This window comes from Macaca thibetana, chromosome 12 (genome assembly GCF_024542745.1).
Source record: "Macaca thibetana thibetana isolate TM-01 chromosome 12, ASM2454274v1, whole genome shotgun sequence".
Classification (NCBI taxonomy): Eukaryota; Metazoa; Chordata; class Mammalia; order Primates; family Cercopithecidae; genus Macaca; species Macaca thibetana.
In genome coordinates, this window is record NC_065589.1 from 46,713,475 (window position 1) to 47,866,907 (window position 1,153,433).

Here is a 1,153,433-nt window from a genome sequence, read left to right on the forward strand (position 1 = left end):
TATATGTCGTATTAAATAATAATGAAAGTAACCTAATAGGAACCAGTTCCAAAATCCTTTCTGGATAATTTGGTACATTTGAAATCTAGTATGCTTTTCATGCCTCTCTTAAGCATTCTATAAAATAAGATTCTCTCAAATGCGTTAGAACATTTCTGTTTTGATTGGCTCAGAGAGGCTGGAGGTACTTGAAATGATTTATAATGAACTAAGCACATGGCATGGCGTCACTAGGCATTCTCTTCAGAGTCTCTTGCCCATTTTATAGAAATTGCATAGCTGGGAAGTAATACAATGAAAATCTTACACTCTGCTTATTGAAAGTTGGATCACAATTCCAAAGTCTAAGTAAAAGTTTATAGCCAGAGTAGAATGCCAACATTTTTTTTCATCTTTCAAAAAGCTAGATGTTTTAATTTATTTGTGTTGTTGTTGTTGTTGTTGTTTTCTTTTTCTTTTTTTTTTAAACAGAGTTGCCCAGGCTGGAGTGCAATGGCACAACTATAGCTCACTGCAACTTTGAACTCCAGAGCTCAAGCATTCCCCCTTCTTCAGCGTCCTGAGTAGCTAGGACTACAGGTGCATGCCACCATGCCTACCTTATTTATTTATTTATTTATTTATTTATTTATTTATTTATTTATTTATTTTGTAGAGACAGAGTTTTGCGATGTTGCCCAGGCTGGTCTCAAACTCCTGGCCTCAAGTGATCCTCCTGCCTCAGCCTCTCAACATGCTGGGATTACAGGCATGAGCCACCGTGCCTGGCTGTTGTTTGTTTTCTGTGGCAGATAAAACAAAGGGTCATTTATTTTGCTTTCTTTTCATTTTGGTTAGCCATGGTTTATTTGTAGAATTTCAGAAAGGCTGATTAATGTAAAAGTGGTCAAAATATATAACCATAGAAGCTAACAAAGAAATCGGTTTTTCATAGGACCAGTCAGAGTTCTTAATTGCAAGCAACTAAACATCTCTGGATATCTGAAGCTGAAAAAGAATGTACTGTTCATAGAGAGGAGATCCAGGCTGGAGAACCAAAGTCAGGACAAGATAACTAGGAAAAACATCCAAAGTCATGTCTGTGGATTGTTCAGGGGAAGATGATGACACTATTGCCCAAATTTAGGATTCTACACCGCAGCTTGTGCCGTGGACACTGGAGATGCCACTAGACCTGCTGTTTCCAGGGCCTGCTCGCTCTGCTACCCCTCCTTCTGTCTCAGCATTCTTCATGGCCCAGACTTACTAGCGCCAGATTCAAAGGTTCAAGTGTGTATGTGTGATTGGTTGATAGAACCTAAGGTAATTGTTCCTCCCAAGCTGCAAGGAGTATATTTGTCACTTTCACTGTCATGGACTCAAAAGATGAGGAATTCTCTAAATTCAGGGTGGCCATAGAGTAACAAATGTCCCAGTCTTGAAAGAGCAAACTGGTCACTATGATGAGAATAGCAGTTCTCAAGCTGTTTGGTTCTCAAACTTTCTACACTCAAATATTACTCAGGACCTCAAAGAGTTTTGGTTGATGCAGGTTATATCTATGTAGATAAGTAATGGTAAATACAGTAAATATGATAATCTAGTAAGTATGGCCCATAGGACACGGTTAATATGGTCAATATTTACCATATTAGAAATTAAAGGAGAGGCCAAACACAGTGGCTTATGCCTGTAATCCCAGCACTTTGGGAGGCCAAGACAGGCAGATCAAGTGAGCTTAGGAGTTCAAGACCAGCCTGGGCAATATGCTACATGAAAGATTCACTTTGTGATTAAAATCAGATGATATACATGATATCAAAACACAATTTTCTGGATCTTTTTCTGGATTCCTATTGCATATACTTTTATCTGACTTGGAAATCTTGATTGGAGATTGATATTGGATTGAACCTGCATCAAATTGCTAACAGGATGGTGTTCTGAACAGATTGCAAAAATAATAGCAGGACTATATTTTGATTATTTGATTAGTTCTACATTCTCTAAATTTGAATATTTAAAGCAATAGCAGACTCATTCATTTTTCTAAACAAAGCCTTTCATTTTAGAACAGTTTTAGATTCACACCCAACCAATTTCCCTTTTTATTATAGGATCTTACATTAGCAAGGGTGCATTTGTCACAACTGATAAACCAATATTAATACATTATTATTCAATAAAGATTTCCTTAGTTTTTGCCTAACATCATTTTTCTATTCCAGGTTCCCACCCAGGATACCACTACACTCAGTCATAGCATCTCCTCAGGTCCCTCTTGGCTGTAACTATTTCTCAGACTTCCCTTGTTTTGGATGGCCTTGACAGTTTTGACGAGTATAGGTCAGGCATTTTATAGAATGTTCCTCAACTGGGATTTGTCGAATGATTTTCTCATGGTTGCACTGGGGTTATGGGTTTTTAGGAGGAAGACTACACAGGCAAAGTATCATTCTTATCACGTTATATTTTTTTTTTTTTTTTTTTTTTTTTTTTTTTTTTTTTTGAGACGGAGTCTCGCTCTGTCGCCCAAGCTGGAGTGCAGTGGCCGGATCTCAGCTCACTGCAAGCTCCGCCGCCCGAGTTTACACCATTCTCCTGCCTCAGCCTCCCGAGTAGCTGGGACTACAGGCGCCCGCCACCTCGCCTGGCTAGTTTTTTTGTATTTTTTAGTAGAGACGGGGTTTCACCGTGTTAGCCAGGATGGTCTTGATCTCCTGACCTCGTGATCCGCCCGTCTCGGCCTCCCAAAGTGCTGGGATTACAGGCTTGAGCCACCGCGCCCGGCCCTTATCACGTTATATTAAGGGTACACAACATCATGACTTATGACTTATGACTACTGACCTTAACCTTGATCATCTGGCTTGAGGTGGGTTTCATCAGGTTTCTCCACCCTAAAGTTCCTTTCTCCCCATCTCTTCCTGTATTTCAGTCTTTGGAAGAAAGTCACTATCGGCAGCCCACACTTAAGGAGTAGGGAGTTATGCTCCACCGACTTGAGGGTGGAGTATCTGCATAAATTATTCATATTTCTTCTGTATGGAAGATTTGCCTATTTCAACCATTTATTTATATCAGTATGAATTCATAGATATTTATTTTATACTTTGGGTTATAGTCTACTACTGCTTTATTTCTTGTGTTGCTCAAATTGTCCTAGCTTTGGCCATTGTGAGCCCTGTAGTTGGCTCCTGGGTCCCTTCCCTTTGAATGCCCCCATAATTGCATGGTGGTGTTTGCTTGCACTTCCTTCTTTCTGGTCTACAAGATACTTCAGGCCCATCTGTATATTTCCATCCTCAGTCATAGAAGCAGCCATTTCTCTGAAGAGCTTTGATTCCTTTTCTTGGAGAATGATATTAGTGTGCTAAGTATGCTGTTGTTTCTGAGGTGTCATTACTTTTTAGGCACCCTCAGTTGACAGAGCAAGGAGCTATACATGTGTATATAAACCTATGTATATATACATAACTTACAAATATTTCTATATGTAAATATCTATATCTATATTAAGCTAAACAGGAGTTTCAACCAGATGTCTCTAACTCTGATCCATTACATAAGGATCATTTTAGCCCTCTCTTTTTGCATGTTTTATATACTTGTAAAGTTATTTTAACAATAAAGCAATTTTGGAATGGTGGATATGAGAAGAAACAAAAGGCTGAAAAGAACAAGGACGCCAGGAACTAGATGAATAAAACACCCAAGAAAGTGTGCTCTTTTGTTAGTAGCTAGTTATTAAATATCCACAGTAAAAGTCTGTGTAGGCTGAGTGCGGTGGCTTACGCCTGTAATCCTGACACTTTGGGAGGCTGGAGGAAGGTGGATTGCCTGAACTCAGGAGTTCGAGACCAGCCTGGGCAAATGGCGAAACGCCATCTTCACACACACACACACACACACACACACACACACACACACACACATACACAAAAAAAGTAGCTGGATGTGGAGCACATGCCTGTAGTCCCAGCTACTCAGGAGGCTGAGGCATGAGAATCACTTGAGCCTAGGGGGCAGAGGTTGCAGTGAGTTGAGATCACGCCACTGCACTCCAGCCTGGGTGACAGAGTGAGACTCTGTCTCGAAAAAAAAAAAAAAGCCTGTGTAGTAGAGAATGGACTTGAATCCTGGTTCTACTCATCACTGCTTGGATGACTGCAAGCAAGTATATAACTTCCATGTCCCTTAGTTTTCTTATCTTTTTTTTTTTTTTTTTTTTTTTTTTTGAGACGGAATCTCACTCTGTCGCCCAGGCTGGAGTGTAGTGGCACAATCTCGGCTCACTGCAAGCTCTGCCTCCCGGGTTCACGCCATTCTCCTGCCTCAGCCTCCCAAGTAGCTGACTACAGGTGCCCGCCACCACGTCTGGCTAATTTTTTTTTTTTTTTTTTTTAGTAGGGACGGAGTTTCACCGTATTAGCCAGGATGGTCTCGATCTCCTGACCTTGTGATCCACCCGCCTCAGCCTCCCAAAGTGCTGGGATTACAGGCGTGAGCCACCAGGTCCGGCCAGTTTTCTTATCTTTAAAAGAGGAAGGTATAGCACTGTAACTCATAGGAGGATGTGAGGATTAGATGAATTAACATAAGCAACACATTTAGAACAGTGCCAGTCTCATTATTTATGAGCTGTTGTTGCCATGTACACTATGAGGCAAGTATATTATCTCCATTTTACAGTTGAAAAACAGAGGCATAGAGATTTTCTAACCTGCTCAAGATCTCACAGCTGGTAAATTACAGAACCATTCTCTCATAATCTGTGACCTTCTAAAGGTTCTGAACAGCTCTGAACTTACTGCTTCTTCAGTAAAAAGTGAAGCCATGAAATGCTGCTCTATAAATCTAAAGGAAAGGCCAACTACTAAAAAGACTCAAGAATCTTTGAATATTCTCAATGTCAGGAATGCTGTGATAATCAGGAATAGTACCATTTCCCACATTACTAATGCTTTTATGCCACAAAATGGCTCAACTTTCAGAGTAGATTGGCCTTCTCAATGTTCATGCTATCACCTTACACCAGTTGACACAGAGACCACTCCTAACAAGGGAGTTGCTGGGGATTAAAAGTTGGTTCTGCCTTATCTATATCTGCTACTGCCTGCTGTAAGAAGACTCACTCAGTGAAGGGTTTCTGGAAGGGTACCTGCCATGTACCCTGGAGAATGTGATAGCAGGTTGTCATTCATGGTATATGCATTTGGTAGAGGAAGTTTCTTAGCAAAGTGAAAAAGGAAGAGATTTATTACGGAGAGCTCACAGGCGTTATCTACTCAAATCAAATAGATGGCATCCTATATTTATACCCTATATTTATTTCTTTGCACCACTTGATATCTATTTCCTTTAAACACTAGTGACTAATTTCTTTATCTCACACGGGTCCTTGGACGCCACCATTTGTTGACCTTAGAGCTTCATTCTGAACTTGGGTGTCTCCACCAGATAGATACTGAAAGGAAAAGCAGTCACCTCCCTCTCCCCTTTCCTTTCCAATGACTTTTTTTTCCCCAATGATCCCTACTAACATCAACCATAAGATTTGAGGAAAATCAAAAGTATCTTATAAAGCCATTTGACAAATATTTACATAGGACCCACAATGTCTTGAGCATCTTACTAGTCACAGGGCGCAGTAGTGCACATGGGGAGCTGGCAAACCACTGATAAATAATAATAGCTTATAGGAATGGAACCAAGGGTTTACTCTTGTTAGGCACTGTTCTTAGTATGCATTATCCCATTTCAATCTCATGGAGGTAGCTATTATTATTATCCCCATTTTACAGATGAGAAAACTGAGGATTGCCCAAAGTCACACAACAAGGAATGGGCAGAACTGGGACTTGAAGGCAGAGCTGTCTGATGTCACACACTTAACCACATATATATCTTCTCTTTCTCTCTCACAGCTTCTCACGAGGTAGAACTTTAGAGCCTGGTGTGTTTGTGGCTGGAGCATAGCAGCTCTTCTACAACTTTGCTGTAGTTTCTACTGAATATTTTGGTTTGCAAATATAAAGGATTCTCTGAAGCACAACCTTAAACAAAGTGTGGTAGACAGCTGGGATAGGAAAACTGCAGACAGAAAAATGTGGCCGGATGCTCTGGGGGTGGGCGGCAGCGATGTTCGGCCAGGTGGCTCCAAAGAGAGGAAGCGGTGACGCATTGAGGTAAGAGGGCTGATAGATGAAACCACATGGACCCCATGACAGAGTGGAAGCAGGGTGCCTTAAATATTGTAGGGTGTGCTTTTATCAGGTTATGAGAATGCAGTTGGGATACAGGTTTGCTTTCTCTTGCCTGTATCATGGGAGTGATGATTCAGATAAATTTAAAAATTACTTTATCCTGAAGTATGTCTGATGTGAAGAGGCTTAAATAATATCTTAGGATTAAGAGTCAGGAGACCTAAATTATTGTTCGGATATGCACCACTTAGTTTAGGTGTGTGATCTTTTGCAAGTCCCTCAACTTCTCTCATTGTAGGTTTCTTCCCTTTTAACACAAGGGAGTTGGGTTACTGAACTGCAAGAACTTTTCTAGCTCTAGACTGCTCTGATTGTCTCTAGCACTGGAAATTTAGACACAATTAGAAGGCACGTTTCTAGCCCTTTAGACCTACACTGCCTAACTTAGTAGCCACACGTGGCCATGGAACACTTGAGATGTGGCTAACATGACTAAATTTTCAATTTTATTTCATTGTCATTAAATTTAGAGTAAGAAACTGATACCCTATTTAGTTATTGAAAAACTTTATTTATTTTTGAGACAGAGTCTCGCTTTGTCGCCCAAGCTGGAGTGCAGTGGCACACGATCTCGGCCGACTGCAACCTCTGCCTCCTGGGTTCAAGTGATTCTCCTGCCTCAGCCTACCAAGTTGCTGGGATCATAGGAAGCTGCCAACATGCCTGACTAATTTTTGTATTTTTAGTAGAGACGGGGTTTCACCATGTTGGCCAGGCTGGTCTTGAACTCCTGACCTCAAATGATCCACCCGCCTTGGACTCCCAAAGTGCTAGGATTACAGACGTGAGCCACCGCACCTGGTGTGAAAAACTTTAGTATGTTCAAAACAACTTAGGAATGTGAATCTGCTTTTTGCAACAGTAAATTTTGTGAAATCTAAATACGGATTAAGTGTTTCCGATGAAAATTTGGCATACAAATTGGGACATGCTGTAAGTATAAAATACACACCAAATTTAAGACAATATTAAAAAAGGAAGTAAAATAATTTTTATTTTACTATAAATATTATTTTAAAATAAAGGAAGTCTCAATAATTATGTTGATTACATGTTGAAATGACAATGTTTTAGAAATACTGGGTTAAATAAAATGTTAAAATTAATTTTATCTATTTACTTTTAAAAATATGACTACTAGAACATTCACCAATGTGCATGGCATTTCTTCCGGGTAGCTTTTACAGGACAGGTTATACGCTATAAACTGCAGTGAGTGGTTGGATTGGCATACTGGCCCTAGTTGAACATGGATGTTTTGGAGAGGAAAACTGTGTCACCCTTTAAGGAAGACACTTGTACCAGTCTGAGTTATTATTCTCATCAGACAAAACATGCCCCAATTACCTTTGCTAATAGTGTTTCAAGAGAGTCAGGGAATGTGAGGTCTCTTAGAGTCTCTCGTTCTCAGTGCTTTCAAAATTGCAATTTGTTGTAGGTACCATGGGTAAATGCACTGTGACATCTCCATCTGAGTACACTCACCATTCCTACCTCCAGAGAGGGGATCTGTTTGGAGGAGCCTGTCTCCATTCAGTGAGCACCCCTGTTGGGTGGGGGGTTGAGCCACACCCCTTCAGAGGCTGTTGGCCTTGACTGTGTCTGGCTACCTTTAGCCTGGCCACAGGTTTCTGGTGTATTCAGTTCTAGACAGGTAGTAGAGCTTGTTCTGCCTTTTCCACATAAATTCTTCAGAAGGAGGGTGTGTCAGTGGCTAGAGTTTTGAGTTTGAGGCCTTCTTCTCTGTGCAAAACCCTCCTTTTCTGCATCTATAGGGAGTAAACATGGAATCAGTGAGAGTCACTTTCCCGATCATTATGTGGTCAGTATGAGGTGACTGACTTGGTGTGACTGGGGAAGGTCCCTTCCCTGGACAGAATATGGTAAGTGTCTTGCCATTACCAGAGAGGATCACCTGCCCTGGCCACATGTGGTAAGCCACTTGCGGTGACTGGGAAGGATCACTCCTAGTCAGTGTGTGATTACTAACCTGGAGTGATCCGGGAGGACCACTGCATTTGTTTGCTCGGGCTGTCATAACAAATACCACAGAGCAGATGGCTTTAACAACAGACAGTTCTGGAGGCTAGAGGCCCTTGATCAAGATATCAGCAGGTCTTGTTTCTTCTGAGACCTCTCTGCTTGCTTTGCAAATGGCCACCTTCTTGTTATGTCCTCACAGGGTTGACCCTTAGTCAGTGTTGTATGTGTCCTAATTTATTCTTATCAGGACATGGTCATCTTGGATCAGGGGCCACTCATCTCGTTTTACCTTAATTACTTCTTTAAAGGCCCTATCTCCACATACGGTCATACTCTGAGTTCCTGAGGGTTAGAATTTCAACGTATGAACTGGAAAAGAACACAACTGAGCCCATAACAACCACCATCCATGGTCAGACTGTGTCATTCAAGGAAGGTCAACTTAATGAACTGTGTGGTCAGAGGCAATGACCACAGAATGAACATCAGCTCACCTGGAGATTTCCTACTTGAGGGAATGAGAGCAAGAACGTAATCTCTGACATGGTTACGAATGAGTTTAGGTAAATGAGGTGGATGGAGGAATGTGTTGACTTCTGAATTTTCCTGCAAGGCCACAGATGTACTGTCTCCTCCTCAGCACCATGAATTCCTTGTTTCTTGAACCACAGTGCCTGAGACCAAGTAAGTGCAGTTGAATGTCCTTGGGATAGTGTGATAAATCCTAGTTAACAAATCTGGGCCAGGCGCGGTGGCTCAAGCCTGTAATCCCAGCACTTTGGGAGGCCGAGACGGGCAGATCACGAGGTCAGGAGATCGAGACCATCCTGGCTAACACAGTGAAACCCCGTCTCTACTAAAAAATACAAAAAACTAGCCGGGCGAGGTGGCAGGCGCCTGTAGTCCCAGCTACTCGGGAGGCTGAGGCAGGAGAATGGCGTGAACCCGGGAGGCAGAGCTTGCAGTGAGCTGAGATCCGGCCACTGAACTCCAGCCTGGGCGACAGAGCGAGACTCCGTCTCAAAAAAAAAGAAAACAAAAACAAAAACAAATCTGACATCAGGCACAAGGGTTAACAACCTATTTAGGGTCATAAAAGAAACACAAACTATCAGCCCTGCACCAAAGAACATAAGGCAGAGGTGATCAGGCTGGGAAGAGAAAGTAGGAATCAGCAGAGTTCTGATTCCCGAAGAGGGTAACCTTCTTAAAGTCAGAAACTGATGAACAGGTGTGGATGAGGAGGATGGTGATAAGCTGGAGCTAAGGCAGAAGCAGGAAAATGCAAGACATGACAATATCCCTAGGAGGCTGGCTGATTACAGCAGAGGTATTGTGACCAAGAGGACTGGCTTACAGTGGTGCCAGAGAGAGAAAAGTCTGTGTCTAGGTGTGAAGTGATGTGGGACTGGATTCGTGACAGGGAGGATGGGGTGAGTGTGAGAAGGTTGCCAAAAGCTGGCAATTGATGAAATGTTGAAATTAAGGAGGTCCAAAGTTAAACACACAACCCCAAAACCCACCATAATGATGTAATCCTGTGACCACCATGAGGTTACTAGTTTTGGTACTGGTGCTGAGACCTCTGGAATGCAACACCTATGTTCATGAAAGAAAAGATGGAAACAGTCTCATTGCTTACGGATTCTTAGACCCCAGAAAAGTTAATTCCAGTGTGTGGCATTTTGTTTATTTTCATCCTAACTTTAGGCTTCTCTAGTCAGCCCAATTGTTAGCAACGAGACATTAGATAGATGGAAGCAATATTCTTCATTTGACAAGGTTTAGGGGCAAGACATTATTAAACCGGGATGAGTTTTGGTAAGTAACAACAAACAGACTTCATAAAAAGGGCTGTGATGTATTCGATACCTTTTTCTTGGGGAAAATGCAGTGGGAAAGGGAAACAGCTAGCTTCATAGGAATTTGCTTGGCTTGGTGGGATAGAACAAGAAAACCTGTCCTTTATATGTTAACTGAGCATTAAGTCTTTTGAAAGCAAGAGCACGACTCCACTCCCAGTATCTTTTCCCAAGGAAGGGTTTTCTGCAATTATCTTAAATGTCCTCTGAAAGCAATCCTAGATTACATAACTAATCCCATATATGTATGAGTATGTGTGTATCCTATACATATAAACTAGGATTATATATCTATGTAAAACATTTGTGTCTTGCACAGAACTTTGTAAATTTCCACTGTCTTCAAAGGGTAACAGATCTTGAGTACGTTGCTGAGGGCTTTCATCTTTTTCCTTGGCACCATATATGCAAAATCGGTTATTCAGCCTATTGGGACCCTCCCTACATTGCCTTCAGTCAGTGCCTCAGAAGGGACACCATTCGAGACAGTAGACTTTAGCAGTGGGGTCCGGGTTCCATAAATCCCCAACTGATGTTGACGCTCCGAGGAACCTCTGCCAAGTTGAAGAAAACTGGGTTCTCCACTTAGAAGGTAGGTTCAGGTCCTAAGGAAGATTCCCAGGAAGAGTCAGAAAATAGGTCTTTGGTAGGCACTAAAGTTTGGTAACTAGTTGCAGGCAGCTGGGATTTTGCGGCTTCCTTCTCCCAGGTCTCCGGATATTCACACCTCTCGACTGACCTCTCTGAAGGTAGGAAGGAGTGCACCCAGCAGGAGCTCCAGCCCTACGTGCCTCCTCTGCAGCGCCGCCCCTCCGCCCCTCCCTCGCGGCAACCCCGGTGCGTCCCACCTGCGCCGCCACGCCGCAGCGCCTCCCCGCCCCGCCTGGGGCCGGCCCGGAGCCGCACCCTCTCACCGCCGGGCCCCGCCCCGTACACGCGCCCCCAGCCGGTCCCCCGCCCCTCCCGTCACGTGACAGACCCACCCTCCGCACGCGCTCCGATTGGCTCTCCCGACCTAGGGGGAGGGATCTGGCGAACGGCGATGCTCCAGACGCGGCTGCAGTTTTCAAACCTCAACTGCAAGCTTCGGTAGTTCACTCCGCTGCCGTCGCCGGGAGTCACTTCACGGAAAGCCAAGTCACAACCGTCGGCCCTTGTCTGGAAAAGTAAAAGTGGGTCCTGCCACGTTCGGGGCTCCCTGGCGCCTCGCCCGGCTGGAGCTAGAGAACTCGTCCTGTGGCGGCCCCCGGCGTGGGGCGGGACAGCGGCCCCCTCGTGGGGGCAGTCCCAGGAGAACCTGCAGCGGCCGGAGCGGTCAGTGTCCTGCGGGATTGGCGGGTGGGCTCGGGGCTGCGACGGAACCAGCCCCCTCGGTGCAGAGACCTGGAACGTGAGGAAGGAGGAGCCGAGGAGCGTTTAGGCGGTGCGGGGGGTTCCAGGATCCCTTCGGATCCCCGGCTTGGCTGAGAGGGGCTCAGACTCCGTCGCCGCTCAGGTGGCCGATTGCTGCTGGCGCCTCTCCGCTTTGGGGCTGGAGTCCCGGTTCCCTGTGGTTCGGCGCCGGGAGCGGCCGGCGGTCCTCCCACCACCCTCCTCAGCCCGGGCGCGTGTCTGTGTCTGTGCGTGTCCGTGTGTCCCCGTGTGCCCTCCACCCGGCCGGCCCGGGCTCTCCCCGGGTCGCGCCAGGCAGGGCCGCCTTCGTGGCGGGCCCGCGCTGGTCCCTTCCACAGCACGGCCACGCGGTCACCCTTGCCTCTCCCGAGTCCCAGCTGCGGCGTGGGCACGGGGCGCGTTCCCATCGAACTCGTGGTCGCGTCCAGCTCCCAGCTGTCTTTAGTCTAGAGAAAGTTCGTGCTCATCTTGTGGGACGTTTTCAGTTACTGCTTGGGAACAGTGTTTTAAAACCAGCGAGAGAGCAAGACGGGCTACAGCTGTTTCTGTGATTTTTTCAGCGATCTGATTTTTACTTTGATGCCTTGTAACCCACTTAGTGTGCACGACTCATCCTCAAACTATACGACTACTGGATGCCAACGATTTTTGACATTTACCCAGGCTCTTTGTTTTATTGTAGGGAAAAGCGTTTCATTTGAATTCCCTCCGAGGGAGTAGAGACAAAGTTGAAAGAGGCTTTATAGCAGCTGGTAGCTGGCATTAGTTTCTGTCCGGACTAGAGGCACTCTGACATCAATTTGGAAATTGGAGTTAAGAAACAAAATACGTTTTTAAAACCATAATACTGATCAGATTTCACTAATATTTAAACACATGAGGACTGTGTATCACATTCACCGATTGTTTTGTCGACGTAATGTTTACATCTGTGGTGCTAATGATAAGCTGAACCTTGCCAGGGACGTTTGACGTGTGTGACGTGTGGCCACTTTACGTTTTCAAGTCTATGAGAATGTCTGCGCGGAGACAGCGTAGCCCTGTAGAAATGAGTGGCAGCGTTTTTGAACCCAGCAGCACAATTTTATTAAAGGAAAATATAATAAACTTACTTTCTCATTGATAACACTTTTTTAGTTTTATGGTGAACTGCTCAGAAGTAATTTTCAACAAGTGCTTATTTTATAAATATTAGACCGTATACCCGTAGGATTGTGTATTTAAAAAAAAAAAAAAAAAAAACTGGTCCATAGAAGCAGTGCAAATTTTTACACTCATATCCCTCGGATCCTCCTCCTCGGAGCAGATGCTCAATTAAATTTTTTTCTACTATCTTAATAATTGGAGGCATGAATAGATGTTTTATTTTTGAGATACATATTGTACATTTTAGATCACTTTTTTCTAAAGTAGGGATCCAAAATTGAGGTGAAATATATTTGCTTACCTGGCAAGACTTTTTAAAAGTAGAATTTCTGTAATTGGAGACCATCCTTTTTTGTGTGTGGATAGAATGGTTGCAGTTTATCTTGGGATCATTGATTGGTGAATTACAATTTGGTTAAGGTAGAATCCGTTTTTAGGAAGTAGGAGGCTTGACTAATCGCTGTGTTAGCATATGAGTAACAAATTTGAAGAAGATACAAGCATTTTTATGGCGGACGTTTCTAGTCAGATAATTTTATTTTTAAGCTTGCACTGTTTTACTGCTGTTAAGTGAACATTTTAACATGTTTTAAAGCTCTTTGATAATTATAAGGGAGAATTTCCTTATCAAAATATTTTTAATTTTAGAGACACCAGAAATCAAGGAAATCAGTTAATGACACTTTCACTTAATCCTTAAATTGTCCCCAAATTGCATGCATAGTATATTGTAATTCACATTTTCTGTGTGTAAGATTGTCAGTTAAGAATAGTATTCTGGCCGGGCGCAGTGGCTCACGCCTGTAATCCCAGCACTTTGGGAGGCCGAGGCGCGCGGATCATGAGGTCAGGAGTTCGAGACCAGCCTGACCAATATGGTGAAACCCCGTCCGTACTAAAAGTACAAAAATTAGCTGGGCATTGTGGCGCGTGCCTGTAGTCCCAGCTACTCAGGAGACTGAGGCAGAAGAGTTGCTTGACCCGGGAAGCGGAGGTTGCAGTGAGCGGAGATCGTGCCACTACACTCCAGCCTGGGCGACAGAGCGAGACTCTGTCTCAAATAAAATAAAATAAAATAAAAAAGAATGGTATTCCTAGGCTTACTACTTTTCAAGGATACTGATTGATTCTTCTTTTTGTAAAGAAATCTTTTGCACTGTATGGGTATTTGTTTTGTCAAAAACATTAGCAATCATTTATCTACTACCTTTCCACTTAGGAAAACTTCAAATGTCAGTTGCTTTAGTTTTTCATCATATTGATGAAAAAATTCAGTGATTTTATGTTTAAGTACTGTAGTTTGTATTCTATGGTGGACTGTTATCAAAGGCTATTTCTTTGAATATTTCAATTAAATGTTCTTACAAAGTTACAAACACGTATTTTTATCTATGTTGTAATGTTGCAATTTTCAAGGCATACTTAATTAAAAGTTTTTTATTATCCTTTTCCCAGAACATTTAACCTCAAACTTCAGTGCCATTTAAAAGATGTATATTAGTTTCTTTTAATATTTATATGCATTATATTTTGGTTCATCCCTGACCCTTTGCAATTACTCCAAAAGAGTGTGTAGTGATACTCTAAGCATTGAAAATTTTTAACAGTGAGATGGTAATTTCCTCTTTAATTCTTAAAGGATCAGATTCCATTTTGCATTGTAATAGTTACTGAATAAATAGTACTTCAGCGGTGCTGTTAAGTAAACAATATTTTACAACAGAAACCTAATTTTCCATCTTGTGAATGACAAGCACCATGCATTTGTTGCCCACCCCCGCATCACCCACTCTTATTTCCGTTTTTCAACGTCTTGTCCTGGTTCACAATTACAGGGTTTAATTCTTTTTCTGGAGGTGGGAAGACACAGCATTAGGCCTTAGGGTCTTGGCACAGAATCAGGCCTAGGAGTCATTGCCTGACTCTTCAGCCCTTGGATAGTATATACTAGAATAGTTGGATTAGAGTTAGTTTAGCTGACTTTCTATTGTGATTTTTAGAGGATTAAATTTATGAATTATATTTTCTGTTCAAAATATTTTTAAAAACAAAACCTGTTAGCAGAATACACATAAGGAATCTCTTCCTTGAAATTGAAAATCATCATAATTTCCGTCTTGATACCAATACTTCTAATCAGTGACTAATTAAAAACAAATACTTCTGCCACACCAGGTGAAAGTTCTTCCTTTACTTTTGATGGACGCTAAATCTCTTTTTCGGTTTCCTAGGGAAAGCTTGCTAGCAGTAAAGCCTTAAACGCCTATGTAGAAAGGAGTTGCTTCCCTTACAATCTTGGGGCTTACTTTGCTTCCTATCGCCTTTCCAGTTTACTTCGTGAAGATCTAGACTTATCAGTGATAAATCTTGATAGGACACTTACCTGAATTTCCTGATTTGTGGTGGCTCCTAAAAGAGTGATGTTCTTAACTGCAGTAGGTATTTGTATTAATAGCTTGTATTAAAAACAAGTAGCCGCCTTGTCTGGAAACAGTGGAAAAACAAAAGGTCTATTGGCATTTCGTTATAGTATATGACAAAATCAGTTTATCTGTGTTTCCAGACTTTGTGGCTACCTGTTTAGAACTGACATTTTGTAAGTGCAATTTAAAATAGTTACTTTATTTGTCCAAATACTGAATTAAGCAGCGACTAGCTGCATTCAGAGGTCCAGTACTGTAAATTCAAGATGGATCTCAAGTTCTCCTAATCCCTCAAAGACATGAGATGTACGTACAGTTTCTTTTTGCTCTATCTGATGATTCTGACAATTCAGTTTATCAAACATTTTTTAAATTCCTACCGGGTGGCAGATACCATGCTGGTTGCTTAGGCACAAAAGTAAAAGGATGCTGCCCTTTAAACACTAAACAGAACTGTAATCTAACATGTTACATTTTGAGGTAAGGAAGTATGCCAAGGGTCCTCTTATTTGAAGCATAAAGGAGAAGCATTTAAATCAACCTGTGGTTTTTAGGCAAAGCTTCCTGGGGGAGAGGCCATTCTGTGTTGAGTTATGAAGGATGTGTAAGAAGAGTTAGCCATTTAAGGAAAGTAGAAAGGCTTTTTCAAGCAAAGAAGTATAACAAAGATGTGGTGACAAAATATGAAATATGAGTGCCTCAGGAAATGTAGCTGGTGTATACTTGGCCTCAGAGGCCTTTATGTGTCATGCTGTAAGTACTTGAAAGCTGCTTCTACTGGGGAGCTAATGAAGGAATCAAAACAGACAATTTGATTTTCTAAATGTCTTTATTATTATATACTCTATTTTTTAAAAACTTATTTGATAATTTTGAAATAAATATCATGATAAATACTTTTAAAAATAGAGCTAGAGGTTTGTAGACATAGTCTTGCTTTTGTTCACGTCACACTTGCTTTCTGCATTCAAGTAAGTGAAGGCCCAGGTCAAGCCTAACATTTGCTTCTTTTCCTTCCTTCACTGATCTACTTCTAAATTCTTATGGCAATTATTATAATGAGAATTAATGAAAAAAATCTTTAAAAATAAGTGAGATACCATTATTTTTAGTAGCACTATGTGATTAAAAGCCTAATTGTGTCTTACCTTCTATTACACTTTTTATAGGATCTAATCGTGCCTATAAATGTGTATACACATGCATATAAATTTACTTACCAGATCCCTTAAGATTTTTTTTAACCGGTATAACCTGATAAAATGTTATGAAATGGACTTCAAATGGAGTGAGACGTATTGGTAATTTAGAATCAGTTATAGGTATATGAAGTGTGGTAGAAGACAAGAAAAGGCCTGAGAATTGTTGGAGTTAAAGAGAATTTGGTGGGAAATTTAGGAAGATACAAGAAGGAGCGACAGAGAACTGACTGGTAACCTGCATGTACCTTATATGAAGGGCAACCAGATGTTTGTGGAGAGCTTGGTGGACAAAGGTGACATTCATGCTCCACTATATGCAAAATTGGCTAAAGGAGAGGAAAGGGAAAAATATCTTGGCTCTGACAATTGGTTCCAATGCAGTAAATAAAAGGAAAATGAATTTAAGAAATGCTTAATGGATGCCTAAAGCAGCTTATGATGTAGGTATATTTCCAATAAATAGATGAACTTATGAGGAAATTGGTACCCATATTGATCTTTCAGAACAATGGAAAAAAATCAGTGAAACTCAGCACTATCAGAACTAAGAAGATACACAAATAGTTAAAACAGAAAACAAAAATGCTTTTAAGAATTAAGTTTAGACTATGTTGGGATGAGAATTTTGTACATGGAAATGGTACAGCTATTCAACAATGGCAGAGAACTGCAGGGAGAGTATTTTTGGGTAGAATGTTAATTTTGTTTTGTGGAACAATAATGATATGCCCTGGTGACTTGCATTGTACCTGTGTCAGTGGACGTGAGTTCAGCATATTTTACGTTTTAATCCTTGCAGCACTGGAAGATAGATTCTTTTATCATTCTTTTATCATCCATACTTTAGAGGCAGCACAGTCGAAACTTTCTTCACGAATAAACAGGGAAATGCGAAGTAAATCGCAACAAAATTCCATTTCACCTTCATCACGCTAGAATAGCCAAAATTAAAAGTCTGAATTGGGCAAGTATTGTCAAAGTAGTGATAAACTGTCCCATCCAGTGCTAGTGGGAGTGTAAACTGGGGGTGGAAAAAAGGGGCTGTGTCTAACATGTTTTATTCTTAATTTAAATGAAATATGACCAAGTAATAAGATTGGAAAGTAAATGTTTATATATGGTGTTCCTTGTCTTATATTTGAAATATTACATGTTTTGTTTTCTTTTTAAATAACTGTGTTGCCACAGATCAGGTGACTTAACAGAAGTGTATTTTCTCAACAATTCTGGAGGCTAGAAATCTGAGATCAGGGTGTGTGCGGGGTTGGTTTCTTCTGAGGCCTGCCCTCTTGTCTTGTAGATGGCGGTCTTCTCCTAGTGTGTTCACATAGTCTTTCCTGTGTGTGTCTGTGTCCTAACTAGTCCACTTTAATGACCTCATTTTAACTTAATCGCCTTTTTAAAGGCCCCATCTCCAAAGGTAGTAACATTATGAGATACAGGGGTTAGGGTTTTTCAACTTAGGAATATGGGAGAGGACACAATTCAGCCCATAACAATAACAAAGTTAAATAATTTAATTAAGGTCTCATAGCTGGTATGATGGATGAATGGAATTCAGACCCAGGTGTCTTTCAGTCTAAAGGTTATACTCAGAATGCTACATTATGACCCTCCTAGAGATGTACCCCAAAACTGGTTAGAGCTTTGTTTCCCCAAAGACTAAGAGATGTAGAGACAACAATTTTACTATCTAGTTGTGTGAAAGCTGTAATTTTAATTTAATTTAATTTTTTGAGACAAGGTCTCCATCTGTCACCCAGGCTGAACTGCAGTGACGCATTCATAATTTGAGAAGAACACCAAAAAGAGAAAATGTAGAAACTGAAAACACTGAACTCTAATGACACTGCTTTTTGGCTAAGTAGAATATAGTTGGCATTTGAATTTAGGAAGATAAAGAACAGTTCATGTAAGTAGAAAATAGGAAATAAAGGTGGCAGAGAAGGAACAAATGCTTAGCAGGAGGGTGCTAAAAGAATAATACTTGATATTTTATTAAGTAGGCATAGCAGTAAGTCATAAGTGTCTTGAAATATAGTATCTGTTATTGTTTTATGAATGCAATTAACATAATAGTTTTGATAACACTGAATGCATGTAAACATCAAAAATTTCCAGATACATATATGAGCTTCAGATACAGAACTTCAGAATAAAGCTTTATGTGTAGATTAGTCACTCCTCCAACAAAATTATTGAGCACTTCATACATAGCAGGCTCTGTGCTAGGTGCTGTCAAAGGAGGGACTCATAAGACCTTTGAGAGTTTCTGAGTTTAGTACTGAAACTAGCCAATCCATGGAAAAAGTTCTGTTTCTTGTAGTCCTTCACATCAGTAATATAACTCACAGTATGTGCATTTACCACCAAATTTCTTTAGCCATGTGAAAATAAGTTTAAAATGAATAATTATTACCTTGTTGTATTAAATTACCTATTATGTGAAGCCTATAACTTTATTTATTTATTTATTTATGAGATAAGGTCTCGCTCTGTTGCCCAAACTGAACTGCAGTAGCACATTCATAGCTCACTGCAACCTCAAACTTCTGGGCTCAAGTGATGCTTCTGCCTCAGCCTCCCAAGCAGCTGGGACTACAGGTGCGAGCCACTACACCAAGTTAATGTTTAAATATTTTCATAGAGATGGAGTCTTGCTGTGTTGCCAGCACTGGTCTTGAACTTCTGGCCTCAAGTGATCCTCCTGCCTCAGCCTCCCAAAGTGCTGGGATTACAGGCGTGCACCACCGTGTCCAGCTGAAGCCTCTATAACTTTAAAGAATGGAGTTTTATGATGAAACTAAGTGATTGTTGGTGTTATAATTTTATCATAACTATTTTTTTTAATTGAGAGAACTTTCACAGTAGTTTTATTCTGAAATGAAGTCAGTAACTTTGTTCAAGTGCCACAGTGTTACTGGGTTATGTGTGTGCTTTTTGTTTTTTCCTCCTGGGTAGAATGTGCTCTTTAAATCTTTTTTTTTTTTTTTTAGTTGTATTTTATAGCTATATTTGGAGCTGTGTAATGTAATGCACATCCTGCCCGAGATAACATCTTTTCTCTGTCTTCTCTTTTTTTGCATAGGTAAAAATAAGTGACTAAAGAAGCAGACCTAGGAATCACCTAACATGTCGAGGAGGAGATTTGATTGCCGAAGTATTTCAGGCCTGCTAACTACAACTCCTCAAACTCCAATGAAAATGGAAAACTTTAATAATTTCTATATGCTTACATCTAAAGAGCTAGGGAGGTAAGAAAACCATATGATGTGTATGCCATCTAAATTCAAATTTTGGATTTGTGTTTTTATAATTCTATAAAACTCAGTTTGGGATCATTATTTAACAATGATTAGGAAGGAAAGCTGTCATCTCTGTTGCTATTACCTAGGGTCTAGTCTTAACTGACTTGAAAACCAAATCTGAGGAGGGTTTAGTGAACTTACATCATACATCCTACCTAGCCTCAGAGCCTCTGATAGGAGGTCTCTGTCCTTATGTGAGGCTGTGCAGGGGAAGAGGCAGCTCAGCATAGTGGACTGCTGAGTTCAAGTCTGGACTCCACTATTTACTAGATGTGTAACTTCAACTAAATAACTGTACCTCTTTTTTAAAATTTTTATTTGTGGCAGGATCTCACTCTGTTGCTCAAGCTGGGGTGCAGTGACATGTTCTTGGCTCACTGCAACCTCCTGTCTCCTGGGCTCAAGGGATCTCCCACCTCAGCCTCCTAAGTAGCTGGGACGACAGGCACACACCACCACACTGGGCTGGTTTTTTGTAGAGACAGGGTTTCGCCATGTTGCCCAGACTGGTCTGCAGCTCCTGGGTTCAGGCAATCCTCTGGCCATGGCCTCCCGAAGTGCTGAGATAACAGGTGTGAGCCCCTGCGCCCTGCCTACTGTACCTCTTAGTGCTGTCGTTTCCTCATCTGAAAAGTAGGGGTGAAGGTAATTGTGTCTATCTTATATGGTTGTTATGAGAATTAAGTTAGTTAATATTTGTAAAGTGCCTAGTACAATGCTCTGTAAGTTTTTGTTAAATGAAATATTTTTTTAAATTCCTAGGATATTGTGTTTGGCTTAAAAAAAAAAAGAATAGGGAGATTCTCCCCCATCTCCTAAGTTGAACAGAAAGAATGAATTCATATTTCATAGTCTGATTCTATGTCACAACAAATGAGTGTTTTATAAGTAAAAGCCTTTACAAATTATTTTCCCTTAACCAGTGTATAAACTCTGTATGACCAAGAGTGACATGATATTATGAAACCATTCTGTACTACCATTTTAATATATGTAAAGTTATAAAAGATATACCAAGTTATTTAAGTTATACATTCAGCATCTTTTGAGCTTTAAATTAAAGGTGCTTCATGAAGGGTTGGAAGATGGTGATCATTATGTATCTTCAGTTTGATTTTAGTTCTGCAGGTAGATGTTTTGTCGTATGTTAAATGGTTTACTAAGTCCATGTTTGTGTTGATAAATGTGCAGCAAAACAGTGTGATTGATTTTTATCTTTGAAAATCTCAATGTGAAAAGAAAAGTTGACTGAATCATGAAAAGTAGTTTCATTCTTGGTGGCCTTTTACCTTATGGGCAGAGGCAAGTCCTGGCTTTTTCACGTTGCAGATGTTGGATGCAGCCTTTCTTTTGCAAAATAAGAATTGTAATATCTGGCGAGGCGTGGTGACTCACGCCTGTAATCCCAGCACTTTGGGAGGCTGAGGCGGGTGGATCATGAGGTCAGGAGTTCGAGACCAGCCTGGCCAACATAGTGAAACCCTGTCTCTACTGAAAATACAAAATTAGCCAGGCATGATTGTGTGTGCTTGTAGTCCCAGCTATTGGGGAGGCTGAGGCAGGAGAATCACTTGGACCCAGCAGGTGAAGGTTGCAGGGAGCCAATATCACACTACTGCACTACAGCTTGGGCAACACTGTGAGACTTTGTCTCAAAAAAAAAAAAAAAAGAATTATAATATCTAACTTATTGACCAAGAATTAAATATAAAAGCACATTTCATAATACCTGGCATACTAATTTAATGTGCAAAATATTTGGGTGTTTTAATGGTGTATTACAAGATATAGTTTTTAGAACCTTTTAAAATGTTTTTAAGAAATTGTTCTAAATCTTAATTACTTCACTTTGCATTATAATAGGAAGAAGAAAGGTTTTTTTTTTTTTTTTTTTTTTTAAGTTTCCTGTATCTTGCATAGAACCATAGAATCTCTGCATTGGAAAGACTTCAGTGGTCCATGGTCTTACTAATACAATGTTTGTATGCAGTGCAGCAATTTTTCCTATAATTTCCCCCAGCAAACTGTTATCCAGCCTCAGTTTGAATGCTTCAGCGACGGGGAAGTGAATATTATGCAAGGTCTTGAAGAGTACACACAACAAAAGGCAATTTCTTTTCTATTTTTCTGAGTTAGTATTTGATGAGTAAATTTACTTACATTTTTTAAATTAACTTTTCAAAATTGAGGACCTTATAGGAGCTAAAAAGTCTATAAAGTGTTTTTCCTTTGAGTGCTTTGGACAATTTAAACTTTGAGGACAATACTAATAATTCTAAATTGCTTTATAAATGAAGTGCCAGCATAAATAAAGTTGAATTAGGCATAGTTTTTAGAATTTTAGATCAAAAACTCATGATAGAATTTGATTAAAACAAATTTAGATTGATTGCTAAATTCCCATTTTAAAATATCTTTATGAAAGAGACCAAGTAACATCTTTCTTTTGAATTGATATGGGCTAATGAGTCACATGGTAGATATTGATATGTTTAATTATTAGATCTTGATAAATTAGAAATCATGACTTTTCATCTGCCAAGAAGGTACTGAAAGTTCTTTCAATATTGTTACCAATTTTAATAACCTATACTTTTGTGAAATGGAAATTAGAATCATAATCATTTCTTCTGAGGTTTGCACATTTTGAAAGTTACCTTTCTAAATCAACTTTTTAATTTCAGAGTGTTAGTGTTTAATAATTCATTTTCCTTTAGCAAACTAAAGGAAATTATGTAAAAGTTAACAGTTCATTTTTTACTATTCTCAAAAAACTTGCATTGTTCCTGTTTTTTAACATGTTGGGTAAGTTTTTTCTACCCCTCCCCCAACTGAGGCAAAGGTTTCATAGGACTTCTTGTGGTTAGAAGGGTGAGGCAGATTCAGAAATAAACGTCAGCTTCCTTTGTGGCTTACCCTCCCGACTCCTTTCACATTTTATTGTGTATTCTAGAATGCAGAAGGGGAATGCAGAAGGGTAACTACTAGACCTTTTCACTGCTGGGAAATCTAGTTAGCCTTGCCTTTTTAGGGTATGACTTAAGGATTATTTTTAAATGCTTTAACTTTTCTTAAATGTTTCAATTACATTTGATATAGAAACATATTTTAAAGATCATTTTTTATACTTTTAAACTATAATTAGCATTTTAGAACAGAAAACAAATATTTGGGTTTCTTTCCTAAGTCATCTGATAGTTATGGTAAAAATATCTACCTTCATAGCATATAAATGAATATATAATATACACACACACACATATATATATATAATTTTATTGGAATCTCAAACTTTTAAGAAATACAAACACTTTAAGTACAGGATACAGAATAGCACAGTATGTGGTATTATAGTGGATACATATTTCTGGCATTCATTCAACAGATATTTCACTTCCTATTATATGTTAATGAACTGTAGATTTTATAATTACTGTAATAATTAGGACAGACATGGTCCCTGCCTTCATGGAGCTTTTACTTAGTGGTGAATGTTGACAAATAAATAAATCATTATCCACATCATGTGGTCACCTTTGCCCTGGATTAATGAGTGCTATACTTGCTTAGGAAGGCCTCTTGGGCCGGGTGCAGTGGCTCATGCCTGTAAAATTTCAACACTTTGGGAGGCTGAGGCAGGAGAATCGCTTGAGCCCAGGAGTTTGAAACCAGCCTGGGCAACCTAGGGAGAGATACTGTCTGTACAAATTACGTAAAAAATTAGCCAGGAGTGGTGGTGCGTGCCTGTGGTCCCAGCTACACAGGAGGCTGAAGTAAGAGGATCTTCTGAGCCTGGGAGGTTAAGGCTGCGGTGAGCTGAGATCCTAACACTGCACTCCAGCCTGGGTGATAGAGTTGAGACCCTATCTCAAAAACAAACAAACAAACAAACAAAAAACCCTCTTGGTAATACCTGGAACGACTAGATAAGAAGTGTTATTTAATTTTGTTCTTTGTTTCTGGGAGAATTCTGGCTTGTAGATATAATAAATAATAAAATTATTGCAGAACTGAATTGTCACAAGCGCTACTTTAAACTGTTTTTTCAGATGCCCAGTTTTCTTGGCTAACTGGTTTCTGTTTCCTAAATTTTACAAGTGAATTTTTTTATAAAACCCAAAATTTCCTTCCTGTTTTAGACAAGTTTTTGCTTCGAAATCTAAGTAAGAATTGATAGAAGCAAGTGAGTTACATTTCTTTGACAATTTTTTTTTTTTTTTTTTTTTTTTTGAGACAGAGTCTTGCTCTGTCCCCCAGGCTGGAGTGCAGTGATGCGATCTCGGCTCACTGCAACCTCCATCTCCCGGATTCAAGTGATTCTCCTGCCTCAGGTTCCTGAGTAGCTGGGATTACAGGCACATGCCACCAGGCCCGGCTAATTTTTTGTATTTTTAGTAGAGATGGGATTTCACTGTGTTAGTCAGGATGGTCTTGATCTCCTGACCTCGGAATCTGCACACCTCAACCTCCCACAGTGCTGGGATTACAGGCGTGAGCCACCGTGCCCGGCCCAACAAAATTATTTTAAAGGGAGGAATTGTTTTATAGTGATTAGAACAGAAAATTAGGAATTCACATTTCACAGTTTATTCTTGGGGCTCCGATTCCATTTATGACCTTTGATGAGGTGTTTAATCTTATTCTGACTGAGTTTATCCAGGATAAAACATATGAAACACCAATGGATTGAATATAAAGTAAAGGGACTAATTTTTGTGTGTGTGTGCTCATTGAAACCCATCAATTTGTATTCCTTCTGCATACCATGAAAAAATATTTTATAGTTAAACATTCTCAAATCTTAAAACTGCTTTCAAAGAATCAGGTTTTTATATGCAGATTTATTTAGTTGATATATTAATATATTTTGATAAATGTAGAAGAGTGAAATTATAGTTTGATTTCCAGTACTTTTCGTTAGCACCAATTTTGAGGAAATTTGGGTAATAAAAAGTAGGAATCTTTGTTATCTTGACCTTCGCAAATAGCTAGTAAAATACAGTCAAGCAATTTAGTCCCACAGTTTCCACCCAGTACCCCCTAAACACCAAGTTTTGTTTTCCATGCTAAGAGTCTGATAGACTGTGTTAGAAATATATTGAAGGGAATTGGGGCAAGAGGAGTTCTGGAGCAAACATTGCTTCCTGAAGATCTTTTATTTATACCTGATTTGTTAGTATCAGAAACCAGAGAGTAATTCAAAATTTAAGGTAGAGGTTCTTAATTTCAGATCCCATATACTCAGCCTTACAAGGTTTATGGATGGGCTTTAGGATCTGAAAACCCTCTGGAATTATATGTAAAATTTCCTATTTAAGGGCTTGTGTACATTTTTCTGGGTAGGCAGTCAATAGAATAGCTTTTATTAGTTTCCCAAAATAATCCATGACTCAGAATAGCTTTAGGCCATTGTGAAAATAAATTTTGGGCAACTGTAGACTTACAGTACACACATATGCCGATAGAAATGAATTTTCGGTGTCTTTAAATTTTGGCAGAGGTTACTAAGCACTGCCATTGGAGAGAGCTAAAAGCATACTTCTTTCTAAAATGATAAACATGACCTTAATGGGTGTGCTTGTACTAGCTGTTGATAACCACTATTTTCTTAGTTTATCATCAAGTATCTTTGAATATTTTCTGAGGGACACATATACCTTAGTTACCTGTTACAGGCTTCAAAGACTACTGAGCATTACTAAGAGATATATTGCTAAAACAATTGACAATTGTGATAGAAAGTTTCGACGGTGGTAAACATTGATTGTGTTAAAAGGAAAAATTACTAATAAAATTAAATAAGTCAAATACCCATTTTTTGCATTCACTTTAATTTCTTATAATTGAAGGTAAGCTATTCTAATTACAGAGTTAATGTGATACCCTATGAAGGGTACAGTTTTTGGAAATAGACCTGAGTTTAAATCTTTACCTTGACTAAATTACATATCTTCTCTGAGGTGTGAGGAACAGGAGAGCGTTTATTATATAGGATTGTTGTGATACTTAAACACAATAATTTATACCAAGAGCAGAGCATGGCATTGAGTTGGTATGCAAATGAGATTATTTCCCTGCAATGATAATGTATCTTTTTTTTTTTTTTTTTTTTGAGACAGTCTCACTCTGTCACCCAGGCTAGAGTACAGTGGCGTGATCTTGGCTCACTGCAACTTCTGCCTTCTGGGTTCAATAGATTCTCCTGCCTCAACCTCCTGCATAGCTGGGATTACAGGCATGCACCACAACGGCTGGCTAATTTTTGTATTTTTAGTAGAGACAGGGTTTTGCCATGTTGGCCAGGCTGGTCTTGAACTCCTGACCTCAAGTGATCTGCCTGCCTTGTCCTCCCAAGATAATGTATCATTTTAATAGTGAAGAATAAATATAATTCTGTCTTATCCTGTTGTTATTGTTTGCCATTTGCCTTTGTAAGTGATAGCACTATACATTTTATAAAAGTACATACGATACTTGATTCAATTTAGAGAACAAAGATAAGTTCCTAATTGCACAGATATTTCAAAGAATTGACTTTAAGTTGGAGGTATAACAGAATCTGTAATATACTAACTTTGTTCTCTGCAGAAAAATTAAAATTGATTGTTCTCATCTTCCCCCAGAGGAAAATTTGCTGTGGTTAGACAATGTATATCAAAATCTACTGGCCAAGAATATGCTGCAAAATTTCTAAAAAAGAGAAGAAGAGGACAGGATTGTCGAGCAGAGATTTTACACGAGATTGCTGTGCTTGAATTGGCAAAGTCTTGTCCCCGAGTTATTAATCTTCATGAGGTCTATGAAAATACAAATGAAATCATTTTGATATTGGAATAGTAAGTATATACTAAATGGTACCTATTTTAATTGGTATGATAAGATGATTAAAATATCAAGAATAGGAATGATAAAAGTGTGACAAGAACTTGTAAAGATTCCTGTTAATAAAATGTAAAAGGGACCTAATTTATATTCAGATATTTTCATAAGACTAAATGTACAACCTCAATCACATACACAAAAACTAACAGCACAGAATAAACAAATGACACACACAACATTTGAGGACTGTGGAGAAGGGAATATACATTATTTTGTTAATGGCTGATTGATTAAATTTTTCTGGAACACAATCTGATGGGCAGATAGAATTGAAGTAATTTGTATATTCATCTATTTGAAAAATACCTTCAAGAAAATAAGGAGAATGGAAAGTTAAACGGCATAAAACTATGCTTAGTACATTGTTTGTTAAAGAAATACATTTAGTATGTGTAATGTGTAAAGCACTATGTTAGTTGTAGCAATAGGAAATAAATATATCTCTTGCCACAAGTCTGTGAAAAAGTGAGAACACCCCAGTATTGTACAGTTCACCAGGTGATAGGGGTAGAGGATTGTTAAGGTAACTGGTTTGTTACCGAGTATATTGACACGTGACTCTCACAGAGTGCCTTTGCTGCATGGTTGTCTGACACGTTTATTCTGAGTATGTAAAATGCGTTTGAACATCTGCGACAATTGGAAGAGATCAGCTAGATTTATGTTTAGTATGCCTTAGGTGCCAATAGTTTTTAATAAGGTGAATCTATTTTATGGTAAACTACGAAGAGGTAAATGTTTATTTTAGTAAAAAAACGTATTGCTAACTATAGTAATTCTTTTTAGTAACTAACTTGCATCATTGCCTTTTTAAATTTAAAGGTATATTAACCTTATTTTTGTATTTAGTTATTTTAAAATTAATGTTTTTGTTCCACAAAATAGATTGGCTGGAATCAACTTGTGAATGAAAATGAAGATTTTGCAAAATATTCAACTGACAAAGTAGTTCATTTAAGAATGAATACTGTGTACATTTCCCAGAACCATATTAAGGCATGTTATATAGCACTTTCAAAATAAATTAGAATTGCAGAAAAGGCCAAGATACTAGCAATATGATTTCATTTTTTATACATTTTATAATTACTTTTGTCAAAGATTCTTCAGCTGACCTTTGAAAAGTTACCTACTTGCATAACATCTGCATGTTTGAAGTGTGTCAAAAGTAGCTAACATTTGTCAAAAACAGTAGTAGAATACTAGGTTTAGAGGATGAATATACATAAGAACATTGATTACTTTCATAAAATCCTCTTTTGGGGGTTCATCCAAACAGCAGCGACAAAATACATCGGAAAGATTTGAGACATTTTATGGATGGACCTTGTTCATACTCCGGAAAATTGACCCAGGTACCTTACCCAGTCAACTGGGAGAACTTACTGATCTCTATACCTCTGGCTGAAATGCAGCAAGCACTCAGAAAATGTTTAAGTAGATCAATGTGTTAAATTTCTTACCAGAGTGACTAAGACCCACCAAAATTTATTGCTAGGACTTCGGCTTCGTTACTATGCCTTCTGCTTTTGGGCTGGCATTGTCACATTTAGTAGTCTCAGTTGAAGGTAAACATTTAATCAGGTTTAGTTGTTTTAGTAGTGTGGCATAATTTTTATATGGTGAAAATAAAATGGTGGAATCTTTTTTTTGTTTTTGTTTTTGTTTTTTTTTGAGACAGAGTCTTGCTCTGTCACCCAGGCTGGAGTGCAGTGGCGTGATCTCGGCTCACTACAAGCTCCGCCTCCCGGGTTCACACCGTTCTCCTGCCTCAGCCTCCCAAGTAGCTGGGACTACAGGCACCCACCACCACGCCCGGCTAATTTTTTTTGTATTTTTAGTAGAGACAGGGTTTCACCATGTTAGCCAGGATGGTCTCAATCTCCTGACCTCTTGATCCACCCACCTCGGCCTCCCAAAGTCCTGGGATTACAGGCATGAGCCACTGCGCCTGGCCTGAATCTTTAATAACTATCACCCAGTCAATTCTGTCCTCAAATCATCCTAAACACTTTTTCTTCCCCAACTCTTATTTTACAAAATTTCAAATATATAGAAAAGTTGAAAAAAATAGTACAATTAACATCCTTATAATCTTCACTTTTATTCACCAGTTGTTGGCATTTTGCCACATTTACTGAACCATTTGAAAGTTGTGGGTATTATGATATTCCTTTTTATGCTGAAGTATTTGGTGTGGGTGATGATGTGTATTGTATCACATCAGGTGGCAATAAAGTCAGGTTGTTTTATTACTGATTTTGCTAATTTTGAACATGCTTAAGATGTAGTCTTCTAGCTCTCCTTATTGTAAAGGAACATTTTCCCCTTTTAATTAATCTGTGTTGTGATATTTATAGACCATGTGAATATTACCTTTTTTTTTTTTTTTTTTTTTTTTTTATGGAGTCTTGCTCTGTTGCCAGGCTGGAGTGCAGTGGTGCAATCTCAGCCCACTGCAACCTTCGCCTCCCGAGTTCAAGCAATTTCCCTGCCTCAGCCTCCCAAGTAGCTGGGATTACAGGCATGTGCCACCACGCCCAGCTAATTTTTTGTATGTTAGTAGAGACAGGGTTTCACCATGTTGGCCAATATGGTCCCCATTTCCTGACCTCGTGATCTGCCCACCTCGGCCTCCCAAAGTGCTGGGATTACAGGCATGAGCCACCACACTTGGCCAATATTATCTTCTTTAACAACTTTTCATCTAGTGATTTCCCTTTCCCACTTTTTAATATTTCAGTGGATTTCATGTTTTTTAAAAATTAATCTAACACATGACGTTAATGGAAAATAACCCATTATGTTTTAATTAATGAGTTCTAATCAGTTTCTGCCACTGTCTTTTTTTCATGCTCAAATTGTCCCAAGCTTATCAGTGGTTCCCTTTCAAGCTACTTCCTATGTCCTTTTGATATAATCTCATTAGTGTTTGAGGACTCCCTTGCTTTATGCACACCAAGATTTCCAGGGTCATCTTGTTATCTTCCCTGCCCCAGACCTGTAATTAGCCATCTGTCTGAGAAGTTCTGGTTCTTTTAAGCGGGGAATAGCATTTAGAAACCAAATACGGGTGTTGGACATGCTCACTTTTAACGGAGTATCATAATTTTTAGGCCTTTTCTAAGGATAGTGTTAGGAAGTCATATTTTTTCAAAATCATGAATTTAGTCTCATAGCTCCAATTCAAGTCCACCAGTTGTACTAAGTAGTTTGCTGTTGGTAGTAGTATAAGTATTGTTACACTAAAACTGTTTTGTACGTATTGTTGGATAAAGTGAATGAGCAAGTATTGCTGAGAACCTGGGTTTTCACTGTGAGAGAGGGGAGATGCCATATAGAATGTGAGAAGTGATGGAAGAACCTTCTGCTCTCTTCCAACTGAACCTTTATAGGTAACCTTTATAGGTAACCACATGTATTCATTCTGGCTCATTCTTTATGTGTTTCTTCTTGCAAATTTAAGCAAACTTGTATATATTGACTATTCTTACTTACAGAAAAGGTAGTATATTAGATATACTCCTTTACACCTTGTATTTTTGTTTACTTAAGAATATATTCCAGAAATCATTCTACATTAGTTCATAGGCATCTTTTTAACTATTATTATGGCTGATTTCTTAAATGGCTGCATAGTACTCTGTTGTATGGTTGGATCTTGCTTTAGTCAGTCGACCTTCTGTGAATGGGAATTATTATGGAGATGTAGCTTTAGAGTAAATTCCTAGAAGAATGATTGCTGGTCAAAGAGTAAATGCATATGTAGTTGTATTAGATGTTGTCAAATTTCCTTCCATATGAGCAGCACACAGTCACTTTTAAAAGGTACATTTTTGGCCAGGCACGGTGGCTCACACCTGTAATCCCAGCACTTTGGGAGGCCGAGGCAGGGGGATCACAAGGTCAGCAGATCCAGACCATTCTGGCTAACATGGTGAAACCCCATCTCTACTAAAAACTACAAAAAATTAGCCGGGCATGTTGGCGCACGCCTGTAGTCCCAGCTACTTGGGAAGCTGAGGCAGGAGAATTGCTTGAACCTGGGAGGCAGAGGTTGCAGTGAGCCGAGATTGCACCACTGCACTCCAGCCTGGGCAACAGAGCGAGACTTTGTCTCAAAAAAAAAAAAAAGCTTTTTTGATTTGTTACATTTGCTAATTATATGAATCAATCTAGAACTTTCTTTTGGAACAACTATAGCCTCTTTTTGCTTTTGTGTTTTGTTTTGCCTCTGCCTAACCTATTTTTTGAATCAGTTTACTTTTGTGAATTAATCTCATTCTTGCAACCTGCTTGTCACTTTTAATGATTATTAAAATCTTTCATTTTTTATTTTAATACATAGTTCATAGGAAAGTATTTCATTGCCAGTTATGAAGTCTACATGATTGTTTTAGCCTTTCATTTTTTCAGAAAGTAATATAAATCTTACTTTTCTGGAAGGTAGTATTAGATTTATTTATACATATGGAGAAAAATTTGAGGATAATTGAGTCATTCCATCACCACCATCCATGAGACAAAGACTTTACCATACCAAGTGTCTTTAAAGCATATTTGTAGAATTAAATAAAATATAGCTATACATTTTAAAAAGCTTTTTAAAAAACTTCTGGAAGGAAGGTATTATCTAATTGGACATATTACATTTTTAATGCTGCATTTTGAGCAAATTAAAGTTGGTTATAAAAAATACTTAACTTTGGTCGGGCACGGTGGCTCACACCTGTAATTCCAGCACTTTGGGAGGCCGAGGTGGGTGGATCTCGAGGTCAGGAGATCGAGTCCCTCCTGGCTATAACACGGTGAAACCCCATCTCTACTAAAAATACAAAAAATTAGCCAGGCATGGTGGTGGGTGCCTGTAGTCCCAGCTACTCTGGAGGCTGAGGCAGGAGAATGGTGTGAACCTGGGAGGCAGAGACTGCAGTGAGCTGAGATTGCACCATTGCACCCCAGCCTGGTCAACAGAGCGAGACACGTCTCAAAAAAAAAAAAAAAAAAGTACTTACCTTTTGGAGAGCACAGAACAAAAACATTGTCCTAGAAATAGGGAAGATCAAAAGAGGAACTTACAGTTCAGTCAGAGACAACTCTGAGATTATGTGAGAATGCTATTTTCTTTTTGTCAAGAAATTTTGTCTACTAAACATCTCTAAGTAAATACTAAATACCCAGCAGAAAAGGATGGAGACTATAACAAAACAAACAAAACATAACAAAAAAAGCCTTACCTTCTGGAATGATCTTAATCACCAGAGAAATAACATTTTAATATGATCTTAACAATTTTACACATAATGTATGTTGAACATTTACACTCTGGCAGGCACTGTGATAGGCACATTATCTGTATTCTCATTTGATTTTTAAAACAATCCTCCCAAAAGGGAGATTGGTATTCACATCATATGTCTAGTTAATACTCTAATGTCTTTCCACTCTAAAATCCCGTGGACTGTATTTCTTCCATTAGCATAGGAATAGAATTTTAAAGAGACTCTTAATATTCAGATTTTAAAACAAGTTCATTTTGATCACTAGAAATAAATGCTTATTTTAAAAATCTTTACCATGGTTTTTCAAAGCTATATGACTTGATTTGCATTTTATGGATAATTGAGATATTACTTTGTTTTCCTGAAATTCTTGACTCTCTGTAACTCACAGAAATCTATCATTTTTGATAGGAAAATATTCTGATTTTAATCTTTCATATATTAACTTTATGTTGTAGGAATATTTCTAAAAGAGTTTCTCTACTTGCTGTTCCCTATAAAAAACAGATGTAGATCTAGATAACATATAGCACATAGGTTTTCCTGACTGTATAACCTGTGCTAGAGTACTGTTATCACATATTCTTACACATAACACATGTATACATGCATTAGCGTGTGAACACAGATGCTGAATTTCTAAATTTTTTTGTTGATATCCCTGCAAGGGGCAAACTGTTGTTAGAGAGAAAGAGTAGAAGTCACCTGATTGTAGCTCCCAGGTCAATGATAATGATATAGGTAGCTTTTCTGACTGTAGATATTTTTTCTTTTTCTTTTCTTTTCTTTCTTTTTTTTTTTTTTTAGGCACTGCTCTGGGTGACTGCTCAGGGTGGTTTCCTTAACAAAAGTCTTGTTTGCCACTCACTGCTTCTGTTTCTTTTTCCAATTTCTGCTAACTTCTGCAATTTGCTTCTTGTGTTATCTGTTCTTTCCCTCCTCTTAACTCTTCCTAATTTTCCTATTTTCTGTAGCTCCACCTATGTTCCTCTGTTGTGTGAGAAATGGCAGTTCTACGAAAGACTTTGGTCAGCTTGTCAAACTAAAAGCAACAGTGTGATTGGCTGACGATCATAGTATTTTATTTGATCTCATTATTAAAACAAACAGGCAAAAAATTCTGAGGATACTTTCCCTGATTATAAAAGTAATACCTATTCATTGTGTTAAATTTAGGAGATATAGAAAAGAGAAATCACATGTAAATGATGGTTACTTTATGGTATGTTCCTGTATTTAAAAATTATTGTCATTTTTTGGTCTGTGCATATGTACTTTTAGAGACAAAAGTTTGATCTATGGGCATATTCTATTGTAACCCTCTTTTTTCACTTAAGAATATAGTGTGTGCATCTTTATATGTACCATATAGTGTTTCTAAAAATAGATTTTCATTTAGCAAAGACTTTAAAACTTTCCTTCAAAATCAGAGTTCAACAAAAAGCCCCAAAATTCGGAAAGGCAAGACATTGGCTAGATTTGCAATTAATGTTTGTTGGTTCATTATAATAATAGCTGATATTGGCTGGGCGCGGTGGCTCACGCCTGTAATCCCAGCACTTTGGGAGGCCGAGGTGGGTGGATCACGAGGTCAGTAGATCGAGACCGTCCTGGCTAACACGGTGAAACCCCGTCTGTACTAAAAATACAAAAAATTAGCCGAGTGTGGTACCATGCACCTGGAGTCCTAGCCACTTGGGAGGCTGAGACAGGAGAATCTCTTGAACCCAGGAGGTGGAGGTTGTGGTGAGTCAAGATTGTGCTACTGCACTCAGCCTGGGCAACAGAGCAAGACTCAGTCTAAAAAAAAAAAGAAAAGAAAAAAACTGCTGTCTATTGAATATTTACCATGTGTCAGACACTGTGATAAGTATTTATTGAAGTGATCTGCTTTAATTCTTCTAGGATCTTTTGTGCTCAATACTTTATGTGCATTAGCTAATTTAATTCTTAGACCACGAAGTAGGAGCTATTATATTATTCACATTACAGTACATAAACAGAGGCACATTTTGTCCCAGTTCACCTAGCCTGGTTAGTGACAGAGCTAGAATGAAACCCGGGCAGTCTTGATTTCAGTAGGCACTCCTGTATGCTCCGTACTATCCTGTCTATTCCTAGGCACTAGGAATCGCTTTCCTTACTTTCACTTTACTTTCTTGTATTTTGTTTTTAAGTTTAGAATTGGAGGAGTGTTCTGGTTATTGAAGTAACTTTAGCGAATTTGTAATATAAAAGGTTGGTAAATAATCATAAAGTATTCAAGATTAAATTTCTTACCTAAACAATTTATGTTGCTGTACATATGAAGAATACACATCTATTTTTGATATATTTAGGGGGTGTAGATATGTAAATTCATATTTGATACTGTTTTCTAATCATTTCAAGTTATTTGGTCTGATTTTTATAAGATAGGACTAGATTATTAGTATTTATATCTTATAAAGTACATAACAAAAAATATATTCTAAGAGAATCTAAAGGGTTCTTTCTTCATTTTCTTCTTTGCTTATGATTGCATTAGTACTATTACCTAATATAATATTATTTGTAATACTATTTTGAGTGTCTTTGCAGGAATGTATTTAGACCACTTTCTATTTTGAGAGGATTTGTATCATTGAAACTAAACAATATAACCGGAAAGGGAAGGAGTGATGATGTCACTGCCAGTCTGTGCCTAGGTTCCCACTCTGACATGCAGACCAAGGGCCTCTAGGCAGTCTGTATATTAATTATTCTCAAAGATTATTTCTTTTTTTAGATTAAAAAAATGTGAATTCCCAAAATTGTCTTTCTATACCTTATTTTGGAGTTCACTACTGTAAATTTAACAGCAAACTACACTTTTCATTACTCAGATTATCTTTATCATGATATGTTGAGGCAGATATTAAAATTAATGTCTCGGCCAGGCACGATGGCTCACTCCTGTAATCCCAACACTTTGGGAGGCCAAGATGGGCAGATCATGAGGTCAAGAGATCGAGACCATCCTGGCCAACATTGTGAAACCCCCCTCTCTACTAAAAATACAAAAATTAGCTGGGCATGGTGGCATGTGCCCGTAGTCCCAGCTACTCGGGAGGCTGAAGCAGGAGAATCTCCTGAACCCAGGAGGCGGAGGTTGCAGTGAGCCGAGATGGCGCCACTGCACTCCAGCCTGGCAACAGAGTGAGACTCCGTCTCGAAAAAAAAATATATCTATATATCTATATATCTATATATCTCATGAATTTACAACGAGTTTTGGTGGCTGTAATGGGGTTAAAGTGACATATATGTGATTGGAGCTTTCATGTGTATTCCCTATAAGCTGTCCTACAGTTTTTTTTCTGCAAAGTCAGAAAGTGTAAAGCAGCAAATCTTTGTGGCTTCTAACTGGCTTACTGTGTTTAGATTGCTCAATTGCAAGTTATATCTGCAGTGTGAATGTCAGTCCTTGTGACTTTCCACTTGGGACTCAAATTTGAGCCCACCATTATTTTTTCTTCTTATGGTTCCCAACACTTATGACATATTTCTTCCTCTTGGCAGTCACTGAGACCTCTGAATCCCCAGTTTCAACCCCTCTAAAGAATCACCACCCATTCCATCATTCATTCATTCAACAAACATTACTGACCACCTACTGCAGTGCATGCTAGATACTGTTCTTGATGTGGTTGTAGCAGTGAACCAAAGAAGTAAAAATATAGTAATAGTATTTTCTAGAGTGAGTTCCTATTTTTCAAATAGAATATACTTGCGTATTCCCAAATATACCTTACAAATTTGACGAATAACTGTATAAATGTTTTTGCATGATCTGACTGACCAATTTTATCTTATTTAGATTTAATCCTCCCCCCAAAAAACCTGTTGATTTTATTGATATTTCTGCTTTATGGATGACCATAAGTAACTGACCCTAAGTTATATTTATTGCAGGTAAATAGAAGAGTTAGGATTTATGTTTCAATAATTCATTCCAAACCGAGGAATTTTTCACTGTGCCTTTTTCAGTATTCTTTAAATTTCAGTTCTTTAGAATTTATTTATTTATTTATTTATTTATTTGCATTCTGGCCCCAAGTATTCTGCATGAAGCTACAATACAGGATGGTATTGGCTAAGAATGAAGATTCTTACTCATATTCACATTTGTTAACCTAATTATACTTGTTTCTAATGTAAAATGAGTGTAATAACCATGTACCTCACATGTTTGTCATGAGGCTCAAAATAGATGATATGTATCTAAGAATTCATGTATATGAAAACATATATATGTATGAATACATATAGATGTATATATATGAGAAGAGCATAAAGAGCTACTTTTTTTTTTATCTTTATTGCAGTGAAGGCAGGCTGCAACATTATTGGGTCATAAAGCAATTCAGTTTTATTTATTAATATTCAAGTATTAGTACCCAGAATTTGAAAAAGAAGTCACATCGCTTCTTTTCTTTTCTTTTCTGTTTTGAGACAGAGTATTGCTCTGTAGCTCAGGCTGGAGTGCAGTGGTGCCATCTTGGCTCACTGCAACCTTTGCCTCCCAGGTTCAAGTGATTTTCCTGCCTCAGCTTCCCTCCCAAGTAGCTAAGATTACAGGCACCTGCCACCACGCCTGGCTAATTTTTGTGCTTTTAGTAGAGATATTTCACCATGTTGACCATGCTGGTCTCGAACTTCCAACCTTCAGTGATCCGCCTGTCTCAGTCTCCCAAAGTGCTGGGATTACAGGCATGAGCCACTGCGCCCAGCCATCGTCACTTATTTTTTTCTTAAAGATCTCTCACTTCTCTGCCCTGTCTTTAAGTGTAGTGTATTAACATTTATATAGTTGTATGTCTTTTACTTAACAGGTACAAAATATTTAAAAGTGTTCAGGTGAATGAATTTTCAAGTCTCTGTTCTTTGAATTTTATTTCAGTGCTGCAGGTGGAGAAATTTTCAACCTGTGTTTACCTGAGTTGGCTGAAATGGTTTCTGAAAATGATGTTATCAGACTCGTTAAACAAATACTTGAAGGAGTTTATTATCTACATCAGAATAACATTGTACACCTCGATTTAAAGGTAACGTAACATGTGATTTAAAGTAATGCAACATCTGTGTTGTTCTTCTGCTCTTAGTATGCGCAATTGCAAACTGGTATTAACAGGAAACAGTGGTTGGTTCCTGGTTGTCGAGACTGCACTGGTGTGCTCTTTGCTTACCTGTGTGCTACATGGCCTTAATTTTATATTGGCAGAAAGGAGAAGACTGCATGTGTGAGCAGCTCAATTTACTGGGCTCTTAAAATGCATCATTCCTGTGTTCTAATCCTACATTAGATGGAATTATTCCATTCCATCCCACTCTTGCAACCACATCCTGGACCTTCTTATTTTAAAATGCCGTCTATCTCTGAAATGCTCAATTATGTAATCTCCATCCCTGAAAATAAATCCTGCTAATCCTTATTCATTTGCTGCCATTATTTTCATTCATTTTTGTCTTGAGATTTTCAGTCTTTTGGCTCCTTCCAGATCATTCAGGCTGTTTACCCAAGCCCTGAACCTCTAGTCTCTGATCTCCATCTCTCATGTTATCCTTTTCTCCTTCTCCATCTCTCATGTTGTTATCCTTTCTCCTTATCCTTCCTCCATAGCCACACAAGGACCTTAAGATCTGAATCAGTCTGTCTCTCATTTCTTAAGCATTAGATTCTTCTATTTTTATGTGGTCTCCTTGCATGATCCTTTGGCTTCTACTACCACTTTAATAATAATAATAATTCAAAAATCTCCACCTACAGCCCAGGCCTCTCTCTTAATTTCCAAATCCTCTTACCGCTTCTTCAAAAGATAAAACCCTGTAGTTCTGTTTTGGGCCCCACTATGGAGCCAGGGGGACAGTATTTACCATCTAGTATCCCTGCTATTTCCCCAACTGATAAAATATTGGAAAAGAAGCAACATAGTAAATGCCAAGATAATCATGCTCCCACCAGCTTCCTGTTGGGTCATTTTCCTGCTAACATCAACCCAAGTACATTACATAGCATCGCATAGCCCTTGAAGTCCGGGATGGCATATAAACCTGTGATTGACAACAACAGAACTAATTACCTTTACCTTTTCTCCTGTAATAGGCTCTGTGCTTTAATAATAAACAAGCATGAGATTGTCCCAAAATTAAGTGACTGTTATAATTCTTTGCACAGATTTTGGGAGCAGCACCTTGGCAAAGGTACGGGTTATGACAGCAGCAGGGAACTTTGTAATAGGCCGTGGGCCTGCGATAGTAGTAAAGCAAAGTCACGTGGTTCTAGGAGGCAGTGGGTGAGGTGTACTATGCCTCTTACTGTCTAAGCTAAAGCCAGGGAACAGTCAGACCCGGCTCATCCAGAATCATCACATTGTACTGAACCATTTTTCGTTTCTGGAAATGTTTACATGCTCATTCCTTCATGCCTTCTTTAGTGCTGCTCCCTAGAGCACCTTTCTGTTCTTTTTTTTTTTTTTTTCCAATTCTTTAGAATTTATTTATTTATTTGCGTTCTGGCCCCAAGTATTCTGCATGAAGCTACAATACAGGATGGTATTGGCTAAGAATGAAGATTCTTACTCATATTCAAGTTTGTTAACCTAATGTACTTGTTTCTACTGTAAAATGGGTGTAATAACCATGCACCTAACATGTTTAACTGCACCCAGCTACCCAGAGCACCTTTCTAACCAGCATACTCTTTCTCAGCTTAAGCATCATCTGTACTGCAAAGCCTTCTTGGAATTTCTTATTGACAGAATGAGGTAGTCTTTTTATTACTGAGTATTCTATATCTTAATCTTTCCATGTAACTTCTTTTTTCTTCAAACCTAGAATCCTTTTTGGGTGTGGTTTTGGCTTTATGCATCATTGAATAATAGTTCCTCCGAAGTAGTAAGTCAGTAAATGTTTGATGCATGACTCAATATACTCAAATTATATTGACTCATGACTCAAGTGATGATTCCACTTAATATACCTCCCATCTGAGACTAGTATGCTTTTATTGTATATTACTTATCATGTTTTTGTTGTACTTTATTTAGCCACAGAATATATTACTGAGCAGCATATACCCTCTCGGCGACATTAAAATAGTAGATTTTGGAATGTCTCGAAAAATAGGGAATGCGTGTGAACTTCGGGAAATCATGGGAACACCAGAATATTTAGGTAAGAATTTCCTTTTATTTTCTATGCCATTTTGAAATTTATTAAGTAAATGATACCTCTGTACAACTATATTTTAGAACATGTAATTCGATTCAGTTAATAGGATTTAATTGGTTCAAGTATTTTGATACATTAAAACTTAGTTACGACACATTCAAATGAAATGTATTGAATAAAAGTATGAAACATGTACAGCAATTCAGGGGACACTGAATATGTAAGTGTACAAGTTGAACATTTGTGTATAAAGGCTTTGTACATAAGGAAAAAAGAAACGAGTAAGAGGGAAGTTAGGGAAAAAGAGAAAAATGGAAAAAGAAAAAATGCAACAGTCAAGTGGCCCATGATTGTCTTTGATGCCTGGCTGTTGGCTAGATCTCACTTCTGTTTCTCTCTGGTCCCAATTCCAGAGCTGTTCGCAATACAGATATCTTCAGTTTAAACTTACAGGAATTGTTAGCCGGCCTCCCCATTGTTATTGCTGCTGCTTTAAAATATAAGGTTTTGCATAGGATTGTGAAAGTAGGGTTTTGAAGAGTGCCAAAAAGAACCTTTGATTAGGTAATCTGGGTATATTGTATGAAATCAACAAATTAGATTATGCATGTGAAAGGTTTTTAAGTTGTATGAAGCAGCATATAAATTTGAAGTATTTTAACTTACAATCTTTTTACCTTTTTTTGTTTGTTGTTCATACTGACGTCCCCCTGTGGACATTGAAAAGATACAGTTAAACAGAACAGATGTGACTCAGCTAGGCAGCTGTCTTTTCCAAAAATAAAAAACAGAGAAAATTACTAACTTTTGAATGCTAACTGGGGTCCTAGAATAAATGAATGTAATTATTGGTAACACAGCTCACAGACGTATGTGAAAATGTTGTAGGTGGTTTAACAGAAGCTGACTGTATATGATTTAAAGGCTTTATTAATAAAAATGTTAGGCTTTAGGAAACAGTTTCTCTTTGGAGAAATTATGAAACCGTATTATGAAACAAACTTATTTTTCACTCATAAATCCTAGTTTGAACTCTACTAATTTGAAATAATATGGTAATGTTTAGAAAGCATAGAGAATTTATTTTGCACTTTTTTTGGCAAGTGAAGACAGCAGAAAATCACTTTGGAAATTAGGTCCTTGATAATTTAAGAGGAATGTTTAATCCACTTGAAAATCCAGCATTTCTGGCCAGGTACGGTGGCTCACACCTATAATCCCAGCACTTTGGGAGGCCAAGGTGAGTGGATCACTTGAAGTCAGGAGTTCGAGACCAGCCTGACCAACATGTTGAAACCCTGTCTCTACTAAAAATATAAAATTAGCCAGGCATGGTGGCGCATGTCTGTAGTCCCACCTACTTGGGGAGCTGAGGCAGGAGAATCGCTTGAATCCAAGAGGCGGAGGTTGCAGTGAGCTGAGATCATGCCATTTGTACTCTAGCCTGGGCAATAAGAGCGAAACTCCGTCTCAAAAAAAGAAAAAAAAAAAATCTAGCATTTCTGAGCAACAAACTTTGCTCATAATGTCATTGCAGATGCACATGATTCTATTACCCCAAAAGAAAAACCTAAATTAGTCTAATAAAATAATGCAAATTAATTCCAAAGTAATAAAACTAAATTATTTTTTAAATTCTAGCTTCTAACATTTTACTTTTTTATAATTGTTTTTTCTGAGATTAAACTTAATGAGTTTAACTACCTAGCCACTAGATACTCCAAGAATAGTATCTGTGTTTTTGAACCATCTGATCATATAATTTACTCAATATTAGGGATGTTTAAATGTCCAATCACAAGATAATTAATACTGTGCTAAATTTCTATCATCTTATGTCACTAGACTTTCCAAAATTAAATCCAGTTATAATTTTTTTTTTCCCCCCGAGATGGAGTCTCATTCTGTTGCCCAGGCTAGAGTGCAGTGGTGGGATCTCAGCTTACTGCAACCTGTGCCTTCCTGGTTCAAGGGATTCTCCTGCCTCAGCCTCCTGAATAGCTGGGATTACAGGCATGTGCCATCACACCTGGTTAATTTTTGTATTTTGAGTAGAAGCAAGGTTTCACCATGTTAGCCAGGCTGGTCTTGACTGTGACCTCAGGTGATCCACCTGCCTTGTCCTCTCAAAGTGCTGAGATTACAGGCATAAGCCATCATGCCTGGTCCCAGTTATAATGTAATATAAAGTGATTTTCTTGTTTTAAAATTTGTCAGTATTGAATTTAAATTTTATCTTCTCTTTCAGCTCCAGAAATCCTGAACTATGATCCCATTACCACAGCAACAGATATGTGGTAAGATTTTGTTAGTTACCTAAATACTTCTTTATGGAAAGTTGGGAAATGTATATTCTGAGATTCTTTGACTCCAAGAGTAAATAATAAGGCTTTCTTCAAAAGATTTTATTTGAATATCATTATTATGCTACAGGAAAATATTTACGTATCCATTCTTTTTAAATAATACTTAAGTTCTGAGCCAAAAGTATGGAAATAAATAGGAAAATCTCTCTCTGTGATGAAAACTCAGTTGAGTAAAAGAACAAAATAACTGCAGTACAGTGCTACGTGTTTTAGGATAAAGGTGAAATGCTTAATAAGCATAGAAGCAGCAGCAGACAGTCCATTGCTGGGCTCCACCTCATGAAGGGAGACATCTGATCTAGGTCTAAAAGAGTTGGCCAGGAGTGGTGGTTTAACACCTGTAATCCCAGCACTTTGGGAGGCCAAGGCAGGCAGATCATCAGGTCAGGAGTTCGAGACCAGTCCGGCCAACATAGCAAAGCCCCATCTCTACTAAAAATATGAAAATTAGCCAGATGTGGTGGCGCGTATCTGTAATCCCAGCTACTCAGGAGGCTGAGGCAGGAGAATCAATTGAACTGGGGAGGCAGAGGTTGCAGTGAGCCGAGATCATGCTATTGTACTCCAGCCTGGGTGACTAAAAAAAAAAAAAGCTAGAAGAAGGTATTTGTTAAGCAGAATAATGAGATCAGGCCCACCCAAAAATGTACTTTTATGAGAGTACATCTCTGGGAAATTGTGAGTTTTTGTGGCTAGCAAAGAGAGAATATGATAGGGAATAGAACCAGAACTGATACTGGAGCTTCAGTTGAGACCGCAAAGGGGACTGACTCCACAGACCAGGTGGAAGGTTTAGACCTTTTCTGTGTTCTGTGGAACTGCTCATGCGTTTGCCCAGGAAAAAAGATGATATGGCTAAATAAGTTGGTGAAACATGTACTATATTGTCTTTTTCTGGCTCCTGGGCACCAGACTTGCCATTAACATATTTACAGATTTTTAAATGTTTACAGTGAAAAAATTTGCCTGCCCAGCTTTGTGCTTCGCCAAACTTGCAGCCTCTATTTGCGCAGAACCTCTCTTTACATCTCACAAGTCATTACTTTGCCATTGGAAACCATTTAGGAAATGCTGCAGCAGCTTTGTGTATTCCACAGCAGGTATCTGTGTGAAGGATAGATGGTAGCAATAATATTATTTATTGAATACATTGTATTTATATAACACGTGCATTCCCTTGTATTCTCTTTCTGTGAGGCACACTTTGAGATCATTATTTTAGTTTTAATAATATAGGAACTTTGAAAAGCAATGTAAGTCTGTAGTTTAACCGTACCAGTTTTGAGGAGAGGAGTATGTTGAATGTCGATTATACTTTATATAAATGTTTAAAAATTAATATACATTTTAAGTTCCCCTCCCTTGTTTTTCAGGAATATTGGTATAATAGCATATATGTTGTTAACTCACACATCACCGTTTGTGGGAGAAGATAATCAAGAAACATACCTCAATATTTCTCAAGTTAATGTTGATTATTCAGAAGAAATTTTTTCATCAGTTTCACAGCTGGCCACAGATTTTATTCAGAGCCTTTTAGTAAAAAATCCAGAGTAAGTAATAATTTGTTTTAATATGATTACAGATTTGTTTAAATACTATTACAAAATAAATAATATATGCCTATCAAGAAAAGTATATTCTAAAATAGTATAAAATTATTAGAAGTATGCTCAAGTTCTAGGTAAAATGAAGAGAGAGGTGGTATGAGCAATCATTAACAAATACATAACTTCAGATACGAAATATACAACAGGAGATTTTGAAGTGAAGAAAAGATTTGAGTTATTTCTCTCACAACCCACTACTAATCTCTGAAATTACCTAAAATAATCAGACATAGAAATTTACAGTACACATGGCTGGTTATAAGACTTTATTGTAAATGATTTATAGTTAAATAATTTTACTTACATAACAAGTATCATTTACTGATTGTGAAATCTTGAAGGATTGGATGCCCTTTGACAGCCTTACAAAAGAAGTGAGTCAGCTGGGCATGGTGGCTCATGCCTCTATTCCCAGCACTTTGGGAGGCCACAGTGGCCAGATTATGAGGTCAGGAGTTCGAGACCAGCCTGGCCAATATGGTGAAACCCCATCTCTACTAAAAATACAAAATGTTAGCTGGGCATGGTGGCGTGCGCCTATAGTTCCAGCTATTCAGGAGGCTGAGGCAGGAGAATTGCTTGAATCTGGAAGGCAGGTGTTGCAGTGAGCTGAGATCGCACCACTGCACTCTAGCCTGGGTGACAGAGTGAGACTCCATTGCAAAAAAAAAAAAATTATTTGGAAAGCAGTTAAGCACCATCTTTCAAAATATAAAGACCCAGTAACTTTACTAGTAACTCATCCTATGAAAATAATTAGAGAAGCTCCCAAAAAACATTTTCTCAATATTCATTGCAGCATATTTATGATAGCAAAATGCTGGAAGCTTCAATGGGCATCTGGTTAAATAAATTATGGTGTATCCATATGGAAGAGTACTAAATAATGCAGCTGTTAATAAATATGTTAACTCTGTACTGATGTGAAAAAAATGCTTGAAATGCATTATTGAGTGAGTGAAGAAAGCCAATTGCAGAAACGGAGTATGTGAAGCCGTCTGTGTGTGTGTGTATGTATGTGTGTGTATATGTTTGTGTGTATGTATATGCACATATATGTAGAAAAAATATCTGGAGGTGGGATGGGGGAATGAAAAAAAAAATAATTTTACTTTTTACCTTCATGAGAGATAATATGGTGTAATGCTTAAAAGCACAGACGCTAGAGTCAAAGTTCCACTTAACCATTTACAGGTTAGGAGATTTGGGGTAAATTTCAAGCCTCCTGGTACCCTACTTTGCATATTTGTTAAATGAGGGGAATAATAGTACCCATTTCGTTAGTTTCTTGTGATTGTTGAATGAGTATTTGAAGCATATAGAATAGTCCCTGGCATATAACTAAGCATTCAGTAAAAGTTAGCTGCTATTATCATTATTATTCTCTTCTGTACTATTTGGATTTTATATTATGAGTATGTTTTATTTTCACAATAATTAAAAAATATGTCTATAATCTATCCAACTGAAGACATTTTCAATTTGATTTTTAATTCTCAATTTTCCCTTTCTGCTTTCTTTCAAAGGAAAAGACCAACAGCAGAGATATGCCTTTCTCATTCTTGGCTACAGCAGTGGGACTTTGAAAACTTGTTTCACCCTGAAGAAACTTCCAGTTCCTCTCAAATTCAGGATCATTCTATAAGGTCCTCTGAAGACAAGACTTCTAAATCCTCCTGTAATGGAACCTGTGGTGATAGAGAAGACAAAGAGAATATCCCAGAGGATAGCAGCATGGTTTCCAAAAGATTTCGTTTCGATGACTCATTACCCAATCCCCATGAACTTGTTTCAGATTTGCTGTGTTAGCACTTTTTTCTTTGACTCATTTGGACTGAATTTGAAATTTTATATCCACTCCAGTGAGATTATGGTTTGTAGCTTCATATATGACATGTTTATATTGTAAATGCACTTTTGCATAGAATAATTTAGGGAGTGTTTTAATGTTAAATTACTAGTTGCTAGCATGTTATGGTTTCATATCCTGAGATAGCTCTGCAGATAAGAAAATATTTAAATATATGACAAAAAGTAAAATTGTACATGTATGTGAGTTTACATGTTAATGAAATAAGTTCAAATGAACTTATCACAATGTTTTGCATATCAACAAAAAAGTGGCTTCAGTTTTATTATGGGTGGTATAAACTGAACGCAAGACATTGGACTTTAAGGGGTTCTCTCTCTAAGGTGACTCTTATACCATGCCTTATCAACATAATTTGTTTAGGAAAGCATTATGAAGTTTAAGCCAAAGTAATTTCTACTTTATAGATGCTCAAGAGACATTTTACAATTGAAAATGTTTTTCAATTACAAATATTTTGAAACTGCATAAGATTTTCATTCTCTATGGTCTGTTATATGAGAGAGATCCTTTAACCAGAGCAAAGAGGGAGTTAGAAACCTGATCAGGGATATTCTTTACAAGTTGGAGCAGAGAAAAGAGTAGCATGGCTTCATTTTAACGCAAATGTCTTTTTCCTCCTCCCAACCTACTTGAGATCTGATAAGGTCTGGATGGAGATATTTGGTATGCAAGTGTAGAGTTTTTTAAACCTCCAGAATTTCTAGGTAGAAGATACTTAGGTAAAGTTAAATATTCTCTATTTTTAGGCAAACATATTTATTAATTGAATATAAAAGAAAATGTTGACACACTCAGACAGCTTACTGAATTTTAGATGTCTTCTGTATCTTAGAATACAAGTCAGTCATTCAGAGTTCTAAAAGTGTGCTTAAAAAATTACAGCACCGGTAGGTCTATTAACACAGTGCCGGAGTCAGCAGTAGCAAGACTAATGTGATCATAAAACATGATGTTAGGCTCGTCTGAAGTTCTTGTGTGAAATTCCTAGTGAGTGAGGAGGCTCAGCTTAAAGCCATCTGCAGAGTGGCCCCTCATTGTGGTCTTTTGCTGGGACAAATGCAAGAAAGAGACTAGGGAGAGCAAAATGTTTGCTTATGGCTAGAGACTATATCCAGCCCTAATGATGGGGACACTTAGTCCTTTTTGGGTAATCTTTTATGAATTTTCACCTGATGACTGTTATATTGGTCTGTTATCATGTTAACTGTGATCTCATGACCGTGTTGCTGTATCAAAAGAAATATTTTGACAAACAGTAACAACAACGTGGTGTTCCCCCTTTAGACCTTTAACTTCTCAAAATTTTGGTAAGTTTCCAAATTCTTTAATAATAACTTAAAACCGTTTTGAATAACTGTCAGGTCACTTTATTTGACCACATGGTGAATTTCTTTAACATCTTTGGCATTTGTTAAGGAAAAGTTTTTTCTACTTGTATATGTGTGCACATGTGTGTATGTATAGGTGTATGTATATATCTATAGATAGATACAATACATTCTTTAGACAGTTTTCAAGATTCTTTGCTGTGGTATATTGTGCTCAACTCAGGTGCCAAAGGAGTTTTGTTTGTTGTTGTTGTTGTTGTTGTTTTTGAGACGGAGTTTCGCTCTGTCGCTCAGGTTGGAGTGCAGTGGCATGATCTCAGCTCACGGCAACCTCCGCCTCCCAGGTTTGAGCAATTCTCCTGTCTCAGCCTCCTGAGTAGCTGGGATTACAGGCACATGCCACCATGCCCAGCTAATTTTTGTATTTTTAGTAGAGATGGGGTTTCACCATGTTGTCCAGGCTGGTTACAAACTCCTGACTTCAAGTGATCCACCCGCCTCGGCCTCCCAATGTGCTGGGATTACAGGCGTGAGCCAGCACGCCCGCCCAGGAGCTCTCTTCTTATGACATATAAATTATGACATTTATATTCTTTATATGACTTTATATTCTCTTCTTATGACATTTAAATTCTTTATGTAGTTTGTTGGTCCAACAAACCAGACATCATATAATCTAAATTGAGCCCTTGTATATCTAAAACTGATGAGTTGTTTCTAAATTGTTGATTGTCCATTTACTTGCCTTTGGTATTAAGATAATGCAAGTAAAGCTTAGTAAGTCATTGGATAATGAGGAAATGATTATGTTTCTGAAGACCATATTGTATTTTTAATTTTTAGAGGAATTATGCCATCCCCCCAAAAATCAAGAAATATTTGAATTTTAAATTATAAGCTCATTTGTAAAAAGACACTTTATACCAACTTTCTCTTTCTCTGAAAATCTTAAAATAGTTTACATCTACCTTTAATTAGTAGAATACAGAGTTGTAAATTTCCATGCCTTTTTTCCTAACATTAAGTTTTATAGTAGAAAAGCAACTAGTGGTTGCACAAAGATATAAAAATCCAGTCTTTTTACAAAGGTGTGAATTTAAATAATTTTATTGATTGAAATATGAAAATAAACCAATCATTTAAGAGCTTTTTAGCAAATGATTCAGTTCTTACTCTTTTTCTCCCAAGATTGAAAAGCATAATGTATTTCTCTGAAGTAGGAATCTAGAGAGCCCCTATGAGTGGACAGATGTCAGTAACACTTGAACACATGCAAAGATAAGTGTTATATTGTGATATTTTAAAGTTTAATTTGCTTTTTGGGTAGGATCCCTAAATAGATAGGATTTTTAAATAGATGATATATACATGGCAATTACAATTGTCATTTTAATTATTTTCCCTACAATAAAAAACCTAGCTCTGAGCAGTGAAATTGTAATGGCACTTTAAAGGAAGTAAGCCGTTAACTGTTCTCTAGTCCAGCGATCCCCAACCTTTTTGGCACTAGGGACAGGTTTTGTGGAAGACAGTTTTTCCACAGGACTGGGGGGATAGGGGGATGGTTTCAAGATGATTAAAGTGCATTACATTTATCATTAGATTCTTGTAAGGAGCATGCAACCTAGATCCCTTGCATGTGTGGTTCACAATATGATTTGAGCTCCTTTGAGAATCTAATGCCATGGCTAATCTAACAGGAAGCTGAGCTCAGGCGGTAATGCTTGGCACCGCCCCCCCGCCCCCCACTTTCTGTGCAGGCCAATCATGGCCTGGGGTTGGGGACCCCTGCTCTAGTCAGTAATGAGATAAGGTACTTGTGCTAGAATATAAATCAACACATTGCTTCCTTTATTAAAGACATCCTGTTATTTTTAAAAAGTCAACTGAGCCAGTATGATTAGTGATGTAATTGATTTTCATTCTGGCACAAGCCTCTTTCATTCTGGACAGCTCACAAATAGTTAATGGGCCATGCTTTGAATAGCCTTCCTCTAAGCAACATTTATAAATATTGATATTTTATAACTGTTTACATTTCTTCTGTTTATTTTTGAATTTTCAGTTTGATATCTTGTCCTTATTCATTGTTGTATAAACAACTGTACTTTAATTTCAAGTAGTAGTAAAATTATTTGACTTCAGTTTGTGGGGATTATTATCAGTTTATAATTTTATAAAAGTAGTTTAAAGAATAATTGTAAATTTTACATAAATTACAACTTCCCTGCCATGGTTTATTAAATAATAATATTGCTTGAGGCATATAGACAGACATTATTATGAGTATTCCAGTAAGAAAACTACATCAACTTGATCATTCTGGCTAAAAATTAAAAAGCACTTTTTTATATCTGTGGTTGTCATTTATTTCAAAGCATTTCTAAATCTATTGTTCTTGAAAGTATGTCTGGATGTTCTATCCTTTGACATAGGTCATCTATGAACCCTCTTTGTGTCTAATAAACATATCTGTAAAGGCATGTAAATCTGAAAACAATTATTCACTGGCATCAAGGAATAATTTTTAGAAAATGTCAATGAATGAATTTAACTGTACTACATGTTGCACTACAGTGCACTACATGTTACACAAAACATGAATGAGGGATTCTTCAAGATATTTATAATCTGGTTGTAGACTAAAGAACAGTCAGTTCTCATTATGCATGGTAGTTATGTTCTATAAAGTTCCCACACTTTAGTTACTAATCATTGCTCCTTGGGGAAATACAGAGTTAGGTTCCTGCAAGGCTCTGTTCATAGCATTTTAAACAATTGATCAATACATAATTTTGTGTATTTCTATTTAATCGTACTTCATTTAATATATATTGTTGGTTCATTAACATTGAACTAACAGGCAATAGCACTGTAATTCATGCCTGAATGAACTTACCTAATGTGTTTTTGAGGGAGAAGGAAAGGAAAAATGATTGGAAAAATTCAGACTGCAGAAGCAGCCTGCCTGAAAAGTCACACAGCAATAGGCAAAAAATAAAACAACCTTGGGAAAAACTCAGGCTGCACATGGACAGGTAAGAAGATCAGGCTGTAAAACACAGATAAGCAACTCGGGCACAGAAGGAGGGGGCAAGTCTCCTGGGTAACACCAAACTTCACACATACAGTGGGCCCCAGTAAAAACAGTGGGCCTTAATAAGCACACTCCTTTCCTTTAGGCACACTAAGATAGGGAAGCCAGAAGTGGATGTTGGTGGGGGATGTCCGCAGCTGCAAGAAAATGTCTGGGAACGCAGGAAACTCTCCCTCCCAAATAAGTGACACAAAGCAGCACACAGTAACTAAGAGTCTGCCTAAGTGATCAAGGAATTGGGTAAAGGCTGATAGAAACTCTGCTCTATGCAGATAGCACACCTGGTCCCAACGAAAGCTTCAGGCCCTAGGAAGATAAGATGCCCCCTTCCTCACTAGCCCATGTATAAAAACCGTGACATTTTTACTGGAAACCCGCTGGGGACCCCTCTCTGACAGCTGTTCTTTCCTTTTGCCTATTAAACTCTTGCTCCAGTTTCTGTGTGGGTTTGTCTGCAACCTCAATTTCCTTGGCCGTGAGACCAAGAACCTTGGTATTTACCCCAGATAATGAGGCTGCTTCTTTTTGGGGGCTCACCCAGGCTTTGAAAGTGAATTCATCAGAAGGGTAAGGTAGCAGACTCTCTACTTTCACTTCCGAGGCTTCTCATCCTCAGTTTTTATTCTCTCAAAGAACTATCAAAAAACGAGGCATCTGTCTGCTGATTAATGAGCCACAAGGGCTAGCTGCTGGTCTTAAAGATTCAAATGTCAGGCTTGCAGGGGAGGACTTGTCCATCCCCAGTGCCCTCAGGGTGCTGGGAATGTTGGCTCTGTCCAAACCAGTTTTCTGTCACAGAGAACTTTGCTGTTGCATGGGGCTGGAAGAGGTCCTGGAGCAACTGAGAATTTCTGACCATGGTTACTCCTGGACTGACCCCAGCCTCCGATTGCCCAACCAGGTGTTGGCCATAGGATCACCAAGCTTTCCTATGTAAACTTTAGTTTTCTCCTTTCCTTTCCACAGTCACTGTGTCTCTTATGCTCTCTCTGTATGCACTGCTGCAGGGGTTTTTACATCCTGGGGAAGTAATTCAATTAGGCAAGTTTAGCAAGCACCTTAGCAACCAGGAATGCAGGTCAAAGGATTGCTGTTTTTGTGACTTTCTACAGACAGGAGGACTTCATAATCCACATCTCAAAGACTACTTAACTCCTAATGACAGCACTTCCTGGGGTTGGGTAGGAGGTCACACCCTGCCAGTGAACATCTCTCTTTCCATCCGGGCTGTTTCCTTTCCCACATGAGGAGCTAATACTGCCCAGTCAGACTGGATAGCCCCTCTATGAGACAAATTAACTTTCTCCTGCTAGGAGGTATGCTATGGGAACAACTTGCCACATGTCAGACTTCACTCTCTGTCCTTTGTTTAGAGGGCATATGGAGGCAAAGTTACTGCCTGGTATTTCGAGGCTTACATAGCCACCTAGTGGAATGAGAATCCTCTCCCTGGGTGACCTGTATGCCCTTTGCCAAACGCCTCTAGTTTTCCAGTTCTTCTCTTTTTCACATCTGCTAGAGACCAAACGTTATGCCCCCTCTGCAAGCAGGAGATCTCTGCTTTCAGGAGTGAGGAGAAAAATGTCCTCCAAAACCAAATTTTAGTCTCAATACTCTCCATTAACAGGAAGGCCACCAATTGACCCTTATGTTCTCTTGAGACACCTATTCTGCCTACAACTAGAATGGCATCTAAATAGAAAGGGGATTTTATGTCTGGAAGTTAACTAGAACCACCACCTAAGAATACATTCTCTAGTCTGGTCCATAATAGCAGAGTATAAAGCTCAGTCCAGTACACTCCCTCCATTAAAGGGCCTTGCTCAAATGCAACTGTTACATAATCTCTCCCAAGACTCATCCATCAAGGAGCCACACAGGTCACACAAGTCTGGGAGATCAAAGGACAGTCACCAGGCAGGGGACTAAGGCTACATGGGTATGTGTGACTATCCCCATTATTTAGCTCCTCTGGGACCATGGTTTGAGGATCATGCCTGCAACCACTGGGTGGCACACACAGTGCTGGGACCCAGTGACCAAGGAGGGAGAACAGTCAGGGGGACGTTCCCACTGTCTTCCCCTCTACCTTGGGTCATACCAAAAAGAACAAGGAGACTGAGGAATGCCTCTTCTCTTGTCTCTTTTCTAGGATGGGTAGCAAGCTATCTTCAGCCTGCACTCCTCTGGAGTGCATTTTGAACCCCTTTGACCCCAACACTCATTTTCTTTTGCCCAAGGGCATCCCCTTCTTACCATCTCAAGAATGAACAGACCCGGTCAGCCAAATGAAGCCTTGACTTTAATCTTATTCAACAATTAGATCTTTTCTGTAGACAGAAGGGCAAATGGTCCAAGGTCCCCTATGTACAGGCTTTCTCTGCCCTGCGAGACAACCCAGACCTTTGCAAGTATTGCACAATTGACTCAGCCCTCTTAGCAATCATATCAGGCAGGTCTGTGGAGAGTAGTTCCCCTAAGTCAGAAGAGCAGGTTTTAGAGGAACCATTGGAGGTGGCTTCTAAGTGCCCCAGTCCTTCCAGTTTCCCTTATCCAGGGACCCCTCCAATTGTGCCATCAGCTCCTCTAGCTCCACCATCTCTGAAACTCCCCATAGCCCCAGTTTCACCCTACCCCTACAAGAAATGCCAGATGGAAGGGGTACCACTAGGGTACATGCTCCCTTCTCATTACAGGACCTTAGGGAAATAAAGGGACACTTGGGCAGCTTGGGCAGATTTTCTGATGACCCTGATAGGTATATAGAGGCTTTCCAAACTTTAACCCAAGTGTTTAATCTAACATAGAGAGAGATGCTGTGCTACCTTTAAGCCAAACTCTGTCACAGAAAAGCATTATAGGCAGCAAAAACATTCAGAGATAAACAGCATATCTCCTATAGCTGGTCTAAAGTTCTTTTTTTTTTTTTTTTTTTGGACCAAGTCTCACTCTGTTGCCCAGGCTGGAGTGCAGTGGTGCCATCTTGGCTCACTGCAACCTCCACCACCCGGGTTCAAGCAATTCTCCTGCCTCAGCCTCCCGAGTAGCCAGGATTACAGGTGTGTGTCACCACGTCCAGCTAGTTTTTTGTATTTTTAGTAGAGATGAGGTTTCACCATGTTGGCCAGGCTGGCAGTCTAAAATTCTTGAAAGGAAAATGTCTAAAGAGAGACAGGATCCCCATTCTCAATAGAAAGAGTGCCCCTTTAAAACCCGTAAATGGAGCCCTAGTGATCCCACAAACGAATGGCTAAGAAAACACTTTCTAATGTGCATTTTAAAAGGCTTGCAAAGAACCAGAACAAAACCTCTTAATTACTCTAAACTGTCCTTGTTGAACCAGAAACCAGATGAGAACCCCTCCGCCTTTTTGGAAAGGCTGAGAGAAGCTTTAATAAAATATACCTCCCTGTCTCCCAATTCCATAAGAAACAAGTTCATTACTTAGGTAGCCCCTGATATCAAAAGAAAGTTGCTGAAACAGTGTCTGTCTAAAGATCTTCCTAGTTTTTCTCACCCTGAAGTTAAAACTTTGCAGTGTGTAAATGCCATTCTCCTCTGTGTCCCAATCAAAGAAGTCTCAGAAAGGCCCTGAGGCTCTCTTCAATTTCTTAGAAAGGGAGTATAGGGTCTCAAAATCTAAAGCTTAGTTCTGTCAAACTTCAGTAAAGTACCTAGGTCTAATCTTATCAGAAGGAACCAGAGCACCAGGTGAGGGAAGGATTAAGCCCATTTCCTTTAATAGTTAAGGGGGTTTATTCATCATTACTGAATTTTGCAGTCTGTGAGTACCTGGGTACAGGGAAATGGCTCACCCTTTATACCACCTCGTAAGAGAAACTCAAACAGTTAAAACTTGCCCCCACCCCCTTTGGAAACCTGAGGCTCAAAAAAGCCTTTAACTAGCTAAAGCAATCCTTACTTAAAACACTAGCCCTCAGTCTTCCCATAGGGAAAGCATTCAGTCTCTAGGTATTAAAAAGGAAGGAAATGGCACTGGAAGTTTTAACTAAGGCTTGACGTCCAGCTCAACAGCCAGTGGGTTACTGAAGCAAGGAACCTAACTTGGCGGCTAAAGGATTGTCAGCCTGCCTCCAAGCAGTTACAGTGGTGGCTTTGCTGGTGCCAGAGGCCACTAGGTTAACCACAGGGAATAATATAACTGTTTAACCCCCCACAATATAGCAGCACTGCTGTCCTCTAAGGAAGGGCTCTGGGTAACAGACAATTGCCCACTTACGTATCAATCCTTGCTGCCAAAAGGATCTGCAGGCCAGTTGAAAACCTGCTCTTGCCTGAGCCACTTTCTCCCGAAGAAAACTGGAGAACATAAACATGATTGTAAACAGGTAGTGGTGCAAACTAGGGGAAAAAATGGCAAGAATCACTGTTCACATTCTCTGTAAAGTTTTAATTAAGAAAAAGGATTGTCTTAAAGTGTTCAGCTTAATTGAAAGTGGATATCCAAGCTATGGGTATATTTAAAAGGCCTTTATGTTTTTCTCTTCATAAATCTTGTTTTCCTGGAAAAGGTTTTTTTCTCAGCCGACTGAATTACTTTTTTCACTATATGTTGCCCCTCCTGGTGCACACATGAAAGACCCTAGAATAACTTCTGGTAGCCTGGGACTTCTTGGGAAAACAGAAAAGGTGACACAAATCCCATTTTGGGAAAAATCTCCGTTTTCCTCATGGAACTCCTGAAATTAGAGGTGAATAAGTACCTCTCAAAAATCTGTCTTTGTCTTCTGTCTATACCTATTTATTAGGTCCTGGAAATTGTATTCCTAGTCCTGTTCTTAAAGGGCCTCACCCAGTGGCCAATAATCCAACTAGGAAATTGGCAAATGTTAATCGTATAACTACTGGATCTTCTGCTGTTTGTCTGTGTGATTACATATGTGTTATGTGTGTAATGTCTTTTTAAAAAGAGCTCTGATTGGCTTAAGAAAAATAAGCACTTAAATCAAATTTTTTAAGGAAAAAGTAAAAGCTGTGGTACCTTTCAGTTCACGTGACTTTAATCTTTAAAAATAAAAAAAGTATTAGGAATTATTGGTAAAATATAAATGTCTTCAAGGTGTAAAAATGTGGTCTAAATTACACAGGTCAGATACCAGATTTGCTAAATGTTTTAAGATTGTAAAATGCTTCTTTAGCCTTTAAAAACTGTCAGCTTGCCTGCTTCACAATTGGTAAGGCCTGGGAACATACGGAAGTAACTATGCCCCTAACTACGTGGAAAGGAATCAAACTTTGTCTGCATCTAGTACATAATGAAAACAACCTACCAGGTTTTACATTACAGTTAAAACTTGCTAAGAATTACCATTGTGCCATGTAATTGAAATTACTGAACATGGAATTGCATGCAAGATGTGTTAAAAACAAAAAAAAAGCAGTAAAAGATATTTCTAGTTAAAGATTATAAGAAGGCATAAAAATGTACATTTTGCCTAGAAACAAAGGATTGTCTTAAATTAAAATAAAGTAGAAGGTTTAAGCAAATTGTAAAAAGATTATAAAAATTAATCTTGCAAAGGAAACTCTGTGTGTGAACATATTTACTAAATTCAAAAGGGTATTATATGATTTTTTTTCTGTAAATTAAACACTGAAATAAAAGTGCAACAAGGTTTTCTTGGATGCCAATCCGTTCTTCAGCAAAACTTGTCAAGGGTTATAACAGGTGTGTAAAAATGTCACCTCATGGTCAAACTGGTTAAGATTAAGTAGTATTGTCTATAAGGGTTCATTAAAAATTAGGGTTAATATTAATAGCAAACTAATGCAAGAGTGAAATTTAACTTTCTCTCTTGAATAGGATTTTCATGTAATAGAAAAAGCTGATGAATGGTTTTTGCTTTTTCAAATTTTTGACTCACCATTTTGGCAAAACAAATAACTTATGGTAATCTAAAATTCTATTTCATAATATCAAGTGTTTTAAATTTAAAATATATTTAACAGGCTTCCCAACATCAAACTTTAGTCTCAAGGTTGTCTTTCCTGACCCCTGTCTTTTGGCTGCTGCAGAGAGCCCTGGAGCATCTGGAACATCTGGTAAACAGAATTGTAACATGTTTGGCACATAGAATTGCCAAAATGATGTTTAATACTCTTCAGGTTATATTTTAGGGAATAATATCAACATATGTTCCAAAACTGTATGGGATGTCCAAGGTTCTAATGTCTGAATATGTGCTATTAATCACAATTAAGTTTGTTATGTTGGGTTATTGTAAGCCATGGAAATAACCAAATTTGTCAAGCATGTTCTTGACTGTAACCACCCTGGACATTTTGTCATTTATGGGGAATTGTTGTCTTGTTTTATCTTCTTCTTCCTAAGAAAAAAAGTTTATAATCAGTTGTGGAACTTTAACAGGTGCTCTTAAATACAGGTTTCTGATAACAACAAAAAAAATGTACAGAATTCATAAAAAGCTGAAACATTTACAAATATCAAGCAGAAAAAGAGTTAACTGATCAGACTGAACTAATAGAAAACTAAAGCAATATTCTTGATTTATTCTTGGAACATTGCTGATCCTTATTTTATTTTTCAAAGTCAAGGAAACTTGTCTTGAGCTAGCTACAGCCTTTAACAACTAAGTAAAGTATACTCCTGTAAACAAAGTTTCAAGCATGTTTGTTTCTCTCTGCCTGGTTCCTCCAGAATTCAAAAACTGGTTGTAACAATATAGTTGTTTGCATCAGTGCAATAAGAATTCATTTTATTTTGCAACTGGACACAATTGGAAAAACTGGTTGTTTTACCAAGGCTTTGATTGGAAGGGTGTGTTTCCCTCTAAGAAGTCAGGCTTGACTTGCAGAACCAATAAAAGCCCCTTGGGAAACTGGCCTCATTCCTTGACTACACCATCTCCATACAGGATTCCTAACCTGCCGTGAGTAAAGAATGTCACTGGACACAGGAAGGGGAACATCACACACCAGGGCCTGTTGTGGGGTGGGGGAGGGGGGAGGGATAGCATTAGGAGATACACCTAATGTAGATGAAGAGTTAATGGGTGCAGCACACCAACATGGCACATGTATACATATGTAACAAACCTGCACGTTGTGCACATGTACCCTAGAACTTAAAGTATAATTAAAAAAAAATTAAAAAAAAGAATGTCACTTTCTAACAGGCCTAGGAACTCCATGCTCTTGGAACCTCAAGAAGGAAGTTTACCCAACTCACAGGTATTTGAAGGTACAAACATATGTCTGGGCTGGGCTTTAGAAAGTCTTATCTAAGATTCCTTATGGAATAAAATTCCATCAAAGCCAATCTAAAAGGCCTATGTGGCTGGGCGCAGTGGCTTATGCTTGTAATCCCAGAGAGCCGAGGTGAGTGGATCACCTGAGGTCGGGAGTTCGACATCAGCCTGGCTAACATGGTGAAACCCTGTCTCTACTAAAAATACAGAATTAGCTGGGCATGATGGCAGGCGCCTGTAATGCCAACTACTTGGGAGGATGAGGCAGGAGAATTGCTTGAACCTGGGAGGCAGAGGTTTCAGTGAGCCAGGATTGCACCACTGCACTCCAGCCTGGGCGACAGAGTGAGATTCCATCTCCAAAAAAAAAAAAAAAATTAATTAAAAAAAAAAAAAACTATGTAAAAATAGTTACTATTGTTGCACTTTATGCAAATAATCAAACCAAGTTTAAAACTAAAGTCTATTTTGCAAATGACTTAGTGCTATCATAATTTTTTAACAGGTATGAGGACTGGAAGAGGGAAAATATGTTCCAAACTTATCATGAATCTATTATTAACTTCTAGTCTCATTAGTTGTTTTTAAGTTTTTGCCTATGTTTTAAACTAACCATGCTTATTCCTTTGAGCCAACCACCAATCTCCAGATGTGGCTCAAAGGAGACAAAAAGGAATGGGTAATGTAAAAATCTGGATCAATATTCCAGTTCTAAGCAATTATCCTGCAGATCCTGCTGGGAAACAGGAATAAATAGGGTGCCCATAACCCAAAAATCTTTTTGGAAGGATAAAATCAAGAAAGTTGAACAAAGCACAAAGCCAAGTCCCATACACCCAAATCTTTGTTTGTTTGTTTCTTGTTTGGTTGTTTTTTTGAGATGGAGTTTTGCTCTGTTGCCAGGCTGGAGTGCAGTGGCTAGATCTTGGCTCATTGCAACCTCTGCCTCCCAGGTTCAAGTGATTCTCCCGCCTCAGCCTCTCGAGTAGCTGGGACTACAGGCATGTGCCACCAAGCACAGCTAATCTTTTTATTTTTTATTTTTATTTTAGTTTAGTTTTTTTTTAGTAGAGACAGAGTTTTACCATGTTGGCTAGGATGGTCTCGATCTCTTGACCTCGTGATCCACCCGCCTCGGCCTCCCAAAGTGCTGGGATTACAGGCCTGAGTCACTGGGCCCAGCCCATACACCCAAATCTTAACAGGCATAACTATAGCCACCAGTTATCAGGGAGCGTCAGCAGCCTCAAGATTTTTAAGCTTACCCTTAACCTCCTTGTCTCCTAATAACCCAAATTATTTCTTTTTGCCTAGAGGCTATCAAGCTCCAAGTGGTAATGCAAATGGAATCATGCATAAACGTACCTTTCATCTGAGGACCCTTAAACCAGCCCCTGGAGGAATCCTAGCTGCTGTTCCACACACAACCCGCCTCTCCAGCAGGAAGTAACCAGAAAGATTAACGCCCAATCTGCCTAACAGCAGTTAGGGTTTCCTCTCCTGAGGAGGGGAATGAGGGAGAAGGAAAGGAAACATCATTGGAAAAATTTAGACTGCAGCAGCCTGCCTGAAAAGTCACACAGCAACAGGCGAAAAATAAAACAGCCTTGGGAAAAACTCGGGGTGCACCTGGACAGATGAGAAGATCAGGTTGTAAAACACAGATAAACAACTCGGGCACAGAAGGAGGGGGCGAGTCTCCTGGGTTATCACCAAACGTCACACTCATACAGTGGGCCCCAGTAAAAACAGTGGGCCTTAATAAACACATTCCTTTCCCTTTAGGCATAGTAAGATAGCGAAGCTAGAAGCGGTCGTTGTTGGGGAATGTCTGCAGCTGCAAGAAAATGTCTGGGAACAGATACAGAAACTCTCCCTCCCAAATAAGCGACACAAAGCAGCACTCAGCAACACAGACTAAAAGTCTGCCCATGTGGTGAAGGAATTGGGTAAGGGCTGATAGAAACTCTGCTCTATGCAGATAGCAAACCTGGTCCCAACCAAAATTTTCGGGCCCTAGGAAGATAAGATGCCCCCCTTCTCACTAGTCCATCTATAAAAACCCTGACATTTTTACTACAACCTGGCAACCCTCTTGGGACCCCTCTCTCTGTGACAGAGAGCTGTTCTTTCCTTTTGCCTATTAAACTCCTGCTCCAATCTAACTCTGTGTGTGTGTGTCGGCGACCTCAATTTCCTTGGCCGTGAGACCAAGAACCTTGGTATTTACCCCAGACAACCAGACTGCTTCACTTTCTCTGTAAGTCACAGTAGAGTCCTCTTGTGCATAGGACCACTATGCAGAACTTCAGTACTATACTTCGGGGTCATTTTAAATAGTGAAATCACTAATTAAAAGCATCAAAATGTGAAAAAAAAAAAAAAAAAAAAAAGAAGAAGAGCACTAAATTGCCCACGGAAGGGCGTTTGTTTCATAGTATGAGAGCTGAAACAAGAAGGCAGAATGTCATCTTGCTCAGCCTCAGAATGAGTTGTGTCTGATGACTTGAATTTCTTTACCACTCTGAATATGTCGGCAAATGACCATAAAAGAACCATACAGGTTGATTTTGGAGCTCCAATAAATTTTGGCAAGTAGGTAAATTCACAGATATGGAAAAACAGTTGATTCATAGGAGTAACAAGGGTCAACTGTACATAATAGAATTACCAGGTAAAGGATATGAGGTGTGATGAGAGATAAATGGTGTGCAGATCTTGACAATTGTTTAATCTGTAGGAAAGAGAAATTGGTCTGTGTTGGAACTTTTAAATTATAAACACTTCCCTTTGAGGTTCCATATTTTCTTATTCTGACATGTATGCATCCCCAAATTTTTCACCTTCACCCAGATCTTATTCCTCGATTCTGAGGTTTAGATACGATACAAGTAACTCCAGACATAAAATAGCTCTGCGTAAAATTATGATCATATTCTCCCTTTCGGTATCACCTCCTCACCCAAACTTCCTGCTCCATGTTACCTTCCTTAGTTAACATAGTACTATTCACCCACACATCAACTGGAAATCTCTACATGTCGTTAAAAAGTTTGTGTTTTCTTACAGCACCCTTTCCAATTAGTTGTTAACTTCTATCACTTATATTTCCTTAATATATTTTATAGCAATCCCCTCTTGATTCCTGCTAGTAGACAGTCTTTCGTCTAGATCTAGATTGTCTAGATCATCTAGAAAGGGGTCAGCAGACTTTTTCTATAAAGAGGCAGTTATTAAATTTTACAGGCTTTCCAAGCTAGACCCTGTCACTACTCAACTCTGCGGCTGGAGCGCAAAAGCAACCATAGACAATATGCAAACAAAGGTTGTTCCAATAAAACTTAATTTACAAAAACAGACATAAGGACATTTAGTTTCTTAACCTCAATCTAGATTATTGCAATGATGGTTTAACTAGTTATCCTAGCATGAGCATAATTAAGATGGAAAGAGAGGCCAGAAGGAGACAAGGCAGTACAGTGTCATAAGCTAAGGGAGAAACAAGTCTCATCTGAATTAACTTTGTCTAACAGACTTCCAAGAGGAAGAGGACTGATAGATGATCATTAGATATAACAATTTCACTCGAATGGTGAGTTTGCAAGTGGTTAAGAAAATGTGAAAGAAGAGACCACAAGTACAGATTATTCTTTCAAGAAATCTGGGAGAAGAGGAAGAGAAGCATAGTTTAAAGAGTGTTTTAAAAATGTTTTAGGATGGGGAGGACTTTAAAATCTTTGTGGACAAAGAGATAGGGGTCCACATGGAAGCAGCAGTTGAAGTGCATGAGAGGGCAAGATGATCAGTGATAGAAAATGCTGGACAGCCAGGTGTGGTGGTTCACACCTATAATTCTAGCGCTTTAGGAGGCCAGGGTGGGAGGATCACTTGAGCCCAGAGTTTAGGACCAGCCTGAGCAACAGGCTAGACCCCATTTCTACAAAAATAAAATAATTAACTCTGCATGGTGGTGCACACCTGTAGGCCCAGCTAGTTGGGAGGCTTAGGTGGAAGGATTGCCTGAGCCCAGGAATTTGAGGGTTTAGTGAGCTTAACTGCACCACTACACTCCACCCCAGTGACAGAACAAGACCCTGCCTCTAAAAAAGAAAAGGGCCAGGCACAGTGGCTCACATCTGTAATCCCAACATTTTGGGAGGCCAAAGCGGATGGATCACCTGAGGCCAGGAGTTTGAGACCACCCTGGCCAACATGATGAAACCCCGTTTCTACTAAAAGCACAAAAATTAGCCAGGCATAATGGTGGGTGCCTGTTATCCCAGCTACTCAGGAGGCTGAGGCAGGAGAATTGCTTCAACCCCAGGTGGTGGAGGTTGCGATGAGCCAAGATCACGCTATTGCATTCCAGCCTTGGTGACAAGTGAAATTCTGTCTCAATAAAATAAAATTAAATTAAAAGAAACACATAAATAAATAAAACAGAAAAAGAATAAAACAGAAAAAGTGATGAGACCACAAGCAAAAAATGGAGGGGTCAGCCTTGGGTAGAGGAAGGAAGAATATTTTTCTTCTCATCGACAAAAATGAAGAAAAAGAAGGTGGATGATAATAGAGATGTGAAGTAGAGGGCTAATCAGTTTCTCCTTTACTAAGAAGATTGCAGCCAGTCTTCTGCTGAGAGTGAAGAAGATGAAGGTGGGTGTGGCTTGAAGAGAAAAAATTTGGCAAAAGGTGAGAGACAGTATAGTCCTTGAACAGTGTGTGTTAACACTATAGAGCTTAGAATCTATCAGGGGAGACAGACATTAAATACCAAATATTTTCATTTATGATTAAAGAGCTTATTGAATAATCGTTGGAGCCAAGCAATCTTTGTGATACTAATTTATCATATCTGCCTGTATTTTCCCTTTTCCATCAGAAGGCTGTCTGTCTTTACATCAGGGGAGATATATTATTTTACTCAAAATGGGGGGAAAAACTTGAAGCTTTCCTCTGGGGCTTTTATTTGCAAATACTTTAATCTATTGGGAAAAATACAGTTTAAAAAGAATAGAAAAAGCTCAGAAACAAATAAGGAGAGATCAATCTCTGGATTTTAGAGCAGTGGCGAGAACCTTGCCCAGTTCCCTCGTACATGTTGAGAACATCACAGGACCTTGTAGAGAACCGTCCAACACCAAGAATGTGGCTTCCAGGGCTAAGATAGAACCAAAAGTTGTGTAGGGGTTAACATTGCCTCTGGAATGAGCATGGGACGGGGAAGATAGCATTGTGCCTGAGAAGAGTATCTCATGTGGGTCTTATTACAGCTATTCTTTTATTTTGGACAACAACGGCATGAACCGAACGTTTTTCACTATAAAAGCAGTAGATTTCAAGTAACTAGTTCTAACCATGTCTCTTGGTGGAAGCTGAAAGTATAAAACCACAATACAAGTCCCTGAAGGTAATTCTACCATTGCTAAGGGCACTGTAGGTTGGCCAACTCACCAGTCATAGCCAAGATCTTTCTCCCTTGCCTGCCTCCACTCTAGAGGCTATTCCAGCTCAGCTGGAGTTAGGGATGAACTGGAAGTCTGGTGGGTGGCTTCTGAAAGGCTTTTGATTCCTTGATGAAAAGCAGAAATGCTGCTGGCAGCCTTATACCTCCTCACCTTGTCCTCAGGGACAAGGCAATGTTAGAGATGCTGGCCCTGACATTATTGACCCACATAAGTCACTGGAGCAATAACAGCAGTCATCTCCTTCTTGACTTTTCAGTATATGATCAAAATAAAGATCTATTAGATTAACCTATTTTCTTTTGTGTTTTCTATTATGAGAAGCTGAAAGCATCTTAACTGACATAATTATCCATGTTTCCCAAACTCACATTCCTCATAATGTGGCAAAGGTATGTGGTACTAAGCATACTGTGCCCAATTATGTTTTGGGAACACCATATTTAACAGTGTTAAATGTGCATTTTTACCGCAGGATCCTTTAGAGACTTTTACACAAGAAATCCTCAAATGAGGATGGCAATATGTAATGTGTTTCATAATTACTTCAACCATACTGACATCTTTTTAAGTATTAATCAGGACACTTATTTGGAAAACAAGGTACTAGCTGTCAAAGCAATGTGGTCCAATAATCTCCAAAGATCTGGCTTATCCCAGAATTGAATTCAAGTTATTTTGTGGGAAGCCATCAGTTCTTGTACTGGAGAAGGGCCTGGGAAGGCCAGGCTCTTAGAAATTACTGATCCAAGTAAGACCATTTCAGTAATTGTCTTCGTAGCACTGCAAGCTTCATACCCTTGTTAGAAAGCAGCAGTAGGTTCCAATACAACATGCTCTGGTTCTCATGGGCCCTCAATATCTTGAAGCTTGAATTTCTTGGTACAAAGTCATTGTCAAGGCCTTCTGCTGGGGACTCAGCTTGGCCATGCCTTGGCTTCCAGAACCAGGAGATTGCACTCTCATGCCTCTTTTAACTCTATCAATTTACCTCTTTTGCAATATTTTCCATACCTGAAAATAAGGGTCTTTCCATATCTTATGACTTGTTTATCTATCAAAGCTTTCTAGTGAGAATAGGGAAGTTCCAAAATTTTCCCATATAATTTACACACACACACACACACACACACACACACACACACACGCATGCACTTTTCCATCTTTTTAGATGGTAATGTAAGTTTTTCTTGCAGGAAACAAACCAATCATCCAGCTTGTTGAAAAGTCCTTCCCTGTAAAACACCTTACTAAAGGGGCTGGGTGCAGAGGCTCACACCTGTAATCCCAACACTTTGGGAGGCCAAGTCTGGTGGATCACTTGAGTCCAGGAGTTCAAGACCAGCCTGGGCAACATGGTGAAACCACGTCTCTACAAGAAATACAAAATTAGCTGGGTGTGGTGGCGCATGCCTGTAGTCCTAGATACTTGTGGGACTTTGGTGGGAGGATCACTTGAGCCCAGGAGGTCAAGGCTGAGATGAGCTGAGATCATGCCACTGCTCTCCAGCCTGAATGACAAAGTGAAACCCTGTCTCAAAAATAAAATAAAATAAACTAGATTACTAAAGAAAATTTTCAAGAATGCCTCCAATGGACAGGGTAGGTGCAAGTGTGGTCGAGTCAGATGAATTGTCTCTCACGTTTAGGTCCTGTGCCAACCCTATGCTGTGGTCAACTCCCAGAATAAGCAAAAAATGGATTATTTTATAATTAGTTGCTAGGATTCCACTCTCTGTGGTTTCACCACTGGAATTTAAATTTAGTGATGGCAATACCCCTTTGAAAGGCCAAAGGAAAGATATATGCTAATTATACTGATATTTCTAGCCAGATTGTAAAACGCAACTAGGTCACCAATTACAGACACAGTTCCAAGTGGACAGTCGCTACAGCTATACTGAATAACAAACAATGGTTGCAAAATATATGTGGGGAAAAGTATGACAGAATTATTGAATTAACAAAACATAGATTATCCGTGTTCTATAATGCATATCACAATCCTTCCTTACCATGTATATATATCAATAATCATTAATAAATCTATGAGGCTTCATGATCTTTTCTCATTTCAGCCTGGATCATTTTATGACTAAATTTTGTCATTTTTATAATTGAATTAATTGCCTGTATAATCATAGAAAGTCAAATTCTGTAGATAAATTATTGTAGTTTGTTTCTTCTTTTGAAAGCAGTCGTTAGCCCAATTTAATAAGAACGTGATTGAGTTTTAAATTGGGATTTGCACAAAAAGTCCTCTGAAATAAGTGAATATCTAAGTAATCACAAACTAAAGACCATAGAAAACAAGTTTAAAAGGAGAAAAAGAGCTTGGCCATTTATTTAGAGGCCTTTTTGGCTGCTTTAACCTGTGTGAACATCAACTACTTCTTTCTTTTACAAAGCAGCCGTAATCAGCTGTTTGCTTCTTTGATTCGTTCTGGTACTAATTCATTTAATACTAATGATTAAGCATGGGATACTACAAATAAACCTGTCCCCTTTCTTCCCAGAAATAGAATAATTACAATGGCCAATGGCTAGGGACTTTTTTTATTACTAAATTTGCTAGAGATTTAATTATTTTGGCTGGGCTCCAGTACCCTTGAACAACATTAGAAATAATCCCACGATATTGCATCTAAGTAGTCAATTTAATTTCAGAAGTTGTTTACAATATACGTTTTTATGAAATGGGGTGTGTGTGTGTGTGTCTATATAGAAATAGTTCCTGTGAGTATGTTTATATTCTGAGACATATGATATATAAATTAAAAGAGAAAGAATCAAGTTTTCAAGGGCCCATTATGAATCAGGAATGATATGTGGCTCTTTTATTCAAGATGTTTCATTTAATCTCAACAACCCTGCAAATCAAATATTATCCTTATTTTGTAGGTCAGAAAACTGAGTCTCAGAGAGGTTAGACAACTTTTCAAAGTTACCTAATTAATTACCCTAAGCTGAGATTTGAGCTCAAGTTTACCTGACTTCAAAAGGCTTTGCCTTTCCTATCACACCAAATATTAATTACATTTTCTAAGAAGAAATTTTTAAACTAGGAGAAAATGATTGGAATCTGCATAATCTGTATTTTAAAAAAAAAGTTTGGAGTAAAATTTTAAATTTTCATATGTTTGTTTAAAAAACCAAAAATGTAGCTGGAGATGGTGGCTCATGCCCCTTCCAGCACTTTGGGAAGCCAAGGCAGGAGGATCACTTGAGCTCAGGAGTTTAAGACCAGCCTGGGCAACACAGAAAGACTCCATCTCTACAAAAAGTAAAAATAACAAATTAGCTGTAAGGGGTGGTGCGTGCCTGTGGTCCTAGGTACTCAGGAGGCTGAGGCAGGAGGATCCCTTGTGCCTAGGATGTCAAGGAAGCCATGATCTGTGATTACTCCACTGCACTCCAGCCTGGGCAAAAAGGTGAAACCCTGTCTCAAATAAATAAATAAATTAAATTAAAAATAAATATTAAATAATTAAAAATGTATCATTCATGAAGTCAATTAAAGTTAAAATAGAGTACTCTAAATTACAATATTTGCTGCATTAACAGAATGTAGTATTTGCTAAATAGAAGAGAGAAACATGAACAATTCACTACAATGTTTCCTGGTATGCCGTTTGTACTATACAAATAGGTGTGCAGATTGTCTATATTCACACACAATTTACTATATGTGGAGCAGAAATTGGTATAAAATGAGTCTTCTATAATTCTTTATTTGTAATGTCTGAAAACTGTCTTGTAAAGACAGATTTTTTTCCTTTTCTTTTTTTTTTTTTTTTTTGAGGCAGTGTCTTGCTCTGTTTCCCAGGCTAGAAACTGCAGCCCTGAATATCTGGGCTCAAACAATCTTCCCACCTCAGCCTCCCAAGTAGTTGGGACTACATGTGCATACCACCATGCCTGGCTAATTTTTTTAATTTTAGCTTTTGTAGAGACAAGGTGTCACTATATTGCGAAGGCTGGTCTCAAACTCCTAGGCTCAAGTGATCCCCCAACCTCAGCCTCCCAAAATGCTGAGATTACATGTGTGAGCCATGGCACCTGGCCTATTTTGCCTACTTTAAAATGGAATGATTTGTCTTTTTAGAAAAAATTTGTTTTTAATTATTTATTTATTTTGAGGCTGGATCTCACTCTGTTACCCAGGCTGTGGAGTGCAGTGGCACATCGTAGATCACTGCAGCCTCAACCTCCTGGGCTCAAGCAGTCCTCCCACTTCAACCTCCTGAGTAGCTGGGACTACAGGTGTGTACCACCATAGCCGGATACTTTTTTGTTTTTTGTAGAGATAGGGTCTCACTATGTTGCCTAGGCCAGTCTTGAACTCCTGGGCTCAAGTGATCCTCGTGCCTCAACTCCCAAACTACTGAGATTATAGGTGTAAGCCACTGTACCAGGCCTGTATTTTTATGATTGAATTGTAGGAGTTCTTTGTATGCTCTAGATACAGATAAGTCTCCTTAATTTTCGAGGAACTACATCAAAGAAAACAAATATTAGATAAATCAGAATGTCTGATGTCGGCACTCAAAATTGAGATGTACACATAGTCACAGAAATAAATAAAGGTAAAATTCTTTCATACTTTAACAGGGATGGTTTCTCATTAATTGCAATAATAAAACATTCCAACAGTGTACAGATATACAAAAGAGAGAAAACAGTTAAGCCCGATATGGTATATTTGGGTAATGAAGCATGATTATGCCTTCAAAATGGCAACTATGTTCTCCATGACTTCCGAGAATTTCTGTGATACATTAAGTGAAAAAACTTCACTTATGCAGTACAATCTCAGCTAAGTTTTTAAAATCATGTAGAAAAATATCAAGAAATAAAAACATGCCAGTATCCACTGCCATAAAAAAAGAATGAGTTTATGTCCTTTGCAGGGACATGGATGAAGCTGAAAACCATCATTCTGAGCAAACTAACACAGGAACAGGAAATCAAACACTGCATGTTCTCACTCATAAGTGGGAGCTGAACAATGGGAACACACATGGATACAGGGAGGGGAGCATCACACACTGGGGTCTGTTGGGGGATGGGGAGCAAGGGAAGGGAGAGCATTAGGACAAATATCTAATGCATGTGGGGCTTGAAACCTAGATGATGGGTTGATGGGTGCAGCAAACCACCATGGCACATGTATACCTATGTAACAAACCTGCACGTTCTGCATGTGTATCCCAGAACTTAATGTAAAATAAAAATTAAAAAGAAGACAATATGTCAGTATGTTACTTATGTCAGCACCTGGGCAGTGGAATGATAGGTGACTTTTTTTTTTTTTTAATTCTTTCCAGTTGTCTCTGATGAACATGCCTATCTTTTATAATCAGGCGTTTGATGGGAGAGGGTGGCAAAGCTGTCTTAGGAATAGCACAAAAAGTGCAAAATGAAAATAATAGATTGTCTTTAAGGAAATATGACGATTTTAGAAGTATTTCAGGGCTTTCTGTTATATCTTTTTTGAGTAATCCCCCCAAATTAGGGTGATTTTTACCTGCAACATCCCACAACCATTTATCTTGGATTTTATTTGTCCAAATGTTTCAGTGACTTCTTGGAGGGTAGTTAGGCACACTGAGACACGTTTCCCTGCTTGGAAACAATATCTTACAGTATGAACGCCCCTCTCGATTTTGCAATATCTATGAAATCCTAATTAACGACGAATTTTCTTTGTTTACTTTGATTATTTGTCTGCTTGCTTCATATATTATTAAAAAGAGGCCCATAAGGCTTTGAAAAACATATTTCATGCCACAATAACTCCATGCAGCTTGTTTTTCTCAGAGGCCAAGGATATTCCCATGATGTAGACAAGCAATGGCTCTCTGGCCTCAGTTCTCGCAACTGCTATCATTTCAAGAGAAACCACTAATTGCTGAGGAATTCACCGGGAGCTAAAAAAGATCTTTTCTTCATAACATACTCATTGAGACCTCTTGCAGATTTCTCTTGTTCTCAGACCCCGAGTTCTCATTATTCACTACAGCTCTCATTCCTTACTCTCCACGTGAATGTATTTTCAGGCAAAACTGCTTTTGAAAAACAAAATGTTCTGGTGGATTTGGAGCCACAGTGACACACTGATACTGGCACAGAGCTGAGGACACACGTCCAGAACTGCTGCTTGTAAATGTGATAGTAATTTTACTAAAAATAAGGGCGTTCTTTGCAATTTCTAGAGGTATGGATAGAGGGAAAAGTGCCCTTTCATTTCCTGCTGTGTGCTGATGTTTCAAAGCCTCCACATGAATTAAAGTTCCAATGAGATTTGCCATAGCGGTTTCTTGGGAATGTCCATAAATATTTTTTTTCTTTGGTTTTTGTTCTCAGCAGAAAGTGTTGTTTGTGGTTATCCCTTTTCTAAATTATATCTCTTTTTAAGATCTGAAAAATGAGCTTTTGTGTGTTTCAGGAAGTAAACAACTTTTTTTCCTCTGCCTTGTACAGGACTGTGAGGTTTTACTTTTGGACCTGGAGCTAGAGTTTTCAATTACTGATTCTACTGGAAGGTGACAGAGAACTCACTAATGTTTTCCTCTTTTAAGTAAACTTTTTCTGCATTTTTCCTGTGAGCGCTCATTGTTTTAGCAGGTTAATTATTTCACCACATTAAATGGTCATTGTTCCCTATCCCCAGTGCACTGAATAATTTACAACATTTCCTTGTATTGAGAAGACTCTTTGCTGGACTTCAGGAATGTTTACCAATTTGTTCAGATTTTCACCCATCCAGGGACTTAAAAGATTTTACAATAATAAATAAATAAATAAATAAATAACTTTAAAGGAGGAAAAAGAATTATGCAAATCAAAGTGAATACTCTGAAGCCGTAACCCCTGCTGGGCTCTGGGTCACAAAGCAGTGAATATATTACTCTCCAAGGCTTTGCAATATTAACTATGGTGTACAGCTCCTGTTTTCTTCTACTCCATTTTTTTAAACAAAAAATTCCTTAAGGCAAACACACACACACACACACATACACACACAGGAAAATAAAGTAGGAATGCAAGGGCATTTGCAAATTCAATTTCTTGCACTTTTTATTCCTTGGGGAACATTGAGGAACGTGGGAGGTTGTTGACTAATCTTGCTATTTGACATCAGCCGCATAGGACTGAGCAGGTTTCAAATGCACCAGTCATGTGATGAACTTATTGATGCTAATAATAGCTAAAGCTTATTGAGTATTTATTTGCCAGGTACAAGGTAAGTTCTACCCTTGTCACTCCAGTTTTCATTTAAATCTAAAACAACAGGCAGAGGTAAATATCATTATCTCTGTTTTACTGGAGTTAAATGAGTCAGCGAAGGTAACATAGCTGTCTTAGTCAGTTTGTATTGCTCTAACAAAATACCGTAATCTGAGTGGCTTAAACAATAGAAATTTATTTCTCACAGTTCTGTAGGCTGAATGTTCAAGATACAAGTGCTGGCCGATTTTGTTCCTGACTGGCAAACAGACGCCTTCTTGTATCCTCCTATGGTGAACAGAGAGCTCATCTCTTTCCTGTCTCTTCTTACAAGGGCACTGATCCCATTCATGAGGGTTCTACCTTCATGATCTAATTACCAAGACCCCACCTCCAAATATCATCACCCTGGGAGCTTCAACACATGAATATTGGGGGAGAGACAAAATTCAGTCTATACAACAGTCAGTGAAGGACAGAGGCAGGAATTTAATGCAGGCCACCTTGGACAGCAAGAGGGTTTGCTTTCTACCTCTGTTATTTTGGATTCAACTACAAAAGTACCTACATCTGTCATTAGTTCCTGTTATTTCCATGTGCTTCCTATGGACAGGAGTGCAAGTTTGCAAATCTCAGCTGTCCATTGAAATAGTGCATAACCACTTCATGTATTATACAAAATGTTTAACAAGGGGCACTAGAATTCTATGTGTTTACAGTGTTTTCAACAAATATTACATTCTATATTATTTGGAGCTCAAATGACAAAACTAGCAGAATATAAATTTTAACAAAGTTATTCTAACAGGGATTGTACGGTGAATGCCAGTATCTGTTTGCTTTAATAGCATTTAGAAGTTTATAGGACTTTAAAAAGCATTATATTATATTTCATAAATGTTTTTCTTAAAAGTATTACATTATATTTTGTAAGTATTTTTATTAAAGTGGTAAATGCATTTACCACATAAAATACAGAAAAACAAAAAATGAAAAAAATTTAAAAATCAACTTAGATTCATATATTTAGTGATAATCACTGCTAACATGTTGGTTCATCTCTTTCTTTTACTTAACATATCATAAATATGGCCAGGCACAGTGGCTCATGACTGTAATCCCAGCAGTTTGGGAGGCCAAGGCGGGTGGATCACTGGAGGTCAGGAGTCCAACAACAGGCTGGCCAACATGGTGAAACCCTGTCCCTACTAAAAATACAAAAATTAGCCCAGTGTGGTGGCACGGGCCTGTAGTCCCAGTTACTCAGGAGGCCGAGGCAGGAGAATGGCTTGAAGCCTGGGAGCAAAGGTTGCAGTGTGCCAAGTTCACGCCACTGCTTTCCAGCCTGGGTGACAGAGTGAAACTCTGTCTCAAAATAAATAAATAAATAAAAGAGAAAAAGAAAAAAACAAATATATTCTTGTCACAAAACATTCTAACATAACATTATTTTTAATGATTACATACATTACATTGTATGGGTATAGTATCCTTTGTTTAACCAATTCCTCATTGTTGCATGTTTCATTTTTTAAACTAAACTAATTGTTGAAAACAGAGCAGCAATTATCCTTGAAGGCAAACATTTGTGTACATTTATGATTATTTTCTTAAGATAATTCCTTACAAGTAGAATTTCAAGGTCAAAGGATACATATTAGGATTTTTTCCTTCTGGGAAAAAAATACTTTTTTTTTTTCAGCTTTTTGATCTATCTATAGTGGAAAAATCATACCATATTAAGGCCCACTGGCTAAGTAAGAGTGCCTGTTTCTCCACCCTTGTTAACATTGGATATTACCAATTTTCAAGTCATTACCAATTTAATAGGATAAAATAGTATTTTGTCTTGCTTTATTTTTCATTTCTTTTATCACTGTGAGACCAGGCATCTTTTTGTGGTTTATTAGTCATTTGTATTTCTTCTCGAATTACATTTTGAGAAGCAAGATTTTAAAATATTTTTGGCTCAGTTTAAGCAATACCAAATATCCTGATGATAGGTCAAAAAAAAAGTTTAGGCTTTTTTCTGGAGTCTTTTTCCTTTATTTAGATGCCAAAACCGTAGCCTTTTGCGTTGGTAGGGTAGCTTAATGTTGATGCCATCTAGGTATGGCCTTGGGTAGCTTGGTGGGCTTTTCTGCTGAATGGATATACACATGGTGGGTACTAAATGAACATTTGAAGAAATGTGCAAACTAATGACTAACATGACCCAAAGTAGAACTTTTTCTGACCTGACCAAAAACTAAAATGCTGAGTTGAGAGGTTATTTGTGGCTACAGAAATATTATTGGCAGGTAGTCTGGGGCTATCAAATTCAGTTTCATTTGTAATTGAATTAGAGACCTACATTCTTTTCTCCAAAGAGACTAGTATACTAAATCCTGCCTTTGACATTTGATAGTATTAAACAGGATTCTAGCCAATGAACAAAGTTTCTATTTATGGAAAATGTCAAGGGATAAGCATGAAAGGGTAGTAATATCATTATTTTCTATCTAACTAACTGAATAATTGAACATGAAAAGTGAGAAAATTTCTGCCAAACAATAACAAATGTTCTGTCCTGAGAAGCTGGATTAAAGATTTGTTGAATCGTAAAAGATCCAACACAAATGCAAAACAAATATTTCATATGTGGGCAATTACAGGTAAAAAGAAAACGCCATGGAAACATGCATATGTTTCATGCAGAATGAAAGGAGCCTGTTCCTGAATGGCCAAGATAAATCCAGCAATTAGTCTCCTCCTTGTGGTTCGTGTATTTTTCAGAATTTGAAAACTGTTATTTGCAGTTGGAATATCCATACCCCGTACCTTGCCTCATCACCCCTGCACATGCATTCATGTCACACACACACACACACACTCTCTCTCTCTCTCTCACACACACACACACACACCCCCACACACCAGTCTAGGACTGCATGTTCCTCCAGCATGAATTACTCAAAGTAACAGATACTTTGCATGTCAGGCCTCCAACACGAGTCTGGCACAAAGCAGGTACTCACTAAATGTAAATGTGGATCATGGAATGAAAGAAGAAACCTGCCAAAGCACTCCAGAATAAAGCATTCAGGAGGCAGTCCTGGCATTGTCACCTCTATCTGTGAAGTGAGAAGACTGAGGCTGAGTGGAGACTTTCTCAAGATTATATAGTTAATGATAGAGCTAACACTTGAATGCAAAGATGCTATTCATAGAAAGAAAATTATGGTGTTTTAAATACAAAAAATACCTGTTTCTGCATTTTTGAGTCTACTCCATATCATGAGAGTAATTTAATAATATTATAAAGGTTATTTTCCATTCTATATTTATACTTTGTTTCATTTCCCAAGTAATTCAGAGCAACCTATGACTGTGCAATGAGGTGGGGAACAGAGGTGGCGATGGTGAGAGAGAAAGAGAATAAAGATCAAGAACTGTGAAAATGTACGCTAAAATTATAATAGTTAACATTTAGTAAGTGCTATGTGCCAAGCATCATTCTAAGTGTTTGCCATAGATTAACTCATTGAATACACACAATGACTCTGAGGTAGGTACTACTATTATCCCAACTTTACAGTTACAGGAACTGAAACACAGAGAACTCCAGTATCTTTCCTAGGTCACAGAGCTAAAAGATGGTGAAGCCAGTATATAAACCTAAGCAGTTATAGCCCTTGATCCTATGCTCAAAGCACTATATATTATTCTGCCAATATATCCTTGGGATATATTATATCCTAGTGATACGGTTCAGCTGTGTCCCCAGCCAAATCTCATCTTGAATTCCCATAATCACCACGTGTCCTGGGAGGGACGGAGTGGGAAGTAATTGAATCATGGGGCTGGTTTCCCCCATGCTGTTCTCGTGACAGTGACTGAGTTCTCACGAGATCTGATGGTTTTATAAGCATCTGGCATTTCCACTGCTGGCACTCATTCTCTCTCCTGCAACCCTGTAAAGCGGTGCCTTCTGCCATGAATGTAAATTTCCTGAGGCCTCCCCAGCCATGTGGAACTGTGAGTCCATGAAACTTCTTTTCCTTATAAGTTACCCAGTCTTGGGCAGTTCTTTATAGCAGCATGAGAACGAACTAATAGGATCTGTACTTCTCCAATTTTGGTCTCCTGACCCATACCCTGAGAGCCTATGCCCTAAATCTACCCTCACACAGGGTTCTAACAGCCGAATCCTAGGCTCCCCTCTCAGGCTTATTACACTTCCACTTTGGTAACTGAGTATTTATTGAGATGAACATTGGACAAAGCTTTTTGATTTCCTCAGCAGGAGGGTTGATCCATATTAAGCTCCAATTTTGAGCTCCTTTATTTACTGCTGGTGTGATCTTTGGGCAAGGCACCTATCTTTGTGCCTCAGTTTTCTCATCTGTCAAATTTGGATAATAATATATGTTTAGTGTGAGTGTTAAATCTGACCATAGATGAAAAATATTAGCACAGTACCTGTCACATAGTAAAATTAATTATTAAATCAATGTTAGCTGTTATGATTATTATAAGAAAATATAATACTTTGAGTTTGTTACCTTAAGGCTCAGTTTGGTCAGATACTCAGAGAAGACTAATCAGGACTAAGAAAATAAAATCAGGCCTGGATAATATAACCACTAACTGTTTTCAGTTTAGTCTTAATTAACCTCTAGCTTTCCATTCAATTGCCTCACCTTAATTGGGTAAGTCTGGCTTATCCAGACGCAGGTATAACATATCTATTGAATTTATTTTTAATCTGCAAGCTTTCTAGATCAGTTTATTGTTTTTACATTTTAAAAGTATAAAACTAACTATAGAAATTTAGAAATTGGCCGGGCACGGTGGCTCACGCCTGTAATCCCAGCACTTTGGGAGGCCGAGGTGGGTGGATTGCCTGAGCTCAGGAGTTTGAGACTAGCCTGGGCAACACGGTAAAACCCCGTCTCTACTAAAAATACAAAAAATTAGCCAGGGGTGGTTGTGTGCACCTGTAGTCCTAGCTACTCAGGAGGCTGAGGCAGGAGAATTGCTTAAACCTGGGGGGCAGAGGTTGCAATGAGTCGAGATTATGCCACTTCACTCCAGCCTGGGGGAAAGAGCGAGACTCTGTCTCAAAAAGAAAAAAAAAAGAAATTCAGAAATTGTAGAAATGTATGTATAATGCGAAAAAAGTCACTCATAATCTCCTATTTTAATAATGGTGAAAATGGAATGAATCAGAATTATTGGTTTATGGCACATATTAATCACTGGTCCATGCATGGCCATTCTTCATTGTTTATTCATCATGAAATGACATAATAACAAAGACCCTCTGCCCTGTCCAAAAGTAAAATGTTTATGTCTCCTGTACTTGTTTTCCCTGGTGCCTCCTGATCCTGTGCCTTCCTGCCTGAGGTGACTGTTATCCCCAATTTTGTGTTTCTCATTCCTTTTTTTAGTTTCATAATGCACACATGTACACCTGCAAACACACATGTATGTGTATATGCGCCTAAATAATATATTTAGCTTAGCTTTTTTCCGAACTATCAATAGGCAGTTTTAATATGTTATCGAGATACTAAAATTCAACCATATTGTTTTATATGGCTGAAGTAAGATCAAATGCCAAATGCAATTTTGCCTTTTGCCATCTACATGTCCCTGCACTTGTCATATTTAAGAATTTTCTCATTTTATCATAACTGTTGCAAACAGTAACATCTCATTCAGTGGTTGTATCATAATTTGCTTAACTATCTTGCCATTACTGGCTGTTTAGATTATTTCTTGTCTTGGCTAGTATAATTACCACATGAACAAACATTATTGAACATAAATATATTTTCTGAATTTTGTCTTATTTCCTGAAAGTGACTTCCGCAATCAGAACCATTGGGTCAGATACCAAAACATTGTAGGACTCTTGTGTATTCTGCCAAATTGGTTTCCAAAGGCCTGAGACTAATTAAAACTCTACCCGCAATGATTCAACATTCCATAGAAATGTCAATTTAAAATCTAGAGATTCAGAGGAAATCATGTGTTCAGAACTGCTTGGCAAGAATAAATCAGCCTGGGAAAACTAAATGCAAAGAGGAAGTACATTCGTAATTATCAGTGAACTATTTTATTCAACTCCTTTTGGAAATAGTTATAACAAGAACAGTTTTAGAGTCAAGTTCTGAAAAGAAGAAAATCTGGATCATTACTCTTTTCCTGGTACCACATCAAATATTTATTTGGAGCCATCCAGATAAATTACCAATATTTTCTTTCTAGACATTTCATCTGTTTAAATGTAGCCGTAATTAAAACAACGTACTGCTGTGATGAAAATTGTTTTGCTTTAGGAACTTTTGTGTTTTATGCTTTGTATTTTACCATAAATTAGCCTTTTATTTCCCTTTATGTGTTTCAGGATTTTGTGTTCCTGAAGGCATTCCTTGGTTTACTTTGTATCATATAGTTTAGTTCTAATAGAACTCAGATGAGGGGAATTTTTTAAAAAAAATCTTTGTTTACTCAGTATAGAAATTCCTACTGTTCAGTAGGTTATTTAAAACCATCTCAATTTCCCTTACAGTGCCAAGCAGCATAATGATACCAGCATTTTCAGGCATAATTGTCTCTCCTAGAAGGAGTCAATAAATTTAACATGAAGTTTATTACTATCCCTACATTTATGAAATGATTGATGAAAACATTTGGCTGTATTAAACCAATAGATAAATAGTTTTATACAATAGGCTGTATTGTAGAGTATTGTATAAAATTAAACAATAGTTGTATACAATAGACTGTATAAAACCAATAGCAGTAAAATGGATAACTAGTGATTGGGAAAGTCCACTAGCCAAAACATAGTCTAGGCTTACAAGTGTAGAATGGTTATAGCACAATATTCCATATATACTTTTGAAAGAAGAGGTTAATGTAGAGAATAGTCAACATAGTTATACAAACAGTAAAAATGTTGGTCTCCAACTAGGGAAAGCCACAGGATTTTGATTCCAAGTCAACTACTTGAAATCTCACATTTTCCCTCTAGTTGATATCAGAGTTTTATGCCACAATCTATAGTTTATATTTTTCTGTTGGTTTCTTTCCCACATACACATTATTTATCATTTTGTTTTTGTCGGCCGTTTATTTAGGTTTGAGTGCTCTTTATATTATTTAATTTTATACCTAAAATAATTTTTTGGATAAAATCCCCCTGCAGTTTTTATCATGTATCAGGCATGTATTTCCTAAATTGTTATCACTGTCTTAAGAAATATAATTAGAGAGCCACCCCTGTGGGAAAGGTTAAGCAATGGTAAGGGGTGGCTCTCTAATTGCTCTTTTCCTGTTACCATATCAAATATTTATTTGGAGTCATCCAGATAAATTACCAATATTTTCCTTCTAGACATTTCATCCATTTAAATATATCCATAATTAAAACAACATATTGCTATGATGAAAATTGTTTTGCTTTAGGAATTTGTGGATTAGCAATGGTTTTCCTCTCTGTGCCTAAATTTCTTCACCTATAAAATGGGAATTAAAAACAGTAGCACTTCCTATAGCTAAGGTTAAATGAATTATGTAAACTTCTTAGTATGACAGGCACAAAGAAAATGTTATATGAAAGTTAGTACTTTTATTTTTATATATCTATGCCTCATGAAATCTCCAACAGATTGTAAATATCAGCCCACATGGTTGAGAACCAAACTATAATACAATAATATCACTGGAAGCGCAAACATTGACCCCGAGTTCAGTAAACATTTATTTAGGGCTTACCCTATGCAAATAAAAATATAAATTAAATGAATGTTTCAGTAGTCAGAAGATCCTGAGCAAAAAGAATAAGAATTATAGACATTTGCACACCTTGCCTAAAAGAGCCCTCATTTACCTTGGAAGATTGTTCTGTCTGGTAAGGTTGACTGCTCACAAGGAACTTTGAGGAGGGTGTATAACAGACATTGCTATTTGCTAATTGTGCTATCCTTCTCCCCTCTTCTTACTCACTAACACAACCCAGGAACTAGGCCAGCACATCTTTCAAAAGAGGTCAGACCTTCAGTTGTCCCAGGAGGTGAATCTTGATTCTATGCCTCTTTCAGCAACTGGTTTAGAAATGGCTGAATGACTCCATTCTTGCTAATGCTATGAGAAGCAAAGCCTACTGGGAGACTTCTTGGGAAATATTCCTAGTACTTTAAAAACGACACAGGAAAGAGGAGGTTTTCTCTTCCAACTTTTAGACATTAACGTGTAAAGATATAGTGCTCAGAACTGCAGTAACCACTTTTGACCATGAGTGTAACTGCAGCAACCGCATTTGACCATCAGTGGGCCAACCCAAAAAGGTAAACGTTTGTACTGAAAAAAACAGAGCAAGGATTTGGGGGAAAAAATCCTGGATCTTTGATGATGTCATTGAGCTGTTGAATGAACCAACTTGTAACATCCTGACTCTGTTACTCTTTTTTTTAAATATGTGAGACAATAGATCCCTTCACTGTAGAAACCATTTTGAGTTCAGTCTTCTGTTATTTGCAGCAGAAACATACAAACTAACAAAGGGAGTTAGGGAGTATGTCTCAGCTGGTTAGTCAGGTATATTAATTTCCTGTTGCAGGTGTAACAAATTATCACAAACTTAGTGGCCTAAAACAACGCAGATGTATTCTTTGACAGTTCAGGGGTCAGAAGTTTAAAGTTCGTCTGTAGGCAGGGCTGTGTTCCTTCTGGATGCTTCAGGGAGAATCTGTTTCCATGCCTTTTTCAGATTCTAGAGACTGCCTATATTCCTTCGCTTGTGCCCCCTTCCTCACATCACTCCAGTCTGTGGCTTCCATTATCACATCTCCTACTGTTGACTTTCCTCCTCTTTATAAGGATCTTGGGCTCTCCTGGATAATTCAGGATAATCTCTCGATCCCTAATGTAATCACATGTGCTAAGTCCCTTTTGTCATTGAACTAAATATTTTCATAGGTTCCAAGGATTAGGACATGGACATCTTTGGGAAGAATAGTCATTCATTATTCAGTCTATCACACCAGGTGAACTAAACCAATCCTAGAGACAAACTCTGGATGAGAGCTGCAGTCACACCCAGCTCACCCATGTACTTAGCGGGAGTACATGGGGCTTTGGGAAAATGGTTTTTCTTCCTAGTAAAAGAAAGCTTGATATGACTCAGCAGCTAAATCAACCCACCCTGCAACCCTAATTTTGGACTTCTTGTATAGAGAGATGATAAATTCCTTATTGTCTAAACCCCATTAGATATAGTGAAAATTGCACCAAAAAGCCATCCTAACTGGTCCTCAGGGGTAAGAACCTGAATTTACTTTCAATTTCTGGAAGAGTATTATAAGCTTGAAACTATCAACTCCTATATAAGTTGAAAACATAAGCATTAATGGTAAACCGTGGGTATGGAGGAAATTGTGTTCATGCAAAAGGAATGAACGTGAAGAAAAAGCCCTGATCAACTGTAATTATGATCTCCTCTATATTACTTTACTACTAGCCTGCCATGCCAGGTGTCTGCCATCATCTTTCTCTTTGCAAGTGAGTATCTTTGTTCCTAGTTGGTGTCTCTAATTTAGCCCCAAATGATCAATCCTTCTTGCCTCATCTCTATAATAACACTTGACGATTAAATTGTGTCTTTACTATGTGCTAGGCACTGCTTTAAGAGCTTTGCCTGGGTTAAATTAATCATCAGGATGAAACTTTGACACTGTTACTGCTGATATTCCCATTTTACAGGTGAGCAAATTCAACTGCGATTTCTTCAATGCCCCCAGTTTACCATGGATGCTTGTTTTCTCAGCTCGTGTAGGAGTTGACAGTCTGTGGCTCATAACAGTCTTCCAGAAGTTGAAATAGATTCAGGTTCCTACCCCTGAGGACCAGTTAGGATGCTTTTTGGTGCAATTTTCACTATATCCAATGGGGTATAAACAATAAAGAATTTATTATCTCTCCAAACAAGAAGTCCAAAATTAGGGTTGCAGGGTGGATTGATTTATCAGCTCAGTCATACCAAGATTTCTTTTACTAGGAAGAAAATACTTTTTCCAAAGCCCCTAAGCAGTGTTTCTTTTTTTGGCATGATCCCTACACCATTCACAGGCAAAGGGGAATGGATGATCCATGACTCCTCTCTGAGCCTGAGCCTAACTACCATAAGCATAGTGTTGCCTGATCCCTGAACAAAGCCTGGGGTCTACTAGCAACAGAAAAGTGAGGGAACCAAAGGAGCCTTACTCTCCAGGACATGTGCATGCCACCAGAGTGCAGAATGTAAGCTGTCTAGCATGCATATGAAAAACATAACTCTAACGCTGACCCCAAGGTCTCTCCTGCTGTGTGTAACTAATAGGCCCTGTGACTGCTTACTGCTGTGATGCAGAACAGACTTCACAGGTGCTCCTCTGCTGGGACTGGTGTGGCAGCATGGGAGGCAGGGGCATACTATCACCATGACTGAGCAGAGTATTATTGGAAACAGTGTTTGACGCCCTTCTTATTGGTGCAACTCAAAAGGGCAATGTAGTAAACAGTTCCAGACAAATTTGAAGACAAGAATCTTTTCATAAGTAAGGACAAAATTCTCACAACAAGCCAAATGTGCATCTTCAGATAGGAGCCTTTCATATTTACTGGAATTTCTTAAAAAGTAACTTTCCACATATTTCCCCCAAAATAACCTATTTCACTAAGAGTAAAGCATGTTATCTTCCCTGAACAGAGTAGAGCTGAGTTGTTGACAAAAGAACTGAAACCTTCACACCCAAGCAGGCTCAAGGGACTTGGCCAGAACTGATTCTCAGATAGCTCAATCCTCCCTCCCTCTCCCACAATAAAGGTTCATGTCAAAATCACACTCTGAACATTTGACTCATATCTCATGATTATTGAACATACTCTTCCTGTACCAATGTTCCTGTGGACATTTGACCATTTCCATGTTCATTAGGAAAAACGGGATTGTTTAGCCTGAAGGTTTCATCAAATAGATATACATATTGGAACCAAGGGTCTCCTCTTGCTCTCTGAACATCCAAACAAAGGTAGGAGCAGCCTCCTTACCGTTGATCAATGACCAGATAAACAGCTGTCTGCTGAGGAGAGCTTCTGCAGCAATGGCTTAGCCCACACCTCTGGCACAAGGAGGGGTGGATGGGTGGGCTGCAATTAGTTGGCATATTCAAAATAATAAGAGACAAGTGGCAGGGAACACCTCTTGTTTTGACTTCAGCTTGCATCAGTGTGGCTCTTGACTGCCATTTCTACTTTTCCTGTGTAGAGCAGAGGCTCTAGTCCATACCCCTAGGAAATGCAATAGTGCCCTTTGTACAGGTGGAGAGCTCCATCTTCTAGTTTGAGTCAGAATGTGTTCTGTGCATAAATACAGCATTACAGGGAGTCCAAGAGATTTCTTTCCTTCTTAATTTATGCATAATCATTGTACATATTCATGGGGTATATAATGATGTTTTGATACATATAATGTATGATGATTAGATCAGGGTAATTAACATATCCATCATCTCAAACATTTATCATTTCTTTGTGTTGGGAACATTCAATATCCTTCCTTCTATTTGAAACTACATATTGTTGTTAACTGTAGTAGTCCTACAGTGGTATAGAACACTAGAAACATATTCCTCCTTCCTTGCTCTAATTCTGTAACGCTTAACAAATCTTTCCCTAAAGGTTTCTGATAACTCCTAATATGGGAGTTGGCAGAGTCAAAAATGAGGTTAAATGGAGAATTATGGGCTTGAGGACTATGAAGACTTTTTTTTTTTTTTTGACCCATTTGGTTCCACATGTGCCCCCAGATCTCTGGTGCTGTGGAGCAGTGCCTGTGCTGTGTGCTGCACACCTCACTCTCTTGCCACCTTCCCTGGTCTCCATCAGGACTTTACCAAAACACTCAGGTGCTGTGGCATCTGAGAATGTCCCTCTATGCAGTGTTCATCCATGTAGTGAGATAAGGGAGGTGCTGGAAACAATCGTTCTCTCCCTCTATGATTCCTGCAAGTATTGCTTTGCAATTGTGCTCACCACCTCGAAAAATCACATGGTGCCCCACTGGCAGCTATATGATCATTTCTGTAAACGAAAGTGAGAGGTTATCGGATTTGCCTAGTTTAGTGTGAGTCACTTATATGCCTGGGAAATGAAGTCCTATCCTGTGTTATTGATATTGGAAGCTGCACAAAAGGAATGAGTCTCTGGAGTTTAGAACTCACCTCATGAATCTCACACCAACCAGTGCTGTCCTGGCTTTTCATTGGGATGGAATGAGAATCAAGTCCCCATGGTGGAGGTTATCATGAAAACCCCAGATTTTAATAGAGAGGTAATTTGAGTACATAACATATTGAACTTTAATATTATGCACTTGAAGGAAAAATATTTCCTTTGTAGTGGGCAGCCTCTATTATGTTTTGGAGGAATTTTCCAGTAAATCATCTAACAGCTGCTTTACTGTACAGGCCTTGAAATTGTATCTGTTCATTGGTTACAGACGCTTTTGCTTTTGGAAACTTCACATGCTTCTCTTTACCAGTAATATTTTGTTTCCAAAATATCAGCTCCTGGGGAGGATTTAATAAAGGCTGACCCAACAAGACATGTTTTTAAGCAAACCTTTTGGATGTCTTTGGCTAGGAACCATGTCCTATGTAAGTATATTCTATGTAAGATTATTACTAAAAATCCAAAAAGGCAACCTATGGAGATTTTGTGACAAAAAGAAAACGCTAACCATCTCTGAACCTAAAGGCATTTTGCATCTGTGAATGTAGAAACAGTGATTATAGTGGGTGCTAGTAGAGGTATAGAATGTATGTGTGTGTTTTGGAGGAGTGGCAAGGAAGAAAGAATGGGACAAGCATTGGCAAAAATATGGCTGGTGGAGATTCTTTCCTTCAGAATGCAGATTGAAGACACCCTTCATAGACAGGAGCCACTGAATAAACACCTCTAAAGAGGGTAGAAAGAGAATTGCTTGCTCAATGCCATGCTAACTGAAATGAGCCTGCAATTCTTCAAAATATGTTCTATTTGAGGGTTACCTGGAAGATGCCTATTTCAGAACAGAGGCATGATGTGTTGATTTCTGGAAGGCGCTCCTGGCCAACAGGAATTGAAAAACTGAAAAAAAAATGGAGGCTGAAAACTCACCAACCATGACTTCAGTTAATGGGGCAAGTCATTATTTAAGTCGTTTAAGAAAGAAAGATTCCACATGGACAGTGCATGAAGACAGTGAACAGGGTGAAGGAAGAGCAAAAAGCTTTGCTCTAAGGGGCCCATCTGACACTGGCCACAGGTCAGTATAAGGCCGAGGAGAGGAGGGCAGGAGGCTTAGCTTGGAGTTGGTAAATGAAAGAGTTTTCAAGGAGATTTTCCAACAGAATTTAGAGAGAATAAGAGCAGAAGAGGGGGCTATTTATGGAAACGTTTGCAATAGGTGAATAGTTTGCAAATTATTGGAGAACCTGCATTTCTTTTTGTCTCATCTATTTATTTTAAGTCAGAATAATTCTTTATTTTAAAAATCATATGCATTGGCATATTAAAAGATCAATAAGGAAAATAGTTCTTTCCCTCTTAGGTTCTGTAGCACTCAAACCAATGGAGATAAAAATATCAGTCTGATTACTGAAAACAATTATTTTGCAGGGTTTGACTATATAAATAGTCAAATAGACATGCTAATACTCAACTTCCTCAATCTTGGCCTGGATTCAGCCCAATCAAGGGAAGTTTGGGGTACTTTTACCCATGATTCTTGTGTCACATTAACTGGGGACATGGAGAGAAGAAAAGAGAAACTCGTAGTAATTACAGGTTTAAAAAGTTTTAAATAGATAAGCTCTAGTCAAATGAAACCAATAGATTTTAAATAACAATTATTAGGGGGTAGAACAACAGGACAAAAGAGTTACCTCTTTGAGTGAAGATCATTTACTTTTAAAAATCTGTGACTTTCACATGGTAGCACATGTAGAAAATCATAATCATACACAGTAGTAGAAAAAAATGGATGAGTCGGCTTGAAGTTAGAGAAGTTAGCTTAGGGGCTCTGGCTTTCAGAAGCCCTTCACGGACTTGGTTCACCTGTAACCCAAGGTTGTGGTCCACTATGTACACAATACAGGATCTGGGCAAGCTGCTTGGCAAGGTCAGCCCTAAAGGATCTGCCACGTATTTTCTTATTGTCCTTTTTGTGATGATCACGTAATTTTTCTTAATTTGTTAACCAGTGATGTGTCTTTCCAATCATTCCCTGATTCTCTGACAGCAACTGGGTGTCCTACAATGTAGTTCAGTTCTGACACAACCCAGAATGAGTGCAGATTCCACAGGTTAAGGGCTCAGTCCCACAAGACCACCCTCATTTCAGACACCATTGGTAAGACCTGGAGGCTATGCATACTTCTGACTGACCAGCTATCCATGTGGGGCTCCCTACGACCTCCACTTTGGTTTAATAATTCACTAGAATGACTCACAGAACTTAGGGAAGCTTTATAATTATGATTACGGTTTTATTATAGAGAATACAATTCAGAAATTGAGTATTGAGTGTGTGTAGGTGGGGGCAGGGAAGACACGGAGCTTCCATGTGCTCTACGTGTACCACCATCCCAGCACATTGATGTGTTCCCCCACCTGGAGGCTTCCAGAGCCTCTTGTTCAGAGTGTTTAATCAAGGTTTCATTACATATACATGATTGACTAAATCATTGGCCAGTGGTGATTCAACAATCTCCAGCCTCCCTCTCCTCCCCAAAAGTGGCTGAGTGGGTGAGTGTGTAAGGCTGAAAGTTCTAACACTCTGATCCCAAGCTTTGTCTTTCCGATGATAAACTCCCGTCCTGAAGCTATCAAGGGGCCCTGCCTTGAGTCACCTCAGCATGAACTCAGGTATGACGGAAACAAGCTCGTTATGAATAACAAAAGACACTCTGTCCCTCAGGAAAATCCAAGGATTTTAGGAGCTCTGTGCTAGTAATCTGGGACAAAGACAAATACGTTTTTTATTATGCAATAATCAAAAGGTAAATTAGTATATTTTAAAAAATCATAAACAGTTCTTTCATTCTTTAACTGCTTATATTTTATATACCATTTGATTTGGTATACTTGTTTTGGGTTTTCTTACCGTAAAAATGGCCTATAGTTTTCCTTGTTCATATTGTCATTGTCTAATTTTGTTAGCAAGGTTCAACTGGGCTTGTTAAATTAGTTTGGGATATTTTCTCTTTTTCTAGTCTTAGAAAGAGCTTGTTTAAGAATAGAACTGTATGTTCCTTGAATGTTTCATTGAATTCACATATAGAACTTTCTGAGCTGGAGTTTACTTTTGAGAAGTGTCTTAATTACCATGTTAAAAGAAAAACTTTAAACAAATTAAATTTAATGGGATTTAGTACAGCAAAGAATAATTCACAAATCAGGCAGCCCTGAACCAGAATAGGTTCAGAGAGACTCCAGTGCTGCTGTTTGGTTGAAAAATATTTATGGACAGTAAAAGGAAAGTTATATACAGAAAATGGAAGAGAGGTACAGGAACAGTCAGATTGACTACAGCTTGGCAGTTGAACACAAGAGTAGGTTACAATTTATTTACACATCCAGTTAGGTTACAGTTTACTACATACGGAGAAACCTTTAGGCTGAACTTAAAATACATATGGAGGCAGATTCGGTTAAACTTTTAACAACCAATTCAATTGCAAAAATGATTATAAGAGCATTCAGATGTTCTATTTATTCTTGAGTCTGTTTTGCTAAGTTATATTTTCTAGGAATTTGTTCATATCATGTTTTTAAACATGTGGACGCAGTTACTTATATTTTCTTATGTCTCAATACTTTCTGCAACTGTATTTATGCTCCTCATTTGAATCTTCACACATTTCATTTTCGCCTAAGTACTAAGGCAGAAAGCGTAGCTTATAATTCAATGGAATTCTTAATGTGAGCCCTGACAAAAGTATTTTCCCTTTAGATACTTTGTGTGTGTGTGTGTGTGTGTGTGTGTGTGTGAGAGAGAGAGAGACAGAGTCTCGCTCTGTCACCCAGGCTGGAGTGCAGTGGTGTGATCCTGCCTTACTGCCGCCTCTTGGGTTCAAGCGATTCTCGTGCCTCAGCCTCCCGAGTCGCTGGGACTAAAGACACGCACCATCACGCCCAGCTAACTGTTGTATTTTTTAGTAGAGACAGGTTTTCACATGTTGGCGAGGCTGGTCTCGAACACCTGACCTCAAGTGATTTGCCCACCTCGACCTTCTAAAGTGCTGGGTATGAGCCACCCCGTCTGGCCTCCCCTTAGATACTTATGAATGACACTAATTTCTGCCATCTGCTCCCATACTGTCTCCCTAACCCAGGATGTAATACTGGTTTTGATATTCCTTCTTGGCTGGGGGTGGGGAAAGTTCTAGATGCTTCCACCTGGCCTTCTACACTATGATAGCCCAATGTGAGGTTGTGTTAACTGCCAAGTATGCCAATCCCAAATATTCAGTAGGATAAAATAAATCTGCCTATAGAAACAGAACAAGAAATAAACGTGATGGTGAAATTAGTAGATAGGATTTTAGAACCATTATTATAAAGATATTCAAATATTTAAAGAAAAACATGAACATACTGAGAAAACAGAGTATTCAACAGAAAAATGAAACATTTAAAAAAGAAGCAAATAGAAATGATAAAACTGAAAAATACGGCATATAAAATGAAAACATCACAAGATAGGTTTACCATTACTGAGGCAAAAACTTGAAGACGGGCCACGAGAACTATGGAAAACTGAAGCAGAGAGGGCAAAGATTGAAAAAAAGTGAATGAAGCCTCAGTGACCTGTGAAACATGTAGTCTTTCTTTCTCTCTCTCTTTGGATGGATGGATGGATGGAAAGATAGATAGATACATAGATAGATAGATAATCAAGAGGAAGGAGAAGGAACAGATTGGAGCAGAGATACATTTAAAGAAATACTGGTATAATATTTTCCAAATTGAATGAAAAATATAACCCAATAACATTGATGAATATGAAGCAAGATGAACACAAAACTGCATCATCTCATAATCAAACTGCTAAAAGTCAATGATAAAGAGAAAATATTAAAAGCAATCAGAAAAAAGGCACATTACATATAGGTAAACAATATCAAGAATAATTGCTGACTTCTGAGAAAAATACAGCCCAGAGCAGTCTGAGCTCTGTGAGGTGTGCACAATTCATCAGGCCCAGAGAGACAGGAGTATGGGACTTCAGCCACACATCCCAAACCCTTCCTGCACCCATGTTCAGGCATGACTGTTTAAAGGTATTTTGTTCCTGACTAGGCATGGTGGCACGTTTGTGTCTGTTGTCTTAGCGACTCAGGAGGCTGAGGCACAGGGATCCCTTGAGCCCATGAGGTCAAGGCTGCAGTGAGCTGTGACTGCACCACTGTACTTCAGTCTGGGCAACAGAGCCAGACCCTGTCTCTAGAAATATATATATATATCTCCACTTGTAATTGCTGTAACTGCTGCTAACCAGAGCATATATTCAGAACAACTTGAATCCCTATGCTCCTGGGTTGCAGTGCTCAAACTTGGCTTAAATAAACTCTTTATTAATCTGTCCTCAGTTTTTTTACTTTAGGTTGACACTTCTCAGTAACAATACAAGCCAGAACTAATGGACACTTTTGGCCCATCACTTGGACCACTTCAGTCCCTGTGTATCACTTCAGATATGCTGTCTGATGTTCTTACAGACAGAATCTGTATAGTGCTATTTCTAGCCAGCCTCCAACCCCAGGAATCTGGCTTAAATAAATCCAAGGAGTAAAGCCAGGAACATATCATATGTTGTGGAAATTATGCATCAAGTGGAAAAATATCTTAGATTTGTGGGAATAATTTGATATATGTTCTTATTAATCATCAATGTGCTATATAACAGAATGCATGCTGCTTTAAATTTTAAACCTATTCATGGGGGGGAAAAAAAAACTTACCACCTGGCTGGGTGCAGTGGCTCACGCCTGCAATCCCAACACTTTGGGAGGTCGAGGCAGGTGGATCACCTGAGGTCAGGAGTTCAAGACCACCTGACCAGTATGGTGAAACCTTGTCTCTACTAAAAATACAAAAATTAGCCCAGTGTGGTGGCGTGCAACTGTAGTCCCAGTCACTCGGGAGGCTGAGGCAGGAGAATTGTTTGAACCCAGGAGGTGGAGGTTGCAGTGAGTCGAGATTGTGCCACTGCACTCCAGCCTGGGCAACAAAGCAAGACTCCGTCTCAAAAACGAAACAAAACAAAACAAAAAAACTATTCGTGGCTAATAATCTAATGTGTTCAGAAAAGGAACCCTAGTACAAGAAAAAGAATTCTATGTGAAGAACTGTGTGAAGAAATTATGATATGGAAAGTCAGAAGATATTATACATTACTTGTTCTAAAGCATCCTGAGAAAACGATATTAAGATCTCAGAGGTAAATACCAAGAAAAAAATAATGATATAAGTTTCAAAAGTAGTAAAAGAAATGAGTTTAGGCCTGCCACAGTGGCTTACACCTGTAATCTCAGCATTTTGGGAGGCCAAGGCAGGAGAATTGCTTGAGGCCAGGAGTTCGAGACCAGCCTGGGCAACACTGGGGGACCTCATCTCTACAGAAAATAAAAATATTAGCTGGGCATGGTGGCACACACCTGTGATCCCAGCTACTCAGGAGGTGGAGGCTGGAGAATCACTTGAGCCCAGGAGGTCAAGGTTGCAGTGAGCTATGATCACACCACTGCACTGCAGCCTGAGCGGCAGAGTGAGAGCCTGTCTCGGGGGAAAAAGAAAACAAAAACAAAATGAGTTTATTCAGGCTGCAGAAGTTCAAGTCGAAGGAAAGCTTAGAAATTTTATTTACATCAAGATAAAGAACTTTAAAGCATATGATTATTAAATATTTCATTGGAGGGGAGCATTTAATGACAGAGAAAATACTTATGATATTATACAGAAATAACAAGTCACATATTAGTAATGGATGTGGTATCATCCAGTAATAGAGGAAGTAGGCTTAAAGATAATTTTTACTTTCTTCCTTTTGCTTTTTTGTATACCACTATACATTTTCTACATTAAACTTTTTTTAGGTTTGTACATTGCTTAAAAATTTTTATTAGACTTTATATTTTTAGAGCAGTTTTAGCTTTACAGCAAAATTGAACAGATGGTGCACAGACTTCCATATGCACCACCACCTCCTACCACCCACAAGCACAGCTCCCCATTATCAACACTGCCCACAGAGTGGCATGTTTGTTACAATTGATCAACCTATATTGGCACATCATTATCACCCACATTTTATAAACGTGTTATTTTTAATTAATACATTTTATTTTTTGAACAGTTTTATGTTTCCAGAAAAATTAAGCGGAAAGTACAGAGAGTTCCCATATTCCCCTTCACTTTCCCTCACCCCAGATTCCATTATCAATAATACTAGTGTTAGTGTCATATAGCTGTTACCCTAATGAGCAAACATGGGTACATTATTAACTAAAGTCTATGGTTTACATTAACGTTTACACTTTGGGTTGCACATTCTATGGTTTTGAAAAATGTATATTGATCTATATCCATTGTTACAGTATCAATTCATTATTTTTATAATTAGAGAAAAGGTTATAAAAACAAAAGTAATGATTATTATATAGATGATAGTGATAGTATCTCAGGCTCTAGAGATAAGCTATTGCTTAATTCCACTGAAAACAGAATAGCTCTGGGAGTTCATTTCTACTTATTTCTTCTTCTAATAATACCAATGGCTTAACCTAGAAAAATATCATCTTTCCCTGTTAATTTATGTATGTACCCTTTGGGTCTGAGAAGGCAATTAATTTCATTGAGGTCATTCTTTTTTTTTTTAAATAGCACAAAATTGGAATATTTTTACATCTTTTCAATTACATGTCTAAAACTATGCCAGGCACTTTTGGGGGACTCTAGTGCCTGAGATGATGAGAGAAGACCTTGTACAGAAGATGATCTTTGAACTAGAACTTAAAGAATAAGTAAAAATGGAAAAAGAAAATAAGAAAAGGAAAAGGAGAGTAGTATCCATGCAAACTGTGATGGTTAATACATTACATTGGAGGGCTATACTATGTGAATTCTTGTTAAAAAAAGAATAGACCTCTGTTGGATGGTTGAGTAAAAGCTTAATTGATAGAGTGCCTTTAAGTTGGGTTGTGATAAAATTAGACAAAGAAAAATACAGAGGAAAAGTAAAAGTAAACTCGGTCACCTGGGTGCGCTGGTTCATGCCTATAATCCCAGCACTTTGGGAAGCCAAGGTGGGCAGATCACTGAGGTGGGCAGATCTTTTGAGGTCAGGAGTTCAAGAACAGCCTGGCCAACATGGTGAAACCCATCTCTACTAAAAATACAAAAATTAGCTGGGTGTGGTGGCAGGTGCCTCTAGTCCCAGCTACTAGGGATGCTGAGGCAGGAGAATCGCTTGAACCCAGGAGGTGGAGGTAGCAGTGAGCCAAGATCATGCCACTGCACTCCAGCCTGTGTAACACAGGGAGACTCTGTCTCAAAAAAAAAAAAAAGTAAATTCAGTCAAAATGTGGAGGATCAAAATCTGAGGAGTGGCTCTATGATAAGTAATACAGAGACTGCATATAGAAGAGGTTTGTGGGAGATAAAGCTTATTTGGTGACAAGGAAGGACTTGATGGATAGTCTTCTGAGACAGGGTTTGATCACACCAAACCTTAGATGGAGTCATTCTGTATTATCATTTTCTGCATTTAAATCTGTATATTGGATAGACTGGGGACAAAAAAAAAAAAAAAAGAAAGGCCCATACAATTATTTAGGTGTCCAGAGCCTACATTTAAAAAGTGGCATAGGACTAGAAAGAAAGGATGATCTGTAAGACATTTCTATGAAAAAGTAGTATCAGGAACTAATGACTTGTATTAGTCTGTTTTTTCATGTTGCTGATAAAGACATACTCAGGACTGCGAAGAAAAAGAGGTTAATAGGACTTACAGTTCCACATGGTTAGGGAGGCTTCAAAATCATGGCAGGAGATGAAATGGACTTCTTAAATGGCAGCAGAAAGAGAAAAATAAGGAAGATGCAAAAGCGGAAACCCCTGATAAAACCATCAGATCTTGTGAGACTTATTTACTACCACAAGAACAGTATGGGAGAAACTGCCCCCATGATTCAAATTATCTCCCACCAGGTCCCTCCCACAATACATGGGAATTATGGGAGTACAATTCAAGATGAGATTTGGGTGGGGACACAGAGCCAAACCATATTATTCTGCCACTGGCACCCCCCCCACCAAATCTCATGTCCTCGCATCTGAAAACCAATCATGCCTTCCCAACAGTCCCCCAAAGTCTTAACTCATTTTGGCATTAACCCAAAAGTCCACAGTCCAAAGTCTCATCATCTGAGACAAGGCAAGTCCCTTCTGCCTATGAGCCTGTAAAATCAAAAGCAAGCTAGTTACTTCCTAGATACAATGCGGGTACAGGTATTGGGTAAATACAGCCACTCTAAATGGGAGAAATTGAACAAAACAAAGGGGTTACAGGGCCCATGCAAGTCCAAAATCCAGCAGGGCAGTAAAATTTTAAAGCTCCAAAATTATCTCCTTTGACTCCAGGTCTCACATCCAGGTCACGCTGATGCAAGAGGTGGGTCCTCATAGTCTTGAGCAGTACACCCCTGTGGCTTTGCAGGGTAAAGCCCCCCTCCTGGCTGCTTTCATGGGCTGGTGTTGAGTGTCTGCAGCTTTTCCAGGCATACAGTGCATGTTGTCGGTGGATCTAGCATTCTGGGGTCTCAAGGATGGTGGCCCTCTTTTCATAGCACCACTAGGTGGTGCCCCAGTAGGAATTCTGTGTTGGGGGGCTCCAACCCCACATTTCCCTTCCACACTGCCCTAGCAAAGGTTCCCCATGAGGGCTCCACCTCTGCAGCAAACTCTGTCTGGGCATCCAGACATTTCCATACACCTGAATTCTGGGTGGAGGTTCCCAAGACTCAATTCTTGACTTCTGTGCACCTGCAGGCTCAACACCATGTGGAAGCTGCCAAGGTTGGAGGCTTGCACTCTCTGAAACCATAGGCTGAGCTGTACCTTGGCCCCTTTTAGCAACAGCTGGGGCGACTGGAACACAGGGTACCAAGTTTCTAGGCTGCACACAGCATGGGACCCTGGGCCCAGTCCATGAAACCATTTTTTCCTCCTAGACTCCGGGTCTGTGATGGGAGGGGCTGCCATGGAGACTTATGACATGCCCCGGAGACAATTTCTCCATTGTCTTGGGGATTACCATTTGACTCCTTGTTACTTGTGCAAATTTCTGCAGCCTGCTTGAATTTCTCTTCAAAAAATGGACTTTTCTTTTCTACTGTATTGTCAGGCTGCAAATTTTCTGAACGTTTATGCTCTGTTTCCCTTTTAAAATGGAATGCTTTTAACAGCACCCAAGTCACCTTTTTAATGCTTTGCTGTTTAGAAATTTATTCGCCAAATACCCTAAATCATCTCAAGTTCAAAATTCTGCAAATCTCTAGGGCAGGGCAAAATGCCACCAGTCTCTTTGCTAAAACATAACAAGAATCACCTTTGCTCCAGTTCCCAAAAGTTCTTCATATCCATTAGACCAACTCAGCCTGGACCTTATTGTTCATATTACTATCAGCATTTTTGTGATAGTCATTCAACAAATCTCTAGGAGGTTCCAAACTTTCCCAATTTTCCTGTCTTCTTCTGAGCCCTCCAAACTGTTCCAACCTCTGCCTATTACTCAGTTCCAAAATCGCTTCCACATTTCTGGTATCTTTTTGGCAAGACCCCACTCTAGGTACCAATTTACTGTATTCATCTGTTTTCACACTGCTGATTAAAGATATACCCGGGACTGGGAAGAAAAAGAGGTTTAATTGGCCTTACAGTTCCACATGGCTGGGGAGGCCTCACAACCCTGGTGGGAGGCTAAAGGCACTTCTTACATGGTGGTGGCAAGAGGAAAATGAGGAAAGTGCAAAAGAAGAAACCCCTGATAAACCCATCAGATCTTGTGAGACTTATTCACTCCATGAGAACAGTATGGGGAAACTGTCCCCATGACTCAAATCATCTCCCACCAGCTCCCTCACAGAATACGTGAAAATTATGGAAATATGATTCAAGATGAGATTTGGGTGGGGACACAGAGCCAAACCATATCATGACTGGAGTTGAATTTGAAAAACAGAAAAACAAGATGAATCCAAGATATTGAGCTTAGAATACTGGTGAGACTGAAGGTGAAATTTAAAATATGGGGAGGAAAGAGCAGTCTTGCACCTGTAGTTTTGGACAGTAAGGTAATTAGAGGAAAACATCATGGAGGTAATTGGACATAAGAGAAAGGCATCCAAGTGAGAGAGAACATAGCAGGGAACACAAACTCAGGAGCCATAAGCATCAAGGTGAGAAATGAAACTTTGAGAGTAGATAAGCACTTGGCTGAGAACTGAAGGGAGAGAGTTCCCCCAGGCCTTTAAGGGATATCTGGAAAGGGAGGAACAGGGATGGAAGAAGAGCCAGAAAAGTGTGAGAGAACTAAGAGAATGAGGCTAGACTATCATGACCAGAAAGGAGTAATTTTAAGGAGGTGACAACATCAGCTTCTGAATAGTAGTTAAGAAAAATTAGAAGGGGGTCAAGGACATTAATAATAATTGTATTTCAGTGGACTGTGGAAATAGAAGCCAGGTTATAGAGGGTTTCCAAAGAAATCAAATGGTGGGGAAATAGATTCTAAGTGGGTAATGACCACTCACTTGAGGATTTGGGATTTGAAAGGAAGGAGAAAATGATGTAGAATTAGAAAAAAAATGTTGATTCAGCATATATGTTAGCAGCTAAGAAACTTGTGAATGATTAAAAGCGGAAGGGAAGGAGTCTATTTCCATATTTTCTGCATATATTTTTTATTTTAAACTTGTAGCCATAGCCTGGTGTGGTGGTGCACACCTGTAATCCCAACTACTCAGGAGGCTGATGTGGGAGGATGGCTTGAATTTAGGAGTTTGAGACTACAGTGATCTAAGATCCTCTTACCTAAGTATTCTTTTGAAAATATATTACCAGGCAATTATTTTGAAAAGAATGTTGTTTCATTATAATTTTTACTATTTGAAAGTATAGTCCTGTATTGTCTTCTTGAAGAACATGCAACCTTGCCTAGGTGCTCCTTAGGGAAATCTGGGTCCACTGCAAAGTGGAGTCACACTGCAAGTGGGTCACAGAGCTGCTAACAAGCAGTAAGAATTTAGGATTATTACTTTTATTTTTTTCTTGAGACAGTCTCATTCATTTGCTCAGTCTGGAGTGCCGTGGCACGATCTCGGCTCATTGAAACCTCCGCTTCCCAGATTCAAGTCATTCTCCTGCCTCAGCCTCCCAAGTAGTTGGGACTACAGGCACACACCACCACGCCTGGCTAATTTTTGTATCTTTAGTAGAAACGGGGTTTTACCATGTTGGCCAGGTTGGTCTTGAACTCCTGACCTCAAGTGACTCACCCACCTTGGCCTCCCAAAGTCCTGGGATTACAGGCGTGGGCTACCACGGCTGGCCAGGGTTATTACTTTTCTGTGTTATAGTTTGACACTCAGGAAACAGGTCATCCATTTCCTGTTTGATTTTTTATCTTTCATGAGGAAGGATACATTCAAATTCCAGCTTCAGCACACTTTTATTCTGCAGTTTGAATGATAAATAATAAAACTTCAATTTCCGCTTCAGTTCTCTGTATCATAAAAATGGAGTTATATTTACAGATGTCAAATTATCATGCACACATTTCATGACCAATAATAAGATTTGACTAAGGGATTTTCAAAGAAAAAATGATCTACTGGTGATGAATATTTATCATATACTCTTTGCTACATTATATCGTAGTTGATGGCCATTACTTCATGGCAACTGTAATTGGTTCCAACTGAAAGTGAAACTCAGCAAAAACCATGGCCTTGATCTGGATGGTGAAACACACAAAACTATGGCATGAGTACCAGAGTAAGCCACACAAATAGAAGCCTAATATGTTATATATTTTAGTTCTTTCTTTTAAATAATCTACAATTTTAAGGAAAAAGGTAATTTTCAGATGCTATCAGCAAAATAATTCAATCTGTATCTACACACTTATACCCTTGATGAGTTCTGTTGTCAAACTTCATGCAGCGAAATAAATTGAAGGAAAACTGCCATGGAGTTACACTGAAGTATGTATTGAATGTCTACTTCAAGTGGAGCATTGTGAAATGTGCTAAAGTGAAAAACTATCAAATAGGGCATGACTTCTGCTTTAAAAACCTACCTAGTTGGAGAGACACAGGTAAATGAAATGATTAAGTAGAAATGAAAAGAATGTGTTGTCAGATGATTGAATTGGATAAATGTTATAGGTGTTTGTAAAGGTGATTTCAGTTAGGCTGGGAATGCCTTTTGGGGAAAGGAGAATTTGAACTGGACCTTTATGGGGGTGGGGAGGTAGAATTTACATTTATGGAGGGAAAACGGAAGTTATTCTCTTCTGGGACAAGAGCCCTTACCTGACTTACAGTGCCCCTCTCCCTGCTTCCAAGCCCATATTCAGGAGTAGCTGATCATGGACCATGTAGGAACTGCGTGAGATTCTATACCTAGCCTAGTGGTATAGAGTTGTGTAGAGCATAGGGCAATACAGCTCTGACCACATGTACTCTTGCAAGTCTGCCTTACAAATGTGACCCAGGTCACGTTCGCACTTATCACCACACTTGGCAAATAACTTCAGAACACATAATCTATGAGCATATGATTTATAAAACCATTTTATAATATAAGGTATTTCAGATAGAAGGAAAGAGGAAGGCACAGGGAAGTTGGAATATCTGCTTTGTGCTAGGAACTAAGCTAGATGCTTCTCATAATTATCTGAATTAATGCTCACAACAATTTTAAAAGGTTGCAATTCCAATTTAGAGAAAAGAAAAATGGTCATTTACAGATGCCAAGTAACTTCTTCACTTTCACCAACCAGTAGAGACAAAGTCAGGATTTATACCAACTCTGATTCCAGAAAACAGCCTCTTTTTCTACACCATAATCCTCCCCTAGAGATAGAAAATATATTTTTTCTCTTTAGTTATCAGAAGCGCTTTAGTGTTGAGGTTATGGAAAAGAGAACTTACTAGTTACAAGGTCAAATAAAGTATTTGGTAGGCTAGGAACTGTTGGACAGGGCTCACTCAATCTTTGATTGGAAAAAAGGACTTTTTTTTTTTTTTTTAAGCATGTTTTAAGAAAGATTACCAAAGTAAATAAAGAGAAAGTTTTCTAGTTGCCCCAGGCAATCATGAAAACACTACATATCTATGTGATTACTTAGCAAAGTTGAAAAGCATTTTATTGGGCAAATAAAAAGTCCAGAATGAACTCTGTGCCCATGACCTTTAAACCACCTGAAAACCATGGAACGTGATGAAGTACAGCACATTCTCAAAGTCCACAGACATAAGGTCTAGAGGCAATTCTTTTGACACTTGGCTTACGGTAAGCCTATTACCGGAATTCCAAGGGAGGAAGAGTTGTTTCTTCAAATAAAAATTAGCTGGTTTATATGCTGTTGCTTCGCATTGCCCAAGATAAAAATGACTAAGGTCTCACCTGAAAACATAGCACGTTATTAGCATATATAAAAGCCTTTTAGCAAAACCTGGTTTAAAAAATAAATCAGGCTACTTTCTAAACGTACATAATTTGTTCCAGTGTTTTTTGTTTTGGAGACAGGGTCTCCTTCGGTTGCCCAGGCTGGAGTGCAGTGGTATGATCACAGCTCACTGCAGCCTCAACTTCCTGGGCCTAAGCAATCCTCCCACCCCAGCCTCCCAGTAGCTGAGACTACAGGTGCATGCCACCATGCCTGGCTAATTTTTGTATTTTTTGTAGAGACAGTATCTCACCATGTTGCCCAGGCTGGTCTCCAACTCCTGAGCTCACGTGATCTGCCCACCTCGGCCTCCCAAAGTGCTGGGATTACAGGAGTGACCCACCGTGCCCGGCTTGTTCCAGTCTTATAATACGTGACGATATTTCTTGATGATTATAAAAAATATCAAACTTTAAAATACTCTATGATTCTGTGGTAAGAGTAGTTCTATAGGAAAAAAGTAAGGATTTTTCTCTTTTCCTGATTTACAGGTGACTTTATCTCCCTCTAGTGTTCAAAGAAACTAATGCAGTCATTTGTATTTTTTCAGAGTTGGTTGTGATTAGCCGAAGGTCAATGTGTGGTAATAAAGCAACATCATTATTTGTTTTAATGGGAATTGGTCAATACATAGCTCAGGGTTTTCACAAACAAATACCACATGCATGAACTGTCAACCACATTTTGTAGGGTTCTTTTATATCTTAGTTATCTATTATAACTCTAACTTTGTACTTGCATAACTCTTTGATAAAGGGTTGACAAAATATGTAATTTTTAAATTTCAAGTTTCAAGAAAAAGAAAACAAGAGCCCCCAGGGCTTGGTTCTTAAACCACCTTTCTTTCTTTTTTTATTTATTCTCTCTCATTTGATGATCTCATCTCATCTCATGGCTTCAATGGCCATCTATATTTAGATGAACTTTGAGTCTATACCCTGACAGGAGCCGCACCCAGACCAGGATGGTTTCCTGCCTCCTCAACATCTCACCTGGATGCCTACTAGGCAACTGAAACTTAACATGCTTAATACTGAGTTTTTAAGAAATAATCCCACCAAAAAGTGGGCAAAGAATATGAATTAGACAGTTCTCAAACAAAGATATACAGTCAATAAAAACATGAAAAAATGCTACACATCACTAACCATGAGGGAAATGCAAATTAAAACCACAATGTGATACCACCTCACTCCTACAAGAACAGCCATAATTAAAAAGTCAAAAAACAATAGATGTTGGTGTGGATGTGGTGAAAAGGGAACACTTTTACACTGCTTGTGGGAATGTAAATTAGTACCACCATTACGGAAAACAGTATGGAGATGCCTTAAAGAGCTAAAAGTAGAGCTGTTAGGTAGATAGTTAGACATTAGCAGCTGGGAGGAGGTGAGAGAAGAAAGCAGAAGGGTGTCACTAAGACAGGCCCTGGCCCACCTAAGTTCAGCCCTCAAATCACCTTAACTCCACCCTAATGGACAGAATTTTTGGTAAAGTCTATGGCCAGCACATCCTGGGGAAAGAAAAACTGCGGCACAGATAAAAATTCCCTAACATGGCGCATGCCCAGTCCATCTAGGCCAGGGGTTTTCCAAGCTTTTGGCTTCCCTGGGCCACACTGGAAAAATTGTCTCAGGCCATGCATAAAATACACTAACACTAACACTAACAATAGCTGATGAGCAAAAAAAAAAAAAAAAAAAAAAAAAAAAAAATTTCCAAATCAGAGCTGTCCTGGGCTGCATTTGGACAAGCTTGATCTAGGCCATAACCCTAGGTAACCCCATCCTTATTATACAGTCATTATAGTAAAATTTACATGTGGTTTTGCCCCCCTGAGTGGGCTTTTCTTAATGAAAGTTCGGGCAAAACATTCTGTTTAACTTCATCTATGTAACCATAAACTGCCAATCAAATGACGTCATCCTGTCACTCAAATACAGCCCAAACCTCAACTCCTCCCCACAAACCCCATAAAAGCACCCTGAGCCCTGCAAAGAGGGGCTGATTTCACTTTGCATAAGTTGGCCCACTCTCCCTTTGAGAGCGTATTACTGTGCTTTAAAAAACTTTGCTTTGAGCTTGCACTTTGGTGTCAGTTTGCATTTCTTTGCTCACTATCACAAGAACTGAGATTGCTGGGCTAGAGTTCCAGCTCTGTTGATCTTGGTTAAAGGATCCATCCCAAGGCAGAATCCCCGGTAACAGAACTATCATTCGATCTAGCTGTCCCACTACTGGGTATCTACCCAAAGGAAAAAAAGTCATTAAATAAAAAAGACACAAGCACACCCACGTTCATAGCAGTACAATTCACAGTTGCAAGAATATGGAGCCAACATAAGTGCCCATCAACCAATGAGTGGATAAAGAAGATGTGGTATATATACACCATGAATGCTTCTCAGCCATAAAAAAGGAATAAAATAATGTCTTTTGCAGCAACTTGGATGGATCTGGAGGCCATTATTCTAAGTGAAGTAACTCAGAAATGGAAAACCAAATACTGTATGTTCTCACTTGTAAGTGGGAGCTAAGCTATGAGGACGCAAAGGCATAAGAATGATGGACTCTGGGGACTCAGGGTGGAAGTTGGGAGGGGGTGAAGGATAAAAAACTACATATTGAGTACAGTGTACACTGCTCAGGTGACGGGTGTACTAAAATCTCAGAAATCACCACTACAAAACAACTGAATTTTATATTTTATTTCCTTCTTTCCTTCCTTCCTTTGCCCTCCTTTCCCCCTCCCCTCCCCCTCCCTCTCCCCCTTCCCCTTCCCCTTCCCCTTCCCTCTTCCCTCTTCCCTCTTCCCTCTCCTCCCCTCCCCTCCTTTCCTTTCCTTTTTTTTTTTTTTTTTTTTTGACAGTCTTGCACTGTTACACAGGCTGGAGTACAGTGAGGTGACCTCAGCTCACTGTAGCCTCTGCCTCCTGGATTCAAGTGATTCTCATACCTCAGCCTCCCAAGTAGCTGGAATTTACAGGCTTACACCACGACACCCAGCTAATTTTTGTAGCATGTTGGCCAGGCTGGTCTAGAACTCCTGACCTCAGGTGATCTACCCATAATAGCCTCCCAAAGTGCTGGGATTACAGGCATGAGCCAACGTGCCCAGATGAGTTTTAAATTTTCTTTCACCTTCCAACATGTCTTCCCGCTTCCTGGCCTTCCTCATTTTAAGGCACAACCATCCACCAAGAGGCTCAGGCAAAAAAAAACCCTAGGAGTAATTTTACCTTATTCTCCTCCCTTACATCTAGTCGAGCAAGTCCTGTTAGATTTTCTTCCAAAATATATCCCTGATTTGTCCTCTGCTCTCCATCTCCATTGCCTCCTCCTAGTTTAAGCCATCATTGCTATTTCCCGAGCCTATTCCAGTAGGCTCTTAATTGGCTTTCCTGCTACCACTTTTGCCCTGTTTCAGTTTATGATTTCTCCATGTAATTAAAATAACATCCTTCCTCACTATGTTCCTGGCCTTCTTCAGGTCTTTGGACTTTTCAAGCTCATTCCCTTACTTGGACCTTTGATCTAGCTGCTCCTTACTTCCTGGGAAACTCATTTCCAAAATATTTGAATGGGTGGCTCATTTTTGTCATTCAGATCCCAGCTCAAATGTCTCCTGGAAGATGTGTTCATTGATAACAGTCTCTCCTATTACCTTGTTTCATTTTCTTTTTGGACTTTTTACTAACTCAAATTATTCATTTATTAATTTACTTATTTTTTCTCACTAATTTTCCATTTCTCTTTCCTAGAACAGAAACTGGGATCTTGGCTGCTCTCTGTATCTCCCGTGCCTAGAATGGTGTCTGGCCTACTGCAGGTAGGAAATATTAGTTGACCGAGCAAGATGAGGATAATGAGGACAAGTGTCAGTTCACAAAGAAGCATGACAAAACAAACAAAAACAGATTCTGGACTCTTTTAAGTTGTACATTTGATTTTCCCAACCTTATACTCCATCCTAAGGTAACAAAAAAGCTGCCACACTGCCTCAAAGGAGGATGTAAAATAAGCTCCAGTACTCCTTGCTTCCTTCCACACATGCTACAGTTTCAAAACTAGGAGGTAAAAAAAATAAGTAGTAACAAATAACAACATAAAAAGTCAGAACTCAGCAGCTGCATAAGCTTACATAATATATTTTAAAGGAAAATAAAACATAGTCTTGTAAAAAATTCCCTTAGAATCAGCACAAGTTTGGGTATAAAATTCCTAAGCAAACATTTGGTTCATGTCTAATAAAATCATTTTAGCAAAAAACATCCAAACCATGAGAGAAAACACAAGATCGTAAATGTAACTGAAGTTCAAGCTCAGGGAACCGAAATATCAGCAAGTCAATTTCTTTTCTTTATTTGATCTTTCACATTTGGTTAAATGGAGGAACCAGTTTTAGTCCCCAGATACCTTCTTTTAAAAAGGGCTTCCATATTTATAGATTAGTAAACCAAAAGCATACAGACAGCTTTACCCAAATCAAGCACTAAGTGCAAAAGAGGATCTTTCAAGAGACAAATAACAAGTCTGATAAATTTCCTTTTTATAATTTGTGAGCTACAGTGGTCCAACATGTCTAAACAAAAACTTCATTCAGAACATTTTGAGAACTAGATTGATTCTTGTCAGGATTTTGAGCTGGTCTTAACCTGAACAGTGGTGACAGAGATTAGTTTGCTTAGTTCTCCCATCTCAGCACTCAGTAGAATTGGTGACATTACTGATTATTGTGAGAATTACTCTAAGAACTCAGTCCTGAGAGCCACATTCTTCTTGCTTGACAGGGATCACGATAACTGACAAATACAAAGGAATTGTCCTTGCCAATTTTTTAAAAAGTACTTTCCTTCCATAATTCTGGCAAGATACCCACCCAAAGACAAATTTAGAAACAGGATTCTGCAAATCAGAGGTTGACTCCAGGGGAGCTATATACGGCGGCCTAGCGGAGGCAATGTAGCAAGTCGGAAGAGCCTGATGTTTGTATATTTCAACCATGGCTTTTGAGATTGAAGTGAATGGACAGTGAGATAGAGGATTGAAAAAGGAAAGCTGGCAGATGGTAAAGAGTGGAAGGTGGATGACTAATGTTTAGGCTCATCTCTGTCTTGTGCTGCTGCTGTGAATCCCTCAATGTCTCCTGGCCTGCTCATGTGGACTATGACCCTCCATGAAGCAATCCAGTTAACCTTGAACTTTTGCCAAGAATCTGAAACTCCTTCTAAACATCTGGGAACTGCTGGGACTAGTTCTTTTGGCATCAGGTTGGCAGCCACTAAACCTAGTACACCTTTATATCTGTTGGTTATTGCCTATAGAATAAACCCTTGAGGCAATCTTGTTTTTTTCTTGTACTCTTTCTAAGTGCTTTCTGCTTCTGAACCCCCTAGTACTTTACTGGCTTTCAAATCTTATCACTGTACCCTTAGGCTATGAAACAAAACTAGGGCTTCAACCCATTCTCAGAACTCTATTCTTATCTCCAGGTCTTTAATGAAATTTGTCTCTCCCTCGAGCCTGTTTCTGTGTAGGCTTTTCCATTCTTTCAAATTTGGGAGATGGGGTCTGCAACATTTATCTTCTGTTTTCCACTATGAATTCCTACGAATCTTAGGCTCATAGCATCTCCTCTCCTTGACTCAGCTTCATTTGTTGAAGACATTGGCTCACAGTTCTCCCCTCCACTCTGCTACTTCAGCATCCATGGGAACAGCCATAGCTTGAGAAACTTAGTTCCTTGACCTTCCATGGCAAAGTCCTTCACTTCAGTCCCCACTTCTGTGGGCACACTGGGGACATTCTCAACACCTGGAATTGCTCCACTCCTGAAATCACAGAGACAATACCCTCACTCCTTCACTTTGTGTTTTGAGAGTTAGTTTCTCCCACTATGTCACCCTCTCTGAGACCCTCTTCATCCCATTCCCTTTCTCCGTATTTAACAGTCCTTTCTTCCTCTACTCATTATTTTAGTTTCTGTGATTTTTTATTTCAACTTCACTCTTATCAGATTCTTCATTCTCTTGCTCTGTCCTCCTGTTATACCAGCCTGGGAAAGACACTGTGTGTTTGTCTTCTCTGAACCTAAGTCTGGTCTGTTGAAGACCTTTGGAAAGGGGTGCAGAGCCAAGTGGATTGTTGCTGGCGCTGATTCAGAGGCTTCAATTTCAGCTGAGCTTTTCCTCTATTTAATCACTTTTGTTCTCCCTCCATTTCTGCCACATAGTTATTGAAACTTCTTCCTCCTCAAATTTTTGACCATCCCCTGCCTCCTACCTTTCCTTTCATTCTTGGAAGGTGATTTTGCTTTCTATACCACAGAGAAAATAAAATTCATTTTTTTTTGGGGGGGGGAGAAATGTCCCCAACTACACACAAGCAAGCTTTAAACACCCATATTTCCACTCATCCTTCCTCCTCCTTCCTTTTACAAGGTGTTCTTACAAGATCTCTCCGTCTGAAATTAATCCTATCTCTTTTTACTTTTTTCTCTATCTTCATCTTCTCCCTTCCTATTTGCATTTAAACACAAACAAAACTTTCCTATTTGAAAAAATATAGTGCCTCTCTCCCTGAATCCTTTTAGTCCCCAGTCTCTCTCTCTCGTTCATAACCTAAACTTTCTGAAGATTGTCTATTCTGGTGGTCTCCCTCCTTTCACTCTTCAGCCTCTGGAATCTGGCCCCAAATCCTCCCACTGCATTGTACTGAAACTCCTTTGCCACATTCACCAATGACTTATTTGGCACTCTATCCAATGGATACCTTTAAATCCTTAGATTACATATTGTCAGAAGCTTTTGATACTGTTCTCTATATTCTTTTTCCTGAAATACTGTTTTTCTTGGTTTCTATGATTCTATACTCTGAGTTCCCTGTTATCTCTAGCTAACTTTTTCTCAGTTTTCTTTGCAGGATCCCCCTCTATCCAGTTCATAAAGATTGTTAGTGTTTAGGTTTTAGTTTTTTCTTTACTAGGTTCCTTGCTGTTCTGTCCCTACACACTCCTCAAACCATTTCATGTATGCTCATGGATTCAGATGTCATTTATATGTTAGCTTCAGATCCATGTCCTTAGCCCAGGAATTATCTTCTGAGCTCTGACCAATATGTGCAATGTCTACCAGCCATATACACACTTCCATGTCCTATAGCTATCTCACACTCAACGTGCCCAATGCTGGACTCATCACTTTCTCTGTAAAGCCTGTTTATTCTTCTCCTTTTTCTTTACTCAGTGAATAATACCACCATCCATTCAGGTATCCAAAGCAGTAAAATGATCCTCAACCTACTTTTACTTTAAACATCTACTACTTAATGAAGTCATCTCCCGCATATCTCTTGAATGTATCTGCTCCATTCCTATTGTCATTGGCTCAATTCCAGCCATCCTCATCCCTCACTGTACTCTTGTAATAGTCTTCTAACAGGTCTCTCTGCCAGTCCCACCTACCTCCTATCCTTCTACCATGCTGAAATTAGGGTGGTTTCTGTAAAATGGGAATATGTTCCTGTCATTTTTCCTTCTTTATTTTTGGCTTCAGTTTTCCTCCTCTTATTTTAAGGATATTTATAATAAATTTCTAAAATTATGGTAAAACATATATAGCATAAAATTTACCATTCTAATCATTGTCAAGTGTACGATTCAGCAGCATGAAGTCCATTCACATTGTGGTACAACCATCACCACCATTCATCTTCAAATTTTTTTTCATCTTGCATAATTGAAACTCTGTACCCATTAAACATTAATTCCCTCATTCCCTTTCTTGGCCTTCCCTCTTCCAGTCCCTGGCAACCACCATTCTAATTTCTTTCTATATACATTTGGTTACTCTACCTATCTCAGATGAGTGGAATCATACCGTATTTTTTTTGTGACTGGCCAATTTCAGTTGTCATAATGTCTTCAAGTTTTATCTATGTTGTAGCAGATGTAGAGATGTGGCAATGTGTCAGAATTTCCTTCCTTTTTAAAAGGCTGAATGTATATGCTACATTTTGTTTATGCATTTGTCTATCAAGGGACATTTGGGTTGCTTCACCTTTTGACTATTGTGAATAATGCTGCTATAAATATGAGCATATATATATGTTTGTGTCCCAGCTTTCACTTCTTTGGATTTGTACCAGAAGTGGAATTGTTGGATCATAAGGTATTTCTATTTTAATTTTTGGAGGAACTGCCATACTATTTTCCATACCAGCTGCACCATTTTACATTCTCAGCAGTGGTGCACAAGAGTTCCAATTTCTCTACATCCTCATTAACACTTGTTAATATTCTGTACATTAATCCTTCATCAGATTTGCAAATATTTGCTTCCATTCTGTGGATTTTTTTTTTTTTTTGAGATGGAGTCTCACTCTATTGCCCAGGCTGGAATGCAGTGCACGATCTCAGCTCACTGCAACCTCCCCCTCCCAGGTTCATGCCATTCTCCTGCCTCAGCCTCCTGAGTAGCTGGCACTACAGGTGCCCACCACCGCGCCTGGCTATTTGTTGTTGTTGTTGTTGTTGTTGTATTTTTAGTAGAGATGGGGTTTCACCGTGTTAGGCAGAATGGTCTCGATCTCCTGACTTCGTGATCCACCCGCCTTGGCCTTCCAAAGTGCTGGGATTACAGGCGTGAGCCACCGCACCCGGCCTGTGTGGACTGTCTTTTTACTGATGAGAGTATTCTTTGATGCACAAAGGTTTTTTATTCTGATGCAACCGAATTGTCTATTTTTTCTTTGTCGTTTTGGTGTCATGTCCAAGAAATCACTGCCAAATCCTGTGTCGTGAAGCGGTTCTTCTAAGTTTTCTTCTAAGAGTTTTATAGTTTAAGACCTTACAGTTACATCTTTGATCAATTTTGAGATAATTTTGTATATAATGATTTTAGGTAAAGGTCCAACTGCATTTTTTCCGCATATGGACATTTAGTTTTCCCAACATCATTTGTTGAAAATAAATTGTTAAGGTCACTATAGTTTTGTAGTAAGTTCTGAAATCAAGAAATGTGAGGCCGGGCGCGGTGGCTCAAGCCTGTAATCCCAGCACTTTGGGAGGCCGAGAGGGGCAGATCAGGAGATCAGGAGGTCAGGAGATTGAGACCATCCTGGCTAACACGGTGAAACCCCGTCTCTACTAAAAAATACAAAAAACTAGCTGGGCGAGGTGGCGGGCGCCTGTAGTCCCAGCTACTCGGGAGGCTGAGGCAGGAGAATGGCGTGAACCCGGGAGGCGGAGCTTGCAGTGAGCTGAGATCCGGCCACTGCACTCCAGCCCTAGCGACAGAGCAAGACTCCGTCTCAAAAAACAAAAACAAAACAAAAAAAAAAGAAGTGTGAGTACTCCAACTGTATTCTTCAATTTCAAGATTGTTTTGTCTATTTATGACCACTTGAGGTTCCTCGTTAATTTCAGGATGGAATTCTGCCATTTCTTAGCATAAAACTTTTCAGTGGAGGTCAGTTGCTTTTGACATCCAAACTCCTGCCCTTTTATAGGGTCCTTTAAGATATACCACCTGCTTATCACCTCAGCTTCATCTCTAGACTGGCTCCAATCCCCTTTACCCAAAGCTACTCCGTCAACCTTTCAGAACCATTTTCACTACTTCCAATAGCTATGCTCTCTTGTCTTAGGTCTTTGTATGTGACCTGCTTTTTGCCTGGCATTCTTCGCCTGGCATTTCTTCTTCCTTCACATTTCAGCTTCCACATCCCTTCCATACCCTCCGTGAGAAAAATAGCTGGTGCTTTATGTTCTCCTTGAGGACTGCCATTCCTAGCACCGTCTCCACTACATGCTAAGTGCTTGCTTGGACACCCCCCTAGCCTGTGGCTAAAGAATTATGTCTTGGTCACATTTGGGCTTAGCACACCACTTTTCATGTAGTAAACCATCTGTGAATGTTGGTTTCAAGAATTGTTGGAAGTTTCCTTTACTGGTATTCTTCCAAAGGATAGTTTTCTAGAGTGTGAGAAGAGTCAACAGCACAGGGGTTGGAAGCACATGAATGATGAAAGGTGTTTACTGGCTCCTGCCTTTGCATGCTTTGTTCGCATTATTCCACTCGCCCACATTAGCAATGAAATTTGTAATCATTTCATTCCGGTGTTTCTCCGAGACCTCTGAGGGGTTAAGGCAGCGGTCCCGGGCACCCAGCTCAGTTAGAAGGAGGGTGCGGAAGTGTGAGGATCTACTTCAGTAATCAGAGGATATTGGAGGGACCCACCCAGTGTCCTTGGTTGTTCAACGCACACCTTAGACCTCACCACCCTAGCAGGCGCGCCCCGGAAAGCTCCTCTTGCGGGAGCGCGCGCCAGCTTCCGGGTCCAGCCCCAGAAGCAACAGATAACCGGAAATGGAACCTGCGCGGGCCTGTTGCTTAGCAACAAAGGCTGCCAGGACGCTAGACGGCCCTGGCGCAGAGGGAGCTGAGACCGTCGGCACGTCCCGGCGTGCAGCCTCTATCGTTCTAGGGGGTGCTGCGGCAGGAGCGACCCAGAAGCGCCGGTGAGGCCAGCGCGTCCTCACAGCCATGAGCAGTGAGCAGGTGAGAGGGCTGCTCTTTGCCAGGCTCGCCGCCGCCGCGACGCTTCCCAGGCGTTTCAGAAGTGGTGGAAGCCCGTCCTGCCCACCAAACTCCCCAGCTGTGACTCCACGGTGTACAGCTTCCTTCACTCCACTTATGGCCTGGGTTTCTGAGCGCTTTCCGCGAATGCCCTTATACGTTCCCTTCCCAGCTATTCGCCCTTGGTCGTCATAACAACGAAACCTAGCAGCCCAGTGGCGCGCCAGCAGGGGGAGCCACAGCCCAGAGCACCCCCAGAATGCTAATAGAAGTGTGCTTGGGTGAGAGGCGGCTATGCGAGGAGTTGCCACGGGTTTGGGTTCTAGGGTGGGAATCGAAGCCAATTCCTAGCCGTGTGACTTTGGGCAAATCTCCTAGTCTTTCTAAACCTTGATTCTCCCACCTCTTACGCAGAGCTGGGGAAACACCAGACACCAGAATAACTTTTCTTCTTTCTGAGGTTGTTGTCAATTTCAAATAAGAGACCATCCCATACCATAACAGTATTATACTATACATGAAAGGCCTTGGTAAGTGACAAATGGCACTTCTTAAGATGATATTCCATACTATGTGATAAAATATATATTTTGCAGTAGCTGCTTTTCTTTCTCTTTTTTCTTTCTCTTTCTCTCCTTTTTCTTCTAAGAATTCTTTCTTTATTGACTTAAGAGCAACTAACAGAAAGAAAGGCAGAACGATGGTCAATCGTCTTAATATCAGCACAGCATGAGAAGATGTTAAGCGTGGGCATTATTCTGGCTAACTAGAAAACAACCCTAGCTTTCTACGTAGTGATGAATAAGGAAAAAGACCCTATAAACTTCGTGGAAGAAAAACAGTTGTTTTTAAGCCTGCAAATTTCATTTAGCTTTTAAACAATATTAAACTATAATTATTTCTTTTTAATTGCTTTATAATGCTTTTTTCGGTAGTGTTAGAATTTACTGTGGAAACGGTATTAAGACGGATTTAGTCTCCTATCCATTGAGTTGTACATTACTCACAGAATTATGTGAAGATCCTAATTGGTTAATTAATCAAATAAGTAATTAATACCTGAAATGCCCAAGAAAATTTGGTTTGAGCCTTTTTTAAAAAAAATAAGTGTAACTTAAGAACTGAGAAATGGACACTTTGGTTCATATGCTAAAGTATGATTAGTATTGGTATTAATAATAAAAGAGTAAATGAGCAAGCAAAAAACAAAGAATTCAGATACAAGTAACCAAAAACACTGAGCAATTGTTTAATACATCTTACTAGTAATTTTTTTCTACGTGATATTAATGTGATCAGATTTAATAACATTTGTTATCGTCACCATTATTATATATTGAGCAGCTTCTTTGCTTCTTGCCCAAATTTAGTCTTTGGTCAGATCTTGAACCATATCCTACGTTGTTAGAGTTTAAAATACACTTCTATCACATTTCCAATGGTATTTCTCAATGGCTATTTTTCACAATTCCCCTAACTTACCCATCTACAACTAAAAAATATCCACTAAAAACCAATCAGCCGTTAAGTTCTAAATTTTACTTCATCTTTATAAAAGTAGTGTTGGGAAATGACACCCTAGTCTCTCACTCCCCCTCCTGAAAGGTTGTGATTTACTGAAGAGGCAGCGGGATCTTAAAAGAATGGACATGATTTCCATTTTCCACTTACTGTTTTTGAACAGCAGAGGGCCCTCTATCACTGTTTTGGTTGATTTGTAATTTAAAAACTAATCTTGAGACTTTCATTTATGCTAATTTAGAGTGTAGTTTTCCTTTGGAAGGATGAAAGTTTTTATATTTTAACCTAAAACAAACAGAATGGATTAAACTTTTGGAAATGCCATTTTTTATGTGACATTTACTTGTATATTCATTCAGTTTGAGAAAGTGAGCAGGTGGTAAAATCGTATTTGCTGAAGGAGATTTTAACATATTCATCTCATTAGTGGAAGGTTGAGAGTGACATGGAATTTTTCAGGAATAGCAGTCTGGGCTTTTCTCTTAAATTAGGTATTTAGAAGAAATATAAATCTTTTGCAATTGCTCATTTCATTTTTTAAATGAGTTAAAACTTTAAAAGGCATTTTTAGTATCAGTTGAAAAACTTTCAGAGGTTTAAAAGCACAAATATTCAAAGACCAGGAAGCTCCCCACAGATATACTACAGATTGTGGGCAGAAAAGAGGAAAAAGCTGTCGGTCTTTTTCTACCCCAGCACTTTTTCTAGTTATGGAATCAAGTAATTTGTGTTTATACGATGTTATGTTCATTCCGTTTTCCTTCATCATGTTTTTAAAGTGTCATTGCTTAAAAAGGGGAAAGAATGAAAAAAGTTGGATATGAGACCAACAGCAGGGTGATAACTTTAACAACCACAACTCAAACATGTGACAATTGACAACTATATTTAAATCAGTACTACTAAATTTTGAGAGGTTTTTGTTGATTTAACCAGACACATTTATAGATTCTAGTCATTTGATCAGGATAGTTAATATTTGAGCTATACCAAGTTTATGACATCTCTTCCAGTAGTCAAGTAGGTGAAAATCAGCGAAGTAAAAACAAAATGCAAAGCCGAACTATTTAAGGAAGACCTAGACTCTTTAGCAATTTTAAGTTTAGAATGTAAAATTATATTAGTCAGAATCCTAACAGAAGACAGATGGCATACTCAAAAGGACTTAACTGAAGAACGATTATAAAAAGACCATTTGTAGAGGTGTCGGTAAGGTTAAGGGGACCACGAGGGATAAAGAGACACTCAAGGATTAACAGCAGTAGGACAGTAGGATGCCATTACCATGGTTAGGCCTGATTGGTCATTGAAACTGAACATTATTCTCAGACCCTGATGAGTGCTAGATACTTTGAATGGTAGCTTCCTGACAGGAGCTGAGGTCTGGAAGAATTCAGCCACTATCAGAACTACAGAGAATAGGAAAGACTGGGAAACAAATATCCTAAACTTTCTGTCCTCCTGCTCTTCAGTCTCCTCCTGGTGACTTTTCTGGTTAATCCCTATCAGAAGTCAGAGAACTGAGGGCACAGATGATGTCCATCTGTAGAATTCAACCTCCCACGCACAGAGCAGGAAGAAGAGGGTAAAGACTTGATCTGAGGCAGAGTACAACCATCACAGATATTATTATAAATGGATGCAATCTTCATAGACAGTTCCCTGTCCATAAATCAGTTGGATTAACAGTTGTTGAGGTCCTAAGATGAATTTTTCATTTAAAATATTTATACCTAAGAATAAATCTAGAAAAGACATATGACACCCTTATGAAGACTACTACAAAATGTTTCTGAAGGATATGCTCCCAGAATCTGAATAAGTAAAAAAATATATTGTGCTCAAAAGAGAGAAGACTCAGTATTCATTGTGTTCCTGTCATTGTCCTAAAAAGTTTATGCAATGTAGATCCTAAATTTCACATGGTAGGAAAAGGTCAAGATTGTTTATGATAATTTTTAAGAACAGTAAAGTGGAGGGAATTGCCCTACAGATTTCAAGACCTATCAGGAATCATAGTAAGTTAGGCAATATAATAATTGGGTTTTTTTTTTTTTTACAGATAATAAACCAATGGAATTAATGGGACAAAAACAGAGATCCACATATATATTTATGTTATATATACACACACATATATGTGTGTATATATGAGATACATGCCTAATTGTGTGTGTTTATACTAAAATACATGCCCAAGGAGTTCGCTGAGACATCTTTTGTAATAGAGAAACATTGGAAATAAGTTAAATGTTCATTTGCTAGGGAATGGAATGGATACATTGTACTATGCTCACAGAATACTATACAGCTGTGAAAATCATTGAGAAATGTGTATTAATGGGGATAAATTTCAAAAACAATATTAAAAAATAGCATGTTGCAGAAGGATACAAATTGTGTGTGATGGCATTTATATAAAATTAAAAACATGCAGTAACAATCTTAGGTTGTTTGACAATCATATGTAGTAATAAGTGTAGTAAAAATTTGCTTAGGAATGATAAACACAAAATTCCAGGATGGCAAAGAATTGGGTTGAAGATACACAAGTGTTCATGATATTTTCTGTATGTTTGAAATATTTCCTAATTTTAAAGAGAATGAGACGTGAGTAAATATAGATACTGTGCACAATCTTGGTACAGGAAACAGATAAATTAATTGGGTGATAATTGGAGTGGAAAGCACAATCAAAGAAGGTTTTTCTTTTCTATTTATTTATTTATTTATTTATTTATTTATTTATTTATTTTGAGATGGAATCTCGCTCTGTCACCCAGGCTGGAGTGCAGTGGTGTGATCTTGGCTCACTGCATCCTCCACCTCCTGGGTTCACGCCATCCTCCTACCTCAGCCTCTTGAGTAGCTGGGACTACAGGTGCCTGCCACTATGCTCAGCTAAGTTTTGTATTTTTAGTAGAGATGGGGTTTCATCATATTGACCAGGCTGGTCTCAAACTACTGACCTTATGATCCGCCTGCCTCAGCGTCCCAAAGTGCTGCGATTACAGGCATGAGCCACTGCACCCAGCCTCTTTTCTTTTTAAAAATAAACATTCTTGGAGCTTCCAGATAGCTGAACAGAAAACCCTGAGCCAGGAGTCATGGCAGCCAAACCCAAGCTCTACTACTTTGGTGTCAGGGGCAGGATGGAGTCAGTCCTCTGGCTGCTGGCTGCAGCTGGAATAGAGTTTGAAGAAGAATTTATTGAAACAAGATAATAATATGAAAAGTTGCAGAAGGATAGACACCTGCTTTCTGCCAAGTGCCTTTGGTTGAAATTGATGGAATGATGCTGACACTGACTACAGCCATCCTCAGCTACCTTGCTGCTAAGTACAATGTCTGTGGGAAGGACCTGAAGGAGAGAGTCGGGATGAACATGTGTGCTGAGGGCACCCTGGACCTGATGATGATGATGGCACTGGCCCACTGAGGAAAAAGAGGAGAACCTTGCTCAGTCATGAAGAAAGCTAAAACCCGGTACTCGGCCATCTTTGAAAATATTTTGAAAGAACATGGAGAGGATCTTCTTGTTGGCAACAAATTCAATTGGGCAGACATACAACTGTTAGAAGCTGTTTTAATGGTAGAAGAACTCAGTGCTTCTGTTCTTTCTGACTTCCCTCTGCTGAAGGCAATTTAAACAGGAATCAGCAACATCTCCAGAATTAAGAAATTCCTACAACCTGGGAGTCAGAGGAAGCCGCTCCCTGATACCCAATATGTTGAACTAGTTAGAAACATTCTGCAGTTCTAGTGGCAGCAGGTCACATGATGGCAAGAATTAACGATCCAATCGCAGTATCAGCACAGGCCTTCTGTAGTGGATAATAGAAGCAAACTGTAGATCCTAGGAGGAAAGTGTCTTAAAAGAACCAAACTGGTCAGGCGCGGTGACTCATGCCTGTAATCCCAGCACTTTGGGAGGCTGAAGCAGGCGGATCACCTGAGGTCAGCAGTTCGAGACCAGCCTGGCCAACATAGCGAAACCCCATCTCTACTCAAAATACAAAAGTTAGCTGGTGTGGTGGCACACACCTGTAATCCTAGCTGCTCGGGAGGCTGAGGCAGGAGAATGGCTTGAACCCAGGTGGTGGAGATGGCAGTGAGCCAAGATTGCGCCACTGCATTCCAGCCTGGGAGACAGAATGAGACTCTGTGTCAAACAAACAAAAAACAAAAACTAAACCATGCTGCCATTAACAGCAGATGCTGATTAAATGTAACATAAAAACAAAAATAAAAATGAACATTCTTTATTTCAATGTTGATGGGAGTTCTGTAGTATAAAGGGAGGCATTGCTAATTCAAGGAAGAAGGGATTATCAGAAAAGCACTGTCTTCAATAAAGTGAAAGGAGATGGAGGGATTGGTCTGTGATCGTAGGTGCGATGGTGTCCCCAACTGCTTGTAGATGAAGGATAGAAGAACAATAAAGGTGTGATTGTAAGTAGGTCTGTAGACTTAGTTACAGGGAGATGGAGGCATTCTCAAGTATTAAAATGATGATGTGTGAGAAACTCTGGAGATAGGTCATTACAAAACTTAGGACACCAAATTTATTAGAAAATCTCAAAAGTTTTGAATGTCAGAGATTAGTAATCATGCACTCAAAGTGAATCCGGTGGGACTGGAGATGTGATTTTCCTCGAGCAGTATATACCTACTTGGCTACAAGCATAGAGAAGGTAAGTAGTTGAATTTCAATGGGATTATGGTTTAGTTAAGTATGTACCAGAGGGAGTTGAGGGTATTTGATAGGGTGTAGTTGTGACTATGGACTGTAGAATCTAAACTGGGCAAGGAGGAAGAGAAGATAAGAGGGAGATAGATACTGAGAAGGAGCTTTGATATTAGAGGTCTCAATCAAAACAAAGAAATACAGAAGGGCGTCAGATCATACTTGCTGGGAGCAAAGGATGTGGTGATCAGAGAAAAGAATGTTTTAAAATCAAGATTTCACAAGAGCTGCCATATTTAATGATAAGATCCTAGAGGGGTTGCCATGAAAGTGGTTGGCAGAGATGAAGCAGAAGACAAGGTTACAGATGAGGAGGTTAAGCAACTGAGAGACTAGGCTGTTAGGTAGATTTAGTCACATGTATATTTTTAAGTCATTGAGACTGATGACTAAGAGTAGAAGCTTTTTTTTTTTATTGCAAGTAAGTACAGTGGAACTCAAACTCCAAAAAATAAAACAGATTTTTTTTTTTTGGTTTGCTGAACTGGGAAGTCTAAGAGAATGGACATCAGAATAGATTCAGGTATGTAACAGACACACGATATAATCAAGATTCTTTGTCCTTTCCTTCTTCATCCCCCATTCTTTCTTTTTCTCCACCTGATCTCTCTTTCCACTCTCTGCTTTCTTTCCAGTTCCTTAGACCATGCTTATAATAATAATGGATATTGTGAGATGTTAGATCCAGGATATATATTGTAGGTAAAGCTCAGAGGGTTTGCTAATGAATTAAATGTATGATATGAGAAAAAGGGAGGAATGAAGGATGGTACCAGGGATTTTAGCTTAAATAATGGTGTTAATGGTGATGCCATTTACTGAGTTTAATAAAATATGGGGAAGTTCTGGTAGGGTTTGTGGGAATTTATTGATCAAGTAATATTTTGGACACGTTAAGTTAGAGGTGTCTATTTGACCTCTGAGTGGAGATAGCAAAAATCAAATATAGGAATGGGGACCTCAGGATAAAGGTTAATCCTGGGGAGATAAATTTGGGAGATTCCAGTATATGGATAATATTTAAAATATTTGGACTGGATCGGGTCAATTAGAAAGGAAACATACCTGAGGACTGAGGGACGTCTGTCACACGAAGATCAGAACATGAGAAGGAACAGGAGAAATAAGATCAAGAGGTCTATTATACATCATGATGACTAGACTTCATAAAAATATATCCTTGAAAATTGCTATTAGAGTAGATTTTAAGTGCTCATACCACAAAAAGTAAGTATGTGAGGTAATGCACATGTTAATTAGCTTGATTTAGCCATTCTATGATTTATATGTATATCAAAACACCACATTGTACACCATAAATGTATACAATTTTTATTTGTAAATTAAAAAATGAACTTAAAAAAATGAGAAGGAATTGGCAATGAAAAATTTAAAAGTGTTCATTAGGAAGTTAGGAAGAGCATAAAAAATATAATCATTCTGGAAATTGAGTGAAGACAGTATACAAGAAGGAGACAGTGATCAACTGTGTCAAAATACTGTTAAAAGATTGAGTAAAGTGAGGCCTGAGAATTTACCACAGGACTTGGCATTGTGGAGGTAATCAGACCTCTTGATGAGAGTGGTGTGCAAGGATTAAATACTTCACTGGAGAACATTCTGGAGAATTTGGGAGCAGAAAAATCGGGCAATTGCTAGAGGGAATATAGGATTAAGGCTGATACTTTTTCAGATGGGATTTTAACATGTTTGCATACAAGTGAAAATAATAGAGAACAAAAGGCACATTAGAGAGAGAGAGAATTTCAAATTGCTGCTGCAAAAACAATGTCCTTTAGTAGTTGAGTGAAAAAATGTATTAAAGGCCAAGTAATAGAAATAAAAGTAAATACCACCTCCGCCTTTATAGGGGAAACAACAGCAGAGATGAGCAGAAAATCTTTAGACTGAGAGAGAAAAAAGAGAGATTATCTATGAATGGAGGACATGTACATTGAAAATAAACCTCATTACTTTGGAAAAGAGTTTGGGAGATAATGGACAGACTGTGAGTGGAGTATTTTTTGAATACTCTGCTCCAAGCTATCTCTCTTTATTGAATGGAAACATAGTTTTAATATTAACCAGAATGTTTATTTTGTGAGAGCAGAGACTACATTATAAATGAAGTCCTCATCTATACAATAGGCACAAAAGTGGTACAACACTACTTATAGAGTTTTTAAGAAAATTAAATGAGATATAGATGTCCTAGAACAACACTTGGCACTCAATGAAATAAATATAAAGTGTACTATAACCAATGTAAATAATTAATAATGAGTATTATGGGTTAAATGGTGTCCCCCCAATTCATACGTTGAAATTTTTACCTGCTGTATGTCAGAATATGACTGTATTTGTACATAGAGCCCTTAGAGAGATGATTAAGTTAAACTGAGCTGGTGATGGTAGGCTCTAATCCAAAATGACTGGTATCCTTATAAAAAAAGAAATTTGACATGACAGAGGGAAGATGATATGAAGATATAGGGAAAAGATGGCCATCTTGACAAAGAGTGAGACCTCAGAAAGCACCAACCCTGTTGACACCTGGATCTCAAACTTTGAGAAAACATATTTCTGTTAAGTCACCCAGTCTGTGTACTTTGTTATGGGAGCCCTAGCAAACTAATATAATGAATAATTTGCATGTTTTGTTTTTTTGTGGTAAGTCTTCATAATCTACATATCAACACAGCTCACTTCAGAAGGGCCACATTTCAAGTGATCAGTAGCTATAGGGATCTAGTGCATAGGACAGCACAGCTCTAAAGAAGAGAGGAATAGCAGATCTAAGGAGCAGCCACTCCATCTAGGTCTAAGGGAGAGTGCTCAAGGAACAAACTTGGAAGATGTTGTAGTGAAAAATGTAGTAAAAGCCAAGTAATAGAAATAACAGTAAATACCACCCCGGCTTTTATAGGGGAAACAACACCAGAGATAAGCAGAAAATCTTTAGACTGAGAAAAGAGAGATTATCTATGAATGGAGGACATGTACATTGAAAATAAACCTCATTATTTTGGAAAAGAGAGTTTAGGGGATAACGGACAGACCGTGAGTGAAGTATTTTTTTGAATACTCTGCTCCAAGCCATCTCTCTTTATTTAATGGAAACATAGTTTTTGTTGTTGTTTGTTTGTTTTGAGATGGAGTCTCTCTCTTTCGCCCAGGCTGGAGTGCAGTGGCACAATCTCAGCTCACTGCAAGCTCCCCCTCCCAGGTTCACACCATTCTCCTGCCTCAGCCTCCTGAGTAGCTGGGACTACAGGTGCCCGCCACCAGGCCCGGCTAATTTTTTTTTTATTTTTTTTGGGTATTTTTAGTACAGACGGGGTTTCACCGTGTTAGCCAGGATGATCTTGATCTCCTGACCTCATGATCTGCCCACCTTGGCCTCCCAAAGAGCTGGGATTACAGGCATGAGCCACTGTACCCTGCCAGAAACATAGTTTTAATATTAACCAGAATGTTAAGGGAGCAGAGACTCTCTGCTCAAAGAGAAGAGCCATCCGTTTCCCAAAGCCTTTAGATTTAAGACCTCGTGGGAGAAAGTGTGACTGTGGCCCAGTGGATGCAAAAAATATTTGCTGAGGAGATGCAGGTCTGGGCTAGGAGGTGAAAACCACCTGCTGGGATCCTGAAAGTTTGAAAGGAAGTCTTCCCTCTGTGATGTAAGTGAAACTTGTAGAAAGCTGCCCACCGGGATGCTGGTGAAACTTGCTGGAGGGTGTCTGCCTCTGAGTCAGCCTCACACCATAGATTGACAAGGATGCTGACTGCTGGCAGCCACACCATGGGAGCTATGAGAAAAAACAGTGGAATCAGAAAGAAACCTCTTCCTCTTACAGTGCTTCTTGGCACCCATAACAATATGCTGGTTATCAAAGGAGAAATGTTATAATGTCCTGTTACATATCCCAAAGAAGGGCAAAAAAGGCAGATTTGGAGCTGAGAGGCAATAAATTGACAACTAGCCAGAAGCACAACTCATGTTATCTGCTTGATAGATCAGATTGTCATTTTCTACAAATGCTTCCTCTCACCTAGATGAAACTTCTACCATGAAATTATTCTCTACTGCAAAGGAGGTTAGCACTTTTCTCTTAAGGTTACTGTTAAGAGGTTCAAATGTTACTTACAGCAACTTGCCGGGGGAGAAAAACCAGAATACATATTCACCTTAGGAAGTAGACCATTCTAGGAAAAAAAATGAAGTTTTAGTTATAGAGAAGGGAGGTGGGGCCAAGTAAGTTTTGAATAAATTAGATTCAGACAGACTCCCAGAAGATATGCCCAATTCCCCATTAAATTGTCTTGGAACCCTCATGAAAAATCAATTGCCCATAAATGTTTGGGTTTATTTCTGAACTCCTATTTCCTTGATTTCTGTTTATCCTTATTCTAGAACAATGCAGTCTTTATTACTGTAGTTTTGTAGTAAGTTGTAAAATCTGAAAGTGTGAGTCTGCCAAATTTGTTCCTCTTTTTCAAGATTGATTGATTATTCTTGATACATTTCCATGTTAATTTTATGATCAATGTGTTAATTTCTACAAAAAAGGAAGCTGGGATTTTGATAGGGATTTTGTTCAATCTGTAGAATATTTTCAGGGTGTATTGCATCTTAACAATATTAGTCTCCCAATCCATGAACATGGGTTGTCCTTTTATTTATTAAGAACTTTAATTATTTTCAATAATGTTTTATGGTTTCATTGTATAGGTCTTACACTTCTTTTGTTAAATGTATTCTTAAGTCTTTTATTCCATTTCCTGCAATTGTAAATGGAATCGTCTCTTAATTTCAATTTTGTATTAAATACAATTGATTTTTAAAATACTTATGATTACTGTTTTATTATAAGGGATATACATCAGGAAAAACCACATGAAGAGACACATACGGAGAGGCCTGGGAGGGTCCTGGGTGCAGAACTTCCATGCCCTCTCCCTGTGGAATTGGGATGCATTGCCCTCCTGGCACATCCTACATTCATTTGACTTTTGTGCATTGATCTTGTGTCCTGCAACCTAGCTAGATACAAGAACTCATTGACTAGTTTTAATATTTTTTGATGAATCATTTAACATTTTCTGTATACAAGATCATGCCATTTGTACAATATGTTTTAGAATATTTTGGATGATGTGTGCTCATAATAAACACTGTAAAATTTGGTTGAGTGAATCAATTTTAGCATTAACGGAGTAAACAGTTTTGTTTTTTCATGTTTTTCATACAGGATAAATCGTCCAGCAAAGAAAAATCCAAGATACCAGTAAGATTTCTACCACAGCTGTCTATGGTAATTTACCAATATACCATCATACTCTATTCTTTTATAATAATGTTTGTTTACTACTTTTCAAACTTGAAAGTAAGTTACTGAATTTCTGATTTTAAATTTTAAACAATGTTAAATTCCATTTGATTCTTTTCTGATGGAGAAATTCTATGAGGTACATAGCTTAGAAAGAATAATATCGATAAAATAACTATAGGTTGTAATTTTCAAGTATGTACAGAATGGTTGGGTACAGGTTAGATTTTACAGAATAAAATTTGCTGTCTAGGTATGTTGATCTTAATGCTGTTGAGTTAAACTATTATAACTATTATAACTTCTACAGTTGAGTTTAAGTGGAGTTTCAATTCAAATATTATTTGTTTTGAAACATATTTTAAGAGCGCAGCATAAACTGTGTAATGGAATCTGGACTGCTTTATGCAGAGATGATTCCTAATATTTTGAAATTAAAAAACGTGGATGAAAATTATAAGTGTATGATCTTGGACATTTCAAAGTACATGTTTTAATTGTGTACCTATTTGTACTGATAATACCAAGATTACCAAAAGTTTCTACAAAATAGAATCAAAGCTTTTTCTTAGTTCTGCAAATAAGTATTTATCTTGTTTCTAGTTTATAAGTAAATCTGAAATAATAGATATTTTCTCTTTTAAAAAATTTGACAAATTTTAAAATTGAAAAAAATGGTATTAGTTTTTTTGGTGTGTTAAATTTAAATGTACTTGCTGAGTAAATATTCAGTGGCTGAGTTGAATAATCTCTTCTAGCCAGCAAGGCATGTAATTGTCTAAAATGCTTTTGTTGGCTGATTTAAAACCTTATATTGTGCTCATATTTGACTGGCTCTTGTAATTTTCCTTCCGTATCCTTGTTTTATGTCTTTTAAAGAAATTAGATTTTTTGTTTTTTTTGAGACGGAGTCTTGTTCTGTCGCTCAGGCTGGAGTGCAGTGGCCGGATCTCGGCTCACTGCAAGCTCCGCCTCCCGGGTTTACGCCATTCTCCTGCCTCAGCCTCCCGAGTAGCTGGGACTACAGGCGCCCGCCACCTCGCCCAGCTAGTTTTTTTGTATTTTTTTTTTTTAGTAGAGATAGGGTTTCACCATGTTAACCAGGATGGTGTTATCTCCTGACCTCGTGATCCGCCCGTCTCGGCCTCCCAAAGTGCTGGGATTACAGGCTTGAGCCACCGCGCCCGGCCAAGATTTTTTAAGAGATATTTAAAAACATTCGTTCATTAAAAAATTTTTATTTGAATATTAAAGTTTGTTCCTGGGTATAAGTTCTCCAGCAGTAATTAAGACGTAGAGTGTGGGTATAAGTTCTCCAGCAGTAATTAAGACGTAGAGTGATTTTCATTATAGACCTTCAGGCTTCTAGAGGTGAACGCTGTAGTTGAAACCGGCACTGGTGGCTCTCAGCCCCTGTGATCTGGTGACCTGATTCTCACCCTTTCTGCACACCTCATTCATATCCCTCCCATGAGTCTTCAATCTTTTATGGAACAAGATTAGAGTTGGACAATGAAAGGGCAGATGGAAATGAAAGAGCACTGACTTACATGTTTTCCTAGCCTATTTTCCTGTGCACGAGGTATCTGAAACAAGGGCTTGTGGGCACGTAGTGTATTTGAGAGGCAATAATAAGAGATTGAGGAGAGTAAAACTAGGAAGAAGGAAAAGCCATACAACCATGGGCTATCAGTAGGCAACTGGTGTGTCCTGCCATGACCTTTGAGCTTATAGAATGCTTCCTGGAATTGATCACCTGAGGAGGGTCAAGGAATAGCATTTATCTGTCATCTTTCATCCTGTATTGGTGAAAGATTGTTCCTGGGGATGTTGAGTCCCATCCTCTCTGGTTGCTCATGTGTGTGAGCAGAGTGGGCTCTTTCTAGAGTCCCATACTATAGCATTAGAGGATTCCCACTGCAGAACGGAAAATACTTTTTCTTTTTTCTTTCTTTTCTTTTTTTTTTTTTTTTTAGACAGAGTCTCACTCTCTCGGCCAGGCTGGAGTGCAGTGGCATGATCTCGGCTCACTGCAACCTCCACCTCCCGGGCTCAAGCAATTCTCCTACCTCAGCCTCCCAAGTAGCTGGGGTTATAGGCGTATGCCACCATGCCTGGCTAATTTTTGTATTTTTAGTAGAGATGGGGTTTCACCATGTTGGCCAGGCTGGTCTCGAACTCCTGACCTCAGGTAATCCGCCCCCCTCGGCCTCCCAAAGTGCTGGGATTACAGGCATGAGCCACTGTGCCCGGCTGCAAAAGATATTTTCTTGTATGAGAAGTTAGTACAGAACTTTACTGCAGCCATATCTGGAATCCAAAGTGAGGCCAGCAGGATGTGAGGCATCATTTGCCAGATGATTTTCTGACACATGTGTGGCTCCTTGTCTTGGTTAGCTAGAGAAGCACTATTTGTAAGATGTTCTATGAGATACATATTCTGCACTGCAATGTAAGAAGGAAACATTAAAGTCCTCACTACCTTTCTTCACCTAGAGTGGTGATGAGACTTGGAGAAATAGCTCAGCAACAGAATGGACGATGCAGAGATCTTAAAAAGTCAGGGTGGTGGCAGTGATGGGGTGGTTGTATAGGAGGCTTGGGTTACATAGGGTGTTTTGGATATTTGTAGTGACTCCAGTACAATAGATGTCATTCAGATTACCTCTGTCCCTGATGTGAAAATTCCAGGGCACTTGGACTAGACATCCCAGAGTGGTTCCTCTCTGTCATCTATAACTGCATTCTTCTCAGGCCTTTGCCACACCCTCATTCTCCCCAAAGGGAGGGCTTCAACTCTGAGAACACCTATTGCACCTGTTAGCTTGAAAATGTTGTGCTCATATTTCCCTTCCCTTTGTGTAGCCCAATGGCAATTGTAGAAACCAGAACCATTTGGATTACAGCATTGTATATGTGTGAAACATTCCCCTAATCAGGTGCTTGTATTTCAGAAAGTACTATCTGAAGCTCATTGCACTCTTTGCTTTCTTTTCCTTTCCTTTCTTTTATCTTTAGTTATTCTTTTCTTAGGGCATGGTTAACCATTTTGTAATTTTTTTTGAGACAGGGTCTTGCCGTGTTGTCCAGGCTAGAGTGCAGTGGTGTGATCATGGCTCACTGTAGCCTCCACCTCCTGGGCTTACATGAGCCTTACCAGTAGCTGGGACCACAGGCATGGGTCACCACGCCCAGCTAATTTTTGTATTTTTAGTAGAGACAGGGTTTCACCATGTTGCCCAGGCTGGTTTTGAGCTCCTGGGCTCAAGTGATCCTCCTGCCTTGGTTTTCCAAAAGTACTGGGATTACAGCTGTAAGCCATTGTGCCCAGCCTCACCATTTTATAATTTTCTAAGATAAAGCTAAAATGACTTTAAAGTCAGTTTTTCCATTGTATTAGTTCCTTCTCATGCTGCTATGAAGAAATACCCGAGACTGGGTAATTTATGAAGAAAAGAGCTTTAGTTGATTCACAGTTCCATATGGCTGGGGAGATCTCAGGAAACTTACAAACATGGCGGAAGGGGAAGCAACTTTCTTCTTCACATGGTGGCAGGAGACAAGAGGGAGAAGAATGAGAGCCAAGAAGGGGAAGCCCGTTATAAAACCATCAGATCTTGTGAGAACTTACTATCACAAGACTAGCATGGGGGAAACTGCCCCCATGATTCAATTATCTCCCACCAGGTCCATCCCATGACACATAGGGATTATGGGAACTATAACTCAAGATGAGATTTGGGTTGGGACACAGCCAAACCACAGTCACTCATCTCTATAAGACTGATTTAGTAGGTGGAGGTGGGGTGGGGTGAGGGGTTAGGAGAACAGTAGAGGTAGGTGTACACATAATTCATAATTCAGAATATATATAGTTTATTTAAAGATAGGGTCTCTCTCTGTTGCCAAGGCTGGAGTGCAATAGTGCATTCTTGGCTCACTGCAACCTCCACTTCCTGTGCTCAAGCGATCCTCCCTCCTCAGCCTCCTGAGTAACCGGGACCACAGGCGTGCACCACCATATCCCGGTTATTTTTGTGTCTCTTTTTTGGTAGAGATGGGGTTTCACCATGTTGCCCAGGCTTGTCTTGAACTCCTGAGCTCAAGCAATCCGCTCCCTTCTGCCTCCCAAAGAGCTAGGATTACAGGCATGAGCCATCATGTCTGACCAAAAATAATTTAAACAATAAAGAATGCTATGCATCTTCAAAGGAGAGTATACTTAACAGTTGGAGTTAAGAAATGAAATGTAAACTTTTTCGATTTTGATCTTAAAGGGCTAGATTTTAATGGGGAGATATTTTGGAACCTATTGGTGGCTCTAATAGGGTAATTAATACTAGCTGACAAAACAAATGGAAGTGGAAATCTCAGAGACTTAACCCAGCAAAGATTAGGCTTTGCTCACATGAAGTCTGACGGGGGTCAGGTAGTGCTCCATCTTATAGCTATGCCAGTGGGAACACATGGGCTCCATGGGTGTGAGATAGTGATGGAGGAGGCACACCAGCTTTTAACCGCCTGTCCCTCTAGCTCTTAACTGTGTTTCCTGTTGTGCTCACATTTCACTGGCCACACAAATCACATGGCTACAAAGTAGCTAAGAGAGGCTGGAAACTAGTTTGGAGTATATTGAGGAGGGCTTTGGAAACCAAGAAGAGTTGTGCCTACTTCAATAGGGGGCTTGAAAATGTTTCTGAACAGGAGAGCAGTATGATCAGAGCAATGCCTTAGAGAGGTAGAGGCGACCTTTTGTTACCAACATTTTCTGTAAATCCAGGCCCATGTCTCCTGTTGCCTGTGTCATTCTTAAAAAGCTACTAAACTAGCCTCACTGCTGACTCTAGTCCCCTGCTTCTCATGTATCCTGTTCCTATCATCAGAACCATTTATGAAATAGCCTTTTGTATGTCTCTGCATCATAAACAGGATAGCAATATAATTTATCATTTAAACTGAGATGCCATTGAGAGTGAAAGTTCTACTATTTATGCTTGGGCAAACTGAGACTAAAGGTGTAAACTGGGCCTGTCTTCAGCAAACTGAGACTAAAGGTCACCCTAAAAGGAGACTGCAATGGCTCTCTATTGCCAGCCTGGCCAGTCAAGCCCTGAAACCCATGTCCTCCATAATATAACAGCACCCACTTGTCTAGCTCTAGTTTGTTCTTCTCTTACCTTTTATTCAGGTTCCTACTCAAACCTAACCTTTGCAGAGAAGCTCTCACAACTCCGTCTAACCTAGCACTTTTCCACTCCTTCCCTCTCTATCCTTTCACACTGTTTTATTATTCTTCATTGTACATACTACTTTCTGAGGTTACATTATGGATCTGTTCGGAAATAACTGTCTGTACCTCCTCTAGAATGTGTACTACATAAGCGGAGGGACTTAGTCCTTTCCACGACTATAGACTAAGTATCTTAAGTAGAGCCCAGCACATGGTAGGAGCTGGTAAACCGTTGTTGAATTAGGGAATGGATTACCTTCCCCATCCACTCCAACGCAGCCTCAAAGCCTGCCATTGACATTTAGACTCCAATTCTTGATGTACCCTCTGACTTCAGTAAGCTTTTTGCTGTTCTTCTCTGTGGAGATCCAGGTGTGCTTTAAGGCTTAGCTTCCACCCTTTTTCTTTTTGAAACGTTCTTAGAATACCCTGCTCCACATCCTCTCCTAGATGGAAGCACACTTACAAGAGCTGGCGAGTTTTGATTGGTGAGTGTCAGTAGTTCCTAGGTAGAACTTGTGATCTTGGAGTGATAGTTAGGCCCTTGCAGTTTTGGATTGGGCTTATGAGATAGTGTATCGGGCGATTGTTCTTGTATATGCAGCTAGCTGTCCTTCTGCTACTAGCTGTCCTTGTGATAGCTTCTGTTTAGGCAAATTGTATAAGAGAACCCTCTCTTTGTGATCTTTTTGGCTCCATTTTGTCAGGTTTGACACAGTGACTCCATTTTGAACCTGACAACTTTCACATCACCCACCAGGATGCCAGTGAAACTTGCTGGCGGGTGTCTGCCTCTGGGTCAGCCTCGCACCACAGGCAGGGAAGGTGCCTATGGATGAGGATGCTGACTGCTGGCAGCCACACCATGGGAGCCATGAGAAAAAGCACTGGAACCAGGAAGAAAGCTTCTTCCTCTTACTGTAACCCTTTAGTACCCTTCATGATATTATGCTGGTTATCAAAGGAGAAACATTTTAGGGTTCTGTCAGATTTCCCAAAAGAGGGCGAAAAGGGTAGATTTGGAGCTGGAGCTGAGAGGCAATAAATTGACAACTGGCCAAAAGCACAACTCATATTATCTGCTTTGTGGATCAAAATTGTCGTTTTGTTTTCTTTTTCTTTTCTTTTTTTTTTTTTTTTTTTTTTTTTTTTTTTTTTGCAAAGATGTAGCTTTATTTGTAATGAGAGATTGCAAATAGAAACTGTTACAGTACTTTATTTTTTTTTATTTTTTTTTATTTTTTTTATTTTTTTTATTTTTTTAATTTATTTATTATTATTATACTTTAAGTTGTAGGGTACATGTGCATAACGTGCAGGTTTGTTACATATGTATACTTGTGCCTTGTTGCTGTGCTGCACCCATCAACTCGTCATTTACATCAGGTATAACTCCCAATGCAATCCCTCCCTCCTCCCCCCTCCCCCTTCTCCCCTCCCCCCTCCCCATGATAGGCCCCGGTGTGTGATGTTCCCCTTCCTGAGTCCGAGTGATCTCATTGTTCAGTTCCCACCTATGAGTGAGAACATGCGGTGTTTGGTTTTCTGTTCTTGTGATAGTTTGCTAAGAATGATGGTTTCCAGCTGCATCCATGTCCCTACAAAGGACACAAACTCATCCTTTTTGATGGCTGCATAGTATTCCATGGTGTATATGTGCCACATTTTCTTAATCCAATCTGTCACTGATGGACATTTGGGTTGATTCCAAGTCTTTGCTATTGTGAATAGTGCCGCAATAAACATACGTGTGCATGTGTCTTTATAGCAGCATAATTTATAATCCTTTGGGTATATACCCAGTAATGGGATGGCTGGGTCATATGGTACATCTAGTTCTAGATCCTTGAGGAATCGCCATACTGTTTTCCATAATGGTTGAACTAGTTTACAATCCCACCAACAGTGTAAAAGTGTTCCTATTTCTCCACATCCTCTCCAGCACCTGTTGTTTCCTGACTTTTTAATGATCGCCATTCTAACTGGTGTGAGATGGTATCTCATTGTGGTTTTGATTTGCATTTCTCTGATGGCCAGTGATGATGAGCATTTTTTCATGTGTCTGTTGGCTGTATGAATGTCTTCTTTTGAGAAATGTCTGTTCATATCCTTTGCCCACTTTTTGATGGGGTTGTTTGTTTTTTTCTTGTAAATTTTTTTGAGTTCTTTGTAGGTTCTGGATATTAGCCCTTTGTCAGATGAGTAGATTGCAAAAATTTTCTCCCATTCTGTAGGTTGCCTGTTCACTCTGATGGTAGTTTCTTTTGCTGTGCAGAAGCTCTTTAGTTTAATGAGATCCCATTTGTCAATTTTGGCTTTTGCTGCCGTTGCTTTTGGTGTTTTAGACATGAAGTCTTTGCCCATGCCTATGTCCTGAATGGTACTACCTAGGTTTTCCTGTAGGATTTTTATGGTATTAGGTCTAACATTTAAGTCTCTAATCCATCTTGAATTAATTTTCGTATAAGGAGTAAGGAAAGGATCCAGTTTCAACTTTCTACTTACGGCTAGCCAATTTTCCCAGCACCATTTATTAAATAGGGAATCCTTTCCCCATTTCTTGTTTCTCTCAGGTTTGTCAAAGATCAGATGGCTGTAGATGTGTGGTATTATTTCTGAGGACTCTGTTCTGTTCCATTGGTCTATATCTCTGTTTTGGTACCAGTACCATGCTGTTTTGGTTACTGTAGCTTTGTAGTATAGTTTGAAGTCAGGTAGCGTGATGCCTCCAGCTTTGTTCTTTTGACTTAGGATTGTCTTGGAGATGCGGGCTCTTTTTTGGTTCCATATGAACTTTAAAGCAGTTTTTTCCAATTCCGTGAAGAAACTCATTGGTAGCTTGATGGGGATGGCATTGAATCTATAAATAACCTTGGGCAGTATGGCCATTTTCACGATATTGATTCTTCCTTTCTTTTCTTTTTTTTTTTTTTTGAGATAGGATCTCACTCTGTTGCCCAGGCTAGGGTGTGGTGGTGTGATCTTGGCTCATTCCAACCTCTGCCTCCCAGGTTCAAGTGATTCTCTTGCCTCAACCCCTCAAGTAGCTAGGACTACAGGTGTGCACCATCACGCCTGGCTCATTTTTGTATTTTTAGTAGAGACAGGGTTTCACCATATTGGCCAGGCTGGTCTCGAACTCCTGACCTCAAGTGATCCACTCACCTCGGCCTCCCAAAGTGCTGGGATTATAGGCGTGAGCCACCACACCTTGCCCAAAATTGACATTTTCAACTCAACAAATGTTTCCTCTCACCTAGATGAAACTCCTACCATAGAATTTTTCTCTGCTGCAAAAGAGATAGCAACACTTTTCTCTGAAAGTTAATGCTAAAAAGCACAAGTGTGATTTATGGCTATTGGAGGGTGCATTAACCTGAACACATATTCACCTTAGGAAGTGGACCATTTTGTTCTGTCAATAAGGACAGAAATATTTTAGCGATAGAGAGGAGAGGTAAAATTGTATAAGTCCTTGACACTAACCAGGATCAGATAACTTCTCAGAAGATGTGATACATAAAAGGTTTTGCATACTTTTTAAAGCTTTCTGATAAATATTGCTGAATATAATTTTCCTTTATTTTCTTGCTCTAAAGAAAATAATTCTGAGACAAACCTGAGAATTTTAAAAGCAGTAAAGTATATCTTTGAATATGTTGGATAATACGTACTTTTTAAATAGTAAAATTTGGTTTAGTGAATCAATTTTAGCACTAACAGAGTAAACACTTTTTTCCCCTCATATTTTTCACACAGGAGAAATCAGCCAGCAAAGAAAAGTTCAAGGCACCAGCAAGAGCTTTACCACAGCTGTCTAGGGTAACTTATCCAAATATATTCTCATTGAATTTTTGTGCTTCAAAAAATGTCTATTAGATTTCTAACTTGAAAATAAGTAAGTGAATTCCTGCTCCACTTGATTCTCTTCTGATGGAGAAATTCTATGAGGTGTGCCTATTAGGACAAATAACTATCTTAGTAAAGTAACCATAAGCTATAATTACCTTTATGTGTAGAATATTTCAGTATTCTGAATGAACGACTTGCCAAGATGGGTTAGCAGAAGGAGTATCAGCATTGGAGTAAATAAAAAACGGCTTGGGGTAAAGCTTTGCCTCTAATGGCTCTGTGCCCTTTGGGGAGTCACTTATCTCTTGAGCCTCAGTTTGAGTTTGAAAATGAGCTGAGTTGATCTGATTATCTTCAAGGAGATGGCTCCTTCAGCAGAAAAATGCCATGCTACAAAGTATTTCTTAGATCTTGGAATCTTTTTTCATTATTTTGACTATAAAGTGTCATTGTCTTGTGGAAGAGGCAGTTAATAGGTGTTTTCAGTTGATAAAGCCCTGTACAAGTTAGATTTTAATGTAATAAAATTTATTGTCTAGTAATTATGTGGAGTTTAATGCCACCAAGTTACACTCTTGTGACTCCTGAAAGTTAAGGGGAGGGTCAATGCAAATATTACTATTTTTTAAAAATTGATAAAATATACATAACATAAAATTGACCATTTTAACCATTTTTAAGTATTCAGTGGCATTTAGTACATTCACATTGTTGTATAATCATTACTACCCCTCATCTCCAGAACTCTTTTCATCTAACTAAACAAACCCTGTCCATTAAACAATAACTTCCCATTTTCCCCTCCCCCAGCTCCTGGCAAACCACCATTCTACTTCTTGTCTCTATGTATTTGACTACTCTAGGTATTTCATATAAGTGGAATCATGCAATATTGGTCCTTTTATTCTGGCTTATTTCACTTAACATAATGTCTTCAAGGTTCATCCAAAGCATTATTTGCTTTGAAAGATATTTTAAAAGCTGAGAACAAACTGTAATATTGAATTTGTGTTGCTTCGTGCAGAGAAGATTCCTGATAATTTGAAATGAAGGACAGTTTCACTTAGGAAACTTGGACTAACATTGTTAGATTAATTATATTGAACATTTAAAAATACAAATTTTAATTGAAAATATACTTTTGTTGATAATGCTAAATTATTGTAAAATGTCTGCAGAATTGAGCCATAGCATGTTTTTCTAGCTCTGCAAAATCCCTCTTAAATTTTCTAGTGTAAAAGATTAAAAAACTGAAACAATAGACATTTTTTAGTTTGTTGTGGATTGTTAGTTTACAGATGTAGAAATATAAACTTAATTTAAATTTACTTATCGAATATCTGTGGCTGAGAGGAATGACAGTTCTTGCTTGTCGGTGAAGTATATAATCATGTAATTCTTTTATTGACTGATTTAACCTGGTTTTGCATTCATATTTGGCCGTGTCTTGCAATTTTTCCTCAGCATTCTTTGGGTCTTATGTGTTTTAAGGGAGATCATATTTTCAACAGATATTTAGAAAATAAGCTTTGAATTTTTTAAAAAACTACTTTATTTGAATACAGTATTAAGGTTTGCACCTGGATAGAATTTCTCCAGCAGTAATTATGACCTAGAGTGATTTTCATTACAGACTTCAGGCTTCTAGAGGTGACCCCTGTAGTTGAAATCAAGGATGACCTGGCACTAGTGGTTCCCAGCCTCTGGGAGCTGGTGACGTGATTCTCACCCTTTCTGTACAACTCCTCGTAGCAGTTTTATGAGTTTTAAAACTTTTATGGAGCAATATGAGAGTTGAGAAATGGGAAGGGCGGGTGGAAAAATGGAAGAGCACTGTCTTACATGTTTTCTTATCCTATTTTTCTGTGTAAGAGGTACCTAAAGAGGTACTTGTGTGCAGGTAGTTTATTTGGGAAGTGGAAATAAGAGATTAGGGAGAGTAAAACTAGGCAGAAGGAGAAGCCAGTACAGACATGGACTTTCAAGTTGGTTTGGATTTGAAAGGGAGAGACAGATTAAATTGTGTTAAAAATAGATAGATTGTACTTTAAAATCCGACTCTCTGGGTTTATTGAAGAACCATAGGCTTCAACAACAGTAGGTTTGTGTTCTGGTATTGCAATAATTGGCTTGAGCGAATTAGTCATTGCGTTTTTAGAAGATGAAGGTGCTCTCTCCTCTGCCACAGTCCCCACCACACACTGTCGTTTCCCAGCATGGAGCCTGAGTGCCAAGAACCTATCATCATTAGCCTTCTCCCTTTTTATGACATCTGCTAAAACTGTGTATGTATAGTAATTTGTCACCCCTGCTTTAAACAATGGAATACATTTGTGAGTTGCCAGAGCAATCTAGGGTGGTTTACAGCCATGAGAACAGGAAGACCTTTTGGAGCTGGAATGCAGAGGAGACCAGCAGAGAGCACCTCTCATTAAAATAGAAGGTTTAACGACACTTGACAATATCTGGGGATGAGGAGCAGATGCTCTAGAATGAAGACCCTGGTTTTAGGTAACAGACATTCACATCCAACCAGCAGCAGGACTTTTGCTAATGTCCCCCACATGGTGCACACCATGACCATTCACAGGCTTGAATAAGATCTGCTATTGAGTGTTTTCTATCCAGATGTTCTGATCTGTTTTGGAAATGTCTGTGTTTATAAACACTCGCGCATTTCATGGAAAAAGGTTTTTTCTGATATTGTTTGTTAATGCTATTTAACTTTTATATTTTAGGTGAGTACAAAGCCCCACTGGCAGCAGGCAGCTCCATCGTTCCATTTGAGTATAAAGCAGGATGATGAGAGTTCAGAACCATTTAGTGTTAAAAATGAGCAGTCCTATGGTAAGAACTTCAATATTCTAAATTAGATTTAAGGATAATTTCTAGAGAGAGAGACCAGACAATATTTAGTTAATAGTGTAATAGGATTACAAAACCTAAATGACATTAATGTCAAGTAGAAAAAAATTTTCCCAAACATCTTCCCTCAGAAAATAATTGATTTTAGTTCTTAGTTATTTTAGGCTGTTGTAAATGCTCTAAGAGCTGATATTTTAGGAATTGGGATGTTGATACTAAAACTTTTGTTTATTTGGTCAGAATTTGCCTCCACATAAAAGACTGAGATTTTTCTAAGAGAGATTTTAATAAATTATATATATTTTAAATTTTTTTGTGGATTTTAATAAATTATGACCATTACTTCCAAATTAGTCATTTTAATGTTTTTATTAATTTGACTCATTAAATATAGTGTTTATCAGATTGATTACAGTTAATGTTAACTTTTTTTGTCATGGTTCTTTAAAGTTTCTCAAATAGTTTTGTATCATGTTTTTATCGTAATTTTAGTCTTCACTTTTAGAGAATTATATGTAAATATAATAGAAAATTTTTTTACTATATTAATCAGGATATAAATCAGTGGAATATTCTTGAAATAGACGTTTCTAGTTATGATGATACAAAGAGGAGTAGTTTAACTTCCTGATAGTAAAAAAAAAAAAATTATACTTAGGATTACTTGAGAATGTAATTTTTTCTTTAAAGATTATTTAGCATCTTATTTTAAGCATGTAAAATGCTTTAGCTTACCTTTTAGATGAATAATCATGCTTTTTTTTTTTTTTAATTTAAGCTGAATACATGGAACGTTTTGGAAAAAAGGGCAAATTACCCCACCAAGTTGATGACAGTTATGCTGGACCATCTACTTCCAAATCAAAGGGCAAATCTCCACATAAAGAACGAGAAAACTTTAGAAGTACTCTTGTTAACGTCATTATGTAAGTTCCATAAGCTAACCAGTATGTGTTATCCACATTGGAGCCGCTGGCAACTGTTTAACCTAAGAATATTAGAATTCTATGCGTCTCTAAGGGTGCCTCAAAGGCTTGTTGGAATGAGGTCAGAGTATAAATAATGAATGAAAGAGATTGAGTTTAGCCCTATTAAGTGTGTTTCACTTTTAAATATCATGAGTTGTAAAGGTAGCAATGTTAATACTTGATGTTGGCTGAATTTCTGGGAGTTCTCATTTTAGCCATGGTAGCCAGTGGAGGATTCTAGCAGGTTTTTTTTTCCCCAGTCTCGTCTGCTCAGGTGATGGGGGTGACTTTTCTGGCATTGTGATTCTCCTTGTATAAAGAAGGAATTGGGGTGAAATGGTCAGCAGTGTGTGCAAGGCCTGGTCTTATCTGGGTCTCACTGTTTCAGGACAGTTCACAAAGAACAAGGAAGACTCAAGTCACCAGTTCCTTTTTGCCTTATTTCCACACAGCTTTGTGCTAGTTGCTTATAATTCTCTTTAGTTTCATTGTGATTCTCAGGGTGTACACAATTTGTGGGACAAATGGGGTTTCATGACCCATTGTGATAAGTAACTCACCCGCAGGACCCTGTTCTACTGTTCCATGTGGTACTTTACTGGCTAGATGGTCATCTTGAAGGGAGGACATGGGTACTGAGTGCTTACAAGGCTAAAGAAGAGTGTGCCGGAGTCCCATGCAGCTGGGTTGAGCATATGTGCCTCTTCTAGAGTGACTTTAAGTTTGCTTTTGCCAGGTGCCACTAGGATGTTACCAGCTTTCTCCACTTATATTGCTTTCCTGACTTAAGCACTCTCAGATCACACAAGCAGTATCATCAACACCCAAATCAATGGAGGGTAGAACTCTGGTTACGAAGTTTTAGAAGAATTTTTTTTTTTTTTTTTTTTTCCTACTTAGAGCCCTGGCCAAGAAAGATAAGCTTTCTTGACACAACTTCCTGTGCCTGTTATTTTTAGTCCTCCCTTATTTGAGGATAGGGCAGATCTTGTTTCAGCTGTATACGGGATTTCAGTTGGAATTCCCCATTTCACTCAGGCCTATGGCATCATCTTCTTCCCCAGATGGGCATGAAAATCCAAGGCCCTGCCCCCATAAGGGCACCCATAGCCTTAGGATGGCCCTGCCTGGCTACTTAATTTTTTTTCCCTCCTGAGTATTCTGTTCCTTTCTTGTAAGCTCAGCTATACATTAAAAAGAAGCTTTGTGATATATTATCCAGTATTTATACAGTTGTATTGGGAGGTTTTATTTGTTGCTGTGTTGTAAGAAACAGAAGTCTATTTTAACCATTTTTTGTCATTTTTTAGTTGTGCCTTTTATAAACAGGATATAGATGAACTTACTGAAATTCAATCTTAGATTTCTGCACTTTAATTGCTTGTTTAATCCCATTTGTATTTATTGATATTTCTTATATATATGGACTTCTACCAATATATTTTATGTATTCTATTTATCATATGTTGCTTTTGCTTATTTTTTTCTCTTTTTCTGCTTTCTATTGAATTTTCTCTATTCTTCCTTCATTTTTATTGGTTTAAAAGCTATGAAATATATTTCTCTTCTTTTAATGGTTACCTTAACATTTAAAACTACATATTTAATTTATATTTCTTAAAGTTGAAAATTCATTTTTTTCTGTCTTTCTTCTGAATAACACACAAAAACCTTAAAATGATTTAATTTAGCTCTGAGCTTTCCTTTATATTTTCTATGTGATTATTGTTTAATATTTTAATTCCACCAAGTCCTTAAGTATCCATATTCTCTTTTTTTTTTTTAAGTTAACACTTACTTAGATTTACTAACATGATTTCTAATTTTTTAGAAAGTTGCTTTTGCATTCCACTTCTCATTTCTGGGTTCATTTTCTTTCTTGCTGAAGTTGTCTCTTAGTAGTTTACTCTTTCTTTCCACCTTCCTCCCTCCCTCCCTTCCTCCCTCCCTTCCTCCCTTCCTTCCTCCCTCCCTCCCTCCCTTCTTTCCTCCCTCCCTCCCTCCCTCCCTTCCTCCCTCCCTCCCTCCCTTCCTCCCTCCCTCCCTCCCTTCCTTCCTTCCCTCTTTTCTTTTCTTTCTCCTCCCTCTTTCCTTTTCCTTCCCTTCCCTTCTTCTTTTTCTTCCCTCCCTCTCTTTCTTCTCTCTCTCTCTTTCTCTTTCTTTTTTGAGACAGAATCTCACCCTCTTGCCCAGGCTGGAGTGCAGTGGCATGATCATGGCTCACTCCAGACCCTGGGCTCAGATGTTTCTCCCACCTCAGCCTGCTGACTACAGGCACATGCCACCACGCCTGGCTAATTTTTTGTATTATTATTATTTTTTGTAGAGATGGGGTTGCACCATGCTGCCCAGGCTGGTCTCAAACTCCTGGGCTCAAGTGATCCCCTACCTCAACCTCTCAGAGTGCTGGGATTGTAGGTGTGAGCCACTGTGTCTGGCCAGTAGTTCTTTTAATGAGAATAATGAGTAGTAAACTCTAGATTTTCATGTCTATAAAGGTCTCAATTTCATCCCTTTTTCTTGAATTAATGGTTGACTGTAGAATTAAAGAATAGTAGCGGTTTTCCCCCTGCACATCTGGGAAATGATAGATTGAAAAATATTAATGATTATCTTTTTAAAAATTATCATTTCAATAGGTTTTGGGGAAACAGGTGGTGGTTGGTTACATGGATAAATTCGTTAGTGGTGTTTTCTGAGATTTTGGTGCACCCATCATCTAAACAGTGTACCCTGTACCCCATGTGTAGTCTTTTATCCCTCACTGCCCTGCACCCCTTCCCCCTTAAGTCTCCAGAGTCCATTATATCATTCCTATGCCTTTGCATCCTCATAGCTTAGCTCCCATATATGAATGAGAACATTCAGTGTTTGAGTTTCTATTCCTGAGTTACTTCACTAAGAATAATGGTCACCAACTCCATCCACGTTGCTGTGAATGCTGTTATTTTATTCCTTTTTATGACTGAGTAGTAGTCCATGGTGCGTGTGTGCGCGTGTGTGTGTATGTGTGTATGTATGTATGTATAACATTTTCTTTATCCACTCATTGATGAGCATTTAGGCTTTTTCCATATTTTTACAATTGTGAATTTTGCTGCTATAAACGTGTGTGTGTGAGTGTCTTTTTCGTATAATGACTTCTTTTCCTCTGGGTAGATACCCAGTGGTGGGATTGCTTCATCAAATGATAGTTCTATCTTTAGTTCTTTAAGGAATCTCCATACTGTTTTCTATAGTGGTTGCAGTAGTTTACATTCCTACTAGCAGTGTAAAAGTGTTCCCTTTTCAACACATCCATGCCAACATCTATTATTTTTTGATTTTTAAATGATGGCCATTCTTGCAGGAGTAAGGTGGTATTGCATTGTGGTTTTGATTTGCATTTCCCCGATAATTAGGGATGTTGAGCATTTTTTCATGTTTGTTGGCCATTTGTATATCTTGTTTTGAAAATTGTCTATTCATGTCTTTTGCCCACTTTTGATGGGATTTGTTTTTTTCTTCCTGATATTTTGAGTTCCTTATAGATTCTGGATGTTAGTCCTCTGTCAGATGCATAGTTTGTGAATTTATTCTCCCACTCTGTGGGTTGTCTGTTTACTCTGCTGATTATTTCTTTTATTGTGCAGAAGCTTTTTAGTTTAATTATGTCCCATATATTTATCTTTGTTTTTGTTGCATGTACTTTTGGATTCTTGGTCATGAACTCTTTGCCTCAGCTAATATCCAGAAGTTTTTCTGATGTAATCTTCTAGAATTTTTATGGTTTCAGATCTTAGATTTAAGTCTTTGATCCATCTTGAGTTGATTTTTGTATAAGGTGAGAGATAACCATTATGTTTTGGCATGTATTATTGACGAGAACTCTATGTGACTTTATTTGTCATTATTTTGTTAGTAATCTGTCTTTGTTCTCTCTAAGTTTTTTGGGGGGGGAACATTTTATTTTCAGAGCCTCACAGGATTTTTTTCCCTTTTTTAAAAAAAAGGCTTTATTGAGAGTTAATTCACATACCACTAAATTAATCTATGTAAAATGTAAAATTTAGTGAGTTTTAGTGAATTTCTGTAGTTGCACAACTTTCACCAAAATCTAGTTTTAGAATACTTTTGTCATTTACAAAAGTTTCCACTTGCCCATTTCAATTAATCCTCTTGCCCACTGGTTGCCCCAGGCAATCACTAGTCTTCTTTCTCTCTATATACCTTTACCTTTTCTAAAACTTCATATAACTGCAATAATATATTTATTTCTGAGGTTTATTCATGGCGTTTATTGTGTTTGGGTTTTGACTAGTATGAATGATGCTGCTGTGAACATTTGCATGCATGTCTTCTTGTGAACATACATTTTCATTTCTCCTGGGCAGATAGCTGGGTATAGAATGAAGAGTTGTATAGTAGGTATATATTCAACTTTTTAAGATGTGCTAAATTGTTTTCCAAGGTGCTGTACATTTTATATTCCTACAAACAACATACAAAGAAGTTTCTAGTTTCTTTACCTTGCCCACACTTTGTTTTTATTTTATTTTGTTTTGACACTGTAGCCATTCTAGTAGATGTGTTGTATCTTATTATGGCTTTAAGTTGATTTCCCTAATGGCTAATATTGGGTATCATTTTTTGTGCTTGTTTGGCATTCATGTATCTTCTTTGATGAAGTGCCTATTTAAATATTTGGCCCATTTTTTATTGGGTAGTTTGCTGCTGGTCATTTCATTGGAAGAGTTCTTTATACATTTCCTTTACAAGCCCATTTCAGGTATCTTTTGCAAATATTTTCTCCCAGTTTGTGCCTTAGCTTTTCACACTATTGGTACATAAAAATTTTATATATTTATGGGATACATGTAATATTTCAATATATGTATACATATATTGAAAATGAGGGTAATTGGCATATCTGTCCCCTCAAATATTTATTATTTCTTTGTGCGGATAACTGTTTGATATACTTATTTTCTTTATTTTGAATATATATCCAGCAATAGGATTTCTGGATCATATAGCGTTCTGTAATTACTTTTGCAACAACCTAATAATTCTATGTTTAGTTTTTAAAGGAACTTCCATACTGTTTTCTCTATTGGCTGTATTAATTTACATTACCACCAGCAATGTGTGTGAATTCTCTTTCTCTGCATCCTTGCCCGCATCTGTTATTTTTTGTCTTTTCGATAATAGCCATTTTAACTGGGGTAAGAAAATATCTCATTGTGGTTTTGCTTTGCATTTCCCTGATGATTAGAGATGTTGAGCAGGTTTTCACATATCTGTTGGCCATTTGTACGTCTTCTTTGGAGAAATATCTATTCAGATCATTTGCCCATTTTTAATCAAATCATTATTATTATTATTATTTGTTGAGTTGAGTTCCTTGTATATTCTGGTTATTAATCCCTTATCCCTTGTCTATGCATAGTTGGCAAATATTTTCTCCCATTCTGTGGGTTGTCTTTTCATTCTGTTGATTGTTTCTTTTGCTATGCAAACGTTTTTAGCTTGGTATAATCTTGTTTTTTTCTTTTGTTGCTTATGCTTTTGAGGTCTTACCCCAAAAAACTTTTGCCCAGACCAATCTCCTGAAGCATTTTAACAATGTTTTCTTCTAGTACTTTCATAGTTTCAGGTCTTAGATTTAAGTCTTTAATCCATTTTCATTTTATTTTTGTAGATGGTGAGAGATAGGGGTCTAGTTTTATTTTTCTGCATATGGATACTCAGTTTCCCCAGCACCATTTATTGAAGAGGCTGTCCTTTCCTCAATGTATGTTCTTGGCACCTTTGTCAAAAATGAGTTAAATATAAATGCATGGATTTATTTATGCTTTCTCTATTCTTTTCCATAGGTCTAAGTGTCTGTTTTTATGTCAGCATTATGCTGTGTTGGTTACTATAGCTTTGTACTGTATTTTGAAGTTTGGTAGTGTGACTCTTCCATTTTTGGTCTTGTTGTTGTTGTTAAGGATTACAGCTATTTGGGGTCTTTTGTGGTTCCATATAAATTTTAGAATTTTTTTTCTGTGTCTGTGAAGAGTGTTATTGGTATTTTGATAGGGAGTGTATTGAATGTATAGATTGCTTTGGGCAGTATGGCCATTTTAACAATAATAATGTTTTCAATCCCTGATTGCTTTGCATTTTTTTTTTTTTGAGATGGAGTCTCACTCTGTTGCCCAAGCTGGAGTGCAGTGGCTGGATCTCAGCTCACTGCAAGCTCCGCCTCCCGGGTTTATGCCATTCTCCTGCTTCAGCCTCCCGAGTAGCTGGGACTACAGGTGCCTGCCACCTCGCCCGGCTAGTGTTTTTTGGTATTTTTTAGTAGAGACGGGGTTTCACCGTGTTAGCTAGGATGGTCTCGATCTCCTGGCCTCGTGATCCGCCCGTCTCGGCCTCCCAAAGTACTGGGATTACAGGCTTGAGCCACCGCGCCCAGCCTGCTTTGCATTTTTTAATGGATTTTCTTCAATTTGTTTTTTTCAGTGTCTCATATTTTTTATTGTGGGTATCTTTCACTTTTTGATTAAATTTCTTCTTAGGTAATTAGTTTCTTAGCTGTTATAAATTGGATTGCTTTCTTTTTCTGAATGTTTGCTGTTGGTGTATTGAAATGCTCCTGAGTTTTGTATGTTGATTATGTATCTTGCAACTTTGCTGAATTCATTTATTAGTTCTAATAATTTTTGGGTGGAGTCCTTTTTTTTCTTTCTAAATACAAGATCATGTCATTTGCAAACAAGAACAATTTGACTTCTACCTTTCCAGTTAGGATGTCCTTCCTTGATCTTGTGTAATTGCTGTGGCTAAGACTTCTGGTACAATGTTGAATAAAAGTAGTGAAAGTGGCAACCTTGTCTTGTTCCAGATCTTAGAGAAACCTGTTTTAATTTATCCCCATTTAGTGTGATGAAAGCTGCGGATTTGTCATATATGGTCTTTATTGTTTTGTGGTATGTTCCTTCTGTACCAAGGTTGTTGAGAGTTTTTTCATGAGGGCATGTTGAATTTTATCAAATGCCTTTTCCACATCTATTAAGATGATTGTATGGTTTCTCTTTCTTTGGTTGATGTGTATCACATATATTGATTTATGAATGTTGAACCATCCTTGCATTTCTAGAATAAATCCCCCTTGATTTTGGTATATTATCTTTTTGATGTATTATTGGATTTGGTTTTAGTATTTTGGTGAGGATTTTTGTGTCTCTGTTCATTAGGAATATTGACCTGTAGTTTTCTCCTTTTGTTGTATCCTTATCTGGTTTTGGTATCAAGGTAATGCTTGCCTTGTAGAATGAGTTAGGAAAAATTCCTTTTGCTTCAAGTTTTTGGAATAGTTTGAGAAGAATTGGTGTTAGTACTTTAAAATTTTCATAGAATTCAGCAGTAAAGTTAACCAGTGTTGGGCTTTTCTTTTTGGGGAGACTTTTTATTACTTGATTCAATCTCATTACTCATTATTTGTCTGTGCAGATTTTCTATTTCTTCCCTGGTTCAATATTGGTAGGTTATATGTGTCTAGGGATGTGTCTATTTTTTCTAGGTTTTTGAATTTATTGTGTAGTTGTCAATCATAATAGTCTCTAATGATTTTTTCTTAGTCTAGTTAGTGGTTTGTCAATTTTATTCAGCTTCTTAAAAAACTAAATTTTAAAAACTTTTTTTGTCTCTTTTTTTTTTTGATGCAGAATCTCACTCTGTTGGGTACAGTGATGTAACCTAGGCTCACTTCAACCTCCACCTCCCAGGTTCAAGTGCTTCTCATGCCTCAACCTCCTAAGTAGCTGAGATTACAGGCACACACCACCACCCCCAACTAATTTTTTCTATTTTTAGTAGAAACAGGGTTTTGCCATGTTGGCCAGGCTGGTCTCTAACTCCTGGCCTCAAGTGATCCAGCTACCTTGGCTTCCCAAAGTGCTGGGATTACAGGCATGAACCACTGCACCTAGATTTTGGTCTCTTTGATTTAGTTCAACTCTGGTCTTTATTATTTCTTCTACTAATTTTGGATTTGATTTGCTCTTGCTTTTCTATTTCCTTAAGATATGTTTTTATGTTGTTTATTTGAAATCTGTTTTTTACAGGTTTCTTACTGTAAACTTCCCTTTTAGCATTGCTTTTGCTGTATTCCATAGGTTTTGGTATACTATGTTTTCATTTTTATTTGTTTCAAGAAATTTTTTATTTCCATCTTAATTTTTTCATTGATCCAGTGGTTCTTCATGAGCTTAGTATTTAATGTCCCTGTATTTGTACTGTTTCTAAAGTTCTTCTTGCTATTGGTTTCTAGTTTTACTTCATTGTGTCTGATTTGATTTTGTTACATTTACTGAGACTTGTTTTGTGCCTAACATGTGGTCTAACCTGGAGTATGTTCCATGCACTGATCAGAAGAATGCATATTTTGTAGCTATTGAAAGGAACATTTGGTAAATGTCTATTAGGTCCATTTGGTCTATAGTGCAGTTTAGGTTCAGTGTTTCTTTGTTGATTTACTATCTAGATGATCTGTCCAATGCTGAAAGTGGGGAAATAAAGTTCCTTTCTATTATTGTGTTGGGGTCTATGTCTCTCCTTAACTTTAATAATATTTTCTTTATATATCTGAATGCTCCAGTATTGAGTGAGTATATATTTATAATTAGATCTACTTGGTGAATTGATCCCTTTTCATTATATAATGACCTCCTTTATCTCTTTTTGTGTTTTTTTGACTTAAAGTCTATTTTGTCTGATAGAAGTATAGTTACTACTTCATCTGTAAAGACACACATAGACTAAAAGTGAAGATATACCATGCAAATTCCAAACCTGTTTTTGGTTCCCATTTGCATGGAATATCTTCACTTTTAGTCTATATGTGTGCCTTTAGAGGTGAAATGAATTTCTTGTCAGCAGCATATAGTTGGGTTTTGTTTTTTTAATCAACTCAGCTGGTCTGTATCTTTTAATTAGGGAAATTTAAACTGTTTATATATATTAAAGGTTGTTATTAATAGGTGAGGGCTTACTCCTGTCATTTTAATGATTGTTTTCTGGTTGTTTTATATGGCCTTTGTTCTCGTCTTACTGCTTACCTTTGTGATTTGGTGTTCTTCTTTAATAATAATGCTCCATTCCTTTTTCTCATTTGTGTATCTGCTCTTCTAGTGAATTTTATGCTTTAGTGTGTTTTTGTGATGATAGATGTCATGCTTTTGCTTCCAGATACAGGTCTCTCTTAACCATATCCTATAGGACCTGTTTAGTGGTGATGAATTTGCTCAGTTTTTATTTGTTAGGGAAAGTCCTTATTTCTCCTTACTTCTGAAGGATAGCTTTGCTAAGTATAGTATTCTTGGTTGACATTTTTTTTTTTCTTTTAGCACTTTGAAAATATAGTCTCATTCTATCTTGGTCTTTAAGGTTTCTGCTGATAAATATGCTGTTTTTCTGTTGACAATTCCCTTATGTGTCACTTGACAAGAAAATTTTACAACAAGTTTTCTTGTGCTGTTTTTGGAATTCTTTGTCTTTGACTTTTGACAGATTAACTATATACGTTGTGCCTCAGAGAGGAACTTTTTGGATTGAATCTATTTGAGGATCTTTCTGAGTTTTGTATTTCTAGATGTTTACATCTCTTCTAAGACTTTGGAAGTTTCCAGTTATTATTTCATTAAATTAATTTTCTATGCGTTGCCCCATCTTTTCTTCTTCTGAAACTCGCCAAATTTCAATATTTGTTTGCTTGATGGTGTCCCATATGCCCCTCAGGCTTCCTTCATTCTTTTTGATTCGTTTTTTTTTTTTTTTTTTTTTGTCTCAATGGGTTATTTCAGAATACCTGTCTTCAAGTTAAAAAATTCTTTCTTCTACTTGATCTAGTCCATTTTGGAGACTCCTGATTTTATTTTTATTTTGTCTGTTGAATTCTTCAGTTTCAGGATTTCTGTTTGATTCTTTTTTTATGACATCTATCTCTTCATTAAATTTCTAATTCAGATTATGAATTTTTCTGATTTGTTTGTATTGTTTATATGTGTTCTCTTGTATCTTGCTGAGTTTTCTTGAGATCATTATTTTGAATTTCTTTTCAGGCGCTTTTTAGATTTCGTTTTGTTTGGGGCCTATTGGTAGAGAATTATTGTGTTCTTTTGAAGGTGTTGTGTTTCCTTGATTTTTTCCATGTTTCTGTTGTCCTTATGTTGATGTCTGTGCATCTGCTATAACTGTCACTTCTTCCAATTTTATGAAGTAGCTTCCATAGGAAAATACCTTTTCTTGTGAATGTATCAATATGTTAACTGGGTAGGGTGCTTTGGCTTTGGTTCTGGGTGGACACCATAGTGTAATGTTCATGTGATTACTTTGATTGTATTTGATATCAATGGTGTCTGCAAATTAGTTAGTGGCTAGGCTGTGGGTGTTTGTGGAGGCTGTGATGAGGCTTTGCTAAGGACAGGGACACCAGGTGGGCTAGTCCTTAGGTCCCTAGGTGGTGCATGGCAGCACTGGCAGGGGATGTGGTATGACTCATGGAGGGTAGTATCTGGGTCCCAGGAGGGGTGTGTGGGTGCTGGCAATGGTGGCAGTGGGCCAGGTGGACTGGTCCTTGGTTTCCTGGGTGGCATGCATGGACACTGGCAGTGTTGAGCCCTGGGAAGGCAGTCCTTAGGTCTCTAGGCAGAGCATGTGGGCACTAGTAGGCAAGGAGATCTGCTCTTTGGGACCCAGACAGGTTGCACAGATGCCTGCAATAGTGAAGGCAGGTTGGTCCTTGAGTGCTAGAGTGGATCACACCCAGAGTATTGGCCAGCTTGAAAGGTCCAGGGTGGGGCAGGTGGGCACTGGCAGTGTCAGCAGTGGGGTGGGCAGGCTGGTCCCTGGACCCTGAGGTGGGACACACAGTGGCCCTGCTGATGAGGGGGCAGGGTCATTGTTGGTGGCAGTGGCCCCAGGTAGACTGCTTTTAGGCTCTGGGGAGTACACACTTTGGTTCCCAGTACCCTGGGGGAAGCCTCCTTGATGTGCTGGACTGCCTCTTCCTTGGGTAGTAGGACACTGCATGAACTTGGGTGCTGGTGCTATGGCTGCCCACTGGGTTCAGCCGATGCCATGCTATTGTAGCCCTCTGGGTGGATGTAGGGGGATGTCAGTGGGGCCTTAAGAATGTGGAGGCCAGGCACGATGGCTCATGCCTGTAATCCCAGAACTTTGAGAGGCCAAGGCAGGCAGATCACCTGAGGTCAGGAGTTCGAGACCAGCCTGGCTAACATGGTAAAACCCTGTCCCTACTAAAAATACAAAAAAATTAGCTGGGCATGGTGGTGGGCGCCTGTAGTCCCAGCTGCTTGGGAGGCTGAGGTAGGAGAATTGCTTGAACTTGGGAGGTGGAGGTTTCAGTGAGCTGAGATCACGCCATTGCACTCCAGCCTGGGCAACAAGAGTGAAACTCTGTCTGGAAAAAAAAAAAAAGGAATGTAGAGATGTAGGTACTATTGTGCCCTGGGCAGGGTGTAATCCTGTGGTGTTGGCTGTGCTCTCAAAATGGTGCAGTGCTATAGCAGATTGGGTTTCAGAAATGGGATTTAGCCCGAGTTCCCTCTCTGGAACAATGCAGTTGTGGGTGCTCCATGCAGCACCCTATACTAGGCTCAGGGATCCTGAGAGCCAACAGACTTTTCTGTGTCTAGGACTGCAGGTTTCTTTGGTGGAAATGTGGACAGCTGGGAAATATCTCACTTACATTTTTCCTGCAATGGAGCATTCCTCCTGGCTGTGGGCTGAACTGGCCTACTGCCTTACTTTCCTCTCTACATTGCCATCTTGAGCTTTCCATGTCTCAGAGGGTCCCTATTTTTTCTCTGCTGGATTCCAATGTTCTCCCCTAGATGCTCTACTTGATGTGTGCTTATGTACTTGCTGTTTTGGTTCTTCTTTATAGAGAAGACAGGCACTGGGTGCCTCTCTTCAGCTACTTCACACAATCATCCTTAAGAGCAGTTTGGCAGTAAACATGACAGTCTTCTGTCATCCTCTCTTCTCCTTTGTTCATTCAGTTTTCTTCCTCCAACAAATCCAAAGTGCCTTAAAGGTGGTGGAAAGACCCATCGACTTAATACAGTAGAAGGTGATGCAACAGTGGTTGCAGGTTATATCAATGGTTTTTGAAAAGAAAAAGTTTTACATTTTGTTAAGATATAATTTATCAATTTTCCTTTTGTTGTTCATACTTTTGGAGTTATATAAGAGTCTTTTCCTAATACAAATTCTCAAAGATTTCCTCCTATATTTTCTTCTGGAAGCCTTATAGGTTTTTTTGAGACGGAGTCTTGCTTTGTCACCCAGGCTGGAGTGCAGTGGCTTGATCTTGGCTCACTGCAACCTCCGCCTCCCAGGTTCAAGCATTTTCCTACCTCAGCCTCTTAAGTACCTGGGATTAAGGGTGTGCACTCCCACAACCAGCTAATTTTTGTATTTTTAGTAGAGATGGGATTTTCCCATGTTGGTCAGGCTGGTCTCAAACTCCTGACCTTGGGTGATCCACTTGCCTTGGCCTCCCAAAGTGCTGGGATTACAGGCATGAGCCACTGTGCCTGGCTTAAGTTTTTAAAAATAATTTTAACTCTTGCATTTACATGCATGATACATTTCAACTTCATTTTTGTCTATGGTGTGAGGTATGGTTTGAGGTTCAATGTTTTTGGCATATAAATGTTCAAATGTTTCAACCCCTAATCCCTTGAATTACCTTGGCATACTTGTGGAAAATAATTTGACCATATATGAGGGGCTATTTTTGTTCCATTGATCTATATGTTTATTTTTACACCACTACCATACTTGTCTTGATTACTTTAGCTTCATAGTAAGTTTTGAAATTAGATAGTTTAAGCCCTCAAAATTTATTCTTCTTTTTCAAAATTGTTTTGAGTGTTTTAGGTCTTTTGCATTTCTATGTACAATTAGGCATCAGCTTGTCAGAGTTTGTAAAGGAAAAATGCTTACGGGGATTTAGAAAGCATTGCATTGAGTCTATGAATCAATTTTTGGAGAATTGCCATTTCAATAATATTGAGTTGCCTAGTCCATGAACATGTTATTTCTCTCCCTTATTTAGATCTTCAGTTGCTCTCAGCGCTTTTTACATATTTATGTGTACAAATCTTACCCTTCTTTTTAAAACTGTAATCCCACTAAAAAATTTTATTGTGAATGAAATTATTGAATTTTATTTTCTGGTTAGTCTTTGCCAGTATATAGAAAAATCAATTGATTTTTGCTTGTTGACCTTACATTTTGAGACCTTACTAAACTTATTTTAGAGCTTTTAAAAGTTCCTTAGAATTTCCTATACATACGATCATGCCGTATGCAAGTAAAACAATTTCACATCTTCATTTCCAACTTGGATGCTTTTCTTTTTATATTCTTTTTGCACTTATTAGGTCCTCTGATATATTATTGAAAATAATTGGTGAGAGTGGAATTCTTAGTCTAAGGGAGAAAGCATTCAGATTTTCACATTAATGTGAAATGTTAGTTGTAGGTTTTTAAGACACTTTGTGGAGAAAAGGAACTCTTGTACACTGTTGATGGGAATGTAAATTAGTACAGCCATTATGGAAAACTGTACAAATATTCGTCAAAAAACTAATAATAGAATTACCATATGATTTAGCAATCTCATTTTTGGGTAGTTACCCAAAAGATTTGAAATTAGTATGTTCAAGAGATATCTGCATGCCCATGTTCATTTCAACACTGTTTATAATAGCTGAGTTATGTAATCAACCTGACTGTCCATCTGCAGATGAATGAATCTGCAGATGTTTGTAGTTAGAATATCAACCGTTTTCTCTCCATATACTAAATACTTTGAGGATTTCTACTACTTTCATACTTGCATTCTCTCACTTAACAAACATTTATTGAGCACTAGCTATGTATTGAATTAAACTGAGACATTACCCAAAGCCTTGACTCTTTTATCTTGTCCATATAATTGAAAAGAATATGTACAATTCACAAAACACTGGATTCCTGGATTTGCAAAAGATAAATAAGTTAGAAGATCTCTTCTGGGTACCCACTTTGGTAGGGTATCTCAGATATACTCAATAAACCTCTAGTCTTCCCTCACTGGGCAGTTAGTGGGAAGGTGTGTTTAGTTATACAGCATCAGTGACCTGTATCTATCTTAGATGAAGTTGAGATCCAGAGAATGATACGGTCAATTATAAAGAGGTAGAGCTATCCCAGAACAACTTATTTTTCTGAAAATGTGAACTATGCCTTTCTGCCCAGTGTAGCCCCAGAGCATGTCACAAAATGTGGCTCATCTTTGGCATATATTTTGAATTGAATTATAGTTAGAAACAGTATTGTGTTATATGAACACATACCCAATAATAAATACATAGGCACATAAGAGCTTCCATGTCACTGATTGCTAACTTGTATGTCTATAGAAATCTGAGAAATGGCCTTTTGAAGAATGTGTCTGTGTCTTCTGCAAAACTGTGTTTGAAGTACTTTTCATCAATGCTCTTTTTAAAACTCATATTTATAAATAACCATACATATTTTAGGAATAATGCAAGAGTGTTCCTTTATAAGTTCAAAGAAGAGAGAGCTCGATTCTTGAGTAATGAGGAAGAATAAGTAAAGGCCAGCGAGAAGGGTGTGATTTCTGAATAGGTCTTGCAAATAACTTCCAATATAATTATCTCTCTATGAATAAAGTATTTGGAGAGGAATATAGCACGAAACAAATATGTATACTGTTTGTAAAATGTTCAACATTTCATTTTTCCTTATGATTTAATAGAAAATAGTCCTGGTGTTCTTATATCCATTGTTTTATGTTCTAACTATCCCTTATCTACTTTTGAATAGTATGTTTATCGTTTTCTTAGGCAACAAGGTGCTGACTTAGACTCAGCTGTCCCTGATGGAAGTACAATTCCAAAACCGACCACTTCTGCTATAGAGAAAGACATCTTGGTAACAGGCCATTTCTTTTGTCAGTATAAATGAAAATGAAAGAAACACTTGAAGATAATTTTATACTTTTGAGAACACTCTGTGCTCCTCCTTTGTGAAACTCTGTGGACATAGGAATAAATACAGAGTCCTATAAAAAGGCTCTGTGGGATTTATAGAATAAATCATTCTCTTCCTTGCTACCTAAGACCACAGTTTAAAAAAATTTCAAATCTATCTGCTCTCCATATTAAAGCCAGCCTCAGTCATGTATAGCTTCATGTGCCTTAATTTTTTTCTGAGAAATTATCCTATAATAATTATATAATGTATATTTTACAAGGCATATTAACTTACTTTAGAAATAGTAATTATTCAAGTATTTTAAATACATAATTTTAAAAAATGTAAATATCAAAGACTTAACACTGCTAATTAAAAGATATTTTGACATTTAAATTTTTTCTAATAAGTGATATGTAAAAATTTGTGAACATATATTGAAGTTAAATGTTCGTTATTATAGAAATAATGACTTGTTTTAAAATGAATATTTTATGAACATATCCAATAGCAGCTATAAAATTATAGTATGGAATATTAGTAGGCCAGTTGGAAATGTCCTAAATCCTATTGTATAATATTTCTGGAGTGAATATATAGAGATATTGATTTGCTTAGAGCTTTTAAGATCTCTTCTGATAATAATAAAAGGACAAAAACTAACAACACATTTAAAAAATTTACAAAACACTAATTCAGCATGGACTCTGTTAAGTACATCATATATTTGGTAATATAACTTGCTGTTTTACAGTATAGTTATAAACTGAGATAAGAGTTTTAGTTGTCATGAAAATACATATTTGTAACATTTAGGAGATATCAAATAATGCCTGTGTGAATTGTACCAAATACTTTTTTATCCTTTATAAATACTTTGTTCTCCTAAAACTTGAATTTTGCTCAGTAGTTTTATTTTTGATAAACATACTTCTTTTGTTATACATTTACAGTTTTCTTATCTTTTTTTTGTAGAGATATTACTATTATATTCACCATGGAATTGATACAGACCATGTAGCCCCGATGGAAGATTCTTGGCTAGAACATGTACTGGGTTTAGTTCCACAACATCTGAAAGTCTTCACTGACAGCATAGCTACATTATCTGATGAAATGAGAGAGGATTATCTTCTTAGTGTAAAGAAATCCATAGGTAAATTGGTATTATGCTTTGATTTTTAATTTGAATATGTCTCGTTAAAGATAATTTTTGTATGTTTTGTATTAAAAATTAATACCTATACTTGAAACTATTCACAATATTATAATTATGCCATTTCTTACATTGCTATTATATTACTTAAGATCTTAGGCAAATTCATTAATGAGGTATTACAAAAAAAATTCTATTTCTATTTGTAGGGATATATCCCCACCACAAAGGATAGCACTGAAGAAAATTATAAAGTATTAATTTCAAGCCCTCAAGATATTTTGGGAGCATCTAATTTATGCAAGGCATTAGGCATTTAGGAGATAGCCTCTCCCTTTAAGATGGTCTCTTCATTCCAGGATCTTTTGGTGTAGACATGAGACAAGACATACATATTTAAATAATTACTTAAAAGTGTAAGCATTAACAATGAACATTAATATTACTGATGTCATAAATTAGAATGTGATTAATACTAAGTTGTTGCAGTAGACCAAAGGCTGACAAACTATAGCTCACAGGCAAATCTGGCCACTGCCTGTTTTCATAAATAAAGTTTTATTGGAACATAGCCACACTAATTCATTTGCATGTTGTCTCTGAATCTGGCTGCTTTTGAGCTACAAGAGCAAAATTGAGCAGTTGTGACAGAGGCCTTGTAGCCCACAAAGTTGAAAATAGTTACAGTCTAACCCTTTACATAAATAATTTGTTGACCCATGGTACAGACAAATAGATCCTAAGGCTGACTGATTATCGGAACCATTTTAAAAATACTGACTTCTGGCCCCAACTGAATTAAAATCCCTGGAGGCAGAGCCTTGGAATCTGTACTTCTTAAAAAGCGTCTCCAGTTGGTTGTGATAGTAAACATAGTATGACAGATACTGTGTTCAAAGTTGGAGAAATAATAATGCTTTGGAGTAATGTGGGGGACCCTTCTTGGTGGAGGACATTCATTGTATTTGTGACTTCTATGGAGTATCCTGGTAATATAAAAAGAAAGAGCCTAATCCCTGCCCTCAGAGTTCATAGTGTAATGAGGGAGATAGACAAATAACTAAATAATACAGCAAAGTAGTAAGTCCAAAGAGGAGAGAAACAGAAGATAAGGAGGTAACAGAAGGTAAGGGAAGAAACAGAAGGTAAGGGAGAAGAGGTCATCTCTGACTTGTGAGGAAGGACTCTGGAGGAACCTAAACTAAGTCTTGAAGGATGAGCAACAGTCTAGCAGGGAACATGCTTGGCCTAGGAAATGGTGTGAATGATAGCAGATGTGCATGAGAGCCTCTTCGGGGCTTGTCAGTTCTGAAGCTAAAGCATAGGCTGCATTTGGGGAAGGGCACAGAATCTGAAGGGCCTTATGTGCCTTTTTAGAGCACTTAAAGGTAAAGGAGAGTCTCTGAAGGAGTGTGGGGAAGGGGGTAATACATATGATTTGCATATTAGAGCATCTTGAAAGACAGGCAGAAGAATTAGAATTAAATGTGAATTAAAGACCGTAGAAGACAGAAGCGAGGTAGCTGACTTTACTGATTTTATAACAAGACTGTTTTATGCTCTTCTGCAGCTTAAAAGAGAAACAAAGCAATACTGTTGTTCCTTGGTATCCATAGGAGATTGGTTCCAGGACCCTCCCCTCCCCAGCAGATACCAAAATCTGCAGATGCTCAAGTCCCTGTTATAAAATGGCATAGTATTTGCATATAACCTATGTACATCCTCCCATATGCTTTAAATCATCTCCAGATTTCTTATACCACCTCATACAATGTACATGCTATGTAAGCCATTGTTGCACGGTATATTTTTGTGTCATTTTTTATTGTTGTCTGTTATTTTTTCTGAATATTTTTGATTCATGGTTGGTTGAATCCATGGGTGCAGAACCTGCAGATACAGAGGGCCAACTGTACGTACCTTTTCTCAGTGAATAGAACTACTACTACTACTACCCTGTATTGTTGACCTTCAATTCAACAAGAATATTTCTGATGGAATAGCTATAAGGGAAAATGTAACATTAGGAGCAAGTATTCCTTTCAAATGAAAGAGGAGGGACACATTCTGTTAAGAAAGGGAACATATATCCTCAAAGACACAGACATGATACATTTTCTTGTAAGATTTTAAAATTTTTCTTCTGTTCATAGATGCTCATTATTAAGCAACTTTAATATAATTTAAACAGTTAATTTTAATAGAACTAGCATTGCAATTGCTTGGAAATATACTACAGTTAATATAAGGTTATCTATCAGAATTTTAAAATTTTCTTTTAGTTGATTTCGTTTTAAAAGATCCTCGAGAGAAAGAAGATGATAAGAAGACAGATGAACTTCCAGCCCATCGTGCTGAGTAAGTGATCAGATTCCTCTAAGATGTTGATTATGTGACCATTTCTGTATATGTTTATATATTTATACACCGATTGTATTTTCTTGAATGTATGTGTATAATTTATATATAAATAAATGTGTGTGTATGTATATATTTCATATACAGGCATGCCTCATCTTATTGCACTTTGCTTTATTGCACTTCACAGCTACTGTGTTTTTTGCAAATAGGAGGTTTGTGAGGTTTTTTTGGAGCTGAAGGTCTTTGTCAGGCAAGTCTATTGGCATCATTTTTCTAACAGCCTGTGCTCACTTTGTGTCTCTCTGTCAGTTTTGGTAATTCTTACAATATTTTAAGCTTTTTCCATTATTATTATATCTGTTATGGTGATCTGTGATCGATAATCTTTGATGTTACTGTTATAATTGTCTTGGAAAGCCACAAACTGCACCCATGTAAGATGGCAAATGATGTCAGTAAATGTCGTGTGTGTTCTGACTCCTCCACCAACCAGTCACTCCCCCATTTCTCTTCCTCTCCTAAGGCCTCCCTAATTCCCTGAGACAGAACAATATTGAAATTAGGCCAAGTAACCCACGATGGCCTCTGAGTCGCACATCTGTCACTTTAAATCAAAAGCTAGAAATGATTAAGCTTAGTGAGGAAGACGTGTTGAAAGCCAAAATAGGCCAAAGCTATGCCTCTTGTACCAGGTAGCCAGGTTGTGAATGCAAAGGAAATTAAAAGTGCTACTCCAGTGAACACATGACTGACAAGAAAGTGAAACAGCCTTATTGCTGATATGGAGGAAATGGTCTGGAAGAAGATCAAACCAGCCATGACATTTCCTTAAGCCAGAACCTAATCCAGAGCAACGCCCTAACTCTGTTCAGTTCTGTGAAGGCTGAGAAAGGTAAGGAAGCTGCAGAAGAAATGTTTGAAGGTAACAGAGGTTGCTTCATGAGGTTTAAGAAAAGAAGCTATCTCCATAATGGAGCAAGGGTTGAAAAATTAACTGTTGGGTTCTGCGTTAGGCTGTTCTTGTGTTGCTATAAAGAAGTATCTGAGACTGGGTGATTTATAAAGAAAAGAGGTTTAATTGGCTCACAGTTGTTCGGGTTTTACAGGAAGTATGGTGCTGGCACCTGCTTGACATCTGGGGAGGCCTTGGGAAGCTTACAATCATGGCAGAAGGCAAAGTGGGATCACATGGTGAGAGCAAGATCAACAAAGAGTGAGAGGGAAGATGCCACACACTTTTAAACACCCAGATCTCGTGAGAACTCACTATTGCGAGGACAGTGCCAAGAGGATGATGCTAAACCATTCATGTGAAACCTGTCCCCATGACCCAGTTACCTCCCAACAGGCCCCACCTCCAACATTGGTGATTACATTTCAACATGAGATTTGGAGGGTATATACAAACTACAGCAGGGACTGTGCTGGTACCTGGGTGTTGGGATCAATTGTTCCCCAAACCTCAGCATCACACAGTATGCCCGTGTAACAAACCTGCACTTATACCCCCTGAATCTAAAATAAAAGTTGAAATTATAGAAAAAATTTTGAAAGGCTATATCTACTATAGTGATTTCTCTGAGGGATCTTGGCAAAGAGAATTGAAAACTTTCTGGAAGAGATTCACTGTTGTAGATGCCGTAAAGAACATTTGTGATTCATACAAGGTGGTAAAAATATCAACATGAGCAGAAGTTTGGAGGAAGTTCAACCCTTATGGATGACTTTGAGTGGCTCAAGACTTCAGTGGAGGAAGTCTGCAGATGTGTTGGAAGACAGAGAACAAGAATGAGAAGTGGAGCCTGAAGATGTGACTGAATTGCTGCCATCTCATGATAAAACTTGAACAGATGAGGAGTTGCTTCTTATGGATGAATAAAAAAAAGTGGTTTCTTAAGATGGATTCTACTCCTGGTGAAGATGCTGTGAACACTGAAATGACAACAAAGGATTTAGAATGTTATGTAAGCTTACTTGATAAGGCAGCATCAGAGTTTGAGAGGATTGATTCCAGTTTTGAAAGAAGTTCTAGTTGGGTGCAATGCTTTCGAATATCATTGAATGCTACAGAGAAATCTTTCATGAAGAGAAGAGTCAATTGATTATGTGGCAGATGTCATTGCTGTCTTATTTTTTAAAAATTGTCACAGCTTGGTTAGTTAGAGGCCATTAAGACCCTCCACCAGCAAAAAGATTATGACTCGCAAAAGACAGATGATTGTTAGTATTTTGTGGCAATAAAGTATTTTAAAATTAAAGTGTATACTTTTTTTTTTTTTTTTTTTGAGACATGGTCTCACTCTGTTGCCCAGGCTGGAGTGCAGTGGTGTGATCTTGGCTCACTGCAACCTCTGCCTCTGGGGTTCAAGCGATTCTACTGCCTCAGTCTTCTGAGTAGCTGGTATTACAGGTGTGCACCACCACGCCCAGCTAATTTTTGTATTTTTAGAAGAGACTGGGTTTAACCATGTTGGCCAGGCTTATCTCGAACTCCTGACCTCAAGTGATTCACCTGCCTCAGCCTCCCACAGTGCTGGAATTACAGGTGTGAGCCACCACTCCTGGCTTATTTTTTCATTTGTAATTTTCTTGAGATAAAGTTTCTCTGTTTCCCAGGTTGGAGTGCAGTGGCATGATCACAGTTCAGTGCAGCCTTAACCTCCCAGGCCCAAGTGATCCTCCCACATCAGTTTCCCAAGTAGTTGGGATCATAAGCGCATATCACTATGCCCAGCTAATTTAATTTTTTTTTTTTTAAGAGACGCAATCTCCCTATGTTGCTCAGGCTGGTCTTGAACTCCTGGGCTCAAGAAATCCTCCCACCTTGGCCTCCCAAAGTGCTGGGATTACAGGTGTGAGCCACTGTGCCTGGCCCTACATTTTGTTTTAAAGATACAATGCCATTGCCTGCTTAATAGACTACAATATAGCATAAACATAAGTTTTATATGCACTGGAAAACCAAAAATTTGTGTGATGTACTTAATTGCAATATTTGCCTTATGGGGGTGGTCTTGAACCAAACCTGCAATATCTCCATTGTAAGCCTCTATACAACTACTTGTTCTTATGCTCTTTGTTTATTTATGTATTTAAGCCTAATGTTACATTTGTGAGTTGATGGATCAATAGGTAGATGACTAGACATAGACAGATGGAAACTAAGATGGTTAAAACGTGAGTACTTGGTGGAAAGAATATGATATAGGTTTTTTTAATCCCCATAGCAACTAGCATAGACTTCAGATATGGTAGGGGCATAAAAGTTTGATTTTTGGGAACATTGGGAACATTGCAGAATATATATATTTATAGAACATATTTCAATTTGTTATATGGATGGAAATATAGAACACATAATGGGAATATCTCCTTGCTGTATATTTTCTCTAATAATAATTAACATTTAGGAATAAATCTCTTAAATAGTTTGAAGGATTGAACTTATATGATTAAATAACTACTTCAGTTTTATTTTCTTTTATATCATTTAAAAATGCCTGTAAGTGCAGTGGCTCACACCTGTAATTCCAGCACTTTAGGAGGCTGAGAAGGGCAGATCACTTGAGGTCAGGAGTTTGAGACCAGTTCTGGCCAACGTGGTGAAATCCCGTCTCTACTGAAAATACAGAAGTTAGCCGGGCATGGTGGCGCGTGCTTGTAATCCCAGCTACTCAGGAGGCTGAGGCAAGAGAATTGCTTGAACCCAGGAAGTGGAGGTTGCAGTGAGCTGAGATTGTGCCACTGCACTCCAGCCTGGGTGACAGAGTGAGATTCCATCTCAAAAAATAATAAATAAAATTTAAAAAATTTTAAAAGCCCCAAATTATTTCCCATTCCACACATACACACACAAAAAGTTATGTACCCATTTTTCCATATCCTCTATGGAGAAAACTTTTCTCCTGGGAAAGACAAAAATCATCCTTTATAATTGCAAAGGCAATACAGTCACTCACACATGAAAAATTGAATTAAACTTACTACATACACATAAAATATAAATGTTTAAATATGTTCTGAAAGATGAAGATGGCACAATTCAATATATAAAAGATGATTATTAAAGTCTTAAGAGTTACAGAATACAGTTGATCTTTAACACGGGGGTAAGGGCCACTGAGCCCCTATACCACATGTAAGTTTTGACTTCCCCAAAGCTTAACTATTAATACCCTACTGTTCACTGGAAGCCTTACTGATAACATAAACAGCCAATTAACACATATTTTATGTGTTATATGTATTATATACTTAATTCTTACAATAAAATAAGCTAGAGAAAAGAAAATTTTATTAAGAAAATCATAAGAAAGAGAAAATGTATTTACTATTCATAAAGTAGAAGTGGATCATCTTAAAGGTCTTCGTCCTTGTAATCTTTCCATGGTGGTAGTGATAGAGGAGGAGGAGGAGGAGGGGAAGAAGGAGGGAAAGAAGGAGGGGGAGCAGCAGGAGGGAAAGGGAGAGGGAGATTGGTCTTGCTGTAGGGGGAGCGGGTGGTAGAAGTGGAAGAAAATCCACATGTAAGTGAATGTGCACAGTTCAAACCTGTGTTATTCAAGGGTTAACTGTAAATGTGTCTTCAAATAAGAACATTAGTGTTTGTGATTTGTAAATGATGTTTACATATTAACAGGGGGTAAAGTTCAAGGGGATTTCTATAGGAAGGTTGGACTATATCCTTAAAATGTTTTAAAAATAAAAATAAAGGAGGAATTTTAAAAATAAAGGGAAAATTTTAATGTATGTCCTGAAATTAGTAAAGAATATTTGAAGATGTTTATGAGAGATAGCTGGCTGCTGTTTTCATTTGTTCATTGTAAATTATTTGTGGATTCAATAAGATCAAGTATTTGGGGATAAAAATTAGTTATCCTTTTGTATTAAAGATTTAAATCTAATTTCAGAATCATTAATTTTTATAATCAAATTGCACTAAACCATAAAACATATGATCTTTATATATTTTAAAACATAATTGCTTGTTTTGTTATTATGAGGGATACAGCACATATTTTATTAAAATTAAACCATTATTACCCAAAATGTACAGTTACTATAAAAATACTTTCTTTTGACTTTGAAATAATGTAACTGAATATTTTCTTCATTTTCAGAATGGAAATTCTGCCAAAACCTTGGAGGAAATCTTTTTTAGCTGCAAGCAGTTATATTAAGGATCACTTAAATGCAATGAACCCCACAATGCTGGCTGTACTAGATTTGTGGCACAGCAATTTTAAGTGAGTATATGTAGCCTTACAGAGGTTTTTAAAATATAGAGGGAAGTTGTTTTACTATGTCTTAATTATTTCTTTTACTATTTTAACTGCAAAGTAAAACATTACCATTTTAACGTAAGTATTCAAACATGGTTTTAAATAAACAACATAGTATATAGAGCAAAAAGTGAACATTGCTTTTCTAAAATGTTAAAATTTTTAATGTTTTGAGTACATAGTAGATGTATATATTTATAGGGTACACGAGATATTTTGGGAGAGGCATGCAATGAGGAATAATCACACTATGGAAAGTTTGGTGTCCGTCCCCTCAAGCATTTTTCCTTTGTGTTACAAACAATCCAGTTATACTCATTTAGTTATTTTTAAATGTACAATTAAAATATTATTGACTATAGTCCTGTTGTGCTATCAAATACTAGGTCTCATTCATTCTAACTATATATTTTCTTGTACCCATTAACCCAATTCTGCTGTTAATGGACTCCGATGCATTCTTTGCCATGTCAATTGTGTTTTTCAACTCCAGAATTTCTCCTTTATTTGTTTTAATTATTTCGATCTCTTTGTTAAATTTATCTTATAGAATTCTGAATTCCTTTTCTGTGTTATCTTGAATTACTTTGAATTCCAAGGACATTCATTTTGCTTCAGTTTCTGATACTATGAATAATGCATCAGGAAATAACGTTGTACATGTGTTACTATTCACTGGTCCCTCTGTTTACATGGGATAGAGTCACAAAAGTGGGTATCTAGATCATAGCATATTTATGTTTTTATTTTAGTATATTTTGCCGGATTTTTTCCCAGAAATGTTTGATACTTTACATTTTTACCAACAGTAAATGAGAACTTGTTTCCCTAAAATTCTAACTGTGTATTACACTATTTGTCAATCAATATAAAATGCTATATCATCATTACTTCCATTTTCCTTTGCTAGACTACTAGGGAATTTGAACATCTTTTTATGTATTCGTTAGTTATTTGAATTTTTGAATTCTCTACTTATATCTTTGTCAATGTTTTGTTGGTTCTTCCTCTTTTCTTATCAATTTGATAACCTCTTAGAATAATAGAGGTTTTACTTCTGTGTCTAGTACCTGAAACAAATCAAACAACTGCTAAAACTCAGGTTTATAATTTGTCCGTTGACTGAGTTTATAGTTTCCTTTGACACTTAATTTTTTTCCTGTCATCTTTGAATCTCTTTCTGTACAAGTACAGTGGGTGACTCTGTGGTATGTGCTTATATTTGGTGAGAGGAATCCCAACTCTATTTTTTATACTCTTCTTGTCTATTTTTTAAACATTTACTTTTCCTTATTAGGTTTTAGCCTATTTTATTTAATTCAAAAGAAAGATGGAAAGACAGAAAAATTGTCGATGTTCTGATTGGAATATATTAAGTTTTTATATTAATTTTAGAAAATATACATGTGTCATTAAATTAAGAAGCACTTTGAGGCTGGGTGTTGTGGCCCACGCCTGTACTCCTAGCACATTGGGAAGACGAGGCGGGTGGATCACAAGGTCAGGAGTTCAAGACCAGCCTGCCCAAGATGGTGAAACCTCGTCTCTACTAGAAATACAAAAATTAGCTAGGTGTGGTGGCAGGTGCCTGTAATCCCAGCTACTCGGGAGGCTGAGGCAGGAGAATTGCTTGAACCAGAAGGCAGAGGTCGCAGTGAGCCGAGATCGCTGAGATCACGCCACTGCACTCCAGCTTGGGTGACACAGTGAGACTCCAACTCAAAAAAAAAAAAAAATAAAAAAGCACTTTTGCTCATATCCTACGTATCTTTCAATATTCAATCTTGTGTATATATGTCAGTAAGAGTTTGTACTTTTTATGTAGATTTTCGGTTTACAGAATTCCCTCTCATTTCTTCTTTATAGCAGAATTTCTTTATAAATTTTGAGTGATTCCCTTTTGGGAGGAAAACTTGGGCATGAAGTTTCACTCCAGTGCCTTTCTAGGAAGCTCTGCGTCCTCCATGTGGGTCAATTATTTGAGTTTATTTTTCCCTCCCCTCTTCATTTTCAGTTGCACACTGTGGAACTCTCTGAACTTACAGACTTGGCTTACTTTGCTGAATGAACCCAGGTCTGCAGAATGTAATGGGATTATACAGGGTTTCTAACACGTATTCTGACCTTCTACATACTTCAGGGGCCTCTGGTGACTTCAGAGAATGGGCTAGGATCCTTAAAACTGGCTTTAGCTTTCAGAATACATACTTCTAGGAAATACATTCTTCCATCTTTCCATTGTACAGTATGGATTTCTTTGTCTGCTTAATTTGACTTATACTAAGTAGGTAGAGTCTACTTCATTGCCCCATGTTTTTTTCATTTCTTTTCTTTTGAATACTGGAGCTCAAATACCTCTTCCAGCTGACAACGCCCATGATCTAATTTTGCTTGCAGTCATGAGGTCATGTGTATCACTTTCACAAATTATGTTTCCATACATTAGTACATTTCATTTTCAAAACACCACCACAAGTTGTTGTTTTCTTTTATATTCATTTTCACAACACACTGAGCTGGACACTGAAGGATGCGACTCCATGACCTACTATTGTCCATAAAATGCTAGACTTAGTCTGTTAGATGATTTCAGGAGGCAAGAGATAAGAAAATGAAAAGGGGGAAGAAAAAGTAACAAAGCTGAAATTTAAAAAACAATAAAAAGTGTATGTGTCCAAAATTAGGCTCCAGGTTGTGGTGACAGAGATGTTAGCAGCAACTGAAGCAAACTTCAAGGCATCCATGATAAAGACAAATGGGAAAGAAGCCTTGCAGTCTGTGGGTGAAAAGAAAGCTCCACAAGCTCCTATGTTGCCCTCGAAAGCCTAGGTTGTTTTTATTCTGTGTGTGAGTATTAAGAGTGGGGGAACAGTCAACAAGGGCTGCCTCTCAGAGTAGTAGGCAGCATTGAATATGAAGGGCATGCTTCCCGTGGCAGTCATTTACCCTGAATCTCAGCAGACCTTGAAAATATATGACATCTCTATGTGTGGCAGTGGGTCGGGGAATGTTAATGCAAAAACTTGTCTGAGTGACTCTAAAACGCATGAGTTTGGAAACTTGATAAGATGCTCTCTAGAAAAGATGTTGAAATTCATGTTACTGGTATTTACACTTACAGAACCCCCTTAATGTCATAGATAGGCTTTGAAATGCAGTCATACCCTACACAACAAATATTTTTGGTTGTAAAATAGTGCATATATGAAGATCACAAGAGAATGTAGAAATTACAGTGTAATATAAATCATCATAGTTGAATGTGTCTAAGAAAGTTAAAGTGTCTAAGAAAGTTAAACTCATTTTAAAAGATGAAATGGCTTTTAAAAATTTATTATTTGACAAAGACGAATCTAGGTAGGAAAAAAATTACTAGATCAGAACAGTATAATCGATTTACCATACAGCACACAGGATACAAATGAAATAATTTTTAAACATGTTAAAAAGATGCTTAACCTAACTCATAATACAAGAAATGTAAAGAGATTGAAATTGAAACTATACTGAGAAACCATTTTCCCCACAAATTACAAAATTTGATAGCCCATTTTGTTAGTAAGGCTTGAAGAAATGGGCTCCCTTTTGAGGGAATCCCAGCCATACCTATCAAAATTACAAATTGCAGGTAACACTTGAATCCAGCAATTTCACTTTTGGATAAGTATTGTACAGATGTACCCGAGAATGCAAGAAGTTATATAGTTATAATGCTATTTATGGTATTTGTTTATAAGAGACTGGAAACAAGCCAGCATCCATTGATAGTCTAGTTAAATAAGTTATACTATACACAATGGAGTATTATGTAGTTATAAAATATGAGTGAGAAAAATCTCGATGTGTTAATATGAAAAAGTCTCCAGGAGAAGATAATTAAGTGAAAAAAGCAAGTGCAGGACACTGCCTATAGTGTGCTACTTTGAAAGTTACAAAAAAGGAGGACTGGCAAAAGCAAAACATGTTCCTAAGAAAGGGAAAATTTTATGGGACAACCAAGAAATGTAGATAGTTCGAGTGAGATTTCTGTGGGAAACTTGGTCTTGGTAAGAAGAGAGAAGATTAGTTTTGAGAACCAGAGAACAAAGGTAGAGACTGACTTGATGCTGAGTCCAGAGTATTGGGCCAGGACTATTGAAATTCCTCCTGCCTGAAAATCAGTGACAGAGCCACGGGTCAGGGTGGGTTTCAGCTTGGGGTGAGCATTAAGTGACAGTTGTGAGGGTAGGAGGGATATGTGACCGACAGATGGGTCTACAGAAATTCACTTCTGATTGGATATGGGAAGATTTATAGGAAGAGTTCAGAGACAATCCTGAGTTTCATGGTCTGGGTGATTTGAAGCTATTTGGTTCTACTAATATAAAATTGAAATCAAGAAGTTATTTTGGTGATTAGAAGACTCATCATCATGAAACTTTTAAAGAGACTTGCATTTCCTTCTGCTAACCAAATTGAAGCTAACACATAGTGAGTAGTATCTTTTTTCCTGATCCTTTCTATTGTCTTAAACCAATGATTTAAACTATTGTTCCACTGCTGGGTTATTGTAGGGACCATCCTGAGAAAGCAAGAACAGTGTCTGGTAGTATTTTTCCTGTTTTCTTAACAGTTCATCCTGTTGACCAAATGGGCAATGTTATTTGGAGAGATTTCATGGGGAAATTATTGTACTGTGTAAAAATCTCAAAACATCAAAGATGGTACTCTGTGCCTCGAATTCTGTTTCAAATCGAATACGGAGAAACTAAGGAAAATTGGTGTGGTGGCTCAAAGGCAAGGTGAATTCCAGAGCTTGTACCCTTGCAACTACTACTTATTCAGTGCTATCTCACACCACAGGCATCTGCATCCTGATTACAGCTGCAATTTTAAAATGTAAAATAATGTTGAAAGCATTAACTAGGAAGCTAAAGAGATCAGATTATGTTTACTATGTACTATTATGCTATATTTTAGACATATTTTATTTAAAACATTACATTGCTCAATTATGCAGAATAACACATTGGTTCTCTAGCAATGGTTATACCTACTTTGTGCCTAATTGTTATCAATGTCATGTATGGAGTATATTATAACTCAGATGAATTTTTGCTTGTGGAAGAAATGTAAGGAAATAGATTTGAAATGTGTTTTGTTTACTAACCAGTATTTTACATTGGTCGTTAAGGAAACATTAAATGTGATTTTTTTTAAGAACACAATGACACTAATGCTAATATTATCTTTCATTTTTGTTAACCTGACAGAGAAAATACTTAGATGAGTAAACCATGTGTATAACAAAGATCTATAACATTGTAGTCAAAAGAGGGTTTGTATTGAAAGTTGACTCCCGTAATCCCTGTATTCTTTAAAAAATCAGACAGGCTCGAAAGGTTCTTGATTAGATGTGAGACTCCTTCACCCCATGGCTGCCTGAAATGAGGGCCACTTTCTTTTCAGAGAGGCTGCAATTTTTTTTCAGAGCAGTGGATCCTAGAAGCATTGAGCCCTCCCTCTTTTCCTGTTTAAATTATTACAGTTTAAAAGCAAAAGCAGTTTGAACTATTCTTCATATCCCAGTTATTGCAACTTTCTTCTACTTCACAGTGAAGTTACATATTTTGTTGTGTTCCTATTGAATTTAATTATATGAATTATTTTTAAAATTAGAATATCTCATGTTCTTTAACATTTAATTATATGGAACACAATTTTTTAATGATTAAACCTAGGAATATGATATTTTTAAGAAGGGACCAATTAATAAAATATTAAATACCAAAAAAGTCATTGTTAAATTACTGTTTATTTTATCTCTTGCAGAAAATTACGTTTAGTTGATATCAAAGAATTTCATAATCGCCAGGATGCATTAGAGCTGTCAAGTTTTCAGAACATTATCATGAGACACATGGAATCTGCCAAAGAGACTCTACTTAAAATGTAAAGGTTTGAAATTTCATGTAGGAAAGCATAAGTTTAAAAATATGATGGTGGACTACTGCATTTTAACTGCTTTTAGAAGATCCAATTTTAATATGTTTTAAATCATTTCTACATGATTTAAATATAATATGTTTAATTATCTTAGTCTGTAATATTTGTCCAGATGTTCTACACGGCATAGATTGTGCAGAAACTAAAATGTTCATGACAAATGGTTACTTTTTTCTAAATGTCTGGTTTGTACCTATCCTTTGAGAGGGGTGCTGAATACCATGAGAGAATGGTTACCTACTCATTATTCACCAGATATTTATTTGTCATCTACTGTTAATACATGCTAGGCTCGGTACCTCCTTTCATTTTGTTTTTGGATGAGGAAAGCAGAAGAGTTTAAATAATGATTAGGTGGGGAATGTATATCATTTAAATGAATTTAAAAATGTCACTGGAAGGCAGACCTATCAAATGATAATTGAATATCTCCATCGATTGGATTTTCAGAATGGAATAGCCACATATGATAATTCATAATCTGGCAACCAGATGGTATGCTTTGAAACAACTTAGGAAAATTCTTTCTCTCATGGGTCATTAAGTTATTGTAAACAGGACATTAGAATTAGGTCAAATTTAAGATAGCAGAGAACATAAAACTGCTAGCATAGCTTCATGATTTTTAGAAGTTACTTAGAAAGATATCTTCATAATTTGAGATAAAATATTTCCATTATCTTGCTTTCTTCTCCAATGTGTTAGAATAAAATTCTTTGTCTGATATTACCTGAATAAAACTCTAGCCTTCTATTTTATATTAGTATTTAGTTACTGTAAAAACAGAGTTAAGAGGTGATAAAATGAAAACCCATAATTAATTACAGAGAAGAAAGTGACCTCTTAAGTACAGGATACAAATAAATTATCTGGATCTGTAACTTCTGGGTTCTACCCTAGGAATACATTACCACTGTAAATTTTAGTTCAGTGGGTGTCAAATTACAGAGTAGAGTACAAACCTTTGTTGAATTATTTTTTGCTGAGAAATGCAGATTGATTAGCTGTATCTCTTGATGCTTCCTGATTGATTCTCAGGGAAGAACTCTCTGACTATACTTTAAGTAGTGAGCCAGAAAGTGTTTATCATGACCAAAAGGCAGAGCATCAGCTCACAGAGGAGAAACAATTAGCAAATGATTAATTATGACTTCTACCCTAAACCCAAATGCCTTTTCGTCATCCTCATCTTCCACTTTTACTCACAGTGTGTGGTTTATCACCCAGACTTCTGGAAACCCGCTTTTCTGTGCTGCTGTGTTTTTCTAGTTCTTCTTCCATTTATCTTTTTCTGGCTTTACTTATTATTATTCCCTACAAGTAGGGTTCCACAGATCTTTGTTGTTATCTCTCTTCTTTATATTCTCTTAACAATTTCATGATTTCATCTGCCTCAAGATTTTATATTCTGAGCTTTAGGCCTGTCTTACCAATTTTTAAAATTGATACATAATAATTGCACATATGTATAGGCTACATATATTAATGGAATATTTTGATGCATTCATACAATGCATAATGATTCAATTAGGGTAATTAGCATATCCATCACCTCAAACATTTATCATTTCTTTGTGTTGGGAGCATTCCAAATCTTCTCTTCTAGCTATTTTGGAATATACTATAAATTCTTGTTAACTATAGTCACATTACATTGCTATCAAACACCAGAACTTATTCCTTCTATCAACTGTATTTTTGTGCCTATTAACCAATCTCTCTTTATCCTCCATCCCATCCCTGCCTTTCCTAGCTTCTCTTAACCACCATTCTACTTATAACCTCCATGACATCAATTTTTTTTTAGCTTCCACATATGAATAAGAGCATGTGATATTTATCTTTATGTACCTGACTTATTTCAATTAACACGATGTCCTACAGGCTCATCCATGTTGCTGCAAATGACAGGATTATATTAATTTTTATGACTGAATAATATTCCATTGTATATATAAACTACATTTTATATACTATATTTTATATACATTTTGTATTTTATTTACATTTTATATACTATACACAAACACACATACACACGCTATATTTTTTTTATTCACCCACTGATGGGCCCAGGTTGATTCTGTATTTTGGCTATTGCGAATAGTGCTGCAATAAACATGGGAGTGCAGCTATCTCTTTGATATATTGATTTCCTTTCTTTGGGGTATATACCCAGCAGTGGAATTGCTGAATTACATGGTAGTTGTAATTTTAGTTTTTTGAGAACCTCCATAGTGTTGTCTATAGTGGATGCACAAATGTGTGTTCCCAACAGTGTATGAAAGTTCCCCTTTTTGCCAGGGATGGTGGCTCACACCTACAATCGCAGCACTTCGGGAGACTGAGGTGGGTGGATCACTTGAGGTTGGGAGTTTGAAACCACCAATCAACATGGTGAAACCCTATCTCTACTAAAAACACAAAAATTAGCAGGGTGTGGTGGCGCACACCTGTAATCCCAGCTACTTGGGAGGCTGAGGTGGAAGAATCGCTTGAACCTGGGAGGCAGAGGTTGCAGTGAGCCAAGATCACACCACTGCACTCAAGCCTGGGTGACTAAGCGAGACTCTGGCTCAAGAAAAAAAGAAAGAGAGAAAGAGAGAGAGAAAGCAGAGAGGGAGGGATGGACGGAGGGAGGAAGGAAGGAAAGAGTTCTTTCTCTGCATCCTTGCCAGCATCTATTATTTTTTGTACTTTAATAGTAGCCATTTTAACTGGAGTGAGATGATATCTCAGTGTGCTTTTGATTTGCATTTCCTTGATGAATAGGAATGTTGGGCATTCTTCATATACCTGTTGGCTATTTGTACGTTTTATTTTGGGAAATGTTTATTTAGATCAATTTGCCCATTTTTAGTGAGATTATTTGGATTTTTGCTGTTGAGTTGTTTGAGTTCTCTATGTATTCTGGTTATTAATCCTTTGTACAATGAATAATTCGCAGACATTTTTTTCCCATTCTGTAGGTTGTCTCTTTACTCTGTCTAGATAGTTTCCTTTGCTATGCAAAGCTTTTTATCTTGATGTTATCCTGTTTGTTAATTTTTGCCTTTCTTGCCTGTGCTTTTAGGTATTCCTCAACACGTCTTTGCTCAGACCCAATGTAACAGTGAATATCTTTAGTTGAATGTCATGGATCTCAGCATGTCCCTAGCAATGCTTATTCTCCTTCCAAATCTGCTACTCTTCCTGTTGTGAACCATTATGAGGCCAAGTTGAAAACCTTGGGACTTTTTTGTTCTCTTTTGAAATTTCATGTAGGAAAGCATGAAATTTTAGCTCTGCTTCCAGGGATACCCAATGTATTGCTATTCCTTTTTATTGAGAAATAATTCATTTACCATAAAATTCACTACTTTAATGTGTACAGTTCAGTAGCTGATAATATACTTGCGAGGTTGTGCAACCATCACCCCTAATTCCAGAACATTTTCATTTTCACCATGCAATATAGTTTGGATGCTTGTCCCCTCCAAATCCCATATTGAAACGTAATCCCCAGTGTTGGAGGTGTGGCCTGGTGGGAGGTGTTTTGGTCATAGGGGCAGATCACTCATGAATATCTTGGTTCTGTCCTCGTGATAGTAAGTGAGTTCTTGCTCTGAGTTCACACAAGATCTGGTTGTTTAAAATGTGTGGCACCTTCCTCCTTGCTCTCTTGCACTGGCTCTGGCCATGTGACATGACTGCTCCCCCTTCACCTTCCGCCGTAATTATAATGTTCCTGAGGACTTCACTGGAATCAGATGCTAGAACCATGCTGGTGCAGCCTGTAGAATCATGAGCCAGTTAAACCTCTTTTCTTTATAAATTACCCAGTCTCAGATATTTCTTTATAGCAACACAAGAATGACTTAATGCTCCCTAGAAAGAAACTCTGTACCTGTTAGCAGTCATTTCCCATTCTTCCACCCAAAGGTGCCTGGTAACTATACTAATATATTTTTTGTCCCTGTGAATTTCCCTACTCTGGACATTTCATCTCAGTATGAAATGGTCATTTTGCCTGGCTTCTTACAGGAAGCATAATGTTTTCAAAGTTCATATATGTATTCATATATGGTCATTTATGCCTGGCTTCTTACAGGAAGCATAACGTTTTCAAAGTTCATTCATATTATAGCATGTATCAGTATGTCATGTCTTCTCATGGCCAAATGATATTTCATTGTATAGATATAAGACATTTTATTTATCCAGTCATCAGGCGATGGACATTTGGGTTGTTTCCACTTTTTGGCTGTTTTTGCTATGAACAACTTATTTTGTATAAATACATTTTTAAGTTCTCTTGACTGTATACCTAGGAGTGAAATTGCTAGGTTATATGGTAATTCTAACTTTTTGAGGAACACTTGCACTGTTTTCCAAAGTGACTATAAGATTTCACATTCCTAATAATTTATGAGGGTTCCAATTGCTACACATACTCTCCAACACTTGTTATTGTCTATCTCTCTGCTTGTAGCCACCCTCATGGTTATGAAGTTGTATCTCACTGTGATTTTGACTTGCATTTCCCTAATGACCAATAATGTTGAGTATCTGTTTATGGGCTTATTGTCTATTTGTCGTTTTTGGAAAATGTCTATTCAAACCCTTTGCTCATTTTGTACTGGGTTGTCTGATTTTTATTATTGACATGTAAAATATCTGATATTTTGTTGTTGAGGTTTAAGAGTTCTTTGTATATTCTGGATACTAGATTCTTATCAATTATATGATTTGCAAATATTTCTATTGATAGTGTCCTTTGAAGCACAAAAATTTTTGATTTTGATGAATTCTGATTTATGTTTTTTCTTTGGTTGCTTGTGCCTTTTGGTATCTGTATTAATCTGTTCTCACACTGTTAATAAAGACATACCTGAGACTGGGTAATTTATAAAGGAAAGAGGTTAAATTGGCTCACAGTTCCACATGGCTAGGGAGGCCTCACAATCATGGTGGAAGGTGAACAAGGAGCAAAGCCCTGTCCTACATGGCGACAGGCAAGAGGGCATGTGTAGGGGAACTCCCATTTTTAAAACCATCAAATCTCACGAGACTTATTCACAACCACAAGAAGAGTATGGGAGAAACTGCCCCCATGATTCAGTTATCTCCACTGGCCTCAGCTTTGACACATGGAGATTATTACAATTCAAGGTGAGATTTGGGTGGAGACACAGCTAAACCATATCAGTATCATATCCAAAGCCACCAAGATTTACCTGTTTACCTGTGTGGTAAACAGAACTAATCGTTCTATAGTTTTAGCTCCTACAGTTAGGCCTTTTTGACCTTTACAAACCAAATTCATTTTAACTTACACGTGGTCTGAGATAGGAGCCCAAATTCATTATTTTGCATATGGATACCTGGTAGTCTGAGCACCATTTTGCAAGACTCTTCTCATTGAGTTGTCTTAGCACCTTTGCTGAAAATCATTTGAGCATATATGTGAGGATTTATTTCTGGGCTCTCTATTCTGTTTCATTGGCCTATTTGTCTTTATGCCAGTACCAAACCGTTTTGTAGTAAGTTTTGAGATAAGGAAGTGTGGGTCCTCCAATTTCGTTCTTATTTTTCTGAGTTGAAAAATTGTTGTTGTTCTGAGTCCTTTGTATTTTATATGCATTTTAGTATCAACTTGTCCATTTTTTTAAAAATGCCATTGGCATTTTAATAGGGAATGCATTAAATCTGTGCATTAATTTTGGGAGTATTGACATCTGAATAATGTTAAGTCTTTCAATTCATGAACACAGGATGTCTTTCCATTTATTTAGTTCTCTCGAAATACCAAATGTAAATACAAAAATGTATTTACATTTTTTGGTTTAATTTTTTTCTAAGTATTTTATTCTTCTTGATGCTATGTAAATGGAATGGTCGTCTCAATTTCATCTTCAGATTATTTATTGCTGGTGTGTAGAAATACAACTGAATTTTACATATAGATCTTGTATTCTACAACCTTACTAAACTTATTTATTAGCTTTAATGGTTTTTATGTGTGGATTCTTTATGGCTTTCTATATATAAGATCATATCATCTGCAATTAGAGACAGTTTACTTCTTCCTTTCCTATCTGGTTATTTTTTTTTTCCTTTTTTTAGCTAATTCCCCTGGTTAGACCCTCCAGTGCAATGCTGAATAGAAGCAGCAAGAGCAGACATGTTTTTTTTTATCATGCAGTATTAGATTTTATAAATGCTTTTTGAATCTATTGAGATAATCATGGGATTTTCCCTTTCATTCTATTAATATGGTATATTACATTGGTTTTCATGTATTGAACCAACCTCGAATTCCTGAGGTAGATTCTACCTGCTCATGGAATGGAGATAATCCTGTTGTTGTTTTTTTTTTTTTCTGGAGACAGGGCCTTGCTCTGTCACCCAGGCAGGAGTGCAGTGGTGCGATCCTGGCTCACTGCAGCCTCTGCTTCCCGGGTTCAAGTGTTTTTCATGCTTTAGCCTCCTGAGTAGCTGGGACTACAGGCATGTGCCCAGCTAATTTTATTCATTTTTGTAGAGACAAGGTCTCACTGTGTTGCCCAGGCTGGTCTCAAACTCCTGGACTCAAGCAATCCTCCTGACTCAGCCTCCCAAAGTGTTGGGATTATAGGCATGAGCCATCACATGTGATCATATAATCCTTTTTATGTGCTTCTGGACTTGGATTTCTAGTATTTTGTTGAGGATTTTTATGTTTTTATTCATAAGAGATATTGGTCTGTAGTTTTTGTGTACATGTGTGTTATGTCTTTGTAGTTGGTATTATAGTAATACTCACCTTATAGAATGAGTAAGAAGGTGTTCTTTTCTCTTTTCCTTTTTGGTTTGTGAATTCTTTACAAACCAAACATTTGGTTTGGTGTTAATTTTTTAAATGCTTGTTAGAACTACCAGTGAAGCCATCTAGTCCTGGCCTTTTTTTCCTGCAAAGTTTGTAAATTATTAATATTAATTTGATCTCTTTTACTTGCTGCAGGTTTATTGATATTTTCTATTTCTTTTTAAGCCAGATTTAGTAGTGTTTGTCTTTGTAGAATTTGTCCATTTTTTTCTAGGTTATCAAATTTGTTGGGAAACAATTGTGTATTATATTCCCTTTTAATTCTTTGTATTTCTGTAATGTAAGTATTAATGTCTCCTCTTTTATTCCTGATTTTAACAATTTGAGTCTTTGCTCTTTTTTCTTGATTAGCTTAGCTATAAGTTCATGAGTTTTGTTGATCTTTTTAAACAACCAACTTTAGGTTTGTTGATTTTTCTCTATTTTTCTATTCAGTATTTTTTTGTTTGGACTCACCTCTTTTTTTCCTCCCTTTTCCTTCTTCTTGTTTTGAGTTTAGTTTTCTCTTCTTTTTATATTTTCTTTTTTTTTTTTTTTCTGAGATGGAGTCTTGCCCTGTCACCCAGGCTGGAGTGCAGTGGCGGGATCTCTGTTCACTGCAAGCTCTGCCTCCAGGGTTCACGCCATTTTCCCATCTCAGCCTCCTGAGTAGCTGGGACTACAGATGCCTGCCACCATGCCCAACTAATTTTGTTTTTGTATTTTTAGTAGAGATGGGGTTTCAGTGTGTTAGCCAGGATGGTCTTGATCTCCTGACCTTGTGATCCACCTGCCTTGGCCTCCCAAAGTGCTGGGATTACAGGTGTGAGCCACCGCGCCCAGCCCTTTATTTATTTATTTATTTATTTATTTTTTATTTTGGCACAAGGCCTCATGCTGTTTCCCGGGCAGGAGTGCTGTGGCATGAACATGGCTCACTGCATCCTTGACCTTCTGGGCCCAAACCATCCTTCCACCTCAGCCTCCTGTGTAGCTGGGAACACAGGCGCCTGTCACCATGCCTAGCTAAATATTTGTGTGTGTGTGTGTGTGTGTGTAGAGACAGGACAGACCCTTATCTTGTTGTCCAGGCTGTTCTTGAACTCCTGGACTCAAGAGATCCTCCCACCTTAGCCTCCCAAAGTGCTGGGATTACAGGCATGAGCCACCATGCCCAGCCTTCCCTTGTTTTTGATGTAGGTGTTTACAGCTAAAAATTTCCCTCTAATCACTGATTTTGCTGCATTCCCTGAGTTATGGTATGGAATTCCCTGCATTCCATTCATCTTGTTTTCTAATTTCCCTTATGATTTCTTCTTTGAGTCATTGACTATTTAGAAATGTGTTGTTTACTTTAGACATATATGTGAATTTCTAAGTGTCCTTCTGTTATTGATTAATGATTTTGTACCTTTTACATTTGTGGAGACTTATTTTATGACCATCAACTATTTTTTATCTACTCTCAGAAGCAACTTGCATGTGCATCCCTTCCTCTTAATCCCCAGGACTACTACCCTTGGCTGGCCCTCTTAACCTTCCATATAGCCTATTGCAAAATCTGAATAACTGCCATATTACTTTGTCTCTGGTATCTTTCTTTTTCAAGCCTGGCCTGTAAACCATTGCCAGATGAGTCTTAAAATATTCCCCAGTTCAGTGCCTCCCTTTTGTTGAGAAAGGAACTCTGTATTTCTTAATATGCCTTTAAAGGTTTTCTGCAATATCGATCTAACTTGTCTTTTCCATCCTCAGTTCTGAAAAGACTTTCACCTTGGATCATGCCTGTAGAAATAATCATGTTAAATAAAACAGAATATAACTTCTATGACTAGTCTGTAACCACACCTTACCACTGTTAAAAATCTGTGGACTAAGTCTGAAGGCTCTTTGTTCTCCCTTTTTACCAATTACTGATTTTTAAAGTAATTAGTTACTCCTTATTTGTTTTCATTTGTGAGATGGGAGTGCTATGAAAACTTGAAACTCTGGGTCTCAGCATTGTCATCTTTGTTTGCCTAATTATAAAGATTGAATTAGAGGTTAAGAGATTAAAATGGAATGAGGACTTCTTGCACACTATCAGCAGACTGTTGTGGTTTACACTATTTACAATGTTTGATGCAGGTCATTACTGGAGAAGACTCTCTTCTATCCTTTAATAACCAGCCTAAATGACTCTTCTTTCATGAAATTTTTACTGTTATCACATCAAAAGCAATCTCTTCCTTATGAATGCCTCCAGCACTTTGTTCTCTTCTAAGTCCTTTTTAAAAATAATATTTATTTATGTATGTGCCTCTTTTCCTTCACTGATATAAGCACTTTGAGAATTAAGAAATCTTTTGTACCCCAAATGTTTCATACATAATAGGGAGTCATATAAATATTTTTGAGAGAATGAACAATTGAATACTTCTTAAAATACGTCATATTTGTCCTCTTTCCAGTTCTGCAGACCTAAACTTATTTCATCTCTTGCCTGAACTGGATCTTCCCTCATATATTTCTTCCTGTTTTGTATTCTATTGTCTATTTGAGACACTGAAATGATCTGATAACCCTACCATCTCCATTTATTTTTCTTTATAATTCTTCCACTTTGAATCTTTCAGGGCCTTCCTCATTCTCTTTTCTGTCTTTTTATTTTTTTGCTGAAATTGCCATCTTCACTATGAAACCCCTCTTCATTATTTAAATGGAAAATTATATCTCTATCCTTTTATTTTAGATCTTTTTTTCTGTTATGACACATTGCCATGATACCATGTTTTTTTTTTTTTTTCTTTCCTTTTTGAGATGGAGTTTCACTCTTGTCACCAGGCTGGAGTGCAGCGGCACCATCTCGGCTCACTGCAACCTCTGCCTCCCAGGTTCAAGCAATTCTCCTTCCTCAGCCTCCCAAGTAGCTGGGATTACAGGCACCCACCACCACACCCAGCCAATTTTTGTGTTTTTAGTAGAGATGGGGTTTCACCATGTTGGCCAGGCTGGTCTTGAACTCCTGACCTCAGGTGATCCACCCACCTTGGCCTCGCAAAGTGGTGAGACTACAGATGTGAGCCACCATGCCCGGCTGATACCATATTTTTTATATCTTCTACAACGCTATTCCTAGTGTGTAGTAAACACTCAACACATACTTGTTAAAAGGATGAATAAATATATTTCAAATTTAGATTTTCTCTCTTGGAACATTCAGGAAACTCCTGAAATTATATTGACTATTTAAAAAATTCATTATCTCTTATGAAAAAAGATAACATTTTAAAATTCTGTAGTGTTGGAGAGTGGTTTTATAAGTTGAAAACTTTGCTTGTTATCATCATTATGTACCTATATATGAAATTACACTGTTATCCTTTTATTAGAAGGACACATACACATTTGAAACTTTGTTTTACATCAGACGCTCTTTCAGTGTATCACATTAAGGGGAATGAGAAAATAAATACCTGATTTTGTTGATTTGTAAATTGTTTTCAAGTAACTGTAAACAGATAGAATAGCATGAAACAACCAAGAGTATTGAACATGGTAAAAGCCCTCCCTTGGTTAATCAGTTATTCACATTTTAACTTTAAACTAACAAATATATTTTCTAGATAACATTTAGGAGACTGGAGAGGAGTATTTTGTAATATCCAGTAAAGTTAGTTGTATATTTCTTCAAAAAGTCAGGGGCCATAGTTCCAGGAGTTAGAATTATGTCTTTCTTACAGCATCACATCACTGAGTAATTTTCTGTTGGCTAAGATTTAAAATTTCTTTTCCTAGAAGTGAAATATTTTAGCACTTACATTTCGGAGAGTGGGTAATATCATTTAGCAATATACTCCTCTATGAAGACCTTTAGATGTCCAGAAATTACTGTTAATGCTTAATATAAAAGGAGTAATTCACTGAAAGCATTGACTTTTAAAAGTCTTTTGTTCTTTCAAGGTGGTTTCCAGAAGTGCAGAATATTTATTACCAAGGTAATAAAAAAAAGCAATTGCCAACTGGTGACAGCAGTGCCAAATTGGAATCTTTTTTCAACTGTGCTGCTGCACTTATGACTTTACAGCTGCAGGACCTCACTTTAGTCTCCATGCAAGATTTCACGGACTTAATTGCACAACCACCAGTAAGTATGGTTCAGTTCACCAATATGTATTTACGAATGTATTTAGTTTTAATTATTTCAGAGAGGAAAATAATACCCTTATCAGTGAGAGAGCAGAAAGTACATCTTTAGACCTATTACATTTATCTTAAAAAAAAAAATCAGCCAGGCATGGTGGCACATGTCTGTAGTCCCCACTACTCAAGAGGCTGAGGTGAGAGGAGCACTTGGGTCCAGGAATTTGAGGCTGCAGCGAGCCAAGATTGTGCCATTGCACTCCAGCCTGGACAACAGAGCAAGACCCTGTCTCAAAAAAAAAAAAGTTAATGTCAATTTGCATGTTTAGGATATATGATTATCATGACTAGAGGTGAAGATTAGTGAAAATAAGTGAAAATTCACATAATTGGGAAATTTGGGTCATGAAGGCTGGAGAAAGTTACCATGAGGTAACTTTAGCAAAAAAGAAGCTTTTCTGTCTCTGGAAGGAGGTCCTGTTACAGTATGAGCAGGGCCTTGGAATTGAAGTGTTCTCCTCTTGGGCTCTATCTTGTATGATTCTAGAACTCCACAGCTATGTACACTTGTTTTTCTGGGACTTTGACCCTGTAGTTGACCTGTAGGCCCAATGGATACTGGATAACATCAACTGTAGCTCAGAATCACTCTTGCTTTTTTTATTAGAGGTCTTCCTTGGCTTAACTGTCTGGGTCATAAGAGGAAGTGTGGGTTCCCATGTATTCTAATTGGGACTGGTGTACTACTTAGTCTATCACAATTCATACATATTTATGTATGTAAATTTTTTAATTTTTTTGCAGGATTCTGTTAGAGCTTTTGAACATCCAGGTTTCATCATGAGGCTGATTCTTGATAATGATACCATTAAGTTTGAACCTGAGTTTAGTGACTATATAGATATCTTTCTAAATGTTTATGATGTCATGATTAAAGCTGTCGGGTTTGTGCCAAGAGTTGAGACAAAATTATATTCCAAGTGGGTAAGTAACAAGGATATTAAGATTGCTTGAATTTGCATAATGATATTCATTTCAAGTAAGTTCTGAAAGTTGTAGACAGGTATCCTCTGCTTCACAGAATATAATAATATTGGCTTATAAGAAAGTGTTGCTAAAAAACTACCATTTTCCAAATGGTTTCTCTTAAAATATACCTACTTTCCTAGTCTAGTCTTCCTTTGGACTTAGCTGAAAACTTTCTGAGGAGAAGGAATTAAAGTTGTGATCAGGTTTGAAGCAGCCATTGAGTGTTTACTGTAGCTCTCCTGCCATTTCCTGTAAACTCCTGCCTTGCTGTAGGCCTCCTTATGCTTTTCCAGCTCTGTAAAACTGCCCTCGAATTTATTACTCCCCTCATACACCTTTTTCTGTAGTAGTGAGCTCCTTTGTATTTTCAACTCATGATCTAATCTACGACATTTCCACAATAGTTATTGGAATCTAGTATATGAAATGAGCATGTCTGAAAATTCTTCAACTTGTAATGTTTTCTTGTTTTGTAAGTCCAATCAGAAGTGTTCTCCTTATTTTTCTATTTTTAAAATAACTTATACATATTTGCTGTATATAGAAGAGTGCAGGAAACTAGTGTGTAAAGGCTTCAGTAGCAATAAAGTTAACACCTAAATAGGCACAGCCCATCTTGAGGGATAGAATATTGCTGGTACCTTTAAGCTCTTCCCCTTTGCTCCTTGTTTACATCCTTATCTTTCTATCTTCTAGCAAAAGAATCACTATCTTGAAGTTTGGAGTTTTTGTTCTTAATTTTGAAAAATAGACTTACTACTTGTCTGTTTATTACTAAACAATTTATGTTTAGTTTTTGCATGTCTTTGTATAAGTGGAAGCATCTTATAAGTAATCGGTGTTTTGCTTATTTCACTTAACATTATATGAAATTATCCATTTTGAGGATATTATCCTTTTCTTTGAGTTTCCAATTTTTTTATTATTCTATTTTTATTTTTCAGGAATCCATTAGGTTCTTTTCAAATAGGCCTAGTCATTTTTGATAGTGTTTTATATGTAGTGATGTATTCATTAAGCTTTTACTTCCGTTTACACAGATTAAATATTTTTAATACTCTGTGTGCGATACTACCAGTATCCACAGTTTTTGCTGATCTGATTCTGCTGTTTGCTGACTCCTGCTCCTGGTGGTATATTTCTCTGGGTATTTTTCCTGTATTATTATACTTATGCTTGTAAGAAGTTTATGAAAAAAGTCTTTGAGGCCTTGGTTCAAGTTGATTCGTTTGGAGTTTCCATATTCTTGTGACAGGTGCTCCCCAGGCCCTTGCAGACCAAGGACCGTTTTTAGATGAATTCTTGCTTAATGATTTCAAGGACAATACTGGTTGTGCAAATATTCACTCAAATCTGTGTGAAAATAGACTTGTGGTTACAGATTCTTAAGGCAACCATCTTTTGTTTTTTTCCTCTACAGAGAATCAAAGCAAAACCAGGACATTTTTATTTTTCTTGTATTCAAAGATCTGTCACCTTTCAGCATTCTGAAGTTTCGTCTCCTCAGAACTCTCATTTTAAGATTGTGTCACCCTTCAGTGTTCTTGGCTTTAAGTGGGGATGCCAATGATGACTTCCAACTTTGCTCAAGCTTGAGGCTTTGTTTCCTGGCAGCCCCTCCCATGCATCCACCTTGCCAGAAACTCATTAAAGCAAAGCTTAGAACACCAAGGATCAGTAGAGTCCCCAGGGCAGCTGCTCACTTCTGCACATAATGACCTCTCAACTCATGCTTTCTCTTATTTTGGTCACTTAGACTTTATTATTATTTTTTTTGTTATTTCCTTAGCTATACATTATAAAAGATAAACTCAGTTTTATTCTCCTGGCATATTTATGTGTTTTGAATTGAGTAGTTGTTTTCTGGGTATCTATTCCTCATATTACCATAAATAGAAGTCTCTCGAGAAACATACTGCTTACTTTGTCTTTTGTGTAATTCTAGTTCATCTATTGCATTCTTTTCTATGCTGTTTGTACCCTGACTTCTTCAAGAATGATTTGAAGTAACTTATGAAACAAGACAAATTTAACAAGTTAACAAGAAAAGAATTAGTAGACAAAGGTCAAGTGAAGAAAAGTAACTTTTATAATTATCAAAATGAATGCAGTTGCTATGATTTTATGGTTATAAAATATGGCCCCAAGCTTCCTGGTTTCTAAAGGAAAGTAAGACAAATTTTAATTATGATTAGAACAGTTAATTGAAACTTTTCAGGAAGAGAGATGTTTTTCATGGTATCAAATTTTGAGAGATAAAGCCTACAGTTGTCATCATTCATGGGTAATGGTCCTGAAACCCTATGGATCACCATCATCTGGTAACACATTTTATTTTTCAACTTTTATTTTAGGTTCAGAGGTACTTGTGTACGTTTGTTACATGGGTAAATTGCATGTCATTGAGGTTTGGTATACGAGTGATCCAAATTCCAGGAATCACCATCACCACTCACCATTGTCCCCTGCCCCAGAGATACAGATTCGTAATGATGGAGTCAGTACTCAGAAATCAGTACTAGTAAAATATGCCTAGATGATGCCCTACAAGTGAGATGTAGGGTATCGTGAGTAGGATAATTGAACATAGTCTCAGTGATCTTTGACAACAATTGCAGAAATGGAATTCATGTAGCTGTTTCTTATAACCTTTGGTAGATATTGAAAGTGAACTAAAATACACTTTTTTTTTTCATGGAAGGTAAACCTGCAATGGGTTAATGCACCATGAGTCCAAGCATATCACTATCTCCTGATCTAATTTGATGTGCTTTAGAACATCTGGAGGTGTCTCATACAAAATATCATTTCTCATGAATGTTAATACGAGATGATTAGATTCATATCAAAATGAATGACTCCGTCTTGCTCTGTCGCCCAGGCTGGAGTGCAGTGGCATGATCTCAGCTCACTGCAAAGCTCCGCCTCCCAGGTTCAAGCGGTTCTCCTGCCTCAGCCTCCCTGCGAGTAAGTGGGATGACAGGCACCCACCACCATGCCCATCTAATTTTTGTATTTTTAGTAGAAACGGAGTTTCACCATGTTGGCCAGGATGGGTCTGGATCTCTTGACCTCGTGGTCGGCCCGCCTCGGCCTCCAAAAGTGCTGGGATTACAGGCATGAGCCACCATGCCTGGCCCCAAAATTATACTTTTTAAAATAGTTTTGAAGTCCTAGTATTCAATTCTGTTTAGAAAGGTAGGCCTATAGGCTTTACAAATTAGGTAGGCTGTTAATAAATTTAAGAAACAGCCTATAGTGAATATTAGTTATCTTCACATGAGATCAAGTAATTTTACATTGCACACAGTACATTATATAGATTGCTTTATCTTAAAAATTTCTGTTTTCCAAAAAGATGATACCAAGTATCTAACGAGCCCAGGGGTGAAACGGTAGTGGGATTCACTGATGTTCTCATGAAGTATCTAGTTCTAAGCAAGATGATTTCCTGAAGTGCCCACTGGGGGAATAGTAGGCAAATGCCCCCTGGATAACTGAGAAAATTACCCAGTTGCCTAAAGAAGCCTTTGATACCATCAATTTGAATGTTGTAGAATGTCCACTGCAGACGTGATTTTGTTTTGTTACAATATAAATAAAATCTGGACAACAGGTAGAGCATATGTATATTTAAAAGTAAGTTGGGGACGAGCATGGTGGCTCACGCCTGTAATCCCAGTACTTTGAGAGGGCAAGGTGGGTGGATCACCTAAGGTCAGGAGTTTGAGATCAGCCTGGCCAACATGGTGAAACCCCGTCTGTACTAAAACTACAAAAATCAGCCGGGCGTGGTGGTGGGCACCTATAATTCCAGCTACTCGGGAGGCTGAGGCAGGAGAATCACTTGAACCCAGGAGGCAGAGGTTGCAGTGAGCCGAGATAGTGCCACTGCACTCCAGCCTAGGTGAAAGAGTGAGACCCTATCTCAAAAAAAAAAAAAAAGATTAGGTTAGTTCAGATAATAAACCATGTGGGCATATTTACTTGTCCTCTAAAATGGAAAGAAAAGGAGATAAACTGTTAAGGTTTGTTTGCTTATTTAAAATTATTGTCTGGTCCATCCTTGTCTACAATTATTGTAATCCTGAAAGCAGAATGCACATTTTGCAGCTAAGGATTTTCGTCTGCTCTAGTTGCTGTTCACAGAATCAAAGGTCAAAGGTCAGTGAATAAGTAAACTTTCTTTGATCTAGATAGATTTCCCCTCAATGTGAAAAAGTATTGTGTTTAAAGATTATGATGATATGACATTGAACTCTAGTGTATTTTCTGTCAACAATGAACAATGCAAGCACTGCCTTATAAAGCTAGCATATACGATTGCACAAAGTGTGGCTTTTTCTGTGTTCATAAATGGAAATAATTAACTATGTAAAAATGTCCATACTACCCAAAGTGATCTCCAGATTTAATGCAATCTCTATCAAAATACCAATGACATTCTTCCCAGAAGTAGAAAAAAATAATATTAAAATTCATATGAAATCACAAAAGACCCTGAATGCCAAAGCAATCTTGAGCAAAAAGAACAAAGTTGGAGGCATCACACTACCTTACTTCAAAATAGACTACAAGCAGGAGGCGGAAGGGATCCTGGAGAGTTAGGGAACCACTTCCTCCTGCACACCGGCTCCCTGGCCTGGGACAGTCCCAGCGCCGTCACATCTGCCCAGCACCACCACCACCACCCTTCCTCTTCTCTCCCTACTTCCCCCACTGGTGACCGCCTTCACCCCCACACCACTGGTCTGTTTGACCCTCCAGGTCCCCTCTCTACCTGACCTCCCATCTCCCCCTGCTGAGCCAGGCTGGTTTCGGAAATGCCTTTACAGCAGCAGGCAAAGTGAAGCCTAGAGCTAGGGAAGGTGCTCACAGTACCTATTAGATGGTTTCAAAACCCCTGAAGGCAAAAGAAGAGCTGCTCTATGAAGTCCAGATAGTCCTAAAACTCCAAAAATCTCCCTCAGAAAAACGCCATATGATACATCCCTTGGTCTGCTCAACAAGAAGTTCATTCAGCTCCTGAGTCAGTCTCTCCATGGGGTCTTGGATTTGAACAAGGCAGAAGAAGTGCTAAAAGTTCAAAAGAGAAGGACTTATGGTATCACTAACATTCAAAGCATCTCCTTCATTAAGAAGTCTAAAAACAGCCAGGTGTGGTGGCTCATGCCTGTAATCCCAGCACTTTGGGAGGCTGAGGTGGGCAGATCACAAAGTCAAGAGATCGAGACCATCCTGGCCAACATGGGGAAACCCTGTCTCTGCTGAAAAGACAAAAATTAGCTGGGCGTGGTGGTGTGTGCCTGTAGTCCCAGCCGCTCTGGAGGTTGAGGCAGGAGAATCGCTTGATCTCGGGAAGTGGAGGTTGCAGTGAGCCGAGATCATGCCACTGCACTCCAGCTTGGCAACAGAGCAAGACTCTGTCTTAAAAAAAAAAAAAAAAAAGAAAAGAAGAAGAAAAACATGCAGTGAGCTGCAGTCTGTCTGAGGATGAGGGCATGCTGGTCCAGTGTCAAGGCCTGTCAAAAGAAGCAACCAAGCTGAGTCAGGAAGAGAAAAAATTAGATGAACTGATCCAGAGCTGCACCCTGGACCTCAAACTATTGACCACAGATTCAGATAACCAAAGGTTAGTTTATGTTACATATCAAGACATTTGAAAACTTAGTGGCCTTAAAGACCAAACCGTTATAAGTTGTTAAAGCCTCTCCAGAAACAAGACTTGAAAGCCTTGACTCAATAGAGAGCCTACAAATATATTTGGCAAGTACCCAAGGACCCGTTGAGGTTTACTCCTGTCCAGAAGAGATGGAAACACACAATCCAGTGAAAACAAACAACCAAGACCACAATGGGAATATCTCTAAACTCAATTCCAAAGACTTGGATTCAGCCAACTCAGGACATAGCAATTGGTCAATTTCTATAGTAAACCTTTCTCCCTTGGCCTCCTCAGCCAACTTTTTACAGCAGACTGTGAACCAAATTCCTTCTAACCTAGAAGGACCGTTTGTGAACTCACTGCTTCCCCTGCTGCAAGAGGACTGTCTCCTGAGCCTTGGGGAGGAGGGAAGGCATCAGTGATCTCTTTGATGCTGATGATTTGGAAAAGCTTCCACTGGTGGAAGACTTCAAGTATGGTTGATTATGCTTCATGTGCCTTCTTACAAATCAATAAATTTTTATCATGGGACCAGAACATCTGTCATGCAGTGTGGTCCCTTCCTACCCTCTTCCTCCAAGAAATTATCATGAAGTAAACTACAGACTTCTGAAGAAAGCTGACATTTTAATGAATTTTAAAAAATAAACAACTTGTCTAAATGCACAGTTGCAGGCTCCCTTGGGAAAACCCTGCTTTGCTCCAGGCTCCATGGTCTCCTGGATAAGTAAGCAAGTGAAAAAATGTGCAATCAGGTGTTTCTCGCTCTAACTTTTTCTTCCTCCCTTCCTTCTTCGCGGATTTGCTTGCTGTGCCTGACAGATGGGCTGTAGAATGGGGTCTGGCCACCTGGCCCACTGATGAACAAAGATCTTCCTTAATAGCATTTCAAGCTGTCCCTTCTCCACAGAATATATGCCTTTGGGGTATGCTAATATGGAATAGAACTGCACCAAATGCAAACGTGAAGTCCTGCAAAAGTATGAAATGGACTTCTGCTCTTCTTAGGAATATTTAAATTCAATTTAAGCTCTGGACTCTGTGTCCCAGTAGTATGGGACATAAAACTTCCTCAAAACCCTTAAAACCTCCATAGCCTTTAGGATGAAGAATCTGTTTTGAAATATACTTGTTGCAGTTACAGAAGACTCATAGAGTTCTGCCACTCTAAGCTGTTATGGATTTTTCTATCTCCATAAACTATGCCCACTCCCCTATCCCTAGCATATTTGTGACTTTCCAGTTGATTTGTAGCAAATGCCGACTTAGTTCTTTGTGGATTGTTTTAGACTTTTTATTTTTTAGCTGCCATTTATGTATTCCTGTGGTATTCATCACCATTTCAATTTAATTGCTTACTTTGAAGGAAATTTTACAAATTCACATTACATAAGCAGAGGGACAGAACCTCTACTGATTAGAACATCTAAACCTGTGTGATCTAAGGTTTATCAGGCTCTGCAAGAAGCATTGTCCCATCTTACTTCCACTCCCAGCTTGGAGCAAGTTAGTCCTGGGGCTTGCTGACATGAGTGACCCATTGGAAAGGAGAACCACGTCAAATGATGTAACAGTCCCAAGGAGCAGCAAGCATGGATCCCTTAATCCTTGGGCTTCCCACACCCCTATTACTGGGAAAGGACTCTCTTAATGCTGCACTCGGAGACAACTTCTCAGGATGGGGTCAGCTGGAGAGGTCTCTAGGGAGAACGACATCCCTATTGTGTGAGTAGGATTTTCTTAAGCTGGCAGGAACAGGGGGCTCCCACTGTGTCAGGGACTGTAATCATTCTGGCTAGACCATGTTCCCCTTCCTCTATGAAGGAATGAGTTGGACCATGGAAAGCCAGGATGTAGAAAACGGAGCAAAAGAATGCCAGAGCATTTCCCGCTTTACTCTTTAGGAATGGTGTCCCAAGTTGGAGGGTTTGTGTCAGCTGCAAATCCTACCAGTTATGTTGAAAAATAGCTTTCCCATTGGCAGGAGGCAATGGCCATCTCCCACTGAGAATACAGCACAGTATCTTCAATCCATTTTTTGGGTACTAAGGACTGTGGGAATGAGGGAGTCAGATAAAGAACAAACCTCAAAATGAACAGTTAAATTGAAATGCTATGTGCCTGACTCAGTGGCAGGCACACAGTAGGCACTCGACTCATACATGCTTAATTGAATTGAAAATATCCCTTAGGAAATAAAAACAAACAAACAAACCAAACACAAAAGTCCCAGCCAGTTTATTCCAGGTAGATTTCTACAATATGCAAAGTGGTTTTGGGGTCGAGACATATGACACTAGTGCTTTAAACTCTTTGTGTGGGTATGCATGGGTGTATGTTTGGGAAAAAAACAAAGGTGAAGACTATCTGCCTATTTCTTCTTCAGCTTCCATCTGTGGTCTCCTCCCTTCACACACACTGGACTTGGTACAAAACATCGGTGTGGTCTGAGAGGAAGCATGGGGGTGGGGGAGGGAGAGGGAGCTTTGTGTTGTCTACTGGAAATGCACTGTGGTTTTTTTTCCTTTTTGGGAAACCATTTATGTCAAGCTTTTCCCCATTTCCCATATCTATGTCATCTGGTTCAGCTTTGTGTAATTATCTTTACCAGCTGCAGAAAGCTGATTTTTTCCAACGTCTAAAGACCGAACTCACCTGGCTAGGTTATTGTGTGTTTTGTTGAAATTTTTGGAAGGTAATGCCATATTTATTGTTTTAAAAACTAAAGGAATCCTAGTAAATCTTAAAAGTTTCTTCATGTATAAGATTTTTCCAGGGCCGGGCGCGGTGGCTCAAGCCTGTAATCCCAGCACTTTGGGAGGCCGAGACGGGCAGATCACGAGGTCAGGAGATCGAGACCATCCTGGCTAACACGGTGAAACCCTGTCTCTACTAAAAAATACAAAAAACTAGCCGGGCGAGGTGGCGGGCGCCTGTAGTCCCAGCTACTCGGGAGGCTGAGGCAGGAGAATGGCGGGAACCCGGGAGGCGGAGCTTGCAGTAAGCTGAGATCCGGCCACAGCACTCCAGCCTGGGCGACAGAGGGAGATTCCGTCTCAAAAAAAAAAAGAAAAAAAAAGGAAAAAAGATTTTTCCAGTTGCTGGGCTTAACTGGTGTACATTAATTAGATGTTCATACTGTATTCTTGCATTAGTCATTTTCTTTTTGACTTAGTATCTGAGCACACAGAGTGAGTTAGTAAGTACCACAGTTTTTGCATTACTTTAAGTTCTAAGTATGCAGGTTTCCTGGTACCATCGGTTGCTGCTATTAAAGCTCACATATTATATGGCTGAAAGTTACAAGTGTGCAAATTATGACTGCATGAGCCTCAGAAAATAAAATGTATAAAGGGCAACACATTAGCATGGCAGTGTTAGGTGTGTGTTTGTATGTACAGGGTTGTGCATAGCACTTGTTTTATTGAAGTTGATATGTAGTTTTCTCACATTTTTATTGCTTAGCAATTTTGTACAAAAGTAGCAACTAATTTGTAAACACTGCCAGAATATTTTCTAGCTGGTTTGTAATTTTTTTTGTTATTTTGTTTTGTTTTTGTTGTGGTTCTTGTTTTCACTTTTGTTTATGTGTAGATCTGTAAATAAAATTGCAGTATTTACAGCTTAAGCTTTCAGGAAAAAGAAAATAAGAATTCACTATGTGCATGACAACTCTTGTGTATGAGAAGGAGGGATTTGAAGGAAGGTTCCTTGCAGAGAAAGTTGGGTGGCAATTGTCAGCATGCAGGAATTTATTTTCCTACAGGGTACATGATTTGGTAGAAAGGAAATATTTCTCCCAATATTGGGAGTAGGCAAACTATGAGTCAGTTTAGCTTTGTGTTGTATGCTAGTTTGAAAAAGAAAATATGTAATGTAATGTACAAAACAACCAAGAAAAAGCTTTTATGATGAATTTCGTCAATAGATTTGTTACGGGGTGACCTGTTCCCTAGCTGTGATCACTTCAAATGGGTGTAATTTGAAAAAATGTATGGTAAAGTATCAATAAAATAATTTTACATATTTAAATATATATATACGCACACACACGTACACTACAAAGCTATAGTAACCAAAACATCATAGTACTGGCATAAAAACAAACACATAGACCAATGGAACAGCATAACCTAGAAATAAATCTACACTTCTACAGTAACTTTTTTTTTCAAGACAGGATCTTACTCTGTTGCCCAGGTTGGAGTGGAGTGGTATGGTCATGGCTCGCTGCAGCCTTGATCTCCTGGGCTCAGGTGATTCTCTCACCTCAGTACCTTTGGAGTAGCTGGGACTACAGATTTACACTACCACAAATTTTTTGTGTTATTTGTGGAGATGGGGTTTCACCATGTTGCTCAGACTGGTCTTAAACACCTGGGCTCAAGTGATCTGCCTGCCTTGGCCTCCCAAAGTGCTGAGATTACAAGTGTGAGCCACCATGTCCAGCCAGTAACTGATTTTTGTCAAAGGCACCAAGAGCATACGTTGGGAAAGGGATAGCCTCTTCAATAAATGGTGCTGGAAAAATTGGATATCCACATACAGAAAAATCAAACTAGACCCCTGTCTCTCACCATATATAAAAATCACCTCAAAGTGGATTAAAGACCTAAACGTAACACTCAAAACTATGAAACTACTAGAAGGAAATATAGGAGAAATGCTTTATAACATTGATCTGGACAGGGATTTTTTGGATAAGACCTCAAAAACACAGGCAACAAAAATAAAAATTGACAAATGGGATAACATCAAACCAAAAAGTTTCTGCACAAAGGAAGCAATGAATAAAGAGCACACATAATGGGATAAAAAATTTGCAAACTGTACATCTGTGACAGGTAATTCTTGCATTGCTATAAAGAGATACCTGAGACTGGATAATTTATAAGAAAAGAGGTTTAATTGGCTTATGATGCTGCAAGCTGTATGGTAAGCATAGTGCTTGCATCTGTTTCTGGGGAGGCCTCAGGAAGCTTATGGACATGATGAAAGGTGAAGTGGGAACAGGTGTCTCACATGGCAGGAGCAGGAGCGAGAGAGACTGGGGTGGAGAGTTACCACACGCTTTTAAATGATCAGATCTCATGAGAACTTGTTTGCTATGGCAAGGGCAGAACCAAACCATGAGGAATCCACTCCCATGACCCAGACACCTCCCACCAGGCCCGACCTGCAACACTGGGGATTACAATTCAACAGGAGATTTGGCGGGGACATATATTCAAACTATATCAATGTCTGACAGGTTAATATTCAGAATATAAAAGGAACTCAATAGCAAAACCACAAATAATTGTATTTATTGATGGAAAACCTAAGACATTTATCACAAGAAGATATACAAATAGATGGCCAACAGGTATATTAAAAACTATTCTACATCTCGAATTATCAGATAAATACAAATAGAAACCACAATGAGATGTCACCTCACTCTAGTTAGAATAGCTATTTTTGAAAAGACAAAGGATGATGTGTTCACAAGGATGTAGAGAAAAGGGAACCCATGCACACTGTTGGTGGGAATGTAAACTAGTGCAGCCAGTATAGAAAACAGTAAGGAGATTCCTCAAAAAATTGCAGGTAGTACAAATTTTTGTACCGTATGATACAGCAATCCCGCTGTTGGGTGTATATGCTAAAGGAAAGGAAATCAGTATGTTGAGGTATCTGCATTCCCATGTTTATTACATCTGTATTCATAATAACCGAGATATGGAATTGACTTAAGTGTCCATCTGTGGATGAATGGATAAAATGTGATACACACACACACACACACACAGAGTAGAATACTATTCAGCTATTAAAAAGAAGGAATCCTGTCATTTGCAATTATGTGAACGACCCTGGAGGGCATTATGTTAAGTGAAATAAGCCACACAGAAAGACAAAAACTGAATGATCTCACTTATATGTTGAATCTGAGAAAATTAATCTCTTAGAAATAAAAAGGTAGAATAGTGGTTACCAGAGGCTAGGAAGGGTAGCAAGGAATGGGGGAGATGGGGACAGGTTGGTAATTGGGTACAAAGTTACAGTTAGATGGGAGGAATAAGTTCTGGTGTTCTATTGCACATTAGGGTAACTGTAGTTAACAATAGTGCATTATATATCTCAAAATAGGTAGAAGGGAGGATTTTGAATGTTTTTACTACAAAGAAATGAGAAATGTTTGAGGTGATGGATTTACGAATTACGTTGATTTGATCAATACACAATGTATACATGTGTCAAAGCATCACATTGTATTCCATAAATATGTATAATGATGTCAATTAAAAAGAAAACTTAAAAATGCATGTTTTCTGTTTTTTTTATTCTAAATATTATTTTGTATATATTTTCAAGTGACTGTTCTTTCATCCATACAGAAAAACAAAACACAACTAGGTAGCCTTAAAGAAAACAAAAAATTGTATGAACCCTAAATTTTAAAACACTGCTGCAATTAGTCTAATCTCTTTCTATAGATTAGAGATTGAACAATTAAAACAACCTTGTGAATAAAAAGACAGGAAATATTGTAAGATTGGCATTTGTACAAAGATAAATGATATAGTTACTTTAAGATATTTTAGATACTATTATTTTTACCCCCTTGTTTAGGAAAGTAAGTCTAAACCAACAACCTTGAAGCCCATAATTCTGAATGAAATTGTAGATGCTCACAAAGAAAAGATCAAGGAAGTTATTATGAAAGAGAGTGTGGCACCCACCGAGCACCTCAGACTCTATGACAAGTATGACTTTTTAATTACCAGAAAAGCTGAGCAAGATGTTGATAACTTCCTCGCAGAAAATCATAGTTATGAAAAAATAATAGATGAAATTCGCAAATACCAGAAACTAATAGAGGAAATACAATACACATCCATAAAGGTAAATAACTCCAGTTTTGTACAACTGTTATCTCTCTCTGGTATCTTTTCCCCAGTTTCATTAGGGTGTATTTTTAGAACACAGTGAAAGAATTAGAACATTACCATCAACAGGAAAAATACTTATGGAGCTTCTGATGTGTCTCCAGCATTGTGGTAAGCCCTGGGTATAAGAAGCTAGGCAAAATGCAGTTCTTGTGTTCATGTAGCTGAGACTCTGCTACCACAACTCTGACAGGTATTTTATATAATTTGCCCTGTCCCTACAATTCCAAGAACCTATTTGATGTTTGCCTTAATGTTTATAAATCCTGTGGAAAATATGGTAATTACACCGAAATGTGGTTCTGTTTAGAATACCAGTAACTTAAAATTTTCTTTTTTGTCCCTGTTTACATTTTCTAAATTTTCTACCATGAACATGCATTTTTTTTGTACAGAGCAACTATAACGTTTGAAACCTACATTATTTATTTAGCAATATAGTAATTCAATTCACCAAAATTATTACTATTATTGTCCTGAGATTGAATTGGTTTCCAAGATAATAAACTTTTCAAGGATATTTACCCAGAAGATAGTTGTATAATACAAATGTATTATTCAGAAAACCCTCCCTGAATTATATGTTTTTTAAAAATCTTAATCCTGTTATATCACACAAAAATAAAAATTATGAGAATGGCAAAATATGAAAATCTATTTGTTTTATTTCTTATGTTGATTAAACTTTTAATCTTTTGCAGACTATTCGTTTAGGAATGTTTGAAATGCACTGTGAGGAATTAATCAGAGCTTTGGTGAAGCGAGCAGATATTATTTGTGGGAAACTTCTAGCTAAAATGTTCAGAGATCATCAGGAAGTAAATACAAGGTATTTATGTGATACTGATTTTTTTATTTTTTGGGAGGGGATGTTTAATAGAATCAGCTGTCACTCAACTAAAATAATGGATTAGAGCAATGTCATAAATGATCCAAAAGAAATGATTATGCTAAACTTATTTCTACTTGGGTTTAAGTGTCACTTTGTGATGTAATTATTATTAGTAGTATTTTTTTCACCACAAATATGCCTTCCCAATTTTCTGAGTTAAGGTGGTATTAAAATGTATTGGTATTTCTTTTGCACAAGTGAAGTGGACATTATCTAACTTCAGAGTTTTATATTTGTGTAATCAATATGCAAAGTGGGTTTCAAAGTAGATTTACATAGTAGTTGTTACGGGTCCTAAGGGACCATCACATTTGAAACTTCATCTTCCTATAATTACTCTTGAGGGCCATGGTAACTTTTTCTTTTATCTGGAAATTCATTTGCTGACTAACCTAGGGATTTTTGGGAAAACTGACCCATGTGAAGAAAACTCACAGAATACTAGTGTATAAAGCAGAATAGCTGTTTCTTTAAGACAAGAAGCAGAAAAGTGTAATGTTGCTCTGGGAATCTCTCGACTGGCATCAGTTACATGGGTGAAAAACTCCAAATAATCAGGATATATTTTATGATTATGGTATCAGAGAAAAAAATAGATCATTAAAAATATTTCTTTCAAGCTGTATAAGAAGCCTGAAGGAAGTTTTATTTACCTATCTTGTGTTAGGCACAAGATTAGCCACTTAGGCTCTAAGGCTCTAAACGTGAATAAAACTGCTGAAGGAAGTTACAATGTAGATGGAGAAATAGACATACAAACCAGTAGATTACAGTACCATGTAGTAAATACTGTCATGAGCCACAAGGTAGAACAGAGAGGACAGAATTAATTTCCTCCCAAGATGGAGTTTGGGGGAGGGGGAGAATCAGGGAAGGCTGCAAAGAGGAACTGACGTGTGAATTTTATTTTGAAGGATGAGTGGGAGTCCATCAGGTGTACAGTGTGGGTGAAAGAATTCCAGGAAAAGAAGACAATATGTAGAGGGTAGTGAGGTGTGAAAATGGCAGGGTATATTCCAAGAACTAGGAGTGGTTTGCATTGATTTCATAGCGTGAGGGAAGAGAGGTGAAAGGCAAGGCTGGGGATAAAGGCACCGTGTGAAAGAGGACTAGGACTTGAGTACCTTATCTAGGAACCAGATCATATTTTCAGCTTAAAGCACCATTTCCTCTAAAAGAACTGGAAGAATAGTGAAAGTGTCTTCTCATTATTGCTGTTCATGCTGGGTGAAATATTTATTTTAATTTCAGAGCTACTTCCCCTGCCTCTTAATGCTCTTGGAGCTTGTGCCAGTTCTACTTTCTCCCATTGTCTCCTAATTATGCCTCTTGCCTCTCACCAGACTCCCTAGGATGGACAGAGGACATATCAGGACTATTAAAGGAGCCATTAGATATGAATGCCTTCTAATTCTTGCCCCTGCATGGTTTGACTCACCTCTCCAGAAAGCCTGTCTCCACATACTCAGAGGGCAGGAGTCTGTCGCACCGTTCAGTTTTTCTCTCTGCCTAGGAGCTCAGCGCCATTGCTTTCAAAGCCTCTGAACCTGGCTCCTTCAGTCATCTCTTCTATATTCCTTATTTTGAACCTCTTCTTACCTGTTGATTTTCTCTCTGAAGGTTACAAACATGTTGGAGGCCCTCTTTCATGTCCCAGCCCCAGACTTTAACCCATTATCCCATGCTGTTCCTGTCTCCTTCACCTTTCAGCCAATCTTACTGAAGAATTGTTCTGCTTATTTCATTTGAACTCCCTTAGCTCTTGCTACTTTTTTTTCTCTATGCCAAAATAAGTTCATGATTTATATTGGCAGCAACCCAAATCAGTAGGAAATATTTGCATATTACTGGAAGTTTCTGAGCACACAGGCCTATTTTAAACAATCCCTCTAAGTATAGTTAATCATTCCTTTCCTTTGTACTACTTTCTTTGTGCCATCTCAACTCCATTAGAGCCCTTAAAGCTCAGGTTGGAAATGATTGTTCACAGTCCTATCTCCCTTACTGTATTGTGAGTTGCTTGAGGGCCATTATGCTATCTGATTCAATTTTGTATCACTGTCACAATATTATAGTTGAAAATGTAATAGATCATTAAATGTGCACTGGATAAGTAAATGTATGCAAATTTGCTTTTAATTATTAGATGTCATATAGCTAAGTTATAGTTTTTATTTTTCATGCAATGGAATATTTAAACAGTATACAGGAATATATTTTGGAATTACATTTAACCATAAATATGTAAGATTGGTTTTGCTTGGTGTTTCAGATTATGCGATGAATTTGAGAGGATAGCTGAAAAAGCTCTTAGCACTCCTCCAAATACAGCGGAACTAATGGAAATGAAGGTATTTTTTATAGCTTCTCCATAATTGTGTGTGTATCAATTAATTATTGACACAATAATGTAGAGTAATAAATCACTCCAAAAGTTAAGACAGATTAAAAATAATAACGACTTTCAATTAGCTGGGCATGCTGGGGTGTGCCTATAGTCCCAGCTACTCGGGAGGCTGAGGCAGGAGAATTGCTTGAACCTGGGAGGCAGAGGTTGCAGTGAGTCGAGATTGTGCCACTGCACTCCAGCCTGGCAACACAGCAAGACTCTGTCTCAAAAAATAATAATAATAATAAATAAAAAGTAATAATGACTTTCAAAATACTTAGCTCATGAATTTGCAGTTTGGTAATTTAGGCTAGATGCTCCTGCTTGGTTCTTCTGGTCTCCATGGGGTCACCCTGTAGGGTCACTCACTCAGTTGGGTTGGCCAGTCTACTATCCTTCAGCAGGTTGACTTGGCTCTACTTGTCCCTCAAGATAGAGCAGGCTCATCTGGGTGTGTTCTCATGTCATGGTACAGACATACAAGCAAATTCAATTGTACAAGTGCTTTTCAAGACTCTGCTTGTGTCACATTAGCTAACATCTCATTGACCAAAACAAGTCTGATTGAGAGGACCCTACAGGGCATTGACACTGGAGAAGTGAAGTATTGGAACAATTAATGCAATTATCTATCAGGTTATTTTTGAGAACACACAACAATTATTGCCATGCTAACAGGCACAAACCAGGACTGTCCTGGGCAGCCTGAGCTGTGTAATCACTTTTCATTTATTTTAACAAATATTTAAGCCTTAAGTGACATTTTATTTTTTATAAAAGCTGTATTTTGTTTATATTAAGCTTTTCTGTGGTAGTTTGTTAAAGTATATTTTGTGCATAGAATTTGTGACACTGAAAATATTAGGTAAGTCTCACTTTCATCATTTCTCATGTTACTTCTATGTTTGAAGTTGATAAGGTTTGAATGCTTGTCCCCTCCACATCTTATGTTGAAACATGATCCCCAGTATTGGAGGTGGGGCCTAATAGGAGGTTTTTGGTAGATCCCTCATGAACAGCTTGGTGCCTTCCTGATGGTAATGAGTGACTTCTTGCTAGATTAGTTTTCTTGAGATCTGATTATTAAAAAGAGGCTGGCACCCCCTCCTTTCTCTTCTGCTCCCCCTTTTGCCATGTGTCACATTACCCTTTGCCTTCTACCATGAGTAAAAGCTTCCTGAGGCCCTGACCAGAAGCAGATGCTGGCACCATGCTTCTTGTACAGGCAGCAGAACTGTCAGCCAAAAATCTTATTTTCTTTATAAATGTACCCAGCCTCAGGCATTCCTTCATAGCAACACAAAATGGATTAATACAGAAGACCACCTAATGGCAAATAAAATAATGTTAAACAACTAGCTAATGGCCATTTCATCTTGTTTACTTTTCATGCTTATAACATTAAGTTTTTGTGGTATTTTTTTCATTTTCTATTATTCAAAAAATCCTTTTAAATTTTGTTTTATTTTTAATTTTCATGGGTACATAGTAGGTGTATATATTTATGGGGAATATGAGATATTTTGATGTAGGCTTACAATGCATAATAGTCACATCAGGGTAAATGGAGTATCCGGCACCTCAAGCATCTATCCTTTGTGTTTCAAGCAATCCAATTATATACTTTTAGCTATTTCAAAATGTACAATTAAATTATTGACTATAGTCATCCTGTTCTGCTGTCAAATACTAGATCTTTTTCATTCTTTCAAAATATTAATATATTTTTGTACCCACTAACCATCACCACATCCCCCACATCCACCCACTACCCTTATAGACTCTGGTAGCCATCCTTCTATTCTCTACCTCCATTAGTTCAATTGTTCTAATTTTTAGCTATCACAAATAAGTGAGAACATGCAACGTTTGTCTTTCTGTGCCTGGCTTATTTCACATAATGACCTTCAGTTCCATCCATGTTATTGCTAATGACAGAATCTCATTCTTTTTTGTAACTGAATAGTACTGCATTGTGTACCACATTTTCTTTTTCTATTCATCTGTTGATGGACACTTACACTGCTTCCAAATCTTGGGTATTGTGAATAGCGCTGCAAGAAACATGGGAGTTCAGATATCTCTTCAATATACTGATTTCCCTTTGTTGGGGTATATACCAGCAGTGGGATTGCTGGATCATATGGTAGCTTTAGTTTTAGTTCTTCAGGAAACCTCCAAACTGTTCTCCATAGTGGTTGTACTAATTTACATTCCCACCACCAATGTAAGAGGGTTCCCTTTTCTCTGCATTCTCAGCAGCCTTTGTTATTGCCTGTCTTTTGGATAAAAGCCATTTTAACTGGAGTGAAATGATATGTCATCGTAGTTTTGATTTGCATTTCTCTGATGATCAGTGATGTTGAGCAGCTTTCCATATGCCTGTTTGCCATTTGTATGTCTTCTTTTGAGAAATATCTATTCAGATAATTTGCCAACTTTTTCATCAGATTATTAGAGATTTTTCTATAGAGTTGTTTGAGCTCCTTGAATAGTGCTGCAATAGTATAGTTCCGGTTGTTAATCCCTCATCAGATGGGTAGTTTGCAAATATTTTCTTCCATGCTCTGGGTTGTCTCCTCATGTTGTTGATTGTTTCCTTTGCCATGCAGAAGCTTTTTAACTGGATGTGATCCCATTTGTCCAATTTTGCTTTGTTTGCCTGTGCTTGTGGGATATTACTCAAGAAATATTTGCCCAGTCCAAGTTCCTGGAAAGTTTCTCCAATGTTTCCTTGCAGCAGTTTCATAGTTTGAGGTCTTAGATTTAAGTCTTTAATCCATTTTGATTTGATTTTTGTATATGCTGAGATACAGAGGTCTAGTTTCATTCTTCTGCATATTAATATCCAGTTTGCTCAGTACCATTTATTGAAGAGACTGTCCTTGTCCCAAGGTATGTTCTTGGCAGTTTTCTCGAAAATGAGTTCACTGTAGATTTATGAATTTGTTTCTGTATTCTCCATTCTCTTCCAATAGTCTGTGTGTCTGTTTTTCTGCCAGTACCATGCTATTTTGGTTACTATAGCTCTGTAGTATAATTTCTAATCAGGTAATGTGATTCCTCCAGTTTTGTTCTTTTTGCTCTGGAAAGCTTTGGCTATTCTGAGTTTTTTGTGGTTTCATATAAATTTTAAGATTTTTTTTTTTTCTATTTCTGAGGAATGTTATTGACATTGACATTGCTTTGGGGGTAGTATGGACATTTTAACAATATTGTAGTCTTCTAATTTATGAACATGGAATATCTTTCTGTTTTTGGTGTCATCTTTAATTTCCTTCATCATTGTGTTTTAATTTTTACTATAGAGATCTTTCACTTCTTTGGTTAATCCTGGGTATTTAATTTTATTTGTGGCTATTGTAAATGGGATTACTTTCTTGATTTCTCTTTCAGATTGTCCCACCTTTGGCATACATAAATGTAAATGCTACTGATTTCTGTATGTAATTTTGTATCCTGCAACTTTACCGAATTTATCAGTTCTAATAGTTTCTTGGTGGAGTCTGTAGGATTTTTCAAATATAATATATTATCTGCAAACAAGGATACTTTGACTTCTTTCTTTCTAATTTGGATGACTTTTACTTCTTTCTCTTATCTGATTGCTCTAGCTAGGATTTCCAGTACTGTGTTGAATCACAGTGGTGAAAATTGGCATACTTGTTGTGTTCCAAATTTTAGAGGAAAAGCTTTCAGTTTTTCCCCATTCAGTATGATACTGGCTGTGAGTCTGTCCTGTGATTTTTATTGTGTCCTCCTGTGCACAATTTTTGAGGGTTTTTATCATAAAGCAATGCTGAATTTTATAAAATGCTTTTTTAGCATCAATCAAAATGGTCATATGAAATCTATCTTTCATTCTGTTGATATGATGTATCACATTAATTTGCATATGTTGGATCATCCTTGCATCCCTGGGATAAATCCCACCTGGTCGTGGTGAATGGCCTTTTTAATGTGTGGTTGAATTCAGTTTGCTAGTATTTTGTCAAGGACTTTTGCATCAATATTCATCAGAGATATTATCTTAAAGTTTTCTCTTTTTTTGATGTATCTTTGTCTAGTTTTGGTGTCAGAGTAATACTGGCCTCATAGAATTAGCTTGAAAGTATTTCCTCTTTGCATTAGTTCTCATGCTGATATGAAGAAATAACTGAGACTGGGTGATTTATAAAGGAAAGAGGTTTAATTGACTCACAGTTCTGCAAGGCTGGGGAGGCCTCAGAAAACTTACAATCATGGCAGAAGGGAAAGCAAACATGGCAGCAAGAAGGCAAAGAATGAATGAAGCACGGTGGAAAAGCCCCTTATAAAACCATCAGATCTCTTGAGAGAGAACTCACTCATCACCAGAACAGCCTGAGGATAACTGCCCCCGTAATTCAATTACCTCCCACTGGGTCCCTCCCATGATGCATGGCGATTATGGGAACTACAATTCAAGATGAGATTTGGGTGAGGAGACAGCCAAGCCATGGCACCCCTCCTCTAGTTTTTTTTTTTTTTTTTTTTTTTTTTTTTTTTTTTTTTTTTTTGGCTAGTTTGAGTAGGAAGGTTTGGTAGAATTCAGCAGTGAAGGCATCAGGTCTTGGGCTTTTCCTTGTTGGGACACTTTTTATTATGGATTTGATCTTTTTACTTGATTTTGTTATCTGTTGGTCTGTTCAGGTTTTGTATTTCTTTGTGGTTCAATCTCGGTAGTTTATATGTGTCTGGGAATTTGTCCATTTCTTCTAGGTTTTCCAATTTATTGGCATGTAGTTGTCTGTAGTAGCCTCTAATGATCCTTTGAATTTCTGTGGTTTTGATTGTCATGTCTTCTTTTTCATCTCTGATTTTATTTATTTGAGTCTTCTCTCTTTTTTTCTTCGTCTGGCTAAAAGTATGTCAGTGTTGTTTAGCTTTTCATAAAACCAACTTTTCAATTCATTTTTTTGGTATTCTTTATTTCAATTTCATTTATTTCTGCTCTGATGTTTATTATTTTCTTATACTAATTTTGGGTTTGATTTGTGCTTGCTTTTAGAATTATTTAAATCAGTGGGTTATTTGAAGTTTTTCTACTTTTAATTTAGCCACTTGTAGCTATAAAATTCCCTCTTTGTGATGCTTTTGCTGTATCCCATAGGTTTTGTTATGTTGTATTTCCATTATCATTTCCTCCAAGAAATTTTTTCAGTTTCCTTCCTAATTTCTTCATTGACTCACTAATCATTCAGGAGCATATTGTTTAATTTCCATCTGTTTGTGTAGTTTCCAAAATTCCTCTTGTTATTGATTTCTTGTTTTATTCCATTGTGGTCAGAGACTATGCTTGATATTATTTCAATTTTTTGAATGTTTTAAGATTTGTTTTGGCATCTAATATATGGCCTGTCCTTGAGAATGATCCATAAGCTGCAGAGAAGGATGTATATTCTGCAGCCATTGGATGAAATGTTCTGTAAATATCTGTTAGGTCCATTTGGTCTATGGTGCAGATTAAATCTGATGATTCTTTGTTAATTTTTTTGTATGAATGATCTTTTTTGGTATGACATATGGCATATGGTTTTTTTTTTTTGTATGACATGCTTTGTATGAATGTTGAAATGGGGTATTTAAGTCTCCAGTTATTATTGTATTGAGGTTTATGTCTCTCTTTAGCCCTAATCATATTTGCTTAATATACCTGGTGCTCCAGTGTTGGGTGCATATATATCTTCAATTGTTATATCCTCTGGCTGAATTGGCCCCTGTGTCATTATACAATGACCTTCTTTGTCTCTTTTAATAGCTTTTATCTTGAAATCTACTTTTTCTGATATAAGTGTAGCTATTCCGGGTCTCTTTTGGTTTTCATTCGCATGGAATATTTTTTTCCATCTCTTTATTGCCAGGCTATGTGTGTCTTTGTAGGTGAAGTGTGTTTCTTGTAGGTGAAAGATCACTGGGTCTTGTTTTATTATCCCTTCAGCAAGGCTCTGTCTTTTGATTGGAGAGTTTAGTCCATTTACATTTGATGTTATTGTTGTTACTGATAATTTTGATTGATAAGTAAGGATAGTCTCCTGCCATTTTGTCATTTGTTTTCTGGTTGTTTTGCAGTCTTCTCTTCCTTCTTTTTCTCCTTTCTGTCTTCCTTTTAGTGAGGGTGATTTTCTCTGGTGGTATGTTTTAGCTTCCTGCTTTTCATTTTCCACATGTCTGTTGTATGTTTTTTGATTTGAGGTTACCATAAAGTTTGCAAATAATATCTTATAATTTATTATTTTAAATTGTTGACAACACTGATTGCATAAACAAATAAGCAAGCAAAAAGAAAATTAATTTAAAAATCTATGTTTTGACTGTAGCCCCCTGCTTTTTAACATTTTGTTGTTTCTGCTTATATCTTATTGTACTATCTGTCTGGAAAAGTTGTTGCAGTTATTTTTTACCAGTTCATCTTTCTGTCTTTCTACTTAACATATATATATACACATATATATATATATATAGAGAGAGAGAGAGAGAGAGAGACAGAGTTTACATGCCACAATTACAGTGTTATAATAGTCTGTGTTTTTCTGTTTATTTACCATAATTGATGAGTTTTGTACCTTCAGATGATTTATTATTGTCCATTATTGTCCTTTGCTTTCAGATTGAAGAACTCCTTTTAATATTCCCTGTAGGACAGGTCTGGTGTTGATGAAATCCCTCAGCTTTTGTTTGTCTGGGAAAGTTCTTCTTTCCCCTTTATGTTTGAAGGATATTTTCACCAGATTTACTATTGTAGGGTACAAGTTCTTTTTCCTTCAGCACTTTAAACATGTCATGCCACTCTTTGCTGGCTGGTAAGGTTCTCACTGAAAAGTCTGCAGTCAGACGTGTTGGAGCTCCATTGTGGGTTATTTTCTCTTGCTGTTTTTAGGATCCTTTATTTTTGACCTTTGGGAGTTTGGTTTTTAAATGCTTTGAGGTAGTCTTTATTGGGTCAAATCTGCGTGGTGTTCTGTAACCTTCTTGTTCAGAAATATTCATATTTTTCTCTAGGTTTGGAAACTTTTCTGTTATTATCCTTTTGAATACGCTTTTACCTATATTGCTCTCTCTACCTCTTCTTTAAGGTCAATAACTCTTAGATTTGCCCTTTTGAGGCTATTTTCCAGATCCTATACATGACTTCATTCTTTTTTTATCCTTTTTTCTTTTGTCTCCTCTGTGTATTTTTAGATAGCCTATCTTCAGGCTCACTAATTCTTTCTTCTGTTTGATCAACTCTGCTGTTAAGAGTCTGATGCATTCTTCGGTATGTCAATTGCATTTTCAACCCCAGAATTTCTTCTTATTTTTAATTATTTCAGATTCCTTGTTAAATTTATATGATGAGATTCTGAATTCCTTCTCGGAGTTATCTTGAATTTCAAAGTTGCCTGAAAACAGGTATTTTGAATTGCCTGTCTGAAATGTCACATATCTCTGTCTCTTTGGGTTTATCTCTTTGGTGCCTTATTTAGGTTGTTTGATGAGGTTATGTTTTCTTGGACGGTCTTGATGCTTGTGGATGTCCACTGGTGTCTGGGCATTGAAGAGTTAGGAATTGTACTCTTAGCATTCTGGCCTTGTTTGTACCCGTCCTTCTTGAGAAGACTTTCCAGGTATTTGAAGGGACTTGAATGTTGTGATCTAAGTTTGTGGTCACTTCTTCTGTATCTGCATTAAGGGATACCTCAAGCCCAGTGACACTGTGGATCTCATTGCCTTGTAGAGGTACTGCCTTGGTGGTCTTGGATAAAATCTGGAAGACTTGTATTGATTACCAGGCAGAGACGCTTATTCTCTTAATTTCTGTCAAATAATTAGAGAGTCAGTCTCTCTCTCTCTCTCTCTCTCTCTCTCTCTCTCTCTCTGTCTCTGTGTGTGTGTGTGTGTGTGTGTGTGTGTGTGTGTGTGTGGCGGGTGGCAGGGGGTATGTGTGTGTCTGCTAACCTGCCTGGAACTGGGGGAGGGGTGACACAAACGCCCTTGTGACCATCACCACTGGGACTGTGCTTGATCAGAACTGAAGCCAGCACAACACTGGTTCTCATTTAAGGCCCATGGTAACCTCTGCCTTGCTATTGCCTGTGTTCATTCAAGGCACTAGGGCTCTACAATTAGCAGATGGTAAAGCCATCCAGGCATGTGTTCTTCCCTTCAGGTCAGTGAGTGGCCCCAGCCCCGAGTGTCCCTGAGATGCTGCCTGGGAGCCAGGGCCTGGAGTGGGAAACCTTAGGAATCTATGTGGTACTCTATTGCAGCTGAACTGGCATCAGACCACGAGACGAAGTCCTTCCCACTCTTCCCTCCCCTTTTGGTAAGTAGAGGAGACTCTTATGTCCACCACCACAGGTCCTTGGGGAGTATTGCCAGGCCATAGCCAATGTTCACTTAAGGCCCAAGGGCTCTTGAGTCAGGTTGCGGTGCATGTTGCTAAACCTAGGACCCACTTTCACAAAATAGGGCTCCCCTCTGGCCGAAGATAGGTCCAGAAATTCCTTCTAACAGCCAAGGCCTGGAATTGGGGACCCCAAGATCCCACTTCATACTCTACCACACTGTGGCCGAACTGCAAGGCCAAGGTATTTAAACTGCAAGACAGAGTCCTCTTTACTCTTCCCTCTGCTTTTCTTAAGCAGAAGGAGTCTCTCCTGGTAGCCACTACAGTTGTGAATATGCCAGATCACACCTGAAGCCGGGACATCTCAGAGTCTCTTCCAAGGCCCAGAGTGTTTCCTAACTGGCTACTGCTCCTGATTATTCAGTGCCCAAGGGCTCTTTAGTCAGCAGGTGATGAATTCTGCCAGGACTGCATCCCTCCCTTCAAGCCAGTGGGTTTTCTTCTGGCCCATGTGTGTCTAGAAGTGTCTTCCAGGAGCTAGGGCCTGGGATGGGGGCCTCATGACTCTACCCAGTGCCTTATCCTACTGTGGCTGAGCTGGTATCCAAGTTGCAATGTCCTCTTTACTCTTTTCTCTCCTCTCCTCAAGTGGAATGAAGGGATCTTCTTTGGAGCCGTGAGCTGTGCTGCCTGGGGTTGGGGGAGGAATGGCGCAACCACTTCTTGAGCTGCTGTGGCTGTTATATCACTAGGTCATGTGCTCCCCAAGCCCACTGGCTCTGACCCCACACAGCACTAAAACTTGCCTAGGAGTTGCAGTTCTTGTGGTCTAGACTGCCTTTCAAGTTGTTTAGGGCCTCAGAGCACTAGCCCATGGCAGCAAGATTTGCCAAAACTCTGGTTGTAATGTCTGGAATGGGTGATTTCCTTCTGGCTAGGGCTGGTCTAAGTGGTCCTTCCATGGACATTGGCTGAGGTCTGCCCATGTTGGCAGCACCGAGTTCCAACACAAAGTCCCACTCTCGCTCCCTGAGAACACAGATTCTCGGTGCCTCGAAGCTGATGCTGGGGGCTGGGACAGGGATGGCATCCACAATTCAAGACTATCTTTCCCACCCTCTTCAGTGCCTCTTTCAGTGATACGAAGTTATACCAGGTACTCTGATCATTCACTTGATGTTTGGTTTTCATGAAGGTGCTTTTGGGTTTAGATAGTTGTTAAAGTTGGTATTTCTATGGGGAGAACGATCAGTGGAAGCTTCTATTCAGCCATCTTTCTCTGCCTCGATCCTAATTTTAAAATATTTAAGTGCGCCCAGCAAAACGTAAAAATCATTCAAAACTTTCCATACACAGGAAATTATAAAAAAGAGTTAAAGTGATTACATATGTATTTTTTTAAATTATTCACTTAAGGCCGGACACGGTGGCTCAAGCCTGTAATCCCAGCACTTTGGGAGGCCGAGACGGGCGGATCACGACGTCAGGAGATCAAGACCATCCTGGCTAACACGGTGAAACCCCGTCTCTACTAAAAAATACAAAAAACTAGCCAGGCGAGGTGGCGGGCGTCTGTGGTCTCAGCTACCCGGGAGGCTGAGGCAGGAGAATGGCGTAAACCCGCGAGGCAGAGCTTGCAGTGAGCTGAGATCCGGCCACTGCACTCCAGCCTGGGCGACAGAGCGAGACTCTGTCTCAAAAAAAAAAAAAAAAAAAAAAAAAATTATTCACTTAAATGAAAATTTGTTAAAATCATTAAAACCAATGTTTACATATCAGTCTCTAAGGGAGTTCTGTCCTTTTAAAAGTGTTTGTACTTGGATTGAGATCCTTCATATGTGACTGTGTGTGTATGTGTGTAAAATATACACACATGCCTATATACTTTTTAGAACATTTTTATATTTTATATTAATTTTTGTTGAACAGCAAGTGATTCTTTGATTATGGATGATTATAAATGTAGTTGGAGAGTTAAGTTGTAAATTCCTGTTCATTAAAGGAAAATTCCTTTGGAAAAATGAATATTGAATATGGAGAGTGTCATTTATTTATCCTCCTAGCCATTACTGGAAATATTTAGGAATTTGGGGGTTATTTATTGTGAATTTCTACTATACATAACATTGCCTGATATTTCAAATATTTCTATGTTTAAAAAAGATTATTTCCACAAGGGCAAAGCAGCAGGTGAATTTATTCAGTACAGAAATCAGTCCTTTGGTATTGGTAAGGGGAAATAAAAATCCAGTCATTTGACTACATAGAAAGCTGATTAAATTATCAAAAATGTATTTTCAGTTAGACATTTTGTTACTTGTGGAAACCACCATGGTTTGCATCCTGTTGGTTTGGATTTACATCATAAAAACATTTAGTCTAATTAGAATAATATATCAATGAACAATTTCTTTCTATTTTTTTTTTTTTTGAGATGGAGTCTCACTCTGTTGCCCAGGTAGGAGTGCAGTGGCGCAGTCTCCACTCACTGCAAGCTCCGCCTCCTGGGTTCACACCATTCTCTTGCCTCAACCTCCCGAGTAGCTGGGACTACAGGCGCCCGCCACCATTCCCAGCTAGTTTTTTTGTATTTTTAGTAGAGACGAGGTTTCACCGTGTTAGTCAGGATGGTCTCCATCTCCTGACCTCGTGATCCACCCATCTTGGCCTCCCAAAGTGCTGGGATTACAGGTGTGAGCCACCAACAATTTCTAAGCAACTTTCTCCTTCAAAAACATTGTTAGGTCTTCATCATTTCCTTCCTTCTCCCTTTCTTCCCTTTCCTTCTTCCCTTTCCCTTCCCTTCCCTTCCCTGTGCTTGCCCTTGCCCTTGCCCTTTCCCTTCCCCTTCCCCTTTCCCTTCCTCTTCTCCTTCCCCTTTCCCTTCCCCTTCCCCTTTCCCTTCCCCTTTCCCTTCCCCTTCTCCTTCCCCTTTCCCTTCGCCTTCCCCTTTCCCTTCCTCTTCTCCTTCCCCTTTCCCTTCCCCTTCCCCTTCCCCTTTCCCTTCCCCTTCTCCTTCCCCTTTCCCTTCTTTCTTGAGACATGTCTCGTTCTGTCACCCAGGCTGGAGTGCAGTGGTGTGATCTTGGCTCAGTGCAACCACTACCTCCTGGGTTCAAGCAATTCGCCTGCCTCAGCCTCCTAAGTAGCTGGATTACTGGCACCTGTCACCACACCCAGCCAATTTTTTTTGTATTTTTAGTAGAGACTGGGATTCACCATGTTTTGAACTCCTGACCTCAGGTGATCCACCTGTCTAGACCTCTAGGTTTACAGGCATGGGTTACAGGCATGAGCCACCATGCCTAGCCGATTTTTAATATTTTCTTAAAAATATAAAGGAAGGGTCAGCCATGGTGGCTCATGCCTGTAATTCCAGCATTTTGGGAGGCTAAGGTGGACGGATCACCTGAGATTAGGAGTTTGAGATCAGCCTGTGCAACATGGTGAAACCCCGTCTCTACGAGAAAAACAACAACAAAAACCTAGCCCATGCTTGAATCCCAGCTACTTAGGAGGCTGAGGCAGGAGAATCGCTTGAACGTGGGAGGCTGAGGTTGCAGTCAGCCGAGATCGTGCCACTGCACTCCAGCCTGGATGACAGAGTGAGACTCCAGCTCAGAAAAAAAAAAAAAAAACTTTATAGGTCAAAACAATTCAGAGAAAGAGGAAAAAGTGGCATTCAGAGTGAAGTGAAAGTGCATCCATGTTTAGGTTATCACATTCCCACCTGCCCGATACCCATAAAACAAGAATTTCATTCCATAACACAAAGGAGCTCTTACTACCTTGAATGGTAGTCCAGAAGTATTGGTACCGTGGGACTGGAACTAACAAAAAAATTTTGGTTGTCCTTGAGTATTCAGTCCTGGGATAAATGTAACAAAGCCATCTGTCTGCTGCCCTACCACTCTGCTGCAGCCCTGCTGACCCCTCAGCCCCTTACCCCTGCTCCTTCTTGCCACTGGGCCCATGTTCCCTCCACATGCATCCCTCTCCACTTGTTTCATTCTCTCATTTCCTTCTATTTGTGCTTCTCCAAGATATGGGAACTACCCTCCACCTCTCACTACTTCATATCCTTATGATATGCTCTGAGCAGCGTGCCTTTGCAGCAGTTGTCTCTGTTGCAAGCTTGAAGTTTTACATTTGTTCTGGTGGTTATTTGGGTAAAAACAGACTCCCCAACTAGACTGCAAACTCAGGGAGGGCAGAGCCCATGTCTGTCTTTCGTCACACTGTATTGCCAGCACCTGGCACAGTGTGAGGCCCATAGCAGGTGCCCATAAAATGTTATTCTGAAAGAATAAGTCATCACTCAGTATCTGTTTCATATCTATCTTCTGTTAACCCACAGCCCTCCTCCCTGGTTTTCCATGTGTTGTTAAGCATTTTCTTTTTTTGTTGTTGTCATTTTAGTGAGATATTTTGGAGGGATAAGAATGAAACTATGCTGTAGTCCCTGATTTTGAACCAAAAATGTTGACTTCTAGTAAGTCTGTGCATAGTTATGCAATGTATTTCCACAGGCTGTTTTGTGACATGAGCTGTTCATTAAAATGCCACCTATAATTTTTGTTTTCCCTCAGGCTTACATTCAGAAAGTGGAGGTAACTGATATGATTGAACTAGAACAGAGATTAGTGGATTCCAAAAACTGCCTTGCCTTCCTCATCGAGTATGTCAACTTTTCTCCAGCAGACATTAGGCTAAATAACAGTGTTTTCCAGTGGTATGGAAGGATGGGAGAAATTTTTGAAGAACACAGGAAAATCATTAAAGAGAAAATAGAACAGTATCAAGAAGGTCTGAAGGTTGGCATCTTAGATATTTTATTTTCATTTTCTGGAAATGTTTTATTTTTATCTTTTTACGTAACATTGTCAATTATTTTATTTCAGAGTGCATACTTTTAGCTTTCTCATGCTACAATGTTATAATCTCATATTATAAATGTTAGTGGGAGACAGTAATACATTGGATCTTTTATAATGCTTATTGGATGATTAAGGAGTCAGTAGTATATTGATCAATATGCAGTCATTTCTTGATTTTTCAAGGTAACATAAAAAATGGAATATATTGTACATACGTGATAGTTAATAAAAATAGTATTTATCTTATATAGTTTATAGTACTATTTTCAGTTTTTAAAAATGGTTTGAATATCAAAGCTCCCTTAATGAAATGTGCTTTCATACCTCATAATTGCTCACTCTCCTAAGCATTGTGCCCAGAATTGTCACTTTAACATTCAATAACTCCAGCTTTTTTGGGGGATGGGGGGTGGGGGGTGGTCTTCCATATAAGATGGTTTGTGATTTGCCCATTTCCCTGTCCAGCTTCCTTGCCTACTTCTCCCCACTCCTTGCTCATGACTTTTCAGTAACCCTGTCAACTTCTAGGTGTCTGCTGTCCTATACTTCTTGTCTCCTCCACATTCTCCCCATCACTCCGAGGACACCCCTGCCCCACACGTGCCTGTTTGTCTAGCACACTCTATTCATTTTTCTGAGAAGCCCTCTCAGCAAACCTCAGTGCTGCTTCTCCTCTCCTGTGCTCTCACTTTGACCCCATCTCCATTGGACAATTATCTGATCGTTATGTTAGTATTTGTAAGTCTGCCTCCTGATGGGACCATCAGCTCCTTGAGAGCAGGGCTGTTTCATTGTTACCTTTCTCCATTTATATCCACTGCTCAGCACAGTGACTGACATACAGATATGCTGTGAGCATTCCATAGCTACTGTCCTGGTAAATGACTTAATATTTACAGTCTCATTTTACAGATGAAAGAGTAAGTTTCCCAAAGATCAAGAGACTTGTTCAGGCCAGCCAGTACAGATGTCCTTTAATAGCAAGCCATGCTGTCTTTCTATTATACGTATAGCAAATATAGTTAATTGGCAAAATATGTTGTTCGGAGAATAATTCATAGGCTTAAAAAAACTCTTCATTTTAAACTGTAGTTTATGTTTTTGTTTTACATTAAGGCTATATCAAATTTTAAAAACCACAGAAAACATCATGAGTAGTAAATATTAGATGTTTAATTTTCAATATAATAGACTCTTAGAAAATTGCTAAGTGGCCTAGAATGATTTATGCTGTGTTTTAAATCACAAGCTATACATACTGTTGATGAACTTTTCCTCTCAGTTTGCCTCCCCTACTGGGCCAAAGCAGTAAGTTTGCCAGGAAACTAGAGAAAAGAGGACAGAAATCAGCCTAGATCATCTATAAAATAGAAAATCTATTTTTGAATAACCTAAATTTTTGGAATATTTTATTGAGCTATTTTTTAGAGCCCTTTAATTTCGAATGCCTTACCAATTCCAATTATGTAATAAGGCTTTTTTACTTAAAACATACACACCTATCTTATATTAGAACACTATAGTTTTTAAGTGTTTAAATCTGGATTTATTTACCTTACATGTTTCTTTTGAAGAGAGCCCATGGGACAAGAAAAATAACCTTGGAATATCTTGCTTTAGTATTGCTAACTGAAATTATATCAGAGCACAATTAAGGGAATTCTGTTTTTTCAGTTGTTTATAAAAATAGCATAGGTAAAAATTGAAATTTTCTTTTAGTCCCATTCTTGGTTATTAAGAGATTTTTCAAATGCTGATAAATTATTTGTTTGCATAAATTCTTCAGCATATTAAAGATCACCACTGTCTAACATTTTTATTCATTTTATTAGCTAGAACTTCTTACATAGATAATACAGAGTTGACTTTTTCTAATCCGTGAGTTACAGGAATCTAAATCCATTAATTTAAAAATTTTAAAATTCTGCATATTTTAGATCTCAATCATTTTCCAGATCATCCCTTTTTGTTTTACCAGTGACAAAATATAATAATAATAATTCTGGTAACTCCTACAAAGTTTAAATTTTTTGACACCAAAGGGTTTTAACTTTTAAGAATATTAACAACAAATTGTTTTCATTAGTTACGGTGTGAACGGTTTGTGGAGGAACTGGAGAGTTATGCTAAACAATCAGAAGAATTTTTTTCATTTGGAGATCTTCAGGATGTTCAGCGGTACCTAAAAAAGGCTCAAATACTGAATGGAAAGTTGGATTTAGCTGCAGATAAGGTATAATTCAAAAATTCTTAAAAAGATGAATTAGTTCAATTTTAAAAGCATTGAATTTGTTTTAGTTATTCACCTTTAAGAAATAGATTCAAATAAAACCGTTTAACCACATTTAATTAGAGGATAATAGAATGACACAAATAGATTTTATAGACATGCTTCAAGGCGTAGCAGTATTGCTGTTTTCTGTTGGTAGCGATACATTTTTTTCTGTGTTAAAGATGGAGTTATACCTCGATCTTCTTTTTAACCTTTGCTTTGCATCATTTAATTATTTGCATCATAGTTCTACTATGATAGTTAGGAGTCCATAGTTTTGAGCAGAAGCAGGCAAATTATAGTACCTGGTTACTGTTTAGTTCTTCCATCTTCATAGAGGATAGCTTAGATTCAGTGGCCGTGTTTTAAAATTATGTCCATTATTTTCTCTCACCAAGCAATTTTGTTCCCAATACTACTATTTCAGAAATCAGCTTTTTCATTAGAGGAAGCTGGAGGAGAAAGAACCATACCCTCTGCCATATAAGATATTTACAGAGTTTAATTGTATTTTATATGAAAAGGAGAATGAAAACATACTATTAACTATGATGCTCTATCATTTTTCTTACATTGAAAGATCTTAATATCTTATCAGTTCAGATAATTAAGTGTTTTATAATAATCACAAATATGTCAACACACGTGGAGAAAACAAAAACTCTAGTTATTTTAAACCAAGGCCACTGAGTTGGAACAAGATGGCTGAATAGAAGCCTCCACTGATAGCTCCCCCCATCACCCACAGGAAACCAAGTTTTAACAATTATCTGCACACAGAAAAGCACCGTCATAAGAACCAAAAATCAGGTGAACAATCACATTACCTGGTTTTAACTTTGTATCACTGAAAGAGGCATTGAAAACAGGAAAAACAGTTTTGAAACCCTGATGCTGCCCCTCCCCATTCCCCAGTAGTACCCATGTGGTGCAGAGAGAGAAACTGTACATGTAGGGGAGGGACAGCATAGTGACTGGGGGACTTTACATTGAACTCAGTGCTGCACTGTTGCAGCAGAAAGCCAAAACTGTTCTGACCTCAGCTGGCACCTACTCACACAGAGAGCATTTGGACCAGACATAGTCAGAGGAGAAGCACCAGTCCCAGTTATCAGAACTTGAATTTCTCAGCAGGCCATGCCACTGTGGGCTAAAGTGCTCTGGAGTCCTAAGTGAATTTAAAAGACAGTCTAGGTTACAAGGACTGCAATTCTTAAGCAAGCCCTGATGCTGTCCTGGGCTTAGAGCTGGTGAACTGGGGCAACATGTGACCTAAGCTAGACACCAGACAGGATGGCTGAGGAAGTGCTTATGCCGTGCCTCTCCCAACCCTAAGCAGTGTAGCTCACACCAATGCAGGTGACTCCTTCCTTCTGCTTGAGGAGAGTAGGGAGAAGAGAAAAGACAGCTTTGTCTTGCATCTTGGATACTAGCTCAGCCACAGCAGGGCAGGGCGACATGCAGGGTTGTGAGGCCCCCATTTCAGGCCTTAGCTCCCAGATGACATATGTAGACATACCCTGGGCTGGAAGAGAACCCGTCGCCTTGAAGGGAAGGACACAATTCTGGCAAGATTCATCACCTGCTGACCAAAGAGCCCTTAGACCCTGAATAACTAATAGTGATATCCAGGTAGTATGCTATGGGTGTTAGGTGAAACTCTGATACATGCTGGCTTTGGGTAGCATCTCAGCCATAGTGGGGTAGAGAACCAAGTGGGACCTTGGGGCCCCCAAGTCCAGGCTTAGGCCCTTCGACAGTATTTCTGGACCTGCCATGGGCCAGAGGGGCGCCCACTGCCCTGAAGGGCGAGTCCCAGGCCTGGCAGTATTCACCACAAGCTGACTGGGGAGTGCCTGAGCCTTAAGTGAACATTGGTGGTGGCCTGGCAGAACTCCCCATGGGCCAGTGGTGGCAGCAGCAGGAGAGGCTCTTCCACTTGTGGAAAGAGGAGGGAAGGGTGGGAAGGATTTTGTCTTGTGGTTTGGGTTCAAGCTTAGCTGCAGTAGAATAGAACACCAAACCTGGAGAAAGATACCAATATTCAAGTCCAAGGTTTTAGAACACCAAGCAAATTTAACCCAAAGAAGACTACCTCAAGGCATTTAATAATCAAACTTCCAAGGTAAAAAATAAAGGAGCCTAAAAGCAGCAAGAGAAAAGAAACAAATAGCACACAATGGAGCTTCAACATGTCTGACTGCAGGCTTTTCAGTGGGAACCTTACAGGCCAGGATAGTGGCATGACATATTTAAAGTGCTGAAAGAAAACACTTAGTATATCTCATGAAAATATCCTTCAAACATGAACTAGCAAGAGAGATTTTTCCAGACAAACAAAAGCTGAGAGATTTCATCAACACCAGACCTATCCTACAGGAGATGCCAAACATAGTTTTCAAATCTGACAGAACAGGATGAGCAATAAGAAATCATCTGAAGGCACAGAACTCACTGGTAATGATAAGCACACAGAAAAATAGACTATTATAATACTGTAATTGTGGTATGTAAACTACTCATGTCTTAAGTAGAAAAACTATGAGCCCATCAAAAATAATAAATACAACTACTTTTCAAGATATAAACAGTACAAAAAGATATAAAGAGAAACAAAAAAAGTAAAAGGCAGGAGGATGAAGTCAAAGTGTAGATTTTTTAATTAGTTTTCTTTTTGCTTGTTTATGCAATCAGTGTTGTCTTCAGTTTAAAATCATGGGTTATAAGATATTATTTTCAAGCTTCATGGTAATCCAAAATAAAAACTATATACAACAGATACACAAAAAATGAAAAGCAAGAAATTAAAACATACCACCAGAGAAAATCACCTTCACTAAAAGGAAGACAGGAAGGAAGGAAAGGAAGAGAAGACCACAAAACAACCAGAAAACATAAAACAAAATGGCAGAAGTAACTCCTTACTTATCAATAATAATATTGAATGTAAATGGACTAACTAATCAAAAGACATAGCATGGATGAAAGTATTTTTTTTTTTTTTTTTTTTTAAGGAAAAGCAAGACCCAATGGTCTGTTGCCTTCAAGAAACACACTTTACCTATAAAGTCACACACAGACTGAAAATAAAAGGATAAAAAAAGTATATATTCCATGCCAATGGAAACAAAAAATTACCAGGAGTAGCTATGCTTATATCAGGGAAAATAGACTTCAAGACAAAAACTGTGAGAAGACACAAAGAAAGTCATTATATCATGATACAAGGGCCAATTCAGCAAGAGGATATGACAATTATAATTTATATGCAAGAAGCACTGGAGTGCCCAGATATATCAAGCAAAAAATATTATAGCTAAAGAGAGAAATAGACGTCAATACAATAATAACTGGAGACTTAACCACTTCACTTTTGGCACTGGACAGATGTCCCAGACAGAAAACTAGCAAAGAAACATCAAAGTTATGCTGTAGACCAAATGAACATAATAAATATTTACAGAACATTTCATCCAACAGCTGCAGAATGCGAATTCTTCTCAGCATATGGATAATCCTCAAGGATAAGACCATATGTTAGGTCACAAAACAAGGTTTAAAACATTTTTTAAAAAGGAAATAATATCAAGCATCTTCTCTGACCACAATGGAATAAAACTAGAAATTAATAACAAGAATTTTGGAAACTATACAAACACATAGGAATAAAGCAGTGTGCTCCTGAATGACCAGGGGGTCAATGAAAAAATTAAGAGGAAATTGAAAATTTCTTGAAACAAATGATAATGGAAACATAGTATACCAAAACATATGGGATCTAGTGAAAACAGTGCTAAGGGGAAATTTATAGATATAACTGCCTACACCAAAAAAACCTAATTATGCACCTTAAGGAACTAGAAAAGCAAGAGTAAACCAAACCCAAAATCAGTAGAGAAAAGAAATAATAAACATCAGAGCAGAAACAAAAAAATTGCAATGAAGAAAACAATAAAGATTAATGATATGAAAAGTTGGTTTTTGAAAAAATAAAATTGATAAACATTTAGCTAGACTACCTAAGACGTAAAGAGAGAAGACCCAAATGAGTAAAATCAGAAATGAAAGAGGAGACATTACAAATAATTCTGTAGAAATTCTAAGGATCAATAGTGGCTACTATAAGCAACTGTATGCCAATAAATAGGAGAATCTGGAGGAAATGCTTACATTCCTAGATACACACAAAGTACCAAGATTGAACCATGAAACAATCAAAAACCTGAACAGACCAACAAGTAACAAGATAGAATGCATAATAAAAAGTCTCCCAGCAAAGGAAAGCCCAGGACCCAATGGCTTCACTGCTAAATTCTAGCCAACATTTACAAAAGAACTAATGCCAATCCTACTCAAACTATTCTGAAAAATATAGGAAGAGAGAATACTTCCAAACCTATTCTATGAGGTCAGTATTACCTTGATACCAAAACTAGACAAAGACACGTCAAAAAAAGAAAACTTTAGGCTAATATCCCTGATGAATATTGAGGCAAAAATCCTCAACAAAATACTAGCAAACTGAATTCAACAATGCATTAAAAACATCATTCATCATGATCAAGTGGAATTTATCCCTGGGATGTAAGGATGGTTCAACATAAACATATCAATCAGTTTGATGCATCATATAAAGAGAATGAAGGACAAAAATAATATGATCTTTTCAATTGATACTGAAAAAGCATTTAATAAAATTCAACGTCACTTCCTGATGAAAACCCTCAAAAAACTGGCTATTGAAGGAACATACCTCAATGTAATAAAAGCCATAAAAGGCAGACCCACAGCTAGTATCTTACTGAATAGGGAAAAACTGAAAGCCTTTCATCTAAAATCTGGAACACATCAAGGATGCTCACTTTCACCACTGTTAGTCAACATAGTGCTGGAAGTTCTAGCTACAGCAGTCTGATGAGAGAAAGAAATAAAGGGCATCCAAATTGGAAAGGAAGAAGTCATATTTTCCTTGATGATTTTTTCTTTTTTTTTGAGACAGAGTCTCACTCTGTTGACCAGGCTGGAGTGCAGTGGCGCGATCTTGGCTCACTGCAACTTCCGCCACCTGGGTTCAAGCGATTCATCTGCCTCAGCCTCGCGAGTAGCTAGGACTACAGACGCACACCACCATGCCCGGCTAATCTTTTATTTTATTTTTTTGTATTTTTAGTAGAGATGGGGTGTCACCATGTTAGCCAGGCTGATCTTGAACTCTTGACCTCGTGATTTGCCCGCCTCAGGCTCCCAAAGTGCTGGGATTACATGCGTGAGCCACCACGCCTGGCCAGTATGATCTCATAGCTGGGAAAACATAAAGACTCCTCCAAAAAAAAAAAAAAAAAAAAAAACTATTAGAGCTGATAAACAAGTTACAGGATACAAAATTAACATACAAAAATCAGTGGCATTTATATATGCCAAAGGTGGACAATCTGAAAAAGAAATCAAGAAAGTAGTCCCATTTACAATAGTCTCAAATAAAATTAAATACCTAATAATTAATTTAGCCAAAGAAGCCACAGGTCTCTGCAATGAAAAGTATAAAATATTGATGAAAGAAATGGAAGGGGACACAGAAAAAGGAATATTTCATGTTCATGGATTTGAAGAATCAATATTGTTAAAATGTTCATACTACCCAAAGCAATCTACATATTTAATGCAATCACCAACAAAATGCCAATGAGATTCCTCACAACTAATAAAAACAATCCTAATTTTTTTTTGTCTCCTGCCCATCCCCACAGTTCTACAATTTTTGTGGAGCCACAAAAAAAAACTCAGAATAGCCAAAGCTATCTTGAGCAAAAATAACAAAACTGATGGAATCACATTACCTGGTTTCAAATTAGAATTCAGACCTTTAGTAACCAAAACAGTACGGTACTGGCAGAAAAACAGACACATAGACCAATGGAACAGAATGGAGAGCCCAGAAACAAATTCATAAATCTACAGTAAACTCATTTTAGAGAAAAATGCCAAGAACATACATTGGGAAAAAGACAGTCTCTTCAACAAATGGTGCTGGGACAACTGGATATTCATATACAGAAGAATGAAACTAGACCCCTATCTCTCACCATATACAAAAATCAAATCAAAATGGATTAAAGACTTAAATCTAAGACCTCAAACTATGAAGCTGCTACAAGGAAACATTGGAGAAAACTCTCCAGGAATTTGGACTGGGCAAAAATTTGTTGAGTAATACTCCTCAAGCATAGGCAAACAAAGCAAAAGTGGACAAATGGGATCACATCCAGTTAAAAAGCTTCCACACAACAAAGGAAACAATCAGCAACATGAAAAGACAACCCAGAGCATGGGAGAAAATATCTGCAAACTACCCATCCGATGAAGGATTAATAACTGGAATACATAAAGAGATCATATAACTCTGTTAGAAAATCTCTAATAACCTGAATTTAAAATAGGCAAAAGATCTGAAGAGATGTTTCACAAAAGAAGACACATGAATGACAAATAGGCATTTGAAAAGGTGCTCACCATCACTGATCATCAGAGACATGCAAATCAAAACTACAATGAGATATCATCTCACTTCAGTTAAAATGGCTTTTATTCAAAAGACAGGCAACAACTGCTGTCAAAGATGTAGAGAAGAGGAAACTGTCATACATTGTTGGTGGGAAAGTAAGTTAGTACAACCACTATGGAGAACAGTTTGCAGCTTCCTTAAAAAACTAAAACTAGAGTTACCATATCATCCAGCAATTCCGCTGCTGGTATATATCCCAAAGAAAGGAAATCAAGATATCAAAGAGATATCTGCACTCCCATGTTTGTTGCAGCACTGTTCACAATAGCCATGATTTGGAAGCCTAAGTGTCCAGCAAGAGATGAGTGGATAAAGAAAATGCGGTATCTGGGGGTGGTGCCAAGGTGGCCAAATAGGAACAGCTCCAGCCTGCAGCTCCCAGCATGAGTGACACAGAAGACAGGTGATTTCTGCATTTCCAACTGAACCTCCGCTGCTGATACACAGGCAAACAGGGTCTGGAGTGGACCTCAAGCAAACTCCAACAGACCTGCAGCTGAGGGGCCTAACTGTTAGAAGGAAAACTAACAAATGGAAAGGACATCCACACCAAAACCCCATCTGTACATCACCATCATCAAAGACCAAAGGTAGATAAAACCACAAAGATGGGGAAAAAGCAGTGCAGAAAAGCTGAAAATTCTAAATATCAGAGCGCCTCTCCCCCTCCAAAGGAACGCAGCTCCTCTCCAGCAACAGAACAAAGCTGGATGGAGAATGACTTTGATGAGTTGAGAGAAGAAGGCTTCAGAGGATCAAACTTCTCTGAGCTAAAAGAGGAAGTACAAACCCAGCACAAAGAAACTAAAAACCTTGAAAAAAGATTAGACTCATGGCTAACTAGAATAACCAGTGTAGAGAAGTCCTTAAACGACCTGATGGAGCTGAAAACCATGGCATGAGAACTACGTAACGAATGCACAAGCTTCAGCAGCCGATTCTATCAACTGGAACAAAGGGTATCAGTGATTGAAGATCAAATGAATGAAATGAAGTGAGAAGAGAAGTTTAGAGAAAAAAGAGCAAAAAGAAACGAACAGAGCCTCCAAGAAATATGGGACTATGTGAAAATACCAAATCTACGTCTGATTTGTGTACCTGAAAGTGATGGGGAGAATGGAACAAAGTTGGAAAACACTCTGCAGGATATTATCCAGGAGAACTTCCCCAACCTAGCAAGGCAGGCCAACATTCAAATTCAGGAAATACAAAGAACGCCACAAAGATACTCTTCAAGAAGAGCAACTCCAAGATATATAATTGTCAGATTCACCAAAGTTGAAATGAAGGAAAAAATGTCAAGGGTGGCCAGAGAGAAAGGTCAGGTTACCCACAAAGGGAAGCCCATCAGACTAACAGCGGATCTCTCAGCAGAAACTCTACAAGCCAGAAGAGAGTGGGGGCCAATATTCAACTTTCTTAAAAGAATTTTCAACCTAGAATTTCATATCCAGACAAACTAACTTTCATAATTGAAGGAGAAATAAAATCCTTTACAGACAAGCAAATGCTGAGAGATTTTGTCACCAACAGGCCTGCCCTACAAGAGCTCCTGAAGGAAGCACTAAACATGGAAAGGAATAACTGGTACCAGCCACTGCAAAAACATGCCAAAATGTAAAGACCATCGATGCTAGGAAGACACTGCATCAACTAATGAGCAGAATAACCAGCTAACATCATAATGAGAGGGTCAAGATCACACATAACAATATTAACCTTAAATGTAAATGGGCTAAATGGCCCAATTAAAAGACACAGACTGGCAAATTGGATAAAGAGTCAAGACCCATCAGTGTGCTGTATTCAGGAGACCCATCTCGCATTCAGAGACACACATAGGCTCAAAATAAAAGGATGGAGGAAGATCGACCAAGCAAGTGGAAAACAAAAAAAGGCAGGGGTTGCAATCCTAGTCTCTGATAAAACAGACTTTAAACCAACAAAGATCAAAAGACACAAAGAAGGCCATTACATAATGGTAAAGGGATCAATGCAACAAGAAGAGCTAACTATCCTAAATATATAAGCACCCAATACAGGAGCACCCAGATTCATAAAGCAAGTCCTTAGAGACTTACAAAGAGACTTAGATTCCCATACAATAATAATGGGAGACTTTAACACCCCACTGTCAACATTAGACAGATCAATGAGACAGTTAACAAGGATATCCAGGAATTGAACTCAACTCTGCACCAAGTGGACCTGATAGACATCTACAGATCTCTCCACCCCAAATCAACAGAGCATACATTTTTCTCAGCACTACATCACACTTATTCGAAAACTGACTACATAAGTGAAAGTAAAGCACTCCTCAGCAAATGTAAAAGAACAGAAATTATAACATACTGTCTTTCAACCACAGTGCAATCAAACTAGAACTCAGGATGAAGAAACGCAATCAAAACCGCTCAACTACATGCAAACTGAACAACCTGCTCCTGAATGACTACTGGGTACATAACAAAATGAAGGCAGAAATAAAGATGTTCTTTGAAACCAATGAGAACAAAGATACAACATACCAGAATCTCTGGGACACATTTAAAGCAGTGTGGAGAGGGAAATTTATAGCACTAAATGCACGCAAGAGAAAGCAGGACAGATCTAAAATTGATACCCTAACATCACAATTAAAAGAACTAGAGAAGCAAGAGCAAACACATTTAAAAGCTAGCAGAAGGCAAGAAATAACTAAGATCAGAGCAGAACTGAAGGAAATAGAGACAAAAAACCCTTCAAAAAATCAATGAATCGAGGAGCTGGTTTTTTGAAAAGATCAACAAAATCGATAGACTGTTAGCAAGACTAATAAAGAAGAAAAGAGAGAAGAATCAAATAGATGCAATAAAAAGTGATAAAGGGGATATCATCACCAATCCCACAGAAATACAAACTACCATCAGAGAATACTATAAACACCTCTACGCAAATAAACTAGAAAACCTAGAAGAAATGGATAAATTCCTGGACACATACACCCTCCCAAGACTAAAGCAGGAAAAAGTTGAATCCCTGAGTAGACCAATAACAGGCTCTGAAGTTGAGGCAATAATTAATAGCCTATTAACCAAACAAAGTCCTGGACCAGCCGGATTCACAGCTGAATTCTACCAGAGGTACAGGGAGGAGCTGGTACGATTCCTTCTGAAACTATTCCAATCAATAGAAAAAGAGGGAATCCTCCCTAACTCATTTTATGAGGCCAGCATCATCCTGATACCAAAGCCTGGCAGAGACACAACAAAAAAAGAGAATTTTAGACCAATATCCCTGATGAACATCAATGCAAAAATCCTCAATAAAATACACACGGAATACAGCAGCACATCGAAAAGCTTATCCACCTTGATCAAGTGGGCTTCACCCCTGGGATGCAAGGCTGGTTCAACATACGGAAATCAGTAAACATAATCCATCATATAAACAGAACCAAAGACAAAAACCACATGATTATTTCAATAGATGCAGAAAAGGCCTTTGACGAAATTCAACAGCCCTTCATGCTAAAAACTCTCAATAAATTCGGTATTGATGGAACATATCTCAAAATAATAAGAGCTATTTATGACAAACCCACAGCCAATAGCATACCGAATGGGCAAAACCTGGAAGCATTCCCCTTGAAAACTGGCACAAGACATGGATGCCCTCTCTCACCACTCCTATTCAACATAGTGTTGGAAGTTCTGGCCAGGGCAATCAGGCAAGAGAAAGAAATAAAGGGTTTTCAATTAGGAAAAGAGGAAGTCAAATTGTCCCTGTTTGCAGGTGACATGATTGTATATTTAGAAAACCCCATCATCTCAGCCCAAAATCTCCTTAAGCTGATAAGCAACTTCAGCAAAGTCTCAGGATACAAAATCAACGTGCAAAAATCACAAGCATTCGTATACACCAATAACAGACAAACAGAGAGCCAAATCATGAATGAACTTCCTCTCACAATTGCTTCAAAGAGAATAAAATACCTAGGAATCCAATTCACAAGGGATGTGAAGGACCTCTTCAAGGAGAACTACAAACCACTGCTCAATAAAATAAAAGAGGACACAAATAAATGGAAGAACATTCCATGCTCATGGATAGGAAGAATCAATATCGTGAAAATGGCCATACTGCCCAAGGTAATTTATAGATTCAATGCCATCCCCATTAAGCTACCAATGACTTTCTTCACAGAATTATAAAAAACTACTTTAAAGTTCATATGGAACCAAAAAAGAGCCCACATTGCCAAGACAATCCTAAGCCAAAGAACAAAGCTGGAGGCATCACGCTACCTGACTTCAAGCTATACTACAAGGTTATAGTAACCAAAACAGCATGGTACTGGTACCAAAACAGAGATATAGACCAATGGAACAGAACAGAGCCCTCAGAAATAATACCACACATCTACAACCATCTGATCATGACAAACCTGACAAAAACAAGAAATGGGAAAAGGATTTCCTATTTAATAAATGGTGCTGGGAAAACTGGCTAGCCATAAGTAGAAAGCTGAAACTGGACCCCTTCCTTATACCTTATACAAAAATTAATTCAAGATGGCTTAGAGACTTAAATGTTAGACCTAAAAGCATAAAAACCCTAGAAGAAGACCTAGGCAATACCATTCAGGACATAGGCATGGGCAAGGACTTCATGTCTAAAACACCAAAACCAATGGCAAGAAAAGCCAAAATTGACAAATGGGATCCACTTAAACTAAGAGCTTCTGCACAGCAAAAGAAACTACCATCAGAGTGAACAGGTAACCTACAGAATGGTAGAAAAATTTTTGCAATCTACTCATCTGACAAAAGGCTAGTATCCAGAACCTACAAAGAACTCAAACAAATTTACAAGAAAAAAACAACCCCCTCAAAAAGTGGGCAAAGAATATGAGCAGACACTTCTGAAAAAGAAGACATTCATACAGCCAACAGACACATGAAAAATCGCTCATCATCACTTGTCATCAGAGAAATGCAAATCAAAACCACAATGAGATACCATCTCACACCAGTTAGAATGGCGATCATTAAAAAGTCAGGAAACAACAGGTGCTGGAGAGGATGTGGAGAAATAGGAACACTTTTACACTGTTGGTGGGACTGTAAACTAGTTCAACCATTGTAGAAAACAGTATGGCGATTCCTCAAGGATCTAGAACTAGAAATACCATTTGACTCAGCCATCCCATTACTGGATATATACCCAAAGGATTATAAATCATGCTGCTATAAAGACACATGCACATGTATGTTTATTGTGACACTATTCACAATAGGAAAGACTTGGAATCAACCCAAATGTCCATCAATGACAGACTGGATTAAGAAAATGTGGTGCATATACACCATGGAATACTATGCAGCCATAAAAAAGGATGAGTTCATGTCCTTTGTAGGGATATGGATGCAGCTGGAAACCATCATTCTCAGCAAACTATTACAAGAACAGAAAATCAAACTCCACATGTTCTCACTCATAGATGGGAGTTGAACAATGAGAACACTTGGACCCAGGAAGGGGAACATCACACACCGGGGCCTGTTGTGGGGTGGGGGTAGTGGGGAGGGATAGCATTAGGAGATATACCTAATGTAAATGATAAATTAATGGGTGCAGCACTCCAATATGGCACATGTATACATATGTAACAAACCTGCACATTGTGCACATGTACCCTAGAACATAAAGTATAATTTAAAATAAAAATAAGTTAATTTAAAAAACCAAAGAAAATGTGGTATCTGTACACAATGGAGTACTATTCAACCATAACAGATAATGAGATTCTGTCATTTGCAACAATATTGATGGAACTGGAAGTCACTATATTAAGTGAAATATGCCGGGCACAGAAAGACAAACTTTGCATGTTCCCACTTAACTTGTGTGAGCTAAAAAGTTAAACATTGAATTCATGGAGAAAGAGAGTAGAAGGATGGTTACCAAAAGCTGGGAAGGGTCGTGGTGGGGTAGGAGGTAAGTGGGAAAGTTTAGTGAGTACAAAAAATAGTAAGAATAAATAAGATCTGGTATTTGTCAATAATAATTTAATTGCACATTTAAAAATAACCAAAGCAGGGCCAGGCATGGTGGCTTACACTTCTAATCCCATCACTTTGGTAGGCCAAGGCAGGCAGATCACTTGAGCCAAGGAATTTGAGACTAACCTGAGCAACATGGCGAAAACCTATCTCCACTAAAATTACAAAAATTGGCCAGGCATGGTGGCACGTGCCTGTAGTCCCAGCTGTTTGGGAGGCTGAGGTGGGATGATCATTTGAGCGCAGGAAGTTGAGGCTGCGGTGAGCCAGTATCTTGCCACTACACTCCAGCCTGGGTGACAGAGTGAGACTGTCTCAAAAACAAAAAACCAAAAGTGTATAATTGGATTGTTTATAACATGCAGGATAAACGTTTGGGGGATGGATACCCCTTTTAACATGTGATTATTAGGCATTGTATACCTCTATCAAAATATCTCATGTATACCATAAGTATATACACCTACTTCTGTGTACCCACAAATATTTTTTAAAAACTGAGGCCACTGAAATTTTAAGTAACCTCATAACCGATGTATCTAGCTAATGAACACTTTCCAGTGCTCTTCTCAACTGTCCATGTCCTCACATACTTCACAACTAAACTAAGAGTAAGCGTTCAAGACTGAACTCGAGCTTCATTTTCTTTACAGAAACATCTGTGTCTGCAGTATTTCAGCACTCACTCTCAACTCTGGGTGTTAGCATTTTATATTATATTTTATTGATTTTAAATAGTTATTTCTCTGAGATGTCTTTTCTATTTATTGCTTTATATTATTATTATTGAAAAATTAGTTAAATTTTCACCTATGTATATCTTTTCCCCTGAGCTGGATTACTAACTCCTTGGAGTTAGTATTTTACAATATAATACTTTTTTCTGTTTTCCACAGTACCTAACACAATGCTGTGTATATTAAAAAGTACTTTAGTTCTTATTAACTAAAGAATGATGCTGTATCCTCAATGTGTCTGAACAGACAACTTTTTCTTTATATATGTAAATGTGTATTAACTCTTTTAACTAACATAACCAGACATTGTTCTCTGAAAACTGTAATAAAAAAGGAATAGGGGAATGCTATTCAGCCTTAGAGGGGAAAAAAACGGGAAATCCTGTCATTTGTAACAACATGGATAAACCTGGAGCACTTACATCAAATATGCTAGGAAGAGAAAGACAAATACCACATTATCTCAGTTATAGTGGATCTAAAAAAAATCAAACTCATAGAAGCAGAGAGTAGAATGATGCCTACAGGGGTGGGGCTGGTGGGCAGTGGGGATTGGGGAAGATGTTGGTCAAAGGATAAAAAATTTTAGGAGGAATACGTTTAAGGTATCTATTGTACAAATTGATGACTACAGCTAATAGCAACGTATTATATACTTGAACATTGCTAAGAGAGTAGATTGTGTAGTGTCCTCTTTACCAAAAAAAGTATGTGAGGTAGTATATGTTAATTGGTTTTATTTACCCATTCCATAATATATACATTTTCTCAAAACATGTTGTGTACCATAAATATATACATTTTTGTCAATTGAAAAAAGAAATAGGAAAATGAGATTGCTGCTCAGTTTTTCTAGATTATTGAAGTTTAACTTCAGGGTTTAGTAAGGTTTTTTTGGCTCACATTTGAAATAGATACTTAATAAAACTTAATTTGCAGTATCATTCACTTTCAAAATAACTAATATATTCAATACCTGTCCTTTCAGATTGAGCAGTTTAATGCTGAAGAGGAAGCATTTGGTTGGCTACCATCTGTATATCCTCAACGTAAAAAAATCCAAGATGGCTTGAACCCTTATCTTCGTCTTTACGAAACTGCTGTTGAATTTAGCAGCAAATATAGAACATGGACTGAAGGGCCATATCACAAAGTGAATCCAGACCAAGTAGAAGCAGATATTGGAAATTACTGGAGAGGATTATATAAACTGGAGAAAACCTTTCATGATTCTCCATATGCATTGGCAATGACAAAAAAAGTAAGATCAAAGGTGGAAGATTTCAAGCAGCACATTCCTCTCATTCAAGTGATCTGTAATCCTGGTTTGCGCCCCAGGCACTGGGAGGCCATGTCTGCCGTTGTTGGTTACCCTTTGCAGCCATCAGATGACTCCACGGTCGTCTCCTTTTTAGACATGAATCTGGAACCATATCTAGACAGATTTGAAGGTATTAGCGAAGCAGCTAGCAAAGAATATTCTCTTGAAAAGGCGATGGAGAAGATGATTACTGAATGGGATGCAATGGAATTTGTCATCCATTCTTATAGAGAAACTGGGACATTTATTTTGGCATCAGTTGATGACATTCAGATATTGTTGGATGACCATATTGTTAAAACACAAACTATGCGAGGATCTCCTTTCATTAAGCCTTATGAAAAACAAATGAGGTAAAGTGACATTTATATGGCAATGTTTATGCTCTGTTACCAAAATCACTTGTATTTAATGTAAAGCTCCTTTGAGAATTATTTCACACTTAATATCTCATGCTTAATATTTTATTTCTTTTGAGAATTGATTCTGCATTTCATACTTAGCATTTAATACTAAATATTTAAGATCTTTAAATATTTAAAGATATAATCAATGGCTTCATTGCTATTGGAAGATTGCTCATTCTTTGCTATCATCTTAATGGTTTATTAACTTCTATACTCATAACAAAGACAGTGGACAGTCAACATCCAGATACTTGTTTTTATTGCCTACAATATGATCTTATTTTTTAACTCTCAAAAAATAATTTTGTATCTGTGAACTAAAGATAATTTTATTTTTAAAATATATTAGCTTGTCATAGAGGATTGCTGAATATCTATTGTAATTTCTACTCATATGCATGAAGGATGGCAAATAAGTGAAAAAGAATGAAACTATAATTTTAGTTTGGGACTTTTAAGCATCATACACAGCCAATTAAAGTAAGCCTAGCTGTCAATGTTTCCAGTTTTTGTAATTTACATTAAGCAGGCTATATATTACCTTTAAAAAACAGAGCCCATCAAAATCAGACTACTGTCTTCAGTGGATTTTCATGGCAAGGGAATGCTAACAGCTTGGTAGTATCTGCCTATGGTGACTTAGGTGTTGTCATATGCTTGGGCATGTTCTGACTGGCCTTGGCTCATTCTCTGGTCATTCTGCCTCCTGCCAGCTTGCTCCAGAATGCACATTAAGACAAGAATTTTTGAACTACTCTGAAAATGGTACATCTAGATTCCATTTTAAGGGACTATGCATGATATCATTACCTACTTGGAAATTTTCTGAATCAGACAAAAATTAGATAGAAAAAGAGGAAGAACAACAAAAGAAAACAGAAGCATTCAGGTTTTTTTTGTGCAAAGAAGTTAAACAAATTCACTGATAAGCATTGAAATAAAAATATTTTAGAAAGACATCTGAAAATCCCTGGTTAGTTGGCAAACTCATTAACATTTGTTTGTTTTAAAGATCTAAAATCACAGAACACTGCTTAAATGATGAGTAATATGTTAATATACGTAAGACTACGCCACATCTAAGTTCTGTTGCTATTAAATTAAATTAATTAATTAATTTGAGATGGAGTCTTGCTCTGTTGCCCAGGCTGGAGTGCAGTGGCGCGATCTCAGCTCCCTGCAACCTCCACCTCCCGGATTCAAGCGAAGTTCTGTTGCTATTAATAAATCATTCTTCCTTATGACTATGTTATCTCTGATAGCAGAGTAATTACAAATGTCTGAGTTCAAATCTTGGCTCTATTGTTTATTTTCTGGCTAAACTTGAGCCTGGCAGTTGCCTCTATGTGCCTTAGTCTCTCCATTGATAAACAGATGTTACGATGACCCTACCTCATAGAGTTGACATGATGATGGAGTAAACACATAGAGACCTCAGAACTGTGCTTGTAAAATTATTAGGTTATGGAGTAATTATATTTATTCTTGAGGAAATTAAATCATTATGTGTATTCTCTATATTTAGAAACGAACTGATAACCTATTGTAAATTTAAATATTCCACCTTCTCATGAATGCTACACTATTTTGGAGTATGTAGATTTTTCTTTAAATGCCAGTTACATTTTATAAATTGAAGTACAGTTGACCCTTGAACAATTTAGGGTTTTAGGGGTGCTGAATCCCCACGCAGTTGAAAATCTGCATATAACTTATGACTCCTCAAAACCTTAACTACAAATAGCCTACTGTTAACCAGAAACCTTACAAATAACATAATGCATACTTTGAATGTTACATGTATTATATACTATATTCTTATAATAAAGTAAGCTGGAGAAAAGGAAATGTTGTTAAGAAAATCATGAGAAAAATATATTTACTATTCATTAAGTGGCAGTGGGTCATCATGAAGATCTTCATCCTCGTCATCTTCATGTTGAGTATACTGAGGAGGAGGAGGAGGAGGAAGAGGAGGGATTGGTCTTGTTGTCTCAGGGATGGCAGAAGCAGAAGAGGTGGAGAGGGTGGAAGGGGAGACAGGAGAATCAGGCAAAGTCCATGTAACCTTTATTGAAAAAAATCCGTGTAAAAGTGGACCTACACAGTTGAAACCTGTGTTGTTGAAAGGTCAACTATATTTTAGAAATAAAGGCTTTATTCTAGAAATAAGGGGCCCAAATTAAGGGGGAAAAAAGAGCGTTGAAGGAAAGGAGTATTGGATGTAACTATCTTTCCTCAGAAGCTCAGAGTATCCTTGATTAGGAATACCTTTACTGTCAATAAAATCTCATTTTTCAATTTGTACTCTCTAGTCATGGAACTAGAGAGCAGAAAGGTTTATTTCTATGATAGAAATAACTAGATAGCAGAAAGGTTTATTTCTGTATACAGAAACCAGCCCAACAGTAGATAAGTATATCTTAACATGTATATCTGTATAAGCATAAGTGTTATATTATTATCTTTAAACATATTTTATAGAACAAATCTAGTGATTTATCTTTAAATGCAACTAGATGAATGGAAATTGGAATATTATATACATTATATACAAGGTTATATACAGTTGTATAACATTATATACAAGATTGACAGTCTAGTTGTGGTTTTGAATTTTGTCATTTGAAACATTTGCTTGGTTTGCTGTCAATAAGAGCCACTGTGTTTTGCTTCTCAGAGAATGGGAGGGCAAGCTCCTACTGCTTCAGGAGATTCTGGATGAATGGCTCAAGGTCCAAGCCACGTGGCTGTATCTGGAGCCCATTTTCAGTTCTCCAGACATTATGTCTCAGATGCCTGAGGAAGGGAGACGATTTACAGCTGTGGATAAGACATGGAGAGATATAATGAGAACTGTCATGCAGGTAGGTGAAAAAATCTCCAAAAATGCCATTATTTGGTTGAAGTGACATGATTTGTGTTTTCAGAAATCCATATAAACCATTATTGTTTCCAATAAGCCATTATCTGTTTCACATGTACATTGTCTTTTCAGCTATTATTTTAGAATGCCAGGAGCAGAAAATGTTGCAAGCAAAAGTAGATATTTTGTCCTGATTACTCCTTGAAGTCCAAATTGAAATTTGCATTGTTTAACAACCTTTGGTTCTATTATTGATTCTTATCTGATACTCTGATAGGAAGACACTGTACGAGGTACTTGCTGACTCCGTCTATTCTGTGGCTGTCTTGTTATGGAATACAACCCACTGAAACTCACTGTGGTGCACAAATGTCAGTATGCCAACGACCCAACACATTTTTCTGGTAGGGACCTAAAAACAGATGAGTTGCAAAGATAAATATATCTAAAAAGTTCAATAAATGCAAATAAGATACAGTAAAGAAAGAAAAATACACAAATACTGTGGAGGAGAACTTACAATTTAAACTAAAGAGAGAATTTAATAAAAACTGGTAACACTAAAAAAAAGTACCTTTTGTGTTCAATTCAGAGGACTTTTTTTTTTTTTTTTTTTTTTTTTTTTTGAGATGGAGTCTCGCCCTGTCACCCAGGCTGGAGTGCAGTGGTGCAATCTAGGCTTACTGCAACCTTTGCCTCCTAGGCTCAAGTGATTCTCCTGCCTCAGCCTCTTGAGTAACTGAGATTACAGTCATGCGCCACCATGCCCAGCTAATTTTTCTATTTTTGGTAGAGACGGGGTTTCACCATGTTGGTCAGGCTGGTCTTGATCTCTTGACCTCAAGTGATCCACCCATCTCCGCCTTCCAAAGTGCTGGGATTACAGGCATGAGCCACTGTGGCTGGCAGAATACATTTATTTACTGCCTCAGAAGCATGGTTGTGTGTCATTAAATATTAAAATAGAAAAAAGTTAGTTATTAAATCATATCATTAAATGAATATAAACTTCTGCATTGGTATTTTGATAAAATATAATACTATAAGGTAGGATAAGTATTATCTTAAAAATGTCCTACCCTGAAATAGAAATATGCATATCTTTATTGTTATTTAAACTTTAAGAGCTGTTACTATAATCCAAAATGTTGATAATACTGTATTGACGTCAACTATATGATTTGATAGGAAAATATTCAGAAAGATGGACATGGTTTTATTTATTTAATCTTTACCTCGTTTATATAATAGTACCTGAAATAAATCTTTTTATAAACCAAACCTTTGTAAAATTAATCACACTGGAATTAATTCCATATTTAAAGAACCCATTAGTAAGTTGCTTTGTAACACAATCATCTCTAATTAATTTATGTCAGAAATTCAGTCTTTTATATATAGTTTCCTTATGGCGGTGCAAAATCCTCATAATATGGATATATTTTCGTTAGGAAGGTGATGAAGGAGAATTTTTTTTTTGTTTAAAGAAGCAAAAAGTAGTAGAGACGGGGGGCGCCCAAGATGGCCAAATAGGAACAGCTCAAGCCTCCAGCTCCCAGCGTGAGCAACACAGAAGACGGGTGATTTCTGCATTTTCAACTGAGATAGCAGGTTCATCTCACTGGGGCATGTTGGACAGTCGGTGCTGATCAGCAGGTGCAGCCCGACCAGCGAGAGCTGAAACAGGGCGAGGCATCACCTCACCTGGGAAGCTCAAGGGGCAAGGGAATTCTTTTCCCTAGCCAAGGGAAACTGAGCCACACAACACCTGGAAAATTGGGTAACTCCCACCCTAATATTGCACTTTACCGAGGGTCTTAGCAAATGGCACACCAGGAGGTTTAATCCCACACCTGGCCTGGAGGGTACCATGCCCACGGAGCCTCCTTCCTTGAGAGCACAGCAGTCTGAGATCTAACTGCAAGGCAGCAGCAAGGCTGCATAAGGGATGCAGTAAACATCAAAAGGAATAACTGGTACCAGCCACTGCAAAAGCATGCCAAAATGTAAAGACCATCGATGCTAGGAAGAAACTGCATCAACTAATGAGCAGAATAACCAGCTAACATCATAATGACAGGATCAAGTTCACACATAACAATATTAACCTTAAATGTAAATGGGCTAAATGGTCCAATTAAAAGGCACAGACTGGCAAATTGGATAAAGAGTCAGACCCATCAGTGTGCTGTATTCAGGAGACCCATCTCATGTGCAAACACACACATAGGCTCAAAATAAAGGGATGGAGGAAGATCGACCAGCAAATGGAGAACAAAAAAAAAGCAGGGGTTGCAATCCTAGTCTCTGATAAAACAGACTTTAAACCAACAAAGATCAAAAGAGACAAAGAAGGCCATTACATAATGGTAAAGGGATCAATGCAACAAGAAGAGCTAACTATCCTAAATATATATGCACCCAATACAGGAGCACCCAGATTCATAAAGCAGGTCCTTAGAGACTTACAAAGAGACTTAGACTCCCATACAATAATAATGGGAGACTTTAACACCCCACTGTTAACATTAGACAGATCAATGAGACAGAAAGTTAACAAGGATATCCAGGAATTGAACTCAACTCTGCACCAAGGGGCCCTAAAAGACATCTACAGAACTCTCCACCCCAAATCAACAGAATATACATTCTTCTCAGCACCATATCACACTTATTCCAAAATTGAGCACATAGTTGGAGGTAAAGCACTCCTCAGCAAATGTAAAAAAAACCAGAAATTATAACAAACTGTCTCTCAGACCACAGTGCAATCAAACTAGAACTAAGGACTAAGAAACTCAATCAAAACTGCTCAACTGCTTGGAAACTGACCAGCCTGCTCCTGAATGGCTACTGGGTACATAACAAAATGAAGGCAGAAATAAAGATGTTCTTTGAAACCAATGAGAACAAAGATACAACATACCAGAATCTCTGGGACACGTTTAAAGCAATGTGTAGAGGGAAATTTATAGCACTAAATGCCCACAAGAGAAAGCAGGAAAGATCTAAAATTGACACCCTAACATCACAATTAAAAGAACTAGAGAAGCAAGAGCAAATACATTCAAAAGTTAGCAGAAGGCAAGAAATAACTGAGATCAGAGCAGAACTGAAGGAGATAGAGACACAAAAAACCCTTCAAAAAAATCAATGAATCCAGGAGCTGGTTTTTTGAAAAGATCAACAAAATTGGTAGACTTTTAACAAGACAATTAAGAAAAGAGAGAAGAATCAAATAGATGCAATAAAAAATGATAAAGGGGATATCACCACCAATCCCACAGAAATACAAACTACCATCAGAGAATACTATAAACACCTCTGTGCAAATAAAATAGAAAACCTAGAAGAAATGGATAATTTCCTGGACACTTACAGTCTCCCAAGACTAAGCCAGGAAGAAGTTGAATCCCTGAATAGACCAATAGCAGGCTCTGAAATTGAGGCAATAATTAATAGCCTACCAACCAAATAAAGTCCAGGACCAGACAGACAGATTCACAGCCGAATTCTACCAGAGGTACAAGAAGGAGCTAGTACCATTCCTTCTGCTATTCCAATCAATAGAAAAAGAGGGAATCCTCCCTAACTCATTTTATGAGGCCAACATCATCCTGATACCAAAGCCTGGCAGAGATACAACAAAAAAAGAGAATTTTAGACCAATATCCCTGATGAACATTGATGCAAAAATCTTCAATAAAATACTGGCAAACTGAATCCAGCAGAACATCAAAAAGCTTATCCACCATGATCAAGTGGGCTTCATCCCTGGGATGCAAGGCTGGTTCAACATATGGAAATCAGTAAACGTAATCCAGAATATAATCAGACCCAAGACAAAAACCACATGATTATCTCAATAGATGCAGAAAAGGCCTTTGACGAAATTCAACAGCCCTTCATGCTAAAAACTCTCAATAAATTCGGTATTGATGGAACATATCTCAAAATAATAAGAGCTATTTATGACAAACCCACAGCCAATAGCATACCGAATGGGCAAAAACTGGAAGCATTCCCTTTGAAAACTGGCAAAAGACAGGGATGCCCTCTCTCACCACTCCTATTCAATATAGTGTTGGAAGTTCTGGCCAGGGCAATCAGGCAAGAGAAAGAAATAAAGAGTATTCAGTTAGGAAAAGAAGAAGTCAAATTGTCCCTGTTTGCAGATGACATGATTATATATTTAGAAAACCCCATTGTCTCAACCCAAGATCTCCGTAAGCTGATAAGCAACTTCAGCAAAGTCTTAGGATACAAAATTAATGTGCAAAAATCACAAGCATTCTTATACACCAGTAACAGACAAACAGAGAGCCAAATCATGAATGAACTCCCATTCACAATAGCTTCAAAGAGAATAAAATACCTAGGAATCCAACTTACAAGGGAAGTAAAGGACCTCTTCAAGGAGAACTACAAACCACTGCTCAGTGAAATAAAAGAGGACACAAACAAATGAAGAACATACCATGCTCATGGATAGGAAGAATCACTATTGTGAAAATGGCCATACTGCTCAAGGTTATTTATAGATTCAATGCCATCCCCATTAAGCTACCAATGACTTTCTTCACAGAATTATAAAAAACTACTTTAAAGTTCATATGGAACCAAAAAAGACCCCACATTGCCAAGACAATCTTTAGCCAAAGAACAAAGCTGGAGGCATCACGCTACCTGACTTCAAGCTATACTACAAGGCTACAGTAACCAAAACAGCATGGTACTGGTACCAAAACAGAGATATAGACCAATGGAACAGAACAGAGTCCTCAGAAATAATACCACACATCTACAACCATCTGGTCTTTACAAACCTGACAAAAACAAGAAACAGGGAAAGGATTCCCTATTTAATAAATGGTACTGGGAAAATTGGCTAGCCATAAGTAGAAAGCTGAAACTGGATCCTTTCCTTACTTCTTATATGAAAATTAATTCCAGATGGCTGAGACTTAAATGTTAGACCTAAAACCATAAAAACCCTAGAAAAAAACCTAGGTAATACCATTCAGGACACAGAGATGGGCAAGGACTTCATTTCTAAAACACCAAAAGCAACGGCAACAAAAACCAAAATTGACAAATGGGATCTAATTAAACTAAAGAGCTTCTGCACAGCAAAAGAAACTACCATCAGAGTGAACAGGCAACCTACAGAATGGGAGAAAAATTTTTGCAATGTACTCATCTGACAAAGGGCTAATATCCAGAACCTACAAAGAACTCAAACAAATTTACAAGAAAAAAACAACCCCCTCAAAAAGTGGGCAAAGAATATGAACAGACATTTCTCAAAAGAAGACATTCATACAGCCAACAGACACGTGAAAAAATGCTCATCATTACTGGCCATCAGAGAAATGCAAATGAAAACCACAATGAGATACCATCTCACACCAGTTAGAATGGCAATCATTACAAAATCAGGAAACAACAGGTGCTGGAGAGGATGTGGAGAAATAGGAACACTTTTACACTGTTGGTGGGACTGTAAACTAGTTCAACCATTGTAGAAAACAGTATGGTGATTCCTCAAGGATCTAGAACTAGAAATACCATTTGACCCAGCCATCCCATTACTGGGTGTACACCCAAAGGATTATAAATCATGCTGCTATAAAGACACATGCACACATATGTTTATTGCAGCACTATTCACAATAGCAAAGACTTGGAATCATCCCAAATGTCCATCAATGACAGACTGGATTAAGAAAATGTGGCACATATACACTATGGAATACTATGCAGCCATATAAAAGGATGAATTCATGTCCTTTGTAGGGACATGGATGCAGCTGGAAACTATCATTCTCAGCAAACTATCTCAAGAACAGAAAACCAAACACCACATGTTCTCACTCATAGGTGGGAATTGAACAATGAGATCACTTGGACACAGGAAGGGGAACATCACACACCAGGGCCTATTGTGGGGAGAGGGTCGAGGGAAGGGATAGCATTAGGAGATATAGGTAATGTAAATGACGAGTTAATGGGTACAGCACACCAACATGGCACATGTATACATATGTAACAAACCTGTGTGTTGTGCACGTGTACACTAAAACTTAAAGTATAATAATAAAAAAGGGCAAAAAGCAAAAAGTAGATACTTGTATTCTTTTAGTTAATATATTTAAGAAATTAAAGTCTTTTTTAATATGTAATCAAAATACTCTTCAAAATTCCATATTGCTATGAAATTTTATAGATATCTCAGGTGCTTGAAAGGGCAGCTATGTTGGGCCTTGTAAATAATGGAGGCATATTTTTATCCTATAAAACCACTGGAAACAAACAAAAACATTACTTACCCTCATTTCTTTTTTTTTTTTTTTTTTTTTTTGAGACGGAGTCTCGCTCTGTCACCCAGGCTGGAGTGCAGTGGCACGATCTCCACTCACTGCAAGCTCCGCCGCCTCCCAGGTTAACGACATTCTCCTGCCTCAACCTCCCTAGAAGCTGGGACTACAGGCACCAGCCACCATGCCCGGCTAATTTTTTTGTATTTTCAGTAGAGGCGGGGTTTCACTGTGTTCGCCAGGATGGTCTCGATCTCCTGACGTCGTGATACGCCCACCTTGGCCTCCCAAAGTGCTGGGATTACAGGCGTGAGCCACCGCGCCCGGCCACTTACCCTCATTTCTAAATAAATAGGTATTTTCTGTTGGGGAGGGGAGAGTAACACTTCATTTACTTTTGCTTAAGACTTGATTGTCTTTCTCATCTGCTTTGCATTTTCTCTTTCTCCATATATTAGTATTCAGGGAAGCTTTGGCTCATGCTCTCCAAAGAGCCGAAAATAAACATATACCCATATTCTCTTAGGAAGTCTAATGAGATGATGTGTATAGTAGAGGCCACTGGATTAATTGCTTGGTACATAAGGTTATTGCCTTCATTCTTAGGAGTTCCTAATAAACGTTCTTTTAAAAACCTCAGAGGCTAAAAATGGGACATAAATACTATTGTTAATGTAACTGGCTTACAGTGTAAACAAAGCTGCTGGGAAGTTCCAACTGGGTAGAGCCCACTGTGGTTCGGCATGGCTGCTGTAGCCAGACTGTCTCTGTAGATTCCTCCTCTCTGGGCAGGGCATCTCTGAAAGAAACGCAGCAACCCCAGTCAGGAGCTTATAGATAAAACTCCTGTCTCCCTGGGACAGAGCACCCATGGGAAGGGGTGGCTGTGGGCACAGCTTCAGCAGACTTAAACTTTCCTGCCTGCTGGCTCTGAAGAGAGCAGTGGATCACCCAGCACAGCGCTTGAGCTCTGCTAAGGGACAGACTGCCTTCTCAAGTGGGCCCCTAACCCCTGTGCCTCCTGACTGGGAGATACCTCCCAACAGGCGTCAACAGACACCCCATACAGGAGAGCTCCATCTGGCTGGCATCTGGCAGGTGCCCCTCTGGGATGAAGCTTCCAGAGGAAGGAATAGGCAGCAATCTTTGCTGTTCTGCAGCCTCTGCTGGTGATACCCAGGCAAACAGAGTCTGGAGTTGAACTTCAGCAAACTCCAGCAGACCTGCAGCAGATGGCCCTGACTATTAGAAGGAAAACCAACAAACAGAAAGGAATAGCATCAACATCAACAAAAAGGGCATCCGCACAAAAACCCTATCCGAAGGTCACCAGCATCAACGATCAAAGGTCAAAGGCAGATAAACCCACGAATATGAGGAAAAACCAGTGCAAAAGGGCTGAAAATTCCAAAAACCAGAATGCCTCTTCTCCTCCAAAGGATTACAATTCCTTGCCAGCAAGGGAACAACACTGGACCGAGAATGAGTTTCACAAATTGACAGAAGTAGGCTTCAGAAGGTAGGTAATAAACTCCTCCAAGCTAAAGGAGCATGTTCTAACCCAATGCAAGGAAACTAAGAACCTTGAAAAAAGGTTAGACGAATTGCTAACTAGAATAACCAGTGTAGAGAAGAACATAAATGACCTGATGGAGCTGAAAAACACAGCACAAGAACTTCGTGAAGCATACAGAAGTATCAATAGCCAAATTGATCAAGTGGAAGAAAGGATGTCAGAGATTGAAGAGCAACTTAATGAAATAAAGTGTGAAGACAAGATTAGAGAAAAAGAATGAAAAGGAGAGAACAAAGCCTTCAAGAAATATGGACTACGTGAAAAGACCAAACCTACACGTTTGATTGGTGTACCTGAAAGTGATGGGGAGAATGGAACCAAGTTGGAAAACAGTCTTCAGGATATTATCCAGGAGAACTTCCCCAACCTAGCAAGACAGGCCAACATTCAAATTCAGGAAATACAGAGAACACCACAAAGATACTCCTTGAGAAAAGCAACCCCAAGACACATAATCATCAGATTCATCACGGTTGAAATGAAGGAAAAAATGTTAAGGGCAGCCAGAGAGAAAGGTCGGGTTAACCACAAAGGGAAGCCCCTTGAACTGACAGCAGATCTCTCTGCAGAAACCCTCCAAGCCAGAAGAGAGTAGGGACAAATATACAACATTCTTAAAGGAAAGAATTTTCAACCTAGAATTTTATATCCAGCCAAGCTAAGCTTCATAAGTGAAGGATAAATAAAATCCTTTACAGACAAGCAAATGGTGAGAGATTTTGTCACCACCAGGCCTGCCTTACTAGAGCTCCTGAAGGAAGCACTAAACGTGGAAAGAAACAACTAATATCAGCCACTGCAAAAACATACCAGATTGTAAAGATCATCGACACTACGAAGAAACTGCATCAACTAACAGCCGAATAACCAGCTAGAATCGTAATGACAGGATCAAATTCACACATAACAATATTAACCTTAAATGTAAGCGGGCTAAATGCCCCAATTAAAAGAAACAGACTGGCACATTGGATAAAGAGTCAACACCCATTGGTGTGGTATATTCAGGAGACCCATCTCATGTGCAAACACACATATAGGCTCAAAATAAAGGGATGGAGGAATATTTACCAAGCAAATAGAAAAAAAAAAAGCAGAGGTTGCAATCCTAGTCTCTGATAAAACAGACTTTAAACCAACAAAGATTGAAAGAGACAAAGAAGGGCATTACATAATGGTAAAGGGATCAATGCAACAAGAAGAGCTAACTATCCTAAATATATGTGTGCCCAATATAGAAGCACCCAGATTCATAAAGCAAGTTCTTAGAGACCTATAAAGAGACTTGGACTCCCACACAATAATAGTGGGAGAGTTTAACACCCCACCATATTAGACAGATCAACAAGACAAAAAATTAACAAGGATATTCAGGACTTCAACCCAGCTCTGGACCAAGCAGACCTAATAGACATCTACAGAACTCTCTGCCCCAAATCAACAGAATATGCATTCTTCTCAGTACCACATCACACTTACTCTACATTTGACCACATAATTGGAAGTAAAACACTCCTCAGCAAATGCAAAAGAACAGAAATCATAACAGTCTCTCAGACCATGGTGCAATCAAATCAGAACTCAGGATTAAGAAACTCACTCACAACCACACAACTACATGGAAACTGAACAACCTGCTCCTGAATGACTACTGGGTAAATAATTAAGGCAGAAATAAATGAGTTATTTGAAGCCAATGAGAACAAAGACACAACATACCAGAATCCCTGGGATACAGGTAAAGGAGTGTTTAGAGGGAAATTTATACCACTAAATGCCCACAGGAGAACGTGGGAAAGATCTAAAATTGACACCCTAACATCACAATTTAAAGAACTAGAGAACCAAGAGCAAACAAATTCAAAAGCTAGCAGAAGACAAGAAATAACTTAGATCAGAGCAGAACTGAAGGAGATAGAGACACAAAAAATCCTTCAAAAAAATCAAAATGAATCCAGGAGCTGGTTTTGTGTGTGTGTGTGTTTGTTTTGTTTTGTTTTGTTTTTTTTGAGAGACTCTCACTCTGTCACCTAGGCTGGAGTACAGTGGCGTGATCTCGGCTCGCTGCAAGCTCTGCCTCCTGGGTTCACACCATTCTCCTGCCTTAGCCTCCCGAGTAGCTGGGACTACAGGCACCTGCCACCATGCCTGGCTAATTTTGTTTTTGTATTTTTAGTAGAGACAAGGTTTCACCATGTTAGCCAGGATGGTCTCCATCTCTTGACCTTGTGATCTGCCTGCCTTGGCCTCCCGAAGTGCTGGGATTACAGGCGTGAGCCACCACGCCCAGCCAGGAGCTAGTTTTTTTAAAAGATTAACAAAATAGATAGACTGCTAGCCAGATTGATGAAGAAGAAAAGAGAGAAGAATAAATAGACACAATAAAAGAAATGATAAAGGGGATATCACCACTGGCCCCACAGAAATACAAACTACCGTCACAGAGAATACTATAAATACCTCTACACAAATAAACTACAAAACCTAGAAGAAATGGATAAATTCCTGGACACATACACCATCCCAAAACTAAACCAGGAAGAAGTTGAATCCCTGAATAGACTAATAACAAGTTCTGAAATTGAGGCAGTAATTAATAGCCTATTAACCAGAAAAAGCCCAGGACCAGAGAGATTCACAACCAAATTCTACCAGAGGAGTGCAAAGAGGAGCTGGTACCACTCCTTTTGAAACTATTCCAAAGAATAGTAAAAGAGGGACTCCCCACTAACCCATTTTATGAGGCCAGCATCATCCTGATACCAAGACCTGGCAGAGACACAACAAAAAAAGAAAATTTCAGGCCAATATCCCTGATGAACATTGATACGAAAATCCTCAATAAAATACTAGCAAACTGAATCCAGCAGCACATCAAAAAGCTTATCCACCATGATCAAGTCAGTTTCATCCCGGGGATGAAAGGCTGATTCAACATACACAAATCAGTAAACGTAATCCATCACATAAACAGAACCAAAGACAAAAACCACATGATTATCTCAATAGATGCAGAAAAGGCCTTTGGTAAAATTCAACACGACTTTATGCTAAAAACTCTGAATAAACTAAGTATTGATGGAACATATTTCAAAATAATAAGATATTTATGACAAACCCACAGCCAATATCATACTGAATGGGCAAAACCTGGAAGCATTCCCTTTGAAAACCAGCACAAGACAAATATGCCCTCTCTCACCACTCCTATTCAACATAGGATTGGAAGTTCTGGCCAGGGTAATCAGGCAAGAGAAAGAAATAAAGAGTAAGCCAGGCGCAGTGGCTCATGCCTGTAATCTCAGCACTTTGGGAGGCTGAGGCGGGTGGATCACCTGTGGTCAGGAGTTTGAGACCAGCCTGACCAACAAAGTGAAACTCCATCTCTACTAAAAATACAAAAATTAACCAGGTGTGGTGGCGCGTGACTGTAGTCCCAGCTCTTCAGGAGGCTAAGACAGGAGAATTGCTTGAACCCAGGAGGCAGAGGTTGCAGTGAACTGATGTTGTGCCACTGCACTCCAGCCAGGGCGATGGAGTGAGACTCCATCTCAATCAATCAATCAATCCATAGTATTCAAATAGGAAAGAGGAAGTCAGATTGTCTCTGTTTGCAGATGACATGATTGTATATTTAGAAAAATCCATCGTCTCAGCCCCAAATCTCCTTAAGCTGATAAGCAACTTCAGAAAAGTCTCAGGATAAAAAATCAATGTGCAGAAATCACAAGCATTCCTATATACCAATAATAGACAAACAGCCAAATCATGAGTGAACTCCCATTCACAATTGCTACAAAGAGAATAAAATACCTAAGAATACAACTTACAAGGGATGTGAAGGACCTCTTCAAGGAAAACTACAAACCACTGCTCAAGGAAGTAAGAGAAGACACAAACAAATGGAAAAACATTCCATGCTCATGGATAGGAAGAATCAGTATCGTGAAAATGGCCCTACTGCCCAAAGTGATTAATAGAGTCAATGCTGTTCTCATCAAGCTACCATTGACTTTCTTCAAGAATTAGAAAAAACCACTTTAAATTTCGTATGGAACCAAAAAAGAATCCTTATAGCCAAGACAATCCTAATCAAAAAGAACAAAGCAAGAGGCATCACACTACCTGACTTCAAACTATGCTACAAGGCTACAGTAATCAAAACAGCATGGTACTGCTACCAAAACAGAGATCTAGACCAATGGAACAGAATAGAGACCTCAGAAATCACACCACACATCTACAACCATCTGATCTTTGACAAACCTGACAAAAACGAGCAGTGAGGAAAGGATTCCCTATTTAATAAATGGTGTTGGGAAAACTGGCTAGCCACATGCAGAAAACAGAAACTGGACCCCTTCCTTACACCTTATACAAAAATTAACTCAAGATGGATTAAAGACTTAAACATAAGACCTAAAACCATAAAAGCCCTAGAAGAAAACCTAGGCAATACTATTCAGGACATAGGCATGGGCAAGGACTTCATGACTAAAACACCAAAAGCAATGTCAACAAAAGCCAAAATTGACAAATGGGATCTAATTAAAGAGCTTCTGCACAGCAAAATAAACTACCATCAGAGGGAACAGGCAACCTACAGAATGTGAGAAAATTTTTGCAATCTGTCCATCTGACAAAGGGCTAATATCCAGAATCTACAAGGAACTTAAGCCAATTTACAAGAAAAAAAACAACCCCATCAGAAAGTGGGCAAGGAATGTGAACAGACACTTCTCAAAAGAAGACATTTATGCAGCCAACAAACATATGAAAAGAAAGCTCATTATCACTGGTTGTTAGAGAAATGCGAATCAAAACCACAATGAGATACCATCTCACACCAGTTAGAATGGTGATCATTAAAAAATCAGGAAACAACAATGCTGGAGAGGCTGTAGAGAAATAGGAACGCTTTTACACTGCTGGTGGGAGTGTAAATTAGTTCAACTATTGTGGAAAACAGTGTGGCGATTAATCGCCACAGTGTGGCGATTAGATCTCAAGGATCTAAGACCAGAAATACCATTTGACCCAGCAATCCCATTACTGGGTATGTACCAAAAGGATTATAAATCATTTTGCTATAAAGACACATGCACACCTATGTTTATTGCAGCACTGTTCACAATAGCAAAGACTTGGAACCAACCCAAATGTCCATCAATGATAGACTGGATAAAGAAAATGTGGCACATATACACCATGGAATACTATGCAGCCATAAAAAATGATGAGTTCATGTCCTTTACAGGGACATGAATGAAACTGGAAACTATCATTTTCAGCAAACTAACACAGGAACAGAAAACCAAACACCACATGTTCTCACTCATAAATGGGAGTTGAAAAATGAGAACACATGGACACAGGGAGGGGAACATCACACACCGGGGCCTGTTGGGGGATTGGGGGCTAGGGGAGAGATAGCATTAGGAGAAATACCTAATGTAGATGATGGATTGATAGGTGCCGCAAACCACCATAGCACATATATACCTATGTAACGAACCTGCACGTTCTGCACATGTATCCCAGAACTTAAAGTATAATAATAATTTTAAAAAAGAAGACATGTGGCTCACGCCTGTAATCCCAGCACTCTGGGAGGCCAAGGCGGTGGATTACCTGAGGTCAGGAGTTTGAGACTAGCCTAGTCAACATGGTGAAACCCTGTCTCTACTAAAAATACTATTTTATACATATATACACACACACACTTTATATATATATATATATAATATATATACACACTTTATATATATAATATATATATTGTCCAGCTATATCTATGTTGTATATAATACTTCATATATATATATATATATATATATATATATATAATTGGCTGTATTGAGATGTCTTGGTTTCCTTGAGGTGTAAACATGAAATAATCTTATAATTCATGCTACCAGCTATACTCAACCAGTGCCCTTTCTCACTCGGAGAGGCTCCCTTATTGATCTTTCAATCTAATTCCAGAATTTTTCAGTCACTTTTGCTTATTAAGAGAGTTTTGTCTATGAAGACTTAGTTGTACCTGTTTCAAAACCTCAGTCTTCTGTTCTACTCTGAGCTCTCCTCTTCCCCACAATGCAGGTAAACCTGAAGTTCCAGGGGCGGGGAGATATGGAGACTGCTCTCCCACTCTACTTCTCTCCTCCTGTGCTTCTCATGTGGGGTTGGGACAAGGACCAGGTGAAGAGAAGGAGGAAGGGAGGGATGGGGAGAGAGACAGTAAGAGGGAGAGGGAGAGAGAGAGAGGAAGAAAGAGTGAGAGAGAGTAAAAGAACATTTTCTGATCTACCTGATCCTGCAAAATGGGCTGTTGTTTTTTTGTCGGTGGTCATAAGGTAGATAACCTCCTATCAGTGATGTGGAGGCCCTGTGCCTTTTCTGTTGGTCTTCACAACTGGTCTAGCGCTTTGGAGAGTTGTGGATATGTAATGAGCACAGATTAACCCAGGGTAGACAGGTGAAGATTCCAACACAGGTTTGGCCGCTGAGGGACTTCATCTTGAATATCTCCCCTAGGTTTGGTCATTGTCTGGGAGATGTGGCTACATTTTCAGACTGACCTTGTGATGGTGTATTTTGCCACATATTTTTTATGTGTATGTCTCTTTACCCCATACTGTAGCAGTATTTCACAAATCTTCAGCCTTTAATTTCATATGCCAGCTTACTTTTAAGATTAGGTTATGGGAAAAAAAATTTTCATCTGCCTGCCATAGCCCAAAATTGGGGTCTGCAGAAGGGCACGATTCATCTTCTGTACCCACTTTGTAACCTTGAGCACATAGTTCTTGCCCCTTCTTCACTGGCCGTTCCACCACACAATCTGCTCCCAGAGTCAGTTTCCTGCTCTAGTGGCATTGGAGCAGGTCAGCACACCTGGTGACTGACCAGACCTCCAGCTAGGAAAGATGTCAGCCTTCTCTCCTTTCAGGCACTTAAAAAATGTTTTAGGAACTCTCTTGGGCCTCCCTTCCTAAGATTCAGGGGATGGGAACTAGTTAATTGCCCACCAGATGGGGATGAAATAAGTGGATAATCCCTCTCTGCATGCTGCATTTCACCCCCAAACTTGGTTTTTGACCCATCCAAGTCTTTTGTATTTCATGCAAAGCAGACGAAAACACTCTTAAATTTCTTCCCAAACATTTTCCATTTCTAGTCTAACCCCATCTCAATAAATACAAGCACTGTTCTTTCTATTGCCAAAAACTTAGTACTCATTCTTTATTTTCCTTGTTTTCTTTACTGTAGTAAATATCATTTGGCAACAAGCATTTCACCTCTATCTAGTGGGCTGAAAAGCAGAAAAGATCATCTCCCAGGCTCTCTACATCTGACTTTCTGGAAGTGAATTAGATCTTTTCAATTAGATACACTCATTTGGGATTTGGATGGAAAAAGTGAAAGTGACCGTCTTTCTGTCATTTTAGCTATTTCTGCTGTCAAGCCAGATCATGAACACATGACTTTTTTTTCCAACAGGACTTTATCATCTGGTTACCAGTTTTATAGGTATTATGAGGCAGTGATAATGGTGGCCTCCTGATCCCGCCCACTGATCTCTAGCATCAGAGCCTCCATGATGGGTTCTTGAACTCAGTATTTCCAGTGGTGTTATCCTTTAGTCCTGATTGGGACAGAAGTAGTAAATCCTGAAAAGTCAGTTGTTGTGTTTTAGTAGTCTGTCCTGGAAGTATGCTCCCCTAGGCTTTCCAGTGATTTTGCAATCACTTTATTCCCTGTATTAAATTCCTTTTTGTTTAATATATAGAAGGGTTCTACACTGAACTTGAATAAACTATACCAGAACCTCAAGTATGAGATCTAGGATTGTTTATGATCCACTTGGGTCTTAGAGTAGTGAAGATCTAGTTATTGCTTGAAAATAGGACACTAGTAGTGTCTGGTATGCCGTATAAAAATCACTCAATCAATTATGTTCTTAGACTTCCAGAATGAACAATCTATTTTATAGGGAAGTGTTTGGTGGACCGTGAGGCTGCTGGAATAGGTCAATAGAATAAGAATTTGAAGTACCAGGGAGGTGAAATGGGCTGAATTCTTTAAAAGGCACTAGAGAAATTAAAGACATGGTATAATTTGCAGTTTTAAATTCTCTGCTCAAGATGTGGTCAGACAACTAAGAAACTTTTGTGATTTCCTAAAAGAACCTTTTATTTCTCATAGCTACAAATTTGATATAGCAAAAAATGAGTTATAGAATCTGATTCAATAGGTCACCAAATTTCAATGTAATTTAATTCATGGCCTTTCTAGATCTGTTATGTGAAAGATAGTTTAATTATATTGGAAAGCGTGGGATGGTGAGAACTGAAAATGGGGACACTTGGATGTAATCGACTCTGGGTACTCTGACCCTCAAACTCTGTTTAGCCTCTCTTGCCGGAAGCCTTGGCAGAGGTGTAGATAAATATAAGTGGCAATATATTGTAATGGTGCTTGTGTAGGGAGGAAAGAACTTAAGTTAGATGTGGTCAAATGTGTTGGTGTGGGTGCACTTACCAGAGATCCTGTTTCAACATGCTAGTCAAGGAGCTGTGAGTGGTTCTGTTTACTTGTTTTATTGACCAAACCTGGCTTCTGTAATGGCCTGTCTCAATTAGATTGAAATGGTAGAAAATCCTTGATTGGATTTAAAGAAGTTATAGAGTTGCTTGAAGATGTTTGTGCTGCATATGCTTGCACCATCCAGAAGTGGAAATTATAACCCTACTTAGGGGTGGACTTAGAGAACAGTAGGAAGGAAATTCTTCTCGTGGGCATAACTTCAATAGGTTTTTTTTTTTTTTTTTTAACTTTCCTTGGAAAGAGTGCTTGGTCAGAAGTATGAATTTACATTGATGATGGTCAGTAGCAAACAGTTTTGCTGCATAATCAAGGACTTAGAAACAAGTTTGAAGGGTTGGGAACAAGAAATACTGGCGAAGAGGTATGTAAGGTATCAGAGAATATACCTAAATGAGCATATTTGTGTTCCATGTGATTGCTTAGTAACAGGTGCAGCTGCAAAAGGAGGAACTTAATTATATGGTCGACCAGTTGACCTAGTCTGTACATGTCAACCAGCATATGCCACTATGTGCACAGTGAGCTATGAAATGGAATAATCGTTTAATATATTGTCCAAATTGGAGAACATTTGAGAGTTAAAGCAATTAATAATCTGGGAAAGCAAGCATGAACCAGAACTATCTTCATCGAACTGGGATACATGGCTACTGTAGCTATAAATGAAGAAGTCATGATGGCAGGGGTGGGAATTACGGAAGGAGTTACCATCGCAGACTACCCCTCACCAACACTGCTGAGTGCTCAAGCTGCCAACAGTGGAAATTAACATAATGCTTCTGATACAGCAGCCATTTAGAGGGAATTGAATATTACATTAGCCCTCTTTCAGTATGGAAGCCAGCAGTGTTGTGTCTGCACCAAATGAATTTTTGTTTTCCCACACCAAGTTTCTGCCAATATTGTCATTCATTGACTTACTGAATGACTTACTCATTATCACAGTTTCCACACAACATGCTAAGGAATTCACATTACAAGGGAAATAAGACAGTTGATTGACATCAATAATAGTAAAAGTCCTACTATGAATATTGACCTTAAACAAAGTGAATTGGCTTATATTGAAGATTAATTTACTCTATTTGTGTGTGTTCATCTGTTCTCATGCTGCTCATAAAGACATGCCTGAGACCAAGTAATTTAGAAAGGAAAGAGGTTTAATTGACTTACAGTTCCACATGGCTGGGGAGGCCTCACAATCATGGTGGAAAGTAAATGAGAAGCAAAGTCACATCTTACATGGCGGCAGGCGAAAGAGCATGTGCAGGGAAACTCCCCTTTATAAAACCATCAGATCTCATGAGACTTATTCACTATCATGAGAACAGCACAGGAAAAACCCACCCCAATGATTCAATTACCTCCCACCAGGTCCCTCTTATGACACATAGGGATTATTACAATTCAAGGTGATATTTGGGTGGGGACACCAAACCATATCACTGTTGGAAGATAATAGGAGTTTGGGATGCAGTTCTAGAGTATACATAATAGGAGTTTGGGATGCAGTTCTAGAGTTTGGGATGCAGTTCTAGGAGTTTGGGATGCCGTTCTGTCTGCTCCAGGCATGTGGTTTCTCTCATAGGCAGAGTACATGGATATGGGAATTAAGGAGTAAAAATGGAAGTGACATGTCTCACCAATTAACTGCATAATCTACTCACAACAATTTTACTTCTCAACTTTTGGCTTTTCTAGATGAAATCTAGTAGAGATTATCCTAACTAGATTAAGTAATCTCAGTGTCCAGGGGAGAAATACTTCTATATGAGGGACATATTAATGGTTTCATTAAATGGGAAGTTCTTGATCTGCTCATTCCACCCTTTTACCTCTCTGTTTTTACAACTTTTCACTTTACTTACTCTATTCCAGCCACACTGGCTACCTCCTCTTCTTCCTCCTTCCTCCTCCTCTTCCTCTTCTTCCTTTTTCCTCTTCCTCCTCTTCATCTTCCTCCTTCTTCCTCTTCTCCTTCTTCTTCTTCCTCCCCACCCTTCCTTCTTCTCAAATAACAAACACACTCTACCCGAGGGCCTTTGCACTGGTTGGACCCTCTTCCTGGAATGTGCTACCTCTAAATATCTGCAGTACTGATGCTTTGCTTCCTTGATGTATTTTCTCAAATATTACCTTTATAATGAGACTCACATTGAACATCCTATTCTAAATTAACCCACCTTTGACTTTTTTGGCACTCCTTATCACTTCTTTCTTTTTTGTAGCATCTATCATCTACCTTACTATATAATTTATCAATATGATGTTTATTATTTATTGTCTGTCTCCCCCATGGAGGCTGGGATCTTTGTTTTGTCCACTGTTGTCACCCAAGCACTGAGAAAAGTCACTAATGTGTATTAGCCCTTGGTAAATGTTTGTTAAATGAGTAAATTAATAATTGAGATGGATGCTTGAATTATTGTTAATTCTAAGAATTCAGAGTTTATTCTGGAAAACTTCTGAAAATTCAATTTTAGGCAAATGGGCCCTGAGATTTAGATTAATCCTAGAAATACATTGAATCTAAGTGAAAGAATTTCTGCTCCTGATGATGTCAAGGAATCTTAAAATTGTAAGGGGTTTAAAGTTATACTCTGTCAACCTACATTTCCTTTCTTAAAGTGCAAAAGGTTTAATGAGGATCTTATCAATTTTCTGTTGTCCAGGGATTTTGCATTAGGAAATTTACACTTCCAGAAATTTGCTAAGCAGGCTTGAGCTTAATTCCATTAAGTGTACAAAACAGCATTTCTCTTTTTTATTTTTTATTATTTTTTATTTTGCTTTAAGTTAGGGGATACATGTGCAGAACGTGCAGGTTTGTTACCTAGGTATACATGTGTCATGGTGGTTTGCTACACCTATCAACCTGTCATCTCGGTTTTAAGCCCTGCATGCATTAGGTATTTGTCCCAATGCTCTCCCTCCTCTTGCCCCCCAACACCCGACAGGCCCCAGTGTGTGATATTTCCCTCCCTGTGTCCACATGTTCTCATTGGTTGACTCCTATTTATGAGCGAGAACATACTGTGTTTAGTTTTCTGTTCCTGTGTTTGCTGAGAAGGATGGCTTCCAGCTTTATCCATGTCCCTGCAAAGGACGTGAACTCATTTTTTTAATGGCTGCATAGTATTCCATGGTGTATATGTGCCACATTTTCTTTATCCAGTCTATCATTGATGGGCATTTGGGTTGGTTCCAAGCCTTTGCTATTGTAAGTAGTGCTGCAATAAACATAGGTGTGCATGTGTCTTTATAGCAAAATGATTTATAATCCTTTCAGTATATACCCAGTAATGGGATTGCTGGGTCAAATGGTATTTCTGGTCTTAGATCCTTGAGGAATCGCCACACTGTCTTCCACAGTGGTTGAACTAATTTACACTCCCACAAACAGTGTAAAAGTGTTCCTATTTTTTCTCATCCTCTCCAGCATCTGTTGTTTCCTGACTTATTAATGATTGCCATTCTAACTGGTGTGAGATGGTATCTCATTGTGGTTTTGATTTGCATTTCTGTAATGACCAGTGATAATGAGCTTTCTTTCATATGTTTCTTGGCCACATAAATGTCTTCTTTTGAGAAGTGTATGTTCATATCCTTCACCCACTTTTTGATGGGCTTGGTTTTTTTTTTAAATTGGCTTAAGTTCCTTGTAGATTCTGGATATTAGCCCTTTGTCAAATGGATAGATTACAAAAATTTTCTCCCATTCTGTAGGTTGCCTGTTTACTCTGATGATAGTTTATTTTACTGTGCAGAAGCTCTTTAGTTTAATTAGATCCCATTTGTCAATTGTGGCTTTTGTTGTCATTGCTTTTGGTGTTGTAGCCATGAAGTCTTTGCCCATGCCTATGTCCTGAATGGTATTGCCTAAGTTTTCTTTTTCTAGGGTTTTATGGTTTTAGGTTTTATAATTAAGTCTTTAACGAATCTTGAGTTAATTTTTGTGTAAGGTGCAAGGAAGGGGTCCAGTTTCTGTTTTCTGCATATGGCTAGCCAGTTTTCCCAGCACCATTTGTTAAATAGGGATTTTTTTCCCCAATTGCTTGTTTTTGTCAGGTTTGTCAAAGATCAGATGGTAGTATGTGTGATGTTATTTCTGAGGTCTCTGTTCTGTTCCATTGGTCTATGTGTCTGTTTTGGTACCAGCACCATGCTGTTTTGGTTACTGTAGCCTTGTAGTATAGTTTGAAGTCAGGTAGCACAATGCCTCCAGCTTTGTTCTTTTTGCTTAGGATTGTCTTGGCTATACAGGCACTTTTTTGGTTCCATATGAAATTTAAAGTAGTTTCTTCTAATTCTGCAAAGAAGGTCAATGATAGCTTGATGAGAATAGCATTGAATCTATAAATTACTTTGGGCAATATGGCCGGTTTCATGATATTGATTCTTCCTATCCATGAGCATGGAATTTTTTTTCCATTTGTTTGTGTTCTCTCTTATTTCCTTGAGCAGTGACAAAACCGTATTTTCTATGAAGCTTCCTAGTAGCAGAAATGAGAAAGCTCTCTATATACTCAAAGTTTCGGGCCCCTGATATCACATTCGTTTCGTTTAGAAATGTAAACCTAGTAGATCGTCACTAGAGCTGATGAGATTGGTGGGTGGTTGTGAAGTAAAAGAAGACACTTAAAAATTGTCAGTGTTCTTTTAACCAAAAAAATGACAATTAATAATTCATTTCTTCCCCTGCAGGAGACAGAAAGTAATTAAAGTGTCAAGTCACTAAGATTCAAATTTCTAGTAGCTTCCTGTTACATCTTATTGCTATATTCTGAGGACGTGGCTATGAAGTATACCAGCCTTCTATGACATGGAGACTTGTACATTCCTTGAGTTTCCCTGTATGAGCCTAGGTGTAGCTCAACTTGCATTCACTCAAGCACTTAACATGGAATGCTCAAGCATTCATTCATGGAATGCTGACTCTGTACCAGGATTTTATGGCAATCCTTAGAGGAATTTAAAGTCAGTGTTATTTTACTATGAAAAATATCTTTCTTGAAGGATGGAAGATTATACAATGTTCATTTTAACGCCATAAAACATGGAGTGATGTAAATGCTTCATTTTCCCCTTTCCCTAGGGTCAGTCCCCACCCCCACTCTCTCCAAGAGACAATTTTGGGGTGAGGAGAAGGAAAGGGGGAATAAAAGGGTCGCTTCAAGTATGTGTGTTTTAGGTACCATATTAGTCACTTGAAATACATTATCTAATTTAGTCCTCATACCAATTTTGAGAGAGGGCTCTTATCCCCATTTTCAGGATAATAAAAAAGGGTCTCAGATTAAGCAAAAGTTGCACAGGTAGTAAGGAATACAGTGTGGGACAGACACCAGGTCTGTTCAACTTGGGCCCCTTTCTTTATCTGATACAGTCTTTATTATGTTTGTCTTCTCACTGGGAGAGAGTGAAGGTAGTTGAGTTGTCAGTCATAAGATGATTACTTTTATTTTAAAATCTTAAATCCATATACAAAGATACATAGATTATTGCCTAAGTTCATATTTGTATGAAGTACAAAATGTAGCGTATTTGGTTCAGAGTTATTAAGCTAATCTGGTTAAATAGTTTGACCCTGGAAACTCAAAAATAAAAAAAAATTTACCTGAATGCTCTTCCCATGATTTGTTGTTGTTTGTTTGTTATTTTGGCAATTATAATATTTAGCAAAAGGAATATACTGGTTTAAATAACTGAACTTTTTAGCTTTCAAATCTTCGATTAAGAATGGAAACATTGCAATAAATTTTTTGGTTGAGAATAACAAATACTGTTCATATGTGAAAGGAATTTTATTTATTAGCCACAATTCAGCTTTTTTCCCCCAACAAATACAGGCATACTTTTCCAGAAGGTGGCACTCTAAGAACACTATTTTGATATTTGGATTTAGGCGGACAAGATGGCCTGAGTCTGTTATGCTGTGTGTGTTTGTGTGTGTGTGTGTGTGTGTGTGTGAATGTCTATTTGAAACGTAAAACAGGAAGCATAATAAAATTCCTTTTAAAAATTATGCACCTTTAAAGATAAGCTGATCTATTTATATTACATGATTTATATATTCATGTTTTATTGAGAAAACAAGTAATAATGATAATTATTTTGTTTGATTAAATTGCTGTTTCTAAATTGCATTGTTATAATCCAAAAAAAGCAGAAAATTGTATTTTTCCTTTTCAGACACATTCAAAGTATGTTAACAAAAACATACTTTAGAGACTCCTGCAATTGAATAAAATTCCTATATGAAAAAATTTACTGCTTACATTTTTTGTTATCTCTCAGTCATGGCTAAATACCAAAAATATCTAATTAGTTAATCTTGAAATTTAATATTTAGTTTTTAGTAATATTCTCTTGATTTAATTTCATATAAATTTTCTAAAATGCCCTGTTACATTAATAAATGTCTGGTGTGTTTTCATGAGATGTGCTACTTGACGATTGAAATCTTTATTGTGTTAGCACCTTTTTTGCTTTTTTCAACACCTTCAAACTTATTCAGTAAAGAACTTTCCTTACATTGTCAATGGTGTCAATAGTGAACACTGAGTTTGGAATTATAAGACCAACAATAGACCCAGATGACATCAACCATGTGTTACAGAAAAAAAAAGTAAAAATAATTCTATTTCAGCTATATCTAGGCTGTATTTTTATATGCACTTCTAAAGATTTTCATAAACTCAGTGGTTACTGTGTGGATATTTTGAGAAATCCATAAACTCTATTTACTTTTTTAAAAATATGAGTTCTTTAAGATCAGCTTTTGGTTATAATTCTTATTTTGAATACACAGGATAAAGCTCTTTTAAAAATATTTGATTGTGTTTGAATCACTGTAAAGCAAACAGCTCACAGTGACACTTTCTAGTGAGAATGTTCACCTTGCCTTAAAGGTGGAACAGTCTGTCTTTAGAGAGTTCAGGAAGAGCACACCTTGAACTTGAGTCCTTCAGCAAGAAGTGTTATAAAGTAGTTTCAGGGGTCATTGTTTACAGTGTAAGATCTTCTTAGAAACCTTTCTTCTTTCTTTCCTCAACCCTTACTTTTTTCTCTATAGTTATAAAACAGGGATTCTGTTATTTTATTATTATTCATAACAAAATTCAAAATAATACTTATAATCATGACTTACTGTTTAGAATTCTTTTCCTCAAAGAATAAAAGACAAAAGAAAATATCTCATACCAGTTTGTTTCCACTGTCCTTCTTGTGAGTTCAGGCAGTGTTCTCTCTCTCACTCGTTTTCTGTTTCTTACGCTTCTCAACTTAGAGGGAGAAATTATGAACAGGGCTGAGGATTAAATCGATGTGACTTTTATAGAATCAAAGAGAGAGGCCAAGCAGTCTTAGAACATGCAAGACTACTTTTAAAAAACACATACTCCCCTTAAAATTTATAAAACCTTTGTTTGATTACAAACATAGAATCTCAAATACAATATGAATATAAATGAAGTTAGTATCTAATATTTTTGAATTGAGTGTTTTTTATTTTTATTTTTAGGATAAACATGTTCTGACAGTTGTAACCATTGACAGAATGCTGGAAAGGCTGAAAAAGTCTAATGAACTTTTAGAGCTCATTCTTAAAGGACTTAATGAATATTTGGAAAAGAAACGCCTCTTTTTCCCCAGATTCTTTTTTTTGTCCAATGATGAACTTCTTGAGATACTATCTGAGACTAAAGACCCCACTAGGTAAGTAATTTACATGTAGAATACATGACTAAATTTATCCACTTAAACTTAATTTTTAGAACAAAGTAGAACATAAATATATATAATCATGTTTATATAATAATTTTTCTACAAGAATGTTCCAAGTATTGTATAATCAACTTTGGATAATTATTAAAAATGTAAGTAGTATCACTGAATGAACCATGGAGTCGTTTTCTTTTGTTTGTTTGTTTGTTTGTTTTTGAGATGGAGTTTCACTCTTCTTTCCCAGGCTGGAGTGCAATGGCGCCACCTTGGCTCACTGCAACCTCCGCCTTCCATGTTCAAGTAATTCTCCTGCCTCAGCTTCTGGAGGAGCTGGGATTACAGGCATGTGCCACCATGCCCAGCTAATTTTGGTATTTTTAGTAGAGACGGGGGTTTCACCAAGTTGGCCAGGCTGGTCTTGAACTCCTGACCTCCAGTGATCCACCCGCCTCAGCCTCCCAAAGTGCTGGGATTACAGGTGTGGGCCACCGCGCCTGGCCAGATTTCTTAACTTACCACATCTTACAGATTTTTCAGAACACGACTCTTTCACAGCACATTCAGAATAAAAGCCAGTGCCCTCACAATGGTTTGTGATGTCCCACACAGATTATCTTTCCCCTGTTATCCTTCCTATTCATCACCTACTAGTCTTCTTGCTCACTCTGCCTGCAGTCCACCAGCTTTTTTGCAATTCCCCAGTAAAAGGGACAGCCTCCTTTTTCAGTGTACTGTTCCCTTGCCTGGGATGCTCCTTACCCAAATGTCCATCACACTTCTTCCTTTACCTCCTGTAAGTCTTTGTGGAAATCTGCCTAAACATCTGTCATTCAGAGAGGTCCTCCCTGACCACCATATTTAAAGAGGCAGCTCCCTCCATGCTCAACTTGCCCTCTTTCCTGGACTTATTTTCGTTGCCTCATTTTCCATCTGCATACTCGTTATCATCTGGCATACTCTATAATTTACCTATTTGTTAATGGCATGTCTTCCTCTAGCAGAATATAAGCTCCACCATGGTAGAGATTTTTTGACTGTTTTTTTCCCGCTGCTCAATCCTTAGAAGACCATCTGATATAAAGTAAACAGTGAATAGATATTTGTTAAACAAATTTGTTAATTTTGTATCTTGTGCCTTCAAAGTAGGGGATATGTAATCTAAACAAAAGGTAAATTTAGGCTCAGATTTCTATCTGAGTTTTTATACTCTGCTTCTTTTTGCCCATTTGAAAGATGAATGTGACGGGTTATTGGTAGTGTGCCAAAAATGAGGAGTTGTGTCAGTCCCATCTGTATTACATTGAATAGACTAATAGTTGGATACTGTCAATGCAGTTGACTTAGTAAACTGTAAAGTACCTAAGTTACTAAAGGTAGTCCACAATTTTCAAGCAGTCTCTGAAGATCCCAGTTGAAATGACTACTTTTGTGCATTTGAAGATTCTTCAGATTCATGTATTTATCTGTTAGTCAAGATTGGTTTTCTCCTTTTGTTACCTTTAGCATCTTTTAATTCATTCTGTTGAAGACAAAGCCTTGTGGTTGTCTCTGTAGCTCTTACTGTAATTGTGATTTTACAGATGTTTTGTGATTATTCAGTTAATACTGACATCTCCATGGACTATATAATCCAGGTAGGCAGAGCTTGTGTTTTTTTGTTTGTTTGTTTTGGGGGTTTCTGGTTTTTGCACAGCATTTCATTCCCAGCAGCACCTAGCACAGGTCTAACACTACACATTTATGAACTTTAAACGAAGATTGCTGCATGAGGAACACTGGAATGTAAGGAATTGTTTTAACTTGGTTAATTCTCTTAAAAATATTTTTCCTGACAGGGTGCAACCCCACTTGAAGAAATGTTTTGAAGGAATTGCAAAGGTAGAATTTACAGAAACTTTAGACATTACTCACATGAAGAGCAGCGAAGGAGAGGTTGTGGAACTCATAGAGATCATTTCAACAGCCAAAGCCAGAGGTCAAGTGGAGAAGTGGTTGGTTGAATTAGAGAGAGTTATGATTAACTCCATCCACAAGGTAGCCAATTATACTTACGATTTTTAGAAAAGGATGCTAGAATATGAATGTTATTAGAAATATACTATTTTGTACTGTTATTGAAACAGAAATGGAGGCATGGAATTACCATTCAAATGTGATAGATAACTTGAAGGCAAAGAGATGGTCTATGATAGTAATTTTGTAGTGACTCATTAGAAAAGTGGAACAAAATACCATCCATACTACAGAACACTTGGGTTTGAGTAATGCATCTGCTCATTTCTTGTGGCCACATGCTAGTGCTTTCATCATTAATTAGATACACTTTGTTCTATGCAATCTATCTTTAGTCTTGCCTTGGAAGCACCTCTGTACATGATCACATCAATCTCTTTGACATGTATGAATCTTTTTGTTCAGTATATGTATGAAATGCATACAAAATGTTAGAAAATAATGTATACTTCCTACAAATTAATAGCAACTTCATATTTTTCACATTTCATAAAACGTATTGTCAGCTCAATCATTTGTGATTATTTTTACTAATAGAGAATTTCAAGGCACACCAATAAATAAAGATTGAGCACTCCGTTTTTTTTTTTTTTACTATAATGTGAGCTTAGCATTCAAGTTTTTAGTCAAGAATAAAAATCATGATGGAGCAAAGGAACAGAAAGGGAGTATAATTAATTAATTAATTTAATTTTTTTTAAATATCAACTTTTAGATTCAGAGGTACATGTGCAGGTTTGTTACATAGATATATTGTGTGATTCTGAGGTTTGGGGAGTAATTGATCCCATCACCAAGGTACTGAGCATAGTACCCAATAGTTAGTATATGAACCCTGTGCCCCCTCTTCCTCCTCCTTGTGGTAGTCCCCAGTGTCTATTGTTGCCATTCCCATCTATGACCATGAGTACCTAAGGTTGAGTTTCCACTTACCTGTAAGTGGGAACATGTGTATTTGATTTTCTGTTCCTGTGTTAATTCATTTAGGATAATGGTCTCCAGCTGCATCCATGTTGCTGCAAAGAACATAATTTCATTATTTTTGTGGCTGCATAGTATTATATGGTGTATATTTACCACATTTTCTTAATCCAGTCCACCATTGATGGCACCTAGGTTGATTCCATGTCTTTGCTATTTTTAGTACTGCTCCAGTGAACATATGAGTATATGTGTCCTTTTTGGTAGAACAATTTATTTTCTTTTGGATATATACTATGTGAGCAAGCAAGCACAAATTTAAAATTACGAGCTGAAATTGCTGTGTAATGTAACATTCAGTGATATCACTTACTTGCCAATAGTACCTAAGCTGACTTAACCATTCAAAGTCAGAGTCATCACTAATATTTTTTTTTACAAGTGATGAGAGGACATCTCTAGCATGGACATCCAGTACCACAAGTGCTCCCAGAGTTACACGATTCTGCTTGGACAATTTGCCACGCACCAAAGTGACAATATCATCAATTTGTCTGTTACATGTTGTCAAGTATTGCTCAAGAGCCTGAAAGAAAATAAGATATGATTTCCCAATGTGATGAAAAGTATTTTGAACAAAACATTCTGAACTAGTGTATATAGAGATTATTCTCTGCATTTTGATCACAACTCTCCATGTAACACAATTTAAAAATAATTTGTTTTTCTTGCTACAAAGATACCAGGTGAACAAGCCCAATCAGGTATAATGGATATACGTAATTTGTGTCTACTCATTATCCTTTCCTTTTCTATTTCTTCTCTATTCTCTGTGGTTTTGTTGGAGCTATCAATCATATTGCCCACTCTCCATGGCAATATGAAGGAGGGAATGTGTGACTAAGCCAGAACCAATCATAGTTCTTCCTGGGGACTGCTATATAGATTGAGAGAAAAGTGCTCTTTGCTAGGCTTGGGAGGCTGTGGATATGCCAATCTAAAGTAACTACAAGCTGTCTTCTGCTCTACGGAATAAAGCCTACCAGAGCCAACAGAGATAGAGAGCAACAACAATAGAGACAGAGACCATGGCTGGGAGTGGTGGCTCACACCTACAATCCTAGTACTTTGGGAGGCCGAGGCGGGCAGATCACCTGAGGTCAGGAGTTTGAGACCAGCCTGGCCAACATGGTGAAACCCCGTCTCTACCAAAAATATGAAAAGTTAGCCGGGCGTGGTGGCGTTTGCCTATAATCCCAGCTACTCGGGAGGCTGAAGCAGGAGAATAGCTTGAACCTGGGAGGTGGAGGTTGCAGCGGGCCAAGATCATGCCACTGCACTCCAGCCTAGGTGACAGAGCAAGACTCCATCTCAAAAAAAAAAAAAAAAAAGAAAAAGAAAAAGAGAGAGAGAGAGAACAAGAGAGAGACCACAGCACAATGCAGCTCTGAGGCCCTGATTCCGACTGCTCCTGTTTAGATCCTACGAGTCCCTCTAGTACTCTCACATAAGCTTTCTGAAAGGGGTTTGTGCTTCTTGAAATATAAAGATGCTAATAAACAAAACATTGAACATTTTAGTTTATAATAAGCTAATGCCAGTTCTGAAGACGAGGCTTGCTTCTCTTTTCTGATGGGTAAATCTAATGAGTAAGTTAAAAAAGAGAAGAGGACTTACGACAAAAATAAAATTACAGTCAACAGAAACCACTGTGCTTAAGAGAAGTATCAATATGCTCCAGTGGCTGCTTTTCCTACTTTAAAAACATTTAATAACACTGTACACCAAGGAGTTTATTTCACTCTGTTACAGCCATTGCTAAGTGGCAGCAAGGAAACTGAAAGTGAGGGTTCCCAAGAATGAGAAGAAGTTTAAAAGACAGAGATGAGGACTGCAAGTTGTTTCTCCAAGGGGCACTTTTCTTGTTTCCTGAAATACTTCATCGTTTTTTATTATTATTTTTAAGAAGGATCATTCTTCAAAGGTTTGGTGCCTAAACACTATTTCATTTCTATATGGTTAATTTGCTATTAATTTTCTTCTTCAGTAGCAAAAAATAAGCTTCTGTCCCACCCATGTTCAACCACAAGCAGGGAGATCCCAGGAGGCTGCACGTCCCTTGGTGGCCCACCTTGGAGAAATCCCTCTGAGTGTGGTGGTTGGTGAGTGGTAGCTTAAAAGTAGAAAGACAAAATGAATTCTCTGGACTCACTGAGGAAAAAAGAAAAATACACATGGGGAGAGACATCCAAGGGCCCAAAAGGAAACCCAGGGGCTTACTGCTATTAGGGATACTCTTATGCCCCAGTGCCCTGCTTTTCACAAAGAAAGACCTTTTCCTGAAAACTCTTGACTTCCTGTCCTATACCCTATTCCTTCTTGTAGAGGAGAAGTAGGTGACCTGTTGGTAAGTTGGAGCAAATTAAACATGTGTCACTCAGTCCCTTACTCTTTGGAATCTGTCTGTCTACAGAGAACATGCATCCCTCTCAAAACCCTGTTCAACAATACCTTAAAGTTAAAGACATTTCAAATTCCATGTCAAAAACGTATTTAAAAACCACGATTTTATTTTTATTTATTTATTATTTATTTATTTTATTATACTTTAAGTTCTAGATTACATGTGTACAACGTGCAGGCTTGTTACATATGTATACATGTGCCATGTTGGTGTGCTGCACCCACTAACTTGTCATTTACATTAGCTATATCTCCTAATGCTATCCCTCCGCCCGACCCCCTCCCCACAATAGGCCCCGGTGTGTGATGTTCCCCTTTCTGTGTCCAAGTGGTCTCATTGTTCAATTCCCACCTATGAGTGAGAACATGCAGTGTTTGGTTTTCTGTTCTTGTGATAGTTTGCTGAGAATGATGGTTTCCAGCTTCATCCATGTCCCTACAAAGGACACGAACTCATCCTTTGTAGGCTGCATAGTATTCCATGGTGTATATGTGCCACATTTTCTTAATCCAGTCTGTCACTGATGGACATTTGGGTTGATTCCAAGTCTTTGCTATTGTGAATAGTGCCACAATAAACATACGTGTGCATGTGTCTTTATAGCAGCATGATTTATAATCCTTTGGGTATATCCCCAGTAAAGGGATGGCTGGGTCAAACGGTATTTCTAGTTCTAGATCCTTAAGGAATCACCACACTGTTTTCCACAATGGTTGAACTAGTTTACAGTCCCACCAACAGTGTAAAAGTGTTCCTATTTCTCCACATCCTCTCCAGCACTTGTTGTTTCCTAACTTTTTAATGATCACCACTCTAACTGGTGTGAGATGGTATCTCATTGTGGTTTTGATTTGCATTTCTCTGATGACTAGTGATGATGAGCATTTTTTCTTGTGTCTGTTGGCTACAAAAATGTCTTCTTTTGAGAAGTGTCTGTTCATATCCTTTGCCCACTTTCTGATGGGGTTGTTTTTTTCTTTTAAATTTGTTTGAGTTCTTTGTAGGTTCTGGATATTAGCCCCTTTGTCAGATGAGTAGATTGCAAAAATTTTCTCCCATTCTGTAGGTTGTCTGCTCACTCTGATGGTAGTTTCTTTTGCTGTGCAGAAGCTCTTTAGTTTAATTGGATCCCATTTGTCAGTTTTGGCTTTTGTTGCTTCTCTAGTTCTTTTAATTTGTATTTCTGTGGGGTCGGTGGTGATATCCCCCTTATCATTTTTTATTGCATCTATTTGATTCTTCTCTCTTTTCTTCTTAATAGTCTTGCTAACAGTCTATCAATTTTGTTGATCTTTTCAAAAAACCAGCTCCTGGATTCATTGATTTTTTGGAGGTTTTTTTGTGTGTCTATCTCCTTCAGTTCTGCTCTGATCTTAGTTATTTCTTGCCTTCTGCTAGCTTTTGAATGTGTTTGCTCTTGCTTCTCTAGTTCTTTTAATTGTGATGTTAGGATGTCAATTTTAGATCTTTCCTACTTTCTCTTGTGGGCATTTTGTGGTATAAATTTCCCTCTACACATTGCTTTAAATGTGTCCCAGAGATTCTGGTATGTTGTATCTTTGTTCTCATTGGTTTCAAAGAACATCTTTATTTCTGCCTTCATTTTGTTATGTACCCAGTAATTATTCAGGAATAGGTTGTTCAGTTTCCATGTAGTTGAGTGGTTTTGATTGATTTTCTTAATCCTGAGTTCTAGTTTGATTGCACTGTGGTCTGAGAAACAGTTTGTTATAATTTCTGTTCTTTTACATTTGCTGAGGAGTGCTTTACTTCCAACTATGTGCTCAATTTTGGAATAAGTGTGATTGGTGCTGACAGAATGTATATTCTGTTGATTTGGGGTGGAGAGTTCTGTAGACGTCTATTAGGTCCACTTGGTGCAGAGCTGAGGTTCAATTCCTGGATATCCTTGTTAACTTTCTGTCTCATTGATCTGTCTCATGTTGACAGTGGGGTGTTAGAGTCTCCCATCATTATTGTGTGGAAGTCTAAGTCTCTTTGTAAGTCTTTAAGGGCTTGCTTTATGCAGCTGGTTGCTCCTGTGTTGGGTAGATATATATTTAGGATAGTTAGCTCTTCTTGTTGAATTGATCCTGTTACCATTATGTAATGGTCTTCTTCATCTCTTTTGATCTTTGTTGGTTTAAAGTCTGTTTTATCAGAGACTAGGATTGCAACCTCTGCCTTTTTTTGTTTTCCATTTGCTTGGTAGATCTTCCTCCATCCCTTTATTTTGAGCCTCTGTGTGTCTCTGCACATGAGATGGGTCTCCTGAATACATCAAAGTGATAGGTCTTGAGTCTTTATCCAATTTGCCAGTCTGTGTCTTTTATTGGAACATTTAGCCCATTTACATTTAAGGTTAATATTCTTATGTGTGAACTTGATCCTGTCATTATGATGTTAGCTGGTGATTTTGCCCGTTAGTTGATGCAGTTTCTTCCTAGCATCGATGGTCTTTACAATTTGGCAGGTTTTGCAGTGGTTGGTACCAGTTATTCCTTTCTATGTTTAGTGCTTCCTTCAGGAGCTCTAGTAAGGCAAGCCTGGTGGTGACAAAATCTCTCGGCATTTAGAAAAGAATTTTATTTTTCCTTCACTTATGAAGCTTAGTTTGTCTGGATATGAAATTCTGGGTTGAAAATTCTTTTGTTCAAGAATGTTGAATATTGGCCCCCATTCTCTTCTGACTTGTAGAGTTTCTGCTGAGAGATCTGCTGTTAGTCTGATGGGCTTCTCTTTATGGGTAACCCAACCTTTCTCTCTGGCTGCCCTAACATTTTTTCCTTCATTTCAACTTTGGTGAATATGACAATTATGTGTCTTGGAGTTGCTTCTCTCAAGGAGTATCTTTATGGCCTTCTCTGTATTTCCTGAATTTGAATGTTGGCTTGCCTTGGTAGATGGGGGAGATTCTCCTGGATAATATCCTGCAGAGTGTTTTCCAACTTCGTTCCATTCTCCCCATCACTTTCAGATACACCAGTCATAGATTTGGTCTTTTCACATAGTCCCATATTTCTTGGAGGCTTTGTTCCTTTCTTTTTACTCTTTTTTCTCTAAATTTCTCTTCTTGCTTCATTTCATTCATTTGATCTTCAATCACTGATACTGTTTCTTCCAGTTGATCGAATTGGCTACTGAAGCTTGTGCATTCGTCGTGTAGTTCTCGTGCCACAGTTTTCAGCTCCATCAGGTCATTTAAGGACTTCTCTACACTGGTTATTCTAGTTAGCCATTCATCTCATCTTTTTTCAAGGTTTTTGGCTTCTTTGCAATGGGTTTGAACTTCCTCCTTTAGCTCAGAGAAGTTTGATCCTCTGAAGCCTTGTTCTCTCAACTCATCAAAGTAATTCTCCGTCCAGCTTTGTTCCATTGCTGGCAAGGAGGGGGAGAGGTGCTCTGATATTGAGAATTTTCAGCTTTTCTGCACTGTTTTTCCCCATCTTTATGGTTTTATCTATCTTGGTCTTTGATGATGGTGACGTACAGATGGAGTTTTGGTGTGGATGTCCTTTCTGTTTGTTAGTTTTCCTTCTAACAGTCAGGACCCTCAGCTGCAGGTCTGTTGGAGTTTGCTTGAGGTCCACTCCCAACCCTCTTTGCCTGGGTATCAGCAGCGGAGGCTGCAGAACAGCGAATATTGCTAAACAGTAAATGTTGCTGCCTAATCGTTCCTCTAGAAGCTTCATCTCAGAGGGGTACCTGGCCATGTGAGGTGTCAGTCTGCCCCTACTGATGGGTGCCTCCCAGTTAGGCGACTTGGGGGTCAGGGACCCACTTGAGGAGGCAGTCTGTCGGTTCTCAGATCTCAAACTCCGTGCTGGGAGAACCACTACTCTCTTCCAAGCTGTCAGATAGGGACATTTAGGTCTGCAGAGGTTTCTGCTGCCTTTTGTTCAGCTATGCCCTGCCCCCAGAGGAGAAGTCTACAAAGGCAGGCATGCCTCCTTGAGCTGTGGTGGGCTCCACCCAGTTCAAGCTTTGTGGCTGCTTTGTTTACCTACTCAAGCCTCAGCAATGGCGGGCGCCCCTCCCCGAGCCTTGCTGCTGCCTTCCTTGCTGTTGGATCCCAGACTGCTGTGCTAGCAATGAGCAAGGCTTCGTGGGCGTGGGACTCTCCGAGCCAGGCGTGAGATATAATCTCCTGGTGTGCCGTTTGCTAAGACCATTGGAAAAGTGCAGTATTAGGGTGGGAGTGACCCAATTTTCCAGGTGCCATCTGTCACAGCTTCCCTTGGCTGCAAAAGGGAATTCCCTGATCTCTTGTGCTTCCCGGGTGAGGCAATGCCTCACCCTGCTTCGGCTCACACTCAGTGGGCTGCACCCACTGTCCTACACCCACTGTCTAACAAACCCCAGTAAGATGAACCTGGTACCTCAGTTGGAAATGCAGAAATCACCCATCTTCTGCATTGCTCATGCTGGGAGCTGTAGACTGGAGCTGTTCCTATTCAGCCATCTTGGAACCACCAATATGACCATTTTAATGATACTGATTTTTCTAATCCATGAGCATGGAGTATCTTTCTATTTGTTCGTGTCATCTGTGATTTCTTTCAGTAGTGTTTTGTAGTTCTCCTTGTAGAGATCTTTCACCTCCTTGGTTAGATGAATTCCTAGGTATTTTATTTTTTTGTGTGGCTATTGTGAATGGGATTGCATTCTTGATTTGGCTCTCAGCTTGAACATTATTGGGGTATAGAAATGTTACCAATTTTGTACATCGATTTTATTTCCTGAAACTTCACTGAAGTCATTTATCTGCTTCAGGAGTCTTTTGGTGGGGCCTTTAAGGTTGTCTAGGTATAGAATCATATTGCCGGTACAGAGAGATTGATTGAGTTCTTCTTTTCCTATTTGGACACCTTTTATTTCCTTCTCTTGCCTGATGGCTCTGTCTAGGACTTCCAGTTAATTAATATTTAAATTAATGTGTCAGACTCTCCCACAAATGTGTTGGAAAAATTCATTGGAATCTAGATGTTCAATGTTACCACGGTTTCTTTCTCTTAATGTTTCTTTCTCTTAAATATGGCTTTAATGCTTGCCTACCCAATATTTTCCAGAAAATGTAAAATCTTTTGGACAGGTCTGATTTTTTCCCTATTATGAGTTATATTACAATGAATGTACTTATGCTTATATCTGGTGTTTTTGAATTTTAATTTTTGTATGATAACGTCCCATGTATAGGTTTACTGGGCCAAAGAAGATGTGTTTTCATAGGCCTTGACAAATATTGAGAAATAGCATTACTGTTTTTGAAGCCATTAGCAATATTAATACATTCCACTTCGGTCACTCTTTAGCAGCATTGAATTGTCTTATATGATTTGCTAATTGATGTAGTATAGAGTAATAAGTCATTATTTTATGTATATCTGGTAATATTTCAATTACTCTTTTAATTTTGATTGTCTAAGTACTTGGAGAAAATATTTTGGTTGCCATTTCAGAGTATTAACATAGGGTGGCAAGAAGTTGTATAGGATACGCTGGCGTAAAAAAGAATGGAATCATGTCCTTTGTAGCAACATAGATGGAGCTGGAGGCCTTAATCCTAAACAAATTAACACTGGAACGGAAAACCAAATACCACATGTTCTCACTTATAAGTGGGAGCTAAACTTTGAGCACACATGTACATAAACATGGCAACAATAGATACTGTAGACCTCTAGATGGGGAGAGAAGAAAGGGGAGCATAGGGTTAAAAACTTACTATTGGGTACTATGCTCAGTACCTGGTTGCAATACACCCATGTAACAAACCTGCACATATACCCCTCTATCTAAAATAAAAGTTGAAAAATACAAAAAATAAAGTTTAAAAAAATGATGTAGAAAATAAGTATCTTTTAAAAATCTTCCCGTGTAAGTTTGTGTTGACAAAATATGCAAGCAAGTGCAGTATACAACTCTACAAATAGGAGATATGTGTGTTACTGTGTTGTGCTATGTGTATTTGCATGCTTGAAAGGCTACTACATATATAATTCTATATATCTATATCATATATAATATGGTAAACATAGATATAATGATAGACTTTACTTACAGTATTGTGGAACTTTATATAATCATATTTCTCCTCATCTAACTATATAGAAATCCCTTTTTGTGATCCAGATTTCAATGTCTTTCTCTTGTTCTCCCCACAGTGTCCTCTTAGAGCACATTTTTACTCCATCTTCTTGGCATTTCTCTGCTGCACCTTTCTATTTTATTTATTTATTTATTTATTTATTTTGCTTCTCTCATCCCCCAGGTGTCCATTTTCACCTGCCCTTTCCGTGGCTTCTTCTGCTCTTAAAAATGTCTTTATTATCAATACCCAGCACTCTGCCCTTTATCATTGTTCCATTCTATAAATATCCCAGCAAGACTAGAAATCCAGAATGGTTTAACCATCCTGAGATATTTCTCAGAAAAATCTAAGAAATCTCTTCTGATTCAAACATTAAAGTACATATCACCTCACAGACATCACTATTTCTGGTTGATGAATGTAACAGATTAGTGTGTTTCCCACCGATGACTGGTGGAAAAGTAGATATATCAGTCCACCGAACATAGGTAGTGAAGTACAAAATTAGACTTCCTGACTTTACAGCCCTCAACTCTCCATGAATGAATTGTACATCTGTCTCTGTCGTCATTGCCTTGGGCTTCAAACTACAGGATTGAGAGGGAGTGAGGCCTGGAAACACAGGAGTAACTTGAGAAAGATTGTGCGATGCCCGGGTGTGCATGGATACATGCATATGGCTGAGTGGAGATCAGATTAAATTAAAAGAAAATCATCTATAAATTTGATGGATCTCATTTTGGAATTATTTGAATTTGTATTTTGCAATAAAATTGCTCATGCTTGTTCAATCCAAATGTATCTAGGATGTCTTTGGCTAAAATTGTTCAAATGAATATTTGATACCATGTGGTTCACACAAATTGATAGTACATCACGAAAATAAAATGTTATATAGTATGTTTGCCTTGCTCACAGGAATGTGATTAAGCTTGAATATAAATAGTTACAATCGTATGGTTTAAGTGAGTCTTGCATAAATGTCTAAGAATGTTGTAAAAAATTGAGCAGTATGAGTTAATCTAGTTTAGGAGTTTAACTCTCAGTTGTATAACTTGTTCAGGAAATGGTTAATATTTAGCATATTCTTTTTTGATTAGGTAATTGGAGATGCAATTTTTGCCTATACAAAAGATGAACGAATTAACTGGGTAAGGGATTGGCCTGGACAGACTGTTCTCTGTGTATCCCAAATCTTTTGGACAAAAGAAGTACAAACAGCTATTCCAGTGGGGATAAAGGTAAGCTTTTATTAACCCTCAGATTTTTTTTAAAAGCATTTTTTCAATAGTTTATTATTGCCAGAATACACTTATTTTAAAAACTGAAATAAATACAATTCACTTAAAAATCTACTTTATGCTGCAAGCCAAATTACTGATTTTTTAAATAAAAATTGCACATAACAAATATGTAGGAAAAATTTATACCAATAATTTCAAAATTATTCTTTAAATCACGTTTACTCACAGCATATAAAAGTCAATGATACTTGAACCTCAATCTTGTTATTATACACATTTTTATGCCTTTAAAAATAGAGTGATAATAGGACTAAGAAACTCATAAAGATTAGCAGGAAATAAAGTAACAGTATTCTCTTTTATACCTTGAGTAAAACTACCCTATATAGATAAGGCTCCGGTTGACTTACTGTGACTGTTTTTATTTCTAATGTATTGATTTTGAATACATAATAATTATGAATATTTTAAGTGATGCTTAGTATTAAATATGTAAATAATATAATTGGATATATTAATTTAACATTAATTAGATTGTAATTGTTAATGAAAAACTAAAACTACATTCATTGTAACAGTTCTATCATTGAGACAGGATTTTAAGTGACTCAACTTTCAGTTGACTGAGGGGTCTACTGGAACCTAGCAGTTATAGATCTGTAGTTTAAAATCATGATTTTTATGGCTAGCCGTAAGTAGAAAGCTGAAACTGGATCCTTTCCTTACTCCTTATATGAAAATTAATTCAAGATGGATTAGAGACTTAAACGTTAGACCTAAAACTATAAAAACCCGAGAAAAAAACCTAGACAATACCATTCAGGATATAGGCATGGGCAAGGACTTCATGTCTAAAACACCAAAAGCAATGGCAACAAAAGCCAAAACTGACAAATGGGATCCAATTAAACTAAAGAGCTTCTGCACAGCAAAAGAAACTACCATCAGAGTGAGCAGACAACCTACAGAATGGGAGAAAATTTTTGCAATCTACTCATCTGACAAAGGGGCTAATATCCAGAACCTACAAAGAACTCAAACAAATTTAAAAGAAAAAAACAACCCCATCAGAAAGTGGGCAAAGGATATGAACAGACACTTCTCAAAAGAAGACATTTTTGTAGCCAACAGACACAAGAAAAAATGCTCATCATCACTAGTCATCAGAGAAATGCAAATCAAAACCACAATGAGATACCATCTCACACCAGTTAGAGTGGTGATCATTAAAAAGTTAGGAAACAACAAGTGCTGGAGAGGATGTGGAGAAATAGGAACACTTTTACACTGTTGGTGGGACTGTAAACTAGTTCAACCATTGTGGAAAACAGTGTGGTGATTCCTTAAGGATCTAGAACTAGAAATACCGTTTGACCCAGCCATCCCTTTACTGGGGATATACCCAAAGGATTATAAATCATGCTGCTATAAAGACACATGCACACGTATGTTTTTATTGTGGCACTATTCACAATAGCAAAGACTTGGAATCAACCCAAATGTCCATCAGTGACAGACTGGATTAAGAAAATGTGGCACATATACACCATGGAATACTATGCAGCCTACAAAGGATGAGTTCGTGTCCTTTGTAGGGACATGGATGAAGCTGGAAACCATCATTCTCAGCAAACTATCACAAGAACAGAAAACCAAACACTGCATGTTCTCACTCATAGGTGGGAATTGAACAATGAGACCACTTGGACACAGAAAGGGGAACATCACACACCGGGGCCTATTGTGGGGAGGGGGTCGGGCGGAGGGATAGCATTAGGAGATATAGCTAATGTAAATGACAAGTTAGTGGGTGCAGCACACCAACATGGCACATGTATACATATGTAACAAGCCTGCACGTTGTACACATGTAATCTAGAACTTAAAGTATAATAAAATAAATAAATAATAAATAAATAAAAATAAAATCGTGGTTTTTTTAAATACGTTTTTGACATGGAATTTGAAATGTCTTTAACTTTAAGGTATTGTTGAACAGGGTTTTGAGAGGGATGCATGTTCTCTGTAGACAGACAGATTCCAAAGAGTAAGGGACTGAGTGACACATGTTTAATTTGCTCCAACTTACCAACAGGTCACCTACTTCTCCTCTACAAGAAGGAATAGGGTATAGGACAGGAAGTCAAGAGTTTTCAGGAAAAGGTCTTTCTTTGTGAAAAGCAGGGCACTGGGGCATAAGAGTATCCCTAATAGCAGTAAGCCCCTGGGTTTCCTTTTGGGCCCTTGGATGTCTCTCCCCATGTGTATTTTTCTTTTTTCCTCAGTGAGTCCAGAGAATTCATTTTGTCTTTCTACTTTTAAGCTACCACTCACCAACCACCACACTCAGAGGGATTTCTCCAAGGTGGGCCACCAAGGGACGTGCAGCCTCCTGGGATCTCCCTGCTTGTGGTTGAACATGGGTGGGACAGAAGCTTATTTTTTGCTACTGAAGAAGAAAATTAATAGCAAATTAACCATATAGAAATGAAATAGTGTTTAGGCACCAAACCTTTGAAGAATGATCCTTCTTAAAAATAATAATAAAAAACGATGAAGTATTTCAGGAAACAAGAAAAGTGCCCCTTGGAGAAACAACTTGCAGTCCTCATCTCTGTCTTTTAAACTTCTTCTCATTCTTGGGAACCCTCACTTTCAGTTTCCTTGCTGCCACTTAGCAATGGCTGTAACAGAGTGAAATAAACTCCTTGGTGTACAGTGTTATTAAATGTTTTTAAAGTAGGAAAAGCAGCCACTGGAGCATATTGATACTTCTCTTAAGCACAGTGGTTTCTGTTGACTGTAATTTTATTTTTGTCGTAAGTCCTCTTCTCTTTTTTAACTTACTCATTAGATTTACCCATCAGAAAAGAGAAGCAAGCCTCGTCTTCAGAACTGGCATTAGCTTATTATAAACTAAAATGTTCAATGTTTTGTTTATTAGCATCTTTATATTTCAAGAAGCACAAACCCCTTTCAGAAAGCTTATGTGAGAGTACTAGAGGGACTCGTAGGATCTAAACAGGAGCAGTCGGAATCAGGGCCTCAGAGCTGCATTGTGCTGTGGTCTCTCTCTTGTTCTCTCTCTCTCTCTTTTTCTTTTTCTTTTTTTTTTTTTTTTTGAGATGGAGTCTTGCTCTGTCACCTAGGCTGGAGTGCAGTGGCATGATCTTGGCCCGCTGCAACCTCCACCTCCCAGGTTCAAGCTATTCTCCTGCTTCAGCCTCCCGAGTAGCTGGGATTATAGGCAAACGCCACCACGCCCGGCTAACTTTTCATATTTTTGGTAGAGACGGGGTTTCACCATGTTGGCCAGGCTGGTCTCAAACTCCTGACCTCAGGTGATCTGCCCGCCTCGGCCTCCCAAAGTACTAGGATTGTAGGTGTGAGCCACCACTCCCAGCCATGGTCTCTGTCTCTATTGTTGTTGCTCTCTATCTCTGTTGGCTCTGGTAGGCTTTATTCCGTAGAGCAGAAGACAGCTTGTAGTTACTTTAGATTGGCATATCCACAGCCTCCCAAGCCTAGCAAAGAGCACTTTTCTCTCAATCTATATAGCAGTCCCCAGGAAGAACTATGATTGGTTCTGGCTTAGTCACACATTCCCTCCTTCATATTGCCATGGAGAGTGGGCAATATGATTGATAGCTCCAACAAAACCACAGAGAATAGAGAAGAAATAGAAAAGGAAAGGATAATGAGTAGACACAAATTACGTATATCCATTATACCTGATTGGGCTTGTTCACCTGGTATCTTTGTAGCAAGAAAAACAAATTATTTTTAAATTGTGTTACATGGAGAGTTGTGATCAAAATGCAGAGAATAATCTCTATATACACTAGTTCAGAATGTTTTGTTCAAAATACTTTTCATCACATTGGGAAATCATATCTTATTTTCTTTCAGGCTCTTGAGCAATACTTGACAACACATGTAACAGACAAATTGATGATATTGTCACTTTGGTGCGTGGCAAATTGTCCAAGCAGAATCGTGTAACTCTGGGAGCACTTGTGGTACTGGATGTCCATGCTAGAGATGTCCTCTCATCACTTGTAAAAAAAAATATTAGTGATGACTCTGACTTTGAATGGTTAAGTCAGCTTAGGTACTATTGGCAAGTAAGTGATATCACTGAATGTTACATTACACAGCAATTTCAGCTCGTAATTTTAAATTTGTGCTTGCTTGCTCACATAGGAAATAGTAGCGGTAACCTGGAATCTTTTGCTGATGGCACACTATACCCAAATAAGCATTTCTTTAGCTTGAAGATTAAGGTGCTGATAACTATATCATCTGTATTGATATCTGTGTCCTTATCTATATCCAAATGTATAGTTATATATAAACATATATACATATATAGATACATGAAAATCATGAGTAATTATCAAAACTTACTCATTTTAAACGAATTGCTAGGCTTGCTGAATCTGCAAAATGTTGGGACTAGTCAGTTTAAAATTGTGTTTTTAGGTTCTTGATGCATCTAAAGGATGTATGAATCAAACTTTTTCAGTCTGATTTAGTCATTAATGTTTCCTCTCATTGCTGGGCATGGTGGCTCACACCTGTAATCCCAGCACTTTGGGAGGCCAAGGCAGGCAGATCACTTAAGGTCAGGAGTTCAAGACCAGCCTGGCCAAGATGGTAAAACCCCATCTCTACTAAAAATACAAAAATTAACTGGGCATATGGTGGGGCGTGCCTGTAGTCCCAGCTACTTGAGGACTGAGGTAGGAGAATTGCTTGGACCCAGGAGGCAGAGGTTGCAGTGAGCTGAGATTGCGCCATTGCACTCCAGCCTGGGCGACAGAGTGAGACCCTGTCTCAGAAAAAAAAAAAAAAAGATTCCTCTAATTGATCAATTAAAGAAGGCAGAAACATGGTTTTTGCCAGGGCATCCAGGTGGATGGTGATGGTAATCATAATGGAGAATGCAAGCAGGGCAGGAACAGTTAGTAAAGTGGGCAAGATAGGGCCTATTGGGTATAGGCAGAGACAGATGCATAGTTTTCATCATATAGGCTTTTGTGGAAGTCTTGGGGGGTATGGGGTGGGAGGAGAGAAGAGGTAAGAACTAGCGTCCTGGGAAACAAATTGAGGGGCAGTGTATTTAGTACTGAGCCAGAAGCTGAGATGGTGGAATCATTTCAGATACCAGATCCTCCCATTCCCAAATGTATAACGTTGGGGAAGTTACTTATTCTCTTTAAGCATCAGTTTCCTCATCTGTTAAATGATGAGTAATATCCCCTCTATTTTTAACACACAATGATTAAAAATATGGAAGAGGTAAGGGACAAATACTAAAATATTTTATGGGAAAAATTAAAACCAGTGACTTCAATTATTCATCCATGGAAACTAGATATTTAATTCTGCCATGGAATCAAATGACACCTGAAAAGTGAATTTTGAAGATGTCTATATTATGGTTATTATTTATTAAAGAGCTTGAGATTTCGTATTATTTACAATTTTGTTGTTTAAACTAACTTATTTTATCTCATTTATCCTAGGAAAATCATTTAGAAACAAAAATGATCAATGCTGGTTTGCGATATGGATATGAATATCTGGGTAATTCCCCTAGGCTGGTTATTACACCACTCACGGATAGATGTTACAGGTAAACCCTTTAATTTAAGGATCTATTGGAAATAACTTTCGCTCATCCCTATACCACTGATTTATTTAAAATACCAAATTGTCTTCCATACTGTTAATTTAGCCTGTGTTATTTTTTCCTAGACCCTTAATTTTCCTCTTAGGTTTGTCTTCATTTCTCTTTCTCTGCTGGCTTCCTCCACTCAATACTAGGGCTCTAAGTATTAGTAGGTGTCACTTGTTGTTGACACTGTCCATCCCTCCTTTCTTCCTGAAACTTTCTTTTTCTTGGATCATTTGAGTCATTTATTGTTCCCTTGAAACACTGAATTTTCTTTTTAAAATTTATATTTTTATTATTTCAATAGGTTTATGGGGAACAGGTGGTGTTTGGTTACATGGATAAATTCTTTAGTGGTGATTTCTGAGATTTGGTGCACCCATCACCTGAGCAATGTACACTGTACCCAATGTGTAATATTTTATCCTGCATCCCACTCCCACCCTTTTCCCCAAGTCCCTAAAGTCGCTTGTGCCATTCTTATGCCTTTGTGTCCTCATAGCTTAACTCCCACTTATAAGTGAGAACATATGATGTTTGGTTTTCCATTCCTGAGTTACTTGACTTAGAATAACAGTCTCCAGCTCCATCCAGGTTGCTGTGAATGTTATCATTTCCTTCCTTTTTATGGCTGAATAATATTCCATGGGGTGTGTGTGTGCGCGCGCGCGTGTGTGTGTGCGCGTGTGTGTGTATACACATATACATTACATTTTCTTTATCCACTTGTTGATTGATGGGCATTTGGGCTGGTTCCATATGTTTGCAATTGCAAATTGTGCTGCTATAAACATTTGCATGCAAGTGTCTTTGCCATACAATGACTTCTTTTCCTCTGGGTAGATACCCAGGAGTGGGATTGCTGCATCAAATGTTAGATCTACTTTTAGTTCTTTAAGGAATCTCCACACTGTTTTCCATAGTGGTTGTACTAGTTTACATCCCTACCAATGATGTAAAAGTGTTCCCTTTTCACCACATCCACGCCAACATCTATTTTTTTTATTTTAAAATTATGACCATTCTTGCAGGAATAAAGTGGTATCACATTGTGGTTTTGATTTACCTTTCCCTGATCATTAGTAATGTTGAGCGTTTTTTCATATGATTTTTGGCCATTTGTATATCTTCTTTTGAGAATTGTCTATTCATGTCTTTAACCCAATTTTGGGGGAATTAGTTGTTTTTTTCTTGCAGATTTGAGTTCCTCATAGATTCTGCATATTAGTCCTTTGTCAGATGCATAGTTTGCAAATATTTTCTCCTACTCTGTGGGTTGGTCTGTTTACTCTGCTGATTTTTTCTTCTGCTGTGCAGAAGCTTTTTAGTTTAATTAAGTCCCATCTATTTATCTTTGTTTTTGTTGCATTTGCTTTTGGGTTCCTAGTCATGAACTCTTTGCCTAAGCCAATGTCTAGAAGGATTTTTCCAATGTTATCTTATAGAATTTTTATGGTTTCAGGTCTTAGATTTAAGTCTTTGATCCATCTTGAGTTGATTTTTGTATGAGGTGAGAGCTGAGGATCCAATTTCATTCTTCTAAATATTGCTTGCCAGTTATCCCAACACCATTTGTTGAATAGCGTGTCCTTTCCCCCACTTTACGTTTTTGTTGGCTTTGTTGAAGATCAGTTGGCTGTAAGTATTTGGTTTTATTTCTGGGTTCTCTGTTCTGTTCCATTGGTCTATGTACCTATGTGCCTATGTGCCTATTTTTATACTAGTACCATGCTGTTTTGGTAACTATAGCCTTATAGTGTAGTTTGAAGTTGGGTAATGTGATACCTCCAGATTTGTTCTTTTTGCTTAGTTTTGCTTTGACTAGGCAGCGTTTTTTTTGCTTCCATATGAATTTTAGGATTGTTTATTCTAGTTCTGTGAAGTATGACCATGGTATTTTGATGTGGGAATTGCATTGAATCTGTAGATTGCTTTTGGCAGTATGGTCAGTATCACAATATTGATTCATGAGAATAGGCTAGAAACGCTGAATTTTCAAGAGTTTTTTCATGTAGTGATTTGTTTCATGCTTTGTGGTTTCCTGAATGTTCTCATCCAGTCCCATGCTTTAATGGCCTACATCTTGAAGACCCCATATCTGTACCTCTGGCCCTAGTCTCTCCTATAAGCTTGCTATACACAAGTCTACTTGATATTTCCATTTGATACCTCAGATGTACTTACATTTACATTTCTTCTAAAAGCAAATGTACCATTTTACCTCCTAAATTCACTCAGCCTCCCCTAGTCCCATCTCAGGAAATGGCAGTGGCTATTTATCAACCCAGTCATCTCTACAAATACCTAGCTTTGTCCTCAACTCTTTCTCAGTTCTTCACACGTAGGCACACAGTAAGTCCTACTGATTTAATTGAATTAAATGTATTTATTTAATTCTCTTCCTTTAAAAAAGTAGACGTTTTGGCCTGGTGTGGTGGCTTATGCCTGTAATCCCAGCATTTTGGGAGGATAAGGTGAGTGGATCATTTGAGCCCAGGAATTCGAGACCAGTCTGGCCAACATGGCGAAAACCCATCTCTACTAAAAATATAAAAATTAGCTGGGTGGGGTGGTGTGTGGCTGTAGTCCCAGCTATTCAGGAGGCTGAGGTAGGAGAATCATTTGAACCCAGGAGGTGGAGGCTGCAGTGAGCCGAGATTGTGCCACTGCACTCCAGCCTGGGTGACAGAGTGACACTCTGTTTAAAAAAGACTCTTTAAAGAGTAATTTTAGATTTACAAAAAAATTATGCAGAAAGTACAGAGAATTCTTAACCTCTCTCTGTCCTACACAGTTTCTCCCATTAACATCTTTCTTTTTTTTTTTTGAGACAAAGTCTCGCTCTGTTGCCAAGCTGGAGTGCAGTGACACGATCTCAGCTCACTGCAACCTCCGACTCCCTGGTTCAAGCGATTCTCCTGCCTCAGCCTCCTGAGTAGCTGGGATTACAGGCACATGCCACCATCCCCAGCTAATTTTTGTATTTTTAGTAGAGACGGAGTTTCACCATGTTGGCCAGGATCATCTTGATCTCCTGACCTCGTGATCCGCCTGCCTCAGCCTCCCAAAGTGCTGGGATTACACATTTGAGCCACTGTGCCTGGCCCAACATCCCTCATTAGTATGGTACATTTGTTACAATTGATAAACCTATATTGATACATGCCTGTTAACTAAAGTTCACAATTTATACAATTTATATCAGGGTCCACTGTGTTGTAGAGTTCTGTGGGTTTTGACAAATGCATAATGTCATATATCCACTACTAAAGAATAATTTTACTGCCCTAAAAATGCCCCCATCTTCCACATATAATTTCCTTCTCCCCTCCCCCAGAATCTCTGGCGATCACTGACCATTTTTGTCATATATCTATTCCAAAGTGTCATATAGTATCTGAAATTATATATACTGTCTCTTTTCACTTAGCAATATGCATTTAAGGTTCCTCCATGTCTTTTTGCAGCTTGATAACACATTTATTTTTATTGATGAATAATACTCTATTATATGGGTGTAACACAGTTTATCTGTTCACCTGTTGAAGGACATCTTGGTTGCTTCCAAATTTCAGTGATTATAAATAAAGCTGCTGCAAATATTCTTGTGCAGGTTTTTGGTGGACATAAGTTTTAAACTCATTTGGGTAAATAACTAGAAGCATGATTGCTGGATCATGCACTAAGCCTATGTTTAGCTTTGTGAGAAACTGCTAGATTGCCTCCCAAAGTGGCTGTACTTTGGAACTCCATTTGCATTGCCACCAGCAATGAATGAGAATCTCTGTTATTCCACATCTTGCCAGCATTTGGTGTTGTCAATGCTTTTGATTTTAGCCATTCTAATAGGTGTGTAGTTGCATCTCATTTTGCTTTTTTGCAGTTTCCTAATGATATATGATGTTGAGCATCTTTTCATATGCTTATTTTTATATGGATATCTCTTTTGGTGAGGTGTTTGTTCAGATCTTTTGTCCATTTTGTAATTGGGTTATTTTTCTTTTGTCAAGTTTTAAGTGTTCTTTGTATGTTTTGAATACAAGTCCTTTATCTGATATGCATTTCTGCAAATATTTCCTTCCAGTATGTAGCTTGTGTTTTTATTGTCTAAATACTATCTTTTGACTGAGTGCAGTAGCTCACACCTATAATCCCAGCACTTTGGGAGGCCAAAGGAGGAGGATCACTTGACACCAAGAATTCAAGACCAGTCTGGGCAACATAGCAAAACTCCCATCTCTACAAAAAATTAACTAACAAACAAAACAAAACAAAAATGGCCAAGTATGGTGGTGCACACCTTTAGTCCTAGCTACATTGAAGGCTGAGGCAGGAGGATCACTTGAGCCCAGGAGTTGAGGCTGTAGTGAGCCATTATAAAGACACCATGTTACTGGTGGTGAATCCACGCAGGTCTGAAGCGACCTCAATTCCTGCCTCCTCAGAAGAAAGAATTTGATGGAAGGGCATAAGGCAGAAAGAGAAACTGAGGCAAGTTTTAGAACAGGAGTAAAAGTTTATTTAAAAGCTCTAGAGCAGAAACAAGAGGAAGGAAAGTACACTTGGAAGAGGGCCAAGTGGGCAACTTGAAAGACAGGTGCACGGTTTGACCTTCTGACTTGACGTGCCTCTGTGGTCTTGTGTTCTTTCTCCCATGATTCTTCTCTTGGAGTGGGCTGTCCACCTGTGCAGTGGCCTGCCAGCACTTGGGAGGGGAGCATGTGCAGTGTGTTTACTGGAGTTGTACCCATGCTTACTTGAGGTGTGCTTCCCTTACCAGCTGAATGTCCCTAGGAGATCATATACCTGTTAAACTTGTACAGTTTTAAGTTTTACATTTAAGTCTGTGATCCATTTTGAATTAATTTTGTGTTTAGATTCACTTTTTCCAGTTGTTTCACCACCATTTGTTGAAAAGACTATCTGTTCTCCATAAAATTGCCCTTGTTCCTTTGTCAAATATCTGATTTTATTTTAGAAATGTTTCTTAAATATGTGTTAGGAATTTGGAATCTACATTTTTCTTCCTTTCAGAGCACCTAAAGAGCTAAAGTAATGAAAAATAAAGTCTTAGTTTGTAAGTGGCTGAGCAATTATCTGATCCTCAATTCAGAGCTCTCATGTATAATCTGGATCGAAGAATGTAGCCTAGCTTGAAGATGGCTATTTCCTGCTCCTTAAAGCTAAGCTTGCTTTCCATATGGCTGAAGAACTGAATCCAAGTATAGTGGGTCCAATTCATCCAGTTGCAGATGGGGAATGAGAGCCACACAGTGACTCCAACCACTGCTTAAACAGGGTACCACTCATGCCAGGAATTGACCTCCTAAGTACAATATGGATGGAGTGAGAAATTAGAAGTTTTGGTGTAAGTTTCCTTCATATGGTTGATATAGTCAAGAAGAGAGGAAGGATAGAAAGATTCTGCTCAACACTGTTTTCTTCTCCTGGCTCTAATAGCACCATCCTATTAGCTGCTTAATATCTTCCCAATTTTTTAAGTTTTTAAAGTTCTAATATAGCATATGAGGTGCAATATAATCTGTCTATTGAACTCAATATTCCAGTAACACCAAACTCTTTCTTATGCATACCATTCTACTTCTTCACTCACTACCTGTGCACACAGCCTCTCGTTTTCCTGGCAAATTCTCTCCCTTTCTTTTGTTCCTCAATAAATACAACTAACTCCTACTTAATCCTTTGGAACATCATCTTTTATGGGTAGCTTTTCTCTGACATTCCCTACATTAAGAATCTGTCCTCAGTGATTCTCGTCACTGAGAATGAAGAAGCATGTATCTTCAGAAGAAGCATCACTGAGACAGAAGCAGCATGTATCTTCTTCTGTCATAGCACTCATCATAACGGATTGAAAATATATTTGATATATCTGATATTCTTTATTGTAGTCTTTTCATGGACTACAAAGATTGTGTCCTATTTTTCTCTCTCCCCCCAGCACCAACTCATTTCCTGGCATAAAGCAGGTATTTAATAAAATGTATTGAATATCCATAAACTGAAAAGCAGTTTTAAATTATATTGTTTCCTAGAGAATGATTAGAATTGTCAATGTTTTGGCCAGGTATGGTGGCTTACACCTGTAAACCCAGCACTATGGAAGACTGAGGTTAGGATCACCTGAGGTTAGGGGTTTGAGACTAGCCTGGCCAACATGGTGAAAACCTGTCTCTACTAAAAATACAAAAATTAGTGGGGCATGGTGGTGCACGCCTGTAATGTGATTGAGTTTTCTTTATTAATTTATCTCATTTGATATGGATATAACATGGGATATGATATGGGCTATGATATAGGGTGCTGTTTCTATTCTCTTAAAGGTTATCTTACATTTAACGAATGCCTGTTTCGCTTAATAAAGCCTGAAGTTAATAAATATCTCTATTCTCTTTCTGAATAATAAAATGTCTTTACTTTAACTTCAGGTTCCTATCTCTTATATTCCAAATTATTGTCAAATACTTAATTAAACTTTGTTTTTAAATTTCTTTCCTGAAAATTAGTCATTTTAACTAGTCTATTGAATAAACCAGTTTTAGGATGCAAGCAGAAAGCAATTTTATTCTTTCTTATTACTGTTCTTTTAAAGTTGCTCTATTATATAAATATTTCTCATTCCTGAATGAAATCTAGGGTAGATTCCCTAGCTTTTCTGGTCACTCTAAAATATTAATTATAAATATCATTTTTTAAAATAATAAAAGTCCACTTACGTCTAATATCAAAATTAATAATAGCTCCCATCCAATTTAAAGTTTCCTTCTCCCTCAGCTCAAGTCTGACTCAGGCTGAGAGCCTGAATTTGGAAAATAGATGTGGTCAGTTTTTAGCTACTTTTATCCCTATCCTTGGTTTCATCTCTCAATAGCTTATTTTTTGCTTCGCCCAGTATTAGAGGTTGAAGGGGAGAAAACAGAAACAGAGAACTAGGTTTATATGTGACAAGTGTCTTGTGTGACAACTATCTCTTGGCTGTTTAGTGATGTCTTGGTGATGGCACAAGCCCAGATGTGCCGGATCTTCCAAGGGATGTTTGTGCAGTTTCCTTAAAGCCCCTGAAGTGACTGGATTCTCCCACTTTTGGAAAACGCCTTCTCGGGCTGGCCGCAGGTGGCTTTTGCTTCAGCCTCTGAGGCTCACCACACGCAGACCCTCTTTTGGGGATTTTCTCCTGTTTCAGATGGGCCTCCTGCATAGGGTCCCATTCAGTGTGACTCAAATCTGGCTCTTGGGATCTGGACCTGGCCAGGTGATAGACACACGTTTGTTTTGCCAGCAGTGGGAACACATCTCTCGTTTCTTTTCTCCCATTCTGCCATCAGGAGAAGCTGCAGGCATCTTTTCAGCTTGAAATGTTTTTGGTTGTGAGTCAGCACTCAGTTTCTGTGCTCTAGAAAATTCAGCGGGTGGATGGTGTGTTGAGCTTTCTGAGTAGTCTCAAAGGCCCCTCAGTTAGCTTGGGAGAGGGAAAAGTGCTGCTCTTTCTTCCACCATACAGAGAGAGGTAAAAAACACAACACACAAATGATTCTTTCTAAAGAAGTCCTCACTCCTGATCACTCACTTACGGTCTTCTTATCTAATTTTTATATGCTAATGTTCCAAACCAACTTCACCATCTATAAGATAAGATGAGCTGGTACTTATTGTTCTCAGCTTGGGGCTTTAGTCAAAATTCCAAGAAAGAACCCTATTAAATAGAGTGTTACATATTTTTTACTATTAATATACAGGTTTACCAAAAATGTTTTATCATTTTCTTTACTCACCAGTGCTTCTTGCTTTGCCTTACTTTTGTTTTAATTTTCTTCCCCTTACTAGGCAATGTCTTCTAGTAATTGTTCCAGGGAGGCTTTGCAAGTAATGAGCTCTATCAGTCTTTGTCTAAAAATGCTTCCTTGTGTGTCTTTGCTCAATTATTAAATGACAGATTAGCTAGGTATAGAAGTGTAGATGAACAGTGTTCCCTCAGCCCTTAAAACTCGTTCTTCTCCTGGCATCCATTGCTACTGCTGCTAAGTCCCCGTTATTCTTTTGTAGGTAATTTTCTTTTCTCTGTTACAGTTTTTAAGATTTCTCTTTATTGTTGATGTTCACTGTAATGTTACTAGATGTAGATTAGTTTTTATTTATCCTATTTGGGCCTTTTTCCATTCATGTTTTTCTTGAATTCTGAAAAATTATCAGCCATTGCTGTTTAAATTTTGCTTCTTCCCCATTTTCTTCCTCCTATTTCTCTTAACTTTGCTTACATTCAGTCTCTGTATCTCTTTGAGTAATTTTTAGTGCATAATTTTCTGTTTCTTTATGTTTATTCTGCTATTTAACTTATTCACTGAGTTTTTAAATTATATTTTTATTGCTAGAGTTTCAAATTGTCTCATTTATAAAATTGGCTTCTGTTTTTCTCTCACAATTTTTTGGTGTCTGTTGCTTTATATTTAAAATCTCATTTAACAGGCCACCAGGATACCATAGAGGGTAGGACGCCATTTATATAATAACACTCTTTGTCCATCTGCTTTTGCCACAGCAAGTCTGTCTCCTAACTCTGATCTCTCTCTCCTGTTTGAACTGTGAGCTCGTTTTAATAGTGATTGTTTCCCCAGGCTTGCATGTTGTCACCTGTGGAGGTGTCCATAAGGAGCAGTTTCATATTTATCTCTGAGGAGGACTCTAGAGTTTTTTCTGGTTCAGAACATTTTGGATTAATGTACCCATGACTAGTAGAAACTTGGACCTCTTTTTCCCTGCACGAACGATGCAAGCTTTTCATCAGGCCCTGCATAAAGGGTAGGCTTCCTTGTCTCTTCCATAATTGACTCTTGTTTGTCTCTCTCCGGTAAGTTGCTGGAGTGATTTTAGTTTGCATTTAGAGACAAGGCAGCCTTTCAAGACTTCTAGATTTATACAGGTGGATCCATGCCAGCTCCCCACATTGCTCACTTCTGACGGTTTATTTTCTGTTTCTATCTGAGCATAAATATACGCATTTATTTATATACCGATCCCGAAACAATCTTTTAATGTCTAATTCTCCAGCTTTGCATTCCTTCTTCATTGGTAATTTTCTTTTCATTCTTTCAAAACTGGCCATGTGTTTTAAATTATTATTTGTTTTCTTTTCTGTAATATTTCCATGTGCTTATAGTTGGAGAATTGGGGGATTCAAGGTCAGCTGAATTCTCATATTGGCCAGAAGTCAACATTAAATTTCAAAAGTGAATTTGTTCTCAATGTGGCATATATATAGCTATTCAGAAATAAAATATAATAACAGACAAAGTTATGAACTATCAGGGATTTTCAGAGGTTACTGGGAAGGAAGAAATCAAAGAGGAAGTTGGAGGTTTGGTTCTCAATGTAACCTTTTTCTCTTCTTGGCATGTGCATGGAAAAAAATCACATTATTCTACAAAGAATGTCTATTTCATATGTTTCAGAACCTTATTTGGAGCCCTTCATTTGCACCTTGGAGGAGCACCTGAGGGTCCAGCTGGCACTGGGAAGACTGAAACTACCAAGGATTTGGCAAAAGCTGTAGCCAAACAATGTGTTGTTTTCAACTGCTCTGATGGGTTGGATTATTTGGCTTTGGGAAAATTCTTTAAGGTTTGAATTAACTCCTCAGTTCTTTTTTTTTTTTTTCTTTGTTTCAAGTTTTAATCAAAGCTTTTATATAAGATTACTTCATTCCTGCATCTTCTCAATTGTTTCTTCCTTGTATTTGCCCTTTTCCTTTCCTACTTGGCGAGATTTGGCTTTCCGTTCGAGGATCTTTTTGCGGTCTTTATGCAGTTTTAGCCTAGTGATAACCACCTTGCTGGGGTGAATGCCTACGTGGACCGTTGTGCCATTAGCCTTTTCCCGCTGCACCCGTTCAATGTTGATAACATACTTCTTCCTGTAAACCTGGACTACTTTGCCAATTTGCTGACCTTTATAGTGTCCTCGTACAACCTGAACTTCATCATCCTTTCGGATGGGCATGTATCGCACATTGTACTTCTGTCTCAGCTCTTTGGAAAGAGGGGAAGACATAATCTTCCTGCGAATGTGGGAAGGTGCATTGAAATGCCTTTTGCGATTCTTGCTTCAGTTGGAAGTCACAAAGGGATTAAACTTCATTTTGGCCGCTCCCGCTTCGGTGATGGCCGCAAAAGGGAACTCCTCATTTCTTTACAACAGGATAACTGATCAGAGATGGCCATTTATGATGCAACATAATTGAATACAAGTAAAAGGTTTACTATAACTTAAGTAAAAGTAAAAATTGAAGCACTATCTCAATAATTCTTAAAGGAAGTAAGGTTATAGCCAAACCCTATTTGCAGAGAAGCTCTACTTCCCTCTCCAGTCCCTACTGTAACAAATCATTATTATTGGTTGGAGTAAGTGGTGTCCCTTAAATACGTTGGAGCAGATAAGAGTTTGAGAACGATTGCATCGTGTAAAGGTTGTGGGATTCTAAAGACATCTTTAACCTGTCGATCTTGTTATTGAGACGTTATTTAGAGTTAGTAATTTACTTTTATAGACATATTCTAATCAATCATTTCAGTGAACTTGAAATCTTAAGTTTTATTATTTGTTTTTCTTTTTAAAAATTTATATTTATGCATTATAGATGTACATATTTTCAGGTTACATGTGATAATTTAATAATTTATAAAGATCAAATCAGTGTATTACTTTTTTTTAATTCTAAGTTAGAGTCTTACTCTTGTCAGTCCATGAGCTTCAAAAGGTGGAATTAGAGATACCAAGTCCCTGCCTATAAACCTGTAAACATCTGATCATTTCAGCAGCTTGTGGCTATAGCCTGTCATTCCTTAAAATGTTAGGTGACACAACTGAACACAAAATGATCCACTGGAAATTATATATTTATTTATATTTTTCTGTAATTTTTCAAAGCACATTTTATTTTATTTTTATTTCCAATTTTTATTTTAGATTCCAGGGGTACAGGTGCAGGTTTGTTACATGGGCAGATTGTGTGTTGCGAGAGTTTATCTGGTGTGCAGATAATTTTGTCACCCAGATAATCATCATAATAGCCAATAGGTAGTTTTTCATTCCTCACCCTCCTCCCACCCTCCACCCTCAAATGGGACCCAGTGTCCATTGTTCTTTTCTTTGTGTCCATGTATATGCAAAGCACATTTTAAAGATTCTGGAGGGGTTCTTCCGCTCAGGCTGAGTGAAGCGCTTCCGGGTCACCGCCGGCTGCAGCCTCCCGGCGCGATGAAGACATTGAGGCCCAGAGAGGTTAAGTGACTCAGCCAAGGTCAAACAGCTATCTAGGAGCCATGTCCACTTTGTTCCCCTCACTCTTCCCTCGTGTGACTGAGACACTGTGGTTTAATCTGGATCGACCCTGTGTGGAAGAGACAGAGCTGCAGCAGCAGGAACAGCAGCATCAGGCCTGGCTCCAAAGCATGGCAGAGAAAGACAACAACCTGGTTCCTCTTGGCAAGCCAGCCTCAGAGCACTATGATGACGAGGAAGAAGAGGATGATGAAGACGATGAGGATAGTGAAGAGGACTCAGAGGATGATGAGGACATGCAGGACATGGACGAGATGAATGACTACAATGAGTCGCCTGATGACGGAGAGGTCAATGAGGTGGACGTGGAAGGCAACCAACAGGATCAGGACCAGTGGATGATCTAGGTAGACAAGGCAGGGTGGACTCAGAGAGATTCCAGGCCAGCCCAAACTACCCTGCATCCCAACCCCCAACCCCTGCCCACAGAACCAGCTGATGGCCCCAGTGCCTGAAAGTGCCCTTGGGCACCTCCTTAGCTGCTGCCAGAATCTGGTCTCCTTGGCCCCTCCCAGGCCATTGGTCTGCACTTGAAATCCCCAGGGCCTGAGCCCCACTCCACCTTCCTGGCCAGTACCTCACCCCTTGATTGGCAGGTCTGGTCTCTTTCTAAGTTTCTTTAATAAAGAGAAAGGAGTGATTTTCCAAAAATAAATAAATAAATTAAATAAAGATTCTAGAATATTTACTTTTCTAAATTTTCTCCAGAAAAAGTTAACTTTAAAAAAGATTTAAAAACTAGCAAAATAGAATATACCACCCCTAACTCATGCTGTAAACTGTTCCTGGCTAGAATATGACTGATCTGGAGTTTGATTATTCTACATTTGTGATACTGAAACAATTAGAATTAGAACGTTTAAAAGCTCAAAATTGTAATTAATAAAATATCAAGAAAACATTTAAATGACCAACTAACATTTTAATTCATTCTTTGTAATGATTTACAACTTCGCTGAAATGAGCACTATTCCCAATAGCAAAGATACGGAATCAAACTAAGTGTCCTTCAGTGGAGAAATGGATAAAGAAAATGGATTACATCTATACAATGAAATACTATTCAGCCATAAAAAAGAATGAAATCATGTCTTTTGCAGCAACCTGGATGGAACTAGAAGTCATTATCTTAAATGAAACAAGCCAGGCACAGAAAGTCAAATATCCCATGTTCTCACTCATAAGTGGGTGCTAAGAAATCTGTACACATGGCTGTGTAGAGAGTAGAATGATAGAAATTGAAGGATGAGAAGGTGGGAGAGGTGTGTGATGAGAGATTACTTCATAGATGCAGTGTATGTTATACAGGTGATGGATACCATAAAATGGTATGGAAAGCAAAATGGTATGATGCCAGTGTATGTTATTCAAGTGATGGATACCAGATTGCATAGTGACTTAGTCGCTATGCAATCTATGCATGTAACAAAATTGCACACATACTCCATAAATTTGTACAAATAAAAATAGATATATAAAAGAAAAAATAACAAAACTAAAGAATTCTACATGCAATTTGAATAGCCATTGCATTCTTAAATGTCTAAAGAAATGTTGGTGTATATTGCTCAGTTTTTGAATCTATGTAATGACTATCTTAATTATTTTATTTAGAGTCATAAACTTATTAATATTAAATTTGCTTATTTGTAAGTATTTGTAAATAGCTTCTTTGTGTTGGGATTGTGCTGGATAATGGGGGTAGAATATTAGAAAGGCATGATTTTTATTATCAAGACTCTCAAAATTTATATAACGCTTGAATATGACTTCCAAAGCATTCTATTCTCTGTGATTTGTTGTCATGCATAAGAGGTCAAAGTCATTTATAGAGTCTTCTCCAACTAATGAGAATGTACTATTCTTTGACATGCATAGAAGTCGTGTACAATCCAGTGTGGTTCAGAAGAATGAAATGTGTAAAAATCCAAGGTCAGCTGCTATAATCTGTGTGGCTTTGTGCTAATTATTTAACATCTCATATGGTATAGCCTTAAAAGTGTCCTTGCATAAAAGATACAAACAAAGTGCTATGAGTCACGGTTGGCACATACAATGTACTTGATGTAACACATGCACGTGTGTGCTTGCATGCGCACACACACAATCTATAAAATATATGTTCAGTACATATTTGTTGAATCGTTTGATGTTTTTAAAAGTAAATCTGAATTCAGATGAAACTACTTATGCTTGATTTTCCAGTTTTTCCTTATGATAAAATAGTACATATCTGTGAGGTAGCTGTGGGTTAGGACTGTAAACCAGGGCCTTAAACTATGGTAGTTGGCTATTAAGGTGCTCAAACCACAAGGCAGTCTCATTCGCAACAGAAGTCATCTTATTTAAATGGTTATTATAACCTATGCTATAAAATCCATGTGGAGTAAGCAAATAAAATCAACTTGTAAATAAAAAGCAGGAAAGGCTTTGAGATTATAGGTGTATGTCTAAATGCTAAAAAAAATGCAGAAAGGAGAAAAATGTTAATTGGAAAATTTTCCAATTGATCAAACTCTTTTATTCATGCAGTATAATGAATTGGTAATGAAAAAATCAGCTGTCTTTAAAGATAAAGGCAAATAAGCAATTTCCTTGACAGGATATTAAATCCTAGAAAAGATCAGGTGAAAATACAACATTTCAATGCAATATTGAATCAGATAAAGTCAAAAATTTTCATTACTCTTTTCTCATAGGGACTGTTATCGTGTGGAGCCTGGGCTTGCTTTGATGAGTTTAACAGAATTGATTTGGAAGTACTCTCTGTGGTTGCTCAACAAATTCTTACTATCCAAAGAGGTAATGGACTAGTTTGTCTTTGCATTATGTGAAAATAAAAGAAATATGAGAGGTAATGAATGGCACAGCTCATGTTTATATGCGGTGTTACTAAGTCCTTTAATTCCTGATTACCTACAGGTATTAATGCAGGTACTGATATACTGATGTTTGAAGGAACTGAACTAAAACTTGACCCCACGTGTGCTGTCTTTATAACAATGAACCCTGGGTATGCTGGGCGATCAGAACTGCCAGATAACCTGAAGGTATGGAAGGAGTTACTATATAATCTGTTTCTTCTCTATAATTTACAAAGTTAATGTATGAAAAGGGCCGGGTGTGGTGGCTCACGCCTATCATCCTAGCACTTTGGGAGGATGAGGTGGTGGGAGGCTCACTTGAGCTCAGGTGTTTCAGACCAGCCTGGGCATAGTGAGACTTTGTCTCTTAAAAAAAATAATAAAATAAATAAAATATTTAAAAAGTGTGTGTGTGTGTGTGAAAAGAAAGAATATGCTATCCTCGAGTTTATGTAAAATATTTTGTTTTAGTTATAATATTTTAGAAAATTGTTTTAGAAAGCAATTTTTAAAGCTTTGAGCATCTTTACAGAGTAAATATCCACACCAGGAACAATTCCCAAAATATTTATTTATTTATTTATTTATTTATTTTTTTTTTGAGACGGAGTCTCGCTCTGTCGCCCAGGCTGGAGTGCAGTGGCCGGATCTCAGCTCACTGCAAGCTCCGCCTCCCGGGTTCACGCCATTCTCCTGCCTCAGCCTCCCGAGTAGCTGGGACTACAGGCGCCCGCCACCTCGCCCGGCTATTTTTTTGTATTTTTTTAGTAGAGACGGGGTTTCACCGTGTTAGCCAGGATGGTCTCGATCTCCTGACCTCGTGATCCACCCGTCTCGGCCTCCCAAAGTGCTGGGATTACAGGCTTGAGCCACCGCGCCCGGCCCCAAAATATTTATTTTTAAAATAGTGCTAACTGTGAAAAATTACAAAATATAGAAAACTACTAATGGGGTACCCATTCTACTGCTTACTATATATTGTGTCCCCCTAATTTAAATGCCTTTTTACAATGCTGGAAGCACACTATTGTGTATGCTGGGTGGGTTTTTTTCATGTTAATATTATAACATGAACATGTTCCCATCTTTATAAGCATAATTCAAACTATTAATACATTTACCAAACTGTAGCTTACTTTTGGACATTCAGTTTGCTTTCAGTTTTCCTGTGTTATAAATAATATCACGATGAGTAGTTTTTACTAAAGGCTTTTCTCTATTTTGAAATATTTCTTTAGATGGAGTCATAGGACCAAGGTATTTGTTGCTAAATTGTGCTTCAAGACAGGTTGAAGTGATTTTCATCCCGTATCAATTCTCAATTTTCATTGACACCCAGCATTAATTTTTTAATGAAAAAGAACAAAACACTTTCTTGAATTGACCAGACTTTTAAAAAAAAAACAAACACCATTTTATTTGATTATTAGTAAAATATTTTCCCCATATTTTGGTTAACAATTTTATATCCTTTTCTGATGAATTGCATATGTATGGCACATATACAGACAGCAGTGTTGAAGAATAATGCAATAGTAATTGTGGATCCAAAACCAAATCTCCTGACTATATCCTATATTACTTCCACACTTCACCTGCTTAGACTGACAGCTTCCCAGACTAAATGAGCAGTTTTTCTTTTCCACCAAAAAGACTTGATATGACTAATTGCTGCCAAGTGTTTTTGTATTTCCATTTCATGCCCCTTTATATGTTAAGTCTTATGTTTTAGTATTTTGCCTCAGTGAAGGAAGGCATGATTAACAAATGAAAAACGGTAAATCCTCTTCTATCTAAGAAGCATTTTACAAGTTTTATTTGGCATTTTCTTTTGGAAAGCTTTTTGTTGTTGTTGTTGCAGTTCTTTTATTTGTTCACTATGTTGCTCTTTTATTTGGTAGGATCAATCTGAATGCATAAATTTGCAAAGGTAGGAAAAGCAAAAATCTCTGAGTAACTTGTTATAGAAAGCTGGGAGCCATTATTGGTTGAATTTGTTAATGCCCTCTGCAGACCTTTCCACAGTTTTATTTACTGTGCAGGTTGAAATAGTGCTAACATACTTACCTGGTAGTTCTCGGGGATAATGTATTTTCCTTCTACATGAGGCCAAAAGCTGTTCTCAATTCTGATAGCTTCTCCTGTTGTGCAGCCTTGTTGGTTCAAGCTTCTACAGTGCATCTGTTTTCAAGTATATATGGAAATACCAAATACCTAACAAGTCTGAAATGAAAGAGTTGCATATTCCTTAAAAAATAATAAAAGCCTGATGGGGCCCAGAAAGTATCATTACCAGTCTTCAGAATCATTCTCAACAACTCCATCTTCTTCACCTGGTGATTCAGTCAGTCACCAAGCCCAGGGTTTCCATTTCACACAACTCCTACAATCCCTGCTGCACCGACCTGGTCCCCTTGCCACATCTTGCTGCTCCCTGCCTTCTTTCTTCTCCCATGTGTCTCATTGCAATAGTTGACTTGGCATCAATTTCTTCTCTATTGAAATTCACTCTAATGAATTCCCCATCACAGTGCTACCAGTGTTGTCTGTCAAAAGAAATCGAATCATATAATCTTCAACTTTAAAAAACTTCTGGGCTCCTTTTTGTCTGTGGACTAAAGTTCAGATTTCTTAGTACAATCTATAAGAGCCTTGGCATGAGGACTCAGTTACATCTATCCTGCCATTTCCCTGCCTCTGTCTGTTGCACTGGGCCTCACTAGCCTCTGAAGGTCCCTTGCCTTTCTACATGCTGTTTTCTCTCTCAAGTGCTCCGCTAGGCCGCCACTTTACTGTCTGACAAATTAATGCTCATCCTTTAAACTAGCAGTGAACACTAAATATATATACGATTCAGATCTGACCTTCTGGGTGAAGTCCCTGGACTTGGCTGAGGTTTATAGCTGAATCCTATAATGTGCATGTCCGTGGGTTCTTCAGGGACTCTTCCATTAGGAGGAGTCTACTTGTAATTCCTGAGGCTTGAGTGATGGATTCTGTTTCTCCAGTTGTCATTGCCTTCTCTCTGCCTGGATCTCTGTGGTCGACTCCATGTAAACTTCACTGTTGGAGAGCTCTCACTCTGCCGGGAGGTATGTAGGGCAGGACTTACAGAGCTTCAGTGTGGGCCTTCTTTGTTGTGTACCACTCATAAATCCTTTTCCCAACAACCCCTGGGTATTAATCCTGCTACCACAGGTCACTATCCTTTTTCAGACATGAGTCAGGCACCAGTCCATATCTCCCAAAATGCAGGAATATCTACCAAGCTCTCACAGAACTTGGGTGTAGTGAGGAGGGTTGTGGGAACTCAGAGCATAACGACAGCTCCCTTCAAAAGAAATATTTTCACAACTCCTTCCTCTCTCAAATATTTTGTCATCTACCAGTAGATGAGAGGGTTCGAGGTTGTAGACATTTCCTTTGTAAATTTTGTATGTTGAGAAGATCATACTCACTGTAGTAACTGATGTGTCATATCATGCGGAAAGAGTCCCATTTTGACATCCTGTTACATTTAGACAATCTGCATAATAAAGCAGTTTCTTAAATACATCTTCACTTTAGGGAAGCTATATTTTAGATTTAAACTATTCTGAAGAATCAGTAGTCAATGATCATTTTAGAATAGTTGGCTAGATCGCTTCTCAGCCTTTTGGCTAAGATCAAGTGTAGAATAGTTTTCTAGAAGCCACTGTAAAATAGACACATTCTAGATCTCCTAGTGTCACAAAGCCAATGAAGTGATACATAGCTTTTCAGAGTATATGTAGGATGAAACACTAATAGTATTGAGGAGAAAAAAACAAAGTAGATCCTAAGTCCTCCATTTCATTCAACTAAAATCAAGCTTGTTCCTGAACAGATCAAAATATTTTTAAAATCGATTTGCATTTTCTTAAAAATAAATGGTAAAAAGTTATTGCTTGAATTTTTTCTATTGTACCAATATGTAGTCTTTTGAAAGCATGCTCCAGAAAGTATACACATTTCCTTATGTACCACCCTCCTTCTTCCACCAGTAGAGCAGAAGCAGTAGAACAGCTATTCTTGATCATTTGTTTTTGTTGAGATAAACATGAAGATTATGTTCACATCGATTACATGCACTGGAATTTACTCAGGTCTTGGCATGTTACCTGGATCTGTACCCTCTTTGTTTTCACACTCAACAAACTATGTCACTGGTTAAGCTAGAATCCAATTTAATTTTTTTAACAAAGCACTAAATTATCTTCAAACTTACTGCTATTACCAACAGATTATTTCTGGTATATCCAGAATCAAACCACAGTATATCTGTGTGCTGCACAACCTGTTTGGGAATCACTGGTTTAGGCTTAAAAAATATTTCATTCAGGATGCTTTTCATTGTGTTAAGTATCATTGTTTAATCGTTGGTAGAGGACTCCTAATAAATGGAATATCATGATACCCCTTGACACTTCTTTACTTCACTTTATTTTTTGTTCTGCTAATCAGAAATATGTCTGCTTCACCATTTTCCACAACCATATGACTAACAGTGCTAAGAGGTGAATAGGATATTTGTGAAGTAACTAGGGTGGTCAAAGGGAAACCTATAACACACAGTCCTGAATGTTGACCTCAAACTAGTAGTAATTTGGGATATTGTAGAAAAACTTTATCACCCTAACCCCGTTGACTGGCTGACTGATTTGTTAATTCAGTCATTCTCTCTTTTATTCTTTAAAAAAGTCGTTGTTGAGAACCTACCCCTTAAAAGAGATACCAAGTGTATAGCAATTCTCGTGCTCTTTTTTTCCTCATGTGTGTAGTGGTTCGAACACTTGCTTAAGCATTTTTATTTCAAGTTATTTGCTCAAATTTTTTAAACATTTTATTCTTTCCATTCTTTAATGGTAACCTTATTGATAAAATAGCAGCACTATAGCCTCTAGCTAGTAATTAACACAACACATTAGAAGGATCTTACTTGATACAAATTTTCGAATTGTTCTCAACTTAGAAGAGTTATAACAGATCATTTAAGCAAGATGTTCTTATTTTCTTTCTACCGAGTTTTTGGTAATTCAACTAATTCCCAGAATGTATTTATGAACTGACTACGATTGTCATTCACTAGAATAACTTCTTTTTCCCTTAGAATATTATTGTTTTCCATATTTTGTACAAGCAAGTCATGTTTTAATACATAAGCTGTTGAAATGAGTCCTCATACACCCTAATATTCTACACCTAAATTCTTATTTATTCTTTTACTTACCATCATATAACATCATATAAGCTCAGTATTTTAAATACTGAGGTTCTGTTTACTTACCATCATATAACATCATATAATCTCAGTATTTTAAATATCATGAGAAAAAGTTATCTTTACAATTTGTAAAATTGATTTATCTCTATTAATAATTATCTATTACTTATTTCCAGTTTTCTTTCCTTTATTATGCTTGCTGAAAGACTGACACTGTGACTTCAGATCCAAAAAAGTTTAAAATATCTCAAAATGGATCATTTATCTAACACTAACATAATCTGGTAAACCCTAGATTATACAATTAAGTAGATCCCCGTAGAGCCTTGCTTGAAGCCCACTTTCCCAACAGGGGGACACTCAGCAGCCCAGATGAGAAACCCAAATTTGAACATCCTGGGAGAGTCTGAGGTTCCGTAACATGTTGCTTCCCATGAAGAATATAATGTATTTGAAATTGAAATTGAACACTTAGGTGAAAGAGAATTGATACAAAAAGCTAATGATATATTTATTATATAACCACAACAGAAATTTGATTTTTAAAGTTGCTTTTTATCTATATGATTTGAACATTAAAATTTATTTTATTTTATATTTTTAGAAGCCAGGAATTTGTCTGTTTATTTGTTTACTTTTTAAACTTCCAGGTCAATGATGTTTTTATTGAGGTATGATTGACAAATAAACATCATACATATTTAAGGTATACAATGCAATGTTTTGCTATACATATACATTGTGTAACAATACCCCTAATCAAGCCAATCAACTTACCCACCACCTCATGTATATACTTTTTCTATTTTCTTTCTGTTAAGTAGATCTTAACATTTAAGGTCTACTCTCTTAGCAAATTTCAAGAATACAATACATTATTATTAATGGACTATGAACATTAAAATGTAAAGCTATTGTAGAAAAGGTATAAAGTCATAACATTATGAAATAAAGAGCATGATTATCTTTACAGTGGTCTTTTTAATTTTGTGAACTCTTTACACATTTTTGCTTTTTAAAATTATTCTTAATTGACATATAATAATTGTGTATATTTATTGAGTAGAGAGTGATATTTTGATGCATGTAAATGATGTGTAATGATCAAATCAGGGTATAGTGTATCTGTCACCTCAAATATTTATTTCTTTGTGTTGGAAACATTCAAATTCTTCTCTTTTAGCTATTTAAAAATATAGAATAAATTATTTTTAACTATAATCACCCCACAGTGCTATAGTACGCTAGAATTTATTTCTTTTATGTACCTGAAATTTTGCATTTGTTAACCAGCCTCTCCCTATTGCCCCACCTCACCTTTCCCAGCCTCTAGTTACCACTATTTTACTCTCTACTTTTAGGAGACAAACTTTGTTAGCTTCCACATATTAGTGAGAACATGTGGTATTCATCTTTCTGGGCCTAGCTTATTTTATGATGATCCTTTTAAAAGTAACTTTTCTACATACCCATAGGCTCTGTTTCGCACAGTAGCAATGATGGTGCCTGATTATGCCATGATTGCTGAAATAGTCCTGTACTCCTGTGGGTTTGTCACTGCTCGGCCACTGTCAGTAAAAATTGTGGCTACGTATCGCTTGTGTTCAGAACAGTTGTCATCTCAACATCACTACGACTATGGAATGAGAGCCGTGAAGTCAGTTCTTACTGCTGCTGGGAATCTGAAGGTAGAGAACACAAATATTTCTTACTTGTAAATTTCCTATTTGTAAATTTCCAGCCTAATGGATCTTCACAGAGTTCCAATAACTTGTTGGTTTCATTAATTGATTGAAAAAAATCAATTATTACACCAAAAATATATTATCTTGTACACATGAAAAAAGAAATTTTATAATGATTTGTAAAACCTTACACATGTAATTCTTAGTGATTTGAGTTCTGTTTCATTAATGAGATACTACCAAGGAATAAAATTGCTTACTCCTGAGAAATGTTTTGAATGCTCTCAGTCTATATAAATGTATAAACAAATATAGCATTAAATGAAATAAGTATAATTAATAAATATCCACAAAAGACTCTAAATATTGTCACTTACTATAATTACACAATTGCAGCCAACTGTGGACTAGCAGTAATAGATTTGCAGTATGATGTTTACCTTCAAAATAGTCTAAATTGTAACTGTAATATATGAAAGCCCAAATACTTTAAGCTTTGGTTGACTTTTCATTGAGAGTATATTGTAGAACCATGAAATATAACTGTACATTAGTTCTTTATGAAATCAAGATAGGCTTAGTTAATAGCAAAATGCAAAATGTGACCTTGGAGCTTCAAATTTTTCACATTCATGATTTGTAGGAGATACAGATTTTAAATTATATCCTATGTGATTAAGAACAATAGGATGCATTTTTATCTTCCATAATAACGTTATCAAGAATTCTGATATATAGTAGTGATATTCTGTTTCACATTAGCCTGACATAACTTCAAGTCATTGTTTTTCGCAGTAAATAAAAGGGACTAGAGGCAACAATTTGTATTAAGTTGGCATGTCAGGATTAGATTGTGGTCAGATAGTGGGAAGGATAATGCATTGTCCTAGTGTATGTCATCACTGAAATCTTGACTATGGAATTGAGCTATTAAAGTTATGCAGCAAAGGAATCCTGCAAATACATCCTATCATTCTTTTTCAAAGCTAATATAGACTTGTTGAATGTTTTGGCCTGAATATTTTGAAGCTTGTTTCTGTTATAGCAAGAAACAATTTAAGCATTTGCTTTAAAATAATAGCCTCTCAAAGAACAAAAGAGACTCTGACACTTCATAATTTATGTACAGTTAGATTGATCCAAAAACAAAATCCAGATCAACAGGACATGCTCCGTCATTGGAGAACTCGAGACTCAGAGACTGACTCTGACTGCCAGGCATCACACACTTTGTAAGGCTGAAGCTAATTAAGTAGCAACATGGCATTTATTAGGCAGAGAGATTCTAGAGAAAAGGGAGAGGGTTCTGGAAAATTATATGCATGGTGGTAGGAGAAGCTTTGGAGTGAGATGTTGAATAATGTATTAAAGGTGGAAGAAATAATTCTGAGTTTGGATTTTTGTTAATTCATGTGAACATTGCTATAGGTATGAGTAACACGTTCAGAGTTCAGCCAGATTTGTAGTACACTTTGGGTATACCACAAATGTTTTGGAATCTAATGTGAGTTTTCTTAAACACACTTTATTAAACTAACTTAGCATGTGACACCAGCCCTCTCCACTCTCTGTGTGGAACTTGCTAACACGTGGCATTCTGGGCGTGCAGCCAGCAGCATCCCCTGCCCTTCCACTTCCGCTTCTGTCAGATGAGCTGCATTCCTTACTCAGAGCCGGTTTGCTTTTTCTTGAACCTTTTTGAAGCCACTTGGATACATTACTGTTACTATGTCATCTAACTGCGTGGTGGGAAAACTGATTATATATAAGCATAAAAAGAAGGAATTTTTTTTCTGTGAAAACTAAGTTCATATTTAAGAAAGATTCAATAAAGATAAAATGCTGAAATTTTGACTTTGAATAAGATGTTGATAAGAAATGTGTATAAAACGGAAGAAAAATTAAAAATGTATCAGGCTGATATACTTAAATTGTATTATAAGTATCTTTGAAGAGCAGTAACCTCTTTAAAAAACAAAAACAGAACACAGCAAGATAGAGTAGATGATGTGTTATTGATGTGGCTTTTGGAAAAAAAAATGGTGCCTAACTCTATACTCAGAGAAAAGGCCTTGGCATCAAAATATGGGCAAATGAGTGAATGTTTATATGTTTTAAATTTAAATGCATCTTTTCAAAATGATTGCCCACTTTTAATAATTTTCATTCGACCAATATACTGCTAGTCGTGAATACATGTAGAGAACAAGCAAGCTCTACCCAATACAAGGGATGGCAGCTGCCAAACTATATTTAATTCATGTTAGTACCTCTTAGCATATCTGTGAAAAGGTAGGTAGTTTAACCTGGGTTTTTATTATAAACTAGTAAAAAAAATACAACAAGTTTAAATGTCAGTTTCTAAAATGGATAACAATTCTATATAATGAAAGAAGAGCTGCATTTGTTTAAATTGAGTACAGGGTCTGTATGTTTGTGTGTATGTGAACACGAAGGGGTTGGGTGCTGTTAGCAGATGCAGATATCCTCATGAGTGTGTTTTTTTTTAGCTGAAATATCCAAATGAAAATGAAGAAATTTTGCTGCTTAGATCTATCATTGATGTAAATCTGCCAAAATTTTTATCCCATGATTTACCACTCTTTGAGGTAAGAACATTCATTATCCCAATGTATCAAAACTCTTATAATAATGTATTTATCACATGTCTAAGGTTGTGAAGCTCCCACTATGGAAAAAAATGACACAGTGCAGAGAAACATAGATAATTCCATATTTTATTTGAAGTGTGTTTAGCTAGCTTTTTCACTTTGAGAACTTTCAACAACTTGGGATTTTAAAATAGTATTTTTAAGTTTGTTACTGCAGAAAATAATGAGCACACGAAAGTTACAAAATATTTGCTTTATATTCCACTAGAATGTAGGCTCCGTAAAGAAAAATAATTGGTCTAACACACCACTGAATCCCTAGCACAGTATCAATAATAGTAAATGTTTTTTCAACTAATGACTGAAGAAATAAAATAGATAAATATGCTTAATTTCCTTAAAAGAATGAGATGACTTTTATGAAATTGTTTTTCATGATAAGAACTAAGCTTAATAATCTTGTTATAATTTAAGATTGTGAGTATTGAGAGGAAGTATTAGAATAATGATTAAAGTTTTCATAATATCCTTTGGTGTCATTCTTTTCCTCTTCTCCATACCAAGTAGAAGAACTCAGAGGGGTAGTGAGCTCCTCCTAAATGTTAGATGTTGGACTAACTTGCACTGTCTTGGAATTCAGGCAGTTAGCTAGCAGTATGTTACATATTTCCAGATACAGGAATCTAGTTTCATTCTTCTGCATATACTTATCCAGTTTTCCTAGCACTGAAGACACTGTTATGTCATGGGGAAGGGGAGAAGAGATGCTGTTGCTAGTATTGGCCAGTGTCATTAGCTACTGATGGCAACCGTGCATGTCTCATCATTCTGAAAAGAGCTTTACTTAGTATTTAGAGTTGACATGCAAATACATTATGGAGCAAATTAACAAGGAAAGAGTTCAGATTTTCTCACTAAAGTTTTCCCTCAATTTGTTTGGTACTAGTGCACTGTACAGATTTTCCAGGAGTAAAAGCTATGTTTATTTTCAGAATATGGAAATATACCTCACTAGATGTATTGTCATGCAGTTGTATATTCATTCAGCAAATATTTATTAAGCAGTGTTTCTCAAGTGGCGGTGAGGAGTGAAGTCAACTTGCTTCTACGCTGCCATTTTTGAACTAGAAGTCAGGAGTCCAACTTTTTAACTTAAAAATAACATGAAACTAAATGTAAAACCTCAAGCTCTAAAATTTCTAGCAGAAAACCTTTGTGACTTTGTGTTAGACAAAGATTACTTAAGTACAATACCAACAACACAATCCATAAAAGAATACATTGACAAAATGGAAAAAAAAAAAAAAACTGCTCTTTGAAAGACACATAAGAAAATGAAAGACAAGCTGCAGATTAGGAAAAATATAAACATTTGGCCTAAGCACAGGTAAAGAAGTTACTCACTGGAAAACACAAATTGAAACCGTAACAAAATATCACTACACAGCATGTTAAAATTTAAGACGGATCATACCTGATATTGGAACTCATACATGACTGGAGGAACATGACATAGTACAACCACTTTAGAAAACAGTTAAGCAGTTTCTTAAAATGTTCAACACCTATCCACCATATTCAGGTATTCCATGTCTCAGTATTCACCCAAGGGAAATGAAAGCATTTGTTCATACAAAGTCATACACAAATGCTTGTAGTCACTTTATTTGTAATAGCCTAAAGCTGGAACAATGAAAATGTGTGTCAATAAGTGAATGGATTTAAAAACTGTAGCACTTTGTTGCAATGAAATATCACTCAGCAAAAAAAAAAAAAAAAAAAAAGAATAAACTATTGATACCTGCTGTGACATGTATGAATCTCAAAATATTTGTGCCATGTGAAAGAAGCCAGAAGGAAAAAGTAGTATGCATGTGGTCTAATTTCATTTATGTTAAAGTCTAGACAATGCAAATAAAAATAGTAACCAAAAACAGATAAGTGGCAATCTGGGGAGGGGGGTAGGAGGCAACAAGGAGAGGAGGGAAAGAGGATTACAAAAGATTACAGGAAACTTTTGGGGAGTGACGGATATGTTAATTATCTTGGTTATTTATTTTGACAGTTTTACTTATGAAATTTTATACTTTAAAATACTGCGACCTATAGTCCCAGCTACCCAGGAGGCTGACGTAGGATGTGGTTTGAGCGTGGGAGGTGGAGGCTGCAGTGAGCCATGATCGTGCCACTGCACTCCAGCCTGGGCGACAGAGCCAGACCCTGTCTCAAACAAACGAAACCAAAACAAAAACTGTTCGCAAAACGAACATGTAAGGATCACAATTTAAAAATTAAAAAAAAAAAAAGAAAAAAATACAGGTTTGTGTATGTGAACTATTCCTCTATAAAGCTGTTAAAAAAATTGTTGCACTATTATTATCTAATGGCCCTATTTCCATCAATACAAAATATGTGTACTTAATATAAATATAAAATGTAAATCCTTGAAATCATCTATCATCAGGGAATTACTTCGGATTTGTTTCCTGGGGTAAAATTACCAAAACCAGATTATAATGATTTGCTGGCAGCTATCAAAGACAACTGTGCCTCCATGAATTTGCAAATGACCACATTCTTTTCCGAGAAGATTCTTCAAGTATATGAAATGATGATTGTGCGTCATGGTTTCATGATTGTTGGAGAACCATTTGGAGGAAAAACTAGTGCATACCGCGTCTTAGCTGGAGCACTAAATGATATATGTGAAAAGGTAAGTATATTATTAATGCATTAATTTATTTATAATTGACTTTGTGCAAGGCAGAATGTACCATTATTTTAAAAGATGCTTTCAATGTGGCAACTTAAAATCATGAGAAAAATGAGTCAAAGAGAAAATAAAGTTTTAGAAAAGTAAAATGAAGCAAATAGGAAGTTCATATGAAGGGTATGCTGCAAACTTGCTTTCAACCTTTTATTTCTTTTTTTAAAAAATTATTAAAGTAATACATGTCTCTTGTAGAAAAAAAGTCTGAAAACAGAAAAATTTGAAGGTTTTCCTGTACTATTTTCAGAGGAGTCTTTTTTATTTTCTAGATAGATTTGTAATGCAAGCTTCTGTTATTGGCTGCTAGTGGTATTGAACTGAAATATGTGTGTGTGTGCATATATGCACACATATATAATGACTCATTCAGAATTCTTATACACATCACATTTTGATTGACTTTGAAATGCTGAAGGAATGGGGCTGTTTTAAATTCTTCAACTAATATTGTATTTTTGTTTACCTCTCCTTATAGATATTTCAAATAGTTTTCACTTTATAAATTTCAGTGTTCATATCCTGTATGAGATTTGTGATGATTGTATCTTTACTTGAGGAGTCTCCCCTTCAATCAATATAAAATTACTTACTTTTCTGTTATTTGTTGTGATCTACTTTGTCTAATTTCAATATTGCTACCCCTACTTTCTCCCTGTATGTATATTTGCCCATGTCATTAATCATATCCTTGGGTGTCACTGTGATTTACTTTCTATAGAGAATAAATAGCTTGATTTTTGTTTTCTGCAGGTCCGTGGTCTTTATCTTTTCAAAGATAAGTTTAAAATCATTTGTATTGATTGTCCAGACTGATATGCTACTTATTCCTGCCATCTGTTTCTTCTGCTTTTACACTTCCATGCTATTTTGTTTCTTTACTTCCCTTCTGTTTTTTCTTCCAGTTTTTCACTTCTTACTTGTCTTCTGCATTCTTTATCTTGTTTATTGCTCATTTGTATTTTTCCTGTTTTGTTATTTTATTGTCATAGGAACTGATCTTTTATATGTGTACATATATAAAATAAAGTCTCCAAAAGAACCCAACAGGTCACTGCTCAGAGTAGGAGATGAAGATGTGAGCATGTATTCCGGTCCACTTGTAAAGTCTAAATGGCTCATTTTCAGGGAATTCTAAGGGTGACATTGTGATTATGTCATAGGGCAGTCTTCCTTAGCCACCATAAGCAAGCTATAGCTTCACACTAGCCTTGCTCCGTTTAGGATAAAAACTTTTCTTTGGTGACAGCAACTTTGTTCTGATTAAGAAGATAATAGAGATTTCCTATACTTCTTAATTTAGGAAGATACATTGTTATCGCCTTCCTGAGTACACAAAAGAAAGCAAAGATACTGAAATTGTTTTATTGTTTTAAGATAACTATTCTGGGCCAGGCGCAGTGGCTCACGCCTGTAATCCCAGCAGTTTGGGAGGCTGAGGTGGGCGGATCACAAGGTCAGGAGATTGAGACCATCCTGGCTAACACGGTGAAACCCCGTCTCTACTAAAAATACAAAAATTAGCTGGACATGGTGGCGGGCGCCTGTAGTCCCAGCTACTCAGGAGGCTGAGGCAGGAGAATGTCGTGAACCCAGGAGGCGGAGCTTGCAGTGGGCTAAGATCGTGCCACTGCACTCCAGCCTGGGCAACAGAGCCAGAAGATTACTATTCTTCTGGGAGTGGTGGCTCTTTCCTGTAATCTTGGCCCTTTGGGAGGCCAAGACAGGCAGATCACTTGAGCCCAGGAGTTCTAGACCAGCCTGGATAAAATGGTGAAACCCTGTTCCTACTTTTAAAAAGCCCAAAAACTTAGCTGGGTGTGGTGACGTGTGCCACGTATAGTCCCAGCTACTCAGGAGGCTGAGGTTCAGAGAGGACCACTTGAGCCCAGGAGGCAGAGGCTGCAGTGAGCCGAGATTGCGCCACTGCACTCCAGCCTGGGTGACAGAGTGAGAGCCTGTCTCAAAAGAAAAAGAAAAAAAAAAAGCTTAATATTCTCACCATTTTTTTTCCCCCGTTTGGTAGTTTGTGTCCCAAGCTTGGGAGTGCCAGGCAGAAGGCAATGTTAGAAAGAGTTGAACTTGTTATGTTTTTATGTATAAAAAATAAATGATTGCCAATAGGTGGAGCACAGAGGATTTTTAGGGGAGTTAAAGTGTTCTGTTTGGTACTATAATGGGGGATAATGATACCACACACTTGGCAAAACCCATATAATTATGCAACACAAAGAGTGAACGTTTAGTGTAAACTGTGGACTTTAGTTAATAGTAATACATTAATATGAATTCATCAGCCGTAACAATTTACCACACCAATTCAGGATGTTAATAATAAGGAAAACTGTTGTGTCTGGGTGGTGGAGAGAGTATCTGGAATCTTTGTACTTTCTGCTGAATTTTTCTGTAAGCCTTTTTTTAAAAAGCCAATTAATTAAAAAAAAAAAAAAAAAAAAGCTTATGTCCAAAGGGCATTAATGTCTCTTATAATGCCATAGACCAGCTTTCAGGGTTTTGGGTAAAATTGACAATTTATCAAACTTAACTTTTTCACTCCACAAGAAATAGCTATTTCTCTGTATTTAGATCTTTTAATTTTCTCTCAGAGGTTGTTTTGTAGCAGTCAGCAAATTACAGTACATGGGCCAAATTCAGCCCCAAGCCTTTTTTTGGAATGCCAATAAACTTAGAATAGTGTTAACATTTTAAACATTTGTTAATTAAAAAAAAAGAAAAACATAGAAGAATATGTGGCGGACCATATGAAACTTGCAAAGCCTATAATATTTACCATCTTATCCTTTACAGGAGAATTTGCCAACCTATTTTGTAGTTTAGGAAATATAGATTTGCACAACATTTGCTAATTTCTCCCTAAGTATGTCGTGAGCTTTTAAATACTATTGTGAATGTTTTTTAAATTTTATTTTTCAGTTGTTCATTAGCATTGTGTGTAGATAATACAATTGATTTTATATATTGACCTTGTATGCTGGAACCTTGTCAAATTCACTACTTACTTCTGACACTTTCTTTGTAGATTCCTTAGGATTTTCTATATACACAATAATGTTTTCTATGAATAAAGACAGTATTCTTTGCATAAAAAATGTTTGATTTTTTTTTCATTAAGGGGCTAATGGAAGAAAACAGAGTTCAAATAACTGTTTTAAATCCTAAGTCTGTCACCATGGGCCAACTGTACGGACAGTTTGATTTAGTGTCCCATGAATGGTCCGATGGGGTCCTTGCTGTCAGTTTTAGAGCATTTGCTTCTTCAGTGGTAAGTTCTAACATTTTCACATGCATATCTTAAAAGGTTAAGATATTTATTTCTGACAAATTTCTTTTTTCCAAGCAAACTAATTGTATATATAAATTAAGATATTTATTTAAAACACAGTACTGGATATTCTAGCAGTATTTCTGTGAAAAAATAAAATGTCAGCACCTACAAAAATGCCAGAGACCAAGCTCCTTTGCCCTGGAGGCATACAGAAGAGAGGGTAGGAAAAACAAAAGGACGGGGCAAAGTATTTCTGGTTATTTTCTCTGAAGTGAGATGAACTAGAAATGAGAACATCTGAATGACTTGATCCTTTTGCCTCTTCAGTAATGTTCTTCCTTCACCCACTCTTTGGGCTGCTGCTATTGTCATGCCCGCTAATTGTTAGATACACACCAATGTTTAGAGAAGAAATTGCACACCTTTGCAAAATGATGTCTTAAAGTTCCCACACTTTTCCTTTAGCATATTAGGAAGACAATGACTGCCTTGTGGAAAGCAGAGGAGGTAAGTGGAATGCCGGTTGCCACTGGCTGTGAATGGAGAGTGGGCACTTACCTACTCCTGGCTTATTCTGCTGCCCACCCTCATGAAAAGAATCCACAGACCAATGCATGTTAACTTGGTTGCCATATTTTATTTTATTTATTTATTTTTTTTATTGTACTTTAAGTTCTAGGGTACATGTGCACAACATGCAGGTTTGTTACATATGTATACTTGTGCCATGTTGGTGTGCTGCACCCATCAACTCATCAGCACCATCAACTCGTCATTTACATCAGGTATAACTCCCAATGCAATCCTTCCCCCCTCCCCCCTCCCCATAATAGGCCCTGATGTGTGATGTTCCCCTTCCAGAGTCCAAGTGATCTCATTGTTCAATTCCCACCTATGAGTGAGAACATGCAGTGTTTGGGTGTTTGATTTTTGGTTCTTGCGATAGTTTGCTGAGAATGATGGTTTCCAGCTGCATCCATGTCCCTACAAAGGACACAAACTCATCCTTTTTTATGGCTGCATAGTATTCCATGGTGTATATGTGCCACATTTTCTTAATCCAGTCTGTCACTGATGGACATTTGGGTTGATTCCAAGTCTTTGCTATTGTGAATAGTGCTGCAATAAACATATGTGTGCATGTGTCTTTATAGCAGCATGATTTATAATCCTTTGGGTATATACCCAGTAATGGGATGGCTGGGTCATATGGTATTTCTAGTTCTAGATCCTTGAGGAATCACCACACTGTTTCCCACAATGGTTGAACCAGTTTACAGTCCCACCAACAGTGTAAAAGTGTTCCTATTTCTCCACATCCTCTCCAGCACCTGTTGTTTCCTGACTTCTTAATGATTGCCATTCTAACTGGTGTGAGATGGTATCTCATTGTGGTTTTGATTTGCATTTCTCTGATGGCCAGTGATGATGAGCATTTTTTCATGTACCTGTTGGCTGTATGAATGTCTTCTTTTGAAAAATGTCTGTTCATACCCTTTGCCCACTTTTTGATAGGGTTGTTTGTTTTTTTCTTGTAAATTTGTTTGAGTTCTTTGTAGGTTCTGGATATTAGCCCCTTTGTCAGATGAGTAGATTGCAAAATTTTCTCCCATTCTGTAGGTTGCCTGTTCACTCCGATGGTAGTTTATTTTGCTGTGCAGAAGCTCTTTAGTTTAATTAGATCCCATTTGTCAATTTTGGCTTTTGTTGCCATTGCTTTTGGTGTTTTAGACATGAAGTCCTTGCCCATGCCTGTGTCCTGAATGCTATTACCTAGGTTTTCTTCTAGGGTTTTTATGGTTTTAGGTCTAACATTTAAGTCTCTTATCCATCTTGAATTAATTTTCGTATAAGGAGTAAGGAAAGGATCCAGTTTCAGCTTTCTACTTATGGCTAGCCAATTTTCACAGCACCATTTATTAAATAGGAAATCCTTTCCCCATTTCTTGTTTTTGTCAGGTTTGTCAAAGATCAGATGGCTGTAGATGTGTGGTATTATTTCTGAGGGTTCTGTTCTGTTCCATTGGTCTATATCTCTGTTTTGGTACCAGTACCATGCTGTTTTGGTTACTGTAGCCTTGTAGTATAGTTTGAAGTCAGGTAGTGTGATGCCTCCAGCTTTGTTCTTTTGACTTAGGATCGTCTTGGCAATGCGGGCTCTTTTTTAGTTCCATATGAACTTTGAAGCAGTTTTTTCCAATTCTGTGAAGAAAGTCATTGGTAGCTTGATGGGAATGGCGTTGAATCTATAAATTACCTTGGGCAGTATGGCCATTTTCACGATATTGATTCTTCCTATCCATGAGCATGGTATGTTCTTCCATTTGTTTGTGTCCTCTTTTATTTTGTTGATCAGTAGTTTGTAGTTCTCCTTGAAGAGGTCCTTCACATCCCTTGTAAATTGGATTCCTAGGTATTTTATTCTCTTTGAAGCAATTGTGAGAGGAAGTTCATTCCTGATTTGGCTCTCTGTTTGTCTGTTACTGGTGTATAAGAATGCTTGTGATTTTTGCACATTGATTTTGTATCCTGAGACTTTGCTGAAGTTGCTTACCAGCTTAAGGAGATTTTGGGCTGAGACAATGGGATTTTCTAAATATATAGTCATGTCATCTGCAAACAGGGACAATTTGACTTCCTCTTTTCCTAACTGAATACCCTTTATTTCTTTCTCTTGCCTGATTGCCCTGGCCAGAACTTCCAACACTATGTTGAATAGGAATGGTGAGAGAGGGCATCCCTGTCTTGTGCCAGTTTTCAAGGGGAATGCTTCCAGGTTTTGCCCGTTCAGTATGCTATTGGCTGTGGGTTTGTCATAAATAGCTCTTATTATTTTGAGATATGTTCCATCAATACCGAATTTATTGAGAAATTTTAGCATGAAGGGCTGTTGAATTTTGTCAAAGGCCTTTTCTGCATCTATTGAGATAATCATGTGGTTTTTGTCTTTGGTTCTGTTTATATGATGGATTATGTTTACTGATTTGCATATATTGAAGCAGCCTTGCATCTCAGGGGTGAAGCCCACTTGATCATGGTGGATAAGCTTTTAGATGTGCTGCTGGATTCAGTTTGCCAGTATTTTATTGAGGATTTTTGCATCGATGTTCATCAGGGATATTGGTCTAAAATTCTCTTTTTTTGTTGTGTCTCTGCCAGGCTTTGGTATCAGGATGATGTTGGCCTCATAAAATGAGTTAGGGAGGATTCCCTCTTTTTCTATTGATTGGAAGAGTTTCAGAAGGAATGGTACCAGCTCCTCCTTGTACCTCTGGTAGAATTTGGCTGTGAATCCGTCTGATCCTGGACTTTTTTTGGTTGGTAGGCTATGAATTATTTCCTCAATTTCAGAGCCTGCTATTGGTCTATTCAGGGATTCAACTTCTTCCTGGTTTAGTCTTGTGAGAGTGTAAGTGTCCAGGAAATTATCCATTTCTTCTAGGTTTTCTAGTTTATTTGCGTAGAGGTGTTTATAGTATTCTCTGATGGTAGTTTGTATTTCTGTGGGGTCGGTGGTGATATCCCCTTTATCATTTTTTATTGCATCTATTTGATTCTTCTCTCTTTTCTTCTTTATTAGTCTTGCTAGTGGTCTGTCAATTTTGTTGTTCTTTTCAAAAAACCAACTCCTGGATTCATTGATTTTTTGGATGATTTTTTTTGTCTCTATCTCCTTCAGTTCTGCTCTGATCTTAGTTATTTCTTGCCTTCTGCTAGCTTTTGAATGTGTTTGCTCTTGCTTCTCTAGTTCTTTTAATTGTGATGTTAGGGTGTCAATTTTAGATCTTTCCTGCTTTCTCTTGTGGGCATTTAGTGCTATAAATTTCCATCTCCACACTGCTTTAAAAGTGTCCCAGAGATTCTGGTATGTTGTATCTTTGTTCTCATTGGTTTCAAAGAACATCTTTATTTCTGCCTTCATTTTGTTATGTACCCAGTAGTCATTCAGGAGCAGGTTGTTCAGTTTCCATGTAGTTGAGTGGTTTTGATTGATTTTCTTAGTCCTGAGTTCTAGTTTGATTGCACTGTGGTCTGAGAGACAGTTTGTTATAATTTCTGTTCTTGTACATTTGCTGAGGAGTGCTTTAGTTCCAACTATGTGCTCAATTTTGGAATAAGTGCGATGTGGTGCTGAGAAGAATGTATATTCTGTTGATTTGGGGTGGAGAGTTCTGTAGATGTCTTTTAGGGCCCCTTGGTGCAGAGTTGAGTTCAATTCCTGGATATCCTTGTTAACTTTCTGTCTCATTGATCTGTCTAATGTTGACAGTGGGGTATTAAAGTCTCCCATTATTATTGTATGGGAGTCTAAGTCTCTTTGTAAATCTGTAAGGGCTTGCTTTATGAATCTGGGTGCTCCTGTATTGGGCGCATATTTATTTAGGACAGTAAGCTCTTCCTGTTGAATTGATCCCTTTACCATTATGTAATGGCCTTTGTCTCTTTTGATCTTTGTTGGTTTAAAGTCTGTTTTATCAGAGACTAGGATTGCAACCCCTGCTTTTTTTTGTTCTCCATTTGCTTGGTAGATCTTCCTCCATCCCTTTATTTTGAGCCTATGTATGTCTCTGCGTGTGAGATGGGTCTCCTGAATACAGCAAAGTGATGGGTCTTGACTCTTTATCCAATTTGCCAGTCTGTGTCTTTTAATTGGACTATTTAGTCCATTTACACTTAAGGTTAATATTGTTATGTGTGAACTTGATCCTGTCATTGTGATATTAGGTGGTTATTTTGTTCGTTAGTTGATGCAGTTTCTTCCTAGCATCGATGGTCTTTACATTTTGGCATGTTTTTGCAACGGCTGGTACTGGTTGTTCCTTTCCATGTTTAGTGCTTCCTTCAGGATCTCTTGTAGGGCCGGCCTGGTGGTGACAAAATCTCTAAGCATTTACTTGTCTGTAAGGGATTTTATTTCTCCTTCACTTATGAAGCTTAGTTTGGCTGGATATGAAATTCTGGGTTGAAAATTCTTTTCTTTAAGAATGTTGAATATTGGCCCCCACTCTCTTCTGGCTTGGAGAGTTTCTGCCGAGAGATCTGCTGTTAGTCTGATGGGCTTCCCTTTGTGGGTAACCCGACCTTTCTCTCTGGCCGCCCTTAACATTTTTTCCTTCATTTCAACTTTGGTGAATCTGACAATTATGTGTCTTGGAGTTGCTCTTCTCGAGGAGTATCTTTGTGGTGTTCTTTGTATTTCCTGAATTTGAATGTTGGCCTGCCTTACTAGGTTGTGGAAGGTCTCCTGGATGATATCCTGAAGAGTGTTTTCCAACTTGGTTCCATTTTCCCCCTCACTTTCAGGCACAGCAATCAGATATAGATTTGGTCTTTTCACATAATGCCATATTTCTTGGAGGCTTTGTTCATTTCTTTTTCATTTTCTTTCTCTAGACTTCTCTTCTTGCTTCATTTCATTCATTTGATCTTCAATCATTGATACTCTTTCTTCCAGTTGATCGAGTCAGTTACTGAAGCTTGTGCATTTGTCACGTATTTCTCGTGTCATGGTTATCTCTGTCAGTTCGTTTATGGCCTTCTCTGCATGGATTATTCTAGTTATCCATTCTTCCATTCTTTTTTCAAGATTTTTAGTTTCTTTGCTCTGGGCACGTAGTTCCTTTAGCTCTGAGAAGTTTGATCGACTGAAGCCTTCTCCTCTCAACTCGTCAAAGTTATTCTCCATCCAGCTTTGTTCTGTTGCTGGCAATGAGCTGTGTTCCTTTGGAGGGGGGGATGCGCTCTGATTTTTTGAATTTCCAGCTTTTCTGCCCTGCTTTTTCCCCATCTTTGTGGTTTTATCTGCCTTTGGTCTTTGATGCTGGTGACGTACTGATGGCGTTTTGGTGTGGGTATCCTTTCTGTTAGTTTTCCTTCTAACAGTAGGTCTGTTGGAGATTGCTTGAGGTCCACTCCAGACCCTGTTTGCCTGGGTATTAGCAATAGAGGCTGCAGAAGATAGAATATTGCTGAACAGCAAGTGTTGCTGTCTGATTCTTGCTCTGGAAGCTTCATCTCAGGGGTGTACCCCGCTGTGTGAGGTGTTAGGTGTTGGTCTGCACCTAGCAGGGGATGTCTCCCGGTTAGGCTACTCAGGGGTCAGGGACCCCCTTGAGCAGGCAGTCTGTCTGTTCTCAGATCTCAACCTCCGTGCTGGAAGATCTGCTGCTCTCTTCAAAGCTGTCAGACAGCTGTCAGACTCCACCCAGAGGTGGAGTCTACAGAGACAGACAGGCCTCCTTGAGCTGCGGTGGGCTCCACCCAGTTCGAGCTTCCTGGAGGCTTTGTTTACCTACTTAAGCCTCAGCAATGGTGGGTGCCCCTCCCCCAGCCTCGCTGCCACCTTGTAGGTAGATCTCAGACTGCTGTGCTAGCAATGAGGGAGGCTCCGTGGGCATGGGACCCTCCAGGGTTGCCATATTTTAGCAGGTTCTGCAGAGAGTGTGATTATATGGGAGACCGCTTGCTAAAGCTGGTAGTGTAGGAAAAGGGGCCTAGGCTCAGGACCTTTAATTTGTTTATCACATCATTTTTTTTATAAGTGTTTTCTTTCTTCTGACTACCATACATTTTAAACTTGATGCTGTCTACCCACTTAAGGACCTAGCACAGCATGACTCATGAGTCAGGTAATAATGGATAAAATGTGAAATCTCAGCTCTGCCCTTATTGCTGGAAGACCTTAGGCAATGAGTGACGTTAAGAACTGACTCTCATGCGGCAGAGATCTTGCCCAAAGTCAAGTGTTAATAGTAATTTCAAGGATAAAAGAAATTGTAGGCACAGGTGAAGCAGACAGAGGCATGGAACCCTTGATGTGGCTTCTTAGGTCCTCTCTTGCCACAGTGGAGGCACTCTGGCTAAGAGTAAGAGATGAAGTCACTAGATAATATACGCAGTTACATTATTTACACAGAAATAATCATGACATACCTCTATTTTATACTTACAGCTTACATTACATTTTTCAGGAAGCTATGTCCCACAAATACTGAGTCTCAGGGAGTTTAAGTACTTCACCTGAAGTCCACAGCTCATAAGCAGTAGAGTCAAATGAGAAGTGAGGTCCTTGGGACTGTGAAGCCCAAGGTCTCGCCATTGCACGGTAGTGTTTCTCAAAGTGATGCATAACAGGCATGGGAAGCCCACAGCAGAAGAGGAAGTTGATCTCAAGATGATCACCAAGCTGTGGCTCTTCCTTGCTTCCTTCCTGAACACAGCTAGAACTAGCCTCTGAATGTGGGTGTGGGGTGGCTTGAGCCTGAGAGAGACCCATTGTCTTATAGATTAATGCAGTTGGCTGCAGGGACTGAGAATGTGCTAAGGATTCAAATCCTTCACTACTTCAACTTGAACTCATATTTGCTGAAGGAAAAGAGAGGAATCATTGGTGTATACAAAAAAGCTTGAATTATAAGGATCTGAAAAGGAGAATCCATCTTTGTACACTCTAGCTAACACCTGGCTACTCTTTCATATCTGTTGAGCATTTACTATATTCTGGACAATGTGTAAATATTTTCCTATTTATTACATCATTGTAGGACTGTGAATGTTATATTGGTTGTAATTTTCTATACCATCAGGGGAGAGTTCAGCCCAAGGGGAGTGTGTACACATGTATGTATGTGTGTGAATTCATTCAGTGAAGGGGATAAGAAATTTGGTTTAGCACACAAGGGCAATTAACTTGCATAAACATTATACTATATAGAGTCAGATAATCTGAATAATTTTGTTTTTCCTGACACTTATATATTTTTTACTTATATTACTTTCTAAAACATGTTAATATATTTGAGTTCAGAAACATTGATCAAGGGCCAGGTGCAGTGGCTCATGCCTGTAATCCCAGTACTTTGGGGGACCAAGGCAGTTGGAGCTCAGGAGTTCAAGACCAGCCTGGGCAACATAGTGAAACCCCACAAGAAATACAAAATTTAGCTGGGTGTGGTGGTGCGCACTTGTGGTCCTCGGTATTTGGGAGCTGAGGTGGGAGGATTGCTTGAGCCTGGGAGGCAGAAACTGCAATGAGCCATGATCATGCCACTCTGCTCTCTAGCCTAGGCAACAGAGTGAGACCCTGAAAAATTTTTTTAAAAATTAAAAATTAAAAAAAAATAAAGACAGGGAAAGGAAAGGAAAAAAGAAAGAAAAAGAAAAGAGAAGAAAGAGAAGGCAAGGGAGGAAGGAAGAGACTGAAAAAGATAGAATCTTAAGGAAAGATGACTTATTTTTGTCTTGTCCATGGCATATATAGTATAGGCTTCTTTAGAGATACGTATTATATACATGCGTGCGTGCACATACATACACACACACACGTAGTAATGTTTATTCAAAAAGTGCCTTTACATTTTCATGATGAAATTAATCCTAGTACTTATATTTTAAAATTTTGAAATAATATTGGACTGTTTCCTTATACTATCATCATTATATTTTTGCCCTCTGTTCACATGTGCATGAAACAGACTCCAGATAGGAAATGGTTAATTTTTGATGGCCCAGTAGATGCAGTGTGGATTGAGAATATGAACACTGTGTTGGATGACAACAAGAAGCTATGTCTCATGAGTGGGGAGATTATTCAAATGTCACCACAAATGAATCTAATTTTTGAGCCAATGGATTTAGAAGTTGCTTCCCCTGCAACTGTAAGTTCTCCGTTTTGACATCTTTTTATAAATTATAAGGTATTATGAATGCATGTATTTGCTTAGTACCTTTGACTTTAAACAAAAAATATGAGCAGAATTTCTTTTAAGAGCAATCTTTGATTCTCAAAGTACAGATACATCTGTTGACTTACCTTGACAAATTTAGTGGTCAGGATGTTTTCCTCTTGGTTTAGGACTATTTGGTAAAGTTAGACACAAATATCGAGATCATGAAATAATATAATATAAGCTTTCCCCTCCTCCAAGACTTTGCTGAAGATTGTAAGAAACAGAGGTGCCAAATCATATTTATTTTATAAGCATTCCCTTGATGGTAACCACTTATGGCTTTCCAGGTTTCCAGGTGTGGCATGATTTACATGGAGCCTCACATGTTAGGCTGGAGACCACTGATGTTATCTTGGGTGAATATGTTACCTGCGTCAGTCAGTGTTATTCAAAAGGAATTTATAATGAGCTTATTTGACAGAATGGTCCCTGTTTCGATTGAATTTATTAGAAAGCATACAAAGGTAAGAGAAATGAGAATTTTAAGATTAAAAAATAAACGGAAAACTCAAATTAGACTTACATATCAATTTTAATGTCTGTTTTTATTATCAGCTAAGAGATATTAAATCAAAACATTTTTCTGATTAAGTTAAAAATTTAAATTAGAATTCATACAATTCACTAAAAATATTTTAAATGAGGTATATTGATGCTACTTTTTTCTCTCTCTCTGAAAAAAGAGAACTCAAAGGCCCACATAACCATGTCAAAATGTTTTTTCTTTTTTCTGATGGGCTATTGCATTTTAAATAATTTCCATTGTTACAATAGTCTTTATTATCCAAAGTTCCTAAAATAAGCCAGTCAGTCCATGGTAGAAGGACTGGAAAGAAGTCCTAAAGTAGGCAAATTCATTTTTCTTTCTTTCAGTACACACTGGGGAGGGGAAGGGAATTGGGGGGGGGTGGTAGAAGGGAGGAAAATGACAAGGAAATGGGAGTCTCCTGCCTCTGAGAGTTGAACTCTCTCCAGCTGGAAATTATGGAGCAAGAATGTTTAATTTCTGCTTTGGGAGATGCTGACCAAAGGTCTTTTAGAATGACTTTGGCCCAGGAGCAAATGTAGGGAAATAGGGTTGATAGTACTCTTACTGTTGAAGATATAACAAAAAGTCTTGAAGCAGAAGTTTAGCTCAAGGAACAGATTTGGAAAATGGAGTTTAAAACCACGTTAATATAGATTACCTAAAGAAAAATTGCAGAGAAAAAAAGAAGAGAGCAAGGGATAGAATCACAGGTACATCAGTGATTTAGACAAGAGAGAGGAGAGAGGGAAGAACATCTGAAGGAAGTGATGTGTCTTCCATACGGCTTTCAAGAAGTTTGGCTGTAACTGAAATATGTTGTAGATATGAAGTAATCGTGTTTCAAAAACAATTAAACATGTATGAACTGGGGTCATAATAAAATAAGCTTCAGGGCCTTTATGACTTTTATTCTGGCATTGTCAGAGAATTTAGATAATACAAATAATAAACAAATTTTCTATATAACCGAAACATCCTTTCTATAGGAAAGCATGAAACTTATAATGCAAGCTTTTTAAAATGTACTGTGCACTTCTGTTATCTCTTGAAGAAATTTTGAATGCCTGTTATTTACTATGTAGCAATAATTATCTGTTTTATTTGTAATGATAACTATTTGTATTTTAGTGTTGCATCAGTAATACTTAGTCCCACACTTAGAAACTCAGCTGTCATTTCTGATGTTTCTAATGGGGTGGCAGCTGAACATGAAGTCACCTGCTTCTAATCTTCAGGGAGTCTGTTTCAGAGAGTTAATTTTTACTTGTTAATCACCAAACACTGTGACTTTGGCAATTGGAAGAGAGCTGCATGGGGAGAAGACAAACGCCTATGAGAACTTGCTATATGCTGCATGGTTCTAGGAGCATTACACGTTATTTCATTTATTTTATAAACTATCATGGTGACAAGCAGAAAAGTAAAGTGCATGACAATTTCAGCACTCCAGCAAGGTTTTTGAGGGTTCCAAGCCTTGGAATTGTACTTCATAGTAATGAGTTTACTATGAGGATTGCTGTGGCTTATAAATATGCTCTAAAATTGATTTTACTTATTAAGCATTTTAGATATACAAATTAACTGCCTTCTATGAAATTTTTTTAGTGTTTTTGTTTATAAAATTAATATACCTTGGAATCCATATCTTAAATTAACTACATATGTAGCAGCAATTTTTTAAAATTTGAGAATCGATACGAAAAGTTAAAGAGTGCACACTACCTAAATGTAACATCCACTTCTCCCAAGTGAATTGTAATAGGAGTACCTACTCATAGATAGTATGAATTTAAAATTATTGCTATGGTTAACATTAAATGAGCTTAATAAATATTAGCTGGGGATAGTTTAGCTAGTACCTAATTTAAATTGTTTAGACTTTTTCTTACTGACTTTTCAGGAATTATCTCCTACTTCCGACGCAAACTTGGTCCGATCCTTAATGAATCTAATAGACTGTTTTATGGATGATTTTGCTGATGAAGTCAAACTAAAGGAGAGAAGTGATCGAGAAACTTACTCTTTGCTTGAGGTAAGGTCCATTGCCTTCTGTATCCTGCTACAGAAAGACAGGTATCTACTGCTTTCCCCAAAGCTTCCTAATTTATGAAACTCATTTTGCCCCTGAAGTTGGAGACTAGTCGACGGGTGGTAGCTGAAGAGTGAGCAAAGAGCCAGGCCCCAGATTCTGAGTGCTGGTGGGGAAGCTTCTTGCCTGGCAGTCATGGTACGTCATGAGGTTTGGGCGGAGCCCACTGATCACCTCAGATCTGCTACTGAAATCTCAGGTCGTTTGACCAGCCTTAGAAATGATCCATTCCCAAAATGTCAGTGACCATTCTGGCAATGAGATTTACTTCCTTTCCAAATTATAATAATTTATTGCTTTTTTTTCCTTGATTTTTCTTCCTTTTCTCATGAGATATAAATTATTTGTATACATATGTGTGAGTATATAAATATATATTTGGATTAAGGAAAGCAAGAAAATATATAGGTAATCAATAAACCGATTTTTAAAATGGGAATAAAAATATCAGTAGACTTTGGATTTTTTAATGAAAATATTACTACACTACTCATGGTAGCACTTCTACCATGGTCACTATGGTACTTGCTTAACTTATATGTTTTGAAATGAATTAAGTTTTAACTTAGTGTTGAATGGTTTCTGGAGAGAAAGTCTGTGAGTAAACTAGGAGTAGGTGAATAGGGTTGAAGTAGAGTCCAGAATTTTCATGAGCATAGTCCAGAATCTCTTGGCTTTGTATTTAATAAAAGACCTTGTTTTAAAACAAGCAAACAGGCTTCCTACCTTATTGGTGGGTCTTGTCTTGTACCCTGTTTCCTCTTTTTGAGTCTGGAAAGAAGAAAGCTAGTATCTTTTGCTTGCAGAATTGCAATTCTAGTTTAGACACTTAATGCTCAGATATTACAAATAAAATAATTTAAATTTGTTCTACTTAAAGTAAACCCACCATATCAAAATTTAAATAGAAAATGGATATGTATGTTATTTGCTTTATTAAAGTGTGCCTTAATACCTTAATAGTAAGTTATTTCTATGTTCCTTTTAATATCAAGCTACTGTCATGTGTTGAAAATATGAGATTTACTAGATTAATCATTCTGAAGTTTCACTATGGCCAGAATGTATTCTTTATTTTGTATTATCTTCTCTACGATTTTATAAGACGTGCGATTTGATTTTTTAAAACCCTTATGATTACAAAATCCTAAGATGACCTACTAATATATCTGAGCTTACGTGTTTCCTTTCAGAGATACTAATCTGACTGATCTGATATGTAAGCTTCAAGGACAGATTAAAATTATTCTTTAATTGTTCTTAATCTTCTCATCTCTCCAATGCAGGGCATTTTTCTGTTTTCATTGATCTGGTCCATTGGTGCTTCTTGTACAGATGATGATCGGTTGAAATTTAATAAGATTCTTCGAGAACTTATGGAAGGTCCAATTTCAGAACGAACTCGAAATACGTTTAAATTACAGAGTGGTACTGAGCAAACATCCTCAAAAGCACTAACGGTCACATTTCCTGAAAAAGGGACAATTTATGATTATCAATTTGTCACTGAGGTAAGAGTTCTGAAGCAAGATTTGTAGCTGCTAGCCTGGCAGAGTCCCCTCTCTGACACACAGCATATAATGGCTCTGTGGCCACCTTCGTCATCACAGTTTACCTTAAGAGACAGCATAGAATAGAGGAAGATGCACTGGCTTGAATTCAGACAGCTCTAGGTTTGAGTCCTAGTAAAGTCACTTTCTTTCTGGATAGCCATGGACTAGCTGATTTCTCTGAACATAGTTCTTTCCAATGATACTATGAGATAATAATATCTAATGGACCAGTTGCACTCATTAAATAGAATCACAGCAGGCACATACTGTTTAAGGACGGCTGTTAGAGGTTCATGGTGCATGTTAGTATATTAGGCACTAAGAAGTCCTGTAGGAATCCAGCTGGTGTAATCTTAATTCAGTGCTTCCCAAACGGATTGAAAATAAAACTTGGGTGGTGGTTGTTTTTGTATAACAACTCCCACAAGTATTGTACTGAGGACCAAGTTTAGGAATATATATTATTTAAATATATACAGATTTAAGTAAAATTGGGATCATATCACATTCCCAATGGGCAGCTTTATATCCTTCTTGTTTTCTTAATAATGAGAAAAGCTTTCCATTTCACTAATGTTTCTTCAGTAAACTTGCTTTCTAAAGTCAATTTCCTGCCCTTGGACATTGGACTGGTTTTGTTGTTTTCAGATTCTCACTTTTATAAGTACTACTTTGGTAAATATTCTTAGATACAAGTCATTGGGTACATATCTGATTATATCCTTAAGATAAATTTCTAGAAAAGGCATTACTGTATTGCTTTTTGAATTTTTATGGTTCTTGCAATGTATTGCTACGTCACCCCAGAAGGCGAGACTATGCCCAACACATATTTTTTACTTTATTTAATTTCAAATTACTGATAATACCCTGCATTTTCAGGGTAGTTTACAGTTTATTAAGCTTTCTGCAATTATTTCCATTTCATTTTCCAACACCTTGGTGAGGTGGGAAGGATGAGATTATTTTGCAAGTTTTGCCATTGAGGAAATGGGGCTCAGAGATTTAAGATTTAATGTGATTGTCCCAGGATCACACAACCTGATTCTTTTTTTTTTTTTTTTTTTTTTTTTTTTTTTTGAGACTGAGTCTCACTGTGTCGCCCAGGCTGGAGTGCAGTGTTGCGATCTCGGCTCACTGCAAGCGCCACCTCCCGGTTTCACGCCATTCTCCTGCCTCAGCCTCCTGAGTAGCTGGGACTACAGGCGCCCGCCACCACGCCCAGCTAATTTTTTGTATTTTCAGTAGAGACAGGGTTTCACCGTGTTAGCCAGGATGGTCTTGATCTCCTGACCTCGTGATCCGCCTACCTCGGCCTCCCAAAGTGCTGGGATTACAGGCCTGAGCCACTGTGCCCGGTCAGGTTTTCTGATTCTTAATGGTTCCTTTCCTATATGGTATCAAAAGACACATGTTTGAAAAGATTAACAAGAATTTGGGAAAGGCATTATTTTCTTCATTTGTTCTAGAAATATTTCTTTATAATACAATTTTCAGACTGATGTGAATTTAACACTCCCCCCAAAAAAATTCTGTGCTGTACACACAGCCTTCTACCTGAAGATACAAGAATGAATAAAGCACAGTGCTGCCCTCAGTGAGTTCATAACCTCTTCAGATGACAGTCATGTGTCATTCTGGCCCAAGGAGTGCCATGCATCAAAGCTCAGGCCCAAGGAAGTGGCGGGGGCGGGGGACCAGCAGGTGCCTCAGTGAGGCCTGGTTGTGAAGGAAGGATGGGTCCGAATTCTGATGTACTTTGAATGACGAAGAATTTAGATTTTATTCTGCAGGAAGGGTGGTGGCGTTTTTCTAAGAAGACAGAGTTAACATGATATTCTTGAATGTTTTGGTTATAAACACGGTCATAGCAAATTAAAATTTTAGTTTTCAAGCTAATTGGATGCAAAGATATGGCATAATGATAACTCATAATAATAATCTCATATAAAGAAATCTTGCTGTTCTAGAGATCTGTTACACAGCAATGTGAACATAGTTAACACTACTGAACTGTTCACTTAAAAATAGTTAAGGGTAAATTTTATGTATTTTTTTACTGTACATTTTTTAAAAAGAAATTTTGCCTACAATGATAAACTAATGTTATAAATACTGTTATGAAAGGCAAGCAATATGCAGCGTATCTTCTAGGGAGAAAAAATTCTATACTGGTTAACATTTATTGAATGAAGTTCTTTACTCTTTACTCTTTAGCTCATTGGTTAGTTTAATTTTCTCAATGCCATTAAATAATCTGACATTTGGCCGCAATAATTGATCATTGGGTTGGCATAAGCAGTGGTTTCAGAACATCAAAAAACCACAGCATTGCTATTTCATTTGTATTCATGTAAAAGCTAGTTTCTCCTTAATTTATACATACAATTTAACCTTCAAACTGAGTATTGTGTCTTAAAAGATAAAACAAATGTATACGTATTGGAGTTTGTTGGTCTTAGTCTTTTCTACAATGGCACAGGAGTATAGAGCTTTTTAAAGTATTTTATAATATTCATTACTTGGTTGTTTATTATAAACAGGGAATAGGAAAATGGGAACCATGGATAAAGAAGTTGAAAGACGCTCCTCCAATTCCTAAAGATGTAATGTTTAATGAAATCATTGTGCCAACTCTGGACACAATTCGATACTCTGCATTAATGGAATTGCTGACCACCCATCAAAAACCTTCAATATTTGTAGGACCAACAGGAACTGGGAAAAGTGTTTACATTATTGTAAGTACCGCAGAAATCTACATATTAAACTGTGCATAATCTTCCTAAAAATGTTAATTTTTGAAATAGTAGACAAATAATTTTTTTTAAATACTCAAGTACTTTGATGTTTGAACTGCAGAGAATTTTTGAAAAATTGCCTAGTTATTTTATACTTTATTTTAGCCAAAAGACCAAGAAGTGATAATTGCCTATTTATTTTTGAAAGTTGATTAATGATATGATGCCATTTTACACCATTAAATTGTTGTCCCATTTATTTTGGTATTTTAATAAGAGTTGTTTGTTCCACATGAGAATTTCATACCTCTTGAAAAGTGTGTTTTAGTTACGCTTGATATCTTCTAAGTTATTTTATATCTGAAGGATTATTATGTAGTAACAAGACTGATTTTCCTTAATGATGTCTGGAATTGTTGTCTGTTAGTTAAGATAATGCTAGATGCTGTAATAGAAAATACCACAGTCTCAGGAGCTTTATGCAGCCTGTGAAGGAGAATGAAGATACTTTTGAGGGCCGCTCTTTGATTGTAGGTTCCAGTTAATTCACATTCTCCCACAGTACCTGTTTCTAGTTCTTTATTGACTTTAACATTACATCTTACAATCTTTCTGAAATGTATTTGGCAATATAGTTACATAGCCATCCTAGTGTTTATTGAATAATCTCTTTCATAAAAGATTGGAATGACATCTCTCATAAACTAAATGCTTGCATGTATGGGAGTATCCAAGAGGAGGGAGAGATACATTTTCACTGAGAATTTAAATCAAGGAGTGTTTTTGGCCTGGATTAAAAAAAAAAAAACTAAAAAAACTAGAAGTGTACAGAAAGCTGAGAGATTTATCTAAGATATCACCACGGGTCAGGGAATGGAGACTTAACATGATTGAAGGCAGTGGTTAGAGGAAAATACAAGCCTTTTGTCATTTATACCTTCATCAATTTCAGCCCAGGCAATAAAGTGCCTAGGCATAAAAACATTACTTTTCACAAACTTAGGAACTTAATTTTGTAATCTGCTTTTAAAACTAATATTGTAAATCTTTTTCAATTTCATTATTCTTCTACAAGATGATTTTAAGGGTATTGTAGTATTTGATTCTATAATTTTATAATAATTGATTCAAATCCCCAATTTTCCTAACATTTTGCTTTAGAAATAAGATTGCAGGCCGGGCACGGTGGCTCACGCCTGTAATCCCAGCACTTTGGGAGGCCGAGGCAGGGGGATCACGTTAGGAGAGCGAGACCATCCTGGCTAACATGGTGAAACCCTATCTCTCCTAAAAATACAAAAACAAACAAAAAAAGTAGCTGGGCGTGGTGGCGGGCGCCTGTAGTCCCAGCTACTTGGGAGGCTGAGGCAGGAGAATCGCTTGAACCTGCCAGGTGGAGCTTGCAGTCAGCCAAGATCGTGCCACCGCACTCCAGCCTGGGTGACAGTGTGAGAGTCTGTCTCAAAAAAAATTTAAAAAAAGAAAGAAAGAAGATTGTAATTAACGTTTTTATAGCTAAGTCTTTGTTCTTATTTTTGCTTATTTGTTTAGGAAAATGTCCTAAGATTCCTGGACATGGAATTGTTGATTTTTTGATGAATATTAAGTTGTTCCTCATAAAGGTTATTGTCTGCCATGCCCTTCAGGGGGATTTCATTGCCCCAATTAATTGTTAGTTGTATTGTAAATAATACAAATATACAGCTAAAGTCTCTGAAATTTATTCTTCTGTGAAAGAAAATATTTTAAAACAATGCTACATAATTTTAATTTCCCTATAGTAATTTCATTAAGAATTTATTTATATAAACTGCTTCATAAAATTTTATAGATACATTTCATCTGGTTGAAAGAATTAAACATAAAATTTACAATTTGAAGTGATTTTCTCTTCAAATTATTGCATGTCTACTTATATTTTAAATAAATGATGGAAAAAAGTAGTATCTAATTAAAGATTACCTAAAAACGTAAGTTAAAACAACACTTTACAACAAAAAAAAACTAAGGATTTTTTCTAAAGCCTGTAATTTTTTTCTAAATTCAGTTTTAAATTATCAATACTATGAATGACAGTATCCATTGACCTCCTTCCCCTACCCAGTTAATGAGGAATAGTGAAATATTGCTATTTGTCACCAATACCTTTCACCATCTTCTGGTAAGACAGAGATGTTTTAAAACCTCAGTTTGTTTTTGCCAAATTAATATTATGCAGCAACTCTTTTGGAAGTTTTTTTTAATGTTAATTACGTTTGGATTTTGGTTTTAAAACTATTTATGCTTATGATGGTTAGATTTAGTTCTGTTTTTAGATGGCCTCCATGCTCACTGCCAAACTGTTCATGCCATGGCTTATGTATGTGTTGCATTCTTACTTTCATTATTTTATTTATTTTTGAGAGACAGGGTCTTGCTCTATCCCCTAGGCTGTAATGCAGTGGCACAATCACAGCTCACTGCAGCCTTGACCTCCTGGGCTCAAGTGATACCCCCATTTCAGCCTCCCAAGTAGCTGGGACTACAGGCATGCACCACCACACCCATATAATTTTTTTTGTAGAAGTGGGATCTTGCTATGTGGCTGAGGCTGATCTCCAACTCCTGGGCTCAAGCAGTCCTCCTGACCTGGCCTCCCAAAGTGCTGGGATTACAGGCTGGAGCCACCACACCCACCCTTTATTTTCACGCTTGTTTCATTTAGTTCATCCATCAATCCAACAAAAATGTATTGATTACCTACCATATGACTACCATTGTTAGCTAATAAAAATATATTATAATATAGTATTTACATTGTACATCATGTAGGCAAGCAAAGTGAAATAATTTTTTAGAGTCTTAAGCAATAATTTTTAAAAACTTGTATAAATTTGCTTTACTCAGACATGTCATTCCTTCATTGTAGTTGTTGCTCAGAATAGGGAGTTGTTTACATAAATAGAATAACTTGTTTTCAAACTATTATTCCTCTTGAAATAATGTATCACTTACATTATAATTATACAATCATAAAAGAAATTTTAATCATAAAAGTCACAAAAATATATTCCTACTTTTATTCTAAACTTCCCCATTCCCAGTTTTTGCTATTCTAACTGGCAATCACAGGTAAGAACACAAAGTCTTCAAAGATTTTAAAGAGCTTCCATTTTAGAATGTGCTCATTCTGTGAAAAGGAAAACAATTTTAAATTTAAAAAGGTAGCTCCTGCTGGGCTGGGATGGGAGGATTAAAAGTTAGCCTTCCTCCAGAATCTCTGACCAGCTTGTTACCCTGCGTCTTCCTTATTTTCTCTATTTGTTCTGCCTCCTGGTACTCCTGGCATGTGTGCTAAATGTAGTCATTAATGAGAACATCATAAGTCCTTTTTAAAATATGTGTTGCCTTGATGAATAGATTAATATTCCAAAGTATGCTTTCAAAATTTCCATTAGCTTAATTATGGTAATGTTTAGTATATAATCACATCATGAAAAGAGGACTTGCTTGAGATATTTTACCATTTGATATTTTGGGTTAATAATTTAGTATCTTAATTATAAAGCTGAATGCTGCAAGCATTTAATGCAAGTAAAGTTTAGAACGGCAAAAAACTTCACTGTTTCCCTTCCTATACTCATACGTGCATGTGATAGCTATTACTGTTCATTAAGAAAATATGTGATTTACTTAGTATTTTTTTCTAATAAATTGGCCTTTAATTGGCAAGGGATTGTGCCCTATACAGAACTCTTAGGGGAGAGAAGGGAAAGAAAAGTGAGGAGAAGCAATTTTATTTTGAAGAGCTCCTCAGGGAATTCTGGTATGTCCCATCCCTGGCATACATCTTGCTTAAGAACCATTGTAATTCCACCTGCTTCCCAGTGAATTCCATTTTGAAAATAGTTATATTTTTAAGCTTTCTAACTTACAGAAAGAGGTTTGTATGTAAGTGGAAAGATAATAGGATATATGAAAAAGAATATTCATCTGGAGAGAGACAAATGGCAGTCTGAATTCTTGCCCATCACGGAGAACTTAGGCAGGTTTCCTAACCTCTGAGTCTCTGTGACTCCACGTTAAGGAGAATGTGTACTCTCTGGTAGCTGTGAAAACCAGAGAAGGCACATGCAAGGGGTGGACAGATGGAGACACTCCATTGGCATGGTAACTGTTATTCCTACTGATTCCATCTATTTGTACAGTGATATGGCACTTAAGGTTAAATTTGAGTCTATCAGTAATGATGCTTAGTGTTTATTCTGAAATGTCAAAACATAATTCCAACTATGGCTCATTTTATTATTTTGTTATATAGAATTTTCTTTTAAATCAACTAAATAAGGAAGTCTACAAACCTCTGCTAATTAACTTCTCGGCACAAACTACAGCAGCTCAAACTCAGAATATTATCATGTCGAAATTGGACAAGAGAAGAAAGGGAGTTTTTGGTCCTCCTTTGGGCAAGAGAATGGTAATGACTCTTTGTACAGCACCCGGGCCTATTCATATACATTGCTGCAGTTGGAACAAGGAAACCAAATAACCTGGGGATAGACATCTTTTTGTATAGTGTTTTTATGTCACAAATTTGGATTAAAAGGTTCTCCTAAAAATGTAGTTATATTTGTATGTGCAGTAGACAGCTTGATGTTTAAAACAAGGAGTTGCCCTTTGAGTTGAAGGTAGAATATTTATCTGAGAAATTATCTACCTTCCTAATTTTTTCACTGACATTTTTATTCAGCAGTCTTTGCTGCTTGCTTTTGTAGACCTTCAGCAACCCACCTCACAATAGATTTACCTGTGTTCCTCTGCAAAGAACATCCTTCTCACCCTAATCACACTTTTCTCATCTATTTTCATGAATTGAAGTGTAGTACAAGGAAAAAATATGCAGTGTATTGAGAAACAAATTGTATCAGAGGACTAATAAGTCCTAAGCTATTAACCTATGAAGATTAGTAATGAGAATGTCTCCTTATTTCTTGAGGAATATGAATGCTAAAAGCATGGAAGCTAAGGATATTATCCTTGTTTAGAAAAGAAACCATCACTTCCCCATATGTACTCTGCAAGTAGATAGCTAAGTATTTGCCTCAATATTGTTTACACAATAGGACGCTATGTTGAGATGTTAATATTTTCTATACCTCTTCTCTTCTTATTCTCAGGTTGTCTTTGTAGATGATGTCAATATGCCTGCTCGGGAGGTATATGGGGCTCAGCCTCCCATTGAGTTACTTAGACAGTGGTTAGATCACTGGAACTGGTATGACCTAAAAGATTGTTCCATGATTAAACTAGTGGACATTCAGATCATGTGTGCTATGGGACCTCCAGGTACATTTTTTGAGTTTGGATTATTAAGATGAAAAAATCACTCTAGCGATAGCTAAAGAAAAACTGGAAAAAACCTCTTTTGAGTCCCAATGTTTTGTGTATATGTTTTCTATGTGTATCTACTGTGACCTAACAGAGTGTATCACATGACCAACTCAAAGTGGGTGACCTTGGATAGGCTATGCACCTACCAACTCTTCCAAATCTTTTTTTCTCCCACCTTCTGGAACTTCTTTCTCCCACCTTCTGGAACTCTTCCAAATCCTTTTTTCTCCCACCTTCTGGAAGTTTGCTTCCAATTTCCTGTTTCTGCTTTCTGAGAACTCACATCCTCCTGGGGCAGCTCATCTTCCTCTGTGTCATTCCTTAATGCTTCAACTGTATGGAATGGTCCCTGCTTCAGAAATCATCTTCCTTCTACCCCAATCAAGTCCCATTCAAGACAGTCTCTGTATTTAAACAGGCTGCTGAGAAGAATTTAAGTAGGGAATGGCCAAAAGATCCTTTAAATTTTACAAGATAAATTTATATGCAAAGGAATCTCTATGTAGAGGAAATTTGCTTTTTAATGCTGAGATGTCTAAAATGGCTTGATTTACTAACCAGACATCTTTAACTGTTTTCTTCCTGACCTCAAGCCAGTATTCTATTTTTCAAAATGTTGCTTGTGTTGTTATACCACTTCAGGGAATCTCTCTGGTATTTGCTCCCTAACCCTGACCTTTATCTAACCTGTAATGCAGTTTGCTCTGAGTCAGTAATTGCTCTCAACACATTCCCTGGGCCATTTTGAACACTTTCTGTTTGTTTGTTTTTGAGACAGGGTCTCACTCTGTTGCTTAGGTGGGGTGCAGTGGTGTGATCATAGCCCACGGCAGCCTCAAACTCCTGGGCTCAAGTGATCCTCTCACCTCAGCCTCCTGAGCAGCCAGGACTACAGGCATGCACCACCATGCCTGGCTAATTTTGTTTTTTATTTTGTGGAGACAGGGCTTGGGGGCTTGTTATTATTATGCTCAGGCTGTTTTTCTTTTCTTTTTCTTTTTAATAAAAGACCGTATTGCTCCTGGGTCTCAGACTTCAGTTCTACTTTGTCTCTCCCCCACCACCCCAAGCCAGGCATTTATACTCACATGTCCACTTTTCCCTGCCTCTTCAGGCACTGGTAAGAAGAGTATGCTGAAACCTTGTGGTATCTTTTCCTTTTGGACCCCATTTCTATTTTCTAAAAATACCACAATTCTGAACATTCTCTGGAAGGGTTGGAGACAGAGCTGGGGTAGATGACCTTACCATCTTTTCTTCTGCAGCCCTTTCACCATCTCCTTAAACTCTTTTACATTTTCCAAAATAAATATATAAGCTCAAAGGAATCTTTCATTATTTTATGGAAAAAATCCCCCAATTTTTAAAGATGCAAGCAGCCAGTGAAGTCACTGTATGAACTGTATAGACTAGTCTTGGGTAAATTCACTTCAAGATGTGGGGAAAGAATTTGGCTATATGTCATGGTTGTGCTGAATTCCAGCCTTAGGGGAAGTGCCCTAAACTTTGGTCAGTCAGATTCACCAGGGTTATATTAATATTATGTAATATCACATCTTAATATTGTATTGAGGATGTTTACCATTTACTGCTTTAAGCTATAAACCATGGAGAACACGGCCTGTGGCTTTTTCTGCCTGGTCTGATTTCCCTTGGTAGTATAGTTTTGACCCAAGATTATGTCTAATTAGTTGAACTCATTCAGATAATTCACCTAGAAAAGTAACATCTTGAGTTTGAGGGAAAAATAGTTTTGATGTCAGGGTTATCCAAACAATTGATTGCTCTTAACTTCATGTGCTGTGAATTTTTCCATCTTTCAAGTTACTTTAAACTATAAAATATTTGAGAAAATACTCTTGTGTATACTAGTAACATTATTAAGAGTTATACTTTTTAATATTTAGGTGGTGGTCGAAATCCAGTAACTCCTCGATACATGCGACATTTCAATATTATAACAATCAATGAGTTTAGTGATAAATCCATGTATACAATCTTCTCTAGAATCTTAACTTGGCATTTAAAAATCTGGTAAGTAATCAAAAATTTGTTTTGTTTTAATTAGGAGGTATAAAATATTTTAGAAACATACCAATATTAAGTAGCGTATTTCAAAGAGCAAGAGCATTCCTAGATAAGGAAAAGGTAACAGACAACATTGTTTGCCTCTGTCCCCTCCACCTCCCAGTGTGGGAGCATAAAACAAAGAGGTCTGACCATTCTGCTATATAATATGTTCATGTTTGAGTTATTATTTTGAATTTTCACCACTGAGTTCAATTACTGCTGGAAAGATGTACCAGGTTTATGCTGTGACTTTGATGCCCTCTAGTAGAACTCGAGTTCTGCAGGGGCATTCGTGTCCAACTCTGAGAAGTATTGCCTTGGAGCTGCCTAGCTGCAGAGATTCTGCTACTCCACAAGATGCACAGATATCAGGGAGCCAAGCTGACCTGGGCAGGAGAAGTCTGTCTGTGTCCCCATGTCCATTCTCAAGAAATTGTCATTCCTTGCCTTATCCAGTGATGGAGTAAACAGCTGGCTCCTTGACAAACCAGAAGTTAAATATAGGCAATCTTTCTAAATGAAAATTAGTTCTCTATGTTCTTTATACCCTAATCATGCCCTTTGTCTTGGCTCACTGTTTTACTTTCCTTTTTTTCTCTTTTCCTTTTTTTTTTTACATATTTTAATTTTCTTCCTTTTTTTCCTCCGAAAATACCTGTTTCACCAGTGTTCCTTATGGATTATACTTATATGCAGTTGAGAATGCCAGGGAATGAAAGAGGTCGGGAAATGCTTGTCTAGTGGATTTGGGAATTACATAATCTGGGTTCCTTGGCTGTCTCTTCTGTTCACTTACTTAAGTGCTTTTAAGTCCATTAAACTGGCCCTGCTCATTTCACAGGGTTCTTTTGGACATAACATAAAATAGTACATAGAAAATAGCTTTAAAAGGAGTAAAAATCTCTTAGTATTATTATTATAACAAGATATGGTAATTTTATAAATGACATTGATTTAATCAAAATTAAAATTTTATGTTGGTCCTGCTAAGTAGCCTTCATGTCTCATAATTATATAATTGCTAACATTTTCCTTTCTTTTTATTTTAAAACATTTTAAGTTATAAATTTCCAGATGAATTTCTAGATTTGACCACACAAATTGTAAATGGCACAATGACTCTGTATAAAGAAGCAATGAAGAATCTCTTGCCTACTCCAGCTAAATCTCACTACTTGTTCAACCTCCGTGATTTCTCCCGTGTCATTCAAGGTGTTTGTTTGTCAAGACCAGAAACAACAGAAACCACAGGAGTGATTAAACGTCTTTGGGTTCATGAGGTAAATTTTCCTGTTATTGAAATGGGATTATGTGAGAAACAAAGATTTACCATGCCAACAACTGGGTGAAAAGAAATATTCTGCAATTTATATTGCTGAAATGTATTCAGTTATTTGGCATTTTGAAGGCCAATGCTCAAGAAAAATTTTTAAAATATTTAACACTGAGATATTTTATGATGTTTAAAATGCTTTATCTCCCATATGCAGATTTAGGAATTTCTGTTGATTTATAGAATATTTCCAAGTAGATGTCACTTTGAGCCAGTTTCCCTTAAGTAGTTTAATCCTGGTTAGTTTGGCTTCAAATAAATTTGAAATGGAACACTTTTTAAGGAGTTGTTTTTATAAGAAATGAATGTGGGTTTTTTTTTTACATTACTTATTTGTATAGTATTACTAGATGCCAAAAGAATTGCAAAGCAAATTCTTGAGAGCATAGAAACTATATAAAAATGTATTTAAGCTCTCTTGGGAATAGGTATGTGGATGAGCATGTTCTTATAAAAACTGGTGGAGGAGACCGGGCACAGTGGCTCATGCCTGTAATCCCAACACTTTAGGAGGCTGAGGCGGGAGGATTGCTTGAATTCAGGAGTTTGAGGGTGCAGTGAGCTATGATGGCACCACTGCACTTCAGCCTGGGTGACAGAGCAAGACCCTTATTTTAATTTTGATAATGCAGTTAAGAAACATAGAGCACGAGAATATGCTACTGTGTTAAAACCATGTACTACAGAGACGTAAATTTCAAAAGGTCTTTTAAAAATCCGGTTTCTCTGGACTTTTTAGATACACATTTTGAATTCCTAAATCATCACACATTCAAATATACATCCAGGTGAAGATCCATTCCACTTGGAAATTTTGGCCACAACAAGGTCTCCAAAAGTGATTATTTGGAAAGGATGATATTGAGATTCTTATAGCACTCCACAGCAGGTTACCTAATTGCCTGAGTGGGACCCACATCCCGGGATATGGATGCAGGCTTGTGTTTGGGGGCCACATGGATATTAGAAATGTACTAAGAGCTGGAGAGTGTAGGGGAAGTGAACAGGGAAGATGATGCTGAATTCATTCAAGGAGCATGCCTTAGTCCATTCAGGCTGTTATAAAAAGTACCTTAAACTGGGTGGCTTGTCAACAAACTGAAATTAATTTCTCACAGTTCTGGAGGCTGGGAAGTTCAAGATCAAGGCGCTGGCAGATTTCATGTCTGGTGAGGGACTGTTTTCTAGTTATAGATGGTGCCTTCTCACCACGTCCTCAAGTGGTGGAAGGGGCGAGGGGCTCTCTGGCCTCCTTTATAAAGGCACTAATTCCATTCATGAGGGTTCTGCCCCATGACCTAATTACCTCCCAGAGTCCCCACACCTCAGTACTATCACCCTGGGGGTGAGGATTTCAACATATAAATGTAGGGGGAACATAAACATTGAAACCATAGCAGAATGCATTGCTGAAGGCAGCATTTTGTCATGGGTGAATCTAACTCACGAGGAAGCATTTGGCATCCACCACCTCAGGAACTTTTCCCTTGATATTCCTTCTGCCTAGAACACTCTTTCTCTGTTATCTGCAGGCTTGCCCACTTACTTCCTTCAGATTTTTGCTGAAATACCCCCCTTGTCATGCAGGCTTGCTTTGGGCCATCCCTACCCCCTTGGCTTCTTACTGCTTACCTTGTTTTGTTCTTCATAACATTGAACATCACCTGACACCTTCTAAATTTTGGGCTACTTATTGTCTTTACAATAATAGAAACTTTAGGAGAATGGCAATTTTATTTTTGCACTGCTTTTCCCAGTGCCTGGCACACAGAAAACCCTCAATAGATATTGGCGAATGAACGAGTGTCTCAAGAGAGGAAGGCAGGCAAGCTTGCTACACGTGACACGTTTTGTCACCTGGGATTATACAGGCCAGTGCTTTCTTCCAATCATGGGAATAGGTTGTCTGTGCTATTGTATATGTGTTAGACATAATTACTTTTAAGAGTTTCTTAGATTCTATGCTGCTTTAGATGTCAGATTATTGAGTTTTGATAATGGTTATTGAGCTCTTTGGGCATTTAATGAGGTTGACTACTTCATATTTATACACGCCTACATAAAACATAATGAATTTAGTCCTCAGCTCAAAACCTTGTATTAGCACCCACTTCATTCAGAGGAATTTAGAATAGAAGTCCAGTGGCCCATAGGACCTGGGATGTGTTCCTCTTAGCCTGTTCCCCTCAGGCTGCCTCCTGCTCTCATCCTCATCCCCCTTTCACCAGCAGTACAGGCCTCCTGGCTATTCTCTCTGCCTGCAATATTTCCTCCAGATATCGATGCTCTGGAATAGCTCCCTCCCTGCCTTTGATCAACTTCCTCCTTCTAGTTGAAGCTTTTTAATACCACAGCCTGTGTCCCCTCCCCTATCCTAGTAGTTCCAGTCTTTTGTATCCTGTCCTATTTTACTTCTTTCTATAATATTTTTCAATGTCCAACATGTTGTAGAATTCATTCATTATATGTATTGTTCATCTCCCTCAGATAGCAGGCAAGCCCCATGAGAGCAGAGATTTCTCTCTTTTTTTTTTTTCTTACTGCAGTGCCAAGTAGGATGTTTGGTACATTATTCTCAATATCTTTAAAAATATGGGGTAATTGTGAGACAACAGGTGGGAAGGGATCCCCAGAGAACCTCCAGCCAGCCGGGGCACTGGGGTGGAGCCACAGAAGTTCATGCTGTTTGCAGTGGGGAGGAGCCTGGCCCCTCTTCTTCCTGGATGGAACCTGGGATTCAATCTGCAGGGCGGGAAGCACTGTAGCAGGGACTCTGGCCTTGTGGAGAGTCCCTGTTTCCCCCTTTTCTTCATTTTCACTCAGCAAAACCCTGTTTTACTGAACATTCAAATAGTCTGCGAGGCGAAATTTTTGTGGCTGTGTGACAAGGACCCTACCTTTAGCTGAACTAAGAAAAAGCCCTGCAACGGTTGAACTCAACACTAATTTGTGCTTTATTTCTGTTCACTCAGAAAAGATTTCTTCAGGATTTACTATATGTTAGAGACTACTTTACATGTCTTTTTCCTTTCCAGACATCATTATCATACTAGATAACCTTATATAATTTCACTAAATGGTTTCTAAGGTATAAAACTGACTTACAACTCATTCCCTTTGGCTTCTCCACAGCTCTCAGATGTTAGTTAATGCACATATCACCTGGTTTGCTTGTTAAATACAGATATTCTGCAAAAACAAGACCCCCCAAAATAGATGAATGTGTTTCATCAAAATTAAAAAATTTTATGCTTCAAAAAGTACCATCAAAAAAATGAAAATATAGAGAATGGAATAAAATACCTGCAAATCATATAAACTGTTAAGTGTCTAGTATCCAGAATACCTTAAGAACTATTATAACTCAACAATAAAAGGCTAATAACCCAATTTAAAAGTGGGCAAATGATTCAAAGACATCGCTGCAAAGATGATATATGAATGGCCAATAAGGACATGATTAGTCATTAGGGAAATACAAATCAAAACTGCCATTAAGTACCTTTCATACTCAATAGGATGGCTGTAATAAAAAAGATAAATAATAAAACAGTATTGGTGAGCATGTGGAAGAACTGGAACCCTCATACATAGCTGGCAGTAATGTAATATAGAAAACAGTTTGGTAGGTCATCAAAAGGTTAAAACATAGAGTTACCATATGACCTCGCAATTCCACTCCTAACTATGGACCCAAAGAACTGATACATGTCCACGTGAAGACTTGTACATGAATATTATTAGCAGAATTATTTATAATAGCCAAAAAGTAGAAACAACCCAAATATCCGTCAGCTGATAAGTGGACAAAGTGTTGTAAATATACACTGTGGAATTTTATTCAGTCCTAAAAACAAATACTCATATATCCTACAACATAGATGAACCTAGAAACATTGTGCTAAGTTACAAAGTCCATACACAAAAGGTCACATATTATATAATTCATTTACATCATATATCCAGAATAAGCAAGTTCCATAGAGACAGTAAGTAGATTAGTGTTGGCCAGGGCTGGTGGTAATGAGAAGTAGCCTCTATTGGGTATCAGGTTTCTTTTTGGGGTGATGATAAAGTTCTGGAGGGAGATAGTTGTGATGATTGCACAACTTTGTGAATATTCTGATTTTGTATTCTTTTAAAGAATGAATTTTATGGCCCATGAATTATTTCTCAATTTTAAAAGTCTGTAATCAAGACTTTGAGGTAAATAAATTCAAAGTACAAATTACAATATAAATATGCCAGAAATTATATCCTTTGCAGCAATTTAGATTTATAATAGAAAGTTTTAAGTGTCAACTTTTTAAAATGTGAGAGGTGGTGATAGAATAATGGTTCCCTGCTGGGGAGGGAGGAAAGCAGAGATCAACAGGAGTGAGCATGAGGGAGCTTACTAAGGTGCTGGAAATTTTATATCTTGATCTTGGTGGTGGTTTCATGGATGTGTATCTGTGTGCAAAAATTCTTTGAGCTGTACACTTAAGATTGTTGTACCTGTATTAGTCCATTTTCATGCTGCTGATAAAGACATAACCAAGACTGGGCAATTTACAAGAGAAAGAGGTTTATTGAACTTACAGTTCCATGTGTCTAGAGATGCCTCACAATCATGGTGGGAGGTGAAAGGCACCTCTCACATGGTGGCAAACAAGAGAAGAGAGATTGTGCAGGGAAACTCCCCTTTTTAAAACCATCAGGTCTCGTGAGACTTATTCACTGTCACAAGAACAGCACGGGAAAGACCCACCCCATGATTCAATTGCCTCCCACCAGGTCCCTCCCACAACACGTGGGAATTCAAGATGAGATTTAGGTGGGAACACAGCCAAACCATATCTGTACCTTATATAAGGAAAAACAAAAAACAAAAAGAAATGGAAGGATATTCCCAGGAATCACCATCCGTGTTTTTAAGTCAACAGATCCACTGTGGGGCCTAGGAATTTGCATTTTGAATAAGTACCCCAGATTATTTTAATGCAGATGTGTTGACTGTCTTTGAGAAATGCTGCTGTAGGTTCTTGCTAAACTGCCAGCTAGATAATAATATACTTGTTTCATGCTTAGGCATTGATCCTGATACATGAAGTTGACTTAATTTAGGAATATTGTCTGAGGTCTTAAGTACCTCAGTTCAAAGATTGGCTATTGGCATGTATTGGGAAATTAAATTGTCTCACAGAGAAATAACTTTTGAACTGGTTGGAATATGAAGGAAGTTTAAATAATACCATTTGCTTATGCAGACACTATTAGTGAAAAAAAAAAGTATAACACTATGAATTCATCAATTTGAAAACAATCAATACACTAAAACCAAGATTCCTGAACACTGTGATTAGCCTAATGCTAGGGCAATTTGCAGTGATTATCTATTTGAATTCTATAGTGTTTTCACATATGTTGTCATATTACTTTTTCTCCAAATCTATGAGATTTGCGAGGTAGGTAATACTACTTCTATTTTATAGGTGAAGAAGCTGATGCAGACATTTTCAGTGATTTACTCAAAATGGTAAAGCAGAGTAAGGATCCAACGTTCCACTGACGAAATATGCATTATGTATAGCATATATGTATTAGTCGGCCATTAACAAAATAATACAGACTAAGTGGCTTAAACAACAGAAATTTATTTTCTCACGCTGACTTGCTAAAGCCACCTTGTCTCTGTGTCCTCACATGGCCCTTCCTTTGTGCATATAAGGGCTGCCCAACAGAAACAAGAACCAGAGAGAGCGTGTGCTTTAATGCCTCTTCCTTTTCTTATGAGGACACTATCCTATAAGATTAGGGTCCTACGCCTATGACCTCATTTAACCTTAATTGCCTCCTTTAAGGCCCTATCCCCAAATCCAGTCACATTGAGAGTTATGGCTTCAACATAAGAATTTTGTGGGGACACAATTCAGTCCTAAATAGACTGTACCCCTGGGACACTTACACTGCTTTAAGAAAACAGTAGTTACATGTAGCAAGCCTGATAGTTCTTGCAGTCCCATAACATGTGCATATAACCAGAGATTTATTTTAGTAGATTGCTCTCTGTAACGACTTAAAACAAAAATAATTAACAGATACCCCAAACAACTCTCCCTCTACCCAAGACATTTCCTATTCTAGAAAATGTGCTTTATGAAAAACAGAAACAAAAGCAAAAACTATTGATTTGTCAATAATTTCCAAAATGTTATCTATCCTAGAAAAAGGAAACATCACTGGAAAGGAGTTGGGTACCCCCTGGGTACTGGTGCCCAGCTCTGCTATCCACATCTGAGCAGCCAGCAAAGGCAGTCACTAACTTCTAAAGGCCTTAAGTCTCTCAGCATCTCTACATCTACTTCTACCACCCCCAAAATTACCTTTCATTGATTGATAACTGAATATAACCTTATTATTCTAAATATAGAGCTAAAATTAACATTTAAAATAACATTATTATGAATCAGTCCTGAATATTTGGATATACTTTTAATAAAACCCGCAAAAATTTTCTAATATTTTTTTATTACTTGAGATTAGCATAGAAATAATAACACTTTTTTAAAAATCAGAAGGAAGTTCCTAAAGCTGCTTTTTAATTGTTATACAGGTCCTTCGAGTGTATTATGACCGCCTTCTGGACAATGCAGACAGAAGCTGGCTCGTCAACTACATTCAAGAAATTTTGAGAAACTACATGTATGAAGATTTTCATGAGCTTTTTCAACGTTTGGATTTTGATAATGATGGCATAGTAGAAGAAGATGACTTACGCAGCTTAATGTTTTGTGATTTCCATGATCCCAAGAGGGAGGATACCAACTACAGAGAAATCGCAGATGTGGATAATCTTCGAATGATAGTAGAAATTCACCTAGAAGAATACAACAATATAAGCAAAAAACCCATGAACCTCGTCTTGTTTCGATTTGCCATAGAGCACATCAGCAGAATTTCCAGGATCCTGAAGCAACCTCGCAGCCATGCTCTCCTAGTAGGGGTTGGAGGGAGTGGAAGGCAATCTGTCACCAGATTAGCTGCCCACATGGCTGACTATTCTGTTTTCCAAGTTGAAATCTCTAAGGGGTATGATACTACTGAATGGCATGAAGATTTAAAAGTGATCTTAAGGAAATGTGCAGAAGGTGAGATGCAGGGTGTCTTCCTGTTTACAGATACTCAAATTAAAAAAGAGTCTTTTCTGGAAGATGTCAATAATCTGCTAAATGCTGGGGAGATTCCAAATCTCTTTGCATTAGATGAGAAACAAGAGATATGTGATAAGATGCGTCAGTTAGATCGCCAGCGGGATAAAACCAAGCAAACAGATGGCAGCCCCATAGCCCTTTTCAACATGTTTATTGATCGTTGCCGCAACCAACTGCATGTGGTCCTTGCCATGAGTCCCATTGGAGATGCATTTCGAAATCGTCTTAGAAAGTTCCCTGCTCTTGTTAACTGCTGTACCATTGACTGGTTTCAGGTATTGTCATGTATATTTTAGACAGACTTCTAGAAATGTTGATTTCCACCCTCATCATGACTTATTTTATAGACTCCTAACCCATAGTTTACCCCAAAATGTAGTTCAGCAAAATCTTCTGATCAGTTATATTTTATGAAATTAAAATTCAAGAAATTATAATAGAAAAGTATTTATTAAGAGTATATGTGATCACTAACTTCAGTATATTATAGGAAGTATTATGATAAAATTGTGTATCAGAGTCCTGACAGGAAACACAGAGCACACTTGAACCCTTCACTGGAGAAAGCATAATGAAGGAGCCATTCACAGAAGTGTAGGCAGGGTTAAGGGAACCAAGAGGGGATGTTGGAACACTCAGGAAGTGGTGGGTGGAGCAATAGTAGGAAGCGTTACTATGCCCTCGTGTAAAAGGGCAGAGGAAGGGAAGAGTGTTACTGGAAGTCAGAGCTTAGAGCTGTGGATATAAGACTGCCCAACAGGAATAGGAACCAGAAACCTAGAACTCAGCTACAGCTGGAAAGGAAGGGAGGATCAAAATACCCATATGTCTCCCTTCTTCCATCCTGCCCCCACTCTCTTCCCATTAGCTAAACCCAAAGAAGTTAAGAGGAAGAAAGCCAGTGACCTTTTTTTGTGGTGGACTTCGTACTGGGAAGTACGAGCAGAGCAGAAAAAGGCAGCGAATGGATGGGGGTACGGAGGAGGGGTGGGAAGGGGAGTAGCAAAGGGAGAGTACCTAGCTAGATGTGAACAGTAATTCTGGCTTTAACAGCATATCACAATGCCTTCTCTACCTGTGTAGTAAGAAATCTGTGGGCTGTGGCTGAGATCCCGTGAGGGGGATTTAACAGATAAGCATTTATGACCTTGGAAAGTTTACAGAACCTCTCTGTACCTCCACTTCCTAGTAAAATTAATTATTTCATGCAAAACATTTTTTGAATTCTGTTTTGCTTTGTAGCAAGTCTTAATCTAAAAGCTGGAGATGAAGCACATGAAATAGACAAGACCTCTGCTCTCCTTGGGCTTCTTGTCTACAGACAAATAAGCAAAACAGAATTTCATTAGACAGGCTAGCAAATCGGGAGTAAATGCTTTGTTGTTGTGTTTGTTGTTTTGAGACGCAGTCTCACTCTTGTCACCCAGGCTGCAGTGCAGTGGCACAATCTTGGCTCACTGCAACCTCTGCCTGCCAGGTTCAAGCAATTCTCCTGCCTCAGCCTCCCGAGTAGCTGGGATTACAGACGCCCGCCACCACGCCTGGCTAATTTTTGTATTTTTAGTAGAGACGGGGTTTCACCATGTTGGCCAGGTTGGTCTCGAACTCCTGACCTCAGGTGATCTGCCTGCCTTGCCCTCCCAAAGTGCTGGGATTATAGGTAAATGCTTTTAAAATAAGGGACCAATTATGGGTTTGAAGAGGAAACTGGAAAGACAAAAAAGTGTCAGTACTGAGATCTGGGCAGAGAGGATAAACCAGTGAAGTCAAGTGTCTAGACAGAAGGAAGGAGAGGATGGCAGAAAATCAGTGTGACAGGAGCACAGGAACTGTGGGCAGAAGTGGTATAACAGGTCAGAAATTTGGGAAGGGCCAAATCAAATAGAGATTGGCAAGTTGGTTTGGATTTTAAGAATTCTAGGAAGTCTTTGAATGGTTATAAATTGGGGAGTGTGACATGAGCTGATTTATATTTTGAAAAGAACACTCTTGCAGCTATGTAGAGAATACGAGCAGTTAGGATGCTATTGGAATCTTCCAGGCAGATGATAGTGGCGGCTTGAATTGGGATGATTGAGGTGGATAAAAGAAGAAGAGAAAGGGTTTGGAAGCTGTTTCAGGAATGATGCCTACATCATTCTCAGGGAAATGTTAGGATAATTAAATGAGACGGTACCAGTAAAATGCATACAGAAATAGACTTTCCATAAATTTGGTTCATTTGCCTTTTCTTTCTCCTGCAACACTCATGAACAATTTCTCTAATCTCAGAACAAACCACAGACAGTGAATGTTATATGCACTAACTAGCTCCTGGCTCCCTGCCCTAAGTATGCAAGTCCTCGGGAAAGTTCCTTATGAAATTGTCTCCCCCACACCGTCCCTCACACTATTCCCCTTCACCCCCAACATCCCTAAGTTGTAAAGGGCTGCAGTAGTAACAGATCCAGATTCGTAATCTTAATAAAGTGCTAAAGCATTTATCTTACATTTAGTCATGGCCTGAAGATGCACTCCAGGCAGTTGCCTCACGATTCTTGGAAGAAATTGAAGTGTCAGAGGAAATAAGAGATGGCTGTATCGACATGTGTAAAAGCTTCCACACTTCTACTATAGATTTATCCACATCTTTCTTTGTTGAACTTCAAAGATACAATTATGTGACTCCTACCTCTTACCTTGAATTAATCTCCACCTTCAAACTGTTGTTAGAAAAGAAAAGAAGGTAAAAATCGAATTTCATATTTCTAAGTAAGCTAGGGCAAATTAAAAATACTTATGTGTGCAAAAATGACATAAATATGATGTAATAGAGATTTATTTCATAGAAATATACTGTGAGTTTTGTTACATCTTTAAATGATTTAATCCACAAACATTTTGAGTTTAGGGAGGGGTCTTGTCCTTCTCATATGGGTACATTGCCTAGCACATCGTAGATGCATAATCACTCTTGGAAGAATGAAGACATTCCAACTCAATATTCCAACCAATATTGAGTAAACACTACTAGAGAGTGATTTTTCTCTGATAAATAATTAGGTAATAGTTAAACCCTCTCTTTGGATACTGAAGAGCTGAGACTCTAGGGAGGGACAGTCACTCTCTAATAAGCTCTCATTTGAAAACATCAATATAAACATCAGTGAACTTACCTGCTATAGAAAGTGTCAATGTGAGTTTTTTAAATGTTCTGGAGGGTGACTTGTGTGTGCATAAAAGTTTATTCAAATATTTCTTTTGTTCCAAAAATTAAAATTCAGTATGTATATTATAAAATTTAAAAACATTATAACATTAAGGTAGAAAGTAGGAAGTTTGGAACATTTTAGTGGTTACCTTTAAAGGGGACCTTGGATTAATGTGTGGCTCCATTCAAAAGCTTTTTTAAATACAATTTTTAATATGGTATTTATATTTCCCTTTCAAGTTCTGATTTGACAAATCAAACATTACTAGATACTTAAATAATTTATAAGTCTAGTATTTTAAACATATACATATGGTAAGCCTTAATTACTTTTAAATGTTTGAATATTATCTACAAATTAATATGATTTTTACTTAAAAACAGATGTAAATTTACTGCTCAGATACATGATTTGTATTGGAAGCTCAAGCCTGCTCTATGAATCGAACAGACCAAATTCTTTTAAAGATTAAAAAGAATACATAAAACAACAAATGTGCATAGATAATATAAAAATATGAATACTATGAGTTTGATTTTTGTATATATTTCTATGGTTAATTCTAAATCTTCCTGTGGTTAACCTACTATCTCAAGCATTTTGAAGGACCTTTTCTCATACTGGGCAGCATGCTACCTGGATGTGGATATGACACTCCTCATCTGTATTCACAGTGACTGTGGCTGTGCCCTCCCAACCAGGACTGTCGTAGTCACTGTGGTCTACTACCCTGTGTTTGAATCATACCTTTAGGAGTTTGTCAACTACCTAGTGAAATCTGTAGCGCCCACCGTGACTGCTGCATAGCTTGGCTGGAATTCATTATTTCTTTGGCTCTCAAGATAATTGTCTTCCTGTGTCGAGCTTATGATCTTTAACATAATGGAATCTTGCTGTTTTTCATATTTTCTTATCCAGGAGGATCAAAAGCTCTTGGAGATTGATTAAATTTTGGATATCACTCGTGGCTTTTGTTTGACTGTGCACTCACAATAGTAAGGCCACCCTAACAAAAAGAAGGATTATAAAAACGAGATACAAACTTATAGGAAGAGTTTAAACTTATTGGTTATAAGTTTTAAAGTTACGAGGTTATAAGTTCAAACTTACAGGTTGAAAGAGTCATAGTTTTTAAGGTATTTTCAAATATTCTTATTTGCCTTTCAAATTTTCCATTTTCAAATTTTTTCTTTTCAAAATTCCTTGCAAATGAAAAAAAAAAAGAAGATACTAATTTCTCCTTTACCTCAACTAGAATTCCTACCCTATGATGATTATTCCCATAATAGCTAAAGCCTTCAGGTCCCAATAGCAAGGTAGTGCTGTAACCTAGAAGAAAGTTTTCAGGTTACCTGGCAGGAAATCTGTGGTTAAGCTAGCAAAGCGTCACTTGGGATTAGCCACAATATTGAAACTGTCTCAGGCTGGCAGGAATGAGACCTTCCCCATGCTTGTTGCACAAGGTTTCAGCTGAAACGAGACTCACAATAATACAGTGCCATACGCTTGGCGCCCTCTGTGCCCAGGTGCCCTCTGTGCCCATTACTCCCGAATACTTTGCTCAGACGGAATTTGACATGTGACAAAAACATGGCATGCTCTAACTTATGAATTTTTTTAAAACAAAAATTGCAATCCTTTCGGTGTTCTCCAGGTTACCTTTTCCAGCTCAAGCCAGTTCCTTACTACTCCAGTCTATTTTTTGAAGGGGATTTTAAAAGCATGTCCTTTTTTTACTTGGAGACATTATGGTATATCAAGTATTTTAAAATGAAATTATAAAGAAGAGTTTTCTTTAGAGAGAAATTCATATATATTTGCAAATAAATGCAGATTAAATTTTTAAACACATTACAATATTTAACTTTTAAAATATGCTAAAGTATTACATTATTTCTAATCATGTGTTATTACTTTGTAATCGTTTTGCACCAAACAGGGTATTGAGCTTTATGATCTGCTCTATTTGTTACTTTTAATAAAACAAATCTCTCTTTCAAGATGTATAATACATGTTAAAATCATTTTTTCACATTTGGAAACATTCAGAGTAATATATTTTGAGCACTGAAATGTGTTTAAAATAAGTGATCATAAAAAGGTTTAAAGCAGCAGTAGTGTTGCTGGAATCAACTTACCAACTTTAGAGGTACATCATTCATTTTGATACAGGATACTCCTTGCCTCATCTCCAGTGCATTTATTCTTTTGAATTTCTGTTGTATGCCTTGATAACGTATAGGTACTGAAAACACAAAAATGAATAAAACATGCTGTCTGCTCTTAATCGTGCACAAATCCAATGTTCTAGGTTTCATGTTTTGACAGATTGTCATATATATGAAAATCTTTTAGACCACTCCTGTAGTTATGTCTTGAAAAAGCCTAGCAAGCTCAAAAACACTTAGGTTTTTCCTTAATGTAGGATGCAGAGCCTCATGATTAACTTTGTTTTATCTATTTCCTTTCAGTGAAGTAATGAAAATGAAAAAGAGATATGAAGTGGGTTTGGAGAAACTGGATTCTGCTTCATCTCAAGTAGCCACAATGCAGATGGAGTTGGAGGCACTACAACCTCAATTAAAAGTTGCTAGCAAAGAGGTTGATGAAATGATGATAATGATTGAGAAAGAGTCTGTAGAAGTTGCCAAAACTGAAAAAATAGTGAAAGCTGATGAAACAATAGCAAACGAACAAGCTATGGCTTCCAAAGCCATCAAAGATGAGTGTGATGCTGACCTGGCAGGTGCCTTGCCAATATTAGAGTCAGCGTTGGCTGCCCTTGATACTCTTACTGCACAGGTAAGAGCTTCGCCATACACTTTCTAGGATACATGTCATCACAGCCCAAGAAAGAAATTAGCATTGTGTTCTAGTCTAGTTTGTCTCTCTGAATTAGCCTGCAAATTTAATGAAGCTGAAATCATTTTGAAATTGGCAAAAGAATTCCCTAATTGACCTGAAAAAGAAATGCATGTGCATGCAAAAACACCTTTGAAATGGAAGAAAGCTGCTAGATGTTATAACTTACCGTAAAGCAACAGTTATTTCAAGAACTTCATACATCTTTGCACTACAGTAATTAACAAAGGCATAAGACTTGAGATTATATTTTGGTTCTAAGGGGTACCTTTTTCATATTTAGACACTCTTGTCATTGGGATGCATCTTATAGAGCATGTGATAAAGTATTGTGTTAATTTTGTCAGTAATTTTTTGGGAGGGATACGTAAAATAATGTGTTTTATAAATTTAGAAAGATGAAGGTTGATTTTTAAAATAAATAGTGCAGAGAATTTTGGCTAAACTTTTGGGTGGGACTCGGGAGAAGAGTGTCAGTGCAGTTCTATTACTGTCACCGTTTCTACCCAGTGAACACAATGAGTTTCTGTATGCTTAGTTTGAAAATAGGAACCAATTACAATTACTGTGTAAACAAACATGTCTTTTAAAATAATTAACATGTTGTTATTTCAAGGATATTACAGTGGTAAAATCCATGAAGAGTCCTCCTGCTGGTGTCAAGCTTGTTATGGAAGCTATATGCATCTTGAAAGGAATCAAAGCTGACAAAATCCCTGACCCAACAGGTTCAGGGAAAAAAATTGAGGATTTCTGGGGCCCAGCTAAGAGACTTCTTGGTGACATGAGGTTTCTGCAGTCACTTCATGAATATGACAAGGACAATATTCCTCCAGCTTATATGAATATCATAAGAAAAAATTATATTCCAAATCCAGATTTTGTACCAGAAAAAATCAGAAATGCTTCTACAGCGGCCGAAGGTCTGTGCAAGTGGGTCATAGCAATGGATTCATACGATAAGTAAGTGCTGATACAAAGAAACCCGGCTAGTATGTTTTATCTTCACTTTTGGTCAGTTAGACAATATGAAATTTAAAAGTTATGTAAGTGAGAGAGGCTCCTTGGAAAATCCTGTCTGAATCTACTTTGTGTTTGCATATTTACTGGAGGCAAGATTATGCCAACTAATAGTATAATACAGTGGTTCTTAAACTTTTTGGACTCAGGAACCGTTTATACTCTTAAAAGTATTGAAGACCCCAAAAAGATTTTTGTTTATTTACCATATTAGAAATTAAAATGGAAAATTTTTAAAGTGTTTGTTAATTCATTTTGAAAAGCAATAAAAATGTTACGTGTTAATATAAGTGACTTATTTTTATTTTTTATAAATTCATATGTTTTTCTTTAAAAAATAGAAGAAAAAACAATGATAAGAGTGATATTTTATTATACCTTTACAAGTCTCTTTAATGTGTGGTCTAATGTAAGATAGCCAGACACCAAAATCTGCTTCTTCGCTCATTCTGTTGCAATATGTTGTTTTGATTGCAATTAAAGAAAATCCACCATCACACAGAGGTTTAGTTGGACAAGGGAAGACCTTATGAGCTCCCTAAAGGGGCAAGTGTTGTCAAGATCCCCAGGGGTCCTTGGACCACACTTTAAAAACTGCTGGCATAATATGTATTATTGTGAAATAAGGAGTCTTTTTTGGTGATTATATGAGAACCGGTTATATCATACACAAAGCAGAGTAATTATTGTTTTTTCAAAAAAACAACTGTCACAGGATGTTTTTCAAACTCATATCCAATTTTAATCATTCTACATATATAGTAGTGCTATATATGTTTCAGACCATGATATATTAGTTAATGATTCATTTAATGTTTGTTAAATAACATGACTGACTCCATTTTCCAGATACTAGGGAGAGAATTTAGATCCATCCTTTTTCCTATATAATTCCTTTTATTACCACATACATATTTATAGGATAATGGTTTTTGGTTGAGGATGTATTCTAGGATTTGAGGATTTTTTTATGTAAAATGACAAAGATAAAAGATACCTCACTTTTTCCTCATCAAAACTAACTTTTGTCATTGCAATTAGGCTTCTACTAACATTGTAATACTCTACTTGAATATCCTACTTTTCTTTCAGAAAGTTATCAAAATTCATACTGGCAAAATGTTTTTTTTTTTTGAGTAAAAGTATTATTTTAAAACACTATGTATATTTGATGTCTATTTTAATGGCCATTTCTTATGTCCAGGATCAAGCTTGGATGATTCTTAGATAAAACATGGAATATAGAAATCAGTTTAGATTTTTGCATAAAGAAGTGTTTTGAGTCACAGTAAGGATATTAGAAAAGTAAATTCAGTGGTAGAAAGTGTACTGGAATATTAAATGAATATTTAATTTTTCAATTTTACTTTTTGCAGAGTGGCAAAAATAGTAGCTCCCAAAAAGATAAAACTGGCTGCAGCTGAAGGGGAGCTTAAAATTGCCATGGATGGTCTTAGAAAGAAGCAGGCAGCCCTTAAGGAAGTTCAGGACAAGCTGGCCAGGCTTCAAGACACACTTGAATTAAATAAACAAAAGAAGGCTGACCTGGAAAACCAGGTATGTGCTGATACAGAAAAAGATGGACAAATTCTCAATTATCGTAACTAAGAATGATGTTCATACTAGCGTCCTGTTTCTTTCCTGGTCAGGGATTGGCAAACTATGGCCCGCAGGCCACATCTGCCCCTCGCCTGTTTTTGTATGGCCCACGAGCTAATAATAGTTTTGACATTTTAAAATAATTACATATTAGTGGCCGTATAAGTACCCGTGTAATACATAAATATCCTCAATTCTGCTGCTTGGCTCACGAAAACGAAAATATTTATTCTCTGGGCTTTTCCAAAAAATATATATATATGCCAGTCTGTCTAGCTTAGATTACTAGAATATTGAGCTAGATTATTTAATCATTTTTCACTTTGCAAGTAAGGAAATTGAGAACCAAAATGTTAAGTGATTTAGGTTGTATGGCAGAGCAGAAATTAGAACTCAATACTCAGAGCCATACAGTATCTACTAAAAATGTTTTCAAGACTAAAAATATTACTCTCAATTAGTGATACCATTTGGAAAAATTAACTGCTAAAGTCTGATTACGGTCCAGAAAAAGGTCATAATATTTTATAACGGTCAACATTTATTGAATGCTTATTATGTACAAGGGCCTGTTGTTCCAAGAACATTACATATTATACCATTTATTCTCACAATAACCTCTTGAGGGAAGTAATCATTGTGTAGCATTTTGAAGAAAGTACAGAACAGAAAGATCAAGCAACTTGTCCATTGTCGACCCAGCTTCTGAGCATTAAGTCTAAGACCTGAACTCAGGCAGCCTGACTGTAATAGCTGTACTCTTTCCAGAACACCAGACTTTGTCTTTCTATAGTATCTATCCTGTATTCTATATTTGCACAAATGTAAGACATTATGCTAATCTTTAGAAGTGTAACCTATTATGGCATGATTTTTGAATGATCAGTTTTAGTTTAAATAATATAATCAATAAATGGTTATGCAGTTGCCCTCTTTAAACATTTTTCAACTCTCCTATATGTTTGAAAATTTTATTTATTTTTTATAATAAAATGTTAGAAACTTACGGTAATATGAAATGAACATATGCATTTATGTGTATTAAACATGTGCTTTTGGAGGCAAAATTTTAGCTAAAATATTTTTACTTAGTAGTTTCTGATGGCAACTTTGTCATAGTCTAAGACCTGATTCAGTTTATCATAAACATTGTTGAAAGAAGAATAGGTGAGGAAAGAAACTAGAAAGACAAAAGACATTTAAAGAGGGAAAATTAAAAGGAAAAAAATTAAATTTAGGAAGTATCACACATACTACAATTACATACCATTTGCTTTGCTTTTTTCAAACCTATCTGTAGATAAACTGATACAGAATCATGCATCTTTTAATCTAAAATCATTGACTTAATATAAATGTTAGTAACATTAGTAAAAAGCATAAGCCAAATTCTTATTCCAGAATAACCTAAATGTCTTTGCTTTTGTTGATTGTTGAATTTCTCTTTTCATGTAAATTATTTTTTAACATCATGATAAGCTTCATTTAATCTCATCTTCTTCCAAGAATAATGATGTTAAGGCACTTAAAAATTTAATAAAAATAATTCACATATTCTGCTGGAATACTGCTATTGTGTGAACTGAAATAACTTTTCACCAAGTTTGCACCTTCGTAATTATCTCTTTTTTATCACATTGCTTAATTACATATAATCATATTTGGTTGACAGTCTTATGTACCAAATAGGCTCTCAGTTATTGATTGATGTCGTAATTTAAGCTGAATTACAAGTGCCTGAGTGACACCGTTTAACAACCTGAAAATTGACCTTTGTAAATAATCATAAATTATTAAATCTTTTAAATATTTAACCTTTAAGACCATGATAAAATCAACCATAAGTTAAATGAGGGGAAAACGTTTGTGGAATATTTAAAATAAAATGCATCTAGATATTTAAAATGGAGGGAAAACATCTATATTTGCAGAAGAATGTCTTTATTAATTAACTTTCAGTATCCTGTACTGTATGTCATTTCCTTAAATAGAGCTGTTCTTTGCATTATGTGATAAATATTCATTCATTATTAATTTCATGAATTAGACACTTTATATTTACAAATTCTAAAATAGCATGGACTTTACTATATCATAGTGATATAGGAAATCCCAGGCAGAAGTCTAATTAAAACTAATAATTTACGCCGGGCGCGGTGGCTCACTCCTGTAGTCCCAGCACTTTGGGAGGCCGAGGCGGGTGGATCACAAGGTCAGGAGATCGAGAGCATCCTGGCTAACACAGTGAAAATCTGTCTCTACTAAAAATACAAAAAAAATTACCCGGGTGTGGTGGCAAGCACCTGTAGTCCCAGCTACTTGGGAGGCTGAGACAGGAGAATGATGTGAACCTGGGAGGCAGAGCTTGCAGTGAGCTGAGATTGTGCCACTGCACTCCAGCCTGGGCCACAGAGCAAGACTCTGTCTCAAAAATAATAATAATAATAAATATATCATAATATTAATAATAATTTACTTCTGAGGGTAAAATCTTGCAGAATTTTAAACTTATTGTACTTGTAAATACTGATAAAAGCTCACTTTTATTTTTGAGGTTGACCTGTGCAGCAAAAAATTAGAACGAGCTGAACAGTTGATTGGAGGCCTTGGAGGTGAGAAAACTCGATGGAGCCACACAGCTCTGGAGCTAGGGCAGCTGTACATCAACTTGACCGGGGATATCCTCATTTCCTCAGGAGTGGTTGCTTACCTCGGAGCCTTCACATCCACCTATAGACAGGTAAGGGACGCTACTCCATCTCTTCCTGACCCTCTGCCCATCACAGCCAGTATTACCCTTCGAGGTTTTGTTTTACTTTGGTTTCAGTTTTTTGATAAGTATAGTGAGGAAGATATTTTTACATGATTTCTACTTGTGTATTTTAGTTATTATATAAATTAGCTGGTTAGCCAAAAGGCGCCATGTAATACACTCTTCAAAAATCTAATTGTTTTAAAAACAAAAATATCTACTTTAAAATGTAATGTGAAAATGGGGAGTCTCTGAACCTATTCTAGTTTGGGGCCGCCTGATTAAAAATAAAAAAATTTTTTTTTTAAAGTAATGGGAAAATGGTACCCTATACTGATAAAATCTCAGTTCCTAAGCAAGTACTGTAAAAAGGTATCAGGACTCTCTCTCTCTCTCTCTCTCTCTCTCTCTCTCTCTCTCTCTCTCTCTCTCTCTCTCTCTGTGTGTGTGTGTGTGTGAGTGTCTGTGTGTGTGTGTGTGTGTGAGTGTATGTGTGTGAGTGTGTGTGTGTGTGTGTGAGTGTATGTGTGTGAGTGTGTGTGTGTGTGAGTGTGTGTGTGTGTGTACTTCATCAGCTGTTTCCTATCAGTCTCAATAACAAGCCATTTCAAAATCTTTTCAGAGAATGAAACTTGAGGGGAGGAAAAGGTGAGCCTGCCTAAAACCCTGTTGATAAGTGGCTTTGTTCCTTAGAAAACAAACACCACGTTCCCTGCCTTGCTTCCCACCTCTCTGACTGATTCTGCCTCTTTCTTCTCCCTGGCCCAACACCTAACCCTAGGAGTTAATCCTAATTATTCTTCCTGCTTTTCTCTTCCACTTTTTAGTTTTTACTGAATGAGAGACCCAGCATACTCTTCAGCTCTTTTTAGAAAAATGGAACTGGAATCCAACCGGGGTCATGGCCCTATCAAAGCGGGCAGAGAGATTTAGAAAAATTAAGATAACTGAAAGAAAAAATGGGAGGGATGATAATGAGAATAAAAGAAGGGAGGAATTCAGAACGTTTGGCAATAGTTTTTGGTGTCAAACGAGAAACAGTACATATTAAGCCTCCTTTGTGTAGGGCTTTATAATTTCACTGAGCATTGGCTTGCACATGGTCTCAGTTGAGCCTCATTTAATTTCAACACTGTCTCCTGAGGAGGGTTCACTCTTGGTGCCACTGTTATACTTTAATTGGTGGTGGTGTTTTTAACTAAATGTTTAAAACCCTCACCTAGTGGGTGCTTCTGTCTTTAGCACTTGGTGGTTACCTGCATCCTAATTTAGCACTCTTCCTACTCTCCTACATTGACATTTTGAACAATAAAAGGAGTGGCTTCAGCCACCCCTACCTTTCCCTGCTGGTTCAGAGCTCACCCCTCGGTGACTGCACTGGCTCCTGTCTAGTATTCCAGAGCTCAGCAGAAAGTGTATTAGCACTACCTCGTGCAGTAGCAGAATCCACTTTACCCAGTGCTTGGAGAGCTAGATGTATCATCCTCCCAACCAGGCCTCCTCTGACAGACTCACTCCAAGGGACTGCATCTTCAGACTTTGCCATCATCACCTGGCTACTATCAGAATGGGGGACTGCTAGTCAGACCACCACACAAATGCTTCAAGGGTGTCTTAAGCACCTGAACTGAGACTTTGGAAATTTACTGACAGACACAAAGCCACATTCAACTTAGATACAAGACATGCCAAAGCTCAGAGTGCCTTCTGTGAACTCATTCACTGTCCGAACCCTTGATTCAAGTAGTCACTTCATCCCATGCCACCTCATCTCTGTGAAGGATTGAAGGCAATTTTATTCCTTCCTTGCTTCACTAGATCAACCTAAGTTTTTACTTTCCTTAACAATTCTCTCATGTCACTCTCACATCACAGGAAGGAATTCCTGTGGATTAAGTCTCTGAGTCCCATTTTGTCATCTTCACTCTTTTATCTGTTTCTCTCAGGTCAAAACAGCGAGCAGTTTATTTCCCATCAAAACTGTCTCATTCAGTTCTCAGTGTAAGGGTTGGATGGCAAGCATCAGGACTCTGGCCAGAGCCCTTCCTGGCTTCTGTGTGCTTTCACACTCAACAACTAGCACCTGTGGCTCTTTCTGTCAGCCTTCCCTTGGGTTCCTAGAACCCACTTTACCCAATGTTTGGAGAGCAAGAAGTGCCTGGGATTGTAATTGCCTCTTGAGCAGCCCTTAATGAATAATTGAAGGGAGCATGGGAGTCTCTCTCCCTTCCCTCTGGTTGGGACAGCTCCAAGGAATAGCTTACACTGTGGAGGTTCCCTGTGGCATCTAATGAGGCCACCCGCTGCAGAACTTAGGCTGGTCCTTTATTGGCTTCTACTCCTTCTTGTCATGCTTCCTCCTGCATCCTTTCCTCAGCATGTCACCTCATAGGAATCTTCATCCCACAGTCTGCTTCAGGGAACCCAAACTAAAAGGCCTACAAAATTTGGTCCTTTTCTGACCTCAAAGGGTTTCAAGTCTCTAGATATCAAGGGCCCTCAATAAATATCTGCATTTCCCCTCCAAACTTGAATATGAGTAGTCATCAATTATTTATCAACTCTTTTATAGAGTTCCTGGCACTTTTTATAAATAAAACATAGGAAACTCCAATTCTTCCAGGGTAACTGGGCCCACAGCACTCAATTACAATGCCTGTGCCAATTCCCAAAACAGAATCCTACAGTGCTGTTAAGAACATACAAGCCCTGGATTTGAATTAATTTGAACCTTCTAATTGAACTTTATCTGCCAATAACCAAAGTTGAAACTATTTTAATGGTGTTGGGTATTTTCACCAAGATGACACTCTTAATGGCCGGTTTTCCACTTCTACCATCTCTCTATCTCCCCCCTTTTTTTTTTCATGACCTTATTGAACCTTCTAATTGAACTTTATCTGCCAATAACCAAAGTTGAAACTATTTTAATGGTGTTGGGTATTTTCACCAAGATGACACTCTTAATGGCCAGTTTTCCATTTCTAACATCTCTCTATCTCCCTTTTTTTTTTTTTATCATGACCTTATGCCAGCAAATCCACCATCACCTGCTTACCAGCCAAGGCCATTGGCTTGAATTTTGAGATGCTTGTTCAGAGTCCTCCATGCTCATTTTGGTTGTTCTCTGATATTACACCCTTATAAACATGTAATTAGGCCTCTTAAATTGCTAATCCAGAATTCGTCTGTGGTAACATACTATACCTGTCAACTCTAAACAGAGCATTCTGCAGAAAATACTGCTTCTATTTTCTCTACTTCTTCCCTATGTCACAGGCTAGCATGCCTACTCCAGCATCAGGCTAGATCCAAGAAAGCTTGCAGATCTCTCCAAAATGTCCGTAGGCCAACCTGCAGCCTGGAAACAAATAGAACAAAACATGCCAGTAGTGCTGGGTGAGCTGGCTTACACCTGTAATCCCAGCAGTTTGGGAGGCTGAGGTGGGCAGATTGCTTGAGTTCAGGAGTTTGAGACCAGCCTAGGGAACATAGTACAACCTTGTCTCTACAAAAAATATAAGAAATTATCCGGGCATGGTGGTGTGTGCCTGTAGTCCCAGTCCTACTTGGAGGCTGAGGTGGGAGGATTGCTTGAGCCCAGGAGGCAGAGGTTGCAGTGAGCCAAAATCTTGCCACTGCACTCCAGCCTGGGTGACAGAGTCAGATTCCATCTCAAAATAAAATTAAAACAAATAAATAAATAAAAAATAAAACATGCCAGAAGCAACTGTGTATACAACTCAAACTGGAAATGCTATCTGTCCCTCCTCCCTACATAGCTTTACCATCTGTTCCTTGTATCAACAACCAAATCAAATAGCCAGGCGATATTTATTAAGTACTTATGATAGGGAGAATTTGGGCCCCTATGATCTTCACCTCCAAGTGTTATACCTGTAACTATGCCACGTTACATGGCAAAGGGACTTTGCAGATGGAATTATGGTTGCTAGTCAGCTGAGCTTAAAGGAGGAAGATTATCTGTGGCTATCTTGGACTTCACTGTAAGATAAAACTGAAATGTCTTTTTTGAGTAAGGAAGTACCCAGAGAAGGATGGGGCTATGTCAAAAGGACACAGAATTTAGCTTAAGAGTGTTCCCACTGTCCAAACTTGAACAATTTCAGCATCACAATAAATAGTGGCAGGAGTATATTATAACTCATTGGATAAAATATGAAAAAGATGAATCTATGCTGACATAAATTAATAATGAAAAAATTGAATGTTTGACAAAAACAGGGCATTTTCATGGTTACAAAATATCTCCCTACAGAATGCTTATTACCTGCAAAAGGAATATGGAAAAGAGCAATTTAACAGTGGGGAGGTTATAATATAATGTTTCACAAATGCTGTCTTAACCATTTTAAATAATAGTTAAAAACTCAGAATTCTTTCTCGTAAGTAGTTTGCTAAGCCCTCACCCCAGCCATTTTCTTTATTAGGCTCGAACACTCCTGGGTTACAATAGATAGCTTCCAAAGGCCCCCAGATACCAAGGACAGCCCCTTCTTCCTTGCAACCACAGAATGATTCAAAATACCCAGTCCCCAGGAAACCTGTGAAACCCAGCTAATTCCATCCCATTTACCACATATAAACTAACTCCCACAGCTCTGGCTTGATGCTACTCTGTCTCCTGACAACACCCTGTGTGGCCCTGTGTGCAGCCTTCTCTCATTTGGAGCTATAACTAACAGAGTTCTGCCTTTCATTTATCTGAGTGTCTTTGCGTTGCATCCCACCATCTGAAGAATCTATAATCACACATAAGCTCATATAATTATGACACAGAAGCCTGGCAGACAACACTTTAATCAAGTGATAAAAATTAGTGTCATCAGTAAATGAACAATTTGAAATTGTGTGCCATCTGATGGATGCAATGAGAAGAGCACATGATTTCTGTGATATTTCTGCCAAAGATGCATAACCTGAATTATGATGGAACATCATACAGATCCAGTTGTGGGGAATTCTACATAATATTAACAGGCTTATCAAGGTCATGAATGTCATCAAGTCCCCCAAAACTGTGATGCCCTTTCTTGTGCAAACCTCAAGGAATGTTGGTCCAACCTACTCAGCAGGAGCCTGAGGGAGATGACAATGCGCAGCATGGCCTCTCAGCCAGCGCCACCTTTGAGAACCCAGCACCCTCATCAACCCAGAGGCTGGTACCAGTACCATACATACCCACCTTCCCCTTGCCTTCTCCTAACTCCTTTCTCTCCAGTTCTGTCTTTCACCATTTCTGAAATCTTTGATTTATAAACTCAACTTGGATGTTGACTTCTGACTTTCTGAACACAAACCTTGGCTTGTAGTACCCCTCCTGGGTTCCTGTGCATCCTACAGACTGTCCTCCAGGTAGAGTCTCACAAACTGCAGTATGTACCCTGATCCTTACTGGCACTGAAATGCCTTGCCGTAGCCACTGACAAGGCATGTGAGTCAGAAGTAAATGTTTTCCATCTCTCCTACTGGTTCAAAATGGATTTACTTTTCTACTATAATATTGTATGTGCTAGATATTTGTAACATAAAGAAAATACTTAGAAAAAATGCAGTGGTCCCAACTACTTTGTAAAGTGAAGCTTTTTTTAAAAAAAAACAAAAACAAAAACTTTTAGGTTCAGGGGTACATGTGCAGGTTTTTTACATAAGTAAATTGTGTGTCCCCAGGGTTTGGTGTACAAATTATGTCATCACCCAGGTGATAAGTATAGTATCTAGTAGGTAGTTTTTCAATCTTCACCCTTCTCCCACCCTCCACCTTCAAGTAGGCCCCAGTGTCTATTGCTCCCTTCTTTGTGTCCATGCCTTCTCATCATTTAGCTCCCACTTATAAGTGAGAACATGCAGTATTTGGTTTTCTTTTCCTGCATTAGTTTGCGTAGGTTAATGGCCTCTAGTTCCATCCATGTTGCTGCAGAGGACATGATCTTACTCTTTTTATGGCTGCATAGTATTCCACGGTGTATATGTACCATTTGAATTGATTCTATGTTTTCGCTATTGTGAATAGTGCTGCGATGAACATACACATATCTATCAGGATTCTCTAGAGGGACAGAACTAATAGGATATATATACATATATATATGAGTTTGTTAAGTGGTATTAACTACTAGAGGAACAGAACTAATAGGATTCTCTAAAAGGACAGAACTAATAGGATAAATACACACATATGTGTGTGTGTATATATATGGGAGTTTATTAAGTAGTATTAATTCACAGGATCACAAGGTCCCACGATAGGCCGTCTGCAAGCTGAGGAGGGAGAAAGCCAGTCTGAGTTCCTCCAGACTGAAGAACTTGGAGTCTGACGTTTGAGGGCAGGAAACATCCAGCATGGGAGAAAGATGTAGGCTGAAAGGCTAAGCCAGTCTAGCCTTTTCACTTTTTTCTGCCTGCTTTATATCCTGGCTCTGTTGGCAGTGGATTAGATGGTGCCTACCCAGATTAAGGGTGGGTCTGCCTTTCCCAGCCGACTGACTCAAATGTTAATCTCCTTTGACAACATCCTCAGAGACACACCCAGGATCAATACTTTGCATCCTTCAATCCAATCAAGTTGACACTCAGTATTAACCATCACAGCATGCATGTGTTTTTATGGTAGAACAATTTATATTTCTTTGGGCGTATACCCAGTAATGGGGTTGCTGGGTTGAATAATAGTTCTGGGTTCTTTGAGAAATCACCACACTGCTCTGCACAATGGCTGAACTAATTTACATTCCCACCAGCTGTGTATAAGCAGTCCCGTTTCTCTGCGACCTTGCCAGCATCTGTTGTTTTTTCACTTTTAACAAAAGCCATTCTGATTGCTGTGAGATGGTATCTCATTGTGGTTTGGATTTATATTTCTCTGACTAGTGATGTTCAGCATTTTTTCATATCCTTGTGACTGCATGTATGTCTTCTGTTGAGAAGTGTCTGTTCGTGTCCTTTGCCTACTTTTTAATGGGGTTGTTTTATTTGCTTGTTAATTTGTTTAAGTTCTTTATAGATTCTAGATATATAGACCTTTGTCAGATGCATAGTTTGCAAATATTTCTCCCCATTCTGTAGTTTGTCTGTTTACTCTGCTGATAGTTTATTTTGCTGAAGAAGCTCTTTAGTTTAATTAGGTCCTATTTGTCAATTTTTGTTTTTGTTGCAACTGTTTTTGGCATCCTTGCCATTAAATCTTTGCCAGGGCCTATGTCTAGAATGGTATTTCCTAGGTTTTCTTCTAAGGTTTTATAGTTTTAGGTTTTACATTTAAGTCTTTATTTCATCTTGAGTTGATTTTTGTGTATGGTGTAATGAAGGGGTCCAATTTCAGTCCTCTGCATATGGCTAGCCAGTTATCCTAGCACCATTTATTGAATAGGGGGTCCTTTCCCCATTACTTATTTTTGTCGACTGTGTCAAAGATCAGATGCTTGTAGGTATACAGCTTTATTTCTGTGCTCTCTATACTGTTCCATTGGTCTATGTTTTTGCACCAGTATCATGCTGTTTTGGTTATTGGAGCCTTGTAGTATAGTTCAACGTCAGATAATGTGATGCCTCTGGCTTTGTTCTTTCTGCTAAGGATAGCTTTGGCTATTCGGGCTCTTTATTGGTTACATATGAATTTTAGAATACTGTTTCCAACTTCTGTGAAAAATGTGATTGGTAATTTGATAGGAGTAGCTTTGAAAATGAATCTTTATAATAACAATTGGTAATCATTTTTTCCAGATACAAAATTGTGACTTAAGTGCTTAATCTAGACTTTATCTTAATATTGAATATGTTGAGTACATAGCTGACCTTCTCAATTAGAATTTTATTTGAAATAAGAATCTGAGAGACACAAACCATTTTTGAGGTAGAGTTTCCACAATGGTTTGTTGACTCAATGAATACAGTGTAAATTGAGGAATTATAAAGCATGCTTTTGATAACCTCTAGTCTCATTTCTTTATCTTTCTGTGTATATTCTAAAGAACCAAACTAAAGAGTGGACAACTTTGTGCAAAGGAAGAGATATCCCCTGCTCAGATGATTGCTCTCTTATGGGTACCCTGGGAGAAGCTGTGACAATTCGAACTTGGAATATTGCTGGATTACCTTCTGACTCATTTTCCATTGATAATGGGATAATCATAATGTAAGAAAAATTTTTTCTCATAAATGGTCTTTATTAAATAATCAGTAGATTTATCTGTGTTCCTTCTAACAATTTTAGGTAGCAAACTTTTACAGTATTAAAAAAATTACTTAACTAGTAAAATTAAATACGAGTAATCACTTCCTTCTCTTATTAATATTATAATAGTTGAATATTAGACACTGTAGTAAACAAACCAACCAGATGACTTTTACTTAATTTTTAAACATTAATTTTTAGCAAATAGAGCAAAACCCTGCCTTAAGTAAGGGAAGTCCAAAATTTTCATTTCCATAAAATACAGGGTTTTGTTATTGGAGATTAATGAAATGTGCATTAGCATGCCATTGGCGGTTGATTGGGCAGGGTGTTCCAAATTCTCTTAATCCCTAGTGTGGGACTGTTTTAAATTAGATAGATGTATTTCTGGGTCCTACACTGATAGGGAATAGTAGCCACTATACCTGTAATTTCCTGGTTAGTAGAGAAAACCTGTGTAGACTGGGCTGGGAGACTATTAAAGGCTTGTCTACCTCACCCTCTCATCCAGGTCTCACCTCCCAGAAACCAAGGACTTCAGCCTGTCACAGTGTGAGGACAATCTTGTGTTATTTCCAAGTTCACATTACCATGAGCCTTTTTTCACTTGGCCAGTTTTCTCGGAGTTTTAGCATGTTAACAATAGCACAGATATTTCCTACTATCAGTAGGAAATTCTGTGTGTTACATGACTGTTTTGACTAGTTGTTAGGTTACTATGAAAAAGTAGTAATATGATGGTACTTTTTAAAGTAAAAATGGTTGAGGCATGTGAACTTTTAAAATAGAAGTAAACACTAAATGTGGAGGCTAGTTATTCCTAAATTTTATGTATATAGTATTTATGAAAATCAGTTTACAAATTAAAACTCTGGTGAACACATTTATTTTTCAATAAATTATCCTGACATATGGATTTCTTTAGCATTCATTTACTAAATGTTCTACAAGAATTTGAGGTATGTGCAATATGATTATAATACAAAACAAGATAAAATCTGATGAGACCACTAGGGGAAGTTAAGGAGTAGTTACTGTTAGAATTGGAGACAAGCTAATTCCTATAGCTGGGCCCTGAATTAAGTACAAAGCTTTCTGATAACTAAAGCAAAAAGAAAAAGTTGTATCGCATAGTTCTTGTTTTTTAACCAAGTAAACTGTAGTTAGAGAGACCAACTTTTTCAGGAGCTAAAGTTAAATTTATTTTGTTTATTTAAAGAAAAGATTACAAAGCTTTACTTTGGGGAACTAAAATACTGGGTACTCTGATCCAATAATCTAAATTAATCAAAGGAGAAAATAGATAATCTAGATCAATGATAAATATGTGCATTAGCTGGCTGCTAAAATAAAGATTTTAGCAGATTTTTTTTTTTTTTTTTTTTTTTTTTTGAGACGGAGTCTCGCTTTGTGGTCCAGGCTGGAGTGCAGTGGCCAGATCTCAGCTCACTGCAAGCTCCGCCTCCCGGGTTTACGCCATTCTCCTGCCTCAGCCTCCCGAGTAGCTGGGACTACAGGCACCCGCCACCTCGCCCGGCTAGTTTTTTGTATTTTTTAGTAGAGACGGGGTTTCACCGTGTTTGCCAGGATGGTCTCGATCTCCTGACCTTGTGATCCGCCCGTCTCGGCCTCCCAAAGTGCTGGGATTACAGGCTTGAGCCACCGCGCCCGGCCAAGATTTTAGCAGATTTTTAAGTGCCTTTTACCAAGTACAGAAAAGCAGCTCATTGTTGAATTACTTAACATGCGGCATACAGGCAGTTTGTGCTGATGTTTAGCGTTAGAATATACCTTACAGATTGACACAGGTGGGAGATTTCTGAAATTTTGGAAGTCTAACTTTTACTTTCACTTTTACCTAGCTGGACCAATTAGCTACAGCATGAAAATAGTCAAATTTTTGCTGCTTTTGTTATTGTTTTTATCTCAGAAAAGAGCTTTGGCTCTTCTCAAGCTCTTATGAACGTAGCTGGTCATGTCCTACATGTTAGTAGTTACTGAAGTGGTAGTCATTGTTTTGATTTGCAATTTATATATCATGGTTCTGCCTAGCAGGACATCTCTAACCACTATATCCATCATCAGAGGACAAATTGCATCTTGTTTTCTAGCAAGTAAACATACCCTTATTTTTGGGTCTAGTCATATTTCAAAAAAATGGAACTGTTGATGGATATATCTGCACATAAGATTCTAAACTGTTCAGTGATTATTTTTCAAGATGACACACTCACATTTTGGGAGGGACAGAGATAAAAAATGATGTTAATGAGTCATAATGCCTACATCTTTGCTATTCATTTGTAAAAATGTTGAAATATTAGCAAAAAGTTATGGTAGCAACTATACTAAAGAAAATATTAACAATTTTCATTCTTGGCTTCTTTTCAAAATATTTTTTGGTAATCTTATACGGAAAGCTTTCAGTAAACAGGTTTAAAGTGATCACTTTGAAGTATTAGCTAAGTATCTTCTTTACCTGTGCAGTGCCCTCTTCCATTCCCCGAAAGTCTTGCTTGACAATGGTAATATCTAATATTGGGAACTCACAGAGGACCTAATCCTGTGCTAAGTGCTTTTCACATATTATCTCAGCTGAGTGAGGAGATGATTATTTAGGAAACCTGGAAGAATCTATAAATTTGGGCAAGTTAGAATATAATTAACTTTTGGGGCTGTTGACACCTAAAGGTCCCTGGCTAATTAGAATTTCAAAGGTTAGTGATAACATTAAATACAATTAGATTGTATCTGAACATTTCACGGGTAAAGGATTAAGATTGTTTAACAGCTTGGTAAGTAGATCAGACCTGTATCTGATATAACTCTGCTTTTTAAAAAAGTAAGTTTTCATTTCTATAGGAGAGAGATATATTAGGTTTAATTCAGTAGCAATAATAACTGAGAAGAATAACACCTTTCCTTGTCTGTTTTTATGAATTTATGTGTGTGTAAAAAAGGAAATATCAAAACTCTGAAATGTACTGCTGCTTTATATTCAAAATCTGTGGTCTGTGCAACTGCTGTGAACATGTATTTTTACTGTTAGAAGTTTGTGTTTTCAAAAAGCCCACAAAAGCACCAAATAACAATCCTCTCTAGACAGTAACAAAAGAATACACACTGTCAAAACTTGGAACATTGAGTGCTATAAAAATTCAATTTCCATTTGGGAACCACTGATTTTAAAGCCTTTGCAGATTCAAGAATGTTTGATGGTGGAAGTAAGAGAGAGAGAGATTATGTGGAGAAAAACATTTTCTTGTTTAAAAAAAAAAACAAAATAATAATGGAGAAGAAGTAAGCAAGTAAATATAGTGCTTGTTCATTTTGAATTCAGAATTTGTATTCATCCAGGGGTGAAGCTATTTAAATGAGTTTGTTGCATACAGCTTTCCACAATTATTGGTGCATTTTATAAACTAGTATTTTCTTTTTTATCTACATTGAAGAATGTCTCCTTTAAAATTTTATTCATCTAATATGTTATTCTATGGAAGCCCAGATCTTTAAAATTGAATATAAGCTGAAGTCACAAACATCCTGTCTTTGAATAAAAAAGTTGTTACATTAAGACTGTTGTCTGGGGAAAATAAGTTTGATATAGTTATTAGCTGGATATGGAACAACAAAAGATTTGTTTGTGTATAACTGCACACACACAATATGAGGAGAGAGGGTTGGGGGTGAGGGGAGAGAGGAAAGAGAAAAAGAGAGAGAGAGAAAATACAATTGTTCCAGCACAATTTGTTGAAAATATTATCCTTTTTAAAATCAGGTTGGCTTTACATCTTTGTTGAAAATCATTGTGGGTTTGTTACTGAGTTCTCTGATCCATTGACCTGTTCATTTTGATGTAAATACCATATTTCTTTGATTATTGAAGCATATTAAGCCTCAAAATCAGGTAGTATATCTTTCACATTTGTTCTTCTTTTTCAAAATTGTCTTATCTAGTTGTTACCTCTAAATATAAATGTTTGAATCAATTTTTAAATGGCTACACAAAATCTCCCTGGGATTTGTATTGGTACTAATTGAATCTAAGATCAATTTGAGAATAATTAACAACTTAGTATGTTTTCTAATATATGAACACAGTGTATTTCTTTATGTACTTAGGTCTTCTTTGATTTCTTTCGTCAGTGTTTTGTTGTTAGATTTATATACAGTATTTCTTTTATTTCTGTGTGGTACTTAAAAGATTGTGTTCAACTGTTCATTAGGAAAGCAGTTTATTTTTGAATATTGACTTTTTACCCTATAGCTTTAATAAACTCATTTATTAGTTCTAGGATATTTTATATAGATTTATTGGAATATTTTATATATAGACAATCATGCTGTCTGCAATTAGTGACAGTTTAACTTACTACTTTCTAATCTGTATGCCTTTTCTTTCTTTTTCTTAGCTTATTGCACTGACAAGGGCTTCCAGCATAATGATGAACAGGGTTGATGAAATCGGACGCTGTTGCCTTTTACCTAATCTTAGAGAGAATCAGTTTTTTACTATCACATGTGATATTAGCTGTAGGTTTTTGTACCTCCTTTGTATCATGTGAAAGAGACTCCCTTCTGTTCCTAGTTTGCTGATAGTTTTTAGCATTAATGGATGTTAAATTTGGTGAAATGTTTTTTCTGCATCTATTGAGTTGATCCTACAGTTTTTTTATGTTTAGTCTGTTAAAATGGTAAATTATACTGATTGATTTTTGAATGTTGAACTAGCCTTGCTTTTCCAGATTAAACTCTACTTGGTCATAATGTATTCTCCTATTTATATATTTTTGGATTCAATTTGCTAATGTGATTTGAAGAGTTTTGCATTAACATTCATGAGGTATATTGATCTGTGTTTTATTTTATTGTGATGTCTGTATGGTTTTGGTTTCAGAGTAATGCTGGCCTCATAAAAGGAATTGGGACGTCTTCTTTCCTATTTTGTGGAAAAGATCATGTAGAATTAGAATTATTTCTTTCTTAAATGTTTTACGGAAATGACCAAAGAAATTATCTGTGCCTGGAATTTTTATATTGTTGAAAGATTTTATCTATAAATTCAATTTTTAAAATAGTAACAGGTCTATCCAGGAGATCTGTTTCTTCCTGAGTTTTGGCAGTTTCTGTCTTTTCAGAAATTGCTCAGTTTCATCTAAGCTGTTAAATGTATGAACAGAGAGTTGTTTATAGTATTTCTTTAATATTTATTTAATGTCTATAGAGTCTGTAATGATAATCTCACCTATCACTTCTGATATTGATAATTTGTGTATTCTTTCTATTTTCTTGGTCAATCTGGCTAGAGTTTGATAAATTTTGTTGATCCTATGTAGGAGCAAGCCTTTGGTTGCATTGTTTTTCTCCATTCTTTTTTTGTTTTTGGTATTACTGATTTCTTCTCTAATATTTATTATTTCTTTGCTTCTGTTTGCTTTAGGCATAAATTGCTTTTATGTCTCTGGTTTCCTAAGGTGGAAGGTTATTGATTCTAGATTTTTCCTTTCTAATCCATGGATTTAATGCTATACGTTTCACATTGAGTATTGCTTTAGCTATATAGCACAGATTTTGTTGTTTTATTTTAATTTTCATTTCCTTTAAAGTATTTTCTAATTTTTTTGAAATTTCCTCTTTGATTCATGGATTTTTCAGAAATATATTTTTTAATTTCCAAATACTTGGAGACTTTTAGGGTATTTTTGGTACTGTTTTTAATTTCAAATTTATTTGTTATTTTCAGACTATCATTGTATGATTCCAGTTGTTTAAAATTTTTTAAGGTTTGTTTTATGGCATAAATCTTGTCTATATTTGAAATGTTCCATGTGCACTCAGAAAAAAATGTCCTGACTATTATTGAGTGAAGGGCATTTTGCAAGTTGGTTAGGTTGATTTGTTTGATACTGTTGTTCATGGCTTCAATATCCTTGCTAGTTTTCTGTCTACTTGTTCTCTCTTCAGTCTTACCAGTTTTAGCTTTATTTATTTTGGAGCTCTGTTGTTAGAGGCATACACATTAAAGACTATTATGTCTTCTTGATGAATTGACCCTTTTGTCGTTGCATATGTCCCCCTTTATCCTTGATAGTTTTCTTGTTCTGAAGTCTATTTTTTCTGACATTACTATTGCCAGTACAGCTTTCTTTTGATTAGTGTTTTCATGGTATATCTTTTACCATCATTTTACTTTTAATATAACTATATTATTATATTTAAAGTGGATATCTTATAGGTAGCTAACAGTTGGATCATATAGTTTTATCCAATCTGATAGTGTCTCCCTTTGTTGATCAAATTGGACCATATATATTCATCTATCTTCAACTTCACTGACTCTTCTGTTATCTCTGTTCTGCTATTGAGCCCATAGTATGGGACTTTTCACTTCAGATACTATGTTTTTCAGTTCTAAAATTTCCATTTGGTTCTCATAATCGTTTTTTGGGTTTTCTTTTGCTTCTGAGAATGTCTCCGTTTATTTCAAAAATATTCACCTTTATCTCATGGAGTATGGTTATATCTGCTTTAAAGTTTTTTTTCTGGTAATTTCAAATCTGTCTGTTTCTTTGAGAATTAACCACATCCTTATTCTTTGTGTGTTGAGTAATTTTGGATTGCATTCCAGAAATTTTGAATATGAGACTCTGGGTCCTGTCAAAATCTTCTGGATAAGATTGATTTTTTTGGTTTAGCAGTCTCTTAGCTGTCTTTCTGTGGGTGATGTTGCAATGTCAGTTCAGATTTGTAAGCCTTCACTATACTGTTTGAATCTACTCCTCGGCATTCATTACTGAGGAGTTAAATGGACTAGGATTTATGATATTGTTTAAAGCCTCTGATGTGCTTCTTTAGATGTGTTCCATGCATGCACAGCTTCAGGTCTTTTCTCCTCAGAATTTCTCCCACCCCTACTCCACTTTCCATATCCCAGGGGCACCTTTTTGTATACTTTTTTAATGGCCAAATGATGAAGTTCCTTCAGAGTTTTCTCTTCCCTTGCTATTGCACAATTTCATGCCAACATTGGGGGCAAAGTGGTAAGAAAAAAGACAGAAAAATATTTGGATTTCCCTTACATTCTGTGCACAACAGGGATCTCTTTTTTTACTTCTGTCCAGAAAGACAGGTTTTTTTGCTCAGTGTTTTGGGTAACTGCACCACTGCTTCTTCTGTTGTGATAATACAGCTCTGTGAGTAGGGTTAACCTTGGGGTAGAGACAAAAGAGAATAAAGAAAAAACGAAACATGAAATAAAACATGGATTTATGCCCATGCTGTGTGGTTCACATATGATCATTTTTTCAGTTATCTATTTTGAGTTGTTGCTACCTGTGCCTGCTCCACAGTTCCCCCACTAAGCCAGAAAATAGAAAGAAAGAAAAAACTTAGAAAACTCACTACCCCATTACCGATAATTCCTCAAGTTAGGATTTTCCTCCCCTTCATTTGTTGTTATTTACCTTTTAGAATCTGTAAGTAGTTGTTTTTTGTATTTTGTTCAACATTTTTAGATGTAATCAGTGAAGGAAATAGGCTGTAAAAAGCCTAGTCCGTCTCGGTTAGCATCAGATGTCCTTTCCTCTGGTTTTGAAATGCTGCTCATTGGACAAGTATTTTCTGTGCAGGGATAATGTCTTAGAGAATTTCAAGTTTTAGAATTATTTAATTTGTATGGTGTTTGCCCCATGACTTTACTATTTCTATATCAGTGGATTATCACATGCAACCTTTATTTGATCTAGGAAAAAAAAGAATAAAGAATGAGCACGGACCCTTCCTTTGAAGGAATAAACAATTTAGTTGGATGATGCAGCTAAGGAATTATAGAATTACCATAATATAATATTACCATTATATGCAAGTACCATAAATATAACATGGATGAATTGCTAAAGAAGTTCAGAGAGAAAAGAGATGGAGAGAGGCTTTGTGGACTACATAGCTTTTGAGCTGATGTTCAAACATGAGTAGGACTTAAACGGGAAAAGATGGGGGAGAAGTGCATTTTGGACAAATAAACAGGATGAACATAGGTATTGTGGCTAAAAAATGTGCAAGTGATACAAGAGTGAGTAATTCAATTTATTTAGGAAAACATAAATGCTGTTTAACATTCACACATCTAATTTCCCTTCTCTCACTCTCTTTAGAGTGATTTTTCATTAGTTAATTGCATCCAAGATGTTACATTACTCTTTTGATGTCTTTTCTTACATAATTAATGTCATAGACTGAATTATGCTGCCCCGCCAAATTTTTACGTTGAAGCCATAACTCCCAACGTGACTGTATTTGGATATAAGTCCTTTCTTTTTTTTTTTTTTTTTTTTTTTTTTTTTTTTTTAAAGACACGGTCTCACTCTGTCGCCCAGGCTGGAGTGCAGTGATGCAATCCTGGCTCACTGCAAACTCAAGTGATCCTCGCACTTCAGCCTCCCAAGTAGCTGGGACTAGAAGTGCACACCACCATGCCGGGCTAATTGCTTTTTTGTAGAGATGGAGTTTTGCTATGCTGCCCATGCTGGACTTGAACTCCTGGGCTTAAGTGATCTGTCCACCTCAGCCTCCCAAAGCACTGGGATTACAAGCGTGAGCCACTATGCTGGCTCAGAACATAGGTCCCTTAATGAGGTAACTAAGGTTAAATGAGATCATAAGGGGGAGCCCTCATCAAATAGTACTGGTGTCCTTGTAAGAAGAGGGAGCAGTACCAGAACATCTTGCATGCAGCAAAGGCCATATAGGACACAGCAAGAAGGTACTTCTCTGCAAGTCAAGCAGAGAGGCTCTGCAGAAACCAAACCTGCTGAAACCTTAGTCTTGGACTTTCAGGGTCCAGAACTGTGAGAAAATCAATTCTGTTGTTTAAGCCAGTCAGTCAGTGGTATACTGTTATGGCAGCCAGAGTGACACAAGGATAATGCTCACATTGGAGGATAAGAAGACTGTTTTCTTTTTTATCTAAGCTCCTTTTTTTTTTTTTTTGAGACAGAGTCTCTCTCTGTCGCTAGGCTGGAGTGCCGTGGTGAGATCTCGGCTCACTGCAACTTCCGACTCCCTGGTTCAAGCGATTCTCCTGCCTGAGCCTCCTGAGTAGCTGGGATTACAGGCACGCACCACCACACCCAGCTAATCTTTGTATTTTTAGTAGAGACGGAGTTTCACCATGTTGGTCAGGATCGTCTCGATCTCCTGATCTTGTGATCCTCCCGCCTCGGCCTCCCAAAGTGCTGGTATTACAGGTGTGAGCTACCAAGCCCGGCCTAAGCTACATGTTAATTTATACCAAGCTCTAACTAATAACTGATAAAAATATGTTCTTTTATTTTGGGGGACAAGTTATCCATTGATGTTCCAATTTCATGTTATAATGAGAGTGAATTTAATATGTTACCCTGTTTTACCCCCCTACCTTTTTTTTTTTCAATTTTTTTGCCTCAGTCATCTTTTATTTTCTCCTATTGCTGTTCTAATGCCCTAAATGAATTTGCTCTGCTCACTTTCGTTTTTTGTTTTTTCACTTGATTTCATTGAAATGTCATACTTCCCATGCTGTGCTCACTTTTGAAGGGCGTGGCAGTATCTTTAGAAAACTGGTCAGGATTATAGCTTGTGTTGATTGAAACTTCTAAGAGAAAGAAAAAGAATAGTGATTTTATTGCCAATTACATTTCACACAAGGTAGAAAGCTATGTGGTTGGATATCATATGGTAATGGTAGATACTGATGAACTCATCTGTTCACTACACTCTGGAAAATAAACTGGGTTCCTTCTGGGGTATTGCCCTTGTTCTTATCGTAAAGCAAATACGTAATGAACTACATATATGACACTAAATACACAAGTGTTTGAAACCAAGATTGGGTCAACAATTGTGTTAACACTTAAGTGTCCCTGGATATTATGAAGTTTAGATGATATAAAATTATGCTTTTTACCTTTTTGTTAGGCCGTTATTTCTTTAATGGTCTAGATTTTGAGATATAATATTCCAAACCTCTTTCCCTATTGTACAAATGATAGCAGGTGGAAACTAAGGAAGCAAAGTGACTTACCCAAGGTCACATGATTCATTAATGGGAGGGCTTAGTGAAGAGCTGGAGTTTCCTTATTTCCAACACAGTCCTCTTGATGGTTGTCACTGTGACATAATTAGCAAGAACAGCAAATATTTTCAAAAGTGTAATTTAACATTTAGAAATTGTAATTTTCCAAAAAGAGTATAATAACTTGTATTAACTTTGCAGGATGGTTTCTGTAGTTGCCATTCAGGTAACCCACTCAATCTACATGTCTCTGTTTTAAGAACATAGTTTCTCATAAGTTAAAAAGTAAAATATTACAATAAAGGGCAAACTTTTAAAAAGTGACCTGCGATGTTAACATGATTAAATAGTGTAAAAACAAATCATGGCTTGACCAGCATCATCTTTCTCCTCCTTTTCAGGAATGCAAGAAGGTGGCCTCTGATGATAGATCCTCAAGGTCAGGCTAATAAATGGATCAAGAACATGGAAAAAGCCAATAGTCTTTATGTGATTAAACTTAGTGAACCAGACTATGTCAGGACTCTGGAAAATTGCATCCAGTTTGGTACTCCTGGTATGTAGCTGAATAACTAAGACACATTACAGAACTGCCTGGGGAGGGAACAATTAACCCAAAACTATATAGATTGTTTCAAGCGATCCTCCCACCTAAGCCTACCAAGTAGCTGAGAGTACAGGCACACGCCCCTACACCTGGCTAATTTTTTTATTTTTTGTAGAGACGGGGTTTTGCCATGTTGCCTAGGCTGGTCTCAAACTCCTGGGCTCAAGCGAACTGCCTTCCTTGGCCTCCTAAAGCATTGGTATTAAGGCATTAGCCACCACGCCTGGCCCAGACTCATCTTAAACAGCGACTTGGTTAACATTTTTCATTATTTAATGATAATTAATCAAATGAGAATTTTAAAGATTATAAACCTCCCAGAAGGTTAGGAGATTTTCTTTGTCTCAAGATTCATTTGTGATGCTTCCCCTAATTTAACTGTTTTAATTTTTGTCTGTTGTTTCCCTTTAGTTCTCATTATGTCTCCAATTCTGCATTTAAAAGGGCCACTTGATATATGCCAATAGTATTTTAACACAACACTAGTTCAGTTATTTATGCATTCCTCTCTCAACTTACCCTATAGAAGTGGCAGAGAGGTGAGACGGGTCACGGCTCACACCTGTAATCCCAGCACTTTGGGAGGCTGAGGCGGGTGGATCACCTGAGGTCAGGAGTTCAAGACCAGCCTGGCCAACATGGTGAAACCCTGTTTTTACTAAAAACACAAACATTAGCCAGGCATGCTGGCGGATGCCTGTAATCCCAGCTACTCAGGAAGCTAAGGCAGGCGAATCGCTTGAACCTGGGAGGTGGTGGTTGCAGTGAGCCAAGAGAGTGCCACTGCACTCCAGCCTGGGCAACAGAGTGAGACTCCATCTCATAACAAAACAAAAAAAGAAGTGGCAGAGAGGAGAGTACAGATTTTATGTGCTTGGTTATTATCTGCCATCTAAAATAGAGAGATTATAAACATGACAAAGATTTTTCAATACAACCCTCATGCAGATGTCACATTTATCAAAGCAAAAAAAAACAGAAAACTGATTTTAGTAAATTGGGGTTATTAGTCATGCTTTAAATTCATGTAGCCCATCAAATTTTGACTATATGACCAAATAAAGGTAAACACTTAGGAAACTACAATCTATTTAGCTCTGGGATGGTGCAGCAAGTCTCACTTGTTATTAGACATAATATAATATAAAAGAATCATAATAAATATTCCAGGTAGTCTTATGGACACCTTATTTGTGCATATTAAGAGGGAGTTCGTTTTAAAATATTAATTATAGTTTAAGGCTCTATTAGAATAAGTATGAAATGAAGACAGTCTAAGTCTACCTATGAAATTTTGTGTTTATGTAATAGACACATAGACACATGCACACATGGTATTTCATTCATTTGGTGTTCTTAGCATATAGAATGTAATATAGGAGTTACATAGAAGAGGGGAACATGATCTCTACTACTAAATATTTTGCCTGTTTAACAGTGAGATCAGATATATGTGTGTGTGTGTGTGTGTGTGTGCGCGCGCATCACTGTAATAAAATTAGAAAGTGGTTATCACTAATTCTTATTGGGATCAATGTAGTTAATGGGTAGGGAACTGGCCTTGGATTCAGAGTACTTGCCTCTGTCACTCAGTGTTTGCTTCAGTGACCTTCCTGAGACTCAGTTTCCCCATCTATATTTTAACCATATAGAATGAAGAAGAAATAAATTATGTATGTTGGATACTTAACGGCAGTGTCTGTTGATCAATTTATGTTTTTTGTTGAACATTTACTGTATGATTTACGTGTATCATATTTTAGTATGATATAATAAGAAAGGCACAGATGATGTACTGTAGAAATTCAGAGGAATCGGGGAAGATGTCTTGAAGGAACTGGCACCTTAAATATTTTAAGTAGGCTGGACACAGTAGCTCATGCCTGTAGTCTCAGCACTTCAGGAGGCTGAGATGGGAGGATTACTTGAACCCAGGAGTTTGAGGCTAACTTGGGCAACATAGTGAGACCTATCTTTACAAAAAATACAAATATTAGCTGGGCGTGGTGCTATGTGCCTGTGGTCCCAGCTACTCAGGAGGCTGAGGTGGGATAATCGCTTAAGCCCAAGAGGTCAAGGCTGCAGTGAGCTATGATAGCACTACTGCACTCCAACCTGGGCAACAGAGTGAGATCCTGTCTCAAAAAATAAAAAGAAAGAAAGAAAGAAAGAAAAAAAAAACCCAAAACATTAAGTAATTAAAATTACTTAGGTTAATATAAATATTCAAATAATTTCCTTGTCACTGTAAAAGACAATTATGATAATTGAGCATCTACCATATGCTTGACATTCTGGAGATTTCTGTGATGTCAGTCACAAATCTTGATGTTAGAATTCCATAATTTTAGACCCAAAAGGGCCATAGAGATTATCAGTTTAGTGTTTTCCAAAGTATGGGTCACAACCATGGGAGAGATAACCAATTTAGTGGGTCATCACCAATATTTTGTTAATAAGATGCAATAGGAAGGAATAGAATATAGTAGGCTGCAAGGCATAGTATAAAGGTAAGCATTATGTCATGAAATTTTTTGTTTAAATTTTATATGCATATATATGTACTTAGTCAATATTTAAAATGTATTTCCTACTTTGAGTTGTGGCCAGAAAAGTTTGAAATCCAGTGGTAAATGAGATACCATCATCTCACAGCAGTTAGAATGGTGATCATTAAAAAGTCAGGAAACAACAGGTGCTGGAGAGGATGTGGAGAAATAGAACACTTTTACACCATTGGTGGGACTGTAAACTAGTTCAACCATTGTGGAAGACAGTGTGGCGATTCCTCAAGGATCTTGAACTAGAAATACCATTTGACCCAGCCATCCCCTTACTGGGTATATACCCAAAGGATTATAAATCATGCTACTATAAAGACACATGCACACGTATGTTTATTGCAGCACTATTCACAATAGCAAAGACTTGGAACCAACCCAAATGTCCATCAATGATAGACTGGATTAAGAAAATGTGGCACATATACACCATGGAATATTATGCAGCCATAAAAAGGGATGAGTTCATGTCCTTTGTAGGGACATGGATGAAGCTGGAAACCATCATTCTCAGCAAACTATAGCAAGGACAAAAAACCAAACACCACATGTTCTCACTCATAGGTGGGAATTGAACAATGAGAACACTTGGACCCAGGAAGGGGAACATCACACACTGGGGCCTGTTGTTGGATGGGGGGAGGGGGGAGGGATAGCATTAGCAGATATACCTAATGTAAATGACGAGTTAATGGGTGCAGCACACCAACATGGCACATGTATACATATGTAACAAACCTGCACGTTGTGCACATGTACCCTAGAACTTATAATAAAATAATAACAACAATAATTTTAAAAAAGGAAATCCAGGGGTAATTCCAGCCACTTCATTTTATTGACAAGTTAAGTGAGGTATTAGAGAATGTTAATTAAATGGCTTAATCAAGGTAATTAACTACCCCTTAACTAGACTGGTCCCAGTAAGGGTTAGTGATGGATGTCCCCTTTCTATTTATGTGTGTATCATATCACCATACTATATACTAATTAAGCCAGTTAAGAGGAGTGCTGAAACTAGTCCCTAAGTCTTCTGCCTGTGTCTGGTGCTTACTGTGTTACACAAGCAAGATTTTCTTTCAGTTGATTTAACCTACTTTTTGGAATAAAATACTTTTTAAATGATTATTTACAATGCTTTCTAAGGTTAGTCATCAGAGAAGAGTGAAAAGTTTTAATCTCTTAATGGAAGGAGAGATAGATGTCAGATTCTAAAGCTATTTCTATATTTAACCATCAAGTAAAAGAATTGGTTACTGTTATACATTGACGACATAAAGACTCTTCCATTTAAGGAGTTATCTTTAAATATTGGCCTCTTCAGGGACAGTGGCTTTTGATCTGTTGTCCCTCTCAGGCGGCCTGGGTTGAGCAGGCAGAAGTTTTTGCCTGCTTCAGCTGTCTGCTTCAACTACCTGCCTCTACTTCAACCAGAGCAGGTCTCACATTTCTTTTTTATGTTGCAGTTTATGATAAGATCCTCTTTGAAAAGAAGTATTCTGCTTCTTAAAAAAAAAAAAAAGTTTGAAAGCCAGCGTTCTAGAAGACAAAGGTACATCTGTATTAGCTATACCCATGGATAAGGTGTGCATAAAATACTAATCATACAAAGATTGCTGATAAAGAAATCAATTTGTAGAGAAGATATTTTAATGACTTTCCATTGAATCTGTAAACAAAACAAAACAAAACAAAAAACCTTTATATCGACAGCAGAATTTATCATATCTGAGCCTTCCTTACTTTTCTTATCTCCCAGCACTTTACTGTCTTTCCCCCTTGTGTATAACAAACCAGGGATACAAAACTACCTCTGGTTTAATGTTTCTTTCATTTGCTCATTTATTTGTCCATTCATTCATTTAATTAACATTTATTTTGCAACTACCATGTACCAGGTAGTGTGGTAGGTACTAAAAACATCATGAATAAGACAGACTCAGTCTTTACTTTCATGAAGCTTATAGGTTAAAGGGGCAGAAAGAGATTACAGACAAAATGAGGATTAGAAGATGGGAGTGCAGGGTACTTGGGAGCAGCCAGTATTAAAACAACATGGCATCGTTTCAGTCTCTTAGCTTGTTTTTGCTCTTCCATCTATCTGGTGGATTCCTTTAATTTCCGTCCTTTAAGATACAGCTCAAATACTTCTTTTTCTGTGACATCTCGACCCCTCCAATGAAGTACCAACACTGAAACTTTGATGAATTTCCATGATTGCCTTTATTTTGTGTGCATAACCATTTGTTTCTCTACTACAAGCTGTTTAAGGGGACCTGATAGGTGCTCAGTAATTGTTGAGTCTTCTTTTGATAAAATATTCTACAGAGTTGAACATAAGTTGTAGAAGAAGAATTTTTTCTGTTAATTTGAGGTCTCACATGGGATAATGTAGATAATTCATAACTAAAAAATCGACATTATTTAATGTCCTACATGCAAGAGAAATTTGAAAAGAACATTTAATTCTTGTTATGTTTCTGTTGCTAAAGATAACTGTTTGTTTTGAGTGAGATGATGATCTGCCTTACTCAAAAATATTAGTGGCTGTGTGCTTGGATTCCTAGTCTTGGTAGTCTTGGTTTCCCATAAGCTTTGCACATACTGTAATGTCTGGCACTTGAGAATGAGAAATGAGGTTTTAACATAAACCAGCAAATTGTTTATCTTGATGATAGAAACATGAAGAGAAGTCTGTCTCTTGAATTTGCTCCTATAATTTCAACATGGTATATATTTTGATCTAATTAAAAGTTAAAGAAGTCAAAATAAAATGGCGAAATTAAAGAGAGCATTCTGGGTAATTCACGTACCTATACATTTTTTTCTCTTTTTAAATTTAAAATGCTTTTAATTTTCCAGTGAGATGTATAATATAATAAACATTCAGTACTAAGGATATATTTCTTTGAAATCAAGACACTACAAATATCCTTCCTAACAGAATTAAGACTTGATTCTAGCAATAAGACAATAAATGTTCAAGTCTGTAATATTTAAGTTTCATAATGTATATTTTAGCTTCAAAAATTATACTTGCATATATTAATATAGACACTCTTAATTACATTTCAAACTAGGAAAAATGTTAGGGTGAGTAGGGGATGAAAATATATAGTTATTTTTAGCCAACATTAAATATCAGATTTTATGCAAAAAATTAATATTGATAAATGTTGAGGCAGTAAGCAAAACTGAAACATTATCTTTCTTAAACAGAATTTTGATTTAAAATGGTTGAGCAAATTAGATTTTAAAAATATGATCATGTAAGAGTGAAAATGAAAAATTGATACCTGTTATCACTTTTATTGTTTAACATTGTTAGGAAAGTTGTTTTCAATTCAATAAAACAAGAAACAATGAAGCTGCTATAACATTTAAAGGAAGAAACAATTGATTCAGTAGGGCCAGATATATTGAACAAAAACAAAAAAAAGAAACAAAATTGTCATTATCATATTTATAAACAATATACCTCATCTAGACAACTAAAGATAATTAACTGAAAGGTATCAGGATTTAAAAATTCAGTGGAATAGATATATTCCAAAAAGAATATTAAATCAGTAACAACTGAGAACCAAAATAGGTGGGTAGTTATTATAGTCAACCAGTGAATAGAAACAAAGCAAAACAAAACAACAAAATAAAAACCTAGAGTAATTTTAACAATAAAAAGTGAGAAAAAGACAAAACTTTTCAGAAAAACAAGAGAAGGCTTGAGTACGACAGCTCTTTTTCTCTGACGGGAAAACTGAAAGTGTAAAGATGTAAACTTTCAGAAATAAATGTTTAGAAAATAATACTTAACCTAGAAGAAAAAAGAGTAATGAGCCACAAAACATTCAGAAGAGTAAGTTTCGAATTAACTGGAATAAGCTCTGGAATGAACCCTAATATATGTAAGCCTTTGATGCACTATAAATTAAGCATTATAAACCAACAGAAAAATGATACAACACACCAGCAAGTAGTATTAGGAAAACTGGCTTTGTGGAAAAACATTTTAGGTCAGAGTTTCACTTCACATCAAAATATGTTCCAGATGAGTTTAAAAATTAAATATGAAAGAAAAAAGACAAATGCTAAAAGGAAACATAGTCCTTTGATGGGAAAGGACGTCCTAAGCAAATACACAATGGAAAAAAATATATGTTATATATATATTTGTATATATGTTATATATATTATATATGTTTATATATGTTTATATATATAGCATATATTTATATGTATTTTTTATATTATATGTATAAATATATATAAATATATTTTATATATATATTTTGTATGTATCTGTCACCCAGGCTGGAGTGCAGTGGCACGATCTCAGCTCACTGCAAGCTCCACCTCCTGGGTTCATGCCGTTCTCCTGCCTTAGCCTTCCGAGTAGCTGGGACTAGAGCAACCCACCACCACACCCAACTAATTTTTTTGTATTTTTAGTAGAGATGGGGTTTCACCATGTTAGCCAGGATGGTCTCGATCTCCTGACCTTGTGATCCACCCACCTCGGCCTCCCAAAATGCTGGAATTACAGGTGTGAGCCACCACGCCCGTCCTGGAAAAAATATTTGAAAAGAAAAAGTTTCAACCTATGAAATTTATTTGTATCTTAATTTAAGCCATAACAGTATAAGCCAAATACCTTAAGACAATGGGGAATTATGTTTTCTGCCTTGATATTTGACAAAACTGTGAATTATTAAATTTTTAAGGTGTATCAATTTTTAAACAGTTCTTAGCTTCAAGAGATTCTTGCAGCTGAAGTTTTATGATGTCTAGGATTTGTTTATAAATAATCCAGGTTAGATAAGGAATGGATGAAACTAGACTGGCCAAATTTACAAGGCTTAAAGCAGGGTGATTGGTAGGTATATCAGGTACCAATTATATACCATTCTCTTTATTTTGAGAAAGGCTTGAAAATTTCTACAACAAAAACTTAAATTATAAGAAGAAATATAAGCAAATTTAAAAGCAAGTGGAAGGTCAGGTACAGTGGCTCATGCCTGTAATCCTAGCACTTTGAGAGTCTGAGGTGGGAGGACTGGTTGAGCCCAGGAGTTTGAGACCAGTCTGGGCAACATAGCAAGACCCCATTTTTAAAAAAAAAAATTAGCTGGGCCCGGTGGTCCATGCCTGCAGTTCCAGCTATGCGAGGTTGAGGTGGGAGGACTGCCTGAGCCTGGAGGTTGAGGCTACAGTGAACTGTGATCACACCACTACACTCCAGCCTGGGAGACACAGCTAGACCCTGTCTCAAAAAAATAAAATAAAATAGGCTGGGGGCAATAGTTCACACCTGTAATCCCAGCACTTTGGGAGGCTGAGGTAGGCAGATTGATTGAGTTCACGAGTTTAAGACCAGCCTGGGCCACATGGTAAAGCCCTATCTTTACCAAAAATACAAAACATTATCTGGGTGTGATGGTACCCACCTGTAGTCCCAGCTACCCAGGAGGCTGAGGTGGGAAGATGGCCTGAGCCCAGGAGGTAGAGGTTGCAGTGAGCTGAGATTGTGCCACACTGCACTCCAGCCTGGGCAACACAGTGAGACCCCATCTCAAATAAATAAATAAATAAATAAGAACAAGTTGAAAACTGGGGGAAATATTTGCTAAAACAGTGTTTTAAAATACAGATAAAGTTTTTAAAGTAGCAATGAGTGCTGATTGTTCCTGTCGTCCACTCACCTTTGTCTTTAGTATCAGCACCCCTGTGTTACATGAGAACATTGCATCCAGACTAAAGAACTTAATTCCTAACCTCTGTTGTGGTTATATATGGCCATATGACTGTGGTTGGGTTTGGTCAAATTACTGTATTCTGGCCAAAAAGATGAGCGTGGAAGTGCCATTTGTGACTCCCAGGAAACACCCTGAAAGGATATTTCTTCTTTTTTTTTCTGATGGTTGGAATGTGGATGTGGTTTAAAAGGCCATATCAGCCAAAGAGATCAAAGCCATGTGCCAAGAATAGTAAAGGTGCAAGATGGCAGGATCTTGAATCCCTCACTATTTAGATACAACCTCCTTTCAGCTTTGAGCTGACTATCTTGGGCTCTCCTGTATATGAGACATAAATTTCTCCTTGTTGTCATTGTTATCATTTTGGGTTTTCTGATGCTTGTCACTGAACCCAATTGTAAATAATATATCCTACAATGAAAAAAGGTCAAGTATGTTAGTATACAGTTTCCAGAAAAAAAAATATAGTTAGCCAAAGAACAGCTAAAAACACCCTGCCAAAAATACAAATTTAACAGTATTTTTTACCTATCAATAATAAAAGTCACAAATATATTATTGAATGCTGACAGTATGGTATAGTGGTTAAGAGAGTGACAAAGGAGTCAGACAGCCAGTTTCAAGTCCCTGCTTTGCTTTGTCATTTACTAGCTGATTTAACTGAAAAATTTATTTTTGATTGCCTGTCCTATTTCATCTGCAAAACATGCTTTTTGAAGTTATAAGGATGACAAGAAAATACAATGCCAGCATGGTGTCCAGCATTTGTAAATACAGTGATATTTTGTAAAAATAGGTTTAAAAACAAATGACACAATGAGTGCTCATTGCAACTCTGAAATCTCTACAGCTTTTCAGGAAAGTAACTTGGAATACAAATAGCTTTTAAAATGTTCATAACTGTTGACCATTAATTCTACTTCTAGGGCTCCAGCCTGATTAAATAATTAGAGATGAACACAAAGGTTTATTCCTAAAGATGTTCACTGTGGCATTATTAATAATAGTGTAAAAGTAGAAGCAATCTAAACAATAGAAAATTAAAATTTAATACATTATGATGCATTCATATTATTTAACAATGAAAAATAATCCTTTTATGCAAGTAGAAAATAAAAATGAGTTTAAAAATAACCTGACATGCCTGCCTTGGCTGAGATCTCAGCAACGGAGCAAATCACCAAGAAGACAATTTTAGGAATTCATTTAGCCAGGAGTAGCCTGTGGGAAGGAGAAAATATGTCTGCATTTTCATGGCAATTGAGATCCAAATACCTGTCACCCCAGCACCCTGAGCCCATTTCTTCCCCTCCAGATTGCACACCCATCCCTTGAGGGACGTCTACAAAATGCCATCATCCAAATTTGGCTATGATAGCACCCCATACACCAAAATGTAAGACTTTAACTCAGCAAAGATATCAATAGCCTTAACAATGTCACTGATCTTTGATCCAGGGATTCCCGTTCTAGAATGGTATCAGAGGAAAATATTCTGAAATGTAGTTCTTTTAACACAGTGCTTGTTATAATATTCAGAACAAGAAACAATCCAAATATCTAATAATAGAACACTGGTTTAAAAAAGAGAACACTAATATGATACACTATTATGCAGTAATTACAAGCATGCTTATTAGAGTTTTCAATAACATGGCGAAACATTTATGCTGTAAGTCAAAAAAAAAATTAGGATGCAAAATTCAATATGTTTAGTCTCAACTGTGTATGGAGAAAGATAAATAACAGTAGAGATAATAGTTTTATATTCAAGAGTTATACTATGTGTAATTTGTGTCATTTTTCTTTTTTTCCTTTTTTATGTTTGAGACAGGATATTGCTCTGTGGCCCAAGCTGGAGGGCAATAGCTTGATTATGGCTAACTGCAGCCTTGACCTCCCAGGCTCATACAATCCTCCCAGCTCAGCCTCCCAAGTAGCTGCCACCTGGTTAATTCTTGTATTTTCTTTGTAGAGACTTTGTAGACAGGATCTTGCCATGTTGCCTAGGCTGGTCTTGAACTCCTGGACTCAAGCAATCCTCTCAAAGTGCTGGAATTACAGGCATGAGCTACCGTGCCTGGCCTTCGTGTCATTTTTCTATCAGTCTATATGCTGTATGAGTCAATTATTAAAATATTAGGGAGAAGTAGAGACAGTAATTAAGCAAATCTAATTAGGAGCAGTTTTCCATTTCTTATTTATACCTTCCTTCCTGTACTTTGCAGATGTTCTACAATAAGCATTTTTAATAATTAAAAATACAGTCACAGTTTAAATAACTACAACTGGAAATGCCTTTTCTCTGGTGTCTCAGATGGATAAACTTTACTGCCATAATACCTGGACACCTAGTGAACCCCAGGGCAGGCAGCGTGCACCTGGCAGGACTATGACTCAGGAGAAGGGAAGAAGGCAGGATGACTAGGTAGACCCACCACTTAAGTCCTTCCCACAGAATGTAGCTATTTTTATGGCATTATGTCTTTATACTTTTCAGAAGACACAAATAATTTTGTAGGTATCTAGGAACAGAATTTATCTATAAGGCTGAAAGCACTTGGAGGGTTGAATGTTTATAGTCAATATTTAAAATAACATGAAATCTTTTCTGATTTTACTCCAGTGTTGCTAGAAAATGTTGGCGAAGAACTAGATCCTATTTTGGAACCTCTTCTACTAAAACAAACCTTTAAGCAGGGTGGGAGTACATGTATCCGGCTTGGGGACTCCACAATTGAATATGCACCTGACTTCCGCTTCTATATTACTACCAAGTTAAGAAATCCTCATTATCTTCCTGAAACATCAGTAAAGGCCAGTATATGAAATGAGTATTTCTTTATCAGATTTTGTAAGTAGTGACTATATATTCCTCCTGAATCATAAGAAGAACAAGTCTTCCTAAGAAAAATGGATTTTGCCTTATTTTGGCGTTTCCTGAAATTATTGCTATAATAATTTCCAAATGTTGCTTTGGTGAGTACACGTAAGTAATAAAGGAACCTTCAGTATGCTGTGAAAAAAAAAAAAAAGTCATCAGAATCAAATTTCTACAATGGATATGATTCTTAGATTTTCATTGTTAAAAATAGAAGACATATACCCACATTCTTTCTTTGTAATAAATGATAATATGCTAATTATTGAAATTGAAATTCAGAAACAGAACTCCATTTTTCTTTCTCAGACTAAGGTTGCTGCTATCTGATTTTATGTAATTACTTAGAAGAACTGTTTTCAATCACTGTTCTTTTAGAATACTAAAATTTCCTTTAAAGAGTAAATTTAGCTTTAAGTTTTAGTCAGTGACTAAAATGTCCTGAGATGTTGATCTGCAACTGAGCTCCTAGGTTTATGGGCTACAACTTATTCTGTTTTTACTCCTACTTCTTAGCCTTGGTTGGCATTCATTAAATGTTTGTGGAGTGAGTGAGTGAGTGAAGGATTGCTTTCATTTACAGAAGCAAGCAGAAGAAGACATTAAGAAATGCTTATTTAGATTTTGAAAGTTATATAGAGAGGCAAGAGTTATGTAGTGAATTCAAATACTTGCCTTTATTGGAAATATTTAAATTAACATAGGCATCTCTCTGCAGAGAAAGGATCGAGATGGTGTAATTTATTCCCTCCAAGATGAACAAACATGATCCCTGCTCTCCAGAGGTCTATCTTATAAATAATGTATATGCAAAGTGACTAAATTGTGTGACTAGGAAGACACGGCGGAGCTGCAGTGTGTCCTGGGAGCTCAGAGTTTAGGATATATTTAGGGTGGACATTCAGGGATGTCAGGAAGACTAGGGGAAAATGGAGTGACCCTTGAGCTTAATTTTAAAAACAGAATGTTAAAATATGGAAATTCTTGGCTATTTTTAATTAATTAAAATCCAATATTCTTTAAACACTTTAAAATACCTACTATGTATTTACCCGCTAGGGAAGGGAATATGCAGTAGTAGTTAAGGCCATAGATTCAGGTGCTACTTGCCAGGTGTGTGATTGGGGACATTTCATTTAACCTCTCTGTGCCTCAATTCTCTCATCTGTCAAATGGGAATAATAAAAGTATCTATCTCATAGAGTGATGTGAATTAAATAAATTAATCTGTGTAAAATGCTTAGAATAAAGCCAATAGATAGTTAGAGTGTTACTTATTAGCAATATTATTTAACATTTAAATATAAGTGAAAAAGAAGAAAGCAAAGAGGAAATGATAAAATCCCAGAGCTGTGTTAGAGAAAAATGTTTAAGTAAGTGACATGGAAAACGTTTTTAACTGTTCAGTAAAATATGTGGAACTATTGAACATAACATAAACAATTCTTAGTTCACTAATAACTGGTTATGGTAGGAGTCATAAAGCGCTGTGGGGAGGAAACTGACCTATGATTCAGTATCAAAACCCTTAAGATCCCTAGAGTGTCTTATTGCTTTATTATTTTTAATTGCTGGGATTGATTAAACAGGGACTAGAAAACGTAGTGAGGCAGTTACTTGCTTTCATTTACAAATTATAATACTTCCTCCGGATCCCACTTTTAGGATCTTTTATGTACCTTTTGCTTTCAAAAGCACCCAAGTGATGGTGTCGTGCTGGTATAATCCTTTTGAGTCTAAATGAAAATAAAATTATGAAAGCATAGTTTATGGTCTTAAATGTTTATTTGAGAACAGATGACTTCATTTGAAAAGTCTTGATGTGAAAAGACCCAACATTAATGGAATATGAATGGAAACCTCCTTGTGTCTGAACACAGTGAAGTGAAAGTTGTAAAACATGCATTTTGCTACCACTGTGCCTATGGTTTTTGGATTAAAGCAAATGTAACTTGTGGACTTGGTTTCTCATGCCAATAGGGAAAATATCTTGAAAGCTTTATCCTTTTTCCATGAATAAATGGCAAAGCAGTGGAGAATTCCATAACATTTAATGAGTTTTAAAAATTGCTTATCTCATATAAATTTATGATTATATCCATGTAGTGTGTAGTTAGTGGCCTCCATGGTCTGCCATGGGACACGTTGGGGAAAAGTGTTTAACCCAGATAATATCCCATTGAGGAGGTGCCTAGGTGTGGGCGGAAGGAGGGAGTCGCCTTCCTAGGGGTTTTGCAAGAAGCTGTTTTATACTTATTGGCCACAGGTAGGACATTTTCTTACAAAAATAAAATTACTCTGTCCCTGCAGAGGAAGTGTTTTCTTATAAATAAAAGCAGGGAAACACGATATCTCCCACCCAGTAGCAGGAGCTGGGAATATGGAGATGTGGAGGCTCAAGCAACTCCATCTTGGAAGCTAATCCACCAAGTTGACTTCTGATTTACCCCTGTTCTGGGAAAGGTCTAAGATTTCCAGTTTATCTACTGTGCCTCATGTAAGAGCAGGTACTTACCGTGCGTCCTGCCCTTCCGTCAAACAACCTTCAATTATTCTACACATCCCTTCTAAATCACTTCTCCTATGGTATACGAGCCCTGGGTCTCGTGGGTAATGGCACAGGGATCCACTGACTTGTCTCGCTGCCACCCAGGACACAGACAAGGCTTCTGTTTGTTAAGTCCCTATTAGATGTTTCTTTCTAAGAAGTCGGATGCGTCAGCCTCTTTCTTCAGCCTCAGCTTCTGCTGATGTCAGGGGTAGGTATGCATAGACCCGCCCACCAGGAAACAACAGATGACAAGACAAAAACGAAAAGTAGAGAGAACAGCAACCTCAGTAACACCATTATGTATTTTTAGTTTGTAAGAAAGGAAAACCTTTGCGCCTTGGCAATGCAAACAATTTATAAATCAGGCAACACCTCCAAAGGTGCTTTAAAAAGTCATTAAGATTAGAAAAATAACATTTTTGACTCTTTTTTTTTTTTTAATCACCTTCCCACCAGTTGGGAAACACTGCTTGTCTTTAGGAGGGAGAGTGATGGCTGCTTCTAGGGTTGCGCAGTCTGTACATGAAAGCAAGGTGGAGTTGAAGAGGGCTGAGATCTGGCCCCAGGGTGCCTAGGCATTGGCCTGGTGTGGGCTGATTCTGCATGCAGATGACATCTTTTTCTAATCCACATAAGGTACTTCATAGACCAGCAGAGCCTTGAGAAGAATAAAACATAAAAACAAGAACAACACTTTTGCTTCACAAATACGTCTTTTGAATAAGCTGCCTATATTGGGTTTGGTTGATTATAACCTGCTACATGTAGGTAGTTTGTCCATGGAGTTGTTTCTTCTCTACTAGTTCACGTGTTTTAAAATTCAAATTAAAATTCTAATTTTTTTTTTTTTTTTTTTTTTGAGACGGAGTCTCGCTCTGTCACCCAGGCAGTAGGTCGCAGCTCACTGCAAGCTCCGCCTCTCAGGTTTACACCATTCTCCTGCCTCAGCCTGCCGAGTAGCTGGGACTACAGGCGCCCGCCACCTCGCCCGGCTAGTTTTTTGTATTTTTTAGTAGAGACGGGGTTTCACCGTGTTAGCCAGGGTGGTCTCGATCTCCTGACCTCCTGATCCGCCCGTCTCGGCTTCCCAAAGTGCTGGGATTACAGGCTTGAGCTACCGCGCCCGGCCTTAACATTCTAATTATAAAAAACCCTCAGATTTCGGTATGCCAAAATGCCTTTTTTTAGCTGCTACAATTTAGGTTAGGTCGTGATCGAAAATGTATTTAAAAGTTTTGGACAAAATGTCACTACCATATAGAATGTGGTGGTGGTACCTAGGTTTGGGAAAGTACTTCCTATTAAGGAACCTCCTTTCATTAGGGAAACGAGGAAATCAGGAGCAAACACTGAGTCACCTCTGATGATCTGTGGTAGTTGGTGAAATTTTTGTAGAATTTTCAAGGGTAAAAAACAAGTATTTCTTTTTTATTTTTTTAAATTTTACTTTAAGTTCTGGGATACATGTGCAGAACATGCAGGTTTGTTACATAGGTAAACATGTGCTATGGTGGTTTGCTGTACCTATCAACTCCTCATCTAGGTTTTAAACCCCCCATACATCAGGTATTTGTCCTAACGTTCTCCCTCCCCTTGCCTCACAGCCCCCAACAGGCCCCAGTGTGTGATGTCCCCCTCCCTGTGTCCATGTGTTCTCATTATTCAACTCACACTTATGAGTGAGAACATGCGGTGTTTGGTTTTCTGTTCCTGTGTTAAAAAACAAGTATTTCTAATATTGCCGACTGCACACATTGAATTCTGACACATGTGGTAGAAAATGTTTGCCTTCAGTTACAGGTAGTAGACGAAGAGTGCTCCTTGGGTCCTACCTGCACACTCTCCAGTGGTAGAATGGATTCCTCTAAACGTGCTTTGCCTTTCTCTGCTGCTTTGTCTATACTGTTTTGTTTGCCAAGAGCAATTGTTCTCAATCCTGGCTGAACATTGAAATCACCTGGAGAGCTTTTACAACTTCAAATACTCAAGCCATACTCTAAACCAATTAAACCAAACTCTCTGGACACAAGACCCAGACGCTACTGGTTTTTAAATTTTGCAGTACATTCCAATCAGCATCCAAAGTTGAAATCTTCTGCCGTGTAGAATGTTGCCCTCTTCTATCTCTTGACTAACTGCCAATCACTCTTAAGTTTTAGCTCAGGTGTCCTTTGCTTGGGGGAAGCCCTCTTTGCCTCCCTCATCTGGGTTGGGTGCTCTCTGTGCTCCTGTAGCGTGCGTTGCAAGCTTACCACTCTCAGAGTCCTTATCCCATTGTATGTTCTTTGTTCTTCTGTTTGCTCAACTCAATGAAAACTTTTTGAGGGCAGGGACCAGACTGTATCTTACTCTTCTTTATATCATAGAGCCTGACTCATGGTAGCTATTATTTTATATAAAATGCCTTAGGGGAGAATCATCAAGTGACTAAAATTTTAGGAAATAGAAGTAGCAGAGAGCAACTCCATGAACGGGGAATGTGGGCATTCTGATTGTTCATTCAATAAGTTTGTAGGGAGCATGACTTTGTGCCAAACAATAAAACCATGAAGTCAAATAAGAGACGACCCCTGTGCTAAAGTTACTTTCATTCTGGTCTAGGAGAGAGTTGTGTATGCCCTTGATTGCATACAGTGTAATGTGTGCTATAAGGAGTTAAGACCCCTATGAGGAAGTACAGAAAGTAGCCTGGGGTGGTGATTGGGGTAGAACACATTGTCTGGGAAAGTGTCCAAGAGGAGCTAACACTTGATCTGCACACTGACAGATGAATAGGAGCTAATCTGGTGGATAACAAGGGGAAGGGCATCCAAGTAGAGCAAACACTGAAGCACATGGAGGCACTTCATAGACAATGTGTATGGGATTCCACAATCAGTTCTATGCAGCTAAAATGAAAGGCATGTGAATGGGAGTAGTAGGAGGTGATGCTTAAGGCATAGGTGCAATATATACAACTATTATGTATCCACAAAAATTAAAAATTAAAAAAATTGGTGATACATAGTGACAAATAAAGAGCCATCTGACTTAAAAAAAAACATAGATGTGATTCAAGACATTAGGTCAGGTAGACTACAGTATACATGAAAAAATAAAAAATAAAAGGTGAGGATTTCAAACGAAGCCAACGTCAAGATAGTGTTTATTGACTTATGGGTTCATTGGTGACCAGAGCCAGGAAGTTACTATGGTTTATTGCAGTGTGTGTGGATGGGTGTACAGAGGCAGGGCAGGGAGCAGATTGTGGAGGGCTGTATTATGAAATGAAGTGGAGGCAGAAAATACATATAGATAACATTTTCAATAAGTGTCATTGTGAAAGCCCAAAGAGAGGTTATTCCATACCTGGAAAGGATTGTGGGAGCAATAGAATGATTTGTTTGTTGTTTGCTTTTTAAAAGAAGAAACCTGAGCATGTTTGCATGTTTATGAGAAAGAACCAGGAGATGTGGGCAATGAAGAGAGACCTGCCTGTAAGAGCAATTACGTCCCCAGATGAAGCAGTTGTTAGCAGACAGTCTTGATGGACACCATGAAAATGTAAATTCCTTAGTTCACAATAGTGGCTGATTATCAGATTGTAAAAATGCTTCACCCATGACAAATAATTACAGTGTTCCCTTTTCTCTTATCTCACTTTGTAAGATTTCCTTTACTTTTGACACCACTAGAATCCTTAAAATGTAAATCAGCTGCTCCAACTATTATGATTCTAGAGCCAGGCTTTGAACCATATATTATGCCACGGCTGCTCTGATCAACTGAAATGAAAGATAGCTTCCAACTTGATTCTAATGAATTTTGCTGTTAAAGAGTTCTCAGAAATTGGACTAGTTTGAAATGAGAATAAGTTGATCACCAAACAAACTCTTTGAGTTATTAGATTTCTGACTATGAGAAACTGAGTGGGTTTTAAATCCAACAATCATGTTTGCCTATGTCGTTAATCATAGTCTCTACAAATTACACCTTTACAAGTACTACCATGTATAGTAAATGAAGTCTATTTTAAGGTCAGAACTTGACACATAAAAGCAGAGGCGTTTTTAACAGAAATAATGATATAATTTTTGTATATTTTTTCATTTATAGGTAACATTATTAAACTTCATGATAACCCCAGAGGGAATGCAAGATCAGCTTCTGGGAATTGTGGTGGCACGAGAAAGGCCAGACCTTGAAGAAGAAAAGCAAGCCTTGATATTACAAGGAGCTGAAAACAAAAGGTTTTAAATATCATAAACAGAACTATTCTTATTTGTTTCGAGATCACTAGAATGAATTAAAATACATTTTACAGATCTCTTTTGTTAGATTTATTAGGAATACTGCAAGCGAAAGTGTAACAGGAAAATATGAGGAATTATACCTCTATGTAAATTTAGAAAACTGCATTACTGAGGATATTTTGACATGCAAGTTCTTAGGCAATGGAAGAGCTAGAAGGCCTGCCAGAAGTCAGGGCAGGGTATTTTCAAATATTCCACAAAGTTTTAGCACAAGAGTTTTAGTAGTCACTGTGTAACTGAGGTAACCTGTTTTTACTGGAGCATGGTATAAATGAATAGAATATGTTGCATCCCACTTTCTGCTCATAACATCTATATCATAGGTAGAAAGAGTAAAGCTGTATAAGTCATGTAAAATTTCAGAAAATAAACAGAGTGCTGCTTTCTGTTCACTCCGAACTGAGATCCTTGATGGCAGAGTAAATTGGCTTGCCGTATTTCTCTCTAGTTAGCCCATAAATGATCATTAAAAAGGGAACTGGAGCAGAAAGGCCCATCTTTGTGACATTTTGCGAGATAGGAAATTAATTATAACGCATCACCATTACAGATATTTGTCACAAAGTGATGCATTTCTTTAGGTTACAAGTTCTTTGTTTCTTATAAAAGAACATATACGTGAAATGATTTTAAATGATTTCTTTTTCTTCTAAGAAAATTGTGTTTTATTCCAGGCAGTTAAAAGAAATAGAAGACAAGATTTTAGAAGTTCTTTCATCTTCGGAAGGCAATATATTAGAAGATGAAACTGCTATTAAGATATTATCTTCCTCCAAGGCTTTGGCTAATGAGATTTCTCAGAAGCAGGAAGTAGCCGAAGAGACAGAGAAAAAGATTGATGCCACCCGCATGGGCTATCGTCCTATTGCCATCCACTCTTCCATCCTGTTTTTTTCTCTTGCTGACTTAGCCAACATTGAGCCCATGTACCAGTATTCACTGACCTGGTTTATTAACCTTTTCATCCTGTCTATTGAAAATTCAGAGAAATCAGAAATTTTGGCAAAAAGGTATGTAAAGGAAAAACTAATTAATATTAACTAATTAATGCATGAAATTAGAGAGTAATTTGTGGCCTCCATTGTTGTCTCAGAATGGTACAAGCATTACAGCCACTTACCTAAAATGAACTTGATTAATCATTGTACCAGAAATAAATTCGAGGGTTAGAAATTGAACAGATGTGTCCAAATTCAGTCTGCCAAGAAACTGTTTACAGAGATCTAGGATTATAATGTAATTCTAGAAAGAGAAAACATTTACCTTCATTTTTCATTTGCAAAATATATTTATGAATGGAAGTATGGAAAGAGTAGTTAATACTTTTTAAAAATATGACTCCTATTCTGTACGAACTGGCATTCTAAAAGTTGCAAATTCACATTTTAATATACACATCTGTAAAATTTGTCAAATGCTAGGGTAAAAAAATCCCAAAGCTTGTTGTGATTATTTGTGGTAATAGAGCTTCTTTTCTATTTTTCTTATTCACATAAAATACTTTATATTACTGTTGGCTATTACAATAAGTAATGGAATTAAGACCTGACTTAAATCTACAAGAGAATTAAATTTCATTTGATTTTTAAAAATCAGATAATTTTCAGTTTGGTATTAAAACATGTTTTTAATAGAGTTTAATGTGTAATTAAAAAAAGTAATTAATTACAACTTTTACCTTTTATAACCATCTTGATAAATATGAACCTAGATACTTCAGTTTCTTGACTGTTTAGACCCACAAGGGAAACTCAATTTATCACTCACAGCTAAGAATTATGTTTAGAAATCCAAAATGTTAATCTTACTTTAATCTGAATTTAATTCCTTTATCATAGTAGAGGTCTAAAATTTTGAGTGTTCTTAGACTTAGCAGTTTTTTGTTAGTAAGATTTATTATTTTACAGGTTTGAATACGAGACTAATAAAGGTATGAGTCTGACACTTTGGGCTTGGCCAAAAATATATATCGATATATAGATATCTGCCATTGAGAAAGGGAGGGAGTAGGTTATTTATTTGGAAGAAATGCATTGCATAATGATAGAGTTTATTCATCTTTATGATATTTGAAAATGTTTAGTTTATTTCTTCCAGTTCTGAAATTTTCAAGTTTAGCAAGGATTACAGAAATAAAAAAATTTTAAGTGATCTTTCTTAGAAAAGTTCCCAGGTGTTTGCATTATAAGTTAGTTAATTAAACATGCATGTCTGGTTTTCATACTAGATTCTGAGTTCCATAAGACAAGAATAAAAAAAATAAAATTATCCCCAGCCTGGGCATGGTGGCTCACACCTGTAATCCCAGCACTTTGGGAGGCCAAGGTGAGCAGCTTGCATGAGCCCAGGAGTTTGAGACCAGCCTGGACAACATGGCAAAACCCCGTCTCTACAAAAAACACAAAAATTTAACTGGGCATGGTGGTGTGGGCCTGTAGTCCCAGCTACTGGGGAGGCTGAGGTGGGAGGATTACGTGAGCCCAGGAGGTTGAGGCTGCAGTGAGTCGTGATTGTGCCACCACACTTCAGCCTGGGCAGTGGGAGTGAGACCCCATCTCCAACAGTTACTACAGTGCTAATCACATTATAGCCACACAATAAATAATGTTCTGCTTTTCACTACTGGTCTTAATTTCTACCTTGCGTAAAAGAATAACCACTAGAACGTTACTCTCTTAATTAGCTTAAAATCAAGGTATTTTCTGGAGTCTAGAGAAGAAAATTTCTTTGGTCTGCCATTTAAAGACGTTTTTCATATAAGCTTTAAAAATTAAAACAATTCTATGCTTTAAAAATAATGACGGGTCCTTTATTGTCTCTTATTATATCAAGTTAGAACTCATCCAAAGTATGGAATTTGTTTCTTCATTACTGTGCTTTTGTTCCTTAAGATGTAAGGAAAAGCAAACCCTTTTTACCCAGATGTGTGATTTGGATGAGATTTAGAAAACAAAATGTGGCCTTTTCTTTTTAGTTAAACTTCTTTAATTTCAAAACAATGAAAATCATATGTATGTCTGCAGTAATACTAAAAGTATAATTTTGGAACCAAAAGGTAAATAGAGAAAATAGATGTTAAAACTTTTATTGAAGTTATCAATACACATGAAGAAACATGCAGAAATCAGAAGTATTTGCCCAATGAATTCTCATAAGTGAGCAAACCTGTGTAACTAGCACCTAACTCAAGACACAGAACATTATCAACAGCCCAGAAGTGTCCGCTCCTGATCACTAACCCTCTCCCCCAAGGTGACCGCTGTCCTGACTTCCAACACCACAGGTTAGTTTTTGCCAGTTTTAGAACTTCATATAAATAGAATCACACAGTGTGTGCTTTTTTTGTGTCTGATATCTTGCACTCAGCACCATGCTTGTGAAATTAATGCACATTGTTTTGTCTAGTACAGTGTTTTACTTAGTTAGTTTTCTATTGTCGGGGAAGTATAATTAAAAACTACATCTTCTCCCAACCCAGAAACTCTCTCCTCAAAGACAGTAGAGGAAAAAAAATAGTTTTATTGTTGAATAAACATTAAATGGAACATAACACATAATCACAGGCAATCACAAAGAGATTGCAAAGACAGAGAGGAATCTCACCCCCTTAATTATCGAAGCAGATAAAACCCATTACATCACACTTAGTTCATCCTAACTTTACTTGGCAATTGAAGTGACCATCTGTGTTAGCAAATTGGCTTTATCCAGAGGAAAACCAAACTTTTCATATCTGTGTGACAGGAGGTAGTTTTGCAATTTGAGATAAGCTTAACTGCAGTTAGGCTCCTACCCTTCTGCAGCGAATTGGAGACAAGTGGGCTATCTCCCTTGATGTTTACATTTCAAAGAAATGGCTTCTGGGTCTTTGAGAAAGACATCACTGGGTCGTAAAACTGACAAAGGTCTGACTAGTTTTCCAAAGGGTGTATATAAATTTCAGTGTGAGGAGAAAGTACCTATAATTTTAGGTTTTCTAAATTATCTAAGAAAAAAAGGAGGGAAGGAAAATCTCTCTCCTTATTTTCGACAGAAAGAATTGAGTCTCTTATTTTTAATTTTTGCTTGTCCTAAAACTGTAACACAAATCATGTATCCACTCTACTGTTGAGGATATTTGGGTGGCTTCTAACTTGGGGCTACTATGAAATTTTGCTTCCTTGAACATTCCTGTTCATGGCTTTTGGTGCTGATATGTACCTGTCTTTGGTGGGTATATATACAGGAATGAAACTGATGATCACAGGGCATGCATATATTCCCTTTTAGTAAATACTGCCGATAGTTTTCCAAAGCATTGTACCAAGAGAGAAACTTTGGTCAGTCCTGTTTAATCTTTTTTTGTTGTTGTTAAAGTAAACGAAGAGTTTCCAATTAAGAAGCTAGCTCCCAAATCAGAAATGAAAAAGAGGAGTTCTCACAGGAATGATTTGTTTTTCTGCCAATCATTGATAGACACCAAATAACTGGTAGACTTCAGGCAGTTATTGGACTATAGTTCTACCAAAAGCATAGAAAGCATGTGACTATTAACACTAGCCAACTTGATTGTTTTAGAATCTTAATATTGGTCTAAAATTATTTCTCGTTTCTTTTTATTTAGGGATATAAACGTATTTCATTCTTGTTTGTCCTCTGGTAGTGATTATTATATGGTACCAAGAATATATTATGTTATAACTAGTATGGTATATACTATGCAATTGCCATAATAACTTGGATCATCTGTTATTTATAAGATTTTAATGCGTTACAATTTATGTAACAGAATAAATAACTTTATATAGCAAACAAAACAAAATAAAACAAAAATAACATAAATAGAGAAACAAAATCTAACTAGGATGTAGTTTTGTTAAATGTCCTGGAATCAATCTATTGCTGTACAAATATGCATATACATGTAATTGTAACAGCCCAGTGGGTTCTTCCTGCCTGCCGCACATAGAAAATCAACCCACTGAGACCATGACATTGTGGTAAAGAGTTTAACTGATGTGAAGCTGGCCACACCACGCGAAAGATGGAATTATTACTCAAATCAATCTCTTGAAAATTCGGAGGCTAGGGCTTTTCAAGGATAGTTTGGTGGGCAGGGTGTTAGGGAGGAGGGCATGCTGTTTGGTTGGAAATGCAATCATAGGAAGTCAGCAAGGAAAACAGTCCTCCCTGAGTCTGCTTCTGGGTGGGGGCCGCCAGAGGACTTGCTGGTCTAGGTGAGGCCATCCAATAGTCAAAAATGCAAAAGCCTGAAAAGGCATCCCAAAAGGTCAATCTTAGGTTCTACAATAGTGATGTTATTTATAGGAGTGATTGGGGAAGTTGCAAATCTTACCACCTCTGGAATCATGGCTAGTAAACTAAATTTCTTCCAAAGTTAGCTTGGCCCATGCCCAGGAATGAGCCAAGACAGCCAGCCTGTGAGGCTAGAAGCAAGATGGAGTCAGCTATTTCAGATTTCTCTTACTGTCATAATTTTGCAAAGGCAATTTGATAATTACGTACACAGTTTTTTTTTTTTCCCCACTTCTATCAAGACCATTCTCTCACGTTATTAAGTATTCTTCGGAAACATAAGTTTTAGGAGTTGCACAATATACATGCCATTGTATGAATGTACCATAATTTTCATATTATAAGACTTTTGGCTGGATGGGGTGTCTTACACCTGTAATCCCAGCACTCTGGGAAGCTGAGGGGGGCAGATTGCTTGAGCCCAAGTGTTCAATACCAGCCTGAGTGACATGGCAAAACCCTGTCTCTACAAAAAATGCAAAAATTAGCCTGGAGTGGTGACATGCACTTGTAGTCCCAGCTACCTGGGAGGCTGAAGCATGAGGACCACTTGAGCCTGGGAGTTCAAGGTTACAGTGAGTTATGATCGTACCACTGCAATCCAGCCTGGATGATACAGTGAGACCCTGTCAAACAAACAAAAACCACTTCTAAGTAGTCTCCAGCTTTTGTATTGTAAGTAATGCTGCAGTAAATATAAGTGTCTGCATCATTGCTTATTTTCTTAGGCTAAAATCCCAAATTTAGGACAAAGGTGTTCACTTCTTGCAGATTCCTGATATAAATTCCTTTCCTGGAAGATGATTCAAACACACAGCCCCATCAGAGGAACATGAATGATCCTATATCACTGTATCACTCACCAGCATTAGAATGATAATTTTAATCTTCTTTTTCACCTTAAAAGGTTATTAAAATATATTATATGTCCATTTTTACTAGTGATTGAACCTGAACTTATAATATGATTAACCTTTATAATTTTCCCTTCAATCTGTCTACAAGAAGAGACTTGTTTTAAAGTGCAGAAAATTTTATTTTACTCTAAAAAGACCAAATGTGAGTCACCCTGTATTAATTGTATGGTACTGCTACAAGTGAGACAAATTCAGTGCCATGCATGAAAAGACAACCTATTAGCATAATAATGGGGACAGAATAGTATGTTTATTTTAAATGTTCTAAGAATTTGACTGTATTTTAGCAACTATTGCCAAGCCTTTCTCTACAAAAATCTTTTTTGAAGTTCCCAACTAAAAATAAGATATATTAATTTGTTGTAATTCTCTTTATGGGAATGCTGCAGGGGATAAAATAGTTAAGAAAATAGGCAGGTAAGGAAAAGTGGAAAAAAAAAAAAAAGGTAGGATGATTGACAGCCTAGAATATCAGTCAGGACATTGCCAAAATTAGCCAGGCATGGTTGTGCACGCCTGTAGTCCCAGCTACTCGGGAGGCTGAGGCAGGAGGATGGCTTGAGCCCGGGAGGCAGAGGTCACAGTGAGCCAAGATTGCATCACTGTACTCACTCCAACCTGGGTGACAGAGAGAGACCCTGTCTCAAAAATAAATAAATAGATAAATAATAAAAAGGAAATCTTGTGATTATTCATATTTTCATGTTTTGCCTCTAGCAAATAAAAAGGGAGTTTGCCAAGTTTTGTAATTTCTTCAGCTTTTATGAATTTATAATGAGTAGCACAATACTAAACTTAATGTTAATTTAATAAAGAAGCTACTAATTTTAGATTGTTCATTTAATATATAATATAAAACATTTGAAATTATTTGTTATAAAGAGGTCAAATTTTACACCCGGAAACGCTTTGTAGATAAAAAGTCTGTAAACTTTTTAATCTCACAAATTAATATACCATCCACTAACTTTTTTCCAAGAGGAAGATTAAGTTTAAAAAAAAATTCAGTCCACAGTAAAATGCATTTGGACTGAAGTCCATTGTGTAGCTCTCAACTTGGGGCACCCAGTTAATGAGGATTCTTGATTGTTTTGGGGGTAATTGACCAGAAAGTTTATCAGAAGAACATACATGTAAATGGTGTACAATGGCTTTTCTTAAGCCCATTACCTTTAAAGTACATTTTTATTTATTTCCTTTATTTTCTGTTGACCCTTAGGCTTCAGATTCTCAAGGATCACTTTACTTATTCACTGTATGTTAATGTCTGCCGGTCACTCTTTGAAAAGGATAAGCTGCTCTTTTCCTTTTGTCTAACTGTAAATCTCCTGCTGCATGAGCGTTTGGTCAGTACTGTTTTCATTTGTAAGAAAAAACCCTTAATAACACTGATTCATTAATTTATTTGTGTGGGAGCATATATAAAAAGATTGTAAGTAGTTAAACAATAATACTGTTTATTATTATAGTTAAGGCAAGATGTGATCAGGAGAATAAATTTTGCAGAAGTGCCGGGCGCGGTGGCTCAAGCCTGTAATCCCAGCACTTTGGGAGGCCGAGACGGGCGGATCACAAGGTCAGGAGATCGAGACCATCCTGGCTAACACGGTGAAACCCTGTCTCTACTAAAAACACAAAAAATTAGCCGGGCGTGGTGATGGCGCCTGTGGTCCCAGCTACTCAGGAGGCTGAGGCAGGAGAATGGCGGGAACCCGGGAGGCGGAGCTTGCAGTGAGCTGAGATCTGGCCACTGCACTCCAGCCTGGGCGACAGAGCGAGACTCCGTCTCAAAAAAAAAAAAAAAAAAAAAAAAAAAAAAAAAAAAAATTTTGCAGAAGTGAGATATAAATTAAGCACAGAATTCATTATGTTACTATTAAATTTTTGTGTGTTTTAAAATAAATTGATTATATTAGATTTTCACAGAACTATGCATATAAATTTACTTAATATTGATACATTTACACCAGGTAGTAGTGTAAATGTTTTTAAAGACTTGTGCAAGTTACTGAAATCTGTGTAAAGTCACTATTTTATACACTTACGTGTTTAAGATTTATGGATTTCATATGGTGATGGTTGAATTTTGAAGAAATAAAGGCTTTATTGTATTTCTTGCAAAAGATGTATACCAGTAACTCATTATACTTTATGGAAAATAGTTGAAAACATGACACATTGGTGGGTTTCTGCCTTTCTACAATTTCTAGAGCCAATAGGACTCTAGACAGTCATTTTGGAAAACATGTATTCGAATAGAACGTATTCAGATTTTCACATTTAGACAAGTAATTCTGGAGTAAAATTGTCAAAAAGTAACTATTTAAAATGGAACTATTTTGAAAACTGGTTATCATGAGTATACTGTCATGAGAAATTCTTATGAATAAATATTGAGCTATATCACTAGCTATAGAATTTCATAGAGACCACATCTGAAACTTGCAAGTCAGCACTCAACTCTTTTATAACGGTGGTAAGCTTACTAGTTTATGATGAACTCATTTCTGACTCTTCATGCTGCTTTGTTTTCCAAAGATTAATAAAGCTGAGTGGAGATTTCTGCTAACTGGTGGCATTGGACTGGATAATCCTTATGCCAACCCTTGTACATGGCTTCCTCAGAAATCCTGGGATGAAATATGTCGATTAGATGATTTGCCTGCCTTCAAAACCATTCGTAGAGAGTTTATGCACTTAAAGGATGGATGGAAGAAAGTATATGATAGTTTGGTATGTTTTAACCCTCTTGCTTATTCCAGTGTTTTTAAATGGAGAAAAGAATATTAAATATCTTTTCATAAAGGCAAGATTTAAATAAGCTTTAAACAACTGGTCACATGTTAGAATGCAAACTTTGATTTATGCTACCCGCCCTTCTAAGTCAGTGGTTCTGTTTGAACTTCATTCAAACTCCTTGAAAGGTATTAAGATGCAAGAATGCTGCATGGTTCCTGAAAATATTCTTGTTGAATTTCCATGCCAGGTTTTTATTCATTATCAATGTAGATTTTGGCAATCCTAATAGCAGATGAGTTAAAATGTATGGAACAGCTATTGTTTAGATTTTCTGAATGCAGGATACAAGCTAATAAAATTTTTTGTGTGTGTCATTTGAGAAAAGGAAAAGCTTGTACAGTAGTTCTAAAACAATTTTCATAAGACCTTGTTTTACTAACTGGGGAGTATTATAATTGACACAGACATAATATTCACAATTTCCCATCTGGGATATATAGCAATTGTTGCTTTCTCTCAATTTTTCTTTAGCACAAGGGCTAGTATTTTTCCAATTTCCAGTTAATTGTTTCTATTCCTTTGTTTCTACCCTCTTGACTTCCTGCTTTCCATGAGTTTAATATGCAAGAGCTCTGCTTGGGAGAGGTTGGAGGAGAGGAAGCTAGATATGTGGAGAGTATGTTTTGTTTGGTTAACCTATATTTTATTTTGTCAGCTACTTGTTGTATTATATGTGATAGTGAGATTATGTCTTCACATGAATTCAAATATCTGGAAGTGATCTCTTTTGGATGTCTCCTTGTTCATAATAAAAATGTTTTCTAGAGACAAGTATGTGTTGTGAGTACCTCAACTAATTTAAAATTAAAATTTTATTACTGTATTGAAGCATGAAGATTTCTAATTGGAGATACCACATAGCTTTTCCTAAAGTTTCACAGGTACACATGTCTCCTTTTTTCCCCACCAAGGTTTACGCCTCCTGGTATCCTGATGGCTTTCTTCTTGTGATTTTTTAATAGCTCTCAATTGGCTTCTTCATTACACACATTCTCAAGTCTCTCTTTGTAAAACAAAACATTTTTAAAAAAACTAAACAAATAATACAATAAATTTCAGTACAATACCCTTTTTACTTGTTTTGAAATATTTATTTATTTTTATAAATAGATGATGAGAGAAGTGGGTAGGTTTTTAAAAATGTCTTTGTTTCAGCTGGGAGCAGTGGCTCATGCCTGTAATCCCAGCACTTTGGGAGGCCAAGACAGGTGGATCACTTGAGGTCAGGAGTTCAAGACCAGCCTGGCCAACATGGTGAAACCCCATTTCTACTAAAAAAATTAGCTGGGTGTGGTGGTGCACCACTGTAATCCCAGTTACTCAGGAGGCTGAGGCAGAATTGCTTGAACCCAGGAGGCTGAGGTTGCAGTGAGCCAAGATCATGTCACTGTACTCCAGCCTGGGTGATAGAGCAAGACTCTGTCTTAAAAAAAAAAAAGAAAAGAAAAGAAAATTCCAGTGTTTGGAGAAATAAAGGGAAAATACTAGCATATGCACTTTTACTTTCTTCATAATAGGGATCTTTTTGTCTGTTTATTAGTGTTCATGTCAACATTAACCTGTTTAGTTCATGTCCTTGCTTTGATTCCTTTTAAAGTATATTAACTTTTCTTCTCATTATTTATTTTATAACCTTGTCCCAACTTTACACTAAATAGTAAAATTTAGACAAGCATTCTTGATTTCATTTATATATTTTTTCTAAAAGTTGGTTTATAAGTGAAAATATTGTTCTCTTTATAATCCCCAAAATAACACTGAATTATTTACACTGTAATTTTAGGAACCACACCATGAGGTTTTCCCTGAAGAATGGGAAGATAAAGCAAATGAGTTTCAAAGGATGCTTATTATTCGTTGCTTGAGGCCAGACAAGGTAAATGTGGGCTTTGAAAACAGCTCAACGATTCCAAAGCCTTATGCCTGCTCAGTCCATCCAAATGTGCATTTCCTTATATATTCATCATGGGGGAGGTAGAGGAGCCTGCAGGAAATAATCCCACTTATTTCTAATGCAGACATTTTTTCAAAAAGTTTGTATATTTTTCTAAAACCATCCTAAATTAGTAACTAATTGGATTATATTGTATAATTTTATTCATTTTGTGATTATTTGTTTTTAATTTATGGTTCTCAGTACTCACAATCTACTCCCTTTGCATGTTTGTAGTCTCATTTTTACTGTTAATACTTGAGTGAAATTAGTCAATGAGGTTAACATCAAGCTGATAGACTAGAATCTCTGGACTTCTCAAGTGCTATCCTTACGTATAGTTTTTTGTTGGAATTTGAATTTAAGACATTTGTCATTATTGACAACAAAGGAAAATATCAATATTGTTACTTTTAACTTCTTTAAATAATAAATTATATAACCAGTGAATCAGCAGACCTGTTATATTAGCAAATGTCAGTATTCATTGACATCCTCATTTGTATTAGATAAAAAAATTCACCTGTGAATATTGACCAATATCCACAAAGATATCAATATACTCTAAAAAAAAATAGACATTAGCTATGTTGGAAAAAATTGAGAAAATATCCTAGTTGTCCATTATTACCACTGAAATAAAAGTTTGACATAAATATTTCAAAACTTATTATATTCAGTTTCAGCTGTTAAGGAATAGGAGACAATGTCTCCATCCTAACCAAAAGAAAAATATAAAGCAGAACTTAGATTGTCAAAGCAATGTATTAATTTTTTAAAAATACACATCAGTGATAACATGGGGTAGGGACATTTTTTCCTCTGTGAGCCCCACTCTGTTCACTGAACACATGTAATTCTTTCATGATGTGGCAGTCTGTTCTTAGCCAAGGCCCAAGTATCCATCAGGCAGAGGAGGCACAGTGCTTGGGAACCAGAATACTTCTAGGGGGTCTATGAAAATGTTGTAGTTTCTTTTAAAATCAGAAGAATATAATCCAGTGTGTATTATATTTGTCTTTATACCAACAATGGTAAAATATAATTTTTCATTTTGTTTTTTTAATGGAGAAAGGGGCCTATGAAGTACCTTGGGTCCACGAAAGTCACTCTGCTACCCTGCTCTCAGATGCTGGAAGTAACTACAGTGGTTTAGCATTCTTTATGACCCTGGTGAAACATCCTACCCCTTGGTAGCCCTTTTAAAAAATTCGATCTCCATGAAAATGCTAGTGTTAAGCCTCACAAGTTTTCACTTCACATATTAAATATGGGAGAATATGAGATGCTTCACACTTTTGTTTAATGTGGCTTCCTGCTCTAAAATATTTTATTAACATTTTCGGTTTTCCACTTTGTTTCCTAAGCTAGATAAAGACTGTTATACTATAATGGCTCTGGATGTACCACTGACCTTCCCCCCTCAATATTAAAAAAAGGTTCATGTTTTATGTTAAGTATAATTAAAAGTGATTAATAAGCCATTTTCTAATTGCAGCAGTTTCGTCTGCAAATATTTTCCCCCAATTCTATGTTTTTAAAAATTTGACACTTTAATCTGAAAATACATGGAGCTATTAATAAGATCAAGTATCTCTTTCTACAGTCACTCTCTTTTTAAAGTATAATCGAGGGAGGTGGGAAGTTACATAGTCAAGCTGAGGGTTTTTTTTGGTGGAGGGGGCACAGGTTGGTTTGTATGTTTTTTGTTTGTTTTTAAATCAGTGGGGGTTAAATTTATGGTTTTATACTTCTCTCAGCTACTTTGCCTAATACTTTAGCCCTCTGTCTTGTAACATCTTCATATATATTTAAAAATCTCGTCTAGTTTCCCAATTTTACTTGGCTAGATAGATAAGTATGTAGACAATACTACTCACCAATATTTCTGGTTCTTTAAAAGCTATTATGCTTTTAAAAGAATGGTTTTCCAAAGAAGAATAGTAGTAGAATATCAGGGAGAGGAAGAGTGCTGTATGGGGCTGGTATCTGAGCTAGTACTCTATAAGAGCTTATCTGTTTGTCATCTCTAAGAGATAATCTGTATAGCCACAGACATCCAGGAAAATCAGCAATTAGTTGATCTCTAGTTTACAGTACGCTCCATGAGCACAATTTGGGGGGATCTCCTTTCCCCCCTCTCCTCTCAAAACCAGCCTCACTCAGTGGTAAGAAGCCACAAATGGCAGGCCCTCTAATGCTCCGGTTTGAAAAAATGTAAAAGCTTCTCACTAAATCACCAGTAGAAAAAAATGAGATGGGCTTGCACTTCCTTTAGAATTTAATAGTTTATAGTGTTTTATTGACAAAAGAAACATCAAATGGATAAATCCTGAGGTGTGGAATGTTTTGAGTCCATTTACAAAATGAAAAGCTTCTGGCCACAGTTCTATCCTTCTAAACAGTAAACGAACAGCAAATTAATCAGCTTTCAATAAGAAACTTGTCAAATATAAGTTAATATGTTTCTCTGGCCTCAGATAAATCCAGTAGGAACTTGCAATAAATAGCAAAACATACATAGAAGACCACAAACTTCTTTCCTGCCTTTGGGAGAATGGTTGCCTAAATTAGTCTGTAAGTTTTGTTACTGACAGATTTCATTTTACAAACCTAACGCTGGCATAATGAGATTGAAGAGGCAAACCCAATTCTGTTGCCTTGCAAACTGAATAGCTAACACAGGTTCATTTACCTCGGGAGTTACACTTCAGTCTTGGGAGCAAGTAAGTTTTGTTCAGCTTCAACATTAAGAGTGAAACACTGCAGTGTGTCTCTGATCACTCTCAGGTGAGCACCCCTAACTTGATCCTCCAGTGCCAGCAGACAGAAAGAAGAATGACATTCTGCCAGACACATTTGCCTGTGCAAAGTGACTGACACCAGTTTGAACCACTCACAGCAGTGAGGCCATTTATAATTCAGACTTGCTTCAAGTAAAACCATGCACTTAAAACTCGTGTTCTTTTCATTTTGTTTGCAAAACTATAATTTCATGAAGTTAGCCTTGAGAGGAAAGAGATTACGGAGAAACTGGGTTTTTTTTTTGTTAATTTTTTAAAAATCTATCGAGAAAAGACCAGCTATAGGAAAATAATAATAAAGAAAAGGGCAAGGCCAAGGCCTGGGACAGACAATTAGGATATTTTTCATTTTCCTGCAGTAAGTTTGACATCTGTGACCATTCAAATTATCTGAAACATTTACCATATGTGAAATAAGTCAGACACAGAAAGACAAATACTGAATGTTCTCGCTTATAAGTGAGAGCTAAATGATGTGTATATCTGGATATAGAGTGTAGAATGATAAAAAGAGGAGACTCAGAAGGGTGAAGGGTGTGGCGGGGTGGATGACCAGAGATTGCTTAAGGGGTACAAGGTACATTATCTGGGTAATGGATACCCTAAAAGCCCTGACCTTACCACAAAACAATCTGTGCATGTAAAAAATTACACTTGCACCCTATACATTTATACAAAGTTTTTGTTTTCTTGTTTTTCTTTTCTTTTTTTTTTTGTTTTGAGACAGAGTCTCTCTGTCACTCAGGCTGGAATACAGTGGCGCCATCTCCTCTACCTGCAACCTCCACCTCCTGGGTTCAAGTGATTCTCATGTCTTGGCCTCCTGAGTAGCTGAGATTACAGACATGCACCACCATGCCCAGCTAATTTAAAAAAAAAAATTTTTTTTTGAGATGGAGTTTCATTCTTGTTGCCCAGGCTGGAGTGCAGTGGTACAGTCTCGACTCACTGCAACCTCCATCACCTGGGTTCAAGTGATTCTTGTGTCTCAGCTTCCTGTGTAGCTGGGATTACAGGCACGCGCCACCATACCCGTATTTTTAGTAGAGACGGGGTTTTACCACGTTGGCCAGGCTGGTCTCGAACTCCTGCCCTCAGGTGATCCATCTGCCTCAGCCTCCCAAAGTACTGGGATCACAGGTGTGAGCCACCATGCCTGGCTGAAATTTATACAGATTTTAAAGAAGAAAAAAAAAACCTGAAACATAAAATAACATCTATAAATGAAACTTTATGTATAGATGAATTAATTATTCTGTGATTTTTGTTTAATATTTTTGTAATTAGAACTCCACTTTCACAAAAGTAGGCATCCTGAGCTTTTTATCAATTTATTCATTCAACAGATGTTTATTTTGCACAAACAGTATATAAGCCATCCTCTTAGGTAAGTCCATGCTATCAGGCATTTATAGATGTGTTGTTGCATCTATACATTTTCCATGTTTGAATGAATCTAGAGAAATATTGGAGGGATTAAAAATAATCTAATCTCTAACACAGATATTCCTTCATTGGCTCTCAGCTCCCCACCCTAACACCCTCAGTATCTCAGTCACACATGCACTAGGACTGACACTTTTTAGAAGGCATTGTGACATGTCAGTTATTTTTATTTACAGATCTTGTGTAAATAAATGTTCCATAGACTATAAAATCGACGTTTGGAAATATTTGCAATGTTTTCCAGAGTAGACCATCGTTTTGAGATACTTGGCACCTGCACATTGCTCCTGCAGTTTGCTTCAAGTTGAGAAAAGTTGCAGGCTGATGGAACTGTCAACATAGTGCAGTGTGTTGTATATATACACAATTCCATTCTTGTATCTAAGCAGCTATTCAGTCGAGGTGATGCTGGGGCCTTCAAAAAATCTTTCCATTACTCCTTCTCTTGAGATACCGCTGTTGCCTTCTGAAATTGGTATGCTTTTGTAGCCCCTTATCTACTAGGAGTTTAATTTTAAACTATAAGGTAGCGTTCACAATATTCTGTGAAGGGGCAATCCATTCATTTGCAAGAATTTGTTATTAAACAAACAACAAATATTTATGACAATTTTGTGCATATATATATACTTCAGAGCAGGAGAAAAGGTACTTTTGGTAGTTAATAGATGAGAAATTGAAATTAGATAATTGTTTTAGTCTGTTTTGTGTTGCTATAACAGACAACTTAAGGCTTAGTGACTTATAAAGAAGAGAGATTAGAACTCATGGTTCTCCAGGCTGAGAGGTGCAAGAAGCTTGGCATCGGCATCTGCTCGGCTTCTGATGAGGGCTTTTGTGCAATGTCACAGCATGGCAGAAGGTCAAAGGGGAAGCAGACACCCAAAGCGTGTCTTAACTTCGTATTGACTAATTCTTCGCTTCATTCCATTTGTTTTGTCAGCACGGAAGTACTGGATATGGGAAAAGATAAGCATAGTAGTAAAGGGAGTACAGATTTGAAAAAAACAAAGGAGAAAATTGAAACATGAGTGGATTCTTCTCTCCCACATTACTTTCTCTTGTGTTTTGTTCCTAGGTTTACTTTTCCCTTTCATTTTGAGACTTTTTTAATGAGTAAAAGTAGGTATCAGTTGATTTTTTTCCAGGAAAATAGAGTAGTTTTATGCTGAGTAGTTAACAACATTGTTTCAATTTCTGCTAAACTTAATGAAGGTGTCAAAATCTTTGTTTGATGTGAGTGAGGCATGAACATGGGAGCCAGGTGACAATGTCTCCTGCTTGACTTTATCAGAAGCATTGCAGACGCACCCTTGAAAAGTGAAGTAGAAAAAGATCCCTTACATTTTACTAATATAGCATTTAATCCCCTGTTCAGGGAGAAGCATTTTTAGGCCTTCTTTGCTTTGCTATATATTGAATTTTCTTTTTTGCGTAGAAGACAACCAAGCTGAATTAACAATATCATGTTAGAGTGTTGAAATACCAAATAACTTCTTTAAAGTAGCTACTTTAGAGTAATAAATATATATCTTTTTTATCACACATCCACTTGCCATGATAGGAATTTATATTCAGTTTGAAAATAAATAGCAGCTACAAATATACATATGGACAACATGATGAACGCAATTTGTTTAATTATTGGTGTGCTTTGAGTTTGTCCGCATCAAAACTCACCTTGAAATCTAATCCCAAATGTGGCGGTGTTGGGAGGCGAGGCCTAATGGGAGGTGTGAGGATCATGAGAATAGATCCATCATAAACGGCTTGGTGTAGACCCTTCGTCAGAAAGCAGGAATGATGTACCCGAGGCTGTACATCAGTCATACTGATTAATGCAGTTCCACCCCCGCATCAAGGCCTGAAAGGACCAATTAGCAGAGACACCAAGCTGCAGAGTTCTGCTGTTTCTCAAACAGGCTCCCAGAAAATTCTCAGACATGCTGTCAGAAATTCTACACAACATAGTTTTGTTTGGTTTCTTGGGTGTATGGTTTGCTTCTCTTGAACAGAGCTCTTCCTTTCCTTCTCCTTCTTTTCCACACTGACATCAATTCTTTCTTGATGATGTGAGGAAATTTTGCACAACTTACACTACAATTTCTACTTTTGAATTGTGAATTTTTGAAACATAATTAGTGTTTTATAACTTAAGAGGTCAGGTTTCTTCTTCAACCACTATGTCTTGAACATTCTTTTCAAGGGGACCAAAAAAGTCTTTGAATGTTTATGTCAATTACCACTAACCTTTTATTATCTAAATATTTTATGATATTTCCTATCTAAAAGGCATTTATATAAACATTGATGCCTTGGACTCCCCACCATTAATGAATACCTAAACTAATAGAGCTAGGGTACTTTGTTTTAAAACACTTTTGAATCTAAATTTTTAATGGTTTTAGGCAGATTTCAAATATTCTTCCAACTATATCCTTGTCTCTTTCTAGGTTATTCCAATGTTGCAAGAATTTATAATCAACAGATTGGGGCGTCCATTCATTGAACCACCCCCCTTTGATTTAGCCAAGGCATTTGGAGACAGTAACTGCTGTGCACCACTGATTTTCGTGCTCTCTCCTGGAGCAGATCCCATGGCTGCCCTTCTAAAATTTGCCGATGACCAGGTACCTTACAATAGATGAAGTTATCGAATATTATTTTTAAAAAGCAATACTTTCTTATAATTGAAATTTTTAAGGATGTGGGAAAGGTAGAAATTTGTCACTTAACCTTTGAAAGTTATCAAAGGTTGACAGAATCCCAAGAAAATGATACTAAAATGGCAGCACTGACACTAAAAAAGAACTCCTTATCCAAATTAAAATCTAATTAAAACCAGAATTGGGATTTAAGGGGCATTTACTTTTATTTGGGGTGGGGGGACAGGAAACTCTTTGGCATTATTTGCACCAGTATATGAACTTGAGTTGATTTCATAAATTCAAGCCTGGACAGTGACCACAGGGGTGCACTTTTTCTGATCCCACCCCTCTGCCACTCTCTAAAGGGGGACCTTCTTTGACTTTCCAAAACAATTGTACATTGTGGTCACTGTATTAGATTAAAATATGTTCTACTATTTACATGCCTTGTCTGTCCTTAAAATTAATTCAAATGAATTCAGTACAAATGTTCTTACATCATATGGTCTAGAACAAGAAAATGATAAACAGATGATTGGGCATTTCCTGAGTTGAATTTTTTCCAATTTGGTACAATTAAAATAACACAGTGTGGTAATGCTACTGATATTGCTAAAACCACCACCACCACCACTTGTATTGAGTGCTTAATGTATACTGTTGACTTTGCTAGACCTTGTTACATACATGTTCTACAACCCTATAAGGTAGATGGTGGTATCTTTATTATACAGATAGGAACACTAAAGCATGGAGAGGTTAAGTATCTCCTCAAAGGCCACGTAGCTGAGAGGTTAAAAAAAATTTACTAGGCCAAAAAAATTGATATAAGGCATAGAAAAAAACTGAAGAAGACTTTTAACATAAGGAGGAAATAAAAAGGACTGGCTGCGTTGTAGCAACTCCTAAAATCTAAAGCTGAAAAGAAAACTATAAATAGGTGAACTTGTCCTATTTCCTCCAGATTTTTGAATTACATATTTTTGCATGAGCGTAATTCTTATATACAGAAGAATAGATAGCTTAGCACAGTACTTTCTATTTGTTGAAGAAGGATTGGAATGTGGCTGTGGTGATTGGAGGAGATGAGCTCTGAGATATGTGAAGAACCAGATCATGTAGGGTCTCTGTAGGCCACATTAAGGACATTGAGTAAGATGGGAAGATGGAGGAGTAGGGTTTTAAGCAGCAAACTGACATGATCTGACCTATAATTTATAAAGTTCATCCTAGTTGGAGCCTGAAGAATTTATTTGGGTGGTGCAGAATGGAAGGAGGCCACTAGTAAGGGGGGGTGGCTATTGAAAGTCCAGGAAGAGCAATGGTGGGTAGGAGTAGAGTGGGAGTGGCGGAGGTGTTCACTTTTATGTAGGACTCACCTCTCCTAATCAACACAAGCTTGACGACCCTTTGAGCCCCTCCGAGCTGCTCTTTGTATCTCTCCTCACATTGTATATAGGATTGTTCTCTGGCTCCTATGTGGGTCCTGCTCCGCGCATTCTCTTCGCTTGCTGTCTCCACTTCTTCCAGAAACAGCAGGATCCAGCTCTACTTTGTTTTCTGCTGCCTCTACCAGCTAGCTAGTGACAATAAGCCATGGGCATTCGGGAGGGACTGAGACCCCACTCTTCCATATTCAGGCCTCTTCTAAAGGGGCAGTCTGGTGATAACTACCCCAGAAATGAGACCCAGAAGCCGTGGACGAATTGGAATACAGTAGAACTGAATACAGGAAAACATTCCCACAGAATTCTCTAAAGAAACTGACATGGGAATCAGTGACAATTTTTAAAATTCTCTTTTATACAGTAGCCAAAATAACTAAAATATAGTTATTCAAAGATCCGGAGGAAACAGGACAAGTTCATCTGTCTCTTTTTAGTTTTCTTTTCAGCTTTGAATTTTAGGAGTTACTGCAAGACTGCCAGTGCCTTTCACCTCCTCCTTATGTTAACAGTCTATTTAGTTTATTCTTTCTATCCCTTCTATCAACAACCAAAGACTACAGAATTTTCCATTTATTGCCATGACTGTTTCCTACATGAATTGACTTGCTTTTTACCTAAGTGTTTATAAGATTCTTTGTCAAAGAGAGGTTTTCAGGGATGCATGTGTTTGACTTTTTGAGACATGTGACCCAATTAAATTGTAATATAGTTAATGTTAACATTTAAAAAAATAACAATATTGATGTTTCTTAAAATGTGATTTTAAATAACATCTTTACTATTCTTGTACACAGGGGTATGGGGGATCAAAACTTAGCTCTTTATCTCTTGGTCAAGGCCAAGGGCCCATTGCTATGAAGATGTTAGAAAAAGCTGTCAAGGAAGGAACCTGGGTTGTTCTTCAGAATTGTCACCTTGCCACGTCTTGGATGCCAACCCTTGAGAAAGTCTGTGAGGTAAAAATGCAAGTTTATACTTATTAGATTGTATTCCCTGAATCTAATTAGTAATATACATAACATTCAGGTAGCTCCATTCCTCTCTAATTTGGAGAGTTGCAGGTTAGTGCTTTGACTGGATTCCAGGAGAGAGAGGCTCACATTGAAAACCAGATCTGGAGGAACAGAGGTGAGAACATAGCCAGGCCTTGGCAAATCCCTCTTAATGGGGACAAGGGCTCATCCAGTGAGATGGAAATATCCTCAATCCCGAGCAGCAGGCTCGAGGAGGAGAGTAAATCACAGGGTAGACACGTATCAACTTCCTTTTTATAACAATGGCCTAAAGTAACCAAGGAGGACTGTTCAAGGTGAAATTCATGTGGCACTCTAAACTCAAAGGCTTCAGAATGTCACTTTTCTTTATTTCTCTCCCAGTTGGCCAGTTACCCTGCCACAGTAGAACAATCTGAAACCAAAAGGGCACTGTTCCCACCCACCTTGCAGTGGGTCATGGGACTTCCCTGTTCTGGTTGGCAGAAATTCCAGGAAAAAAACTCCCTGTAGCTCAACTGAGTAAACAGAAAGCCTGGCACTTGATCTCAACAAACACAGTGAAAATGAATCCTCTGGAATTACCCGTGACTCTAGCCCACTCCTAATTCCCTCCTAAATAACCATGGTGGTGATAGAAGTTGCACCATCCACCCATCTGGCTTTGTTTTTTCTTTATGTCACTTAGCGCCAGTTTGTTCTGGCCATGTCTCCCACTAGAATGTAAGCATCATGAAGACAGTGACTTTGTCTTTATCTGTTGTATCCTCTGCTTTCCCTCCAGCACCTTGAACAGTGAGGTGCATAGGATACAATCGGTAGATATTTATTGAATTAGTGAATGGATATTGCTTCACTGCCTGACTCTTTTTGATGGCCTCCCAAGGCACGCACAACAAAGTTCAAACCCCCAACATGACCTACAGCACCCTTCAGAACCTGACCTTTGCCTACTTCTCCAGTTTCTTCTCAGGCCACTTTCATTGTGACTTCTATGCTCCAGACTTTTGAACTGCTTTCACTTTTATTGGTGCAGCGCACTTTCTCAAGAATATAGGCCATCATAGTTGATGTAATTTCTGCCTGAAAAACTATTCTTTTTACCATTTGCCTTACAACATCTCCTCATGCTTCACGCCTTGTATCAGAGGTGTGTTGTTGTTGTTGTTGTTGTTTTGAGATGAAGTCTCAATCTCTCACCCAGGCTGGAGTTCTGTGGCACGATATCGGCTCTCTGCAACCTCCGCCTCCCAGGTTCAAGCGATTCTGGTGCCTCCTCCTCCTGAGTAGCTAGGATTACAGGCGCCCTCCCCATCATGGACAGCTAAATTTTTGTATTTTTAGTAGAGACAGGGTTTCACCATCTTGTCCAGGCTGGTCTCGAACTCTTGAGCTCAGGTGATCTGCCCGTCTTGCCCCTCAAAGAGTTGGGATTACAGGTGTGAGCCATCATGCCTGGCCTATCAGAGGTTTTATATTTGTGCCTGTCTGCTTATGATTCATCTGTCTCCAGACTGTTCTCATGACCTGTTGAATTGTATTATATATACCCATCACAGAGTCCTGTAAGAGAGATATCTGTCCCTGATGGATTGGCTCAGATTCCCATTAATCATGTTACTGAAGTCACTAGACCATAGGGCAGCTGGTAGGAGAAAAAGAATGGTGCTTTCACCCACCATATTATTATTAAAAACATAGACATCTATGCCTCCTTCCTTATCCACCCCTTCACCATAGGAATGCTCAGGGTTTTTTTTTTTTTTTTTTTTTTTTTTTTTTACCGATAAAGATTTGCCATTTCAAGAAACATAGATAACACTGACATGGACAAGTAGGGGAGGTAGCAGTAGGAAGTGGGACTGGACAGGAAGGGAGGGAAAGGTCCATGATAATTCTTCCTAGGCCCTATACGGCCTTGCAATGGTGCTAATTGAGTGTTTTGTTACCCTTGGCAGTCCAGGTGTGACCATCCCCTTGAATAAATAGAGCGATTAGTACTAAGTTTTGATGTTTCAGACTATCCCAGTTTTTCTCACCTTTAAAATACTCTCTCTCATCTAATCTCTGCTTGGTTTAATATTGACTTATCTGAGTGCGTTGTGTATTCTAACAACCTGGCTACAGCAAGAAAAAAGGATTAGTCTTAATCTAGCCCTGGGACAGAGAATTATTTCTGTAAATATTTCAGCAACATCAGTGCACATACAAGAGTTTTGGGAATGTCTTAGTTATTTGGACCAACTCTGAATTATATAGCACTTTTGTAAACTTTATAGTCATATGAATTAATGTTACCAAGGAGAATGATAGCACGCTGGGCCTTCTCAACTATGCATTATTGTTTTAGGAGCAGAATCAGATTTTAAAGCTTTTGCCGAAAATTGTAGCAGTTACATTTCTACTTTGTAAAAATACTTCCTCCCCCTTCCAACTCATCCTTCATATGTATGCTCTTGAGATTTTCTTTGGGTTTTATTTACCCTTTTGTATCTGATTTATTTTCTTACAGGAGTTAAGCCCAGAGTCAACACATCCAGATTTCCGAATGTGGCTGACAAGTTACCCATCTCCAAATTTCCCTGTGTCAGTACTGCAGAATGGAGTGAAAATGACCAATGAAGCACCAAAAGGTTTACGGGCTAATATCATTCGATCATACCTCACGGACCCGATCTCTGATCCAGAGTTCTTTGGCAGCTGCAAAAAGCCTGTTAGTAATGGTTAAGTCTTGTTACCTCGGTCCTGTAAAGCAGTTCAAGTGGCCCCTGGTGATCATGGATGTGTGCACTGAGTAAAACTAAAAATTAAATAGGCCTCCCGCACCGCAGTGCAGTAGGTTTTGATAACTGATTATTGACTGTGCTGAAGTCAATTTTATTAATATTTTATTTTAATTTTAGCACCAGCCTCATTCCTGCTCAGCTGAGATCTTATGGGGTGTCATTAATAATGTAGCTTTCTATTTAGAAAGTCAGCTGTAAGACATTCCCAGTACAAATCTGCAAGGTTGGAGAATCTTGTTTCAGGATATTAACTGAGCCTTGTGCTATTTGGAGCCATGTCTCTAAATTAAAACATGAAAATATTTCCTTCATATAACTATAATGAGAGCCAAAATGATTTTACTCCTTGATTGATGGGACTCATAAGGGTCTTTTTTAGCGTCACCAGGCAAGCAGGGAAACCACCCACTGCTTTCATGATTAGAATTGTGTATGTGAATGTCTGTGACCTAAAATTGTTTCACAGCGTTTTGCCATAATTAAAAATGGAAGAGTTTCTTTTTAAGAGGGGTTATGAACCTTCGTAAGTTTTTGCTATTAAAAAGCTCACACACTTGATGTCTGAATTTGTTTTAAATGCACATCAAAAGAAAACATTAAAAATAAAGAAGTACTTTCATTAAACAAAAGTCTTGGGTACTAAAAAAAAGGGGGGGGCCTATATTTAAAAGTAAGTCAAACCACCTCTTAAGCTTCTAAGACCTGCCATAGGACTAGCTTTTGCATTGATTAGGCCCAGAGAGAGCAGGTTACTCCCAGATAGGTGGTGAGGGCATTTCTGCATGTGATGGACTAGACAGAGCCTCTTTGCAAAATTTAACTCAAACCCTCCCTTTCTTCTAGATCAAAAGGTCTCTCCAGCAGTAGTCGCATATAGTGGAGGTCCAGGAATTTATGAAACACAGCCCAAACCAAAACCAAAGTCTCATTAAATGCCAAAGCAGCACATCATAATTTTTGTTTTAACTTTTTATTTGAAAATAATTTTAATCTTACAGAAAAATTACAAGCAAAAAAATAGTACAAGGGCCAGGCATGATGGCTCACACCTGTAATCCCAGTGCCTTGGGAGGCTGAGGCAAGAGGATGGTTTGAGGCCAGGAGTTTGTGGTCAGCCTGGACAATATAGTGAGACCCATAGCTCTATAAAAAATAGAAATAAAAAATTAACCAGGCCTGGTGGCACACACCTATAGTCCAGCTACTCAAGAGGCTGAGGAGGGAGGGAGCCCAGGAGTTTAAGGCTGCAGTGAGCCATGATCACCCCACTGCACTCCAGCCTGGGTGACAGAGCAAGAAGACCCTATTTCTAAATAAACAAATAACAATAGTACAAGGAGCATCCTACACTTTTTACCCATATTCATTTCCTGTTAACATTTTATTCCTTTTGCTTCATCATTTGTGTTTCCTCTCTCTCCCCCTTCCCCTCACCATTTCTCCACCGCCCCCACATCAGGTACATGTAAATTAGATAAGTTAGATATATCATGGCCCTTTATCATTACATTTTTTGGTGTAAATTTTGTAAGAATAGGGATATTATCTTATTCTGGTATAGTTATTACTTTTAGTAAGTTTAAGAAGGATACGCTGTTATTTAATCTATCATTTGTGTTTCAGTTTTGTCAGTTGATGCAGTAATGTCCATTAGAGCATTTTCCTGTCCATGACAGCATTGGTTTAGTATTAGTTGCCTCATCTTTTTTAATCTGGCACATTTCCCCAGCCTTTCTTTGTCTTTTATGACATTGATATCTCTGAAGAAGTCATCTCCTCCTTTTTTTTTTAATGTATGTGTGTGTGTTTTTTTTTTTTTTTTTTGTACTTTCAACTTTTATTTTAGATTCAGGGGAAACATTTACAGGTTTGTTACATGGGTATATTGAGTGATGCTGAGGTTTGGGATATGAATGATCCTGTCACCCAGGTAGTGAGCATAGTACCCAACCATTTTTCAGCCCTTGCCCCCTCACTCCCTTTCCCCTTAGTAGTCTCCAGTCTTGCTTGCTTGCTTGCTTTCTTCCTTTCTTCCTTTCTTTCTTCCTTTCTTTCTTCCTTTCTTCCTTTCTTTCTTTTCTTTCTTTTCTTTCTTTTGAGACAGGGTCTGACTCTATTGCCCAGATTGGAGTGCAGTGGCTCAATCACAGCTCACTGCAACCTCCACCTCTCAGGCTCAAATGATTATCCCACCTCAGCCTCATGAGTAGATGGGACTACACGCACACACCACCACACCTGGCTAATTTTTGTATTTTTTGGCAGAGACGGGGTTTCACCATGTTGGCTGGGCTGGACTCAAGCACCTGACCTAAGTGGTCTGCCCTCCTTGGCCTCCCAAAGTTCTGGGATTACAGGAATGAGCCACTGCACCTGGCCTATTGTTTCCTTCTTTGTGTCTGTCTTCCCCGATGTTTAGCTCCTACTTATAAGTGAGAAGATGCAGTATTTGGTTTTCTGCTCCTGCATTAACTAGCTTAGGATAATGGCCTCCAGCTGCATCCATGTTGCTGCAAGGAGCATGACTTCATTCTTTTTTATGCCTGCATAGTATGCCACAGTGTATAAGTACTACATTTTCTTAATCCAGTCCACCACTGATATACTCTAAGGTTGATTCCATGTCTTTGCTATTGCAATTAGTGCTGAGAACATATGAGTTCATGTGTCTTTTGAGCAGAATGATTTATCTTCTCTGGATATACACGCAGTAATGGGATTGTTTGGTGGAGTGGTAGTTCTGTTTTAAGTTATTTAAGAAATCTCCAAACTGCTTTCCACAGTGGCTAAATTAATTTACATTCCTACCAACAGTGTATAAGCATTCCCTTTTCTCTGCAGCCTCACCAGCATCCATTGTGTTTTGACTTTTTAGTAACAGCCATTCTGACTGGTATAAGATGGTATCTCATGGTGGTTTTGATTTACATTTCTCTGATGATTAGTGATGTGGAGCACTTTTTTATATGTTTCTTGGCCACTTGTATGTCTTCTTTCAAGAAGTATCTGTTCATGTCTTCTGCCCATTTTAATGGGGTTATTTGTTTATTGCTTGCTAAATTGTTTAAGTTCCTTATAGATTCTGGACATTTTAGACCTTTGTCAGATGCATAGTTTGCAAAATATTTTCTCCCATTCTGAAGGTTATCTTTTTACTCTGTTGATAGTTTCTTTTGCTGTGCAGAAGCTCTTTAGTTTAATTAGGTCCCACTTGTCAATTTTTGTTTTTGTTGCAATTGCTTTTGAGGACTTAGCCAAAAATTATTTTCTAAGGCCAGTTTTGAGAAGGGTATTTCCTCCGTTTTCTTCTAGGATTTTTATAGTTTGAATTTTTACATTTAAGTCTTTAATTCATTTTGAGTTAATTTTTGAATATGGTGAAATGTAGGGATCCAGTTTCATTCTTCTGCATATGGCTAGCCAGCTATCCTAGTACCATTTATTGAATAGGGAGTCTTTTCTCCATTGCTTATTTTTGTCAACTTATTTTGTCAAAGAGTAGATGGCTGTAGGTGTGCAGCTTTATTTCTGGGTTTGCTATTCTTTTCCATTGGTCTATGTGTCTGTTTTTCTTTTTCTTTTCTTTTTTTTTTTTAACCAGTACCATGCTGTTTTGGTTACTGTAACCTTGTAGTATAATTTAAAGTTGGGTAATATGATGACTCTGGTATTGTTCTTTTTGCTTAGGATTGCTTTGGCTATTCAAGCTGTTTTTGGTTCTTTATGAGTTGTAGAATTAGTTTTTTCTAATTCTGTGAAAAATGACATTGATAGTTTGATAAGAATGGTGTTGAGTGTGTATATTGCTTTGGGGTGTATGGCCATTTTAAGAGTATTGATTCTTCCAGTCCATGAGCGTGGAGTTTTTCCATTTGTTTGGGTCACCTGTGATTTCTTTCAGCAGTGTTTTGTGGTTCTCCTTGTAGAGATTTTTCACCTCCTTAGTTAAATGTATTCCTAGGTATTGTGTGGGATGGAAGGCAGCTATTATAAATGGGATTGTGTCCTTGATTTGGTTTTCAGCTTGAACATTATTGGTGTATGGAAATTCTGCTCATTTTTGTACATTGATTTCGTATTCTGAAACTTTACTGAAGTCATTTATCAGTTCTAAGAGTCTTTTGACAGAGTCTTTGGTGTTTTCTAGGTATAGAATCATATTGTCAGGAAAGAGAGAGAAGAGTTTGTCTTCTTCTTTTTCTATTTGGATGTCTTATTTTTTTCTATTGCCTGTTTACTATGGCTAGGACTTCCTCTCTGGTTTTTAATAAATTTCTCATTTTGGTTTTTTTTAATGTTTTCTCATAATTAGATTCAGGTGATTCATTTTTAGCCAAGATATTCCATAGGTGATGCTGTATGCTCAGAGATCACATCTGGAGGCACATGATGCCATTTGTCCTTCATTGATGATACTAATTCTGATCACCAACACAAAGTATTGCCTTATTTCCTCACTGTATAATAACTGCTTTCCCCTTTGCCACGAATAATCAGTCTGTGGGGGAGATACTTTGGCACCATGAAAATATCCCATTCCTCCTCAAAATCCAGTCCTAACCCAGACTTAGTAATCATTAATGATTCTTACCCGATCCAGTTATTCCTGTGACGATTGTAAAAATATTATTTCCCACCCGCGTGCTCCCTTCCACATTCAACACTTGGCACTCTACTATAAGCGACAGTTCTCCCTTCTCCGCCATTTGTGTATCCATTAATTGGCACGGACTATGAATTCCTAGGCTTTTTTTTTCCCCTCAATGGTACATTAAGTATTTTCATTGCTATACTTGAGTCTTTTGGTGCTCAGATTGTTCCAGAGTTGGTCAATTAGGGCTCGTTCAAACTGCTTCCTCTGTACTTGGTATAGGTTCCATATTTTTTAAAAAAAATATTATATTATCTGATGATTAGTAGCAGTAGTACCTCTTACTTTCTGACATAAGATGTTCCAGGCTCATGGTATACCTATCTTTCCCCAGCTCTGGAATCAGCCAGTTTTCTGAAGAATCCCGTTTCCTTTTAATGGATAATGGCATTAGAGAGCATGGTTTGGGTGTTAGAGGAGCTTATTGCTACTGCATTGTCTGTATTTTCTTGACGCTTTCAGTGGAGAGAACTTAGAAGTATACACATGTACACACATACACAAATGTACAAATATACATGCACACCTACATGCAAATATACAAATATACATACACATGCATGTAGACAAGTTCATGTGCACATAAATACTACATACATATTTTATAAGTGATGAATTCATACTAATGCCTCCAATTTCAGTCACTCTTCTCAGATATCTTTTTTGCTTTTTCTCTTTCCATATTTGTATGTCCTTTCTTCTGCAATGAGACGCCTGGCTTTCAACATATCAGCATGTTTACTGATTTGCTCAATTCTCTAATATATTGAAAATAGTCCAGAATTAGCCCAGCATGTTTAACCTCTGTGGTTAAATTTATGCTACTTTTTCTTTTGTCTCCCACTCTCCCTTTCAATTTTATTCTATGAGGGAAACCCTTCCCCTGCTCTTGTATAAGAGGTCATTTCTGTGACTTTTCTGATTACTGTTAGGTAGTAAAGTGTTCTATAGTCATTTTAAATTGCAAAGCCAGCCTTGATTCAAAAACCAAGAAGTGTGATGTAATATATTGATCATTACTTCAACTTTTATTCAAAATCTAGGTTTCCACTTCTCAGTGTCTCACCTTGGGCCTGTAGTTGGTGGAATTCCTGCCCCTGGGGGAAGATGGAGTTGGCATCTTTCTTTGTGTGACTCCTCCTGCACTTGATAGCTGCTGATGCAGACTGCTCAGCAGCAAGTGTGTGTGAGGGTAAGGCTGGGAGAGGCAGAAATTCCTGATGGGGGCTGCTATTGCCTACAGCTCTCTGGACTTGACAAATCTTTTAAAGCTGACTCTTGAGCTCTTTGTGAAATCTCTTGTGAGTGTTTTCATGGGTTCTCCTTCGGCTCCCCTGCTGGACTCCTGTGACTGTGACTCTGTCACCTTTGGCAGTGCCTCTACTTGACATGGCTGCTCCAAATTCTCCTCAGCTTCTGGTTCTCCAGCACTCCCTTCATACAGGCTCTTACCCTTGGGGTGTCCTCATCCTGTGGCAGAAGTGTTCTTGACCAGGGAACCTTTAAAATGACCCCCAGCTCCCATTCTCAGCCCACACTCCCTGTCTACTCCTTGAGATTCCCACTGGATGGGCCCACTGTAGGAGGAGTGGGCCCATCCTCTCCCTGCTTTCCACCCTGCCCCAACTGCAGGGGACATGTGTCAGCTCTCCATGTGGCCCCATCAATTCCTTCTCACTAACTTGAACTTAGAGGGTAGACCCCACACAACCCTCCCCACTGGGGGTTAGGGGAAGGGGACTCCCAGCATGACAGCTGTTCCCTCCCAGGAAATCTCTTCACAAATCCTCTTTCTAGTTCTATCTTCCCTGTTTCCTATTCTCCTTGTGGGTTTTAGAGATCTCTAATCAGTTCGAATTACATCCTTTGACATTTCTCCATGGCGATCTGGGAGCACACATTGGAATTGTTAAGTGTTGCCTTATGATGCTTTAGTAAAGACCTCCAAAATCTGTAACACAGGATTAAGTTAGATGAGCCTCCCATGCTTCCTAAAAACCTGGGGTGCATAGCTATGTGTGCGTAGCTATGTGACTATGTACACAGATAGATATGCTTTGCATGAAGAGCTGTAGAAACATACTTAATTCTGTTATAATTTGGGATGAATATATCCCTATGCTATTTACAAGTGAAAATAATTTGCTTTCATTTTAAAATATGGTAAATATAATGCAATATATGAAGAAAATAATGATGTGGCATCATTTCTTCTCATTACAGGAGGAATTCAAGAAATTGCTTTATGGCCTGTGTTTCTTTCATGCTTTGGTACAAGAAAGACGGAAATTTGGACCCCTAGGTTGGAATATTCCTTATGAATTCAATGAGACTGATCTGAGAATCAGTGTACAGCAACTCCACATGTTCCTGAACCAGTATGAGGTATCGTAAAAATCACAGCAAGGACATTACCTATGTTGTTCTTTATCATGCTATAAGTGTGCTATAGTAAGTGGGCACTTCTGATTAATTTCTATTCTTACAAAATGAATAGGAGAGTAGTTCCCAACAGCTTATTAAGTAGTACTTTATTATCCTAGGATATTATAACTGCTATACTAGGTAGTTAGGACATCAGTTTGTCTATTAGAAACCCATGTTATATCATTTATTTTGATTACATAAACACTTTGGGAGATCCAAAAATGATGATAATATACTTATTTTGAAAAGGACTTGAGAAGACTATTAGTCAACCGGGTTCCAAAATGTAAAAAACAAACAGACCAGTTTTCTTCTTTTGTGGAGTATGACTTTATTTTTAGGAAAATGTCATTATACCATTATTCCAAAGTTTGGACCATTTGTAAGGGAAAAAAAATCTATTTAAGCCATTGGTGTTAACCTGGAGTATAGATTCTGGAAAGAAGCCAAAGAGCCTAATCTTGTCACATCAACCATATTTCAGCCTCTCCAATTCTGATGTACTCATATGCACGCAGCATGGCAGTACCCTTTCTCTCTTTGCTACTTATTAATGGGATTTTTGACATGCCTGTACCTTTTAAGAAGCACTTGATAAATAAACCTAAATGTCCTATAAAAATATGAAGCCTTTTTCTGAAAGCTAATCCTCTAAATTTTGGTAATTTTGTTCAAATTTAGTTTGAAATCTATAACTAAATCATTTCATCAATTGAGTATTAAAAAGTTTTAGTTTTTGAAACGTTTAGTAAATTATGACTTTTTAAAAAGGCTTACAAACAGAAAGGCATTGGATTCTATCTCTACAAAAGTAAAGAAGAAACTGAACAAAATAAGTACTGAGAGTTCAGATACTGTATCTAACCTTATGTGAAGAATCTTTTATTTGAGCTTCTGTGTTTCATCGGACAAATTCCTGTTCTATAGAATGAATTCAGAAAGCCTTCAATTTTGCAGAATCTAAATTTGACAAAACATTCAAAAGAATCATAAATTTAATGAGCTATTTTCTTGTAGTAACATTTGTGCAAAAAATACACTAATAAGGCAGCAAAAATGCAGTGATACAGAGCCTGAGGAAGTATTCAAGATATAATTACACTTTTCAATACAAAAAAAAAAAAAAAAGGATGAGAAGCTCTTCCATTTAACAGTTTGTTCTGAACACTTGTAGGGTATGTTCTAGTTTAAAATATTATATTCTATAGTGAAGAGTCAGTTAAAAGTATGCAGGTATGCAAGGCTGGTTTATATTACAAATTAAGTTAATGAATTCAAAGGCTGACGAAGAAAAATCACATGATCATATCAATAGATGCAGAAAAAACATCTGAAAAAATCCAACTCATTCATGATTTAAAACAAAACAGAGCAAAACAACAACAACAAGAACAACAACAACAAAAAACCTCTCAGTAAACTAGGAATGGAGGGGAGCATCCTCAACTTGATTAAACAAATATACAAAAAACCTACAGCTAATTGTACTTAAATGGTGAAAAACTAGAAGTTTTCCCACCAAGATCAGGAACAAGGCAATGATATCCTTTCTCACTGTTGCTTTTTGACATTGTTCTAGAAGTCCTAGTTAATACAAGTCCTAGCTAAACAAGACCCCGTCTTAAAAAAAAACAAAAGAAACAAACGAACAAAAAACAAAAACAAAAATGAAAAAACACAGACTGAGAGAAAATGTTTGCAAAAGACATATCCGATAAAGGACTATTATCCAAAATATCCAACAAACTCTTAAAAGTCAACAATAAGGAAACAAAATACCAGATTTAAAAAGGGGTCAAAGATCTTAACAGACATCTCACTAATACATATATACAATATGACAAATAAGCATATGAAAGATGCTCCCCACATTATATGTCATCAGAGAAATACAAACTAAAACAATGAGAGACCATTACACATCTATTGGAATGACCAAAATCTGGAACATTGACACCACTAAATGCTAACAAGGGTGTGGAGCAGCAGGAACTCTCATTAACTGCTGGTGTGGGTACAGCCACTATGGAAGATACTTTAGCAGTTTCTTATAAAACTAAACATCCTTTTACCATATGATCCAGCAATCATGCTCCTTTCTATTTTCCCAGTGCAGTTGAAAACTTAGGTCCACACAAAAACCTGCATATAGGCATGTGTAGAGCTTTATTCATAATTGGCAAAACTTGGAAGCAACCAGGTTGTCCTTTAGTAGGTGAATGGATAAACTGTGATACATTCAGACAATGGGATATTATTCCGTGCTAAAAAGAAATGAGCTATTAAGCCATAAAATGACATGGAGGAAACTTAAATGCATATTGCTAAGTGGGAGAATACAGTCTGAAACGGCTATGTAGTCTGTCATTTCAGCTATATGACATTCTGGAAAAGGCAAAATTGTGGAGACAGTAAAATGATTATTGGTTCCCAAGGCTTAGGTAGGAAAGAAAGATGAATAGGTAGAACACAGATAATTTTTATTTAGGGCAGCACAAATATCTATATGATACTATAATGATATATACACAACATTATGAAACTGTCCGAATCCATAGAATGTACAACACCAGGAGTGAACCCTAATGTCAGCTGTGGACTTTGAGTCCTAATGAATGATGTGACAGTGTAGGCTCATCATTTGTAACACATGTGCCACTCTGGTCATGAATGTTGATACTGGAGGAGGCTATGCATGTATGGGGACAAGGGAATATGTGGGAAATCCCTATACCTTTTGCTCCATTTTGCTTTGAGCCTAAAACTATTCTTTAAAAATAGTCTTTAAAAAAAAGTACAAATCAGTGAAAAACTTTGGTTACCTATGAGTGATTTGGAACATTATGCCATGCAAACTAATTTGGTGGTTTTTCTATTGTTATTGGTGTGCTTTTTGGAGACTATTTTTGCCTTTTAGAAATATCACTCTTGCAACAGAATGGAGAGTGGATTAGAGAGACTTAGCTGGCAGACTGGTTTTAGGAGATGCTAGGAGTTGAACTGTGTCCCTGTAAAAGACATGTTGAAGTCTTAATCCATGGTAATTCAGAATGTGACATTATTTTGAGATGGGGTCATTGAGGGTATAATTAGTTAAGTTATAATGTGGTCATATGGGAGTAGGGTGGGCTGTTAAGCTAATATGACTAGTGTCATTATAAAAAGAGAGAAATCTGAACACACACAGAGAGGAAGACAGCCATGTGAAGACAGAGGCAGAGATTGGAGTTGTGCTGCCACAAGCCAAGGAACATCTGGAGCTACAGCTAGAGGAGGCTGGGAAAGATCCTTATAGAGGCTTGAGAGAGAGTGTGGCCCTGCCAGTCCCTTGATTTCAGAGTTGTAGACTCCAGCACTGTTAGAAAATAAATTTCTATTATTTTAAGCCACCTATTGGTGTCATAGGAAAGTAATACAGGAGACTATCATGATAACCCAGGTGGGTAACGATAAGAGCCTAAACGAAATCATTTGAGCAAGATTAGGGAACATGGTAGAGATACAATGGATATGTAGGGGAAATGATTGAAATGACTTAGATATTCAATGGTAAAGGGAGAGGGAGAAGCCTTGGTTGATGTGAGTTTTCTGGTGTGGATTGGTGTTGTTTTCATTCATTAATCCAGACAGGGAATAGAACCAGGCATTAATAGGTATAGAGCAGATGGGTGAGGGGATATCCAGGTAAAAATGTCTTTTAGGCTCTTGGCATATAGATATAAAACTCAAGGGAAGAGAGAGCACAAAATAGAGATTTATAGATTATTCAAGTGTTAGGAGAAGCCTGAAAATAGATTTAAAGGGGAGGCCTTGTGCTGTAGAAAAAGAAGAGAACACAGATTATATGTTGGTGAGCACCAAAAAACATTGGTAGGAGAGAGAACAGAAGACATGGAGGGCAGATGGTGCAGCCAGGAAAAAAACAGGAGCGAGCAATCTGAGTAAATAAAGAGTTTCAAGAATAGTTCATCCTGTTAAATGCTGGAGAGAATAAATTAAGTGCCTGTTGGATTTGTAACAGTAATTTCAAAAGTGTTACATCTCTTTAAATGCTGAACTCCATCTAACTTTCAGGACTTTGCAGAAACAATACAATTTTTTTTTTTAAAAAATGGCTAATTTGCACATGTTTTTCTGTGTTTCTTTAATTCATTTATAGTGAAAGAATATGATATTTAAATGTATTAAATAAAAAATGATAAATAATTATGTGGTACAAGTATGATCTATTTCACTTTCTTCGGGAATCTTTAAATGACATGTTTCACTGACCAAAGTGGTTCCTTCTATTAAATGACAAGTCAGCAAGTGCTTACATTCCTCCAGCATAGTAATTATATGGCCCACTTGACAAAACTGCTATTCTTGAGTCACATATAATCATCAAGAGTTAAAGAGAGATTCTTTGCGGAATGTGGATTCATAGCTCACTTTGATATTATTAAGTCTAATACACTCCTTCTTGAACAATCGACATTAGAAAACGGAAGAGGTATTTGACAAGTGAAGTTAGAATAATTGGTTATTTGCTAAAGTAGATTCTTCATATATAATTTCTGTTGGATCAAAAATGACTAAATAGAAACAATTAAAAGTGTAAATGAAGAAAATTTAGGTGGATATATATTACCTACTTGGCAGATGGGCAGTTGCTTTGTCATTCTTGTTTTGGTAGGGGGGTGTGTGTGTGTGTGTGTGTGTGTGTGTGTGTGTGTGTGTGTAAGACCCACCTCTCACCCCTCATTGTGACCCTAACAGATCCCCGAGGCAACCATTTTCACATCCTGGGGCATATGTGCCTGGATATTTTCCTGTTCGTATATAGATACACATATATAAACACAATACACACATAATTTTTTCTCAAAAACATTATTATAGTGTACATATTTATCTTCAGCTTACTTTTTTTTTTTTTTTTACCTACATATGTTGTGGATAACTTTCAAAGTAGATAGAGATCTTCATTTTAATGACCGCTTACACAGCATTTCCCCTTTTTTGATAATTAAGATTTTATTTTCTTTTTGTTTTTTGCTAATTAAGGTTAAAATGAACTTCTTATATAACCATGAACACTAGTTGTTGACTTCAAGCCCTGTTTTCACCTACTCTCTCCCGCTGCTCATTGTCTCAACCCTCTTGTAACAAGGAACAGGGAAGCAATCCAAGCAGCAAACTGCCACTATTTCTAGAAACTTTAGTAATCTACATGCCCACCAACCACCCACCCCTGCGGAAAACACTCCTCAATTTAATTGGCCCTGGATTTGACCGAACTTCTGAGAGAAACAACAGATAGCATTTACCTTATGGACTCTCAGGGGCATGTTGGCCAAGATTAACCCTTATGAAATTCTCCTCCTCCACATCTCATCTGTCTACATCACAAAGCCTTCTCAGGGGCTAGCTGATCCACCTCTACCGCATTTACTACTTATTTGATTTGCATATGAGTTTTCTTACTAAATTTCATTTTCTTATTATATTTCATTTTTATGGGGTGAGGGTCTGTCAACAGCGCAAGCCCAGGCAGTGTGTGTATCTCATCAAACTCCGCTCACATTTGCAGTTGGAAGCACGTAAATGTTCTGCAATGCTTCCTGATTCGATTTGGTTTTTTCACAAGGGCTTTGTCACTGACACGTGTTCTCCTAAATTCACTGCCTTAAGTTCCAGTTCTACCAAATAACAAGCCTTATAATTTCCAGCATCTAATTCAATAAATTTCCCCTCTCTAATCACTACTACTTACCCTAGTGCTACTGTTTCTACTTGAAAGGATTGCTCAAAGTGGAATCACTAGAATGTTGGATCTATGCACTTTAGATTTTAGTAGGTAACTGTAAGGAGGACATAGCACAAAAATGATGAAAACATTCTCAAGAGATTACTATATTTTAGTATAAAAAATATATTTTTTGAAATATATATATATTTTGAGACAGAGTCTTGCCCTATTGCCCAGGCTGGAGTGCAATGGCATGATCTCGGCTCACTGCAACCTCCGCCTCCAAGGTTCAAGCGATTCTTATTTCTCAGCCTCCTGAGTAGTTGGGGTTACAGGTGCGTGCCACCACATCCAGCTAATTTTTGTATTCTTAGTAGAGATGGGGTTTCACCATGTTGGCCAGGCTGTTATCAAATTCCTGACCTCAAGTGATCCACCTGCCTCGGCCTCCCAAAGTGCTGGGATTACAAGTATGAGCCACCGCGCCTGGCCTAGCATAAAATATTTTAAAATATTGCTATATTAAAATATTATAAACTTTGTAGAAGTAAAAGATAAATAAAAATGGATAAAGTATTTAAAATTTTGTCTGAAAGACTGATTCAATCTTTACAAAGAGCTTTTGAATAAGAAAAAGAAGATAATCATTCAAATTAGAAAAACATAAAAGATCAGAGTGAATAATTTATAAAATAAAGAATACAAATGGTGAATAAGAATTTTGAAAGTGCTAATGTCAAAATCAGAATTAAAAATAATTATATTGTTTTATTGTCAGTTTTTTTCCTAAATGATAATACTCTGTTTTCTTGAGAGTAGTGAAAAATAGAATTTTCTCTACTGCTGGTGGGTGTGTAAATATTTATGCTCAGGATAAAATAAATTGCAATGTGAAAAATCAACACCATTGCATTAATGTTAAAAATTCTATATACTAAAGAACATAATAAAATACTTTTTAAAACTAAGTAGAAAAATTATTTCCACAAATTTGAAAAGTAAGTCAGTTTATAAAAGAGTATATACAAAGAAGTACTATTAAAACTTTAATAGGGCAGGATGCAGTGGTTCATGCCTGTAATCCCAGCACTTTGGGAGGCTGAGACAGTGGATTGCCTGAGCCCAGGAGTTCGAGGCCAGCCTGGGCAACATGGTGAAACCCCACCATTACATAAAGTACAAAAATTAGCCGGGCATGGTGGCATATGCCTGAAGTCTCAGCTATTTGAGAGGCTGAGGTAGGAGGATCTCTTTAACCCTGGAAGTGGAGACAGTGAGCCCTGATCATACTGCTGCACTCCAACCTGGGTGATAGAGCAAGACTCTGACTCAAAAAACAAAAAACTAACAACAACAAAAAAAACCTACAATACTTTAATAGGAAAAATAGATAGGAGGCTAGTTTAAAAAGAACAACAAATGTATTAAACATATGAAATAATTGTGGACCTCACTGTTACTCTAGAAATGCAAATTAAAATAATATTATTGACCTACCATATTAGCAAAGATTTAAAGACTGGCTGCTACAAATGCTTCAGCTTTTTGGAAAAGCAGACTGGTAACGTTTATAAATTGCTTTTTATAAGCTTCTTTCTTTGGAAAGAAAATAGTAATTTCCTTTTCAGGAATCTAGACTGAAGAATCATTAGAAATTTTAAGAAATGTGTATTTAATGAACAAAATTCAGCACATTAAAAAATTAGAAGCAACAAAAGTGTTTAATATTAGAAAACAGCTATTGAAATAGTATTTTCAAAGAATGTTTTATGAAATTGTAAAAGAAATCATGTAAGAATTTGTGAAAAAAAGTATACAGTTTGGCCGGCCTCTGTGGCTCATGCCTGTGATCTCAGCACTTTAGGAGGCCAAGGTGGGCAGATCAGGAGGTCAGGAAATCGAGACCATCTTGGCTAACACAGTGAAATTCTGTCTCTACTAAAAATGTAAAAAATTAGCCGGGCATGGTGGCGGGCTCCTGTAGTCCCAGCTACTCGGGAGGCTGTAGCAGGAGAATCGCTTGAACCCAGGAGGTGGAGGTTGCAGTGAGCCGAGATCGTGCCATTGCACTCCAACCTGGGCAAAAAGAGTGAAACTCCATCTCAAAAAGAAAAAAAGTGTACAATTATATATATATTATATGATTCAAATTGTCAAATATATATGGATATTGAAAGGTGGTGAAGTAACACTGCTGATCTCTGAGTTTTATATATATTATATGTGTGTGTATATATATATATATATATTTGTTTTGTTTTGTTTTGTTTTCAGACAGGGTCTTGCTCTGTCATCCAGGCTGGAGAGTAGTGGCACGATTATCGTTCACTGCAGCTTCGATCCTCCTACCTCAGCCCTATCCCTATTTGGGACTATAGGCATGTGCTACCATACCCGGTTAATTTTTTTTTTTTTTTTTTTTTTTTTTTTGGTAGGGACAGGGTCTCCCCATGTTGCCCAGACTGTTCTCAAACTACTGGGCTCAAGTGATTCTCCCGCCTTGGCCTCTCGAAGTGCTGGGATTACAAGTGTGAGCCACCATGCCCAGCCCTCTGAATTATACTGTATCTGCTTTGCATGTTACTGAGCTGTACAAAGTTTTCACAGATGACATTATGATCTAATTCATTTGTATCTGGCACACAGTGTTGAAATAATTTTGGTTGAATAGACAATAAATTCACAAGTTAATAGAGGAGTTCCATTGTCAGCATTGACTGGATGGAAATAAAAAGCCAGAAAAGAAGTGAACGGCCCTGGGAAACATGGAAACAATTAGCAGGGAAGCATACTAAGGGAAGTTATGTTAATGCGAACTTTTTGTAAGATGTTTGATTTAATAATAGGAAAAAACAAGAAACACGATTCTGTATAACATGCTACTGATAACTGGTTGACCAACACGCGCTCTCTATTTTAGGAACTGCCGTATGAGGCTCTCCGGTACATGACCGGCGAATGCAATTATGGAGGCAGAGTGACTGATGACTGGGACCGGCGCACGCTGCGCAGCATTCTAAACAAATTCTTCAATCCCGAATTAGTTGAAAATTCAGACTATAAATTCGACTCAAGTGGCATCTATTTTGTTCCTCCTTCTGGTGATGTAAGTATGCCCTTCAAAAAAACTAAAAGCAGTAAGACATGAAATTATTTTGGTAGTGATGATATTTTTCAAATGGTGATTTTGCTGCAGGCCTTGTTTTTTTGTTACCCTTGTCTGTGCTTTCTTCAGTCATATGGGATAAAACAAAGCTCATGCTATAGGTGGAGTTAGTACTGTATAGGTACAGTACTAACTGTACCTGTTCACTGTAATGTAAGAAGTATCAGAAATGTGTCTCACGCTTTTTCAGTGACCTGAAGTTCTGCCATCATAAGCAGTTCTTGGGCTAAAAAGACATTGTCCCAAATTAAAATGAAAATACATAAGAGATAGTATTAGCAAAATATTATTAGCAGTAATAGTTAATTTTTATAATTATTTGGAAGTTAGTTGCAAGTAATTATCTCACTAAAGCATCAAATTAACATTGGTATTATTATTTTATCCCTTTTACAAATGAGAAAGCAGGTTCATTACAGTAGAATAATTTGCCCAAGGCCACACAGGTAAGAAGGTGGCAGCGAGTCACAGAACCACCTGCAGCACAAGACCAAGATTCCCTTCTGCTCTTCTCCAGTCCTGTCCACTGCGTTTGATGATCACAGTGGATTTCTAGAGATTGCTAGGACAATCAAGTTGGTTCTCATTTTATTCCCAGAAGTCAAAGGGCATGTATTGAAAGTTAAACACAAGCAACAGGAACACATACTGTAACCCCCCAACCCTAACCTCATGTTCCACTAGGATTAATGCTCGCCAAGGGCAGATGTAGGTATAGATAAAGGGAAAAATCACTCCCAAAGCCTAGGTCACTGATTGGGTACAGCAAGTCAGCATGGAGCTGGGGTAACAGGATCTCCCATGATGAATTGCCAAGTGAGAAAACAGCAAGATGAAGTAAGGTGTTTGTAAAGTGACACAAATCGTAAAGCCATCCATGACCAAACCCCCTTTGCCATGTGTGTGTGTGGATGTTTGTATATGATTATATGAGCATCAAGGAAGGTATGAAATTTTAATAGAAGTCCGTTTAAATGTAAAATATGTGTGTATGCATAAAAAGAAGTATAATGATAACGGTGATTATCTCAGAATAATAGAATTTTAAATAATTTTTACCTTTTTGAATTGAGTGGATTTTTTATAGTAAGAGTAAGCAGAATAATCAGAGTAAATCAGAAAGAAATATTTTTATTGTGATAAGTTAAGAATAGTCATCAGCAAAATGTGACACAAAGACTTCTCTGTAGGTAATTTCTAAATGAAGTTACCAGGATTCCCCTCCCCCATTAAAAACCCATTCCAATTGAATGGTACTTTTTCTCTGTAAATATGTTCTTTTTTTTTTTTTTCCTTTTTTTTTTTTTTTTTCTTGAGATGGAGTTTTGCTCTTCTTGCCCAGGCTGGAGTGTAATGGCGCAATCTTGGCTCACCACAACCTCTGTCTCCCGGGTTCAAGTGATTCTCCTGTCTCAGCCTCCTGAGTAGTTGGGATCACAGGCGTGTGCCACCATGCCTGGCTAATTTTGTATTTTTAGTAGAGACGGGGTTTCTGCATGTTGGTTAGGCTGGTCTCAAACTCTAGACCTCAGATAATCCACCCACCTTGGCCTCCCAAAGTGCTGAGATTATAGGCGTGAGCCATCGCACCTGGCTGCTCATATTTTTTTTTTAAACTTTGGCCCAGGCTGAAAGAAAGTGAAAGCACTCAATGTCCAGTGTCACAGGCCTATCCAGTCAATAACTTGAGTATTGAAAACTGCCTCTTTTCTGCGAAAAGTTCTAGAATGTAATTGATTTCTAACCTCCTGACTTCTTGTTATTCATCTCTGCAGCACAAAAGCTACATCGAATACACAAAGACTCTGCCACTGACCCCAGCACCAGAAATCTTTGGGATGAATGCCAATGCAGATATCACTAAGGATCAGTCAGAAACTCAACTGCTATTTGATAACATTCTTCTTACACAGGTGTGTGATCTGTATAGGAGCTAGCTTCTGAGGCCTGGGAAGGATGCTTCCCAGGCACATGTGCCAACACTGAACAGGCTTCCTTACACAATTCTGTTCAAGTGGAGAAACATTTAAAGGAAAAGACAAAAATACATAACTTAAATAAGGATTTGAACACTAAGTACATGAAATTATGAGTTTTTTTTTTTTTCATCAATCTTTTTTTGGGAACCAAAACATATTCTTTAAGTATCATTCTGCTTCTAGGAGTTTCATTTTGCCTTTCTTGCCCTACCTAAATACATCATACATTATGTCCTTTTTAAATGTATTTAAAGAGGAAGAAGAATTTCAAAGATACTTGGGAAGCAGTTTGATGAGAGAATTCATCTGAAATTTTACCTATTTTATTTTCCAGTCCCCTAGTATTTCAACAGTTGTTCTAGAACATTTAACCTGATTTACATGGACACAGTTTCATTCACACTAATATTTTATCAGATTTAAATTAGTATAACATTTAAAATATGGTTGCAATAGTAAGTACAAAATGAATTTAAAAGGGTAGGAGAAGAATTTGTAGGCGCAGCTCTCCTGGAGAGTGCAAGCGTATTGGGGTGTGGGAAAGCAATCTGCAAAGACACCAAAATTTAGCTGCCATGAACACAGGTCAGTACATTTTAAGGAAAAACATTTGCTAATCTTGCTTGTCTATTAAGAGAGAGATTGGGTTTATCACAATTCAGAGGTAGAGATACCAGAACTGCAGAGCTTGGAGGGCGAGTTAATGAGGACAAGACTTTTTGTATTTAACTAATTTATCTTGGAAGAAATAAAAGAGGAAGCTATCTTGTATTGTTATTCCTTTAAAAAATATGCTCCGTTGTTAATTTAATTTGTTTTTGAAAGGAAATTAGTCCAAATGGCAAGAGTACCCATAATGATTCAATAAAATTTTGATGAATTAAGGAAGAATAATCAGTCATGCAAGTTATCCTATTAGCTGAATTGTAACTAATCTTTTTTATGGCATCTCAGAGTAAAAATGACAACAGTTAATACTTTTGTATAGTGCTTACTCTGTGCTAGTGCTGTTCTAAGTGCTATTATGTATAACAATGCAATGCTAATGACAATCCTATGAAGTAGGGTCTAACTATGACTATTCCCATTTTACAGTGAGAAAAGTGAGGCACAGAAAGATTAAGTAGTTTGCCCAAAGTCAGCTAGGATGATTTCAAATCAGAACTCAAAACCAAGCAGTCTGGCTCCTACCAGTTTGGCTTCGGAATCTTGTGTTCTAAACCACTATGCCATATTCTCTTTCCAGATTCTGAAAGTGGGATGAGAACTAGAAGGCAGATAGCCAGAGATTCTTAAAAAGCTAAAAATTAGAAGGATAATGTGGTGTGCTATTACAAACGGAAGAGTCCATGCAACTCCTATCTCTGGTCTACTCTACTATGACATTTTCTAATAAGAGAAAAGGAACAAAGACTGTTTTTACATCCATTTTAGATATTGATAGCACTAAAATCAGTTACTGCCTGGGCATAAAAGTATATGTGCAAACATGAATGAGTAGCTCTTTAGGAGCATTAGATTGCATGTAATACACAACAGTCTGACAGCAGGACATTTACAGTGTCCTTTGGCTTTACTTAAACTTGATGAGGAGTGCCACATTACAGCATACGTAAAACAGTGGGGTCATTCCAACAGAAAATGACTCCGAACCAAACAAATACGTTTAAATACACAAGGGGTATCTTTTCAGCATATAATTAAACATTATATGTTTAATCCTCAAACTCAGGTTGGCAAATACAGTTACAGTAGTGGGTAAGCAGTGGTTCAGTGATTCTAGATTGAGTTTATCACAGTTCAGAGGTAAAGAGACCAGAACTGCAGAGCCTGGAGAGCGAGTTAATGATGACAAGACTTTTTGTATTTAACTAATTTATCTTGGAAGAAATAAAACAGGAAGCTATCAGAGCGAAGAAGTTTGCTTGTGCAGAGCTCCTTTGTTTGTGGTTAATGGCCACACACTATTTAGAATAGGAAAATTGTTTCAACTGAGAATATTATAAAACTAGATAACAGTCTAGGATCTCTGAAAAGGTTAAACTTTCTGATGTCTCTGAAAATGAATTCCACTTATCTTTCAGAGGAAAATAACCCTTAGAAGATTCCAAATGTTATTTGTGATAACTCTAAAGAAAGATGGTAAAGAGGAAAAAGCTAAGATAAATAATTATAAATAAATAGGACCCAATTGCTCTTAATTCTCAGTATCAGTTGGATATTACTTTCAAAAACCTATTACCCAATCATGTGATCTTTGTGTGTGAGAAATAGGGAAAGGGAATGTTTGTGTTACTAAATCATTTTTTTACATTTTTTGAAGAACTATAGACCTGGATTTGGCTTTTTTGCAGAGGCACAGCTCTTGTTAGAATATGGGAATATTTTAATGAGTTTTTACTGCCTTTTATGCACACCAAAATACTACTGGAAATCAGCATATGATTCTTTAAATATAATGGAATTAGATATTGCATTAGTTTTAGCCAAATACTCACTTTTTGTTTTCTATGATTTTTTTTTTATATTTTGTTGTAAACCTGGTACTATGGAATCATAATAAAGGATTATTATATGAGAATCTCTTTTTTTTTAATAGCACATAATTAAAACGTACCAACATGTAATTATTTTGTTGTGTAACTGTATAGGATATTATGGTGCTGTGTGGTAAGTAGTGTTAAAAGTCACAGTAGAGGCCGGGTGCGGTGGCTCACACCTATAATCCCAGCACTTTGGGAGGCCGAGGCAGGCAGATCACCTGAGGCCAGGAGTTTGAGACCAGCCTGGCCAACATGGTGAAACCCTATCTCTACTAAAAATACAAAAATTAGCCAGGTGTGGTAGCTGGCGCCTATAATCCCAGCTATTTGGGAGACCGAAGCAGGAGAAGTGCTTTAACCCGGGAGGCAGAGGTTGCAATGAACGGGAATCGTGCCACTGCACTCCAGCCTGGGCAACAGAGTGAGACTCCATCTCAAAAAAAAAAAAAAAAAAAAAAAAGTCAGAGTAGAAACTTAGGTAAAAATAACTAATATTAAAAAAAGAAAATAGTTAATATTTTCAGAATCAATTTTGAGTATACTAATATTTATAGTATAGAAACCAGGAAACAAAATCTAAAAAAAAAAGACTAAACACAATTTCCTTGGACTGGTAAAACATGAGATATATTTATTTATATTCTAATAGTACTTGTTTTCTCTCAACACACACCCCATATTCATTTGTCCTGAGGATTTAATTTTTTTTCAGAAAATATGGATTTATTTACACAATGCCACCATAAATATAAAAAACAAAAATAGAACTGAAATTCTCCTTCCTTGCTTCCAACGTGAATCACTAAAGTCTGTCTTTCCTCCATAACTCTTCCAGCTGCTTGGAGGAGATGAGCTTATTTTCTTTGTTCTCCTGGTTCAAGGGGAAAACTATATCCCTGCTTTTGGCAACCAGTAGACACCAGAGTTATTAGCAAATATATTTTGTGGCCTGCTTTCTCAAAGCAAGATGAGATTTCCCCCATCTGGGTTTTAATGCCCACCATCGCTTGGCCACTCCACCAATGCAATGCTTTTTCTTCCACTATCTGCAGCATCTGCAACTCCCCCTGTACCCAGGCAGCCAAGCGTACAGCTTATTTGCTTTCTGCAGATCCTCGTTTGCCTCTGAACACATTACATGCCCTTCTTCCTCCTCTCTAATAATAGTTTTCCCTTGAAAACCCATCCCCCTGCCTGTTATCATCACTTTAATAAATTTTGTGTGGAGAGGGATCATGGATAAAATAGAGAGCAATGTTCTTTCTTATAAAGATTTACCTTAGGATTTTTCATATTCTGCTATTCTTAGACCTTTATGAGGATTTTTGAGTTATAGTTTGGATTCTTCATAGTCTCGTTCAGCAGGTGCTGGTGCAAAATCATCAGATGAAGTAGTGAATGAGGTTGCTAGTGACATCTTGGGCAAACTTCCAAACAACTTCGACGTCGAGGCTGCCATGAGGAGATACCCAACAACTTATACTCAGAGCATGAATACTGTACTTGTCCAAGAGATGGGACGGTTCAATAGGTTACTGAAGACCATAAGAGATTCATGCATAAATATTCAAAAAGCAATCAAGGTAAGGTGAAAAACACCCAAAAAACCCATTAAATTATATATAGCATTCATTTATTTAGCAAATATTTGTTTAGCACAAATACTGTGTAAGCACTATTTTGGGTTCTGGGGATAGATAAGGTTAGAAAATAATTCTTGCCCTTGAGGAGCTTATAGACTTCTGAGAGTGAGAGTTAATAAACAGGGAAACAAGTATAGAGGATGTTAGATAGGGATAGGACCCTGGATTGGATATATGCTAAGGAGACACAATGTGGTAAGGAATGAGCCCTTGCCCTCATAAAGCACATTTTTTCATTTATTATTATTATTTTTTTAGAGATGGGGTCTCACCCAGGCTGGAGTATAGTGATGTGATTACTGCTCACTGCAGCCTTGAACCCCTGGGCTCAAGAATTCATTTGCCTAACCTTCCTGAGTAGCTGGGACTAGAGGTGTGAGCCACCAAACCTGGCTAATTTATTTTATTTTTATTTTATTTTATTTTATTTATTTTATTTTATTTTATTTTTTTTAGAGAGATAGGGTCTTGCCATCCTGCTCAGGCTGGTTTTGAACTCCTGGGCTCAAGTGATACTCCTGCCTTGGCCTCCCAAAGTGCAGGGATTATAGGTGTGAGCCACCAACTCCTGGCCCAAGCTCAAATTTTAGTGAGGGAGGCAAACTGAAAAATAAACTGGCCAAGTGTGGTGGCTCATGCCTGTAATCCTAGTACTTTGGGAGGGCACAGTGGGAGGATTGCTTGAGCTCAGGAGTTTGAGAACTTCCTTGGCAACACAGCAAGACCTTGTCTCTTCTGAAAAACAAACAAACAAAAAAATGCTGGGCATGGTGGTACATGCTACTCAGGAGGCTGAGACAGGAGGATCGCTGGAGCCTGGGAGGTTAAGGCTGCAGTAGGCTACGATCCTACCCAGCCGAGGCAACAGAGTGAGACCCTGTGTCAAAATAAAAGTAAACAAATACATATAAATTTTGGTAAGTGATAAGTTTTATGGAGAAAAATTAAACAAGATTAGGAAGTAGAGAATGATAGGTGAGAAGTTCTCTTAGGTTGGGTCAAGTCCCTCTGAGGAATGACTCTTGGAGAGAGACCTAAATTATGTTAAGGGGCAATCCATGGAACGTTTCAGGGAAGAGCATTTCAGGCAGAGGGTATAACACAAGTGTAAAGTCAAGAGAAAACAAGCTGGGCTTGGTCCAGGAACACAAGTAGGAGGTCTGATTGGCTAGAGTAGAGTGAGCATGAGACAGACACTACTACTAGAGAGAAGACACCAGAGGCTGGATTGTGATGGTGTTAGCCATAGTTAGGATCTGAAATTTTGTTTTATTTTAAAGTATAAATATAAAGAGAAGCCTTCAGAGGGTTTTAAGCATTGAAGTGAAATGACCCATTTTGCATTTTTAAAAATTTGCTCTAATCACTGCTGAAAGGATTACAGCAGTACAGACAGAGACCAATGATACGACTGAGAAATCCAGCTGAACTGGTCTCTTGTAGTAGCATTGGAGGCAGAGGGAGGTGGCTGCTTATGAGTTATTACTGAAAGAAGAGTCTACTAGGCTGGCTGAAAATTAATGTGGGTGTGAGCAAGAGAGTAGTCAATGATAACTCCTAAATGTTTGGCCTAAGGAAGTGCAAAGTCTGGGCAAGGAACAGATTTGATGTAAAAAATCAAGAATTATATTTTGGTCATATTAATTTTGAAATGCCTGGTAGACTCAATGGGAAGGTCGAGTTGTTAGATACCTGATTTAGAGTTCAAGAGGGAAGTCAAGTCTGGAGATAAATTTCAGAGTCTGCATCACGTTGATTATATTTGAAAATAAAATGTATAAATTATCTCAAATATTTTGGTAGTACTGATGAGCATTTTTCGGTGGCAAGCAAGTCTATGCAAACCTATCCACAAAGGCCGAGAAACTGAGAGGGCAAAGAAAGAAGCTGAACAAATCCAGTTTCTCAGAAAGGAACATTTAATAGTGACTTACGAACAGAAGTCATAATGTTCAGGCAGCCGTGAGAGGGGATGATGGGTCCTTACAGCTTTACCCCCTAGACCCAGGGCTGATGCATCATGGGGAAGGAATGTGTAGGACAATTGAAGATGATCCCTCAGGGAAAGCAATAATGCTATGTGAATCTGCCCAGTGGCACAGTTTAATGTCAAGGTTGTTTTGACCTAAGGGTAGGATTTATGGTAACAGTGGATAAAGTAGAAATCTTAAAGGCATTCTCAACACAGGGGTTAATGAGATGCCAACATGGCAGATTGGCATCCAAGATGGAGTTGCTTTATTCTCCACAAGCATAGATTACTTTGAAGCATCAATTTCTTTCCCGCAACTCATATGAACTACTTATAATGCCCTTTCTCATGCTGTTCTTTCATCTTTCTCTTCATATTTCACTAATTTGAGGAAGAAAATGTTTCAAATTTGAAAAACCTAACTTGACATGGTATCTGTGGCCAATGTAGCAATGTAAGTCCTTATATTAAACTCATTTCTTTTTCCAATATCTCAGTGAAATGACACAATCTAACTGGGACAATTTTATATCACATTCTCTAGTATAATGCTAAAACCAGGTGTATTTTTAATGACAATATCTAATACATAAGACAAAATCTATTTCTTACAGTTACACAAAAGTAAATTATGACAATAAATTCAGCAAACATGTTGAACCTATATATTTGTAAAAGATCAAAGTTCTACTAAAACTTAAAAGTTCAATATTATAAAAATGTCAAAGAATTGCAATTATAGAAGGATTCAATTTTAGTTGACCCAGGATTACAGCAAATATTTAAATACTTAACAGTATTCGCTGCTGGCAGGTCAGTCATCAGGAATTCTCATCTGTGTTATTGGAAATGTAAATTGTTGAACCTCTTTGAAGTACAACTTGGTAATACCAGTAGAAATGTTAAATCTTCTTTATCCTAAATATATATATGTTTATATGTGCACATATATGCAAAGCTATAAGCACAGGAATGGTCAGCACTGCATTGTTTCAATAAGTGATTAACCTTAAATATTATCCAGTGGTTATATGAAATGCCCATCAATTAAGAGTGAGATAGTTTTATAGTTGCCGATGTGGAAAGATGCCAAGACATATTGATAAATGAAAAAAGGTGTATAACTTTATGTATTGTTTGACTCAATTTGTGAGTTCTTAAAAATATGCATATTCTCTGTAAAATTATATTCTCCTGAATTTGCCATATTTGCCTTATCATTTACCCTCTGCTTCTCTATATATAAAAGACATATATATTTATAATATACATTAAAGATATATAATATATATAAAGATATATATATACCCATATATAAATGTTTTCTGAATTATTTGAGAATAGTGGTTGCTTATACCCCTTTATCTCAATACTTTAAGGTATACTTTCTAAAAACGAATACTTTTTATAATATCATAATACAATTATCAAATTTAAGAATAAAAACCTAAATATAATATTTTTATCTAATCAGCAATCAAACATTTCTATTTCTCAATCATGCAAATTCTGTCTTTTCTAGCGAAATCTATTCTGACACAGATTTCAGACCAGGATCAAACATTTCATTCGGTTGCCATGTTTCTTTACCTTCTTTATTCCAAGACAGTTTCTCAGCCTTTCTTTATGTTTGATAATATTGACATTTTTTAAGAATACAGAGCAATCATTTTATAAAATGTCCTGTGTTACTTTTTAAATGAAATAAAAAACTAATTGGAAGTTTTTAAAAAGTAAAACAATGAACAAAAGAAATTACACATTATAATTATGGGATAAAGCTGAAGTTATACCCAAGAAAATGTATAGTATTAACTTTATTTTTAATTTAATTATTAAACAAGAAAGATTAAAAAGAAGTGAATTATTTGGCTTAAGAGATAAGAAAAAGGATATCCTGTAAGTCCAGTACTAGAATAAATAAATTTTAAATGCTAAAACTGAACAAAAAAGAGGAAATTTTGAGGAGGAGTAAAGGTATAGAAGTGTTGAACAACTCCATTTACAAGTTGAGCTAATTGGTGTATATGGAACACTGACTCCCACAAGAGTATAATATACTTTTCGAATCAACATGGAACATTTACAAATATTGACTATATAAAAACCATAAAACAAGTCTCAATAAATTAAAAGGTCTGAGATCATCAGTCTATATTCTCTGATCAGAGAAGAATTAAGCTAGAAATGAGTAACAAAAGCACAATGAGAAATATCCATATATTTGGAAATTCAGTAAAATACTTCTTAATAACTCACAGCTTAAAAAATTTAAATGAAAATTTAATAATAATTTCTATTAAATTAGAGTGAACAAATATAAACATGCCAAAAATTGGAGAATGCAGCTTCAAATATATGTTAGAAAAACAAAAAGCATAATAAAATAAAAGCAAATTAATGAAATAGAAAACAAACATAATAGACTCAACAAAGCCAAATGGTCATTATTTTAAGACTAATAGAAGCGACAAAGCAAAAAGAGAAGTAACCAAAAACTAATATCAACAATGGAAATGAAGTCATCAAAATAGACACTATAAGAGATCTGAAGATGACATCATGGAAACATTATGCCAATACATTTTGCTTATTTATTTCTTATTTTTGTGGCTATATAGTAGATGTATATATTTATGGGATACATGAGATATTTTCATATAGGCATACAATGAATAATAATCACATCAGGGTAAATGGGGTATCGATCACCGAAACATAGATCCTTTGTGTTATAAACAATGAATTACTCTCTTTTAGTTATTTTTAAATGTGCACTTAAGTTACTGACTGTAGTTACTCTGTTGTGCCATCCAATACTAGATCTCCTTCATTCTTTAAAATATTCGTTAACCATCCCTACTATTAACCCTACTACCACTACTATCCAGCATCTGGTAGCCATCATTCTACTCTCTAACTCCATGAGTTCAATTGTTTTAATATTTAGCTTCCGTGGCCCGTGCACGGTAGCTCATGCCTGTAATCCCAGCACTTTGGGAAGTGGAGGCCAGTGGATCACCTGAGGTCAGGAGTTTGAGACCAGCATGGCCAACAGGGCGAAACCCCGTCTGTACTAAAAATACAAAAATTGGCCAAGCATGGTGGGAGATGCCTGTAATCCCAGCTATTTGGGAGGCTGAGACAGGCGGATTGCTTGAACCAGGAAGGCGGAGGTCGCAGTGAGCCAAGATTGTGCGACTGCACTCCAGCCTGGGTGACAGAGCAAGACTCTGTCTCAAAAAAAAAAAAAATAACTCCCACAAATTAAATGAGAGCATGCAAAGTTTGTCGTTTAGGGCCTGTCTTTTTTCGCTTAATATAATGATCTCCAGTTCCATCCATTTTGTTGCAAATGACAGGATCTCATTATTTTTTATGACTGAATAGTACACTGTTGTGTGTAAGTACCATGTTTTCTTTATCTGTTCCTTTGTTGATGGACACAGGTTGCTTTCATATCTTGGCTATTGTGAGTAGTGCTTCTATAAACATGGGAGTGCAGATATATCTTCAATATACTGATTTCCTTTCTTTTGGATACATACCTGGCAGTAGGATTGCTGGATCGTACGGTAGCTCTCGTTTTAGTTTTTTGAGGAACCTCCAAACTGTTCTCCACAGTGGTTGTACTAATTCACATCCTCACCAACAGTGTACAAGCGTTCCCTTTTCTCCACATTCTCACCTGCATTTGTTACTGCCTGTCTTTTGGATATAAGCCATTTTAACTCAGGTGAGATGATATCTTATTACAGTTTTGATTTGGGTTTCTCTGATGATCAGTGACATTGAGCACCTTTCCATATGCCTGTTTGCCATTTGTATGTCTTCTTTTGAGAAATGTCTATTCAGATATTTTGCCCATTTTAAAATTGGATTATTAGAGTTTTTCCCACAGAGTTGTTTGACCACCTTATATATTCTGGTTCTCAATCCCTTATCATACAGGTAGTTTGCAAATATTTTCTCCCATTCTGTGGGTTTTCTATTCATTTTATTGATTGCTTCTTTTGCTGCGTACAAGCTTTTTAACTGGTGTGATCCCATTTGTCTACTTTTGCTTTGTTTGCCTGTGCTTGTGGAGTATTACTCAAGGAATCTTTACCCAATCCAAAATCCTGGAGAGTTTCTTCAGTGTTTCTTCACAGTAGATTCATAGTTTGAGGTCGTAGATTTAAGCCTTTAATCTATTTTAATTTTTTTAATATGGCAAGATGGGGGTCTGGTTTTACTTTTCTGCATATGAATATCCAGATTTCCCAGCACCATTTATTGAAGAGACTGTGTTTTCCCTAAAGTATGTTCTTGGCAACTTTGTCAAAAATGAGTAAGCTGTAGATGTATGGATTTATCTATAGTTCTCCTTTCTGTTCTGTTGGGCTGTGTGTCTGTTTTTATGCCAGTACCATGCTGTTTTGTTTATTATAGCTCTGTAGTATAATTTGAAATCAGATAATGTGATTCCTCCAGTTTTGATCATTTTACTCAGGATAGCTTTGGCTATTCTGGGTCTTATGTGGTTCCATATAAATATTAGGACTTTTTTTCTATTTCTATAAAGAATGTCATAGGTATTTTGATGGGGGTTGCACCGAATCTGTAGACTGCTTTTGGCAGGATGAACATTTTAACAATATTGATTCTTCCAATCTATTGACATGGAATATCTTTCCATTTTATTGTGTCCTCTTCAATTTCTTTCACCAGCGTTTTATAGTTTTTATCATAGAGGTCTTCTTACTTCTTTGGTTAAGTCCTATGTATTTTATCTTTTTGTAGCTATTGTAAATGGGATTGCTTCTTGATTTCTTTTTCAGATTGTTCACTCTTGGCATATAGAGATGCTACTAATTTTTGTATGTTGATTTTATATCCTGTAAATTTACTGAATTTGTTTATCAATTCTAATAGTATTTTTGGTGGAGTCTTTAGGTTTTTCCAAATATAAGATCATATCAACTGCACACAAGGATAATTTGATTTCTTCCTTTCTGATTTGGATGTGCTTTATTTCTTTCCCTTGTCTGATTTCTCTAACTAGGACTTCCAGTACTATGTTGATAACAGTTGTGAAAGTGGACATCCTTGTTATGTTCCACATCTAAGAGGAAAGGCTATCAGCTTTTCTCCATGGAGTATGATACTAGCTGTGGGTCTGTCATATATGACTTTTAATAAGTTGATGTATGTTCCTTCTATACCCAGTTTTTAAGTATTTTTTAATCATTAAGTGCTGTTGAATTTTATCAAATGCTTTTTCAGCATAAATTGAAATTATTATATAGTTTTGTCCTTCATTCTGTTGATATGATGTATCACATTGACTAATTTGTGTATGTTGAATCATTCTTGCTTGGGATATATCCCAAGTGGGATATATCCCACTTGGTCATGATGAATGTATTATTGAATTTAGTTTGCTAGTATTTTGTTCAAGATTTTTGCATCAGTGTTCATCAGGGATATTGGCCTGTAGATTTTTTTTTTCCTGTAGTTTTCTTTGTTTGATATGTCTTTGTCTGGTTTTGGTAAAAGTAATACAGGTCTCATGGAATAAGTTTGTAAGTATTCCCTCCACCTCTGTTTTTCAGAATAGCTTGAGTAGGATTGGTACTAATTCTTCTTTAAATGTTTGGTAGAATTCAGTACTGAAGCTATCAGGTCCTGGGTTTTCTTTGCTGGGAGACCCTTTATTATGGTTTTAATCTTATTACTTGTTATTGGTCTGTTCAGGTTTTAGATATCCTCATGATCCAATCCTGGTAGGTTGTATGTTTCTAGGAATTTCTCCATTTCTTCTAGGTTTTCCAGTTTATTTATAATAAATTGCTAATAGTAAGCACTAATGATCCTTTGAATTTACGTGGCATTTATTGTAATGTCTCCTTTTTCATCTCTGATTTTATTTATTTTGGTCTTCTCTCTTTTATTTTCTTAATGTGTCTGAAGGTTTGTTGATTTTGTTTATCTTTTCATAAAACCAACTTTTCATTTTGTTGATTATCTACTTTCTCCATTTCATTTTTTCTGCTCTGATTTTTATTATTTCTTTTCTTATATTAATTTTGGGTTTATTTGCTCTTTCTTCGCTAGTTCTTTAAGATATATCATTAGGGAGTTTATTTGAAGTTTTTCTACTTTTTTGATGTAGGCACTTATAACTATAAACATCCACCTCACTACTGTTTTCACTGTATCCTGTAGGTTTTTGCATGTTGTGTTTCCATTATCACGTGTTTCAAGAAAATTTTCAATTTCCTTTTTAATTTCTTCATTGATTCACTGGTCTTCAGGAGAATACTGTTTAATTTCCATGTATTTGTATAGTTTCCAAAATTCCTCTTGTAATTGATTTCTTGCTTTATTCCATGTAGTCAGAGAGGATACTTGATATTATTTCATTTTTTGGATATTTTGAAACTTTTTTTGTGGCTTAACATGTGAATGATCCATGTGCTGAGTAAGAAGCATGTGTATTCTGCAGCTACTGGATGAGATGTTCTGTAAGTATCTATTAGGACCATTTGATCTGCAGTGCAGTTTAAGTCTGATGTTTCTTTGTTGATTTTCTGTCTGGATGGTCTGTCCAATGCTAAAAGTAGAGTGTTGAAGTCTCCAGCTACTATTTTTATTGGTGTCTATGTCTCTCTTTGACTGTAATAGTTGCTTTATCTTGATTTTTCAGTGTTGGATGCATATGTATTTAAAATTGTTATATCCTCTTGTTGAATTGACCACTTTATCATTATATAATGGCTTTCTTGGTCTGTTTTTGTAGTTTTTGCCTTGAAATCTACTTTGTCTGATATAAGTATAGCTACTCCTGCTCTTTTATGGTTTGTATTGGCATGGAATATCTTTATTCTTTTATTTTCAGTCTATATGTATCTTTGTAGGTGAAGTGTATTTCTTATGGGCAACAGATCAGTGGGTCTTGTTTTTTAAAAAAATTCATTCAGCCACTCTATGTGTTTTGATTGAAAAGTTTAGTCCATTTACATTCAACATTATTGATAAGTAAGTACTTACTCCCACCGTTTTGTTATTTTCTGGTTTTCTCTTCCTTTCCTTCCTCTCCTTCTCTTAGTGAAGGTGATTTTTCTCTGGTAGTATGTTTCAACTTCTTGCTTTTTATTTTTTGTGGATTTATTATATGTTTTTTGATTAGAAGTTACCATGAGGCTTGCAGATAATATCTTGTAACCCATTATTTTAAACTGATGACAATTTAAAACTGATTGCATAAACAAGGAAACAAGCAAAGAGAAACCTAATAAAAACTCTACACTTTACCTTCATCCCTCCTGCTTTTTAACTTTTTGTTTTTCCTATTTATATCCTATTATACTGTCTGTGTCTTGAAAAGTTGTTGTAGTTATTATTTTTGATTTGTTCATCTTTTAGTCTTTCTCCTCAAGATATGAGTAGTATACACACCACACTTACAGTGTTACAATATTCTGTTTTTCTGTGAACTTAGTATTACCCTGAGTTTTATACCTTCAGATAATTTCTTATTGCTCGTTTACATCCTTTTCTTTCAGGTTGTAGAACACCCTTTAGTATTTCTTATAGAACAAGTCTAGTGTGGATGAAATCCCTCAGCTTTTGTTTGTTTGGGAAAGTCTCTATTTCTCCTTTATATTTGAAGGATATTTTCACCAGTTATACTATTCTAGGGTAAAAGTTTTGTTCCTTCAGCACTTTAAATATGCCATGCCACTCTCTCCTGGCCTGTAAGGTTTCCACTGAAAAGTCTGCTGCCAGACATATTGGAGTTCCATTGTATGTTGTTTCTTTTATCTTACTGTTTTTAGGATCCTTTCTTTATTTTTTTTACCTTTGGGAGTTTGATTGTTAAATGCCTTGAAGTAGTCTTTTTTGGCTTAAATCTGCTTGGTGTTCTATAACCTTTTTGTACTTGAATATTGATATCATTCTCTAGGTTTAGGAAGTCCTTTGTTACTACTGCTTGAATAAACTTTCTTCCCATATATATCTCTCTTTACCTCTTCTTTAAGGCCAGTAAGTGTTAGATTTGCCCTTTTAAGGCTATTTTCTAGATCTTGTAGGTGTGCTTTCTTCTTTTTTCTTTTATCTCATCTTACTGTGTATTTTCAAATAGCCTGTCTTCTAGCTAACTAGTTGTTTCTTCTGCTTGATTAGTTCTGCTGTTAAGAGACTCTGATGCATTATTCAGCATAATAATTGCATTTTTTAGCTCCAGAATTTCTGCTTCTTTTTAAAAATCTCAATCTCTTTGTTAAATTTATCTCATAGGATTCTGGATTCCTTCTCGGTGTTATTTGGAATCTTTTTTTTGCATTTCCTCAAAACGGTTATTTGAATTCTCCGTCTGAAAGGTCACATATCTCTGTATCTCCAGGATTAGTCACTGGTGCCTTATTTAGTTTATTTGGTAAGGTCATGTTTTCTATATGGTCTTATTTTTTATTTTATTTTATTTTTTGCTACCCAGACACTATTCATTATCCTAGATGGTCTTGATGCTTGTGGATGTTTGTCAGTATGTGGGCACTGATAAGTATTTACTGTAGTCTTTGCAGTCTGGGCTTGTTTGTACCATGCTTCTTGGGAAGGCTCTCCAGATATTTGAAGGGACTTGGATGTTGTGATCTAAGTTTTTGGTCACTGCAGCTGTATCTGCTTTAGGGGGCACTAGAAGCCCAGTAACACTGTAGCTGTTTCAGACTCATGGAGATACTGCCTTGGTGGTCTTGGATAAGGTTCAGAAGATTTCTCTAAATTATAAAGGAAAGAGTCTTGTTCTCTTCTCTTTGTTTCTCATAAACACATAGACTCTCTCTCTCTCTGTGCTGAGCTGCTTGAAGCTTGGGGAGGGATGCCAAAAGCACCCATATGGCCACCAACATTGAGACTGTGCTGGGTCAGACCTGAAACCAGCACAGCAGTGGTCTCATCCAAAGCCTGTTGTAACCACTCCCTGGCTACTGTCTATGTTTGCTCAAGGCCCTGGGGCTCTACAATCAGCAGGTGGCAAAGCCAGCCAGGCTTATGTCCTTCCTTTCACAGCAGTCAGTTCCCCTGGGCCCTGGACCAGTCCAGAGATGCTGCCTCGGAGTCAGAGCCTACAGCCTGAAACCTTAATAGTTCACCTGATGCTCTGTTCTACTGCTGCTGAGCTGGCACCCAAACCATAAGACAAAGCTATTCTCAAACCCAGTTGTGTTGTCTTCTTTCCCCTTTCCACAGGCAGAGGAGCCTCCCCCTGTAGCTACCATCACCACAGGTTCACAGGGAGTACTGCCAGGCTGCTGCTGATCTTCACTCAAGGCCCAAGGGGTCTTCAGCCACCTTGTGGTGAATGTTGCCGGTCAAAGTTAGTCTGTGATTTAATAGCTACCAAGTAGCCAAGTATTGATTAAGAAGATTTTTCTATTAAAATTTGGTTAGATCAGGTGCAGGTGCAGTGGCTCACACCTATAATCCCAGCACTTTGGGAGGCCGAGACAGGAGGATTGCTTGAGGCCAGGAGTTGGAGAGCAGCATGGTCAACATAGTGAGACATCATCTCTATAATTTTTTTGTTTTTTTTTTTTAGACAGGGTCTCACTTTGTCACCCAGGCTGGAGTGCAGTGGCACAATCTTGGCTCACTGCAGCCTCACCCTCCCAGGTTCAAGTGATGCCCTTGCCTCAGTTCCCCAAGTAGCTGGGACTAAAGACCTGTACCACCAACACCCAGCTAATTTTTGTATTTTTTGTAGAGACAGTGTTTCACCATGTTGCCCAGGCTAGTCTTAAACTCCTTTCCAGAAAGGCCATCCAGGAGCCAAGGCCTGGAATCAGGGACCCTAGGAGACCTCTTGGTGTATACCCCACTGTAGGAGTCAAGCTGGTACCTAAGCTGCAAGTCAAAACCCCCTTTACTCTTCCCTGTGCTTTCCTCAAAAAAGAATCTCTTGGTAGCCACCAAGGTGGGAATGTGCAGGGTCACACCTAAAGCCAGCATGGCGCTGAGTCTCAAGGCCCATGGTGTGTACTACCTGGCTACTGCTGCTTATTATTCACGGCCCAAGAGCTCCTTAGCCAGCAGGTGATGAATCCTGCCAGGAGTGGGCACTTCTCTTCAAGAGTGCAAGGTTCCTTTGTGACCCAATATGTGTCTAGAAATATTGTCCAGGAGTCAGGGCTTAGAATGTGGGCCCCAGGACTGTTTCCGGTGCCCCATCCTACTGTGGCTGAACTGGCCCCCAAGTTGCAAGACAAAGTCCTCTTTACTCTTCCCTGTCCTCTCCTCAAGCAGTAGGAAGTAGTCTCTCCTGCAGCTGCAAGCTGTGCTGCCTGGGATTGGGCGAGGGGCGGCGCAAGCACTCTGTTAGCCACCCTGGCAGGTGTCTCACTGGATGGCATGCCCCACAAGCCCCTAGCTCCGAGTCTAGCACAGGACTAGGCCTTACCTAGGAATTGTAGTCCCTGTGGCCTAGGCTGCCTTTCAAGTTTATTTAGAACCCCAGAGCACTTTAGCTGGTGGTGGCAAGCCTTGCTGAAACTCAAGTTCCAACCGCTGGGGTGTGTGTTTCCCCTGTAGTTACGGTTGGTCTAAATGCTGCTTTTTTTTTTTTTTTTTTTTTTTTTTTGAGACGGAGTTTCACTCTTGTTGCCCAGGCTGGAGTGCAATGGTGCGATCTCCGGCTCACTGCAACCTCCGCCTCCTGGGTTCAAGCAATTCTCCTGCCTCAGTCTCCCGAACAGCTGGGATTACAGGCATGTGCCACCACAGCCGGCTAATTTTGTATTTTTAATAGAGACGGAGTTTCTCCATGTTGGTCAGGCTGGTGTCGAACTCCCAACCTCAGGTGATCCGCCCACCTCGGCCTCCCAAAGTGCTGGGATTACAGGGATTACAGGCGTGAGCCACTGCGCCCAGCCCTAAATGCTTCTTTCACAGGCATCAGCTGAGCTCTTCCTGGTGTTGCTATCTTCTGTGACAAGAAGGCACTGCGTTCCAGCACAGTCTCAATCACTGTGCCATCCCTCCCACAAGCGACAGATTCTCAGTGCCATACCGCCATTGCCGGCTGATGGAGGAGGGGTGGCATCAGCAGTTCCAGACTGTCTTTCCTGCCCTCTTCAGTGCCTCTTTCAGTGACTAAAAGTTAAAACTGGGTACTGTGGTCATTCACCTGATTTTTGGTTCTTATGAAGTTGCTTTTTTGAGTAGATAGCTGTTAGATTTGGTGTTCCTGCAGGGAGGATGATTTGTGGAGGCTTCTATTGGCCATCTTGCTCTGCCTCCCTTCTCAAACATTCCAATGCCAATACATTTAAAATGTAAATACATTTTAAAACGTAATGAAATAGACAAATTCTTGCGAAAACATATGTTACCAAATTGATACAAGAAGAAATAAAAATCGGAATAATCTTTTTTATGTTTAGAAGTTGAATGCATAATTGAAAAACTTTACATGTTAGAAGCCTCTTCTGGTATCTGATAATTTGAGGTTGTCTGCTTCAAGCCTGTAATCCCAGCACTTTGGGAGGCCGAGACGGGTGGATCATGAGGTCAGGAGATCGAGACCATCCTGGCTAACACGGTGAAACCCCGTCTCTACTAAGAAATACAAAAAACTAGCCGGGCGAGGTGGCGGGCGCCTGTAGTCCCAGCTACTCGGGAGGCTGAGGCCGGAGAATGGCATGAACCCGGGAGGTGGAGCTTGCAGTGAGCTGAGATCCGGCCACTGCACTCCAGCCTGGGCTACAGAGCGAGACTCCGTCTCAAAAAAAAAAAAAAAAAAAAAAAAAAAAAAGAATGGGACATTATCATGTTGAATGAACACAATAAGAATACTGGTGATGGTTGACTGTGGTCTTCAATGTAGGTTACCTGGCTAGGCTGTTCGTTTAAGAAACATTCAGCTTGATTATGTATTTCTTCTTGACCTGCTTCTTCCTGTGTCCTTCCTGGAAGATAAAGGGCTGGCTCTAGTATTCTAGGAATTAAAAGGGAAAAGAAGCCCCAGGGAATCTGAGCATCCAGTATTCATGCATTCACTTAATCCCCCTGATTTCAGCGTGGTAACTTTGGCCCTAACAGGGCCTGGCATTTCCCACTCTAGGGATTTCTGCATTTTCCTCACCAGGCTGTATTCAAGGTAGGCAATGCGTAGTTTGTGGGGTGGGGGAGAAGATCTAGAATTCTGTTTTTTAAGCCATGTTTTAATGATCTTTAACACTGCCCTACTCGCCCCACTTTCAGAAGTATCTAGGACCTTCATTCCCAAGATTTAGGGGTATTGTGCAGTGTATGTCTGGTTGATTCTTAGCTTTTCCCCCTGCCAATTTAGGATCAGGTTTCTTCTGTATGCTAAGTCTACTACCAGTGGTCCATATGTTTTCTAACTCCCACAATTGTGTTGTCATTTTCCCTTCCCCTCTTTGTTTCCACACTTGGGGGCTTATGTCTTTAAAAAGTAAATTCTTTTACTGCTGTTTTAGTGAGGTTTTGAGAAGAAGGCAAATGAAATCTGTATATTTAGTACATCAAATTTACTTCCAAATCTTCTCCCTATGTTAGTTGGAATATTTTCAACTATAGGAAAGACAGAAATGAATAATAGCAACTGGCCCAGTTAAAAGTCAAATAGGAATTTTCAGGGCCTTCAAAGTTTTAACATCTGTGCATCAGTCATTCAAAATGGGAAATGGTCAACCAGACGTCATAATTCAATTCCAGGACATTTTAACTTTTCAAAGTATTTTATGTAATTTTTCTAATGTTATATTTAGCACCATGCATTTTCAGAATGCAGTATAGAGCTGTATTACTTATCCACTTAATAGACAGTAAACTAAGTCAAGGTTAGTCTGTGATTTAATAGCTGGTGAGTAGCCAAGTATTGATTAAGATTTTTCTATTAAAATTTAGTTAGTTCAGGTGCAGGTGCAGTGGCTCATGCTTATAATCCTAGCACTTTGGGAGGTCAAGACAGGAGGATTGCTTGAGGCCAGGAGTTTGAGACTGGCATGGGCAATACAGTGAGACCCCCATCTCTACAACTTTTTTTTTTGAGACAGGGTCTCACTTTGTCACCCAGGCTGGAGTGCAGTGGCACAATCTTGGCTCACTGCAGCCTCGACCTCCCAGGTTCAAGTGATCCTCTTGCCTCAGCCCCCGAAGTCACTGGGACTACAGGCGTGCACCACCACGCCCAGAAAATTTTTGTATTTTTTGTAGAGATGAGGTTTCGCCATGTGGCCCAGTCTAGTCTTGAACTCCTGAGCTCAAGTGATTCACCTGTCTCAGCCCCAAAGTGCTAGGATTACAGGCATGAGCCACCTTGCCTGGCTTCCTATACAAAACAATTTTAAAAGTAAAAAATCAGTTGGGTGTGGTGATGCATGTCTGTAGTCCCAGTTTCTTGGGAGCCTGAGGTGGAAGGATTAGTTGAGCCCAGAAGGTCGAGGTTGCAGTGAGCCATGATCCCACCACTGCACTCCAGCCTGGCCAATAGAGGAAGATCCCATCTCAAAAAAGAAAAAAAAAATTGGTTAGATTAAAATTGTTGATATTTTTCTAAGGAATAATTCAGACTGCGTGGCCTACTTGTAAGCAAAAACAAATATCTTCACTTTTTTTTTTTCCTGTATGACTCAACCTTAACTAATCACAATGTAAACAGAGGATAATTGTGAAGGAGGTATTTAAAAGGTGGTTGCTTATAGTCTATCATAATCTATACTATTATATTAACCAAGGTTAAATGTGTTTCAGGGGCTTGTAGTCATGTCTACAGATCTTGAAGAAGTGGTTAGCAGCATTTTGAATGTCAAAATTCCAGAAATGTGGATGCGTAAATCCTACCCAAGCCTTAAACCACTTGGCAGCTATGTGCATGACTTCCTTGCAAGACTAAAATTCTTGCAGGTAAGTTCATCCGAATGACCGTATATTGTTAAGTTTCTCCTGGTTTCATTTTCTTCTTCAGAATGCTTACTATAATGGGTATTTCTCTCTAGTTTTTCTGTGCCTCCCAAGCACAACTCAGCACTACTTAATATTTCATGTAATGTATATAACTGCTACACCGAACTGTCAAAAAGCTAGTACTAAATGAAGGGAGAAAACATCTAGCTATGTTGGTTTTTCCACTAAGTATTTAACATTAAAATAGATACCTACAGCAGAACATCTTAGAAAGCCAGTCAAGCGACCAGTGAGGGGTATTAGAGCTTCATTGCCCAGCACTTTTCTAGGTCGTGAAATCACTAGATTGCTGGTTCAGCCCAAGTCAGTAATGACCTCAAAGGCTAATTGTCTTAGAAATGTTGAGTGGGCAGAAGCCTATCTACTAATTGTCTGGTAATATTGGTGCTTAACTATGTTCTTATTAACAATTATACCTTTTAGAAATATGGATTCATTTCCTAGATTCTGTATATAATGTGTCAAAAACTGCCTATGAAGATATTTCTGCAGGGATAAAATGGTTAATCTCCCTTTTGATAATACAGGCCCTTTGTTTGCTACAGTCAATACTAAGGAACTAAGATTGTTTTTGAAGTTATACCTTGGGCTCTTATAGGGAAAAGCTTTTCAAACTCATGTCTTCAGATTTGCTTCTCTCATTTACTATCTAGTTAAAGTTGGTATTCAACTGACTTACCATTAGAATATATGTTATGAACAGAGAATTAAAGTATCTTGATATTTCTAAAGGCCTTAAGGTCTCACTACCCTGCTTCTTCCAGGAATTTCTTATACAATATTGTGTTCCTATATGTTGAATTTTACTGTGTTTTAGTGAAGTAGGAAGAAAAACTTCCAAAACAACCTTCTGTTGGGTACTAATGACTAATTAGAGAGAGAAAAAAAGTGAAAAAAAAAAACCAGAACCATCAGACCAGACTTTATGGGGATCTCTTCTTCCGTTCAACTATATAACATGATATATTGTGTAACAATGCATATCAGATATTCAGTATTGTAGGGAGCCTTTCTGAAAGAATGACGTATAAAACAGACATTTGTTTGCATTAATGCACATTGTAATTTCCAAGCTGATATGATAGGTATGAAATTGAAGTCAGGACAAACACCGAATATGCCACCTGTTTTTAAACCTTGCGAGTATGGCTTGTTATTACCCAGAGGTCATTTATTAGTTCATCTAAAAGATAATAAGTGTCTTTGGATAAATTTTATTAAGTAGTGTTGTATTCAGAAGTTGAAAGGCTCTCTAGGTGTGGTGGCTCACGCCTGTAATCCCAGCACTCTGGGAGGCTGAGGAAGGCATATTGCTTGAGTCTAGGAGTTCAAGACCAGCCTGGGCAAAATAGCAAAACCCCTTCTCAACTAAAAACACAGAAAAATTAGCCAGGTGTGGTGGTGTGTGCCTGTATTCCCAGCTACTTGGGAGGCTGAGGTGAGAGGCTCGCCTGAGCCCTGCCTGGGCAACCAGAGTGAGACTGTCTCAAAAAAAAAAAAAAAAAAAAAAAAGGTTGAAAGGCGCTACTGTTAGCCCACTTGTGTTTTACACCCTAGCAATGGTACGAGGTTGGTCCTCCTCCAGTCTTCTGGCTTTCTGGCTTCTTCTTCACACAAGCCTTCCTGACTGGTGCCCAGCAGAACTACGCCAGGAAATACACAATTCCTATTGATCTTCTTGGGTTTGACTATGAAGTGATGGAAGACAAAGAATACAAGCATCCTCCTGAGGATGGTAAGTGAGTGACAGAATAAGTCGGCTCATATCTGGGCACTGAACAAAAACATGACATTCTAGCTTACTTTCCTCAGCTGTTAAAAAAGTAATAAACATGAATGTAATTTACCCTAAATGCTGGAGAAAAAAATTATTGAGATACAAAGAGCAAATGAGTGAGCCAGTGGGAAAGAGAGAGAGAAGGAGTAAGGGGGAATGATCAAGCAAATAAGGGAGGAAAATGATAACAGCAGATGAATCTGGGTAAAGAATATATGTCGTTTATACTTTTTTGCAAAATTTTATAAGTTAGAAGTTATTCCTAAAGTATTAAGAAGGTAATCATCAAATTAACAGCACATGGGATAATCAGCCATAATCTTATGTTGACTGTGGGGACTTGACATGTACAGCATTGAAAAGAAGGTTTTAGGCCGGGTGCGGTGGCTCAAGCCTGTAATCCCAGCACTTTGGGAGGCCGAGACGGGCGGATCACGAGGTCAGGAGATCGAGACCATCCTGGCTAACACGGTGAAACCCTGTCTCTACTAAAAATACAAAAAAAACTAGCCGGGCGAGGTGGCGGGCGCCTGTAGTCCCAGCTACTCGGGAGACTGAGGCAGGAGAATGGCGTAAACCTGGGAGGCGGAGCTTGCAGTGAGCTGAGATCCGGCCACTGTACTCCAACCTGGGCGGCAGAGCGAGACTCCGTCTCAAAAAAAAAGAAAAGAAGGTTTTTCCTGGTCCCTTGAAGTGTATACCTTTGTAGAATCCTAAAATATGTATTCTTTCCTGTTATATATATGTCATTCCAAAACTTGGAGCTTACCATTCCAAAACTTACACCTAATAGAAACATTTGCTTTGTGGTTGAAGGATTGTGAGGAAATCTTTATTTTCTCAATGATTGTCTACACTTTATGGCTACCCTGATGTTTTATTTCAAATTTAGTGGACAAGACCACTATTTTAAATGTTATTTTTTAAATGCTACAGATTACAGAATTTTACCAAAATTGTCTTTATATAAATGACATTAATCTCTAAGTGACTGTTAATGTGTACTGCTTTAACTAATGTGTTGAAGACAACTTCCTTATTCATCACTGAATGATGGATTCACTGGCTCACTCTTCTGTCAGGCACTGGAGATATCAACAGGGTACAGTTTAGGATCTTGTCCCTCAACTAATTTATACTGTGGTGGAAGACACTAACAAGTAGATATGTAATCACAACAGTGTATGATAATCACATTAGTGTGCCAAGAAGTTTTATTTTAAATTGATGTCACAAATCTCAAGATGGTTTGTAACACTATGAAGCAATCCCACTACTATTCCCGGGGATGTTTGCTTTCCTCCTGTCAAAACAACCACTTATGCCCTCTTTGCCCTTCCTTCTGCTCCCACATCTCACCTTATCCTTCATGGAAAAAAATTAAAAGCCATCTGAAGAGAGCTTTTAGCACCACTGACTCACTGCATTTGTCAACGTCTGTACCCTTGAGGAATCTAGATCCCATTTTCTTTTTCCTTCTCAAGGGCTTTGCTCCTTTAATTGTGCCCTCTCTTTCAGGAATAAATGATTTCTCTCATTAATAAATAATTCCTGTCAACCTACAACATGCTCTAGAATCTCTCATCTTAAATCAACCATTTCAATTGTCTTTCTACATCCCCCTCAGCTGCTGTCCCGGATCTCCGCTACCATTATAGCAAACTTTCTCAAAAGAATTGTCTTTACATGCTGTCTGCAGGTTCTCACTTCCTATTTGTTGTCTACCTTTCATCCTTTCTAATCAACTGATGCTGTTCTTTTCAGAGTTAGCGATGGCTTCCATGTTGACAAATCCCATGAATTCTCTTCTGTCTTCATCTTAATTTCTTAGTGATTTTTACCACTTGCCATCTTCATCTTTCTAGAGACATGCTTCTCTGTTTCCAGGACATCACCCTCTCCTGATTTTCCTTATCTCATTGGCCACATTCATGCAGGTTGGCTGGTTTAGGCTCCCTTAATATTACAGTTTCCAAGGACTCAGTCCTGGGACTATTTCTTTTTTCTGATAGCATCCTAGCCCCAAGTGACCTTATTCTTTTTTGTATCTTTAAACATTAACTCTGCTTAAGTCCTCCAAATGTAAATCTCTGAATCTTCAATCTAGATCTTTCCTCTAAGATCAGACCTCCATACCCAATTGCCAACCTGAAATCTCCACTTTGGTATCTCCTGAATATGTAAAATGAGACATTTCCATAAATGGCACCACCATCCAGACAGAAACCCAGGAATTCTTCATTCTTCTGCTCCCTCATCTGTTCATATCAAGGGCAGTTGCTCACCTATCATCCTACTGTCAGCACAACTTTTTTATTTTTTTTGAGACAGGGTCTCACTTTGTCACCCCGGCTACAGTGCAGTGGTGTGATCTTGACTTACTGCAGCCTTGACCTCCTGGGCCCAAGTGATCCTCCCACTCAGCCTCCTGAGTACCTGGGACCAGAGGCGTGCGCCACCATGCCCAGCTAATTTTTTCATTTTTTGTATAGACAGGGTCTCCCTGTGTTGTCCAGGCTGTTCTTGGTCTCCTGAGCTCAAGGAATCCACTCATCTTGGGCTCCCAAAGTGCCGGGATTACAGGCGTGAGCCACTGCACCTGGCCCCACCACCTTTTTTATCTTGCCTTCTCCTCTAGCCTTTATCCTGTCTCCCTACTGTCATTACCCACTTATTGCCTTTAATTTGTATAGAAGCCACAGAATTTTTTAAAAAATGAAAATAGATTATATCAGCTTTTGGTCTCCATTGAAAACCCAGACAACTAAATACGTTTTTTCCCTTTGTGGTTTGAATAAAATCCAGACCCCTTATGGTGACAATGAGGCCTGGCGTGTTCTAGCCACCACCCACCCATACAAGCTCATCATGTGCCATTATGCTCAGGTCACACTAACCTCCTGACAGTTTCTAGAACAGCTCACATTCTTTTCTTTTGGGATCTTGGGAACACCACTTTCATCTGTTGGAGCCGCCCATTTCACCTTATTATCCCCTCTTGCAACTCTGCTTATTAACTTCAAAGCATCAGACTGTAATGATTTTATGTGTTTGTTTCTTTATATCTCTGTCCCTCACTACAGTACAGATACCAGAAGAGCGGTGACCTTGTTTGTCTGCACCATTCTTTCTTGAGTGCCTCTCAGTGTCTAGCACATAAAGGGCCCTCAAATGCTGCTGGAGAAATTCCAAAAATTATGCTACTGGAATCCACTAAAAATGTATGGACTCGAACCCAACCTTTTAAAGATACCTTTTATTCCACTCTCTAATACTTAAACAGTTTTATTGCAGAAACACATTTAAGAACAATGAATGCAAGGAATAAAGAATCATTGGGACATATGATATCTTAGAAATAATATTTTTCAGTCACAGATGCCTAACCTACCATTAATCTGACCATTTGTTCAAAATCTCTTTATTCTTAACATACTCAAAAGAAACTTTATCCCACTAGAGGCTTTTAAAATAAATAAATAAAACAAATACAGAAGGAAATTTAACAACCTTCTGCTAAGTTATTTATTGAATATAAGCTTTAACAAAATTTTTTCCCATACAGCTCACTATATTACATGTCATAAAATACACTAATAAATATGAGTTTGAGCCCCTGCCCTCATAAAATTAAAAGTATAGTTAGATAAATTTAGCAACATACCAGAAGGATAAATAATTTGGCTCAAATTAAGTATTTGGCAATGGAGGAAAGGAATGTTTAAGTTGGGTAAAAGCAAATCAAGGAAAGGGCACGGATACTTACCGTGGGGCTGCTCTGTACCACTGCTGGGATCCAGAAAATGCCCAGTCCATTACACTGAATCCTCACAGTACCCCTATGGCTCAGATACTACTATTACCGCCATTAGACAAGGTGGAAACTAAGGCTCAGGGGGGTTAAGTAACTTGCTGTAGGTCTCACAGCTAATAATGGACAGAGTTGAGATTCAGACTCAGGTCATCTGGCTCTCATGCTTAGCTACTGAGTATTTTGGTAGAAGTTTGAAAACATCACATTTCTCAAGGAATGTTTTCTTAAAGGAGTGATGGTTACTTCTTAAGTATTTAATTTAGATGCATGAATTTTTTTCTAGTTCTTTTCATATTATTATAATAGGCAGAAGGTGGCATTTGGGTTGAAGTTTGAGCAGCACTGATGATATCTTTTAAGGGTTTTATGTTTTTGAACTCAGCTAAAAGACTGAATTTATAAGCATTGCCAGAAGCTTCTGAACTAGCTAATACCCAAGATTAAACTATTGTGTTGCCCGTTATTATATACTGAACATAATTATTCTACAGGGTAGCTGATATTTCTTTTTACATTGATTTACTAATTTAATCCACAGAAGCTCTTATTAAAGAAGATCAAGTATTAAAAATCCAAAACTATCTTGAAAACAGTGGAGTAAAAATAAAACACAACTTATTAAAGGATCCATAAAGCCCATTTAGTGTTCCAAGATCATACACTGAAGAGCAGTCATCAGCTAATTAAACTGTTTTACTGACTACCACAGTGTTGGCCCAGGCTTAATTTATAATAGCTGATAGATTTCTGCAAAATCTCAAACTTTATTATTTTATACACTTACCAACACACACATATGCATTTCACCAATAAGCATACATATCCACAAATTAGCCTTTTTGTCATCCTAGTTTTTTCCTTCTTACTTAGCTATTTATCAGAAAGAAAAAGAGAATCCATGGAATGATTTAGATAAATGGGTTTTTCCCCAAGGAATCAATTTCTCATAGGACCCTAGTGGGAGGGACATAAATCACACCTGAGAACAGCTTGGGATAGAAGCCAAGTTTCTTTTTTTTCCAATCTCTACCCCTTCACCATACTTTATAGATATTTTTGTATGTTCCTGTTTCTAGGTTCTGGGCCTCATAAAGATGTCATCCTTATATACCTAAGATTAAATTAAAATACAATGAAAAGGGGCACCTAAAGGCTACAATGCTGCTGAAAGTTTTTTAGTATTTGAAATCTGTATTAGTGAGGGTTCTCTAGAGGGACAGAACTAATAGGATATATGTATATATGGGAGGGAGTTTATTAAGGAGAATTGACTCACACGATCACAAGGTAAAGTCCCACGGGATAGGCTGTATGCAAGTTAAGGGGCAAGGAAGCCAGTAGTGGATCAGTCAGTCTGAGTCCCAAAACCTCAAAAGTAGGGAAGCAGACAGTGCAGCCTTCAGTCTGTGGCCACAGGCCCAAGAGCCCCTGGCAAACCACTAGAGTAAGTCCAAGAGTCCAAAACCCAGAGAACTTGGAGGCTGATGTTTGAGGGTGGGAAGCATCCAGCATGGGAGAAAGATGAAGGCTGGAAGGCTTAGCAAGTCTGCTCTTTCCAACTTCTGCCTGTTTTATTCTAGCTGCACTGGAAGCTGATTAGATGGTGTCCACCCACATTGAGGGTGGGTCTGCCTCTCCCAGTTCAATTGACTCAAATGTTAATCTCCTTTGGCAACATCCTCACAGACACACCCAGGAACAATACTTTGCATCCTTCAATCCAATCAAGTTGACAATATTAATCGTCACAGGATCCTATATTATAGATGCAACTACCTAAGCTTCCTCTGATCTGAATTGCTAGGTACTACTAGGTGACTCAGTCACCAGTTGACAGCATTGCATAGCATGAAGGGAGGCAGCAAATAGTGAACGAGAGGGGAACTGGAAAAACTGTAGCTGACACTATGTGCTGATGACATCTCACAGATGGCAAAGGGCATCACTCATAGAGCAGGACAGCTATGAACAAGGACCTGTTAACATCTGTCATTTTCTATATATTCTATATATCTGTATCTTCATGGTCCTTACTAGCCATGAGAAATAAAAATGTATTTAAAGATTCTCACCTTATTTCCTATACAATTGATGGGTTGGAAAGAACTTTTATCCCTATCACCACTTTTCTAGGTGTTGACATGAACTCTTTGGTTTACTTTCTATGATATTATCACTCTTCCCAAATGAGGAATAACTAGTCTGATTGGTTAGAGGCAGAAATTTATTGGGCTATGCTTTCGAGTCAGTCAGGGAGGGTATTTAATACCAGGGAGGGTATTAAATAGCTCACTTGGACCTGTGTATAGGTTCTCTTTCTTTTCCATTGTATTTCATACTATAAAGTTCTCCTTCTTTGCCCTATCCCCACCTGTTTTGGTGACTGGTGGACTGGCCTTAGAGCTGGCCACAGAGGTAAAGACGCAGAATGTGCTCTACAGACCCATCTCTTCCCTCACGCAGGTCCACCCCTCCATTGCCCCGGGCTCAAGGTCCATTTTGCAATCCAGCTTTACCAGAGTTATACATTGGCAGTTATTGGACAAGTGCTTTGTCAATTAATAGAACTGATACTGTATTCCAACGTATTCTTCCCATCAGTTAAAACCCAGAGAAGAGAAAGGGTCTTTCCCCAACTCCATCATTAAACTATCCACATGTGGCCATTTAAATTTAACTATAATTAAAATAAAATTTAAAATTCAGTTATTTGGTCACACCAGCCACATTTCAAGTGTTCAACTTACTAATACCAGCCTCTTGTAGCTAGTGGCTACCATATGGGACAACACATAGAACATTTCCATCATTGCAAAAAGTCCTATTGGACAGCATTGCTGAAGTAGATTTTCATATACAACTCTACAAAAAATGTAAAGCCAAAGAAAGTAACTCATGTTTCACTGATTGCCTAATTTGTACTCTTTAGCTGTTAGTGTACAACATCACTTTCTAGAGAGAGTTCATCACGTGTCTTTCATCATCAACAGACTAAGGAGAGCTCTTGGCAGTAAGAATAAATTCTAAAAGGGGAGGAGCAATTTAATTCTTACGACATTAGAGATCTACAGAAGGGTACTTTGTTCATATGCTGCCCACTGGCCACCACTCGATCCCTATTACCTTTATTAAGAACTATTTTTCCCCCTAGATTTCACAGCTTCTGAAAACACAGTATAATTATTGACTAATTAACAATGTAAATTTGATAACGTTCACACACACTGAGAACTTCCCATAGACTCATTTAAAATTTCTTTCCTCTTTCGTCTTCCACACCTAATTTTACTATTGCATTATTTCACTAGGCAAAGTTTCAATGTTCTTGAAATATGGATGTTAAAACACTCAGGAGATTGCTTTCATTGGAGAACAAGTCTTAGGCTGCAAATCTAGTATCACCTGCATAGTACTTACATTAGAAATTTCAGATTCAGAACTCAATCAAAATGCATATATAAAGTGTTATATTAACGTGTTTCTTTTATATTTAGGTGTTTTCATTTATGGATTATTTCTGGATGGAGCTTCCTGGAATAGAAAGATCAAGAAACTTGCAGAATCGCATCCCAAAATTCTTTATGATACAGTGCCTGTGGTTAGTAAATTCTAATTATATATACATGTGGAATTATTTTATACATATTTTATATATAAAATAGACCCCATCTTGTATGTATATATGCGTGTGCATATGTATATATATAAACAAACACATATACAGTCAATTCTTGTTATTCATGGGAATTACGTTGTATAAAGTTGCTTCCAACATTGAATTAGCAAATACTGAACCATTGCTCCTGGGGAAATAAATACAGGGTTATTTCTTTGGTCACAACATTTTTGTTAGCTGATCAATAAATAACCTTATTTGTGTCTGTTTAAAGACACCTTATTTAATATACAATGTTGAGTCATTAACATTAACTCACGGTCACAATTCTATGAGCTTCGTTGAGACATGAGCTAATATTTTCTCTACGAGGCGTATCAGCCTTCTTGCACTTAGCATTGGCCGGGTGCGGTCGCTCAGCACTTCGGGAGGCTGAGGCGGGTGGATCACCTGAGGTTGGGCATTCGAGACCAGCCTGACGAACATAGTGAAACCCTGTCTATACTAAAAATACAAAAATTAGCCGGGCGTGGTAGCAGGTGCCTGTAATCCCAGCTACTCGGGAGGCTGAGGGAGGAGAATCGCTTGAACCCAGGAGGTGGAGGCTGCGGTGAGCTGAGATCACGCCACTGCACTCCACCCTGGGCAACAAGAGTGAAACTCCGTCTCAAAAAAAACAAAAAAAACAGCACTGCGTTACACATGGGGGTCATTTTAAACAGTGAAATCGCCAACAAAAACACAGAAATGTGAAAACTCTGGTACTAAATAGGCCATGAAAAAGGATACTAGTTTACGGTTATGAGGTGAAACAAGAAAGCAGAGCCTCTCACCTGGTTCAACCTGAGCTGGGAAAGTGTGTTGGATGACATAAATCTTTAATGCTCTGCAAATGTCCACCAAGGAGCACGACAATGCTGCCAGCTGATTTTAGGATTAGAAATAAACTTTGGTGAGCAGGCAAATTTGGAAATGTGGAATCCACAAATAGTGAGGTCAACTGTATATACATTCACACACGTGTTCATTATATATTTTTTCGTACACTTTGACTTGAAAATGTGAAACTTGCATATTAAAAGATTTTGAAAACCATCAATTTAAAAAGCTACATTTCCTAGGCACCTATCTCCAGCATTGGCAGATTAAGCTTTATAAAATATAATTAAGCTTCCCTCTATAACTGCATCATGAGAAAATGGCTTAAGAAAACAGCAATTTGAAGGGTAGGTCTGGGATGCTGTGATAAAATATAGGCAGTGGGATTTATGTGAATTCTGTTTGCAGGATTCTGGCAGCAGCTCAAAGACAGGGAAAAAGCCCTTCAGAGCAGCTGTAACAGGATCAGTGAGGGGTCAACTGACAGCCAATTGTGAGAAAGCTGTCATATATTTTAAAATGCCATGGGCACAAAAGTTTAAAATACAAGACCCAAATTGAAAGTTGCAAGGACAAGTAAATGCAATTTCAGGAGCTGATCGAAATTGAGTCTTTCACATGGAAACTCTTAAGTAGCTTGCAGTGTGTGCAAAAATAAATAAATATATAAACTGATAATGGTTCTCCTGAATAAGGAGCTACTTAGAAATAAAAATTCTCATTAGAAAAATCCCCTGGGGTTGAAATGAAATCTGAGTTCGGAAGAGTGCTTTGAGTCTTATGTTGTAGTTAATATTTCAGAAACTGCCTTGTGGATCCCCCCTTATGAAAATCTGGATTCCACAATTAAGTGGGAGAAATAGAGAAACTCGCATCCTTATAAGCTCCTTGAACAATCTGTGTTTTGACCAGAGAAACCTAAAAGAGGGGTCTGAACATTGGGGCTGTCAAGTCCTATCATCTCGAGGATTGCTATTACTTCTACTCCAGAAAAATAAATTGAATTAAATTCTAAAATATCTTTATGAACATGGTTTGTTCTTACTCTTACATTCAAAGATCAAATTGCCTCAAAATCTTATTTTTAAGACTGGTGAGGTCCAATAATAAATTGTAGGAACTTGGTTAATGACTAAAAAGAATGGGGTATAGATTGTGGTTATAAAGGAATGCAATTATATTTTAAACAGCATAATATATATAGTATCTCCTTTATAATAGTCTCCTAAAATGGGAAGGTTTTCTAGTCATACAGTTGTTGATAAAAATCCCTTCAGCATTTTTTTGGGACTGGCTTTCAATTAATATAAAGGCACATGATTCTGAGTATCAGTGTGGCAATTCTCTCCTTTGAAAGTATGTCTGGTTTTTTTTTTTTTTTTTTTTTATCATTGTAAGTACTAAAAGTCATTTCCCAGGTAATTGTGGTTGAGAGAGGAATAGTTAGAAAATATGCTTTTAGACAGAGTAGGCGAAAACTATTTTGTCTCAGTTATGAGAGTTCTATAAAATGTTCTGAGCAATCACAGCACCGCTGGTGAAAATAAATCTGTTTGGGCCACAGAAATTTGCATACATAACCTTACTCTGAGACTACGATAGTAGGCTCAAATACATGTATATTTAACAGCCTTGACTTAAAGAGATGTTATGTATTTTCTTCCAGATGTGGCTAAAGCCCTGTAAGAGGGCAGATATTCCGAAACGGCCAAGTTATGTTGCTCCATTGTATAAGACAAGTGAGCGGAGAGGAACATTATCCACCACTGGCCATTCCACAAATTTTGTGATTGCCATGACTCTTCCCTCTGACCAACCCAAGGAACACTGGATTGGACGAGGTGTGGCACTGTTATGTCAACTTAATTCATAACCAGAAGACGTCATTTCCTTGTTCCTATTTCTTGTTGGATGGCTGAGTAGGAAGCATATTTTACTACTTAAACATTTTTTTTTTGGTTTAAATACATTTGACTAAAGTTATAATTAATTATGAATTTACTTATGAGCAAATGCAGATAAACTTAATATGATTCATACTTAAATGTAAGGAAATGTTCTGAAATAAAGACTAAAGAAAACACATTGGCATATTTGCTCTCTCTGAGTAACTTTATTTTGGAGGAGTTCCATAAGCATTAGGAACATACATAAAATGACACACCACTGTTGACAATGAAAAAAAAACAGCATTTGATATTTTCCAGCTTTTTAAGTTACAAAAAAAATGATTCAGTTAAAACAAAACAAAAGTTTAGATATTTTAGCAAGAATCACCTTGCAGGACCATAATCACATTTAAGCCACTGACTTTTATTGTTTGTTAATGGAAAAAATTCACACTGCATCTAGTTACTATAGTATTTCTAAGCATAATCACAGCTGATTGAATGCAATGTGATTGATTGATATATACCAAAATTCATATGGATGTCACACAGTGACAGCATTGTACAAGTAACATTAATGACCTCCAACAAACACACTTTAAATTAGACTGGTCAAGCTAAAAGGAATGTTGGAGCCAACAGAAATGTAGTGGAATTCAGATTGTCTAGTAAGACTTGAAACTATACATTAGAATGATGTGAAAACTAAATACTGGTGGAACCCTAATACTAGCAGCAACTGTTACAGCCCTCTTAAAAGATTTGTAAAATCTGGCAAATAAAGATAATACAATATTTGAGAGAATATAAAACTTTATATACTTCAGCATAACCCACTTGCTTTAAATCAGGTATTTTAAAACTGGGAGTATATTCCAGCTGTTGCTTTTATAAAAGTTCTAAAATGAAGCAGATTTAATGCTGGAATGCAGAATCCTATTTGGGTATAAAAACCCAAAAATGAACTATAAATATATCTTGGTTCAGAAATCAAGATACATGAATCACTTGAAGTTGGCAGTACTAAATAAAATATCAGCACCTTTTAGCTAGGTTGCTTGAAGGGCCAAGCAATGAGATGAGGACTGTCCTAATTCAGTGCCCAGTGCTGAAAATAATCTATGTATAAAACTTCTACTTATTATAAGGAGGCCATGGAGTAAGTCAGAAATAATTTTTCAGATTCAAGCATAAATTAAAGAACACCTAAGCTCCCTTGCTTACAGCATACAGAAGAAACACTGGCAATAATCTATAAATACCTGGATGCATGTGCTGCTCTCAGTTTTGTTTTTGTTTTAAAGTTCATAGAGTAGGAGGAAAGAAGAGTACTAAATGAAAACATTTTAGATGGAATGGAAAAGAGTTTGGCTCTTATATATTTGAACAATAAGATTGTTACAGCAGCTACACTGGTTGCCAAGCAGATTAAAACAAAGCTAGCTGCACATAGTTCAAATACAGTTTACCTGGCATAAATGAAGACCATGTGGCATAGGATGTAAACAGAAAGCTACATGCATATGACTAAATTATTAAGTAAAATTTCAGGATAAACATGGCTTGCACTTCTCACAAATCATTCACAATTACGTTAGGAGAACAGGGCACCTAAAAAAGAGACTAACCTCTATCAGGCACCAACAGCATATCTTGGCACAAGATGATCAGGTGATTTCAGCTGAGTAATTTAAATGTGTCTTCCAAGTCACTTGGGTACCATGACAGCCATGGCAATAACGGAGTTTATCCTAGTCACTGTTCTAAATTGACACTTCAGGTACAGATTACAGACATGGTAAACTTTGATTTTCTGCTTTATGACCTTGTAGCCAGCCACGGCATATGCTCTTGGTTCCAATGCCAAACTGGTAAAGCAACGTGAACATTCAGAACTTACATTTCCCAATTAACTAGTTGGTACTGTTAAAATAGGAAAATCAACTATTTAAACCATGTTTGGTTCATTTTTTTGATATTTTCTAGAGAGTTACAATTGTTTAAAAAGAGAACATTGACCACATGCTCCAAACCCTCACCTCCCCCTACCAAAACAAAACAAAACAAAACCAAAACAAAATTAAAGTAAAAAACAAAACAGAAAGAACACCCCAACACCAAGTATTATAATAATACAAAGAACCATTATGAATCTTTCATTAAACCGAAGCTCACACAAACATACAATCACAAATTTCAGTAGTTTAGGCTGCAGGTTTAAACACTATGCAAATATATACAAAAATAGTAACTCTAGATTCAAGAATAAGGGCTTTTCCCAATGCTAAATTCATACTCTAATGCAGCCTGAGCTTTCCTCTAGTTCCTATGTCTACTTTATGCAGCTTCAAAGCTGTGTCAAGTTGATCCCTATCACATGTATATATGTAGCTGAATTAAAGAACACTACAATTCATTCTTAAAACACACAAAAAATGTCTCCCCAAAGTCCATTTAAAATATTTTTAAAGTTAAATGATTTTTTTTGGTTCGATCTCTATTTCTGCATAGCCACAGAAGTTTCTACTAATAAAGAGACTAGTGTTTTATATGATTATTTTGTGAAAAGTCTTAATCAAACATCAACACTGGTTCATGGAGTCCCATATTCTCCTCTCTTTATCACAAGCTTTATATTTTTAAAAGACCCCTACGTGCAGGGAAAACAGTACTAAGCACCGGCCTTTTGTGGTTAGGCTCAAATCTACGAAACTTGTAAGTAGTGCAAGCCACTGACTTTCCTTTGAGCAACGTGCATACAGTACAAGGAACAGATGCAAAGCTGCATGGTAACGTTCTCGTAATCAACAGTGATTACTGGGAAAGGTCAAAACTGGATGTCAAACACAATTTTGTCTTCATAGAGGGCAATCACCAGCATAATGGCAAATCCAAACAGCAATCCTAAATTCTGAAGGATGAATTGCCCCACAGGACAAAAGCCATGTTCTTCATTGTCACCATCACCATGCAACATTTCTGGAAGCTAGAAAAACAAATCTTCACATTAAACTTTGTATAATACTTCTGCTCAAAACAGTTTTTAAAACCATTTTCCTACTTAAGAAAATAAATCACTAAAGTGTAACTACAGACAAAATAATTATTTTATTGAACACAATGCTACCCACCAGATGTATTTTAGTCAAATACTGAAGAAATTTTATGCTTTCGCTAGTCATTAAGGAAATACTAACTCTGTTCCCTCCTCATCATCATCCCCCACAACAAACACTTAAAATATACACATTAGTCATTTTTCAACCAGTTACTATCCACTGACCTTATAAATTCTGACATTTTACTTTATGCTAAAGTATAAAAGCAACTTATTACCAATAAGACACTCAGAAAAAAAGATCACCACAATTCCCACATTTACTAATGTATCTTAAACTCACTAAGAAAGATTCTTGAGCTGGGCATGGTGGCTCATGCCTGGAAATCCCAGCACTTTGGAAGGCTGAGGTGGGCGGATCATGCGGTCAGGAGTTCGAGACTAGCCTGGCCAATATGGTGAAACCCATAAAAATAGAAAAATTAGCCAGGCGTGGTGGGGCGCACATGTAGTCCCAGCTACTCGGGAGGCTGAGGCAGGAGAATGATTTGAACCCAGAAGGCAGAGGTTGCAGTGAGCCGAGATCACACCACTGCACTCCAGCCTGGGCAACAGAGCAAAACTCCATCTCAAAAAAAATAAAAATAAAAATAAAAATTTAAAAAAAGGAAGATTCTTTTGGGAAATAACTAATTCAAAATGGTTTCACTTCTTCACTCTTTTCCACTTGAAATTCTCACTTCCCACTGCACATGACAGCAAAGAGATGCTTGGGGACAAATCCAAATCGCCATTCTATGCCCTTAAGCCACTGCTTTCATTCCAGTAACAGACACAGAAAATAACCTAGCAGAGCTATCCAGCATAACTAGTACCAAGTCATACACACTGCCCTCACAGTGTACTCTATTCTCTTAATATGGATAAAATGTCAAAATTCTGAAAATTGTCACATCTTTGAAGGCATAGTGCTTTGAAAAGTTTATACACGGCTGGGCGTGGTGGCTCATGCCTGTAATCCCAGCACTTTGGGAGGCCAAGGCAGGCAGATCAACTGAGGTTGGGAGTTTGAGACCAGCCTGACTAACATGGAGTAACCCCATCTCTATCAAAAATACAAAATTAGCTGGGTGTGGTGGTGCATGCCTGTAATCCTGGGAGGCTGAGGCAGGAGAATTGCTTGAACCCAGGAGGTGGAGGTGAGATCGCACCACTGTACTCCATCCTGGGCAACAAGAGCAAAACTCCGTCTCAAAAAAAAAAAAGAAAAGTTTATATACTTCAATTTCTAAAGCATACCACATACTACTACATCTAAGAGTAATCTGTAGATTCAAAATATAAAAATTAAATTCCTCTAATTTGTCTAAGTAAATAAGATTTGTGGAAGAAATACATTTGCATCATTATAGGCATACATTCTTTCCACCCAAACCTAATCTAAAATTGTGAAAGAATTGCTACTTCCAATTTTTACTTTCACTTTTCTGCAAACATAGTTCAAATGTGCAATCAATATCTACCGAAAGATGACACTGATATGCTACTCTCTGGGACACTACGTTTTACTCCAAAACAGTATCTTGGTGCTTTGGGGTTTAGGGAGGAGAAATCTAGTGTTAAGTCACGTAATTCTTAATTCATACTTCTTCCTGTCTAGGAAGAAACATCATTATTTGTTATTAAATAATGGGTACAATTAATCCAACCACCATGCTCTGACGGTGCTACGGTATATTTTAGCCATCTTCTAAAGGTCATATTTAAGACCTACAGCATGCTATCATAAATTCTGTTTAAAAGTCTACAGAAATGGTATATAATAGCTAGTAAAGATTATTTTCTTGTCCAAACCATTCACAAAATCACTTTATCAAATCAACTAATGGTCTAAGAGTTGGCAAACCATACTGAATCTGGCCATGCCTATTCATTTACACATTGTCTGTGGCAGCCTTTGTGCTACAACAGCAGAGGCGCTGTCACAGGAACCACTCACTACAATGGCAGAGCTGAATAACTGTGACAGAAACCATATGGTCCCCAAAGCCTAAACCATTTACTATCTGGCCCTTCAAACTGACAGCTTCCTACATATGGTTCTAGTAAGAAGACTATTTTATTCTATCCTTTCTCCTCCTTCCCCCAAGTTTTTATTGTTACAAAGATTTTTCATTATGACTTTCCTTAAATACTTAAGCATAAACAATATGCAGGATGTTTTACAGAAATATGCCCACTAGATATATATACATACCAACTAGAATAGGAACTATAGCTTTGCCACATTTAATTCTAACCTGAATGTCAACACCCACACTGTTTGTCACAACCACAGCTAAGAGTCAATCAACACCTATGGGTATGGCCATACTTGTTTAAAATATTATACAAAATGCTTCAATACTGATGGATAAACAGCACCACTCAAAGTCCTCTACAACTGGATACTTCTACCTGGATATCCTATAGGTATCTCAAACTAAAACTTCTGGTACTGTTGATATCTTATTGAATGGCTTTAAATCAATAAAAGTCTTCCTCCACAGTGCCAAAGTGGTCTTTCTGAAACAAAAATGTGATCATGTCACTCTACTGCTTACACTTTTTAATGGCTCTCCAAAGTTTACAAGATAAACTCCCATCTTTTTGGTATGGCATGTTGTGTGACTGTCAGCATATGGCCAACACCTACCTGATGACAATGTGGATCCATTTTTTCCTACTTTAACATTAGAAAATACCCAATTTCTGTGTCATTAAAATCTCACAAAATATATGTGGATGGTTTCTTCCCTTTCTCTTGAACATTTAGAGTGTTTCCAATATAATTATGACATTATAAATACTACTGCAAAGAACCAAGTAGTGAGGTTTTATATTTGTTTGTTTATCAGGAGTAGTCATGTTATTTCCTCAGAATATAGTCCTAGCTACAGACTTACTGTTCAAAGGAATGATGTTATAAATCATTCAGCTTCCTCATACGACCCTTCCCCTTGCTTCTAATAAACTCCATTCTTTAGAACTCAGCTCAGATTTTTTGACAGAAAAACTTTCTATTCCCCATCTTTTTTGCCGGCCTCTCTGTAGTTCCACAAACATGGTGCAAAACTCTATCATAACATGTATGAAAATAACTGTAATTAATGACTACTTTTCTTCTGCGTTAAACTATAAATCCTTTCTGTAAAGACTCATTCTTCTTGTATCTGTAAATTTCTAGTGTTACAGATGAAAGGGAATACTAACTATAAACTAAATTTCCAGTAGTATATAAAGTAAGACAAAAATGCCTGTCCTCCCAGAGCTGACATCTTAGTGGGGAAGACAAGGAACACAATAAATAAGTAAAATGGCGTTAATAGGTTGAGATACACGTACAGTGGAGAAAAAGTAAAGCAGGGATAGAGGATATGAAATGTTGAAGGGGAGATTTAAATTTTAGATAAGACGCCTCCTAAGCAGGAGCTAGCCATGAGGATGTCTGCAGGAAAACTATTCCAGAGGGGTAATCAGCAGGTGCCACAGCCCTGACGCAAAGTGTCCCTTGGGGAGAGTGGGAGGATTTGAAGTAAGGATAGGAAAACTGAGGAGGACAAGGGAGTGGAAATGTTCAAGGATGATGAAAAACTTTGCAAGTCAAAGAAAGAACTTTAGGACTTTTACCCTGAATAGGATGAAAAACCACAATGTGAAGCATACAAATGGGATGATGTGATCTATGACTTAAAAGGATCACTCTAGTTGAGCTGATACAGAGTTGGAAGGCAGGGCAAGGGCAGAGCAGGGAGAGCAGTTAAAAAGAGAAAGATGGTGGTGGCTTGGATGAAAATGATGAGGGTACAGGTGGTTAGGCAAAAGAGGTCTCAGGGCTTTCTGGCAAACAAGATGTGGGAGGGCAAAAAGTTGAGTCAAAGGATAACACTCAGGTTTTTTGAGCAACTAGAAGAACAGAAGTATCATCATTTCTGAGACAGAGAATTCTACAAAACAGGCTGGTCAAGGAGTAGTGCTGGCAATGTCAAGAGCTGTTCTGAACATGCCAAGTGCACAATGCCTTGTAGACATTCAAGTACACTTGGATTAGTCTGGAGTTAAAGGAAAGGCCTATACTAAAGATACGAATTTAGGAATCATCAGCCAATAAATATTTAAAGCCAGGAAATTAGATAAAATTACTTATGTCTTTTGCCAACATTTAGATGCAGGGGGAGAAGAGGAGGATCCAGTATAGAGTCTGAGAAAAGCCAGCAAGGTGGAGAAAAGGCCAGGAAATTGTGGTGTTATAGAAACCTACTGACAAAAGACTGGGCGTGATGGCACATGCCTGTCATCGCCCCTACTTGGGTGGCTGGGGCAGGAAAATCGCTGAACCCAGGAGGTGGAGGTTGTAGGGAGCTGAGATCATGCCACTACACTCCAGCCTGGGCAGCACAGCAATACTGTCTCACAACAAATAAACAAACAAACAAACAAACATAAGCCTACTGACATAAAAGCATTTCAAAGAAAAGAGAATGACCAACTGTCAAGTTCTGCTGTTATGACAAGAAAATGAAGACTGGAAAATGACTAGTAGACTTAGCGATGCCATGGTCAATGGTTAATTTGACAAAAGCAGTTCTGGCAGAAAAGTCAGGGGGAAAACCTCATTAGGTTTGGCTCAAAAACAGAGAAAAATTTAAAAATAAACAATGGGCATGGCATGTTGGCTTATACCTATAATCTCAGCACTTTGGAAGGCTGAGGCTGGAGCATTGTTTGAGGCCAGGCATTCAAGACCAGCCTGGGCAAGATAGTGAGACTCCATGTCTAAAAAAAAAAAATAAATAAGGCATGGTGGTGTGCACCTGTGGTCCCAGTTACTCAGGAGGTAGAGGCAGGAGGATCACTTGAACCTGGGGAGTCGAGGCTGCAATGAGCTATGATTGCACCGTTGCATTCCAGTCTGGGTAACAGAGTGAGACCCTGTCTCAAAAAATAACCCAAAACAAAACCAACCAAACAAACCAAACCAATGAAAATGTTCTAAAAGAGAGCAGCAATAGGGTGACAGCTGAAGGGGAAGTTGGAACTGAGAGAGGTCCCCAAACTTTTTAAGAAGGGAGAAGTAATATGAGGCTTATAGGCTAATAGAAATAATCCAGCAGAAGCAGGGAAATGATGTGGGAAAGAGAAAGGAGAATTTAAGGGAGTTAGCAAAAGGGGATCAGTTCTAGGGAACAGTTTGCAGGAGCACCAGCTAAGAAGTTTCCTTTTGGTAACAGGAAAGAATGTAAATGGGCATAGATACAGCAAGATAAGCAGAAGTGATGATGAGAACTTGTGGATTGATGGTTTCAGTGTTCCCCATGAAATCAGAAGCAAGGTTATCAGCCGAGGGTGAGAATAGGAAATGAGATATTAAAAGTCAGCAGGGAAGATGACTATTCCTAGGTAATTTTGTAAACAAAAAGAAACAATTGTTTACATTTTCGAAACCTTCTACGATAAACAGGCATTAATTCTGTGATTAAAAATTTAGGCTGGGCTGGGTGTGGTGGCTCACACTTGTAATCCCAGCACTTTGAGAGGCTGAAGCAGGAGGAATGCTTGAGTCCAGGAGTTTGAGACCAGCCTGGTCAACATAGCAAGACCCTATCTGTATAAATAAATAAATATATATATACACACACACACACACACACACACACATATATATACACTTTTTTTTTTTTTTTTTTTTTTGCTGGCTGTGGTGGCAGTCACGTATAGTCCTAGCTACTCAGGGGCTGAGGCAGGAGAACTGCTTGAGCCCAGGAGTTACCATGCCATTGTACTCCAGACTGGGCAACAGAGCAAGACCCTATCTTGTAAAAAGAAAAAAAAAATGGCTGCATAATTTTGAAATAAGACTGTGATGATCTTACCAGAAAAAAAAAAAGTAAACATATCTGGTCAAACAAACAAAAAAACCTAATTGCTAGTTCTATAAATATACAAACATATTTGGGGTATTAAAGTGGAATCAAAATAAAACAAATTGTTAGCATTTACATTTAACTTTAAGCTAAATTTAGAAATAAGAGAAATTATATAAACCCTATGGAATACATACCACTTCCTTCCAGAAGATTGGCTTACCTAACAGGAATAGTACTTCTCTCCTGTTTGCCACAAAACAAGCTCAAAAAATTAATTTTGCTAACAAAAATAAAACACTTTTACCCCAGTATTACAAAAAGTCTTCAAAGTAGTATAATAATTCTGTAATTATAACTCTACTACTAATGATTATTTAAATAGTAACATCATTTGGACAGACATTTTTAGCAACTCAACTGGTTTCCATAAAAGGAAACCTCCTACTTAAATAAATGTCTTTCCTTAAGAGATTATTTAGGATATTATGCCTTTAAAATGAGTTATATTTTTAAAAATAGTTTGGCTTCAAACCACTTCCAAGGATTTCTTTCATTTGCAGATTTAGTACCACACACACACAAAAAATATCTTACCATATCCACCAAGGCTACATAGAGGAACATGCCTGCAGTGACTGCAAAGATCCAAAGTGTGATGTTATTGGCATACTGACCAACAGCTGTGCCTATGAGCATGCCTATGTAAGCCATCATGGCAGACAGGAGGTTGTATACAATTGCTTGCTTTACAGTCATGCCTGCTTTAAGAAGAACTGCAAAATCACCTGCAATTAAGAAACAATGGGAATGTTTTAAAACCACAGGATTTACAACACAAATCTGAATGGAGAAAAACGACTAAAATCAGCACTAAAAAGATACACACTTTTAATAAAAATACTTTATGTGATATATAAAATATTTTACTTATGAAACCATAATGCATGCAAAAACTTGGATGAATCTCAAAGGCATAATACTGAAAGAGGACCACCCGAAAGGTTATATATCTATTCTGAAACAGACAAAACGGTAATAATAAAGAACAATTAGTGGTTACCAGGGGATGGTGGAAAGCTGACTCTAAAGGAAGAGCACAGGACAGGGGTTGTTGGGGGTGACAAAGCTGCTCTGATGCTGATGGTGGCAGTGATTACAGAAATCTATATATATGTTACAATTCAAAGAACTGTACTCACAAAAAGTCAATTCTACTGTATAACTTAAATGTAAAATTTTTACAAAAGAAAAAAACACAGTCACCGCTTTTCTTGTAACCAACAATCAAGACCTCCCTGCTTGAACTTCTACCCTTTCTTCAAAGGGAAATGGCCTAAGGAAGAACAGAGATAACAGGTGCTTTAAGTATATTTTATGCTATGGTTACATTTATTTATTTTTTCCCCAGAAAGAAAAATTAAACTTTCATCCTGAAAATTCTAAAAATGTAGTAAGAATAAAGAGCCACTTCCTACCACTTCCTACCACTTTTCCATGCTTCTACAATGATGCACATAAATGTCTGGCTGAGGCTCCGAAGAGCATCAACAATGCTGAAAACAGAGCAAATACCAGGTTCTTATTAAGCCATGCTCCAAAGTCTGTTTCTAACTGTGATGATGAAGAATGGTGACACTGGTAACTCTGAAATCATCCATAACCACAGAGCTGATGTAAGACAAAAGCTCACAGAAGGGAAAATACTGAAATGCTTTTTCTAAGGATCCTCAATGGACTCTCCTCCCGCCACCCCCTCCCTCTAAATAAGAAGAAAGGCACTTTTCTTATTCATCTGTCTAAAGCTGGAACATTATCTGCAAGCTTGACTCCTGCCTACGAAAAAAAATGAAGTTGAAACATTAGGGGAAAAAAAAAATTGCTCAGAGAAGTGTCAGTAGAAGGGCAAAATGATGCTAGAGATAACAGTATTGAAGCTAATGGGTCAAAAGCAATAGCTTGTTGTTACACCTTGAAGAGGTATGAAAGGAAAAAACCCATTATTAGCTTTACTTACTATAATAATTTCGTTTCACTTACTACATGAACAAACATCTAATCAATTATTGAACACTCAGCATATGCAAGGTGCTATACAGAATACTGACTGGGTTTGTTTCTTTCCCTTAAGAAAGGATCTTAACAGCTACGTATCTAAAGATACATGATCTGTTCTTCTATACCTCTCATGGTTACAAGGTCATAGTCTACAACAAGGAGAAGTTAACAATAAAGAAATTACTGCAAGGTATATTTCTACCTTCCAACAAATTGCTACAAAGTAAACACTGCGGCGTCATTTTGGAAAGTTAAGATAATGTACCTAAGGAGATTATTTACCAATGGTTTCTAAGTTGTAATTGTCCAGTTTTCACCTAATGCTATTCTCCTTACATCTTTTCTCCTCTGATCCTAAATACGTTAATTCTCCTGCTGAGACCTGGATTTAATATCATCTTTTATCTCTTCTCTCTCCTGGAGTTCTGTTTAATTTTCTCCAGTCTTTCTCAGCTTTTTCTCTGTGGAAAGAGTTCCCTAACTTCCCTAACAAATTTCTTCTCCTTGTTTTCAATAAATCACACACCAACTGTGCTAGAGAGGCAATTTCATTTAGCAGGTTATATAAAACAGACTACAGAAGTGTCTTTTAGGTTACAAAATGCATTGCTTTCTTTTATAATTTAGTAATGCATTTAAAAATGAGCATTATTTAATACTCAATGAACAACGGTGTCATGGGTACAAAATAGATCAACTTTGTTGCCTTCTCTAATATTACTGGATAGCAAGATGGTTTAGTTCCTTCCTAAGTAACAACCAAACAGCATGAATTAACTAATCAAGATTCAAGGCGAACTATTTTCATTTAATACTTTTAAAAATTATGGTATAATTACACAATTATTTCATTTTTAAAAAATGTAGACTTCTATGAATTTGGACAAACACATACACCCTATAGCTATAAACACCATTAAACTCTAGAACTGTTTAATTACCCTTCCAAAATTTTGTTAGGCCACTCGCCCTTAGGCAAACAACAATCTGCTTTCTGTTCCTATGATTTTGCCTTTACCAGAACATCATCTAAATAGAAGCACACAGTATGTAGTCTTTCAAGTTTAGATTTTGTTCACTTAGAATAATGCATGTAAGACTCATTCGTGTTACTGTGTATATCAGAAAATTATTTTATTGCTCAGTAGTATTCCACAGATGAACCACAGTTTATTTATCTACATTCACCAGCAAAGAACATTTAGGTTGTTTACAGTTTTTGGTAATTATGGCAAAAGACACTGCACACATTCATAAACAGGCTTTTTGTGTCAACATAAGTTTTCGTTTCTCTTGGCCAGACACCTATTAAGTGGGGTCACTGGGCCATACAGTTAAGCATATTTCTAATTTTATAAGAAATTGCATCCCCGCCAGCAATGTATAGGAGCTCTAGCTGTTCCACATCCTAGTCAGCCCATAATTTGAAATCCAGCATCTAAAATCTCATCTGTATACTTTCTTCAGTGAAATGTTGTTCAAGTCTTTTTGTCTATTTTATTTTGTTGGGCTGTTTGTCTTCCTGTGATTGAAGTCTTCTGTCAGGTATGTATTGTCCAAATATTTTGTCCCAGTTTGTGGCTTGCCTTTTTGTTAACTGTCTTTTGTGAAGAGTTTTTAATTTGTAAGAAGTGTATTTTATGACTATTTTCCTTAATGGTGCAAGCTCTTAGTGCTGTATCTAAGAATACTTTGCCTAACCCAAAGACACAGAGATATTCTATATTTTCTTCTATTTTTAAGAGTCTCCATTTAGATTATCTATTTTGAGTTCATTTTTTTTTTCTATAGTGAGATATGGGTCAAAGGTATTTTTCTTTCTTCCTTTTTTTTAATTGCACGTAGATGTCCAATTGTTACAGTGCCATTTGTTGAAAATACTATCCCATCCTTTCAACATGGAATTTTCTTTGTATTTCTGTTGAAAATAAATTGCCATATATATGAGGACTCTTTGCTTTGTTCCACTGATTTATGTGTCTACTCTTTCACCAATTCCAACTGTTTTGATTACCGTGGCTTTATAGTAAATCTTAAATCAACTTGGCTGCCCTTTTCCAAAATTCTACGGCTATTTAAGTTCCTTCCCCTTTCCATATAAAATTTTTAAAAAGCTTGTTCATCTCTGCAAAAAAGCCTGCTGGATTTTTTACTGAGCATTCACTGTGTCTATAGGAAAAAATTAACATCTTAACAATAGTCTTCTGGTCCCTGAACCTGGTATAGCTCTTCATTGAAGTCTCCTTTGGTTTCTTTTATTGATGATTTGTAGGTCTACACATATTGTTAGAGTTAAGCTAAATATTACACGTTTTTGATACTATTATAAAATTTTAATTTTCAACTGTTGATTGCTAGTATATAGCAATACAAATGATTTTTGTATAATTATCTTTGTATCAAGTGAATTATTTTATTTTCAAATCTATCTTGGTTGTAGTCTTATCTCAAGTTATAAATTCTCAAAGGTATCAGCATGTTTTTCCCTTTTTCCTCATTTCCCTTCTCAGTAAGAACCTGTATAAACATTTTAAAACTAAGTCAAAGGAATCCTCACCGCAGAGATTTATACTAAACATGCAAATCTATTCATCTTTTGATAAATCAATATTCTTTCCTTCCTGCTGACAAAGGATATCATTAGCACAATGAATGAGGTGTGCCTGCCAAAGCTGTTAAACTAATGAGATCCAATGCTATAGATGTTAACATCTGTTAACATCCACTATTGAGGATTTTTAAAAACATGTGTATATTTTAAGGTTCTTTATTCTTGTCTTAAATAATAGTTGTATACATGTTAAAATTCTACATAAATGTATACAATGAATGTTCAATTTCCCACGGACAGTTTAACACATTATGAAAATCTCATTTTAAATTTCTATGTAATCCTTAATTTGAGAGGAAAGGAAAAATGTACAACACTATAACCTCTCTTAATTGAGTCTTAGTAATATGGCTACATATTTTTTCTTGTTCAACTTTCATTTTAGAAGCATGAGGTACATGTACAGGATTGTAGAGGTATATTATGTGATGCTGAGGTGTGGGGGTATGATTGAATGATCACCCTGGTATACTACACAATAGTACCCAGTACCCAACAGCTAAGTTTTCTAACCCTTGCCCCATGGCTATATTTATTTATTAAAATGTTATTTCCTTGAAGTTGAAACACATTACTCAACATCAAGAAGAATGTTTGGGAAATTGTGACAGACCAAGATATCAAAATGGAAGGTGACCCACTCATATCCCAACATCCACAAGAAGAATTCTGTATCTATCCACAGTCAAAAGCCTCTCTGTGGAGTCTCAGAATTCAGGCAGGAGTTTGTGAAACCCTCGTGGACTCCAAGACCCGGGGGCTGTTCTGAGAGTACAGACGACACCCAAGTGGTTGATCCGTCCTAAGCTCAAACCTGGAAGCGGCTGTCTTCCTCCTGCCCCCGATGGTCCCCAATATTATATCCCCTATAGATGGCCTCCTCTTACTACAGGCTTTTATGTAAATTATTCTTCAAATGCTTATACAGTTCCTTATTGAAGGAAGGTGGAAAAAAGTGAAGAGATAAGACAAAGTAGTATTGTAACTTAAATTCAGCTACATAAGTTTGGCAAACACAGAAAACAGAGTAATGACTTAATAATTCAGGCAATTTAACCCATTACCACACCAGAGAGCAAACACAAAATGAGATGTGAGTTTGCTGTTTCCTCAAATGCTTTCAATTTCTTCATGTCTCTTAGCGTCAAACTCCCTGAACTATATGTTATTCTATGGTTCTAGGGATATGTTTTTACATATCACATTTCTAAACACAACTACAAAACACACGTGCAGAAACTGCAGAGAGAAAAAGGGGTAAGTGGTAAGAAGGTAACCATCATTAATCTCCAAAACAACTCATTTTCAATTATGTGTCTCAGTGAATATACCACTGGAGAAACAGCAATCTGCTCAGAAATAGAACACTAGAACTTGGAATTACTGACCAACTGAGGGTCAGTCTCCAGTGTATTGCAATGTAATTTGAAAACATGTTTTTCCTCCAAGGGTCTGAGATCAGTATGGAAATCTCAGAATCGTTTTAAGAATTCATAATAAAAAATGTAACAGGGTAAAATTAGGTTTTAGATCAAATAGATTATCCTGAAATGTGACATACTATACTGCCTTTTCAACATCTTAACCTAGAAAGTGGGGAGTGGACTTCTCCCTGGCTCTATCTGCCGTGCTTCTAACTCAACCCACAGAGGAATGACTTTCCCTGTGCTTGGGAGTTCTGAGGAAGAACCGTGTATGCCCTTCTCCACATCTTGTTTCTCTCCGACTAAGAGTAGATGATCTGGTCAGAGTAGGAACACTGACCTGGTCCTATTGTACAAAAGTGCCCTTTGCTGTGCCTTAAGACAAAAACTAGGCTCCACAATCATATTCTTACTTCCTTTATTTATGGTCCCTAGACCACTTCTTAATGTTGATAGATACAAGGACCAGAGGCCTTTCTGTCACCTCCAGAAGAAGAAGCTGGGCCATTTCTTTACACTGTTTCTTCCCTAGTAGCCTATCCAGCTAGAGTATGGTACAGTTTATGTCAATTTAACATTAGGAAAAATGCACATTTTTCTGAAAGCCTACTCGTTTCCCTCTGGCAAAATTCAGTATACTCTGGCTTGACATTTCCTCTCACAGCAGTAGCAACATCTCAACCTCTGATTTCTGGGATAAAACAGGTAGACATCTGAAGTCTGAATGACTCACTAGGGGGTCCTGGCCCAAGCAGAGTTCTCCGCTCCAGTTTTTTACCAGAGCTCTGCATTGAGTATCAAGGGTTTACCTAGCCATTAATGTATATAATGCATTTGTCCTACACGTGGTTATCAGCCCTTGTGTGTCACGCCTTCAATGAGAAATTGCAGACAGAAAAAGAAGTGGTAAGAAGGTCACCATCCTTAATCTCCAACTTGTTCTCAATTCTGTGTCTGAGTGAATACTTCAAGGTTAGGGCAATTTGACAAAACCACATTTAAACTTGAGGTAGCCTGACACGCCATTCATCGGGTAGTGGGTAGATGAACAGGAAGGAAAGTTAGAGGCTTTTCTAGTACATTATGGAGGTATATGCATGATTATCCAAGTCTATTACTAAAAATAGTGGTTTTTTTTAGTGAAAGATTAAATATGAGGCAACATGTTACTCATATATAAAAACTGATAGCCTTGATTTGTGGAGTTAGACTAAAAGCAGTATGTGATAGACTAACAGCAGTATGTGATAGAGAAGAGTATAAGACATAGTATCTATGCATTAAAAAACTACAGTTTAAGAAATTGGGCATCTAACAAGAAAATGGGCGAAGGACCCCGAGAAAGCAAACAAAAAAATTTAGAGGAAACAGTAATCCAAGGCATGAGGTAAAAGACAGTAATGAAGTTGAAAGTTCTTAACATGATAAACTAGGAACAGAAGTATTTGAGCCAGCCATGTAGGAGAATGGTATAAACAAAGAAACAGATTCAGGCACCCACACTACACATTTGGTGAATTGCGTTTAGTTGAAATGAAAAACATGTAACAGGATGTACTGCAGGTAACACCAAAAAGGTAGGTAGAGAGAAGTGAAGGTCATTGAAAGCGTGACTCATTGCTGGGCATGGTGGCTCACACCTGTAATTCCAGCACTTTAGGAGGTTGAGGGAGGTGGATCACTTGAGCCCAGGAGTTCAAGACCAGCTTGGGCAACATGACAACACCCTATCTATCAAAAATACAAAAATTAGCTGGGCATGGTGGTGCTTGCCTGTAGTCCCAACTACTCAGGACGCTGAGGTAGGAGGATCATTTGAGCCCAGGAGGTCAAGGCTGCATTGAGCCGTGATCACGCCACTGCACTGCAGCCTAGGCAACAGAGGGAGACCCTGTTACAGGAGGAAAAAAAATGTGACTAATAAAGTCCAGCTCTATTTTATATGTCAGGAAAGTTACTGAAAGACTTTAATTATATGAAAACATCACATTTAAACAGATATATCTGGCAATGATATACTACAACAGAATAAAAGCCGAGATACAAAGACTATGGAAACTGTCTAAGCAAAACACCACAAAGGCAGTGATGACTTGGTCTGGATAAAGGATAATGGGCATGAACAAGAGATAAGATTATGTGTCTGAAGTTGGCAAGGTAAATGAAACCATGCAGAATCAAGCCCCAAGGAATCAGCACCAAGTATGCACTAATATATTTTTACTGCTTTATGTAAGAAGTTACTGATTTTTCAAGAAAATCATATGGTAAGTTATATTAAAAATAAGCAAATACTACAAATCAAGACAATTACGCACAAATGACAGACATTTCATAGCCAGGTGAGTTTTCAGAAAAATTAAATTAGAAAACACATGAACAAATCCCTTGCATATTCAAAAGGTGACATTTTTTTTTTTTCTTTCAAATTAATGCCATCTCCATTTCCCTCAGATATTTTGCATGTGAATGACTACATCTTAAGCTACTGTTTTCTAATTTATAAAAGAGGAAAACCCAAAGCACTACTGCATGTGGAGAGAAACTAAATTGGTAAACCAATAAATACCAACTAAAATAAAAAAGAAATGGTTTACATCCATTACCTTGGTAAAACAGAGAAAGTTAAGGCCAGGTGCAGTGGCTCACACCTGTAAACTCAGCACCTTGGGAGGCTGAGGCAGGCAGATCACTTGAGGTCAGGAGTTCAAAACCAGCCTGGCCAACATGGTGAAACCCTGTCTCTACTAAAAATACAAAAATTATGGCCGGGCACAGTGGCTCATGCCTGTAATTCCAGGACTCTGGGAGGCCGAGGCAGGCAGATCACCCGAGGTTGGGAGTTCGAGACCAGCCTGACCAACATGGAGAAACCCTGTCTCTACTAAAAATACAAAATTAGCCAGGCATGGTGGCACAAGCCTATAATCCCAGCTACTCGGGAGGCTGAGGCAGGAAAATTGCTTGAACCCGGGAGGTGGAGGTTGGGGTGAGCCAAGATCACACCATTGTACTCCATCCTGGGCAACAAGAGCAAAACTCTGTCTCAAAAAAAAAAAAAAAAATGAGCCAGGTGTGGTGGCACACGCCTGTAGTCCCAGCTACTTGGGAGGCTGAGGCATGAGAATCACTCAAACCCAGGGGACAGTGGCTGAAGTGAGTTGAGATCATGCCACCGCACTCCAGCTTGGGCAGCAGAGCAAGATTCTGTCTCAAAGAAAAAAAAAAAAAGAAAGTGAGTTAATGCCAAGTGTTGGGAGGGTTGTGGCAACAAGAACTTTCAGGTATCGCTGTTTGGAAATCATACTGCTTTAGCATGCATACCCTAGACCTGTCAATTCTGTTTCTGAGTATATATCTCAGAGGAGTCGACAGGTACCAAGTCTAGAGATGTTCAATGCACTACTTACTATCTGTGACAGGAGGAAATTAAAGGCCATGTGCTGTGTCCAATAGTAGGTGCTAAATACGTAAAATGTGGTGAAAGCACATTTCTGAGTACTGGGCAGAAGCCATATATTAAATTAACTCATCGTAATTGGGATGGAGAGTTTTAAAACATAGTAAGAAGTAACATAAGGTAAGAAACATAGGGGATGTTTAAGGAGAGGGAATCAAAGTGAGCAGAATGTAACCCATTTCTCTTGTAGAAAAAAAAAAAGTGCAGCTCATTTCTAGCGTTCATTTCTAAGGGCAAATGGGAAATGCATTCGGAAAAAAAAAGAATCAAGTCCAACATAATATATATGATTACTATAGTTGAAAGTGTATCGATAAAGAAGAAAACATTTTTTAAAATGAAAAAATAAAAATACAGGTTTTCAAAGATTACTTTTTGAGTATTCAGCTCCATCCTACCAAAATCACGTAAGAAACACATACTAGATTTTTGGGTATTAAGATTATAATATTAAAATATATAAAATGAAAACAGAAATCATCCAACCTTCTTACTTCATAGATAAAATAAGAGCTTTGGAAATAAATGATTACTCTAAAACCTCAGTGCTGGTTAGTAACAGAGTTAAGAACGCAACCCTATCTTTAATAACCATCCAGGTAACTTTTTTGAACATCAATAATAACTTTCCATTATTTATGAAGAAAGACTGCCTTAGGTACATCTAGGAAAACTTTCAATTATGTAATTGCAAACTTTACCCTGATTCTTTTAAAAATATAGTCTACATGGTATATGAAATAAAAGTAGATTAATGGCAAAATGTGGCATTTAAATTAAGAAATATTTCTTTTTAAAAGTTATACTTAGTGAACCAGTCATAATCTATAATCTTCATTATAATAGCATAACTATGTTATTGAATGCAAAGGAAACCACACAGAAATGAACATTTCATCAATCTTAAGAAGCATATTTTTCATATTTTAACATCATGAAATATCTTACAATTAGTGACACTATAGTTGCCATCAGCCATTTTTTATGCTTGAACATCTCTGAAATTTGAATGCAATTTCAATTAAGGAAGTCTTACATTTGATGAAATCTGGTAAAATTTTTAAGGTTATATTACCTAATTCATGTGGCAGTTCATGACAGAAGACAGCTATAGAAGTACTGATTCCTCCCGTCAATCCAGCACTGAAAGCTGCACCTGAGGAAGATAAGAAAAAAAACAAGTGAGCTTTGCTGATCTTAACTCTTCACATTTTCATTAATGACAGATGCAGTTTCCTTTGCCTATCTAAATTAATTTCTTAATGTATGAGCGACTCACTTATCTTACACACTATAGTTTTTGAACATATAGTGGGGTATAATAGGTATGTGACAACTAGAGAAATAGCTATTCAATAAAAGCAATATTCCATATTGAATTTAATTCTCTATTTTTGTAGCCTTCCAACTCACTAATATCTCAGGGATAGTAACAATTTTCCGAGCTTCAAAGTAGTAGTTTGATGGTCAACTTTAAGTCTTATAAGTCTAAGATTGTACTTGCTCTCTCACATTGATCTTTATAAGGATTTAAATGGCTAATATCCTTATCAAAACTTTTCTAGACCTAGAAAATAAATGGCACAAAGTATTACTTGTCTGGTAGTGTTGAGGACTGAGGTCAGACGTATAAATGCATTTAGGTCTACAAGCAGAATTATTTATTCTTTAGTATTAACAGCTACTATAGGCTGAACATGGTGGCTCATGCCTGTAATCCTAGCACTTTGGGAGGCTGAGGCAGAAGGATTGCTTGAGGTCAGGAGTTCAAGACCAGCCTGGGAAGCATAGCTAGACTCTGTCTCTATTAAAAAAACAAAAACAAAACAAAACAAAAAAACAGTTACTGTAAATTCAAAAACATTGTCTCTGCTTTCTGAAAGAAACCACAGCTTACTTCTGGGTGCTAACAGAGTCTGGATCTCAAAGAAAATAATGTATTGATCACACTTAATGTTCTCTTTAACTGGTAATATCAGTTTACTTTAGCAAGATACTAATATATTTGAATTTAGTACAATGGATTTTCAATGTTGTACATTTTTTTTTTTTTTTTTTTGCCTTTTCAAAGATACGGAAAATTTATTAAACCTAAGATTGAAATTAAACTGTTCTCTTTCAGGGACATGTAAATGCATTTGAAAATATAATGTTAAGCAGCTTTTTCAATATGGTAACTGTACTTTGAGAAATCAAGTTATTAAACAAATATACTACAGACATTTGTTTACATGTTCAAAAAAACCCCACTAAATTATACCCTCACACCTCCAAATGTAACAACTGAACACAAAACTGTAGCCTTTGGGAAAATCAACTTACCAGAGTGATACATAACAGTATATTTGTTAAGCTCCAGCCAAATTTAATCATACATATTATAATCCATAAGATTAGAACAGACAGTGGTTTCCAGTCCACTTACCAATTGCAAGCCCATCACTGAAGTTGTGGATGCCGTCCCCCATGATCACCATCCAGGCTATATTAGCTATTCCTGTTTCTTTCAGATCGGATCCAGAATGACAGGGACCATGGGAATGATGAGAATGCTTGTGGTGCCACTGGTGATTATGCTTCCTCAGTACAGTTTTGTTCTCGCCGTGGTGGTTATGTGCAGCAGCATGGAGATCATGCTCATGAATGGTATGTAATCCATCACTGTGAGAATGGTCTATGATTTTCTCCTCTTCTATACAAAGGTAATTTTTAGGAGGGGATTCTTGTTGGCCTTCTAAATCTGTCAGTTCAGTTTCATTCAGTCGATCTTCAGAAACAACTGAGTCATCAGTTCCTGTATTTACAGCAAAGGATATGCTTTATCAACATTTAAATGCATGGATATTTGCTAATTTAAACCTAGACAAAATAGCAGTGCAATGAACATTTCTTAAATGAATGTCTTTTAGAAATCTTAAATAAATATATTTCCCTAAAATTATTTAGAAGCCATTCTAATAGAAAAATGATTTCTGGAGTCCAGTAAAAAAATAAGCAAAACAAAACAAAACACACACACACAAAGAAGAAACTGGTTTGGCGGGAGATTCAAAAGATGCTCCAGATGAGGTCAGTGGGAGCGAACTGAAATCAAAAGCAGGCAAAGTGAGGAGAAAAATTGGAAAGCATGAAGATATAAGTTCGATAAAAGTTCATCTTCGGATTGAAAGCGTCTTTTAAAAAAAAATCACCCCCTCTAGACCCCTCCTCCCTTATTGCAGCAGCCTACTGAGAACTTTATTAACTGTAGCTGGTAAATTAGAAGCTACAATAATGGTAAAGAGCAGAATTGTACTTAAAGTGCAGATCCTTGTTCTCTGACAATTTGTGATGTCTGAAAAGCCAAAACCCAAAAAGCTATGCTGGTATGTACAGGCATTCTTTCAGACAGTAAATGGCTTGTAATACTCTGACACTTGTTTTCAAATGTATTTACTAACTGTAGTGTTGACTGCCTGACCAAATTCCAGTGAAATTTACCAAAATATTCCTCCTCAGTCCTATTTACTAGTAACATGCACACTGTGACCGGCTGGTATAACCACCCCAGTTAAACTGTTTTCATAATTAGTACTGCCAGCAATAGTGGCAAACACTGCAACTTTTCTGCATAAAAAGCATTAATTGCATGCCTGCCAGCCACACAAATACATCAATTTTTCTGACTTCCCATTTATTAAGTGAAATTTATTTCCCATGCTGTGGAAAGTTTATTGAGAACTTGTATTTCATAAATGGATATCCTTACTATGACTGTGAAAACATGTCAAGTGTCACATTAGTGTCATAGAAAGCACACACTTATGCAATATTGCTTATTTATATTTATTTGTAAAAATTCAATCCTAGTTTAAAAGATGATGTCGATATTACTAGTCTTGAGTTTCTTTCGTCACCCAGGCTGGCGTGCAATGGCACGATCTTGGCTCACTGCAACCTCTGCCTCCCAGGTTCAAGCGATTCTCCTGCCTCAGCCATCTGAGTAACTGGGACTACAGGTGCATACCACCACACCCAGCTAATTTTTGTATTTTTAGTAGAGACAGGGTTTCACCATATTGGTCAGACTGGTCTTGAACTCCCAACCTCTTCATCCGCCCACCTCGGCCTCCCAAAGTGCTGGGATTACACACGTGAGCCACTGCACCCAGCCACTAGTCTTGAGTTTCTAAGAGAGTTCTTTATGATTAAACCAGGTAAGTATATGAAAGAGATTAAGTGCTTTTTTCATCACTTGATTATTTTCTTTAAAATCAGTTATTATAGGATACATTTTTATTTTACACATGCTGTTTTTTAATTAAAATATAATCATTGAAGTTTACTAATTTGATTATAAGGTTTGTAGCATTACAGAATAACTAAATTGGGATTTATAAACCAGCAGTGATTATTAATGTAAAGTATTAAATACTGAACTTGAAACAGATTTTTAGGAAAATTTTGTTGTTTTTCCCCTTCTATGGTTTTAACTAATTTGAATCCTTCAAGAGGGATTTTTCCATACTATTTTTTGAGACAGAAGATAATTTGAGGGGGAGGGGTAGAGAATGCATCTATGATACTCCATAAATTCAACATTCTTTACCACAGGTAATAAATGATTATAAACAAGATGTATCTTAGATAGTATTAATATTCTGAGCCTTGGATCACATATTTAATATAGGACCTATTTCGAATATTTAATCATATGGCTCCTAGCTTAAAAGGGCTAGATCTAAGATTATTCCCTAAGAAATGTTGAATTGATGAAGAACAGATTTTGAGGTTTCGAAAATGGTTAATTTCTCAAAAACATCAATGTCCAAACATCTACCTTTTTTCACAGGAGGAGACACTAGCAAGCTAGACAAACTATCATAAAAGTTTTGTCGGCCGGGCGCGGTGGCTCACTCCTGTAATCCCAGCACTCTGGGAGGCTGAGGCGAGTGGATTGCGAGGTCAGGAGATCAAGACCACCCTGGCTAACACGGTGAAACCCCGTCGCTACTAAAAATACAAAAAAAAAAAAAAAAAAAAAAACAATAGCCAGGCGTGGTGGTGGGCGCCTGTACTCCCAGCTACTCAGGAGGCTGAGGCAGGAGAATGGGTGAACCTGGGAGGCAGAGCTTGCAGTGAGCCGAGATGGCGCCACTGCACTCCATCCTGGGCGACAGAGCGAGACTCCATCTCAAAAATCTTTGTTACACATAACCTGTGGTCTGTTGCTGATTAATACAGTACTTTTTCTTGTGTAATTCTTATCATTATAGCACAAGTATTATCTCAGTGGATTATCTAGAATAACATCTGAAAGATGGGTTCATCTATGTGTTTGCTCTTAAAACTATTGTTTCTCCTATCCCAAGTTGGCTTTGCATCTATCGGTAAATAAATTATTCATCCGCCTTTTTAGGAGTGCTATGAGGGTAACACCTTTTCTGCTTTTCATCTTGTATTTAGTTTACCGTATTATTTAATTTTAGATTGAATGAATGTAAATAGAAATTAAATGTAAATTTGAATGAAAAAAGAAAAAGAAAAAAGTTTGTCTTGAGTCAGAATTGCTGTCTACCGGCAAGAGGCTTGAGTTGAAGCCAGTCAGAATCTGGTGTATTGTTTAACTTGTGATCTGAAAGTTTTCTTCCAATAGCTGATTCTTCTGTGTTCTGTTTCATAAACCATTTCTGTTTTCCCTAAAAAAAAAAAAAGTATCTGATATTAGTATAAAATGCGAGGACACAATTAGCAACAGTATTGACTCATTAACACCTAAAGGTAAAAATGGGTTAACTTTGTATGTAAATTATTTTAAAGGGGAGTGAAAAAAATTTTCTGGGAGTAAAGCAATCCACAGACGAAAAATCCAACTAAATTTGTATTTTTTTAAACATTCAACTAAGAGGTTCCATTCACCTCCTTTGAAGTTAAGAGAGCACACACAGTACTGAATTATTAGATGCAACAAATGAAATGTGTATAATATGTGCAAAATCTCTCTTATCCAAAAGTGTAAGGTAACAGAAAGTTCCAAAAAACTAAAGCTTATTCGTTTGAATTTCGTTCATATTTAATGCAATCTATATTTCCCTGAATGTGACATAAAGAAGAGAGTCAAATTTGAGTGAGCATCTTAAGTTTGTAGTTTCCATCTGACACTTGGGCAAGTTTGTTAAATTTACTGAATATAAGAATATTCATCTGTAAAAATAAAAATAACATTCTTATGAGGATTAAATGAGGTGATGTATGAAAGGATCTATCACAGTAAGTGACTCTTACTAGTCTTATAGTAAAGACAAGCATCCTTTCTTACCACCTTGGAATTAGATGGAGAACACAATTTAATCTGTCCTTAATTAGTTACAAATACTAATTATTGTACTTCATTGTTTAGGTTTACATTTTTCTTATCGTATGTCTTCACAGTCTGGCTTTTACTGCTTTCTTCGTTTATCAATGTAACTACCACTAACAACTCTTTCAACTTAAATTTCTGCTTCTAATGTATGTTAATTTAAGAAAGCAAATAATTACTCTAGAGCAGTGTTGAAATAAAAGTTTTCTCTGGGAGATGCTTATTGACTGGCATGGCATTTTCTTCTTGTTGGTTTTGTTTATAGGCTATTAACTATGTTTCAGATGTTTAAGTCTTCTAACTGCTGCATAAGTAAGCTTGCATGGCTAGTAGAGCATGAGGTAATCTCAAAGATGGCCACTATCAATTTCCTCCCTCCCTGTAGGAGCATTCTGCTCCACCCATGAGGACCTGGAATCTACCCCCCTGCCCTGGAATTCTGGCTAGCCTTTTGACTTGTTTTGATCAACAGAATGCAGGAGAAATGACGCTGTGCCACATCCAGAACTAGCTTTATAGAGATCTGGAAGCTTTTGCTTTTGCTCAGGGAAGCCAGCCACTATCCTATGAAGAAGACTGGTCTCTCCTAGGAAGAGAAGCCATGTGGAGAAGCACTAAGGTGCAGACAGGGAATGAAGTATTCTTGGACTTTCCAGCCCTACTCATCCTAATCCAGTGGGCTGCCGAATTTTAATGTGATAGTGTTAATGACTCTAGCAAATGGCAAGTAGAGCAGAATTCCCCATTTGAATCCTGGTACAGAGAATAAGAGAAGTAATGGTTAATGGAAGCCACTAAGCCAATAGAAACTGGGAAAAGTTAAGACATTCACAGGAAAATAATGATATGGACAAGTCCTAAAGCGAAGAAAAAAAATGGCAACCATGAGTTAAGGGAAAAAAAAGGAAGGAGGAGCCAACAATAGTACAAAAATCAATGAGAAGGATATAGAAATTAAATAAAATGAAAACACAAGCTGAGATTTTGTTTAATTGCTTTAGTTCTGATTGTCCACTTTCTTAGAAGCTTGCAAATCATTACCCTCAAGGCCCCCAATTTGCTGAAACAAGTCAACATCTAGTGTATTATTTAACTTGTGGTTTGAAAGCTGAAACAGTTGATTATTCTGTACAGACTGTCAAATATCTATTCTACTCAAATATCACTAATTCCTTTTCTTCAAAATAATGCCATAACCTTTTCATCTTAGGTTACTTATTGTCCTATGTACCATAAAGCAGATGCCCTGATTTATCGGGCCAGATTCCCTTCTCTGATATAGTTGAGAATTACATACTATTGAATATTTAGAGTACACTCCCTATATCCAAGGTGTTCCTTCCAGTGTTTTACTTCCTACAAATTCAAATTTACAAAAAAGCTGTCATGGTTTGGTGACTTCATTCTTATATCAGTTTTCTTTGCAAAAACAAATGTATAAGTACTGGTAACTTTAGGTTCAAAATGAGATAAAAAAGATCAAATTATAAAAAACAAAAAACTTATTTATCTGATATCTGAAATGTTCCAAAATCTGAAACTTGAGTACCGACGTGACGGTCAAAGGGAATGCTCACTGGAGCATTTCAGATCTTAGATTGTCACATTAGAGATGCTCAATTGGCAATTCTAAAACTTCTTTACAAACTTTGCAATACCTAATTTATTGTAGTGATGAACTTTTAAATACTTATATGTCTTACATCTAATCAACTAGGAAGTCTTCTTGATTCTCTCATCTAAATAATTCCCTTAATCATCTTTTCCACCCCCCTCCCATTTCTTCTGCCATGACCCTCATTCAAGTCCCACTACCTCTTTCAAATTATTTTGCAGTTATCTACCTAGCCAACTCTTGTTTCCCTCCAGCACCTTCTGCGTTGGCATCCCTCCCACCATATTTTATTCTCTACTTGTCCATCAGAATTAATTACTTCACCTTCCACAAGCCCCTTCAAATCTAAATACTGTTAGCTCTCTTTTACTTTTCTCTAAGTTGAACTTTCCCATTTCCTTTTATCATTCTTCTTTTCTAGGCTCACTATCTTAATCACCTCTCCCTTGGAGGCAAACCAATGTGATGATGTCCTGACTAAATATAACTAAAATATACAATTTGAAATAAGATATGAAAACACAGATGAGAAGTAAGATTTCTTTCTCATGATTTAGATAACTACTGGAAATCATGAGGAATGAGTCATAGTCACACAAATAAGTTTTATGTAAACCAGAATCACTCCCATGAATCGCAGTTCAGAGATCTGTTCCAAATCATGAAAGGAATATATACAAAACACATACATATGCAAACAAAACAGAAACAAAAATAGCATACAATTGTATCTTAAGAGTAGACTGCACATCTTTAAGATCTTGACCATCCCAAAAAAGATACCTGGAATTAACTAACAAAACGAAGTTTCCAATTCTTTTTTTTTGTGGAAAGCTTTACTTAAACAGAATACACTGAAGATGATCAGTGTTAGTATCACAAACATGTTAGTGAGATGTATTCAGGACACAGCTTTAAAAGGCAGATGTGAACTGAAGAGAATAGGGAGGATTATAAATCATAGTGAATGGTAGCAGCCTTGAATTTACTTTCTTGGAGGATAATTCTTCTTAGATATTTGTCTTATTCTCATAAATGTGAGGTGAAACAGACAGCTGCATCACAATCAAGAGTATTTAAGCAACAGTTCAACCAAGCATCAAGCATCATCTCCAAAGCGGTGCATCATTCTTGAAAAGAGTCACCATTTCCATCATTTCATTTTATTTTCTTCCTACAAAGCCCCCTTAATCTGACCTCTTACCTCCAGTACCATCATTGGTGAGGCACTTCTGATAAAGAAATGTATTGTGTGAAAACATTTTCATTAAAAAATACTACAATAAAAGTCACTTATGATTAAAAATATTGCCTAAGAAGACTGATGAAACTTGCTTCTCTTTACATAATTTTGCATTTTTATAATAAACATAATTGGAAAATACCTTTTGCTATCCTATTTAAGTCAATTAGGTATGATGTAACACAAAATAACTGAAACTGAGACTGCCGTATCTTGATTATAAATGCCAAAATAAATGTATAATAACAAAAAATGGCAAATATCAAAGTCATGTCAGGTGTGGTGCCTCATGTCTGTAATCCCAACTCTTTGAACTTGAACCCAGGAGTTCAAGACCAGCCTGGCAACTTACTGAGAACTCTGTCTCTACAAATAATTTTTAATAGTTAGAGGGCACCAGGCGTGGTGGCTCACATCTGTAATCCCAGCAGTTTGGGAGGCTAAGGCAGGTGGATCACTTGAAGCCAGGAATTTGAGACCACCCTGGCCAACATGGCAAAACCCCATCTCCACAAAAAATACAAAAACTAGCCAGGCATGGTTGTGTGCAGCTGTGGTCCTACCCACTCAGGAGGCCAAGGCACAAGAATTGCTTGAACCTAAGAGGTGGAGGTTGCTGTGAGTGGAGATCATGTCACTGCATTCTAGCCTGGGCAACAGAGCGAGAATCTGTCTCAAAATAAATAAATACACACATACATACATACATACACACATACGTACATACATACACACATAAAAGCTAGCTGGGCATGGTGGCATGTGCCTATGGTCCCAGCTACTCAGGAGGCGGGGGCAAAAGGATCACCTGAGCCCAGGAGGTCTAGGTTACAGTGAGCCATGATCATAACACTGCATTCCAGCCTGGATGACAGAGGGAGACTCTGTCTCAAAAAAAACAAATAACCACCACCATATGTTTAATTTTAAAAAATCAAAGTCAGCTTTTTACTCTAAAGATTAGCTATTACAAAACTGACACCAACATCATAATTAAGGAAAGCATATACCCAGAAAGGATAATTTTTGTTTTGAGTTTTATGGTATAAAATGAAATAAATAAAAAATACTTACTCTTTGTTGTTTGTAGTGCTTAAACATTCTAATGCAGTGTTCAATGATAAATAGCAAGTAAATGCCTCCTAGAGCAACAAGTCCTTTCAATACAGCATCATATTCTTCCAAAAACTTCTTCGATTCATGTCCATGAGAATGTCCATGCCCATGTGCGTGTTGGTGACTGTGATCATGTCCACCCTGAGACTATTAATAAAAACAAATAAAACTTCTAAACAAGTAATTGAAATGCTTTTTAAAATTTTGAAATTATAATCTCCTAAACAACACAGAAAAAATACCTCTCAAGTTTTAAAGTGCTCCCCTAGGTAATATCTCACTTAGTCTTCCATTTAATTTGCTTTTCTCAGTTGTCCAGAATACTACTACATTTTATAGTAACTCAAAGACCACCAACTCAAATGAATATAATAATAAGATACATACTATAGTTAGAGAATCAAGCCAGAAATAATAATAGGGAGTGACGGGTTCTTTGTAAATTGAAGTGAACACGATTTACTTACATGCCAAGTATTTAGTAAAAATGAAACAAAACACACAAACTAATTCACCAGCAGTCACTTGTGATTCTGTGTAATCTAATTCTATCTTAAACTGATTGTTACATATTTTTTTCTTTTAACTTTTATTTTAAGTACAGGTTTGTTATATAGGTCAACTTATGTCGGGGGAGTTGTACAGATTATTTCATAAATTTCTTCTCATAAATTATTTCAGAGGTAATAAGGTCACTATCTCTGCATATACTGTGGAAAGTCAGCAAGAGGGTATCCTTAAATACGCAATTTTCTATATTTTAAAGCTTTAGCAATCATAAATGTATGTATAGAAAAAGTTACGTTTCAACATTATGAAATGTACAAGTATCACAATAGTAATCTTATAGAACATAAGTTAGATAACTGCACTTAAGTATCTTTCTTCCTTCTAAAATTTATTTGTATTCTTTTCCTGTTAACTAGTGGTCAACCAAAGAGATACCTAAACCTCTCAGAGGATATCAGACCACTCAAAAAGGTAACAACTAGGTTTAGTTAACCCTTCTTAACACAAAAACAAGTTAAACAGCACTTAAATACTGTTCTCACTTCAGTAACTCTTACTAGGCCCAGTTCTAAAGGAAACTATTGTTATTCTTGATGGCTAGTAGAAATGGTGAAACAAAAAAATTCATACTTGCAGCCTTAAGATTCATTAACTCATTTATTAATTAAAAAAAAAAGCAATGTCACACATTGCTGTAGATACTAAATCTGGAATTCTCAGCCAAGAGTGCACAAAAGAGGCGATATACACAACAACACAAATACAATCCTGTCTCCCAAATTCTCTAGAAGGAAAATACTCAATACTTCAATATTATATTTGGAAAAGAAAAATTCCCATTGTTTTCATAATTTGAAGTAAAAATAGTAAGAGTGAATTAAATACTCTTAGCTGGTGGTAGACAGTTATCTACCTAACTATTGATAGGTTATAGAGAGCAACTTGTAAAAAGGTTGATAAGCATGGTACTAGGAATATGGGTTTGTGATCATATAATTAATCAGAAGTGTCCCCAAAGAGAAGAAAAGGAGTGGTATGCCAGGTGAAAAGATAAATGCCCCCACGTGTAAAGAGCTAACTGTAAAACAGCACACTGAGTGTATCTGCCTACTTCTGCTCAAAGATGCTGATGGCATACCAGCTATAGACATAATCATTACAACATCTTTTGTATTTCTCTTAAACGCTTACCTGATATGCTACACAGATTTAAAAAGACCACTCACTGCTACTGATATTGCAAATTTTAATTCAAAGAGATTTTTATAAAGACTACTGAAAGCAAAGTTGACTTAATGATTCAATTTATTTAAAAAAATTGCTATTAAAACTCTGAAAACAGAGAAAAAATACTTCATCCTATAATCAAATGAAACAATACAAATACCAGATTACTGTGCTATAGCTTGCTAATGAAGGACCTTTCAGTTTAAATATTTTTATTTTAAATTTTTAAAAAGATTAAAAACATTTCTTACATGGGGCAGTAGATGAAGAAGGGCGTCTCCACTCATTGTTCCTACAGCTAACGCAACAAGGAATGTAAGAAGAAATTTGAAGCATCCTTGGTTAATGATAGGAACCAAGATAACGCCTAGCAAGGAAAGCAGGCTAATGACAGTGATAGAAATGATACCACAAATCCAGGCTGTAGAAAAGAAATTAAGAGTCAACATTAGCATGACAATTTAAAACAACAGACTACCAAAAAGAATAAAAACATAAGATACATGAATCATAGAAGGTAGACTATTTTACCCAGACTATGAAAGCTTTATGGCATTGTTTAAAAACAAAACAAAAATATGACACATAACTAACTTAAACATTTTTAAAAAGAATTAAGAAACTCAGATCAAATTATACATACTACCTTCAATGGCCCACGAGATTAGAACCAGGTGACTTAAAATGACTGAAGGCTGTGATTCACTTAATAGCTAAAGTATAAATAAAAATTTCTAAATAAAATTTATAAATAAAAATAAAAATTTAAAATAATAAATAAAAATAAAAATTTATAAATTTATAAATAAAAATAAAATAAAAAAAGTCTAAAGGCAGAGCCACAATAATAAAGCTGTTTATTTAAAGAATATAATTATAAAACTCACCTGAGACATTAAAAAAGCCAAGTATCTATTTAATGTGTTATAATCTTTGTAAATCTTTCTAATACAGAGTTTAAGAAATGTAACATAGCCCCAAATGGAAATATGTTCATATGATAACAAAAAAGTCTCATTACTGGTAACTTTATTGTTACAAAGGTAAATTCAGTCCTATTTTTCTTGATTTTTTTTTCTCTACACCTGGTTCCAAACTCCCATTCCTCCAATTTGGGTTTCTGTAACAATCTACCACTTAAAAAAAAGTCACTATATAATTTTAACTGGCTCAGAACACAAGAGAAATGTTTTCACAGTATGACTTAAAAATAGGTATGGTGGGGAAGGGGAATTCCGTATACATGTCTTTAGGTCATTCACAAACAGGTAAGACATCAGAAATATATGCCAGTGGTTTGGGGGTTGGACATTTTCATTACAATTTCTATTACTGGCCTAAAATGAAATAGAAATGTTATTAGTTTTTAAAATTCTGCTTATTTTAAGATCTATCTACAGAAAATCTCACTTAAGAGCAATAATTTTATAAAGATTTTAATCTAAAATACTATTTTTCAAATCAAATCTAAGAGGACTATAAATCTGCAGAAAGACTTTATATTAAGTCTGTGATATAACATTGAAAAAATGCATCTCTTCATCAAAATAACTCAAAATTTTCAACAATGAGGAAAAGACAGGGAGATGATACTAAATGTCCCACTAAATGCTGAACTTTATCAATAAAACTGTTTTATCCAATGGGCATTGTATTCACAATATCCAATAATGTTAACACTATAGTCAATACTCATTAGCTCAATTATCTCACTGAATTAAAACAATAGATCATCTATCACTAATGGAAGCTCTGTGGCTTACCCTGTATCTTAAACGATAATTACTATCACATAAATATAGGTAACCTCAGAGGCAAAGTAAGATTCAAAACAACCAGTATTAGAGGGCTGAAGATCTATCCACTAGACTTGGATTCAATGGCTTCAATCCTTGTAAGGATGTTGGATTAAGGAAGGAGCAGGAACTCAATTCTTGAGGAACCAGGATCACATATTTGCTACAAAAATAATACATCCTGATTAGTGGAAAGAAAGGATGAGGAGGATTGCGGCCCGGCGTCGTGGCTCGTGCTTGTAAACAGCACTTTGGGAGGCCAAGGCAGGCAGATAGTTTGAGTCCAGGAGTTTGAGCCAGCCTGAGCAACACGGTGAAACCCCATATCGACTAAAAATACAAAAATTAACCAAGCGAGGTGGCACACACCTGTAGCCCCAGCTACTTGGGAGGCTGAAGCGGAAGGATCGCTTGAGCTTGGGCAGCGGAGGTTGCAGTGAGCTGAGACTGCGCCACTGCATTCCAGCATGGGTGGCAATGTAAGACCCTATCTCAGAAACAAAAACAAAAACAAAAAACACAGGGGCAGGCGTTCGGTAGTGATTGCTCTAACTAACTATTGTTGTGATGACAAACCACGGGAAACTGAAGTCAAAAACCTTATTCTAGAAAGAAAAAATATATGCTCAAATAAGGTTTACAGACTAACTTAATGATGATCACCAGGCTAGTTTGTTAGTCCCCTGTTTATAGACAGGAAAAATAAAATCAGTGGAAGAACTTAATGAAATAAGTCAGAGAAGTGGTCATAGGTATAAATTTTAGACACGAGGTCTTACAGGCAATAAAGTTACTGGTCAGCTAAATCAAAAATGGTTTGTCAAAACTACTGCAGCTCTCTAGATCCAATCATATTGAAGAAAAAAAGGAGAGAGAAAAAGGACAGGGAACTTACAGTAACCACATGGGACAAAGTGAGTTGGCAACAAAAGCACTAACCTGAAGATAAACTGTATCTTACACAGTACTATATAACTTTCCCTTTACAAATATATTTTTCCTTATTAGTTTGGCAATAATCTAATACAGAAGCAACTTTTCTAAAAGCAACAGCCTAAAAGCAACTTCAATTAATAACTTGAAAATGTGCACTAAACTACTTGGAAAAGCTAGTAATTCATACTCTAAGACACTCTAGGAGAAAAAATAAAATGTATTTACTTACTAATGTAAATATATGTGAATGGGGACTGCCAAAACTACCGACAAGACCCCAAATACACAAAATATACAGAGTAAACACAACTGATAACCCTTCATAGTTATTAGAAATTTTTATTAATAAGAATAATTTTAGCCAAGAATGCACTAGAATTAGTCACCAAAATTACCCAATAAAAATATTTATTTTAATGGCTCAGGGTCCTGGTTTATGCCTGTAATCCAAGCATTTTGGGAAGTTAAGGTGAACAAGCTGATTACGGTCAGGAGTTTGAGACCAGCCTGGGCAACATGGCAAAACACCATCTCTGCAAAAAATATAAAAATTAGTCAAGCATGGTGGCATGTGCCTGTAGTCCAAGCTCCTTGAGAGGCTGAGGTGAGATGGTTTGAGCCTGGGAGGCTGAGATTGCAGTGAGCCAAGATCATGCCACCGCACTCCAGCCTGGGCGACAGAGTCAGACCCTGTCTCACAAAAACAGTTCTTTTGTGGAATAGTGTTTTGATGAAAAGAAAACTTAAAATAAATCAATAAATAGTCTCTGTATTACTCTGAACATTTTAACTCTTTAAAAATATTTTTCTATTTCTTTTAGAGGAAATATGTATAGCATGTTTGCTATATAAAATATTTTAAAGACTACCTTCAAAAGATTTTTAACTGACTAAAGAAAACCCTAAATTCTAGGACTAAAATTGATCCTATATCTTTTGATAACTTTGTTTTTGCATATAAAACATAGTGGGCACAACTGGAAATATTATAACATAGTTAATTACTCCTTTGTATATACATTGCCTTGAATGACAGAGTTGAAAATTATAAAAATATTTTCAAAGATGCCAATTATTCTGCCCCTTTAAAAAGAAAATCGTTCTAAATTATTTGCTTATGAGTAGCTATTTGAACTGGCCAGATACTAGCTATTGTCATGTTATACTGCTAAAAAAACTTGCATAATCTAGCATTTCTCAAACTGAGCTCATTAGTTCTATGAGATGGGGGTATTTCAAAGGGGAGGGAGGAGAAATTTAATAATCAAGTTTTGGTAATGCTGAATAACACAGGTTCCTTCAGAGCCTCTAACAGTTTAATAAGCAATATGAATCTCTAAAAGAAGAATACAATATGCAGCATTTTCCCAACTTATCTCATCATGGAATTTATTAGTATAGGAGAGGGTCTTCAAAAAGTTCATGGAAAATGCGTATTATGAAAAAAATCAATTTACTTGTTCCCTAATTGAAAAGGACCAACAATTAACAGCACAAACAATACTCAACTCCACAGACATCTCAGCTGGTTGAGCTAATACAATTCTGACAGAAAAATTAAAGCTGAACAAACTTTCCACTCAACTGGTGCCAAAACTCCTGTGCCCAGATCAGCTTCAGACAAGAGAAGAACTTTCCACGGAAATTTTAAACAAGTGGGTACAGGATCCTGAAGTATTTCTTTGAAAAATTAAAGAAGGAAATGAAACATGGCCTTAATAGTAAGATCCTGTAATTAATGCTAATGAACTGTATACTTAAAAATGGTTAAAGGAGGAGGATTCTGGAAAGACTGTGGAGTAGGAAGCACCAGAAATCTGTATGCCCCCTAAACTGTGAATGAACTGACAAAATCTGTCTGATGTTAACTACTTTGGAACTCTGTAGTCTACTGAAAGCATGCAACTTCTAGGGGAAAGCTCAATGGTAAAATGTGGTTAATTTTGATCAATTTCAGCTCTTAGTTTAGTGGCAGCTACCCATCTGCCATCCTTAGTCCTTTGAAAGGAAGCTGTGCCTGGTGTCCTGAATCAATCTACAGGACCCTACAATTACAGGAGCTAGAGTAGACAAAATGGATTTTGATCCCCAAATGTTGAGGATCTGTACCCTGATCACTGATTCTGATCACAGAAGTACAGGCAAAGAGACACGTGGCCATGTTGCTGTACCTCTCCTCATTTTTGCAAATCTCCTGGCTAAAGTGTCTTCCAGGTGATTTAAAAGGCCAGCACCTCTTTTTCCTCCTTTCTTTTTTTCTCCTTTTTCCCTTTTGGGAGTCAGACAATAAATACTGGAAAATTCAAAAATAACTGCATATTTGGAGAAAATCAGAAAGTAATCATGCATGCCTAGGGAAGGGCACAGGCTCAGAAAGGACCTGTGAAGATAAACTAGGTGTAGTGTCTCATGCCTATAATCCTGGTACTCTGGGAGGCTGTGATGGGAGATCACCTGAGCCCAGGAGTTTAAGACCGGTCTGGGCAACATGACAAAAACCCATCTCTACTAAAAATACAAAAACTAGCTAGGCATGGTGGCACATGCCTGTAGCTCCAGCTACTCTGGAGGTTGAGGTGGAAGGATCACCTGAGCCCAGAAGGTTGAGGCTGCAGTGAGCCATGATCATGCCACTGCACTCCAGCCTGGGTGACAAAGTGAGATCCTATCTCAAAAAAAAAAAAAAAAAAAAAACCTGTGAAAATCTTATGTTTATACCACCGGGATAGCATAAAACAATAACCCTCCCCAACCCAAATTAATAACAGACAAATACAATTTAACAAGAAAATAGCAAACCCTGGGGAAGGGGAAGAATTGACTTCCAGAGTTAGCATATTATTAGAATCAAATGTCCTGTTTCAAATAACCAGAAGGCATACAAAGAAACAAAAAAGCAAGGCACATTTAAAAAAAAAAAAATGAATCACAGAAACTGTCCCTGAAAAAGACCTAATGACAGATCTACTAGACAATGACTTTAAAACAACTGTCTTAAGGATGCTAAAAAAAAAAGTCAAAAAGATAATGTATAAACAAAATGGATGTATCAATAAAGGGGTAGAAAAACTAAAGATAAATCAAAAAGAAACTCTGGAACTGCAAAGTGCAATAACTGAAATGAAAAATTCACTAGAGAGATTCAAAGGCAGATTTGAGCAGGCTGAAGTATTAGTGGACTTGAAAACAGGACAATGGATATTACTGATGCTGAAGAATAGAAAGAAAAAATATTGACTAAAAATGAACAGAGCCTATGGAACCTGGAGGGTACCACCAAGCAGACCAACATCCATATACACTGTAGAAGTCAAGTAAGATGAAGGGGAGTGGTGGGGTGGCGGGGAGGGGCAGCAAGAATATTTTAAGAAATAATGGCTAAAAACTTCCCAAATTTGATGAAGGACATGAATGTAAACATCCAAGAAGCTAAATGAACTCCAATAAGAGGAACTCAAGAGACCCACACCAAGACACATTGTAATCAAACTCTTGAAAGACAAAGAGAGACTCTTGAAAGCTGCAAGAAAAGCAACTCATCACATATAAGAAGCTCTCAATAAGATTACAAGCAGATTTCTCAACAGAAATGTTGTGGGTCAGAAGGCAACAGGCCGATATATTCAAAGTCCCAAACGATAAAGCAAAATTGTCAACCAAGAATCCTATATACTGCAAAATTGACATTCAAAAGTGAGGGAGAAACTAAGACATTCCCAAGTAAACAAAAGCTTAGGGAGTTTGTTACCACTAGACTTGCCCTGTAAGAAATAAGACAGTACTTCAAGGGGAAAGGACACTAAACAGTAACCTGGAAGGTGTGGAGATGAAGTTGTAAAGGAGCAGAATTTTTGTATGCTACTGAAATTAAAATGATATAAATTCAAATTAGACTTTTAACTTTAGGCTGCTAAATGTAATCCCCATAATAACCACAAGAAAACAGCTATAGAATATACACAAAAGGAAATGAAAAAGGAATTTAACCTTTTCACTATCAAAAAATGTCAACTAAATAAAATGGAAGACATTAGCAGCAGGAATGAAGGACAAAAAAAGCGTTAAGGCATATAGAAAAACAAATAGCAAACTGACAGAAGTCCTTCCTTTTCAGTAATTACCTTAAATGTAAATGGATTAAACTCTCCAATGAACTGACAGAAACTGGCAGAATGAATAAAAACATGAGTCAACTATATGTTATATACAAGAGACTCACTTTACACCAAAGACACAAACAGGTTGAAAGTGAAAAGATGGAAAATGATATTCTATGAAAATAGTAACCAAAAGAGAGCAGGAGTGGTTATACTAATATCAAAGTAGACTTTTAAATCAAAAAAGGTTACAAGAAACAACAAAGGATGGCGATAAAACAATTATAAACATTTACGTAACTAAAAATAGAATATCAAAATATACAAAACAAAAACTGTCACAATTGAAGGGAGAAATAAACAGTTCTACAATAACAGTTGGAGATCTCAGTACTCTACTTTCAATAATGAATAAAACAGCTATCCAGCAGATAGGCAAGGAAATAGAGGACTTAACACAATAAACCACTAGATCTAATATACATATAAGGAACACTACTCAAAACAGCACCAGAAACATTCGTCAGTGCACATGGAACATTTTCCAGGATAGACCATGTATTAGGTCGCAAATTGAGTCTAACAGATTTAAAAATATAAATATAATACAAAGTGTCTTCTCCTACCATAATGGAATAGTTAGAAATCAACTATTGAGGTAAAATGGGAAAATTTACAAATTTATAGAACTTAAACAACATATTCTTAACAACTGGATCAAGGAAGCAATTACAAGGGACATTAGAAAATAGTTGAGACAAATGAAAACAAAACCGCAACCAAAACTTATGGGATACATCTAAACTAGTGCTAAGGGAAAAACAGATAATTATTAAAACTCACATGAAAAAACAAGTAACATCTCAAACCAAAAACTTAACATTACACTTAAGGGACTAGAAAAAGAAGAACAAAATAAGCCAAGACTAGCAGAAGGAAGAATATAATAAAAATTAGAGCAGACGTAAATGAATAGAGAGCAGAAAAACAAAATCAATGAAACCTATAGTTGATTCTTGGAAAAGATCACAAAATGGACAAACCTTAAGCTAGACTGACTAAGAAAAAGAGAGAAGATACAATTACTAAATTCAGAAATTAAAGCCGGGATGTTACTACTGATTACAAGGAAATAAAAAGGATTATAATAGAATAGACCTGATAAATTCTACCTAACATTTAAAGAAGAACTAATACCAAAACTTCTCAAACTTTTCCCAAAAAAATTAAAGAGGAGGTAACACTTTCTAACTCATTCTATGAGGCCAGCATTACCCTGATACTAAAGGTATCAGACAAAGACACTACAGGAAATGACAACTACAGACCAATATCCCTTATGAACACAGATGTAAAAATTCTCAAAGAAAAAAAAACAACTAGCAAACAAAATCCAGCAACAAATTAAAAGGATTATACAACATGACTAAGTGGGATTTATTGCTGGAATGCAATAAAAGTTCAATATATAAAAATCAACATATATTAACAGAATAAAGAAAAAAACACCCACATGATCATCTCAATGAGCAGAAAAAGCACATGACAAAATTCAGTATCTTCTCATGATCACAAGACTCAACAAACTAGGAACAGACAGCAGCAACAAACCTTACATAATAAAGCTATATATGAAAAACTCACAGCAAACATCATACTCGATGGTGAAAGACAAAGCCTTTTCTCTAAGATGAAAAATAAAGCAAGGATGCTTGCTTTCATCACTTCTATTCAACATAGTACTCGAAGTTCTAGCCAAACAATTAGGCAAGAAAAAAATTCAAAACATCCAATTTGAAAAGGAGTAAGTAAAATTAACATCTGTTTGCACTTGATTTGATCTTACACGTAGGAAATCGTGAAGATTCCACAGAAGCACTTGATTTTTAAAGTTGCCTGCTTGGCCCTCTTCCAAGTACTCTACTCTAATAAACTCTCACTTTTCTTAAAATAAATTCTCTGCTGTTTAAAAAAAAAAAAAAAGATTTCACACAAAAAAAGCATTAGAATGAATTCAGCAAAATAGCGAGATACAAAGTTAACACAAAAATCAGTTGCATTTTTATATATACCAACAATGAACAATCTGAAAAGGAAATTATGAAAACAAATCCACTTACAATAGCATCAAAAAGAGTAAAATACTTAGCAATTAACTTAACCAAGGAGGTAGAAGACTTGTACAATGAAAACTACAAAACATTCTGACTGGTGTGAGATGGTATCTCATTGTGGTTTTGATTTGCATTTCTCTAACAATCAGTGATATGGAGCTTTTCCTCATATGCTTGTTGGCTGCACGTATGTCTTCCATTGAAAAGTGTTTATTCATGTCCTTTGCCCACTTTTTAATGGGGTCATTTTTTCTTGTAAATTTGTTTAAATTTCTTATACATGCTGGATATTAGATCTTTGTCAGATGCATAAGTTTGCAAAAATTTTCTCCCATTCTGTAGGTTGTCTGTGTACTCATGGACACATAGAGGGGAACAACAGACACTGGGGCCTATTCCATAGTGAACGTGGGGAGGGACAGCATCAGGAAAAATAACTAATGGGCACTAAGCTTAATACCTGGGTGACTAATCTGTACAACAAAATCCTATGACATAAGTTTACCTATATAACAAACCTGCATGTGTAACGTGAACTTAAAAGTTAAATTTAAAAAAAGAGTAAAAAAGAAAACTACAAAATATTGCGGAAAGAAATTAAAGAAGACAAATAATAAAAACATACCCCATGTTCACAGATTGGAAGACTTAATACAGTCATCACTTGGTATCTGCAGAAATTAGTTCTAGTACCCCCATAAAGACACCAAAATCTGTGGATGCTCAAGTGCCTTAAGTAATATAGCATAATAATTGCATTTAATCTATGCACATCCTCTCTTATATTTTAAATCATTACTAAATTATAGCTGACCATTGAGCAACATGGGTTTGAATAGCGTGCATCCACTTAATACATGTGTTTTTCTGCTTTGGCCACCCCTAGGACAGTTAAGACCAACAGATCCCCTCCCTCTTCCACCTCTTCCTCAGCCTACTCAACATGAAGATGATGAGAATGAAGACCTTCATCATGATTCACTTTCATTTAATGAATAGTTAATATGAATAATGAACTGAAAATCCTAGATTCCACACAGGCACTTGATTTTTCAAGTCACCTGCTTGGCCCTTTTCCAAGTGTTACTATACTTTTTCCAATAAACTCTCACTTTGCTTAAAATAAATTCTCTGCTGTGTATCCTTACATTATAATTAATAAATCCTACATAAATTCCTTATGATTTTCTTAATATATTTTCTTTTCTCTAGCTTATTTTATTCTAAGAATATACAGTACATAATAGATATACTATTGACATAAATTGACTGTATTATTGGTAAGGCTTCTGGTCAACAGTAGGCTACTAGTAGTTATGTTTTGGGAGAGCCAAAAGTTATACATAAATTTTCAACTACACGGGGAATGGCACTGCTAATCCCCCACGTTGTTCGAGGGCCAACTCTAATTTATAATATCTAATACAATATAAATGCTATGTAAATAGCTGTATTGTTTTTATTTGTGTTACTTTTTATTCTTGTATTATTTTTAATTTTTTCCCAAATATTTTTGGTCCTTGGGTTGGTTGAATCTGCAGATGCAGAACCCACAGATATTAAGGGTGGACTATATTGCTAAGATGTCAATTCTGCCGAAGTTGATCTACAGATTCAATGCAATCCCTATTAAAATCTCAATGATAGGTTTTGTTTTGTTTTTTTTTAAGAAATAAAAAACTTCCTAAAATTCATATGAAACCACAAAGAACCCAAAATAGCCAAGATAAACTTGAAAAACAAAACAAAACTGGAAGAATCACACTTCCTGATTTCAAAACTTACTACACAAAGCTACAGTAATCAAAACAGCACAGTAACGGCATAAAAACAGACATACAGACCAATGGAATAGAAGAGAGAGCCTGGAAATAAGCCTTCAAATATATGGTGAAACAATTTTTGATGAGGGTGCAAGATCATTTAATGAGAGAAAGAACAGTCTTTTCAACAAATGGTGCTAGAAAAACCAGATATCCACAAGTAAAAGAATGCAGTTGGAATCTTATATAGCACCATACATAAAAATTAACTCAAAATGAATCAAATACCTAAATTAAATATATGATCTAAAACTATAAAACTCTTAGAAGAAAACCGAGCAAAAACTTCACAACATTAGATTTGACAATAATTTCTGAAAAATAAAAACCAAAGGTACAGGCAAAAACAAAAGACAGACAAATTGGATTTCAAAAAAATTTTAAAAAATTTGTGCATCAAAAGACAAATACGGATTAAGATGGCGGATAGGAGGCTGGAATAGCTTGCAGAGCAGCATGTGGAGACTCACATCGTGAACTTTTGCTCCAAGAACTACCACAGCAACATACCAAAAAAGCTGAGAGAATTCACGGACCCTTTGGAGGAACTGGATTGCCTCTGCAGGCTCCCTGAGACACCAAAAAACTGTGAGTCCACTTGCTTTCTCAGTGGGGTAGGCTGGTGATCTGGGGCAGTTCTCAGTCCTGCTCACTGGCTGCCTGGAAATAGACTCGGTGCTTCTCCGGGGGCATGGTAGGAGTGAGGCCCACCTTTAGGACTGCAGGTTGTGTGGGAGTGTGGTGAGGCCTCAGTTTTCCCCCACTTTCCTGGTGACCTGTGTGACTCAGCAGAGGCAGCCATAATCCCCCTGGGAACAAAACTCCACTGGCCTGGGAACCACATCCCCATTCCCCATAGCGGCCACAGGAAGCCCCACCCAAAGAGAGTCTGAGCTCAGTCATGCCTATCCCTACCCCTACCTGGTGGTCTTTCTCTACCTGCCCAGGTTGCCAAAGACAAAGTGAGATAGTCAGGTGGGAGTGGGTCCCCGGAAAAACTCCAACTGGCTTGCGCACTGGGAGGAATGCGCACCAGAGTGAAGCCTCAGGAAGTTGCCTCCATTTGCAGCTGGGAGAAGCCTGGTCCCTGTTCTTCCTGTGTGGAACCTGGGATGCCTACCTGCAAGGCAAGAAGCACTTTAGCAGGGACTCCCGCCCCGCGGAGAATCTGTTTTCCCCATATCTTTCTTTCACTCAATAAAACCCTGCTTTGCTCACCCTTCAAACCCCATCTGCAAGCCTAAATCTTCATGGCCAACGAAGGACAAGAACCACGTCTTTGGCTGAATTAAGGAAAAGTCCTGCAAAAAAAAAAAAAAAAAACACAGAATCTCTTGGGAGCTCTATAGCCCCACCCACCGCCTGATCCTCCCTATACAACCACAGCTGATGCACTCTTGAAAGTGCTACATCCGGCTGGATGCCAACCAACATGAAACCAGAACGCCAAACAAAAATACAACCAAGGACCTTCAGTGTCCATTTCACTCCCCTGCTACCCCCTCAAGAACAGGTGCTGGTATCTGCAGCTGACAGACCTGAAGATGGATCACACCACAGGTCTCTTTGCAGACACTCCCCAGTACCAGCCTGGAGCCCAGTAGCTCTCTGCTGGATGGCTGAACCCAGAAGAGCAAAAACAATCCCTCTAAGGAAAGGGGGAGAACACCACATCAAGGGAGCACCCAGTGGGACAAAATACTCTAAACAGCAGACCTTGAGTTCTGACTTTAATACTCCACTGACAGCACTAGACAAATCAAGACAGAAAGTCAGCAAAGAAACAAACTATACCCTAAAACAAATGAACAAAACAGATATTTACAGAACATTCTACTCAACAACTGCAGAATATACATTCTATTCATCAGCACATGGAACACTCTCCAAGACAGACCATATGACAAGGCACAAAACAAGTCTCAGTAAATTTAAGAAAATGGAAATTATATCAAGTACTGTCTCAGACCACAATGGAATAAAATTGGAAATCAACTGCAAAAGGAACACTTAAAGCCATACAAATATAAGTAAATTAAATAACCTGCTCCTGAATGGTCATTGTGTCAACAATGAAATCAAGATGGAATTAAAAAATTATCTGAACTGAACGATAATAGTGACACAACCTATCAAAACTTCTGGGACACAGCAAAAGCAGTGCTAAAAGTTTATAGCATTAAATGCCTGTTACATCAAAAAGTCTGAAAGAGCACAAATAGACAATCTAAGGTCACACCTCACAGAACTGGAGAAGCAAGAGCAATCCAAACCCAAACCCAGCAGAAGAAAAGAAATAACAAAGATCAGTGTAGAAATAAATGAAACTGAAACAAACAAACAACAATACAAAAGATAAATGAAACAAAAAGCTGGTTTTTTGAAAAGATAAATAAAATTGATAGACCATTAGTGAGATTAACTAAGAAGAGAGAAGATCCAAATAAGCTCAATTAGAAATGAAACAGGAGGTATTACTCCTGATGCCACAGAAAAACAAAAGATGATTCAAGGCTACTACGAACACCTTCACACACATAAACCAGAAAACCTAGATGAGATGGATAAATTCCTGGAAATATACAACCCTCCTAGATCAAACCAGGAAAATATAGAAACACATCAATAACAAGCAGCAAGATTGAAACTGCCAACAAAAAAAAGTCCAGGACCAGACAGATTCACAGCTGAATTCTATCAGACATTCAAAGAATTGGTACCAATCCTACGGACACTATTCCTCAGGATACAAAAGGAGGGAATCCTCCCTAAATCATTCTATGAAGCAAGTATCACCCTAATACCAAAACCAGGGAAGGACATAACAAAAAAAGAAAACTACACACCAATATCCTTGGATGAACACAGATGCAAAAATCCTCAACAAAATACTAGTGAACCGACTCCAACAGCATACCAAAACAGTAATCCACCATGATCAAGTGGGTTTCATACTAGGGATGCAGGAATGGTTTAACATCTGCAAGTCAATAAATGTGATACACCACATAAAATTAAAAACAAAATCACACGATCGTCTCAATAGATGCAGAAAAAGCATTTGACAAAAGCCAGCATTCCTTTATGATTAAAACCCTCAGCAATTTTGCTGAGAAGGGACATACCTTAAGGTAATAAAAGCCATCTATGACAAACCCACAGCTAATATTATACTAAATGGGAAGAAGTTGAAAGCATTCCCTGAGAACTGGAACAAGACAAGGATGCCACTTTCACCACTTCTATTCAACATAGTACTGGAAGTCCTAGCCAGAGCAATCAGAGAAGAGAAAGAAATCACGGGTGCTCAAATTGGTAAAGAGGAAGTCAAACTGTCACTGTTTCCTGATATGATCGTATCCTAGAAAACCCTAAAGACTCATCCAAAAAGCTCCCAAAACTAGTAAATGAATTCAGCAAAGTTTCAGAATACAAAATTAATCAGTAGCTCTGCTATACACCGACAGCAACCAAGCTGAGAATCAAATCAAGAACTCAACCACTTTTACAATAGCTACAAATAAAATAAACTTAGGAATACACCAAACCAACTAGGTTAAAGACCTCTATAAGGAAAACTATAAAACAGTGCTGAAAGAAATCATAGATAACACAAACAAATAGAAACACATCCCATGCTCATGGATGGGTAGAATCAATATTGTGAAACTGACCACACTGCCAAAAGCAATCTACAGATTCAATGCAATTTCTATCAAAATACCATCATAATTCTTCACAGAACTAGAAAAAAAAAATCTTAAAATTCATATGGAACCAAAAAAGAGCCTACATGGCCAATGCAAGACTAAGCAAAAAGAACAAATCTGGAGGCATTGCATTACCTGACTTCAAACTATGCTTAAGGCCATAGTCACCAAAGCAGCGTGGTACTGGTATAAAAATAGGCACATAGACCAATGGAACAGAATAGAGAACTAAAGTCAAATACTTATAGCCAACAGATCTTCAACAAAGCCAACAAAAACATAAACTGGGGAAAGGACACCCTATTCAACAAATGGTGCGGGGAAAATTGGTAAGTCATACGTAGAAGAATGAAACTGGATCCTCAGCCCTCACCTTATTAAAAAAAAATCAACTCAGGATGGAGCAAAGACTTAGAAATCTAAGACTTGATACCACAACAGTGGAACACTGGAAACACCATTCTAGACATTGGCTTAGGCAAAGACTTCAGGGCAAGAACCTAAAAGCAAATGCAATAAAAACCAAGATCAACAGATGGTACTTAATTAAACTAAAAAGCTTCTGCACAGCAACAATATAATCAGCAGAGTTAACAGAAAACCCACAGAGTGGGAGAAAATCTTCACAATCTATACATCTAACAAGGAACTAATATCCAGAATCTACAAAGAACTGAAACAAACCAGCAAGAGAAAAACAAACAATCCCATCTAAAAGTGGCTCAGGGCATGAATAGACAATTCTCAAAAGAAGATACACAAATGGCCAAGAAACATGGAAAAATGATCAACAATGCTAACTACCAGGGAAATGCAAATCAAAACCACAATGTGATGGCACCTCACTCCTGCAAGATTGGCCATAATCAAAAAACCAAAAAATAACAGATGTTGGCATGGATGTGGTGAAAAGGGAACACTTTTACACTGCTGGTGGGAATGTAAACTAGTACAACCACTATGGAAAACAGTGTGGAGATTACTTAAAAAACTAAAAGTAGATCTACCATTTGATCCAGCAATCTCATGACTAGGTATCTACCCAGAGGAAAAAAAGTCATTATAGAACTAAAATACTTGGACACATGTTTATAGCAGCACAACCTGCAATTCCAAAAATATGGAACCAGCCCAAATGCCCATCAACCAACGAGTGGATAGAGAAAATGTGGCATATATGTACCATGGAATACTACTCAGCCATAAAAAGGAATAAAACAATGGCATTTGCAGAAACCTGGATGGAATTGGAGACTATTATTCTAAGTGAAGAAACTCAGGAATTGAACACCAAACATCGTACGCTCTCACTCATAACTGGGAGCTAAGCTATGAGGATACCAAGGCATAAAAATGATACAATTAACTTCCGGGACTCAGCGGAAAGGGTGGGGCGGCGGGGGGGAAGGGATAAAACTACACATTGGGTACAGTATACACTGGTTGGGTGATAGGTGCACCAAAATCTCAGAAATCACCACTAAAGAACTTATTCATGGCCGGGTGCGGTGGCTCACGCTTGTAATCCCAGGACTTTGGGAGGCCGAGGCGGGTGGATCACGAGGTCAGGAGATCGAGACCACAATGAAACCCCGCCTCTACTAAAAATACAAAAAATTAGCCGAGCGTGGTGGTGGGCGCCTGTAGTCCCAGCTACTGGAAGAGGCCGTGGCAGGAGAATGGCATGAACCCGAGAGGCGGAGCTTGCTGAGAGACGTGATCGCCTCACTGCACTCCAGCCTGGGAGACAGAGGGAGACTCCGTTTCAAAAAAAAAAAAAAAACTTATTCATGTAATCAAACTCCACCTGTTCCCCAAAAAACCTATTGAAATAAAAAATAAATTTAAAAACAAAAAGACAATTATCAAGAGTAACAAGGCAATGCATAAAATGGGAGAAAATATTTGCAAATCATATATCTGATGAGGGATTAATATTCAGAATATAGAGAACTCCTAAAATTCAACAATGAAAAGAATAACCAGATTTAAAAAAATGGGCAAAGAACTGTAATAGGCATTTTTTGAAAGGAGATATACAAATTGCCAATAAGCACATGAAAAGATGCCTAACAGCACTAATCTTCAGGAAAATTCAAATCAGAACTACAATGAGATGCCACCTCACACCATTAGGTTGGCTACTATCAAGAAAAAAGTGTTGGCAAAGATGTGGAGAAACCGGGAGACTTGTGCACTCTTGGGGGTAATGTAAAATGGTACAGCCATTATGGAAAATAGTATGGCAGTTCCTCAAAAAATTAAAAATGGAATTACCATATGATAGGGCAATTCCACTTCTGGGTATATAACCAAAAGAATTTAAAGCAGGGTCGAGATGCCCATGTTCACAGCAACATGTTTCACATTAGCTAAAATGTGGAAGCAACCCAACTGTCCATGGACAAATAAATGCATAAGCAAAATGTGGTATATACATGCAATGTCATATTATTCAGCCTTAAACATGAAGGAATTTCTTTCTTTCTTCCTTCCTTTTTTTAGAGAGTCTCGCTCTGTTGCCCAGTCTGGAGTGCAGCGGTGTGATACTGGCTTATTGCAACCTCTGCCTCCTGGTTCAAACGATTCTCCTGCCTCAACTTCCCAAGTAGCTGGGATCACAGGCACCCGCCACCACATCCAGCTAGTTTTTGTATTTTTAGTAGAGATGAGGTTTCACCATGTTGGTCAGGATGGTCTCGAACTCCTGACCTCAGGTGATCTGCCCGCCTTAGCCTCCCAAAGTGCTAGGATTATAGGCATGAGCCACTGTGCCTGGCCAGGAAGGAATTTCTGATGCTACAACATGGATGAACCTTGAGGACATTATGCTAAGTGAAATAAGCCAGTCACAAAAAGGCAAATAATATATGGTTCTATTTATATAAGATGCTTAATCAAAATCATAAACATAAAGACAGTAGATTGATAGGTCCCAGGGTCTGGGGAGAGGGGGAAATAGGAGTTACTGTTTAATGGGTATAGAGTTTTGGTTTTACAAGATGAAAAGAATTATGGAGGTAAATAGTATGGATGGTTGTGTAACATTATGAATGTATTTAATATTATGAATATATTTAATATCACCAAACTGTATACTTAAATATTGTTAAAATGACAAATTTTGTTACTGTATTTCATCACAGTTCAAAAAACTGGAAAAAAATTTGTCAAAATGGCAAATTTTACGTTATATAATTTTACCACAATTTAAAAACATTTATATAGCTAAAAATGGCAAAGCTAAAACTAAATCCAAAGTCCTCTTTTTTTCTGAGAGAAGGTCTCACTCTGTTATCCAGGTTGGAGTGCGGTAGTGTGATCACAGCTCACTACACCCTCAATCTCCCAGGCTAAGGTCATCCTTCTGCCTCTGCCTCCCAAGTAGTTGGGACCACAGGCATGCACCACATGCTCAGCTAATTTTTTCAAAAATTTAAAAATTATTTGTAGAGACAGGGTCTCCCTATGTTGCCCAGGCTAGTCTAGAACTCCTGGCTCAAGAGATCCTCTTGCCTCAGACTCTCAAAGTGCTGAGATTACAGGTGCGAGCCACTGCTCCCAGTCGGTCGTCTAATTTTTAATCCACTGTTTTCTCCACTAATTCACAGTCTTTTCAGAGAATCCTTGGCCAAGTGATTTATTTATGACTCCTGTGTTTACCTCACAGAGGTGGATTCACAAAAAAGAAAATATATAAGAAAATATAAAGTACAATTAAACATGAAAGTAGGAAGGAATACTAACTTTATTAATCCAAATGGCAGTTCTTCTAAATTTGAGCTAATTAGGATAGAGGCAAACAGGCAAAAGTGTATCTCTACCTTGACAAAACAAACTTATAACTACATAAAATTATCAGAATATATTTATTTCAATGCCAACTAAAAATATACATAAGCAGTAAGGTTAATTATTTATTTTGCATGTAACACACATTGTCACTTACTCCTGCCAGTCCCAAATAAGTGAAGAGCTAGATTTCCCTTTTCAGATAAATCAGAAAATTTCCAGGTATTTTCTGTAGATTGCAACTATTCCTGGACAACTATTTCATTAGGAAAACAGTCCTACTATTACGAGCTCCTAAGTATACAACATTATAAACATGGTTTCTTATCCTGAATTATTAATTTAAAAACAATTTCAGCTTTCTAAAAGCACTACAAATTCAAATGATAGTTCATTCTTCTAACAACTTGGAATCTTCCAAGGAATAATCCTTTTGACCTATGAGCAGAAATGTGAAGTTGTTTTGAACTTACTGTACTAAAATACTTTCCCATATTATTTAAATGCTTTATTTGTAGAATTTATAACATTTAAATTTAAGCCTACATAAACTCTATCCTAATTTCCCACATGTAGGAAAAAAAGCAATGATGGTAGTAAAATTGTTTTGATTTCTAACCAAATTGTTGGGCTTTTTAATCACAATTCATTTGGTATAAAGCAAAAACAAAACAAAAGGTATATTTTTAAAACTTTATATAAAACAATATACAAACTATTAAAGACCACTAATAAATGTTTTCTTTATATGTACCCAAGATACCATATGCAATAAAAAAGCACCAAATGTCTGAAACAAGCTTCACTTATTCTGCAAATTGGGTTGCTTAAAATGCTAAAGGTCTTCAAGCTTAGTTATTCACTGACTCCCTTTCTCATTATCTAGAGAGAAAATGCATTCTTTTAAAAAGAAGCGCTCATCTGTGGAAACTTTCTAATTAACTTGGTTCAAAGCATGTGCAAGATGGCAGTTTTCTACACTGCTTCAGCATTTTAATTGACAGAAAATGCTTAGCAGCCTATTCACAACCCCCCTTGGTAATTAAGCTAGGGTCAACTCTATGACTAAATGAGCCAATCTTGTGAAACAAACGATTTCTACCATACACAGTATATAGCATATTAGGTTTACAGCAGTCTTTGAACAAAGTTAATGAGGTAGTAGCTGTGCCACTATGGGAGATTTATATAGAACAAGTTAACCTTTCTTAATGGTGCAGTAGTCATTAAAACTAATTACTAGCAGGGCATTATCTCTAACAATTATTAACATCTATCAGCACATAATTAATTCAAGCTGCATTTCTGACAATGCTAATAACCACCTGCAAACAACTAATCAATATTCACTATTAGTAACATATTTGTTTTCAAAGCAAGTACAATTTCCTCTAAGGCTTTTCAGATTGAATAAGCTGTAACTTTCAATATTACTATAGTCAAGCATCTGTCAACAGCTTCATTAGAATATATTGACTATGGCAATATAATAATCCACGGGTAACATAACAACAAAGAACAAGAAGCTTTTCAGAAGACTTCAAAACAAGAAAAAAGCTATTAGTTTTAACTTTAGATCAGTCTCAGTCTCCATTTTTCTCTGTAAGGAACAAATAAATCTATTGTATTTTTAATTAAGTTTAATCTCAGACCTAGCTTCCCCTTTCTCCTGCCACAGTGAGAATTTACAGGCACCTGAGAGGGACTAGGCCTCTCAGGGCGCTTATTCATCCACCAAGATCAATAAGCATGAAGTCAAGAAAGAGGCCAAATTTATCTATTCAAAGATCAGAATTCAAATCTAGTGCAAAGACCCACTTTCTCTGCCTTTGCTGATCTTACCAGAGGGCCCCACTTGTTTATCAAGAAGACCATTCTTAGATTTTTTTAAACCACCAACTTATGTATACTTAAAACAATACTTGCAAATCTGTCAAAATACTAGTAAAAATAATTCTATAAAACTTGCCTCATTTCTCTGCCACTTATATTCTAGCAAAGCACTCTCCAAAACCTTTTCAGGAGGAAACAGTAGAGCAGGAAGTATAAGAATTACAGCACAGTGGTTATGATTATATGTTGTAGAAGGAGAATACTATAGTTCATAGCATGGCTCTGCTACCTGGCAGCAGTCTGTGTGACCTTGGGCAAGTTACCTGACTTACTCTCTAAGCCTCCTTTTCCTCACCAAACAAAAGTAAAGTGCCTGTTGAGTGGGTTTAATAAATTAAAAGAAACATCCTTGTAAAAATGTTTAGTACAGCACATGGTAAAGTCCCAATAAACATAGGTTTTTGTTTTGTTTTGAGATGGAGTCTCACTCTGTTGCCAGGCTGGAGTGCAGTGGTGCGATCTCAGCTCACTGCAACCTTTGCCTCTCCGGTTCAAGCAATTCTCCTGCCTCAGCCTCCCAAGTAGCTGGGACTATAGGCGCACACCACCACACCCAGCTAATTTTTTGTATTTTTAGTAGAGAACATAGATTATTATGATTCATTTGTCTAGTCTAAATTTATTTTCCTACTGCAAAGATATTAATCAGAAATAGAAATGTAGGTGCCTAAAAGACTTTACTTTTTATGTAATAATATTTCCTTTTACTTGTATCTTTATCGCAAATAAAATTCTTACGTATTGAAATGGGATGTCTACCTTATTCCTACACTACGAAATGTTTAAAAATTCTGTCCTTTCAATCCTTTATTATGCCAGAATTCAGTTTTAAGTCCATATTCATACATATCAGTTTTAAGTCCATATTCATACATATCATTTTGCTCATTTTACTAGTATCCTCTAAAGCCACCCTATCTGGCATTTCATCCAGAACTGTGTTCACAGTAATTCCATCAGTTTTTCATTACTTTATGGTTAAAAAAAAAGTTCTCAAAACTAATTTTGAAGACATTCATTATCAAAGTATATCAGGCTGATTGATACAGTCACATAATGATCTTCAAAGACACATTTCAACAAGTGTCTTTCCTGGATTATAACTGAACGCTTACAGACTTATATTAAGCAACTGTATTCATTCAATCAACATAAGAGTTTAAAAGGTTTAGTCACTGTATTAAAGCAACTGAAGTCCAACAAAAACAGATTAATTATTAAGATCCCCCAAGATCTATACTATGAGGGAGACATCTAGAGGTGTCAAGGAAGGGAACATAGTTTAGCCTAGTATGGTCACTAAGTTTACCCAGAGGGGCCAATACTTGAACTGAATCTTTGAGGAATTATAGCCGTCAGTCAGGCACGGGGGGTTTAGAAAGTGAAGAGGGAGAGAGGGACGGGAGAAAAATGGCACAATCTATTAACAGTAGTTTATTATCGTTAGAACTGAGAAAAGAGGAGAGAAATGAATGATGAGGGGTAAGAATGTCAAGACACACAGGGAGGATCATATTACGGAAAGCCTTGTGGGCCAAGTAAAGGGCTCTGAACAATACAGCATGATGCAGTTTCCTAAAATGCATGAGAAAAAATATAACTAGCACATCACATCAAATCCATGTTCCAGAGATATAAAAAATATATATTAGTGAGAAAATACAAAGTATTAAGTAGTGTGAAGATACATGGGAAAAATCACAAAGGTGGTATCAGAACTAACTTAATTTGGAAGACAATGTCATAGGGATTAGATACTCAGAGGTTTCATCAGACAAACCTTAGGGTTTGTGGGCTCTGTCAGTTTCCTCATCTTGTTTTTAGAAACAAGAATCATATAATCTCTCCCTCACAGGATTACTGCTGAAACTTAGTGGGAAAAAAAATGCATTTAAAACAGCACATAAGATAGCAAAATAGTTACAGGACTGAATCCCAGTACTACCACTTATGAGCTCTGAGATATTAGAAAAGCTACTGGGAAGACTAACATTACCTGTCTCATAAAAGTGTTGTGAGGAGTAAATGAATTCAGCTTAGAACAGTGTCTGCAATATGTGTTTAAGTAAATAAGATTTTAAAAGCATGTATTAACAAAATGTTAGCTATCACTATAAAGAAAAAATTCTGTGTCAGAATCTCTTTGCATTTTAGAAAGATAAATCTAGTTTAAGTGCTAAGAATGTCTTGCAAGGGGACACAAACACAGGCAGGGAAGGTTATGAAGTTATTTCAACAATCCAATAACCAAGAAAATCCAGAATTGTTATGACAGAGTGGATGGAGTTAGAAGACACTGAAGAGATAGCTTTAACTGGACTTCATACCTGATTACAGAATGGGAAAAAAATGAAAAGAAGAAAAAGGACAAAAAGAAAGTCAAAGAGTTCCAGATTTTATCAAAAGAATGAAATGTAATGATATTTGGGATCCATTAAGGGGTACAAATTTTGTGTGGAGTATAAGTTTTGAAATATTAAGTGGGAGGTACCTGTGAACACCAAGGTGGAGCCAAGTGGGTACCATGAAAAAAGAGCCTAAAAGAAATTTAAAAATAGTTTTGGTTTTACCCTAGTTGAAAGCTCTCTAGAAATGCCCATAATAAAGTTCACGTGCCAAGTTTATTAGGCATTTCTCAGACATTCCTGGAGTTTACACACAGTAGCTTCCCTTTTTACGTCTTTAAAATTTAAATCATCTTTGCTTTTCAACAGAGGCACCCTGATAAATGTGAAGTAATTACAAGAACAAATAACTTTATTTAGGGGTCCCATTACTTATATTTGCTTATCAAAAATAATCAACTTATCACAAATCTGTATATCATTTTTAATCTAGTACTCCATCCACAGCAAAATATCCCTTTGTAATATGCCAAAAGAGATAAATAAAACATATTGTGCCTCCTGTCTTCCCCCAGTTTCTTTTAAACATGCATATCTAAACCTGATTAAAATATATTTAAAGTCTGATACCAAAAGAAAGCCAATAATTTAGGATTATTTTCTAATTCAACTACAGTTTAAAAAGTAACTACAGGTACTATTTTAAGGAGAAAAAACTAAAAATTTCTCTTACCTGATGCCCCTATATTTGCCTCATCTTCAGGAACCAGGTTTTTATCCTTATTTATATCTTCAACTAAAAGTTTGTCAAAATGCTCAATACAAAGTCTGCTGTCGATTTGATATAACAACGCAGGGCAAAGGTATGTAAATAAATCAGTTGAGATGGGAGAGTTGGCACCATGACCATAGTATTTTAATAACTGAGTGACATTCAAACACTGCAAAGAAAGTGATAAAACAAATTAAGTAAGAGTGTCTTTAAGGAGATTATGCAAAAAAATAAATTACTGCCTAATAAATATTCTAAATATTACTTGCAAATAATCTGTAATACATAGATATCTATTACAAATAAAACTTTTTAATAAGAATTTCTAACAGGGATACACTCAACTATATTACCCAAAACTCTTCATGGACTTTAATAATTTTTCTACGCCAACACATGAAAGATAATGACTTTTTGTCATGGATAAGGATGACTCACAACTATATCCCCAAGACTCTCGTAGGATGATGAGAAAAATCATTTCCCTATCAAATTGCAATCATCGGTGACTCAAGATCCTTATCTGTGGAACAGATTAAATAGATTTAGAGTACTTTAATGGCTTATATTAAAATATACCATAATATAGACATTTTCATTGCCAAATGCACTCCAAAAGCACATTGTTTTGGAAAATTCTAGCCCAATCTCCGTTGACAGGAACAAAACCGGAAGATAAAAATAAAGGCAGCTTCATCCACTGGTACTTTAAAAACAAACAAAAAGTAAGCTTAACACTGATGAAAGAGGAGAAAAAATAATAATAAAAAACAAAACAAAGCAGAAAACAAATAGCCAACAGGTGTGGATCCATCATATGGTTAAAAACAAGCATCTAAATTATGGCAAAAGAGACTGGCACTGTCCCTTTGTCACATATATCTGCTCTGGTTGCATGCTTGTTTATTAACTTGCTATCTTACTATATGGTTTTATCTATGGCACACAAAAAAACATGAAAAACTAAAAACCTATAAACACACAAAAATGATTCTTCTTAGTTTTTTTTTAATTTTGATTTTTTTCTATTTAGCACCACTTAATTGCTTTTGATCTTCTTAGGTCTTAATTACCATAAGGTACTACTCTATTAAAATTATTGAACATTTCAGAATCATGAGATTCCCAGTATGCATCAGACCTATCAGAATGCCATTAACAAGTCTAATGATGCAAACCTCATGGATGTGATACAAAGAAGAAATGAACAATAAGATCTAGTAATTATCAACAAAATATTCTAGGATATTATCTTAAGTCATAATAATTATCCTAAGTCATAATAATTAATGCACTGTAATCCCAGCACTTTGGGAATTTAAGGCTGGAGAACTGCTTGAGGTCAGGAGTTTGAGACCAGTCTGGGCAATATAGTGAGACTCCATCTCTACAAAGAATAAATTTTTGAAAATAATAATAAAATGAATGCATACTTCAAAACCATACTAAGATCTTGATATATGTTATTTTAAAATCAGTGTTTATAACTGCTGAAAACCAAATAGCTGATGATTTATCTAGGGAAGAAACACAAAGATATTTACCTAGACATAAAACATATGTCAATGATAGTGACAGAAAAGGATGTGGTCATTTTCCACAGTTGATGGTGCTACTTTCTATACATATGAACAACAAATTTAACAAATTTTTCTAAACTTAGTAAGAATGCTAAAAATAGAATAAACAAGGAATCAACATCCCTTTAATGAAACTAAAATGAATGTGCTTAAGGTGAATAGTTAAAAAGAAAATCAAGGAGCCAACCAAATGTGTAAGTACCCAAGAGTATGAAAATTTTAAAGGAAAACAGGACATCCCATTACTATTAGTTTCTTATTATTATACCTTTTTATATTCATCCTAAGTCTGTGAAAGGCCTGAGAAAAAAACAATTATCATGAGTAAGTAGGCCTTACCATAAAGTGACACAGAGAAAACAAGCTAACCATATGTGCAAAATACCTGACTTTGGAGCTACATCAATGACTTGGAAACACTGAATAGTTAATTCAATAAATTAACAACTTATGAACTGGAAACTGTTCTAGTTACTTCCCAAGAGGACAAACTGAACAACAATTTTAAAAATTTAATTTTCAAATACCTAGAACGTGGCTAACAATAATAACAGTAAGAGACTAGCTTGGAGAGTCAATTCATAAGGAATACATTTTTTAACAACATTAAAATGCTTAGTCTTCAGATACGTACTATAAAAAAAATTTCTTAAAAATACATTTAGATTTGAGGAAACCAAATTTGAGAATATAAGAAACAAACAAATACAAGTGAAATTCAGATTTTAAAAATCTTTTTTTTTTTTTCTTTTTTTGAGATGGAGACTTACTCTGTCGCCCAGGCTAGAGTGCAGTGGCATGATCTCAGCTCACTGCAACCTCCGCCTCCCGGGTTCAAGTGATTCTCCCCCTCAGCCTCCTGAGTAGTTGAGATTACAGGCGCCCACCACCATGCCCCGCTAATTTTTTGTATTTTTAGTAGAGACGGGGTTTCACCGTGTTAGCCAAGATGGTCTCAATCTCCCGACCTCGTGATCCACCCACCTCAGCCTCCCAAAGTGCTGGGATTACAGGTGTGAGCCACCGCACCCAGCCGCTTAAAAATCTTTATACTGATTTTAATTCCTTAATGTATCCTGTTCGTGAACATTACCTGATGTTTCATAGGTAAAGATATGGAAATACATTTAAATATGATTAATACTCCACTGTTATTTATCCTGTTTTTAAAATGCACCACAATTATCTGAGAATTATGAAGCAGCTATCAGACATCTTTTTATACTTACTTCATGATGATGGTCATCTTCATTAAGATCTTTTCTCAAAGAAATTATTGCATTATTTTTAACATGTGGTGCTTCTCTCTTTCTAGTATGTCGAAGTTCACCTTCATTATCAGGATCAAGATCTTGGTGTCCATGACCAGGATCATGACCATTACGTTCTGGAAGATGTACATGAGAATGACCTGGGTTATGTACACGATCAGGTTTGTGGACCCGATTATGCTCATACTGTTCACCCTGATCATGGTTAGGGGGAAAACCTGGTGTAATAACCTCAGAATTTTCATTACTTTTCCTCCCTTTTTTCTTCCTCTTTCCTTTCGGTAGTTTAACATCAGATTGTTCCTGGGTTTTATTGGTCTCTGTTGAAGGTTCATTGCTAGGCTCCCCACGCTCACTGGGAGTAATGGAATCGTTATGAAAATGGTGAGTATTGTTATGATCAAGATGATGATGCAAACGATGGTGATGACGTAGGCGGTGATTATGGTCATGCATATGTTTATCATCAGATTTTACAGACACTTCAATTGTCTCTTTCTCTGGATCACATTTATGGTTTCTTTTTGTTGATACACTGGTCACAGTTTGATTTTCTGAATTTAAATGATTATGGGAATGCTGGTGGTTATGTGAGTGAAAATGCTTTCCCTCTTGAACTGCCAAAATATCTAAGTGAGAAACATGATCGTGGCCAAGATCCTCATGATTAATCTCAACTACTTTTCTCTCTCCAAGGCCCAAGTTTGTTAAAAGTTTCTCCAAACCAAAAAAGGATAATCTTCCATTTTCACCATAACGCTCAAAAAGTTTTTCAATATAGTATTTTTTTTCATTTTCAGCAGCTTGCTTTGAAAATTTGCTTGGCTCCAATTCTGTCATTCCACGATGCTGTCTGTGAAGCGCCTCAGGGCCATGGTCATGTTCTTCATGGCAATGGTTGCAATGATGAAAAATAAATGTCAGCAAACAAATGAGGCAAAATTTTGTGTGCATATGTACCTTCATTTCTATTTTTCCTAAAGAGATTTAAAGAGACAGACAAGTATTAGTTTCTACCTAGACACATTCAAAACAATCACAAATTCTCTAGAAGTTGCCAATCCACTAAAAAAAGTTTTACTCCATTTCCTTCATGATAAAATATGTTAAGAATCAGAGAAAAGTGAAACTGTCATTATTCACAAATGGTAGAATTAATTATGCAGCATGCCTTAAAGAATCTTTAAGAATTAATAAGTTAGTTTAGTACAGTTACTGCATATAAGGACAGTAATAAATTATATTCCGATATACCAGCAATAATTAGAAAACAAAACTCAAAAATAGTAACATTTACAGTAGCAAATAGCTAGGAATGTATCTAACCAAAGACATACAAGAATTTTACATACAAAAGAGAGAAATTATTGAGAGAAATATTATTGAGAGAAAATTATTAGGAGAAATAAAAGACCTAAATAAATGGATGGCTATTTCATGTTACGATTGGATAAGCTATGTATCCAATACAATCCCAGTCAAAATCTCAGAAATTATTTTGTGAAAACTGATTAACTGTTTTTAATATTTATGTGGAAACAGAAAGGGCCAAGAATGGCTAAGATGTGTTCCTTGAGGAACAAAATTGAAGCATTCACTCTGTGAATTATTAAAGACGCTGTGGCATTTGGTGCAGTAACTAACAAATAGACTAAAGGAACAGAAGACAAAAGCTAAAAACCAGAAAGGACGGTCTTTTCCTTGGTGCTTGGTCAATTAGGTTTCCACACAAAAGGAAATAATAAATAAAATCTGACCCTTACCTCACATTATTACAAAAATCAATTGCTAATAGCTCGTGAACATAAATCTGAAACAAGAAATGCTAAAATGATAAAGTGTCCAGAACTGTCCAGTTCAATGGTAGCCACTAGTCACATATGGGTACTTAAATTAACTAAAATTAAATTTAAAATGCAGCCTCTCAGTCACCCTGGCCACATTTTAATTGTTCAATAGCCACATGTAGCTAATGTCTACTATGTAGACACAGAACATGTCCATCATTATAGATAGTTCTATTGGACAAGCATACTTCAAGAATCTAGAAATATAAGAGCCAATTACGTAGTTTTGAAGTTTTCCAGAATAGATGAAACTAATTTCATACTATTCTATTTAACCCATTATATCCAAAATATTATAACTTCAACATCTAATCAATATAAAAATCATCAAAATATTTTACATTCTTTTTAATACGTCTTTGAAATCTGTCATGTATTTTACACTTACAGCACATCCTAATTCAGTCTATTTATATTTCAAGTGCTCAACAGACACATGTGGCTACTGGCTACTGTACTGGAAAGTGCAGATCTTGAAGATTTGGAAGACTAATTTTAAGACCTTCGAGACAGAACACAAAATTGATAATATATTACACTGAAATTAAGAATTTATGTTTCATCAAGAGACATCCAAAACAAAAACCTAACTAAAAAGGCAGGCTGCAGACTGGGAGAAGACTACCACAATGTACATTAAAAGATATATAAGGAACTTCTACACATCAAATGAAAATTACAGTAAGACGACCCAATGAAAAAATGAGTAGGTAACTTGAACAAGCACTTCATAACAGCCAAACTGCTAAGAACCAAATGAAAAGATGTTCAGCTCAGAAGTCTTCAGGAAACCAAATTAAAATCACAATTAGACACCACTATATACTCCATAAAAAGAACTAAAATATAAAATACTGCCAATATCAAAAGTAGGCAAGAGTATATAGAGTTAAACGGAACTTGTGTACAATGACAGTAAGATTATAGATTGTATCTTCTGAAAAACTGTTTGGCAAGATCTGCCAGAAGCTGAAAATAAGCCTATGCACTCGCACAGCAATTTTAGTCTGGGGTATATGCCCAACAGAAATCCATGTACATGAATACCATCATGAATATTCACATAACCATTATTTACCACAGTCAAAACTTAAAAAAGGCTGGGCATGGTGGCTCACACCTGTAATCCCAACACACTGGGAGGCCAAGGCAGGCGGATCACTTGAGGTCAGGACTTTAAGACAGGCCTAGCAAACATGGTAAAACCCTATTGTTACTAAAAGTATAAAAATTAGCCAGGCATGGTGGCACGTGCCTGTAAGCCCAGCTACTCAGGAGGCTGACACAGGAAAATAGCTTGAACCCAGGAGGCGGAGGTTGCAGTGAGCTGTGATCGTGCCACTGCACTCCAGCATGGGCAATACAGACAGACTCTGGTCAAAAAAAACAAAGAAAAAACAAACAACAACAACAACAAAAAACACCTGATAAAAGCCTAAATGTTCATCAACAATAAAATGATAAATGAAACAGAAAAATCTATCACACAGGAATAAAAATGAAATTACAGCTTCATGCATAGATGAATTTCACAAATATTGGGAAAAAAGTGACAAACAAAGAAAGCAGTATAATTCTTATATAAAGGTAAAAAGGAATAGAACTAAACTATGTGGGGTTTTTTCTTCTTCTTTTTTGAGACAGGATGTCACGCTGACACCCAGGCTGGAGTGCAGTGGCGCAATCAAAGCTCACTGGAGCCTTAAACTCCCAGGCACAAGCGATCTTCCCACTTAGCCTTCCAAGTAGCTGTGTGTACCACCACGCTCGGTTTTAATTTTCTTCTTTCAGGGATCTTGCTCTGTTGTCCAGGCTGATCTCAAACTCCTAGCCTCAAGCACTCCTCCCAACTCAAATTCCCAAAATGCTAAGATTGAGGTGTGAGCCTCCGCACCTGGCCATGATTACTTTTTGAAAGAAAGATGGGGGTAATAATTGGGAGAAAACCAGAGTGGAGGGGACTGCAAAGTGTACTGCTCTTTCCTGACATCAGTAGTAGTTATGTAAATATGTTTACTTTGTGACAGTTCATGGCACTTATGCTCTGTGTACTTTCTGAACACATTCTATTTCAATACAAAGTTTTATAAAAATCAAATTTTCTTCACTGAAAACCAATCAAAAAATGTAATTATAAACAAAATTGTATGGTTTCTAGAATTAAGTAGAACAAGACATAAAACCATCAAAAGGAAAAATCTATTAAGATGTTACTGAAGGACAGTAAAGAACTGCAAAACCTGGAGAGAGACATCATCTATATGATAGGTGGGATACATTGCATAAGGTATATAAAATCTTCCCAAGTGTACATACAAATTTAATTCAATGCCAATTAAAATCCTCATAGCTGTTTGGTTTTGGTGAGACTTCAAAAGCACATCCAAAAACTCATAAAAGCAAAAACCCAAGGACAATCAAAACAATTCAGAAGATTAGCAAGGTATTAAAGACATCTTTTTATAAAATTATACTAATGAAAAAAACATAGAACTAGCACAGGGGGTAGATAGGCCAGTGGAGTGGAACAGAGTTCTCAAAGAGAATCAATAATATTGATTGTGAAAATGCTTCTTCCTCACACTACACACACAAGTCAATTCCAAGAACATTAAAAACCTATATGTGAAAAGCAAAATTATCAACAAGTTCTAGAAGAAAATGTAAGAGAATGTCTTTATGGTTTTGGGATAAGGAAAGATTTTTTTAGGCAAGACACAAAGCACATATCATGATGAAAATTTCTGATTAAATTATTTTTAAATTACTCTATAATAAAGGACACTACCAAAAAAAGCTTGAGGCAGGAGAATTACTTGAACCCGGGAGGTGGAGGTTGTAGTGAGCCGAGATTGTGCCACTGCACTCTGGCCTGCCAGACTGGGTGACACAGCAAGACTTCGTCTCGGGGGAGGAAAAAAAAAACACAAAAAAGCTTATAGCAAGCCATATACTAGGAGATATTTGCAATGCGTATATATAAACAATGTATATAAAACATCAGTATCCAGAGTATATAAAGCCCACATAGTAATAAAAAAAACTCTGCTACTGCATAGACAACTATGAAAAGAACATAAAACAGGTTGGTAAAACAGCAACATGATGACTAATAATCTAGGCAATTCAAATCCAAATAAGGCTCTAAGACGGTAATAGGCAAAAATTAGTATCTCACAATACTAGAAGTTAAGTAAAGGTCTAATACAAAGAAACAAACTACCTTACCTCTGGTGGAAGTATATATTGGTACAGCCATTTTTGGAAAGCTACTTGACATTTATTACAGCCAACTATGAACACACTCTACAGCTCCCAAGTTCCACTTTTAATTACCCTTGCGCTTAGGCATGCAAAGACACATTCAAGAATCCTTATTGGGGCCAGGCGCGGTGGCTCACGCCTGTAATCCCAGCACTTTGGGAGGCCGAGGCAGGCGGATCATGAGGTCAGGAGATCGAGTCCATCCTGGCTAACACGGTGAAACCCCATCTCTACTAAAGATACAAAAAAACTTAGCCGGGCGTGGTGGCGGGCACCTGTAGTACAAGTTACTCAGGAGGCTGAGGCAAGAGAATGGCATGAACCTGGGAGGCAGAGGTTGCAGTGAGCTGAGATGGCACCACTGCACTCCAGACTGGGTGACAGAGCGAGACTCCATCTCAAAAAAAAAAATCCTTATTACAAGATTGTAAATGTTTTTCTAATGTGAACTATTGCAATGACAGAATACTCAACCAAATGATTAAAACAGAGGAAAACTTTCACATAAAAAGAAATCAAAAGAAATGGGTGATTCTAGGACAATACCAAAAATCCAAGCAATCTCAAATTTGCCTTCTCAGAGTCTCAAGATAACCCTGCATAATCATATTCAAAACTGGAAGATTTATCTTTTTTAAAACATAATTTCTTTTTTATTTTTTTTCCACAGAAATCCTGTTTGGATGGAAGGTTTAACTTCACATCTCTTTTTATCCAGGGAGAAAAATATTTCCCTCAAGCCTCTCTCAGATTTCTCTTTACCTATCTTTGATCTCTTAGGTCTCTACCACATGCCCATGCCAAAGCCAATCATTGGTTTACAGTAGTGTACAGTAATGTCCCAGGCCTTCACATTCCCTCACTGCCCACTCACTGACTCACTCACAGTTGCTTCCAGTCCTGCAAGCTCCATTCATATTAGTGCCCAACACTGGTGTACCATTTTTAAAATCTTGTATACTGAATTTTGACTCTACCTTTTCTATGTTTAAACATACAAATACTTACTATTGTATCACAACTGCCTACAGTATTCAGTATATCTTAAACAGGTTTGTAGCCTAGAAGCAACAGGCTACACTCTATAGGTTGGTGTAAAGGAGGCTACACCATCTAGGTTTGTCTAAGTATACGCTATGATGTTCACACAACGACAAAATCACCTAAGGTTGCATCTCAGAACATACCCAGCATTAAGCAATGCATATGACTGTATGTGGGAGAGGCAATACTCACAGAACATGCGGGAATAAGAGGCCTTAAGAAAAAAGGAGGTAAATAAAGAAAAGCAGGCCAGGTGCAGTGGTTCACACCTGTAATCCCAGTACTTTGGCAGGCTGAGGCAGGTGGATCACATGAGGTCAGGAGTTCAAGACCAGCCTGACCAACATGGTGAAACCCCATCTCTACTAAAACACAAAAATTAGCCAGGCATGGTGGCGGGTGCCTGTAATCTCAGCTACTCAGGAGGGTGAGGCAGGAGAATCGCTTGAACTCAGGAGGCAGAGGATGTAGTGAGCCGAGATCATGCCATTGCACTCCAGCCTGGGCAACAAGAACAAAACTCTGTCTCAAAAATAAAATAAAATAAGGAAAAGTGGTCAACTGTATAACCACTACTTTGCCTGCTACAACCTAAATGCTCATCATTAGAATAAATAAATATATTTATGTAATTAAAGATTATACTGCAGTCACAAATGTGACTATGAAGACTGTGTATTAACATGCAAAAATCTCAGAAATATAAAATTGCAAAAAGATACACGCTGTGTAATTTACAGACAATTTTAAAACATGCAGAATTGCTTATTTGGGGGCATATATTCATGTAGCAAGAGAACATGGGATGACTGCATTCTGGAGAGTCATTATCTTTTCAGAAAGGGAAGGAGGGAAATCAGCTCATAGAGGAAGTACACAGATTTAACTGCGTTTGCAGTGTGCTATTTCTTTAAAAACGGGAAAGGGATCTAAAGCAATATGAAAAAACATTAATATTTGTTAAAGCAAGATAATGGGATTCGGGTTCTTGATTATTCTATGTACTTTTCTGTAAATTTGAAGATACTACATAACTTGTATCAGTGGTTAATCAAACTGTCGTTGTGAGAGCAGCATAAGCTTGCTAGAAATCTGAAAGGCAAATTCCTGCATCCCACCCAGACCTACTGTAACAGAAACATTAGGGATAGGACCCACCAATGACATATCCAGCCTTTCTAGTGAGTCTGATGCAAACTAGACAAAATTTAAGAGTGCCTATTTTCACAAATAAATTAGCCATGACTTATCCAGCCTTTCTAGTGAGTCTGGTGCAAGCTAGACAAAATTTGAGAGTGCCTATTTATACAAATAAATTACCAAACACTTCCATTTCTCTAAAATGATACTTTGGGCTGGGCACTGTAGCTCACGCCTGCAATTCCATCACTTTGGGAGGCAGAGATTGGCGGATCTTGAGCCCAAGAGTTCAAGACCAGCCTGAGCAACATGGCAGAACCACTCTTTACAAAAAATACAAAAAAATTAGTTGGGCATGGTGGTGTGTGCCTGTAGTCTCAGCTATTTGAGAAGTCAAGGTGGGAGGATCATCTGAGCTTGGGCAGTCAAGGCTGCAGTGAGCCCTGATCTTGCCACTGTACTCTAACCTGGGCAATAGAGACGCTGTCTCAAAATAAATAAATAAAATAATACTGTAGTCGACCTAATGTTATGATCTATCTGAACAAATTAAGTTGAATTATCATATATGGCATATATAGGTTAAGCATTTTTTAAAATAGTCTATAAAACAATTCCAAAGCAGCATTAAGTTTGAGATGTTTTTTAATCATAGTCTCATTGATAAAGTCACCATTTAAACTGTGTATCAATTTTACTTGTACACTAATGAAGATGAAAAGGCATGGGTGATTAAGACCAATCACTGTTAAGCAAAGGAGGATACATATTCCTTTAGCTCCTGTTACACTCCCTGCAGTTACTTTGATTTTCCACTAGAAGATGCTAATTAAAGGTGTGAGTGTTACTTCATTTGGCTGATATGCAAATACCATGAGATTTCTTTAATGCATGTTATCTCACTGTTAAATGAATAGGTACCAGAGGTGGAAACAGGACATTCATATATATTGATCAGACAACATCAAATGAATGACTCCATGAAACACAAAAGCTGTAGATCATTTATACAAGCTTTAAAACGTCATTTGTCTCTATTTTTTAAATACATCATACTCTATTATGGAAAAGATTTTAAGAATCTTGAGTACTCAAATCACTTACATTTAAGAGAATATTATAGGAATACAATGATACAAGCAACATCATGAGGTAGTATTAAACCTCTACTTTTTTTTTATTATTAAAGTAAATCATTCACTAACTTTGCAACTTTAGTTTAGAACTACTATAGCAGATGCATGCTTAAGAATCATTTAGCCCAGGCATGGTGGATCATGCCTGTAATCCCAGCACTTTAGGAGGCCTAGGCAGGAGGACTGTGGAGCCCAGGAGTTTGAGGTCAGCCTAGGCAACATACTGAGATCTTATCTCTACAAAAAAAATTAAAAATTAGCTGGGTGTGGTGATGCATGCCTGTACTCCCAGCTACTTAAGAGGCTAAGGTGGGAGGATTGATTGAACTCAGGAAGGCCAGGCTGTAGTGAGCCAAGATCACACTGTGCCCTCTAGCCTGGGTGACAGAGCAAGACCCTGTCTCAAAAGAAAAAAAAATCATTTAGATGAAATATGCATTTTGTTATTACAGGCTAAGCAGCTACTGATTCCAAAGAGACCTCTCTCAAAAGGTAGTGGTTTAAAAAATGGGCAAGTTTTTGTCTCTCTCAAAAACAGTTCAAGATGACTACTCCATATTAAATCACCTGGACCTTTAAAAAAATAAAATAAAATAAAGATGACTACTCCAGGTCTGAGTGCAGCTCTGATCCAGTCATTCAGAGACATAACATTCTTACACAGTTGATATTCCAGCCAACGGGGAAAGATAAAGAATGGAAGTCCAGGTTCAGAAGTTTCTTCTTCAGCAGCAAGGGAAGTAGAAGTTGCAGGCATCACTTCTCATCACATTCCACTGGCAAGGGGTTAGTCACATGATCTCAATCGGCTAGGAGGCCAGGGTCTCATCAACTTACGTTACCCAAGCATTCCAGTAGATGTTAACAATCTTTTCCATCGACAGCATAAAGAGGATCTCTGAGGTGGAGACAGGAATGAGGGAAACAGTACAAGCCCACATACCACTCAATCCTAAAAACTGACATTTATAGGACGCAGCTTTGCCCAAGCCAAAATATTCTATTACGTCTCTTGTGTTTTGTAGTTCTCCAAGTTTTATGCATTAAGAATATGTTAGTTTTATAATTGATAATATTTTTTCAGTTCAGCTGAGTTATCTCTACTGAAGAGTTCTACTAGGTGTTGTAGACATCAATGGATGAGCCTACTGACGACAAATGGGAAAAGGGATTCCGGTAACTAACTAGCCGTGCCACAAAAAATTCATTTTCATCTTTTGCTGTTGATTTCCAATACATAACCACAGTTAAAAGCGTAAGTATTCTATCACTGTGTAATTTCTGCATTAAGAGTGGGGCTAATTTACAGTTAGGAACTTAATCATTGTGTTAATTATTATACTATTTTGAATGCAAATATTTTGCTTTGGATGCAAAGAAAAAATGAAGTTCACTAATATTCTCTTGTATCTAAGACTAAAGCCAGAACTAAATGTGTAGTGAAGTGACTATACTTCAGTGTGGGGAGTGACTGGGCAGAATCATGAGAGGAATTCTGGGTTCCTATTAATGTATTATTTCCTTACCTGAGTGCTGGGTACATGGTTGCGCTTCACTTCATGAAAACTACTTGAATTTTACACTTAACATTTGGGTACTTTTCTGTTGCTGTGTTATATTTCATCCAAAACTTAATTTTTATTCCCCACATGAAGTTTATTCCAACCTTCAATTAGTAAAATCAGTAACACCAGTAACACGTAATTTCTAGAAACACATCCATACTTAATACTACTCAAAGGAAAAAGTGCTTTTTCAACTTCTTATTTTGAAATAATTTAAGATTCACAAGAAGTTGTAAAAGTAGTTCAGAGTTTCCATGTACTCTTTCCCCAATTTTTCCCAATAACATCTAACATAACTAGTACATGTTCAAAACTAAGAAACTGACATCAATACTATTAACTACAAACCTTATTCAAATTTCACCAGTTTTTTACATGCACTTTTAAAAATATTGTAATAGAAAATCAATTTTTTAACCAGAAAAAAATGGCATTTTTGTTAACAAAAAGATATTGCTTAACAAAATATATGGTTATACTTAAGAGAAAGGTTAACTAGATCCTTAAATGAAAGGAATTAGGGTGTTTGCTTCAACAGCACATACACCAAGATTGAAACAATACAGAGAAGATTAGCACAGGCCCTGCACAAAGATAACATGCAAATCTGTGAAATGGTCTATACTATTAAATGTTCTCACCACACACACAAAAAAGATAAGTATGTGAGATAATGCATTTGTTAGCTCAATTTAGACATTCCACAATGTATACATATCTCAAAATACACGTTGTACATAATATATACTATTTTTGTCAAAAAAAAAAAAAAAGAATTAGGGTTGATATTCTCCATAGCAATTTCTCCTGTAAAGGCTTACAAAAACCTTTTTCACTTTATTTTAGAGACAGAATCTTGCTCTGTCACCAGGCTTGAGGGCAGTGGCGTGATCTCCACTCACTGCAACCTCCACCTCCAGGGTTCAAGTGATTCTCCTGCCTCAGCCTCCCGAGTAGTTGGGACTACGGGCACATGACACCACGCCCAGCTAATTTTTTATTTTTAGTAGAGATGGGATTTCACCATGTTGGCCAGGATGGTCTCGATCTACTGACCTTGTTATCCACCCACCTCGGTCTCCCACAATGCTGGGATTACAGGTGTGAGCCACAGCGCCCAGCTCAAAAATCTCTTTTAAAGGTATTTATTTATTTTTTTTTTTTTTTTTTTTTTTTTTTTTTTTTTGAGACGGAGTCTCGCTCTGTCGCCCGGGCTGGAGTGCAGTGGCCGGATCTCAGCTCACTGCAAGCGCCGCCTCTCAGGTTTACACCATTCTCCTGCCTCAGCCTCCCGAGTAGCTGGGACTACAGGCGCCCGCCACCTCGCCCGGCTAGTTTTTTGTATTTTTTTAGTAGAGATGGGGTTTCACCGTGTTAGCCAGGATGGTCTCGATCTCCTGACCTCGTGATCCGCCCGTCTCGGCCTCCTAAAGTGCTGGGATTACAGGCTTGAGCCACCGCACCCGGCCATATTTTTATTTTTCATATAGAGATGAGATCTTACTATGATACCCATGCTGGTCTCAAACTCCTGGGCTCAAGGGATCCTCCCACCTCAGCTTCCCAGACTGCTGGGATTACAGGTGTAAGCCATCATGCCCAGCCTACAAAAACCTTAGTTATAGGCTTTGCACTGTAGTTTTGAAATGTGTAAAATGCCAAGCTACAAATTTAAAATTTTTAAATAAAATTAAACACCTAAATAACAAGTTCAGTAGGAATATATACAAATGGCTAACATTACAAATCCTCCTACAGATATTTTGTCTTAGACTGTCTTTTATTTCATACAGATAAACATAATAAAAATGTAGAATGTTTGAGATTTTAAAAATCCTCAGGTATATTTAGCTAAACAATGTTATGTGTAAGGAATCTGAGACCCAGAAAAGGTATCTAACGTGATTAAGCTGTGGCATTTCTCTGACTTGAAAGACAGGGGCTCTTTAGTCTACTACAGGAGCATATTTGTATATCTTAAAACCAGAATACTTTGAGATCTTTATTAAAGTCATCATCTAAAATACACTACAAAGACTTTAAGGGAAAAGAAATTGTCTCTTAATACTACTTACTCAACAGAAAAAAAACAAAACATTGTGAATAAATTTAGATTACTTAACAAAATGACTGTCTGACATAGTAAGAAAAATAGCAGATAAATACTAAAATAATCCTAGTTCCAACTGCTGGAGAGGCCAATCAACTTAGTAATTTTTGTTTGTTTTTTTGTTTTTGAGAGAGAGTCGCTGTTGCCCAGGCTGGAGTACAATTGCATGATCTCCGCTCACTGCAACCTTTGCCTCCTGGGTTCAGGCGATTATCCTGCCTCAGCCTCCTGAGTAGCTGGGATTACAGGTGCCTGTCTGGCTAATTTTTGTATTTTTAGTAGAGACAGGGCAACCTGAACTCCTGACCTCAGGTAATCCGCCAGCCTCAGCCTCCCAAAGTGCTGGATGTGACCTAAAGTGCTGGGTGCGATGGACAGTACCCAGCCTGATCAATTTAGTACTTATTACCTGTGTGTAATCTACTTAATTCATTTCACTAAAACCAAAACCAACAACCAGAAAACAAACAAACAAACAACAACCAAAAAAAACAAAAAAAACACCAATTTTTACTCTAGGGAGTATTTTTTTTAAAGGAAAATGAAGACCAAATGAAAGAATGAGAAGTTAGTATCTGTATCACAATTCTTTCTTTCATATCCGCGTGTGTGTACACATGTGCACATGCACACAAACACACACAATATGCTAATAATGACAGGAAAAAGATACTATAAGTTGCTTAGCAAGGTTTTAAAGCAAGCTTTTTCAATGTTCCAGATTGCTAGTCTGAAGGTAAATAAGGTAGAAACCAAAAGATTAATCACTAAAACCCTCATCCTGGATAATATAACATGCTTTAAGTAAATTTAATGTGAAAATCTATTCAATAAATGTATACACAGTTTCCTAATTTCATAAAGGACTTCATTTTTTAAACGTTTCATTACAGGACTACTTTAAATGGTTGAAATCAGTTTTACTTATAGCCTCAATCATATAAACACAGCTGATATTTATAAAATGACTGAACGGCTTTATCAAACTTTATATTGACCACAATGTAGGTAGTCAAGTATCAATTTAGTTTCCTTCTGTGATTCAGTAATGGCACACACAGAGTAACAGAGAAGCAATGAGACTCTGTGCATAGTGAAGACAGATCAGCCTAGAAGTCAAAGATGTTAGAGATCTGACTGCCATCTATTAGCTATGAGTCCTTGAGCAAGTCCCTTAACCACTTTAAGTCTTATTACTACTTATAAAGTGGGACTGTTAATTTCTGTTCTATTTTGTAGTAACTATAAGAACCGAATAAAATTATGTACATATTTTTAGTAAAATATTTGTTAATTTTCCTACATTATTTGCAATATTTAAATGTTATTTAAGTGCAAGCTATTAATAATATAAATTGAGTTCTGTCCCTACTTCTCATATATCCATTAAATGTAGTATTTTGTATACAGTACAGAACCAGGAATCAGAAACCTGTCTCTAGTTCATCCCAGTAGTGCCACTGTTTTCTCTCTGCAAAACAGGGGAAATAATACCTACACTTATCCACCAAATAAATGAACGTACATGAAACTGCTTTGTAAAGCAACTAAATATATTAACCTAAGGTATTACCATTATTAGATGCAGTATTATGTATCTTTCACTTAAATTACAAAAAGTATGGTGGTGGGGGAGGATTCTCTCTGTTGTGACTCTTTTGAAAGAATGCTAACAAAATATCATAAGAGCACGTGCATCATTAGCACATCCAAGACCTGCTCTAGATTACAGGACGCACCCAATTCACTAGGATCTGAGCAGAAGTTGGAAAGACTCACTACACCTTACTAGTTTCACTGACATTAGAAAATTCTTCAAGGGATAAAAAGTATTGTAGTAATGAGTTCTCAGCAGGGACCACAAAATCCTCTTATAGCTTCATGGTTTGCTTTTTCATCCCCCTACTTCACCTGCTATCTAATCTACTGGAAATCATATTCACAGTTTGGAATGCCACTGCAACTCTTCCAATAAATAAATAAAAGCACAATTCAGGCAACCCAGTCTTTCCACTGAGATTCATTCATATAAAAAGTTAAGTGCATGCTAATTGAGCTTGGGTATTAACTCAGTTCTCCTGTTTCACTAACTTAAGAGAGAATATATTTATACCTTAAGATATCAAATCAATCAACAACACATATCTATGTTTACTGTATTCTATACATTCATGTACAAATCTACATTTTCTCATCAAATGTCAAAACAACTACCTACATTTCTGCTTTTCAACCTTTCATTACAGGGAACCCGGTACCATATTGGAGAAAGCTACCTGTAATATTGCTATCTCTGTAAATGGTAAATAATGCTACCTCTGTAAATGGTAAATTTTAGTAAATGCAGTCTTTGGGATGTCTTCTGAAGCTACTAAAATGTTTATGATTTTAGTTACATGCATTATGAAGCAGACTTACTGTGCTAACCAGCCAGGTGAATGGCTCACACCTGTAATTCCAGCACTTTGGGAGACCAAAGCAGGCATATGGCTTGAGTCCAGGAATTTCAGACCAGCCTGAGCAACATGGCCAAACCCCATCTCTATAGAAAATGTTTTAAAAATTAGCCAGGTGTGGTAGCCCATGCCTGTAGTCCCAGCTACCTGGGAGGCTCAGGTAGGAGGATTACTTGAGCCCGGGAGGTCAAAGCTGCAGTGAGCTGGGATCGTACCACAGTACTCCAGCCTGGCAACAGCTCGTTGTTCTCTTTCCACTCATCACTGACAGTTGTCTTTATTCGCAAAATAGCTACTGCTGCACTACCTCAAATCTTTATTACTCCATGCATTCTCACCCTTCCCTTTTTCAGTGTCGTGTCACTGTGATAAATCCTTGATTTTATACCAGCTTGCCATTGTAAAAACTGCCAGCTAAAATGATCCTTCTTTTCCATGAGGTCAGGGGGAAAAAATAATCAGAGAATCTCCAAGTCAATCTTTTTATAACATTGACATTTTTTATGTTTCTGACAACACAGAGCTACTTATTCCCCAACATGGGAGCTTTCTGTCCAATCAATTTTTTTAAACTACATAAAATTATTGAACATAGTCTTGACCACATTCTCCCTTCTTACACAGCTACATTCAGAAACACAGAGTTGGGGTCTTTTGATACATGCATATTAAATAAAAGGACAAAAAAAATCAAGCTAATCATTGCCAGAAAAAACAAAGTTGTGCAGGAAAGTAGCTGTTTATTACAATGGCACATTGTATAAAATAACATTTATAGCATAAAAATGTAACACCAAATACTGTTCTAAACCAAAATTACAATGAAAATTGTACTGAGAAACTGGAGTACAGGGAATAGGAAGGTATGCAGAGAAGTGAAAATAGCACTAAAATCATTCTTCATTAAATAGATAATGGTTAGAACTGAAAATCAGCTGCAAGTAATGAACATGTTATCTGGAGACATGGTAATGAATAGCAAAATAATCAACTAAAGGAACTAAGGTGTTCCTTATCTCTCTAGGCATAACATGAAAGGAGCAGACAAGGGACTGATTTTTCCCCCCAAGAAACTTCACACAACTATTTGATTCTTTAAACTATATTCATGTATAACTTTGAAAAAAATCTAAAAGTTGGCAATTACAAATTATAGTTGACAAACCAATAAAATAACGTCACATGTGGAAGAAAATGAATTCTAGCTTTAAGATTTTCACAAGCATTTGTCTGTGGGCTTTTCTTTTTAAATATTTATTTTTTGAGGCAGGTTTCCACTTTGTTGCCCAGGCTGTAGTGCAGCGGTGCAATGATAGCTCAGTAAAGTCTCAAATTCCTGGGCTGAAGCCATCCTCCCACTTCAAACTCCCACACAGCTGGAACTATAGGCACACACCACCACACTCGGCTAATTTTATTTTTTTGACTGAGTCTCACTCTGTCGCCCAGGCTGGAGTGCAATGGCGCGATCTTGGCTGGATGCAACCTCCATCTCCCAGGTTCCAGCAATTCTTCTGCCTGTCTCCCAAGCAGCTGGGATTACAGGCGCCTGCTACCACACCCAGCTAATTTTTTGTATTTTTTAATAGAGATGGGGTTTTGCCATGTTGGCCAGGCTAGTCCTGACCTCAGGTGATCCACCCCCTTCAGCCTCCCAAAGTGCTGGGATTATAGGTGTGAGCCACCGTGCCCGACCTCACACCCGGCTAATATTTTTTGTAGAGATGGTAGTTTCCCTACGTTGCCTAGGATGGTCTCGAACTCTTGGCCTTAAGTAATCCTCTCACTCCGGCTTCCCAAAGTGCTGGGATTACAGGTGTGAGCCACTGCGCCCAGCCTGTTTGCAGTTTTAAACACAATATGCAAACATTTTAATTCCTATTTGTACTATTATCTTTGATTACTTGCTTCAAATGAATTCCAAGATACGGGGAAAAACTATAAAAATTTTAACACTTTTCAGGTTTTGTCATATACTTACTTTCCAAATTGATTTCTAAAGAAATTAAGCTTGGTTATACTGCCACCAGCAGTATGATTATAGCACTCTCATCCGTATTATTATAAATTTTTAAATAAATCAAAGGTCTTACCTTATTTTAAATTTATATTTTTAAAGCTATTCCTGATGTCTCAATATTTTTTCCAACATATATGAGTTTTACATAACATGATTCAGTCACATTTTCTGCAAAAATCCTTCAGTTCTATCATGTTCCTTTTTATTTTGATCATGTTTTCCTTTTCATGTATAGATGTTTTCATGTACATGCAATGAAACTTAATAACATTTTTGCAATTTCTTCTATGATTGCTGCTAAATTTTAAAAGTTTTTTCTCCCCACATTTTAGTGTATTTTTGAAAAAAAGAAAAGCTATAATTAAAAATAACACAACTCCTAAAGAACTAAAACCCCTAACGTCCATTTCTTTTTTAGGAAAAACAAAAATGTCAGTTGTACTGACATCCAACACTTTCACACACACATCAGTTAACTAAAAAACTTTAAGTACTTGTGTTTAGGCAAAAATCTTCATAGAAAAAGATTTAAGAATTTGTTTTAGAAATTATATATTCCATGAAATTATATTTACAGTGAATTTAAAGAACATTTTAAAAAATATATTTCAATGATTTAACTTTAGCATACCTTTCTGATTTTCAATTTTTAACTGGCATGATTAGTTGCTCAAAAATAAATTTTATATATACACGGTACTACCTTCATAGGATGTTATATACATTCAATTATTCAGTTTATTAGGAAAAAACGGAATGGAAAGAGGAAGGAAAGGGCTGAAAAACTAATTGTTGGGCACTATGCTCAGTACTTGGGTGACAGGATCATTCATGCCCCAAACTTCAGCAGCTCACAATATACCCAGGTAACAAACCTGTACATGTACCCTCTGAATCTAAAATAAAAGTTGGGAAAAAAAAAAGAAAAAAACTAGACTATCCTAATTTAAAACCCAAATCTTTTTTGTTTTAATATACAATTTACTTATTTCTCTTTTGTTTCATAACTTCTACATTCTTGAAACACCATAAAACCAAAATCTTAAAAACAGTATATTCCAAACATTAAAAAATTATGAAGTTAGGTGATACGCTTTTCTAAAAAAGGTCCATGGGACTAGAAAACATGATCTCACAGGCTTATAACGTATATACACATAGAATACATGCTGTATGTTATACAATCGCATTATTACATGTTAATTTTCTTATATTGTTTTACTAATCTCATTTTATAATGTAATAACACATCATGTATTACTTCATTTATATTAATAAAGTATATAAATCAATCTTTCCCTAGCCCCTTTCATCAAGAAGCTATGTTCCTCTGTAACACAGTGCAAAATATATTTCTTCACATATATTTTGTGAAGCAAAATAATGTAAGGGGTCATCTTCAGTAGAAGTGCACTGAGTTAATATACCAAAATATTTGTTCACAGGCCTGTAAGCATGCATGCAGTTTTGAATTGCTTTATGAGGGGAGTGAGAAGAGAGGAGGGAAAGGGGAAGGGAAAGATGACATGAGACATAGGCAGCATAAAAATATGATCCATTTCCTGCTCAGAGAGTTACAAGGAAGACACAATCAGCTTTTTCAACTAGAAAAGGTAAACTGTGAGAGAGCTACATAAGCAGTACAAACAGTGTGACAGTTATGTGGTAACCCACAGTTGAAGGCCAAGGGCTTCACATTCCTTTTCTGACTTCAAGCGTAATAAAGCATAATTCCCTCTGTAGAGGAAAAATGGAAAGGGGAAAGAGACAAAAAACTTCCATACTATGTAGGTAAAGAACACCTGAGAATTCACATTACCTATGAATTGATCATTTGACTGAACATTTTTCTACTATTTTACCACAAACGCATCTATAGACAATACACACATGAATAAGCAAGTTTTGTTCCAACAATTTACAGAAACAGGGCTATTTGGCCCATAGTTTGCTGACCCGAATTTAATTTACACATTTTTGAAAAAAAAAAAAAAGTATGAATCCAGCAGACAATTATAGGGGAAACCACTATTTTAAAACTCAAAAATTCAAATATATAAAAGTGAATTTAGAAAAAAGTCTAGAGGTGGGAAGGCAAGACATATCTGAAATTGTTTCTTTTTATTTATAGATATTAAAGCAGTAGCATAGGCTGGGCACGGTGGCTCATGCCTGTAATCCCAGCACTTCAAGAGGCCAAGGCAGGTAGTTCACTTGAGTCCAAGAGTTTGAGACCAGCCTGGACAACATGGTGAAACTCTATCTCTACAAAAAAAAAAAAAAAAAATTAGCTAGGCATGGTGGCACACACTCCTGTATTCCCAGCTACTAGGAAGGCTGAAGTAGGAGGATGACCCGAGCCCAGGAGGTCAGGGCTGCAGTGAGCTGTGATCTCACCACTGCACTCCAGCCTGGGGAACAGACACACAGTCTCAAAAAAAAAAAAAAAAAAAAAAAGGGAACACCACAGTAGGATACATATCTTTGTGATCTTCTTACTATACTAAAAGTGATTGAGGTTTTTCTTCCTTTATTCAATGAAAATCTAAAACCTAAAGTGATCACTGATTAAATCTTAATCATAGAGGATTAAAATTAACCTCCTTCATAGTTCACAGTTCTCATAACAATACTTCTCATCCTACGAAAGTACATAATGATATTAATAAGGATACATCCTACAACATTTTTACTTTTCTAATCCCTAAAAATCTTAATGGGATGGGGTAGTCCCCCAAAGTAGAGTATATAAAAGCGTAAAATTGATTAGAAATATTAATACAAGGATATTATCTGATATCTCTCTTTCAGCAGTATCTAAAATTGAGTAATTATAAAATATTATAAAAGTAGGTAATGACAAAATATTTACTTTTAGATTGTGAAAACACTACCTGAACAAGATTTTAGATTTTGTCCTTATACTTGTATAAGCCTGCAAACCTGTATCACCAGTAGCATCCTATTCTAACACCTTTTAACGTAAAAAAATCTACCAGTAAAAATCTATTAAATATCCATTCCTTGTATCTGGCAATCCATAAATACCCTTACATTCTGATAGAAAAATAGTATTCGACATAGAATTACTGATGTGATACAATGAATTGTGTCCTGTTTTAACACGTCTGAACATTGCATGTGGTCTCCTAAGCAGTCAATTTGGAAATAATGTAGTATTACTGGCTGGGCACGGTGGCTCATGCCTGTAATCCCAGCACTTTGGGAGGCCAAGATGGGAGGACCGCCTGAGCCCAAGAATTTGTGACCAGCCTGGACAACATGGCAAGACCCTTGTCTCTATTTAAATAAATACATACTATTATTTAAAAATGTAATTTTGGTTCTATATTTCTTCATACCTACTAAATATACTTTTAAGTATTCCAATAATTTTTTATTGAGAATATGTTTGGGTATTTTAGAAAAAGCTAAAAGTTATCCTGTGGTCTACCCACAGAACTTATAGAGGATAATAAAAAGAAAAAGAGAGTTTGATATACTGATATTGCAATAATCTGAAAAAAACCTAAAACCTTAGGGTTTGCACTGACTATAGAAAATCCTTTCTGTAGATTTTGTAGAATGTCATGTGTTCATTGCCTTTGTGTAGTGGTATATTGTGGTATATATCTGCGTGTAAAATGAATACTTGGATTTCATTACAGCATTCATATAAAATATTAATGATATAAAAAAGGAAATCTTGTGGCTACTAAGAGGTCCTTGAAACTTGAAACTAGTTTTTAAGAATTATTCTATAAAAGTCATAGTACGAAATAAATTCAAATTTTAAAAAAAGCTCACAATGTAAATTTAACACTTTCAAACTTTATTAGTTCAGTCAAAGCAATACAAAGTTATACGGAACTAAATTAATCTAGAAAGTAGATTTTTATATCATGCAAGATAAGGAGAAGCCCAGATTAAATAAATAAAATTGCTGTTATTTACACGGCTAACTTCCTGCTTTGAAAACAATCCCATACATAAATTTCTTTTTTGGAGCAAGGTAACTTTGTGATTGTTCTATCTTTACCCAAAATTCACCCCCATTTGGAAAACTGGAGGCTAAAAGCAATCATAATTAACCAGTTAAAAAACACTTATGTCCATCTTATTAGCAACACTAAGTAGACGGAGGAAACTTTAAAATAGACCAAATTTATAGCACTAAGTAAATCTAATTGTAATTTAAACATTATCTTATTTTAGGAAAAAGCGAAGGGAATCAAACGCTAGGGGGCAGCATCAAACTGTTGTGGGTTAGGCTGGGCAGCCTTGCAAACTTTAAGCTTTAGGGCATTTTTAATGAGAACTACACTTACATGAAAGATGAATTAATAAAACTTCTGTTATAAAGGAAAAAACTAGTTTTGTTTTGATTGCCTACATTTCTCTTCCATTTTCCATTGTGTACTTACTTTTGCAACTATGACTGGTGAGTATCACTTTAAAATGCACTAGTAATAACGTCCTTCTGATACAAAACTCATGGTATTTCCAATACTGCGGTAAGCACTATATAAATACAAGCTGACATTTTTAGCCTAACCATAATGGTGAATTTAAGTTTTGATTCACTCAATTAGCATTTTAAACTTAAAGAGCATGACAAATTCTGCATATTCATGTGTCATAAGCAGAATATGACAAAAAAACTGTGCAGTATGTACTCCCTCAAGAAATTTAGTTTGGCAGGGAAAACAAGATGCACAGGTTATTATAAATTAGAAAATGGAAGAGAAGCAGAAATAAATCCATGAGTATTATATATAAGCAACAGAGCAAAAACAACAGGATAACTGTATCCCCGCCCCCCCCCCCCCCCCCCCAAAGGCCCAGTAGAGACCATCAAAGCTCATTCTGGAGGTAGTCAAGGAGGGGGTGGAGGAAGAAAAAGAACACAGTGCTTCAACCACTAATGAAAGAACTGAAACGTCTGTATGTAGAAAAAAGGTAAAATCAATTCACTATCATCTTCAGCCTTTTGGTTATCTCATTTAATGGTCACAATTAAGTCTGTGAGTAGGGTTTTTGTACTTGAAGTTCAAACAGAAAATTAAGATTAGCAACTTCCTCAAGGTAAGCCAACTAATTAATAGATCATGGTTTTGAACCTTTAAAATTTAACTCCAAAGCCTTCAATTTTTTCCAGTATCGGTCAACACTGAGGGTAGAAGGGTTGGGTGAACAGAGTATTAACAAGGTAAATTTCTCTAATCAGAAACAAATGATCCCAGATGCTGAATTATCCTTGCTATAATACTACATCCTATCTTCTCCAAAAATCACTTTTGAAAAAAGGCACACCCCCTAATTAGTACTTGCATACTACACTTGAGGCCTACTCAAAGTACTTCAAATCAGGTGCTCAAAAAAAAGGGAAGGACCGTGTTAGCTTTCAAGCGGTTAGAATTTAAATTGGTAACAGTAAGAACTAGTATAGGTTATCATGCAATATATTATTGATGTCATTTCCTATGAGGTCTTCCCTAACCACTCCTTTTGAAGTAGCACCAAAGTCATTCTTGCACAGGGGTTCTTATCCAGGGGTATATGTACAGAACGCAGAATGTTTGTGAATGTGGTCAGGAAAAAAAAAAAAGATTTATTTTTTTTATAAAAGATTAAAAAAAATTTAATCTCTTCAGTTACGAATGCAGGCAAAAATTACAGCGATGTGAAATACCTGATAGGAATTTTAGATTAAATTTAAGCTAAACTCTTTAAAGATCATTTACAGTCCTCGCTAATGCTTTACTGACACATAGATGTCATATTTAATATCTTCATTAAGTATATCATTCCAACTGGTTTTTGTTGCAATTCTATGTATTTCATACATTTAAAACCATCATTCTGTGGTTCATCACACAAAAAAGTTAAAAATCCCTACCAGCACATCGTTGTTTTATTTTCTTCACAGCACTTATCACTGATATTATGTATCTGTTTCCAGTAAGGAGCCACTGGAGTAACCAGTGTCTGTAGAATGTGCGTTGTCTGGCATGGATCCCCAAGATCTAGAAAAAGTAACTAACTCATATTAAGGTTCTCAAATATTTGTACAAGGGTCCTAATATAAAACAATACACAGGAGTCTCGAGTTGAGGCTTTCAATTGCATACTAAGTTAGAAGGAACTAAATTCTACATCTCCAGCTTTTCCATTACTTGCTTGTTCTTAATTATGTACAATTTAGATACATATCGAAAAAGAAAACACAAAGGAAATGTAAATCTATTACACTCTAGTTTTGCTCCAAGAATGACTCAGTTCCAATGTGAAATTAGAGGACTTAACAGCAAAAAGCATAAATAAAAGTTTTTTTAAAAAAACCAGTATAACCTACCATCCTTTTTGCTTTTTTCTAACATGTGTTTTGTGTCACTGTCATTTAGAATAGGTACTCGAGAGAACGACCCTTCCAACGGAGGGCTTCAGATTCTGCAGTGATATTTCTTCCTCGTGCCAGATCCTTAGTACAGCCCATGTGGACAAGCTCCCACGTGAACATTTCTTTACAGAAGCCACAGGAAAACCTTGAACGTCATGTCGCTCCTGCCCTGGCAAGGCCCCCCGCCCTTCTTAGCTAGGGCGTTCGGGGGACCCCAAGAGAGGCAAGGAGTTCAGCAGATTTCCAGACTGTGCACGAAGGTTCCTCTACACGCTCCCCCTGCCGCGCCCCACATCGCTCTCCACCTAAGGGCTTTCCGGAACAAAGCCGAGCTGCCGCGCCACCTCCGGCCCACCCGGCCTGTCCCACCGACCCGGCCCCACCCTTGCCCTCAGCTCCAGGGACCCCCAACAGGCCGAGATCTTCACTACCCCGCGCTCCGCCTCGGCTTTTCGGTTGGTCCGGGAGAAAACTAGTAGGAGCAGAGGCGCCGCCGTCCGTTAGCCTCGGTCCGGAACAGCGGCGCCGAGGCTCCATCCCGGGGTCCCCTGGCCCCATTATACACCAGAGAGGACGACTAGACAGGAAGAAACCGGGTCGCTTGGTCGCCAAGCCCCCGAAGACCTGCCCGCCCGCGCCGGCGACGCCATCCGCGGCCGGCGCGCAGCCCCCTAACCGCCGCCGCCCGCCCAGCGGTCACTCCCCCACCCCGGGCGCGGCCCGCGAGGCTCAGCCAACCTCCACAGGAGGGTGAGGGGGGCGCGAGGCTCCGCACGCGGAGCGGACGCCGCCGGCTCCCGATCCCGCGGCCCGCAGCAGCCCAGACCGCACACGAGGAGCCGAGACGCCCAACACGCTGCCCACCACGCGCTCTGCTTCGGCTCGCTGCCGCCGACTGCAGCAGCCGCGGAACCCCAGCGCCCGCATCCCCGAGGGACCCAGCCCCGACTCCCCGGTTCTGTTCTCCCTTTCTACCCCCGCGCCGTCCCGGGACTCGCAGTCTCCGCCGCGCACGGGGCCGGTTCTGGGGGAGGGAATGTAAACAAATCGGGGTTTTATAGTTACCTCACACTCGAGTGCCGTGTGCATCTCCTCTCCGCTCGGTACCAAACCCCGGCTGCACCAAATCGTGTATTCACCAAAGCCGACTGCGCTAACTGCGTCGCAGAAACCCGCGCGTCAGACACCCTGCTACGCTAGCGGCGTACAAGGGCCACTCAGCTCCCTGCGCAGCCGCACCCCGTCCGCCTATGGGTGCTACGCTATGGGCGTACACGCGCCACCTAGCTATTCACTTCGGATAACGCCAGTTGCGTAAAGGAGCCGCACTACTCACGGATTCCACACGGATCGTCCGAGCAATAGGAAATTCAAGTATACGCAAACTGCGGAGTTCCGTGTCTCCGCGCTAGTTTTGTTCCAAGAAAGAACGCCGCGGGGGAGTTGGGGCAGCTTCTTAACGCATGCGTGGAGCGCCCTTTATCATTCGCCTTTTCTCCTGGCTTTAGAACGTCGGTTGCTGAGGCCTTGGGCGAGTCGGATGAGTAATGGAAGCTCTAAACCCAAATGCTGTAGCCAAAAAGCTTCAGAGTGAGCATCTGGAATGTTCATCTGTATACGAGTTAAACATCTACGTTAAGTTAATCCCGCCCCCTTTGTTAAAGAAACCTTTTCAATCTCTTAGGGCGACAGCGAACTTTATTTAGTGCTAAGTGCGAGGTGTTTTGCCTAGCTCCCCTCCCACCCATTTAATTCTAGACCACACTTACTGCGGGTCTTCCAAGCCTGAAAGAAAGAGTTGAGTCCTGAGAACATGTCACGCATTTAGACAAATTCTCGAGGCTTTTGGTAACTTTCCAAGGTCTTCACCCCTCTACTCCTCAATTGATTTATTATTTCTTAACACTCTATGAGAAAAGAAATCCCGATCTGGCCAAGCAGTTCCATGGACTTGTGCCTACACCGTGCTCATTCTTGCCCTTTGCTCGCACCATACCTCACATCTAAATTGTCTCCTCCCCTCTTAAGCAACCACCAACCCACATTTTCTTAAAAGGTGACTCTGGACATCTTTTGCTTCATTACTCTGCTTCCTGGCTCTTAATCCACATGTTGAGGCTTATCTGCATTCCGCCTGGGGTGCCTGGGTTTCTATATCCAACCAGAATCTACTTAATAGAGCGAGTTATGGGGGTGCCTTACTAGTGTCTAGTAGAGAACATAAAACCATGAACAGCAGTAATCGCAGGCTTCACTATGTGTCAAGTACTCCCCAAGTGTTTTACATATATATAAATTTAATCCCCATAATACGGTGAGGTAGGAAACTGAGGCACACAAATCTTTAACTTGCCTGGTATCACAGAGCAGATAGAGAAAAGAGTTGTGATTTCCAAACCCATTCAGTATGGACGTCTAGGTAGTCCCGCTAACCTGCATATTATACCTTCATGAAAGAAGATTATTTTTTGTTTTGTATCTCTACAAAAAATATCAAAACAACGAAAATCGTGCTTAATAAATGCCTACTGATTGCCATGCGTAGTTCAGAACACTGAACTACTCATATGCCCTTTTCCTTGTTTCAAAGCCAGGGCATGAACCTCACTTCTGCTTACAAAGGGAGAAGTGCTGACGTGTGGAGGAAAGAGATTAAGCCTGAGTCCTAGTTTCAAGTCTCACCATTGCCACTAAATGTGAGACAACGGCTGTGGTCCTCAGATTCATTGATAGATTAAGGGGATTGTTTTAAATATATTCTAAGGTTCATCCTAGAACTAAAGTCCTTAAAGTTCATAAAATCATGATAGTACATCCTTTGTGTGAAAAGTATAAGCAGCTTCCAAATTAGCTTGATAGTTTATGACTCATAATTATTTTATTGAGCACATTATTATCGACACCCTTAAAACATACATAACCTTTCTTTCAAATATCAATAAGATATATCACTTGCATTCCTTATATTTTAGGGCACCTACACTGCTTTTTTAGTTATGGATATACAAGGATAATGTTCAGCTGGTACACACAAGTACGGCTGAACCAACTAATCAAATACTGAAATACTTCCATGCAAGTTGATTCACAGCTGCAACTCTGAGTGGTATACCCCCATGCTTCTCACCCCTATGCCAGTCCTTCCTCTCAAGATTCCCCAGACCTCCACATTTTAGGAACTAGTGGGTTAATACCTGGCTAAGATAGAGCCCTTAGGACCCAGCTCTTATTAGTCACTCCCGTTTTAATTGATTGGTGCCTATTCTTTACTAATTGTTACACATTTTAAATATCATCCCTATAGAAAACTATGTGGTGAGCAACTTGAAAATAGATACTATGTTTCCTAACACTTTTTAAACTCACCCAAACATGTATATACCTTCAAGTGTATACCCACTGATTTGGGCAGATTTTCAAGCAAAATTATCAGATAGAATAAATGATTAATGTGCATACTAGCATATTACTTTTCCTACTGAGAAAAGGAATCTCAGAAAATGACTTGCAGGCTTACCCAAAATCACCTGCTGAGTCAAATAATGGACACTACAGCAACAATATCACTATACGAATTTCGTTTTATTTTTACCAGTTTTATATACAAGTAATATGTTAGGGTAAAGAATTTCTAATATGTTAGAATCATAAAACTTTCTCAAAGTGTAAGACATTTTCTTTTTCCAGTCACCTCACTTGATTCATAAAGAGGCTCATCTGAACTATAAAAATAGTAAAAATGATTTTCAGTACTGGGGGAAAAGCGCGGTACTGAATTATGTGTAAATGGTTTACCTTTCATTCTTAAGCTTATTCATACTGCTTCAGCCACAATATTAGTTCACATATGTAAAATTTCAAATGTGACAGTCTACATTTGTGAGACATGATATAGTAAATCCAAGGGTCTTTTTGCCCCTCAGAGGATTTGAAAAGAACCAACTATTAATACAAAAGAGGAAATAAGAAAACATACTTCATACCCCAATCTTTAGCAGTGGCTAAAGAAAGTCCATGTCATAAACCTGGGTTTCCCTCTTACAGAGGAGAAAATAGTCATCATACAAACAAAGTTAAGAGTCTTTAATGAAATCTATGAAGAACATGACTAATTCTAAGAAATCAGGCCTTTCAAACTCACTTGTTCTTTCTGTGATTCAAGATTAGTAATAACCAATGATAAAGACCCCTTCTTAAATTCATCTCGAGTTTAAACTATTACTTTTACATGGCCAAAAAGTTTACTTTAGACAAAGCTATGCCTAGAGAGGCTATGAACCAAAAATAAAATTTTAAGCCTCCCAACTAACTGAATGGTCACCTCTTCTTTGCCAAAGGCATTCCAAAGTCAGCCTGAAACACTAGTACCGGGCATGATGGGAATGGATGGTTGAACATGCCTCATTATATTCTCCTCACTTTAAAATTCAGGCTGGGTGTGGTGGCTCACACCTGTAATCCCAGCACTTATGGTGGCCAAGGCAGGTGGATCACCTGAGGTCAGGAGTTTAAGACCAGCTGGCCAACATGGCAAAACCCCATCTCTACTCAAAATACAAAAATTAGCCAGGTGTGGTGGTGGGCACCTGTAATCCCAGCTACACGGGAGGTTGAGGCGGGTAGACTTGCTTGAACCCAGGAGGCAGAGGTTGCAGTAAGCCAAGATTGTGCCACTGCACTCCAGCCTGGGCAACAGAGGAAGACTCCATCTCAAAAAAAAATTCAGGCACAGATGACCAGCATTAACAAGAAAACAGACCTTAGGACTGAGGAAAGAGATTGTAGCAATAAGATACCAACTTGACAGATAGCAGGCTCTGAAAGAATTCAAAGTACTTTTTCTCCAAAATATATTTCTTTGACATGTTTTGAAATGGCCTTGCAAACTGTCTCTTGTGGGGAACATCTACATTCTGTAGAGCAGCAGTCCCCAACTTTTTTGGCACCAGAGACTGGTTTCCTGGAAGACAGTTTTTCCACAGATGGGGGTGGGTGGGGACGGTTTTGGGATGAAACTGTTCCACCTCAGATTATCAGGCATTAGTTAGATTCTCATAAGGACTGCACAACCTAGATCCCTCACATACACAGTTCACAATAGGGTTTGCACTCCTATGAGAATCTAATGCCACCGTTGATCTGACAGGAGGTGGAACTCAGGCAGTAATGCTCACTGCCTGACACTCACCTCCTGCTTTGTGGCCCCGTTCCTAACAGGCCATGCACCCAAAACAGTCTAGGGGTTGGGGGACCCCTGCTGTAGAGAATCTCCTTCCCTTTCCAAGTCTCTTCCCTGATCCAGGAGAGAATTAACTAAGAGTCTGGCATCTTTTAAAGTCTGATAAAAAACATTTACCATTTATTCTCTCTGAAGCCTGCTACCTGGAGGCTTCATCTACATAGTAAGAACCTTGGTCTCCATAACTCATTATCCGTTTTTAAAAATATTCCTTTTTTTTTTTCTTTTCTTAAGACGAGTCTCACTCTGTTGCCCAGGCCGGAGTGCAGTGGCGAGTTCTCGGCTCACTGCAACCTCTGCCTTCCCAGGCTCAGGCGATTTTCCTGCCTCAGCCTCCCGAGTAGCTGGGATTACAGGCACCCACCACCACTCCCAGCTAGTTTTTGTATTTTGGGGGAGAGACAGGTTTTCTCCATGTTGGCCAGGCTGTTTTCAAACTCCTGACCTCAGGTGATCCACCTGCCTCGGCCTCCCAAAGTGCTGGTATTACAAGTATGAGCCACCATGCCTGGGCTAAATTTTATTTCTTTTCTGACTGCTTATCCCTAAGTTATATATGGCCCCTTATCTTAACCCAAACACTTCCTCCTATTGATTCCAGGTCTTTAGATAAACTATTTCAACCAACTGCCAATCGGAAAATTTTCAAATCCACCTATGACCTGGAACCAGCTCCTGCTTCCAGTTGTCCCACTTTTCTGGGCCAAACCAATGTACATTGTACATATATTATGTCTTATGTGTCCCTAAAATGTATAAAACCAAGCTGTTGCTCAACTACCACCTTGGGCACATATTCTAAGGATTTCCTGGAGTTGTGTGACAGGCCATTATTGGTCACTCATGTTTGGCTCAGAAAAAATATCTTCAAATAAATTACAGAATTTGACTCTTTTCATTGACGAAGAAATTAGTCAGGAGTACAAGGAAGACTAAATTATATTGCTATATCAATGTGGTGGGGTGTGGGGATATTAAGTACCAGAACAGGTGTTAAGATTTGGAAAAGGGGGCCATGCGCAGTGGCTCACACCTGTAATTCCAGCACTTTGGGAGGCCGAAGCAGGTGGATCACTTGAGGTCAGGAGTTCAAGACCAGCCTGGCCACCATGATGAAAACCCATCTCTACTAAAAATGCAAAAATTAGTTGGATATGGTGGTACGTGCCTGTAATCCCAGCTACTTAGGAGGCTGAAGAAGGAGAATCGCTTGATCCTGGGAGGTGAAGTTTGCAGTGAGCCGAGATCACGCCCCTGCTTTCCAGCCTGGGTGACATGGCAAGACTCTGTCTCAAAAAAAAAAAAAAAAAGAGAGAGATTTGGGAAAGGAAGATGTCAGCAACATGTAGGTAAAATTCCAAATTGAGGCCTCAAAATTAATAGCTACTATTCATTTTTAGAGACTATTTCAGCCTGGGGATTAAAGCTCCAGCTCTAAAACTGATGCCAGAGAAATTTAAAGGATACAAATTATTTCCATTATTCGAGACCTGTGGCACTGTGTAACAGCTAACACCGCAAACACACTGTCAGAATGGGGAAGTTGGACCCATGCCGTAGTCTTTTTCTGATCCCTGAGAAATTATGGCTCTACCGTCTCATTTTTTGTAGACTCTAAAGACTAAGGTAGGATAAATGGGCCTTGAGAAGTTCATGGGAGTTCTCACTAGAGGAGCACAGCTGCCCTTATACTCCTTTCTAAATAAAAAATAAATAAATAAAAAAAATTTTTTTGAGACAGGGTCTCATTCTGTCTCCCAGGCTAGAGTGCAGTGGTGCAACCACAGCTCACTGCAGGCTCAACCTCCCAGGTTCAAGCAAAATCCTCCTACCTCCCACCTCCCTCGCCTTCCCCACCCACAGTAGCTGGGATTTTTTTTTTTTTTTTTTTAACTCCTTTCTAAAGAGCAAAAAATTGCATATCTGAGAAGGCCATCCTCTTCCACAGACCCCACCATTTTGAGATGGGCACACTAAGGCAGGGAGAAATAAACCTATACAACTCTGGTGAGGGACAAACTTGTCTGATGCACCTGAGATCATTCTGAATTGGTAGGCTTATGCAATAAAACTGAGTTCCAGGCTATCTGCAGAGACAAAAATAGATTGGAGAAATGAAACAATTGACACAAAAATTTAAGCAACTTCTCACCCAGGGGAGAAAAATTAACTTTTTTATGATTTGCCTACATGATCCTAACCTTAGAATAATCAGAACCCTTAGTTTAAAGGTTTCTATTGCCATGGCAATACAAACAAAAGGCATTTAGCATTAGGCATCTCTCCTGGAAAACACACAATAACAGAGAAGCTTAAAGTTTCTGATTGACCATGGCAAGTCCTTTCGAAAATACAAATGAGACCAGGCTCAAGAGAAAGGGAAATACCTACTCAGAAGAATGAACAAAAGCAAAAAAATCAGAGCGAAAGCCAGACTAACACGCTGACCACACATTTGCCCACGTCATAGTACCATGAAGACTCCTCACTCTAAACCTGTATTTTTTTTGAGACGGAGTCTCGCTCTATCGCCCAGGCTGGAGTGCAGTGGCGCGATCTCGGCTCACTGCAAGCTCCGCCTCCCAGGTTCTTGCCATTCTCCTGCCTCAGCCTCCCAAGTAGCTAGGACTACAGGCACCCGCCACCACCCCCGGCTAATTTTTTGTATTTTTAGTGTACTTACCAATTCCTACAATTCCACAGTTAGCATTTCATCCCTGGGCCTTGAAACCAAAAGGACTCCGAGGGAAATTGCTACAGTTGTATTACCTATTTATACCTCTGTGGGAATATATTTTCTTTAGGTCTTTTCTAAAGAGGAAGTTCTAAGAAAAGAGAAAATACAGTTGTCTAGATTCTCGAGGGTAGTGTGGTGCAAAGGGAAAGAAGAAAAACTGTAGACAGATTGCTAACTTCTTAATCTTGCTTCCAGGCAAGCTCATTCACTCACAGAATAGTAAGATGAAGAAAAACAGTAGGTGTGGTAGGTAGCCATTTTAGGTCGTTTGCAACTCTACCTGCACAGCAGAAATTGACTTTTCAAAACGTAACTCCTACTCCAAAGGAATTAGAAAAAAGTGACATAAATATCCACATGAATATGGCAAACTTCAAAAGTATTTGTAGGTGATTACACTTCAATTTAAGGAAAATTGTCAACGTGGAAATAAATGAATTAACAGTAAGTTACCATGTAAATTTTTTTTAAAAGGCTCATTTGTTAAACTGGTTGAAATTAATACATCCATTTTAAAATTCATTTTAAAATGTCATCACATGGATCAAATTTCAAATTTTGCCTAAGGCTTTAATTAATAAGGAGACCAATTTCACACCTGACATTTATGAAGATAATCAAGTACATCTTCTAAAATCAAGACACCCGTGTTCTGTCTTAGCAAATACTGCTTACCTTTATTTGACGGCAACAATGCAGCAAAATTCTAAATATTAGGGAAGGTGAGAAATGAATTGTCAAAACAAGAATAGCTTGTAGGGATTTCTGAATTTTTCTTGTACTATTTCTAGGTAAAGCTTGGGTTATATTTTGTATTTCATACAATAAGCCACTTTCACATTCTTCATAGAATCCCATCTCTTCTTTCCAGCAAACATCTTTTTGTTGTTGTTGCCATTCTTTTTTTGGTTTGTTTTTTCAAGCACACGTCTTAGAGAAGATTTGGAAACTTCCTAATGTTTCATGAGAAGTGCTTCTGGCAGTGCCCAGTAGTTAGCGACCCATCATGCTTGGCTTTTTCTTTCTCAAAGATGATCTCACCTACAGCCTCCAACAATTTCATCACACCCAAATTTCATTTTAATTACAATGACAGTTGCTTTCTCTAAGCATTTATGTTTTACAATCTTCCTTCCCACCCTAACCACATGAAGCTGTATTATTTAAAATGTGCCAGGCACCATTTAAATGCTCTAAATGGAACTCATTTAATTTTACAATAACCCTCTGAGGTGGATATTACTGTGCCCATTTCACAAATGAAGAAAACTGAGATGGTTACATAAAATATGCCAGAGCCAGGATCCCAGGCTGGCTCTGGAGGCTGTGTTCTTAACGCTTACATTATCCAACCTATTTTTATTTTTATTTTTTTGAGATAGGATCTAGCTCTGTTGCCCAGGCTGGAGTACAGTGTCACTGTCTTAGCTCACTGCAGCCTCGCCCTCCCAAACTCAAGTTTTTTTGAAAACTCAAGTTTTTTTGGTCCCTCGGACCACAGGCATACACCGCCACGCCTGGATAATTTTTGAATTTTTTGTAGAGACAGAGTTTCATCATGTTGCCCAGGCTGGTCTTGAACTCCTGGGCTCAAGCAATTGGCTCACCTCCATCTCCCAAAGTGTTGGAATTACAGGTATAAGCCACCATGTCTGTGTATTTCTTTTTTAAATTGCCAACATTTTCAGAGGAAGTGATATAGATGTTCTTGCAAAAATAGTGACTTGTGCACAATCTTGATATAAGAAGCCAGATAAGGGTCAGGTTCAGTGGCTCACCTGTAATTCCAGCATAGGTGGAGGCCAAGATGGGAGGATCCCTTGAGCCCAGGAGTTCAAGACCAGTCTGGACAACATAGCGAGACCTCTTCTCTACAAAAAATTTGTTTTAAAAATTAGATGGGCATGGTGTTACACACCTGTGGTCCCACTACTCGGGAGGGTGAAGCAAGAGGATCACTGGAGCCCAGGAGGTGGAGGCGGCAGGGAGCCATGATTGTGTGACTGCATTCCAGCCTGGGTGACCGAGTGGGACCCTGCCTCAGTAAATTAATTAATTAAATGAAATCCATTTGGAGGATTAAAGGTACATTTACTTTTCAGTCTTTAGATTTATATGACTCTACATCCTCTGCAAGTCTACCTTGGAAAAAGAGACACATAAATATTAAGGGATATATCTTTAAGCAAAAGTTTGTGCTTCTCAGTTAATAGGGTTGCTTTAAAAAATAGAAAAGTTTGTGCTTTTATTGTGTGCAAGCCACTCTGTTAAGTAGCCGATACAGGGGTGAACAAAATGAGAGGCTGACCCTTAAGTTGCTTGCAGTCTTGTGGTGGTGGTGGTGGATGGTAATTAAAGAGATAATTACAGTATCGTGTGGCAAGTGCTATGTTACATATAGGTATAGCTTGCAATGGCAGCAAAGGCCAAAATTTGGGGATACACTCAGGCTTCCCAAAGGAAGTCACATCTGAAGTCTGACTTAAGAATGAATAGTAAAGTCAGATAAAAGGCTGGGGAAAGAGCAAACAAATGAAAATGAGATGAGTGAATGCCTGGTTTTCGGTTTGGGGAAGTGAAACACATAATCTTGTGTGTTTTGGGCATGGGGAGTTGGGAGAGATGAGACAGGACTGGTAAGGAAAGCCTTTGTGTATCACATTAAGGAATCTGAAAGAGTCTGAATGCTACCCTGAGGGCAATAAGGGCCACTGAAGAATTTTCAGTAGGCAAGTGACGTGATCATAGGCAAGGAGGGAAATCATATTATCATATGACTAGTGTGGTAGACAGAATAATGCCTCCCCCATAAAGACATCCTCGTGCTAATCCCTGGATCCTATGAACATGTAGATTACATGGCAAAGGGTACAAAGCCTGGAAATGGAATTAAGGTTGCTAACCAACTGACCTCGAAATGAACACATTAGTTTCAATTATCCAAATGGACCCAATTTAATCATAAGAGACTCTAAAAATGGAAGAGGGAAGAAGGGGAGAGTCAGAGGAAGACAGGATTAAGGAAGAGAAATGATGCTTAGAGAGATACAATGTTGCTGAGTAAAGGGAGCCACAAGGTAAGGTAGAGGTCCCCCAACCTTTTTGGTGCCAGGGACTCGTCTCGTAGAAGACACTTTTTCCACAGATGGCAGGGGGATGGTTTCAGGATGAAACTGCTCCCCCTGAGATGATCAGGCATTAGATTCTTATAAGCAGTGTGCAACCTAGATCCCTCACAGGCACTGTTCACAATAGGGTTCATGCTCCCTTGAGAATTGAATGCTGCTGCTTATCTGATAGGAGGCAAAGCTCAGGCGGTAGTGCTCCCTCACCCTCCGCTCACCTCCTGCTGTGCAGCAGTGTTCCTAAAAGGCCCCACAGGCCTTACTGAGTCTGTAGGGGGTTGGTGGTGGGGGGAGGGGGGTGGGGAGAGGGGGGTAGGGGGTGGGGACCCCCGAACTAAGGAATGTGGGTAGCCTCTAAAGCTAGAAAAACAGGAAATGGATTCCTCCTTAGAGCCTCCAGAAGAAACGTGGCCCGGCTGACACCCTGGTTTTGGCTCAATGAAATTCATGTCAGACCTACAGAGCTGCATGATAACAAATTTGTATTGTTTGAAGCCACCAAATATCTGGTAATGTGTTACAGCAACAATAGGAAACTAAAACAATTAGGAAGCTGTGATAGGGACAACCCACGTGAGAAGTGACAGTGGATAAAGAGAAATTGCTGAATTGGAGAAGTTTCAAGAAGATAGAATTGCTGGGCACATCACGGTACGCTTAAGTAAATAAAAAATAATAAATAAAAAGAATTGTTGAGTATGCTGGCTCACATCTGTAATCTCAACACTTTGGGAGGCTGAGGTGGGTGGATCGCTTGAGCCCAGGAGTTCAAGACCAGCCTGGGCAACATGGTGAAATCCCATCTCTACAAAAACTCAAAAATTAGCCAGGCGTGGTGGTGCACACTTGTAGTCCCAGCTACTCAGGAGCTGAGGTGGGAAGATCGCTTGAGCCTGGGAGGTCGAGGCTGCAGTGAGCTGTGACTGTGCCACTGCACTCCAGCCTTTTTTTTTTTTTGAGACAAAGTGAGACCCCATCTCAAAAACAAAGAAAAAAAGATAGAATCAAATCTGAACACCAGCTCTTCTAAATTATTACCTGTGGCTTTAACGTGAACATTAAGCTTCATTAAGCTTCATTTTCAATACCTGCAGAATGTTCAGTACCTTGCGAGATATTGTTTATTTTAATTTTTATTTTTTTGATCAAGGTAATCATTAACATTAGCTTTGGAATTCAAATAGAAATACATGCTACAACATGAATTAACCTTAAAAACACTATGCTAAGTGAAATAAGCCAGACCCAAAAACACAGATATTATATGATTTCACTTCTATGAGGTACTTGGAATAGGAAAATTTATAGAGACAAGAAAGTAGAATAGAGGTTACCAAAGGGTTGGGTGGAAAGAAAGAGGGAATGGGAAGTTTAATTGGTAGTGTTTCTGTTTGGAATAATGAAAGTAAAAAATCAAGCACTGCAATAAATACAAATTAAACAAATATACTATCTAATGTTTATAATGTTCAACGAATTGAACCATGTTATAGTACATAAATGATTTCATAAACCTAGAATTTTTCAATGTAATTTTGGGAATATGTTTCCAGAATTAGTTTGTAATATTCTCCCTATATTTTAAATACGAATTTCAAATACAAACGGTAGCTTTGTAGCTGGAACAGTTTTGAGATTACCAAAATGTATAGGCAATGACATTAGCAAGTATGATGCTATTATACCTCTGCCCAGAACTCATTTTTTTTTTTTTAATAAAGTAGTTAGATGGCCGGGTGCAGTGGCTCACGCCTGTAATCCCAGCACTTTGGGAGGCTGAGGCTGGAAGATCACCTGAGATTGGGAGTTCGAGACTAGCCTGGCCAACATGGAGAAACCCCATCTTTATTAAAAATACAGAATTAGCCGAGTGTGGTGGCACTTGCCTGAAAACCCAGCTACTAGGGAGACTGAGGCAGGAGACTAGCTTGAACCTGGGAGGCGGAGGTTGTGGTGAGCCAAGATCATGCCATTGCACTCCAACCTGGGCAACAAGAGTGAAATTCTATCTCAAAATAAATAAATAAATAAATAAATAAATAAATAAATAAAAGTAGTTAGATGGGTCATGGGTGAGCAACTGGGCAAACCTTGAATATAATGCAAATGTGATTTTCTTTCGTTTCCTTTTTTTTTTTTTTTTTTTTTTAGGATGTCTCTCTGTTACCCAGGCTGGAGTGCAGTGGTGCGATAAAGCTCAGCGCAGCCATGACCTCCTGGGGCCAAGTGATCCTTCCACCTCAGCCTTCTGAATAGCTGGGACTACAGGTGAGTGCCACCACACACAGCTATTTTTTAAAATTTTTACTTGAGGCCGGGCGCGGTGGCTCAAGCCTGTAATCCCAGCACTTTGGGAGGCCGAGGCGGGCGGATCACAAGGTCAGGAGATCGAGACCACAGTGAAACCCCGTCTCTACTAAAAATACAAAAAAAAAGTAGCCGGGCGCGGTGGCGGGCGCCTGTAGTCCCAGCTACTCAGGAGGCTGAGGCAGGAGAATGGCGTGAACCCAGGAGGCGGAGCTTGCAGTGAGCCGAGATCGCGCCACTGCACTCCAACCTGGGCAACAGCGTGAGACTCCGTCTCAAAAAAAAAAAAAAAAAATTTTTACTTGAGGGGCTGGTGGCTCACGCCTGTAATCCCAACATTTTGGGAGGCCGAAGCAGGTGGATCACAAGGTCAGGAGTTCAAGACCAGCCTGACCAACATGGTGAAACCCTATCTCTACTGAAAATACAAAAATTAGCCAGGCGTGGTGGCGCATGCCTGTAATCCCAGATACTCAGGAAGCTGAGGCAGGAGAATCACTTGAACCCGGGAGGCAGAGGTTGCAGTCAGCCGAGATCGTGCCACTGCACTCCAGCCTGGGCAACAGAGCGAGACTCTGTCTCAAAAAAAAATTTTTTTTTTTAATTGAGACAGGCTCTTGCTATGTTGTTCAGGCTGGTACTGAACTCCTGAGTTCAAGCAATCCTCCCACTTCAGCCTCCCAAAGTGCTGGGATCACAGGCGTGAGCCACCAAACCCAGACACAAATGTGATTTTCAAATTAATTGGCTCCATTCCAAAACAAATCCTCTTTGGAGGAAATTTAAAATAAAACAAACTAATTTACATTTAACCTAATTAAATGTTCAACTCTGTTTAGAACTGAAGCTCTAATACTCCTATTTATATCTCCTTTTATTTGTTTTGATACTTTGTAGCACTCCACATTCATACTGAAAGCAAAACACATCTTTTAAATATTTACTGCATATGTGCAATATCTAAGCTAGTACTCAACAATGTGTGGTGTTAACAATGTTAGTTAACAATGTTAACTAACAAGTTTGGTGGCTGATAATCAGCCAATTTTAGATTAACCAGGTAATGGGGATGATGTTGAGTAGAAAGGAGGAAACAACAAATACAAAACTACTGTAACAATGAAGTTCTGACAACCTCTTATTTAGCAGAGATACATCAACTTATTTGTGGGTTACCCATGGTGATGGGTATTAGTGATGGCAGAATTTTACCAGTTTGGGGCTAATTTACAGATTATTGGGCAGTAGAGCACAGGTAAGAAGGAGACTGAGAAATTCAGGTTCAAGGTTTCAGTTTCTCCTCCTTTCTCACCTCCCTCATCCAACCCCAAACTACTGCAGCTTAGCACTTCTTTCAAGCCATCAGTAATCAGCTATAGTTATTCTGCAAAATGGTTTATCCATTCAGTTACTAGTAGAAGTGACAGTATGACTGGAGATCATTTGACTGATTTAAATATATAAACATAAATTATTTAATAAGTATGTTTATGAAGCAGAGACAGAGATTCTATGGTTTCACAGTATTGACTCAACCTACACAATAGAAATGAAATAAGATGAACACTGTGAAAGAAGGGCACACATCCCTTAGCATTTCCTAAGTGAACATCCTTGTATGCACTCTGCCGTCTCTCTCCTCCTTTTCTCTGCCAAGAAGACTTTTCTACACTAACTTGACTCACTTGTTCAACTCACCTATTGCAGTTGGGCTTGCATTCCTACCAGGTCATCCAAATTGCCACCCAATGGCCTTAGTTACTAAATCCAATTGTCACTTTCAACTGGTCTTCTATTTAATTTCTCTGTTACTCTGAGGCAGTGACTTCCTCCAAATCCTCAAGGAATTTGATAAATTTGGTGGTATGGTGAGATGACATCCCCAGGACAGACACTTTGAACAGTAGGCAAAGAATAGTGCTTTTTTCCCATGCTGATTGTCCCACCAAGTAAGGTACCTACCTAGTTGTCCCACCTTCGGTCTTGTTCCCTTTAAATAAGAATCTGCCACTCCTCTCTACTTTGATAGCAGACAGGACTCTTGGTTTTTCATTAACCTCTCTAGTGACTCATTTCCTAACTTCTTCAACGGCTTTTGTTCTCTAAGCTTCCATACATGCAGGCAATCTCCTTCTGGGTCCTCTTATGTATTATTCTACACTAGTGTGTGTAAAAGAGTGTTTTAAGCACCACTTGCATCAGTTCCTAGGGGCTCTTATTAAAAATGCAATTTCTAGTCCTCTCCCAACAGCTACTGAACCAGTAACTTGGGGATAAAGACCAAAAATCCGCATTTTAAATCAGCTCCCAGGTACTTTTTGTTTTTAATTCAGGTATGAGAAATACTGTTTAATCTACCCATCCTGGGTAATTTTATCCAATCCCAGAGCTTCGGTTATTGTCTGCATACTGGTGACATCAATTTCTCTGTTTCACATGCAAACATTGCACTCAGATAATTTAAAATGTCCCAAGCAGAACACATTGTTTCTCAATCCTGCCATTCTTCCTCTTGTTTCCCCCACTTCTTAAAATGGTTCTGCTGTGTTCCTCAGGGGTTTGACAGAGAAAGCAGAAGTGAGGGGCATTCCTGTCTTCTCAACACACTTCCAATCCTTACAGATCCTCTTACAATTACCATTCTCTTACAATTCTGTTATAGATTCCTTACAATTCTTACAGATTCCTTGTGTCCAGACTTCTACTTCTCACCACACCCAGTTACTCCGCTGGTTAAGGTCACTATCATCTATGGCCTAGTTGGCTTTTGATCAAGTCCACCTATAATCCATTCTCTACCGTGAAAGTTGGAGTCATCACTAATTTGATCAGATCCTCCCATGCATAGACCTTTCACAGCTTCCCATAACCCTCGGGTTAAACAATTTTGCTGACAAACAATATCTGCCCTAATCTGCTCCCATATTATCTCTGCAGATTAATTGCTCGTGACTTCACACTAGAACTATCAGGCCAGGCACAGTGGCTGTAATCCCAGCACTTTGGGAGGCCAAGGCAGGTGGATCATCTGAGGTCAGGAGTTCAAAACCAGCCTGGTCAACATGGTGAAAACCCATCTCTACTAAAAATACAAACATTAGCCAGGTGTGGTGGTGCACGCCTGTAATCTCAGCTACTTGGGAGGCTGAGACAGGAGAATCGCTTGAACCTGGGATGCGGAGGCTGCAGTGAGCAGAGATTGCACCACTGCACTCCAGCCTGGGCAAGACTCCCAGAGCGAGACTCCATCTCAAAAAAAAAAAAAAAGAACTATGCTATCTGATGTGGTAGCCACTAGTCACATGTAGCTATTGAGCATATGAAATCTGGCTAGTCTAAATTGACATGTGATATAAGTATAAAACATATGTTGGATTTCTAAAACTTAGTGCAAAGAATATAAAAAGTCCCATTAATAATTCTTCATATTGATTACATGCTAAGATTTTAAGTACATTGGACTAAACAAGAATATTATTAAAATTTCTGTTGATTCATTTTACTTTCTTAATGTGACTACTAAAAATTTTAAATTGCATGTGGTTCACATTACACTGTTATTGAACAATGCAACTCTAAAACTCTACAATCTAGCCATACTGAAAGACTTGTTACTTCCTCAGCTATCATGCTTTTCCTTGCTTAAAGTGTCTCATCTCCTCAGCACCCCTTCCCCTTGCACCCTCTGATTACCTCCTATTTGTCCTTCAGGTTTCAGTTTATACATCACTATGAACTTCCCTGTCCCTCTCTTGGTTAGATGTCCTCCTATACACTTACACATGTATCTTCCACCACAGCACAAGTTTTGCACTGTGCTGCATTTGTGGCTCACTTATCTACTCCCTTCCTGCACCAGGATGTCTCCTATACTCACCGATTCCTTGAGAGCAGGGACTGTTCCTTGTTCAATGTACTATCTTCAGCATCTGGCACATTGCTTGGTGCAAAGTAGGTACTAGGTGAATACTACTAGAATGACTGCTGGAAATGGCTTCCCTCGACCCAACACATGAAACGTAGCTGATAATAGTGTGTGTGGGAGGAGTTATAAATTAATATTTTCTCTTTATCCTTAACCTGTCCACACCCTATCAAGTAACATCCCAACTCTCTCTCTCTTCTTTTGCCTCCAGTAACATTTTAAAACTTCATCAGTTAATTTCAGGAAATGATCAGATAACAAAATGAACACAACTTCTGTTTTCTAAATATTTTAAAATTGCTTTACTGCTAGAACACATTCACTGTGAGAAAAATTACCTATTCATTGGAAAACATTTTTATAGCATTTCTGAAGATCAAGTCTTTGCAGGAATTTAAATGAGACCTAAAATCAAATCATTTTCCCTATAATCCTGCACTGTTGGCATTCATAGAGAAGCTTTAAGTACATCAAATATTCTGGCATACTCACATTATAATTAACGTTTACATTACTCCCTGTTTAAAAAAAAAAAAAAAATTAGTGTATGCCAAGTATTAAAGCCATAAGAACAAACAGTAACTATTTTCTTTTCTTTTCTTTTTTTTTTTTTTTTTGGCTCAACCTCATCAGATATAAACTTTTAGTGGTGTCCTCAGTGTCCATCCAATTTGATCACTGTGGGATTTTTAGGGGTTTTTTTCTTTCTTTCTTTTAATGCTTCAGGGCTTTTCATGACATAGGCAGGGCTTTGTGTGTTTTATGAGATTAAAATGTCTTAAGGACTTATAAAGACAAATATCAAGCCTCACCCTGATTTAAGGTGCTACTTAACTGCCCTTGTGCTTCCACTTCTTCAACACTTATTTACTTCTCAACGTACTGTTGTGCCTGTGTTTACCACTGTGGTGAAATTGCTCTCCCAAGAGTCATCATTGAATGAGGGTATGTGAAACAGTCACAGGAGCCAATTGAAACAGCTCCCAAAAGCCAAATCTGACATAATTTGAGCAACAAAATAAATGGTTTTGGATTATAATCCAAACTATAAAACAAAATCCATGACTCCACACTGATATTAATTAATTAATTAACAATGGCAGAGAACAGACAAATATCTCCTGCAGAAGAATTCCAAATCATTTATGTGGATTTTCCATCTTTAAGGATTAAGAGCAGCCGGGCACTGTGGCTTATGCCTGTAATCCTAATGCTTTGGGAGGCTGAGGCGGGTGGTCAGGAGTTCAAGACCAGCTTGGGCAGCATGGCAAAACCCGTCTGTATTAAAAATGCAAAAAGTAGCCAGGTGTGGTGACACTCGCCTGTAATCCCACCTACTCGGGAGGCTGAGAATTGCTGGAACCCAGGTGGTGAAGGTTGCAGTGAGCAGACATTGCACCACTGGGCTCCAGCCTGGGTGACAAAGCAAAATTCCATCTCAAAAAAATAAAACAAAATAAAATAAAATAAGAATTCAGAGCATAACTTCCCACTCATTAAATGTGGGCTATCCATAGTGACTTCCTTTGAAAAAGTACAGTCTGGAAATGGGGATAAAGAGTAACTTTAAAGTGGAAAAACCTGACAAATGCTAACTCAGCCAAAAGATCAAGGTCAACACCAACAGTGATAAATCATGTTGCTAGGAGATACCTCTGATACAATGTGATGAAAATGGCACTTTACCCCTGTGGTCTTCCTCCTCAAAACCCTTAACCCCAGTCTGATCATGAGAAAAACATCAGCGACATTCTACAAAATACCTGACCAGTACCTCCTTAAACTGTCAAAGTCAGTCAGATGCAGTGGCTCACGCCTGTAATTGCAACACTTTGGGAGGCCAAGGTGGAAGGATCGTTTGAGGCCAGAAGTTCACCACCAGCCTGGGCAACATAGCAAGACTCATCTTTACAAATCTAAAAATTGGCCAAGCATGGTGGTGTGCACCTGTCCCAGCTACATAGGAGGCAGAGGCAGGAGGATCACTTGAGCCCAGGAGTTAGAGGTGATAGTAAGCTACGATGGTGCCACTGCACTCCAGCCAGGGCACCAGCATGACCCTGTCTCAAAAACAAAAACAAAAAAAACTGCCAAGGTCATCCAAAAACAAGAAAAATTTGAGAAACTGTCATAAGCAAGAGGAGCCTAGGGACTCATAATGACTAAATGTAAAGTGGTAACTTAAGATAGGATTCTAGGACGAAAAAATGAACTTTGGTAAAAACTAATAAAATCTGAATAAACTACAGTCTTTAGTTAATAAATGTATATCAATATTGGTTCATAATTGTAACAAATATACTAACAGAAAATGGTAATAATAAGAGAAACTGGATGGGTGGTATATAGAAACTCTCTGTATTATCTTTGCAATGTTTCTGTAAATTTAAAACCATTTTAGGCTGGGCACGGTGGCTCATGCCTGTAATGCCAGCACTTTGGGAGGCCGAGGTGGGTGGATCACTTGAGGTCAGGAGTTCGAGATCAGCCTGGTCAACATGGTGAAACCCCACCTCTACTAAAAAAAAAAAATACAAAAATTAGCTGGGCATGGTGGCGGGCACCTGTAGTCCCAGCTACTCGGGAGGCTAAGGCAGGAGAATTGCTTGAACCTGGGAGGTGGAGGCTGCAGTGAGCCCAGATTGCATCATTGCACTCCGGCCTGGGCAACAGAGTGAGACTGCCTCAAAACAAAAACAAACAAATAAAACAAAAAGCAGTTTAAAGAAGTAGCTTATTTATTTTTTTTAAGTTATTTTTGAGACTGGGCACAATAGCTCATACCTGTTATCCTAGCACTTTGGGTGGCTGAGGCAGGAGGATTGCTTGAGTCCAGGAGTTTGAGATCAGCCTGGACAACATAACAAGGTCCCGTCTCTATTATTTATAAAAAATTAGAAAATAAATAAAATTATTGTTGACCCCTTACTTGGCAAATTTTACTGACTTTTCACAGTTTTCATCCTGTACTGTACTGAGAACAATCTCCTTATGGGAGCTCTCTTCCTTTAGCATCTTTGATAATATCTTCTCTAGGATCTCTTCCTTCCTAACACCTTTTCTAGTCTCCAATACTGGATGATTATTCTTCCCATCTCTTAAGTGGTATTTCCTAAGTTTCTAACTTTGACTAACTTGTCTTATCACTTCATATTATCTCACATGGGGAAAGAAATCTCATCAACTCCAACAGCTTCAACTATGGCCTTTATGTTGCACATTCCGAGATTCTAAGCCCAATCTTTTTTAAAGGTCAAATCGTAGTTCCAACTACCTGGTGGACATTTCTACCTACACAGACCTTCAGGGATGTTAAATTCAATATGTGCAAAGAAGAAACCCTTATTTAAAACCCAAATCCTCTGGCTCCTGTTGTGCCTCAATCATGGTTAAGAATGAGCGTTATAACTTCTCTATTCATCCAACAGGAACCATAGATATACCCGTTACTGTTTTCTTGACCACCATTATTCTCTGATCTCATACAAATATTGTTTGACTGTATTTCTACCTGCTCCCTTTACTGTCACTGTAAAGGGAGTCAGCAATGGTCTGTCACAGTTAAGGTGAATGAGAATTGTTCCAGTGGCATGTGGCAATCAGCAAGCTGTAACCTCTTGGAAAATGTTGAGAGAACATTCTCAGATCTCAGGGACAGAGGCCTCACACTGCAATGCTCCTGGGCTGCCAAATTTTCTTCAAAATTATTTGCATAATTACTAATAATAATTACTAATCCATCATTCAAAACAGCGTTGACTGACTGTGGAACCTGGAAGCGAGCCCCAGTAAAGCTGAGTGAACCCCTACAGTCCTGGTAAGAGATAAATATATGAGATGTTTTGTGTTCCCTGGGAAAGAACCAAAATACCTCACTCTTGGGGCAGAGACCACCATTGCTTCTGGTAGGCAGACCAGAGACTCAAGTTGATCCCCCAACTAACTGCCTCTGTCCACTTTCTATGCGCAGCTTATGGAGAAAGCTATCCCCTAAAATTTGGCAGCCCAGGAGCATTGCAGTGTGAGGCCTCTGTCCCTGAGACCTGAGAATCTTCTCTCAACATTTTCCAAGAGGTTACAGCTTGCTGATCGCCACATGTCACTGGAACAATTCTCATTCACCTTAACTGTGGCAGACCATTGCTGACTCATCAAGCCATTAGCGACTCCCTCCCCTTTTTCTTTGTTAATAATATCCTGCTCTTACTGAGACTAGAGGAAATTATGTATATAGGGGAGGACAAAACCAAGCCCCAAATGGTAAATCTTTGATTAGTCTAAACCAAATGGTTCTCAAATTTCTGGTTTCGGGGCCCTTTTATACTCTTCAAAAATACATTTTTAAATTTTTTATGGAGATGGGGTTTTGCCATGTTGCCTAGGCTGGTCTTGAACTCCTGGGCTCAAACGATCCTCCCACCTTGGCCTCCCAAAGTGCTGTGATTATTTAAAACTATTGAGGACTACAAAGTGTGTTTGTTTATGTGAGTCACATCAATAATTACCGTTTTAGAAACTAAAAATAAAAAAATTTGAAAATACTATTTCATATAAAAATAAACCTATTACATATGATACAACAATATTTTACAGAAAAATAACTATAGTTTTCAAAGTAAGAAAAAAAAATGTCAAGAAGCCTGGCCTAATAGAAGACATGGATTCTCATATCTGCTTCTGCATTAGTCTGTTGTCTTCACTGAAACGTATATTGAGTATCATACAAATATGTTGTTGAAAGAGAAAGAAATATTTTAATAGCTATCTCAGATAAGTTTGAATATTCTTTTTTAATACTACATTAAAACTCAAAAAAGTGGTAGTTTGTTGAAGGTTAATTACCAAGTGAAATCAGAAAACCTATGAGTGAAATTTTGTACTCTGTTCCCCTTAGATCTTTTGGCCTAGTACGCATTTTGAATGGATCTTTTAACCTACCCGTGATTTTGTATCATGCATTTATCATACTGGTTCACTGAGTTATGCAGATCTTTCAAATACATTTCATCATACCATGTAAAAAAATCACTTTTGTTAATATCAACACCAATCTCAGACAAATCCTTTTATCATTTGCAACAAATACTGCCTTTTGTTTTCCTTGAAATGACAAGCTCACTTTTTTCATTTTCAAGAAAATGTCTGCAAAATTTCCAAATCTAAATAACCATATTTTCTTTGCCAGCCTTTCAAGTTAAAAAAAAAAAAAAAAAAAGGTAGGAGAGATTCCACAAAAAAAGCAATCATTTCAGCTCACAATTCAATTACTTAAGGGATACTGTGACTTGAGATAACCAAAGCACTTCAGCATGTGCCAGGAAAGCAAGCAAACAATGAAAACATGAAACTTTGTACGGTGCCTGTGAAGAAGACTACTTCTAGTATGTGCCGCTTCTTTTATTTGTGCTAAACTACTGGCAGTGCTATCCACTATTGCTGCTTCTGCACCATCAACGCAGTGAAAAAGGCAAATAATATATCTTAGCATTATTAGGGGAAATGATTTTAACCTTGCAAACTCCCTGAAATGATCTCAGGGCTCCCAGGTTCCATGGACCACTACTGAGTTAAGCCAAATGATATTCCATTTTACTTACCAGTTAGTTCTGGAATAGATATATGACACAAGTCTGGCCATAACTCAGAGGGGCCTCCAGGAAAGGTTCTTCTTTTAACAAGATACGTGGAAGTGAAAACAAATTTCTCTTTTCTGCCTTTGGCATCTATATGGGAAGCCTAGAAATAACCTGCCCAAGAGAACAAACAACACGCTGCAACACACTGAATTTGGGAAAGCGGAAAAATGAAAAACATCTGGGTAAATTGATGTCAGTGTTCTTTTGTTTTGTTTTTTGTTTTTGTTTTTTGAAGACAGAGTCTTCTGCTCTGTTGCCCAGGCTGGAGTAGCAGTGGTGCAGTCTCGGCTCACTGCAACTTCTACCTCCCAGGTTCAAGCAATCCTTCTGCCTTAGCCTCCCAAGTGGCTAGGATTACAGGCACCCACCATCATGCCTGGCCAATTTTTGTATTTTTAGTAGAGACAGCATTGCACCACGTTGGTCTGGCTGGTCTTGAACTCCTGACCTCAAGTGATCCACCCACCTCAGCCTCCCAAAGTGCTGGGATTACAGACATGAGCCACGCACCTGGCCTGATGTCAATGTTGAACCACTGAATTATTCAACACTGAAACTGTCCTATCACTAGAATTCTTATTATGTGAGATAAAAATGTTCCTTATCAAGTGATTTTAGAATAATGTTTTGTTCCTTACAGTTGAAAGCATCTTTACTCATACATATTCTTACATTTCTGTTAATACATCAATATTTAAAAGACCCAAAATCCTGATCACCAGAGTTTGATACATTCTAAACGCCCTGAAATAAGCAAGCAAAATAAAATTATTACAAGTCATTTAACAAGGCACGGTAGCTGGAAGGAGGCACATCAAGTTGAACAACTAAAACAGGTGGCTTATATGAAGGCAAATCAAATAAAAGAGAAAAAATTAAATTTTAATAAAAACATAATGAGAACTCTTAAGGGGGTGAGAATATAACACTAAAAATTCAAGGACTATAAAGCATTATTCCTCTGTTATATAGTAATCAGGATCAGAAAGTAACCAGGTGTTTAGGAGCAAAACCCTTGGCATATATCCAGTGTCAGGAAATGAAATCAGATTATGTAGATCAATAGAAAAGTATTCATTATTCTGTGTTAACACAACCAGTGTTCTACCACCAAAGTTGGGGATGTGGTCTTTATAAGTAAAACATATTTGTGTTTGTAAATTTTCAGGTTACAGCAGAGTTCTTTTCAAAATAAAATTGCTCTATCTTTTGAAACCTGCATGTGAGTTTGAAGATTTTGAATCTGAATTTCTTCTTTAACCTTTTTATACCACACTGTTGTTAGGGACAGGAGGCGGAGAAATTCTAGGCAGAAAAGGGCAGGGTCCCTGGCGAAACCCCATCCTCAAGTCAAAAAGCCTGAGACCGTGACCCAAAGTGAGAACTGATACCTCTGTTTTCCTACCCATAGCCTCACCCCACCCCACCCTGTGTCTATAAAGACTGCAGAAGCAGCTAAACATCAAGAGGAGTATAAGCAGCTGAATGTTGGAGCGAAGCAGTTTGACTTCAGAGGGAGAGCTCGACAGCGGGACTTCAGAGTAGAGTCCAGCCAAAGATGGCCGGACTTCAGGGGAACACTTTCCTGCTCTATCCCCTTTCCAGCTCCTCTTCCCGCTGAGAGGCACTTCCATTGGCAATAAAATCCCCCACATTTACTATCCTTCAATTCGTTCCTGTGACCTGATTTTTCCTGGACGCCAGACAAGAGCTCGGCATACAGCATGCCTGCTGTCACACTTGACCCTCTGCCCTCACTGGCAGAGAGCAACTATCTCACGCAAAAAGGCAGAGGGCCCACTGAGTCTGTCCGCAGATGGCAAAAGCTAAAAGAGCCTCACTGTACCACTCTTCTGGGGCCTTAGGGGTCACGGGTATTCCCTCTTAGACGCTGCCTCGGTACCACATGGAGTTTTGCTCCAGCTGGTGCTGAAAACACTAGCCTCACCTCCTGCACCCGCTCACCTGCGTGCTCCGTGCTGCGGGGGCTTGAGCGCAATGCAACAGGTTTGAGTGAGTGGAGTTTGCTGCTACCACTGAAATGGCTGACTAGTTCTAATGCCCACACTCTAGTTCCTGCCCATGAAGGGGTCAGAGAAAATTTCCCATTTCACTGTGAGATTCAGAAGACAAAATGATTACATCAGAGAAATACAAGAGAAAAAACTGGTCTTGTGATAGAAAAAATTATTTTTTTAGTTCTCTTATCCATTTCCCCTCTGTGTGACAAGCACACAGAAAAGCAGAAATGGTTCACAGCAAATTGTGCCTTGCAAGATCCAAGTTCCTATCTCTACAAGGAGAATCTAGTCCACAGTATAAAGGATGGTTTTAGGAAAATAACAATCTCTATTAATCAACTTTCAGCTCCTCCAATGTATAATAATTCTAAAACTGAATGACAAGGATGTTTTAAACTCAAACATTAAATATCATTGAATTGCATATTTTAATTTAAAGGAGTTCTGAAATGAGTAGAAATTGCCACATCAGAATTGATTATTTTAGAGGTTTCAAATAAATAAGTGCTATCTTTTCATCACCAGATGAAAAGACCAAATTCATGGGTAGAAATGGGTCTAGACTCTAAGAGAAATGGATGAAACCATGAATCTTAATTCACATCAGTAGATCAGGTACTACAATTGCTTAAAAAGAAGTAGAGCAAGGCATGGTGGCTTATGCCTGTAATCCCAGCACTTTGGGAGGCCAAGGCTGGTGGATCACCTGAGGTCAGGAGTTTGAGGAGTTTGAGACCAGCCTGGTCAACATAGTGAAACCCTGTCTCTACTAAAAATACAAAAATTAGCCAGGCGTGGTGGCATGTGCCTGTAGTCCCAGCTACTCAGGAGGCTGAGGCAGGAGAATCGCTTGAACCTGGGAGGCGGAGGTTGCAGTGAACCAAGATGGCACCACTGCACTCCAGCCTGGGCAATAGAAGGAGACTCCATCTCAAAAAAAGGGAAGTAGAATGAGAGCTGGTGACCTTTGTATTTGACATTACCACTCAAATTTAACTTCACAGAAAGAGCTTTGATAAGAATAACAAAACAGGCTGGGCATGATGGTGGGTGTGGTGGCTCATGCTTATAATCCCAGAACTTTGGGAGGCCAAGGTGGGAGGATCACTTGAGTCCAAGAGTTTGAGACCAGCCTGGGCAACTTAGTGAGATCCCATCTTTACAAATTTTTTTTTTTTTAATTGGCCAGGCATTGTGGCACACACCTATAGCCCCAGCTACTCGGGAGGCTGAGGTGGGAGACTGCTTGAGCCCAGGAGGTTGAGGCAGCAGTGAGCCATCATCATGCCACTGCACTCCAGCCTGGATGACAGAGCAAGATCCTGTCTCAATAAATAAATAAATAAAATAAAATAAAATAAAATCCTTGAACAGAGAGCCTCAGCAATAAATATTATGTTACCCAGAGTTACAGTCGTGATAAGACAAAGCAGCTATAGCAATTGTGCTATAAAGATAATAAGTGACAGTACCTATAGTAGTAGTTGTGCATTTACTGAAATTTTTCACCCTGTGTCATAAATATAATCTAGTTGCTTTGTCCTTTATAATGATCAGCATATCCATAAAAGTTTGCATTGCTTTCTACCTTAGAATGGAATAAAACTGATCTTGTGTAAATACCAATACTTTTCCCACATCTCTGGTGCAAATGAACACAGATGTTATATACTGGTCCATATTCTTGATCACAAATTGAGATTGCTTTTAAGGATATTTTTTGGAAACTAAAGACCCAGCAAGGATTAATATATTTTCATTCAATAGCATGTTTTTTTTTTTTTTTTTAACTATTTTGAAGCACTAACAGAAAAAAAATGGTAGGTTATCAATAACTCTACGTTATGGTTAAATGAATTATGTTACAGTTTTGTTTAATAATTTGATCTTTCTTTTTTTTTTTTTTTTTTTTTTTTTTGAGACGGAGTCTCGCTCTGTAGCCCAGGCTGGAGTGCAGTGGCCGGATCTCAACTCACTGCGAGCTCCACCTCCTGGGTTTACGCCATTCCCCTGCCTCAGCCTCTCCAGTAGCTGGGACTTCAGGCGCCCGCCACCTCGCCCGGCTAGTTTTTTTTTTGTATTTTTTAGTAGAGATGGGGTTTCACCGGGTTAGCCAGGATGGTCTTGATCTCCTGACCTCGTGATCCACCCATCTCGGCCTCCCAAAGTGCTGGGATTACAGGCTTGAGCCACCGCACCCAGCCTCTTTTTTTTTTTAAGTACAAATTATTTAAACTTTGAAGTAATACTGTATTTTGAGGGTGTTATAAAAACTAACTGTATATATTCTATTTTTATTTTTATGTTTGTAACTCTCTAGCTCTATGTCATAAAGCTGAATATATATATATTTAAAACAGAGTCTCACTCTGTCGCCCAGGCTGGAGTGCAGTGGCGTGATCTCAGCTCATTGCAACCTCCACCTCCCAGGTTCGAGCGATTCTTCTGCTCAGACTCCTGAGTAGCTGGGATTACAGGTGCCTGCCACCATGCCTGGCTAATTTCTGTATTTTTAGTAAAGACAGGATTTCACCATGTTGGCCAGGCTGGTCTCAAACTCCTGATCTCAAGTGATCCGCCTGCCTCAGCCTCCCAAAGTGCTGGGATTATAGGCATGAGCCACCGCACCAGGCCAAATGCTGATATATTTTTTAAATAACTGTACAGCTTGAGACCAAAATATGTTTGGTGTTTTAATTAGAGATTGAATTTTTTAATAGGATATTTGACTTGACATTTTAAACACAGGTGTCAAGCGAAATAACCAGTTCAATTCTTCCAGTAGTAGTGTGAAAATAATTTCTCCCTCAAATTCCTCCTTTTGGTTAGGTGCCTTTGGTGTTATGATAGGTAATGGTTTTTGTCCATGGTTCCCGGTTCATAACTACCATTGCCCTTGTTGCAGTCTTTTGTTACACTGTTGGGTGTGTTAGGCCTCTCTGGCAGGCCTCTGACCTTCTCTTGCCCTCCTTCTACTCCAATGTTTCCCTGACTTTCTGATCAATGGTCTTAAGACCCTTCTCTGAAAGGTTCCCGCCCTATGGGCAAAGGAATGCTGATGTCCTGAAACTTCCCTAAAAAACCAAGAGGACAGGATTCAGAGAGCTTCCGAATAGCGGAATACTTGGAGGTTCTTGGAGGGTAGTGTGCCCAGGGAGGGCATGGAAGCCCTGCGTCCATTCCCCCATCCTTCACCTACACATCTCTCCATCTGTATCCTTTATAATAAACCAATAAACATGCTTCACTGAGTTATGTGAGACAATCCAGTAAATTAATCGAACCCTACGAGGGGGTTGTGGGAACCCCAACTTAAATGCAGTCAGTCAGAAACCCAGGAGTTTGTCTCAGTTTATTAAAAAAAAACAAACCCAAACTGTACACACACACACACACACACACACACACAAAATGGGTTTCTGTATACAGTACCACAGGGAAAAATTAATTTTAAGTTAGCCTTGGCAGGGCACAGTGGCTCATGCCTGTAATCCCAGCACTTTGGGAGGCCAAAGTGGGTAGGTCATTTGAACCTAGGACTTTGAAACCAACTTAGGCAACATGGTGAGATTCCCCCATCTCTATAAAAAAATCAAAAAGATTAGCCAGGCATGGTGGCACGCACCTGTGATCCCAGCTACTAGAGAGATTGAAGCAGGATTGCTTGATCCCAGGAATTCAAGGCTGCAGTGAGCTACAATCACCACTTTACTTTAGCCTGGATGACAAGAGCGAGATTGTCTTAAAAGAAAGTTATTGATAGCCTTATTAAGCGTCAGAAAAGAAATTTTGCTGAATCATTTGTACAATGTAAGAGCAAAGCAATTGCCATGACATATACTGAGATAAAAGAATCTCCTCCAGAATGCAGCTGTGGCTCCAGAGCTGTGGTTGTATTCAGACAATATTGAGTTTGTGTTCATTGGTGCTACTGCAGTAATCCAAGCAAAATATGCTGGCGTAGAAGCAGTGTCAAGGAGAGGAGACAGACTTGAGATATATTTTGGAGGTAGAATTGACGGGACTTGGCTATAAACTGTTTAAGATGTGTGTGTGTGGGGGGGGGGGGTTGAAGGTCAAGGATAACACTTTTTTTTTTAGAGGAATCTCACTGTGTCGTCCAGGCTACAGTGCAGTGATGTGATAGCTCACTGTAACCTCTGCCTCTCAGGTTCAAGCGATTCTCCTGCCTCAGCCTCCTGAGTAGCTGGGACTACAGACACCCGCCACCACGCCTGGCTACTTTTTTTTTTTTTTTTTTTTTTTTGTATTTTTAGTAGAGACGGGGTTTCACCGTGTTAACCAGGATGGTCTCGATCTCCTGACCTTGTGATCCGCTCACCTCGGCCTCCCAAAGTGCTGGGATTACAGGAGTAAGCCACCGTGCCCGGCAAGGATAACTCTTGAGTTTCTGACATGAACAACTATGTGGATGGAGGTATCTTTTACCAAAAAGGAGAAAATTGGAGGAGGGGCAGATTTGGAAGTGGCGATCAGGAATGAAGGCTTAATAATTGAGATATTTCAAGTTTGAGATATTAATACACAAGAGACATCAGTGGAGATGCCAAGTAAGTAATGGACTATGCAGGTCAAGCTCTGAAGAGAAGTCTGAGTCAGACAACACATTTTGGAATTGTCAGCATTTTAGATTACATTTGAAACTATAGGACTGGATAGCATTGCCTAAGAATAATGGGTTAGAATGTAAAGAAGATTCAAGATCTCTGCCTGGAAAATGAGAGGAACTGGTCCACCCTATCTCTTCCAGGCTAACTTCTCATATTTTCAGGTCCCTGCTTAATTTTAATTTTTATTGAAAGAAATTTTCTGAGCACCTTCCCATTCATCCTCATCCTTTTTCTTCAAAGTGCTTATCACATTTGCAATTACTTGTGATTATTTGTTTTATATTCGGCTTTCCACTAGAATGTACGCTTCATGAGGACAGAGGGTTTTGTTTCCATCTGTATCCCAGTGCCTAGCACAGTGCCAGGCATATAACATATGCTAAATACGTACTCAGTAATGAATTAAAGTGGATGTGGATGTTGGTTGACGTAAGACGAGCCTGCTAAGGTGATAAAGCAATTTAACAATCATTAATATATGTAAAAATTTAAGATGTTAGCCAGATGTTAAAAGTTCATTTATCTTAAATTTTCCTAAGGGAAAAGTAAATTAAGAAGCAAAAGATTCAAGCATTTTAGTTTACTGTTTCACTCTCCATGGAGCAACTGTGATATATGAATGTTTTTGGGGAATTTTATATGTTCAAAGTACAGACAATTCATCAACCCTACAAGTGTTATCTCATAAGCTCCCAGGGTAGAGGGAACATTAAATCTTTCTCACAGTTTTCTTATAGATGATGAATAGTCCATAAATGTTTACTGTTTCAATGTATGCTTTAATTATAACATTAAAGTAGTTACTTACATGTTTTGATTGTAGCATTAGGTAGAAAAGACATTGATTTTGCTGATCTAATGCAAAGCGGTTATCTTTGTAAATTGTTCCTTATACCAGAGGTCCGTATTTCTAAAAAGCATTTTAATGTCTCTTTAAAGAGAGATCTCTTCCCCAAAGGACTTAATAAATTGTTCACACAGTAGACACTCCTGGAAGCATGAGATAGCCATCCTGTCCCGTCTTTGGAATTTTTCCTCCATTTCAGTGCTTTTTGGCTGCCCCTCAGTATTTAGAGATTCTCAGTGCAGCTCCTGGCCATTCAGTATACTATGCATATCTTCCTTCCCTCAGATTTACCTGACTTGTTTCCAATTCCTTCCTAGTCTCACTTTGTATTATACAAGAAAATGTCTGACTATGGGTTAATAAAAAAAAAATTAAGAAACATATATGGCATATTAGAACTGGCAGATCCTTAGAAGTTGCTCATCCTCACACAGTTGCTCCATGGAGAGTGAAAGAGAAGTCGCTCATCCTCATTTTTCAGCTACTCAGGTCTTCTGGGTTATGTTAATTTGGATAAGATAATTGCCTTTAGGGAGTGTTGCTAATGGTGGGAAGCTGGTGTGACTCGAATCACATCACCAGCCCTCTTGTATATGGAATGGCATAAATTTGGCACAATTTAAATGGGCATCTTCATAGCTTATTACATTTTAAAATGGAAGAATGGATAATTATTAAAGTTATAGCTATTTTGCTTTAATCACTGAGGTAGATGTGAGTCATTAGGCTGGGGATGGGGGTGTCATTTTGTTTTGTTTCAGTGCAGATTTCTAGAACTACTGTTTCAAAATGTTTTGAAAAATGGCTCAGGACTGAACTCTCTAAAGTCATTATAGCAAATTAGAACTTGCATATCTCTGCTTCAAAACTCCAGATCTAGGTAATAGTGAACTCTTCATTTAATTCAGAAAAGTAATATTTTAAAATACAATTTTAAGGCAAATCTTTGAGCTGTTGAGAATTTACTAATGCATCATCATGAATATATTTTCCCCCAGAAATACAGATTAATGCTTTGAGATAAAAACAGCCAAGGGATATGGGAAGACATTTATGTGCAAGGAGAGAAACTGTATCTCCAGGCTACAACTATTTATCAATTTTCCTGGCAATAAAACTTGCCAGCCAGTTTGTGAGCCTGGGATACAGATGAGTAACTCTATATAGAAAAATCATGTCTTTTGGGGAAATTTGCTCAGGAAAATTACTACCCATTGATGATATTTTACCTGACATTCTTTTTACCCTCATCTGTACCTTGCACAAATACTTTCCAGCTGACTCTAACTATAGCCTATCTTCTGCAATAGAAATGCCTGCTGAGGTCTTCCCTCAAATCTAGATAGGTGGTTTGGTTTTTAAAAGGAAGCTCTTCTACTTTCATTTCCACATAATTACGTAAGTCTTGTTTTTTTTTTTAAGATAATATATAGATTAGTAATGCGTATCTTACAACCCTGAAAAAAAGTACCTGTATTATTTTCTCCATTATATGTCTAATTAAAATTTTGTTACTGTCATCTCAAGTCTACAGGAACAGAGCCATCAAGAGAAAAAGAGAGGAATTGGAAAGGAGCCCTAGTATACAGTCAGACCATCGAGACAGAATTGAATTCATTGCTGTCAGGGTCTGACTATCTGAATCTGAGCAAGACCTTATCACAAGGGGAATCTGACACATTTTAGGGTTTCTGGTCATAAGACTGCTATCTGTAGGGGAATAATAAAGTGCATAAAACAGAAGAAGATCTCAGATACTTTTAATCTCCTCAAGACTAAGAGTGCAAGGGAAGGCCTCATTTAGAGGAGGCCTGCAGCTTTGAAGAGATTGTGATTCCTCATCTATTTTTCAAATAAAATCAGTACCCAGTTTTAAACTGGAAAATGTACATGTATACTTAAATTAATAGCTTCTCTTTGCTGATAAAAATTTGGCCGGCCAGGTACAGTGGCTCACTGCTATAATCCCAGCACTTTGGGAGGCCGAGGAGGGCAGATCATTTAAGCCCAGGAGCTCGAAACCAGCATGGGCAATGTGATGAAACTCTGTCTCTACAGGAAATACAAAAATTAGCCAGGTATGGCACAAGCAACTGGAGTCCCAGCTATTCAGGAGGCTAACATGGGAGAAATGCTTGATCCCTGGAGATTGTGCCACTGCTCTCCTGCCCGGGTAACAGAGCGAGACTCTGTTCTCAAAAAAAAAAAAAAAAAATGTGGTTAGGTTTATCATCACTGAGCTTTCCTCCATTTTTGGTATCACTGCCTTGCTGGTGTCGCTGAGCAATCCAGAATGAACAAAGATCTTATCTTAAACAGGCATTTTCCTGGCTCATCTTCCATAGCAATTCCTTGCACACAATTAGGTATTTAATAAATGGACTGAGAGTGGGGACATATAATGGTGAAAATGGACTCCTTATATAACTGGCTAATTAAAATAAGTTGTCAGGCTGGGCGTGGTGGCTTACGCCTGTAATTTTCAGCACTTTGGGAGGCCGAGGCGGGCGGATCACCTGAGGTCGGGAGTTCGAGATCAGCCTGACCAACATGGAGAAACCCTGTCTCTACTAAAAATACAAAAAATTAGCCGGGCATGGTGGTGCATGCCTGTAATTCCAGCTACTCGGGAGGCTACTCGGGTGGTGAGCCAAGATCGTGCCATTGCACTCCAGTCTGGGCAACAAGAGCAAAACTCCATCTCAAAAAAACAAAAAGTTGTCAACAGAGTTTTAAATCTTTTTTTTTTTTTTTTTTTTTGAGACAGAGTATCCCTCTGTCGCACAGACTGGAGTGCAATGGTACATTTTCAGCTCACTGCAACCTCCACCTCCCGAGTTCAAGCGATTCTCGTGCCTCGGCTTCCCAAGTAGCTGGGATTACAGGCACCCCATCACCACGCCTGGGTAATTTTTGTATTTTTAGTAGAGATGGGCTTTCACCATGTTGTCCAGGCTGGTCTTGAATTCCTGACGTCAGATGATCGATCCACCCGCCTTGGTCTTTCAAAGTGCTGGGATGACAGGCGTAAGTCACAGCACCCGGCCCCTTTTTGAAGTTTACTAAATTTTTTTCGTTTGGTGCAATCTCAGCTCACTGCAACCTCCGCCTTCTGGGTTCAAGTGATTCTCGTGCCTCAGGCTCCTGAGTAGCTGGGATTACAGGTGCCCGCCATCCACCACACCCTGCTAATATTTGTACTTTTGGTAGAGATGGGGTTTCGCTATGCTGGCCAGGCCGGTCTCGAACTCCTGACCTCAGGTAATCCGCCCGCCTCCGCTTCCCAAAGTGCTGGGATTACAGAAGTGAACCACCGTGCCCTGCTTGAAGTTTACTAACTTTTGAATACAATGTTCCCGCTCCCTGCTTCTGAGTGGACAATCACCATCTTGTATCTTTAATACCTGGAAACAACAGGCCTTCTTTTATTAATTTTTTTCTTCTTTTTTTTATACGTTATTTTTTATTTTTTAGTGATTCTTTTTTGTCTTATTTTTAGGCTTTTTTTTTTTTTTTCTTATTTGAGATGGAGTTTTGCTCTTGTTGCCCAGGCTGGAGTGCAATGGTACTATCTCAGCTCACGGCAACCTCCATCTCCCAGGTTCAAGTGATTCTCCTGCCTCAGCCTCCTGAGTAGCTGCGATTACAGGTGGCCGCCAAGACACTCAGTTAAGTTTTTGTATTTTTAGTAGAGCTGGGATTTCTCCATGTTGGTCAGGCTAGTCTCAAACTCCTGACCTCAGGTGATCCGCCTGCCTCGGCCTCCCAAAGTGTTGGAATTATAGGTGTGAATCACCGCACCCGGAGAGGCCTTCTTTATATACAAATACAGCTGACGGGATCACAAGATTTTGACTGGTAAATGATCTTTCTCTTATTTTATTCCTGAGTACAAATTTTTAGGAAATGACCAAGTCTTTAACTTTTGAATCATTAATCTAATTTTTCCCAATCTATATATCTAAGATGGTGTGTGTGTGTAGTTTTTTGTTTAGTTGATTGTATTGTTATTTCTTTACCAAATGACCAAAAACCTCCTTACTTAGATGGAATATTTTTGTGATGTTACAAGCATATTTACAGTATTTTCAGGCTTTCATTTTCAAAGGGTTAAAAAGCAAGTTGCTGAGAAAAAAGAATAATACACATAAAAGTGTATAATATGGTAAATTCATTTTGCTCTATTTAAAATTCAAAAATAAGGAAGTTTACAAAACAAAAAGTGTTTTCTTTTCTGAGACAAATTTCTGTTTTAGTGGTGAAGCATCCAATCAATGGATTGCTTCAAACTTTAGCTATGAACTCAAGGTAAAAATCTCCTTAAGATTGTAAATGTGCAGTACCAGTTATTTGTTTCATAGTAAGTATTTAGTTTACTGTGACCTCTTATTTAAGAAACATACTGAACCCTGGCTGGGCACAGTGGCTTACGCCTATAATCCCAGCACTTTGGGAAGCCGAGGCCGGTGGATCACGAGGTCAGGAGATCAAGACCATCCTGGCTAACATGGTGAAACCCCGTCTCTACTAAAAATACAAAAAATTAGCTGGGCATGGTGGTGGGCTCCTGTAGTCCCAGCTACCCAGGAGGCTGAGGCCGGAGAATCATTTGAACCCAGGATGCAGAGGTTCCAATGAGCCGAGATAGTGTCACTGCACTCCAGTCTGGGCAACAGAGCAAGACTCCGTCTCAAAAAAAAAAGAAAAGAAACATACTGAACCTGAAAAGTGTGTTCTTCTAGTACAAGAATGTATCATTAACTATTTACAATAAATTATATAACACTGGGTAAGGATAGGTAGTAGGGACAAGGAAATTCTATGTTCTTATAAAAACGTACAGGGTCACTAATGCAATTCTAAATGGATCTTAAAACAGAAATATTAATATTTAAGTATTACTACTTACACTTAGGAAGGAAACTCCTATTATCGAGAAAACAACATACATAAGACCAATAATGTCATGAAAATACATGCCCTTGGGTAATTTGGCAGGATAACCTTGAATACAATGGATCTTTTTATTAAACGGATCTAAAATTTTACTTTGAAGGGACATGATTCATTTACATACAAGCTTTCACACTCACTTTCCTCATACCCCTTTCAATCATACTCTCTAGGCGTGGCTGACTTAGCCTGGGTAATCATTGCTTGGTGACATTATCTCTGTGGCATCTCTAGCTGTTGTCCTTCTTTCTGTCTATTCTTCAAGCCCAGAAATGAATGATGTTCAAACTTGGTTCTTTTTTTTTTTTTTGAGACAGAGTCTCACTGTATTGCCCAGGCTGGAGTGCAGTGGCACCATCTGGGCTCACTGCAACCTCTGCCTCTGAGGTTCAAGCAACTGTCCGTCTCAGCGTCCTGAGTAGCTAGGATTACAGGTGCCCGCCAGCACGCCTGGCTAATTCTTTTGTAATTTTAGTAGAAACAGGGTTTCACCATCTTAGCCAGGCTGGTCTTTAACTCCTGACCTTGTGATCCGCCTGCCTCAGCCTCCCAAAGTGCTGGGATTACAGGCGTGAGCTACAGTGCCTGGCCCTCAAACTTGGTTTTAATTCACAAGTCACTATCACATTCACCACTATTTCTCCTTCAAACATTTGAGCTCTCTTTAAACTCCCTGACCTTAAAAAATTACCTTTACTTATGCCTGGAAGGTATGGCTGACTAGCAACAGTGTTGGTATTGTCATCCAACTGCTGTTAATCTTTGGCCTCAAACAGAAAATATTCACTTCAGAAGGCCTTCTTAACCCAAAAACACTTCCGGGAATGTTGAAATCTTTGAACTTAAAAGGGTAAATTCTAAATCACTCATTTTCTTTCTTCATCTTCTCTCTCTTTTATTTTATTTTTTAGAGACAGGGTCTCACTCCTGTCGCCCAGGCTAGAGTGCAGTGGCATGATCACGGCTCACCGCAGCCTTGACCTCCGGGGCTCAAGCCATCCCCCCATCTCAGCCTCCCAAATAGCTGGGACTACAGGCACTCACCACCATGCCCAACTATTTTTTGTATTTTTTGTAGAGACACGGTTTCCCCCATGTTGGCCAGGCTGGTCTCAAACTCCTGGGCTCAAGCAATCCACCCACCTCGGCTTCCCAAAATGCTGGGATTATAGGCATAAGCCATGGCACCCAGCCCTAAATCACTTGTTTTCTTAAAAAAGTACAACGATAGGCACAATAGCAAGACATGATGTGATATAATGAAAAATATAGAGACTTAGACTCAGACAGATTTCAGTCTAAATCCCAGCACAACCATTTACCATCTGGGCCTCAGTTTGTTTTTGTTTTTTTTTAATCTGCAAAATATGCCTTACTTTACAAGGTGTTTATGAAGAGTTAACAGGGAAAATTTTTATGAAGCACCTAACATATTTCCTATGTGTGGTATGTTGATCACTGTATTTATTATGATCATAGGTAACTTCTCTATAAAAACACAAAGAATTAATTTCAGAATGCTTACTTCATGCTATAATTACTACTAATTTATTCTGATTAGTTTGCACATCTCTGAATTGGTAAAAATTCTTCCAGTGAAATGATCTGTTCCAACAGTGCTGGCTCTGGACCTTTCCTCCCTAATTCTATCTTCTGCCACTGCCAGCTCTTCTTTCTGAGAATCAGATCAAATGATACAGGGATGCTTCAAAGTATTTGCAGGAAAATGACAACCTATCCTACGGGCAGCTTCTAAGTCACCACAGTTGACGTCTACAAAGATAAAAACAGTCCTTATCCCCATGCTGAATTCAGTACCAAGAAAGCAAACTCCATCAAACACTTCCTTCAAAGAAATCAAAGAACTTACAATCAGTATGGCATTACATTTCTAATTCTAAATATGCACTTAAGGACATTCAGCTGATTTTTCAACATGTACTTTTGTGTTAGCCTTCTTTCCAAATATTTTGTTATTAAACATCTAGAAATACACAGTATATCTACATGTACTACATAAACAACCTAAATAATGTATATTCAAATTTTGCCTGTCTCAACAATTAATATAATTCACTATGATTCCAAAAAGCACCATCATTGATCATCCTGCTGTCTCATCCACTACTGTCAGTCAGACAGCAGACAGTCGAAAGGAAATGAGTAAACCCAATGAATAAATCATATCTTAGATAAATTTGAGATAAATTAAAACTATAGAAAATTTATGTTCTATTTGAAAAATATTAGATCCAGACTCTTGAACCCTCTACTTATTTTTGGAGCAAGGATTTTCTGTCCCCTGCATTGATCTCTGAGATATCAGAGTCAGGCAGAGATATGAGAGGAAATGGATGAGCGATCCAAGAAGTGGGAACTATGGCAAGAGACAGGTTTTCAAGAATGTAGGTTTTACAAGAGCGGAGCTGCTAGTTGCTCAGTATCTGAAATGGAGCAACATTCAATGAACTTTGATTGGATACATTCCTTTCTTCTGTTTTGTTCACTCCATATCTTTGGCATCTAAAATAACAACTCCCGTATAGTGTTTATAAATAGTTATTCAATGAATGAATGGCTCTTGAAGGGGCGCTGACAGTGTAGATGACTTAGAGTGGGGATTTTATGGTAGTATTTGTGGTAGGCTTTTCCCGGGGATCAGGAACTTCAATCCTTAACTACAGAGTGCTTGCTAAATAGAGGATTTCCTGTGTAGTTCTCCAGACTTTAAAGATTCACAAGCAGAAGATTTCACAAAGTCTAGACAACTTGAACTACCAAATGTAACTCTAATATTTAACTTTCACCTCAGGAAGTTTTGCCCTATATTTCATGCATATCAGTTTATAATGTAATCCCTTCTCTTTCTCTGAACTCTGGGGAAGTATTTCTACAGTGCCTTCATGTATTTATTGTGAATGGAGTCACCATTGGTTCTTCTTTTCTCCAGGCTAACTCAAATATACTTTTATACTTCAGCTATATTTTTCTAACCCTTTAATGATCTTGGTTGCTCTTTGAATGTTCTCCAGTATTTTAATGTCTAAAATCCTGGAGGCAGGCTGGGCACGGTGGCTCATGCCTGTAATCCCAGCACTTTGGGAGGCCGAGGCAGGCGGCTCACTTGAGGTCCGGAGTTTGAGACCAGCCTGGCCAACATGGTGAAATCCTGTCTCTACCAAAAATACAAAATTAGCTGGGCATGGTGGTGGGTGCCTGTAATCCCAGCTACTTGGGAGGCTGAGGTAAGATAATCGCTTGAGCCCGGGAGGCAGAGGTTTCAATGAGTCAAGATTGTGCCACTGCACTCCAGTCTGGGTGATGGAGCAAGACTCTGTGTCGAGATAAATAAATAAATAGTAAAGTCCTGGAGACTCTGTCTCTAAATAAACAAATAAATAAAGTCCTGGAGGCCACACTTGGACATAGTATGCTGGGACTGGCAGGTGGAGGCAAATGCTAAATTATTATTCTAAGACCACCTCATACTTCCTATTCCATCTTACTCAGATTTGTGTCAGCTTTAGTTTAGTTTTTTTTTTTTTTTTTTCCTGTTTTTTTTTTTTTTTATTACATGCTCCATTTGTAAGTTCATCCTTTCTCACCATTGCTGAGGCAGTTATCTTTTATATTGGGAATTCGTAGATCTAGTTTGTCATTCTATAGCTTCTGCATTTGCAATTTCCTTCCTTGAGTACATTCCTTGTGTGCATCAGCATTACATTTTCTCTTTATTTCTAAACACATCATAGCTAGGCACATCGCACCTCAGCCCTGTGTTAGGCAAATGAAAGCATTCCAAATATAGTATTGATATCTGAAATTGAAAACCACACTCATTCTCTTTATCAGCATCTTTCCATTCCCAAACTTGTTTCTTCTGCTAACTCCTCAGTCTGGATTCTCAGCAGCACCACCTGCACAAGCTAGAGAGGTCGATCAATTTTATTATATTATCTTTTACTACCTATAGCTAATTGGTTTCCAAGTCCTGCTGAGTTTAATTCTGACATGTCCTGTTGAGTTCGCTCTTGAAGATGGCCTTTCCCCTTTATTTCACTCTACTACCTGAGTTTAGGTCTTCAGCAACCCTGGATTGGTCTACTCATATTAGAAGCCTTTGCTTTCTCTCATTCAATACATTATTCTTTCCTTTCTCTCTTTTTCTTTTTTTTTTTTTGAGACAGAGTCTTGCTGTCTTGCCCAGGATGGAGTGCAATGGTGCAATCTCAGCTCACTGCAACCTCTACCTCCCGGTTTCAAGCGATTCTGCCTCAGCCTCCCGAGTAGCTGGGATTACAGGCACCCGCCATCATGCCCGGCTAATTTTTGTATTTTTAGAAGAGATGGAGTTTCACCATGTTGACCAGGCTGGTCTCGAACTCCTGACCTCAAGCGATCCTCCCATCTCAGACTCTCAAAGTCCTGTGATTACAGGTGTGAGCCACCACACCTGAGCTCTTTCCTTTCTCTTAACACATATATTATCATGCCATTTTTTACCTTAAAAAAAATTCACATTGTCTCTATTGCTTAATATGCATTCAGGACCCTGACATCACCTGCCATTTCAGACATATCTCTTGCTATCATTCTTTCCAAACCAAATTATACACCAGGATGGCAAATGTGCTTATTTTTATTAATTGAAAGTTGCTGCATAAAACAATATATTGTAAGGAAAAGTGCCATGACAAATTGGCCATTCCTACCATGAAGCGGAGGTAATGACAACACCTTTGTAAAATATTTGCTATCCATCTAGCTATACAGATTGAATATTTAAATTTCCCCAACACTTCATTTGCTTTGGTACTCTATGACTTACTTTTCTAGAACTGATCTCATAGATTTGAATCTTGCTTTTCTTTCTCAATACTCTCAGTTAACTTTTTCTCTTTTCTTTTTTCTTTTTGTTTTTTTAATCTTTTTTAGTGAGACGGAGTCTTATTCTGATGCCCAGGCTGAAGTGCAATGGCATGATCTCAGATCACTGCAACCTCTCCCTCCCAGGCTCAAGCAATTCTCTTGCCTCAGCCTCCTGAGTAGCTGGGATTACAGGCATGTGCCACCATGCCCTGCTAATTTTTGTATTTTTAGTAGAGATACGGTTTCACTATGTTGGCCAGGCTGTTCTCAAACTCCTGACCTCAGGTGATCCGCCCGCCTCAGCCTCCCAAAGTACTGGGATTACTGGCGTAAGCCACTGCACGCAGCCCTTCTTTTTCTTTTTCTTTTTAAAATAGAGACAAGGCCAGGTGAGGTGGCTCATGCCTGTAATCCCAGCACTTTGGGAGGTCAAGGTGGGTGGATCATGAGATCTGGAGATCGAGACCATCCTGGCTAACATGGTGAAACCCCATCTCTACTGAAAATACAAAAAATTAGCCGGGCATGGTGGCAGGCGCCTATAGTCCCAGCTACTTGGGAGGCTGAGGCAGGAGAAAGGCGTAAACCCTGGAGGCAGAGCTTGCAGTGAGCCGAGATTGCACCACTGCACTCCAGCCTGGGAGACAGCAAGACTCTGCCTCAAATAAAATAAATAAAGTAAAATTAAAATAATAAAATAAAATAAAATAAAATAAAATAAAATAGAGACAAGGTCTCATATGTTGCCTAGGCTGGTCTTGAACTCCTGAGCTCAAGTGATTTTCCCAACTCAGCCTCCCAGAGTGCTCGAATTACAGGCATGAGCCATCATGCTCGGCCATCTCAGTTAACTTTTTTTTTTCTTTGAGACGGTATATCTCTGTCACCCAGGCTGGAGTGCAGTGGCACAATCCCGGCTCACTGCAACCTCTGCCTCCCAGGTTCAAGCGATTCTTCTGCATTAGCCTCCCGAGTAGCTGGGACTACAAGTACAAGCCACCACACCTGGCTAATTTTTTGTATTTTTAGTAGAGATGGGCTTTCACCATATTGGCCAGGCTGGCCTCGAACTCCTGACTTCGTGATCTGCCCACCTCCACCTCCCAAAGTGCTGGGATTACAGGCATGAGCCACTACGCCTGGCTCAGTTAACTTTAAAAAATAATTTTAAAAAAGATATTTGGACAGCAAATGGGCATGCAAAAACATTTTTTTTGATCCATGCCTTATATCATATACCAAATATATATGAAAGATCAGATACTTGAAAGTAAAAAGGTGAGCCAGGCACAGTGGCTCACGCCTGTAATCCCAGCACTTTGGGAGGCCGAGGCGGGAGGATCACGAGGTCAGGAGATCGAGACCATCCTGGCTAACACGGTGAAACCCTGTCTCTACTAAAAAATACAAAAAATTAGCCGGGTGTGGTGGCGGGTGCCTGTAGTCCCAGCTACTCGGCAGGCTGAGGCCGGAGAATGGTGTGAACCCTGGAGGTGGAGCTTGCAGTGAGCCGAGATCGCGCCACCGCACTCCAGCCTGGGAGACAGAGCGAGACTCCATCTCAAAAAAAAAAAAAAAAAAGGAAAAAGGTGGAGCTGTAAATGTCCTATAATGTACTATCGAAGAATTTGTTTATAGTCTTGGAGTAAAAAAGGACTTTGTAACTATGTCTCAAAATCCTGAAATCATAATGTAAAATATTGGTAAGTTTAACTATCAAAAGCAAAACTTCATATAAGACAAAACTAATAGGCAAACAACTAACAACACAACAACAAAACAGGTAGTTTACAGAAAGAAAACATCAATGGCTCTTTAACAAAAGATGTTCAACTTCACTCATAACAAGATAAATCCAGGCCGGGCACAGTGGCTCACGCCTGTAACCCCAGTACTTTGGGAGGCCAAAGTGGGCAGATCATGAGGTCAAGAGATCGAGACCATCCTGGCCAACATGGTGAAACCCTGTCTCTACTAAAAATACAAAAATTAGCCAGGCGTGGTGGGGCACGCCTGCAGTCCCAGCTACTCGGGAGGCTGAGGCAGAAGAATCACTTGAATCGGGGAGGCGGAGGTTGCAGTGAGCCGAGATTGCATCATTGTACTCCAGCCTGGTGACAGAGTGAGACTCTGTCTCAAAAATAAAATAAAATAAAAAATCCAAGTTAAAATATTAAAATATCAGTTTAAAATTTACTAGATCCAGCTGGGCATGGTGGCTCACGCCTGTAATCCTAACACTTTGGGAGGCCAACGCAGGCAGATTACATGAGGCCAGGAGTTCAAGGCCAGCCTGGCCAACATGGTGAAAACCTGTCTCTACTGAAAATAGAAAAATTAGCCAGGCTGGTGGCATGTGCCTGTAATCCCAGTTACTCGGGAGGCTGAGGCAGGAGAATCACTTGAACCCAGGCAGTGGAGTTTGCAGTGAGCTGAGACTGTGCCACTGCACTCCAGCCTGGGTGACAGAGCAAGACTCTGTCTCAAAAAATAAAATAAAATAAAATCTGAAACCCCCTCCCAAAAGATTGATCATACACTATTGGGGAACCTGTAGGAAAAAAGAGGTGCATATTTCTAGTGGTATCCTAATATGATACAATACTTATGGAAGGTAATTTAGGAATATCTCTCAAAATTACAAATGCATATACTCATAATTCAGCAATTTCTCTTCTGGAAAATTATTGTGGCATTGCTTGCAATAGCAAAATACTGGAAGCACAGTAACTATAAGGAACATATACCAGTTAATACATCCATATAGTAAAATAATATTCAGCAATTTTTATTAGAAAAAATGTGGAAGTTCTCTAATAAAATGAAAAGAAATACAGAATAAATTGTAAAGGGGGTAAAGCATGGTTCAGAGGTGAGAATACAGTGCTCATATGCATTTGCTTGAACATGTTTAAGGAGACTGAAAGGATACACAAGAAACTAGTAATAGTTGGCACCTCAATGGGGATCTGGCTGAATGGGTGGTGGGGGTGGGAAAGAGATTTTTTACTGAAAACTTTAAAATTTCTTTAAAGCATCTTGTGAATGCATTACTAATTAAAAACTTAAAACAAGAGATAAAAAGAAAATACTTCAGTGTGATTTTTCCAGGCATCATAATATTGTCTGAGAATAATGTATAATTTTTAAGGGCCACTGATACATTCCAACTGTAAGCAATCAATGCAATCGAGTCAGCCGGTTTTACTGTTAATTCCAAATGCTATGTCTATATCAATTCTGTAGCCTCCTGCTTCAATTATTATATAAGTAAATAATTAAATTTACTATACCACTCTTTACTTTTGTGGGTTTCATTATTCTGTCATTAATATTTACTAAATTTCTTAACTTTCCTTGGCATTCTAAAACATCTTTTAACCTGAATCCTCTTGATTAAATTCAGCCACAATGCCTTTCCTCCAGTTTAGTGCACACTCCTTCCCAACATGGGGAATTTGTATAGACAGATTAATCTTTCTGAATGATCTTCATCCTCATTCTTCACCTTCTCCTAGTTTCAAATTCTTCAGATCCCAATGATTTCCTCAAAATGATTTTTTTCCCCAGTGTGGAAAAGTTCAGATTCATTCCCCCATGCCTCTGTTGAGAGCTTACATTTGCTTTTGTGAGTCATTTGTGAATATCGGTCTCCCTCATCTGAATGTGAAGCTCCTAAAGACTGGGAGGGAAGGCGTCTGTTTTTGCACACCTCACCAGAGCTCAACCTGTTTTGCATGGGGACGCTATGCAAATGTTTGTTGAATGAACAAATGCAGGCTCAGGGCACTGTGTCGGGAGTGGGGGAAACTGCTAGGAAAGATAAAGAGAGGTGAGACAATCTCTGCCTTTAGGTAGTTTATCAATCAAAGAGGTTAAGATAAATACACATAATTAGAAAGCATAATGTGGTCACTGCCGTAGGAATTATAAGCAAAGTTGTACAGGATTTAGAGCAAAGTAGAATTTTGTAATGTTAGAATAATTTTTTAAACGTATTATATATCTGAAGAATGCAGTGGTATTTGGAAAAGGGTTTTGAAAGACTAGTGTGATTTCCTCAAGAAAGGGCAAGGTATTTAATTCAGAAAATCACATGTCTCTAGAGGCCAGGGAAGTAATGTCTGTAAGTGAATGGACTGCCAAGTGGAAACTGAGATAAATGAATCTAGAGGTCCTTAAACTTGATGGCACATTACCATCACCTGGGAGATTTAAAAAGTCCCTATACTCAGGCCATAACCCAAGCCAACTAAATCAGAATCCAGGGAGGTGGGATGGGGTGAGAGTGGAACCTAAGCACCTGTATGTTTTTAAAAAACTGGCCAGATGGCCGGTTATAGTGGCTCACACCTGTACTCCCAGCACTTTGGGAGGTTGAGGTGGGAGGATTGTCTGAAGACAGGAGTTAGAAACCAGCCCGAGCAGCAACAGCCAGACCCTGTCTCTATAAAACAAACAAAAACTGCCCCAGGTGATTTCAGTGTGGACCAGCAACATCCTCATCACCTGGAGATTTGTTAAAAATGCAGATTCCCAAGCCTGACTCTGAACCTACCCAATCAGAAACTGCATTGTGGCATTATCTGCAGTGATTCTCACCTACACTACAGTTTATGAAGTTCTGCTCTAGAGAACTTTATCCTCCTCTGAGGGAACAAACATTCACTATCCATTATCTTTCTAGTACTTCTATGAGGGAAATCAGACCCCATCTATTTTTCCCTTTTTTTGTTGTTTATTGAGGCAAGGTCTCACTGTTCCCTGGGCTGAGTATACTGACAGGATCACGGCTCACTGTAGCTTTGACCTCCTAGGCACAGGTGATCCTCCCACCTCAGCCTCGCCAGTAGCGAGGACCATAAGGCACGCTTCACCATGTCTGGCTAATATTTTATTTTTTTGTAGCAGGGTCTTGCTATGTTGCCTAGGTTAGTCTCAAACTCCTGGACTCAGGTGATCCTGCCACCTCAGCCTCCCAAAGTGCCGGGATAACAGTCTTGAACCACCATGCCTGACTGTTTTTTTTTTCATTTATATTGCTGGCAATAACACAAATAATTGAAATCAGTTTCAAGTCATCAAAAGATAACTGAGGCTTCCCAGTTTGTGGGGGGAGAAAACGGTGAATTAGTGGAGTTTGTCTAAAGCTTAAGTTCTTTTAGAGTGGAAGTTTTTGAAGGGGGTTTTTGATATTAACATTAATACCAAAAGCCAAAACATCTCCACCAGCAATATTTTATGTCAAAGTTTAGTATGTGACACTGGTCAAAATGGGTAGGGGTTGTGGAGCACTACCAGATGAGCAATTCTTCTCTACAAGTTCCTTAAGCAAAATGTAAAGGAAATTGAATATTGGAAATGAATCTATAAAAGTTTGGAGGGCTTGGAATGCAAAAGTAGAGCTTACATGCTTAATTTTGGCACCAAAAATTCACTCAATATTTTTAAAGCCAGGATTATAATTACAATACAAACAAAAATGAAAACTTGCTCCATCATGATCTGGTTAGATACATAACTGCTGCAAAGGAAAACAGTTGAAGGCTTTTAAGCAGCAAATACTTCTCAAGCTCGTACTATGTATCAGATGCTATTTCAAGCCCTTTAACTTAATTCCTTCTGTAGTCATGGCCTTTATCTTTATTCCTAGCCAGCCAGCCTTCTGGAAAATTGATGTAATTGCTCATAGAATGAATGATCTCACAAGATAAAAGTGTGGATGACTCAGAGCAGCTCATCCATCCAACTAGAGACTGGAGACTGTCAACAGCTCCGTAACTTCGTCTTTGAATACGAAGGACCCAAAGGACCACTGAGATTGGAGACAGAACAAAGGTAGGGACGGTGAAAATATACCACAGAAGACTCCTTTCTCCACATTGCTAATAAGTTTGACAACAGTTACCACATTTAAAAAGGAAAATAGTAGGATGTGGCTTTTAAAGAATAATAAATATTAGCAACAATTTTCTCTTGCTTCTATATTCCTTATATGATCTATTATTATTTTTTAGGTTAATTTGTTGCACTGGGTAATGTTTTTATCTACCTCTGCTGAAATACTATATAAAATCACTTGTGGTTAAATATAATTGATTAACTACAAATGAAAAAGATAGTCTAAAAGCTTTAATCTGTTGAACTTACACTTTATTAAACTATGCATTATTACTACTAAAACACACTAGGTATTTTTGTACACAATTCATAAGAGCAAAAATAAAACACTTCACCAAATAGGTTTCTGTAAGAAGTCTGATAGATTTTTTTAAAAGAAACTCCTAAGCACTTTCAAAATTTTAAACACTCTAAGAATATAATCAGAGAACAGCTGTACCATCCCTTTGTAATTTTATAAAGCATGCACTCACTTTGTTTTGACAAAAAGTTCACATTTGTTTTTGAGACATGCACAAGCATAGTAACAAAGGAAATGAGGAACAATGTACTATATTAGATAGGCAAGGCACATAGACATGACAAAGGAAAAAAAAATTCTCCTTTTGAGCTAAAAAGAGAAAAACGATTACTATCATCAAGGAGGAAGAAAGGCATCTCTGAGAAATATTTTCCCAGCAGTTAACTAGGAGGATAGAGGAGTGGGGTGGGTGAAGAGAAGAGTACCAGGTCAGAGAACATTGTTGATGGTCCCTATGAACAGAACTTTGATTTATACAACAAATCAATCCACTTACAGGACGTGCTTAACTTCACCTGTTGGGAGGTAAGTTCAGTCTCTTTCCCTTCTTTGAATGAATGGGAAAGGTTTTCCTCTCAGCCACTGCCTCCCACCACAGGAATGCTTGCTATCTGGAGAGTTGTTTTGAAACCCATAGCACTTAAAGGAGCTGTATCAACAGGTTTTTCCTTCTTCCTCACACTGAGCCAATTGTAAATGTTGAATGAGAACCTTGAACAGGTTAAACACTATTGCAGGAATTCAAAACCAGCTCTAGCTAGGGTTCCCGCCACCAATAGAATCTCAATTTACAATTTATCACTTCAACCTTTCTGAGGGAGGGCTATAGAGCCAAAGGAGGACTGTTTCCTGGCAGTATAATACGAAGCACATTTTAAGGAAAGCCTGAAAGTTGGCCTTGGAATTTAGTTGAGACAGAGAAATGTGACTTCCCAGATGGAGCTGCTAATGTGTGTCAAGAAAACTCAAAATAGCCAAAAATGTCTTTCCCAGCAACGTAACAAATTCCAAGCCCTTATATGCTTATTTTTATTTTCGAGATGGCGTCTCTCACTCTGTCGTCAGGCTGGAGTGCAGTGGCAGGATCTCGGCTCAGGCAGCCTCTGCCTCCCAGGTTCAAGCGATTCTCCTGCCTCAGTCTCTCTAGTAGCTGGGATTACAAGCATGCGCCACCACGCCCAGCTAATTTTTGCATTTTTAGAGACGAGATTTCACCATGTTGGCCAGGATGGTCTCGAATTCTTGGCCTCGTGATCCACCTGCCTCAGCTGCCCGAAGTGCTGGGATTACAGACAGGCATGAGCCATCGCGCCCGGCCATATGCTTATTATATAGAAGTATTTCTATGGTCACCACTCATCAACGTAAATATTTATCTTTTCCCTCTCAACTTTGGCCTATAGAGTTTCCATTCTATCTTGAAACAAAACTGCTTCCAGTACTTGGGTGATGGGGCAAAATATTCATCATAGAAGCTTCACTCTTCCAGCTCTAAATGCCAGAGGGAAAGTCATAGACAAACTCGAACCATATTTTAATCTTCTAATATGAATGTTAAAAACTAGAAATTGAAAAGTCATTTATATTGTTTCCTTAGATTAACCTTTTTTTTTTTTTGGTTGAAGGGCTAATGTCCAGAACTTGGCGTGCCATGTTTGCACAGCCATTTGTCACTATTTTCATACATTTTCAATTTATTTTGCACTACCAAGTGGCTACTTTTAACAGGTTCTGTGGCTTGATATAATTTGATTTATCATGAGGCTTCTCAAACTTCATTTGGCATAAACTTTATTGGAAATGACTGTACTATGATATCAAACATTGAACAATGATGTGATAAAGAATATGCATTTTTATTATAAGTAAACAAACAAGAACACAATTAAAAATAAGCTAACATTCCAAAATGAGCACACAGTTTAAAAGGCTATCCTTAATCTTAATGAAAGAAATTAATATCTTGTAATAAAAAAATAAACTACTGAGCAAATACCTTGCTATGCACAGATTATTTTAACTAGTTCCCTAGATGATCTATATACAAAAATTTAAAAGGGTCAGTGTCGGCTGGGTGCAGTGCCTCAGGCCTGTAATCCTAGCACTTTGGGAGGCCGAGGCAGGAGGATTGCTTGAGCTCAGGAGTTCAAGACCAGCCAGGGAAACACAGTGAGACCCCCATCTCTTTTTTTTTTTTCTTTTGAGACAGAGTCTTGCTCTGTCGCCCAGGCTGGAGTGCAGTGGCATGATCTCGGCTCACTGCAACCTCCACAGCCTGAGTTCAAGCAATTCTCATGCCTCAGCCTCCCAGGTAGCTGGGACTACCAGTGTGCACTACCACTTCCAGCTAAATTTTTGTATTTTAGTAGAGAGGGGGTTTCACATGTTGCCCAGGCTGGTCTCAAACTCCTGAGCTCAGGCAATCCTCCCACCTCGGCCTCACAAAGTGCTAGAATTACAAGCATGAGCCATGGTGCCTGGCCTGAGACCCCATCTCTACAAAAAATTAGAAAAAGAAAAAAAGAAAAAAAAAAAAAAAGGGACAATGTCTAGGTAACTGGTTAATTTATTAATGTAATAGATTCTAGGGCTCAACAAAAAACTTGAATGTCTAATTACTTTGCATTTGAGGAAGCAAAATAAAGTAACAACAAAAGCAGAGACATTTAAGGAAATGAAATAAGGAATCAAAAGATAAGAGTCAGCAATGGAGATGACTTGTCATAGCACACAAACCACAGTGAATACTTAAAGATACATTTTACTGTGTTTCTCAGCCTCCTGAGATTCATTCAACAGTTTAAAGTCTTCAAGTTAAACAACAAAAAAAAGGCTTTGAGAAAAATACTCAAAGTCAACCAAATTACCTACTGAACTTTGCCCTAAAATTTGCACTAGACACTATGATTTTATCACTTTTTAAAGGGATACAACAAAGCTTTTTTAAAGAATTTCCAGAGGGCATGAAGTATTTCCAAAAGTGAGGAAAAGAAGTCTATAATCATGTAAGCATTACTTATTTAGTCATTGCAGATTAAGATGATCAGATATCTCCATAAAATGGGAATTTATGAATTTAAAGTTTTGTACTAACATGCCTATACATTTTCTCATCCTTCCTCCCTCTCACTTTTTCTCCCTCCCTCCCTCTCTTTCTCTCTCTTTTCTTTTTTTTTTTTTTTTTTTTTTTTTTTTTTTTTTTTTGAGACGGAGTCTCGCTGTGTCGCCCAGGCTGGAGTGCAGTGGCTGGATCTCAGCTCACTGCAAGCTCCCCCTCTTGGGTTTATGCCATTCTCCCGCCTCAGCCTCCCGAGTAGCTGGGACTACAGGCACCCGCCACCTCGTAATCTCTCTCTTTTCTAAAATTTGGGACTACAGAGGAGTTTGTTTGTCTGTTTTGAGACAGAGTCTTGCTCTGCCCAGGCTGCAGTGCAGTGGCGTGATCTCTGCTCACTGCAACCTCCGTCTCCCAGGTTCAAGCGATTCTCCTGCCTCAGCCTCCTGAGTAGCTGGGACTATAGGGGCATGCACAGAGAATTTTCATCTTCCTTTAAATTCTGGTGCCAAAGTAACCAAACCAACGTGGAGCAAGATTAGCTGGGAACATGTAAACCCTTTGCAGAATTTTATTTCTCACAATTTCTACAGAGAGTGGCATGAAAAAATTAAGAATCCACAGTGGAGATGTTCAAGGCATCTTCACCTATAACAGCAATATTCAGCAATAAGATTCATCAAAAGGGAAGGATATGTTGTGGTACATTCATGCAATGGAATACTATGCTATAAAGGAACAAATTACTGACACATGAAAGTACGTAGTTTATGGTTCCACTCACATGAAGGTAATAGCAGAGCTTACCAGGGAGGAGTTATTGGTTGGGAAAGGGCCCCAGGAGCCTTCTGTGGGCTAAAAATGTGCTAGATCTTGAGTTGAGTGAAGTATACAGGTATATCAATGCATAAACTTTCACTGAGGTATAATATGATTTGCATACTTTCCTATATCTAGATTGTTCCACAATTTAAAATTTCAATAATGAAATTAAAAGAAAACTCACAGTAGAGGGAAAAAAGTCCAAGTTAGAAAGCTGCCACCAAAATGTCAACCGGTTCAACAAAAGTGGAATTCTTAAGAAAGAGAATTCCCACTTTAAAAAATACAGAAAACAACCCCTTCCCCAGGGGACGAAAGAATGGGCAACTTGTTTTTCTTTTAAAGTTCCCTCTCTCATTAGGCATAGGAGGGAAACTAAAGAATGACGAAACACCCCCAAAACTAGGAGGTTTGGGGGACTTCAGTTACATTTTAGAATTGCTTGGTGTCTCCTCAGCAGTTGTAGGGGGTACTCTGATTTTCTTTTGAGGGAGATGGCTGCAGAGTGACCAAGAAGAAAAAGAGGAAATCGATGATCTGGGTTTCAAGTAGAGAATTACAGTTTGGCCTCAAGCTCACTTTCTATATTGCTCAACAAGAGAGAAGACTGTGGGCAGAAGTGCCATTCAGGTATGAACGACATACATTTGGTTAGACTTTCTTTTGTGTTCTTTCTGGGAAAAACCAACAGCTTAATCTGGTAGATCGGGAGTAGAAGGATAAGAAGCCGTAGTGTTTATTTCTAGTGGAACTCTTTTGATATAATTTATGTGCTCTTCTTTTTCAAAAAGCTATTACAAAACAGATCCCTGCCTTCATAGCTGCTTTTCTTCTTTCCAGGCTTTTTAGGCACACGATGAAGGCATTTCTCCTATTCTCCCACTGGGCACTCCCCAGCCGTGGGAGGTTATTTCAGACAGTAGAGGCTGTGGCTGGTGATGAATGCTTAGAAGGCTTCAGCTTGGGCCTTGAGCTTCATGCTCTGGCGTTCCTACCTCCTGTCTGAAATGTTAACACTAGCTCACTGTCTCATTCACCCCTCAAAAGTGCTGCCAATTATGGCCTGGCTGCTTTTATGAAATCGATTTAGAAATCCTAGACCAAAATGAATAGAGACAATAATGGACAATGCTAAACCTGAACATTTCATTTAAATAATATGTATGGGGTAAGAGAATTTAAAACTTAGGGCCTATGTATTAGGTGTTTTGTATACATTACTGCACTTAGCCCTCATGACACCTCTATAAGCTAAAAGTTAGTATCTTCATTTTATAAGTGGAAATCTCAGACTTGAAAGAACAAAAGTTGGCCAGGTATGTATGACTGCTCACACCTGTAAGCCCAGCACTTTGGGAGGCTGAGGCGAGTAGATCACTTGAGCCCAAGAGTTCTAGACCAGCCTGGGCAACATGGCAAAAACCCATCTCTACAAAAACCACAAAAACTTAGCCAGATGTGGTGGCACACACCTGTAATTGCAGCTACTGAGGAGGCTGAGGTGAGAGGACCGCTTGAGCCTGGGAGATTGGGGCTGCAGTGAGCCAAGATCGCACAACTGCACTCCAACCTGGGTGACAGAGTGAGATCCTATCTCGAAAAATAAAATAAAAAATGAAGGAACAAAGGTACTAAGTGTGCACAGCTGGGTTTCAAGCTCAGATTCACCTAACTCCAAAACCATTTTATCTTACTGTTGCTCAGACAAGATTCTTACTCAACACACACAAAGCTAAATTGTTCTTTTATCCTATGACAGAACATACATGATATATTAAATCAGCTAAAATAGATGGTAACCTCCTTGAGGGCAAAGATTGATTACTCTTCTTTTAGTGTAGCACAGAGTATGCCTCGATGTATTAGATGCATACTTCCAAATAGGTGCACATGAGATAGATGTTGATTTTTAAAATAAATTACACACACACACACACACACACACAGTACATAAATTTTCTCAAAGCATGTATAAGCATCTACATCACTGTCAATATGGATTCAAACATGCAAAAAAATAAAATTTACACATTTAAGACGATGCAGTAAAAAGTAAAGTCAGTGAAAAGGATAGTTAGAATGCCAAATGATAACATAACCAAAAGAATTTTTAAAGCTGGGTACGGAATTACATTTGCTTGTCTTTAGCCTAAGGGCAAATTGGTTAATGTTTGTTATTTCACAATTAACAAGAAAGCAAGAATAAAGCCTTTCATGGCCTAACTGATCCTAAATACAGAATCACTTGAAAAACAAACAAAAAACAAAAACCTGCAAATACAAGATGTTCTGCTTATACAAAATGAAACCTAAATGAGCAGACTAAAATCCAGCTGTTAGTAAATTTATACCCTCATAACCAGTTCTTTACACCAAAAAATCCAAAAGCTGACTAAAAACTTTCTTTACTGGGCTTCTCCCTGATTTTATTTTCTTTGTGTGGAAGAAAAGTTCTGAAAAAGATTTAAATTCTTGGTGCTTTATTTTTTCATGAAAATTATAGTCTGAAATTAGTCTATTTACTTTTAAATTAAATCATAATTTGTCACTCAAAGAACTGTGCCTAGGCCTTTTGTTTCTGTATTGTCAATGATTCTTTGTAGTTAAAGATATGCAGATTTCCAAGGTGGTGTGCTTTGTTATTTTCTTCTTACTATTAAAATTCTCAGTTTGCCTGAGGGTAAGTAACTCAGAATTTTAAATTATTTCATAGAATGAAAATGGCTTCTTTCGATAATGAAGGCTCATTTGACTTTCCGGTAGAATTATCCAGGTTTTCAAGTTTGTGGTGGTTGTATTTGTGCTTCAGAATTATCTAAGGATGAGTTTGGTTGTGATTCTAAATGTACTCATAAGCAGTTAACCTCCATCCATATATGTTTGGTTAGGTCCAGAGATTATAAGAAAAAGAAAAACAACATCCAGTATTTCTTTCTTTCAAGACCTTGTCTTCATTATTTTGTTCATGATATGTTATTGCAGTAAATAGACATTCCTGAAATTTTAATAATGTATACCTATGCACTGTAATTTTTTTCCTCCATTATTCTAAAATGTTTTTTCTTATTGTTTACTTTTGTGATTCTCCTTTCAACATTTTTTAGAGTGGTCATTTTCTATCAAAAGGAATGTCTTATGTTGGCTAAATTTGGAGAGGGGCCATCTCTTTTCAATCATTTTGACTTACTTTTGCATACAGCCTTTGCTCCACATTATGCTTCTTAAACCAGTCTGTTTGGGCACATAAATTTCCTTCTTGTTCCTGATTCTCCATTTTTAATGCTAGTCATTGTCTCAGCATTCTCTCAGTTTTAAGTCACATTTTCTTTTTCTATTCCTTTGTGTGAATCTACATATTTCTTCCTTTTAACTGGTAGCCACTTCATTCTGTTTTAAGGTCTTTAAAATTTACTTTTGGTCCCCATTGAGTCCCCTGTTGATGTCAATTTAGTAACACACCAAAGATTTACTGAATGGCACACTCCCTAAATATGACACTTCTGGTGTGTGGATGGAGGGCATGTCTGTCACTCTTTGCACTGACTCCAGGATGAGTGAAGACATTGTTACCCAAAAATCAAATACTAAAAGAAATGTCCAACTGTTTAACCAATAGTATATACTATACCATTTAACAAATGGTTTAAAAAAAAAAAAGAAAAGAAACTTACCCTTTAAAGATTTCAATAGATGATGTAGGATCTTTGCTTCTTTATTTCAATTCAATCCAACTCAGGTAACAATTATTGAAGCCTCTCAGGTCCAGGGGCTGTGGAGACCACAAATAGAAGGATAAAGCAAGTCCCTTCTCTTAAATTTGTATTCACTTAGATCAGCTAAGGCTTTCAAACACCAAACTTTATATAAAGTGTTTTCCTGGAAGGGTGTGTAGTAACTGTTTTCTCCAGCCAGTGAGGATCTTAGATTCCCCTACTTTTAAAGCTTCAGGTTGTTCTTCAGCTGTTCTTTTTATGTTGAATATCCTCAGGGGATTATACCCACTTCTATATTTAATGTATTTTAATTCAACCTTGTAATAATCTCTATATATGCATTCATGAGCTCATCTTTCCCTTAGGACTTACACAGGTAGCAGAGATTACATTGGCATTCTTTACTACTTCCTGGCAATTGCAAGTCTGACTTCATAAATACTTCTATTTCTGTGCTTGCATCTAACAGTTTCAGAGACACTGTGATTACTTGATTAAATAAATAAAACAAGGTCTTATGAACTGATTTGTTTTACAACACCATGACTATAGCAAACTGGCAACGCACCCAACACACAGTCTGGCTTTTCCTCTTCTTTAAATCATATTCCCACCCACCCAACCTCAACTTTTTTCTTTTTCTCCCAGTGAAAGATCCCTTTGAAATCTTGCAGGGTTTGTATCACTTTCTCATAGCATGCATTATGCTCCTACCCTGAGTATAATATTTCATGCTTACTTTGTTGACCTTATTGGCCCTAGGACAAAAAGTACATTTTGCATTTGAAGACAAAGAAAAGTGTTTTTCTTCCCATTTCTTTCTTCTTTTGGCAAGGAAACTAGGATGAAAGGGTGGATGAGAGAGAAGTAATGCCCAAAAGAGAAACCACTGAAGCCTGATACAACTGTATGTGGCACCTTCAAGGAGGGTATGGTCTGGAAGGATTCTTAATTGAAATGATATCAGATACCACCTCCTAACTCAAACAACTCAGTAGCAAGAAAACAATTAACCCAATCAAAAAAACAGCAAAAGGACCAAAATACATATTTATCAAAAGAAAACAAGCAGATGGCCAACAGATACATAAAAAAATACTCAGCATCATTAAACCTCAGGGAAATGAAAATTAAAACCACAATAATATATCACCTCACATGTTTTAGAATTGCTATTATCAAAAAGACGAAAGATTATAAGTGTTGGCAAGGGTGTGGTGAAAAGGGAACGCTGCTGTGCTGATAGTGGAAATGTAAATGAATACAGCCACGATGGAAAACAGTATAGAGGTTCCTCAAAAAACTGAAACTAGAATTACCATATGATTCAGCAATCCCACTACTGGGTGGGTGCATAGTCAAAGAAAATGAAATCAATATGTAAAAGAAGTATCTGCATTCCCATGTTCATTGCAGAATATATATATGTGTAATATATAAACATATGTGTGTGTGTGTATATATAGAGTATATATATAGTATATATATAGAGTATATATATATATAGAGAGAGAGTATATATATTTTGAGACAGGGTCTCACTATGTGACCCAGGCTACAGTGCAGTAGCACAATCATGGTCCACTGCAGACTTAACCTCCCCAGGCTCAGGTGATCCTCCTACCTCAGCCTCCCCAGTAGCTGGGACTACAGGTGCCACCATGCTCAGCTAATTTTTATATTGTTTGTAGAGACAGGGTTTTGCCATGTTGCCCAGGCTGGTCTAGAACTCCTGACCTCAAGCAATCCACTCGTCTCAGCCTCTCAAAGTGCTGGAATTACAGGTGTGAGCCACCACGCCTGGCCAGTTAAATTCTAAAGTGAAAAAAAGAGAAACTCCTCAACTTGGAAGACTAAGCATTGTTCCCTGTTGAACTACATAACCAGACCCCCATGTTCCTGGCTTAGGGTAAGAAACAGCCTACAAAAACAGCCTACATCTGTCTGGGGGCTGTAGTCACTGTGCAGTGGCTCTTTGCCTGAAATATGGGGAGTGAGCACCAATGAAGGGAGCAAAATAAGGAAATGAATATGGAGGCCAAGACTTACTAGATTAGGTCACAATCCAGAAAGACCAAATGTAGATGGGCCATTAGATGCAGGGTAAGCAAGTTGGTCATAGGCATTTGCATTATGAATCTCTTGCCTCATATCACTTTGTTCAAAGTGAAGGCAATATAATGTTTAAGAATGCATTAATTCAGGATCTGAAACCAAAGCACATATTTTACAAAGTAAACAAGACCTGAAGAGATAAGAGTGCATCATTTGGGGTTAGATAGATCTGGGTTTGAGTCTTAGCATTGCCATTTATTGTGTTAGTTACATAACCACACACACAAACCCCACCCCTGCCATACCCTCCAAGTCTGTTTCTTTATTTGTAAAATAGGATAATAATTAAACATACTTCACAGAGTACTTGTTGTGCAGGTTGGATGACTTAACGTATGTAAATGAAGTCCTTAGCACAGTGCCTGACATTCTCAGTGGATGGTAGCTAAAAACAAACAATGAAACATCAACTGCCCGCCAACTCCTATCTGCAAAAAGGTGACAGGATTGAAGAAAGCCTATGGCACGAGAAACCAAATAGACTGCATCCCTCTGAACAAGGGCTGTCATGCGTCCTCTGTCTTCTTGTGATTTTAGATTCCCTTCATATTCCCTGCCTTGCCATGGCCAGACGCTGCTAAAGACATTTCTTCATTTGACAAATGTCTAGTAAGTGCCAACTCCGTGTCAAGTAGTTAGCTACGGGTTGGGGATATATTGGTAACTACCTCACAGAAATATTTGAAAAGATAGTTAATAAATAAGATAACCACACAAATACAAGTAAGTGTCACTTGTAAGAAGACAAAAAAAACCCAGCATTTCACTCTAGGGGGGTTGACAAAAGAAGATCTCTGTGAGGAAGGGAAATTTAAGCTGAGACACACCAAAGATCAGAGCAGCCTTTGTTTTTCTCCACCCATTATTGCCTTTCTCTGAAGAATTTGTGATAATCACCAGCCTTATCTCTCTGTAACTTCCTTGCACTCCCTGGCTATCATTGTCTGGAAGTAATATCAAGAGGCATCAAGGACAAACTATTTCCTAAACTATAGTGACCCTGCAGCCACACTCACCGATATAGCCACCAGGCAGCCACACACACACTTGCGCTGGCTGTTACTACGTAAGCACGCCAGACAAGCCAAGTGCCCTGGCATGAGACTGTATTCCCCTGCCTATGGGGAAGGGTGGCTTTTTCTACTTCACACAGGTAGAGCTGGCCAGTGGCCCTGGACATCCTCAAAATAAAAGCATACTCAGAAACCAGTGACAGGTTTTACATTTCTTTAACAGATGAGGTTTCACTATGTTGCTCAGGCTGGTCTTGAACTCCTGGGGTCAACCTCCCAAAGTGCTTGAGCACAGGGATTACAGGCATAAGCCACGATGCCTGGCTAAGTTAAAGGTTTTCAAAAGAAGGCTGGCAGACCAGGTGCAGTGGCTCATACCTGTAATCCCAATACTTTGGGAGGCTAAGGCTGGTGGATCACTCGAGGTCAGGGGTTCAAGACCAGCCTGGTCAACACGGTGAAACCCCGTTTCTACCCAAAATACAAAAATTAGCTGGGTGTGGTAGGTAATCCCAGCTACTCGGGAGGCTAAGAGGCAGGAGAATCACTTGAACTTGGGGGAGGTGGATGTTGCAGTGAGCCGAGATCGCACCATTGCACTCCAGCCTGGGAGACAGAGCTAGACTCCATCGCAAAAAAAAAAAAAAAGACTGGCACTGAAGTGTCCTCCCAGGACAACCCAACATAATACCTAAGTACAGGAGTTATAGAGAACCCATAGTACTATACACTTGCACCATGATTTACAACCCATTTTTTTTTTTTTTTTTTTTTGAGACAGTCTCGCTCTTGTTGCCCAGGCTGGAGTGCAATGGCACGATCTCGGCTCACTGCAACCTCCGCCTCTCAGGCTCAAGCAATTCTCCTGCCTCCGCCTCCCAAGTACCTGGGATTACAGGCTCCCACCAGCACACTCAGCAAATTTTTGTATTTTTAGTAGAGACAGGGTTTTACCATGTTGGCCAGGCTGGTCTCAAATTCCTGACCTCTGGCGATCTGCCTGCCTCGGCCTCCCAGAGTGCTGGGATTACAGGCATGAGCCACTGCACTTGGCCTATAACCCACCACCCCCACCTTTTTTTTTTTTTTCAGGAAAAGTGTGTGTTTCCTCCTCTTGGCATCTTAAGGAAGACAGAGAGTCTGTGCTGGCTTTCTAGCTCAGTGGCACAGTGTGGGCACATCTGGCCAAGGGAAGGGCAACCTGGGCACCCCCTTGCCTGAGTCCTCACACAAGCCCTTCCTTCCTTCAGCAAGGGCTACTGCAAGAGGCCTCTGGCAGTGATGGCCCTCAAAACTGTGACTAATGGTCTCCTTCTCAGGTTCTGAAAACTGAACGGTTCTTGTTAGATTTGGAATGATTCTCCTTCATACCAGAGCAGAGTCATTCTTCCTGATTACATAAAACAAGGCACAAAGAAGCTCTTTGGGGTTGTAGTAAGTGGTGGGAGTAACAAGAGAAGAAATAGGAGAGAAATGTAGGTAACCATGAGCTAAAAACAACAGAATGTCAAGCGATTGTTGGCATACTCAGAGCAGTATCTAATTAAAAGATTTCAGGAGGTAGGGGAAAGATTTTTACAGAGAATCAAGTTAAGTTAGTTTCAATAGGTTTAACAACAAAAATCCACATATAATATTCTCTTGGCTAGCTGTCTTATATATTAAAACCTAGAATTATGCAGATACATTCTCAGGCTAAGACATGTTTTGGCCTAATTAAAAGCATCTCAGACTAGCATGCAGGATTCTATGATTTTAAAGATAGCACTTATACTTAAGGCAAGAACTAGCAAAACTGGCCAGACTTGATTTCTAGCAAGGTTTCCTTGGAGGAAGTTAAGAAAGATAAAGAAGAAGAAGGTATTAGTCTCTTAGAGAAGTGAAATGACAGCAGAGCTGGACATCGATAGTGTGCAAACTTGACATGGATTAATTTTGATGCACCAATTAAGAAAAATATAACCCTGGCCAGGTGCAGTGGCTCACACCTGTAATCCCAGCACTTTGGGAGGCCGAGGTGGGTGGATCATCTGAGGTCAGGAATTGGAGACCAGCCTGACCAACATAGTGAAACCCACCTCTACCCAAAATACAAAAATTAGCTGGGTGTGGTGGCACATGCCTGTAATTCTGGCTACTCAGGAGGTTGAGGAGGAGAATCGTTTGAACCTGGGAGGTGGAGGTTGCAGTGAGCTGAGATCGCGCCACTGCACTCCAGCCTGGGCGATAAGAGTGAGATTCTGTCTCAAAAAAAAAAAAAAAAAAAAGAAAGAAAAGGAAAGAAAAAAAAAAAAAGAAAAAATATAACCCTCCCACCACATTTGAAGACTGCAAAAATTGTAACTCTAGTTAATACATTTTAAATTTCTAAATTAGTCACAATCTCAATCCAGAAATCCTGGTTTTCCTAGCAAGCTAATATATAGTAATTTCAAGGGTGTTGTAAAAATCTCAGAATAAAACTAATTTTATTTGCCTGAATTTTAAAAAGAAATAAACATGAAATATGACTGTGTGGGGGGATGGTGAGACTATTCTAAAAAGACTGATAATCTCTCTTGCAAGTACTACCATTTTTATTCCTGGGCTACAAACATGGCTGATAGCTCTCTTGCAAAGAGTTATGCAAAGAAACAAAAGTTTTGTAAAGAGAGAGTGCAATAAGAAATGTACAATCATTCAAGATGTACTTATGATATAAAAATTTCAGGGCCATGCAGCCATAAAAAAGAATGAGATCCTGTCCTTTGCAGGGACATGGATGAAGCTAGAAATGATCATTCTCAGCAAACTAACACAGGAACAGAAAACCAAACACCACATGTTCTCACTCATAAGTGGGAATTGAACAATGAGAACACATGGACACAGGGAGGGGAACATTATACAACAGGGCCTGTCAGTGGGTGGAGGGTAAAGGGAGGGAGAGCATTAGGACAAATTCCTGATGCATGCAGGGCTTAAAACCCAGATGACGGGTTGATAGGTGCAGCAAAGCACCATGGCACGTGTATACCTATCTAACAAACTTGCACGTTCTGCACATGTATCCCAGAACTTAAAGTGAAAAAAAAAAAAAAATCACCGCCATCTCTCTCTTTTTGCTTTTTTTGTTTTTTTCTGGTCTCAGTCCCTACCCATCCTCAGCTGTTTACCATGAAATCAAATTTGTACTGACTTGCCATATATAGATTTGAGGTATTTTTCTCTGGTATATTTTCTTTTAGAACAGTATTGAAAGGCAGCAATCTCTTGAAGTTTAAATAATCAGAAATACAGTAAATGCTGCGGTGATAGACCTAGAAATGCAACCTACATGGCCTTTCAGCTTAATACTCATATGCAATTGCTTGGGTGCTAGTGTAGATACACTAGTTAGATTCCAGTTATTCTTCAACCAGCCTAATCTTTAGAACTCTGGGCGAGGGTGAAAATGAAAATCATCGCCATAATATAGATCATTCATTCATTCATTCACACAACAGATATTTGCAAAGAACCTACAGTTCTAGGTACTTGGGATACAGCAATGAACAAACTGTATCAATACCATCAAACAACTTGAACTAGATGACATACATAGAACACTCCATCCAAAAATAATAACTCACATTTTTTTCAGTATAAATGGAACATTCAAGAAGTTACATCAAATTTTGGACTTAAACATACATCAATAAATTTGTAGGAATTGAAAATTTTAAAAAGATGTTCCTGGCCATAACAGAAGGAAATTATAGGGTTCAAGACATGTTAGCCCAAAATATGGTACCTTGACATTTGAGAAAACAGCAGAAGCATGAAGCCTTCTCTTCCGGTCGCTCTTCCCCTCTGAGGCAGGTCATAAGACTCTCTTTACAAGTGCCCTCTCTTGCTAAGTTCTCCTAGTTTATTAATATTAGTTCATACTCCTTTTGTCCTCCAATCATATTTTCCCACCACTGTTCACTTTTCATCAAACCTAAGCATGAAAATATACAGGTTTCCCTGTTTCCTTGTTTCTGTAATGAATGTACTCATGTCACCCAACACTTATATTAAATAAATGTGTATGCTGTTCTCGTTAATGTCTTTTATTTTATTTTACTTTTTGGTGACGGGGTCTCCCTCTGTCACCCAGGCTGGAGTGCACTGGTACAATCTTGGTTCACTGCAGCCTTGACCTCTTGGGCTCAAGCAATCCTCCCACCTCGGCTTCCTGAGTAGCTGGGACTGTCAGCACGCACCACCATGCCTGGCTAATTTTTTTATTTTTTGTAGGGACAGGGTCTCACTATATAGCCTAGGCTGGTTTCGAACTCCTGGGCTCAAGGGATCCTCTGCCTTGCCAACACACCTGGCTGTTAATGTCTTTTGTTATAGGGGTCTCAGCTATGAACCTAGCAGTGGATAAGAATTCTTTCCTTCTCCACAGAAACAAGGTATCAATAATTTTCAAGATGCATGGAAAATCCTCAGATATTTGAATTAAGCAATGTACTTCTAAGTAGCACATGGTAATAAGAAGAAAATACTTCGATGTGAGTACAAATTTCAAATACAACATATTGGGCCTGGTGTGGTCGTTTACACCTGTAATCCTAGCACTTTTGGAGGCTGAGGTGGGTGGCTCACTTGAGCCCAGGAGTTCAAGACAAACCTGGGCAACATAGTGAAACTCCATCTCTACAAAAAATATAAAAATGAGCTGGGCGTGGTGGCAGAAGCCTGTAGTCCCAGCTACTTGGGAGATGGAGGTAGGAGGATCAGTTACACCTGGGAAATCATGGCTGCGGTGAGCCGTGATCACACCACTGCACTCCAGAGTAGGTGATACAGCAAGACCACATCTCAAAAAAAAAAAAAAAAAAGTTATGGTATGCTGCCAAAGCAGTGTTTGGTGAGAAATTTATAACACTAAATGCATATTTTAGAAGAGAAGAAAGGTTTAAAATGAATGCACTAAGCTTTCACATTAAGCAACTAGAACAAATTAAACTTAAGGTAAACAGAAGGATGAAAAAGGAAGAAGAGTAGAAATTAATGAATCAGAAAATGGATCATAATAATACAATTTGAAAAAAAAATAGAAGCTATATACATGACCAAAACCTTCAGTCTAATTAAGGGTAAAATTTGTTTGCAACATGTTGCTAAATCGATTTCTCACTTGCTAAGAAAATCTATAAAATCCTATCATTTCTTTCGAAAGAGGATGTTTGAAAGCAGCAGCATATTCATGTTTAAAATTGAAGTAACATAGTCACAAAAAAATAAAATGGAAGAAGCAAACAAAAAAAAAGGAACAAATTGAAAGGCTTTATTGATTGGTAAAAACACTTAAGAGAATCAGAAAAATAAACCAAGAGAAATGATATTGTTCAAAAGTAAAAAAGAAAGACATATATAAATCAGGAGTGGAAAAAAGCTTTAATCTCCTAATTAGGAGGCAGAAATAGAGAAAAAATCCAACCAGATAGACAGGGCTCTGTGGGCAGCCTTACTGTTGGATTTGTGGCTGCCAAATAGTGTAGGCCATTTCCAGAAATTGGGTTCTATATTGTAAGAATTTAGTATCTAGAGATGTGACAGTAATTAAATCTCAGTTTTTGCAACAAGCCCTATATTCAGAGACTCCCTAGCTTCTGCAGAACACACTTCCAGCCACCATATTAATAGTTGAGGGGTAGTTCTTCCATTTCAAAATGACAGCTGCATTCCTCTCTTTGGCAATTAGACTTTTAACTCTCTGGGGAATGAAGACTCTTTGCAGATTTGCAACAATTACCCTGACTTGCCTTGTACTACTTTACTGCTGCTTGGTACTGCTCCCATTGATCTGCTGGTCAGTTCCGCTACTCATGTCTGATGAAGCTATTGTAAAAGACAGAAAAAATTGAGAAGCCCAGTGTGTTGACTTAGGACATTTCATTTTCTCTTTAAAAGCAGATATCTTTGTAATCTGCGCCCATCGTACTATAACTTTTCCTTCTATTTCTGTAACTTGTTAAACAAAGGCACCATGTATTGAATGATTTTTCATACTAAATGATTCTGATAGATGCTCATTCCTGAAGTACCTGCTGTCTTAAATATTTAAGGGCAAAAGATTCTGAGACGGTACAACCTTGGAAAAACATCGTTCAAGCCTAATGAAAATGAGCACATTCTTGAAAACGCTACAGAGTGTGCACAGAAGTAAGTAATTCTGATGCAATGAAATATTTCCCTCAGCAGTTTGTGAGGCAAGTGAGATTTCTGGAAAGCATTGGCAGCTTGTGGGGAATGGCACAGAGATGAAGATCGATCCTTTACCTGTATCTGCATCCAGTGGGACTGAACAGCCCACAGCACTTGTGGGCAACGGATTTCAAAGGGGTTATGTGTGCAAGAGGTGGAGCCAAATGCAGAGCCATAAGAGACCGTTAAACTCACTACCAGGAGCCTCATCTCACCAAACAACTGTGACGCTGACGCTGAAGCCATCAACTAACTCCACCGTTACCAAAGTTATTGCCCAAAGAATGCTTCAAAGGGGCTGAAGAACCAAGCCATCCAATATTTTGGCTAAGCTACATTGCTGAACTTAAATGTGTTCTAAGGACATCATTTGCGTTCAGCTGAGTTGTTGTGACTAGTTTGTGTGAGGTTATAGCACATTCTTATAATTTCATGTTGCCTTGACACCCATTTTGAGTATAAGTTGGGTTTTCTCATACCAGAAGCAGGGCTTCCTCATCCTTGACAGTTTTCGGTTCTCTGTCTCTTCCTAGTTCCTCAGTGTGCTTGATCCAGATGTCTTATCAGCCTCTTGCTGTCCACCTCCCTATGGTAGAGCAAAATACAATCTACTTGACTCACCCCACTGACCCCACACCCTGCATGGACTTCACAGATATGCCTCAGAGACCATCTTAGTCCACAAGTGCCTCCATTGAACTCGTGCCTGCTTGCTCTAGACTCGCCAATTAGAACGCCCCACTGGAAACCTGCTCAGGTAACACCCTGGACCCCAATAAAGGCTTTAGCCCACATGGCTTTCTTTCTCCCTCTCTCTTGCTCGCCATCAAGCATGTGTGTCCTGGATGGGCCGCCACTTTGCATTTCCCCTTCCAGGCATGCAGCCCTCTTATCTCTGGGACCTGTAAGTAATAAACTGCTTTTATTTCATGTGTTTTGTTAAATGTTCTTCTCTGTGTCTCACCTGACTGATACAGCTGAACCTAACTTCTTTCCTGGTCAGAGCTCTCCTAGAGATTGGCTTTCTTGTAGGATTAAACAGGACACAGGTCAGATGAGAGCCACAAGTTTGTCTGCCAATATAAACAAGTTTCCTGTGAGAGGGACAGCTGGTCAGAGGTTGGACACTTAGACATTAGGCTGTCCACTATCATAAAGAAGTATCCTGTGAAAAGCACACTGTAAGCATCCACAACCACCTTCCGTGAAGCCCCATCAGGGCAGGGCTAGAATTTATAGTCATTCTCCAGACAGACACCTCAAAACCAAATTTGAAGAAAATACGAGACATGTCAAGTAATTTGTTGTTCACAAGTTGTAAAATTGGCATAAATGTTTGAAGTTTATTTAATACATACACAAGGGTGGATTCATAGCTTTCCTTATATTCATTTGCATTCTACAATTATGAGTGTGAAATGAGGGATTTCAATACAACTAGGGATTCCTGGAATTGTGTATAATCTTGGGCACACCCAAGCAAGCATTTACCCCCTATCAACATCACCCACTATGTGCATCAGCGAGATAATTGAAAAGCACTCCGATAAAGCTGTGGTACAATTGTAAATTCAATTGTTCTGTTTTGTTTGTTTGTTTGTTTTAAAGATTTCCTAGGACCCAAGAAAAAGTACTGCACTCTTTAGGCTCTTAATAGTGAGATAATAAACTTGGCTAAATTAGAATTACAACTAGATTTTTAATTCAAAAGAGTACCTTTCCTCTGTTTAAAGGAAGCTGGTTATTATTTACCCAGAAAGATATTCTTATGGCTTCTTCAGTTAATCAAAGATGAATTAAGTCTCAGGAGACACATATCTAAATGCTTCCTTCCTTTTGTCATTTTCCCAGAACATTCAACCTCAGACAGTTTGACAGATAAGGTCAGAACTTGAACTTGCACATACTGATCATTAATTCTTCTGAAAGAAAATCGCTAATTAAGTGACAGTGTCTTTAGAGTTTACATATTGTGGAAAATAAGGCATTTTGGTTTCTGATATGAAAAAGGACACCTATCAGCAAATATCACTGGAAAGTTTTCCATTGTTTTTGGAAGAGATTACTCTTGTTTTCTCTTTCAGTATCTTATCTTCCTTCTTGTCAAACCTACCAACTCTGGTCTCTACCCTTTCAGTTTCTATATCAGGACAATGAACTTGCATAAGAATAGCTTTCCTTAGTGGAGTATTAATGTAATTTGATTAATGTTTTATCTTTAGACAACTCAGGCTGTAACTTGACAATCAATAGTGGAAATAATGATTTAGATAAGAGGTCGGCTAGCTTTTTCTCTAAAGGGTCAGCCTGATCCTTTAGAGAAAAAGCTATATATATATATATTTATTTTTTTTTTTTTTTAAAAGATGGAGTTTAACTCTTTGTTGTCCAGGCTAGAGTACGATGGCACGATCTCAGCTCACTGCAAACTCTGCTTCTCAGGTTCAAGCAATTCTCCTGCCTCAGCCTCCTGAGTAGCTGGGATTACAGGCACCTGCCACCATGCCCAGCTAATTTTTTGTATGTTTAGTAGAGATGGGGTTTCACCATGTTGGCCAGGGTGATCTTGAACTCCTGACCTCAGGTGATCTGCCCTCCTTGGCCTCCCAAAGTGCTGGGATTACAGGCATGAGCCACTGCGCCCACCCCAGGTAATAAATATTTAGGCTTTGCCAGCCATATGGTCTCTGTGGCACCTACGCAACTCTGCCCTTGTCACACAAGCAGTCCTAGACAATGTGTAGACAAATGAATAAGGCTGTGTTCCAATAAAACTGTACTTATAGCTAAAACTCAAATTCCATATAATTTTTATATGTCATAAAATATCTTTTGATTTTCTTCAACCACCGAAAAGTATACAAAACATTGTTAGCTTGCAAGTTGTAGAAAAACAGGCGATGGACCTGATTTGGTATGTGGAAAGTAGTTTGCTGATGTTTGACTTAGAATCACACTAATCTATACTCCACCCTGTAATTGCTATAAAAAAAGAAGAAAGAAAGAGAGAGAGAGAGACAGAGGAAAGAAAGACAGACAGACAGACAGACAGAAAGAAAGAAAGAAAGAGAGAGAGAGAAAGAAAGAAAGAGAGAAAGAAAGAAAACCAATCAAAATGTCATAAACTAAGTCTAAATAATTAAATAGTAATTTGGGGTTTTCATATTGCAGTGTATTGCACTGTTTGTATTGGTCCTCAGGAGTCCCCAGGAGACTGTTTGAACTGTGGCTTTTAATAATTTTCCATAAAGTACTAATCGTGAGAATCATAGGGAAGTCTAAGAGGGTATAGTTGTCATGAAACCGGCCTGCCGCAAATATGAAATTTCCTTCAAGTTCTATGTTTTGTCTCAAATGTTGTGAATTTTGCATTCTATTCCACATTTCCCCCCAAATTTTCTAGAAAAGCTAAAAAAAAAAAAAAAAGCCTGTTTGTACAGATTCTTATGCTTACAGAGAAATGTGGTACTTTAATATGAAAAGCCAAAGAGGCAAGCTTAGATAATACCATACTCAAATAAAATTAAAAGGAAGGTAAAAATCTAGTTGCAGGGTCCTATGAATTTAGTTAAATAGTTTCTACCAGGAATAATTGTTCCTGGTAAACTGCTGCAATGACACCCTTTTTACATTTAGCTTTTCTGTAAGAGGGAAAAAGAAGTATAAAGCGATTAATATGTATAGAAACAATGACTTCAGAATGAAAACAAATGTAGGAAAACAGTAGGATCAAATGCACTGAATTGGAGTCTTCTATAAGTAATACCAAGAGGACAACAAAGAAGCTAATAGCAGATAGCTTCAATTCTTACAGAATGTACATATTTAAATTACCAAATAGCTCCAATTGCTTTTGACTTTTAGGTTCTTTCTTTTAGCCCTGCAATTTGGTGTGAGAATTCCCCTACAGACTTGGCAAGACTTACCAGTTGACTTTTTTCTGTTGTTTTTCTCACAAGACATGTACTTTTTCAAAAATTGGAACCAAAATCTTAAATCAGTTTTGATCCACTTCCAAAAGACTCTTCTGTTACTCGTGTGTGTGTGTATGTGTATGTGTGCGTGTGTGTGTGTGTGTGTGTGTGTGTAAGAGAGAGACAGGATCTCGCTATGTTTCCTGGGCTGGTCTCGAACCCCTGGACTCAATCTATCCTTCTGCCTCAGCCTTCAGATTAGGTGGTACTACAGATGTGCGCCACTGTGCCCCACTTCTCACCCATTTGATGAAAGCAATTGATATTCTCTTTCAAGAATGTATCCCAAAATTGTTCCCTAAAGCTCACAAGAGTCTTGTACCCTGGTGAGTTACCATGGCAACCTTCAGATTAGCTTCTGGAAAACAGTAACAAGGGTTTTATCTTATTTCCATCACTACATTACACAGCCCCATCCTGCCCTTTGAATCCTAACATGAGATCAGCGCTAATTTTTCTGCTTCAACTTCTTTTCTTTTCTTTTCTTTTCTTTTTTTTCTTCTTTTCTTTTTTTCTTTTCTTTGAAGAGGTGAGATTAGGGGAAGAGGTTAACCTCTCTCTCCTTGAAATGACTACAATCAAGGAAAGAAACTTTGCCAAAATACTGGAGTCCGCATTTTGCTTTAAAAGATAGTTTTGACTTGGCTTTTGAATTTTTGGTATTAAATACTTTTTATTTTAACCCAATGGATGAGTAAGTTAAATCTAGAGTTATGTTTTACAATATTGGGCACCCTACCTTCAAGGATTTACAAATGAAGGCACAACCCATTAACTCCAGAAAGTCGCTGTCTTAACTTGAGAAGAATTTGGAATCTGACGATATACATTGCTTTTCCACAAGACTTTAGTGGCTAAAGGAAGCAAGGCAAAGCATAGCAGAGCTAGAATAAAGCCTATCCAAGTATAGTGGCTTATGTCTATAATCCCAGCACTTTGGGTGGAGGCACAAGCCTAGGAGTTGGAGACCAGCATGGGCAACACAGTGAGACGCCATCTCCACAAAAAAATGAAAATAAAGGCTGGGATAAAGGCTCACGCCTGTAATTCCAGCCTTCTGGGAGACTGACACGGGCAGATCACCTGAGGTCGGGAGTTCCAGACCAGCCTGACCAACATGGAGAAACCCCCACCTCCACTAAAAATACAAAATTAGCCGGGCATGGTGGCGTGTGCCTGTAATCCCAGCTACTTGAGAGGCTGAGACAGGAGAATCACTTGAACCGGGAGGTGGAGGTTGCGGTAAGCTGAGATCGCACCATTGCATGCCAGCCTGGGCAACAAGAGTGAGACTCTGTCTCAAAAAAAATCAATCAATCAATAAAAAAAAATAAAAATAAAACAATTAGCCAGGCATGGTGGAGCGCACCTGTGTTCTCAGCTATGCGAGAGGCTGAGCTGGGAGGCTAAGCTGGGAGGATCACTTGAGCCGAGGATGTTGAGGCTACAATGAGCTGTGACTGCACCACCGTACTCCAGCCTTGGTGACAGAGTGAGACCCTGTCTCAAAACAAAAAATAAAAGAGACTGACCTTGCTGGCCCAAATAGAGGGCTTATGGCGTTGCAGACTCTGAACCTTGATTCTTTCTAATTTAATCTTTCTACTTCCTTCGATCCAAAGGTCACTTCCTCTTAGCAGTTGCACAAGAGACACTATCCCACTTGCATGTCTAAAGTATAGGAAAAATAAGGAGAAACTGTGCTGGTTTGGTAGGTTGCCAAGCTTCCCTTTACTCTGAACCGTTACTCCTTATGCACAGCCTTTGATGCCAGGGTTTCTGTTCAAGGGTTCCTTGACATCTAAGAGGCTTTCATCTTTCTCCTACACAATTCCAGAATATACCCTTATTTACAAACACTATTGGTTTCCTTTGGTTTTATTTGTACACAAACCAGGTTTCCAGACAAAAGCAAAGTCATGCCCTTCTCCCTTCTCCCATCCCTTGATGTGCCAACTCTTTAGTTGGCACACCTAAAAGTGTGCTGAGTGGTTAAGGCATTTGGCCAAAGGATAGTGAGCCAGAAATAGTTCATCTCTAAGCCAGGGTTTAGCCTTAATTTATTATTTTCATAAGAAAAAAATAATAAAATGCTAATGTTGGCTCCGTTGAAAGGCTTTTAGAATTAAATACTACACACTATAAGGTCTGGGCAGCCTGCAAATATTCCATTTTATAGGGGCATATAGTAGTTTTTGAAATTTAGAGATTCAAACGACGCAAAATACCTCTTGGTCTGCAAGTATTACAGCTGCAATCAGGGACCTGCTGACAGCGGCCTGACATTACAGGTCATTGTTACCCTTCAGGCCCTGTGCGTAGTGAGTGCTGTGTCTGAGGCTCACCTAGCCCTCTCTTCAGTTCTTGAAACCTCAATCTTAGAGTTTCACAGCAAATGATGGATTATTTACTTATACAAAGTAATGCTTTGCCTACCTGAGGTACCCTTATGAGAAATTCTACTACATACAGCTTTATTTCTGGATACAGTTTCCTAAACCATGAACATTTCGGTGTTGGACATTGAGAAATGAGAAGTTCTACAGTTTGTGGTAATCAGAAAAGAGGAATATGGGAGGTTGGGGATGGAAAACAGAGTTGAAGAGGATTAGCAAAGAGAAAGGAAGCTGAGAGGTGGGCATTCCAGGTCTCTGAGGTGCATGTGAATCGCATCCTAAGGAAAAAGGCAACTGAGACTTGAGTGGATAATCTAATGGCCGAAGCCTCAGTGTGAGGTTAAGAAGAGAATTTAAGACTAGATCAGGCCGGGCGCGGTGGCTCAAGCCTGTAATCCCAGCACTTTGGGAGGCCGAGACGGGCGGATCACGAGGTCAGGAGATCGAGACCATCCTGGCTAACACGGTGAAACCCCGTCTCTACTACAAAATACAAAAAAACTAGCCGGGCGAGGTGGCGGGCGCCTGTAGTCCCAGCTACTCGGGAGGCTGAGGCAGGAGAATGGCATAAACCTGGGAGACAGAGCTTGCAGTGAGCTGAGATCCAGCCACTGTACTCCAGCCTGGGTGACAGAGCGAGACTCCGTCTCAAAAAAAAAAAAAAAAAAAAAAAAAAAAAAAGACTAGATCAGCACAGGTTTTAGACAAGATTGAGAAATATCTACTTGGCTATATATAGTATGTCAAATAAAGACAATCTGAAACTGGGTCGGGCGTGGTGGTTCATGCCTATAATCCCAGCACTTTGAGAGGCCGAGGTGGATATGCATGCCTGTAATTCCAGCTACTTGGAGAGGCTGAGTCTGGAGAATTGCTTGAACTGGGGAGGTGGAGGTTGCAGTGAACAGAGATCGTGCCACTGCACTCCAGCCTGGGTGACAGAGTGAGACACTGTCTCAAAAAAAAAAAAAAAGGATAATCTGAAATTTATTTTTTAATTATTAAAATTATTGTATGACAAACTACCTGAAGATTGAATCAAAGACAAAAAATGCAACCACCACCACCATCACCCATGACAACAGAAGAAAAACAAAACAAAACTCTTCCAGTTTTACAGTACTGATGTGTCACAGTTTTACTTAGTGTGCTCATTTCATCGATTTGTTTCAGTGAATGGATAAATAATCACCAGAATTTCTCTAACGCTACTCTTGACCTTCGTTTTCAGAATATTATTTCTTCCAGAGGTTTTGCCCTTCTAAATAACATACTTTAGGGCCGGGCATGGTAGCTCACTCCTGTAATCCTAGCACTTTGGGAGGCTGAGGCAGGTGGATCACCTGAGGTCAGGAGTTCAAGACCAGCCTGGTCAGCATAGTGAAACCCCGTCTCTACTAAAAATACAAAAAAATTAGCAGGGCATGGTGATGTGCACCTGTGGTCCCAGCTATTTGGGAGGCTGAAGCATGAGAATCTCTTGAACCCTAGAGGCAGAGGTTGCAGTGAGCTGAGATTATGCCATTGTATTCCAGCCTCGGAGACAGAGGGAGACTCTCTCAAAAAAAAATTTGTTTTAATAATTAAAAATAAATAAATAACATACTTTTTTGTTAGTTTTCTGTTTTTTTGTTTGTTTGTTTTTTGTTTTTTTTTTAATTTTCAAGGCATTCAACAAGAAGTATAAATAACATACTTTACAAAAGAGAAGTTTTCAGAAATCTAAACTTGGGATAGGCCTGCTGCTCTGGGGAGCTGAGAATATTTTGAGCTGGAAGAGAGTTTGCACCAACAGAGTTAATTCACACTTCAGCCATTCCAATAGCCTGGAATCTGTGCTTCTATCCCAGGGACTGGACACCTCCCAGTATACTTAAAAGTTGGCACTGACCTAAAATGCCTACAGAACTGTCTGGGCCTGTAAGTAATTTTCTTTTATTTTTAAAATTATACCCTTGCCACAGCTAATCTCAAGGTGCAACATATTAACTTTTTTTTTAAGACTACAAAGCAATTCCAGTGGAGGATATATAATATAAACCAGGATTTGAACATTTTTTACCCATTTTCAGTGTTCAATGTAAGATTCCCAGAAGGTATTAAGTACTATTTAATGACCACAGCTTTGTCTCTGTATTGTACAACTTCTCTTTGTATTACCTTTGATTCTTCAACTTTTAAGGCTAGCACTGTGAAAACTGCACATGCTTTTTAAAAGTTTTAATGTGCATACTTTACATTGTATGGAAATTTATCTGCATTTATTTTCATCATCTCTTGTCCTTCCTAACTTCCTTTTACATTCATGTAATATTATTCTGTTTCACCATTTCATAAAAGGGTTTTGCAGTTTGAATCAGTGCTTCTAAAGGACTCGTTTAGAGTAGAAAAAAATTTTTTTTTGAGACAGGTTTTGGCTCTGCTGTTCAGGCTGGAGTGCAGTGGTATGATCATGGCTCACTGCAACCTCGGCCTCCTGGGCTCAAGTGATCCTTCTGCCTCAGGTTCCCAAGTAGGACTACAGGCCTACACCACCACATCCAGCTAATTTTTTTTTTTTCTTTCTGTAGAGCCTGGGTTTCACCAGGTTACCCAAGCTGGTTTTGAACTCCTGAGCTCAAGCGATCCAGCCTCCTTGGCCTCCCTAAGTGCTGGGGCTACAGGTGTGAGCCACTGCTCCTGGCCTAGAAAAATTTTTAGTATTCAGTTTAACCCTTAATTTTTCTGAATATATTCCTTCATCACGTAATTTAGGTATTTGGGATTTAATGATCACTTTAAAGACATGAGGTCATGCTAGCAGTATATCTTTTTCATTACGATTTTATGCATTTTACTGATTTAATATTTTACTAGTTCCATTTTCTTATCAGCCTGAAAATCTTTCTTGATTAAATTGCTTTTTTTTTTTTTTTACAGAATTACACACAAGCCTCACACAAGCCTCAAACTATTTATAAGCTGCTAACCAAAGGACTTTAGTGTATCATCCACTGTGCAAATTACTGTGATGTTATGAACCATCAGCATAGACATCTGCACTACTATCTGTGTCAAAATTATATATTTCACACAGAAGGAGCTAAAATGTTTTTGTTATTGTTTCCTTTTTCTCTGAATTCAAAAGTTTATGTAAAGTTGCCTGTAATCCCAGCTCTTTGGGAGGCTGAGGCGGACGGATCACTTGAGGGAGGCCAGGAGTTCAAGACCAGTCTGATAAACATGGTGAAACCCCATATGTAATAAAAATACAAAAATTAGCCAGGCATGGTGGTGTGTGCCTACAGTCTCAGCTACTTGGGAGGCTGAGGCACAAGAATTGCTTGAACCTGGTACGCTGAGGTTGCAGTGAGCCAAGATTGTGCCACTGCACTCCAGCCTGGATGACACAGCGACTGTGTTTCAAAATAAAAAAAAAAAAGTTTATCAGGAAAGTTAAAACAGACACAAGATTTTTGCACTTTTGTTTATTGCCTCAAATAATGTTGCCTGAGAATTGTGTCATATATCCAATATTCTGCATGATCCTAGAATCTAGACCCTCATAATTGAAAGCAACATTGAGAGGAACAAATCAAATCTATAGTCTTTGTCTTACTTGATTTCTCACAATTAAATTATGTGGACCACACTACTGACTCATAAGCTATTAGACGGAACACCACATCGCTTAGAGATGGCAAAGAAATCAGTCACCTCAGTTTTGTTTCATCTCACATTGAATTGCTTTTAAAAACATAGATCTAATAATTTAAGCTTAAAATAAATGATCTCCTGTGTATATATTAATATCTGTAATTTAGTTTTCTATGTGCCAAACACTTATTTTGTTACTAGATTTAGTCATTCCTAGATTTATTTCTCTGCTAATGAGAAAGGAGGTTGGATGACAGAATGTGGACAAGGTACATGAATCTTAGATTCAAAGTTGACAAAATTTTTCTTTGGATTATCAGTTTCCATTCTGTAGAAATTTGCATCTTCAACAAAATAGTTCATTAATACACCAGAAGCACTCTACCATCCTTGAATCTTGGTTGGGTGCCAGCCCCACAACATCAGGTTCAAGTGCTTAAATAGTACAGAAATACACAGTCACGTCAGAGAGGCACTAAATATCCTTTCCCCGGCCTTAAACCCAGTAATGATACGCCTTAAACCCAGGGTGGGTGGAGCATAAGAAGACTTACCCTGGCAACAGCTCTTCAAGGTGCTCTAGGTCCAAAGAAGAATACCAGTGTTGCTTTCCCTTAAATAAATCTCCCTCTGTCTTCGTAGGAAGAGATAGGATCAAAGGTCAAAATGGTCCGAGCCTGCCTCAATCTAAGGTATTCCTGTGATGAGCTTGTGGGAGGGGCTTGCTGTTCCTAATTAACATCACCATGGATCCCCATCAAATCCTAATCTACTGCAAATTTCTAGCTATTGTAATTTTTATAGCTTGTTAATTCTCTCTGTGTTTCTTAGCACAGATAATTTGTCCCTAAACATCCAAACTGCATTTTACAATTTTATCAAACTCCGTAGGGCCAAATTTTACACTTGAGATATAACTGACGTTAAAACTTACACCTTTGAAGTGATGATTCTAAGGACTTTGCTGTGTAGTTTTCACTGCAAAATGAGCAAATGTCAAATAAAAAACAGTGCTGACTTTGTGAGTTCTCTCTCTTCAGAAGCAGCTTCCAAATAATTCAAGGGTGGCTTTTTCTTTTCTTTTCTTTTTAATTTTTACTGAGCCTCGCTCTGCTGCCCAGGCTAAAGTGCAGTGGCGCCTACTTGCAACCTCCGCCTCCCGGGTTCAAGCGATTCTCCTGTCTCAACCTCCCAAGTAGCTGGCACTACAGGCCCCTGTCACTCCCGGCTAATTTTTGTACTTTTAGTAGAGACAAGGTTTCACTATGTTGGCCAGGCCGGTCCCAAACTTCTGACCTCAAGTGATCTGATCGTCTCAGCCTCCCAAAGTGCTGGGATTACAGGCATGAGCTACCACACCAAGCCAAGGATGGCTTTGTCATTCTTCAAGTCTACACACACCTTAAGTAAGAATTACTGAGGAACAATGTTAGAACTACTGTAAGTATGCCGGGCGCGGTGGCTCACGCCTGTAATCCCAGCACTTTGGGAGGCCGAGGCGGGCGGATCACAAGGTCAGAAGATCGAGACCATCCTGGCCAACCACGGTGAAACCTCGTCTCTACTAAAAATACAAATAATAATAATAATAATAATAATAATAAGCCGGGCCTGCTGGCGGGCGCCTGTAGTCCCAGCTACTCGGGAGGCTGAGGCAGGAGAATGGCGTGAACCCGGGAGGCGGAGCTTTCTGTGAGCCGAGATCCGGCCACTGCACTCCAGCCTGGGCGACAGAGCAAGACTCTGTCTCAAAAAAAAAAAAAAAAAAAAAAAAAAAAGAACTATTGTAAGTAAGAAAGAGTTACTGAGGAATAAAGTTAGAATTCCAGCGTCCTGTAGACATCCTGTAATTCTGCAGGACGCTGGAATTCTAGCATGTCATTTCTGTATGAAAATTGCATTCTCGGCCGGGCGCGGTGGCTCAAGCCTGTAATCCCAGCACTTTGGGAGGCCGAGACGGGCGGATCACGAGGTCAGGAGACCGAGACCATCCTGGCTAACCCGGTGAAACCCCGTCTCTAGTAAAAAATACAAAAAAATAGCCGGGCGAGGTGGCGGGTGCCTGTAGTCCCAGCTACTCGGGAGGCTGAGGCAGGAGAATGGCGTAAACCCGGGAGGCGGAGCTTGCAGTGAGCCGAGATCCGGCCACTGCACTCCAGTCTCCGCGACAGAGCAAGACTCCGTCTCAAAAAAAAAAAAAAAAAAGAAAATTGCATTCTCAGGGAGAACAAGAGAGGTGGGGAGGGTGGGGCTTACCTTTTAGTTTAGGTAAAACTAGAAACCTCTGGAGGAAGTTTAGAACCCTTGTAGAACAGGCATCATCATTACTATCATCAGTAACACTATCGCAACTGGTCATTTCATTTATTTATTTTTTTGAGATGGAGTCTTTCTCTGTTGCCCAGGGTGGAGTGCGATGGCACGATCTCGGCTCACTGCAACCTCTGCCTCCCGGGTTCAAGCAATTCTCCTGCCTCAGCCTCCCGAGTAGCTGGGACTACAGGGATGTGCCACCATACCTGGCTAATTTTTGTAGAGATGGGGTTTCACCAAGTTGGCCAGGCTAGTCTTGAACCCCTTACCTTGGGTGATCCACCTGCCTCGGCCTCCCAAAGTGCTGAGATTACAGGCATCAGCCACTGTGCCTGGCCTAAAACTAGTAATTTTATAGCAGGCTTACTGTACACTAGTAAGACACCAGACATTGCACTAAGCATTTCACATGTGTTATATCATTCTAAACTTCCAAACAATCGTATGAAGTAGGGGCTATTATCTCTATTTAACAAAGAGGAAAATGAATTTATTAACTAATGAGTGGTACTATTAAAATACAGAATAACTCTCATCATCTAAAACTGGACTTGCTGAGATCCAGTTAAAAATTAATTTAAACATTAATTTTTTTAATTTTAATTTTTTTGTTCTTTAAAATTAATAGAGAAGAGGTCTCACTCTGTTGCCCAGGCTGGTCTTGAACTCCTGAACTCAAGTGATCCTCTCAGACGTGGCCTCCCAAAGTGCTGGGATTACAGTCGTGAACCACCACACCTGGCCGTAATTTCTAATGATAAAATGATCTAGGCATTGAGTGTCTTGTGAACTTAATGAATTATCATGGTCACATTATATATTTAGTTTATAAAGGGTTTTTAAAAATTAAGTATCTACTTCTGGTAAACCCTCTACAAAAAATACAAAAACTAGCCCGGTGTGGTGGCATGCCTGTAGTTCCAGCTACTTGGGAGGCTGAGGTAGGAGGATTGCTTGAGTTGAGGCTGCAGTGAGCCAAGATTGTGCCACTGAACTCCTGCTTGGGCAACAGAACCAGACCCTGTCTCAAAAAAAAAAATATATATATATGTGTATCCATATTTTTTATCTACTCCCTAATTCTCTGACCTGACTGATATTGTAAATGAATCAAAAGTATCAATTTATGAACTGTTTACTTATGAGAAATTATATAAAAACCTAAACTGCTCTGCCCGGCGCAGCCTGTGCCATGTCTGTCCCTAGTCAGAGGCCTGGCTCCCTTCGCCTGTGTCCCTCACTCCATGCAGAAGCGCCTCCAGCATGTCTGACAAACTGCCCTGCAAAGTCACTGATACGGATCTGGCTGCCTGGGGACACAAGACCCTGGACACTGCAGAGGATGAGATGCTGGACCTGATGTGCGGGTAGGAGTTGTACTCGACCTCCAAACCACTGAAAGGCACCCGCATCGCTGGCCGTCTGCACACGGACTGTGGAGACCGCCGTCCTCATTGAGACCCTCATCTCCCCGGCTGCTGAGGGGCAGTGGTCCAGCGGCAACCTGTTCTCCACCCAGGACCATGCGGCACTGCCATTGCCAAGGCTGGCATTCCAGTGTATGCCTGGAAGGGAGAAACAGACTAGGAGTAGCAGTGGTGCATCCAGCAGGCAGCAAACTAAAAGGACGGGCCCCTCAATGTCATTCCTCCACACCAAGTTCCCACAGCTCCTGTTGGGCATCGAGGCATCTCCCAAGAAACCCCGATTGGGGTCCACGACTTACACAAGATGATGGCCAATGGGATCTTGAAGGTGCCTGTCATCAATGTGAACAGTTTTGTCACCAAGAGCAAGCCAGCGTCCCTCACAGATGGCATCATGTAGGCCACAGATGTGGTGACTGCCAGCAAGGTAGTAGTGATAGTGGGCTATGACAATGTGGGTAAGGACTGTGCCCAGGCCCTCAGGGGTTTTGGGGCCCGCATCATTGTCACTGAGATTGACCCCATCAGTGCACTGCAGGCTGCCATGGAGGGCTATGAGGTGACAACCATGGACAAGGCCTGTCAGGAGAACATCTTTGTCGCCACCACAGGCTGTAATGACAGCATCCTCGATTGGCACTTTAAGCAGATGAAGGATGATGCCATCATGGTAACACTGGCACTTTGACATGGAGATTGACGTCAGGTGGCTCAGCAAGAACGCTGTCGGGAAGATGAACGTCAAGCCCAGGTGGACTGTTCCTGGTTAAAGAACGGGTGCTGCATCATCCTGCTGGCTGAGGGCCGGCTGGTCAACCTGGGTTGTGTTATGGGCCACCCCAGCTCTTTGATGAATAACTCCCTCACCAACCAGGTGATGGCACAGATTGAGCTGTGGACTCACCCAGACAAGTACCCCATTAGGGTTCACTTTGGGCCCAAGAAGCTGGATGAAGCAGTGCTTGAAGCCCACTGGAGCAAGCTGAATGAGAAACTGACCAAGCTGACTGAGAAGCAGGCCCTGTACCTGGGCATGTCCCGTGACGGCCCCTTTGAGTCTGATCCCTACCGCTACTGAGAGCCAGGTCTGCCCTTCACTTTCCAGCTGCCGCTCTTACCTGGGCCTCACCTCTCCTGCCCAAGAGCAAATGGCACCAGCTTTGTGATTGGTTTGTCAGCGTCCCCCATTGGCACCCTGAAGCTGGTCACTCAGTTTTTGGACTCTGCTGCATCCCTCATACTGTTCCAAATGTGGAAGGGGGAATTCAGAGGCCCCTCCTGAAGCCCAGGTTATGATGGAGGTATAATGGAGACAGCCACAGGGAACCATGAGCTCAGTGGTCTTGGAACTGCTCACTAAGTCAGTCCTTCATTAGCCTGGAGGTCAATAGTGGGGTCACAACCCCCATGTACTTTACCATCTAGGTCTTCACCTGGCCTATGGACTTATACCAATGTGCTTGTTTATAGGCTCAATGGTTCCTAAAACCATGACAGGTGAGAAGGAGCTATATCCGAGGGCAAGGAGGAACTGTTGAAGTTGGAATGTTATTGAAAGCCTGGCTTAGTGCTGGGGCTTCTTTTAAACTATGTAACAATAAGGTTGGTACTTTCAGTGAGTATTTTACAGAGATAAAAATAGACTGTTAAGGAACAACCAAAAGACGACAGAGAAGCAACAGCCAGAGATTGTGAGGGGCCAGAAAAAGTAAAAGCAAGCATAGATACACCACCACTTTGTAACGGGATGGTTCTTATCACGACCCTGGGTCAAAAAGAGTAATTTGGTTTAAAATGTTTATATAATGCTTATAATGTTAAAAGAAAGCGGCGGCAGGGGGGTGGGGGGCGACCTTAGCCTCCCAAAGTGCTGGGATTACAGGTGTGAGCCACTGCACCCGGCCATACTGGTGATAATTTTTAGAGCACAATTATTTTACAAAATGTTTACTATTTATGAAAGGAGAAAACAATTGTTTTTGACAATTGCTTATGGTGATTTCAGGTTTTTTTCTTTTTTCGTTGTTTGTTGTTGTTTTGAGACAGGGTCTTGTTCTGCTGCCCAGGCTAGAGTGCAATGGCACAATCATGGGTTACTATAGCCTTGATCTCCTGGGCTCAAGCAATCCTCCTGCCTCAGCCTACCGAGTAGCTGGGACTACAACCTCATGCCACAAGGCCTGGCTAATTTTTTAATTTTTTTGTAGAAACGAGGTCTCCCTATGTTGCCCAGCCTGGTCTGATTTCAGTTTTATAAATTCATAGAAATATTAGTCAAGAAAGCCTAATCACTTTAGTTTTTATGCCAGAAAATCTGCATTTACACTTATTTCTGCCCCGGAATGCATTCTGCTAAAAATGGACTTTTCTAACTATCGTTGGTTATCTCAGATCTCCCACTATTATCTTTTGTGCATCTGCTCATCAAGTTGCACAGATTTCCAAAAGGGATTAGCAGTCTTAACAACTTTGCCACTGTATTAGCTATACCAATAGCATTCTTTGTGTTTTTCTTATCTTTTGCTTTAGCAAATGTGTTATTGTTTTAGTATCATTTGGTATGGGTAACAATCTGGAATCTACGTCTAAAACATGTCCTTTTTTCGTTTTTTTTTTTTAAAGACCAAACATAAACCATTAATTATAATAAGAAATGCCTGAAGAAATTTATTTTTATTTATTTATTTAGTTATTTATTTTTGAGACTGAATCTCACTGTCATCCAGGCTGGAGTGCAGTGGTGCATTCTCGGCTCACTGCAACTTCTGTCTCCCGGGTTCAAGCGATTCTCCTGCCTCAGCCTCCAGAGTAGCTGGGATTACAGGCGCCCGCCACCATGCCCAGCTAATTTTTGTATTTTTAGTAGAGACGGGGTTTTAACATATTGGCCAGGCTGGTCTCAAACTCCTGGCCTCAAGTGATCTACCTGCCTTGGCCTTCCAAAGCGCTGGGATCACAGGCATGAGCCACCGCACCCGGCCCTAAAAGCACATTTTTTTTCTAATTTTGGGAAGCAACAGGTACTCTGATTATTGAAAGTAGCTTCTTTTTCACTTGAAGTCATGATCTTCCCATTCTACTCTACTTTTCTTTCCTTCCTTCATTTTTCCTCCCTCTTCCACACTTCCTTTCTTTCTTCCTTCTTTCCTTCCCTTTATCCTCTTTTCCTATTTTCTTCCTTTCTTTTTCTCTTTTTTGAAAGGAAAAAGAAGAAAAAAGAATTGCCTTAGAAGGAGGCAATCACTGAATCCTAATCTGTTAAGGGTTGTTAATAACTTCTAGTAAAACACGGGGGCCATTTAGTTGCAACATGTAGCTTCATGTGTATTTGAGACAAGGAATACTGCACATTCTGTTGACTTCAATACCAGATTTATGACTAGGTAACTATAAATTACTGAATATTCCAACCCTTGTTGGGAGACCATAGATCAACTTGTTGGACCTCAGGAGAATTGAGTAATGGCAATACTTAGTTTGAATTCTACACACGTGGTAAGATGGTATACACATGCTATTCACTATGCAAAAAGGAGAAGTTCATAATCTTTCTTGATAGCCTCATTATAGTTAGAGGACAAAACAGGAAGTGCCATTGTTAAAGGGCAGAAACATAAAAGTTATGTTCTTAAAAACACCTTGAACCTTCCTCCCCATGATATTTTGCATGCAGGAACTTTGGGTGGGACCATATGGCTTCCTGCATTTTCTTCAATCAAAGTGGTAAAATTTGTTTTTGTTTTAAAATACAGTTTAAAGGAGAGATACTTAGCCATTTCAGAAGAGAACAACATTCAGTTCCTTTTAGATTTTTATGAGCATATGTGATCATTTGTCATACGTGGCTAAAAAATGACCAGTACTGATGAAGTGCTATTTTATTTTTAGAGATATGCCTCAGTACACTTTCCCAAAATAATAACAAAAAAAAAATCTCTGCTTCCTTCCAGGAAAGTTTTGTCCATGGCTAAATGTGGGTGCATATACTTTCATGACAAAGACTATCTTTTCATCCAAATATACTGATGATGAGAAGCTTGAGTGCTATGGTCTCTGAAACTGGCAAAGTAAAATTCCATTTCCTCTGTTCTTTGTGCACAAAAACTAATATGTCATTTTTATAATACTTGTTGGCTTGAATTAATATTTTAAATAAAGACAAAAATGTCATAAACCTGAAAAATGAAGGGAAAGTCAGGAAAGAAATAATATATTAAATAAGTATCTTGGTCTTTAAACATTTATTTCTAACCCTCTAGATTTTCTCATAGCCCATGTCTGAAGGTAAACAAATACTCTAGGATGAAACGAATCATTCAGGCTGGGCCCAAGGCCTCAGGCCTGTAATCCCAGCACTTCTGGGAGGCCAAGGCAGGAGGATCCCTTGAGCCCAGGAGTTTGAGACCAACCTGGGCAACATAGTGAGACCTCCATTCTACAAAAAAAAATAAAAATAAAAATAAGACACATGTGATGGCACATGCCTGTTGTCCAAGCTACTCAGGAGGCTGAGGTGGGAGAATTGCTTGAGCCCAGGAGCTTGAGCCCAGGAATAACCGGGTTATTCTAATGTATTGAGGGAACATTTTCAGCCAAAATGCTTAATTAGAAGTTAATTTTGAGGGATGGGCAGGGTGAAAAAACCTAATTGAATTTAAAAATTTTTGAAAACCTAAAAATATAGAAATCACTTTTGTTTTTTCTTTGAAACGGAGTCTTGCTCTGTCGCCCAGGCTGGAGTGCAGTGGCGCCATCTCGGCTCACTGCAAGCTCCACCTCCCAGGTTCACACCATTCTCCTGCCTCAGCCTCCAGAGTAGCTGGGACTGCAGGCGCCCGCCACCACGCCCAGCTAATTTTTTGTATTTTTAGTAGAGATGGGATTTCACCATGTTAGCCAGGATGGTCTCGATCTCCGGACCTCGTGATCCGCCCGCCTTGGCCTCCCAAAATGCTGGGATTACAGGCGTGAGCCACCGTGCCAGGCCACTAGAAAGGCCGCTAGAAATCATTTTTTTATTAGTAAGCTGTCATCATACTACAAACAGCTTAATGCAGTAACAAAGTAAAAGACATAATGGACCAGGAAAAGACATAATGGACCAGGAAATTAAGATAAAACACTTCTCTACACACACCTAGATCCAGTCAAGTACTTGACTAAAGAAAGACACCTTTTTTTGTATCTTTCTTTTTTTAAAATATATAATTTTTAAATTTAAATTTAAATTTAATTTTTTTTTTTTAAGTTCCAAGGAACCCACGCAGGATGTGCAGGTTTGTTACATAGGTAAACATGTGCCATGGTGGTTTGCTGTACCTACCAACCCAACACCTAGGTATTAAGGCCAGCATGCATTAGCTGTTTTCCCTAATGCTCTCCTCCACCTATGTATCTTTCTTTGTGGTCTTAAATACATTTGGGTTTCTTATTCCTTACATAATGATTTCTGTATACAATCTGTGGAAAACAAAACATTTTCTGACTTATCTATTGTAGATTATGGTAAGACTGGCTTTAATGAAAAATAGGCATTTTGCAGAACTATTAAGCTAGTCTAAGAATAGATGATATTGTACTGAATCTCCTAATCTAGCAATCTATTCAAACCCTTTTTGGTTTTTTCCTACCATTAAAGTGTGGAAGAGGTAATGGCCTAGGACCAGAATGGAGGTCTTTCATCTTTCATGTTTTATTGTAACAGATTTACTTGAAATTACATTTTGCACCTGCAGAAACTAAGAGAAGAAGCAAGAATCAGCAGAGTAGAAGGGGGAAAGGGGATAATCAGAGCATCTCAACGTTTTAGAGTTTGATGTGATCACTGGACATTTAGGTTAGCCTTTTGCCTTTTCTCTTTAGAAGATTGTGGTGCTTCTGTCCAATTTTTGTTTTACAAGATGAGTTGGAAATTTAATGGGCTTTATGTATGCAGCTGGAATTTTGAAATAGAAAACTAAAAGGGAGATGCACTGGCCTGAAGGATCAAAGTTCTATTAAAACAAACAAACAAACAAACAAAAAAAAAAACTGAGTTTGTTATAGGAAAAAGCTTTAAAAACTAATATTTTAAAAACATTTTACAGTTTACAAAGCACTTTTCTATAAAATTATTCATTTGAACATACAATGAGGGAGGTCCAGGGTTAAAGCATGAGTTACTGACAGAGCTGTGACCATAAACCATGCATCTTTTTTTCTTTGTTCTTTTTTTGAGACAGGGTCTCGCTATGTTGCCCACGCTGGTTTCAAACTCCTGGGTTCAAGCAATCCTCCTGCCTTGGCCTCCTAAAGTGCTGGGATTGCAGGTGTGAGCCACCACACCCGGCCTGCATCTTGTTTCCTTGTCTAAGACTCTTTGCATTATCTGTCTCCCTCTTTCCTTCCCCCTTGCTCCTTCTTTCATGAATGATTCTGATATTTACTTTATGGATGCTAAACATAAAAGACTAAAAGCTTTTTGAGGACAAATTTGGTATCCTACTTATCTTTGCATCTCTGGTATTGAACAGATCCAAAGCTGGTGTTTGGTTAATGGTTTTGAATGGATAAATGAATGAAATAAAAATTAAAAAACAAATTAAAACAGAGAAACAATTTTTCAGATTTTAAAATAAGTAAATGAAAAGAGCAGAGCAATATTATAGTTTTTATATAACTTTGGAATGTCAAATGCTGTATTATCTGCTATGCATTTATCTACCATATCTATCTGTCTGTCTGTCTGTCTATCTATCTATCTATCTATCTATCTATCTATCTATCTATCTATAATTTATCTTGCTAGCTTCACTCCAAATAATTCATTTTATCATCCATTATTATTTACAAATTCTCATCGCTTCTCGGCCTTTTGGCTAAGATCAAGTGTACAAATTCTCAGGTCAGTAAGTCATAATTATAACTTGGGAAAATGTGTCCTATTTTATTGATAACACAGAAGTTTACAATTTATTCTTCAGTACCATAAGGTTTATGGGAACACAACAAATAAAAATGGTCACAATTATTTGTCATGTCCAGAAGAGTACAAGACTGTGACCACTAATTCATGTCATATTTATATCAGTTTTACTTACTTATGGCTATTATATTTCCTTTGTGAATTTCACAGTTTTATGAAAGCATTAACTGATCTTTTTATATTACTCTATCTTCATGGCTTATCCACATCTAGATTTCAACTGGCCATGCTTAGATAAAGCATATTTCCATATATATTTTTTTCTACCTTCATGTCTAGGTAGAGATCCTAGATATGTTGAGCTTTATTTTATTTCTGCAAATGTAAGTAAACTTTTGTACATGTGACTTGGAGAAAAATTAGAGGAAGAATTTATTTATTGTCCATTTAAGACTAATAATTATTGGGTTCGTATACTAGGAAGTTATACTAAGAAAAAGACTGTCAAAGAAGACACAAATTTTACAAAGCCAAACTCATAAAACATATAAAGATGATGACATATCCAGGATCAGATTTAGATTCTCTAGATCCATCCCAAAGAAGAAAATACCAAAAAAATAGCCCAAGCTGTAACTTTACCAATTTAGTTACTGCTGTCAAGAAACATTGCACAATGCCATCTAGTGACGAGTGACCAATGTATGATTAATCACCTAGAGATGACTGGATGAGGAGGGGGAAATTCCCAGGATTTTATGTGTAAGAGGGAAAGTCCTTCTGAGAGAATTAAAATGGATAGAGATTAGTTTTATTTCTCCAGGTACACTTAGTGCATGACAATTTATCACCGATCTGAAGCTTGGTAGTTTTTATTTTGAAATACTGTATTGCCACCTACCTCCAAATCTGCAGCTCTACCTCCTTCTGCAGCTGCCCTTCATTATCCCGTCCGCAGTTGAACTCAGAACTGTGTGTTCTCCAAGCTGTAGCCCCCCATCTAATGACTGGAGGTGGAGCACTTTAGAAACCAGTCTCAACAAACTAAAAAAAAAAAAAAAAAGGACTTCAAAAAAGGGAACCAAGTTGATTCTTAAAACAATCCATGCCACATTAAAAATAAAAACAATAAATACACTTGGAAGTTCAAAGAGTAAAACTAAAATGGACTAGAGGAAATCATCTTTGTTTTTCTCAGCCAATGACTGTGCAGACCTGATGCTGTCTTGTTCTTGTACCAAATCCTCCTTGAAAATACCAGAGACCTCTCTCTGAATGGCCATAACATTATACCCTAAGGGAAATAATTTTCTCCAACATTTCTCATCTTCTGTAAACAGATGGCATATATATATATATAGAGAGAGAGAGAGACAGAGAGAGAGAGAGAGAGAGAGAGAGAGACCAACAATCTGCCAACTGTGGAATTCTTATAGTCTGATAGTTTCTTTTTGGTTAATTTTCCATGACTAAATTAACTAGTGTTGCTGCCATAGATACATTTAAGAAAATCAGACACTTTGCTGCCTTTAGGTATATCTGTCTGAAACTCAGCAGGAATATTTCAGTTGCCTTAGAAAAATATCCAGTTAACAAACTTTGTGAAGTGAAAAGAAAACCTTATCAAAATCTCCAGCTTCAAGTACATTTAGTTGTTTTCTTTTTATTGTTGCTTACATGCTGTGATTGGAGCACAATGTGAGGAAATTGCATAACCATTATTTCCACAAATCAAAGCTATTGAGACATGGGAAGGCCATGTGGAGCTGCTGCATGAAATGTTGATTTTAAAAATTCCACTCTGCCTTTATGTCTAAAGTCTTCTCTTCTTTTAAGTATCAATGGTTTCTTCAGTCATAAGCGTCGCTAGGATGTGTTTCGTTTGTTTGACTGCTTTTAAAATCAGAATGAGCCATAGGTCAAATAACATTTTTTGAAAAGTATTTTCTCTATGTGTCTTATATTTTTCCTTAGTTCCACTTTATTTGGTTATTTTTAATATTTTGGGAGTAATCTAGGCAAAGAGTCTTAATTGTTTTTTTTCTTTTTTTGAGATGGAATCTCTTTCTGTTGCCCAGGCTGGAGTGCAGTGGCGCAATCTCGGCTCACTGCAAGCTCCGCCTCCCAGGTTCACGCCATTCTCCTGCTTCAGCCTCCCGAGTAGCTGGGACTACAGGCGCCTGCCACCATGCCCAGCTAATTTTTTTTGTATTTTTAGTAGAGAAGGGGTTTCACCTTGTTAGCCAGGATGATCTCGATCTCCTGACCTCGTGATCCGCCCACCTCGGCCTCCCAAAGCGCTGGGATTACAGGCGTGAGCCACTGCGCCCGGCCAAGAGTCTTAATTCTTAATGCATTAGAACCATCAAGAAAACTTTCAGTGCAACTTCCATGTCTCAGCAAAAAGTTTTGGTGTCCTCAGCTCGATCCATTCCCAGGTTTGTGGGGACTAGGGAATCCTTTCACTATTATTTTACATTTTAAAATATTCCTAATCAAGTTCAGGGCAGTGGTGTATGCCTGTGGTCCCAGCTGCTCGGGAAGCTCATGAGAGAGCATCACCGGAGCCCAGGAGTTTCAGTCCAGCCTGGGCAACACAGCAAGACCCCATCTCTAAAAAAAGAAAAGAAAGAAAACAGTAGCCAGTCAGATGGCTATGTAGGTCAAAGAAAGCCTGAATGAATCATATGAGAGTGAAGAAAAACATTTGTTATTCCTAGCTTTCTGTGTTCCTCTTTTGCTCCAGCAGAGCTTTGGTTGTGTACTCTAATACTGATACAACACTGCTTTCCTTGGAGCCACAGCTACTGCTGAGAACTCAAAAACTTCTCCCTTTGCAGTGAACACATCTAGATTTGGGCTGGGGATGGGATGAAGATCTCTAACACCTTCCTGGAAATCGAGAAGTGCAAATAGGTAATTTTCCTTTTTTTTTTTTTTTTTTTTTTTTTGAGATGGAGTCTCGCTCTGTCACCCAGGCTGGAGTGCAGTGGTGCAATCTCGGCTCACTGCAACCTCCACCTCTTCCTGGGTTCAAGCGATTCTCCCTGCTTCAGTCTCCTGAGTAGCTGGGCACCCGCCACCACACCCGGCTAATTTTTTTAGTTTTAGTAGAGACGGAGTTTCACCATGTTGGGCAGCCTGGTCTTGAACTCCTCACCTCAGGTAGATCCGCCCACCTCGGCCTCCCAAAGTGCTGGGATTACAGGCGTGAGCCACCGTGCTGGCTTGGTAGTTTTCTTAAGAGTGAAAGAAAGCTTTGTTTTGAGATGTTCTGCTGGGGTATTCTGGTAGCTCTTTCAGTGTTTAAACTCATTCCGAGTCTGCAAAAATGGCATAATATTTAGCTGTGCTTTGACACTTTTCAGCACCTGGGATATAATGAGCATAAATATCTTTTTAGGTTTCTAGATCAAAGATTGTTTTCTTCTGTAATGTTTATCCTCAAAGAAGTGTTTCAGTGTTCTGTAAAGTAAATTTCAGAGATTATAAGGCCAAAATAGCGATTATAGCAAAAATCTATGATCAGTTACATTGTCTAATTTTGAATTACAGTGGCAGCTTTTCTCTTTTCTTTAAATTTGGTGCTATTTCTTCCCATCATTTCCACCCCTGGGATTTTTCTGGTGAGAGATGTATATAATTGCCTCTCTGCCCACATTCTCTTCTAAAAGTATCTGTTCCTCTGCTGAACAGATGGGCCTAGTCATCTATGTTTATATCATATGACCTTACTCCCCTGGTTATGATGATTGGGCCAGTGTGGGGAGACCTACTCTGAGAGCCAATCCATAGGTTAGGCCAGGCCAACTAGATGATATTGTTTGAAAAAATTTCACTGAGACACAAAAGTCATAGGTAAGTGATGAGAATTGGATTTGCAGGGTCATGGGTATTTAGTGTGAGAGCTCTATGGCAAGCTTCAGCTACATGGACATCAAATTATGAGGGAACCCAAAGTAAAATCCTTACACATGGAGCCAGCCTACAAAAGCAACCTAGAATAGACATGCAGAGAGAAGCAGTAGCAAGAGCTCACACTGACATTTGTAAAATCCCTTCTCACAATCCAGAGCCTTTTCTACTTTAAACAAACAGTATGTTTTTGAGCATGGCTTGGGTTGGATTGCCCACCTCCAGAGAACCTGTTTGTCTTACACTAATCAGCATTATCACATCATTCTGTCCATGTGACTGATTCAGAGTAGGCATGTGAACCATTAATGGACAATAAAGGAGACAGTTGCTGGAGTTTTGTTTTGCTTTTTGTTTGAGACTGGGTTTTGCTCTGTCACCCAGGCTGACGGACAATGGCAGGATCACGGCTTACTGCACTCTCAACCTCCTGGGCTCAAGTGATCCTCCCACCTCAGCCTCCCAAGTAGTTGGGACCACAGGAGGGGGCCACCACACCTGGCTAATTTTTTTGATGTTTTGTAGATACGGGGTCTCCCTATGTTGCCCAGGCTGGTCTCTAACTCCAGAGCTCAAGTGTTCTGCCCACTTCAGCCTCCCAAAGTGCTAGAGTAAAAGGCCCGAGTCACCAATGCCGGCCAATTGCTGCAGTTTTTGGAAAAGAAAATTCCTGTCTGATCCATGGGAGTTGCTTCAAAGGTACTCTCTGCTTTTGTAGGTATGAACTAGGAAGAGTGTAACTCTGGTTGCTTCTGACTACCATTCAGCCTAAGATGAAAACCGCATCACAGAAGACAGCGCAGCAGTGGAAAGAAAGTAGGTCTTGACTGACATTATGGGACTACTGGTTTTCTTAAAATCTGCCCAGTGTTGGGTTCGTCAGTCACATCGGCCAGTACATTCCCTTAGCTGTTTAAATCGTTTGATTGGATTTTCTTACAAATGAACTCTTAAATTTGAGTGAGACTAATGATTTTCTAGGTCTTAGGAGACAAAGCAATCCCTTCAATTTCCTGGCTCCCTAAGTAGAACAGTTGTTAGTACCATCTTCTCCACTGTGTTTTGCTTGGTTCTGTACCACCTAGCAGAATATCTAGCACACATTAGTTGCATCATCGAAATTTATTAAATGATAAGTTCCCTCCTCTTGAACGCTCTCAGTAATATGATCAGCATACAATCTTTGAAAGTAGTGGATTTCAGGGAGGCCTCTGACTTTCAGGTTGTGTGATGTGCTCTTGGAGAAGATTAAAGACAACTATTAATGAAATGAAAGTGATTAAGGAAGAAGCCAATCCACTTCATCAAGGCTGGGAAAAATAAACTGATAGTGCTATGCAAACAGACATCATACCACGTTTTTCCTTATTATATATTTTGTATAGTTATCCTCATTCCTACCTTAATGAAACTGTGGTCCTCTACATTTAGAATGCAGATAGATTAAAAAAAAAAAGATTACATTTTCCCATAGTCAAAATTAAGATACGTATCTGGGACTTTGGTACATTACCTCACATAATCTTGACAGTCCTGACTGGTGGGTATCATTAGTTCTATCATACAGATGAGGAAATTGAGGAAGAGAGATTAGTTAACTTGCTCAAGTTAGTACGTAATGAGAGTTGAGACTGAAGTTAAAGGGTCTACTATTACTTTATGTTAATTCCAAATACAACTCATTTATGACCTCTTTGGTCTTGCTAGGTCTGAAGCTCTTGCTGAAAGGATATCATAGCATGCATAGACTATCTCTGGTGACAGTGGTTCCCTCCAAAGATGCTAACTGGGTGACTGGGAGTGGGAGACATTTATTTTTCATTGTCCAGTGTTTTGTACCTTTTGAAATTTGAACTAAATGCTTATATTACTTTATCCAAAATATACATATTTACAAAAAAATTGTATCATGGAAATTTTATCTGATAAAACAATAGGCCTATAATAGATGATTTGGAGATCCCTTCTAGTGCTAAATGTATTTCATTGTGCGAGTTTATAAAAAGGCCTCCCAGTTTTAGAGAATACAAAGATTTCCGCACTGAATGTTCTCCCAAACCACTGAAATTGCCTAAAAGAATCTTTAAAAAGGTCATCTATAGTTTTGGCAGTATGAGTGACTTAAAAAAAATCAGATCAATTAAATTTTGGAAATTAAGCTTCAGATTCAGATTAGGCCAAATGTCTCTGGGGCCCAGTAAAACCTAAAGGGACCTGCCAGCATTTTCACTTGAAAGGACAACTTTGTTGTGATTAACACCAAACTACCGAAGGAATGGAGAGAGGAGCGGTTAAGAATCCCGCAGTTAATCACTGAAGATGTCTCCCATGGGTATGGACAGGCTGAAGGGAAGCGTGCTTTGCACATTTTATTTTCTCAGGAACACAGCAGGCATCTTGTAAAATCACTGGGTTGGGCCTCATAACCAAAACAAAGGAGGATACAGAAAATTCATGTACATAGGCTTTGGCAATTTGCCTTTGTTCTCTAATGACAAACCCTACAGGAGACAGGAACCCCTTGGAGTCTGACCTTGCCTCTTCTTAGTGAGGACAGCTTAGTATGTGCATGTGTGTGTTTAAAGCAACTGCTTCACGTGTAGGAAATCTTTCAAGTGTCGGAGACACCAATGGTATGTTATCATAAGAGCTTTTTTGTCAAACATGGCATAATTTTTCAGTACAGCTACTTGAGTGTGCATATTTTTGAGTGGCCTGAAACAATAAAAACAATGAAAAACCTTTTAATGCCCTGAAATTAGCACAAATATGAGCTATGTAGCTAAGCTCCATCGTTCATAGCATTGAAGATAGTCACATCTAATTTTGCTGCTATAGAAAACAAATCAGTTCTGCTAACTGAAGCCCACGGTAGTTTGCACATTATTTTTTTTTAATTCCTTCGGTCTATTTTAGTGTTTGAAATGCTAAAAAATTCTGTCCCAGCATTCTTTCTGGAAAAAAGTCTGTATACTGTCTTTTGATCTCTGCTACTAGTTCACAAGTCACTCTTGACTGAAGTTATAAAGCAAGAGAGGGGATTTTATTTATGGGCTTTTGTATTATTTTTTTTCTATTCACTATAGTACATTTCCTCCTCCCAGGCCATAGGATTCTGCTGCAAATTCTAACAGGAAGAGGCAATGGCAGCCCTTACTGAAACACAACTACAGGAAGAGGATCCCTGAGTGGGATTCCTGTGTGAAAGGCATTTTCGCCTTTTTGTGTATCTTCAGAATCTTAACTTTCATGAGAGAAGAATAGAAATGCAACAATGGAACAATCCACAGTATACCTGTAGCTGGCAATTTAATAAACGTGAAGGAAATGCTACGGAGTCCTGTCAGTGTCTTTCTTGGCCCACATGGGGCTTCTGTAGGAAACCCTGTCTGTGTCAGGCCAGGAATTCCATGTAACCAGTCCTAGATTTCGCAGTGGTGGTGCTGAATGGAACGTTTCACTTGGTGTCATTGTCAGACAGTTCTGCCAAGGTTGTTATTAGGCCTCACATGGCCTATATAACAGGTTTTCCCCTACATCTTGTCTAACCAACCTAGCAAAACTTCCAGTTCATCGCCTTCTATTCCAATCTAATCAAAGCTTGAGAGTGTCTCATGAAATTTTATAGGTTTTGTTGTCTCATTTAAATCACCACCATGAAAATCTCCTGGATCTTAAGATTAATGTAAACTTTAATCTACAATGTGATTTCTTCCCTACCTGTGGCCTGATTTTTAGTTCCTTTGTAATTGTTTAATGGAAGAAGGCAAAATCCTTTGAGAAAAGTAGTTCACAACCTTCCCTGTTGCCTCTGGAGACCTCTGCTCCATTTTGCTTGTTATGGTTTTATAAAAGCATTGAGACTTTCCTTAATGAAGAGAACTCAGAGAGCCTCTGTCATGAACTTTGCTGAACTCAAATCAGAAGACCAGAACATATAAAACCGATTAATTCATGAAGACCCTTAAGGGAAATTCTTAACAGTCTGTGGCTCAAGCTTTATGTTATTTTGAAATACAGATGAAAATGCCATCCTTAAATGGATGCTTTATGATTAATGAGATAATGTGTATAATATGTTCTGAGTTCCTACAGCAATCATCCAATATGAGGCAGCTATTATTATTTATTATCAGCACCCAGATACTGGGACTATATATTTGCCAAGGACAAAATAAAATATAGGACAGATGCAAAAATTCCAGATAATCAGTAAGCTCTAGGGAAACTAGCATATGGTGGTTATCCTTTGATAAATATGCTAAATATGTATTTATATGATAAACTGACTAGTGAAATTAGAGAGATGCCTTTGAGAGTTATCACCAGAATTCAGCAAGTCCTTTGGTGCACTGACAAGTGGAGAATTCTACAGGCAGTAGATGGGTTCTTGCCAGTATTTGGAATACGCCCCTTCTCTTACTGTAGCTGGAAGCAATGATTAAGAAAAGAACCAGTGAATAAAAGATGTGCTCTTTTATTCACTGTTAGTGGGAGTGAAACTTGGCAACTCTTTAAGAACCCAATTTAACAATATCTATCAAACTGCAAACCACCTGTAATTGCAGCACTTTGGGAGGCCGAGGTGGGCAGATCACGAGGTCAGGAAATCGAGACCATCCTGGCTAACACGGTGAAACCCCATCTCTACTAAAAATACAAAAAATTAGCCTGGCATGGTGGCGGGCACCTGTAGTCCCAGCTACTCAGGAGGCTGAGGCAGGAGACTGGCGTGAACCCGGGAGGTGGAGCTTGCAGTGAGCCGAGATTGCTCCCAGAGTGAGCGAGGGCTGCTAGCACAGTGTCACCTCTTAGTATGAGCGCACTTGTGTTAATGAGACAAAGGAAAGGTGTATAACCTGGGATGTACGCAAAGTATTTTTATGTGTATATATACCAAACCACTATTAACTTTGTTTAATTCTGAGAAGAGAGTGTTATAAAAAGGAAAACCATTTTTCTTTTATTTAATACTTTAAAAACCATATATATATTACTTTAATTTTAAAAACAACTTTTTTCTTTTTTTTTGTTTTTCTTTGTAATGGTAATCAATTTTTTTTTTTTTTTCCAAGAAAGAAGGAATTCTCTTTTCCTTCTACTGCAGCTTAGAAGGCATCTTGAAAAGCTATAGCTATTTGGCAGCTCACACTGTAGACATTATTCCCTTGACAGAAGCACCTTTGGACACCCATGGGGTTCCAGAAATCTCATCGTTATACTAGAGTGAGCAGATCAGAACCACTTGGTTCACATCTAAAACACCTGTGAGGTAAAACCTCTCTTATTCTCTAAGCCAATGTGAAAGTGGAGGGATAAAATGGTATTTATTTTCCACTCTCATCACCAGTAATTTTGTTTAAAAAAATCTGTTTGCCTTAAATTCACCTACAAAAAATTTGTGACTATGTAATTGAGGTCACAAATCTTCATTTCTAATTGTTATAAATTTATTAAAGACTGTAAATGTTGTCTCTCTCATGAAACACCTGTTCTTTCCATAATTAACAATTTCCACTTGAGCATATACATTTAAAGTAATACTCTTCCAACAAGAATATGAAAACCTGGCTGGGTGTGGTAGCTCATGCTTGTAAACCCAGCACTTTGGGAGGCCGAGACGGGCAGATCACCTGAGGTCACGAGTTCAAGACCACCTTGGCCAACATGGTGAAACCCCGTCTCTACTAAAAATACAAAAAATTAGCCAGGTGTGGTAGTGGGTGCCTGTAATCCTAGCTACTCGGGAGACTGAGGCAGGAGAATCGCTTGAACCCGGAGGCAGAGGTTGCAGTGAGCTGAGATTGTGCCGTTGCATTCCAGCCTGGGCAACAAGAGCAAAACTCTGTCTCAAAAAAAGAAAAAAGAAAAAACCTAGCAGGTATTATTTCCTGTGATAGCCTTTCTTATTTGAAAGTCAGCATGTAATATATGTTTGTGAAAAAGCACTTACTATAAAAAAAAGGATGAAATGTACAATTATGAAGGAATCCTACACTTAAATTTGTTACAATAAATGCATCATCCAAAAACATTTTCAGGTTTCTCATTTTAAAGGAATTTAAAACTAGTTGCTAGAAAGAATCACAGCACAGTCATGTTGAACACACGCTATGCAAGTATGTAATTATGAATCATAGTTAGAAAATAAGTCATTTACGAGAATAGTAAGCTGATTTTCATCATTAACTGAATCTTCATTTTGAGTTCTTACACAACATCCAAGTGTTAGGGAGGAGAAATAATCCTCAAACTATTTCTCTCCTGACGTATGCTCAAATTGAAACAACATCTTTTGCTAAGGCTGAACCCAGTACCCTTACACGTGTCATTTAAACCCTCTCAGGGAAGTTTTAGGATGGCTGTGCAAAACCACTGCGATGTAGTTGAAGGAGCAAAATCTGCACGTCTGCACTTTGACCTCCCTGGGCTGGCCTTGAGACCACCTGGTATAATTGATGTGTGAAATCATTCTCCTGCTTTAGTATGTAAGGCTGTGTGATATTTGCCACCATGGATCAGAATTACTATATTTTTCGGCCGGGCGAGGTGGCTCACGCCAGCAATCCTAGAATTTTGGGAGGCCGAGGCCGGCGGATCACTCGAGGTCAGGAGTTCAAGACCAGCCTGGCCAATATGGTGAAACCCCATTTCTACTAAAATATAAAAATTAGCCAGGCGTGGTGGCGGGTGCCTCTAATCCCAGCCACTTGGGTGGCTGAGGCAGGAGAATCACTTGAACCCCGGGAGGCGGAGGTTGCGGTGAGCGGAGATCATGCCACTGCACTCTAGCCTGGGTGACAGAGTAAGACTCCGTCTCAAAAACAAACAAAGACTTACTTTATCTTTTATGACTTTTTTTTTTTTTTTTTTAATTAAATAGAGACGTGTCTATGTTGCCCAGGCTGGTCTGGAACTCCTGGGCTCAAGCAATCCTCCCGCCCCGCCTCCCGAATTGCTGTAATTACAGGCGTGAGCCCCATGCCCAGCCTATTTTTTAATGCTTTAAAAAAAATATATATAATGACCAGCATGGTTTTCTTCATATTGCTGACAGAGGAGAGCAAAGTAAGTTGACTCTGAACAACATGGGTTTGAACTGCGCAGGCTTACTTTTACGCAGATTGTTTTTCAACCAAATATGGATGGAAAACAGCATTGGTGGGCTAGGAACCCTGCGTGTATGGAGGGCCAGCTTTTCACATTCGCAGCTTGGGCAGGGTCAACTGCCGGACTTGTGTGTGTGTGGATTTGGCGTTGTGTTGGCGGAGGGGTGAGGCGTGGGGGAGGTGTGGGAGGCGGGGTGGGGGAGGGGGGTGGGGGTGCAGGGGAGACGGGGGAGGGGGGGACGGAGGGGGCGGTGTCCTGGAACTCATCCCTCTTCCCCGCCTTCCCTAAGGCCACGCACACCCAAGGACTGTGTTACAATTCTGTGAAGCTGAAGAGCAGGAGTTTTTAACATACGGTCACCCGCGAGCGTGTTACAGCTAATTCTCTGACCACATTCTAGACCTTCGGAGTCAGAAATAGTGTGGGGCTCAGCAATCTGTATTTTAACAATCCTTAAAGCTTGAGAAACACTTCTGTTTAGGAATACTTTAAGTGTGGGACTAAGTATCATGAAATATCTTGCCTTGCTTTTGTGATATCCCTGATCTCCTAACCAAAGTGTATTTACTCAATATATTTACACATTTCTGAGTGATTATTTTGAAAAGTCAGCTTCCTAGGCTGCGTGCATCAGAATCACATGGAAGGTGTGTTAGAATCCAGATTCCCGGATCTCTCTGAAGGCAGGGCCTGAAAATCGGCATGTTAAACACATATCCTAACACATTTTCATATACACCGACATTCCCGCTTCAGCGCTGTAGAGTTATTGAGACAGGCTCTTACTGTACCTTCTAATATTTTTGTTTTGGCATTTTCTTAGTGAAAAAGCAGGCGATGTTGATTGATAGTGTTGGAACTGGGGAAGGTGATCAAAATAATACAATTTTTGCGAATTTGTTTTATCTACTTAAAACGCTCTCTCTAGACCAATTTGCATGAAAAGCAGGAAGCTGACTAAATTGAAAGAAAATGCTAAATCTTCATGTTACACCTTCATATCAAGAAAAATTCTATTAGGTACACACACAAGTAGGTAAAAACAGCAGGAGCTAGTGAGGAGGTTGTGCAGTGGCCTCCCACACATCTCCTGCTTCTGCTTTTGTGCTGCACTCTCTCAGAGCTCCTACTGACCCAAATACCGATCCCGTGAACTCTTCATTTGTCTTTTTTTTTTTTTTTTTTGAGACAGGGTCTCACTCTGTCGCCCAGGCTAGAGTGCAGTAGGCAGATCTCTGCTCGCTGCAACCTCCACCTCCTGGGTTCAAGCAGTTCTTGCGCCTCAGCTTCCCGAGTAGCTGGGATTACAGGCACACGCCACCACGCCTGGCTAATTTTTTATTTTTAGTAGAGACAGGGTTTCACCATGTTGGCCAGGCTGGTCTCGAACTCCTGACCTCAAGTGATTTGCCTGCCTTGGCCTCTCAAAGTGCTGGGATTACAGGCTTGCGCCACCGCACCCAGCAAGATCCAACTTTTGAACCAACACTTCATGTTGAGATTCTTACATTCCTTGCTGGTTTTAATTTCTCTTCTCCTTTAGCAACTTTCCAGGCTTTCTTATAACCCCCTTCTCTTTGTCCACTGCTTCTCGGTGGATTTTTTTCCTTGGCTGTCTTTCCCACCAATCTTTTTCTGTCTCTGCCTCTCTTTTGTCCCATGTCCCCTTTTTCTCTCTTTACAGATTATTGGATGTTTACTATTGGCCAGGCACACTTCTAAGTATATCACATAAAATAACTTAGTTAATTTTCACAACCTCATATTTGCGGGAACTGAAACAGAGAAGTTAATTTGCCTAAGATCACATGGCTAGCTAGTAATGGAGCTATGATTCAGATGCTAACATTTTGGCTCCAGAGACTATGCTCTTAATCACTCATTACATACCTTCTTTTCTTAGTCTACAAGCCCATTTGGCTGAGCTTATCCATTTTTTTTAGATTCAACTCTAACTATAAGCTCATTTATCTGATATCTCTAATTCCAATCATGCCTGTCATCTGAGTTCGTCATCCCCGATGCTCACTGGACAACTTTACTAGTATTTCCCCATAGGGTATTAAACAGTTCATATTCCCACAACTGAACTCACTGTCTTTCTCGCCTTTAGTCTTCATCTTAGCTTATAGTGTCTCCATTCTCCTTGTCACCAAGGCAGGAAAACTATGAGCCATCCTACAGTTATTTTATCTGGTGTGTTCTACCTCCTGAGCATTTTTATTTCATTTCTGTTCCTTTCTCGTCTTTCCTTCTGCCACCACAACTACACTGTGGGATTATAGTAAGTATTTTTCTCATTCTTTTGAGGAAAGGATTAGTTTTTACCTTATGATATTGTGAGTCTTAACTGATGAGGTTCTCTTCTTTGATTTACCTACTCTGATGCATGGAGTCACATGTGAAAGCTATCTGTTAAAAAAATTTATAGAAACCTGGCTGGGTATGGTGGCTCACACCTGTAATCCTAGCACTTTGGGAGGCTGAGGTGCGCAGATCACTTGAGCTCAGGAGTTTAAGACCAGCCTGAGTAACATGGCAAAACCCAGTCTCTACAAAAAAAGGAAAAAAAAAAAATTAACTGGGCTTGGTGTCACACACCTGTAGTCTCAGTAGTCTCAGATACTTACTTGGGAGGCTGAGGTGGCAGGAATGCTTGAGCTTGGGAGGTTAAGCTTGCAGTGAGCTGAGATCTTGCCACTGCACTCCAGCCTGGGCGACTGAGTGAGACCCTGTCTCAAAATATATATATATATATGTGTATATATATATGTTTGCAGTGATTTTCTGAACAAACTTCTCTCTTGCTATTCTATTCCCTTAGGCTCATTTTAATTTTTTTTATTTTTTATTTTTTTTTGAGACGGAGTCTTGCTCTGTCGCCCAGGCTGGAGTGCAGTGGCGGGATCTCGGCTCACTGCAAGCTCCGCCCCCCAGGTTCCCGCCATTCTCCTGCCTCAGCCTCCCGAGTAGCTGGGACTACAGGCGCCGCCACCGCGCCCGGCTAGTTTTTTGTATTTTTAGTAGAGACGGGGTTTCACCGTGTTAGCCAGGATGGTCTCGATCTCCTGACCTTGTGATCCGCCCGTCTCAGCCTCCCAAAGTGCTGGGATTACAAGCTTGAGCCACAGCACCCAGCCTAGGCTCATTTTTAAAAACTTGTTTTCAATTCTATTTTATGTTACTCTACCCACAATAAAGTACTTGCAGTTCCCTCAAATTTGCCAATGTATGTGTGAGTGTGTATGTGTGTGTACATACCTGGACCATTGCCCATGCTGGAATGCCCTTTCTTGCCTCGCCTACTTGAAAAATATCTGCATTTTCCAAATCTCAATTCAAGATCATTTTATTCTTGAAATTATTAATGATACCTAACTTATGCTACCTCAGTATGCCACATATAGTTTAAAATTTTTAACTCCTACTGCCCTCATGTGCTTAAATACTTTTGTCCCTTCTAAAGTGTAATTTCTGTGAGATCAGTGACTGTATCTCATCTTTCCATTTTCAGTGGCCTAATAAAGCTGCATCTTTAGAAGTGGCTCATGAAGTGATTCTACAAATAATAACTATCACCCTTAGGGAGCAGGTACCAGATGACAATAAACAGGCCAAACTGCAATGACATCTCAGCAAAGCCCACATATACCACTTCTATATTTGGGAGATTTTCATAGTTTTGAAATGCTTTTGACTCTTTTAAAAGCCCCGTTTCTCTGCAATAGTAAAAAAAAGAAACAAAAAAAACAAAAAACTCTCAAAAACAAGTATGCGTTACATGCTGGTTCCAAGAAGGAGAGAAGTTGGGGCAAACCACATCCTGCTTTCAAAGGAACCAACAAAGACCATGAGTAAAGCATGAGCTGAGGCTGATGAAGTGCACCTGTCCTGTGACAGTTCATGAGCTGTCAGCCTCTCATAAAAGCGGCACGTTCTCTGTGTTTTTACATAGCCAAGTCAGGCATTTCTAAGCTCATTTGTGGGACAAGGACACAATAAAGCAGGGAACGGTTTTGATGCTCCCAGTTTTAGTTTCCTAGGGCTGCCGTAAGAAGGCACCACAAACTGAGTGGCTTAAACATCAGTATTTGTTTCACGGTTGTGGAGGCTGGGAGTCTAAAATCAGTGTTGGTAGGGTTGGTGCCTTTTGGAGGCCCTAAGGGAGAAACTGACCTGGGCCTCTCCCCTAGCTTCTGGTGCTTGCTGACATTTTTGGCATTCCTTGGCTTGCAGCTACAACCCTCCAATCTCTGTCTCCATCATCAAATGGCCCTGTCTCTGTGTATGTCTACATTTTCCCCTTTTTTAAACTTTTAATTTTAGGTTTGAGGGGTACATGGGAAGGTTTGTTACATAGGTAAACCAACGTCACCGGAGTTGTATGTATTATTTGATAATCCAGGTGTTAGGCCAAGTACCCAATAGTTATCTTTTCTGCTTCTTTCCCTCCTGATGCCCTCCCCACTTAAGTAGGTCCCAGTGTCTTTTGCTTCCTTCTTTGTGTTCATAGTTTTTATCATTTAGCTGCTACTTATAATTGAGAACATATAGTATTTGGTTTTCTGTTCCTGCGTTAGTTTGCTAAGGATAATAGTCTCCAGCTCCATCCATGTTCCTGCCAAAGACATGATCTCATTCTTTTTTTACAGCTGCATAGTATTCCCTGATATATAAGTAACGCATTCTCTTTATCCAATCTGTCATTGATGGGTATTTGGGTTGATTCTATGTCTTTGCTATTGTGAATAGTGCTGCAATAAATATTTGCGTGTGTGTGTCTTTATGGTAGAATGATTTATATTCTTCTGGGTATATATGGCATTGCTGGGTAGAATGGTAGTTCTGCTTTTAGCTCTTTGAGGAATTGCCATACTGCTTTCCACAATGGTTGAACTAATTTACACTCCTACCAATAGCGTATACTGATTGTCAGAATGTTCATACCTCTTTCCATAAATATACTCTAATGCAGTATAACCTCACCTTAACTTGATTATATCACTGAGCCCCATATTTGTTTCCAAATAAGGTCTCATTTGTAGGTTTTAGGGGTTCGGACTTGAGCAAATGTTTTTAGGGACACTATTCAACCCACAACACCCCATCCCACTTTAAGTCTCCTTGGACCACAAGGTCAGCATACAGGCTTTTCCACTGCTTTCTTGGAGGTGTTGGTGAGAGTGGCAAAAAGGTGACCATGACCTGAGAATCTTGGGGTTCTGGGTCATGAGTTATCCCCCCATCTACCTGCTTTCAGATGGATGAGACTAAAAAGCATTATTTATTTACTTTTATTGTTTAAGGTTTCTGAAAATATTTGAAGTAAACACATATTTTGAATGTAATAATTTAAATTATTCTAAATCATATGTTTGCTATATAAAGCATTAGAATCAAAAGTTTATATCCCTTTTAGTTTTTTGATTTTTTTCTTTTTTTAAAGAAATGATATCTTGCTATATTGCCCAGGCTGGTCTCAAACTCCTGAACTCAAGTGATCCTCCTGCCTTTGTCTCCTAAGTAGCTGAGATTACAGGTGTGAGCCTCCATGCCTGGCTCCTTTTTAGATTTTTAAATTATTTATTTAGTAGAGATGGGCTTTCACTATGTTGGCCAGGCTGGTCTCAAACTCCTGACCTCAAGTGATCTGCCCGCCTTGGCCTCCCAAAGTGCTGGAATTATGGGTGTGAGCCACTGCATCTGGCCTGATTTTTAAAGAATTTAAATGATCTCTCAAATCATTTAGCCACTAGAAAATTAAATCAATGTGCCAAAAATCATATTTCAAAAAATAATAAAAATGAAGGAGAAAATGCAATAGATAAACTGAAGAATTAGAAAATAATAGAGCTAGAAGGCTCTTAAATATTTTTTGTTTAGGTCAGTAAATCCTGCTTTCCTCAGTGGGTAAAGTGAGGCCCATTTAAACATTTTTTTCCCAAAGTTACCCAGCTAATTAGTGGGCACAATTTAGACTATATTTCAAGTTTTTTTTTTTTTTTTTTTTTTTTTTTTGAGATGGAGTTTCGTTCTTGTTGCCCAGGCTGGAGGCAATGGCGAGATCTCAGCTCACTACAACCTCCACCTCCTGGGTTCAAGCGATTCTCCTGCCTCAGCCTCCCCGGTAGCTGGGATTACAGTCGTGCATCACCACACCTGGCTAATTTTTTGTATATTTAGTAGAGACGGGGTTTCACCATGGCCAGGCTGGTCTTGAGCTCCTGACCTCAGGTGATCTGCCTGCCTCTGCCTCCCAGAGTGCTGGAATTACAGGCGTAAGCCACTGCACCCGGCCTATATTTCAAGTTTTTAAACTTCTATGTTGTTATTCTTTTCACTGTATCACAGTGCATTTTGGTCTTTACTGTTAGACATTCTGATGGATCATGTCAAGGTTTTTTCTTTTTGGTTTTTCTAGAGAAAGTCAACTTGCAAAAGGAATAGGTTCTCAATTTCCTGGTGTGTAGTTAGGTTAGTAGGTAGGATTAAGCATACATTTTGTTGGTGGGGCATGGTGGCTCATGCCTGTAATCCCAGCACTTTGGGAGACTGAGGCAGGCGGATCACAAGGTCAAGAGATTGAGACCATCCTGGCCAACATGGTGAAACCCCGTCTCTACTAAAAATACAAAATTAGCTGGGCGTGGTGGTGTGCGCCTGTAGTCCCAGCTACTCGGGAGGCTGAAGCAGGAGAATCACCTGAACCCGGGAGGCGGAGGTTGCAGTGAGTGGAGATCATGTCACTGTACTCCAGCCTGGTGACAGAACAAGACTCCATTTCAGAAAAAAAGCAAGACCTCCTGATAATAAAAGAAGGTGTTATTAATAATTACTTTTGGTCAACAGGTGTAAATTGGGAAGGCTTTGGGCAAACAGTTAAAAGTAGCACCCTCTAAGTCGATGTTATAATGAATAAAAATGCCTCTGGGTTGACCTTACATTGTTCATTTGTAAATATTTTGAATATGTATGTCAATTTTACTGTAGTATATAACCTAACAATCCAAAAATAGGCTTTTTAATGATTGTCTTCTGGAAAATCCTGTAATTCCTTTGAGAATGGAAGGAAAGAGGGCTCCAAATTCCTGATTGAGAGTAATTAATTAATTTATTAAATAGGTGTTTATTGCTTATTAAATATCAGGCATTGTTCTAGGAGCTGGAGATGTGGTAATAAGGAAAACAGACAAAAACCTCTATGTTTCTGAGGCTTAGATTTCAGTAATGAAACAAAGGTGATCTTACTGACCTATACAGTTAGTAAGATTTGGGTTTTGCATTGCTTTTTTCAATAATGCTGATAGAGGAATTACTGAAGCATCCCCATTCTTAGGCCAAACCAGATTCCTTGGTGACCTGTGCCATGTATTATAAAGCAGTAGGTTGAGATGTGGTTAGGAATACAACTGTGGTCGTAGCAGAGATAGTTTGTGTGTGAGTATCTGAGCAATGTGGAAACTATGCCTATGGCCTTGAACTCTCTAGTCCTATAGTCTGATCCAGTGAGCTGATGACTTTACAACAAAGTAAATTCATTTGTTTAGCCCAAGGGAAACATTTGCCAATTTTACAGTTGGATAATTCCTTTAAAAAATACATTAGTAGTTATTTCAGTATTAAGATTTCCCATAAATTAAATCTGTGTAGATTTCCAGCTGAGTTAGAATTTTACCAAAATGATGGAATCCTACTAATTACTATGTTAAGTAAATCCTCATCCTCTCTGTAAATAACATAGGTGGTAATTTACCCTTCTGTAGATGTATAAATTAAGCCACCAGGAGGTTAAGTAATTTGCTCAAGGCCACAGTGTGTGGTAGGTTAGAAATTGAATTTAAAAGCCTTGATGCCTAATTTTTTAACATCAGATAATTTCTTTCCCACATTTAGATGTATATAATAACTGATGTCTATAAATAAAAAACTTTATCTATAAGTAATAGGCAATATTACCTATCTAATTATTGTAACATTGATATTGATGCAATATTAACAGTGCTGTGGTTTATCCCAGGAAGAGCTATTGAATGACTATTTTATCTTAATGATTTTCAAGAACAGCAGACCTCAGGGAGATGGATGAGTTTTAGATCAAGAAACATTTACATTCCCAAACTTATTCAGGCGTTTCAGCTTGTAAGAAAAAATTTAATTGAATTTTTCTTGTTAAGTTTTATTCTCCTTTTAGGCCTACTCTAGACAAGAGTGGCCTATGAGTGGCTTTTCTGGGCTATGCAGAATGCCTGGTAGTTTACTTTCTGACACTTGATGAGGTCTCAAGATTTGGGAGTTAGGTATATGAAACAAGTTTTCGCTCTTCTGTATTTTTTATTTTTTATTTTTTTTGAGATGGAGTTTTGCTCTTGTTTCCCAGACTGGAGTGCAATGGTGCAATCTCTGCTCACTGCAACCTCCGCCTCCCGGGTTCAAGTGATTCTCCTGCCTCAGCCTCCCAAGTAGCTGGGGTTACAGGCACATGCCACCACGCCTGGCTAATTTTGTATTTTTAGTAGAGACGGGGATTCTCCATGTTGGTCAGGCTGGTCTTGAACTCCTGACCTCAGGTGATCCACCTGCTGCAGCCTCCAAAAGTGCTAGGATTAAAGGTGTGAGCCACTGTGCCTGGCTGGCTCTTCTGTATTTTACAGGACAATAATCCACGTTATGAATGAGAACTCAGTTGTGTATTTACTTATTTAAATGTAGTTAAACAGCCACCAGCATTTGAATTTCTCTGCCATTTATAGTGATAGATGAAAGAGAAGCAAAATAAAACAAAGACCCTAAAAGATAGCTCTAACTCTTGTAGAAGAAAAATGAGAAGCCTTTCTCAAATTCTCTTGTACCCTACAATAATGAATTAAAATAATTTTCTTCCGACTACTCACCCTAATGTTTGTACTAAAAGACAAACGAGTTTAAGGATATCTGAGTACAAATAATATATAAATCACAACTTCTTTTTTTCTTTTTTGAGACAGTCTCTCTGTGTCACCCAAGCTGGAGTGCAGTGGCATGATCACAGCTCACTACGGCCTTGACCTTCGGGGCTCAGGTGATCCTCCCCCTCAGTCTCCTGAGTAGCTGGGACTACAGGTACAGGCCACCATGCCTAGCTAATTTTTGTATTTTTTGTAGAGACAGGGTTTTGCCATGTTGACCAGGCTGGTCTTGAACTCCTGGACTCAAGCTATCCACCCTCCTTGGCATCCCCAAGGGCTGAGATTACAGGTGTAAACCACCACTTCCAGCCTAAATCATGACTTGTAAAGAATAAGTTTGCAATGATTTTTCTTGAGACCATAGGCCCAGAATAGCAGTGTATAAATATAATATCTTAGACCAAACAAAAAAGTCCCAAACACCAAACAAAGCAAAACTCACATAGGCATGATTTATTCCACATACAGGCATACCTCATTTTATTTCATTTCACTTTATTGTGTCTTTTTTTTTTTTTCCTTCTGTTTGAGATGGAGTCTCGCTCTGTCACCCAGGCTGTGGTGTAGTGGTTCGATCTTGGCTCACTGCAACCTCCACCTCCTGGGTTCAAGCGATTCTCCTGCCTCAGCCTCCCAAGTAGCTGGGATTACAGGCCTGTGCCACCAGGCCCAGCCAATTTTTGTATTTTTAGTAGACACGGGGTTTCACCACGTTAGCCAGGCTAGTCTTGAACTCCTGACCTCAGATGATCTACCTGCCTCAGTCTCCCAAAGTGCTGGGATTACAGGCGTGAACCACTGCGCCTGGCTTGTTGTGCCTTGTAATTTTTACAAATTGGAGGTTTGTGGCAACCCTGAGCTGAGTATATTGGCAAAGTATATTGAAAGCATACAAAGCAAAGTATATTGAAAATCTTGTGGGAAGGATTCACCATTCTAGACGCCATTAAGAGCATTAGTGATTCACAGGAGAACATCAACATTAATAGGAGTTTGGTTGGATAGGAGGAGGTTGGATTCCGACACTCATGAATGATTTTGAAGGTTTCAAGATTCAGTGGAGGAAGTAGCACCATTTTCCCAACAGTATATGCTCACTTTGTATTTCTGTGTCAAATTTTGGTAATTCTTGTAATATTTCAAATTTTTTCATTATTATTATATCTGATATGGTGATCTTTGATCAGTGATCTTTTGTGTTACTATTGTAATTGTTTTGGGACATCAGGAACCAGACCCATATATGAGGGTCAGCTTAATCAAAAGTCTTGTAGGTGTTCTACTGCTCTACTGACTGGCCTTTTCCTTCCACTCTCTCCTTAGGCCTCTTCATTCTCTGTGACAGAACAATGTTGAAATTAGACCAGTTATAGCTGGGTGCAGTGGCTCACACCTATAATCCCAGCACTTTGGGAGGCTGAAGCAGGCGGATCACTTGAGATCAGGAGTTTGAGACCACCCTGGCCAACATGGCAAAACCCTGTTTGTACCAAAAATACAAAAATTAACTGTGCATGGTGGCATGCATGTAATTCCAACTATTGAGAAGGCTGAGGCAGGAGAATTGCTTGAACCCGGTAGGTGCAGGTTGCAGCGGGCTGAGATCCTGCCCCTACATTCCAGCCTGGGCGATGGGAGTGAGACTCCATCTCAAAAAAAAAAAGAAAAGAAAAGAAAAGAAAAAAATAAATTAGGCCAGTTAGTAATCCTATGATGGCCTCTAAGTGTTCAAGTACAAAGAAGATCATACATCTCTGACTTTAAATCGAAAGCTAGAAATGTTTAAGGATGGTGAGGAAGGCATGCCAAAAGTCAAGAGAGGCCAAAAGCTAGACCTCTTGCTCCGAACAGTTAGCCAAGTTGTAAATGCAAAGGAAAAGTTCTTGAAGGAAATTAAAAGTGAAACTCCAGTGAACATATGAATGATAAGAAGGTGAAACAGCCTTATTGCTGACATGGAGAAAGTTTTAGTGGTCTTGATAGAAGATCAGCCACAACATTCTCTTAAGCCAAAGCCTAATCCAGAGCAAGTGTCTCTCTTCAATTCTATGAAGGCTGAGAGGGTAAAGCAGCAGATAAAAAATGTTTGAAGTTAGTAGAGGTTGGTCCATGAGGTTTACGGAAAGAAATCGTCTCCATAACATAAAAATACAAGATGAGGCCGGGTGCGGTGGCTCACGCCTGTAATCCCAGTGCTTTGGGAGGCCGAGGTGGGCGTATCACCTGAGGGCAGGAGTTCGAGATTAGCCTGGCCAACATGGTGAAACCCCACCTCTATGAAAAATACAAAAATTAGCTGGGTGTGATGGCAGGCACCTGTAGTCCCAGCTACTCAGGAGACCGAGGCTGGAAAATCGCTTAAACCCAGGAGGTGGAGGTTGCAGTGAGCTGAGATTGCACCATACACTCCAGCCTAGGTGGCAGAGCAAGACTCCATCTAAATAAATAAATAAATAAATAAATAAATAAACAAATAAATAAGGTGAATCAGCAGCAAGTGCCAAAGTAGAAGCTGCACCAAGTTATCCAGAAGATCTAATTAAGATCAATAATGGAAGTGGCTACACTAAACCGCAGATTTTCAATGGAGACAGAACAGTCTTCTGTTGAAAGAAGATGGTGTCTGGGACTTTCATAACTAGAGAGGAGTCAATGTCTGTCTTCAAAGTGTCAAAGAATAGGCTAACTTTCCTGTTTGGGACTATTGTAGCTGGTGACTTTGAGTTGAAGACAATGCTCATTTGTCACTTTGAAAATTCTAAGCCCCTGAATAATTATGCTAAATCAACTCTGCCTGTACTCTATAAATGGATGACAGCACTTCTGTTTACAGCATGGTTTACTAAATATTTTAAGCCCAGTGATGAGACCTACTGCTCAGAAAAAAAGATTCCTTTCAAAATATTACTGCTTATTGATAATGTACCTGGTCACCCAAAAGGTCTGTTGGAGATGTACAAGAAGACAAATGTTGTTTTCATGCATTCATTCTGCAGCCCGTGGATCAAGAAGTAATTTCAACTTTCAAGTCTTACTCTTGAAGAAATACATTCTGTGAGACTATAGCTGCCATAGATGGTGACTCTTCTAATGGATCTGGGCAAAGTATATTGAAAACTTTCCGGGAAGGATTCAGCATTCTAGATGTGATTAAGAGCATTGATGATTCATGGGAGAACATCAATATTAACAGGAGTTTGAAAGAAGTTGATTCCCACTCCCATGAATGACTTTGAAGTTTTCAAGATTCAGTGAAGTAAGTAACTGTAAATGTGGTAGAAATAGCAAGAGAACTAGATTTAGAAGTGGAGCCTGAAGATGTCACTGAATTGTTGCAGTCTCACGATAAAACTTGAGCAGATGAAGAGCTGCTTCTTATGGATGAACCAAGTAAGTGGTCTCTTGAGATAAAATCTATTCCTGGTGAAGATGCTGTAAACATTGTTGAGATGATGACAAAGGATTTAGAATAACCCATAAACTTAGTTGATAAAGCAGCAGCAGGGTTTGAGAGGATTGAATCCGGTTTTGAAAGAAATTCTACTGTGACTAAAATGCTGTCAAACAGCATCGCATGCCACAGAGAAGTCTTTCATGAAAGGAAGAGTCAATCTATGCGACAAACTTCATTACTGTCTTACTACAATTAGGTTGTCTTACAGCCATCCCAACCTTCAGCAACCACCACCCACTATGATTGGTCAGCAGCCATCAACATCAAGACAAGACACTCCACCAGCAAAAGATGATGACTTGCTGAAGGTTCAGATGATTCTTAGCATTTTTTAGCCATAATGTATTTTAAAATTAAGGTTTCTACTTTTTTTTTTTTTTTTTTTTAAGACATAATGCTCTTGTACTCCGAATAAAGTCCCACTGCTGAATTTGACTGGCTTAAAAAAATACACTACAGTATAGTGTAAACACAAATTTTACATGCAGTGGGAAACCAAAATATTGTATGACTCCCTTTATTATAATACTCACTTTATTGGAGTGGTCTGGAACCAAACCCACAATATCTCTGTATAATTTATGTGTATATGAGAGAAAAACACACATTTGGGGTTCACATTGCTCAATATATTTCTCTAAGCAAAATTCTGTCAAGTTGAAAACTTATTAGCCTTTTAAGAGGGTCTTGTTCTGCAGTTGATCCATACTCACAAATTTCAATGAATTCTTTGTAAAATCTGCGCAAAATATTACTAGAGTCAGAATCTTAGAAATTATGCATATCTAAAGTAAATTTAATTTTTGGAGGGTGTTCATTTGGAAAGATCAGGGAGATTAAGGGAGAAAAATTATGACATAAAAAGGAAACAATCTTATTTTCTGGGTGAATTATTTTCCTGAATGATCAATTTCTCTTTTTAGGAGTTTGGTCAAAATGAATTGCACATTTTAGGCTTTAAGTAATATCCAGTTTGCTTTCAAATCTCTCTCTCTCTCACACACACACACATGTGCAGAGCACACCTTTAATTTTCAAGTCTTTACTAATGATTCCAAAGCACGCAAGATATGAAAATATTTAGAAAAAGCTAATAGAATATATGTTGTTTATTTTATGAACTACTGTAAGGCAGTTCATTAGCAAAATGTAAAAGCAAATAGAATACTAAGAGACAAATAGGTCACTCTGGTGCATCTAGAGACTTCTAAGGGGACAGAGTCAAATTCATCTGAATCTACTTTGTAATTGAAAAGTGTTATAATGCAATGAGAAAATATATCAACAAGTTGTAATTTCACCTACCTTTAAAACAGCAAACACAATAAAAAACCCCAAAACCTCTCTTTAGGTCCCTATATTGACCCTGGTTGTTTCTTCTCAATCTTCTTTGCTGGTTCTTTCCATTCTTTGTGACCTCTGAATATCGGTATGTTCTGTGAGCTCTTCTTTTCTCTAATTACACTTACTCTTTAGATGACCTCATCCAATGCCATGATTTTAAATACACTCTATAGGCTGACAGCTCCCAAATTTACATTTCCAGCCCAGCCGTCTCCCCTGAACTCTTGACTCATATATCCAACTTCTTACTGACAGAGCCACTTTGGTGTCTATCAACAGGTCCTGGTATTCCTCTCCATGCCATCCCACCCCCAACTGCTTCCAACCTCAAATCTGCTCCTCTTAAAGTTTTTTCAATCTAAGTAAAAGGCAATTTTATTCTTCCAATTGCTTGAGACAGTTTCACTCTGTCACTCAGGTTGGAGTGCAGTGATGTGATTTTGGCCCTCTGCAACCTCTGCCTCCCAGGTTCAAGTGATTCTTGTGCCGAAGCTTCCTGAGTAGATGGGATTACAGGCATGCATCACCTTGCCTGGTTAATTTTTGTATTTTTGGTAGAGACGGGGTTTCACCATGTTAGCCAGGCTGGTCTTGAACTCTTGAGCTCAAGTGATGTACTTGCCTCGGCTTCACAAATTGCTGGGATTACAGGTGTGAGCCACTGAACCCTGCCCCTGCTTTATTTTTTGTTATGTGCTGCAGTGAGCCAAGATGGCACCACTGCACTCCAGCCTGGGCAACAGAGTGACACCTCGTCCCAAAAACAACAAAAAAAGTCAATTATGGTCAATTATGGTTTTGCTTAACCAACTTTCTTTTATTTTTACATTTTTATTTACTTATTTATTTATTTGCAACAAGGTCTCGTGCTGTTGCCCAGGCTGGAATGCATTGGTGTGATCATGGCTTACTGCAGCCTTGATCTCCCAGGCTCAAGTGATCCTCCCACCTCAGCCTTTTGAATAGCTGCAACCGTAGGTGCCTGCCACTATACCCGGTTTACTTTATTTTTGTTTTTGTAGAGACAGGAGTTTTCCTATGTTGCCCAAGCTGGTCTCAAACTCTTGAGCTTGACGAAGCCTCCTGCCTCAGTTTCCCAAAGTCCTGGGATTACAGGCTTGAGCCATGTTGGTTACATGCCCAGCCCTAACCAACTTTCTTGATATTCTGGCCAGTTCAGAATTTCTTTCTGCAGCATAAAAAACAAAACAAAAAACAAACTGTAATTTGAATCACAATGATTTATTCAGTGAACTAAGAAGCATAGCTTTTTCTTTGTTATTTTGTTATTGAATTTATAGACTGTTCACCCTAAGAAGGAAAGCCAGCAGCACTGTATAAGAAACATTCATTTAAATTTTTCTTTCTTTCTTTCTTTTTTGAAGCAGAGTCTTGCTCTGTTGCCCAGGCTGGAGTGCAATGGCACCATCTCGGTTTACTGCAACCTCTGCCTCCCAGGTTCAAGTGATTCTCCTGCTTCCGCCTCCCAAGTAGCTGGGATTACAGGCCTGTGCTACCATTCTTGGCTAATTTTTGTATTTTTAGTAGAGATGGCATTTCACCATGTTGCCCAGGCTGGTCTCAAGCTCCTGACCTCAAGTTATCCTCCTGCCTCAGCCTTTCAAAGTGTTGGGATTATAAGCATGAGCCACTGTGCCCAGCCAATCTAAATTTTTCTTTTTCTTTTTCTTTTTTTTTTTGAGACAGAGTTTTGCTCTTGTTGCCCAGCCTGGAGTGCAATGGCATGATCTCGGCTCACCACAAACTCCTGGGTTCAAGTGATTCTCCTGCTTCAGCCTCCCGAATAGCTGGGATTACAGGCATGTGTCACCACGCCCATCTAATTTTGTATTTTTAGTAGAGACAGGGTTTCTCCATATTGGTCAGTCTGGTTTCAAACTCCCGACCTCAGATGATCTGCCCACCTTTTCCTCCCAAAGTGTTGGGATTACAGGCGTGAGCCACTGCACCCGGCCTGAATTTTTCTACACTAAAATGTATAGCAATTTTAATGAACCAACCAGTTTCATTATTGCCATAGACTAAAAATCCAACTACCTAATCTGCTTGCCAATTTGGGTTGTTGCCAAGAATTTCTTCCAAATTTGATTGCATTGACTCAATAGACTTTCCTAGGTTGAGATAAAAGATAGGTAAAGAAAGATCACAAACATGTTTTTAGAAAGTATTGGGAAAAATGAAATACAGTGTATCTATTTATGTACTTGCTTGTTATCACCATTTGTATGCTTCAAGTCAAATCCAGGAACCTACATAAAAAGATGAAAAGATACAAAAACACCAAGACTTTGTTTTATGTACTTTCCCTCACACTCATTTTTTGCTTACACTCTTATTGCTGTTGTTCTTCCAGTTAATGTATAACTTAGTGTTATTTTTTGAGATAAAAAAGTTTACATGATATGAATCACTTCCTTCTTTGTATACCCCATACTCCTGTAATACACTTAACGAATCTTACTGCCTTTCAAATACTCCTCACCAGATTGCAAGCTCCTTGGCAGGACCCATGACTAACCCTTTCTTTGTATCTCCAGTGCATAGTACAGTACTGGTACATGCTAGGAACTTTATAAACATTTGTTGAAATAAATTGATTTGGCCTATCTGCCGTAGTAACAGCAGGAGGGTAATCACCTGCTACTTTCTTGTTTCTGGCATGGCATATATTAATTAGCTGCTGAGGTGAGTTTTTCTAGTTAAATAGCTTTCCATGGAAAATAGGCGAATAATAGTTTCTTTTTCTGTCCAACTTTTATTTTAGGTTCATGGGTACATGTGCAGGTTTGTTACATTTCATGGGCATTTGGTGTACTGATAATTTTGTCACCTAGGTAATCAGCATAGTACCAAATGGATAGTTCGTTCGTTCATTCCTTCCTTCCTTCTTCTTTTCTTTCTTCTTTCCTTTCCTTTTTTTTTTTTTTTTTTTTCAGACACAATTTCGCTTTTGTCGCCCAGGCTGGAGTGCAATGGCATAATCTTGGCTCACTGCAACCTTTGCCTCCCGGGATTCAAGTGATTCTACTGCCTCAGTCTCCCGAGTAGCTGGGATTATAGGCACCTGTCACCATACCCTGCTAATGCTTGTACTTTTAGTAGAGACATGGTTTCGCCATGTTGGCCAGGCTGGTCTCAAATTCCTGACCTCAGGTGATCCATCAGCCTCAGCCTCCCAAAGTGCTGGGATTACAGGTGTGAGCCACCGTGCCGGCCCCCAGTGGGTGGTTTCAAACCTTACCTTTCTCTCACCATCTGCCCTCAAGTAGGCCCTAGTGTCTGTTGTTCTCTTCTTTGTGTCTATATGTACTCGATGTTAATAATAGTTTCTTACTCGTAGAATTATGAGGAATAAATGGAATAATATATGTAAAACGTTTTGCAAAGTACAGGGTAAACATTCAGTTTTTGGTTAGCTATTATTGTAGCTGCTACTTTTATTATTGTTCTTATTACTATTAATAATTTTGATTTGGTTTTGGTAACCCATGCACTATTTCAGATGAAGAGCATAAGCATGATGGACTGTTTGTGTCCCCCCAAAATCCATACATTGGAATCCTAATTCCTAATATGATGTTATTGGGAGGTGGAACCTTTGGGAGGTAATTAGGTCATAAGAGTAGAGTCCTCATGAATGGGATTAGTGCCCTTATAAGAAAAAACATGAGGGAGATGATTTCTTTCTTGGCCAGGTGAAGATACAACAAGAATAGAGTCTTCCGCAAACCAGATAAAGAGCTCTCGTTAAACACTGAATCTGCTGGTGCCTTGATCTTTAACTTCCCAGCCCGCAGAACTGTTAGAAGTAAATGGTTGTTGTTCAAACCACCCTGTCAATGCTGTTATAGCAGGCTGAACTGACGAAGACAGAAATTGGTAGTGGGAGTAAGGTGCTGATGTAACAATTACTTAGAAATGTGGACATGGCTTTGAAGTTGGGTAGTGGGTAGAGGCTGGAAAAGTTTTGAGGTGCATGCTAGATAAAGCCAACATTGCTAAAGATATTTTAAAGGTGATTCTGGTGACAGCTCAAAAAAAAGAGGAGTGCTGTAGAGAAAGTTTCCATCTGATTAGACAACACATAAATAACCATGCACAGAGTGTCAGTGGAAATATGGACGTTAAGGACAATGCGGTCTCAGAATGGGGAAATATGTTATTGTACTATGGAGAAAAGACTATTCATGTTATAAATTGGCAAATAACTTGGCTGAATTTTGTTCATGTTCTGGTGTTTTGTGGAAGGTAGAACTTGCAAGTGAATGTTGAAGGAGTGGCTAGCGAGAAGAGAGAAATAAAGAGAAGATAAAATTGTTAAGCAAAAAGGAGGCAGAACTTAAGGATCTGGAAAATTCTCAGCCTGTCTACATTACAAAAAAATGAGAAAGTGTGATGGGAATGGAAGGGTGGGGTATGGAGGAGCCACCATTTGATGTGGAGATTAGCATGGGTATGAACTATGGACCTAATCAACCACCCCAACAGAAACACTGACAGTCTTTTTTTCTTTTATTTTTACAGATATACTTTCTGCTTTTGAAACACTGACAGTTTTTATTTTTAAAATTAAAAAAATTTTTTTGTACCATTTAGTCAGACTTCAAGGAGAAGCACTGACAGTTTGTGCTGAAGGAGACAGAGAGAGAACAAAATGAAGGAAGGCTGTTGAACTTCTCAGACCCACAGGACCAGACCACAACACTATTCAGCTTCGAAAGGGGGAAAAGATGACTCCAAAGGTGATTCAGAGATCATCAGGGCTGCCACTCTCACCACAGGCCCAGAGTGCATGGGCCAGGGGGCAAGGCTGCTGCCACCTCAGTTTCAAAGGGAAACAAAGGGGCAGAGCTGTAGGGAAACAGCTGCTGCCCCAGTGGGTCCTTGGGGTGGGACTGCTACTCCAGTGGGTCCAGAAGGCAGAGCATTGAGCTAAAGAGAATTATTCTTGAGCTACCATATAACATAGAGTTTGCCTTGTTAAGAGTTTAGAGTTTCTGGGAACCCATCACCACTTTCTACTTTCCTGTTTCTCTCTTTTAGAGTGGAAATATCTATCCTATGCTTGTCCCATTATTGTATTTTGGAAGTATGCAACTTGTTTGGCTTTATAGGTTCACAGCTGGAGAGGAACTTAGCCTCGGGATGAATGGTACCTTGAGTTTTACTTGTATCTGATTTAGATGATGTTTAGCTGAGACTTTGCATTTTAGACTTTAGAGTTGATGCCTCAAAAAGTTAGGACTTTGGGGATTGTTGGTATGGAATGAATATATTTTGTATGTAGGAAGGACATAAATTTGGGGAATCAGGGGTTGCATGCTGTAAACTGAATGTTTATGTCCCTCTAAATTCATATATTGGAACCCTAATCCCCACTGGATGGTATTTGAAGGGAGGGCCTTTGGGAAGAAATTAAGGTTTGGTTAAGTAATAAGACTGAAGCCACCATAATAGGATTAATGCCCTTAAAAAAAAAAAAAAAAAAAGAGACACAAAATCTCTCTTTCTGCTTCCTGCACTGAGGAAAGGCCATGTGAGGAGGTAGAGGAAGTCGGTCCTCACCAGACACAGAATCTGCTGCTAGCTTCTTGATCTAGGACTTCTCAGTCTCCAAAACTGTGGGAAAGAGATGTTTGCTGTTAAAGCCATCCAGTCTATGGTAATTTGTTGCAGCAGCCCAAATGGACTAAGACAGTCAGCACTGAGGTCATATTGGCTGTTGTAATTATTACTATTATTGGTTTGATTTTAGTCTTAAGGCATTATAGCCAGTTGCAGAAAAACAAGGGTTTGTATACCTCTTCTTTTCATGATTAAGGAAGACCGAAAAGAATTTTCAAATGTAGAAGGCTACCCTTCTCCAAATTAGACCTAGAGCATGAGTGAGTGTGTGAGTGTTTTCCTCTTTTTTTTTTTTTTTCCTGGTTGTTTGAAACAGAGTCTCGTTCTATCACCCAGGAGGGAGTGCAGTGGCGTGATCTTGACTCACTGCAAGCTCCGCCTCCCGGGTTCACGCCATTCTCCTGCCTCAGTCTCCCGAATAGCTGGGACTGCAGGTGCCCGCCACCAGGTCCGGCTAATTTTTTGTATTTTTAGTAGAGACGGGGTTTCACTGTGTTAGCCAGGACGGTCTTGATCTCCTGACCTCGTGATCCGCCCACCTCGGCCTCCCAAAGTGCTGGGATTACAGGCATGAGCCACCGCGCCCGGCCTCCTCTCTTTTCTTTAACAAAAGAGTGGCAGAAAATTACTTTGGCCTCTCTTAAGAAAGTGACTGACCTCTGAATCACTGAAGATAGCTCCCTGAGCAATGTGGATAACAGGTTCACTGGAAACACTAAGGTTAGCCACACTTGGGTAGGGACGTAGAGGGCAGGTGGCAACGTTGTGGATAAAGAGATGTAATCAGAAACACCTTATTTGCGCCAAGCGCAGTGGCTCACGCCTGTAATCCCAGCACTTTGGGAAGCTGAGGCGGGTGGATCACTTGAGGTCAGGAGTTCGAGATCAGCCTGTGAAACCACATGTCTACTAAAAATACAAAAGTTAGCTGGGCATGGTGGCATGTGCCTGTAATCCCAGCTACTCACTCAGAAGGCTGAGGCAGGAGAATCGCTTGAACTTGGGAGGCAGAGGTTGCAGTGAGCCGAGATCACGGTACTGCACTCCAGCTTAGGAGACAGAGTGAGACGGTGTCCCAAAAAAAAAAAAAAAAAAAGAAGAAGAAAGAAAGAAACACGTTATTTGGAAGATGGTAAGAGAATATCTGCCTGGTTGCTGGTGGACTGTTATTCTGGGTCTTCAAGTAACAATTCAGTGCTCTTGAAAAATGGAGACCTTGTTGGGAGAGCATGGGCACCTGGTTTAAAAGGACTGAGCTCTAAGTTTTGTAATCTAGGAGTACCGCTCCCGGCCTTGGCTAAGTTTATATGGAAGATGAATGATGGAAGGAGCACAGTGACCCTTGCTGTAATATAAATAAATAAGCATCATTGAAGAATGTGATGTTAGAAGGAAAAGTCATTTCTGTAAATTGAAAGATAAACAGTTTAAAAGCATAATCAAGGAAAGTTAAAACCACAAGTAAGGTAAAGTCCATAGGATGTAAATGAATGCCTTTTAATTGAATCTTTTATGATAGCTTTTAAATTTTTTTATTGTAGTAAAATATACATAACATAAACTTTACCATCTTAGCCACTCTTAACTATGCAATTAGTGGCATTAAGTATATTGACAATGTTGTGTAACTATTATTACTATCAATTTCCAGAACTTTTTCATGATCCCTAATAAAAACTCTGTATCCATTAAATAATAAATCCCTATGCCCTTCTCCTCCCAAACCCTGGTACACCTGTATTCTACTTTCCATATCTATAATTTTGTTTATTTTATGTATCTTGTGTAAGTGGAATCATAAAATATTTGTCCTCTTCTGTCTGGTTTATTTTACTTAGGATAGTGTTGACAAAGTTCATTCATGTTATAACGTGTATCAGAATTGCAATCCTTTTTAAGGTTGAATAATATTCCATTGTATGTATATACCATATTTGGTTTATCCATTCTTCTGTTGATGGAAATTTGGGTTGTTTCTACCTTTGGGGTATTGTGAATAGAGCTACTATAAACATTGGTGTGCAAGTATGATACCATTTAATCTTTTTTTTGGGCTCATGAATTCACTATAACTTTTTTTGTTGTTATTTTAGTGTTTTCTATAACTTTGTAGGGCTTATACATCTCCTTTCCTTTTCTTTTTTTTTTAAATTGAGGCAGGGTCTGGTTCTATTCCTCAGGCTGGAGTGAAATGGTATGATCATGACTCACTACAGCTTTGAACTTCTGGGGTCAAGAAATTCTCCCACCTCAGCCTCCCTAGCAGCTAGGACTACAGACATGTGCCACCACGTCTGGTTAACTTTTTTACTTGTTGTAGAGATGAGGTCTCACCATGTTGCCCAGACTGGTCTTGAACTCCTGGACTTAAGTGATCATCCCACCATGGTCTCCAAAAGTGCTGGGATTACAGGCGTGAGCCACTGTGTCTGGCCAGGCTTCCACTTCTTTAGCTTATTATAGTTTAACTTCAAGTGGTATTATAGGACTTCATGTATAGTACAATAAATTTGTAACAGTATACTTCCTTTTCTCCCTTGCCTGCATTTATGCTGTTAGTATTATGCGTTTTACCTTTACATATATTATAAACCCCGAAACGCATTGTTACTACTGTTGGGTAAACAGTCAACTATCTTTTAATAGATGTAAATAACAAGAACAAATACTTTATATATTTACTTGTGTGTATTGGTCAGAGTTCTCCAAAGAAACAGAGCCAGTAGGGTATAGTAAATATGTTTATTATGAGAAATTGGCTCCCATGATTATGGAGGCTGAGAAGTCCCACAATCTGCCATTCATGAGCTGGAGACCCCGGAAAGCAGTGGTGTAATTCAGTCCAAGTCCAAAGGCCTGAGAACCAAGGGACCTGGTGTTGTAAATCCCAATGTGAGTGCTAGGGAAGATGGGATAAGATGTTTCAGTTCAACCAGATAGGCGGGAAGCAAAAGGGGTGAATTTTCCCTCTGCCACATTTTATTCTATTCAGGCTCCTAACAGATTGGATGAGGCCCATCCACACTGGGAGGGCAATCTACTTTACTGAGTCCACTGATTCAAATGTAGTCTCATTCAGAAACACCCTCACAAACATGTCCAGGAATAATGTTTAATCTGGGCACCTCATGGCCAGTAAGTTGACACATAAAATTAACAATCATGCCATGTATTACCATTTTTGGTTCTCTTCATTAATTTGTGCAGATTAAAATTTTCATAGAGGGTATTTTTCTTCTGCCTGAAGAATTTCTTTAACATTTTTTGTAGTGTGGATTTGCTGGTGATGAACTCTTTCAGCTTCGTATGTCTAAAAGTGTCCTGGCCAGGCACGGTGGCTCACACCTGTAATCCCACCCAGCACTTTAGGAGGCCAAGGCAGAGAGTTGTTTGAGCTCAGGAGTTCAAGAACAGCCAGGGCAACAGAGTGAGAACTCATCTCAAGGAAAAAAGGAAAAAAAGGAAAAAATTCTTATAAAGATATTTTTACTGAGTGCAGATTTCTAGCTTTTTTCTTTCAGCACTTTAAAAATGTTCTACTGTTTTCTGGATTGCGTTATTACTGAAGTTAAATCTAATGTCATCCTTATCATTGTTTCTCTGTATATAATGTGTTTTTTTCCTTCTGGTTGCTTTTAAGATTTTCACTTTATCACTGATTTTGAGCAATTTGAGCAATTTGATTATTGTGTGCCTTAGTGTAGTTTTCTTCATGTTTCTTCTTCTTCTTCTTCTTTTTTTTTTTTTTTTGATAGGGTCTCGCTCTGTCACCCAGGCTGGAGTACTACAGTGGTGTATTCACAGCTCACTGCAGATTCAACCTACTGGGCTCAAGAGATCCTCCTGCCTCAGCCTCCCGAGCAGCTGGGACTACAAGTGTGAGCCACTGCACCTGGCTTCTTCATGTTTCTTGTATGCTTGAGTTTTTTGAGTTTCCTGTGTCTATCATTTCATCAAAGTTGAAACAAGTTTAGTCATTATCTCCTGTAATTTTTTTTCTCACACCCTCCTTTCAGCGACTCCAATTGCATGTCTTTTGTTCTAGGATGCAGTTAAATTACTTGAAAAGCATTTACTCCTGTTAAGTCTGTTTTTAATACTTTTTTGGTGGTACCAGTACAGTGTTTAGTCTACACCTATTTATTCCCCACTACTGAGGTAAGGTTAACTAATGAGTAGACTTTTTTACCCAAAGCCCCACAAATACGAAGTTCAGTCAATCTGGATGGGAAAATAGGTTATTTCTGACCTTGTGTGAGTGCTAAAACACTCTTTCCTTTAATCCTCTTGGGTGGTTTTCTTCCTGGCCCCAGGTAACTACCTCAAATGCCTACATTGATTAATACTCTGCTAAATACTTAAGGGAGACCCTTTACAAATCTCTGGAATTTATCTCTGCTCAGCTCTCTTTTCTCTGGTACTCTGTCTTGCAAACTCCAGCTGCCTTGGGTCTTCTTGGACTTTCAGCTCTGTCTCCTCAACCTGAGTTATTCACTGGGCTCTGCTTGGATATCTCCTCTTAGTGTCATGGCCTGGAAACCCTGCAAAGCAGTAAGTTGCACCTGTCACAGGGTTCACCTCATTTGTTTACTATCTCACAGGGATCATTTTGGTTTGTTGTCTGATGCTAGTATCTTGAGAGCTGTTGTTTAATATATTTTATCTGTTTTTCTTTTTGTCGTTTCACCCAGGGGAATTTGTGCTCCCTTAGTCCATCTTTACTGGAAGAAGAAATTCCAGATTAGTGTCTTAAAAAATATGTCAATGGAAGAAGAGGCGATAATGTAGTGGTGCTAGAATGATAGAAATGCCGTTTGCTAGAACGTTGTTTAATTGTGGCTGTAAAATAGTATTTTTGCCTACAGTAAACAGCCTGATGAAGTGAAGAGAATATGAACCTTGTAGCTGGTGGTTTGAATTTCAGCTCTGTCACTTAGTAGCTGCCCGACTTTGAACAAGTTACTTCATCTTTCTGAGCCCTGGTTTCTTTATCTATACATATAAAAATGAGAAATATGAATATCTGACTCACGGTGTTACGGTAAGATTAGATAAGATGGTATATACAAATTGCCTACTATAGTGTTTGGCATAGTAGTCCCTAAACAAAAGTTAATTCCTTTCTTCTTTTTATTTATTTCTGTATTTATTATCACAGCTCACTGCAGCTTCAACCTCATGGGCCCACGTGATCCTTTCACCCCAGTCTTCCAAGTAGTTGGGATTACAGGCATGCGCCACCACGCCTGGCTAATTTTTATATTTTTTGTAGAGACGAGGTTTTGCTGTGTTGCTCAGGCTGGACTGAAACTCCTAAGTTCAAACGTTTCACCCACCTTGGCTCCCCAAAATGCTGGGATTACAGGCGTGAGCCTCCCTACTCAGCCATAAATTAATTCCTTTCTTTAATAGCCTCTTTTATTCTCCATTTTCTCCATTTCTTCTACAAGATAATTGTGCATGTTTCCGATCATTGAATTTTATACAATCTGGGAGAAAAGCAATAAGCCTCATTATACATTTCTTCGGGATACAGGACATAGAGTTTTCCTTCCTTTCTTCTTTTATTTCTTCATACATCAAACACCTGTTATATAAAAGAGAATGTGCTGCAAACTGAGGGATAAAAATATGCATGATAGTGTCCTTGCTCTCCAAGAGCTGACAAACCAGCAAGTGAGATGGGCATGTAACCCACCGTATGATAAGATGGCACTATAGAAACACCATGTCTCTTTGCAAAAGAGAAAGTTGGTGGCTTGCTGGCTGACAGATAAAAGCGCCATGTCTGTATCCAGTCTGTCTTCAGCTTCTTTTGTTGTTTACTTCTTCAATATCTGATTTATTTCAAGGCTGAGGCTCTGATCCAGCTGACCCTGTCGCTGCAGAAACCATTTGATTCTTGCTACTTAGTGTGTTCAAAAGTCACTTTGTGGTAGACAGTATTCTTAATGAGCTGACAAAGCTGAGGTCAGAGTTCCCCGAGTCATGGCACCTCATCTGGGGGACACATTGCCTCTGGACACGGAGTGATTACCTAAGGCACTGACTTTAGGAAAAGATGAAAGGCATCTCTTTATAAGCCTTCCTTGATCTTGACACTGAAGGCCTAAATGGCATTCTCATCAAGCATTTACTAAACTCATCACCAGCCAATCAATAGGAATTTGGCAGAAGGGAAGAAAGAAGGACACAATTCTTCTTCAGGCAGGGAATTAAAACGAACACAGTTAAAGAAGGACAGTCTTTCAGTGGAAAGGGTACAGGACTGGAAATGAGGAGACAAACGTTTCAGTCTAATCTTTTTATGTAAAATGGCATTAGATAACTATCTAGGAGTTTTAAAATTCTAGACTCGACTGTGGAAACAATTAAGTACTGTAGTGCTATGCATATTAGTAAGAAAACCCAATAAAAATGTATGAGCATTGATGTGATTTTTAAAGGTTTTATTTCTGCAGTGTAGCTTTAAATTTATTTATTTCAGACGAAACAAAATGCAATTTTTCTTCTGACTAAAGAACAGCAATTGTTTCTTTCTTTAAATGCCGTGTTAGTAGAAATAGAAGGGAAAGTGCTTATAAACCAGAGAGGAAGTGGCACCACATGGCCAGACGGACTGACTATCACTAGTCCCATCTGAGTATGGGTGACTCTGGTTGTGGGTGTGTCTCTTTTGGTCTTACATCCTAACAGAGGAAATTACTCCACTTGCTGAAGACCCGGGGTTCATTCAGATCTTCCAGGGTAGATGCAAAGAGCAATCTGACCCTGCACATCTCTACACTATGACTTTGGATATGAGGTCCTCAAGGGCGGGAACTTGTGCACTAAATACATACATGTGAAATGAGTGCTGGGCACCCAAAACCTACCTGTTTCTAAGAGACAGCTTAGCATAATGGCTAGGCACATGGGCTTTGAAGTCAGATTCCTGCTCTGCCACTAATCAAGTGTGTAAGCTAACTAACCCCTCAGTGTTTCAGTTTTCTCATCTGTAAAATGGGAATCACAGTTACCTCATTAAGTTGATATGAGAATTACATGAGGTAATACAAGTTGAGACCCGACATAAGGCTTAAGAAACACTCATTAAGCCTGAGCAATATAGGTGGAGCTAGGGTACAGCAAATGACAATAACCATCAGTAGCTTAATCGTGCAAGAAGAACGGATATTGTTCTCATTGCATAAATGAGGAAACTGAGGTTCAACAAGCTTAAGTAACTTGCCCAGGCCATACAGCTAGGAAGGGAATGGAACCAATTCTAGATCTCATGGTTTTAGACCCCTGAGTCAGTCTAGTGCTATCTCCACAATGAATTGCCTCAGGTGACTAGAGGTCGTGACTTGTCCAGTGGGCCAAATCTGACCCTGGAACATGGGGGTAGTCTCACCTCCCAGATGTTCCAGGGCAAATGGTACGTGCCATGTTTAAACCAGGGACCGCCTAGAGCTTTCTGTGATAGGAAAGTGGAAAATTGATATTTCTGGGAGTTCTTGATATTTCTGGGAGTTCTTCACAGCATCCAGTGCTCAGATGCCTTCAAGAATTTCCATTTTCAAATTATAACTGACATTGATTTTCTAAACAGGAGAGACCTCCTGACAGTATCCCTTATCTGATCTGCCCAACACTTGCTTAGAGAAGTGACAGACACTGACCTTTTAATCCTCATTGCATATAGCCATAAGAACAATCTTTATGACTTTAAAAAAGATGGTCAATTCCCATTGAAGCAGACATTATATGAGATGATTGACATACTTACCTAATTTATCATTACAACATTCTGCAGAGATATAATTTATTATCTCCATTTTATGTTTTTCTCCCAAGGTTAAACACTTTGTAAGGGAAGTAGAATGTGAACCTATGACTTCTTCAAAGAAGCTTCTTCTAAGTATCTTCTCTGAGTATATGACACTGCCTTGCTCTTAACAAACAAACCAACAAACAGATACTTCATTCCATTTGATTCATCAAAATTCAACTAAAAAATTATCTACTGATGTGTTACTCTATGACCAGCCCAGTGCTACAGTTCTAAGCATCTTAAAACCTTGTTTTGGAGTCTTAAGATCTTTATGTTTTAGGTTGTGCTATTTTAGGGAAAGTTATAATTTACACTGTTCAAAGCTACTCCCTGGCATATCTTCAAGACTTAATAAAGATTTTGTGGAGGTGGGAAGATGGAAAGATAAAAAACAATCAAGGCCAAAGAAAGACCTCCATGCACAAGATCATTGGCTCTGTATAAATGGAATAAAAAGCATGAGATGGTCTGTATTTTATTAGGATAACACACTTAAGATGTAATATCAAGTCCTAAGCCAAAACCATGCAGTGTAACTTTTAGACATTCTTGTATCACTGCGAAGTAATTTAGGGCCGGAGCAGGGGTGGCTAAATACAGCCTGCAGGCCAGATTAAGCCCATAGGGATATTTTGTCCACACTCAGCTCCCACTGAGAACAAGCAACAACCTTCAGATGTGGGCGGACGCTGACTCACAGACTCTGTTGCTACTCAGAGCCTTGCCAGCACCAACTAGCTGCAGAGAGATGGGATAGGAGAGTGTCAATCTGGCCTCTAAGGCCCCTTCTGGCTATTATCCCCTGGGACTTGATGATTCAGTACTGCCACAGATCCTGGATTTGTTGGCTAAGCACACCCATGGAGAGAGGTGTGGGAGAATGGAAAGGTAGCTGTAGCAGAGAGAGGACAGTAGCAGTGGTGCCTTAGAGGATGCTTCCTCTTGCTTTTGCAGGATTTCAGTCTCATGAGAGCGACCCTTCTGTGTGTCGATGAGTCCCCAGGGAGGGGTTTGTGAATGCTGGGTACGAGTTTATCTGCTGGCTGCTGCCCCGTTTAGCAACCTGTTTCCAGTCGTTTGTTAGGGATCAATGTGATCTTGTGTAGCTGAATCAGACACCCACAAGAGACCACAGATACGCCTTGCTCTGCCACATAGTGGGAAAGAATGTCTCTCTTCTATTTTGAGTTACACTTAGATTTTTTGCTCGTGGACTCTTTCCGCCCTGTGACTTAGACATGAAAACTTGGGGAGCTGCCACGGGGACAAAGCAGACATGACATTGGACTCAGAGACACCACTCTCCTCTAGTGGCCAAATCTTTTGTCCGACTTCTTGTTCTGATAGGATGAGCTCTTTTTCTTTTTTTCTTTTCTTTCTTCTTTTTTACTTTTTACTTTCAACCAACTCACACCAGGATGAATTCTTTTCTAAGGGACTCATGGTTGCTCACGCAAAATGACTTTTGGACTACAAAGCTACTAGCTTGCCAGGGGTATCTATATTTGTTGAAACCTCAAGAGTGGGCACAATTTAAGACAAACAGAAACTCGAATACACAAGTTATTAATGAAGTGTCAAATCCACCCTTTATTGTCCTTGAGTCTATAAGATGTAAATAATTAGAATTGTAAGATATGCCTGTAATCTGGGAAATTTATTTTAGAAAAATCTCTCTGAATACGACATAACATGGAGTCAAGAAATGTCAAGGGAGAGCAAAAAAATGGCATAGATGATATGGCAGGAATGGTGGGATAAAAACTTTAAAAGAAATATTTTTAACCCCTTCTGGCTTAAGAGGAAAATTACATTTTTGCAAAATAGTCACAACATGATGCACTGATATTTTGTAAATAAATTGTAACTTTAAATTTAGTTTTAGAAAAACCAGTGTAGACAATAGAAAACTTTGACTTGTTAAACTATAAAAGAAAACCAATTGTAATACAGTATGGAGAAGACTACATACCTAATTGTATCAGTCTCTTTTCGCTTTCATTTTCAAGGTTATCACCCTTCAGTGAAGATAAACACTACTAAAAGCTTGTCAGCTCTTTTTGAGACAGGAAAAAGGATTTGTTTCTTTGCCTGTCTCAAGGAGATAGATGTGGACATCGGTGTCCTTCTATAAAGCAGTCGATGAGTCTAAACAAGATGAAGTGGCAGCATGTTGATGGAGTATATTCAAAGGTGACAAGTAGCCTTGCAGACAGCGATGTTTTCTTCATTATTCTGCAAACAAGACTTCAGAGAGCGCTTACAACAGGAAAAAAAAAAGTGCCCTTCCAAGGTTAGAAGTTAGGAATGCATTGTGCCTTGAAGAAGGCCAGCGCACAGATGAGGACATGGAGTTTTCTTTTGCCTGAAGGGTATTTTCTTTTAAAAAATGATAGACATATCCTAAACATTAATTTAGCGTTTTCAGAGAATGAAATAGGCTTTAGATCTTTTTTTTTTTTTTTAGGTTAGAATCAGAGGGTTCTTTTACAGGAAATATCACAATTTACAATTTCTTTGGCAAAGTGTGAACTGGGTAGCTCTTGAACATTAGAGATGGTTAGAGTTGTGAAAGTTTTAAGATATTATCTGGTCCAATTGCTTCTTTTAAGAGAATAGAAAGGTGAGACCCAGAGAGTGTTAAATAACTTGGAGTAAAAGGTAAAAGGGATAGTGTGTAGCAGGACCAGATTAGCACTTTTATTCCTGGTCTTGTAAGTTTCATTCAATCATTCTGTCCAACACTGAATATATACTATGGCATGCAGAATTACAGAACTCTCTCTCTCTCTCTGTGTGTGTGTGTGTGTGTGTGTGTGTGTGAGAGAGAGTGACAGAGAGAGAGAGAGAGAGACTAATCAATAAGCCTGTTTGGCTACCATGTAGTGGCTGCTATTTTTTCCTTCTGTTTGGGCTCCCCGATGGGTAGTACTTTTATGGGACATTCTCTCCTAAAAACACATGGCCACCATTTCCTCTGTGTACTTCATTGGAACCCTCAAGGTGCTAATAGTGTCCTGTGAACTGGGGGAAACTACCTCTACCCTTCTGCTCCTTTTTGTCTTAAACTCTCTTTGAATGCTCTATGGGTAGACTTTTAACATTTTTTTTATAACGTAAAGTTTTTGGTATTAGCTGTCATGGGGCATAAGACTAATTGTATTTCCTCCCACTCTTCTATTACTGTAACTTCCACTGCTCAGTGGCCTCTGGCATCCATACAATGGACAGTTGGCAGGAATTAGAGTGACATGGGGGATTGCTTGTTGCTTACTGCTTGAGTAACTTTTATAATTTCCAGTGGGTGCAAAAGAAATCAAAGGGTTATAGCTATACACTTTTTTTTTTTCCCTTGGGTAAATTTGGACCTCTAGGGGAGTCAAGAGTCTTGGCAAGAAATCTATCTTTACTGGCCAACGATTGATACAGGAGTGGGTTAGGGAAAAAACCCCTGCTGTTCTCTTCACTTCTCCTGCCATGTGATCCTGAGCAAACAACTTATTTCCTTAAAAATGTACTTTTGTCATTCATGATACAGGAATGATAAGAGTAGCTCCCTCAAAGGTCTGTTTTGGATAAAAAAGAAAGACTGCATTAAGACATCTTATATCACACTGCCTCAATAAATATTGTTATCAGTGTTCCCAACTATCCCTTTCAGCAGGCAGAAAGACTGGCAAGGATTAGGGGTTGCAGGGAAAATATTTGCAAATAACATATATAATAAAAATCTTGCATCCGGAATATATAGAGAACTCTTACAAAAATAAGAAAACAAATGGCCCAGTTTGAAAATGGGCAAAGATTTAAGTAGACACATCATTAAAGAAGGTATGAAAATGGCAAATACAGATGCTTATTAATCACCGGGGAAGTGCAAATTTAAATGCAGTGAGATCGCACTACATATCAACTAGAAAGGCAACAATCAAAAAGACATAATATCAAGTGTTGTGAAGGATGTGGAGGAACTTGAACTTTCATCAGTGCTGGAGGGAATGTAAAACGTGAATTGGAAAGCAATTTGGCATTTTCTTAAAAGTCAAAAATATAGTTTCCTAGAATCCACCCAAAAGAAACGAAAATTTAAGTCCACAAATTCTTGTATGTAAATATTCATAGCTGTATTATTCAAAATAGCCAAATAAGAAGTGTCAAAAAAATCTAAATGTCCCTCAGTTCAAGAATGGATAAACAAAATGTGATATATCCATTTTGCTGAATTCTACTGAGCAATAAAAAGGTATAAATTATTAATACATACCGCAACATGGATGAACCTCAAAAACATTATGCAAAGTGAAAGGAGCCAGGCACAAGAACGACAGGTGTTAACATTCCATTTATATGAAATTTCTAGAGAAAGCAAAACTAGTGCCCCAAAAAACAGATCAATAGTTACGTAGGTATGGGTATTGTAGTTGGAACTGATGGCAAATGGGCACAGAGAAACTTTCTGTGGTGATAGAAGTGTAAAACTGAACTGTGGTGGTAGATGCACAAATGTACACATTTATTAAAATTCATTGAACTGTATACAGAAAATGGATAAATTTTATAATAGGTAAATGATACCCGAATAAAACTGTTAAAATATATTTGAACAGGGGATGCAGTGGTCATTGATTGACTTTTGGCTTCCTAGTATGCCTTTCACCATTATTTTGGTAATAGCAGTGTAATCTTTTCCCCATTGACGAAAGCCGAGGGAAGGGCAGTTAGTACTCTCTGTTTTGAAAAAGGGAAAATCTTACTTCAAACTTTCTTAAGAAATAAAGAAGACATTAAGTTGTTGGTAGTATTTCAAGCCTTCAATGGTGGAATAAGGGAAGTCCCACTGGCTATGATTGGTCTACCTTGGGTCCTGTGCCTTTCCTTGAACCACTCATGGTTTCTAGGGAAATACGGTTTAAATGACTGGTCAAGAGCAAGTCACATGCCACTTTTGGCAACTTTACCAGAAACTGACCAACTTTGGGTTTTCTTTCTTTGGAGAGAGGTTGAGTCCTTTGTCAATTTTATTGGCAATACTTACAAAATGTTGGATAGGGACATTTTGGATCTATAATGTAAAGAAGGATGTGTGAGGATATCGGGAAGCCAAAGGGCTGGACCAGGGTGGACACTCCTTGTTTTCAGCTGCCTAACATCCATTCCAACTTTTGGTATTACTAAATTTCTCTTTTCAAGGAATAGCCTCTCTCCATTTTGAAAAATGGGGTGAGGTGGGGCATATGATTGCAGTTACATTAATCAGATGTTTGTTCCATTAACATGAAACTTGAGTAGATTACAGACAAGACTAAAATTAATTGGAACAAATTCATTCAAGGGAGGGTGTGTCCTGGTGACTCCTGGAGCTCCTTTGGAGCTGTTCAACATTCCCATCAGTTCACTATTGCAAATCTTTCTAACAAATTCTTTTTTATACCTAAATAAGACAGATTTAATGGACAAATAGCAGGTATTATTAAAGTAAACTAGCAATTATTTTGTTAATGATATGAACAAAATTGATGAATTTGTATGTTGAGAACTCTGCTTTGGTTTTTAGTTCTCTGCCACATTTGTGTTTGTCATTCATGAGCATACGTGAAAATGTATATCTTCATGAAGATGCATTCATCATATGTCAGGAGTGTGAATTTCAAGACAGGAAAGGGTAATCATGAGAGTCTCAGTCTGCGGTGTGAATCTTTTATATAATCTATATATTGTGAGGCTAGAAATATGGCTTAGAAAGTCTAGTTTGAAATAATATGGTTTCTAGAGATACGGAAGCAGAATAATAATAAAAAAAATTCCTTCTTTGAAGAATGCAACAAAGAAGTTAGATATGTGAGTTTTGCTTTAAACAGACCTAAAAGAACTCTGTTGATTCAAGCACTATGTTGTTAATTGTTTTTCTTTGATGATAAAGAAAACTATGCAAATAGAATATGTCCACCCTTAGACTTAAAGCAAAAAACTTGCCTTCTAACAGATCAGTTTGTGACAGCCTCTCAAGTAAGACTGAAACTTGGTTCTGCTTAACAGTAATTGGCAGATTCCTGAGATGTATTTCCCAGCTATTCACTATTAAAAGAAACAGACTCTCCTGCTCCATCCTGTTTTATTAGCCATCTAAGATGTCAACCTTTGGGTTGTCAAAACCATGAAACATATTTGGGTAATTATGAGAGGACAGAGAGCATGACTGGCATAGAAGAGAAATGATGGTTCAGAAATTGAACTTAGCTTTCTTCAGACATAACAAAACTTAAAATTAATTAATTTTTTAGTTACTAGTTTTACCATCTATAAAAATTTGGAATATATTTTTTAAAAGGTGTTCCTTTTATTTCCCTGTTTCCTTTTTGTTCAAGATGAAAAACAAACGTAAAATGAAAGTGCCCCTGACAATTTCTAAATCTAAAAACAAACAGGAATTTTGTGTATACATCTACGATATGCAATGCCTATTTCTCTGTGGTGGGGGAATGGAGATATTTGCTGATTTTCTTCTTACTAGATGTGAGGATCTTGAAGGTGGGCCTGAAGGTGGGCCTGAAGGTGGGCAGAGCTTAGAGGCTCATGATAGACCAGGCTTTTTATGTTAATAAAATATCATTGATGTGTTTTTCAGATTGTACTTACCAATTTTAAAGTAATTTCTATTCTGTCATCACTGCTAGGATTATGAATAGTAGGTCTGCATTTGGAACTGAAAGGGCCAATGGAATCCTGGAGTTGGAGTAGTAATTTCATTTTAAACCACAGTCATTAGTTACCCACGTATTGTTTGACGATGTCTGTCATGTGATTATTTAAGGACATTTAAAAACATATCTGAATAACTTAAATGGAGTTATATGTGTCAGTGTCAATAACTTTTAACTACTTTCTTTTCTAGACTATCATACACCCATTATGCATTAAAAATGTGAAATATTTAGGTTTCCTTATTAGAGTGGAGAGGTGAATACCAATTCTCAGATGTGTTTTGTGATAAGGTGGCACTCTTTCTTAAGCATTTACCATCAATCTTAAGCCGGGAAATTCACCTCTACAAAGTGTCAAATCACTGGCTCCAAATCAAATTCTAGCGAGTATTCCCCATGAAATCAGCTGTCATCCTCAGTAACAAGGAGACAGTCCTCTACTTTCACTTTATTCCTACTTGAGAGCCCCAGCTTGAGAGTCTGGATAAGGCTGAAGGATGGAATCAGGAGTCTGTCTTCTATAAATAAAGAGAGTAAAATAGCTGCTTTCCTTCCTCTCCTTCCTCACCACTACCTTCTCTGTCCCCCAGCACATTCTTATTTCTCCCCATCATCAATGAAGTTTGGTAGAAAGTTGTCTCTCATCTTAGTGCTCTATCTTACTTTGCTCAGCCTTATTTTCATCCCCTCTTCATTCATTGACTTATCCAGGAGCTTCATCTCTTTAGAGAAAGGAGTGGGTACACAGGCAGTTCTCTTGGGAATTCAGATTAATTCACCATCTTGAACCACCTTTCTATTGGGTTGCTGGATGTGACCATAGTGCTGATCACATGCTTCTTAGCTCCCCATGTAATGAAACTTAACACAGGCCAAGCAGATTTCTCAGACAAGGCTTTTATGTGCTCAAGGGCAATGGAGACAGTGGAGGTGAGGTACGAGGATCCTCAAGCTGGCTCCCCAAAAAAGCTAGTAGAGACTTTTTAATCAGACAAAGCATGGGGAATTGACACAGGGGTAAGGTATGCAGGCTGGGCTGGAAGAAGCATGTGTGGGGGAGGGTATGCAGGTCCATATATCTGGTCCTGATGGTTATCTTGAGTAATAGGCCACCTGGTGGTCTGGCCAGCGGCAAAAACGCTGCTTACAAATCATTCTTTCCCAAGGTTTGACATTCTGCCCTGTGGTTTGATATTTAGGTTTCCTAAGGCCAGTTCCGGGAATTCTTTAAGTAAAAGGCATAGTTAAACATTATGAGAGCATAGAAGAGTGATTCTTTTCTTTGTATGACTAAAGCCTTGGGGTTAGCATGTGTAACGTCAGCGAGGTGGTGATGTGGGTTTTGTGATCAGCAGGCATGTATGAAAGAATGTTCCACCAGCGGGGGTGGTGGGCTGGGGAGCTGAAGCCAAGCGCCAACCTTACTCTGTTTCATTTCCTTTCTATACTTGGTATATTTGCTGTCTGTATTTTTTTTTTTTTTGAAAGAGGCTACTCCCAATTCCCTAGATCAACTATGTTCTCTTTTTTTGTTTTTTGAGTCAGAGTCTTGCTCTGTCACCCAGGCTGGAGTGCAGTGGCACAATTTCGGCTCACTGCAACCTCCAACTCCTGGGTTCAAGCAATTCTCCTGCCTCAGCCTCCTGAGTAGCTGGGATTACAGGCTTGCATCACCACACCCAGCTAATTTTTTTAATTTTATTTTATATTTTTGGTAGAGAGGGGATTTCACCATGTTGGCCAGGCTGCTCTCGAACTCCTGACCTCAAGTGATCCGCCTGCCTTGGCCTCTTAAACAGAGAAATACATAACCATAATTTATGGGTAGTGTGTTATAAACCAGAAAGTATCTGAGACAGATCTCAATTGATTTACTTACTTACGTTTTTGAGACAGGTTCTTGCTCTGCCACCCAGCCTGGAGTGCAGTGGTACAATCTCAGTTTACTGTAACCTCTGCTTCCTGGGCTCAAGTGATTCTCCCACCTCAGCCTCCCGAGTAGCTGGGACCACAGGCGCGCACCACCACATGTGCTCAGATAATTTTTAAATTTTTTGTAGAGACGAGGTCTCCCTATATTGCCTAGGCTTGTCTCAAACTCCTGGGCTCATGCAGTCCTCCTGCCTCAGCCTTCCAAAGGGCTGGAATTACAGGCATGAGCCACCATGCCTGGACTTCATTCAGTTTAGAAGTTTATTTTGCCAAAGGTAAGGACTGGCTGTGACACAGCCTTTGGAGGTCCTGAGAACATGTGCCCAAGGTGGTCAGGCTGTACCTTGTTTTTTATACATTTTCAGGAGACATAAGGCATCAATCAATACATGTAAGATGTACATTGGTTTTTGTGGAAAGGCAAGACAACTTCAGTTGGGGGCTTCCAGGTCGCAGGTGGATCCAAAGATTTTCTGATTAGCAATTGGTTGAAAAAATTTATCTAAAGGCCTGGAGTCAATAGAAGGGAGTGTCTGGGTTAGGATAAGGAGTTGTGGAGACAAAGGTTCTTTTTTTTTTTTTTTTTTTGAGATGGAGTCTCACTCTGTTACCCAGGCTGGAGTGCGGTGGTATGATCTTGGCTCAATGCAACCTCTGCCTCTTGAGTTCAAGTGATTCTCTTGCCTCAGCTTCCCGAGCAGCTGGGATTACAGGCGCCTACCACCACGCCCAGCTAATTTTTTGTATTTTTAGTAGAGATGGGGTTTCACCGTGTTGGGCAGGCTGGTCTCGAACTCCGGACCTCAGGTGATCCACCCACCTTGGCCTCCCAAAGTATTGGGATTACAGGCGTGAGCTACCATGCCCAGCCTAATTTCTCCATTTCTTTATGGAACATTATACATCTGATTTAACATAACAATGTGATCATTTTAATTATCTATTTCCTTTTTCTCTTTTGGCAACTGTCATTCTATCCTCATAACAACCTTGTTCCAATTCTTTTAAAATTCCCCACCTTCCCTTAGTATGTGTTGATTTCATTTTTGGAATAAGGTTTGTCTAAAGCTGCTTTAACTTGTTTAACTTTTGTGGAGTCTGGCACTGAGTTTAACATTTAAATATATTTGGAGGAACCTTTTGGATGTCATTTTAGGAGTGTTGGGAAGAGCTTATTCTTCCTGTGCCCCCTCTCATTCCAACCCATTTCTCTCTGATTTGATTGTTAATATTTGCAATTTTATCCTTTGAATTTGCTTCCTCTGATATTAAAATACAGACACTCCTGGGAACAATCAGTTACTGACACTTGATTGTGAATGAGGCTCAGAGGGTGGGATTTGATAAGGCGGTAGGGATAAGAGCAAGACAATTCTGGAAGCTGGTACAGATGTTGTTGTCAGGCTATTTGTGGGAAGACTGCTAAATACAGAGTCTGGTCTGCTACTCACTACCTGTAAACTCGTTGGAGTCACTGAACACTCCTGAACCTCTAGTATCACATATGAAATATGGGATAATCATGCTTGCCTGGTTTACCTAACAGGATTATTTGAAGGCCCAAATGAGAGTATATCTGCAGTAAAAAGTTTGTAAACTCTGATGTGCTATGCAAAGTAAAGATACCAAAGGGCTCAACGAAAGGGAGAAGGAAATGTGGCCAAGGCAATGTCTACTTATGCCACAACTAAGGTGGATTCTGGTGCCACTCTATGATCATACTCAGAATTATGACAGTTCAGATGACCAGGAATCATATATTACCTTCCATATATCGTTGCATTAAAGTAAGACACTTCCAGCCTGGCCAACACAGTGAGATTGCATCTCCACAAAAAAATAAGAAAAACCTAGCTGGGCATGGTGGCGCTTGCCTATGGTCCCAGCTACTTGGGAGGCTGAGATGGGAGGATTGCTTGAGCCAGGGAGGTTGAGGTTACAGTAAGCCTTGATCCTGATTGTGCCACTGCACTCCAACCTGGGCAAAAGAGTGAGACCATGTCTCAAAAAAGGAAGCCACTTTTCTTTTCTCTTTACTTTTCTTCTCTAGGACAGTCCATGCCAGCCTAGCTGCTGTCCCTAAGTGGCAGCATAGGGAACTGTAGGGGCAGGGACTGTGCCCTTCCTAGGGAAGAAAGGAGAGGATGGCTACCCGTGCACAGCTGATCCTTTGCCTTCAAGGTTTACCTTTATCTGAAACCTACTCTTTTTTTTTGAAACAGGGCCTCTGTTGCTCAGGCTGGAGTGCAGTGCTGTGATTACAGTTCACTGCAGCTGCGATCTCCCGGGCTCAAGCGATTCTCCCACCTGAGCCTCCTGAGTAGCTGATACTACAGGTGTGCACCACCATAGCTGGCTATTTTGTTTTTTTATTTTTAGTAGAGATGAGATAACACTGTGTTGGTCTCCAACTCTTGAGCTCAAGTGATCCTGCTGTCTTGGCCTCCCAGTGTTGGGATTATCAACCTGAGCCACTGTACCCAGCCTGAAACGTACTCTTCAGTAGGAGAAAATTATGTAGCTTTGTGGGGAACAGCTATTCTCTACGAATAGGCTTCTTCAAGATCAAACTAAGATCAGAATTGTTAAAGTAGTGTAGCAAAAGGAAAGATATTATATTTCAGAGAATGTCGTAATAGCTCAAATGAAGATGCCATCACTTAAATATGACCAGACTCTACATGTATTAGTTGTTCTTCTTTCTTTTGTTCAAGGACTATTAAGCATCAATAAATAAATAAATGCCTGCTACCACACATCCAGGATCACCAAATGGAGCTCTACATGTGTAATAGGCAGAAAAATGGACCCCAAAGGTGTACATACCTTAATTTTTGGAACCTGTGAAAATTCTTTGCCAATGTAATTAGAATAGGGAAATTAAACTGGATTACCCATGTGGGCCCAATCTAATCACATGAGCTGTTAAAAGCAGAGATTTTCTGTGGCCAGAGGCAGCAGAGAGACATAGCAGAAAAAGAAGTCAGAGAGACTCTAAGTACGAGAAGAATTTGACATGTCCATGCTGACTCTGAGATGCAAGAGGCCATTAACAAGGAAGAGATATAAACCTTTCAGAGCTGAAGGTGGTCCCTAGCTGATAGCCAGCACAGAAATAGGGACCTACAATCCCAAGGAAATGAATTCTGCCGGTAACCTGAATGGGCCTAGAAAGAGTCTTTCCACAACCCCAGAGGGTTGACACCTTGATTTTGGCCTTGTGATATTAGGAGCAGAGAAGCCAGCTGAGCCAACCTGGCATTCTGATCTATAGAAACTGAGAGGTAAGACATTTTTGTTGTTTCAAGCTGCTAAGTTTGTGGTAAGCTGTTATGATGGCCGTAGAAAATTAATATGGCTGGGCGCGGTGGCTCATGCCTGTAATCCCAGCACTTTAGGAGGTTGACATGGGCGGATCACCTGAGGTAGGGAGTTCGACATCACCCTGACCAACATGGAGAAACCCCGTCTCTACTAAAAATACAAAATTAACTGGGCGTGGTGGCACATGTCTGTGATCTTGGCTGCTGGGGAGGCTGGGGCAGGAAAGTCACTTAAACCCAGGAGGTGGAGGTTTCAATGAGCCGAGATCACGCCATTGCACTCCAGCCTGGGCAAAAAAAGCGAAACACCATCTCAAATAAAAAAGAAAAAAAGAAAATTAATATGCTATGTGAGAGGTAGCTGGACAGCAAATAGCTGTTTCAAAGAACTAACTTTATGATTTTCCATTTAGCCTCTGTATTTGAATATTTTTTTCTGATAACGTCATGTGAACATGTAGTAACATGACTCTTTAAATCAGCAAGTACCTCAGTTTCATATACTTTAGACCAGGGCATGACTGCCTTTATTTTTTATTCCCTTGATGCTCCTTAAGGTGAATTTTGTGCACAGCTCTTTGTCTCTCTATATAACTTAAACCCAAGATATTACATACATTCAGTATATGTGCTATTATTAAGTATATAGCTTGATGAAGTTTTCATACGTAAATACCTGAGAACCACCATCCAGATTGAGATATAGAATATTTTCATCACTTTAGTAGATGTTCCTGCAAGCTTAATGCCTTTTTCTAGTCAATACTTGCCGCATTCAGAGTCATCCACTCTTCTAACTTACACCATCATTGATTAGTCATGTCTGTTGTTGAAATTCATGTAAATGGAATCATGCAGTGTGTACTTTTATGTCTGGCTTCCTTCACTCAACACACTGTTTTTGAAATTCACTCATGTTGTATAAACAGCTCATTCCTTTTAAAGCACTGTATAGCATTCTGTTGTATGCCTAAACCTATATTTGTTTATTCAGTCTCTCACTGATGGTTATTTGGGTTGTTTCCAGTCTTGAGCTTTAATGAGTACAGCTGCCATGTGCTTTCTTGTACATGTCTTTTGGTGGACACATATACACATTTCTCATGGGTACATTCTTATGAGTGGAATTTCTGGGTCTGCTCGTAGGGTAGATTAACCTATATTTTAAGTCAGATTATTCCAAACACATAATTCAAAATTGGTGAATTATGTTTAGCCATTTTCATGTGATATATTATTATTATTGTTAAAAAAATGTTTTTGGAATGCTTCATGAATTTGCATGTCATCCTTGCTCAGGGGCCATGCTAATCTTCTCTGTATTGTTCCAATTTTAGTATATATGCTGTCTAAGGGAGCACTTCATATGATATATTATTGATACAAATAATTAAAAAAAATTTTTTTTGAGACAGAGTCTCATTCTGTTGCCCAGGCTGGAGTACAGTGGCGTGATCTCAGCTCACTGCAAACTCCGCCCCCTGGGTTTAAATGATTCTTCTGTCTCAGTCCCCCGAATAGCTGGGATTACACAGCCATGCTAATTTTTTGTATTTTTAGTAGAGATGGGGTTTTGTCATGTTAGCCAGGCTGGTCTCAACCTCCGGTCTTCAGGTGATCCTTCCGCCTCAGCCCCGCAAAGTGCTGGGATTATGGGCGTGAGCCACCACACCCAGCTGAAATAATTTTATTTATACAAATAAGCTAAGAACCTATTGCCAAGACCAGCTCGGTCGGGGAGACCCTAACCCAGCAGTGTTAATGGTATTAAAGACACATACACAGAAATAGAGAGGCATGAAGTGGGAAATCAGGGGTCTCACAGCCTTCAGAGCTGAGAGCCCCGAACAGAGATTTACCCACATATTTATTAACAGCAAACCAGTCATTAGCATTGTTTCTATAGATAATAAATTAACTAAAAGTATCCCTTATGGGAAACCAAGGGATGGGCCAAATTAAAAGAATAGGTTGGGCTAGTTAACTGCAGCAGGAACACTCCCTTAAGACATAGATCGCTCATGCTATTGTTTGTGGCTTACGAATGCCTTTAAGCGGTTTACCACCCTGGGCAGGCCAGATGTTCCTTGCCCTCATTCCTGTAAACCCACAACCTTCCAGCTTAGGCGTTAGGGCCATTATGAACGTGTCACAGTGCTGCAGAGATTTTGTTTATGGCCAGTTTTGGGGCCAGTTTATGACCAGATTTTGGGGGCTTGCTCCCAACACCTGTAGATGTCATAATATAGGTATGTTATCTGCATGTAAGTGGAGCTCTATTCTTTTGAAAAAGAGCACACAATCAGAAAAGCTATTTATGACTTAAAACAAAGCAGCTATAGGAAAGTTTGATTTCTCAGAACTTAAAAAGCCACACTAAAGGTGACCCTGTATCTCTGTGTTATATTTAGCTTTGCAGCATTTTCTGCTCTACTCAACATAGTAAAGACTATACTTCCCATCTCATGACCTTTCTTTATCACTAGATGTCATTCTCAGCATGAGGAGGCACAGCATGAACATTCCTGATTTCACCGAAGCAGGAACTTTCCCTTCCTTTTCTCTGAGTACCCAGGAACCCAAATCTCTGTTTGCAAAGAGGCTTATAAGTGCCCTGACCATTGATAAAGAGGGGTTCCTTCTACATTGAGCAGTTTGAGTGGGCCTCTGAAAAGTCTTGCAGCACAATTCACAGGCAACACATGGGCAGCTGATGGCCACACTGTAATTACCAGATTGCAGTCAGTGTGGTTCTCCATCATCCAGGTGATGCAAGGTGCTCCCTCACTTGGTCTCCTCCAGGCCTTGGCCTGGCTCCCAAGCACTGACCATCCCCCAAGTGTTCTTTGGGCTCTCGGTATTAGTTCTGCACCTTTTCATGGGATCCACCAGGACCAGACCATTGTCTCTTGCCCCACGCCTCTCACCTTCTCTACTTTCTTTATAATTTTTCTGTTATCATAGATACTCTGGGTGTTACTTCCCTTAAACCTTCCCTTTTGATTCTTTGACAATATTCAGGAGTCAAAAATAAATATTGCTTTCCCTTCTCAAGGCAATGTGGGTGACTCTGCTGACTCGGGGAAGAGCGTGTGAAGGGCAAGAAAACATACATATTGTTATTTCTATTATGCCATGTATTCATTAGGATTCTCCAGAGACACTGAATCAATAGTATGTATATACATTATATATTATAAGAATTGGTGCATACAATTATGGAAGTTGGTAAGTCCACAATCTTCAGTGTGGGCCAGAAGACTTTAGACCCAGAAGAGCTGATGGTGCATTTCCATCTCAAGAGAGTCTGCTAGAATTTCTTTCTTGAGGGGGTGGCCAATCTTTGTTCTTAGGCTTTCAACTGATTGAATGAGGCCCACCCACGTTATAGAAGGCAATCTACTTAAAGTTTACTGATTTAAATGTTAATCTCATCCAAAAACACCCTCCAAATTGACACATACAGTTAACCATCACATGTCATTACACTCATGATCTTCAGCAGCATGCCATGACTAAATTGGCATCTATCTAGTACAAGATTTCCATTTTATGGGAAAGACAATGCATTGTGGATTAAGATGATGTGGATTTGAATCCCAGTGATCTTTGAATGTGAATCCTAATTGTGTCATTTGGAAAAACCTTTAACTTCAGTCATCACAGAGCTGTAGTTCTCAACTGGGGCAATTTGTCCTTCCCCCTATATCCCCAGAAGACATTTGATTCCATCTGAAAACATTTTTGGTTGTTACAACTAGGGTGGGGGTGGGAGGAGTTGTTATTGGCATTTCTGGTGGGCACAACTCAGGGATGCTAACATCCTATGATGCATACAACAGCCCCCCACAACAAACAATCACCAGGCCCCAAATATCAGGAGTGTTGAGGCTGTGAAATCTTGCAGTAGAGGTAAACAGACAATGCTAGGATATAAAAAGCTGGGCATGAATGGAACATGGGAGGGTTGTCAGGCAAGAAACCTAATCTTATAGTTTTTGCCAATTTCTAAATAGAATATTGGGAAGGTGATATTTTAAATTGGGAAATGAATTATTGGAGGCTACGCTATGATTTGGGGAAAAGAGATCAGACCTCAGGTTGGCAGGAACATAAATGTGTTAGTATTTTACTGAATTTCCCCCTTGTGTCATTGGCTCACAGGATTTCACAAAGGTTTGAAGGTCTGGGATGGAATGGTGAAGGTGACATCACTGTGAGCAAGTGTGGGTCAAATGAGAGGGATGAACTGTGGCTAAGAAACCTAAGAGAATATTTTCGTAAGAAGATGTAAAAGGATAAATATAATATGACTTACCAAATGCCTTTAAGTAATAGGTTACTATTTTGTTAGCTCATAATTTATTCTGGCAGTCTGTTTAACCATATGCACAGTCTCCTGAATATGATTTAAATGTTAAGTCCTAATTACAAAACTCTAATTCAAAACAATTTTAAGTAAGGCTGTTGAAAATTAATGTGAATGCAAATCATGAAGTCACTCTCATTAGGGAAATACACATTAATTTTAATTTTGGGCCTCTCTGAACTAATATCAAATAGAATTACATAAAAAACAAAAATGGCCAAAACTTTTGAGAGATTATATTCTGCCAACTAAAGTTATCCAGGAATATGTAACAGCTACATAATCTCTTTATAAACAATTTTGAAATAATTTAACAATATATAGATTATTAGGGACCTTCTAAACTTTTAGAACTGATTTTTTTGGCTTCATTAACTCCTGTCTTGTTTTAACAGGCTTTCTTTGTATATGTTGAATTATTGGAGTCGACTAAGTTGGTCAGTGTGCTGTGAGGGTCACTACACATGCCCTTTTGTTTAAATTAATCAGTCTCTGAAAAGAAGAAAGAAAATTTAATTTTACCAACTGAATCCAGGAGAAAAATGAATACATTAAAGCAAGTGTGAAATTCTTTCCAGTTAGCATGCACAGAGAATGTAGCTAATAATAGCCACGAGTTTTCTGTCAAGCAGGTCAATATATCTCTTTATCTATTATAGTAATATTGTAGCATTCATTCATTCATTATTCATTCACTTACCATTTATTGAAACCTTAAATTTGTGCTCAGTCAGTGCACTGTGAATGGTGATAAAGAGAAAACTAAGAATCTAATCATTGTCTGGTGGGAGAGATTGACATTACAAAGTGCAGTGGTACATGCATTCTGTGAGACAGAAATTCATGGAGGAGAGCTGGAAGAGATTCACCTGGACAGGTAGCCTGTATAAAGGTAGGCCTAGAAAGCCCAAAGGACATTAGGATTTATTTTGAGAGATGATGGTTGCTTAGTTAGGGTGACAGCAGGGTGGTGATGAAAAGAGGTCTTAATCTAAATATATTTTAAAGGTGGAGCTAACAAATTTTGTGGCATGAAATCAAAGAGAACAGTTTAGAAAGGCTTTAAAGATTTTGGAGCCAAGCACAGTGACTCATGCCTATAATCCCAGCACTTAGGGAGGCCGAGGTGGGTGGATGACTTGAACTCAGGAGTTCAAAACCAGCCTGGGCAACCTGACAAAACCCTGTCTCTACAAAAAAAAATACTAAAATTAGCCGAGTATGGTGGCATGTGCCTGTAGTCCTAGCTACTCGGGAGTGTGAAGTGGGAGGATCACCTGAGTCCTGTAGTGAGGCTGTAGTGAGACATGATCGCACCACTGCACTCTAGCCTGAGTGACAGAGTGAGACCCTGACTCAAAAAAGAAAAAAGAAAAAAAAAAAAAAATATTGGCAAGAGCGAGTAGGTTGGTGTTGTTATTTACTGAGACTGAGAAGAACTGGCATGATCTAAGTGTGACATGATAATTATATATCCAAGCGGAGATTGAAAGAGATAGTTGGGGTAAATAAGCTTGGAATTCAGGGAACAGTCTGCATTGGGAATATACATTTGAGTATCTCAGGCATTGAGATAATATTTAAAGCCATAAAACTGGGATAATCCCCTCATTCAGCAAAGTGATGTGTAGTGACTGGGAAGATGAGGAGCCAGCAAGGAGAACTGGGACCATTAGAGCAGGAGGAGAATCTCAAGAGGGTGTGTGCTATTCAGGACACCAGACACTTGAGACGGTGTCCAAGGAGGAAGTGATGGACTGTGTCAAAGGCTTGTGACAGATTTAGCAATATGCGGACTAAGTCTGGCAATGTCGATACCACTGCGCCCTTGATAAAAGCATCTTTGGTTGGAGGGTTGGGATAAAGGCCTGATTAACGTAGGCTCAAGAAAGAATGGAAGGTGAGGAAATGGTGAAAGCATATACAATTAACTTTTTGAAGACATTTGCCTGAAAAAGGAGCAGAGGCATAACTCAGTAGCTGGAAGACTGGAAGTAGCTGGAGAAGAATGTGGGGTTGAGATTCTTCTTTTTGTAAAGAATGGAGACATCTCTGGCTGTCTGCGTGTTAACGGAAACAATACAGTGGAGAAAGAAAAAGTAATGGTGCAGAACAGAAGGGGACATTGTCTAGAGAGAGGTCCTTGAGAAGATGGGATCCATTGCACAGAGGGAGAAGCTGGCCTTGACCAGAAGCACGAATAGTTCACCCACTGGAACATGAGCAAAAGCAGAGGTGATGGGTGTGTGTGCAAATCGGCTAGCATATTAGGTGGTGGGAACATGTTTTAGCATACGTAAGCACAGGCAAATGCAGCAGAATCCTTTTCTCCCCCCTTGGTTAGTTGTATGTTTTTTCCTGAAAGCACTGAGTGTTCTCAATCCTGGCTACACTTTAGAACCCCATGGAAAGCTCTTAAAAAATACAGATTCCTAGGGCCTATTCCCACAGTTAATTGGTCTGGATCCTAATATTTAAAAAAAAAAAATCTCTCCAGTGGTTCATTTAGAACCACTAGGTTAGATGGTTTATGTAATATTTTATGCATAGTGAATGACTAGAAAATCAGATAATTGTTTGTTATGGTATCAGTACTGTAAGAAACAGGACTAATATTACAGGAAAGTGAGATTATGTGGCAGCAGATTGAGTTCTCCAGAAATCAGCCACCAAGACTGAGATTAGTATGTAGGAAGTTTACTGTGGAAAGAAGGGAAAGGATGCAGGATTGAGCTGAGAGAGAAGCCAAGCGTCAAAGCAGGCCCTGTGATAGCCTCTGCAGACTCCATGGAGAAACTTGGAACTAAAGATGCTCTGTCAGTGTGGCTCTGCATGGGGTTGAAATGACCCAGCCTCCATGTATCAGTCATTGGAGGTGGACCTTCTTGGGAAGGGCATTGACCTAGACAAGGAGGCTCTTTGCAGTTGTGCCTGACCCTGAAGGACCTGACAGCTGAAAAAGCTGTGGCAAAAAGCCCTTCCTTGGCTCCAGCCTGACAGTGTCTACTACATTGGTTAATGTTGCAGGTCCACATAGAGCAGATTCTAGTCTATGAGACAGGTTAACTGAAAAATGAGCCTCCTCCATGAGTCCTGGAAGGTTCACCAAGAGTTAGGTTTTTTTTTGTTTGTTTTGTTTTTTTTGTTTTTTTTTTTTGAGAAACACATGTTTACCAGTTTATTAGTCACTACCACTATTTTTTGAAAATGTTTGCTACACAAATACACAAACAGTCCACATATCTGATCAACTTTCTTCTAGAACTACAGCCAAAGGAAGATTAGTCTGTAAACATGTGATTACTGGTATGCTTGGCTCTACTTCCTGCAGTATTCTCTGACAATATGGAAGTAGTGATACTGTTTGGAAGTTTTAGATAATTTTTCTGTCAGTCCGTTTACATTTTAAATGTGTAATAATGGAAAATTATAAAAACAATTGGGAATGAAACCACCTTTGCAAAAATTATAACAGGAAATTATGACAGTGAGAGAAATCTGACATGGCTGATTCCATCTTGTCTCTAACTCACAGGTTGGCTAATCTTTGTTCATTCCTGGGCGTGGGCAAAGCTAACTTTGGGAGAAATTAAGTTTATAGTTTAAATAATGGCCTTTCCCCCAAATTAAACTGTTCTTGTAAAACTAATGAAAGGCTACCAAGAAAGGATGAGAGGAGCTTGAATTCTAAATAATTACCAGCCATTGTTCTGGAGGTCATAAGATATGCAACTTCCCCAATTACTCTTGAAGATAACACGACTATTGCAGAACCTAAGATTGACCTTTGAGATGTCTTTTCAGGTTTTTGCATTTCTGACAGTGGGATGTCCCCACCGAGACCTGACAAACAGTCCTGTGGCCTTCACTGAGGACCTGAGTCAGCATAAAAGGACAGCTTCAACTCCCTATCAGTTCATCTCTGAACCAACCAATCAGTGCTCCAGACTCACTGGCCTGCTACCTACCAAATTATCCTTAAAAATGCCAGTCCCTGAGTTCTCTGGGAGACTGATTTGAGTAATAATAAAACTCCAGTCTCTCACACAGCTAGCTCTTCATGAATTAAACTTTTTCTCTATTGCAATTCCCCTGTCTTGATAAATTGGCTTTGTCTGAGCAATAGGCAAGGAGAACCCATTGGGCAGTTTCAGGAACATAGAGCAGTGGACAAAAATAGGATGCTTAAAGCCAATGTAAATATTCATGGTAATAAGGAAAGTTTAGAGCAATCTGACCCTGGCATTGACACTGGCAGCAAAGAAGGTGGGAACATCATGACAAACACAGCTAGAAAATGCACAGAAAAACCAAATTAAAAGAGATAAGATTAAGAGAGAGATATAGATAAGATGTTTGTTTAAAATATGAAACTTGCGATTGAGGAGATGTAAATGAATCTACAACACGATGCCTCTTGTAACCATTACCTTTGTAGTAATATTTAAAAAACCAGATACATTTCAAAGGAGAAAAATCACAAGAAATCTTGCAGCTAAATAGAAGAACGTTGTAGGTAGAGACAATACTATGAAAAGCACAGTTCCCAAGCAAAGGAAAAATTGCTCGATGGTCTTTTCAAGGTTAAATAAAATATAGAGGTCCTGCTTCTTGCTATGAAGCTTTGAAAAGCTTACTTTGAATGCAGACTCCATCTTAGGAAAAAGGAGGAGGAAAAGAAAAATGCCCTCATGGGAAGGTATATTTTGAATTGACTGAAAATTTCCATGAAAGAGAGTGTTTTAAGCAAGGAAATGTGAATTAGGTTTAATCAGCAAATTTAAATGCACGTTGCTCTTCCTCCATCAGTGAAATTGGGTTTCATAAAGTAGTTTAATTTAATTATAGAAAATAAAGAACATGGCCTTATTGAACTCTTCTATGAATACTATATTAATTTTTTCATGTTACAAATGTATTATTTATTTTACTGAAAAAGAATTATTCTTTTTTCTTTTTTGAGATGGAGTTTCACTCTTGTTGCCCAGGCGTGAGTACAATGATGTGATATCGGTTCACCGCAACCTCCACCTTCTGGGTTCAAGCATTTCTCCTGCCTCAGCCTCCCAAGTAGCTGGGATTACAGGCATGCACCACCACGCCTGGCTAATTTTTTATTTTTAGTAGAGACGGGGTTCTCCATGTTGGTCAGGCTGGTCCTGAACTCCCAACCTCAGGTGATCTGCCCACCTCAGCCTCCCAAAGTGCTGGGATTACAGGAGTGAGCCACCACGCTTGTCTGAAAAAGAATGATTATTAAATGAGTTTAGCATATATTTTTTACATGATGAAAATTATATTTACAGTAAAATAAAGAACATCATCAGCCATCTTTATACACTGGAAAAATGATTTAATCATTCCTTTGAAAGTAAAACACATTGTATCATTGATCATAAGCAAGCAGAGATTTTACTCCTTTATAAACTGGTACAGGTTAAATATATCCACCAGCAAATACCTAAAACTATTTTTCATTCACCAACACTTTTGGCAACGTTCTGACAATTATTATTCTGACACAGTTGTTAAAGTTAAAAAAAAAAAAAAAACAACGAAACCATTGCCGTTATAATCCCATGCTTAGGTGAATCTCAGTTCTCAAAATCTGACACTCATACGCAGAAGGGAAATTGATTAGGTGTAAAACCTGATGTATGTTTCAGCAGCAGCAACAATCATTCATTTTGATGGATTTTCTCAAATTGTTAGTGGTTAATTTCATTAGTGGTATCATTAGTGCAATAGCTTCTCACCTGTTGATCAGTGAAGGACGTAGGAAATTTTTGTTCTTTTATATGATGGCAAGATAGTTTAAACCTTTAGGTCTTAAGAGAAATTTGGTTATGTCACTTAGAGGATGGCAAAATTTACACATATTTTAAAGATAAAAACAACATTAGGTTAATTTCCAACTTGTCCAGTTTTTAAGTTTAACTTCTGTACTTAGGAATATGCTTTCCAGTCTCAACTGTTAGTTGTATTTTGACAGGGAAGTTTGAGAAACAGCGATGTGGTTGTATGGGAGACAAACTTTCACCTTTATCTCCTAAGAGTTTTTGTCTGGGCCTAAGAATTAAATTGATGTAAGACATAAGCAGGAGAAAAACATACGTATTTATGTGTTTTACATGACATGGGAGCCCTCATACGGAAATGAATACCCAAAGAAGTGGCAAAACCTAAATGCTCATATAGTAGGTTGAATAAAGACTAAACTGTGTGGGAAGGCTAAAGGAAGATAAGACATCTTTAGCGAGGTCTGGTTGTACAGAATTCTCTTGGCCTCAACTCATCCTTGATAAGAATGTTACTTTCCTTCTGGTATAGGGAGGCCATCTTTCACATAGAAATTTCATCTTCTGCTCTTAAGAGAAAGAAGAAGGTCAGAGTTCTTCTTTTATCTGCTTCTTTTCAAGTGCCTCAAGCTCAAAAGAATGCTTATGCCAAGGTAGTATATTTTGGGGTGGCATATTTTGCTACCTCTCATTCTTAAATGGGATCTGGGAGAAATTTTTAAGCAGGGCAGCAGAGTTGTTTTGGGGACTATTACTTTGATGGTCATGAGGTTGTGCTGTAAAATATGGTAGCCATTAGCCATATGTGGATATTTAAATTAAAATTTATTAAAATGACATGAAATTAAAAATTGAGTTACTTCGTTACTATAGCCATATTTCGTGTGCTTAATAGCTTCATAGCTAGATGTTGTGACTGCATTGGATAGCATTTCCATCATCACAGGAAGTTCTAATGGACAACACTAATATAGAGGGTCAATTGGAGAGAAGAGAAACTAGTAACTAGTAGCAGGAAAAACTATTAAGAATTTATTAATGTAGGCCAGGCCCGGTGGCTCATGCCCATAATCTCAGTACTTTGGGAGGCCCAGACGGGCAGCTCACTTGAGGTCAAGAATTTGAGACCAGCCTGGCCAATATGACGAAACCCGTCTCTACTAAAAACACAAAAATTAGCCAGGCGTGGTGGCTCGCACATGCCTGTAGTCGCAGCTACTCGGGAGGCTGATGTGGGAGAATCGCTTGAACCTGGGAGGCAGAGGTTGCGGTGAGCTAACATCTGGCCACTGCACTCCAGCCTGGGGGACAGAGCAAGACTACATCTCGGAAAAAAAAAAAAAAAAAAAAAAAAGAGAATTTATTAATGGCATAGAGTATTCTTGAGACAAACATTTTCATGTCATTAGGCTTTGTTTTTTTTTTTTTTTTTTGAGACGGAGTCTTGCTCTGTCCCCAGGCTGTATTGCAGTGGCAATATTGGCTCACTGCAACCTCCAACTCCCGGGTTCAAGTGATTCTTCTGCCTCAGCCTCCCGCATAGCTGGGATTACAGGCATGTGCCACTATGCCCAGCTAATTTTTTTTTTTTTTTTGAGACGGAGTCTTGCTCTGTCGCCCTGGCTGGAGTGCAGTGGCGCGATCTTGGCTCACTGCAAGCTCCGCCTCCCGAGTTCACACCATTCTCCTGCCTCAGCCTCTGAGTAGCTGGGACTACAGGCACCCGCCACCACGCCCGGCTAATTTTTTTTTTTTTGTATTTTTAGTAGAGACGGGGTTTCACCGTATTAGCCAGGAGGATGGTCTCGATCTCCTGACCTCGTGATCCACCTGCCTCAGCCTCCCAAAGTAATTTTTGTATTTTTAATAGAGATGGGATTTCACCGTGTTTGCCAGGATGGTCTTGATCTCCTGACCTTGTGATCTGCCCGCCTTGGCCTCCCAAAGTGCTGGGATTACAGGCGTGAGCCACCACACCCAGCCTGCTTTTTTTTTTTTTTGAGACAGAGTCTTGCTCTGTCACCCAAGCTGGAGTGCAGCAGTGTGATCTTTGCTCACTGAAGCCTCTGCCTCCCGGGTTCAAGTGATTCTCTTGCCTCAGCCTCCTGCGTAGTTGGGATTACAGGCATGCACCATCACGCCCAGCTTATTTTTTGTATTTTTTTTTGGTAGAGATGGAGTTTCTCCACGTTGGCCAGGCTGTTCTCAAACTCCTGGCCTCTAGTGATCCACCTGCCTTGGCCTCCCAAAATGCTGGGATTACAGGCGTGCGCCACTGCACCTGGCCACCATTAGGCTTTTTGTACTCAATTCTTTTTGCATGTTGTTTTTTACTTTTTAACAATCATAGTCTGTAAGGAAGAAGAAAATGAGAAAGCAATTTACTAAAAGATATTGTAGTTTAGACTTTAAAATGTATTTTGTTATAATCACAGAACGTCAGTAGTAGAAATGACCTTCCATGTCTTCGTGTCTAACCACCCATTTGACTGAATCCACTTTAATTAGCCATTCAGTTTATGATTGAACACCCTAGGAGCTGAGAGGCCATGGTTTCCTGAGATACAACATTTTACCTTGGTAGACTGTCTAGGTCGAGTCTGTTCTAAAGTGACTGATCCAGCCTTCTTGAAAGCTCAGAGCAAGAAGTTGTGAGTACTGGCTGCCAGTCAGGGAAGAAATGGAGCCAGAGTCAAAAGACCCCTGCTGTTTGGTCCAAGGCTCCATCCCTAAGAACACAGGCAGTCTCTTTCCTCTCTGTTTTCAACCTCACTTTTAAACAGAAAAAAAATACCATTGGCAAGGAGTCACAGGGTAAAACCGATACGGGTTAATACGCTTTGAAATATTTAAAGTGCCGTACATGTAGAAGTTTTTATTATTACATAGCCATGGGGAATTGTAGTGACACAGTGAAGTCCAGGAAAGCTGATATTATGGTAGTGGAAACCCTGAGGGAGCTTAAGGTTATTGTTTCAGCAGGGCTGGCTTACAAAAGAAACTTGTTAAAGAATAAGACATAAAGTTATATGAGGTTATCAGAACATGTGTACATAAAGATGAATATATTCCTGGCCTAGGGGCTCAGAAAAAGGCACCTTCTTAAATATACTTCTTATTACTGGCTCAGGTGAGAACTGGAAAAATCCAGGTCTGTAATGCATTATAAAAAGTCTTGAGACAAGTAGACTTGGAGAATGAAACACTGCTATAAAACAAAATCCTAACGTTTCTATTCAGCTTTCCATAAAAAGAACAAAAAGTTCATTTTCCAAAGGTAAAGACCATGGCTAAGCTGACAGAATTTGTATTTTAATGAATAAAAACTTACCGAGGTGTTTGATTATATTATCTCGTAAGAAAATTTAGAAACAAATGTCTACAAATCCTGAACTTTGCTCTTTTTTTGTTGAGATGAAGGGAATAAAAACTGCTGGTTTTCAAATTGGGACTAACAGTGTGACAAAGAAAGGTATATGAAATTAGAGTATATTGTTAGAATTTGCCTATGCAGTTTGCTTTGGTAATTGAAACTGTCCTCATTTATGAAATAGTAATAATATATGTAGAATCTCCCAGGTGCAGTGAAGAGATAAAAATAAAGTAGAATCGTAGGTGATTTCCTTCAAATGTTTAAAATCTTTCTCTTATGAAAAGGGGACTGGTCTTCCAAAGCCCTCACTCTTTATCTAACAAGCTGCTCTACGTCTACTCTGAGGCACTCTAGACACTCACTTTTCTTGACCTCAGGTTTCTCATCCATAAAATTCAGGATTTGGCTAGGTAAGCGCTGAAGTGCCACTGTGGCTTCATTTCAATTTCTTTCTTTGTTTTTTTTAGATTTATTTTATTTCATTTTTTATCATATTTAAGTAATTTATTGATTCGCATCAGTTACCCTTACACAGATAAAGACAAGACTAGAGCAAATTGGTGAACTAGTTCAACACTGTCTTTGCCCCAGCCCCTATCTCACTAGCTAATTACATTAGCAGACATTTATCACATGTTTCCTCTGCGCTGCCCATTGTGCTGAGCTGTGAGATTTGGCCCTGATTTCAGTCTGGGTTCTAGTAGGGCTTCCAGCACCTGCTTCTCCCTTTGGGGCTTCTCTCAATTCAATTCAACAAATATTTATTGAACTCACAGTGGGGTGAAAGAGGCTTCATTCAATTTCACAGCAATAATTGTTTAATCCTTTACGAAGGCCATTTATTTACCTTTATGTTTCAAATCACAGTTAATATTTACAAAGTTCTGTTAGATATTATTCTTACACCATTTTACAAGTCTGACTTTGAGAGTAGGCAAGTCACATATTCTATTTCACAGCTTGTGCAGGAGACAAAGCCAGGACTCGGTTCACGCCCATGACACCACTGACCGTATGCTTTCTCAGCACCGAATCACCTCTGTGACAACACTTATGATTAACGAAAACAAATTCCTCAACCTGTTAGCGGTCACAGAGCATAGCTGGAGAAAGTAGCCCTCAAATACTATTTTTCATGTCTTTTATTTCTTAAAGGGCTACAGTAAGGCAAAATAAAGGCAATTTTCTGTTTCAAATGGTAGTAATGGTATGAGTAGCTCAGCCGAGCTTGTCTAAAAATCCTTTGATCATTCAACTTTGTGTGCCATCAATTTGCTTTTATTAAACTCTTTTTTAAAATTTTGATAATTGTAGATGTACATGCAGTTGTAAGAAATAATACACAGAAATTCCATGTACCCTTCATCCAGTTTCCTCTATCGTAATCTCTACATTACTGTGATACAAAAGCACAAACAAGAAACTGATGCGGAGACAAGCCATTCACATTCAGATTTCACCAGCTTTCCATGCACTCACTGCTGGGTGTCTGTGTATTTTGTCTATGTATTTTGCCCTATGCAATTTATGACCTGGGTACATTCATGTGACAACCACCACAGTCAATATACAGAAGAATTCCATTGCAAGGAACCCTCCTGCTATCCTTGCATGGCCACCTAACTTCAATTCTTGGCAGCCATTAATTTGCTTTCCATTATTTTGTCATGTCAAGAATGTAATATAAATGGGATTATATAGTATGTAACCTTTTAAGATGGACTTTTAGTGGGCTTTTTCTTCACTCAGTGTAATTTTCTTGAGATCTATCTAAGTTGATTAGTGCATCAATTCCTTTCCATTACTGAATAGTAGTCTATGGCTTGATGAACCACAATTTGTTTAACTGCTCATCTATGGAAAGACATTTGGGTGGTTTCCAGTTTTTGTCTATTATGAACAAAGCTGCTATGAATATTCATGTACAGGGTCTGTGTGAACATAAATGTTCATTTCTCTGGGATAAATGTCCAAGAGTGCAATTTGTGGTTCATATGGTAAGTGCATCTTTAGTTTTGTAAGAGACTGCCATGCTCTTTTCTAGGATGACTATATCATTTTACAGTCCCGTCAGCAATGCACGAGTGGTCCAGTTTCTTAGTATTTTTGCTGGAATCTAGGGCCCTATCTAGGGAAGACTCTCTAGTCTACAAGCTGGGTAAGGAAGGGAGCTGCTGACTGCTCAGCTGCACTCACCTGGAATTTAGCCTCTGTAACATGGAACTGGAGAAAGGATGAGAAATGATGGTGGACTGCCCCTCCTGGGGAGATAAAGGGAGAAGGATTCACATGTACTTGACGATACCCATCCGAAGTGAAGTTTCTGTTTCACTGAGGTAGGAGGGGGATGGTGAGAGTGGGCTGTAGTTCAAATGTCAGAAACTCAGAGGTTTTGTTTTTTTTGTTTTTTGTTTTTTTTTTTGGTAATTTTACTAGTTATGGTTTTTCTTTGTGGAGTAGGTCTGAAGAGTCCTTCAAGCCCTTCAATTCTCAAAGTGGAACCTAGTACTGTTGAGTTTGAGGATTTTAAATATATTTGATATTACAAGTCCTTTGTCAGAGATGTGAGATGTGATTTACAAATACTTTTTCCTAGTCTGCTGCTTGTCTTTTCATATTCTTCACAGAGACTTTCGCCAAGCAAAAAATTTTAATTTTGATGTGGCTCAATTTATTTATTTTTTCTTTAATAGATTGTGTTGTTAGTATCAAATCTGAGAACTCTTCATTTAGCTTGAGGTCCTGAATATTTTCTCCTGTATTTTTCTTAAAATTTTCATCGTTTTACTTTTCCATTTAAATGTATGATCATTTTGAGTTGATTTCTGTAAAAGTTATGAAGATTAGGGTGAGGATTCTTTTTGTTTTTTTTTGCCTATGAATGTCTAATTGCTCCAGCACTATTTGTTGAAAGGGCTATCCTTTTTCCATTGATGGCTTTTGCATCTTTTAAAAAAAAAAGTCAGACATATTTGTGTGGGACTATTTCTAGGTTTTCTGTTCTGTGGATCTATGCACCTATCCTTCCACTAATACCACATTATCTTGATTACTGTATCTATATAGGAAGCTGTAATAGTGGGTGGAGTGATTCCTATCACTTTATTCTTCTTTTTTGAAATTGTTTCAGCTTCCTGTGCCTTTTAGTATAAATTTTAGCATAAACCTGTCTGTATCTATGAAACACCTTGTTGGGATTTTGTTAGGATTTACATTAAAGCTATATATCAATTTGGGGAGAATGGACATCTTTATTATATCAATCCACTTCTGAATTAATAGAACATTCCATTAATTTTTGCTGTTTTTACAAATATAAGTAAAGAATACAAATAAAGTAAAGAAGCTTTCCACCTAATTCATAGTAAAAACACACTGGTATCAATTTACTTACTTAAAAAAGTAAGAGTATTTTTTTTCGACTGAACTCTTTGGGTTGATTTAATTTTCTACATTACTGTTTACAAGCAGAACTTTTGTTTCTATGTAGACACAGCCATGGATAATCAGAGCAACTATGACTCTACCTCCAGTCAGACTTCAAATAAATGCTTGAATTCAATTTCCCAGCCAATGCCTGGGAAAGGTAAGTTAGCTAAATAGGAGTAGTTGGCCATACAATAACTAAACATTCTTCTGATTAAAGAAAAGTCTGGAACACAGATTACTTAGCCAAATGACTCATGGACTGTGGCCCTCCAGAGAAAACTGAGAGCACGTTAAACCTTCCAGAGCTCTTCGGGATGGGAAAATGTGTTGCTAAAAAAGAATTTTTACTATATCCTCCCTTTTAAACAGGGTTCAAATTGGAAAGCTCTTATCTCAGTGTACCTTTTCCATTTTGTTTCGCTAGTTATTATTATTTCCAGCTCTATTAGGTGAGTGATCCCACACAGAGAAGGGAAAATTGAACTTTTCTGGCTGGGCACTATTACTCTGCCCAACTGAAAGCTGTTATGCTGTACAGCACCTTTTCTGTAGCTACATTTGTAGGTCACAGGAACTGTGGATAGTTATGTATGCAATTGTTACAGTCATCTATTTATTTGCCTTAAGAATAAAAACAAATCTTCCAATTGACCTTAATTTTTTTGCAGCTGCAGTTTTAAATAATTATAGTATCTTTTTATGTTAAAAACTTTTTTATACGCCAGTAAAAATGGAAATTTGATCCACGAGGTGTTTTTTTCTAGAACAATTTACTGGTATTTATTTCTCTTAGAGACTGGGATAGAAGAAGAAATGCAGATGATTAAAACTCAAGCAGTAGATCCCTTGCTTTAAACCAGAGCCCAGAAACTTACTAACTATATATTTGTACTGCTTCCAGTTTTAGAAGGCTGGTCATCTTTACTAAAGGCAAGTCAATATGGAAAGCTCTATTGTTGTGTGTTCTGATTATAACCCTGTATTTGTTTTCTTCTGTACATTTATACAACACTCTGCAGTTATTTCTTAGTTCATATACTTTTGGTGGCAAGTGACAGAAAACTCAACTCAGTGTATTGACCCAAGTAACAGAAAAATCAAGGTGTAGACATAGCTGGATAGTTCATTCCATCTCTTGTCTCTGCTTTTAATTGTGTTGGCTAACTTTTCAAGTAGGCTTCCCCCTGGTGGCCCACTGAATTTTCCTCTCTTGTTGACTCTTGTAAGTTGGACTTCTGAGTCCTGCAATTAGTGCTAATTGGGTCAAGTATTCATCCACAAACCATTTACTGTGGAGAGGGCTAGTCTATTCCCCAGTTAACCAGGCTAGGGTCAGAGGTTATTTTCCTGTCTATTCCCTAGTTAACAAGTCTAGGGTCAAAGGCAATTTTCCAATCTGAACCTTGCCATTTAAGCCAAGAGCTTTGGAAGACTACATAGATCTGTAGTTTGGAAAATATGTAGGAGTAGGGAGAATGCAGTTGTAGATAGCATTTTTGCATTTCTGGTTATAATCAGGGCACTTTTCTTTGTTCAGAAATTTCTCTTCATTATAAATTACTCAGTCTGTGATATTCTGTTATAACAGCATTAAACTAACTAAGAACTACGGAGGCATTCTGTATCTGAGGACGGTTTCAGCTCCATCCAAGGACTTAGCCTCAAGATGTGGAAAGTTAGTGATTTAGAGTTGTGTGTGTCTGGGGAGGAACTGAGGGTTACTAAGCAGGCAAAAATCAACAGCCATTCACTACAACAGGTTCTAAAGAGTTGTTCATTAAAGAAACAACTGGAAAATAAACAAAACAAGTTTATGCTTGTTACTATGGTTTGAATGTGTCTACAAGTTGATAAGTAAGAAACTTGATCACAAATTCAATGGTGTTAGGAGGTGGGACATAATGAATGGTGTTAGGATCATGGGGATCTCTGCACTCATGAATGGATTAATGCCATTCTCACATGAGTGGATTCCTTATAAAAGTCTGAGTTCAGCCCCCTCTTGCTCTCTCTTGCCTTCTCTTTTTTCTTCAGCCTGGGTGACACAGTAAGAAGTCCCTCATCAGATGCTGGCGCCCTGATCTTAGACTTCCCTGCCTCCAGAACTGTGAGAAATAAATTTCTCTTCCTTATAAATTACTCAGTCTGTGATATTCTGTTATAGCAGCATGAAACTAAGACCCTTGTAAATCAACAAAAATGGGGAAAATGGTAAATAATGTCTTATAAACAAAACCTTTTTATAAAAGTGTTTAATGAAATAGTAAATGTTCATCAGTGGCTTCTTGTTTTTGGGTCTTGATCTGCTTATATATAAATTTAGGCAGCTGATTAAATAGCTTCTTAGGTGTCTCAGGTTTAACATTCTGTCACTCCACCATTAGCAGTCCTCACTCCTGTTGAGAATAATGTGTCTCTCTAAGCCTTAAAGGCTGCAGTGTGATGAAGGCGAAGATGCTGCATCCGGGAATTCCAGTAGCTTTAAGTAACTGCCATTTCAGCCAAGAACTTTGGAAGACTATATAGATATGCACAATTTGGAAAATATATAGGAGTGGGGAGAGTGCAGTTTTAGATAGCAATTTGCGTTTCTGGTTACAATCAGGGCACAAAGTGATAAGACAAAAGTTTCCATACTATCATTTAAAAAATCGCTGGTTGTCAATTTTCCAGACTTTTCTTTGTTCAGAGAAATGTTTAGTTATTGTATGGCCAACAACCATTCTCTGGGATTGGCTGGTAAATTTTGAGGTGATAGAGGCCAATTTTAACTTTAGGCTTGTGATTTGTGAATATTTTCTTTGAAATGTTCTTTGAATGAGCAGTGAAACTGCTCATTCATCTATGTAACACATATGGTGAAATGTGTACTATAAGCAATGCACTGTTTAAGAAAATAAAGCGGTAAAAAAAATTTCTTGCCCTAATGGGGCTTACAGTATCCTAAGGAAGATAAGCAAATATATAATATGATTCTGAGAGTATTAAGTGCTGTGATAAAAAATGAAGTGGCGCAATCGATTGTGTCTGGAATGCTATTTTGTGGCCACCAGAGAAGATCTCTTTCTCCAAGAAGGTGACATTAGAGCAGAGATGGAGATTCGGTGAGGAAGTCAGCCATGTCTCCTCTTAGATGAGGGCTTTCCAGGTAAAGAAATCAGCAGGGATGGAGGATTTGAAGTAGGCACATGCTTGAAATGTTTGAAAAATTACAGGGAGGTGAGAGTGACAGGAGCAGAGTGAGTGGGGTGGAGAGGCGGGGAAGACTGCCAGGAAATGGACCAGGGAAGCAGCCAGGGGCGAGATCATGCAGGTCTGGTTAAGGACTTAGAATTTTTTTTTCAAAGTGTGGTGGGAAACCTTGGAGAGTTTTGATATGAAAAGCCACAAGATCTAGTTTTCACTGCAAAGAGTCTCCTGGGCTGCTGCTTGGAGAGCCTTCTTTACGGGGAGCAGAGCAGAAGCAGCTGTGAAGCCCTTGGTTGAGGATCCCTTTGCTCCCAGCAATGAGCTCCTTCATGGGGGCAGCTCCCGGGAGAGCAGCCTGCCCCTGGACATCCTTGGATCCCCACTCTGAGCTACTGTGACCAGAGCAGAAATTCTCTGCTCTCACTATGAAGCTGGGACAACTGTGTTTCTAACCCCTACCTGGAGGAGCGGATGTGCTTAACCACTAAAAAGCACCACACTTGGTGGAAAGATGCTGTAGTGAATTTCATTTTATGTTGGTTGTATAATCTGGGCTGGGAACAAAACCACCACTTATAAGATTGTTTCTCTGGGGACATTATTTCCAAGATCAAATCAACTGACTTAAGAATGTGTTGTATACTAAGAATTAATTTTGGTAATTGGAGAACTGACTCTTTTTCTAACGAAGAGTTGAGAACATTATCCTAAGGAAGATGATTAACACATTAAGGATTAATAACACCTAGTGAACAACATTGACATAAAAAAGAAATTAAGGTTTTTTTTTTTTTTTTTTTTCTTTTTGAGAGAGAAAGTTATACGAATGACTAGAAATACAGGTGAAATCAAATTGATGTCTGAAAAATTTTCGTCTTCGAAACTAAATAGAGTATTTCAAGAAAAGTAATTCTATGGGGAAACTTCTTACAATAACCTTACAATTAAGTATAAAGGCTTTGGCTAGTGTCCTTTGAATGATCTCTGCTTCTCTCAACTAGTATGGGTAAATGGTATTGTATAATATGACACTTGTTCAATATTGAACATCATTCTGTTGGGGGTGGGTGGGCATACATTCTCCAGTGTTCAATGATTTTTAGCAATTTTATATAGTGTCTCAGATGTTAAGATGTTAAGTTCGTGTAAGTATTGTTCCTGAAGTACTGTATATATAATAATAAACATATTGAACAGTATTTATATGTACTTTATTTGAGACAACAATTTAGTGGTAATTATTTCTTGTACTTTGTTAAATTACAGATGGAAGGTCTTCTTTATTATCATTGTTGTCTGGACCAAATCTTGCAAAATGGTTCACAGACTGTGATGTTAACATTGAACCAAAATTTTACTAAATGCTCTGCATTTTACAAGGCTTACATCTGTGATGTGGAAAAAAGTCCCAGTGGGACATAATATGTTTTTAATTAAATCTTGTAGATTACTCAGCTCTATGGTTCTTATTTGGGTAATACCAAAGAGATTATACCAGTATCTTTGCAGCTATAAAAATGTATAGCTGACTGCTAAATTTCCTAGAGAGATCCTGTTTGCTTTTTCAAGACCAGTGAGGAGAATTTTAACATGTAATTCCATTTTTTTTATTACATAAAAATTTGAGTTAAGCTGTAACTGAATGACTTGTTTATTCATGTAATTATTTGAAAGGAGAAAATGACTAGTGAAGGAAAAATAAGTGAAGAAAATAACCTTTCAGCCAGACTGGAGAATGTCTGTATCCACAAGCACAGAAATCACTTTCCTCTCTAACTTCTCTTTCTCTGTTAGTAAAAAGTGACTCTTGACTGTCAAATTTCATTAATTAAAAAAAAATCCCATGAGGTTGGATTGAAGTAGCCTAAAGGTAGGGGAGAAATGTTACAGCTCTTAAAGGTGGTGTGTCCACAGTTCTTTGTTCCTCCCAGTGGGTTCGTGGTCTCACTGACTTCAGGAATGAAGCCGCAGACCCTCATGGTGAGTGTTACAGCTCATAAAGGTAGTGCCGACCCAAAGAGTGAGCAACAGCAAGATTTATTGTGAAGTACGAAAGAACAAAGCTTCCACAGCGTGGAAGGGGACCTGAGCAGGTTGCTGCTGCTGGCTGAAATGACCAGCTTTTATTCCCTTATTTGCTCCTGCCCACATCCTGCTGACTGGTCCATTTTACAGAGTGCTGATTGGTGCGTTCATAATCCTTTAGCTAGACACAGAGCACTGATTGGTGTGTTTTTACAGAGTGCTGATTGGTGCATTTACAATCCTTTAGCTAGACACAGAGCACTGATTGGTGTGTTTTTACAGAGTGCTGATTGGTGCATTTACAATCCTTTAGCTAGACACAGAGTGCTGATTGGTGTGTTTTTACAGAGTGCTGATTGGTGCATTTACAATCCTTTAGCTAGACACAGAGCGCTGATTGGTGCGTTTTTACAGAGTGCTGATTCGTGCATTTACAATCCTTTAGCTAGACACAGAGCGCTGATTGGTGCGTTTTTACAGAGTGCTGATTCGTGCATTTACAGTCCTTTAGCTAGACACAGAGCACTGATTGGTGTGTTTTTACAGAGTGTTGATTGGTGCATTTACAATCCTCTAGCTAGACAGAAAAGTTCTCCAAGTCCCCACTCAACCCAGGAAGTCCAGCTGGCTTCACCTCTCATAAAGGCTTCTGATACTGAAAGAGAACACACATGTTGTTCCCACATAAAAGTAACTCCTTTATGTAATTTTCCAGAGCAGTATTTATAGGGGCAGAAGAAATTTTTGATCTGTTCAGGAAATCTATAATATCTGCCTACTTATTTTGTAATAACTGGGCTGGACCAGGTATCAGCCAACTGATCTGATATGGAAGTCAGCCTGTGTACTGCACCAATCTAATTAAAACCATTGGCTTGCATGTCTATGCAGTCTGTAATAGAGGAGACAACAGTCTCATTCCAGGGTTAAACCCAATTTGAGTAAAAATCACTTTTACCTGACTTTTTCAGCTGTTTTGTTGTTTGGAAGTACTTGCAGCATATATTTGTATCTTCTTTCGCTTATTTTTTACTTGTATAGTGGTTGGCTAAAATTTTTGCTAGTCCTCCTGAAAAATAGAGCCAAATGTTACAGAGTCTGTAACAACATATTTCATCATGAGAAATGCATTCTTGTTGACTTGGTTTGGCTACTTTTTCCTGTGCTGCTGAGATAGAGATAAAGTTAATCATCTGGGCTGAGTGTTTGTGTGGTCCCTTCTTTCTTTCCCTCCTCAATTATGGCTTTTAATGAGTGGACTCTAAAAATTTTTTTGGTGCTCTTAATCCATCCATCATCTTTTCCTAGTACTATTAAATACATTAAGTATTTTTTTTAAACAGAACTTATCTTGTATCTGGATGATATTTTAGTGCATCTTGGAATCTATCTCGGGTATGTGCCTGGGCAGAAAGACATCAAGGCTTGAGCATCAGTAAAAATAATAATATATTTTCAGAATACAAAGATTTTAGATTACATAAACTTAATAGTATCATGTAGTTTATTTTATTCTAACAAGGCCCACTGGCACAGTATTTGGAGCGCATTAATTTTGAGGACAGATCACCCCAGAAGCTGTTAATTTACAAACAGTGAGAACTTGGACAAAGGACTTAAATTCTCTAAGCTTCAGCTAAAATAATAATAACTGTGTTGTACTGTTGAAAGGAAGAGTTGATATACACAAAGCATTTACCATCATCTCTAGCACTTAGTGACATTCAACAAATTATATATTTTTAGCAATGATACAAGTTAGAATAATCCAACAATGACCAACCTTCAGCAAATTCTGCCCAGAGTATAGTAATAACACGGGTCTTAGGAAGCAGATTCTAAAATTAGACTTAAGAATTGGTTTACCATCACTGTTGGTAGTTGGAGCACTAATAGAGCCTGGCATGAATTTGCATTGTAAATTTTAAAACTTTCATGAGTGATAAAAAGTAATGGGATAGTGCTGAAAAGAAATACACTGGCAGGTATGACAGGTCAGGCGTTTGAGAGGTTCCGGTGAAATTGTAATTTATAGACTTTTGAATGAGAGGGCTATTGCTGGGGTGGATCAGTGCATTACAGGAAAAGAATAAAAGGGTAAGGATGATTTTTTTTAGCATTATAAGGTTAAGGGTAAAACACAAGGGCCTCCTTGGAAGCATAAACTCTAATTTTCTGCCAGAGGTCAGAACAGGCTGAGGATTAAACTCAGGGCTTAATTATAGTTGTGTCAGAGCTCCAAAGAAAGTTGAATTTTCAATCATGGTAGGTCCATTTACAGAATCCACAGCCCTGTGTGGAAAGGAGTGCGATTACTGACAGGAACATCTGGGTCAATACACTTGCAAATCTAAAATTCTTATGTTTTCCTAAACCTTTGGCTTTATCCTTCTTTTAGACAATGTAGAGAGGTGTGGTTGCTTATAGACAATGTAGAGAGAGGTTTCTTCCTTGCAAAAATAGTGTCTACACCAACCCCCCCATCTCCTCCAGAATATACCCTTACCTTCCTTCCTATATTTCTTGACAAATAGCAAGGGGTCAAATTACAACATGAAATGTCTGGGGAAGTGCTGAGCCCGGTAAGCAAGCAAAGGGATGGAAGGAATTGCAGGATCTAGCCAACATACACTGGCAGAGACTGAAGAGTCTATATGGGACTGGATTCTAAGGGTGCTAATTCAAGAGACAAAGTTGAATAAGGGAGACTTTACTGATATGAGATCACTGTATCATGATACAGGGTTTAACACTGACAAGACCTCAAGAGATGGTGAAATAGCACTCTGCATTGGAGCTTGGAAACTTGGAAAATGTTATGGTCCACATTGCAAAAAGTAAAAATGCCACAACTTCCATAGGAAAAAAACAATCAGAAAGCTCAGAGAATTTTAGAATGGATATACTATGTAAGGCTAGACCACCCACCAGCTGACTATGTTCTGTGGAATGGACTTTACTTGTCAAAGTACTAAGGGATTTTGGATTCTGCTCAGCATATAAGAAGCTGAAAAGGTCCAGGTGTGGTGGCTCACACCTGTAATCCTAGCCCTTTGGGATGTTGAGGTGGGTGGATTGCTTGAGCCCAGGACTTCAACACCAGCCTGGGCAGCACAGTGAGACCTTGTCCCTACTGAAAATACAAAAATTAGCCTGGTGTGGTGGCACATGCCTGTAGTCCCAGATACCCGGAAGGCTGAGGTGGGAGGATCATGTGAGCCCTGGAGGTTGAGACTGCAGTGAGCTGTGATCATGCACAGCACTCAGCCTGGGCAACAGGGTGAGATCCTGTCCAAAACAAAACAAAACAAAAACTTGAAAAGAGCATGCTTCTACCCTTATAACAACAACCACCACCACAACAGTCACACAACAGTTGATAATTTTCTCAAATTAATGACAGACACTAAAGCAAAGATTCAATTAGACACCAAAACCAAAGAATACCAAGCATGATTAAAACCACACACACACACACACACACGCACACACACACGTATCTTTAGGCATGTCATACTCAATCTACTGGAAGTAGTCTGATGAGAAAGTCTTGAAGACAGAGAAAAAAAGACAAATTACATAGGGAAGAACAAATACAATAAATCACAATTCGGTCAGGCACGGTGGCTCACACCTGTAATCCCAGCACGTTGGGAGGCTGAGGCGGGCGGATCATGAGGTCAGGAGATGGAGACCATCCTGACCAACACGGTGAAACCCTATCTCTACTAAAAATACAAAAAATTAGCCTGGGGTGGTGGCGGTGCCTGTAGTCCCAGCTACTCAGGAGACTGGCGTGAACCCAGGAGGCGGAGCTTACAGTGAGCCGAGATCATGCCACTGCACTCCAGCCTGGGCCACAAAGCGAGATTCCATCTCAAAAAAAATAAAAATAAAAAATAAAAAAAAATAAATAATAATTCTTGTCTAGAAAAGATGCAAAACAAGCAAACAAAAAAACCAATGGGGTGACATCTTTAACTTGCTGGAAGAAAAAAAAAAACAAAAGCTATTTGCCATAGTGATGCGAACTGCAGTAATGAGAGTGGCACTAGCTTTGTTTTGAGTTCAGTGGTGGCACTCTTCTGTAGGCCAGGACTGGCAGTAGAAGATATTATAGAAGTGGGATCATGACTAGTAAAGAGCATGAAATAATCCCAAAGTAACAGAAGTCAGGTCGTGCACTTAACTATCAGAAGCAAGGTGAATACAATTATTGCCATAATCAAAGGTCAGAGTGGAAGCCAAGCACATCTGACCTAGAGTGAGCTGTGGAGATAGAGTATGATGTTCCCAAGGGCAAAACAGATGGGTAGTCAACAATGGTATTTTACAATCTATACAACCAAAAGAAATCAAGTATTAATGATTAGGAAGCTAAGAGCAGCCACTGCAATGAAACCTCATAATCTTTTGGTCAGTTAACAGACCTGAGCCAGTTTGTAGATCCAGAACCCATTGACTGAAAGGAGGTCAAAGTCTTAGGATGAAGTATCCTGCAATATAGTACATATAAGGAGTAACACTTTCATCATTCCTTACCCAAAGCGACCTATGACCATTTACTTGGATAATCATATCTTTTGGAAAGGGTAGTACTCAAATATTTTGTTAATTTTTGGAAATAGGGTCCAAGCTGACATTGTTACCTGGGGACTCAAAACATCATCATGTCTACTTGTTACAGTAGGACTGTGTGTTCGTGAGGGTTAGGCAGAATAATGGACACTTAAAAGTGTCCTAATATCTAGAACCTATGAATATGTTAGCTTACATCCTAACATATGTTAGGTCACATGTCCTTTTTCTACAAGGATGACATCCAACTGAAAACAGAGAAGATGAGGATTTCCAAGATGTGACTGTGTCTTTGTAAACCAACCCTAACAATGACTCCTTGTTTATTGTCAAGCATTGATTCTGCTGGAGGTGGCTCCTGTCAGCATTGGGTTCTGTCGGGGAGACCTCTTTGGAAAGCTTATGACAATGGCAGGTCTAAAGAGTCCTGCTATTTTTCATGTTATTAAGCAGCTGACAATTGTTTCCACCATATTTGGGCAGAGCTCTCCACCATACTTTGGCAGAGCTATCTATGTAGCTCATCACTTCTCTCATATTACCTGGCAAAGTCCCTGCTGATTCCATCAGAAGTTTTGATGCATCATTGCTCAGTAAGTAAGACGTTTCTAAAGATCCAGGGATTGCATTAAGGGAACAGGCCTTTTGATATCTATGCTGAATTTTTACTCACTCAGATCTATTTTTCTCTTATGTTCCCTAAGAAGTTCTAATGAAAGTGTCAATGTGCTATACAATATGATAGTGTTAGCCACGTATGGCTATTTATGTTTGAATTATTTAAAATAAAATAAAAATTTGTTTACTCAGTTGGCACTAGCCACATTTCACATGCTCAGTAGTCACATGTTATCTAGTCATTATCATATTTGATGGTGCAGATACGGAACATTTCCATCATTGGAGAAAGCTCTATTGGAGAGCTTGTGGGCCTCTCTAGTAAGTATCTAGCTGACTTGTTAGAGGTCTTAAATTCTTCATTACATATATTTTCCTTCCCCATCACAAGAGGGCAATGAGTGATATACACAAAGAGAGCTTCAAAAAACACTCTAGTTTCCCCGAATTTCCCAGGAATAGGTTTAATAATTACTTTGGGTTATAAGGAGACAGCAACAATACACTTACAAATTTTTTAAACTATGGCATCCACTACAATTTTTTTTTTTTTTTTTGAGATGGTGTCTCACTCTGTCACCCAGGCTGGACTGCAGTGGTACAATCTCGGCTCACTGCAACCTCTGCCTCCAGGGTTCAAGTGATTCTTCTACCTCAGTCTCCTGAGTACCTGGGACTACAGGTGGCTGCCACCATACCCGGCTGATATTTGTATTTTTAGTAGAGACCGAGTTTCACCATGTTGGCCGGGATGGTCTCGAATTCCTGGGGTGATCCACCTGCCTCAGCTTCCCAAAATGCTGGATTACAGGCCCATTAAAAATTAATAGTTAGCATGTTTTGCTCATGAACTATATGCCAGATACTTGACATGCATTATATTTCATGGCATCCTGAATTGGATATTATCCCCATTTTGCAAACAAGGCAACTAAGGCTCAGAAAGTATGAATAGCATCCCCAAGATCATATATATTCTAAGTGGCTCTTTCTAATTCTGAAGACCATGCTTTAGGTCACACTGTGCTATAATGGCTTAGTTGTAGAAAAGCAATCGGCAATAAATGTCATTTGGTTAACATAACCTGAAATTCTACTGCAGGCTATTTCTGTTTCTCTGTAAATTCTCCTGTTTTGATACTTTATGTTTTCTTTCCTCACTATCTTGGAAATTACTTCCAGAAAGCAAATTTTATACAGATTTTAATCTTTGTGGGATGAAGCACTCATTTATTTATAGTCTTATAGAATGTTATCGATACTTTTTTTCTGTTCCATGTAGTATTTGTTTATTTTTCCCCTTTCAGTTTAAAATACGGGCATGCACTTAAATATTTCTATCTAATAACAAGATGTGGCAAGGGGCTGGGTCTCTGCAGATCTAAGATCCTACTGTACCAAAATATAGATCAACGTGATGGCTTGTGATAATAAGACTGCTCCTCACTCCCAGAGGAATTGTCAAATCCTTTTGTTGGTTGAAGCTTTGTGTTCCAACTTAACTATCCCTGACAATCTGTTTCTTATCTGTTTTAAGATGCTGCAGAATTCTTTAAAAACAAGATGGATTTTGTTTCTAATAACTATAATTATTTTTAAAAAGTGCCTTTGTGATGAGTGTGTTGCCTATCATGTGCCTGGTGAACTGAACTTTAAATGACCTTTTTGCCCTTATTATTGCATCTGTTGCCTTCCAATTTTATATAGAAAATACGAAGGAAAGGGAATTTAAAATAGAAATTTTTATTGAAGTATACACAGTTTCAGCAGCTGCTGTTACAAGGGTATCATCAAATACCAACACTGACAAAAACCCATGGGGTCTATTTTCTAATTCAATCTTGAAGGAAATTTACAATAGTGAGTGTCTATGACAGTTGAGGTTGGGTAAGATTTAGATGACCCATTTCCCTTATCTAATGAATTCAGGCCCTGCAAACTTTGCAAAAGCTTTAAACTGACAAAACACCAAGAGAGTTGATGTGAAATTGAAAGACAGCTGGCATGGACTCAGAGCCTCTTGAGTTTAGCTCAGAAAGCTGCAAACCTGCACAGCTGCAAAACTGTCAGAATAAAGATTCCAGCATAAAGATAGTCAGAATATTGCTATAGATGAAGAACTTTATGTCTAAAGCCTCTATTCCACAAAGAGGAGTCATTTTAAATAAAGAATGCACATGACATTTTTACATTTATCTCCATTTTGCTAAGATAAAATAGGTGAGAATGTTTCAATCTCCAACAACTTAGGTTAAAAAATTCAATTAAATATGAAAAAGGGTTTAAAAAATTTTAAATGATCAAATCGTTTTCCTGGAAATAAAACCACTTTGATGTGGTTTTCCTTTTCAGGCTGTCTTTTTCCGATTCCTTGGTTTTGACTAATCATGAGATTAATATAACACTTTGTTTTATTATGTGGTGAGAAACTCTTCAGAATGTTTCTGGGTAAGAACACACTTAAATTATTAGGTGGGGAAACAAAGCTTGCTAGGCTTGGTGTTTTCATGCAATAAAGGATATCATCAATTATAATTTGTATACCTTTCTTTTAAGCAAAAACAAAACCCAAATCAAATGGCATTTATGGCACAATTGACATTTTACTGATGGGAAGATACCTCAACATTAAAGATATAGTTTGCTGAACAGTGATTACAAGACTTACTGTATTAATGAGAGCTAAAATGTTTGACTGCATATTCAAAGGATCCCAGTCATGGCCTTTTATATTGCCCATCACAAAATCCTTTTCAAGCAATTTAAATTGTACCACGATTGACTATCGGTATTTGAGAAATGGTGTTAAACTCAGGCAAATAGTGAAAGTGCACTGTATAGAATGGTATCTATAAAATAAAATATGAATGCAAAACTGAAAAAATAGGAGATAAAGTCACATGATTTTTACAATGATAGTATGTTGTTTAAAATGCAGAAAAAAAATATGCATGGTAGTTCCAAATGTTTATTTTATTCTAGGTGTTTTATATCTTCTTAGACTGTTAGATCTGAAAACTCCCTTTTCAATCCTACTACATATAAAGAGACTAAATCACAAACTATGTTTAATGCATTTTAAATTCATATGCAACTTGTCAGCACCTCCATTTTAAAAATGATTTTACTTTTCGTAATTTTATGACTGTTTGGCTATAATATAAAATGCTAAATGTATCAGTGTATGAAAACAAATTGAATTTGTAGACTGTGGACTCCTATACATTACTCAAGATTTAGGTGAAATGCATGTAAAACTTTTTCTGGTCTTGCCTAGAAAGAAGAGGGAGAGCCAAAAAACAAAGAGGAGAGTCAGTCTCCTCTTCTTTGTTTTTTCATTTCTGTACTAGTATCTATTATGGTACTTTTCATTTATTTTACTTTTATTTTTTAATTTCTTTTTGAAACACACTTTTGGTCTGTCGCCCAGGTTAGAGTATAGTGTTGTGATCATGGCTCACTGCAACCTTGACCTCCCAGCTGCGTGATCCTCCCACCTCAGTCTCCCAAGTAGCTAGGACTACAGGCATGCCACCCCACCCTGCTAATTAATTTTTTTTTTTTAGAGATGGGATCTTACTATGTTGCTCAGGCTGATCTTGAGCTTCTGGGCTCAAGTGATGTTCCTACCTTGGCCCCTAAAGTGCTGGGATTACATGTGTGGGTCACTTTGCCTGGCCTACTATAGTACTTTTTAAAGTGTTTTGAGATTACTGTATATATGCCTTCTTCCCTATAAGAATGAATGACCCCGTTGACATTATAAACGAGGTCTTATTCTTCTCTTTAGCATTGGTTGATCCAGCAATTCAATGATGGCATCAAAGACTGGTTCTTTCACCTTTCGCTCTGCCATCCATCCTTATAATATCATCCTGAGGTTGGTTCTTGTAGTCATAGGATAATTGCCCATTTCCTGCAGCATTTAAGCTGTATTTATTCTCACTTTAGCCTTCTGGGAGAGAAAGAGTGTTTTTTCCACAATCATGGAACAATAGTACTTCTCTTCAGTCTGATGTACAATTGACCCTTGAACAACACAGGTTCAAACTGCTTGAATTCATTTATACTTGAATTTCCTCCCCAATCTGCCACCTCTGAGACAGCAAGACAGACCCCTTCCCTTTCTATTCCTCCCCGTCAGCCTACTCAGCATGAAGATGATGAGGATGAAGAGCTTTATGATGATCCTCTTACACTTAATGTGTAGTAGACGTATTTTCTCTTCTTTATGATTTTTAAAAATAACAGTTTCTTGGTATTATTGGCAAGGCTTCTGGTCAGCAGTAGACTGTTAGTAGTTATGTTTTTGGGAAGACAAAAGTAATATGCAGATTTCTGTCTGTGTGTAGGGTTGGTGCTTCTAACTTCTGTGTTGTTTCAGGGTCAACTGTAATTGTTTAGGTCCAACTCTGGACCAGTAACTGTCACCAGGAGAATGTCCTGTGCTGATTGGCCTAGGTCACAGTTCCTTAACCAATCTTGGGCAAGGGAGATATATTATTATATTTGCTTAGACTCATCAGGGCCCTTCTCTGGAGAGGGAATCAGTTCCTCAAGCTGCAATGAAACTTTATTGAAAAGGTGGTGAAATAGATGTTGGCCCTTACCTGTAATGTCTACTATGTAGAATTTTAGTATGCAGTATTTCTCGAGCTTAGTGGATTGAGCATGAACATTTATAGGAATTCAAGGGAGCTTTTTGTTCTTAGGGTAGATAGCTTAGGAAACGCTGACCTGTAAGATTAAGTTAAAATTCCTTATTATAGCATAAAAAGCATTTTGATATGGCCCTGAGTCTAGCTACTAGTTCTGTAGTCACTTCAAAGTCATGCTCTAGCAATAGCATGTTTATTGCCTTTCCTGTATCTCTCCAAGTTTCTTACTATTTCAAGGCCTTTATTATTTGTTTTCTTGGCTGGCAAGTTTTTCCCACTCTGATTACCTTTTCATCTTTCAAAGTCAATCAAACATCCATCTCCTAAGAAGCCATTCCTTCCATATACTAGTTCAGCATCCTGTATGTAATTCTTTTATTGCTTCCCATATACAATTATAATTAGATACTACGAGGCCTCTAAATTTTGAGTGACTGGAAGGGGAGCACCTATGTCTTATTCATCTTTCCAGCCCCAGAATTTGGTAGAAGATTATTGCTAAATGTCTGCTCCATTGAACGGTGCCTTTAGTATGTTTTTGAAAATATAAGATCAATACTACATGTTTATACTTTTATTCATGCACAGAAGTATTAAATGGCTTAGTAGTTAACTGCAAAATCTTTATCTGATGGCCTGAATAGGAGTTCCTAAATCAACCTCAGAATCTGAGCTGTACAATTTTTCAAATTTATTTTTTCTGCCTAATTCATGCTGCCTAATTTCAAAGCTCAAAATCATAAATTAGATGTAGACTTTCTGATCAGGTAGTATTTGCAAAAGTTTAGCTAAAAAATAGGCAAGATTGAGAATGAATTTTTTTGAGAAATGTCTGCATAGTTGAAGTATCATTATTATTTTTATTTTGGTAGGATGGGGGTCCCACCATTTTGCCCAGACTGATTTTGGACTCCTGGGCTCAAGTGATCCTCCCGCCTTGGCCTCAAAAAGAGCTGGGATTATAGGCATAATTCACTGTGCCCAGCCCAGATTACTGCTTTAAATCCTTCTTGGGATCACACCTCAAAGAGTCCTAAACATATTTTCATAGAAAACAGTCCATGGTCCTAGAGCCTGTACTATCACACAGTGTAAGGTGAGATAATGTCAAGGCACGATTTCAAAACCTAAGTTTTGAAGTATTATTCTTAAAATGCACAAATATCTGTTTCTTTATACTATAAAACTTCAAAAGTACATTCAGGAACTACTTAACATATTCATGCTAACTTGCGAATATAGGAGAATCTGCAGGTAATTGTTTTTTTTTTTTTCTTGTTTTTAGTTTTTTATTTAATTTTAAATGAAGATGCGGTCTCATCACATTGCCCAGGTTGGTCTTGAACTCCTGAGCTCAAGTTATCCTTTCGCCTCTGCCTCCCAAAGTACTAGGATTACAGGCATGAGCCACTGCACCCGGTCGTTAACTGTTTTTTAGTGTGTCAAAAACTTTTACTTAGGTTAATTGTAGTTTTAATAAACATTTTAAAAAGTTCACTAGGCCTTTCATATAAAGTCATTGCTAGGTGAAATGTAAGTTTTAAAAACTTTCTCTCCAAAAATACATAGAGTATGTATTATACTGTGATGTGAGCTTAAAGAGGATGTTTATTTATTTATCTATCTATTTACTTACTTATGCAACCCAATATCCATTTTTCCTTCTCCTCTTAAACACTTCTCAATTTCTCTCTCCCACATTATGAGCAACCTTGGTCAAAGGGTTCTTAACTCTTCTAGGTGAGTAACCAAGGTAGGCTAATCAGATTTTTCCTAGACTTAATTTTGGTGGAAAAGCAGTTAAAGTGGATTTATACAATGATAGTGTCCAGGTAGAATGCCCATTAGCTCTGGCTACCCAGATTGCTAGAAATATTCTGCTCCTGTCCTTTCTGGCTGTTTTATTATTTGAGCTCCACCATATTCTTCCTCTAAATCCTCCTTCTGCTTAAGTTAGACAGAGTCAGTTTCTGTTAGGTACAAAGAACCCTGACTATTAGGGTAGTCAAGGTCATTTTACCTTTGGTTTGTTTTCAGCCACATTTTCAAACTGTATCTTTGTCAACTTTATTCTTTTTACTTCATTTGAATTTTACTATTTCTCATATGGGAAAAATGCCAGGAATTAAGTAAGCAATATTCTTTTTATTAGGCGCCAAATGAAGTCAGGTTTTAAAAGCTGAGTCTTGTCATGTTTAATCACTTTTCTGTAGCTCTTTCTACCTACAACAAACACAATCTGCCTGTTAAGATGTGCTTTAGCCATCTCTTTTTAAATTGTGTAAATATTTTTGGAAGAGAGTTTCATTCCTCATTGTTGAGCTAATTTTCTCACAGTTTAGAAATGTCTTTATAGGAATGAGCTTTCCAAAATTAGGATATCTATTTCTTGTGTTTCAGGAGAAAAACACAATAAAAGAGATATGTTTGCCTGTTACATACTCATTCTCTGAGAGAATTGCAATCTATTCTTACTGATATCTTTTTGGGAAACTTGGATCTGCAGGAAACAGAAAGTTTTATTTTATTTTGGGTTATAGATAACTGTTTAAAACCATGAATAAAGGAAAAAAGTATAATTGTATACCTCCTACAACTTTTAAAACATATTGCAAGGGCTTGAACTCTATCATAGTGAAAGAAAAATGAACATTTTTATAAAAATGAACATTTATTTAGATGAAGGTTAAAAGGTAGAAATGCTGTTCTGAGTGAAATGTCTGTAATAATTGAACTTTTGAGCCACAGGGGCAAGTCAGTACTTCACCAGGTACTCTCCAAAAATCTTTTTGTAGGCTTTAAAATACAAATGCCTTTAGAATGTCAAACTTATATTTCTTCAAAGGAAAGAAAACCCTTCTGGAATATTAAATGGGCTTATAAAGAAGAGTTTTGGCTAAAAGGAGATCAAATATTTTATCAAAAGTTCGGTTCATCATTGCGAGTGAAAAGATCATGGAATAGCTACTTAAGATTACAAAGGAGCTGTGATAGCTTTAGTTAATGATAGTGCACAGCCAATTTTGTCTTTGTACTTGCTTTATAAGAGTTCTCACCATTGGTTTTCTTTTGTACTTTTCTTTTTTGGTGATTATAGAACTTGATTATTATGGGTTTGAAAATTGTAGAGGCTTTTCCATATTACATCTAACTTTGTGAGGTAAGATTACCCACTGATGTTAAAAGAAGGCAAATGGAATGGCAAAATTTATAATATACATATGTGAAGTAATATTTTTTATTTCTTTCTTGGGAAATGTTGGAAGAACAGGGTTGAGGGATGCCTGGAGGAAAATGCTGAGGTGGAGTATAATAGTTTCCTGGGGCTGCTGTAACAAGCAGAAATTAACTCCATAAACTCAGCGTCTTAAACAACAAATATATTGTCTCACAGTTCTGGAGGCTACAACTCTGAAATCGAGGTGCAGTCAGTCAGGGTTGATTCATTCTGAGGGCTGTGATGGAAGAATCTGTTCCAGGCTACTCTCGTTGGCTTGTAGATTGCCAACTTCTCTCTGTGTCTCCACATGGCATTCTCCTTCAGTGTGTGTCTGTCTTCAAATGTCTCCTTTTCTTTTCTTTTTTTTTCAAGACTGAGTCTCACTGTGTCGCCCAGGCTGGAGTGCAGTGGCACGATCTCTGCTCACTGCAAGCTCTGCCTACGGGGCTCATGCCATTCTCCTGCCTCAGCTTCCTGAGTAGCTGGGACTACAGGCGCCCGCCACCATGCCCAGATAATTTTTTTGTATTTTTAGTAGAGACAGGGTTTCACCATGTTAGCCAGGATGGTCTCGATCTCCTGTGCTCGTGATCCAACTGCCTTGGCCTCCCAAAGTGCTGGGATTACAGGCGTGAGCCACCGCACCCGGCCCAAATTTCTCCTTTTCATAAGGACATCAACCATATTGGATTAGGACTCACTATATGGACCTCATTTTAACTTGATTACCTCTGCAAAGGTAATCTTGTCTCCAAATAAAGCCACATTCTGAGATGTTGGCGGTTAGGACTTCAACATATATATTTTGGAGGAACATAATTCAACCTATAACGAGAGGCAAAGAGATGCTTAAGGGGAAGAACACAAGTCAGTTTTCACACAGGGCAGGAGAGGGAGAAAGGGTAATTTCTGTATGTATTTTTTTTTTTTTTGGTGAATCTAGGCAATAAGGGGCTTGCTGCTGAGTTTTTTCTCATGGCCTTTTGCCTTTGCTTCTATTAAGAATTAAATACTTTTGATCTTTCTTGATTTATGCACTATGGAAGTTTGTCACTATTTCTGTACTAATTTCATAATCATAGAATAGAAATAGATCCTGTTAATTTCTTTTGTGTTAAGTCTTCAGTGAGAAATATGAAAAGTACTGTACATTTGAATAATCTATAGCTACTGAGAATTCTCTTCCATTGACCTTTGTTCTTTTTGTCCATCTCATTCCACAATTAGCATTTTAGACTAAGTTTAGTCCAGTGTTCTTGCTTGAGTTTGTTCTTCTTTGTAACCACCTGGAGAATTATCAAAATGTGGTTTCCTTAGTGAGGAAAGTAGAAAACCCTCTTGTCTTCTGCTTATATTAATAGGGGCTGCTTTTGTATGTGTGTTGTTAACATTGGATAGTGGCTCTGATTAAAGGTCAAGGAAACATGGACTCACTGTGACAGCTGCAGGGAAGGAGGGTACAGAGGATGTTCCACTTACCTGCTGCATGGCCAGTAGTTCCAAGATGATGTCTTGCTCCTCCGAGGATACTGCTTTGGATTTTATTTTAGTGATACATATGACTTGCTGCAATTCTAGCCAACATCTTTCTTGGCTATATTGTTAGTTTGTAGCCAATAGGTTATTTGTACAACAAATAGTCCCTTTTTGAAGTTGCTAAATGAGATTCCCCTATTTTAAAGGTCATTTAAATGTAAACAATTATTTACTGAGTATCTGCTGCGTGCATGCTAGGTATTGTGCTAATGATGAGCAAAACACTGAACCTGTCCCTCAAGAAGCTTACTCAGGTTCATGAGGTGAGACAAATCCAAACACAATAGTAGCAAAATGTGATAAGGACTGTACTAGCCCGCCCTCACACTGCCATAAAGAAATACTCAAGACTGGGTAATTTGTAAAAGAATTTAATTGATTCACAGTTCCATGTGGCTGGGAAAGCCTCAGGAAACTTACACTCATGGCGCAAGGGAAGCAAACATGTCCTCTTCACAAGGTGGCAGGAGAGAGAAGAATGAATGGTGAAGGGGGAAGAGCCCCTTATAAAACCATCAGATCTCATGAGAATTCACTCACTATCATGAGAACAGCATGGGCGAAACCGCCCCCATGATCCAATCACCTCCCACCGGGTCTCTCCCTCGACATGTGGGGATTATAATTCGAGATGAGATTTGGATGGGGACACAGAGCCAAACCGTATCAAGGAGTATTAGAAGGACACACACTGGACTCCAAAGAAGCAGATTCCTCAGTAAGGTCTTGAATGATGAGATGGAAGTTATCAGTTCTTGGTCAGAATTGGAGAAGGTTAAGTGAGGGAAAGGCTTTTAAGTGAGATAAGTGTAGGCAAAGGCCCCAAAATATGAAGACAAATGTGCCAGAGGAGAAAAAGGACAGCAAGGTTGGGGACTGGGTATCACCACAGAAAGTGGTAGGTGGACAGGGATCAGATAATGAAGAGCTCCCTGAGCATTGTTGGATTTAGAAGTAGAAGACCTGGGACACTACCTAAACTCTGCTCCTGAGTAAGGATGTGACCTTGGGTAAGTCACTGAAAAACACCTGGTCCTTAGTGGTTCTTATGTTCCTCCCTCCCTCTCTCCCTCCCTTCCTTCCTTCCTTCCTTCCTTCCTTCCTTCCTTCCTTCCTTCCTTCCTTCCTTCCTTCCTTCCTTCCTTCCTTCCTTCCTTCCTTCCTTCCCTCCTTTCTTTCTTGCTTTCTTTCTGGATGGAGTCTCGCTCTGTCACCCACGCTGGAGTGCAGTGTCATGATCTTGGCTCACTGCAAGCTCCACCTCCTGGGTTCACGCCATTCTCTTCCCTCAGCCTCCCAAGTAGCTGTGACTACAGGTGCCTGCCACCACGCCCGGCTAATATTTTTTGTATTTTTAGTAGAGATGGGGTTTCACCCTGTTAGCCAGGATGGTCTTGATCTGATCTACCCACTTCGGCCTCCCAAAGTGCTGGGATTACAGGCGTGAGCCACCGCACCCAGACAGCTTTTCTGTTTATAAGATGAGGATGCTGGCTCTTGCTCCTCTTCTGTCTTTCCAAATCCAGTCACTCTATAATGATGAACTTGATGGCACATGGCCTAACCCCATTCTCCTTCTTGCCTAATTTTTTGCACCACCCGTTTTTCTGTGAAGCTTCCAGTGAATCTCCATTACTTTTGGAAGCCTTTCCTCTCTATGTTTTACTTCAGACATTATGTTCCCACAAACGCCATCACTGAGATTTGAGGCCAGATGAAATTTCCTTCTTCCTCTGAAGACCTGACCATATTATAAGCTGTGAACAGCAAGAGAGCACAGTTGTGTTGTATTCATCTTTGTATTCTCAGTGACTGCATAAATGCCTTTTTCAGGGAGGCATTCAGGAAATAAATGTTGAAGTGAACTGACCCGAGAGGCCAGGGGGAAGCATGGGAGGCTGAAGGAACGCCAAGAGATGCGCTGCATTGTAATCTTGCAACATGAGAGACCTATGCTGCTGGGTCTGGCCTGAGGAGCTTCCAAGCCCGGCTCTTCTATAGCTGGAATAAGAACCTCAGCAGGACAGCAAAAGAAACTATCAACAGAGTAAGCAAACAACCTACAGAATGGGATAAAATATTTGCAAGCTATGAATTTGAAGGTCTAATATCCGGAATCTGTAAGGAACATAAACAATTCAGTGAAAAAAAACCAAGTAACCCCATTAAAAAATGAGCAAAAGACATAAACAGGCATTTCTTAAAAGAAGACATACACATAGCCAACAAACACGAAAAAATGCTCAACATCACTAATCATCAGAAAAATGCAAATCCAAACCACAATGAGATACCACCTTACACCAGTCAGAATGGTTACTATTGAAAAGTCAAAAAAGAACAGATGCTGGCTAGGCTGCAGAGAAAAGAGAACACTTTACACTATTGGTAGGAATGTAATAACTTAGTTCAGCCACTGTGGAAAGCAATTTGGAGATTTCTCAAAGAACTTAAAACAGAATTACCATTCAAGCAAGTAATCCCATTACTGGGTATATACGCAAAGGAAAATAAATTGTATGTATGTTCATCACAGCATTATTCACAATAGTAAAGACATGAAGTCAACCTAGGTGCCTATCAACAGTGGATTGGATAAAGAAAATGTGGTATATATACACTATGGAATACCACACAGCCATAAAAAAGAACAAAATCATGTCTTTTGCAGCAACATCAAAGCAGCTAAAGATCATTATCCCAAGCAAATTATTGTAAGAACAGAAAACTAAATACCACATGTTCTTACTTACAAGTGGGAACTAAACTTTGGGTATACATAGACATAAGGATGGGAACAACTGCAGACTACTAGAGTGGTGAGAGGGAGAGGAGGACAAGAGCTGAAAAATTACCTATTGTGTACTATGCTCAGCGCCTGGGAGACAAGATCATTTGTACACCAAATCTCAGCATCATGCAATCTACTCATGTAACAAACCTGCACATGTACTCCTGAATCTAAAATAAAAGTTGAAATTTTAAAAAAGAGAAAGCAAGGTACAGTGGCTCATGCCTATAATCTCAGCGCTTTGGGAGCCTGAGGCCAGTGGATCGCTTGAGCCCAGGAAATAGAGATGAGCTTGGGCAAGATGGTGAAACCCTGTTTCTACAAAAAAAAAAAAAAAAAAAAAAAATTAAATTAGCTGGGTGTGGTGGTGCATGCCTGTAGTCTCAGCTACCCTGCAGGATGAGGTGGGAGGATTGCCTGAGTTCGGGATGGGGAGGTTGCAGTTAGCCGTGATTTTGCCACTGCACTCAGCCTGGGCAAAAGAGCGAGACCCTAAAAAAAAAAATGAAGAGAGAGAGAAGCTTAGCAGGGGTTTTCAGTGAGGCTGCATTGACCCTCCAGAAATTGCTAGAAAGCTTTTGAAGAAAAGAATCAGGGAAGAGAATGGAGGGGAACCTACAGGGTGAAGAGCAGTGAAGGGGAGTGGGTTTTGTGGGACTAGTACACCAAAGATAGCACTCCAGCTCTGAGAATGACAGCAGTCACTTTGTGTACGTGTTTCAGAGCCATATGTATGCATTGGTAAACTTCTACTATGAGAGAAAAGCAGTATGGCTTTTTGTTCTTTATACTTCTTTTAACTGCTCCCCTAAACTTCATGTTTTTTTTTTTTTTTTATTTTTTTTTTTTTTTAGCCAAACCTATTTCTCCTGCTCCAGAAGAGAGAAGGAGGACTCTCTTTTCGTTGTTCTGGTGGAGGGGGAGTAGAAAGAGATGTTAGAATGTGCATGGGTGCCATTTTGACTATCATGCCTCTTCCAGCAGGAGTATTTACTTGAGGCATGGCCAGGCAAAAGATGCCAAGGGGCAAGTTCATGTCTGGAGGGCAGATTGAATACACCTTATCTGAAATGCTTGGGATGAGAAGCACTTCGAATTTCAGATTTTTCAGATTTTAGAACATTTGCTTATATATAATGGAATATTATGAGGATAGGACCGAAGTTTAAACATAAAATTTATGTATGTTTTATATATACCTTACACACATAGCCTGAAGGTAATATTATACAGAAGTTTTAATAATTTTATACATGAAGCAAAGTTAGTGTACACTAAACCATCAGAAAGCAAAAGTGTTACTATCTCATGCCAGTGTACTAAAAGTTTTGGATTTTAGAGGATTTCAGATTTCAGATATTCATATTAGGGATGCTCAATCTGTAATACCTTTAAAAAATATTAACCTGAATTGTTTTACTATATTTCCCCTCATTTTTCTTTTCCTCCAATTAAGCTGGTAGTTGCTGGGTACGTGTTATCTCAGCGGGGGCGGGGTGGGAGGGATATGACAGGGCAATTCACAGCAATAACGGGAGTCTTCTTCTCTGATGTTGTTTCAAAAAAACCTCCCAGCTACTAGGGAAGCTGAGGCAGGAGAATCGCCTGAACCCCAGAGGTGGAGGTTGCAGTGAGCCGAGATTGCACCACTGCACTCCAGCCTGGGCGACAGAGTGAGACTCTGTCTCAAAAAAAAAAAACAAAAATAAAAAACAAAAAAACAAAACAAAAAACCTCAGCTTCACAGTGGGGAAGGGAGTCTCAGAATAGGCAAATTTTCTTGAAGTCTGAAATTTTCTTCAAGAAATATCCTTCCCGCAGTGGAAAACAATTCTCCTGGAAATGGGGAGACAGGAAAGAAGAACAGAGCTATTGTGGGTCCTGGATGCAGGGCTCTTCACCGTGTTCTCTGGCTGTGCTGCTGGAAAACGTCACCTCAGAGGGGTTGGAGGTGGCACGTGGAGCTGCAGGCAGCTACGGCAAAGATTCTAGTGTCAAAACAGGGCCCAGAGGAACAGAAAGACACTGACCTGGACATTATGTGAGCTAGGACAATGGACATGTCAGTGGCACCTGTTTGCACTGACAGCTGAGAACCTGGCGGTTCTCTTCCAGTGCTTGGAAAGATCTCAGAACCGGGTGGCACAACCTATGGAAGAGGTAGTACAAAGAAAAGACAAATTAAAATTCTCCTTCCTTATGGCAGTCTCAGAGAATGGAGATCTTCAGTGTCAAAAATTAATTATAAGGGCTGGGAGCGGTGGCTCCCGCCTGTAATCCCAGCACTTTGGCAGGCCAAGGTGGGTGGATCACGTGAGGTTAGGAGTTCGAGACCAGCCTGGCCAACATGGTGAAACCCTGTCTCTACTAAAAATACAAAAATTAGCCAGGCGTGGTGGTGCGTGCCTGTAGTCCCAGCTACTCAGGAGGCTGAGGCAGGAGAATTCTTTGAACCCAGGAGGCAGAGGTTGCAGTGAGCCGAGATTGTACCACTCCACTCCAGTCTGGGTGACAGAGGGAGATTCAGTCTCAAAAAAAAAAAAAAAAAAAAAAAAAAAAAAAAAAAAAAAAAAAAATTAAACTTGATTGTAAAAAACAGTAAAGAAGGTCTTTAGTCCACCTAGGTGTTTCATGTCCTCTAGAAGTTTGAAGTTATAAGCAGTGATGTGCTTGAGCTGGCTGACACTGGCTAGTGAGAACCCATCGTTAAATGTTCAGGTATTTTGTTAGCTGACTATAAAACAGAGCTGTTATGAAAAATCAAATAATATCAAGTATGATTAAATACAAAAACAAAATAATAAATACTTCAAACTGGTGTCTATTTCTTTCTCTACATTTTACTATTATCTATACTATTAGTATATCTTTTGTATATGTAAGGTATGATGGAAATCCTATAAAGTGATGTTTTACTGCACATCTCTTCCCAAGTCTTTTTTCGGTGACATCACAAAGATAGCTTGAAATCAGCATGGCTGGAGTATTTACACCCTGGGAATTGGCAAATGCTACAAGCAAACCAGAAATTTTCTTTCTTTCTTTTCTCCTTTCTTTCCTTCTCTACGTTCCCCCTTCCTTCTCTCTTTCCTTGTTCTCCCTTTCCCCCTTCTTCTTTCACCCTCCTCCCTCTTTCCCTTTTGAATACTTCTGTTAAATCTTTAGCAGCATACTAATGAGTACAAAGAAAGAATAACAATAATGAAACAAAAAGGTAAGTACAAACTGGAAGCAGGAGGGTTAGAAACAAAAAGGGAATAGGTTCAAGGGAATGACTGAGGAGTACAATTTGGCACTCGGACTCTATATGGTACTGACGGAATTTTACTAAGGCATATAAGGCAGCTAAACAGGACCAGTTGACATTCACCCACATTCTAAAGTATTTATTTCAGACAATCCACAACTGCTGTGGATGAAGTTAGAAACAGATATACTAAGAAGATCAGTTGAACAAGAATGATTTAATGCAATGTGACGGAAGCTAGAGAATTACTTTATGTCCAGTGAGTGTGTGGGCTGAGGGTGCCTGTGGTTCTGTGCCCACTCTGCTGCTGCTGCCTTGGGTCTTTGCCTCCTTAGCTTCCTTTTTAGTCTTGCCTTTTTTGCTTTGTGCTTTGTATCTAGTCTTGCCTTTTTGCTCTTGTTGTTGAGTGTCCTTATAACTTTATTATCCTGTCCTTCTGTTTTTTTTTTTTCTTTCCTGTACTATTTAATTTTTCTGCAAGTTTTCTGTTTTCTAGATTTTCTTTGACCTTTTCATGCACAGACTTCTCTAATCTCTATATTATTGCTCCCCCTCTTTTCATGATCTGTTACCTTTAAGTACTTTGAAGCCCTGTTCAAAGTGTCACTTTTTAGCAGTATGCCCTTAATCAAGTTAACTTCTTTGGGGCCTCAGTTTTCTCTTTTGTAAAATGGGAAGATTTTATCTATTCATAGTGCTTTTTGTAGTTTTAAATGATGTAATGTATATAAAGTACTTAGTAAAATTCCTGGCATCTAAAATAACAAATATTACCTACCGTTTTAAAAATGTTAATCCAAACTGAGTTGGTTACCTGCAGGTTGAGTATCTCTTATTCAAAAATACTTAGGACTGAAAGTGTTTCCGATTTCTGATTTTCTTGGATTTGAGGGCTCTCCACCTGTATTAGCATCCATGCTAAACTCTTTATCAGTGGATACAAACTCAAATGCATATAGGGCCTAGGCAGAACAGGAATGAAGTGGTCTAGCCTGGGAAATAAAAAGATGGTGGTAAATCAAAGAGTTTATTATTTGTTGGAAGGAGGCAGCTACTTTTTACCATGGGCCAATTAATATCATGTTAATTTTTCAGGAAATGAGTGAAAATTGGTAATTTTATGAGTGGTTTTATTGAGGTAAAAAAGGGTGGCTTAATATTGGAAGATAGCACTTCAAATAAATGGTCTGTTGGCTGTATTTGGCCTGCTGTCCACTGGTTTGAAACCTCTGCAGGACATATTTATTGAGCTGTTGTCGAGCAGTTGGTTTCTTATTTATCAACAGGAAATCCTGGCTTGCACATATGGCATTGCTGATTTTCTAGTAAAAGTGTATTTGGATGAAAATCCTTTTGTTCCTCATATAATTCCCCCCAACAGATACATTAGAACTGACCTTCCTGTGGGGAGACCTCCAAATGGAATACGAGAAGTAACAAGTGACCTAATTGTGCTGCAATTGAGTGATGTAACCCCAGTGAAGGTGGTAGGGAAGAGAAAGACTAACCTAAGTAATTTTGGGAAACAACATTTTGGCTGTATATCAGAGATTAAACAAATAGAACTGTGCACAAATACTGTATTATAGTTACTGAGTTTTTTTTCTCATGGTATGGGGCAGCAATTCTGAAACTAATGTGTGTATAAGGATTGAGCAAATAAGTAAATATGTCATAGATAATGAGAGCCAGGTTTCTCATTGTCAGAGAAAGAAGTTTCAAATAAAGAAAGGGGAAGGATAGAGTGAGCCTTGAAGTGTTGGATTAGAATGGAAGCATAAGTGTTGTGGGAGACAGATGAATGCTCACCCCTCTCAAAATATACATGTCCTAATTTCCAGAACCCATGAGTGTGTTATGTTACACAGCAAGGAGGAATTAAAGTTGCAGGTGGAATTGAGATTGCTGATCAGCTCACTTTAAAATCGAGGTTCTTTTCGATTATCTGTGTGGGTCCAATGTAATAATAAAACTCATTATAAGTGAAAGAGGAAGGTAGGACAGTCAGTGTCAGAGTGATGCAATGTGAGAATGACTTAATCAGCCATTGCTGGCTTTAAAGATAGAAAGGGACAAGTAGCCAAATTTAAGAAGCTCCAGAACCAAAGGCCAGAGCTGAAACAATTTGAGGAACAAAGTAAATAATGATAGTGATGGATTATAACTCATAAATATTCATGAGTCCATACTGATTTAAATAATTGAATAAATTAATGAAGGAGAAAGGAAAACACTTCCTTATAGAAGAAATCCAATTAATGAAGTAAAAGAAGTGAGAAAAATAAAATAATAACCATTGGGTATACACTGCAGTAGTCATTGTTGTAGGCAAGATTCATTGTTGGAAACTAAAATTCATGGGCAAAAGTTTGATGAGAAATGGAATATTTGCATAATTTAAAATTATCTCCCACCAGCTCTTTATTAATTATAAAAGGAAAATAGTGATTATACAGTGAAGAATTCTGTTTACCATCAACTCAAATAAGACATTAGCACCATGTTCCTGCTCACCATCACTATGATATCCTGAGAAGGGTACAGCCTCACTTCTGTCGTGTTCTTGTCAAGAGTGCATAATCTCAATTGAATCATGAGAAAACATCACTCAAACTGAGAGCCAGCCTACAAAGTAGCTCTCCAGTACTTTTCAGAAATGTAAAGGTCATGAAAAACAAGACGAGACTCAGGAAGTATCACAGAGTGAAGGAGTCTAAGGAGGCCGGGCAACCAAATGTAATGTGGGCTTCTGTATTGCTCTGGACCAAGAAAGGGACATCAGAGAAAAAGGTGGTGAAACTAGAATGAGGTTGTAGTTGATAGTATTGTATGAATGTTCCTTTCCTGGTTTTGTAAGATGTTAACAGAGGAAGCTGCGTGAAGGACGTTCAAGAACTCTCTGTTCTATTTCTGTAACTTTTCTGTTATTTCTAAAATTACTGTAAGACAACAAGTTTAAAAAAAAGGGAGTACCATGAAAGCAGTCCAGAAGAAAGTGTTAAAGGGCTCCACAGAGGGGACAGTCCATTCAGAAGGATTTCATGGCAGAGGTGGGATATGAGTCTGTTTGGTCTTCCAAAACAAAATACCACAGACTGGGTAGCTTAAAAAACAGAAACTTACTTCTTACAATTCTGGAGCCTGGAAGCCCAAGATCAGGGTGCCAGCAGATTTGGTTTCTTTGTGAGCCTCCTTCTGTGGCTTGTGCTATGGCTGCCTTCTCACTGTGTCCTCATATGGCCGGTCTTCTGTGCATGCACACTTCTAGTGTCTCTTCCTTTTACACAGACACTAGTTATATTGGATAAGGGACCAATACTTATGACTTTATTTAACCTTAATTACTTCTTTAAAGGCTCTGTTACCAAGTATAGTCACACTGGAGATTAGGGCTTCAACAGATGAATTTCAGGGAGACATGATTCAGTCCATAACAGGAGGCAATTATGGAAACTCTGGAACAATAGACATCAGCAATGTCAGAGGGGACAATCAGTGATTTAGGGACTAACAAGTGGCTTGGTTTCATAGGAATGTTGAGAGTGTGTGGAGGAGCTGAGGTAGACAAGTCTAGTCAGGGAAAGTGTGTGTGCACACGGGAATCCTAGCCATATTCCTGGGATTTTGAATTCATCAGGCTGGCAAAGAGGAGCTATTGAGAACAGTTAGGAGGTGACTGTAGTAGTGTTGGTGAAAATAACAGAGACCTGAATGGAGGTAGTGAACAACAGACAGAAAAAAAACAAGAACCAGAAGGGAAGATTTGATTATAAGAAGCACTACATGAAGACTTAACACTGTTACTAAATGGAGAGTTAATGGGTGGTTCCCCTGTGGAGTGTTCAGAGACATGTTGAGTTGATAGGTTGTTTCAGTGAAAGCTTTTGGAAATGTAAATTTAAAGATTGGGGTTTTTAGAAATGGGAATGTAAAGATTGCAGAGAGGTTGGGGCTAGACATTTAGTTTTGGGAGTCTTCAACATAGAGATGATAGTAGGAACATAGGAGTAGATCTAGGATTATCAGAGGTAAGTATCTGGCAGGTGCTGTGTCCTTACTGGTCAGGTGCATTAGGTGTTTTGAAACGAGTGTCATTTATGCTTCAGAGACATTACAGTAGATTAGGTTTGAGGAAAGACCACTGAATTTGGCAAATTTACAGTCACCAATCATTAATGACCCTTGAAGATGTTTTAAAAATAAGCATGGTAAAAAAAAAAAGTGGAGAAAGCAACCACTCTAAACCCATCGTCCTCCACTCCCAACACACGTTGATGACAAATAGGTAGCCAGAGACATGGTGCCTTTTCACATGCTAGCACTGTTGATAATGCGAGTCTTCAGTTGACAGTGCTCAGTGATTTCATTTAAAACATCAGCACTGGCCTTTTACAGTGGCCCATAGCATCCCCTGTATTCACTTGATTCCTGTAGCTCATATGATAATTGCTGAGAGAAATAGCACTTTGAGTCACTCAGTTGTATAAGAGCAGTATGTTTGATGACTTTTTCATCTCATAAAACAAGGCTAAAATTTTCCTTACAGTTGGAAAAAGCTTTAGATTGGAATAAACCTGACCTCAGGCTCCAAGTTTATAGGTCCAATTTATTCCCTCTGTAAATTCATGGGACAGCTCTATGTGAATTCTCCCACAGGGTGTGAAATCTTATTTTGGTCAGATGTTCATGTCTTTTCATGTAATTAAGCAATTATTTTCAAATGGAATAAAAAGTGTAGAAAGCTTTGAAAATCTTAGTAAAAATAGCACTCTACTGTGTTGATGTTGAGTCTTAATTTTAGTTGTTCGAAGAGTATTTACCAGTTGAAGATATGGCAAATATTAGCATTTCTACTTTGTAGACAGAGAAATTATGTGATGCACTTGAAGTGCTACTGAAAGTCAAAAGTGGGAGATTCTTGACTGGAGCTTTTATTATCTGTTTCTGTTCTCTATTTATATCTGTTTCTTTGTTCTCCATTAATACCTTCTTCTCTTTTTCATCTTTGCTATACAAATAAATCCATATAAATATTATGGAGAAATGGTATTGAAAAAGTGGTGGTTATATTCTTAAATATTTTTGAAACTGCTATTTGAGAATGGTGATTGTTGCTATGGGTTACCAGCTTGCTGTGTTATCAGCCAATTACTGACTCTTTCTATAATACATTCTGTATCTCACAGCCACATTCCATTAGCCTACTCAAAACTCTACCAGCGTAAACATATAACCTAAGTAAAAACAGCATTTTTGTAACACAGTTACAGCTTGAAGATAAGTGTCCATTCTGCCCTTTCAAGTAGCCTCATAGATATTCTGCAGTTTCCACTAAGGGAATAGATTGCTTGAGTAATGGTCAGTTCACCAGGTGAAAACAAAGGAGAACCTAACCCTCCAGGTGCTCACTCCAATCCACTCAGTCAAGGTTCAAGAAAATCAGTTTTCCAGACCTTGTGAAGTGTCAAGTTATTTCAAGACAGAGAGGATGTACCCATCTATTATTAACTCAGTGGATTTAAACAGACAGGAAGTTCCAAATGATTGTATGAAATGATGCTAGTGCACCATTGTCAATAGAGAATAGCGTACACATACTTTTCAGGTATTTAACTGGGATTAAAGAGTGTATGAACATGCACCAGACCAATTCCGTCCATCTGAGGAACAATGGTCATCATCTTGGACTCATTTGAAGGAACTCAAATCTCGTAAGGTGACATTCCCAATTTAGACTAGTAGAAAAAGAGTGAAAGTTTCCAGTGAGATGCACATAATTCCTTCAAGGAGAGCTAGAATGTAAATGATGACGGCATAGACATCAGGCACCATTCCCCTGACTCCAGCTACAAATACTTATAAGTGACAGGAAACATAAAAAAAGAAACTAAAAGGACATAACCATGCTCAAGAGACATGTTTCATGGACTACAAAGAGAACATAATGGCAAAGTATTGAGAGATGCTAAAGCTGTGGGACTCTTAGGAGTTGGTGTCAGGTACAGGAAGAACAAAACTTTACACAAGATAGAGCACTAGAGCCAGGGATATCACTTGAAATTAAGGGCTACATGGCTCTTTCCTATGAAGGAGGCTATAAAGAGTTGCTAATGACAATTGCCTAGAGCTGTATTAAACTGGGGCAGAGGCAGAAGGATCTGGATTAGCTTAAAGGCAAGATCTGAGAAAAACTATGCATTCATTATTACCACAAGGTGGGACCCCTAAGCCCCTAACAAAAGTTTCTAAACTGGTTTCCCACTATTGAATAGTAGGTTATGCAGAGGGTTCACAAAACTGCTAGATTGGAAAGAATGGGTAGACTGGAGACAGGGAGAACACTTCCCACTAAAAATGAATCTGCAAACCAAATTATAAAACATATCAAGACTCTAAATTGGCCGGGCCAGGTGGCTCACTCCTGTAATCCCAGCACTTTGGGAGACCGAGATGGGTGGGTCACTTGAGGTCAGGAGTTTGAGACTAGCCTGGCCAACATATTGAAACCCCATCTCTACTAAAAATACAAAAATTAGCCAGGCATGGTGGTGGACATCTGTAACTTCAGCTACTTAGGAGACTGAGGCAGAAGAATCGCTTGAACCCAGGAGGTGGAGGTTGCAGTGAGCCGAGATTGTGCCATTGCATTCCATCCTGGGTGACAGAGGGAGACTCCATCTCAAAAAAAAAAAAAAAAATATATATATATATATATATATATGAATAAATTGGAAGATAGTATTGATGACTTTACCCAGAACACTACATAGAGGATAAGGCATGGTTAATAGATAGGAATTTACCCAGCACACTATATGGAGAAAAGAGAGATGAATAATTAAAGATATGAACAGTTAAGAGCAAGAGAAAGAACAGTTAAGAGCAACAGATCATCAGACTGATATGTTCTAATTTATGTTTAGTAGTCATCTAGGATAATTTTAAAAATTAGATTTGAAGAGATGACTCTGATAATTTTCTAGAAATAGAGAAAGCTATCCAGGTTGTTCTAACAGGTTCTAACAATGAAGCTAAGGGCTATTAATTTAGCTAGACAGAAAAGAGCTGAGTTCTTAGAATAAAAATACATGTGCAATGACTAGGTGATAAAAATACATTTAAACTTAGAGCTACATAGTAAAAATGGAGAGTAACAATTATAAATAGAAAATGTTGAAACATAAGTGGAGGGAAAAGACAGATTACTGCCAAAGGAATGGTGATTAAAGTGACATTAGATTTCTGTTAGTAATAAAAGCCACAAGGCAAGGAGAATAATATTCTTGGGCAAAAGTATCATCCAAAATGGAGGGCAAAATAAATCATTGTTTAAAAGACTATGTTAGTTTACCACCCACAAATTTTTCTGAAAGAACTACTAAAGGATGTGCTTCAATAAGGACAAAAATTAACCTAGAAAGAGTGAGAGAAAAATACAATGTGAACTGGTTGTTCTGGTTACTAAGAAAATATCTGTTAAAAATCAGAATTATATTACACAAGTGAATTTCTTTTGGGGTTAGATATTATTCAGCTTGATTCATTTGTAAATTAGCTATCTAGGAAAGCTCCACTTTATCTGCTAATTCAGAATGTCTTTCAGAAAACTCCGAGCCTCCAGTAATACTTCTTTCAACTCCAATAGCTTTTTAATCCTGCAATTAATTGGAAAAATCCATTTAAAAGCAGTTTATTGATTCTTGCTGTATTATCTGCTAATGTATATAGTGAATTTTTATTAGCATTGAAGTAACTGAAAAAATTAGGCGTAATGCAATCCTGTTGATGACAAGTTTATAGTTCTCAATATTGGAAATAATTAAAATTGGTTTGAAAGAAGAAACATAGAGTCACACACATGGAAGCAAGCACACACCCACAGAGTAGAACAGTGGAGGTAAGAGTTATTTCAGGAAAGAGCTGATGGGTATATAAAGTAAGGAGAAATCTACCAAGGTAGAGAATAGGACAAGCAATTGATGCAGGGTTTAGTTAGATCTAATGTACAGATCACAAAGCTAGTTTTAGGGCAATGGAAAACAAAGTCATTGGCTCCATAACATGGTGTCAAGATATCAAAAAGCCTTCAGACAATAAAGGCTAAAGGTTAAGTTGAGATAAACAAATGTTTGTTAAGCACTTCCTGTGATGCTAAGGAAGAATTCAATAACAAGCAAGATAAAGGCCATGGTCTCTAAGGGTAGTCATTTTTGTGCAAAGACAGATATACATAAATCATTTTATAAGACATGCTAAAATTGTGGTCAGGCAAGATGCTAAGAGAGTAAGAGAAAGGAGAAATAAATTTTAAATAGGGGTGATTAGGAAAGTGTTTTAGAAGATTGGTTTAAATTGGATCTTAAAGACTGGGTAAGGATCTATCAGGCAATGGCAATGGGCATTCTAAGCAAAGATATATAGGTAAGGTACATGAGAAAAATAAAGTTGAAAATCCAGCTGACAGTTTTTCTAGATAGGTCTTCCTATTTAGTTTCCTCCCAGGACAAGACTCATCTTCGTGAGGATTTCACCAAGTTCCCAGAAAAGAGCAAATAGGTAGATCTGAACAGAGGAGACAGTGAAATGACAAACAGGAATGCAATTCTTGAAAGAAGAAACACAAACATAGAAATATATATATGTGTGTATATATATACACATATAGATATGTATAGATGTATATACATATATACATGCATATATGTATAGATGTATACATAAATGTGTACATAATCTGTGTTTTGCAAATGTTCATACGTGACATCATATTGCATATACCATTTTGCAACTTGTTTTTTTTTTCACTCAGCTTACCTTTTGTGACCTGTATAGCTCTATATAGATCTGGTTCATTCATTTAACCTTTCTGCTTATCTATGTTTCTACTTATGGATCTTTAGATCCTATTCATTTTTCAGTATAAGAAATAATACTACTGTAAATATCCTCCTCCTTGCCTCCTTATGCACATGTGCAAAACTTTTAAGTCTCAATTTTTGGCCTAAAAAGTGAGATAATAAAAAAAACCCACACAACAGAACAAAACAAAAACCCCAGAAAAACAAAGGCAGCAACAAATAATTGCTCTGGAAATTGTGAAGGTTATGCAAGAAAAACTGGCTGAAAGTGTTATATGTCTGTACTAATGACTACTTAAACATTTTCTTATTCATACTCCATGCTTTTCCTTTTCTACCTTCTCAGTTTTAGTCTTATAATCTCTTTCTCCAATGTCAGGCTACTAGTCTCCTAACAATGTTTGCATTCCTCTGAGTACATTTTTAAGTGTGGGACACAGACTGATCAATATACTCTCCGGATTTGACCAACTATGTAGATGGACCAAAATATTAACTTCCTGGTGTGCGATATTACATTTTAATATTATAGCCATTTTGGCAGCCACTCCCAGTGTTGACTCAAATTGGACTTTTAAAAATCAGCTAAAAACCCAAGAGTCTTTGATACATCCTGTTGTTAGGCTATATCTTTGCTATATTATAGTTAGGTATAGCTTTAAAAAAAAAAAAACAACTCAGTTGGGATACTTTACATTTATGCCCATTAAATTTTATCTTAATCAGTTTGTTCTGTTTTGACTTTTGATTTTGACTGTCTTACTCAACATATACATTATTCCTGTTTTCCAAAACAAACTCCTTTTGTTCAGTTTTTCTTTTTCCACTTAGGGGCAAACGTGAAAGGAGACGTTGTTTCCTTCTTTCTTCCCACCTTGGAGCCTTTACTTCAGTTCTGCTCTCTACCTGGAATGTTTCCCCCTCATCTCAGATGTTTGCACAGTCAGCTTGCTCACTCCCTTCAAGCTTTCTTTGGCCCTTGGTTCAAATTTAACCTTCTCAATGAGGTGGCCTTCCCTGACCACCTGTTTGATTCTGCACCCCCCATCCTCTGCCAGTATTTCCTTCTGCTTCCCATTTTATTTCACAGCACTTAACACAATTTAACGTACCATATATTATATTTTATTTATTATGATTAATTTTTCTCTATCCCCATGCTCTATCTGGATGAGATATTTGTTTTGTTTACTGATAAATCCCAAGATCCTAGAATAATGTTGAGTGCATGTAGGCAATCAATAAATTGAATCACATGAATATATTTTAGGCTAGTATTGACTGTGATACATTACTGTAGAAGCTTCTTAAGTTGTATTGATAGTACAAACACCTCTTAAATTTCCACAATTCATTGCTCTTCAGTTTTTGGTATTTTGTTTATTTTTTCACAGATACTTTAGAGAGAAGCTAAGAATGGCTGAATTGGGTAATGTTAGATGCCATTTTATACAAGATATGTTAGGTAGTCTTTAAATGTGATAAATCACTAACCAAAACACCGACAAAAATATTGATCAGAAGAGGCCAAAAAGAGACCCCTGAGGTATAGCTCCTGAAAACTCCCTGAATCATTTTTCATCAATGTTTCATACCATCACTTATCCAGTTGGTATTCACCTAATAGAACCATCATTCATCCCATATTTCTCTCTGTGAGCCATAAAGACATAATGATTAAAGTTGATAAATACCCTGCTGGATTCCAGACCAATTACAATAACAGTAAATGATAATGTTTATTAAGCACTTACTATGTGCTAGATACTGTACTAAGTTTATTATGTACCATGCTTTATTTAATGAATTCCTAACACTTTTATTCCTTTTTAATAATGAGTTAGGTCATAAAGCTAGTAAGCAACAGAGTGAGTATTTGTCCTGGACGGTCTGACTCCAGAGTCTAATCCCTGACTCTATTATACTGGCTCACCAAATGATACATTTCATTTGTGGATGACTCTGGCTTACAACCCTGATGATTCTGACATCAAATATTTTTTGGAAAGCCTGTTATGTGCCAAGACGTGCAGTGGGAAGAAGGAAACAAATAAGAATGTGATCTGAATCCTCCTTTTAAGGGCTAAAAAAGGAAATTTAGGATTCTAGAGAACGTGAATCATTTACCTGTCTTCTACAGTTATTTTTAATTTGGGGGATGGGGAATAGTGTTGTCTTTTCCTTTATACCAATGATACTTAGTTCTAAAAACCTGTTGGTGGCCAATAAGGACAAAACTCTGGAGTAAATACAATTCTCCCCAGTAGTTTCTGAAAAGTAGAAACTGGGGACACTTTCTTGACTGAGCCTGCTTATTTGTAAATCTACGTAAATGTCAATTGTTTGAACCATGAGAGTAGCTGTGCTTAAACAGGTCCCCCTGACCTGCTGCCAATGTGCTGTCTTTGATTTTGCGCGTCTTTTACTAAGTTCTCATGTGATCTCATCTCACTGCCCCTTAACTGAAAGCAATTTTCATGTTTTATATTTAATCCTTTTGAGGCACGAAGCCAGGTGGCGAATTAATTACTTTTGTAGGTTGAGAAAAGATCCCAACTTAGTTGTTATATTCAGCTAAAGTTGGAAGGCTATATTGATACCATTTATGGTTTTATTTCATTAAAAATTGTTTAAAAAGTAGAGCAGTATGGTTTGGTGCCTGATTCTAAATGTTTCTAGGTAAAAATTGCTTTAATCACTGATAAAACCATGAAGGGCTATTTTTGGTTATAAGTCAGTTTCTTTTGGAGTAGATGACTGATTTCCTTGAAGGTGATATGGTTATGAGGCTTTTGTTGACTGGAGGTAGAAAAGTCTAGTTTGAAACTGGTAGAATTTATAAAGAAGGTGACAAGACACACTGAACAATTTGGAGAGAACACTGTGACAATAGATAGCATTTCCTGGAGAGGGAGAGATGGAAGAGTTAAGAGAGCTCTGAATTTGAAGTCAGGACACACAGTTCTAAATCTTTTTTCTAGCAGTTACTTGAAATGTTACCTTGGGTAAACTCTCTTAACATTGCTGAATTTTAGTTTGTTTGCATGTAAAAAGGGAGTTATATTTTTTAAAAGTTATTTCAGAATCTACTAAAATAAAGTTAATAAATTGTAACATTTAAAAATGTATAAAATTACTTGATTTTAAAGAAAACCTGCAATATATAAATTGCAGACAATTTGAAACATGCTACAGATATCTAAGTCTGCTGTACTCAAAATACATGACAAATTACTGTGGTTCTTGATGTACCAAATACTATCATTGCAGTTAGAGAAGAGATAAATGTTGCTACCCTATTTTACAAATGAAGAAATTGTATTTTAAATGACCTGCACCTCATTCTTTGGAAAGAGGCAGAGAACACTGTTTTCTGACAAATACCCTCCCTATGAGTTCCTGTTCAATAGCAAGCAATATAGTAATAGAAGGAAAGTCCTCTTTTAAATCAAGTGGAATACATCCTCCTTGAATGATTGAATGTAAACCTTGACTATGTAAGCATTTTCAAAAGAAGGTCATTGTCTATGGAATTAATTTTCATTCTTGGCTCAACTATGCCTGCTGGCCATCAGAGCTTGCTGAAAATCCCATCTGTTTAGTTAGGGACTGGCCTGATTGATGGAGAAAGATTGATAGGAGTTAGAGGATAAATCTCTGTACCTAGGAATAAATTATTTAAGTGTTCTTTAGTTCTAGGTAGAAACTAAGTCTCTCCAGACATGTAATATAAAGCAGGAAGTGAAAGCTTTTATCTGAATATAGCGAAATAATGAAAGCCCTTGTGTGTGCCACACATAATAGATGCTCAATGAACTTTGTTAATTTTGTGAATTAAAAAACTTTTCCTTTCTTGAATAATCCAGATTGTTCTTAATAGCTACTGGTCTCATATATACTAAGTATTAACTCCTTTATGTTTTTTTACTCTATCTCTGTGTTTCTACCAGCCAAGAAGCTTTAGCCAAGCCTTGTTTTGTGTAGTTTTATTCCAAAAAATTAATATATAATGCTTAGGTCAAATAGATGCTGAAACAAATTATTCCCCATTATCCCCAAGCCCATTCTGTGAGAGCTGTCACAATATAAGAGTTTATCATTGGTGCATATATAAATGCATGTCTTATGTCACATTGCTAATGTATTTAACACATCTTTTCTGAATTACAGCTAGAATGTGATTCCAGGACATAAAGCCAGTACTGAGAGCTAATTCTAGTGTGTAAGTCCAAGAAAGCTGAGTTCAACTTAAAATCTGGCATGAAAGGAATCCATATTTTAAATTATAAACATTCTAAAATTTAAAAATATATACCAAAAAGCAAAACATTAAAAAATGCATAAAATTACTTGATTTTAAAGAAAACCTACAATATATAAGATTGACAATTTGAGTTTCATTTCTACTAAAAATCTATGAAACAATTGCAGCAAATTATCCTGTATTTGGTCTTCTCTTTCTAACATATCAGCATCTGTACCAAAAAGTAATTAATTCAGTAAAAATTTAACAAGCAATTATTGGTGACCTGTAGAGGTAAAGAATCTTGGCTGGGCATGGTGGTTCACGCCTGTAATCCCAGCACTTTGGGAGGCCTAGATGGGCGGATCATGAGGTTTGGAGTTCGAGACCATCCTGGCCAACATGGTGAAACCCTGTCTCTACTAAAAATACAAAAAAAAAAAAAAAAAAGAGCCGGGCATGGTGGCACGCACCTGCAGTACCAGCTACTCAGTAGGCTGAGGCAGCAGTATTGCCTGAACTGTGGAGGTGAAGGCTGCAGTGAGCCGAGATTGCGCCACTGCACTCCAGTCTGGCTACAGAGTGAGACTCCATCTCAAAAAAAAAAAAAAAAAAAAAAAAGAATCTTGGCTGAGTGCAGTCGCTCATGTTTGTAATCACAGCACTTTGGGAGGCCAAGGTAGGAAGATCACCTGAGCCCAGGAGTTCAAGATCAGTCTGTGTAACATAGGGAAACCCTGTTTTGCTAAGTATTGACGAAAAAGGGCAATGACCTAAGTCCTATGTTAACAGAGGCCATCAGTCTAATAACAGAAAAGATTAGACATGAGGATACTCTAAATATGAGGTAAAAGTTAATAAGTGACTGGGCGCGGTGGTTCACGCCTGTAATCCCAGCACTTTGGGAAGCTGAGGCGGGTGGATCACGAGGTCAAGAGGTCGAGATCAGCCTGGCCAACATAGTGAAACCCCGTTTCTACTAAAAATACAAAAGTTAGCCAGGTACGGTGGTGCGCACCTGTAGTCCCAGCTACTCGGGAGGCTGAGGCAGGAGAATCGCTTGAACTCAGGAGGTGGAGTTTGGGGTGAGCTGAGATCGTACCATTGCACTCCAGCCTGGGCAACAGAGCAAGACTATCTCAAAAAAAAAAAAAAAAAAGTGGTAAGTATACAAATATAGTATTTTTGAAGATCAAGGGAAGGTGGGATTTTTTTCCTTACATGGGGGGAGGGGAGAAAGGGAAGATTAAAGATCTTGATGGAGGAGTTATCGTTTGTGTTCACCCACCAAGAAACCAAGAATCAAACAGTAGAGTAGGAAAGGCAATCATATCTCATTGCCTAATGTACGGCTCCCGTACCCATCAATCACAGTGAAACTTGCTCCTTTCCCTTGCAGGCCAAGCTTCTTTATACTTCCCCCAACCTGCTGTGCTCTGCCATGCCTGTGTGCTATGCCACAGGCTTATTTCTTTTCCTGGAATATCCGTTGTCCTTTATATTTCTTGTCAACTCCCACCCTTCCTTCATGACTATCTAAAGACTCAATTTTCTTCTCCTTGTCTAGTGTCCCAAAAGTTTAGTCACTGCTTCCTCTGTATCTATATACATTTTTTTGCATTCTCTATTACAATAATCATTACTCTGTTTTGTCATCAATTTTTCAAGTCTATTGGGAGTTTTAAGAAACATGACATATTTGTATAAAAATTGCTTATCACAAAGCCTGGTATGGGGAAAATACATGTAAGTTGAGTGAATGAATGAAAGAATAAATAAGGTGTGTTATTTCATTGTGGTTTAACATTTAAAATTTTTTTCACTAAGGAATAACAATTGTATGTATTTATAGGATACAATGTGATGTTTTGATATATGTAATTTTAATTTGCATTTCCCTGATGACTAATATTGAATGTCTTTATATGTGCATATTTATATATCTGCTTTTTGGTTAAGTGTCTGCTAAAATTTCGCCAATTTAAAAATTTTTGTTTGAGTCGGGCACTGTGGCTCATGCCTGTAATCCCAGCACTTTGGGATGCCGAGGCAGGCAGATCACCTGAGGTCAGGAGTTCGAAACTAGCCTGGCCAACATAGTGAAACCCCCATCTCTACTAAGAATACAAAAATTAGCCAGGCATGGTGGTGCATGCCTGTACTCCCAGCTACTCAGGAAGCCGAGGCAGGAGAATTGCTTGAACCCGGGAGGTGGAGGTTGCAGTGAGCTGAGACTGCGCCACTGCACTCCAGCCTGAGCAACAGAGCAAGACTCAGTTTCAAATAATAATAATAATAATAATAATTTTTTGTTTAATGGATTGTTTGTGTTTTTCTGGTTTCTTGGGATTTTGATTTATTTGTGGTAATTGATTATATGGCACCCACGTTTATTAACTTTCTTATTTCCCAGAGGTGGAAGATGGTTAAATATGGCCCCAAATTTCTATTACCCTAGAAAGTGACAATGCTACTCACCCAATCAAGAGGGGTAGAGTCTATTTCTTCATCTCCTTAAATTTGTGGTGGCCTTGTGATTTGCTTTGGCCAATAGAATATGTGACTTCTTTTTTTTTTTTTTTTTTTTTTTTTAATTTATTTATTATTATTATACTTTAAGTTGTAGGGTACATGTGCATAACATGCAGGTTTGTTACATATGTATACTTGTGCCATGTTGCTGTGCTGCACCCATCAACTCGTCATTTACATCAGGTATAACTCCCAATGCAATCCCTCCCCCCTCCCCCCTCCCCATGATAGGCCCCGGTGTGTGATGTTCCCCTTCCTGAGTCCGAGTGATCTCATTGTTCAGTTCCCACCAGAATATGTGACTTCTAAGACAAGGCATCAAGAGGTCTCACCTCTACTGATTTCATCCTTTTGAATCTAGCTGTCATATGAACTCAGACTTATGAAGCAGCCCAGTTCTACTTCCTGGAAGATAGAGAGATAGGCTAAGTTATCCTAGCTGAGATGTCAGAAGACCCACCCAATCAACTCACAGAATTGTGATAATAAATGGTGGTTGTTTGAAGGCACTTTCAGGTGATTTGTTTAGGTGAGTTTTTAGGTGATTTGTCACAAAGCAATAGATCACTTTTTGAGCACTTTTTGTGCTTTGAAAACATTTGTGACTGTTTCAAAGAATACTATGTTCTTTGTACCACTGTATATATGGTGCAAACTGTTGCATTAGGTTGCAATAGATGCATTAGGATTGAATAACACTGAAGAGTGTATTTCATTGGATTGGGGTTGGGCAAAACTAACATTAAAGCATTTGATACATTCGAAAAACAGACCAAGTGGAAACACAACCCTATCTTATGACCAGTGTTGTTTGCACTACTTACAAAGTATAACTAGGGAGAAAAATAATACAATTTTTACGATTTCAGGTAGCATGAAGTTAATTCTCAGGGTCTGTGCTCTAACCTCATCATAAAGTAGCATTTAGGGAATCTTCTAGTACATGGAAAAAGTGAAAAAATTAACAGTTTGCACCATGTATATAGTGGTACAAAGAACATAGTATTCTTTGAAACAGTCACAAATGTTTTCAAAGCACAAAAAGTGCTCATATGCCAAATATATAAAATTTTAAAGCCTGGAACGTTCTGACAAATGTTAATCTTTCTTTGTGCAATCTAGAAAATTTATTGAGTAAATTTGCAGACAATACAAATGAATGTGCTATCCTTGGGAGAAAAAAGTTTTGAGAGTGTTAGGTACTCAGTAGACCCTCAAGCATCTGTTCATTGGATGAGCTGTTCCTTTACTCTGTTGCCTTTCTTCGTCTGTTAAGCTCTATCACATTTTAAAATTCTACATTAAGAAAATGAGAAATGTTACTAAAAACATTTGTTTATTGGCAAATACGCAGAACTCCACAACCACTATGCATTTAGAACCTTTATCCAGGCAGACAGCCCCTTGTGAATTAGTAGCTAGATAATAGAGGTACTCCAAATAACATCTGCAGAAACTCATTTAACACAAAATTATATTTCCACTCACTAGACAATTAGAACATAGTGCATGCAGGGAGGAGGGGGAGGAAATTATCTATCAAGAATATCTCAAGGCAGTTGGCAAATGTCCAGGTTTTAGATGAACCTAGTTACTGTTCTGTTCTAAGCATTACAAAAGTAATTTTCTTTCTGAAATTGAAAATTAATGTAATGTTCCTGAAGGGAAACATTTAATAATAATCAAGTCAAGGCAGAAGGCACTTGATTCCCTTCCATGACCTTAGTCCTAATACATTAGTAACCCTGCGGCTCTACTCTTAACTAGATTGTGGTTCAGAGACTAAATCAGGAAAGCATGAAGTTCTGATGCTCTCTTTGCCCCATTTCTTATGATAATCAGTGTTGAGCTGATAGATATTGCTAAAAAGTATAGTAAACCTTTTTGTCTCAATTTTTTTAAAGGAATCAAGATTTTGGTCTAATAACATCACTCTATATTAAAAGAGAAAAATCACTTTAATGAGTTATGTCAAGATCAAATTCTGGTTAATATATATCTATTTAATAGATCATAATTAGATATATAAAACTGAGATAGATAATATATGTCAACATTTAATAAGAACACTGTTTTGCAATAAAATACCATGCCAATAGCAAAGGAAACAATTATAAATAAATTTGCTAGACACAGTGGCTCATGCCTGTAACCCCAGCACTTTGAGAGGCCTAGGTGGGTCAATCGCTTGATCCCACAAGTTCAAGACCAGCCTAGGCAAGATGGTGAAACCCCATTTCTAAAAAAAATACAAAAATTAGCCAGAAATGGTGGTGTGTACCTGTGGTCCCAGCTACTTGGGAAGCTGAGGTGGGAGGACCTCTTGAGTCCAGGAGGTAGAGGTTGCAGTGAGTGGCAATTGTGCTACTGCACTCCAGCCTGGGCCACAGAGTGAGACCCTGTCTCAGTCAATCAATCAAACAATCAATTTATTAGATGCCCAGAAAATTCAATTCCATTATTACAAAACCATTAAATAAACATAGAACTTAACTGCAATCTTATTACAAATCTAATAATTTCTTGCTGTGAAAAAAACTCTACAACCATTCAAAATGACCAAATAGTATTTTACACAGTTGTAACAAGAAAAGTGAATATGTTTAAACAGGAGATATCTCAATAATTATAGTTTTTTTATTTAATCCATTATATTTTAAGTTCTATAGAACTCCATATATCTAGAACAATTATGAAATCTTGAAATCATTTCTTCCAAAGCATTCCTGACAAGTAGTCTTCCCACTCGAAATTATTTTCAAAGACGAACAAGGAATTAATTCCACACGAGACAGGACACTTCACTGTTTGACAATTTTAATTTGTACCAAATTTTCATACCAGGAGTTCTGGTTCTGCCTGACAGTGTAGATTCCTTACACAACTTAGTCCTTTAAATATTTGTCAGTAACTATTATAGCATGAGCAAATTTGCCTTTCAGAAAGTTCTCTTTGGCTTCAGGGTGAAATAAACTGAAAGGGACAAAGACGAAGGAAGTTAGGAAAGGAACTAGACTGACAAAATATAAGAAAGGGAAAGAAGTAACAACTTCTGGCTTCACATTTCCAAACTGTTAATTTTATTCCATTTATAAATTCTATATGTGGTTGAGATAGTAATTAAATTGGCTAACCATTTGGGAAACAACTTTTAAGTTACATTCCTACTACACACAAAATACACCAAAATTAACTCGAGATGAATTAAAGATTTAAGAATAAAAATAAAACCATTAAAGTAATAGAAAAATTATAGAATAATTTTTTTTTTTTTTTTTTTTACTTTTGGGTGGAAAAACCTATTTTTGGCATTACATAAAAATTAAAAATATAAGAAAAGATTTTTAAGTGTAATCATTTAGCAAGTGTAAATCTGTGCCCAAACTTGAGTATACAGGTAATAAAACTTTGTTTCCTTTAAATTAATCTAATTCTAACCTTATTATAGTTGGTACTCTTCCCTAAGATTGCACTGAAATTAGAGAGACTTATATGGTAGCTAGAAAATTAGATGGGTTAGGAGGTGGAATGGGGAGGCATGATGGGAGGCAAATATCAGTGCTTTTAATTTCCAGGGAATTTCTCACATTGCCATCCTCAATATCTAAGTCCATGGATGGTCTTTAAGTCAGGTAGCTCTCTCTATGACTTCTGTGTCACATGGGGACATAGGGAACCAGCCTCCTTTGCCCGGGTGCTTAACATATCCCTTCTTCTGGGATCCTGCCACCTCACCAGCGAGCTGCCAGAGGCAGCTCTGAAACCAGCTCCTCTGAAAAGCTCCTTATAGGGATGGGAAAGCCCCAACACTACTTCCTGTTTCTCTACTCTACTTCTCCTCTGCCACCTGTCTTTCCCTTTTCCTGTTATTATAAACTTTGATGGTACATTTTAAAATACCCAAATTATTTAAAATTGCAAAAACTGTTAACATTTCCCTCAAGGGCAAGGAGGGCTTGATCTTCCAACTCTCTTTGGAAAAAATATTTGAAGAAATAAAACTGAAAGGTTAGCATTCCATACTAAATAGTCTTAGTATTCACATCATAACTATAGAAAAATTTCAACCTTCTGTGTAAAAACAATCAGGTCAAACAAACATTGAAAGTGAAAAAAATACTAGGGGAAATTACCACAAGCTATAGAAATCTGTATAATAAACAGAGAAAGAGTTTCTACAAATAAAAAGCAAAAGACAGCATCTCGTGGAAAAGTTGGCAAAGAGTATAAACAAGCAATTTAGGGGAAGAAATAGAAATTGTCATTAAATGGGAAAAGTTGCTTATCCTCATTAGAAATTAAAAAATAAAAACTAAAATAACTGTTATCATATCAGTCATATTGGCTTTTTATATTATTTTTTAAATAATTTTTTATTTTAACTGAGCCAGATAAATACAGTTTCAGGTGTTTACTAGGGTCACTATTTACTTATTTATTTAGAGATGGGGTCTCATTCTGTCTACTAGGCTGGAGTGCAATGGCATGATCATAGCTCACTGCAGCCTCAAGCTCCTGGGCTCAAGTGATCCTCCCATATCAGCCTCCCAAAGTGCTGGGACTACAGGTGTGCACCCCCATGCCTAATTTTTGTATTTTTTTGTAGAGACAGTATCTCACTATGTTGCCCAGACTGGTCTCAAACTCTTGAGCTCAAGGAATCCACCTGCCTCAGCCTCCCAAAGTGCTAGGATTATAGGCATAAGCCACTGTGCCCCACTGGCTTTTTTATTTTTAAGTGTGAGACCCAATATTCAGGCTGGGGACTAGAGTAACACAAATTACTTGCCTCCAGCACAAAATTTAGTAAGGGGCCAAAAACTCAGTAACCAGGATGAATAAGATTTTGATGCAAATTAATGCAAAAGATCCATAATGAACAAAATATCAGCCCTGCACTTATATGATCTTAATTCTGGCCCTGCAAATATTGGTTAATATCAGGAGAAATAAACACTCACATACACTGTGAATGACCTATGAATTAGTTGGCAGTTTGGCAATATACATTTACTATGGAGATATACATAGCCCTTGATATAAAAATTTCATTTTTGGGTATATATATTAATTTTCATTTACACATTGTTTAAAAGAGAAAAACATTGAAAAGAATGATAAACAATCTTTGAAATAAATTGTCATAGCCATTCACCAGAATGATATTGAACAATTAAAAGTGATGTAGATATATATGTTTTTACCTAGAAACTTGGGCCAATACTATATAAGTAATTGGAACAATCTGCTTTCATTCTTTGTAAATGAAGTAGTAACAAAAAAGGTTTGTGTTATACACTCACACAGATCTATCTATCTGAATGTAAATTTAGAAAGATGAACCCAAAAGTATTAACTGTGGTTATCCTTGAGAAGGTATAATTTTGGTTCACTTTTTCTGATACCTGAAGTTATTTCCATCAAATAGAGGAGGAGAGAGAACTCATCTGAGAGACTTCCCTCAAGAATAGTTACAGGCCAGGCGCGGTGGCTCACGCCTGTAATCCCAGCACTTTGGGAGGCCGAGGCGGGCGGATCACGAGGTCAGGAGATCAAGACCATCCTGGCTAACATGGTGAAACCCCGTCTCTACTAAAAATACAAAAACATTAGCCGGGCGTGGTAGTCCTGAGTAGCCTGTAGTCCCAGCTACTCAGGAGGCTGAGGCAGGAGAATGGCGTGAACCCGGGAGGCAGAGCTTGCAGTGAGCCGAGATCGCCCCACTGCACTCCAGCCTGGGTGACAGAGCGAGACTCTGCCTCATTTAAAAAAAAAAAAAAAAAAGAATAGTTATAATATCAAAATGCTCAATCATGGAAAAAAAAAATCTAAAAGCTGTTTAGCTCACTTTTGCCTCTTAGAAGATGGTACACAAAAGAATCTAATAGTTCTTTTAGTCTCTGGGACTTTTCCCTAAGTCCCCTTTCCTTTTGTTTTGAACAAATATGTATACATTCCTGGGAGAAGTAATAAAGGAAAAAATATATATATGTATACAAGTCCTGGATTTCACTTCACTTTACCCTGGGATGCCCCAGTTCTGAATTAAGCAGTGGATCTATTATGATTATGGTAACTCACATTTATAGCTAAGCATTCTTTCCTGTTAATCCTTCAACCACATTTGGGAACAGGAAAGAAAGAAAAAGCCAATACCGTGGACTAAAGCCTTGGGCAAAGTCTAGTGTAACAGATGCCAAAAGAGAAAACTTTAAGAAAATGCTGAACAATGCCAAATTCTACAAAATGTAAAGGCGTGAGGACTAAAACTAGATTGTTGAATTGGGGAGCTGGAGATCATTGGGCACTTTCCAGGGTACATGTGGAAGTAAAACGCCGGGAGTTGTCATGAAAGGATGCTCTGAAAAACAAGAACATGGATTAAGAACATGCTAAGAATCTTTTAAGTGCAATGTGAGAATTGGTGAGAGAAAAAAAGGACTTACAAGATAGAGAAAAGCTATGAGCATGTATTAATAAAAGGCTAACAGGAAGAAATTGATATATTACAATGAAATTAAATAATTACAAGAAAAATAGTCCTGGGGAATGTAAGGCTAGACTCTACATTGAAATGTTAAATGTGTGTACAGATCACCTGGGGATCTTTCTAATATCCACATTTTGACTCCTAGGTCCAGCATGGGCTCTGAGAGTCTGCAGTGGGAACAAGCTCCCAGATAAGCCTGATGTTTCTGCTCCTCAGGCCATGCTTAGAGAGGCAAGGAGCCAGACAGCAGTGAGCCTTAGAAAGAAAAGGAGGCCAGGCACGGTGGCTCATGCTTGTAATCCCAGCACTTTGGGAGGCTAAGGCAGGTGGATCACGAGGTCAAGAGATCAAGACCATCCTGGCCAACATGGTAAAACCCCGTCTCTACTAAAAATACAAAAATATTAGCCGGGAGTGGTGGCATGTGCCTGTAGTCCCAGCTACTTGGGAAGCTGAGGCTGGAGAATCGCTTGAACCCAGGAAGCGGAGGTTGCAGTGAGCCAAGATCATGCTACTCCAGCCTCACGACAAAGCGACATTCCATCTCAAAAAAAAAAAAAAAAAAAAAAAAAAAGGAAAGACCTCTGTCCCTGAGACTAAATTAGGGAATGGGAAGTGATGTCTAGAAACCAAAACTGAGAATAGAACAGAGAAGTTTATGCCAAAGGACTCTTAGCTCCTTCATGAAATAGAAGTGAGCTCATTTGTTGAGAATGAGAGAGTGTGAAGAATTAAGGACTTGGAAACAGTAGGGAAGTTTTGAATGAACTGTTGTACGACGCTTATTAGGAGATCAAGAAGAGATGAACTGCTTTTTTGGTGAGATGCATTAATAACATAATTAAACCATGGAATGAAGTGTAGCCATTCGAAAAAGGAAGTAACGATGACTTTCCCCAATTAAAATTAATGAGATAAATTTCACCTGCGGTAGCCACAATGTGCTTGCTAATGACTACCTTAGAAGCCTCAGGAATGCAGTTCACTCCATCACCTACACATTTGAAGCAGCCTACTTCGAATCTAATTCAATTGTCTAAACCTTTTCTACTTACCCAGTGTTCTGTGTGAATATCATAAAAAACACATCCATCTGTAATCAGGCTGCCCAGAAACAAAAACCATATGGAAAAGCGAGAGCTTCCAGATGGTTTAATATATGGGCAAAGAGCAGTTTTCAATTTATCCAACTTAATTTTTCCCCAAGCAATCATTCTAGTTGGCATCCACCCAGGACCCTAGGTTGACATTAATCCTTCAGCAGCAAATGGCTTGAGGATCCCGGATGACCTGAAGTTCTCCTGGTGTCAGCTTGGCTCAGCTGCACCTCATCTGAAAAACAACTTCCCCTCTCATCTTCTGCACAGCCTCCAGTGCTCCAGATTGAGGACTCACTCTCAGATGTTGCCTTGGAGTTTGGTTGCAAGTGTGGAATGAACGTTGTTAGAAAATGAACCTCCCTTATGTGTTATTCTGCTCATTAAAAATGGAAGAGAAAATAAATTGCAGAAATTCATCAAAAGGAGTCCCTTGACTGCCTCCAATATTTACAATATTCACAGGGTTCACTATTGAAATATGAAAAGACAAATGTGGAAGAGCAGAATATGAACAAACCTGAGACAGGGGCTGAGGGCAGAATCATAGCCTGCCGGTCTCCCCTGACCGGTTATAGCAGCGACTGCAGCTTCTCAAGTTTAATAATTTTATGTTATGATCACTCCTTCATTATTAATAATTTTATGTACTATGAACTTCCTTGCTTTTTTCAACTTCTGATTATTTCTACCCAACTAATTCCCAAAACTCCTCTGCTGTATTCCTCAGCAAGCCTTATCTGAAGCTGTTTTCCTCTTCACTGAATTATCCCAGCTGTTCATTTCTCAACACCCATCATCCCTCTCTCATGGTTATTTACATATCTTATCTCCCATATTAAACTCTGAGCTTCGCAAAGACCAAATTCAGAGCATCCTTGTTTTATATCCTCCATAACATCTAATTTTATTTCTAAAGTTTTTATCTGTATGAATGTTGTTTATAAAAAATCCAATTAGAGACTGACACAGAGCTAAAATAAACGGTAATTATAAAAACATGTTTCCATTTCAATTCTGGAATTCAGTAAGTACAATCAAGGATACAACCTCAGTTTTCCCTATATGTATATGTGTGTGTGTGTGTGTGTATATATATATATATTTATGTATATATATATTTTTTGAGATAGAGTATCGCTCTGTCACACAGACTGGAGTGCTGTGGTGCAATCTTGGCTCACTGCAACCTCTGCCTCCTGGGTTCAAGCAGTTCTCCTGTGTCAGCCTCTCAAGTAGCTGGGATTACAGGTGTGCAACACCATGTCCAGCTAATTTTTGTATTTTTGGTAGAGACAGGGTTTCACCATGTTGGCCAGGCTGGTCTCAAACTCCTGACCTCCAGTGATCCATCCACCTTGGCCTCTCAAAGTGCTGGGATTACAGGCCTGAGTCACCACTCCTGGCCAGTTTTCCCTATATTCATCCATATCTTTACTTCTAATTGCAGAGTGTGTGAAATGAATTCCAAAAGATCTTTGCAAGAAGGCTAAAATCTTTACTTCTAATTGCAGAGTGTGTGAGATGAATTCCAAAAGATCTTTGCAAGAAGAGTAATCAGACTTACATAATATGCTTTTGATGACTTAGGCTTTGCACCCATAAACCACAATGAAGTGCATTAAACTTTACAGCAAAAATTTCCCCCACATCCTTACAGAGAACAGAAGGAAAAGATAAAAGTTATAAATTTAAGGATAAGAATGTGAAGAAAAAATTCCAGGTTTTAAAAGTTCTCTGTTCAGCAAAAACATTTAGTACATTTCAACAAATGTGAATACTATTTTGAATTTTACATATATCACATGGAAAATTACTTTTTAAATGTGGAATTGACACGACAGTTTGTGGTTAGACTATGGTAATCTCTTGCTAGGAAATTCTAGAATAACTCATATAATTTGCTATCAGCAGCTTTCTAGTTTAACAAACGCAGTAAAATTTTAAAGACAACTGCAAGCTTTTCTGTACAGAATCACCTTACCACACTAATATATCAATAGTGGTATTTTTTTCAAAAAGGAAAAAAATGGTGGTTGTCATTCTTTCATCACACTGCTTAAAATATTTCTGTCTAATCTCAAAAATTTTGTCTTACTCTTTATAAATCAGGTCTAGTTTCTTTTCAACAACTATAACGGTTTTTTTTTTCAGTGTATTAAAATGTTGCTGCTTTATAATAAATAACACTTAAACTGAAACACACTATAGCTCCTTTCCTTGCGATGAAAAAATTTAAAAAAGTTATGTAATTGGCACGACACTTTCTTTTTTTCTTTTTTTTTTTTTTTGAGACGGAGTCTAGCTCTGTTGCCCAGGCTGGAGTGCAATGGCCGGATCTCAGCTCACTGCAAGCCCCGCCTCCCAGGTTCACGCCATTCTCCTGCCTCAGCCTCCTGAGTAGCTGGGAGTACAGGCGCCCGCCACCTCGCCCGGCTAATTTTTTTTTTTTTGTATTTTAGTAGAGACGGGGTTTCACCGTGTTAGCCAGGATGGTCTCGATCTCCTGAACTCGTGATCCGCCCGTCTCGGCCTTCCAAAGTGCTGGGATTACAGGCTTGAGCCACCGCGCCCGGCCTGGCACGACACTTTCTAAATAAAACATACTAAATAAGGCTCACAATGTGCAGTTTTTAATATGTGACATGTATTAGTCTGTTTTCACACTGCTATAAAGAAATACCCAAGACTGGGTAATTTATAAAGGAAAGAGGTTTGATTGACTCACAGTTCCACTGTGAGTTTAGGCTGAAGAGGCCTAAACTTGCAATCATGACAGATGATGAAGAGGAAGCAAGGACCTTCTTCACATGGTGGCAAGTAGGGGAAATGCTAGACGCTTATAAAATCATCAGTTCTTGTGAGAACTCACTCACTATCATGAGAAAAGCCTGGGGGAAACCTCCTCATGATCCAATCACCTCCCTTCCTTGACATGTGGGGATTACATCTCAGTGATAAAGGAAGCCCCCAATAATTAGCTGCTACATTCCAAAAACAGGGATGTTTATTTTACATGATATGGTGAATAGAACATAGCAGGACTTAAGAGACAGTCAACTGGCAATTGTAGAATAATTTAATATATCTGTCTTCCACCAGAATGACCAAAAGAACATTTGCAGACTTCTGATTCTTATGTGGAATTACTGCATAATGTACAATTTTCTAATCCCAACATGTGATATATTCTTTGGTTCATAAACACCTGAGAGAAGAAAAAAAAATTGAATTATTCTAAATGCTATAGTTAGTACTTTACTCCATTGTTTTCAATTATTTAGTCTAAATTGGTGTGACTAAGGGAATTAGTCTAAGATTGTAATAACCAAACAAGGTTGTTATGACCCAAATCTAACTCAAATATTCGAGTTATTACTTGAATAAAGTCAAGTGAGTTTTTTAAAGTAATCAGGAATGACAGTCTTTTTTTTTTTTTTTGAGACAGAGTCTTGTTCTGTTGCCCAGGCTAGACTGCAGTGGCATGATTATAGCTCACTGCAGCCTCAATCTTCTGGCCTTAAGCAATCCTTCTGCCTTGGCCTCCCAAAGTGCTGGGATTACAGGCAGGAGGCACCATGCCCAGCTGGAATGGCAGTCTCAACTATGTTAGCAGAAAGAGAGTAGAGTTCATCCTTTCCAAATTACTTTCTGGTCTGTGATCATGGAGACTTTGAACTAAGCAGAAGGTAATATAATCTATGTCTTCGCTAAAAGCATCACTGCTTTCTTTTATCTACTTAGGTGAGTCATGCTTGGGGACATTAAAAAATCATCAATAGGATCATTGTCTTGAAACAATGGGCAAACATAATTATCCTTTGTAGCAACTGTAAATACCAACTTAAAATGCCATAAAAAGGATCTGGTCTGCTTTTCTTTTCATCTCCAACAATATCCGGGAAGGAGATTTCAAAATGGAAAGCCTTCTATTTTTGTTTTCACAGCCTGCACAGGCATTTGCTCCCACAGATGTTCCACATTTGCACACAGGAAAGGAGCATGTCTGAAACCCACCTCCGCTGTTACAAAATGATGACGATACTCAGTAGCATTTTCTTCTTTCATAGAAGTTTTATTAAATGGTTTAAGATACTCATCCTCTATGACCATTGGGACTATCTGTCCTAGAATTACATTTTGGTGGGCCTCATCACCCCTCTACCCCTCTAGGACAATAATGAACTGCTTGGTGTCAGAAAAGTGCTAAATATATGAAGATATTTTCTGGCTTATCTCTAAAGGAGGTTAATAATGGTCTTAAAGAGACAATTAAAACAAAATGCAATTATTTTACTGCCAGCTTATGTATCCAAAAATGATTGTGCTTTATAAAATAGTAATGTTCAGGCATGACAAAACTATTTCTAACTGTACATTTATTTCATCGTTTAGTACTTAGTGGAGGAAAAAAGTTAATTGAAATATGAAAAATGTTTAGTAAGGAATTATAGTGATTTACCAAATAATGTTGGCTCCAGTCACTTTTACAACTAGAATTTGCTGAAACACCTAGCAATTATTTATACATAGTAAAAAATTGTTGAGTTGGCTAATCAATAAAACATTCAGCTCTTTTAGAAGCATTTTTTTAAACACCAAGCAAAAAAGGAAAAGCCTGTAAACACAAATGCACTGAATTTTATTTCCACTGAATTAAAAAAAATCCCATTAGGTGTTTAACTTTAAACTTTTATTGACTCTAACATTGTCACCAGAATCCACATAAAATCAGTATTTTTCTACATATGGGCCCCTGCAGAGAGGAAGATTCTTTTCCCTTGCTTGGAAGTACTTGCGTGTCTTAAATAAATGGCTCAAATTATACCTTGTTCATTAACACCCTTAGCAACTGAACTGTTACTAAATGAACAGTGGATTTAAACCATATCCTATAAACAGCAATGTGTAAGAGCACCTAAATAGCAATTTAAATGCATCCGTTTCTGGAAAAGGAATTCTTAAATGATTTGGTTTATATTGAATATTGTGGTTTACCTGATTCAGCATCTCCCCATTGTCATGTTTGTGTTCACTGTCATTTTCATGACGAGTTTTCCCTCGTATATCATTTTATTTGAAAAAGAAGAAAAGCACAAATCCTATTTTACATTATGATGATCACTATTAGAACTTTATAGGCATGAATAATATTTTTCAACTGACAAAGGAAAAATTCTTTAGGTATCTAAATAGGATAGCTATATTCTGCCTGAGTTAAAAAACACATGTTAAAGTAAATCTATAAAAAAATTGAATAAAGCTTGGAAAAAATTCAGGAAAGAAAAGATATTATTTAAGGAACATTTTACTAGTAACTTTTCAATGATTTTTATTGTTATTTTGATGTTCCCTCAGTAGGGGAGCACCATTAGCCATATTTCAAAAAGGAAAGAAGGCTGGATGTTTATATGTTTGCATCAAGAGTGAGTTAGTGACTAATAATTTAACCATCAAATCCCTCTCATTAAAGTTCGTCTGTTGCTGTTTCTCTTTAACTGTCCAGTTCCTTATCTAGAGTTACAAATGAGAACATCAGGATATCCCCAGACTGCTTATTCTACTCTTCCTTTCCTCCATTGCATCTACCTCTTAGGACACTGCGTTTTCTCAAATATTGCTGGAATATTTCTAAGATTTATCTCTTTCCATTTCAGTCCTACCAGGAACTATCTAACTCTTCCTTTGTAGTTTCCATGACCTTCTTCCACTGTGTGACTGCAAGTTAGGAATATCTATACCTCACTCCAGCAACTAATAACTCTCAGCCTCCTTACAGAAAGATGCTACATTTGAATGATATTATCATTTCTCAGGGCACCTTTATCATAGGAAGAAAGAATTGGAGAGTAATTTTTTTTTCTTTTTTTTTTAAAAATTTAAGTTCTGGGATACATGTGCAGAGCATGCAGGTTTCTTACATAGATATACATGTGCCATGGTGGTTTGCTGCACCTATCAACCCGTCATCGAGGTTTTAAGCCCCGCATGCATTAGGTATTTGTCCTAATGTGCTCCCTCCCCCTGCCCCCAACCTGAGAGTAATTTTAAGAAAAAAGTTGATACTGATTTTGGAAACTCAGTTGGCAAGCAGAGTATGGGGCTGACTGTACATGAAGTACTTGAACTGGATTATCTATATACAAAGTAGGGTAGTAAGTATATTGGGGAGGGTGCAGGGGGAGGAGGATAAAAAAGGAAATAGAGAGGAGATAGGTGTGAGAAAACAGTAGCGGTAAAAGAGTAAAAATAGTGTCTATTTCCAGAAAAGATCTTTCCTGAAAGTCATATGGAACTGAGTGAGGCAGAAGCTATTATTGCCCAAGTCCATGAGGTCGGTCAGCCGTGGAGATGAAGACTCTTTTACTACTAGAGTCCAATCAGCAGATATTGGTAAAAGTAAGTATACTTTAAAAGAGTCATCTGTTCTCTGCATATTTTAAGTCTGTTTCTTACCCTTTTCCTTACTTCACTGATACCTATTTTTTGATCTGAGTTCTTCAAGGATAAGAAATACATCTGTTATGCTTTATTGGCACAGCACCTCACTCAGTAAAAGAGGATGTTAAATAAATATTATCGAAAGAGGAGAAAATGGAAGAGGAACAGTAAAGATTGATTAATCTAACCTTTTGACCTATTTCTTCTCCTGATAAACCTTTCCTTTATGAGACTAAGTGTTAACATACTAGTTTATCTTGTAAAATTTTTTGAAACTGATTGAATACACATAGGAATATTTCAGTCCTCCCCGACCCCAGATGCTGCATGTTGCAATTGAAGGGCAGATATTTTAAGTGAATCCCTCACCTAATGGAAAACTGTAATTCTGAATGACTTTGACAAGCTGAAAAAAATAAGTACACTGAGCTCTCTGGGGATAAATGAAGAATAATCTGCTTTGTGAAGAAAAAAAACCTTTCAAATGGGAATGCAAAAAAGTTAGCTATACACAGATATCCATGAAAAGTTAGTGTTTCACTGAAAGAAATCAGAAAATTATACCATCTTGAGACAAGAAATATATTTTAGTCCAATTCCTATGACCTACATATAAGTAAACCAGGATAAAGATAAATTAGATGACTTACCCAATACAAAACAGCTAATACATTGGAACAAGGGGAGTAGATACTAAGTTTCCTGACTCTAAAACCAGTACTCACAAGGGGGAGTGATAAAATGATAAAGACATTTTAATAATAAATAGTGGAATGTGTCCAATTTGGATCTCAACAATTTTTAAAAGACATGAAAAAGTGAGGATAACTTGGCAAGAACCCTTAACAAAGTAACTGACTAAAAGTTTGGGAATTGGAGTTTATAAAGAAAGTTTCAAGACTCATAATTACTAAGGCTTCAGGAGAAACTTAATTACCAACTTCAGTTATATGAAGTTATCATATAGAGAATGGCAATCAGACAAGCCTCTTCATCAAAATCAGAAATAGAGAACAGAATTTATGATACCTACTAGTCAAGTATAAGGTGGTTTCCTGTCTAGTTATATGGAAGTTGATTGTTTGGGGGTTATAAAATTCTATTAAAAATGTTGAAGAGAAAAAAAGACCCTAAAATTGATGAGATTAGATCATTGATGACATCACTTTTTTTGGATAATTTTTTATTGATATAAATATTTGTACATATTTATGGAATACATGTGATGATTTTTTTTTTTCCCTGAGACAGGATCTCACTCTGTCACCCGGGCTGGAGTGCAGTGGCATGATCTTGGCTCACTATAGCCTTGACCTCCTGGGCTCAAGAGACCCTCCTGCCTCAGCCTCCTGAGTAGCTTGGACTATAGGCATATGCCATCATGCCTGCTAGTTCTTGTATTTTTTTGTAGAGACAAGGTCTTGCTATGTTGTCCAGGCTGGTCTCAAACTCCTGGGCTCAGCGATCCTCCCAGCTTGACCTCCCAAAGTGCTGGGATTACAGACGGGAACCACCATGCTTGGCCATAATTTGTTACATGCATATTGTGTAATGATCAAATCAGGGTATTTGGGATATCCATCATTTTGAGTATTAATAATTTCTGTGTGTTGGGAACATTTCAAGTCCCCTTTTCTAGCTAATAGCTAATACTATACATTGTTGTTATCTGTGGTCACACTACTCTGCTATTGAGCATTAGAACTTATTGCTTCTAATTGTATGCTCGTTATTTATTAACCAACCTTCTGTTATCTCTTCTTTGTCTCCTTCTACTGTTTTTGACATAAAGTCTGTTTTATCTAATTGTATGGTTTGGTGCTGTGCCCCACCCAATTCTCACCTTGAATTGTAATCTCCATAATCCCCATGTGTCAAGGGTGAGACCAGGTGGAGGTAATTGGATCAATGAGGCAGTTTCCCTAATGCTGTTCTTGTGATAGTGAGTCAGTTCTCACGAGATCTGATGGTTTTATAAGCATCTGGCATTTCCCCTGCTTGCACTCACTCCATGCTGCTGCCCTGTGAAGAAGGTGCCTGCTTCTCCTTTGCCTTCCACTATGACTCTAAGTTTCCTGAGGTCTCCCCAGCAATGTGGAACCATGAGTCAATTAAACCTCTTTCCTATATAAATTACTCAGTCTTGGGTATTTCTTCATAGCAGTGTGAGAATGGACTAACACATCCTATATAAACATAGCTACTCCTGCTCACTTTTGGTTTCCATTTGTATGAAATATCTTTTTCTGTCCCTTTATTTTCAGTCTATGTGTGTCTTCACAGGTGAGATGTTTCTTGTAGGCAGCATACAGTTGAGTCATATTTTTAAAAATTCATTCAACCAGTCTACATCTTTTAAGTAGAAAGTTTAAACTGTTTAAATTCAAGGTTAATATTGTTATGTGAGAGCTTATTCCTGTCATTTTACTAATTGATTTCTGGCTGTTTTGTGTATCCTTTGTTTCTGTCTTTCTCTCTTATTATTTATCACAGTGGCTTGGTGATTTTCTGTAGTGGGAACGTTTATGTCCTTTCTTTTTCTTATTTCTTATTTCTTTTACTTATCTCTGCTATACCAGTGGGTTTTATACTTTCATGTGTTTGCATGATGGTAGATATCACCCTTTTTTTTTCAGACGTAGGATTCCACTAAGCATTTCTTGAAGGATTGATATAGGGGTGATGTATTTCCTCAGCTTTTGCTTGTCTTGGAAAGACTTTATTTCTTCTTTATTTATGAAGGATAATGTTGCTGGGTATACTATCAGTGACTGTCAGTTTGGTTTTTTTTCCTAGCACTTTAAATATATTAATCCATTCTCTCATGACCTGTAAGATTTCTGCTGAGAAATGCACTGTTACTGTGATGGGAGGTCCCTCGTAAGTAATGACACACTTTTCTCTTGTTGTTTTTAGAATTCTCTATATGTCTTTTCCTTTTGACAATTTGACTATAATGTACCATGGAGGAGATCTTTTTGAGTTGTATTTAATTGGAGATCTCTGAGCTTCCCCTACCTGGATGTCTAAATCTCTTGCTAAACTTGGGTAGTTTTCAGCTATTATTTTGTTAAATAGATTTTCTGTCTCTTTTGTTTTCTCTTTGCTTTGTGAGACGTTGAAAATTCAAATATTTGCCTGTTTTATGGTGTCCTGTTTGTCATGTAGGCTTTGTTCATTCTTTTTAGTTCTTTACTTTTAAGTTATTAATTTTTGTCTGACTGGCTTATTTCAGAAGACCATCTTTAAATTCTGTTGTTTTTTCTTCTGCTTGATCTAGTCTATTATTGAAGCTTTCAAATGTATTTTATATTTCATTTAATAAATTATTCAGTTCTAGAATTTCTGTTTTTTTTCTACTGCTTGATCTAGTCTATTACTGAAACTTTCAAATGTGTTTTCTATTTCATTTAATAAATTATTGAGTTCTAGAATTTCTGTTTGATTTTTTTTTAATGATATCTATTTCTTGGGTAAATTTCTCATTCATACCGTGAATTGTTTTTCTGATTTTTTGTATGTTTTTTCTGCATTCTCTTATATTTCATTTAGCTCTTTAGTATCATTATTTTGAATTCTTTTCCAGGATTTTGTACGTATCTTTTATGATAATTATTGTGTTTTTTTGGAGGTGTCATTTTCCTTGCTTTTTCATGTATCCGCACATCTGGTATTACAGTTGCTTCTTCTAACCTGTCGAATTTGCTTTCTTAGGAGAGAATTTTTTTCTGAAGATGTATCTGTGGTATTGGTTTGGTAGAGCACTTTGGCTTTGATTCTGGGTGTGTGCAGTAGTGTAGTCTCTGCATGATTTCTTCAACGTCAGTGGTATCTAATTTCCCTAGTGGCTTATGGCGTGGTTATTGGTGGAGGCCGTGGTGAAGGTTTGCTGGGAATGGAAATGCTAGGTGGACCTATCTTTGAGACCTAATGGTGGCAGCTGTAGGCCAAGTGTACTTGTCCTTGGGCCCCAAGGCAGTGTACATGGCACTGGTGTTAGCAAGTCCAGGCAGGCCAATTCTTAGGCCTCCGGGCAGCTTGCTCAGGTACTGGAAGTGGCAGCAGTGGGCTGACCAGGTGGGCATGTTTTCAGTCCTGAGGGTAGTCAGCATGCCATGGGTGATGGCAGTAGCACTGGCCGGACAACATTCTGGCTTCCAAGTGGTTTGTGCTGATGTTGGTGGTGGCTGCAATAGGCTTGACAAGCCAGTTTCCAGGCTCACAGGTGGTACATGTGGGTGGGTGCCAACTGTGGTTGTAGTGGCAAGTTAGGTAGGCCTGATCTCAGGCCCCCGGGATAAGTGCTCAGGTGCAAATGGTGGTGGACTGGGTTGGGCAGCCTCCAGGCCTTCAGACAGCAATCCCATGCACTGGGGGACAGGGGATAGAGCCAGACTGGGTGGACCTGTCCTCAATTCCCACAGTGGTGCATGTAGTCTCTGGCTGTGGTAGGCAGGGGTTGGGTGATCCCTAAGCCCTCAGTGGAGTGCTTTGGTTGGGTGTGGCAGTGGCTCTGCTTCAGCCTGCTACTTGGGAGGATGGGGTTGCTTTCAGTGGCAGCAGTCATACAGGTAGCTGGGGAGCGCCCTCTTTACTAGCACTTTGGCCGTGGTAGCAGCAGCCCACAGTGGTGGCAGCTGAAGGTGGGAGAGTTTATGTTCAGGTCTGTGAAAATGCACAGTGACTTTGCTGCTGGGGGAAGTGGGGTCTTTGCCAATGACTTGTGTTTCAGCCCTAATGCAGCAGTGCTAGTGGGTGGGGTATGTCAATGGGGCTCCAAAGATGTGAACAGGCAGGGGCTGTTGGGCTCCTGGGCAGGAAGCAGTCTGGTGGGGACTGGGCTCTCAATATGGTGCCTTGCTGTAGTTGCTTAGGACTGGGCATGGGGTGGGACCCAGTGTGAGCCTCCCTTCTGCAGCGATGCAGTTGCTCTGTCTCCAGGCAGCTCGCTATACAGTCTCAGGGCCTGTGAGGGCTGAAGGGGTCTCCTATGGCTAGGATTACAGGAGTTCACAGTGGGGATGTGGGGCATTCAGGAGCCCCTCCAGGCTCCCAGCTGATCCTGGCCTAGAAGGCTGCCTCGCTTTCCTCTCCTTCCTTGATTAGATGTTTCCCGTCACTTTTCTGTTGAATTCCAGTATTCTGTCTTAGATGATCTATTTGAAGTGTGATTATCTGCTTGCTATTTCAGTTCTTCTTTGTGGAGGAGGTGAGTACCAGATGCCTTCAGTTAGCCATCTGGAAGCCCCTCCAAATTTTTTGAATTATTGTTTGTCTGATGCCAATTCTGGATTTTCAAAAAATAATCTTTGATTAATGTACCTGTGGTTTAATGTGAACTGTGTATGGTTTTTGTCCTGGTTTCCTGATATAGACCTTCTAAACCCTTGTTTTTTGAGTGATAAGAGTGACGGCAGCATCTTTTGTTATAATATTTGGTTCTTATACAAACTTCCTAAAACTCTTGGAATTTCCTGAGTAATAAAAGTGTCTTTTGTTTCAAGACCTTTTGGTCACACCTGAGTTTATACTAATGAGGTGACAGGGTGGGGAAAGGAGGGATAGGGCCAAAGATAAAGCTCTACAAAAATGCTTGAATGAGATTTGAGGAGGTTCTGGATAATTGAACATGTGGAGGTTCCTAGAAGGTAGCATGCCCAGAGAAGGCATGGAAGCTGCACACCTCTTCCCACATGCCTTGCCCGGTGCATCTCTTCCATCTGCTGTTCACCAGTTTCCTTTGTAATGTTCTTTTTTCTTGTTTTTTGAAAAAGCAAAGCAACAAAAGCAGAGATTTATTGAAAATGAAAGCACATGCCACAGGGTGGAAGTGGGCCCAAGCAAGTGGCTCAAGGGCCAAGTTACAGAGTTTTCTGGGGTTTAAATACCCTCTAGAGGTTTCCACTGGTTACTTGGTGTACATCCTACATAAATGAAGAGGACGAAGTTACAAAGTCATTTACTCTGGTACACCCTATGTAAATGGAGAGGCTATTTCCTGTCATAGCTGAAGTGTTTCCATTTGATTTAGTTCTAGGAAGTCCTTAGGCTCCCTGCCTGCAAGTCCTGTTCTCCTGCCTCATTTCCTCCCTGAAAGATGGGATTCCAATAAATCTTTATGGCAGGTGGAGAGACTGATGGCCTTTCTTCTGTAACTGCTTCATGCGGGCTTGGGGTGTAGTCCCAACCTACTGGAGATCATGGAACTTTTGCCCTGCTCTGTCTCATGGAGGAAGGGTAGCTCCTTGATGGCCAGGGGTGGTGTCTCCACCTGGAACTGGCTGGAACCCTTGTAGCATGTCCTGAAGCTTGATGGTCTCTAGGTGAGAGGAAATGAATTCGGTTAAAAGATTTAATGGGAACCTCACAGGGTGGATACCTATGCTGTGAGGAATGTTTGTTATGGAGATTTGAGGAAGAAAAACAAAACCTGGTCCGTGGTCTGTTCTAGGATCTATGTGTTTCCTTAAAGTCTCAGCATGAGGGACTCCATTTTGGTTTTGTTTGGTCTGTTGGGGACCAGCTCATGAACTCAGTCCAAAACAATGGCCTCCCATAATTTTGTTTTAAAAAATTTCCCTTTTGGTCAGTTTCTCATTTAAGTAAGAGTGTGACCAAAACTTACAGCCTTTGTGCTACTCTCAGTTACCGTGACTTTGTATTTCTGGTTTCAGCAGGTCATTCATAGGTTATGGTGTCCTCATGGTCACACCTTTCTTTCATCTCTTGTCATTCAGTTGAAGAGAGACCATTTGACATTCTGGAGATGGCTGCATGGAAGTACTTAAAACCTTTGAGAGAATACAGTACACCAGGGAGACTATTGTAATGCCTATTAGAAAGATAACACCAAGTTTGGAATATTCTCCTTACCCAGGATCCGCATAAACCAAATCATCTGAAATCAAATAGATCAAAGAGTGAGCTAGATAAAGACTCTACTCACTAAACTAAGCAATCACTTTGTTAATCTCCTACCACGGAATCCCTCTACTCTTCATCTGATGTATTTCTTCACATGCTACGTGTGCCAGCAGCTGCACGGGTACTTCTTTGTTCAGCCAATTCTACCATAACTTTCACAAGAGAATTTAAAGTCTGTCATGTAACTGTAGGCTTTACAGTGGAATCTGCTGTAGAGCCTATCATGAGGGATACATTTCCAATCATTGCTTCTTTTACTCCAAATCATGGAAAAAGGACCTAACAAATGATGCCCTTCTAGAAGAGTGAAAACCTCTTAGCAATGTTCTCTTTAACCCATGATGTGGGTTAAGAGACATGAGCCAATATTCTGTTTCTGACTGATTATGAGGCCATGCATGTACCATTAAAGTTTCTCACCTACATTGGGCCTTCATCTTTTATCTATCAGAGTATAAGATTATCATATATAAAGCTGGCTGCAAAATCCTTCACAAATAAAAGTGTGCCCCAGAAGTGCACACTACAGACCCCTTTTCCATTTCTGTTGTTCACAGAGGCATAAGCAAGGAAAAATATTCAAAAACAAGGGTCTCATGATAGTGGAGAAGTCTTGATCTGTGATCTTGGGAAAAGCTGTTCACATCAAGGATACCATTTTCTTCTGGGGAGAAACTTCCCTGGTTAGCTTGCCTTAAGGGTTCCAATGGGTGTACAGTTCCAAGAGTGTGGAGGGACCCTTTTCAGTTGTGAGATTATGAACCCAAAGTTCATGGTCCTGAAATTTGCTATAGTGTGGATGGCAAGGACAGTCTTTCTCTGATGTTCTCAGCAGACCCAGTCTTCAGGTTTCAGAGGAGCAGATGCCAATCCCTGCTCCTCTGCTGTGCTTCTTAGGAGCCTGGTTGGACTTGGAGCTGATGGATTGGGGCATCATCTGTCAAATGCTGCTGCAGAGGCTTTGCTCACATCTGCACCTCCGCTGCGTGTAGGAGCTGGGTTGAAAGACTCTGCTAGGTGCAGGAGCTAGGTTGAAAGGCCGCCCATGGTCAGGCTGGCCACCTGCTTCATGAGGTTGAACTGCTTCTTCACGGCAGCGTGGGCGGCAGCCCGCCGGGCTCTGCCCGGCAGGCGGGGCTGCACCCAGAGGGCTCCTAGAGCGCTTCACAGCTGAAGTGACTGGCGGCGGGCGGCTACTTCTTTTTTTTTTTTTTTTTTTTTTTTTTTAAGACGAATCTCTCTCCGTCCCCCAGGCTGTAGTGCAATGGCACCATCTCGGTTCACTGCAACCTCAGCCTCCCGGGTTCAAGCGATTGAGTAGCCTCCGGAGTAGCTGGGACTACAGGTGTGCACCACTACGCCCAGCTAATTTTTGTATTTTTAGTACAGACAGGGTTTCACCATGTTGGTCAGGCTGGTCTCGAATGCCTGACCTCAGGTGATCCACCCGCCTCCACCTCCCAAAGTTCTGGGATTACAGGCGTAAACTACCACACCTGGCCTGTAATATTCTTTATAATAAACTAGTATATGTAAATAAAGTGTTATGAGCCACTCTTGCAAATTAATCAAGCCCTGAGGAGGGGGTTGTGAGAACCTAGTGGTCATTCAGAAGCATAGGTAACAACCTGGGGCTTTCAACTGACATCTGAAGTGGGACATAAACTTGTGGGATTGAGCTCGCAACCTGCAGGATTTGACATCATCTCCAGGTAGGTAGTGTCAGAATGGAATGAAAGGACAGCCAGATGGTGTCTGCTGGAGAGTCTACTGCAGGATTGATTGTTTTCTCACACAGTGTGTGTGAGAAAGAAATCCCAAACATCTGGAGCCAGAAGTGTTGTATTGAGTGTGTGAGTAGTGAGTACAGAGCAGGAAAAATAGCTTTTTGATTTTTCTTCTATTTCTTCAATATCTAGAAATTATAGTGTCTAAATGATAGTGTATCTATTTTGCTTTGGGAAAAGTGAATGTTTTCCTATAAGGGCATAATAAAAAAAAATGTGAGGCTCTTATTGGCCCCTTCCCAAGGCCTATCATGCACCCAGCTAGGTGCAATGTCTCATATTAGCCATTTTTTAATTTCAGAAATTAAAACCCCATAGGAAGAGAAAAAATATCACTCTATAGAGAGGTAATATAGCATAGCGGTCAAGAATGCAGATTGGAACAAAGACCTCTGTAGAACTTAGGACAAAGACCAAATATATTACACATTAAGCCCCAGGTACATTAATCAAAGATGATTTTTGAATATCCAGAATTGGATTAGAATTACAATAGAACCCAAGAAGAACCAATATTCTGTTTGGATTCTTTTCCCAGCTCTTTTACTTACAAGCTGTGCAAACATGAACAAGTTATTCATTTCTGTCTGTGCCACAGACAGTTGTAAAATAGGGGTAGTATTGGTAACTACATCCTATGGTTATAATGATTAAATGATTAAATAATTTAAAAATCATCAGGCACTTTGAGCAGTTCTTGGCATACAGGTGCCCATTTATGGAAAAATTCCAGTGTATGGAAAATCCTGTTCACAAAATTAAATACTCAATATACCCCCAAAATATATCAATAAAAAGTTGTGGGAAAAATTTAAATGGTCATGTTTATAATCCTTAATGCCTAAAAGAATGAAACTACTCTGAAATGTTTCAGTGCATTCACCTGAAAATTGTAAAACTTTCAAATATGAAGAAAATTATGCAGATATTTGAAACTTTCCAAGTTTTATTTAATACTGAACCCATAAAATGCCCAACCGGGAAAATCTGTCCATGATCTCAGGACTTCTTATCCTCCATAATTGCATGAACTAATTCCTTATTATAACTTATAACTTACACACACAATATATGTACAACATAGATAGTTTTAAAATTATATCTATCTATCTATCTATCTATCTATCTATCTATCTATCTATCTACCTACCTACCTACCTATCTACCTATCTATCTAATCTCCTATTGGTCTGTTTCTTTGGAGAACCCTGGCTGATACAATAGCTAAAATTAAAAGATAAAATACTAAGTGTTGACAAAGATAGATGGCAAATAAACTTTTATACATTGGTTAGCATAAAATAGCACAACTGCTTTGAAAAATAATTTGACAGTCATTTACGAAGTAAACATACCCTTAACATGTGACCCAGCAATTGTAATCCTCAGTATTTATCCAAGATAAATGAAAATATATATTCACAAAAAGATTTATACACGAATATTCATAGTTGCATTATTCATAATAGCCCCAAATTAGAAACAACCAAAATTTTTATCAATAGGTGAATAGATAACAAATTTGTGATATATCCCTATAATAGAATATTGTTCAGCAATGAAAAGAAGTAAACTACACAAGAAGCCAGGCACAAAAGTGCTACTGATGCATATAATATAGTTGAAGAAGGATTGACTGGAAAGTGTGCTGGTTACATAAGTGTATACATTGTCAAAATTCATCAGACTGTACACTTAAAATGTTTGGAATTTTACTTTATGTGTATTATAAATGAATAAAGTTGATTTAAAAAGAAAAATTCTCTAGGGAAAGTTCTGAATTTTAGAACATTATCACAAGCCTGTTTATCTCTTTAATTCTTATTTCAGGGAAGATTCATATTATCAGTGCTGGAAACTAATTCCTAGTTCTGATATTGCTGCCTCTAGTAATGAAAAATTGTGTCAAATTAATATGGAAAAATTCTTTCTTTAATGCCTTTTGTATTACATGTCAAAGCAATGATATTTATTGTGCCATAATTGAGGTTTCAATTGTACCACATACAGAAAAAACAATTCCTGCTTATATCATCAATTCTAATAACAATTTAAAAGTTTGCTGATATACACAGGCATTGTGAGCTATTCTTATTGATGTAAGGCTAAGTAGTAGTTATGTCAAAAATTGTATGTCAAAGGTTTTAAATTAGTCTCATTTTCTAAGAGGTACATATCTAGGTTTATATAATTTAGTAAAACAATAGTCTCTAAGAAAATATTTTATGAATTTTTCCAAAGCAAAATTGAACAATCAAGAAGGAGTAAATTGTGAGAACAATAACAATTTTGTAAGTCCCCGTATTAGTCTGTTCTCAAACTGCTGTAAAGATACTACCCAGGACTAGGTAACTTATAAAGGAAAGAGGTTTAATTGACTCACGTTCCACAGAGCTGGGGAGGCCTCAGGAAACTTAGAATCAGGGTGGAAGGTGAAGGGGAAGCAGGCACCTTCTTCACAGGGCAGCGGGAGAGAGAAAGAATGCAGGGGAACCTGCCAGACCCTTACCAAACAGGTCTGGGGGGAACTCACTCACTAACTTGAGAACAGCGAGGGGGAAATCCGCCCACATTATCCAGTCACCTCCCACCGGTTACCTCCTGTGACATGGGGGGATTACTATTTAAGATGAGGTTTGGGTAGGGACACAGAGACAAACCATATCATTTCCCCAGAGGAGAAATATGTGGTTAGAAAATACTCTCCAACTATAGAAGGAATAAAAAGTGACCAAAGAAAAATTCTTGATATTCTAACAGACACCTATGTTTTTCAAATGTTTTTCTTTAAGCATTTATACTTAGTAAAAAATATATTTTATCTTGACACACACATACTTGTATACAAATAATTATCCAGTTCATACATACATATATATGAATAACAGAAACAAGTTTCATGAATCAAGTTTTTTCCCTTGCACAATGAGTGATATGGTTTGGTTGTGTTCCCACACACATCTCATTTTGAATTCCCACATGTTTTGGGAGGGACTCAGTGGGAAATAATTGAATCATGGGGTCAAGTCTTTCCTGTGCTGTTCTTGTGATGGTGAATCAGTTCATGATATCTGATGGCTTTAAAAATGGGAGTTTCCCTGCACAAGCTCTCTCTCTGCCTGCTGCCATCCATTTAAGATGTGACTTGGTCCTCTTTGCCTTCTGCCATGATTGTGAGGCTTCCCCAACCACACGGAACTGTTTATACATTAAACCTCTTTCTTTTGTAAATTGCCCAGCCTGGGGTATATCTTGATTAGCAGCATAAAAATGGACTAATACAATGCACTCTGGTATTTTCTATTTCATTAAAGTAAAAATGTCGATTGGACTACAGTTTGATAAACACTGGTCTAGTTTATGAAAGATTATTTGTAATTTCTTCAGAAGGTGAACCAGAGGAAAAAGCAGAAAGAGAAGAAAACTATTCTAGAGGTAATTAATAAATCACTGGGCCCTAGAATTGATGTCAGGGAATGTTCCAAGCATTTTTTAGAAGAATGATTGACAACTATTTGTCTAGGATGACTTTTAATTATAGACTTATCCACAAATGGTAGATGGACCAAATGACCTTTTGATTTACTTGCAGTTCCAAAAACATTCCAAAACTTTTATTTATTTAGTAATTCATGATAAATGGGTAATTCTGCTTTTTAGTTATTTCCTAGTGATTACATTCATACTTGATTTTGTTTTTCTTTCAGGATCTTATCTGCTTTTAAAGTTATTCATTTTATCTTGATGGTATACTTTATAAAACTATCATATAAATATTTACTTTTCAAAAACATTTTAAAACACTCAGGAATTCTATTAAAACAAAAGGTACATATATTGGTTATTAACGTTAAATTTAAAAGATTAAAAGAACATAGGCTTTTTATCTGAATGAGTATATATATTTTGCTCAACAAATAAGAATGCATTAGGTGGCAAAATCTAATTTTTTTTTTTTTTTTTTTTTTTTTTTTTTTTTTTTTTTTTTTTTTTTTTTTTTTTTTTTTGAGATGGAGTCTCGCTGTGTCGCCCAGGCTGGAGTGCAGTGGCGCGATCTCGGCTCACTGCAAGCTCCGCCTCCTGGGTTCCCACCATTCTCCTGCCTCAGTCTCCCGAGTAGCTGGGACTACAGGCGCCCACCACCTCGCCCGGCTAATTTTTTGCGTTTTTAGTAGAGACGGGGTTTCACTGTGTTAGCCAGAATGGTCTCGATCTCCTGACCTCGTGATCCACCTGCCTCGGCCTCCCAAAGTACTGGGATTACAGGCGTGAGCCACCGCGCCTGGCCGCAAAATCTAATTTTTATCTAAATTATTGATGCTTAAGAATATTTTGACCATATCCTGCCTATGTATATCTTTACTTTTTTATGTTATGATACTTTTAGTGCACTTAGTATCCTTGCCTATAAATTGATTATTAACTTCCCGGGAGCCATTAACAACCAATTTCATATTCTAAACCATTCTTTTCCGAAAACATTGTTTAATGAGCTACTCACGACTTTTCCTAGTAGTATATTACTGTCTTTTGATAAAACAAATTTTCAGAAAATAAATATCCCTGACTCACTACCTATTTGAACATGAATTTGTTATTAGAAAGTAATAGTCTTTTCGGTTCAATGCTAATAGTTGTTTAAATAATTTCATGAATCAGAGCATGTGTAGTAAATTTGATCTGTTTTGCTTGGCCATAAAATTGATGAGGATTAAATACAAGGGCATTCAAAACAAGTGAGGGTTCCTCTCATAAAACTAAAGTGACAACTCAAAGAATAGCTCAGTCCTCCACATTAATCATGCAGAGTGAGATGGTGATAATCATTGTGTCCTATGACTGTTTTAGAGGTGAAACTGGGACAAAGTCAGGTTGCAAATGTCCTGGATCAGCTGGAAAATGTGCATTATTATTTTCAAGTACATTGTTGTTCAGGTTCCTTCCTGAGAAGAATATTAGTTCTATTTTTTCCTCCATGTTTAAAGGAAAGACTATAAATGAGTGATTTGATTTTTTTTCCCTAAGTAACCCTAATTCTTCAGTTTCATCTCAAGATAGAAATATTTGAAATATAGCAAGAAAATCTATTTCAATCCTACTGTAAAGGTAGGTGAATTTGCCTCTCCATATACTAAGTTTAAAAAAATGAATAGAAAGTCTAGGAGCAGTGGCTCACATCTGTACTCCCAGCACTTTGGGAGGCAGAGGTAGGCAGATCACCTGAGGTTGGGAGTTCGAGACCAGGCTGACCAACATGGTGAAACCCCGTCTCTATTAAAAAAAATACAAAAAATTATCCGGTGCACCATGTGGTGGTGCAAGCATATAGTCCCAGCTACTTGGGAGGCTGGGCCAGGAGAATCGCTTGAACCTGGGAGGCAGAGGTTGCAGTGAGCTGAGATTGCACCACTGCACTCCAGCCTGTGTGACAGAGCAAGACTCTGTCTCAAAAAAAAAAAAAAAAAAGTAGAAAGGCTTGTTCTTAAAACATAAAGGCTAAACAGATAGCACATCAAAGAAGATAAACAGATGACAAATAAGCATATGAAAATATGCTCAATATCAAATGTCATTAAGGAATTGCAAATTAAAATGAGATACCACTACACACCTATTAGAATGACTAAAATCCAAAGCTCTGACAACAGCAAATGCTGGTGAGGATGTGAGCAATAAGAACTCTCATTCGTTGTTGGTGAAAATGCAAAATGGTGCAGCAGCTTTTGAGTACTATTTGGCAGTTTGGCAGTTACTAATCTAAACATAGTCTTATCATATGATCCAGCAATTGCCCTTTTTGGCATTTACCCAAATGATTTAAAAACTTATTTCTATACCAAAACTCGTGTATTTGTTTGTTCTCACATTGCTATAAGGAACTACCTGAGACTGGGAAATGTATAAAGAAAAGAGGTTTAATTGACTGACAGTACTGCAGGCTGTACAGGAAACATGGCTGGGGAGGCCTCAGGAAACTTATGGTCATGATGGAAGGCAAGGGGAAGCAGGCATGTTCTTCAAAGGCATCAGGAGAAACAGAGAATGCAAAGGAAACTGCCAGACACTTATTAGACAACCAGATCTCATGAGAACCCACTCACCATCACAAGATCACCAAGAGGTAGGTTCACCCCAGTTATCCAGTAACCTCCTACCAGGCCTTTCCTCCAACACTGGGGTTTACAATTCAACATGAGATTCCGGTAGGGACACAAATTCAAACAATATCAACCTGCATGTGATGTCTATAGCAGAATTATTCATAATTGCTAAAACTCGGAAGCAACCAAGATGTCCTTTAGTAGATGGAAGGATAAATAAACTGTAGTACATCCAGTCAGTGCTAAAAAGAAATGAGCTATCAAATCATAAAAAGACATGGAAGAAACTTAAATGCATATTACTAAGTGAAAGAAGTCAATCTGAAAGGCTACATATTGTATGATTTCAACTATATGTCATTTTAGAAAAGGCAGAACTATAGTCAGTAAAAAAAAAATCAGTGGTTGCTGGGAGTTAGTGGGGAAAGAGGGATGAATAGGTGGCAGAGTGCAGAAGATTTTTAAGATAGCAAAATTATTCTGTATGAAAATACAGTCGTGGATACATGTCATTATACATTCATCAAAACTGATAGAATGTACAGCTCCAAGAGTGAGACGTAATGTAAACTAAGGTCTCCGGATAACAGTGATGTGTCAATGTAAGTTTATTGATTGTAACAAATGTACCACTCTGGTATGAGTTGTTGATAGTGGGTGAGGCTATGCATGCATTGGGACAGGAAATAGATGGGAAATCTCTGTACATTCTGCTTTATTTTGCTGTGAACTTAACATTACTTTAAAAATAAAGTCTGCTAAAAAACATAAAGGAACCACACAGAATTATTTTAGCAATTGAAAAAAAAGTGATTCGAAGATCTAGAGTTGAATGTTGGCCTGACTGGGAAGTATTGAGGTTTAGAACCCTCCAGAATAGTCTTCATTCTTTGTATGTTGAAGGGGTTCTTGATGTATATCAATAAATGGAGGTGCATAGCCCTGTAACTAACAAAGAATGTGTATGGGTTTGAATGATCAAATGTTCATAAACACATTTGCTTCAAATACCTCATATATGGAATTATTTATTTCCTTTCTCTCCATGTGACCTCCGTTGCCTTATAACATACACAGAGCCCTGCACTGGCTTGCCCACAGACTGTCCCTATCTTGGGACAGCTTGAATGCAATCTGATAAACTGTTATGAGTCAAGGAAGATTACCCTATACTTATTCCAGGAGCAGCCAACTCCTCCTTTGTTTAATAGATACATATTACATACATATTTAATAAATACACACCAAATTCATACATATTTAACTGGTTCTAGCCTTTAAAGAGAGAATTAAAAAAATTTTTCAAGGAGCTTCCAGGGACCAGGGCCAATGTGAAACTGTGACTGTGCCTGGGACATCTTTCCTGGGTTGGCCTGATAGGTTTGATCTGTCTGCTACCAATAGGAGTCTTAGAAATACTGGCTGTATATATGCATCTCTTTCTTGGGACAGTTAAAAATAAGAAAAGCAGATACAAGTAACAAGCCAACAAATTAATATTAAGGGTGAGTTAAAGGATGTCATGCAACTGACTTTGTTGTTAGAAAAAAAGCTCCTTAGCATGTTAGTAATGGCCAAATCAATAAAGTTACCTTGAAATAACAGTGACATGTTTGCATGTACATACAAACATTAATACTCTCTCATAGAGGAACAGGGTATTAATTTATGGAAATATGATGTTAATTCTGGTTTCAAATGAGTAAAATTTTATTCTATAAGAAGCAAGTTTATGTAGCAGAGTTGATTTACATACAACGTACATGGTCAATGAAAGTTATCCTTATTTCTAAAGACTCCAAACTTTTATGATGGAGGAGAGGAATTAACTTAATCTTGACAAATAAAGGTAGATTTGAATTTAATATGATCTGTTGTCTATTTAGGATTCACCCAGTGTATTTTATGTAATAGTAAATTGAAAGTACAAATTTTATATGAGGGCTATTCTTCTCTCTCCAGATCCCCCTTCCCATGAAGGGTTGCTCAGTGAGAAACTGATGTGACCTGGCTGTGAAGGGCTAGGAGTGGGAGACTGGCATATGAGCTGTTTTTAGTGTCTTCCCTATTTTTGTGGTATGCTTAATCTGTGCTGGTCGTTGGGTGTTGTGAACAGGCGTCCTCTTTGGTGTGACTTGCTATTTTTGAAGTCATTGGGGTAGATGCTGCTGAAATCCATCAAGGTTGCCATTTACTTTGGTCATGAAGTTTCTGTTTTCTGAATTCTGAAGCCTCCTCCTGACTTCTAGTCTCAGATGGTCCACTGTTCTCTCTGTATCTCCTAGTCCTCTACCCAGGAACTCCTGGGCTTCCTGCATGGCATTTTCATGCCATATGGGCTCAAGGGGATATTTTAGACTTATTTACTGTATTAGTCAGGGTTTCTTTAGAAAAGCAGAATCAATAGGATGTGAGTATATATTAAAAAAATATTATTTTCAAGGAATTGACTCACATGACACAGGGATTGGCAAGTGTAAAATCTGTAAGGGAAGCTAGCAATCTGGAGACCCAAGGAAGAGCTTATGTTATAGGTCACAAGTCCAAAGGCAGTCTGAAAGCAGAATTCCTTCCTTTATAAGGGGCCCCAGTCTTTTCTCCTAAGGCTTTCAACTAATTGGGTGAGGCCCATCCGTATTACTGAAGGTAATCTGCTTTACTCAGTCTACTGATTTAAAGGTTAATCATGCCTGCAAAATACCTTCACAGCAATATCTACACTGGTGTTTGACCAAACAACTGGCCACCATAGCTTAGCCAAATTGACACCTAACAACCATCATATCTAGAGTAGTTTACATCCATCAGGTTTTGCTACCCTACTGCTGCCTTGCTGTGCTGGACAGGGTTGGGTGAGATAACACAAGTTAGATGCTGTCATACTCTCTCTGAAACCTCTCTATGGCTATATTAAAATTGTTATACTTGTATACTTGTTCCTTTTGGATCAGACCCTAGGAATCAGAGAAAATAAATTCTTCTTCTAGAACCTGAATAACCCTTGCATTATCTTGTCCTCTCTGAATCCTTCTTTCTTTTCTTTTCTTTTTTTTTGTTTTTTTTTTTTTTTTTTTTGAGACGGAATCTCGCTCTGTCACAAAGGCTGGAGTGCAGTGGCGCGATCTCGGCTGACTGCAAGCTCCACCTGGCGGGTTCACGCCATTCTCCTGCCTCAGCCTCCCTAGTAGCTGGGACTACAGGCGCCCGCCACCTCGCCCAGTTAATTTTTTGTATTTTTTAGTAGAGACGGGGTTTCACCGTGTTAGCCAGGATGGTCTTGATCTCCTGACCTCGTGATCTGCCCGCCTCAGCCTCCCAAAGTGCTGGGATTACAGGCGTGAGCCACCACACCTGGCCCTCTCTAAATCCTTCTTATTCTTACTATTTTAGATTTCTTATTTTCTCTTCATGGTAGAAACTTCCTTTACCATACATACACATATGTTAGACAGTGTTTCACCCTGTCACCCGGGCTGCAGTGCAGTGGTGCAATCATAGCTCAATGCAGTCCCCCCGGACTCAGTTGATCCTTCCGCCTCAGCCTCCTGAGCTAGGACTACAAGCACGGGCCACCACGCCCAAATATTTTTTTATTTTTATTTTATTTTATTGTAAAGAGGAGATTTTGTCATGCTTCCAGGATGGTCTCCAACTCCTGGACTCAACTGGTCCACCCACCTCAGCCTCCCAAAGTGCTAAAATTATAGGTGTGAGCCAATGTGCCCAGCCTACACTATGTTTTTCGTTATTTCTACACCATAACTCTTTAATTTGATTCAGCCAGCCTTGGCTCTTAATATGTAAAGGAATAGTTTTGAAATGTAGAAAACTCCTTTCTTAACAAAGGCTAAGAGAAAATTGGGCTTTACTTTTTTACTTTGTGATTCAAAAGCCGCATATGTTGACTCTGTATTTATGCTAAACATTCCAATTCATCTTTGAACAATGGATTAAAAGAGACAAAGATACACAATGAAGGCAGCAGAAAACACAACCACCACCACTCTAATCTCTTTAAAAATGTATTTTCCCTGTTACGCAATAATTATACACTAGGCTCTGTAAGATTCAAGAGAGTTTTATAGAATAATTGGGAAAATATTGCAAGAGGATAAACGCCAATATAAACTCAGGAACAAATAATATAAACAGTAGTTCAGAGAAGAAAGCAATTTAAAAAACACACACTAGGCTGGGCGCGGTGGCTCATGTCTGTAATATCAGCACTTTGGGAGGCCGAGGCGGACGGATCGCGAGGTCAGGAGTTCAAGACCATCCTGGCCAACAGAGTGAAACCCCGTCTCTACTAAAAATACAAAAATTAGCTCCTCGTGGTGGCGCGCGCCTGTATTCCCAGCTACTCGGGAGCCTGAGGCAGGAGAAGCACTTGAACTTGGGAGGAGGAGGTTGCAGTGAGCCGAGATCGAGCCACTGCACTCCAGCCTGGCGACAGAGCGAGATTCCGTCTCAAAAACAAAACAAAACAAATAACAAAAAAACTCCACAAAAACACACACTCTATTTCCTACCCGCTTACAAAAAGATAAAACCATGAGTAATTTTCGGCTTTAGCCCTTTGAGGGAGCTGAGCCTTAAGAGAATCTCCTAGGTTCTCAGCTCTATTCAATTCCCCTATGGCTTCTTTTTCACCATATATGGATCTGTCCTGCCTTTAGGCTTCCCAATGCTGATATTTTTATACACTGAGTCCTAAACAGATACTTGACAGCTTTTGGAAGTCTGAGAATGTGATAATGCACATCCATTTTGAATCAGAATGGTAATTCTTTTAGGGTTCATTACTTAACCATAAAATAAAACTAGAGGGTCTTTCACATTTACTTTCTTTCTCTAATAACGCAAAGGAGAAAGCAACCCGAGTAATAAAATAATCTTGCAAAAATTTCATATTGCTTTTTAATTCTAATATTATACATACAATAAGCTACTAATCTAATATCTATTTAATCAACATTTTTGGAAACTTTATTAATTTATAATCTTTAATGCAATTTTTACAATCAGGGTGTAATTTCTCTTTCCTGTAAGTAAATAAATATTTATTATTTACATATAAATATATACTTATGTATTTAAATATATTGATATATACCTATATATTTAAATAAATTTATTTAAATGTTTAAATATATTTATTATTTATATGTGTATAAATATATTTGTTTATTTGCAGGAGGTAGAGATTATACCCTGACCGTTTTTTATATATATATATAAAATCTAGATTTCTTCTTCAACCAAGTAAACCTGAATATTATCTTGTTATTCTTCTTTGTATCTCCCATAGTTTTGAGCACAGATCAGCATGTCAGAAGATGCTCAATGAATCTTTTTGGAATTAATCGTGTAGACAAAAGTATGCTACTTGATATCGTGAGCAAATATTCTATATCTTTCTTTTTTCTTCAACACTGAATTCTCTCAACATTGTTTATCTTATCCAGATTGACTAGCTAGTAAGGAATAAGGAATACGGATGTGGGGAAAAGTGTGAAATCTGCAGTTTATAGCAATTTGTGTGATTTAGAAATTTTAAATAGTTAGGTGGCAAAGTCCCTTTTCATATTTAAAAGTTATGGACTAAGAACTTGTCATGCAATCAACAAATTATAAAAATGCGGCATACAGAAGTAAAATTTAGTGCCAACTCAATGTATGAAACGAACCTAACATTTATCAAATTTTAAGCAGCATTGGGATATTGAGATATATTAACTAACTTTAAATAGTCTCTTAAAAAAGTGCTCTAGTGATTTTTGAACAGCCAGGTTAAACATCTGTGGGACAGTGGGTAGAAAAGATGACGTTGAGGAAAGTGAGACAGAGATACACTTTTCTTTCCTAAGGAGGCAGAAGTGCCCTCTTCTTCTGTCCAGTGACTTGATGTTCAGTGAGCTCTACAGCTTTTCCAGGTGATCTCGGCTTGTAGGAGGTGAGAAGTAGCTCTCTTTCAGAAAGGCCAGTGATATCCCCTAAATGAGTCCATTAAAGTGCCATCATTCCATATATTCAGCAGCACCAGAGCCTGAGTATTTAGATTCTTTCTTTCTACAAAACAGAGTAGTTATCACAACAGGAGTGATAAAGCTGTGGTGTTAATACAGCCAACAACATAATAGCAGAGATTAGTCTGTTGGTTCTCTAATAATTTTTCAGCCCGAACACTGCCCAACTTCTCTTTATCTCCTGCTGATGTTGTTCTTGCCCTGAAGCCCACCATTCATTATACTGCTCTTTCTTTTTCTCACTGAGGCATCCCATTACTGCTTGTTCTCATCAGTAAGATTCTTCCGAAAAATTACAAGGAAAGGTAGCCAGTGACATCTATGGCTTGTTGGCATGCATTTTTATCCACTTTAAGAGTCATGTCAAGAAATACTGTGTATGAGGGTCATCCTAAACAATTGCTCAGACACAGTATGACTTCTGAAAACAACAACAACAATAACTACTACTACTTCTCTTGTTGCTAATTGCCATAGAGACAGAAAACAATATTTTGGACAAACGCACCTCCATTTGGCTGATTTCTTGATATCTTAACACCCTTTCAATTTCCAGAAAATCCTCTTCTGTGAGAAGGTAGGATGATCAAAAATGTCACTCAGGAAATGCAATTAATGATTTTTCTGCCTCAGCAGCTTTAAGATTACCCACCAGCCTGAACTTGTTTCCTCGGCATATTTTACAAGCTTTTCAGCTTCTCTTGACCAATCCATAATTTTATGGTGTTGAAATCTATATGATAGGTTAGTCCTAAATGGATTTACTTAAGACAATCTTATTTTGCTTCTGATGCTTTCCCGAAGTTATCTCCTTATGGATACACATCCATCACATTTTTTACTGCAATACTTCCTATGAAATTACAGCCCTCAGCACATAGCTTCAGGTTGGTTCTGATCAGTGCACTAAAATTGTAAGAAAGATACTGAAAAAAAAAATGCATAGAGTTCACAGTCTTCCTTTCATATAAACATAATAGGATGAAATTACCTGCAGGGTCATTTTTATTCTGTATTCTCCCACTGTGTCAAATTCAGCTATATCGGACATGGAAGGCTAAAGGTATGAAATGGTGGCCATTTTTCTAAAAGCCATTTCTCTGAGCATCTCAGCGGTAGTCTCCAAGGTATATAGCAATCCTTTTCTGTTGAAAGGTCATTTCTTTTCCTTTCTTCATCTAATATCCTTACCGGTCATTTGTTTGTTTGACAGTTCCAGAAGGTAGGGATAAAAGGCCCATGTGCTTTAACATATTAAGTAAATAATACCTACTATCTTATTATATATATTTGTGCATCTGTATATACTGATATACATATACATGGAATACACTTGTATACATTAAAAGCTTAAAAGTACTTTTACTTATCTCCATTCATATAATTCTCACAACAAATTGGGTGGTTGTCATTTAAATTTTACAGTGGCTAAAACTGAGGATCAAGAAGATTAAGCAAGTTACCCATACTTGTGAAGCCAGGTGTTTTGGCACCTTGCCTGGTACCTTTTTCCCCCCCAACAAAATCACTTTAATTCTCAGCATTAGGATAGCCTACTTATTTTAAAATAGAAGCTGTAGATGATAATTACAGAAATTCATAAATGTACTTGGAATGGAACTTAGTTTTAGCCATGAATATATGTAAAATAATTTGTTTGTCAAGTCTTCTTCAGAAAATTGAGATTAGAGGAGATGGAAAAAAACAATAGCTAAGTTTTTATGTAAGAGAGGAGGTCCAGGAGTGCTTGGGTCTAGGGAAACTTGGGACAGAAAGTCACATAGGAAGAATGTGGAATTAGGGTGTTAGTCTGGGAGGAATAAAGAAGGATGCTACAAAGCAAAAGAAGATGCTCCAAGAGAAGAGTGAAAATGTTGAAGACAGATTTTTTTCCCCATACCTTATTCTGGTAAGAGACATTCCTTTGCTACACTTATAGGCAATTCATTATTTCTTCAAAAGTAGCACTGATATCTATAACTTATAATGCTACTTATTGTATAACCATAATCTAAAACAGTCAAATGATCATGTTTAAGCATCATATTTTAAAAAAATACTCATTAAGATTAATTTCTGTTTAAAGTCTGAAAGTTTCTAAAACATAAATTTATTTAACTGGTCAGCCATAATTTATAAAATATATTTAAAATTTTGTATTAATATTATAAATATAGATTGTTATAGTAAACTTTTCTTTCCACTTGCCCTTACAGATAATGTAGAATTTGGTGATTTCAGCTTTTTAAGATGCTATTTAGAGTAGAAAATTAATTATGGCCATTCCTCTGCTGAGGGCCTAGTCACGATTTCTAAAAAAACTTTCCAATATCAGTTAATGTGACTTTGGTTTAAGTTCTAAGGGTCAGAGAATTAGAAAAAAATCTAATAATTATAAATCAGTTTTCAGGGTTTCTTGTTTCCTTTTTATGGAGACATGATCAACCCTTTCAGTGAGAAATATGCCTTCATCTGAACAAGAAGAAAATAGAAATGCTCATATTTACCTTTTGAATATTAGAAGAGTACAAAAATTATTATACCAGAAAAGTACAGATAATGCATTTGAAATAAAATAAAGTGAAATTATCTCTTAAATAGGAAGACAAATATCATTGGGTAAGCAGAAATATCCAAGTTATTTTAAGAAGTTTTCGAAATGCATTTTCTAAGGCTGACACAGTGCCACTGTAATTAGAAACAGGTGCATATAAATTAGAAAAGAGAGAAGACTAATTGTTACTAATGAAGCTTTTAAAGTAAAAACTTTACTTAATGAAATGCATAATTAAGCATTAATGCCCAAAAGATGGAAATCTTCTTTCACTTGGGTTAGATTTTGGTTTAAGGTGAAGCCTAATTTGTTATTAGTGCTAAAAGTGTTTCTGCTTCTATATGTTTACAAAAACAAGCAGAACAACTGACATAATTTTATAATGCAGATTTTGATATGCCTTGAAAAAGGCAATGGTTTCCTGCTTTGACAATAGTAAAGGGAAATATTGAGAACACTAAACCCAGGATATAGTGTTGGACCCCACTTACAGGATTCTTATAAGCAAAGAGGACATCTCTTCTTCATCCTAGAGCAATCAAGTCCTATTCTTATGGGTTCAAATCTTTTTGGGTAGTTCACACATCAATCCTCGCAGTGATTCTTAACTTTGATTTCATATTGAATTCTTGGAGAGTTTAAAAAGTTTCCATGCTCAGACTCCATGCCAGACAAATTAATCCAATTGTGCATTTGTAGGGATGGGCTGGCACCCAGGCTTGAGTCATTTTTCAAAGCCCCAAGAGGTACTGAGTCTTGGAAAAGTCGTATGTCTAATGGATAATATAATATTGTTTGCCTTTCTCTTTGCTAGGTAATCCTTTGCCCACCTTCCCCCTCAGAGTTATGTATCCTTCACAGACTAACCCAGCTGCCACTTAGTTGTGAAGCTTTCTCAATAATTAATCACTTGAACTTCTCTGTGCTGCCTCTACTGTAGTTTGTAAACATTTATTGTTGTCCTTAGCACACTCTTTTAGAATTTTCCCATTATGTTTCTTTTCAACTCTTTAAAACTAAATAAATAAATTTAGAAAAGTTAAATTCAGGGCAGCCAATTCAGCTTTGTATTCCCAGTGGCTAGCAGAGTACTTGATCCACAAGAGATGCCCAATGTATCCAGATACGTTTGTTGAATTGTTTGATTGCATATCCTCGATGTATTCTGCCTCAGTGATAAGTTTATTTGATAAATTCTTGTGATGTGTATATATATTTGTATGTGTGTGTATATAGTTTTATAATGCACACACATACATTTTCATGGAGTTTGCACACATGAATTTAAACTTATGCCATTTCTGTATTGGCAGAGGTAATGGAGATGTGTGTTGAAAGAAGTAAATTGTTTGACTCAAAAGTTTTATTTTTCAAATTTGTGAAATATAGTTCTTAGCACCATCAAAGCTTATAAGGAAGATTTGGTGCTACCTTAAACCAATGATTTACTGCTTATTTTCTCATATGCTATAATTTACAGAGTAAATGGTACTTTTCAATTAATGTCAAAGGAGAAATATTAACTACAGATTTCTGCTTCATTTTAAAAAAATGTGCTTAATTTTTTTTCCATTGTGGACATATACATTTTCATGTGAGAGTCAACCATTTTTTTGTGCTTGAGAAATGTATGTTTCCAGAAAAGTAGAGTTAACTTTAAAACCTTCAAGGGAAATTGGAATCATAAACTAAAACAACAAATAAGCAAATGAAAAAATCCTTTAGAAATAAACTACTGACTGGGCTTTGTGGCTCACGCCTGTAATCCCAGCACTTTGGGATGCCAAGGTAGGCGGATCACAAAGTCAAGAGATGGAGACCATCCTGGCCAACATGGTGAAACCCTGTCTCTACTAAAAAAACAAAAATTAGCTGGGTGTGGTGGTGTGCACCTGTAGTCCCAGCTGCTCGGGAGGCTGAGGCAAGTGAATGGCTTGAACTGGGGAGGCAGAGGTTGCAGTGAGCTGACATCAGCCACCATTGCACTCCAGCCTGGGCGACAGCGTGAGACAGTCTCAAAAAAAAAAAAAAAAAAAAAAAAAAAAAGGGAAAAGAAAAAGAAAAAAGAAACAATAAACTACTTGTGAAATGATTAGAAAATTATTTTTAAAAAATAGCTGCCTGGAATAGGAGAAAGGCACATCCATAAAATAGGGTAGGTTTCTAAACACCTCTGGAGTAATCTCCAAGATACAAGATGCAGAAAAATGTGTATTGTAGGTTTATTCTTATGCAAGAAGTGTTAGCTTGTGTGTGTTAACAATGCGTGTGTGTATATTGCTAATATTTTCTTTTTTCTTTTTTTTTTTTTGAGATGCAATTTCACTCTTGTCACCCAGGCTGGAGTGCAATTGCGCCATCTCAGCTCACTGCAAACTTTGCCTCCTGGATTCAAGCGATTCTCGTGCCTCAGCTTCCCGAGTAGCTGGGTTTACAGGCGGCTGCCACTATGCCTGGCTAATTTTTGTATTTTTAGTAGAGATGGGGTTTCGTTATGTTGTCCAGGCTGGTCTCCAACTCCTGACCTCAGGTGATGTGCCCATCTCAGACTCCGAAAGTACTGGGATTACCAGGCATGAGCCACTGTGCCTGGCTGCTAATATTTTCAAAAAGAAGTAAGGCGAGGATAAACCAAAAAGTAATGAAAATGATGATCTTTAGGGATAGGGAAAGAACAGAGGAGACAAGATAATGATGGAGGTTAGACCTTTATTAAAGTGCCTTGTTTTATGGTTTGGGTTTAGGAACTATATACGTATATTAAGTAGTTAAAAAATAATAATTAGAAAAACAACAAAGCAATCTGTAAACTACAAAACAAACTAATGAACCTAAGTCTAGATCACAGAGAACTATACAAAGAAGAAGAATTTCTAGTGATTTTTAAAATGAAGTATTTTGACTTTACGTTACTAGTGAGATCTATTGTCAAGACAAAAGGAAGCACAAAGAAATATTGAATGGTATTCAATGATATTGTGGTTAGTAATGATGACATTGCTTTATAAAAACTATTATTAGTAGATACATAAATAAATAGGTGATAAAGATAAAACACCTTTGACTGCAACACTTTTTAGATAAAGATAAAACAAATAAGTGAGAACAAGCAAATGTCAGGAGCTGTAATATTCAGAGAAAAGAGAAAAATTAAAATCAAGGAAGTTAAGAAAAAATCCTGTAATTATTAATTCAAATTAGAGATGCATAAATTTACATATTTTTCTCTATCTGAAAATATATTTTCTAGATTTGTCTACTGAAAAGCTCTAGAAGCAATGACCACACAATCACAATGGCTACTCTAGAACTCACATAAAAGCTTTTAAATGCCATTTCCTACCAAAAGGAACAAGCCTTTTTAGAGAAATGGCTGATTGCATGTTGGGGCAGGGATTGGACAAGATGAGCCTGGGACATCTTGACAGAACAGATAAGAGAAAGCTACCCAAGCATATGACTATCATGTTAAACTTACACAAGAGCCAGCCTGAAGGACTCATACTGGCCGAAGGGAGGGCAAGAGAATAATGACTGCAGTGAATGCAGTGAAACACTTCATGACATCCAAAACAAAAGCAAATAAATATAAAAGTTAAAACACAAAACCTACTGAACACCCTTGGAGGTAGCTAGGACATCAACTCATTTATTTAAAAGCTCATAAAAGAAAAGATTCAGACATTTATTCTGTCTTTTCTGTATGGATAGAATTTCAAGGTACCTAATAATTTATGAGATAATTTTTTATTTATAGAAAAATTGCTATCAAATGCAGAGAGAATGCTAAATATTACCATTTTGCAAGCACCAATAAAATAGTGAATTGAGGCAACAATCACAAATGGCTGCTAGAGTCATTATGTAAAAGGGTGATGGGGAAATTGATAATGGTGGGTCACCCTGAATCTCATGGTAAGTGTGGAAATTGAGGCATGTGGCTTCCTGAAGTAAAACAATGAGCACTTTCATCCATGAAATATTCTTGCCAAAAGAAAAAAATTAATTAGTATAATAAACCTCAATCAATATGGCTTTTATTTCTAACTCCAACTTGTAGGAAACAGAGAAGAAAGATGAACATATTAAACATTATTAGGATTCAATTAGCTATATGCAGAATGGAAAAAATCTATGGATGAATGATCCAGTTTCTTCAACAAAGAGCTTTAAAAAAAATAAATAAAGGGAGGAAGGAATTTTATAGATTAAAAAAATACCTTAAGAGATTTGGCAACCAATTGGATCCCAATTCCTGATTTGTACCAAAAAATTCAATAAGGAATTTTTCTGGTAACTGAACATGGGCTGGTTATTTGTTGATAGTAAGGAATTATTATAAATTTTGGGGTATGTGGCAATGATCTTGTGAAACATTTTAAATTTCGTGTGTGTGTGTGTGTGTGTGTGTGTGTGTGTGTGACCAGGCTGGAGTGCAGGGCGCCACCACGGCTCACTGTAGCCTCAACCTCCCAGGCTTAAGCAATCCTCCCACCTCAACCCCTTGAGGAGCTGGGACTACAGGGATGTGTCACCATGTCTGGCTAATTTTTAAACTTTTTGTAGAGACAGCGTCTCCCTATGTTGCCCAAGCTGGTCTCAAACTCCTGGGCTCAAGCGATCCTCCTGCTTTGGCCTCCCAAAGTGAAATTAAAGGTATGAGCCACCATGCCCAGCCCTGAAAATTCTTTTTTGATAGCGATACCTACTGAGGTATTCATGTGTAAAATGATATGCTTTCTTGAATTTGCTTTAAAATATCTTAGCAATAAAAGACAAAGGAATAAATTAGAACAGTAGAATGTTAATAATTGTTGGAAATGGTTGGCTGATATATACATGAATTATTAAGACAATTTTCTCTACTTTTTTTGATGTTTGAAATTTTCCATAATGAAAAGTTAAGATATGTAACACTCAGCATTATCAATGTGCATACTGTATAAGATCAGAAATCTATTTTAGACCAAAAGGAATAGGCCATTTAGCAATATAATATCTTCTATTGTCTATTTTGACCCTAATGTCATAGCAAAAACTTTTTTTAATTGAAAAACTAAAATATTTTAATCGAGGAATTATTATGCAATTATTTTATTAACTATGAGAGAAGGAAATGAATTGAATTGAGTATTTAAAAAAATTGTTTAGTTAGTTTTTCGGGATGAGGTCTCTCTCTCTGTCGCCCAGGCTGGAGTGCAGTGGCACCATTAATTATTTCTCTATTAACCAGGACACACGTGAGAAATATTTTTTTCTGGTAGTAATTTGAAGTGCTCCCTTATCCCATTCTTGTCTCTTTTGCATATGTAAACTGTTGCTGATGTCCATGCATACAGCTTGTTGCCCTGGAAGAATAAAACTAATTGGAAATAATAGGACTCAATGAGGCCGTTTTGGATTTACTATGGTTGATTCTTACTCAAATCTAAGCCAAATGTCCATATGCACTTGAAATCCCCAAATTATATAATTTTCCCATTACACAATTATAGAGCTTGAAGAATTCTCAAAGGATGAATGAAAACATTTAAAAACCATTGATATTATATTGAGGAAGGGACAATTTTGTTGTAAGACTTTACAAGTCTTCCAAAATCATAAAGTTTTAAGAAACAACTTCCAGATTGTGGGGGAGGATGGTGACTCCAACTTATTAAAAAATATTATCAGTTTGGTTGACATAAAATGTAACAATTTTGCAGAATAAAACTTGATAATACATTAATAAGAATTTGAAGCAAGACAATTTTATTTCTAATTGTGAATTCCATGTGCTTTGCAAACACCTGGCTGGGTTGCCACTTAGAATGTTTGTGATAGTTGACAAGATGTGGTGACCAATTATTTAGCCGATAGGTGTCTCCAGGGTGTTTCATACGTAAAAACATCCTTTCAATTACTTTCAGTTTTTGAGAGTATGGTAAAAAAAAACAAACAAACAAACAAACAAACAAAAAGATATATCTTTGAAATTAACCACAACCAAAAAAATATATTAAGGGTGACCTGGAGGAGTTTATAGGTAAGTGCTCTTCTCATAGCCTAACGTTGTTAGGTTGTGGTATCTCACTTTTAAATAATGTTTATTTTCAGTGTAAGGTATAAAAAGGCATGTACGGAATTTTCTGACCACCATTTTTCTTTTTCCTTTTTCTTTTTTTTCTTTTCTTTTTTTTTGAGACAGAGTCTCCCTCTGTCTCCCAGCTGGAGTGCAGTGGTGTGATCTTGGCTCACTGCAACCTCTGCCTCCCAGGGTCAAGTGATTCTCTTACCTCAGCCTCCCGAGCGGCTGGGATTACAGGCAGATGCCACCATGCCTGGCTAATTTTTGTATTTTTAGTAGAGATGGGGTTTCACCGTGCTGGCCAGGCTGGTCTGGAACTCCTGACCTCAGGTGATCCACCCGCCTCGGCCTCCCAGAGTGCTGGGATTACAGGCGTGAGCCACTGCTCCCAGCCCATTTCTCTTATTTTGGACAAATACAAATGGGATTTATCCAAGTAGTTGGAGTTTAATGTACACATCTTTATCTTCTATAGAATATAGTAAAGCAGGCAGGGGTGTGCCCCCCCCCCCCAAAAAAAAGAATATTGTAAAGCAATTTAATTTTAGTCATCTCTAAAATAAAGCTACCTCTTGGATTTTTGTTTTAAGTTATACTTTAAGTTCTAGTACATGTACACAACGTGCTGGTTTGTTACATATGTATACATGTGCCATGTTGGTGTGATGCACCCATTAACTTGTCATTTATGTTAGGTATATCTTCTAATGCTATCCCTCCCCCTCCCCCCATACCTCTTGGATTTTAAATAATTAAAAACAATAAAAAACAATTATTTATCATTTTCCCTTACTTTTGAACTACTGCAAATGTCAACTCATTATTGATTATCTAAAGTAGCCCCAAAGTAGCTACATATCACAGTTCATTTAAAAAAATTTATCTCTAATTTTTGTGGGTATATAGCAGATGTATATATTTATAGTGCATGTAGGCTATTTTGATACAGGCATAGGATTTGTAATGATCACATCAGGATAAATGAGGTATCCATTGCTTTAAGCATTTATACTTTATGTTACAAACAATGTAATTATACTCTTTTAGCTATTTAAAAATGTACAATTTAATTATTATTGACTCTAGTCACCTTGTTGTGCTATCAAATACTAGATCTCATTCATCCAATTATTTTGTGCCCATTAACTATCCCCCCACTGCCCCCCATGATGGTTACCATTCCCAGTCTATGGTGACCATTGTTCTACTTTCTATCTGCATGAGTTCAATGGTTTCAATTTTTAGCTTCCACAAATAAGTGAGACCATATGAAGCTTGTCTTCCTCTGCCTGGCTTACTTCACTTAACATAATATCCCTCAGTTCCATTCATGTTGTTGCAAATGACAGGATCTCATTCATTTTTACGGCTGAAATTGCCATAAGTATAGGTACCACATTTTCTTTATCCATTTGTCTGCTGATGGACACTTGGGTTGCTTCCAAATCTTGGCTATTGTGAATAGTGCTGCAATAAACATGGGAATGCAGATATCTCTTCAATATACTGATTTCCTTTCTTTTGGGTGTATTTCTTCTTCTTCTTTTTTTTTTTTTTTTTTTTTTTTTTTGAGATGGAGTCTTGCTCTGTCGCCCAGGCTGGAGTGCAGTGGCCAGATCTCAGCTCACTGCAAGCTCTGCCTCCCGGGTTTACGCCATTCTCCTGCCTCAGCCTCCCAAGTAGCTGGGACTACAGGCGCCCGCCACCTTGCCCGGCTAGTTTTTTTGTATGTTTTAGTAGAGACGGGGTTTCACCATGTTAACCAGGATGGTCTCGGTCTCCTGACCTCGTGATCCGCCCGTCTCGGCCTCCCAAAGTGCTGGGATTACAGGCTTGAGCCACCGCGCCCGGCACTTTTGCGTATATTTCTAGCAGTGAGATTGCTGGATCATATGGTAGCTCTATTTTTAGTTTAGCTCAAGGCTCTAGGGCTCTCCAATCAGTAGGTGGTGAGGCCAGCCAGGCTTGTATCCTTCTGTTAAGGGTGGCATGTTCCCCTGGGCTCTAGGTGGGTTCAGAGATGCTGTCCAGTAGCCAGGGTCTGGAGTCGGAAACCTTAGAAACATATCTTGTGATCTATTCTACTGCAGCTGAGCTGGTGCCAAAACCAGGAGACAAAGTCCTTCCTACTCTTTCCTCCCCTTTCCCCAGGCAGAGGAGTCTCTCCCTGTATCCACCACCACCGCAGGCCCATGGGGAGTACTGCCAGGGTACCACCAGGGTTCACTTAAGGCCCAAAGGCTCTTTCAGCAGCTTGCAGTGAGTGCTGCCAAACCTGGGATTCACTCGTTAGGGCAGTGGGTTCCCTTCTGGCCGAGGGTAGGTCCCGAGATGCTATCCAAGAGTCAAGACCTGCAGTTGGGGACCCCAAGAACCCACTCAGTGCTCTTTTCCACTGTGGCTGAGCTGGTATGTAAGCTCAAGACAAAGTCCCCTCTACTCTTCTCTCTGCTTTTCTTGGGCACAACGGGTCTCTCCTTGTAGGCATCACAACTGTAAATGTGCTGAGTCACACCTGAAGCCAGGACATCTCAGAGTCTCAGTAAAGGCCCATTGCATGTATTACTACCTGGTAATACTACCTGGTTACTGCTGCTGATTATTTAGGGCTAAAAACTCTTTAGTTAGAGGGGGATGAATCCTGCCAGGCCTGGGTCCTTCCCTTCAAAGCAGCAGGTTCCCTTCTGGCCCAGAGTGGGTCTAAAAATGTTCCCCGGGAGCAGGACCTGAAATGGGGGCCTCAGGACTCTATCCTACTGTGGCTGAACAAGCATCCAAGTTGTAAAAGTCCTTTTTCCTTTTTCCTCTCCTCTCCTTAAGTGGAAGGAAGGATCTCTTTGGGAGCTGTGAGCTGCACTGCATGGAGTTGGGGGAGGGGTGGCTTATGCACTCCCTTAGCCTCCCTGGCTAGGTCCTCTGCCCCCCAAGTCCACCGCTCCAAACCCAGCACAACACTATGAATTGCATAGGAGTTGTAGTCCTTGTGGTCTAGACAGCCTTTGAAGTTTATTTAGATCTCCAGAGCCCTTTAGCCCATGGTGGTGAGTCTTGCTAAAACTTGAGTTCCAACTGCTGGGCTGGGTGATTTCCCTCTGGCTAGGGTCGGTATCAACGCTTGCTCCATGGACACCAGCTGAGTTCTGTCCAGCGTTGGTAGCACAGACTTCCAGTGCAGTCCCACAATTGCTGTGCACTTCCTCCTCCAAATGCAGATTCTTTCTCTGTACCACATGACTGCTGCTGGTATTGGCAATTCAAGACTGTCTTTCTTATGCTCTTAAAGTGCCTCTTACAGCGATACAAAGTTAAAACCGGGTACTATGATTGCTCACCTGCTTTTTGGTTCTCATGAAGGTGCTTTTATGGTGTAGATAGTTGTTAAATTAGGTGTTTGTGTGGGGAGGATGATTGGTGGATGCTTCCATTCAGCATCCACCAATGCTGAATGGATCTTGCTCTGCCCACTTCATATCATAGATTTTAAGGAAGGCTTGTGGAAAATATACAAATTTTGAGTTGATTCTCCATAGTTAAAATTACCTAGTTCTATAGGGTGATTAATGTAGGCCTGACCCTAGAAGGCCAAGTGATGATGCAGTAGATGTAAGACATTGGGAACGAATATGTTTGAGTACTCACTCTATACTAGAAATTTTCAACAGTATGTATTTCATATGATCTTTAAAGTAACACTGTGAGATAGATATTAGTACTCCTAGTTTTGACTTTACATAAGTAGAAATGGAAACTTGAGAGATTAAGTAATTTCTTGAATTTTATGCAGCTAACAAGAAGGGAAGTTTGTAGCTTAGCTCTGATTCAAAAACTGATATCTCCTCAACTGTATCAAGTTTCTTGTATGCCCACTGACACTGTGCTTTCTACTTTGCCCATGGTCAATACTCACAGTCTCTTTTTCTCATCCCAGTTTTCTAAGTGTAACACAGGCAGAATGTTCATATAACTCTCATATAAGATAATATGGTACTTTGTGATATTTATAGTCAGCTAAAGCTATTTGATTAGTAGGCAGGTATTTTTCATAGTATGGGACTTTTACCATTCCTTAATTTTGTTATGATTGGGGTTTCTTTCCCTATTTTGATTCATTATTTTTATTTTAAATACCCAGGCTATTCAATACTCTTGGATCATCAAATTCTTAAAAATCTACATTATATATTAGTTCAAATTTTTTCAATTAGTGAACATAGTTTTCCAAATAATGTAAAATATCAAGTCTTCCTCTCATCCTCCACCCCTGAAAGAAAGCAATGCTTCAGTTCATACATAGGATTGTTTTGTAGGAGATTACTATTTTATCTGATAACAAAATAATGAATGAGGAAGCAATAAAGGAATGTATCTTTTAATGGCTAACTCCCTTATCAATGCCTGACTCCTCATAGCCTAGAGCATATAAATATACTTTGTTGAATAATTTCTAAGTAAGTTAAGCACTACCATGTACCAAGAGATTGTTCAAGCCACTTGGAAAAGGCAGAAAGAGGTCAAGTGATTTCCAGTGATTGCTTCATAAATAATATGATATCTAGGTTGATATTTTAAATTTTAGACTGTAGAGTATATGCAATTCTTTTATAAAATTTCTCATGGTCTACTAAGGGGAAAAAGAATAAGACTTTTCACTTTAAAGGCATTATTGCCTTTTCAGAAATATAAATGTCTCGTATTTATTATAGTATGGTTTTCATACCCTTCAAAGGAGTTAGGTTGTGCAGGGATTTTCCCAGGATCAATAAATATAGCTACGGTGAGTTCTATATTTATATTTATTTTTGAGACAGAGCCTCACTCTGTCGCCCTGGCTGGAGTGCAGTGGCACGATCTCGGCTCACTGCAAGCTCTGCCTCCCGGGTTCACGACATTGTTCTGCCTCAGTCTCCCGAGTAACTGGGACTACAGGTGCCTGCCGCCATGCCCGGCTAATTTTTTGTATTTTTTAGTAGAGACAAGGTTTCACCGTGTTAGCCAGGATGGTCTCGATCTCCTGACCTTGTGATCTGCCCGCCTCCGCCTCCCAAAGGGCTGGGATTACAGGCATGAGCCACCGCACCCGGCCAGTGAGTTCTAAATAGCCAGTGCAGTCATTTGCTTTTCATGGGTCTGATTACTCACTAACCAAACTGAGTCACCCTGATACATTGATAATTTTTGTGGGTTCCAAAATCGTTCCTCTGCTATAAATGCAAACCACTGCAATTACTTTACAACTGAATTCCTTTGGAACCTTAAGGCTAATTAATTTCACTATGCTTCTCAATTCTGTTGTCCTTGGCTGCCATTCTCAAAGTTTCCATTTTCTCACAGACTTTAAATATTGCACTGCCTTGCCCTTCCTCTCCTCCTGGCACATCCTCTTCCTTTTTCAACCTTTTTATTGAGACTTGTGGAACGTTGTCCTAAATGTCCTTGAATCTTGCTTATACATATAATCCAGAAAATAACTTTTAGGTCTTCTAAATACTTCTAGAATCAGGCCTACTATAATCAGTTAGCCTAATAACTGGCATCTTGACTTCCTCCACTCCTAGTGAATACTAAATACTAAATTTTAAGTTTTTTACAGCCTTAGGTTAATAACATAATTTCTCTAAATAAAAGTCTCCATGGGCTACACAATAATTTCCAAATTCTATGGCATGTGCCATGTTTATCTCCTCTTAAATTCTCTTATTGTACATGCACTGCCTAGTAAAGTAATTTCAGAACATGTTTGCTAACACTGTTTCCTTGCACTAGAAAGTAATTCTCCACCTTTCCTTACTTTTGAAACTCTAACATTATTTAAGATCCACTAAAAATTTTACCTTCTTCAAGAAGCCTTCTCAATACAACTAATTTGAACCAGACATTCTTTCCTTTGTTCTTTTATTGTATTTGTACTCTTATAGATGGTCTGTTTTGTGTTATATTTGAAATGTACCTGCATTTATTATCCAACTGGTTGCAAGATTTTTAAAAGTAGGGACTCTCCAAGTTATCTTTGAACTCTTGGAATGCAGTTCAGAGGCTGAATCCCAGCAGGTATCAAGGATATTTTGCCTAAGAAAGGGAACAGAGAAACACTGAAAAGCACCCAGCAGAGGTTAAAGACAACCAGTGATATCTAAATACAGGCATAGAGTATGTATAAGACTCCTGGGAACTAGGACTGAGAAGACATTAGAAACACAGCATTTTCATCTGTTTCTCCCTCAGGGGATGCATGGCCTATCTCATTTCTATTTCATATTCTCTCTGTCAGAGCAGTTCTTCTAAATCTGGTGACACAAATGCCCACACTGTTCTAGGATGGACTACATAATCTAGGTCTTTCAGCTTTCATCACTATTGAGCAACTTTCTGCAGTTCAAATAGGCAACAGGGGATTCATAAAGCTTCTATTTTTGAGCTAGACCATAATTTGTTATAGGTTACAAGGCAAGCTAAGGATCGGCTTAAGCCAGGTATACACCCTAGTCTACACACTTTGCAAAAGACAGGAAGGGGGTGGCAGCCAATAAGGTACAAAACATAAACAGTGTTGGAGGGACTGTTGGAGGGACTGATGCTTCCGAAGACTAAAAAATGCTTAGCATAGTAGGTCTTCTATAAATATTTATTGAATTGAATTGATCTAAGACCTAACATGAACAAGATTTGGTTCAATTCTTATGACAATTAGTTTTTTCTCCTCAAAGAGTATGCTCAGAATAAGATACTTCATTAAGTACTTATCCACTCCAAGCTAATTACACTATTTAATCAGCTTCTATTTATAAAATCAATTTGTTCACACAGTTTTGTGATTGCATACTAAATACATGTAGATTTGTGAACAACAGTTCTTTAAAAGGGCACATAATTTGATGTTTTAAGCTCTATATTTTAAAAATGCAATAATTTTTGTCTAGAATTTCCTTCTGAAGATCATTGTTGGGTTGAAAAATATGAACACAAAAGCTATTTTACTGGTTCCTGTTATCTGAGTGTTGGTTATATTACAGCTTTGTGCTTAGATTTAGAGAAATACTATGGGATTTCCACATCCAGAGAAGTTTTGCTGTCAGGAAAAGAGAAATCATATTAATAATATAATATAATAATAATAGTACTTGTATTTCCAAATCAGTTGTGAAGATTGGGTAAAATAATATTTGTCTGAAACATAGGAGGTATTCAACAAATGGCATTGTTTTCAAACACACAGCTATCAGATCAGTTTCCCTAAACTACCACTTTCTTTGTTTTTCTCTCTCGAGGTCCTCTTCCGGTTCTCATGTTTTCTAATTGATTTCTTGCTAAATCCTCCATTTAAGTTGTTCCATCCTCCTTATTTTATTCTTCCAAGACACTCCCGTCTACTTCTGTGGCTTTGCTGTTTATTTTCTTTTCCCTGTTAATCTCTTAACTTTTATAAATTCTTTACTTGTTCAAAAGTTAGTTCAAATCCTACCATTTTCAGGAGAGATAGTCCTGAAATTTGAAATCAAGTCCTTGGATTTGAATCCTTACCTACAGGATATGTGACCTTGAACAAATTGTGTAATCTCATTTTACTCATCTGTGAAATGGGGATAAGAAATTTGTTACTATAGATTCTCTTACAAGCACCCTCGCCCACAGGGATATTTCTCTTTCTGATGAATTTCACTTTGTCTGTACATGTAATGGAACAGACCTTATTTTTTTTTTTCTTGAAAAACATGGTACTTTATGTTTTTCTTTTTTTTTTTTTTGTCTTTATGCTGGTCCTGTCTCTTATGAAAACTATGGCTCTATATTTTTAAAGAACATATTTAGATAAAAATGTTTGTTCTGCATGTTTAAAAGACTAGATTTTAAGAGTTGTAGTTACCAGTGGCCAGGTGACTGTTATATAGTGGTTAATGAGGCTTGATTAAATTGCAGGACTTAGAAAATTGTTCCCATTCTGTGATCAAGTATCCTTAAGGCAGTCATGGCCCCAGAAAGGCATTATTCTGTTTCAGGGCAAGTCCACCTTGCATAACTGCTACACTCTCCTCTTTCAGTTTGGTTTGAGGAAAACACTGGGAGGAAAGAGACCAAAAGGAGCCTTTGCTCCCACAGTTGTAGCATAACTTGCCTGGACAATTAGGGTCTAAGTGTGGTCATTAGAGAGATTAAAGGCTGCTATAATCCTCCTAGTTGAGGCATTTGCTGCCTCTGGGAGTGGTGAGGCAGGCTGCTGAAGATAGTGTTGCAGGCTTCTAAGTGGCTTCTGAGAGAGGGAGACCATGACCACTTTATTTAAGTAATAGCAACTGGAACAAAGACAATTTAGGCTGCAGAGAACACCATGAAAGGTGTGCATTACTGTGGATATGAAATCTTGATCTTTGTCACAGAGCTGTTGTTCTGTTACAGTTAATGATTCTTTCATAGGAACAGGTTGTTGTTGTTGTCTTTTCTTTTTCAGAGTAGAATATTGATTGTCCTATATCCCATTTTCTTAAAGAGATTCTGGCTTCTAATATATGTGTCCTAATAAAAAATTTACCGTCTAGTAGTGACGTCTTCATGTTTCACCCAGCTGTCTCACAGGCATGACTAAGCATCTGTTTCATCACCTGCCTCTGGAAGCCTCCTTTCTTTACCATTTGTGAAAGGCATTTGCTGATTCCTTTTGGTATACCTGAAGTATTGATGTTAGAGAAATAACTTCCAATATAACAGCATCGTTTGCAGATTTTCACTTCTGTGTTGCCTCAAGATTATGGTCAGTGAGCGAAAGTGAAGAAACACTGGCTAAGCAGTCAGGCAGGGGCTTCCCTTGACCACGCCCTACTCCCCTTGACCACCCCCTACTCCCCTTACTAGTTCCTTTTCCAGGTGTTATTAATATCTGGGGCTACTTGTTCCCATGATCTCTTCACTCATCCCTCTGCCCAGCTTTAAGAGCAGGTAGACAAAAGGTAGATCAGAGTATAAAACTATTTGTGCTTAAGATTTAGTTGAGTAAATTATATAATCTCCGTAAAGATAAGCATTTCCAAATTCTGACTTTCAGAACATATAAGAACTGGAGGTTACACTGACACTGTACTTAGTGCCAAAGACCTAGTGTGCGAGTGGCTTTGAATACCCTTCCTGCTGAGGCTGAACTCTGGAGTAGCTGGGTGGCCTTGACTGCTGCTGCAGTTTTGAAACTGTAACCATATTTAACCTAGTGTAGGTCCACAGTGCAGTGAAATAATTTAGGATGAGAATGAGGCAGTTGCTTGAATGCTGTATTTTCTATTTTCTGATTGTGAAAGTTTATTTTTCTTTCTTTTGTTTGAGAAAGGGTCTCACTCTCTCACCCAGGCTGGAGTGTAGTGAGATCTCTGCTCACTGCAATGTCTTCTGGGCTCAAGCGATCCTCCCACCTCAGCCTTCCAAATAGCTGGGACTACAGCTATTTGGATGTGCATGTGCATGCCACCACACCCAGCTAATTTTTGTGTTTTTTGTAAAGATGGGGTTTTACCATGTTGCCCAGGCTGGTCTCAAACTCCTGAGCTCAAGCGATGCACCCACCCCGGCCTCCCAAAGTGCTGGGATTACAGGCATGAGTCATCATGCGTGGCCTGAAAGTTTATCTTTCTTTGTAACATATGGTTGGTTTCCTAGATATATTTTGAATGGTAGCTTGTTAGCTGACCACAAATGTTAAACTCTAATGAATTCATATTATCCAAGGTTGTCTTATAAACAGTGAAGGGAGAACAAAAATTAGAAAAATCATTTCATAAAAATTATGACAAATGTTCTGGGCCAGATAAAATATTTGGACTTCAAATATGTGGCAACTGGGATATAAATATTTTTTTCTGGCTTTAATCCATGTGCACATAGTTAAGAAAATAAAATTAATTTCAGAGTCAACCTTTGAATTTAAAATTTATCTTCTCCTTAGCCTTATCTTCTCCTCGTCCAAATATAACAACATTTTATACTACTTTAAGGAGTAGAAGGTTTAAATGGTTGGTAAACAAGACTCTGGATTATAAGAAAACAAAAGGAAGAAAAGGCAAAATATATTTAAAGGTTAAATTCTTGGAATACCTCTCTTTTGATTTGGCAATTCTGATGTAATGGGTACCAAAAATGAGTCTGATATAGGTGGTCTGAAAATTAATTTTCAAGAAAACTGGATTGAGAGCATACTACGCACTTTAATGCTACTTAATGAACATTTGCCTCATATTGTGCTAAGTTATTGCAGTTATATAGCCCATGACACTGATTATAATAATGATAATAGTAAATAATAATAATGGATCCTTCAATAAATATTTACTGAACACTATTTTCTAGATAGTGTTCTAGGTGTTAGGAATACAGCAGTAAAGAAAAAGACAAGCTCTGGCTCTCAAGGGGTTTACCTGTGACAGAAAATAAACAAAATAGAGAAACAAATCAGTATGTACTATGTCAGAAGCTGACAAGTTTAGGTAGAAAAGCTAAGTGAGTGGAAATAGGGCATTGCTCTATGACATTGAAAGAGAGTAGAAGGGACATGGTATTTATTGAGTTCACTATATTTGTCAGGTGTTTTGTTTATTTTTTCTTGTTAATCCTCAGAACCCAGAGGTGCATTTGTTTATATATGCCAAAACTAAGACCCATACAGATGAAATGATATGCCCAAGGTCTCAGAGGTAGCAACTGCTCAAGTCAGAATCAAATGCAGGTCTTACTAACTCTGCTCTACCATGCAGTTCTTCTTACCTTCCCCATGATCTGGGTATTTAATGAGTGAATTTTTTTATTATCACTTTTCAATACACAAAGTGTATTTCTATTCACACTCGGATTTAATTTTTGTAATATCTTAATGAAATAGGTGGTAGCATCAGCCTGACGCCTCAGAGGGATGAAAGGATTTCCCCAAGTTAGAAAGTGGCATATTCACAAGTCTTTGACTCCACAGCCTTTGCCCTTTCTACAAGCTAGAGGCCAAGCTAGAGGAGATATAGCTTGGTGTTCAGAAGAATGGCCTTTTGAGCTGAAAGACTGGCATTTGAATCCCAGTTCCAAAACTTCATAGCTTTTTGTCCTTGGGAGTTTAAAAACTCTAAGCTTCAGTTTTCTCCTATGTAAAATGGGAGTAACAATAATGTTTAACCTGTGAGAATAAGTCAACACATCTAAAGCACTTACAACAGCTCCTGGAGCACAGTCAGTGCTACACAAAAACTAGATGTTAATATAATGTTGGAGAGATGAAAGTAACATAATTGTCATATGTGCTTCCATATAATTTTAAAATGATGTGGTTTGGCAGTAATTACAGCAGAAGTTCAGGCAATTGGGGTGACCTACACATGCACATGAACTTCTAGTTCCCAGGAGTCTTTTCAAAGGCCCCTATGGATATCTCCTTCCCAGCCTTTCTTTGCAAGCTTTTTGATTAGTCTATGATTTTCTCAAATGTTTTAAATAAAATTTATCTTTAGTTAGACAATACAGGTTGTATGTTTTTATGGTATACAACATAGGGTCTTGAAATATGTATACATTGTGGAATGACTACTTCAAAATAATTAACATATGCATTACCTCACATTTTGTGTGTGTGTGGTGAGAATACTTAAAATCTACTCTCAGCAATTTTCGAGTATGCAGTAGATTTTTAGTAACTATAGTCATTGTAGTATTGTACAATAGATCTCTTTGAAATAATTCCTCCTAACTGAAATTCGGAATCCTTTGGCCAACATCTCCCCAATCTCTATCCTCAGTCGCCCCTGCAGCCCCTAATAACCACCACTCTAATCTCTGCTTCTATAAATTTGACTTTTAGATTTCACATAGAAGTGAGATCATTTGTCTTTCTGTGCCTGGCTTATTTCACTTGGCATAATGTCCTCCAGGTTAATCCATGTTGTCACAAATGAAAGGACTTCCTTCACTGTGGATATATACACATTAAAAAATCTATCCATTTGTTGATTGATACTTAGGTTGATATATTGGCTGTTGTAAATAATGTTGCATTGAACGTGGGAGTGCAGATATCTCTTTGACATACTGATTTTTATTTCCTTTGGATATATGCCCAGTAATGGGATAGCTGGATCACAGGGTAGTTCTACTTTTAGTTTTTTGAGGAACCTCTATACTGTTTTCATAATGGGCATACATACTAATTTACATTCCCATCAACAGTGTGCAATGTTTCTCTTTTCTCTACATCCTCTCTACCTCTTGTTATTTCTAATTTTATTTTTTGATAATAGCCATTCTAATAGACGAGAAGTGATAGCTCATTGTGGTGTTAAGCTCCAGAGCTTGGTCTACCCCAATCGACCAGGGCTCCAGACCTAAACCCCATGGACCCAGGCATGTGGCCTTCTGACTTGCTGACCCAAATACCAGGCCAGCCTGCCTGAAGAATCTAGCAGTAAACCTGTTCACTGACCATACCAGATGGCCAGCTGAGAATTTATGGGTGGACTGACTGGGAAAGCACTTTCCCTGATGAAACCAGTCTTCAAATATTAAAATAAATGCCAACTTCTTCAAACAGGCAGAACCAAAGCATGCCTACAAGGAACAGGAAATGTGATGTCAAATGAACAAAATTACCAATCTTAAGGAAATGATATTTATAAACTTCCTGATAAAGAATTCAAAACAATCATCTTAAAAAAGCTCAATATGCTACAAGAGAATACAGATAGACAACTACATAAAATCAGGAAAACGATATGAACAAAATGAGAATTTCAATAAAGAGATTGGAACTATAAAAAGAACCAAACATAAATTCTAGAGCTAAAGAACACAATTATTGGGCCAGGTATAGTGGCTCACACCTGTAATCCCAGCACTTTGGGAGGCTGAGGTGGTTGGATCACTTGAGTCCAGGAGTTTGAGACCAGCCTGGGCAACATAGTGAAACCAAGTCTCCACAAAAAATTAAAATGAAAATTAGCCAGGTGTGGTAGCACGCACCTGTGTTTCCAGCTATTCAGGAGGCTGAGGTGGGAGGATTGCTTGAGCCCAGGAGATCGAGGCTGCAGTGAGCTGTGATTGCACCACTACACTCTAGCCTGGTGACAAGAGCTGGACCCTAAGAAAAAAAATAAAAAAAGGAACACAATTATTAAACTGAAAATTTTCACAGAGAGCTTCAACAGCGAACGCCATCAAACAGAAGAATCAGTGAGCTTGAAGATACATCATTTGAGGCCAGCTGTAGTGGCTCATGCCTGTAATCCTAGCACTTTGGGAGGCTGAAGTGGGTGGACCACTTGAGTTCAGGAGTTCAAGAATAGCTTGGGCAACATGGTGAAACTGCATCTCTAAATAAATAAATAAGCTGGCCATGGTGGTGTGTACCCTGAATTGCTGTAAAACTTTAATTTTCAGAGTTATAAAAAACTTGATTCTGATCTTTTTTTAGCATTTTCATTACTTTTTTGGAAAAAAGAATTTTTAGCGGTTATTACTTCACCATTTCATGGACTTACAGATAATATTTAATTAAATAATATAATTGCAATAATGCTATGGAAGTAAACAGCAGGCTTTGGATAAACATGTGATATAATGGATGGGCACAGATATGCATATGCTTATGTGAGAGTCTTACAGACTTTGAGCACTCAACATTCCATGGGTAGATCAGTGTGCTTTAGAAAGGGATTAGGGAGGTTTTTTTGTGAGTGGCTAAGTGGCTGTGCATCAAGAAACCATCTGTTGTACACACTTAGAACTAAAATGTGATATAGTGAATTTACTTTCTAAGTGCAAATAATCTTTGACTTTATTGAATAATTCTTAAATAGGAGAACAGTAGAACATATTCTATTAGCTTTTCAAGGGGTCATAATATTTTGGGTTCTGTATTTTTAAAGTAGGTAAGCATGGCAGGTTCTGCATTCAATTGGTAACACAAACTGAGCCTAGAAAACTCATGAGCACTTTAAAAACACTGAAAATGGCACCTTTGTCAAAACTAAATTGACTATTATATTAGTCTATTCTCACAATGCTATAAGGACATACCAAGACTGGGTAATTTATAAAGGAAAGAAGTTTAGTTGACTCACCGTTCAGCATAGCTGGGGAGGCCTTAGGAAACTTACAATCATGGCGGAAGGGGAAGCAAACACATCCTTCTTCACATGGTGGTAAGAGAGAGAAGAAGTGCCGAGCAAAAGGGGGAAAAGCCCCTTATAAAACCACCAGACATGTGAGAACTCACTCACTATCACAAGAACAGTGTAGGGTAACTGCCCCATGATTAAATTACCTCCCACCTGGTCCCTCCCACAACCTGTGGGAATTATGGGAACTACAGTTCAAGATGAGATTTGGGTGGGGACACAGACAAACCCTATCAGCTATGTACATAAAGATTTATTTCTGGACTCTCAATTTTGCTCCATTTATCTATATATGTCTATCTTATGCCAATATCACACTGTCTTAATGAGTATAACTTTGTAGTAAGTTTTGAAATTACAAAGTGAAATATCTCCAACTTTGTTCTTTTTCTAAATTATTTTGGTATTCTAGCTTTGCATTGCCATATAGATTTTAGGATCTGATAGTCAATTGCTACACAAATGACTGCTGGAATTTTGATAAGGTTACACTGAATCTATAGATCAATCTGGGGAAAAATTACAATGTTAACAATAGTGAGTTTTCCAATCCATAAACATGAAGTGTCTCTCCATTTGTTTAGATACTTATTTTCTCTTCAGCAAAGTGTTATAACTTTCTGTGTATGAGTATTATACTTCTTTCATCAAATATATTTCCAAGTGTTTTATTCTTTTTGTATGCTATTGTGAATGGAATGGTATTCTTAATTTCAATTTCAGATTATTTACCGGTCATATATACAGCTCGGTAGATCTCCTTTATTTTGATGCTGATCAAAGAAATTTATGTGACAACAGGGCCCTGGGTGATTTCAAGTGCTGCTATAAATTCTTAAGGTGATAATAAACCTCTCATGGATAAAACCATATCTTATTCATGGGAATATACCTGAAACCCTTAGCATAGGTCTTGCATATAATGGAAGCTTATAATTTTGTTATTTAATAAACATATGAGTTTTGGAACACTATTTTTTCAGTCTAAAATTATTGACTCACATTAGTCAGTTACTTTGACAGAATCTTGATCTGTATAAGTAATGTGAGTTAAAGATTCATTATAAGCTCTTATCAAGTTAGGAGTTGAAAGTTTGATCATTTAACCTTTTATGAAATTATATATTAGCATTAAGGGTTTTGTGACAAATGTCTTTGTTTTATAACATAAACACTTAAAGAAATTTGATAGATGGTAATTTTTAAGCAAGAGTATACTTGTTAATTTAAAATGTTTCAGGAAATCTAGGTAACTTAGAGGTGTTGCCGAAAGAAAATCTGATGTACCAGTTATTCAGCACACCTAAGGAGCAGTTCCTGAGTTTCTGCTACTTTCTTCACTTATCTCCACCTCATAATACAGAATTTGGGGGCATTTTAAAATTTCATGGCACGATAAACCTTAAACTGCCATACTGGATGGCCTTGTCAAAATGTTTACCTCTGTGAACAAGAAAGCTTTTTCTCATAAAATGGAACTTAACAACACTTGTAGGATGCATGAGGAAACTTTTTCCATGAGTTGAATAGTGTTTTTTGCTAGGATCATCATTTGAGACTATGAAACATGTATGACAGAGCTCATATAAGATCAGTGTCAGTCCCAGTTTTCATCCGTAGGACCCATGTCTGTCTGATTGATCATTTGTCCTTGATTTTTGCTTTTAAAGGCAGTAACTATGTTATTAATATTTACCTCAAAGTAAGCTGGAATAGGTTCGTACATCGTATTTCGTACTTTCAGCTTTTGCTATGATGTCATGCAGATACTTGTGCAGTGACCAGAGTTCTCATTAACATGTGTGATAAATAAATTTGAAAAGCAGTAATAACCTGACCCTTTTGGAGCAATGTATCTGATGCCTTCCATTCAAGAATAGTAGGGAGGGTCTTTGGTGATAAAACAGATTGTCCTAGGATACGAAATTAGGGACAGCTCACTCCTTCTGGTCTCAGTGATGGTCGGAAGTAGCCTCTTGAAGTAACAGCCTATTGAGCTATGGCCCATGCCATGAAATTCATGAAGGCATCACCAATTGCTAGAGTCAGAGAGAAGTGGGAATTTTACTTAAGATGCGTGTGAAAAACGTACAGAGGAACAGAGGCTGAGCTGCCCTGCACCAGAGAATATCTGGAGATCTGATTGCTGTCCCTACAGTGGTATTGTCACTTATCATGAGTTATAAATCTGAACCTATTTATACATTTTAGTATTTGGTAACACTTTTAAATTTTTATTAACTTTCCAATCATCAAAAGTGCAGTAAAACATCAAATTCAGTAGTGCAATTTTTGACTCTCACAGGTAATTAATACAAAATATTTGTGGACATTTACTACCCAATGGTGGGCAGGGGGAGCGCATGCTGAAACAATATTAGCATCTGCCTCAAAAATGAATAGTTCCTTTAAGAAGATTATGCCTGAAGACCACAATTTAATAGGTAAGTCTGCAGAATGTGTCTATGGACACCACTGTGGAAAGCACAACACTTTATTTGTACCAAATAACTACTCTTCTGTGTTAGTTTTGCTCCTTTTTGATTCTGTTTTCTAGTATACCTATGAAACAATACTTTAAAAAATATTCTGCCATCAGATACTTAAAATAGAAAATTGTTTGTTTATTCCTATAATGGTTTGATATTTTCATCCAATTCATAGAAGTTAAAGAAAAACTGTAGAAGTTCATTTTGTCAAAGCTGAAACAACTGGCATTGACTATGACTGTTATCATAAATCCAGTTAAAACAGTCAACACTATTGATAAAATCATTTGTTTTTCATGGTAATATTCATGTATATTTTGGTGGAGCAAAGGGTTGTGGTAAAAGCAATGTTCTCATCAAATTAAAACTTGTACTCTGGGATTGGTTGTGATGCAATATGCTATACAATGGGAGCTGAAATTCTACCATTCAAAGTAGAAGCTGTAGTTATAAGAATTTACAAATATTTTAATATATTATTAGGAAACAGCACATTTTTTGTGAAATAGCTAAGTTTGAATTTTAAAAAGTACTGTAACATGATGGCATATATTTCTTACTGTCTATTATCAAATGAATTTTAGGAATGTTTAAATCTGAAGAATTTCATTGTAAATCATCTTAAGTCTAACTGTAATGGTAAAGAAATTTAATCTAAACAAGTCCTAAGTTTTTACTGCATTTTTATCAAATTAAGTTGAAACATTTAATCAATGTAGTAATAAACATAGCTTCCAAAATCTCAGCATTTGAAACTTGTAACAAAGTATAATTATTGCAAAACCTTATGACATTGAACTTTTTCCAGTGACACAACTGAACATATTAATTTATGATCTCAAATGTGGTATAAGATTTAAATTTGAAATTCTATAACTGCATATTGAAATATCTTGACTTGTGAGAAGAATCTTTTGATGGAGCTTCTATTTTTAATTAGATAAATTTATATTTTATGCCAGTATGGAACGAAACTGAGAAGGACTATAATTTTGCAGCATTCAAGTTTGGCAAAGCATTGAAAAGATTCATAAAGAGAGATGACTTATTTGATAAGATTTGTCTTGTAAAAATATTTGTTGAAGAAAAGCCCTTTGAAAAGCATTTTGTGATGCAAAAGACAGTGCCTGTGAAAATATTTGGATTGAAATAATCACTAGTACAGAAATTATCATTGATAATATTCTCTGTTTAGCAGAAATTACACTGAGTTTATCAAGCATCTTGGCACCTATCCAGAGAATTCTTTATACAAAACCTGTGGTCTACAGAGAAGTGTCCATTGCAGATGTCAATAATTTTCCAAAATACTGAAGGAAATGCAGGCAGTTTTATGAAACAATGAAAAAGAATAAAATTATACAGAAAAATGAAGTCTTAGAAAAATACCAGGACATGGTATTAGGGAAAAATATTATTTTAAAAATGATGAAAATGATGATAATTTTTCTGCTTTTGTTATTTGTTGGTGTTCAGATAGTTAATATGAATTTTAAAAAATGGTTATTTAGTCATTTATTTATTCTAGAGATGGGTCTAATTCTGTTGCCCAGGCTGGAGTGTAGTGGCTGGAGTGCACAGCTCACTGCATGTAGCCTAAACTCCTGGGCTCAAGCAATCCTCCTGAATAGTTGGGACTACAGACCTGTGCCACCATGCCCTGCTAATATGAGTTTTTAAAATTTTGTTTAGTATACATGAACATGGTTATTTTCGGTTTTTTAGAGAATTTTTTTTAAAGTAGCAGTTGGATAGTACTATTTAAATAGTCTAACAATATTAATGCAAATACTTTGTTGATCAATAATATTTCAAAAAATCAGGTAATTTTAATTATTTTTTAATGCCTTCTTTCTCTTCATGAGTTCCAGCTTGGATGAGTAATTGGTCTACATCATGGGATATGATATCATATCATGGGATATGATAGCAAAAGATCTATGTCTTGAGATTCATCCTGGACTAACTGTACTCAGCACCCAAGTAGCTTCTATGAGTTCTGTGCCTGACATGGCACATTTTGTTTGCTTCCCATTCTCTGTTGCCCTATGCTACTCTAATTTCCTTGACAATTTCTCTGTCAGAAATCCCATGGGTATAGCCTCATGTTTGAGTCCTTTCCAAGTGTGCCTTGGTTCCAGATTTTTTGAGTTCTATGTTAGGTAGTGTTGTTGATTGCCAGTCTTTAGTTTTCATCATTATCATCTTTTAAATTTGTTCATGTTTTACCCCTACCCTCCCAAGAGAATGTATTCGATGTTTCAAAGATTCTTCCCTTACTGTTTAATTCATTTCTACTTTACTCAGATTAATCTAAAGCAGATAACCTGATATTCAGATCAGTGTTCTACAAATAGAACTAGTTGCTTGCATTTTAATTTGTTATTTGTAATAATGAATTAATTATTTTATTTTTCTGCCCATCCTAATTCCCGGAAAAACTCTTTATATAGACAACTACTCATTAGATTCAGCAAGGCCACAGTTGTATCAGGAAATTTAATTAACTTGAGTTTGTCATCCTTCTGGAATACCAAGGAAGTTTCTGTCTATTAAGGCATTCTGCTAAAAATATTGCCTGCTGCAATTATGATAAAATTCATCCATAGAAATCCATTTTTGTTTGTGATTATTCCACAATTTATAACCCTTTCTGTAAAAATTATACCTTCCTTGTTGATAATATTCAGCCACTACTTTTGTAAAAAACCAAAACCAATTATAAGTCAAAAACTTCAAAATATATTCTAAGTGTTACTTTAATCCTTATAAATATGCCATGAATAGCTCATATAGAAGATGATAGCTTTTTTATAACCCATATATTGTAAAATACTGCTGATGGGATATCATCGCAGTAAATAACAACACTTTTTCACTCAACAAATTGATCAAGGAAATTTTTTTTCACACTGCTTGGATTAGCTAGACTTTACTGTTGTAACTTAAGATACCCAAGAAGTATACTGACAGAACTCATCAAAATTCCAAGTTGTATGCATGTGACCTTAGTGTACTTATACCACAGTCATATCATGTCACTTTGTGGGCCTTGGGGAGAGGAAGGAGGGTACCACATAGGAAGGGTTTATATGACACTTCGGGTTTAATATTTCTATACTGGTAGTGTCCAAGGTGATTTATTCTTCTCTCATCTAACTGTCTGTTGACATGACAGTCTCCTTGGAGAGGTTGGAGTTATTGGTTTCCATTGCTTAGAGCACAGGTTTCCCCTTTGGCTTGAGATTCCTAAATGCTGCATTTGAAACTATCCTGACAATGATACTAACAGCAAATGAAATTTTGTAGACGGTGTGTTATGTGAACTCAACCTGAAAGCTTCAACTTGTTTGTTACAAAGGTGCTAGATAATAGAATCACTTTAGATATTTCCTCACTAAATAAGGTAGCATTTGTGTGCTGGCTACTCCTCTTGCATTTGTATCCTGATGTATAATCCAAGAACAAATCAATTTGATGTCCAAGGTAGGGAAAACAAACCCTTTGGATATTGCACTTTTGGACTTGTCCAAATAAAAAACAACTGTAAGGGGTGCTTTATAAACATCTGTTATGTTGTACCTAGAGTTGTTGCCATTTTCCAGTTTATTGTTTGTTAATAGGGCCTTAAGTTCTTTTGGGCATCCATCATCCTGCTGGTTCATATGTCAGATAATTCTATGTCGAAAGAAAATTCAAAGAACTTAAATAAACACAATGGAATTTTGGGAATCTGACACTTAAAACCAATATGGTGGTGCAACTCTAAAATCTGATGATTTGCTTATCTTTTGTGTGTTCATTTTGTTGCCTTAGGGGGTAGAAACATCAAGAAGGACTGGAAAAATAACTTTTTTTAAGTCACAGCGACCTTTTCCTAGGAGATATAAAAGCTGAATGTTGTTGGGCTTTATCACAGTTGATTCCGAACAACTGAAGCTAATAAATGTCCATGAACTTAGTGTAATTCCGGTATGCCAGAATCCTAGTAAACCTAAATGAAGCCTCTTTCCTGACAAATGAGCAATGAAACATTTTTCCCCACTGACTAAATACTTCATTTTATTAAAAAAATACTAACATGTCATAAACTTATCTTTGTGTATATGTGTATATGAGTTTTAACTCTTCTATAGATTTGTGTAATTACCATCATAATCAGGACACAGAACAAATCCATCACTCCCTAAAATTTCTTCTTGCTGACATTTTGCGGTCAAATACTGTCCTTATCCCTAATCCTTGGTGACCACTAGTCTGTTTTCTGTTTCCGTACTGTTGTTTTTTCTTGGATGTCGTATATATGAAATCTTACGGTATACAGCCTTTGAAACTGGCTTCTTTCACATAACACACTTTATTATCCATTCGCCTGTTGAAGGATATATTTTTCCCCTTCCTCTTCCTTTCCTGTTTTTGGAGGTTATGAATAAAGCTGCCATAAATATTCCCCTTCCCTTTCCTTTCCTGTTTTTAGAGGTTATGAATAAAGCTGCCATAAATATTTATGTATTGGTTTTTGTATGAAATACATTTTTATTTCTTGTATAAAATAAGTGAGATTTCTGTGTCATATGATAGGTGTATGTTTAATTTTTTAAGAAACTGTCAAACGATTTCCCAAAACATCTGTATCAGTTTGTATCCTCTCCTGGCCCCAGCAATATGTAAAAGTTCTATTTACTCCACATCCTTGATAGCACTTGGTATTGGTAGTTTTTTGAATTTTAGTTACTCAAATTGATTTGCAGTGATATCTCATTAAGCTTTTAATTTGCATTCTCCTAAAGACAAACGATGTTGAGCGTATTATCGTGTGTTTATTTTCCATTTGTATATTTGCTTTAGTAAAATGTTGGTTTAAATCTTTTGCCTAATTTCTAAAAACCGGGCTCTTTCTTATTACTGAATTTTAAGAGTTTTTAAAAAAACATGTAAATTCTGAATACAAGCCCTTTGTGGGAATTGGGGTTTGTTTTAACAGACTGTTTACAAATGATATGTATTTATTTGATTCTATACAGAGTAATTTTTAATACTTAACTAGCATAAACACCATGAACTCCTCCTTTCTAGTAATAAAAATCTCCGACCTTTTTCCTTCAGTCAAGCACTCAGTAACTTTTTTTCATTGGCCTATGTTCTCTTCTCTGGCAAGTTAGTAGATTTGGAATTTAACAACAACAAAAAATCTGGCAGCCAGCCTTTTTATTTTTTTCATTGTTTGACAGTATGAATCCTGTCTGCCATCTCCCAAACAGGCTACCTTGGACACATTGCTTAATCTCCCAGAGTTTCAATTTACATCACTATAAAATAAGATACCTCTTAAAATTTTTGTAAAGATTAAATAAGGTAAGGCATACAAAGTGCTTAATTAGGGCCTGGTACATATTGGAAGTTCAATAAATATCTCTCCTGTATCAATAATATTAGTTGTGACTGCTCTCATATACTTTAACCACATGTTTAGTCTTGCAGGTTAATGAATGCATAGGAAACACAGTTTAGAAAAACAGTTAATCTGACAGAAAAATCAGATGTTCAATAATGGAGGTATTTCAGATTTCTAGTATTCTCTGCCAGATATTATAGTTCTGTGACTAGCTATTTAGGAAGTCGGGAAATTGGCCTCAGTCTATGATGGACAACTGCATAATGTACTTCCTTAGTAAACTCAATTAGAGCTACAGCTATGGATGAGAAGAGGCCAAAAATAGTGATTAGAGCTTGTGAAAGCATTAGCAACCAATAATTGTATAATGAAGAGCGAGCAAGTACTTCCACAATTACAGGATAAACATAAAGTTTTTAGTTAAATAGTTATTTGGTGTTAATCAAAGACTGTTCTTCTGGCAGTAAATTACTAGTCGTGATTTTATTTACCTTGAATAACTAAATTATCTTAGATTTTCCTAATATAAATGTAAAGATTTTAAGATTTTTTTTGTGTGTATTTTTTTAAATGTATTCTTTTTTAAAGCATCCAAGTGTATCATTTAACTTTGGAAGACAGTGCAAAGGGGGATAAACTTTAGAAAAATAGTAAATTCATGGAAGGGAAAAAGCCTCCTGTAAGCCAGTTCCAAGATTCATCCTTCATAAGTCATTTGTGAGAAAAAGAGAAAAGAGAGCAATTGAGAAAGAGAGAGAGGGAGAGAGAGAGAAAGAGACGGTTAATCATTTTTGGGTTCTATCAGTGGTTTCCAAACTTATTACACATTGGACCCATCTAGGAGTGGAGCTTTAAAAGATATTGGATATTGATACCTGGCTTCTATCCCTATGCATTCTGATTTAATTAGTATGGGGTTTCGATCTGGACGTTGAGAATTAGAAAACCTTCCTGGGTAATTCTCATGTACAGTAAAATTTGAAGTCACTGGATTAGATATAAATGAAAGAAAAAGTTTGGTTAAAGGTCACTCTTGACTGACAGCTGTGTGGGAAGGAAATGGTGTCCCATAACAAGATTTTAATTAAACTTCACAAGAAATTTGCTTAAGCATTTTGCCAGAAATGTTAATTTCTTCCCCAAAGGAAGAAAAGGTTGGCTTTCGTACCACGTTTGAGACAGTTTTTCTCCTTCAGAGGAAATTGCACTGGAGTAGGAATTAAGCAGCTTGATTCTTGACCTGTCTCTGGTCTTACCTGCCTCACTCACTAGCTGAGTTATACTGGGAACTTTCTAACCTCACTAGTCTTCAATTTACTCTTCAGTAAATGATAATATAAGACTAGGTAAATTTTATAATATTTTCTGGCTCTAAAATCCTAGCCTGTTTCCAGTGTGACAAGATTTACAAATGTTTTACCAGCTAGTCACTAATTTTATGGACATTGAGGGTATCTTTCATCATGGGACAAAAGTCCTATCAGCCCACCATTGCCCAGAACTTTGGAAGTATAGAAACATATGGATTTGTTTTGACCATGACACAGAGGACTATCTGATGGCCCACCATAGCTAAGGAAAGAAACATTCAAGGAACACTCCTTATTCCTTCTCTGCAATAAATATATCCTCCTGGATGAGGAGGGAATGGAATTCTGATGACTTTCTGAGACCCCTTCCTTGTAAACCATTTCAAGTTTTCTGGAACCTGGGTTTAGTACAAGTAAAAAGCAAAAAGTAAAAAACCCCACAGTTAGGCTTTGTAGAGGGAGTATGGGTTTTCTAAATATTTCTAGATATTGAAAGCTTCCATTAGTATACTGAAAGCTAGATCTGGTGGGCTTGAATGTTGTTTGTATAAGTCAGGAATAATGGACATTTTCTGCCATGCAGGATGGGAGGATAGTTTTCTCCTTGCAAGTCTGATGCAATGAGGAGAGGAGAGGAAAAGTGAGTGAGATAAAAATGTCAAGTTCAGAGGATCGTGGGTGTGGATGATATGCATCTGGAAAAAACTTCACAATAGACTTGCAGCTACGTCTAACATAATGAGGATGAACTAGTGCAGTGCTGGTGGGTAGTTAGTATGCAAATATAAGCAGCAAAATATTGCTTTACAAACTAAAAATTTATATTGAAGTTATTATTAAAGTTATTTTATTGTAAGAATCTTTTGCAAGTTACTTATTTCACTTGTTATATTTTTTGAAATATATACAGATTGATAAATGTAGTACTTTTCATTTATTGTAAGTGCTATTCAGTATTCCAATGAATGACCACACCACAGTTTGTTAATTTTTTGCCCAGTAAATGGGCATTTAAAAAGTATACTTTTTTTTTTGGCATTTACAAACAGTGACGCAGAACATGTCCTTGTTAAGCACACATGTGCTCGTGTTTATCAAGTGAAGGTCAAGGTCAACTGCTCTACTCACAATGAATGATCTTCTTTACCTAATTTTCATCTAGATTCCAGTATTCACCTTCTTCCATCCCCGTTTCTTGCTAGGAGTAATAACAGCCTCTGCTACCTCTAGTCCTCGGTTAGTGTTTGTCTCTTATAGTTCCCTTTATATACATAACTTTATAAAGAGTTCTTTTGTAAAAGGAGTTGGGACAGATTCAGGGTGTTGCTTCCAGCAAAATTTGCTTTTGTTTTTGCTATGCATCCAGCCTGCACCACTTTAGAGTTAATTTCTTAAATCAGAGACTCCCAGGCCGTGTGGTAATGTACATTCAAATTTCAAATTTATGTATGCACAGACCTGGTGTTAAAAATTCTCAGAGGAGATAATTTTCTACACAGAGCCCATACAAAACAAACGATTTATGTATTTCCCATTGCTAATGGGTGGATCTATTTTTATTCCACCCTTTCACTGAAGGTGTAGGCTTCTAGCATCCAAGCACCACATTTGTCAATGTGTGCATGTGTGCGTGCATGTTTTTATGAGTGTTTTTGGTGTCTTGTGGGAGGGAGGGACGGTAGTCCCAGTTCTAAATTTCAGCTTCTCTCAAACCAAAGACCTTTTGTTCTATTCCCTTGTGGTCACGAAGATCCATGTGTCCACATTTACAAGGACTGGCAGAACTCCCCAGACAGCCACACTGACAACTCATATAGCACAATTGTAGTTTTTCCTTTTCTTTTCTGGTCCCAAAGCATTTGCCTTCTTTTCTTGTGAATGCATCTATGCTTTTCAAATCATGTTTCTTATATTTTACCAAGGGTTTTAAGTCATTTTTGGGGCCATTTTTCTGGTTGTTGTGTGAGCACATCTTCCATTTCACTAGGTATTACTAAAACTGCTTTCCAAGTAAGTAGTAGTACCAGTTTGCCCTCCCACATGTTGTTCCATGCCCTCACCAACAATTGATAATGAGGAGTTGAATTAAAAAAGACTCAATCATAAAGTATTGTCAGATATAAAAAATTGTCAGATAAGTTAGTATTATAAATGATATCTCATTGTTTGTTAATATGCATTTCCCTAATTATAAGTGATATAGACCGTCTTTATATATGTGTTTACTAAGACTGAAAGGTCTACTATAGTTTTCTACTGAGGGAATTGTTTTTTCACATTCTCTGTTCATTGCTGCCCTTTCCTAATTGGGCTTTTGGTCTTTTTTTGATTAGTTTGTGGATTTAAAAAATATATATCCTGGTGTTACTCCTTTGTGGTTTATTTGGGTTACAAATATTTTCTTCCCAACTTGTGGCTTATCTTTCTACTTTATGTATGGTAGGTAGATTTCATTTTAATACTTTATTTGTGGAGTTTATTTCATTGTTTTATTCCTAAGTATCTTAAATTGCTCATCTTTAAATCCCTACAAATCACCACTAATCTTTGCAAAAAATAATTTTGCTCTGGTACTAATTATTAAGATGTGTTACTAACCTCAGATTGTATAACCTATATTCTTTGTTTTTAGAAAATGCTCTTTCTGTTCATCTTTTAAAATTATAAGTTGTTACACAAATATTTCCGTATTTCAATGATTCTATTGAATATATGGTGCCAGGCTTATTCTCAGAGGCAATTTCTATGATAAATTTAGCAGTAAGATTTGGTATTTATACTTTCAAAAATGACCCTATATATGTGCTTCCCTGAATAGAATGCTATAAGAAAAATGACAAAAGTTAAGCAAGAAGATCATGGTTGAATTATAATTTATTATGATTATTGCTAATATTTAACAATAGTAAAAATTATACGTGACACATTTATTTTTATTAATATTAATAACAAAGTAGAAATGAAAATTTAGAAAATAGAGAAAAGTAGAAAAACATTATTCATAATCTTGTTGTATTAGTTCATTTTCGTGCTGCTGATAAAGATATACCTGAAACTGAGAACAAAAAAAAAAGTTTAATTGGACTTACAGCTCCACATTGCTGGGGAGGCCTCAGAATCATGGCAGGAGGTGAAAGACTCTTCCTACATGGCTGTGGCAAGAGAAAATGAGGAGGAAGCAAAAGCAGAGACCCCTGATAATCCCATCAGATCTCATGAGACTTATTAACTATCATGAGAATAGCATGGGAACTACCAGCCTCCATAATTCAATTATATCCCCTTGGGTCCCTCCCATAACACGTGGGAATTCTGGGAGATACAATTCAAGTTAAGATTTGGTGTGGACACAGCCAAACCATATCATTCCGCTCCTGACCCCTCCAAATCTCATGTCCTCACATTTCAAAAACCAATCATGCCTTCCCAACAGTCCTCCAAAGTCTTAACTCATTCAGTGTTAACCCAAAAGTCCACAGTCCAAAGTCTCATCTGAGACAAGGCAAGTCCCTTCTGCCTATGAGCCTGTAAAATTAAAAGCAAGCTAGTTACTTCCTAGATACAATGAGGGTACAGGTATTGGGTAAATACAGCCATTTGTAGTGGGAGAAATTAGCCAAAACAAAGGGGTTACAGGGCCCATGCAAATTCAAAATCCAGCAGGGCAGTCAAATTTTAAAGCTCCCAAATGATCTCCTTTGACTCCAGGTCTCACATCCAGGTCACGCTGATGCAAGGGATGGGTTCCCATGGTCTTCAGCAGCTCTGTCCCAGTGCCTTTGCAAGGTACAGACTTTCTCCAGGCTGCTTTCACCAGCTGGCATTGAGTGTCTGCAGCTTTTTCAGGTGCACAGTGCAAACCGTGAGTGTATCTATACTATTCTGGGTTCTGGAGGACAGTGGCCCTCTTCTCACAGCTACACTATATAATGCCCCAGTAGGGACTCTGTGTGGGGGCTCCCAGCCCACATTTCCCTTCTGCACTGCCCTAGCAGAGGTTCTCCATGGGGGCCTTACCCCTGCCCCAAACTTTTGCCTGCGCATCCAGGTGTATCCATAAATCCTCTGAAATCTAGGCGGAGGTTTCCAAACCTCAATTCTTGACTTCTGTGCACTCCCAGGCTCGACACTATGTGGAAGCTGCTGAGGCTTGGGGCTTGCACCCTCTGAAGCCACAGCCTGAGCTCTCCGTTGGCCCCTTTCAGCCATGGCTGGAATGACTGAGACACAGGGCACCAAGTCCCTAGGCTGCACACAGCATGGGGACCCTGGGCCAGGCCCATGAAACCACTTTTTCTCCTGGGCCTCTGGGCCTGTGATGGGAGGTACTGCCATGAATGTCTCTGACATGGCCTAGAGACATTTTCCCCATCATCTTGGGGGATTAACATTAGTCTCCTTGCTATTATGCAAATTTCTGCAGCCGGCTTGAATTTCTGTCCAGCAAATGGGATTTTTTTTTTTTTTAATTGCATAGTCAGGCTGCAAATTTTCCAAACTTTTGTGCTCTGCTTTCTTATAAAACTTAATGTCTTTAACAATACCCAAGATACCTCTTGAATGCTTTGCTGTTTAGAAATTTCTTCCTTGAGATACCCTAAATCATCTTTCTCAAGTTCAAAGTTCCACAGATCTCTAGGGCATGGACAAAATGTCACCAGTCCCTTTGCTAAAACACAACAAGAGTCACATTTACTCCAGTTTCCAAAAAGTCCCTCATCTCCATCTGACACCACCTCAACCTGAATTTTATTGTCCATATCGCTATCAGCATTTTGGGCAAAGTCATTCAACAAGTCTCTAGGAAGTTCCAAACTTTCCCATATTTTCCTTTCTTCTTCTGAACCTCCAAACTGTTCCAACCTGTGCCTAGTTCCTAAGTCACTTCCACGTTTTTGGGTATCTTTTCAGCAATGCCCCATTCCCGGTACCAATTTACTGTATTAGTTCGTTTTCATGCTGCTGATAAAGACCCAAAACTGGGAACAAAAAAAAGGTTTAAATGGAGTTACAGTTCCACATGGCTAGGGAGGCCTCAGAATCATGGCAGGAGGCAAAAGGCTCTTCTTACATGGCCACAGCAAGAGAAAATCAGGAAGAAGCAAAAGCAGAAACCCCATATAAACCCATTAGATCTCATGAGACGTATTAACTATCATGAGAATAACATGGGAAAGACCTGTCTCCATGATTCAATTACCTCCCTCTGGGTCCCTCCTACAACACATGGGAATTCTGGGAGATACAATTCAAGTTGACATTGGGAAGGGGACATAGCCAAACCATATTACTTATCTTCTGAACACAATCGTTATTAAAGTTTTGATGTTTTCCTCTTAGCTTTTCTTTATATGCATAAAATTCCTCCAACACAGATATAATGAATCTATATACAATCTTGCATTCTGATCTTTTACTTAATTGTGTATTTATTCATATTATGACATAATGTATTTCTTACTTTAGAGAAGACTTTAGGCAGTTTAAGCAATAATTCAAGATAAAACATGTAAAGATAAAGAGGAAGGGCTGATCTGATAGAAATAGATTCTCTCTGGCATTTGTCAGGTGATAGCATTAGGACTATGAATTTGCATTTAACATTTCTCTCAGCTATGTTGAGATGGGTAGCTTGTGGGCATTATTATTATTTATTTGACAAATGAGAATATTCTTACTAATGTAGAAAACAATGGGCATGTGTTGTTAAATACAGTATTTTTCATGAAATTAAACTCAATGTAGAAATTTATTATACAAGGGAGTATAGCTAGGGTGACCATATACTTTATTTTCTGAGCCAGGGCACTTTTGACAGTATATAGAAGCTCTCTATTAATAATTACTGGGACAGGCTGGGTAGGGGAGCTTACGCCTGTAATTCCAGCTCTCTGGGAGGCTCAGGTGGGAGGATCACCTGAGGCCAGGAGTTTGAGACTAGACTGAGCCACATAATGAGATCTCATCTCTACAAAAAAAAAAAAAAAAAAAAATTAGTTGGATGTGGTGGCACAGGCCTGTAGTCCTAGCTACTCAGGAGGTTAAGGCAGGAAGATCACTTGAGCCCAGGAAGTTGATGCTGTAATAACCGTGATTGTGCCACTGCACTCTAGCCTGGGTGACAGAGTGAGACTTTGTCTCAAAAAACAAACAAACAAGCAAAACAAACAAACAAACAAAAATGGCACACTAGGACAGCAGAAGGAAGCTAAGGCTGTGTTGGTGAGGCTGGAATATAGGTTGTATGGCTGACGTGGCTTTGCCCTTTCAGACCTCAATCCTTAAACTCTCTTACGCAGCCATGCATTTTTTTTCACGTGGTTCCTTTTTACATAAATAACATGTGAAAATATGACAACATAATCTCACATTGCTGAAAAATGGAAGATTTACCAAAAGATCTGTCTTTTGTGTTGGGTACTAATGGGTTCAAATACAATCACTCTTCCAGATCAATAATCTATACACTTAAATATATTTATGATGACTCAAAGATAGAGTTGACTCTATAGTATTGGTTTCAATGTTTTCCAGTCGTTGAAAATACATTTCTTCTGTTACGTTATGGATTTTTTTTCATTATGGATTTGATAGATACTGTTTTGTCTTCTTACATATTATCGAACTCTTAATCTTTAGCTAAGTATCGTGCTACCTGAAATACCTACATATTATATTGCTCATTGCTTTACAGTACTTTGCAAATATTGTGCTTTTTACAAGTTGAAGGTTTGAGGCAGCCCTGCTTTAAAGGAGTCTGTCGCTTGCTTTTCCAACAGCATGTGCTCACATTGTGCCTCTGTGTCACATTTTGGTAATTTCTTGCAATATTTCAAAAATGTTTATTATTATTATTGTTGTTGTTACATCTGTTATGATGAACAGTTATCAGTGACCTTTGACGTTACCACTGTAATTGTTTTGGTGCACCTTAATTAAGACAGCAACTTAATTGATAAATGTTGTGTGTGTTCTGACTACTCTACTGATTGATTGTTCTCCCATCTCTCTCCCATCTCCTTGGACCTCCTATTCCCTGAAACAAAACAATATTGAAATTAAGCCAATTAATAACCTAAAATGGTCTCTAAGTGTTCAAGTGAAAGGAATAGTTACATGTATCTCACTTTAAATCAAAAGCTAGAAATGATTAAGCTTAGTGAGGAAGAAAAAGATAAACTCAGGCTAAAACTAGCTGGTCTACGAGTAGAGATGAAAAGAAACACAATTCTGCCAAGGAAGGCTGTGTTTCCAAGCCCTTTAAAAAGGAGTTCTGTGCCAGAAACTGTGTAGCAGCAAAAATTAGACTTAGATATTGCCTTCCATTGGCTTTAAGGCACATAACTTCAAGAGAAATGAAGGAAAGAGTTATTTTATGAGACCAGTAACTACAAGAGTAAATGTCTAGACTTAAAAATATATTTCTAGGTAAGATTTTTGGAGTGGGTCATATGCATAGGAAATTGATGTGAAAGAAGTAGATTGAAATTTTACTAAAATGTCAAGAAATTTCTTGCCAAAGTGGCAAGGAACCTGATGAAAATGGGAACACAACATACCAAATACCTATGGGTTGAAGCAAAAGCAGTTCTGAGAGGGCGATTTATAGCAATAAATACCTATATCAAAAAAAGAGAAAGATCTCAAATAAACAACCCAATATTATACCTCAAGGAACTAGAAAAAGAAGAACAATGTAAGCCCAAATTTAGCAGAAGGCAGGAAATAAAGATCAGAGCAGAAATAAATGAAATAGGGATCAGAAAAACAATACAAAAATAAGTGGAAGCAAAAGTGGGTTTTTTGAAAAAATAAAATTGACAAACTCTTAGCTAGATTAACTACAAAAAGAGAGAAGGCTCAAATAAATAAGGTCAGAAATGAAAGAAGAGACAATACAACTGATATTACAGAAGTACAAGTGATCATAGAAGATTATTGATATGGTTCGGATCTATGTTTCTACCCAAGTCTCATGTTGAATTGTAATCCCCAACGTTAGAGGTGGGCCTGGTGAGAGGTGATTAGATCATGGGGGTTCATTTCTCATGAATGGTTTAATACCATCGCCTTGGTACTGGCCTCATGATAGGGAGTGAGTTCTTGCAAGATCTGGTTGTTTAAAAGTGTGTGGCACCTCCCCACTCTTGCTTGCTTGCTCCTGCTTTCACCATGTGATGTGCCGACTCCCTCTTCACCTTCCATCATAATTGAAAGCTTCCTAGGGCCTCTCCATAAGCAGATACTGCAATATTTCCTGTACAGCCTACAGAACCTGAACTAATTGAACCCCTTTTCCTTAATAAATTACCCTATTTCAGGTATTATTTCCTCCTCCTCCTCTTCCTTCTCCTCCTCCTCCTCCTCCTCCTCCTTCTTCGTCCTCCTCTTCTTCTTCATAAAACGTATGACTCAAAGGTATTTCTTTATAGGAATGCAAGAATGGCCTAATATAATTACTATGAACAATTATATGTCAACAAATTGGATAGCCTAGAGAAATGAATAAATTCTTAGACACACAGAACCTACTAACACTGAATCAAGAAGAAATAGTAAGAACAGACCAATAATGAGTGAGGAGTGTCAATCAATAATTTAAAAAGTCTCCCATCAAAAAAGCAAAAATCAAATGCAGGACCAGATGCCTTTATGGCAAAATTCTACCAAACATTTAAAGAAGAACTAATATCAGTCTTTCTCAAACTCTTTGAAAACATTGAAAAGGACCAGTATACTTTTGAACTCTTTTTATGAGGCCAGCATTACCTTGATACCAAAGGCAGGCAAGGACATTACAAGAAAAAAAAATTACAAGTCGGTACTCCTGATGAACATAGATAGAAAAGTTCACAGCAAAATGTGACCAAACTGAATTCAACAGCACATTAAAAGAATTATTCACTTTGATCAAATGGGGTTTACCCAAGGGATGCAAGTATAATTCAATATATACAAATCTATAAATGTGATACACCACATTAAAAGAGTGAAAGGCAAATACCATAGGATCATCTCATTAGATGCAGAAAAAAACATTTGACACAATTCTACATCCTCAACGCTCTCCACAAATTAAATATAGAAGAAATATACCCCAATACAATAAAGGCCCTATATAACAAGTTCAAAGCTTACATTATAGTCAACCATGAAAAGTTGAAAGCTTTTACTCTAAGATAAGGAACAAAACAAGGCCGTCCATTTCCACCAGTTCTATTAAATAAAATACTGGAGGTCCTTACCAGAGCAATTAGGTAAGAAAAAGAAATAAAAGGCATCTAGGCTGAGTGTGGTGGCTCACGTCTGTAATCCCAGCACTTTGGGAGGCCGAGGCAAGCAGATCACGAGGTGAGGAGATTGAGACCATCCTAGCTAACACGGTGAAACCCCATCTCTACTAAAAATGCAAAAAATTAGCCAGGCATGGTGGCGGGCGCCTGTAGTCCCAGCTACTCAGGAGGCTGAGGAAGGAGAATGGCGTGAACCTGGGAGACGGAGCTTGCAGTGACCTGAGATTACACCACTGCACTCCAGCCTGGGTGACAGAGAGAGACCGTGTCTCAAAAAAAAAAAAAAAAAAAAAAAAAATTTAATCAAGGAGGTAATGGTCTGTACACTAGAACACCGAAACATTGGTTATTTTGTTATTTTATTTTATTTTATTTTTTGAGATAGGGTCTTGCTCTGTCACACATGCTGGAGTGCAATGGCATGATCATGGCTCACTGCAGCCTTGACCTCCTGGCTCAAGTGATCCTCCCATCTCAGCCTCCTGAGTAGCTAGGACTATAGGAATGCACCACTATTCCAGGCTAATTTTTTAAAAGATGATTTGTAGAGATGAGATCTTGCTATGTTGTCCAGGCTGGTCTTGACTCCTGGGCTCAAGTTACCCTCCTACCTTGGCCTCCAAAAGTACTGGGGTTAGAGTCGTGATCCACAGCAACTGGCCCGTTATTTATTTATTTTTTACTAATATATTTAGTATTGAATGTTTTCCCAACTGAAAGTACCCAAAAGTGAGGTTCCTGAGTTTACTTGATATCTAATGCTACCAACTCTTCACCAAAAGCAAGAATCAGAAAAGCATCTATCACTTACCTGGCAGTGTAGTAAGTAACTTCCTTTGTTAGACTGTCTGGAAGCAACTGATTGTGTTCTCTGGGGGGATCTTCCTTCCTCCTTATCTATCTTCCTTCATGACCTCTGACCTTGCCTGCTCAGAGGTACTTCCTTGCTCATTTTCCTCTGTGACCACATCTGAGATGCACATCACAAGCATCCCCTGCTTCGGGGAGCTGCACAGCCTTAGGAGTGTGTTTTGTTCTGTTTCAGATGGTTGGGGAGGGAACAGGAAGTTACACAGGCTCATCACAAGGGGTTGAAAAGGCTTGTACAAGACGTAAGTCTTGTTCCTTTTTCTTTTCTTTTTATTGACAATTTATAATCATATATAATTCTGTGGTACACAGTGATGTTATCATGTATGTATACAGTGTAAAGTGATTGAACTAACTAACATTTCAGTTACCTTAGATACTTATTATTTATTCCTTCTGTCTAACTGTAACTTTCTACTCTTTGATCAACATCTCTCCATTCTGCCCAACCCCCAGCCTCTGGTGACCAACCATTCTACTCTCCGCTTACATGGGTTTGATTATTTTAGATTCCACATATAAGTGAAAACATGCAATTGTTGTCTTTCTGTGCCTGACTTATTTGACTTGATATAATGTCCTCTGGGTTCATCCATGTTGTTGCCAATGACAGAATTTCTTTTTTTAAAGGCTGACTACTATTCCATTGTATATGCATGTCTATATATTTGTGTGTGTGTGTATGTGTAATACATTTTCTTTATCCATTCATCCATTGATAAACACTTAGATTAATTTTGTAACTTGACTATTGTAAATAATACTGCAGAATATGGGAGTGCAGATATCTCTTTAACATATTGATGTCAAGTTCTTAGGATATATACCCAGAAGTGGTCCTGGATCACATGGTAATTCTGTTTTTAGTTTTTGCAGGACCTCCATACAGTTTTCCATGACTGTGCTAGTTAACATTCTCTTAATATTGTACAGGGTTCCCTTTTCTCCACATCCTCACCGACACTTGACAATTGTCATTCTACAGGTATTAGATGGTAGCTCATTATGGTTTTCATGTGCATTTCCCTAGTGATCAGTGATGTTCATCTTTGTTACTATGATGTTCTCGGCACTTCCATTGAAAATCAATTGACCAAAACAAACAATCCCATCAAACAGTGGATTAAGGACATGAATAGACAATTCTCAAAAGAAGATATACAAATGGCCAACAAACATAGGAAAAAATGCTCAACATCACTAATCATCAGGGAAATGCAAATCAAAACCTCAATGCCATACCATCTTACTCTTGCAAGAATGGCCACAATCACAAATAAAAAAACAGTACATGTTGGCGTGGATGCGGTAAACAGGGAACACTTCTACACTGCTGGTAGGAATGTAACCTAGGACAGCCACTATGGAAAACAGTGTGGAGATTCCTTAAAAAACTAAAAGTAGAACTACGATTTGATCCAGCAATCCTCCTACTGAGTATCTACCCAGAGCAAAAGAAGTCATTACATGAAAAAGATACTTGCACATGCATGTTTATAGCAGCACAGTTCACAATTGCAAAATTGTGGAACCAACCTAAATGCCCATCAATTAACAAGTGGATAAAGAAACTGTGATATATTTATACAGTGTAATACTACTCAGCCATAGAAAGGAATGATTTAATGGCAGTTGCAGCAACCTGGATGAGATTGGAGACTATTATACTAAGTAACACAGGAATGGAAAACCAAACATCATATGTTCTCACTGATATGTGGGAGCTAAGCTGTGAGACACAAAGGCATAAGAATGATACATTGGACTTTGAGGACTTAGGGGGAAAGGGTGGGAAGGGGGTGAGGGATAGAAGACTAAAAATAGGGTGCAGTGTATACTGCTCGGGTGATGGGTGCACCAAAATCTCACATATCACCGCTAAAGAACTTACTCATGTAACCAAATACCACCTGTACCTAAATAACTTATGGAAAAGTTTCTAAAAATCAATTGACCATAAATGTGTGGGCTTCTTTCTGAGTTCTCTACTCTGTTCCATTGGTCAATGTTTCTATTTTTATGCCAGTACCATGTGTAAACAAAGGATTTTTCAAAAAATGTCAATTACTATAACTTTCAAATATAGTTTGAAGTCAGGTAATGTAATGTCTTTAGCTTTTTTTTCCTCAAGATTGTCTTTTTGTGTGTGTGTGTGTGGTTCCATATGAATTTTTAAGTTGTTTTTTCCTATTTATGTGAAAAATGACATTGAAATTTTAGTAAGGATTACATGGTTCAGCCACCTAGAGATTATCTGCATCGCACAGATAAGATTCTTTTCTGGGGCTGCTTTCTGGAAATGAAAGCAGTCTGTAGCGGGCTCTTCCATCCCCTGTCAGGTGAATAAGCTCAAAGGATATGTGAACCCCTTCTGCATAACAAAAGAAGATAAACGTTGTAGTAGATGAGGCATAACACTGTTTGCCTTTGCAAAATTACGAGATGGGCTTTTCCTAATCATAAGAAACCAATTTTCCAATGTCAGTCTTACAAGGAGTAGAAGTTTCTCACTTTCAAAGGTCACCATGACTAAGTGGTCATTTTAGAAACCATCTCTAAGACAGGCTTAGGTAAATCTTTTTCAGATATATAGTCATAAAAAGACCATATTAAACCCTAAGTTGAAAACATAGACCATTGTATTAGTCCATTCTCACACTGCTATAAAGATACTACCTGAGATTGGTTAATTTATAAACAGAGGAGGTTTAATTGACTCACAATTCCACATGGCTGGGGAGGCCTCAGAAAACTTACAGTTATGGCAGAAGGCAAAGGGGAAGCAAGGACCTTCTTCACCAGGTGGCAGGAAAGAGTGTGAGTGAGAATGAAGAAGTGCCACACTAACATCAGCTCTCATGGGAACTAACTCATCATCACAGGAACAGCATGGGGAACCACCCTTGTGATCCAATCACCTCCTGGTCCCTCTCCTGACACGTAGGGATTACAGTTTGAGATGAGATTTGGGTAGGGACACAGAGCCAAACCATATCCATCATGTATTCTAGAACATACAATTATGAAATAACATGTAAGAAATTTTGAAGATTTTTTTCAAAAACTTTCAAGTACATTGATTATTTTATTTTTGTCTTTGTGGATCAATTGAATCATAATACAAAAGCTCATAGTTTTCTAAAGTAGATCAACACTTCCCTGAACAGGATCCAATTTGAAGAAACTGACATCTAGCGTTCTTATTAAACATGTATTAACACATTATTATTTCACCCAGATTAAACTGCTAGGAAAATGTTTTAGCACCCTCCCATGAGAATATTTTGATTAGCTGCTAATACAAAGGGTATCCAAGAGTACTCAAGATATCTATAAGAAGTGCAAAGAAACTTTTTCTACTCACACTCCCACCCCCATCAAATAACCATCAAGTTGTAACTTTCCACCTAATCCATGAGGTTTTATGCAGTGAATTAAATGACAAAAGTCTGCTAGTTTTTAGTGGTGATGTTGTTAAAGCAGGAATAACTGACACGGCAGTGTTTTTCCAATTTTTTATTCTCAAATTGCAACAGTGCACAATTGAAGACAGTTGAAGATCTAATGAAACCAGTATTTATATTGTTATTTGAATATTACTGAGTCACTGAAATTTCTGTTTCTGAAAGAATACACACACACACACACTCACATGCTGTTTTAATTGTAGGAAGGATTTCCATAATATTAAGAAAATGTGGCAGACTTTTAATGAGGGAAGGCTTATTTATTTCTTTTCTTGAGGATGTTGATCAGACCAGGAAGGTATACATCTCTGCCATCCAAGAACTTAGAGTCCTGTGTGGTGATAAGATGCAGACACGTAACAGAAATTATAGACAACATGCAATATATCTGTACTGCAGACAGGATTGCAATAATCAGAGAAATTGATATATGTGTGTTTTTAAGTAAAGGAAGAAAACTGCGTATTGATATTTAGCATATAAGTGTAATGTTTACAGATGAATTTGGATAGGGTAAAGTTGAAAGAGAGTAAACAATAGTCATGCCAAATATACTCAAGGAGTAGAATTAAAGGACAGAAAGCTAATGCAATTTTAAACATGCAATTATGTAATAGCCTCCACTAGAAAATATTGGATCCTCTTCAGGGAGGTGATCATCTCCTTTACAAAACTCTGAGTTTCTAGGCTTTATATTTTAATTCAGTTCATCCTCAGAAAATAAAGTGAAATAATAAATGTACTTGAACCTTTTTGGAAAAAATTCTTTAAAAGTTTTGTACATGTTGTTTCATAATTGTGTGTTCTGGAAGATATGGTCTCTTTTTTCAGTGTAGGGTTTAATATCATCTTTTTATGATTATAAACTGTATCTGAAAAAGATTGATCTGAGCCTGTCTTAGAGTTGGTTTCTAAAATGACCACTTAGCCATGGTGACCTTTGAAAATGAGAAGCTTCCACCCCTTGTAAGACTGATGTTGGAAAATTGGTTTCTTATGATTAGGAAAAGTCCATTTTGTAATTTTGCAAAGGCAAATAGTGTTATGCCTCATCTACTACAATGTTTGTCTTCTTTTGTTATGCAGAAGGGGTTCACATATCCTTTGAGCTTATTCACCTGACAGGGGATGGAAGAGCCCGCTACAGACTGCTTTCATTTCCAGAAAGCAGCCCCAGAAAAGAATCTTACTTGTGACATGTCGATAATCTCTAGGTGGTTGAACTATGTTGTCCTAAAAGCGTCACAGTCAGAAGTAGTCCCTAGCGAGTTAATCTCCAGCTTGAAAGATTCAAGATGAGTGGAAAACAATAAAAGCATAACCCTAAAATCTTCTAATGAAAATAGAGTTTTAGTAAGGGTTGTCTGGAACTGCTCAGATCAATAAGAAAGGCATTATATGATACTTAGTTGTGTTTTCTATAATAATTTGACTTTTAAAGTTGTCAGTATTGTTATTATATTTAGCCGTATTAACAAAGTGTTTACTTTGATTTATTAGAGATCACTGTGTAGGAAAAAGGCCCTGGTTTCTCTCTCTTAATAGCTTCCTTGAGAAGCGGGTCATTTTATGAATAATTCAGCCAGCATTGCTCTTTTGGAGGTAACATATACTATTTGCGGGTAAAATATATGAGTAAATACATAATTCTTTGTGGATCAAATTTCAAAACCTGATTCCTTAAAATTGTTAAAATGGGCCAACGATAGTGCCTGAGATTCAACAGCATTTCTTGACAGTCTCTTCATCAGTTTGGACTTCACCTTTACAGACGTCCTCACAGGTATGCTAAGACAATCAAACAAGTAATTTGTTTTGATTACATTCAAAATCCCAAAGGCCTGAAGAGGGCCTTTACCCTGGAAAGAACTGAAATTCGCCACACCACAGTCAGCCACTCATGCAGCCTTATGCATCCCCTAAGAGTTTGCAGTTCTCAACCCCAGTTACATAACAGATCAACTGGAGACCTTTTAAAAAATACCAATACCTGGGCTTGGCCTAGAAAAATTCTGAATTAGTCTGAGGTGAGATCTAAAAGTGAATATTTTTAAAAAGCTGCTCAGAGATTCTAGTCTGTAGCTAGAATGATAACCACTCCACTATAGCCATGGCATATTACTCAGTGTGTCCAGAGAAGCCGATACGAGTATATTCCGATTATAACAATATAAAACACAGAATCCACATGTGTTAGATCAAGCAGAACTTCCCAGTTGTGTGTGTTGGCAGGAGGTTGTGTGTGTTCACAGAAGATTGTGTGTGTGTTCTTCTTTTATAATACTTAATGCTTAACCCGGGTACAACTCTGTTTCATTCTCTGGATACAGAGAATGAGCAACTTTATTACATTTATCAGGAAGAAATTGATAATGTATTCCACAGGTAATCACTAATTTTCACATCCCTATAAAGTACCAACAGCAGAAAAACAATGCCATTGAATGAATGAGCCAAGGCTTCAAACAGTGCTTCTAGAGCTATTGATATGATGGTTGCGCACGCTACCTTGCCTTGGCAAGGTCATCTTAATCAGGGCTCCCTCTGATTCTTTATGTAACTTATTCTGTAACAACTGTGGAGAACACTGTTATAATGTCTAATGTTTATGACCTAGCAGAACTTCTTTCAAGAAAGCTCCTGAGGGCATATCCCCACAAATCTAATGCAAAGGCTGAATGAATGCTCTTCATAACGTGAAAGGAGACTATGTTACTCTTCTGCATAAAAATTCTCTGGTAGTTCCTGCTTTCAAGTTACTTACGCTATAAAACCTTTTATTGCCTGGCTCTTCTTACCTGGCCACTTTAATGTCCCGCCATTCTCCCCACCCCCATCCTCCCTCTACACATATAAGGCTGAAGTAGAGAAAATTAATGCTCACTTCCTAGGATGCTGTAAATATTAAACCAGAATTCCCAAAAAATACTTAGTACAGTGCTTGGAATGTAATAACACAGTACAAGATTAAACACACACAGAAATATATGACAATAACAGCAACAGAAATCTTTCTGTGTCCTCATAGAGCAGTTGCCTGCTTCTTACTTTACCTTTCAGTAGCATCATTTGCATATCTCTATCATAAGCTTTATGTAATTATATTAAAATCAGTGGTTTGCCCATCAGCTCAATGCATAGGACTTGATGCACAATAGGCATGTAATTAATTTTTCATGAAATCAAATGCCTCTGATTTAAAAATTTTAAGAAGTGATAGATTTTTGCTCAGCCCTCTATTCTCTCACATGCTTAGATCCTCAAATATTAATTTAATGAATGAGTGAATCAATGAATGGTTCCCTTTATAATCAGGAACTGGTAGAAACTATGAATGCAGTTCATACAGTGATGCCAATTGGCCCATAGATGATTCAAAACTTTGAGCCTTGGCTTTCTATTACCCTCTCATAGGATTAATTTCTAACTACATCCAAAACTACCTCAGAAAAATTTGAAGACTGAAGCATCCCTATAATGATTCTTAGTGGTGTTGTCAGAGTTCAAATGAACCAGAGTGACTCCATCTTGAATAGGGGCTGGCTAAAATGAGGATGAAACCTGATGGGTTGCATTCCCAGGAGGTTAGGCATTCTCAATCACAGGATGAGCTAGGTCAACAGCACTGGTATCACAAGATACAGGTCGTAAAGACCCTGTTGATAAAACAGGATGCAGTAAAGAAGCCAGCCAAAAGCCACCAAAACCAAGATGGTATGGAAAGTGACCTCTGGTCATCCTCGCTGCTCATTATATGGTAATTATAATACATTAGCATGCTAAAAGACACTCCCACCAGTGCCATGACAGTTTACAAATGCCATAGCCACATCGGGAAGTTGCCCTATATGGTCTAAAAAGGGGAAGGAACCCTCAGTTCCAGGAAATACCTGCCCCTTTCCTAGAAAACTTATGAATAATCCACCCCGTATTTAGCAGATGATAAGAAATAACCATAAAAATAGCTAAGCAGCAGCCCCCAGGGCTATGGAGTAGCCACCCTTCTATTTACTTTCTTAATAAACTTGCTTTCACTTTGCTCTGTGAACTCACCGTGAATTCTTTCTTGCATGAGATCCAAGAACTCTCTCTTGGGGTCTGGATTAGGACTCCTTTCCAATAACACTGTAGTTGAAATTCAGTTCCTGAAATCTATTTCATTGAAAAGGAATAAATTATCAAGGCACATCTGTTTTGAAATTTCTCTTTTAAGAGCGTAAGTAAGGCCAATAGTGTAAGTAGGTCAGCATTGAATGCAGATGCCGGTGGTTGATATTATAGATTTCTTGGATATAACTGTTAGTTTTCCTTTCATAATAATAGACATGTTAGAGGATGGTTACTCATTCACGTTGAATTTTCAAAGTCCAGCTTAGCAAATCAGAATAAATTATTATCTTCAGCTGAGTTGGCTGTGGGCAACTTGTGTGCATCTAGCCATCCCTCTGAGAACCTGGTCCTCCCTCCTTCCCTGCCTCCCTCCCTCCCTGCCTCCCTCCCTCCCTCCCTTCCTCCCTTCCTTCCTTCCCTCCTTTCTTCTTTCCTTCATAGTTACTTGTTTGTCTGTCTTTAGTTTTAGATTCTTAGATTGTCAACTTCAGGAGGGTAAGAAACATACATATATATTGCTCTCCATTTTATCTTTGCTAGGCAGAAATTGAATACTAGTTTATTCTGAATGGGGATATGTTCTCGTTCTAGATGTGCAGCTTAGAAGGATGTTCTTTTTCTTCCCACTGAATGATTCTTCACATTAAGACACAGAGCTGTAGAATAAAGGTAATAATCAACTCTGGCCCAAAAGGGAGTTAGTTGCTGGTTACAGTTGACATTTCAGTGTCAACTGCTGGATATAGTTGACATTGTTTGGCATCTGCTGATGAAGGAGAGGGGAAGATGAGAATGTTCTGAGAAAATACAGGTCCACAAAAATACTGGTCTAACCTTGTCTGGTTAGGAAAAAAAATAACCAGTTGAGTTTGTGGTTGCTTCATGGGCCTAGCTGGGTGTAATCCTGACTTTTATTGTTGAGAGGTCGGGCACTTAGGTGCCAGGTCACCTGGGTAACCACAGCTGAGACTCTGCACTCTATGATCACAGTGAAGGTCTTCCAGAAGCTAGGCTGCCTGCCCAGTAAAAGAAAACCATCAGTTTTTAAAAATACCAGGTTTAAAACTAAACACACACTGGATTTCAAATATAGTACTGGCATCTGAATGTACCCTGCTGTATATATTAAAGTTGCGCCAGCCTACTTTATGTCAATATAGATATCTATATCAGTATCTAGTAAGCAACCACTTCGGGGGAGAGCCTGAGACTGAAGAATGTTTTGTTTTAAAAGGGTATTTCCTTTGGTAGTTTTTACACCCCCTAAAAGGGGTGTATTCCAGGGACTCTTATCAGAACAAAATTTAAAAGTAATTGTTGAATGCATGCATGCATGAATGAATAAATGCAGTTACACGTAGGAATTGAAAACAAGGAAATTAATACCACTGGATTCAAAAGTCACAGAACCTCAGTTCTAGACCCACAGTTATCCTCAATTAGTTATGTAATATATGTAAATAATTTACCTCTCAGTCTTAGTTTCATCAACTGTAAGATATCTTAATAATTTCTTCCATATGTACCTCAGAGGCTTTATGTTTTTGGAATTAATAAAGTGCTGATGATGAAATCTTAAACTCATGAAATGAATAGAAGAGATAAAAGGTATTAATGAAGATGACTTTCAGCTGGGCATGCTGGCTCAATCCTGTAATTCCAGCACTTTGGGAGGCTGAGGTGGGTGGATCACTTGAAGTCAGGAGTTTGAGACCAGCCTGGTCAACATGGTGAAACTCCATCTCTACCAAAATACAAAAATTAGTCGGGTGTGGTGGCAGGCACCTGTAATCCCAGCTACCTGGGAGGCTGAGGCATGAGAATGGCTTAAACTGGGAGGTGGAGGTTGCAGTGAGCCAGTGAGCTGAGATCATGCCATTGCACTCCAGCCTGGGTGACAGAGCGAGACTTCAACTCAAAAAAAAAAAAAAAAAAAAAAAAGACTTTCAAGTATTCCCTTTCTTTACTTAGGATCATTTTTACTTGTTTGTTTCTTTTTTTGGCAAAGGATCCCTGGAAACTACTTTTAATTGGTTATTCATGCTGTACCTCTTATAAAGTGAATCAAATATTTTATTTCTGTATTATTTCATTTATATTATACAATGAAGCAAAAATTGATAAAATTTGTTTTATAATCATAAAATGGGTTCAGATATCAGACATTTTAGAAAAGATTCAAGTACTTCAAAATTCATTAGATTTTTTCCAGATATCATTATATATCTACAGAAATGCACATTACATAGAAATATGTAAATACATAGAAATGTATTTGCATAATGTTACAATGACAGTGGAGGAACAGGGACCAACACTTTTTTCATAATTTTATTTCAATGGACACATTACTAGAAATCACATGCCCAATGTAGCAGAAACAAATTGTTCCCTAATATCTATCTGTATCTTTTTCCTTCTTAATTTTTAGGTAGACACATAGGCACTTAAAGACTGCATTTCCTGGCTTTCCTTGAAGCTAGGTCCAGAATGCAGATTTGATAATCGCTGCAGGAGCATCTTATGTTGAGAATGGTAGAGCAAGAATACAGGCATCTGAGTCCCTGGCCATATCCCCGGACCTCTCACTTCTAGACAAAAGCGAAATTATCTTGGAATGTCTGGCATTCATAGTTAAACTTAATTCTAATGAATACTTCCAATCCTGTGGATGTGAATTAGTAATGTAAAAAAAATGTTTTGAAACCAGTAGGGAAATATGGAGATACTATGATCACTTCCACCAATGTCCTTTTATTTTTCCTTTAATATGATGATATGTTTTGGGTTGATCTTCCAGCAATTTAAATGGGTTCCCTTAATGGGGTTGAGAGGTATATCGGTAGTGGAGAAGGATTAGTGTTTTGAATGAGTGGGTCAACTTCAAATGAAACAAAATATTTTGTTTTGGGTAGTTGCCAATCTTTTCTTCCAGCCATGTTTCCTCTTGGGTGCTGGGCTGTGACCACTTCCTGAGGGTTACGATGGGATGTCAGGCTTGTCCTCGACCTTTCCTCACGCTGCAGTGAGTGGATGGAATTGAGGGCAATTAGTGAGAAAGTCCAAATGTAGAATTAAAATAGAAAATCAGATAGACTGGCAGAAGAGACAATACAAAGGGACTGAGCAGAGAGACAAAATCCAGTTACAAACAATAGGCAGAAACAGGGAATAACAACTCAAAGCAAAAGCATTTTGATGGAGAAGGGAGGTGGGGCCTGTGTGTCTTTGAGCCCTGGAATGCAGTTGCCACACTATTTTTAGAATGGTCATGCATAGATTCAGCCATGGGTGGGTGGGTACCAAATTAGTTTGAACTGACAATATGCTGGGACCCTCTTAGGAGAGAAAGTGAAGAAATAAAGACTGAGAAGTGGGGGCTGGCCTCTGAGTGAGTCCTACTATGTGCCATTTCATGGTAATCAAAGGAGCATCATTGGTTCCTTGATGGAATCCAAAGCTGAATCCGCAGAGAAGTCACCTGTGGTGGTTGGCACAGTAGTGGGAGAACTCACTGGTCAGAGGCAGAGTCAGGAGACTTATGTGAGCCTGGAAGTTGGCACATATACAGTACAACCTTAGGCTTTTGTTGGGCATAGGGGAAATCAGATCAAATGCCCAGGAGAGAGAAAAGAGGGTATAAGAGGGTGGGGTGTCAGAACCCACCATGCTGGCTGAAGTCCCAGAAGGCAATTGCAATGCTAGGAAGTGATATCAAACAGAAGTTTAAACTTTTGATTCCAGTGTCTGAGAGATGAATGGCCTTCATATCAGGATGGATCTACTGAGGCTCTATATTAGTCTATTTTCACACTGCTAATAAAGACATACCTGAGACTGGGTAATTTATGAAGGAAAGATGTTTAATGCACTCAGAGTTCCACCTGACTGGAGAAGCCTCCCAATCATGGCAGAAGATGAAGGAGGATGAAAGGCATGTCTTACAAGGCAGCAGGCAAGGGAACGTGTGCAGGGGAACTGCCTTTTATAAAACCATCAAATCTCATGAGACTTACTCACTATCACAAGAACAACACAGGAAAAACCTGCCCCCATGATTCAATTACCTCCCACTTGATCCCTCCTATGACACATGGGGATTATGGGAACTACAATTCAAGATGTGATTTGGGTGGAGACACAGCCAAACCATATCAGGCTCCATAAATTGCTCTTACAGTGACATGAAACCAGGGCTCCAGAATCCCAGTCCAGCTCAGGCAGGAGCCCAATCTGCCAATAGAAGTCATCTATATTGTCTGCAGAGACGTCTGGGGGAGAAGGATCGCAGGAAGAGGACATCTCCTTTCCATTCTCAGACCAGAGTACAAAGAGTCCACACTCACATATTTGTCAGGAGAGAAAGACCATTACAGAGATAGAAGGCAGAGTCAATAACTGTTAACTGACAGCAGTAAGATCAATGAAACACTGGCTTTATTTATTCAGAATTCTTTCCTGTAATAATATTTGGTTTATTAAAATTTTACCTACATTTCCAATATCCCAAATAATTTATATCGGGTTATATAAGACAAAGATATAAAATTATACTTTGATTAACAAACGAGTCCACAGGCTGTGCAGAAACTACCACCCACAATTATGAACAATGATTATTCATTCCCCAAACATTAGTCATCCACATTCAAAGGGTTAGCTTCTACAAACAGAAGCTTACTTTATTATTATTTTTAAATCTTACGTTCTTGGAATGCTCAAGGCTTTCTCCAATAATTAAAAATAAAGCATTAAAAAGATCTTTAACAATTTTGTTAAAGGAAAAACGAGCTAAGAGGTTCAACTATATTATTCAAAGGATATAAGTAGCAAATATTCTTCTGAAGTGCATATAAAAAACACATTAAGCACCTTTGATTAAGTCACATGGTATCGACAATAACTTTTAACTTGTCTTTCTTCAAAGTTTAAAAAAGAATTAGAAAAATATTTAATCTATTCAGCTCTTTTTGTCTTGTGCCAAAACATATCTTGGAATTTCAGGGAGTCAAACTAGCTGAATAAAAAGAAAAGATCAAAGGCAGTGTTTAGAATTTTTGTAGGAAACACAAAGAGGAAATTTAAATAATATCCAAAATAAACAAAGTGAAAACTTTGTATGACACAACAGCACAGGCAGTAACCACTGAATCCTGCTGGAACTGTGTATAACCAACTGTGTATAACCAAATATTCAAGTATAAATGATCTCATTCATGATCTCATGATTAAATGAGATCATTTATACTTGAGTGTACATACTGCTGGAACTGTGTGTATATTCAAGTATAAATGAGGTCCAAACTGTTCCCATAGGTATTCAGCATGTCCCTGGGAACTCACAACGCTTTTTCCTTCTGCTCCAACAGAGCTTTCAGTGACAAACTTTAGTATGTTGAAATGTTTGGGGCCTGTCTTCTTGCCTAGAAATTAAGTGACACTGCACCATGCCACCTTGGACATAGTGAAATCTAGGTTGGGGATAGTGGGAGCTGTTATTTATTGTTAAGACATATCTCACCCTAGGACACCATTTTTCTATGGTACTCAGGAACAGGTAGTTCTATCTTCCTTTGGGATAGCCAATTGAATTAGGTACATGTTGACTGAGCTATATTTATGATATATAATTTGTCAACATCAGATCTTTTTTTAGGAAAATTAAGCATGTTTGGTCAGGTGTTTATCTGAATTCTTCTAATACTGCTAAGGAGTTTGTATTTCTGTTATAACACTCATTTATTCTGCTCTGCATTATATTTAGTTGTTTACATATATTACACCTTCAACTAGATGTTAAACTAACTAGAGGTGAGCATCTGCATAATTCAAATTTGTATTCTCCATGGTTGGAAGCATGATTCTTTTAGCTTTGCTAGCCCCAGAAATGGAAGCTTCATAGGCTGGCATTCAGAAAGGGTTGCAGAGGCTGGGCTGGCAGTACCAGCAGTGGCAGAGCCTGTTGACTGGAGTCGGGGAAGGAGATGGATGTAGCCCGAAGAAAAGTGATAATCATATCCAAGAAAATGATCCAAAAGCTTGTCCTTTCTATCATCAGGTTTGAAGGCAGTGAGTGTGAAACTCTAGTCAAGAGCTGAAGCAAGAGGTCTGGAGCTTAGGCTAAGGTCATAGGATGTTAAATGGGGCAATGTTCATAGTTAAGATGGGTAAAAAAGCAAAGATGTTCAAAATTGTTGAGTGTGATGTCAAAGGAGTCAGTTGACCAATTTAAAGGTGCAGGGTTAGGCCAGCCAAAGTTTGTTACTTATTGTAGACACATAATGAATTTCTTTTGAATGAATCAAAGTGTAATAGTTAATTGTATATTCCACAAAGAGTGATGATAAAGCAGCCTGACTGTCAACTCCAGGCTCTTGACAGAATGAAATACTAATACTTTGATAAATGTGCTTTTCTGAGGCTCTTTTGAGTAATATTCAGCCTACAAGTTGCTCCTGTCATCATACCCAAAATCAAGTTCATAACAATTTCCTGTTGTGGAGAGAAAATACTTGTCAAGGGTAGTCTAAGTATAAATATTTAATGGAACATATATTGTAGGGGAGCTACTTCTTCTGAAATTACCCACATGTTGCAGCCATCTGATGAACTGCTTTTTCTAAAGATGGCCTCCTGGCTGGGTGCAGTGGCTCACACCTGTAATCCCAGCACTTTGGGCACTTTGGGAGGCCGAAGTGGACGGATCACTTGAGGCCAGGAGTTCGAGGCCAACTTGGCCAACATGGAGAAACCCCAACTTTACTGAAAATACAAGAATTAGACAAGCATGGTGGTGCATGCCTGTAATCTCAGCTACATGGAAGGCTGAGGCATGAGAATCACTTGAATCTGGAAGGTAGAGGTTGCAGTGAGCTAAGATCATGCCACTGCACTACTCCAGCCTGGGTAACAGAGTCAGATTCCATTTCAACAAAACAAAACAAAACAAAAAGAATAAAGATGGCTTCTACAACATATCTCATCTCACTTGCAATTTCTATACTGTGAAGTTGACAATTATGTCATCAGTTGGTAGAGTCCATGTCCCCTTGCTCTGAGCTGGGAAGACCTTTGAAACTGATGTAACCAATATAGTACGGCTGAATGATGTCTATGTGGCTTCAGAGGCAAGGTCATAAAAATGCCGTGTACATTCACATTGTTCTCTTGGGACATGCATTCTCAGAAGTCAGCTGTCATGCTGTGAGGAAGCTAATTAGCCACAGCAAGGACTACATATAAGTGTTCTGTCCAATAGTTACAGCTAAGCCCCATCTAAACAACAGCCATCATCAACTACTGGATATGTGAGTGAGTGAGCCACTGAATGATGCCAACCCCAGCCAAGTCATCCCCAGCCTTCTTGCCATCCTAGTTGGCAGCATGTGAGGTAGGGCTGACCCTGCTCACATTTCATATTTCCAAGCAAAACACATGATTTTTGTTTTAATCTTCTAAATTCGGAGTGGTTTGTCATTTGGCAATTGGTTACTAGAGCAAGTCACAAATAAAAACAAGTGTAATTTGCATCATAGAAAGATCACCTTGATAAAGACATTTAGTCCAAGGACATTTTCAAGAACCTGGTCTCATTTTTTATTTTTTCTATTCTCTTACCAAGGAAGCAAATTCATCATACAAGTATAACACTTTTTCATATTTGATTGAATGTTGGCTTCAAAATTTAAAAAAATTATTAGCAAAATTTACACTTACAATGCAAAATGTATTTTAAAATGACTAGTGAATATTTAAAAAGTATTTTTTTCTTCTGAGGGTCTTTGAACATATTGCATTGATAATCAAAGAAACAAAATCTTAGGCAGAACTTTTTCCTAATGCTTTACATGGACAGTAACAAGATGCTGTCCCCAGACACTATGTTTTTCCAGAAATATAATATGCTAACGTAGAAATGTCAGAACAAAGTGACTATCAGAAATGGCAGCTCGTAATTCAATGCAGCACTAATTTGAGTATTTTAAAAACATACTTATGTATTCAAAGGAAATCTCCAGTTTTCTGTGAATGTCTTCCATATCAAGGAAAGTTAACATTTCCATTATAACATCTTCGGTTAAAATAAAGGAAGCATTTAACATTTATGTTTTAATTGAGTTAAATGCCTAAGCTTTCAGTGATGTTGCATCTAATTTACCAGGGAAAATAAAAATGTCTTCAGATGAAAGAAGTGCTAATAAGGCTTGCTTAAAATTCCTGACATAACCAAGCATTGTTGTGCATTTAAGAAATTACTCTTTAAAAATCTAAAAGATTATCCATTTCATTTTTACTAAGATGACAACTGAAAATGACTGCAAGCTTCTAAAAACGGGCATGATAATCAAAATGACACTTGAGAAAGATGATTAATAGTGCTGCATGTGTGAAACATACGAGCTGTGATTCTCAAGAAATGGAGTTGGAGGGGGAGGGTGCAGGACATACACACACTTCCTGCTCCCCAGAGAATCAGAAACATTTCTCCCACATCTTCCCTTGATAACTTTCTCAACCTCCAAGGGAGAACTAATGGAAAAGTAAGAAATTCTGGGAATTCAAAAGAGTTGAGCCAGGTTGTGGAAAGAGAAGCTGGAAGAGAGAACAAAGAAATATGGATTATGAAAAAAGATTTGGCAGAATGTACTTCTTATTTGGATGTGATGAATATAATGTGGATTTTAGGTTAAAAGCTCAAGGAAAATAGTGATAGGGAGAAAATGGGGTATAAAAATGAGAGAAGAAAAATTATGGTGAGCCACTTATTTTAAAAAATAGCCTTTTATATCTTAGCGATGATTTGTTTAGGCTTTAAGGATTGATTTGGTGAACAGCAGTTGACATTTTGCTATTTCAATGAAGCCTGGTTCATTTTCATATGCTAGGAAGATCAACATAATTTCTAAATAGATTTTTTTATGTTGCATTTGGCTATTTAAATGTGACAGAATGAGTCATTTTCCATTGAAATATAAAACGTTAGTTTGGAGCACAAGAAATAATATTTTAGGCATTGCTAATTTATTCTTGTTAATGTTCTTTCTACATTAGTAAGTTCATCAGTTTTTAAATGCTATTTAAATGTTTTTTAAAAATTCTATGAACACTTTGATAAGATACATATTTTCTTTGCAATGTAGCTATTGAATGTACCACAATTTGCTCTTGGACCTCGTTTGCTGTACATCCTGCCTTGTCCTTCTCAGTTCTTCTAGGTTTCTGACCTTCCACTCACAGTCTCACAAATCTCCTCATCTTTCTGTTTACCTCTTCGATCAGTCTTTACACATCCATACTCCCCAACAACTGAGCAACAACCACACTATGATTGCTGGGGTAAACACTGTAGGTAGTGTTGCAAAGAATATATTTCCTCAATATTTTCTTTTGATGTAAAGAACATCGTCTGTCTCTGTTAGTCCTATTAACCTCAATTTTTGGTAATGTTTCTAATTCACATCAAGTCTGAAGTTCATAAATACCTTTTACAGCCTAGACAAACAGGCATAGTCAAGGCACTGCAACAAATAATATAGAAATCTTAAATAAGCTTTTTCACCTAGATCCCTGCTTTACTGCTTTGAGTGTTTTAAAACCCAACCTTCAGAGAGGGTGCAATGTGGTTAGACTCTGTTTAACTTAGTACCAATCAATGTTTTAGCCTTGAGGAAGTATATCTCCAAAGAAATGCTGAGTCTTTAAATGTCAAAACATTCTCCTTTTTGAAAGAACAGTTTCTTTTGTGTGCAAAAGGTCTTCCTCCGACTCACTCAGTGTGTTCTCCTTAGCATTAAAAAATAAACAGAAGCGACATATCCTTAAAATAACTATCTGAGCTCAGTCACCTGTGCCTCCCAAAGCTCTCTAAATGAATGAACTGTCAAACATCACACAGAGGTGGGAATTAAAACTGCTGAACTTAAGGTATTAGAGACAATACAGTGCTTCTTCAGGGCAGCATGTCGGCTAGAGTTCACACAGCCGCTGCATCCTCATTTCTCCCAGTGTATTAAAACATTCCCTTTGAATAACACCGGCTCTATGCTACATTACTTAACCTCTGGGAGATTTGAAGGCTCCAAACTATCATGCAATTAGAGCTGACACTCTTCTAGTTAGCTACTGTGTTTAGAAGAAGCAATACAAAGGGGAATTTAAGAAAAAGACATGTTGCTTCGACTGGTGAAATGAACAAAGATTAATCATGCCTTTGTGGGATTGTGAGCATTTACTAATGAAGCATGTTAGTTTCATGCAGTGTTTACTTATTAATTGCTTAGAAGCTATAATGCTGGCTTCCATACTGCCTGTTTAACTTACTGTAACAGAGATGTTGGCATCCCTCTATTCCCTGCTCCCCTCAAAGGATAGCCTTTAAAATACATCTTGGTTGCAATTTAAAAATTACTCTTAGTGTCTCCTTCTTGCAAAGTTTTCTTCCATGAACTTTAGGGTTATAGGCAGTAATGACCAGAGGAACTAACACCCTTTGTCTCTGATGGATCCCCAAAATAAATGCAGTGGAATACTTCTTTCTCTTTCTCCCTTTCTCTGACCATCTTTTCCCTTGATTGGACTAATACTGTAGATGAAGATTCTATATGCGAAGTTAGGGCATTCTCAGAAGGAAGTGGCCATGGAGGTGAGAGTTCCACCTTCCTTGGACTCTCCTTTTACACTGGCTCTTCAAGCAACTGCACAAATCTGTCTCTTGGGAGCTCTCCAGTCTTCCCACAGCAGTGGGAAGCAGCAGGATCTTCAGTTTTAAGGAAGACCTTTGACTTCTGCTGGATTAAAGTTGATGGTCACCTCTCTGCTATCTCACAGGCTCCAGGCATATAATGGGTTCTATTTCATGAGGAAGGGTGAGGTGGCTTCTCCAATTCCTGTGCATGCTTCCTGTGACCCTGCTAGTGTCCTTGGCTGGTGGTTTAGCTAAATAAGCACATCTCTCCAAGAGAAAACTGTGTTGTTTGCTAATTTTGGGACAATGTAGCCTATCCAATGGTGAGGAGAGATTTCTGCTCTGTAGTATCTGCCTCACCCTGGTCCTTTGGGGACAATAGACCCACTCAGTTGGTCTGAGATTCATTATACTCTTTCCAGCCCTAAGACACAGTGACATCCCTTGAGCACAATACTTTTTAAATGGATATTTTCTTTGTTACCCAGGGAACATCTCCTAAGCTGACTAAATTCTTTTGGTTGAGTCTGATGAGATAGAAAAAGAAATGCTTGTTTATTTCATCTGCTGCATTTCTTTCTTTCTGTTCTTGAACTCTCAACATCTACCCTGGACTAATGGGTACTTGTCGTCTCCCAAACATATTCAATTTCCACCTTTATAAATTGCATGTACTTTCCTACTAACCTATCTTCTGTATCCAAATCAATGCACAGATAGGTTCCCTCTTCCTTAGAAGATCTTCCCCTCCTCATGCCCATCATGGTCTCATTCTTCCCTCATGTTGTCACTCAGCACAAATTGTCTCTGCTATTCTTTGGCATTCATTTTCTCTTAGTCTGTTCGGGCTGCCATAACAAAATACCACAGACTGCATGGCTTAAACAACAGAATTTATTTTCTTGCAGTTCTGGAGGCCCAAAGTCCCAGATTCGATTTTTTCAGGGCTCAGTTTCTGATGAGGGCTGTCTTCCTAGCTTACAGATGGCCACCTTCTCACTGTGTCCTCACATGCCTTTCCTCTGAGTACATGTGGAGACAGAAAGGGAGGGAGGCAGAAAGGGTGGGGGAAAGAGAGAGCGAGCAAGCACATGAGAGTGCCCTCTCTGGTATCTCTTCTTATAAGGGCACTAATCCTGTAGGATAAGGGCCAGATCCTCATGACTTCATTTAATCTTAAATACTTAATGACCCTATCTCCATATGGAGCCATACTGGGAATAAATGCTTCAACATATGAATTTTTGGAGTACAGAAACCTTCAGTCCATAACACACTTCATTTTGCCTTGTGTTTATATATACTTATATAATTTCTATCTATCTATATATAGGTATATATATAAATATGTGTATGTGTGTATAAATCTTTGTTCAAGTTTTTGGTTTGATTTTGCTTTTGTCTTTAGAGACAGGGTCTTGCTCTGTTGCCTAGGCTGGACTTGAATGCCTGAGCTTAAGCTATCTTCCTGAGTAGCTGGGACTACAGGTGTGCGCCACCATGCCTGGCCTGTATAAATCTTTTATCAAAGAATTGTAAGCTCTTATAAATGTGTCCTACATATTCTTATACTTTGCCTTTTGTTGGTACTGAATTAATATTTTTTGAGTGACAAAATATATTCAGGTATGAGCCATTCACAATTCTAGTTTCCACATTCACTTTTTAGTACACATTATTTAATTTTAAAAATTTCCACTTTCAAGGCTGCTTAAAAATTTTAGAGAATTCTTTAGGGAAAAAAAGTACTGTTGCTGGAAAATCTTTCTGACAGCAGGACCATGTAAACATAAACTAATGTGAATTTCCAATTTAATATGGCAGACCTCAAAGCTTTTGGGATTTCTGGTTAAACTCTCAAATATATGGCTGCTTACCTAAACTTGAAACCTTGAAAATGTCCAGAATGTTCTCTTTTTCAAAGCAGATCTATTTTTGTTCACATTCATTATATGAGCTATTTAAAGAATTTCTTAGATAAGATCATATGTTAACTTTTAATTTTTTTCCTTATAACCATGGACTTCAGTATCTTTAGCAGAAAAATGCTTCTTTGTATATGTTTTGTGTTATTGTATTATATGCCAGATCACATGTTTAGCTTTTATTTTTCGCTACATCTTGTAATCTTTAAATATAGCAATGCCATAGGTATTGCAAGACTAACAAATATTGAACAGAAGGCATAATAACAGTGTTTGTATTGGCACTAAGTGAACACATAGCATATTAAATTAATGCTACAGCAAAATCTCAAAGAGCACTTTCCCAAACTATTTTCAAGTGTTTACCACTTATTTTTCAGTGACCACAAATTTTACTCCCTAATTTTCATGTAGCATCTAGCTCTTCAGAAACCAATTTCTCTTGCCTTCACATGAGTTTTGCCCAATTTAAGTACATTTCATTTAAAGATTTTTTGTTTTGTTTTGTTTTTGTCACCCAGGCTGGAGTGCAATGGCGTCATCTCAGCTCCCACCTCCCATACTCAAGTGATCTCCCTTCCTCAGCTTCTTGAGTAGCTGGAACTACGGGCTCATGCTACCACACCTGGCAAATTTTTCTATTTTTTTGTAGAGACTGGGTCTTACTATGTTGCCCTGGTTGGTCTCAAACTCCTGGTCTCAAGTGATCCTCCTGCCTTGGCCTCCCAAAGTGCTGGGATCATAGGTGTGAGTCACCATGCCCAACCTTCATTTAAAGATTTTTGTTTTGAAAGATTATCATTAAAAATATACTGGAGTATTCATTTATTTATTTTAAGTTCTGGGATACATGTGCAGAACACCTAAGTTTGTTACATAGGTATACGTGTGCCATGGTAGTATGTTGCACCCATTAATATGTCATCTAGGTTTTAAGCCCCACACGCATTAGGTATTTGTCCTAATGCTCTCCAACCCCTGGCCCTCGACCCCTTGACAGGCCCTGGTATGTGATGTTCCCCTCCCTGTGTCCATGGGTTCTCATTGTTCACCTCCCACTTATGAATGAGAACATGTGGTATTTGGTTTTCTGTTCTTGTGTTTGCTGACAATGATGGTTTCCAGCTTCATCCATGAACTCATTCTTTTTTATGGCTGCATAGTATGGTTATACTGGACTTTTCATATAAAGACACTGTTTGCAAATACTGATTGTAATACTGCAAACAAAAGAAAAAATAAAAATAACATAGACAATTGCTCTTTAAACTCTTTTTTTTTTTTTTCTTTTTTTTTTTGTGCAAGTCTCATGGAGTCTCGCTCTGTCACCCAGGCTGGAGTCCAGTGGTGTGATCTTGGTTCACTGCAAGCTCCACCCACCGGGTTCACGCCATTCTGGTGCCTCAGCCTCAGGAGTAGCTGGAACTACAGGCGACAGCCACCATGCGTGGCTAATTTTTTGTATTTTTAGTAGAGACGGGGATTCACCGTGTTAGCCAGGATGGTCTCCATCTCCTGACCTCGTGATCTGCCCGCCTCGACCTCCCAAAGTGCTGGGACTACAGGCATGAGCCACCGCACCTGGCCTCTTTAAACTCTTATTTGTAGAATTTTTAAATCTCAAGGAGAAAAATATTTTGAGTAATGTATTATGTCAAGCTTAAGTTAACGGAATTAATTAGCTAACTGAACTCTTAGCTTAAGCAAAGCTCTGGTGACTCCATTTTCTTCTTTCTTTTTAAAATTTGTGTTGTGTATTTATAGGAAAACACTTTATGGAGATTCTAGAACTTTTTAAAAGAGGCTATGCTGTTTGTTGTTATATATTTTTGGCCTTTAACTTTTTAGAGGAACCATATCTCACAAGGGGTGTATGAATCTGCTGGCAGAATTAACATTAGCACTATTCCATGAATTCAGATTTGTTTCAAGAGAGATGGCATTGTTTAATCCTTGCTTCTATTTGTCAACAATCAGTAACATTAATTTTTTTAATATTTTACTACATGAAGAAAGTTGATAGTCAATGGACATATGTGGTTTAAATGTCAGAAAATGAAGATCGAAATTTTCCGTTAATAGATATACCTGTAATATATTTAATACTGCAATTTTGTGCACATTATTGCTATTGATTTCTTGAAAATAGAGAGTTAAGATTACAAGCTACTCAGTATGTAAAGGCTGAGAGTAAAAAAGACAGATATAAATGTCACTATGACCATGAGATATTAAGTATGGAATCCTAATTACTGGGCTAGATGAGGGATATAAATCTGATAGAGTAAAAAAGTGATTATTATAAAACTGTTGATAATATAGGTAAATGACTTGTCCCTAAAATTAAAAAGTCAAACCTAGTTAATTATATGTTAGCTAATAAAAATGGCAGTGATAAGGTTTATAGATTGGTGAAAAATTAATGAACTCATTAATGAATTTTCTGGTAAATTCTAGAAGTCAAAAGTAACTTAAGGAGTCTGAAAATGTTTAGAAGAGATTAGATTTACTAAGTTATAAAATAATGCTAGAAATAGTGCAACGGTATTTTTTACACAGGAGAACTTTAAATCTGTCTTTTAGGTTGTATCTCATGGTTTAAAATAGTCTAGCACAAAGTAGCATTTAATTAATACTACTGCATTAATTAATATTAAAATTAAGCACCATATAAGAAAAAAGGTAGTGTGAATGTGTGTGTTGCAGCTCTGACTGATATTGTCAACATTTCAAAGTGGTCAACTATTGTTTTCTGTACATTTACAACTTTCTCTAATCAGGATATTTATGCTTTTATTTAGCTGTTCGAAGCATGAATCCACCAAATGTACACACTTCAGACCTCTAAAAATTCATTTTTTTTTTCTGAAAGGTCTCATATTCCTAACTCAAATTTCGATTCCCTTTTTCTACTCTAGTTAAAATATCCATCAGTGCAGTTGAATTCTCGGAAGAGGTGATTTTTTACAATAAGATCTGGTTTAAGTTCCTCGGTCTATGTCGGTATTTTGGGACTGAAAATGGGAGAGGATGCTTACCTTGTTTTACTCATTTTTAACTCTAAAAGTTTCCTAGGTAAGTCTCTTATGGTCCAGAGATTTAATGCACAACCATACACACACACACACACACACACACACACACACACACAGGGTTTTTCACTGTCCTAACAGTAACTATCCAATCTCCTTTTGGAGATCATTGTCAGAAAAATAAAAGTGTTGTCAGGAAAATACAAGTGTTCATAACGTGAACATGTTTCTCCTAATCCACCAAATGCTACTGTTTTTTAGTCATTGTCTTTATAGGTGATTACAGAAAGGTATAAATATCCAATTTCTGCAAATAAAATTTTAACAAATTTCAACATGCGATTGCAAATTTCCCAACCACCTCTGAAGTCTGTGGAAAGTGATAGTACTTGGAAACTGCTGTAATCACGTGCAAAGCTGTTGATAAATGAGGATGTTAGATGAGTTAACAGTTGAAGGGAAAAGTGGCAATCATGATGACTAGACAGGTTTTTCAAAAGACAATGATTTGAATTTCAAAGGATTAAGAGACCTCCTTTGGGAAAACGGATGAATCCTTAAGTAATTTTGCAAGAAAACAACCATTTTGTATAATTCTGCTGTGAAAGTCTAGCTTGAGGGGGAAAACATACTATACATTTTTGTGTGTGAAAAATTTAACACAGTAAATAAAAAGTAGTGATGGGCTCATTTATTTTTGCAAATTCTAAGAATTGGTACATGGTTGCAAATGCAACCTCCATTTCATTAAATAGAAGATAAAGCTAAAAATTTTTTTAAATGTTTATTTTTCAAAGTAAAGTCCCATTCATACATTTTCTTTTCATATAATATATAATTGTGCCCTGATTTTCAAATGAGTTTGGTTAAGCGCCTTTCCCTTGGACACTAAGATAACTGAATAATGAGAACCCTATATATGTGAGCTTGTAGGTGTGTGTGTGTGTGAAGGCAAGTCTCATTCATACATTTTTTTCATATATATAATTTTGCCTCCCTTTTTTTTTTTGATGGAGTCTCTGTCGCCTGGGATGGAGTGCAGTGGTGTGATCTCGACTCACTGCAACCTCTGCCTCCCAGGTTCAAGTGATTCTCCTGCCTCAGGCTCCCAAGTAGCTGGAATTACAGTTGCCTGCCACCACGCCCAGATAATTTTTTGTATTTTTAGTAGAGACGGAGTTTCACCGTGTTGACCAGGCTGGTCTCAAACTCCTGACCTCATGATCCGCCCACATCAGCCTCCCAAAGTGCTGGGATTACAGGTGTGAGCCACTGTGCCCAGCCTGCCATGGTTTTAAGTGAGCTTAACTAAGTGCCTTTCCTCGGACACTGTGATTAATTGAATAATGAGAACCCTACATATGTGAGCCTGTGTGTGTTTGTGTGTGTGTATGTGTGATGTCCCATTCATACATTTTTTCATATATATATATATAAAATATTATATATATATATATAATATTATATATATATATATAATTTTGCACTGGTTTTAAGTGAGCTTAATTAAGTACTGTTCCCCAGACACTGTGATTAATTGAATAACTAGAACCCTATATATGTGAGTCTGTGTGTGTGTGTATTCATGTGTGTGCATAGGCATGCATACTAATTTCAATGCTTAGAGGAATTTTAAAATTTAGAATTTTATGAAGGCAATAAGCAATATGTTAAAAGTGAGTGGGGCGGCTTCAATAATATGAAAAATGATAATGTTTATAACCTAAATAGACTATATGATACATATCTAATAATAGGTTTCGATATTCATTTCCAGTTCACCCATTATTTGATTTACCTTGTCTTGTCTGAATTGAGTCTTTCTTTTTTTTTAGAACTTTATTATTGATCTCAGAATTCCTAGTTCTTTAACATAACTCAACATTTATGTGGAATAAGTATGATTCTCTCCTCTGAATGTGTATGTGTGTTTGTGTGAGTGTGTAGCAATGTAGGTTATACCCATTATTTAAAAAAAGAATAATTTCTTGATTTGTCTGAGCAGTAAAGAATCTGCCAGTGCCTAGACACTTTATTCCATTACTAATCTTTTTATAACCATAGATGAGCATGCCTATTCAATCACTTTCATATAAAAAGCATGCATTTATTACATCTGAATATCATTTTAAAAATTCTTGATTGTTAATGCATTTCTCTTTACAAAAAATAGAAAAATCCAGAAGCTAAGGAGGTAATAACAAACTATAGTATTTCCACCTAGTAAGAAACACTAATAACACTGTAGTCTATTAGGATGTTTTCTTCCAGTCTTTTTGCTGTGTCACAGAATGCTGACAGAATGTTTTTATCATTGTTATCTTGCATTGTTATCTTGAAGTTGTTTCTTAAATCCCAAAACCAATCAACCAAGCACATAACCAAGTATCCAAACTAACCACAAACAAAATGACAAAACATACAGGTAGCACGCACATCCATACTCTAAAGACAGCCTCAGGAAGCATTGGTTGTATCTTCATGAGGTTATTAATAGGTGGCAGAACTGGCCTGTCTTCCTTCATGCTCACCCTTTCCCTACTCTATATGAGTACTATACTCAAGGGACCCATATAAGCTGTTAGAAATGTGAGCTGTCATCTGGAGCAGGAGAACATCATGTATAGCACGCTTCCAATAGAATACCTTCTAAACATTGGGGTGTCACTACAAAATGGGAGATAGGAATCTTATTCTTCAGTTGGATGCTTATGCTCCAGACTTAATGACCTGCGCTCTATGCCTTTATGGAGTGGGGAGAGGGGAGAGAAGTCAATGGTGGGTGGGAGAGAGATAAAGCTGTTTTCCACAACAAAGATATGCCTATGCCTTTTCTCTTTTTCTTTTTCTTTTCTTTTCTTTTTTTTAATGAGACGGGGTCTTGCTCTGGAGCGCAGTGGTGCAATCTTGGCTCTCTGCAACCTTTGCCTCTGGGGTATAAGCGATTCCACTGCATCGGCCTTCTGAGTAGCTGGGATTACAGGCACCTTCCACTACATCCGGCTAGTTTTTGTATTTTTAATAGAGACAGGCTTTCATCATATTGGCCAGGCTGGTCTCAAACTCCTAACCTCAGGTGATCTGCCCTCCTCGGACTCCTAAATTGCTGGAATTACAGATGTGAGCCACCTTGCCCAGCCAGATATGCCCTTTTCTAGAGAGCCAAGGAAACATCAAGGAAGGTATCTGGGCTTCAGTGGTCTGTTCCACATGTCAGTTGAAAGAACTGGCCTTTGGAAAGGGGACACCAGCAGAGTTTCGGGTGCATGCTAGAGTTGGGAGTGGAGTGGCATGGGGTTAAGAAGCAGCTAAGCTGACATGAATTCTCATGTCAGTAAACTATTTAGTGAGGGGGTTCCCTCGGGGCTTGCTGAGAACCTGTTGTAGCTAGGAGAGGCTAGACTGGCTCCAGTTAGTAGTACACCTTTGGTCTATTTCTGTAGTTCTTCTTCCTACCTATTCCTGGAAGCACTAGAAGGAAAAGAACAAATAAGAGAGGAAGCATGATGGAGGGTCTGCTGGTCCCCATTCCGAATTCTCTCCAGCTGGGGGAAAGGCCAAGATGAGCACAGAACTGAATGTGAGACTTTAAACTCCAATAGACTAGAAGGGAAATTTTTAACACTGAAAAGTGACTGGGAAGCTATAGGATTTGTCCAAGATATCATTAAAGAATGGGAAAAGGAAATTCCATAGAGCAGTTTGAAGGCAGAGAATGGAGGAAAAGAAAACCGCATCATCCTTCTGTCTTGCTGAATTCCAACACTGTTCAATAGGCTACTTTCATGTGCATATAAAAAGCTGAGGTTCCACTGTGTATTTCACAATTTTGCTTTGCTTTTCAAAATTTAACTGTGGTGTCAAAATTGTTCTCATATTATTAAAACTCTCCCTCTCTATTACCTATATGTGTTTATGTTTCAGGTGGTTAGAAAATGTAGCACAGACTCACAGAGAGAGAAGTAATCTTGTTCGTTTTGCTGCTGGTACTCAAAGAACAGAAAACTTGGTCTCCTACTCCAAACCTGAATTTAGTTCTTTAGGGAGAAGATGGATTGTCTCTCTCTCTGTGTGTGTGTGTGTGTGTGTGTGTGTGTGTGTGTGTGTGTGTGTGTGTGTGTGTGTGTGTGCGCGCGCGCACGTGCACGTGCGTTCCTTCCTAGCTGTCCGCGTATCTTTCATGCTATCACACAAAAATAAGATGATTAATTTGCATGAAGTAAAAGGAATTAAACAGAATCTTAAAAGACAATATGGTCTGTTTTATAGCTGTGTCACACTACCTTTAACTAGGTAGTTAAAGATATTCCCCCAATTTTACTACTTTAAATAAAGCTGTGTATAAATATCTTTGTGTAGAAACATTTTCTTCATTTGGTATCAGTCCCAGAAATTGCAACTAGAATAGGTAGAACACATGTTTAAAATGCCTATTATATACAGCAAGCATTCTCTTAGAACAGTTGGGTATATAAGAAAATCAAGAAAACAACAAAAATCATGTTAAATACCATCAGCCAGAGAAAAGGCATTATTGCTACTTTCTTCCAATATTTTACCTATGCTTAAGTTCTTGTAAAAGTGAGGTCATGATGTATGGCACAATTTGCACCTACTTGTGCCAATTAATATTATATCAAGAGAATTTCCTATATTCAATTATTTTTTGAAAATTCTATTGTAAAGACTAGTATATTACTGAATTGATATATAAAAATTTAGTTCTCCTTTATTGTGGCTATTTAGATTATTTATTTATTTATTTATTTTTGAGATGGAGTCTTGTTCTGTTGCTCAGGCTGGAGTGCAGTGGTGCCATCTCGGCTCACTGCAACCTCCACCTCCCGGGTTCAACTGATTCTACTGCCTCAGCCTCCTGAGTAGCTGGGATTACAGGCACATGCCACCATACCTGGCTGATTTTTGTATTTTTAGTAGAGACGGGGATTTCACAATGTTGGTCAGGCTGGTCTCGAACTCCTGATCTCATGATCCAGCACCTTCCGACTCCCAAAGTGCTGGAATTAACAAGGGTGAACTACCACACCTGGCTTAGATTATTTAAATTGTTTTGGGATTATGATGCTAAATTGAGTATCCACGAAGGTAAGTCTTTTACATAGGCCTATATTTTTTTTCTTAAACTGTATTCCTAAAAATGAGACTCTTGTATCAAAGGTCAGGAGCATTTTGCTAAATTGCTTTCAGAAAGTTAGTCCAATTTTTCAGTTCTAGCAGTAATTTTTGAGATAGGCATATATTTATATTCCTGTTAATACCCCATTTGGTGTTAAGAATTACCATGAAAATTTTTGCAAGTTTCATAAAGAAAACTGATATTTAAATTTTGGCTTCTTTGATTATTAATGAGGTTGAACTTTTCATTGAATGTTTATTAGCCGCTTATGTTTCCTCTTGTGTGTTCTCTGTTCTTGCTTTATGCTCATTTAGCCATTTGATGAATTTGCATTTTAAAAGAGGAACTCATTAACACAAATCTCTAATTAGTAAGCCTATATAGGAAATACTTCCTAAGCCGGGGGGGGGGGGAATCATATTTTGCTTTTGTCCTTTAAAAACCTATATTCTATTAAAAAAATTGACCATCAGCTGGGTGTAAGAAACTGTGAACTGCAGGAAATAAAACGAAAAAGAAAAACAAAATATAACTGTTTCGGTCATCAAGGAGGAAGCTATTATATGGCTTGATTTAAGTATGTTGCTTCAAAAAGCTCACTGATTTCTGATTAAGAAATTACAAAAGTTAATTGAAATATGTTAAAGAAAATATGGACAATAGCAAGGGAATAATTACTCTTAATTTTGTTACATTAAGTGCATTATTATTTTTTTTTTTTTTTTTTTTTTTTTTTTTTTTTTTTTTTTTTTTTTTTGAGACGGAGTCTCGCTCTGCCGCCCAGGCTGGAGTGCAGTGGCCGGATCTCAGCTCACTGCAAGCTCCGCCTCCCGGGTTCACGCCATTCTCCTGCCTCAGCCTCCCGTGCATTATTTTTATACTTCATGTACAGCCTTTAATTTTCTATGCATTTTCACATAGTTGTAATCACACTCTACATACTACTTTGTGTCTTGATCTTTGTACTTAATATTATAGCTTAACCTGGTCTTTTGGTAGTAGAAGTCTTTATTCTAACAGCTGAATCTCTCTACAATTTACCTAATCATACTCATATTTTTGGAGCATTTACATTTTCCTTTGTTAGTACAATTCCTTTAGGTCTGTTCTATATTTTTGACAACTTTTTTTTTGTTTTTTCATTTAATGGTGCATCATGGGCCTAATACTCAACTATTTGGATTTTAAATATACAGACAAATTAGAAAAAGGTAACTAGAAAGCTTTAAAGACTAATAAAGAGTGATTTTTGGGAAACCATGCCTTTTTTTGTGGGCAGTAATTTTTGGGGTGGTTTTCTGTGTACCCCAGATCATAGACTACATTACTTCCTACTTGTATTGCATTGGAAAGAGCACACAGGTAAGTTACAGAAGAACTGCCTCATACTTCACTATGTGATCTAGGACAAATTATGCTTTCAGAGTCTATGTTTTGTCATTTATAATGTATGACTTCTAAAGCTTGCATCACACAATGTTGTTATGAGGATTAAATAAAATATCATACAACACCCACTGAAGTGTATGCTCCAAATGGGTTCAAGTAAATGTTAGATTCTTCCCTTCCCCCTTTAATCCTTTCTTTTCATTCTGGCTATTTGGGAGGAAAACTACAGTTTGAGTTGGCCTGAGGAGTTGGATTTTTCATTTCTCTTTTTCACATTCTTGTCAGAATAAGCTCTTAATCGTGGCTGTGCCTTAAGTCTTCTTGAAACCTCTAAAAATATAGTAATTACTGATTTTCTATCAGTTTACTTAACGATGTTGTGTGAATATAATTTGGGTTCAAAGGAATCTTTTCTTTTTTTCAGTTGACTGTGGCATTGCTGGACTATCTCAGGCAGAGCCACAAATCCAAGTCACAGCTTATGAATCTTGCTTTCTGTGAAACCTGGCATCATCTCTCCTTTGTACATCTAATAAACTTTATTCTTTCTAATTGTGTTCTTGAAACTTGTCTTTCACATATTTTGCTTACCAGGGGATTAAGATTTTTGACACAATCAGAAGATAATTACTCAATATATTTTCTCCTAATTTCATAATAATGTAATGCAAGTCACATTGTAGGAGGGTGTTATGGACTGAATGTGTACTCCCAAAATTCGTAAGTTAAAGTCCTAACCCCTGATATGGAGGTGAGGCCTTTGGAAGGTAACTAGGTTTATTTGAGGTCATGATGATGGGATCCTTATGATGGGGTTAGTACCCTTACAAAAAGAGAAAGACACAGAGATCTCCACATAAGCCTGCACTGATGAAAGGGTATGTGAGCACCCAGCAAGAAGGCAGCTATCTGCAAGCCAGAAAGAGAGCCCTCACCAGGAACCAGATCTGCCAGTACCTTCATCTTGAACTTTCTAGCCTCCAGAACGGTGATAACTGAGTATCTGTTGTTTAAGCTAACTGGTAATGGTATTTTGTACAGGACCCTGATCTAACTAAAACAAAGAGCAGAATGAGATTCTAAAACTGTACCTACACACAATGTCTTTCATTCTCATGAGAGAAATGATACCTGTGCCTTCCTTATTGAATACATAAAGGCATCAATGAAATAAGGTGGGAAATCTCTGTTCTAAAAAAACTGCTTTCTCACTGGGCACCGTGGCTCACACCTGTAATCTCAGCACTTTGGGAGGCCGAGGTGGGTGGATCACCTGACGTCAGGAGTTCAAGACCAGCCTGGCCAACATGGTGAAATCCCGTCTCTACTAAAATACAAAAATTAGCCAGGTGTGGTGGCAGGCACCTGTCATCCCAGCTACTTGGGAAGCTGAGGCAGGAGAATCGCTTGAACCTGGGAGGCGGAGGTTGCATTGAGCCAAGATCACGCCACTGCCCTCCAGCCTGGGTGACAGAGTGAGACTCTGTCTCAAAAAACAGACAAACAAAACCAAACAAAAACAAACAAACAAACAAAAACCGCTTTCTGTTTTAGAACTCCAAGGGAGGCAGAATTTTCCTTTTATCTGCGGTAAATATGTCCTTTACTATACAGCATGTATTTTACTGTGCATACCATAACGTCCACAGTTTGCCCATGAGCAGAATGAAGGCACATTATGTACATATATTTCAAAACAAAAGTCATGTCTCCCAGGCTATTTTGGAAAAATACAGATGACATAAAATTTATCTTTATAGCAGAAAAGTATGTTTCAATGTAGTTATTGTACAGCATGTACAGTATACATTTTCTTGTTTTAGTGCATTAGTATTATGATAGGGGATGAAGAAGAAACTTAATGAATTCTATTGAGTTACCCACATTTAATATGGGTAGGGTTGGGTGGGGAGAAGAAAGGCAGTGGTGTAGGGAGAGAGCAGAGCCTTGATTGTGCTCCAGAGTTGGGCTCACTTCAAATCCCATCTCTATCCTCAACTACTTGATCTTGGGCAAACTATTTAAATTCTCTAAGCCTCAGTTTCCTTGTCTATAAAATGGGGATAATGATAATATCCTTTGTATGCAGTTGCTGTGAAGGTAAAATTACTTTGGTGGAGTGCCGCATAGTAAGGGTTCCTGTGGTGAAATTTCATCATCTAAATCATCGAAATCAGCTATGAGTAAGTCTCCAAGTATAATCTATCTGGGGCACAATTCCTTTCTATCCGTAGACATGAAACTCAAGAGGAAGCAAGTTATTTGCTTTCAGAACACACTGAAGGGACAGGCATGAGATATCAGTTACAGACATACAGTGGCTCTCAGCTCTACCCTCTGGGTCTCGTGCTCCGTGCTTGGCATTGTCTTTCTGTTTTCATGAAGGTAGCACATGTTTGCAGCTGGGTAGTTTTCAGTATGTTTTTTGCCTGCAGAATTTGACAGGGATTGGTATCAGTCTGACAGCCTTCTTTCATTTTGTACTCTCTCTTTTAGTGCAAACCTGCAGTGTTTCTGCTGGTATGAAAGTCTCGAGAACCTGATAACATTTTGATTTTAACCCAGTGAGACCCAGGCCAGACTTCTAACCTGCAGCACTGTAAGATAATAAGTTTGTGTTGTAAACCACTGCAATTGTGGTAATTTATTGCAGCAGCAATAGAAAACTATTAAAATTGGACTTTTATGGAGGTCATTGGTGATACTGATAAAAGACGTCTCAGGGAAATAATGAGAAGTGGAATGCTATAGAAGGAATATGGAGGAGGAAGTGAGAAGACCATTTGGAAACAGTACACATAAACCACACTTCAGTTTTTTACACATACTTCATACTTCCTTACCTCTTGGTCTTCCGTCATTGTCTTCCTTGGCTGGCTTGTCCTTTCTCCTATCCTAATTCCACTCCATTCTTGTGATTAATTCCTATCTTTAGGTCTTCCCTGACTCTGTTAATTTGGGTAAGTGCTTTTCCTTTTGGGTTCCTATCACCCTAATGCTTACTACGTTGTATGAGATATGCTATTTCTTCACTAAACTCCCTTGTATGCTTAGCACTTAGCAAAGTGCTTAACTGTAGTAGTCCTCAATAAGTGTTTATTGAATTAATAATTATTTTGAAGGCAAGGCGCAGTGGCTCACACCTGTAATCCCAGCACTTTGTGAGGCCGCGGTGGATCACGAGGTGAAGAGTTCAAGACCAGCCTGCCCAAGATGGTGAAACACCGTCTCTACTAAAAATACAAAAATTAGCTGGGCACGGTGTCAGGCGCCTGTAATCCCGGCTACTTGGGAGGCTGAGGTTGGAGAATCGCTTGAACCCAGGGGGCGAAGGTTGCAGTGAGCTGAGATTGCACCACTGCACTCCAGCCTGAGCAACAGAGTGAGATATACAAGAACAGAGGTTCTTGTATATTGATACATTAATTATAAAGTGTATCTTACCCTATGAAAGTTTATTATTTTTATTCTTTAGTTATAGTTCCGTAGTTAGGCTTCAATTCATATATTTAGTAAGATAAGCAGAAAGATTAACAAATGGAATAAATAACCATGAGGTGTCAATCAAATTAGAGATTTGGCGCATTAAATCTATTTACTTAGGTGAAAGCTCTTTCCTAGAGAAATATTTGTAGATGATTATCCTAAGTTTTAAACGTAAATTTCCAAATAAGTCTTAGCTTGTAGCTTCCCACGGAAAGAAAAAACAACATACTTGTGAAACTGAATAGGAAGCTATTTTAATTTCAGGAAAGAGGACGCTAGGAAATTCTATAAACATTTGAGAGCTTAAATGCACCTGCATTGAAAGCTTAAATACACAGAGACATAAGAACTAGAAACTTAAACCAATTACAACAACAAAGAAACTAAACTTACTCAAATAAACAGAAAAAATGATTTAGGGTTTAAGATGTCATAGAATTTTACTTCGTTCAACCTAATTTACTTTTAAACTTTCTTACTTGTTCCTACAAATTCCCTCTACTTCTTCTCAACAATCCACCCCTTTCAATAGACAAAATGTCCTGTGGCTTCATAAACCACATTGTTCAGTTAATTTTTTTCTGGCCTCTCACTATGTACCAGTTCCTGCATTTTGTCACTTTATAATCTGATAGGCACTGTAATTTGCTTTGAGTAAGCAGCATCATCTTACATAACTGAAAGTCTTTTATCTTGCAGCTACATCCATCTGAAATAATCTGGAACAAGGAAGAAAAGTTTGTGAGCAGTCAGAACCCTATCACAAAGATAAGACCCTATGACTCATAGAATTTACTCTTTGGAGAATCTCCCAGACCCTCACTTAGAAACCGCTTACATGGACGCAAGTGCATTTATCAATACATCCTTAGGACATTAATGAATGATGCCTTAGGACAATAACTAGTATTTATGATGTTATGATCTTGAGGCAGATGCACAAGTTAATGTGTCTTCTATAAATTAGAATAAACAAGAGCAAGAAGTGGCTGTTCGTTACTGGATGAGTTCTATCCAAAATGGATGAAATAGGAAGTTTCAGCACTTAGGAAATGAGTTTTATTAGTTTACAAAATAAATGTTTATGGAACATAACATTTCCTGATAGTGTAGAACATGTTTTTCAATTCAGTCACCAGTGGTACCTTGTGATTTTTAAATGTACTGTACTTTAAAAATTAAATCTGTTTGTAGAACAGGTTGGCGATAACTAAACAAACCCTAGGGCATCACAGGACCTCTTGGGGCCCACTTGCTACAATGGTAGAAAGAGAAAGTCTGGCTGATGAGTCACAATTTACCCAGTTGGTTCTGAATTCAAACTGTTACTCTGCCAGTAATTAGTTGCATGTAGTTTGTCAAACTACTTAGCTACTCTCTGCCTCCATTTCCTCATTTGTGAAAAGAGGATAATAAATGTAGCCACCTCTTAGTGGGGGGCACAGAGTAAAGCACAAATAATCTTGGTTTGTTTGAGTGTTATTAACTTCAGAAATACATCTGTTGGAGGCATGGTGAGAAATCAGAGAAAACTACAAAATCTCAACATTGGAAAGGAACCTCATCAGTGAAGAGAACTTAGAAACTGTCTAGTGCAACTTTCACCCAATGGAGGGATCTCTTCCCAAATTTTCTAATAGTCATTTAACATCTTCATGGAGAATTCAAGGGAAGGAGCTATTTTAGGAGTCCTTCTTTCTTTTGTGGCATGGCTCTGCCTAATTCATCTATTAGCCCTAGTTTGCCTTTTAGCGAAACAGAGAGTAAAAATACCCACCCTTCGTTGAGTGTAAAGTATGTTCCATGTAATGTACTACACACCTTACAGATATCATTGTTAATTTTTACAATAGTCCTATAGAATTGATAATCTTAGCTCTATTTTGGAGATTTAAAAAGTTGAGGCATTGAAGGCCAATGATCTTTTCTGACATCATACAGTTAATATGTTTAAAAACGATGAGATATTCTTACCAGTAATAGTCCTTTAAAATATCTGAAAGTATGTATTAGTTTTCTGTAAGCTCTCTTTCTACAGCAAGCAATTTCTTTACCTATTCCTTATATGGTATAAGGACTGTATTTCCTCTCTGCCATCCTTCCTTGCATATTTAAAAATTTCTAATATTGCTTTTAAGTATAGCACCCAGGGATGAATACTCTTTTCCAAATAGATATTGCCTATCCTGATTTAGATATTACTGTATTATTCAGCCTAAGACAATTTTTGTGCAGCTGTGTAGCAAAATATTGACTAATGTTCAACTAGAGATCAACTAAAGCCTCTAGTTCTCCCCTCACCACCCCTCAATAAAAATGCTGTCTTTCCTGGCCTCTCCTGCCTTGTACACATGCAGGGCATTTGTTTGTCTTTAATTATAGCGTGTGTGTTTATTTTATTTTATGGGTTTGATCTTGGTGTTCTGCCTTGTCAAGATCACTGTGAATCTAAATTCTGTCATCTGACATATTAGCTCTGCCTTTCAACTTAGTGTTATTTGTGAATTTGATAACCGTGCTTTCTGTATCTTCATCCAGGATGTTGATAAAAATATTGAACAGGAAAGGGTAAAGATACAATCCAGCAGCCTGATACAAGGGACATTATAGTTAATAATGCTCCACCTGAATGCATAATGGTCTTGCATTAAAAAACTACAGCTAGCTGGGCGCGGTGGCTCACGCCTGTAATCCCAGCACTTTGGGAGGCCGAGGCGGGGGGATCACGAGGTCAGGAGTTCAAGACCAGCCTGGCCAAGATGGTGAAACCCCGTCTCTACTAAAAATACAAAAAATTAGCCGGGCGTGGTGGTGGGTGCCTGTAATCCCAGCTACTTGGGAGGCTAAGGCAGAGAATTTCTTGAATCCAGGAGGCAGAGGTTGCAGTGAGCCGAGACTGTGCCACTGCACTCCAGCCTGGGTGACAGAGTGAGACTCTGTCTCAAAAAATAAAAACAAAAACAAAAACAAAAACTACAGCTTTGTTTGTATAGTATTTAATCGTTTCAAAGCCTTCTAGTTATCATATAATACATTATTGTGATCTAATCCAGTCTAATTGGGTAGATAGAGAAATTAGATTTTAAAGGTAGCAGTAAGGGCCGGCTATGTTCTGAGATTTTGGGATTTTGGGAGCACTATAGAGTCTGTCTCTTCCCTAAGTTCCTCCTCATTCAGTTCATTGCCATGACGAATTTAAAGGAACTTTATTCTTGTGGTTTAAGTGAAATATGAGTTTTGTGTAGTCTTAAAGTGCCATACTTTTGGGAAACCCCCTTTGGGTCCCCTCCCATTGTATGGGAGCTCTGTTTTCACTCATTACATCTTGCAACTGCACACTCTTCTGGTCAGTGTTTGTTCCTGCTCGAGCTGAGTTTTCGCTCACCGTCCACCACTGCTGTTTGCCACCATCATAGACCTGCCATTGACTTCCACCCCTCTGAATCTGGCAGGGTGTCTGCTGCGTTTCTGATCCAGCGAGGCGCCCATTGCCATTCCTGTTTGGGCTAGAGGCTTGCCATTGTTCCTGTGTGGCTAAGTGCCCGAGTTCATCCTAATCAAGCTGAACACTAGTCACTGGATTCCACGGTTCTCTTCCGTGACCCACGGTTTCTAATAGAGCTATAACACTTACCACATGGCCCAAGGTTCCATTCCTTGGAATCCGTGAGGCCAAGAACCCCAGGTCAGAGAACAAAAGTCTTGCTGCCATCTTGGGAGCGCCTGCCACCATCTTGGGAGCTCTAAGCACAAAGACCCACCCATAACATTTGGTGGCACCCGTACAGGGATTCTCCAAAGCAGTGAGTAATATTGGACCACTTTCGCTTGCTATTCTGTCCTATCCTTCCTTAGAATTGAAGGAAAATACTGAACACCTGTCGGCCAGTTAAAAATGATTAGCGTGGCTGCCGGACTTAGGATTCAGGTGTGAGGTTTCCTGGGAAAAGGCTTTCTAACAACCCCCAACCCTTCTGGACTGGGGATGTTGGTCTCCCTGGAACCAGCTTCTGCTTTCACAGTTTCCTGGGGGAAGCTGAGGGCCGACTAGAGGCAGAAAGCTGTCATCCCGAACTCCTGGCATTGGCCAGTTGAGATCATGGCGCAGACAGAAGTCTCTACTCAACAGTGGCCCATGAGTGCACCCCTACCTCTCTTTGTGACCCATACTGCCTCGGTCCCGACCACAACTTTCTTGAAAGTGTAGCCCCCAAGTTCTCCTTACCTCTGATTGTACTTCCTCTGATCCCTGCCTCCTAGATACCAATGCTTCAGACTTTCACTTCCTCTCCAAGTATTAGAGTAAGTTGTATCTTCAAAGGGATCTAGGGAAGTTCTACGCTGTGTCCTTACGCATCTAGACAATGAACTCAGGGAGTCTTGTCCCTGGTGCCCCTCCCAATTTAGGTATATAGCTCTTGACATGGGCAGTTATATGGGACCTGTTCCCCACCATCCTTGCCAGGGCCCCAAGTTCTATTATGAGCTGTGGCCCCAAGTTTGTAAATGGCTAGGAAGATTGCTCTCCCATTGTGTAAGATGCTCTGCTCCCCCAATTTCTACCCAGCTTACCCCTCTGCAATACAATCTCCAAGTCTTGGCTCCTTGTCCAGGACCTTAGGACTGATAACCCAGTACTTTGACAACTGGAACTAGGCCTATGACAACATAATAGATCAGGATGAAAGCAAATTGAGTAAATTATAGGGAGGCGCATGTTCCTATAGTGGCAAATGGGGGCAATGAGCGAACGTCCTTCCACTGTTCCCAGAATCCATCTACAAAAAGAGAGAGAGGAAAGAGAGTGAGAAAAGAGGGAAAAAGGGAAGAGAGAGGGGAAAGAGAGAGAGAAAGAGAGAGAGGAGAGAGAGAGAGGAAAAGAGGGAGTCAAAGAAAGAGAAAAGAGAGAGAGAGGGAAGAGAGAGAGAAAAGAGAGAGAAAGGGAAAAGAGAAAGGCAGAAACAGAGAGTTAGAAGTAGTAAAGAAAAAAACAGTGTACCCTATTCCTTTAAAAGCCAGAGTAAATTTAAAACCTATAATGGATAATTGAACGTCTTCTCCATGATCCTGTAACACTCCAATACTACCTTGTTGTCAGTGCAAACAAGGGTGTAGCCCGAAAGCACTGAGAACACTGACAATCAGTAGCCTTCCTATCAAAAATCCTTAACCCAGTAACCCACAGATGGCCCAAATGCATTTAATCTGTAGCGGCAAATGCTGTGCTAGCAGAAGAAAGTAGAAAAACAACTTTTAGAGGAAACCTCATTGTGAGCACACCTCAGAGCTATCCTAAGTAAAAAAAGCAGAAAGGTAGCTTACTAACTCAAAAATCTTAAAGTATGGGGCTATTCTGTTAGAAAAAGATGAGTTAACATTAACCACTGAAAATTTCCTTAACCCAGCAGATTTCCTAACAGCGGATTTAAATCTTAATTACCATACAAAAGTCCGACCAGACCTAGGAGAAACTCCCTTCAGGACAGGATGATAGATGGTTCCTCCCGGGTGATTGAAAAAAAAAAACAAAAACGGATTGGGTATTCAGTAATTGATAGGGAAACTCTTGTAGAAGCAGAGTTAAGACAATTGTCCAATAATTGGTCTGCTCAAAGGTGCAAGCTGTTTGCACTCAGCCAAGCCTTAAAGTACGTACAGAATCAAAAAACTCTATCTCAATCCTGACTCAAAAGGTTACCTACACCCCCTCTGAAACAAATTTGCATAAGAACTGTTGTTTATGGGAATGCATCTTGATGGGGCAGCTGGGTTGTTATGCAATACTCAGGAACCCTGCCCAGCTCTAGAACTCACCCATTAGTGCAAAGGCAGTTAGGCATGCTGGTAAAGGACCACTAGAATCCAGCAGCCCAGACCGCTTTCTTTGTGGTCAAGAAAGGCGAGAAACCAGGTGCAGGACTGCTATATTGGTGAGCATAACTAATCTGATGAGCAGAGGTTCATGGGTGGTTATGCACCCTGGAAAGGAATAAGCATTAGGACCATCGAGGATGCTCTATGACTAATGCTCATCGGAAAATGACTAGCAGTGCTGGCATCCCTATGTTCTTTTTTCAGATGGGAAACGTTCCCCCCAAGGCAAAAACTCCACTAAGATGTGTTCTGGAGAATTCGGCCCAGTCAGAGTGTATGTACCTTTTTCCCTCTCAGACTTGAAGCAAATTAAAATAGACGTAGGTAAATTCTCAGACAACCCTGATGACTATATTGATGTTTTACAAGGGTTTGGACAATCCTTTGATCTGACATGGGGAGGTACAATGTTACTGCTAGATCAGATACTAACCCCAAATGAGAGAAGTGCCGCCATAACTCCAGCCTGAGAGTTTGGCGATCTCTGGTATCTCAGTCAGGTCAATAATAGGATGACAACAGAAGAAAGAGAGCAATTCCCCACAGGCCGGCAGGCAGTTCCCAGTGTAGACCCTCACTGGGACACAGAATCAGAACATGCAGATTGGTGCCGTAGACATTTGCTAACTTGTGTGCCAGAAGGACTAAGGAAAACTGTGAAGAAGCCTGTAAATTATTCAGTGATGTCCACTATAACAAAGGGAAAGGAAGAAAATCCTACTGCCTTTCTGGAGAGAGTAAGGGAGGCATTGAGGAAGCATACGTCGCTGTCACCTGACTCTATTGAAGGTCAACTAATCTTAAAGGATACGTTTATCACTCAGTCAGTTGCAGATATTAGAAAAAACTTCAAAAGTCCACCTTAGGCCGGGAGCAAAACTTAGAAACCCTACTGAACTTGGCAACCTCGGTTTTATATAGTAGAGATCAGGAGGAGCAGGTGGAATGAGACAAATGAGATAAAATAAAAAAAGGCCACCGCTTTAGTCATGGCCCTCAGGCAAGCAGACTTTGGAGGCTCTGAAAAAGGGAAAGGCTGGGCAAATCAAATGCCCAATAGGGCTTGCTTCCAGTGCAGTCTACAGGGACACTTTAAAATAGATTGTCCGAATAGAAATAAGCCACCCCTTCATCCATACCCCTTATGTTAAGGGAATTACTGGAAGGCCCACTACCCCCGGGGATGAAGGTCCTCTGAGTCAGAAGCCACTAACCAGATGATCCAGCAGCAGGACTGAGGGTGCCTGGGGCAAGCGCCAGCCCATGCCATCACCCTCGCAGAGCCCTGGGTATGCTTGACCATTGAGGGCCAGGGAGTTAACTGTCTCCTGGACACTGGCAGTCTTCTCAGTCTTACTCTCCTGTTCCAGACAACTGTACTCCAGATCTGTCACTCTCTCAGGGGTCCTAAGGCAGGCAGTCACTAGATACTTCTCCCAGTCACTAAGTTGTAACTGGGGAACTTTACTCTTCTCTTATGCCTTCCTTATGTCTGACAGCCCCACTCCTTTGTTAGGGAGAGACATCTTAGCAAAAGCAGGGGCCATTATACACTAGAATTAGGAGAAGGAAAAAGGGTAAATATATGTACAGACTCTAAGTGTGCTTACCTAGTTCTCCATGCCCACGCAGCAATATGGAGAGAGAGGGAATTCCTAGCTTCTGAGGCAACACCTATCAAACATCAGGAAGCCATTAAGAGATTATTATTGGCTGTACAGAAACCTAAAGAGATGGCAGTCTTCCACTGCTGGGGTCATCAGAAAGGAAAAGAAAGCGAAATAGAAGGGAGCCAGTAAATGGATATTGAAGCCAAAAGAGCCATAAGGCAGGACCCTCCATTAGAAATGCTTATAGAAAGACCCGTAGTATGGGGTAATCCCCTCCAGGAAACCAAGCCCCAGTACTCAGCCGAATAAATAGAATGGGGAACTTCACAAGGACATAGTTTCCTCCCCTCAGGATGGCTAGCCGCCAAAGAAGGAAATACACTTTTGCCTGCAGCTAACCAATGGAAATTACTTAAAACCCTTCACCAAACCTTTCACTTAGACACTGATAGCACCCACCATATGGCCAAATCATTTACTGGGCCAGGCCTTTTCAAAACTATCAAGGGCCTGTGAAGTGTGCCAAAGAAATAATCCCCTGCACTTCAGGCCATACATTTCAATCCCTGTATCTTTAACCTCCTTGCAAAGTTTGTCTCTTCCAGAATCAAACTGTAAAACCACAAATGGTTCTTCAAATGGAGCCCCAGATGCAGTCCATGACTAAGATCTACCTTGGACCCCTGGACCAGCCTGCTAGCCCGTGCTCCGATGTTGATGACATCGAAGGCACCTCTCCAGAGGAAATCTCAACTGCATGTCCCCTATTACGCCCCAATTCAGCAGGAAGCAGTTAGAGTGGTCATCAGCCAACCTCCCCAACAGCACTTGGGTTTTCCTATTGAGAAGGAGAACTGAGAGACAGGACTAACTGGATTTCCTAGGCTGACTAAGAATTCCTAAGCCTAGCTGGGGAAGGTGACAGCACCCACCTTTAAACACAGGGCTTGTAACTCAGCTCACACCCGACCAATCGGTAGTAAAGAGGGCTAGCTAAAATACCAATTAGGCTAAAAGCAGGAGGTGAAGAAATAGTCAAATCATGTATCGCCTGAGAGCACAGAGGGAGGGACAATGATTGGGATATAAACCCAGGCATCTGAACTGGCAGTGGAAACCCCCTTTTGGATCTCCTCCCATTGTATGGGAGCTCTGTTTCCACTCTATTAAATCTTGCAACTGCAAAAATAAATAAATAAAAAAATAAAAATAAAAATAAAATGCCATACTGTTGTGTTTTTTCACTATAGCATTTATCACTATATAATGTGTTTTACTTATTATCTTGTTTATTTTTTGTCACACTAGAATGTAAGCTCCATAAAGCAGGAATTTTTTCCCTGTTTTTCTCACTGCTATTCCATAGTAGATACTTGTGGTAAATACTAAAAAATGTATGAATATGTAATTGAAAAGCTTAATTCTTAATTAAGATTGAAATCCTGCATGGTAAGTTTTGATCAAGTTGACTCCATCAAGGCATGAATGTCTGTGAACAAACAAATGTGAGCTCTTTGCTACTGATGTCTGCCTTCCTCCCTTGTGTCCTCTGTTAACCTCTGATGCAGGTTGTAGGAAGCTGGTGATACCTCCATGTTCTCCAAGTTTTGTTACACTTTCTCCATATGGCTGAGGTCTTAAGATTGCTCTCCATTCTAGACCCAATTTAAGTTTTTATTCCAATGGCCATTCTTGCCTTACAGCTTTTCTGAAATGAAAAACACTTTGCCTTGAAATAGAAGTCCCAGACGCTGAATGCACACCTGCAGTTCCCATTATTGCTCATGTAGATTCTTCACTGCTCAGACTCCTTAATAGGAACTTGCACCTCTTTCACTTGGTATCTCAATGTGCTGTATGCCTGTTGCTTTACTGCAGATCCATGAAGCTCTCAGGCCAAAATGAAGCACTGGGCTCAGTTAGGTTTGACAAAGCCCTTGTTCCTCTCATTTCTATCTCATATTCTTCTGCAATGATTCTAAGGTATTTCAGACAGGGACAAATAAGGAGGGAACATGAGGTTGCTGATACCTAGAAGATGAGACTCCTAAGAACAAACATTGCCTACCAGCTGATTTTTTTGTACAGAAGGTCTCCACTTACATGTTTAGGAAATAAAATACATACAAAAATACCCAAAGAACTTTTTTTCTGCCTTATGTTGGAGAAAGAAGTGACCTAATTATTGTTTTCAACTACATGACGGACTGTGTCCATCTGTTTTTCTCCTCCACCAAGAATAGAACTAGAGGAAACAGGCTTAATCTGTAGCCTGAGCTTTGTAGTTTAAACATAAAGGATAATTTCCTGACAGTGAGTAGTGGATTATAGAATTTGTTTCTTATGAGATTTAGATTTCCATCTGGCTGGGGTATGTTTGATACAGTTGTCTCCGAAATTGGTGGAGGTGGGTGTATATGTAGGTTAAATGACTCCTGAAAGATTCTTATTCTTAAGCATTTATGATTAACTTTTTGAAAAAAGTCTTACAAATGACTTCATGCTGTCCTAATATTTTTAATGTAGAATAATGTGAATTTTAATTTATTGGAGGAGTGCATTTAAAAATAACTTCAAAATGAATGTTCAGACACTTTTAGAGTGTAGGAGGGCAGATCTTTGAATTTTGAAAAGATTGAACATGATTTACTAAATGTATTTCTGGGTTTGCCCTAGATGAAGCTGTTGTTTAGTTATGTTTTGTATTTCTATATTTAAGTTCGAATTTGGAAAGAATTTTTTTCATGTGAAAGCTTTGATTTTGGACAATATTGATAGTTGCAAACTTAATGCCCAAAAGTTTTAAGAAAAACTTTATGATAATTATAGTTACTCAACAAGTCAAATGACAGATAATGGTAATAGAAGTAAAAGCAGTCCAGTGACTGAATTATACAATATGATTCTTCGAAACATGCGATATAGTTAGAGAATAACTGAAGTAGAAATACAATAAAATACATAAGAAAGATAGATTCGAAGTGACCTCTGGGTTAGTTTAGAAATCTGTATAAATATCAAAGTATTGAAATTCTGCTAAACTCACATGTGGGACTTGCATGAAACCATTCAAAAATAAGTGCAAAATGTTAAAAATGTGAACTTCTTAATCTTGAAAAAAAATGTTAAATGCGAAAGATTGATATTTAAAGAGAGACTTTTTGATAGTAGGTTGAATACTAATAACTGCATTAAAATCTCCACCAAGTATTTTGTGTATCTTTCAAGACAGAAGATGACTGCTATATTTACTTTCTTGATTCTATTTGAAATTAATTTGTACAAGTACAAATGGAAAAAGAGTGATTTAATTCATGGCATCAACCATGTTTTAATGATTTAATTAGCAAACCTTGAAAGAATACAAAAATTATGCTAAAGGGACTAGGTCAAATGCTGGTATTTGTATAATAATTTAGAAAATATGATTTAATCTTCAGGTCAGGCAGTTCTTTCTTAAATATACAAAGCAATGCATGGGATTTAGACATATCTAAAACAGGTACATTGTTAAGGATTTTACTGGGCTGACATTTCCCCTTCTGCCTAGCTTTGTTTTAAAAAGAAAAGGGATTCAGAAATCTCAGTCTGGGCACATAGAATAAATTATCTTCCTACAGAATTAAAATTAAAGTGCGAGAAATCTATTATGTAAATGTAAAAGAGTATCTCCAAGAATTTCACAATTCTAGGCAGCACTGGTGAGATGCAGGTAGAATTCACAATTCATATTTGACTACAGTTCATCTTACTGTGGGAATTGTACTACTTTCGTTCTCTTTTTCTGAGAATCTTCTGCCTATTTACTGAGTCTGCCTCTGTATCATTCCTCAGATCCCAATATGATTATATCTAGCCCATGTTTTACTTTATTCAGTATGATGGGGTTTTATTCAATATCTTGGTTAGATCTACAGATTTTTACCATAACCCTTTTCATTTTCATTAAAAGGAACTAATTGCTAAGATCAGGCATATCCTTTTGGAATAGGAAACTTTGGATTTGTTGAGATTACAAAAATTTAGGGATAAAACTGTAGAGGGTCCTCCATCATGTGTTTGAAAATGAATGATTTGAGTGAGATACACTGAGAAATCATTCTCTATCATTAAACAATAATCTTATTAGGTTGTATTCAAATATGTTCACAAAGGTAGATTTTAGCTAAAAAAACATGGGACCCCTATAAGAAGAAGGAGCTTTAAAAGTAAGCCTATTAGTTACAAGATCCATACTTGTAACTCTTAAAATTAAAGAAAACTCAGGATTTTAACCTACAGGCATACTGTTAGTTGTCCACCTTGCAAAATGTATTTTTCTCTGTTTCCTGGGACATGTTCACACAACTAAAACATTACCAGGTTCTTTTGCTGTGAGTGCTGTGTGACAAAGTTCCTTGGCAGGAAATATATGGGCACGAGATGTGTGCCACTCTGTTCTCACTCACTTACTTGCTCTGAGCTCACCCCTTTTCCATGTCCTGTAGCTGGAACATGGACACGCTCAAGATTCAACCTGACCATAGGATGAGAACTATGCCCCAGGGTGTGGTAGAGCACCAGGGTAAAAGGAACATGGCCCCTTGGTAACTGAATGGAGTGAAGCTACTCTCCCAAGCTGGCCACTCACCTTGGGAGGTGTCTGAGAGATCAATGCTTACTTCTTTAACTCATTATTTTCAGGGGTTTCATTAATACAGAAGCCTATCTATACTCTAACCTATTATGTTTTTATAAACAAAAAATTTCCAACCAAGAAAAAAATATTAGTTGAATAGTTTTGATAAGATGAGGATTAATAAGAAAGGCTTTAAGCTACACTCCTTTTTATGTTCTTATCTCTTTACCACTTCTTCACTCCTTTAGCTCCACTCTCACACTTTACCCACCCCATTTGTTTCCCCAGACTGGCTGTACAAATTATGGAAACAGACTTTATTGCCCTTTCTGGTTGGGTTTGACCAATAAGAAGTCATGACAAGCTGTCAGAAAGTAGGTGAATGAGGTCAAGGAATTTACTTCCTTGGCTTCCTCTGTGTAAGAATGCCTTGGACTGTTTTTATTACTCTAACTGAAGGTAACTGCTTCTTTCAAAGTAGCCTCTCCTACATAATTCTCTCCTCTTTTATAGTAACTGCTTCCTCCTCTTGTCCCTTTGATGTTAATAAACCTTGGTTACAGAATCATCTTTTATGGCTCTCCTCACTCTGTTGATATCTTTATAAATAGTCTCTATGTAATTATCTTGAGTGTTAAGATAACTCTGTGAATTATCTTCAGTGTTCCATCTGTTTCCTGTTGGGAACCTGACTAAAATGCTATTTGTGCATCATTCTTTTAAGTAAAATGCTATTTGAATGGTGGAAAATAATTTATGATCAGCTTGGAATTATTTTTATGAAGTCATTATGATCATTGAATGGAAATCAGAGGGAAAGTGTGCAATTTATGTTCTAGGTAACTATGCATATATAGCCACAATTATTTTATAGTGAAATCTTGACCTAGAATCAAGTTTTCTTATATCCATAGAAGAAGCTCACTTAAATTACAGAAAAATTGCTTGGGAAAAACCAACCAAACATACAAAAACAAGACTTTTAGAGAAGAGTGCTGAAGTTAGTTGATTCTCAGAAGTGATAGCTCATGACACTTCACGGCTCAGGAAGGCTGTCAGTAGAAACAGTATCCTCGGGAAACTGGTCGTATATCCTGGTTCTCAAATGCTACCTGGTTCTCTAATGCTATGGAACAAGAAACAGTTTGTGCAGTGGGGTTTATCAGCCATTAACATAGAATTAGTCAAAATTCTTTCTATTTTAGTTTGCTGAGAATGATGGTTTCCAACTTCATCCATGTCCCTGCAAAGGGCATGAATTCATCCTTTTTAATGGCTGCATAGTATTCCATGGTATATACGTGCCATATTTTCTTTATCCAGTCTATCACTGATGGGCATTTGGATTGGTTCCGAGTCTTTGCTATTGTGAATAGTGCTGCAGTATACGTATGTGTGCATGTGTCTTTATAATAGAATGATTTATATTCCTTTGGGTATATACCCAGTAATGAGATTGCTGGGTCAAATGGTATTTCTGGTTCTAGATCCTTGAGGAATTGCTACACTGTCTTCCACAATGGTTGAACTATTTACACTCCCACCAACAGTGTAAAAGTGTTCCTATGTCTCCACATCCTCTCCAGCGTCTGTTGTTTCCTGACTTTTTAAAGATCGCCATTCTAACTGGCATGAGATGGTATCTCATCGTAGTTTTGATTTGCATTTCTGTAATGACCAGTGATGATGAGCTTTTTTTCATGTTTGTTGGCTGCTTCAATGTTTTCTTTTGAGAAGTGTCTGTTCATATCCTTCACCCACTTTTTGATGGGGTTGTTTGTGTTTTTCTTGTAAATTTGTTTAAGTTCCTTGTAGATTCTGGATATTAGCCCTTTGTCAGATGGATAGATTGCAAAATTTTTCTCCCATTCTGTAGGTTGCTTACTCACTCTGATGATAGTTTCTTTTACTGTGCAGAAACTCTTTAGTTTAATTAGATCCCATTTGTCAATTTTGGCTTCTGTTGCCATTGCTTTTGGTATTTTAATCATGAAGTCTTTGTCCATGCCTATGTTCTGAATGGTATTGCCTAGGTTTTCTTCTAGGGTTTTTATGATTTTAGGTCTTATGTTTAAGTCTTTAATCCATCTTGAGTTAATTTTTGTATGAAGTGTAAGAAAGGGGCCCAGTTTCAGTTTTCTGCCTGTGGCTAACCGGTTTTCCTAACACCATTTATTAAATAGGGAATCCTTTCCCCATTGCTTGTTTTTGTCAGGTTTGTTAAGATTCTTTCGTTTTGAAATTGCAAAAACCTGATTCAACAAGGTTTACCAAAACAGTAATTTTTTTTCCTATATAACTAGAAAGTCAAAGACATCATGGGTCAAGTTTTCTTTTTCTGACTTCTTGGGTTTAGTTTGTTCTGTGCATTAACTTTATTCTTTGGCAGGCCTTTTCTGTATGTTTGGAAAGGAGGCTGCTGACAATCTTAACTAAATATATGTATTTATAACCTACATCCCACGGGATTAGAGCCTTTATCAAACGTGGAATTCAGATAAAGAAATGCTAGAGAGAAATTTATAGCCATGAATAAATGTAACAAAAAGAATAAAGTATGAACATCCATGAGCTAAGATGAAATGTCAAAAAGTTAGAAAAAGAACATCAAGAATAACCAAAGAAAGTGGAAAAAAGAAAATAATAAAATAAATTAATAAAATAGGAACCAAACGTAAGTTGATTTTTTAGGATGATTAATAAAATTATAATAATGTTTTGATTGCAAATGAAAAAGTAGATACATAGGTTTCTTTATTTCAAAAAATTAGATTTTTAAATTAAGTATTTATATCTCATATCCATAAAAATTAAAAATTTAAAAAATTATAAAAAAGTATTTATATCGCTTTTGGTGTCTTCATAAGAATAACAACTGCTTTAGGTGTTTTAGAGATACTCTGACTCAACTACAAAGGTAGTAATTCTGAATTCAAAGTTAATATCCCAACAAAATTAAAATTTTTTTTCTATAACTCACGTACATACACACACACACACACTGCATGGATTAATTATGGATGGCTTTCTCAGAACAAAAATAGGTTACTAGTACCACAAGAAGTGGCAAATAGATCACAAAATCAACCGAAATTTACTGTACAGTCTTCTTTATAGAGATTTTCTGTTTTGCACTGACTTAAGGACTTACCCTTTTTTAAAAACTTGAAGATAAAAGGAAAAACATAAAGTAAGAGATTTTAAAAAATTGACATTGCACCAGGGGCTTCCTAGAAGTCTACTCCTAAGAACAGTGATGTGGAAAGGCCTTTTGGAAGAATCACCTTCTCATGTCCCTTTGTTATCTGACAATAAAAGGGATCCAAGATGATCCTTACACCAAATTCCAATTAATAGAGAATGATGCTGCAGTAAAAGCATGATGCAGAGTATGAAGACTTAGAAGATTTTCACTGGATCAGTGTAACTCTGGAGACTGTTAAAAATTGATCTCTTTCATGTTCCCAACAATGTATTTAACATAATTCCATTTTCATATGCTTAAGGTAAAGGGAGAGCAGAACAAATTAAAGTCTCAAAGCTTCAGTTCTCTTTCTTTATGATAACTATTGAAGAAAGGCATAGGGGGAATTTTAAAGGGACACCTCTTTGCCAGCATTGAATTCTGTGAAATAAAGCAATTCAGTGACCTGGTTAATTCTATTGCCCTAAAAAACTGTCCCAATGGTTTCCCCCATTTTCTAATACGCAAAATATTTCTGAAATAAGGAGCTGTAAGCCCTGTTCTTTACTTAGGGAAGAGCTATTTGCCAAAGATAAAGTACTTGACTTTGTTTTACTTTGGTGATTTTTTTCAATCAATAACTTTTGGCATAGGGTACCCCATCACACCAAAAACTTTATGATTTAAAACTCATTAAGAACAGGTTTAAATTTTTGAATTTATTTATTACTAATTATTTCAAGGTGAATACAAAAGAGGTAAACTTATAAAATTCTGTTTTCTACTCAAACAGTCTGAAAAACACTATTTTAAACTTTTCTGCAGTTTAAAATAAGGGAGATGGCTTAGTCGTTTGGATATATGAGGTATTATCACACATATGGACATATTTCTAACGTATTTCCAGGGGACAAGCTATAGAACATAAAAAGTCCAGTGGATAGCCAAGAAATGAAGCAGAAGATGTGAAGATAAAACTGTGTACAGATTTCTATTTTTACCCTGCATGAAAACTGGACACATGTAGGAGCCAATTTTATAGAGATTAATAGAGTAGGGCAGCTAACCTTGAGCTGCCCAGGATGGGATTATTAGTGATTTAGTGAAAGAAAACATGTGCATAAACAACATATAAATACAGTTGAAAACAAAGTGAAAGCTTCAAAATAGTTTCTGGAAAAGAATTTTTTCAGGAAACACCTGGGAAAATATGAAAAAGTTTCCCCCCCAATTTATATAAGCTTCAAGAGAGAAATAGAAGCAATGTTGAGAATAGTTGAGTTGGGGAGGAAAGAAGAAATGCCTAACAGTTCTGTGAACCCACGATTTAGATAATTACAGTATGTTATTTTTAAGAGGTTTCCTTCGAGGGAGCAAGTACATAAAATACCAATGAACATTCTTTCACAATTTGTTTTGAGTCTTTTAGAAAAAAAGGTAGAAGGCAGATTTTGATATAGCTTTTTTTTAACAACAAAAAATGGGAGAACTTCATAACTTTTCACTACTTTACATGTTTCTTGGCTTAATTGATCTCTCATTTTATTTCTAGGATTTAAAGAAAACAAATATGACCAGCACAAAAATAGATTGCCATTTTTCCATTTAGAAGTTACTCACAGAAAGGAAGAGAAAAGGAGTCTGACTTACTTATTTTGATGTTGAATGAAGAAACCAAATGATGTTTTTCAATAAGAGGTCATATCCTACAATGTTATGCATATATTATAATGATTTCCTCCCAGGATGATCCCAGAATTAACAATTATGCTACTTTTCCTCAACACATAAATTTATTTTGTATACTGCTTAAAGTAGTAAGAACTGTGTGGAAGGTTATTTTAGAAACCTTATCTAGGGCCGGTAGCAAAGTGATTTTTACCTCATTCCTTCAAATTTCAGAAAGTGGATGGAGTAATCAAGTCCTTTAAATTCACTGAAGAGTACTTTCTCTCAAGTAGGTAGGAATTGGTAAATTATTTATATAAGTCAAATGAAGCCTTGCAGTCCTGTACTAAAACACCATTTAGTGGGAATAGAATGTAGGAAACTCTAGAAAATCAATTTGCCACAGTACTCTTACGTGAAAACCAGCCCCATGCTAAGACTGTACAGTTGTGTGAGACTTAACCCCCAGTCCCTTCATTCAATACAGTACCTCTCTTTTGGAAGCCAGCAGGGCTTCCTACAGAAAAAGAGCTCAATTTTGGTCTTAAGAACTTGTATTTGAATAAATGAATTAAAATTATCTACAATCAATCCCTGCTCAGTCTAGTGTTTCACATAATAGCTTTAGTTTTCTTTTTTTCATTTCTGATGTCGTATATTTTAGCACATATTACATAAAAAATAAAACCTTATATCTTCTGCTTTCTCTGCCCCCCTTTTTGGTAGTTATGGCTTCCCATGGTTAAATGGCAATTAGGAATTAGGGAAGGTGATAGAATTAATGCAGGCAGGTTTTATTCTCCACCTGGCTTTAATATAGATCAAATAAGATGAATGTCCAGCCATTAGAAAGCAATTAAAAACCATTGCCTCACACACGAATTTTTGTCCTTGTTTTTCCATATATATCACCAAGAACCCTTCACTTTTCCCCTCTTTCTTGCCTACATCTTAGCTAAATCTCTTCCCAAATGCTGAGTATAGTTTCTTATTTAGTCCCATATGTTGACTTGAAAATCCCTTTAGGTAGATAGTTCCGCTGCTTTCTGAGGAAGAGTCAAGAGAAGAAATTGAGGAAAAGATCACAAAAAACACATTTTCTGGTCTTCACTAGATGATTGACAGCCACCAGTCATTTGTGTGGCTACCATGTCTATCTAAATCAATCAGAGTTCCACTGGTGGTTATTTTGTGGTTTGGATCTTATCATTCTATCTTTCCAAACCTTTAAATGGCTTGTAATACTACAGCAAACAATAAAGAGATTTTTAAGTGTAAAAACTTAGGATTATCATTGTAGTCTCTTACATCATATTCTAATACATATAATGCATCCATACCTTCAATAGGCTCTTGTTTTTGCTTTCAAGAGTGAGCTGAGAGTCATCAGAATTGATTGGCATCTATTCTATTAATGGTTAAGGCCAAACTTAGAGAACTTCGGGGAATTAGGCATACCTGATCTTTGGCGCCCCTCCTTCCAGTTCTGATTTTAACTAGTCCTTTTCTTTATCTTAGTACTCTTTCTGGGTACTCAGTCCAGCCTTCTCAGAGGCCAAGTCTCAGCTCCCATCCTTCCACAAATACTGCTATTTTTCTTCAACGATATTTCTGTAAGTTCTTTATATCTTTTCAGACTTTATCTTCCTTTTGTCATCAAAGTTTTCCTCACCTCTGTACTAATATTTTGCAGCTCTATCAAGTTACTGGCAATCTAATCAACAAATGGAAACCAAAATGATAATGGCTGAAATAAAAAATAGTGTATATTTTGACCTAAAGGAGTTAGCATTTTGTATATTTCAGGCTTGTGTCGGAGCCCGTAAGAAAGATATTTTTTGATGAGATTTCTATTAGAGATAATCAGGTCATATCCATTTTCAAATGAACAACAGATAGGGCAAAAATGCTTTGACAACAGCCCAACGTATACCCGATGATCTTCACTTCATTGACCTTCATATATTTCTTGATAACCCTCTCTCTCACTACTGATTTTCTTCTCTCATTGCCTTGGAAGCTTCAAAACTGTCTTTGTTCATTTTGTGTTCCTGTAAGAGAATGCCCGAGAGTGGGCAATTTGCAAAGAAAAAGAGTTCATTTGGCTCATGATTCTAGAGCCTGGGAAGCCCAAAGCTGGGCAGCCTATCTGGTGAGGGTCTCATGTGAATTAAACTTATGGCAGAAAGTGGAAGGAGAAGCAAGCGCATGCAAAGAGAGGGACACACATGAGAGGCTGGCCTTTTTTAATAGAAACCTACTCTTGTGGATTAGTTTCTGGAGACTAATACAGTCTCCAGAGAGCAAAAACTCACCCACTACTTCAAGAATGGCATCAAGCCATCCACAAGGGCAGCACTCATGACCCAGTGCCTCCTATTACAGCCTACTTCCTCCAGGTTCCATCTCCCAACATTGCCATACTGGAAATTAAGTTTCCAAAATGAGTTTTGGGGACACTGAAACCAAACTAAAAGCTCCTGCATATTATGATCAGGACATCATGAATGGCATTCTATGGGAAATATTTTCCCTCCATTTTGAATGTGCTTATGCTACATCAGTGACATTCCCAATCTTCTTCAGAGCTGAAATGTAATATTGCCTGGACAGAATTTACTGTTGTAATTAGACCAGATCAGGATGACATGGATTAATGGATAGCCTTAATAAAATAGTTTTTAATTCTTCACTGATAATTTTAAATGTAAGTTTTCTACCTAAGACCATGAATAGATCAGAAACTTAAATCTGTTTAATATTTTCATGTAGCCTTTCTCATTATGTCTAAGTTAAAAAGGGCATGAAAAATATGCTACTTGGGGGACAGACTAAGAAACAACTATACAGAAAGAACTGTGCTTGATTTTGTGTCTTGAATTTTAAACTAATGTAGCTTCTTATGGGAACAATTCAGAGTTACTATGATTTTAGCATTGAGAAGGCTATTAATGTGAAAATTGCTTTATTATTATTTTGACCTTATTGCAACATTTAGGTTCACAGTAGACCAACTATTAAGGGGGTTTTCACCTTTGAGAACAGAGGCATAGGTAAAATTGTTTTTATTAAATTCATATTAATTTGCTATATAAGCATTCATAATACACAAAGGCTGACTAGTTCTTGATGTCAAAGGAATTATAGTTACAATGCTCCACAGAAAAGGAAACCCTGAACATTGTTAATCACATCTTCTATGATTTAATTTTTTTTTTTTTTTTTGCTGTAATGCAGTGAATGAATTTCAGCCATCACTTACTGAAATCTGTTGCCTGGGGGCTTAGAACATTCTTTATATTTAGCAAGCCGGAAAACTAAAATCATGGCATATGAATAATGAAACAGACATATCTACTTCCTCTGGTGAAATGGAAATAAATACTGTACACCTTTACAAATATGAGTTTATTTGTCCATTTTACTTACTCCTATCCATAGGATTATTTTGCCTTCTTTTTCAATGAAAATGACTAGAAAGTGTTCGTAGTTAATAAATACATTTTCAGAAATACTAAGGTTTATATTGCATTAGTAAAATATGTTTGTTCTTTATAATTATATATATTTTAAATTAAAAAAGCATATAATATGTGGTAAAGGCTAATGATGGTAATCAGGCATCTGCAGTGGAGGAATAGTTAAAATGAAAGCTTCCTTTCCTACTTAGAAAGTGACCCAGAAACGCTTTCAGTGCCTTAGGATATTTGGCCTCGCCAGCCTTAGGGAGGGTTGAGAGGTGCAGGTTGTCTCTGAAGTTTGTCTTTATGTTCTATTAACAAGTCCCAACCTCCAGGCTGTGTCTGATTTATGGGCTTGGCTTGGTTCCACCCCTCACAGAGGTGGACTAGGGAAGCAAAGGCAGCAGCCAGGCTATCCGTCACCCGGAAGCTCACTGTAACCAACTGATTTAGATTCTCTGCCTTGCTTGCTTTTCCTGAACTGTTCTTCATTATCATGATTCTGGTGCTCACCTTATCTGAAAAGGCAGGCTTTCCAATATTTTTATTTTATTTTTTTCAGTTTGTACCTCTCCTGACTGGGGTAGTTTATTTGATAGTGTTTAAATTCAGTTTTTTTTTTTTTGAATACTGTGATTATGACTGTATGAATATATTAGGGATAAACATCCTTGTGTATAGTCTTCTTAATATTTAAATGTTTGAAGATAAGGGATGAATTCGGAAACTGAATTTCTCTCTCAGGTTTATTTATTCTTATTGTAAATTGTTAGCTACTCAGGAATGGCTTTAAGCCAGAGCAGTTAATTCTTTTCTTACCTTGGTGAAAGTGGGATCCAAGACTTTCAAGAGTCAGCTGAAAGGGTGATGCTGCACATTCTATCACTGGAGAGGGGAGAAAACAGACTTTTTAACTATTCCTGCACTCAACAGTTTAGTTATCATTATTTTATTGAGAAGAATAACCAGAGCTTAGCCACACTCCAATATAAAAGTACTACTGGCTATGTGTTAAGTGTGTTAGTACATTATTTCATTTAATGCTTAAATTTCATTATTTCATTATTCCCATTTTTACATGTGGGGGTTCTGAAGCTCAGAAAGGTTCATTTATCTGCCAAAAGGTTACATAGTTTGTAAGCAGTAGAACCAATACTTGGGCCTCATGGACTCTGTAATGTATGCTCTTAACTACTGTGGTGATTAATAATAGCACCCAAAGACAAAAGTAAACGAGTTAAAGCATTATATCATTTTCTTTCATGAGTTGTTCTAGCTCCATTATACAATGACTGTTTTGGAAACTGATCAGAAAATATACACTTAAATGATTCTAAAAATCCTTTTTTTTTTTTAGATTTTAACTCTCAACTTGGAGAATATATAATAATCACTGGTGTTTGACAATTACTAACCATGAGGCAGCAGTTGGGATTATTATCAATTATTGCCTTAACCAATTTATTTTGCTATACTTTTCTTTTTATATATGCAATGGACTAATATGTTAAAGAAGATCTCTGTCAAAATAAGACTAAATGGCTATTAAAATAAATGTAAACTTTTTTTGAATTATGGGAAAGCAACTCATCACAGTTTAATTGTCAGTGATTTTCTCTTATTGGAACATAAAATAGTGTGTTTAACAACACTTTACACTCAATAAAGTGCAATATGCATTGTGCCTAAACAATGTCCATGCAAACCTATTAAGTAAAAAAGCACCAGTGCTACATTTCTCATTGTGCCTACTAAATTGTAAATTTCTTGCCAACCGGATCATCTTTATATCCCGACATCACCCAGTGTAGTGCATGCAAGTGACAGATACTGAGTAAATCTCTGTTGAATGAAATATGTAATGAGACTGATTTTCTTATATTCCTTGTAAGAGAAATTTAAAACAAGAGTTCCAAAAATATTTTACAAAGTGTCAGCATCATTATAATTATTGTAGAACTTCCTGTGATAATGACCTTGCTCGAAATATCATGCTAATTTTAATGTATTTCCCATAGGGAGCAATGCCTCCTAGAAAGAGCACAGTTTAGGAAGTTAGAAGATTTTAATTTTGAGATTGGCACCACCTTCCTACGACATCTTAGGTAAGTCATTTAACCACATCCTGCACTATATATGAGGATTATAATTAACAGCTCTCACAGCTATTGCACATGGTCAAAGTCATTGTGACTGTAAGTGAAATTATAAATGCAAAATCATTCTGAAAGCTTTAGAAAATGCTCACAAATATAATGCATTGTTATAAATACAATTGTCTTGATTTAGAAAGCTTGAAGTTTCCAACAGAGCTAATCAGAACCAAGGGACCCCAGCTTGTTACGATTATCATTAGGACAGGGACTGGTCTAGTCATTTTCTTCTTGGCACTGTTCTTGGCAGGGTAGATGCTCAGTACATGTTTGTTTAATGAGGGGATACATGAACACAGAAGCAGAACTAAGAACTCTAATAGATTTAGAGGACTATCTATGGACTTTATTTTCACAAAATCACACAGTCCTTTGAAAAGGAAGTTGGGATAATGAGAATATCTTATTTCCCCTCAGTTTGGAGCTGGGATTAGATGTCAGCATTGCTGGGATTATGAAATACATACTTAAAAAATATTACCCTTTTGCCCCTGATCTGATATTCTTGAAATATCTGGACAGAAACAACATTTTGTATAATAAAAAAGTTTTGTCTGGGAACTGCAGGTTTCCATACCAATAGTCACTATATAGCTAATAAGATTTGGAAATTGGATTCTTATTAATACAGTTATGCTCCGCATAATGACATTTCAGTCAACAATAGACCACATATCTGTTGGTGGTCCTACAGATTATAATGGAGCTGAAAAATTCCTATCACCTAGTCATGTCATAGGCATCATAATGTCACGGTGAAATGCATTACTCTCATGTTTGTGGTAATGGTGGTATAAACAAATTTACTGTGCGCCAGTTGTATAAAATATAGCATATAGAATTATGTATAGTACATAATACTTGATCATGATAATAAGCAACTGTTACTGGTTTATGTATTTACTGTACTATACTTTTATTGTAATCTTAGAGTGTACTCCTTCTACTTATAAAAAAATTTAAATGTAAAACAGCCTGAGACAGGTTCTTCAAAAAGTATTCCAGAGGAAGGCACTGTTATCATAGGAGATGATATAGCAACTCCATGCCTGCTATTGTTCCTGAAGGCCTTCCAGTGGGACAAGACGTGGAGGGGAAAGACAGTGATGTTCATGATCCTTAGGCTAATATGTGTGTTTGTGTCTTAATTTTTAACAGAAATTTTTATAAATAAAAATAAAAACTTTTTAAAATAGAAAAAGCTTATAGAATAAGAATATAAAGAAAGAAAATATTTTTGTATAGCTATACAATATGTATGTAAGCTAAGTGTTATTTCAAGAGTCAAAAAGTAAAAAAAAAAAAAAAAAAAAAAAAAAAAAAAAAAAAAAAAAAAATTGAAAAGTTTATAAACAGTTCCAGGAAGTCAACGTTATTTTATTATTGAAGAAAGAAAGAATTTAAAATAAATTTAGTGTAGCCTAAGTGTACAGTGTTTCTAAAGCCTGTAGTTGTGTACACGAATGTCCTAGACCTCACATTCCATTACTAACACATTCCATTCTTCACTAACCATTCACTCATTGACTCACCCAGGGCACCTCCCAATCTTGCAAACTCCATTCATGGTAAGTGCCCTAGAGAGGTGTGCTTTATAAAAAATATCTTTTATACTTTATTTTCTGTACCTTTACTGTTTAGATATTTTTAAATACACAAACACTTACCATTATGTTACAATTTGCCCACTGTACAGTAACACACTGTTCAGGTTTGTAGCTTAGGAGCAATAGGCTATACCACATGGCCTAGGTGTGTAGTATACTATAGTATCCAGGTTTGTATAAATACATGCTATGATGTTCCCACAAGGATAAAATTGCTTAATGCTAAATTTCTCAGAATGTATCCCCATTGTTAAGCAATGCATGACTGTCCTTTTTACAAATACTGCAGATAGAACTTTCATGTTTAAAAAATGTATCATAGTAAATTTGCTCATCAATCTAGCAAAATACGCTTTTTTACTGAGATACAACTTGAACATTTAAATTAAATGTTTTAAGTCATGCAAGTAATCCTGTCTGTCTTAAGAATGTCAGCACAATTAACAAAAGTAAAGTATATTTTTTCTAAAGGAAAATAGAATTGATTTATGAATATCATATGCTGCCGCTTGGTGGCACTCTTTACTCATTTAAAGCAACTGTGACCCCCCCCCCGCCCCGCCCAGAGAGAAAATGTGTTTGTAATAAAGCAAAGTGACAATCCAGGGAGAATTTCAATAGTCTAATTTTAGACATAGCATTCAGGTGTTTTGGTGTTCTGATAGCTTGGATCAGGTGGTTTCCAGAGCTTGCCAGTGCACTGGAGGTCTAAGGGATGCCACTTAGGTTATGAAATGCATCAGGTTTGAATATAATGATGTTTTTCCTCTCCAAAATTTGGCATATTCAATTTACCTCTTTGATTTTCTTTTGTCTCCATTTTGGATGACATGGTTTTTAAAGCCTGACCGGTATATAGATAGAAAATACATAATGAATGATTTTCCAAAAGAAGAATCTTCTTTTAAGAAATAACTTGGATCAGTAAAAATTCCACAAAGTAATCTATAACAACCTTTTGATTGCTAGGCGGCTGAGCCTTATTTACAAATAAGATTTAGAAAAAGGTAAGGAACAGCTGTCATGAGCCAATTTATTCATTGAAGAGCATTTTTTAGGAAGTACAAATTGGGGTAAATGCACACATATAATACCGAATAAGGCAGGGTTGTTAAATCAGTCTGAATGCAAAATGTTAATAATGGCATCCTGGCCAACTGTCACTCTTTCACATGGCCAGTCACCATTCCAAAGGTTTAATTTGACATCAATCATTTTAATAGAACATTATAAAAGAAATTATGTTAGAATATTGTCAGTGGGATATATGGGACTAGAATTTCCAACTCAGTCTATCTTGTTCTTGCTATGTATAAAAATACTCAATACTAACCATTTTTCAGCATTTGGAGTAGGAGGTGGAAAACATTAAAGACCCATGCCTATCTTCATTACAATCACAGTGTCTGGGCAACAGTCCCAGCCTCCAGCATAAAGAAGCTCCCAGAGTGTAGTGCATTAGTGAGTATAGTTCAGCTTTATCAGCTGTGGCATCAATCACATTCAGATTAGTTATATTGGGTCCCCACCTAAGCCACTCAATTATGAAAATCTGTCCAAGGCAGAACTAGCATGCCATTGCATTTGAAATCCACTCAGGCAATCACATCGATGCTAAGATTCTATGTCTCCCATTTTAGCAGACAAAGTTCATTGAGAAGCAGCCACATATTTTTTGGACATGGTTTCTCCAAGTATACTCTGAGAACAAATGTGTTTCCAAAATACCCGGATGATGGTTAAAATGCAGATTTCTAGGCCCTACTAAAGAATGGGAGTTAGCATAGAGCATCACCATTTTCAAGAAAGTCTCCGAGTGATTCTCATGTTTACTAAAGTTTGAGAACTACTGTTTGGTGAAGAACAAGTCCTGTGACTATGGAAACACCAGACATAATTTCTGGACCCTGCAGTATGTGTTTGCCACTGTTCATCTTAACAGTGAGTAGGTTTCTAATTTCAGTAACTCTTTAAGGTTCTTTGGAACAAGGGACTTGGATTTAAAATGATGGTGTATATCAAATATCACAGAACCAGAGTAGCTTAGAATTAAACTGTGGAGGAATATTCTGATTGAATTTTCGATTTACCAGAAATATACTGTTTTCACGAAATATCCAAGGATAATCGTTAGAGATGGTGCTTTCCCAGGGAAACTTAACATTTGTCGATCATCTACCCTGCAGCAGATTCTTTATATTGCAATATTGCAACTACTCCAAAACAGTCTTGCTTGATTTCCTGTTCATCTATTACATGAAATGATGCAAGCATGTCATCATCTGAAGCTTGCAAAGGTTAATAGGGATTTCTTGCTAACTGTTAGTCAGGTTCTCTCAGGGACATTTGAGTTATTATTGTTAAGGTACGCTTCGAAGGCTATTAAGGATCTCTGCACCATTTTTAACTGTCTTTTTTTATTTTGAAAATCTTGTATCATATGATGTATTTTTAGATACTTTTACAGTCCTTGCTTTTATCTTATCTTTCATTCTGAGCTCACAGAAACATATGGCTTTGAGCCAAAATGTTCAATCATGTACTTCGTTTTTAGAGTTTATACCATGATATTTCTCAGCTAGTGTAGAAGTTTATGTCACTTAATGGGCATGTTTTGTATGCTGGATATGCTCAAATAGTCAAAAGGCACACATAATTGTGAATAGCAGAATCCGATTTTAAGTCTTATTTCATATTCTTATATTTCTAGGAAGATATCTTACTGCAATGTGAAGTTTAACAAGAATAATTATCCCTTCAACTTCTGGATCACCATAAGGCTTCATAATAAAACTCCTGGCTCCCCAGAAAGGCAGCTGGAAAATCACGCAAATCAGACTTAAAGGCTCCTATTTGATTCTTAAAAGAAATTAATTCCACAAGCACCATTGTAAGGTGTGAGTGGAAAGAGCATTTCTAGGTTTCATCAACATTTTCTTCTATACCCTCAATCTATTGACATGAAAGCCATGCTTCTAATAGTTGAGACTGTTTGCTTCTATCATCTTTCTTTGAGATTTGCATACTGATGGTAGTTGGGAAATAATAGCTTCCATTATTTAAACTCTTGTCTGTTAATGAGTATCTGAAAATGATTTGAGACTAATTCGAACAAGATCTCTCAAAATTGTCTACTCTGGTGGCTATAGTAAATAGTAGATATAACCTATTAACTGTTGAATTTCAGAATTGAAATGGGCTGTAGCAATCATGTTGCTTAAACCTTTTATTTTACAGAAAAGGGAACAGGTGTTAAAAAATTTATTTCACTGTAAAACCAAATTTGCAGCTTTATATAATAAAATGCTAATAATATAAACTGCATATGAATGAATAAAACTTGAACATTCAGGCTTACACTTCAAGGCTGAAAAGTCTAAAGCTGCCTTCCACTTTGATTTATTATCTTTTGATTTCTTTCTATAATTATTTATACTTAATCCACATTTCTTAAAATGAGATATTGATAAAAGCCCTAGTTTTCTCCAGTTGTTTTCATGTCAGAAAATAAATTCCAGGGGACACTATGCATTATTTTGATGATCGTAAATGGCATCGCTTAATAGTATCCACCACAACTCACAATAATAATTCTCAGATTTTCTTTTGTATATTCTGCTTTTCCTTGCCTTGGACTGAGAGCATTTGATTTTGAAGAGCTGACTGCTTATAAAGTTTGCCTGTTCATGACACTCTGGCTGTGCTCTTGGTGCTTCTGACAGTCCCTGAAAGAGAAGGCAGATAAATTAACTTAACAGTGAGCCTGCATTGATTCCCTGGTGTGGCTTCATCGAGCTGTGCCCTGCAAAGGGCTGAGCTGGGTGTACAACAGGGATAAGGACATGGACAATGTGTGATGGGGAACTCACCAGTTGGTATCCCTTGTATTTTAGCCTATGATGTGTGGCATACACCATCATGCTGTGATTTTCATTTCTTTCCTTTGCCTTTCCGTATCTGGTCTCCCACACACCCTTGTCATTTTCTTCTTCACTGTGTCTTTTGTATGTGTCTCTCTTCAATAAAATATTCTACCCTGAAAGAATATGAGAGCTCATCCTGTCCCACTGCATGCCTGTTACAAGAATCACTTCTATAGCATTATTGATCAATAATCTGATTTGTGCTTGCAAATTTCTAGTACAAAATAATTCACTACTTTTCCAGGAATTTTATTACTGGGAAACTCTAATAGAAAATATTTCATTCATAGTGTAGTGAAAATCCTTTCCTCTACAGTGGTTAGCCTTTGTTTTTGTTTTTTTTTTCCAGAAATTATTCAAAATAAGAATGATTCCTGTTTTACATGGTAACTCATCATCAAACATTTAGGGTCAGCCGTTACAGCCCAACCAAAGCCCCACCCCCAGTCAATACACACACACACACACACACACACACACACACACACACACCCCTTGCTTCTTCAGGCCAGATATCCCAATTCTTCAGATAACAGTGGTTTATGGACTGCTTGTCAACCTGTTTATCTCTTGTGTCTTTGTCACAATATAGCAACTTCCATCTAAAAATAACATGTAGAATTGAACATAGTAATTTTCCTTGATCTAGGGATTATATTTCAATCAAAGTCCAAGTCGAAGTTTGCACTTGTTTGCTTCTTTTAGCAGCAGTGACATTGTTTTCCGAGCCCATCTTGGTCTTAGAGTGAACTACCCACCTATCCACCCCTCCTTCATAGAACTTCTTGAATGTGCATTTCTCCATTGTGTACTTTTGCAATTCATTTATTGAACGTTACATTTGTAATTGTTTATGTCACTATTTTCAGTCTTTCACTCTGAAAACTTAATTCTGTTAATCGGCATAGTAGTTTGTCTCAATTTTGTGCAATGTGAAATTTTGAAAAGAATGTCTTCACTCAAGTAGAACAGGAGGTCTTGAAGGATGATGCCTGCAACTCAGTCACAGAGAATTCTCTTGGGGTTGAGCAACCACAACTCTACAGAACTGTATTGTCATCAGATCCACATCTAATGTTACAATGACTTGTCAAATCCCTTGTCAAGATACCCTGTTTCTTTCACCGATCTTATAATTTACAGCTGCTCTCTGTTTCTGGCTTCTCATTTCATTGATAGTTTGCTGTACCATAGTTATATATGGTCTTGCTGGGCTTAGGCACTTTCTCATCTATGTTCTCTAGAGATATTGGAATTGCTTCCTTAAATGCTAATTTTTAGCAAGTCATTGAATCAGGGCCACAAAATTATATTTTACAATTGCGTTGGCATAAAGTTAGTTTTTTAACCTGGAAGTTAGTTTTTCTTTGCATTATAAAAGAAATTTAATTGTTGTGGGTCCCAGCATTGCACCTACTGTACTTTAATGGATAAGCCAACCCCACAATGTCATCTAACCAGAATGTGCTCCCATATCTAACACGATAGTTCATTACTTGTTCTTCCCTAGTCCATTTTTCTGTTTCCATGATTGTCCTGAAATCTGGCTCCTATATTTTAGATGGCTTACATACTGATTCCTCTGATCATCAATCTCACTTCTTTCACATTGCATGGCACGTTATGTACCAGCTGTTTACTTAGTAGTTGCTCAATATATACTTAGACAATTTATTTCTTTGTGTTAAATATTTTTTAAAAAATTCATTTTGATATTTAATTTAGAATTAAGGATTTATTATGATCATTAGCAGTTAATATGGATTACACTGTGACACTATTAACAATTCATAAGTATCTGAGGAAACTTATTGATTAAAATAATTTTAATTCTTTTATGATTCACATGAACTGTATCTATGAAAAAAATTTGAAAAACATTGAAAGTTAAAAAGTAGAAAACATGGCCAGGTGCGGTGGTTCACGCCTGTAATCCCAGCACTTTGGGAGGCTGAGGTGGGCGGATCATAAGGTCAGGAGATCGAGACCATCCTGGCTAACACAGTGAAACCCCGTCTCTACTAAAAATACACACACACACACACACACACACACACACACACACACACACAAATAGCTGGGTGTGGTGATGGGCACCTGTAGTCCCAGCTACTTGGGAGGCTGAGGCAGGAGAATGCCATGAACCTGGGAGGCAGAGCTTGCAGTGAGCCGAGATCGCGTCACTGCAGTCCAGCCTGGGTGACAGAGTGAGACTCCATCTCAAAAAAACAACAACAAAAAAGAAAAGTAGAAAACATAAATCACTTAGACTTGTATCACAGAAGGAAGAAAACTGGAATGATTTTGTTGTATTTTTTTCTAGATATTTCATACATAGACTTATTGATATGGTTTGGATCTGCGTCCCCACCCAAATCTCATGTCGAATTGGAATTCCCAATGTTGGAGGAAGGGCCTGGTAGAAGGCAATAGGATCATGAGAGTGAAGTCCTCATGAGTGGTTTAGAGCCATCCCGTTGGTGCTGTTCTCATGATAGAGTTCTCACACAATCTGGTTGTTTAAAAATGAGTAGCACCTCCCTTTCCTCCTGCTCTGGGGTAAGGAAAAGAAATGCTGGCTTCCCCTTTGCCTTCTGCCATGATTAAAAGTTTCCTAAGGCCTCTTTGGAAGCTGTCATGCTTCCTGTACAGCCTGTAGAACCATGAGCCATTAAACCACTTTTCTTTATAAATTATCCAGTCACAGATATTTATTTATGGTAGTGTGAGAACAGGCTAACACACTTATTTATACTTTTAATAAAATTAAAATCATTCTGCTATACTCCTTTATAGCCTACATTTTTCACTTAGCCTTATTCTGAAGACATTTGCCCACTCAGTGTTCTTTTTCACTTAGTGTTATTCTGAAGATATTTGTCATCAATTATTCTACAAGGCTATGATTTTAATGACTAAATTATGAAATTATGCCTGTTATGAATATACCATAGTTTATTTAATCTCTCATTTATTTGGGGAATATTTAAGTTGTTTCCAATTTTTAGGGAGTTTGATTCAGGTCTACCAAATTTATTTATTTTACATTTGTTATTCTTTAATTGCTGCAGAAAAATTCAGGAGCTTCACAGGTGGTGGTAATAGGGAAGTCATCCTCAACAAAATTCCTGGTTTTTAAAAATGTTTAAATGTAGGCTTTTAAAATTAAAAAGTTTTAATTTGAATTAAAGAAATATGATGCAAAGGCAAATGTAAACTAGAAGCAGTTGTTTCAATAATTTTCATAAATTTAAATCTTATAAAATATTACAATAGCAATATTTTGTTGGTGAAAGTCTCTCTGCTTATAGTGAATGAACTGGCTTATCAACATGAATCTAGTTTTTCTGGTTCCAATACTAGAGAAGCTGTTTATTGCTTTGTGTGCTTTATCTAACAAATGTTGCTTAAAAAAACAAACAAAAAGTAAAATTATAAGTTATAGCGAGTCTGGGAGTGCAGTGTGAGAAATCTATTAGGCATTGTCTACTATTTGAAGAAGAAAGGTGGATTGATAAAAGCTATTAAAAACTGGAATTAATGCATATTTTATGAACTCTATAACATTAAGGGGAAGATCAAACTTAAAGGTGGCCATTTCAGGCTTTACACAGCACTTTATAATTTTATATCTCATCTCTTCGAAGATCAAACTTAAAGGTGGCCATTTCAGGCTTTACACAGCACTTTATAATTTTATTTTCATCTCTTCGAGTAACGTGGGTGTAATGCCAGCAGACCAATTATGTTCCAGAGATGAAATAACTATCTTCAGCAGCTTGGCAATCAAGGATCTATTGTCTAAAAATCTTCCTGGTGTTTGTAATGTAAAATTGCCGAAGCATCAGCTTTTTTATCCTGGCAGAGCTCAGATTGTTCACAATGTCCACAGGCCCACATATCATCTCTGACCTTCTGCCATAGTGCTCAAAAGACATTTTATACTGATGTGCAAAGTGCTCTTTCCCATAAAAAAAGTTATAGCCATGAATAAAGGTAAAAGAGCTGCAAATATAATTATATTAATGAATTAATCTATATGCTGATTTATACTACAGGAAAATAAAAACAGCAATGTTTTGCCACACAATGTGAACATAATTTTGTTTCTTTTTAATGCATTCAGACATCAGTCATATCTATCTATGTATCAGCATTTACAGAATGCAATTGTTGTTAAATAAATTTTTCCAGTCGTAAATTGGCCTTGTGAACTTCTCCTCAAGGATACAACTTATGAAAAAATTGTTGGATGGAATATAAGAGCTATAAGAACCAAGATATAATCATGTGGCTACAAAGAATAATGAATGTGTAGATTTTGGATGTTGCTTTTAATTCCAGTTCAAAAGGTTGTTACAACAAAGTGGTATAGTCACACACCAAAAATGTGCACAGTAAATACAGTATGGGGATGAATTAGTGGTACTTTAGGAATGGGTTGAGGTGGGTTTTAGGAAACAGCAATTTGAATATAAATTAATGATGCTGTATTGATACAGAAACATTTCATTTGACACATGACCAAGTGCTATTCAATTTTAAAAAGACAATAATAATAGCAGTTGTAACATCAAAAGCCTGTATATCTCAGCTAGACAGTTTGCATGCATGATATCACACCCTTACAAAAAGGATGCAAAGTGCCTTTATTATTTTAAATTAAAATGAGCTAGAAACTAAGGCTGGCAGCAGGGGAGATAGGTGGTGGAAAGGTAGGTGGTAGTGATGATCTCTTGCTAAGTGATCATTGGCAGAGCTGAGATCTGAACTGACATCTCTCTAATTCCAAAAACTACATTCTTTCCAACACACTATGTAATAACTGGGCAACCATATTTCTGCTGCGGTTGGTATTGAATAGACTCTGGAGGCTGTTGTCTACATCTGATAACCTCTGTAATTTTTTGGATTTGCTTCCCAACTGTAAAATAAGTTCTTAATCACCCACAACATTTTCTATTCTCTCATGATTAACTTGGCATGCTTGATTATGACAGGTTCTTGCTAGCAAACAATTTTGGCACTGTTCAGGGTCTGTCAAACCTGTAGCAAACACAAACGGATACCCGGAGGGTAATCTCTGAGTTTGTGGAACACCCTCTAGTCAAAATTCTGCAATCCGTATCATTGAAAGAATAATTGTTTGGGTATTTAGTATATATCCTAAGATGGCTTCTGGAGAGTTATTGCTACTAATACATAATTTCCTATTCCTGGAGCACAATTTATAGAATTGACCCAGAAGAAGCAACTTCCTCACATACCAATGCTTGTAAATTCATATATATGTATATACACACACATATATGTATGCCCTTATGTGTGTGTATATATATAGTGTGTATGTATGTGAGAGAGAGAGAGAGAGAGACTTGAGATTCACGGGTCATATTTTCAATCATTATTTGCCTGTCCCTTATAAACAGCACTTATGGCCTCTTAAACCCCAGGTAGAGCTTCTCTGGAAGATTTCCTCCTCCATAGCCTCCATAGATCGCCCAAAGTAGGTTTTTTTCCTATGATCTGTGCCTGTATTTCAAGTCTGACTATCCCAATCATTTTCTCCAAATTTGGTGAAATTCCTCTTAGCTATTTCCACATGGTAAGTAAAAATACTGAAATTTGATTTTTTATTTAAGTGGATTGTAACCTTTGGCAAGTTGATTACTCCTTATCATTAGATTTCTAATATAAAAACTGAGGAAAGAGGTAGAACCCACCATTGTAGATTTTTCTGAGGATTAAAGTTAAAATATACATGCAAGTTGCCTTGCTGAGTGCTCAGCTATATTAAACACTCAATAAATGTTAACAATTATTGACATATGGAAACATGAAGTCCCTTTACCTTATCTTGTTTCATTGTTTAATTTGGTATAGATTATGCCAGAATACAGTGTTTACAAGAAAAGAGAGTAAAGACTATACTAGAAAGGAGAAGAGACAAGACAATGGGAGAAAAGGAGAGGGTGAGCAAAAGGAGAGGGTGAGAGAAGAGAAGGGGAACAAAAGGAGGAGAGGAAAGAGGGAAACAGAAGAGGGAACAGGAGGGAACGGAGGAGGGGAATAAGGAAGAGGGGGAAAAGAAGGGGAGGAAGAAGAGGAGGAGGAGGAGAGTGCACTTTGGATACAGAGAGAAATGGATGCAGGCTTCAGGCAAATATGAGATGGAAGAGAGAGGCTATGGGTTACATTGGTTTCCATTTCCTTCTTTTTCTCAAAATTTAACTCATTGTAAACTCTTTGAAAATAGTTTATCCATATTTTTTCCCAAGGTAGAATTTACTTTTGGTTAACCTAGGACTAAAATGGAAAAGGGGAGGAGAAAGAGTGAAGATATGGGCAGGGGAGGTCTCTTTCTCTGGTCCTGTGAACTTATTTTCTCTTTTCTTTATTCTTGAACCACCTGCTTTGCAGTCGAGGGAACTGGGAAGGTAAGCACATTGGTTCTCTTTCATTCCCAGTCTCTGTTGGTCACAGAGGCCATTAAGACTAAAGAGGAGTTACATGCATACAACCTTTCTCCTATCCAATCTTAGCCCTATCCCATTACTTTCTCATTCCAAGTTTTTAATTTTGGTGGTGCAAGGGTTATGATATTTGGTTTTCAGAAAAATTGAGAGATTTACAATGGGTCAAGAAAAAGGAGAAATCATTGACTTGTGATTTAGCAAGTGAGAAGAGTTCTTAAAGAAGAAAACCTTTGATTGCTTTCTTATTAAATATACTGACTGTTCCAATGGATAGAGCCTAAAGAAAATATTTATTGTGCTGACTTCTTTATAGTAAAACTGATTGCTACTAAACCATAAAAGTCCTGTAATTATATGCTATCTTTCGATCCAGAGATCTTCAACATACAGAACTTTATCTGTCTTGATCTATTGCTTGGAGGATTTTATTTTCACAACCTGTACTGATCCATCTTATTATAATTGATTACACTGGACTACTTAAATCCCAGTGGATTACATCCTCATAAAATGGTATATAATCAGTTTGATGAAGCACAACCAGTATGTCACTGTATAATAGGTTACATCTTACATATGGAAGCTGGACTACTAAAAATAAATTTCACTCTTTTTGTCATCTTTTTTTGTGAGTCAACAAGCTGCAAAAATTCCTACGTACTTTGTTAAAGCCTTATGTAACTTACGCAAATATATAGTCTTTATTATTTTAGTAAACATTTAACCTGTGTTTTTAAAATAAAATTATTTAAAAGATTAGAGTTATCAGTGTGGGAATTCTGTCAGGGTGGTGGGAAAAATTGTAAGATGAAGTTGTAGGATATAAACAAATCTTCTTGGAAGGTCAGAAGGTTTTTGCAAAAGTCTCAGGATAGGGTTATGGCTGAAAGCAGCCTAATCTTTACCTTGAGTAAATAACTTAAAGTAGATATATAGGAATGTAGAGGAGTTTATCTAAATAACTTGTTTACTCATGCGGTCCTAAAACTAACCTTTGATCATTTGTGGGCAGGATGGCTCTGTGGGGGCGGTGGGGTGGGCATGGCGGTGGTGGGGTGGGGTGGGGTTGGGGGTAGGGAAGGTGACCAGGTTGATTACCTTCTAATGGTGTTGACTCAAAGCCTTTGTCATTTACTGTGTGCTGAATAGATGCTGGCAGGGTCAGTTAGTGGGTCACAGCTGTAACTCTTTATAGCACTCTTCTTGGAGTCTGTAAGTGGCCTGGACCCTCAGCTGGACTGAAAAGCATAATATCTGTGTCAGTGTACATTATTCACCCGTAGTTGGTTCAGGGTCTGTGAGACAGACTCCTGCATGTCAGCTAAGAAAATTGTCTGCTTTGTTTTTTGTTTTAAGAATTTAGGATTATATTTGTAGTTTCGTTTTTGTTTTTTTTTTTTTTTTTTTTTTTTTTTTTTTTTTTTAATTTATTTATTATTATTATACTTTAAGTTGTAGGGTACATGTGCATAACGTGCAGTTTTGTTACATATGTATACTTGTGCCATGTTGCTGTGCTGCACCCATCAACTCGTCATTTACATCAGTTTCGTTTTTGAAATCGTATTTCTAATTTTTGTGGGTACACAGTAGGTGTATATATTTTAATGGGGTACATGAGGTGCTTTCATACAGACATGCAATGCACAATAAACACATCATGCAGAATGGGGATATCCATCACCTCAAGCATTGTAATTTCTTCAAATTAAAGATACGACACCTTAGAGTTCATCCAGTTTCCTGGTCCAAGGCTCATTCCTAGTGACTTGTTATTACAAGATTTTTTTTAATCCAGATTTTTTTCTTTGTTTCTAGGATCTTTAAAAAATGACACTTACATGCAATTAAGTCTCATCCTCTGCAAAATGTTGTCACCGTAGCTGCAGCTGAGGTTGATTAGAACAAACTGTTTTACAATAGTACATGTGATACTGTGCCAGAAAGTCAGCTTAGAACATGATGCAAAACATTGCTTTCAGCAAAAAATTTATTGCCAGTTCCACTAATAATTGGTACACATGAAGATACAAAATTAGATGATTACTGTTCAATTTTTACTTTTTTGAGCTCCTAAAAAAGTACCTCATAAATGCACAAAAATGGAGAATTTTACCCCTTAGCTTGTGAGGCAAAGAACAAAAGACCAATTTATATGTGTAGCAGGCAAACCCACATTATGTTTAACCTCAAAGAGACATAAGAATCCTTACTGACAACAGCTCATATGGTGACTTTATTGTCTCTGTCTTCATATATGTAATTTTCCCCAAGATTTTTAGAGTAAACCCAACCAAGTCAGAATGCATACACAATGCAATTAACAAACTCCACCTGTGTATTGAACATATGTTAACATTGTGAATTTATTGATTTCATCCTCATAAAGTAGTTTAATATACAGCAGGATTTTGAATTCTTATTGTCACCTTAGAGCTACTATTAAAGTAAATGGGTGTTGTGATCTCATGCCACACCATTGTGATGTTGACTGTGTAGACAGGGAAAAATAGTGCAATGACAGGAGCAAAACTTATGGTATTTTATATCTTACAAGTAATCTTATTCCAACAACACTACAGGTATGTATTTTATGTTTGATTTTTCCTCCTTTTGGAAATATTTAAAATAGATTTGAATCTTGAATTTGGCTCGTTATGTTGCTTATTTAAATCTAGATTGATTTACTTTGCTTATGTGTCAGTGTATTAATTTTTCTTCATTGCATTATTGAATTTCCCCAAATAGTGGCTGTGCAGATAATGTTTTCACATTTCTTTTCTGTATTATAATATGCCTTAAAAATTATAAACCAAAATACATGTTTGGTAAACTGTAGAATATTCTTGTTTAAATTCCTTTTCATAGAGTTTATGCTTGTGATCTGTGATTTTAACCAGCTGGTTTATGTTTCAGATTTATGGTCACAAACAGATAACTCCTGTTTTCTGACCAATAATGTAACCATAAGTGCCATCACTTCTGATATTGATCTCTTGAGATCTTTTAAAGCAGCTTTCTGAAATGAAGAGTCATCAGAAGTTAAAAACATGCTGCTTCTATTCCTACTACAAATCAAGTCTTCAGAAGCTGAAGCCTGAACTAGAAACCAGATTTCTTTTTCTTGATGTCTTTGAGGTAGAGAGAACAAAGGATAAGAAAAGACAAGAGAGGAATCTGAGTCAGCAAGAGAGAAACAGGGATCACTACACAATACCAATGTGCTTCAGAAGTGTTAATAAGCACCTCTGTATTGACAATTAAAGTATAGAGGGGCAAAAGGAATTGGTTGTAAATGCATGAGCAGTAGTAGATGTAGGACATTGACATTTCAATTTCCCAGTGGTTTCTTGATGGGTCTAAACTATGTGAACCATCATGAAAATTTAATGTCTATGTAGAACTGATGGGAGTTAAAAAAATCAATAGTAGTAACAATAATATTATTATTAATAAAATAATCATTAACATTATTAAGGGACTTATTTTTCAGAGATTAAGACAATTGCTTTGCATATATTTTCTAACAAATGATCTGCATAATAATCCCCGGTGGTAGCTACTATTATGTAAGTTTCACAGAGCAGAAAACTGAAATACAGGGAAGATAAATATAAACTAACATAAAGAAAGTACCTCAGGTCAGAGCTTGGTTTTAATCCCAGAAAGTCTGACTACCAAAGCCTCAGTGGTCAACATTGCACTTGATTGCCTTTATGTCTAAAGGACTGGGAGCAGAGCAGAATGTCTGGTCATTTCCAGCATCTTAAAAGAGAATTCTAGGCCTGGTGCCAAAGCCAGGACTTTGTCAACTGAGAAACAATCCACTTAGGTGTTGCTCGTGTAGACGCCATCTTACCCTTTCCTCTAATTTTCCTATTTCCATCATTTTCCATTTGAATTTCTGATATTCTTTCATCTAAAATAATGGTATAGGATTACACATTAGATGCTACCTAATGTCCTTCCATGTGCATTGATATTGGGTAACTATAGTCAAAGAGAAGTAGAAAATTGTGGCAATGCTCTGAAGTTTCTCAAGGGGGAAAATTTCAAGGATAATCATTCAAATAATTATCAAAAATTGCTTTATTTAAGGTTGAACTATTCGGGTTTTTTATTTTTACTATGTATATGCAATAGTTAGGTCTCTCAAGCAAAAAGAATAAATTGGTGATTTGGATAACTATTGGCACAATCCAGCCAATTGCTTTTCTTGTCCCATTCTTCAAACATCCAGAAGGTACTGGCCTCACTCATCATTACTGTTTTCTCATCTCTTTCACACTTTTTAAACTTCATATTATTTCTTTACTGACCTTACTTGAGATTTATTTCTGAATACATGCACTTAAAAGAAATATTTATATATTCAGTTTTACTGAAAATTGTGTACACTTCTTATTTCATTTGTAAGAGGGCTCAGCAGCAATTATAGTCACACTGTGTATTAGTTCGTTCTCACACTGCCACAAAGAACTACCCGAGACTGGGTCATTTATAAAGAAAAGTGGTTTAATTAACTCACAGTTCCACAGGCTGTACAGGAGACATGGCTGGGGAGTCCTCAGGAAACTTACAATCATGGCAGAAGGGCAAGGGGAAAGCAAGCATGTCTTCACATGGTGGCAGGAGAGAGACAGCGAGCAAAGGGGGACATGCTACACACTTTCAAACAACCAGCTCTTGTGAGGACTTACTATCACGAGAACAGCAAGGAGGAAATCTGCTCCCGTGATCCAATCACTTCCCACCAGGTGTCTCCCCCAACACTGGGGATTACAATTCAACATGAGATTTGGGTGTGGACACAGAGCCAAACCATATCACAATGGTAACAATTTTTTTACATACTTAATAAAACCTACCTTTTGGAAACCATGAGGAGAAAAGGTATTCGTTTTCCAAGTACTTAGGGCAAAATGCATTTAAAGAGATGGAACCACTTAAGGTAGAATTTTAGGTTTTAATTAAGGCTCAAAGAGTAGAGATACTTTTATAACTAAAACCTTTACAGGTATTTTTATTATGTGACACCTTTTTTAGAGATACAGATCACTTGAAATGCTGACATAAAGAACATTTGAAAATTTCAGAAGAGCACAAAGGAGAAAGTAAACCTCACTCATATCCCCTCAATCCTCAGTCTCACTCTTGAAAGAAAACCTGCTGATATGTTTTTTATGTATAGTCTTCCAACCTTTTTCTTATGTAAGAAAGAACTATAAGAAAATATATGTGTGCATAAGAAAAATAGTACTATAAACTACAGTTTTTATATTTTTTCTCATTTGAATATATTAAAATATTTTCTTACATTGAATATTCTTCTATGATAGGATTCTTAATCTTTTTTGTCATAGGGACTGCTCTCACAGTCTGCTGAAGCCTTTTATTATGGATTGAGTTATGATTCTCCCAAGAAGATATTTTAGTCTTTATCTCCGTGATCTCAAATGTGCCCTTATTTGGAGAATTTGGAGATATGATCTTTTTGAAGATAAAAGCTACATTGAGGTCATTAGGATGGGCTCTAATCCATTATACTAGTGTCTTTATAAAAAGCGGAAGTTTGAAGACAGACACACATACAAATAAGGTGGATACCAGGTGATGGTAAGGTACGGACAGAGACCAGAATGGTAATAGAGATTAGAAGGATGCTTCTGTAAGCCAGGAAGTACCAAATATTGCTAGAAAACGACAAGAAGCCAGAGAAGAGGTACTGGACAGATTTTTCCCTCTCAGTTCTCAGATGGAACCAATCTTGCTGACACTGTGATCCAAGGTTTCTAGTCTCCAGACCTGGGAGGTAAATTTCCATTGTTTAAGCCACCCAGTTTGTGATACTTTGTTATGGCAGTCATTAAAAACTAATATACTTATGGACCCCCTTCTTAGAGTAATCTTTTTAAACTTATAAAAAATACCTAAGATTAAAACAATTATATTAAAATATGAACATTTTGTGATATCATAACAATTAACTTTTTTTTTTTTTTGAGTTGAAGTCTCACGCTTGTCACCCCGACTGGAGTGCAATGGTGTGATCTTGGCTCACTGCAACCTCTGCCTCCTGGGTTCAAGCGATTCTCCTGCCTCAGCCTCCCGAGTAGCTGGGATTACAGGTGCCCGCCACCATGCCCAGCTAATGTTTGTATTTTTAGTAGAGATAGAGTTTCACCATGTTGGTCAGGCTGATCTTGAACTCGTGACCTCAGGCGATCTGCCCATCTCGGCCTCCCACAGTGCTGGGATTATAGGCGTGAGCCACTGTGCCTGGCCACAATTAACATTTTATTGTCTATGATTACCTATAACCTCCTAGTAGGTCTAATAACCACCAATTCAAAATAGTAATGGTTATATGTGTTATCTGTGAAAACGATAATGTGATACAAAAATACCTGTTATTTCTAATGCTGACAATGTCACAAGTACTGCTACTACAAATGTAGTTTGTTTTCCATTCATATTTGAAATGTCAGGTAAGGGTGAGGGAAAATAAGGATGTCAGTATTTTTTTTTTCATTCAAGTTCATGAACCCCAGGTGAAGAATATCCATTCTACAATATGATACTTTAAAATGGTTTTATACTATAATATCATTGATTATAGGATTCACCACTAGTGAATAGAAGACACTCAATGAAAAGATAACAAATTTATCAGTTTCAACTCTAAAATGATGGGTCAAAGGAATCAAATCATGCATACCACAAGACTTCCCACTGTAAAATGCATTATCTTCAGCCTAGATATCCCCGTCTTTCCTGACCTTTGTGGGGTGTTTTCAAATAGAGGGCTGCTGTAATTTTCAACACTTTTGCTAAGCCATGCTGTGGAGGCAAAGCTGACATTAAGACAGGGCAAACCTAATGCAGCCATGACACAAGAGTTTTAGTTGTTTGTCATCTGCTGGGTTATTTCCCAGCACTTGTGTTCCGAATTTCTGTTTTGATCCCATTGGCTACTGCCAGATCTCCCAGGGACATGCTCTTCACATAAAGCAGCAGGCTAGCTCTCCCCAAGGCACCCAGTGTTTTTCTGTGTTGATGATGGGATAATCTTCTTACGCAAAAGCATCCTAAGCAAGCACCCAGTTTTTTCCCTCATGGCCCCATTTTATGATCCCCGAGCCTAAATTAATAAATAATTACTGGTTACAACCTTAACTTAAGTAAGTTTGCCTGTGTAACCCATGGGCTGTCACTCATCCTTTTCCTTCTTGTTAGTGGCTAGAAAGGAAACCAAGGAATATAGCTTGAGTTTAATGCTAAGTATCATCCTGGGTAGTCCTCAAGGAATTAGAGAGAGTGCTTATATAAAAAGAAAACCCTATAGATTGTTGTAACAGTCACAGATTGTCCTGCAAAGGCCTGTCACATTGGCCAGTGACATGCAGGTTGTTCATATTTCAGGACGAGCTGTAGTTACTTCAAGGCAAATCAGCAAGTTATTCCCCAGCAAGAACTCAATGTTAAGTGAATAAATCTTTAAACTTGGAATAGTTTTGCTTCAGTTTTTACTCTGCCTGTCCAATTCCATCTGAGCTGTCTTTCTGCTCTATTGTATCTGGCAAAAATCTAATAGTGAGATAGATTTTGTGAGTATGTCCCCACTAGGGTGTACACTGTAAAAATTATCTAGAAAACAACTAAATAATAAAAGGTGCCGTACATTTTTCAAATGTTCTCTTGAATTTTTCTGAAATATCTCATTACCTACAATATATCAATGATTGCTTTATAAAAGCGATTAAACATAAATAATCTGAATCACAGTTTTGAAATTAAAACCTTTCTTCTTAACATTTGCCAGATTATTGGAATACTCCTAGGAAGGCCCTTGTGAAGCAGCTTTTGAAATCAATGGGGTGTTCTGTAAACCGGAGAAATCTGCCCAGGAATAAAACAAAATGAGAGTAAAAGAAAAAATACATTTATCAAAATCTTCAAAAGTTCTTTTTAGAAATAGATTTTCCAATAGTCTGCAGACCTCAAAACATTTAAGGATCCAATCGTGATATTCAATAGTTTTTATAACTTAATTTGATTTGTAGAACATTTATTGCTCAGTAGACAAATTGGAAACATGTATGTAGGAGAGCCATAAATGGGGCAATTATTGTTGGTCCTGGTCTTTCTCGCACAAATGCGGAGGAGATTAGTTTAAAAAAGAAGGTGAAGATTTATATACATTTTATTTTTAACAAGTTCTGTCATGTTGGAATTGTTTAATCTTCCTTGCATACAATTTATGGATGGAGGAGTGAATTTGTTAATATAGAGCATATTTCCTGCCTTTATTACTGGGCTATATATTTTCTTGCCTGCATACCGTAGGCAACCTTAGTCATTTTTATGTGCTTTCTTGAGAAAAATCTTCAACAAGCATAAATGAGTGACCCAGTGTTATATTTTTGTCCTCAAGATTGTACATATTCTCTTATCTGGTCTAATGTCTATATGGTTAATGTCTACAAGGTACTAATACATACACTTTATAATCTCTTGGACAATTGAGTGCTTTATCTTCTGATACACCAGGATTAAACTCTAGGTATTATCCAGCTAAAAGCCCTCCTGTTATTCTGGGATGCAAACATAAACCAAGTATATTGATCTTCCTGACAAGTCTAGATGTTAGTTCAGATACTAATGGATGTGAATATAATCCTTCCTCCAACAGTTTATTCATTCGCCATATGAAAGAATGCATTTTCTAGAGTTTTAAGGCAGTGCAGTTTATTTTTTAAAACAATGCTCCAATTCATTGTATTGTAATTATCTGTTGCAGATTATCTAGGGTTACTAACCAGAAATAAAAATTTGTGCTTGCATTTCTTTAATTCGTGGCATTTTGACTCATTGATTCTCTATGTTTTAGTTGGAATAAAACCATATTTTTTGGAGAAGAAATCTTAAAATGGCATGTAGGGTTGATTAAAATAATCAAACATATCATACTGTTTAATTAATTGACAATACTGTTTTTAGGGTAAGAGCAGTAAAATGTAGCACAGGAACAATTTAATTAGCTTTAGGGAACATGGACCAATCGAATGCAAACAGTGTTTGTGGTTAGGCTGAGGGGAGTCATACAGTGTCTGTGGCTAAATGGACTAATGTTTGCTTTTGGTTTAATGTTTTGGAACATCATAACTTCATAGAATTTTATGAGTTGGTATACAGACAGAACTCAAAGTGTGGTATCATGTGGACATAGAGAGAATATGTGCATGCATGAACAGTGATATTTTCACATTAAGAAGACATTTCTTCCACAACCAAAATGCTCTTACCTCGGGAGTAGGATGTGATGAGTGACTTCCCAGCTTCAGCAACTCAGCACACACAGCAGTCTGCAGCAGAAACCAAAGGGTGTAACAAGCAAATAATGCAAATTTCCACAAGCCAAATAAATTCTACCATTGCCCATGATTAGTAAAGGATTCGGTTCATTTTGCAAAGGACTCTGTAGATTAAATTCCAACTCAGAAATGTACAGCTTGATCAGTAAAGTTTGTAAATGACTTTACAGATGAGGGATGCCATTCAATAGTGAAGATGCACTTCAATTGCTACAGCATTTACAAAACTCTACAGCTGAGATGTGCTGCAGCCCACAAGCTGGTGACTGGATCTGTTTCAAGTTAAAGGGAATCAGCAGAGTATTCATATTCCCTAAAAGTACAATCTAGAAGGACAGTAAATTATATACAGTGAATGTCTTAATTATTAAGTTCTGAAAGTCAATTAGCAAAGTAGGCAACCAACTGACAGTTACAATATGAGACTAAATGAAGAAATTTGAGCTTTATCAGTAGTGATGCTGACACTGGGTCATCCAGTATGTCTAGAATTTACCCTAGATCACAGTCATCCTTTCCTAGGGGGTGCTATATTCACAAGGAAAAAGGACATACAGGAGGAAGGTAATATTTTATCCTTAACTGTTCTTGGGTCCTCAGTGACAGCATAGAGAACTCTAGTTAGTTGTGGCCATGTTTTTCCTCAATCAGTTAGGTTTAATAGCTACATATGGAAACAGGCTGTGGGTGGGTAAGGCCTGCTCACTTACAAATTGCTCAAAACCAATGTTCAGATTTTATTATTGAGCTATGTATAGAAAGAAATTGAATGAAGGTAGAGGGGAGGGAACTGGGGAATCAAGAAGAGGAGTGGGAAAGAGGGAGAGAATGTGAGGGAGAGAATGACAGACAGGGAGAGAGAGAGAAGATGAGAGACATAGAGAGAGAGGCATAGCTGGACTTTGCAAACGCACCTTCATTGTTTTGTTGCTATTGGATAGAAAGAAGAAGAAAGGAGTGTCTGAAAAGGTCAGCATACGGCTTTGATTGCAGAAGAAGTCACCCACAAATATCACCCTTTTAATACAGAGGCTCCATATCCTCTTGCACATGTGTGCAATGTGTGTCTGGACATAAGACCAAAGAGATTTTGATTTTCAGTCCTAGCATTTCCTCTGAACTACTGACTTGCATACGAAATTGTCTACCAGCAGCCACATTGTAGGTTACAATTCCCAAAATACAACACATTTGAAGATTCTTGATTTTCCCCTCTACTATATTTTCATTCCATTGACACTACCCACTTAATAAGTGGGTATTGTCATTCTTTTATAAGAATACTTATTTCATTCATGAGGGCTCCTTGTGATCTAATCACCAAAGTCCCCATCTGCAATACCATCACACTGGGGAATAGGTTTTAACATGTTTTTGTAGTGGCTGGTAATAGTTTTCCTTTCCATATTTAGTACTTCCTCAGGAGCTCTTGCAAGACAGGCCTGATGGTGATTAATTCCTTCAGCATTTGCTTGTCTGAAAAGGATTTTATTTCTCCTTCAGTTATGAAGCTTAGTTTGGCCCAATATGAAATTCTGGGATGGAAATTCTTTTCTTTAAGAATGTTGAGGCCAGGCACAGTGACTCACGCCTGTAATCCCAGCACTTTGGGAGGCCTAGGTGGACGTATCACGAGGTCAGGTGATTGAGACCATCCGGGCTAACACAGTGAAACCTCATCTCTACTAAAAAAAAAACAAAAAACAAAAATGGGCCAGGTGTGGTGGCGGGTGCCTGTAGTTCCAGCTACTCAGGAGGCTGAGGCAGGAGAATGGCATGAACCTGGGAGGCAGAGCTTGCAGTGAGCCAAGATCGCGCCGCTGCACTCCAGCCTGGGCGACAGAGCAAGACTCCGTCTCAAAAAAAATAAAATAAAAAAAAAAATCAGAATGTTGAATATTGGCCCCCAATCTCTTCTGGCTTTAGGGTTTCCACTGAGAGGTCTGCTATTAGTCTTATGGGCTTTCCTTTGTAGGTGATTTGGCCTTTCTCTCCGGCTGCCCTTAACATTTTCCCCTAATTTCTACCTTGGAGAATCTGATGATTATGTGTCTTGAGGGTGATCTTCTCATGGAGGATCTTACTGGGGTTCTCTGGATTTCCTTAATTTGAATGTTGGCCTGTCTTTCTAGGTTGTGGAAGTTCTACTGGATGATATCCTGAAGTATGTTTTCCAACTTGGTTCCATTCTCCCTGTCTCTTTCAGGTACCCCAATCAATTATAGGTTTGGTCTTTTTACATAATCCCATAGTACCTGGAGCTTTTGTTCGTTTCTTTTCGTTCTTTTTTTCTCTAATCTTGTCTGCCTGTCTTATTTCAGAAAGATACTCCTCAAGCTCTGCGATTCTTTCCTTTCTTGATCTATTTGGCTATTGATACTTGTGGTTGCATTGTGAAGTTCTCGTGTTGTGTTTTTCAGCCCTATCAGGTCATTTATGTTCCTCTTTAAACTGGTTATTCTGGTTAACAGCTCCTATAATATTTTATTATGGTTCTTAGCGTCTTTGCATTGGGTTAGAACATACTCGTTTAGCTCAGTGAGGTTCATTATCACTCACTTTCTGAAACCTACTTCTGTCAGTTCATCCATCTCAGCCTCCGCCCTGTTCTGTGCCCTTTCTGGAGAGGTGTTGCTATAATTTGGAGAAGAGGAACTCTGGCTTTTTGAGTCTTCAGCATTTTTTGTTGATTCTTTCTTATATTTGTAAGCTTAAATACCTTCAGTCTTTGAATCTGCTGACCTTTAGATGGGTTTTTTGTGTGGGGTCTTTTTTGTTGATGTTGTTGTTGTTGCTTTCTGTTTGTTTGTTTTTCTTTTAACAGGCAGACCCCTCTTCTGTAGGGCTGCTGTGGTTTGCTGGGGGTCCACTCCAGACCCTATTTTCCTGGCTCCCTCCCGCACCTGGAGGTATTACTAGTGGAGGCTGCAGAACAGCGAATATGACTGTCTGTTCCTTCCTCTAAAAGGCACTGACCTGATGGTAGTGGGAATGTTCCCGTATAAGGTGTCTGGTGACGCCTTTTGTGGGGGTCTCACCCAGTCAGGAGGCACGGAATCAGGGATCCACTTAATGAAGCACTCTGGCTGCCCTTTGGCAGAGCAGTGCGCTGCACCGGGGAAATCCCCCTCACCCGTACTGCCCAGACTCTTCAGAGCCAGGAAGCAGGAAAGACTAAGTCTGCTGAGCCATTGAAACAGACGCTACCCCTCCCCGCAGGGACTCCATCACAAGGAGATCAGAGTTCTGTCTGTAAATCCCTGCCTATAGTTGCTGAAATTCCTGTAGGGAGGCTCTGCTGGGTGAGGAGGAATGGATCCAGGTCCCACCTAAAGAAGCAGTCTGGTCACAATCTTCCACCACCACTGTGCTGCACTGTAAGGAATTCCTCCTGGTTCAAACCACCCAGTCTCCCTAGCGCTGGCAGGGGAAAATGGCAGACTGGAGCCATAGTGGTGGGGGCCGCTCCTCTTTCCCAAGGACTTGGTCGTCTTAGGCAGCCTCCAGTCTGCTGCCGTTTGCTGCAATCTGAGTGGCATCCAAGCATCTGCACAGCTCTGTGCTTGGGAACCAAGGCCCTAGTGGTATGGGCTTATGAGGGGATATCCTGATCCATGGGTTGTACAGATCCATGGGAAAAGTTTGGTTTCTTGGGTGAAATAGCACAATCACTCACCACCTCCCTTGGCTGAGCCCCCTTGCCTGGTGTGGCTCCTGAGTGGGCTGTTGCTCTACCCTGCTTTTCCTTGGTCTGCATGGGTGGTGCCCACCACCTAGTCAGTCCCAGTGAGATAACCTGGATACCTCAGCTGAAGGTGCACTATTCACCCGCCATTTTCACTCTTCTTAGTTGGAGCTGCAGACCGCAGCTACTTCTAGTTGGCCCTCTTGGCCCTTCCCTCCTATGTATTTCTTTATTAGAGTTACAAGTAAAACAAAAATCTATAGTAAAAAGAATTAATTATGGGTGGGTTGAAGCCTATTAAGATAAAGTAAAGCAGAATTTTAGACAATTGTAATGTCATAACACCAGGCATGAAAAATATTTGTGTTTGATTTTAAAAGCTGCTTTTATTTATTTAAAGTAATTATTGAACAACTATTGAGTGCATGGCATTGCATCAGGCATTGGACATATAATAACTAAGAAGATAATTTTTTTAAAAAACTATATAGTCTATGGGTAGAAGACATAAAATAGAAAAACAAACATGTCAGGAGATAATAAGTGTTTTAAAAACGATTGAGTAAACAAACAAAGTAGGATAAGGAGAATAGACCAGAGGGATGTGTATGTGTAACAACTTTTTTAAAAGAAAATGATGACATTGAAACAAATGCAAAAGAAGTAGGAAAACATGCCACAAAGAGAAAATAGTATGAGCAATAGCTCTGGAGCACACTAAGAAAGCCAGGAAAAGGATAGATGGTGCCGTAGGAAGAAGATGAGGCCAACATGATAGTGCAGGGCTAGAGCATGATCAAACACTTTTCATGTAACTTAGTAGCATACGAGAAGCCACTGAAAAGTTTTCAGGACAGTGGTTACATATTATAACATGAAATGATTTATGCATAAGGAGCACACACATACAAATATATTTTCCATCATAAGTAGGGGTATGACAATCACTTTGCTGGAATCAAAAATTTAAAACAGATGTTTAAAAAAATCTAAATAGAGTCTATTATTTACTAGACAGCTGTCTTCCCAAAATGTTCAGATAAAATATATCATTAAAAAACCTTATCTGTCACTCTGTAGTATACACTTACACACTAGTGCTAGAGGCAGAGCATATTAAAATTACCATTCTCACAGAATGGTTTCAACTCTTATTGGAATGATCTTTCTAATTATTCTAGTTGAATAAGATTTTAGAAAAAATTTTGATTACTAGATTATTTTCTTGATAAAAATAATATGAAACTTTTCACTTTGCATTTTAGAGACTACGTATTAAAGTATTGGTGGTGAAAACATTACTTTTTAAATTGAGGTTAGAATGGCTTTTTTATGGAGGACACTTTTATGGGCCTTTTAGGTATTTAGGTATTTGGTCTAATGGTAAATACTCAGAATTGCCTACTTTACACAGTAAAACTACCATTTTAAGGCTTATTCAATCTACATACTTTTATAAGTTGATCATAGTTAAATGATTTCTTATTCTGTAAAGTTTTCTTTTTACTATTTTTAATTGACACATTATTTACTCTTCAAAAATCAGTTCTTAAAAAAGAAGTCCACTTTAGATGTGACCTTATATTAACACATAACTGATTCAATAATGAGAGGAAAAAAGGGGAAGTCAAAGTAGTTTTGATGTCTTTGCCTTTGAAATACTATAATAAATTCAAGACTGAAGATTGAGAGTGACAATCAGAAATTATGTGAACTCTTTTAAGCAGAGTTATGTTTCACTGACACAATCCAACAGGCTAGGTAATAGAGAAAATTCATAATAACTAATTGCTGCTATATCAGTTTTAATATCCATACTCATTTTGAGAACTTGATATAGCTCAACTCTCAAGGGTATACCTGTAATTATGCTTTTGAGGTGTTCAATTGCTTTATCACAGAAAGACATTTGAACTCCAATGTGAGAAGGTTAATTATTTAGAATACCCTTGAAAACATTCTCTGGTATGAGTGGATTACATGAAGACACCTTGAAGTGGCTACAGAAGTCCCAAGAAAGATAAATGTGAAAATCAATGATTTGTCTATCCTGAGTCTCAGAAGACTGCTTTTAGAATATTAATGATATTAGCTGCTAATCTTGTTTTCAGAAACTGTTTAAAAATGCTAGCTCTCCCTGTAACAAACATGCCTCTGGAGGATTGTGAATTTTGTATTTCCTGACTTTTCTACTGGGATTAATTAATAGAAATTCATTTGGTGATAAATAAATCCCACTTTCCTGCCATGGATGTCTCTCTGTAGTCTTCAATGTATGAGTCCATGATTTTGAGACTTTTAGATATAACAATAACAAGGGGCTGTTATTATTCTAAATTACTAATTAGAACGCTTTTAGATCTGAACTGTCCTCCATATTTGAGAGTCTCATGAGAGAACAAACATATAACTTTGTAAGCATAAATTAAAGCAATCTGAAGTTTCAATAGCCTACTTCCTTGCCCACACATTTGATGTCCTGAAAATATTTACGGCCTGGATATTCTAGGGTTAAGGAAATGCACTGTTAAATCCTTATTCACATTTTTTCTTCTTAAATGTAAGCTTTCTTTCTTCATTAAAGATGAGAAATTTCCCGTAAAAATACAACATTTGCTTTTTTTATTTTATGTAATGACATTGAAGACTATTCTTTTTCTCCCTATCCATCGTAGGTTTTATTTTTCTTTGTCTTTAGTGTTATCAATGGTCTCAGCAAAAGCCATCCTTTCTCCTTTTCAGGCCCCCTTCTCCATGGAGCTGTAGTTCTCCTGGGATCACCTTTTGGCAGAGATTGTAGCTCACACCTCAACTTGGCCCAGTCTCGGTAGCAGAATGCACAACACAGTCCAGTTGGATAATATCTAACACTATATATCACATTCTCACAGAATCTTAAGAAGATTTGAACAACGAGGGAGGTGCTGGGGATCTCTGAAACTGAATTTGTGGATCTTCCCTTTATCACATTGGAATTAATATGATCTTGTTCCATTGACACCTAGTTTCTGTGACTGTCGGTAAAAACTGCAAATTCCTAGGAAAGAGAATTTGATTGGTTAGTTTGGGTCTGTTGGTCACTCTATATATGGGGTATTTTAGAAGGGTTAGATATCCATTCCTGTGGATCAGGGGCATTTTACCAAGAAGGGAGAAATGATAAGTCAGACAGTGAGTTTAGGAGTGTCTATTACAGTCATATGTTGCTTTTGCCTTTGATAAAGAACACAGAGGCCAGGAGTGGTGGCTCACGCCTGTAATGCCAGCACTTTGGGAGGCTGAGGTGGGTGGATCACAAAGTCAGGAGATTGAGACCATCCTGGCTAACACAGTGAAACCCCATCTCTAGTAAAAATACCAGAAAAAAAAAAAAAAGAAGAAGTCGGGCGTGGTGGCAGGTGCCTGTAGTCCCAGCTACTCGGGAGGCTGAGGCAGGAGAATGACATGAACCCGGGAGGCAGAGCTTGCTTGCAGTGAGCCGAGATCGTGCCACTGCACTCCAGCCTGGACCACAGAGCAAGACTCCGTCTCAAAAAAAAAAAAAAAAAAAAAAAAAAAAAAAAAAAAAAAAAAAAAAAAAAAAAAAAAAAAAAGAGCATAGAATACCTTAGCCTAGAGCTCCTCACCCAGAGTGGTAGTATTTATTACATCTCACAGTACATGTTTACCTCTATGCCATGCCTTGCTATCCTATATGACCACTGATGTAGTTAGAATAGAGAGGGGTTTCCTGGAATCTGAACATACTCCACATGGTACCTTCTCTTTTAGTGTTCTTCAGGTCTTAGGTTTTCTCTTGTTATTACTACATGATCACATATGTTCCTTCTGCTTAATTAATTAATTGAACACATATTCATTTAATGTATGATGACTACTGGGCTAGGAGCTAGGGAGATCTATTATGGTAATACTAATGCTGTTCAGTACAAAGTACCTTTTTCTTTTGTTGGTTTAATACCTCTTTTTCTGATCTTTACATAAGATATCAAATGCTAATTAAATGCAAGCAGTGTTTTGCACTTTACCCAGACTTGATGCATAACATCTTACCTATTCCTCTGAGTCTTATAGGCCAGATATTTCTATTCTTATGTAGAAGGGTAAGCTGAAACTCTGGAAAGTTAAGTTCTTTATTTGGGTTTTTGTTGCTAGTAAGTAGCAGATTTAGGGCTGGAGTGAATGTCTGACAGTGTACCCAGTAGTTATTTAATATCGCAGATTGTGATTTTATTCTTCTCCATCTTTACTGTTGAAAGGCCCACTAGCATCAAGTATGTTCAAGATGTGAGAGTATAAAATAAAGGATTACAGTAAATTTTTGCCAAGTGTATTCTACACCTATAAATCTAAAAACCTGTCCCCAAACAATTTAGAAATAGATAATATAGAGTCAATAATTTGGTTGTGTACTGAAATACTGTCTCAACCTAACAAAAATTCATTAGGTTTACCTTTGCTGAATAATTAGAAAAAAATAGAATAATTTAAAATCTGACTCTAAATTTGCTAACGATTAGTAGATATAAAACCACTATCCCTCCGTCTCTACTAAAAATAGAAAAATTAGCCGGGCGTGGTGGCGGATGCCTGTAATCCCAGCTACTCAGGAGGCTGAGGCAGGAGAATGGCATGAACTCGGGAGGCGGAGCTTGCAGTGAGCCGAGATCACGTCACTGCACTCTAGCCTGGGCGACAAAGCCAGACTCCGTCTCAAAAACAAAAAACAAAAAACAAAAAACACTATCCTTTGTCACTAGAGAAAATTTTTATAATGCGAATTTGCTGGTGAGGAAAGACCATTACTTGTACTAATTACCAAGTTTTTAAATCATTGCATTCCATGAAATACTTAGAATCCAAGCATGATTGCTGAAACAAATCCTAGTTGAAAGAGAGCTGTGTGTATAAACATAAAAAGTTATCTTTCATCAAAATATTGAAGTTGTTATGATGAAGGGTGACAAAATAATTTTCGAACAAAAATATCAGTCAGTGTGTAAATGTTAGCAAATAACATTTGAATCAGCAATATTTATTAAATATCCCCTATGTGACTGACATGATATTACATAAGTGGAAAGATAAAAAGAAATGAATAAAACAAATAAAAATAAAATTTCACGAAGTTCCCTTTAAGAACTTTGAAAATTTGATTTAGTGAAGTGTGCCTTGAAAGGCTTTTTTTACAATTTTCCTACAAAATTTCATATATACTTTGAGATATCTCAGTCATTTTTATAATTTGAAAATTGTGGATAACATATCGCTGAAAGTAATTCTTAAAAACTTACTGCTGCTTCTACAGTAAGAAAATTAGGAGACTTACTGAGCTAAATACAACATGAAAACTTTCCATCACTTCTGCTTTATATACTTTCCCACCTTGTCTGCTCTTCCTCTAGGCCACCACCTACTACTCTTGCTTTCTTTTTTTTTGAGACTGAGTCTCACTCTGTTGCCTAGGCTGGAGTGTAGTGGTGCAATTTCGGCTCACTGCAACCTCCGCCTCCCAGATTCAAGTGATTCTGCTGTCTCGGCCTCCTGAGTAGCTGGGATTACAGGTGTGTGCCACCATGCCCAGCTAATTTTTGTATTTGTAGTAGAGACAGGGTTTCACCATGTTGGTCAGGCTGTTCTCAAACTCCAGACTTTGTGATTCCCCCGCCTTGGCCTCCCAAAGTGCTGGGATTACAGGCTTGAGCCACTGCGCCTGGCCTACTCTCGCTTTCTAGTCCTCATTCTGTGCCTCAGCATTTCTGGATTTAACAACTTTGAGACATTCAAAATTCATTCATTTATTTATTTAAACTAATATTTTAAAGAATCAATTATATGCTAGGCACTGTCTATGGTGAGTGAGGCAGCAGTCGAAGGTAAAGAAGATGGTGAGATTTTATTACATTATATGCAGTGAAAATGGGTAGAAGCAGGTGGAATTAAACTGTTTGGGAGCCACCATTATCCTTTCTTGGTGATCACTGGGTGTTGGGAGGTATCTCTCTCCCAAAGCTTGGTTCGAGAATTGAACATATTAGTTGTTCAATAAATTTTTGTTCTACAAGTCTGAATTGATTTTTAATAAAAACATTAAAAATTGTATTAGTATTCATGTTCCAAGCTGCCTTATAAAGACAAACATATTTTGATATGCACTCAGTTTTCCTATTGTTTTTGCATCATTATGAGATTTATACAAAATATGTTCAACATAAACCTTTAAAATACACTTACAGGGAAGCAGAACAGACTTGTCAAGAACTAAATAGGTTGTCAAAATAAATCTATATAATGTCAGATAAAAGTTACAAGTATTGAATACAAAATTTCAATGAGTATTAAGGCTCCATTTTTAAACAACCTGAAACAAATGTCTTTTCAAAGAATTCTCCTGCCAATAACTGTTATTACTGAGGTGGGATAATTCTACCTTTAGTAGCATTACTGCCACATAATTTGGGACAGCCCACATCACTGCAGATGTTCTTCAGACAGGCAGATGGGGACTTCATGGACCATTTGCCCTTCTTCCCAGGGGCAAGTGTCAATCTGGAGGAGATTTGAAATCCTGCCATTTAGTACCAGGTCAAAACACTCACATGATCTGAATCTATATTTCAGTTGTTACCATGAGGTGGAAACTTTTATTTTGACCTTACCATGTAAACAAAACACTCACCATGAGACAAGATGCTGTCTCACAATAAATTGTATATAAATGTGTATTCTTCTCTTGTTTTCCTTCTTTTCATTCCTTGGCTGGTTTTTTAATGAAATCTTCCAGACATCCAAAATGCCTAGAGAGTAATATAATCAAAACATTCAAAAGCACTGTGCAGCTTGAAAAAAAAACTTGAAAGGGACAATTGAAGAACTCGTGTGGCTCTTTTAGATTACATCTTCTCTATTGCCACCAGAGGCAGTCTCTGTTTGAATTTTGTGTTTCTTGTCCTCATGCATTTCTTTATACTTTTACTATATATATATATATATATATATATATATATATATGAAATAAAAGCTTTGTTTGGCAGGTTTTAAACCTTAAATAAGTAGTGTATTGGTTATTCAATGGTCATCTCTCCACTTTACTCTCATTCTTCTATACTCTGTTGTACGATGCTGGGGCTAAGACTGTACAAGCCACAGTTTTGCTTTGCCAGATGGTTCCCAACTAGGCTTTACCAATAGAGACATTAGAGGGAGGCTGGAAGGTTAAAGAAAGAAGGGAATTGTTTTTTCTTTGCTTCCTGTTCCTCGTTTGTTTCTGTTTCTTGTTAGTGAACCTTAGCTTGGCAACTCTGCTTTGCCCCAGTAGCAAGTTTCCTCCATTAGCAACGGCTGAATCCAGTTTGCAGTTTTTATACCTCTAGAACCAGCCTTATTGCTACCGCCTTAGATGCCAGGCACTGGCCTTCAGCACCCCTCATCTCAGGATCTGGATCTTAACTTCACAGGATCCTTTCTGATTTGCAGACAACTGTAGTAGTTAATTAGGCCTCCTCCTCTGAAGTCTGATTTTCAGTGTCTTTTGATGAGTAGACATTTTAATTTTGAATCTACTCAAATGTATAAACTTTGTCAACCTGATTAACAACAGAGAGTCTCTCTAACGGAAAATGATACTTATTCGGGATTAGGGCATTGCAATGGAAATACGCGTGCCATAGTAAACTATTGGTGTATTTAGGGAAGTAAAGGAAAATAAAGATTTTAAAGAAAAAATGAAAAGGATTACACAGTTCTTTTGAGATAATTATCCTTGGCCTCAAGGATTAATAACAAGGATGCCATCAAGTCTGGGACTGGACAGCAATATGCTGGGCAGATGTTTCCACAGAATTAGTTTTCTATGTAAGGTTGTGATTGCCTTTGTACAATCAGAGTCTTTTGTGGTAGTTTTTGTTATGAGGCATTCATGTATGAGAATCTTCTCTTCATGGTCTTCCTTGGCTCTATTTGTCAGAGCTTTTAAATTTTTTTTGTCATAAGTATTCCATTTTGATTCCAAAAACCTTCACATTTTCTTCTTTTGATTGAGGTCTTTTTCTGAAAGCATTGATGATCAGTCATCCTGTGTTGAGTTTTGAGTTTTACACAGCGCCAAGATGGATATGTCCCAGGTTGCCTGTCTGGTCCTATGTTGGAGGGAGTGATAGCCAAATAGAAGTTGGTGTCAAAACCCTTTTAGCCACATTTGAGCAATAAGGGAAGGTTGAAGGGAGTGACTGTCAGGCTAAGTCAACCTGGAGTCAATTATTAAGCTTAGTTTCATCTGTTTTATAGTATTTTGCTATCATCTCAATGTACTGGGCCATCATTATTCTGTTAAGATTTATACTTCTGCAAAAATTTAAAAAGAAACAAAATTTTAAAAAATAAAGTAAAATTAATGGTAATGTAACAATCCCAGTTTGTATATTAGTTTGGAGCCATGAACCTAGGCTTAAAGGCAACCAAATGAATAAATCAAATGACCATTATCCTGTCAAGCAAAAAAAGTAGGCATTAAAAGGGATAAGGGTCTCATTATATTAAGGGAGTCTTTGTTCTAATGCCTTGGGAAAAACTGTCTACAGCATGAAAATGTTAACTTCTCATCCTGGTGTGTAGCTGGAATGTTTCTTGTTATGGTATTGGATGGCTTGGTGAACTTTTTGTATGGCCCCTACATCAGGCATGAGATTAGTTCCTTAATATTCATCTAGTTTCAGCTTATAGGGCTTTAGGAAGACAGCAGTACCTGTTTTTAGCATTCTGTGGAAGAATGTTGGATTTAAGGAATGCAGAATAATTTAGAATCTAGTCTAGTCTATAAAGTAGATAATAAGAGCTTAAAAAATTCATAGAACCACAATCTAATAAGAGATGTATTTCAGCTTTTCTTTAGAAATGTAAATTTTTATTTCTACATCGATCACATAGGAATCTCAGATTTAAATACCTCTTGGGGTCAGGAAGCCAAACCAAGGCAGAGTTTAGATTTTTCCTGTAGCCTTATTGTTCATGGACCTGACAGGAAGTAATAATTTTTACTCCCTCACTGTAAGGCTGGGAACCCTTGAAACCAGCCATTTTATGCACATTCTCAAATACGATATTCCAGTCGAAGCTTTGGTAATAAAACCAATGTTTTCAATTGTATCCTGTGATAAATAGAGAACAAATTTGTATTGATCTGAAATGCAAATAATTATATTACTGTAAAAATAGAAGCACTCATGAATAGTTTTTGAATTTTGTAGGGGTCAGGTAGGGAGAAAAAATGTTTTCACTTTTATTCAAAAAATACCCTTTACTAAATTGTTTTAAATAATAAATAGCTTAAAAGAAAAAATTTTCATCAATCCAGAAAACAGTAAATAATCAATGTTTTATTTTTACTTTGTCATTTAACTTTTACGTTCAGGGGTACATGTGCAGGTTTGTTATATAGGTAAACTTATGTCATGAGGGTTTGTTGTACAGATTATTTTTAGTCAGGTATTGATCCTAGTACCCATTAATTATTTTTCCTTATCCCCTCCCTCCTCCGAATCTTTACCCTCAGATAGACCTCAGTGTGTGTTTTTCCCCTCTATGTGTTCCTGTGTTATCATCATTTAGCTCCCACTTATTAGTAAGAACATATGGTATTTGGTTTTCTGTTCCTGCTTTTGTTTGCTAAGGATAATGGCCTTGAACTCCATCCATGTTCCTGCAAAGAACATGATCTCATTTTTTTATGGCTGCATAGTATTCCATGGTGTATGTACCACACCTCCTTTATACAGTCTACCATTTGTTAAATCAAGTTTAGCCTAAAACTGCCTCCTTACATATTTTAAGTTTGGTCTAAAGGTTTTTCTTTACATTGTGAACTACAACTAGTGGAAGTGTAAATAGACCATAGCCTACACTTGTGCCAATTACCACGTTTTGGACAATCAAATGTAGCCAACTGTTAGAACTGTGTTCAAATAAGGTAAATGCTGAGCTGTAAGCAATCCAGCTGTCTCTGTACCTCATTTCCATTTTCTATAAGTCACTTTCCTTTTTCTGTCCATAAATCTTCTTCCACCACGTGGCTGCACTGGAGTCTCTGAGCCTACTCTGGCTGGGAAGGCTGCCCAATTCAGGAATCATTCATTGTTCAATTAAACTGCTTTAAATTTAATTTGGCTAATGATTTTCTTTTATCACATTGATGATGGGCATTTAGGTTGATTTATGTCTTTGCTATTGTGAATAGTATTGCAATGAACATATGTGTGCATGTGTCTGTATAATATACTGAATTATATTCCTTTGGATATATACCCTGTAATGAGATTGCTGGGTTCAATGGTAGTTCTGTGTTTAGGTCTTTGATGAATCACCACACTGTCTTCCACGGTGATTGAACTAATTTACACTCCCACCAACAGTGTTTAAGTGTTTCTTTTTCTCCACAATCTTGCCAGCATCTGTTATTTTTTGACTTTTTAATAATAGGCATTCTGACTGGTGAGAGATGGCATCTCATTGTGGCTTTGATTTGCCTTTCTCTAATGATTATGATGTTGAGCTTGTTGGCTGCATGTATGTCTTTTCCTGAAAAGTGTCTGTTCACGTCCTTTGCCCATTTTTTAATGGGGTTGTTAGAGAAATTTTCTCCCATTCTATAGGTTGTCTGTTGACTCTGCTGATGGTTTCTTTTGCTGTGCAGAATCTCTTTAGTTTAATTAGATCATTAGAATAACTATGGCTAAAAATCTAGTGGAATTTCATTATAATCAGCAATTGACAAGAAAATTTATATCAGTGTATTTTTAATATCAAAGCTCAATCTTTAGAAAGACTCATAAATAACTCACTTTTAATTATAGCCAACTTGATCACACACAAAATTCTTTTTACAAATTCATCCTTCACAATCTTATATGACCTGCATGAACCTTTGATGACAAGCTTAGACTCTCTTTTCTCCTGTATTTTCTCCTTCCTAAGTAACCAGTCCTTTTACCTTAGCAAAAAATTTACCACATAAGATTATTTTTCATAGGAAACCTTTCTTACCAAAAATATGCCTCTGTACCTGTAACTTTCTTCACATCTCTCTCCTACTTACTGGTTCCTTTTTTTTTTAAACTAGTTTCTTTTTATCTTGTTTCTATTTTTTTTCTAAATACATATTTTAAAATAACTTTTAAATAACCTGCAAATTAGACAAAATTATTTTTCTCAATAAAAAACAAATCGTTATATTTTTCTTTTAATTTTTATTATCAAAAACACTTTTTCAGTACACTTTGCATACACAGTTTTATATGTTACTTAGAATTTTAACTCCTGGTAACCTAATTTTTAGTTAACACCTAGAAAGCAAGACATTTTGAGCTGTCTGTCACATAACAGTATTTTCTAGATGAGAATAATTTTATATTTTTTAGAGACATTTAACAGAACATATTTTTATGTGTATTAATAGACCCAAATATATTTAGTGTTTCTATAAAATTTAAGGAGCCAAAATGAAATTACATTTATGTTCAGCAATTTGTTTCATTTTAAAAATATTTTATTTGGATATAACTCAAACATTTAGTATCTACCATAGCTCACTGCAGCCTCAAACTCCTGGGCTTGATCAATTCTCCTGCCTCAGCCTCCCAAGTAGTTGGGACTACGGGATATGCCACCTTGCCCCAACTAATTAATTTTTTTTTTAAGAGATGATGTCTTGCTATGTTGCCTAGGCTGGTGTAAATAGTTTCTTTCTGAAGTTATGTTTTCCATTTGTTGTTTATAATAGGAATATAATTACTTTAGTATACTTATATCTGACATACTTGTTGAACTCATTCATTTAAATGATTTATAGAGGTTTTTTCTACATTTCTTATAGAGGCCATCATTACCTTCAAATTTTGTTTTTTATTTCTAATCATTATACAGTCATGCATCTCATAATGTCCAGTGTGACGGTTAATATTGGGTGTCAACTTGATTGGATTGAAGGAGGCAAAGTTCTGGGTGTGTCTGTGAGGGTGTTGCCAAAGGAGATTAACATTTGAGTCAGTGGACTGACAGAGAGGCAGGCCCACACTCGATCTGTGTGGGCACCATCTAATCAGCTGCCAGCATGGCTGGGATAACAGCAGGCAGAGGAAAGTGGAAGGATTAGACTTGCTGAGTCTTCCAGCCTTCATCTTTACCCTGTGCTGGATGCTTCCTGCCCCTGAACATCGGACTCAAAGTTCTTCAGCTTTTGGACTCTTGGACTTATACCAGTGGTTTGCCAGCTAAGTTTAATTTATCATTGAATAAAAATTATTTTCCATAAATTTAGTATAATGTTAGTGTACATTGTTTATAAGGTCCACAGTAGTGTACAGTAATGACCTAGGCCTTTATATTCACTCACCGCTCACTCATGGATGTGGCCTTTGGCCACAGACTGAAGGCTGCACTCTCGGCTTCCGTACTTTTGAGGTTTTGGGACTTGGACTGGCTTCCTTGCTTCTTAGCTTGCAGATGGCCTATCATAGGACTTCACTTTGTGATGTGTGAGTTATCCTCAATAAACCCCCCTTCATAGATAAATCTATCCTATTAGTCCTGTCCCTCTAGAGAACCCTGACAAATACATCCAGGATATGCTCAAAGAAATTTGTTGTTAGGCAATTTTGTCCATGTGTGAACATCATAGCTTGTACGTACGTAAACCTAGTTTAGCCGATTACACACCTAGGCTATATGCTATATAGCATGTTGCTCCTAGACTACAATGTGTACAGCATGGTACTGTACTGTAGGCAATTGTAATACTATGGTAATATTTGTGTATTAAGACATTTAAACATAGAAAATGTATGGTAAAAATATGGTATAAAAGATAAAAAATGGTACACCTGTATAGGGCACTTACCATGAATGGGGCTTGTAGGACTGAATATTGTTCCAGGTGATCCATGAGTGAGCAGTGAGTGAATATAAAGGCCTAGGTCATTACTGTACATGACTGTGGACCTTATAAACAGTGTACACTTATGTTATACTAAATTTATAGAAAATATTTTTTATTCAATAATAAATTAAACTTAGCTACCTGTAACTTTTTACTTTATATAATTTTTAATATTTTTAACCTTTTGACTCTTTTGTAATAACAGTTTAAACACAAACATATTGTACAGCTATATAAAAATATTCTCTTTCTTTATATGCTCATTTTACAACCTTTTTATTTTTAAGATTTTCAATTTATTTTACTTTTGAAACATTTTTTGTTAAACACTAAGACACAAAAACACACTTAACTTAGGCCTACACAGGGTCAGGATCATTAATATCACTGTCTTCCACCTCCACGTCTTGTCCCACTGGTAGATCTTCAGGGGAAAAAGCAGGCATTGGAGCTGTCATTTTCTATGATAAAAATGCTTTCTTCTGGAATACATCCCCAACGATCTGCCTGAGGTTGTTTTTCAGTTAACTTTTTAAAAAAATAAGTAGAAAGAGTACCCTGTAAAAGTTAGTTTAGTAAATACATAAACCAGCAATTTAATCACTTATTATTATCACTATCAAGTGTTACGTACTGAACATAATTGTATGCGCTATAGTTTTATATGACTGGCAGTACATTAGGTGTGTTTACACCAGCATCACCATAGACACATGAGTAGTGCATTACACTATGGCACTATAATGCCTTACAGCATTATTAAATAAATTCCTATTACTAAGTGATAGGAATTTTTCAGCTCATTATAATCTTATGGGACCATTGTGGTGTATATGACTTGTTTTTGATTGACACATTGTTATCTGGTGCATGACTATAATTATAAAGTATTTTACTTTTTTTTAAAACTCATTGAACTAGGACCCCCTTCTGTACCACATTGAATAATCAATGATGGGGGTTAACGTTCAGTCTGAGTTTTCCCTTGTGTAATTGGTAGATATTCTTTTTCAGGGAAGAAAATATCCTTCTATTCATAGTTTACTGAAATATTTATTTATGTGGCATGAATGGGTATTCAGTTTTGTAGAATGCTTTGTCTATATACGTGGAGATTATAACCACAGAAGCAGCAGGACTAGATAGAGTGTGATAAAAACAGCTTTAATTTAATCTCTCTCCTCTGACTTCACACCTGCTTAATGCCCTAGTTCTTTCCCTGATCTTGGATGAAATATAATGTAGACAGGTGTTTCCTGTCACTACTAGTTTTAAAAGGTGGAAGTAAAAGGTGGGGGATTGGGGAGGAGCCTTCAGTCTCTTCTAAGCCCAGATACAGTCTCATTTTAGTAGTTAAACCATCTACGTGCGAATAATCTGAAATCTGAACTTTTCCAGTCCAGTTGTTTTTCTCCAATTCCCAGAGTTTTCTCCCATTTGGTTTTGTTTTGGGAATAGAAACTTAAAGTAGGGTAAGGAGCATGGTCAGCTTTGTTCCTTGGAACTCTGCCTCCTTCGCTGCTCACTAGCTGTTGTAAACCCTCTAAAGTCAGGTCTAGAAGAAAGGGATTTGGGTGAAAAAGAGAACACGTTTAAATAGCTAGTATTCTCTTGCTCTCATGTTAGAAATTTGTGAGCTTGACAGACATTCAAACCTCCTTTTTTTCCCCCTAGAGATTATTTCCGGGATATCCAGAAATTTTCCCTGTTGGAACATAACTCCAGTTCCTGTGTTATAGGCTATATCACCTTCAGTTTGACATTTATGACTCTGACTCTCAGTTTTTGTTTTCAGGAGTCTATTTCTCTGTTTGGTTAGAGTCCCACTTATGACAATTTCACACCGGTTCCACCCACTTTTAAGCCAGCCCAACCTATCTGTGCTCTGCTGCCTTGGGTCTATAGCTAAAACTTCTCATGTTTATGTTTTCCAGGTATGTTTAAGAAACTCATTCTCTGTGTGTTCCAAACTCCAACAGCACATGTATCAAGCAGTTCCCTTGAATTTCATCTCTCTTGACTTGAAGCACCCTCTCTCTGCTTTCCTTAGCAGTTGTTAGGAAGAGGTGCACAGCACTTCAACAACCCTCTGTAAAGAAATCTTCTCTACAAATCTTTTCAACCAGCTGTTCAACTCTTTAGCTACCTTTTATATATCCTTATAGTAGCTTATAGCTAAGGTTCTCCTAGTAGGCTTTGTACCATTTCTTCTGCAAATTTTAGTTTTCTACCATTTTCTCCTGCAAATTCTGCACGAGTGGATTAGATATAATGTGCAATTATATGGGACATACTCTTGTGTTCCTGTCCTTTGTGGCTTCCACAAAACAGAAGTGTCCCATTTTAACATGTACCTGTAAAATAATCCAATATTTAAAAAAATTTGTGAATGTAGCGAATTGAATAAATTTTCTAGTGTCAACAATTCTTGCATTTCATCCATGTTTATAGATTATTCATAAAATATTATTATTTATACTTAACTGAATAGAGACAGGGTTGTTGTCATTCCTTTGCATGCCATCTGTCTTTTGCTCTGGCTGCTTTATTATCTTCTTTTTGTCTTTGGCACTTTATATTTTCACTATGATTTTTTCAAATGTGGTTTTCTGTTTGGGAGCTATTTGAGGATTTATGCTTGTCAATTCAGGAAAAATTTATTCATCATTTCTTTCAAACTTGCTTCTTTCTCATCTGTCCACTATCTTCTGAAATTCCAATGAAGAATATATACATTAATCTATCCTTCGTATCTCTTTATCTCTCCTTTATTTCTTTTTCTTTCTCTGTCTTCCTAGATAATTTATTTAAATATATTTTTCTGTTCATGAGTAATCTTTTCAGAAATCCTTTAACTTGCCATTTTGTATATTAGTATTTTCTATTTAAAATTTTATATTATTTGTTTCACCTAAAAATCTGTCCACTTGTTTCAGGCAGTTCATATTTTATGAATTTTTGAATTCAACCTTTTATTCTTTCAAAAATTTAAAACATACTTATGTTATATTCTGATGCATTAGTCAGAATTCTCCAGAGAGACAGAGCCAATAGGAGACAGAGAGATGGATGGATAGATAGATGGATAGATAGACAGACAAGAGGGTGTTTATTAGGGGAATTGGCTCACATGATTATGGAGGTTGAGAAGTATTTCCATAGGCTATCTGCAAGCTGGAGAACCAGAGACGCTGGTGGTATGGCTCAGTCCAAGTTTGAAAGCCTCAGAACCAGGGAACCTGATGGTAACTCTTAGTTTGAGGCTGAAAAACTGAGAACCTGGGGAGCTGCTGGCAGGTCCTGGAGTCCAAAGGCCAGTGATTCTGGAGTACTTATGTCCAAGGCTAAAGAAGGATTTCTCAGCTTCAGGAGGTAGAGAGGGAAAGTGAGAAGAGAGTGAATTTGCCTTTCCTCTGCCTTTTTCTTCTACTGAGGCCCTCAGTCAAATGTATGGTGCCAACCCACATTGATTTTCAGCAGATCTTTCTTACTCAGTACACTGATTCAAATGCTAATCTTTCTGGAAACACCCTCACAGATGTACCCATAAATAATACTTTACCAACTATCTGGGTATCTCTTAATCTGGTTGAATTCATAACTGAAATGAACCATCGCATCTGCGTTTTTTCATTTCAAGCATTAAAACCCTAGTGAATTGATTTCAGTCCCAACTGAAATCATTGGGAATATAATTTGCTTTTCATTATCTGCTTTTGTTCATAATTGCTTGTCTTCATATGTTGTAATAGTTTTGACTTGGGACCAATGTTTGCAATGTTTTTATTTTATTTTATTTTTTATCCATACTTACCTTGTTTGTCCTATTTTGATGATATATCCAAGGAGTGCTCTAAACTAGGGAAAACTTAGTTAATGTCTTAGCTAGGGGTTTTATGAACAATGTTAGTAACAGAGGTTTGAATCCTAACCCCTTATAGCACAGTTCTGTGGCTGAGAATTTTCAGGGTAGACTTTTCTTTTTCGCTTATCTAGAAAAAGATAAGTCTGTCCATTTTTAATTAGTTGGAGTGGGCTAGGCTTTACTATAATACAAACCCCAAATGCTCACTAACTTAGTGCAACAAATGCTAATTTATTATTCGTGCTAAGCCCCATACAGGTCAGAGTGGGAGCTATTCTTCACATGGTGACTGAGGGACCCAGGTTCCTTCTATCTCATAGCACCACCGTATCCGTACATGGCTTCTGAATTTGTGTGTCAGGGAAGGTATTCAGACTATGATATCGTCAGTTATAGAAATCATGTAGACTTCTTTAACTAGTATAGTTCTTTATTTGTGATCAGTTAATGGTGTTTGAAACTCAAGAAAAACATGAAGTTTTCTGTGCTTACCAAGCACAAGAACTGTTGTTACTGAAAGATTTATTATACACTGCTGTGAAATGTGTATATATGGGTTCAAAACTTCTATGTTAAAAATATAGATGCAGGTTCAAAAGTTTCTATGTTTAAATGTATATGCCTGTATACAAGCTATGAATATCTGTGTATACACACACACATACACACACACACTCACAGAATAATATAAAAAATACCCAATGTTTTCTAACATAGCAAATGTGAGAACATAAAAACTCTTACTGGTGTAGAACTAGAAAGTTTCATTTTTTCACTAATCATTTAGTTTGAATAAAATTTTCATTAAATCATCAGACTGAAGTGCTATGATTAGTCATAAAGCTGGTCCTTTTCATGGGTCAAGATGCCTTAATGTATATCCTATAATCCTATGGCTGTTCTTTTGTCTTTTTATCTAATCTATTGCTGAACCCCCTGACACTTTTCCTTCATAATGGCTATCAGCATTACCTCTTTTTCTACTGTTACAGTGTTGGTTGATCCTATGCTCCTGTCTGGTTTGAATAACAGCAGTCTTCTCCAGTAATCCATAGCTTTTCAATTATCCTTTCCACTGACTCTAAACTTATCTTCCCATTTCATTGCTTTTATCTTAGTTTCCATGTTTAAATCCAGGGCATCGTAAACTATGTCACCTTCCTAGTCCAGATTTTGTTTCTCATACAGGATAAAATAATTATTTTCTGAATAAGATTCAAATAAGAGTTAGATGAAGTTAATTTGAGTTTTAAATTATCAGCTAATGTAACTACATTCCTCTCCTTTGTAATAAAGAAATAATGATAATTCTCAAAAGTAATAGGATCCTGAATTCCTTTAGTCAAAGCTTGGGAATAACATGGATAGGTGAAAGGGTCTGTGAAATCCCTCGGTACCTCCCAACAAGTAAATTAGTTTCATTATACTAAAAATAGGCCAGTGTGGTTGAAAAACGTGCAAGTCAAGGGACTAATTCTAGCTTGTTGAAAAGTTGCCATTCTTTAATTCCATATATGTTTTAGAAAAAAATTAACTTTTTAATAAATAGTTATAAAGGAGAAAATAGGATTTGCAAGTTAGATATCATTTACGGTATATTACAAGGGCAATAAAATATCAACAGGATAAATTAAAAATGATTTCTGCCCTTTCACTGCAGTATTCTTCAAAAGATTAATCAACATGCTTTGCCATCAGTGCTGACCATCCACTCACACCTGATCTTCTGGCAACTTTGATTTCTCTCTCCTGTTACTCTAATGAAGTCTTTCTATTGTCACCAATGAACAAATGGTCACATTTAATTTTTTTCTCTTTAGTCCATATTTGCCTTGACATTTCTGAAACATAACACTGTTGAACGTGTTTACTTTCCTTTGCTGCACAACCTCAGCTCCTCTGTGGCGATCTTTTTGAACACACACACACACACACATACGGACACACACACACACTTTAAAAGGTGAATATGTTAGATTTTCTTACTCTTTTTATTCCCTAAATGAAAGTATTAATCGAGATTTATTTTAGCCCATTGACCTTCCCTTTATATATTCTTCCTCAAATGGTTCCTTCACCCTCACAGCTTCAAGTAACATCATTCTTATGCCTTTAATTTTAGGGTATCTTGGGCTGTGTTAGAACTAGTTGACTGAACACTGCCTACAGCTCTTTAAATTCTGGGATCTGTAGGCTTTAAAATTTTCCATTATGGGAAAACCAAAGGAAATCACTAGGTGGAAAATTAATTTTCTGGAATATAGCAGCAGTGACTCTCAAGGCTGGATGAAATGAAGCTGTAGACTTCATGCAGTCTCAGTTCAGAGCATCTTAATTCTCTCTGGAGATTCTTAACCTCTCCATGATGACCAATGAGGAAAAATAATTTATGTAAGTCTGGAGACCCCATCTGAGTGAATCTAGTTGCACTAAAAGAAAGTGATTTACTTTTTTTAAAATGTCTTTCTTTTTCCATTTGCATTGTTTCTACAGTCGTTTCTTCACCTCCCTTTTCCAGGTCACTAAAAATACCAGTTGTGAATAGCTTTGCTTGGATTTGTTGCTACAGTAAAATTTTGAGAGACCCTAAATTTTGTTTTGAAGCTTCTGGCTCTGCTCTGAGAAGACAATCATGAAATGGCTTTCTCTCTCTTTTTAGTATGTCCTTAAACTGAAATTAAAAAAAAAAAAATTGGTGGGGCTGAATAATTAGGTTATAAAATAGCTGTGTCAGCCACTGTGTAAATTTATAATTTTCCACCAGTTTGTGGAAACATTTATATTTGTGTAGAAGTTCACAGCTCTGTAACCAAGTTTATTTAACCATAAATAGAATTGGAGAAAAAAATTTTAGAGGGAAGAAACTAGAACTACCCAAGGGAATTAAAAGATTAACATAGCAAATCTCGAACCCATTCTCTTGCTGAGTTGGATTCAGGAATGTGTCACCCTTAGAAAAATAGAAGGCACGTTACCTGGTCTAATCTACTTAAAACATGCTAATGAAAGACATCCTGGCAAAGCTCATGATATATATTACACTAGCAGGAGGTTCTTATTTGTGGAATGCCTTACCAGGATGTACTTAATTACCTAAGATTGTTTATAGTAAACAAACCTATGGATTTATATGGACAGCTTCCTGCAAATTGTCATATGTACTATGCAACTATCTGAAGTAATCTGCTGTGTATGAGCTTCTTTACTGCTTGTCTTTTTGAAATGAACAAAATTCGATGGTGTGGAAGATCTCTGATTTGTGTATATTTTATTTGGCAATTTGAATTTTTTTGTGTATAAATGCAGCTCTATTATATGTAGCACATAATACTAGTTTTGAAAAAAGATAGGTCTAGGTTATGGCATTTAGATTTGTGTCACTTAACTTTTACAACCTCAAGTTTTCCTAATCTTTATAAAGAGAGAACAGACTTGTTATGAGAGTTTTGCTAGTATTAAATGGTATACAGGTAGAAAACTTTCACCTCCATCCTCTTAAGATCTGAGCTGCATCTGAGGATTAAATTGACATAAAATAGATTAACAGGAGAAAAGCATGATACAAACTTACTTTTTTGTTTTTGTTTTTGTTTTTGTTTTTTTAGCACAGGATCCCTTATAAGGAATTTAAGACCCAGGGTAGTAGTTAGGTCGGTTACTTATTTACTGAACTGAACAAAGAGTAGCAAGTTGTGAAGAAGTGGCTACCTTATGTGGGGAGGCTCAAAAGATGAGTTACTTTTCACAAGGTCTGCATAAGAATTCTTTTTGGCTCCATTCCAAGATGGCTGAATAGGAACAGCTCTGGTCTTTAGCTCCCAGCATGATCGACACAGAAGACAAGTGATTTCTGTGTTTCCAACTGAGGTACCTGGTTCATCTCATTGGGACTGGTTGGACAATGGGTGCAGACCACAGAGGGTGAGCTGAAGCAGGGCAGGGCATTGCCTCAGCTGGAAAGTGCAAGGGGTCAGGGGATTTCCCTTTCCTAGCCAAGGGAAGCCGTGACAGACTGTTCCTGAGAAAACAGGACACTCTTGCCCAAATACTGTGCTTTTCCCTAGGTCTTAGCAACTGGAAGACAAGGAGATTCTCTCCTGTGCCTAGCTCAGCAGGTCCCATACCCACGGAGCCTTGCTCACTGCAAGCAGAGCAGTCTGAGATCGAACTTTGAGTCGGCAGCCTGGCTGAGGGAGGGGCATCAGCCATTGCTGAGGCTTGAGTAGGTAAACAAAGCGGCCAGGAAGTTTGAACTGGGCAGAGCCCACTGCAGCTCAGCAAGGCCTACTGCCCCATAGACTTCACCTCTGTGGGAAGGGCATAGCTGAACAAAATGCAGCAGACAACTTCTGCATACTTAAATGTCCCTGTCTGACAGCTCTGAAAAGAGCAGTAGCTCTCCCAGCACAGTGTTTGAGCTCTGAGAAAGGGCAGAGAGCCTCCTCAAGTGGGTCCCTCACCCCTGTGTAGCCTAACTGGGAGACACCATATAGGTGGGTGCCCCTCTTGGACAAAGCTTCCAGAGGAAGGATCAGGCAGCAATAGTTGCTCTTCTGCAATATTTGCTGTTCTGCAGCCTCCACTGGGGATATCCAGGCAAACAGGGTCTGGAGTGGACTTCCAGCAAAGTCCAACAAACCTGCATCTGAGGGGCCTGACTGTTAGAAGGAAAACTAATACACAGAAAGAAATAGCATCAACTTCAACAAAAAGGACATCTGCGCCAGAACCCTATCTGTAGGCCACAAAAATTGAAGACCAAAGGTAGATAAAACCCACAAAGATGAGGAGAAACCAGAGCAGAAAAGCTGAACATTCTGAAAACCAGAGGGCCTCTTCTCCTCTAAAGGATTGCAGCTCCTTGCTAGCAATGGAACAAAGCTGGGTGAAGAATGACTTTGATGAGTTGACAGAAGTAGATTTCAGAAGGTCAGTAATAACAAACTTCTCTGAGCTAAAGGAACATGTTTGAACCCATCACAAGGAAGTTAAAAACCTGGAAAAAAGGTTAGATGCATGGTTGACTAGCATAAACAGGGTAGAGAAGACCTTAAATGGCCTGATGGAGCTGAAAACCATGGCACGAGAACTTTATGATATATGCACAAGCTTCAATAGCCAATTTGCTCAAGAGGAAGAAAGGGTATCAGTGATTGATCAAATTAATGAAATAAACTTAGAAGATAAGTTTGGAGAAAAAAGAGCAAAAAGAAATGAACAAAGCCTCCAAGAAATATGGGACTATGTGAAAAGACAAAATCTACATTTGCTTGGTGTACCTGAAAGTGATGGGGAGAATGGAACCAAGTTGGAAAACACTCTTCAGGGTATTATCCAGGAGAACTTCCCCAACATAGCAAGACAGGCCAACAGTCAAATCCAGGAAATACAGAAAACACCACAAAGATACTCCTTGAGAAGAGCAACCCAAGACACATGATTGATACTCCTTGAGAAGAACAGCCCAAGACACATGATTATGAGATTCACCAAGGTTGAAATGAAGGAAAAAATGTGAAGAGCAGCCAGAGAGAAAGGTTGGGTTACCCACAAAGGGAAGCCCATCAGACTAACAGTGGATCTCTCAGGAGAAACCCTACAAGCCAGAAGAGAGTGGGGGCCAATATTCAACATTCTTAAAGAAAAGAATTTTCAACCTAGAATTTCATATCCAGTCAAACTAAGCTTCATAAGTGAAGGAGAAATAAAATGTTTCACAGACAAACAAATGCTGAGAGATTTTGTCACTACCAGGCCTACCTTACAAGAGCTCCTGAAGGAAGCACTAAACATGGAAAGGAACAACTAGTACCAGCCATTGCAAAAACATGCCAAATTGTAAAGACCATCAATGCTATGAAGAAACTGCATCAATTAATGGGCAAAATAACCAGCTAACATCATAATGACAGGATCAAACTCACACATAACAATTTTAACCTTAAATGTAAATGGGCTAAATGCCCCAATTAAAAGACACAGACTGGCAAATTGGATAAAGAGTCAAGACCCATCAGTGTGCTGTATGCAGGAGACTCATCTCATGTGCAGAGACACACATAGGCTCAAAATAAAGGGAAAGAGGAAGATCTACCAAGCAAATGGAAAGCAAAAAAATGTAAGGGTTGCAATCCTAGTCTCTGCTAAAACAGACTTTAAATCAACAAAGATCAAAAGAGACAAAGAAGGCCACTACATAATGGTAAACAGATCAATTCAACAAGAAGAGCTAACTATCCTAAATATATATGTAACCAATACAGGAGCACCCAGATTCATAAAGCAAGTCCTTAGAGATCTACAAAGAGACTTAGACTCCCACACAATAATAATGGGAGACTTTAACACCCCACTGTCAATATTAGACAGATGAACAAGACAGAAGGTTAATAAGGATATCCAGGACTTGAACTCAGCTCTGCACCAAGCAGACCTAATAGACATGTACAGAACTCTCCACCCCAAATCAACAGAATATACATTCTCCTCAGCACCACATCGCACTTATTCTAAAGTTGACCACATAATTGGAAGTAAAGCACTCCTCAGCAAATGTAAAAGAACAGAAATCACAACAGTCTCTCAGACCACAGTGCAATCAAATCAGAACTCAGGATTAAGAAACTCACTCAAAATTGCACAACCACATGGAAACTGAACAACCTGCTCCTGAATGACTACTGGGTAAATAATGAAATGAAGGCAGAAATAGAGATGTTCTTTGAAACTGTTACTGGAGGGTCCTTGCTCCCAGAGCTCCCAAGATGGTGGCGGGCCACTTCCAAAATGGTGGTGGGCTGCTTTCAAGATGGTGGCAAGCCTCGTGTTCTCTGACCTGGGGTTCTTGGCCTCATGGATTCCAAGGAATGGAATCTTGGGCTATGCAGTAAGTGTTATAGCTCTATTAGAAGCCGTGGGTCACGGAAGAGAACTATGGAACCCAGTGACTACTGTTCAGCTCATTTAGGATGAACCTGGGCACTTAGCCATACAGGAGCAATGGCAAACCTTTAGCCCAATCGGGAGCGACAATGGGCACCTCGCTGGATCAGGAGCACTGCGGACACCCTGCTGGATCTGGAGGGATGGAAGTCAGCAGTGGGTCTGCGACAGTGACAAACAGCAGTGGTGGACGGCGAGCAAAAACTCAGCTTGAGCCGTAACAAACATGGACCAGAAGAGTGCAGTTGCAGGATTTAATAGAGTAAAAACAGAGCTCCCATACAAAGGGAAGGGACCCAAAGGGGGTTGCTGTTGCTGGCCCAAATGCCTGGGTTTATATCCCGATCATTGTCCCTCCCGCTGTGCTCTCAGGCAAGAGATGATTGGCTATTTTTTTACCTCTTGTTTTTGCCTAATTAACATTTTAGTGAGCTCTCTTTACTATCTGATTGGTCGGGTGTGAGCTAAATTGCAAGCCCCATGTTTAAAGGTGGATGCAGTCACCTTCCCAGCTAGGCTTAGGGACTTTTAGTCAGCCTAGGAAATCCAGCTAGTCCTCTCAAAACCAATAGAACCAGGACATAACATACCAGAATCTCTGGGCACATTTAAAGCAACGTGTAGATAGGAAATTTATAGCCATAAATGTCCACAAGAGAAAGCAGGAAAGATCTAAAATTGACACCCTAACATCACAATTGAAAGAACTAGGAAAGCAAGAGCAAACAAATTCAAAAGCTAGCAGAAGACAAGAAATAACTAATATCTGAGCAGAACTGAAAGAGATAGAGACACAAAATACCCTTCAAAAAATCAATGAATCCAGGAGCTGGTTTTTGGAAAAGATCAACAAAATTGATAGACTACTAGCAAGACTAACAAAGAAGAAAAGAGACAAGAATCAAATAAATGCATTAAAAAATGATAAAGGGAATATCACCACTGATCCCACAGAAATACAAACTACCATCAGAGAATACTATAAGCAACTCTACGCAAATAAACTAGAAAATCTAGAAGAAATGGATAAATTCCTGGACACATACACCCTCCCAAGACTAAACCAGGAAGAAGTTGAATCTCTGAATAGACCAATAACATTGCCTCTGAAATTGAGGCCTACCGATCAAAAAAAGTCCAGGACCAGACGGATTCACAGCCGAATTCTACCACAGGTACAGAGAGGAGCTGGTATTCTTTCTGAAACTATTCCAACTCATTTTATGAGGCCAGCATCATTCTGATACCAAAGCCTGGTCTAAAATCAGAGAATTTTAGACCAATATCCCTGATGAACATTGATGCAAAAATCCTCAATAAAATAATGGCAAACCAAATCCAGCAGTGCATCAAAAAGCTTATCCACCAAGATCAAGTCAGCTTCATCCCTGGGTTGCAAGACTGGTTGAACGTACGCAAATCAATAAATGTAATCCATCACATAAACAGAACCAATGACAAAAACCACATGACTATCTGAATAGATGCAGAAAAGGTCTTCGACAAAATTCAACAGCCCTTCATGCTAACATCTCTCAATAAACTAGGTATTGATGGAACGCATCTCAAAATAATAAGAGCTATCCATGTCAAACCCATAGCCAATATCATACTGAATGGGCAAAAACTGGAAGCATTCCCTTTGAAAACTGGCACATGACAAGGATGCCCTCTCTCACCACTCCTATTCAATATAGTGTTGGAAGTTCTGGCCAGGGCAATCAAGCAAGAGAAAGAAATAAAGGGTATTCAATTAGGAAAAGAGGAAGTCAAATTGTCCCTGTTTGCAGATGACGTGATTGTATATTTAGAAAACCCCATCATCTCAGCCCAAAATCTCCTTAAGTTGATAAGCACCCTCAGCAAAGTCTCAGGATACAAAATCAATATGCAAAAATCACAAGCATTCCTATACACCAATTACAGATAAACACAGAGCCATGAGTGAACTCCCATTCCCAATTGCTATAAAGAGAATAAAATACCTAGCAATCCAACTTACACGGGATGTGAAGGACCTCTTCAAGGAGAACTACAAACCACTGCTCAATGAAATAAAAGAGGACACAAACAAATGGAATAACATTCCATGCTCATGCATAGGAAGAATCAATAGTGTGAAAATGGTCATACTGCTCAAGCTAATTTATGGATTCAATGCCATCCCCATCAACCTACCAATGACTTTTTTCACAGAATTGGAAAAAACTACTTTAAAGTTCATATGGAACCAAGAGCCTGCATTGCCAAGACAATCCTAAGCAAAAGGAACAAAGCTGGAGGCATCACAATACCTGACTTCAACTACACTTCCTAAAACCATAAAAACCCTAGAATAAAACCTAGGCAATACCATTCAGGACATAGACATGGGCAAAGATTTCATGATTAAAACACCAAAAGCAACGACAACAAAAGCCAAAATAGACAAATGGGATCTAATTAAACTAAGGAGCTTCTGCACGGCAAAAGAAACTACCATCAGAGTGAACAGGCAACCTACAGGAGAAATGGGAGAAAATTTTTGCAATCTATCCATCTGACAAAGGGCCAATATCCAGAATCTACAAAGAACTCAAACAAACTTACAAGAAAAAAACAAACAACTACATCAAAAAGTGGGCAAAGGACACTTCTCAAAGACACTTCTTAAAAGAAGACACTATGCAGCCAACAGACACATGAAAAAATGCTCATCATTACTGGTCATCAGAGAAATGCAAATCAAAACCACAATGAGATACCATCTCACACCAGTTAGAATGGTGATCATTAAAAAGTCAGGAAACAGATGCTGGAGAGGATGTGGAGAAATAAGAACACTTTTACAGTGTTGGTGGGAGTGTAAATTGGTTCAACCATTGTGGAAGACAGTGTGGTGATTCCGCAAGGACATAGAACTAGAAATACCATTTGACCCAGCCATCCCATTACTGGGTATACACCCAAAGGATTATAAATCATGCTACTATAAAGACATATACACACGTACATTTATTGCAGCTGTCTTCACAACAGCAAAGACTTGGAACCAACTCAAATGTCCATCATTGATAGCCTGGATTAAGAAAATGTGGCACACATACACCGTGGAATACTATTGCAGCCATAATAAAGGATGAGTTCATGTCCTTTGCAGGGACATGAATGAAGCTGGAAACATCATTCTCAGCAAACTATCACAAGGAGAGAAAACCAAACACCATAAGTTCTCACTCCTAGGTGGGAACAATGAGAACACTTGGACACTGGGTGGGGAACATCACACACCCAGGCCTGTCAGGGGGCGGTGGGCTTGGGGAAGGGTAGCATTAGGAGAAATACCTAATGTAAATGATGTGTTGATGGGTGCAGCAAACCAACATGGCACATGTATACCTATGTAGCAAACCTGCATGTTGTGCACATGTAACCTAGAGTTTAAAGTATATATATATAAAAGAATTCTTTTGATTTTGACTTCTTATCGTTGCATCTTTCTAGTATAGGGAGGGCATCGTTCACACGGGAATTTCTTCTGCTTTTAAGAAACAGCATGAAGGTCAAAGTGATCTTTTTGCTCCTGCTGTTTTTCTAAGTGCCTTTAACTCAAATAGTTAATACGAAAGAGATATATTTTGAACGCATTTATTCCCCTGTCTGAAACTTCCTATATGTTTCACACATTAAAACCTGACTTGGTGGCTCTGGAGCGAAGAATTGGGTTAGTGGCTCAGTATAAAGAGATCTGCAAAGGGAGAAGAAATTATAAATGGAAACAAGCAGAAAAGTATACACTTAAGTATATTTTCCAGTATCTTATTTAATCGGTTTCTTAGTAATGAGAATACTTTAGTCCAGTTAAGAAGTTGTGTTTCATTTTAGGAGGTGATGTTGTAGGAGGACTTTCATCTAAGTTACGTCTTTTATATGATGTGAGAACAAGAGGTATTTCTAAGGCAAATAAAAGAAAACAAAAATTAATGACTGGAGAAATTCTATCCAGTTTTTAAATCCAGGGGTAATCAGTTGAAAAAACTTCTAAATATTGGGTTTGAAATATCTTTAGTTTGGATGTCTTTAAGTGGTGCCTGAGTGTTCCATATGGCAACAGGCTTGAAGATCGTTCATATACAAGCTGTTGTGATTTTTCTGAAGTCTATATGGAGTTGCCCAACTTTAGTTTGCAAGGCTACAAAAAAGGGAAATTTTAGCTTTTAGTAATTTCAGGTCAACAATGTGAGAGAAAAAGCTGGGTGAGGTGGCATGTGCCCATAGTTCCAGCTACCCCAGAGGTGGAAGTTGGAGGATCACTTGAGCCCAGGAGTTTGAGATCAGCCTGGCCAACATAGCAAGACCCCATCTAAAAAAGAGAGAAAGAAAGAAAAACAAGGTGAAATAAAAATTAGAAATGTTAATTATTGATGAAATGCACAAAATGGCAGGAGCTAGTTTACGAAGAGGAAAAATTTCACATGATGCTGTTCAACATTCCATCTGGATACATTATAGTTTTTATTAAAATAGAAATTTCTCCCCACAATTATCTCCATTTTAATAAATCATAATTAAAATAAGACTAATTGGTTTGCCAAATAAGGCAAGGTTTATAAAATCTGGAAAAATGTTTGACATAAGTGCAGCAAGAATACTGATTAACCATATAGGCCTTGTTAAAGTCAGCTTTGCTGAAACTTTCAATAAGGAATTTTAAATTACAGTATTAAAAGCCTCCTGGAAATAGGAAGCCAAGTCAAGCACTTGTCGTCAAACTTACTCTTGGTGACTGAGACTTGGGTTCATTCCTCTGTTTTTTTTTTTTTTTTTTTTGCCAAGCTGGGGTGCGGTGGCGCAATCTTGGCTCACTACAATCTCCACCTCCTGGGTTCAAGTGATTCCCCTGCCTCAGCCTCCTGAGTAGCTGGGACTACAAGCTCATGCCACCACACCCAGCTAATTTTTTTTTTTTTAATTTTAGTAGAGATGGGGTTTCACCATGTTAGCCAGAATGGTCTTGATCTCCTGACCTGGTGATCCACCCGTCTTGGCCTCCCAAAGAGCTGGGATTACAGGTGTGAGCCACCACGCCCGGCCAAATTCCTCTCTTGAAATTCCTCAAATATTTTTAGGTCTCTGGACCTGCCAGGAAGTGGTATTCCTTACTCACCTGTAAGACCAGGAACTGTTTAAGTCAGATATCAGACCAGTTTTCCCAAGGATTTTATAAACATTTGCCTCAACAGTAAAACTTAATTTCTTAAAGTTGTCTTATCATACTTGAAAATATGACATTTTAGTCAAAGCCATGGTAATATAACCAGTGTTTCCAATTGTATCCTGTTACAAAGAGAACAAATTCTTATTGAAACTATGTTTACAAAGATACTGCCATGAAAATTAAGAGTCACTAAGAGTTTCAAGTCTGTTTACAAAGCTATATTTTACCAAGCTACAGTAAGCTATAGATAGTTAAAATAGAAAAAAGTATCCTGAAATCTAGAAAACAAAATATTAAAGAATCAGCAATATTTCAGACAAAAAAATCATTAAATATCCTCATCAGTTTATGTAGCCCTATGTAATGAATTCTTGTTTTGATTATCTTGGGCTAGCAATTTTATGAATCCATTAGTTTCTTCATTACAGGTCTCGACATTCTTACCCAGTCTAATGGCATGATCTTTTTGTTTGTTTGTTTGTTTTTGTTTTTTTGAGACAGAGTCTCACTGTGTCACTTGGGCTGGAGTGCAGTCACGCGATCTTGGCTCACTGTATCCTCCATCTCCTGGTTCAAGCAATTCTCCTGCCTCAGCCTCCTAAGTAGCTGGGATTACAGGCACCTGCCACTATGCCTAGCTAATTTTTTGTAGTTTTAGTAGAGACGAGGTTTCACCATTTTGGCCAGGCTGGTCTCGAACTCCTGTTGATTAATCAGCCTCAGCCTCCCAAAGTGCAGGGATGACAGGCGTGAGCCATCGTGCCTGGCCAGTGTGATCTTAAGGTTATTAGAAACCTGTAGTCTGGAGGACTTCTCGGAGTCTTTTCCATAATTATTCTTTAAGATGAAACACTACTGGAATGTAGTTGATCATTGACAAGGAAATTTGGTTATTTTCTGTGGCATACAGCACTTGGAAATAGTAACCAGAATTGTGATATATATAACCATATGAGGACGTATCAGATATCTAGGAATTTCATGTAGTTTCTGGAACACATATTAATAGCATATCCATACAAATATAACTCAAAGAAGTTTACACAACAATTTTTGGACAATGCTTCCTGTATAATTTAACATACCAAATAAGTCTAATTTGTTTAGTATCACTTTTTTTAATAAGGAGAGAGAGCAGACCTTTTGAGATCTTTCACAAACCCCTGTGGTAAACCCGAAAGTTAGTTTCAGGTTAAAAATACTTAATTTAGAATTTAGATTTGAAAAGTTTGTTAAAAAATGTCAAAAGGTTTAAAACACTCTATTAAAATAGAATCCCAGATCATTATGAAATACTACTACTATGGTTTGAATGTGCCCCATAGTTCATGTACAATAGTGTTGAGTGGTGAGAACTTTAAGAGGTAATTAAGTCACATGGCTTCTCCCCTGAGGAATAGATTGTTTTTGCAAAAGTAGGTTCATTGTGATGAGGGTGACATTCTTTTTTTTTTTTTTTTCAGACAGAGTCTTGCTCTGTCTCCCATACTGGAGTGCAATGGCACTGTCTTGGCGCACTACAACCTCTGCCTTCCGGGCTCAAGCGATTCTTGTGCCTCAGCCTCCTGAGTACCCAGGATTACACGTGTGCACTGCTGCACCTGGCTAATTTTTGTTTTTTTTTTTTTTTTTTTTTTGAGACAGAGTCTCGCTCTGTCGCCCGGGCAGGAGTGCAGTGGCCGGATCTCAGCTCACTGCAAGCTCCGCCTCCCGGGTTTACGCCATTCTCCTGCCTCAGCCTCCCAAGTAGCTGGGACTACAGGCACCCGCCACCACGCCCGGCTAGTTTTTTGTATTTTTTTTTTTAGTAGAGACAGGGTTTCACTGTGTTAGCCAGGATGGTCTCGATCTCCTGACCTCGTGATCCACCCGTCTCAGCCTCCCAAAGTGCTGGGATTACAGGCTTGAGCCACTGCGCCCGGCCAATTTTTGTATTTTTAGTAGAGATGGGGTTTCACCATGTTGGCCAGACTGATCTTGAACTCCTGACCTCGTGATCTGCCCACCTTGGCCTCCCAAAGTGATGGGATTACAGGCATGAGTCACTTCACCCGGCTGGGAGTGACATTCTTATAAAAGATGGTTTTGGCCCTCTTCCCTCACTCATACACACTCTCTTGCCATGTAATGCCTTCCACCATATTATAAAATAGCAAAAACGCCCTCACCAGGCGCAATCCTTGATCTTGAACTGCTTAGCCTTCAGAAATGTGAGCTAAGTAAAATTCTATTGTTTGTAAATAACCCAGTCTGTGGTATTCTGTTACAGCAGCACAAAATGAACTAAGACAAATACCAAAGTGACAAAAAATTTCAGAAGCAAACACAGAAAAGTTATATAGTTGTAAATACATAGCTTACCTCTTTTAATATTGAGAAAACATAGTTTTCTTAAGTAATTAAAGACCAAATAAGGACAATACAAAGCACAGGAAATTATTTTAACAAAACATAAAATCTTTGTTTCCTAAGAAAATTGCTTAAAAGGTAAAGAAAAATAGTTTTACAATCTTATATAAAGAATAGATCAATACTCCAAGAAAAAATTGTCCTTTTAATAGAGAAGACCAAATTCTAGTTTTGCTTCAGTTTGCTCATGATATTCAGGCTCATTTAAAAAACCTTCTAATAAGTTTATCTAGTGTAGTTAGCTTGATTATATAAAATTTTCTCCTCTATTCTCTTTCCAACTTTTTAGATCCATTAAGTTTTTATTCTTTATTTATCAATTCATTCTGAAACAGAGACTGAATAACTTCCAAATTAAAATGAAATTACTCTTTTTTTGACAAAAACACATCTTTTATATGTCATAGCTTTTGGAAAACTGTGCAAGATATATCTTATTTTTCTTGTGCACTTCGTATACAGAGTGGATTCCACTAATATTTCTAGTAGTTTTAATTACACATATTAACTAGAATTTTTTAATCTTAGTGACTTCAATTTCTAGTAAAAACTAGAAAACTAGAAAGCAGTTGTGAACTGTCTTTTACAGATTTGTGAATACATTATTATATAATTTCATTTTTTGTTTCTTTCCTTTTTTTTTTTGTATTTTTTTTTGTAGAAATGGAGTCTTGCTATGTTGCTCAGGTTTGTCTCACACTCCTGGGCTGAAGTCATTCTCTTGTCTTGGCCTCCTAAAGGGCTGAGATTACAGGTGTAAACCACCATGCCTGATCCACTTTATAATTTTAAAAATATTGGGAGGCCGAGGTGGGCAGATCACAAGGTCAAGAGATCGAGACCATCCTGGCCGACATGGTGAAACCCCATCTCTACTAAAAATACAAAAATTAGCTGGGCGTGGTGGCGTGTGTCTGTAGTTCCAGCTACTCGGGAGGCCGAGGCAGGAGAATCGCTTGAACCCGGGAGATGGAGGTTGCAGTGAGTCGAAATCGCACCACTGTACTCCAGCCTGGTGACAGAGGGAGACTCCGTCTCAAAAATAAATAAATAAATAAAAGTATATGTATATGTGTGTGTTTGTGTGTGTGTGTGTGTGTGTATATATATATATATATATGCTTCGTCATGGCACAACTTTTCTATATGACACAGGACATTTTTAGTAACAGATCTAAACAAGTTTTGTTCTTCGGCAATAGTATGTAGATTAAATTTATGTTTAGCAATTAATGTTTCAACATTATGTCTTATTTGAAGGTAATTTAGATATTCAACAAACACCCATTACTTAATTTAACAGAGTATAACTTTAAGGTTTTAAGTTACCAAAAAAGATTTTGAATTTTTAAGAAGACATATCTTATAAAACATAATCACTTACAAATTTTATTTATAAATGTTTATCCCACTTGTATTTATATTTATTAATTTACTTAGTTTTAATAATTATGTGTGAATAGTTCCCAAAAAATTTGTGAGACACTAAACAAAGCTAGTCATTCTCTTAAATTATTTTAGCCTGCAGATAAATCAGACAAGTATTTTAAAAATCACAGAAGCAAGGAAACTAAAAGTCAAAACATGACTTTTTAAAACTCTTTTTGGCCGGGCATGGTAGCTCACACCTGTAATCCCGGCACTCTGGGAGGCTGAGGCAGATGGATAACCTGAGGTCAGGAGTTCGAGACCGGCCTGGCCAACATGGTACAACCCAATCTCTACTAAAAATACAAAAATTAGCTAGGCATGGTGGCGGGTGGCTGTAATCACAGCTACTCCAGAGTCTGATACAGGAGAATTGCTTGAACCCGAGAGGTGGAGGTTGCAGTGAGCCGAGATCGTGCCATTGCACTCCAGTCTGGGTGACAGAGCGAGACTATCTCCAGAAACAAAACAAAATAAAACTTTTTCTTTTATTGCTATGTTTGACATACATCAAGAAATTTATTTATTCATTTTACATGTTATTCTCAGGTTGAATTTATACTTTTACAATCTTAAATATACATAAGCTTTTTGATTAGCAAATTCAGGTAGAAGAAGTTGTATGTCTTTATCAGCATTACACTTAATGTTGATAACTTTGAAGACATGCCTGTTTCAATTAAACCAACAACTTAAACTAGTTTTTTTTATTTACCAAAGGTTATCTCAGATTATGGTGAACCTGAAAAACTTTTAGGTTAGTTCCTATTTTTCTGAAAAAAAATGCTTAATTTCTATAAGTGCTTATTTTCTTCTTTTAAGTCAAATCTTCCTATAGGTACCAATAGGATAGTTGTTTAGGATGAGAGTGCTCTAAAAAAACCACAAAACAAACAACAACAAAACTTTTAGATGCAAAAGTCCAAATCTCCAAAAGTATACCTACTTTGTGACTCAAATCCAATAAGCCATTTTTATGGTTGGAAACCAATAAGCCTTTTGTGGCTTAACCATGGATGCCAGAAGTGTGTCCCCAAGTGTGCAAAAGATTTTGTTCCCCTCAAGATTCAAAGGCTGTCTCAATGATAACCTCAGAAACTGAGTACCGTCACTGTTAACAAGGCAATGGGGTTGAGACAGTTAAGACAAACTCCAAGGATTGCTCGCATAGTCAGGCAAAAACACATTGTGTTTTGGGCTCTAGTCTGCTGACAAGCCACCCAGTGCAAGCCCGACAACTGTACCCCCCCAGGTGGTAGAAACCAGAGAGAATATTTTCACTGGTCACAAAGCCAAGCTCTCAAGATGAAAGGAGGATTTTATTATGTGTTTCCTCCTTATAACAAATCACATAACAAGACAGCAACAAAAGAAAACAAGGACTATTCCTGGAAGACTGTAGGTGAATAATTTGTGAGTACCCAGAACCAAATTGAGTAGAGTCTACATTTCAAAGGATCAATTCTTATAAATGTTTTTCTCCTGCCAATCCAAATCTGGAAAAGAATGAACAAAGAAACATTTTATACTTTCCTCTCAACTGGCCACTATAGAAGAGATCCAGGAGAGCTGACACTGGTAAGAATTCCTACCTTCTGCTGACTTTTGTCAGTCTTCTCAGGAACCCATCTGCAGGCTCCAAAGCACGGCAATATCCCAGCCTTTTAGAGTCCTATCTGGGTTGCCACGAAATGTATGAGTGGAAAAGTTCCACCTTCATTCTCTTAGGGTCTCAGCTAAATTTGGGAATTAAAACGTCATAACATAGATTAACAGGAGAAAAGCATAGTACAAGTTTTACATGACATGGGAGCCATCATAAAAAAATGAAAACTTGAAAAAGAAGTTAGACTGAATTATTTACATACTGAATTGGACATGGAGTAGTAAGTTGTGAAAAAGCAACTAAATTGTGGAGATACTTATAAGGTAAGAGTTATTTTTCACAAAGTCTACTCAAAATTCTCTGTTTCAATTTATTGTCCTTGAGGACAAGTATGTTGCATCTTTCTGGTATAGAAGGACATCTTTCATATGGGAATTTCATCTTCTGCTTTTAAGAAACAGTGCAAAGGTCAGATTGATCCTTTTGCATTTGACTTTTTAAAGTGCCTTTAACCCAAATACTTAATATGTTAGAGTGATATATTTTAAACTCTTTCAATAGCAAACTTGTTAAATCACCTGCCACAGCAATTGGCACATGTCAATTTCAACTAGATGGCAAACTTCTCAAAGTCTAGGACTCTGACATATAATGTTTTATATCCTACACACCTATTACTGTTCCAATATATAGTAGCTCCTCAATAAGTATTTATAGAATGAATGAACATGTTAGGTGACAAAAATAAGATGGTAAGTGGCAAATCATGGTGTTTTCTTTTAAAAGATAACCTATCTGAGGATAGATACATATTTTAAGCATGATTACATTTAGTACAAAGGAGCTTCATGGGGGAAATTGCTAAATGTGCACCTATATATGTTCCCCCCCCCTTTTTTTAAGAAATAAAGTTATAGTTAAGCATTTGTCCACCAGCTGGAGACTGTTTCCCAGCTCTCTCTTTCCTGCAATATGGTTATGTGACTAAGTTATTTTCAGTGGAACTGGAGCAGAAATAACTTATGTTACTTTTGGGTCTGTGTTTTAACACACTGGAGGTACACAACCACACTTGCCTTCTTGTGAGCTGGACGTGGATCTACCTGAAGCCCAGCTTTGACAATGCAGATAAGAACCATAACCAGGGGATGGAAGAGACGCGTGATAAAAGTCACCTGGATGGTGAATGACTGCAGAGAATGCCAATCTTGGAATGGAATTTGAATGAAAAATAGGAAACTGCTTCTTCTTCTACTCAATTTTGGGTTTACTCCTTATAGCAACTTAACTTTTAAAATTGTAGTATAAGTAGGAAAAAGTAAACAAACAAATGAAAAGCTCTAAATTATGATGTTTTGGTTGATAAGGAGATCTGATTCATTTGCAAGTTTAAGAGTAACATTGGAGAAAAAGGCTTAAAAGGATGCATTTATGATTTTTTTAGTCATCTTTTTAAGTTATTTAAATATTTAAAGTACCATGTCTATTTTAGAAATTGTTTTACATTTAACTCTAACAATAAAATCTCAAAGAGATACAAAGTTTTATTATCTGCTCATTACATTTAATACTTTCATCATCTTTAAAGATGATGTTACATTTACAGTAGTGAATTTATACCTGATACATTTTAAGTTCCCAAAAGAGTTTAAAGAGAGTAGTTTTTATTGCATAAGATTTTCCCTTACTTTGTCTACTCTTTAACGTTTGAATAAGTCTTCTCTTTCAAATACGGATGCTCTTGAACTTATGATGAGGTTAAAATGTCCTGATGAACCCATTGTAAGTTGAAAATATCGTAAGTCCAAAGTGCATTTAATACACCTAGCCTACCAAACATCATAGCTTAGCCTAGCTTACCTTAAACGTGCTGAGGAGCACTTACATTAGCCTACACTTGGGCAAAATCATCTGGCAACATGGTCCACTATAGACTAGCAGTTGTTAACACTAGTAATTTTGTGGTTGACTGGGAGCTGTGGCTGGTTGCTGCTGTCCAGCATTGGGGTAGATTATCATACTGCCTATTGCTAGCCCCAGAAAAAATCAAAATTCTAATTAGAAGCATGGTTTCCACTGAATGTGTTATTGCCTTTGCACCATTGTATAATCAAAAAATCCTGTCTGTCCATTATAAGTTGGGGATCATCTCTATATGAATTCTATTGCTTTTGTGTTAGAAAATTCATTGCACGACTACTTCAATGAAAATTTTTCTCTTTTGGCTGTGCTCAACTTACATGTAAATATTTTTGGTCAGACTTTCAGGGGAGCATTTTGTTTTCTTTATCCAAATTCTTCTTCATGCTACACTTGCACTTAGGTCAGATTTGAACTAAGAAGATTTTCTTTTTCCTTTTATTTCTTTTTCTTTTTCTTTTCTTCACTCCATCGCCCAGGTTGGAGTACAACAGCATGATCATGGCTCACTACAGCCTCCACGTGCCTCACCTCCTCCCACTCCATAGGGCTCAAGAGATCCTCTCACCCCAGCCTCCAGGGTAGCTGGGACCATAGGCATGTGCCAGCATGCCCAGCTACTTTATTTTATTTTTTTGTATTTTTTGTGGAGGCGGGGTCTCACCATGTTGCCCAGGCTAGATATCTAAAATGTAAGAAACATGGACCACATCATTTCATAGATGGTTGCTATGGGAGACAGACATTTGAGGTGTGGCTAGGTTTTAGTTTTAGGTAAAAAATAAATTATAGTAGTTTCTTATAAATAAAAAGGAAATAATTGCTAGGTTAAATACCCATTTTATAAATCTTCATAGAATTGTGTATAAACTTGTAGCATCTGTCAAAAATACCATTTTACCTTTCATTGGTCTAATTATTTGAGTAACATCTTCCTTCCTCTTCCAACTTTGTTCAGGAAGACACCGTGCCTGTTTTTGATGTTGCTCTAAATCCAGTTCCTAGCACAGTATCTGACTTTATAAGTGTGCAATTTAAAATTTGAAAGTTAAAGAAGCACATGAAGTTGATTAAAGCTATATTATTGATGCACACCTGGTATAACATATTGATGCTATACTTTTCTCACACCAGAAAACTTTTTCCCTTTCTTTTAATATATTTTGAAACATGTAAATTATAGACACAATAGAAGCACAATAAAACATTTACCTATATACATAAAAATAACTAATTATTTAGATACCTAGGTGTGTAATTTAATATAAAATATCAAGATTAAAAATACAAAATGTGCACAGTAATTCTATATAAGAAAAAATAAAGAATACAGTGGCAAAAGCAAGATTTATGGTATATCAGAATGCTCAAATCTTGACAAAAATATTTTTTATATTTTTAAAGTATTATTAAATATAATAAAATATTGAATATAGTATTAAAGATGAAGAATTATGTACTGTCCAATGTTATCTAGGATTCGAAGAAATCAGAGCTCTGTATTATTTTTCTGAGTAATATATATGTCTTATATTTGGTTATATGTAAGTCTTAAAAATGTGCATATCATAATAATAAGCATTTTAAATCTCAGGAATTTATTTTAATAAAACAATCATTACTCGAAAAATGGAAACAATTTAAACATTCAAGAATATAAATAATTAATTCTTTGATGAAAAATAGCTAACTCAAAGTACATTTGAAACTTTTTTATCCAAATAGGTAACAAGCAATATGAAATAATTAGATATGGCAATTTACAATTCCAATTTATTCAGGTTAATCACTATAATTGCTTGTGGATACTAACTGGTGGATTTCATTGGTGCTGTTTGTTGGTATACCATCCGGGTAGCTTTGAATTAGAATAGTATTGACTTACTTTAAAACAAGAAGAACAATAATGATTTACTCTTTCCATTTTATATGGCCCTTTCAGGAAGAACCAGTTCATAGGCTGAGAAACAGAAAAGAGAAGAAATGGTCCTATTTGAAAAGAGAGAAGGTAGAGGCATATTTTGCTACATAATTCATTTTAAAAACAAGATGATTAAAAACTAAAGGAAATAATTATTAGATCATATTACGAAAAGTCTTTGTTTTCCGCTGAAATAACTGAAATAAGTTTAGGTGGGTCTTGTAAAAAACAGTACCATGTGTTACTAGTGATTGGGAAATGTGACTGGATTTAAAATCATATTTGGAATAATAAGACTGATAACAGAAGAGGTCAAATATTAACTAGATTTGTAAGGGTTCATGAAGACTTCAGATCTAGATGGGTGTCTGTATTAGTTCATTTTTGCACTGCTATAAAGATACTATACCTGAGACTGGGTAATTTATGAAGGAAAGAGGTTTGATTGACTCACAGTTCCACATGGCTGGGGAGGCCTCAGTAAACTTACAGTCATGGTGGAAGGGGAAGCAGGCACATCTTACATGGTAGCTGGCAAGAGGGAAGAGAAAGCTAAGAGAGAAGAGCCCCTTATGAAACCAGCAGATCTCATGAGAACTCACTCACTATCATGAGAATAGCATGGCAGAAACCGCCCGCATGATCCAATCATCTCCCTCCCTCAATGCCTGGGGATTACAGATCTCTCCCTCGACACACGGGGATTACAATTCAAGATGAGATTTGGGAGGGGACACAGAACCGAACCACATCAGTGTCATTCTTTGGAAAGATTTTAATTTTTTAATTGAAGGTTACTCAATTTTCCAGGTAACTCATTTCAGGAACTTACCATTATTTAATTATATTTACAAATAAAACAATTTAAATACAAATTTAACTCACCTCCACAAATAAACAGATCATTCAAAAGAAAGCCTTATCTTTATTTGGAGATGCGAAGGAATAATTGCCGTCCATAAAAAAGTGTTCTTTTTTTCCTCAAACTTGAAACTACTACAGCTTTTGTTTTGACAGGGTGTACATTATGAAGTTTTTTTTCTTTAGCTTAAACTAGTTTTCTTTTTTCTTTTTTTTTTTTTTTTACTTATGAAAGGGACCATTTCATTTTTTTAAGACAAATTTTATTTTTTAAACATTCAAATGCAAGATTATATATTGCATTTATATATTGCTTTAGAAGAAGGCCCCCACTGAACTTTATAACCTTAGGTATACTAGAAAATTCTGTACCCATCAGAGAAATACAATAGTGTCCTTAAAAGAGCACTTTATAGTCATTGAGTCTGTATCATGCAGAATAATAATCATTTATATGATTTGTGAGAGAGCACAACCTTGAGTCTTTTAAAATCATTTCCTTTCTTTCTTCACCAACTTTTCTTCTAGAGTCAAATAGTACTTTTGCTTGACAGGGGATTAATGAGGAAAATTTTTTTCTAAGATGCTTCAGCTGGTTTGGCTGCTTACATGACATTCTGCCTTTTAAAATTAATTTATTATTATTTTTAAAATTAATAGTGTGTTTGCTGTGCAGTCAGATATAGGGTTTTTGTCTGCTAAGTAATACTGAACATGAAAGATTTTGTTAGAGCAAAGGTCAAAGTGGCTAGGCAAATGTTATCTTCAAGTTGCATCTACAATTTTCTGTGTTTCAACTTTCATGATTTTAGAATATGTTACTGTCTTTGTAAAACACATTACAAAGGCATTAAAATGCATTACAAAGAGTTCACACTTTACAGAAAAAAAATTTCTCCATCCAGAAATAACAATTGAGTTCACAGTAAGTAATTATAATTTCAGATTTCTTTTCATGCATTGTAACAAAAAATGCTGGATAGTAATAATAGTTTTACAAAAATGAGATTTTATTGTCAACCAAATACTGTTTAACAATAAAATGTGTTAATTTTAATTTTGCTTGAATTTAGCACAAGGAAAAGAAACATATAAACTAAAAGAGTAGCTGAGCTTGTTTTCTATCATATGGATTATTAGTTTCTAAAAGATCTATTTTTAAGTTAAGAAAAAATATTATAAAAGACATTAAGATTATATTACAGTCTTGTCAAATTTTATACCATTGATATATTTTTGAAATGTAATTCTCTCATAGTTTTATATTCATATATAGTCAGTGTTATTTTCTTGAATTCTTTATTGTCTGTGAATGTCTATGTTCTAGGGGGACAATTTAGCTGGGTCTAAAATTCTTGGCTCATATTTTAATCACCATAGAAATTTGTGAACATTTTTGTTGTATTATTTTTTGGACTTTTACATTATTTGTAGTTTTCTGAGCCCAGCTTAATTTTTTACTCTTAAGTGACTCTTTGTTTTCTTCCTACTTCAATGTCTCAGGAAATATTTCTTGTTATAGAAATTCAGTATGACTGAAAAGATCTTTTAAAAATCCCTGCTGATTATTTTATATTAGCTTTTCCTTCCATGTACTGCCATATGCTTCTATTGGAAGATTTAAATTTTTATGTAAGGAAAAAGTTTTAAAATTATGTATTTAAATGCTTTTTCTGCTCTGAGTTCAATATTGCAGGAAGGCTAAATATTTTTTATTGAATCATCATTGTCTCTGTCACTCAGTTTGTGATCATTTTTCTAGTTTTTTTTGGTCATTTTTTGTCATTTTTGTCATTTTCCTCTTCATTTACTATGAACAGATAATTTCAATTTTATTGTGTGCCATTTACTTAACTGACTTGTACTCAAACAGCGTACCAGATTAACTGATAGTCTATATATACCCAGTTTGCTTCATAGTTGTTTTGAAATTTTTATTCATCATTAGATATTATCAATGATTAAAAAAGTGAAGAACTAATCTGTAGACTCATGCCAGAAAAAAAAAAATCTAAAACTGTACATTAACATATAGGCAAGTAAATGCACATTTGTATGTGTTAAAGTAAAAAAATTTAATGTATGTATATCATAAACTATTCCCACACTCCTGAAAAGCATCAAATTAAACTATATGTATCCTTAATGAATTTTCTTCTTTAGTTCAATATTATGTTTATGGGATTCCTTTATATCGATGAATGTAGGTAAAGTTTCCTTTCATTGTTTTATAGAGTTCCATCAAAACACAGTTTATCTATTAGCTTCTTGTTCCTTCAGCAAGCTTGTTTTATGCATTCTCTTTAGTTCTCCTGAGTCACAGTTTATTGGTGCTTATGTGATTTTTCTTCCCCATCTGTTTTTCTCCTTGCCTGGAGATACCAAAATGAGGATCTCTAACTGTTTATCTTGCTCTACTAAGAACATGTGGTGATAGAGAGGAATTTTAATGTTTGATAGCTTTTCTTTGCTTTTCTGCAGAGTAAAAACCCATATTTAATCTATTTTTCTTCAATTAATATAAGAAAGAGGTATGGGTATTTTATTAGTCAGGATTCGTAAAATTTTATTGATTTATTTTCTTTCCTTTAGTACCAATTTAGGGTTGGTAAGGTGGGAACAGAGTTAGGCATATACTTGTATATTCAGCCTGTGTCATAAAGTTTGCCCATTGTTTTTAACCGCTGATACCTTATATTTGCTGTTTTGTCTTTGTAAAATGAACAATGAACTTCATTATGTTGTGAGAGGAGAGTCTCAATCCAGTTTTGTTTTGCCCCCTGTAGGAGGATATTTTCTCAAGAATATTTCTTATTATGTGACAAATTCCTGATTACCTTTGTTACTACTTGTATTAGTCCATTTTGCATTGCTAAATACCCTGAGGTTAGGTAATTTATAAAGAAAAGTTTATTTGGCTTACAATTCTGTAGGCTGTACAAGAAGCATGACATCAGCATCTGCTTCTGGTGAGGTCTTAGGAAGTGTTTGCTCATGGAAGAACGCTAAGGGGAGCCAGTGGATCAGATGACAAGAGAGGGAGCAAGTGAGAGGAGAGGAGGTGCCAGGCTCTTTTTAACAATCCAATCTCATGGTATGTAACAGAGTGAAAACTCACTCAGCACCACCAGATGACACCAAACCATTCATGAGGGATTTACCCCCATGACCCAAACACCTCCCACCAGGCCCCACCTCCAATGCTGGAGATCATATTGCAACATGAGATTTGGAGGGGACAAATATTCAAACGATATTACAACATATATTTGAAGCCCATATTTTTGTTATTTATTTAATGATGATCCAAACATTAAATTGACTACCGGAGTGTTCCTGTGAAACTTCTGTTATTAGCCATAGCTGAAAAGAGCTATAATCATATAATCTTTTAGTTAAGAACATATCTTTAAAACTTCCAAATGACAGTTTTCACCATATTTATTAACTTTAATTTAAGATTCATGCTCTATCTAAATGTTTTGCAATAAGAACCCATAATAATAGTTATTCAGTGCTTGTTATGTGTCTGGAAAGGTGTTTATTGTTTATGTGCCTCATTTTAATTAATTCTCATATAAATTTTAAGAGAGAACCCCTAATGTAAAGATTAGAAAACTGAAGTTTAGAGAGATCAGACAAGTGACTGTCATACATGATTTGAAATCAAGTCTGGCTCCTTAGATTGAGCTCATGACTATGCTGGGTCATCTCTTTCAGATTCAACTTCAACGATTAGCCACTTAATAAGTTTGATTCTTATGCAAATCAAGCAGTATGAAGTATTTTAGAGTGAAGAAATGTCATCATTACTTTGGATTTTCTTCCTGGGATGTTAAGTAGTAAATGACCCAGATCTTGCCTTCACTGATGCATTTACAATGGACATTTCCTGTGATACTGAGTCACTTTCCTTGGTTCGGAAACCCCACTCTGAATTGCATCCTGGCTTCCCACTGCCTCCCTGTCTAGTAGAGACTAAGAGTTTTTTGAATTTTTTTCTTCTGCTAAGTGTCCTCTTTATTCTCTGCTCCCATTACCTGGCCCTGCCAATCTCAATTTCAAGAAAGAAACTTTCTTTCTGTATTTCCTTTCTCTCTCTAATTCCAGAGGGATGACCTTCAGACTGTCTCTTTCTTGTGCCATATTGATTTTACTGAAAACTCTAAGAAATAACAAATGAAACCTAGTGTTCTGTGTTTTTCCTACCGATTTCCCAGCTTTTATAGCCTCCACTATGATTGCTTGAACCTTATGTCTGTATCTTTACGTATGAGCAATCATTGAATCAAATATTTCATTGTCATGTAGTAAGATTATCCATGTTCTTGCCTGGATGGTATGGTGCCAATTTAATTCTTTTATTTATTGATTGATTTACTTTCTTTCCTTTAGTACCAATTTAGGGTTGGTAAGGCGGGAACAGAGTTATGCAAAGACTTGTATATTCAGCCTGTGTCATAAAGTTTGCCCATTGTTTTTAACCACTGATACCTTATATTTGCTGTTTTGTCTTTGTAAAATGACAAAATACTTTCTGTAGCCATCCAATTCCACATTTTAGGGCCTATACCTAACAGCCCCCTCCCTTTAAATATATAATTTGGTAATACTCAAGGTTTTTAATCTCAAGTGGTAAAAACAACTCTGCCTAATTTAAGCAAAAAGGGAGTTTGTTAAAGAAGACTATGTAGCTCACAGAATCTCCAGAAGGGCTTGATTGTCATTCCACTGAACTGATCTCATGAAGACGCTATTGCTGACGTATGTCTCAAGATATCAGTATTGTCTCTCAAAACTCAATTTAACCATCCAGTTTCTATTGCTCCCATCACCAGAATAAATTATGCATCTTACAAGCTTTCATTTGAAAATCTGTGGTGATTATATTAGGGGACGGGGGCAAATGTTCTGGTATGTTATCTCTCAAAAGTAGTCTGTTCTCTTTAGTAAGTATATCCTATAAAATGGAAACCAGAAGATAAAGCTACATGAGAATTATTTCAAGTGATCATCTAATGTCAATAAAATCATGGAGATACATCACATAGATAACTTGAGATTACTTGTTTCTTAAATCCACTTGAATCCTTCATGGACCTTTAGTTTCAAACAAAGGAGGAGGTTTCTGCCAGAAAATAGCTCCACTTTTATGGGAATCTATTAATATTGTTGAGAGATAATATTCTTTTATTCTCACCTATGTATAAAGTAACAAGGTAAATTTATCTTTCCTTTATTATCCATTTATAGGTTTATGTTCCATCAACAATCATTTCCTCATATTACCATTTTATTTTCAACCAGACTTCCCTCTGTAGGTAATATTAGCAGATTCAGAAGGAAGACTGACCTATATAACCGGCAAACAATGTGAGTCTGACCAGCACTTTCCCCTTCATTCATTTCCAGTCATATGAAATAGTGTTGCATAAGTAAAAACTTATAATGACTATCTTGTCCACTGAGTAGGAAAGAGATAGTAATTGTTAATCCCAGATTAGGCATAGAAGGAGAAATTATTTAATAATTGATCCTTACTTTGGAACTCATAAATATAATTCAGGTCCTGGCACTACAGAATCAATCAAAGAAAAAGAAAAAAATTTAGAAATAGGTAAGACGTTTCAATAAATTTCTGTTTTCCCCATATTTTTCCCTGTATTCCAATGTTATTTCAACTATCTATCCAATAATAATTCCACTTTCATGTATACTAAATATAATAAACATTCATTTGATCTTGCAATTCATTCCTTCAGTGTATTATCATCCTCCAATTTAGTAAACACATTTAAAAAATTGTGACAAAAAGCGCAAAACATGAGAACACCCTCAAAAATTTTAAGTGTACAATAGGGTATAAAATGGCAAGCACCATGTTGTACAGTAGATCTCTAAAAGTTTTTTATGTTGCATAACTGAAACGGTGTAGCTGTTGAGCAGCAACTTTTCATTTTCATCTCCTCCTATCCCATGGCAACCACGCTTCTACTTTCTGCTTCTGTGAGTTTGACCACTTTAGATACTTCATATAACGGAATCGCACAGTCATTTGTCCTTTGGTGACTGAATATTTCACTTAGCATGATATTCTTAAGGCTCACTCATGCTATCATATGTGATAGCAGTTTCTTTCTTTGCTAAAGCTGAATAAAATTTTATTGTGTGTAGATACCACATTTTATTCATTGATTTGTTGATTGATACTGATTGATTTCTTCCACATCTTGGCTATTATGAGTAATGCTGCAATGAGCATGAGAGTGCAAATATATCTTTGTGATCTGGATTCCAATCTTTTTGAATAAATACCCAGAAATGAGATTGCTGGTTCATGTGGTATTTTTATTTATAAATTGTTGAGGAAGCTTCATGCTGTTTTCCATAGCTGTTATGCCATTTCACATTCCCAACAGAGCACAAGGATTCCAATTTCTCCATTTCCATGCCAACACTTATTATTATTTTTTTGAAAATGCCCATTGTAATGTGTAAAATGATATCTCATTGTGGCTTGTATTTGCATTTCCTTGATGATTAGTGATGTTGAGCATCTTTTCATATGCCTCTTGGCCATTTGTATGTCTTCTTTGGAGAAATGTCTGTCTATTCAAGACCTTTGCTCATTTTTTTTGAATTGGGTTACTTGGCTTTTTGCTATTAAATTAGGAGTTTCTTATATATTGAGTTTTATTCTCTTATCAGATAAGGGGTTTACAACTATTTTTTCGTATTCCATAGGTTGCTTTTTCACTTTGTTGCTTGTTTCCTTTGCTGGGCAGAAGCTTTTCAGTTTGAGGTGGTCTCAAATTTGGGACAACACTACAAATGCCTATGCTTTCAGTGTCATAGCCAAGAAATTATTGCCAAGACCAGTGTCATAAAGCTTGTATTCTATATTTTCTTTCAGGAGTGTAACAGTTTCAAGTCTTATGTTTAAGTCTTTAATTCATTTTGATTTGATTTTTCTCTATAGTGCAAGATAAGGGTTCAGTTTCATTCTTTTGCATGTGTATATCCAGTTCCCCCAACACCATTATCCTTGAGTTATCCTTTCCTCATGTGTACTCGTGGCATTTTTGTGGAAGATCAGTTGACTGCATTAGTGTGGGTTCATTTCTGGGCTCTCTATTCTGTTCTGTTGTTCTAGATGACTCTATTATGCCAGGAACACCCTGTTTAGTAACTGTATTTTGTAATATGTTTTGAAGTCAGAAACCGTGATGCCTCCAGGTTTGCTCTTCTTTCCTATAATTATTTTGGCTATTCAGGGTTCTTTCTGGTTCCACATGGAATTTAGAATTCTTTCTTCTATTTTTCTAAAAATGCCATTGGGATTTTGGTAAGGATTGCATTGAACCTGTATATTTATTTGGTTAGTACAGATACTGTAACAGTATTCAGTCTTCTGATCTTTGAACATGGATGTTTTTTCATTCATTTGTGTCTAATTTTATCAATATTTTACAGTTATTTTATTTTTTTATTGACACACAATAGCTGTAAATGTTTTGGGGATACATGTGATAATTTGATATATTCATATAATTTGTTAAGATCAAATCAGTGTAATTGCAATATCTATCCCATTAAATAATGTCCTTGTAGTTTTCAGTATACAAGTATTTTACTTCCTTTGTTAAGTTTGCTTCTAAGTATTTTATTCTTTTTGATGATATTATAAATTGGGTTTGTTTTCTCAATTTCCTTTTTGGATTTTTGTTGTTGGTTTATAGAAATACAACTGATGTTTGTATCCTGTCAATTTTCTAAATTCATTTATTAGTTCTAACAATCTTCTTTCGTGTGTGGAATCTTTAGGGTTTTCTACATGTAAGATCATATTATCTGTGAACAGAGGTAATTTTATTTCTTTCTTTCTTATGTGGATGCCTTTTATTTCTTTTTCCTGCCTAATTGCTCTGGCTAGGACTACCAGCACTATGTTGAATAGAAGTGGTGAGACTGGGTATTTTTGCCTTGTTTCTGACCTTATAAAAACAACTTTCAGTTTCTTACTATTGAGTATGATGTTAGCTATGGACTTTCATATGTGATCATTGTTATCTTGAGTTGGTATCCTTCTATTCCTAATTTGTTGAGTTATCTTTATTGTAAAAGGTATTGACTTTTGTTAATTGCTTGTTCTGCATGTATTGAGATGATCATGTGATTTTTGTCCTTTGTTCTGTTAATGTGGTATATCACATTGATTAATTTGCATATATTCAACCATCTTTGCGTGCCAGGGATAAAATTTTTGTCTTAATTTGTGATCTTTTAAATGTACTATTGAATTCAATTTCATAGTAGTTTGTTGAAGGTTTTGCATCTATATTCATCAGGGATATTGGCTTATAATTTTTATTTTCTTCTAATATTTTTGTCTGGCTTTGTTCTCAGAGTAATCTCTACCTCATAAAATGAGTTAGAAAACTTTCCCTCCTCTTTTTGGAATAGTTTGAGGACAATAATGTTAGTTCCTTAAATATTGGGTAGAATTCACCACTAAAACATTTTGGACCTCGGCTTTTCTTTGTTGGGAGGGTTTTAATTACTGATTCAATATTCTTACTAGCTAAAAGTCTGTTTACATCTTCTCTTTTTTCATGCTACAGTCTTAGTAGGATGTATTTGTAAATGGAAAAGAAATTTTTCCATTTCTTCTAGGTTATCTAATTCTTTGGCATCTAATTGTGCATAGTAGTCTCCTATGATCAAGTTTATATTTCTGTGGCATAAGCTGTAACATCTCCTCTTTCATTTCTGGTTTTATTTGTTTGAGTCTTCTCTATTTTTTTTTTAGTCTAGCTAAAGGTTTGTCAATGTTGTTGATCTTTTAAAAATCACCTCCTTTTTTCATGGATTTTTTTTCTATTGTTTTCTGTTCTCTCTATTTCTGCTGTAACTAATCAAATTGAATTATGTATTTTTTTCTGAAGGCTTCTAATAATGTAACAGGCATTGATTCATTAATTATTTTTGCTCTAAACTGTATTATTTTCTTTCTTATGCTTACTGTGGACTTTGTTCTTTCTGAGGTGTAATGTTAAGTTGTTTTTTTGAGATAATTCTTATTTTATTTTTATTTTTGAGACAGGGTCTCACTCTTTCCCTGAGGCTAGAGTGCAGTGGCATGATCATTGCTCACTACAGCCTCGACCTACAGGGCTCAAATGATCTCACCTCAGTCTCCTGAGTAGCTGGGGCTACAGGTGCACGCTACCACATCTGGCTAGTTTTGTATTTTTTGTAGAAATGAGGTCTTGCTATGTTGCCTACACTGGTCTTGAACTCCTTGGGCTCAAGACGTCTGCTTGCCTCAGCCTCCCATGGTATTGAGATTACAGGTGTGAGCCACTGCGTCCAGCCAAGATCTTTCTTATTTTTATTTTTTATTTCCATGGGTTTTAGGGGAACAAGTGATATTTGGTTACATGAATACATTCTTTAGTGGTGATATCTAATATTATGGTGGACCTAGCTCTCTAGTAGTATATGGGGTACCCAATTTGTAGTCTTTTATCTCTCACCCCCTTCCATGCTTTCATCTGAGTCCCCAAAGTCTATTGCATTATTCTTATGCTTTTGCATTCTCATAGCTTAACTCCCACTTGTAAGTGAGAACATATGATGTTTGGTTTTCCATTCCTGAGTTACTTCATTTAGAGTAATGGTCTCCAATTCCATTCAGGTTGCTGTAAATGCCATTATTTTGTTCCTTTTTATGGCTGAGTAGTATTCCATGGTATACAGATACCACAATTTCTTTATCCACTCTTTGACTGATGGGCTTTTTGGTTGGTTCCATATTTTTTCAATTGTGGATTGTGCTGCTATAAACATTCTGTGTAATGTGTGTACTATTATCTTTTTTTGTATAATGACTTCATCTGGGTAGATTGCTGGATCAAAGGGTATTTCCACTTTTAGATATTTTCTTTTAAAAAAAATATTTTTTATTTCAATAGGTTTTAGGGAGCAGATGGTGGTTGGCTCATGTGAGTTGGCTTCCTTTCTCAGCAGGGAGCCTCATGGTCTGGGGTAGGTTCTCAGCTCTGGTCACTGGCTGCTTGGAAATAGAACACTACTTTTAGTTATTTAAGGAATCTCCACAATTTTCCATAGTGGTTGTACCAGTTTACCTTCCCCCCAGCAGTGTAAAAGTGTTCCCTTTTCACCATATACATGCCAGCATCTATTATTTTTTGATTTTTTAAATTATGGCCATTCTTGCAGGAGTAAGGTGGTATTACATTGTGGTTTTGATTTGCATTTGCATTTCCCTGATAATTAGTGATGTTGAGCATTTTTTCATATGTTTGTTGGCCACTTGTATATCTTCTTTTAAAACTGTCTTTTCATGTCCTTAGCCCACTTTTTGATGGAATCGTTTTTTTTTTTTTTTTTCTTGCTAATTTTTTGAGTTCCTTGTAGATTCTGGATATCTTTGTCAGATATATAGATTGTTAGTTGATTGTCAGAGGTACAGATTGTGAAGATTTTCTCCCACTCTGTGGGTTGTCTGTTTATTCTACTCATTGTTGCTTTTGCTGTGCAGCTTTTTAGATTATTTAAGTCCCATTTGTTTATCTTTGTTTTTGTTGCATTTGCTTTTGAGTTCTTGGTCATGAAATCCTTGTCTAAGCCAATGTCTAGAAGGGTTTTTTTCCGATGCAATCTTCTAGAATTTTTATGGTTTCAGGTCTCAGATTTAAGTACTTGATCCATCTTGAGTAGATTTTTGTATAAGGTCAGAGATGAGAATATAGTTTTATTTCTTTACGTGTGCCTTGGCAATTATCCCAGCACCATTTGTTGAATTGGGTCGCTTTATGTTTTTGTTTGCTTTGTCAAAGATCAGTTGGCTGTAAGTATTTGGCATTATTTCTGGGTTCTCTGTTCCGTTCCATTGGTCTATGTAGCTATTTTTTATACCAGTGCCATGCTGTTTTGATGAGTTATAGTATAGTTTGAAGTCAGGTAATGTGATGTCTCCAGATTTGTTCTTTTTGCTTAGTCTTGCTTTGGCTATGTGGGCTCTTTTTTGGTTCCATATGAATTTTAGGATTGTTTTTTTCTCTGTGAAGAATAATGGTGGTATTTTGATAGGAATTGCCTTGAATTTGTAGATTACTTTTGGCAGTATGGTCATTTTCACAATATTGATTCTACCCTTCCACGAGCATGAGATGTGTTTCTATTTGTTTGTGTTGTCTATGATTTATTTCAGCAGTGTTTTGTAGTTTTCCTTGTAGAGGTCTTTCATGTTCTTTGTTAGGTATATTCCTAAGTTTTTCACTTTTTTTTTTGCAGCTATTGTAAAAGGGGTTGAGTTCTTGATTTGATTCTCAGCTTGGTCACTGTTGGTGTATAGCAGAGCTATTGGTTTGTGTACATTAATTTTGTATCCTGAAACTTTGCTGAATTCATTTATTAGGTCGAGGAGGTTTTTGGAGGAGTCACTAGGGCTTTCTAGGTATATAATCATATCATTAGCAAACAGCGACAGTTTGACTTCCTCTTTACTGATTTGGAGGCCCTTTATTTATTTCTCTTGTCTGATTGCTCTGGCTGGAAATTCCAGTACTATGTTGAATAGAAGTGGTGAGAGTGGGCATCCGTGTCTTGTTCCAGTTCACAGGGGGAATGCTTTCAACCTTTCCCATTCAGTATTATGGTGGCTATGGGTTTGTCACAGATGGCCTTTATAGAGTTAAGATATGTCCCTTCTATGCTGATTTTGCCGAGAGTTTTAATCATGAAGGGATGCTGAATTTTATCAAATGCTTTTTCTGCATCTATTGAGATGAATATCTTTCTTATTTTTCAAGGTCAGTGTTTATCACTATAAACATCCCTCTTAATATTGCTTTGCCTGAAACTCAATGCTATGGTGTGTTTCCATTTTCATTTGTCTTAAGATATTTTCTAGTTATCCTTTTGATTTCTTTTTTGTCTCATGGGTTGTCAAGAGGATGCTGTTTACTTTTTACATTGTAAATTCCCAGGTTTTTTCCTGTTAATTTCTAGCTTTATGCCATTGTGGTTGGAAAATATATTTAATATAACTTCAGTCTTCTTAAATTTGTTAAGACTTGTTTTGTGATCTAACATGTGACATGTCTTGGAGAACAGGTCCTTTTTTGTCAGCTTGCATGTTCGGGCAACACAGAAACAAGTCATTTCTGCAGCCCTTTGAAAAGTCAGAACATTGGATATACAGTCCAGGAGTCTCCTTTCTTCCCCAGGGAGAAGCTGGGAACTGGCAGTTTATTTCCAATCATGTGGTGCTGTGCCAGAGGAAAGAATTACAGTGAGAGGGTGTGATAAATAGTCAATTTAAACCATCTTTAAGGCAGCTGGTTTTGTGCTTGCCCAGGACACAGGAGCCTCTCAACTGATCTTTGGATAGTTCATACAAGGAAATTGTTGTTGAATCAGTATGTTCGCTGGAAAAAGGAGGGTCCGGAGCTTCTTGTTTTGCCATGTTTCTGACCAGACTCCTCTAATAAGCATATATTTTATTTTCACATTCCAATTATCACTATATTTATTAATTTGTAGATGGAAAATTATATGATAATTTTATTGTATGTTATGTCTTAGTCTGCTGTTGTACTTGCAGTAAAATGGGTTCCTTGATTAGTGATGTATAAGTCAGGGACAGAAACTGAAATCACATATTTTTTTCCAAGGCCTCTAATAGTGTTAGAGACATTGATTCAGTTACCTGGTATACATGTTCAAATCTCGAATGAGTATCCCTTTGGTCAAGACCCATAAGTATATACCTAAAATCACAAGCAATAAGTCAATGTAATCCATTTTCCAGCTATGAGCTTGCCTGGATTTTGCCAATAGAAAACCCATTCTTACTTTTAGCCTCTGAAATTAATGTTAAAAACATAACAGTTATTAGTCAATTTTTGAGCATCTGAGCATCGAGTGGGATGCACCTTTTTGTTGTTGTTAATTCATCAATTACCTCTGTGACTAATCATTTTGCATACTCAAGAGCTCACACGGTAACTACTTGTTGCTTTCTGTACCATTCTGAATTCAAAATTTGTTGTTCTTGTTTTGTTTTTTAATGGGCAGCAGCCTACCCTGCCTTGTTTCCTTACACATCCATAAAGTTTTTCATAGCAGTTCACCACACTGGGGTTTCTCTTATCTTCTAGTCATCAAAGGCCTGCTTTCTGGACCATATAGCTACTCCATTGGCCAATGCCTAAGAATTGGTATAAATCCATACTATGTTATTTTTATTATCTAGGTCCATGAGAAATATAATTCTTACTTCTATTAAGTGAAATTATCTTTTACTTTTTCAGTAAAAAAGCAACAATCAGCAAAGTGCAATGCAGTTGACTTCCAGATTAAGTAACTCTACCGTGGACTCTACTGTCTGTGGGCTATGCTACTTCTGAGGCAGCCTCAGGTAATATTCTAGTTCAGATTCCATGACTGCTTAATGTTGTTCAAAGCATTATTTTAAATCAACTTTTTCCCTTGTTACTATGTGAATAAGGGCTAATAAAATTTACAGATTTGGTATGTGATTTCTTCAGAAACCAGTCTTTGTGACTTGTTTTAATTTTGGAGCTAGACAGACAAAAATTCATTATGTTTGGTTGAAGAATACTGATCTTCCTTCCTTCCTTCCTTCCTTCCTTCCTTCCTTCCTTCCTTATTTATTTATTTTTTGAGTTTTGCTCTTGTTGCCCAGGCTGGAGTGCAATGGCGTGATCTCTGCTCACCGCAACCTCCACCTCCTGGGTTCAAGCAATTCTCCTGCCTCAGCCTCCTGAGTAGCTGGGATTACAGGCATGCACCACCACGCCCAGCTAATTTTGTATTTTTAGTGGAGACGGGGTTTCTCCATGTTGGTCAGTCTAGTCTTGAACTCCCAACCTCAGGTGATCTGCCCACCTCAGCCTCCCAAAATGCTGGGATTACAGGCGTGAGCTACCGCGCCCATCCTAAGAATGCTAATATTTCTACCCCATGTAATTACTAGAAATTTTAACAGTTATGCTGGACCTATATTTCAGTAGGATTAGTTATTATTCCCTGGTGGTCATACCATTAACATTTGGAAGTCATGCTTAGCTTGATTTCTAGATTTAGATATCAACATTATATTATTGATGCAATGAATATCAGTAGTTTAGATGGAATCAAATCAATGTTTCTTACCACCAGGTTGTAGCTGTAAAGAAGACACTTTAAATATTCCCACACTGAGCACAAAAAGGTATTGGAGATTATTTCACATGAATGCACATTTGATTTTTACTTTCTTTCAAAATAGAAATCCAAAAGGAAGCGCTGGTCAAATTGATCATAGAATATCAATCTCCCTCAGGTTGTTTCACAACTTGAATTTTTAACATATAGAGCATGAATGATGGTATTCAATTACTCTTTACTCAGTTCTCTAGAGTCTTGAGTTATCTTCCAGGCACCGTCAGCTTTCCTTACATGCTATACTGTACTATTAAGCAAATAATTTGAGGACATTAATTTATCTTTATCTAAGATGTCTTTAATAAAAACTAAAATTTCTTGATGTTCACTTTCCCCTACTTCCTTTCCCGGTATCCTATTAGGCTGGTAAAAATGTTACTGCAGTTTTTGCCATTACTCATTTTTTTTTTTTTTTTTTGAGAGACAGAATCTTAATCTGGGCCCCAGAATGGAGTGCAGTGGCCTAATCTAGGCTCACTGCAACCTCCTCCACCTGCCGGGTTCAAGGATTCTTGTGCCTCAGTCTCCCAATTAGCTGGGATTGCAGGCATATGCCACCTTACCCGACTAACTTTTTGTATTTATAATAGAGACAGGGTTTCACCATGTTGTTGAGGCTGGTCTTGAACTCCTGACCTCAGGTGATCTGCCCACCTCAGTCTCCCAAAGTGCTTACAGGTGTGAGCCACTGCACCCAGCTGCCATTACTCTTAATGGCAAAAACTACAGTAACTTTTGCACCAACTTAATATACTACTTTATATTAATGACTTGACTGGATTTAGGTAGTTCCAAAGGTTACTGTCTACCGTGCCAAATTAAAAGAGAATGAATAACAGATTTGTATGTCTGTTTCCACTGGTTTGGATAAGACAAGAGTCCCATATTCATACATCATATTCATTTCAGTAATATGTTCTGGTAGTAGTTATGCAACAAACTTACATAACTTTAATCATTAATTCCTACTTTGAACCGTATTTTTATTTTAGAATATTTTACCATGTCCTGCTAAATTAATTACATTGCCTTTTACCTTTTAATTAGCAGATTTAGGAATATCCTGATTTTGTATATTAATGTCTAGGAATTCCAATCATGTTATTTTACTACCCTGAATGATTTCCTTGCATACCAATGCAAATGGCCTTAGATACTATTATGGAAAAAATATTTTCCCCTTCTAATTTATATGTCGAAGCCCTAACCCACAGTGCAACAGTATTTGGAGGTGGGACTTTTGGAAGAAAATTAGGTTTAGATGAGGACATGAAGGTGGGGCTCCCATAATGGGATTCATGTCCTTATAGGAAGAGGAAGATGGACCAGACCTTTTACTCTCTTCCTTCCTTTCTCTCTCTGTCTCTCTCAAGTCACCATTTGAGAATATAGCAAAAAGGCAGCCATCTGCAAACCAGAAGAGAGCTCTCACCAGATAAGCACATCGGCCAGCACCTTGATCTTAACCTTCCAGTCTCCAGAATTGTGAGAAATAAATGTCTGTTGTTTGAGTCCCTAGTCCATGGTATTTTGTTATGGCTGCCTGAACTGACTGCTTGCCTGCTCTGAAATTGCACCAACAGTCCCTGGATATTTTGTCATTCAGAATAAACCTATTTTTAAACACCTGCTCTTTTAAACAACACTGCCTTGGAAGAGACTGCAGATTCTGTTTTTAAAATTAGGTTTTTAGAATTTTTAGAATTCATCAAGGCAAGGATAAATGGAGGAGTTGGTAAAGCAGCCTGATCATATAATCTCTTATAGTGATCCATTAAAATTTTAGTAGCTACTCCATCTATTTTTCTTTTTTCATATCTTTTAAAATTAATCATGTGACTATATTCTACCCAGTTTAAATATCTCCAGTTTCTGTTTTAAAACCTATTTTATCCTTTTTCCTCTTTCTTCTGAATAATCCTAATTTTCCCCCATCATTTGGCCCTGCTTATGGAATCTGAATCAGGAGGTCAATGAAATCTTCCCTTACAGAATCCTGCTCATCTGTTTGTAGAGTAACATAAGGAGCCCAAGCATCTGGAAGCTCTTTAATTACAACATCAATCATCACTTGAGTCAAAGGCATAAAATTAGGGGGCAATTCAGTATCATCATATAGCCAATCCAGTCACTGGTATTTTCAACATTTCAGAGGCTTTAGAAGGATTATTTTATTTAGTATCCAATTTTTCATTTATACACATTTTATGTACTTTGCCTTTATCCACCTCTATAGATTGCAAGTTTGACTCTCTAACACATCTCTGTAAAAATTGCAACTAATTGAGAATTCTGAATATGACCAACATTCTCTTCCATTGATCACTGTATAATGCAAGGGAAGTACCTCCTTGTATCTGAATGCATAAACATAATTTTAGTAGAGGCTTCCCAGGAAGCTGTTTATAACATTCCACAAATGACTTAGGTCTTTGACTGAATACCCGTTTCATTTGTCTTTGGTTTCCTCACCCTGCAGCCTGTATACTCTTTTTAGTGATCCTCATTCAGAGTGTCACATTCTGAGCAAAATAAATATCTGCCCAATTCCCTTTTGGCACACTTTCTCTTCCCTTTAGGATCACCAGTCATTATTTGGTGTACTTGGCAGCCTCAGTGCTTTCTGTTACTTTCATTTTTTCAAAGTATCGAAATTACAAAATTCTTGGCTGACTTCCCCTCTGTCTGAATTTCTTTCTCAATCCTTGTAGCTATTTCCCTTGGTTCAGAATATACCACCTCCAAGTTCCATTGATATGCTTCTCTTTTCATCAGTGGTTGCAGCATTTGCCTGACTCAAGCCAGAAGTGACCCAGGAGTCAAATTATCATCAAAAGTTCATCATCTCCCTCATCTTTCTTTTCCTTAAACAAAATCTTAGCCAACATTTACAATTAGAGACAAAGGTCATTTCAATACTCGACTCACTGTGCCAAATGCATCAATTACACAGGGTCAGAGAACTATTTTAAAAGGACTCTACAAGGTATGCTTAAATTAGGTTTTGATAAAGGTAAAGGAGAAAGAAAATACAGACAAACATTAGAGAGTTTTGAGATTCCCATACATAGTCCCCATGATCTTTCTCAGTTTTACGGAATGTGCTTTGTCATTAGATCATGATTTGCCAGGCTGTGTACGAGATATGGTGGTCTTAGGGCCGCCAAGCACAAGTTTGCTGAGGAATCTTCCTACTCAACTGGTCAATAGCTTGAATCAGGCTGTGTAACTAGTTCAAGCAGGTACAGACCATCAACCTACATTCTCAAGGAACAATGTAGATAACTTGCTAGTGGGTGCTACCAGAGAAGTTTCAGAATGCAAACTGCACATTATAAATCCCTGAGTAGCACATTTTACCCCATTACTGGCCAAGGGTTGATAGCATGGTTCCAGGCAAATTTGGAAATAAACACAGAGTTAGAATTGCTTAGACCAGCTTCAAGTTCATCTTATCTGTACACAATATTTCTTTACTATACAAATGTTAGTTTTCCATGGAGTTGGTATTTGATTCCTTTTTTATTGCTTGGCTTCCTATTATATCATTACCTTAGTTTGTTTCCTGTTACCTGTCCTCCTCTCCTTCACTTTTGTTTGGAGGCAAATATTCTTTTTTCCAGGGTTAGCTCATCCATCTTTATTCTTTATTCCTCTCTCTCATTCCCTCTCATTCATTCCACAATTAAATATTGGGTTTCTACGATGTATTAGACATTGTCTTTGACCTAAGGAGGTCAGTTTATGAAGATAGGTGAACATGGAAACATATAAATACGATTGAATGTTGTCAGCAATATGAGAAAATTGTGTTTTGGGTTATAGTGAAGCACAAATAAGAGGGTTTTCAATCTACCTGCTGATTTAGGAAAAGTTTTATGTAAGAACTGGCGCTTGAAGGGTCAGTTGGAGTGAAGGATAAATAGGTACACTAAGAACAGATCTATACTGTGCTGTGTAATAAATAGGAAGCCACTGAAAGACTTTTAGTTGGAGAATAACGTGGTCAGATAGAATATTCTGGAAGTGGTTGGATAATGGATTGGAGTTAGGCAAGAGTGGAAGCAGTAAGTTTATTACAGTTGAGGTCTCTGTTGCTGCATTGCCCATGTACTCTATGCTCACCCTAAATCATTAAATTACACCGGTAGACACCTATATTTACTTAGCTGCAAACTCAGTGCTTTATTTTCAGCACTCATCCTCTTGGATGCATTTGACACTGCTTGTTCTTATGCCCCTTTTGAAACTGCCTTCCCTTGGCTGACAGGCTACTATTTGTTGAAGAAAAGTCATTATTTGGATTCCTGGACAGTTAGAGGCAGAAATCATGATCCAGCACCCCTGAGCACTGACTGTACTTTCTCCACCCCATGATGATCTAGCCTTCCTGATGCTGAATTTGGCTCAAGATCCAAGTGTGCCTGGTGTGGAAAATAGTTCTTTAAACAGAAGTACAAAAATAAGAGTAGTTTCTTCCTGGAAACAAGTAGAAAAACAAGAAACATAGCCAAACGGTGTCTATTTTCTAAATTTTGATAGCAGTTGCAATTGAAGAGGGTAAACAGCATTGAGGTATGTTTATTGCACATGCAATAGATTTCAGTATTCTTGGTTAAATAAATCTGGGAACTGCATGTTATGATTATGGGGATTACATTTCTTGGTGATGGCAGGGGAATGGATGGTAGCAGGGTTGTGGGATTGCTCCTAGACAATTTGTAACTCTCCTGAAGTGCTTTATTCTTCCTCCTAGGTCTCCTCTTATTTCCCTATTTGATGTGTCCTCGGTGGCCATGCCTACTGTTGTAGACTCTACAGCCAAGTGACACAGATGGCCTGAACTCTCAACACAACTCCTTTGTCACCCTTCACCATGTTTTTCTCTTTATATAAAACCCTCAAATGATCTACTCCATTTATTTTTAGTAGTAACAGATTTTCTACTTTCATTTTGGGATAATGAAGCCACACTGAGAAGACCTCATAAAGTCAGAGCCAGAATACTACTTCCTCATTCTGAACTTCTGCTCAATTAATCCCTAAAACCTATCAATGATGCCAATCAACAGCTTGCCTCTCATGTGGATTTTAAGCAGTTAACTCTTTTGGGGTTCTTTCATTAAAGTTAGGGGCAATGGTTAAGTGGGTCTCAAAGGGCCTCTCTGAATTTTATTTAGCAAAGATAAGCAGAGAGCCAATGAAATAAAATAAGTAATTGAGAAAAGCATTTATATTATTTTGACAAACTTGAAAGTACCATTACCTATCTTTTCATAAAGGGAAGTAGGAACAACCTGCTGGGTAGAACCAAGAGTTGACTTTCTTATGAGATTCTTGGTGTTAATAAGCTACATTCACTCTACAGGGAAGCATTAAATATCCATCATCCATTTAAGGCCTTTAAAATTGTGCACATCTAAAAAGAAGAGTCCTGGGTTTTTGTTTTAGAATAATGTTGATAATGATGATGATAATGATGATGATGGTAATAGTTAAGATAAAACATGCCTTAACACAAAATGACAAGAGAAGATAGGGTGCTAGAAATAATAATAATGTGCATTCAGAAACTAACCATAGATTCAAAAATATTTTAAAGACAGATGTACAGAAACCAAGTAAAAAACTATGTGAGACTAAATTCTAGTCATACCTAAAGTGATTCACTGCTTGAAAATGATATAGGATTCTGAACTAATATTTTGGAGGTTCCACTTCTTGAAAAGCTATTAGGATTCTGAACTAATATTTGGGAAGTTCCACTGTTTGAAAAGATATTAGGATTCTGAACTAATATTTAGGAGGTTTCTAAAAGAATAACATAGCAATTTGATTTCTACAAAATAAATGTTCACAGATCATGGAAGGAGACTATATGAACAGGATTTGTGGAAGCAATCACTACAGTTGGAAGGTACTAGGCCCTGCGTTGCTGAAGAATTCTTGCCAAGACAAGCTCATGATAGTTCATAGAAGACAGTTAATAATATTATTATGAGAAACAACAGATAACTCAGTAAAGTATAAAGTGAAATATGTTTAATAAGGGTCTGTTTTATTTTGGAAATGGCATAGCTTTTAAAGTCAGGAATTCAAGTTTCTGCTTTATTAGTTAAAAGTATGAGGCCTTGGAAAATTCTCAGATCTCAATTATTATGACTTTAAAATGGGTTATAAAATTACTTTAACAAGTATCTGTAAGAATTGATTGAAATTAAATGTATATCAAAGCTTTTTTGTAAACTGTAAAGCACAATATGATTGCTACCTTTTTTTTTTGAAATGGAGTTTTGCTATGGTTGCCCCGGCTGGAGTACAGGAGTGCAATGGCGCAATCTTGGTTCACTGTAACCTCTGCTTCCTGGATTCAAGTGATTCTCCTGCCTCAGCCTCCCGAGTAGCTGGGATTACAGGTAACCACACCTGGCTAATTTTGTATTCTTAATAGAGACGGGGTTTCTCCATATTGGTCAGTTGGTCTTGAACTCCCGACCTCAGGTGATCCACCTACCTCGGCCTCCTTAAGTGCTGGGATTACAGGTGTGAGCCACCATGCCTGGTGATTGCTACTTTTTAATGTTGCTTTTAAATGTGTGAATGGCATCGTATTTACTATCGTATCAGGACAGTAAGTGAGAGTAGGCTACCTTAAACTGGTTGAAATTAAAAGAAGTCTAGACACAACAGATTCAAGTTCTCAAATGATGCTTTCCAATTTCTTATTCTTTCCTCTGTATTGATTTTATCCTTGGGAAAGTTTATCCCAACTATTTTCAGAGATGAACTTAGCAACCTCTAGAGAAAAAAAAAAAAAGCTTCTTTTCCCAAAGAATTCCAGCCAGTATGAGTATTGAGTTTTATCTTGAGCTATGTGAATACATCTACAAATGTATTACTGTGACTAGCTTTCCAAATACTCTTACTGAGTGAGTCTTGGTCAAGTATTCATGCTAGAGCCTGGAGGGTACAGTCAGTCCTATTTGATTCCCAAAGAACAATTTAGTAAGGTATAGTTTGTTTTCTGCTCCTATAACAAAATATCATAGACTGAGTAATTTATAAATAAAAGAGTTTATTTGGTTCATGGTTCTGGAAGCTAGGAATTCAAAGGTTGAGAGGTCACAACTGGTGAGGTCCTTCTTGCTGCACCATAATGTAGCAGAAGGCATCACAAGGTCAGAGAGCAAATAAGAGAGATAGAGAGAAAAAGGGGGCAAAGCTCTCATATCCCACTCCCAAGATGATGGCATTAATTCATTCCTGAGTACAGAGCCCTCATCACCTAATGCCTCTTAGAGGTCCCACCTCTCAATACTGTCACAATGACAATTACATTTCAACCTGAGTTTTAAGGGGACATTCAAACCATAGCCCAAGGGCAGGCAAAAAAGCAGATTCTGCTATACCCATATCACTGTCATCTTTTCATAATGGTCATACTCTAATAAAAAAATAGGTAAGGGTTTTCCTCCCAGTTTTTTAGTAATTTAACCATTAATTAATATTTACAACAAACAGTACATTAACATTATTATTTAAGAGGTTAAGCATACTTTGCTGTGTACTTTAAAATTTTCTAAGAGTGTAGACTTTATGTTAAGTGTTCTTATCACACACATACACAACACAAAGAGGGCAGGAAGAAACTTTTGGAGGCAATACATAGGTTTATGGCATAGACTACAGCAATGGTTTCATGGGTATATTCTTATTTCCAAACTCATCAAGTTGTATACATTAAATATGTACAGTTTTCTGTATGTCAATCATACTTCAATAATAAAATGGCTTACCAAAAATATTGCTTGGGTTGACATGGGTTTTAAGTACCATATCCTGATTTTTTTTTTAACTTTTATTTTAAGTTCAGGAGTACATGTGCAGGATGGGCAGGTTTGTTACATAGGTAAAGGTGTGTCACAGGGGTTGGTTGTATCGATTATTTCAACATCCAGGCATTAAGCCTAGCATCCATTAGTTATTTTTCCTTATCCTCTCAGTCCTCTCAGCCCCTATCCTCTGAAAAGCCCCAGTGTGTGTTGTTCCCTTCTATGTGTTCATTTGTTCTCATCATTCAGGTCTCAATTATAAGTGAGAACATGTGATGTTTGGTTTTCTGTTACTGCGTTAGCTTGCTGAGGATAATGGTCTCCAAGCTCCATCCATCTGCCTAAAAAGAACATGATCTCATTCTTTTTTATGGCTGCATAGTATTCCGTGGTGTATATGTACCACATTTTCTTTATCCAGTCTATCATTGATGGGCATTTGGGTTGACTCCATGTCTTTGCCATTGTGATAGTGCTGCAATGAACATATGCGTGCGTGTCTTTTTATATTAGAATGATTTATATTCTTTTGAGTATATGCCTGGTAATGGGATTATTGGGTTCAATTGTGTTTCTGTTTTTAGGTCTTTGGGGAATTGCCACACTGTCTTCCACAACGGTTGAACTAATTTAAACTCCCACCAACAGTGTATAAGTGTTCTTTTTTCTCCACAACCTTGCCAGCATTTATTATTTTTTATTTTTAGTAATAGCCTTTATGCCTGGTGTTAGATGATATCTTATTGTGGTTTTGGTTTGCATTTCTCTATCAGTGATGTTGAGTTTTTTTTCATATGATTTTTGGGCACATGTCTTTCTTCTTCTGAGAAGTGTCTGTTCACGTCCAAAGCCTGATTTAAAATACAACTCCCTTTGATTCCAGTGGTTGTATATTGTTACCCAGTGGAGTAATTAGTAAGGTATTGTTCTGGGTTGCATTTCTAAAACGTATTTTAGATAGTTACACAAATTGGGGAAGATACTTTTTAACTTTCATTTTTAAAATGGAGATAAAATCGACAGTGTGGAATGTACAAACTTTGAGTATAAAATTTGTTGAATGTTAGCCATTATATATACCTTTATAACCAACATCCTTGTAACTAACATATCAGTCAAGTTTTAGAACATTTTTCTCTTTCCAGACTGTTCTATCATACTCCTTGCCAGTTAATTCCATAGCCCTTCCCCCATGGGCACCATTATTTTTTACATCTATCATTATAGATTAGCTTTGCCTGTTCTTGAATTTTATTGAATATATAAACATAATCATATAGTATGCAATTTGACTTCTTTCTCTAAACAGAATGCTTTTGAGATTAACCCATATTGTTGCTTGCATCAGTAGTTCATATTATTGTATTGCTAAAGAATATTTCATCATATGAATATAAAACATTTTATCTATTTTCTGTGAACATTTGGGTTGTTTTGTTTTGGGCTATTATGAATAAAACTGTTATAATTATTCAACTCAAGTCTTTTCTTTGACATATATTTTCATTTCTGCTGGGTAAATGTCTATGAGTGGTATTGCTGAGTTGTATGGTAATAATGTGCTTAACTTTAAAATATATTGCCAAACAGACTTTCAAAGTGGTTGCAACATTTTATAGCCCCATCAGCAATGTGTATGAGAAGGTTCATTTGTTCCCTTTTCTTGCCAGAAATTGATAATTGTCAGTCCTTTTAAATTGTGACTATTTCTGTAGGTGGTAAGCAGAATCTTATCTGGTTTTAATTTGCCTTTTCCTGATAATGTTGAACATCTTTTCATTTTTCTCTCTGGGTATTACTATACCTTTTCTTTTGTGAAGTATCTGCTTTTATTGCTCATTTATTCACTTGTGTTAATCTTTTGATTATTGCTTTATAACAGTTCTTATGTATTTTGGAGTCAGTTCTTTGTAAGATATGAGTATTTTTCTCCCAGTGTGGCTTGCCTATCCATTTCCTTAATGGTGACTTGGATAAGTAGAAATTTTGAATGTTAGTGAAATCTAATTTATCACTCTTTTTTTAAATGATTATTGATTTTGGGAATTCTCTAAGGAATTAACTAGCTTAACTAAAATAATACAATTTCTATGTCAATTTTTGTATCATTAAGTAAAAGGAATTATATTTTTATCAGACCTTTTTATTGTTAATCTGTCTTTCTTCTCCTTCTGGGTTTAATGTAAGACCAGTTATTTCTACATTTAATATAGCTGATAAAATAGGAGAAGGAATGAGGGAGAAGTCATGAGTTTAATTAATAAGTTAATTAGTATTATTATGCAGCTAAATGGAAACTAAACAATACCATTGGTCCAAGCTCCCAGTAGGTTGGAGAGGGAGATAGTTGACAAAGGAAGGGCTTGAATATGATTCATATGAGGGCACGTTAGGTGAGCCCTTCTATTTTCTTCTTTTCCCATGACAAATGCAAGTTCTTTTTTGAATATTCAAGATAGATTAGGAACTGTCAAAACCTTTAGTTTAAAGAAACAATTACAATAAAAGGTCAGAAATATTTTCATCCACACAATAATGAAAGTACTACATGCCAAAACTTGAAGTAAGCAATTTGTAGAGACATATTCAGAGCTTTCAATGTATGTCTTCAAAATGGTCAAAAATTAAACTAAGCATCCATTTTAAAAATTTAAGGCCAGGTGTGGTGGCTCACACCTATAATCCCAGCAATTTGGGATGCTGAGGCGGGAAGATCACCTGAGGTCTGGAGTTTGAGACCAGCCTGGTCAACATGGTGAAATCCAGTCTCTACTAAAAAAATAGAAAATTAGCCAGGTGTGGTGGTGCATGCCTGTAATCCCAGCTACTTGGGAGGCAGAGGCAGAATAGCTTGAACCCGGGAGGAGGAGGCTGCATTGAGCTAAGATCATGCCATTGTACTCCAGCCTGGGTGACAAAAAAAAAAAAAAAAAAAAGAAAAGAAAAAAATTAAAAAAGAATGATAAATTAAGTTCATTAAAGTGGAAGGGGGAACATATTAAATATAAGGCAGAAGTTATAGTAAGAATGAGTAATACCAAAGTCTCTCTTTTAAAAAGACTAATAACACTGACAAACTTCTGATGAGAATGAGCAAAGAAAAGACACAAATTGTCAACATCCACTGTGAGAAAAGTACAACATTAGGGATATTGGAGAAGCTAAGCAATGACTGGACATTACTAGTCACATATCAATAAATTTAAAAATCTATCAAAAGTTATTTGAAAATTATACTTAATCAAAAATCAGTCAGAAAGAGAAACTTGGACAATTCTTAATCATTAAGGACACCGAATCAGTAATCAGCATTTTCTGACAAAAACCATCTAGGTCAAATTAGCTTTTCTAATAAGTTCTGCCGTTCAAGAGGAAAGAAAAATTGGGAATATTTCCCAACTATACAATAAGACTAATAAGCTTGAAAACAAAACCAGATAAGGACAGCACAAGAAAGATAATTTATATAGGCCAATCTCATTAGGAACAAAGATAAAAAAAACTCTAAAAAAAATTAGCAAATGTTGGCAGACAGAATCCCAATCTTTATAGTGGCATAATATATTGTGATAAAGTTGGATTTCTTCCAGGATCTCATTCATAGATTAACTTTGGACAATCAGTTAACAAAATCCCCAACATGATTAGCTTATTAAAGAAAAATGATACAGTCATATCAACTGATGCAGAAAATACATTTGAAAAAAATTCTATATCCTTTTAAAAAGAAACTAAGCAAACTAGGAGGAGATATTGGATATCTACAATAAACTTACAATAAATAATATAATGAATGTTGAAAATATTGAATAATTTACAAAATTGTTTCATCTTTAACTACATCTGAACAACATTATATTGGAAGTGTTAACCAGTTCAGTAGAGCAAGAGAAAAACAAAACAAAACAGTTAGAAAGAAGAAACAAAACTAATGTTATTCATAGTAGACAAGATCATTTACATAAGAATTCGAAGAGGATCCACAAACTAATTATTATAATTAATGAGTCTAGCAAAATTTCTGGATTTAAAGTGCATTATTTAAAAATCAATTTGATTTTCACAAACAAAAAATAGAAGCTAAAATTTAGAAGGTATTCAAATAGTATAAAAACTATAACATGCCTAGTTACAAATTTATCTAAAAGTATGCAGGACTACCAATGTATAAAACATTACTGAGATAAATTAGAAAGCTCTCTATAGGGAAATATGGCATAAGCATGGGTTGAAAAACTTAATATTCTAGAGCTTGAATGTAATTCCAATCAAAATCTCAATAAATTTTTGTTTGTTTGGTAGAAGTTGGAAGGCAGATTCTAAAATTTATACATAAGTGCAAAGGGTCAAGAATGGAGAATACACATATCAAAGAAGTAAATGATGAAATCATTTGCTCTATCAGATGTCAACATATATAATAAATTGCAGTGATTAAGTTAGAGGTAGGCAAGTAGACCCAAAGCAGCACCATAGAGAACTCAGAAGCAAACCTGTACATGGATACTTGATATATGACAGAAGTAGTTTGACACATAATTGAGGAAGGACAGATTTTTCATTAAATAGTGCTGGGTCACTCATATATTTCTGTATTTATGTATCTATAATCTACTTTCTTCATTCTATTGATATATCATTTATCTCTGTATTCTATTTTGAATCTGTTCTCAAGGTCATCCATTCATCTATTTATACTTTATCATTTCTCAAAAGATTTGAGGTAGTTTATGAAAATTCATGAAAGAGGAAAAAATAGTTGAAGGAATCAAGAGTACTGTTTTTATGCATAAAATGTGGTTTCTGTTGGGAGGAGTCCAGTGGTAACAAAAGTGTAATCAGAGGAAGGAATATGAATAGTCAGAACAAGTTATGTTTCATTTGCTTGGCCATCATCATAAGGATTTGCAGCTTCTTAGAAATAAATTTCAGGCAATGCCTTTAATAGGGTTAAAATTTAAGACTGAGACATGCATTCCATTTAACAGAAACGGGACTGGCTGTGTGCCACGGCTCATGCCTGTAATCTCAGCACTTTATGAGGCTGAGGTGGCTGGATCCCCTGAGCCCAGTAGTTCAAGACCAGCCTGGGCAAGATAGTGAAATCCCATCTCTACTTAAAACACAAAAATAGACCTGGTTAGCCTGTCATGGCCCTTGCTTGTAGTCCCAGCACTCAGAAGGCTGAGGTGAGAGGATCACTTGACCCTGGGAGGTCAAGGCTGCAGTGAGCCATGATTCTGCCACTGCAGCCTGGGCATCAGAGTGAGACCCTGTCTTAAAGAAAAAAAAAAAATAGGGAACTAATTGCTGTTAGTGTTATGTGCAATGAATTAAGCATTTGTTTAATTCATTCTTATAAAATTCCACAAATGGAATTTTATATTTATATTTATATTAATAAATATATATTTTGAAATCCAAATTTCAAAATATAATCCAAAATCCAAATATAAATCCAAATTTATATTTTGAAATCCTAACCCCCAATATTATGTTTTTACGATGTGGGGCCTTTGGGATATAAAATAGGGTGGAGCCTTCATGAATGGGGTTAGTGTCCTTATGAAAGAGACCACAGAGAGCTCTCTAGCCTTCTTCCTTTATGTGAGTATACAACGGGATAATGGCGGTCTGAAACCTGGAAGAGGATCTTCACCAGAACGCAACCATGCTGGTGTCCTGATCTTGGTCTTCCTGCCTCCAGAAGTGTGAGAAATACATTTCTGCTGTCTATAAGCCACCCAGTCTATGGTACTTTGTCTTGGCACCCTGAATGGTTTAAAATAGAAATTGTTTCCTGATTATTTGGCTTTGTGCTTTTCTGGCAGAATTGAACTACCATGAGGTTATGATGATCTTTGCCAATTTCTGTAACTAGTAAACAAAATAGCTTTAATTGTGGTTCATGTGATGAGGATTTTATTTTTCTAATCATTGACCTGTGCAGATCAGATAACCTATCATAAAGAGGGTATATACTGTCCACACTATGTTAGATATATATTGACTATATTTGCACATATTTTGGAGTTTATTTTATGTGATTGGGTTTACAGTCCAACATTTTGTTAGACTTAGGGCTCAGATTTTTCTAAACTGTGAATATTTCCAAGTAAATAACTTTTTTTCCTTTAAAGATGATTAGAAATTGGAAAGTATTACTTTAGCAGTGAAGCATATAAACCCATATCAGAGGGAACACACACACACAAACTTACACTCTTAAATATATACATATACAACCTGAGAAGGGAAGCTGTTTTAAGAAACAAAAGGGTTTTAAATCAGATAGCTATATAGTACTGTTTTGTAAACAAGAGGAGACTTATGAGGATGTAGATAGTTCCATTTGTGGAATTTTATAAGAATGAATGAAGCCTTAATGAAAATTTAATCTAACTTCAAAATATTAGAAGACCTTAATATTGGAAAACAATTTTTTTGCATTGTACAGGTGGAAATGCTAGATTTTTGTGGGTGACAACACCTTATAATAACTGTGAACTGAGCATAGTATGGCACATGACATCATGATCCCTCTAATTTAATGTTGTATAAGAAAACTGTTATGAGAAATTTAACTAAGGGTTACAACATTCAGTGCTATTAAAATGTTCAGAACAAACAAAGTCTTTCAAACAGAAAATTATGAAAGAAATTGGGAATTTAAGGGAGGATCTGGTACTAACAAAGCATGATATTTCTCAGAGTGGACTTTTAAGGTCTAGTGCCAGACCCAGAGCACAGACACTGCTCAGGGCAGGAGCTTGAAATCTCATCAGCAGTAGATAATAGACAGTACTAATCAGGTAATCAGGATCAGTCAGTTATAGTATTTTGGGATACCATTGCAAAATCACATCCTGGCTCAGATCTGCAAGCTTAGTTGTCCTTTAGGAACTACTTGTTGAATAAACAAATGAATGGGGAGTGTGGTGATAGCAGAAAGCTGGTATCTCAAATAAGTGATTAAAAAAATCGTGCAAAGGAATTTGGTTAATGCCCAAACAGAAGACATTAACCAAAAAGAGGGTGGGCAAAGGGCCAAGGAGAGTGGCAGTAGGATAAACGTGATGACAATGGAGGCAACTAGTCAGTTACAACACTCTCACAGCTGGAGCATGACCCAGACTCTGAGATGGGTGTAAGTCCAGGACTTAGGTGTTGGAGTTTCTGGAGGAACAAAACAAAATCTCAGACTGAGAAAAACAGATCTACTGGCGCAGTTATCAAGGTCGACATCTTAGGGAACAAGAAAGCGTGTAGCACGGTTGAATCAACATGGGATCACTTGAGGACTGAAGTGGGACTGTGTTGACCCTAGAACCTGAGTGAGGTTTGAACTTTCAGGAAAGACGCAATGTTTCTGTTTTTGAGGAGGAATAGTTTCAGCAAACAGATTAAATTCATGTTTATCTTGGCAGTTTGACTTTTCTTTCCAATGAAATTCCATGGAAAGAATAACATAAATTACATTCCCAGTAAAATTACATGCAACTAAGGAACATATGAGGTAGTTAGATTCTTAACTAAACAGTTCAACTCATAAAACAAAATTTTGGAACAATCTAGCAGGCAGCTTGAAGCAGGTGTGGATCAATCTGTTGAGAGACAATTCTCCATGGGTTTCTAATGGTTCTGCATACCTTGTAAGCAAAACTTTGACTGCCCTTTCTTCTGGATGTTGGCATCGTACCTTGGAAGACAGAAAGGATCTCTCTTTAGATCAAAGTACAGCCATGCTTACTATCTAGTATAATAAAAACGTCTCTGGAGCAAATGATAAACACAATTACTGCCATCATTAAAGCTCCTGATTCTCTAAGCTCGGGTTCCTTTCCTGTAACACAACCCGTTGCGTGGGCTTATGTCATCTGGCTCTCTTCACATTACTCTGTGTTAATTGAGGCTTGGGCAACCAGCCCCAAAATGCCGATACTGTGGCTACTGCTGTTGATGTGGGTAAAAAAACTGTTCATTTCTCATCTAGGAGTCTCAGGTATTCTAACAACATTCATGAAACTGCGACAGAGTGACTTGTTGACTAACAAGAGAATGCAATCTCAGACATTTTACAGTTTTTGGCATAACTAGAGCTGACTTTGGAAGTCTTTAAATATAAAACTTTATTTTAAATAAGCCAAAAGAATATTAGAGCTTTTAAAGATGCACCCATGCATGCCCAAATCAATATGTTTCTTTAAATCCTTATTCTAATAGCATTTTTTAGCTAATTCGTCTTTTAAAACATGATGGTTAAGTAATTTAGGACTGAAAACTCAAAGTTACTGAATTTTACAGAGTGATTATTATAAGAAACTAAAGACATCTGTATTTGGGGAGAAAATGTGGAGGAATGCCTTTGATTGACTGATTGATTAGATTGATTCAACTCATCAACATATATCCTAACGACTGTATTTTCCCCATTGAAGTTGGCATTATTTTTTAAGGTATGCTATGGGAACTATAAATCTCTAAATGTAATTGGAAACAGTGGATGGGTTTGATATTTTTTAAAAAGCATTGGCCTTTCTGCAGGAAGACTTGGCTTAAGGTTCCAGATTTTAAGTTTTATCTTACGAACTTGAACAAATTATTCATTTTCTTTGAGCACTGTTTCAGTCTGTTTGGTCGACTATAACAAAATAACACAAACTACATTGCTTATAAACAAGAAAAATGTATTTTTTACAGTTCTAGAGGCTGGGAAGTTCAAGATCAAGGCACCAGAAGATTCATTGTCTGGAAAGGGCTCCCTGTCTGGTTCATAGATGGTGTCTTCTTGTTGTGTCCTTACATAGAGGAAGGGGCTAACCAGATCTCTCTGTTCTCTTGTATGAGAGCATTAATCCCCATCATGAGGTCTCTACCTTTGTGATCTAATCAGTTCCCAAAGGTCCTACCTTCTAATGCTCAAGGGTTTGGATTCTCACGTATGAATTTTGGGGAGACACAAAGGCTTTCTATTTTCTCTCATTTTCAAGATCTAACCAGCCCAAGCCCACAGGACCCAGAATGAAAGCAATTGCTCTCCCTTTTCCTCGTCTAAACACCAATGATACTATAAAAGAAGCAAAAACTCCCACTTCATGCACAGGGATTTCCTGGAGCGGTCTTTCCCTCCCTGAATTCTAACATTAATTAGCATTTGTATTATACACGTATGACAATTATGTACTGCCTCGTGACACTTCTCTTACTTGCTATCTTAACATGCCATTTAAAGTAAATGTATTTAACAAAACCCACAGAAACATTCATATCTTGTCTCTAAAATTAGAATGTAAACTCTTTGAGGGAAAAAGTTTTATAATTTTTGTTTTCTTCGTAGCACATAATGCAGTGCTTTGAAAACAGTGTGTTCCTTTAAATCCTTTAAATTTTTCTTTAAATCCTTACTCTAATAGCATCTTTTAGCTAATTCATCTTTTAAAACATGATGGTTATCTAATTTAGGACTGAAAACTCAAAGTTACTGAATTTTACAGAGTGATTATTATAAGAAACTAAAGACATCTGTATTCGGGGAGAAAATGTGGAGGAGTGCCTGTGATTGATTGATTGATTAGATTGATTGAACTCATCAACATATATCCTAACGACTGTATTTTCCCATTGAAGTTGGCATTATTTTTTAAGGTATGCTATGGGACTAGTAAATCTCTAAATGTAACTGGAAACAGTGTATTGGGATATTTTTAAAAAATCATTGGCCTTTCTGCAGAAAGACATGGGGATTCAAGGGAAGAGTTTAGAATGACAAGAACAAATAATTATATTGTGTGAGTTTGCGGACCGTACTGTGTTTAATCTGACTGCTTATTCCCATGCTGAGGTCTCAAAGGCACAGATTTAATGTGGTAACTCCAATCGATTTAAAGTAAAATGAAAGTACTGGGAACGGAAAACTGTTGGCACTTTCTAATAGCATGTAATAAGTTTATAGACTTGGAAGCAGTATTTTTAACCTTGGCATTTGTTTCTGAATGTGTTTTATTTCACCCTATTTTTGCTAACTACTGGTGGAGTGTTGGATTATTGAGCTGAAGAGTTTATAATACTCTCATCATTTGTCAGGATAATGTTTGGAAACTATGGTATTAGATAGGAGAAGTTGTGATTTATATTGCCACTTTTTAATCTTCTCTGTGACAGTCTTCTGGGAACTGTGAGATGTAAGCAATCGCTGAAAAATAAGGTAATGCATGGCCCCTTATCCTGACAAATGAGTTTGATGATGTGACATTAGATACTGTGTCTTGCTGTTTTTGCCATCTATTTGCATAACAATGGTCCTCATTATTTGCAATAACAATTAGGGTCATTGTATTTTTATAACCTCAGTATTAGGCATAACCTTATGAAACTGCTGATACTTGATCTTTTTGACCTACTAAAATGGTAATATCATATAATTTAACCTACCTAATATTTAGCTATCTAAATTGCTGTCACATATATACACTTTTTGAAAGAAAAGATCTTGAGACCAGTCTTTTCTATCAATGAATCCACATTTAAATTTATTTAAAATATATATCTTTAGACTCTGGTTGAATGTGATATTATTGAGTTTTGTTTACCTTTCTTTCCTCTTACAGATGGAGTGGTACCTGTACATGGCAAGATACTCACTTTCTGATACAGACTCAGTGCACTTTCCTTATAGCATCTAATGTCCAGCTTCTGAATATCAGCTTTTTAGCATCTGTTGTCACCATCCTTGCCAAGAACAGCCCAGAAAACTTCCCAATCTGGAACCAATGACATTAAAAGTAGTTTGTCTATTGTTTAGTTAGTACAATCCAAGCAGCAACATTTATGGTGGGAAAATACAAGGGTGAAAAAGTTGTCCTGTATCTATAAATAAGGTGTGTGATTTTAGGATAGGATGGCAATTGTGGCTGAAGAAGAAATTAAATGATAATGTTGTGGGCTTCTTTTAAGGCAGATCATGAGGATCACATGGCAGTGATTCAAATGACAGAAAACTGGTAGAAATTTTTTGCTATAAATAAAAGAACTGTTATAAAAGAAAATGTGACAGATCTTAGTAATAGATTGGACAGTTTGATGGAACAATAAAAACTTCTGTTCCAGACAGGATACAAATGAAGATTTACAACACTGTGCTTTATCTTGTTCTCTATGCACAAACTATGTGAGCACAGGCCTACACCATCTGGTATGGCCTATGTAACCCATATGTTTGTTATACTATTTTACTTGGAAGAGTAAATTTACACAGAGTAGATTTTTTGTTGTTGTTGTTATGTAAAGACCTTTGAGTTAGACAAATCAAATGTAAAGTGAGTATGCTAAAGCAGCTAAGGTGAGTTTGTGCCTGCAATTTGTCTGTGAGAAGAGATTAACCTATTAAAGACTAAAAAGCAATTGTAGGTTATGCATACTACATTACTAAACGTCACCAATGCCTGACAGTTGTAAATAAAAATGATTTATCATAGATTTTACAAGTCTGTAATATTTTATTAATTGTACAATAAAAAGAGTTTTCAATTATTTTTGATATGTTATAGTTAAGCATAGCACATAATTTAAAATATTAATCAAATATGAGGGAAAATACTTCCATCAGATATACATCCAGTTATTGCCTATCCTTTGATGTCTAAGGAGACAGGTTTCTACAGATATCTTTTGAAGCACATTTAGTATACATTGATTCAAGGAAGTACAAATATAAACTATTTCAGTAAGCATAATACACATAGTTATGACGCATTATCTTAAAAAATTGTATTTTTCTCTAGGCAAGAGAAACTTTTCCAATTATCCTTTAAATTTGTAGTCTTAAAACAGGACAAAGTGTTTATTATCTAATGTTGTAACAGTATAGGTACATTATAGGTGTATGAGTAGGAGTATGTGATCTGGAACCAGGCTGCATAGCTTCTAAATTTGGCCACTTACGTGTTTCTGAACAAGCTATTTAGACTGTCTTAGAAACAGTCTTCTTTTCTGTAAAATGAAAATAATATTGGTACCTGATAGAGTTTTCATGAGAATTAAATACGTTCAATACCTGAAAGCTCTTAGAACATTGCCTCTGCCTATGCCATTGGCAAGTATCAATAAATGTTAACTATTATTATTACTACCCACTGTTTTCAGCAAAATTTATTTTTAAAACTTAAGTATGCTTAAAAGTAAAGTGATTTAAAGAAGTTATTTTGTTGTCTTCAAATACAGACAGAAAAATGAGAAGTAAAGAGTTTTGTATTAAAAAAGAAGTGAAGAAAGTTATACATACATAACATATAAATATCTTTGGGGTGATATGGGTTGAATTATTTCTCCATCCAAAATTTATTTACTGAAGCCTTCATTTCATTGTGACTGTCTTTGGAGTTGTAGCCTTTGGAAGCTACTTAGGGTTAGCTGAGTTCATGACAGTAGGTCCTGCATGGTGCAATTTGTGTCCTAGTGTCCTTATTAGAAAGAGAGTAGTATTTTTTCTCTCAATCTCTCTCTCTCTCTCTCTCTCTCTCTCTCTCTCTCTCTCCCTTTAAGGATACTGTGAGAAGGTGGCCATCTGTAAGCCAGGAGGAGGTTCTTCACCAGTAACCTAAGTAGGCAGCATCTTGATCTTGGACTTGCCACTATACAGGACTGTGAGAAATAAATGTCTATTGTTTAAATCACCCAAGCTATGATACTGTGTAATAGCATCTTGAACAGATGATTAAAAGGGACAACCAGAACATTAATTTATGGCCTTAACATTTTAAATACTCTCACTAGTTATGGAGAAAGTTCTTCAATTTAATTTCTTAACTGTACACCAGTATAAGAACTTTTTATCTTTTTTTTTTTTTGAAAAACAGAATTAACAAGTTTTATTTAATTGACATATGGAGAATTTACCTACCAACAGAATAAACATTACTTTCAAACACATGCAACATTTAATAAAAATTGACCATGTACTAGGCTGTAAGGCATCTATCAATATATTTCAAAAGAATTTGCCAGGCATGGTAGTGCACGACCATGGTCCCAGCTACTCAGGAGGCTGAAGTGGGAGGATCACTCGAGCCCAGGAGTTTGAGGCCATGAACATGCCACTGCACTCCAGCCTGGGTGACAGAGCAAGACCCTGTCTCAAAAATAATTAATTAATTAATTAATTAAGGTTAGAAGATGTAGTAACCATGAAATAGTGAAGTACCCAGAGAACAAAAAAAGAGCTGCTGTACATTAAAAATATTATTACATAGTACAAAAGCTTTATTATTATTATTATACTTTAAGTTCTAGGGTACATGTGCATTGTAAATCACATCATTGTGAGATTTTTTTTTTAACAGCACACTTACAATTTAAAGAATGTGAAACCATCAACATGGCAGTTGTTTCTGCATGTCAATATTCTGCTCAAGGTTCTCTAGGAACCTAACCACTCTTTTACAAATGAGATTGTCCATAAAGAAAATCAGAAAAAAATTAACAAAGAATTCCTGCAACTAATAAGTGATTATAGCAAGGTTGCTGGATACTAGGTTAATATGTACAACTCAATCGCCATCTTATATATTAGCAATGAACAAGTGAAACTCGAAACTGAAAACGGTATCATTTATATTATCACCACCCAAAATGAACCACTGAAGTATACATTTAACAAAATACGTACAAGATCTATATGAAAAAAACCACAAAACTGGTGGTAGAACAAAGAAACTCTAAGTAAATGGAGAGGTATTCCATGTTAACGGATAAGAAGACATAATATCATTAAGACATCCATTTTCGCCAACTTATTCTAAAGATTTAATGCAATCCAATAAAACTCTCAGCAAATTATTATTGTAGATATCATAAACTGACTATAAAGTTTATACGGAGAGGCAAAAGATCCATAATAGTCAACAAAATACTCAAGAAGAACAAAGTTGGAGGACTGACACTACCCAAATTTAATACTTACTATAAAGCCACAGTAATTAAGACAATGTGGTATTGGTGAAAGAATTGACAAATAGAGCAATGGAATAGAATTAAGAACCTAGAAAAAAGGCTCACATAAATATAGGCAACAGATCTTTGACAGAGGAGCAAAGGCAATGGAGGCAGTCTTTGACAATGGAGCAAGAGTAGTGATTTTAACAAGTGATGCTGGAACAACTGGACATCCACATGTCAAAAAGGGAATTTAGACACAGATCTTACACTTTCAGAAAGATTAACTTCAAAATGGATGATAGACCTAAATGTAAAATGCAAAATTTCGTAACTCCTGTAACATAGGAGAAATCTTGTGTATGGTGAGCATGACTTTTTAGATACAACATCAAAATATGATTCATGAAAGATGGATTAGCTAGACTTCATTAAAATTAAAAATCTCTGCCCTGCAAAAGACACTATCAGAATGAGAAGACAAGCCACAGAGTGGGAGAAAATATTTTTAAAAGACACGCCTGATAAAGGACTGTTATCCAAAATATACAAAGAACTCTTAAATCTCAACATTAAGAAAACAAACACTCAATTAAAAATGGGTCAAGTACCTTAACAGATACCTCACCAAGAAATATATACAGATGGCTAATAAGCATATTAAAATGCTCTACATCATATGCCATCAGGGAAATGAATATTAAAACAGTAATGAGATATGACTATGCACCTGTTAGAATGGTTGAAATTCAGAACAATAACACTAGAAATGCTAGTGAGGAGGTAGAGAAAGAGGAACTCCCTTTTGTTACTGGTGGAAACGCAAAACGGTATATCTACTTTGGGAGATCGTTTGACAGTTCCTTACAAAACAAAACATACCATTACCATTTGATCTAGCAATTGTGATCCGCGGTATTTATCTAAAGGAGTGGAAAATGTATGTCCACACAGTAATTTGCACGTCGACGTTTATAGCAGCTTTGTTTGTAATTGATAAAACTCTGAAGCAACCAAAATGTCCTTCAGTAGGTGCACGGGTAAATTAACTGTAGTATATCTAGACAATGAAATATTATTCAGCACTAAAAAAGAATGCAGTATCAAGGTATAAAAATACATCATGGAAACAAATTCATATTACTAAGTGAAAGAAGCCAATCTGAAAAAGATGTATATTGTATGATTCTAATTGTATAACATTTGAGAAAAGGCAAAACTATGGAGAGAAAAAAGTAAGAAAGAGTTGCCAGGGGTTTGTAAGAGGGAAGGATAAACAGGCAAAACACAGAGGATTTTTAAGGCAGCAAAACTACAATATTCTGTATGATACTATAATGGTGGATACACTCTAATGGTGGATACATGGCACTGTGCATTTATCCAGTCCCGTAGCATATACAACGCTAGGAGTAATCCCTGTACTACGGACTTTGGGTGATTATGATATGCCAATGTAGGTTGATAAATTGTAACAATATATCCCTCTGGTGGTTGATGTTGATAATTGGGAGGCTACGTATGTGTGGGAGTAGGGAGTCTATGGAAAATCTCTGTACCTTCCTCTCAATTTTGTTGTGAACTCGAAACTGCTCTAAAAACATAAAGTCTTTAAAAGAGAGGACACCAGTAAGTGAGAGTCTGAGTAGTAGGAAAACTAACAGCAAACATTTACATTGAATTTACGTTGTATGAAGAGCCATTGGTAACATGAAAATCAAAAGTAGTTTATTTATTTTGGAAAAATATTTCAATAGCCTTTTAAAATGGCATTTTCTCAACAATGTTTTTGTAATGTCATTTATGGAGAAGTGGTTAAAGTATATACAGTCAGGGCAGCATTCAAACGCAATGATTTTCATTTATGCAAATAACACTTTAATGTTACTTTCAGAAAGGTGAAGGTTAAGTGCAGTAAATACCAGTAATAGCAATATAGTTTGCAAGTGAAATTAGCAAGAAGATTTTAATCAGTCTCTGAAGTGTGAATTAGAAATAAGAAGAAAAATGTTCCAAATAAAATTTTCTTAAAAGGTCAATGTCTTAAAGTCATAGTGTTTATAATCTGACCATTTCTTAATGCAAGATTAGTATACTGGTAAAACTTATATGTGAGAGTAAAAGACATTAAAAGTGCAAAGCACAGGATTTAGCAAGATATTTTTATTATGACAAACCTAGGTCCATTTCACACTCTTTCACTCCTCACAAACATGCCATTGAGACGATTTGGGAATAATCAAGAAGATTTGACAGATATATTAAAGGAAATACTGTTTGAATTTAAGTTCTTAAAAGTTGCAAAATAGTATATTCAGTGTGATGACATTTATTTAAAGATACAAAAATTATCCTCAATTGTACAAGAACATGAATGGAAATGACATAGTTAACTCTGGAGAAGGGGAGAAGAGAAAGAGACAGGGACATTAATTGTATGTTTTTCTTTATTTGATAATATTCTGGAGAAAAAATGGTAACATATTTACATCAGTTAATCCTGTGTTGTACTATGCTTTATATGAGTCTCTGTGTTAGAACATTTTATTTTAAATATAAAAATGTAAGCTGAGTGTTGTGGCACATTCCTGGAATCCCAGACACTGGAGAGGTTAAAGAAGAAGGACTGCTTGACCAGGAGCCACAGGCTATAGTATGCTATGATTGTGCTTGTGAATAGCCACTGCACTCCAGCCTGGGCAACATAGCCAGAACTTATCTCTAAGCAAATACTAAAAATAAAAATTTAAAATATGTAGTGACACATTTCAAAGTATAAATAGTGAAATGCAAAAACTATCCATGGTAGAAGCATTATATTTGAATAAATAACTGCTAATATCCATGGGCACATACTATATGACAAAATTTTACCAAATATTTCACTTGTATTATCCATTAAATCCTCTCAATAACCATATAGATAGGCATTATTATAGGCTACTTTTCACTGATAGAGATTTAGAAGGTTAGAGTAGGGACCTTCTTCATCTTGTTAATTGCTATATCCTTGATATCTAGAAAAGCAACCAGCTTTTAGGAACTGATAAATATTTAAATTTGACATTACAAAAATAAAACAGATACATATTTTATAAAACAAGTAAATATAGTAATTCTATCAATGTAACAGTGAAGAAAACACATTCTGCCTTCTTAGAGCTTCTATTCTGGTGAGAGAGACAAACAACGTAAAAAAGTTACGAGAGGAATAATGAAGAAAAATAAAATAGGCGAAAAGGGAGAGAAAGTGAATGAATAAATTAATAAATGTGTAAGATAATGTTTGCAGAGACAATACTCTGGTTCTCTTGCATTCTTACATATCTTGCTGGATGGGCCAGACTTTAAGTCCCTGACAAGCAGAATATTTCCTATGGTTGAGAGATGAAGCTATGTCTCTTTTCTCACTTGGACAAAGAACAGGCTTGCTTACTTCTTGCTATAAAACCAATGGATCCCCAAACTCAGTTTTTCTCATTTGTGACACAAATCCGCTGCTTATGTAGTTTCTATCATGTTCTATTATGTTGCCCTGGTGGGACTTAGGGGCAAGGGGAGCCAGTGCAAATATGCTGATGCTTATACTGCTTTCTGTGTTGTAACAAAGACATTTGTCTCTGATGCAGGAATCTTATGTCTCTGTTACAGGCTAATTTATTAGCTTGCAAGTAGGGTAGAAGCAAATTCCAGACCTGCAGAGTTAGTAAAATGGTCACCTGGAATTCAAACCCAGGCCTCCCTGATTACAGAGCATACCTCTTAACACTCTGGCCACTGTACTGACTTGATACACAATTAATTGTATCTTAATGCCTGCTAACTTGAATGACCATTAACACTCCTCTACTTATAATGTCAATGCTTTATTTAATTTTTTGAATTAAAGTTTTTTTTTTTCTGTCCTTATGATTGCATTGGCTATCAGTGGATCTCAGGCATGTTATTTAATGCCTCATAAATACAGTTACAGTTAAAATTTTGATAAATATTTTCTATTATCGATATATAATCAAAATTATATTTAAACTAAAAGTGAATGAAAACTATATTCTCATTTTATTACTTTATGCTTTAAGATTTACATTGATTATCCACTATGTTCCAGATACTACATGATACTAACAAGACAACAGGCATTATGATACAATCTTCTACTTTCCTAATGTATTAGTCTATGATATGAAAACTATGCTCAGAATGGTTACTGATGGCCAAATTATGACTTCATTGGCAGTCATTACCAAGCTTTATTAGGGAGCTCTATTAACCAACTGTAGACTGCTTCAGCAAGAACACAAGTGTATTAGTGACAATGTTATCTATATTGGCCTTTTATGATCTTTTGAATTATATTTTGAAACCTACGCATGGAGTAGTGTAAGGTCAAGTAAGCCTTAATTTCTTTTTTAAAAATTATATAAGACATTAATTTCTTTTGCCTTAGGCTTTCCTCTCCTTGTTATGGTGCCTATATTTTGCTCTATTTGCATCTGAGCTTTGTCATAGTTTCTGAACCAATCCTAATGTATGTCAATGACCTCTGCTTCCCAATTGGAAATAACCCATCAAATATGGAATCTGATGGCCCTAACTCTTCAATTTTAGTGTTGCTTTCCCTGACTCTTCTCTGAGGCTAATCAAATCTGGGAATAAGCTTTAAGACCCTATATTTCCTTAGGAATTACCTTCAACATTTTTCCCGTTCGCACACATTGGCTCGTCCATGGAATTGAATTTACACTTTGCCCCCTACTCCTTGGTTCCATTTGGTTGTTTCAGTCCCTTTAAAAACAGAGTTATCCCTTGAACCTCAATCTTGAGTGGGGAAGGTAAACTAATTTCTGGATATCTTTGGTTTATGAATATATTAATTATAAAATTTTATTACTTTTCTACCATAAACATAGAAATTACTTGTATCAGCAGTCTTTTGAATTGTTTGAGATCTGCAGTAAAAATCTTGAAATAGGCTTTGTATTTGTTTTTATTTTAAAGGTCACATGATATAGTGCTATGGTTTAGCACTTACACTGTTAGCTCTGATCCAAGGTGCAAGTTTAAAGAATGCTGTTTGCTGTTAATTTGAATGACAAGCAAGTTTTAACTTTATTTTTCCAAAGTGATATGGCCATCTGTTTATCCATCTATTTCCCATCTGTCTATCTATCTTCATATTTTTATATTGTCTGTTTGAGTTGAGCAAATTCATTTTAATTATTTCCTTCTCAGTCCATGCATATGGAACCAGGAGAAAAGGGCAACAAATGCTTTAATTACTCTCCTTATGTATTTGATATTAAAAAGGAAAATTAGTTTATCTGAAATATGTACACAATGTCAATCTCATATGATTTTAATTTGGAGTTAGAGTTGGCATTAATAAAATAAGCATTTGTGTCTGTTGAGATTTATTGATTTATTTTGCTGAACTATGCCTGACATTTAGTTTAGCATGGGAAAGGTAAATAAAATAGTGCCTTACTATCAGAGGAAATTATGTTTTATGTAAGTTATAATTGTGAATGTTCACTAAAAGAGGATAGTAAAATATCCAAAACAGAAAAACCGAACTGAGTTTTTAAGTAGAACAGGCATAAGTGAACTAAAATGTAACTTTTTATATATGAAAAGGCCAATGTAAAAGCTATTTTCACCATAACAGAATTGAAGTAGTATTGGATTTGAGAGGATTGAGCTTGCATTTTCAATACCCTTTGTAAATATAAGCTGTACTCTTGCTTCACTCCAGGTTCCTAGCTCAGCTACAGTCTGTCTTCAAAACAGTGTCATTATGACTTTCAGTGTTTTTATCCACACGATTTTTTTCTGTTTTCACTAAAATGAATCCAACAATCCACTTCCTCCACTACTGCCCCTTGACTTCACACAGATTATACATCATTACGACTATAAATTTAGGATTTGTCAATGTCTAGTGAGCCATCAGCACTGTTTAGAAATCATTTTTCTTTCTCTTTTCAACTTCCTTTTGAGTTCCCATAATGTCTATACCAAAGCCTTTATTCTGAGTCCTGTTGTGCTTTCAATGCCATCACACTCAATAGATTGTTACCTCATGGAGAAAAGATTAGCAGATGGGATATCCATGACTTTGCATTCCCTCTTGTAAACATTCTTATAGGGACACCCATTCTTCCCTTATGGCCCAGAGGTAGAGGTGCCTTTGCTTATTTTCTAAGGTAGCTGCTATGTCCATGCCATAGAGACTACATCCTATTAGCTGTCTGAAACCTGGTTAGTCTTTTTCTTCAAGAATCCTTTCCCTTCTGAATGTAAATAAGCTCAGATGTTCTCAATTTTCATCTATCTTTCCTTGAAGCCCAATCTCCCTCCTTCAATTCTTCAGTGAAATGTATGACAGTGTAGCTTAAGCCCTGCTTTTTCGAATTAATTACTGTCTATCCATTAACTACTTCTAACAAGAAGGGCATGCTTAGTGCCTGAGAAAGCTGCTCTTCCTGCTGTCACCTCTTAACTCCCAATAGGACTGCCCTTTTGAACCTCATCTTAACTCATCTTTTGTTTAGCACTTGACACTGTTTGCCACCCTCTCCTTGTGGAATTTGTGCCTTCAGTTTCCAGGACATTATTATCTTAAAATTTTTATAAACATTGGAAAGTTGCTTTTAAGTGTTCTTTAGTAGCTTCTTCTCCTTTGCTTTTTTTTTTTTTTTTTTTGTTTTTTGTATTCACCAGAGTTCAATTCTTTGACTCTCTTTTTTTTCTCACCCTAGCATTATCCCTGGGTATTTCAGGCTTCCATGCCTTTAATTGCCATCAAAATGCAGAGATAGGCAATTGTAATTTCATTAACTTCACCTTTATCTGTTTTTTTTTAATTGCCATGTCAACCTGTATGTCCTCAAGCTACTTTAAAATTAATATGTTGAAAATAGTTCATTTCTCCTCTTAAAGTAAGTTGCTATTCTGATATTTTCTATTTTAGTGGAAGTATCACAGTCCACCACCATCTTTTAATCTGAAAATCTAGAGAAAATGGTAGCCTGTTTTGCTCTCTCTTCTCCTCCTTTCTTTCTTAACCAAAATTATCAGTAATAAGTCTTTAAATTCTAGTAATTTTAACTCTGAAAAAATTATTGAAACTAGTTCTTCTCATCTTCCCTGACACTACCTTTGAAGCCATCATCATATCTCCTTTGCACACTTAAAATAGTCATCTTATCTGGTTTCACCGCATCTAATCACCCTCATTTAAATCATTCTTCACTCTGTCTCCTAAATTATCATCACTCCTTTATCAAAACGATTCTCTTTCATGCCCGCAAAATTAGGCCCAAATTTCTTAACTTGCCTGAGGAAGCCTTTTACAATATAGTCTAAACCCATTTTTCAGTCTCTTCTTCCACTAACCTCTATGTGCAACTTTATTCTAGCTGTGCCCACTTCTTCACCTTTGCTCAAGTGCTTCATTCTGTTGTTGAGACTATTGTATTCCCTCTTTGTCTTATGATCTTCCATCTTCAAAACCCAGCTTAAATATTAGTTTCTTTATGTTGCATTCTTCAATTCCTCAGTGGTGCCTAAACACAAGATATTAATTTTGAAAATTAAATAAAAATTTAAATATCTTCTTTCATGGAGAAAATGAAAGTATATGGTTAGACATGTCTTTAGTTTTCTTGCAAATATCTAGAAGTCATGCCTTCTCTTTGGTCTGTTTGATGTGTCTTAGCCCAATGTAAGGCCACATTTTTTTGCACTCTATCTAAACACAAATTTGAATTATTTATTATTTATTATGATTCTATAGGTTGGCTGCACTGGGCTCAGGTGACTTTGGCTAGGCTTACTCATCATCTGTGGTCACCTAGGGTTGGGTGATGAGAGGTTGATTTACATGAATCTGCTGAAAAAAATGGTTCTGCTCCAAGTGGTATCTCATCCTCCAGAATGTGAACCTGAGCTTGACCTCATGGTAGACGTACGAATCCCGAGAGAGTGGAGGAGCACAAAGGCTTTTGCAGCCTGGCAGTCTGTCACTTTCATTGCATTTTAGTGTGAGAAGCAAGCCACAAAGCCAGCCCAGATTCAAAGGAGCACTGAAGCAGGCTCTAGGTCATGATGGGAGATACTGAAAAGGAACATTGCAAGGAAAGAGTGAAAAATTTGCAGTTAATCCAGCATAAATGAGAAGGAATATTTTACACATAATATACTAGCCACGCAATGAGCTGTAATTATTGCATCCTTTTGAAGTGAATGAGTATATAGTGAATGATGCAAAAAGGGAATAGGAAAATATGTTGTTCTGTAGTATTACACTATGCTATGTTATGCATGTTGTAATTCCGGACCATCCCTCAGATTTTAGACATCATAAAATTGTGAAATAATAATCCTATTGACATATGGTTTAAATTACAAGGAATAATTAAAGTGTGATCTTAATAGTAAATTGTAAAAATGTGAAGATATTAAATAACAGATATTAAATAAAAACTAGTTTTAGGAGAATAAAAATTATACTAAAATGCGTCTTCAATATGATAAAAGAGAATTGAAAACAAAAACATCATACTTTGAGAAAGTCAAGGAAAGGAATCTTGGAATACCTTCAAAAATATTATAGGTAGAGCTACTAAATAATTTTGAGAACTCCTCTCCTGCAGATAGTGAAAATTGCTTGCAAGACGACTAGCTGCAGTTGATATTGTCAATTTGTTCATAGCATGGCTTCCAAGTACGGAGCACCTGAATCTTGTGCTCAGCTGACAGAGAGGCATGCTTCAGTGAAGTGGCATTGGAATACAAATAAATTGGATACCACTTAGAGACCTGAAATGCTACTGTGAGATGAAAGGCAAACCCCACTGAAAGTGACAGCAATATTTTCTTTTCTGGCTAGGGAAAATATATAGGAAGAAGATGAGAGACCTTTTTAATAGAATAAAGAAAAATGATAGTGCTTATATACCTCAAGCTCCATGGTTCTGAATATGATTCAGTAAATGCCTCAAAATAGAAGTACATTAAACTTCAAGGCAGTCAGAACACAACTGTGTTCTGGATTGTCACAACGTGGTAAAAGAAGAGGTATGCGAAGCTGACAAAGACACCTATAGGACCTATGATGTATCAGATCTTTTAGAGCCATTTGACAGCCTCTATGAAGATGCATATTGAATTAAACATGTTGTCATCCTCATTCAATACTTTTTGTGTGTTTCAAAATATACCTAATGATAGATTTCTTCTTTTCTTAATAAACTTTAAATTAATTGATCCCAAGACACTGACTTCATATCAAACTTAATAATCCTGACATTTTATACACGCAAGCCACAGCCTGCTAAATAGTCTCATAGAAATGCACACTTCATTTTGAAACTAATCAAGCATGTCTTGCTCATTTCTCAAGACATGGTGGCATATTAAATCTCTAAGGTTTAGCCATCAAGCTTTTGAGATAGAAGAGTCTCAAGTAGTTGGTAGGGATGGCATATTAGCTACAGTAGAATACATTTCATTTGAATCTTATTGTGTGTGTGTGATTATAATTTTAATCATCAAATTCTTATATAGTTATTTTTATACATCCATTGTCTTATTTGACATGAAACACATGCATATATTTATTGTTATTTATATACATAAAGGCTTATATTATATACATTTTATATAAATATTCTGACATTTTTACATAAAAACATACTATTCACATATCTGTCTCTGTGTGTTTGTATCAAACAATGTTAAAAATTTGTCTGACTAGCTTCCTAATATTGAAAAAAACCTTCCAAAACCTTTTATGAGTATTTTATAGATTATGTTTAAATAACACCAGCATGCAGTAACATATCATAGTGCAGCAATAACTAGTCAAATTCTACAATTGCCAATGATGGTGTTTGTTTTTCTACTCCTAAGTTTTAAGCACTTGAGCTTTATGTGTACACATGAATGTGTTGGCTGAGCCCATGACTCAGTGTATGAAATGTATTTTCTATGAATTTTAGGAACATTTGAAATTACAAACATGGTCAGGGGTAGTGACTCATGCGTGTAATCTCAGCATATTGGGAAGCCGAGGCAGGCGGATCACTTGAAACATGGTGAAACCCCATCGCTACCAAAAGTACAAAAACAAAAACAAAAACAAAACAAAACAAAAAACAGGTGTTGGGGCATACATCTGTGTTCCCAGCTGCTCTGGAGGCTGAGGTGAGAGGATCACTTGAGCCCAGGAGTCGGAGGTTGCAATGAGCTGAGATTGTGCCACCGCACTCCAGCTTGGGTGACAGAGTGAGATCCTGTCTCAAAAAAAAAAAAAAAAAAAAAAAAAAAAAAAAAAAAAAAATTACAAACATATCTCTACCTACTAATGGCCAAATGAAGACAGAATATTTATTATAAATAATAATTAGATTGGCACAAAAATATAAAGGCAAATAATTAATTGGCTAAATAATTGAATTATTGCTTCTGTAGGATGTAGATTTCTGGAAGTGTCTCAAATCATTGTTTTGTTTTAGGAGTTAACTGAAGGTGGAATTGGGGAGGTGTTTTCTAGACTTCTCAGATCAAAACATCTAGGCCACCAACCAGACACTTTAATCCATCTACATATGAGATCAAATGACCATATTACATTCCTTAGCTGGTTTTATGCTCAGGACCACAAAAATCAGCATTTCCTCTTTTAAATATTTCAAAGCATCTTACTCACATTACTTTTTTGCTTCATTTCATTCTTTATTATAACACGTTATGAAGAAAGAGATTCGTAAAGCATCAAAATCTTTGTAATGAGATGGTCACTGAATAGTGATTTGACCTCGGTAATTTTGTGTTCCTGAGTTTCATTATTTGTAAAATAAGACCAGACTAGGCATCAGTGAAACTTGCATGGTGTAAAGATTCTTTGATTACATTAGGATTTCCAGTAGGGAATAACACATTTAAAAATCTAGTAGTCCCTCATAATCTTTTGTATTTCAGTGGTGTCAGTTGCAATGTCTCCTTTATCATTTGTGATTGTGCTTTGTGCTTGTTTGAATATTTTCTTTCTCTCTCTCTCTCTTTTTTTTGGTTAATCTAGCTAGCAGTTTATCAATTTTATTAATTTATCAATTTTATAAATTTATCCTTGAAAGACACAACTTTTGTTGATTTTTTTGTATCTTTTTTTGCTGTCAATGTCCTTTTGTTTTGCTCTGATCTTTGTTATTTCTTTTCTTCTTCTAGCTTTGGGTTTAGTTTTTTCTTGTATTTCCAGTTCCTTGAGATGCAATGTTAGGTTGTTAATTTGAAATCTTTCTATCTTTTGGATATAGGCATTTGACATTATAAAGTTTCTTCTTAGCACTACTTTTGCTGTATCCTAGAGGTTTTGGTATGTTTTGTCTCTATTTTTATTCATTTCAAAAAACATTTTGATTTCTACCTTAGTTTCATTCTTTAGCCAAAGATCGTTCAGGAAAAGTTATTTAGTTTCCATGTCTTTGTGTAGTTTTGAGATTTTCCTTTGGTATTGACTTCTGATTTTATTCAGCTCTGGTCTGAGAAGATACTTGATATGATTTTGATTTTTAAAAAATTTATTGGGACTTGCTTTATAACCAAGAATATGGTCTATTTTGGAGAATGTTCCATGCAGAGATAAGAAAAATGTATATTCTTCAGTTGTTTGGTAGAATGTTTGTAATATCTACTAGGTCCATTTGGTCAAGGCCAGTTTTAGTCTTTTTTCAGCTTAGCAAGGGTATCTGCAATGCTTGGCTTTTGGCCCCCTTTCTCCATTTTTAAAGCCATCAACAATGAGTTGAGTCCTCCTTACATTACATCCGCCTTCATCTTTCACTTTTAAGAACTCTTACCATTTTACAGAGCCCACCTAGTTAATCCAGGCTGATCTCTCTATGTTAAGGTCAGCTGATTAGCAATCTTAATTCCACCTGCAATGTTAATTCCCCTTTGTCATATAACCTATTTTATTTGCAGGTTCCAGGCATTAGGATGTGGAAATCTTTGATGGGGTGGCATTATTCTATCTACCTTCACCCCCCAACAGGGGCATACACACACACACACACACACCCCCCCCCCACCCCACATACATATATATATACATACATGTGAAAAAAGATTCTAAAGATACGTATCCTAATACTAATAGTAGGAGACTGAATTATGCTGATTATATTTTCTTCATATCTCTACCATCTAGATTTTCTATAATAAGTACAACTAGAAAAAGTTAAAAGCTATTTTTAATGTAAATTTCTAAATTATATTTGTTACTCATCTACGGGATACTACTGAGACAAATATCATTCATCGAGGTTTGTAACTTGGGCATTTAGAAAGCAATTATTTTAATAGTTGATGGTGCACTGAGTGAATATCACATGCTCAGAGGCTTAGGAATGAGGCCAACCCAGAGAGAAGATCTTGCCTTCTCAGCCATTGATTTCTGCAGAATCAGTTGACTCAGATCATGCAGTTAATCCAATTCAGTAGTTAAGAAAATTGAAAAGACCAGCTGTGTGGTTTTTAGGCCCAGTATTTTTTTTTAAATAAGAGACACTGAAAGTGATATTATTTTTGTTAGCCTGTTTGGAGATTCAGAAAGGTGAAAAATAAAAAAGCAAAAAGTGTTTTCCGCCTCTGCTGCAAAGTCATATTTTCTAGAGGCAGTAATAATATATATATATAATATATATACACACACACATACATACATACATATATATATATATATATAGCTAATTCTCGTGGGAACTCCACATAAATAGAAAAAAGCCAAATTAATATTGTAGTTTGTGTTCCTTCTATGGATATTTAGCAGAAGGAAAGTAAATTTAAGTAATAATAGAGCAATCTCAGTTTGTTCAAGTATTTAAAATAACTTTTTGTATCTGAAATGAAATAATTCTGTTTGCCCTTAAATAAGAACAAATATTAACAAGTCACATGTTGAGTGCCAGTAAGTGCCATGGTAATGAATTGGGTCTGTATGTCACTCCTAATTATGATTTAATGAAAAACTACATTCAAATATAATGCAATACAGAAAAAAATTAAACAACCACTTGTTCTGTTATTCTTGTAAAACATGGAAAATGGCTCAATTAGGTTCTGTGCTACAGAATGCATACTAACTACTATTAGAATTTTAACTAGTTTCCTCTTTGTGAAATTAATCCTTTTTAAACCATAAAATGAGACCTTTACTTCTCCCTACACTCTTGTTAATTGCACCGTACTTCACAGGCTCTTGTTGAATTGAAGAAAGAAAATTAGTCAAGAAAAGGTCACTTCTTTTTGTGCCAGTTGCATGTTAATTAGTCAGGAACACAAAGTGCAGCTTGTGAGGTGAATTGGACTGTGGTAGGTAAGAAATGATAGAAACATATAAGGAATGAGGAACATAGCAAGAACATGAGGTCCCACTATCACAGCTAGGACGGTTTAGCTCCCCCTTGAAGTTTTGGCTCTCTCCTCTGACGTGTGGTAATTTGTGGTTCCGAAACACCTACTCTTCACTTTCTGAAGACATCTTATTTTAAAGACTAATCCTTCCACCTGGATTATATTCCTCTAATGGCCTTAAGGACTTTAGTTCACCAAATACACTTTATCGTTAGTATGACCATAGAACATATCATCCAATCAGCGACACTTTAGAGCTACACTGTTCAATATAATAGCCAGTAGGTACATGTGGCTAATTAAATTTAAATTGAATACAATTAATTGAGTCGCATTAGTCACATTGTGAAGGCTCAATAGCCACATTGACTAGCAGCTACCATATTGGGTAGCTTGGATAGAGAGCATTTTTATCACCACAGAAAATTCAATTGGATAATGCCATGATGGAGAGTGAAACTGGCCACTATTAATAATAATGCTAGGATAACAGGTATTCACTGGTACTGTCACAAGTAACGAGAACATATGCTCACCCTACTTAGATTCAACTTTTCTCTCTAATGGCTCCTTTTTTGTCTGCAGATGTGAAAATTGTTCCTATATAAAAACATAATTAACATAAGGGTGACCACCAGCTGTCACACATGGATATTGATTCTGTTTGTGACACTAAATGTTTAGCTAATTAAATATAAACAAAACAGTCAAACTATTTTTTAAGCTGTTGGTCAAAAAAGCAATTACTTGCATCAGTTTGCTTTTACTTTACAACTGGTTGCTGTAAGACACTGTATCTAGTAGCAGTTGCCATTAATTGAATGTCTTTGATGTTCTTTACATAGTGAAAAATGCTTCATATTTATTAAAGTTACATCATCTAATTTTCATAATAACCATTCGGTGGAGGCCTTAGGGTCAGTAATTGAGTTCTGAGGAGTTAGTCAGGATGTGGAATCCTATCTGAGATTGCATGAAATGAGTGGGAAAATGGAAGGCATCTGCACAAGACAAAGATGAAAGATGAGGAATGACAGGACATTTTAGAAGCTGGAGGAACTCATTGCTGAAACTAACTCCAAATAGGAGGAGCTATATCTTTAAATGAATAACAGATGAAATCAAGAGTCTGGTAGATGATGGGCATGGACTGAAGCAGGAAAAGCAGGAGAAACAATGGACAATTGCTCTGAACTCTATTTCATACCTCTGGTTTGTTTTAATGGGTCAGTAAGCATGAGGCTTGCGGCTGTGTCCAACCAGCATAAAAACATAACATGGAGGTATGAAGATAACACCTTACTGCTTGTAAGCATCACCAGTGCATTTTAACTTCTTTAATATTATTAAGCCTGAACTGAACCCAAGTTTCCATCCCTTTCTTGGTATTGTAGTTTTGACTTCTTACTTCACTCTACTTCAGGCTGGCCAAACTGTTTTACAGCTACAATTATGCATATATACATGATGCCGCAATTTCCTCCAATAAATCAAAGCAAGATTTTTGAATCTCATTCCTATTTTTTACTTTCTAAGTAATGTCTCTGTCATACGTAGGAAGTAATAAGACATTCAGAATAATAAGATATTCAAAGAGTGAGTGTGATTTATAGGCAAATTAAGACTAAAATATGAAAAACAGAATCAAAACCATACAATTGCATTATCAGAAAGTATCTTGCTTGGAAAACTCAAAAAGTTTGTATGGGATACCTGGCAATAAGGAAGTATTTAACTGTTGAGTTCTGGGTCAGGCTTAAAATATAAGATAAAAGCAATAACATCAGATTATTTTCTTCCTTCGAAGAAACAAAAATGTGATCTCGAAGTTTAAAATAATGGGCTAAACATGTACAAATGCTCTCCTATGAATCATGTGGTACTGTAAAATGTAAATGTTTATGATTAAAGAAACTTTTGCAATATCATTTCTATTACAAAACATGATGGATGTCTAAAGTTTGGTTTTCTTAAAAATGGCAAGAAATTGAACTTACCTTAAGGGCATAAAGAAAGGAGAAGAGAATGATTGTTTCTTTTCTTCATTAAGTGATTAGGCCATTTTTTAGATTTAGCATGCCATATTCCAAAAACTTACATTAATTCCAATCAAATATAGAGCTGACATCTTGGTAATTTACCACATATTAAACTGCTTTTTTCCCTCAAATGTGACAATATGATTCTCAGTTCATCTGGAAGAAAGAATGTGAGAATAACCCAGGTAATTTTGAAAAATAAGAGTAATGAGGACAGACTTTCCTTATTAGATATTAAAGTATATAATAAAAATCTAATAATTAAGAAAATAATTAGGTACTAGACCAAGTTTAGGCAGATAAATGGAGTACAGAAATAGACCTAAATAAAGTAAGGCTAAGTATAGTATCAAAGTGGCATCTTTAATCAGAGGATAAAAGATGGATTATCTAACTAATGATGTTGGGATAATTAGGCAGCCACTCACGGAAGAGGAAAGCATATTCATTATTCACATCTCACAAATATATTTTAGCTATATTACAAACACATAAAAATGAAAAAAATTTCAGTAGAAAATAATAGGTGACAAATTTTGGAGGTAGAGAATTACTTTATAAGCTTATTATTGAAAGAAATAAAGATAAGGAATAGCTTGATTCACTGAACTTCATAAAATTAAATATAGCAGCACTATATATTGAAAACAGCATGAACAAAATTATAGGATAAACTATAAAGATGGAAAAATATTTTTCGTTATATATGACAAATAGCATGATTCCAAATTTATGAAAATGCTTCTTCAAATGAGTGGTCAAGCAAAAAATTAATGGGCCAAACTTTACATCTTGTTCTAACACTTCATATCCAATGCGTCAACAAGTGTATCACTTGCTCTAGCTGCAAAGCATTTTCCAACTATGATGAGCTAATTCCGTCTCTGCTATTACACCTCTATATTAAGACCCCATTACCTCTTACTGACATTCTTATAACAGCTTCTGATGTCACTCTTCCCTTCCTAAAATTGATGATCCTTGATACCCAGAATGAGCTTTTAAAAGTTTAACTCAGCTGGGTGCAGTGGCTCATGCCTGTAATCCCAGCACTTTGTGAGACTGAGGTGGGCGGACTACTTGAGGCCAAGAGTTGGAGACCAGCCTGGCCAACGTGACAAAACCCTGTCTCCACTAAAAATATAAAAATTAGCTGGGCGTGGTGGTGCACACCTGAAGTCCCAGCTACTCTGGAGGCTGAGGCAGGAGAGTTGCTTGAACCTGGGAGGTGGAGGCTGCAGTGAACCGAGATCAAGACACTGCACTCCAGCCTGGCGACAGAGCGAGACTGTCTCAAAAAAAAAAAAAAAAAATTAACTCATCATTACCTTGTTCAGAAATCTCCAAAGGTTTTTCTCTGCATATGGCCACTATTCTTGGCTCAAGGTCTTTGCAACGGCTGTTACTCTGCTTGAAATGCTCTCCCTCCAGATCTTCCCATGATGACCTTATTCTCATCATTCAGGTGTAAAAACACGTGTTTTGTCTTCCTGAGATATTCAGTTGCCATTCAAGTTAAAGCAGTTTCTCCTCCCTACTTTATCACATTGTCTGTTTTTTTCCTAGTACTTGCTACTTCTTGTAACTACCTCATTTCTTTCTGTCTTTCTCTCCCCAGTAGAATGTCATCTCCTTGAGAGTAGGATTACTCTCAGCCTATTTTACCTAGAATACTGTGTAAAACTGATGAATGTGAAAATAACAATGCTTAGCTAAATATACTGCAGTGCCTCTGTACAAAGGAAGGTACAGTCATATAGAAATACATTTAGTAGTAAGGAAGGCATATTGTTAGGTCAAGAAAGCATGATTCCTTTTTGTAAAGAAGAAAATGAGCACATATATTCTTACAGAAAGCTCTGAAATATACACGCCAATGAGTTAAAATGGTAATCTTGGTGTGATGGAAAAGCTGGTGACTTTTTTCTTCCTTTTCAATTTAGTTAAATTATTTTTATAACTGGAAACCAAATAGGATGTTCAAAACAGCTTTGCTGAAGAAAGAGTAGTTTGGTATAAAAAGGAGAGAATAGACCTTTGGTATCATCCTATTTTTAAGGACTAGCCCATTCATAAGTCAAGAGAACAATTTTGAACTCCTAACAAAAAAAAAATGTGTAATTCTTCAATGACACAATGTCTTTTAGTGTGAATAGAATCCAAAGAAAGTAAAACTTTTTGAGATTTCTTCTTCTTCTTTTCAGAAATTAAAAAGACCAAACTCTGCTCTGTCTGTGATTCCTAAATAAAGTGCCCACTGAGCTCTATTTTAATGCTTTTTCTTTCCCCATTGGAAGCTGTACAGAAAATCTTCAACATAGCAGGTCTGAGACTTCATGTTCTTAGAAAGAGAAGCGTAGCCCTTGGTTGCTGTCTGGGAACTTAGATTTCCCAACATTAACTTATAAGAGTGATTTACTCCGCCTAAACTGTTCTGCCTAAACCTTACAATAGGTTCTGCCTAAACTTCAACAAATAGTTTATGCTGAACAACTGCTTTCTTTTAAAGTGTTTGGAATTTTGGCATATGCCAGGCAGAAACTGCCTATATGACCAACTCCTAGTAAACACCCAGGGCACTAAGTCCCTAATGAACTTCCCTAGTTGAAAATATTTCACATACATCATCACTTGTTTTTGGGAAATTAAGAACATCCTGTGTTATTCCACTAGCAGAGGACCTTTGAAAGCTTGTGCCTGGTTTCCTCCAGATTTCACTGCATCTACCTCTTTCCTTTGCTGATATTGCTTTGTATCCTTTTGCTATAAAAAATCATAATCCTGGGTTCAACTTATGCTGAATCCTGAGACAAATCATTAAACCTGTGGGTGGTCTTGAGGACTCTCTGACACAGAAGCTAACATACAGAGTAAGATCTCTAGCCTGTCTTTCACATATTTATTGTAGCTATATTATGATTAAGATATATTGTATCTCCTCCATAGTATTCAATAATGAATCTATAGCATACATCTCTTGATGGTGCTCTTGTACTTAACTAATTCTCAGAGAGAGAATCTCCAAGTATAATCAGACTCCAGGTAAAATACACACTCCCTGAATCTAATTAGACTGAGTCTTCGGTTTGGTTGAGAAATCAGAAACCAGGTTCTTCTTATTGAAAAGTAATTTAGGTATTGGCGACAGACCGTGGGAAACTACGTTATTTTATTGGCCCAACTAGAATTCATATTTAGTGCTACCTAGTAGAAACTGGAATAGGAGCTGAGAGTGAGGTCATATAGAACAGAATTGGGTGAATTATGGCATCTGACTCATAAATAAAATAATTTTTTTTGTGTTTAAAAGATTACTCTGCTGGGTCATATTAATGAACAACATGGCTCTCAAAAGGATTTTTGCCCCTTCTTTGAGATGATCCACTATTAAAAGACAAATTATGATCTTTGTTTATGGAATTGAATATGTAATAACATGGTATGAGTCTTTTAAGGAATTTGTTACTGTTCACCTTGCATTATGGTTGGGGTGTGGCCAATTACAGAGAATTAGCTCATGGCCCTGCTCTGTCACTAACTAGCTGTGTGAATGTGGATAAGTTACTTAATCTTTTATGCCTCATTTTCATCATTGTGAAAACAGTAATGGGATTATAATCAATTCCTCTATGGCTGTTGATAAGATGATAATAGGCACACATGTTTAGATGGCCATTAAATCATGGTTACCTTCCCATTCTGAGTATAGATCCAATTGAGATAGGCATAATGAGGCATAAGGAAGTGAAGATGTCAGTTGCATTATGAGAAAGGTAGTTGGAAGGCCTGACTTTAGACCTACAGCCAAGTGTGTTTACCAGTACTTTACGCTCAATCAGACTTACTAACCCAGTCACTAGTGCAACAGAGTTACCATAGGCTTCCCCTGAAGGGGCACTGCATAGCAGAGCAGTCCAGAGTACACCCAACTGCCTGGCAGACTGGCTCCTAAACAAGCCTGGATGGACTTTAGCCTTACCTTTTCAAAACTCACCTATTAGAGACGTCATTTCTCCTCCTTGGCATGAACAAGGAATACAAAGAGGAATTAGAAATAATGATCTACTCTGAATTTTCTCCAGAAGAAAGTTTTTCATAAAATGGAGGCCAGTACCATGCATAGTAGAAGTTTCTGCTGAAGGTTCCATCTTATTTTCACTATGAATGTTTCATTAAAGGCTAAGAACCTGGAAGTCAAGATGATGTCTTCTTTACCTCTTATCCTCATGATACCTTGCCATCCGACACTAATAAATATTCTGGAAGAGTGGGTGAATATGTGAAGGAATACTATACAGAACACTGCTATTCCATGCCTTGATTCTGGTGGTTTGAATAAATACAGTGGTAAGAACACTGAAACATGTTCTGAGAATTCTGAATTCTAATTTTGAATCTATCTCAAGCTGGTTGGTTGACCTTGGACAAGTCACTTAATATTTTCACTAAAATATGATGCTAATAATATCCCTGCTACATGTTTTACAGAAATAAGACAAAGGAGTGGATGTAAAAGTGTGTCCGGGATTGGTGGGTTCTTGGTCTCGCTGACTTCAAGAATGAAGCTGCGGACCCTCCTGGTGAGTGCTGTAGTTCTTAAAGATGGTGAGTCTGGAGTTTGTTCCTTCAGATGTTCAGATGTGTCTGGAGCTTCCTCCTTCTGCTGGGTTCGTGGTCTCACTGACAGGAGTGAAGCTGCAGACCTTTGCAGTGAGTGTTACAGTTCTTAAAGGCAGTGTGTCTGGAGTTGTTTGCTCTTCCTGGTGGGTTCGTGGTCTCGCTGGCTTCAGGAGTGAAGCTGCAGACCTTGGTGGTGTTACACGTCATAAAGGTGGCGTGGACCCACAGAGTCAGCAGCAGCAAGATTTATTGTAAAGAGCTAAAGAACAAAGCTTCCACACTGGGGAGGGGGACCCAAGCGGGTTGCCAGTGCTGGCTTGGGCAGCCTGCTTGTCTTCCCTTATCTGACCCCACCCACATCCCACTGATTGGTCTGTTTTGACAGAGTGCTGATTGGTGCATTTACAATCCTTTAGCTAGACAGTACTGGACAGAAAAGTTCTCTAAGTCCCCACTAGATTAGCTAGATACAGAGTACTGATTGGTGTATTTACAAACCTTGAGCTAGACACAGGATGCTGATTGGTGCGTTTACAATCCCTGAGTTAGAAAGGTTCTCCAAGTCCCCACCAGACACAGGAACCCAGCTGGCTTCACTTAGTGGATCCCGCACCGGGCCGCAGGCAGAGCTGACCGCCAGTCCTGCGCTGTGCGCCCGCACTCCTCAGCCCTTTGGCGGTTGATGGGACCAGGCGCCGCGGAGCAGGGGGCGGCGCTCTTCGGGGAGGCTCGGCATGACGGGCTGCAGGTCCCCAGCCTTTCCGCGCTGGGAGGCAGCTGAGGCCTGGCGAGAATTTGAGCGCAGCGCCGGCGGGCCAGCACTGCTGGGGAACCCGGCGCATCCTTCGCAGTTGCTGGCCCGAGTGCCAAGGCCCTCACTGCCCAGGCCGGCGGCGCCGGCCCGCCGGCCGCTCTAGTGCGGTGGCCCGCCGAGCCCACGCGACCTGGAACTCGCGCTGGCCCGAGAGCGCTGCCCTCGGCCCCGGTTCCCGCCCGCGCCTCTCCCTCCACGCCTCCCACAAGCAGAGGGAGCCGGCTCGGGTCTGGGCCAGCCCAGAGAGGGGTTCCCAAGTGCAGCGGCGGGCTGAAGGGCTCAAGCGCGGCCAGAGTGGGCGCCGAGGCCTAGGAGGCGCCGAGAGCCAGCAACGGCTGCGAGGGCTGCCAGCACGCTGTGACCTCTCAAAAGTACCTCGGGAAATATAGAAAAGGTACCGTGCAAATGATGAAAAATTCATAGGCCTGTTTTTCATTCAAAGAAAAAAAGAGAAGAAAGATGCATGCAGCAAACTTATATTCTTCGCATTGGCAACTTATAGCATATTTTCAAAACCCTAGTGTGATTCATTTATATCTCTGCTCATCTATCATTTCCATTAACAAAAAAAACCTTAAATGACTTTAGGTGGTATATTTTAATTCTGTTTTTCGAATTTTCAAAAATGAGCATTTTTTTCCCCCTCATCTATTGGACCCTGATATGGTTTGGCCCTGTGTTCCCACCCAAATCTCATCTCAAATTGTAATCCTCACGTGTGGAGGGAGGGAGGTAATTGGATCATGGGGAAGATTCCCCCCACGCTGTTCTTGTGATAGTGAGGGAGTTCTCACGAGATCTGATGGGTTTAAAAGCATGGCACTTCTTGTTTGCTTGCCCTTCTCTCTCCTCTGTCTAGTGAAGGAGGTGCTGGCTTCCACTTTGCCTCCCGCCATGATTGTAAGTTTCCCGTAGCCTCCCCAGCCATGTGGAACTGGGAGTCACTAAAACCTCTTTCCTTTATAAATTACCCAGTCTTGGGTATTTCTTTATAGCAGTGTGAAAATAGACTAATACAGACCCCCCACTGCTTAGAGATTAAAAACTCAAACTCCTTAATATTGTGTTTAGTCATACCTTCTTGCATCTGGGCCCATTTTTTCTTTAACAATTCTGTGTCACTGTTCTATAGGTACTTTGCTCTGTAAAAAATTTCGTTCTACTTTGTGTTTTTTCAAACATAAATGAACAATTTTTACGCTGTTTTTGCTTATCTTTTTTCTTCTTCCTTGAATGCCAATTTATGCTACCACTTAGAATCCTGTTCTTCAAGATTTAGATTGAATCCTAATATTTTTCATATCCTTCTCTGATATCCCCATCAAAATTTTCTCTCTTCACCGAGAACTTACACTTTGCTTTGTTGTTTGTGTTTTTCTTATATTCAAGTTTCATTCTTGCTTGCATTTGTATTCATCACAGAACCTAGTAGCGTGCCTTGCTGCTAGTAGTCATTTACTAAATGCTTATTGTCTTGAAAAAATAAAATAAAATAAAATAAATGACCCAATGACGCCTCTCCCTCAGTGGTTTTACCCGGCAGCACTGAACTATTCCCTCAGGATAGCATAATCTAAAAAGATGAAAGCACCAAACATTAGCCTGATAGTTTTTAAACCTTTAAAAGCCAAGAAAATCTAATAATGAATGCATCAAAAAATTTGTTTTTCTGTTTCATTATTTCTCTGTTCTTTGTATTACTGATTAACTTGTAATCACCATGCTAATGAGGTCCCTTGTGGGCTGCTTCACATCTTTAATCTATGCCCATAAGGTGAGCTGCAAATATACTCCTTAATCACAATTAGAATCTAATGAAATACTTTTAATGCAGCAACCTGTTATTGCCCTTATTCCTGAAAAACAAAAAGTTTTAAAAATGGGAAAATAGCACTACATTTGCAAGCAAACTCACGATTTCACTTAGTATATTTGTGTGTGTAATGTGTGAGGAATACCCACCTGAATAATACTATTATCTCATCTTATACATATGATTCGAGATACAGCTAATAAGAAAAGGTGTTATATATAAATAATAATAAAATAATAAATTAAAAATATCCCAGCAGCGATCATTAACCATGTAATATGCAAGTCAGAGAATCAGATGTGATGCTAGGTCTATAAAATATAATGGCAGAAGAACGTTATTACCTAAGCCTGAAGAACAGTATCAGTGAATATTTTGCAACTATATAAGCTGTCATAATAATATTTCTACTCTGTATTTTCCACAGGATATGCCAAAAATAAGCATCACATTCAATATTTGTGGCTTTGAAAAGCTAGCGTCTTTGTGAACTGACTTAATATCACACTTTTTGAATACATTTTACAAATAAGATAAAAAAGAGTAAGATAATTGAAATCCGTTTAGGATAGTTGGAAGCCGATATATTTTCTTATTAAAATTAAACTGCACAAATATATGAATTTCACCAAAATAATCTCAAATGCCAAATGTAGTTATTCCAAACTGTCTAGTTTACAAAGTCTTTGCTTTTCAGAAAATTTACTCCCTGCACCCCATCCTGTTAATAGGAATGTACAAATGATACAACAGTTTTCAGCATAATAAAGCAACTCTGCAGAATTCCTTTAAAATATCATGCAGCTTCTTTCCTGTGACATACCTTTGTAAATATTCAGTGTGTATCATCGACTTATTTATTATTCTTATGTAACCCATAAAACAAAAATATTTTCCTAATCAAAATTTCTTTAAATTTTTTCTTCTTATTATTAAAACGGATGATGTGGAAAACAATTCTCACAGATACCCCTATCCGGACCAACTTAAGTTATTTTTATTATAAAGGTGTTAACTTAAAATATGTGTACGTAAAACTAACGTCAATTTTTATGCTTGTTGTTCTTACAAGTTACAAAATCAATTTGCAAATTAATTGCCAACAAAACTTCAGTGCTAATAAGATCCAAATAAACTACCTTAATTTGATGGGCTGATGATGTAATTTTTGTAGGAACTCTATGCTATTATATTAGTCATGTGAATTAGGTGCTGAGGCTTTAGTGTTGAATGGATTTGATCTCTTCTCTCTTTGAAGTACTGTGAAAATTTTTATTTCAGGAATGTGCCTTGACATGACTTGGCCATAAGCTAATGTACAATGCATCTTTAATAAACCTACTTTGTTGAGTCTTTCATCATCCTTGACAATACAGTTTTTACTACCTGATACCAATAAAATCTTAGTAAAAAAAAAAAATGCAAACCCAGGCATTGAAATTCCATGCTTAAAGCTGATAGTTCCTAAAACCATAAAAACCCTAGAAGAAAACCTAGGCAATACCATTCAGAACATGGGCATGGGCAAGGACTTCATGACTAAACCACCAAAAGCAATGGCAACAAAAGCCGAAATAGACAAATGGGCTGTAACTGAACTAAAGAGCTTCTGCACAGTAAAAGAAACTACCATCAGAGTGAACAGGAACCTACAGAGTGGGAGAACATTTTTGCAATCTACCCATCTGACAAAGGGCTAATATCCAGAATCTGCAAAGAACTTAAACAAATTTACAAGAAAAAATCAAACAACCCCATCAAAAAGTGGACAAAGGATATGAACAGACACTTCTCAAAAGAAGACATTTATGCAGCCAACAGACATGTGAAAAATGCTCATCATCACTGGTCAGAGAGAAATGCAAATCAAAATCACAATGAGATATCATCTCACACCTGTTAGAATGGTGATCATTAAAAAGTCAGGAAACAACAGGTGCTGGAGAGGATGTGGAGAAATAGGAACGTTTTACACTGTTGGTGGGACTGTAAATTAGTTCAACCATTGTGGAAGACAGTGTGGCGATTGCTCAGGGATCTAGAACTAGAAATACCATTTGACCCAGCGATCCCATTACTGGGTATATACCCAAAGGATAGAAATCATGCTACTATAAAGATGCATGCACACATACGTTTATTGCAGCAGTATTCACACTAGAAAAGACTTGGAACCAACCCAGATGTCCATCAATGATAGACTGGATTAAGAAAATATGGCACATATACACCATGGAATACTATGCAGCCATAAAAAAAGGATGAGTTCATTTCCTTTGTAGGGACGTGGATGAAGCTGGAAACCATCATGCTGAGCAAACTATAGCAAAGACAGAAAACCAAACACCGCATGTTCTCACTCATAGGTGGGAATCGAACAATGAGAACACTTGGACACAGGGCAGGGAACATCATACACCAGGGCCTGTCGTGGGATGGGAGGAGAGGGGAGGGATAGCATTAAGAGAAATACCTAATGTAAATGATGAGTTAATGGGTGCAGCACACCAACACGGCACATGTGTACATATGTAACAAACCTGCACGTTGTGCACATGTACCCTAAAACTTAAAGGAAAAAAAAGCTGATAGTTGAGATATTCCAGAACATGTTTATATTTTTATTACTTTTTTAGCTTAACAAACAATGATAAAACAAAATGTGCAGACCTGCGAAACCTGTGGAACCCAATCCCTGTTAACCACTAAACTGTTTTCTGTCTTTATTGATTTACCTATTCTGAATATTTCATATAAATGGAATCATATTACTTGACCTTTTGTGTCTGGCTTGTGTCACTTAGCATAATATTTTTGAGGTTCATCTTCATTGTAGTATGTGTCAGTGCTTAATTCCTTTTTATGTGTGAGTGATATTTTAATTTGTCCACATCACCAACAATTACTATTTTCTGTATTTTGATTATGGTCATGCTAGTGGGTATGAAGTGATATCACATTAGTTTGACTTGGATTTACCTTAATGATGTTGAGCATCTTTTCATGTATTTGTTGGGCATTTATATGTTGTCTTTGGAATAATGTCAACTCAAGTCTTTTGATCATTTTTTAATTCATTATTTTTCTGTGTGTTATTGAGTTGTGTCCTTTTTATATTTTTGATACTAGACTACCATTATCAGATATATTTTTTACAAACATCTTCTCCCATTCTGTTGACTGTCATTTTTATGTACTTGATAGCATCCTTTGCTGAACAGAAATTTTCAGTTTTCTCAAGGTCCAACTTATCTTTTTTTCTTCTTTTGTTTGTGCTTTTGGTGTCAAATCTAAGAACCAATATCATGAAGATTTACCCCTTTGTTTTCTTCTAAAAGTTTAATAGTTTTATCTCTTCTATTTAGGTCATTTATCTGTTTTGGATTTTTTTTTTTTTGTATGTGGTGTGAGGTAGAAGTTGAACTTTATTTTTCACGTGTGGATATCCTGTTGTCCCAGAATCATTTGTTGAAGAGATTGTTCTTTCTTTATTAGATAATCTTTCAGCCTCATTGAAATCAGTTGGCTATAGCTGTGTGGGTTTGTTTCTGCACTCTCAATTCTATTCCAATGATCTATATACGTATCCTTATGCTAGTACCACAGTTTTAATGATTGTAGTTTTGTAATATGTTTTGAAATGGAAGCATGAGCCCCTAAATTTTGTTATTCTCAATATTGTTTTGTTTATTTAGCAAACCTGAATAAAAATCAGATTTTTATTATTTCACTTTTAATGAATAGATGACATGAAAGACAAGGGGGTGTGTAAGGAAAGTAAGATGAGAAGGAACTCAGAGAAAACAAAGGCAATGCAGAAAGCAGAAAAAAATCCAAAATGTCGTGTTGGATAGTCTGAGAGAGGAATAGATATTGCACCCATAAAACAAGAATAGTTCAGTTTAAAAAAAGAGAATATTCTTAGAACAAGAAAGAGCCCTTACAAGTTAAAAATTAGGAACTGAATTTTAAAAACCTATAGATAGATTGTAAGATATAGTTGAGTATATCAGCTAGAGAAAAATAAAAGGATGCAGAGATAGAAAATAAAAAGGTAAAAACGCAAGATTAATTTAGAAATCCACATTTCTCAAATGAGACTTTTGTAATGGAAGAACCGTGAAAAAGTAGGGGATAAATTTATTAACAAATGATGCAAGAGTATTTCACAGAACATAACTTGATTTTACAGATGGAAAATGCCTACCACAATTAAAAGGCCCAAATCAAGGCCCAACTTCTTGAAATATCAGGATAGGAGTGATTAAAAAAAAGGATCCTAAAAGTTTTCCAAGGATTGGGGATCAGAATAGACTGACAATCAGAATGTCACTGAACTTCATAAAGAACACACCTAAAAGTTAGAAGATGAAGACCCAAATGCCTTTAAATATCTCAACAAAATAAGTTTTAACTTAGGATTCTATATTCATTAGAGCTCTCAAGTAAGTTTGAGGGTGAAATAAAGATAGATTGATGCATTTAACAATGCTGAGATGACACATATTTCTGCGGAAAGTTTGGGGGTAGATAATTACTAGGTATACAAAACATGAAGTAGAAAAAAGACTCAATTTAAAAATTTCAACAGAAAGAAATTGATTTACTAAAAATTGACTTAAAATTTAATTGTGATATAACCAGTAATAATATTATTGTTAGGTTACTTGTCATACTTAATACAATGTAAATGGCTATGTAAATAGTTGTTATATTGTAATTTTTAGAGAATAATGACAAGAAAAGGTCTGTACACATTCATTACATCCATTCATTTTTTTAAAAAATATAATTTCAACTTTTATTTTTGATTTAGGGATACATGTGCAGGTTTGTTACATGAGTATATTGCATGATGGTGAGGTTTGTGGTATCAATGTTCTTGTCACCCAGGTAGTGAGCATAGTATGGAATAGTTTTTAAACCCTTGCCCACCTCCCTGTCTCCTTCCTGTAGTAGTCCCCAGTATCTGTTCTTGCCATTTTTATGTCCATGAGTGCCCAGTGTTTAGCTCCCACTTGTAACTGAGAACATGCAATATTTGATTTTATGTTCTGAATTAATTCGCCTAGGATAATAACCTCCAGCTGCATCCACATCGCTGCAAAGGACATGGTTTCAATTTTTTATGACTGCATAGTATTCCATGGAGTATATGTACTACATTTTCTTTATTCAGTCCACCATTGATGGGCACCTAGGTTGATTCCACATCTTTGCTAATGTAACTAGTGCTGAGATAAACATACAAGTGCCTGTGTCTTTTTGGAAGAATGATTTGTTTTGGATGTTTACCTAGTAATGAGGTTGCTGGGTTAAATGGTAGTTCTGTTTTAAGGTCTTTGAGAAACCTACAAACTGCTTTCCACAGTGGGTGAACTAATTTATGTTCCCACCAACAGTGTGTAAACATTCCCTTTCCCCTGCAGCCGTGTCAGCATCTGTTGTTTTCTGACTTTTTAGTAATAGCCATTCTGACCGATGTGATATGGTATCTCATTGTGCAATCATCCATTTAAAAAATATGTTTGATCTGCTGTGGATTGAATCCATGGATGTGGAACCTAGAGAAATGAAGGGCTGACTGGATAGAGTAAAATTAAATGAGTAGTGAAGATAAGGTTAAAAAAAGGCAGGTTGGAAATATTTATGAAGGATATTGAATACAAGGAGGAGAACACTGTTCTTAAATAGTGAAGATTTTTAATTAAATCAGTGGTATGTTCAAGAAGCAATAATGTGATTAATGCTGGTAAGAAATGGAAACCATGAATCAATTTGGAGAATATTCCAACACTGAGGAATTATGTGAAGTGTCTGAATTGAAGGTCTTGACAACTGAAAGGAAATAAAAAGGAAAATATATTATTTTAAGATAGAGTTTATAGGATAGAATCCAATTTTGAAAGAAGAGAAGGAATTAAACCTGAATCCTATTTTAGATAACAGCATGTGTTTGAATACTGAGTGAATGATTTAATAGCTTTTAAAAATACCTTTTAATCTTACCATTCTTGAGGGTTATGTTTGCCATGACTACCAGTGGACATCCTAGGTTAGCTCTGGCAATCTTACTGGGAAATAGTCCATTCTCGGTTTTCTATTGTTTTTATGGTTGCTGAAATATTTATTGTATTAAAACATTTAAGTACACTTGTAATTGTACAAGTGAGATGTGAATGTTTTTCTTATTTGTTTGGTTGAGCTTCTTGATCAATTAATCAAAAATCTACATTTTATTGTGAGCTAAAATATCATAAGGAAAGATAATTCTTTGAAGACAGATTGAACAGATAATTCCAAATGTCTTTTAGACACACTTGGAGGTCTACAACCAAGGCACAGAGATTAATGTTTGTCATCCCTTTTCAGGTACAGAAACATCAGAGCTGGTAGTATTTTTATATTCAACTGTTTCATCAAGTTCCCTAACCTTGCTGTTTTCGTTTGGTTATCTGTAAAGTAGGAATGAAAATGTCTGTAGTTCTCGAAGAAGTCAAAGCAAAGAAATAAAATTTTCAGAGTCATGAAATAACATTTACTTATAATCATAATTAGACTTATAATTTTTGAGGTAAAGTCCTCAGTTCCAACAGCATTCTGCTAGGAAACTAAAATATATATATTTTAAAGTACTTAGAAAATTATTGCTATTAGCATTTTTTTTTTCAGAAAAAGGAAAAACAAATGAAAGAAAATCTCCTTAAGTTCAGCCAGATACTTATGACATGAGTTTTTAGAGTAGTTAGTTCCCATTTCTCACTTGTAAATCAAGGGCAGACTTTGCAAGAAAGTGCAAAAAACCCAAGGCACTGGTACATCAGAGTTTAAGCAAGCCTTTGATGCAGTTTTTCTTTGAAGCTTTGTGGAAGTTATTTCATCTCAGTATGATTTTCTCTCCTCTAATTTTAAATTGGTATAAATTTAGTTTATATTGGTGGTTCTTCCTGTTCTTGGTCAGGTTGTACTAAGCAAGGTGCAGTGAATGTTGTAGTTTAGAGAAAATCCTCTAGCGCAGACTGACTGTCTGGGTGCAAATCCCAGCTTGCCACTTACAAGCTGCTGCCTCTGGACAGAATATTTCACCTCTCTGTGGTTCAGTTTTTCCCTTATATTGTGAAGATAATGTATCTCATGGCTTGGTTGTGAAAAATAAATATAAAAATTTATTACAGAGTTTGGAAGATACAAAGTAGTACCTAAGAGTTTTGTACATGGAAATATGGACAGCCAGAAATGTCCATCAGAAATATAAATGTTGATTTATGAATTACCTAGTTCACTCTAACATTAATGACAATAACCAGACATTGACATGCTATAAGTTCATTAGCTAACTTCCTTCTCGAACTAATCCTATGACATTGATATTAGTATCTTTATTTCATAAGTAACAGAAGGTTGGAAGAGTACTAAATACTTGTTCAAATTCTAACTTAAATGGTGAGATTGTACTTGATACATGCAAGCTACTCTGACATTTAGCAATTAACTCTTTGGCTGAGCAACTTCCAAATCCAAGAGGAAGTACCAGGGAAAAGACTTATCAGTGAGGTTCTACAGAAATGACAGCAACAGTGTTTGGGTGCTGCTCTTTCTCTGAGTGTGAGGCTGCAGTCTTGCTCTCTGTGATCTTTTTCTTCAACAGCCTCCTGAGATAACAATACTTCTAATGAAAGGTGGTTATGAAAATACATTTTTACAAGCACATCATTATTATAAAAATGCTTAATTTTCATCTTTAGATATTAAAAATCTAGCTGTCAAGTAATCCTCCTACATCCATCAGCTGCTAATACTAAATAATGAACCAGTTCATTTTTACTTTACTGAAAAATATAATTTTTCCCCCAAAATGGATTACATGATACTTGAAAAATAGTCTTTCTAATTTTGCCTGCCCCTATGTCATCACTGAATCCCATCATTTGGCTGCACCTTTAAGATCATGAGAAGACTTTGAAACAATAAAAGGACTTCTTTACTAGGAAGGATAAATGAGCTGCCTTTATCACCTTTAGCGGGAACTAAATTAGACTCACACTAATGATCATTTCTATTCTAGGAACCTAAGTGAACTGTTTTTTTCAGAAATATGGCATATTAAAACAATGAAATCCACACATTTTACGGCACAGGAAAAATATGGCGAATCATTTCAAACTCCTTTCATCCCTTTAAGTTTTAATTGAATTTTCTTCTGTTTCTCATCACCAATTTAATTTTTATTTATATTTCAAGGGTATTATTTTATCTTTTTTTATTATCAGGAATATACTTTGTTACATACAATCTGTTGAGAGTGGGAAGAAGTGGAAGAGATTAGATAAGGGAATAAATCGGGGGAAAGAACTGAAATTTGGGATTAGGAGGTTGTCTTGAATTAATTTATTTCGTAAATAGTTTTTGTGCACCAACCATGTACCTGGTACATGGTAAAGTGTTTTATGTACCTACTACTGTACCTGGTAGGTATGATAAAAAATGTGGTGCCTATCCCTGTGGCACCAATAAATGTAGCCATAAATAACTGAGTATAATGCAAGATGGTGAGTGCTTTAATGAGTCAGTGGGGATTAAAAAGAAAGACGAGACTATTTTGTGCTGGTAACTGTGCTAGGTCCTAATATTATATTATTTGACTGATGAAATTAGGTTTATCTCCATTTTACAGAGGAGAAAACTGAGAGGTTGAGGATGTTTGTTTGGTGCCATGTAGCGAGTGAGTCTAGCTGTGATTACAACTAAAATCTCTCATCTTTCAAAGCATTTGCTTTTTATACTTGAGCAATGTTTACAACATTTGCCTATTGTAACACATCGGCTTGGAAATGTCTTAAAATACATATTGGTAGTCGTAACACCAGAGGTACTAATTCAGCTCCTCTAGGGCAGGAGATGGAGAATCTATATTTTTGGAAACACTTCTAACATTTTATACATCAAGCAAGTTTTAGATACTTTGAATATAAGCATATACTCTGCTTATTATGAATGTGAAAGAGATTTCATCTGGGTAGAGGAGAGAGGAATGTACATGAATGCTTTGGAAAGAAAGTGGCTTTTATATTTGATCTTGATAGCTGAATAAAAATTTGCTAAGTAGTAAAGTGAGAGGTTTTGGTAATGGCTTTTTTCAGAGAGGTATTTTACTGCTTGATGTTAGCAAAAATAAAATGGATTTCCTGTGCTGAGCTATCCAATCTCTAATTTTTTGTGATATGCTACAGATTATGTATATAATATAGACAGGCGGAGGTATATATGCCTCCAACAGAATCTCTTACGATTAGCAGTGTGTTAACAGAGATAGATAGATGGATATAGATAGATATTTTTCAGTCCCATATGAAAATCCAACTCGATACAACAAATGTTGATGAGTCTATTTTAATAAACAATTCAATAAGTTCTTTGAAGTAGTAAAATTTCACAAGTTGATTTATTCATTAAATTAATTCATTATGTTTTAAAATTAAAAATATAATAAATGACTTTATAGAATGTTTAAACATTGGATATCTATGTATAGCCTACCTTTATTCCTACATATATACCTAATGATATTCTCTCCATGTTAACATAACAAAGAAATTTGAAGTCTTTGTTTTTATTTATTCTTATATGTATAGATTTACTTTGAATAGTTTTTGTCTCTTGCTTTTAAAAATTATTTTTATCTTTGTCAACTAATAAATAAAATTAAAAAGCTATCAGTAGGCTTCTTAAACCAATAGGTTTAAAATGGCACATAGTAGTTCTCTTTGACCATTCCTCACATCATAAGACTAGCTTCTCAGAGACAACTAGGTCTCTGAGTCTAGGTCAGGTCTTTTAAGTGCTTCTTAACTTAATATTTCCAAATATAGGCATACTACAGAGATATTGTGGATTTGGTTCCAGACCACCACAATAATGCAAGTATCACCATAAAGTGAGCACACAAACTTTGTGGTTTCTCAGTGCATATAAAAGTCATGTTTACACTATAAACACTTAATGCTACTAAGTGGGCAATAGTACTATGTCTAAAAAATAATGCACATTCCTTAATTTGAAATACTTTATTGCTAAAAAAATTGCTAACAATCTCTGAGACTTCAGTGATTTGTAATCGTTTTGCTGGTGGAGGGCCCTGCCTCAATGTTGAGGGCTGCTGACTGATCAGGATGGTGGTTGCTGAAGACTGGAGTGGCTGTGGCAATTTCTTAAAAGGAAACAACAATGAGGTTTGCCCCATCAATTGACTCTTCTTTCATAAAGCATTTCTCTGTAGAGTGCAATGCAGTTTGATAGCATTTTTCACACAGTAGAACTTTCAAAATTAGAGTCAGTCCTCTTGCACCCTGCCACTGCTTTATGAACTAAATTTATGTGATATCCTAAATATTCTGTTGTCATTACAACAATGTTTACAGCATCTTCATTAGGAATATTTCTCATCTCAAGAAAGGACTTTCGTAAGAAGCAAGTCGACATTCATTCAAGTGTTATGAGATTGCAGCAATTTAGTCACATCTTCAGGATCCACTTCTAATTATAGTTCTCTTGCTATTTTCACCACATCTACAGTGACTTCCTCTACTGAAGCTTGAACTCTGCAAAGTAGTACATGAGGGTTGGAATCAACTTCTTCTAAACTCCTGTTAATGTTATTTTGAATTCCTTCCATGAATGAATGTTCTTAATGGAATCCAGAATGGTGAATTCTTTCCAGAAAGTTTTCAATTTACTTTGCCCATATTCATCAGAGGAATAACTACCTCGGACAGCTATTGCCTAAGGAAATGTGTTTCTTAAACAACCAGACTTGAAAGTTGAAATTATTCTTTTATCCATAGGTTGAAGAATGGATAATGTTTTAGCAGGCATGAAAACAGTGTTATTATCTTTGTACTTCTGCAGCAGAGCACTTGGGTGATCAGGTGCATTGTCAGTGAGCAGTAGTATTTTGGAGGGAATCTTTTTATTTTTGAGTAGTAGGTCTCAACAGTGGGCTTAAAATGTTCAGTAAACCATGCTGTAAACCAAGATTGTCCAACCCACAACCCCATGGGCTGCATGTGGCTCAGGATGGCTTTGAATGCAGCACAACACAAATTCGTAAAGTTTTAAGAAACATTATGAGATTTTTTTTTAGCTCATCAGCTGTTGTTAGTGTTAGTGTATTTTATGTGTGACCCAAGACAATTCTTGCAGTGTGGCCCAGGGCAGCCAAAAGATTGGACATCTCTGCTGTAAACAGATGTGCTATCATTCAGGCTTTTTTTCTACTTATAGAGCACAGGCAGAGTAGATTTAGCATAATTCTTATGGCCCCCAGGGTTTTTGGAATGGTAAATGAACGGTGTCTTCAACTTAAAGTCATTAGCTGCATTAGCTCCTAATAAGAAAGTCAGCCTGTCCTTTGAAGCTTTGAAATCAGATATTGACTTCTCTCCAACTGTGAAAGTCTATGAAATCTTCCTTCAATACCAAGCTGTTTAATCAACATTAAACATCTGTTGTTTAGTGCACCCATCTTCATCAATGATGTTAGTGAGGTCTTCTAGACAACTTGCTGCGGGCTCTACATCAGCACTTGCTCCTTCACCTTACACTTTTATGTTGTGGAGACGACCTCTTTCCTTAACTGTTATGAGCCAACCTCTATTAGCTTTCAACTTCTGCAGCTTCCTCATCACTCTCAGCCTTCATAGAATTAAAAAGAGTTGGGGCCTTGCTCTGGAGTAGGCTTTGGCTTTGGGGAAGGTTGTGATTGGTTTGCTCTATCCAGACCATGAACATTTCATCATATCAACAGTATGGCTGTTTTACTTTCTTACCATCTGTGTGTTCACTGGACTGGCACTTTTAATATTCTTCAAAAACTTTGCTTTTACAACTTGGCTATTTGTCCTATTTGTCACAAAAGGCCTAGCTATCATCCTATCTTGGCTTTTGACATGCCTTTCTCACTAGGGTTAATCATTCTGGCTTCTGATTTAAAGTGAGAAATGAGAGATTCTTCCATTCACTTGAACACATACAGGCCATTTTAGGATTATTAATTAGCCTAATGTCAATACAGTTGTTTCTCAGGAAATAGGGGGGTTTGAGAAGAGAAAAAGAGATGGGGAAATGTCTGGTTGGTGGAGCAGTCAAAACACACACAACATTTACTGATTACATTGGCTATCTTATATGGGTGTGGTTTGTGTCACCCCAGAACAATTGCAATAGTAACATCAAAGATCACTGATCAAAGATTACTACAACAGATATAGTAATAATAATGAAAAAGTTTGAAATATTGTGAGAATTTCCTAAATGTGACACAGAGATAAGAAGTGAGTCCATGCTGTTGGAAAATGGCACCTATAGACTTGCTTGAAAAAGTTGCCTCAAACTTTAAATGTGTAAAAAAAATTGCAATATCTGCAAAGCCCAACAAAGTGAAGTGTAATTAAGTGAGGTCTGCCTGTAATACACTTATACTGCTGGGGTGGCTACTGCGATGTGTTGTGCAGACTGCCCCTTCGTTATTGCAGGACTTATTAACCACATGCTGGGTGTGTCACTGGCAGACAGTCCTCAGTCACCACTGTTTTCCAGAAATTGCCTCATTTAAAAGTTATCTCCACTAATATCAGGATATATTGCCTTCTTCCCTGGTTAGCCCACAAGCACTGTTTAATCTGCAGCAGTGGAAAGAGGCATAAAGGCCTTATTCTCTTCCTAATCCTTAGGACTGTTCCAAAGTGTCTGCTACTCCAAACTGCTGTGAGTGCACATCTCATCTTCAGAGCAGAGTTAGCTGAGGCATTAGATTGAAATTGTATTGCTGCTTAATTTTTCCTTTTGCTCAAATATAGTTCCTCTCCTTCCTATCCATAAATTGGAGCCCAAAAACACTCTTTAATAAGCTATAAGTTAATTAAAGTTGAGTTGCCAGGGAACCCAACCTGCACCGTTGCTATTTATTTATTTCTGTGTTTCAGACATTATGTATTGACTGGTGGCTATGATTCAGGAACATTTAATTCTCACATCATAGTTCTTGACTATCTCATCTGCCTAATTGCTTTTCCCCTCCAAAAACTGCTGCATTAGAATCCTGAATTAGAGTATATAGTATGACAACTAGTAACATATTGTTCATAGTTTAGTCAAGTAGCACATTATAATTAAATTTACTTTCTTATACAACTTTTAGTTTTTTAAGAATTAACAGTTGCCTAACCTTGTCATTTATTTTTAAAATTATTCTCAAATCAACGCAGAGATCTGTAATCCTTTACTATTATTTTCTACAAGGCCAAATGTATCACATGATTGATTTCCTTTTCCCATCCACAAATAGCCTAATGTTTGGACCAGCTGTTTGTTTCCAAGGCCTAGGTCGGTGTTTATCACTCTAGGGCTCCTCCCTCATCTACATATACAGGATCCCGTATGTTTCTTTTTTAATCGTTTACATATTCATTTTTTTTGAAACACATCCTCCAGTAGATTTTCTAAGCAGGAGTAAAAGAGAGCTAAGTTGTTTTGTCTAATTGCTCAATATTTTTCCTTTATCCTTTGTGCTCTGCATTTCCATGGTTATAAGCCTTGCTCTAGATTTAAAAAACTTTTCCTTTATTATACTGAGCAATTTATCTAGGAGATTTTTTTCCCATTGTTTCCCGACATAATTCCCTGCTTTCTACTCTTTGTCTTATTGAATAACAACTTATTAATAATTTATTATAAATATTGTTAATTAGATATTGAGCTTTCCGTGTTAATACTTTAAATTTCTGATTTTCTTTTTCTTTTAAATTTTTGTCTTATATTGTTATTTTTCTGACTTTTCCAAACTTCCTATTAATTTTTAAATTTTAATTGCCATATTTTTAGCATTCAAATTCTTTACTATTTCTCCTTTTTGTATAGCATATTATTGTTTCATACACAGCATTCTGTTATTTCCTCAAGTATATTAATTGTAGCTCCTTAACAAGTTTTGTTCTGATCACTTCATTTTCTCCCTTATTTCTCTTGATTTGTTTTTTTCTCTACTTTTTAATGATTTTTTCCTCCTCTATCTGATGATTCTTTTCTTGTTCATTTAAATTTAAAAGTTATATATAAAAACTCTATGGAAGTTTTGGCATAGCAGAGCTTATGTGCTGATGGATTTTACTGTATAATTATATTATTAAGCCAGCCTTTTTGTTTGGAAATATTAAGATCTTCTAAAAATTTTTTGTGCTTTTTTTCAATGAAGAATCATGTGATCTCCACCTTGGGTTAAGAGAGAAGTGTTGTATGTCTGGCTGACAATGTCCTGTGACCATGACCTCGGGGTTCATAGTTTCTTATTTGTTAATATGATGTTTAAATTTTTTTCACTTATATTGATGAGAGAGATTGTCCTATAATTCTTCTTTCTTCTAACGCATTTTTCAGGTTTGAATACCAGTTATACTGGCTTCATAGAACTACTTTCTAATATTTGTTTTCTTTTTCATTCTTTGGAAGACTTTATATTCAATTGCTATTTTTCTTTCAGTCATTTAAAAAATTCTCCACTGATACACTGTTGGTGGGGCTGTAAACTAGTTCAACCATTGTGGAAGACAGTGTGGTGATCTCTCAAGGATCTAGAACTAGAAATACCATTTGACCCAGCCATCCCATTACTGGGTATATGGCCAAAGGATTATAAATCGTGCTGCTATAAAGACACATGCACACGTATGTTTATTGTGGCACTATTCACAATATCAAACACTTGGAACCAACCCAAATGTCCATCAATGATAGACTGGATTAAGAAAATGTGGCACATATACACCATGGAATACTTTACAGCCATAAAAAAGGATGAGTTCATGTCCTTCGTGGGGACATGGATGAAGCTGGAAACCATCATTCTCAGCAAACTATTGCAAAGACAGAAAACCAAACACTGCATGTTTTCACTCATAGGTGGGAAATGAACAATGAGAACACTTGGACACAGGAAGGGGAACATCTCACAACAGGGTCTGTCGTGGGATGGGGGGAGGGGGGAGGGATAGCATTAGGAGATATACCTCATGTAAATGATGAATTAATGGGTGCAGCACACCAACATGGCACATGTATGCATATGTAACAAACCTGCACGTTGTGTACATGTACCCTAGAACTTAAAGTATTATAATAATAAAAAAATTATCCACTGAAATCATTGGGAAATATTTTTTGGAAGAATTAATTAAGGACTTAATTCCCTTAATAAATAAAAGACTACTCAATTTAAACATTTTTTCTTCTGTCAGTTTTGGCAGGTTTTGTTATTCCAAAATTTGTCCAATTCATCTAGGTTTTCTATCGTTTGGCACAGTCCTTCAAATGCTTTATTAAGGTCTCTTTGCTGTTTTTTTTTTCCTTTGGCTCTTAAATAATACCTTCTTGCTCATTCCTGATATTCCTGCTTTTTCTCTTTTTAAAATTTTACTAGATGTTTATCAAACTCGTTAGTCCTTTCAGAGAACCAACTTTTGGCTTTTCATTTTCTTGACTGTGTTTTTCTTCTATTTTATTAAATTCTGTTTTTATCTGTGTTTCTCTTCAACTCTTCTTGCATCTAACTTCTTGAAATTCATGCATATTCTGTATATTTTAATAGTAGACAATCCACTTAATTTTGGAAATTAAATTATATAATTCTGGATACTAAGTGGGTCAAAGAAGAAATCAAGTGAAAATTTGAAAATAGTTTAAACTGAAATAAAAAGAGAATATGAGGGTTGCTTCTACTTCTGGTTGAGTTGTTAAAAATCTTAAGGTTCTGTTACTCTAAGCCTAAGAACTGAACAAGCCAGATAAACTATAATATCATTTAAAAAATCTGTTAGAGAGTTGGAAAGAGAAGAAACCTGACTGAATAGAATTCCAGAAAATGGTAGGAACTATGCAGGGGAGAAGAGAGCCACACTGCTCTCATTCCAGGTGGAATGATAGTTGAAGAAGAAATCTGCCTTGGAGAGGGTTAAAGAGAAACCAGAAAAATTTTAAAAGATTTGTAATAACCACGTATGGGCTGCATGACAGATTAGAACTATGAGGAGGTCTAGACACAGACCTAATCTGCACCTGCCTTCTAACTGCAACGTGATCCTCTCAGTCTTGGGGGTAGTATGCCAAAGGCTGGGAAAAAAGTAGGAGAGCTGTTTGTTCTCAGCCATGCAGAGCTTCTCTGAAATCTCAGTTTCCTTCTGATGGTGGGAACATGTAGAAATGTAAAGAGAAATGTATCCAAGGAACTTTAGACTCCCAGACTGGAGGCATGTCAAGAGAGCTGAGGGAAATCCACATGAGACTTTCCAGAATTTCAGCTACATAAAAGGCTGAAAGTGAGAGAGAAGGAATGAGAAAAATCCCACTGAAGCATTCTGGACCTTCACTGAATGTAAGGCATCCACATTCACAAGGTTAGGGGCAAGAGAGCAAACAGAGAGAGAAAGATATTCTGGAATGCAGAAAGCTAGGGGTGGGAGTGGAGAACAAAGAGAAAAAGCAATAATCCAAAAGGTTGGAACACAGCCTATAAAGGAGACACAGGCTATAATTGAAAAGCTAGTGGCTTAGATGTAAAGTAGCAAGCCTCAACAGTGTTCAGATTTCCATGTCGTGTAGAAGGGAAATTCCTGGTCTATCCTTCAAAATATGTGGAGACAGTGTGAAACTGATTCAAACTTGTTATGAGAGAGAGTATCCTGTAATTCTTCTTTCTTCCTATGCCCTTGTCAAGTTTTGGTGTTAACATGCAGAGTGTGTTTCCAATCCTTGAGTTTTGTCAAAACTTCTTTCATGGCCAGCATAATGTCAAGGTTTTTTTTTATTTTTATTTTTTTTCAGGTTTGATTTTTTAAAATTATACTTTAAGTTCTGGAGTACATGTGCAGAACGTGCAGTTTTGTTACATAGGTATACACGTTCCATGACGGTTTGCTGCACCCATCAACCCGTCACCTACATTAGATATTTCTCCTAATGTTATCCCTCCCCTAGCCTCCCAACCCCTAACGGGTTCTGGTGTGTGATGTTCCCCTTCCTGTGTCCATGTGTTCTCATTGTTCAACTCCCACTTACGAGTGAGAACAGGTGGTGTTTGGTTTTCTGTTCTTGTCATAGTTTGCTGAGAATGATGGTTTCCAGCTTCATCTATGTCCCCAAAAAAGACATGAATGTCAAGTTTTGTAAATGTTCTGTGAGTACCGGAAAATAATGTATATTCTTCTGTGTTACATAGTGTTCTATAGTCAATGTTACAAATTGTGTTGTTAAAATTTTATACCTTTCACCTGATTTTTTGTCTGCTAGTTCTAGCAGTTTCTGAGAGAAATGAGTTAAGACCTCCTAATATAATTGCTGTTTCTCCTGTATTTTCAATAATATTAGCTTCATAAACTTTCAGATAATAAGGTATTGTGACAGTTGTAAGATTCAAAATAGAGTCATTTGTGTCAAACTCTGGTAAATGGAGCCAGGAAAGGCCATGAAAGGAGGGATCTTATGGATGATTTGCCTGATAACAGAAACTATCACAAGAAATCTTTCCAAATAGCAGCTGGCAGCACAAGAACAGCTAGTCACTCATACAAGAACACTTGCCTGTCTTGAAAACTGTCTCCCAAGCCCAATTCCTAACTAAAAGGGCCTAATCATAACTCCAAGATTACAAATTCTGTCTAACAACTACTGGCACCTGCTAATCTGAGCTTGCCAGCTCTTTTAAAACACTGCCAGCACCAAAAAACTCGCTTTCAAAACAACTGATGTAAGCCCCTCTATCCTCAATAAACTAACTTTTCCCTTGTCCTCCAGACATACTAGAGATCACTTGGTCTGTATATACGTCCCGGATTGCAGTTGTTCTTATATATTACCCACAAACAAAACATGTCTTACTTAGAGATTCTTGTCTCTATATATTCTTTATGTTGACAATGCACACAAATATAGAGCTGTTTTTATTCCTGGTGGTTTCACAACTTTATCATTATGTTATGTTCTTCTTTGTCTCTTAAGAGTCCCACCTGCATAAAAGTCCATTTTGTTTGACATTAATATGGAAATACTAGCTATCATTTGCTTAGTGTTTGCGTGGTGTATCATTTTCTTTTCTCTTACTTTCAACCTTTCTGTGTTCTTATATTTAATATATGTCTTTTATAAGCTGCATATATTTGAGTTTGTATTAGCTATCTTGCTATTTTGTCTGTTCATCTCGTGTTCTTTCTTTTGTTTTCTTTTTGATTAATCTGATTTTTTTTTTATTTTATAATTCCATTCACCCTCTATTAGCTTGTAGGTTAGAGCTTCTTTACTATTTTTTTTAGCCTGCTGTAACCTGGAAGGATACGAGGAATTTAAGAGTCATGTAACAGTTTTTAAGGTGTTGATCACCTGCCTCATTTTAACATGTCGTTGTTGGTAACATCTGGGTCCCTTGAGTGAAATGTCAAATTTAATATCATTTGCAATAGGATTTGACAGATATACTTTACATTTTAAGGCAGCAGAAGCCCCAGAATTGTTATACTAAAAGTTTTGTTGTCAAATGACTTGGAAAAAGGAAGGAAAGTAAGCAAAGAAACTTTTTTTTAATGTGATGTAAATTGAAGGTTGTTGATAAAAAACGGGAAGGGGGGCTAAATTTTGCCATCCCCAACTCACTCTTAGAAACAGTCAAGAAGTTTAACAGTCTCAGTTAAGCTAGTTTTTCCCTCAGAGCCTCTCCCTGATTTTAGTCCGCTCCTCCCAGTGTGTGTTTTTTTAATTTTTATTATTTTTTTTTAATCGCCATCACTGAGTTGTTGTTTGGAGTAAACAGCCATTACTTTTGTTTTGTTGAAGACGGAAGGAGTTCCGTGTTTTTTTTTTTTTTTCATTTTTGGGTAGTTTTGGTGAATTTGAAGGGAGGAAAGTAGAATAAAAAAAGGGCTTGATTTTACTTCCTTAATTAGAAGTTTCTCCCACAAAAATGTAAGGCTAAGCATTTATCAACAGCGATTTGCAGAGGCTCTGAGGAAAAACTGGCAGAATTGGGACTATCTGTTTTAACTTCTTGACTATATACCCACTGCAGCAGAATTTTTTTTTTCAGAAACTTTACAGCTAAACTGCTCTGCTTAATTTTTTTTAATGCAATTGAGTACCTTGGTATATGGATTTGGATCTGCGATGATAATTCAACAAATACTTATTGAACACCTTCCATATGCCAGGCATGATTCCAGGCATGTGAACTATCAGTGACACTAACAGACAAAGAGCTGAGTTCATAAAGTTCATGGAGCTTAAATTCTAGTGTGTTAGAAGATTAGGTAATAAAATAAAATACTAATACATATTGAGCATTTGCTATATGCTAGACATTGTTTTAAGTGATGTATGTATATTAACTCATTTAATCATCACATCAATTTCATGCAGTGAGTGTAACCTTATATGCCGAAAAGCTGAAGCACATATGAATTAAATTATTTGGCCAAGATCATTAATGTATTAAGTAGTGCAATCAGAGTGCCGACTTACTGCAGTTTCAGAGTCTCATTCTTAAACACTATAGTGTGATCATGACAATACATAAATTGATTTTGATGATGGCTTTGATAGAAAGTCATAGCTGCAAGTTGAGTCTAAGTAAAAAAACCATTCCATCGTCATTGCATAACTTAGAGTTTTTTCTTCAGTGAATTAAAAAAATTAATTAGAATATTGAAGATCTAAATTCAATGTGTAGTGTTATACTATTATTTTTAGTGTCATGGATTAAAGATATTTGAATGTATTTTATGATCATTTTTAGGATTTAAAATAATATTATTTATTTATTTAAAATATATTTTGAGATATTTATGGTGACCACTTTTTAAATAGACTTTACTTTTTAGAACAGTTTTACATTTACAGAAAAATTGAGAAGATAGTACTGAAGATTTCTATATATGCTCACCCATAGTTTTCCTTATTAACATTTTACATTAGTAAAATACATTTGTTATCAATTAATAAGCAAATGTGGATACCTTATTATTAACTGAAGTCTCTAGTTTATTCAGTTTTTATTAGTTTTTAACCTAATTTTTTTTTTCCTTTCTGTTTCGGTCCCATTAGGTTACCACATTGTATTTAGTTGCCACATCCCTTTAGGCCCCTCTTGGTTGTGACAGTTTTTTAGATTTTACTTGTTTTTGATGACATGTTAGGATGTCCCTGTACTGGAATTTACCTGATGTTTTTCTTATAATTAGTCTGGGGTTATGAGTTTTGGGGAGGAAGATCACAAATGTAAAGTGACATTTTAATCACATCATATCCAGGGTACATACCACCAACATGACTTAGCACTGCTTACATTGACTTTAGTCATCTGAGGAAGTAATGCTTTTCAGGTTTCTCCATTGTAGAGTTTATTCTTCCCTCCCCTACTCTCTACACCCTTTCTAAACTATGTACTCTTTGGAAGAAAATTACTATGCACAATCTACACTTAAGAAGTAATATCTTCCTTAAGAATGAAATATTTAGATATTTGAAATTATTATGTATGGAAACTTTAGCTTCTCTCCCTCATTTATTTATTTATTCAATAATTCATGTATTTATGTTAGTATGCACTAATGGATATATATTTTATACTTTAGGCTATATAATCCAGTACTACCTTATAATTTTTTTTCTTGCTTCAGTTATTTCAGCTTTGTTTCCTGGGAGCTGTTTCAATGGGTTCTGTGCCCCTTTGACATACCCTCTCAATCTGGTAGTATTTTTGTTTGTTTGCTTGTTTGTTGAACACTTTCTTACTTTCTGGCACTATAAGTTGCTCCATGCTCATTTTATATTTTTTTTATCTCAGTCCTGGAATCAGCCATTTCTCTAAGAAGTCCTAGTTCCTTTTGTTGGACAGTGATAATGGAAACCAAGATTTGGGTAATGTACTAGAGGTGCTCAGTGTTACTGGTGTATTATTTCTTTTAGGTACTGTCAGTTGACCAAAGCAAGAAATGTTTGTGTACTAGCCCATGTATGTACACACATCTTTACATATATAAATATATATATTTTTATTATATATAATAAAATATTTTATATATATGTATAAACCATCTGTATCCATATAAATTTAGACATGGGTCTTATTGATGTCTCCAACTGGAATCCATTACCACATGGATCATTCTGGCCTCCTTCACTTGCTTATCTATAAATTCCCACTCTAGTAGTGAGAAAATGGCTCTCACCATTCACCGTCCATATACTTACATGTTGAATTCCAGTATGCATGTACAGAAGTATTAGAATTGTTAACATTTACATGAGAAACAGCTTTATCACCTCGAGTTTAATGCTTAATTGCAGTTCCTTTTGGCTCTCATCTTAATAGACTATACCCGTTTTCAAAGTTACTTAGATCAGCATCTCTTCCCTCCCACCTTCTTCATTTCATATATTTGTAATGTAGTTAGATTCTCTTGTCATAGTCTCAATTATTTGTATGGTAAGATAAATTCTATTTAGGGGTTAGAGTTTTGTGATGAGGAGTCAAATTTTAAATAACTGCCTATCAATCATGTAACAATAAATGAAAGTTATCTTGTCCATTTTCTGTTCTTATTCTAAATTTTCTTTCATAGCTGCTCATTTAATATGGTGATTGTCATCTATTGCTAAGTTTGTTCTAGTACTAATATATTAAAACTAGCAAAAACTCCTAAAAAGTTTTAATTGATTTAGATTAATATGCATATTTTTATTTCATCTTTCAAATCTTTATTTTATGCAGCATAAGAATTCAGGCAGCACTGAAGCCTAAGCTTCTTAGAGTGAAGATGGTATGAGATGGAAATAAATCCTGGAAAACTGACCCTGTGGAATTAATCTTTAATTCTCCCAAGTTTATAGTAATCACCACAGAATATAATGGGGCTGTCACTTGCAGAATTAAGTCTTCAGAACAGTTGAGAGGAACAGTGGTATCAGAATCTGGGTGCTTTGGTGGAATCTTGAAGTAGGGAAGCTTGCCTTTCCACCTGGGAGTGCTGCTGAGTATCTAGCTCTGATTGCTTTCTATGAATTGTAGACTTATCTTTCACTTGCATTAAGTAACTCATTTCTTTTTACTTTATCTGATAGTATTTCCCTGTTAATCACAACACTGTCAAGTTGTAATAACAATCACATGTTTTATTATGTGGCTTCAATCGTAACACTTCACTTTTTAAAACATTTCCCCCTCATTCTGAGAGTCACTCTTTATACTTTTTACAGTTCAGTCATAGCTTATTTTCATCTGTAATTTCACTCTTCTCTCTATGCATGTAGCCATGGAAACCATCACAAAATGCCTGCATTTTACAAATCATGGTATAAATTACAGACCATTACAATTGTTATGTTACTGTTCTCTTAAGAGTGCTGCATTTTCACCTATGACAAGGGTTATGACTGCTATTAATTCCAAAAGGATTTGTGGTAGTTTGGTGTAGGAGTAGGTCAGTTATGCTGTGGTCTTCCCCTCAATTAATGTCACGATGAGATAAGTCATTACTGGATAATTTTAATAGCTGCTTTTACATTTACTGTGAAAGACTGTGTCTCTGATTAAGGTTCCTGATTCTGTTCTAATTTTCCATTAAATAGTAAACTTCACAAAATTCTCTTCAGAAATGCAATTCTATATATCTGTGAAATACTTTCTGCTAGGCACTGTGACAGGCATTACAGGGAATAATCTCAAAGATCAGTGGAGAAAATGAATAAACTGTGCAAATTAATATAACAGAGACGAATATGGACTATTTATTAGTCAAGGACCAATGAAGAAAATAGAAAACACTCTAGGTATTTAAGACAGAGGGAATTTAATGAGAGAAACTGGTTATCCAGTTGATGAAAGAGACTGAGAAGCCAATTCAGGGACAATGAAGCAATCCAGAGATCGGCAAGAACTAAAAGCTGCTACCAACTCTGGGCTGGAGGGACAAAAATAAACAGTGGTACTGGAGCCCAGAGACTTAACTCAGTTACTGGGCCATTGGGTGGAAGATAGAATCATGGAGAGCTTGTCTGGCAGGGGCTAAAACCATGGAAGGAACACAGCATCTGCCAGAGACACTCATAATACAGATAGAGAGGGAAAACATCCTGGATTTTCTCTTCTTCCTTAGCTCCAATCTCCCATTAGTGATTTCCTAGAATCTTCTGACAGGGAGCCTGGTAAATGCAAACTGCAGGGATCGGCCCCCACTAGGACACTGAGAGAGCTGCAGAAGAGCAAGGAATGAATGTGAAGGCCAGCAGACCCTGCGCTGATAGAGATGTCCACTGAAAATCCAAAACAGGGAGAATTGAGAAAAGAGTACTGCACATTTTTCTCACATGCTAAATTGGCTTTATTCTGTATTTGAACTGCATCCTCAAATACATTGACTAATTTTCACTTCATTGGAAAGACAAATTTTGAAAATAGGTGATAACTCCTATAATGAATTGTCTTGTCAACTTGGTCTCTGTAACTTCCTGCAGACATCTTCCCTACTTTTGACTCTAGTCCCTAGCTTCAAACAGAACAGAACAAGATAAAACAATGCTTCAAACACCTCCCATACCATAACATTTTCTTTATATGGGTAAACGTTATTTGTAATCTTAAGGGCTATTTCTGTTCAAAACAAAAACAAACCTGTTTTGATAAAACTTTGATAAAAGTCCATAATAACAAGCAATAGAGAAAGGACTCCCTATTCAATAAATGGTGCTGGGATAACAGACTACCCAAATGCAGATTTGAAACCGAACCCCTTTTATTCACCATGTACAAAAATCAATGCAAGATAGATTAAAGACTTAAATGTAAAACCCCAAACTTTAAGCACTCTAGAAGAAAACCTAGGAAATACCATTCAGAACATTGGAGACTTCACAATAAAGACTCCAAAAGCAATTGCAACAAAAACAAAAATTGACAATTGGGATATAATTCATCTAAAGAACTTCTGCAGAGCAAAAGAAACTATCAGCATAGTAAACAGACAGTCTACAGAATGGGAGAAAATGTTTGCAAACTATGCATTCACCAGAAGTCTAATATCCAGAATCTATGAGAAACTTACAAAATCAAAAAGCAAAAAACAGTCACAATAAAAAGTGGACAAAGGACATGAACAGAAACTTATTAAAAGAAGACATACACGTGGCCAACAAGCATATGAAAAAATGCTCAGTATCACTTATCTTTGGGAAAATGCAACAAAACCACAAGATACCATCTCACACTAGTCAGAATGGCTCTTATTAAAAAATCAAAAAATGTTATATGCTGTTGAGGTTGCAGAGCAAAGGGAACACATACACTACTAGTGGGAATGTAGATTAGTTCAGCCACTGTGGAAAGCAGTCTGGAAATTTCTCAAGGAACTTAAAATAAAACTATTATTTGACACAGTAATCCCATAACTTGGTATATACCCAAAGGAATATAAATCATTCTACCATAAAGATACATGCGCACATATGTTTATCACAGCACTATTCACAATAGCAGAGACATGTAATCAACCTAAATGCCCATCAATGGTGGATTGGATAAAGAAAATATGGCATATATACACCATGGGATACCATACAGCCATAAAAACATAACAAAATCATGTTCTTTGCCACAATATGTATGCAGCTGGAGGCCATTATACTAAGCAAACTAATGCAGGAAGAGAAAACCAAATACTGCTTGTTCTTACGTATAAGTGGGAGGTGAACATTGAGTACAAATTGATACAAAGAAAGAAACAAGAGACACCGGGGCCTTCTTGAAGTCAGAGGGTGGGAGAAGGGTGAGGACTGATGAACTACCTATTGGATATTATGCTGATTACCTGGGTGACAAAATTATCTGTACACCAAATCCCATGACACACGATTTACCCATGTAACAAACCTGCACATGTACCTCTTGAATCTAAAATAAAAGTGGGAATGGAATAAAAAACAAAACAAAACAAAACCAGAGTTGGATCACTTGATAAATTCCCATGCTTAGGCAAGTTATTTCACATTATATGAGACTATTTTATTTTTATATAAAAGAACATGCTTAACCAGACAAAGTTGTATAAATATACACACACAGATAGCTGGGTTTATGAGGACAAAAGCAAACAGTCTGTTGAAATATGTTTGGAAAAGATAATTACACACACCCCTATACATACTGTATGCTTAGAAGATAGAAATAAATGTGGATACATCTCATGGCTTATATTTAGTTCTTTACTTTGTACTTTCTGTCCATGTCACTCTTCAGAGATTTTGCCCTCTGCTGTGGATTCCATTATCACATTTGTGCAGACATTTTTCTAAATATGCATTTTCAGTTTTGAATTTACTCCATTGTTCTCATGCAGTATCTTTAGTTAAATGCTACCATCTCATTGTTTGCATGTTCTGTATCATTTCAAAGAAAACACTTTAGTATCAGTAAGGGTTCAGGCAGGTTACAGATGGCAGTTAATTGAAGACATTTAATGAATAAACTATCCACAAAAATATAGGCCAGATTAAAGAAATTTAAAAAATAGTGATACATCCAGGGACTAACAATATCAAGAAACTTTACCACTCCAAGGTCCGAATGTCTGGAGAAGAGACTGGTTACCAGAACCTGGAGATAACAAAAGATATGAAAGAAGGACTTCCTGAGAAAATCTGTGGTCATGGGTGAAGGATGCAGCCCTTGCTAAACTACAGTTCAACTTGTGGGAAGCAGGTTGGGGTGGGGAACATATACTGGCCTCTATTTCTACCTGGTCTCTTATTTCCTCTCACTGTCTCGCCTCTGGGCCTCTCATTAGCTAAATCTAACAGGAATCAGAGAGTAAGGGAGCACCGAGTGTTGCAAATCATATCGTTCAGCCTCCTCCTGGAGCACAGGTAGGGCGAGAGAAGAACAGAGAGTAGATATGGAGGTACAAATGGAGAATAACCAGCACAAAATCTAATGAGCTGGATAACTCATTCGCTTCCCTCAATAAGCTTCCTTTCCAAATTTCCTTAATTTTACTAATATTGTACATAACAACCATAGTTTTAAGCTTCTTAAGGTGCTTTAAAGCTGTTGGAAATGGCTAACGAACAAAATAGAAGATTTTTTTAAAAAGAACATTTTTATTATTTAATTAGATCCAGGCTAGATGATATAACACTAAGGCCTGTATCAAGACCTTATATTTGGATGTAAAATCTTTGGTAGTGAAAAAACACTCAAAATTGTTAAGGCAATGTAATATTTTTGAAAATTTTGAATCCATGGTGAAGCAGAGATCAGTGGAGGGACATGATTTTAAAGTTTAGGAGTGGTCCAGATGTTGGACTCCACCCATTTTCGAGAAAGCGCTTAGTAATTGTCCTTGGAAACTGACACAAACAGTTCATAGATAGAGTTGACCAATAATGAAAATGAGGCTGATGTGGAATTTGGCTTATACATAGTCTTTTTTGACAAACATCACATGAAATAGTTTATAATTATCTGCTCCATTATGTAGATTTCAACTTGTGGTCTTCTCAATCAGTCTAGGTGTTTTTCTTCCTCTGTGTGGCACCAAAGCTTCAGAGAGATCTAATGTGAAGCTAAAGTCCTGATTATTTTTCAGGAACACTCCCTGATTTCCTTACATTTTTTTCTTTATATTTGACAACATAAGATTCCAGTAAATTGCTGGTTTTTGGGAAAGTGTGTAATTTTATGATAACCTAGAGAGCTGTGAATATTAGCTAAATCTTTTATAGATTTGGCTACAAAACAGAAAACAGAAAATAGCCTTCTTTTTGTGTTATGGTTAGAATGATGTTTTACAAACTACAGTTTGCTACAGGGAGATTCATTGATTGCCCCATCTATGAAATTCTGTATGCTTTAAAGTCTTAATTGGTACCAAATTGTGAGGTACTAAAAATAATTGAAAAAATAAAATTATAAGCTTTGCTATGTAATGATTTTGTTGGTACTACGACCATGGGATTTAAAAAACTAAATTAATGTATTTATACCATTATCCTTCCAACGTGTATGCCTAATACATAAAGTAAACTGAATTATTGTTTATTGAGCATTAAAAACTTAAAAATTTTTATTGAAATATAAGTGCAAAATAGGATGCAAAAATATGAGTATAGCCCAATGAATATAAACATCACACACATATGTTACCATTTCCAGGTCTAGAACAGAACATTGACAGCAGCCCAACCCAAACCCCATATCCTTAATTTCCCTTCTCAGTCATTACCTTCTCCATCCTCCCCAAAGGTAACCACTGTCCTCACATCCAACCTAACAGCAGAGTGTATTTTTAACTTTAGATATGTGAAATTTTGCATATATACTCCTATGTCTGGCTTCTTTTGCTCACCATTTTATTGTTAAATATATGACAACTTATGCATTCTAATGTTATTGGTCTTTGGGTTGTTCTCAGTTTTTGGCAATCATACTGTGGACAGTCTCAAACAAGTCTTTTGGTTCATCATGTTTACAGATTTGTGTTGGGTTTATAACCAGGAGTAGAATTACTGGGTAAGAGTTCATGCACATGTTCAACTTTAATAATAACATTGAAATGTTTTCCAGAGTGGTTGTACCAATTTACATGTCACCGGTAGTCTATCAGAGGTTCATTGTTCCATAGCTTCGGCAATACTTGCTATTGCATATTTTTATAATATTATCTCTTTTGGTGGGTATATGTTATTCCATGGTTACTAAAGAGCCTTGTCACCTATTTCTGTATTCGGCCATTTGGATATTCTATTTTGTGAAATGTCTAAGTCTATTAATCCCTTTAAACAGGTTTCCTAAATTTTTAAATCTAATGTTCTATAGTTTCCATGCAGAAATTATGCACCTTTTAAACTAAAATGTTCTATATGTATTTGGTATTTTTGATAGAGTTATAAATAATGCTTTTTACAATCTTTGTTTTGGTTTACAGACATACAATTGACTGTTGAATATCGATCTTACTAAAATCATTTATTAATTCTAATAATGTATTGTAATTTTCTTTGGGAAATTTTCCTATATAATCAGATTGCCTGTAAATAATGAAAAAATTTTTATTTTTATTTCCAATACATAAAATTTTAATTCTTTTCTGTCTGATGGCACTGGTTGGATCTCTAGTAAAATGTTAAAAATGGTGGTGACGGAAGACATTCTCATATCGTTTTCATTAGGGACAAAGCTGTAAACATTTTATTACTAAATGTGATGTTTGGTAAAGATTCTTTTGTAAGCACCCTCTACAAATTTAAATATACGATCTTATATTTCTCTTTTGCTGAGGGGTTATATCATAATTGGATGTTTATTTTTATTAAATACTTTCACTGCAACTATTGAGATGATTATATGATTTTCTTTCTTTTTCCTTCAGTTAATGGGGTAAATTATATTGAGTAGTTTTTTAATATTAAATCAGCTTTTTATTCCAGGACCAAATATGAACTGGTTATAGTATATTAACTTTTTCTATATTTTTCTAAATTTTGTTTGTTAATATTTATTTAGAAAATTTTGCCTATATGTTTATCATTGATATTACCATAATTTGGTTTTACTGATTTCATCTATTGTAGATTTGCCCTAAATTTCTTTAATTTCTACATTATTCATATTATTTCCTTTTGTCTTTGCTGTTTGTATTTATAACTCTGTTTTATCATTAACTTTTTGATATTTAGGCCATTTGCTTTCAGCTCTTCCTGTTTTTAATATATGTGGCTATTCATTAGTCTCTTGGCACAATTTCTGTTGCACTCCATGCAATTATGCTAGAAAACAGTAGCTATTAGAAAATCACTATTGTTTTCTAGTACAATTGCATATTCTAATTCTTCATACGTTTTAACCCGCAAAATCATTATTGTTTTAAGTAGTCAAGAGTAATTTAGCTTTCTCTAAATACTTACCATTTTTATTGTTTTGTGTTTTTCCTTTAATTACTGATCGCAGTGTTGAATTATTTTCATTCTGACTGAAGATCTTTTAACATTTCTTACATTGTGAGTCCACTGGGAAACACACGTACAAAACGTACATGAAAAAGTCCCCACTGGGGACTTTTATTTTATCTTTATCCAAGAACAATGTTTGTATTGGTGTTTGAATATTAGGCTGGCAGTTATTTTCCTGCAACATTTTGAAAATGCAATTGCATTTTCTTCTGACTTTGTTTTTGTTAGGAAGTCAGCTGTCAATCAAGTTGTTGCTCCATGTGGCCCTTTTTCCCCCTTTCTGGCTGCTTTTTTAAAGTCTTATTTTTGTCTTTGGTTTTCAGCAGTTTTACTATGATATACTTAGCTGTAGATGTCTTTTGATTTACCCTGCTTGGGGTTTGTAGTGCCTGTAGAATCTTAGGGCTTGAAGCATAATGCTTTTTGGTTGTTTTGAAAAATTTTTAGCTATTAGATTTATTTTTTCTATACCCTTCTGATTTTTCACTCTTTGGTGGTATCAGTTACATATACAGTGACTTCTTATTCTAGCTCTTATATTTCTTATCATTTCGTCTTTTTTTCCCACCATTTTGCTTTATGGGTTCTGTTGTAAATATTGTCTTTAGAGCTATATTCCAGGTTACTAATTCACTCTTTAGATACCTTGTCTAACCTGATGTTAATCCATCCATTGAGTTTTTAATTTTGATTACTATATTTTTCAGTTATCAAATTTTCATTCAATTGTTTTAATCACTCTAAATTGCTTGCTAAAACTATCAAGCTTTAAAAAATATCTCTGAATATATTACATACAGTTATTTAAAAATCTTTGATACCACCATTATCTGTATACTGTATGGTTCTGTTTTTATGTCTTTTTCTTCTGCTGTTTTGCAATTATCCTTTTTACTCATGTGTCTTATTATTTATTTTGTGGCAGATATTATAAATAAAATATAATAGCAATAATCTGAAACTGAGGTAAGAGTTTGTCAATAGAGAGTTCGAGTTTTCTTTTGGCAGATGACTTAGAGATGCAGCAATTTTGAATGCTTTTAATCCAATTGAAAAGAGGAAAGTTTTGAAACTTGACAGCAGGTCCCACAGGGCAGGTCTGTTTTTTTCTCTTACTATTATTACAGGGTGTCAAAAAGAGGAGTGTTTAGCAACGCTACCTCTTTTATATTTTTCCCTCTAGTCAGCCTCTGAGAGGCTAACAAAAAAAATCTGTGCTAAGCTTTTAACCTTTCAGGTGTCTTTTCAGTAATTAAAGATTCCAGCATTGAAAAAGTGATCCCAGATACTTGGCTCACCACTCTAGGTTTCCTTCTCATACATAGTGAGCTTTATGACTTTTTACGTTGTTAGTCCACTGATGCCTTTAATCAGATTTTTTTTTTTACATGTTGTCTAATTTTCAAGGCCTTGACTTGTCCATCATTACTCACTAATCAAATACTAATAACTCTTAATAATTATATTTTAAATTAAACAAGAAATTATTAAAGAAAAAGCAAAAAAACTTTCAATACAAGATGTATGCATAGATGAGAGGATATATAATAGTGCTAAACTCTCTGTTCAATTGCAAAATAGTCAAGATTTATTGGGTTTAATAAAATATGTTAATCTATGTAAAGACTCTGTGACTTGGTAAATAGACCAATGCTGCTCTTTATAATAAAGATGAACCACTTATCTTAATATTTTAAAAACTTTATTTGTGGTTCTGTATTTATTCAAAGATACATGCTTTTTATTCTACTGCTATTACACAAATTTATATCTTTATTTCCCCAAAATGGTTAATTGCTAATTGGTCTTCTTGCCTTTAGTCTCTGACTGTGTCTTAGTCTCTCCTCACACATCCAATCATATAGTCTAACATATGTATAATAGCTTTATTTATAGGTACAACATAGAACAATAAAAAAGAACACATTAGAATAATGGGAGTAAAAGTCACTATATCATAATAGCCCTATGGTTGTGGGGTGGGGCAGGATGTGGAGAGGGGCAGTTACTTCTCTAATAATTAATTACAGGAAAAACAGCTGTCTTTCTCAATAAATACAAAGCCAAAAAATTTAAGGTAGAGTGTCACTTTAGACTGGGCAAAAAGGAACAAGGAGCTTGCATCTATGAATAATAATTATGTGCCAATAACTTTATGCATATATTATTTGTTTTAATCTTCACTACCTTGTGAAAAGGATTGTAATCCATGGTTTACAGATTGTATTTGTCTGGCTTTCATATGAGGAAATGCACCAAAGTTGAAAAACTTGCTTTAGTGTGATACAGCTAGGAACAGTCCTAGTTGAGTTTCAGTGCATGCCTCATTGACTTTAAGGAGTGTGTTCTTGTGCTATGCCATACATTTCCTCTTAATAACAATAAATGAATGAACAAACAACTCCAAAGAAAGTTATTTCCTAATTCATCATTTACTCTTTTGCATTTACCTTAAGTTCCTCCTTCACACGATGTACCACCTAACAGTTCTATTTCCATTTGAGGAACTCACAGAGAAATTTCATAGATTATGTCAGCTAATTTTTATTACATAGATTTTGAATCTTTGTATAATTAACAATTTACTCACTTTGGTGTTATTAAAGTTGTTTATATTTCATAAAGAGAAAGTGAATTAAATGGCTATTATTTATTTATTTAACAGACAGGGTCTCACTCTGTTGGTGAGGCTAGGGTGCAGTGGCATGGTCATAGCTCGTGGCAACCTCGAACTCCTGGGCTCAAGTTATCCTCCTACCTCAGCCTCCCAAAGTGCTGAGATTATAGGCATTAGCCACTGTTCCTTGCCTATTTAATGGTTTTTGAGTTTCATTTGTTTTCTTAGCATACCGTGCCTGAACCTTGATTACTATTTAAGTTAAAGGATGTGATGGTAAACACAGAAAAAGCTGACATATTTAAGTCTACCATTTTATTGTTAGCTTTCTACTCATATCATTTTTTGATTCCATTTTATTCATTCATTCATGTTTTTCTTACTGTGTTCTCAAATCTTAAGCATCCTACTATTCAGTGCACATTAGTAACTCTTTCCCTTCTGGCTAGTGGGATTCACAAATAGTCTTCTGCTGTTTTACTACTGAGGAGGTAAATCAGGCATTTTAGATAATCTTAGATGGTGACTTTCAATAATATCTGTCTTGTATCTGTCATCAGCATTAGGGAGACACTATGGATAGATGAATGAAACCTAGGAATAGAAAATATTAGAGCACCAAATGCTATAGAGACTCAAATCAAACAAAGCCCAAAGAATGTTCATTGCTCTTCTGTTTCATTTTCAAGGGGATATAGAGCATCTGATCAGCTTATGTCATATAGGATTCAAGAGACAGCTGGTACAGGCTGTGGGTTAAAAGATTTAGTAGAAACAAGGGAACCAAAGGATACATTTGAATCAAGCCAGCAGTCAAGATTACAGAAGTGGTACAAAGCATTAGATAAGAGGGGACCTCGTGAATCTTTTCACAGGAAACGTGGTGGGAACAAAGAGTTTGGAAAGAAGCATAAGCAGGTTGAAGTAAAGTGACCTGAATATAGCTGTTAGTACAGTACCTGATACATCATAGAAAGTTATTACAGAAAAACACACAACTGTGTGTATTCTTGATACCATGAATGAGTGCATTTTAGTCTTATTTGTACCCTGAGTGATGCTTGACAGTTTTTCTATGTCTCTCTTAGATTCTAGTTCTCTCTCTCTGACACACACACACACACCCCAGACCTTCAGCTGGGAACGCCTTCAACTTCATCTGTTTTATCTAAAAGCTCCTCTAAATCTTCATTTACTAAAATCTCCTTTCCTCAGTTTTCTAGAATAAAAGGTATTCTTCCTTAACTGGACTCTTGATCTCATTTCCTACCAATTTACTTGATATTTTAGTATATCAATTGATGCTTTTTCTCTCCATTATTGTCAACATTTCTCTCTGTATTAGCTTCTCCTCACTATCCTGAATGGTTAAATATCACCCATATTTACAGGAAGAATTTCCTTGACCTCACCTCTCTCTTTCACTACCAATTTATCTTTCATTTCCTCACTGCCAACCCTCATGGAAATATATAGTATGATCATTCTTACTTATTTGCCACCCCAGATTCATCTCCTCATCTACTTTAATGTGGCAACAATTGCTCCTCTGAATATTTTTTGCCAAAAGTCACAGTCAAAGTCTATTCTGTGATGTTAACGAGCACATCAATTTCATGGCACTCCATCCAAAGCTTGGAATAAACAAGTACATTTTGCTTGTCTTCTTCACAGTCTATGTTCTTTCATTAAACAGTATTTTTAGTACTAAGAATACACAAGAGTTGGGGATGTTCTATAATAGCACTTAGGTATCTAAGTCCTGGACTAGTAAAAGAAGTGGTGATGATTTTCAAGAGAGACATGAAGAAAGGACCGGGCTGTGGGGAGTTGAAGGCATCGGCCATGGGGAAGAAAACAAGATCAGGCAGACACTGAGAAAAGAAGAAAATAATTCGTGTGAGCGGATGGGGAACAAGAAGCTGAAGTGGATGTGGTCAAGGAGTGCATATAAATGGAGAGATATTGATATAGAAAACTGTGGTAAAGGAGAAGGATATTATAGAATTACATATTTTCAATAAAGACAATAAATTCTAGACAGTGACCATCAGGGGTTTGGTGAAGGTGTTAATGGGGATCATTTCAATTTGAAACCTTTAAAAGGTTGTGAGACTATATGTTTGGGTGTTGAATAAATAGAACATAAAGGCTTTGACAATTGTGGGAAATTATTAGTCTTTGGTCATGAGAGAAACAAAAATGAGAACTGAGCAACCACAATCCAGAAGCTTGTCAAAGACCACTAGTGGAGGGAGGAATCCAACAAGAGTTGGGGGATTCATTATGACCTTTCTCTATTGCCTTTGGCTCATGATAATCTCATTCTTAGATTCCTTCTTTACTTACTATTTTTGCTATACTGTTCTTTTATGTGGGTGATGTGTACAGTCTGGCTAGGACCTGTAGACAGTTCTATTTTATTTGCTATTTCTCTTATTATTTCATCTCACAAATAGAGTGTGATCTTTTCTTTGGGTGGAAATTTTGTGTATTATGATTAAAAAAAAAAAACCCCAAACTCTAAGCTTGTGCCTAAGACAGTTTCTTGAATGCTATGCTTTTTTAATAAAAACACAGTACTTACTGATTAGTTAACTAAAGATCATATTCTGAATATTTAATCCATCACAAAAGCTCAAAATGGTCTTATTGAATAGTACACTCACGATTATTTAGAAAATATACTTATGATCAAATATTTACTAAGAACATGATCTTTTTCAACAAATTTGTCATTTTTATCAGTGATGTTAAACAAAACCTTTCTTAGGTAATCTATTGATGGGTACATATTGGTAAATTAAAAAATTGGCAAAAACAGTTTAACATTTAATATTGATACATTTTATTTGAATTGTTATTAAAAATTTTAAATATGAAAATATAATATTTTAAAATATAAAAAATAAGAATTTGGGGAGACTATTACAGTCACAAATCTTTGAGAAAAGAACATCTGCAAACATTTGGGGATAGAGAATTTATGAGTATTTTTGGTTTCCTCTCTGCAACAAGAGAGAGAAATCCGTTAGCTCAGCAGGAAAAGGTTGTTCTGCAACTAGGAAAAGGCTTTTATTTTCTTTTTTATTCGTTTTTTATTTGGGAAACAGCTGAAAGTCTATACCAAAGGAAATTGTGGAACCAGGGAAAGTCAGGTTTTTGAAGATAGATGATAAACACAGTCAGGTTAGAGCCAGGCAGAAGGATGTTTCCAAGAGAGCAAAATATATACACACATGAAAAAGTCTGACCTCTTATTGCACTATCCTAGAATTCTTCATCCCAGAAAGTGCTGCAAGGAAAAGATCATGTTCTTATAATATATTGCATTTGATCCTAAATCCAGAAATCACTTAAGCTTAAAAGGAAAAATTTAAAGTCTATATGCAGTGTTCTTTTTCATTCAGTACTTAAAGATAAAATACATATGTAAGCCCACTTTATACTCTAACTGTATTTCCATATTATTTTTTTAAGTACTTTGTTTTGAGTATGTGAAAAATAAAGACTGCTGTTTAAATCCTTAGGGAGAAAATCGTTTCAGCAAGCCCATTCCTTTCTTCAAGGCTATTATTACAGGCCAAAACATTAAAATGCCAGCGAGCTGGTGGAACAATAAAGTAAAGGTCAGTCGGCATGATACTAACTTACTCAAAGAAAGTACTTTCCAGCTAAAAGCATTTTTTTTTTTTTTAAATGAAAATGGTAAAGAAAACCCATTTATTCACGTGAGGTTCATTTGATTTTTCTCTGAGAAATATATCTTATTTTTGCTACCTGGACTAGGAAGTCTGAAAAAAATCACTGTGAACTGCTATTTGCATTTCATAGGTTGACTGATTGACTGACTAATAGCCATATCTTACACTATAGGGGGGAGAATAAGGAAAAAAAGGAAAACGTAAGCGTGCCTCTGCGTGTGTGTGTGTGCGCGTGTGCGCGTGTTCTGCTGCTGATATAGCAGTCCTTGTTAAAAGATAAAGAGAAGTTGGAAAAATAAGGGATAGAATTTATTATTAAGAGATTCTGAGATTATCTATGTCTAGACTTTTTCTAAGTCTTTTAAATTATTTAATGATTAATAAAAACGTTTGTATCTAGAGTGCAAAACTACAGTTGTTATTCACAAAACATAATTTTGTTAGAAATTCAGGTTTAAATAAAGGTTTAAAAAAACCCCTCAAACTTATTTGACTATGTTAAGATGACTAAATATAATTTTTATTTTGAGACTGGGTCTTGCTGTGTTATTTAGGCTGGAGTGCAGGGTTGAGAACATGGCTCACTGCAGTCTTGCCCTCTTGGGCTCAAGTGATCCTCCCCACCTCAGCCTCCCTGGTAGCTGGGATCACAGGTGAGTGCCACCATAGCTGGCTAACTTTTTTATTTTTTGTAGAGATAGGGTCTCATCATGTTGCCCGGTCAGGTCTCAAACTCCTGGGCTCAAGCAATACTACTGCCTCAACCTCCCAAAGTGCTGGGATTAGGTGTAAGCCACTGCACCTGGCCTGTGTTTTAAGCAAAAACACTGAGTGTAACTTTTCACTTATTCATGTTACAAATATTCATTCAGAAACCACTGTGTGCTTGGTAGCATGCTCTGTGCTGAAGAGAGAGATGAGAAAACGAATTTGCTGTCTTCAAGTTGTCTACAAGTTGTGATTTGTATAACCATTTAGAGATTTAGGCAAGATGCTTCCAGGAACAGGGTCAAACAGCAAGGGAGATTTAACTGTTAGGATGGTGTGGGTGGTTAGACAGCAAGGTAGGGCTAGAAAGGTAAGCAGAGAGGAAGACATGGAGGAGTCTTGTCTACGTGGTAAGGGATTTGTAAGTTAAAAGCATGAATTCCTGTGATATTTTTTTCTCTTTTCAAAACCTCTTTTTCTTTGCCTGTCTCCAAACAGTGCATTTATTTGTAACAATAAAACCACAGGACATTTTACAAAAGAAAACTGAAATATAAAAAAATTCCAATTAGAATGTTTACAATTGAATGTGACACCATCAAAATAACACATTAAGTACATATGCTTCAGGAAAACATTTTAAATTGGCTACTTCTTTTGGTGTCTGAGAATTGTCCACAGTTCGGTTATTGATTCAGTGAAATGAATTTGCCTTGAAATTCATAAATTTAAGAGGGAGACATGTTTGGTCTGTGCTTTATCAAAACATGTAACTGCTGCCATGCTTCCATTACTCACCTCCTAAGGCATACACATATAGTATAGATAATATTCATTTAGATATTTTTGTACATATTTCTATATTACTTTAATAGGAACTTTGTTTCTTGGTTTGGTTTTTGAGCTTCTACTAGGCAATAATAGTTCTAGTAGAGATAGGGCTTCTCTGGTACTTCTCATTGTCCTATAATGACCTGAATATGAGTTTCAAGGACTACTTTTTTTGATGGATACGTGTTTCTCTCAGCAATATTTGTGTACTGGTGTGTGTGTGCATGCACACATATTTTGATTTTTAGTTTCATTTTTTCCTCCAGTAGATATTTTAAAAAAGTACTCTGGCAGAAGACTATATTAAGAAGGTAATTAACAAAATAGTATGCAAGTGATCTTACAAGATATGCCTTGTAACTGACCAATGAGCCTCCTAACCGGTCAGAGATGTTTAGGTGACTGACTTTTTTTTTTTTTTGGTTCATCACTGAATACAGAAAGATTCTTGGATCAAGCTTTGTTAGAAATGAAAGCCTAATAGAGGAAGGTGCACATTTCTGAGTGTCTTGCACCCTCTGGTCTCAGGTGTAATGCCGGGCATGTACAACCTCAAGATCTGTGAGGGGTACCCTGCCTAGATGAGGTGACCCTGCCACCCTCCGCTCTCACATGCTCAGGTAGCACATATACATTTGGTCTCATTATATGCACATACAACTAAGAGACCAGTTACATTTTCTGAAGATTAGTTTTGAGAGTGATCACTTCATACACTGTGCAAACAGGATATTTTTGAAGGACACTGGCAGCAATTATGTAGGGATAGCAGTTTTAAACCAAAACTTTTCTGTGGGAACTGAGATACACAGTTCCTCTAGATTCATACAAGTCTCACTCATTCACTCATGTGTTTCATTCTTAGCTAGGTGTTCCCCAGTGAGCATTTTGGGGCAGGAAAGCGTGTATTTCTGCCTTTCCTGAAAAAGTGTAGCTGATTTCTTATTTTTATATCCTTATCATGGAAAATCAGCTCTGTATCTTTTAGGTAAGTAAACTTTGTCTGCTTTTATTCTTGTAACTATAAACCTGCCATTGGTGTTTCTGAAAACGGGAAAAATGTAGATACAATTATTCACGTGTTATATTTAAATATAAAGAATTCTGACCTTGGGTAAATTGCTTAACCTCCCTTTGCCTTAGTTTATTTGTCTGTAAAATCGGATGGTAAATGCTATCAATCTTACAGAGCTCTTGTGCTAACTAATGACTTGACTGTATCTCAAGTACTTTGAACAGTTTCTTGCATATAAAAGGCTGGTAATAATAATAGCAACAATTATTCATACAAATTTCACTTTGTCTTAGCCACAGTCCTTTACCTCTGTTCTTTCCCTGGATTACTCAGGAGGTCTTGTCTGTAAATGATGCTTCTTTGTTTAGGTCCTCCAATCTTCTCACACGTAACACTCCACTGAGTATGCCACCGTCCTCCATGTCAGATTCATTTTCACTAGGGTGTGTTAATTATGTACTTCCCTATGGGTTGATTTCATAAACAGCACAACTTCAGAGAAGCAGATGAGAAAATACCTAGATTCATGACGGTGAATGATCTACGTCTCTGCAGCTGATGGTCATATCACCTTTCTTCTCACCTCTTTCTGAGGGAAATAAAAGGGAAAGAAAACTGCATCATCATGCTTTCCAGAGTGCCAGCAGTAGTATCTGGTACACAGGAGGCCCTCAAGATGTGTTTATTGAATTAGACTGCATTTTTCAACTTTGCTAAATCTTAGAGAGGAACCTAACAAATTCCACAATATTTTTCTTTGTTTAGGGGTAATGACATAGCTTGTGATATAATATGATAGTTTTGATGCAGTTGACAGATATTTTCTCATGACTTGTAGCAACATATTGTTAGCAAGTTAACGCCAGATATCTCTGTATACTGACTTCACTTTTCTTTTGTCAAAGATAAAATGGGACTAGGTCAGAAATTTCAATGGAATTATGACATGTAATATTTATGCCTCCAGAACATATTCTCAATAAGATTTGACACTAAATGCAATTGGGATAAAATTACTTTATTTTTCTGCAATGTTTGGTTGTGTGTGAAGTTAAAAATTAAAAGTTCAATCAGTAAAAAATGTTAAATGACCATTTATTGTATGTTACACACTAAGCTAAACACTGCTGGCATAAAAAAGATGAATAATACATGTGCCCAACTATTGGCATAATAAATGTAAGATGTCTATTAAATAACCAAGTGGAGATGTCAAGGAGGCAATGAGATGAACAAGCCCAGAGGTTACATGAGAGGTCCAGACTGGAGACATAAATTTGGAAGTGTTGGGTTATAGATGACATTTAAAGCCTTGAGACCTGATGAGCTCACCAAGGGAGAGAGTCTAGATTGCAAAGAAAAAACATCTAGGCCTGGGCTGTTTGGAGGACTGTAATGTTGGAATACACGGTTCTTCCAGGGTCTGAAGGAGGAGACTTCCTGCTAATGTCTGTGTGAAGTTTCAAGGCAGCTCTAATTAAATTTGAATGCATAAATGTTATATTGCCTATAATTTACTTTAAAATGCTTTAGCAGAAACTTGATAAACGATGCATTTGTTATTCAGTTTTGATCTACACCCTAGGGTGGTTAGTTCCTTTTGAACTACAGTGATCAGGAATACACACTTTAAGGGCAATCAGCATTTGAGAGGCCCATCAAAAGCTTGCACTATGGAAGTGGTCCAGCCATCTGAATTCCCATTAACCCAGCAGGTGTGCCCTGTAGCTAACGGACAACTGAAGTTTTCCATCAAACTGAAGTGTTGTTTTTTTTTTTTTAAGTGAAATGAGTAGTAGTCAAGAAATGTGGATTCACTGGAAATATACTTCTACTTTTTAGGAATCACATAAAATAATCCAGTAATTGTAATAGTTTATGTCCTTCAGAAATATATTCTAGATTTAAGATTTCCATCTAAACTCTGTTCAAGGACATGGAGTATTTTGTCATCTGACACTTTACTAGTTATTTGAATCTAGATTTATTATAGAAACTGTCTTGAATGAAATTCTGGGTAAGGTACTTTTTGGAGTACTTAAAAGGGAAGAGCTTGGACTGTATCTTGTTACCATGTAGGTTGTAAAGCATTTTGTGTTTGTTTGATAAACAATATTTGTGAAGTGACAGAATAAAGTGAGATACTGGCTTCCCTCAGATACTGGCTTTCATTATAACATATGGCCTGACAGTAAGGGGTGTGTGTGAGCGTGTCTGTGTACATGTACCCTTTATTCCTTTAACTTTTAGAGACTATACTGACACCTATCCAAAGAACTTAATTATGATAACAGATTATAGATAACAAAGTAATTATAGATTACTATATTAATCCGTTTCATACTGCCATAAAGATACTACCTGAGACTGGGTAATTTGATTAACTCACAGTTCCACATGGCTGGGGAGGCCTCTGGAAACTTAAAATCATGGCTGAAGATGAAGGGGAAGCAAGCACCTTCTTTGCAGGGAGGCAGGAGAGAGAGAGAGCACAGGAGAAATGTCAGACACTTGTCAAACAACCAGATGTAGTGAGGACTCCCTGCCTAGCACAAGAATAGCATAGGGCAAACCACCCCCATGATCCAATCACCTCCCACCAGATCCCTTCCTCAACAAGTGGAGATTACAATTTGAGATGAGATTTGGGTGGGGACACAGAGCTAAACCGTATCAATTAGTTTGTCATATTGTGGTACTTGAACATCCAGTATCATAGGTGTTCAGACCTATTATAGTAGATTGTAAAGGATATAAATACCCCAAATATCTATGGTATAGAGTGTTGGGGAAATATATTTGAAAACGAAATCTCCTGCCAACCAGAAATCCCCTCCATGAAGTTAGTCGAGAAAAAAAAAATAAAAAAAATACATGTAACTTCTCCCCCCAAACTCCCATTTTCAATGGTTTTTTTGAGGTATAAGAAGACTCTTAATACTGAATAATCATTAATTCAAAATGTGATGCACAACAGTGGCAATTGACTAAGAGATTGCAAAGACAGACTTTCTTATAGTCAAGCAGATGCAACCTGTTACATACATCTTCCCAAGATAAACAATAACTCGTCTTCAAGAAAGAAAACTTGATAGCATCATTGTTGCACATCATTCATCCTAACTTTACCTGGTAATTGGGGGTAATCATCTGTGTTAGCCAACTGGCTTTACTGAGAGCGAAAGCAAACTTAAAACTTAATGACAGGAAGTAGTTTTGCAGTTTGGGGAAAGTTGCCCCCTTAAATTAGACTCCTACCCTTCCACAGAAACTGGGAAATAATGGTGCTATCTCCCTTGATGTTTACATTTCTAAGAGATGGCTCCTAGGCCTTTGAAAAAGACATTCCTAGGTCATAAAGCTGGTAAATGGCCGATTTAGTCTTCAAGAGGATTTATATACATGTCAAAGAGAGAAGAAAGTACTTAAAATTACAAGTTTTCTAAAATAAATGCTGAAAAAGGAGTGGGAAAATCTCCTTCCTTTTTTTTAAAGAGAGAATTTAGCCTCTTTGAGAAATTCATATTTGTTGTTACAATATCTTAAGAGATAAGAATTTTATTTAAAATGAATTTAAGTGTTACATATTTCAGAATAAAGCTGTTTGGTCATAGGAGAAGAGGGGGTTATGAAAGGCTATAGGTAAGAGATGATCACAAGAAATTGAAGAATGATTAGGATTTAGAAACACGTAAATGATAGCAAAAGCCTTTTAGGTATGATGAGAATAACTGATCTTGTCTTTTTACTGGGTGGCTCTGGTTCTTCACGTTCTTGAATATGGCTACCTAGGCTGAGAGACAAGCAGTTCTAAGCCTGTGGGGAAGTGTTGGAAAGGTAAGCTGGAGAAGACTCACAGCAAAGAACTTGAGGAAAGCGTTGGAGATGAGTCAGGCATGGAGTCATGTGAAAGATACTAGCAGGGAATAATAAGTAGGAATGCAGCAATAAGAGATAAGAACTTGGAGATGTCCTAGAGGCATTGTTCCTTGGTGAGCAGATGTGTTAGTCCATTTTCATGCTGCTGATAAAGACATACGTGAAACTGGACAATTTATATGGGAAAAAGGGTTTAATGGACTTACAGTTCCATGTGACTGGGAAGGCCTCATAATCATGGTGGAAGATGAGGAGAAGCAAGTCACGTTTTACATGGTTGGCAGCAGGCAGAGAGAAAGCTTGTACAGGGAAACTCCTGATTTTAAAACCATCAGATCTCATGATACTTACTCACTATCACAAGAACAGCATAGGAAAGACCTACCCCCGTGATTCAATTACCTCCCACCAGGTCCCTCCCATGACATGTGGAAATTCAAGATAAGATTTGGCCAGGGACACAGCCAAACCATATCAGCAGGTCTATCAAAACCTATCCCCCCAAACCAAGAAAGGTGAGAGGGAGAAGAAAGAGGCTGACAAATTGAGTTTCTGAGAAATAAACATTTAATAGAGATCCATGAACAGAAGCCATATCTCTGACCACCATGAGACAAGAAGGTGGATTCCCAGGCAGTTACTCCTCAAACCCCAGGCTTATATACAATAGTAACTATCCTATCTCAATAATAATTTTAGTTTGGATAGGGAATTTGCCTAAGGACAGGATTTATGCTATGACTATGTTTATAATAACACCAAGATAGGTTTAACCTAAGGGCAGGATTTACAGTAAGTACTTGAAAGTAGAAATCTTGATGCATTCCTGGAACTGGAGTTAAGCAACTGGAGCTTAGCACCCAAGATGGAGTGACTTAGCCTTCACAGGCATGTAAACAGTGACTAGGTCAGGTCTGTTTCAACATGCTGAGAAAGGACAGGAACAAAGTAAGTGTATAATCAAAACATAGCTGTGTGCATTATATGGAGCAAAATAATAATGATGATAATAATGATACAGAATGACTGGGCTCCAGGATAAACCCCACCCTTAAGTGTGGAACTGTGACCCTAAGTGAAAACAGCAGACCCCGTTTTTCCACCCAATCTTGCTTTTTTGGCCTGCCACACCCCTATCCTGTGCCCATAAAAACACTTTAGCTGGCAGAGCAACACAAGTGGCTGATGCAAGGACTCAGGGGTGCAAGTTGCTGAGTGTCATTGAGGATACAAGCTGCTGAACATCATGAATACAAGTGGCTGAGCCTTGGAGACTATGGATAGATGTGGCTAACTTCAGATGGCATGGTTTCAGGGAAAGATCATCATCTTCCCACACCATACCCTCTCTAACTCCCCATTCCACTGAGAGCCACATCCATCGCCCAGTGAAAATCTCTGCATACACAACCCTTCAATCCATTTGAGTAAACTGATTCTTCCTGAACAGCCTGGACAAGAACCTGGGTCCTGAGAGGCAGGGGCTTGAATGCTGCTGCGGGGACCAACCACACAGAGCCTGCACCCATCAGAGCTCCCATCAGTGTTTGTTCCCTCTGGTTCCCACACTCGCCTGCTGACACACTCCCTCTCACAAGGAGTGGCCAGCAGTAAGCTGAGTGAAACGAGCCACTCCAGTTCTTGCCCCCAAAGGGAGTGAAGGTCAAGGGAACTATCCTATCTCAGTAATAATTTTAGTTTGAATGGAATATAATTAAGGTCCTATGAGAGAAGTTTGTCTGCTCTGCCTTACTCCAGAAATACTTTTTGGATAGCTTACACAGAGTAAATAAATGATAAGTTAGAGATAATAATGACAACCATAGAAAGTATAAATAGAAATAAAACACAATCATCTGTAGAACTTGACCATCCATTTAATACAGATAGAAAAGAATTTGTGAAATAAATCTTTTGAACAAAGAGAATAAGTAAATAGTTCAACTTAGCTAGAATGGGGAACATAGTATAAGGAACAGATTTTGGGGAGAAGGTAATGTTAGTCTTGAATATAACTTTGAGGTTTCAGTTGGCGACACTGAGGTGAAAATGCTTGATAAGAAGTTGGGAATGAAGAACGGTAGCTCATGAATATAGGGCTGGACACACTACTGGTCATGTGTCTATCTATGTAGTGGTGATAGTGGAAGTCATTATACTAGACTTTAGACATGTTAAAATCTCTGGAAAATGTCAGAAGTATTGAAATTGCCATTGCAAAATTATAACAGAAAATTATTACAGTGAAGGAAATCTGACCTAACCAACTCCATCTTGCTTCTAACCTCCAACCTGTCCTTGTTCATTCCTGGGCATGGGCCAAACTAACTTTGGGAGGAACTTTGTTTATAGTTTAACTTTGAAACAAAGTCGATAAAGCCCTTTCCTCTCCCCTACGCCCAACAAAAAAAGTACCCTTCCTGCCAGGGAACTAGACTGCCTTTGTAGGACTAACAAAGTAGCCACAGTTTAGAAATTGTAGTTTGGGAATCATGTGGTTTGAGGCTACAAGAGTTGGACCCTCCAGGAACTGTGCCTGAGGATAAGATCACTATTGTAAAACTTAATGGCACATGTGTGCATATGTAACAAACTTGCACGTTGTGCACAGGTACCCTAGAGCTTAAGGTATTATATACAGTGCTGGAGATATTTTGCAGACCGTGCACTCAGTTGATCAGCTGGCACCACCTAGATTGATAAACTGGCTCATCTGGTCTTGTGACCCCCACTCAGGAACTGACTCAGTGCAAGAGGACAGCTTCAAGTCCCTGTAATTTTATCTCTGACCCAACCAATCAGCACTCCCAACTCACTGGCCCCCTATCCACCAAATTATCTTTAAAAACCCCAGTCCCTGAATTCTCAGGGAGATTGATTTTAGTGATAATAAAACTCTGGTCTCCTGTGCAGCTGGCTCTATGTGAATTAAACTGTCTATTGCAATTCTCCTGTCTTGATAAATCTGCTCTGTCTAGGCAGCGGGTAAGGTAAACTTGTTGGACAGTTACAGTATCAGGCCTAAAATTCATAATTTAAGTTTGGTATCTGGAAAATACATTTTTTTCTACAGGTTTCTAAATAATTATAATTTATTATTATTAGGAATAACCAAATAACAGGGATAAGAATTGGTATTATTGAAAATAGATGCATGAATTCTTTTGTGGGGGAAAAAGATGTTAATCCTTTAGAAGTACAGAATATTAGTACTTTCCCATGAAAAGGCTCTGCCCCACCCGCCATGTGTTTTTGAAATCTTCTTTCAATTGGGTTTGAAATATTGAAACAGGAACATCCTTGTTGCTGTCACAGGAACTGATATTTAGTGGTGTTACAAAGAAACATTATGTCAACAATATTTCTGTCCAGTTGTGAATCTATTTTTCTCTCATGTTTCAAACTGATAGGGATTCTTTCAGGTAAAGGAAGTAGAATATTACCATTCCAATCACTCCATTGTGTCAGAGAAAACCAATTGCAGCAGAATACATGCAAATAATTATCAGGTTGAGCAGAGCTCAGCAGAATGCAAACACCTGAAGGTTTACAAGTAACGACAACGGCCGCCATTTCTAGGAGTATATTGAATGGAAAGATTTTACTGCAAATGCCAAGATTTATTGACCAAATTCAGTCTATTACTTACCCAAAGCAGAGTTCTCACAGAACTCTTAAAGATCATTTTTTATGGACTCTCGGGTAATCACCCATCTTCTATTTTGCTATTTCTGGTTTCAGCCCCTTTGCCTGGGATATAGTTTTCATTAATTGGTCTTGATTTTTTGGCCTGGATACTTCCTTTACATTGACTCTGTTATCCTGCTTTTTTCTCTGCATGTAGTCCTAGTTCATTTGCCTAATGCCCATCCACCTTGCACTACCAGAGGCTTACATATGTGGACAGATTCCTGGCACTGATACCTGTTCAAGAGAACAGTTAGCTTCACTCTAATCACTTTCTGTAAATTGCAACAAGAGCACCGAAATCATCTCAGCACATGAGACCAGGGAAGAAAGTTGACAGAGGAAACACTAGAGATGAAGAAGGGGTAGGCAGGAGAATGAGCCTGTGTCTGATTTTTATATAACACACACTGACCCCTTTCTTTAAAAATAAATCTGGTGGGCTGCAATGGGTTGCTGAACCCCTTAAAATCTTAGTCCTCGGGTAAAAATAAAGTGTCAGGAATAGCTGATAGGCCGACTCCAACTCATTACCAGGAAGATGGCTGGCTACATGTGGAATGACTGGGAAACAGACCTGTCTGGATATTATCTGAAGCTAGAGATTCCTGGACTATATTAAACTATTCCTTAACTCAAAATAGTTGGCCAACATTCAAGTCAGAGTCTAAAAGAGTTGCTATTAAAACTCTCTGTATCTTTGGTAGTTTTAAAGTCATACTATCATGAATATACAATAAAATGTATACATTTCTAACCATATTGTTATTCTATTATTTTTTAAAAACAGACGAAAAAAACCTTTGTTTTCTTCCAAACACCACTGTAGTTGGAAACCACCATAGGTCTTATAGCATATCAATACCTGAACTTGTTCGATACAGTTTGAAAATTATTAATACATTAGATAGTGAACATGCCCAGAGTGGGCACAATCAGAGTACCTGGTGCCCTTATAAAACTCTCAATAGGCTATTTCTCTCAGAGTATGCTATATATTGTCATATATACATTCAAGTTCTATTAATTAGTCTACTATTTTTGACGCTTCATCTTCACTTTTGTTATCTTTAAGAGGAATTCAATATTAGGATGAATTATGCTTGTCTCTGAAAAAAAATAGGTATTGGTATTTTCTACCAAAGAGAATTTCATTCTAACACCTGTCTATCAGGTAGATATTAGCATTTGCCTTATTTGGTTGATGAAGAAACTCAAGCTAAATGAACGCAACTTCCTGCAAGTCACCCAGCTAAGAAGTGGTTAGAGATAGGATTCAAGCCTTGATCTCATTAACTCTTCCCCTTGTTGCCTACTGACAATTAGAATTACATTTTTTTGACCTAAGTCTTCTTCCATCTTTGTTCCAAATAAACAGCTATTTATTTTTCCTCTAACACACTCAGTAAACATAGTAGATCTTTTCTTTGTATTTCATCTGTGTTGTCATCTGATCTTGTTTCTGTCTAGCCACATTTCCACTAAGTTTTGAGTTTTGCAATTTATCTGTTTGGCTGAAATTTCCAATTGTTCAGCAAACGTTGGAGGAAATCATCCTACAAACAATTCTGACATCAAGTATACTTACATATTTATTATATTAATGTGAAAAAATGTATCATTATTTCTTAGTTTATTTTACTTTTTAAAATTATTATACTTTAAGTTCTAGGGTACATGTGCACAATGTGCAGGTTTGTTACACATGTATACATGTGCCATGTTGGTGTGCTACACCCATTAACGAGTCATTTACATTAGGTTTATCTCCTAATGCTATCCCTTCCCTCTCCCCTCTCCCCACAATAGGACCCGGTGTGTGATGTTCCCCTTCCTGTGTCCAAGTGATCTCATTGTTCAATTCCCACCTATGAGTGAGAACATGCGGTATTTGGTTTTCTGTTCTTGCAATAGTTTGCTGAGAATGATGGTTTCCAGCTGCATCCATGTCCCTACAAAGGACACGAACTCATCCTTTTTTATGGCTGCATAGTATTCCATGATGTATATGTGCCACATTTTCTTAATCCAGTCTGTCACTGATGGACATTTGGGTTGATTCCAAGTCTTTGCTGTTGTGAATAGTGCCGCAATAAACATACATGTGCATGTGTCTTTATAGCAACATGACTTATAATCCTTTGGGTATATCCCCAGTAACGGGATGGCTGGGTCAAATGGTATCTCTAGTTCTAGATCCTTGAGGAATCGCCATACTGTTTTCCACAATGGTTGAAGTAGTTTACAGTCCCACCAACAGTGTAAAAGTGTTCCTATTTCTCCACATCCTCTCCAGCACCTGTTGTTTTCCGACTTTTTAATGATTGCCATTCTAACTGGTATGAGATGGTATCTCATTGTGGTTTTGATTTGCGTTTCTCTGATGGCCAGTGATGATGAGCATTTTTTCATGTGTCTGTTGGCTGTATGAATGTCTTCTTTTGAGAAGTGTCTGTTCATATCCTTTGCCCACTTTTTGATGGGGTTGTTTGTTTTTTTCTTGTAAATTTGATTGAGTTCTTTATAGGTTCTGGATATTAGCCCTTTGTCAGATGAGTAGTTTGCAAAAATTTTCTCCCATTCTGTAGGTTGCCTGTTCACTCTGATGGTAGTTTCTTTTGCTGTGCAGAAGCTCTTTAGTTTAATGAGACCCCATTTGTCAATTTTGGCTTTTGTTGCCGTTGCTTTTGGTGTTTTAGACATGAAGTCCTTGCCCATGCCTATGTCCTGAATGGTATTGCCTAGGTTTTCTTCTAGGGTTTTTATGGTTTTAGGTCTAACATTTAAGTCTCTAATCCATCTTGAATTAATTTTCATGTGAGGAGTAAGGAAAGGATCCAGTTTCAGCTTTCTACTTATGGCTAGCCAATTTTCCCAGCACCATTTATTAAATAGGGAATCCTTTCCCCATTTCTTGTTTTTGTCAGGTTTGTCAAAGATCAGATGGCTGTAGATGTGTGGTATTATTTCTGAGGACTCTGTTCTGTTCCATTGGTCTATATCTCTGTTTTGGTAACAATACCATGCTGTTTTGGTTACTGTAGCCTTGTAGTACAGTTTGAAGTCAGGTAGTGTGATGCCTCCAGCTTTGTTCTTTTGGCTTAGGATTGTCTTGGAGATGCGGGGTCTTTTTTTGTTCCATATGAAATTTAAAGCAGTTTTTTCCAGTTCTGTGAAGAAAGTCATTGGTAGCTTAATGGGGATGGCATTGAATCTATAAATTACCTTGGGCAGTAATGGCCATTTTCACGATATTGATTCTTCTATTCATGAGCATGGTATGTTCTTCCGTTTGTTTGTGTCCTCTTTGATTTCACTGAGCAGTGGTTTGTAGTTCTCCTTGAAGAGTTCCTTTACATCCCTTGTAAGTTGTATTCCTAGATATTTTATTCTCTTTGAAGCAATTGTGAATGGGAGTTCACTCATGATTTGGTTCTCTGTTGTCTGTTACTGGTGTATAAGAATGCTTGTGGTTTTTGCACATTAATTTTGTATCCTGAGACTTTGCTGAAGTTGCTTATCAGCTTAAGTAGATTTTGGGCTGAGATGATGGGGTTTTCTAAATATACAATCATGTCATCTGCAAACAGGGACAATTTGACTTTTTCTTTTCCTAACTGAATACCCTTTATTTCTTTCTCTTGCCTGATTGCCCTAGCCAGAACTTCCAACACTATGTTGAATAGGAATGGTGAGAGAGGGCATCCTTGTCTTGTGCCAGTTTTCAAAGGGAATGCTTCCAGTTTTTGCCCATTCAGTATGATATTGGCTGTGGGTTTGTCATAAATAGCTTTTATGATTTTGAGATACATTCCATCGATACCGAATTTATTGAGCGTTTTTAGCATGAAGGGCTGATGAATTTTGTCAAAGGCCTTTTCTGCATCTATTGAGATAATCATGTGGTTTTTGTCTTTGGTTCTGTTTATATGCTGGGTTACATTTATTGATTTGCATATATTGAATCAGCCTTGCATCCCAGGGATGAAGCCCACTTGATCATGTTGGATAAGCTTTTAGATGGGCTGCTGGATTTGGTTTGCCAGTATTTTATTGAGGATTTTTGCATCGATGTTCATCAGGGATATTGGTCTAAAATTCTCTTTTCTTGTTGTATCTCTGTCAGGCTTCGGTATCAGATGATGTTGGCCTCATAAAATGAGTTAGGGAGGATTCCCTCTTTTTCTATTGATTGGAATAGTTTCTGAAGGAATTTTACCAACTCCTCCTTGTACCTCTGGTAGAATTCGGCTGTGAATCCATTTGGTCCTGGACTTTTTTTGGTTGGTAGGCTCTTAATTATTGCCTCAGTTTCAGAGCCTGCTATTGGTTTATTCAGGGATTCAGCTTCTTCCTTGTTTAGTCTTGGGAGAGTGCAAGTGTCCAGGAAATTATCCATTTCCTCTAGGTTTTCTAGTTTATTTGCGTAGAGATGTTTATAGTATTCTCTGATGGTAGATTGTATTTCTGTGGGGTCGGTAGTGATATCCCCTTTATCATTTTTTATTGAGTCTATTTGATTCTTTCTTTTCTTCTTTATTAGTCTTGCTAGAGGTCTATCAATTTTGTTGATCTTTTCAAAAAAACAGCTCCTGGATTCATTGATTTTTTGGAGGGTTTTTTGTGTCTCTATCTCCTTCAGTTCTGCTCTGATCTTAGTTATTTCTTGCCTTCTGCTAGCTTTTGAATGTGTTTGCTCTTGCTTCTCTAGTTCTTTTAATTGTGATGCTAGGATGTCAATTTTAGATCTTTCCTGATTTCTCTTGTAGGCATTTAGTGCTATAAATTTCCCTCTCCACACTGCTTTAAATGTGTCCCAGAGATTCTGGTATGTTGTCTCTTTGTTCTCATTGGTTTCAAGGAATATCTTTATTTCTGCCTTCATTTCGTTATATGCCCAGTAGTCATTCAGGAGCAGGTTGTTCAGTTTCCATGTAGTTGAGTGGTTTTGATTGAGTTTCTTAGTCCTGAGTTCTAGTTTGATTGCACTGTGGTCTGAGAGACAGGTTGTTATAATTTGTGTTCTTGTACATTTGCTGAGGAGTGCTTTACTTCCAACTATGTGGTCAATTTTGGAATAAGTGTGATGTGGTGCTGAGAAGAATGTATATTCTGTTGATTTGGGGTAGAGAGTTCTGTAGATGTCTATTAGGTCCACTTGGTGCAGAGTTGAGTTCAATTCCTGGATATCCTTGTTAACTTTCTGTCTTGTTGATCTCTCTAATGTTGACGGTGGGGTGTTAAAGTCTCCCATTATTGTTGTATGGGAGTCTAAGTCTCTTTGTAAGTCTCTAAGGACTTGCTTTATGAATATGGGTGCTGCTGTATGGGGTGCATATATATTTAGGATAGTTAGCTCTTCCTGATGAATTGATCCTTTTACCATTCTGTAATGGCCTTCTTTGTCTCTTTTGATCTTTTATGGTTTGAAGTCTGTTTTATCAGAGACTAGGATTGCAACCTCTGCTTTTTTTTGTTTTCCATTTGCTTGGTAGATCTTCCTCCATCTCTTTATTTTGAGCCTGTGTGTGTCTCTGCAAGTGAGATGGGTCTCCTGAATGCAGCAAACTGATGGGTCTTGACTCTTTATCCAATTTGCCAGTCTGTGTCTTTTAATTTGACCATTTAGTCCATTTACATTTAAGGTTAATATTGTTGTGTGTGAACTTGATCCTGTCATGATGGTATTAGCTGGTTATTTTGCTCGCTAGTTGATGCAGTTTCTTCCTAGCATCGAGGACTTTACATTTTGATATATTTTTGCAATGGCTGGTGTCTGTTTTTCCTTTCTATGTTTAGTGCTTCCTTCAGGATCTCTTGTAGGGCAGGCCTGGTGGTGACAAAGTCTCTAAGCATTTGCTTTTCTTTCAAGGATTTTATTTCTCTTTCACTTATGAAACTTAGTTTGGCTGGATTGAAATTCTGGTTTGAAAATTCTTTTCTTTAAGAAAGTTGAATATTGGCCCCCACTCTCTTCTGGCTTGGAGAATTTCTGCCAAGAGATCTGCTGTTAGTCTGATGGGCTTCCCTTTGTGTGTAACCTGACCTTTCTCTCTGGCTGCCCTTAAGATTTTTTCCTTCCTTTCAACTTTGGTGAATCTGACAATTATGTGTCTTGGAGTTGCTCTTCTCGAGGAGTATCTTTTTGGTGTTCTCTGTATTTCCTGAATTTGAATGTTTGCCTGCCTTACTAGGTTGGGGAAGTTCTCTTGGATGATATACTGCAGAATGTTTTCCAGTTTGGTTCCATTTTCCCCATCACTTTCAGGCACCCCAATCAGACGCAGATTTGGTCTTTTCACATAATCCCATATTTCTTGGAGGGTTTGTTCATTTCTTTTTACTCATTTTTCTCTACACTTCCCTACTTGCTTCATTTCATTCATTTGATCTTCTATTGCTGATACTCTTTCTTCCAGATGATGGAGTCGGTTACTGAAGCTTGTGCATTTGTCATGTAGCACTTGTGTTATGGTTTTAATCTCTACCAGTTCTTTTAAGGACTTCTCTACATTGGTTGTTCTAGTTAGCCATTCATGAAATCTTTTTTCAAGGTTTTTAGTTTCTTTGCGCTGGTTACGTAGTTCCTCCTTTAGCTCTGAGAAGTTTGATCGACTGAAGCCTTCTTCTCCCAACTTGTCAAAGTCATTCTCCATCCAGCTTTGTTCCATTGCTGGTGATGAGCTACGTTCCTTTGGAGGGGGAGATGCGCTCTGATTTTTTGAATTTCCAGCTTTTCTGCACTGCTTTTTCCCCATCTTTGTGGTTTTACCTGCCTTTGGTCTTTGATGATGGTGATGAACTGATGAGGTTTTGGTGTGGGTGTCCTTTCTGTTTGTTAGTTTTCCTTCGAACAATCAGGACCCTCAGCTGTAGGTCTGTTGGAGTTTGCTTGAGGTCCACTCCAGACCCTGTTTGCCTGGGTATCAGCAGCGGAGCCTGCAGAAGATAGAATATTGCTGAACAGTGAGTGTTGCTGTCTGATTCTTGCTCTGGAAGCTTCGTCACAGGGGTGTACCCCGCCATGTGAGGTGTGAGCTCTCAGTCTGCACCTAGTGGGGGATGTCTCCCAGTTAGGCTACTCGGGGGTCAGGGACCCACTTGAGCAGGCATTCTGTCCGTTCTCAGATCTCAGCCTCCGTGCTGGGAGATCCACTGCTCTCTTCAAAGCTGTCAGATGGGGGCATTTACCTCTGCTGTGGTTTCTGCTGCTTTTTTTTAGCTATGCCCTGTCCCCAGAGAAGGAGTCTACAGTGGCAGGCCGGCCTCCTTGAGCTGTGGTGGGCTCCACCCAATTCGAGCTTCTCTGCAGCTTTGTTTACCTACTTAAGCCTCAGCAATGACGGGTGCCCCTCTCCCAGCCTTGCTGCGCCTTACAGTTAGGTCTCAGACTGCTGTGCTAGCAGTGAGGGAGGCTCCGTGGGCGTGGGATCCTCTGGGCCTGGTGTGGGATATAATCTCCTGGTGTGCCGTTTGCTAAGACCCTTGGTAAAGCACAGTATTAGGGTGGGAGTTGCCCGATTTTCCAGGTGTTGTGTGTCTCAATTTCCTTTGGCTAGGAAAAGGAATTCCCTTCCCCCTTGTGCTTCCCAGGTGAGGCAATGCCTCGCGATGCTTCAGCTCTTGCTAGTGGGGCTGCACCCACAGACCAGCACCAACTGTCCGACACGACCCAGTGAGATGAACTCGGTACCTCAGTTGAAAATGCAGAAATCACCCGTCTTCTGTGTCACTCACGCTGGGAGCTGGAGGCTGGAGCTGTTCCTATTTGGCCATCTTTGGCGCGCCTCTATTTTACATTGTTTTCTACCTATGTTAGATGGTGGTGAATTCCTCAAGAGTGCCAGAGAAAGAATAAAGCCATGAAACCACATTTGTTTGAATACAGTGCCAAAGTAATTAGCTAAAAAGCAAAAATGTCAATCATATCTTTGTTTCTTCTTCCAAACCAGGTCCCTAATGTGGTTGGAACAACGTTTTCAATTAATCTGTTTGTCGATACTTTTTTTTTTGCATAGACAGTTCAATAGTCAAATATTTTCCTTTTCATATCACTTATTAATTAAAAAATAATTTTCTCTTCTTGAATCCAATGTAGTTTATCAGAAACTACATTCTTTCATTTTTCTAGATACATAATTACTATCAGAAACAAAGCTATCAGATGCAAATTACATTTAATCCCTTCAAGTACTAAGAAGCACATCAGAATTTTACATCTAAGGAAAAGTTCAGACTCAGAAGACAGCCACAAAGATTTTGTCTTCTGTATTTAGGCAGATGCCCCACACATTAAAATAACTTTATAAGTGCGATATAAAATAACTTTATAAGTAGTATATAAGTAGGATTTATAAGTCCTGGAATTATTTTTCTCTTAATTATCATTAAGATAAATATTGTGAATGCTATTGCTATTGCATATGTAATTTTGCTTTGAGTGGGGTCCAGAAAAGATTGTGTGATGAATAGGTGATAAACGTTGATACAAACCTTATGTATGATAGTGTTTAAAAAACCAACAGCCCAATAAAATACTCCATCAAAATACCACGTGTGTCTTATGTCTGTGTGGCTTTTGTTTTGATGTGAAAAATTTTAGCCAAAATGTAAAGTAATTATTCCAGATTCTCCTGCTTTCATGGAGCCTCTCATTTGCCTGTCAACAGTTCACAGGCAAATGGTGTGAAACATCCAGCTGCTGTGATCAGATGATATATTATCCCCTGTTACAGAGCCTGCATCTGAGATTATAGCTTTCCAAACCACCCCTTCATTTAACTAAACCAGATCATATTAAGAGAATATCAACATTCTGAAGATTTTAACTGATACATTTATAAGAGTAATCTGAGTATATACAATTAAATTATATTTTGTATTTTATTATAAACTGACTTTAAAAATAATTATGACAAATAGTTTTTCAACTAAGGTGGTTTGATTTAAGTCAGAAATAATCCAGAAATAAACTTATGGGTGAGACACAGAATAGTATGGTGATTATGAGTAAAATATGTGAATATGTACCACAATTCTACAATTTTTTTCCACAAACATAAACCATTTGGATGGTTACTTCTAAGAATGTCATATTTTATTTGATAATTGCCCTTGGTCCATGTTCTTGTGCAATAAAAACTCTTTAGTGAATTTAAAATGTAAAGATGAATTGAAACCATTAAAAATTGATTAAGAACAAGTTAAAAGGAAATGCAAAATGCTTTCAACACATAATAAATATACATAATTAATCTAATACTACTTTCTGTGGGCATATAGAGGAGGAAAAAAACCAGTAAACAGTAAACATTTGGTTACTTAACATTTGGTTAAGAAAGATAGATTGGCTATTAATTTCGTATTCCCATTGCTGTGGTACTCTACAAACCCTGGAAAGACTACACAGACACTGTTTCATACGAAGACAAAAATCGAACTAGTCCCATATTGGACATTGATTGTTTGTGGCCAGCCATCGTCTTGGAATGTTCTCCTTACATTTTGATACTTTCCCCAGTGAGTCCCACCTTCTGCAGATGCACATCCTCTAGTGCTTTTGTTGCTGGGATGCAAGCAGGTGACCAATTTTCTGTAAAATCAGTATGATTCAGAGATTAGCAACATTTGAAGGTGGCCATGTGTGGGAATTTTTATTCTGATAAGCATGATAGTGAAGGTTCTCTGAGTGGTAGCAGGTGTTTTGGAGCCCAATCACAGATGTGATGATTGCTGTGTGACTGAGGCAGCTATCTTTTAGGTAGAGATGCCTGCATGTGTGTGGGCATTGTTTCTGTAAATATAATTTCAGAACGTTGTTCTCCAATCCTCCCAGAGATTCTGTGAAATGCTTAATGTTCTTTCATAATTACCGTTTTGAAAGGGAAACTAGCCAGATTGGATTTTCTTGTTTAAAACTAAGAACTGAGTTAGACACACTTCTCTTACGCCTCGGTAATGCCAGTAGAACTTCCTCTAGAAGTTAATGAACCTTTTTCTCACCTCCCTCAAATTTTGCTTATATTTAATAATGTGTTAGGAACAGTTTCCTAGGAATCTGACTCTGAGATGGAGATTAGCATGCAGGATTGGAATCAGACTGTCCTATCAGAGATGGCAATTAAAATGCCAGCTGTTTATTAGGGATCGTTCTGGGGATTCACACCCATGGAAGACAAAGGAGAGAAGCAGGATTGAGCAGAGGGAAATACAGGGCTGTGATGCAGTTTCAAAGAAGACCTCCGTGAGCTCCATGGAATGTTGTGAACATGAAAGGCCCTCAGAATGGTCCTCCCTATCAATCATTCATGGTCTGTGGGTTAAAGAGGGGTCTGACTTTGGGCAAGGTGATTCTTTTCATTCGGAGCAATTTTGAAAAGAATTGACAACTGAGGAATCCCAGCATTTTGAAACATACATCCTTCAGGCTACAGCATCTACTATATAGCTCATGTGTATTATTATTGCTAATTCTTTCCACAACTGTGGTCCCATTAGATTGAGAGCTTTGACTCTCATGAAAAATTTCTTAAAGTGATAAAGCATAATGCTTAAGCATGTGAGCTCCAGAACCAAAATGCCTGGTTTCAATCATGGCTCTAATATCTAGCTACTGTGCATCCTTGGCAAATATATTGTACCTCTTTGTTTTTCAGCATTCTCATATATAAAATGGGAGTAATAGTTCTTTATTCATGGGGCTGCTGTGAGCTAATCTATGTGAAGGGCATAAACGCTTTTTGGTATTGCATAGATACTCAATACTGATAGATAAAATCAACTTTTAAGTGCTTAAAATCTGAGAGAGTCCCTACTATGTATTAGATGTCAAATTTTCATTTTTTCATTTTATTGAATATACACATTATTCAAAGCTGGACACAGGAATGCAGAGCTAATGGCTACATATACAAGACCATTTAAAGACACTGTGAGGCTTGCATGTCCTAAAATACGTCTTTCTTTAGGCGAGGTACTTGTTAAAGTGAAAAAGGTTTACTAGGATTGAGGTGACTATGTTAGGTCTCTACAGTATCCATCATCTCAGCCAGGATAAGTTAACAATAATCTCAGATACCTAAGCCTAAAGGGGCAGTTTTGATGAAATAATAAAAATGGAAAAAAAAATGTACAGACCAAGCAAGATGTCTCTGGGAGAACCATTCTGGCATGAAGATATGGATATTTGATGAGAAATGTGCAACCAAGGAGAAGAAAGTGTTCGTCAAAGACCTTCTGTCATCAGACCAGAAACTCCTCAAGGGTGGTAGGCACAGTGTCTGGCACCTGCTGAGTTTTGAAGAAATGATCAGCACATTGTTTTCTGGAGCTCAAGAGGAGACATCTTAGGATTATCCAGCTGTGTGCTCTCTCAACACTCATTGCTCCTAAATAAGATAATGAATTATAAAATCCTTTTGGTGGGACACTGATCGAAACCAAGAGGGTGGTTTGCCTTTCCTTTTCTTTTTAGGAGCATGAACCATCAGCAATTTTTCTCTAGGACCTTGTGGAAGACGAGGGCAGTCTTCTCTAATAAGGCTGTCTATGAGACAACATTCATAGCTTTTCTTTGTGTCCCTTTTCACACTTTATGGAAAATGTGAAATATTTATAATGCTTACAGAACAAATAGGTCTATTGCTATAAGTTGTGATGCTATTATCTTTCTACAGAGGAAGACGTTGTTTCTTGGAACTTTGGGGCATTATATTAGGACACAAGTAGAGGCAAAATAATATTGTGACATGAAGGAGATGTCTTTTTTCCCAGCAGACACAACTATGCTTATGATATTTTCCTCTTAGTTTTTGATAATTTTCATCATTTCGAAGAAAGAAAAATTGAACACATAAGGATAACCAAAAAAATGTGTTTGGTTGAGTTTCTGGTCTAATAATCATTTAAGCGCCCTCAGGATCCTAGCAAAGTATAAGATGTTTCAATCAGTCCATGTTCTTTTGGAAATGTGAATAGTTATTAAGAATAAAAATATCTTAGAAAAGTGTGAAAAGTTCCCAGAAGAAAAATATAAGCAAATATTTACTTAGCCCTTGTAACAGTTTTGACTTAGAGATAAATACTTTATATATTATCTCATTTAATGTTCATAATTATTCTGTGGAGTAGAATGTTATCCTCATATTACAGAAGAAGAAACTGAGGCTCAGTGATATGAAAGCAATTTGATTTCATTGGGCCTCCACCTTCCCTTGTCACTAAACTTAGTCTCACCTGCTTGTGTGAGTAGACTGAAGTATTGCCCATATTTTATCTGGGGGATTTAATAGAAGCAGTGCTAAAGTCTTTCAACTATTGGCCAAAGCACTGAGACATTTCCAATAGGATGTTTTAGAATCTGTTAGACACCTAAATGGGAATCATTTATCCTTCCTATTTGTACTTCTGGGTTTCTTAAGAATTGTCTATACACCTGGGGTTCTTGTTTAAAATCCCACCCCAGGCCTTCTAGTCAGGATTTGTGAAATGTAGGTGGAAATTTGGCAAGCACCTTAGGTGATTCTTAGGCCCACTAACTTTGAGAAACACTGCTATTTGCGCTAGATCCTGAGGAGAAGTAGGGCACTTCACAGTATTTGTGAGAAAAGAAAATCGGTGTGGCTTTTGATTAATGGCTCCAAGAAACAGAATAAGAAACATATCTAAAAATACTACCTTAGACTGGAGAGGTTAATGGGTGAGAACAGTAAGTTATTAAAAACTAAGAATAATTTAAGAACTAATTTTACAGATAATTGATAATGAAATGATCTGATAATAGTTCAAGTAGAGTACATAGGGGTGAGTTCTGAAGACACTGTAATTAAGAGGATTAAGGAGACCAGCTAAAAAAGAATTAAAGAAATCAAGATAAATGATAACAGAGCAAGAACAAGAAACTTACTTCCCAGAGATAAGGGAGTCTTAGGAAAGCGGCATTAGGTATTAGATTTATCTGAAAATCTCTAACCAAGATTAGAAGAATGACGTTTTGGCCTAATGGAGTAACTTGTGTAGTTGAAATCTTTCTTAGGAAGTTTATGTGTTTACTTGGGTTGAGAGGTTCTCTTTTGCTTTGTACAATATCAGTAACTATGTATATTTTTAATACTGGAGAATATTTTCCACTTCTACTGTATATACCCCAGGGGAGCACTTTTACTGAATATACTCGAAGTGTAACTTCTCATGGAAAAGACATAACTAAAATATGATATGCAACATTGAAAAATAGAATGTATATTATTCTGATAGAGCAATAGTGTTGCTTTTCATTGAATTATGAGTTACATTCAATATATCAAATAATTGATTAAAATATAATGTGATACTCATTTACATGGCATCATATATTGCTTCCAAGAAGTTTGAAACACTTTTCATTGATCTAAACGATAATTTCTAAATAAGAAATATATGCATAGATATAAATAATAATGAATGTATGAATATACATCTAGATTTTATATTCTAGTCTGCTGATTTATCTAGTTTTATACCAATACCTATTGTTCATGTTGACTGATTTTAGGTAAAATGTGCCTTCTGATAATGCAAATTCTTACAAACCTTGCTATTCCTTTTTTTAATTGAAAAACTTGAACTAGTTAAAGATTCACATGCAGTTATATGATCTAGTACAGGGATATCCCTTGTGTCCTTTTCCAAGTTTTCCCCAATGGTAGCTTTTGCAAAATTATAGCATAATATCAGAACCATGATATTGATACAATCAGCCAACCTTATTCCGATTTTTCTAGTTTTACTACACTCATTTGTATGAGTGTGCTCTAAGCAATTTTCTCACATGCAGTTTTATGTGCTTACCATCATAGTTAAGATACTCCATAGTTCTATCATCACAGGGGCCCTTCTATTGTGATTTTATAGACATACCCTTATCTCTCCTGTTGTTCTAATTTTATACATTTTTGCACTATTCTTGAGCATTTCTACTTCTATGTGAAGATGAGGATAATTTTGAGCAAATCTCTGTTCACAGCACACACAAAGTGAGGACTCTAGTTGTAATGTCTTAAAACATACCAAACAAATACTAGTTTTGGGACAATTGATACATTTGTGTTGTTAATCTTCCCATGTGGTGTCAGTGCCTGCCAGCTACAGAATACCAGGGACAACCCACATTTAAACAAGTTTAATTTATTGCTGTTTGTTGCAAAGGAGCAAAAACGTCATGGGAAACCATTAAGTGTCTCAGAATGTTAAAAGATAACATTTAAGGTTTAAGCTTGTATTAAGTGATTTTGGAGAGGATTCATGGAAATAGGGCTTTGCCTTGAATTAGATGCCCTAAGGAAGTAGGGGTAATGATTGGCCAACACATTTAAGAAAAAATGTTCTAATTTAGTAGTCAAGAAAATTTGTTTGCACACATAGACACACACGACCAAATACAGCAAACAAGGTATTGCATTATATTCATAGACCTGTCAAAAAATAAATAGAATTGCATTTCCCATCACTGGTGGGGATGTCAAGAAGAGCTAACTCACAGCCCAGGGAAAGTGAGTATAACACAGCTGTTTGAGAAAGTAATCTGGCAACATCTATTACAACAAAGATAACTTTTGTTTAGCAATTTTATTCACAGGAATCTATCGTATAGAACCAGAACATCATGACTTAATACAGTTTGTAAAAAAAAAGAAAAGGAAAAAAATGTTGGAAATAAAGAGAAAGCCTGACCCATAGAAAAATGATATAAACTTTAGGGCATTTACACTATGAAATATTATGCTGCTGTTAATAAATAATAAAGTAACTGTTCATCAGTTAACCTGGAGAGATTTCCATGATGCATTTTGGAGTATGAAAAACAAAGTACATAAAATCTATGGATATGATTTCAATTATTGTAAAAACAATAGCAGAATTTATGTATGAGTATGTATACATGTGTCTTATATTTTATACCTCTTCTATATAGTCTATGAAAAGTAATTTGAAATATTTATCATATAAATATTGTGTCTCTTCAATGGATCAAAATATAATGCTGTCTTTTCCTGGGGAATTGAAATTCAGCTATTTTATCTAAAAATATATAGTAACTTTTAATGTATCTGGAATCTATATATGCGTGTGCATATATGTATATGCTTAAGTGATCTTAAAAAAAAAGCAAATATAAATACAACAGAATAGTATTCAACCTGAAAATAGAGGAAATTCTGCCATTCTGCCAACAACATGGATGAAACTTGAGGACATTAGGCCAACTGAAATGTCTGTCACAGAAAGACAAACACGGCATGATTCCACTTATTATGAGATGGGTAAAATAGTCAAATTCATATAATCAAAGAGTGAAATGGTGGTTACCAGGTTCTGTGGGGAGTGGGAGATAGGAAATTGGTAATCAAAGGGCATAGATTAATAGCTTTAGTCAAACAAGATGAATAACTCTAGAGATCTGCTGTAAGGCACTGTACCTATAGTAAACAATAATAACTTGTAGCTTTAAAATTTTAGAAAGGTAGATCTCATGCTAAGTATTTTTAACACAATAATAATAAAAACTACACAAAAGCCCAAACAAACTAATAATATCAAAGACAAGAAAAAGTCAAACCTAGAGGGCCCTGATCTAATTAGAATAATAAGGATTAGATAGTAAAATGATTTTTAGAAAACATTTATGTTACTATTTGATGCCTCCATTTTCCTAGATTCAAAATATGCACAATTTTAATACTTTAAGATAGAATTTATGTGATTCAACAATAAAAACAAGTTTACCTTTGAATAAAGCTTTCCATAAAAGTGCAAACTATTTTAATATATCAATATGTATCCAAGGTGAAGATCAAGTAAAGCAAGCAGAAGTGATACTGTAAAATGTACCTCTTAAAGTAATTTATTATAATAAATGGCATGCTAACAATGAAAAGGTGAGCTGGCAGAGGAACTCTTCTCCAATCCTATTTCTATCACAGCTGGAGGTGCATGGCTTCCTTGTTCTTACAGAGGGATTACTGCCACATGGTGAGCTCCTGCAACAAAAGTTAAATAGGAATCAGCTTTCCTTCTTAAATATTAATAATGCAATCACTACATAAAGGAATTTAGTAATGCATAGTATAATTAAAGAAGTCAGAGCTTCTAAGAACTCCCAAGTTTTCTTGACGGTTTACTCAGATGTTATCTTCATGTGATCACAGTCCTTAGGAGACAAGTATTTATATTGATAGTGAAATTCTGTTTGAAAGTAAAATATACCTGTAAGATGATTAGTTTTTAAAAATCTATCTCATCTAAAACAGCTGACTTTTTTCAGTGAATTTCATATTTTGATTCGATATTGAGCTTTCTTCCTACCTTCCTTCCTTTTATTCTATTATTAAATGCTATGTAGATTTAGACTGAATAGAGGTGGCATTTATTTCTCTCCTAGGTTCCTATATGAAAATAACTTTAAACAATTTATATTATGCTGATGAAAACTTATTCCAAATTGAGAAAATCCGGCAACATTCCTTGTGGGAGGTATTATAATAACCTATAGATAATATTTAGGTTTACATAAGATCTATAAATATTAAATTATGTCCATAAATATTTGCCCAGTTCATATCAACTAGAGTTCTATTATCATTTAGAACAATTTAAAACTGTGTCTGTCAATTTGCTTCTGAAGATATCACTGGTATGTGCAGCCTAGGGGTTAGGGGGAGGTTAGGTACTTTTAAGAAAGGCATAATAAAAGAAAAGATAAATTATAGAGAGAAAATAATCTTTTTCTGATACAGTCATTCATAAAGAAATATTGATTGAATGTCAAGGACTCATCTAGGTGCTGTAGATTCAGCCGTGGTAAAAAAGAAAATGTCCCTGGAGCTTACTTTCTAGTTGAGATCTCCCAAGGTAAAGAAAGAAGGCAACCCTTAGAAATGATCTCTAAATGTGGTTCCAGAAAGAATATTACCCCATGGGAAATAAAAACTTCCCAATAAAACGATGCAACACTGAAGGCTTATTGTCGCCTAATCTTTGAAAATCTAATATCAGAAAGAAAAAAGTGATAGAACATAGGGAGGAAATTGTATCTGGAGATCCATAGTTTAATATAATCTCTCACAGATTATTGGAAACCACCCCTATTTTAGTAAACATAAAGGGCCTCTGGCAATTCAAATTACTTACATATTCAAAGGTGATGATTGTGTTCTTGCATTTCTGTCTCTGCAAACAAATGAACGTAAAATATCCAATAGAAATAGGCTCATACTTGTGTTTTTACTTTAAATAATGTTTTAGTGTCTAAAGCACCTATGAAGAAACAGCCAAAGCAAACGGAAATTTTTGTTTCTAAAAGACGGAAGAATAAACAGCTCTTCTCAAGAGACTGCATTAAGCATTGCACCAACAAAGGCAGAGTTAGGTCAAGAATTTTCAAGACATTAAAACTCAAGTGATAGTGTCAGAGCATTAGTTTTATATTAACCCAATGTGTTAATACACAGTGTATTTTTGCAATATTAAATTCCCTAAATAGCTACATGGCCAGAAGTAAATTCAATATTTATTTACTGGAGTATTTTGTATTTACTTGGATCACAATAAAATAGACAAATGTCTGAAGCAGCGCCGCTCTCTTTTTCTCCCTCTCTTTTGAGGACTCTATTTACATATTAGAGTAATTTGCTAAATATTTATTCATAGCATTTTGTCCAAGTGTATACTGTCTGCCATGGACTCTGCGAGAAGCTTCCAATCCATAATACCCAAAGGAATATAAGTGTAATATAAAAAAGAGTAGGCAGTATACAGAAAGTGATTTATACATTGTTAACAGTTGCCTGACCAAATAGTGATCAAGATGGGCAAAGGATTGGGTAATGCTTAATGGAAGAGAGATGTCTGGAATTGAGTTTTGATGAGCAATGTTAACAAGATTTGAGCTTGGTGACATATGTTTGGAGTAATGATGAGGCCATTCTAATGAGATCAGTCTCACGAGAGTGATCTATTACAGGAAGTAGTAGGAGAAAAGTTATAATGAATTTATGTTTCTCAAGAGATTTAAATAAAATAAGAACAGTGTTTTTCTTTTTTAATTTTAACTTTATTTTATTTTAAGTTCTGGATACACGTGCAGGACATGCATGTTTGTTATGTAAGTTTAAGAGGCAATGAGAAGCTATTGAATATCCCTGAGTACTAGGTCAAAGTAAAATAATCTGGCAGAATATTTCAGGAGCAATTGAAACTATAAGGTAGTTAAAATGGTATCACGCACCACACACCAACACGCACAAAACATAGGAAGAATGCATGCTAATTATGAGCAAGTTTTCTAAAGATATATAAAGGTTGTTTGGGCTATGTGGGAGGAAAAATTTGGAAAAAAGTAAAAAGATCTTGGTAGGATTATCCTATGGAAGGAGCTCTGGGCCCATTTTCTTGAACCAAGTTCTTTTCGTGGTGGTAACATAGCCCTACCTAGGCTCCTGGAATATGAGAGTAAAAGGTACTTGTTCCTTACTCTTTTGGAAGAGATCTTCAGGTACTGCATATACAAAGAGTAAATTACTGTATAGTGTGTGTGGGCAGATGAGAACCTTAACTTCCTCTAGTTACCTGCAGTTCAGCGTGGTTTGAAGTTAGAGAATTAATTCGTAACTAAACTATCTCAGTGGCAAGGAATTACTCCTAAGGGTCCAGTGCCTGGAAGGGAGTTCTGAATTATAAAAGGAGTGACTTAGCAGCAACAGAAATGTGCTGACAACCAAATACCAAATGAGATAAGGTTTGAGGGCTGCAAAGATAAATGATAGAGGACCAAATGGAGCTGCTTATCTCTTAACACCTTGATTGTACTTAAATTTTCAGCAACTTGCATGCAAATCTAGCAAAGTGTGTGTGTGTGTGTGTATGTGTGTGTGTGTGTGTGTGTATGTGTATGAGATACAATTAGTGGAGAGATGTGAGACCAGGTTATATATCTATGATTGTGGAATGAGAATCCATTCAAAATATAAATGGGAATGTAATAGAAAAACAAAGGCTAATTAATATTTATTCCCTATATATGTAGCTCATTTGATCACAAATTCCAGCACTTTTCTGGTTACTGGTAATAAGTATTCAATAAATGTTTCTCAGTTAAATATAATTATTGAATGAATTATATGAAGTCTTACATGTTCTAACATCCACTGCAGCCTATTGCACTTCCTAAAATATAGCAGAATGTGTGGAATCCCCATGATTAATTGGACGTGCAAAGCCTTTTTACTCTAAATAGAGGCAACTGCTGTAGGTCTTTCCTAAACTTACACTCTCACTCTAGGCCTATACACACACACACACACACACACACACACACACACACGTATGTAATTTATTTATTTATTTTTTGAGACGGAGTCTTGCTCTGTCTCCCATGCTGGAGTGCAGTGGCGCAATCTCGGCTCACTGCAAGCTCCGCCTCCCAGGTTCACGCCATTCTCCTGCCTCAGCCTCCTGAGTAGCTGGGACTACAGGCATGCGCCACCATGGCCAGCTAATTTTTTTGTGTTTTTAGTAGAGACGGGGTTTCACCATGTTAGCCAGGATGGTCTTGTTCTCCTGACCTTGTGATTCACCTGCTTCAGCCTCCCAAAGTGCGGGGATTACAGGCCACCGCATCTGGCCTAGGCCAATATTTTTTAGTGCACAACATATTTTCTCTTGAATATCCTGCTGAGTTAAAAACTTACATGTATTTGGAGTTTCCTCAATATGCAAAAATAAATAGAAGTTTCTTCAATATATAAAATTAGCAGAAATTTTTATATAGCATTTAATGACCGTGAAAGCCATATGAACCTTTCTCCTTAGCTGTATGTTGAAAAAACACACTTTCAGAATTCATAGAGTTAGAATGTGTACATTTGGAAATAATATATAATTATTTTAAGCATTCTGCAACATTGACCAGAGATGTGAAAATTAATGTCCTCATCATTCTTAACAGTTGCTATTTTTCACAGCATGATTCCATGCTAATGGAACCTTGACTTGCACAGTGAAGTGAAAACCAATAACTGTGCTGAGGGCATAATATATGGGTGATATATGTATGTAAGTGTGCATTCAAGTGCATATATATTTACATAAATATAAAATACCATTTAAATATACCTTGGAACATGTGAAAGCAAATACAAATATATTTTTATTAGAGTTAATATTATAATTCATTAACTTTTTCTGGTTTTAGAAGTGATTGCTGTTTATTGCAGAACAATTGGAACATGAAAAAATGTATAAGGTGCAAATAACCATGAGCTCATGATCCAAATATTTTGTTGTATCCCTAATGGTCTGTTTTTAATGCAGAAACGTGTTTGATCTGGCCATAATTGGGTGTAGAAGAAAATCTTTCAAAATTTCATTTCCATATCTCTGCTTTACATTCTAGCCTGCATAACGCAAGGGAAGAGTTTTGCTTCAGCACAAACTAGCCCTTTGTCATCCTCCACTTTTCCTCATCTCTCACTTCAGATTCAAACTCTTCATCCAAATAACTGCTCCAGAAATTAGTATAATTATTCTCTGTTTTGTTTTAACAGCATATCTGTTTTCCTTTTAACACTTTTTTTTTTTTGAGACGGGATCTCAGTCTGTCACCCAAGATGGAGTACAGTGGTGTGCTCCTGGCTCACTGCAGCCTCAACATACCCAGGCTCAGGTGATCCTCCCACCTGAGTTCTATATTTTTTATAGAGACAGAGTTTCACTATGTTGCCCAGGCTGGTCTTGAACTCCTGGGCCCAAGGAATCTGTCCACCTTGATCTCCCAAATTACTGGGATTACAGGTGTGAACTACTGCTCCTGGCTTTATTTTTCTTTATTAAAAATTTAATGCAGCAACCTAAAACCTAATTCCTACATCTACAGAGTGAAAGATCCATAACCATGTTCCTCTCTCTCTGGTTTGATGCTCATTTCTTATACTAAACATAACATGTGTGAGTTTTCATGATTCATAAATACATAGAGGCTTCTCTTACTTTAATGTCCAGAAAAGTACTTCATATACAGCAAGCACTCAGTATATATGGGTTGACCGAATCTCCTTGTTGGGTTATTAGTGGAGTGATTGCTGGTGTTGATGGTAGCGGTGACCCATCTGGAGCAGCCACTGCCGTGATGCCTTCTGCAGTGGGGAAGGTACAGCTGGGGCTGAGCACTCCACAGATCCAATGGGAGCCAGGAATAGGTGGGAGCCCCTTCCGCTTCCGAGTTGGAGGGGTGGGAGCCCCACCCTCCCAGGCACAGCTGCAGCTACCCAGCTGAAGCTGTGGACCTTAGCATTCCGGTGCTCTCAGGGACTAGGAAGCTTTCCTGCTCCTGTAGGCTCAGAAGTCTGAGTGCTGACGCACCAGCCCCCTGTTGCCTTGGCGCCCTCCAGACTTTGGGCACTGACAAGTACAGGAGGGAGGATGAGGGGGGCTGAGGGAAGCTTGGCAAGGGTCTGCAGGGACCCCTTGGCATGAACAGCCTGGGCGCCATGGGCACTGTGGAGAGCAGGTTGATGGTGGCAGGAAGCAGACAGGATCCTGGGAAAAGGGGACAGGTCCCCGGTGAAGCCCTACCTTCAAGCCGGTGCTGGCCTGAGGCCTGAGGGCTGGGCTGCCAGTTCTGTGGACTGGAGTGAGAACTTACGGTGCTTTTTCTGGGCCACCCATGGCTGCTCATGGACCAATCAGTGTGCACTTCCTTTCCTTGGAAGCCCATAAAAACCTCCAGATTCAGGCAGACTTGGGCAGACAATGGGATGACCTGATTGCAGGTAGGAGTTACTCACTCTGGGTCTCCTCTCCTCTCCTCTGAGGGCTGCACAGACATCGGGATGATCTGCCAGTGGAAAGGAGCTATGGACATTGGGTCTCCTGAGAACTGTTCTGCTGGTCAATGAAGCTCTTCTCCACCTTGCTCGTCCTCCAGGTGTCTGTGAACCTCATTCTTCCAGGACATGGCACAAGAACTTGGGACCTGCTGAATGGCAGGACTAAAAGAGCTATAACACAAGCAGGGCTGAAACATGACTCCCCAACCCCCCACCCCCATCCCTGCTTGCCACGTTGCAGGCAACAAGGAGAGAAGAGCTGTGGCCCTTTGGGGAGTCCAGACCTAGAGACTCCCTGAGCCAGAGCTGTGACTCCCTTTTTGGGTCTCTGTAGTTCCTGGCATCTCCAAGCTTCCAGGTGCCACTGCATTCCCTTCATCTAGACATGGGTACCTGCAGCAGAAGCCAGGTGCAGTACATCTGGTCCAGCTGTGGCTCTGCACAGAGCAGGCACCTGTGCCAGGCACCTGGAGCTGCCTTCTACCCCTAAGTAGCCAGCATGCCCACCCGGCTGTGCACAGTGACTGGAACCCGCTCTCACTTGCCCACATAACCCTCACCGCTTCGTGCCTGGCTTGCGCTTGGCAGGTGTGGGACCTGGGCATGTAGTATAAGCTGATTACAACCTGCCAGGCTAAGTGGGCAGAACAAGCCCAGTGGGCACGAGCAAATAGTCAGAAGGTGCTGCCTGCCACAGAAATTTCTGGCTGATGAAGCAACACTTTAAGGAGCCCGTGACAGTGTCATTTATAGGCCATAAGTTCATTATCAATTGATGTTACTACAAACTGTGTAATACAGATTAGCCAAGTATGTAACACTGTTGTGGCGATGACGCTTTCGTGAAATTCTTTATGATTCCCCACCCATTTTTATTTATATTTGTGCCCCACATGATCTTTTACCCTCTAACCACTATCCAAAAATCATAAAGAATATCTCTCTGGAGATTGTCCATTGGTGTGCATAAACAACTGTGTTGCTTAGAACTATTTCTTTTTTTTTTTTGAGACGGAGTCTCGCTGTGTCGCCCAGGCTGGAGTGCAGTGGCCGGATCTCAGCTCACTGCAAGCTCTGCCTCCCGGGTTTTTACGCCATTCCTCAGCCTCCCGAGTAGCCGGGACTACAGGCGCCCGCCACCGCGCCCGGCTAGTTTTTTGTATTTTTTAGTAGAGACGGGGTTTCATCGTGTTAGCCAGGATGGTCTCGAACTCCTGACCTCGTGATCCGCCCGTCTCGGCCTCCCAAAGTGCTGGGATTACAGGCTTGAGCCACCGCACCTGGCCGCTTAGAACTATTTCTTTCAGCTGCAGTACTGCACTGCAACATTGAACTGTGAAAGTTCCTAGAGTGAAATAAAATGGTTCTCCTGACAGAAATACCCTGAGGCACTCTCCTTATTTAAATAGAGTGTTCTTCAGCAAAGGTTGTTCCATCAACAATTAGTGCCTTCTTCATAACTCCTAAATTATTCATTAAATGCAAATACAAAATCTAATCACTTTACAGTAAAGTTGAAAGAAGAAAGATTAATGCTATTTTTTTCTTTAAGATGCAGTTCTAATTCTTTTGGTCTTACTGTGTTTGAGTGATAATAAATACAATTTTGATATGCAAGGTTTTTGTAGCAATTTAATTTTTCTAGTAATGAAGAATGAAGACTGAATTTTGCTGGTTTGTTTTTCTTCTGAGAGAGTCCTAACTGATAAACTACATCTCCTGTAGATGTACCTGGCAGCAAAAATTCTGCTAATAGTTTCATATCTATTCCATATTTGTACACTGAACAGTTTATGGTATATCCTTAACCTGCATCTCCCTTCCTTCTCTGCCACAGGGCTTCATAAACAGAATAAAAATAAGGTTGCAGATATCCACTTGTTAGCGGTGGAATTGTGACTACCATTTCAGGGCAACTTCTTTAGGTTATCTTTGAGCCAGCCTCACCTTTTTGTATACTTGAGTCCCTTTAGTGGTGAAGAAAAATCAGTTACACTAGTATGTAAAGTGATATGTAATGTATATAGTATAATAATAAGGTAAATTAGTGTATAAAGCAAAGTCTCTCTGAGGGGATCATTGTAAGGCATTTCTCTGAATTGCTAGTACCTAGGCTGTTGGACAAATTGATGTGCCCTTTTGTTACTGTTGTGGAGTTTGGTGTGTCTCTGTGAGTGTGTTTTTGTTTTTTAAGTCTTATAAAAACTCTTACTATTCAAGTAGCTGATTATCTTCTCTGTGGTCTTCCTGATCTGAAGCTCAGAAGCAAGTTTTCAGTGTTTCTCAATTGATTGCTACAAGTTTATGACAGTTATAATCATTATTCTTTCAAAAATCTTATTCCTGCTATCTTACTATTCCTGTTTTTCTTTAGCTGTGATTCCAAAACCCATTTGGTTTCATCTTGTTGTACAGCATATTTTTCTGTAAACCATGTCGAATGCTTTTATGGAATAATGTCGGGGGTAAATATGTACATACAGATAGAACTTCACAGTGTTGCTTATACTATGCACCTCTGCTATGCTGGCAGAAATACAGCTATCAAGGGCTGCCTGTAAATTCTAACCTTCAATAAGAAGAGATTGTGAGTTGAGAGTAAGACAAAGCACAAGGCTTTGTTTTTCATACCAAGAGAATATATATTATTCAAGAGTGGAAGAGAACATTTCATTCACAGGTTAAGCAAAATAGATAATGGGTAACAAGACAACTTCTTGATATTTTGTCATTTGCATATAACCAAGGCAAGAAAGTATTTACATTTTAAATATGCAAATATCAAGAACAAAGAATAGTGTCATTGTAACTCTCCAATATTATTCCTGGTTATGTGACTCAGTCCTAGCCAATCCCAGATTAACATGTCAGTGCCCCAGTGCCTGGTTCAGAAATAGGCATATGACCCACTCAGAACCAGTGAGAAGCAATCAGAATAAGAGGTCCAGTAAGAGACCCAGCCATGGCAAAAGAAACATCTGCCTGGGCCTTTTCAGTAAGATGAGTAATAAATTCCTTGGAGTTTAGGCAGTAATCATTTATTGAGTCTCTCTCTCAAAAGAAAAAAAAAGGTACACTGGTCACTGTGACACCCATCAAGGATCAGACAATAATATTGAAGCAAAACATTCCATACGACCTACTTTATACAGTTCTCCAGGAAGGCAATCAGAGATACCAGGTATATCCAGGTAAATCATGAATTATACAATCCTTAAAGGGACAATTCACAAAATCTGCAACATGAGTGATGCCCCCGGATTTATGAATTTTATGACTTGAACAAAGTCAGGTCCAAATGCTTGACTTTGGAACTCAGATGTAGTTATTCAAATGTTTGATTCAATTTTTGATGTGAAAAGACAGTTTTGTGCAACTTGGTGAGAAAAGTCGGTTAGGTCATATGAAATTGTCATTGTATCAGCATTTTAACAATAATTAAAAATCTTTTTAAAAATGTTCACATTTCCATTTTTTTATAAAGAAGTTGGTCTTTTGAAGTGTACATACCCTATTCAAAAAATGTAGATGAACTTTCAACCTTTTTTTTTACAAAAATAGAGTGTTAAGCTTTTCAAGATTTGACAAGAAAGACATTTTTAATAGTAAATTCTAGTCAAAAATAGATTTTTGTTAAAACAATGTTATTGACCAATTCAGGGTCCAAAAAGTACATTAAGCTTTTAATTGCATGACATTTGTTAGTAAAGGGTTGTAGCATAATTGTTAGTGAGCTTTCAGAAGTGTTTCTTGGAGATAATGTTTGAATAATCTATTGCTTGAATTTGAATAATTTATGCATGAACCAGTGTAGAGTTATAATTGCAATTACAATGTTCAGTTCAGTAGCAGTGAGTTGCATTTGAAGTTGGATGCTGATTACACCGTATAGCTTAGGCTCTGCTTTTCACTTCATTTTTAACAAAGGATTCTGAGTAAAGGGAGATGGCTCAGAGCTTGACAAAAGTTCCCAAGTGAAGTTTTAAAGAGTTTCTTTCTAAAGATTTTTATTTCATTTTATTATTTTTTAATATTCAAAGTCTGAAATCCAATCTTGCATGCTTCTGTGCCATAGAGATAAAGCAAGGGACTAAAAGTGCCCCTGGTTGGACAGAAAGGACTTTTCTACTTTTCTTCTGAAGGAGCAGCTGCTCTCATCAATAATTTCCTGAAGCAATAGTCCTGGAGTGTAAACAATATTTTATACGGATGACAGTGGAACAGAATATGTTACTGCTGAAATTTGTGCACTTCACTGGGGAGAATGAATTAGCCCTGTGTGACACAGAATCAACTATATTATATTTTCAGAATTAAATGAAAGGGTTAAGAGTTTTCATATGAAGAAAGTTTCTGATTGTAAAAGAGACAATACAGTAATTTTCACAAACATGAAAAATGTTATGTCACAGAATATTTTAAGCAATTAATACTACTAATTTTTAAAGTGTTTTGCCAATCAATTAAACTTAATTTTATAATGTGACGCTGAATTTTTGCTTTCTGGAAAAATTTTAAAACTATACTGAAGTGTTGACAGTTTTAGAGGGCTAATTTTTTTTAATTAAAAAAAGTCAATGGGCCATGAATTTATTTTCAAATCTTCTGAAATGAACAAACTTTTATAAAGACTTCAACTAATTTGATCAAAATTAAAACTATTTAAATTACAACATTGCTAGAGATCAAGCATTTCCGTGGAAATCATTTGTTGCTGAAACTTTGAGATTTACTTTCACTTTTTAGAGTCAAGTATCTCCATGTTCCTTTTTCTTAAATTTTGTCTACTATTCTACAATATAAGAATAATTATTTAATTCTCTCATTCACATTAAAGGTATTCTCAAATGGGGTAATGACTAGGGAACTAAAAATTATAAAATAGGTTGGGCATGGTGGCTCCTCACTCAGGAGGCTGAGGCAGGAGAATCGCATGAACCCAGGAGGCGGAGGTTGCAGTGAGCCCTCACGCCATTGCACTCGAGCTTGGGTCATGGTGCGAGACTCCATCTCAAAAAAAAAATAAATAAATAAATATATATATATATATTTATATAAAATAAATTGCAAAGGCAGAATTCTGTAACTTTTATCATGGACATCTTAAAATATATTGAATTATATATAATGGGCTTAGAATTCAGAAAGGAATCAAGCTCATTTAGTTCTATCCCCTGCTTTTAAGCAAAATAAAACAGTACAGAAATATTGTGGATATGTGTTGGCAAAATATTAAAGTCAGGTAAACTTATATAGCCTTTTAAAATAACTTTTTTTCATAACCTTATACTCAGAAATATAATTTATTTCTGGTATAATTTAGATCCATCCCCATTTGCTAGTTTGTAACTTCTAAATTTAGTTTTGAGATCATCATAAGAATATTGAAGGTGAACTAATTAAGTATGAACCCCTTCCATTTTGACTGAGAGATTTAAAAATCAATGATGTAACTGAAGATTTATTTTATTTCTTAATCTTATTGAGTTAAAGTGTTTGTGCTTTTTAGGCAGCTTCAAAGGAAGTTGAATATTGTATTCATACTAATTTATGCTTTTCAGATGTGAATTTAAAAAATTGAGCAGATTTGGTTATCACAGGTATGCCTTATTTAGCAACTTTCTGAATGTATAGTTTGAAGCATGGGTAATAATTACTGTTTAGTAAAAATGTGAATTGCAAAATCCAATTCAATTGATGTAATTTGTTTTCAATATTCTCTCCTTGTTTAAAATGATCAACAAAAATTAATCTATTTGGACTATGGTAATAGTCCATTTATAATTGACCATTTACAAGTGGCACACAGGGGATGCCATAAAGAAATAATTTTGCTTAAGAAAGATAATGATGAAATCAACATTGTAAAACAACATGTTTTACCTATTTAAGAGAAAACATGCTTTTTACATTTATTATAGAAAGTGGAAAGCAGAGTGAACTCTGTGCATTCATGCCTGTTCTGTCACTCAGTAAGTATTGTGGCCTTGAGCAAGTCACTTGTGAAAGTCTTAGCTTCCATATTAGTAAATAGTAATTACCTGTGAGGATTATGATTATTTCATTATGTTTAAACAGCCTTGGAACAGTACTGGCACATAGTTAGCACTCTATAGTATTTACTATTATCTATGGTTTATATGTAAGTAGATAGCATTTATTTTAGATGAATTTATCTATAAAGTAGTGCCTACTACTAGAAAACATTATGAGGAGTAATAATATTGATAATATTCTATAAAAAATTATAGCCTGAGACTTATGGCTAACTTGGATGATTCTTTTTTCTCCTAAATTACAATAAATCAGTAAGGTTTTTCTTTGCAGAGAATCATTTTATGACCCAGGGGAACAGGAGGAAAGAAGACACTTTCTATCAAGCACTTTATATATTCAGTATATTAATTTATCTTTATTTACTCAGTCATTTATTAAGGATCTACAATTATATGAGTACACATGTAATATATCTGTATTATATAATTCCAATTATACATATAATTTAAATCCTCCCTAGAGGCTTGTAAATTTGTCATATTCTCCTTTTATTACAAAATAAGAAAGAGGGAGCCTGGAGAGAGATTAAGTGAACTAATACATGACAATACTGGCATTTAAATCTAGATTTCTCTGCTCTAAAACATATGCTTTTTTCCAAAAATACCATATTGCTTTCGTAGATAGCAGATTTAGGCCAGTGATACATACCATAACTAAAGATGACTTAGTGTGTTAAAACCAAGGTGCCAAAAATGTTAGAGTTGAATTTATGTTAAATGACTCAAATATCAATGTAAAAAATAACAATAAGCTCAATAAATAATAACTGACTTTTTAAAAGGTTATTAATGTCTTGGTGAGGTGGTAAGTTTCTTAGTCAGCTTACTAGCTATGCTGCATTTTAAACCCAGATTACAAAGACTGAACACATTAGACTGCTTAGGAATGCTTTGAACAGTGCTTTAGTGCTTTATAGCATCTGATGAAAAGGAAAAAAGACCATTTTGCATGAAATATTTGTTACTAAGAAACAGTTTATTAATGTTAATATGCTTGTAATACTGTAGGTTAAAATCAATTAAAAAAATTCACCTAAATTATTTGTAAAATACGATGCCATTCCTTAAAGGATGTTTCTATCCCCACTTCAAAGATTTTCGGAGTATCTAACTGGTGAATTGGTAAGCTTATATTTCTGTCAAGCCATTTATAAAAATGATATTCTAAGCACAGGTTTTTTTAATATCTCTCTTTAGCAATTTTTTCTAAGATGATCAATTGACATTTCAGTAAAGACTTGAAAGAGACTAGAAAACACACAACCTCATGAAATTATGTCTCTTTGTATTTAGTTCAAGGTAGAGTACCATTAAGCTTTTCTGTTGTATGTACTTGAAAATTTCTTTTGAAGATGGTATTCGTATTAACTGAGAAAGTACTTGATTGAAAATGCTGGGTAATTTGTAGAGATAATTCCAAAGAATAATTTATATTAATATATTTTATTTTCCTAAAAATAGAACAATATTCATTGTAATTTTTATTTGATCGCTCTGGATTATGGATCATTACTTTTGAAGGATGTAATAGGTTTTCATAACTTGATGCTTTATATCTCAATGGAAACTTCACACGTGTATATTGTATAAAATAGGATGGTAATCAAATGCTATTATCGCAGAGGGGAGGAAGCTTGCATAATGATTTAAAACATGGGATTTTGGGTCAGCCACTTTCTAGTTCCATAACCTTGATCAAGTGATTTGACTTCTCTAAAGGCTCAGTTTATGTATTCATGAAATGAGACTGCTAATAACTACATGCCCGTCATTCAGTAAATGTTAGCTATCATTACCAAAATCATGGGTAACATTTTCTCATCCATCATGGCAGGAGAGATAGGCAAGCTAATTGCTAATTCTCAATTCCAAATGTTTCTGTTATTGACCACATAAACCATGAAAGAATAGTAAGATGATTTTAATATAAGACCTGCAATGTAAAGTTTTATGAAAAAAATTCATAAAGCTGTTACTTCAAAACTGTGTATAACATTTACATAGTTCTTCTCACACAAAAGTACAGAACTGCATATCCACAGAATTATTAGAGTCTCAATGGAGAATGTCTAAAAAGATTTTTGCAACAGGTGCAAAACAGCTGCAGTCCTATTTTAATAATGACAATGGATGGATTTATTCTCTGTGGGCTCTTTTATGCATTTTGAGCTGACACTAACATTTAGGACAGAAAGGAAATAATGACAAAAAAATCACATTTTTCTGGGTGAGGAAAACTTTGGCATTGAGAAATAAGTATTTGACACATGCAATGATAATTAACTGTCAAACTATAGTTTATTCTTTAAGAACACTCTGAATTGCAGTATCAGCATTGGCATTGAACAGCATAAATATGTGCTAACATTTACAACTTATTTTCTTTAACAACAAACACTGCTGTGTAGCAAAATTTAATTTCAATGCTATTTCACGTTTTTAAATTTTAAACAGGTTTAAGAGGATAATTTCCATAATGATACTATTGATAACACTTGCCATAATATAGTTTTTAAAAACATTATTTTCTGGTTCTAAAAGATTCTCCAAATCTGAGATTTTGCTTGGCATGTCTCAATATGAGATACAATTGGTGTCAACTGAAGAAGTATTTGTAGAGTATGAACTGTATACTGCTTGGGAGTTGAAGAGGTACATAAACAACTAAAACAAAAGAGTTCCCCAAAGAGCTTTCAATTTAATTAAAAACATGAACTTCTAGGTGGCAAACCTTGTGGACTTGAGAAGCCTATTGGGTTGAGTAATATAATAACATGGAAACTGGAAAAGCATTTCTGTTTGAGAGAGAAAAGATAGTATCAGTTTTGACATGCTACATTTCAGATAATGGTGGGGTATCTATCCATGAGGGATTTCAGTGTGATGTGACTGTTATAACTGTTTTTGTTATGTTGGTCAACCCATCCAATGATTCTGCATCACATCGAGTACATTGTTCATGTCTAATAGCTTAAAACAATTATTCTTTGAAACTTTGTGCCCTTGCTTTTTGTATATAAGATTTTCCACTTTCTCTAGTATGATAATAATTCTGATTTAAGTTCTGGTTCTTTCTGTTTCATTAGTCCTGTTTGCTTTGGTGTGATTCTTCTGCTTATTGCCATGTTTCATAATGAGAAAATATTTTGCATGCCTCGGTTTTTGTGAATGTGAGCACTCCTTTACTCTGCCTGAGAATGTCATCCTCCTCTGCAGATGATGTGTATTTGGGAAAGAAAGGAATTGTATGGCCTGGGCCTGGACTCTTAACCTTGGTTTAGGGGATGGGTGTGAGATGTCCACAGGCATTGTGATTTTACTTTTCCTCCCTTAGTTTGTCATCTTAAAATGAATGAAAGATTTGCTGTCCTGTTGTTGGCCAAGGTTATTCAGTTGATTTAGCTGACTGGGCAGATGTTATCTTTTTCATTCAAAACTGACTGTAAAAATTTTCTAAAATTTTGAGCTTAGTTTAATTACAAGCTTCTTCAAAAGAAGGTGTATTAGTCTGTTTTCACATTGCTATAAATAAATATCCAAGACTGGGTAATTTATAATGGAAAGATGTTTAATTGACTCACAGTTCCACATGACTGGGGAGGCCTCAGGAAACTTACAATCATGATGGAAGGCAAAGGGGAAACAGGGACCTCCTTTGCATGGTGGCAGGAGAAAGTAGAGCTAACAAGAGCAGGGAAAATGCCTTATAAAACCATCAGATCTCATGAAAAGTCACCATCACAGGAACGGCATGAGGGAACCCCCATTATCTAATTACCTCCAACCTGGTTTCTCCCTTGACACATGGGGATTACAATTCGAGATGAGATTTGGGTGGTGACACAAAGCCTAACCATATTATTCCACCGCTGGACCCTCCCAAATCTCATGTCCTCACATTTCCAAACCAATTGTGCCTTCCAGCAGTCCCCCAAAGTCTTAACTCATTCCAGTATTAACTCAAAAGTTCAAGTCCAAAGTCACATCTGGGACAAGGTAAGTCCCTTCCACCTATGAGCCCATAAAATCAAAAGCAAGTTAGTTATGTCTGAGATGAAATGGGGCTACAGGCATTGGATAAATTCTCCCAATCCAAATGGAAGAAATTGGCCAAAACAAAGGGGCTATGGTCACCATGAAATTCTGAAACCCAGGGGGCAGTCATTAAAGTTTAAAGCTCCAAAATAATATCCTTTGACTCCAGGTCTCACATCCAGATCACGATGAGGCAAAGGGTGGGCTCCCACAGTTTTGAACAAAGCTCTGCCCCTTTAGCTTTGCAGGGTACAGCTTCCCTTCCCAGCTGTTTTTATGGCTAGCATTGAACGTCTGTGGCTTTTCTGTGTGCACAGCACAGGCTTTTGGTGGATCTACCATTGTGGGGTCTGAGGAAAGTGGCCCTCTTCTCACAGCTCCACTAGGCAGTGCTCCAGTGGGCACTCTGTGTCTTGGCTTCAACCCCACATTACCCCTTTGGACTGCCCTAGCTGAGGTTCTCCATGAGGGCTTTGCTCTTGCAGCAAACTTCTGTCTGGATATCTGAGCATTTCCATACATCCTCTGAAATCTAGACGGAGGTTCCCAAACTTTAATTCTTGACTTCTGTGCACCTACAGGCCCAACACTCTGTGTAAACTACCAAAGCTTGGGGTTTGCACCCTCTGAAGCAATAGGCCGAGCTGTATTTTGTTGTTTTTCAACCATGGCTGGAATGAAGGGTACCAAGTCCTGAGGCTGCACAGAGCAGCAGCAGGGCCCTGGGCCTGACGCAAGAAGTCATTTTTTCCTCCTCGACCATTGGACCTGTGATGGGAGGGGTTGCTGTGACAGTCTCTGACATGCCCTGGAAACATTTTCCCCATTGACTTGGTGATTAACATTTTACTCCTTACTGATGCAAATTTCTGCAGCTGGCTAGAATTTCTCCTCCAGAAATGGGTTTTTCTTTTCTATTGCATCACCAGGCTGCAAATTTTCCAGACTTTTATAATCTGTCCTACTTGATCATATTGCTCCTAGAAATTTCTTCTGCTAGATCCCCTAAATCATCTCCCTCAAGCTCAAAGTTCCACAGATCTCTAGGGCAGGGACAAAATGTGACCAGTTTTTTTGCTAAAGCATAACAAGAGTCATCTTTCTTCCAGTTCCCAACAAGTTACTCCTCTCCAGTTGAGACCACCTCAGCCTGAACTTCATTGTCCATATCACTATCAGCATTTTGGTCAAAGCCATTAAATACACCTCTAGAAAGTTTCAAAGTTTCCCACATCTTCTTGTCTTCTGAGCCCTCCAATTCTCTTAGAAGTTCCAAACTTTCTCATATTTTCCTGTCTTCTTTTGAACCCTCCAAACTGTTCCAATGTCTGTCCATCACCTAGTTCCAAAGTTGTTTCCACATTTTGAGGTATCTTTGTAGTAGTGCCCCACTACCTCGGTACCAATTTACTGTATTAGTCCATTTTCACACTGCTATAAAGAAATACCCAAGACTGGTAATTTATAAAGGAAAGAGGTTTAATTGACTACCAGTTCCACATGGCTATGAAGGACTCAGGAAACTTACAATCCTAGCAGAAGACAAAGGGGAAACAAGGATCTTCTTCATATGGTGGCAGGAGAGAGAAAAGCTAGCAAGAGCAGGGAAAACTGCCTTATAAAGTCTTCAGATATTGTGAAAACTCACTTACTATCATGAAAACAGCATGAGGGAAACTGCCCCCATGATCCAATCACCTGCCATCTCGTTTCACCTTTGACACTTGGGGATTACAATTAGAGATGAGAAATTTAGAAAGTACATTATAGTATAGGAGAACATCTTCCTAAATGTTCTGTTGTATTTTGGAATTTGAAGTTCAATGTGAGAGATGTAGCTATGAGGATGCAAAGGCATGAGAATGATACAATGGACTTTGGGGACTTGGGGGAAGAGTGGGTGGGGGACAAGGGATAAAAGACTACAAATATGTATACCGAGTGTATACAGCTTGGTTAATGGGTGCATCAAAATCTCACAAATCACCACTAAAGAACTTACTCATGTAACCAAATACCACCTGTACTTCAATAACTTATGGAAAAGTATAAAAAATACAAAATACTAAAATTACTAGAAATATTACATTTTAATTTATTTAGTATTAAGACATTTTTAAGACTTGAGACAAATGATACTTTAAAAATTATACATGTATGCCTGGGGCTTCAGGTCCTGCAATCTAATAAAAATTTTAATGTTAAATAATTTAAAAACAAAAATCACCCTCAGATTAATTAGAGACTCAAACTAATTACTCTGTACATTTTATTACTGCTTGCAGACAAATTGCTAGCAAGCCAGCCTGTTATAGCTGAAGAGCGATTGCAGACACTCACAGTTTGGCTCTGTGTAATGGAGATTGTCCCATTCACTAGTAATAATATTTCTGCTCTGTTGGTTAGTGAAGCCAGAAACTTGTTTTTGGTAAAAATAACTATGCTTTTTCTTCAAAGCCAGCAACTTGTTTTTTGGTAAAAACAACTATGCTTTTGACTTCCCTCTATATGGAAACATTAAATGTTTTCAAAGAATAAAAGGAAATAATATGCAGATTTAGGTGCTTGAAACATTTGATTTGGTACATCTCTGTGGTTGGCATATTTGAATATTTGGTGTAATTGTATTAATGAAAATAGTAGTATATTCATATAATTATTAGTTTTAGGAAGCCATTTAGTAAAATAGTCTATAATAGACAACATTTAATCAAGGAGAGCTCTTTAAAATTAAATTTGAGACTGGGACTAGTTGCAAAGTCCATTGTATTAATAGTTTGAACTTGGTTTCAAATGAAGGCAACTTTTTGTCTCATTGTTTTCTTTATTTTAAAGTCACTTATTTCTTCTCTGATCTTTAGTATTTTTTTTCATCTACTAATTGTGGGTTAAGTTCACTCTTGCTTTTCTAGTTTTTAAAAATGCCTTATTGGGCTATTTATTTGAAGTTTTTTTTATTATTTTTTATTGTAGCCAATTATAGCTATAAGTTTCCCTCTTAGTACTGCTTTTGCTACAACTCATAGGTTTTGTTATGTTGTGTTTCCATATCATTTGTTTCAACACATTTTTCAACTTTATTCTTAATTTCTTCATTGACCCACTAGTCATTCATGAGTATATTGTTTAATTTCCATATGTTTGTATAGTTTCCAAAATTCCTCTCGTTACTGATGTGTAGTTTTATTCTATCATCATAGAAGATGCTTGATAGTACTTCAATTTTGTTTTGAATATTTAAGACTTGTTTTATGACCTAACATATGGTATATCCAGCACAGGAGAAAGATGAAGGCCACAAGACTCAACCAGTCTAGTCCTTCCAACATTCCTTTGCCTGCTTTTATTCTAGCTTTGCTGGCAACTGATTAGATGGTGCCCACCCAGAGTGAGGGTGGGTTTGCCTCTCCCAGTCTGCTGACTCTAATGTTAATTTTCTTTGGCAACACCCTTACAGACACATCCAGGAATAATACTTTGCATCCTTCAATCCAATCAAGTTGACATGTAATATTAACCATCACACTCTTTATGTCTTATTGTACTATGTCTTGAAAAGTTGTTGTAGTTATTATTTTTGATTGGTTCAAAATTTAGTCTTTCTGTTTAAGTCAAGAGAGGTTTACACACCACAATTACAATGTTGCACTATTCTCTATTTTTCTGTGTGGTTACAAGATATATAAAATAGCCCCAAAAAGGCAAGTCTGAGATTTATTGGCCTTAAAGAGAAGGTAGACACAGAAATGGGGGTAGAAAGTTTATCAAGAGGATAGTATCTGAGCACTTCTAAACCTAGAGAAAGATATCAACATTCAAGTACAAGAAGATTATGGTACACCAAGCAGATTTAATTCAAAGAAGACTGCTGAAGGCATTTAATCAAACTCTCAATCAAAGTCATCATTTGGTCTTTCTTTGACTCAAGAGAAGTTTACACACCACAATTACAATGTTACACTATTCTGTGTTTTTCTGTGTGCTTATAAGATCTAGAAAATAGATATTTTAAATAGATCTTCCAAACCTAGAGAAAAATCTCTAGGTTTATTCCTTCAGATTATTTCTTCTTGTTCATTAACAACCTTTTCTGTCAGAGTGAAGAACTCCCTTTAGTATTTCTTGTAGGACAGGTCAGGTGTTGATGAAATTTCTCAGCTTTTGTTTGTCTGCAAAGGTCTTTATTTCTTCTCTATGCTTAAAAGATATTCTCTCTGGTTATACTACTCTAGGGTAAAATATTTTTTCTTTCAGCACTTTAAATATGTCATGACACTCTCTCCTGGCCTGTAAGTTCTCCATGAAAAAGTCTACTGCCAGACATACTGAAGCTCCATTGTATGTTATTTGTTTCTTTTCTCTTGCTGCCTTTAGGATCTTTTCTTTATCCTTGACCTTTGGGACTTTGAGTATTAAATGTCTGAGGTAGTCTTCTGTGGGTTAAATTTGCTTGGTGTTTCATCATCTTCATGATTATGAAACATGTACTAGAATGGTGATATCTTTCTCTAGGTTTGGAAGTTCTCTGATATTATCCCTTTGAATGAACTTTCTACCCCTCTCTTTTTGTCTACCTCCTCTTTAAGTCCAATAAATTTTACATTTGCCCTTTTGAGGCTATTTTCTAGATTTTGTACATGCGCTTTATTGTTTTTTATTCTTTCTTTGTGTCCTCTCATTCTGTATTTTCAAATACCCTGTCTTCAAGCTCACTAATTCTTTCTTCTGCTTGATTAATTCTATTAAGAGGCTCTGATGGATTCTTCAGCATTTTTTCAACTCTAGAATTTCTGCTTGATTCTTTTTAAGTATTTCAATCTCATTGTTGAATTTTTCTGATAGAATTCTGAATTCTTTCTCTGTGTCTTCTTGAATTTCTTTAAGTTTTCTCACAATTGCTATTTTGAATTCTCTGTCTGAAAGGTCATATATCTCTGTTTCTCCAGGCTTGGTCCCTTGTGATTTAGTTAGTTCATTTGTTGAGGTCATGTTTTCCTTGATGGTGTTGATACTTGGGATGTTCTTTGGTGTCTGAGCATTGAAATGTTGGATATATCTATATCTATATCTATCTATCTATCTATCTATCTATCTATCTATCTATCTATCTATCTATCTATCTATAGAGAGATGGAGTTTCACTCTGTTGCCCAGGCTGAAGTGCAGTGTCATGATCTTGGCTCATTGCAACCTCTGCCTCCCAGGTTCAAGCGATTCTACTGCCTCAGCCTTCCGAGTACCTGGGATTACAGGCACACGCCACCACTCCCAGCTAATTTTTGTATTTTTAGTAGAGACTGAGTTTTGCCATGTTGGCCAGGCTGGTCTTGAGCTCCTGACCTCAGGTGATTCACCTGCCTCAGCCTCCCAAAGTGCTGAGATTACAGGTGTGAGCCACCGTGCCCCACCACGTTGGGTATTTACTATAGTCTTTACGGTCTGGGCTTGTTTGTGCCTGTCCTTCTTGGGAAGGCTTTCCAGGTATTTGAAGAGGCTTAGCCCCTAAGTCCAATAACACTGTGGTTTATGTAGACACATAGAGATACCACCTTGGTGGCTTGGATAAGATCCAGAATTCTCTGGATTATCAAGCAGAGACATTTGTTCTTTTTCTTCCTTTCTCACAGGCATATGGAGCTTCTCTGTGCTGAGCCACCCGGAAATGGGGGAGTGGTGATGCAAGCATCCCTGTGGCCACTACCTCTGGGACTGTGCTGGGTCAGACTTGAAGCCAGCACAGCACTGGGCCACGCCTGGGTATGTCTAGAGATGCTGTCTGGGCACTAGGGATTCGAGTAAAAAGTACTTACATCATGTTCTATTCTACTGTGGCTAATCTGGCACTCAAACCACAATACAAAGTCCTTCCCACTCTCACTCTGCCTTTCCACAGGCAGAGGATCCTCTCCGTGTGGCCACTACCACTATCAGTCCATGGGGCTTCTGCCAAGCCACCCCCATGTTCACTTAATGCCTAACGACTCTTCAGTCAGCTTGTGGTGAACGCTGCCAGGCCTGGGACTCACCCTTCAGAGCAGTGGCCTCCCGTCTGGCCCAGGGCAGGTCCAGAAATGCTGTCCCAGGACCTAAGCCTGGACTCAAGAACCCCAAGAGCCAGCTTGTTGCTCTATATTACTGTGGCCAAGCTAGTGCCTAAAGTACAAGACAACACCCCTTTACATTGCCCTCTGATTCTCAAACAGTCTTTCACCATAGCCACCACAACTGGGAATGTACTGATTCTCCTGTGAAGTCAGCATGCCTCAGAGCCCAAGGCCTATATCATACTTCCTGTGTATTGTTGGTGGTAATTCAGGGTCCAGGGCCTCTTTAGTCAGCAGGTGAATCCTGCCAGGACTGGATCTTTCCCTTTAAGAAAATGGGTTCTCTTTTAGCACAGGATGTGTCTAGAAATGTCATCCAAAAGCTAGGGCCTGCAATGGGAGCCTCTTGACTCTGCCCAGTGCCCTATCCTCTTGTGGCTGAGCTGGTATCCAAGATGCCAGACAAAGTCCTCTTTTCTCTTTGCTCTCCTCTCCTTAAGCAGAAGGAAGAAGTCAGTTTTATTGTTATACGAGCTGCACTGCCTGGGTTGAGTGACAGGTGGTGCAAGCCTTCCCTTTGCTGTGTCAGCTGGTGTCTCCCTAGGTCACGTTCCACCCTAGTTCACTGATTCTAAACCCAGCCTACGCAGTCTAGCATTAAGAGTTGCCTAGCAATTGCAGTTCTTGTGTTTTCCGCTTTTCAAGTTTACCTAGGATCCCAGAGCTCTTCAGCCTGTGGTGATGAGGCCCGCCAAGAAACTCAAGTTCTGACCACTGAGATGGGCAATTCCTCTCTGGCTAGGGTTGCTCCAAATGTTTCTTCCATGAGTGGGCGCTGGCTGAGCCCAGCATGGCTTTATTCTCTTCTGTGACAGGGCAGCAGTGGTTTTGTTGTTGTTGTTGTTGTTGGTTTTTTTGGTTTTTTTTTGAGACCAAGTCTCTTGTCACCCAGACTAGAGTGCAGTGGCGCGATCTCAGCTCACTGCAACTCTGCCTCCCAGGTTCAAGGTATTATCCTGCCTCAGCCTCCTGAATAGCTGGATTATAGGTGCCGGCCACCATGCCCAGCTAATTTTTGTACTTTTAGTAGAGATGGGGTTTTACCATGTTGGCTAGGCTGGTCTTGAACTCCTGACCTCAGGTGATCTGCCCGTCTTATCTTCCTAAAGTGATGGGATTATAGGCGTGAGTCACTGCACCAATGTAAAGTCCCCTAGTCACTGTGCTCTCCCTCCCCAGAGTGCACAGATTCTCTTTACAGGCCACAAAGCTGCTGCTGGGAGCTGAGGGAGGGGTGGCATTGGCAATTCAAGACTGTCTCTCCTGGCTCTCAATGACTCTTTAAGTGATATGAAGTTAAAGTGTTAAAACCAGGTTCTGTGATGGCTCACCTGATTTTCAGTTCTTGTGACAGTGATTTATTGTCTGCAGATAGTTGTTAAAATTTGTTGTTCTACCATGGGGGACAAATGATGTAGGCTTCTATCTTGCTTTGCCTCCTCCTGAAAATGTATTTCTTAGCAGTATTTTGTATCAGAAATCAAGGTAGTTTTAATATTAATAAAAAAGCTAAATTAAGGAACTTAGCTTTACCTACATCAAAATTAGCTTCTTAATATAATCTCCTAAACTGAGTTAACCCAATTTAGCATTGGCTGAGAACAACATCAGCTTTTTTCTCAGGGGCTGGGTCTATCCCAATAACTATTCCACACTGATGAGTAGGGAATGCAAGCATGCTGAAGGCAGGATGGTTCAAATGAGAGTGCAAGGCTGACCAGGTTTTTTTTCAACTTTCTCTCATAATGTCATTAATTAGGTAAGTCATTATTTTATTGAAATGTCTGATGGGAAGCTGTACTTTCCTAAGGAGTGAGAATTCCTACTGCTTTATGGAAATGCTCATAAGAAAGTACTTAGACATAATGAGTTGGAATGCACAACCAGAATATGGAAAAGCAAAATTATATTTTATTTAATTCTGAAACAGGAGCTGAATAGTATAGGTGTAGGTGCATGGATTTCATAGGGGGCAGACCTGTTTTGAATTCTAGATCCACTATTTATTATCTGTGTATTTGTAGGAAATTTATTTTAGCTCTCTGAGACACAGTTACTTCACCCTAAAATGAAGATAAGAATATCCACCTTTTAGTGTGAAATTTATATAAAAGGGAGCATATTATGAAACGAATCCAGACTTAACCATTTCATGTGAGGAATCTGACAACTAGTTTTCTAACCGAGGTACATACCGTTGTACTGCAACATTTCCCTGGAGCATTTCCCTTGGATTCTAAAGCAAGGGCTGACTGCTTCTTGTCAATGTGGTATGTTGAACAAGTGGATTCTTCTAATTAACTCAAGAAGGCAATCTCCCAAAGCTGTCTGTTTTCAAGATTGTAGGTATTTAATTTCCGTTCTGTTGTGATAAAGAGAAATGCGATGAGGATGATCAGAATTACCTCCCATTATGAGCTTGTTAATTTGTCTGCTGTTATTTTTCTAAGCATTTTCTTGGAACATATCCAGAATTTTATAAAAGAGATCATCTTCCATTTCATGCTGCTACAGACTGTGAAACAATACCTAATTTGAGATATTAAGTATTGTAGCTTATGTAAACATACATAGATACAAAACATGCTGAAAAATGCTGTCTTTGAAATTCATTGGCAAGTATACCACCAACCAAGACTAGATGAGATGTATTTAACAGAGGTATTCTTGCAGAAGGAGAGTTAAAAGTATGGAAGTATGCTAAGCATATGTTAGTATACTCATTCTATCAATCATTTCTTGAATAAAGATGTATTAAGCCTCCACTATGTATCCATTGTTCTAAGCAGTGAACTAGAGGAATAAAACCTCTCTTCTAGAGGAACGTACATTGTAAGATCAGCATACATTTGCTGAACATCTCTAAGTCTTTTCCCCGTATATTAATTATTTTTTTCAAAGGTTATTTATTCACTTAAGCATACTTATTTTTTTACAAATTAGTCATAGTCTCTGTTTTCATAATTATAGTAAAAGCCAGGTTACTTGCATTCTAACAGCTATTACTTTTTAGTAAATGACATGTATCAGCTTTATTCATGAGCAGAAAAGTTCCTGAATACACCTTTGATGTGACATCTGGCATGTGTGATTCACATGCAGGAACTGATGTGATTCTTTATCACTAAGGTAGCATAAAATTTACTTCAATGGCATTTGAGTATTAAATGTATATCTTTGTCATTCCTTGGAAACTGGTAAGCATGTAATATATATGTGATAATGCTTTGTAACTCAAAATATATGGTTTACTCAAATGTCTCATTTCTCAATCATTTTAAATGACAGTAGTGTATCTTTCAATAATTTTCCCACTTTACTAGAGTAAAATATTTAGTATGTATTGAGGAACAACTGTGAAAATGCTTTGTATACCTTAGCTCTAATTTCAACAATAAAGATGAAGGATTTATTGTTGTCCTCATTTTCTAGATGAGGCATGGAGGCCACAGTTATTGTATAATTTGTCCAAAGTAACATAACTTATATGTAGCAGGTCCAAAATTTAATTCAGATTTGTAGAGGTTAAATTTAATGTTCTACTACATTATTTTACTACCTCAAAAACTTGAATGTGCATTTGGAGACAGCTTTTATTTTAATGTTTATTTTAGGTTCAGGGGAACATGTGCAGGTTTGTTATATAAATAAGCTATGCCACAGGGTTTTGGTGTACAGATTATTTTGTCATCCAGGTAATCAGCAAAGTACCCAATAGGTATTTTTTTCTGATCCTCTCCCTCTTCCTACCCTCCACTTTCAAGTAGGCCCTTGTGTTTGTTGTTCTCCTCTTAGTGTCCATGTGCTCTTATTGTTTAGCTACCACTTATAAGGGAGAACATGCAGATTTGGTTTTCTGTTCCTGCATTAGTTTGCTTAGGATAATGGTCTCCAGCTCCATCCATGTTGCTGCAAACAACATGATTTCATTCTCTTCTATGGCTGCATAATATTCCGTGGTGTATATATATATCACATTTTCTTTATCCAGTCTACTACTGATGGACATTCTGTGTCTTTGGTATTGTGAATAGTGCTGCAGTAAACATACGTGTGCATGTGTCTTTATGGTAGAATGGAATGCTTTATATTCCTGTGGGTATATACCCAGTAATAGGATTGCTGGGTCAAACGGTAGTTCTAAATTCTCTGAGAAATTGTCACACTGCTTTCCACAATGGCTGAACTAATTTACACTCCCACCAGCAGTATACAGACATTCCCTTTTCTCTGCAACTTTGCCAGCATCAGCTATTTTTTTACTTTTTAATATTAGCCATTCTGACTGGTATGAATGGATCTCATTCTGACTGGTGTGAATGCTTCTCATTCAGTCATTCTGACTGGATCTCATTGTGGTTTTGATTTGCATTTCCCTAATGCGTAGTGATATTGAGCATTTTTTCATGTGTTTGTTGGCCATTTGTATGTTTTTGTTTGTTTGTTTGTTTGTTTTTTTGAGACAGGGTCTTACCCTGTTGCCCATGCTGGAGTGCAGTGGCGTGATCATAGGCTTACTGCATCCTCTGCCTCCAGGGCTTAAGTGATCCTCTGGCCTCTGCTCCCAGAGAAGGTAGAACCACAAGAACATGTCACCACACCCAGCTATTTTTTGTATTTTTTGTAGAGGAGAGGTGTTGTCATGTTGCCCTGGTTGGTCTTCAACTCCTGGACCCAAGTAATCCTCCCACTGTGGCCTCCCAAAGTGTGGGGATTACAGGCATGAGTCACTGCACCTGGCCCATGTATGTCTTCTTTTGAAAAGCGTCTCTTCATGTCCTCTGCCCACTTTTTAATGGGATTGCTTTTTGCTTGTAAATTTGTTTAAGTTCCTTTTAGATTCTGGCTATTAGGACTTTGTCAGATGCATAATTCGCAAATATATTCTCTCATTCTATAGGTTGTCTGTTTACTCTTTTGATAGTTCCTTTTGCTGTGCAGAAGCTCTTTAGTTTAATTAGATCCCATTTGTCAGTTTTTGCTTGGGTTGTAATTGTTTTTGGCATCTTCATCATGAAATCTTTGTCAAGTTCTAGGTCCGAAATGTTATTTCCTAGGTTATTTTCCAGGATTTGTATACTTTTAGGTTTATATTTGAGTCTTTAATCCATCTTTAGTTGATTTTTGTATGTGGTGTAAGGTAGGAGTCCAGTTTTATTTTTCTGCATATGGCTAACCAGTAATCCCAGTACCATTTATTGAATGGGGAGCCTTTTCCCCATTGCTTTGCTTGTTTTTGTCAGCGTTGCTGAAGATCGGGTAGTTGTAGGGATGTGGCATTATTTCTGGGCTCTCTATTCTGTTCCACTGATCTCTGTGTCTGTTTTTATACCTCCATGCTATTTTGGTTCTGTATCCCTATAGTATAGTTTGGAGTCAGGTGATGTGATGCCCCCAGCATTGTTCTTTTTGCTAAGGATTTCTTTGGCCATTCGAGCTCTTTTATGGTTCCATAAGAATTGTAATTTTTTTTCTAATTCTTTGGAGAATGTCATTGGTAGTTTGATAGTAATAGCACTGAATCTGTTTAATGATATTTATTCTTCCTATTCGTGAGCATGGAATGTTTTTCCAATTGTTTGTGTCATCTATGATTCATTTGAGCAGTGTTTTGTAATTCTCATTATAGAGAGATCTCTCACCTCCTTGATTAGCTGTATTCCTAGGTATTTTATTCTTTTTGTGGCAATTGTCAATGGGATTGCATTCCTCATTTGGCTCTTAGCTTGGATGTTATTGGTGTATAGGAATGCTAGTGATTTTTGTATGATGATTTTGTATCCTGAAACTTTGCTGAAGTTGTTTATCAGCTCAAGGGTCTTTTGGGAAGAGACTGTGGGGTTTTTTAGATATAGAATCATGGCATCTACAAATAGGGATAGTTTGACTTCCTCTCTTTCTATTTGGATATCTTTTATTTCTTTTTCTTGCCTGATTGCTCTGGCCAGTACTTCCAATACTATGCTGAATAGGAGTGTTGAGAGAGGGCATCCTGGTCTTGAGCCAGTTTTCAAGGGGAATGCTTCCAGCTTTTGCCCATTAAGCATGATGTTGGCTGTGAGTTTTTCATAGATAGCTCTTATTATTTTGAAGTATGTTCCTTCAATGCCTAGTGTGTTGAGGGTTTTTAACATGAAGGAATGTTGAATTTGTTGAAAGCCTTTTCTGCATCTGTTGAGATAATCATGAAGTTTTTGTTTTTAGTTCTGTTTATGTGATGAATCATATTTATTGAATTGCAGATGTTGAACTAACCTTGCATCCCAGGAATAAAGACTACTTGATTGTGATGGGTTAGCTGTTTGATGTGCTGCTTAATTCAGTTTGCTGGTGTTTTGTTGAAGATTTTTTAATCTATGTTCCTCAAGGATATTGGCCTGAAGTTTTCTGTTTTTATCGTGTGGAGATAGCTTCTTAACTAAGATCTATGGCATAAAAGACAGATATTGTAACAGTACATTACATGAAAGAGAGATATCAAATATTGTACTTGAGAAGTGCAGATATCATACAAAACCACAGCTATATCAGGTGAAACAGATTGTTTTATTTGCATTACAATATTTGCAAAAGCAGTTTAATTGCATTATGAGGCACATTCATATGCATAGATGCTGCTTGAGTAAGGTTATGATTATTGCTGTATGTTATATTAGAATCAATTAATCTTGTTTGGCAGGTAACATAGAATCATTAGTAAGCCCTTTTATTTTAATGCTATAACACATTTATATTTAACTAATTATTTGAATGTTCATAATTTCAGACTTTTAGAAAAGCTTCAAAAATAGTAGAATAGTAGTCATATAACCTTTAGGAATGTTAACTAATTCTTAAAATTTTGTTATCTTTGTTTTAATTTGAGAATAGTTTTCAGAAATTTTGTACTTTACCCCTAAATAGCCGAGAGCATTGATAGAAAGTCTTGGATTGAAGAGAAATATGTGATCCAGGTATTAAAACTCTTTAGCCAATGAGGGGTATATGTCAGTGACCAGTCTCCTGGTGAATTGCTAAAGGGAGTGTACAATATAATAGCATGATTTGCAGTCTGGAAATAATGGTCTCTATATCTGTGGGCATGTTCTGATATCCAGTCTTTGTTGGCCTTGTCCTTCAGTGACACGGTGTAATGCCAGTCACCGTTCTGATGGGCTATACCATAGATCTTCATATTGGAAAACTTTTTTATTGCTTAAATGACAAATTCAGATATTCTCATTTAATGACAATCAACAAACCTTCTAGTCTTCTTTTTACCCATATATCTCTTCCTATCTTCCTTGCACCCTATACCCTTCAGATCTATGGCTCATCACAATCACTGATATTCTCTGCAATATTTCCTTATTCTTTTTCAGTTTCAACAGCCTAGAAAAATCCCCAAACTGGGTAAATCCAATCATCCACTTTTTTGGCACTTAATTTCATGTTCTGAGTACAGGTGTAATGATTTTGCTACTATAAATTCATGTTCTTCAACTTTTCCCCCCCAATTTTTATTTTAAGTTCAGGGGTACATGTGTAAGATGTGCAGGTGTGTATGGTCTTTGATTTCATCTAGACTCCCCTCAATACCAGGCAAGCCTAGTCAGCAATCTGTCTTTGATTACTGTGACCATTAACATCTTGTTTTATAGGTTCATAGACATATCTAGTGATCATCTTGTTTCTCTTATGTAACTTCAACATCTTCCCTATTACAGAATCCTCATTAAAATTGAAATAATATACTCTAACAAGGGGTGTGAGCTATTGCGGTTGTCCCTGTGGATCAAGGGTTCTCAAGTGCATCTACCCAAATGTTTCCAGCCCAAGTCTCTGAGCTTCTTCCTTATTAAAATTCTGTCTATAGCATAAAAGTTTTGCCAGTACTGAGAATTCAACCTTTTTTGAAGTTCCACTACTCTTAATATTAAGTTCTGTGTCTGTTTCTCAGTACAATCACCTCTCCAGATACGGAAAGTAAGAGCATCTTCAAAACCTGGCAAAGAAGATATCTGGCTTTTACACTTTTCTTTAAGTTGGTGATTGATTGTCCTGACTCTGTCATTTTCTCTCTTCAAAGTATCACTGGTATTCAGGAGCAGCCATCCCATTGAACAATCCGTATAAGTGCCATTTCCTCTATACCTTTCAAATGCCAGATGCTGTGTAAGCCAGTGCATCCCCTTCAACATGTTCCTGGTTTCATTTACCCCAGGTAAATGTATGAGCAATTACACCCCATAGCATGCCAGGGATTGCCAGTGATGTGTGGAAAATCCATCTTGGGATCTCCATGCAGCCAGCTTCCTTGAACCATTCCCATTACCAGTTATGTGAGACTGACTCAACCTTAGAAGCAAAATGTGAGACAGAAACTCAGTTATACATTATTTTCTGAGGGGAGGCTTTTCTCAAGAAAACTATAAAAAAGTGAGAGAAGCAAAAAAGCAAAGAGGAAAACGCTGAGCAAGAATAAAGTGTAGCCTTGACTTATTTTTTTAGAGGGGATTCACACCACAGAGTTATTCCCAACTTGAGGCAAGAAGGCTGGCCTTTTGAACCCTGCTTTAGTCAAACACTGACCCTAGGTTGCCCTAATCATGAGATGCCGAATTGAATCCCCTAGAGAAGGGAAAAGGTGTTAGCAGTTGTAATAGCCATAGTCATCTGTTAAAAGATGGAGCACCAGCAATGCTGCTACTGGGTGAACTTCAAAAACATCATGTTGAGAAAGGAAAAAAAAAAACCCACCAGATATTATATAATATATACTATATTTATTTATGTGAAGTTCCGGGACAGGCTAAATTAATCAATGGTGATAAAAGTTAGAATGACCATTATCTCAGGATGAAGAAAACAGGACTTAAGGTAATTTCCGGTAATTATGATCTCTATGGTCTTCTAGAATCAGGTAAAGGCTGTGGTTGAGTGATCTGGAAAATGGTAAAAATTTGGGTAGTAGCTCAATATACAACTAAAGATTTGTGTACAAGGTAGAAAGGAGGAATCCTATGAGTTAAAGAGGGTCATTTTGGCCACTGACTCCAGCTAAATCGTGAGGCAGACCTGTTTCTTGCTCCCCCGACTCCCTGATTTAACATGTTAATTCACCAGACATTTACTGAGCCCCTTTTGGGTATCAGTTCTTTTGTCTTTTTCTTCATCTTTTCTTTAATTTTTATTCCCATTTGCTTTTTTTTAATTCCTCTGATTTTCTAACTGATAATTGAGAAAAACTCTCTGGCTCAGCTTTTGATTCCAACTCCTTTCAAACACTTTATATTGTCTTATATGAAATATTATCACTTTGAGTAAGTCCCATTGGAGCCGCTTCTTATAACAGGAATTTATGTGGTTATAAATACTGTACATCACTTACGTTTAAACACCCAGCTTAAAAAACTCATGCTGTTCCCCTGGGACTCACAACTCACTCAGAGCCCTCCATGTCAGAATCATTCAATCAAACATGTACAGCTTATAAAAGTGTCTATTCCCCAAACCTTTATTTATCCTTCAAACGGTTTTAATGTTTGTTGAGTACATGAATGCCACAAACTGTACTTTTCACCAAAACATTTCTTTCAGTCGTCCCATGCATTCACAACATTAGTAGCAAAATATCAGTTATGCTGTTGTTTTCTGAAGAAATGATTACAAACTTGTGATGAAAAGAATAATGCAGAATTCACACTTTATTACACTGTGTGAAAAATGGCACTGTCAAGTACAGCAGGATCATAGATTATCTTAAAGTTCACTGGTTGCTTTTCATAATCTTTTTTCCATCTTTGAAGAAATATGATACAAAGATTTTACACAAGAACCATAAAGTTAGTATAAAGAAATTATAAATATAACTTTAAGTCATCTTTGCTATTTTTGATATAAATGCATACATTTCAACTGAAGAAACACTTGTGAGATATTCTGAAAGCAAATAACAAAAAAATATTTATATAGTACAAATAATTATGTTATTTTCTGACAGCTATCAGTTATAACTGATGTCTACTATAATCTGATTGATATCTAATGCCAATCATTTTCACTTTATTTTGGTTTAACAAAGAAAAAGTTTTAAGGAAATGTATGTAACTCATTGACACATCCTTTTGCTTTTTCCCTAATTGAGAATCTACTTTTGATATGTCTCTATATCCTGTAATGCTTTCACAATAATATAATGCTTTCCATTCTCCCCGCTTTTTAAATCTCCACCCCAGCTACTTCATGTAGACTATATACAAGCAAAACCTGACATTCCAGGTCCAAGAAAAATATCTAGTAGGCTATTCACAATAGCCATACATACATACGTGTGTGTGTGTATACACAAAACGTCAATGTGTATATGCATGTGTGTGTATGTGTGTGTGTGTATATATATATATATAAAAGCAGTTGTAATAGGCATAGTCATCTGTTAAACACACACACACACATACGGCGGGGGGGTGCTGGAGAGAAAGAGAGAGAGAGAGAGAGAGAGAGATTGAGAGAGAGATTAGAGTACTAATAACCTAAGCTTAGTGACTGGTTGGAATTTTCACTGTAAACGAGGTAAAGGATTAAGTCTCTTTCTTCCATATGATATGGATTATCTTACTTTGGGAAAGAAGGGTCTAGGCTTGTATGATCAGTTGTCAGATGTTTGCTAACCCTTGGAAGAGTAATACTTGGGAAAGCAGCTCTGTTCTGCTAAGAGAAATTCTAAGGGAGCAACTCAGCTGAAAGCTATCACCAGCACTAACAAGGGAATCTTGGGGGCATACTACAGCATCCACTGTGATTGGCCTTCTCCATTTTACAGATGAATTATTTAGAATTTGTGCCTTCCAAACCTGCCATGACAGAGGAAAAGGGAACGCTTTTTCCAACATCCAGTCACATTTCTTAAACCTAGCTGCAAGGGTGACTGGGAAAGGGAGAACCACATACATATTTGTTAATTTCTTTAAATTAATTTTCTATTGATACATAATAGATGTACATATTTGGGGAGTACATGTTTTGTTATATTCATGTAATGTGTATAACTCAAATCTGGGTAATTGACATATCCGTCTATTTAAACATTAACTTTTTCTTTATGCTAGAAATATTTGAATTATTCCCTTCTAAATATTTTGAAGTGTCCAACAGATTATTGTTAACTACAGTCATCCTACTGATCTGTCAAAGACTAGGTCTTATTTCTTCTAGCTAACTGTATATTTGTACTTATTAATAAACCTCTCTTCCTTCCTGTCTCCCGCCTACATTTCCCAACCTTTGGCAACCACCAGTCTACTTTCTGTGTTTATGAAGCCAATTTTTTTTTTTTGGCTCCCATATATGAGTGAGAACATGTGACATTTGTCTTTCTGTGCTTAGATTATTTCACTTAATTACTTCCATTTCCATTCATATTGCTGGACATGATAGTATTTTATTCTTTTTAGTAGCTGAATAACATTTCATTGTGTATACATATAATTTTTTTTTAAGATTCAGAGGGCTCATGTGCAGGTTTGTCACATGGATATATTGCATGATGCTGTGGGACGCTTGCCCCACTCCCTCTTTCCTCTCTTTTGGGGTCCCTAGTATCTATTGTTGCAAATGAGAACATGTGGCATTTGATTTTCTGTTTGTGCATTAATTCACTCAGGATAATGGCTCCAGCCACATCCATATTGCTGCAAAACATAATTTCATTCATTTTTATGGCTGTGTAGTAGTTCAGGGTATATATATACTACATTTTCTTTATCCAATCCACCACTGATGGGGGCCTAAGTTGATTTTATGTGTTTGCCGTTGTAAATAGTGTTAGAATAAACATACTGATGCAGGTGTCTTTTTGACAGAATGATTTATTTTCCTTTGAGTATATACCCAACAGTGAGATTGCTGGGCTAAATGGTAGTTACATTTTAAGTTCTTTGAGAAATCTTCAAACAGCTTTCCACAACGGCTGAACTGATTTACACTCCCACCAAAAGTGTATTAACATTCCCTTTTCTCTGCAACCTTGCCAATATCTGTTATTTTTGACTATCTAATAATAACCATTTTAGATGGCATAAGATGGTTTCACTGTGGCTTTGATTCTCATTTCTCTGACGATTAATGATGTTGAGCATTTTTTGATAGGTTTGTTGGCTACTTGCATGTCTTCTCTTGAGCAATGTCTGCTCGTGTCCTTTACCCACTTTAACAACTTACTTCCTTGCTTGTTGATTTAAGATCCTTCTGGATTCTGGATATTAGCCCTTTGCCAGATGCATAGTTTGCAAACATTTTCTCCCATTATATAGGTTGTCTTTTTACTTTGTTTATAGTTTATTTTGCTTTGTAGAAGGTTTTTAGTTTAATTAGGTCACAATTGTCAGTTTTCATTTTTGTTGAATCTGCTTTTGAGGTCTTAGTCATACTTTTTTTTGCCTAGGTGAATGACCAGAAGAGTATTTCTAGGTTGTCTTCTAAGATTATACAGGTTGAGTTAATTTTTGTATATGGTGAGACTTAATACAGCTTGAGTTAATTTTTGTATGGTGAGAAATAGGGTTCTAGTTTTATTCTTCTGCATATGGTTATTTAGTTTTCCCAGCACCATTTATTGAAGATTATTCTTTCCCCATTGTATGTTCTTGGCCCCTTTGTTGAAAATGAATTGGCTGTAAATGCATGGATTTATATCTGGGTTATCTATTGTTTTTCTATTGATCTCTGTGTTTGTTTTTATGCCAGTACCATGCTGATTTGGTTGTTCTAGCTTTCTAGTATATTTTGAAGACAGACAGTGTAATACCTCCAGCTCTGTTCTTTTTGCTCAGAGTTTTTTTTGGCTATTCTGCATCTGCTGTGGTTCCATAGAAATTTAAGGATATTTTTGTCTGTGGAAAGTTTCATTGGTATTATTATAAGGATTGCATTGAATATTTTTAAAGGCTGAATAATATTTTATTCTGTGTACATGTATTTTTTTTTTTTAAGATTCAGAGGGCTCATGTGCAGGTTTGTTACATGGATATATTGTGTGATGCTGCAGTTTGGGCTTCGGTTGAACCTGTTACCCAAATAGTGAACGTAGCACCCAACAGGTAGTTTTTCAACACTTGCCCCACTCCCTTTTTTCCTGGGAAGTATTTTGGATAGTGTTGACTTTTTCAGAATATTAGTTCTTGCAATCCATGAGCATGGAATATCTTTCAATGTGTCCTCTTCAATTTATTTCATCAATGTTTTATAGTTATTCTTGTTTTGATCTTTCACTTCTTTGGTGACATTAATTTCAAGGTATTTTATATTCTTTGTATCTATTATAAATGGTATTTTTTATTTGTCTTTCACATTGTTCACTATTTGCATATATAAATGTTACTGACTTTTTGTATGTTGAGTTGTATTTTGGAATTTCACTGTGTTTATTTATCAATTCTAACAGTTTTTTTTTTTTGTAGAATCTGTTTTTCTAAATATTCGATCATGTTATGTACTAATAAAGTTAATTTTACTTATTGCTTTACAATTTAAATGGTCTTTATTTCTTTTCCTTGCCTAACTGCTCTGGCCAGGACTTCCAGTATTCTGTTAGATAAAAGTGGTGAAAGTGGGCATCTTTGTCTTGCTCCAGATCTTAGAGGAAAGACTTTCTGTCTTTTCCTGTTCAATATGATGTTAGCTGTGTGTTTGTCAAACATGGCCCCGATTATTTTGAGGTATGTTCCTTCTATGCTCAGTATGTTGAGGTTTTTATCACACAGGAATGTTAAATTTTTGAATGCTTTTTCAGCTTCTATTGAAATAATCGTACAGTTTTTATTCTTGGTTCTGTTAATCTGATTTTCATATTTTAAACCATCCTTGCATCTCTGGTATGAATTCCCCTTGATCATGGGAATAATCTTTTAAATGTGTTGTTGAAATCAGTTTGTTAGTATTTTGTTGAGGATTTTTCCATCTATGTTTGTCAGAGATATTAGTTCTTCTTGTTATTGATAACTGATTTTACTCCATTACGGTTGGAAAAGAAACTTGATGTAATTTCTACTTTTTTAATTTGTTGAGACTCTTCTGTGACCTTAGAAATGGTCTATTCTGGAGAATATTCTATGTGCTTATGAAAAGAACATGTGATCTGCAGCAGTTGGGTGAAATGTTCTGAAAATGTCAGTCAGGTCTGTTTCGTCTTGTGTGTAATGTAACTCCAATGTTTATTTGCTGATTTTTTTTTTTTTTTTTTTTTTTGTCTGGATGATCCATCCATCTGTTACTGAGAGTGGAGTATTGAAGTTCCCTATTATTATTGTACTGCAATCTATCTTTCCCGTTAGATTAATGTTTGCCTTATATGATTTGGTGTTCTGGTGTTAGGTATGGAGATGTGTTTTGTTTTTGTTTGTGTTTTTTGAGACAGGGTCTCACTCTGTCGCCCAGGTTGGAGTACAGTGGCACGATCTTGGCTCACTACAACCTCTCCCTCCTGGGTTCAAGTGATTCTGCCACCTCAGCCTCTTGAATAGCTGGGATACAGGCATATACCACCACACTCAGCTAAATTTTTGCATTTTCAGTAGAGACAGGGGTTCTTCATGTCGGCCAGGCTGGTCTCAAACTCCTGGACTCAAGTGATCCAATCACTTCAGCCTCCCAAAGTGCTGGGATTACAGGTATCAGCCACCACCCCCGGCCAGTGGAGATGTTTTTAATTGTTAAATCTTCTTGCTGAATTACCCCTTTATCATTGTATAGTGACCCTTTTTGTCTCTTTTTACAGTCTTTGACTTGTAATCTATTTTATCTGATGTATAACTTCTCCTGCTCATTTTTTGATTTTCACTTACATGGAATATCTTTTTCCATCTCTTCCCTTTCAGTCTGTGTGTGTCTTTATAGGTGAAATGAGTTTCTTGTAGGCAGCATGGAGTTGGTTCATGCTTCCTTATCCATTCAGGCACTTTATGTCCTTTAATTGGAGAATTTAGTCCATTTATACTCCGTGTTAATAATGATCAGTAAGGACTCACTACTACCATTTCGTTGCTTATTTTCAGGTTGTTTTGTAACTAATCTCTTCTTTTCTTCCTTTCTTATTGTCTCTGTTGTTAAGTAATTTTCTCTGGTAGTATTTTTAATTTCTTGCTTTTTAGGTATCTATTTTAGGTTTTTGCATAGTGGTTACCGTGAGGCTTACAAAAATATTGTATAGATATAACAAGTTCTTTTAAAGACATAAAAACTTATTTTAGATCACAAAGGAAAGATTTGAAACAAAGAAAAAACTAAAAAAAGAACCAAAACCATCTTTATATGTTAACACTATCCTCCCTACCATTTTAGGTTTTTGTTTTCTCAATGTATGCATCTTTATATTGTTTACCTTTTAACAGGTTGCATTGGCTATGATTGTTTTAGATAGATTTTTTTTTTTTTTAGGCTTTATAATAGTGGGTTGAACACCACAATTACGGTATTAGAGTATGCTAGGTTTGTCTGTGATTAGTTTTACCAGTGAGTTTTAGACTTCCAACTGATTTTGTTTTTGCACATTGGTGGGGTTTTTTTTCTTTCATACTTAAGAACTTCCTTTTAAGATGGGTCTCATGGTGGTGAATTTTCTCAGCTTTTGTTGGAGGGATAGCTTTGCTGGGCACAATATTTTCATACAGCACCTTTTTTTTTCTTTCAGCACTTTTTGAAAATGTTGTATTATTCCCTCTTGGCCTGTATGGTTTTCATTGAGAAGTCTGTTGCCAGATGAACTGGAGCTTGTTTATATGTTATTTGCTTCTTTTCTCTTGTTTCTTTCAGGATCCTCTCTTGTTTCTTGAAGTTTGAGAGTTTATTAATTATATACCTTGTGGTAGTCTTATTTGGCTAGAATCCATTTGGTATTCTCTGACCTTCCTGTACCTGGATATTTATTTCTTTCCTAAGTTTTAGAAAACGTTCTGTTATTATTTTTTTAATAAGCTTTCTACCCTTTGTTCTTGCTCAACTTCTTCTGGAAGACCAGTAATTCTTAGATTTGGTTTTCTGAGGTAGTAATTTTCTCTGTCTTGTGGGTGATGTTTTCTTTTCATTATTTTTTTCTCCTGTGTGTTTTCCAATAGCCTGTCTTTGATCTCACTGATTCCTTCCTCTGCTTGATCCATTCTGCTGTTGAGACTGTCTAAAGAAGTGCAGCAAATATATTTCTCAGTTCCAATTTTTTCTTTGATTTCCAAAAATTATTTCAATCTCTTTGTTAAATTTCACTAATAAATTTCTAAATTCCTTTTTCGTGTTGTCTTGGAAATCACTGAGTTTCTTTGAAACTGCTATTTTGAATTCTTGATCAGATAGCTAACATATTACCATCTCATTAGGGTCAGTCACTGCTTCCTTGTTTTGTCCATTCTCTGCTGTTATTTTTTGTGAATGTACATCTGTGTCTTTGCATCAAAGAATTAGTTACCTATTTTAGTCTTCTCTGTCTGCTATGTTTTATTTTTTATAGGATGTTTTGCATAGAGAAACTTTATTACCTATCTGTTGAATTTCTGTATTCCTCCACCCGGTGCCCCGCCCCTCACCCTAGCTAGGTCTCTCCTTCCTTTTTGGCACTAAACGATGCTTTAAGCTTAGGTTTGCCATGGCTCTAGTAAATTATCAGATTGCTGCCCATCTCAAATGGGGGAGGTCCTAAAGGTCTTTCCAACAATATAGGAAGGATGCCAAGGTATTTCTGCCCATGGGACCTATGGAATGTACCCCTTATGGCATGACCCTTCTGAACAGCCACTCTGATTTGGCATCTTCTTTGGCTGAGTTACAGAACAGAGTTTCCAGGACTGCGGATAGTAGTCTCACTTCCCCCTTTTGTCTCTGGTTGTCCTCAGGGATATGTCTCCCTTTAGGCACTCATGATGCTTCCTTTAGATTGAAGCAGGGAACCCAAGGGGGCTGATTGTTCGCCTAAATCTCATTTTTTCCAGTGCAGAAACCATGAGTCATGGGGGAATTTTTTATGTACTTGGTGCCAAAAAGGTTCAGAGGAAGGACATTGTGAATATAAAAGTCCAATTATCTTATTGTATGCTCTAAGTTTTTTCATTTCTTTGTGGCCTTGGGAATGCTTTCATCCTCATATTTGAATTCTGGAATATTGCAGGTGATAATCTCAGTGCTCTATATTTGTTTTTAATTATATAGGGGCGGGGAGTGAAGCCAGATTGCTTTTACACACCATTTTGGAACAATCCTCCTATTTATTGAATATTAACAATCTCTGACATACTACCTGATTTAATAGATGATAATTTTTGGTGCCTGAAAGAAATATACAAAAAATATGTTTATCGTGAGGGACTGAGTAATTTATTTGGATTTGCTCTATTCTAGAGTTGTTCTATATGGAGGTAATGGATATTTTATATACTACTACTCCCTTATGAAGTCAGAGGGATGCTTTATACCATCTAGAACTACAAAAAAAAAAAAAAAAAAAAAAAAAGAAATGGCTCTGCTTCTGAAGTTACCATTCATGCCAAGCACATAAGTCACCAATATCATACAACAGTGAATTTAGAGAATATGGTAGCAATTTTGGTTAGGACATAGTTTCATTTGCAATATGAAAGTTTGTTTTATTCTCACATAACAGTTTATAAGCAGAAGGTGCTGGTATGGTAGATCTGCTCCATGAGGTCCAGGGATTTAGGCTCCTTCTGGTTGCTGCTCTTCTATCCTTGGAATGTTATGCTTGTCTGCATGTTCCAACATGGCTCCCTATCATGTCCAAGTTTAAAGCAGCAAGTTAGTGGAAGGAGGAGGAAAGAGTCACCTTTTCCTTCCTTTAAGAACATATCTGGAAGTTGCTTATATCATTTCTCTTCACATTCCAATGGGAGAACTTAATCATATAGAGGCATACCTGCTGAGAATTATAGTCTTAACTCTAGGTGGCCATATATGTAGGAGGAGGTGAAAGAATAGTGTAGGATAACCATTTTCACAGCCACGGTGGTCTGGATCCTGTCAGTTAACACTAGGTTTGGGACTCGTTTATGGTAGGTGTCTCTGTTGGTCTCCTTTCAAAAGAATAAAAGGCATAGCATTTATCCCTCTGCAGAGAATCTGCTTATTTGGGATGGAGTAAGACCAGTTTCAAATCGGCAGGGTGTAAAACTGTGCTCACTCAAGCATAATATAAGATTTTTGTATTTTTGTTCCCTGTTAAAAATAGAGGGTTAATTCAAATGCATTTAGAATATAATTACCTTTCATCAGTATTTTTTATACTTTCTTAGTAGTACATAAATGCATATTATCCTTAATTTAAAATGACACCCACTGTGTGACTTCTAGAATAGTATGGCGATGATCCTTGTGTCCCTCCAGGGAGCTAGAGAGTTAGTGAAAATGCATTTGGTGATGCATATTAATTTTACTTGATAGTATGAGTTAGATACTTTTCTGGTGATAGCAATTTAAGGTTATATTATTTAACGTAATACTGAGAGCATTTTTGACTCTTCTACGATAGATAAATATAATTTACTGACCTTGAAACTACTCAAACTTGATTTAAAACTAGAAAAAAAAATGAGTAATTTTTGAGTTCATTAATGTGCCCCTTGTAGATGTGACCTAACAAAATTCTAACATTTAAATATAACATTTTTTTTCTTAAAGGTAACTGTTTTTGTAGATAAATTATAATTTTAGAAAACAATTTTTAAATTAGAACTCTAAAAATTTTGAAGAAGCAACTTTTTAGGTCTTTGATATTAGTGAGAAAATCTTGAAAGTAGCTTTTTTTTTTTTTTTTTTCTGTGATTTTGAGTCAGTTGTGCTCCAACAGATTGCTAGGGGCTGTAGGACTGTGGGACCCCTGGGGACACAGCCTATTGTGTGCTTGCTGACATCTGCTGGATTGTCTTGGAAGTTAATCTGTGATGACTGATTGCTCCCAAACAAGTCCTGCCCATGCTCCAGGAAACTGTTGGGTCTTTTGTTTGGGGAAAGTTTGCTGGGGTCAACAACCTTTTATGCCTCAGATACCTGTTGTCTTTTGTTATTACACCAAACTCTAGCTTTTTCAGTAATCAATATTCTGTACTGCAACCACTTTCTTTTCTCCTGAACCAACTTCCATAGTTCTATTTTCCCTAAAACTCTCTGTTTTGCCTTTTGAAATTCTTATTCTGTGGTACAAAATTCTTAAATGCTTCTCTAAATCTTACTGTTTTCTCTGAATCTTAGATAGTTTCAAAGAAACTGCCTTGTAGGTCTTTTAATTAATGTTTTTCGTTATCTTACAAGCCAGAATACTCAATATTGGGAGCAGGGTAGGCATCCTCACCACTCTCCAAATCCAGCTTCTGTGATTTAATTTTCTTGGAGCCATATATATATATAAGTTAAGTACACATCTCATTACTTTAAGAGCATCTTCTTATATGTATATGTATATGTATATACACACACATATATGTGTGTGTGTGTGTGTGTATGTATATGTACAGCACACATCTCATTGCTTTAAGAACATCTTTTGACCGCTTGATCATTCTTGGTCACTCATTAAAGACTTTGGTATTTATCTACAGTTTTTCCCTCTGAACTGTCTCCTTCCATCCTCTAATATAAGATCAATATCCAATGCTTAAGGCACTATAGGCACGTCAGTTAACTGTCCCTTTACTCCACTTCAGCTATGCACTCCTAAGATCTACCTTGGAAATTTTCCTTATCCATAATCATGTCACTTCTAAGTTCCCATCATAAGATACTCTATATCTTCAAATATCTGTGCTTTCAACTCTCTCACACAGAAGGAGAGTGTATCACGCTTAAGAATGTAAACTTTTAAATTAGACCTGGGTTTGGATTTAAATTTTGAATTTTTAAAGCAGATCCTTAGTAGCTTACTTAATCAAATTAGGCTTTAGTTTTCCAAGTGGTAGTTAAGATACATAGTTCAGTTATAAGCCTGCTACACATTTGCTTCAGGTTCTTTAAACTTTTGATTGCGTCTAATATAAAGAAATACACTTTCCTACCTTTTTTAGATTAAATACTAAAGTTCACTTTAGTGTCCTATCCTATCTCTCTTCTGATCCAGGATAGAAAAACATGAGGTATTTAGCTAGAACATATGACATATAACTGCATCTATGCATGATATTCGGCACATATTATTTTATGTGTTCATTTTGGAAGGTTGCAGGTGACTTTTCCTCTTTGGTCAGTTTAGACTCACCACTAGCAGAACTAACTATGAGTAAGTGCAGAGCCCCTGGAATATACTAAGTGATCAGCAAATGTATTATCATTTATTATTTCTACTACAAAAACCTACTCAAACCTTTTGAAATGTTGGTTCCCCTACTGTCTCCTGGCTATCAGAACCCTTCTCACTTTCTCCCTTCTTCAGCATAGACCTATGGTCCATCACCTCAATAATTCTCTTGCCAATACCAACAAAATACTTGCGTCCTTTTATTTTTCTTCTATCCTTCTCACAAAACAATTTTCTTTTCTAGTCCTACTTATGACCTTCTAATGACTGCTAAAAAATGACACAATAATGCAATTTTCATTACAAGAAATTCATGGTCTCTGGCATTGACTGTGCTATTAGAAGTTATTTTCTATTTCATTAGCCATTCTGTTTGTCTATTTCATGCAGCAATTTTATAAAACAATTCCTATTATTGTATTACATCATTCCATCTCACCTCAGAACATGACATCTCCTGCAAATTAAAGCAATCACGTCTCCACTGCCATTCTACCTTCAAGAGGATATAACTGTATATCTATAATTTTCTTTTCAAATTTTCTCACAAGTGAAATAATTATTTTCCCACTATTTAAGGCAGTATTGGATTCTGTTCATTAAATGGACCCTGTTCCCTCAGTAATCCTTTTTTCCTCGACTATTTTCAAGTTTTCTTCCCTAATGGACTCTTCCCATTATATTTGCAATATACTTACGATTCTTTGCCCACAAACCTCTCTATATCATGCCCAAATTTGAGAACTATAACTTCTTTCCATTAGATCAGACCTTACTGAATGCGCATTCACTCATTTTTCTCTACGTCTTCATTATCCATTCATCCCTAAACTTTTAAAATTTGACTTCTGCTCCCTCTACTTCAGTTAATCTGCTTTTACTAATGTCCTTTGTTGTTAATACCATAGACACATCTGTGTATGTGTCATACTTACCTTGTCAGCTTTTAAAAATATTTATCACTCTTCCTTCAGAAAAATTCTTTTCTCCTGAATTCCATGATTCCTTACTGTCTCAACGTTCACCCAGCGTTATCTTAAAGTGCTTCCTCTTTCTTTGGGAAATGTCAAGCACTCCCATGAATGAAACTGAAAATAAAATACTGGCCTCATTGTCCTTCCTGATAGTCTTCAGTAGTTCAAATAAAACCCAAACTCCTAAGCATGAAACTTGGGCATTTTCAGGACTCTTCAGGATCTGGTCTCTATTTACCTCTCTGTCTTCATTTTAAACAAATTTCCAACTTCATCATGCAAAGTAGTTGTTTTCCTCATGCTAACCAAACTGTTTCCTTTTTGCCTGTTGGCCTTAGCACATTCTTCCCTTCTGCTTGGAATACGTGTATCTTCTTATTTGTCTTCATTATGGCTTACTGGGTGATATGGTTTGGTTGTGTCTCCACCCAAATCTCATCTTGAATTGTAGCTCTCATAATTCCCACGTGTTGTGGGTGGGACTTGGTGGGAGATAATTGAATCATGGGGGCAGTTTCCCCATACTGTTCTCGTGGTAGGAAGTCTCATGAGATCTGATGGTGCTTTTTTTTTTTTGGTTGTTGCTGCTGTTGTTTTGTTTTTTTTTTTTTTTTTTTTTTTTTTTTTTTTTTTTTTTTGAGACAGAGTCTCACTGCGTGGCCCAGACTGGAGTGCTGTGGCGTGATCTCGGCTCACTGCAAACTCTGCCTCCCGAGTTCACGCCATTGTCCTTCCTCAGCCTCCCAAGTAACTGGGACTGCAGGCGCCCGCCACCGTGCGCGGCTAATTTTTATTGCATTTTTAGTAGAGACCGGGTTTCACCGTGTTAGCCAGGATGGTCTCGATCTCCTGATCTCATGATCCGCCTGCCTCGGCCTCCCAAAGTGCTGGGATTACAGGCGTGGGCCACCGCGCCCGGTATAAAACCACCGCCCAGATCTGATGGTTTTATAAGGAGTTTCTGCTTTTGCATGGCTCTCATTTGCCTTTTGTCTGCCATTGTGTAAGACATGCCTTTCACCTTCCACTGTGATTGTGAGGCCTGCCCAGCCACTTGGGACTGTGAGTCCTTTAAATCTCTTTTTCTTTAAAAATTACCCGGTTTCGGGTATTAGGTCTTTATCAGCAGAATAAAAACAGATTAATACACTGGGTTTTCAGTCTGACCTTTCTAATATCTCCAACATGGGTTTGGTGCTTGTGTTGTGTTCTGACAACATGTTATGCTTATTCATTTTAGCACTCACCTCACTCCACTGTAATCACACACTTACTTACCAGTCCCCTCAACTTCTTTTATGTGAGAAGGAATGGTCTTATTCCTCGTTGTGTCCCTCGTTCCTAGCAAAGGGCTTGAAAGATGCTTAATATGTACTTTTGAATGAGTTAGTTTATGACAAGCCTTAGTCATATCTGAATAGACCAAATAAATTGCCTTTGTTTCTTTATATGGAATTAAGATTTAATATTATTTTTAATGATGTTTTTACCTTATTTAGGTGGCAATATATATCTTCAATTAATTCATAGCATAGGCTACCTTTCTTTGTCAATGAAAATAAATATATATTCTCTATCATCCTTTTTCTCTACACTTTAGTGTCATGGTGGACACTACTACCATTTGCCAACCCATAAGGAAAACCTCTTTTTACTCAATCCCATCTCTTCTAAAATTCTGTCACTATTTTTTTTTCTCAAAAGCTAAGTTTTTTTTTTCTTCTTCTTTCTTTTGGATTTCTGCTCTTACCCTCTGTCATCTGTACCATAGCAAGCCTCTCCTCTGACTACATATCTCTGGCTCTGTACCACTCCTGTCAATCCTCAAATTCAGGATGGAAGTTTTCTTATCAACCCATAACTTCTCTCTCCTCACTCAAATTATATTTTTTGAGCAGGCTCAGTTAATAAACTGAAATTCTGAGAACTTGCTCACTAACCTCTCATGAGTATACTGATGACTGGATCACGTATAAGTTGACTGTTTTTATGAGGCCATTTGTTGTAGATACAAGTGGATGGTTATATTACTGTATAACTAAATGTTAAAATAAAATTTTCAAAAATAATTTAAGAGTCAATAACATTGTTTTCTGTGAAAATTGGAAATGAAAATATTCTAATGAGAGAACAAGTTGTTTTGTATTGTTATGCAATTTTAAAAGAGAATGAGCCCTATTTTAAATATTTTTATTTAATTGTTTATTTTTTAAAATGTGTAAGTTTTTTGTATTTTTACCTACCGAATACAACATTTATTATTATTTATTTATTATTATACTTTAAGTTCTAGGGTACATGTGTACAACGTGTAGGTTTGTTACATATGTATACACGTGCCACATTGGTGTGCTGCACTGACTAACTTGTCATTTACATTAGGTATTTCTCTTAATGTTATCCCTCCCCCCTTCCCCCACCCCATGACAGGCCCAGGTGTGTGATGTTCCCAGCCCTGTGTCCAAGTGTTCTCATTGTTCAATTCCCACCTATAAGTGAGAACATGCCATGTTTGGTTTTCTGTCCTTGAGATAGTTTGCTCAGAATGGTGGTTTCCAGCTTCATCCATGTCCCTACAAAGGACATGAACTCTTCCTTTTTTATGGCTGCATAGTATTCCATGGTGCATATGTGCCACATTTTCTTAATCCAGTCTATCATTGATGGACACGTGGGTTGGTTCCAAGTCTTTGCTATTGTGAATAGTGCTGCAATAAATATACGTGTGCATGTGTCTTTATAGTAGCATGATTTATAATCCTTTGGGTATATACACAGTAATGGGATCACTAGGTCAAATGGTATTTCTAGTTCTAGATCCTTGAGGAATCACCACACTGTCTTCCACAATGGTTGAACTAGTTTACAGTCCTACCAACAGTGTAAAAGTGTTCCTATTTCTCCACATCCTCTCCAGCACCTGTTGTTTTCTGACTTTTTAATGATTGCCATTCTAACTGGTGTGAGATGATATCTGATTGTGGTTTTGATTTGCATTTCTGTGATGACCAGTGATGATTAGCATTTTTTCATGTGTCTGTTGGCTGCATAAATGTCTTCTTTTGAGAAGGGTCTGTTCATATCCTTTGTCCACTTTTTGATAGGGTTGTTTGATTTTTTCTTGTAAATTTGTTTAAGTTCTTTGTAGATTCTGGATATTAGCCATTTGTCAGATGGGTAGATTGCAAAAATTTTCTCCCATTCTGTAGGTTGCCTGTTCACTCTGATGATAGTTTCTTTTGCTGCGCAGAAGCTCTTCAGTTTAATTAGATTCTATTTGTCAATTTTGGCTTTTGTTGCCATTGCTTTTGGTATTTTAGTCATGAAGTCCTTGTCCATGCCTATGTCCTGAATTGTGTTGCCTAGGTTTTCTTCTAGGGTTTTTATGGTTTTAGATCTAACATTTAAGTCTTTAATCCATCTTGAATTTTTTGTATCAGATGTAAGGAAGGGATGCAGTTTTAGCTTTCTACATATGACTAGCCAGTTTTCTCAGCACCATTTATTAAATAGGGAATCCTTTCCCCATTTCTTGTTTTTGTCAGGTTGTCAAAGATCAGATGGTTGTAGATGTGTAGTGTTATTTCTGAGGGCTCTGTTATGTTCCATTGGTCTGTATGTATGTTTTGGTACCAGTACCATGCTGTTTTGGTTACTGTGGCCTTGTGGTATAGTTTGAAGTCAGGTAGTGTGATGACTCCAGGTTTGTTCTTTTCACTTAGGATTGTCTTGGCTATGTGGGCTCTTTTTTGGTCCCATATGAACTTTAAAGTAATTTTTTCCAATTCTGTGAAGAAAGTCATTGGCAGCTTAATGGGGATGGCCTTTAAATAAATTACCTTGGGCAGTATGGCCATTTAGAATACAATATTTTAATCCTTGGATATAATTAACCAACAACTGGGTATATATATATATAATTATTTCCCATATGTATATATATGGGAAACAGTCTCAAAAAAACCTTGTTGATAGAGTCAAAATGTGTTGAGGTCACTACACAATAGTATCCTTTGCAGTCATATTATGTATGATGTAACTTTAATTTTGATTAAATATTTTGTGAAAATTTTAGTAGTGAACACTATCATGAAGTGAAGAACTTTTTTCTAAGGGCAAGATTGAAGTGAAAGCCATAGCGATTTTAGGGAATGAGTAGAGTAGACAAGAATCATGGTTGAAGGGAGAAGGTATAGATGAAAATGCCATGAAGTTTTTAAACTTATAGTCTTGCCTAGCAATGTACATAAAATTGAAAGAAAAGATTGGCCAGGCACGGTGGCTCATGCCTGTACTCCCAATATTTTGGGAGGCCAAGGCGGGTGGGCGGATCACCTAAGTTTGGGAGTTCGAGACCAGCCTGACCAACATGGAGAAACCCCATCTCTACTAAAAAAAAAAAGAAAAATTAGCCAGGTGTGGTAGTGCATGCCTGTAATCCAGCTACGTGGGAGGCTGAGGCAGGAGAATCACTTGAACCTGGGAGGTGGAGGTTGAGGTGAGCCAAGACCATGCCATTGCACTCCAGCCTGGACAATAAGAGCAAAACTCCATTTCAGACTAATAATCATTATAGTAAAGATCAAGAGAACGACCCAAGACTAGTTACCTTCATGATTTGAAGAAAACAATTAAAGTTGCTGATTAATCTCTTGGGTGAGAAAAAAGACTCTCTGTGAAGGTTAACTTTCTATTTCCTCAGGCCCAGAGCCACAGGAGGTTGTTAGTACGTACCACTGTCCACAGGTTACAATCTACTCAGGGAATTTGAAGAGACACGTCTAAACACCAGGCAGCGGCTACAGACCTGCTGAGACTTTGAGACACTGAAGCAAAAATGTCAAGTAGGCAATAGAGTATATAGGCCAGGTGTTGAGAAGAGAGTCAGAGTAGGGATATTTATTTGTTGGTTATGGCATTTTAGAAGATAATTAAAGTTGAATGAAGGCAGTAGATGAGACTGCTTAGAAGATATAAGAACTTCAGGTCTAATCTGGGATTTAGAGTTCAGGTAGCAGAGGGTGATGGGGACTGGGAAAAAATAGAGATGAAAGAAAAAAAAAGAGTGAGGTGACATGGACCCAGACAAAGAAAATAATACTGAAGGATGTAGAATGGATGAACAATAGTAAATCCTGCTGAAAAGTGAAATCATAAAATTTACTGATGGAGTGAAAGAGGTCAATGGTAAAGTAATGGGGGTCTGAAAATTGGTGTGGGCTGAGCAGTGAGGTGTTTAGGGAAATGATACAGCAAGTACTCTTTTAGGGAAAACTGTTTGGTGTGAAACAGTAAGAAAAGAGGGGTAGCCTAAAGCAGAAAGGTTTTATTAGAATTTGTGTTATCTAATGTACCATGTCAACTTTTAACAGGTTAGATACACAATTGTGAAAGCTATTATAAAATGTGTGGGCAGTTTATTATTTGGGCATTACTGACATATGATTAGTTATTTATTTGTACGTGTATGAGCAGTCTGTTCTTAAGGAAGAATGTTCCATATTCTTAGTAAATATCTGATAATATTAAGGTCAGTGAATGCTACATGATAAATTGCTCATAATACAATGCAATTAATCTTCCTAAAATACTACAAATTTCTGTCTATGTGTATCTCATTTGGGAGAAAGAATCAAGACTACACAAGGATTGAGTATGTGCTTTCTTTCTTTATGCAAATTTGGAGGATACTATTGTGATTTTCTAGTATCTAGTAAGTTCCTTATTTTCCAATCTATTATTTTGGCATTTGGAGAAACAATAGACCACAAGAAACTATGTGCCTCCTATTCTATACCTACAGTATTCTATATGTTCCTTTTGTTTATGGCTCCTGTGTGGCACCCAGCTTCCTACCTAGGGTAGAGGAGACCTTCAGGTTGAGTAACCGTAAGTTGGTGCAGTTATATTTGGCTGGAAGTAGCAAAAATAGTTAATCTGTTGTTCAAATGTTAGAAGGATTCTTTGGAAGAGAAAAGGGCAGTCAGCCAAGCAGAGACATTAATGTCATGCAGCAACAGGATGAAGTCAGCAGTGGTAGAAAATTCAGGTTCCGTTTTGATCCTAGAGAATGCTAGGAGGCTTGTTTCAGATCACTAATGTTCCCCCACTCCCGTCACCCTGCCAACCAATCTGTTGGTATCTTCAGGTTGGTAATCAGTAGAAATAACTGTTGAATTATTAAGTCCCCCAAAGAGAGATAGGCTGAAGTTAACAACTGCTGTGAGATCATTGCATGATGAGATCCAACCCATGCATGCCCTTGTTATATTTGGGCTGTAGCAGGAAAAAAAGGAGAGCAAGAATTGGAATCAAGTTATACTGTTGGCAAGTTGGGCTAGAAAATAGGAGGGAAAAAAGAGAATAAAGTTAGACTGAGAAGTTAAATATTGTAAAATATTTTAGATGATGAGAAAAAGTTTGTCAAATTAATTCATTCATCTTTATTTCTAGTGCTTTAATAAAAGTAGGATTTTATTGATAATAATGTCATTAGTTTGAAAGTATTGTTTTTAAATCCCTTGAAAAGTGTATTAAAATCAACACAGTTACATTCTATTTCTTAAATAAGGCCTTTTTACTGACCGAGGGATCTCATTTATTAGTTTGCAGACTGAATAATTATTCCCCCAGAAATGTAATGAATAAAATGCCAAAATCATAGTAAGAGATCGTGAAGTGATTTTAAAATTATTGAAAAAGATGCAGAACTTAAGAAGTTGTTTAAAGCAAGAAATGAGAGATAATATCACGTAGAGCTATGAGTTCTCAGGTACCCCTAACTTCTCATGACAATGATTGGTAAGATGATAATTGATAGAGTGTGGATTCCACAGCTAAATTCTCCTTGCACCCTATTATGCAACCTCAGCCATTTGACTGTTGCAGAGATCTGGCTGTGTGTCTGCTATCTTACAAGATGCTAGTAATTATCGAAAAAATTATGATATCTAATGGTGGATGGGGTGAAGATATTGTTGTTTCCTGGGAGAATCTGTTTGTAGGTGTAGGTCTCTTTCTGATCACTGCTCCACAAAACAAAATGATATCAAATAATTAATGATGTAAAATATTTACTGCATGTTTATTAATATATTAAATAAAATGAATAAATATTAATTACATTTTGTGTATAATGTTCCCTAATTTTTACATATTTGATAATATAGTTGGTAAAATATCTCATTTTGATTTAGATAATTAAAACCATATTTATGTGGTTAAAGGTGAAAAGTAAAAAAAAACCAAAAAACTGTTTTCTTTTAATGTTAATAGTAGCTCCCAATCATCGGGGGCAATAGAGCTTGAGCTCTGGAGACACATTGATTGGCTTCCACTTTTCTTCAAGAGTAAGAGATGGGAAAACCTAAAATTATGTTACCAGACTCCCTTGTATTTAGGCTTCTGGATTTCAATTTTTTTTTTTTTTTTTGAAAATTGATATAAGTGCAAGAGACTTAGAAGGCAGAATGGAGGAGACAGAAACCAACTTCCTGCTGTTGTAGCCAGCAAGCAGTCTTAGAAACGTTATTTAGAAGCAGGTGCCAATGTTTATGTTTTATTTCTTTTCAAAAAGCAATCCATTTATACCACATTTAAAAATTTATTTGCATAGAGTTAATTCCTTGAGTCTTCTATCTCTTCTCTCTGGTTACAACTTTAAAAGTTTGTGGTACAAAAGCTGTGCTTTTTCTTCCTGATGAGAAGTACTGGTAAGCTTTTTTGTTTGCTTTAATGTCTGTTTTATTGCCATTGATTATTTTGTGGTCCCTTTCACTAGGGTTTGAGGAATAAGTTCCTATAGTCTCATTATTGTCTTTCTGCTATACCATCCTATCTCCTGGGTGCGTTCAACTTTTACAGGTGGCAGCTAGTGCAAGGGAAAATAATCCACACAACAGGCAATTGCAACCCTCCGTTTAATAGGTCTGTTTACAGGAACCACCAAACCTGAAGAAAGATCTCTGTCATCTGGCAGTCATTTCCTCCCCACTCAATAATGGACAACAGGTGAGGCAACACGTATACACAAAGTTTCATCTGTATTGGCTACATTGAGAGATACCAGAGATCTGAGATATGTAAGTATTCCCTAGATTATCGGACTTGAGAAAATCCTTTGTATTTAGACAGATCTTCCTCATTTTGATTACATTTTTGCCCACTGAACAAATCCCTCTCAGCTATTCCCCAGACCTTCCTCCAAGCCCATCAGAGCATGGATTTCATCAACTACTTGCTAGTTACTCTTTACTTCCATTTACTCACTGATTTTCACATACAATGGAATTATTACAACATTATGGTGGGGATGGGGTTGAAAGGAGGATGAATTGTAACTATGAATGGTGTCTATTAAGTTGTGTTTCACCCAGGATCTCTTCATTTGACGGAAACTCCTCTGTATTCTTGGCTCATCCCATCTGTATGGCAACATGATTTAGGGACTCTGTAGTCTCTGTCTCCTTATCTAGTTTGATTTTCTTAAAGATTCCCCAAATTTACTAGTGCAACATCCAGAATATTTCTGAGTCCTTAGTCCAAATACTTCTATTAGTTTGTATAATAAGTTTCTAATAATCCCTCTAGAGTTTTCTTGTGATAAAAACTAAACACTATATAATTCCTTCTTACCAGTGTTCAAAATGTGAAAAATATGAATATATGAAAATAAAACAACTTTTAAATCTCTTAGCATAAATTAATATCTTCCTTATTGAATTCTTTTTATCACCTGCTTAAATCATTGTATGTTTTAACATATGATGTAATTGGGATGTTTACTTAGAATAGGTTTACTTAGAATAGGTTAATAATCATGATTTGTAGGATTGAAAAACTTTTAAAAAACCACATAACATTTTGTAATTCACAAATGCATCACCAAGCAATCTGATAAGGTTACTTTTTTCCTATAAGATCTATTGCAGAGAGAATTTTGAATTAATAGAAGAAGCTTCATGAATAATGGCAAATAGGTGCCTTGTGATACAAAGCAAAACCATGAAGCATGGTGTCCTTGAATATGAAATTTCCTTTATGAAAGTCCTATTTTTTCAGAGGCGGTCCTCAGAATTGAATAGCATTTAGGCTTTTGTATGTAGAGATCCGATATTTCATGAATTCAAGGACCTGACTAATCGCTTGTGAATACTAAGAATGCTGTAAAAATAATAGAAATAAATTATCATGGAGAAGGAAAGAACATAGATCTAGGTGGGGTTTTTAAGAACAAAGACTGAAATATGTTATTACATTTAGAAAGAATTGTTGCTTGAAATCTCGTATTAAGATGTGTTCATTCAGGTGCCAAGAGCTATATACCTTGATGGATTGCAGTACAAAGGAGAAAAAAGAGGAGGAAGGTACAGTACTACATATGTTACCAAACTCATTTCACCTGTAAAAGGAATAATATTGATTTCATTCATCTCACTTAGTTGGGAGTCTGACTTAAGAAAAATTCAAGTTCATTGATGTCAACTCTAGAGTTGACAGGATTGTACTGAGAACAGAAAGAAAAGTGAACAGGAAAATGATAAATGTAACTTCATTAAGAAAATTTAAAAACACCATTTTTCTTTATGAGAAGGCAGCAAAGGAGCTGCGGATTCTGGCTTCATCTTTAATCTATGGTGACCTTTATGACATTTGTGATCTATAGGCTTTAAATTATGTGTGTGTGTATGTGTATGTGCATTTTTCAAGAACATTCAGGACACACAAGTCAATAAAACAACTGCATAAATTTTTTTTCCTGAATGCTATGTTTGTGTGTATTTGTGCTTTGAAAATAGCAAGGAACTTTATATAAAGAATGCAGTAAATATAATATTTAGCTTTTGCACTTTCAATTAAAATTATAATTTTTTCACTTACTGAATTTTACTCTTCAACTGTTTTTATTATAGTTTTAATGTTTTTCTGTCAAAGAAGTTATTACCATTGTTGCCTGTGAGTATTAAAAACATAACTGTGATTCTTTAACTCTTCCATCCATTCATTTGACATATATTTATTGTCTTCCACATGTAAGTAATTTATCACATTAGATACTATGAGGGACATAAAGATGAATTAAATCTAAAGATATCTTTAAGAAGATTATAGAATACTGCCTTCATCTAATATTTGAGAGATTGTATTTTCTGGCAGACTATTTTCCTAAATTTGGATAGTGGGCACTCTCCTTAGAAGGCAAGGACTACTGTTCTTGGTCCAATGGGAGTTATGCCATGCAGAACAGGAAAACATGATTTGCTACTCAGGTCAGAGCCAGGTTCACTCGAAAACCAAAACATGGCTATTTAGAACTCCTGGGATATTTTTGGAGTATAGTACTGTGTAAATGCTGTGCAATTCACTGGGAAGAAGTAGAACTTTCAAGTTGAATAATTGTCTTGACCTTAACTGCCATTCAACATACACATTTACATATTGTGCAAGAGTGAGCCCTATCATCTCCATCAGAACCAGAGTTCGGGAGTCAGAAGAGTAGATGGATACATGAGTTAAGATTAATACAGTTTGGGGATGGGGGAGAGGCTACTTGAAAGACTTGATTACAAGAAGCCAATTAAAAATGCATTACTTATTTCATATGGCCTATAAACAATTATAAAAACATAAAGTATTTTAAGCAGTTTAAATGCCGTGGTAGATTTTTTTTTTTTAATTTGACAAATTGAGCAAGGCACAATACTTTCTAATTTGATTTAAATCTTTCTGAACTATTTTTTCCAGATATTTATAAAAAGATAAAGTTAAAGCTCCATTAAGTGGCTAAGAACGGCTGGGTTCATTAAGTTATTATCTTTGGCTATTTTGTACAGAGTAATTAGCAAAGGCTATGAGCAATGAGCTCCAAATGAGGAAGGTGTGAAAGACTAGAAGATGGCTAAGAAAATAAACTTCAAGCTGAATTCTATGCAACTTGTAAGTGTCTGTGGCAGCCTTCTGTTTCACAGTAGTAGAAACTGTGTAAAGGAAAGAAGAAACTTTCTTTCATCAAAAGGATAAGCAAAGCCTGAAGCACTTTATAGCTAAATGAAAACAAGAAGGGCACAGATAATTGCTTTATTTTAGATAAGCTTTGGATCAGCAGGGCAATTAGGGAGAGAAAATAATTAAAATGGAATGTTGAGGTGTTAAGCTTTTCCACCTAGATACTTACAGGTGAAGTGCTGAGGCTGAAGGAATAGAGCTCAGAAATGTTCAAGTGCAATTAAAAATTTGGGCTAAATTTGCATTTTAGATCAGGAGACTTTCAGATCAAAATTAAGTAGTGGTAGGAAAGAGTTAAGATATGTAAAAAGCAGAATATTTAATTCTAATATATATTTATGGTTTTCCCCTTTGTCATTTTTCTTAAAACTACTACTTAATCCATTACAAATCATGGGTGGTTTGATGATTTTTGATATTTTATCTTTTAGTGATAACCAATACCAACTGAGTCCCGTACTAATCCATCTGAAGTATGGCACACCTAGGCAACTGGACAGATGAAAATATCCTGCCATAATTTTACAAAAATATTGGGAAGATAAAGTAACTTCCAGGAAAATGTTTAAGAGGAGAGACTAAATATGCATTAACCAGTTAACTGCAAAATTCAAAAAGCAGCTAAGTCTACCAAATTCATGGTTGTTTTCTTCTATGGGACACAATGTCCCAGAACAGTCTGTGGAATAGAAACTCCCTTAACACTGGTTAAACAAGATGTTATCTGCTTTGCTTGAATAATACTCCATTTAATTGAAAATGTTGAGCCACAAACTGGTGACTAAATGTTTAGTTATCTCTTTTGTGTTAGCTGAGTCACTTTATTTGTTCCCCTACTCAGATCAAGAGAAATACATGAAAGGTATTTGTTTAACACAGTCGGGTTCTCCTTACCTTCCTCAAACACATCCATCTAGAAAACCCAGGGAAAAGATGTTGTTTTAAAATATAATGTAGTGTGAAAATTTGAATTCCCAAAGAACAGCAGATATTATAACATGGTAAATGGAAAACAAAATTATATTAAGTTCCATTGACAATTTAACTTGGCCCCAACCTCAATTACCTCTCCTCTTGTCCCTTATTCTATACAGCAACTTGAATAAGGCTTTACTTGAATTTCCTTAACAAATGGGAAATGTTTTGTAATTTAGTGTGTCAAAATAGAAAATCTATTTTTTTGAATACTCCAAGATTGTTTATTTGTTACTATTCACATGTTTTTGCAACTGCTTTTATTTCTTTTTCCTTTTCCTTTTCCTTAGGATCTTCTTGTTCCCCATGGGTTTATATAAAGAACCTCTACAGTTTCGTTTTTTAAAATTTCCACTTCTTTTTCAAATTGTACCTGCTAAAAGCTTTGTTGTGAGCTGTAAAACTAACTCCAAAGAGTTGACAAAGATTTCACACTTTAAGTGGATGAGACCTTAACAATTTTATTCCAGGAAAACTAGCTCCTTCAAGTAGTGGTTTGACTATTTACACCTTTAGAGAAAAATCTTTGTCTCATTGTCAAACTAACTTTGAGAAAGGATCTGTGTTCCTTTGGAAGTCATTCTGGGGGCTGTGTGAAAATACTTTTGAGTTTATACAGTATGCTTTTTCCTTCTTATTGAGGATAAAAGGTGACTTTTTAAACATTTTTTTCTATGCACACTCTTCCTATTTAAAAAACAGTATTCTCGGATCCAAACAAGGAAGATTTTACTACGTTATGTTCTTTTCAATAAGGGTGACAAGTGAGATTTATAGGAAAACAGAACTTTGCAAAAAGGTTCTAAGAATTTTATAAGAATAAAAATTCTTATAATACGCTAGAATGACTAGATGGAGAATCTACTCAAACTCTGTCTTCCATTCCCTCATTTAATAATACAGGAATATAGGATATATGTAACTCCATATAGAAAAAGGTATTAGAAAAGATTTTACACTACTTTAAAAGTGTGTTATCATTGTACTAAGACATTCTTTAATTGGTGATCAGGCTTATGTAATAATTTAGGAATTACGTAAGGTGGTTGGAATAACATAGAATTTCCTGCCATCAGTTTACAATTTTGTGCTTGCTTTAAGTAATATTTAATTTGGTTAAAATTGATTATTCCATTGTGATTTTGCAGGTCATAGCTGATATGATTAGGATTAGTAGGGAAAAATATGGCAGTTTTTTTTTTTAAATTATACCTTAAGTTCTAGGGTACATGTGCACAACGTGCAGGTTTGTTACATAGGTATACATGTGTCATGTTGGTTTGCTGCACCCATCAACTCGTCGTTTACATTAGGTGTTTCTCCTAATGCTATCCCTTCCCCAGCCTCCAACCCCCAGACAGGCCTCTGTGTGTGATGTCCCCCGCCCTGTGTCCAAGTGATCTCATTGTTCAACTCCCACTTATGAGTGAGAATATGTGGTGTTTGGCTTTCTGTCCTTGTGAGAGAAATGATGGTTTACTTAAAATGATGGTTTCCAACTTTATCCCTGCCCCTGCAGAGGACATGAACTCATCCTTTTTTATGGCTGCATAGTATTCCATGGTGCATATGTACCACATTTTCTTAATCCAGTCTATCATTGATGGACTGGATTGGTTCCAAGTCTTTGCTATCATGAACAGTGCCACAGTAAATGTATGTGTGCATGTGTCTTTATAGCAGCATGATTTATAATCCTTTGGGTATATACACAGTAATGGGATCACTAGGTCAAATGGTATTTCTAGTTCTAGATCCTTGAGGAATCCCCACACTGTCTTCCACAATGGTTGAACTAGTTTACACTCCCAACAACAGTGTAAAAGTGTTCCTATTTCTCCACATCCTCTCCAGCATCTGTTGTTTCCTGACATTTTAATGATTGCCATTCTAACTGGCATGAGATGGTATCTCATTGTGGTTTTGATTTGCATTTCTGTGATGACTAGTGATGATGAGCATTTTTTCATATGTCTGTTGGCTGCATAAATGTCTTCCTTTGAGAAGGGTCTGTTCATATCCTTTGTCCACTTTTTAATGGTTTTTTTTTTCCTTGTAAATTTGTTTAAGTTCTTTGTAGATTCTGGATATTAGCCCTTTGTCAGATGGGTAGATTGCAAAAATTTTCTCGCATTCTGTAGCTTGCCTGTTCACTCTGATGATAGTTTCTTTTGCTGTGCAGAAGCTCTTTAGTTTAATTAGATCCCGTTTGTCTATTTTGGCTTCTGGTTGCCATTGTTTTTGGTGTTTTAGTCATGAAGTCTTTGCCCATGCCTATGTCCTAAATGGTATTGTCTAGGGTTTCTTCTAGGGTTTTTATGGTTTTAGGTCTAACATTTAAGTCTTAATCCATGTTGAATTAATTTTTAATTTTTATATAAGGTGTAAGGAAGGGATGCAGTTTCAGCTTTCTATATATGGCTAGCCAGTTTTCTCAGCACCCATTTATTAAATAGGGAATCCTTTCCCCATTTCTTGTGTTTGTCAGGTTTGTCAAAGATCAGATGGCTGTAGATGTGTGGTATTATTTCTGAGGGCTCTGTTATGTTCCATTGGTATGTATCTCTGTTTTGGTACCAGTACCATGCTGTTTTGGTTACTGTAGCCTTGTAGTATAGTTTGAAGTCAGGTAGTGTGATGCCTCCAGCTTTTTTCTTTTCACTTAGGATTGTCTTGGCTATGCAGGCTCTTTTTTGGTGCCATATGAACTTTAAAGTAGAGTTTTCCAATTCTGTGAAGAGAGTTACTGGTAGCTTGATGGGGATAGCATTGAATCTATAAATTACCTTGAACAGTATGGTCATTTTCACGATATTGATTCTTCCTATCCATGGTCATGGAATGTTCTTCCATTTGTGTCTGCATTTATTTTGTTCTCCTTGAAGAGATCCTTCACATCCCTTGTAAGTTGGATTGCTAAGTATTTTATTCTCTTTGCAGTAATTGTGAATGGGAGTTCACTCATGATTTGACTCTCTGTTTGTCTATTATTGGTGTATAGTAATGCTTGTGACTTTTGCACATTGATTTTGTATCCTGAGATGTTGCTTATCAGCTTAAGGAGATTTTGGGCTGAGATGATGGGGTTTTCTAAATATACACTCATGTCATCTGCAAACAGAGACAATTTGACTTCCTCTTTTCCTAATGGAATACCTTTACTTTTTTCTCTTGCCTGATTGCCCTAGCCAGAACTTCCAACACTATGTTGAATAGGAGTGGTGAGAGAGGGCATCCCTGTCTTGTGCTGGTTTTCAAAGGGAATGCTTCCAGTTTTTGCCCATTCAATATGATATTGGCTGTGGGTTTGTCATAAATAGCTCTTATTATTTTGAGATACATTCCATCAATACCTAGTTTATTGAGAGTTTTTAGCATGAAGGGCTGTTGAATTTTGTTGAAGGCCTTTTCTGCATCCATCGAGATAATCATGTGGTTTTTGTTGTTGGTTGTGTTTATGTGATGGATTAAGTTTATTGATTTACATATGTTGAACCAGCCTTGCATCCCAAGGATGAAGCAGACTTGACCTTGGTGGATAAGCTTTTTGATGTGCTGCTGGATTCGGTTTGCCAGTATTTTATTGAGGATTTGCACATAGATGTCCATCAGGGATATTGGTCTAAAGTTCTCTTTTTTTGTTGTGTTTCTGCCAGGCTTTGGTATCAGGATGATGCTGGCCTCATAAAATGAGTTAGGGAGAATTCCCTCTTTTTCTATTGATTGGAATAATTTCAGAAGAAATGGTACCAGCTCCTCTTTGTACCCACAGTAAAATTTGGCTGTGAATCTGTGTGGTCCTGGACTTTTTTTTTGCTTGGTAGGCTATTAACTATTGCCTCAATTTCAGAACCTGTTATAGGTCTATTCAGAGATTCAGCTTCTTCCTGGCTTAGTCTTGGGAGGTTGTATGTGTCCAGGAATTTATCCATTTCCTCTAGATTTTCTAGTTTATTTGCATAGAGGTGTTTATAGTATTCTATGATGGTAGCTCTTGCTTCTCTAGTTCTTTTTATTCTGATGTTAGGGTGTCGATTTGAGATTTTTCCTGCTTTCTCTTATGGGCATTTAGTGCTATAAATTTCCCTCTGCACGCTGCTTTAAATGTGTACCAGAGATTCTGGTACATTGTGTCTTTGTTCTCATTGGTTTCAAAGAACATCTTTATTTCTGCCTTCATTTCGTTATGTACCCAGTAGTCATTCAGGAGCAGGTTGTTCAATTTCCATGTAGTTGTGTGGTTTTGAGTGAGTTTCTTAATCCTGAGTTCTGATTTGATTGCTCTGTGGTCTGAGAGACTGTTGTGATTTTTGTTCTTTTACATTAGCTGAGGAGTGTTTTACTTCCAATTGTGTGGTCAGTTTTAGAATAAATGTGATGTGGTGCTGAGAAGAATGTATATTCTATTGATTTGGGGTGGAGAGTTCTGTAGATGTCTGTTAGGTCTGCTTGATGCAGAGCTGAGTTCAAGTCCTGAATATCCTTGTTAACCTTCTGTCTCATTGATCTGTGTAATATTGACAGTGGGGTGTTAAAGTCTCCCATTATTATTGTGTGGGGGTCTAAGTCTCTTTGCAGGTCTCTAAGGATTTGCTTTATGAATCTGAGTGCTCCTGTATTGGGTGCATATATATTTAGGATAGTTAGCTCTTCTTGTTGAATTGATCCCTTTACCATTATGTAGTGGCCTTCTTTGTCTCTTTTGATCTTTGTTGGTTTGTTTTTTCAGAGACTAGGATTGCAACCCCTGCTTATTTTTGGCTTTCCATTTGCTTGGTAGATCTTTCTCCATCTCTTTGTTTTGAGCCATTGTGTGTCTTTGCACGTGAGATGGGTCTCCTGAATGCAGCACAGTGATTGTCTTGACTCTATCCAATTTGCCAGTCTGTGTCTTTTAATTGGGGCATTTAGCCCATTTACATTTAGGTTAATATTGTTATGTTTGAATTTGATCCCGTCATTATGATGTTAGCTGGCTATTTGCCTGTTAATTGATGCAGTTTCTTCATAGCATCGATGGTCTTTACAATTTGGCATGTTTTTGCAATGGCTGGTACTGGTTGTTCCTTTCCATCTTTAGTGATTCCTTCAGGAGCTCTTGTAAGGCAGGCCTGGTGGTGACAAAATCTCTCAGCATTTGCTTGTCTGTGAAGGATTTTATTTCTCCTTCACTTATGAAGCTTAGTGTGGCTGGATATGAGGTTCTGGGTTGAAAATTCATTTCTTTTAGAATGTTGAATATTGTCCCCCACTTCTGGCTCATAGGATTTCACCCAAGAGATCTACTAGTAGTCGGATGGGCTTCCCTTTGTGGGTAACCAGACCTTTGTCTCTGGCTGCCCTTAACATTTTTTCCTTCATTTCAACCTTGGTGAATCTGACAATTATGTGTGTTGGGGTTGCTCTTCTCTAGGAGTATCTTTGTGGTGTTCACTGTATTTCGTCAGTTTGAACGTTGGCCTGCCTTGCTAGGTTGGGGAAGTTCTCCTAGATAATATCCTGAAGAGTGTTTTCCAACTTGGTTCCATTTTCCCCATCACTTTCTGGTACACCAATGAAACATACATTTGGTCTTTTTACATAGTCCCATATTTCTTGGAGGCTCTGTTCATTTCTTTTCACTCTTTTTTCTCTTATCTTGTCTTCTCTCACTTTATTTCAATTTGATCTTCAATCACTTTGATCAATTTGATCTTTAATTTGATTTTCAATCTTCATATCCTTTCTTCCACTTGATCGAATTGGCTATTGAAGCTTGTGCATGTATCACGAAGTTCTTGTGCTGCGGTTTTCAGCTCCATCAGGTCATTTAAGGTCTTCTCTATACTGTTTATTCTAGTTAGCCATTCATTTACCCTTTTTTTCAAGATTTTTAGCTTCCTTGCCATGGGTTAGAACATGCTACTTTAGCTCGGAGAAGTTTGTTATTACTGACCTTCTGAAGCCTACTTCTGTCAACTCATCAAACTCATTCTCCGTCCAGTTTTGTTCCCTTGCTGGCGAGGAGCTGCGATCCTTTGGAGGAGAGGAGGTGCTCTGGCTTTTGGAATTTTCAGCTTTTATCCTCTGGTTTCTCCCCATCTTTGTGGTTTATCTACCTTTGGTCTTTGATGATGGTGACCTACAGATGGGGTTTTGGTGTGGATGTCCTTTTTGTTGATGTTGATGCTGTTCCTTTCTGTTTGTTATTTTTCTTTCTAACAAGTCCCTCAACTGCAGGTCTGTTGGAGTTTGGTGGAGGTTCACTCCAGACCCTGTTTGCCTGGGTATCACCAGTGGAGTCTGCAGAACAGCAAATATTGCTGCCTGATCCTTCCTCTGGAAGCTTTGTCCCAAGGAAGCACCTGCATGTTTGAGGTGTCTGTTGGCCCCTTTTGGGAGTTGTCTCCCAGTCAGGCTACGTAGTGGTTAGTGACCTGCTTGAGGAGGCAGTCTCTCCATTCTTGGCGATCGAACACAGCGCTTGGAGAACCTCTGCCCTCTTCAGAGCTGTCAGACAGGGATGTTTAAGTCTGTAGAAGCTGTCTGCTGCCTTTTGTTTTGCTATGCCCTGCCCCAGAGGTGGAATCTAGCAGCTTTTCGAATGGAATAAAAAGCACTAGTTCTATCCTTTATATTCTCTGCAGAAAGTCAATGAGGTAGGGAAGTGGGTGGGGAAATAAAGGAGCAATAAACAGAAATACGTCAAAATTAAGAGGAAATATTTAGACATTTCATTTATTTTATTAATTGCTTTATAAATGTTCATATACTATGGGCACAACCTGAGTTTGTATTAAGTGCATTACAAGATACTCAGTACAATGCCTTGAACACACGAAGGGAAATTCAAGTTTTGATTAAGTGTATTAGTAGGTAGTGTTAAAAGAAAACTTCAGACAAGTTAATTTTGGTGGAGTTTAATTGAGCAAAAAAAGAAACAATTCATGAATTGGGCAGCCTCCAGAATCACAGCAGATTCAGAGAGACTACAGGGTTGGATCGTGGTCAGAGCAAATGTACGGACAAAAAGGTAAACAGACATACAGGAATTGGAAGTGAGGTACAGAAACGGTGATACTGGTTACAGCTCAGTGTTTGCCTTATTTGCATACAGTTTGAACATTCAGCAGTCTATGAGTGGTTGAAGTATGGCCGCTGGAACTGGCCAACATTCAGCTTTTCTTACAGGTGCATACTATTAAGTTAGATTTTCAATTTTATCGGCCTATTAAGCTAGGCTATGGTTCTTTCACAAGAGCTCAAATAGAGAAGTATGGAGTCCTTCTCAGGCCATATTTAGTTTGCTTTGAAAGTAGAAAAATTTTGGAAAGCATAAAAAGTTATAAAATATTCTTTTCTTTTTACTTTTATCTTTACTTCTTTACCACAGTATAAGCCAGAGTGTTTTCTCTATCTTGTGATTGAATCACATTAATCATACATTTTAAAATATATTAATCCAGTGTGAGAGAACTATTGGTATTACAGGAAATTGAATAAAATTACAAGGTCATATACATCTTGTTAAATAGGTAGGAATAGAATAATTTTCTAGCCTTAAAACATCTATTTCATGCAACTTACATGTGAAACTCAATATAGCATTCTCCCGAATATCTTGCATAACATTCATAAAAACAAAATTTTTATTTAATAAAATTTTAAACTTAAAGTTTAATTTTTATTTTAAAAATTAGGTTTAAAATAACATTTTAAAGAGATAGACAATTTCTCCACATAATAGTTTATCAGAAATTTTATCAAGTTTTTATAAATGATTTATACTGAGACATGTCTTGGTAAAGTTACTAGAAGTTAAAGACAGAGAAAAAAATACCATGGACATTTAAGGAGACTAATTTGTCACCATTTTTAGGAAAACAAAGTTAGGTTGGTTCTATACTTTATATACCCCAATAGCAAAACATTGTCTATAATATCTTTAGTAAAATAAAGGGATGCTCTAAGAATTGTTTAACCAACCAAATTTTTGCTCTGAGTTAAAACAGGAAAGAAACAAAAACAATAGCAGCACAAATTCTTCTTAGAAAAGAAAGACAAAGAAAAAAAAAAAAAAGGAAATTAGCTTACCGGGGATGAATTTAAAACCTGTGAAGGAAGGGACTGGTAGTAGGAATTAAATTATTTCAATTCATAACAATTGTTAAAATTATGGCTATAACAATGTAAATATTCTAAATCTTGACAATATAGAAATGATATGATAAAATTGGGAAGTGGAAATGATATATATTCAAGTTTTCAAGATTAAAATATCATATTTACATGTATAATGCTATAGATTAGTTGATCTGTGTATAATGTATAATGCTATATGTATATAGCATTATATATTACATGTATATATTACATGTATAATGCTATAGATTAGTATGATCTTTGTGGAAAGATCATACTCTTTCCACATTACCAGAAAAATATTTTTAAACAGCAAAACAAGTATTATACAAACAAAATTGCAAATCACATTATATAAAAGACAAAAACAAAAACACCAAGAGAACGTAAAAACAAAATATAACAAAATAACGTGGAATTCTAATTAAATTTCATATCAGTAAAATATTTTATTAAAAATGAGTTTCAGATGGTATAATAATATGTCTTTATGTGCTATATATAAAAGATACATTTGAAATAAAAATGGAAAGTAAAAGGATGGAGTCTGTGAATCTTTGTGTACCAAGTAATATGCCATGAATATTAAGAAAACAAAAACCATGAGAAACAATATAAAATAATAGATAGTAACATAACTATAATTAAAACATTAATTTATCTTATATCTGAGGAATGAAATCACAAAAGAAGCCTATAAAGGCAAATTTTGTGATTTATCAGGTAGATTTAAATAATATATAATGAATTCTACAGTTGGAGAGAAAGAGAGACAGAATCACACACACAGAAAAACACCTAGAACTGATCCTAGATAAAGAGCAAAGTAAACTAATAATTTTCAAAATGAAGAAGTGCTACAAAACAACTTTTTGGAACTCAAAAATCAATACAATATAAAGTGATAGCATAAAACAAGGATATAAACAAAAAATAATTCCATATGGAAATTTAAAAAGAAAAACAATTCTTCCTTTCAAAAATCTATGAGGTAAAGAAAAATAAAGCATCACTGGCATATTATGTTGATAATAAAAATAATGAAAACTTAAAACTCTATGTATTAAAACCTAGGGAATACAGCTAACGTAAGGCTCAAAGAAAGAATCATAGCCAAGCACCTATATTATTAAACAAGAAAGACTACTTTATGAACTAAATATGTTCTTTCAAACAAAATAAACCAACGGCTATTTAAAGAAAAATAAATATAAAGATAAAAAGTACAAGTTAATGAATTAAAATGTGGAAAAGCGTAAGAAATAATAACTACCCAAGCTAGATTTTTGGCTAAAAAAACTACCAACTCAGTTAATCAAATAGAAAAAATAAAGAACAAAAAATTAAAATGGAAAAATCAGCCAATTTGTGGTCAGTTAATATTAGGTGACTGGATAAATGAGTAAAGGGCAATTTTATAGGTTCTTTCCTTGAATTTATTCAAATACAGATAAGTTACATTAAATTTGGCTTTATGTGAACTATGGCTATAAGTGAATTTAGATTTTTCTTTTTATCTTTAGTCACATTTATTTTTATGCACTCTACTCATGTAGCATTACATGAAATTAAATTCTGTTATAAGACTGTCAATTGTTTGGTTCATAACCTATCTTGATTGGGTCAGCTGCTTCTTCTCCATGGTCATAGACCTAAGTTCAATTATGGCATAGACTTCCAGATTTGTTCTGTTGTCTCCCAAACATAGCCACTAGACAGATTTTCCTTCCATTAAATTGCTCTGATTTTCATGTCTAGGCTCTGTCCCTCTTTTTATCCCTAAACGTAGAAGCTTAGCCCAACAGCAATTTGTTATTTCTCACGTATTTGAGTGGGCTGGGCACATCTGTTGGTCTGGGCTCAACTCAGCTGATTTTAAGCTGAATTTTCTCATATGTCTTATTAAATACAGGTGCGTTTTTTAGATACAGGGACATGTGAAGAGTTAGGGCTATTAGTGTAACCAATTCACCACAGATATATTGCATGGTAGGCTACGAAGAGAGATATTTCTTACGTTTGGTGGATGTTCAAAGGTGGCAGTGTGAACTATGAAAGTTTGAGAGTGGCAGAAGTGAGATATATTTGGACACACTATAAGTATAAAGTACTTAAGGTAGATAATGACAATCTTAACATTGATATAAATGATGGAAAATCTATTGTAGACCTTAAGGTAGCATAGCAAAAGTAGTAGAATACACATTATTTTACAGTGGCAAAGAGATACACTGGAGGAAAGGTCACTGTAGAGGTGGAAAGGTAGCTGCTGTGGTTAATTTGAAAGAAAATGAATTCCAGGATAAGGGAAATAAGTAAACAATTAAAATTAATGCTCTGTTCCTGCATTATTTTTATATCGCCTTAGTAGTTTCCTTAAAGGCATGGTGAATGGAATAGTTATTATTATTGTTTTTTAACCTGCGTATGTCTTTCATTCAAGTTTTACTGCCGAAGGTGAGATTTGTAAGCAAAATGAATAATTATTGTATTTATCTCGTTTCTAATAGCTTTTACCTATTTTCTTTCCTACAAGCTTCCTACATGTATAATCCTCTGGGGATTTGTCTAACTAGCTCTGGGTTGCATGGCCTTTGTTACTGCCTGCTTAACAGAGGTCATCTCTTCCATAGCATAGATTATTTTAGTTCAATAGTGGCTGTGGGGAGAAAAGAGGAAAGGATATTAAAATCACAGTACCTTTTATATCGACTAATTCTAATACCATAGTACTTAACCGGAAAGATATGAGATTTTTATGCATAGAATTTAGGGTTTATGCAAAAAATATCAACTCCTTCCCTACTAAATAACCTAAAGACAAATTATGCACATGCTTTGCAAAATAAAATGAAAACAAATATCACTATTAACTTTTAAAATATTAACTCAAAATTTTCTCATTATTTTATTACATAAAACTAAAATCTGGAACTAAACTAATTGTTTCTAGAATATAGATCTCTCACCCTATATATAATTATTAGAATCTTGGTTCTGGAATATTTATAGACTCAGAAAAAAGCCTTTAGTGAAATCATAAGTATAATGCTATTATATATAGTATGAACTTTTTATCTCTCCTTATTCATATTGCAGACTACCCTAATTGCTAAACAATTAACATTTCTGTAAATTGTAGATAAATAATACAGTAAAATATAGAACATAAAGACAAGGATCTATCACTTTATAGAAACAGTCATTCTGATGAGTGCAGGTAAAACAGTTTAGCCACGTATTAAACCTATTGTTGATTATTGATTACAAATTATGTATTATGTGACCACTCTGTTCAAAATGATTTGTTGAAAATAGTCAACACAACTCTGTACAGTTTCAAGATTTTTGAAAAATGGTCATCTTTGTAGAAGCAGCTAATTGTTTCCACAGTACACAGCAGTGATTCTCAAACTCCAGGATACATCAGAATCAAATGGAAGACTTATTGAAACAAGTTGACCCAGAATCACATTTTGAGAACCTCTGGTAAAGAGCAATTATAATGTTCATAATCATTACATGAGAAGTTTTGAAAATGTGGATTAACCCTCAAAGATTTTGGTTCAGTGTGTCTAGGTGCTAAATGTCCATCTGATTATGTCAGTGGTCCTGGAAAACATATTGAGAAACACAATCACAGAGACTAGGTAAAAGAAATTATTGTACCACTTGGTCAAAAGGTAGAGAATAAAGAGATATTGAACCAATTCAACAGATTTTGAATATTTCTCATTTTATGATGTTAAATTTCGCAGACTTTCAGGCATTTCATGAGTTGGTGGGAAGATGCTGCACTTACTTATTGGAGATGTAATTAATTTCAGGTTGAGACACTTAAAGGAAATGAGCTGACTACACAAAACAGGAGCAAAGGCTGCCTGGATCAGAATGACTTTCCCTTGGATCCTTGGTTGTCTAGATAGAGTCCCACAGGTTTGTGAAAATAGCAGATTTTTAAAACATCATAACTTAGTTGACCACAATTATGGGAGAATTTAATGAATAATCTGTGTGCTTCTACTTCAAGAAATGCTTGCAAATTTTATGGTTTCCTTATTCTTTCTTAAAAGTAAAATTAATTTTCCAAATTTTAATCCATTCAGTTTTAGTTCTGACACATTTCAGCTTGAAAGTCATCACTTCCATCTTTACAATATGAAAAAAGCTGAAGAAACTGAAAATCATCTTTTCTTGAACCCACAGGAGAAGTCATATCAAAAGACAACTGCTACACCAAAATATGTAGAAAAAGGTGAACCCACACAGCTACAGGTGAGATCTGCCTACCTGAAGCAGAACTGCTGGATCCGTAAGCTGGTAGGAAATTTTAAGTGGTAATTTTTATAAATTTCTTCACGTTGAGTGTGGATTGCCTTGAGGGTGACAGAACCCTGGGGGCTACTGGACATTAGCTTGAAAGTCTTATGGGGTGCACCACAATTTTGTAGATTTTCCCTTTAGGAATCATGCCAATTTCTCATTGTAAAGAGTTAAGGTATCTTGACTCTTTACTCCTAGTATCTCTGGCAGGAGTAGAGGAGATGGTGAAACCTCACCTCTATTAAAAATACAAAAAATGAGCCAGGTGTGGTGGTGCACACTGGTAATCCCAGTAACTCGGGAGGCTGAGGCACAAGAATCACTTGAACCTAGGAGGCAGAGGTTGCAGTGAGCAGAGATGTGCCGCTGCACTCTAGCCTGGGCAACAGAGTGAGACCCTCTTTAAAATCTACAGGTCATAATATAATTCAGAAAAGTTTATGTGTTCATACCTGTACCCTTTTTAATAAAACCAACTTCATTAGCAATTGGTATAATTCATTTCCTGATAATGGAAACTGGCTTGTGATGCTTGAACTAATTTCAGCATCAGCAAGGATATTTGGGGGTGAAAGCAGTGATTCTGCTTAGTATTCCTAAATGATAGTAATGTCAAGGTGCTCTCATGTCCCGAAAGGCTCATTTTCTTGAAATTCAACTAACACTTTTGATCATGAGTGCTTTTGATCCTGAGTTTGGTCTAAGTGCAACCATCTCAAATCTATTTTCCTGCAGGTTCTATTGAAGCAGAAAGAATGTAGTTCATCAGATGTTATACCTAATTCACCTTGTGAAAGTTTAGACTAGAGGTTTCAATCTCTTGTTCCATCCCTTCATATGTGTGTATATATATATATATATATATATATTTTTTTTTTTTTTCTCATGTTGCTCTGCAATACCTTCAGTTATCAGCAGAGTATATTCCCTGCCCTATTGGTCATGTGATTTGCTTGGCCATACATTTTGCTTGGCCAGTGGAATGTGGATAAAAGCATAGTATGTTGAATTTTAATTTAGATATTAGCAGACATCAATTGTTTGTACTCACCTTCTTTGTTTCTGTGATTACCGCAAACACTGCATGCTCTAGGTGGCTGCTATGCTATCAGTCTGGGTTTCAGGATGTGAGACAAATGGAGTATACCTGGACCCACCAAAGCCTGAAGTCCAGCCTGTCCCAACTGAGATCAGTCTAGATTATTGGAACTTCAGATAACCTGCAGAATTCATGGCCTGAAAAATAGATGTTAGTTTATGCCATTGAGATATTAATATTTTTCCATAGAAATAACTAATATACACATTTTGATTCTTAAATCCAAACCTATAAAAGTAATAATGAAATGTTTTATATATGCATATTATTTTTAACCCAAAGAGGGACAAATAATTTATGCCTTGTAATGCTTTAATTATGCTCATTATTTACTCACTGTTCTCACTACACTCACTATAAAAGAAGTCTGTCATACTAAAGTGATAGAGTGTTTAATGTGGCTGGTTTAGCCTATGCTTAATCCACTGAATCTGTGAAAAGCAGTGAAACTAGCAAAACTGACTGTTTAACTAGTTAGGTGTCGGACTGAATACATTCAGTCACAATGTGAGGTGATCTTACCTGAATAGGAAGAATCATATTCCCAACTAATAGTTGATTACTCTTTTTCATGTTAAGCCTTTGGTTAAAAATGGACATACTTAATTGGATATTTTAGTATTTCCATATAGATAGATGATTGTATTACTCAGATGTTTTATTTATTCATCCGCTATCTTTCATTTTTTATAAGAATGATTTTTAATGCTTTTCTATGCAGACACTTTTTCTCTTTTATTTTCCTACTGTACTCCCCATATCGAAGTTCCTTATTCTCTATTCTTTAATATCTTCTTTTTCAACTTATTTTTTTGCATGATTGTAGTGTGTCATATATTTTTGCTTCTAATCCTGATTATTTTGTTTTATTTACAGCTGTCTGGGAATTGCGGGAATAGTCTTTTCAAACTTTTCTTAGTTCTTGGTTCCCAGCGTGTGCTCAATAAATGTTGATTGGATGAGTGCTGATGATCTAACCAAGAAACCATCATCTTGTCTAAGCTCTTTTTTTTTTTTCAAAATTGCTTATGACTGAAAACAAAAGTCCACAGCAGAAGCTGTTTCTTAAAGTTTGTGTGTGATTCAGCAGGCTTGAGGTTCATCTGGGCTCATCCCAGGACATCCAAGTCTTAACAACTGACACTCAGCTCGGGCAGGATTGGCCAGCTCTGTTAATGACCACTGGTACCTTTTCTCCGGAGTTATAAACTCCCCAAATTGTCAAAGCCCTAATGTGAGTGACATTTTACTTGGTGATAGCTCAGCAGAGAACTCCAACACTGTCATATCATCTAATTTTACTATTGACTTATACTTTTAACCAGCAATTACAATTTCTAACAAGCAGAGGACTTCTTCATTTCTAAGAATCCTTGTAAACTCAATGACTGCGTATACTTATTAGATCAGGTGTTTGGAGTGAAACTAAATATCTCAGGAAATATTTACTAAGTGAAGCTGCTGATAAAAAGTTAAACTATTATAAAAATAAATCTGTATAAATAAGTTATCTATACTAGTAAAACTGGCTATTTAACTAGTTATGTGTTGGACTAAATACATTCAGTCAAAATGTGAGGTGATCTTACCTCAATAGGAAGAATCATATTCTCGATGAATAGTTGATTACTCCTTTTCATGGTAAGCCTATGGTTAAAAATGGACACGTATAAAAATAAAGTAAAAAAACATTCATTCCTAGCATCCTGACCTATACTCATAATAGCGAAAATATGAATTTAGACAAAAATATTTAATTTACATCAAAGCAATTGTTTTGTCTTATATTAATACAGGTACTTAAAATAAGAACCTCTTATAATCACAAAACTCAAAAAAATATTGTCTACACAGATTGTTGAGACAGTGTCTTGTTTTATTCTTAATAATTTGCAATCGAAATTAGGAAAAAAACGTTTTTAGGCCTAACCATCTATGGTAAATAGTCCTTTTAATCATCACATATCCATTAAATGTTTAGGACTTGACCTTTGTGAAATCGTAGCAAACCAAAAGCTCTTTGGTATATTCATTGAATGACTCCCTGGGAGAGCCTGAGGAGCTTAAATGCCAGTTTATCTTCTGAAATATCAGACTTGAAAGCGAGGCTCGCACACCTGCCATGAGGCATTAGCAGGAGCAACCGAATCAGCAGTCTAGAGTAATGTAAAAACAGAGGCTCATTCAAACCCTCTCTTCCACCAAAAATAGTATTGAATTTCATCTCTCCCTGATGCTTTTGGGGCTTTATTCTTTATTCAGGGCTTACTTGTCCTGCATACTGAACCAGCAATTCTTTCTGTCTACATCAATATATTAATTCTTTCTCCTCTTAATTAAATCAATGGCAAGTAGGTGGTTCTTTTCATTTTTCATAGTTATTCCTCAGACTTTTAAATGGGATAGGCTTCTTTATGTGAGGACATTCTTTATGTTCTCACATAAAGAATAAAAATGTGGCAAGAATTAGGTAACAGAAAGATAAAAATACTGAAAAGAGAATTCATTTACTTATTCATAGTTCATCTATTCAACAAATACTTTTTGAGTACTTAGTATATATAGACATTGTTCTAGGCTCCAAAGATATGACAACAAACAGTATGTTTAAAAATGAACAGGTAAACAAGGGAGATAAAGTAAGATATAAGAACAGAGATAAGAGGTAATGGTAAAAAAAATACGTTTATATCTTTATTTCTGTCTAATAACTCTGTTTTCCTTTCATTACTTATCTTTGCCACATATTTTTACCTCCCCTTTTTAAATTGTGAGGTCCATATGTTCCCAGGAAATATCACTGTGCAGAATGATTGCTTTATATTTCAGTAGTAGAGCTCAGAAGGCAAATGTTGTTTTGAAATTAATTCAAGTTTGAATGTGATTCACTTAAATATATTTAACATTTGAAATCAGACTGATTTCATCATTGGATTAACTGATCAGACACTGAAAAATAATTTATTGTCAGATTACTTTTCTAATGCTTAATGGAAACTGTTATGAGATTTTTTAGTTAATGGTCTCATTGGGATAGTTTTCTGTGGTGTCACGTACAGAAGAATTGGCTCATACCCTATTGTACAGAATAAGCACCTACTAAAGAAAAACTTACAGAATCCCTGAAGTTGAGAATAAAGAAGGCTGGGGAATATACTTTCTCATATAATTTATTCTAATTTAACAACCCAGAAGTCTCTGATTAACACAGCAGGAGCATGCTGACTTTAATACTTCTTATTCAAAAAACTAGTAATCATTTGACACATGCTCAGCTATAATGAAATGTTCTAAAGGACTTCCTAAAGCTTCTCAAGAGAGAAACTGATTTTGTAAACCTCCAGAGTAAAATTGTACAGGTTTGGAGAAATGCTATATAAAGAATGCTAATGATCATTTTTGCTGCCGTTGTTTTAGCAGTCATCAATACTTCATGTGATAGACTCAAGGGTGGTTTCCAATATTCTGTTCCCCTTCCTTTGTATAATCCCCTCTCCTTGAGTACAGACTGAGCTTGTGATTTGTTTCTAGCCAATAGAATATGGCAAAAGTGATGGAATGCCATTCCTTTGATTAGGTTATATTGTATAAGTCGACTGGACACTCTTCTGCTAGCCTTGAAGAAGCAAGCTGCTGCAGTATGAACAGTCTAAGAACAGGGACATGTAGCAGGGACCTAAGGGTGGCTTTGAGGAGCTGAAGATGTTACAGCCATACTGCCACAAGGAAATAAGTTATACCAACACTCACATTTAATCTATTGCAATGCATTGTTTGAAATATATTAAGCAAGATTTTCTTTCACATACAGTAGGAAAAGGTAGGATTATTTTCAAAACCTTTTCTTGATACCACCATTTGGAACTGCTAGGTTCCAAAAAGTTAGTTGCAATATGAAATCAGAAACCATATGAATGAATTTTGTACTCTGTGACATTAAAATCTTTTGGCCCTAATTGATTTTTTTTTAGATAGCGTGTCTCACTCTGTTGCCCAGGCTGGAGTGGAGTGGTGCAGTGATGTGATCATACCTTACTGCATCCTTGAACGCCTGGGTTTAATCCTCCCACCTCAGCCTCCCAAGTAGCTAGGGCTATAAATGTGAACCACTGGGCCTGACTCTTTTTTTTATTTTTTTGTATTTTTTTTCTTAACATCATATAATGGTCATTTGGAAAACATAGGTTTACTGAGTGATGCAAATATTCTAAATGTCAATGTATTTGATTTTACAATGTGAAAAAAATCACATTTGTTAATATCACCACTGATCTCATCAGAAGGTAGTTTTTTTTTGTGGCAAGTTGTCATATGGTAGATATAAATTTTTCAAAATTTTGCTTTTTGTTAGAAAGCTTACATTTTTGGCAACAAACATAAGGTGTCTTCCCTGAAGTCACAGACTCACTTCAATTATTTCCAAGAAAATGTCTGTCAAATGCTTAAGATGCACAGAAAATACAGAAGTCGCATGCTTTTCTTATTTTTGGTTCTTAGTAATAATATTTCTCTTTAACATCAGCAAGAAGATCTAATTAATAGTCAAATTGAAGTTTTGGATTAACTGTTTATTACATAGATTTCACTCTGCCTTCTCTACAAATGTGATTTATAACATAGCATGCTGAGATATTAATTTATTGGTAGAATTTTTTCTTCATGTGTGACATTTATTTTTTGATCTGTAGTACTTCTTTTGCAGTGGAAAATATTTTTTACCTCCTTTAGAAAAACAAATAGTCATGGTTATTGACCAAAGCTAACATTTCATTTACTTTAAAAATATTTACTTAAAATCCATTTTGTTTCATATTATATTAGAAAGATTTTTTTAAAATGAGTTATTTGAGTCTAAAATTTCAGTTCATGTCTTAAGCTCTGTAAAGTTAACGAGCTGTGTGTGGGCCACCATTCTCTCTGTGCTTGTGTGGTAATTTCCTGATTAATACTAATTAATGACATGTCACTGTTCATTTAAAATGAGTGATGAAAATGATTATTCAACCCTGATATTGAAATCACTCAGTAACTTGGCAGCAGATCTCTGTGTCAGAAGGCAGTGCCAGGCTCACGAGGGCTTTGTGTTATTTCCACTTGCTGCTACAGTAAACTGGAATTAAATGATGTTTGTTTTTAGGTAGACTAGGCCTCAAAAGGCATGATGGATGATTTAGCTTCCTTTCATAGCTTCTGTTTGATTTATTTATAAATGGCTTTAGGTGGTAAATTAGGTAAACTGCATAGCCTCAGAACAGCTAAGGAGGACTTGCTTAACAAAGAGTTCAGAAATACAGACCTGTCTTGAACATTATTTTCTCCCATCTTTACCATTTCATTCCATTTTCATACATTCAGCGATTCTGTTTACTCAAGGTCAAGGTTTTCAGAGGAGAATCTTCACTACTCAGAGTTCTTGATGTTGCTTCTCCCCATAGTTACTATTTTGGTAACAGTTGGGGTAATTATGCAGATAAACGATCTGCCGATTTAGAAAATTTTGTTTGGAATATGTGTGTATCCATATATTGTGTGTGTGTGTGTGTGTATGTACCCATATATTATATATGCGTATGTATGTATGTTGCAAATTTCTGGGAAACACAGTAATACATATCATTTGGGTCAAAGAACAGTAGCTTTACCAAATTTAACTGTTTACACATAAAAACTACTATTTTATATTAAAACTGCTAATAATAGATGCATATCAGCTAGGTAAATGAAAAAGTAATCAAAGGCATAATTTGTTGGAATCCCAATAAATATCACGAGCAAAGCCTATCTCAAAAAACAAGCTGGTTTTATTCATAATATTTCTGGCAAGGTAGAATGCTATTAAGCACAAAGTTTTAATAATACCGATATAACGGAAAGTTGCCCAATTATTTGTACAAGCCTGGCCCCAGGGTTAGGGTTAGAAATTTGGTGGTTTTTTGAGGTAGACTTCACAAGTGAGGAAACTTCTGGAGAAAGAAGCTAAAATAGCCAAATGGAAGTACTTTCGATTGGGGACCTTCAAGTTAACACTTCACTGACATTTTGTATTTTCTTATTTGTAGAACTATGAAAACGGGGTGGGTTATTTAATGTTGAAGTCTGAGTAGATTTTCATTTATTAAATTTTTAAGTTGAGTTTTTATTTCTCATCTTCTCTTTAGTCATCCTTTAGCCAGAACTGCAAGTTTGACCATCTGTCAAGGTGCTCAGTCCAGATCTAAACTGTGGTTGACTTTTGTCACGTTCATTGACATTTGGACTTCAATATAAGTTAGCTGTGGCTTCTCTTGAGTTATTATTGTATTATCTGGAGACAGAGTGGAATTTAGGATAATGGAGACCACCATTTCAGGGTTGGAACAGAGACTGTCTTCGTTCGTTTATGCTGCTATAAAGAAATACTTGAGGCTGGGTAATATATAAAGGAAGAAGGTTTTTTTTTTTTTTTTTTTTTTTTTTTTTGTCTCAGCCCCTGTAAGCTGTCCAAGAAGCATGATACCAATATCTGCTTCTGATGAGGGCCTCAGGGAACTTCTCCTCATGGTAGAAGGTGAAGGGGAGCTAGGATGTACAGATCTCATGGTGAGAGAGGAGCTGAAAGAGTAGGGAAAAGGTGCCAGGCTCTTTTCAACAACTAGTGCTCTCAAGAACTAAGAGTGAGAGCTCATTTGCTCCCTTGGAAGCTATTCATGAGGGATCCACCCCCATGATCCAAACACCTCTCACCAGGCCCATCTCTAACACTAAGAATCAAATTTCAACATGAGACTCAGCAGGGCCAAACAAAACATGTCTAAATCATAGCAGAGACCAATACTAAAAAAAGGATTATGATGAGATTTTGTAGTTGATGCTAGGTCAGGAGCCAACTGTGCCAAGTTAAACCAAGACAACAAATTTCAACCCTAATTTGAAAATTCAGCAGAACTAGATAGAGTAGTATTAGCCAAATTTCTAATTTTCTAATTTTTTTTTCTCAAATAGTTTTAGTTACCTTAAAGACCCCAGAAAGACTTGTAGGGATAATGGCACAAGATTTTCCCCTGACATGTCGTGTGCTCCAACTTGAGGACAATATTACATCTAGGGCTGCTGTGCTTTGGACCACAATCTTGTGACTTTCTTGGGTGAGGAGATATATGTCTTAATGGTATTGCTTAGATCTCCTGCCAATCTCTGAACCATAATAGGATATTAAGATGGTCCCTGTTTTTTCGTGTGTGTCCTGTTGGAAAACTTGAGAAAGAGAGGGTTAAGAACAAAAAATAGATATTCAGAATTCCACAATTTTACATCAGTGAATAAGACTTGGGTCTCAATCAAAGCCCAGACATTCTTCTTGATTTAACTTAGCTGAGGATTCTCTCTCTCTCTCTCTCTCTCTCTCTCTCTCTCTTTTTCAAGGAAGGGAATTGATAAGCCAATATGGACCAAAAGTGATATCAGGGATTACCTCAAAAGCAGGTGCCTGTTTCCAACATTGAAGAGAGAGGCAGGAAGTCTCTCTTCAAATTGTATTTTGTAGCAAATAAGCTTTTGGGATGAAAATATACTACTAGGAATAGGTGACTACCTAATGATCAGTTTTTAGCCAAAATATTCCCATAAGATTGTTTGTGTTTTATGGTTACAATGTCACTTTACAAGAGTGGTCTGGCACCAGCCAGAGTAATTAAAGAGCAAAAAGTAGATCTGTACTAAAACAGTATGAATTAGGTAGGGCCTGAGTAGTATGTCTCTTTGGAAGGTTTATAAAAATGAGGCAGTTTTACTTGCATAGAATCCATTTTTTAGTTCTTCACCAAGTTTTAGTTCTGTGAATGTTTAGTTATGACATCTAGCTCCTATGAAAAGCCGCAGGTTTGTTTTATGGAGACAGAATCTGCCAATATTAGGTATCATGTGATAAAAATCTTTTGACTTTGTCTAGACTAGGGTTATGTTTGCCATTTTGTGTTTGAATACAAATACTCATGAAATTAACTGATTTTCAGCTGGTACGAAAGGAAGCTGGATGGCATCCAAAGAAAATTAGAAACAATTTGACTTTTGATTTGATTGCATGTTTTAGCCAAATAGTGAATACATCATAGACAGGAATTAGATGAGGAGTGAGAAGAATAGTAACAGGAATAGGGACATTAGTGGAGCAATAGTAAAGGCACTACCAGTATCTCAGCTATCCAAAACCTTAAACTCACAGAGAGAAAAGAATATAGCTAGGAAAATAAAGAATAACACTATGCAGATTAAAGAAGCATTATTATCTGTGTTTTTGGTCATCTAGATTGTGTTACACAGATTTTTAGTAGAGACTGTGGGCATCAAGAAGTCATTGGCTCGAGCCAAAAGTCCTGGTGGAAGGTGTCTGCTTTATAACATCAACTACTTCTGGGAAATATCTAGGTATCCTTATCTGGAGATAACCCAAGAGTTTAGATTGGCATATGGAATTGAATATGTTAAATTGTAGACCATGGATCCAAGCATCACCTCATTGAAGTCTGATTACTGTGTGTGTACTTAACAGTACTCAATAAAATTGTTTCCAACAAGGTTCAAGGGCGGTCTCTCTTTGTTAACTTTTTCAAAACACCACAAATTCAGGTTGAAGATTTTGTAATGGCTGAAAACAGGGACATTGTGGAAAGATAGTTTTAATTCTTAATGATGAGATGGTATCATGAATTAGCCCTCTATGATATTTAATTAAGTCAACTTAAAGAAGATTCAGGGCCAAAATAGGTATGTAGATACTCTCAAGTGATTCAGTTTTTTCATTATTATGTTGACTATGAGTCAGAAACAAACCACAACTTTACTCACTATGTTATGTTTTCATGGTAACCAACCTTTGTCTTTCATGATGGTAACTTTTCCTGAAGAATTTTTGTGAATGTCCATTTGAGGCTATCAGTGCCAATAATCAAATATTTGGCATCACCAAATTTATCTTGGGTTTTCCAACCAGATAATTCACAATGTTTTCCTCAGAATTTTAGACTGAATTATCAGCTTTTATAATAGACTCTTTGGAAAAATACATAGATTTATCCCTTAATCATTGAATAGTCCTTATAGGGGGACCTGTATCAAGGGAGCCTTTTTTTTTGTAAATAAAAATGATTAGCTAGGGCATTTTCAGTACGTTCTGGAGCTTTGCTGTCTGATACAGTAGGCATTATCCATATGTGGCTATTGAACACTTGAATTTTGGCTAGTCCAAATGGAGATGTAGTGTAAGGGTGAAACAGTAAACTTTGAATGCTTAATAGAAAAGAATGTGAAGTATCTCATTTTGTTATATTAGTTATAATACATTTTAAGATAATATTTTGAACATACGTGTTTAAATACAATGTATTACCTGAATTAATTGCATATTTAAATTTCTATGTGGCAACTAGGAAATTCAAAACTACATATATGGCCAATATTTGTGGCTTGTTACATTTCTCCCAATTAGCCATGTTACAGAATTTATGCTATATACTGTGAGCTTCAATTTAAATTATATATAATTGCTTTGACAATTGAAGGGATTTTAATAATTCATGTGTTTTCTGCCTACTTTTACATCAGACATGAGGAAATTTCCTTTTTCCACATCATGCCAAAATCATATATGACCTTAAAAGGATATCTGCCATTGGTACAGATATTGGTTCTTTGGCAATTTGGAAAATTGTGACTTTCTCTAGAAATTTAGGCTAAATAGCTGGGAAAGAATTGAATTTAAAAGTTATACAGAGATGGGTCTTACATACCCAGCCTGGTATTTTCTTTGATCATTCCTTAAGTAAATGCCATCTATAAAACTGTTAGGTGGGGAATTTGTGTTATTGTGTCTATGAACATTGGTGCGCAAATCTTTCAGGTAAATGTGTTTTTATGTCTTTTGGGAAAAATACCTAGAATGAGGTTGCTGGGATATATGGTAAATGCAAGTTTATGGTTTTTTTTTCTGTTGGTATAGATTTAAGGGGTATAAATGCAGTTTTGTTACATGGATATATTGTGTAGGGGTGAAGTCTGGGCTTTTAGTGTAGCCATCAATCAAATAGTGTACATTGTACTCATTAAGTAATTTCTCATCCTTCACCCCCCTCCTATCTTCCCACCCTTCTGAGCCTCCAGTATCTATTATTCTGCACTCTTACGTCCTGTGTACATGTTATTTAGCTTCCACTTATAAGTGAGAATATGTGATATTTGACTTTCTGTTTCTGTTCTCTTGAGATAATGGCCTCCAGTTCCATCCATGTTGTGCTGCAAAATACATGATTTTATTTTTTTGTGGTTGAACAGTATTTCATTGTAATAGTATAACATTGTATACACACACATACATACACAGAGAGACACACACCACATTTTCTTTATCCCATCATCTCTTGGTAGACAGTTGATTGATTCCATATCTTTGCTATTGTGAATAGTGTTGTGATAAACATATCTGTGAAGGTGTCTTTTTAACATAATAATTTCTTTTCTTTTGGGTAGATACCCAGTAGTGGGATTGCTGGATCCAGGAATACTTCTATTTCTAGTTCTTTGAGAAACCTCCATACTGTTTTCTGTAGAGGTTGTACTAATTTACATTCCCACCAACATTGTATAAGCGTTCCTTTTTCTCTGTATCCACACCAACATGTGTTATTTTTTGACTTTTTAATAATAGCTATTCTGACTGGTGTAAGATGATATCTCATTGTGGTTTTAATTTGCATTTCTCTGATGATTAGTGATATTAAGCATTTTTTTTCATATGCTTGTTGACCTTTTGTATAAAATTGCCAAACTATTTCCCAGAACAACTGTACTACTATGTAGTATCAGTGCAGTACAGAAGCGTGCCAGTTGCTCCACTTCCCTGCCAAATATGATGTTTTCTTTTGCAATTTTAATTCTAGTGGGTATATAGTAGTATCTCATTGTGGTTTTAGTTTGCATTTTCTAAAGACCTATGATTGCGAGTATCTTACATGTTCTTAATTGGCATTTATATTTCTTTTTTTAATAAAGTGACTGTTTAGTTCTTTGTTCATTTTTATTGGGTTGTAAGAGCTTTTTTTTTTTTGAGCTTCAAACTTTTTTTTTTTTAATTTATTTATTATTATTATACTTTAAGTTGTAGTGTACATGTGCATAACGTGCAGGTTTGTTACATATGTATACTTGTGCCATGTTGGTGTGCTGCACCCATCAACTCATCATTTACATCAGGTATAACTCCCAATGCAATCCCTCCCCCCTCCCCCCTCCCCATGATAGGCCCCTGTGTGTGATGTTCCCCTTCCTGAGTCCAAGTGATCTCATTGTTCAGTTCCCACCTATGAGTGAGAACATGCGGTGTTTGGTTTTCTGTTCTTGTGATAGTTTGCTAAGAATGATGGTTTCCAGCTGCATCCATGTCCCTACAAAGGACGCAAACTCATCCTTTTTGATGGCTGCATAGTATTCCATGGTGTATATGTGCCACATTTTCTTAATCCAGTCTGTCACTGATGGACATTTGGGTTGATTCCAAGTCTTTGCTATTGTGTATAGTGCTGCAATAAACATATGTGTACATGTGTCTTTATAGCAGCATGATTTATAATCCTTTGGGTATATACCCAGTAATGGGATGGCTGGGTCATATGGTACTTCTAGTTCTAGATCCTTGAGGAATCGCCATACTGTTTTCCATAATGGTTGAACTAGTTTACAATCCCACCAACAGTGTAAAAGTGTTCCTATTATATTCTCCACATCCTCTCCAGCACCTGTTGTTTCCTGACTTTTTAATGATCGCCATTCTAACTGGTGTGAGATGGTATCTCATTGTGGTTTTGATTTGCATTTCTCTGATGGCCAGTGATGATGAGCATTTTTTCATGTGTCTGTTGGCTGTATGAATGTCTTCTTTTGAGAAGGGTCTGTTCATATCCTTTGCCCACTTTTTGATGGGGTTGTTTGTTTTTTTCTTGTAAATTTGTTTGAGTTCTTTGTAGGTTCTGGATATTAGCCCTTTGTCAGATGAGTAGATTGCAAAAATTTTCTCCCATTCTGTAGGTTGCCTGTTCACTCTGATGGTAGTTTCTTTTGCTGTGCAGAAGCTCTTTAATTTAATGAGATCCCATTTGTCAATTTTGGCTTTTGCTGCCGTTGCTTTTGGTGTTTTAGACATGAAGTCTTTGCCCATGCCTATGTCCTGAATGGTACTACCTAGGTTTTCCTCTAGGATTTTTATGGTATTAGGTCTAACATTTAAGTCTCTAATCCATCTTGAATTAATTTTTGTATAAGGAGTAAGGAAAGGATCCAGTTTCAGCTTTCTACTTATGGCTAGCCAATTTTCCCAGCACCATTTATTAAATAGGGAATCCTTTCCCCATTTCTTGTTTTTGTCAGGTTTGTCAAAGATCAGATGGCTGTAGATGTGTGGTATTATTTCTGAGGACTCTGTTCTGTTCCATTGGTCTATATCTCTGTTTTGGTACCAGTACCATGCTGTTTTGGTTACTGTAGCCTTGTAGTATAGTTTGAAGTCAGGTAGCGTGATGCCTCCAGCTTTGTTCTTTTGACTTAGGATTGTCTTGGAGATGCGGGCTCTTTTTTGGTTCCATATGAACTTTAAAGCAGTTTTTTCCAGTTCTATGAAGAAACTCATTGGTAGCTTGATGGGGATGGCATTGAATCTATAAATTACCTTGGGCAGTATGGCCATTTTCACGATATTGATTATTCCTATCCATGAGCATGGTATGTTCTTCCATTGGTTTGTGTCCTCTTGTATTTCACTGAGCAGTGGTTTGTAGTTCTCCTTGAAGAGGTCCTTTACATCCCTTGTAAGTTGGATTCCTAGGTATTTGATTCTCTTTGAAGCAATTGTGACTGGAACTTCATTCCTGATTTGGCTCTCTGTTTGTCTGTTACTGGTGTATAAGAATGCTTGTGATTTTTGCACATTAATTTTGTATCCTGAGACTTTGCTGAAGTTGCTTATCAGCTTAAGGAGATTTTGGGCTGAGACAATGGGGTTTTCTAAATATACAATCATGTCATCTGCAAACAGGGACAGTTTGACTTCTTCTTTTCCTAACTGAATACCCTTGATTTCTTTCTCTTGCCTAATTGCCCTAGCCAGAACTTCCAACACTATGTTGAATAGGAGTGGTGAGAGAGGGCATCCCTGTCTTGTGCCAGTTTTCAAAGGGAATTTTTCCAGTTTTTGCCCATTCAGTATGATATTGGCTGTGGGTTTGTCATAAATAGCTCTTATTATTTTGAGGTACGTTCCATCAATACCGAATTTATTGAGCGTTTTTAGCATGAAGGGCTGTTGAATTTTGTCAAAAGCCTTTTCTGCATCTGTTGAGATAATCATGTGGTTCTTGTCTTTGGTTCTGTTTATATGCTGGATTATGTTTATTGATTTGTGAATGTTGAACCAGCCTTGCATCCCAGGGATGAAGCCCACTTGATCATGGTGGATAAGCTTTTAGATGGGTTGCTGAATCCGGTTTGCCAGTATTTTATTGAGGATTTTTACATCGATGTTCATCAGGGATATTGGTCTAAAATTCTCTTTTTTCGTTGTGTCTCTGCCAGGCTTTGGTATCAGATGATGTTGGCCTCATAAAATGAGTTAGGGAGGATTCCCTCTTTTTCTATTGATTGGAATAGTTTCAGAAGGAATGGTACCAATTCCTCCTTGTACCTCTGGTAGAATTCAGCTGTGAATCCATCTGGTCCTTGACTTTTTTTGCTTGGTAGGCTATTAATTATTGCCTCAATTTCAGAGCCTGCTATTGGTCTATTCAGGGATTCAACTTCTTCCTGGTTTAGTCTTGGAAGAGTGTAAGTGTCCAGGAAATTATCCATTTCTTCTAGATTTTCCAGTTTATTTGCGTAGAGGTGTTTATAGTATTCTCTGATGGTAGTTTGTATTTCTGTGGGGTCGGTGGTGATATCCCCTTTATCATTTTTAATTGCGTCGATTTGATTCTTCTCTCTTTTCTTCTTTATTAGTCTTGCTAGTGGTCTGTCAATTTTGTTGATCTTTTCAAAAAACCAACTCCTGGATTCATTGATTTTTTGGAGAGTTTTTTGTGTCTCTATCTCCTTCAGTTCTGCTCTGATCTTAGTGATTTCTAGCCTTCTGCTAGCTTTCGAATGTGTTTGCTCTTGCTTCTCTAGTTCTTTTAATTGTGATGTTAGAGTGTCAAGATTTAGATCTTTCCTGCTTTCTCTTGTGGGCATTTAGTGCTATAAATTTCCCTCTACACACTGCTTTAAATGTGTCCCAGAGATTCTGGTATGTTATATCTTTGTTCTCATTGGTTTCAAAGAACATCTTTATTTCTGCCTTCATTTCGTTATATACCCAGTAGTCATTCAGGACCAGGTTGTTCAGTTTCCATGTAGTTGAGCGGTTTTGATTGAGTTTCTTAGTCCTGAGTTCTAGTTTGATTGCACTGTGGTCTGAGAGACAGTTTGTTATAATTTCTGTTCTTGTACATTTGCTGAGGTGTGCTTTACTTCCAATTACGTGGTCGATTTTGGAGTAAGTACGATGTGGTGCTGAGAAGAATGTATATTCTGTTGATTTGGGGTGGAGAGTTCCGTAGATGTCTATTAGGTCTGCTTGCTGCAGAGATGAGTTCAATTCCTGGATATCCTTGTTAACTTTCTGTCTCGTTGATCTCTCTAATGTTGACAGTGGAGTGTTGAAGTCTCCCATTATTATTGTATGGGAGTCTAAGTCTCTTTGTAAGTCTCTAAGGACTTGCTCGATGAATCTGGGTGCTCCTGTATTGGGTGCATATATATTTAGGATAGTTATCTCTTCCTGTTGAATTGATCCCTTTACCATTATGTAATGGCCTTCTTTGTCTCTTTTGATCTTTGATGGTTTAAAGTCTGTTTTATCAGAGACTAGGATTGCAACCCCGCTTTTTTTGTTCTCCATTTTCTTGGTAAATCTTCCTCCATCCCTTTATTTTGAGCCTATGTATGTCTCTGCGTGTGAAATTGGTCTCCTGAATACAGCAGACTGATGGGTCTTGACTCTTGATCCAGTTTGCCAGTCTGTGTCTTTTAATTGGAGCATTTAGTCCAGTTACATTTAAGGTTAAGATTGTTATGTGTGAACTTGATCCTGCCATTATGATATTAACTGGTTATTTTGCTCGTTAGTTGATGCAGTTTCTTCCTAGCCTCGATGGTCTTTACATTTTGGCATGTTTTTGCAATGGCTGTTACCGGTTGTTCCTTTCCATGTTTAGTGCTTCCTTCAGGGTCTCTTGTAAGGCAGGCCTAGTGGTGACAAAATCTCTAAGCATTTGCTTATCTGTAAAGGATTTTATTTCTCCTTCACTTATGAAACTTAGTTTGGCTGGATATGAAATTCTGGGTTTAAAATTCTTTTCTTTAAGAATGTTGAATATTGGCCCCCACTCTCTTCTGGCTTGGAGAGTTTCTGCCGAGAGATCTGCTGTTAGTCTGATGGGGCTTCCCTTTGTGGGTAACCCGACCTTTCTCTCTGGCTGCCCTTAAGATTTTTTCCTTCATTTCAACTTTGGTGAATCTGGCAATTATGTGTCTTGGAGTTGCTCTTCTCGAAGAGTATCTTTGTGGCGTTCTCTGTATTTCCTGGATTTGAATGTTGGCCTGCCCTACTAGGTTGGGGAAGTTCTCCTGGATGATATCCTGAAGAGTGTTTTCCAACTTGGTTCCATTTTCCCCCTCACTTTCAGGCACCCCAATCAGACGTAGATTTGGTCTTTTTACATAATCCCATACTTCTTGCAGGCGTTGTTCATTTCTTTTTCTTCTTTTTTCTTTTGGTTTCTCTTCTCGCTTCATTTCATTCATTTGATCCTCAATCGCAGATACTCTTTCTTCCAGTTGATCGAGTCGGTTACTGAAGCTTGTGCATTTGTCACGTATTTCTCGTGTCATGGTTTTCATCTCTTTCATTTCGTTTAGGACCTTCTCTGCATTAATTACTCTAGCCATCAATTCTTCCACTTTTTTTTCAAGATTTTTAGTTTCTTTGCGCTGGGTACGTAATTCCTCCTTTAGCTCTGAGAAATTTGATGGACTGAAGCCTTCTTCTCTCATCTCGTCAAAGTCATTCTCCGTCCAGCTTTGATCCGTTGCTGGCGATGAGCTGCGCTCCTTTGCCGGGGGAGATGCGCTCTTATTTTTTGAATTTCCAGCTTTTCTGCCCTGCTTTTTCCCCATCTTTGTGGTTTTATCTGCCTCTGGTCTTTGATGATGGTGATGTACTGATGGGGTTTTGGTGTAGGTGTCCTTCCTGTTTGATAGTTTTCCTTCTAACAATCAGGACCCTCAGCTGTAAGTCTGTTGGAGATTGCTTGAGGTCCACTCCAGACCCTGTTTGCCTGGGTATCAGCAGCAGAGGCTGCAGAAGATAGAATATTTCTGAACAGCGAGTGTACCTGTCTGATTCTTGCTTTGGAAGCTTCCTCTCAGGGGTGTACTCCACCCTGTGAGGTGTGGGGTGTCAGACTGCTCCTAGTGGGGGATGTCTCCCAGTTAGGCTACTCAGGGGTCAGGGACCCACTTGAGCAGGGAGTCTGTCCCTTCTCAGATCTCAACCTCCGTGTTGGGAGATCCACTGCTCTCTTCAAAGCTGTCAGACAGAGCCGTTTGCGTCTGCAGAGGTTTCGGCTGTGTTTGTTATTGCCCTGTCCCCAGAGGTGGAGTCTACAGAGACAGGCAGGTTTCCTTGAGCTGCTATGAGGTCCACCCAGTTCGAGCTTCCCAGCAGCTTTGTTTACCTACTTAAGCCTCAGCAATGGCGGGCGCCCCTCCCCCAGCCTCGCTGCTGCCTTGCCGGTAGATCGCAGACTGCTGTGCTAGCAATGAGGGAGGCTCCGTGGGTGTGGGACCCTCCCAGCCAGGTGTGGGATATGATCTCCTGGTGTGCCTGTTCGCTTAAAGCGCAGTATTGGGGTGGGAGTTACCCGATTTTCCAGGTGTTGTGTGTCTCAGTTCCCCTGGCTAGGAAAAGGGATTCCCTTCCCCCTTGTGCTTCCCAGGTGAGGCAATGCCTCGCCCTGCTTCAGCTGTCGCTGGTCGGGCTGCAGCAGCTGACCAGCACCGATCGTCGGGCACTCCCCAGTGAGATGAACCCAGTACCTCAGTTGAAAATGCAGAAATCACCCGTCTTCTGTGTCACTCGCGCTGGGAGTTGGAGACTGGAGCTGCTCCTATTCGGCCATCTTGCTCCGCCCCAGTAAGAGCTTTTTAAAATATATATTCTATAGGAGTTTTTTAAAATCTATATTCTGGATTAAGAATTTAAAGCAGATATATGTTTTACAAATATTTTATACTAGTCTATAACTAGTCCTTTCATTTCCTTAACAGTGTCTTTCAAAGAACATAAATGTTTAGCTTTGATAAAGTACAAATTATTTTTTTCATTTATTTGTGTTATTTGTATCCCACTTAAGAAATTTTTTTCTGTCCTTTGACTGAGAATTTCTACTACATTTACTTTGAGACATTTTATAGCTTTGACTTTTACATGTAGGTATATATTAATTTTGAGTTAATTTTCATAGATGAGGAAAAGTTCAAGGTTCATTTCCCCCTGTATATACCCAGTTGTTTCATCACCATTTGTTAAAAAAAATTTTTCCCCCACTGAATTAGCTTGATAAATTTATTGGAAAAAATCCGTTGACCATATATATGTTGGTTTATTTCGTGTTCTGTTTGGTTCCTTTGCTCTATATGTCTATCCTTGTGCCAATATTACAATGACTTGATTGCTGCACCTTTAGAGTAAGTCTTGAAATTAAGTAGTATTCTCAAACTTTAACTAATTTTATAATGTTATTTTGGCTTTTCTAGTTCCTTGAATTTTTATGTAAAGAAATCAGTCAATCTAAAAACAATGTTAATATTTTATATAGTGTTTGAGTTGCATACATAGACCAGTTTGGGGAGAAATTCCATCATAGTAATATTGTGCCTTCCAATCCTTGAATGTGGTAGAGTTGCCCATTTATTTAGCCTTCTTTAATTTCTCTCTGCATTATTTTATAGTTCTCATTGTGTAAGGCCTAGAATATATATTATTAAATTCACCTCACAGCATTGTTTTTAATGATTTTTAAATGCAATAGTTTGTATCTCATTTCCAAGTGATTCCTAGCATATAGAAGCATGGTAATTGTTTGATATTTATTTTTCATAGTGCAAAATAGATAAACTCATTTGTAGTTCTAATAGAATATTTTTATGTATATTGCTTAAAGTTTTCTACATAAATGAATATATCATTGACAAAAAGTTTTCCCTCCTCTTTCTAATCTGTATGGTTTTAAAAATTAATTTTATTGCCTTCTTTGACATCTACCTTAAGGGAATCAGTCATCCAGGCAAAATTTACACATTATCAGTATGGAATTTTCATGGATTATCTGGTAGTATTAGTCCATCAGTATTCTTGCCAAAGGCCAAGACTTCAATTTTGTTTTGAAGCTTGTATAGCATGGGTATAGAGATGACTAATTCAATAATAATTTGTTTATTGGTAGGAGAATTTTCTAAGTCTTCTGAAAAGAGTCCCTTGTTTACAGCTCCCTTTATAGAGTTAAGTTTCTGTTGATGAAATTGGCACAAGTATTATTTAGTTTTCTCTTCTTTAGGTTTAGAAAACTCTTTGAAAATGGCATGAAGTTCAGCCTGAAAGCAATATTTAATATCTACTTGAGGGAACTTCTTGAGGGAAAGGACATTCTTGTAGAGTATCCTTAAAGACAAAAATTCTTGTAGAGGCTTAAGGAGTGATAGAAGGAGGAGGTAGAAAAAGTGAAAGAGAACATCAGAGATTGAAATGAATTTCTCTTTAACCTTTGCAAAGTGACCTTTAAGGTGCTAATTTGAACTCTATTTCTTTGAAGAGTATCTGCATATCAATTTAAAAATGATTATTGGATGTTTTTATTCTTATTATCTTGTTAACCTGAAAGGTAATACACTGTTAGACATAGCAAATGCTCCACAAAATGGCCTCTTCCATGCCCTAAGGGGGCCTATTCCATGCCCTAAGTCCCCCGTCTCATCCTGATTGTCAGATCATCTCTACAACAACTGAACAATTGATGGTCCCCGACAGGGAGAATTTATACAGAAGCAATCTCCGTAAGAGTAAACTTTTCAAACACAAAATAAAAGGTAGGTGGTGCTTACATAGTTTTGAAGGAGGACCCAAGGCAGTTCGTTGTAGAAAGGATGATTTTCTTATGGGAATTTAAACTTATCAGTCATTAGGGGAGTTTTGGAGAATAGATTTAGTAGGGAGTATCTCTGTCTTCTATGAGTTTTCTTATGTAAATATACAACAGGAGATTACATTCTTTAGAAATAAAAAAAAATTAAGAGGCAAAAGTGATAGTAGGCAGCTTTCACCAAGGAAAGCAAGTAGTTAACTTTGGTTAGAAATAAAAAGATTCCCAAAGGATAAATTCCTAGGATGCAAGATGAACCCAGCAGGGGACTTACTGCATAAAGATCAGAGCTTATCTCTGGCTGGAAAGTTATTCACCACAGCAGCCTAGGACAGGCTCCTGGCAGGAATGGGTCAAGGGGTGTTGGAAGTGCCAGAGAGTCTCAAGTCAAAGGTCTTGGGCCACATAAGAGAGGAGTTTTGAATAGGACCCAGTGGAGCCTCATAAAATTTTAAAGGTCCCCACAAAGATCACCAGAAAAACCATTATCAAAAACCAAGTTGATTTTTATTAATCATCTTGTCAAGAAATAAATACAAGGTCTTGAAAAGGGCAGTTGCAAAGGAGGTTTTATGGGATTGAGACTGGCACATGGGTGACTTGGGTTTGAGTTTCTAAAGCAGGGAATGAAAAGGGACTGGATAAAATGGGCAAACTGAAGTCACTTTTCATCATCTGGAGTCAACAGAGCAGGGCTTTTAAGCAAAATGTCTACTGAAAGTTTTATGTCCTTATCTTCCCAGAACAGTTGCGGCAATGGGATTGATTCATGCTTGCTTTGCAGTTTTCATAAATTCCCATTTCTTAGGTTCTTTATTTTTGTTACACAGTTCAATTTTTATTACACAAATTGAATTGTAAGTTTACCTGATATTGCCTAGACAGCTATAAGTATCTCTTCACACCATTTGCAGTCACTAAGTTATTTTCAATTCACATTAATTAAGATATAACATTTTAACACAGTCAAAATGCTTTCAATATAGATTATAACTAAACACCTTTGTATAACCCTGGAAGGTAAATTCACTTGAATCTGTTTATCATGTCAGGGGAACTAAAGGATGAAAATAGTGACTAAAATCAACACATAAGAAGCCTGACATCTAATGTTGTGGCTATGTTGAAAGGCATTCTGATATGGTTTGGTTGTGTCCCCACCTAAATTTCGTCTTGAATTATAATCCCCATATTCCCCACAAGTCTAAGGAGATGGGAGGTGATTGGATAATAAGGGCCATTTCCCCATGCTGTTCTCATGATACTGAGTGAGTTCTCACAAGATCTGATGGTTTTATAAGGGGTTCTTCCCCCTTCACTCCTTGTATTTCTCTCTGTCCTGCTGCCATGGGAAAAGGTCCAAGCTTGCTTCCCCTTTGTCTTTTACCATGATTGTGAGTTTCCTGAGGCCTATCCAGCCATGTGGAACTGTGAGTCAATGAAACCTCTTTCCTTTGTGAATTACCCAGTCTCAGGTAGTATCTTTATAGCAGTGTGAAATACTGCTAATACATATCCATAGGCCTTACCTTAAAATTCTGGGTAACATTTTGGTACCAGACACAAAGATTCTGGTTAGTATTTACACCATGAAACATTAGGAAAGATATCCAAGAGAGATTTGGGGGCTTCCCTGTGTTGCTAATATGCTTCTTGAGAACTAGATTATATTTGAATTAACAGGTCCAGAGAAGTCTGAATCCCAAAGCTGATTTTCTTGCAATCAGAAAATGAGTACCATAAATTTGATGACACCAGTTTAGAAGCTTCCAATTCACGCTAAACTCCTGAAGTGAAAGAAACGAATGAAAACAAAACAAAACAAAACAAAACAAAACAAAAAAACTAGTGCTGCTCAATTCATAGAACTGCTATTATAACTCTATATTTTTGGTAAATCTCATAATACTTTACATTTGTATAGCTTGCTATAGTACCCAACTCATTTGGTCTTCACTTTTTGGTATGATGGAAAGTCAATAATTCTCTTTTTGTATGTAGCAAATTTGAGGCACAGGAAGATGAAGTGACTTGCTCAATGTCACATGGCTAGTAGGTACTAGGTTTGGGAGTCGAACTTATGCATTTTGGTTGTAAATTCAACTCTTTTTATGCTAAATTATAGCAAAGGATATTGTGAAAATTTCTCCCTTGGTCATCACATATTTTAAGATCCATTTTCCATGGAAAGAAGAACTCGAACTAGTATTAGCAACTTCCCCCAAACCCAAATAATCTTTATATACTTCTCCAAATCTTTTACCCTGAAGATAGAAACAATGACTTTTTCAGTACCATTTTAGAGACAATGGTGCTGATATTAGCAATGTAATACATTTTTCAAAAAGTCATCAAATGCAGTCATACTTATGTAATTTTGGTCTGTTCATAAAACAGACTGTTCCCAGCAATTAAAAAAACACTGATGATTAGGCAACGATATTGATAAATCTCAGAGCCATTAGGTCAGCTAAGGCAGCCAGGCACAAAGTAGTACATTGGTAAGAACTGTGTACATTCATTTTTATGAACTAAAACAAGTAAAGCAATCTATGGTGGAAAAAAAATGAGAAAACTGTCTCTTGGCAGGGGGGATTAAAAAGGAAGTTTTCTTGGAGACAGAAATTATCTATATTTCGATGATGGTGTGGATTATATGGGTGTTATATATGCATCAAAAATAACATTTAGTTGTGTCCTGAAGATTTGTGTATTTGTAAACATTTAACTTAGAAAAAGACTTGCTTAAAAAGTTTGCTTTACTCAGTGGTGTGGGTTAGTTAATAATTCTGAAAACCATTTTTTCTGCTTTTTGTATCACTAGGCTTAAGTAAGTTTATAAATATGTCAATGATAGTAGAAATCGAAAGTATCAGTATGAACTCATCAGTGTATGTATGTGTGTGTGTTTACTTAATCAAACTTAACACCCATACTTAAGTGTCTAAATATCATTTTTCTCTTAAAGGAATCAGGGACATTTGGAGTAAATGCTGATTCCAGGGCTGGTGCAGAGAAAGTGTAAAATGACTGTAGAATGCCTTGTTGTGACAGAAAGTAATGAAGTGTTCGACGAACAATTGGAGAAATCTCAAAATTTATCAGAAGTCAGCTTGACAGCGTGCTCACTGGTCAACAATGGGGCAAGTTTAGCATAAAAGTAATGACAGAAACAAAACGTACATTAATAATAATAAATTCTGGGAGTTCACACTGTTATAAATTAATCAAATTGTTAATTAATGGGGGAAAAAGAAAAGCTCTTTCTTGTAGAAGAAAGCTGGCTAATAAATGTAGAAAGAATAATGGAGTTAGAATATTACAATGTCTTAAAATTCGTGAGTGGAAGTTTGATTAGGAATAGGTTATTAATAGAGTCCCAAAGTATCTCCCCAAACATTACTTATTCATTATAAAGTAAAAAATAGAAAATTTACAGTGGAGAAAACAGGCAAACATCAGGAACCCACTGATTGAAGTTGAAATCAATGATTTTGGGACAGCCAACATCACATGTTGATGATATGGTATACTCCAAAGGACATAAAATCCTGCTAAAAATATATAACTTGAATTTCACTGGGAAGAAACATCAAGCAACCTAAACTGAGGGCTGTTCTACCAAATCACTGCTATATCAACTTTTCAAAAAATTAAATTAAGAAGACAGAAAGGTTGAGAAAGCTGTTCCAGACTAAAGGAGATTTAAGAGTCTTGACAATTAAATATACTATGAGATCCTGAATGCATCCTGGACAGGTAAAATCCAAAAGGACATTATTTGGTCAGCTAGTAAAAACTGATAATGGACTGTGGGTTAATAATGGTATTGAATCAATGTTATCTTTTTCTCTTTTGCCAATTGGATTGTGGCTAAGAAAATGCTCTTATTATAAAATGCACACTGAATAATTTAGGAGTAAAGGGGCATTATGTCTCCAATTTACTCTCAAAAGCTCAGAATAAATTATATGTCTCTATGTGTGTGCATACACATATATGCCCTGGATGGGTGGGGAGGGGTCAGACAGAAAGAAAGGGGTAAGCGGAAGAAGGAGAAGGTGAGGAAGAGTGAAAAAGCAAATTGAGCAAAATGTAAAAAAAATTCTTGAATGTTGGTACAAGGTATAAGGGGTTTCTTGTATTATCCTACAACTTTTATGCATAAATTATATTAACATGCAATGATAGACATATGCATGCACACACAAAATCTATCAAAGGTAATACAAGTGGATTCAGAAGTAAAGTCTAATATCTCTATTGCCAGATATTTCTTCTTGTCTTCTCTCTGTCCACAGATATCTTTCTTCTCTTTTTGTTATTGATTTTATCAGGTTAGTAGACCATCCAATCTTTTCCTTAGTCAGTCTGTCCCAAATACCTTGAACTGTTTGTCAAAGTGAAATTGTGCCATGTGGTTTTTCATATTTAAATGCTGCAGAAGATAACTCTGAAAGCAAGAAAGGACCAGGATAAAGAGCTGAGAGTAAATGCACTTGTATATAAACCATTCAATTCAAGTCAATATACATTGCACTATGCTTTTAAAGTTAGAAGGATAACTACAATTAATAGAAGTCAATGCACTTGTTTTTTTAAAGGATGTAGGAATACAACAATACTTTGTCTTTAAAAATATAGTTTAATAAATTAGGTAAATATTTTCAACTGAAAGAAGAGATATTTCTAAATATACCTTATTTTATTATTTTAATGAATAATTTTGTTATCCTTTTATAGTAAATTATGCTCTTTATTTTAAATAGTGAGCTTTCTATACAAGTGCAAAGAAAGATTTTTAGTCTTCTTTTTTCTCTGGAGAGTTAATCAGATAGAAAAATCTTGTTGCCTGAGGCTTTTCACATTCAAATGAACAAAAATATAGTCTAAATGATAGATACAAATCTATCATTTTTGTGATCTGATAGCATATATTAAGTTTCTTGGCTTTGGCAATGAAAATAATGCATAATAACTGTAACTAAGAATACTGGCTCTGATACTCAAAATTTAAGAATTTTGTTTTGAGTCCTATCTATCTATCTATCTATCTATCTATCTATCTATCTATCTATCTATGTCTGTATGACTACCTATGGCCTTAATTTAGTAATAACAAATTGAAGCTAAGTGTTTTCTAACTAAAATAGATGGGTCTGTTAGATGATGTGTCTATCTAAGAGTGACTCTTCTTATAATTTCTGGGAACATAGAAATTATGAATAGGGATGACTGAATAGTTGTGTCTTTTTAATTAAGAGCTATTAGTTTTAAAAAATACTACATAAAATTTTTTTTCCAGGTGAAAACACATTAAATGACATAGATGAAAGATTTTGTTAATATAGGTCAGTAATAGTATTGTTACTAAAAATAGAGCTACTAAAATAGTGCTTCAGCACAATTTCAACACCAGAAAGCCCAGTTTACGTTTGAAAACATCATCATGTTATGGAAATATCAAGACTTGTAACTCTGACTTGAAATCAGTGCTAAGTTAGAAGTTCTATGCTACTTATGCCATAGGATTTCATAGGATAATTGAATAGTTTTGGAGTTTTTGTTTGTTTCTTTTTAGAAACTGTCTAGTCAAACACAATTATTTAAATCATAAAATGAATCAAAGTGAAGTAAAATATCTGTTCAAGGTCATACAGAAAATTCATTACCAGCAAGTTTATCCTAAATTGTTTGAATCCAAGTCTTGATCTTTTAGAATTTTGGGGATAGCAGTTCACCTCACCAGGTTTGAGTAGAGTGTCATTAAGATAGTTCTAGGAAAACTGAGATTGAATTAAACTCCTGGGGTTTCCAAATGCTACCTTTTTGGAACATCTTATCAACTCTTTTGGCTGATATCAGCCTTGGCCCTGGTATTTCTGTATCAACCCCAACATTACACATAAACTCCAGATACATACTATCAGCTACTGATGGATATTCCTAACTGAATATTCCACAGATATCTAGCTCAAAAGCAGTGTGCCCCCATGTGCTTGGAAACTTAGTCTGTCTCATGTGCATTTCTTTTCTTTTTATTTTATTTTTTTGAGTTTTTACTAATTGTTGCTAAGGTTATTGTTGTCCAAGATTCATTGTTTTGCATGTGAAGAATACTTATATGTAAACTCAATTTTTAAAAAGTTCATTTTTATTGAATGCTTCCCCAAACATTTAAATACTACTGATGTGACTAGTAAACTGCAAACCACTTTAAATAGTTATCTTGAACATTTTAATTATTAATTACAAAACTAATTTCCTAAATAGTTCAAAACAATAACATTTCCTAAATGTTCTTGACAACTGAAGCCACATTAACTCACTATAATAATGATTATCTAATATTGTAGTATATAATTGTTTGAAAATATAAATACAATGGCTTGAAATTTATTTTCCTTTTCTTCATAGATGTTTCTCTGTCTTGCTGTGGTCAAATTTTTACAAGACCCAGAAAAAAGAATATGTTTTTGCCACTTCAGAAGTCGCAATTCTGGGTTATTAAGCAATTGATTCTTGCCCAAGAAATCACAAGTCCTTGTGATTGCCGAAGTAAGCCTTTTTGAATTGAGTTTCTTTTCATAATCTAGTTCTTTTTGCTACATGTGTAACATTTTCCGTGTCCAGGACATTTATTGCAACTTATTGTGTCCCTTTTTGCTCCTGTGCTTATCAAGCCTCATGGAAGGACATCGTGCTCCTGTTTGCTCTGTATTTCAGGATGCCTCGTAAGATCTGACTTTATTTCTAAGGTCACCCCGAGGTTTCAGCTCTCAAGAGATAAGAGATGGAATTTACAATGTCAGAGTTGACTACAAAGTCAACTTTAAAAATTACGTTAAAACAACAATAATTTTGGAAGACACAGCTGAGCAGTCTTCCTGCCTACTGTTTAAGATAAGAATAACTGATGAGTCTTCCTCCTTTTTGGTACAGCTTCTATAGTTTTATCACCATTTGGTTAAATCACAATTTTCTATAGCTGTCTTCATCATATATGCAGATAGAGAATTATGTGTATCTGCGTGTTATCAACAGATGCACTTAATAGAAGAAATAGAACATGAGTATTATATATATAAACAATTTCTATATATTAAAATATATTGACATTATAAAATTCAAATATATTCTTAATACAGCTAATGCACATACATTTTATAGAAAATTTTCCACTTTTGAATATTATTAATATTTGGCTTTTAAATGTTTTAAATTTAATTTTGTTTTTATTAGAATACATAACTTTCAAATACAAATAGCTAAATCTGTATTTATATATTTGTATTTAGTACATAACTTTCAAATACAAATAGCCAAATTAACTAAAAATTCAAATAGACATTTTTTATTTCATACATTTTTTTCCATTTTGTCTTCCCAACATTTTAAGTGAATTTGGAATTTAAGATATATTAACTTATAATGATTACATTGGAGAGGTCTCTCTCATTCTTTCAAAGTTCATTCCTTATTGCAATTTACTTTTTAACGGATATAACTTGCTCCCTTTTCTCTCTGAGGATGTAAGTTATAGTTTCACCAATAGTTTTTTGGTTCCTATTTTTGTTTTTGCCTGCTGTCTGTACAGTTGATATGCCATCAGGAGTTAGCAATATGGTAGCTAACAATCCCCAAACCACCAGGGTTTATACTAGCAGCTTTATTTCTTGCCTGCAGTGGTGGCTTCTCTCCCAGGTCTGTCATTCTGGGATCCAGGCTGCACTAGAGGCCCTTATGTGCTTCGTCATTCTCCTGGCAGAGGAAAAAGCGCCAAGGTGCAACGGCTTGATGGCTGTTAACTTGGGTGTGGCCTACCTCATTTATATACAGATTCCACTGGGGCAAAGCAAGTCAGTTGTGTCAGGAAGTAAATCCCTTCCACAGGGAGTGCACCAGAAAGAATGTTATCGAGTGATTCATGTTTCTCTACTCTGCTCCTAATTAGAGGGAGGCACTGTAAGAACTTCCTGGAAGTTTTCTGTTTGAGGAGAATATTGTCAACTGGTGTGCCTCACAGTGGATTGCTTCAAAGCAGAGCTTGTCTTTTCAGTGGGGGAACCCCTAAGTATTAGTCTGTATAAGTCTCTCTGCAGAACATTTTCCTTCCATCTCACCTGTGATGGTATAAACCCAGCTACCAGTATTGTGGAAAAAGTGCAGAGACCAAGAGTGGGTAGCAATGCTCAGTGTGCAAATTTTTGTTTACTCTATCTGATTTCAGAATGTCATCCAATGCCACCCTCAGCTGTGCCTCAGAGCTTCAATTGAGATCATCTCTTCTCTAACTGCAGAAGGGGAACCTTCCATCTTCTGCTACTGTCAGGTGGTAGTGGGTGGGAGGGCAATCTGGGATGACAACTGCTCATTAAACAGGCCTTTAAATAATGTTTCTGTGTTTAGCCCTATTGTGCATCCTGCACCTCAAACATTTTATGATGAAAATCAGCTTGCTTTCCACCTTTCACCTCCCCCGTACCTTGTAGGCAGTCACAGTTTGGCTTTCTCAAGTCAGTTCTGGGAAGGTATTCTCTGGAACCAACCACTTTGACTAGATTTTACAATATATTGGTATAATGCTATATGTAACTCTTTATTTCAACTTTGTCCTTGTTTAAACTCATATGACACATATATTTATTTTACGATGAAGTACTAAGGAAGAGCAGCTCCTACTTTCTCATGAATTTGTAAGTGTTTATGTGAGGCCTGGTACTACAATACATACGTTCTTTTCTTCTTTCTTAATCTCTGTTTTCTTTCATTTTGATGACACTTTCATGGATAAAATGCATAGTTATAACAATTATTGTCTCTTAAGTAGTTGATTTGTAACATTGTAACTTTCTTAATATTTTGGAAATTAAAACTATTTTGTGCTCCGTGTAGCCCACATCTCGGCATGTTGGAAGTCATTAAGGTTGAATGCCACTGAGTTTCCCTAAGGGGGTTGGTGGTGCAGAGATGTTTACTAAGGTGATACAAGAAGGACAACTGTGATAGATAATGAAGAAGGAGAGATTTGTTTTTAGTGTGGAGCACAATCAGGTTTATATCTGCCATAGTTGGGTAGGATATAATTATTCCAACAATGAAATATCAGAAGAGAATCATGATTGTGACAGAGAAGCTACACAGGATCATGTGCTTAGATTAGAGGGGACTGAACGATCCAATGCTTCATTCAAAAAACAAACAGGCAACTCTCATTTTGTAAAGTATATTGGATGTAAGGAAAGCCTTAATGCAATCCGTTGATAAAATCTGTATGTGAGATGGGCTTTAGCAAATACAATGACTAAAGACTTCTGCACATAGAAATGAGTCATAAAATAAGAAAACAACTACTCTTAGAGTAAATGATATGTTATACGAACAGCAGTGTGTCTAAAAGGGGGATTGTGTAGAATCTGGAAGAAGAATAATCTTGGGGTGAATTATAACACTTGCTAGAGGCCCCCATTAGTTCCTTATTGTGAAATGACTAGATATGTATGTGTGTGTACATGTGTACACACACATATGTATATAAATACATATATTACAGGTCAGTGTATATCCATGGTGGTTATGAATACTTCTATGTATTATTTTACAATCAGTTATATACAATTCTTATTTAGAGTATCACTTCATTCTCAACAAATTCTTTTGCTGTCTTTCTGAATTCTAATTTAAAGCTACCTCCTTTAGACATTGTCAGGTTTGAGTAATCTATGTTACTGTCAGTATACAGATATTTTTCCGAATGAGCTATCTATTATAGCAGCAGAGAAGATATATTTCTGATATAAGTCATGAGTGCCAGTCTAACTGCTAGTCCTGAAGCCCTCGTCCTTGCCAAGACTCTGAAATTGGGGTCATTTAGTCCATACATGTCAGCTCACCTGGTGCTAACTTCATCTGAGAGAAATTCATCTCTCCTGTGGGGTTTATTGAAGCTATACCCCAAGAAGTCAAGGAACATGGATTTTACATTGATTTGAGAGTGATTTTTGTTGTTCTCAGGTAAGTTCTGATGTATTTTACCAAAACAGTGCAAAAATATAATGAAACTGATGTTTTGTCTGTTAATTGCCTCTTGAAATGCAGCCAAGAGGTACTAGCATAAATTCTGAAAGTCTTAGGATGATAACAATTTCTAATCAATAAAGTTTGATTTTGTGGGTGTCTGCACTTTAGCACGTAAAAGAACACGCAACCAGTAGTCCCTTTTCTGCTGAAACCCTAGCTGATAGCATGGAATTTTGCAAGCATCGACAAAACAATTTCATCAACATTGTAAAATCGTTCAGGTAATGAATAAGATTCAGAAATGGCTTCTTAAGGGGTGAGGAGTGAGAATATAATAATGGCTACATGATTTGCTGATTGCTTTTTAACTAGATACCTCAAGCTGTCTAATGCCATGTGTCATTTTGGAATACAAATGCCACCATTCTGAAAAAACTACACATGGTTCAGAAACTTGCATCAGCTCATGAAAGTTCTTCGGCATCTTCTATTAACACTGGCTAGAGATGACATTTTCTGATTATTCTCTGAAAACAACTTGTCAAAAAGACATTCCAGGGGCTCATCTTTATCTACCTTTATTTCATCAAGTTTAAGTCTTGTTACTCTACGGTGGTCTCTTCTGCCCTATCCATGCTTATCATTCTGGCTTGTATGTTAGCGGGATTCTGCCTCCAGGCCTTTTCTTGCATGTGCCTTTCCAACTTCAAAACATACATTTTTCAGGAAGCTTTTCTAATTGGTCTCATCTGATCATTTCTGTGGCCAAATTTAGTCAGATATATAATCCTCTGTTCACTTGTATTCTTGGATATGTCACTTTATAATGATTCTTTAATTCTTTATTATTGATGTGGGTAACTCATTTTAACTTATTTTAATATCCTTGGTATTTATATTGGTACTTGAATAATACTAATATGTAGAGAAAACTCCAGTGGTTGGACTAAAATAAGATGCAGTAAAAGAAAAAAGTAAAATAACATAAATGCACACCTAGAACTCCATTGTGAAGTTTAACATACAGATTTATGTGTGAATTCTGAGGGTTCCTGGCTGCAAAATTTGTGATTTCAAGTTTGAGATTCTTGTATTGATCTAAACTAAGATCACGTTGATGGTGGACCAAAAATAGCTCTTTTTTATTTTGCCCAAACAAGAACACCTCAGCTGTCTACCTTCTGGAAGACAGATCAAAGATTATAAAACAGAACAGAATCCTATACATTGAGAACAATGAAAAATATGAGATGTTCATTTTAAAGGCTTAAGCAGTACAACGTATACATTCAACAGGAATGAAAACAGACACGTCCCTATTTGGTAATCATGTGCTTATGAGTAGACATTATTTTATGTCCTCCTTCTAGCATAAGGTTCTTTGAGAAAACACTGATTGCAGCTGACCATCAGTAAGAGCCTAAAGGAAACAGAAATTCCTTAGAGGAACACTTAGGGGAAAAATGGTTTTCTTTTTTAGCCAAAGAATGAAGAAAGGGTAAAGCAAAATATCCAGTATGAATAAAACATTTTCTACCTGCTGTACTTGAAGTTGTCCAAGAAAATACAACATTTGCTGGCAACTTCAAACATTGCTCTATGATATTTTGACTATAAAAATTTATATTAACAGAGCTTATGATTATTGAGTGTTTATATTTGCCATGTATTGCACTTTTTCTTTTTATAGACATCCTTTTTATCCACACAATAGTTCTTTCAAGTGAAATTTCTATTATTCCCATTGTAAAGATTACTCAATAAGTTGCCAAAATGACAAAGTTAAGAAACAGTAGAACTTAAAATCATTGCATAATATTGTCTTATACATTTATTAACATTTCAAGATATCATATTCATCTGTGAATCACAGGGGAGGTTTAGGAAATTTTGAAGGACTGGATTTACAGAATGAATTCAAATTCCTTCATGATTAATTTCTGTGCCACCCTAATGAATAGGTAGATTTCATCTTACAAATGGAGAAAATAAAGAGAATTATTCTAAACAGAATATTTGATAAATATTTTCCTGGATTTTACTGATTCTATGAATAGCTAAAGTGAGTTATATTCTTATAAATGTTTTATCCATAAATGAGTGTGTAAATAAATATGTGTGTGTGCAAGTGAGTTTGTGTGTTTGGTTCAGAATTGCATTTAGCTTTGTAATGGCTAAACAAGTTATTGTCCCCTTCCTACATTTTTAAAGCTAGAACAAAATAAAAGAGTAAATGTAATGACTTAACATGATTCTAGCTGCAATTAAAAATTAAACTATATTCATTAATGAACAACATAGCCTAAAACGAACTGGGTCATGGCATATCACTATATATTACTGCTGTTTTTCTGAGACTATGCCTAGATTAAAACAAGTTATTAGAACCCTTTGGAGTGAATTGCTTAAAAAGTACATAGTGATTCAGCAGGACTGCCATCATCAGTGGGGGTTGTGCAGTTAAATCCCTGGTGACTATTTTGAAATAAATGTTTTGTCTTGGAAGGAATTTTGGATGCAATATTGTATATCTGGGTTCTGGAAAGTCTACCTCGGTTTTCAAACCATCCTGCTTCCAACTCATCAGCTTATGTGACCTTGGCTAAGTTAGTACTTGCCTCTGAGGCCCAGTTTCCTCAGTTAAATGGAGAAGACGACAGTACATGCCTCATAAGGTTGTGTGAAATTTCATATTTTAAACTATTAGAATATGTAGAAAAGTGCCTACCATACAGCCAGTATCAGTAAGTGCTGGCTATCATCCTTATATAATAATTACTGTTCTCAATAGTATTACTATATCTTGAGGAAGGTATAACAGAAAAATATAATATATACATTTGTAGGAGAAAATTCACAGTGGCCTTTGATATAAGCCTTTTTATTAACAATAATTGATCAGTTAATGATTGTGGTTTCAGTTGTCCATTATTTATTTACCGCAATAACAGGAATATTTGCATATACTGTGTGCTAAGTACTGTGCAAAGCATTTACATAAGCAATCTAATATTATGTTCATAACAACTCTTAAGAGGAAATTACTATGTTTTTAAGAAAATTTCTCATGAAGAAGCAGAAACTCCAACTTAGAAAACTTTGGAAATTTTCCTAAAATCATAGCTGTCAGGGAATATAGAAAGCTGTACTTGAATTGAGGACTTTTGATTCCAAAGCCAAACTTGTAACCAGATGACAACTAGGAAACTGTCATCTCTCTCTTTCAGAGGACACAGTTTCATAACAAATTTAATGGTTTCCCTTTTCTCCCTTAAGAATACCGATAAACCCAGATTGATTTTTCCAATGAATTTAATTATTCAATATTTGCAGTAAGAGAGAATGTGGTAGCATTTCTATCAAATGCATGTGTGTATTTTCCCCAATACTCTCTAGATTTTGAGTTTTCCCAAAAATATAATGCACAAGCATTTATTGCAGGGGCCAACACAGCAGAAATAAATGATATCATATTTCCTTTGTTTATCAAATTTTCTTTTTAAGCATTTACCTCCGGCAACTTAATGGGACCAGACACATGGAAGTGTTTAAATTTTGTGGCTCTAGAAATTTCAGAAATTTTTGTTTCCTTTTTCTATCTTGAAATCGAGTTTACCAACTTCCCTGATTAATACTCATTTCTTGAAGTAATTGTTTTGCTTAATTGTAAATAATCTCTTTGCTTTGTTTTTCCTCAGTTCATTTTTAATGGTTTTTCTCAGTCTACTTATTAGAGGTAAATCAAAAGACAGTTTAGTTGCATCTGCTATCACCAAAAAGACTAGAATCACATTCCTTCTTCCCTTCCCTCCCCTTCCCTCCCCTCCCCTTCCCTTATTTTTAGATGGAGTCTCGCTCCTTGGCCAGGCTGGAGTGCGGTGGTGGGATCTTGGCTCACTGCAATTTCTGACTCCTGAGTTCGAGCAATTCTCCTGCCTCAGCCTCCTGAGTAGCTGGGATTACAGGCGTGCGCCACCACACCCAGCTAATTTTTGTATTTTTTGTAGAGATGGGGTTTCACCATGTTGGCCAGGATGGTCTCAATCTCCTGACCTTGTGATCCACCTGCCTCGGCCTCCCAAAGTGCTGGGATTACAGGTGTGTGCTGCAGCACCTGGCCAGAATAATTTTTTTCTAATATCATTTTAATATAAAGATAAATTAGGAAATAAGAAAAGAATATCACAGATTTCCTTGGTTCCAACATTTCCTTTGCCAGGACAACTAACTGGAGTTACCGTGACTCAGCATTGGCAGATGCGATGTGGACAAACCTGAGAAAAAAAGCAAACATGTCCTGATTCTGCTGTATAGGTTATTTTAATTTTCAAGGTAATGATGTGTGTGGGGATGGGGGAGGGGCTGTCTTTTCAATGTTCTGAGTGTTTTTTTTTTTTTTTTTTTCTTTCTCTCACTACTCAGTTAACAAAGAAGCAAGCTAGTGGACTTTTGCTGGCGCAAAACAAAAACAAAACTGACCAAAAAACCCCTAATCATTTTAGAGTTTTGGCCTCTTCTGTTTATCTGAAATTCTTTACTTTAAAAACAATAAATCCTTCAATAACCTGACTGCAGAAAATGCTTAATGGAAATTTTGATTTTCATCTTCTGATCTAATTCATTTCATAGTAAAGTATGGGCTTAATATAGGAAGTTTTTCTTTTGTTTATGACATTTTCACACCTACAGATATTTGCAGGCACATGGAGGGGTTGCAAACAGCTGATTATTTCTGATATTAGCTCACTACAGGCACAGAGTAATGACTGAGAATAACTTGTGTTTCAGAAGTGATATTCCAAAGGACAAGGCTACTTTATAAATAAAAGCTTTGTAGTGTTTTAATGTATTTTTATATATTGTTTGTAAAGTTCAGCTGATTACTCAGTTAGGGTTTAAATGTAAAAATCTTTAATTTTAAGAAAGTCATATTGGTCTTGGTTTAAGATGAGCCATAACAAATTAAGAGGCTTGGAGAAGAGTTTCTAATTTGAAACATATATATACATATACATTTAATACAAAGTAAGTATTTTTCTCAGAAGAACAATAAAATTACTTTAACACGTATTTTTGTTGCATTTAATCAGTGTGAAATTTGATGCAAAGTTCTGAGTTCTCAACAAGAACAGGGCACGATTCCTGTGCATGAAAATTTTGTAGTCCTGTGAGATTTTTTCTAATTTACTTTGTAAAAATAATGTCTAGAGGTCTAGAGAGGTTTACATTCTTAAACATATTCACAAAGTATATTTCTCTTAAATAAAATGTATTCTATACAGATCTTATATTTCTGTCCTGTTTTTAATCCCAAATTTCTATTACCATTTAATTTGGAATGTGTAATTTTTTTTAGCACAATCATTTGTATTGCCTTAAGGGGAAAGAAGTGAAATAGCTCAGTTCCTGTCTAGCAAAAATTACATGCAAATCTTATAAAATAAGCCTCTATTCTTTCCTATCGTTCTATTCACAGAATAAATGATTAAATATTGCAGTTATGTGTTTTAAATGAGTGTTCTTGTAATATGTATGTTGGTTGAATGTAATCTGTTGTACATAAGTCATTTTATTAAAATCACAAGAATTTTACAAATAGAAAGTGCATTCACTTTACTTAATGTGCAATTGATCAATTTTTACTTCTACCACCAGTTGACATTCTTGAAAATAATTCTTTAGAATGTATTCCTGAGTTTTTCAAATAGGTTATCTTTTGCTTCTTTAAAGTTCAGAGGATCTGTTTTCCTAAATCAGATAGACCATTTAAATTTGGCACTGTATTTAGTAATTACCCTCTGAAAGCAGAGATCTTTGAGAAACTTGACCTGGCCATCTGAGTCTTAACTAACAATGCCTCATTGTGAACAGCTACTTTTATATAAAATGCTTGTTAACATGGTTTTAATCATACAACAATTAAGAGTATAATTTAGAATAAAATATGAAGGTAGTCCCTTATTTTTCTATCCTATCCATATGGCAATTGGAAGTTGAATTTATGCCTTCAACAGATTTTTTATCTCACCTTTATTTTTGGTTTGTTAGTTTCCTGAAAGTATGGAAAGAAATCTGTAAATGGTCACTGTGACAGTTTTGTTGAAGAATTCAATAAACCTTGCAATGATACCAGAAATATTGGTACTTTGCTCATGTATTACCGTATAAGATGATCTCAACCGATTCTAGGTATACTCTAATGTGCATTCATGATGTGGTTTTCTTGTTTTCTACATTTGATGTGCTCTTGTGGTGCAGCCAGGGGAAATAAAAGCAAATATGTAAGTAAGTAACCCATGAAACTAAATCCAATCCATCTGATAAGTTCAGTTTCTTTAGATATTTATCTCTATTAAATTATGCAGTCTTTTAGATTTTCTCTTCCCTGCTTCTCTCCAAGGTGATGCTTTTGTGAGGGGGAGCTATGTGATCTGGCAGCACGGAAGAGAGTGCACATCTTAATGCTTATATCTGCAGGACTTTGCTTGGATTTAGCTCCTCTGATCTCTAGCTCCCTACTCTCCCTAGGGGCTGAGTGTCTTGCTAGCATCCTCTGACTGTAGCAGGGAGTGCCTGCTGTTCAATTATTTCTCAAGTTGGTCATGAATCCCTACTGCTGATGTGGCTCTACCTCATTCTCGCCTGAGGTCCAGCTGTAACTTCTACCTGATCTCTAAACTTGGTTTACACTGTAGGCTTCAGATAAATGGTCACTTTTCTCTCATTGCAGTGATCTCCCCTCATACATCTCTCTCCCTGACAAGACCCTGCTGGTATTTTTTATTCTAAATGGGAATCTGATCAGACCCACTAGAGGGGAGGTCAGGACTTCATCTCCCTAACCCTGTGGCTACCCCAGATTGCTTTGGGAACACTGCAAAACTGACTTTTCCTATAGTTCTAAGTAGGAAACAGTGCGAAACCTGTCTATTCAATGGTTTTCTTCCTAACCTGTCTAACATGGTCCTCTTTCCATGACTTCGTTGCCAAGAAGAGAGATAAGGAACTAAATACTTTCTTATCTGTTTTCCATCAACCTTCTCTTCATTCTCCTTTCACTAATGAAAAAAGAATACAGCTGTCCCTTCCGTCTTTCTGTCTATTCAGAAAAATTGATTGTGTCATGCTTCCTAAGGTGGCATCTACCCTTTGCTTGATTCAATAATGGCAACGAGGCATAGGGATTTCAAAAAGATTTTACCTGTTATACCTGAGTTAAACTCTGGATACGAATGTTTGTCTGCTCTGCTTATTACTCATTTGAGAGAACATCTTCCTTTCTTGGATTCTAATAATAAAATATAAACAATATTTTAGCTTTTCCTAAGCTTTCTCTAGAAAATGTGGAAACTACAGGAAAAACACTGAGTTTTGTTTTGTTTTGTTTTTTTATGAGTGACCCACACCATGTGACTATTACACTCTTAATTTAGCTTTTCTTTTAGGCTGTTCCATGATTATCTTCATGGGATTGACATTCAGCGTAGGCTCAAACCTGATTAAACCATTTTAGTTTCATAGTCTGCCTATGTCCTTCCCTTCCCTTTGTGTCTAACAGGAGCAATGAACCACTAGCTGAACTGTAGCCACAGGCAGTTATAAAGGACACTAGGACACTGGTATACAACTCTCAGCCCTTAGAAATTTGTTTGGCCTTAGCTGAACAAAATTTGAATCCCTAGTAGTGAAGTTCCAGCAGCAAAGCAGGGTCTTGATCAGTTGGTACCTTCCTACCTCAATCCATCCACTCTTCTCTCAGAGGCTGCTCTTCTTACCTGTCCTCTTTCCTGTCTTCCTAAGAGACTCTGGGAATGCTCGGGAATTTCCCTCACATTTTGTAGGAAATGTTTTGGGAATTGTAGTCTCTGTGGAGAGGTTGACTGATAGATTCTTCCCCAAGTTCTTCATACAGGTGGCAAAGCTGAGATTACTATCCCTGCCTCCCTCTGTCAAAATGACACTTGATAAAAGAAATTTTGGGTTCTCTTCCCATGAAAACCTCTCCCTGGGTGATTTGATAAAGCAGAACTCTGAGCTGAGAAGAAACTGGTTCCCTGTGGTCTGGTAGTCCCCATCTTAGCGAAGGAAAGGTCAACAGCTTGTTGAAATGAAAAGACCTCTATTAATTCTCCCCATTTAACTCCTAGAAAATGATGAATTGAGCACCATAGATAACTTGCTGGAATGGAGGAAGAGTAAGTACAGAGGTTGTGTAAACAAAGGACATCCAATGACATGACTGTTGCAACATGTGGGGAGGGAAGGCTTACCTACTGACACATCAGGGCTGAGGAAGGCTGAATGTGTGGGTGCCTTCTGGGAACAGAGAAAACCTCTAATCTTTCATCAGCCACTGAAAGACCTAGGCAACTTTCACTGAGAATAGGTGGCTGTGGCCAGCTGCTTTAGGGAAAGGCACTAGGAGTTTGGCATGTACAGTCAATCCTACAATGATTACTTGAAGTCAGTGGCAGCAGTAGATGAATACATGAGAGGTAAGCCCCAGGCCGAGTTCTTCAAAAGGATAATGCCACTGCTGCCCTGGTCACCCTTGAACTGAGGCCAGTGCTACATTTTTAGCACTCTCTTCTCAGTTAAGAGGCATGACATTTTGGGGAATGGGTTCTGGTGGAGACTGACATTATTTGCTAACTGGCACCTAATGGGAAACCTGGAAAGTGTGCATCTTATGTAAAACAAGATCTCTACATTAGTTTCCCAGGGATGCTTTAACAAAGAAATGCAAACTGGGTGATTTAAAATAACGGAAATGCATTCTTTCAGGGTTCTGGGAACTATATATAAGATGTCATCAGGACTATGCTTCCTCGGAAGGCACTGGGGAAGCATTCTTCTTTGCCTCTTCTTAGCTTGGTGGATACTGATATTTGTCAGCATTTCTTGACTTGTAAATGCATTACTCCTGTTTTTGTCTCTGTTGCCACATGGCCTTCTTCTCTGTGTGTCTATGTGTCTTCATCTGACCTTTTTCTTTTTTTCTCTCAATTTTAAAAAAGTATTTTTTAAATTGACAAATAAAAATTGTATATACTTACTATGTATAACATACTTTGAGAGATGTTTACATTGTGGAATGGTTAAATTGAGCTAATTAACATATTTTTTTGTGGGGAGATTTAAAATCTGCCTCTGTTGGCAATTTACAAGTATACAGTATGTTGTTATTCACTAACATCATGATGTTGCATTGTAGATCTCTTGAAGTTATTCTTGCTATTTAACTGAAGTTTTGTATCCTTTGACCAACATCTACCTAACCTCTCTTCCCTGCTCCCCAGTCCCAGTAGCCAACATTCTCTTCTGTAGTTCTATGAGTTTACCTTTTTCAGATTCCGTATATAAATGAAATTATGCAGTATTTGTCTTTCTGTGCCTCGCTTATTAAACTAAATATAATGTCCTCTAGGTTCATCTGTATTGTCACAAATGGCAGAAATTTTTTCTTATGGCTAAACAGTATTTCATTGTGTGTATAGACCACAGTGTTTTAATCCATGTATCCATTAATTAACACTTTTCATTGATTCCATATCTTGACTATTGTGAATAATGCTGCAATGAACATGGGCATGTAGATATCTCTCCAACATACTGATTTTACTTCCTCTGGATATATACCTGGCAGTGGGATTGCTGGAGCATATGATACTTTATCTTTAAATTTTTGAGGAATCTCCATACTGTTTTCTGTAATGCATAGCCTTCTTATAAGGACACCAGTCATTAGATTTATGGCCCACACTAATCTAGTGTGACCTCATCTTAACCAATTACATCTACAACTACCCTATTTCCAGATAAGAACACATTTTTAGGTTGTGATTGGACATGGATTTTGGAGGGACACTCTTCCACTCAGTACAATTTTTATTCTCTAATACAAACAATTATATAGTAACTTTTTAAAAATCTTTCAGCAAGATTCCCCATACTTTCTCTTCCAAAATTAGGTTTAACCAAAGAAAATTAGATAACCTGTGTAGTGCCCAGTAGCATATGGCTTTCTTGCCCTCCTCCAACTGTCAAGCATGCTTCCTCGCGAAACTCTTTGCACTTTTCATTCTTGATGGTTTCTTTTGTACTCACACTACTCACTGTCTCAACTTTTTCAGGTCTCTGCTCAAATATCTCCTTCTCCATGAGACTTCCCTTGATCTTCCAAGATAAAATAGCTACCTGCTCCTAACAACCCATTGGTCTCCCTCCTTTTTTCTCCATAGTTCTCATCACCATCTGACATATTGAATTTTCATTTAAAAAAACTTTCTTCTGCCCTACATATCTACCAAAGGTGGAGCCTCACACTGAATCTGAGGCAAATTAGAGGTGTGCTATGCCCTGAAGGTCACAGTGCTGCCTGAGACCAAGTGCCTTTTTTTGTTTCTGTGTTTTGAGATTTTTACAGAACATTTTTCTTTCAAAAATGTTCTCTGATGCAAATAAATGTGACTTTAACCAAGTGAGAGAAATTTTTGTAAGCCGTACAAAGAAAAAAGAAATCAGTAGGAGCAGAAAATGATCCATTATATCAGGCACTGACTTTGTGATGCCGTGAATGATATAAACATAACATCCTTGTTGTTATAGTATTTTCATGCTGTTTTAAACAAATATTTTTTGGCAATGCGAAGTTTAAGGGTCATTTTCCAAGTTATGTTTAATTGGAATCATTTTCTATTACAGTTTATTTGCTGTCCCATGGAGCTGATTTTACCTATGTTGGAGTCGAGAAAGAAACACACATATAGTTATTAAGGAAACAGAAAAGCAAATACAGGCCACCCTGTAATGCCGTCTTTAATGTCTTGGAAAGAATGTAGAAAGCCCATTATTGTTTCTTCAAAAGTAATTTTAAAATGCAAATACAGGTGCTAACAGATTCTTGTCTCCATAAGATTGTCAGTTTTCTTGCCCCACAATCATTTATTTTTCATAAAAAATGAAACATGGGGCAGAGACTATTTGTTGACAGTTACTGCAATTAACTCAGTCTCAACTCTGACCTAAATTCTTCCTGCTTAGAAGCTGTGAAGTAGAAAATAATGAGGACTGAGTTATTTTTGAAATGTAAAACCTGAAATTGCCAGAATTTATTCAAGTTCCTTGAAGGTAGAGAGTTTGGAGCTGTTTTTGTTGTTGTTGAGCTATTCAATAGGAATTATGATGCTTGGTCTTTTAGTGGATCCTGCTCACACATTAAACTCAAGCTTGTTCCTATTGGTCCTTAAGTTAAATTGCATATGCCAAATTCTTGTTTTAGTTTTTACTTTTAGTTTATTTTCAAGAAATCAATTGCCCAGATGCACTTTTTCTTCCTGTTGTTAATATGGAAATACTGAAACTTAGAGTGCTGTTTCGTTTCGATAGTGTTCAAATGTGTAAGTTAATTTATTGATTTTTTTTGAAAATTTTAGGCGTATTTATCGATGTAAATGATATTACATCAATAAATATTCAAAATGAGGAGGACAGAGAAATTTGATGGATAGTTCACATATGAATTTATTTTTGTCTTTAACTGTTAATGCCTAGCTCTTATAAAAGCAGCTATGATCTTTTGATAGTAAGAATATTTTAGAACTATAATTTTTGTATCCATGCCTAATGTATCTATTTTTTTCATAGTGTCTAAAAAACTTCTATCTAACTTAAGAGGGATGGTCAATATTTAATATGTGTGTGTGTGTGTGTGTGTGTGTATATATATATATATTTTACATATATATGTAATATTCTTCTTTTATTCTAAATAATGCTTCATTGACATTTAGCATTTTAGATTAACCATCTAAGAAACAGGATCTATAAGAATTAGACTAAATTTGAATTTAGGTCCCTAAGTCCTCTTTCCCATTTCCTGGACTTGGGACTCATGTGCTTCACCTCCTTGTCAAACTGTCACACCCCTTCCCCTTCCAATGCATATATTTCAGGGCCACAGGTTGCTGTGTTTTCTGTTTTGTCATTTTCATTTATCTTCCCCCATCCGACCCCATTTTCTGCGAAATAATTTGAATCTTAATGTGAATAGAGTGTATACAGCATTTGGCAAACTCTGTTACGGCAGGGGCAGGGGGTCTGAGAGATGTTAAACAAGTAGTGTTCTATGAATATAGTATTCCATACACCAAAATGCTTGAGGAGTATTCATTCTAAATTCTGTCCTTGGAACTTCAAAATGCAAGTTAATATGTAAAAGGTTCTGAAAGTGAAACAAGAAACCTGTTTCATTTTGTTGTATAGTTAAACAAACTAGATTGTTTGCTAAAGGGAAGACCAATCTGGTTGCATCTGTTCTTATCCCCGAAACAGCTATATGTCTTTGCAACAGCTTAAGATGGGCTAACGTTTATTAAGAAGGAAGGATAAATTGTATCTTTACAATGCTAGCATACAGACAGTTCTTGTAAATTTGCTCTAAGTAAAACTCTTATTGACTCATGCTTAGGTTACAATTTTTTTCCTTGGTGTTGGGTTTGTACATTTGGTACAGGCAAGTATGTCATCAGAGATATGATTGGGGCCAGATTGTGGAAAACTTATAAGGGGTTTAAGATTTATCTTATCTATTGGGTAGCCATCAAAAGCTTTTAAAGGAGAAAGTATATAAAAAGATCTGTGAGACAAAGATAATTGGGGTAGCAGGGTAGAGGTGGAGTGGGAAGTGAAATATGACTCAGACAGCCCATTTTAAGATTATTATAGTCATCCTTGTGAGAATGTTGAGGTCTTGAACTAAGATCACAGCTGTGAAAAAGGCTTTAAAAAACACATTTTAGAAAAATTAAACAAGAGAAAATAGAGAAAAGCAGTGTGTTATGATGACTCAGTTTTCTAGCTTGGGTTGGCGATGGTGATGTAATTAACTGAAACAATATGAAGGAAAATAAATGATTGAGATGATGGAGGGGTAGGGTAATGAGTATGATTTTGGTCATATATAAGTAATGAATAAGAACAAGTCATTTTCAATAAAAATATACTTGTTAAGTTTGCCTAAGGGTGGAAGGGACAGTGAGATATTCTCTCTGGGCATCTTGTAGTGCCCATATATTGCCAATATGCTCCTTACCTCTGTCTGTTTTCTTGTTGACTGACTAGTGACCACACTGACATTTTCTATGCTTTTGCCTTACTTCTGCTTACCTGTCAAAAATTGTCTTCCAGTTACTGTGAGTGAAAGGCCAGGGATGAATGATTTAAGGAAAAATACTTACAAAAACACAGCCATGACTGTAGCCCAAAGATAAAAACAATTAGGCTATTGGAGCAGTCAAAAGTTACACCACGTTTTTGCAAAAGGGTTTAATTTTTAAGGTTAAAATTATCAAAGAGCAAATGTGAAGTTATTTTTAAACTGTATGGTTGTTAATAAAACATTTAAGTGCTGATTTATGTGAGTGCCACCCTAAGACAAATATAAGGATTTAACACAGATGAATTCAGTATAGCTAGAATAGGAGGCTGTTTGGTATAATGTGAAGATGTAACCAAAGGACTCCCAAATATGTATTATGTTTATAATAATATACAACTATATATTTATAAGTATACATTTATATTTAATCATAAATATTTAAATATATGCATATGAAATACAAGCATATATTAATATTATTCATATTTAAATATATTTATAAATATTATTGTATATATATAAACCACTGATTATGTCTTTAGGTGGTGAAAACATGATTTGGTAGGTGAAAAGGGTAAAATTGTGACTACTAAGACATAAGCAAAATGGGTTTTATTATTGGTTGTATTGCATACTCTGTGACTTTAAAAAGCTCAATTAATTATTTGAAGTCCATTATTTTCATCTTAAAAATGGCATAATAAGAGCTACCTTGCTTTTATTATAAGGTTATTATACATAGAAACTAAGAGTATCTGTAAAAGTATTTTATACGCTATAAAGAGATAAACTTATGTGGAGCGTTACCTTTATTGAACTGAAGCACAGAAGTTGACCATTAGAAGAGAAATATGGCATTTTAAAGAGGTAACACCACTATTATCTATGATTTTAAATTAACAGACTGAGTAATAAGGTCAATGAATGATTTATATGGGGAAATGGGCTAAAAATATATAGGCAGGGGTCTGACATGAAAACGTGTGTCTTCTTGGAGGAATGAAAGTATTTTTCGAGTGACAACAAGTTGCATGGTATGGAATGAGGGTCACCAAGTCAGGCTTTTTCTACAATTTTGCATAGTCTTGTTGAAACTAATATGCATTATATGTGATATTTTGAATTCTGAACAACAACTGGTCTAGTGAATTTACTGGTAAGTAAGGATGCAGAGACTAGGACTGTACATTTAGATAGTGGCATAGGAAAACTGAGGGCTCATTTCCAAGTAATTCATAGAACATCCCTTCTTGATCACCCCCCCCAATCCTCACCATCCTCAAAACACACACATGTGTGCACACACACTGTTTCCATATATCATGCCATTTATTGTCTCCTGGAACATTCTTGCTTTTCAGTTTCAGGTAATATATATAACACATGAACAAACAAGGTGTTTATATTTGCTTTCCCCTGAGATCTGTAAGCTCACTGAATTTAGAATTATATTGAATTCATCTTTGTTTTCATTGTATCTAGCACAGTATTAGATATATAAAAAGTAAATAGCTAATACAAATGTTCAGAGTCAACTGAATATGAGATATTGGAGATTGAAAGATACAAAGAGAACTACTTGTTGAACTTTTGAAGGATGCTGTGGTAGTAGCATCCTTCAAAAGGATGGGGTAGTAGTAGTGGTAGTAGGAGTAAAGAAGACACTATTGTGTAGGAGAAAGTTTGGAGGCAGACATGTTACCCTCAGATTATAAGCTATTAGGTTCTTCTCATTTATTTTAAGATTTATAAATCCATTCATTTACTTACTCAGCAAAACTGTTCAACAATTGGTATATTCCAGACACTGTGTGTATGTGTGTGTGTGTGTGTGTGTGTGTGTGTGTGTGTGTGTATGGAGGGGGGTGGTACAGAGAGAGGTGAATCAGATATAAGATTGGTTTTCAAGACCCTTGAAGGCTATAGAGGGGAATAGAAGTTACACAACATGACACAAAAGGAAAAATGATCAGAAGGACATAGCAGAATTATATCCAGTACAGACTCTCAGCTCAAACTGCCTATAATCTAATAGTTTCTCTATCACTTACTAACATGCAGCCTTAGGAAAGTTAACTTAACCTTCATGTGCCCGAGTTTACTCATTTGAAAAATGAAGACAACTGTGCTACATACATTATTACATTGTTGTGAACATGATGTGAGTTACTCTCAATTAACTTACTTCTAGTCATTGCTTTTTGGAGATTTCTAAATAATTTTCATACAGCAGTGCAGTAGAAAGACTATTGTGCCAAAGAAGAACACATTTTCAGGCTTTTGATATGTGTTACTAAATTATCTTTAAAAATCACTGTATCAGTTTATTTTAGCAAAACTGTTAATGAATTTGTTTCCTTGCAACCTTGCCAATATTCATCTTTTGCTAATTTAGAGGCAAAATAGCATTTTATAGTTTAAAAAATTGTATAGAGGTAGTTGGTGTGATTGAACACTCTTTCTTACAGCCTGATTCTATGAGTACTCCTCTTTTGTGAATCATTTGTGGTTTTATTTTCTCCTTTGGCAAACTGTGGGATGAACAAAAAGAGATGATTTTAATGGCCTATATTGCATTGTATAATGTGTGTTGAATATTTTCTTCTTTCAAAATAATTTCTTCCCATGGTTTTCAATATCATACTGTTCTGTACTTTCTCTAGCTTATCTTGGCTGCTCCTCCTGAACTTCCTTTGCTGGCTCATCTTGTAACTGGTTTTTAAATATTGATGTTCTATATTCTCCTCACAGATGAGCAAACATGTTTATATATGTGTATATGCCAGTGACTCTCATGTTTATATTTGCAGTCCAGACTTCTCTAACTCCAGATTTGTTTATGCCTAATCTTGGGAGTTCCAAAGGCAACAATCTCAACATGTCCTAAAATAAATTCTTGATCCCTCCCACACCCCAACCCTTATTCTTCTGTAATGTTTAAGATCTTGAATGAATAGTACTGCCACTATTCATGTTATATAAAACTGAAAATTTAGGATCATTTTGATATCTCCATTTTTTCTCCTTTGTATCAAATCTGTCTCATTTTCTTCTTCTCTGGTATCTACCAAACTCCAGAAATTACTCTAGTATGAACTACTTTTGTATGCAGTTGATTTATGGGATGTCTCCTTGTACCTCACATTGCAACTACAATGATGCCTTTAGCATCGACACTGACATGCAAATGTTAGTGCTTAAAACTGTTCATGACATCCTACTGGTGTTACAATCAAGATCACAGTCCACAACATCATCTACAAAGCTCTGTATTATCTGCCTTGCCTTCTCACCACTCACCTATAGCACCACTCTTCCAACTGCTGTCTCTTCTACCATGTGAGCATATCGTGCTCCTTCCCACCTCAGGGTGTCCGCAAAAGCTGTTTCTTCTGCACTATTTTTCTTCAACTAAATAATCCCTATCCTGTACCAGTAAGCTTAAAAGTCATTTACATAAAGAAACTTTCCTTGGAGTCGGGTCTAGATCTTGCTCGCTATACTTACTGCAGCCTAAATTTCCCTGTCAGAAATTATTATAATCATGATTAAATATTTAATTGAGTAAATTAGTCAAATGGTTGGCTCCTCCCTTAGACTGTAAGCTCAACAGGGACAAGGCTAGTATAGAGAATAAACTAGTGAGTATTTAAAAAATACTTTTTAGGCTGGTTATTTAACTTTAAAAAATGTCATATATTAATATTTAGTTTTAAAATGGAAATGCCTGCTTCGAGTGCCTGACTTGGTTACTATAAAGACTATACATGTGAATGTATATAAAATTACTTGCTCACTTGACAGTAAGATGTAAATATTTCTCCAAGTTTATTCAAATAGACTGTTTCCCCCTTGAAGTATGGGATTTGAAACATGTACTTGAATAATGTTTGAAGGTTTAAGTTAGACTTGAAGTAAGCTCTGTGGCTGCCCAACTTGTAAAATAGACTGTTTGTTAAATTTGCTCTCCCTTTAATTTTCTGGCAGGCATCTGGCAATGTGTCATCTTTAAAGGTCAACTAACCTTGTTTGGCTCTGGATTGTACAATAGCCTTCTTCTGCATTAAAAAAAAAATGTGACAGCCGAAAAGAAAGTGTGGTGCCTTCTATCTTGAGACTAGTTGTAACCACCATAATCTTGAGAATTCATATGATAAAGATAAAGAACGTGTTTCCCCATTTGATATAAAATATTGATATAATTTAGAACTCTGGATCTATGAAGTTCTCATAGGCACTGGTCTGATCATAGAATGTCAAAAAAGCTCCTGAAAGAAACAACAGCCTTTCCTCTTACCTCTTTTGTTCTGCTCCATATGGGGAACAGATGAGCATGGTATTTGGAAGAGGAGGAAGTGGGAGGCCACCATAAGTGTGCTTTGTTGGGTCAGCTGCATCTTACAAAATGTAGTTAGTCATGACTTAGTGAGCTCAATGATTGATGCATCCACCCACAAATCCTGGGACCCTAAGAGATCATTTCCATTTGGGGTTGGGATGGTGTTTTATACCAGCATCAGTAATACATGGAATGATAGAGTATAAATCAGGGAGTAAGGATACTCCCATATTATTCAAAGGGGAAAACTATGCTAATGAGGTAGAATAACAAATAAATATAGAAGGGCTCAAAGAAAAAGATTTAATGCACATTTTTAATGTCAATCCGGTTTTTTAACTTAATATAATGTTTGCTGAGTATCCAGTACTTCCTAATTGGGCCTGATTATAATTATATATAAACAAAACATAAAATTTTGAGGAAACAATTATTCTTTTAAATTACATATGTTATTTAATATGTATATAGTAAAATGTATACATTGTATATTAAAATAATTTTTGTTTTTATGTGCAATAAGTATAGACCTGCCTTTATGTTGGGAGCTCACATTTTATATGTGCATGTATCTGCATGTGTTTGTGTATCTGTGCATATTCTCTCATCTGTATATTTATGGATTTTGCAGGAATATAGCAAATCGTTTTCAATAATCATTCACATTAGAATTTAGAAAGCATTTAGAAAGATCCCAACTCACTTGTATACCAAATTCACTA

The 1,153,433-nt window shown here is 37.4% G+C and overlaps 5 protein-coding genes, 1 non-coding gene and 5 pseudogenes across 10 annotated transcripts; 8 read left to right on the plus strand and 3 right to left on the minus strand.

The window, feature by feature from the left end:
- The first annotated feature begins 11,117 nt into the window (after positions 1-11,117).
- STK17B (serine/threonine kinase 17b) lies at positions 11,118-48,576 on the plus strand. Its single transcript, XM_050752086.1, has 8 exons — positions 11,118-11,404; positions 19,342-19,507; positions 26,185-26,397; positions 36,647-36,791; positions 38,793-38,919; positions 41,165-41,213; positions 42,656-42,835; positions 44,419-48,576. The coding sequence occupies exons 2-8, from the start codon at positions 19,386-19,388 to the stop codon at positions 44,699-44,701; spliced, it is 1,119 nt and encodes a 372-aa protein (XP_050608043.1). The 5' UTR covers positions 11,118-11,404; positions 19,342-19,385; the 3' UTR covers positions 44,702-48,576.
- A 57,760-nt stretch (positions 48,577-106,336) lies between these two features.
- Positions 106,337-447,822, plus strand: DNAH7 (dynein axonemal heavy chain 7). Its single transcript, XM_050752319.1, is given in 66 exon segments — positions 106,337-106,479; positions 118,015-118,077; positions 127,082-127,144; positions 129,913-130,021; positions 130,818-130,965; positions 145,917-146,004; positions 147,022-147,202; positions 149,485-149,560; positions 154,684-154,809; positions 160,657-160,776; positions 171,599-171,782; positions 172,583-172,762; positions 185,088-185,360; positions 186,106-186,233; positions 188,569-188,647; positions 201,622-201,846; positions 203,996-204,142; positions 218,516-219,201; positions 221,936-222,122; positions 246,147-246,340; positions 248,185-248,383; positions 258,939-259,079; positions 262,992-263,009; positions 263,012-263,206; positions 264,611-264,720; positions 274,227-274,395; positions 278,814-278,916; positions 279,037-279,164; positions 285,696-285,908; positions 288,416-288,514; positions 290,982-291,230; positions 294,418-294,567; positions 303,045-303,227; positions 303,587-303,763; positions 305,729-305,860; positions 307,204-307,428; positions 310,014-310,211; positions 314,512-314,667; positions 315,368-315,536; positions 317,489-317,615; positions 318,712-318,931; positions 325,580-326,452; positions 328,673-328,902; positions 331,840-332,170; positions 332,847-333,193; positions 334,627-334,807; positions 337,404-337,589; positions 345,593-345,756; positions 356,248-356,402; positions 367,394-367,584; positions 374,295-374,428; positions 375,166-375,501; positions 381,923-382,049; positions 383,242-383,436; positions 385,286-385,378; positions 392,139-392,315; positions 394,576-394,737; positions 397,286-397,486; positions 404,434-404,595; positions 413,289-413,474; positions 415,310-415,447; positions 419,409-419,639; positions 435,433-435,585; positions 437,203-437,380; positions 444,731-444,834; positions 447,398-447,822. Coding segments are annotated over 66 exon segments (12,075 nt in total). The 5' UTR covers positions 106,337-106,464; the 3' UTR covers positions 447,605-447,822.
- On the plus strand, positions 110,981-111,874 carry LOC126932967 (glutathione S-transferase A4-like; annotated as a pseudogene).
- LOC126933114 (transcription factor E2F3-like) lies at positions 177,631-178,955 on the plus strand (annotated as a pseudogene).
- LOC126932970 (60S ribosomal protein L26-like) lies at positions 274,436-274,960 on the minus strand. The gene has a single exon (XM_050752327.1). It carries the CDS (start codon positions 274,822-274,824, stop codon positions 274,474-274,476), a length of 351 nt encoding a protein of 116 aa, XP_050608284.1. The 5' UTR covers positions 274,825-274,960; the 3' UTR covers positions 274,436-274,473.
- LOC126932969 (anaphase-promoting complex subunit 15-like) lies at positions 275,962-276,765 on the plus strand. The gene has a single exon (XM_050752326.1). The coding sequence runs from the start codon at positions 276,096-276,098 to the stop codon at positions 276,459-276,461; it is 366 nt and encodes a 121-aa protein (XP_050608283.1). The 5' UTR covers positions 275,962-276,095; the 3' UTR covers positions 276,462-276,765.
- A 2-nt stretch (positions 447,823-447,824) lies between the features above and the next one.
- On the minus strand, positions 447,825-612,384 carry SLC39A10 (solute carrier family 39 member 10). Of its 5 annotated transcripts, XM_050752321.1 has the most exons (11): positions 612,277-612,384; positions 581,337-581,434; positions 504,273-505,291; positions 501,425-501,632; positions 478,437-478,606; positions 476,407-476,595; positions 471,692-471,812; positions 468,560-468,928; positions 467,210-467,290; positions 457,179-457,369; positions 447,825-450,606 (listed from the first exon to the last, which is right to left on the minus strand). In XM_050752321.1, exons 3-11 carry the CDS (start codon positions 505,278-505,280, stop codon positions 450,448-450,450), a joined length of 2,496 nt encoding a protein of 831 aa, XP_050608278.1. In that variant the 5' UTR covers positions 505,281-505,291; positions 581,337-581,434; positions 612,277-612,384; the 3' UTR covers positions 447,825-450,447. The 5 variants fall into 5 exon arrangements, with proteins under 5 accessions (XP_050608278.1, XP_050608281.1, XP_050608279.1 ...); XM_050752324.1 differs by lacking the exons at positions 581,337-581,434; positions 612,277-612,384 and adding an exon at positions 552,231-552,284; XM_050752322.1 differs by lacking the exons at positions 581,337-581,434; positions 612,277-612,384 and adding an exon at positions 550,227-550,327.
- On the plus strand, positions 514,833-514,939 carry LOC126933217 (U6 spliceosomal RNA). Its single transcript, XR_007718464.1, has one exon. It is a non-coding gene; the product is annotated as a U6 spliceosomal RNA (small nuclear RNA).
- On the plus strand, positions 604,126-605,600 carry LOC126932966 (adenosylhomocysteinase-like; annotated as a pseudogene).
- Positions 611,309-611,461, plus strand: LOC126933326 (uncharacterized; annotated as a pseudogene).
- A 50,425-nt stretch (positions 612,385-662,809) lies between the features above and the next one.
- On the minus strand, positions 662,810-662,922 carry LOC126933347 (uncharacterized; annotated as a pseudogene).
- Between the last annotated feature and the right edge of the window lie 490,511 nt (positions 662,923-1,153,433).

What these genes read in the sequence shown, in the direction of transcription:
- LOC126932970 (XM_050752327.1), bottom strand. Translation starts at nt 274,824, where the DNA reads ATGTCTTCCCCTCTTTCCAAAGAGCTGAGACAGAAGTACAATGTGCGA.
- LOC126932969 (XM_050752326.1), top strand. Translation starts at nt 276,096, where the DNA reads ATGTCCACTTTGTTCCCCTCACTCTTCCCTCGTGTGACTGAGACACTG.
- SLC39A10 (XM_050752320.1), bottom strand. Translation starts at nt 527,276, where the DNA reads ATGTTAGAAAAAAGCAAAAAGGATG. An exon ending in TTCTTCATCTACTGCCCCAT is followed by an intron (nt 476,596 to 478,436) that starts GTAAGAAATGTT and finishes TTTTATTAATAG; the next exon opens with TCTCAGGGTGGACATGATCA. An exon ending in AGCACTACAAACAACAAAGA is followed by an intron (nt 471,813 to 476,406) that starts GTAAGTATTTTT and finishes TTTTTTTTTTAG; the next exon opens with GGAAAACAGAAATGGTTTAT.
- STK17B (XM_050752086.1), top strand. Translation starts at nt 19,386, where the DNA reads ATGTCGAGGAGGAGATTTGATTGCCGAAGTATTTCAGGCCTGCTAACT. An exon ending in GGGAACACCAGAATATTTAG is followed by an intron (nt 38,920 to 41,164) that starts GTAAGAATTTCC and finishes CTTCTCTTTCAG; the next exon opens with CTCCAGAAATCCTGAACTAT. An exon ending in CTTTTAGTAAAAAATCCAGA is followed by an intron (nt 42,836 to 44,418) that starts GTAAGTAATAAT and finishes TTTCTTTCAAAG; the next exon opens with GAAAAGACCAACAGCAGAGA.